The 1,116,148-nt window shown below is 42.3% G+C and overlaps 37 protein-coding genes, 3 long non-coding RNA genes and 1 pseudogene across 85 annotated transcripts; 16 read left to right on the forward strand and 25 right to left on the reverse strand.

Annotated features, from left to right (window-relative positions):
• The first annotated feature begins 400 nt into the window (after window positions 1-400).
• On the forward strand, window positions 401-34,805 carry micu1 (mitochondrial calcium uptake 1). 4 transcript variants are annotated; one of them, XM_037123735.1, is made up of 14 exons: window positions 401-558; window positions 5,191-5,355; window positions 6,909-7,104; window positions 10,250-10,412; window positions 13,006-13,049; window positions 15,867-15,878; window positions 22,613-22,618; window positions 23,392-23,506; window positions 26,433-26,515; window positions 26,981-27,181; window positions 29,389-29,526; window positions 31,032-31,140; window positions 33,611-33,700; window positions 33,914-34,805. In XM_037123735.1, exons 2-14 carry the CDS (start codon window positions 5,192-5,194, stop codon window positions 34,072-34,074), a joined length of 1,482 nt encoding a protein of 493 aa, XP_036979630.1. In that variant the 5' UTR covers window positions 401-558; window position 5,191; the 3' UTR covers window positions 34,075-34,805. The 4 variants fall into 4 exon arrangements, with proteins under 4 accessions (XP_036979630.1, XP_036979633.1, XP_036979631.1 ...); XM_037123738.1 differs by lacking the exon at window positions 33,914-34,805 and adding an exon at window positions 33,783-33,907; XM_037123736.1 differs by lacking the exon at window positions 15,867-15,878.
• Window positions 34,806-41,636: 6,831 nt separating this feature from the next.
• Window positions 41,637-48,858, reverse strand: nolc1 (nucleolar and coiled-body phosphoprotein 1). Of its 3 annotated transcripts, none has more exons than XM_037123885.1 (14): window positions 48,677-48,857; window positions 48,278-48,333; window positions 47,503-47,666; window positions 47,273-47,385; window positions 47,058-47,166; window positions 46,814-46,932; window positions 46,533-46,659; window positions 45,371-45,508; window positions 45,206-45,295; window positions 44,755-45,111; window positions 43,317-44,624; window positions 43,053-43,177; window positions 42,822-42,905; window positions 41,637-42,716 (listed from the first exon to the last, which is right to left on the reverse strand). In XM_037123885.1, the coding sequence occupies exons 1-14, from the start codon at window positions 48,785-48,787 to the stop codon at window positions 42,558-42,560; spliced, it is 3,060 nt and encodes a 1,019-aa protein (XP_036979780.1). In that variant the 5' UTR covers window positions 48,788-48,857; the 3' UTR covers window positions 41,637-42,557. The 3 variants fall into 3 exon arrangements, with proteins under 3 accessions (XP_036979780.1, XP_036979779.1, XP_036979781.1); XM_037123884.1 differs by having other exon boundaries at window positions 47,273-47,388; XM_037123886.1 differs by having other exon boundaries at window positions 42,574-42,716; window positions 42,822-42,882; window positions 47,273-47,388; window positions 48,677-48,858.
• Window positions 48,859-49,205: 347 nt separating this feature from the next.
• Window positions 49,206-51,183, forward strand: mrps6 (mitochondrial ribosomal protein S6). The gene is made up of 2 exons (XM_037123887.1): window positions 49,206-49,679; window positions 51,065-51,183. Exon 1 carries the CDS (start codon window positions 49,206-49,208, stop codon window positions 49,671-49,673), a length of 468 nt encoding a protein of 155 aa, XP_036979782.1. The 3' UTR covers window positions 49,674-49,679; window positions 51,065-51,183.
• Window positions 51,184-52,086: 903 nt separating this feature from the next.
• On the forward strand, window positions 52,087-61,134 carry LOC119033519 (prosaposin). Of its 2 annotated transcripts, XM_037123730.1 has the most exons (15): window positions 52,087-52,245; window positions 55,562-55,695; window positions 55,878-55,952; window positions 56,060-56,185; window positions 57,012-57,221; window positions 57,341-57,493; window positions 57,722-57,778; window positions 58,163-58,168; window positions 58,823-58,990; window positions 59,105-59,197; window positions 59,293-59,476; window positions 59,642-59,805; window positions 59,894-59,974; window positions 60,139-60,246; window positions 60,381-61,134. In XM_037123730.1, the coding sequence occupies exons 1-15, from the start codon at window positions 52,212-52,214 to the stop codon at window positions 60,414-60,416; spliced, it is 1,629 nt and encodes a 542-aa protein (XP_036979625.1). In that variant the 5' UTR covers window positions 52,087-52,211; the 3' UTR covers window positions 60,417-61,134. The 2 variants fall into 2 exon arrangements, with proteins under 2 accessions (XP_036979625.1, XP_036979627.1); XM_037123732.1 differs by lacking the exon at window positions 58,163-58,168.
• Window positions 61,135-61,423: 289 nt separating this feature from the next.
• slc29a3 (solute carrier family 29 member 3) lies at window positions 61,424-67,206 on the reverse strand. Of its 2 annotated transcripts, none has more exons than XM_037123734.1 (7): window positions 66,989-67,206; window positions 66,097-66,187; window positions 65,581-65,959; window positions 64,848-64,930; window positions 64,325-64,551; window positions 63,762-63,924; window positions 61,424-62,828 (listed from the first exon to the last, which is right to left on the reverse strand). In XM_037123734.1, exons 3-7 carry the CDS (start codon window positions 65,902-65,904, stop codon window positions 62,198-62,200), a joined length of 1,428 nt encoding a protein of 475 aa, XP_036979629.1. In that variant the 5' UTR covers window positions 65,905-65,959; window positions 66,097-66,187; window positions 66,989-67,206; the 3' UTR covers window positions 61,424-62,197. The 2 variants fall into 2 exon arrangements, with proteins under 2 accessions (XP_036979629.1, XP_036979628.1); XM_037123733.1 differs by having other exon boundaries at window positions 65,581-65,996; window positions 66,989-67,205.
• Window positions 67,207-69,486: 2,280 nt separating this feature from the next.
• On the reverse strand, window positions 69,487-124,070 carry unc5b (unc-5 netrin receptor B). 2 transcript variants are annotated; one of them, XM_037124894.1, is made up of 17 exons: window positions 123,179-124,070; window positions 87,729-87,959; window positions 87,223-87,366; window positions 85,913-86,016; window positions 84,676-84,856; window positions 83,968-84,135; window positions 83,408-83,572; window positions 79,607-79,639; window positions 76,749-76,943; window positions 76,029-76,394; window positions 75,823-75,910; window positions 75,246-75,420; window positions 74,909-75,148; window positions 73,946-74,095; window positions 73,221-73,385; window positions 72,939-73,117; window positions 69,487-72,215 (listed from the first exon to the last, which is right to left on the reverse strand). In XM_037124894.1, exons 1-17 carry the CDS (start codon window positions 123,264-123,266, stop codon window positions 72,050-72,052), a joined length of 2,838 nt encoding a protein of 945 aa, XP_036980789.1. In that variant the 5' UTR covers window positions 123,267-124,070; the 3' UTR covers window positions 69,487-72,049. The 2 variants fall into 2 exon arrangements, with proteins under 2 accessions (XP_036980789.1, XP_036980790.1); XM_037124895.1 differs by lacking the exon at window positions 79,607-79,639 and having other exon boundaries at window positions 123,179-124,068.
• LOC119034138 lies at window positions 85,024-87,342 on the forward strand. Its single transcript, XR_005079478.1, has 3 exons — window positions 85,024-85,077; window positions 86,612-86,733; window positions 87,210-87,342. It is a non-coding gene; the product is annotated as an uncharacterized LOC119034138 (long non-coding RNA).
• An 83,875-nt stretch (window positions 124,071-207,945) lies between the features above and the next one.
• On the reverse strand, window positions 207,946-212,139 carry ly6pge (lymphocyte antigen 6 family member pge). Of its 2 annotated transcripts, XM_037124411.1 has the most exons (3): window positions 211,792-212,139; window positions 209,990-210,106; window positions 207,946-209,144 (listed from the first exon to the last, which is right to left on the reverse strand). In XM_037124411.1, exons 1-3 carry the CDS (start codon window positions 211,850-211,852, stop codon window positions 208,951-208,953), a joined length of 372 nt encoding a protein of 123 aa, XP_036980306.1. In that variant the 5' UTR covers window positions 211,853-212,139; the 3' UTR covers window positions 207,946-208,950. The 2 variants fall into 2 exon arrangements, with proteins under 2 accessions (XP_036980306.1, XP_036980305.1); XM_037124410.1 differs by lacking the exon at window positions 211,792-212,139 and having other exon boundaries at window positions 209,990-210,208.
• Window positions 212,140-213,895: 1,756 nt separating this feature from the next.
• tacc2 (transforming, acidic coiled-coil containing protein 2) lies at window positions 213,896-271,311 on the reverse strand. The gene is made up of 22 exons (XM_037123739.1): window positions 270,923-271,311; window positions 261,490-261,731; window positions 259,860-259,967; window positions 251,244-257,249; window positions 249,383-249,976; window positions 244,458-244,748; window positions 231,499-231,605; window positions 229,632-231,036; window positions 226,734-226,791; window positions 226,439-226,646; window positions 225,961-226,010; window positions 225,737-225,846; window positions 224,656-224,809; window positions 224,109-224,255; window positions 223,688-223,780; window positions 220,353-220,490; window positions 220,176-220,252; window positions 218,071-218,114; window positions 215,764-215,924; window positions 215,531-215,637; window positions 215,138-215,258; window positions 213,896-214,909 (listed from the first exon to the last, which is right to left on the reverse strand). The coding sequence occupies exons 1-22, from the start codon at window positions 271,031-271,033 to the stop codon at window positions 214,844-214,846; spliced, it is 10,398 nt and encodes a 3,465-aa protein (XP_036979634.1). The 5' UTR covers window positions 271,034-271,311; the 3' UTR covers window positions 213,896-214,843.
• Window positions 271,312-272,786: 1,475 nt separating this feature from the next.
• Window positions 272,787-276,942, reverse strand: nsmce4a (NSE4 homolog A, SMC5-SMC6 complex component). Its single transcript, XM_037124980.1, has 11 exons — window positions 276,850-276,942; window positions 275,840-276,079; window positions 275,663-275,743; window positions 275,448-275,578; window positions 274,962-275,113; window positions 274,618-274,717; window positions 273,886-273,976; window positions 273,704-273,798; window positions 273,560-273,608; window positions 273,383-273,468; window positions 272,787-273,071 (listed from the first exon to the last, which is right to left on the reverse strand). The coding sequence occupies exons 2-11, from the start codon at window positions 276,045-276,047 to the stop codon at window positions 273,006-273,008; spliced, it is 1,059 nt and encodes a 352-aa protein (XP_036980875.1). The 5' UTR covers window positions 276,048-276,079; window positions 276,850-276,942; the 3' UTR covers window positions 272,787-273,005.
• A 4,420-nt stretch (window positions 276,943-281,362) lies between these two features.
• LOC119034168 (coiled-coil domain-containing protein 177) lies at window positions 281,363-283,304 on the forward strand. Its single transcript, XM_037124955.1, has one exon. The coding sequence runs from the start codon at window positions 281,513-281,515 to the stop codon at window positions 283,184-283,186; it is 1,674 nt and encodes a 557-aa protein (XP_036980850.1). The 5' UTR covers window positions 281,363-281,512; the 3' UTR covers window positions 283,187-283,304.
• A 1,156-nt stretch (window positions 283,305-284,460) lies between these two features.
• LOC119034169 (zinc transporter ZIP9) lies at window positions 284,461-287,710 on the reverse strand. Its single transcript, XM_037124956.1, has 7 exons — window positions 287,232-287,710; window positions 286,884-286,989; window positions 286,522-286,695; window positions 286,381-286,437; window positions 285,952-286,037; window positions 285,723-285,857; window positions 284,461-285,631 (listed from the first exon to the last, which is right to left on the reverse strand). Exons 1-7 carry the CDS (start codon window positions 287,325-287,327, stop codon window positions 285,380-285,382), a joined length of 906 nt encoding a protein of 301 aa, XP_036980851.1. The 5' UTR covers window positions 287,328-287,710; the 3' UTR covers window positions 284,461-285,379.
• Window positions 287,711-291,775: 4,065 nt separating this feature from the next.
• On the reverse strand, window positions 291,776-310,541 carry tmem63ba (transmembrane protein 63Ba). 4 transcript variants are annotated; one of them, XM_037124950.1, is made up of 24 exons: window positions 310,239-310,541; window positions 303,486-303,707; window positions 303,133-303,212; window positions 301,605-301,643; window positions 300,342-300,432; window positions 300,188-300,225; window positions 299,919-300,061; window positions 299,508-299,559; window positions 299,294-299,402; window positions 298,368-298,438; window positions 297,646-297,726; window positions 297,414-297,537; window positions 296,168-296,301; window positions 295,927-296,064; window positions 295,441-295,594; window positions 295,179-295,285; window positions 294,988-295,074; window positions 294,804-294,869; window positions 294,334-294,496; window positions 293,400-293,505; window positions 293,055-293,222; window positions 292,796-292,911; window positions 292,638-292,709; window positions 291,877-292,056 (listed from the first exon to the last, which is right to left on the reverse strand). In XM_037124950.1, exons 2-24 carry the CDS (start codon window positions 303,681-303,683, stop codon window positions 291,877-291,879), a joined length of 2,517 nt encoding a protein of 838 aa, XP_036980845.1. In that variant the 5' UTR covers window positions 303,684-303,707; window positions 310,239-310,541. The 4 variants fall into 4 exon arrangements, with proteins under 4 accessions (XP_036980844.1, XP_036980845.1, XP_036980843.1 ...); XM_037124948.1 differs by having other exon boundaries at window positions 301,605-301,646; XM_037124949.1 differs by lacking the exon at window positions 310,239-310,541 and having other exon boundaries at window positions 291,776-292,056; window positions 301,605-301,646; window positions 303,486-303,683.
• Window positions 310,542-310,634: 93 nt separating this feature from the next.
• On the forward strand, window positions 310,635-313,047 carry mrpl14 (mitochondrial ribosomal protein L14). 3 transcript variants are annotated; one of them, XM_037124959.1, is made up of 3 exons: window positions 310,635-310,770; window positions 311,211-311,313; window positions 312,566-313,047. In XM_037124959.1, exons 2-3 carry the CDS (start codon window positions 311,234-311,236, stop codon window positions 312,930-312,932), a joined length of 447 nt encoding a protein of 148 aa, XP_036980854.1. In that variant the 5' UTR covers window positions 310,635-310,770; window positions 311,211-311,233; the 3' UTR covers window positions 312,933-313,047. The 3 variants fall into 3 exon arrangements, with proteins under 3 accessions (XP_036980854.1, XP_036980853.1, XP_036980855.1); XM_037124958.1 differs by lacking the exon at window positions 310,635-310,770 and adding an exon at window positions 310,836-310,969; XM_037124960.1 differs by lacking the exon at window positions 310,635-310,770 and adding an exon at window positions 310,884-311,025.
• A 182-nt stretch (window positions 313,048-313,229) lies between these two features.
• On the reverse strand, window positions 313,230-324,648 carry LOC119034165 (calpain-1 catalytic subunit-like). 2 transcript variants are annotated; one of them, XM_037124952.1, is made up of 24 exons: window positions 324,592-324,648; window positions 323,521-323,729; window positions 322,266-322,283; window positions 320,910-321,156; window positions 320,378-320,447; window positions 319,443-319,561; window positions 319,215-319,348; window positions 318,912-319,080; window positions 318,692-318,775; window positions 317,902-317,987; window positions 317,724-317,798; window positions 317,162-317,322; window positions 316,848-317,017; window positions 316,708-316,719; window positions 316,309-316,520; window positions 316,185-316,224; window positions 315,992-316,057; window positions 315,707-315,764; window positions 315,527-315,591; window positions 314,868-314,936; window positions 314,686-314,764; window positions 314,473-314,586; window positions 314,294-314,352; window positions 313,230-314,211 (listed from the first exon to the last, which is right to left on the reverse strand). In XM_037124952.1, exons 1-24 carry the CDS (start codon window positions 324,631-324,633, stop codon window positions 314,185-314,187), a joined length of 2,385 nt encoding a protein of 794 aa, XP_036980847.1. In that variant the 5' UTR covers window positions 324,634-324,648; the 3' UTR covers window positions 313,230-314,184. The 2 variants fall into 2 exon arrangements, with proteins under 2 accessions (XP_036980847.1, XP_036980848.1); XM_037124953.1 differs by lacking the exon at window positions 322,266-322,283.
• Window positions 324,649-326,703: 2,055 nt separating this feature from the next.
• On the forward strand, window positions 326,704-334,673 carry LOC119034167 (calpain-2 catalytic subunit-like). Its single transcript, XM_037124954.1, has 21 exons — window positions 326,704-327,115; window positions 328,106-328,175; window positions 328,832-328,950; window positions 329,237-329,370; window positions 329,471-329,639; window positions 329,742-329,825; window positions 329,907-329,992; window positions 330,088-330,162; window positions 330,486-330,646; window positions 330,732-330,901; window positions 331,000-331,011; window positions 331,462-331,673; window positions 331,880-331,916; window positions 332,049-332,114; window positions 332,218-332,275; window positions 332,776-332,840; window positions 332,994-333,062; window positions 333,154-333,232; window positions 334,045-334,161; window positions 334,254-334,312; window positions 334,394-334,673. The coding sequence occupies exons 1-21, from the start codon at window positions 326,879-326,881 to the stop codon at window positions 334,415-334,417; spliced, it is 2,103 nt and encodes a 700-aa protein (XP_036980849.1). The 5' UTR covers window positions 326,704-326,878; the 3' UTR covers window positions 334,418-334,673.
• Window positions 334,674-334,925: 252 nt separating this feature from the next.
• On the forward strand, window positions 334,926-341,999 carry LOC119033589 (calpain-2 catalytic subunit-like). Its single transcript, XM_037123899.1, has 21 exons — window positions 334,926-335,306; window positions 335,815-335,884; window positions 336,707-336,825; window positions 336,940-337,073; window positions 337,166-337,334; window positions 337,425-337,508; window positions 337,782-337,867; window positions 338,727-338,801; window positions 338,908-339,068; window positions 339,211-339,380; window positions 339,496-339,507; window positions 339,705-339,916; window positions 340,012-340,048; window positions 340,142-340,207; window positions 340,290-340,347; window positions 340,453-340,517; window positions 341,053-341,121; window positions 341,213-341,291; window positions 341,427-341,543; window positions 341,643-341,701; window positions 341,798-341,999. The coding sequence occupies exons 1-21, from the start codon at window positions 335,070-335,072 to the stop codon at window positions 341,819-341,821; spliced, it is 2,103 nt and encodes a 700-aa protein (XP_036979794.1). The 5' UTR covers window positions 334,926-335,069; the 3' UTR covers window positions 341,822-341,999.
• Window positions 342,000-345,517: 3,518 nt separating this feature from the next.
• LOC119033539 (cofilin-1-like) lies at window positions 345,518-348,130 on the forward strand. Its single transcript, XM_037123805.1, has 4 exons — window positions 345,518-345,669; window positions 346,691-346,983; window positions 347,159-347,235; window positions 347,376-348,130. The coding sequence occupies exons 1-4, from the start codon at window positions 345,667-345,669 to the stop codon at window positions 347,501-347,503; spliced, it is 501 nt and encodes a 166-aa protein (XP_036979700.1). The 5' UTR covers window positions 345,518-345,666; the 3' UTR covers window positions 347,504-348,130.
• A 2,213-nt stretch (window positions 348,131-350,343) lies between these two features.
• rrbp1a (ribosome binding protein 1a) lies at window positions 350,344-362,911 on the reverse strand. Of its 5 annotated transcripts, none has more exons than XM_037123802.1 (27): window positions 362,692-362,911; window positions 359,391-360,315; window positions 358,026-358,180; window positions 357,760-357,882; window positions 357,028-357,180; window positions 356,798-356,916; window positions 356,431-356,584; window positions 355,226-355,364; window positions 354,908-355,068; window positions 354,773-354,807; window positions 354,608-354,683; window positions 354,453-354,490; window positions 354,288-354,369; window positions 354,157-354,194; window positions 353,991-354,069; window positions 353,812-353,901; window positions 353,597-353,692; window positions 353,418-353,507; window positions 353,224-353,316; window positions 353,062-353,112; window positions 352,889-352,969; window positions 352,590-352,673; window positions 352,302-352,379; window positions 351,566-351,649; window positions 351,353-351,451; window positions 350,947-351,090; window positions 350,344-350,863 (listed from the first exon to the last, which is right to left on the reverse strand). In XM_037123802.1, the coding sequence occupies exons 2-27, from the start codon at window positions 360,295-360,297 to the stop codon at window positions 350,825-350,827; spliced, it is 3,288 nt and encodes a 1,095-aa protein (XP_036979697.1). In that variant the 5' UTR covers window positions 360,298-360,315; window positions 362,692-362,911; the 3' UTR covers window positions 350,344-350,824. The 5 variants fall into 5 exon arrangements, with proteins under 5 accessions (XP_036979697.1, XP_036979696.1, XP_036979695.1 ...); XM_037123801.1 differs by having other exon boundaries at window positions 353,812-353,904; XM_037123800.1 differs by having other exon boundaries at window positions 354,157-354,197.
• A 5,490-nt stretch (window positions 362,912-368,401) lies between these two features.
• snx5 (sorting nexin 5) lies at window positions 368,402-375,730 on the reverse strand. The gene is made up of 13 exons (XM_037122867.1): window positions 375,561-375,730; window positions 373,695-373,799; window positions 373,486-373,596; window positions 373,235-373,356; window positions 372,994-373,117; window positions 372,539-372,634; window positions 372,332-372,437; window positions 372,165-372,240; window positions 371,954-371,993; window positions 371,757-371,843; window positions 371,090-371,249; window positions 370,891-370,976; window positions 368,402-369,830 (listed from the first exon to the last, which is right to left on the reverse strand). The coding sequence occupies exons 1-13, from the start codon at window positions 375,594-375,596 to the stop codon at window positions 369,780-369,782; spliced, it is 1,200 nt and encodes a 399-aa protein (XP_036978762.1). The 5' UTR covers window positions 375,597-375,730; the 3' UTR covers window positions 368,402-369,779.
• A 190-nt stretch (window positions 375,731-375,920) lies between these two features.
• Window positions 375,921-378,869, forward strand: mgme1 (mitochondrial genome maintenance exonuclease 1). The gene is made up of 5 exons (XM_037122868.1): window positions 375,921-376,808; window positions 376,918-377,152; window positions 377,235-377,367; window positions 377,556-377,686; window positions 378,731-378,869. The coding sequence occupies exons 1-5, from the start codon at window positions 376,292-376,294 to the stop codon at window positions 378,768-378,770; spliced, it is 1,056 nt and encodes a 351-aa protein (XP_036978763.1). The 5' UTR covers window positions 375,921-376,291; the 3' UTR covers window positions 378,771-378,869.
• Window positions 378,870-378,975: 106 nt separating this feature from the next.
• Window positions 378,976-381,351, reverse strand: si:dkey-76k16.6 (uncharacterized protein LOC566817 homolog). Its single transcript, XM_037122870.1, has 5 exons — window positions 380,649-381,351; window positions 380,434-380,553; window positions 380,244-380,352; window positions 379,518-379,644; window positions 378,976-379,407 (listed from the first exon to the last, which is right to left on the reverse strand). The coding sequence occupies exons 1-5, from the start codon at window positions 380,724-380,726 to the stop codon at window positions 379,008-379,010; spliced, it is 834 nt and encodes a 277-aa protein (XP_036978765.1). The 5' UTR covers window positions 380,727-381,351; the 3' UTR covers window positions 378,976-379,007.
• A 147-nt stretch (window positions 381,352-381,498) lies between these two features.
• Window positions 381,499-383,514, reverse strand: LOC119033166 (glycine N-acyltransferase-like protein 3). Its single transcript, XM_037122871.1, has 5 exons — window positions 383,392-383,514; window positions 383,180-383,287; window positions 382,977-383,085; window positions 382,510-382,642; window positions 381,499-382,405 (listed from the first exon to the last, which is right to left on the reverse strand). The coding sequence occupies exons 1-5, from the start codon at window positions 383,464-383,466 to the stop codon at window positions 382,009-382,011; spliced, it is 822 nt and encodes a 273-aa protein (XP_036978766.1). The 5' UTR covers window positions 383,467-383,514; the 3' UTR covers window positions 381,499-382,008.
• Window positions 383,515-384,248: 734 nt separating this feature from the next.
• On the reverse strand, window positions 384,249-386,875 carry LOC119033164 (glycine N-acyltransferase-like protein 3). Its single transcript, XM_037122869.1, has 5 exons — window positions 386,657-386,875; window positions 386,438-386,545; window positions 386,220-386,340; window positions 385,669-385,801; window positions 384,249-385,561 (listed from the first exon to the last, which is right to left on the reverse strand). The coding sequence occupies exons 1-5, from the start codon at window positions 386,729-386,731 to the stop codon at window positions 385,162-385,164; spliced, it is 837 nt and encodes a 278-aa protein (XP_036978764.1). The 5' UTR covers window positions 386,732-386,875; the 3' UTR covers window positions 384,249-385,161.
• Window positions 386,761-388,247, reverse strand: LOC119034047 (annotated as a pseudogene).
• LOC119033170 (cystatin-C-like) lies at window positions 387,947-390,347 on the reverse strand. The gene is made up of 3 exons (XM_037122874.1): window positions 390,077-390,347; window positions 388,902-389,015; window positions 387,947-388,332 (listed from the first exon to the last, which is right to left on the reverse strand). The coding sequence occupies exons 1-3, from the start codon at window positions 390,272-390,274 to the stop codon at window positions 388,255-388,257; spliced, it is 390 nt and encodes a 129-aa protein (XP_036978769.1). The 5' UTR covers window positions 390,275-390,347; the 3' UTR covers window positions 387,947-388,254.
• A 68-nt stretch (window positions 390,348-390,415) lies between these two features.
• Window positions 390,416-393,232, forward strand: LOC119033158 (epoxide hydrolase 1-like). Its single transcript, XM_037122850.1, has 10 exons — window positions 390,416-390,476; window positions 390,569-390,637; window positions 390,736-390,949; window positions 391,033-391,213; window positions 391,290-391,499; window positions 391,578-391,707; window positions 392,013-392,224; window positions 392,400-392,508; window positions 392,595-392,720; window positions 392,828-393,232. The coding sequence occupies exons 2-10, from the start codon at window positions 390,615-390,617 to the stop codon at window positions 393,024-393,026; spliced, it is 1,404 nt and encodes a 467-aa protein (XP_036978745.1). The 5' UTR covers window positions 390,416-390,476; window positions 390,569-390,614; the 3' UTR covers window positions 393,027-393,232.
• Window positions 393,233-393,234: 2 nt separating this feature from the next.
• Window positions 393,235-395,195, reverse strand: LOC119033167 (MAD2L1-binding protein-like). Its single transcript, XM_037122872.1, has 3 exons — window positions 394,763-395,195; window positions 394,182-394,465; window positions 393,235-394,096 (listed from the first exon to the last, which is right to left on the reverse strand). The coding sequence occupies exons 2-3, from the start codon at window positions 394,233-394,235 to the stop codon at window positions 393,599-393,601; spliced, it is 552 nt and encodes a 183-aa protein (XP_036978767.1). The 5' UTR covers window positions 394,236-394,465; window positions 394,763-395,195; the 3' UTR covers window positions 393,235-393,598.
• Window positions 395,196-398,949: 3,754 nt separating this feature from the next.
• Window positions 398,950-408,014, reverse strand: LOC119033168 (cystatin-C-like). Its single transcript, XM_037122873.1, has 3 exons — window positions 407,719-408,014; window positions 401,202-401,315; window positions 398,950-399,172 (listed from the first exon to the last, which is right to left on the reverse strand). Exons 1-3 carry the CDS (start codon window positions 407,917-407,919, stop codon window positions 399,095-399,097), a joined length of 393 nt encoding a protein of 130 aa, XP_036978768.1. The 5' UTR covers window positions 407,920-408,014; the 3' UTR covers window positions 398,950-399,094.
• Window positions 408,015-408,106: 92 nt separating this feature from the next.
• LOC119033157 (epoxide hydrolase 1-like) lies at window positions 408,107-410,933 on the forward strand. Its single transcript, XM_037122849.1, has 10 exons — window positions 408,107-408,199; window positions 408,292-408,360; window positions 408,459-408,672; window positions 408,756-408,936; window positions 409,013-409,222; window positions 409,301-409,430; window positions 409,705-409,916; window positions 410,092-410,200; window positions 410,287-410,412; window positions 410,520-410,933. The coding sequence occupies exons 2-10, from the start codon at window positions 408,338-408,340 to the stop codon at window positions 410,716-410,718; spliced, it is 1,404 nt and encodes a 467-aa protein (XP_036978744.1). The 5' UTR covers window positions 408,107-408,199; window positions 408,292-408,337; the 3' UTR covers window positions 410,719-410,933.
• LOC119033161 (MAD2L1-binding protein-like) lies at window positions 410,931-413,628 on the reverse strand. Its single transcript, XM_037122865.1, has 3 exons — window positions 413,072-413,628; window positions 411,916-412,199; window positions 410,931-411,823 (listed from the first exon to the last, which is right to left on the reverse strand). Exons 1-3 carry the CDS (start codon window positions 413,478-413,480, stop codon window positions 411,296-411,298), a joined length of 1,221 nt encoding a protein of 406 aa, XP_036978760.1. The 5' UTR covers window positions 413,481-413,628; the 3' UTR covers window positions 410,931-411,295.
• A 159-nt stretch (window positions 413,629-413,787) lies between these two features.
• On the forward strand, window positions 413,788-471,787 carry kif16bb (kinesin family member 16Bb). Of its 9 annotated transcripts, XR_005079187.1 has the most exons (22): window positions 413,788-414,298; window positions 414,373-414,436; window positions 414,525-414,635; window positions 414,766-414,882; window positions 415,635-415,726; window positions 418,481-418,596; window positions 418,690-418,832; window positions 419,463-419,631; window positions 420,345-420,467; window positions 420,658-420,821; window positions 420,925-420,990; window positions 421,083-421,142; window positions 428,986-429,105; window positions 429,869-429,920; window positions 430,026-430,163; window positions 432,115-432,197; window positions 434,820-434,908; window positions 439,755-439,925; window positions 440,763-440,853; window positions 448,249-448,296; window positions 460,718-460,840; window positions 470,838-470,973. XR_005079187.1 is itself a non-coding variant. In XM_037122845.1 (21 exons), the coding sequence occupies exons 1-21, from the start codon at window positions 414,252-414,254 to the stop codon at window positions 452,606-452,608; spliced, it is 2,070 nt and encodes a 689-aa protein (XP_036978740.1). In that variant the 5' UTR covers window positions 413,788-414,251; the 3' UTR covers window positions 452,609-452,727. The 9 variants fall into 9 exon arrangements, 7 of the variants coding, with proteins under 7 accessions (XP_036978740.1, XP_036978739.1, XP_036978737.1 ...); XR_005079188.1 differs by lacking the exon at window positions 448,249-448,296; XM_037122845.1 differs by lacking the exons at window positions 460,718-460,840; window positions 470,838-470,973 and adding an exon at window positions 452,603-452,727.
• LOC119033171 lies at window positions 457,132-459,207 on the reverse strand. The gene is made up of 3 exons (XR_005079189.1): window positions 459,142-459,207; window positions 459,017-459,058; window positions 457,132-457,443 (listed from the first exon to the last, which is right to left on the reverse strand). It is a non-coding gene; the product is annotated as an uncharacterized LOC119033171 (long non-coding RNA).
• macrod2 (mono-ADP ribosylhydrolase 2) lies at window positions 465,604-887,503 on the reverse strand. 13 transcript variants are annotated; one of them, XM_037122858.1, is made up of 18 exons: window positions 887,290-887,503; window positions 882,004-882,105; window positions 880,333-880,446; window positions 760,265-760,294; window positions 712,219-712,335; window positions 598,002-598,123; window positions 569,741-569,771; window positions 556,992-557,065; window positions 500,014-500,092; window positions 493,392-493,430; window positions 491,617-491,676; window positions 486,233-486,271; window positions 485,763-485,807; window positions 484,234-484,359; window positions 483,431-483,505; window positions 470,097-470,135; window positions 468,936-469,004; window positions 465,604-466,937 (listed from the first exon to the last, which is right to left on the reverse strand). In XM_037122858.1, exons 1-18 carry the CDS (start codon window positions 887,324-887,326, stop codon window positions 466,915-466,917), a joined length of 1,221 nt encoding a protein of 406 aa, XP_036978753.1. In that variant the 5' UTR covers window positions 887,327-887,503; the 3' UTR covers window positions 465,604-466,914. The 13 variants fall into 13 exon arrangements, with proteins under 13 accessions (XP_036978753.1, XP_036978752.1, XP_036978749.1 ...); XM_037122857.1 differs by having other exon boundaries at window positions 468,936-469,007; XM_037122854.1 differs by having other exon boundaries at window positions 483,431-483,502; window positions 484,180-484,359.
• On the forward strand, window positions 802,095-813,236 carry flrt3 (fibronectin leucine rich transmembrane 3). The gene is made up of 3 exons (XM_037122848.1): window positions 802,095-802,697; window positions 808,097-808,805; window positions 809,945-813,236. The coding sequence occupies exon 3, from the start codon at window positions 809,987-809,989 to the stop codon at window positions 811,937-811,939; it is 1,953 nt and encodes a 650-aa protein (XP_036978743.1). The 5' UTR covers window positions 802,095-802,697; window positions 808,097-808,805; window positions 809,945-809,986; the 3' UTR covers window positions 811,940-813,236.
• Window positions 887,504-895,795: 8,292 nt separating the features above from the next.
• On the forward strand, window positions 895,796-921,113 carry tasp1 (taspase, threonine aspartase, 1). Of its 3 annotated transcripts, none has more exons than XM_037124714.1 (14): window positions 895,796-896,023; window positions 896,657-896,861; window positions 897,458-897,525; window positions 898,960-899,028; window positions 900,096-900,216; window positions 901,071-901,155; window positions 901,237-901,316; window positions 901,443-901,549; window positions 903,921-904,040; window positions 904,785-904,863; window positions 909,963-910,073; window positions 911,874-911,981; window positions 913,083-913,156; window positions 914,707-915,115. In XM_037124714.1, the coding sequence occupies exons 2-14, from the start codon at window positions 896,699-896,701 to the stop codon at window positions 914,770-914,772; spliced, it is 1,251 nt and encodes a 416-aa protein (XP_036980609.1). In that variant the 5' UTR covers window positions 895,796-896,023; window positions 896,657-896,698; the 3' UTR covers window positions 914,773-915,115. The 3 variants fall into 3 exon arrangements, with proteins under 3 accessions (XP_036980609.1, XP_036980607.1, XP_036980606.1); XM_037124712.1 differs by lacking the exon at window positions 914,707-915,115 and adding an exon at window positions 919,716-921,113 and having other exon boundaries at window positions 895,799-896,001; XM_037124711.1 differs by lacking the exon at window positions 914,707-915,115 and adding an exon at window positions 919,716-921,113 and having other exon boundaries at window positions 895,801-896,023.
• Window positions 921,114-925,802: 4,689 nt separating this feature from the next.
• ism1 (isthmin 1) lies at window positions 925,803-938,721 on the reverse strand. Of its 2 annotated transcripts, none has more exons than XM_037122646.1 (6): window positions 937,733-938,721; window positions 931,309-931,524; window positions 929,577-929,859; window positions 927,845-927,988; window positions 927,616-927,705; window positions 925,803-927,293 (listed from the first exon to the last, which is right to left on the reverse strand). In XM_037122646.1, the coding sequence occupies exons 1-6, from the start codon at window positions 937,868-937,870 to the stop codon at window positions 926,776-926,778; spliced, it is 1,389 nt and encodes a 462-aa protein (XP_036978541.1). In that variant the 5' UTR covers window positions 937,871-938,721; the 3' UTR covers window positions 925,803-926,775. The 2 variants fall into 2 exon arrangements, with proteins under 2 accessions (XP_036978541.1, XP_036978540.1); XM_037122645.1 differs by having other exon boundaries at window positions 931,309-931,527.
• Window positions 938,722-942,623: 3,902 nt separating this feature from the next.
• Window positions 942,624-964,193, reverse strand: sptlc3 (serine palmitoyltransferase, long chain base subunit 3). 2 transcript variants are annotated; one of them, XM_037123630.1, is made up of 12 exons: window positions 963,978-964,193; window positions 961,878-962,069; window positions 960,573-960,727; window positions 959,471-959,619; window positions 955,424-955,548; window positions 953,950-954,043; window positions 951,472-951,577; window positions 950,041-950,260; window positions 947,068-947,194; window positions 945,135-945,270; window positions 943,330-943,459; window positions 942,624-943,206 (listed from the first exon to the last, which is right to left on the reverse strand). In XM_037123630.1, exons 1-12 carry the CDS (start codon window positions 964,077-964,079, stop codon window positions 943,093-943,095), a joined length of 1,650 nt encoding a protein of 549 aa, XP_036979525.1. In that variant the 5' UTR covers window positions 964,080-964,193; the 3' UTR covers window positions 942,624-943,092. The 2 variants fall into 2 exon arrangements, with proteins under 2 accessions (XP_036979525.1, XP_036979526.1); XM_037123631.1 differs by lacking the exon at window positions 963,978-964,193 and adding an exon at window positions 962,706-962,896.
• On the forward strand, window positions 962,729-993,582 carry LOC119033480. Of its 3 annotated transcripts, none has more exons than XR_005079263.1 (6): window positions 962,729-962,865; window positions 962,990-963,511; window positions 964,773-964,896; window positions 973,056-973,209; window positions 985,289-985,446; window positions 987,731-987,898. It is a non-coding gene; the product is annotated as an uncharacterized LOC119033480 (long non-coding RNA). The 3 variants fall into 3 exon arrangements; XR_005079262.1 differs by lacking the exon at window positions 962,729-962,865 and adding an exon at window positions 991,777-993,582 and having other exon boundaries at window positions 963,389-963,511; window positions 987,731-987,825; XR_005079261.1 differs by lacking the exon at window positions 962,729-962,865 and having other exon boundaries at window positions 963,389-963,511; window positions 973,056-973,220.
• A 21,831-nt stretch (window positions 993,583-1,015,413) lies between these two features.
• Window positions 1,015,414-1,022,658, reverse strand: btbd3b (BTB (POZ) domain containing 3b). Its single transcript, XM_037123632.1, has 4 exons — window positions 1,021,710-1,022,658; window positions 1,020,504-1,020,594; window positions 1,018,493-1,018,611; window positions 1,015,414-1,017,817 (listed from the first exon to the last, which is right to left on the reverse strand). The coding sequence occupies exons 1-4, from the start codon at window positions 1,022,018-1,022,020 to the stop codon at window positions 1,016,785-1,016,787; spliced, it is 1,554 nt and encodes a 517-aa protein (XP_036979527.1). The 5' UTR covers window positions 1,022,021-1,022,658; the 3' UTR covers window positions 1,015,414-1,016,784.
• Window positions 1,022,659-1,049,264: 26,606 nt separating this feature from the next.
• On the reverse strand, window positions 1,049,265-1,061,819 carry LOC119033476. Its single transcript, XM_037123629.1, has 15 exons — window positions 1,061,731-1,061,819; window positions 1,059,694-1,059,788; window positions 1,059,316-1,059,439; window positions 1,059,162-1,059,211; window positions 1,057,971-1,058,076; window positions 1,057,077-1,057,235; window positions 1,056,862-1,056,979; window positions 1,056,721-1,056,782; window positions 1,055,843-1,055,968; window positions 1,055,650-1,055,744; window positions 1,055,388-1,055,540; window positions 1,055,063-1,055,259; window positions 1,054,028-1,054,157; window positions 1,051,225-1,051,418; window positions 1,049,265-1,050,329 (listed from the first exon to the last, which is right to left on the reverse strand). The coding sequence occupies exons 1-15, from the start codon at window positions 1,061,753-1,061,755 to the stop codon at window positions 1,050,086-1,050,088; spliced, it is 1,878 nt and encodes a 625-aa protein (XP_036979524.1). The 5' UTR covers window positions 1,061,756-1,061,819; the 3' UTR covers window positions 1,049,265-1,050,085.
• Window positions 1,061,820-1,116,148: the final 54,329 nt, after the last annotated feature.

Raw genomic sequence — 1,116,148 nt, forward strand, 5'->3', positions numbered from 1 at the left:
GGCTTTTTATTCTGGCCAAATTTAAACACTATGTAGTATTTGGGAAGAAAGAAAGAAAGACACATATTTCATGACTGAATGAACTGAATAAATACCTTAAAGGACAATACAGTTTCTTTATCTTTATAAACTTTATCTTCACCTGACAACAGCTTGATTATTAAGTTATGGGAAAAAAAAACAGCAACATGTATTTGAGTTTGTCTGATGACCTCATTAATATTGTAAATATTAAAAATCTGAGCCTTAATTTCTTCTCCAAACAACTAGCCTGTGTTATATAGGAGCATGCAATGATATTGATTAAAAAAAATAAAGTCAAATTTGTCATGTACATGTGATTTTGTACCATGGTCCTTGTGGGACGGGGCCCGTCCTGGCTGCGCGGGGCGGGGTGCTGAAGTGTCGCTCCACCCCGCCGTCCGCTCGGCCGCTGCTGAACACGGAACTGCTGTATGCGCTGCTCCATCTCTGCAGTCACAGGAGAGACAGACGTACTCCGAAAAACCGAGGACATTATCATTTTCCGGACTGAGTGTCGCTTGTGCTGTCACTAACGTGAGTAAATGCTTCTTCCTTGCTAAAGCAGCTTTCTAGCTCAGCAGTGTGTAACGTCAGCCGGTGAGAGGGCAGCTAACGGTGGACGTTTATCTTAACGTTGACTGTTAGCTTGCTAGCTAACTAGCTAGCGTTAGCTGCCCTGCGAAAAAATTATCTGACAGCTAGACTCCACAGCTAAACATGTCACATTGACCTGAATGACAAAAGGAATGAAAAAAAAAACACATGGAATACTGGTTATTCACATGTACCTGCGATATTTTAACTCACTATGGGTTGCTGTCAACGAGCTTAACTTAAGGCTAAAAACAAAACATTTTGCATCATGGGGATAACTTTGGGGGTTCGCCCTTTACCGTCTGACATTTCAAAATATCACTCACGTTACTATAAAATGTTTCCCCCTTGTTTGTTTTTTTTTTTTGCCTGTTTATAGTATCTAGCACAAGGTGTACCGTGTTAATTGTTGACACCAAAGACCAGACTGACCGGTAGGGCTGTGATCAGCCTGAGGCAGGCTAGTGATGTGTGAAGCCAGCCCTCACTGGGGAACATTATGAACATTACAGATTACAATTATCCTGTTTGTTTACCAACTTGTGCCACATATGTTGTTCCAAAGTAACCCCATTTTTGGTCAGTGATATGGCTCACTGTTGTCTCTTGTGAGTCACCACAAATAGTCATTAATCAACAAATAAACTATCATCAAATAAAAAAAAACTAATTTATTAATCAGATAATAGTCACAGCTCTGTTCCTGTCAAAACAAGTGTTATTGCCTGTTGTCTGTCCATACTCTGTATGATAAACCTTCAGCTCATAATCCAAAACAGGAGGGGAAATTAAGTTCAATTAAAGTTTAAGTCAGCTTGAAATTCTTATTCTTATTGTAAGTCACAAGTAAATCACAGACCTACTTAAAACTTTCAACAGTACTTGAAAGTCTCCAAATTAAATTGTCAGTGCAGAAGGTAGACATGCAAACTTTACTTCATCTGTGCCCCTGTTACTGCTGAGAGTAATCCCCTCTTCGCTTTTTTATTTGCCACTCAGAGGCAGAAAACATCCCTCAGCAACAGAGCAGCTGCAAAGTTTAGCGTCTTAAAACTCCCGAGTTTACTGTTTTTTTGAGAGCAACGCGTCACTAGTTTAAACTGAAGGCGTAAAACATATTTTTTTAGTGCCCCAGGCTTCTGAGGTGAAGCTGCCCACTTATTTTTTATTTTTATTTTTATCCCCTTTTGTGTACCATCATCCAAGCACCGAGCAGTGTTAACACAGCATAAATACTCATGCTCCTCTTGTGGGCAGCTTTGTGTTTCACTGTAAGGTGGCCGGAGATGTTGAGGACCAAAAGCAACATTGATTTACCAGCTACCAGGTCAGCGCCCTGTCCCAGTCTTTCTTAAAAAGGCTGAATGTGATTCTGGTTAGTGCTGTGAGACCGGCTGCAATGAGCGGCTCACGGCTTTTTAAAATAAAAAAACTCAATTGTCTTGAAAGTCTAAGCTCTATATGAGCAGGTACAACCTGAGGCAGTCGCATGCTAAACAAGGTCAGTGCTTTATTCTCCCAGGTGGGGATCATTGGATTTAAGATGTAGACCTAATTGGTGGGAGTATGATGTAGAACTGAATATATGCACTGCAAAGTGTTAGCATTCTTATTAGCTATTGTGATATTGCACCTTGCTTCATAGATGTAGAACAAAGGCAAGAAAAAGTGGATGCAAGTCACTGCAAATTAACAAAATGATGTCCATCAGTGATGCTCAAAATCTGTACTTTTTATTTTTAATTTTTCTGTTCATCGCCAGGAAAAAAATAAAATGTACCGTGCCATTCAACTTACTAAATCCCTGCCTTGCTTTATTTCTTGTTCTTTGCTGTTGTCATAGCATGACAACGAAATAAATGTCGTAGTGTGACAACAAAACAGCAGACAAAATCTTCCCATTACAGATGGGTGTCACAACATTTCAAAATATTTGAATGACAGCCATTCAAAAAGATGTCTACACCCAGGCTAGTGTGTTATCCTATTTACACACACTAGAAATAACAAGGTCCTTGTAGCTGTAACGTAGCTTGCTGCTTTTTATGCAAGATTCATACATTCACATTCCCAGTGTCCCCTTCCTGACCAAAGCGCTCTGACAGGTTGATCGGAAAAACTGAAGCGTTGCTGTGTCTCAGCTATAAAAATCTATTTTCTGTACAAGTGCCCAGCCTGTCAACTGGGGATTACATAGCTCATCATGGTTAACTCTCACTTTAAAAAAATATTAGTTTTAACTCAAGTGACATGTTTCAAAGGCCAAGGAGGACATTAATTACACTAGCCTAAATGGGTGGGCCTCTGCTTGCAGCTTAGAGTCAAACCAATCCAGAGAAACAGCTCTGTGGTTTGTGTGTGTCCCTCTGACTTTTGTGTTGAGACTTAAATTGTATATTGAGACTTATGTGGCATATATGTTTTTGTGTTTGTTTCATGGTTTTGTTGGGGCAGAGATAAAAATCTTATCTTACACAGAGCGCAGTTTTGTAGGTAGTTTCATATGGATGCCAAGTGCCCACATTGTGAAAGTAGCAAATGTACTTGTTCCAATCTAGATGCCCATTGCTCCTTATAGACCAACGAAAATCCTGGTCTAAAGTCAGTGGCATAGCACGTGGCCATTCCTTTTAATGCCAGAGACAAGGATAAACTCACTGCTATCTCCTCCTATCCGAGCTTGATCTCAGGCAGCTCAGGAGAGTCCTGCTGCTTCTCCAACTTGACGAATAAGACTTTTATAGAGTAATTCCACTAAAGCTTGTTTGCAGGTGTTGAGGAGTACTACTGCATATGTGAAAATGCAGTACAAAGCCTTCTGTATCTCCAGAGGAAGCTGCATATAATAATAATAATATTGTAATCTGGGAAATTGCCTCTAGTGGTTGTTGCATTGTGGGCAGTGTAGGTCCCAGGTTGTGAAAAGGAGTCCACTGGTCTCGCTTTACACTCCTAGAACAAAGTTGATGCAAAATGCAACTTTCTCCATAGCCCCGAAAGGCTTTATACTCCTGTTTTCACATATGCAGTGTGTGTAAGAGCTGTAAGCACATTTGAATGCGTAAAGGTGGTGGAGTTATCCTTGAAATAGCCACACTGATTGGTTGAATTAAAAAAAAAACACCCATGAGTAAGAGACTTATGCAACCGCTTTGCATCCGTGCCTTAATTTAGGCTAGATTATGCTTATCAGATGGAAACGTAATAATTGCACTTGTGACCTTGAGAAATTATTCAGAAATTATAGCCTCAATTCTTTATTTCATTGTTCAAAGATATTACTATTTGTCCTGTTATTTGTTATTTGAGGGCGGCTGTACCTCATCAGTGAGGGCCCTGCGATGAGCTGGCGACTTATCCAGGGAGTGCCCTGCCCTCGCCCTGAGACAAGGCTGGGATTGGCTCCAGCAGCAACACCCCGCAACCCCATGGAAGGGGATAAGCGGTTTGGACAATGACATGACATGACATTTGTTATTTGATTAGATACTGTTACATTTATTTTGCTGATGCTTTTGTCCAACATGATTTACGCCACATACAAGCAAGAGCCAGATTAGATATCTTCCAAAATTGGAAGTGAATCCAGTTTAAACTAATAACTGAAGTCATGGTCAGACTTAAAGCCTTTTTTCATACAATGGACCATCATCAAAGTTTTCTGTTGCGCTTGTGTAGGTTTTTAGTCTCGCTGGTGTCCATCATTTCTTTGGCACCGGTCTATAAGCACATGGCTGTCACCAGCTCCACAGAAATGGTTGTGGTTGCATGCTTGCTGTTCACCTCAGTCCCCATTGTCATGGGCTACTAAGCACTCCAATTAGCATATGCCATGTCGTCTTTTATCTCTCTGCAGAATCACTTTGACAATTGGTGTCTGAATTGTTAATAGGATATCGACAGGTGGCAGCTTCAGACCTCTGTGGGATGAACTCCTCTGTCCTGTCCTACGTGCACGCACAGGAGCCACAGATACACACCAGCAGTCTCTTTCTTAATTGTTAATCATCTTTCCGTGACACTGATGAATTAAGCAACAGTCTGGTTGAAATTGAAGTTTTGGAGCTTAGCTGCACTGGTGGCAATTAGTTTTATCCCTGCTTTCAGTTGTTTATTAATTGAGGTGTGTGAGGACTCCAGGACATTTATGCATTGACTGTTGAAGGTACAGTTTTGCCTGCAGTGCAGTATGAAAAGAGCTCCCACAAGTGCACTGCTATTGTTCTAAGCTTTTTCTCTGGAGATGAGTGTTAATTAGTTTTTTGGTCAAATTCTCCAAATCCTTGTCGAAGACTTCCATGGCTTATGACTGGATAAGGGATGTACTTAACAGGGTGCTAGCAGTGTGCTTGCTCTTCCATGTTGTTCAGATGATATATGATGTGAAGTTTAAAGCACGTTTATCCTTATTTCTCAGTATTTGCAACAAAAATATATGCCATCATTTTTAAGATTTTTCTGTAATCACATCCTCGACAAAGTGCCTTCATACATAACTTTCGAGCATCTCCTCATTTCCTTTTTCAGTAGTGTCAACTGTATAAATAAGCCTTCATTCTTTCCTCTCTGCAGGATGTTCCGCTTGCGGGCATTGTCCGCAGTTTCAGTGGGGCTAGTGCAGTTGTCCCGCCGCTACCACAGTGGGGCAGTGCGGGGTTCTGGCCGGAGGAGGCTGATGCTGGCAGCCCTGGCTGGGGTAACTGGTGTGTCTGCTAGTGCTGGGCTGCTCTGGAACAGGTAAGACTGGATCCAGGAGTGCACTTGACTGTTTCTATGTATTAAAGAAAAAAAATGATAATGGCCTTATGATACTTCAGCTGAATTCTCTTGATTAATTGATTAGTTTAGTTTACTCCATTAAATGTCAGAAAAAGGTGAAAAATGTTGACTGCTGTTTCTGAAAGCTCAAGGTGACCTCCTCAAATGTCTTGCTTTGGCCACAACCCAAAGATTTTCAGTTTACTACCACAGAGGAGTAAAGAACTAAGAAAACATTTACATTTGAGAAGCTGATAGCAGAGATTTTTTTTTTCTTTAAAAAAGTGACTTAAACAGTTAATTGATTTTCAGAATTTTCAAATCGATAGTTGGACTAATCAATTAATCATTGCAGTGCTACTTAATATTTCCATCCAGTGGTAAACAATAAATACACACAAAGGATTACTTCATACTCCTAATCACATGAAACACAGCAACATTAAACTCTTCAGTTTGTCAAACAGATTTGTTCACCACCACCTAACAACAATAACATCACTGGGTTTTCACTTTTCATTTGTCTTTTGTCTCTATCAAAGAGATATGTGAGAGTCTCTCTCAAACAACAATGGCTCGAAAAGAGACCAGACCAAGGATGCCAAAAGCCAATTTTAATAGAAATTTGCACAGCTTCATGTATTTACTCCTTTTTTTTCTTAAGAAAAACAGTCATACTTAAAGTTTAACAGAAACGTTAAAACACACTTCTTTTGTATTCTAGTGCGTTGTCTCGTTTCTTTTTCTCCCGACAATTGCTTCTCTTCACACCATTAATTGTAACCTCCTATATCTGGCCTGCCGCATTAAAATGAACACAAACCATGATTTACACTCACTAGACTAGGATTTGCTTACTATGCAGCATCGCACAACAATTTGATTTCTATGCACATGCCAAGTTCAGTTCCCCAGTTACGTAACTGTTGGGGAAACCACCCCGTGTTGCTTACCTGCATTTCTGTTGACATTCCAGGAAGTCACCACCCCAAGGGTGTCACAATGTTTTTACTGCTATCCATTACTAAAGAGTTTGGTGTTTAGTTAAGGCAAAGCAGAGCAGAAGGCGTTGACGTTAGAGCTCTATGGGGACAGAATGACTGTGCTGCAGGAGGCAAAGTGATGGATGGTGCCTCTGGGCATTTGAGACTGATGGGACGAGACTGTTCCAGGCCTTCACCCGAGGCTTCATTCTCCTAGTGTCTCATTAAACTGAATTATTCAGCCTGCCCCAGACAGACTCAGCTATTTATTATTATTATACCAATTTTCAATTTAGTCAGAAAAATGGTCAAGTGGGAGTTTGCCATAGTGAACCTCCCTGCTTTGCACAGTCAAGCAAAACACAGTGCAGCACATAATCTCTCTCATCCCTTGCCATAACTACAGTGTATGCATAGCTGCATAACACAGTCAGTTACTTACACACAAATATTCACCAATATTACAATACTCAACCTTCTTGATAGATGACATAGAAATGTCCTTCAGGTGTCAATCTGTTTCTACTCTGTATGATTGTTGAAAACTAGAGCATATGCAGATGCAGGGCCTTCAGTTCAACACACTGAGCGTCCAGGCACAGAGCAAGCAGATTTCGTGAGGGATACAGAAGCTGAAATGGACTCAGAGAAATCGGTGGAGGCCAGCAGCGGAGATGAAGATTCAAAGGATGAAGGTGGAGCGGGGAAAAAAAAGAAGCCACGCTCTGGATTTCGTGACCGCAAGGTAATCAATGAACGATAAACATTCAGCCGTTCAGTCAGTTCAGTATTTAATTCACCTCTAGAATGGTGTTTTGAAAAGCCTCCCAATCAATGTCCAATATGCAAACGCTGGTATATTTTGACAGAGTATTTTACCCAGACACACAAAGGAAATGAGCATGCAATGCTGCTGTCATAAACAACAGAAATGTACCACCCATAACATTTTATTGCTGTTAATTAGGCAGCAGATGACAATGTAGAAGTAGAAGAAGAACAAAGGGTCTTTGATAGGGTGCCCAATAAACAGTAAGTAGCTCTGCATAATATAGCTGGTGGACCAGGGAGGAAGAAAAGGGAGAGGAAGAGCTTTGAACAATAGATTGAATTTTTTCAAACAAAATGTGATGCAATCGTTCATCTAACTTAGGGCTGTAGATTGAAAATTGCACAATCACTCTTGTCTCTGCAGGAGCCATAGTCTGCTGAAAGCATATAGATGTCGGGGGAGTTTTAGTGAATCACAGCACCACAGGATATACCAGTATGTTGGTAAAAATAGGTTGTTTGTGCCAGCTCACTCACTATGTCAAATAGAAAGTCTTGGTGTGATAGAGCACACTGAGGAAAATGGTTTGTGTGTGTACGTGTGGAAATGTCTGCACACAGTCTGCATGTCCATCAGCACTTCAGACTGCCCTTGAAATGGTCACGTGGTCATGGAGTTTACCATATGTGTAGTGAAAAGTACTCATACATTTTTAGAACATTTATTTTAATTTTACGTCTTTACATAAATATATTTTTTAGCTATCTCTATAGGGATGATAGGGACTTTCTGATTGATGACATCTTAAATGCAAAATTATGCTGCAGGGGAGAATTTTCACTCTAAAATGTGATTAAAATTTGCTGCTTTCACCTGCTTACTTTTGAACTGATATATCACTCTTAACTCAGATGTTGCACAACAGCCTTTGAAAATCTGAGGGGGGAAAAATAGAATTGGTATTTGAAGTGAGTTGAATTTTACCCCCCTTTTTGTGAGGGTGCAGTTTTTTTGTAATGGAAAGAGAGAGCTTGAATGGCTGAAAGCTCAAAAGAACAGGCTTGACTTTCCATCAGTGTGGGTTATGTTAAGATCAGTAGCTTGTAAATCTGAGGAGATGAAAGGCAGAGAGAGATGACAGAATACCCATCAGTCAGTCTCGCCAGTTTTTCCCTGCAACTGTCCTGTAACCTCTCAGCCATACACTGATGGTTGACTCTTCTGGGGGACACACTCCTGGTAATTTCCCGAAAGACCAATAAGGTCTGCTAAAGAGGGGAAACCAACACAGAATCACTTACTCATACGTAGAGACTCAAGAAAAGAATTTTAGGTCAAAGTCCCTGTATCTCTTTCACTCTTTCTATAATCACCCTAAAGTGGATAATGGCCTCTAAAGGTTGAAGATTTCTTCTGCAGGGAGTTTGTGTAGTGTAAACAATCATTCAGCATCACATGAAGTAGCTGCTGCCTGTGTGGATTACAGCTGAGCCCAGCTCGCAAACATCACTCTGTCAATTTCTGTTTGAAACTTAGTGCTGAAAGGCAGATGGCCGTGTCAAGGCAAACATTTATGTGACTAATGTGTGTAACCAAGCTGAATGAATTCATTATTTTGTTGTATTTTCCAAAATGTTGGACTTTGGTATGTCAGCTGTGCCATGCTGTTAGCCTCATGGGTCATTGTTGCAACCCTGTGTGGTTGTGTTTACCTGTCAGTCTGATCCTGAAAACACCATTTCCTGTTTTTATTATGTGGTTGTTGTCGTAGTCAGGAGGTTAATATACCTCCCTATCCTGACTGACAACTTGCTTTCCTGCCACCACCTGCTCCTTTATTGTAGTCACTCCTTCACACTCTCCACAGTCTCGTAACTTTCCCTTAGATTATTTACCTCACTGAACACAGGACTGGAATATTGCTAGTCTGGATCTTTGATTTTGTTGGTGCTTGGGTATATGGTACTAATTTACACTGATATTGGTGTGGTTTATTTAAACACTGGCAAACTCAGAAAAATAGGTGGTTGACTCCTTTCCCATTGCCAGTCGACTAGTTTGCCTTCCTGGGTTTTTTTTTCCCTGGTTTGGCACATTAGAAGACCAGAAAATGGGGAAGAGTTGTCAGCAGCACGATGGCCAGTGAAATTTGTTAATTGTTTACTATCCACACTAGCTGATGCCATGGCAATCAGCAAATCTTTGTGGTGTCCACACTTGACATGCACACATGAAATGCATAGTAACATTAGTTGCTTTGATACAATTAATTAATGATATAAAAAACAACACTTTCCTACAACACCTTTGTGTACAGTTCAAAGTCGGTCAACATTGGTCATACATTTAGGTTATGTACTAATTGAAAATCAACATGTAGATTTTGTCTACAAAGAATGAGATGCAACTATATATAATAACACTTATATAACAACACAAAAATATTGAAAAAATATTGAAAAACCACAATCCTTTCTCCTATTCAGTCCATTGTCTCCTGTTTACTATTATTCAGTCTCTCTTTCAAACTCAAACCAAACTAAACAATTTTCCTTTCTCATTGCCAGGAGATGAATTCACTAGCCCTCTAACCCTAACCCTCCCAATCGGGGGATGTAACACATTATATTCCACATCGAACAACGTCCAGATGACGCTAAACTTATTTAAAAAGTCTTAATCAATAAAATTCTCAAATAGATATTGTTTTTTCCAGGACTGATGATGGAGGTAGCTAAAGAGGGACACATCTCGCTTCCCTCTCATCTCTGTTGAGAGTATCACATGCACAGTACCAATCAAGCAGCTTTGAGTGACATGGAAGCCACTGACAATGTAACGCTGGTTGATTTGTATGTTTTAGTCTCTCTTTCAAAAGTCGGCACCAGCTGAAATATGTTTGCACACACCACTATCCTTAATATTCCATTTTCATCACAGCTGATCCGAGATTGGAGCTGACAAACAGCCATGACTACTGCAGGGTCCCTTGGTACAGGAATGAATGCTGATTGTATCCATTCTAACTGACGACAAAAGCTTATGTTAGTGGTTCTTAGCTGTTTTTTTTTGTCCAGTATGAAACGGGTATAATTGTTGTTACTCGTTTGGTTGACAGGTGATGGAGTACGAGAACAGGATAAGAGCGTACTCCACTCCGGACAAGATTTTCCGCTACTTTGCCACCCTGAAGGTCATTGGTGAACACGGAGATGCTGAGGTCTACATGACGCCCCAGGACTTCATACGCTCCATCACACCTAATGAGAAGCAGCCTGAGAGTGAGTCTTCTCCCTTTGCTTCCACCAGCTTTGCTCAGTCTATGACTTCTTCACACCCACTGGCATTCTCCAGTTAATTTGTCAGATTTCACTCCCTTTATCTGGTTCTGCAGAATCAAGTAAATGTTTAGACCAATTCTGTTCCTCACCCCAGATTTTGGCCTGAAGTACACCTTTGCAACCTAGCTTATGTATCACTATCCAGGGTTAAATGTAGTAATGCTAAGACCATATAATCGCACTGGTGGAGAATCACCCAGCAACAACACCCCATCCAGCCACAGGGACACTTAGCACACGCTCAGCAGTTCAGGACTTACAGCAGTTCATGGTATAACTATCCCACAGACCATGTTCACAAGTATGAGGGGAGGTTGGGAGGGGGGAGGGTGGAAGCGACAGCGCTGTCCAGTCACGCTGTGTTGAGTGAGTCGCAGCACAGCAGTTGGCGTATCAATTAACGGGTTCAAACCAGAGCAGATCTCAGACGTCACACATGGAGCCACTGAGAGATATTTGATCTTCAGTCATGTAGGGCTGGGATGGCATGGAGCTTAACTTAGCATAGATGTGCTTCAACACCACATTTGTCTTTATCTGTTATCCAGTTATTCAGCACTAAAATTCTGTTAAATTTACATGATATTTTTTTGTATTAGAGTATATTCGCCTTCATCACACGCTTCGGGTTGAATTCCCATTGCGTGAGGACTATTACATCCCGTGAATTCATCCACAGTCAAAAAGGCAGGCCTGCAGTTAGCACTTGATAACGACTTAGCCTGGCCTGTCACGTCTGCATTGCCATTCCCACTCACCTCAGCACTTCCATCTGTTAACCATGCCCTAGACTTGGCCTAGCTTTGCCCCTGTTGGCCTTCCATTCTTAGACCTAGAGCCTCTTCTTCCCTCTTGACAATTCCCCAGCTTTTTCTCTCTTGATCATGTCTCATCCCTTCCAAACTGGAATTAAAATAACAACGAGCTGACCTCTGTTGGTTAGGAGAAGTTTCAGCAAAGCAGATGAAATGAAGTCCAGGAAATGCTGCGGTTTGTGTGATGGGCAGCAATTTTACTGTTGTCACGAAGCCCCAAACCAAGTGAGGTTAAATAGTGGACTCCTTGGCCAAGTCTGCTTTTGTTGTTCTAACACTCAGCAGATTTTCTGGACCATAGATGATGAATAACTAATGGACTTGATAAAAAATGTATGAGACAGTTTTAGCCCTCCTTTCATTTTAAAATTGTTGTTTTTGGAAATACATACATGCATAGATGGATGGAACAACTGTGTCCAAGTCAGAGGTTGGATTTTTATAAATACAAGGTACATGGCCAGATGCTCCTTGTTTAGTGAAAATCTTGACTTTTACGATGAAGAGTATGCCCCTGATATATTTGATAGTCTAGTTGTGTCATTTCAAATTGGGTAAAAAATGCTGCCATATTCAAGTATGTTTGGAACAGCCTTTAAAGTGAAACAGATCTCGAAATGTGGGCTTTATGTCCGCCATCCAGCCCGAGTTGGGAATCTCTGGTGATTTTTGTAACTGACCTGAAGTGAGAGTATAATTGACTACGCAGAAGAAGGTGCAAGGCTATTTGCAGAGGTCTTTGGTGATTAGGCGATCTTTAACACAGATGAAGACAACTTCATACTAAATTATGAAGCTCACTTAATTAGTACAGTTTAATGAGATTAAACTCTAACCATCGCCCTCACAGTTAATCTGATTTGAGACTGTTTCATCAGGTCTGTGGGGCCACCAGTACTTATATCCAGACTCTTGGTACATTTTTTCTCTCTAATACTGCATGCTTCATGTTACAGATGAGAACTGCTGCCTCACACAAGAAAAATAATCTCCTCAACAAGGTTAATTTGTTTGAATTATATTAGTTTGGAGGAGAAGGATTTTGTTTTTTTTACACAAAGATTCATAAGTCATGCTTGAAGTATATTTGATTAAGTTTAGTAAAAGGGGAGAAATCACATTTCACATCATCTTTGGTGGGAGCTGAATTATATTCAGATACAATATGAATTGTTGCCTTTTGCATATAGACATGACAGCAATAAACCCAAAATAAGACTGACAGGACAAAAGACCAGTGACTAATTTTTCACTGATCTATATGTGTGCAAGATGTGTATCGAGATCATTATTCGTTGTATGAGCATGATATAGTGAGCTGATTTCTTATTAATTCAAACACTATAAGATGCATGAAATACTGTATAATATATAAATAGAAACACTGACTGCATACTGTCAACCTCCGTGTGTGCGTCTGAACTGGATCTCTTAAATAAACTGGTCAAGAACTGTGTTCTAACTGATGATCAGAAGAGTCAAAGCTGAATGCTGATGATTGTTTGTTTTAAAGAATTTGCAAAATGGAAATGGGTTGTTAATGACTATTATTAATCTCCAGCACATGTCAGTGATTACCAAAGGTTTAGTAATGACACCAACTAAATACATTTGCTCTGCTTCATGATGGGCATAAATCTTGATGCCCCCATTGTGTAAGTAGTCTGTATCTCATCTCATCTGTTACATTATTTGTCTCCTATGTCTCTTTTTTTCAGATCTGGGCCTGGATCAGTTCATTGTGAAGCGCTACGATGGGAAGGTAAGAAGTGTGGATCTCCAAAATGTACTTCTATTAGAAGTCTCTCCATTAACTCCTAAAAATCAGATTGTTCTGATCTTATTTTCATGCAGGAAAACTTATGCAAACTAAGACTGCTTTAGATATTTAGTCTTTATAAGAATAAATTACAAAAAACATATATATTATATAATTCAAATATGCATAACCAGAGAAGATTATAGGTGAGGTTTTTGTAAAGGATGGTTTTAATTCAGTGCATTCAGTGCTGAGTCCTACTGCTTATGAATATGATATAATAATGTAATACAATCCTGCCAAGAGAGGAAATATGAAGAGAAGAACTGCCACATTCATTTCATCTATCATGCTGAAATTGCATTGAAGAAAATGGATAAATGGAACTAGCATGATGTATAAATTGAGGTGATAAGTCAGTGTCACAGAAATACACACATTTTCATCAGGGGCAGTGGGGTCACAGTATCATAAAAGCTTTTGAGACATGAAGAAAATAGATAACACCATTATGTTTTGTCAGCAAGAGTGCAGAAAGTAATAGAAAAAAATCCAAAAGAGCTAGCTATGAGACTGTCAGCTGGCATTTCTGGGTTCACTTTGTTGTTTATAGGTGTATTTTTAACCATATTTCTGTTTATGTAGAATTTGCACAAGCTGGTGTCAAACTGAAATACTTTTACCTTTGCAGGTACAAGATTTTTATAGGAGAGAAAAGGGAATGACACATACCTTATATACTTGTAAATTTTTCCTAAAAGATATTTATCACAGAACCTGTACACTGTTTATCTTTGCACTGCTGTCTGCTTTTCAACCCTAACCCCTAACTCATTATTTTCCAGTCACAGTATTTTCAAGTCTAGGGCAGATAATCAGAATATCTCACTTTTTTATATAGTTTTAGCACAGACAAATAAGTTAAGACAAATGTTTACGAAATAAAGAAGAAATGTATTGTTTTTAACCTGTGCGCGGATCCTTTGTCTGTATTTAATCTCAGAGCATTTAGTTAGTTAATGAATTCAGAAAGAGCTTTTCTCTTTAACGGAGCAGCCCCACACTTAATCATTAAGAGGAATGTGTACAAAGTGGGCCTGCCTAGTAAGTAATGACCTATTTAAGACAAAAACAGCAGGTGAACTTTGGACAGGCTAGCCATTCCCCTATGGCCGCAGATTGGCTCTAACAGAAGCCTATCTGCGTGCCCTAAATGCTAACTTTTCTCTGTTCTCAGTCATGAAAATGGAAGCCATTAGTATAAATCATCAACATCATTATTTTCATTACTGCCTCCCTTGATATTAATTCGTGACCATTACTGCCCTCTCACCGATCCCAGGGAGCATCTCTCACACCCAGTAGCCAACCATCCTCATTCATTTAGTATTTGCTAATCATCACTGTGGTGATTTTAGTTTCTAACCTCATTAAAAGATCAAAATCCATCTCATCTCCAGGTTGACGTCACATGAGCCACAGCAGTCAGTGAGTTAAAAGAGAGAACCGTTGTCACAACTTGATTCTATACTATACATCTATCAAAAGTAAATGTGAAAATCTGTAGTGGCCTGAAATCAAAATAGAGCACATTCACTGCTCATTTATGACCTGTGTCTGCTTATGTAAATGCCATCCCTATCTCCAGGCCTCGCGTCGCCTTCATATGCCAGGCAAATCTGTGGACACATGGTTTTCTCTGATACTGTATTTAGCTTTGGTTGTTCCCTGAGATTTTCCTGCCATGGCCCAAGTGCCAGGAGAGCTTCCCTCCCTTGCTGGCCCTGCCCAATCCTTTTTCGCCTCGAGACATGTGGCTCCTCCTTATTGGCTTAATGGGAACCCTTATCTAGTTGGTATGAGAAATAAGCCATTATTGTTTCCTGCCAAGAAGCCATGAAATCTAGTTCACATGAAACTTAAAAGTACACTGAATTAGACCTTGATGAAATGGCCACAGCCTGCACAATATCTGTAGTGTGTGTATAGTAAATCATATAGTTGATGGAGGGTGTAGTTAAGAACAAAGGGAGCCTTTCAGCTGGGGGTTAGGTGGTAAACTGCAATGATGTCGTGGGTAGAGAGGTGTTATACAGTATTGTGCGAGAGCACTGTTAAAAGTCCTCTGTGTCTTACTTCTTCACGTCTTACTTAGAAATAGCCTACCAAGAGACTTCAGCAAGTCACATGCATACTGTTTGGCTGCTGTTAAGTGTTTAAAAATGTGCATGTTATAAACCTCTCACTTACATCCCCCTCCCCCGCCCCTCCTGCTGATACTAATTTGTTCCAGGTTCAGTGTGTATTTACTCATTATGTTCCCTATGTGTTTGTTAAACAGCTGCTGTTCATATTGACTCACCCTATTTGTTTTATTTTAATTTTCCTGTACAGAGGAACAGTTATGTTAGAAGTCTTTAAACAGGTTTGCTTGTGTTTACTGCTGTTAATTCACTCCATCTCTGTGTTTTCTTCTACTGCTCTGCTCATGTGAACATGCATTCAGCTGCTATCATCTTATGTTGATGTCACTCGACGTTGTCATTGTTGACTGTTGATGATTCTCTCCTGCTCTTACCAGCCGTCCTCTCTCATTCTCATGACGAGTAATCCCCTCATTTTCTCTCTCTTCCCCCTCCTCGAAATAACCATTGTCCTCAACTCCCCGTCTCCTAAAATCCCCACTTTTTTTCTGTCTCCCTCCTCCAAATCATTCCATCTATTGATGCGCATTCTCCACCCCCTCCTCTTCTGTCTCCCTCTCTCCCCCCGAACCCTCCCTCCTCATCTCCTTCTCGATCTGCCCCTCCCTCTCTGCAGGACTTCTGGCAGGTATGGGGTGCGTGCCGAGCAGCATGTGTGCACCTGAATGAAAAACTGCACTTTGTAGTCACTTCCTCCTCCCTCTCTCTCATTTATACATTTTCCCTCTTCTTCCACTTACTTCTCTGTATTTTTTTCAATCTTTCAATTACTCATGCTCGCACTCCTCTGTTGTATTATGGAGGGCATAGCTTTTCACTGCTGTTAGTCCAGGGGAACAGCTAAGTAAGTAGTTTTTCTGTATTTACATCTCAGCTTCAGCAAGTGTTAAACCATTTGTGGCCTCAGTTGAGGCAACCAGCATTGATAGGACCTCAGCCGAAAGTAAGGTGTATTACAAGAAATCAGTAGACTTTTAATAACATGTTGAATTGACATCTTACTTTTCTCTCAGTGTATAAGTGTTGTAGGTGTTGCACACAGCCTGAGGGGGGATTCAAACAGTATGAGGAAGTAGAATCAAACAGCACCAACACTGTATTTTCTCTTACAGTAAGGCACAATCTAACATGTCCACGGAAATGACCTCTGTCTGGTTCAACCACAGTGCAAAAGTACATTAAAATGCAGAAACTAAACTGTGCTTATGTTGCTAACCATGGTCTGTTTCACTCTCAGCCATTTTTAAAGCAGCCACAAGGAACTTTAGACTTCTTTCTGGCGCCCATTGTGAACAAAAGCGGACTGGCACTCCCCACAGCCTGTATCAAGATTTTAATCTGGCTGCTGTGCACTTGTTTCCTGCTGGCAGGATTTGTATTTATGGTGTAATGTATCTATTTTGGGTTATATGACATGAATAATTGTGATATGGTGATGATGAAACAAAGTGAACTTGCCATACCACCAGACTACAGAGCAGCTGTGAGACCTCAAAACAGCATTCCGCCATTAAAATAAGTTTAACCTAAGACTTAGAATACTACCCACTGATGGGCATTAAGGATAACTATAATCACTATTCAGAAATGGTCAGTTTTCTGTGTAGGTAATATAGAGGCATTATTATTAAATTGAAACCTCTTTCATAACCAGTTCCAAGTAACTTCTAGTATGTTTAAACAAACTTTAAAGATGGTTGATGGTAGCCGGCCATTGTATAAGCACCATAATACTTGTCTTATATGGAAAATAACAAAGGTGGTGGAGTGGGGTCTTTTGCCTCTGCCTAATTGTTAATTTCACATACCAGGACACTTAAGTTGCTTCTATCACTTACATAAATGTGTATGAGTTTGTTCATTTTAGCATTTACTTGCTCCTGGTTAGGGATGCTCCAAAATGTTTCTACAGAAGGCGTCTGAGAAACCTTTTGTGCTGCAAATGTTCTGATAAACACATTTATGTTTCTAAGTGTAGATAAATGAGCCCTGACCTATAAGCTTTATCTACTAAATGATTTGGCCTTTAAGCAGGTCTGAATGCCTCCGTCAGTCAGGATGAATAACGTGAAGATAAGCCGAGTGCAGCAAAGGGCAGGTTACAACCTGCATACTATATAATGACTGGGAGTGTCCAAAACCGAAGCAGGCACACACCCCATTGTGTGTTCACTTGTATCAAATGTGCAAGTCGAACCCTGTTTTGTAATTGGTCACAGTGTTTTAGACCTCCCTGGTGCTCTTTGTGTAGCTTGTTGGAAACAGCTGCGTGCCATGTTCTCCCTGCTGAATAATTGAAATTGGAGACTTTAGATTCTGCTTCTACGGGGATTATTAAATGCTGCAGCACTGCTACATAATTTACACATTTAGTCAGAATCTCAAAGTAAAGTTCTCATACATTTACAGCCAACCTTTAAGGAGAATGTCATGTTGTACAAAACTTTAATGCAAAGAGCAGCTGAAACTCATGAGGAAGTTCTATTGGTCAATGCCAAATCATAACGGTGCTGTTCCCCTGCGCTCCCTCTGTCTTGCTTTTATAAACCTTTTCTCCTCATCTTCTCATCTCTTCTGAGAAATATCAGCTCTAGCTCTAAATACGCTTTGGCACTCTGGCCTTTTTCCCCCAGCATGCACTGCTCTTTTGCCTGTGTCTTATGGAGAAACCAAGCTGGTGGTGGCGCCCCCTCTCTGCGCATGGTGGCAACACAGGGTGGTTTTTGGAGCTAGAAAAAATGGCTCTGTTAGCTAACATCGAGGCTGTGTTGATGTGCTTGATAACCTTCACAAATCCATCCTCTGGATTGTTCAGATGTCAGTGCTGCATGATTTCTGTAGAGCATGGATTAGATTCACTGATGGCAGGACTTGGTCTGTACATCTAAAATGTATCCAACCTTTTCGTCCATGCTGTGGCCCTCTCTGTATGTAAAGCCACATCGTCTGCTGTGTGACCTGCTGCGACTGGGAGCTGACACCTGTCACTCAGAGGGAGTGCGGAGGGGGGCTGCTCCAATGAAAACAACCCTCTTGTCACACCAACTGTTGTTATGTTCACTCTCTCTGGTTTCACAGGAAGCTTCCAAGGGCCGCTGTTTGGACTGTCACTGCTCTGTTCCTCTTATCTTTCCCTGTCTTTGCCCTCTGTCAATTTTTGGCTATATAAAAGCTGACACACACTTCATCACTCTCTTTCTCTTATCTACAGTAATAGAGGTTGGGTTGTCTGTACACGTGGTCAGCTAATTCGGTTCCCTCTTTCCACTTTTGAGACAGCTGCTATTCCTCAGCGACCGAAATTTGTTTATTAAGAGTTCCACATCAGGGTCCATTATTCTAATTGTGCTCCCAGAATAATTATGAGTTATTAACAGTGCACCTGCTCTGTGGTAACCCATGAGACTAGGAGTAGCGAGCTAATACATTACTGTTCTCTCCACCCACACACCCACCAGCTCACTGTTTTGATCCCAAAGTATCATCATGAACACTGATGAAAATATTCACTGTTAGCCTGTCTGGTGGTCAAGGATTGATTTTGGTGTACATATGTTTGTGTGTTTTCTCTGGTGTACAAAACAGAATAGCAATGGTAGAGTCACAAAATCATTATGATTTATTTATTGTTAATTGGAGTCATTACGCACAGTTTTGCAATCTTTTATTTTCTCAGCTTAGACAATTCCCTGTAGAGCCATTTGAAACAGCCTATGAATTTCTCCACTTGTGTGTTTAAAATTGCATCTTATTAGCCATGTCGCTAGCTATAACTTGTGTAGCATTGTATTCAGCATGTTACCCAAAAAAGAGAATTCGTCCAGTCAGCATTGAGTTTGATTAATTTGATCTAAAATCCTCAGCTTGCCCACCCCTACATTGAATCATTAACTGTGTGTGTTGTTTTCTTTGGTGCTTGCATGGGGATGGTGCCCTGGTTGTGTGTGTTGCAGCACACTCAAACACTGTGACAGCTTTGCAACACCATTCAGAAATGTCAGACTCAGACCCGGCTTGATTTTTCCCTCAAGCAGGTCATCTTGAATTCCCTTTCCCCCCAAAACTCAAGTCTTTTAATGTACCTGCTACAGTGGCAGTCGCCCCCAGACCTACCCCGACAAACAGAGCACCATAAAGGCACTGATCCATTTTTAATGCATTTGTCTCACCCCCCTCTTTCTCTTTTTCTCACTCCATGCTGCCCGTCTGTCACGCTGTACATCTCTCTTTTTTTTTTTTTTTAGTCAGCATATCCCCACTGGTTTTAGAGCTCTAGTACACCAATTTCCATCGGGACTCACCTGAACAAAAGACGAGAGGTCGCTCAGGGACAGGCATCACTCAAGCACACACACACACACTCACACACACAAATCTATTGAGAGCTTGAGCTTTTTATTTTTAGTGGCAGCCGAGACCCATTAATTCATCTCTTCATTGTGATGATCAGAGGAACTATGTGGACAACAGAGTCATATTATATTATCTGTTAAAAATAATTTTGTCTTAAGTTTGATGATTAATATTGTTAAGGTTTACCTCACAAAAAACTATGCGGCTTGTATCTTTCATCATCTGCTTCCCTCTACTCCCCTCTATTGTTATCAGGGCGTCTGCAGCTGCAGTGTTGGATAGGATCACAGATTGAATCAGTAACAACGCACTGCAGTCAGTACAGTGGTGTTAGAGAGGGCCAGATCTAAGCTGCCATCAGCTCCTAAGCCAAGTGTGCGGCCACACAAAGTGCTGGTGGAGCAGTGTAAATAACAATGCTAGCAGAAAATGGATGGTTGGCACATGCCATATCTCTACTATCCAAGTGTCCACCTAAGAGCTGCCAGTTTTCTTTTATTCTGACATGATGATACAGGGTGCGTGCCTCCTCATCAGTGAGTCATATCTGTGATATAATTGAACCCATCAGAACAACATTGCCATGTGGTTGATTAGTGGTTGGAGATCATTTATTAAGCTGATCATTTTGCTGAGATATCTCTACAGTCAGAGATAGATGTAGGAGCTGGGGTTTGTACTGTAAATGTGTTGCTACAAGCACATAATTCACAAGTTTTGGGTCTTAGAAATTAAGTGTGAGAATCCAAAAGACCTTTTTAAGAAGTCTCAAGTTTTTAAGTATGTCACTTTCAATGGTGTGCCTGGAAAGTATTTCTTCGCTGCTCATGTGAAATGAGCAGAAAGAGATTTTGCCCCATTTGCATGCAAGCCTCTGGCCGTGCTTGACTTACATGGGTCTCATTTGTCGGACTCTTTAAGCTTGGGCTAGTTGAAATTTGGTCAGAGCATCTATCAGGGCTGTGTTATAGCCTGGTGAACTGGAGAGATTAGCCCTGACCAGACCCTTAACCCTGCCTGTGTGTGTATATGACAGCGGTACATTTGACTGCCCAGCCGGCAGCTCTGTCAGTACTGCGTTTCTGCCTCAGCTCACAGGCTAGTCGGTTTGTTCAGTCCGTCATCTGGACGCAGCCCCTGGACTTTGCCGTAATGTAGCTGACACACAGACATGTATGAACACATGAGCAGGCTCAAGGCAAAGATTTAAAAAGACCACACTGACACGGCCATGAAGTTGACACTGAATAACAGACACACAGATCAGGCATTCACTAATAATTAACTTGAGTGCTGCAGCAATTAGGATTATAGTCATTTGAAGATCAGTGCTTTGGGAAAAATCTGCGATGACCGTTAAATACGGACTCAAGATTAGTTGGGGTCCTGTTTGTGATTGCAGCAGCACGTTTCATAGTTATAATTTCCTTTAGGTTGATGAATCAAAACTGCTGAAAGATAAGACTGATATCACTTGAATCATATGGTTTGTTGCTGCACCCAGTGTATCATAACTTTAGTGGGAAGCTGAGGTTTTCACCAATGACAGAATTTGGAGGATGAAGGAGAGAATAGGACATGATTGCATAGCAGAGTCCTGAGCTGCACGGAAAAAAGGCTTTAAAGCCGATATGAAACCCACAGTGCAGTTTGATATACACAGTTGCCATACCTATATGTGGGTTTTAGAGGTCCACTCTTCAGCCCTTATATGTGGACTTTCTTCTTTGAATGTCATTTTGGCCATTTCACAGGGCTGTTTTTGTCCTTGGCTCAGGACGCTGTAAAAAATGAGTTATTAGGCATAATGTGCTCTGTGCCTCTGTTCTGATCATTATAATGAGGATGTGTGTTTATGTCTCTCATCTGTGTAGTCGTGTCTGTTGGGGCGTGAGTGCGTGCAGGCCCACTGGAAAACACGCTTGTGCAGTTGTGTTTGTTTCCTGTTTTGTGGACTGGCGTTCAGACTCTGGCTCACCTCAGGCCCAGGGGGACATACTGTGTGTGTGTCATCGCGTGTGTGTGTAAACTCGGAGGCCAATACCAACCTCTTTTACTCTCACCCACTCTCACTTTCTCTTTTTACTCTTTCTATAAATTCTTACTTTACCTTTATAGTAATCTCTCACACTTGTACTCATGCAGACACCTGATTGCCTCAACTTGTGGCACCAAGAGTTTCATTTTTGCCTTTTGTTATCTCTGTCTGTTTCTTTCTCTACACCTAAAATAACTATTTTTTCTCTCTCACCTCCCCCACTCTCTCCCGCTCCCTTCTCCACTTATACTGTTAATGTTGTCAATAATAAATGTTACAGTAGAAACCACTATTTCCTATATTTGCATCACTGACATTTAGCAGTCCAGATAGACACGGATTGGGGCTAGTGATAAATTCTATTAGCTTGTACCAGTTGTCTTTACTAGTCATTATACAGACTATATCTCATGAGGAGGGAGTCGGTGTATGGGGAAAGAATTTGCTCATGTTATGCTATTGAGGGGGATGCCACCAAGTTTTAGTCTTCAGATATGTTTTTACTGTGTCCTATTTAAGAAAGAATTATGGACTAGCTGTCATTTGCAATGTGCACACATACAGCCCATTTATCAATATCAAGACTACTAAGAGGAAAGATGGAAAAAGGAATCAGACAATAAGGTATAAATGATTATAATAACAGCCTTTTTATTGGAGCTGCCTTAGTTTGTATTTTTTTAGTTTGCTCGATCCTTTCAAGTTTTGGCAGCAGCGTTGTTCATGCTTGTGAACGTTAATTACAGACTACAGGGACGGCAAGACGTATTTGAATTCTTGACTTGAGTGGTATCCCCCAATTATCTTGGTTTGAGCAAGATGTTTTCTCTGTGTTTGTGTGTGTGTACCACGATATGAATGCACATGCTTGTGTTTGTTGTTCAAGGCCCTGCTAAAGACAGCAGAGGCCACGCTGTTCTCTAACAGTTGTTTCTCCTCCTTCCTCCTCCTCTGAATTGGACCTCTTACAGACGGAGGTAACTCCACGCGGGCTCAGCGTGGCCCAGTCTATCTCCCCCTACCCCCACCCACACACACACACCCCCACCTCTCCAAAGGCATGCTCTGTCCGTCTGTCCACTCTGTTTGGTGGAGTGTCCTACCAGTTGGATACTGTCTTTCAAGTCTTTATCACTGATCTGTAGTGTGCATGTGGTTAAGTCTTTACTTTCATGCAATGCTGTGAATATACACATGCTGACAGGAGAAAGTGTCAGTTAACTGTGTGTTTGTGTGAACGAGTGCGCTAAAGTCAGTTTGTTTCTAATAATTAATACATTTGGGTTGTGTTACAGATATGGTTTATCAATAGTGTGTGTTTGTGCTACAGTCTCTCGTGATGTTTTCCCTCTCTGTGTGTTTCGCACTGTGAGTACAGCCTCTGGTGGATAACGTGTGTTCCGTACTCGAACTGACCACAGACTAATTGTTTGTCACTACCATCCTCACCTGCCCGTACGGCTTCATGTGTATGCAGCATTTGCATGACTGTTATTGTGATGAACCGCCTATTCACACAGTCATCCTGAATGCACCAGGGCTGCTTTTAATGTGTGTGGAAGTACACTGTGTGTGCATTTCTGTGGGTGAGCATAGCTGGTCTCTGATTGAGCATCAGACTCACACAATGGCTTTCACACACATATAAAGCCACACCTGGGCCAGCTGTAGAAACTATAAGGCCTGTGCTGAATCATGTGAAATATTTTTAATACGACTTTTTTTTTTTTGCCCTGACCTGGATGAGCAGAAGATTGCCCAGGAGCGGGAAAAGTTTGCAGATGAGGACAGCATATTTTTCACGCTGGGAGAATGTGGCCTTATCTCCTTCTCTGACTACATCTTCCTCACCACTGTGCTGTCAAGTAAGTACTTTTATTGAAATTTACCAACATCCCATTAGAATCTTTCATCCTTCAAGAGCCCAGACACATCAAACTGATATTAAAGAATAAGTGTTGATCAAGACAGACCGTTGAATTGCCTCACATCGCCAGCTCTTTAACACACCGCAAAGACTGCAGCTGACACTCAACATGGTCATACCTTCTGCATTGGTCATTCAAAAAGAGAAACTGGAAGACTTTCGACTGCAAGTTACAAAAGTTGTGATAACGGAGCATTTTGACACGTTTGTTGCCAATACAGTGACTTCTCAAGATTATGTCTGACTAAAAAGGCACTGGCAAAGTGAAAAGTGCAGAAATTGAGTGAAATCATGGTGACCTGATTCGCTTAGTTGAACAGCTAATTGGAGTGATTTCTCTCAACTGGCCAGAAAGCCACCAACATCCTGACAAGTACCAACAGTGTAGGCCATACAGCAACAACTGGTCATGTAGACTTTTGCAAACAGCGAACCATTGGCCTGGTGTGTCAGGGCCCTAAGGCTAGAAACATGCAAGTATGAACTGCAGTCCAAGCATCGCCACCTGCAGGCACTCTGGCACAAAAGAACAAAAGAAAGTTGACCCTTTCTGCTTTGGTTCACTTCTATTCAGAACAACCAGAAATTTGTTACTGCCAGCATTTGGGCATGCGTGTGACGGCATCTTCATTCTTGTACTTTTTATGGACCATGTTTCTGGCCTAAATCTTACCATAAATCGGATTACAGCTAGAGCAAATAATCAGTTAATCAATAAGATCTCAACTAATAGATTAATTGCCAACTAACTAACAAGTTATGAATGATAAATCATTTACAGTATATTTTTTTAATAAGAAAAGGCCGTGAAATCTCTGAATTCATTATTTTCTAGTTTCGTTACTCTACGACAGTTAACTGATTATCACTGGGTTCTAGATAAAACGTGGTTTATTGAGTAATGGAGAAAATAATCAACAGATTACAGACAACGAGAAAAGATTGTTAGTTTCGGCCTCAAATCAGATCCCAAGAAGATCTCCTTTGTCTGCTCTCTGCATCGGTTCAGACAGAAAGTGAAAAGGAGAGAAATTTTCCAGTATGGTATTATTAGCCAGGTTACAAATCTGGCTGCCTGTTCAGAATGATCTCCAGTTCTGTCAATGCTAACAACTTGTGTCTGTCTGCCGTGCTAGCTGCCTTGGAGTTGCTGTGTTTCACAGAATCAGTTTGTTTTAGCTGGAGAGAGCATCTGCTGTGGACACATGGAGTCAATTTCACATTAAAGCCTCCTTTCTGAATGTGTCAAAAGATCATGATAATGAAAATGAAGCTCTGACTCCTTCCTCTGGTAAAATTTTATCCCTCAGCTTAGCTCCAACATTTATTATAATCCGTTCATATGGAGAAAGTCTCCGGGGAGGTTCTCAAGGACAAGTCATTTTTAAGCAGACAGGGCAGGGTGCCTTATGGTTCGTTTCAATCCATTTAACACGGCCACAAAAATAGTACAAAAGAGGACATATTTTGCCTAACAGGCCGCATGGTGGTTCATATTTACTGCTTTTATACAGTCAGAATCCTTAGACTTAAGACAAGACAAGATGAATCTTTAATATATCCCTTGAAGGAGTTGGCCTGTTAAAGCGGTGAATGTTTATACTGGAGCGCAGTAGTTGAAAGGATGAAGTTGTGTTTGTGTAAATACTTTTTGGGGTCTGTATTTGAGTGTAGGGATTATAGCCAATATATCCTTAGTCTGACAAAACACATTCACCTTCAAAAATCTATATAATTTATATAAATGTACTATAGTAACAGCATGAAATGTATGCAATACAGAATAGTTGTGAAGATTAAATCAAAACCTTTTTTTTATTCAATAAGGATACAGGATTTTGATGAAATGTAATCTGTGAACGAGTAACCCATATGTCTGATATGCAAAGTGGTACATTGCATTCACATTAAAAATTCTTCACACGGCCAAGTGTATTGAATTCATTGTATGCTGAAAATGTCAATATGAGCTCAAAGACAGATTGGATAGATGCTGTATTTAGAACTGGAAGAAGAAACAGTTTGTCCAACTGTTTCCCATTTTCATTTGTTCTGTCACCATTGGACTGTGAGTGCTGCGGGAGCCTTGTTATCATGCTGGTCATGTGGCCATTAAATGAAGTGTGTATTACTAGCAGATGTGTGGGAAAAGCGATTTGCAAAAAGTGTGCAGTTGCAGTGTAGTCCAGCTCAGATTAGCTCTTTACAGCTTTTATATGACAATCCCAAAATAAATGTAATACTGCCTCACCTAAAGAGAGATCCTAATCCTTATACTCAGAGACTATTGTTAGCCATTTTTTTTATCACCTGCTTAGAAATTCTCTCTGCTTCAATGAGTTCCAGCAATGCTGGTAGTTTCTGCATCATTTAATTGCAGCTGTGTATAAAAGTGTTTTTCTTGCACATTGAACTCTTGAATCTAAAAAGATTCAATTATTTTGAGCTGCCTCATAGTTGTGATTATCTCTGAAGTGATAAAAGTAGTTGGGCAGTTATTTGGGCACCGGATTATGAAGGATTCTATGGGTTTGCCTCAACCTGATTTGTAAAACTTTTTTTCTGTCTTACTGGGAGCCAATTAAGTTGTTAAAAATATGCTGTGCAGTGTCTGTTCTAGCAGCTCTACTGTCTGCACACAGGGAGGCAGACTGTTCAGTTCGATGGCGACTGGCTCTAAAAAGAGCATCTAAATCACCCCATGTTGCACTAGTGGGGGGTTATGATGAAAGCTGAAGATATTGCAGTTTATGTGTAATGGCCAAGTCAGTATTGAACTCTTCAGCTGTTTCTGGGTCGATTTAAGGCGACATGTTGTTTTCTTATTGTGTTGTATGGATTTTTGAATTTGTTTTTGTGTCCAGCTCCCCAGAGGAACTTTGAGATTGCCTTCAAAATGTTTGATCTGAATGGTGACGGAGAGGTGGATCTGGAAGAGTTTGACCAGGTTAGATCAGCAGCACGTGACACACAAATACGCATAAAGTCGACTCATTTGAACAAGACACAAAGTTAAAACAACCAGCACACACGTGTGGATAGTATCTTAATATCTACATTAGCTTTTCAGTGCATCAGAGTAACCAGTTACACACCCTGACAGGCAGTAAAGGGAGGCATTGATAGGGGCCACTGTGACATTTTTGCAGAGGGAAATGGTAAGTGCTGTGCTGTGCTCTCTGTGGTCTATCAGTATCTCTACTACTGGATCTGATAGGGTTTATGATGTAGTATTACTTGTACAGTGTTATTGAGATAGATTAAACTGCTTTGCAATACAAAGCAACCAAGTGTATAGCTTTGTATTTTAAATGTAGTTAATCCCACACAAACCTCATACTGTAGGCATAACACAATTTCTATGAGACTACATAGTCATCCTGGTTGACATTAGACTCTTCTGTATCCTCAGGTCCAGAGCATCATTCGTTCCCAGACCAGTATGGGCATGCGACACCGCGATCGTTCCACCACAGGAAACACCCTAAAGACAGCGGGCTGCAGCTCTGCTCTCACCACCTACTTTTTCGGAGAAGACCTTAAGGGAAAACTCACCATCGGCAGCTTTCTGGAATTTCAGAAGAAACTGCAGCATGATGTACTCAAACTAGAGGTAATGAAAGAGGAAAGGGAACAAGCAGAGGAGGAGATTGTTCTTCACCTACTGGTTTACTGCACTATGGAGTACAATCACACTGATTTAATTTGAAAGTTATGGCTTTGCTGGAATCTTAAATTTTAGTCTCGTCTGCACCCATTTAGGGACTGCTCATGAAAATTGACAGCTTCCTAATTAGTCCCACAGTAAACAGACAAATAAACCAAAAAATATTGAAAAACCGGGGGAGAAGCAAGGAGGTAGTGACAGGTAAGAGTTATGCGCAATACAAAGGAAAACAAGATGACAGATGTGTTGTGTGAATTGTCTGTCAGCGTCGGTCAGTGTCACTCTCTCAAAGCTGTGACGGGTAAGAATAAAAGCCATCTTGAGTGACATCAGACCCCCTCCACTGCCTCCACAGTAAGAGCAACTGATCAGTGTTGTTGAGCATATGGTTATTCTAATCTTTTTAATCAGCGTGGGTAGTGCCTAACTGATACACTGAAGCAGAATGAGCTCCAAGAACAGGAGTCTGAGCATTTGCCAGAAACAAAGCGCTATCTGTCAGGTCTTAATGATACCACGATGCTTGGAGAGAGGGGAATCATAACAGCACAGATAAAGTTCCAACAAATACACGACTGGGTGGCTTTGGCCTTGAACCCCAAACTGCTCCTGATGTGCAAACACATGTAATCACATTGCTCAAGTCATACTATCATGCATGCCCTGACTCCTGTCTGTCTATTCACTGAGGCTACAGCTAACCCTGGGCCATATTTTCACCAGCTCTAACTCCCTCTCTTACTTGAAAAGAGAGAAGGGGTTACAAAAACAAAAATAACTAGGAATACATGAACAGAACTTATTTTCTCTAATCCTTTTTTTATGCCTAAGTGGCAATGTTTTTGGATTGTCTGTCCATTTGCCCGTACGTCCTATTCTTATAAATGCAATAACTCATGAATGCCTTGGGAATTTTTCAAATTTGACACAAAATTTAATTTGAACTCAGGGATATACAGATTAGATTTTGGTGGTCAACGATCGCTGTGACCCCACAAAAAATACATTTTAGGCAATTTCTCAACAATTTATATGATAATTACTTCAAGAATTTTGCATAAACGTCTAATAAGATAAATGATGAAGTGATGACATTCTATATCCAAATGGTCGAAGGTCAGCTTCACTGTGACTTAAAGTTTTGCAAAAAATGCTCTGTGTATTATTCAACACCATATCTCAGGAACAGCAAGTTGAGCTCAGAGTTACATAGTTGTTTCAGAGCATAGTGTATACATATTCAAAATGTTGCTATATATAATTGGAAACAGACCTAATTTGCTGGCTTTATCAAGCTTGGATAATAACAGAAATGTCTACTGTAGCTATCGTACATAAATGGGCCATAATCAGGGGGAAATAATGAAAACTTGTGATTTAGTCTTTCAATTGTTCCTGCAACATTATTGTTGTAGTTCACTCCTTTTTTCCCAGTAGCAAGCTGCCGTTTAGAAAAAATGTCAACAGAAAACACTGTTCACTACCTGCTCAGCATTAAACAGTAGACAGACACAGTTTGTGACTTGTTGGTGAAATAGTAGGGGATTGGCAACTGAAGAGTGTGATATTACCCTCCAGAATTGGTAAAGATAAAAAACGGAGAGCGAACCAGTTTTCCATATCAACATAAAAGCTCTCATTTTTCAGTGTTCAAAGCTTATTCCCTCTGTCCCCAATGGTTAAAAAATAAATAAAAAATTGCAAGTTTAATGTGACCTCATCTCACAATACCTCCACGGGTGTGTAACATGGTAAGGTCACCCCTGTTCACTCCAAGCTTGTTTTGGCTTAGTCATTAGCTGCCCGTTGCAAGTGCTACAAATTAACATTTTGAATGGTCTGCACGTTCCGAGAGGAAGGAGAGAGGGGAGCCGTGTGGCTGTTGAAACAGCCGCAGATATAAATCGACTGGATTGACCTGACAGCAACAACCAAGGCCCACTGCTGTTAAGCCATGCTCCAGTGGGACATTGTAAAAAAAATGCACACGCAGATTTTATGTCACCGACGCCAGCTCCAAGCATGATTCAACTTGAAGCCTGACACCAGTATTTACTGTTTCCCATCTCCTGAAGCCTTCCTCCTTTATTAATTTGTTTGTCCCTCTGCGTAGCACTCAGTCTTCATCTTGTGTCTCTTCTTCCCCCATGCAGTTCGAGAGGAACGATCCTGTGAATGGCAGAATCAGCGAGAGACAGTTCGGGGGCATGTTGCTGGCTTATAGTGGCGTCCAGTCTCGTAAACTCAAGCAGATGCAGAAGGGCTTGAAGAAGATGTTTAAGGATGCACAGGTAGATAAATCGGTTCCTATTCATGCTTTCACACAACTCTGACATAAGTGATTGGTACTCTGTGGTTATATATGTGTGAGGATGTGTGACAGATGTGTGCCTTAGGGAAAAGGAGATTGTCAGGAGACATTGTGAGTGTGAGAGGCTGGATGGGTGATGATACATCAACAGGAGAGGACAGCACATTCGAAGGCTGACAATACCCTCATGACACTTATTCTCTCTGCCATATTCTTACTTTGTGTGTGGTAACCAAATACAGCACAGCAAGTGCTAAACAGAAAGACATAATCAGTCCTCCATCTGTCTTTGATCTACTTAATACACCCTTTCTCTGTCAGCGTCCCAGCCTCACACTCTTTCAACTTTCACTTTTTCTCCCATCAATCACTCAGTCATGCAAGAAACTTTTGACTCTCTGTCTTTTACCTAAACGGCCCATTGCACAGAGCAAATAAAATGGCTCCTCTGGGATGGACCAAACAGAGAAAAAATGTAAAAATATTCAAGCTGCAGAGTGCTTGAAGCCAACCCCAGTATACACCTATCCCTCTCCTATTTCCTTGGCTTTGCGTGAACTTTGGTTTTACGCTGGCTCTGCCTCACAGTAATGAGCCCCATCAGTCAGTTGACTGAAGTTACGCCCATGCATATCCTGTTCCCAGAGGTGTCGCAGCAAAATACCTCCCATTTCCTTTTTTTTTTTCAAGTAAGCATCACATAATACCTTGTTGGTGTACAATAAACCACCACAGATGTCATACCGAGCCATGATGAGGCAAGTTTGATTGTTAAATGTAGTGATTAGCAGAAAAATTGAAAGCAGGGAAGCTGCCGTTTCTCCCGGGCATGAAGAAGAACGATGAGGCTGGGTGCCACCAGAGTTGTGTCTCTGTGGGGAATTGAACTGCAGAAAGGATCCCTTTCTCTCTTCCCCTCTCTCGGCGTTTATACTCTCTTTTTCCATCCCGTTCTCTGTCAGCCTTGGCATAACCTGTAATATAAATGAGAAAAAGTGTTATTTACTGCCTCAGACCAGCTGCTCACTTTTCTTTGCAAATGAGCTCATCAGCAGCGTGGCAGCTGTGTGTGTGTGTGTGTGTGTGTGTGTGTGTGTGTGTGTGTGTGTGTGTGTGTGTGTGTGTGTGTGTGTGTGTGTGTGTGTGTGTGTGTGTGTGTGTGTGTGTGTGTGTGTGTGTGTGTGTTTATATGTACATGTATATGTGTGCCTAAGGCCGTCTGTTTCTCTTTCCATCTAAGACGCACCGTTCATCCATGTGTGTCGACTGTTTCTGCCCACTTCCTCTCCTAGTTTGTGTCACATTGCTGAGCTGCTCCCAAAATGTCATTGTGTAGTAGTCGCAGCTCTTGTCGTGATGATATTTGGCTGATTTTTCACAGGATTGCAGTGCCCCAGTGGCTCAGGTAATACTGCGGGAATGATTTGTTGCTGATTTGTCACAGGCTCTCACAGCCAGACTTTTGTATTGTCCTGTCTTGTGCAGGGCATCACATTCGAGGAGGTGGAGAATTTCTTCACTTTCCTAAAGAACGTGAATGACGTGGACACGGCGTTGAGTTTCTACCACATGGCTGGAGCCTCCATAGACAAAGGTACACGCACATTTGCCCTTTTCCTCTGACATTCTCCCTATCCTCCTAATTGCTCCCCCCTTTAGACTTCAACTGTTGTCACTTTCATCCTCTGACTGTCAGAGCTGTTAACACTGAGCCAGCTATATCTGCTACCAACATCTCCTTTTGCCTGGCTTTTCTCCCAGTCCTTGCTCAGCCATTTGTCATCTGTTTTGTCCATCCATCCATCCATCCACCCATTTATCTGCTGCTTCTTCCTCCAGGCCTGCAAGGAGAGCACATGCTTGATTCACAAGCATGCACACATAACAGATCGCTTCCTATTTCGATAGTGCCTGCTACTGATGTCCACTGACAAATGCTAACATCATCAGTGGGGGAGGACAGCTAGAGGGTTTAACCACCACAACCAAAGTACCCTGATGCAATATGTTAAAATAGTAATCTATAAGAGTTCCTTCATTATAAAGGGCAGCCCTTGTTTAGCTTTTAATGTGAAGCAGCTATAGTTAGCTCAGTTTGCATCAACGGTAACTTAACACAGCCGACAGAGTTAAGAGTGAACATTGAATTGAATGTAAGTGCATTAAATGACTATTACAGAAGAAAATGTAGATTATAAATGATATCATAAAAAGGTTTAATTTAATGAAAATCTTATTGTAGCATTGTGACTGCAAACTGTCTGAAATTAACTTTTTGACTCGTCAGCTGAGACTGTCCACCAACCATGCACACTTTTTACCAGCAAAAATGAAATAATATTGATATGATTTTAAAATAACTTAAATTTGAATTAAAAATAACTGCTGCAGTAAAGCAAGTTAAGATATCACAAAGGTAGTTACTAGGGGACCTGCTGGATAAGATTACTCTGGAGTTTGCTGATAACAATCTGAAATGAATGGGATGTTGTTATTGACATATTGTGATGTCAAAAAGTCACAGAAATAAAGGCAAGACTATTGATCAGGCGTTAACTATTAACAACCCTGGCGCCATATGAGTATAAACTTTCGATGTGTGCATGAATGCACCATGAAGTATCTGTGTCTATGTCAAACTGTGACACAGACAGCAGAATCAGCTTGCCCGGGAATGAAACCAAAAATTCAGTATAGAGCTCAGTTGTTTTTACATTTACCCATCAGTCTGGCAGATGTTCTTGGGAGATTTAACCACAGAATGGAAAATCTACCTGCATTAGATGCTTGTCAGGTGTTAGTTTCGGGACCTGACTGTCAATATCAGAGTGATAGCTGAGTGTGGTTGACCCTGCGTTGTTACCCATGAATAATGTGTCTACAGTGGTTATTCAACAAGACAAATTACTAAGTGTCATTAAATCAGTCATATTTCATTTATCTTCTTCAACACAGTAATTTTACTGAATTAATTCGTCTGTCAGATCCTAACAATGAAAGTCAATTGAATGTGAGAGCAGCACGGGCAGCGGGGACCTGTAGCTTTTACAATATGGATATGATTTGATGAGTTAATGTTTTCTTCATTTATCGCAGTGATTCAGCCCTTCAGTAGGCCTCCATATGTTTTCTGTCAGCGCTTCCATTAGTACTGATTCACTGATGTAACAGCAGCTGCTTCAAGGGAGTGCACAGTCAACCCTTGGGTGCTTGTTTCCAGTGTACGGTTTCAGGTGCATGTCTACACCAGCCATCTAGCAAGCCTGCGTGTGAGTGTGTGTGAGTGTGTTGTGAAAAAATCAGGCTGCTGTGGGTTCATGGATAGCTGCCAGGCATACGTCCACAAATTATCTCCATCTTCCAACTCTTCAAGCCTGAAGCAGCTCCTGTTTTTTTCTCGTCTTCTGCATCTGTGTTTCTCCTTTTCATCTCTTTCATCTGGCTCACAAATCGGATGATTTCACACCCTTTTAGTGCAGTGTCTCGTATGTGGCTCTGTTATCTGCAACTGCACATTGTCTTTTCTCAAAGGTAGAGAAGAGGGCCACTGAAGTGACTCTAGGTGGAATGATTCAGCTGTTTTTGCAGGGAGATTTCTTAGACATTATTCTCTCCATCCCTACCCTCTCCTCTTTCTCATACTCCTTTGTGTTTGTGCGCCTTTTGAAGTCTGATAATCAATCACTCTGGCTGAAACTACAGAGTTTTATCATTTATTTGTTTTCCTGAAGCTTTTATTTTCCCTCCCTGAGCTCCATGCTCCTCTCTTACTCTCTGCACCTCCATCTCTTTCTCAGTTCTCTCGGTTAGTCTTGCTCTCAGCTGGACGTCCTGACATGTCTCCTCCTCCTCCTCCTCTTCCTCTCAGCCTCTTCTTTCTCTTTCTCCTGTCTATCAAGTAAGAGTCTCCCTCTGAATGGGATCCCTGCCTTCTATTGATCGCCAGCAGTTTGGCTTGCACACAGTGTCCTCCACATGGGCCATTTTTGAGCTGGCTCTTGGGATTCACACCTCTATTACTCTACCCCACTAAAGGCGAATCTCTCTATCTGCGCTTCTCTCAGTTACAATGAAGCAGGTGGCCCGCACTGTCGCCAAAGTGGAGCTGTCGGATCACGTGTGCGACGTGGTGTTCGCTCTCTTCGACTGTGACGGTAAGTACCTGTTTGTCCATCATCATCACTCTTCCCTGCAAATGTTTATCGAAAGCAAATAATGCCTCCTCTGCTCTGACAGGTTGAAATCTTCAGTAAATAGAAGTCATCTCCTGTTCTTACTCACTCTCCCTCTATTATTTCATCATCTCTCCCCTGTCCATTGCCCCGCTCTCCCTCCCCCTCTCTCCCCTGCCTGCCTGTCTTCCTCAGGGAACGGGGAACTTAGTAATAAGGAGTTCATAGCCATTATGAAGCAGCGGCTGATGCGGGGGCTGGAGAAACCCAAAGACATGGGCTTCACCCGTCTGGTGCGCGCCATGTGGAAGTGCGCCCAGGATACCGCCTGGGACTTCGCCACACCAAAGACATAATAGAGACATGGGGCAACGTGTGAGCGGGGAGAGAAAATACAGTGTGTGAATAAAACAGCAACAACGTCAGTAGCATCAAAGCCGCCCTCCTTCAACTGGTCGCCAGAATTTAAACAGACACTTAATGCAACAAACTCATTAGAACTGCAGCTCTGAGGGCCATAAGCAATCGTTAATGCATGTCGCTGTAGTTCACACTATCAATATAGTGACTGAAGCATGCTGACGCAGCCCAGTGTGTCCTGAAAGGCTTCTCTAGCATGCCTCTCCAAGGCATCATGGGTAGTTGTACATTTTAGAGCATACAAAATGTATATGTTTATTTTTGTCACACTCTATAGAGGAATGCTGGGTCAGCAGGTGACTGTGTGACCCTTTCTCAAACGCTAAAATGGCACTTTTTTTATCCATATTTAACATGTTTTACTGCAAAAGTCGAGGCACGAATTGGGATCGATGTTCTCTGACCTTCAGCTGTGTAATTGCCGCAGTATGTCTGTTCTATACTGACAACAGACCCTCTTTTATTTCTCCGGCTGGACATAATCTTGTTAGCTGCAGCTGCTTCTTTACCCCTATCATTCTGTTTCCATAAAAGATCAATGATGCTTGTCTCGCTCTACAATTTACTGTTCAAAGTGTGTACTCTGCTAATTATTATTGCCCACTGAAACACTTTATATAAGATGGATGTTAAAAGAAATGCTCTATTAAAGATGTTTTTCATAATGTGAACTGAGCTTTATTATGAACAGCCGTGTTCTGCTCGACTTTGTTGGATTGTTGTTCTGCACAGTGGGGGATTAGCACGACAAATCAAGGAGTACAGAGGAAGTCATTTTTTTATGTTTAATGAAATGGGGTGAGATTTTCAGGCAGAAATGCACAGCTAATTGTATGCTGCGTCTTTGAGAATGTGCCAGAGGAAGAAAAAGATGGCAATGTGTGTGTGTATGTGTGCAAGAGCAGTCAGCAGTTTTATCTAATTGAAATGGACGGGGTGGGCAGTCCTCGGCCTCCGCTGCCCATTAAAAGATTGTCCTGCAGCCCCTCTGTACACACACTGTGCTGCACCGGCCTGAAACGAGCTGGCTCGCTCTCCTGCTCACATTGCGACTGACAGACGGAAGTGGTACTCAGGAGTGATTGCTGGACAGGAGATTAGGCTGAAGGGCCCCTCATCAGTATTCCTCAGCTCTGTTTGTTCCAGAGCTTAAGTCTGGCATCGACAATCAACCTGGATATTTAATCGGAAGATCCAAATCTTCACCGTTTTATCAACTTGCAAAACTGCCCTTTTAACAACCTTTTCTCATGCATTTTCATGACTAATCCAATGTGGCTTTAAATGGCTTGTTCAGCTTAAGGTAACATCCAGTCCTTGAGTGTTTTAAGAAAAAATCAAAACCTCTAATGTGGTAGACAGATGGATTTTCCCCATCGTAACTGTGGCAAACAAAGTCATTTTCTTGGTCAATTTAGCTGCTGATTTCTTTTTTGTTGATTAACTTGGTAGTTCTTTCAGTAATATAATGTCGTCCTTATAAATACACACAAATTAAAAACAGTGTACAGAGATAAAAACAGAAGCAGCAAATTAAACTGCAGCAGCTCAATGTATATCCGTTTAATTTGTTGTCAAGAAATCTAATCACACCAGTTATAAGACACAGTAACTTAGAAAGTTGCATTTTAGTGAGATAAGATGGACTATTGCGAGCAAGAAACACCTTGTATTCCTCGTTTTTTTAATAAACAACTATTGCTCAATTGTTAAGAAAACAACAACAACACTGGTTTCTTCTGCTCTCACATCTGAAATTCTCCTGGAGCCTGTAGTGCCTTTGTAGATTCCCTTATCCTGCCAGCAACATCGACTCCAACTGCGTCCCGTCCTCAACAACAGTTCCATCTGCACTGAAAAGTTGCCCAGTAACAGCTCCGCTGTGGCTGCACTGCTACAGGCCCCCACCCTCGCTCTCAGCAGCTCAGATGTAAACCCCAAGCAAGCAATCTCTGTCAAATTTACCCGGTTGATGAGCACTGAAGCAACGCTCAATCAATGGTGACCTGTTATGGGAAGGGGGGCTATAAAGAGGCGGGCCGAGGCTGTCCGAGGAGCAGGGGCAGAAAAATAAATCAGTGCACCAGCTGTGTGTGTGTGTGTGGGGCAACTGAACGTCGTGATGAGTTTATAGTGAAACGGCTCCAAACAAAGTGCGGAAGGGGTCGTGGTTTTCTGTCTGGACCTGACCAAGTCTGAAAGAGTGGTAATCAAGCCTGATGCAGTTTATTGTAGGTACCAGGTCAGATGTCACAGGCCCTCCAACACTTCAAATAATGTGCTGGGGGGCTCTTTTCAGATCATCCTGTCCTGGGCACGAGTGAGACTATCTGACTCCAGATCACCGAGTAAAGGCATTGTGCTGCACAAATGGATCTAAAAATAAAAATATACATATATTTTATGGGATGTGACTGAACTTAACTGAATTTCTACATTCATTTTGTTCAAATTTTTTGTGAAGATTAAATTGGTTTTATTAATTGACCAGGGTGAAAGCAGAGCTATTACACCTTAAACCACAGCAGGAACTACATACTGTCTAACCATCTGGAGTCACGGGAGGCCAGCTCATTTTTTTGCACCAGCGATTTCACACTTTTCTTTCACACTGGATCATCATAGACGGCACTTTATTTGTCATATCAAGGCTAACACAGTGTCATCCAAGAGGACGCTTTTTGCAGCATTTTGCAGTGCATTTCTTTGTATTGTATATGTATTAATATTATAATGTAGTATCTGTGCGATAAAGGCAATAAATCTTATTGTAATTGTAAAGGATGATGTGCTCATAATGAAGTATTTTAACAAAGAATTGGCTTTTAAACCAAACATCATTCAAAAATGTATACGTTTTTATGTCATACATGCCTACGCAAGGTGTGCAGCAGTGAGCTGTAAAACAACTGCAACAAGAGATTTTTCCATTAAAGTTTGTTGGAAAAATGATCTGTTTAAAGACCTACTGTACTTAAGCTATAAAAAGCTCTCAGCCTCTCGGCAGGACAAAGTGGGACCAGATAACACACTGAGACATCAATAATTGATGTCATGTTTTCATGAATTCAGCTGTCATTGGACAGGGGCCGGGTCAGTCACACTCACAGGGTCAGTGGCGACGTTCAAGGCTTGGATATTTAATCCGGCTGCCCTGTAACAGCTCTCTGACTGAAAGGCTAATCTTAATATCGACCCATGTTTATTTTATGCAGGACAAGTCAGGTCATTAACATTTCTGACAGCAGGCTGATTGCAAAAATCTATTTAGGGGGTCATTTCATTACATTTCACAAGCAGATTCTGATGAAATATTCAAAGTTAACATGTAGAATATGGAGTATTATTACTGATCATTTTAATCCAATATGTGACACGATGGCATCGTTAGACAGTATTATGGTACGATAGTTAATTGCATGTGGAGCAGTGAAGCCTCCCTGTGTTTGCCTTCAGATGGACCAGCGCTCATGTTTAATCAGGTGTAAGTTTTATTTTACTGATGATTTATCAGACGAATCCAAGTGATTGTGTACTCTGACGTTCTCCTTAGTGGTATTTAACCCAATTATTCCCACTGGACCTGTTCACTCTGTAAGGAGTCTGCTGTGTTTCTCTTTAGGAGGCTTTTGTGTTGGTTATTAAAAGCTGTTGTGGTCGGTAACTCCAACCATCATCTCCTGTCATGCATGAAATCTGGAAATATTGTATTTATTTATGTTATGTTTAGTTATGTTATTATTTATTATGTTATTATGCTCAAAAGCCCAGTCAAAAGATCTATATGTTATTCTGACCTTTCACCAAACCAATTCCTTCATAGGTTAGCTCATCATCATCATGCCATCCTCTCCTTGATGCTTTAGTCTTGAGTGAGAGGGAGAAAAGCCAAGAAATGAAATGAAAGATGATAAATGCTGGGGAAAAAAACAACAAAAAAAACATGGCCACTGTGGCACACTTGTAATGTAACTTCTTCATCACTGCTGGGAGTCGAGGTATCTGTCTTGGATCTGTCTTCAGATTCTTGCTCGTGATGCTTTTAAAAAAAAAAATAGTTGGAAAGTGAATAAGATATTAGTAGAGGTAATGTTGACAAAGTGAATCGCAACATTCCAAAAAATGTTTTTTCACTGTTTTCAAAAAAATGTGTGAAAATATTTTAGCTTTAATTTCAGTATTACTAAAAGCAGCCTACCACAGGAAGTGGCATGTAGCTTATACTGACAAAAGAGTTATCTTTTGGGGGAAATTTAACATTTGACATACAGACACATCTTTTTCAATATTCCATTGACCCACTGACGGTCCGAAACATGCTCCTTTTTTGGAAATTGAACATTTGAAACTTTCACCTGCTAAATTTCACCTCTGATCCATCCCATTCACTTTGCAGGCCATGTCATGTCATCGTCTGTCTAACCGCTTTATCCCTTTTCAAGGGGTCGCGGGGGTTGTTGCTGGAGCCAATCCCAGCTGACATATTGAGAGAGAGAGAGGAGAGGAGAGGAGAGGAGAGGAGAGGAGAGGAGAGGAGAGGAGGTGGGAGGGCAATAAGAAGTGGAACCTCTCAAGTAATTAATCTCTTTTTTAATGTGATGAGCAGACTGATGCAGACGGATAATTTATCTGTTCCCTGTCCTTCCCTCAAGACTCTAACTCTTATTCATTGCTTTCTAATTTATCTTTAACAGGAAGAGAAGTGGGGAGGAAGCGGTTCTTCACAAAGAGATGTGAAGAGACGTGACGTGAGGAGTGAAAACAATAAAGGGAGGAGAGCTGGTGGCGGAACATGTAAAACAGTGAATGGAGCAGGTAAATATCACCTCATGTAGCTTTCTCCTCGCCCTCCATCGGTAAAGTTCCCACCATCACACATCTTGCATTACAGCATTATTACTCTGAATAAACCCTGACATTATCTCATCTCATGATCAACAGTCACTAATACTGACTTCATTTCATTTTTAAAAAGCCAAAGTAGATATCTGATGAACAGCCATTTTACTTTCCGCCATAGCTGAATCGTGTATTTTGCATCATATCTCCTGAACCAAACGTGGTGACACAGAGAATGTGATGTGTGACCCTGTGCTTTGATGATCAGGGATTATGATGAATTCAAATGCAGCATCATTAACTCCAATGGCTCCCTCTCTGAAAATGTTCAGGGCCCCCAACTATACAAGTGTACAGAAGTGCATTCATCACCCTGGGAACCCCGTGTACGCACTGAAGAGGAAGTACTGGCATTACTCTTCACAAGCATGGACCGTCTGTGCTCAAGAATTCATGCGTGACCTTAGTGATGGCAGCGAGCAGAGTGCAGTCTGGGTTTGTAAAGACACTCCTTTTGAGCTGCTGGGCTGCTGCCAGTGAATGAGCCTGTTGGTGTGTGTGTGTGTGTGTGTTGTTCAGCAGCAAAGCTATGGTCACGTTTATGTCGTTTTTTTTTATTTGTATTTTTGTAAAAAAAAATGCAAATTTTACATACTTACACAATCCAGGACTGTGTTTGTCATTGTCCAGTGCTTAAGTAGGATACTTAGCATGCTATGTAGCTATGTATGGAGACTCAGTGTGTAGACACATGAGCTGTGTGGACAGTACATGTGCTGCTCATTAAGTGTGAGTGAGATATAAGCATTTGTCCTCGAGTGAACGTGTTTATTAAGCCGTACATTCTGCTCCATCTGTCATGCAGTGAGAGTTTTGGTTTATAGCTGCTAAAACACAAGTGATATTTTACTCTGCAGATTTTACAACTGACTGTCTACCGAGGCCTGTGTGAAAGCAGCTACAGGGTTCAGAGGAAGAAAGTATTTCATTTTCTGATGCAATCCATCAACGCTTTGCTGCTGTCACTGTCAAAGAAACCAGCAGCTCTTTTTTTTTTATTATTTTTTTTTTATTGACAACACAGAAAGAAAACCACCTATCTATCCTTTAAAGGAGCAGGGAGTGACAGCAGCCGCTAAAGTGATTTCAGATTTGCGTCTGCTGTGCCGTAAAATGTTGTGAGACATCCAGGATTCAATAACCCTGAGGCGAAGTGGGGAGCACTGGCAGGTTTTTTTTAGTAGGTGCAATCGACATGTTCACAGGTTAATGAGGCCAGATGACAATGTGTGGTGTACAGTGAATAGATAATATGTGACACGTAAAGCGTATCTACTGTATCTATGCTTAGAGGGAACACTTTATAGAGGGTAACTGGTGAATCAGTCCAGATCAGGTACAGTTATACCAGGGCTCGATTAAAGCTGAGTTACTGACGGCATTAAAAGATGCTGGTCACTGAGCGAAGTTTTATCTCCATGCGATGAAGGGCACTAAAACGAAGTGAATGTATTGCAGCGATTTTAAACAAGATAACTTGGCTCATAAAACCTTAGATGAGCCTGAACGTCAGAGGAGTCTTTCACCGGAAGGTTGCAAGAAAAGCACCTGAGGCTGGAGAGCTTTCTATAAATCCAAAAATCCAAGAAAACATCTGCACTAAAGACCTGCCGAGTAACTTGACGCGGCCAGAATCACAGTGAATAACCTCACGGTGATGAATGCATCGTCAGTACCCTAGTGACGTCAAAACCAATGTTAACAGGGTTAGCTCTCCTTGAGGTTACATAACATAAAATTCAGGAGTACCCCTTTAAAAAAAACAGATTGGCCCTCTGCTGCCATCACTCCCCCTGCAGCTCCTCACAGGCCTCCTCACTCACATGTGTTTTCTTGTGGAGCAGAACATCTGTCACAGCTGGCAGAGTGTAATCCACTGGACGCTAACATCCAAACTCAAAACTGTGCCATGTCAAGTGACGAGGTGTCGGTTCACATACTGAACTGTGAGTTTCACATTTACAACCAAGTTTCAGCCCTGGAGCTGAGAGGCGCTTGACTGCCATCTAGTGGCATTGGTGACTTTTTTTGTTGTTGCATGGATCATTTTTGACACAGTACATCTCATCACAAACTCAGCCGCATTAGCTAGCTGGGCTCATTGTTTTGTGATAGTCATTTTTTAAAAAGTCATATATCTATGCCAAGTCATTACATTAGAGATATTGAGTCATTATGCTTAGCTTTTATTTGGTGATACAAGATAATTATTTTATAATATACATTTTCTCATAATGACTTACAGAATCTAGTTATTTTTTATCACATTGGAGGGAATGGGCTTCCATAATATACGTTATAATTTGAGAGGAAAAAAAACATAATTATAACAAATCATCAAGGGAGAGGAAGTGTCCCAACCTTTGGATCCAAAATTAAGCCCTGATCTAGACAATCACCACAGTTTTAAGGAGGGCACCCAAGATCAGTGTCATCAATTCAGTACATTAGACCAAAATGTGAAATATGTCCACCGTCTCCCGTTCACTTCCTGAGTGAGGGTGCTGATTAATAGCCAAATGTTTCTGTAGAACATTATGTCACAGTGCAGCTGACCCTTGACCGTTTGGAATTATCAAATCACTGTTCCAGTCACACCAACATTTGATCTGTTAGGTCTTTAATTACCGCTACAAGAACCGACAATAAAAGAAACAGGTACACAAAAGGTTATACAGTAAATTCAACAAATTGAAAGAAACATGGCTCTCAGTCCTGTTGGTGAACAGTACATTTCATACCAATGATTAATGGATTAGAGGGTATGACGGGGGTATCCAACAGAGGGAGAAAACAGACATATCTTGAGATGGCTCCAAAGAAAAAGGTCCTAACAGTTGAAATGGAATAAAACTTAATAAATACTCAGTATAAAACTCAGTTCTACTCTCCAAATGCTCATGTAATGTAAAGACAAAAAACCCCAGAAAACACCCTCTACACATTCAAATATGGCCAAATAAAAATTGACAAACAACCAAACAAACTTCAAGAACCCACGTGATCCATTAAAAATCAGTCTTTTCTTAACAAATAATCAAGAACCTGTTAGGAGGGAAAGCTAGAATTCACACAGAAATGAAAAATGTGTTTCAAAGAAATTACACGACATTTGTCATCTGAGAAGAAAGAACAGGTTAAGGTCAGAATGAGCAGGAAGGGGGCCCAACACATACATGCTGGCTTTTTACCATTCGCAGGAGGCCTGCAGCCACCTAGTGGCTATAAGTGGTAATAATGGATGTCAATCGTTAGCAGTCTGAAGTCAGCTAGGAGCATCTCTCTCCTGCTGCCACAGCTCCACTGACTGAGGCTTCAGATCAGAGATCAAAACGAATGGTCTCAGGGCAGCTAGCTAAATTTAAGTGCCAGCTCAGCTCTGCGGATCACATTCCTCCGTCAGTGTGCTGCTGCTGCTGAGTGGTGGTGATAGAGTGACCGTTTACAGGGGGAGAAAGCAGACAACTTATAGTTCCGATCAAACAGGTAGAGTACAGTTCATGTGAAGGTGAGAAGGTCCTCAATCACTGTCAAACTTAATGGAGTTAACCGAGGTGGAAATAGCTCCGCCGCGGTAGCTTCCCCTCTTCTTCTTCGTCTTTTCATGGCGGAATGACTTGCCTTTTGTGAACCTGAGCACATCGTTAGCCTTCTCGCCCCAGTCCCCCGTGGCTCCATACTGAAACAGCAGACAAGACAAATAAATGTCAATTATTGGGTCATCCTCCGCAATCTTAATGTGCAATGCTGCTGCAAGAATGCTCGCAGTGGTTACCAAACTCACCTTGGCATCAAAAGAGTTATCAGCAAGACGGGGATCCACAGCTACCTCTTCCTCTCTTATTCTACGAAACGGAACGTTGGAAGACTGAAATAAGGTCATATATGTTATCATCAGATTCTTTCTCACTACTATTCAGGAAAACAACCATCAGTATGTGATCTGTTAGTTTAAGAAAACCCTGCACTGTCAACTCAGGCTTAAGACCAAGTTTCAGTCTCTAGCAGGTCTTACCTTCTTGTTAGCTTTGGGAAATGTCTGTGGTGTGGTTGTTACTTTCTTATTTTTTGGTGTCTTTACTTCTGTCTCCTCATCTTCACTTTCTGAGGATTCCTCATCTCTTTTTCTCTTTCCATTACCTGCATGATGAGAGAGAAAAAAATGGCACAACCTTTAATGGATGTTTCAGAGGTCCCGTGTGCGCCTTGTACCCATTCATACATTTAACCTTCCTGTTAATTTGCAACATCAACATTTTCAGAATCATTTGAGACTTACCATTTGTTAAGGGTGTAGTGGGTGCTGTTGCTGCTTTAGGTGGTGCATCCTCCTCATCTGATGAACTGTCTGATGAGCTGCTGCTCTCTTTAGCTTTAGTTGCTGGGGTCGTCTTGGCTGACGCAGCAGGTTTTACAGTACTTTTACTGGCCTCTTCTTCCTCCTCGGAGCTGCTGTCACTGGATGAGGACTCTGCTGGCTTTGCAGGGGCCTTGGCTGCTGGGGTGGCAGCCTTAGGTGTTGCGGCCTTGCCGTTGGTGACTGCAGGCTTAGCAGGGGTGGACTTGGTCTCAGTCTCTGAATCTGAGCTGTCGGAGGAGTCTGAGCTGCTTTCCTCAGCCTTCTTTGCTGGAGCTGCAGCTGCCTTTGTGGCCGCTGGCTTGAGTGCTGGCACTGCCTTCTTGGGTTCCTCCTCTTCTTCTTCGCTGGAGCTGTCATCACTGGATTCTGCAGGGGCCTTGGTGACAGCAGGAGCAGGTTTCTTAGCCGCTGCTGCTGGAGCTGGTTTCTTGACTGCAGGTTTTGCTGCCTCATCCTCGGAGTCTGAACTGTCATCAGAGCTGCTCTCAGCTGCAGCAGCAGGCTTTGAGGCAGGAGTGGCAGGCTTTGAGGCGGGCGTAGCTGGTTTAGCTGCTGTTGGTTTAGGCTTAGCTGCTTCTTCCTCATCTTCAGAGGAGTCCGAGTCAGAGCTGCTCTCTGCTGCAGCAGCAGGCTTTGCAGCAGGTTTAGCAGCAGCAGGCTTTGTGGCTGGAGTAGCTGGTTTAGGTGTAGCTGCTGGCTTGGCTTTCACTGGTTCATCCTCATCTGAGGAGGAGTCAGAGTCAGAACTGCTCTCTGCTGCAGCAGCAGGCTTTGCTACAGGGGTTGCAGGCTTTGAAGCTGGCTTAGCTGCTGTTGGTTTAGCCTTGGCTGGTTCTTCATCTTCAGAAGAGGAGTCAGAGTCTGAGCTGCTCTCTGCTGCAGCAGGCTTTGCAGCAGCAGGCTTTGCTACAGGGGTGGCAGGCTTTGAAGCTGGCTTAACTGCTGTTGGTTTAGCCTTAGCTGGTTCTTCCTCTTCAGAGGAAGAGTCAGAGTCTGAGCTGCTCTCTGCTGCTGCAGGAGTCTTTGCAGCTGGGGTAGCAGGCTTGGAAGCAGGGGTAGCCGGTTTAACTGCTGGCTTGGCTTTCACTGGCTCTTCCTCCTCAGAGGAGTCATCTGAGTCAGAGCTGCTCTCTGCTTTCTTGGCTGCGGGTTTGGATGGTGTTGGTGTGGCTGAAGTTTTGGTGGCAGGTTTTGCTGGAGCCTCATCTTCGGAACTGCTATCTGAATCTGTGATGAACAAAAAAAAATCTTAGGAAATGTTGCAGGCAGACACTTGAATGTACACGTACAAGTAAAATTCAGCAGTTTAAGAGTATGTGAGCCGAGCTGACAGATACACATTACTGGTATCTCTTACCTGAGCTAGAGGACTCGTCTTTTTTAGCTGGAGTAGTCTTTGCGGCTGCAGGTTTGGCTGCAGGTTTAGCTGCAGGCTTCTTCGCAGCCTCCTCCTCATCTGAACTGGAATCCTCTTCTGAGGAGTCTTCTTTAGCAGGTGTGGCTTTAGCTGCAATAGGTTTTGCTGGGGGGGCCTTAGCAGGAGTCACCTTTACTGCAGGTTTTTTCACCTCCTCTTCATCCTCTGAACTTGATGAGTCCGAGTCTTCCTCTTTAGCAGGTGTAGCCTTGGCTGGGGCGGGTTTAACTGGAGCTGCTTTAGCTGGGGTGACTTTAGCAGCAGGCTTCTTTGCCTCCTCTTCGTCTGAGCTTGAATCTGGGAAGATATGCACATGAAGAAAAATATTTAATGAGCGCAACCCTTGTATCAAACCAAGTAGAAAATGACTGACTGGGATTCTGATCGTTACCTGAGCTATCAGAGCTGGATTCCTGCTTCTTTGCAGCGGGTTTGGGTGCAGCAGGTTTGGCAGCAGTGGTCTTTACTGGGGCAGGTTTTGCTGTAGGGTTAACAATGCTGTTAGTCATGCCATTTATCTTACTGACACTTCAAGTTGAGAAACAAGGCCACCTACCAGCTGCTTTCTTCTCTTCTTCCTCGTCACTGCTGTCATCACTGCTGTCTGAGGACTCGGTTTTCTTGGCCTTACTGGCTGCTGGTGCAGCTGGAGTCTTCTGGACTGAAGCAGGAGGTGGGACAGCACTGTACGCTCCTACCCAGAAAATGGAACATGATCAGTATCTGACATGCAACACAGGCTCTCAGTACAATGATATTATATTTTAAGCAAACATGTCTTCAGATAAGACATGTAGTAGACAGTCAGGGTGATGAGTGGAAGGATGTAAAAGGTGAAGAATGAGCTTGAGTGTTGGGAGGGACTACAATCTGTTAACATGTCCTCCAAAATGGCGCTGATAAAATTCTGTGTTATTAAGGAGCCCACTACTTTTCTTGAAGAGCGAGCCCAGCCCTACACCGCCTTGATTATATGCCTTTGTTGGTTGTTCCATCTACTGCTGACTCAAATTTTGACTGCTGACTCAATTTTGACTCAAACTGTTAACTCAGAGTGTAGCGTGCTTGTGGCTGCAGCTCATATCCAGCGGTTCATGAGCTGTTGTTTCCCTGGTAAACACATCCACCTCTTCTGCCTCCTTCTAGTCTGCTGCTGCTCCTCTGGCAGTAACAGATCCTCCACTGCCAGAGTATCTATTGGCTGGACAAAAGGGACAGGCAAGGTGTCTGCAGGGTGGGTTGTCACCAGCCTGTTCTGCTACTGGACCGCCTGTCTGTCCGGTCTGCCTTACTGGCCCAGAGATAGCGCAGTGGTGACAGGCTAAAATGTTGGTGCATTCACTGTGAAAACTGCAGCACACAACTGGCTGTATCAACTCTACAGCTCATGGTTTAGGTTTTTTCTTGTGGTTGATTTGTAAAACAGACATAACTCTTTAACGCTAGACAACCAGTGAACATAGTTAGAAAATGGCTAACTAATTCTTGTCCCAGAATTCGGCCTGATTAAATGTTAAATTGATGGAGGCCCATGCTCTGATTGGTGGTTGTCACTGAACTCACTGCAAGTGCTATTCAACCTCCCCTGATGCTCATTGCTATTCCCAGTGTCACATTTGTTTTGTAACCAGATGCCATCAGGCTGTTTTTGTGTAGAGGCCATTGAGCAGACAATAAAACAGAGATTACTATATTGGTTACACAGTATAAAACCACACCTGGTTTGGGTTTTTTGCTGGGTGGAGCCTCCTCTTCTGATGATGAGTCTTCACTGCTAGATTCAGCAGCAGGAGCAGCTGCAGGCTTTACTTGGGTGGGTTTGACTGGGGCGGGTTTGACTGGAGCCTATCAGGACACAAGGAAACAGTTACTCAGCTGTTTGCATTTCCTTACACTTGACTGAGCTTGTTCTACATTATTATAACCTACACAAGAAAGATTTTCAGGAACATGCCCCAATATCAATTATTTATAAATATGGTCAGACTCTCTGGCATACCTTGGCTGGTTCTTCATCTTCAGAATCTGAGGAACTATCTTCACTGCTGCTCTCCTGCTTCTTCTGAGCTGCCCCCTTAGCAGGAACGGCTGCTTTGGGTGCTGCAGCTGCCTTGGGTTCTATAATTCAGAAGTAAATCAAGTTCATTTGTTAAAAAACATATTTTCCTTAACGCCTTAATTTTGGTTCATAGTTAAAAACTATTGCATTACAAAGTGTTAATGACCTCAGTCTGTAAACTCACTTTGTGCAGGGGCTTTGGTGGGTGCCTCATCCTCAGAGTCAGATTCTTCACTGCTTGAGCTGCTGTCTTTCTTCCTTGCAGCAGGAGCAGCAGGGGGCTTTGCAGGAGCCTAGAAGCAGAAACATCCCTTTAATAATAGCATGAACATCATAAACATAGCTTAGCACCAATGACTAGATCCTGAATTAATCTTAAATTCAGATGTTTACTCCTACCTTTGCAGGGGCTTTTGCAGGTGCCTTCTCCTCCTCTGAGTCACTGGAGTCTTCACTGCTGCTGGATGCAGCTTTAGCAGCAGCTGCTGCTGCTTTAGCAGGCACTACCTTGGCTGCTAAAAACAAACATAAGAATACAATCCGATCATGTTTGGAAGATTTCATGGCGAGACATTACTGACAGAAAACAGCTGGATGTATAATTTCTGAGTCAAACATATTGATGCTACCTGCAGGGGCTGCCTTAGTTGGTTTTGCAGCAGCTTCCTCATCCTCACTGCTCGACTCTTCGCTGCTGGAACTCTCAGCACTGGTCTTTGCTTTCTTGGCTGCTGGACCATTTGTTGCTTCAGCCTTACTGGGCGGCACTTTTCGTTTCTTAGCTTCAGGAGACCTAGGTAGGATCACAAAGAAGTTGAAGTGGGAGAATCTAAGCCAAGATAAAATCCACTGGCCATTTATAGAATAAACCTGCTTGGATTGTCTTATATATGCCCAGTTTTCTCCTCCTGAACAGAAGGGACAGTTTGTATTGATATCAACTAGATACATTTTGGAAATGAGGTTACTTGGACTGCATCAGTTGCTATTCTGTACGTTAATTTGTTTTTACAGGAAAAATGTCAACTGATTAGCAATGCTGCCAGTGTACTAATGTTAGCCACCTGGTTAACGAGCCAGATGTTAACTATATAAATACTCTTTATTTGATATAAGGATATTTTGTGTTTCAAAACTGCAAGCCAAACCCGCTGAGTTAATCTGAAATTCAAGGGTTTGTTAAACAAGTAGCTGATCACTTCTTCAGTCCAAGCACTAGTCTGCTGCTGCTAAAGAGGACTGTGCCCAATGGTTTTAAAACATCTGAACTGCTTTGGTTAGATTATACCATTGAGAGGTTTTGACAAAATGCGTACATTATAGTAGTGACAGCATTTTATCAGGAAAAGACTTGAGATTATTGATTTTAGTATCAAATGATGAAAGAGAATAAAGGCTACTCACTTCACCCAGAAGTTGAAGATGCTTTGAAGGCTTTCTTCATTTGGATCTTGTGGAGTCTGTGAAGTTAGAGGCACATGGAAAACTGACTCGTCAATCACGTCCAACACCAGCAACTTAAAATATCACTGAATTTAACAACCAGTTGCAATTCTATACCAGCAAGCCGCTGCATAATTTATGTTCAAAGTTAAATGAATAGGAACACCAAAAACAGTCGGGATAAACAACAGTCTGCAACTGTAGAACAACTTGTGCTCGGGCTCCTAAAGTTACACACGTGCTAGCACCGGTCACTGTACAGTCCCTGCACCTAGCTAACGTGCAGTCAAGTCTTCACAACTTCACGACACGTACAGCGCGTCCGAATCGTTGTCAACCACACGGAAGAGAGCCGCTTACCACTTTAGTCTGCTTCATGAACTGCTGGGCCGCCTTGGTGAACTTGTTCTCCAGCAGAAACGTATACACGCATCTGTAAAGATCACTCGGTGTTGAGTTTTGCGCCGCCATCTTCACCACGCTCCTTCTAGAAGGAAAGGAAGCGAGCGGAACCGTCACTTGTGGGCATGTGCGCGGGCGCGTAATGATGACGTTATATACGTTTCTGCTGGCTTTGTCGTGTAGAAATTGCTAAATAAAGTTATTTAACAACACGTAACAAAAGGTACTATTATCTATAAATAAACTACATTTAGGTTTCCTAATTTAGAAACTATTTTGGCCTGGTGTCATCGCCGTATTCACTATTATTTCCTCTCGGCATTGTACCCATTTACAAAATAATAAAACATATTAGCTTCTCAAGTCGATATTTTATGTGTTTTACTGATCAAATTAAACGCCATTATTAGTTTAGAAACATCATTTACATACAGTTCTTCTCATTTTTAATTTAAATAGCCATTATGTCGTAGTCCAGTATAGGCGCATGCTTTATACGTCATCACCAAAGACCTTCCTTGTCCCTCGTGTCATAACATGGTCGTTTTCTGAGCAGGCTGGCAGTGACACCGACGCAGTATTAGACTTTAAAGCGTGTATTGAGGACTTGTTCGCCGCAGCTATGCCTCGCTACGAGCTGGCCCTCATCCTGAAGTCGATGCAGCGGCCGGAGACAGCGGCTGCTCTCCGGCGGACGATAGAGACTTTGATGGAGCGGGGCGCGGTGGTGAGGGACCTGGAGAACCTGGGAGAGAGACTACTGCCCTACACGATGACAAAACACAACCAGAATCACAAACAAGGGTCTTACTTTCTGATCGATTTCTACTCGGCCCCGATCATCCTTACAGGCTTACTGAATCACCTGCACCGAGACGTGGACGTGGTGAGGCCCACTGTGCTGAGGAAGGACGCCCCGGTGTCCAGCACTAACTGCTGTGGCCCCCGGGAGTGACTGAATGTAAGGAAGGGGTGGATTGGAGTCAAGTGCATCAGTGCTTGTGAAGTGTGATGTTTTCATCGTCTTCTGACAGTCACGAAGTTGTGATTCTTGTGTCTGTACACTTAACTGTTCCGTGTTTTTCTTATGATCTATTATTCTTCCTAATCAAAGTAAAATGTCGAACATATTCAAAACTCAAAGTGTTCAACCCATCTATGATGTAACAGCTCCCTGCTGCATCCAATGTGTTGTTTGCGTGAATTAATTTATCAAACAAAAACAGTGAATTTGAGTGAATGCTTTCTCTGTCTACAGATTAACCAATAAATGAACTGTTTCGGTACAACCGGGGTCAGTCTCGGAGCCAATGCATGGCAAGGGCCTTAAATCCTGCATACGTTTTTTTTCTTGTCAGCTTTATGGATCCATTATGGATGATTTTAGGCAGCAGGGAGGGCTGTCCCTTAAATTAGAAGGTATTTGTAAACAGTCAAGGAAATGTTTTAGCAAGATTGTTTTCAAATAGTATTACTTATTTAGCTGTGAAAGCGACAATACTACAAGGAGTTGGGAGCAAAGCTTTAAAAGCATTTCTCAGGTTTCAAAATGTGAGGATAGTTGTGAGAAGCTGTACAAAGACTACTTCACAAATGTGCGACAACATTGTTAAAGATTTGGCAAACATGGGGAAACTACTGGATACATGTGTTGTTCTAATAATGATTTGAAAATACTGCCTCATACCGTCTTTTTATGTGAAAGTCAGTCGGGTTTAACTGATGATTAAGAACATCTATTTGCAGCACCTCTACTGCTGCAAAATGAACAGGCCTCAGTGGTGGAGAGGCAGCGAGAGCAAACAACACAAGTCAGGACAGAGGCACATTCCAACACAAGGTCACAAGTTTCTTATAGGTGCACTGATGAGAGAAGCTGCAGAAATGGTAGTCCAAAAGTTGATGTTTCAAAATTGTTACATCCTAACAGCACCAGCCAATCGTAAAGATATTATTTTTGGGTCAATGCAAACATGTCTGATCATGTGGCAAATGTACCAGAGCATGACAGATGCCTGCACAGCAGATAGTTCTGTTTTTTTTTTTTCTTCAATATATCAACTATGTCGCTGTTACACAGGTTGTCCACCAGAAAGCACTGTTTATTTCTGAGCTGTTGAATTTGATGATCAGTATATTCGTTTCTCACAAGTATCTAAGAAGCAACAGTAGAGGGTTGTCACCAATAATGAGTCAGGCTCTGACATATGCTCAACATAGCTGTGTAAAGACTCGCTTAGATGTGTTCATGCAGTTGATGTTCTTCACCATCTGTTTATGGATCACGCTTTGCTGACTGCACTCAAACCTGACCCTATATAACGGCTGTTCCCTTTTGTTTTACAGGTTTCAACCGCTGATAACCAGAAGATGTACAGTGTGGGGCTTCCTCTTTCACCTTTTCTATAGTTGTTGGCCTACATTTGGATGTTATGTCAGAAATAAACTACTTTTTTTCTACCTGAGTTGCAAGTTTTTATTGACTTCATGTCAAAACAGTTCAGACTTTGTACTCCACATAAACTTTATTATTGTGAGTACAATTTCAGTTTTTGTTATCATTCCTGACTCATGACAATTTTTTTTTCTAAAAAGCTTTGCCTCAACTGGAATTGTGCAACTGTAGCCAGGTAATTTCCCAAGTCACATTACCTGCTCCACTTCCTGGTTGCACCAAACATCCTTGTATATAACAAGGCCCATAAAACTTGCACAAACCGCAGTCACACAAAGGGGTTCATGGCCGGTTAACAAGAAAGATGCATGTGATCCTTTTTCCCTGACACTGCCCCTTTGCTTTAACCTTGGGTGAGATGTCCTAAATGGATTAAAATAAAAAACCCTGTGCAATGATATTAAGAGATTAAGGTTACTGATGATTTTCAGGAACTTTCACAAACCTGTTGATCTGTTTTAGTGGGCTGGGATGGCTTTTTGAGTATGTTGTGCAAATCCACCTTTGTTTAGCTGTGTTTAATCCACACATACAGCAATCACTACATTCATTTATGGATTAGGGAACATTTTTACGGGAATGGGAAGAAATCAGCATTCAATTTTGTCCTTCAAATGATTTTCTGTTCAAACACAAGGAAGTAAGTGATGTGAGATATATAGGTGAACATACGCCACTGAAACCTTAAAGTAAAAACCCTAATGTTTTAGTGTAGAATAACCCCCATCCTTCAAAAATCACAAACCACTGCACAACTAATAAAAAAAAAAACCCAAAAAAAACACCAAAACTACTTTCACAAGACTGCTGATTAGATGTATGTGCGTTTGAATTAAAATGTCTTTCAAAGGGGGCCTCTAAAGTCTGCCGATCACACGCCGGGGCAGTCACATGTCCCGTCGAGCAGTCAGCTGACAGTGAGACATCATAAAGGCATCAACAAGCCTTTCCTCCTGCATTGCAGTGCTCACCACCCTCCGGTCTACTTCAGTCAGCGCAGAGAAACAAACACACAGACGAGCCGGAAACAACGGAGTCATGCTGCTCCTAACTCTACTGTTCATAACATCAGGTAATACCAACACTCACGGAATGGGCGAGGTTGTGTGTTTTCGTAGATTTCGTAGAGGCAGTTGTCAGGTCTCGGTCAAGGTTCTTCGGTTGTGTAACAAAGTGCGTTTCAACATGGAAACGCGGAAGCGTCTGAAGTAGCGTTAGCTTTTAGTAAACATTCACGAATCAGCTAACTTTAACTTTATTAGCGAACACTGACGTATATTTGTTAGTATTCTTATGGGGACAGAGACATTGGGCCATTTTTGTAGATGCATTTTCTGCAAATTCGCTCGACGTGTAACGTTGAGAATGAATTTTGGCCGTTTGCCTTTGAGGTTTGAATGCGTTATTGTTGGCCCGCACGCCTTGGTTTGTAACGGCTCGGCTAACATTAGCATTTCAGCTAAGGCTAGCTGACTCACTAGCTACATTCCACAACAACGTTATGATACAGCGAGACTTCTGAATAATCATTAAGTCGGTGTTGGTTTTTGTACATTACACAAGTCAACCGAGCAGCTAGCTAACCAGCACCTTCAGTTTCATTCCCAGTGTGTTTTATGTCGGCGTAGGTGAATGTTTTCACTTCAGCACAGGTTTCGTTGAGATCCGCCCAGCCTGCTCTGACCGGCTCATGTACAGTACACGGTGCTCTGTTGACCCTTAGTTTGGTTTTATAAGGAAGCTCGAATGAGAACCTTTCAACCATTACTTTCATTTCAGCTTTTCAGCAAAATGTCAGCAGCGTTACTTCTCAATTTCTGTTCCTCTTTATTGTTCTGTAATTGTACGTGTGTCTGTCGTCATGTGCACTTCTGGCATTGATAGCCCAGTTAGCTTATCTTTATGTACTGACCAAATTAGGTCAATGAAATCAACACAAGTCATGGCTGCAGTGAAGCTAGCACAACTCAGACAACTAGGTTATGTATTTATGGAGTAACTAGTGTTGACTTGGCCTTGTGGCATTTGAAATATGAATGTGAACTGAATGTCCTTTTTTTTTTTTTTTTTTTTTTTTAACACCTTATCTGAACAACACAAGCCGTGGTTTCTTCCAGGCTATTGACTATTGGTTTCTTCAAATCCTGGTATTAGTGCTCTGTGTATTTAGTCTCTTCAGTCTGACTTCTGAAAACAATTTTACACAATATCACCTTTGCACATTCTTGCACGTGTTTTCTACAGTCAGCCCCAAACGGCTGAACATGTTGTTCGACAAGCATTACGTATACTTTCTTGCTGTTAAGTTAATCTATGGTGGCTGTGTTATGCTAATGTGTGGTCAGCTGCGTTGAAACTGTCGCATCGGTCACTTGCTGCTGTTGAACAATGTAATCTGAATCCTATTTAAAGCCTTTGAGCTTGGCTGTGACATGTGATGTTGATTCACTGACACTGTAATGAGTTTCAGAATCACGGTCACAGAGAGTGAGTCATGCATAGGCTTGTGTATGTTGCAGCTTTTTTGCTGACTTCTCATTGAAATAAAAACCCTGAACTTTTCTTTTCTTTGACTTACCTTTTCTCCCCAGCTGTGAAGCCCATAGACATTTACAACATATGTCCTGCTGCTGCAGCATATTGCCTTATTAGCTTTAAATTGTGACTGCAGTGTTTAAATCTTGTGCTTTCCCCCTCATTGGTACAGTCTGTTTACTTGGGAACAGCTTGTTATTTTGTCTGACTGCTCATGTGACTCAAGTGAAGGGGGGTGGGAGTGCCCTGCCCGTACTGTAACTCTGCTGGTATGGGTGATGAGCAGGAGGGGTGTCACAGCGGTGTAACTGGGTGATATGAACATTTTTGTTGGTGCAGCTAACTGCAAGTGTTATGGTCTGTTATCTCCAGAGGCTACTCGCAGGACATGGGCAGCACTTACATACTGATAAGTTTGTATTCAGAGTACACTGCTAGGTTTGAATTGCTTTTATTTCCTCTTGAAGACCATGTTCTTCTTAACAGCATTGTGGAGGTCAGTTGTGAAGAAACAACCATGTAAGTGAAAGCAGGAAACGGTGCTGTGTATTATTGGGTACTTTCCCACATCATTTTTTCTACTAGAATAAAAAGGAGAACTGTGCACACCGTCTTTTAATATGCATTTGGCTAAAATATATACATTCCTCGGGAGTGTCTCCTTATTATGGTCTGGTGCTTGCAGACTGGTATAGATGGGCTGGTTTTGGGTGGTAAATCATCCCAGATTAAGAGGCACATGCTAATGCGATTTGGCAGTTTGCACTAATAGGATTTAGTGTGTGTTTTCCTTCATAGTAGTTATTTAATAGTTAAGCGTATTTACCCACAATGCTCTGGGTTTAAACTAGTTCCGACTCTACAGAGAGAGCCCACCAGTTATTCTTCAATGATAGGACTAGGTTGCATTTGGTTGTTTTTCTTTTTTAGGTTGGCAACTACAAAATATTGTTCATCATCAATTCATCTGCTGATTGATTTATCCATTAATCCAATATTCAAGTGTCCAGCCAGCCAACGTCCAAAGTCTCATCAAAACATCATGAATGGCAAACAAAAGCAAGAAATCCTTATATTGATTAATTTACTTGTAGTTGCAGCTCTGGCTGCTTTCAGGAGACTGAAGGATATACTAAACTGACATGGCAGATGATGGACACCGTCTTTTACTAAACAGATGACAGATGCTTTTCTTTATTCAATGACAAAAGTAACCTTTCCTACTGGAAAGACATAGCTGCTGTTCTGTAAAAATCAAATTTCACCCCAGCTATGCTGAGTCAGTTTCAGGACAGTTGAGATCTTAAATGCTAAATTTAAAGAGTAAATGTGAATCAGACTTTGTGACTCAGAGGTAAAAATGTTGTCATGGCAAAACATAAAACTCAGCTGACAAGGTTTAGATCAACCCCTTTGTCTCCTTTTTCTATAGAGTTGTTTTTCAAAATTGATTGTCAAAGTTGAAAGTACTTTTTTTTTTTTTTTTTTTTTTTTTTTAATCAACTTCCTTCTCCATGTTTTTAAGGAAGTGTGTCAGCCTAAAATTCCCCTCTGGTCTTCAGATAGCGAGATTGGTATTAGGTGTGGTAAAACCACTCTCGGTTAAACTAGACCTACTGGAAAATCACTGCAATCTGGGTGACTTGTTATAATGTCTGTGCTTGATGCCTCAGATCAATGTGTATGGTGTGTGTTGTTGTTGTTGTTGTTGTTGTTGTTGTTGTTGTTTTTATGAAAATGTTTCTCCCTTTTGTCTTATATTACTCTTTGAGCAGTGATAACATACTCAGGAAAGATATGGTTTTGTCAAATGTCTACACTGTATCAAATTTTGTTATTTGTCTCCTTTGCAGCCGTAGCGACCCCCCTGCTCGGCACTGAGCAGTGTGCTCGTGGCCCCCCCTACTGGTGTCAGAATGTAAAGATGGCTTCTCTGTGTGGCGCTGTGAGTCACTGCCAGCAGAACGTGTGGAACAAACCCCAGATGGTGAGACACACTGTTGTTGTTTTTTTTCTCCTACCAAAGTGCCATTCATATCCTTTTGGTTGTTCTGAATGTGGTAATGAAATGTTTCCCCAATACATGCACCTCTCAGTTATGGATATTGTGTTTGTTTTGAAACAGGATAAATGTACCTTTTATTTACACACCGTATTGTGTGGTTTCAGAAAACGGTGCCATGTGACTTGTGTAAAGAGGTGTTGATGGTGGTGGACCAGGTACTGAAGGACAATGCCACTGAGGTAAGTGAAATAAAAATCTCTGTTCTGAGATATCCTTTGAGAAGCAAAATGTATTGCCTGCTATTCAAGTTTGGAAGTCTGACATGCGGTTGTTTCTGTGTTTGCAGACTGAGGTTCTCGGGTACTTGGAGAAGGCCTGCCAGCTTGTCCCTGATAAAGGTTTGAGTGCAGAGTGCAAAGAGATGGTGGACAGCTACTTCCCCATCATCATTGGCATCATTAAAGGAGAATTGGTGAGCACCTTTGAACTGTTTGTCCGAATCATAACCCAGTTTCAATTTCAATATAGATTAAAAACTTGTGATGGAAGGTCAAGGCTGTAACAATTATCATTATGACAGTTTTGTGCTACAAGGAACTTATGTCAACAATGTAATTAAATCTTATTGGAACTTGGTTTGTCTCTCAGTTTATCATTCAGCTTCATTCAGACTCTCTTCCTCTGGGTCAAAAAAATGGGAAAACGAGTGGCTGTGAGCAAAGTGCAGCGAGCTGAATAAGGGCTACTGATGGGGAAGTGAGTCCTAGTCTGATGGGAACAGAGTAGTCGTTGTGCAATACCGAACCTCATGACTGTGACCATTTAGCGTAGTTGTCTTTGTTTCAACGCTCACCTGCTACAGCAGCTTTGGGAACAAAAGACACAGTTCTTTACAGATCCTTTAACACCAGAAGGTTATCTATCTATCTATCTATCTATCTATCTATCTATCTATCTATCTATCTATCTATCTATCTATCTATCTATCTATCTATCTATCTATCTATCTATCTATTTATTTGAAGCTCTCCTGTTCAAGTTGAATTTATTTTTTTAAACTAATTTGTGCTGCTTACAGCTGACAGACATACAAGCAGAGTGATCAGTTGTTATGTATTACATTAAGTAATCATTTTAATACTTGGTGAATCAGGTTGAGTTTTTATTTTTCCTTTTCCCTTCTTTAAGAAGAAAAAAGTCAGAATCCCCTGATTCAAGGTCCCTAAATATTTATGTTTCTAGTTTCTTCAGTCTTCCATGACAGTACATTAGATATCTCTATTTATTTTTCATTTTAGGAGAATCCTGGTGTGGTGTGTGCAGCCATCGGGTTGTGTCACTCTCAGCAGGCAGCCCTGGCTAAGGCTCATGAGCAGCTCCAGTCCAATGAAATCCCTAAGGTCGACCTGTCCCAGCCTATAGCTCCCTTCATCATCAATGTGCCCCAGCTCCTCTATCCTCAGGAGAGCCCTAAACAGGAGGCCCCCAAAGAGGCGACTCCACAGCAGGTAGACTGTTTAACTTCAATCTCCACCAACAGGAAGAGCAATATGTTCTCTACTTGTTGTTGTTGTTGTTGTTGTTGTTGTTGATAGTCATCTTCATTTGGCCTTGACTCTTCCTTCAGGATGATGATGATAATAATACTGTGTGCGACGACTGCGTCAAGTTTCTGAGTGACGCTCAAGAGGAAGCAAAGACCAACACCTCATTTATTGACGGTCTCATTGAGAATCTTGAGAACCAGTGTGACCTGCTGGGGCCAGGCATTGCTGACATGGTGAGAACTTTGATACCTTTTTTTTAATCCCTTTTTTGCAGAGGTGGCAATTTTTGATGGTGGTAAAATGTGTGATTAAACTGCCTGGAGTGCTGCAGATATGTCGAGATGTGAGAAGTCATTTTTGTTTTGTACAGACAGACATCATGTATATCTATGATATCTGTAGAAATAATCACAATGTGATATGTTTACATAGTTGTTTCCCTATGTATTTCTTTGTTGCAGTGCAAGCAGTATATCAGCCAGTATGGTACCGCTGTTGTTCAGCAGCTCATGTCCATGGTGAGTGTTCTAATACTTCATGTGCTTCACTGATGTTTATAAAAGAAGTAAAACCTTTGTGTTTGTGTATTTAAGTCACACTATCACATGACTTGTCATGTTATTCTAATATTTAATAATGAGCTTAATGAACTGGCCATCAGAACTAATGCGTCTGCGATAATTTGTATGCTTTAGTGTTGCTAAGCCCATATCCAGTCTCGCAGCACCAACTGGTGCTGCTGACGTTTCTATTTATTCACATCTTTAAATCGCTTTCTGTCTTTTTAATTTATTTTTTCTTACTTCCTGTTGTCTTTTCGCCTGTGTTACTTTCCACTCCCCTCCATTCATGTTGTCTCGCTCTGTTTTCTCCTGCTCTGGGTGTTGTGTCCCGCTCTCCAGGAACAGGTAGGTCTTTCTGTGTCCAGCCTGTAGCCTCTTAACCCTTAGCTCTTGCTTCTTGTGCTGTCCACTCTTAGCGCTACTCACCTTGCACTGTAGAGCCTCACGTATGTGATAATCTGAATATGAGTGAGACCACTTTTATTTAAAGGGAGCACTTTTTCTGCTTTTTTGGCTAATGACTTGACACTGGATTGCGTTTAGTATGACTACAGCAAAGGGCACGTTAAGATTCTCACCTGTTTCTTGACATCGGAAGAGCATACAGTGCTGTCTTATTTTAAAGTATGCTTGGATCTAGTGACTTAGTTTGCACAAACAAGTCAGATAAGAGATGTCTTTACTAACATTCAAGTTGCTGTTTTCATGAAAAAATACCATTATTATTTTGCTGTATGGCTGTTTGTTTTTGGACACTTTGGTATATTTTGTCTGATGCCTCAAACTTGGGCCTGCAGAGATTCTGATTCAGTATGGGTGTGTTTGTGTTTTGACCTGGTTAAAAAAGCTTTTTTGCATAATTGAAATGTATGAATAGTGCATGGGTGGTAATGCTGTGGAGTGGTATGCAGATTGGAAAAATGTGGTTTATGCTAACAGCATGCAGTGTAGTAAGCTTTGCTCATGTATCCTGTAATAATTTTCTGTTTCTGTCCTTAGCAACCCAAGCAGATCTGTATCCTTGCTGGCTTCTGTACCGCTATGAAGAATTCCATCCCCATGATGAAGCTGCAGCCTGCCAAGACCGTACCTGCTGCCAAGTCTGTACCTGTTCTTAAGCTTTTCCCTGCCACCAAGGTCGAGTCTGCAACAGACAAGTCTGCTAAGGTGAGTCACGACTCATGACTCTAATTGGTCCTCAACATTCACATAACATAAAAAAATCTGTTTTTATAGCACAATATTGTACATGCACATCAGATTTGCGTCTTTGTTTTCCAGCCCATGGTGCGTGTCCGCGAGTCCCCAACGTGCGCCATCTGTGAGTTTGTGATGAAACAGTTGGAGTCTATGTTGGAGGATCAGAAAACAGAGGTGGGATGTGTGTGCTATACCAGATTTATCCAATATGGCCATACAAATCTACAATGCTCTATTGGTGCCTAGCTGATTCTCTTGTCTGTTTTCAGGAGGAAGTGATTCAGGCTGTGGAGAAGGTGTGCACATATCTCCCAAAATCTTTGTCTACCGAGTGTAAGGACCTGATTGAGACCTACGGCCAGGCAATCATTGAGCTGCTGGTGCAGCAGGCTGACCCCAAGACTGTCTGCACTGTGTTGGCACTGTGCAATGAAGCCAGACGTACATATGTCGGTAAGTTCATGCACTTGACCACACACACACACACACACACACACACACACACACACACACACACACACACACACACACACAGGTGTCACGCTTCAGTTTAATCTGCTTCTGTATTGCCAAAGGTGTGTTTCCAAATGTTAACATTGATTTCTGGTCTGTTTCCAGTGCCACTTGACCAGACCCGCTTTAAGGTCGGTGGTTACTGCGAGGTGTGCAAAATGGCCATTACCTACGTCGACAAGATTCTGGAGAAGAATGCCACAGAGGCCCAGATCGAGGAGGCTGTGAGGAAAGCCTGCAGCTTCCTGCCCGACTCTCTCCAGACCGAGGTGAGGAGTTGCATCCTGTCATTTTGTATAACTTTTACCTGTCCTCGTGTGACAGCCCCACATTAACCCTCATGTCTCGTGTCCATAGTGTGACCAGCTGGTTGAACAGTACGAGCCAGTGCTTGTCCAGCTGCTGCTCCAGATGCTCGACCCAGACTTTGTGTGCATGGTAAACCAGATTAATTCACAACTAAATTACAAAATGAGTAACGTGAACACTTTAATTTACCGTACATATCTTTATCCTTTTTGATAAATTGAAGTCATTCCTGATGCTACGGCTTCATTCTGTAGTTTTCTCACATGTTTGTACTGGACAATTCATTCATTCAGAAAGTGGGAGCCTGCCCCGAGGCTGAACGCAGGCTGCTGGGAACAGAGCAGTGCAGCTGGGGACCTGCATTCTGGTGCAAGAACATGGAGACAGCAACTCGGTGCAATGTGAGTAGTAAAAGTGACATTCTGACTCCCAAACAGTGTAAATCCTGGGCTTGTTTTGGGGGTACAAAGTAATCTTTAAGGCTGTGTTGTATTGAATACCAAGGTCTATCTAACCACTTGTTTCTATCTTTTAGGCTGTGGATCACTGCAAACGCCATGTGTGGGTATAGATGAAGAGGATGACGGGCACAAACTGACCTGTAGGGAATTAAAAGAAAAATACTGTAGTGCTGCTTCCCTCTTTTAATTTTTGTCCTGTTTTCTTTTTTTTTTTTTTTTTTTTTTTTTTTTTTTAAATGGACTTACATGACTGCAATTTGTTTAAATTAACTTGGATGATGTCATGGTGGAAAGGGACTGGACATTTGTTTTCCGGGGGTGGGGGGGAGGAGTGATTATATGTACGGTGGCTTGCAGCTCGGCCGGCCTGTTACTGCCTCACAGAGCAGAAGTCACAAAGTGTCACTGTCAGGCTTTGCAGATCTGCACTTGGGTTTTACTTGCTAATATAGTTCGCTGGGTGTGGTGTGTGCGTTAAACACAAACTCAAGTTTCACATGGCTGTTCTGATCCTAAGACCCCCACCCACCCCAGCTACAGGAGAAATGGCTCGCTGTGTTAAGAATGACTGGCATTACTTTAAGCAGTACGTCTGATCCTAAAAAACTTTTCTATTTTGTAGAAAATGTTGTGTTTTTGTTTTAAGGAGCTGATCAGGAGGTGAGCCTCCTTCTCGCCTCCCATTGTTTGCACTCTTCCTACTGTTTGTAAATCACTGCATTTCTAACGTTCAGAAAGCATCTCTAATTCAGTTGTTGTCTGCTACAAACCCTGAGCCGACTGACGGCTGATCTGTAAATTTTTAACAATAAAATTGATCCCAATCCACCAGGTTTCATTTCTCTTGATATAAACTGAATTCAGCTCAGTATTTTTTATAAAGTTTAGTCATATAAACCTACTTGTTCATATTTATTACAGGGAGATCATTTTATATAGTAATGTCCAGGTCTTTGAACTTAAAGTATGTTCTTATTTCTGTCTGAAGGGTTTACAATTACCTGCTTGTGATATAGTTAAAGGTTTATTTCTATCTGCAAATGTATTAAACAGCCTTAGTGTGAAATGAATCCCGCAGACTGCAACTCCCATGCACATTTAAAAATGAGGACAGAAATCAGAGTTGATTAACATCAATGTTCAGTTTATTAAGTCTGATCAAACTCACAAGGTTTACAAACAACTGACACAAGTCAGCCGTGTGTTTATTTACAATTTATTAGCCGCATTTTCCAGCTGTGTTTGAGTTTTAACTGAAATGACAAACACCCCTTAACAGACTTACATACCACAAATGTTAAATCAGTAGTTATATGCTGAATTTATGTAATGTAAAAAAAAATTAGCTTTATAAAATAAAAGCTTTGGTGTTAATTCAAGTATCCTTTATGGACTGTACCGATTGCTAATGCTTTGAGAGCAACTCCCTGATATGCAGACACCAAGAGTCACAGTGTACACTGCCCTGAGTTTTGCATCAAGAGCTATGTCAGTGTAAACTAGGGTTACTTTCATTATCAGTTATTACTGCAGATCGTTTTCAGGATGAATTGATTCATCATTCTGATTATAAAACGTCAAATCCTGAAAAAAAATCCAAAGTTAGGTCTCCAGATTGCTTCTTTTGCATTTGAGGATGGAACCAGTAAATCTTTGGCATTACTGCTTGATCAATTATTAAAATGGTTAGGGACTGATGAATAGTTGCAGCTCTTTGTAAACATAAACCATTAATGTGAGGTATGAAGGAATTAAGGCTTGTGGAAACGAACAGCACCTTTCCCTCATGGCAGAGAACTTGTTGTACCTTTGCACTTTTCATTACATTTTATCACTGTCCAGCTACTGTCTGCTGCATAGCTCAAATAAACCATTGTAAATCATTGGCTGCTCAGATGACGTGCACAATAAGCACTGAGAAAGCTGATCCAACAGCCAGTCCCAGAGTGAGGAAGAAGGACATGACCACTCCTGTGGGCTCTGCCAGCTCGCGAGGTACCACCTTAGGCCCGTAGATCATTGGCAGCGTGCCTAGGTAGCCATTAGAGAGGCCGAGCAGGCAGTTAAAGACCACAGGGAACACGTCATGGGTGAAAAGCACAGTGTGGAGGTGGTCCCTCGGCTGGTAGTTACAGAACATGAAAAGCGGCAACATGACAGAGCGACACAACACCAGCACAGGCAGGACTCGGCTGGTGGGACCGGGGACCTGCAGCCAGGCAGTGGCCTGCCTGCCGCAGAAGTCTGCCACGTTGTACAGGAGGAAACTGGTGAGGGGCACAAAGTAAGTGGTGGTCCAGGGGCTGCTGCTGTCTTTGTGGACAGACTGGATCCCCGAGGACACTGCAGGGAACACCATGATAGAGATGCAGAAGACGTAGAAGACGCTCAGGCCGAGCACCCACGTCTTCCTGAGGATAGGCTTCAGCGGAGGGACGGAGACGCTTTTCTCTGCGCCTTCTGCTGCTCCTCCCTCACTTATCACTCCTGGACTTCCGCATGTTGCTGCTAGCATGTAGTGTCTACAGAGAATAGGAGAAGAGCGCAGCATTTTTCAGAATAACCACAGGTATATCTAAAATTTCATCTAAATTATACTCTTTCTAGATTCATCTTATTTTTGTACCATAGTTTTACTTTGACAAGATGTACTTAATCTGTTCCTTAAACAGCAGTTTTATCAGGACATGATCACAATGCTGTCTTCAATTAAGTGTTAAATAACTTTCTAATAGCATCAGTCCAACTTGTGTTAAATATAGAGTTAAATTAAACTAAAATAATGATTGTTGATTGATTGTAATGATATGTACTGCTACTGAACTAAATAAGACAGTAGCTGCAAATTTCAAATGCAGACAAATTAACTGAAACAGTTTAGGTTATTCAGAAGTAAATGCACTTTGGCGCCACCTAGTGGTCATATAAAGAATAATACTGTATCACACAACAGTACACAGTAATGAACTATAATCTATGGTATCCACATTCAGATCAAAGTAGATTTCACAACTCATAGGAGGACGTTAATCATTCATTGATTCATCGCTGTTAAGGATTAAAATGTATCAACTGGTACAAATCCATTAAAGAGTATCTTTTACAAATGACAAGTACTTGTTTATCAAATATATCAAAATAAGATGCTAAATGTTGGTTTGTGAAAATGTATTTCAATAAAATACATTTTTTTTTTAAAAAATACAAAAAGACATTCTATACATTTAGTGTGTGTGTTGGATTTTGATGCAACAGTTCTTAAGAAGTGACAGACAGGACAGAGGTAACTTTGTGTTTACTCCCTGTCCTGGCAGCCAACTATAAAGAAATACTTCCAAAATTTGCATCACATCACCTAAGCCTGCAAATAAAAGTACAGCTTTGACAGGCTGTGTGCGTCTGATATTGTGTGTGTCTGTGTGTGTGTTGTGTGTTTATCTTTGGCTGCTACCGACCTTGAATACGCCAGCTTGGGCAGCAGCAGATATGCGACAATGCAGAGCAGGATGAAGACGTCGGCTGTCAGGAAGTAGGCCAGAGCGCTGTCTGTCACATCATTCGCCGCTGCCAGGTCCACTATCGATGCCACTGCGCTCAGTGTGCCTCCCATGGCCTGACCTGAGACAAACAACATGTGGAGTCAGCTCACAGGAGGTGCTCGAGCTGCTTTATGTCTCACCGTAATGACCTGTGTATGTTAAATATAACTAATCCAATACATCAATCTTTTTTGCCTTCATTAGAGAATACAGTAGACAGCTGACAGGATATGAGGGAGGGAGTGGGATGACATGCAACACGTTTCACGGGCCACTCCAAACCACTCCAGAGTTGTCATGTAATTTCAACACCTCATAGCCTGTTATATCCTATCCTCTGGTTGCCTTCAGCATTGTGTCCATACACAGATAGACACACCATTTAAGATCACCAATTTACAAAAGGTATTGATATGAAGGTATTGTATAAAGATGACAAAGACAAGTTACAGACCAAAAATGAGTACTCAAATGAGTACCTGATATAAGTGCCTGAGAAATCCTCATAGGGAAATGCCCGCTGATGCCGAACACGCTGCCAGAGAAGAGGTTGGAGGCTCCGCTGACGACGGCCACACTCAACAGCGTGCCGATAAAGAACTCCATCTGGCCGTTGGACACGTCCACCTTCACCAGCACCGTGGTCAGCACGAACACCAGCAGGATGACAAGAAGAGATGACAGGATCCTCACGTTTGGAGACAACCTGCAGACACAGCACACACAAAGAAGTTCCTCAGTTCCTCATCAACGTGAGCAAAAGTGAAGCGCATGTTCTGTGCTGTGGAACAATATGTGTAAAATACCGATTGTATCCACAGAAGTATGACATCATAAGATATTTATCATCAACACAAATGACAAATATAGAGGTTCAGGGAGAAAGTAACAGAAACATTCCGAGACAAACAAACAAGCAAACTGCACAATATTACTACGCAGATAGGTGTGTGTGTGTGCATGTGTGTATGTTTGTTTGTGTGTGTGTGCGTGCGTATCAACCTGTTAACGAGGAGATAGTTGAGTACCAGACTCAGCACAGAGGGCACCGTGGAGGAGATGGACAGATAACTTTCAAAGTAGTCCTGTGAAAAGTTAAAGAAAGACAAAAAGTTACTTGCATAGTCTCTCACAAGGAGTAAGAGGAAGTGAAACGGGGGGGGACATAAAATAAAAACATAACTTCTGTTATATTCTATCCTTCCTTATATTTGCAATTCGAAATATTCAAAACTCAAATAAATCATTAATCCCTGACTAGAAGAGAATTTGTCTTGTCTTGCATTTAAACCAGGCTTTAGTTGCACGGTTCTTACAAAAACCGGCTCATGTTGACAAATTTCTTGCAGAAAGACGGTCTTTGGTAGTTAACCATCACAACAAACTGCAGATTTCCCTCTGTGACACGCTTGTCTATTCTGGTTATTGAAACAAATAAATTCTACCTAGTTTGGAAGAAGATCGACTTGACCACACTAGCTTTTTCTCTCCCTCAACATGGCTTTCCTCAACAAGCCTTTGGGTGTCTCTAATTGTATAAATGTGTTACAAGTGATCTTTCTCAGATGTAAAAGGACACTCACATCTCTCAGAGGATAGTCATGGTACTGTGAAATGTGCCCAGAATGGCCCTAATGTGCATCTTCCTGTACACACACACACACACACACACACACACACACACACAAACACAAACACACACAATAAACGAATGTGTGGTATCCCTCACACTCACACTGAGGTCTGAATGTTGCTCCTCCTTGCCACTGTGGTCGGTGCTGTTACTCAGTTTGTACAGCCAGTAGTGTTTGGCTGTTATGAAGAAGTTCCAGGGCAGCAGGGAGCCGATGCCCATCAGAAAGAAAATGATGTACACCAAATTGTAAGAGTCCTTTGGACTGTAGCGCACTGCCAGAGGCACTGATGAATGTTTGGGCAGGAGTGACGCCGACGGGCCCTGGTCCTCGCTCTCCTCATCCTCCGATACTTGGTGGTTGCCGACAGCACTGGGAATATAGGTGGAGTTGAGGCTGGGCTGCACTGGCTCCGTGTCGTCCATTTTACCAGCAGAATATAGGAAAGTGAAGATGATGGGGGAAAAGGGAAGTCTGAGGCTGCAGATTAACAAGACAGGAAGTATTGAAGAGAAAGCTGTGAAGGAAAAGAAGAAAAATGCATGTTGGGAAAAAAAAAAAAAAAAAAAGCAAAGCATCTCATTGCATTGCATGAGTGGTGTTCGGATGGTGCTTACGTTTACTTGTGTTTTCTGTGGAGCCATTGTCCGCAGAGATCTCTGAGTTGTAGCTGGTAGAGATCAGTCCTGTTGTCCAGGTCCTGTGAAGCTGCAGGACAGGGAGGAACATTTAGCCTTTGGAATCATCTTCCAAAAACAGGCAATGACTCACCAGTTTCATTAAATTGGTACGGAATGTGACATGAGGACTTTTCTCACTGGGCATTACTATTTGGGCTTGGTGTTCCTGCTCTCTCCTACAGCAGCAATCAGTCTTTTGCTTGATCCAATCTCCTGACTTTCAGCAGTCACTGCAGTTTAATCTCACTTTCATCTGCAAGCCTTTCTTAAAATTGCAACCTCACATGTCACAAATAATAGCACTGAGGCGCAGAGGAGCAGTCATGAGACAGAGAGCTTAGGTCTACCACTGACAGAAATAGACCTACTAACCTGCTTGCACAATGGGTTTATTACTTGAACTATTTAAGGGAGTTAAAAGAAGACGGACGCGACAGAACAAAGCTGACCTTGCATCCTTAAAGCATCATGTGCATGCGTAACACTAATGAGGAACCAGGATTCACATGATGCTTAGCCAAGAAAAAAAACAATTACATGCTTTCAAAAACCTGACACCCTGAGCAGTACCGTTGTGCCTCTGGTAACGGCAGACAGCTGGTTTTTAACCAAGTTTTTGTCACTACTCGCTGCTTGGTAACTGCTCATTCTGACGTGGTGTTTATGTTCAGGGTGTTCACGCCAACAGACAAGTCCAAGTTTTGTTTGTTTAGTCAGACAGACACGTAAACGGACCTGAGAGGCTAACTCAGCTAAGTTCGTATTCGAGCAGCCTAGCTAACCCGCTCGACCCAACCCTGGGCTAATTAAATAAAAACAAACAACGTACCTCACTGTCGGACTTTCACCGGGCGCCGCTTCTGTCCGTCCTACGAGTGTTTCACTGACACAGAAATCCATTTCACGGCGAACTTCTCTTGGTTTCTGGTCAGCTGACAGTGAGCAGCCTCCAGCCTGTGAGCAGCAGCAACAAGATCCGGCAACACGCCTTCAGAATAAAATTGTCATGCACACAAATCTAAACCACCGGACTGACTCACAAGTCAAAACTTATTTTTTTCTCAATAAAAGAGTGATTCATTAAAACCAAATAATTTGTGTAAGATCATTCCCAGCACAATACAAGAAGTATTTTGAAAAAATGAAATAAAATATTGAAAGTAAAAAGTAATCCTCGCTATTATTCTGATACACCGGAAGTCTTACTGAGTTTACTTGTTTTCCGGTACAGTTTTTCTAAAATAAAAGCACGTTCTTAGAAAAACAATGAATGAATTGAAAAAGATAAATTACTGGTGATATCTGTCCATATAATTCAGATCTACTGTTATCATTATCATTATTTTATCATAATTAATATGATTATAACTTGCTGTTGTTGTTGTTTTATTGACTATTTTCTACATATGTGCATATATTTGAACTAACAATATGTCATTTTAGAAACACAAACATCCATCCATCCATCCATCATCTGTACATATTCTATGTACGCCGCTTAATCCTCTGCAGGGTCGCGGGGGAAACACAAACAATAAAATAAAATCTAATTTAAAATCTAATTTAAACTACTCGAAATTAATTAGTGATATAGTGAAATAAAGGTCAAATGAAATGTGTTGCATTTTGGGGACCAAAAATAAACAAAATTCAGACATACCACAGAACAAACAACCAAGTGAAACACTGAAATGCACATTTTGAAGAGTGTTGCATTTTCTTGATCACTTAGCTTCTTTTTTGTTGGTTGTTAATAGTTGCTTTGGTTGAGATTTCCAAATATCATCTATTATCATACATGAAATCTGGAAATATTGTACTTTAATCTCTTGAATTTTGACTTTAAGGTAAAAACCAAGCAAAAGATCTATATATTATTCTGACCTTTGACCTTAAGTCAAATCAATTCCTCCATAGGTTTGTTCATCATCGTCTTTGCATCTTCTTCCTGATGCTTCACGGGTTTAAATTAGTTTTGTTTTTGTTTTTTGTTTTTTTAAATGAGGGTTACCCATCATGTTGACCAGGAGAGGGCGCCATAGGACTGCATATCTGTTAGCGTGCTGTTGCTCATCTTTGGAGTGCAAAAAACATCATGTGTAATAAAGAAAAGGAGACTAACAATGTTCTTAACATTCAAACATGACGCACCATGATTTTGGATTTTAATCTGCTCTCTTTGCCCCCCGTGACACGTGAGCAGACACCAGTGGACATAAACTAATCATTATCAAGTGAGTCACTCTCAGATATGGAGCCTGACAGCTGCTGAACTGCTGTTACACCCCCTGGAACAACAGATCTAATTTGCAGGACCAATCTTCACCAATTTCACACTCAAAAATGTTTCTTTTCTTTTCTTTTTTTTTTTTTGTCTCCATTCCACCAGGAGCCTAAAACCAAATCCTCGCAGCATACAAATTCTGCAATTATGATTCTCAGCATTGATTCCATTCCCATTGCAACGCACACCTAGATACTGCATGTTTCAATGCATATGATCACTTTTGATTTTGTGAACTTAAGTAACTGCTGTCAGCCTTTCACACTGCACGTTGCAAATGCATTGCGACGTGCATGTTCCCGCGACAGGTTTAACGTGCCTTCAAATGAATGTGCTCTCACTGATAATTCGCTGATTAACAGGTGACCAAAAACATCCTGTGCAGAGGTGAGGGGTTGGGTTGAAGCTGCAATCTGCTTTTATTTACTGCCACTTTGTGAATACAGGTTCAATTAACTCATGCACTGAAGGGTGGGCTATCAGTCCTCAATTAGGAGCACATCTAATGAAACAGGTGCAAAGCATATCCGGCCATTAAGACCATACTGCAGTGCACACTCACCACAGATGACTCACTGGGATATTTGTTCTCGATGTAAGAGTCTAATCTGACCAATCCCCACTCACCCCGCACTCGTAAAAAAAAAGAAAAAAAAAGAAAAGAAAAGAACTAAGAACTAAGGTTAGCCTGCTCGATCTAAATGCCCGGAGTCAATCCTTGAAGACCACTATTAGTGTCTCTAAAACCTTGTTAATTTGAAGGCCGGACAGCCTTCCAGTTAAAAGCGTTCAAAGCTAAATGGACCAAAAGGGAATTTTTCCAATGAGGTGTGAGGCAGAGAGGGACAGGTTGAGTAGCTCTGCATTTTCTGAGAAAATGGGGTGTAATTGATAAAAACACAGATGCCATTTAAAGGTGATTTTAGTCCTGATGAGTGGCTCCAAGGAAGCCTGCAATTTAGTTTATGGATTTAATGCGAGCCACTCCCACATTGTTTGGTTTTGCAATGACAACATGTAATCAATAACAACAAAACACACACTGTTGTTAAACTAAGAAATATAATTTATTGCATAAAAATTATATTTAGTTACAGGTAAGAAGGCTAGACGTTTATTTACAATTGGTTCTTTACAGAGATAAAATAATGTCACTGAATCCATTTAGCTTTTTTTTTTTTTTTGTAAAAATGTCCGTCTTTTTGAACAAAGGCTAAAATCTTCTCTTTGTGGGAGCGAGGCGGAGTCCAGTCCAGCTCCAGCATAAATGATCCAACAGGTACTCAAGATAATCTGGACGAACAAACACTGTAGCCTACAGCTAGCCAGTCTCTGTGACAACATTTGAGCAAAGAAAATAGTCCTGCAGTGTTCAGGGATCCAAAGTTCTGAACCTTTGTGTTCAGATATTTCCTTGCGGGCAAAGACCTGCAGGGCACGAGTTCATGATGTCAGTCACAACTTGTTTTGTAGCCATTGCAAAGCACTTTGTTGTGTTCTCCCTAATGTGCTTTTTCAGCGTTAGCTTCCTTGGTTGGTGATCCAATTCTTCTGATCCAGGAGAACAGCATCATGAAAAAAGAAAAGCTAAACCACCCTTAAAACCACTTTAAGATACAAAATCAAAACCCTGTCGATGCCCTGATCTGAAAAAATAGAATTACTCTTCCAGGAAACAAAAGAAGTCAAAATGCTTTGCTTTTCTTTTGTACTTGCATAGCACTTACAAAGAGAAATGACAGATCTTAAGCATGTGCACGCACTGAATGCGCACACCCACCTGCCCAAATATACCCACTCAACACACACACACACACACACACACACACACACACACACACACACACACACACACACTTGAGTTTCAGTTCATTCACACAAAACAGTGACATGACTCACTGCTGAAGAGGAGGGATACTGCCTGTGTTTTGGTTTTTGTGGTTTCAAAGATATGAACACTTTTTTCTTTTTTGCTTTGAGGAGACAAACAGACTTGATAACACACGGAACTTAAGTCGTGAAAACAGCATTTCGATTCCCGTCGGACAAGAGCTGACAGAACAATATTGATAATGCAAATAGCTCGAGGACCCTGACCACAAAGCAGGCAGCTTAGTAAAAAGGTTAACAATATGTTATAAAAATGAACCAGGGGAGACATGATGAGTTACGGGGCGTCTGATGAACACGTATAGGATGGATCGAAACATAATGCCGTTTTTGTTGAGGTAAATCTGCTGGTCCTTTGCTGCAGAGCTGATTCAAACCACTTTTGAAATCTTCATCTCCAAACAGTTCTGGCAAAGCAGAGCGCCTCCGGTGTATTCACCTGGACATGTGACCAACTGCTAGTCATGTTTCACGCATCACATTTTTACAATTTGAATTAAAAATAACAGATGAACATGGTTTCTGTTACTCACAACTGAGACATCCACTGTGCGCTCTAACTCTGCCAAGAATCAAAAATACAGCATCTCAGTAGCCTGAACAAGCACAGTTGACAGAACAGCTTCTATATGCGTGTAACAGCAATGAAGAAAAAAAAAATCCACAAATATGGATAATAACTTAAAGAGCGTTCCCCAAAGGAAACTTTTAAGGGATGACCAGAAAAGCTCTCCTGCAGTTTATTCTCAGCAGATCGGAGGAGTGTGGCAGAGCGATAGAGGAATGCGAAGAGAGATGAAAGAGAAACACCCCTGTGAGTCGGAATGATATGCCAAGGCTTTGAGGCATTTGTTGGTACAATATAAAGAGTCAGTACGTTTAGTTATCTGCCAATTCTTAAACAAACTTAACAATCCCCCCCCCCCACCACCACCACCACAAAAGAAGAAGAGGCAGCTTTTTATTTTCAGCCCAGAGAGACGTGCTTGAACCCTCGAACCTCGAGAGGCTGGGCTCCTGATTTAGAGTCGGAGCAGACGGACAAGAAATCCTGGCCTGTCTGATTCGGAGGTGGTTAATGACCAGTTTGTCTGTAGCCTGAGGAGGTTGCAGACAGGTCGGCGCTGCCCGTCATTCGCTGCACACGCAGGGTGACGATGGAGAAATCAAAAAGCCCCTGCCATGAGGTGAGATGGTGTCAAACCATGCGCTTTCATGCTGCCCGGGGAACGCGTGTAATCTCGTGTTAGCGTTTGTGTGTTTTGTTTGGGCTCGAATATATTGGATCTTTATTGTTTCTCCCAAAGCTTTGTTATTTATATACAAGAATAACACCATTCTCAATCTTTGAAGAAGACAGTCAACAACGGCGTATGACAGATGACTTAACAGCCATTTTACGCCTTCGTACCCTCAAATTGGTTTCGCGTCTCGCAGATGCAACATTGCTTTGGAGGATTCAAGCTGAATCGGGTTCGCAGTTATTGCGGGACGGGCCCGCACGGGAGTGGGCGAGCGTGTAGCTACAGAGGCTGAAGACGGGAGATGAGGCAGAGGTAATACAGCACATGTGAGAGGAACCAAAATGCTCTGTGGGCTCGTGGTTTGTGCCAGGGTGTGCATATTCATTTCATCACGGCGGTGGGATTAAAAAGAAAAAAGAAAAAGAAAAAGAAAAAAAAAATGTCTTGCTTGCTCTCTCGTTTCCTTGACCAATCAGCAATCCCCATCCGTTGTCATGACAACTAGCACCTCACTTTTGCCCATCTCTTCCAGCGCGGTCGCCAGAGATACCAGGTCTGCGTCAGCCTGGTGACAAGCTTCCCATAAGTCCAGCAGAACACCTGTGGGGCTGGGCTTTGTTGCAAAGTAATTCAAGTACCTGCGGAGAAGAAAGACAAGGCGGGATGTAAAGAAAAGGCCACAGTGATTATAAACATTTTTAAATGGACACTTCCTGCCGCCTGCCATTTATCCTTTCAGATTATTCTGGTTTTCCGATACTCTTCCTGGGAACTACACCTGCCAACCACATCACCTCACGGAAAGAAGCGTGCATCTACTTGCAATAGTAACGTAAGCCAGATTAGTTAGCTTTTGAGTTGGTTCCATTACGTTTGAGAAAAGGCAGGCTCTTAAACTCTGAGACTCGCACCAAAAGATGGATAAATAGCACTACGGATAATTTTTGGGTGAACTGTCCCTTTGAGTCATGCACACAGTTTCTCACAAATACCACTTACACTACTTTATTTTGACAGTCTAATATAGATGCCAAACGAACTGCCCTGTTTCACAAGGCATGGTTAGCTAGTTAGCAAGGTGAAATATCTCAAAAATAAAAGCATGGCTGCGGAATCATATTCCTGAGTTTACTGTCATACATTATAGAACCAACAAAAGACACAATACTTTTCACAGTTTTTTTTTTTAGAATTCTGTTCACGTTAAAGCCAAATCTTAACCCCAACACAGCTGAACCTCAGCCGGAGGAGAATCTTCAGAGTAATCAGTCGACAGTAGGAACAACTATCAACACTGGACTCTGCAGCCAAAGCGTGACCAAAACTTCCTGTCACACGGCAACATGTGAGGCAGATCTGACCTGTCAAAGCCCAGACTGCGTGCCAGTAGTCTCCAGTCACATCCTCGAGCACTGGGCGCATCCAAGCTGGCGCAGATCTTCTGGCGGATGGAGTCAGGCAAGCGAAAGGCATAGGGTCCCACTTGAGAGGAAGGCAGGCAGCTGCCTCCTGAGGGGAGGGGCGAGTGTGGCGGTAGAGTCTGGATTGACAGAGAGGGAGAGAAGGAGAAGTTTTGTATTTTTTGGCACAGCCGTGTGGCTTTTTCCTTTTCTCATCCGTGTTATCTGGGTTGTCACCATTACCTCCTGAATATCTGTGTGCAGCTGGAATATCTGTCCCTCTCCTTCCACCTGTCGGACGCAGATTTTGCAGGCGAGCTGCGACACCGCCAGGCTGCCTCTCTCCAGGCTGAAGGTGCAGTGCAGGGGTCTCTGACTGCCGCTCCAGATGTGATAGAACGGGATCTCCTGTTCACAGAGAAAAACGTTTTTAAAAAAAAGCTAAAACAAATACAACTGCACTCTGATTAAAGTGGCTTTGTCCCGAGCCGCACAATCAGGAGGGATCTAGAGCACGGTTTCCATTCAAGGAGAGTGCAACATGCTTTATTTTGATATGGGGTGTTTCCACCAGCCGGGTGCCCATGTGTCAGAGGACAATTTATTTCTAAAGTGCACTGTCCATAAATTAGGGCCACTATCTGATTTCCTGTTTACTTATTCAGGGAGGGTTCAGACTGCAATCTCGCTGCCGCCGCCGAGAGAATGCAGCAGAGGGTTTGGATGTTTACAGCAGCAGTGAATAGAAGGAAGTCCTCTTGCTGTGTTTTGCAAGAAAACAGGCGTTACACTGAAGTGGATGAAGAGGTTGTCAGAACGCAGTTTTTGCTTCAGAGTTTTTCGTTTTTAAGGAGTCAATAGTCTGACAGAATTCTGAATTCTGATATTCTGATACGAACATCATATCAACACTATATCAACACTACATTTGCTGTTGTCTCGTATTGGCTGCGTTTTGAGCATCTCACCTGATACTTTGCCAGTAGCTTGCTTCTCCAGTGACTGTGAGGGATGTCGTGGATGGACAAGCGCAGGTTGTGGTAGCTGTCTTTGAACAGTAACGGCTTGGGATCCTCCAGCAGAACTCCCCCCAGACTCCTCTCCAAGTCCAGCACCTCCTGCACAGAGGAGGTGGAGGGAGAAAGACGGGATTAGGGACACATTCGACTGATCACTTTCATTATGGTTTTATCATTTCAAAACATGCTTAATTAAAATGCCTTTTGCATCCTCTATGTCGCTGTCTCCAAGTGGAAATGTGCGAGAGCTAAAAGTCTGAAAGCTGCTTGAACTTCAGCAGCCAGAAATGTTTACTGCCACGGCTGGTGTGCAAACACTTCCTGCAAAAAGGACTGAAAGAAGCAAAATGTTCAACACCAGCGAGTCCAGCTTGGTCTGGATGGAGTGCTGACTCGCTGTACACCACATTCAAACTGTGGCCGTCTTCCTCTGACATCAGCTCACGGTGGGAAACTTCCCAGAAACTGAAAACATGATGGATAGCGAAAATCCGGTGGGATGTTGGGCTACACATCGAGGTAAAACAACACGGGCAACTTGATAAAACGTTAGCTTCCGTTAACGATGAAGAGCTGTAACTTCATCTAAAAATATCAGTGCACATCTTGGACACGTGCATTTAAGCTCCAAAGTGTAACACACTGGATGTAAACAACATAAATGTGAAATAGGTAGTGGTTGAATGCTAACGTTAGCTAACAGGTATCAAATATGGCCCTCCAGATTTCCACTATCCATCAACTTTTCAACTTTATTAATATTCACACCACGACTGTACAGCCAGATTGATTTACACATCAAAGTGAGAGAAAGAAAGGCGTTTGCATTGATAGGCAAGAAGAAGATAAGGAAAGAGTGAAGACGAGAGTTAACCAGGCACAAACAGAGAGCGACAAACACATGAGCAGCACCTTGAGTGCATGGGGAGTGTCATGGATGCAGTAGATACGGAGGCTGTAGTCCAGGGACAGGCAGGGTGCTCTTGGAGCGAACAGCGCCAACTGCAGGCGTTTGCAGGCGGGCTGTGGAGGGCAGGACTGGCCCACCAGGCTGTACGTTCCCAGCTGCTCCATGACAACGTGACAACACTCCTCTTCCAGCTGCAAGTAGCAGGGCGACGACAAAGTCTCCTCTCCCACTGTCAGCACCTCCTGGAAAATGAAAAAAAAAAAAAAAAATCAAAGTTCAACAATGCCACTTCACTCAACAAGATATCCACTATTTGGTACCAGTCAGAGTCCGCCTCACCTCCCATGCTCCTTGGTGCGTCTGTGTCTTGAGTGTGAGGGTCCAGTCAGGTGTAGGTGTGTCTAGCTGGGCACAATGGGGCAAAGTAAGAACCACAGGACGGTTCAGCAGCATACCGGATGGGCCGCAGCTTACTACTGGACTTAGGACAGTCTGGCTGCCTTCAGAGGGTAGCCTGTAAATGTCACACACACACACACACACACATATAAAGATGGAGACCACCGTGTGTTTGCAGCGGTTGCCAAAACATCACACTTCGCTCATCAAAGAACATCATGGCTGCGACATGGTTCGGAATGTGCCGGCATTGATGTATTTGAGGCACGCTGAATGACAGTCTTCCACAAAATTGGCAAGAAATGAATCCAAGCCAATTTGAGAGGAGAAGTTGAGACAAGATAATCCAGTTTTTTTTTATCCTCAGAGAAAGTGATAGAACTTCCAAAGCGGTTCGCAGTGGGTGAGCCTCGCATGCAAAAACTCCTGATTGAGGTGAGAACGAGGTCTGTTCTGCCTCGTAGTTTTTGCAAAACAAGACGAGTGAGATCGAGGAGTAAAGATGAAGGGCACTCACGTCGTTTTGTCCCACTTGTTGATGATGAGGTACATCTCATAGAACTTCCCCTGGGGGATCGTACCAGGGGGGACCAGCAGACTCACACCTGTTGGAGGAAAGGCGCCGTGAGTCGTCTTGTGTGTGATTAAATAAACAGCGCCATTCTGTGGATTTTCATTTCAGTTTTCCGTTTTTTTCCGCAGGTGAAATGTGACGTGCGTTACCTGTATTGGGGATGGTGAGGCGTCCTCCCAGATTACCCAGGGTGGTGCTGGTGCTCAGCCCGGGCTCTCTGGACAGGGTGTGGCTGTGGTAGTCGCGCTCTCTCCCCACCGTGCCCACCGACTTCAGGCTCAGAATCTCCCCGTCTGAGCACATGTCCGCCGGGAGCTCCAGGGAGGAGAGAGTGGACGAGTTATACACCTTGATTTTGAGACTGGGCAGCGGGTCGAGCAGCGGGGAGGTGGTCATGGGGATCTTGTGGGGGCTGTCGTTGACCCCCTGCTGCAGGGAAAAGAGCGGCCCGCGGAAAGCCCCCGCTGTGGCCGTGAGATCAGGAGGAGCCGAGGGATGCAGATGGTGGGGGTTATCTGTGGAGAGAAGGGAGCCGCTCTCTTATCACCAGAAAATGACACAGGCAGAGCGCCATAAGTGACGCGAGTGAAATGGATTAATGTTGCTAATTAATATTTGATGGCGGGAACAAGAGAAGGAAATCCATGACAAATGCTTCAAGTGTAAAAAATGTAACGCTGCAAAGAATGGAGAACTGACTCGGCACGAGGAGATAATGGTTAAAGAGAATTAATTTATGGGATGATATAAATAGCAGTGTGATACTGAAATGAATCGTGAAGAAGTCCTTCTATGAAGATGAGTAACAATAAGACAAGTTGCGAACATAAACACGATGATTAATTGTGTGTGTGTGTGTGTGAACCAACCCTGTCTGGGAGGCTTGTAATTGCCCGGGTGGAAGGCGGCGGTGAGAGCAGACGAAGAGTCGGTGATGTCTCCGTGGAGATGGCGGCATCTACGGCGATATGCGAGCACTCCCACACACAGCACCAGGATCACACACAGCAGCAGGGCCCCCACCAGACCGGCGTAGACCGCTACACCCATACCTGGGGCCAGCGCTGGAGGAGGGACAGAACGTCAGACGGTCAGGACGTCGTAAAGAGCAACATGTGGGAATGCAGGGATACAAACACAAGGGAAAAAACATGAGAGGGGGAAGGAAATACAGTTAAAGAGTCAGCTGCAGCAGAACGGTGCATAAATGTGTTATTTTAGCTCAGGAAGTGACGGGATGATTAAAGGATTAGTGATCATCAGAATATGCACAACAATTTTGATAATCCATTAAACTCTTAAATCACCTTTCGAGATTAAATCACAAATATTTGCTGGTTCCTGCATTCTTGAAATGTCCTGTTTTTCACTGTAAATTTAACATCTTTGGATTTTGGATCGGACAAAAGCCAATACTAAGACGCCACCTTGCGCCCTGGGAGAGTATATGGCTAATTGAAATTGAATCAGTAGATTAATTGAAAATGAGTATAATCAGTGGTTGCAGCCAAAGTTGAAATTGAAATCTTCAAGTATAGGTTCACAAGTCTATCTTAAAACAATACTGACATGCCCATAAGTATGATATACTGAATGAGTTATTGGTTGCTATAATTCTCTCGACGAGATTCCTGTGATCCAAGTTCAGCTGAAGAAGCTAATGTGAGTGTTCAGCAGTCAAGGGAAGTCGTCTCAACTGGTATTTTTGGTGCTTAATTCCCCTTTTTGTGTCACTTTCACACTATCACAGCTCGGCAAGGAAACAGTGTCAGGGAATTAAAAATAGTTAATTAAGCACTAAAAGACTGTGACTGAAAATACTAGAGATCCACAGATCTGGGGGAGTTAATAATCACATTAGGTGGATCAGGTAATAGACATGGTGTGAGCAACCCACATCAAATGGAGTTGATTTGCCAAAGATGCAATATCTATGGAATATAAGGACCGGCATAGTGTCTAAGGTCATTCCAAACAAATAGGAGGTAGCAGATCAACAGAGTTACCGCAAATTTCTGCTAACCCTAGCTGCCAGTTAGGGAGGAGAGCGATCACTGCCAGTCTGGAAAGGAAGACTGATCACAGTGACTGATAGCTCTGTCTCTCAAATGAAAATTAACTGCCAGCTACTTTTGGAATCGAATAATCATTTCAGTCATATGTCAAACATCTTTTTGGTTGCGGCTTCCTGAATTTGCAGAGTTTCTGCTCTTCTTTGCCATTTAAGACGGTGAAAGAAGAGTCTTTGGGTTGTGGACTGTTGGTTTTTGACATGTATAGACTAAATCATTAACCGAATAGTCTTGAAAGTAAGCGGATGAGTGTGAGCGTTTAATGTTTGGTGAATTTCAATCAAGCTCAAGATAAATCTTGCTCAGTCAAAACCACATCACGCGTTCTTCATCAGCTCTTCCCGGCCTGCAGGGGGCACATCTGACTACAAACGTTGGCATGGGTCTAAGTGAGGTGGGTTGGGGGGGGGGGGGGCGCGGTTGGCCAGAACTTCACCTGCGCCCCGCTGGGCCGGGTTGCTGGGTGATTGTTTGTGACTGGTCAGCAGGCACACCACCGCGGCCTGCTTCAGCCCAGACTCCCCAACACTAGCACAGCCATACCCGGCCCCGACACGTGAGCCAGTCACACCACCGCAGAAAAAGTGGAGAAGACAAGAAGCGAGGTTGGGCGGGAGACAATGAAGAGCTAAAAAGACGGAGTAGACAGGCCGGATAAACAGAGGAGGAGGGAGCTGCAGGAGAGGCAATTTGGCAAAAAGGGATAGGAAGGAGTTAGATAAGGTTGTGATTTGTTGAGAGGACAGACGGATTATAAGTGTGGTGAGGAGGAGAGGGGAGATAAGGGTGGCTGTGCTTGAGGAAAAGGCCTGTGTTGAAAGAGCAGGCGAGAATGTGGAAGAAGTTTGGAGAAAAAAAAACAAAAAAACGCAGACACCACAGAGCTGCAGCGAGAGCAGAAGAAAGAGAGAGTGGAGGAGAGGAGGGGAAAGCCGGAGGCTGGCAGAGGAGAGCTCCCGTGCTCACGTGCCATGATAGAACCGAATCCGACAGCCGTCCGCACTTATTACCACAAACGGAACAATAGCGAATTAGGTGCATTACCGTGGCTGCTCTCCTCTCAGCCTACGTCGCATTGAGCTAGAGGAATTAGCATCACTTCAAATGTAAAACTATATCAAAGATTAAGGGAGAGTAAGGTGGAAATCGACTGTTTTTTCTCCAGCAAGTGATTCCAGTCTGGTCTCAACTTTGACATCCGTCATTTAGCTCCTCCATTGTGTCTTGTTCATGCAGCGTTTTAGTGCAGTTTGTCTAATCATTCCACCTGATAATTTTTGTGTTTTTGTAATTGCACCTCCTTTGTTCCCTCAAACGGCAGTGGCAGCAAGCTGTTATGTAAGTGATCCAACGTGCGAACACAGCGCCAGCTCAGAAACCTATGTTAGGCTTAGTCAACATGCCAGACAAGACAGGATAACAACACTCAGAAGCAGGCCGGACAAGAAGGTGAGGCGCGTCTTCAATGAGCGCGATCTGGGATGACAACAAAGCGCGGATAGACGAGCTCGACACAGAGCGCCGCCGCACGCATTCACCGCCACGTGCGAACACAGATGTTAGGACTCACCGTGTGTACGAGCACACAGACGGACAGGCACACACACACACACACAGTATGAAGCAGAGTGAAGTCATGGAGAAGGTGAACTTACGATGGCTTGCATGTTCAATAGAAATCTTTTTATCTGTTTGAACGGGAGAAAAAAGAAGAGAAGAAGAAAAAGAAAAAAAACAACAACAACATAAAAATGGATGGACTGGTCGTTATGCAAATGAAAGATACAACAACACAAAGCAGAATCGGGAGAGTAAACAATGGCTCGTCAATATGAGAATGGAAATGTAAACATGAAAGCGCAAGCAAACATAGTTCACGTCTAAGAAATAATAACCTAAAAATGTGTGAATGCGTGGCACTGTGGAAAAAGGTTCGGCATAATTGTTTACATAACACCCAAGGAATACAGGTCCATCAGAAATGACTGTGGGAGAGATTTGGATCATTCAAGTGAGAGTTAAAAACAGTTCTGAAAATGAACATGGGCGCTGGTGTTGTGCGGTACACAGGGGAGACCGAAACAGTCCCGTTATACAGCCCACAGGGTACATTATCACTTTCATCCTATGAAGGGGGGGGAAAAAAAACAACACATCCTGACGGGGACAATCTTTTCCAAGATAACACCAACGTGAATCATCCCTGAGTGGTTTGATGAATATCGAAGCCGTCTTTCAGGATCCTGTCACTCACTACAGTATGTATCTCAAACCAAATAACCTTCTCTCCCAAGCATCGTCAAAGCGCCAAATGGATTCCCCGACTTTCCCTCCCATCCAACAGCAATTAGAAGTGACTAGGAGCCAGTGGAGATGATGGTTTGCGGTGTCTCAAAGCATTTTAACATTTACGACTGAGGGTATTTAGCCGGTCCTCAGAGGGGATTAACAATGAGTGAGGCGATGCAGTCTGATTCTGATTGGATGATTGTCTGAACTAAGGATGCACTGATCGTAGAGCTCTGGGCTAACACTGATGTTGAACCCTCAAAGTCCTAGAACTCTCAAATTTATTTAGCGTATCCTACCCTGCTCAAGCAGTCAGCATCAGGTGCTATCCATCATTTGATTCAGAGGAGAACATGCTTTAATAATAATAATAATAATAATAAAAAAACGCAGTTTTTTCATGCAGCACTGTATTTCCTCTCTGTTTTAGCTCAGTGTCTCCAGTCCGCTCCATCGTGTTTACAGCTTCCAGTTAAGAGTCACTTCTACCGTGAATATAGGCATCAATTATGCAAATGTGTGTCATGGTGATGCAGTGTGATGTCAAGAAGTCATGGAATTAAAGGTGGGACTTCTGACGAGGCGTTTCAGTCACTTCAGAAGCAGTGTTTACTGTGGCAGTGAGGAGCTTCTGTCGCCACAGACTTTGACCTTTTCAGCTTTCAAGACCTTTTGCATGCATAAGAACCTGAACACCCTGAAAGAAGGTAGAAAAAAAATCCTCCTTTAAAAAGACTTTCATATTATGTATTTTTGTCTACATCTGACCTTTCTTAAACCAAGTTACAGCCATGTATTGTCATCCTCTATGTATAATCCTCTGTGTTTTTCAGTCAAAAACAGGTGTTATTGTACAGTATTGTTCGGTTACTGACCATGTAGATGTGTCCAAAACAACTTCAAAGAGTAAATAGAGAGGTTATTGAAATCATAACACGAGGACAATTCGAGATTCTTTCTGTCTTTTTTCAGAGAAACATATCATTCATTGATCAACAAAAGCAGCTTGGCTACAAACACTGCCAGTCGGCCCAGAGGGAGAAACTATGTTTGCTTCCTTGATGAATCAGTGCAGCAGAGCGTGATGGCATTACCATGTTCACTCATACCAAACGAGAAATGTGTGATGTTTTAAAAGCAGAGAAACTCTGCTGCACATTTGTTTTTAGCATGGCATATGGATACACTAGACATTTTTATCTGCCGGCTGTCTATGTCTTTGAGGGGTAAAAGAACAATTTGACCAATGTTCGATGCTGATACCAATGTTTATTGTAAAAATCTAAAAATAAATGAAAGCGATCTTCATTATAAAAGAATAACTGAACTATTTATAAGTCTTTCAGCCTTTCATTAAACCATCTTTACGAGTTCAATCATACAAACTTGCGAAACAACCTTTAAAGGTTGTCATATGTAAGAATTAGTCACCTTGAATTCATACTCTCAAAACATCAGGGCAGCATATCACCAGATATGTTAGGCTAACTGTTAGCTCAGTTAGCTGTACAGCTAGCCGGACTACCAGGGGAATGTTGGTGTTTAGCACAGGAGCTTTGGACCACTGGAAGAAAGAGGTGTTCAGAGCTAGAGGCTAGCCGGTTAGCATCAGTGGACGTCTCCTCATCACATAATATAGACATCTTTAACATATTTATTTGTCTTTATTACTATTTCTTCAAACTCTGTTTTTTAACAAAAAATCTTATATATTGTAACTTTAAAATAACCTTCCTTTCCATGAAAAGGAGTGTTCTTTTTTCTAAAGAGGAACTGTTTCCGAAGCCTTTTCAGCCGGCTATACTACTACCTACTCAATGATTGAAAAAAAATAAAAAATACTTTCATCGCCTTACAAACTGTTGGCAGTGATGACACAATCTAACAACTCATGAATGTGCCAACGCAAAACTGATGTGACTCATCAGATAAACAGCAGTCACTGCCATCGATGAGCGTCATTCAATTTACCGATAGCAGACAAACAAGGCAAACATCAGCCGATAACGCAGCGCATCCCAATTAGGAGCACAAAGAGTCGTAATGTCATCAGGACAATTTGTGCTCAGACTGGTCACATTATGCGCTGGGAAAAATGAATAAGTCCGCCAGTAACCTGTGGTCTGCCAAGTGACACACTTACAGATTTTCTGCAGCACACTGCCTCCCGTCTTTCCCCTCTGTCAGAGCCACTCGAGTGCATGTTTTCCTGACAGCCCCCTGAGAATGCTCCGCTCTGTACAGCCAAATCACACAGAGTATTTGTCTAATCTGGCTGCTCCATGGAAGCCTGTTTGTGTCAGGACTCGCGTGTACGTCTGACGGAGTTGAAGCGAGGCGTCGCTCTGAGTGTGCTCACGACCCCCCTTGTCGCATGTGTGTTCTACGTAGGTCCGGGTGCGTGCGTTCGGCTGGGCCGACTTGTGTGTGTGTGTGTATGTGTCTTTTTTTTTTTTTAAGTGTGTGCTTAAGAGCATCTCACTGCCCTGATTCTAATGCGCTGTCAGCTGGATTCCTCCCTGCTCATCACGGGCTGCACATTGGGTGTCAGTGTGAGTCTGACTCACTCTCATATGCTCTTCGCTGTGCTAATTTTTCAACTTGGCCGTGTCATGCTCGCTTCCCACTCGTGTGCTCCCTTAGCCTGCACTTGCTCCCTCTCCCTCTCTCGCTCTCCCTCCATCTGTGCTCTTTAGATGTGGATCACTTGCCTTCTCTCTTTGTGAACCTAAATTTTGCCTCATGAAACATCTGTCTGCGATTTAGCTGTTTTTCCTTTCATCTCTCTCTCTCTCTCCCCATCAGCCGCGCTCTCACCAGGCTGCAGCGGCTAAACACCTTGGGAATACGGTTCTATACAGAGCGGCTTTGAAATGCAATACACCTTGTAAAACTGTGATCTACGAGCCAAATCACCGCCTGCGAGACTTCCTCTTATCAATTCAGCAGCCTCCTGAAGCAGCACAGAAAGGGCTTTCGGGGACCTGACCCCTGCAGATACCTCCAGAACACCTTCCTCTTTCAGATATTCGCCGGTTGAACCGATCTGCATTAAAAGGCCCGGCTGAAGAGTTACATTACACCAAGAAATGTGTATGAGCCAAATTTTGACTCTCTTTGACATTTAACAGCCGCCCCAGTTCAAACACTTTGCTCAGGTGACTTACTGCGTGCACACAGCCCCTCGGTGCAGTTTTTGCTCTCCATCATGCTGCCGCTGCAGTGCTTCCCTCCATTCCTGGGTGGCGGGGCTTGGCACTCGCGACTGCGCCAGTGGGTGCACTCTGTCCCACAGGCAGACCACTTTGCCCACTCCGTCCAGCCGCCGTCCACTGGAACGAGACAGCAGGAAAGTGAGTCATCGGACAGCTTATCACTCCGGGAAGACGGGACGTGGTGTTATACTGCGGCATGACACGTATGTAATGGCATCATTTCCTTAATCATTCTATGGTTTGTTTTTTAAATAAATTACGAGGCAGGGTGGTCTGACACTGGGGCCACAGCAATGAGTGGCAAAAGGGTGTATCACAGTAAATAAGGTAACGCTGTGTTCCTTAAGTGGAAGAGGAGCAGTTCAATGACAAAATGCTTTTTTTATCCTTGTTGGATGAAGTTGTTCTGGAGCTAAAAAAAACATTTTAAAATAATCTGACTGCAGTTTCTTCATCCTGGTATTTCCAGCAAAGTGTCCATTTTCCATTCCATTTGGGGAATGTTCCTTCACCTGGGCACAGTGTGGTGCAGGTCACTCTCTGGAAGGGCGGGCCCTCGCAGAAGGCTCCTCCATTCAGAGGCGCGGGATTGGTGCAGCTGCGGGTTCGTCGCTGCCAGCCCCGCCCGCACCGAGCGTTACACTCCGACCATTCGGTCCAAGAAGACCATCCTCCACTCACTGACGAGAGAGACAAGACGGGCAAAGTGAACACCTCAGGGAGATATAATACCCTGGTTAACAACACAGACAGCTAAAGCATCCATGGAGCTCTGGTACTCATTTAGCATGCGTGATGAGTGAAAAAAAACAAGAAAAAAAACCCCCTCTAAATCAGGCTTACTTAATACATGTGATGTGATCAGGTTCATTTACATTTACATTATGGTCAGTTTTAAGATTTTGGGGTATTCTGCATAATTAATGACAGCACCATTTGCATATTTAATCATAACACATCAGAAAACTTGTAATACCAAATCCACTGTCTATTTACGAGATACAGTAATACCCAATTCAACGGTAGCACCTTTGCATTAATATTTAGGTAGAAGGCTACAGTGTACATTTTTTTCACCAAATCTGCCAAATAATATTTTATAGATTTATATCATAGTAAACATAAATCAGAAGAAAGCAGGTTTATCTTCACAGACAAGAAAGAGAAATAAGTGTGTGTATTTGTGTGTGTGTGTGTGTGTGTGTGTGTGTGTGTGTTACCATAAACGATGAGAGTGGCCGTGCTGCTGCGTCTTTTGGCCACCACGTTGCGAGCCACGCAGGTGTAGTTCGCCGTGTCCGAGAGTCTGGCCTGTTTGATGATCAGGTCGTGATCGATGGTGATCAGGAAGTTGGAGTCCTGCGATGGATCGATGACGTCCTCATTCTTCAGCCAGTCCACCTATAGAAAGGCACGTGCACACACACACACACACACACACATATAAATACACACCACGCCAAGTGCTCACTCTGATGGCACGTTGCTAAGTAAATGAAAATGGAGAATGTAACCATAGCAGCCAAGACTTTAGTTGAACATTCTGAAGAACATCCTCTGTGGTATAACTTCATTGTAATCTTTTGGCAGACATCGCCTCATCAGTCGGTACAAATCAACAGGTGTGTATGCATAAACATGAGTCAGCGCACCGCACACACGCAGATCCATTCAGCAAACACAGTAAACCTGCAGAGTATTAAGCCATCACGACGCACTTCAATGCTACATGAGGTTTTGATATGTCAATATTTGATCAGAAGGCTCAAGAAAAAACAGAGTTGGTGTCTTTTTGTTTTGACACGTCGTCCTCACTGATGCATAACATGGCACGTAGCCGCCAGCAAAACTTATCACCCAACACCTTCTCAAATTCTCGTGACATTAGCGTTTACACTTTCATGCTGTGTGCTTTTTATGTGGCGTAGCTACAGGTTATTCGGCCACTAAAAAAAAAAAACAACAACAATAAAGCCTGACGGAACGTAAATATTTACCCGAGTCATAAAAATCTGCATTTATGAATAGTTTGCTTTCTTTCTTAATATACTGTTGTGCTGCCGTTTTACGAGAGAAATAAAAGGGTTTGAAATAGCGCTGAGAAGCTTAGTGTTAAAACATGACACAAAGTGGATTTAAGTGCAGTGCTTTTTTTTTTTTTTGCTTAGTCGCTTAAATAACGGAGCATATCATTTCTTTGCATTATGGGGGTTTTGGCGTGATGGTGCCACATAGCTGGACGGAGTTAAATCTCTCAAACATCACTGGCTCGCCCTTTACTATGCTCCCTTGTGTATCAACGTTTATGTTGGCCTGTAACTGATTATCTATCGCTTGGCTTTGATGTAGAGCTATAAAAACTAGAAAATGATCCCAAACTATTACTCTTATCAAAAACATTAAATGGAAACCTTGAAAAGCAACGAGAATGAGGATGAGGAGGAGGGTGAGATCTACCTCTGCAGCCGGCATGCCCTCCGGGGGGCGACACTGCAGGAGCACCTCCTGCTCCAGTCGCACCTCCCGCCCCAGCGGCTCCTGCTCAAAGTTCTTCCTCAGGTCTACAGGGGGCGACACAGAGGTAGTCAGTTAGTGAAGCTTGCAGTGTCACAGCAGTGACACCCTGTTTATCTCGGTGACATTGGCTGTCAAACACACACACACACACACACACACACGAGGCATAAGCCCCAAAAGCCGCTGTCACTGTGTCGTGTTTTTTCCCCACTTTATACCCTCATGCAGAGTGTCAATCAAACACTACGACACACATTACCATGGGGCACTATGATGGAGTGCTCCGGCAAATTCATTTGCATATATACTTAAGCTGACACATATGACAAGCTAGAAGTCGGAAGCATTTGCCCTTCTGCTGTCTCTGTTCCTTCCTTCCTCCATCTCTCTCTCTCACACACACACACACACACACACTCTGCATGGGATGATATGAAAATTTGATGTCATGATTATCCTGTCAAAGATAATTGTGATTAACGATATTATCCTGATAGTCATCAAAGTACCCTTAAAAATCTCAAAGGTGCAATAAAGTAGATTTGCAGTTCACAAATATTCTAAAAATGAATTACATGAACGTTAAACATTATCAATAGAATGTAAATTAACATGTTCATGTTGTTGTTGTTGATGCAGTATGTTGAAGAGATATCTACTGATCTACTGAAGCTAGCATGCTAACCAGCAAGCCTGAGAACCTCTTTCTCCCTGTGGTCCAGAGCTCCTGCGCCGGCGGAATAAACACCATCACTCCTCTGGTAGCCCAGCTAAGTGCACAGCTAACTGAACTAACAGGCTTACATTAGCTACAGTCATGGATGCATAAAGAAAATACAGTTAGCAGCATCTACCTGGTGATACGTCTGTCTGTTGGGAGTTTGAATTCAAGGTTGCCAATTCTTCCATATTGCTCCTTTAAAACTGCACTAAAACACATTGTAATCACTTGAAAAGCATGTTTTTAGTGAAAAACAAACAATTAAAGAATCTGGGCTAAACAGCAATGAATCATATGTTGCCCTCGCACAAATCAAGGATAAATAAATGGTGGTAACTCCAGATTTGGAATCCGCAGTATATACACACATCTGATTTAACTTGTTTTCAAGGGGGTGCAATGTGCAAAACCAGGAAACAAATGCAGTTCCTAAACAGCTTTTTCAAGTCATTAATATGCAAATATCTGTTTTTTTGTTCTTTTCTCATCCTGTCCCTAATACAAACACACACACAGCCTTGGTACTGACATGCAATGCGGACGTAGGCACGGTTGCTCTTGGTGGTGCCAGCCGAGCTCCAGGCCACACACTGGCACCAGTAGTCCTCCAAACCAAACAGCTCCTCCACCTGAGTCCTGGATACTGAGATGTCCACCTCCCGCACCACCAGACCTGTGAGGAGAGACAGAGGGAGATGGGGAGGAAGAGGGAGGGGGTGAAAGAGAGAGAGAGAGAGAGAGAGAGAGAGAGAGAGAGAGAGAGAGAGAGAGAGAGAGAGAGAGAGAGAGAGAGATTAGAGGGGCATATTTTTCACAGTGCATATAAATAATGCATTGGCTGCAGGCCAAATGCTGTTAACGTGCACATAAAAGCCTATGGGAGCTAATGGATTATGTAGTTGAAAATGATGTTTGTAATTGAGTATGATGTTTATGTCTGTGAAATACAAGGTGACATTACTACAGTATGTCTGTGTAGTTGTGATTACAGCACACCTCTCAGCGCATGTGTGTGTGTGTGTGTGTATGTAATACCTGTGATCTGGTCCAGGCTCTCTCTGGTGACATGATCGTTCTGATTGACCCATTCCCCGTTACACTTGAAGTAGATCTGGGTGGCGGGGGACGCCCGGCACCGCAGCTGGACCGGGCGGTTCTTTACGATGAAAGCGTCCTCCGGTTCCAGCAGGAATTCTGGGAGAGGTTCTGCCGGCGCTGACGGGAAAGAGTCGGGGAGAACCTCGGCCTCGCTGTAGTCGCTGCTCTCTGAAAACACACGGACAGAAGTGATGAGGATGACGATCAGTTCAACGGAAACACCACAATTAAAGAGGCGGGATCGGGCGGGGAGTCTCCCTGCTGCTCTGCGGCTCATCCTGCACTCCGAACTCACTGTTCAGAAATAAACAAAATGGTGAATGTCCCATGGGAATCAATAAGCTATCCCATACCTGGAGGGAGTATATGTGTGTGTGTGACAGCTTGTCATGTGGGTCTCAACGCAGCTTCAGGGCATGTGTGAACCAGTTTGTCGGCAACATTTTTGCTGTACACATCAAGTCAAACCTGTTCGCGTATATCAACGGGACATTTAAGCCGCTGACAGTTTGGACTGTAAATGCAGGGGCACAGTGACATTTTCGCCTCCTTGTACTGCCACTAATCTGGTCAATGCAGGCCTCCTGCTCTGGTCTCTCTGGGAGAGTCCATGCCTCTCAGCTGGGGAGGAGAGCTGCTGACCTTCCACAGACAGGTCCTGGTGATCGCACATTATCCCTTGACATTTTCCATGTGACACATACCTCTCGGCAACGCTGCCAAGAGCTTCTCCTCGTAGGAAGGACATGGTAGCTCTGACCTCTCCGCTCAGACTCTTATAATGATGGGTGGATCCCAGGCAGTATATCAATGCTGCAGTGTTATTGGCTTTTATATAGCAGTTTTCACAGCAGTGTGCTGGATTTCAATAGAAAAACTGTAATCACTGTGACCTATTTTTATGAAACTTCTTTTGAAATCGGGGAGTTGCACAGATAACTTCGCTATGTGCTCTGTTGTTTCTCAACATTTCAAGTGTCAGCAGTTTCACCATACAGACTGTGAGGCCCGTTGAGGCAATTCTTTTTTTTTGTGTGTGTGATTTTGGTTGAGTGACTTGACAGTTTCAAGTCTCATAATGATGTATAATGATATAATGGCATAAATTGTCAAACACAGCACGTCACTCGTTAACCTTTTTCTGAAGCTGTGAGTGCTGTTAGCTTGGCAGTGCTGAAAAACATTCCGGATCAGTCAGACTTGTTTGTTTACAGGGCTGCAGGGTGTCTATAAACCGGACTGCATCTTTGTGTACTTGAGCAAAACACTGAAGCAGACTGGGGAAGAGCTCGTAAAGTGACAGTTGCAGACAACAGGGGCCTCGTGTACTTCGAAAAATGTTTCATACTTGAACTTTTGCCACATTCCAGACAAGTCAGGTGGTGCAATTTTGTGTACAGTCGCCAGAGAGACATCATTTTGTTGCGGTCAGCCACATTTTTTGTTCATATTTGGCATCTTGCACCTTGAACGTTTTAAGGTCAGAAGTTCCAACGAGGAAATTCCAACATCCAAAGCTGTCTGTAATGCAACCTTAGACTTCAGATCGTTTCTGACAATGTGCTGACGTTCGACTCATAAAAGATGCTGAGCAGCTGCCTTGCAATTTCCCCTTATATAATGCCAGAAACAATGAGGGTTTAATCAGACATAACTGTGAACCAAAAGAGAAATTAAACTTCTTGGTAGACAAGATGGGGGAGATGGGGAAAGGAGATTGTTCCAGGGAACACATATTATTCATTGGACTAAATAGGTTGACAAACTAAGTCAAACACCCTTGATGGAGTGTGTGTGTGTGTGTGTATGTGTGTGTATGTGTGTGTGTGTGTGTGTGTGTGTGTTGCTGTTGTGCATTGTTCATAAAGCTGATTCAAAGTTGTGTACAGGCTCAGATGCGTCCTGAACTGCAATTCCCCCCCACTGAATCAACAAGATTATCACTTCAAACACTTCAATCTAGATTTCACTTGGAGATAAAATCATTTCCACTTTAAAGTAAGGTTCTATAAAGCTACTAATAATTATAATATTCAAGGTTTTCTGCTTTAAGTCATACTTAAAGGGTAACTCCATCAAATATACACATTAAAGTGTGTTTGTAGATCTTGGGGAGCTCTGCTGCATATGTGAGAAAAAGTAGTATAAAGCGTTTTGTGGCTCCAGAGGAAGCTGCACATAATCTGATAAAATGCCTCCAGTGATGTCACTCAGTGGCTAAATTGCATTGTGGGCAATGTGGGGGCCAGGTGTTGTAAGCAGTCCACTGGTCTAGTGTTTCACTCCCATCCCACCGTTGGACTCATTATGGACAGTGTAAAAACAAATGATCAAAATCAAAACAGCAGACTGAGAGATTGCCTTCTTTCTTTTCCAATCCTAGCACCTACATTTCCCACAATGCCTAGCCAACTGAGTGACATCACAGGATGCAATTTATCAGATTACCTGCAGCCACAGAGGGCTTTATACTACTTTTTCACATATGTAGTGGAACTCCCCAAAACCTGCAAAAACACACTTTGATCTGTAAAATTAGAGGAGTTGACCTTTAAGTTCAAAACTGATTGCAAGACCGTTTTATAAACGAGGCCCCAGGAGTGCAAGTAGCCACTGTCACGAAGAATTCCCTGACTGCAGTATAGCTATGATGGTCCACCTGAAACCTGACACGTGCGTGCACAGAAATGCAACAGCACGATCAAGGTATGTTTCAAAAACCGCTGCAGGTGCCGGAGATGTTCTTTTACTTTCATTTACTTTCCCCTTTGAGGTAATCCAGGTTCTTGTAAATAGTTAATAGATCTGACCTTCCAATAGAAAACTTTGTCCTGCGTACGAAGAGGATCTAAATTCAATAAGCATTAAACGGAAGACTGGAGCAGAGTGCAGTGGGTTGTCAGGGCAGGGTCGGCTCAGGCTGGATGCAAGAAAAAAAATTTGGGAGCATCAAACCCAGTACACTTCTTCCCTTGACATACACACACACACGCAGCCAGGGCTAATTGTGTTTTTTTTTTCTTCCACAGCAGTCTCACAGCATTACAGATTTTAAATCTCATTCTCTACATTTAGTGGATAAAGAGAGAGGGTGGGAGGGCAATCGCAGTTGCTTTTCTTTTTTCTTTTTCCACGACGAGACTAAAACCAGACAAATTTGCAGCGTTCCGTTTTCAAAATGTATCGAGTCCGACCGGATCAGTTATTCCACAACACGAAGAACAAGAGAATCCACTTAGAAAGATACCATCTCCTATTTTAGGAAAGTGAGCACATCCCCACTCTCCCACCCACCTTCCCCCATCCCACCGCTCCCCCTGACAGTCTGTCTGAGACATTAGGGGAAAGCAAAGGAGGAACATGGAGCATGAAGGAAGTGGGAGAGAAAGTTGCGGCACGAGGCCAGCAGGGATTTCGACAGGACCGTAGCATCTTCAGGTGCAGGGACGGTGCCATCCTTGAACCCCAAAAAGAGACCCAGAGCACCCACAGCTCTGAGCCTGGGGGTGTGCTGTGGCCACAGGACAGGCAGAAAGGCCAACAGCTGCTCCGGGCCCAACAGCCATCCAGGATGAACCCGTCATCCTTAATCTGCCTCTGCCTCTCTCCAGCCTGTCTGTACCGCCAACACATCCTCGCTCTTCTCCAGTGACTTCCTCTATAAAGACATTCCAACAACTACTTTTACTCACTACGCCGTGACCCCAGAGTGAACCCCTAACGCTGCACGCTTTTACGCTTTACCCCACCTAGACCCCAGCGCTGTTCAGTTAAAGCAGAAAAAGGGCCATTCTGGCGATTAGTCAGCCAAGTGTGATCGCAAGTATAAAGAAGATGATCACTTGAAACTTTTGGGAAGGAAGATTATTTTTGATTTATTCAGCGCAGTAAACTGGGAAAAAAAACAAAAAAAACTGAATGAATGAGAGATGATGAACTGAAATGATTAAAACACTGTTTTCATGACTCACTCTCACTATTTTCATTGATCATATCTGCTTTTTTCTTCTTCTTACGGCTTCAGACTGGGTGAGAGAGAGTGTTATACAACACAGGAACGAATCAATGATAGCTGCGAGATCTTGCGCGCCAACTCTCATGCTCAGTGCCTTAGTTTCCTCAGATGATTCCACCTATTTGTTCTTAAAAAAGACAATAAGAGCTTTACAAAGACAGTTTGTATTCTAGCCTTCATCATCCCGCCAGAGCCGCTAGATTTCCCATATTAACAGGCGTTTGGTCATGATACACAACTGAATAATCCCAAAATGACACTTTTGAACTATGGAAAAGGCAAAACTACACATTGCAATTTTGGACAATTAATTGTGCGGTCTTAATAGTGCAGAGCTGATGGACAGTGTTTCCCCCGATGTCAGACTTTTAATATGAAGATGCCAATAATACACCCTGGTGCAAATTTTCATTTATGCACATGTATATATGAATAACTGTATATAGGTTGTAATGTGAGACTTTCATTTTGTGCGGACATACTTGTGTCTGTTTTGATCGACATTTCAAGTTAGAAGCTGAACTCCTTACAAATGTCTTATTGCTTAAAAAGCTTTTTCTTAAATCATCTGATTGACCAAAACTAATGAGACAGTTTGGTTACAACGAAGCACCGAAGTCACTTCCTGAGCAGTTTACGAATGATTCCCCCCCCCCGCAAAAAAAAATGTAGACAGAAACACAAATACAACCCAGGTTGTTGAGTAGCTGTGGCCGTACACTACATACAACTAAGACAAGACATGCGAGTTGGGTTGTACAAACACAAGGCAGTGCAGACATTTACAAACGCAGGGCGCATCCACAGGTGACACCCTGGCAGTGGTCCACACTCTTACACTGTTGTACACTTCACTTACACACACTCTATTCGGCACGTACGACAGCGCAAGCAGGTACACATGCAGGTAAACAGAAATCAATGAGAATAATGAAAGTTAACACGTCTAAAAGTGTCCCCTAAACCACCAACATGAATCACATCTCCTGATCCTCTCCTCTCCTCTCTTGTTTTTTCTCTCTCCTCACATCCTCCCGCTCCCCGCCTTACTAAGCCGTCGCCTCCAGTCTCTCAGACTTTGAATTCACTGTCAATAACCAATTGTGTTGGGCCCTCCCCGCCCCTCACCCCCGCTCTTTCCCTTTGTCCGGCATTGATCGCTCGGTGTTCAAACAGAGGCTGAAAAACACAGCCTGTCACTCTTCAGGCGCGATGAGAGGGGGCACGGAGGCACAGGCAGACAAACAGAGAGAGATGGTGCTTCAGATGGAGACAGAATGGGAGGAACAGCCCTGCGTATTTGGATAAACCTCTCTCTCTCTCTCTCCCTTTCTCTGTAGTGTGTGTGTGTGTGTGTTCTGAGGCCTGCAGAGTTTAATTAAAACACTTTTGGATGACAGAGGTAGGAGACAGACAGACAGACAGACAGCTCCCTTCTCTCTCTCTCCCCCTGTCTTGCGCTGTGATAATGGAGCTGGGGGTTTAAAGTGGAACTTGTGTTTTTGGGCCAACGTACAAACATCCATCAGAGCTCAGCAGCCGGCAATTTGTGCGGAATGGAGGAACCTAAAAGACAATAACTCCTTGCCGTGCAGCGCAGCAAGTCTTTTATTACTCTAATGACAGACAGCAGACAGCTAGAAAGCAAACACGGGCTGCTGGGTATCCTTTTTTTTTTTTCTTTTTTTTTCTGGAGCACACAAACAGGCATGCACAGAGGACGACCCTGCGCTTACACAGGAGGGTCTCACCCACTCGCATCCATGTGTGCTAAAGTGTAAGCGACGGAGTCCCTCACTTTGGCGACTGCGCGGCGGAGTGCTTCAACCCAGTGCAGCCGAGAGTCGGAGTGACAGCGGCGGAGCACGGCCGCGACTCCAGGGCAGGAGTGCGTGGGAGAGAGAGAGAGAGAGAGAGAGAGAGAGAGAGAGAGAGAGAGAGAGAGAGAGAGAGAGAGAGAGAGAGAGAGAGAGAGAGAGAGAGAGAGAGAGAGAGAGAGAGAGAGAGAATCTGGATGGAGGTGACAGGATGGGAAGACTGGCCGAAGACAGGTCAAGAGACACTAAAAGACAAGTGTAGAGGAGAGATGATGGAGAATATACAAGTGCACACACGCACGAGTGCACACACACACACACAGAAGAAAATGAATCACAGGCTGTCTGTCTTTGTCTCGGCCTGACTGTGAAACCGTCTCTGTTATTCTTTCTGCCCTCTGTCGTTCTCCACCCTCTCTTTTCTCTTGCCTCTCATTCTCACGTCACACACACACACACACACATACACACACGCGGACAACTGTAATTTCCTTAGCCCCAGCGCCTCTAGCCAGAGTGCAGTCTAAAGCGTCTGTACTTTATCATTACCTTTACAGAGTTAGTCATTACTGTCCCCTCCAGTGCCCTCGCAATCCCAACACTGCACTCAGAAGTGGGGGGGAAAGAGAGAATAAAGCACAGGAAGGAGAATAGCCAAACAACAGAGAGACGCTGTAAAAGGAAGCCAGGGTGGGGCTGGGTTTTGGGCAAGATCGGGGATTCTCCCTTTTTTTTTTTCCTTCAACGTCCCCTATGAGGTCAAAAACAAACAAACAACGGCCCCGCGTCCCACCTCCTCTGTTCTGTCTGTTTAGTGTCTGACATGGGAGCACTTTTCTTCTTCTGGCCCCCTCCGACTCCACTCCTCACCCCCTCCTGCCCGCCGGATTCAGAGCACTTTACACAGCGCCAGTAGACTTCAGATGACATCCTAAAACACACTCATAGAGGAGGAACGATGGCCCACAGCTATGACGCTCAACCGGTTGGTTGAGCCCGCTAAGGACAAACAGCTGTGCGGACAGACAGTCGAACACTCCCGCCGACTGAGGAAACAAGGCCAATAAATAGACTGATCAGCGGCCATGATGTAACATTGACTGGCTGACCATATCCATCATCCTCACCCAATCTAACTCATTATCATCATTCTTGCAAGGAAGCCCCGAGGTAGCCGCGCGCGCCACACACACACACGTGGAGGCAGGTCGAAAGAGACAGAGATGGATGGAGGGAGAGAGTCTCTCCTTGCCTTCCTTAAAGGACAATTACATTGAGTGATTGATATTCAGACTGACCTCATCCTCATCAGCCTGAAAACAGCTCGCTACACGAGGAGAGAGACGAGACCAGAGAGGAGGGAAAGGATGAAGAGAAGAGACGTGTGGACTGAAAAAAAAGCAAGCGTCAAAATTGAGGTGACGGGTTTGATGGAAAAAGCGCCGAACATGTGACTGGGACAGTCGCAGTGTGTGTGAGTGTGTGTGTGTGTGTGTGTGTGTTGGCATCAGTTAGGGCATGAGGCGACATGAGTGCAGGTTAGAGCGACACAGCATCACTTCTCACATCAACAAAGCCAGACGGGGTGTGAGGAGTCATGCAGTTCACCCATCTGACTGAACACGCACACACACACAGGCTCACGCAAACACTTACAGTATAAGCAGCCCTTTTGAGCGCAGACAGGGGGGAAAATTGGTCATCTTTTAATAGGAAATGTCGTTAATTCACCAGTGACTAACAGACACGCAATTATATTCATTTCATCACGGTAGCTGTGAGGCGACAGGAGGCAGGAAGCTCGGTTCGACGTCCCGCTAATAGCGACACGGATCCATCGGCGCACCCTCTCGTAAAAAAAAAGCGCTGGCCTTGAAAGTTCGTGTTTGGATATTCTGATAGTACCACCAAGACGTGCACCTGCGGCGCCTCCGCATGACTCTGCAGCCTGTTTCTTTGTACTCACCATGGTGGCTTTCTAACTAACAGATTTCATCCCTCGCAGCAGCAGGCGCATTTTTTAGTCCCTTATAACAAGCAAAACTGAGGAGGGCTTTCCTGCTTTATAAAATGATCCAACAGTCTGGTATTCACCTCGGCCAAGGAGGTTATGTTTTCACTCGTGCCCATTTTGGCTTGTTGGTTTGTCAGCAGGATTACACAAAAACGACAGAACGGATTTCAATGAAACTTGGATGGAGGATGGGTCTGGGCCCAGAATAGACCCCACTGACTTTTGGTCTGGATCCATTTGATAGAATTACAGGGGATTGTTGAGCCTTGGTGGAGGTATGCTCTCTACTAAGTGCCATTCTTGTGGAGGAATGAATTTACTGGCCATTGTGAGTCAGAGAAAAACAGCAATATCAGTTTCAGCTACAGGTTAGCCTAGCTCAAAACAAACACTGGCAACAAGAGAAAGCAGCTACATGTAAGCTAGTTATGTACACCTGAAAACACCTGAGACATTGTATCTTTTTTAATCAACAGCTAGTTGAACAGCTAGTTCACATTCGACGCTTTTGCTAATTAAACTTAGCTAGGGCCTGTTTGGCTAGCTACTGTAGCCTACAGCTTGTAAAAACACAGATCATCTGCATACGTGTTTATTATGTTCTATTTTTACTTTTTTTTTTTTTTTAAGCTAGTGACACAATTGAAGCTGTCATTTGAAATACACTGCTACATCTAGAAAACCCCTGAGTAGACTTTTATTTTTTTTAAACAATTTTTGTTTTGCTAATTTGACTTATTGAGCCTGGTATGCTTGGCTGTACAAAAACATAAACACAAAAACATAAAACATCTGCTCATTGCCTTTAATGTTCTTCTTCTATATCTTAAGCTTACTGATTTCTTTATTCATTTATGACTGAGCTTTGTTAGCTGCTATCCTTTTCTTGAGTGTGTAGGGTACTAAACTAGGCTGACACCTACCCAGATTGTTGACTTCCCAATGCTACTTTTGGACACAACGGGGCACAGACACATGCTGTAAATGTCGATGTAGCTTTTCTGTTCTTTCTCTTAATATCCAAATATTCATCAACTAAGCATCACACAAGTGCCAAAATCATGTGTGGTACAGGAACTTGTTGGAGCGTGTTGGTAGGCTAGTTCATCATAGCAGTGGAAATGTCACACCTTCGGTCGATTCCAACATGCGAACGAAGACGCCTGCAGTCTGGCTATTTCTGTGACGTGTGAAGCCTCCCCTGCTTCATCAAGATGCGGCCGTGAGCGTGTAATTGATTGTGCAAGGCGTGTGTGCAAGCGAGTAGGAAGAGATGGAATCTGTGTGAGCCGGGAAAAAAAAAAAACAACAAAAAGAGAGAGAGAGAGAGAGAGAGAGGAGAGAGAGAGAGAGGGAGGCGACGGGAGGTTGGAAAGCAGATTGGCAGAGGGGGAAGGCCGAGCAGGTGACGGAGATGCAGAATGACAGAAATGCTTCGCTTGTCCATCCAGCATGTCCGGGTGGCAGGAGGAGAGAGCGCACGCCTGAGGACATGGTCACACACACACACGCGCGTGCGCTCACACTCACACTCAGCAAATGCGAGACCTCATCGGCAGATCTACTCGTAGATCTTACCACTTGTCCGCAAGGTGTGTGAGCCTAACTCCGAGCGCAAATGAAGTGTGACCTGCCCTTTTTAAAAAAACACTCACCTTCTGTCTCTTTTTTTCTCCCCCACATAAGCCCTTGGTCCCATAATGACACTTAATCACCCCTGTCGGAGGGTATGCCAGAGGGGAAACACACACACACACACACACACGTAAACATGTTATCTTCCTGCGTGGTTTCAGACAGCAAATAAGGCCAAATGACAGAGTGACAGTCAGCAGTGTTTTTTACTGATAACTGGTTGAATGTGTTTTGCTGTATTTTGCGGCTGTTTCACATGGTCCCACACCACATTCAAGCTGTGTGTGTGAGAGGTGGGGCGGGTGTGTTTGTAACAGACTGTGGATTATATTTACCCAATGTGTATGCAAGGGGCGGCCTACTCCGAGAGAGATTCTGTGACTGTGTTTTTCAATGTGTGGGTGAGTGTGACTGTGAGAGTGGGAGCGCTAAGAGGATTTGCGCTTGTGTTGTAGCTGTGAGCCCACTGCTGCTACTGGTGCATTTGAATAGACATGAGGGGAGGAGGAGGGGGGAGCTGAACGTGTGCTCCGTCACAGCTAGGGGGCGCCACCCCCCACGGAGCTCATTAATCAAAGCCCATCACAAAGTGGCCCTGTGCTGTTTGTTGCGTGCCCCGGCGACCACCTACTGCATGGGAACACGGGCATACACAAGCAGCGCTATCAATCACTATCAGAGGTGGAGAGGGAGAGGGCGAGAGAGGGGTGAGGAGACAGGGAGCGAGGGGAAGGGCGGGAGCGAGGGAGGGAGAGGAGACGGAGTGGGTGAGACAATGTTGTTTTCCTATTATCCTCTCGAAATTACAGACCAATGTCACAACTATTACTTGGAGGTCAAACTCATATGCTGGAGTGAGACTTGTCCCCTTCCTGCCTGTCTGTGTGTGTGTGTGTGTGTGTCTGTGTGTGTGTAGTGTAAGGCGCCACTGCTTGTCTGCTCCACCACTGCGCAGCTGCTTGATGAGAGTTGCGCAAATCTACCCAGAGTGGCTGGTTGCCATGGTGGGTATTCACATGGAGCCGGCTCCTCTAGAGGCCTGCAGTCTACACAGCCATTAACTATGGTGCACACACACAAACACACACACACACACAAGCTGACATACACACATATTGTCTGTATTCTGTCTTAGCCTCGCTACTTGTATTGCCACCTCACTTCCTTCATCTGGAAGTCTCACTGCAAATCTGTCCTTCTCTTGTCTACTTTGATTGTGTGTGTGTGTGTGTGTGTGTGTGTGTGTGTGTGTGTGTGTGTGTGTGTGTGTGTGTGTGCAGACACGTATGGTGAATAGGTGAGCAGTACAGTGGGATGAGTGTTTGGAAGCCGAGGCCGTTTAAATGCCAGTAATTACATGAGAAGATGAGCTGCATTCCTTCCTGAGGGCAGGCTGATTACAGGCCTCTCCTCTCTGGGCCCCTGTAATTACCCACTCTACCCTGCCCTCCCCCCTCCTCACCCCGTGCCTCACCCTCCATCCCACTGTACTCGCGACCGGCTCTGCTCTGCTCCTGCCTCGGCGGTCTATGGGCTACGGGCTACGAGCTCGCAACCCCTCCCCATCCGTGTCCTCTGATCCACCTCTCTCCCCAACTTGTGCAACTCTCCGACTCCCCTTCCCCTCCACCGGGTCACTCTTCTGTCCTCTCTCATTGCTCCTCGAACTGATTGCTGCTCACACACGCACACACAGACGGACACTTAGAGACCACTCAGAGGACAAATACAGCGCCTTCCATAATTATTCTCCCCCCTCCTTTTTGCACTTTTCTACATTTTGTTTTGTTACGAATGCAAATGGGGTTGTATGTAATGGACATACAAAAGAACACATTCGTTAAACCTGTGCGCAAGTTAGTATCAGTATGAATACACCTGAAGGCCCCAGAGTTTCAAACCAGAAGCATGAAGACCAATTTGCTTCCCAAACAGGTCGGGGCTAAAGCTGCGGAGGAGTACAAAGCAGGAAAGAACATGGCAGCAAACAGATGACTGTTGGTCCAGAAATTTGGCCTTTATATAAAAAAGTGGTAAGAAGAAGATTTGAAAATGTTACTTTTTGGCCCTGTAGCAAAACTGTATGTGCGGCGGAAACCCAACCGAGCATCACCATGAGAACACTATCCCCTCAGAGAAATAAAGTGGCGGCAGCATCGTGATGTTGGGGATGCCTTCCACTTCTTTCTTTGCAGTTCCTGAAGAAAACCTGCATCTGTTTGCAAGAGAGTCGAGGCTAGGGCGGAGGTTCACCTTCCAGCGGGACAATGACCTTAACCACACAGCCAGACCTACACTGAAATAGTCTGAGGCAAAGAATGATAATGTCTCAGAATGACCCAGTCAAAGCCCAGACCTCAATCCAATTGACAATCTGTGGTGAGACTTGAAAATTGCTGTTCACAGACGGTCTCCCTCCAATCTGACTGACCTTGAGCGATTTCTCTTAAAAGAATGGGCAAAAATTGCCGTCTGTCCAGGTGCAAGGTGCTGCAGCACAAAGTTAAAACTGCCTTAAGTTTTGCATGAAGATCTGTTATCTCTTATTTAAGAGACATTAAATTACACCACAATTTTTTTCTTTGAATTCCTAAAAAAAGGCGACAGGATTCTGCATTATGCAGAATTAACAGTGAAATGAATAAATAATGCAATATTGATGGGCCATTTGGCCCCTTTTTAGATAAAAAAGGGGCCAAATGGGCTGAGAGCACACCTTGGTTCCAGGGTGTCCGCTGAGGGTTGACAGACACCTTTTCGGTCTCAGGGAGGCGATATACGGGAGGAGTGTTATTGTGGTCTTGGTGGCGGTGTTTCTAGCATCTCATGTTCAGTGGTGGAGTGCTGTCCAGGTTTTTAAGCGTGTACATACATGTTAACAAGTTTAATAAAAGTTATTAAAAAAAACAAACATGATTTTGCGTTTCTTTAAAAGAAAAAACAATGGAGGAAAAAAAGAATTTGCTTAAGTTTTAACTATCAATCAGTGAGAAAGGTTATAAGGTTCTCTTATTTACTTCATTTTCATTTTTGTGATTGGTAGCAGCGATAGAGGAACTAGGTTTTTTCTTCACTTTAACATGTCACGAGTATGAACAACTTAATGGAATCAATTGGAAGTACGATCACCCTTCCTTCCTTGGTCAGCTCTTGATGAACTGCAGTTGTTTTCTTTATGTACATGTGTGTGCTTAACTGCCTGTAGGTAGGAGGATTGCTGTCAAATGCCATTCAACACTAATGGCCACTCTCGGAGACGAGACTTGACAGCTGCTGCCTTACAGGTAAATCCTCGCTTGGTTTCTCCCCCCACACTTTTTGTATCTCACCCAAACAAACACACATGCATGCACACACACTCACACACACACACAAAGTAAGGGTGGGGTTGACATGACCTCACACATACAAAAACCTCAACAAAAACCAGTAAGTCCACCCCAGTCGGGGATTCCGGTAACACTGGAGACACACAGACAGCCAAATTACATGTCCTCCCCCCCAAACACCCTCAATTGTTGCACCAACCAACAGTCTCACTCCCTGCTTACCCTATCATTTGTGCTCAAGCACATATTCAGCGTGGGACTCATTTACAGTTTGTCCATTAAAGCTCTCAGAATTCCAAGACGCTCCTTTGCTTTCGAAAACATTTTGAAGCGTTTGTTCGAGGAGAAGTCTCATGGCAGCGTCGCGTGACGACGTGCAAAGTCGAGAGGCATGAACTGTGATTGTGAGATGAGTGGGCAAAAGGCATCACAACATATGTGTTTTCTATTATTTGATATGACAACTACGGCTCCCCGGCGACAGGAAGACGGCTGGATCAAACTTGCTGTACAAATCACATGAGACACCCGGAGCAGGTGATAACGAAGAAAGAGGAGAGTGTTGGGGAGAGGCGGGGGGGGGGGGTTCAAAGAGCTCAAGAGAGAGAGCGCGAGAAAGAGAAACTAAAACATCACAAGGGGAGGACGGATGGATTAAAAATGAAAAGTCTTGATCTCTCACCGAGCATTATGAAGACAGAGAGCAGGAAGGAGGGAGACAGAAATAGAGCTAGTCGGGGAGAGAAGGACGGGAAAAAGGGAGGCACGGCGAGAGGGCGAGTACAGGTAACCTGGCTAACATAAGGTGTTGATGGAGGGGGGGGAAAGGAAGATGAATGACTATAAGGACTGTAAGCCTTGCTAGAGGAGGAAGGATGAGGGTGGAGGAAAAGATGGAGAGAGACACAGGAACAGTCCCTGGGTGCAGATCAAGTGCAACTCCTGATTGGTACGAGTGTGCGCGTGTGCGTGTGTGTGCGTGCGAGTAGTGTGGGCATTGGCTATGGTTGCCACGATTGCCAGTGCTATTAGAGATGCCTGCTGCCGTAATGTGTTGTGACAGGGGCTGATTCTTGTGACTAACTGCTTTGGCAGGAGAGCCCCTCTGTCATGCTAATGAACAGATGAGGAGATGAGCCAGATTGACAGCGGATCGACGGGGCCGCGCGCGTGACTCCTCGCGCTTCCCGTGCGCAGAGGCAGAGGGTTTGGAGGGCGCACGCGAAGACGGCACACGACCCCGCCGATGCGGACGTCCCAGCTCGCAAATAAATAGTTACTAAGTCGGCGTGACAGAGGTGACAACATGCGGACAAACAGACACACACACACACACACACCACACACACACACAAACAAAGACACATGTGCAGGCACAGATGCATGATCGCACCCCACACAAACACATTGCGGCGTTGGCGTCACTCTGCTCCTTCATTGCGTCCCCTTGCATCAGAGAAATCCCTAGATGTGCAGCACACAACAAGCAACACGCTGCGGGCCGGCCTCTGTCTATGTCTGCGTGTTTGCATGAGAGAGGGAGATATAGGTTGTGAGCTTTTGTTCGTTTGGCAAATAAACCGTGAGATGTACCGTCCATTGTATGTTCGGCTGATGAAAGGGCTTTTACGATTCCAAAAACAGGCTCCAAGCCAAATATCCTTGAGCATTGGGGGGGGGAAATAATTATTTAAAATGATATAATGATTGTTTGGTTTGATTAAGAAACAAGGCAAACATGGACTTCTATTTTTTTTTTTAAACAAGCCCGATTTTAACGAGATATTCTGGAAGTAAAACTGAGAAAGGCCAAGATAGAAATAGACAGATAGCGAGGCGAGACAGAGAGGTAGACAGGGGACAGAAAAAGATTAGGGCACTAATAGGCAGAAAATCCATGTTGGAGGAGATAGATGACGAGAGGTGATGTGGCGATAGCAGAGGAGGACAAATGTAGAGGGAGAAAATAGAGGTGAGATTCAATCTCCTCGCCCCGCAGAATGTCGGGGTCTTGTAAGCAAAAGTAGTCCTGCGCAGAAGCTAATGGCTGTTTTATCCCTTTGATCTTTTTCCTTCACTCCTTTATACCTCGCTTCATCATTCTCTCAAAATAAATTTCCCTCCCTGTCTCGACTCGGACACACTTGCTAAAATCAGGCCAAAAAAGGAGAAAGAGGACAAAATCTCTCTGAACCTCTTTCTGAACCAAATCTGGATCCACTCGGCATGCTTGTTATCTTATTTTGATTACAAGTCTGTGCATTCTTCAAAAACAGGGGTTCATTTTGCAGTTTTTTTCAAACAGTTATTGTGGTACTTTCTGTTTTTCCAATATGACAGCGAAAAAAACCCCCCAGAGGAAGTCAGACTTCAGAGGGAAATGTGCGGCCCGAGATAGGAAGCGGAAAACGCACCACACTGTTTGACTGCCACGTAATCTCAACTCGGTTCAGCGGCAAAACATAAAAGTAGTCACAGAAAAGCACAAGCATCTCGCAGACTATCACTTAAGGCCAGGCCGACGATTCTGTATCTGGCGATCTCAGCCGCCAACAGATTGTGAAACAGTGAGAAGTGATAACGCCGCATTGCACAAAGAAACACTGGAAGCATCGCTGCAAAGTTATCTGCAGCCTCGGCGACCTGTGTGCGTCTCTGCTCTACTCAACAAATGTAAATCTTGTTACGTTTCAGGTCAAAATATTGGTTTCCCTCTCCTGTGTGATGAGTCAGCATTCGCGCATCAATCATTCATGAGGCTTTGGTCCCTGCCTGATGTCAAAGTTTTTTGTTTTTTTTTTTTCCCGCTGTTCCACACTGCAGCTGAGGGAACGTGTCCTTGACCTGGGGACGGGAAGGGGAGCTGAAAAAGAGGACATCCCAGAGCCTCGGGCTGGAACCAGTATGACTCGACTGGCAAGAATGGCGAGCGGTGATGAAGAGAGCGAGCATGACGAAAATCCCTGTGGCACAGACAAATAAAATCCCCGGTATGAGAAATAATACGTGCTCGTCTATGTGGGTCTGAAGCTAAGACAGGGAGCGATGGATGGATGGAAGGAGAGGCAGAGTGTCACCCGCCAGACGCCCAGGGCCAAACCAGACTGATGTTGACACTGACCGGCCACAGTGTGTGACACTGTGACAATAATGATGAGAGACTCTCTCCCCATCTCTCTCTCTGGCTTCTTCTCCTCCTCCCCCCCTCTCCTCCTTGTGTCACCCCCTGCAGCGGGCTGGTGCTTTGATCTACACCCTGACCGGGTGTCGTCCTCCGGCCTGGGTCAAACTGCATCAGGAAGCAAAGTCTGCAGATCGTCCAAACGCCACTCATGTGGAACAGAAATCAGAAAAAAAAACTCCCAAAACTCCTTATAGTTGATTGCTAAGATCAGCATGCTAACATGCTCACAATGACAATGCTAACATTAGTATATTAGCACTTTTGAAGGTCTGTCCATTCACTATCTTCCACTTATTTGCCGTCGGGTGGCAGCGGCAGCAGACTAGGCAGAGGACCCCGGATACTCCTCTCCACAGCAACCTTTCCCATCTGCTCCTGGGGCATGCCGAGGAATTCCCATGCCACATGAGATATGTAATCCCTGTAAGTGAGTCCAGGGTCTACCCCGGCGTCTCCCTCCAGTTTGACGTGATGGAAAACCACCATAGGACAGCGGCAACTACACACCTTAACAGATGCCTGAACCAACTCAGCTGGTCCATTTCAGAAGCGGCTCAACGCTCTGCTCTTTGCGGAGAACGCGTGCCAAGTCTATTTTTGACGATAGTGGACAGAAACGGGGTCAGGCTGCAGTTGGAATTAATGACAGTAGACACAATTAAAACAGACAAACAAAGAAACCATTTAATTACAGACACAAGAATCAAGGACAAATGACGAAGCAAACACAATCCGAGCACGTCAACAATATCAGGACGGCTTCTGAAACGCTCCACAAGTCAGGGGTTCACCAAAGTCATTACAATTCATCCTGAGAGGAAAGGTATGCCTGCGCTAGATTTCATGATGATCTAGGGATCAAGGGGATTGTCAGTGTCAGCAGGGTTCATCCTCTGGGGTACGCGAATGTCTGTACTAAATTTCCTACCAATCCATCCAATGGGTTTTAAAATACTTCAGTCTGATGGACCAACCAGCTGTGCCAAGAAATCCAATGTATTGACATGATCAAAAGTATAATTTGACCTATTTCTGGTCCTCCCTTTACTTTGGGTCTATGCCAGTGCAGAGAGGGGGCACATGGCCGCGGCTCTAGTGGACAGCAGGGCATTAACTCTCTGTCCCAGATCCTAATGGCCCCGGCCCACTGAAACTCCTGGAGTCACGACTCCTCCATGCCGCCTCCCAACAGCGCCGCTTTGTTTAAACTGTACGTTTTTCTGGCCCGTGCACTTGTGTATGTTTTCGGTGTGGTCCTTGGTGTGTGTGGCCCGGCTAGTCCTCTCTCTCTCTCTCTCTCTCTCTCTCTCTGTGTATCTGTCTCTTTGGCTTCACCCAGCCAAAGCCATGGCAGCGGTGCTGGTTAAGAGGTTTGTGTATCCCATTAGGATGATGAAGAGGCCTTTCATCAGTACACTCCCTCCGGCCAGGCGCTGACAGGAGCTTTACCTCGACAAGCCTCTCAAACACACCGCTCGACATGAGACAGCACCCAGCGAAGAGGTCCGCGGGCGGTACACATACTCACTGACAAACACTCACTGCTTCTCACACACACACACAGACACACACAGACTCTGAGCAGAGAGAGGGAAAAAAAGGGAAGACCGGGACATTTGGCTGCTAACTTTTCACTTTCAATCTTCTATCCATTTCTAACATTAGCCAATAGAGTTCAGTGTAAGAGCACGGAGGGACACATGGGGGGGGGGAGAGGAAGAAGAGCCTTGACTAATTCTGACTCGGTACTATTTTTAATCAGTGCCACGCGAGGACTAATAGTTTAACGGCCGCGCAGGGCTCCGTCCAGATGGGCACAGTAATTTTTCAGGAGGGGAGGAGAGTGGGAAGGAAGGCGACAGAACGCGAGGACGGAAGAGCGAAAAAGAGACAGGAATAGAGAGGGGGAAGACAAAGATGAAGAGAGCGCACAGGCGAGGGAGGGAAAGAGGGAGCGAGAGAGACAGGGATTGATAAAGACGGAGCGGGAGGGAGGACGGGAGACGGAGAAGCCACAGGAGCCGAGATGACCTGGATTCATAGGACAAGTATTGATTACTCGAGGATGAAAAGCCAGAAGAGAGAGCTCTGCTCGGAGACTAGATAGATGAACTCGCACGCACAGACCTGGAAAAGACAGAACTGGGTAAAAGTAACAAACAGAATGTGCGCACACCCCCAAGTCGAAACTATTGCTGCTTCGCTTTAAATCTGACAAGGTGGAAGCAAGTCAGCTGCTTAATCCATTCGGTGCGACGGATAATACAGTCTGACGGATAAAGAAGTATGACAGGTAGGAGCTGGAGATGTTTGTGTGTAGGCTGGAGCCACGCGAAAAAAACAGCATTAAGGCGGGCACACATGCAGCATATGGGAGACTACATGATCTGATTAGATTTTGTTCAGAGTGGGATTTATGGGGCAATCTATGGAATGTGTATGGATGACATATGGGGGTTTGAAAGCACACACACACATGCACACACAGAGAGACAACAACCGGGGGCCCATCTCTCCCATTTGTAGTCTGGATTACTCTGCATCACGTAGATTAACTTTGTATAATCGCTTTGAGAATTTTGGGCTTAAAGTGCTGACGCTACCCCAAAGACGCGCCAATAAAGACTCACCGTACAATAAAGCGAAACACAGGTAGCACTGAAACTCCTGCCAAACAGGACGCTCTCCTCAGCTCCACATACATAAGCTCTTATGCACGGAGCCCTTACATAACCGCCGCTTATGCTTCTTAGCCGGTTCAGACTCTGCAAAAGACAACAGTCGCCCTGGGAAATTACAGAAAAACTTAAAGGACAGAAGTTGTGGAGGAATCGTATCTACACTCCTCGTGCGAGTAGTCAGTAAGTCGGTTTACTGAACAATAGATTCTCACATAAACATGCATTAACTGATGTTTTTGCTCATGTGGGGAAAGTGGAAAGCTTTAAAGGGTACAATGTGTAAGAACGGCCCACCTGTTGGACATGATAATAGTAGAGTAACTGCTAACTGCTGCTAACTGTGGCTGCTGTTAGCTAGTTAGCTCAGTTAGCCGTACATCCTGCAGTCTGAACGGGGAAGTGCTGGTGGTCACAACGCTAGCACAGGAGCTTTGGAACAGGCCAGGCCAGGGCTGGCAGGTTAGCATGCTAACTTAGTAGATATCTCTCCAACACAATACTCGATCATCTGAATGCTGAACATTTAAAATGTACTAATTTTGCTTAATTATTAAATGTCATCTCACTCTAGCTTACCCTTTATTTATTTCAAAATCACTGTTGCCGCGCTGCCGTGCAGCTGTAGCTATACAGAAAGACTTCCAGAGTTCAGATTATGTAGGTGATATAACAGGAACAAACCTAAACTTTTCCATTTCTCGCCTGAGATGTCTTGTCTTAATTCTGATGGCCCGTAGAGCAGCACCACTGCAGACGTTGAATGGCCACCATGGCTGAACACCACAAGAATAGAGCTGCTTGAACCTCATACAGCCGCGGTCACCGAGGCCATGTGTGAAGCACAATGGCAGGCTGCGAACATAAAGGTGTTTATATCTTTTCCCACAATTTACAATCTATTCAGCATGACTGACTTCACAACTTCCATTTTCCACAACAAAGAACCAGCTTTGAGAGTGTGAGTGTGTGAGCGCGGAGGATGTGTTGGAGAACACACACTGAAGGTCGGTGGTGTCTGGGTGGCAGACTTGATTACAGACACCGTGCAAGATACAAGGCGCTATTCTGATCCGTATTATTATTTAATATATAATATGCACTACAATGCGGCTAGGGTTGTTTGAATAGTTAACATGCTAGCAAAGCACCAGCACCTAAAAGCAAACAGGAATGATTGATGTGAATGAAATGAGACTGCGTGTGTGCAGCTTCTCTGCAAACACACGCCGCGGCTTTATTATCTCTGCAGCACACTGAGACTAGTTAATAACATTTGGTATTCGTGTTAAGTCTTCCATTATCGAAGCTCACATTGATGACATTTAACATTGCAGATTATTCTGTGTAAATCGGCAGGTCAGAGGTCGCCACCCTCCGCTAATTCCATATCCCAGGGTAAAATGCACATGATGTAATACCTTTGTGGTTTTGCTGTGCTAAGGCCTCACGCTACACTTGGAGCCTAACCCTTCTGTGACCCCCTCGACCCCACCCCTCACCTCCACCTGCGATAGGGCCCCGCTCCGGTCCCGAGAGAGCACCACTGCTGCTAACATTCGTACGAAAACAAGAGATCACGATCCTAATTTAATCGCCCGCCACAGAGGCTTGCGACTCTGTTTTTCTCCCCATGAAATATTACAGCGAGCGCAGCCAAACTACTGAACTAAAAAGCACAAGCACATTAATATACATTACACAGTCTCCAATCATCTTTTAATGGCTGCGGAGACACTGAAAACGATCAGCGGAGCGGATAAAAAAAAAGAAGGAAAGAGGGACAGAACGGCGCGGGGAAGAAAAGGGGCAAAGTGTACTGAAGCTACCTGTGTGAGGACCTGATGAGTGTGAAGATGAAAAAAAGGAGAGAAAGTAAGCTGAGCAGAAGAGGCAATTTTGGGCTGCGTGAGATTCATCACGCCATCTTGTCTTAGAGCCATCATGTTCCAAGGTGGTCCATATAACAAGGTGTGGAGATCAATAGCATCCATTTACGGAGGTGCAGCACATCTAATCATCCGGCGCTGTGCTGCCCACAGACGGAGCTGCGACACACACCTAGGCCTCTGGAGGACAACAGAGTAATGAAATGTACACTGCAGGTCCAGTCTGTCTTCAGGTTTCCTGCAGCTAGCACAAACACGGACCCCTTTGGCTCCCCTGTCTCCCTTCCTTCATCTCCTCCACCTTCACGTATGAACAATCCCACCCACCCACCTCCGTCCGTCTCACACACATGTGCTGCCACATACGTTTTGGCCAAAGTTGCATTACATGTGGTCCATTAGGAATCGGAGCGGCGTGAGACCAAAAATATCCACGGCACTCTGTTTCCCTCTCCAACCCATTGACTGAGTGCCTCGGGGTAACATCACAGTAAGCACTCCATGTCCCTGCTCCCCAACGCAATTCTATAATTCATCTTAATTGAGAACAACAAGCAGGCAAAGGTGAGCACCCGTAAAGGATGTAAAGTTCAGGTCCTGTATTTCTGGGACTGAGGGACTGAGGTGTATGTTTTGTGTCTGTGAAAAAGGTGAACGCAGGTGCTTACTGCTGGGAAAATACATTCACCTTTCTTCCTCTTTTTTTTTTTTTTTGTTGCCTGTTAGAGGGCAATTTTCTTTAATGAGGTTGAAAAGACAGCAAACAAACCGTAAGAGAAAGAACAACACGTACAAAAAGATGACGCTGGCTCTAATTCCATATCGGTTAAGGGAACCGACTGTTATTGATACGAGAATTCTGTGAAGAAATAAATGGGAGAGAAAAACGCTGACAATTACAGCCTCCGTGCGATAATGAAGGAGAGGCGAATGTATTTCTATTTTCTGCAGCTCGCTGTGATTTTTACACACATGCCGCAATTTATTCAAGGGTTCCCTGGTTCAAATTCCCAAGCTTAGAGGGAGAGGTAAAAAAAAAAAAAAGAAAGGCAGATGGTGTTTAAACACTGTCTGGAAAACGCAGAGTAAACATGACATCTAAATATCAAATTGTTGAGAAACTTTCGGGGCCAATATGGCAGCTCGAATACAGATGGAGCCCCAGCTTTGGCTGCACGCGCGCAGACTTTGGCTTCAGGTAATTAGCAGAGAATTGAGGGCTTTTTGTTCTCTTTTCAGGCTGTCGGAAGTTAAAAGCGAGCTCTAACTGCCTGGCAGAGGAGAATCTTGTGTTTCAGCACACTGTTTAACATTTATGAATAAGAAGATCCCCGCTGTTCTAATGTAAGATCAATGCAATAAAAGGAGGATTTCTACACTGGCTGCCACTGCGCCGCTGAGCGGTGTACTCCCAAAGCTCTATTAGAGACTACATGTTTTCAGAATATACAGGACTGTATCGTTTGTGTTCGCCTTTATTTATTTATTTTTTTTCATCCACTTTCAAGAGCCCGCGCTATCTAGGGCAATGGTCAGCAGTTTTAATCAATTTTCCAAACGCGGGGAGTGCTTCGGCAGGGCAAGAAATCCCAGCAGGACAGTAGGGAATGGACATAGCAATAATAATAACACAAAATCTAATCTGAATTATGCTCTAAAGAGATTAGGTCAGAATAATCCCCAGAATAAACACAAAAGGGGGGAGGAGGGGGGTGATCAAGTGGAGGGAGGGAGCGGCGTCGCCTGCGCATGGATGTTTTTATTCCTGGCGATGGGATTTGTGTAAAGTTGTGTTTGATTTTGGGTGTAAGAGTGATGAGGGTGTTTATTTTGGGAAATGGGAATATGTCTGAGGCTCAGGGAGTTGCTATTATTAAAGCGGACTAAAATGCCTCCTATCGCCTGCTCAAACAAAGAGAGATTCCCCTCGGTGCGAGGGAAGGATTCCTGAACATTTTCAGTCACAGAGCCAAATGGAGAACACCCATTTCCAGATTTATTAGACATCTTACCACACAATTAGACAGAGACCCATCACACTCATTATCCATTCACCAATTTGGGTGCAAATACAGTTCAAGCAGCGCAAACAAGTTGCTTTCAACCAGTCTGCTGACAAAAAGATGGATGTGACTGTCTGTGATATCACTTCACCTATTATTACTTGGAGACAGTAACAATTTTCTGAACGCACAGCCAAATGCTAAATCACTACTTTAACATCACTGATTTCAGTAAAAGTACAGGGCAAGGTTTTAGCTCACGCAGCAGTGCCACACTGATTTATGCCCCTAGAAGAGGATGCACAACATTGTTGAGTCAAAATTAAAAAGGAATAGTTTGACATTTTGGTGCCTGGCAGCCTCAGAGTGATGACGGGACTCCAGGAAGTCACTCCATCCGGCCAAGAAGCTCCAGTTTTAGCACACGACTCCCCTTAAAACCACTTCTGTTTGTGTTTGGACAGAACAAACAAGAGACCTATTATTCTCTCTTTTCCTTCAGTGCGTTGCATATGTTCCTGTGCATGTAAAGCATCTCGAAATTTTTAAAAAAAGATCATCCTGCACCAACAGAAAACACTGCTCCTGAAACGCCCCGTCTGTAGTCCCGCCTTTAATTAGGTGACTTTGTGACATCACACCATGTCACCATGTCATACATTTGCATATTTTTTACCTAGAGGATGGTTTCGCAAGCAAGAATTGATTTTGCACAGCGGTTCTGTTGTTGTTAGTGGTGCTGGGTTGTGTGAGCTGTGAAAGCATGTAAATCTATTCCAGTAAAATAATGATAAAGTGAATGTGAAAATGAATATAATGTGTCTCCTTTAAGCACAAAGATATGAGAGTGATATTGATCTTGTTGTCTAACTCTGAGCCAGAGAACAATTTTCCAAAATGTTGAATTATTTCCCAATGCCAGCCACTGGTTTACAGCTCCCAGCTGTGATTTGGCTGATTTGCTGAAAAGACTGCAGGGTCTCTACTGTGGCTTATCCCTGTGCTGACTCTGTGCGCTGCAGAGGGTTCAGGGATCAGAGCGGACAGGGCCGGGGCAGAGCTCAAGGTCACCGGCCGCCTTTCTGCTGAGCACGCCATTGTCCCGCAGCTGCATGGCCGCACCACTCCAGGTCTATTCAGAGTCCATTCAGCAGCTTCAGCTAAGTGCAACAGAAGACCCTGGTCTATTGTCTGATGCCAAGTCTGTTTGAGCTTCACCAGAATGCTCACTTCATCTCCCAGCGAGTTCAGAGAAACAGTTAAGTCTCAGAGAATGGGGGCGGATTTACACAAGTAAAAAGACACGTTAAACACATTCAGGCCGGCTCCAGCTCTCAGACAGAGAGCTACTTGACCCCGTGTGACTCTTGCAGAATGTCAAAACCACACTGTATGGCCTGGCTGCTTCAACGCTCACACACGCATTCAGATCCAAACAGAAAACTCTCCAATTTCATATACCTGTCCACCACACCTGCTTTGAATTTTTTCCGAAGCCCGCATCAACATTAGCTGGCTTTATTTTCATTTCTCTTCTGTTGTGAGTGTGAAATAAGAAGCAATAAAAAACATTATAAGGCAGAAAATGGGCGACAAGAGGCCAGCGGCGTTGCTAGCAAGCTAGCTATTCCCAAAGTATTGGGGTAAGTGTATGATCGTGCACACAAAATGGCCATATCACACTCAGTAAAAAAAGCCATCTGGAAGCCTCAGCACTTCTATGGGCAGAATTAAGTCAGAGTGCAATGACTTTCTCATCTAAAGTGCCTCCGAAGAGCCCCATTATTACCTTCCCAGAATGCAAATGTGCTTTGGGCCAATTAGAGGTTGAGCCAATACCAATGTAAGCCCATAAAAACCCGCCCTTCCATAATCATTCAGCAATATGACTCATGGGTAAGATTGGAACACCGGCCTGTAAATGTGTCATGATTATGACTCCGCGCTTAAAATGAATGGAGGAGCTGTGTATTTCATTCCCACGGAGCTGGAGCCGAGCCACGCATATGTTAGTGTCAGAGCTCCTAATGAAATAAATAGACTTGTGATAGTACTTATTAGGCCTCCATAAGTGGCGGGTAAAGACAAGGGCCCAGTGGCGGATCAAAGGCAGTTAAATGTCTCTTTCTAGATCCCCACCTATCAAGAGGTATTTAGGGGAGGGGGTGGGGGGGTGGGGTTGGAGTGGGGGGTTTGGGTAAGGGGAGAGGGGGTTGCCTTTTTTGTTTGTGGAGACAGACGCCCTCATCCTGGATCTCTCTGTGTAATTACACGCCACAGAAGACCTTCATTCCTCCCCTCTTCACAGAGAGAGATGAAAGACGAAGAGAGACAGGGGCATGTAATCGCTCCTCTGACTGAAAGAGGGGGGAGACGAGGTGAGGGACGGAGAGAATGGAAGGACAAAAGGATGGTGAGTGGTGGTGGGGTTTTTAATAAACCTCCTCTGTCTCTTGTTTACAGAGCCTCTCCTACCTCTCCTGGTTCTCTCTCTCTCTCTCTCTCTCTCTCTCTCTCTCTCACACACACACACACACACACACACGCACACACACGCACACACACACACACACAGACTATCTTTGAATGAGGCTTTCATTATTCTCAGAGTTGCCTGTTCTTCGCCTAAGGACAGATGTGTAAATTGTTGTGCTAATGTAAGGCCCGCTGCAGAGAGCTTTAGAGGGAGGGAGATTTACACACTCCACACCACTGTATAACTGTCACTCACAAACTCACGCTCACAAGAGCATAAAGGAGGGCTGCCGTAAGCGACAGCATCTCAGCGCACACACACTCACCAGACCAGGAGCCCACGCGCACACACACACACACACACACACTGGTACTGACGGTACTGACAGAGGCGTGGGTGGACGTTGACATGCACACGTAAACGTTCCATTTCCATCTGCCATTCATACTCTCCAAGCCCAAGTCTAACAAATAGAGTCCCTCACCTCATCACAACGGGCTTAATAGCGGCAATCTGTCGCCGTTCCTGTAAAACTCCAACATTTTTCCATTACCCGCTTTGTTTACTCTGAAGGGCACAGGGGGCAAAACACCGGAAAGGCACCTGCTAATGATCTCCCTTTGCTTCTGATGCTGGATAATCTGAGGGCTCTCTGTGTTGGTTTTTTATTAGTTTGGAAACATCTGTAGTTCAGAAAGAGCAAAGTTCTCATCATGCAAATGAGAGCAAAGCGAGGGAAAAGGGATGATATGTGAAAAGTCAAACTAAAGAAATGTAACGTGGCAGAAAATGAAGCAAGCACAATTTCAATAATTAATCTATCATTTATATGAACAGTTTGGGAATTGCGCTTTCTTGCCAAGAGCGAGATTAGAATATTAAAACCACTGCGCTGTCCGTACTATAAATATGGAGCTGCAGCCAGTTAGCTGGTTAGCTTAGCTTATCAGAAAGACCAGGAACAAGAGGAAAGAGTAAGCCCTTTTATTTTCCTCAAGCTTCTCTCTTTGCTTGCCATGAGTGGTGGTACAACCCGTCAACCCGAGCACCTGAATAGGTAGCTTCCCTGTTACGCCATTGCCGATGTAGGTGCCAGAACAGGAGGAACCCATCTCCCTGTGATTACTGTTGGAATATGGAGCTTTTTAATACTTATGTCGGTAAGAAAATAACACTTACAGCAACTTTAAACTATTCCTTTCATTCAAATTTTCAAGCTAAAATGGCAAATATCTGCTTGTTCCGGCTTCTTACATTTGCACCCTTTCTGTTTTATATAACTGCATTTGAATATCTTTGGTTCTGAACAGGTAAATGGACTAAATAAGCTCTTCAAAGATAACACCTTGCTCTCAGAGAGACTGCAATGAGTATTTTCTGTTATTTTCAGACATTTAATAGACTACTTCACTAATACTAAACAATAACCAAGAAGTCGATTAATAGTGAGAAACAATCATTACTTACTGCGCTCACCAGCCACTTCATTAGGTGCTCTTTTACTATCTAATGTGATCCAGTAGAGCGGCTCTGCCATGACTCGTCCTTTCCCAAAGCTTACACCTCTACTTCATGTTTATCACTGAGGCTGTTGTGGGAGTTGTTGTCCTGGAGTTCATTACACTGGAAGGTGTTTTTTAATATTCCGACCCCCCACATGTATTCTAACATCAGAAAATCCCATCTCAACACAACTGCGAACTACAATCTAAATTATAACCACGTAGTTAACTCTGATTAAAATTGAGCATCATTATCTCGGCAAAGGCAGAATTTATGGCAGACCTCTTTGTATTGGATTACATTAGGTGTCACGAGTGTACCTGATAAAGTGGTCGGTGGGTGTGCATTTGCACTGTTTTGTAACTCCTGGTCACATCTCTGGCAAGTCTGCATGACACCAGGTGACTGACGACTCCTCAGTCTGTCTGTCTGATGGCACCGAGGCCTCTGAGGGCTTCCAAGCAACCCATCTGCCCAGGAATCTGCCGGCCCGTCTGTCTGTCTGTCTGGCTCTCCACAGGTATGTCTATCTGTCCCTGCGTGATCCATGTTTCTCTTATTAAGCCGTGGAAGAGGAGGGCAGGGGCCCGGCTGCAGCGTGAAGGTTGAAGCTATAGACAGAGAGACACCGCGCAGGGTTTAATGACCCACTATAACTATACCTATTCATCTCTCCCAGCAGAGCACTGAAATGCCACGGAAATGGTCCTCATGCTGGAGATATCGCGCCCTACTAAATCACGACTCTTTAGCCGGTACTGGCGACACGATTTCGTGAAACGTGCTCTTCGCTTGACGCAATAAACTTGACTGAAGGAACACCTCAAAACAAATTAATCTCGAGAGTCTGACGTGTCAGAGAGCGCACGGAAAACAAAAAAAAAAGTGTGAGCCAAAGCGACATAAAACCAGTCCAGCCGCACCAACCATTCCAGCCGAGAACTTCCAGCTCACATCCATCCCCCCGATCGATAAACATCTATACGGCTTTCTTTTGCGTGTGTGAGGTGCTTTCTCTACCTGCAGTACCTACACACACAGGCACTTGCACGCACACACGCACGCACACACACCAAGTCTTGTTGCTGAGAGGATTGCAGGCATGTGAAGCTGAGCAACAGCAGCGGTGGAGCGGAGACACCCAGAGTTAATGAACCCTCACCAGTCGGCATGGCTGTCCATCTGCTTTCATAATCCCCATAAACAGCAGGCCACGAGCGCTGCCCAACCAGCCACACACACACACACACACACACACACACACACACACACACACACACAGTATAGTCATCCTAAATATACTATGTGAAGAATAAGGGCTTTATGAGTGGATGTGTGTGTGCTGGATTGGGTGATGCAGGGTTGGGGGTGAGGGGGGGACTGATGTGTCCATTATAATGCCTGCACGCCTTAGCTCACGCTCACGGGCTAATCTAAGCGGAGTGGCGGGGAGAGGTGAGCACGAGGTCGGCTGCTGAGCCCATCTGGTCAGCAGCAGGTAAGAGGCTTGAAACACACACCCGCTGACACACTTGATGCGCGCATGAGCCCACACACTTAAATCTAACCTTAATTACATGCAGGTACATCTGCCGCGTTAGAGCAGACCTCTCGCCGCTACTTCACACATGGCGCTCATTTAAAGCGGTCCCCTAAACTCCTCCGCGACGGATGCCCGGTGGCGTTTTGTAAAGCGCGCGCACACATACACCTGGCATGGCGAATGAACCAGGAGGATAAACCAGGTTTCCTCCTGTGCAATCAGAGCGGGCTGCCAGACCGAGCGAGAGAGATGTGTGTGTGTGTGTGTGTGTGCGCGCACGAGCTGTGTGCTGATTGAGACTGGGAGTGTGACCCCGCTGCGACCCATGCAGAAAAGGGAGTAATACCTAAGTAATACGACTGGCTTCCCATCAGCGCACCCATCACACGTACACACACTCACGCCAGACGTGCAGACCGAGCCAAGAGGAGCCTGACAGCCCCCTTGATTAAGACCTGCATCCGATGTGAGGACGGCATCTTTACTGTGTGTTCGGAGGCTCCCAGTCAAAGCTTCTGCAGGAGTGCTACGAATTAAGTCCTGAAGCTGAAGACGGGTGGAGGAATTAAAGGGTGGATGAGGGCAGATCTCATTCTTTCACTCTTCTCTTCGCTATGGTCGTGATCCAACAGTGCCTGAGCAGAAACGGGGATTATTGCCCCTACTGTGCATGTTTGTATGTCTCTGCATATGTCTGGGGGATGAAGCCAGATACTGCGTATAGCTGACATTTTGATTTAGCACGATCTTTAAAGCTCAAGCTGAGGAGAGGGGGAGGAGAGGAGAGGAGAGGAGAGAAGAGGAGAGAAAGGAAGGAAGGAAGGAAGGGAGAGGAAAGAACAGGAGAGAACAGCAGAGATATGGAAGAGGGGTAAGAGAGGGACAGGAGAGAAAAGCAAAGGAAAGTAAAGTAAAAGAGAGAAAGATGAGAAGGAGAAGGAAAATGACAGGAAGGAAAGTCAAGAAACTAAAGGAAAAGACATGGAAAGAGAGAGACAAGGAAAGGAAAGACAAGGGCAGAAAAGAGGAAATGAGGGACAATGATAGGAAAGAGACATAGGAATGGGAAAGGAAATAAGACTCATGGGTAGGAGATGAAAAGAAAGAATAGACAAGACATGGAAAGATAAGGATAGGAGAGAAAAGGAAATGAGAGACAAGGCTAGGAAAGGAAAGGAAAGGAAAGGAAAGGAAAGGAAAGGAAAGCTCTGGACGTGCCCTTATTGACCTTTGATTAAGTGCCAATCACCGCTCCATTACTGACAGGGGCAATGAGCTTAAGAGACAAACATGGTGCTTAAACACCATGTCAGTCGCTACATTAAATAACACTGCCGATCACACTGTTGACATGCAGCCAATCACCCCCCCCCACACACACACACACACATCCTACCCCTCCCGTCAACACAAACACACTCAGCGAGCATCATCCGCCTTGATTTAAAACACAAGGGAGGAGGAAAAAAAAAAAGTAAGTTGTTTGAAAGTCCTGCTGTTGCCTAGCTGCGTGCCATGCAGACAGAAGGACGCGGGATCATTTCCGTTCCCTCCGTCTCAGCCGGAGATATGCACACACGTACGCTCAATGCGCCCGTCTCTCCAGGGAGGTCTGTGTGTCATTCCCCCACTTTAGACACACCAGCTGCTCGGTGTGGGCTCCGCGGTGTTAAGAGCCCCCTTCCCCACCTCGCACAAGCCCCCGGTGGCACCCACATCTACTTACGCACAGGCATGACAAAGCTCCCCTCATTTCCCTCCTCTACATTCTCCGGCACTACCCAAACACCCCCCCCCGAACCCCACACACACATTCATAAGTACCCTGAGGGCAGATGGGACCCTAATAAGCGTTACACTCATAGAAATGGGATTCTTCACAGTGCCTTCTAAAGAGCAATTCCCAAACTCCACCAGAGAGCTGGCTGGGGGAAGAAAAAAAAATGATGGAGAGTGAGAGATATGGATGACAGAGGTTGGTATATGTGAGACTATAAAGCTATAAATACGCCTGATGAGACTATCAAGAGATTGAAGGAAGAGGAAGGGGGAAATGGGGACAAGTGAAGGCAATTTATTAATGTGGATGTGGGGGAATGCAGCCCCGCACGCCAGTCTCGAAAAAAAAAAAAAAAAAAAAATGAAGTCGGAAAACACCAAGTGCGGCTGCCTTCTCTAATGCGGCACATTTCTTCCTCCTGATGGAAAGTGTATTATTAACACGCTTTAAGCAGAGTCTTCCTCCAGTTTGCCAAGCCCACATGGCACTCTCAAACACAAACAGAGACAAACTCAAGCATTAACAGATTGGCTGTGGTCTAAGCTCTGAGTGGACTTGGCTCAACTGCCTTTTGAACACACACACACAAAAAAAAGCCTCTGCTAAGAAGATGAAGGGGGGGGGGGGGTGGTTTGGGGGATCTACATGGCCTGAAAAAACTCCCTTTTTCAGACCAGGACACACAGCACAGCCAATCAAGCGCTGACACTGCCTCTGATCTATGGACCTCAGTGCAAACACTTTTACAAAGTATGTGTGTGTGTGCGCGCGTGTGCGTGTGTCTATCTTAGGGTAAAAGTGGGGGGGGGGGTGCTCAGGATCTAGCGTGACCCCCTGTAGTGAATCCTGATCCTATTGGTCACGAATGCTCAGAGTGCTGCTGGGATCTTAAATGAAAATTCCTGCACTCACTGCCTCACTCACTCCTCCCAAGTGACCCAGCAGGTCTTCGGACCATTATACATAGAAATGCTACCGCTTCATCAGGGGGATGTGGCTCCCTTTTGCATATGTGGGTGTGTGTGGGTGTGTGTGTCTGTATGGGTGTGTGTGTGGGTGGGTGTGTGCTGTAGTTTTGATGTCAGATGTCACTGAGCACGTCTGAGCACATCAATCATCATGAGAATCGGAGATGTTTAAGCTGAAACGAGCAGGTGTGAGTTTTACCTGCGCATGAGTGGTTATGCAACAGTAGCACACACGCACAAGCAAGTATAACTCCCGTTGAAGTTGTGAATGAATTCTGTGTGTGTGTGTGTGTGTGTGTGTGTGTGTGTGTGTGTGTGTGTGTGTGTTCTGCTGCCACCCCCCCTCTACCCCACACAAAGGGGCAGAAAAAGCCCTCTGGAGTCTCCTATTCATCTGAAGCACAATGGAACCCCACAGAGGTTTTCTTCCTGTTTCCCTGTCTGCCCCACCCAGCTCCCCCCCACAGGGGCAGGATGGAGGGGCAGGGGGTGCCCTGTCCTGCAGTCCCGGCAGCGACTCAGCCCCCCATCTGCCACCGAAACTCGCTCCCTCCACCCACCCCCCGACTCGCCCATCCATTCCTCCCTCAACTCGTTTGACTCCACTCGCAGGTTTGCCTGAAGGCCCGTGCCAAAATATGCTGGTTTTATCTTGAAAGAAGAAAGGCAACCGACAGAATAATAATGATTATTTTGCAATAACTGTCAAAATTAAAAAAAATTAAAACCAGTTCGACCTTGGGAAATAAACAGCTCGGTCAAAAACATTTTTTAAATTTCAAACATCAGTGGCTTTTAATGTTTGGATTCAATTGAGACATTCTTGCATTTTCGCTGGTGTTTAATGTGACGGTGCACAGGTAGGAGAGACCATCTGGTGTGAGATAAACAAGACATTTTTAACCAGATTCCAGGCAGGCATTACATTAAATATTCAAATAACTTCACTTGACGGTAATTATCTACAGTATTTATTTTGTCTTGCCACATTTTTTTAGACAAAACACAGATGGAAATCGTTGGCAGGCTCGGCGATATTGATTAAATCATTATCGCCCCAGATTCTAAATACTTCGAGGACACGGTGTCCCTCCGGAGGACAACGACGCCCCGCGCTTAAAACTAGATTCATCTCAAGTCCGTCAATCTCCGCTCCAAACTTTCTTCTGCTGATAATTCCTCTTTCCGTTCCTTACAGTCAGCTCCCTCGTCCATTTACCTCGCCGCTCTCCCCCTCCTACAGAGCCCTTTGCTGTTTGCTGCAGATTTATGGTCCGGCCTAACATGCACAGTATTGGCAAAGCATTAAACATGTCTACTCTTAATACTGTGAGCTCTCTCCATCGATAAGAGCCTTAATAAAAACATCTCCCTGGTGGATTTGTGTGGCTCTTTTTCCACTTTCAGACCTCCGCCTCCCTCCTCGACAGTATCCTCCTCTCTTAACCACTGTTTCTTGTGCCGCTTTGCCAGCTTCAACCTGTTTCTGCCGCACGTCGCTCGCCTTCCTCCCATTCCTCTCCTCTCCTCTCCCCTCCTCACTCACCGCCTCATTCTCTGGCCTGTGCCAGGGGTTTAATGACGCTTGAATGCCACTGCTATGAGAGTTTTCTTCTCCGCTCTTTTCTCATAAAGGATATTTAAAAGCCGTGCCCTGAGATCAATCTATCTCAATGTGTCTCTCACGGATTCATTTCTCCACCATTTCCTCTTTCTCTCTATTTCAGATGGATAGCATCACCCTGCGTAACCCCTCGCCTTGTTTGGTTCACACGCATCCCCTACAACAGCCCCTGGCTGCAATTGGCACACTTGCTCAAACTGACACTCCTTTATCTAGTCTATAAATGCCTATTGGTACCCTTAAATCCTTCACTACCCCCTGTAGCCGTCCGGGTCAGTTACGCCTGCGAGAGCCAAGCAGCTGTTGCCCTCCCACTTCTTTCTCCTACGCTGTCTCTGATGTCAAGAATTTGAGCATCATAAGCACATTTTAAATATTAACAAAGACCACTTTGCACGTATGAATAATACAGCAGAGAGGGCAGTGGCTGGCCAGCGATCCCATCCCCTGCCGCATGACGGCCATAAAAACTAATGCACTGCTCCGGGACAGAATGTGGCCTGGTCTGGTCTGCCAGCAGGACTCGCCTGAGGAACTAGTCTGGCCCGTGGCCTGGCCTAAAGAGAGCTGTCGGTCTGTTTATTTATCACGATGCCCAACCACCTGTCCAAATCTCTGCAGATGCAACAGCCTGGCAGCACTTTTGTTATGACTACACGTTTCAGAGACACTTTAATCTAATCTGACATCTCAATCTGTTGAGCGTCTTTGAAGCCAAATTCACTTGGGTGTTTGTTTGAGGTGAGCTTTGTTGTCACATTCCTTTTCTTTCCGCGCATCTAAAATTCATACATTTCGCCCGTAGGGGGAAGAAAAAGTACAGGGCTCCTCTGACCGAGACCTTTTTACCAGCTCGTGTAATATTAGAGAATGTGAGTCTTCTCCTTGTTGCCGCCGAGGATTCCCACACCAAACACGAATGAGACAGCACATCCTCGAAGACTGTCACCATTCATCCGGCCCTCTGAGGGAGTGTCTGACATGCTACGCTCTCTAACTCTGAACACTCCGCTGCTCCTTTCGCCCTAACCCTTCGCCACCCTCGCTCTCCTCCCAGTCTGGAAACTGGTCTCGAGACCTGCTTCCACACCCCCCACTCCTCCTCCTCCTCCTCCTTCCACCTTCCTCCTTCCTCCCTGGAGGCTGACTGGGCACCTCTCCATTTAATCCTGATGTGTGACAAACACATTTCCCGTATGTCGTTTCTCTAATTCCGATGAAGTCATTAATAATCACACACAGAGAGGTGGACAGCAGGATGGTTACTCCAGACAAGTGTTCCTGGCAGTCAGGGTAATTAATGTGTATGTCAACACAGAAAGAGGAGCACCGGAGCAGAAATGTGAGCTCAGCACATCCACGGTGCAGGCAGAGAGGGAGACAGGAGGGATCCGAGGAGGAGGAGGCGGGCAGCGGAGGAAAAGGTACACACACACAATGGGGAGGGAAGATAAATGCAATCTGTCCGTCCCATCATGCATTCCCTAAATATATCTCTGCCTGGCTCTGAAGCAGACAGAAACTTTACTGGGGCACACAGAGCCATTGTCCCCTGGTGTGTGTGCCCCCCCCCCCAACTGTGCTCCCCCTGAGCCGGACCTCGCCGCAATCCTCAACTGTTTGTATCAACCTTTTCTCATTTCTCATGCAAGGATTTCGGAATGGGCCGCAATTTTTAATAAACGTAAGCTGCTTTTCTGCTCCGCCTGTTCGGGGAATAATACACACACACACACACACACACACACACACACACACACACACACACACACACAGACCTCAGGGTGCACGGCGAAGGGTTTCTTAAGGGAATGGCCACGGACCTGGACAGACGGTCAGCCTGGCCTCAATGTCATTAAGTTATAAACAACACAAAATGGACTTCTTCAGCAGATGGACCCAGAAGTGTGTCTTGGAGTGCTCCTCTACCAGAGCTTGTTCTTGTTGTTGATGTCCGCATTGTTCTTTTTCTCCCCCAACTGTAAACTGAGCTTAATCCACAATCCACTAAACCCTCAGATTTCTGCCCTGTGTTTCAATCTGATCTGGGAACAGGGAGGGAAGGAAGAAAAAAAAACAAACAAACAAACCAGGAGATGGGCAGCCTCGCCTTGGTGTCCTGCACCCTGTCCTATCAGCTCACCTGCACTGACCTGACCTGTGTGTGTGTGTGTGTGTGTGTGTGTGTGTGTGTGTGTGTGTGTGTGTGCGCCAAGTGGTTTCATCTCCATCAGACCTGCTGCAGCCTTTTGACGGCATTAACTCGAGGCAATCTACTGATCAAAGCCCACTCTGTTCACACCAGAATACTTTGTCTAATAAAATAATGATCAGAAAGGTAGAAGAAGGTTTGTGATCAACTGAGTGTGTTTCAAAAGGCATCCGAGTTTAAAACAAGTGTCACTGGATTCATACTGAGGAAAAAAAAAGAGAAAAGAATTAAAAGAATCTCATCCCCTGGAGCACTCCGTGTGCTGTCTTACTTTTCACAAGGTTTTTTTTTCCTTCTTCTTTTTCTTCTTTTTCTTCTTGGAGAGGCCGAGGAGGCATGGAGCAAAACCTTAATTACTCCCTGCGCACCAGGGGAGTTTGATTTTTCCGCTCCAAGAAGAAAAGAGAGCTCTGAGCTCTGGTGCACTGAGAGGTTGGAGAGTTTGCTGTGGGTAAAGAAATGTGCTGGTCAGCGGGCGACCCCAGACCCCCCCACAGCGCCCTTATAGGGGTAATATGGAACCCAAGACACCTATTTTAAATCGGAGCAAAAGTTCAGATGTGGTGGACAGTATAAGTCAGTAAAACTGAATATTTCCTGATCTGTTCAAAAGAAACAACGTGAGTGTTTTTTTTTTTCTTTTCCTTTTTTTTTTATGTGAATGCATGTTTCTCAATCATCGCATTAAAAAAAAAGCGAGCGTAAATTTCAACTCACCGGTGCCGGACACGACACATCCCCCGACCAGGAGGAGAAGAACCAGGGGAGCGACACCTTGGTCACGCTGCATCCGAACAGAGCGCATCTTTTCCGGCTACGCCGTCGCGACACGTCCCTTGCTGTCCACACGGCGTGTTGGCGCCTGTCCAACAAAGTCCTCAGCCCTGAAATATCTCTCAGGAACGAGAGAAACGCGACCAAAGAGTCCAGTGGCGACGGAAGGTGTCTTGGCAAACACTTCACTCTTCTTCCTCCTCTTCTTCACTGTTGACGCAAAGTGACTGCGACGCTCAAAACACATCCATCACCGAGCAGCGAGCGGGCGTCACGGAGAAGACTGGTTTGGGTGTAGCTTCCGTCCGTGGTCAAACTTTGAGGAGGTCCGTGGATGTGTATCACACCCTGTGAATATGGAGGAACAATCTGTCGGCGCTATTCCTGGTTGGTTTCATTTCCAGCCGCACTTGAGCCCCGCTGACTGACAGACCGGCAGCCGGACGCGCAGAGGCGCCACAAAGTCACCAAAAAGTTGGACGCATTTCTGCCCTGAAGAAATTAGACGAGAGCCCGATTTCCCAGCAAAATGGAAACTTGGTCTGTGTCCGTAACAATAACTGGAAATAAAAATCAGTAGCACAGGCTGGAGATGCTGTCAGGATAGCCGCGTCCGCTGCAGACCGGACTCCGGAGTCTGCTCTGGGGGGGGCCCCTGGGTGTCTTCTCTCGCCCGCGTCCGCAAGGTGTAAACAAGAACACGGGGATGAACGCTGGAGCAGCCTCCGGACTACCAGTCCCCCCGCCTGGCCAATCATATACCACCCTCCTCCTCCTCTCAGAGTGAAGGCTGAACAAGTGAAGGTAAACTAGTGGCAAGCGAGGAGGAAATAGATGGGAGGGGAGAGAAAGAAAACCCGGACCGAGGGCGCGCAGCACCGTCGTGGATTCACAAGCTCTGACTGCAGACAAGTGAGGATGAGTTGATGACTGACTATCTATCTATCTATCTATCTATCTATCTATCTATCTATCTATCTATCTATCTATCTATCTATCTATCTATTTTTAAAATGCAATAACTTAGACAATCCTCTTTCTTTGGGCCCCTCCCTCCCCTAACATGACTAATCTGTGGAGAGCCTTCTCTGGGGTCCAGGAACAGGTCCAGCAGCAGCAGCAGCAGCAGCAGCGGTCTTGCTTTATGATGAGAGCACATTATTGCCTGTCAATCCAGCCCTCCCGCCTCTCCGGGTCACATTTTTTACTCCCGGTGGCCACAAGAGAGCACCCTTTCATAAACGAGCCAATGAGGACGGCACCCGGCTGGCTCTCCAGCAGGACTCTTCATTACCAGAGTGACCGGGGTGGTGCTCATGGTGGCTGATGGGTGAGTGGGCACCACAGGGTGCACCATGTAGGAGCTGGTTATTTTAACGTCTGAATCCAGCTTCCTGGGTGTTTTATTTTATTTTTATCGATAACACTGGCAAAATCTTTGCACTTACAACAGTGACATCCTGTCAGAGTTTCCTCAGGTGCTGTCCTTCCTCCTCACTATGTTGCAAAGATAACACTGTTGTTGAATCTTCTGGAAGCTTCATGTGTATCACTCATGCAAACTTATGTGGGATGCCTGCATGATTTTTTAAAAAAAATGGATTTCTGGAACAGCAAAATGCTCTCATTATCTTGACATATGATGCACAAATGGTCAACAAATTAAATGGAACATAAATGCTTCTGCACAGTGGAGTGGCTCGCTGAGGATGAAAATGGTGCATGAGTCATACAGTCCGACGCTGTCATCCCAGGTGCACACCTATGGGAGATTTGGGAGCAGCGCGTCAGACGGCGCTCTCCTCCGCCGTCGTCAAAAAAACCCCCCCAAAAAAAAACAAAGTGAGGGAAAATCAGTGGGAAGAATGGTGTTTATCCCTCCGGTAGAGATCCAGGGAATGTAGGCCAAGGAACAAGTCTCCTTTGAAGGTGCAACCGTATATAGTGTGACATATCTTGTTAGCTCAGTTAGCCGTGCAGCTAGCCAGAGAGTTGGTGTTTACAGAGCTAACACGTAAGGTTTTCAGGCCTGGGGCTAGCTTGTTAGCATGCAAACTTCAGCAGACACCTCTGCAACACAGTACATAAATGTCTTTGATGTAACATCATGTCCGTTATTACTTGATTTTCTGTTGATAATTTGATTTAATATATTTGATGTTTTAAACTAGAGTGATTACAAATCACACCTTTAAATGATCACCCAGCTGCCTTATGATTAGGCGATAAAGAGTATAAAAACATCATTTATTTCTATAAAATATTATCATTATATTAAAGATATTATATTATACTGATATCAATATCATACTGTTATTGTGACATGAGACTGTCATCCTATGGATATTGTTATATTGTGATATGTGCGGTCTTTTCCTGCTTTTAAAGGCTGCGTTACGGTAAAGTGAAGACATTTCCTGAATTTACCAGATGATTCTTATTCTTGTGTTCTTGCCCTATCACACAGGACTTGTATTTCCAGGGGGCCTGATGTGACTAAGAAGTTACTCCCCGCATCTGTATATCATGCGGTGCATTGGCAAAGTCTGTATTTTGCTTTCGTTTACCGACAATAACCCTCGGAGATGATTTCAGGGCTCTGCGTAACATCAGCATTTCAGAAATGTTTCATCTCTTCTTCGGCAGCCACTTTAATAAAATAGTCTAAAGTTGGTTGACCCACTCTCTGCATGTGTCATTAGCATAAATACACACTTGCAGCTTGTTTAGATTCAGTACCAGATGTTCTGTGGCTGCACTTGAATATGACAACCTTTTGTTGCTCCTAACCCTCTCATGTCGATACAGCAGCTGTTGACTGCTGATGAACATATTTTGAGCCGCGATCATATTTTATACTTGTTTAGTTGTCTGATGACAGAAAACAGATGTTAAAATAGAATCGACCCCAAATCATCGCTATGCCAATTCGAAAGGACTGTAGTTTAATCCCACGACCTCTGTGTTTTTAGAAATGTGGTAAATGGTTTGCTTCAGACTAGTGCAGAGTCGCTCAAAACATGCAGCGTGATATTTATGATTTAAAACCTGGATGATAACATTGTAACCTATCAAGCCAGACCGCAGTAACCAATGAGGGAGGCATTCTGCAGCAGCCCTTGAGGCTAACTTAAGCTAGCATACTCGCCTAAATTCTCACCAAGAAAAGGAAACCCGCGTTGAGCACATTTCTCATCAGCCGTATCTCAAATAAGGGATGATTTATAGAACGGCGGTCATTATCGGGAAAATAAGAACCGGAGGGGTCTGTTTCATCCTGAAGGACCTATACATTATCCTGCTTATTACACAGCTACTTGCCAACGTGAAGAAAAAAACTTAACACAGTGTGTCTTTTTACAATTTATTTGTTACCATTCATAGTTTTTTTCAGCAGAGAAATATAGTTCGCCAAACCGACAACAAAGACGTTGAGCAGAACATTCTTTAGAACACAGCTGATAAATCATCTGCTGAAATTCAAGTCCTCCCCCAATCTTTTAAAACTGACTTGGCCCATACCCTGCTCTTTTTGTGTTCAGTTCGTGTTGATCCTCTTTTATTTAATCAATGTCTCTGTCATCCAAAACTTTGCGCCGTTTTGCTTCTCCCTCCTCGCTGCTTTCCTCTCTTTTTCTTTTCTTGACCGGTGACGACAACTCAGCCTGTTGCCAAGAGTTGAAATCGCCGTATTTTCCAAAAATATTAAAGTTAATGTGAAACTCATCCACACTTGTGGCCTAGGAGTACGTTTTTTTCTGATATGAAGTAGGCTACAGACCAGCTGATGTTGCCGAGTGACTGAATATGTAGGGGTGATAAGTGACCGAACTACTTGCGGAGCAAAGATTGTAGAGCGCGGAGTGTTACGAAATACGCAAATCAGAGGCAAAAAGGCCACTTTCCTTGACGACGGTCAAATATGGTTAGCAGCGGTCAGTTATTCAAAAATAATTGACTGCTGATTGTTGGGAAGGCCCATTCAAGTGAATGGGGCATTCTACAGCATTAAGAAGAGCCGTGCAATAACAACCAATAGTCTTCCCTGGGCAGCTGAGGGTGCAGCCAAACAACGATAAACACTGTACCCCCTGAGGCTAACGTTAGCTAGCTGATGTTACTGTGGGCAGACACTTACAATCACACATCCAGTTCTCGCTTAAGAATAGAAAACCGCAGTGTGTTACCACAGCAAGTTGTTGCACCACGCTAATCTCCATTTTGTCTACCAGGCTAACACAGGCCAGCATACTACTGTTGACAGAAAGTTAAAATTTCACCTCCAGCTCACACTGAGGAATAGAATAGCTGTGTTGCCTGCATCTCTGCACACATCCAGACCGGTTTAACCCCCTGCTGTAGCTTTTATCCTCGCTGCAAAGTGTTACCAGAGCTCTAAAGCCACAGCAGTCCTTCTGGTAGCTTGGGTAACTCATGTGTCCAAATTTCACCAAATTCCACACTGCACTTGCTCAGCGACATACCTGCCAAGTGTGAAGTAGATCAGATAGACGGTCCTTGAGATATGTGAATAACAGACAGACAGACAGAGATTCATGCTTTATAGTTTACTAGAGATCCACAAGTAATGTGAGTCCCATGCAAATAGGGCTTGTTTGGTTCTGTCCCCCGGCTCCTGCATTTATGAGGCAGTATTGAGGATATTTCAAAATGTGGAGACGTACATCATGTATTGCGGTATAAATATTGCAATGGTATTTTGAGGCCGTATCACCCAGCCCTGCTTCCTGCCTTCGTCTGACATTTGTCTCTATGGGCAGTGTCACTCTCTGGCTCATAGTCCAACAGTCATTCCTTCTGCTGCTGACTCACAATGACGGTCAGTGAGTGGAAGGTTTATCCTTGCGTGACTTGTGCATTGAGACTGCATGAATGCTGTGGTGTAGGATGCTCAAGATGAAATGATAGTAAAACAGAGCGAAGCCCCAGTTTTTTTTTGGCGTGGGGGGGGGTGCAGACAGTGATCCTGTTTGTAAGCACGCACACAGCCGAGCCTACAGCGAGGCCCTCCTCTAAGATGTGACAGTATCTGGCAACGGAACAGCATTGCTGTACTTCGCTCAAATCCAACTTCAAAGGTTATAATTTGCCTGGACAAGTGATGACTCCCAGTGCCTCCCTCCTCCGATGACAATTATGCTGTCTCCTGGAGCAGAGAATACACTCCGGATTATTTATTTATTCTCCAAGTCTTTATTGTGACTGGTGAGGGAGAGGGCGAGGGGCGAGAGAGGCAGGGACAGAGCGAGGGGGGATGGAGCGAGTGAGAGAGGTTATGCGTGAAATGGAGTTCGCAGGTTGTGTTTGAGACAGATTTGCCTCGTGGAGCTGCAAATGCCTTTTCTGTTTACATGTCTGCGCATGCCGTCGGGACTGATTGTGTTTCCGTCCTCCGCCGGGCGGTTTCTTTCACATAATAGCTCCGCACTCAGCATAATGAGCATACACTTATGACATTATCCGCAATCTTCTTCAAATCTCGTCACTTAGCCGGGGATTTCTTTCAAGTGAAGGTCTCACTCTGCAGTTTTTTTTTTTTTAACGTGACCGACTTTGGTGACACCCTTGATGAGGTCGCACGGGATGTTAACACTCTGCCAGTTCGACACTGTTCGCCCCCTTTTTCCTCTCCCTCTTCAACAAATTCCTCAATTATTACACATGATGTTCAACTCGCCTTAAGTTATTATTATGTCCTGCCCTTTGCTAAGACTAATTGAGGATGCGAGTCAAGGGCACCCAATGGGAGACTCGGGGGGGGGGAACCATAATCGAGTGGGATGGAACTCATATGCAGGGCGCCATACAGCCGAAGAGACAAAGAGAAAGCCCGGGCTATTATTAAGGCACAATAGGTTATCCGCCGAGGACTGTTTAGCACCGCTGACTCTCCGTTGCTTTGTGTTGCAGGCTTGACATAAAAAGGATCAAACTGCCTATCTCTGTAAAACAGAGGGGGTCTAAAAATAGGAGACATGCTCTAGAAGTTGCCCGTGGAGATAATTGAATATTATTTTCAGGAATGATTAAGTTGACCTATCCAGTAGACTAATTATTTCTTGCAGGCCAGAGGAGAACTTGTTTAATGGATTGGTGGTAGCAGTGAATAAAGCAAAATAAAGCAGCCAATCTGCAGGCTTTTTCTGCTGACCGGGAACATCAGTTGTGGAAAAATGAACACTACCCCATCATTAGAGTTTGGCTTTTGGGGGGGACGACGTTCTCAGATGAGTCTCGCTGTGGTTCGGAGTGGTGTCCTCTCGTATTGTCTTTTAGGTCACCCAAATCTCACAAAATAAAAGAAAGATGGCTCATTCTGTCTGGCTTTTTTTCTGAGGCCACACAGAAAGTTTTGGTTGAATGTGCCCAGGCTTGAGAGGTTTCCTCCGAGTTCCTGAAACTTCCTCACTGCTGCTCCAAAAAGTACCCCTGTTACCCCGAATTGAGTTACTTGTACTCGATTATTTCCATTTTCATCATATTTTACTACACTTCATTTATATGACGGCTATGGATGATTTCCAGATGGCAGTTTTTACACTTGACGACACATTTCTGCACACACAGTTTTTTATTCCAACATGCTTGTTAGCACAACAGTTAACCCCCCATCCAAAATGCACTAATGCAACAAATGCACTGCAGACATATGTGAGAATAAACCATTTTAATACTGGAAGGCCTGTCCCGTGGTTGCACGCCTCCATGCAGCAGTCATGTTGGTGTTCCACGGCTGTGCTTTTGGATATAAGACGTCATCACTCATCCTTTCATATTAGACATGTGTGTGAAATGTTGTAACAATGATCATCAGGGTTGAGACTATTACTTTTAAATTGTATTTCAATGCAGTTACTAATGACCTGTAAAAAAAATAAAATGTAGTATCAGTCGGGTTTGGGTCGTCAAATTGTAATCCTGTTAGTAGTCCCCTTTTTTTCTGTAACTTTACCAGAATACCTCTTTTTCTGTGTCCTAATTGCATAATCCTGTTACATGTATCCTATTACTCCGCAAGCCTGTTTATCATCGGAACTGCTGAGTAATGGCCAAAACTGTGTTAACAGCCTCTGTGCATGGGGCACGCGCTCCGTCACCTGAGCTACTGCGGTGCCCCAGTTTGTGCCGACTTTCCTTCAGTGTGTTTCTAAGACATCGTGCTCACAGACGGACTACAGACAACAGGAAAAACAGAATGCCTCCAGTCACAGCTGTCGTCTGCACAGCGGCATAAGAATAGACCAAATAAAGATGGTTCTAATTAGAAATCCATGCATTTCTTTTTCTTTTTAAACTTTTTTTAAGTGTAACTGTAGCAGAAATCACTTTTGTGTTATTTTGATTACATTTGAATTTAAATGGTTTTACAATAGCACGTCGTCACGTGCAAAATTGAGTTTTAATCCACAGAGTTTGGGTGGTTGTTGAGTTTTAGCGAGAAAACGTCTCATAAATTTCAAACTTTTTGTGCTGTGTCACAGCAACACAGTTTAATCCACAGTGACCTGTGAAAAGTGAACTGAAAACAGCACTGAAAATGTGTTAGCACTTATAAAAAACAAAATTAATATTTTAGATACAAAACACAAGATGGTATTCATTTGCATAATGCATTTGTCACACTAATCAATAATTAATAATCCAGTCATTTGACGTATAGTAAAATAACAATTGAAAGTCTACTAGATAAAAAGCTATTTTAATTTCAAAGCATGATAGTACTTTCATACTTCCACTCAAGATTGCTATTTGCTATTTTCACACAGAGATATTTTCTGAATCGTTTTCTAAATATTTCTTCCCCTCCTGCTTTGGGTTATCTACAGACCTAAACGCCAGCATTTCTCACTGAAACTTATTTCCCTCCAAGTGAAAACTCACTGTTGTCTGTTCCGAAAACAATTTTTGTTTCATTTATTTTTCAGGGACAAGCGGATGTGAGCTTTGTTCAGCCTGTGAACGATTACGTAAACACCGTTTAATATTCAGTTGTGCATGATGACATGTCACCATGTGCAGATTGGTCACTCATGTCCATGATTGTTAGTGGGTTTTTTTTTTTGGCCTGTCTGCATGCCCGTCATCGGTGTGAGTTTGAGTGCATGTGTGTATGTGTGTGTGTGTGTGTGTTCCAAGGTAAAACAGAATGCGTGTGTGTGTGTGTGTGTTCCAAGGTAAAACAGAATGTGTGTGTGTGTGCATGTCCCTGTGTCAGTGAGTGTTGACTTCACCTGTCCTCCACCGTTGTAATCCCTCGGCACACCTGGGCCTGTGGGCTTCAGGGCTTTTAGCAGATTGCATGTGTCAGACTTCGGACAATTACAGTGATTGTTGCCCTAGAAACTCTGCTCTCTCTCTGCTTCTGGGGGTAAAAAAAAAAAAAAAAAAAAAAACGTTTATAAAATTAAAGGGCACAGAACAATGTGCAAAATGAGAGAATCTGTCTGCAAGCTGGTTTTTACACATCCAACTCTACCACACTGTAGAGAAACAAACGGAAAAGGTTTTCACACAGAGAAAGGTCAGTTCTGTTACTGCCGAATGCAACTTTTTTCTTTTATTAAGTTTGTTTAAACTTAAGAGAGCTGATTTAAATGTAGACCAGTCCTCTCGTCCTCATATTCATCAGCCACAAACATCCAGCTGTAGCTGATACGATTTCTCCATTGGATTTACCTCCAAGCCCGAATTGTGTTACTTGATATTCAGGAAAGATAGGACGCTTAATGCTCATCTTATTCTCTAATGGCTACGGTCAGATTGAGCTCTCCTCTCAGCTGTACACAGACATCATTAGTACACAGCCACATGCTGGTCGTCTGAGCTGAATACTTGGGCGAGAGTGTGGAAAAAAGAGAGGGAGACCAGCCCCCGAGGAGATTACACCTGTTCCATATCTCCACTCTGTTAAGATAAGGGTTATAACGTGCACAGCAGGAAGAGAGCGATGCACGGTGAGAAGCACAAATCGCTGGACTCAGCTGTGTTCCATCCAGGTGCGGAAGGAGTACGCCGATCCTTTACCGAAGCAAAAGTATCACCACATTGTGAAAAACACGAATAAAAGCACTAAGCGTTGTCAGTTAAACGTGCCCCAAGAATCACAGGACCGAATCTGAGTTGATCGTGAAATAATTAATGTGGAATAAAGGAGTTTGGTTAATCTTTTCAGACTTTTCTCCAGTTTTAGCCCTTTTGTGTAGTAGATTAGAGAATTTTGCCTCTCTGGCCCTGAACAGTTATTTTAATGAGACCATGTGAGAGGTGTAGAAGGGGAAAATGGGCCGCTAACAAATGAGTACGCTTCTGTAATGTGTGATAAAGGTTCACTAGCCAAAAAAGAAAACTGAGAAATTCAGGTGTAAATTTGAACAAGGCGTTGTGATTCAATTCATTCAACCTTTAGTTCAGTCTCCAAAAAGACCTTTGAAGGCATCCGCTCACTTTGAATGATGACAAGAGAGTGCTTTAAGTGTAGTAGGGCAGTTTGAAATAAGGATTTCAAAGATATAATTTGGGTCATTTCTGCATGAAAATGTTAAAACAACTGTACTGTACCTTTGTTTTATTTTGTTGAGTTGTGTACTTGCAAAGGAAGTTGGTAAACACAACGACTCAACCTGAATTATGCTTTTGGACGTCACCTGGTCCGTGAACATTTCTGCCTGAGTCACTTACTGTAGATGGGTGGTTGTAAAAAACAAAGACAACAACTCCCATGATCCCGCACTATTAACACCGTTTGCTTTGTTTTGTTTGCGAGACCCTCAACTGCAGAAATTTCATACTGTTAATTTTAACTGTCATATAGGTTCAAATGTGTTCATGCCTTTTGTAATATTTCTCAAAGAGATAGATAGATAGATAGATAGATAGATAGATAGATAGATAGATAGATAGATAGATAGATAGATAGATAGATAGATAGATAGATAGATAGATAGATAGATAGATAGCATGTTGTCTTCAGTAGATATCTGTTAAACACAGTACATGGACCTTTTAGACAGAACATCAATCAATTTAGTAATGATATTTATTAAAATATGTCAGAATTCTAAGCTGAAAAGTAATGAAAGCTATCAAATATAGATAATAGAGGTGGCTATATTAAGGAGCAGAAAATGGGAGTGCCTCAAAACTGTACTCAAGTACAGTACTCGAGTAAATGTACGCAGCTATTCTCCTCCCTTGATCTCATAACTACAGATGAGATCTGTTGTGTCTTATTTTACACATCATTACTGTTTATTGAGACACACAAAATTGAGGAAAAGGTGTTTGGAATACTGTAAGTGTTTCTACACTGTGGGCTGTTGGGAGGCAGGCAGAGGGAGAGATGCGAGTAAATGAAAGTGCTGTGAGGTGGTGAGACTCGGAGCTGCAGTGACGAGTGGGTGTGAGCGCTAATTAAACATAACATCTGTTGGAGGCAGAGACACTTGCAGCTATGAAGCTGACAATCAAATTGTCAGCTATTGGAAACCACAATGTCATTTGATATCAAACAATATACGGTGAGTTGATGGATTGAAAGGGGGGAGGAAACACATCCAGCCTCTGGTAAGCCTCACATGTGGGAGTTTCTTACCCACTGTGGGCCTCCGTCAGGTAATCTCTCGGTTTATTAGTCCTGATATGAACAATAAACCCCAATTTTGTTTATGATGAGCAGCATCGGGGCATTGTTGAGTGATGATATTTCATGAGGGGAGCATTATGTTCACTTCATAATATTGGCTGCTCAGCACATTAGGGCTATGCTAGTCCTGCCCCGACTTTTTTTTTTTTTTGTTTATTGTAGCAAAGGGCTTTAGGACACTGTATCTGTGAGAACAACATTATGGCTTCGGCATGGACATGTGTGTGCACATGTGTGTGTGTTTATGTGTCTAGATTAATGACCACTGGCATAGGAAATGCCACCGACTAGCGTTTTACACAAACAACTCCTGGTTTTTGTGACGATGTAGGGAAACGCCTCAGGGTGGAAAACATGACTTTTGCTGTCCTCTGTTACTCCCTCCATCCCTTCCTCTCTTCATCATCCATCGCTCCTGTTCACCTGTGCCACCTCACTAATGATTGCTCAGCGGCTGTGAGTCCACCATGCATCATTTACCAGGAGCTCCAGAGAGGCGGCAAAAGAGAGAGAAGCAGCGAGGGGAGCGAGAGAAAGAAATTCTCTATTCATGCAGGTGGGCAGGCTGAATAGGGGAGCCGCAGCGATATCTGGAAGGAGAGAATGAGAATAAGGGGAGGAACTGACAGAGGCGCAGACACTAGGAGACAATCATGTGCTTGCAAAGGCAGTGTAAAGGGAGAAGGTGAGAATAGGCTGGAGGGGAGCAGGAGGCCCATTTTATTAATCACAGCCTTGATCTGGTGGGAAACGCTGACAGATCTGGATGGAAATAATACCCTGGAGTTGCCACCACTGCACTTCTGCTCGCCACCGAGAAAAAAGGGCGGAGACCGAGGCAAGACATTCCCCTGAAACAAAGTAACTGTGTCAGCCTGACATGTGTGTTATTTTGTAATTAACATAATTGCACGACCAGATTATTGTCACCGAGGCCGAGCAGGGCATCGTAACCCTACAGATGCAGCTGTTTACATTTATGCAAACTACAAACAGACACTGATTGATATCTCTACATTATGTTTTATATCTCATTCACATTAGTAGTATATCAGACAACTTTGCTGTCAGGAGCAAGCCAGTGTCCGCTGTATGGGGCTATGTTTTAGTATCTTTAGGTGTGAAACCTCTGGATATTTTTAATTAGAAGTCAGGACATTTCCAGCTCTGTCTGTGGCCATGAAACTGAATATACTTTGACGTGATGTCGAGACATTTCCAGCCACGTTGTTGCATCAGAGCGGATTATTTTTGGGATGTCGGGACATTTCTGGCCGTGTTTTGGGCTTCCAATTTGGGTATCTTTGACAATACGTTGACATCTCCACTCGTGTTTGTTTGTGGCAACAGTAACAACATTTCCAGAGCTGTTTTTTTTGGGCAAAAACTAAATATATTTTGACGAGATGTCGGGACATTTCCAGGCATGTTTTTTGACATTTCCTCTTCTATTTGTGGCGACGACAATCTAATATTTTTAAAGACGTTTGTAAGAGGGACGTTCCTAGTTGTGTTTGTGGCGACAAAACTGAATATACTTTGATGAGGGACTTATCCAGATTTGTTTGCAACCTAAACTGATCATCCTAACCCTAACCAGGTGTTTTTTTGTGCCTAAACCTACACAGACCAAGAGCACAGCGTTATCACCGCATGGAATTGAAAACTGAAAGTAAAGAGAAATGTTGCAAACGTTCCCTCAGCGTTTGATTTGACACACGCTGCTGTCAGAATTAAGGACGGCCTCACATTCCTGGCTCAATAACATTCAGATTCATGAAGCTATTTCTGACATGACTGAAGTTTGCCTGACACATGCAGTATGTTGTTTCTCCGGCAGCTGTGCCAAACAAAACAACAGCAGTGCTCACACCGTAAGACGTGGCACCAAACAGGAAATGTTGCCTTCCGCTTAAACATCACGCCAAATGGTTTGTTAATATGTTGGGGTTTTTTTGAGAAAACTGTTTGATTGACCACATGCGTGGCAAGTCTTGACAAAGACTCTGAGTTGTCCCATGATGCAACGCAGCTCTGCAGGGTGACATCATGGCTGAACAGGCAGCACAACATCAGCCAGTCAAAATGATTTAATATAACAATTTACCTGTCGTGCTGCAAAGACAGTGAAAGGCCAACAGAGTGACAATTTCTCCACCATCCTCACGCGAGCTGAATGGACACTGTTATTAGGTGTCTGACTAGGTGGCCAATCAAGTTGATAATAATAGGTAATAATGGATAACACAGGAGCTGACCCTGCAGTACAGCCGGGCAGCAGTCATCTTATCAGCCTATAAAAAGCTCAGGTGTGGGCGTGCATTGTTGGCCCGTACGCGGTCTCCCATCATACCGGTATCACCTCATTTCTGGAGGTGGGAGCCGGCAGTGACAGGGAAGGGGGAGACGGGGAAGAGCAGGGACAGAGGGGGGTGAGTAGGAGGAGGGAAAAGGACAAAAATTAGTTAGAGGGGAAATAGTATTAGTTTTTTTCCCAAGGGCTAATGACGAATGCATCTCAATCCATGATAATACACCTCACGTTTCAAATAAATTAAATTAATTAATTAATGACTAACTATAGATTCCTTAGCTTTGAGTAGAAGTTCTCCACAGTCTTAAGAGCACTGGAAAAGCACTGTGGCCTTTACCAGAAATTGCATTGGACGTTTGTAAATGGGGATCATCAATATTATTGGCAGGCTGTTTGAGTAACTGGAGGCTGGGAGAACAATCATGAGTTTATCTTGTTTCCAGTGTATGAGTTGTTGTCTCTGACCTTTGTGCTCAGGCAGTTGAGGTGCTTTTTTTCTTCGGGAGAGATGCAAATCCGCCCGTGGTTCCCCAGTCAAATCCATGCAAAGCAGTCAGTTGAATCCGCAGAAGCCTCAAAACGAGAACCGGAGCTCGTGCTCTGAGAATAAGGTCATATTGTTGTGATTAAACAGCCAGAGGGAGGGGAAAAAACACGGATACAGAGTTTTTCCAGTTTTACTTAAAGGAGAAGTTCAACCAAAAATGAAAACATCAGTCATTGTCTATGCCCCCCCGTCATGCTGCCGGAGAGTCGGGGGAAGTTTCAGCAAAACATTTCTGGTGCTTCACAGCAAAACAGCGGTGTAGCGTTTCTTCTGAGCAGATTAAGTGGATGGGGACTTGTTTTAAAATGGTAAAAAAAAACAAAAACATATCGGCATGCGGCTCATTTCAGCGTAATCCAAGTCTCTAAAAGGCCCAGGATCCCAAATTGATTTTAAATAAGACATTATTTGCTCAAACACGGTGAAGTCGTGAAGCTCCAGAAATCTTTTGTCGATTACAAAACATTCCCCCTGACTTCCCATCGGCCTGAAGGTGAGTAGATAAAGACTGAATTCTCATATTGGGGTAAACTTTTCCCTTTAAACAAACTGCAGCAGTGATTAAACTGAAATATCACAATGTTCCGAGCTTATGTTTTACAGTACCTGCTGTAAATGCCAAAAGGAGCACCGAAGTACAGTAGGTGTTCGTACGTGCAGAATATATCGAATGGGCACCAAAATAAAAGCGTGAAATGTGAGCCACCTCTCATGCCTCGTGGGGAGAATCACAAAGAGGAGGAAGAGTGTGATTGGATATATTATCTCGCCAAAATGAAAGAAAATTGATCTTTTGAGTCCGCTTTGGTGTCCCTTTTCGGCGTAAATGGGATAAAGAAAAAAAATAAAAATCAACTCCGGTGACACAGTGCAGGCAACAGATGGGAGAACAAATACGGCACCTCTGCTCTGTAAAGGTGGGTCACAACCCGAGATGGAATTAATGAGCAAGTATCGCACCTGCTTACAAGGAGCAGGCAAGGGGTTGAAAAAGGTGGACATCTGATGCTTGGAGACACACCTGCTCCTCTCATTCTCTACATGATTGTTATTTGAAGCATCACAAGGCGCCGGGTGTTAGTTGGACAAAACTCCATCTCTGTGATTTCTGACCCCCCTTTGTCGAGCCCATCTCGCAAAAGGTTCAAAGATGCCCATAAGGAAGTACTCCTGCTATGTGTAGGGCAGCGTCGTCACGTTTCATGTGTCGAAGGCTTTTAAAAACGGCTCCTTCTGCGACTAAAAGAGACAAAGGAACAATCAGACACTGTGAGCAAGCGTGCTCCCGGACTCCCACATTCCCTTTGGAGAGCACGCCGCAGCCTTTCATCTCCGCTCCCCTCTCTGTTTCTATCCTCTCATCTTTCCTGCTTTATGTTCTGCTTTCTGAGCAGAGTTCGAGTTCAAACACTGGGGACCAGTTTAAATACTGGAGGTTCCCACTGCAGAGCTCCGGTGAACTAGAGCATATAGTGAAACATAAAAAGGCTCCGGCTTTCGCTCATTTCCCCTCCTTTTCTTTTGGCTGTTAGCTTCACATTTATATGAATGGCCTCCCCTTTTCTTTTAATTAAAGCATATTAACAGCCGTGTTGTTACACTGAATGCTGAGCTTTAATGTGAGCCTGTTAAACCCCGTAGAGAGGGAGGTGGGTGACGCAGGAAGGACACAAACCTAGAACATGATATTCCAGCACTTTTGTGACATACACCGATGTGCAAATCAATACATGAAAAAAAAAAAAAAAAGCAAAATAAATGAAAGGAAGGAGGATGCACCTGGGTCGATAGCCTTGCAGGTGATTGAGAGGAAATGGGAGCCCGGTTGTGCCTTGTGTGCATGTGTGTTTACATCATGTGCACAATTTGCGGTTACGCTTAAGACCCGACGGTTGCACTGCACTCTGTGTATTGAGAATGTGACAGCCTTTTCTTGTGGGATATCTCATGGCTATACTGGTATCGACTCTTGTTCGAGTCCTCTACAGGAAGTATTTTTCAGGAGAACAGGAGCTCTTTGCCGCGGGCGGGCCTTTAAGTCCATCAATAAAGTGACTAGTGGAGAAACAGCAGCGACACAGAAAACCCCGGGTGAGATCCACGCACACACCGACAGCAAAGGCTGATGTTTCGAGACAAAAGCGAAAACAAAACAAAATCCGCTTTCCTCACTCCAAAAAGTGAAACACGTGCTTAATCAATCATTTTAATCATTAATTCGATGCGAGCACATTACACCCGTGCTTCCACAAATACAATTATGTGGATTAGGTAAGAAGACATAATCTGCTGCTCAATCCTCATTACTATGGTGATTAATCCACGCTGATTACCTCATTTTAATTAACATAATGAGATACTCAGAATACCCACTCTGCCAAACAGTGAGGGTGATCTTTGGTTCAGTTTTATTGTTGTGTGTGTGTGTGTGTGTGTGTGTGTGTGTGTGCGTGTGTGTGTGTGTGTGTGTTGGAAGTGTCCTACCTGGCTGGCAGGGACGGTCCGTCGGTTGAAATTAGATTACACAATCACAAACGTCCCAATCAGGGCTCATGCATATTTCATCCCCCCCCCCCACGCCAGGCTTTCATAATTACTTAATTAATTCCCAGCTCTGAAGAGATAGGCCAGCACTAATCCCCCAGCCTCCCCTGGGGCTTCCCAGGACCGCTATAGATGTCCGGTCCCAGGATGCACTGCAGCAAAATAGGAGGGAGACCATCCTGAACAGTTGTGCGGACCGTAACCATGGAGTTAAATCTGCTCTCTTTGGAGGCCTCACTCCTGAATGTAGGTTGGGATTCAGGATTCCCAGTGAAGATCTCAGTTGGGGTTCTGGTATAGGCAAAGTGTTTCCATCCCACTGTGAGAACCATCCAGCACCCGCACCCCTCGAGTGCAGAGAGAACAGATTTCTGACTGATGTGACTGGTGGGAAAACAGGGAGACGTACCCGCTCGCACACTCTTGCAAGCAACATGTGCTCAGCCTGTTTTTTCGCTCGGCTTCGTCTCCATCTCTCGCTCTTTTTTCGGCGGAGTGCGTCTCTTGCACTCAGTTTGAACTGGAGGCAGATAAGGAAACAAAGGGGAAGCTTTTCTCGCACACTCCCACATAGCAGCGTAATTGAATATGCCATGAATATCCAGCAAGGAACCCAATTTTAAACTTCTATTTTGCGCCTTTTCCAGGCCGCTTTGATATTAACTATGTCAGCTTATGTTGTAGGACTTAATGACTTTTAATTCTAAAGGAGGAGAAAATGCTGTGAGCCATATCGGCGCAGAGTGAGTAAGCTGAATCCAAGTTCCGTGGGACAGAAAAAAAACGACTTATACTAACAGTCATAAGCTGCGCTGCGTTCAATCCCTTTGGATTTCAATGTAAAGTCTAATGAACCAGATTCCTCCTGGACCACGAGCTACTTAATCGCTGATGAATGAACATAAGCAAACGTGGCAACACTTATTTAATCACACCTCCACATCCTCCGTGTGCTTGGCAAAATAGCATCTATTACTGGAATTATGTTGACCCAATATGAGAGAGATCGCGGCCTCTCTCCCCTTGCTCCCATTTGAAAAATGTTCTGTCACTTAACAGGCTGTAATTAGTAATTATCTGAAGATTCAAATCATTTCTTTCTGAGCACTTTACTAATGAATTACACGTCCGCTGAGAGACGAAACCACTGCAGCTGAGGCCGTGTGTCCACAGTGTGCGGAGGGACCAGTCACCCGCTGCTGCTGCTGCTGCTGCTGCTGCTGCCGCTGCTGCTGTGCCGTCCCCACAGCAACCCAGAGTTTCCACAAAGACGGAGTGAGATAGGACGGAGAGGCAGATTTAAAACACTCCAATCAATCAGTGATTCGACTCTAGGCTAAATCCGTGTTGATAATTAGCCAATCAGAGCAGGTTGGGCAGCGGGAGCTTGCCAGGCAGGTGCCTGCAGGCCCTTGGGGGACCTGAACTGTCTCTTCCCTTCATTAACTCCCCTCGTCCTCTCCCCTTGTCCGCCTGATCCTGCGAGCGGCCGGGGCTGCTGGGTAATTCAGTCTCCAGTCTCTGAGGTGACCCCGTGCCGCAGGGCTGAGGGAGCCGAGGATACAACACTTCTTTTTAACCTCTCTGTGACTCCCTTTTTCTCTGTTTCTAGGGCCGTCTAGGACTGTTGTGCTCAGATGGTCTAAATGCCATCAACTTTTTATTCCTCCCCGACCTTCCACCCATTATTTAGATACGGAGGGCAAAGAAAGAGATTGTAACTCTTTTGTATTTTTATCCGCCTTCCTCTCTCTATGTCCGTCTGCCATGTCGTCCGTCCGTCTGTGCAGAAACGCAATTTCCTCCCATCTCACTGTTTGCAGCTCTTTATGGCCCCTTTATTGCCGTTCTTAGCTGATTGCTCATATTTATTTACAACGAATGCAGTTATGAGGTACGGCTGTGAATGCGGTGGGCATATAAATGCAACACTCATCTCCTGTTAGCTCATTAGAATGTATTGCATTGCTTCCATCTGAGTTTTTTTTTTACGTTTTGTCTTCGCGACTGCAATTTTTGAACCTCCCAGGATCCTCTCTTAGATTAAGATTGTCAGAATCAGTAGTTTTGTTCCAGGAGAGAAAAAAAAGTGCCTGGAAACACGGAGGGCCTTTAAAGATGAGATACAGTCTTTAATATGTGTCAAAAACTGAGTTGTCATAATAACCAACTTTAATAAGGGATGTGCAGAGATCCTTGTCTCACAGAAACCCACCCACCCACGCATGCACGCACACATGCACACACAGTAATCAGTATGATTTCACATTATGGTTTTGCACATGGCCATTAAAGCTGAGTTACAATGTGATTATTGCCTGTGACAAATGAAGAGGTTATATTCAAACTATTAAACAGCTCATAGCTTTTGATAGGAGACATATATGATCAGTTAAGGTGCTTCAGGCAGAGAAATGCTGTCCGTCTGTCTCTCTTTGCCTTCCTTTTCCTTTCCTCGCTCGCTTTCTCTCCCACTCAAACACAAACGATATATAGATATAGATAGATATATTTATATATTTTTGAATTATGTTAATCTGCAGGTTTTGAAGTTGGGGACAAAAGAATGCCGCAAACAATATCATCAAGTGTTCTCGCTCCCGTATAAATGTGAACACAGGCGTTCCCCTGTTTGTGTGCACTAACGCAAAAAAGACATGCACACACAGCCAGTCAGGACGTGTGTTTTTTTTTTTTTTTTGTTGTGTGCTTAATCTGTAGGTTCTGAAGTGCTACGAAACACAACATCAATTGAAATGATAATTCTGAAATGATTGCTTTTGCCGTAGTAAAATGAGCACGCCGGATTGGGGGGATTGTGCTTCCCTGAAAGCCGCGCAGGAACACCACGAGAGCCTCTTTTGAGAGTGTGTATCTGTCAATACACAAACGCAGGTGAAACGACAGAGGGCGCGCGGCATGCACGCGCACACTCACCGATGACAGGTGCGGTACGCTCCATCGAGCAGCCTTGGTTATTGACAGATTGTGGCAGGTGAGCAGGTCTAAGCAAAGCGGCGACTGTCACCTTTAATCTCCCAAATGCACATGCATGCATGCACACACACACACACACACACCACCAGTGGAACTACAATATTTTCTGCTCCACACCCTGCATGTCTGATTGCTATCCTGTCTGCTGGGGACCGGGACTACCCCAGGGGGAAAGCAGAGTAGAGCCAGTGACTAAACCGATCTACCGCTCCCCGGAGACCCACACAGCCGAAGAGCTGCTGCCGCCGTCCCATCTCATCCAGCCGCGGCCCAGGCAGGCTCCTGCAGGGCACGCTTTAATGACTTCCTCTCGCCTTCCCCTCTCTGCATTTAGGTGTGGCTGCCATCTAAAAGGAGTGAGGGGGGAGATTAGCATATCAGGGGTGCAGATTAGTGCTCTGTGGTGTGTACATGTACTGACAGAGGGTGGTAATGAGAACAAAAAAAGGACCTCCCTCCCCCCCTGACCGAATCCCATCCCCTGGTTAAACAGAGGGAGTTCAAATGGAACCACAGATAGAGACGCAGGGCCTCTTTATCTGCTCTTTACAGGTACACAGAGTGGCCGTGCTTCCCCCCCCCTCCATTTTAGGCTCAACAGTCAGATGCACCGTTAGGGATTAATGAGATTAAAGTGCCAGGCAACCAAAACAGGTTATATTCTCCTCGTGGCTGTAGTTGTGCTTTGTGTGATGTGATCATTTTATTCCAACAAAAAGGACTCTTTCTTATTTTCCTTCCTTAATGTTTTCCTTCTTCTATCTCGTTCTCGGTGAGCTCCCCGCTGGTTGGGTTGATTTTGGCCCCCGTCCAACAGATCCAGCGCTGCCCAGTGCCACCAAGCGAGAGGCCCCGGCTCCGTGTCAGTTGCGATACGAGAGCCTGACCGCCGGTGCCCTGTCTCTGCCGCAGGGCCGAAGAGCTCCTTACCCCCATGGATTTTTCATTTGTGGATCTTGCAGAATCAATGCTCTGTTTTTGCCTTCCCAGACAGGGACCATGGATCAGCATTTTCATTCGCCACTCCTCATCTCTTCCTGCTCTGTTCCCTCTCTGCGTGCAACCGTATGTGTTTCTTATTCTCCTTAATCTTTTCTATGAAGCACATGCTCATTTTGCCTTTGCCTTATCCCGCCCCTCCTCCTCTGCCCCCTTTGCATTTTTGCACATTTCTGGTACCGACAGTCTAGGAATGAGACTCACAGCGCGTGTTCTTCTTAACCCGATCAGCCAACCAACAGGGGTATTCACACACAGAGGTATTTATTTATGTAGACAATTTTCTTTCTCTGGAGATGTTCACAGCTCAGCAAAGGTCTGTAGGATGCTAGAATAGCTCCAGATTCACAGAAAGCCGGGGAAAGTAGGCCAGGAGTCCCTCTTTGACAAACCAAATAGTTTGAACTGTTCTCTAAAGCACAGCGAGGGGCAGTTTCAGTACCTCGCGTCTCCACCTGTTCTCAGTCGGATGAGTTTGGCGCCAGGTATTTTTCCATCACAAACCACGGGGCCTTGATCCTTACACACTTTTAGGCGGGTGGAAGTCATGATTACCTATGATGCACTTGACTATGACAATGCCGTGTGACTGGGAGTCTAGCTGAGTCTTGCTACTTTAAGGGGCTTCACTGCGCACAACGTAAAGGATTCCTCTATTGTGCTCCCTCCCTTCTGCTGTCCAGTGACCCATTGGAAGCACATAACGAGCCAAATATTTCACTTCCACACTGGTAGAGTGGAGAGGGGAAAGGTAAAGCTTTAAGAAACTGGCTTTACAACTGCAAGATGCTCAACACAGTCAATGGAATAAATTGTGGCAATGTGTGTTTCTGCAAACCAGGGATACGTTAAAACTTCGCATTTTGCCATGTTCAGTTTTCAGTTGTACGTTGTTTTATGGTAAGGCCATCCTTATCTGAAAGAAACAAACTAAAGATTGACTGTGAGAGCAGAAATACTCAAATGTAGGCTGGAAAATCTCCCGATGTTCCGTAAAATCCATCCAGTGGTTTTCATGCTTACAAATATATTGATACGTGAATCAAAATTCAAACTCAAAATCAACATTGTAGAAACCTACGATGGCAGCATTTTTTTTTTTTTTTTTCCGTGGCGTGGGCTGAGACGCTGCTGCTGGTCACCACACAAGCACAAGATGGAAACAATAATTGCATTCTCACCACAGCCGGAGACAAATGCTCCCTGCAGACATTTGGGTCAGTTAATTGGAATTTCACTAAGTGCCAACGAGCCATCACGTAAGGCACTGGGTTTATGCTGGCCGCTGTTCATATTGTGCTGCATTAGGAAGTGAAAACCTCCCACACTGCTCTAATTACCAGTCTCTAGACAGTTTGGGAGGCATTGTGTCGGCTATCAAAGGAAAGAACTGTTGGGATGAATGTACAATTAGAAGAAGCTGTCTGTTTTAATAAACGTGATACATATTTTATTAATATAAATGTAGCACAGCTGAGCGTGCTGCGATCACTGTGTTTTGCGCTGCTGCTTTATGTTTCCTATCCCTGCGGCTGCGAGGGTTTTAAGGGGAATATGCCATCATTCCTCTGGAGTCACGGCAATACCAACAGTACAAAGTGACCTTTCAAATGATGCAATGGAAAGATATTGAACCGCAAAGAAAAATGGGGGAAAGACAGTGAAGAGCGTGTCCACTGTCCCATCTCAGCAAGAGAGGGAGTTCAGGTTTGCTGGACACATCACCAGAGAGGAGGCACACAAAGACGAATGAGTTTGTGCAATTGGATGACTTCATTCAGGCTTAAAGGGACAGTTCACCCCCCAGAATAGAAAATATATTTTTTCTGCTCATGTGTAGTGCTCGTTGTCCATCTGGATCGTTTTACTGTGAGCGGCAGAGTGTTCGGAGATATTGGCTGTAGAGATGTCTGGCGTCTCTTGAATATGACCATATAATGAGATCGCACTCATTTGACACTTAGTTAGCTCGCCTCTCGACCATGAGTGGATGCACGTTTCCCTCCTGTGATACATGTGGCGGGTGGAGGTTGGTAGAGAGAAAATAGGCTTTACACGACACTATTCATAACAGCGTCTGTTGTCAGTCAGTGCCTGTGCCATCTTGGTCCATTATACTGGAGAGAAAGCAGACATCTCTACAATCGATATCTTCAAAACTCACGCCAAAACAATGTAGATGAATGAGCAGTGCTGTAGGCAAGGAGAAAAGTGTGATTTTTTTATTTTTCATTCTGAGATGAATTGACCCTTTAAACAGCTGGCAAAGTGTAAAAATACATTCACCTTTACATTGGGTGCTAGTGAGCTCCTGAGCTCCTCCGTCCTTGTTCCTACTTTGGTTCTGCACCTGGTTGGCATGTGCATATTTTTCGTTTTTTTTTTTTTTTTTTCTCCCTATGGTGCAGCATCACACTCTCTGCCTTCCAACAAACACAACTCCGGATTAGATGCACTTCTCCGGTGACCATTTCGTCATGTCCCGGCAGTTATATGCCACAGCTAGATAACATCAGTGTCCAGCATTATTTCCGAGACTCCCTTCTTTGCAGCCAGGGGAAGCGTTAAGGGCAGGCGCACAGCCGAGCAGGGCTAGTTTCACCTCCTCATTCTGCCTCCTCCACCGTATATTAAATCCCACCCACTCCCTTGGAGAGCCGAGGGGCCATAAAAAGCACCGCAAGAGAGGGGAAAGGAGGAATCATTACCTGCAATTTATAAACCATTAAGAGCTGTATTAAAAAGCCTGCAATCTAATTCACCCAGCAGTCGGCTCAGGCAACAACGGTGGCTGAGGGGGAGAGTTAGAGTTCATTTAGGCAGTGGATATTGGCTACTGAGGGTGTGTGTGATGTCAATAGGGTCCGGGAAGGGTCACCTCAAACTGAGGGAGGCTGGCTTACCCTCTGCGCCGATGCCCAACTCAGCAAAGGAGGGGGGGGCTGAAGGCTGACAGGCAGAGAGTGAGACTGGGGGAGAGGGGGTGAGAGAGAGTTGGGGAGATGTGATATTGCTCAGTGATCCCTTCTTATCCAGCAGGTCATCTCTTGAAACTAATTGTTATGTGGTTTCACAGCTGTACGGTTCAGACAGGGTGCTCTGGTGATATGAAAGTAGAAATGTTTCCTTTCGACCACACTGACCTCTTGGTGGGTGCGTTATTACAGCCTTATGTTGTGTGGACAAGCACTATTCAAACACACGGGGCTTTAAAAAAACAGCAATTTATTTAACTGAAAAAGATTTTATGTACAATACATTAAACCTGTTTTTTCCACCTTTTAAAAAAAGAAGCCATTGATTTGCTTTCTTGTTGATAGTTAGACCGACATAAGAAGATCCATCCTGTCATGCCCGTACAGCAAATATCAAGCTACTGTACAAGAGCCACCAGTTAGCTTATCTTGAAGTGAGCAGACATACTGGAGGCGTTATTATGGATCCCACTCATGTTCTCGCAAGACCTGCCCTACTCCGTCTCTGATTGCTGGCTTTGTCGGCTGGGTTCTCTACACTAAACTCACACTGTTTAATGTCTCAAACATTAGCCTTGCTAATGGCTGTTGTTGGCGGTTTATAAACGGTAGTGTTGCGGGCAAACACTCCGACCTCTTTGGCCTCTCGCACGGTCCTCCGCTGCTTGTGTCGACATGAGTCATCCTCCGTTTCAACATCTCCAATTGTTTCTTCCTCTCTCAATTGTTTGTTAATGAAGAAGTTCCCCTTATCTTTATATATGCACAACTGAATAAACTCATAAGGTTTATATGCAAGTTTGCATTACTCAATTCAATTTATACGTTCGCTCACTGTAATTGCACCAAATTTGGTCCTTTGAAAAGAACTCATGTAATGGAATTAGATAAAAAATTCACATGCAATTAAAACAGTTAAAATCAGTGTTTTACTTTGCTGAAACAGGATGTGATGAGTGCAATAAATGATATAAAAGCATACGGTAAATGCATCAATAAGGTGCATAAGTAGAGAATGAACAGCAGTTATGGAGTGATGTGACAGAAAAAAAACAAAACAAAAATGTCATTGAAATAAATTGCTTTAGAGCAACAAAGGCAAAGTGCAAAGAATTTGTATAAAAATAAATAAGGTAAAAAAAAACATATAAGTAGCAATGAAAACGGATAATAACAGAGAGTAAATAACAATAAAAGGTACAAATAGCAAACGGTGCCGCAGCAAGAATCAACATTCAAAAAAGTACCGGGACTTGATACACAGCTCCACTGGGAACACTGTGCGGGTTGTTATGAGTGGAAACATTTAAAGTATTCTTGGTTCTAATGAGGGCAGACGGACTGGTTCTGTTCCTGTGACTGCAGTGTTGATACAACACACCGCGACCTGGTATGGACTTGCCTATATTGTCTTTGTAGGGAGAAGGTCAAGAGGGTCAATAACTGTGGCGTTGAGAGCGTCTGCCTGGAGCCCGAGGCCCTCCCTCGCCATATCACAACAACACCACAGTCGATACGCTCCAAATTGAGCCCTCATGCAGAACACTGCGCAAATCGATATTCTTAAAAAGGTTACACGTCAAACTATTAAATACTTTATCGACCCATATGCAATACGTAGTGCTCATAGGGAAATCTATAGATATGTTATCCCCGTCTCATGGCCCGGGAGTAAGCAATATCGCTCATTATTTTGATTTCCTACAGTATCGCATGGCAAAGTAGGTGTGGGAGAGAGGCAAATAATTCTCATCGAGTTGGCCACATGCCTTGATAACTGGCGCTCTTTCTCTTCTCAGAACATCCTGTCAAACTCAGTGCCAAAATTTGACAGTTTAATGTTTCAGGCGCTCAATTTGACATGATGTTCTTTTCCCCATACAAAAACAGAGAGAGGGAAGGCAATATTTAACGGGTCTACCTAACTTATCCCTTGCATAAGCTATGTTAAGAATATCTCACAAAACAGGCTGAACATCCCATTTTGAGGCTATTCATCTGCTTTCTTGCGGCTGTCAACGCTCGGAGAGAAAACTCCTCGGGCTGAGAGGCAGAGACAGCCATTGCATCGCTCTCATCAAGCTCCACTATCTCCAAAACCTAACATTAACTTTTTTTTTTTTTTGTTTCATGTCATTCAGCTAAACGGAGCAGCTGCACCAAAGTCACAGAACGTACAATAAACCTGTCAGGATCAGTATTAGCAGGGAAAATGGGAAATTAAAAGACAAAAGCAGGTGTTGTTGAAGAAGATTTCTTGGTTTGCCAGGTGTAAATCCAGCAAACAGGGGAGGAAAAAGGGGGGAGCGTGACCAAGATAGATGGATGGGGTGATAGCGAGCATCAAGGTGAGCGGTGCAGCACGCTGGAGCACAGAGGAAACCGCAACGTGAGGCAGAATGTCACAGAAGAATCAGGTGCCAGAAAAAGTCAGCTGGCAGTTACAGATGTACCTGAATAAAGTGTTATTACTTGAGCTAAAATATAGCTCCGCGTTAACGGGTGAGAACAGAAAACACACAAAGTGCAACCTGACACATTGTTCCTTCGATCAAAGGTGGAAAAAGAGGGTTTTATGTATAGAAGCGTGGCTGGCGTGTAAGAGAAGAAAAAGTGAGTGGCACTCCTGGGTTTGATGGCGCTTTTGATAGCCTTTTGGACCATTACGGCAGGAGAAGGTAAAAAGGAGCGTCGCAGGAGGGAGCAGGAATAGCAAATACTGGGGGTACGCAGAAAAGTACGGGGAGCAGAAATAAGTGACCAGGGGCGCTTATGAATGCACAGTCAATAGAGAGACAGAGAATAGGCAGGAGAGGAAAAATTGAACAGGGCATGAAAGAGCAGGAGAAAGTGAGCGGGATAGAGAGAAAAGGGAGTGACAGTGAAGAATGGAGGCAGTTAAAGATATCTGCCGAGAGATCTGTTATTACAGAAGGAGGGAGACAAACAGCTTCTTTCTTTCTTTTTTTTTTTTTTACGCCGAAATAAAGACACTCATCAATTTAAATCGGCAGGGTTCCTGGACCTCACCTTTTCTCCGTCAGGCGGTGGGGTTGGTGGAAGGTGTGTTCCTCCCTCCTCTTGTCCATTCATCACGCGCAGGAAGAAGACACCCCTCCTGGGGCATCCTGGGTAATCTTGCGTGGCCGGAAACGCGGCGATGGCGAGCGGACGGCGGCGGGACCCTTTGTTATTTACTGCTCACTTAGCCCCTCTGCACCCCGACACACACACAATTTATGAGGACAATCGTCGGGCCCGCCGCGCTCCACTGGAGCACTCCCTGATGGATGTACACGGAGCCGCGAGAGAGGGGAGGGAGGGGAGGGTGAGGAAGACAAAGATTGAGGTTACAGTTTTCATTACTGTAAATTAAACTACTCACAGAGCTTCATGTGAAGAAACGTCATATCGAAACAAGAGATAATGAGGATGGTTTTGTTGTACAAACAGCACGCTTGGTGTAGGGAAGTCATTTTCAGTATGTTAATAGGCGAGGGCGCGAGGTCCCGTCCCATGTGATCAGAGCTACCTGCTCGTATGTCTTGCGAAAGGCCACTGACGCACCCAAATGTCACCGGAATGTCAGCAATTTCACTGTCTGTCTTTCTAGCTTTTTTACTTCTGTGTATTCATTTCTGCAGATACGTCTCTTCTTCTTCGCCTCTCTGCTTCTATCTGCGTGTCCTCATACCTCACCTCCGCCGCGGTCCCCCCTCCCGCGCTCTGTGCCCTTGCTAAGGCAGCCGGCGTACAGCGCGGTAAGTGTTCGATCATAACAATCCATTAGAATAATCACTGATAACAAGTCCATTTTCATAAAAGAGGCGGGAGAGGGATTAATGAGCTTAACGCTACTTATGTTCCATCCATTTTGTGCTGTAAATCAATAATCCAGTAATAATGTTCTTCAGTGGGGCAACAGAGCCCCAAGAGCAGCATCCTCTCTCTCTTCATGAGTTATCTGAGCTGCCCTGCTCGCTCCTTTGTTCTCTATGAAGTTGCCTTTTGGGATGGCCAGGACCAAACACATATATTTTTAGTCTTTTTCAACACAGCCTGGTGTGAAACAACAAGAGGGATTGGTAAGACTCCAAGAGGAAGAGAGAGCGGGAGGGGAGGGAGCGAGGAGGAAGTAAATGAGGTGAGAGGAGGGGGAGGACTTGAAATGCATGGGGGGAGGTGAGAGGATGGAGACATATGGATCTGCCAGGGTCCATGATTCTCACTGACATACAACACTTCTATCTCTTGATCGCTCCGTCTCGTAAACTAGAATACTGTTTATTTGTTGTTTCATTCATTAAATCAGTTGAATTCACTCGTCGGACATAATTATTGTTGTCATTTTCTAAATTGTTAGTCTCCCACGAAAGTAAAATAAGAACAGAACTAAACCCGGCCAATGAATGCAAGCTCTGGGCATTTCAAAATAATCATTCACGTTACAAATAATAGTCTTTCGGTGTTGTTGATTTTTCAGTAAATACCCGTGTCGAAAAACTTGAAGCTTTTTTATAGCTGATTATTTTGAACATTTAAGAACCTACAGGTTTACATCGTTGTTTACTAGAGTGCACTTTTCTCTTATTCACTACATTTGCCCATTGCTGGATTTCATGATGAATTATTGCCATCTATAGATCAGCGGCATATTGTGAAACATCTATTGGTGAACTAAACTGGGACCCATTTTTGGCTCCACTGGAGCACCGAGGGTTGAAAACTCCACATTACTCATCTTTCTGTTGTTGATTCTGGCGCCCCCTGTGGGAAAAGGCAGCTTGAGGGTTATCGCCTTACTTAGCAAAGATATTGTTAGATCCGGCTCATGCATGCCTTTTATTTTTGTGACAACACATTTTTCATTTATTAATTATTTTTTTGCTGTTTGTAGGATGCATATGGAAGAGGTAATGAAATAGTAATTTATATTATTGTGTAAAATCAATTACTACAATATTATGATTGTGTAACAAATAGGGATGCACGATCCACATTTTTTCACTTCCGATCCGATCCCGATACCTGAATTTGGATATCTGCCGGTAACGATACTATTCCAATACCAGTGCTCTGTTTGCTTTAATATTATTATCATCATTACTGTTGATTTTATATGAGGCTGACATAAACTCCTCTCTACAGCCAAGTATGACATTGGGCAGACATCTAAAGTCCAAATATCTGTAGTAAAGCTCCGGGCTGGAACTCCTTTTAAGTTCTTGGCTAACTTGGTTGACACTCGGTTGTATAGTTCAGGTAGCGCAGTCGCTGATAAGTGTCTCTTGGATGGTACCGTGACTGCAAGTGTTCAATCAGGCTGTGATTTCCACCACTGATAACACTGGTAGTTAAGTGTGGTGAAGTTGAGCAACTTCTTGGTAATCCCTTATGCTTCACGTTGTCTGCTGGGAGTTTACTGTGCATTTGGAAAGACTCCAGAAGTGATTCCTGACGGCTCCTTTCGTCTTTCTGATGCCTGGCTAAAAATTCCCTGTGCTCTTTCACATGGTGCTTTCATAAATGTTTAATTGGGTTTGTGGTGTTGTCCGTCGAGAGGGAGCTTCCGCCTCCTGAGTAATGGCTTTGCAAACATTGCATTTTGCCGTCTTGCTTTGCGGTGTTTCCAGTGTAAAATATTTTACACACAGCAGACATGTTGGCTAGCCACAGTGCTGCTCAATGGTTGCCTGCTAGCTGGCTGCAAACTGTGGAATGGATTGCCTGAACAGGGCCATATCTCATAACTCTGTGTCTCATTGAGCCACGCCTCCATTCAGGAAATCCATTCCAAAGTTTGCAGCAAGCTAGCAGACTAGCCAGCAGGAATCACTTTTGGAGTCATTTCAGCAGACAACATTAAAGCACAGACATGTCTTCATGATAATAAGCCAACAGCAAGATGCAGCTCCATGGTGAGGCCAAACTAAAATGCCATTCCTCCAGTGTCCTCAATTCATCCTCAGCACTCTGCCATAAAAAGAAAAATGCCTTAATGTCGCCAAACACTTGATATGACCTCCTCTCTACCATGAAGGCCTGGAAATAATACGTATAAGCACACCAGCAACACAGATAGGAGAGAAGAAACAAACACCGAGCAAGAGAGACCAACAAGGTCAACATGCACACGAGGGAGAGAGAGGGAGAGAGAGAGAGAGAGTGGGGGACAAGAGGGGAGGCTGAATCACCTGAAGGACGATCCAAACATCTGGAGTGAAGGACCAAGTCAGAGGGGAGAGACCGAGGTCCCAGGATGGTTGATGGTCCAGCACAGAGAACCCAGAGTGAAAAGAGACTAGAAAGAGAGGTAGAGGAAGAGAAATAACTTCCTTCATTAGAAATGAACTTTAGCATTAATTAGTAACAATTCATTTACCATGTTAGGTGTGAAAATATTCTGGCTGTATTAGCTGTCTTTCATCGGTGCTTCTCTGATGTCTGACCTCCATCTCGCTCCTCTCCCATACTTTCACACCTCAGTGAATTAAGGGTTTAATCAACCCAGCAAGAGCTGTTGATTGTCGGCAAGTTTGAATGAAGTGTGTTTGACAAGGAAAAGGTTATTGTTTCCGCAAATGGAGTGTGGTGGCTTCGGAAAGAGCGATAGTGGCTGTTTCTGGTGAAACAAAACCCTACTCTAACCAAACCCAAACCCAAACCATGGCAGATGCCAGAACAGCCTGTTTAACCACTGACTCAACAAGCATACTGAGAAATACATCAGACACATCAGATTATGACCAAGATGTCCCGGTACAGGTCAAGAGGACATGACAGCAGTGCCAGGTTGAAGCTAACTTATCACAACAGTTTTCCAACCCAGTCACCAAAGGTATATGTATCATAAATGTGCTAAATCATGAAACTACTTTTTTATGTTGCAACTGTACATTTCTTTAGGTTTGATTTGTTTATTTTCAGTTCAGTTAAAAATGTCAAATGTCACGGATGCGCCATACAAATGTTAACGTATCAGTGGATCACAGAAAACATTGCCCAACATTTAACTGGGCTGCAGTTCTCACACAGTATTCGTTCTGATTCATGTCATGAGCCAAATAAAGAATTGTTTACTATTTGTCTGTATTTTGTTCCAGCCAGCGTAATGGAGGAGGGAAAGTGTGCAAGGCCATGCTCTGTTCTGATTGGGGAGGACGAGGGCAGAGCTGGGTGGCGTACAGGGTCCAAACAACCTCCTGGAGCCCCAGCTGGCAGCGTCCCCTCTTCTCTATCCCTGCCCTGGTTGCTCACATCCCCACGATGCCCTGAGAGAGCGATAAGAACGAGCGAGCTGGCAAACTCTGCCAGCCCATGTGCCGACGCCAAGCCCCGACACTGCACTGCCTGCCTCAGCAACAATCTCTGCAACAGCATTTAGAACAGGAGGTAATAGCCCACAACATAACCTGACGCTGCATATATTCAGATAATGGGGGCGGTTTTGAATGAAATGGCAACAGATCGACATCTCCCTCTGTCTTTTTACCTGATTTGAAAAGTCATTTGGCAGCTGAGGATACAGCAGATCTCTTCTGGGTCCATATGTGTTTCGGCTGACGCAGCCCCTGCAGCCTCCTCAGGTTTACCATCAAGCAGAGAAAGAATGGAGATGTGATACAAGGGTGCAGCATTCTCAGGTGGAAATACACACATCTCTGCCCTCAAAACCACCACCTTTACGTGTTATGCATAGCACGTCTAAATCCTATTACATAACGACATACTGGGCAGGAGCTGTGCGGGAATCCAAGACGTGGTGTTTTGCGGGGACTTACAGTATATTACAGATCGAGCAACTTAAGGGTGCAGCATAAGTTCAGCAGCCCCTGATGAGATGAGGATAAGAGAGTAGTAGTAAGAATGAAGAAACACCACCGGCCATCTGCATGTGTTATTAAACTGCCCGCCTCGCCTCGCACTAAATCCCAACGGTGGGAAAGAATCCAGCAATCAAAGCACATATGGCCTGCGACTGGTGCCCGAATTATCCTTCAAATGTAGGTTAATGAATTCAGGAGCAGGCTGTGCTCATGAGCATCAGATCTTTAACAGGCTGACAGACACACCTGCCAATCTGTGGTAGCGGGCTCTCTGTGCGGGGGAGGGGGGGCGGGGGGGTGTCAAGGTGTGTGTGTGTGTTTTGGACGGGTAAGCATCGATCGGCGCCTCCCGAAGTGAACTCTGCTGGGTGACAGCACCACCAGACGCCGGGACACCCAGGGTTAGTCCATTCATCAGAGAGCATCAGGAGCTAATGAAACACACTGAGAGAGTGATTAAGACACAGACACCTACTACAGCAGGGCCCCCAGTCTGATGCATTAATCACAGCCTGTGTCAGCGGGTATCTTAACCCTCTCTGTTGCTGTGCGTGTATGTGTGCAAGCACGCCGGTCGTGCATGTGTGTTTGTGCATACACACACCAACTGACTTGTCATTATGTCCGTGCTTTTGTATGTGTATGTGTGTGTGTGTGTGTGTGTGTGTGTGTGTGTGTGTGTGTGTGTATTTGTTAGGGAAATAGCTGTGGCATGCGTGTAAAAGGTGCTACTGCCCTTTCCGTGTTTGCCCTTGGACGCGGTCCACCAAATTTGTAGCTCCGCCAGTAAAAGACACTATGCTCTGACTTGGCATTAATACAAGAAGCTGCTCCCTTACTGATCATTAACTTTTGGTGTTAATTGATTAATCAAACCTGGCTGTTAATGAGCGTACCCCAGAAACTGAAAACTGCGCTCCATCTTGGAGGGGTTTGCAGTGTCTGCTCAGCACATGAATAATACAATGCAGATGGTGCAAAGTGTTATATATTTATTTTGGTAAGAGACTTTGCTGCCCCGATTACTCACTGCAGTCTGGTTATACATAAGTTTGTCAAATGTACTTGGCTGTTAGGACGTGCGGCATCCTTTTTGCGAGTCCAAGGCGGCGCCGCGGCATTAAGGCGACGCTACAAATTCGTTAGATGACATCCAAACACCATCTGTGGTGTCAGTGTCAGGGAGAGAGGATGCATATTGTTTATGACAGAACCAAGATGAGGTTTTAATACCCGGTTTTATTGCTTAACAAATGAAGACAGGCTGAAGGTGATTATTTATATCTATTAATTAAGTTAATTAAGATGGGAGGATTTGCTTCCCGCACCCCTGTTGTTAATTACATCTGTGTCTACAGCGCAAGGTTGATGTCGTAAATACAGATGTCATCTCGGCGAGGCAAATGACGGGGATTAAGCTCGCCATTGGTTTGCTTGTGCATGTTAGCATGCACGTGTATGTGCAAAATGTATGTCACCAAAAGTAAGAATAAGGTGCAGAATGTCCATATATGCATAGGGCTGGACAACATATTGATATTAAATCATTATATATATATATATATATATATATATATATATATATATATTCAACTTATTCTGTTACTTGCCTGTGCCTACTAAGTTATTATATCCATATTACTGATGATTGCTTACCAGAAATCTCACTGTTTAAAGGTGCAAATTGTAAGAATTGTATTCAAAAACATTCAAAATTTAATAAAAATGATGAACAGATTTTGAATGAATAACAAAGAAACCTACTGTATTGTGTTTACAGTGATATCTACCGAGGTTAGCAGGCTTATCGGCTAGCATTGCAAACACAACACTCCCAGGGGGCTCTGAGTGCAAAATCTGGGTAGAGTGAGCTGATCTTTGCAGCTAACTGAGCTAACTAGCTAATGGCAGCCACTGTGAGAAGCAGTTAGCGGTTACTCTGGTGATACACTGCCCCCTATTTTTTTTTGGAGTGAGAATTCGACAGGTGGCCAATCCTTACGTATTGCACCTTCAACATTTTGTGAAGGCACCAATAGTCATTTCTAAACATGCTGAGGAATCTGGTCAAAAATAACGTGACAATATATTTACATACCCATTGATAATATTTATTGGATTTGATTAGATCTCAAAATATCAAGACATATGTTGTGCACCCATACTTGACAACCTTAAGACCTCAAAAATATGGAGGATATCGAAACAATTGTCGGGGCCAAGAAGTAATTTCCTGCATTCTGGTGACTCTGAAAGAAGAGGTACACGGCAACAGCAATTTTATGTTATATCATTTTAATTGTACATTTCACTCTCAGAGCACAATGCAGAATAATTCGCCCCTCTGGCATGAAGTCGCATGAATCTCTAGCTTAAAGTCAAATTCATCACTTTGCATTAATTAATTCATCATTTTTTTTTTGTCTTTGTCCCTTAGAGAGTCTGTGCATGCCACTGCCCTACAGCCCCTGGATGATGACTGACTGCGTTGGGACCCCCGTGATTAACAGAAAGATCGATGCAGCGCATTATATAAAATGCATTGCCCCTTTCTTTTTAAAACTCTCTGTGAGAAATGGGCAGTCTTCTCTTCAGGACATCTGAAATTTGAGTATTTCTTTCTCTCCTCCGGTTTTCTGTGCGTCAGTAAGTCTACCCGTTGTACAGAGCTTGATTACTAAAAGGAGAAAAAGTGTGGACAATAGTCATAAATCGGGAGGAATAGAGAAGAATTGTGAGCCTGGGAGGAAACGGCAGGAGACGGCAATGATTAACGGGAGTTGCCCAGCCTCCATGTAGCATGATATACTTGACAACATTTCTCTCTTCTTATACAACTACAGGTTGCTATACAGTACAAATGAAATATGTGTAATCCCTAGAAATGAGGAAGGACATTGTTCCTCATTGTGTTTCATACATCTTTGTCCAAAGCAGCCCGGCGGTTCGACCTGCTGAGTGAGCAAACCCGCTCTGTCTCTGTCCCTTCTTCAGACTCGCGTCTGTTGCTGCAAATGGGACAGCGACCAAGGGGTCTGCACTACAAGCAGCAGATTAAAGGATTACCATTAATTAGATGTCAGGGACAGAGAGGGGCTTTGCCTGTCTTGGCCATGATACAATATCTGTTAATCTGCTGCGCTCCTGGATAAAAAGAAATCAGTCCATTGACAGGAAAAATGGGAAAAGAGGGATGGGGCCAGGAAAGAATTGAAAACAAGAACAAAGAGGGGAAGGAGCGAGGGCAGGGTGAAGAGAATGGAGGAGGGATGAAAGAGGTGGAAGAAAGCAAATATGCCTATGGTCCACTTCAATGTACACTGAGCTTTTGCTTATAGAAAGAAAAGCAGCGGGGGATAATAAGAGGGTGTAAGAGAAGCGACAGTGAATTAATAACAGGGGGATCTGTGAAGAAACAAGGGGATGAGGAGCAGGGTGAAGTGGCCGGGGGCCCGAGTGGGGAACAATGACTCCCAAGAAACATGAAATGGTGGTTAAAAACAAAAGAAAAACTCATTGCTTTTACCTGTATTATTTGTATTACTCAGACGTTTCTCCCGCTGACAGACATTTGTCCATTTCATCTGCCAGCTTTGCGCTGCGCCGCTGTGTCTGTGCGAGAGCGAGAAATGACCGGCTGCACTTCACAGATACAGTGTTCCTTTGTGCACACGTGTCATTATTAATTGAAGACTCGGCCGGATGGATTGCAGGTAAGTCAGGTGATTGACAGGTGACTGGTCTGAGTTTGATAAGGCACTAGTCCATAATAGAAGTCCTGACCCTCACTTTTAGTGCTATTAACCTGAGCCAGACTGCCTGTGTTGACTTCATCTTTCTTTGACAGCGAGTTTGATACCATGCCTCGGGCCAGGTGAGGACAGGCTATCGGGGGTCCTGTTAAACACCCGCCTACTGGCCAGCAGATAACGCTTGCCCTGTGGGCATCCTGGTTGCGGCTGCCGTCCTCCCAGTCACTGAGCCTACAGGCTTATCACCGGCATATTGCTTATAGGAAATATCTGCAAAGTGAGGTTAATCTTAAAATATACATCCATGCGTTTTGTTGAGTTGGTTGAACGCCTGGAGCAAGTGCAGGACTGCACATTTTTGCCAGCGCCTAATGTAAATTTGAGTTGTGAGGGGGTAATTGATGGAGAAGGGTTGGGACATCATTTTCTTTTGGCCAGGCGTAGGGCATTCCCTCTATTTGAGTAGAGGGACTCTGGGCACCCCTATGAGCCCCACTCGCCTGAGACTCTAATTACTTTGGGGACCTGGAGAATTCAAAGGATTTAGATACGGGGCAGAAAAAAAAAAAAAAAAAAAAAAAAAGAATTTCCAATTTACTGCACCACTTGATGTTTGTCTTCGTTTGTGGTACGACTTGTGCTCCGGAAAAGCAAACGGACACAAAGTGCACATTTGTGCGTCCTGATAAAGGTGGAACATTATTAGAGAGCTGTCAAGGCTGTGTTTATCCCTGGGCGGTGTGTATGTGTGGATAATAATCTCCTGGACAAACACACTGTAACCCCACCCCCCACCCCCCACCCCAAACACACACCGCACACACATTCTGCCAGAGCTATCTTCATCTCACAAAGCTCAACCCCTGCCTGTCTGGTTGCTGACATTTCTGCTCATGCTGTGGAGCCACCGCCCCAGAAAAAAAAAAAAAAAAACTAAAAGAAAAACCCTTTACACAGGAAGTAAATTACATCTGAAGGTATAAAGACAGAGCCGTCGGTTTCATTTCTTGATTGAGTCATATCTCATTCACTTTTATCATGCCGTTGTTTAGACATTTACACAGACTTGTGAAAAATTCAATAATCAGTTCCCAGTTGGGGAAATGTTCTGCATTAGAATCTGGATATGATATCTTTGAGTCCTGGAGAGGTCCATGGTTGGCGAGGCAAATGATGTGGTTACACGCAAATTATCTTTTCATTCCCCGAGTTTTATGTAATTAGAATTCTGTTATCAAAGTCAAAATGCTATTCATAAGCACAGAAAAAAATATTCATTTTTCATTAGTTTCTAGCTTAGATTACATTCTCGCCTGATTGAGAACGGTCCCCTGTGGCCCGTGGAAGGTGCTGTCTAAACAGTTTAAAACACGGCTTCCTTGACAACAGAGCCTCTGAAGCATGATAATCAGAAACACATTTTGGTTATGAGGTCAACCGACAATAATTGCCTGGCAGGTTGATCAATTAACACTTTTCCCCACACATTTGATTGGATCTGCATGCACATGTTTATGTTGTACCTTTGTATGGCAGTTCGGAACAAGGTGTTAATTTCTTTCCGTTGCCTGATTTAGCTGGCGCGCATTAGAGAAATGCAAATCACATGGCAGGATATGGGTATATCAAACAGGAGGAGCGGTGTGCGCGCGTTTCATACTTATTCAGCACGACGTGCTTTGAAATTATGAGGCCACAAAAGCAGTAAAAGCTTTAATTTGAGAGGTTACACCGAAAGCTGCAAGGAAGCTCAATGGTGAAATGAGGTTTTAATAAAAAAAAAAAAAAAAATATTCCCAGTGATTCAGTTGTCATTAGTCGAGAGCACCTCCACGCATACGCACAGACCCATGACCGGTGAAATGAGAGTGAGAATAAATGGGTGGTAAACTTTCCATCATCTCCATTCTTTCCTATTTAACAGGGGGGTTATTTTGCGCTCGCTCTGAGTGGCAGGGAGCAGTAAAGCCACTGTGTTTTACGGCCTCCCGGCTCAGTGTTGACAAAGATTGTGCACCAGAGAGGTCTGCTAGAAAAGTCACAAAGTCATGCAGGACAGAGAGCGGGGGTTTGCAGAGTGATCCCTCACTGACAGAAGCGGGTGTCGTTAATGGTTTAAGGCATTAACGCCACACTTTCACACTTTAATTGAGCACCCGGTGAGCGAGATGTCAGACGGCAGAGCCCTCCAGGGTGGCATATGTTGTCTAAGTTAAGTGTGTGCGTGTGTGTTTGACCGTGCGTACATATGTGCAGGTTTGTTTGTGTGTGTGTGAGTGTGTGTGTGCGCGCCTCATCTGTGTGGGAGTGTGACAGACAGAATGAGACCTCTCAGCAGAAGATGCTGGGGAGACAATCGATACTGCTCACCAAGGTGTGCGGCTGCAGCCCTCTCTCTATGCGTGTCGAGGGGAGGCTGCTGCCGAGGAAGAGCCAGGGGAGTGTGGACACGCACTCACACAGGCCCCCTGATGACGGCCTCTGCTGTCTTTTTTATGATACGTGACAAGATAATGAGTCTCCAGCACCCCTGAAAATATCCCCCATGGGTGTATTATCCTTGTGTATCTTTTTCTGTGGAGGAGGTAAGCGTTAGAGTTTTCTTTCTTAAGATTCAGCGTGAACAATGTCAGCGAATGTCCATGTAAAGGCACCTCTATTCCAGGCGTGATGATGTCCAGAACCAAGAGAGGCTATTTGTGAAAATATGCTGCACTGACTGACACGGAGGGAGAAAAAAAAAAAAAAAAGAGAGAAATGAACAGAAAATGATACCTACTGCATACCGTGACATTGGAAAAAAATACCTCTCTGCAAACAATGTGGCCCCTATTATCTACAAATAACCAGAATCCCGAAGGTGCTTTTGGATTAAATATAACTGGGAAAATAATGGGCATATTTTAAAATTTGATAATGCAACCCAATCCTTCTGGGCACCATTTTCTTGGACCAAGACTGTGGGACAGTTCTGTTGAGCTGCACCCCATCCCCATCCATTTTTATGCACGCTGCCAGTAAGCTGTGCCAAAGTGCTGATATCCCTCATTAGAAAAGCAGGATCCAGGAAAGAGTCCAACTAATGCCTGCCCACACTGACACAATGACGGTGCAGGGTCTCCACAGGAGATTTGAAGGTCAACAAGAAAAACAGGTTGTAACAGATCGTGAATTCCGGCCTGTGAAAGCCCGGCCATTTAAATAGAATCTCTTGTGCGGTCGTACAATGAGCTTAAGGGGAGCGGAGATGTGTTCCCTCACGCTTGTTAACGCTAACTGCATGTGACTGCAGAGGAACACAGACACGCCGATCGAGGTGACTGTGTATGCATGTGTATCCAAGTGAAGCCGGTGGGATTTCCGTGACGGCAGTCAATTTATCCACACAGTTTTTGGTCCTGCACGGGAACATGCACACAAAAAGTGCCGAATATTTGACATAGATTAGGAAAAAGCGCGGCCGTTCTAATGCGTCATTCATTATCTGGCGATAGCCTGAATAATCCTATCCAGTGAGCCCACAAAAGCCAACATTTATCCAACCCTTAGGGCTCAGCCTGGGGAGGCTTGGCTCCCAGCCGCCAGGAATATGGAGCTAACGCGGATCACATCCCATCTTCCACATCCTTTGGCAAAATATGTATCCTATTTCCAGCAATCCTACATATCACTAGCACCTCTCTTTCCTGTTATGACTATATTCATCACCCTATTTCGCCCTCTTTCTCTTAATAGACGTATGCACAAAATGGATCCGCACTCCCGTCGTACTTGAAAGCTTTCTCCCTCCTGCGCTTCTTTGCAAAAGCTCCTGGGTGCTGCAGGTGCGGTGAGGGCCTTTCGCTAGCAGATAGGGCACAAGGATTACATCTATACTAGATTAAACCAGCGCCACCGCCTGCTGGGAATTCTAACAATTATCAGCCTCGTACTCCAGGGATGCAGGAGCGATGGGGGACTGGGAGTCCTGAGGCAGAGGAGGGGGCAGCCAGGCAGCGGCTGTTCGCAGGGGCAATGTCTTCATCTTGAACACCGGTCTGCCACATTGAGATAAACACTGCCTGCCAGGCAAATGTATTAACCAACATCAGATGTCTCAAATGCACTGTTAAAAAGCACAGTATGAGATGTGGTATCGGCTATTTTGCTTCATCTAACTGGCTTAAGAATGCCCTGCTGCTTATCTCCTTTTGTTTCATTCTGCATCCTCGGCCACCATGGCGGTCGCTGATGCTGCTGTTCAAAGTGTTGAAGGTAAACGCTCGCACAAAAGCAGGCCTCTTTGTCGTTTTGGAGACTGTTGTAAATTGAAGGGCCCTTCTGAGGGCGTCGGGGAGAGAAAAAGGGGGCTTGTAATGAGAGCATTAAAACAACATATGCTGCTCCTTTGCACCTCCGCACTTAAGGCTGGCTTTTATTTCACCCTTTTTCCCTCAATTGCACACTCCGCTCCCCCTCTGTTGAATTCCCACTTGTCTATTTTTGGAAAGTCATTGAGAGTCTTTGACAAAGAAGGGCTGAAGTGAATGTGAAAGCGTGCCCCTGGCCTTGTCGCCTCGTATCCGAGCAGGCCATCTGACCACCAGCAGTAGGTTGAGCCAAGTGGGGCCATTAGTCCAAACCTGGGAGACCCGTGCAGCCACCGCTGCCAAGCTGCTCCATTCTCCTTCAAGCTTCAGACTACTCTGCCCACCACCAGCCCCCTCCTCTTCACTTCCCCCTGCAGGTGCCAACTCTTCTGCTCAGCCAGATCCCACCGGAGCACAGGGAAAAATCCATCTAGTCAACCCCGGACTCCTGTTTTTGTGTGTGGCGTGTGGGGAGGTAGCGCAGAGATGTGAGAGAGCACTGGTGGCAAAATGGGACTCGTAAGCGGAGGTGTCAAAGGAGGTTCAGTCCCGGGAGGGCTCAATTTATATTGTTGTCCGGATGACCTTGAGCGGGGTACCATGGAAACATTTCTACCTTGACTTTGCGAGGTGTCTTGGTTGCTCTGGGTTCGTGCGGCGACGAAGCCCCCTCACCTCAGAACAGAGAGAAATTGCCGCCGGCAAAAGGCTGGAAATAATAGCAGGGCGCCTGAGGTACCTGGGGAAAGAGAGTATTAGCAGGAAATCTTTTGAGGTGCCGCTGTTCATGCTCCACAGCTCCTCTTCAGACAGGTAGCTGTATTTGAAAGCTATTGATGGCCTTGTTCAATCAATGGAACAACAGCAGTCTTGAACCAAAGTGACTCAGAGAAAAGTGGGGGTAAGTGTTTGTGCATGTGAGTGTGAAAGAGGAAGAGGGAGTTTGTGATTGCATGTGTTAATGCGTGTTTAAAAGGGCTTGTGTTTCAGGGGACTTGTGTGTGTGTGTGTGTGTGTGCGTGTGTGTGTGCGTGTGCGTGTGTGTGTGTGTGTGTGTGTGTGTGTGTGTGTGTGTGCGTGTGTGTGTGTGTGTGCCCACAGGACAAAAAAATACACAGAGAATGCAGACCAGATTTGATCTTGTAATATTAGCTTAGAGATGGACCAACCCTCTATGTTTGTATCTACACAACATGTACATTTCTGTCAGCGTAAACTATATTCAGCTGCGTTCACCTGCTTTGTTTTGATATCCAAATTAAGTCAGCTGGAATACATAAGAGTTCAGGAATGAAGTAATATTAGGCTTTGATTACTAAAAGTTGTGCCCAGGCTCGACAAGACAATATTTGTATGCAAATGTGGAAAAACAAAGCTGCGCTGGCTGAAAATGCTAAACAGGGAGTAATGATTCTTTTCACCCAGCCTGAGGACAAATGCAAAAATTTCTGGTTAAACAAGCAAATATTTGTAATTAGTATTTGCAAAATCATTTGATTTGGATGTATTTTGAATTACAGATCGACTGAACTCGCACATGTACCTGCCCGAGGTCTCCTCCATCATGTCACGCGCCACGGAGGAGGAAACATGGGCAACATGCATCGTCCCTTGTGCCCCAGCCCGCTCACCTGCCAGTGCAGCACACCTCCAGCTGTGACATTCGCTGTGATTGGCTCGCGCTGTACGCCGCACACTTAGACGACTTTCTCAGTCAAATCCGGAGCAGCCTTTGAGCCTGTGGTCATGCACAATTGGCAACAATCCCCTGATTAAGAAGTCATGCTAATGTGCTTATGCAAACAGTCTCGGATGAACCCTGGTTTGTTTGTTTCTTCCTCCTTCTGTTGAAACATTAAGAAAGCGAGCGCTGTTGTTAACATCAATTAGAAATTAATTGCATACTGTCCTGTAAACACCAGTGTTCCGAACGCAGACCAGAGGGCCGTGCGTCATTGTTTAGTATTTACACTGAGCAAGCGTTTGTAGCCGGCGTCTCTTTTCCTGCGATGTACCCTTGGAACCAAGTCTTTTATATCTCAATTAAAGTGCTTTCCCTGTGCTCCCTTGCTCTGAGCATGGCCATTATCACCATGGCTCCCAACAGTCTAATTATGCCCACTCCCAAAAACACCCCCCTCCAAACCCTATACCTCGCCCACGCTGCTCAATCCTGGACCTTGGCAAGCTCAACTCAGCCTCCTTTGCAGCCAATCAGAGAGCAGTGTGTGGCATCATTAGAGTACGGGATCGGCTGTGTGGCGCTGGGTGTCCCTATGGGAGGCATTGATGAAATACCCCAGGGGAGACCTGGCACAGCAAGGCTGCTGTTAAACCCTGAACTGCCTGTCAGCAGCACTTTGTCTGAACATGATAAGTTCCTGTTAAGAGGCAATGCTGCCATGGTGGAGCCCACGCCCCCCTGCAATGTACAGCAGTTCAGACATCCAAAAGCAGCCTCATATTTCAGAGCAGCCTCTGGTGTCTGGGCGGCAGTGCTGTGGTGGCATTCTCTGTTTAGTAACAATTACCACGATGCTGACGGGAAAAAAAACAGAACCCTGCTGGATTTTGACTCAACATTTTTACGATTCAGGAGTTTGTTACTGTGCAAATTCACCTCTGGGTGCTCAGGATAGGCATACAACCCTGTAGAACACATATGACGTTCATTTAAAGGGGCACTATCTAGTTTCAGGGAAGGAGGTTTAATCAGGAGAGAGCTTCATTGACTGATTGTTTTAATGCCTCTCTTTGATTTCATGATACTCAATATACAAGCTGATCTTAAAGGACAACACAGTTTCACGATTTACTTTGTTTATATGTGGCGGACCCTGCCACCTCTCTAGCTTCAAATAGTGTTCTGGGGACCTTTTTTCTGCCGAGAACAGCTTGTTTACTCAGTTATGGAAAAGCTAAATATTTCTTTAGTTTGTGTTATGACTTAATTTATGTTGTAAATATACCAATTCTTTGTTTTAATTCCTTCTCCAAAACTACATAGTGCACCTTGAATAATTCAAGGTAAAAAACATGGGCACTGTAGTTTATTTGGACTCAGTCCCACACACACACCAGCCTCACTAGAGCACCAGCCCTGTGTTATTCTGCGGCTGAAAATAGTCCCCCCAAAAATGATTTAGGTGTTCAGTAGGAACAAACTCGAGGCTGAGAGCCACAGGCAGCACAGGGAAGCTGGAAAATATTGAGAAAAGGACCAAAACATTTTGCTTTCCTTGTAGGTTTTGTTGACAACAACAGAGACAGCGGAATTGTCCGTCTTCAAAATAGAAATGATTAGTGTAATTATTATCAAATGGATTCTAAAGCTGCTGTCAGTCACAAAAGGTGTAAAAAAAAATACAAACAGCTCTTATTCCTCCTATAGCTCCAGCCCCCAGGACATCTGGCTGGAAGTGATTGATAGCAGCAGTAAGACCTTCTGGTTCAGACTCCTCATTGGTTGGACCGGGTTTTTACACATAATTCCCTTTCAAATGGAAACAGCTGGAGAAAATAAAGCTCCTGCTGATGTGAGACATATATTTAGCTTTCACATTTGTTAAATGATTTTAATCGCCTTTAAACATTTGTCTGTTTGAGTGAGTAGTGTCGCCAAAATAAAATTAAAGCAAAGAGGTATTTGAGATTAGAGTAACACTCACAGGTGGAGGAGGAAACCGGAGAGCCCTCGCTCGTAATAACCCCGAGTCCTTCCCCGCAGAGAGACAGATATATGAATCGGCTCGGTGACTCACAGCTTTCTGTATGCAGAGTGGCGGCTTAATGGAAAATAAGGGAAAGAATAGAACTGCCAAGTGACAAGTCCAGGGAAGTATAGAGCTACAAACAAAGCGCACCTGTTCTGCATAGAGAGCACAAATGAGACTTCACTATCATAAATCATGCACCTATAGTAGACAGGTACCTACTCATGTTTGGACCCCGGGGGCAGATGCAGACTGTGGGAGCATAGGAAGACTGTTTGTGGAATAAGCTGCCATCACTCCAAAACCAAGATTTTAAACAACTTCCAACATGCGTCTGACACATGGGGTTGAAAACAGCACGCAGTATTAAAAACTACAGTACCTTGCAAAAAGATTCAGACTTCTTCTTCCAGAAATACATGTTGAGGAATGGAATCCTTTGCTTCAGCTGATGTCAAGATCAAAATGGGAGAGAACCTCATCAAATTGGTCTCACAGCATCCAATACTGTACGAAAAACAACGCGACTACCTCAACAACCAGCAGCCGGGAGACAGTGAAGATTGCGAAATGGTAATGCAGCTGATATTGACTCCATAATGTGTTGATCACAGAAAGCGGCTTTACATTTTGGGCCTCATGCACAAAACGCAAATGACCGATGATGCAAAGTGTACTTATTACTAACATTAATAATTCGCTGTGGACCTGGTGTGCAAAGTTATGTCCAAAAAAAATATTGCTGCACCTCATATTTGAATCGCACTCCTAGAGATGGCTTTTGCTCAGAGAAGCGATGCGTTACATTTATTTTCTTAACTTCCAGGAGAAAATCAGAGAGTGGGGCTAAATGTAACAAAACATTCCTCATCCATGAACATTTGTGTCCCTGGATCGCATCAAATAGGTATTCGTCATGTTTATTCGACCCCCAAACAGCTGGATTACATACAGGACTTTAGCAGTAATCTGGCAAGTGACAGCACCACTTAGTGTATGTGTTTGAATTCAGGTCATCCTCTCAATGAAACCAGCAGAGACTCTGTTTCTCTTTTTTCTATCCCCTTCACACCTCAGCAATGTAACATTCAAGAAGCAAAGTAAATTTCCCCTCCAGCTCCAGTTAGCAGTCAACATTACATAACAGTTGACAATAGAACTCACCTCTGTGGATGGCTGCTTCAGTCAGGTTGATAAACAGGAGTGAGGATTTTTAATCCCAAACGTAAAAAAAGGTAATCCCTGAACTCTCATCCCATTGGTCAACAGCTCAGAATCAGAACACAATATCTGGGTGTTTATTCCTCCTGAAGGTCTGGCTCTGCACCTGACTTTCTTCTTGAGCTAATCTCAGCAAATGTTTTGTGTTCTTCTTTTCATCAATTGTGAGTTATCTACCAGCAAAAATGACATATTTTGCATTTAAGGAGGTCAGCTAGCCCTCAGCACATCTTAAAACCCTGAAATCTGCGTCCTACACTTCTGTGCAGTGCAATATTAAATCACTCTACACGAACGGTAGGATCATAATCTACTTCTCACTCTATGCTCTTGAAAAATTAAACCCCAAAGGTCCAATGATATTGAGATCTTTTAAATTAAAAGATGTGTGACTTCTTCCTGGTGTTCATGAAACCACTTTCTAATTTATTTAGCAGCATGCATCGCGGCGTTACCATCTTGGTGGATGGGAACATCTCAGGGGAGCAGCTTTTGCACCACAGGGTGCACTTGCTTCTGTAAAATAGCTTCATATTCCTTGGCTGTTATGCAATCATGCGAAGCAATCATCAGACCTAATGATCCCCTGTAGATGGCGGCCCTACTATTAAAGCTCTGCTGCTATGTTTAACAGTCAGCAACAGACATTGTGGGTTGAAAGCATCGTTTAGCTTTTCTCAGAATCTGAAGAGGATGAAAGATGACTCATTAGATGTTATTGCTTCTCAGTGTTGCTCAGGGTCCAAGTTTACCTCGGGTTATGTACCTGTATCTGCAAGCCTCGGATACAGTGTGTGCTTTCTAACAGCAGCGTCTGCAGCAATACCAGCCTTGTAAGACTCACAGCGTCACAGTGTTGTTTACTTAACACTGTGGTAATATTTGAGGCTGCAGGTCTTGGAAGCTGTCTTATTAAATGTCTGTCTACCTTTGTTGGAGAGTTTCAAGCCGTGCCCACAATTTCTTCTCTTCTGACACAGTCCGAACATATTTGGCATTACGCTGGCATGGCTTTGGAGACAGCCTTCCTCGACATAGAACTAGGGAGCGTATCGCAGTGGGATCACACCCATCAACATGTTCACCACCCAGTGGTCATTACAACATTATTACACGAGCACTCCTGGGATGGACCACGCCCCACTAGTAAATTCAGCCTCCAGTTGTATCTCGACTACATACCTGTAAAGTTTCGTGACTGCATTTTGTACGATCGTGGCACTATTGTGTTGTCAAAATGGACTCACACACGACAGCCATATAAATACCTGCAAAAAAAAGTGCAAACTGCTCCCAGTGGTGTCACCAGGACCGCATTTTTCCATGATGACACATAACCATAGACATATGCACACACACACACACACACACACACACACACAGACTCACATGTTTAGAACATCACCAGCTGACGTTGGCCAGGCTGGTAATTATTGAGCAGCTGTAAATCTCTTTTTAATTAACTGGTTATTCAGCTTCTTCTAGTAGCAGGTAGTGCCACAGCTTGCTGTGTTAATACTGTTATTCAGCTGGTGTGGTATTTCTGTAATTCTGTCAAAGCTACTGTGTGTATCCTCATCTTTAATCTATATATCACCTCCGTATCATGTAACATTCTACTGCAGTATAAACCATTGTGGTGTAAAGAAAGTACCCAGCTGCTCCCTTTCAGTTCAAAGAATGTATGATTACATCAAATTACAATGTTTATTGTTTTTTTTTAGGCATGTTTTGCCTTTATGTGACACTCGACATTGAAGAGGCAGACAGGAAACAAGGGAAACTGAAGAGCTACTCTATGGCTATGGCGTTGCTATATTTCTGGGCGATTTAAATATTCATACCTGCCGCTCTGAAAATGCGATTGTCCTTTGTGAATGAACTTAAATCCTTCAAACCAAGCTCATATATTACGCGGCCCACACGCATTGTAAAAGCCACACTCTTGAGCTTGTAGTGACATGTAGTGTATGGAAAAGTGTAAATTGTGACAAAGGTATGTAACGTCTCTTGTGTAATCTCTCGGCTCGTTCAGACGCCTCCGTCGCTGCAGAAAATTACATCCCTTCTATTCATTAAAATAGATAAGTGTTTGTATCTTTTTCAGAGTCTTGATAGTAGTTTGACTGAGTGCTCATGAACAAGACTTTTGTTCATGAGCTCTCTGGCTCAGTCGGGGTCAGCACAGACGTGTACTGAATCCACTCATGGTTGCCATTTTGATGCCAGCAGTACAGGAATAGAATTTTTCCGACCAGCCAGGGACTAAATGTGCACAGGTGGCACAAATTGTACTCTCCTTGTCCTCTTTATCGTGTAATTAAAGAAAGTGTCTTTCTGAAAATTGGAGGAACAACTAAAGGAAGGCCGTCAAAGCAAAATGAAAGTGGCAATTGACACAAATCCAGGAAAGAATGACAACAACAGACAACAAAGTACTTGAGCAAAGCAGTATTTCTACCTTTCATCCCTGGTTACACCACAAGGCTCCGCGCTGACAGCTGTCACTGAGCGCTGACATATAGGCCTATTGTGACCCGGGCCGGTCCAGTTAGCCACAGTAAGGTCGCCTGCACACACTGTCAAGCTGCACATCACTCCTCAGACCGCAGACACACAGCATTGTTAAAGGTCCATCCGTCTGCACCAGCTGTCTCTGTTGGTTCCCCCGCGGGTCATTGTGAGTCACAGAGGGAGAAGAGCGAGAGGAAGACACGGAGACGCACACTGCAAATATGTAACATAGTGGATTGTTTTCAAGTAATTGTTATAATATAGATGAGGAAATAATAGAAACTCGGAAACATGTATTATTTCCATAACTGAATAAACAAGCTGTTTTCTGAGTGTCTGTCCCCAGAACACTGTCTGAAGCTAGAAAGGTGGCAGGGTCCGCCACATATAAACAAAGTTTAACAGTATGAAACTCTGTGGTCCTTTAAGGTCAGTTTGTTTAGTGAGTCATGAAATGAAGAGAGTTTGTTCATTTAGTTTGTTTGAGCTTAAAAAAATTCAGCCAACAAGGATCTTTGTCTTCTGATTAATGTTTCTTCCAGAAAAAAACATTCTTCTTTTTAAACCCTTTTTATCTTGAGTGGCTACATCAGTTAAGTTACATTTAATAATTTATACGCATTTTCAGTCAAACCATCATTCTGATGTCATTTTTCTAAATTAAGTCATTTTGTTTTGAAGTTTCTGTATGTGCCTTCATGTAGCTTTCTATCCTGTCTTAATTATCCAGTGACAATGATGAAGTCTGCTGTCTGATTTATTCTTACATCCAATTTAAATCCATTTTGTGCAGAATAACACGCTTACACCTGATTTATGTCACATCTACACACGCAAACATTACGTTTTCTGTTCTTCCTTTGTACACCTGTCATATGGATTACAGTTTAGTAAAAAAAAAAAAAAAAACCCGGCATGACACTTATTCTATGCTTGCAAATCTATTTTCTGAGTCACTCAGCCTGATATATCATGACAAGTTGTTCTGCAGCTTGTTTAATTCGGCAACTCTCTTATTCCCTCTGCTCTTACAGCTAAATGAAGCTGTTACCACCATGTTCAAGGGGTTGTTCGGGATAAACATCTAAATTGGTTGACTGAACTGGTTGTAGATGAATTGTTCTGATGAATATTTAATACAATCAGGAGGCGAGGAGCTGAGAGTGAGTGAGGATAAACGAGAGGAACTGGAACAGAAAGTCGGAGGAAAAGAGGAGAAAAGCGAGATTAGACAGCCAATTATTTAATCTGTATTGTTGTTTGCGGCTAATGATGATTAGGAATGGCACGCAATAATTACAAATTCACAGACATGGGAGCAAACAAAACTGTATTAACACAGCAGTATATATCTTGTAATCAACAATTAGCAGCGCAGCAAACCACTGTTTGCTTATCACATAATTCGCATGCAAACGCTCTGGTAACAAACTGAGCTGGCTGATGAAAAAAGAACTTCATATCCTTGTGCATTTTGGCTAAATGAAAAAAGTTGTGGATCTTTTGAGTGTTGAGGTAATTGTTAAAGCTTGTTAATTCTTTACCTTAATAATATTCTCTCTGGTACGACTCACAAAGATGTATTTGCTCCACAGAATGCTCCATCTTGTGAGGCCTTGGTTTTTTTTTTTTTGGTAATATAGTATACAGCGGCAGCAGGCAGGGATGGATGATATGTGTGGGAACATTAATCATATGCATGTGTTTGCAAAAAGCTCTCCTTTTGTTTGCGCCGCCGGGCTGCTATGCCTGCTTTACTTTTTGCTTCCAAGCCACAGACAAGCAGAGGTGCAACGAAACCAGAGCAGCGACTAGCCGGCCAAGTGAACATTCAGATGTTCACACTTGCACTCAGAAATGTGATTTGCATCATTTTTCCGGCAAGCAATCAACATAACAACCACCGCAGTAAAGCAGCGATGCCTCAACGCAACCTAAAGGCAGCCTGTTAACATTAAGTCGGGCACATGGATGAATGTTAACTCGACTTTACTTTACTAAGTTGTTTTTCGAGATAGATAGCGCGGTTGGATGTCCACGACTTCACACACGCTGGGAACAATTTCAGCGATCTGGCTCCCTGCACCCGCTGACCTGGGTCAAGTTTGACGTCTTCATGGTGTCCAGACCCCAGGAGACCATCACTGTGGCCTGTTACATATGGCTGGTGCTGTTGCCTCTCAGCAAGAGATCACGATCAGTAGCTTGATGATGTCTTGCTGGTTTCTGTGCTCTGCTGTCTCGCAGCCGAGAGTCACGCTGGCAGACTGGAGTCAAGTTGTTTTAACCCTGTGATGGCTTGACCAGTAAGGGTGTTAAAGTTGAACTGAACATGTCATATCCGAACCGTATCCGGTTATTAATGCTTCCACTTGCCACTGTACCTGATGTGTATATGATGGTCTAGTGCTCTGTCACTTTATAAGCTGTCTTTCAGGGAATGACCCATGATGATGATTACAGTAAAGGGACTTCCAAATTTGACTCAACCTGCTGAGACTCTTTTCTGCTCTCGCCATATCCAGCTGGTGAGGCAGAAGCATTTTAACCATTTTAACCTCTGGGCAGATATTCCCACAAGTCTTTGGTCCTCTGAACTTCAGTGTGGAAAAATGAGTCTGCTTATCCAGGAACACATAAATAACTACATGTGATCAGTTCATTAGTTTATTTGAGAGATCCCGGTCCATCTGTTTACCTTGTGTGTTTCTCCTTCACATTTGCACTGACAGCAGAGACTTTTGGGAGTAAAGAAAACATCAGTCGACAAAAGATTCACAAGTCTTGTCTTTTTCAGGAACATGCATTCTAGCAAAGCCGTCTATGAATAAATGAAAGTAAACACAGTTTTGTACGGTGGCGGCCTGACATTCAGTAATGTGACAAGGTGATACATACAGTAGCCTGTGTGTGTGGCTCACTGTGGCTCACTCCTCATCACAAAGTAAATGAAAGAGTGAAAACAGCTACTACAGGGAATGCAACCAAAGCATAACAGGACATACACAATCATATACAATACATGCATCTAATGTTGCAGCAGTGCTATCAATGAATGAAATCCGACCCTCAGCTATGAATCAAAATGTACGGCAGAAATAACGGCCGTCTGCAGAGCACCAGTGTAGAGGGTGCTGCTGCTACACAGAAAAAGAAACAGATTTTAAAGTTTGGAAGTCTTTTGACCAGTAAAGACATATTTTCAATTTTAAGAATTCAAGTCTGGTATTTTATTGGTGGTCGGGGTCACAGAGAACAGGATCAGGTCTGCTCGCCGGCTGATCCCTCTAACTCCAGTACGTTACTCTCTCTCTCTTCTTCTTTGACATATCAAGCACTCGTCCCTTCATCTTCTAGACTCATGTGTCAGTCCCAGGGGAGTGATGGGTAGAAAAAAAATCACTCCTCATACCCTTTTTCCCTTCAGGTGATCTCTCAGAGGGGAAAAAGGAGTTGAACCATTTTTTCTGTTGAATAAAATGGCTCGGATTGGGGGAAAAAAAGAGCTGGATATGAAATAGAAAGAGGACAAGGCAGAGAGCAAAAAGGAGGGACTATCTCGGCCATTCTGTCAGTCATATGTCACTCAGCTGTCTTGTCTGAGGACATGTTTCAAACAGTGACGGGGCCCCGCTGACTACTCATCGCCAGCCCTCATTAAAGAGAACCAGGAATTTGCCAGTCCTTTCATATTGCCATTCAAACTCTATCCCATTTCCGGAGCTGGCAGGCCACTTCGAGCGGAGGAAATGGGGAAAAAAGTGAACATAAAGTAAAGTATTCTAATAGTGCTGAGCCTTAAAGATGTCACTGATTAGGACTCTCTCCGATTTGATATGCATTCTGTTCAACTCTGAGCAGAAAGACAAGTATGATGAAGGTGTTGGAGTGTGAACACAGTGCGAGATGATTATCAGCAGAAAACAAATTAAAATTATGGCCTCGAAGGACTCTTTACATTTTCAACAACACCTTGCCGTCTCACGACCCCCTCTCCCTCCTCTCACATGCTCGCCTGTCATCATCCGTTTCCTTGTTTTTCTTGCTTCATTTGTCTCCCTGTAGGATTGCAACAACAGAAAGCGTTGATTTGTTTTATTATCTCTCACTCACAGAATAATTCTGATTTCACTCACCATGACGTACACCATTACACATACATACATACATACATACAAACAAGGTTGTGATTAAATTAGTGAGGCATTTCAACTGACAAGAAGACAAGTTCTTGGCCTTGAGGTGTCATCCTGAATTAAATGTTGATTTGTATGTAATGGCTATACATAAATGACAACACTTGCATTTACTGTAGATTGGTTCCCTTTTTAAACTTCAGTATTTCATTTTGTCTGCCACTGGCAACGAAATCTCAGGGGAAAAAGAAGGTTGGCAAGGCTGATATGGCGCCAGGCTGGCAGCCGGGCACCATTTCTATCTGCTTTCATGTCTCCATTTGAGACTAAATGAATGAATAAAATCTTGTTTTGTCTTGTTGGTAGTTAGAACTCTGAGAAAAAAATAAGTGATCTGATTGTATTTGTGACAGCAGCACCAACACCAATACCACTTGGAAGGGGGACAAAGTAGTCTGCCTCCATTTTAAGATAAAACAAGTTGCAGGGATTGTACCAAAGGTGCATTTTTATAAACTTCTTTGGAGAAACTAATGTGTCCTACCTCACTTGAGCAGTAATGAAGAGTTAATAAAAATTCCTAACTAATTTTTTATGATTGTAGATATGCAACTCTTAAATGAATTGGCAACTATTTTGACAATTGGATTAATCAGGTTGAGTAAGTTTTTGAGGGGAAAAAGTCAAAATTCTCTGACTCCAGCTTCTTAAATGTGAATATTTTCTGTATTTTTCTCCTTTAAGAGAGTAAACAGAGTGTCTTTGGGTTGTGGACAGAATTTAATCACTTTGAGCTTTGGGAAATATTAATCAACATTTATTTTCTGATATTTTAAAGTCCAAATGATGAGTAGAGAAAATATTCTCCTGATTCATTGACAATAGAAATAGTTGTTAGTTGCAGCCAAACATTCTCAAGTTTATCCTTTTAGGGAAAAATCCTCAAGCCGGCAGAGCAAGCAGTACGCTAAGCTATTTTGAGTCACTTCTACAATCAGGTGAGCTGGTGAAAAGTGCGAATGCTGCTGCAGAGCAGAACAGGCCCGGTGCTCTCAGGCTCCCTCTGTCCCCTCGCCGGCTGCCTGCTCCCAAGGGCCCGGGGTGGAATAATCAGTCATTAACTGGTGCAGGCCCAGCCTCAGCTCCAGAGTGCCGTGTCTCTGTGACGATCAATAGGCCAGGGTAATTAAAGAGCTGGCCGGGGAGGGAGGGGGGCATGTTGCCAGTAAATCCACCGCAGCGACAGGATGCCTGTAGCCAGAATGACTACAGCACTGACACTGAGAGGGTGACTGACCACACACACGTGAGAAGCAAACACACGAACACGAACCTCAACACACCACAGACAGCAGCCGGGCCCTGGCTCAAACACAAGTCCACGCACCAAATAATAAAAGACATGTGCACGGTGGGAAATTCTCTCGTGCAATTACTTGACTTGTTTAGTTTTTTGTTTTTTTTAGTTTTCTTTTATTTTTGAGATTTCTATTGTCATGTGCAAATTGGCATAGATGATAGTAATTACTGTGATTTAGAGTTCTGTGCTTCGCCCAAACACAGGAGGATTAATCGTGTCTTCTTGTGTATCCAAGTGGAGACGCAAATCTATTGAGCTGTCAGGACACATGGTGATTTAATTTCTCTAAGCTGCTCTTAGTCTGAGTAATGTTTTATTGTGGAAAAAAAGGTAGCGGCAAGGTAAGCTGTGTGAGCATGAGCCATATTGCTTTTCACATCCCTTTTTACACGGCGAATGAAGTTGCTCGGATGTAAAAGTCCAATAAAGAGATGAAAGAATTACCAGGGAAAATCCCGTGGGAGAGGCTGATGTGAATGATGTTGTTACGCTGTTTGTTTGCAAAGGGTGTAATGTGTTTTTGCAGAGTAAAGTTCAGCTTGCGGCCTAAATCCCTGAGCATTTGCAGGCTCCACTGGTTTCTTTAATCTGATGCATTAGCAGTCCTTGCTTCATTCTAATAAGGACACAGAGGTCTCGTTTTGTTGTCAACCCTCTCAGACTTATAGGACTTTTTTTTTTAAAATCCAGCCCTTTACATCACAGCGCTGCCATTCGCTTAATATAATCGGCGAAAAACAAGTAAAGCAGATAAGTGACGCTCCCGGGTAGTGTGTCGTCTCCGGGAGGTGTACTGCGCGCTACACATGCACTGCTGAATAATTAACTTGCACATCTGGTGACTTTTCATGGCGAGACCATTAACATGAACATTTCGGTGTCAGAGGTGAGGAAGCTGTTCATTTGTTGCAGGAAGCTGTCAGTCATCATTGATACTTATTTGTGTGATGCAGAAAGCCACAAACATTATAATGTAGGAGCTAATTTACACGTTCATGTACAGCTAAACTTACTTTAGAAGTTGTCATGAACAGCAGAGTGATTGTTAGCTAGTTAATGCCTCTTGATGTAACGATGACATGAGCACAAGTCTCCAGGAGGCGCCAAGCCAATTTAAACATGTAAGTACAACGTGACAAGATGCACAGGGGCCCCCCAAAAGACTCTTTTTCTCACAAGCCAACAATGTGAAAGAAGTGTACGGAGGCCCTAAACAGCCACTCCAGTCCACTATATATGACAAACAATAACTTTGGATCTCAAGAAAGCAAATAAAAATAAATCATTTGATTGACCCGTGGCCTTTTAGGGCTTCCGTGGATGCAGCTAGAAAATTGTGGATTAAAATTAAGCTCTGGCGACATTTCAGTCAGGAAGGCGTTTCTTTCGCACGCTTCCTCCGCTGAGCTCACTCCTAATATCCTGCTGTCATTACCTGAGGCTTTCAGCAGCTGTGCGCATCAGCTGGCCACATCTATCCAGCAGCACAGCTACACATCATCTTCCTGCTGTCTTTTCAAATATGACCCTCTCGACCGGCCCTCGTGTTCGGTACGGTTATAGCAAAAAAGGTTATTCTCAGAGAGTGGAAATCACGTTCTCCTCTTTGCTTTAAAAATAGTTAATCTTGTTTGTACCTTCATAAGATTCAGATTAGTTTGTCCAAAGCCTGATTAAAGTTTCTGAAGATCTGGTGACTTGGGAGCTAATTGTGTCAGACTGCTTTCAGCTGCGGTATATTTTATTTTCCTGTGCTTCAGCATGTCTGGATTTCAGCTCTCTGGCCTTATTTTGTTTTGGTCACACAGTCTTTATCTTATCTTATTTCATCTTCTTTGTTTTCTTCATTATGTTGTAGAAAAGGAAAATGTATAAAAATACATATATATACAAATATATGAATCTTTCTCTGCCTTTAGTTCAGTCATGCTGCTGTCTCGCCGCCTCCTCCATCTTACCATCACTGCTCAGTCTTTGCAGATTGACCCGCTTCGCAGTTTCATCAGCCACCACTGCCACTACCAGAGTCAGGACTCCATGTGGTGATTTTTCATGCCACTGCTCAGGACACTTCTCTATTATCACGTCGTCCCCTGTAATGGAATTTATCTTGACATCATTCACTTGCAGTTCCTGATTTAACCATTAGTAGGATTGGATCCATTCAGCCCAGTAACTTTAAGAGACTGTGGAAGAATGAATAATATTCAAGTTAGCTGCGAGCTTGACAACAAGTCTGGTTTGCACTTTGGTAATCTTCTTCAGGAAGGTTTTGCTCACAGAATAAGGGACGTTGGGAGCCTGCCAGTTTTTGTTACTTGTTGCATTACTGCCTGCCTTACAGGCTCTGTATGAGCTCAGATTCTTTATTTACCTTTACCCTCCATAGCTGTTTTACAAATGCTGGCAGGCCTGCTTTTCAGTTGCACTTTAGCTTGCCAAACTAGACTGTATCTGATCCCACTCTATAAGATCGCCTGGTAGAACATCCGCATAATCTGGCTGCTCACTCTGTACAGCCCTGAACTGCTGCGGAGGTTATCAGTGGGTGATTTCCATGGTGACATCCAAGTATTTGCACAAGGACACCTGAATGATTGTCTGGGTTTTTGCTGACCAATGACTCACTCACCTGTCACTTACCTTGAGTTAAGGACCTTCTCCTGTGGTTTGGTGACATTAAGACTGAGAAGGTTGGGGTCACATCACTTGATGAAGGTGTCTATCTCGTTATGGGGTCCATGTTAGAGTGCACCGCGGGCGCACTTTTCTGTCTGAACCCTGTTTTTTTGCGTCCAGTCCCAAACTCAAGCGTGATGCACCCTGCACCCTTACCCTGTCCTTCATTTATTCCCATGGTTAAAGCTTGCCTGTCCATGAATATGTCTATGATGGGACCAAACCCAGCCAAAACCCAGACATAATTTTAAAATTTCTCCCTGCCTCGACCCGTTGCAGTCTTGCCTTAGGTCTCATTGACTCGCTGAAAGTTTGGGTCAGGTAACCGCGCTCAAGTTCATACCATACTATTCGGTAAGTGAACCAAAGACCACATAAAACTAAATACATATTTCACATGACTTTTAGTGTCTGAATCCAAACTGGATATTTTCTGTAGTGTCTCTGCTGACACTTTGCAGTAGTTAACAGCATTTCTACCACCTGCGCCTGTCTGATTATCAGCTGACAGCATCTGACACCTGCTCTCCATTTAAGTGGCATTCCAGTTAAAAATGGAGCGCAGCCAGAGACAGAGAGCAGGTCAGTCTGCAGACAGAAGGCCGTCACAATAAGTGAACGAAAGACTGTCTATTTTATGGCACATGGAAATGGCCTGGATATTGATCACCTAAATGAGGCCCACTCAGCAGACAGCATCCTGTGTATTTGGTTTACAGTTGCTCCAAGTATTACCCACATGATTTTTCTCTGCTAGTGAGAGGTGAATATTACGAAGCACAGTCATAACCTCCAGATGGAGAACCTTTTAAAAGTGATGGTCTGTTTTGCAGCCATCCTGAGGTCAAATGCTCCATGATCCCTATGGCCTCTTCAGTCTTGTTAACATGCAGTAGATCTGAAAGACCTTTTCTGGCCTGAGTCCGGCCCAGTTTCCAGACACCTCTGGATAGCCTAAGCTGCAGCGCTCAACGATACTTTAGGTTTGTTGGCAGTTTCTCTGTAAGACAATACTTTCTGTCCTCGGAGTATAAATAGCTCTCCTTTTCTCTGCTGAGCTGTCACTGGCCCCCCGTGATGACTACTGAGTCTTTCACCAAAGCCCTAAATGTGTGGGTCTATTGATTAGGATGCTTTCAGTTCCTAATGGGGCTCTTCATTAGTGCTTTATTAAAGGTAGTTACACTGCCGAGGTCACCCAGTTAATCCTCTGCTTTAAAAACACATGGACAGTGGTCACATCAATCGTTGTCTGCTACGGGTGCCTGGTGCCTGGTCCAAATGGGCCGAGGTTTCCAGTAAAATAAATACACATCTGGACTTAAATCTATTCCTTCCTCATGTTCTCTAATTTCATTGATCACATTATTGCCTACAAGATCAGCAATTTCACAGGAACAATGCAATTTAAGGTGTTGCTGATGTTGATTAACAGTGTAACACAACACAATGCATTTATTCCACTACATGTGCAGCATGTGCACTGTCAAAGATGGAAGACGTACTCAGATCTGTTACTTAAGTAAAAGTGGCAAACTTTACTTACTTACTGAGAAAAAGTACACACAAAAAATATCCTCAAAGTATGAAAGTAAAATGAGTCGTTATGTCAAATAGTTTATCTCAGAATAATACACCTTATACTTTTAAATAGAATCATTGACATGTACATTATTGTTGCAGCTGGTAAACTCTTAATTTAAATTCAAATGTATCCTACCGGGTGGCTGAGGAATTTCGCCAAGGGATAGAAAAAAATAGCCAACTTCTGCATCAAACTGAACTCACTCATAGATACCAACCATGTCAATACACCTGATTTTTTTAAAAACCAAGATCCATGCATTGTTCCGTGAGAAACACTTACTTTCTTTAGCACTCACAGTGCTAAAGAAAGTTATCCAGATCCACAACAAAAGTTATTGGGGTCTGTTCGGAGCCCTGACACATCTTCCCTCCATGTTTCATGGAGATCTGTTCAGTAGTTTATGTTAAATAAGGTAAAAAGTTATTCAATACAGATGGTGAAGTAAAAAAAAAAACTGAAGAACTGCTTTGGAGTAAATGTATAAAGAAGCATGAAATGGAAATACTCAAGTGAAGTTCAAGAGAAACAGATAGCTTTGTGTGTGCATTTGTTTGTGTGGCTGTGCTGTTGCGAGATTGTCGACATCAACACCGGCTAAAGGATTATTTTTCAAAAATTAATTAGAATCCTGGCAATGTGATTTGTCAGATTTATATATGAAACTGGGCAGTGCAACTTAACAGCAAAAGATGATATTAGGTGGATGAATAAATCCGTCCTCCGAGGTGGATGCTATATTTGTTTAAAAAAGTCCTGAGGGGCGACTTGCACAACCTGCAGCACGGGAACACAACTGCACAACAGTGAGCTTCTCCTCTGCGTGTGTGTGGTGTGCTGTGTTTTTTTTTCCAAATCTAATTATAATTCATTTTCCTGCAGATTGAGAAAAGAAAAACAAAAAACATTTGTTTGCCAATAATGATCTTTTTTCTCTTACAAGCTGCCATCACAAGGTCTTCCCAGCCACTGAACCTGATCCTCAGCTCCCACCGGGGTGTTCCTCCCTGGGACTCTATCCTCCCTGCCCCCTCCGGGCCCATTGATTATTTGATTTATTGATCTAACGATTGTTCGCTCCATTAAGACGTACAGGAAAACTTTTTACACAGCTGTAAGGAGCTGGTAAACGTGTTGGGGGGGAGGAGTGGGTGATGCCTATCGATTTTGTGGACAGTGACTCTGATCATTTTCAACAGCCTAGGATCGACAATCCGTCCCCTGGTGGAGCAAAGCCTTGATGTGGTGAGGGGGATAGCAGCCGATGGGTGTGTCCATCAGGAACAAACATTCCACAACTCGACAAAAACAAGAGAGGGTATTAACTGTGATGCCATCGATCCAACCAGCACTGCACACAGTGAGAGAGACAAGCTGGCCCATTCGATTTGTCTGGAGACAGAGCTGGTGTAATTGTAAAGAACTGCAAGCAGCCAAAAGGACGTCACGGGTCAAAATGGCATCTTGACTTCGAACAGGAATTTTGTAGCATGTTGCACATAGACAAGGAAACAGGTGAGAGAGGGAAAGAAAAGAAGATGAGAGACTCAGGGAGAAAAATACAGAGCTGTGTAGGGGTTTGACGCAAGCAGTGTCATTAACAGTCGAGGCAGAGATTTCCTCCTGGCTTTACTGCCCACTGTGCACCAAGGGTCATTCTTTCAGGCACATCTGCGAGCCGGAGGGACATATATTAAGAGCTGAGAGGTGGCTTTATTCCACCGTGTTTCGCAGAATCTCACAGGTGGGGGGTTCAGCATAAACAACACAAGTTAGAATCCGCTAGACTGTCCTTTTTCTTCCTGAGGCTTGACACCCAGCTGAGTGGACCTTCAATGTGCACACATTTACAGCTCTGGATGCCAGTGGATGCCACAGTTACTATGGTTTTTTTTCCTCTTATCACAGCATATGCAACATAGAGTGAATAACGTACACGGTGCATACACTCAACGAAGATGTGAGTCATTTCAGGATATTGTTATGGAAATCAGGACGGCTTTCGACCAAATCTGCAACTTGTACAACGGTTCCTTGAAGAAGAGGCACATTTTGTCAAACACCCATTTAGCTGCAGCAGTTTGTACTGCATGTTTGTATAGAAATAATGATGACCAGAGTGATAAAGCTAGCGCAGTGAGGGCAAAGAAGTGAGTGAAGCGAAGGTATATATACGTTAATCGAAACACAGCACGTCTAATGGCTGCATGGCGCTGTTATCATTTAATACTATCAAGTGCAGATACTAAAATATGCTTGTTTTACCATTTTATTCCTCATGAACACTGGTACATAATTATGAGTCTATTAAAAATCCCATCTAGATTGTTAAGATAATTGAATTGTTTTCTGCGTAAATTGTATTGAAAGCGCTGCCAACAGAAATGAAGTTATGTCGTACCACCAATTGGGCGCATAGAGATGCGTTATTTTATGCAAAAAAATATTACAATTAAAAGTAAAGGCAAACAAAGAAGTCGTAACACATCAAAAAAGATGATATGTATCTAATGCATTGAAAAGCCAGAGTGAACACTCATGTGCCCTGATTTAAATGAGATAACAGTTTTGGAGGACCTCAGGTGTTCATGAAGTTTGGTCTGCAGATGGTGAACATATTAACTAAAAGCTGGATCAACTTGCTTCACTGTGACCCTGGGAACACAAGAATAATCTGGTCCCAGATGGACTGAGAGGTCTGGATGCTTCCTAATATAAAGGTGACTCAGAGACATATTCAGGCCCAAGACTATTTAGTCGTTCATGGACAGGTCACAGGATTTTAAAAGTCAAACCTTCGACAGACATGAAATAGTGCCATGAAATTAGCACTTGTATGATATGGTTCTCCAGAGAATGAATGTAGGATACATAAAGACATTTAAACTAAAAAGATGAAGCACATCGTAGCTGTTACTCTCTTAGAGTTGCCTACATTTTTAGCCATAGAGGTAGTACAGCTCTAGCAATGCCAGTCTGTTCATCATCATACAAAAACTACTAAATGGGACATCTTCCAAAACGACATACATCACCATTCCCAAAACAACGTGACAGTTGCAGCATTCTAGCGGTAAGCATGTCGCACCTTCATCATATCATATACAGTTTGGTCAGATTCTGGCAGGAAATTACTTGGTTAAGTTTAGACACCAAAAATATGAGGTAAGGTTAAGACACCAAGACTACTTGGTTACTATCAGGCACTTAATCTACTTTGTTAGGTTTAGGCAAGAAAACTATTTGGTAAAGTTTGGTTTAAAATGACTTCATTACCTATCTAATTTTGGTTACAAACGTACCTACATTAAGTACATAACTTAGGTAAGTTTAAGTCACGTACATAACATAACCTAAGTAGTTCACACTGGACACAAACAGCCATCTCCTGATCATAAGTCCTGAACTTGTTTGACCCAACAGTCCCTTCCTAGCCTCCTGCCTGTAATGACTTTTTGCACTTTATACCACTCTTCCTCATTTTCTCCTGTGCAGCCTTTATAATTACTCCAGCCGCTACAGGCTGTCGCAAAGCAAGACATAAAATATGGATTGTGATAAGCCGCTTTCATAGTCGACCTATATGATCGTTTTTCTGACGAGGACAGCCTGGAAGTTTTGCACAGACAGATATTATTGGTCCCCCTGGCGAAGAGTATAGGATTCATCCATCCATTAATGAGTTTGATGAGACCCTGACTTTTCCTATAGCGCCACAAGAAGGGGACATTTTCAGTGTTCAGGTTCCAAGACAATGAATAATAACTTAACTTGCTGATTTCCTACACAACGTAATTACTTGATAAAAACTTGTTTGTTGTGATATAACTCAACAACTGAACAACTGCTTTTGCCAGTTCGCATGCTAACACGCTAAACTACGACGGTGAACATTAGCCTCTTGATAACCTTTTATGCATAGCTGGGCCTTCCAAGAGCTGTTAGCATGGCTGTAAACTTTTAGTCTTGTTCTTTGAAATGAGAGAAACCCAGACCCAAGATCTCATGATATCATTCATCATGTCTTATCAATTATATCATTATGTTGTCTTAATAAGAAAACGTGTTTTTCCTTTTCGCAGCACCATGCCTATTCTTTCTTCATCATTATAACCTGCCTGAATTGCTTTTAATGACATGTATGTAGGCACACATGCAAATACACAAGCACACACAGCGTACACATTATGTACATTTATGGCTAGTATGTGCGACTCCACAGAAAAGCATGCCCTTATTTGTGCCTGTGCTCCTATTTTACCTCGTATGAAATGATTGATTAATCAGGTCCGCGTGAATGATGTCACCACCCCCATTTTGTGAATTGTTTGGGTGAGCCTAATGACAGTTTGATGCAGAGCCAATCTAGAGAGCGGACAAGAGAGGTGATTGAAATTCATTGCTTTTGAATGGCTGTAATTTCTGTTCAGGTCAGAATATGCCAATTGCTACGAGCACCGGGCATTTCCCAAACCTGCAATTAAACAGGGAGCACATCAATCACTGGAGGGGAGCGGGCGACGGACAGGGACCGTGTAATCACAGGCATTCAGCTGTAAGAGAGTTGATTTTCATTCAAATTTGACAGACGTGACTGGCAGTTGTCATTCTTTTGCGAAAGGCATAGTTTTTGATAAGACAGTGGATTTTCTGAATTTAATGTCTTTTCCAAAATGTGCTTTTTAAATGTCACATTTGACAAACCTTATTGTCCCCCCATAATGACACGGACAAATGTGAATCAGGCCACCAGCTGAACACACGTCCGCCTATCTGTCCATCACAAACAATAACCTGGCTGGATGTCATTATCAAAGTCTTCAAATTGGCCCTTTGTGCTTTTGTTTCTGCATAGTACATTACACCCAAAGTGTCACAAGCTACTTTCATGCTACCATTAGATTTCTGAACAAAAAACAAAAAACAAAAAAAACAGACAGACCAAACATTTGCCAGGATAAAATATCAAGAATGATCTTTTCCTCATGTTTACCAAGTGGTGTTTGTGCCTAAACCTAACCAGACCTTTGCCACAACTCAACCAAGGTAGAGTGGTAGAGTGTCTTTGTCATGAGGGGGTGTACTTTGTCCACAACGGTGTTTGGATGGGTAGTCTGTGTCAAGACCCACCCACATGACTGCCAGGCCCTGAGACTTCCCAGCAGAACATTGCTTTGTGATGAGACGATCAGTGTTACTCACATCACCTGTCAGTGCAACATTGCGGCTGATCGGTGTATACATAATTTATTTCAACAAACTGTGAAATGAGCCAGTTGTCACGTTTTGTTCTTTAATTTTCTTTCAAAGAAGGTTTTCACTGATTATTTCCATAGTTACAACAAGCTGGTGATTTACCCTTCCACATGCTATTTCTGTTACGTACGTACATTGTAACATCACACAAAGACAAACACACACACACACACACACACACACACACACACACACACACACACACACATTTACACACAGACAGGTAACTATCTCTAAATCCCAATGCACAAAGCCATTATTCCTGTTGTAATTTAAGACAGCCCTTTGTAACATGGTAATTATGGCAGATGGGAAGATTTTCACATTACGGTCACACAGAATTGCTGACGGGTCGCTGGATTTCTACTGCGAGAGGTAAGAGGTCTGTGAACAGATTAACAGAACGATCTTTTATGTTTTATCTCCAAGACGCATGCAGAGAATGGAGGTGGTTGGGTTGCCTTTAAATCACAGAGTAAATTACCTCGACCATATGGGACAGGAGTGATTTGTATAATAAAGACGGGCGGAGTTGGGAGTGGAGGGGCTGTATCAAAGGCATCTCCCCGAGCTATCCCGTGTCTCTTAAGGCTATACTTATGAACACCTGACTGACTCTGATTCAAGGCTGCGCTGGTTGAGATAGCCTTGGCAGCGGTAGCTCTGTAGGTGGAGATGAGACAGAAGACGGAGCACCTGGTCCGAGAGCAGCCACTAGAATCTCCAGGGATCCTCAATAATTAGCGTCAGACTCACATGATAGCACCTCTGAAAACACTGTTGTGTCTGGTTGCACAACCACAGCCACAGTTAATGTTTTAAAAATATATTCAAAGGCTGAAGTGACAAGGAAACATTATGCTCCTGACTCATAGGGTATTTTTAAGTCGGCTTCAATATAACAACACAATAAATCACGACCTGAAAGATACTGGGGTAAGTATATATCTTTAAAAAGAAAATGCATTAAATAAATGGAAATGGACTACAGTATTCATTATTGTGTGTTTTCATTGTGTTTCATTGTGTTTTCACGTTTTTGTCACCTACATCTACAGCAGGTCCTCTTCAACGGAGTCTGCCACGTTGTGCTAGAATGGGCAAACCAAACAATGACACTGAGGACCATTCACGTTTTTTACAATCATAACAGGCTGATGGTTGCTACCTCCAAGCTCACCGCTCAGCCCGTCCTCATCAGTATAACAACCATATAGGTCGACGCTGGAAGCCTCTGATAATGGCTCATATTTATTATTTCTTAGCCAGCAACCTCTAGTGGCAGTAGTAATTATTGTGGCAGCACAGAAGGGAGTATAAAGAGCATCAAGCCATTATAAGGAGGAGGTTGGGCATGGAAGGATGAGGTAAACAAGCACAGGACTTTGAGAAGGCCATTGTTTGTGCCCAGTGTGAAACCCAAAGTCAGTTGTGAGTTCTTATGAAGCTAACTAACATAGTAAAGTTGTGTAACCAAAGTCACATAAGTAACGTATGTACGTTCTTAATTGAAGTATATAATAAATGTAGTCATTAACCATTCATTCCAAACCATGATGTTTCCCTAAACCTATCTAAGACCTTTTGTTGCCCAAAGCCTAAAAACCTTTTTAGACGTCTTTGTTGAAAGGACACATTATGTTTTAGAACATTTATAAGTTCCTTAGAGTCTTAAAACATTTCCTCTTCCATCGACCTTGGATTATTCTATCTTTTTTTGAGCATTAAGAAGTATAACGTGTCAGACTGAATAAAATCTCTGACATAAATTTCAGTTTGCCATCCGGAGCCAACTGACAGGGCTGACACACTTTCCTCTAATAAAAGGAGACTGGGCAGATTTCCAGTTAATTGATTCAGTTACATGAAAGTTGAGTGGTTGACATAAACGTCATTGAGAGTGACCTTTGTTTTCGCATAACAGTCTATTATATTCTCAGCCGCTCTGACAGGACTCACACAGTTGTCTTTTATAGTGTGATCAGACCGAATCAGGTGTCGACCGTCAGAACTTCAGCTGACACATGAGAACAAAGAGGATCTTGAAATAACCAGCTTTAATCCAGAGAACTGTCCATTTACCTGGAAATGGCAAATGCTTTATTGTCGTCATGCTACATGTATGGCTGATGTGCCCGGTGTTGTCTGTCTTTGTGATACATACATATCCCACATACATAGCATAGAGTGTAAACTGCTGTATGTTTTTAGAGACATGTTTGTGTCCTGGTATGATGTGTGTAATTTTCTTTTTATTAGCACCTCGGCTGGTCAAACTGATCCAGTGAGGTCCCAGACAGCAGTGGATAATCCAAGTGATCAAAGGGTCTTAATGCAATATGAGGGTTTTTAAAGGTCAGCTGCAGATGTGCCATTTCTTATAAGTCCTGTGCTTTCCTCTGGCCTGCTATCCATTAAAGGTCACATCATACCACTCTCCTGCAGACAAAAAGATGGCAAAGGGCTCTGCATGGAGGGGACCATTCTTCATCTAACAAGGGCCACAAGAGCAGACACTTCTATTATACTACATGCTGTCATATTCACAGCAAGCTCTCTTCAACGCTGAGTTCTGCAGATATAAAGGTTTGTCCTACAGCCACTGAGATGATTAAAGTCACTGCAGCTCGAGAGGTAACTCCGAATCCCTGAGTAGTGTTTCAGTAAATGTTCACAATCTACAGTGGTGCCCTGCTTTGTGCTTTTTTAATGAGTCAAAAACACATTCTTTACACTTTCCTTAAAGTGGCACTGTGGTTTGGAGAAGAAATTCTTATTTTGAGTTTTTACATGTACAATATAGTTGAAGTAATAACACAAACTCAAATATGTGGGGTATTTTCCCCATAACTGACTACACAAGCTGTTCTCAGAGAAAAATCAAGTCCCAATAACACTGTTTGTTGAAATTTGGCAGACCCTGCCACCTTTCCTCCTCAAAGTAAAACTGTGTAAAAACTGTGTTGTCCTTTAAGGTCAGATTGTTTATTCAGTCTCAAAAGAGTTTATTTATTTAGTTACCTTTGGCATAAAAAAATAAAAAATAAAAAATCAGTCCTCAAAGATTCTCTAAATAAAATGCCTTCCCTTAAATTATATAGCGCACCTTTAAGTATGTGATAATAAATCTTTTAAGATTGAAAAAAAAAAAGATACACTATGGCTCAAATGTTTGGGGTCACTTAGAAATGTTGTTGTCTTGTTTTTGAATAAAGCACAATTTTATTCAAATAAAATACCACTTGAAATTAATTGTATCAAAAAAAGTCTAACAATTGTGAGTGTGATGATTGAGTATTTGTCTGATTTTCAATAGAATATTTATGGGTATATGAAAACATGCAAAGTTTTCACAATATTAATAAAATACATTTGTCCAAAGCATTTCCGTTTATGTAGCAGAGCAACATGAGATTAATTGGAATGCTTCCATTTTTTGACATTTATGTTTTACTGTTCCAGGGCATAAAGAAAAATTGAGCTAATTAAGAAATGAAGGAATTTAATTAATCTGCTGTGGCTTGCTGGACCCAGCAGCATTTGTGAAGGCTCAGTCAGCCAAATAAAGCTTATGTATTTGTGTGGTTTCACACTGAGAACACTGCACAGTGACCTCTGGCATTTGTATGTCGGTAATGTTTTTATTTCTTGTGTTGTGCTGTGTTATGGAAAAGAATGATAACAATTTTTAATTGCTAATTCTCTTTTTGTACCATGACAAAGCAAATTATAGGAGCATGTGGAAGTTTTAGGAAAGCCTATCCGGATAAATCTGTCTCATCCTCGTTATTGGTTTTTCTTCAGTTCTTTCCAGGAGATATTTCACGATGAGTGCGGTAATTTACATCTCTGGAGAGCCCTCTTCCCCTCAAACTAGTGGTGGACAGAGTAAATTCAGCATTCCCCTGACAAGCAAGTGGAAACCTGATGTATTCAGCACATATACTGCAGGTGGAGAGAGATGTTTTTCATAGTCAGAGCAGCTGTGAGAGCTGCAGCACTTACTCATGTCCTGTGGCTGCGCTGTTTCTGGTCTATTGAGGCTCTGTCAGCTCAGGAAATGGATCTACCTCTTCTACAATAGACTTTTTCACACCTATAATTATTGAAAATCAGTGCACAGTTTCAGCGACTTTTGTTCGTGGTTCCGGTTATGAAAACCTTAAACTTCCTAGCCATGCTGTTCTTATTTCTAACTGCAAGATTTCTAGAAATATATCCTTTAAAGTGCAGCACGCAAGAAAAGACCACCTGTTTAATTTATTCTCAAGGAAGCAAATACAGTAGGTGGCAGCATATTGCCAGAATAACTGCTCACTGCCGTTAGCTAGTTAGCTCAGTTCGCCGTGCAGCTAGCCATCCGGAAAGGGAGCTCTGAGAGCTGGGGAAGTGTTGGTGTTCATGCAGGTAGCACAGGTACTTTGAATAGGGATGGGCCAAGGCTAGCTGGATGGCATGCTAAACATGCTTTTCATCACAATACATAGAAGTCATGATGTCAGAACTTGGTTGACATTCTGTTGATTCAGAGATTTAAGATTTGATTTTGTCCAATAAAGGAATGATTCCTCTGCACAATATTCATTTTATTAAATGGTATCAAGGAACACAAACAGCTCAAGCTTTACATGCCTACAGCAGCTCTGGAAGACCATAGAGAAAAATTCCCCTGAAACCTCAGTTTAACTAGAAAAACCACACAGTCGGGTATCCAAATATGGATGCATGATTATGCAAGAAATGTTAGTTGAAAGCCAAAGTTTGGCAGTAAGGTATGGAAACAAGTTCCACTAATATTGTGACTGTTTTCAGGAATAAACATCTCTTTTCAGTGGGACTAGTGGTATGCAAGTAGTTAGCCTCCTCCAAAAGACAAGACAAGTTGTAATTACAAAGTTTTCTGCTTAGCCTACGTTCAGGAAGTTGAATGGAGTTTTGAAGGCCTGGACTGGACGTTTGAAGTGTTTTACGCATTCACGCCGCTCATGTTAAGCTAACTGAAAGAATTGTTGTTTAACAAGCCCACAACAACTCCCATAATCCCACTCAACCTCATGGCATCATCAATCCTCGTCTTTAAAGATAACCATGAAGACATATTCGGGGTATTTTGATCCTGTAAAGATGGTCAGCTTTGTTTCAACCCTTTGGACAGCATGTCTACCGAACAAACAGCAAAATCGACACTTATTTCTCTTGTGTGCAGTAGCTTCAGTGTCCTGTGTCTGCAATACAACCATGGTAGTTAGACCAGCCAGGTCTGGCCCAGCACAGCCAAGTTCCCTGCTGACTGTGGCATCAGACTGCAAAGAGTGTTTTCCTGTTAACACAGATCAGCAGTGACACTCAGGATTAAATCTGTCCACGGTCTATATACACGCCGTCTGGTAATAAACACAAGCAACAATGTGTGATCTGCAATTTCTTCACTCCTCTTCTCCCTATCCAGCTCCTCTCAACGCATCCGCCTGTAATTGAGGTCTGGGAAGTCACATTTCTTCAAATTGCATCCCTAAGAAAAAGTGAGAGTGAATGTTGGCAAATAGTAAGTCTAATTTTTTCTTGGGTTAGAGACTTGTTTGTGTTATGGATGCTGTACACTACACGAAGCTGGGACTGTTACGTGTTCGGGTATTAAGTGTGTAAATATGGTATTCATCTGGCACAAAATGATATTCTTCCACCAGCCAGGAAAGAGAAACGGAGGGTGCTGGAGAGACGGAATAAAAGGGGGAGTTGTCAAGTGAAAGCAGAGGAGGAGAAGGGCAAGGAGAGAAAGATCTCCTCCAAGGTCACACCCTCGCCATTCATCACCAGTGTGTGTCACAGTGGTCCCCATGTCGGGGGCTACGGTCACGAATGTGCCTCTTGCCCCTCGTGCCTCTGGGACGGACCTCTCCGTTAGCATGACAGCCGCAGTGGATGTCGGTTGATTACCCGCCACATGCACTCACCACCAATCCATAGACGATGTTATTCAGGTACAAATCAGGAGCCGGAGAGGGATAATGTTTCCTGAAAAACCCGCTTGTGTGTTGATAACTGACACCTTAAGTCATGCATATTGATTAAGTCCTGGAGGCATTAGCAAAAATCAGTTGAATCTGCAGAACGGAGAGGTGGAGCGAGCGTTGCCGCAACAGTGAGTGAAAGACATTTAAAGATATTTGAATACAAAGGGCTGCGCTGCGTAATAAACCACCAATCAGGACGCATTAGCCTCAGCCTGAGTGGCTACGACACACTGCTGTGATGGCCTGTGTTTGTTAAATGAGAAACAGTGCAACAAGGTGGATGAGTCATTTTCGAAGTCGTGCCCTCGCCAGACGGCTTCGTTGTCCTCTGTGAAAATGTTTTCTACACTTATTTATGGGGAAGTTCCTCTCCACTCCACTGGCTCGCTTCATTTTTCGCAAATTGCCATGAAAAAAAAGGCTTGCCCTCCACTTATATGACAGCATCTCTTCAATTATTGTTATTATGATGAGGTGTGGTGTGCTGCAGCTATAAGCCTGCTTCCATCCACCGTATGACACCCTTTTTATTCAAGTTTCAGATGGTTATGAGCCATCACAACCTGTAATCACGGCAACAAAAGCGGTGTCACGCCTTTAATAAAGAGCTGCAGTGCTCCAGGTGTTCTGGAAACGGACCAGTGTTTGCGCAGAAGTCACAGGGACAGTGTTTGCAGCAACACATTTGTTTTTTTCCTGGAAAACTGTCTCTGGCTTCCCGGCATCCACGTCAGCAGCAAAGAGACAGGCACCTCTTCGGATTTCCTGCTGAAATCCAATGTGGCATCTTCAGTTTCCAGAGAGGCGCGTTATGGCTTTCCAGTCGTGATTGTGAGGTAACCACCAACACAGACAGGAGGTGGAGACCACATGAAACTGAACACCGCAGCGACTGCACACAGAAAAGGCACCCGGACGCCCCCCCTGGAAAGGAAGACGTCCGTACACTTGCAACCACAGCGGCGCACAGTTATACTGCTCACACAGACGTGTTCATGTGCTAAAAAGCCTGACAGACATGTACCAATCACAGCTCTGCTGAGCTCAGAGGCATTTATTATTAATAGAGGAAATCATAGGAGGCTTTTAATTGGAGATGCTCTAGTGGGTGTCTCAGAGGTAAGCGGGGTGCTGTCACTGTCGATCTGCAACTTCCTCAGCTCCGAGAAAAACGGCGGGATGTCGCACTTTCATGTGCACCTCCTGTTGACTATGAAGGATGTAATTTGAAGCCGTCCTTCTCCTCTCAGCGCAGCCTCTGATTAGCAGCACTGACTCCCAGGCTGGAGCATACTAATTCAGGAGCAGAGCGGCGGTCTGGGAATCACCACCATTAGTGGTAGGTATGGAGAATAAACGGCATAATATGCAAATGAAGGGAAGGCATCACCTTGGCTGTCAATCACCCAAATGAAATAAAAAAATTCTGTAGGGCCGCTAATAATACCTCACCAGAGGGAGGAGGGCTGGAGGGGGTGGTGGAGGAATGCAGATGCAGAGAGACGAGGAAAAGGGAAGTTATGTAGCGAGGATAAATGAAAGGAGTGTGGAAATCAAAGCCGCATTGCCCGCGCACATGTGAGGCTCTGATCATCGCAGGCATTCAGGCAGTCTGTGTGAAATGAGCCCAGACACTGACGCGAGTTAATGACAGGAAGGGGCTGGCATGCCGGGACACTCCACATCATCAGTGGCACGCTGCTGTCTCCCGTCACCGGTTTGTCTCCTCAGGACAGTGCGGCGACTTCCCGTGTGTTTCCATAATGACAAGCTGCACCTGACCATCATTACCCAGCACCATGAGCTGTTTTTTTTTTTGTTTTTTTTTGTTTTACTCTGACAGTCCTTTTTTCCTTTTTTTCCTTAAACTGCAGTAGCACACTGGAGGCATTCAGCAGGGATGCTGATATCTCAGTGAAGCCTCAAACTACTTGATGTTCTGTGGGTATTTGCGTGCCCCAGCGTGCCACAGACCTGTTGGTCGATCACACTGCGCGGGCTGGCATGAGGATCTGAAAGTCCCTCTTGTTTGTCACATATTGACCCACTTTGCTTGACAGCTTACAAATCAGAGCCATGAGTCTATGTGCCGTGCGTGTCTGTGTGTGTGCGTGTATTTACACACCCTCCAGCGCCACCTCGCCTCATGGAGCTCCCCAAGAGGCTTCCAGGACCTTACCTCATTTGCACTCATCACAGCAACTTGGGACTGGGCTGACAGGCTCATTTTCCCCACTCTGCATGGAGCAGCACAGCAGCAACGCCTAGGAACAACCAGGCACCCAGAGTGGTTTTATAATTAGCTACTTGCTCTCTGCCACTAATGCACGGGGAGCAAGTGCCTCCTTCTGAGCGTGTATGGCTGGCAGGCACTCAACATGTGCAAGCCACATCATGATATGTAGGCACGTGGTGGTATATATTGACCGAGGTCAGAGTGACAGGCCAGAGCGAGGTGAGAGACGGACGTGGGCGGCGTTGAGAACATGTGTGTGGACTGCGCCCGCCATCTCAAAGCTCAGAGGGTGAGAATTGCACCTGGGGCTGGTGGCTGATTGCCTTTGATGTGAAATGATTGCATCTTAGGTGGCTCTGAGGCGCACACACCACAGGCAGGACCCCGGTCTTGTTGTCACACGGTGAGTCAGGCTCAGGCTAGCCGGCACCCCACGGCTCGTCCAGGGTCCAGAGGGCCGGGGGCGGATGTAGCTGTTGGTACATATGCGTGTTGCGCTGGGAGCAAGAGCTCAGCTGCTGGTTGCATCTCCAGGTAATACACTGAGATAAAAGAGCCTGGTTCTGGCGATGAGGTGAGAATGAAACAGGGAGAAAAGGTCTCTTACCAAAGGCACCTCTTCAGTCCCTGAAGGAAATGTGTCAGTGAAGAGAGCAGGAGAAAGACTTTTGGATAGAATAATTAGATGAAATAAAAACAGTACAAGAAAGTGTGAGGAGTGTGCAGTAAAACAGCAAACTTCAGAGGTAAGTGCAACTGCTATAATCTGCTGTTTTTATTGTTTTATTTTTATTGTTTCTAACATTAACAAGGTTCTACAAGCCTTTTGTTGCAAGCTGTTCAACATCAGCCATATTATTGCATTCATAAAAACAAGTTCTTACTTGTGGGCTCTGGATGTTATGAAGCCACGCAGGATTACACAGTGTCTCATCTCATCCTTCCCTACCACCTCTGCACTCACAGACAGACATGCAGCATCTGTTGTTCAGCCGCGCTCATACAGCGGATAGAACATCCACCGAGTGTAGAGGTGGAAATGGAGCGATCAATTAGATTTTAACAAATGACTTTCTGTGTATTACCCAGCAGCTGTTAAATCGGTCAACCCTAGCACACCCTCCCCTCTCTGAGGGGACGGAGAGGAGGAGAGGGCTTGTCTACGCTGTGTGCTATATCATGGCAAACTGCAGAGAAAGTCAGCCATGGCCCCGGGCGGCAGTGTGCTACGCGTAGCGTGGCTGTGGACGGAGATGGAGGGACGGAGGATGGAGGATGGAGGTGGGTCAGTCGGGCCCCAGGGGCTCCTGGTGGAGATGGTGCGAGGACTGAGGGCCAGGAGATGGGCATGCTACATATGGAGGTCCATAGTTACCTCAGGCAAAGTCCGGCCAGGCCGTTTGTTCACTTCCTCTACTCTTAGATATATAAATAAAATATAGCCCGCTGTATCAGTATAGGCACACAACACATACACCGAAATGCAGTAACAAGTCCATGAATAGGCTCAAGCTCACTTCAGAAAGGACAGACCTACTTTTAGTCCTATGAGTAGCCTCAGTCTTTTAGGGCACGGGCACAACTCAGCGATTCAGCTCCCTAAATGATGTAGTTTTATGGAGAAGTGCTACTAATGGCTCAGCAGAACATCTTAAAAGGCTACTTAAAAGCTAGCAGGCCCATAAACTGCGTCACACACAGCAGCGGGATCTGACCGCACAATGCTCATTTTGGTGACTCTGTGTAAGTGTGTGTGTGTGTGTGTGTGTGTGTGTGTGTGTGTGTGTGGAGGGAGGGAGAGAGTACCAGACAGACAGACAGACAGACAGTGTAAGGTGTGATTGCATTTGCAAGCATGGCTGCACCACTTGACTTGCTTTGTATTGTCACCTTTGAGGTTCACTCGGTATATTTTCCGATAGCTAGCAGACTGGAAATCTGCGAGAACGCTGGGATGTGTGATGATGCAAGAGGAAGTTATTCTCACTTCGGATACAGAGAAAGATGAATAACGGATCAGGCTTTAGATAGATCCATAACAGACCAGACTCCTGACATGAATCTTCTCTTCTCAGGTTAGTTGACTGCATTACTTGGAAAAACTCTTCCATTTGATAACTTCTTCTTCTTCTTTTTTTTTTTTTGCAATTTAAAGCCTTATTTGATACTTAAATCAGAAGAAAAGAACTACTTATTTCCAAATGCAGACCTGCTCTGTAATCACTGAGCACAATAGAGAAGAAAGCCTCCACTTCTGGAAAGTACAACATAATTGCAGAGAGGTTGGCAAAGTATACCATTAGGTTCTGATCAGATGGTTGCCATGCTAACCCCTGGTGAGAGAAAGAATAAAAGTTTCATACCATGATGGTCTGATCAATGTTATATACAGTATGTGTGAGGATAAGGTTGTGCAGAAAACTCTCATTAGGAAGCAGCAACTCGCATTACCATGCAAACTAACGTAACTACTGTAAAGTGGTTTACTTTAAAGTTCCCATTAAACTGTAGATAGAGTGCTGTTTGCTTCGGCATAGTTACATATTTCCTGTAAAAACAGACAACAGCCGCTAACTCTCTGAGACTCTCCTCAGACAGTCAGCTCTCAGACGGAGCCCAATTTGACGAAGGGAGTTCAGTGTCACGGTGTTTTTTTTTTTTGTGTCAGGTACAGTATGGCATCCCGGAGCTGAGGCAGCATGGACTGCTCAACGAACTGACAGCAGCTAACTACATTTAGCCGCAGGTAGTGCTCGCTTTATCAACAAAGCTACCGGGAAACTCTATAAATGACCTCGGTACTGAGTCTGGCCTCCGTCGTTGTTCTCGGAGGCCACGTATGGCCCCGGTCCAGAGGTGTGCACTGAGGATCTGCTGGTCACATTTGTTAGCAGTCACTTAAACAAAGAGTAAAGTTATCTGTCTAGAGCTGCTCAAGGCTGAGCAGCCCTGGGGTAGCAGAGGAAAACCTGACTTGGTTCATCACTGAATAAAGTTTTAAAGTTGCGTTTTCGTGCAGGAATCTGTGAGGTCCGGTCACGGGCAAGTCAGTCCTCAGGCGGTGTCGCTTCTTTTTATACACCCATGGCAGTGTCATAAAATAAAGAAAGCATTTATTGGACAAATAATTAATGTACGCCCTCAAGTGCAGGATGAGTCATCAACATTTGTAATGTGTTTCCAGGAAGTTTCAAATTCTATAATACCTACAAAACAGCTCATGCCACTTTTGGGCCTGATGCTGAAATACAGGTGTGAGATAGTCATTATCATTATCAACAGTCATTTTGACTTCTTGGGGACTCTGACATCCAGATGTATTTGGAATCACCGGGATGTTTGACATTTCAAACATGTTGGCGATTCCTTTCACACATTTTTGTATCCTGTTTGTACCATGAGTTTGTTTCCTCTTCTGCATTTTTTCATTAGGTGTGCGTGACTGACTGAGATGAATTTTACATCCAGGCATTTCAAAACAGCCAAATTAATAAGAAAAGCTTGTAACAGATTGGATTCTGTAGCCGCAGCGGCGGCAGCCAGACAGAGGACGATGCGAACAACAAACATTGCTGCTCTGACTCATCCTGATAAAGCAAAATGTAATTTTGTTTATGACGAGAATTACTCTCCAAATTAATTTCCACAGCAATTAATCTTGATGCCTCACCTATAAGATGCATTCTGCTCTTTGGGAGAGGTGATAAAACGCAAAATAATTAAATTGATTATTTAATATATTTTTTTGTAATGACCAAGCTATAATGGAGTTTTTTTTTCCATTATGAATGGCCCGCGTTGTCAGTGATGTTCGATAGCCTGCAGGCTCCCAGATAATTAATAAATATCCCTTTATTGTGCCTAATTCCATAGGTGAAGCTCAAGTATAGCCTCTTACGCCTTTCATACCCCCTCCCCCTTTCAGTCACCTTCTCCCAAGCCCCATAACCCCATTGTGGGGTGTTTCTTAATTAAAATCTTTATTTATCTACTTGATTGGTATATAAGAGGGGGCCAGGTTAAGACTACCATTCACTATCTCATATTGGGACTTGACTGGTTTCATCCCCACGGGAATAGGTCTTTATAATCTGAGCATGAGGCCCACCAGGTGCTAGTTTACATAGGCGTGTATACTAGTGCCTTTATAATAAAGAGGTGAGGCAGCCAGTCATCCTGCTGAAGTGAGGAAACTAATGAGAAGGGCTTGGTGCAAAACGGGAGGCGGGGGTAAAGATAGAGCCGAGGAACAGAAGGTGGAATGAAAATGATAAAACAAAACAGAGCAATTCAGACCTCATAAAGATTCTCATATTTTTACCAACTGGATGAAATAATGCAGAAATGCATCTGTCTGGGGCTGAATCACGGTACCTTCACACTCGCACACTGAGGAAGGGAAGTAAGCCTTATTACCTTGGACATTTTATTTCAGTGACTGGGGGGCAGAAAGCAATTACATTAACAGCAGTGAAGAACAAATCTTTTGAAGGTGAACAACACTGAATTTCAATATTGGAATATTTTGTTCTATTCAGGGGCTGGGCTGTGATGCATTTTTTCATTCTGAACTTTTAAGCACGACAATGAAACACACACGAAACGTCACCACTCACCGGCTCGGTTTCGCAGGATCTGTTGTTGGGTTAAATTTCTGTAGACTCACTGGACTGCACACATTGCTGCCCCCCCACTTTGCCAAATTTCACCCCAATTTATTTTAGCTTGACTATAAATGGTGGTTCACAGCTTGTCTCAAACCTTACAGGAGAATGTAGATCGTCTACAGAGGATTGAAAAAGACAAAAATGAAAGCGAAGCAGAGGCGTTGGGGAATTCAGGGAATTCAGCGTATTCGCTCGTCTGTGGTAGAAGCGCTCTGCTGAAGTACCAGTCAGTCTCCAACTGCACAACACAAGTCCTGTAATCAGACATCTTCAAACTAGGATTGGTAAGATATTTTAGAAGTGTTTTTGTAGAAGATCTCTTAAAATTTCAACAGTAATCGAACGCAGACACAAAACCATTTCATCTGGCCCAAATTAACTGACTGCTGCTAGGCCCACCTGGCGGTCTACCCGAGCACACTGCCAGTGCACTTAAACTCATTTCCATAAGACCTCGCAGAACAATAGTATATTCATTGTTTGCATTACTTGTGACAGTGTTAGCAATATTCTAACATCTAAATGAGACGTGACGGAGTAGTTTGGTTAGGGCTAACATTAAGCAGCTAACCTGGCGCTCACACACATCCCCCAGCTGGCCACCAAGAGCTACAGGGCACTCGGTCCCTACAATCTTACCAACCCCAGCTCTGAAGAAATGGAAATATTCACCATAAACTTAACTATTTGAATTTCTCGTGTTATTGTTATATCATAGGCCTGAGATTTCCATCATGGGTTTACAGATAATAAACGTGTGCGTAATCTAAAAAGATGGCTAGCAAGGCTTCAGCTATATCAGCGGCACAATCTAAGTGAGCCTGATGTCATTGTTAACTACATAGCTGACCTTCCGTAACTGTCCTCACCATGTAGTTGCTAACTTTGTCTGTTTGCCATCTTGTGTTGCACAGGGATCATGCTGAATGTGGCACCCTTAACACAAATCCATTGATAGGGCGGCTTTAAAATAAGCACAAGCCTCAACAGGAAAAGTTCTCACTGTGAGGCATGCTGGTGAATCCTGCTTGACCGCATGAAACATACAACACATTCTCAGAAACGCTTTGTCAGCTGACACAGATTGTTCAGCGAATGCATGCTCAAATCATTTGCCTGGCACTTTGGACTTGTTTTGGATCGGCCACTTTAAAGTTTGAACACATAGTAACACTCCCATCGGTGTGTGTCACCTAGAAAAAAAAAAACTAACTGCACCAAAGTGTGAGAGACTCATTTTGTTGGTGAGTAATTTAAAGGTTAGACTTCAAAGGTTAAACCAACATTTAATCCCAAGGGGCTAAAAAAGCTGCTGCTGCTGCTGCTCTGGTCTCTGTAGGTTGAAGCTCTTAAACACACTCTTCTTCCCGTCACACCCCGCAGCAGGTGTTTGGCAATTACAGCTGATGGAAAACACCTGCTGTGACATCACTGATTGAAGTGTGGCCAGAGGTGCCACTTTTTTCTAAACCCCAGAGAGCAACTTCATATCTAACGTGGCAACTTTATATCTAACATGGGAACATCTGACATAACTGTGTTCTTTACTTGGTTTCCTTCTCAATGTATGTAGATGTTTTTTATTTTCGACATTATTCACATGTCCACTTAAGGTTTGCCAGCAGTCGCGTGGCAACCAAGTGCTCTTGTGGACCACTTAGGCTGTCAGGGTAACCAGTGACATTCACACTCTCACCCTGCATTTAATCAGGACAAAACTGCAATTCTACAGGTTTCATTTTTCATATTCTTGCTGGGGGTTAATGCTCCTTGTGTCCTTTTCATGAACCCAATTTAAAATCTAGGTTTGCAGATATGTATCATACCTTACCATCACATCATCTTAAATTCCATGCAGTAAATCATTCTTGACATAATCTTGATTGAAAATGTATGCTGTGGCAACAACAACAATTATATTTGTGAAAATACTGGCAAAAATTACAGTTTAATTACCTGAACCTCGTTGATCATGAAAAGTGTTCTGACATGTTATGATTGTGTTTGATATTTTGTATTCATGTGTAAAGTTTTTCAGAACTCGGATAAAGTTTAAGCTATTGACATGATTATCTTTTAAAAGCTGGAAGAATTGTTGAACATGAATCATATAAACACGAGCATCACTGGCATAGATTGTTGTGCTAAAATGGTAAGCAAAAATTACTGATAAACTATTAACGGAATCAGACAACTCACTGTCAAGCAACATTTTTAATATTAACTCCGAATTAAATCCTGCCTTTGTGCACGTGTGTCTTTTTCCGTCTCTCTCTGCACGCCTGTTGCTTAATAAGTACATTTTGAACGTCTTCATGAAAGGTTGGCTGAATTTCAACTTTTCCTTTAAAGTTTCAGTGTGTAGGATTGAAATGAAATGATATTTCCTGAAATTGGAATATAGTATTCTTAATTATGTTGTCATCAGCCCTTTTTAAAAGGTCTTTTTTTTCCCTGAAGTCAAGGTACAAAATTTCCGCTGGAGGAAGTAGACAGGAGTCATTATGATACAAACCACAGGGGTACAACTAAGTACCCAGTGTCTAGAGTACAGCAGCTGTACATCAGTGGTCAATTTTACCCCTAAAAGTACAAATATTAATCTTTTCTGATGGTGTGGCAGTAATACTGCTTCAAGCCTCATATAACTCATTGTTTGGCTGTTTTGTCAAGTAATATGATTGAGTACATGAGTTCAAGAAATTTGACAAGTTCTCTCGATATGGAATATCAAGAGTAGTAAACAAGTGGCTAATAGAGAACAGCAGTTCCTGCCTGTGTCTGTCTTCGCAGCCGTTTATTCAGCAAAGGCGTCGCACTGTCTCTTTCTCTCTTCTTAGCGTCCTCTGTCATCATCCCCATTGGTCTCTCCACCTCTGTCCGTAGAGGCTGCTGAGCCAAGTTCGATTGCCTTGCTTGCCTGGCTCAGTTTCTGGTGACTATTCAAGCCCCGGACCTGAAAACATCTTCTTCCCAGTAATCCAATGCTGGTTTCAGAAAACTCAAATCAGCTAAATTGAAGTTGAAATGATTTTGAAGTTGCTATTTAAGGTGAAATTACGTCTGTACATTACGTCGCTTTGAGCCAATCACATTTCAGAGATGCGTATCATTTCTGTCCCCTAGTGGTCCCAAATAGCTCCATGCAGCTTTAAGGACGTAGACATAGTCCATTCATCCATCTTTTTCTCATGTCAAGCATTGTCTTCTGGTTCCGAACAAAAACAACAGCTGCGAAACAAAGACTGTTGCTCATTATGAGTCTGTGTGTTAGTTATATGTGTGTCTGCTCAGCCCCTGGTGTCCAAGACGTGCAACTGCGCCACACCTAAAAATAAATGCCAAGTGACCCCTCATTAAACATTCCTCCGTCCCTCCTCACTCCCCCTCTCCAACCACCTACCCCAGCTCCCCTCCTTGCCCCCCGCGGAGAACAGCTTAGGTCATTACAGTCTGCTGTCAAAACCTGTGACCGCTCCGCGTTGGAGCCGCCAGGATTAAGGGCTGTGAAAACAAGAACAAGGAGGGAAAGGAGGTGAAAGCTGACAGAGGGAGCAAGGCCTTAAATATTTTCTCTTTCTTCCCGTCTTTTTTCCCTGCCACAGTTGACCGCGTGCTGATTCTTGCAGCTACTTTGCGGCGGACTGCACTAATGTGAAGGGATATGGAGTCACATGGAAAACACGGAGAAGGAGGCTGGTGCACTGAGGGGCAAACATCTCCTGACTGCTGAGTTAAGCTGAGACCGCTCCCTACTTTACCCTACACTAACCGTTATAGAAATACCTTCTAAAGAGAGTGATCTGACCGGGTGGTGCCTTTTAAGGACAAATAATCGTCTTGACTGCAACCAAATGAAACTATATTGAGCTGTTTGGTTCATTCATCTCCCTGCTTGTGTTTCACCTGCTTGGAATACTAAATGGACTGGGCTTGCCACAATGTATGAAAACAAACAGCACTGTCTGGTTAATTCTTTTTGGCTGTCAACGTATCTTTCCTGTAGACCTCGTAACTCTGATGCTCCGTACACTTTCAGCAACTATTCAGCTGAGATCTTTGGAAATGTGTGACTGTTATTATTTGCGTTCGGAAATTGACAAGGTTGACAAGCAGCAGCAAATTGCCTTCTATCAGACACTCGGGTTGAAGGGTTGAGGCAGCATTCTTGCATCAGACCCATGTGTCTTCTTCTCTCGCTGTATATATAAGACGATATCTAAGAAAGTGAGATCAAGCCATGCAGGTGTCAGCAGGCGCACAGAGAAAATTTGACTTTATCGCAAACGTTTACTTCCGTGTTGACACCATCAGGAATTTCCAATTTCAGCCCAACAAAAGATCCCCCCTCTGCCTCTCCCTTGACAAGTACAATATTTCCTTTTCTGAAAAAAGCCCAATCCTGGCTCGACGCATTCCTTCCTGCCCTCCATATTAAATCAGCTCTGGCAAATTGGACAGCATAAAGCTGAACCATGACTCCATTACCCACCAACATTAATTTGAAATGAGTGTGAAATCATTTTTCTGTTTGGACCCGCTGTCCTGCAGTGCAGGCCTGTTTGGTGTTTTATTTACCCTCACCTCCGTGCCCAGAACTCTGTTAATCCTCTGTTTGTGTTCAAACACCTTCGCTGGTTGCTCTGCGTCAGTCTGTCTCCATGCTGGCTGCTGTGAGCAGTCTGTCTAGCTGGCTGCCAGTGGAGCTGATCTGGCAGGCGGCCTGCTGTTCGGGACGATGCCTGATTTCCAGAGATGTGTGACTTTGGTGGATAGTGGATCAGTATTGTCTGTCTGCACCGCCGCTCTGAGCGTCTGTTTGTTACTGTGCACGTCTGCTTTTCCGTCTCTCCATCCGTCTGCCTGCCTGTCGGTCTCCGACTTACCAAGGATGTCTTAAACCCTGTCATAAAATACATTATTCACTTGGCAGGCTTTACTTTATTTGATTTATTCATGGCTGAAAATATACTAAATCAATATAAAATTCATCTTCTGAAAGGTTTCTAAGAAGGTCATGTAAGACTTTCATATGGTTACACAAACTCCAAGTTTCAAGACATCTTTCACTTTCACATGAATATTCAAGCCCTCTTTCATCCTGCCGCCCCCTGTAGGCCGCACATGAGCGCTGACCCTGATCCATGAGCCCTTCGGGGTCATCGGCAGGCCCCATGTTTTGGCTCGGGTCCTTCCCTTTACCCCGCTCCTGAATAGTACCCCTGATTATCTCATAGTTTTGCTGGATATTCCCTCATCTCCCCTTTAAAGGACTGCATTACTTCCAGCTCCCCAAACTTGTCAAAACCAATTTGCTTTCCTATTATTCCCTCAACTGATTTCACCATGACCCCTCCTCACGGCCCTCCCTCCACAAATCCTCGACCCTCTGCTTCCCTCAATCGAAACCCCCAACGCGACCTGTGCAACCCCTGCGCTCCCTCCTTCCCCCCTTCTCGCTGGACTCCTGTGATTTCTTTTAGACCCCGCCTCCCCGCCCTCTCTACCACTCTTATCTTTCTAAACCCTGCAGTGAGTTTTCTTTCATCTCCTGGCAAACCTTTGGAGGGGAACACTGCAAACGGTGGTGAATGAACCTGTCACGCACACTAACGGCCGTTTGCGTGAATTAAAGCAGACAGTGAGTCACCGGCTACTAAATAAAACCAGGTCTAACAGCGACCAGCGAGCCAGCACTGGCAGCACTTCCACCATCATATCCTGCGCGGCCCTTCACCCCCTCTCTGCACCCACCCAAACCATCCCTCTCCCGTCAATTAGCGCCTCACTAGTGACAACACAGAGGATCTTCATTAGCGGAGAATGCTCAATTATATCAGTTGATATTCCTTTCCAAAACTAATTATCCCAGTTGAATGGTACGGCTGACTGAGCCTGCCCTCACCCCAGGGCGCAGCGGTTACTGATGTGATTTGGTTTTGGCTCCAAGGTCTGCTTTCCTCTCCCCTCTTTTGTTATCCTCTTTTCCCTCTACTGTCGTTCAGCACAGTCAGCCTGACCGCGTCAGAACGGCCACTTTCAGCAGTTCTCCATGATGTTTTGTGTCTCCACGTGCTGACATTTAAATCCACGTATTTAGAAAAATAAATAAATAAAAAAATCAAAGTCGCATGTGAAATTGTGATTTTCACCTGTCATAAGGCAAATTTCACAATTGGCATTTCAGTAATTAGTAAGTTTCTCATGACTACTCGCTCGTATTCTACATTTCCCCCTCTAAAAATCTAAAAGCCGGTGCGTGTGGATGTAGATCTTGTTCCTCCTGTAAGACATATAGAATTAGCAGAACTGTGGTAATTCTACTAAAAGCTCATCACAGGAGTCCTCTCTCTTTTATAATCCTGCTCCTTTGTTTGTCCTGTGGGGGATAACAAAAATAGACAGCCTGTACCACAGCTATAGCTGAAACAAAAATGGTGCAAACACTGTCTTCTCAAGAGAGGAGACTAGGAGGGAGGTGAAAACTGCAGACAACATATGGTGGAGAAGCTAGATGCTGTATATTGGCTCAAAGCGTGTTTACTTGGAATAGATCCACTAATGAGTAGCTATGACATCTGAAATATGTTGTTTACGAAGAAAATGTATCATATTGCTCAGGAAGTCTGTTTGCAGAACAGTGCTCTTTGTTTCAAGGATTGTAAGTACTGAAAGTGAATATAATTGTCATACATCTCGTCACTATGTTAGACATTATAAAAGTCAACCGTTCAACATGTAAGTTAAGTACAGCGGGAACTTAAGGCAGAAAACTGTTTCAGTGAAACAAACGCTTGTCGTGGGGATTAGATTGATTAGAAAGGGCTTAATTTTCTTTCATCTTAAGCATATTACTTCCATGCTAATCACTTTGTTTTACATTTTTTAAAAGGGTTTATGAGAAGAAATATAATCCAAATGTTTACACAGTGCCGCGCACTCGGAGTGTACGCTGTCAGCTCCGGGCTCTCTCTGTGGGCTCCTCGCTGCCCTCAAGCCAGGGACCTGCCTCACAGAAGGTGGGCCATTTAGTCACATTTCAAAGTAGCTCAGGCAGGGGAACACACTCATTACACGTAATTCTTCTTCTCCTCTTTCCCCCCTGGCTCCCTCTTCGGTCCTCCCACCAACTCTCCCCCTCCCGCTAGCTCTCTCTATCTCTCCTCTTCCCTGTTTCAAAGACCAAAAAGCCCTCACAGTCCTCTGTCCGGAGTCCGGAGGTAGATCACTTTAATTCTGCTTCACGGATCTTTTTCAAAAAGACCCGAGACCCGGAGACCTCAGAACCGGTGACCGCTGGGTGAACCCGGGCCGACCAGCCGGGACCCGGGCGCTTGTAAACACGGCCAACGTCTCACACGCTCTCATTCCCCCCGAGCGCCTTTGTTCCCTCCCCACAATGGCACCGGCATTTGATGTTGAGCAGTGTGTGTCCTTTTTGCTCCGATGTGTTTGTTTGTTTATGCAACCGCTGGTCACCATGTCCGTGCCTTGTCTGTGATATCGACTGCACTTGGCTGGGAGTGGCTGATCAATGGTTTAAAGGCAGATTGCTGACCTGGACACACAGCCATTAAGTCTTTCACTCCTGGTTATTTTGAGGGGACTGTATCCAAAGCTACACAGTCTGGGACAAATGAACACTGGTCTTCCTCTAGAGGGGGGCCACTGTCCTAGATGAACAGGTTTGTTTACAGTATCTGGGCCTGACCTGGATTCCACCTACGGTTCATAAGTTTATTTCCCTGTTTGGGAGGAGCCTCCTGCTTCTGCCATCTGCCTGATGTCTCCATCCTAATTGACGCAGAGGTGATTCAAGCACAGTCAAAGATTGACCATAACTGAAAAACACGACCTCCTTTATTGACCAGTCTAATAAGTTCTGCTGCAGCCTGTTGTCATTACAAACAGGAAGTGCAATCAATATGCACGGAAAATGAGTGCTATGAGTAAAGGCCTGTAGCTGCGCAGACATGGCAGTGTGACGACAGTAAGTTTCTCAGGAAGACGTCAATCTTTCCAGTGCCAAATCAAAACGCAGCTCAACAACCGATGAATCCTCCCTGATAACACGCAAGAAATAATGACAGATATGTCAGTGTGTGGGCCATTCGGTGGCATTCACAGGGAGTGAAACCTGTCTGGTTTATTTTAGAGACCACCAGTTTCCTTGAGCCTTGTTGCTTTCCGCACAGCCTCCCTTAAAGGGCAGCCGGCTCATCCCTTTGATGACTGACGGTGGGATTTGCAGTGATAATGTCTTCAGGTGCCAGAGGATTGGGATTAAACATAGTCCAATTTAAACAGCATAGTTACCATGGCGATAACCTTCAGTTTTAGCTCAGATAGCATACACGTGGGGGAATACAGTGGCTGGTGTTATTGTCCGCAGACGCCCCAATACAGCGGCGGCTTTGGCCACCACTGAACCTTCAAATCCTTCATCAAATCATAAATTTTGTCCTGGAATCTGTCTGCTGGTGAGAGGTGCGCGTGACATTTCACATAAGAGCCATGCGGCAGGGAAACAGCACAGTGAACACATCATGACCGTAACACTGTTGAACAGTCTGAATTGAACTACGTGCCCCAAAAGACAAACTTCAGACACCCCCGCCTACACCTCAGCAGCACCTTGACCCGTCAACCCTCCATCGGCCCTTCAAGTTTGTGCAAGTCGTCCCCTCCAGCCCTAATTAAGGTGAAAGAAGGCCCTCAAATAAAGCTGATGAGGGCTGACGTGGGGCCACTCTCGCGGCTGTCTGCAGACGTGAGCACCCAGAACAGGCTCCGGTGAGCGGGCCTGGAGACTCGCGGTTTGGGGTCAGTGTCTATCCCCCTCCGGGGCAGTTCGTTCACACTCTCACACCTGCCTGTCAAAGGAGAGAGCAGCAGGACATCAGAAAAGAGAGAACAGAGAGAGAGAGAGAGTGAGTGTCTGTCGCAGCAACAGGGAGAGTTTCCCCCATTTTTAAATAAAGTACAAATCTCAACGGACAGCCAATAAAACAGAACAATTATTGTCACTATCGACTCAAGCCAATCTCAGCAGCACCCTTGAGGCGTGGTTGTTCAATATGAGTTGCAACACACTTGTAGGAGTTTCACTGCATGTGCAATCAAAAGTGTGGCTAGACTGCCTCGTAGTGGAGGCTGCGGGAACTACAAGAGCAGGCATGCTGGGAGGAAGATGCTCGTGCAGGTGTAGAAAGCATAAAGGACAAATTCGTGACCAATCCTAAATTCTTTAACTATCATATTACTATTCACAAATATATAATAAACTGGCACGACAGGCGCTTTGCGTATCTTCAAACCAAGTTCACAATTGCGTCGAGGCTGTTCTGTAAGCAGAGAACGTCACTAGTCCAACAGATGTCAGTCTCATATCTTCTCTGGGTGTGATCATAATTTGTTAACATGGTCTCTAGGCTGGGAGCAGCTGTTGTGTTCCAGCAGTTATATTTAGGGTTTGCAAATATTGAGATAGTGTGAGGACACATCTGTCTGAATGGTTTACATAAAAACCTCTCACTTGTGTTTCATTTTATTACTGTAAAATGTACTTGTTCAAATCATTTAACATGTGTCATAATATGCCCTCCTATAATCTATAAGCATATTCTTCCTCCAGAGTGTTTGAAGCTGTGCTGTTGTTAGTACCGTGTCTGGTGTGTACACACACAACACACAGTATATACATTCAATTACATTTTCAAAATCATTTTTTTTTATAAGATGTAATGTTGGTGTGATGTGACATGTAACATATGTACATATGGACTTATCGGTACTTTAAATCAACTTATATTTTGGTGACTATGCTGCATTCATGTATACCATCAAGCTAAAGTATAAAAGCTGCAAGAAGCTACAGGATTTATGCTCCATTGGTTTTGCTTAATTACACCACTGATTAGTGTCTAAAAATGATAAAAGCACACAGAAAAATGCACAGATCAGGTAATTTCATCTCAAACCGATTAGTTTTATGAACAATAGGAATCCAGTGGAGTTTCTTTCGTTTGGACAGATTTCTTTAAAATAGAAAAAAAAGACTTTCCTGCCACCTCAGCACTCTGCCAACAACGGAATACAATTAGTGTTTTAGATCAGGGCAGGTTCCCTCTTTCCTTTTTTAAGTTACAAATGCTCTTTAATCATTACAGTTGGATTCATCGTCTAGGCAACATAAATGTAGTACCAGAGGCAGTACATCCAGTAGTTGTAGAGATTCAGACTGGAGTGGGGGAACTGCCCAGCATGGCACATTAGAAATTATCTCACACCACTGATGATGTAGAAGTAATTACACACTCACACAGACACGAAAACAAAAAGTCTTTTATATTGGTTGTATGTACAAATCATGAGTTTCAACATCTTTATTATTCGGTCTGTACATCTAGTATTTTTTTTTTTTTTTACTCCATTCAATTGTAGTATTACTTTATTCCCTTACATTATGGTATAAACCGTGGAGAAAGGATGGGCCTTCCTAGTTTCTTTAGAATTACAGTTTACTTTCATACAGTGTACATGAACATTCATAAAATAAGCAAAAGATGTGCAGTTGGCTGGGACCTTCTATACTTAAAAGTAATTGTATTCCCCAATGTGGGTTCAAAGAAAACTGCACAATATACAGCATGGAGTACCTGCAACCAACTGGACATTATGAATCTTTTTCTTTATACTTTTTACACAACATATACAGTAGCCTTGACTTCTAGGCTGTCCTCATGTGTTCAGCCTCAGTTTATAAGCTCAGTAAGTCTTTAAGTGACTTCAAACGCAGTGGATTAACCTCACCGGTGTAACACACCTGACTGTGTAAAAGGGCGTGCGTAGATTTCCGTTGTGGGAGAGGTGTTTTTCTCACCACCTTTTAGAATATCTCATCGAGCTCGTCAGATGTGTGATCGACAGCAAGCGGGCTAATGACACAACGACGCACAGGCTGAGTGAACCCTCAGAGACATATTTAGTCACGGGAACATCTGCTGCGACCATGTCACTAGAAGACAAAAAGACGTCATCAGGTCTTGCTCCTGTTATCCTGCGGTTTCACAGATTTCACCACACCCCTCGGGATCATCTAGTTACTGGCTTAGTGAAATCCACTGAAAGACGCATCTACTTGAAGACCCCATAAATGGCTTCAGTCCTACATGGCGCGTATAATCCATGCAATCACACAAAGCACCTTGAGCTCTCATAGGTACAGTAACTCCCTGGTTCTGTTTAAATAAATAAGGTAAATCAAAGCAGAATGTAAAGGTCATGTAGTGTAAAATTAGGCGGGGGGGGGTTTGGCGTTTGTGTTGCAGACGGATCCTTGTTGGCATGATGAAGTTCAGTAGTACGACTACTTGAATAAACAGTGGAACAACAGAGGCAGAAACAGCAGCAGGGAGCTGAGTCCTGGCGGGCGGCAGGCGAAGCTCGTCACATTGCAGTCATCGCTGTAGCAGCAGTGGACTCTGACGCCCGGAGCTCTGTAGCCCTGACTGGTGGCCTGACTGCAGAAGGACTTGTAGGAGCAGGACTTCATCACCCCACCTGACAAACAGACGAAAAGAGAAGTCGGTTACACCTGTTTAGCAGCTGTCATACACAGATAGACGAATGTAGATGACTGCATGATAAAATTGAATATTCTTAATGAGAAGTCGAGACAACTTGAAGATCATGTTTGTGTCACTTGCGCATTTTCATTTGCACATTATTTCTTATAACTGTTCACTGCCAGCTGGTCTGCTCCTTTTACCAATAAACAGATTGTGTATATATATTTATATTATATAGTTATATTTTCTACTTTTTAAAATAGTTTATATTGTTAATTTTTTATATTTTCACTTAATAGTCATTTGATGTATGCACCAACATCACCACAACAAATTCCTCGTATGCGTAAAGTCGTACTTGGCAATAAAGCTTTTTCTGATTCTGATTCTGATTCTGATTCAACAAAACTGGATATGTTCGACAAGATGTTCAGGACATTTTCCAACAGTGTCTGTGGCAATAGGAGCCAAAACGTTATCATTCCCTAACCCTAACCAAGTGTTGCCCCACTTTTTGATAACAAAACAGATACATTTCATGCAATACTCTTGCCTTATCCAGGTTGAAGCCAGTAAACTGAGTTCATTTTGTGAGGATGAATTGTCTCAGTGCCAGGAACACATGGTGTCCTAATTAAGGATATTGACTGACTACAAGTAGCAAAGCTCTTCATTTTCTTAAAAGCCTCAGACCCCCTGCTGACTGAGATGTGTCTCCAGACGGCAGCCAGTCGTCCATTTAACACACACGCAGATACAAACGCAGTTTTATGTATCTCTCTGGTAGAAAGAAAGCCAGTAAAAGAAAGGCTACTACACTGTCACTCTTGGACTCACTGTCATGGCCCACCACCACAGCGCAGGCATCAGAGTAGCTGGGACAAGATTTGGAGCCTTGTCGGTTGCAGTCGTCGTTATTGGAGCCCATGCAGGTGTAACATTGCAGAGCCTCACCTGAAGGACACAGAGAGGAAGTGTTGACAGGAAAGGTTTTTTTTTTACTCTGAGCGGCGCCCTTTAGAGGGCTCATGTCTCATGTCAACATGAAAGATCAATGGACGCATTTATTTTCCTACATAAAGGAAGCATAAATTAGCATTTCGGCTGACCTGATGTTATTGCCTCAGTTGACTGGAACGGTTTATGATGCTTATTTGGGATTTTTCTACCAAATTTCTCAAAGTTACTGGTACCTGATGCTGGTAATGTCAAGTGCAGATTTAGATGAGTGATTCTTAAGACAGCCAGCTGCTCTGGCATGGTCAAAACACTGCAGAACATTGTGGAAGCTGAAGCTAATTAAAGCAAAGAGTCCTTAAGGGCCTTAACTCTGGATAAAACTGCAGATTTCCATCCCTTATTGACACAGGATGCCTGGGTTTGATGAGCAAGCATGGTACATTCACATCCGAGCGATGCCTGTCAAGTGAAGAGAGAGCGTTAATTACTCGCTTTCTTCACACAAATCGTCCCTTAATCAAGCAAAGTATTAAACAAGTCCCCTTAGATAAAAAATAAACCCCCATCTCTCTAACCTTCAGCTAAAGCACCAGGAGCCTCCTCCAGCACATAAAACACTCAAATGCCTCTCTAAAGCTCTCCAGAGGAAGGAGCGGTTACACGAGAAACTAGCTGACCTTTGAAATATCACTCTAACGCTTCCTTATGAACAAACTTTCATCCGCCAGCTAAAAATTCTAAAACGGCCCCTCAGAAACTGCCTTTAATGCCGCTTCCTAAGAGGATCAAACGGAGCTGGACTTATAGGAATCGCCCGGAAGCTTCAAACATTCTTTGTGGCGGCACATCTCTTGTCTTGGCCATCAAAATAATCTCCCTCAAAGGCCTGACGCGCCTTTCATCGTTTGGTTACGATGGCGTGATGGCAGGAAGGTTTGCTGGGACACAAAACTTGAAATTTTCTTATCAAACCAACAAATCAGCCTAGATAGCCTGAGTAATGAAGAACTTTTACAGCTAATAAAAAACGCATTTTATGGCGAAACTCAAACTTTTTCATACGAAAAAGTCTCATTTCTTTGCTTCTTCTGTGCCACTCTGTTTGTTGACACGGCACAGCAAAGGCTCCCTGCTGTTTGCTGTTGGCCACAGTCAGCTCTGCTCAGCACAGCTGCTCTACACACATGCTATACGTATTAGCCTCCAGGCCTATTAAGAGATTAGCTGCTGGGATTGCATGCTAGTTAAGGGGAGGATGACAGACCACATGGAGGCAAATCTCAGGAGAATTAGCAGAGAAATTAACTGCAATTAACAGCAAACCTGACATTACATAAAGTGTCATTATGAGGGCTTCCTGTAAAATAATTTTATCAGAGTTTGAACGTATGCCAGGCATTTTCTGAAAAATTAAGATAACAGTAGTGTTGTTGTGTCCAGCACCTCCTGTCCCTGAAAGCTGAAAGCCACTCAACAGCTGCTTGCCTCTTATGGAAGGAATTAAACACAGCAACGTAACAAGCTCAGTATTCTTTAGAACTCAGGCATGGCAAGTAAGAGGAACACCTGAGAGGAGGCACCAGCGACAGGTGGACGGAGAGTAGAACAGAGATTTGGGGGGGTAAAAGAAATGGGTAAAGATAGGAGAAGAAGAGGTTAAAAAGATGAAAAGTCCTTACTGATGGTTGGGAGCAGAACCAGAGAAAGCAGCATCAGTGGACAGAACTGGACAGCCCTCATGGTGCTGGTGGTCCTCGCTTGTCCCGGTCACACAATGAAAAGCAGGTTGTTTGCGCCTAAAGCCCCCTGAGCTTAATCTGAGCTATCAGAGGGGCTAATGTCCCCTCCTAGACTGACCAGGAGATTACCAGGCCCTCCAGTTGGGGCCCTCCACTCTGCTGTGTCAGTAGTTGCTTCTTCACCCTCGACAGGCAACAGAGCCAAGAGTTGTAGATTCTTCCTGAACCTTTCACCTTAAAGGCTTCTGTGCTGTGGCCACACCCATGCTGAGTCTGACTCTGTCTCATACATGCGCATGACATCACCTTGCTGACCCAGGACAATGGTGAAACTGATCTCTGAGCTTCAGCTGGCATATATAAAGTTACAAGTCAGAGCCGCCAACATTACACACACTGCTATTTTAATTGTGCTTCCAGGACACAATCCCACTGTAAAATAAATCGATAAAAATGATTGAAAAGCTTTTTCCAAACATTTTGATTGAGTATTCTAAATACATTTCAGTGTGTTTTTTATGTGACAGTGTGATCCTGGAATTGTTCATGTTGATGCCACGGCCACTTCCAGTCACAAAAGCCTGATTTTGAAACATTTATCCATTGCTTCAAGTGCTTTATTTCTCACTAGTTTTCATACACTCTGCTCTTGGCTTGCAGTTTGTTGGTTATTGTTGCAATACACCTACTTTCAAGACCAACCACACAGCAATTTGTAGTTTAATCTTTGTGTTAACTTACCTGCTAAATTCAATAATGTTAATAAAGGTGTGAATTTTTCTAGATCAAAATGTCTTCTTTCGTTTTCCTAATCATGAGTTTTTCACAACCTCAGAGTTTCCCCCCATTGTGGTGAGAGAAAAAACAAAAACGAACATACATGGTGCATGGATGCATTATTTACACATAATATAACGTGCTTGTGTATCTTTTGTCAGAGTTTGTGAAAAATATCAGCAGTCTAACTGAATACTCAATTGTGTTCTATTTTGTAGCATATGTAATCTGTGGAGTGGTGTCACGTTCATGACACTGCTCAAGTTGCAACTGAAGGCGCAGAGGGGCAAGGAGATCACAGACTGCTGCTGCCTGTGGTATTACTATAACATTTCTATTATTATATTATTATATTACTAGATCACAGATCTAGCGGTATATATGATTCTTTCTTCGACAGAAGGTAATGCACAAAACGTTTCTTGGGGTAATTTATAAGTATCACATTCTCAGAGAGGATATAATAAGAAGTGTATTGTTGCATTGTAAAATATCTAGTGTCCACTACGCATGTGTTCTTGTTAGAAAACCATATTTGAGGGATCACAGCGAAACACTATAAATGCATGTAGCTTATTTATCAATATCACAATGTTTCTACTCACTAATATCGGTATCAGCGTGGTTACTAATGTTTTTCTGACAGGGTTAGAGCCACCCACCCTCTTAAAAGTGATCAAATCACCTACTGCAATTAATCATGCTCACCCTGATTTATCATTGGTCATGCCACATCATCCAAACAAAACACACTCACAGAGAAAGCCCACATGGTTTGTGTAGTCTCTCATGGAGGACTTAAAAGTGTTGATGAAGGTTCTCAGTCATCCAGGTCGTGGTAAATTCTGAATGCTGTCATCGCAGGCAGCTGGACTTGTTTAGGTGTCATTACGACCGGCGCAACATGAAAATCAGACTCCCCTCTTCCTGTCCCCCAGAGCACCACCAGCAGCAAAGCATTTCTAAAGGTTTTATTTGAAAACACATCTTGCACACACACACATTCAAACATGCTGGCAGCTTGGCTGACAGATAAGAGAGCCCCCAGTGACTGGTGAAGAGCCGGCCTTTAAAACCCCTGGCTGCGATGGCTGGAGCCAATCAGCTCTGTGGACAACCTACAATCATTCAAACACTCCTGCGACCAATCACACGCACTCAGGTAACAAAGGTTGATTCAAGTAGAGACAAGCGCATACAATAGAAACATTTATTTAACAGTGTAAAGGCATGTGGTGTGGGGAAAAGAAGCCGAGTGAGCCCAGCGTGCTGTATTGCCATCTTTTATTGCACTTTGTAAGCAGATGCTGTACAGTGGCTGTGCAGAGAAGTTATTCCTCAGTGTGACACAACGACCATAGCAGGACGAGGACATATCCATCCAAAATTAAATTACTCCTGGTCACAACTGAATACAGTCACGATTAGTTTGCTTTATATCAAAATAAAATCCCAAAAAATAGTCCCACGATTTCATCGAGAAAGCTATGACAAGTATGACAAATATCTACAAGGTTACATGAGGGAAGCGGACAGTGGGATGACTGAATAACTATCAAAAATGCAGATGAGTAGGCTTTTTTTTCATATTTGGAAATTTCCTACGGTATATATATATATACAAACATGAACATTACAGGTTCTTCTCACATGCAGTAAGCTAATGTGATAGTTTATGTTCTTTGAGTGAAGTATCAACATTTTATGAAGGAGTTTATGTCTCTATTTTCTCTTTTTCGAAGTCTTTCTCTTGTGTGAAGAGGAGACAACAACAGGGGCGGGTAAACAGTCTTCTCCCTCAGTGGCTGTCATGGCAACATCATTTAAGATAATTTAACCCACAAAACAACGCTCTCGCTTCTCTCATAAGCATACACACACACACACACTCACGCACACTCTCACACACGCAGACACACTCATTAGTGATATGATACATTTTTCTAAAACTTTAAACCAGACCCCTGATACAGTACATTACACTGACACATCAAAAATGTACAGAGTGATTAAGAGGAAGCCATTCCTGTGGATCAGTTATACACAACGTCAGTAGGAAATTTAAACCCCAAGACCAGTCTGGCCTTCAGTGTCCATCAGTCCTAGAAAAGAGTGGTAAATATGACTGATTTGCTTCATTTTCCAAGTAGTTTTTTTTTTTTTTTTCTTAAAAAAACACTCCTTTTCTCTGGGAGATTTGGCCTGGGTGTGGTCGCTAACTCCTCCCCATCTTGGCGATCAGCTCATCACAGATCTTCGTCAACTCCTCGATCTCTTTGTTCTGAAAAAAAAAAAAAAAAAACCAAGACAGGACGTGAATTAAGAATTCCAGAATTCTGCTATACCTTTTTTATTCTTAGGTCTTATAACAATACTTGTACAGCTATAGGCAGACCTTGAAGCAGTAACGTCCTGTTCAGAGTGCATTATAGACCCCATATATACTCAATATGTGTACATGTTCACATTTCATTTTTTAAATGATTTTATAAACCCTTTTCTGGCTGACCTTTTGCTCCAAAGTGCGCTCCAGAGAATCCACCTTCATCTGTTCCTTCCTCACACTGGCGTGGTAGGCGGCCTGCTCCTGCTTGGCCTTGGCTCGCACCTGAGCGATCTCTGAATTGGCCCTGGAAACACACCAGAGACCTCTGCATGACTGCCACAATCCAGGAAAGTCTTCAGAGAGCACAATGTTTCCTCTGCAGAGCCCATGCAGAATAATATCTCTCCGATAAATGTAACATCATCTATTAAAACAAGTCATTATACTGGCTTCATCCAAACATCAGCTGGGCACTGAGGTGTTATGTAGTTAGTGCGTTGTGCGTTTTCCCGTTGGGGAAAATACCAATGTCACGGCGAAATAAACACGGGATAATGAGAGTGTGTTTAGGCTCACTTGTCTAGTTTCTCCTCTGCGTGAATCTTCAGTGCTTGATAGCGCTGTTCCTCCTTCCGGACCCTGGACAGATACTCCTGTGCGCATTTCTTCAGAACCTCTTCATTCTGAACAGAGTGGGAACTGTTTTTAATGACTTGCCGTGAGGGCTGTCAAGCTAAATTTTAGATGACTTACAAGGCCAGTCACGCCAGGAACACTCATTAGCTGTGAATAATTTGTGGGTTAGTCACCTTGCGGAAGCCCTCCAGTACATCTTTCATCTTCTCGTAACGGCGGAAGAGGTCGGCGAGAGACTTTTCCACGGAGTTGAGGTCGGCCAAGGCCTGATCCTTCTCCATGATCAGCTGCTGGATGGTGTGGTGGGAGAGAGACTTCTCTTTCTGGTCATCCTCTAATGGATACACACAAATGTACTGTAGATCAGATCACCAGCCTGTGTATTCAAGAGTCTGATGATGTGGGCACATAGCTAACTGTTCAGGGACATACAACAACATACGTACAAACACTGTATTGTAGACATTATATCACAATGGATTTGTGGGTTGGTGTGATTGAACAGCATTTTATACGACACTATATGGGTGCATCTGATAAACCAGTGTAGCATGCAAACAAAACACTGAACAATGGGGAAATCAAAGAGACCTGTAAACCGTATAGACAGAGCCGGTAGCCGGTTTGCTTCAAGTGGCTTTCTTGACGCTTCAGTATTAAATGAGAAAGCCCCCGCAGTATTTCAGCCCCCTCCCACACATTCCCTTTCCTTTCCCATCACAAAGCTTACATGACCAACCTGCTCAGCTTAATAATTCTGTGCGAAGGACTTTCACAACCTTCGACAGCACAGAAGCCAAATGCAGATGTGCATGTACAGAAAAGGTTTCCCATGCGAGCCCATTTCTGCCAATGTGATTAAAGAAATACTGCGAGTCGTCCGCACGAGAAACTTTCTCAAAATAACAAGGATGTGTTGTTCACTCATATTCACCAAAGCAATGGAAGCAAGCGTGTGAGACAAAGCTTAGCAGACCCAGATGGATGCCATCAGGTCCAGATGCTTTTCCTCCAAAACCACTAAAATTTCACAATTTGTGAATCCAAAGACGTCTCTCATGATGGAACCCATAAGGGTTAATCTTTTTCTCACCATCACCATATCAGCAAACAACACATAGAGCAAAGCAAACTTTGAGAATGTTTCTTATTATTTTGTAATACCAACTTATCATTTTGAGATATAAAATTATTATTTCAAGATATAAACTCATTATTTTGAAGTCTATTTCTGAGATAGTAAATCATTATTAAGCCTTTTTTTTCAGATACAAGCCAGTGTTCTAGGAAATGTATTTTCATTTTGAGAAAGTCTTTCATTATTTTGATGTATGAAATCATCTGTTAAGGAACCAAATAATTTGGAGATACTTTATTTTGAGTAGGTTTCTCATTATTTCAATATACTAACTCATTATTTTAAAACACTAAGTAATTTTGGATTTCTAAATCTGTGTACTGACAACATTTCTCATTATTTCACAAAAAAAAAAGATTGTAAGTTATTAGAAATACTAACTGCTATTATTTTGACAACCAATGACATTATTTAGAGATACCAAGGCATCATTTTGAGATAGTAATTCGTGTCAAGAAAGTTTCTTAATCTAGTAAGTGTAATAATCATTACGAGGATTTTGTCCTCATATGAGCAGAAACAGGATTCCATAGTAACATCAGCTACTGAGGGATTGAGTATAGAGAAGCTGTATTTCACCCATTAAAAACTAAATACAGTGTCTCAAACAGACAGGATGAGGTGGTGGGACAAAACGCACAAACAAAAGTCACTAGATGAGATGAAGAAAGTGAGCACATCTGCTCCCCTCTCTGACGGACGGATGGAGCGATGTGAGCTGAAACGAACAGGTGAAGGACAATCCCGCGTTACTCACCTGGCATGCCTGTCAGGGTTATCAAATAGTGAGGGGCAAATATGGGAGCAGAACAGAAAAGAAGGGACTGTGTTAAGTCAAGCTGGGAGGGCAAGACAGGTGAGAGAGCCGAGTGTTAGACAGAAGCAGAGACAGATTGTTCCGTTTTTGTGACGGTGTTTTAATGAGAGTAGAAACTGAAAATAGCAGCTGCAGAAATCAAATTTCCAGAGATGTCTAAAGGTGGCGAAGAAAGATGACAGGTGAGAGCAGGAATAATGTAGCGAGTGAACCTGCTGAGTAATTTAATGAGTTCTTTTCTGGACGAGGGTGGCGAAAGGGTGAGCTCTGCCCCTTCAAAGGACGTCAGAATTCAGTTCATATCAATCACGAAAGCAGGCACGTAGCAAAGCTAACTTGTGTTCGAGGGGGAAAAAAAAAATCCCTTGTATTGTATGTTATGCTCAGTTTGCAAATAAACAAGTGCAGCAGAAAGTAGTGGCACGGGGTTGGGGAACAAAAGTAGCTGGTTTCAAATAAAATTCACTGAGAGGGTCCAATAACCTGTTTCGTAAGCTACTGAAAACCTTCATTTGTGGAACTCACCTATCATCTGTGCGATCGTCTTCTCATACTCCGCAACAATCCTCCTGCGGATGAGACGGATCATCGTTATTACAAATCATTTCAAACCCTACAAATCTCCAAACCAATTTATAAATTTGTCACCTCCAATGTGCGCCGAGTCAGACGGCTGGGGATGTGGGACTTCTGACAATTTGTGTTTTTGGTCATATAATATAACGCTCAGAGTAATGGCAGGTTTCCAAGTGCCCCCAAACTATTTTTTTCTTTGTATTTGTTTTCATTTATCTTTGGCCAGTTTTTTCCCCTCAACACTCAAAGTCAAGGGCCAGCAAGCACGGCCCAATAGAAATCCTTGTTTCGGGAAGAGCAGGTTGCCAGAGGTAAGAGGATTGATTAGTCATGCTCCCCCCTTAGCCTCTTAACCCCTTCTTATCCTGAGCCCAATCAGTCAAATGAAGTAAGCTCCGTTTTATCCACACTAACTGTGCTGCGGCCGGCTGGACCCACACCCACCACCTGCTGACAGAAAACAAGGTTTCAGTATGGACATAGCTCCATCTCTTTCAGCCCCTAATTAGCAGCCATTTGCTGGCCATAGATGCATCATCTGTAGATGTGAATATGAGCGTAGTTTTGAGCTTTTGTCATAATCCAAATGACATCAGCCAAAAGGCCAGAGAAAACATTTTCTCACGGCTGATTAACTCCAAAACGTTCACATATCATAACCACATCTATTCCTCTTTTCTTCACCCCTAACGCTCGTGTTGATGGTAGATGGACTCCTTTAACTGGCTCTGCAGTTAACCGTGTCTTGTTTGACAGTGTAAGCAAGATAAACCGATTGACTTGGTTAAATGGTGTCAGTGGGTGGAGCCTGACGTCAAGACACTTAAACGGAAACACAGGGAGGTGTTAAGCCAAAGCTGCAGTGTATGGCTGGGACATCGCTGATCATGTAGTATTTTATGTTGATTCTTTTCAATATTATCATCATGTATAATAATATAATGTCATCTTTGCCATTATGAATGATACACATAATTAATGTCGGGTCTCATGCACCCTGCTGTTGTCACCATTGTTAACCTCACATCTCGAAACATTAGAGAAATATTAGAATCAATATACATAATACATACATATTCATAATAAATATTACATGAGAATTGTTTTTAAGTTCTTCAACCCACTTTGTCCACTTTGCAGTGAACTGCGAGGGAAAATTCTCAAATGTCATGTCATGTCATGTCATTATCCGTAACCGCTTATCCCTTTCCATGGGGTCACGGGGTGTTGCTGCTGGAGCCAATCCCAGCCTTGTCTCAGGGCGAGGGCAGGGTACTCCCTGGACAAGTTGCCAGCTCATCACAGGGCCCTCACTGATGAGCAATGTGGGGTTCAGTATCTTGCTCAAAGACACTTCGACATGCAGCTCAGCTTTCGATCACTAGTCGACCTGCTCTACCCGCTGAGCTACAGCCGCCCCTATTCTCAAATGTCCTTTATTATTTTGATATATTCTTTTCACATATGAAACTAAACAATATAGATACAACATTATTATTTATGTGAAGTGAAATCTGTTTCAGCTTCAGACATGAGCTCTGTCTTATAATAATCATCTGGCTGCGTAGTATGAATGGATGTATTCATGTAAATAGTATATGGTATAGCGTGCTGTGAAAACTGACATGACAGAATTCAGTGAAGGAGTTCATCCTGCAGGCAGTTTGTGAAGCCTCTGTGTTCTGAGAATACACATTGGATCACATGTAATCTTGTAACTGCTACAATTATGAGTACTGTTTTCTATCATAAATGATGAGGAGAGACCTGCCTCTCTTCACTCATCATCTATGTGCTGCTGATGTGTGACCCTTGCTTGCTAACAATAAATAACATTTAGAAAATAAATACTGTGTCAAACTGTCATCTGCACCAGACAAGTTTCAGAACAGAACTATTAGCGCGATCGGAACGCACCTACACTGGCAGGGTTCACAGACCAAACGGTATCCAATATAACTGAGAGAGTAACAATGCTACTCTCCTGATTGTGTCCTCCGCACCGCCACACAATCCGCGCCTTAGTGATGTCAACCCAAGGTGTTAGTTCTTACCTCATCTCCACCACTTCCTGTCGGCTGTCCTCATACTTCCTCTGCCACTCCAGCACTTCTTTCTCCTTTGACACGATCTGAGGGGGTCGACAAAGCCGTTAAGTTTAGTGTGACATGCTGAATTTAAGTGAATACAGTATTTTTGACTAGCAATATAAAAAGAAACATCTGCGGCACCTCCTCTCGTGCGATTCCCAGCGAGTGGTCCAGCTCTCTGGGCAGGTGGGGACTCTCCCCTTCGATGTAGTTGGTGGTCCTGGTGTACAGCGAGTTCTTGGACACGGCGCTCTCTATGGGAGATGACACGTCTCTGTGCTGCTTCCAGGGAACAACGGAGAGGAGGGAGAGGAAAGGCAACATCGCAAGTTAGAAAGCAGACAGAGCTACACACAGGACACCCTCACCCTCAGACCCACACGCACATTCTCATCAGGGTTGAACCAAAATCCTAGGCAGCATCGAACTACATCAAAATCTACCACACAGCAAAATCAACATGTAAATGAAGCAGGCTGGGGATGCTCCTGAAGACTTGGTCAGCCGCCACATGATTGGATGAAACAGTCTTCATTGCCACAGTATTAGCCAAGTGATCTGGCTGATGCTGCCCCCAGCAGAGCAGCCATGATCACCCTGCTCATCGCAGTGGCTTGAATGTGATTGGGTCCAGGCAAGGCGGAGGGGAAGGAGGGCAGCAGCTGATACAGCAAGAGGGAGGACAGGGGAGCAAACTGGGCAGCATCGGAAATAGATGTTAGTCTCATGTTAAAGTTTATTGCACCATGACATACTGGTCTTACCTGTTGTGGATAGAGGCCATACTTTGTTCAATGGTTAAATTACGACTATGATACGAGGTGAACCAGGAGGTTCACAGGATTGATCATCTGAAAGTCTGACTTCAGTGGTAATGGCATTGACAAGTGCAACCCATGACAATGCTTTGCCGACAATAGCAACACCGCACACAAACCATCATATCAAAATGCAGAAACAATCCTCATTCTTGTACCATTTTGGTTCCCTAAAACTCTGCTCTGAAAGGGATTTAGTCATCCTTGGGAGAGCCGGATTACAGGAGGATTTGATGAAATGGCAGGGGCTCACAGGAGACATGTAGACTGAGATCCTCTAATATGTGGAAAAGAGAGTGGAGTGTTTGGTCTGGCTGGAGCAGTAATTCCATTATTCCACTGAGGGTTAAAAACTGGTTTAAGTTTAGGTAACCATGGACTTCTGTTAAGCTTTTAAGGAAATCAACCCAAATCTGTCTGGTGGTGGTACTGTGGGACTCACAGCATCTTTTACTAGAAGCTCTGTCTTCCAGAAACGATTTCCAAGAAATCCACATAAAAATGTCGGTACCATAAATTGGAATAAAGTGTAATAACACAGCATGTGTTGCGCTGAATAATGATGTGCTATTCTTACTGGTTGTTTGCTTGCAGCTGCTTTAGGGACTTGGGGCAGAAATGATTTCTAGAAACCAACAGCTCACACACTGGAACACTATCACGCTTGAGGTTTTTATACGTCAGGATTTTGTAAGTATCAACAATTAAAGGAAACACAAAGTGCCTCTTTAAGACATTGGGTAACAAACAACAACAAGCAACTGCTATACAAACCAACTGGTGTAATCACGGTTGCCCGCTTTGATGGGTTGGTAATTCAGCTTTGAACGAAAAACTTCCTTACCACATCATCTTGGATCACACATTGAGTAAACTGCAAACATTTTGCTACGGGAAATATGTACAAAAGGGGGGGAGGGTTGACGGTCTCAGTTGAAGAACCCACAAGACATTAACTGAATCAAGCAAAAAAAAGAAACACTCCAGTATTAGATTTCTAAAGACTATCACTTACAGGGATGAAATACAGCTATGGTAGTTTGCAAATGTAGGGAGACCTTTTGGAGAAAAGGTCTCAGACTTCTGGGTTTCTGGGGTCTACAAGAGTTTACAGTGCAGTCTGGGGGTATTTGAACAATCATGTCATGGCCCTGTACACCAGCCTTGGGAAGGTAAAATACTGAATAGGCATGAGACAGTATGAAAATGTCATGTCACCATTATCCTTGTGATTCATGATATTATCAAAATATTTAAGTAAAAAGTAAAATTGCACCAAAACAACTATACTTTTACTTCACATTTTGTTAGGAAACAAGTATTTATATTACATCGCAGACAGCGCAAATGTCTATTTTTAGAGAAAAACAATCGAAGAATCTGAAAAAAATAAATCATAAATCATCATGAATCATAATGTCTACCTGCACAAATAAATGATAAATACATGGTGGTGTCACATGAAGATATTCACTATTATCTCAGTTCAAGATTATCCTGAGAATGAAAATTCACCACAGTCCACTTGGTGTAGGTGTTTTCTTATCTGCAATACAATCTTTGATTGTCTCAACCCTTGTGTTGAAAGATGCATTCAAGGGCCGTGATTCTACCCTCAACCAACGTAGACCACTGCAATTACCTTTAATGCTAAAGTTAGAGCTTTAATATCAGTGTGCTGGTGCATTGAGCCAAAAACAAACAAAAAAGGGTTATGAACAAATACCTGAACTGCACTGTAACTGGACTGGGATGAGGACAGATCACAGGGGTGTAATGCTACTCTTACTTTAAGTAAGGGTGAACCGTTGATATTCCATCGTCGGTTGCTGGGTTTCTTGAGTCGAGACTGTAAAACGCGTGGGACAACAGCATGAGACATGGGAGGACAGAAGACCGGGGAGTGCTCGCCCTGCTCCAAATATTATGAGCCTTTCTCTGCTGACCATAAAATGTAGATTCACCTCTGATTGTCAAACAAATGCAAAAAAAAAAAACCTCACTATCGTCACATCCGGGTGCTTAAATGTTCTTCCTAAAAACTCCAACCAAACTGAATGCTGACACCCGTCTGATGTTTGTTAGTGCTGTTAGTCTGGGATAAGGATCAAATCACAACACAAGAATGTGACTGGGATTCAGGAAGATGACAGTAAAGCATCAACAAACGCATCTGGAGACAGTTACATCCAAATAACTCCTCAGCTGCTGATATTGGGTCTAGTGTGAGACATTCCCAGTCACATCCATGCTCATGTAAGCCTCTCATGAACAGGCAACATGCATGTTGCCCAACATGCACAGTAAAGGCAGGGGACTAAGGAAGGCACAGCACTCTGTTCCCTGAGGAGTCAACCTGGAAAAGCTCGCTGCCGCTAGTTCGGGACGGGCACATTAAGCCATGTTAGAGATTTCACACGGAGGGGGACTGAGGAGGGCTGAGGATGTAGAGGTGCAGCCACCATGTTGATACGGCCATGAGTTCACATCCACACTCAGAATGGTGTGTTTAGGGGGGAGGGATAGGCAGGCTGGGACACACTCATGCACACGCACACCTGCTCTACTGCAATCAGTCGTTCAAGCGTCTTTCCTCTCGCGCACACACACACATTCACGCACACTTGCATACAGCAGGTGCAGAACTCAACGCAGTACCTGCAGGGTTACAGTGGAGAGGGAGGGGCACTGAGAGATGTTTTTGGCTACCTGCAGAGCCTCTATCCTCAGGGCAGCAAGCACCAGCTCCTCCTGGGCCGCACATGTGTGTGTGGGGGGGGTTGGGGATTTGGGGGGGGGGGGTTGCGGCCCAAGGATGAGAGAGCAAAGGGAAAACACAGAAACTTGAGTTGAGCGCACACACTTGCTGCATCTCACACTCCATCAATCTATCTCAGACAGTAAGCTAAGAAACTGCAACTGAGGTATGACAAGGAGAAACATGGGGGGAAAAAAATGAAAAAGGCAGCATGGAGTAAGGACACGATGGAAATAACGTTCACACGAAAAACACGCAAACACATATCAGGGAGGCCTGTCAGGTTTATCAAGAGGGGTCACGTGTGGTCTGTCAACACACCTGTAGTTTTTGGGCGAATGCGGTGGGGTTGGTCTCAGCCAGGTCAGGCTCCAGGTACTGCAGGGGGTCGTCACACTCAGACAGCCTGTCTAACAGGGGCATGGCCGGGGCTGGAGCGGGGGACTCCACTGGGCCCTGGTTAGGGGGCTACAGGGGCACCGGGAGGAGTAGGCAGAGGGCAGGGAGGAGGGCAGGGAGTCAGCATGGCAAAGCAAGCGCTGAGTGTTTGAGTGGCAGCATTGGGAGCTGAGTCACTGAGTTCAAGCTGGGAGCCTGGTGTGGCAGACTGGCTATGTGTTATCAGTGACGAGGCTTAAATGAGAACCACTATGACTAATGGTGCTCATGTTGGACGGCCAAGTCACGGCTAACGGTAAAGCATGTGCAGTGTGGCGCTTACACCCCCCCCCGACTAAACAATGACATGATGTAAATGTGATAAAATCAAATCTGACAAGATACAGCTTACACAATGACAATGACACACAGGGATGACAACATATGTGAGAGCTGCTCCCTGGAATCGTAACAAAGGCATTCGGCTCACCTGCTCATCCCTCTCCGTGCTCTGTGTTCGGCTGAGTGCCTCGCTCTCTCTCTTCCTGCCCTTGTCCCCGGCAGAGCCCTCGGGACCGGGCCGGGAGCTCAGCACAGGTGTCTTCATACCTGCTGTTATCTGGGCCTCCATCTCCTCGAAACTCCTGCACAGAGAACAGGGAGGGTCATGGTATGTGATGTACTGTATACAACGGATGGGTGTTTAGGTCCAGGTCAAGTCAAAACTTGTGTTTTCCTCTGAATCCTATAATTGCGTTTTTTCACATTTGTTTGTGAAAATGTACATTTTCTCCATGCACACTGAATATCTGATTTTGAAGTGGCGGACCTACAAGCATAATTCATGACATCACAAAAAGTTTGGAAGCCAATCCTAGTCCAGTATTCAGTGTGATGTGAGTGTGAACTTGCAGCCTCCAGTGCCAAACACTGACAATGGACTTTACAGTGAAGTATAGGAGATCTTGCGTCCAACAGTTATTGTTGTGACATGCAAAAAAATTGCAGACACATCATTGGAGCTGAGGATGCTTTTAAATCCAGCATGCTGGTGAAATTTGGTGGTAACGGGAGACAGATTCCTCAGCTGGCTGAAACAGTTGGAGGCTACCACCAGAACGACAGTGGGAAACAGCAGTGACTACAGTGGTGAGCTAATGAGCAACTACTGCCTTACAGAAACACCGAGAGGACGCATGCTTCATCATCTTATGCCAATTTGGCTGACGTCACCCGACCCATATTGCATATTTCTGGAGTTTTTAATGAGGCAGAAACACTGGGTGCCGTTTAAAGGGTTTTAATTGGGTAATAATTATGTCAGACATGCATCGGAGAATTTTTATGCGTGCACAAAACACACGTGGAGGGGATCTTTAACGGAAAATGTTGCTTGAGCATTTAGTCTACATGCATTATGCTCTCCAAGTCATTATGGTTGATATTTAGCAAGCACTGTAAATTGCAGTGCAAGACAACCTAGACAGCAGTGAAACGATGCAGAAATGACTGCAAATCCAAATAACTCCTCACAAAAACTTAGAGCAGCGTAGTAGCAGAGTGCATCGTACCCTGTGCAGGGGGAGCTGGGCTCGGATCCATGTGCACACGAATTCTTGGTGAGGCCGTCAGATACTGAGTCCAACTTCAGGTACAACGATGGCTTCTTCACAGACAGTGGCTACAAGACACATAAGAGAATAAACACCAACCTGTTTAAATCTGGATTCTAACAAACAAACCTGTTTAAATAAAGAAAACAGCAAACATCCTTTGAATAACATCCAACACTCACAGGCGAAGCGGAGCCAATCTTCTCCATGTACTCAATTTCATAGTCTTGCACTGAGACGGAAAAGACAAAACAAAATGTCAGACGCAGAGGGACAAATGGAGAGACATTTCAGCCAGTGTCAAACTCCGGACTGATGCGATCAGAAGCTGAGGCAGGGCTGAGCATTTGTCATTTCATGTCTGACCCAGATGAGTTGAGCCATACTGCCTCTGGGGAGAGGTGGTACTTCTGGAGGTCAGAGGGCAGTGGAGAACTGGGCCAGCAGTTTTATTTGGAAGCAGCCTCAAAAATCAATAGCGTCGCCGGATGAATGAAGAGTAAAGCAGCTGATCGTTGTATATTATCCAGACACCGGCTTTGAATTTCCTTTGAGCACCGTCTGTCTGTGGTATGCTTTGATCTCTGTTAGCTTTTATTTGGACACAGGTGGCCGGACGTACAAAGAGGGATCTGAGAGAGCCAGACAGCTGAGCCTCACCTGGAGCCTGATGAGGAAGACTGTTCTCGTTAACAAAGGACGTAAGGTCAGATGGCTGGGGGAAGTCTTGTTGGTCAGAGTTCAAGTCGGCCTCCATGTCGTGCAGGGCTGCCCACTTTTGACTGGTGGAGGAGGCCAGCTTCTCCTCGTCCGTGGCGTGGTCGTCCTGTTGGTGGAGGGAGGAGGGTTCATCTGCGGGCGTGGGATCCTGCAACACAACGGTGGTTAACAGTGACAGAAATACAGGCGGACAAATGTCGGAGAGATGCACAAATAGGGAGAATTATGTACACACCTGGGATGAATCAGATATTGGGGATTTCTTTGGCGACCTCTTCACTCTGAAAGTATTACTGAGAAAAAACATAAACAGTGACTCATCCGGATCTAGAATCACTCGACGCCTTCTGTGTGAAACTCTTTATTAGATCCAGCACACGCCTGTCTAACACCAAGTGGAGTGCTACAGTTTCACACGTATAAATGGCTAAAATGTGAAACTGGTTGGTTCATCTGCTTTTGCATAACAGGACAACATTTTTTGCATAGAGCAGCATTAGCATATGTTTCACAGAACGACTTACTGTGGCCTACGTGTGGCTGAAACGAAACACTGAAATGTTTATGATGATCCGTAGCATAGTTAGTTACTGTACAGTGAAGAGTAGAATTCAATGAATGAATGTATGTTATGAGTAGTTCACATTTCACACAAATCAAGAAATGACACATACTGTATTCTTGACATGAGAGTATTTGATGATGTGGTAGGTTAGTCAGGACTGTAGGTTAACTGTAAGTGGAAAGGTTTTACTTTTGATACTCAGTTTTAATTTTGTATATTCCATAGAAGATGGCTTCTCAGTAGGGATGGATCATCATTTTCGCTGTTCCAGTAGTCGTACAATTAGAAGAATTCATGTGACCATGGTTCTGTCTAAAAAAAAATATGTTTTCCTTTGTTTTTTCCCTTTCTTTTACTGGCACTTGGACATTACATGTTGTAGCTAGGCCTTAATTGAATCAATTGTCATTTTCACTGAAAAAAACTAATGAAATCACAATGATGGGACATTTGCTGGGATTGTACTGAGAAACATGTTACACTTGGAGAAGAAGATTTTTTTTTTAAATGCTGCGGTGTCACACATTTTTCTTCTCAAAAAACTGCAACAAATTGGAGAATGCACTATACAGTACATACTGCATTATTTAATCAGTCTCAGCTCTAATTCATCCCAAAGGTGTTCTATCGGGTTCAGGTCAGGACTCTGTGCAGGCCAGTCAAGTTCATCCACACCAGACTCTGTCATCCACGTCTTTATGGACCTTGCTTTGTGCACTGGTGCACAGTCATGTTGGAAGAGGAAGGGGCCCGCTCCAAACTGTTCCCACAAGGTTGGGAGCATGGAATTGTCCAAAATGTTTTGGTATCCTGAAGCATTCAATGTTCCTTTCACTGGAACTAAGGGGCCAAGCCCAGCTCCTGAAAAACAACCCCATACCATAATTCCTCCTCCACCAAATTTCACAGTTGGCACAATGCAATCTGAAATGTACCGTTCTCCTGGCAACCTCCAAACCCAGACTCGTCCATCAGATTGCCAGATGGAAAAGCGTGATTCATCACTCCAGAGAACGCGTCTCCACTGCTCTAGAGGCCAGTGACGGCGTGCTTTACACCATTGCATCCGACGCCTTGCATTGCACTTGGTGATGTGTGGCTTGGCTGCAGCTGCTCGGCCATGGAAACCCATTCCATGAAGCTCTCTGCGTACTGTACTTGGGCTAATCTGAAGGTCACATGAAGTTTGTAGCTCTCTAGCAATTGACTGTGCAGAAAGTCGGCGACCTCTTTGCACTATGCGCTTCAGCATCCGCTGACCCCTCTCCGTCACTTTACGTGGCCTACCACTTCGTGGCTGAGTTGCTGTTGTTCCCAAACGCTTCCATTTTGTTATAATAGAGCTGACAGTTGACTGTGGAATATTTAGGAGCGAGGAAATTTCACGACTGGATTTGTTGCACAAGTGGCATCCTATGACAGTTCCACGCTGGAATTCACTGAGCTCCTGAGAGCGGCCCATTCTTTCACAAATGTCTTGTTTCACAGTCTGCATGCCTGAGTGCTTGAATTTATACACCTGGGGCCAGGCCAAGTGATTAGAACACCTGATTCTGATCATTTGAATGGGTGAGCGAATACTTTTGGTAATATAGTGTATTTCTGGCTTAAGCTTGTTTAACAATAGCCAACAATGAACACGAGAGGGCGCACAAGCACCTCCTTTGTTACACACTTGCAGACCGGCCACAGTGTGTCAGTAGACACGCGACTATCTGCAAGGAAGAATTTCTCATCTTCAGTTGCAAACGGTAATGGAAGCTTTTACCCTACAGCAGGATTTGCTCTGATAATTGTAACAATATATATGTTTTGGACAAAGTTTAGATACAAATCAGTTTTCTGTTTTAATGTTTAAATATTTTGAAGAGCAACAGTCAAAAGCATCAACACAACAAACTCAATAAATCATCTCCACGTGTGAAGTTTGTCTGTCACTCAACAGCACCTCGTTGAGCACTGTAGCACTGACCTCGATTGTAGAGGGTTTCAAGCTCAATCATGAGATAACATGGCACCTTTGTGTGCTATGCTGTAAGGTACTAGATGAGTCCACAAGTAGAATTTACAGCCAGAACAATAGTAAAATAAAACTGTCACTTTCATATACGGGACTGGCGCGTACACAATACAAAATATGAAACAAAACTGAAAACGTGTGTCCATCAGTTTAAATGAGCACGATTAAAGTGAAGGTATAGTTTGATATGAGGGATACGGGGATTGTGATGTTTCTGTTAATAGGAAGAGGGACCACAGGGCAACGTGCTGCTTTTAACAAGGAGCCACGTGAAATTAAGGGTCAAAATGGGTGGAAAGTAGTTGCTTTGTCCCTGTACTTACAACAGACAACATAGAGAAGACACACCCCTGGACTTCCTGTGACATATGGAAATACACAGACACAGGTGACAGAGAGACAGACAGAGGACACCGGCATAATACACAAGAGGACCACAGACAAACACACACTAACATAAAAAAACCCTCACCAACAGACACAGACATTCCTACACATGAAAACATAAATGTATGCTCCTGTAGTAACAGTAATAAAACTGAACTTACGATTTGATGGGAGTTTTCTTCTTCTTGGCGGGTTTGTTTTGATTTTGGTCAGCCAGTTCCCCGATGTTGTCATTGTCATTGTCATTTTCATTTTCATAGTCATTGGATGACAGTTCAAAGGAGGCAGAGGCCTTGGGAGGGGAGTTGGCCATCTTATTGGAAGATTGGAAAGGGTCTATGGCGTCATCAAAGTTATTTGGGTCAAAGCCGTAAGATGGCCTGGACAGTTTGGGGGAGTTGGGAATACCTGCCTTTGAAGAAAATGGATTGAAGTTCGGATCGTCCCATTTGCTAGGTTCAAAGTTGTACGATACTTTAGGAACAGGGATGTCCTCCTCATTGCCATTGTGGGTTGCTGGAGGATCGTTGTCCAGCTGTGCCGGAGGGGCCTTCTTTAGCCCCAGCTTCGGTTTCCTCAGAGGCATTTTGCCACCGGGCTTTTTGCCCAATTTCTTGGGTGGGGGAGAGGCCTGGTGTGGCGCCTCACCACTCTCCTCTGAGTAGTCAAACTCCAGCCTTACTGGCTGACGTTTGGGGAGGATGGGTAGCTCCTCAGGGTTGGTGATTGGCTGCTCTTGAGGAGGGGGAGGACACGGCTCCACAGCAGAGAGACAGGGATCCTCTGGAGGTGTTGCAATTGCAGCACACACTGGACCTTTACGACCCAAAACAGGGGAATTGGCAATTTTGCTGCCTCCAGTATTGAAAGGGTCAATGTTGTCAAAATTATCTGGGTCCCATTTGTAGGCGCCACTCGGAGGGATGGGAGACTCGTCTTTCACCGGTGGACTACCGGGGAGAGGCTTCTCCTCCTGGCACAAGGGTAGGGCCGGGGTTTCAAGGCTCTCCTCTTGGCTGGTGTGATTGGTCTCCTCTGGCAGAGGAGGTGGAGTCTCCACACGGCTCTTCCTGGTCCTTCGGAGGGTTCCTCCAGGGCTTGGGGTTGTAGGTCCTCCCTCTGCTTCCTCCTGAGTCTGGAGAGGGTTGGTAGTTCGTGGCTTTGCCCGCTTCTTGATCTCCGGGGTGCTGCTGGATGAGGCTGGCCTTGGACTCTCTGGGTTCGAGTTCTGTCTGAGAAGAGGCTTCTTCTTCAAAGAGCCAGTACGGACTTTCTTGGGTCTGTGGAGGGTCCCCGGGGCACTCTCAGTGCCAACGCTGAAGGATTCAGAATGTTGACGGAAGCCTCCCCCGAGTGTTGATCCGTCCAACAGACCAGCGCTTTCTAGCTCTCCTCCCTGGAGGCTGAGTGAACGTGTGAGAGTGTTATCTGAAGCAAAAACCTCGATGTTGTAGGTGCCACTGGCTGCGATGGGCTTGTCCTCATCAAAAACAATGGACGGTGAGCGGCATGGTCGATCTTCTGAGGTCAAATTGGAGGCAGGATCATGGACTGATGTGTCTGCTTCTGCGAAATAGAGAGAGGTTTTATTTCGCTGCTAAAAAGGTGAAATCAAAAATTTAATTCAATTGTTGTTATTACATATTTCGGGGTTGAGATGCAGGTCTGATCAAAGAGAGCCAGCACGGAGACAAAAGAGGCAGCTGGCTGGTGACACATTCAATTATAGAGATGAATGTGCTATAAATAATTGAATATCAGTCTTCCTCAGTTGGATAGAAAGCCATGAAAAATAACCACGCAGGGAGAAAGACTGAACTGATTGGTCAGCTTTTCTTAGATATCCCAAAAGCCTTAGTTAGTGCAGTGGAGATGCTTGTCTCAGCAAACAAAGCCAGATGGGAGGGACAGCGTTACTCCACTAGATGGTGCAACAAGACTTCCTTTCACCTGCTTTTTTTTTTTTTGACCGTGTACCAGAGCATCATTGTGTAGGAGCTGGAACAATATAATAAATAACAACAATACCTTTGTCATTGGATGGAGGTTGCTGAGTTTGTGGCTCTGTAGGTGAAACAGCCTTCACTGGAGTTGTGGATTCGGGGGTTTCAAACGCTCCATCAGAGTCTGAGCTCCTAAAACAAAAGATAAGGACACATTAAGTCAAGGCTGCTGTTAAGAATTAGCGGTACACAAATGCAAGACCATTGATGGTAGAAGGGACGAGGCCCCTAGAGTTAAACAACACCTCCAAGTACACTATATTGATCTAGCCAACCCGTAAGGATTCACCTCAAGGCATCATGTGGTGGTTTTCTATCACAGACCAGCTCAAACATGGATCAAATAAAAGCCTGCAGTATGAACTTGAACTTTAATGACTCCTTTATATCACAAAGTACACATTTATTTCCCACATAAGCAGATGAGATATCATTCTTTAGTGCAATATATGACAAAACTGTCATCAAATAGGTTTACCAAAGGCAGTTAGTGGCACTTCCTGTGGTGTGTGTGTATTTTTAAATAGCCCAAGGCTAGTGTGTGTTTCTGTTTTCATTTCTTGTAAGCCTATATGGATACAAATGAAAACACTGAATCTGCAGTGCGGTGACAGATAATGACACATCTGAGACACAGAATTACCCTCAGAGCACACAAGACCACCTCAAGATCTATAGATATCACAGCCATGAGATAGATGGATAAGGAATGACGCGAATGCTGTGCCAAAAACAGAAAAGGTCTCTGATTTAAGGCTGTAATGAAAATCAAAATCTTGTTACTCAAAGCATAAGCAATATTGATTGGTCTTCCATAACCAGCCTCCACGCTCTGTTGATCAATGTATCATCTGACCATATGTGGCCCCATGCAGCCTCCCTGCCTGTCTCACCTCTGTCTGACCGGCCCCCCGCCAGTCCTTATCATGTTGTCATGACGTGAGCCCCAGGAGAGACGCTTCATGAGCCCAAGAGCTGGATCGGAGTCCGGGCTGTCCCCATCTCCTGCTCCTCCCAGCAGTGTGTCCCAGCCCCAGCGAGCCCACTGCAGTGGAGACAGAGCCTGCCACGCACTCACTGCCATGGCTGCCGGCAGGCTGCACCTCTCCGCACCACGATGCTACTGCCTGACACACAGGTAGACGCCCACCGCCTCGTCCTCAGATGATCAAGACCTCCCTTCTCTCTTTTTCTCTGTAGTGTAAAATCCAGATCTCTTTGTGTCTAATCTACTATCTCAGTCCTTTCAGGTTGCCTCTCTTTGTCATCTGTAGCCATATCAGTCCGTCTCCAGTCCTCCCCAGTAGGAACTGATGCCTCCCAATCTAACTGAGACTGGCTGCAGGAGCCCACCTCCTGCATACTGTATATTCTAGCACACTCTCTCTCTCCCAGCCTTCATCCCTCTGCTTTCCTCCCTCCCTCTACCTCCTTCTCTCTCTCTCTCTCTCTCTCTCTCTCTCTCTCTCTCTCTCTCTCTAACCATTTTGCTGTATCCACACAGAAGAAAAGGCAGGCTATTGCCCACCAGCTGAAACTGTTCTGATAAAGCCCGCTGCTTTATTTTCACCACCACAGCATCTGAGATATATTCCCTATCCTCTTATCTCTGGCACAGTGTCTCTTTCTGCCTAAACAACAAGGAAAATTTACTTTCTGGTCAATTCAAAAAGGCACACACAGATTTTGCTCTACAAACCTCTATCATTTTCAAAGACAAACTGAAACGTGAACTACTGATTAGTGAAAATATGTGTGCTGGCACATGAGATGGCTTCTTCAACACATTCTGGAACATTATAAACTGTCACAATGAACAAAATGGTCTAAACCCATAAAATGATAATGAGAAATAAAAATGCCTGAAGCAAAATTTGACTCCTATTCTTCTTCAACATACACAAATGCAAGACCATTGACAGTAGAAGGGACAAGGATGCCCCCACAGTTAAAAGACACCTCCAAGTACACTATATTGATCTAGCCATCTATATCGATCTATAAGGATTCACCTCGAGGCACCCTGTGGGGGTTTTCTATCACAGAGCAGCTCAAGCATGGATCAAATAAAAGCCTGCAGTATGAAAGACATTGTGGTCCTGAGACATTATCTACCCATCAAGATCACCCATGCAACACAAATTCAGAGCTGAGACTTTAGTGTTTATATAGGAGGCTGGTAATAAACGTATTTTGCTGCCACAGCCAATATGTTCACTATCCCTGGGGTAATATCACAGCAGCAGTGATGGAGACTCCTCTCAGCCACCAATATGGCAGGACTAACATATTGTACTGACACTGAAATTCAGGCTGAACAAATAATCGAAACAGTGTTGAAACTGCAATCAATAGACACAGTTTCCAGACCCCTCCAAAAATGCATCGTAATATACCATTATAAGTGACGCTTTTATTTGCTGAGATGAGATGCATCATCCTACAACTATTTTCTGAATGCAAGGGAACAGACCACTGCGAAAATTACATCTTAATACTGTTTGTACTTTTTTTCATGAAAATGAAAAGCAGAAATGACTCAAATGATTTTCTGACTCAAAGCAATTGCAATATCTGTCAGAATAATCAAAATTTTTTTTTTTTGCATATCGTTCGGCCCTAATTTTAATGTGCTCCCCTAACCAATTCATCAAGGTACATAAAAGCACTGCACAGTATGTCAAAGCAAAACAGAAGCGATATCTGTTCATTACATTTCTGGTACTTCTTCAGATAAAAAGCATCAGATCCATTATGCTCATGGTGGTGTGAGACAGCACATGGCAGAGAAGTGAGCCAGAGCTGTAATCTCTGTGAAGGCTCAATGTGTCCCAGCAGGGTAAGACGGGTCTGCCTGGAGATCCATCTGGATCAGTCACCGGGAACCTGGATCATAGTGTCAGTTGGTCAGACAGGCAGTGGCACAGGCAGCACCAAGGATGGGACCCACATACAGGGAGTAATGTGGCTATACCACACCAAGAGACCTGCGAGTGTTTTAGCTTCCTGCAGCCTTTTTATGTGAGGAATCAAAATTATCGCATAAAAGCTGATTCTTTGTGAATAGATGGGAAAAAAACTGAAAACAGTGAAACAAAAAGGCAATTAGGGCTCATCTCCACATGCCGATTACGTCCTTGCAGAGGACATTTCTCATGTGATGGCAAACACTGTGTTGCTATGGCAACTGGAGGCTGAACGCGCCATATGTTCCACGTTGGCGGAAGTAGCCGGATGCACACAGTCCAACACGAAAGCGGAAGTGGCTGGATGCACGCGGTCTGACACAGATACACAACTGACGCTCCGCTGAGGTGTTTAGAACGATACAGAAGATGAGCGAAGGCACATTGCAGATTCATGAGGCGAGCTGCTGCTGCATCAGCATCATCTGCACACAGCCCATGAATTGATTGAAATGGGATTTTTTTTTTTTTTTTACTCTATACACTTTCATTCCAATGAATATTGATTTGAGTGTAGAATCTAATAGAGATAACATCATTTGCTGAGAGGAGTGCTATAATTAAACAAATCAATAAGGTAAATATAAATCCATGCCCTTAAGTTACCTAGCTGCAGACAAAACATAAGAAGAGACAGAGCAGCGCGTGGGTGAGCAGTCAGGGTGTAGTGGGCGAAGAGAAACAAAGAGAGCAGCAGTTAATAGCAGCCTCTCAAAGGCTGAGGCGACTGCCCGGAGACAGGAACTCTGCAGCGCGGGGCGGGCAGACGCTGCGTTACAGACAGCCAGACGTGTCTCTCTCTGCTTCCAGCCCAATCCAACTCAGCCTGTCTAAACAGCTTTCACAGTGCCGGAGGGAGAGTTGTCGCCAGCTCCGGGGAAAGAGGTCAAAACTGGGCTGCACTGACACGTAAATCTAACACCACCTGTCTGTCCCACATACACGTATTCATGTAAAAAAAAAAAAGGAATTTAAAGATGTTGGCTTTCCAAATGAAGCCTGTTCTGCGCCACTATTAAACGTGGTAAGTGATGAGGAGGGAAGTGTGATTAGATAAAAGCCAGTGGGAATAGAAGATGGAGGGGAGGGATGAATGGAGGCAGTTCTGGCTGCGTGCCTCCAAGCAGCTGTGTGATTAGCCTCGATGGATTTTGCTGCCTCATACTCCCTCCATCGTCTTTCACCTGTCAAACGCCTCTAAACCCTCTCTGTCGGGGCACCACACGTCATCTATCTGTCTCCAGCCCTGCTCCTCCCAGCTCACGTCCTGTTCCATGTCTATACAATTCATCATCCCTTCCTCATTTAAGAATCCCTTCCCTCTCGGGACTGATCTGCAGTCTGTCCATCAGGCAGCAAAAGATAGCTTTGTTGGGCATCCTCAGCATAAAGTGGTGTTACTTCAATGCACTATAAACCTGTCACATTCATTGCATTACCAAATGTCAGTGGCGAAACACTGATTAATGCTGCTGCAGCGTTTAGTTGATTCATTGATCAGTCGACTGACAGAAAAGTAGTTACCAAATATTTTCTGTTTTGATAACCGATTCGTTTGTTGATTTCCAGAAAAATATCAAACAACTGTTTGTCTCATCCCAGCTTCTTAAATGAGGATTTGCTGCTTTTCTTTGTCATTTATGATGGTGAATGAAGAGTTTTAGGGTTTTGGAATGTTGATTGGAAAAAAGAAGCAATTCTAAGACATCACTTTGGGGTCTCACTGCATTTTATAGAGAATTTACAGATCGTTTAGTCTATAGAATATTAAAACATTGTGAAAAATGCTCCTCACAAATAGATAAAACATCACATTCACTGTGATTGAGAGACATAAATGATATAATAACTTGTGGGGAGCATACCTCCACCAAGACCCAACAGTCCATTTTTAACTCATTGAGAGCATAGCATACCAGCCACCTCAAGATGCCTGAGGTTTCTTTTTTTTCATCAAAGTCCATGTGTTATTCTCTGAGAAATCAACAAAAAATCTCACAAAAAAAATGACTGTCTCTTTATCCCTAAAGTTAATGGGGTCTATTCTGGGCTGAGACCTTCATCCAAGTTTCAGTTTCAGTGGTTGTTGTGTAATCCTGCTGACAAACCAGCAACCTACAGAAAAAGACCTGGTTGGCGGAGGTAATAAAATGGAATTATACTATAATTCTCTCCTTCATGACACTGCACACAGTCTCTCCTTTGAGGTTGAAATGAAGAGACCAACAGAGGGAGCTCCAGCCCTGTCAATCCCCTGACGAACGAGCCTGGATATGCATTGAATTACATCATACACACTGTACACCCTGTGAACCACCACAACAACCTATTTCCATTTTACAAGAGCCTCTCCAGTTTCTGTGGCGAGCAGTGGCAGCTTTAAGCGGGTTTTTAAATGAAAAGTGCACAAAGCGCCTCTGTCCCCTGCAAATGATTCCTCGAACTCAGGAAATGAAGTCTTATGGAGAATCACTCTGCACCTTCTGCAGGTCATAGAACCAGAACAGAGAGAAAAAGAGCAGATTCTGTCTCTGTCTCTCTCTCTCTCTCTCTCTCCAATCAGCAAAAACACCCCCACCCCCCATTCTGAAGTCTGGTGTGCCTTTGTCCGAGAAATCACCTCAAAAACAAAGAAGGTCCTGAGAAGGAAAAAGAGTGTCAGACTGAGATAATCTCCATCTCATCCAGCCTAATCTGAGACTTTGAGTGCAAGCAGATGGCGCGCTAAACAACAACAAGCCAGGTCTGGTTGCGTGACTCAGCGAGGAGGGGGTTAAAAACATCTCTCCATTTTGATGATGAGAACAGACGCCAGGTTCATTCACATTATTGCAGAAGGAGACACACGAGAGAGGGGCAGAGTATCCCATCCCCCCATGAATACTGACAACAACACAGCCTGGACTCTCATTTGTAGACTTCATAAGGAAATGGAAATGAACAAAAAGCGTGAACGTGATGTGGTACATAAAATAACCCTTCCAGATAACAGCCCTGCAGCGCTTTGAGGCGTGAGTGTTTTTAAACTCAGCTTTTACTTTTACTGAGTGAACTCAGCAAAAGCCCTACGTGTTAGCAATCGTTGGCACGGAGGCACACGTGTAGGTGAAACCACCTCAGCCTCCCTGCAATAAAAGCGCGTACCAAAATCCTCCCAAGGTCCGAGCAAAGACTGCGCTGTGCCATTAATCATTCATTTTCTACATCGCAGATGTCGCACATGCATCCACTCCATCCCCCCCCACCATCCCTCTCCTCTCCCCTGGTCCCCAGTTCCCCTGTGCAGTAGTGTGTCTGCGATATAAATAAAACACATCAAAGTGGAGCACTCTCGCTCCGTCTCCAAACTCCTGACTTATCCTCCTCCACCGCCCCACGGCAGCGTGTGCTATTTCCACGCCGTCACCAGCTCCCAGCGCGCCAGTCGCGTCCTCCTTCACACGGAACAAAAACATCACCCCACCAGCCTCCCAGCGGCACCTACTGCACTCATTGCCTAATTCTGGTTCCCAGCAGGCTCTCCTGAAAGAAGCGCTGTTATGTTTTTGACCCAAACGTACTGTACTGCAGCTGAGGAGGCACACCGGAGCACATGTGCCCGTGCACGTGCAGCGGTTCTCTCATCCTTTATTTACATCACGAAGGCAAACAACAACAGCGACGATGATGACGTGTTAGGGTGGTCATATTGGATGAAAAGGTTTGATAGTGGCATGCATGGAAGGATAGGATAAAAGGAAACATGCACCAGGAACTCAGGGAGGGAACAAAACAATGTCTCACAGAGATTGTTGTCAAGGCAAGCGTACCCTTAATTTTTCTCACCGAGGATCAGATTCTGCAAAATAGATCACCCTGCTCCCACAATGAATATGAATGTTGCACAGGAGGCCAATTTAATACCATGAATTAATAAAAGACTACATATAATACACGAGCAGAGGCAGTTGGAGCTGCTCTCCAGCGTCTAATCAAAGTGATTTCCCTGATTTACGTCCGCTTTTCAGTTTCCTCGATCACACCTCTGAACATTTCCAGACCATCGGCCCGCACTCACATGTGTTCCTGAGAGGGACAGGGGGTCTGTCCTTGCTCCATGGACTCGTTGGCTCCCATCCTCGACTAGCTCTGCCCCCCCTGCCCCCCCCTGCCTGCTCCTGCTCTCCAGCCACCTTCCACATCCACCTGCTCCCCGAGACAAAAACACCTTCCCCCCTCTCTCGCCGTGATCCTTGCAAGAGGAGGCTGGCAGTCGGGGCAGGTGAGCGCCGGAGCCGAGCTTTCTGTGCTGCAGTGCAGAGGATGAGCGAGGGCTGCTCGCATCAGGAGCAGAGCAGCGGATGATTCAGGTCTCCTGACTTTCTGCACGGCATCCCTCAGCCTCTGCACCCCTACAGACTGTGGATATTCCTGCTCCTTCTCATCTGGTGGTTAAATGATGCAGCACCGGGAGGGAATCAAATCCCCAGCGGTAAAATGTCAGGAAGGGAATAATCCAAAACAAACGGGGGGAAAAAAAATAGTAATCCTGCTTTCTTGCTGTCTTGCACGAGTGTCTGGAGCCTCCTCTCTGATATCGCTGAGCTGTGTTGCTGCTCTCCCTGCCTCCTCCCCCCTCCCCCCTCTCTCCTCCACTCTCTCCCCTGACTCCAGCCTCCTGTGCCTTTAAAAAGACAAGCAGCTTTTTTTTCTCATCTGCCACCACGACTATGCAGGGGAGCTAAACAATAGCACACCCCAAAAACCACACTGACTAACAGGCGTTTTTTTTTCCCCTTTCACCCTGTCAGTCCCCTTCCTCTTCCTCCCGAAGTAACCGTCCCTCTCTGCTCTCTTTGCCTTTCTCCTGCCAGGATCCCCCTCTCTCAGCCCGTGAGCTGCATAGCGAAAATGTCAAATTTTGTGCCTCCTTTTCACACAATGGAAGCTTCCAGCGCTCAGCGTGGCCAACCGGAGTGATGGCTGAGGTAAACAATAGACTCCCTAGAAACTAGCATGTTATTCAACTCCGACTCATTTATATATTCACGTCCATTCAGTCCAGTCCACCAGTAAGTCTATACTAGCACACATGAACAAGACCAGCATAAAGAGACCAAAAAACAGGACAAAAATAGAACTTTTAAAGGTGCACTATGTAAACAAACTGACCTTTAAGGATGACAAAGTTTCATACTGTTTATATGTGGCGGACCCTGCCACCTTTCTACCTTTCAGCGTTCGGAGACCTTATTTTTTCTCTGAGAACAGCTTGTTTATTCAGAAATGGAAATAATAAATGTTTCTGTGTTTCTGTTATTACCTCATTAATATTGTACATATTTAAAATTTAATTCATTCTCCAAAATTACATAATGCAACTTTAAATAATTTTATATGACATGTTAAAAAGACTTTTTCAGCATCTAATGAGAAGGGAAACAATAAACCCATCATCAGATTCAAACTGTTAAAGGTGCACCACCTTGAATTCACACTCCCATCAAACAGGGGTAGCATCATCAGAGTAACTGCCAACTGCTGCTAACTGTATTCTGTTTATGCATCCATGACTGTAGCTACTGTTGGCTTGCTAGCTCTTTAAACCTAGCACCTTTAAAGATAAACACAATGCTATTATAGAAACTTTATCTTGATATGTGACTTTTTGCGGAATAGTGACAGACATATGCTTCCATCCTCGGGCAGCAGGCTGATCTAATTTACTGGCACTCTCATCAAACCATGAATTGCATCAAAGACCAGAAGAGCATTAATGATATTCTGTCTGGTCGAGTCTTCCAGCTCCTCTTTATCTTTTAGACATCGGTGCGTGACAGACACAAGCCAAGTGTCCTTCGGGATGGAAATAAGATCAGGCATAGGTTCTGCAAATTTTCCCAGTGATTGTCAAGGAGCGATGGGAAAGAGAGGCATTTGGAAATATGAGAAGAATAAATCTATTGTGCGCTCATGGGAAAGTGTGGAAATGAGGGCTCTGTACAATAGACGCTCCAGGCTGCAGTGCTTGCAGCCGCTGAAACTCGCTGTATGCCGGTTTCAGGTGTCGTAGAACACAAAAACCCAGTGTTCAAGCCCAGCCTTACGCCACAGTTGAAAAGGGGGAGTGTTTGCATGTAAACATGAAGTCCATTAACCGACGATCACAAAGAATATCGATGCAGTTCCAGTCCCGGGTGATTCTGTTGGTCGATGTTTCACAGCCCGAGGGGACAAGTGAAAATGCCGCCCACTCCCAAACACAGACCCCTCGCTAAAGCAGAAGTATTGATTGCTACCCTCATACCAGTTTAAAGCTGTATCTAGGACAGCAAAGCATGTACTGTATGTGTACGGTACTGCTCCCTATCCTATTGAGTGCCCAACATAAACATCCTATCTGTGCTGCTATTGCAAAACAGTCTGGCCTTTCAATGCTTTTTCAGGGAATAAAAAATTCAACAAACTCAGGCACCGGAAGACATGGCTGAGGCAGTTTTTTTTTAAAGATTCATAATGGAGATCAAGAGGAATCAGGGTCACTACGATTCACGAGCACATAGCCTGGAAGAGGGTTTGAATGTAGTTATGTGTGCTCCTGCTGCGATGGTGCAGAGCGATTTGCTGTTTCAAGGGTGTGGGTTGATGCTTAGTGGGAAGGTTGCCAACCCAGTTTTTACTTAAGAATGTGGCAATAGGAAAAAAAAAAATCTTTTGATCAATGAAATGATTAGTTGTATTTTAAAGAATCCAAAAAAAATACAGTCAAGCAAGAACTGCAGTTAATATAAAATGTCTGATTCGTGAAGTGGGTTTTATGTAGTAGCTAGTTGTTGATGCTAGCAACAGACAGTAACAACCTGTCACCATAACATGATGACAACCTTTCAGAGTGTTGAAAGGAAATTTGAACAGCATCAAAGATTTAGCGACAAAGAAAGAGTCCTCACACTAGACAACGCTTCCGTGAACACTTATGCCGCTGCATGTGGCATTTTGCGAGCCTCCTTCTTGCACCCAAAACGTCACACATGGAGGAAATAAGTGTTCACAGTAGCATTATCTAGCGTGCAGACTCTATTTTTGTAGCCTATTTATCACTTTTGCTATCACGTTACTGTACTTTGATGTGGATGCTCTAAAGACATCTCCAACAACTTATGAATGACTCGAATGAATGAATGAAATAAACGGCATAAATCCAAAGAGTTTCTGATGAACACCACAGTTAGTGATGTGTTGAAAAGTCCTGAAGCTAAATGTGAAAATATGCTTCTCTCTCTGTGGGTCAAAAGTGGTTGTAAATAAAATATATACTTTTTACAGGAAGAAGTGAGATCACTGCCACAGTATGAGTCGGGCATTGACAAAGTGTGCCAATGACTCCAACTAACACAGCAGCTCTGCTCTGTGATGAGCAGTTTGGAGAGGTTTTTTTCCTGCTTTCAGATTTTGGCGACAGGGCGCCGGTTACTGACCTGCCGCACTGATCCTCCTGCTGAGCAGCTGCTGATCAGGCAGGGTACGAGCCTCTGTTTCTGACATGCCAAGAAAAGGCTGCACCGCTCCCATAAACACTCATGGGATCAATTTCCCCCAGGCTGTTTCTACAAACCATCCAATCTCTGACTTCATCCGACTGCAGTTACAGTATATCTTCTGACAACTTAGCTTCGGACTCAGTAGCATTCCTTCTCCTTGCGCCATCAGATCAAATGACAAAAGCAATCAGTGGCGTAATCAGAGCTCTTTGATGGGAAACCTCAAAATGAAAGAACCAGGAATCAATCCATTACCTCAATGGCAGACATGTGTTGTGGTCGCATATGACATGGCTTGTAAAAAGCAGTGTTTTCCATTCCCCCCTGGTCTTAAACACAGTCAGAAATCTGAAAGAGTTATTAGAAAAATCTCAGATGAATGAGACTGGGGGGTGAGCTGGACGGTGGTTTTCAGGGGAATCCAGTAAAAACAAAAGAGCCGCAACTCCCTCTCACATTTTAGCTATCGGGGATTTTCCTGGTGGCAGGGAGCACTGTGTATAAAATGTGTGGGAGACGCTGACAAATCAATCATTTTGAATAATTATTCATAAAAAACAAAAGGAAGCCAGTCTTGCTTTGTTTCAACAGGGGGATTTAATAATAACCTATCTACTCTGAGTGAATCATTCAGGAAAAAAGCGCATGACATATGTTTGGTTGGGGGTGACTAACATTTTGACACACTCACGGAGGCTGATAGTTTAAACGTCTGGCAGCTCAGTGGGAGTTGATACATCACTGTTTTATTACCAGTAAATTAAAGACTTCATATTTCAGTGTTCTTGGCATCGCATATGACTGTCACACTCAAACTAATGTGCTATGAATTAAAAGTATAGCTTATACCTGCACATAGGAATGTTGGCATGGTCGTGCCTCGTCTGTCTCCGGGAAAAGAGGGCAGTCTGTGATATCCAATCAGAATATGCAGTCTGTGTTACTGCTGTCTAACACTCCTCTCAGAGGTCATAAATAATAGAGCAACACTCCCCTAGCCCAGCCTTCTCAAAATTCTGCTGTTCTCTCGGCTAAAGAGTGGCTCAGAAAGTTAAATACTCCCAAGTCATGAGAAAATATGCATGATTCCACACAGAAAAACAATGAGTCTTTGTTTACTTCAATTCAGCAATGATGCTTAGTGAGATACATGAGTGTGCCCCTCAATGTGCCACCTTCATATACCTTCAGCATTCAGACAGCAGAGTGCAGACGCAGACCACCAGCATGAACACGGCGCTTGTGAAGGCAACACCCCCTCTGCTGGTCGTAATCAACGGTGCACTGTGAAAGTGGCTGAGTCATTCCCTCTTAGAGGAGTCTAAGAAATAAATCTTAAAGCCAAGTGGCTGCGGAGGAATGTGAAGTATTATCAGACAGCGGGGAAGCTGTGCTCGATAGCGAAATAATGAGGAGTGTTTAAATGCAATCAGCATCAGGGTTGTGAATGAAAATCTTTGTGTTGTGGGGCGCACGCAGCTCAAATAGGAAGAAATGAGCCGTGATTCTTCAAATGGCTATGATGAGGCAGATAGAGCTGAGTGTGACAAAGCGCGCCGTGTACAGAAAGTGCTCTGCTTCACCCTGTAATGGCGAACAGATCCACATACGAACGTTTCACCCTGATGCTTTTACTAAAACCCAACATTAACAAGCTGCAATCATGCAGCATACACTTGAGTTTCCATATATCAACAAACCCTGTTTCCTATGAGTTGAGGTGCATAGTGCTGCTGATTTTATAATGTCATGAGGTGGTAAAACAGGCTGCTGAAATGGAAGATGAGGCTCTTGTCAGTTACTGTTTGCGGTGGGCTGTATGGTGTAATTGTGAGCTCTGTCAACTCTTCTTAGGAACAGTTCAATAGTTACACAAATAGGTTACTGTCATGTCCGTATGCTAAATAAATAACAGGCACGAGGCAGCAGCTGGTTAGCTTAGCTTAGCACAAGACTGAAAGCAGGTCACAAAGCTTACCTGGTTCTCAAAAACACACATGAGCACCGTAAAGCTCGCTAAGAAAAAATAACAACTCATTTCTCTCTTCCGCTTTCTGTGTCAGCAGTATGTTTTACAAATATATAGCAGTATAAAATGCTAAAATGGGTTGCCAGATATACTAGGAAACACTGCATTGTTTTTGAGGAAAATCCTGCATAATGTTCTGTTCAATTTGAATGGGAAAACAACATGGATGACTGTGTTTCCAGTATTTCCTCTCCCTGTTCGGGAGCTCTGAGTATCAGCATCTCCAAGGTATTTAATTGAGTGTGCCACAACGTCGATTTGACCTGAACTGGGGCTGAAAGGATAAAGACCTGGCTACTTTTCGTCAAGCAGGCTAAAGGGACTGATGCCAACACTTGACAAATCTTGTAAGGTCGTGCAGCAGCGGCACGAAATAAAACTGGCACGCGATCACATCAGATTCAAAACAAATTGAACGATTCCAGTGATATGACCTCATGAACAGGTGACAGTCAGACAGAGTTCGTACCTCACAGGGGGGTGGCTGGGTGCAGAAGCAGGGTCCTCACGCTGGTAAGCAGATGGTAGAGGAGGGGAGGCAGGGGCCGGAGGAGGAGGAGGAGGAGGAGGAGGAAACTGGGGAGATGCAGGCGGGGTCGGTAGAGCTTCAGGTGCGTGCCGCCCCGGGGGAGTGGGAGGAGGTGTGGGGAACTCGGCGGTGTCGTGGAGGTGAGGAGGGAGGAAGTGGCAATCGGAGGTGGGAGGTGGGGGAGATGCAGGGGCACAGTCACCTCTCTCTGCCTGCTCAGCGTGGGAGGGCCTGCAGGGGAGGGAAGACAAAACATCAACAGACGGACCAGCACAGGAAGGCCAAGTACGGCGATTTCTCCGAAAGGACACACTCCACTTTTTTCCTCTACGCGAATGAACCATGACGGACACTTACCTCAAAGCAGAGAAGGACGGAGCACTCTGCTCTGTGGCGTCACCTAAACCTAGAAGTGACTTGAAAAACAGGAAGCTCACTCCCACCATCCTAAGAGCGCCTTGTCATTTAAATCACATGAAATGTGTCTCATCAGTACATGACTGTCCATGTTTCTCTTGCTTGCTCTACTTGTGCAGTAAAGTGTCTGCGGGTGTCTGGCTCTGTCATCATTGGCCACCTGGTGGAGTGGATTTGGCCCTGATCCAGGCCCATCTTATCAGGAGTGGTAGGCTCTCTAATCTGACATGCAACGCGATGGACGCCCATGCAGCTGTTCCCCACTTGGGGCATGCCTCCTGTTTTAGCTCTAAAAATATCCCCTGTAGCCTCTTCTGCCTTACAATACCTACATCGGGCCGGAGCACATCTACAGTCCTCGAGCATCGGGTCGACTCGCCCGCTGAGCTGCACTTTCCGAACATCTCTTCCAGCTCATTTCATAGGCTGGAACTGCGCTCTGGTATTCTCCATCTCTCTCTCCAGTAAAGTCTTAATAACATTTAATGAGGGCGTGTGCTTTTCTTAAGGGCGTAGCAACTCGTTACAGTTCACATGTAGCACCGGTCTAGTTCTTTTCAGTCCATTGTGAAAGTGCCGGATTTTTTTCTTTTGAACAGATTCAGGATGGCTGCATCCTACGGTTTCCATATCTGATTTTTTATTGGGTCCCACTCCTCTCATTACAAATCCACATTCAGTGACTCACACCGGCAGGCCGCAGCTATACATATGTCAGCATCTGTGGCTGACTTTGGCACATGCGGCCTGGAAATAGAATCAGCCAAGTCACAACATACATAGTGTGAGCGAACTGTCATGAGACTCGCTGCTGCCGCCAAAGACGGAGTTCTGACTGTATGTCTCCGAAATCTGACTTTAAACTCGGAAAACTCGACACAAAACAGATTCACAGAAAACGAAATATCCCTGGAGTCCGGGGGAGCGTTGAGAGTTTGCTGGTTCAGTGGCTCTTATGTGGAGATAATGTCAGCTGTTTCACGCAGGTAAACAGCTGGAGCTGCCCCCGACTTGGCTGTCCTTCAAAGTATGATGTGTATGAACAAGCATAGCTGGGGGAGAGCATGTGTGTTCTTTCTCAGCCGCACACGTCCTCACGTCGCTGTTGGCACGAACACCTGGAGGCCGTCCAACGCAGTTTTTATTGTTGGTGTTTCAGCCGCGTGCAGGGCGTTACTGACTCAGCGGCACCTCGTAGGCATTTCTCGAGAAATTCACATTTCACTAGGCCAGGACGGGGATACATAGGGGTGATTTCTCTTTCGGGTCACAGATAACAAAATCTGACTCCCTAACCGCCACTTTCATGATCCATGCTCACACGTTTAGCGTAATCTACAGGAAACAGCTGGACATCGAAGACAGAACGTACAAGGCAGGGCGTTTAACGATGAACAGGGAGACGTAAACAAAACCAGCTGAAGGTACCGAGAAAGAGTGGAATGACTGGAGGACCATTTCTGTCCTGCAGCCAGCAGCTAGCTCATACTGTCCTGACACACACACACACACACACACACACACACACACACACACACACACAAGAACACGTTGTATACATTACAAGGACATACTTCAAAAATCCACCGATTCTATTCTGCCACTACCGAGATTAAACGATTGTTCAAAGGCAGTCCAGTGTGGTTGACTGAAATGACAGACAGGAGATTATCCGCTCCACATGTGCCCGCAAAGTCATATGAACCTACAATCGCCATGGCAACTAGCCTATTTACAGTACAATGCAGGCTATAGCACAGATCAGACTTCCCTTTTTACACCGATAACATGGATGAGAAATATCCAACATGCTGGGGACACACAGGCATGTTTCATGGCTTTACAAAAGATAAATCATTGCCTTTTTTTTTTTTGCCTGATGTCACACTCAGGGGACAATTCTGGACATTTGTGGTGTTATTAAAAGCCTGCCATGCCAGAGACTGTCCTGGAGTTAATCATTAATATAAGTACTTCTGAGATGTTTTGCCAGCCCTCAATCAGGCAGCTGGTAGGGGAGGGGAACACGACATGCTCTAACCTGTAACATTTTTTCCAAGTACAACATTTCGCAACTTTGCTCTTTTCTTTTCCGCTCTCTCTGTCCCCTTTCGTCTTTCCATTTGTCCCTCCCCACCGCCCATCTGGTGAGGTCAGCAGAGGCAGACATAATTAGCACTGGTTACCTACTGACCATCTGCCGCATCCACCTGGAGGGACTTAAACACCTACAGCAGACAGACACACACACACACACACACACACAGGGGAATATAGGGCAGCTACTTGTTGTCAACTCACCCAGACGGTTTTGGCCACAGACAAGTCCACACACCATCACACAACTCCAGATCTAGCTGCAGTGAGTGATGGGAGTGCAGTGCTCCTAAACGCCAGAGGGCAAGAAGTGTGCGTCCCAGTCCTCTTCTCTCCCGGGTCTGCCGTCATACACGCTCGCGCCGCAGCACATGCTCAAGTGTTTCCCTGAACTCTCTGGCTTTTGTTCCACTGTGTCTGGTCTGTGCAAATGACTTCAGCGGGGCCGGAGCGCCTGCCCAAATTCCTCCCACTACAGGCTTCAGTTCACAAAGCCGCACAGACTGAGCGGGACTGACAGCTAGGACAGCCTCTGAGGGGGGCGGGGAAAGAAACACATGTACACACACACACACACACACACACACACACACATCAGGGACCATGCAGTCATATTTCTGTCTACACCGCATGTATGCAAGTGTAACGTTATCTTATGATGAAACCTATAGTGGAAATAGCACTGTCACTCCTCCTCCTCCTCCTCCCTGCTACTCTGAACAAACCTCTATGTCTCCAACAGCAGTGACGGGACAAGTGTCATGAGTGACAAGCAGCAAGTGCTACTCTGGCATGTGGGATGGCTCCTCGGCATGCGGCAAACAGCAGGAGAGAGTGACAAATAAGAGTGATAACTGAGGACGCCAAGAAAAGCTGAAGCTGAGCGGAAACAGAGCAGCGGCTGATTTAATATGATATACATATGATGACTTTTTTGTTTTTCTTTCCTTTCCTCCAGTGTTCCAAAGTTTCTCCTGCATGTAAAAGTCCCGAAAGTTGAAAAGCCCAAGGTCAGCGGCAACAGATGCCCCCCTGTCCTACAGCAAACACTGCTCCAAGAATGCCTCGTCGGTAGTCTCAGCTTTATTTCTGTCACTTTGTGACATCACACTATATCACCATGTCACACACCTGCAAAACATTTGCCTATACTCACAGTAGGAGTGATGCTAACTGGAAGCTAAAAACACAACAGAGTGGATCAGAGACAAGGTGAGCAGTGGTGGCTCAGGTGTGTTCGAGCTGACCACTCAGAGCAGACTGGGTATATGGGAGGGGTTTTTAAGCACTAAAGCGTGTAAACCTATTCTACCAGTAACCCCGGAATAAAATCATGAATCTGAGAATGAGCATAATATGTCTCCTTTAATTACAATGTTCACTTTAGTGTTGAAGTTTTACAGTGAAAGAATGACATACATGGAAAGTGAGTCCAGCGAGAGCCCTTAAAATGCTTGAATAAATACAGAATGCCCGCACGCACTTCAAATTCAACAACACACAGCTTTACTGTGTGTGTTTAACTTAGTCAGGAGTGCTAACAACATTAAGGTTCACTGCCATTACATCAACCAGCGCAAATCCCATTCTCATTCATCCAATCAGACACCGTAGAACCGCTGCAGACAGCGAAGACCGACCAGATGCCCTCGAGGTGTGTGAAAGCCAAACAAAGCCACCGAGGGAACCATCAGAGTGCATGGAAATCCATTTCAAGTGTGTGACAGGCAGAGCCGCTGAGCTGTAAAGCACGTGTCCCCCCTGAGGTTCTCCCTCTTTTACAAATAAGCTAGCTGCAGTAAAACGTCTTGGACACATCATTGTAATGTAATGTTGCAATGCATTGTAAATGTTCTGATAAGTTTTAGGCAAACTTCCAGGTCTGAAAGGTCATATATAAATCATTCTGATGCCTAGTTTCCTGTCGGGAGACCAATCAACCACAAGATTGCCAGTCTCCCCTCAAACCTGTTGTTCTTAATGGTAAAAGGCTATAATCCAAAGGTTTTAGTTGATTGAGGATTACAAGGACGTGTTTTTTTAATCCAGACAATGAAAGAAGGACAGTGCCTTGGCATCAGCCTCCCAGGGAAACACTTACAAACACTCCAATATTCATTCAAACTAGTGAAGCAGGCTGTCACTGGAAAACGTTGACTTAAATTCATGAGACAGACATGAAGGGAAAGACATGTTAATCAGAGGAGAAAGATTTGTTTTTTTTATGCCTTAAAACACTAAATCAAGAAGCAATTCTGACTTTGTATTTCTTCCCCAAAACTACTCACTGATTTCACCCTCAAAATACTTTTAGTTTTGTAATAATCTTATGATTTTAAAGAAACACTCACCAGCTCTCTTGTAGCTCCTCAGCAGGATCCTGGACTGTTTCTGTCCCCGCAGATTCTGCAGCTGGCACCTGAAATGGCTCCGCAGGTGGGATCTCGACAGGCTTCTCCTCTGGCAGCTCACTGATCGGCTTCTTCCCTGCTTCTACTGGCTCTCTTGTCGTCGTTGCTGGCTCCGGTTCTTCATTTTTTGGTGGTTCTGGGAGCTTTTCTGTGCTTTGTGCTGGCTCCTGCGCTATTTCTGGAGAAGGCACCAGCTCCCTTTTTGGTTCTGGATGCTCTTCTGGAGGCTCTTCTTCTTCTTTGGTGGGTTCTGAGAGCTCTTCCTTCTTAGCTTCCTCCAGGAGCTCTACTTTTGTGCTCTGCGTTGGTTCTGTGTGCTCTAATCTCTGCTGTGCTGGTTCAGGGAGGTCTGCTGTCGTCTTTAAAGGTTCAGGGAGATCAACCGGCTTCTTCAGAAGATTTAGCGGTGGGATCTCTTTTGTCTTCTCTGCCTCCTGCTCCGGTGGTGGGATCTCCTCCTGTCTCAGAGGAGCAGCTACCTCCTCGGTCGGAGTAAGAAACTCTAGTTGAGGAGACTCCAGGGAGGGGAGGGGTCTGGAAAAACAATGCAAGAGAAGAGGGGGTTGGGGAATTTGTTGTTTAGTTTACAGCACATGCACAAGGAATGACTGACACATGACAAGTGTGTGTGTTTATGTGGGTGCGGGGGCTTGTGAGGGCGAAAGAGTGTGTGTGTGTGTGTGTGTACTCAAGGTACACATGTGTGTTTGTGTTGTTGCTGTTGTTGTTGCATTGTGCTTATCATTGTGCTAGAAAAGCCTCTTTCTTGCCCTGGAGAGCGGCGACGATGTCACAGCTGATGTCATCCTTTGAATATAAAGGCCCACATTAGTCCCATTAAACAGGCGCAGTCATCTGACCGGCGCTCGAGTCAATACAAAGTGCAGCTCTGTGTTTACCTCCTCATTCATATTCATTGTCACACTGCTCTCTCTAATATCGCTCCAAACAAGTCCTGAACATGGCGTTGCTGGAATGCTGTGATGAATAAAAAACTGCAGACATTTATGAATATCAAACAACTGAGAGCACAGACTTATAACTCTAGGGAATATTAGCATAAATGAAGATACTGTGGTTCTGACTCTTGTGGCTGATGACACAAACTCAAAACAGTCTACACATGTGCCTTTCCTCTTTCTCCCCGTGACGTACTTGAGCAGATGGTATGTGACAGCACGCTAACATGCTACTTTGTTTCACACATTCAGGGGGAGCCCACGAAGACCTCCACTGACCTTTGAAACACATGTACACACGTGTTTTTATCAACATCTAAACTTGTATTTTTTAAAGCGCAAGTTCACCTAAAAGCGAAAAAATTCAGTCATTATCCCCTTACCCCCATGCCGATGGAAAGCCGGGGTGAAATTTCATAGTAAACGGAACATTTGTGGAACTTCGCAGCAAAACAGTGCAACAGCATTCCCCTAAACAACTCAAGTAGACAGGGACTTGATTCAATGCAATTTGAATCTGTGGTTTTAACAGATGCTGTTTAAACCCTTGCAGTGCGATCGAATTCGTGAAACCACAAGCTTGATCCCACGTCAACAGTGTAAATAACCATTTCAAATCAGTTTGGGGTCTCAGGGCTTCTGGAGACTTAGAATATGTTTTGTTTTTTGTTTTTTTTAGGGGAATGTTATAAAACTGTTTGGCTGTGTAGCTCCAGAAATGTTTTGTGGACTACGAAACATAGATAATAAATAATGATTGAATTTTCATTATTGGGTGAACTTGTCCTTTAAGAGTCCATTTTCTAAGGCATATAATACATTCAAACACACGCTGTGTTTACCTGGAGGCCTCCACTCTGTTCTCCTGTTTACTCTGAGAATGGGAGGATGCAGCTTCTTTCAGAGCTTTTATCCAGTTTGTATCTGGCTCTTGGGCTGTTGGTCCAGTTGCAGGACACTCTGACACTTGTTGAACAGGAGAGTTTTCCCGTGATCTTCCCTCACACTGAGAAGCAGCGACAGTGGGTTTTACTGCAACATCATCTTGGGAATTAGACGCCTGATCACGTGGCGCTGCTGGCTGGGGAGTCGAAGCAAAATCTTCCTTGCGCTTTGACGAAGCAACAGATGGGACTGTGACAACATCAGGAGTGATTTTATCTGTCATGTCATTTTCTGCTGCCTTAGAGGGACCAATCTTCCCATCAGAATGACAAACAGTAGTCTCAGTGTCTCTTTCACAGAGGTCTGAAACTATAATTGATCCCAGGCCACCGTCTTTAGCAGACCCTGTTTGATTTACAACCTCTTGTTTTTCCCTCTCCTCATTGTTTACCCCCTTTATCTCATTTTGTCCCTTCCCCTGGCTGCTAGCTTTCCCTCTGTCTATAGCTACTTTATCTTCCTTTGTGATCTCCTCTACATCAGGGCCTTTTATGGGTCTTTGTGCTACTGAGCTGCTTTGTGAGGCAGAGGTTACACTGGAGCTTCGTGGCTCAAGAGGCTCGCATACTGTATCCTGAATTTCACACTCGTCGGTTTCAGTACTGTTGCGTTTAAGAGTCATGGCAGCACTGAAATCCTTTTCCACAGTTTCTGGTTGCCCAGCAGGATCTGGCAGAGTGTTGTATACTTTTGTACGAATTTCTCCAGCCTGGTTTGCTCTTGGAAAAACTTCTGTATGAATGTCATGATTATCTGTGCTGACCTTTGATGGGGTCTCACGTTCTTGTGATGCAGACTCAACAGAGACAGCACTGTTCTCAGGTTTGCTTTGACAGGCAGCTGATAGATCACTTTTTTGCTGACCTTTACCGTCCAGATCACTCACAGACTTGATGTCTGGCATTAAATCTGTAGCTGACCCAACTGGCCCTAACCCCGCGCTTTTGTTTTCATCCATCCCCTGTCTTGTGTCACCTACATGAGAGCAACTTGTTAATATCCCCATGTCAGCAGAGGCATTTCTCTCAGCAGCCCTTCCACTCTCATTTAAATCATTGGCAAGGTCAGACGGCACATAAACCCCGTCATGCCCCGGCGCATCTCGCGCTCCCTCGCCTTTCTCCAGACCTATCACTCGTTCGTTGCCACCGCTGTCATCACCACTCATGTCATCCCTGTTTCCTGACTGACACAAACTCCCAACAGAGCCGTCTCCTCCCTCTGCTACCCCTTTTATCACTGGAACCAGCGCTTGGGCCCGCCTGACCTGACTGTCAGGCTTTCCTCCTCCCTCTCGACAGCCACCTGACATTTCCTCAGTGGGATGTCTGGATTCCAGACGCTGCTGCTGCTGTTGCTCCTGTTGCTGAGCAAAACACTTTGGATCTGGTGTGGACTGCGATTGGCCGAGAGCCACACTCAAATGTGGTGCCGTGTCCCTGTCAGAGCTGGGTTCCAGTGTTGCTGCTGGAGTTTGGCACAAACTCGGGTCATAAACAGTCTGAGGTTCACTACCAAACTCTACCTCAGCACTTGTCATGTCCTCCGATGACCCTGTGGGTCTGTCAGGAGATAAGGAAGACATCTCTCTCTGACTTTCTCCTTCCTCCTTTATATCTTTCACTGGTGATTCAGATTTGTGTACTTTATGTGTATGTGGTGGCGGCACGTCTCTAATTTCCTCTACAGTCTCTTTATCAGGCCCATGACTCTCTTGTGATGTTGTCTTTCCTGTCTGCTGCTTGCTGCTGTCTGCTGTTTCCTTTTGATTATCATTTCTCAATTCATCAAACAACACGGAGGTCTGATCTCCCATTCTGTGTTTCCCTTTGACATTGTCTTGTTCAATCTCATCATGAGCCTGGTTGGTAGGCAGGTCAGGGCTGAGTGGGCAGCTGACATTAATGAGGTCATCCTTAATGGATCCCTCACAAATAACAGGTTTAATGGCAGTGGAGTCTGGATCAGAGTGAGACAGCGCAAATACGTCATCAGATCCCACCTTTGTATCCGGAGGCTGAGTTGGAAGGGACAGATTTTCCTCTTGTGAAAGTGGAATATTTATATTATTAATCCCCAAATTTCTGTCCTCAAATTTAAGACCAGTCTTATCTGCTTCAATGTGGACATCTTCCTGTTTCAGGTCCTGTGCAAAAGACACGCCCCTGCTTTTGTTGGCATCCACGTCCCTGGAGACTTTGGCAATGTCGCCATCGGCGCCGCGGTTTTCTGCCCGCTCAGGAAGAGAGACATCACAGTCAGTAATGAACTCCAAGTGACTCAACATCGGGCCAGGAGGCATCAGCACAAGAGTGGGATTACTAGCACTTTGCTCGGTAACAGGAATCGACTGGTCGGAGGCTGTTCCTTCCTTTGTCAAATCGGCGGAGTGAGCTGTGGACCCCTCGCCGTCTGTCATGGGAGCTGTGGCAACTAGTCCACAAGGAGCTGTTTGATCTAATTGGCTAGGAGACAGATAATCAGGGTCACTAGGAATTATCTGAGGAGAGGCTGTGCAGGTCAAACTGGGGTCAAGGTCAGTAGAGAGCTGCCCAACAGGTGACTCGTCATTTACAGGCTTGCAGGTAACATCTTTAGCTGGAAGCACCGAATATGAGGAGAGAAGCTGGTTACCTTCTTTTCCTTCGAGAACGACAGAAGCATCCCCTATTAAAGGTAACTTATCTATCTGTTTCTCCTTTGACAGACATAGATTTACAATGCCCTTCTCTGTTTCCACCTCTTCAACTGATAGATGATCCGCCTCAGAGACGGCACTTCCTGCTGTTTGTGAAAGGACAAAACCTCCTTTATTATCAGTCTGATCCTTCTTGTTAGGACACGGAAGTTGATTTGAGGAGTCCTTGTTGTCCACAGTGTTTGTCTCCAAGTTTTTGTCACCTGACTGATCTTTCTCGATGCTTTCCTTGGTATCTTTAGTCCCTTTATCTCCTTCAATCACTTGGATATCTCTCTTAGGATCTGTTAAGACAGCTGGGCTCCATAATGCTGCTTCGCCTTTCGCAGGAGCTGCATCTGAGGGGATTTCTGGCTTCTTCAAGCTGAGGAAGTCCGGGAAGGTGTAGCAGGCCTCGACAACAGGGTGATGCAAACTCTCGTGTACAGTCAGCGGCGGCAAAGAGGCGCAGTCCATCGCCGTCATGTTCCTGAGATCCAAGGAGGGCCGGCTCTCTTGTTCGTCCGCAAAGTGAACTCTGTTGTTGCGTCTACTGCTGTCACATCCGCCCACTCCAGACATAGCAGGGCTACCTCTACTGCTCTGGGTCTGGGTTTGGACTTTGAGCTCAGACGCACTCTCGGCTGTCCTGGCTTCTTTTTTGCTACTTTCAGGATGTACCTGTTGATAGTTGCTCGCTTGTTGCTCGACTGGGATTTGTTGTAAAGAAGCCTGCGGTGACACTGAAGACAGGAAGACTTGGCTGGAGTTTGTCTCTGTGATGGACGACTCCTCGCGAGTATGTCCCGAAGATTCCTCCCCTGAAATCAAATTCGGATTGAGATCACCCCTTAGCCCTCTGTTTGCACTGCTGGAGCTCTGTTCGGGGTAAGTGGGGAGAGGCGAAATTGCTGCGCCATGCTGCTCCTGGCAAGGGTGAGAGAGACGGTCCTTTTCAGTGCAGATGCTCTCAGTGACGGCAGCTATCGGCTCACTCCAGCTCTGTGGCTTCAACTGTGACTCGGCAACATCGGTGGGCGGACACGACTCAGTCTCAGCTGATGACACCCCACTAGCAGAGCCTTCTGGCTGGCTGAATGAACTGTGGTCTTTAGCCAGCCCTCCTTTCTTTTCCACCTCCTCTCCTCCTCCTCCTCCCCCCTCCGATCCCGCAGCACAGTGATCCTGACAATCAGGACCAGTGAGTAGCCCAAGGGGAGAAGTATTGATATAGGCTTCTAACCGGAGTGGCTCCTTTTCTCTGGCTCCCTCTTCCGCTGGTGAGATCTCTGCGTCTGCAAAGCGAACGGCTGTCTCTCCCGGTCCCTTCGTATCGGTCTCGGCCGAGTTGTGTGGCATTTTGCTGCCGCAGCTCTCCTCAGATGCAGCCTGTCCCTCTTTGGCTGAGAAAGCAAGTGAGCATTTTGCCTGTGAACAGATTAATGAGAGCTGAGGAAGGCTGTCCAGGAGCCCTTCTTTCTCCCCGACTGCAGAGCTGAGGCACTTTTCTATTCCTCCCAAACCTTCCTCTCCGACTGCTTCTGCAATTGCTACAGAAGCCACTCTCACCAGTGAATCACTCCTCACGCTTTCTCCCTCTCCCTCGCTTTCTATCACTTCTGGCAACGTGGGTGTTGTCAGTGGCAACGCAGCAACTACCAGTAAAGCCTCTTCAAGGGCACTCTCCACGCCACTCTCTCCCACACAAGTTCGGCTGCTGGAGAGTGGGCTACGATTCTCCTGTGTGAGTATCGCTGCCTCTGAGGTAACTATAGCCCCCTGTGTTTGTGCATCCGATATCTTATCAGTGGCAGCATCTTGATTGATAACTGTGGGTTGGACATGTGTCACGGGTGTATTTTGGTCATCTATGACACCTCCGGTTGCATGATGCTCCCGCTGCGGGGTTTCATCTGAACATTGATTCATGCCACATGGGGCCTCTGTACGGTTGCGGTTTTCTGACTGATGAGGCCTCTGAGGAAGAGCTTGGACGGACGCAGCTGAACAGGCCGAGTCGGTAAGATGATCCTGCCTGCTCTGAAACAGTGATAGCGGGGCGCTGGAGCCGGGCTTTCCCCCAGGAGTCAGCTGTTGCTGGTAGTCGAACCCATTATCAGACTGTTCCCTACAAATCACAGCCTGCGTGTCTGCCTGTGGCATTGATTTGTCATCAGTATTTGCATTTGAATCAGTCTGATTTCCTGCTTTTATGAGAGACGCAGCCTCTGAATCACTTGCAGGTCGCGCTACTGTCGTCTCTCTCAGTTCAGTCTCTGCATTCTTTTTCTTTTTTCTCTGTCTCTTTTTTTCTTTCTTCTTTGCTTTTTTGTCCTGCTCAGCCTCTTTGTCACTCAGTGGATTCATCCATTTGTCTGTTTTTGACTCCTGGTCGCCCTCGGTTTGATTGTTTGCTCCCGTCTCTGTCTCTGATAATGCATCTTTATCCTTTATATGAAGATGAATGCTCTCCGGTATTTCATGAGTTTCAGCTTTGCAAACATTAATACTGGACTCATGACTGTAATTTTCTTTCTTTATGTCTGCAGTCACTGTTATTGCCTCTGTGCCTTCCTCCCTAATCACTGTATTACCGTCTGGCGAGCCATTTCCCTCAGTAGCTGCATCAGAACCGACATGATCGTCTCTCCGCTCAGTGAATGCAGCATCTTTTTGTGCTTCTTTAAATGACTCTGTTGTTGTTTCTAATTGTGTATGCGTGGGTGTCCCCTTCTGCTTATCCATCCCTGATTCTTTTTCTGGCTTCATCTCTGGCCGTTTGTCCAGGCTCTGTGTTGCCTTTATTTCACTCTCTGCTAACTCGGCACTATTCCCAGTGCCCAGTATGTAATTCCTAAAACTAAACACAACTGTATCCTTCTGAGTGTTTGCTGCCTCACTGTTTCCATGTGTATTCTTGTTTCCATGGCCCCCGTTGCTATGTCCTGGCTGGGCTACGATTGGAGGCAGGGACGATGACTCACTGGACTTATTAACCATCACCTCTCCGGTTTTCTCCCCTACATTATTAAACGTCTCAGGCGTGGTGGAGTTAAGTATGCCCAGTGAGGCCATTTGCTCTTCACATTCCTGGAAGGCCTCTTGGAGTTCCCGGTCGAGGAGCACAGACGGAGGAGGGGTCTGGGGTCGGACGTCCGGGTAAGGTGTGGCAGCGGGCCACGGCGAGGGCTGGGCGTCTGTGAGAACTGGGTCGCTGTCATTAGGCCTGAGATGAGGGTAGGGTGACAGAGTTAGGAGTCTGGACTGGCAGGCAGACAGCTGGTCATTCCACGATGCCACAGCGCGAGCGACACTATTGGCAGAACAGAAGCCCATGCTCTACGATATGCACACACAACACCCAACTGTGCTCCGAGAGGGCTATTCTAAAACCCCCTATAAGGTACAATACCAGTTGTTTATAAGCATATGCTGTTAATTACCATGCAGGTCTGTTCATACACACCAAAACACATGGTTTATTCAGGCATTACAGCAGCCGGGCAACAGGCATTCAAACACAAGTTCCTTATTTTAATGTGAAAAGCTTAGGAATCCAAACAAGTTTCATTCCAATAATTTGATAATAATTAGTTACTGACAGTTTTGCAGCACGATGACCATCTGAGAATTATCACTTTTACAAATGTTTATAATACTGTATAGTCTGAATTTGCAAACGTGGGACTATAATTCAGTTGTACAGCATTGTTTATTTTGATGTCTTTATATTCATACGTTCACAACTGCTAAACCGCTTGTAGTGTTGACTGCCAAAAGACTTCCCACACTGTTTCATTCTGCTCTTTGTTCCACTGCATGTATTTATCCTGCTACACTGGTTACTATGTGAACAGGGAAATAGTTAGCCATTATCTTTATTTATATCTATATGATCATTTAACTGTCACACTGCTCTGTGTTGCCGGCCCAAAACTCCCCATCGGGAGATAATCTCACTGTTATTATGCTCTTTTCATCCGTAATCCTACTTTTTTTCGGCATGAGTGATGTTTGTGACTATGTTGTATTTGGTAACACTTCATCATCACTATCATTACTAAATTGTACATTTCATTTAGTTTGTAGTTAAGTTCACTATCAACAAACAAAATAAATGCTTTATAAACTATTCATTAAGTAACTGTTTATTGTAAAGTTGCAGCTGATGCGTTTGATACTTTGTAAATGGTTTATAAGCATTATCAGGATCAGGCCATAAGAGAGTTGCTGCCTTTACAGTTGCTTAAAATGGCTCATAAAGCATTTAATTTTTTGTAACTAAAGTTTAATTAACTGTAACTTTACCATTTATTAATGATGGTTATTATAAAGTGCTAGCTTACTGGTATTTTTGCATATGTTTGTGCTGTGTCATGATAAACTAACAAACTGGAACTTGAATTATGTCCCGTATTCCTCATGCTTACATTTAAAGAAGTGAAGCTGCAACAGCATGAATGTGACAATACTACTAGTAGCCACTACTACAGCATCCGTATACTGCAGAGTAAGCCTACCGCAAGGCTGATGTGCACTGCTGAAAAGTGTTCTAAAAAATGTTTTAAAAAAGCTTGTATGTAAAGGATAATGATTATAAGCTGTATCTGTAAATGCAGCATGAGCCACATTATGTAAGACGTAATAAAAGCCTTTTTCATGTTCCCTTAATAGAAAAGGGAAGTTCATCAATCATGTCATCACATAAATGTGCTCATACAACAAATACTGCCTCATGAATCAGATATCAAAGCGGTGACCCTGCCTTCCAAAACACTCCCTGAACTACAGAGCGTGCATTAAAATCATTCCTTTTAACAAGTCGGCTCGCTTTACGCCAGTCACTTGTAACTGCTGAGTCACTGTTTAGCCTTTAGCCAGCAGCAGTGCATGAAGATGCTGTGGGGCCATCTTAATCTCTAATCCCTTCTGAGTATATGGATCCTCCGTCATTATTTAGTTATGAAATGCCCTGCTGAACTCCCACTGGCCTTATTCGACAACAAGCAGGGGCCCCAGAACAAAAGTCTTAGCTCCTGTCTGTCCAGATGTGAATAAATGACGTGAGACATGTTGTGATTGGTTAATACAGTCTTGCACGATTGCTCCGTAAAGACTCTGTCATTTCCTTGTACACAGCGTCTGCCCACGTTACTTACTCACCTCACGGACCTGCCACTCAAGCCGCCGTCTTATTCACTCGGCACTCCCTTTTTAAAGGCTGAGCAGAAAAACAGACTGAACTGTTTGCAGCCGGCAGAGTTTTTATATGCGACAAGCTCCGGCCTGCCTTATCTACCTGAGGCTGAATAGACCAGGTGCTTCTTGAGGTGATTGCCTTCTAATGCTGTGTATGACCAACAGTAAAGCATCATTATACAAGACTAAAAAGTAGATGTAGAGCTTTAACTGAGTAATTAACAATTAAATCTCCTAATTTCAAATTCATACATTCAAATCAGCATCAGGCAATAGAAATGACACCACTGCAATGAGGCCGGCTGTCAGAGCATTCAAGCCTCAGACGAATTAGTGCGATTTATGCCAAACTTCAGGCAACACGGAAGGCAGCACAGTCTAATGTCTGCAGATACTTCACCCAAGCATGAAAAAAACTGTGACCACACCTCAAAACAAGTCTGCTTAGACAGGCAACACCCACACAGATATCATCACACATCACAGGGGTAAGTTAGAAACATTTAGCCATTCTGTTGACTGACTTTCCGTTCCACTCCATGCTCCCCCGTTTTTACTCTTCATCATCAGCAGACCCCCCCCCACACACACACACACACACACTATCCCCCATCATGCTGTGTCCCTCATGTGGTACCTTGTATCTAGAACCACCAGTTGCTGGCTGACCTCCGTGTGATGCTGCAGGCCCGCCAGCAGGGGGTTCACCTGCTCACATTTCCTCTCACCTGAGCTAGTCTGAGTTCTGCTGACACAAACCCACACAGCCCACACGCACACAGACATTCACACCAGATTAACTTTCAACTTGACTGAATTCAAACATACAAACTTATTCAGATGTGTTCCCTTAACAGCTACAACTCAAGCAAAATGAACATCCAAAACACTATTATACTGTAAGTCAACAATATGCGATTTTAACGATGTACATGCATCTTCTAGTGAAAATAGTTAGTAACCCTAACTTGGAAAATAACTATGGTAGTATTAGCATTATGTATGACAAATTGCTTATTAAAAACATACTCAAGTGAGTGAGTAAGAGCAAGAAACTAGAGCTACTCACAATATCTAAAGCTAGTCAAAGTATTAATGTCTGCACATTTGTTAACCCTGCAATTTCCTTTCTTTGCCTCTTGCCCAGTGCATGCTGGGATAGTCTCTGGGTCCTCCATTACCCTCAACAGGAATGAACAGGTGTAGAAACTAGATGCAGTAGAGGTAGATGAGGTCTGATCTGTGTCTGTCTACTACAATGCAAAGCCCCTTGTTGGTTTCAAACATCCTGTGTTTCTCTGTAACTAACTCACTTTCTTAATAGCCAACACTGAACTACGCAGGATTTTGCAAAAGAAACAAAGTATGATCTTCAAAAAACTTACTGTCTGACCCACCAGAACAGTGTGTCTGCAGAGACCCTGCCCTCTGTCTGTATTTTCATATCTCCTTAGTATTTTGCTGTGTTTAGGGTTAAACTCACTGATTATGGAGCAAGATAATTGACTGTTGAGTCTCATTCCCAGGCTCTCCAAAACAGACGACAAATCAGGCATTTTTAGGCGGCTTGTCCTTATTAGTTAGTAGAAAAAGTGGACTCTTGGCAGAGGCATGCGCTCTACCAAATGCCATTCTAGTTTATCAAGATTTTGGCACTTGAGGAAAAAAAGCTCATTCTCTTCGTGCAGACTGTGTGGTTGTGGTTTGATAGAGCTGCGTCACATTTTGATCCAACTATTGCTGAACTCTGGCGTCTAGAAGTATGCGACGTCACCTTTTCTCTACTGAGCCCTGCAAACTTTCAATTAAGCGAGGACGAAAAGTTAAATGTAGACATCTCTCATGTGAAATAGTCAAAACTGCTCTGTGGGTGAGAACACTGTGGGATCATGCCAGACTTGGTGGCTCATGATAAGAAGCTGGTTGAGAAAAATTGGTTGTTCGAGGCCTTTAACACTGGTTACGCTCGTACACTGTGTATATTTGGCATTTTGTGTGGTCAGGTTATTGTCTATGTAATGAAGAGAAGCTAGAATAACTGCTGCTTCGACTACCCATGCTGTATTTCCTTTTCAGGAAGTAGAAGAAGAATGCAAACTGGGGTTATCAACATGATTCACACTTCCTCGGAACTGTATGAGCCACCACAAGCCAAGTCCACAATGTGTCTTTCTACTGTCTGAGGTATCGAGCTTCATCTTGGCACTCGGAGTGAAACTGTGGAAACTGTGTTTGTGTGTAAATGTGTGTGGAACCACCCAACTTACCCCAGCGAGGACTCCCAGATGTTGAGCTCACTGCTGAAGTCTAGGCTGGGCAGCAGGTCATGAGGAAACTCCAAGTCATCCTCCTTGTCCTCCTCCTCGCCAGCTGCGCCCCTGCGCTCCTCCACCCCAGTGATGACTGGGACGTCTGGGAGAACTGGTTGGGACAGCAGGCTCTGCTGGCTGGTGGAGGCCTCAGTCAGCTGCGTCCTCTCGTCTCTCCGGGTTGAACTCTCGGCTTCAGCCTGCGGGACAGTAAAGTATTATTGTCTCTGATAGATGAGTGTTTACTTTAAACAAGTGTGAGCACGCTGCGGGCAAACATGGGGACGACCGGGGATTTAAAGCTCAAAGCCAAATATCACGAACAAATAACTCCACCCATGCGTTAAACTATTAAGTGTAGGTTGTGTAGTAATGCACAGGTCGCTTTGGTCTTCCACTCAAACACTTCATTCTTTTTGTCTGTCAACTCGCTTTTCTGTTTCTATTACTGAGATTCAAGGATTATTTTCAGCATTATGGCTTCAAATGTATGAGCTACGTGCATCAGCCTGATCTCTGAAGAAACGTGTTAAATCAACTGTATGATCATTGTAGTCGGGTGTTTTCTGCTTCAGTAGGAAGTCTGCTCTATTAGTTTTCCCAGGCTGTCAGAAAGAATTGTACCCAGCGACTAATCATTTAAAGCAAACCAGTTCTGCTGGACTATGAGAAGCATAATCATACATGTGGTTTAATCATTGTCTAGAGAAGATAACTCAGATTTCCAATCTCTAACTCTCTCCTTTATCTCAAGTAAATAATTAAGATGTCCTTTGATCCGAGCCAGTCACTCTCCGAATCAACCTGAGGAGATCTGCATTCAAAATGCGACTTAATCCGCCTTGAAACCCCATGTGCGGATACAACGTGGAGCACTTGGCCTCGGCTGTTTTCCCTTTTCTGTTTGACAGATGGACAGAGTCCAACTGCAGCCACACACCACAACACTTGGCTGTGGCATCGCGTTGCACCAACACTGCCCTCACAACACACAACATTCAAACCGTGTGATGGAATTTCTCCCACATAGTCTGCCCTTAGTTTAGAGAAGGAAAGGTTTCCCTTATTTTTCTACTGCTCAGACATACACTGAGGTGAATGCAGGTGCAGGTGGACTGTACTGCACTGTATAACCTCTATCGCTCAGCGTGTCTGGGACATGTGCACATGAGCTGTTTCTTAAAGAGAGATCCTGCTTTCAGCGAGTTCGGATGTGGCTACAGAAGGATACAACACCACGTTGGCGGAGCTCTCCACTGCTGAGATTTAGAATTGAATCTGTTCATTCATTATTTATGAAGCACGAGTAGACAGCATGGCTGCACACAAGCAAGGGTGACTATCATGATAAGCTGAAATGACAAGCAAATCAACTCTTTACACAGTTTTGGAGACAAACGTATTTATATTCATACTTTCCATATTAAACACCTGCATTGCTGTTTATGGCTGAATCTATTTGGCTCATTTAAAGGTAAAGTATGTGGGATTTTCACCCAAAAACGTTCTGAAATAACCCGTCTCAGTGTTAACTCATGACGCAGTGGAGGTGTGTGGCAGTGTCTGAGACCCTGCCTTCTAACTGTGTTTTCTCTTTTTCTCAGCATTTTGATTTTAGAGTGTCATCTCTAAGTTGACAAACACTGATGCTATGGGTTGACATGTAGCAAAGCAACTTTGTCGCTCCAGAAATGTTTATCACACCTGGTTTGTTTACAAGCAAGCAATCAACAAATCAAATTGAAATATGCAAACTAAATTAACATGCTATCTCTATTTTGTGTGAATTGAGTATTGAGTGAATAAACAAACTGACCTTTAAAAACAAGACAGTTTCATATGGTTTTACTTTGTATGTATTTGGCGGACCCTGCCACCTTTCTAGCTTCAAACAGCTTGCTTATTCAGTTAAGGAAACAGTAAATATCTCTAAGTTTGTAACATTACCTTTCTGAGTTTCTGAATTTAGTGCTACACACTGCCCCTTTAACTGGATGTGGGTGCTGGAGACAGATGAACAAGTAAAGCTGTGTGTGAGTCACTGTCCTCACCTGTTTGACCACTACAAAAAGCGGGCGTTGCGTGACACAGTCGAAGCACAAATGGAGGATCTCTTGTGTTACTCACACGCAAAAAAACAAAAAACAAGCAGCTCAAAACCCCGACCGTGCCTTTAAAACTGTCAAAACTGCAAACCGTGCACCCTCTCTTTCTCTCTCCTCCTCACATCAGTGTACGCAGAGCTGAAAGCCACATTAGGTTATTTTTAAACTTACTAATTTAGACTATTCTTGCAGACCAAAAAAACAAAACCGAGAACATAAAACACATCAGAGTGTCACTGTAAACGCCTGTGATCTCGTTGCTGCTGTGAAAGAAATCTTCCACACCTTAACTGGTCATACAAGCAGAGATGAACCCTCTGTGCTCATGGCGGAGCTGTATGCTGACGTGATCTTGGGGTTTCCTGTTTCCTGCCTGTGCCTCTCACCTTGAACACCTCCACCGACATCGACTCAAAAAAGAACAGCATGCGTGTCCAAGTGTACAGCCCTACATTCTTGTGAAGATGCTGGTGGAGAGAGCAATGCCCACGCTTCAGTGTAGATCCAGCCCGGCACATGAGGCTCTGCCTGTTATTAATTAACCCACAGGAACAAAACAGAAAAGGCAAGCTGTGGTTGCCTGGCTACTTGTCCAGCAGTCAGTAAAAGTGATCCTCACTTGTTAATTCAATGTGGCAGAGCCCGTGTGCTAACACAACTGTAACGCTTCACACATGACTGTGGCAAACAGGAACAGGAGCCCCCACACACACACAAGCATTAAACAAACCCATCCACTCTTTCTATCCCTCCAAGTTTCACCCCACCATCCCTGTGTTGCACTTACCCAGCAGCCCCTCTGTGCTCCTCCACTGTGCTGAAGGTGACTCTACAGTGCAGTGCAGCTCCTCTGCTACCCTGCTACCTTGCTCGCTGCACAGGCGGCCTCTGCAGGGCTCAGTGTTTTGAAGGGGCCAGAGGACGACACAAACATGCTGCAACACATGCTGCTGCTGCTGACGCTCCCTCTCTGTACTGACTCAGCTAACTTCCTCCTCCTCCTCCTCCTCCTCCTCCTCCTCCACAGCCCTGTCCTGTCCTCTCCTGCTGCTGCCCCTCCCCTGTTAAATTTCCATGAGCCTCCTCAAACTCCTGCAGAGTGTGTGTGTGTGTGTGGAGTCTAGAAACACTACACTACCACGCACTGATAAACACAAAGCTTGCTGCTGGTGGGACTGACTGACTTGACTAGGCTGGCCACAGGGAAGTGCTGAGACTGAGACACTCCTCCCCCCTCTAATGTACACTCTTTCCACTCAGCTCTCTTTCTATTCCCTCCTCCTCTGTCTCCCTTCCCTCTTTTTTTTTTCTTTCTTCCCTTCTTCCCTATCCACTCCTGCCCCCCCCCTTCTTCTCCCACGCCGGTTGCACAGGCTGACAGTGCCTCTGCAGGTGAACACTGGGAATTAGGCCAAGGGTCGGGCCTGCAGTGACCCCCTGAGTGGGGATCAGGTTACACTCCAAGAAGCTTTGGTTACATTCAGACGCACAACATCCTCCTGCATTACAGAAGCTCCCACTTCACTCAACTTTGACCCCTCCATGTTGCTAAGGTCTGACATCACCAGGACACAGCAGTGTTTTGCTAACATGCCAGGAAAAGAAAAATACGTCATTTTATAACGTTAAAGGTTTTATGTTAAAACAAGATATATTCACATTACTATGTCATACAAATGTATTACATTATAACAAGCCCTTCTTCTTGCAGTAATATACTATTTATAATATATATACATATTATATATATATATTATACTGAAACAACAAACTTCACTTGAAATATAATTATTACAAACAATCCCAAGTGTCTTTTTTCTGCATCATAAGTTTCATATGTCAGGCAACACATGAACCACTGCCAATATATCTGTGAGAGGCCAATAACAGTCAGCTGATAAAGTATAACCACAGGCCTCTGCTTATTATAGAGTGACATTCATCACATTATGAGTTTAAATGTTTTATATCATAACACGATTTTTTTAAAAGTACAACAAGAAAAGTTTCTTGTCATAACATGATAAGTTTACATTTCACAATAATGTGAAAACATATTGTTATCACAACGAAATTACTGAAAAACACGATACTGATCAATTTTTCTTTCACCGAAATGTTTCATATTATAGTAAGATAAAAACATAGAACAAGTGAAAACATCTTAAATGTTCTCAATATAATGCGACACTGATGTATTTTACTTCTCCTGGTACGGCAGCAATAGACTTCCACACCAGTTCAACTGCACATGACAGCACCTTTTCCTTGATACTTAACTAACAAACACTAATAAACTAATAAACACAGTGTGATCCTTCAGACCAACAGATGTCAGTGTGCTGAGGCAGTAAATGTCACCCTTGGCTGATTTTCTCTGGATATTATACCAATCACAATATAAGCATTATCTTGTGTCTGATTTTTATCTCTCTCTCCTGACAAACCATCAGACACGGTACGAATACACCAAATATATTACCAAGCTACAAAACCAGATATGGGCAGTAAAAACCATTGCATTCATGAGGAATCATAAGCCTCCAAAGGATGCTTGCATCACACAAAGAACTGAAAATGAACCACATGTAACAAGCTCAACATAGCGTAAAACACACACACACAAATGTAGAAGGTATAAAAGGTTTGAATGTTCATATTCACCATATTCCTCTTTGGAAGTCAGAGCTTAAGTGTGATTGCTTTGCTTTTTATGGTAAAAGTTGGGATGATTGGGACATACTGGTTTGACATCATATTGAACTTTGAACTTTGACTCTTTTGCTCATACATCAGTCCAGTTTGCATGCAAAAATTCAATCAGATGCAGTTGGGCGTCTTGGTATTTTTGTGGCATAGGCCACTGCACTTGACAAAGATTAATAAATAATTTTTCTGATATACTGAATAGAGTAGTAGTATGGTTATTGGAACACAGCATAGGACACTCATACACTCTCACACACACGCACAAATATTGTACCTGTGGGTAGTCATTTTGATTTTCCTGAGGTGGAAACAGAACAACATTTTCTGGAGCGCCCTCTTCTGGCTGTAATGGGGAATGAAAGAGTTCACCAAGAGATCTTAGAGAGAAAAAGCCCTCCTGTACGGCATGTAGCAGTGGTGGAGTGCACTGAGAACAAATCATAGCTTTTAAGGCCAAGGTAAGAATGTTAAACCCACACCGCAATCACAGTTAGTGAGGGGTCCAGCGCATATTTTTTCAGTCTATAGCTCAGAGACAAATGTTTATGTTAATCCTATTAAGTTAATCCAGAATTCCACTGCAGAAGTCCTTTCAGTCACATGTGGAAATGATTGTTTTTCTTCATAGCTGTCTTTTTTTTTTTTTATAACTGCTGTGACAAAGTACACAATTACAGCAAAAAATGATGCCTGAAATGGGTTCATTGCAACAATAATTCTACATGCAATCTGGAGGCATACATAAAGTAATGGCCCTCCAACCAATTACAGGAATGATGGATTTTATAAGATGCATTAAAGCAAAAGCTTAGAAGTATCAGGGTGTGCAGCAGTAATGGCATCTATCTCTGTTCTTCCCCCGTTAACCACAAACTAGAACAAGAGATGTTATCTAAGTGCTTATTAGACGAGCCTCAATTAGAAATGGGAATGTACACAAAGTCCAGAGCTTCGTGCACATCCCATGTGTTTTACTGAAGCCAGCAGTTAGTAATTAAGCGAGTAAGTGTTAGTTTTGTTAGTCCTCCGTGCACCAAAATAGTTCAAGGCTCGTATGGCAGCACGGAGGGCGGCGAGTAGCAAAATCCCGGCGAGCTTGCTCTTACCGACGCCTCAGTTGTGCTGTTCTCGTTCCCCATGGCTCAGCCAGCTGCAGGGCCACGACCGCCCAAACCAGCAGCCTCTCACATCAGCTGGCTGAAAGACACTAGCACAGAAGGACCATCAGCACACGACTGTTCGCAGACACACACAGGGCCAACAGGGGATCTGTGGTCCCCTCGGTGGTCACACACTCATGCCCTGCAGGATTAGAGGTCTGTGGTATGAGGTTGAACAAGCAGGGAGGGAGAATGGTAAGTGTGTGTTGTTCTTAAGATTAGGGGACATGTGAGGCAAAGACCTCCCTCCAGGAGCAAAGGGCAGGCTTCCACTCGGCCGATGTGGGCTTAAAAGCAGGAACAACATCCTCATTGACAATGTGGAATAAATATCTATCAGTCATAAAAGTTGATTCTAGAGATCACTGTAACGAAACGTCAGACACATTTAACTCCCGCTGCAGCGAGTAACTGTGACGAGCAGGCCCCATCTGGTCCAAATTACATCAAACAAATGGCATCGCTTTGCCTCCTAGGATAAAAACATCTTCACATGCAGTCTGTCATTTCATGCCATGTGATTTGACTGCGGCCCAGATCAGACCCGGTATTAACATTCGTCCTGGGTGATTCGCTCACAAGTGGACAGCTCCCTTCACAGTCTGTCAGTTCACACCTGGCACTGGCAGGCATGTCAACTCTACATGCAAATGAACACATACTTCACCGGGACATAGTGAGGTGATGTTTTCTACACAAAGAGATCAGGATTTACAATAAAGCCCAAATAAGAATTTTACATAGAAAGTTTATATAAAAAAATTGTGCAATTTCATAGGAGTCTGGGGACAGAGACATTAAAGACTGCATTTCTCAAACTTGACATGTTTGCCTACAATAAACTGTTGTATTTGTTTATAAATCTAGTGTCAATGGTGAAACCAATTGAACAAAAGTCTGTTCAAACACCTGCTTAGTGTTGGCAGGCGGCAATTAGTGCATTCGCACCTGTATTTCGAGCTTGTTCCTCTCAGGACTGGATCACTCAGAGCGGATCTTAACACCAGGTCTGAACAGGGCCTGAGTGACTGTAGCGCCCTGACACAGTGACTGAGGCTGTAAGATGCTCCTCACGTTGTAAATAACAGATTGTGGTGTCTCTTGGCTTCCAGCAGTGTTCAGTCTGTCAACTCACAGGAGCATCTTTGATCAGCTTTTTTGTTTTATTTTGAAAGGTTTAAGGAAATGGACAGCAGCTCTTTACCATGCACTAATTTCATATCAGATAATGGGTAGAATCACTTAATGACACACTGCCTGTCGACCATCTTTCTTTCCGTCACACACAAGCGTTCCTCTGCTGCATGCGCTGCAGCTGAGCAGTAAACACGGCTCACGCAGGAAGGTTGTTTGTGCATTCCTCATATGACTGCAGGGACTGTACGTCGCTCCGTGTGTAGTCAGAAAGCACTGACCTGAATATGTTCGACTTTATAAATAGAGTTGTGTCCTGTCCACTGCTGTTAGTCTTTATTCCGGTCTTGTGCACAATTAGTCATGCACACTTTATTTCCACGCAGATGTAAAGGCTGTATACTTGAATTGTGTGTGTGTGTGTGTGTGTGTATTTAACAGTCTTTTTTCATATGTCCTATCATTGTCCCGCAGGGAAATTAATATCTGTCCCTTACATCTTAATTCTCACTTATTCTGTGATGTGGCAACTCTCCTCCCAATGCCCGCCTGCTTTCTATTTGTGTGAATGGGGTGTAATTTCACCCCCCCCCACCCCCCACCCAATACACACACACACACACACACAGACACTGTGGAAGCATGTGCACTTTAACCGACAGGCAGTGTTTCAGGGCTTTTTGGCAGCGAGGAAAGCACCGGGGCAAATCATATGATTAGACTGCTGCCAGGTCGACCAGCCCGTCAGTCGCTCGACATGGGCCATCTTCTGAGCGGGTTTGGACAATCGCCGTATGTAAGTGCTCAGACACCTGCAGCGTGAGGTCACTGATTCCTGGCCCAAGTCTGACCCCTCTGACACAAAGACCCAGCAGGAACACACTTCTGAACTTATCAGAACTCTATATTTCTGACATGTCTTTTCTGTAATAGATTCTTTCTCATGAAGAAACAGACCAAGGTGCATTTGCACCGCAGATTTAAAGGCGTAGCGGCCAAGGTGACTGTAGCAAATACATTAAAATGACTATTTTACATAACATATTACATTAAATGAGATGATAATAAAAGCAAAACGCAGTCACACACATTTCAGTACAAGCTTTAACGCGCCCCCACCTGCTCCCCTTTGTCCCCTCATTTCCATTTCACCCTCCTCCTCTGAAGGAATAACATAAACCAAACAATCTACGATCTTCAACAGTTCTGTGCTACTCACCACTGCAAACAGGAGACTTGTCCCCACACAGTGTCTGCCTCAAGCTTTCAATAAAGCCCTCCGCTCTGTGTTTACTGTCAGACTCGAGGCCGGTGTTTGTTTCCAGAGCCTTGGTCCTTCTGTTGCTATTTTTGCATTGGAGGCTCAGTGGGAGGAGAGGACGAGGGGTGGAGGGTGGACACAGGTCGGGGGACAGAAGGAAGGGAGGGGATTGAACTGGAGCTAGGGGAGCCATGATGGTGGGTGGGGGGTCACCTGCTCTGACTGAGGCTCAGGAGGCCGGTCAGTCACCCAGAGGGAGGGAGAAATACTTCTAAGGCGACGCTGTAAACAAACAGGAGGTGCCAGACCTCCTCATGGACTGATTACGTCTCTCCAGTTTCTTTCACATGTATTCATCCTCTTAACTTGTGCGCTGATGCTCCTTGGATGCCTCCCTTCACTGTCCACAGGGTGCAGTTCAAAACACACTCGCACATCCACAAACCAAAAGCCTTCTGGCTGCAAAAGCCAGAAATGACAAAGCAAACCAGAGACAAAATTGCAGATTTAGACTACAGAGGGGTTGGGATGTATTTTGGGAGCTTTTGTATCATCATCATCATCATCACAGAGGCCATCTTGAGCCCAGTGCCCGAGTCTGTGGCCATTTTTATCATCCCTATAAATACCACTGATTTGATCAGCTCTGCTTGTGACAGTCATCACAGCATCCTCGAAACACACTTGTTCCTTCCTGTCCTGGCCTGCAGGGCTCTCTCCACTGTCAGCTGCCTGTCTTCAGTCCACACGTCAACCTGCCTTCCGTCCTCCTCCACCACATCAGCATCACCCCCTCACTTTTTATACTCCTCCTCCCTTCCTCACCCCCTGCTGCTCGCCTCCACGGCTCCTTTTCCTCCCCTGACGTCGCCCCTCCTCCAATACTAGAGTACACCTTCTCTCAGCTCCTCACCAGTGCAATTTCTCCCAGCTCCCCTTCCACGCTCTCTCTCTCTCTCTCTCTCTATGCTCAGTCACACAGGCATTGATGCTACACCGCAGTCAGCCTCTCCCGTGTTTACCTGGCGGCGTGAGATTCCGATGCAGCTCCCCATCTTGTATTCCATGTCCTCCTCCGGTGAAGTGACTCTGGCACTACACGGCTGGCAGAGCACCTTCCTGCAGAACTGCATCCTTATCAGTCAGAGCCAGCATTGCCAGAGCAGGCAGAATCTGTGCCGGAGCTACAGAGTGAGTGTGTGTGCACGCCTCTGTGTCTGCAAGTGACTAACAAATGCTCTTCACTGCATCGCCCATGGTGCGCCTGTGACATGTATTTTTTCAAGCCATTGTTATATAAAAAATCTACGTGACGTTAAAGGAGTCCAGCCTGATCAAGTGAGTGTGAAAAAAAAAGAGGGAGCTCCTCTTTTCCAGCCTCATGTGCAGCTTTGCCTCACATCACGGCACGGGTGAGCAGACTGAAGCTCTGCTTTGGAGGGAAAAAAACACTCAGAGAGGGAGAGAGGAAGAGATGGGAGGCAGCGTAAAGGGTGCCTGTCGCTTTAAAAGACCCTGGAGATGGCAGGGATGATGGTGGTACATCGCTTATGACGAGGATGCACAATAGTCCAGCGAAATGTGATCCTAGTGAAGTTCACTCAGACAAAATAGAGCAGGGGGGACAATTATCAGCCCAGACAGACTGAAGGATTGTGTGTTTTGTTAGCTCTAGTCTGTTTGTTGGTGTCTATGTATGTGTGCAATGAGAGCAGCAGCATGGATCCTGATCATATATTTTCCCAACAGACCTCAGTTTTAACTGCCTACAGTGTGTTTTCTTTCAAATGAAAATCACACATTTAAGACCACACAAACAAAGACCGTTTTTTTGTTTTGTTTTTTTTTTGACTTGTCATCATTATCATGATGAGAGTGCCAGCAAATGTTTTGAACACTCCACCTCACAGGAATGGAGAGCCTAACCTAGGGGTGTGTGATACAGACTTTTATTTCAGCAATTACTGATAACTACCTGCTTCTCTTGGTTGATGCCAATAAGTCAGATGACTGTTCCCATTTTTGTATTTTAAAAAGCCCATTAAATGTACACTGTGCACATTAGCAGATGCCAGAGGCTAAGATATAGTGAGTAAACACAGATGATTATATTCCCATACCTCTAATCAAATTTATCCTCTGGTCAACACTGCACGGCCCCACCCAGCAGCAACACCGGCATGCTGCGCTTGTTCTTCTCCTTCTGTTTATTGGTGGATTGCAAACCACCACCGACAGTTTCTGTTTGCACTGCTCAGAGCATTATTGTCTTCTTATATCAAGTGTTTTAATAGCTCTATATTCCATCCCTAGTCACTGATATAGAGTCTTTAGTCAGTAACCCACATCTCCCCTTGCCCTAGTCATGTAGTAGAAGAGGAGAGACATGTTGTGGTATCCCTGCCTGCTGTATCCAATCAGGACAGAGAAGTCCATTAAGAGGCGGCCCGGTCTGCCCAGGCAGACACAGAGAGCAGGATCCTCTTGTTTTGGTACCTACACCAGCTATCTGGAACAGTGAAAGCTACCAGCATTCCCTGTGATACTTTTACTACCAAACAGGCTAAGTGATGAAAAACACTTGAAGAAAAAAAATAAAGAGACAAAGAGAACTGCCTCGAAAAAAATAAAGTCACGCAAGTTTGGTGACGGAGCGGGTAGAGAGGGGGGAATCACTGATGGACAGGAAGTCAGCTAAAATGAGGATAGCTATTAGTCAGTTAAAGAAATTTAACTGCTAAATAGCCATCGATTTAATAACATCGATTTTCATAGAAAATATTCATTAGCTGTTTTGAAATGCAGTATATGATGCTGAGACATTCTGCAGAATAAAATTACAGTTTTCAACATGAGCGTTCTCCACACACATAAATCACAACTGGATCCACTTTCTCGACTCTTTTATTATTCAAACATTTAAAAACAGTAAAAATTAAAACTCACAGTTTACAAGTGTAAACCTATGCGGGGCATTGCAAAAATCTGTCAAACAGTTTGACTTGTTTTTATAGGGAAATTTAAAAAAAAAAAAAAAAAAAGAGAATGACATGACACACCTAAAAACAATGTTCATTTTCAGCCAACAAAACGTGGCAGGGTCCATCACTCAGTCTGCGTGTTCGGAGGATGAATCATCGTGTCTGTGATGTCGAAGGCATCTATGAGCTCCTGGGACAGAAACAGTGCTTACATTAATATCATGTATAGAGGCAGGGAACAGCTGTGCTTGCAAATTTTTTTTTTTTGCGCAAATGTCAAAAGTTAATCGAGTTTCCTCAAGAAAACAAAAGGCAGATTTCTGATGATAGGACCATTCATCATGAGGAAAAAAAACAACAATTGGAGTTTGAGATGACAGCATAAAAAAAAAAAAAAAAAATACAAGAATGGCTGCTTTTGTCTTCTGTAATTATGACCAACGGCACAAATAACACCACAGAGGATAATACTTTTCTGTGTTGGGGCCAGTGTTTGCTAACCTTCCATATCTTCGGGCTGAAAGAGACGATGCACTGTTTACGGCTTTGAGATCCTCCAGCTTCTACTTCCCCCTCCTCTACAGGCGCTGAGGCACAAAAATACAACACTGGTAAAATAATTCACCAAAAGACATTTCATTATTAAGGACAATACAACAACATGCTACATCTTCTCACCTATACAAGGCAATTTGGCATTATCCAGATACATCCGTGCCAAACCATCCTGAAACACAACAACAACACTGTCACGCCTGCTGACCATCACTAGAGGGCAAACAAGCTCAACTGAAACACACTGGAGCACAGACGGCGGCTCACCCTGATCAGAAATGACGTGTGGAAAATGTTCTCCACTGTCCGCGAGAAGGAGCTGGGGTCGATGACGAACTCGTAATACGATATTGGGGATGTTGCTGTTGTACAAACAAACGCACATGAGCACATTAAAAAAAAACACAATGGTGAAACGTTAACGTCTGTGAAGTGGACTTTGAACTCACGATCATCTTGGTAATAACTCTTTAGGTATCCCAGGATCCTTTCAACTTCTTTCTCTGTCGCTTCTTGTTGGGAGTCTTCCATTTTCTTCAGCTGTAAAAACAAAATCAACGATCAACGGTAAGTAGCTGGGAAATCAAAGCCCTCTCAATCCAACACATGTGAACATTATCTTCAACTATAAAATGAAAAAAGAAAGCATTCTGAGAAAACTTGTGTTACTATTACATAATCATGAACTCAAAAAGGTCCGGTCAGAGGAGGTTTCCTCAAACACGGGTCCAGATCATCACCATTTCTGTTTTGCACTTTGATCCAGTGCCTTAAATTCAGATTTGGGTTGGTGTGTTTGGGCGTCACATTTCGGCTTTTAATTATCACCACAGTCTCAGATATGACTCACACTGCTTTTGAACTGTGTGTGGGAGGAATGAACATGTAACTGGCCATTACTGATCAAAAGCTCTGTTTTCATTGTCTGTCGTCTCCGACTGTCCGACTTCCGACGTCTTGTCTCTATTTTGCGTGTGCAACCGTCTAACTGTCTCTGACTGGAATCACAACACTCAGCGCAACACTCAGATCTGATTGGCTGAGTAGCATCATGTGGGTGAAATTGGACAGCAGTCTGCCTGCTAGCAACTTTGGGAGGGAGGCTGCAGGTTAACAAGGGGGACTGTGTCCTTCCTCAAAATCCTTACTGACTGGAGCCATGGAAGTGTGAGTTTAGCTACCTGGGTGGGCATTATCCTTTTAGCTTCCTTGCTTGGTGCCTTTCGTTGCCGTTCTATCCTTTGTTTAGGAGGCGGGGGCTCTGCATGAAATGAACCCATCCTGATCAAAAGAACCACAGGGATGAAAAAGTCAGTGACAGAAATGACTGCTGTGGGACGATAACAGAACAGCAACAATGCAATATGAACCTATAATTGGTAATAAAAGTTGGCTTTATGTGCACTCCAGCAGCATTTTTCCTGGGACATCACAACAGAATGATGGTGCTTTTCCCATCATAAGAGGTTGTTGTAGGTCCTGGCAATAAAGTCTCAGCTGGCACATAACATGCTGAGGTACTCACATATAGTGGAAGGACGGGGCCGTCCTGAAGCAGCACTCGGCTCTCCTGGCCAGTCTGTGCCAAGCATCCTTGGGCAGGTAGCCATCGACCACGTCCCCGTTCTGCTGCTCGTCCTCCCCGTCTTCTAGTCGGTTAAGACCCATGAAGGACAGCTGTCGGAGAAGCAGTGAGAGCTCGATGTGACCACCCCAGTGTGTACTGCTGCTGAACTCACATTACAAGAAGACAGTTTCGTTTTCTACAGTGCACATCATTATATGATTATCATGTTCGGGATGTGAAAAATGAACAGCTCTTGCTATGATTCCTAACACATACTGTAAAATACTGTTTATAGGTCTAAAGATACAAACACGTTGCGATAACGTCAACTGTTTCAACAAATAAACTGCTTCATTTCAGGAAAGGTTTGTGAATGCTCAACTCTCCCAGACCCAACTATTTGAGTACGCAGTCATAACTTGTATACACAACAAACTCACTCACAAGGTGCTCGGCGAAAGCGGTGGGATCGAACGTGTTGCCCTCAGCGAACAGCTGGGTGGCTTTCTCCTTCCCCAGGTCTGTGGCCACAACAAGGAGCTGGGCGTCCAGAGCTGCTTCTCTTGCCTGTCGGACTGTGAAGGAACACAAATCAAACTGAATGATGATGATGATGATGATCAGCATGACCAGCATTTGTTCAGTTGCGTGACACTCACCATCTTTAAAAAGTTTGTTTGCTTCTTCTAAAACTTCTGTGAGTTTGTTGTTGGAGGGACTCAGCATGTCTTCCCTGTTCTCTGAAAAAACACAAGGAGGAAACACATCATCGGTTTGTCAACAAATAACCAACAACAACAACAACATTAACATGTATGCCTGTGCGTCTCACTCACGTTGCACTGAGTTAATGAGGTCTCTGTACTTGCTCCGTATCTCCCTCCTGAGTCCGGGGTCATTGTCGTCGTCTTGCAGGTCAGCCGGGCCGAAGTCGCAGCCGCCGTTGTCCCCGTCAGACTGCTGCTGCTGCTCTCCTCTCCTCCCGCCAGCGGTGCCATTCTGCCGGGGAGCTTCCTCATCGCCGCCGCTCCTGGCTCTCTTCATCGTCAGTTAGTCCGCGGACGAGCTGTTTGTTGCTGAGAAGGGAAACGCGTTTATGCAACACTTTCCGATCAACAACATGTACGTTTCTGTCTGCTGAAGTAGCTTATAGATGATTCGCCACCTTCTGGCTGAAGAATGAGAACGTGATTGTGTAGATCGATGTCAAACTGTTAACGTTATTAAACCAAAGACGTTTGAAAAGTCAAGATAGAAATCCGCTATTTTGTCAATGTGGTAAGGTGGGAACTGTTGCATGTGATAAATATAACTCGATCAACGCACGTGGTTAATATAAAGTATTCGGCTTCGCTACAATGTGGTACTAAATTTTGCTAAATGCGACTAACCACAGCTAACGTTACTGACAGCTACAGAGGGACGATATTAGTGAATTCCTTAACGCTAACGCTTCACTAAATCCCAATGAAGTACAGCCTTGAATCTTCTTTGAGTAGACTCAAACACGCGATTCACAAACACCCGGATGGCAGATGAACATGTTTTACCAATGTAAAACTTGTCGATTATAAACTGAAATAGATGCTAAATGAAGGTGGGCCAGTGGTTGACGCAAACACGGAAGTACAATTCAGTGAACCATCTCGTTCCACTCGTAAGCATCTTTGGTGCTAACGTTTGTCGACGTTAGCTAGCAAAAGCAGTTGTGTTAGCGACTTAGCTGAACGTAGAGGTTCTTGTCTCTCCATCCCAGCAAAGAACAAAACATTATGTAAACTCGCAGTGTGCTCTGGTTGCTGCTGGGCTGCATCTGTTTAGTTTTCTTGAGGTAACTTCCACCCACCTGTATGGGAGTCTGAAGGCGCGCCAGGACGATTTCATCAGTGTTGACGAAGATGAAGTTCGTTTTGTAATAACGGCCCAACTGAAACTGAAACTGAAGAAGAGAACCTCTTGCTGTTTTTGAACAACTTTATTTTGTTTTGTTTTTTCTCTACCCCCCAAAATACACTGAACCAAGACAATTTGACCAAAATGCTGTATATTTTTACTTACATTAAAAGTAGGCTATATTATACCATAGTTAAACGTATAGAGAAAATAACTGTTGTTTTGCGAACACTTCCAATGCAACATTTCAAGACAAATAATAATAATAGTAATAATAATAATAATAATAATAATAATAATAATAATAATAAATAAGTTATTATGAATCGGTACGTGTAAACTGTAAACCCATAAAACCGTAGTGGTTTTGTGGGTTTCCAGTGATGAAGTGATGGATGTAAAATATAGAATACTGATCTAAGGTTACATACTGACATACTGCTAATCTGACATCTGAAACAGAATGGCCCCTCTCTGGCTACATAATTTGAATAGTATTACCAGCTTATACACACATGTGAAAAGTTTTGTACTGACACATGTATTTCATCATAAAGTGAAGCAAATTTCTAAATCATTAAATATATATTTTGAAGATGAAGAAGATTCTAAATCAATAAATAACATGAAACATGATGTGCCAGAGAGAGAAAATCAATAAATGATAACATAAATACCATCAATATAGTTTTTGGAGATCATACTGCTGTGTCTTATGAAGAGTATTAAATATTGGTTACATTATTCTTACCTAAAAATCATTCGTATGTAAGTAAGTTCCATGTATAAGTCGGAGAGAATTTACATAATAATATCACCCTTTTTACACACTCACGATCAAGAATTGTCACATGCATAACCCGATTTTTTCTCTTAATTATTTTATTGGAAATGTCCCCTCCGACTTGAAGTCTTCTACACGTCTTACGATTATGAAACTAACTTCAGTGGCCGTTGACACCATCAGCCAGTAGGCGGGTGGCAGACAGGCAACGTAGGCGTCGTGTGATCGTGCTGTTTCACCGGCAGATGGCGCTCATGACGAATATCTCAGGCGACGGAGAGATAAAGTCGTTGTTCTGTTGTCACGGTAACCACAAGCGTCCCTCCGTCACTTCCAGCTGTCCGACACGTTCATGGCAACAGCATAGGCATATATTGTGTCTCAGTTCAGGGTCTGCATCCTTCGAAGGACCCGGCCTTCGCAGCCCACAAAGGCCGGGACCTTCGAAGAGACCTGCGAGACCGCGTCCACCGTTGTTAAATAGGACGGTCTAGCCTTTGGAGTATTTCCTGGTTGCGTCACCAGATGTTCCCGCCCCTACCCGTACGTCACTATTTATGCAGCCCAGGTCTGTGGAAGTGACAAGTTGAGTAAAGTTTGACTGTCAAATATATTTGAGCTACAGGAATTCCTGATTTCATTTTGATCCTCCTCCATGTGGAGGAAGAGGAGAAGCGGCTCTGGTTTATCTCGGGCTGAGAGAGGACCATAGAGAGGTAATGTTATCATTATTATCATTATTATCATTATTAGCTAGCTAACAGTTTGGGGTAATTAACATACCAGTACATTACATTAATGCTGAGGTATAAATTTTTGATCGCCACATGTTTTTGTTTTTTTTTTTATTTTAAAAGCATTATTCCTATTTACAGTGTTTGGTAGGTCATTGTGTTTGTTGTAATGATTTATTACTATTAAAATTATCTTACGAAATTATAATTCTTGCCTCTCTCTTAAAACACTCTTAGTGACATTGCAGCCGTTGATCGAGTCAGAACTGCAGACCCAGCTGATGGACGATGTGGTGGACAGAGGAGACTGGACCCCCAGACACCCTGAGTACCGACCCAGATGATGTCCCACTGACACCAGGGTCTTTATTGTGGCATCCGAACCAGCCCAGCAGCACTGCCAGGGACTCCTGCTCAGCCTGTTACTGTACATCATTTGTCTTCCTCATTGGCCCTGGCTGGCTCTCCTTCTCCTCATCGTCATCATCCTCCTCCTATGGGTCACCCGCGGAGACACTTGGCCCTGGTGTGTCTTTGGGGATGGAGGCAGTGAAGGCTGAAAGTGAAGGCTATCAAGCTGAGCATTACCAATGTATTTTAACTGAGATTTTGAGGTTTTAGGGTCCCTTGAAGTTTAACATCTGGCACTGGATGTTCAAATGAGTAAAAAACAACTATAGACCCAGAACATTTAAATGCGAGATCTGACCCACTTGAGTTTGCCATTTTTTCTTAATTTATTTCTTCTTTTCGGGCGTTCAAAGAATCTTGGGATATGTGAGGCCGCGAGCACAGAAGGATACAACTACCTGCACAGTAACAAAATAGGGAAAGTAATGTTGCAGAAACACAGAGAGTTTACATTTCTGAAGGCAGCAGTAGAGCCCAGCCAGAGCGTCAGTCAAGCTAAACATACAGCGTGAATAATGGTGAAGGAAAGTGGAATCGTGGAGACCGGCGGCTACTCCTGCATTGCCGGGTTAGGGAAGGTCATGTAGTCAGGCAGCAGCTATCTACCCGTTTCATCAGAGGCCTGTAGGGGCTGCCATCACAGATAGCTACTTCCGCCAGCGGTTGTCTTGCAACTGCATGACTGACTGCCGCTGCCAAGCTAGCCCAAAACAACTAGTGTTACATCATAAATGGTAAATTGATTTTAAAATGAGCTTGGGTACAACATGTGCCGTTGTTGGTTGCCACAACAATTCAAGAAATTTGAAGTTTTTTCCAGAAACTTCTTGAACATCTACAACTTCGACAAACATGTCCATGCCCTACACGCCATGCCGAGAAAGGAGGAACGGAGACTAGCGTGGCTCGCGGCTTTGAGACTAAAATAAATATTTGGGTTTATGAATACCTTCCACAGAATAGCTGCTGCCTGACTACATGACCTCCCTAACCCGGCAATGCAGGAGCAGCCGCTGGTCTCCACGACTCCACTTTCCTTCATGTTTAGCTTGATTGACGCTCTGGCTGGGCTCTACTGCTGCCTTCAGAAATATAAACTCACTGTGTTTCTACAACAGTACTTTCCCTATGTTGTTACTGTGCAGGTAGCTGTATGCCTCTGTGCTTTTGTAACTGCGTAATTCTTCACCGTCAGCACCTTCAGAAAATACAAGATGTCGGTGTAGCTAATGTCTGGCCAACCGTCGGGAGAACTGACGGGTGTGGCACTGTGAGAACTGTCCTCACGACTTTTTAAAAACATCTGGACTGTGTATCCACTTCCGATCTTTGTCCATTGTGTTGCTTTCTTTGTGTTAAAAACCCATTTTTTTAGACAGCTACACTAGCATAAACACCCAGTTCAACCAGTTCAACCAGAAGAGCAAAACCCACTACCACTATGAACCATAGATAATCTCACGAAGTCAGGAGTACGGTAGATTCTGTGGAAGGTATTCATAAACCCAAATATTTATTTTAGTCTCAAAGCCGCGAGCCACGCTAGTATTTGTTCCTCCTTCCTCGGCAGGGCGTGTAGGCACAGACATATTTTTTTAAGTTGTTGGTGTTCTACACAAGAAGTTTCTGAAAAAAACGTCTATTTTCATGAATTGTTGTGGCAACCAACAACGGCACATGTTGTACCCGAGCTCATTTTAAAAACAATTGAGCATTTATGACATTTCGCTAGTTGTTTTGGGCTAGCTTGGCGGCGGCAGTCAGTTGCAAGGCAACCAGAAACTGCAAACCGCCGGCAGAAGTAGCTATCTGTCATGGCAGCACCCATAGGCCTCTGAGGAAACGGGTGGATATGAATATCTATGGTCGACAGACACTTTTATTTATCTATCTTTTATTAAACATGATCACATGAAAACTTAAATTACAAGGCTCATTAGAATAAGAGTTGCAGAACGTTGCCTTTCATTTGGGACCATCGTGACTTTACACTGTTATCACTGTAGCTTTTGTGAAAGGCATTTTATTCATCATAGCATTCATCATATCACACACATAGATGCAGGGATTACAGAAACCAGAGGCCATTAAGGTATGCCGAATTGACAAGAAGGCCCAAATAAATAAGAACAACTTGTCACTGGTATTGTTTTACAACATCTATAACGTTTCTTTTCACTCAACAGCTCACAAAAGTGATTTGTTTTTAAGGCAGTGTGGGGAATGTCTCTCCTTCGGCTCATGTCTGTTGTTGACTGCAGTTGTCCTGGCTGCTTTGACCTGTGGTGCCTGATGTAGTCCAAAGCATTCTGAAAGTGTTGTAAACTTGTGTTAATGAGGATAACATGCATGTTATCCGGCAAATTCAAATTACTACAAAGGAAACACGGAATATTGGGGACTGTTTGGATACTATTGATTTAACAGTTCAACTTATCATATTCAGCTACAATTGAGGTGAAGCCCTGATTATGAGTCATGTGGGTGAATACATTTGAGCTGTCGGTGGATGGTCAGAGGAAACTGTCACCCGCAGCTGAGGGCGCAGCCTGTCCTGAAAGCCTGGGATAATCCCTCCGTGACCTCCCTGCGGTGCCGGAGAGGCTGCTGGGGGGGGACCGAGAGCAGGAGCGCTTTTCGGAGCACCTGAAAAGTCTTCGTCCGGGTAGTTTACCCGTTGTTCCATCATGGGGGAGCTGACCACCACCTCTCCGGGGGCCCGCCTGGACCTGAACAACTTCGACTCGGCCGCTGCTCGGGGCAGTCGCTTCGTCCTGACGAGCCCCCGCTCCCTGCGCTCCTGTGCGCGGCTCGGTGTCAAACCTGTTCAACTCCTCATCAAATCGCTGAACGAGCGGATCGCTGAGAGGAGCGACGCGCCCTTCGAGGCCGTCAGAGTCATGCACGAATCCTACGAAAAGGAGAGACTGAGGCGCTTGCGAATGTGCCGGGAGGAGAGGGAGAGGATTATCCGGGCCGACGAGGTGGACAGGTGGTCGGACGGTAAAGTCTCGGGGCTGGGGGTGGCGCCTGAGACCGGACCGGGAGATCACACGACGGGCCCCCTCGCGTACGCAGATCTGTGCCTCAGAGGGAGATCTGTGACCTCTGCTCACTACGACAGGAGCACCGTGAGCACCCTCAGCCTGGGAGACCTCAGGCACTCCCCGGCGACTGAGATGCAGCTGCGGAGGCTCGCCAAAGACATCAGGAAGCAGGTGTGCGTCACCGTGTCGGAGACTGACCGCAAGATAGCGGCTCTGATGCTGGCGAGGCACGAGGAGGAGCGGGCCGCCCTGCGGCTCCGTCAGCAGGAGGAGCAGGAGCGGCAGGAGGCCCGCAGGCAGGAGGAGGCCCGGCGAGCTCAGGCTGAGAACAACAGGAGGAGGAAACTGAGGCAGGGTTCGAAACGATGGCATGAGGACCTGGAGGCCCGCAGGAGGCTGAGGGGCCAACTGGAGGAGCAGAAGGCGGAACAGCTCGAGCAGGAGGTGATGCTGCAAGAGGACAGGTGGAGGAGGCTGAAAGAGGAGGTGGAGGAGCAGCGCAGAGAGAAGACAGAAGCCGCGCAGAAGGAGGCGGAGGGGCGCAAACTCTACCAGGAGAAGCTGCTGAGGGAGAGGGAGCAGGTGGAGAGAGGGAGGCTGGAGAGGGAGAGGCAGGTCGCGGTGGAGAGGGAGCAGAGGGCCAGGAGGACCAGGGTGTCGCGGGAGAAGGAGAAGAGGCAGAGGCTGGAGGAGGGGAACCGCAGGGAGCTGCTGCGACACCTCCTGCTGAAGCAGCAGGTGGCGCAGCAGGTGGAGGAAGAGGAGGCACACACCAAGCGCGCACTCGAGGAGAAGCTGCGCCACTCGTGCGAGAGGCGTGCCAGGTCTGCCAGGGCGCGGCTGAGGGAGCTGCAGCAGCGGGCGGCCCTGGAGGACGAGCAGATCCGGAGGGCTCGCCTGAGGGCCGAGCTGCAGAGCTTCCAGCAGCTCACGCACAAACAGATCCTGGTCCAGCTGAGCCAGCGGCGCACCGAGAGGGCCGCCGTGCACGCCTCGGCCCGGCACAGGGCCAGAGCGCAGCAGACGCGGGAGCGCAACAAACACAGGCAGCTCTGCCACCAGAGGCTGAGGGAGAGGATGCAGAGGGAGGAGGAGGAGGCGAGGAAGGTCAGAGAGAGCTACATCTCCCGGAAGGAGTACAGGAGGGAGAGGCTGAGGAGGCAGCGGGAGCAGATCCAGGAGGAGGCGCACAGGCTGGCCCGGGCCTCCTTTCACATGAGGGAGAGGGTGAGGCAGCAGACGCACAGGAGGACCTTTGATCAGATGGCCCGGGAGGCTCAGCTGACTGCCTACATGAGCCGCATGAAACTATGACAGGAATGATTAACTCCCAGAGAGCCTCCACATGTGCGCCTCCTCTCAGAGGCTTCAGACTGACTCCCCCAGAGCTGCTCAGAAGAGGAGCTGCAGTAAAAAAAAAAAAAAAAAAAAAGTGAATTCAGACATTTAAAACACAGCCCTCATAGCTGCAGTATAGGAATGTGGCGAGAACAAGCCTCAGAAGTATGTGGATGTGTTATAACAGGGTGAATGTTGGGGTGGCGGAGCTGCAGGGGCCCTGGAACACAACTGTGGATTCAGGGGTGTTTATATATATATATATATATATATATATATATATATATATATATATATATATTCCATAATGGAAGAAAGAAGCTGTTCTGATTCATCTTTGGGCTCACTGGGGGTCCCATCCTCTAAGCTGGGACCCAAAACTTTGCAGTAAAACCAAAGCGTCCATATATAGGAACAAAAAACATCTCTCTGTTTTTCTTAGATAAACACACACAAGTTAATTTTACATGACTGCATCATATGCAAGCAGTTCATTTTGAGTGAACTGAAGTGAAAGTGTATCTGGGTGGAGGGGGCGCAGGGTCGGCCTGCAGCTGTACCGCCAGGGGGCCGTGGACCAGAGAGCGAAGGGGTTAAATGTGGTGGTGTGGATCCACTTGGGTGCTGGAAAGGCTTACGTCAGTGTTTTTAATTTGATATGAGCAGCCATTAGCCACCAGACAAATGTAGATAAGAGGGGCATTGTGGGAAAATGTTTTTAAGTGGGTAAAAGATGAGGCGAGCTGCAGCGCTCTGGACGAGCGGCGACGGCGCAAGAGGTCATCAGGGCGACTGTTAATGTGTAACCGACCACAGTGTTTATCTTACCCTCTGACTTCTGGCAGTGTTTAACTTTCTGAGCATGTCTCACTGGAGGCACCTTTAAAAGCTTTTAATGCGTCTATGTAATAATCAAACATAAGTAAACATTTAAATACCAACACTGAACGTAGAACTGAATCTGTTGAATTTGGCCGTTTGTGATGTGATGATGTGTAGATATTCTTTAATAAACAGATTGTTACGTGGATTGTGTTTTGCTTAATTCACAGTCTCTGAGATTTAATAACTTTACATTGTTTGTATGTTTTATGTTGAGTTGTTTCACCCAGCACTCCATGGTGGGTGATGGAAGGCAGGAGCCGTGTGACACTTCGGCCATTTGAAATAACTCGGCACCAGATACTCCGCAAAACATGACGTGTGAAGACTTAAAAGAGCAAGACGTTAACCAGTGGAACGGGCCATCGTGACGTGAGCAGACATGTTTTTATTTCATGTGAATTTCTGCATGTACTGAAGGTGGAAGTGAAAGAGAAACCATAAAAACGAGATGACCCTGATTCTGGGTGAAACGTCTGCGATCGGAGCTTACTGCACTGCCTACCGTCGGCCACCTGCTTCTGTCTGACTCGCGTGTGATTTAAAAGGTGCAATGTGGAAGATATGGCCGGAATTTTAGTTTGAAACGTTCAGAAAACAAAAAAATGAACTATCTTCAACAGAATGTGAATAAATAACTCTGCATGCACTGTTTTGCGGAGGTGTCTGCTGAAGTCAGTCAGTAACCAGCTAGCCTCAGCCGTGTCCCATCTTTCACGAGCTCTCTTGGCTTTTGTCGTCCAACAAATAAACAAAATGAACTCGCAAAATGTCAAGAAAGAAAATGTACTCAAGTCTGGAGCTGTTTTCAAGCTCCTGACTCCACATGGTAAGAAAGAAATACTTAAAAATGAGTGACCCAGATCTCTCATTGTTTGGGTAACAGACCCTGTTGGATCACTTGGCACGTCCTGTAAGTCTCTCTAGTTACTGTGATTTCACCACTGAACATGCCATGCTTGGTATCCGTCTCAGGCATTATAAAAAAAAAAAAGGCCTCGAGAGGGCTTATTGAATTTGAGCTTGGAGACAAAGGCCTCCTGCCCTAATTGTCAACACTCAATTAAAAACCTGTCCAGCAAGGACAATATATTAGCTATCAAATTCTCTAAACACGCCGGAGAGTGTTGTTCGATACACAAACAGTGGCTGAGCCCAGGTGCACTCTCCTCACAGGTACATTGTCTTCTCCATCTAAGTAGTTCACGCCTCGTGGTCTATTCAACAGGTGCTCACAGGTTTTGCTCTCAAGCGCCAGCGGGCACTCTGAAACGAGTTTTCTCTCTCTCAGTCGTCATGCAGCCCGAGAGCCAGCACCATCGGGAGCCCGACCCCGAGGATGAGAGTGAGGCTCTCCAGGAGCCCCAGGTGTGGCTGCCGGTGGGGCTCTGCTTCCGTGTTGTTCTCCGGGTCGGAGGGGGTCTTGCCGCTGCTGATCTCGGGGAGGACGTGCACCGTGGCCACGTAGAGGAAAGTCCCGGCGGAGAAGAGCATTCCCACACCTGTCGCGCTGAGCTGGCTCTGAGACGAACTGCCAGACTGCAGACACAAACACCTCAGATCAGATCACACGAAACACCAAGTGGAGGGGGCGTAATGTGTCCTCTTTGGCCGAGGTGTGCTTTCTTACCGCGTGTAATATGAAGTAAGTGGCGATGGCGACTATGGGTGCCGCAGCTGAAAAGGCCAGTAAATGTCCCTGAATGTACTTCTTTTCGAGGCCCGCGTGCATCAGAAAGGAGACCAGACCGAAAGCTGCAGGCGCCTACGAGATAAGGGAGACAGGTCAGGCGTTAGTGTCCGCTCTGTGTGACATCGTGTTTATGGTCAGTGTGCATGTCACTCCCAGAGAGCCTCACCTTGTGCAGAATCACAGCAAAAAACACGATGACTTGCACTGTCACCTGTCCCGTGGCCACAGCTGCTCCCAGAGCAAATCCATCAGCTACATGCAAAACAAAAATCTCATTAATGGCGAACAGGGATCGAATTCTTCATTCGCACGTTTGTGCCGTTTTCATCGAACTGATGGATGAGCCTGGTTTTTGATGTTTCTGACATGCCGCATGCCAAGTTTTGCCACATCTGCGCTGAGCTAGACTCTGCGCTGTGTTATACAGACTCGAAGCAAAGCCATTAAAGCCTCAAACAGTGAAGGAATCACATGCCGAGTCACATGTGGGAATGAGCAGCTCCAGGGAATTTTCCACGTTTGTGGTCTTGTGTATGTAGAGCAAACACAGGTGTGTCAAACAACAGAAAGTGTCGGATCAGAGGTGTGTCAGTACCTGCGGCGTGAATCACCAGCCCCAAAGTGGCCGTGATGCCCACACTGTTCCTCTGGGCTGAAATGAGACATGGCACAGGTTATGTTGATTTCAGTAGGTTTCTGCTCAGTGAAGCTGGTGAAAGAGCCCCTGCCAACTTGCCCTGCGTGGAGAAGTAACCTCCGATCTGATCCACCACGAACATGAGGGTGAACCCGACGGTTAGAGCCACACCGATGTAGAACCGATGCGGGGGGCCACTCTCTGCAGGGGTCGGGTTTTTCCCACTGGCGTTCAGGCTGGACGGCACATCAGAGGAGGAGGAGGAGGAGGATGCTGCGGGGGAGAGAAGATGAAGGACCGGGCAGAGCTGTTTGATCAAAAATTCCACACAAAAGATAAGGAGGCAGAGCGCCACAGGTTCAGACCGCTTTCATCCGCATGCGCTTCAGTGAAACGCAGGTGGGCGAGAGCGCTGGGAGGAAGGGAAACGGGCTCAGGATCCAGGTCGTGTTCGTGCTCACCTCTCCACGACTCCTCCAGCAAGCCCACTCCCTCGGGGATGACCACGGCCAGCGCTGTCCCACACAGGAGCCCGGCCCCCAGGATGGACACAAACTGCAGGCTTTTCTGGAGGACGGGCACATGATTTCAGCTCATGAGATTCACTCCCCACACTCTTTTATCAGCTGGAGGGAGCTCCTCAGAGCACAGGACGCTGCAGCCAGACTCACTCACACAGAGAGCAGTGTGAGTCAAGCAAACAGAAGACAAACACTGCAGGTTTGCTGCTGCCACTGTTCAGTTAACGCAGCAGTTTATAATAAAGCGAATGATAAATACACAAAAGTAAAAAGGGGGAGATGTCTCACCTCGGAGAATCTGAACAGCAGCGGGATGAAGCCGAGGAAAAAGCAGCCCAAGAACATCGCAACAGATATAAAAGTGATAATCAGCCCTCCGTCCATGGCGACGTCTTCTTCTTCTTCTTCTTCTTCTTCTTCTTCTTCGTCTTCCCCCTCACACGGCTCAGTCTGCGGACGTGTTACATGTCAAGTCCCGCTGCCGGCTGCCGGTCTGCCTCCCGACACCGCGGGGCTTTTTCACTACTCGGAATTCTGCTTCTTCCACGTCGCGCCTCGCGTCCTGCGAACCTCCTCCCTCCTCTTCCTCCTCCCCGGCAGCAGCACACACCAGTGGTCGGATACTGGAGCGCTACACCCGCTCCTCCAATCATCTATCACCATTCCCCCCCACCAACAAAACTGCAAGCCCACATCATTTTAACCACTTCTTTTCTGATAGGTTCAGATGTTTCACGCATCCAGTCCACAAAAGAATTCAGTGGTTCACAACCTCAGGGTCGTGACCCTGAGGGGGTCACATGTTTCTGCTGCTTTATCTTTTTTTTTGGCTCCAAATCTTTCCCTTTATTTCTGGTGATGCTTTACATCATTTCACCGCTTCGGGCCTTTCAAAATGAGGCAGAAAGAAAAAACCCCACCCCTGCGGTCAAATTGTCCAAACCAGTAGAGGTTTCATCCAGGGAACAAGTAGACACTTGTCATGCGTTCACACTGGAGGAGCGACAAAATCAAGTACACTCCAGCACGCATTCTCTTGTTCAGTGTGCTGCCTCACAGACACTCTCCCTCATGGGACCTTGTTTTGGAAAGAATGTGTGTGATAGTTAGAGGAGTGACAGACATTTTATTCATCCCCTTTGAATTGTGCCATAAAGTGCTCATGTGATGACTGTCAACAAAATAAAGGTAATCCTCTGAGTCAAGAAGCTTGCAGCCTGTCGTCAAACTATTGAAATCCAAGACTGTGAAAAACTTTACTGTGATTTTCATCGTTGCAAAGTTATCTTTTAAATAAATAATTCCTATCCGATGTTCAGTTGTTGTCTGAGTGACCCTGAGTGTACTTGCAGTGGACCACGCAGGACGTGATTACCAGGAAAACTACAGCTTATAAACTGCCATATCAGCATCACAAATAATAGAAACATCCATAGCTTCACACAATTAAGCCTCTGTGTTTCTCTGAAATGGTTAACAGTAATACCGACATAACCAATCAGAGGCGGAGTCCGACAGGTCATAATTTAACTTTTCTGTGAGGAAAAAAACAATTCTTGTTTCAAAATTTAGCTGTAGTTGCTGTAAGTGATGTAAGAGATAAAAAAGAAGAAAAATGTTACTGGAGACAAACTTGATTAAATACAGATTTATTGTTCAAAGAGCTTGGGGGGGGGGGGGGGGTACAGATATATGCAGTATATATCTGTTGTACAGACGGCCCTTTGGAAAGAGTAATAAAATGAGAGTCAAATGCTGAGAACTGCTATTGTTACTGTTCCTATCTAGAAAAATGTAACTAAAAAAGGCAAAGCACACGAGACACATTCTAGTTGTGCACAGTTTCCAGACGCAGAGACATTTCACTACCCATTCTGAACACATCACAGAAACAAGCAGAGAACTTCTCTTAGAGAGTACTTGGCTGTTTACAAAAAGAAAAAAAAACAAAACAACAAAAACACTATTTCCAGTGAGTCCCACTGTTTGTACAGACATTATGAGGATAATTGAAAACGACATGATTCATCTCAGTGATCCTAGACTTGGAATTAGAAAAAAAAAAACTAGTGGAGAAAAATTGCAGCTGTCATACTGACAAGAGTAGAGATCTGTGCTCAAATGAAATGCCACGACATGGGACTGGACACCAATAAGTTTGGTTACAGTAGAAAATGTACAATTTCTGGTTAGCTAGTGAACCGTCTCTTTGAAGCCGTTAAAATACAGCCTTCAAACCATTACTCAAGCCATTTTCATCTTACCAGAATTTGTGGAATTAACCTACATTCATCATTTAAGCACAGGAAGCTGTTAAGACGAGATGAGCGCTCTCACCTCTCTCAGCGCTGGACAGTATATGTTATTTTAACAGGACACATTCAGAGACTTCAAGACATTTCAGAGGTATAAAAATGAAGAGGTATAAAATATAAAAATCACCTTATCATGACTAGAGGAGCACCAGACTGTGGTGTCAAACAATTCTCCTGTTAGTACCATAATGGACAAATTATGGATCATCACAACCACAGGGGGGGCGTGCCCTTCTCTGTCAATCATATAAGTGAAAGTAAGATTAGTGCACATTTCCCACAATGGTCTTCGGAGCAGCTGGATAATACAGGTTTCACGTCATGGTCCAACAGAAATAACTGGTCCATAGTGGCAGACTGCAGTGGAACTGTGCCTGCAGAACTTTGCTTTGCTTTACCAACAGTCTTCTTTATGTTTAATGGGGGAGCTCATAGTGTCGGCTTGACTAAGGAAGAAATTAAATGACAGAAACAAGAAGCCTGACAAATCCTGAGTAATGTCGTAATTGTGTGGGCACTGCGTTTCACATTATCATTTTGCATTAACATATGGATTTTTGTCTTCCTGGTACCTGAAAAGAAGCTGCTTAATATGGCTGAGGCAGATCAGGGATAGGTTTAAGGGGCTCTATGGAACATGGAACACAGTAGTTCCACAGAGCCCCTTTAACCATGTAATCTGTATAGAGTTGTAGTGCACTACTATTGCTGCAGTAGAGGCCTTACAAAGCTGGTAACTCCATCTGCAAATGGAACATAAAATTTAGAGGTGATGCACGTTACTTCACAACAACTCAAAATATCAATATATCTTACATTTCTTTCACTGAAGGGAGGGAGCATTGTAGTATTCAACTGCATAAAATTACGTTTTGAAAATAAGTGGGACGATTAAAAAGATCTGGAGCTCATTCACTGGAGAAACGCTTTTGCAGCCTCACCAAGATTTGCTATGTTATCACCAAAACTGCGCAAAGTAAAGGTGCAATATGCAAGAACAGCCACTACATGCTGCTAAATGTAGTTGCTACTAGCTAGTTAATGCAGTTAGCCGTGCAGCTAGCAGTCCTGAATGCGAGCTCAGAGCACCGGGAGAGTGCTGGTGTTTACACCAGTAACACAGGAGTTTTGGAGCGGGACAGGCTAGGGCTAGCTGGTTAGCATGCTAACTTCTGTAGATATTTCTGCAACACAACACACAGACATCATAACGTCAAAGCTATTACTCCTCCACATTCTCTTGATAATTTTAGATCATTTTTTGTGTTCAACTAAAATCTTACATCTTGCACCTTTAAGTTTCACAATTTACAACTCTGATTCCTGGAAAATGGCAAACTGTAACAATGCTCAGTGACTGCTGGAACCTATAATATGCCGCCTTCATAGTGAAGGGGTCTATATAAAAGCTAACATTGAAAAGTACCTGACAGAGTGACAACATATAGATACGCTCATTGGTAAAACTATCAGTTGCCGCCTAAACTGAAAGCTAATTTCAAAATCTATAAACAAAGACGTAAACACGTGGACAAAAAGATATACATGAGAACCACAAATAAAGAGAACCAGTCACAATGAGTATCATCTGAAACGGACCCAGAAGAAAACCCCGGAAAGGCCTTTTTCTCTCTCCATCCTCTGAGCAACACAAAAGGATCAGCAGGCTCCGGGCCTTCTGTCCTCCTGCAGCAGCCGTGCAAGGATTTCCCCCTGCTGGGGGCAGCATCAGTAGCAGCAAGTCCCAACAAAGGCTCAGAGACTGAACACCAAAAAGATCATTCCCAATGTAGTGTGCCAAGATATGAAATATTTTCTTCCACAGTTTAGGATGTGTATCAAGCTTGAAAGCATTTAAATTAAATGCCTACAAATAAATACCATGTCAAAAAAGGCGTTTTTTTTTTTGTGTAGCTGTACAGTGTTAAAGCATCCAGGAGTGTTAGTAGCAATGATTTTTTTCTTTTCTCTTTTAAAAGGCTTCTATGGAATTGGAAGAACCATTTAGAGACTGCCACATGTGCACAGAAGAGCCTACTGGTTGTTCTCCTCTCACACCAGCTGCTTATTCAGGGGAAGCATCTACAGTAGTGCAGACAATTTGAGATACTGGCAAAGGGTTACAGGAAAACACCTCCACCGTTTGAACATGAAGGCATGCTGTTCTACAGTACCTCAATGAAACTCGAGCTTGTAGGACAGGTCCTCTCTTTCAAGTGCAATAATGTTAAGAGATAAAGACAGAATATTGTCCCCCCTAACATAACAAGGCAAAATATTCTTCATTTGTGCATTAGTGTCTTGCTTTCATGGGTCCATGTGCAGTGTTTTGGGGCGTGCCTCAGATATAACAGGGCAGGACGATGTTGCTGCCCTCGCATTGTCGGAGTAGATTCCCTCCGCATGTACACAGGCAGAAGACGTTTGGTGAGACCAAGTGTGGAGTCCTTGAGCGACAATCCATTTAATCCTTAGTAGACAGTGTGCTTATGTTAGTGTAAAGTCCCTCCACGAAGGTTGAGATGCTTTGGAGAACTGTTGGTTCAGTTCCTGGTTTAATTCACATATTCAGTGCACTCCTCAATATAAACTTTTTTTGTGTTCTGTTCCAGGCAGTATCAGTGCCGCACTTCATTATCAATGAGGCTGTCCTCACCAGACTGGAAGTCCTCATTCAGGCCATTTTCAACATTGATTATTTCCTCGTCCTGCGAGGACCCTTGGCCGTCGTCCTCACCGCTGCCTGAGCCAGCCTCCTCCGAATTTGGGTCTTGAAGTACCTCAGCGATGTACATTTGCTATAGGGGAGAAAATGAAAAGGAATATTAAAATCTGATATCTTCATTGTGTTTAAGAATAAGTTCTCAGAATTGAAAATCCAAAGTTACCGAGCAACAGACCAGTTAAAAAAAGAACATTTAAAAAAGCATCCTCTTTTCATTACAAAACAATGCTGATGTTGAGGGACTAAAATACTGTAACTAAGTCACAAATGGATTCATGATTGTTCATTGCTTATCTAAAGATACAAACACAGTGATCTCCATCTTTTCGCTACTTTCTTACTTTTATTTTCTAATCTTTGTTCTGAATAAAAGACAATTTTGTTTGTTTGTGTACATACAAAAGTAATTTTCCCAAAAACAACTGTTGTATTTGAGTCATAAGTTAGCATTTGACAAATCCATGAAGGCGGCACATTTTTTTATGTTCCTTTGAATCCTTCTTTTTCAATCGTCCATATATGATCTGTTAAGCTACAACTGTTTAAACGTGTTTGTTTTTTACTTGTACAAGCTTTGGCAGTATGTGTTTTCTCTGGCCAATGTTTGATCCTCAGCCTAACATTGGTATTAAATAAACAAGACTGAATACATACTGCTGCCTTGTTGGCGGCAGATGCGCACACTGGACGCCCATTCTCTGGCCCATCCACATCCTGGGTGTCAATCTGGAACAAAAAAAAATAATTTAACATAAGCAGCTGTATACAATGTTGATCTGTAATAGTACTGAATTTAGAAAACTCATCATTACCTTGTAGTTATGAGCACTCAGATATTTAAAATGTCCGAAGCAGACGTGAGAGAGGCAGATAATGATTGTGATGATCAGAACTACGAATGTGAACATGGATGTTGCAGCTGAAAACCCTGGGAGAGGAAAGTAGAGCGACATTTATGCAACAGGTGCTTGTACTTCATAATGCTCTAGAGTCATGTGGCAGATTTACTGTAATGAAGTTTGGCTGAGTGTTAGGACCATTAGTGGCCTGTAGATGGAGCCCTTGTCTTACCCGAGCGAACAGTGGAGAAGAACAAAAGCCAAAACAGACAGAGAATAGGAGCGGCCACCACTTGGTTGACGGCTCCAGAATGGATCTTTTTGTCCAGTTTGGACGGCAGATAGGCGTAGTACATGTTGTACCTGTCCGCTAGGTGTTTCAGCAGCATGTACATCAGCCCTGCACAGAGACGGGAGATAAAACAATTAGTGGAACTAATCCAATTAGACCTGCTGATAAGCCTCTGTGTGGACAACAGAACCACCGACTGCTCCCTGCCCTCTGTGTGTTTATTCTGCAATCATTTAATCAGCATGTTATTGTGATGTGGGACAGCAGCAGCCCAGAGGAGCTCACCGAAAGGGACGATGATTGGGCAGGTGATGCTGTAGGTCATGACCACGGTGAAGACACACATCATCCAGGCGTAGGCTGCCCCGAACTGGAACTCATAGGCTTGGTGCTATGAAGACACAATGATAGGACTGTAAAGAGGATCCTACATTGTTTGAGGAAAATCAACACAAAAATACTAAATCACAGCAGAGATTACCATTTATTATATATTTTATGACATTGAACTCTGCTTTCTGTTTTTTGCTCCTTAATTGGCTTAATCATGTCCACAAACAATCATCCCCCAATGAAGTAAGTAAGTACTAACAGCCAGAAGTTTCTGGAAATGAATGTATTTCATGTATTTACATGTATGTAACTTTCTCCCTACACATGCTATTATGTTCCCAAATAAGTTCATATTCCTGTCTAACACCTCTGTCCGATGAGGAAGTAAACTAACCGGTGCAATCTAGAGTAGTATTATTTTCTCTCAACGTACTGACTGAACAAAACTGAAAGAAATCAGCAGCCTTGTTTATTCATTTATGCATAGGAACGTCAATGCACACAGCAATAAAAGGTACAGTTTCCTTATGCAGAAAAGATACAATTTGTTTATTTCTCTGATAATTACATCACACCATAACTCATAAAAGTTCAGACAAGCTTCAGATTTGGTTATTTCTAGTGCTAAATACAGAGAATATAAAAATTAATTAGAATAATTCTTTTTAGAGATTCTTAATTTCATACTTTAGAAAACAAAATAACAGCAATGGTCTAAAAACAGAAATATTTTCATACCCTCTTTTCTTTTTTCCATACTTATTCAGAAATAAGAAGTTACCTAAATCAATTTCCATACTGCATAAAAACCCTGTAAATGTATACATTGAACTATTTGCTGATTCTGAGATACGTGATTTCAGCTTGGTGTGTAGGAGACACTCACCCTCTTGACATTCCTCCTCTCTGCTGCAGAGCGAGCCAAGCAGAGGCGGATCATGTACATAAGTAGACCGGGAATCCTCAGCAGGTCCATGGCATTACCGATGAATGCAGACGCAATGACATAGTTCACGAAGAAGGCTCCATTGTCAGGAAGGAACACACACCTAAAGCGCAAGAATAAAGTCAGTCTCACATTGAGTTCATTCCGAATGACTGCATTAGTCTTTATAGCTATTTCTTAATACATTTAAACTTGTTATAATACGAAAGAAATAGGCTGTTTTCTTTATTTTATTAATCTTTTTAATTGATTGGGAACAAAGCATGAATATGAACAACAGTATAAAAATGCACAATGTAAACGTGCCAGATTTTGCAAGAATAGTTCATGCTGTTCTGTTTTGTATTAAGTGCTACAGCGTTGTATGAGCACGCCCATAAAATGATGCTACTTGCAATGATGATACTTACTCAAATCTGACTTTAGCATCTGCTAAGAATCGTTTGTCAAAAAGCCAGCGGAAGAAAACATCCAAACTGCAAAGACACAAGGAAAGAAAGGATTCAACTCAGGTATTTAGGCTGACAAAAATGACAGAAGGGATAGCTTTACATTTCATTGTGTGGCAGGGAAGAGTAAATAAACATCCTTTACCTGCTGAGTCCGAGGGAGGGCAGCAACAAGACCATGAAGATCAAGAAAGTGTAGCATTTATGCATTGTGGTCCTGTTCTCTCCTGACCTGTTAGGGCAAAGCAAATATTCACACATGTTAACAAAACAGACAGAACACACCCAACCCAACCTCAAATGGGAATAAAGACAAAACGAATGTCTGGATCATACCGGGTCCAGTGGGCTTCAAAGAAGGCAGAGTAGTAGACAATGGTAGGAAGTAAGGCGGAGAAGGACCACAGAAGAAGGGTGGGGAAGAACTGGGTGATGATTGGATTCTGGAGAACAGATCAGAGAGACATGTTGCCTCAGGAAATGGAGAATTGAATTCTGTTGCCATGCTGACTCAGTAACTTGGTATGGCAAGAATAAAAAGGCCTGAACACACCGCACAGGTGAAATTGGACACACAGCAGCTTTGTTCAACACTCACATTTAGGTACTCCACTGGTTTGGTAACATTGAACTTGTCCATGGTGGAAATGATGATGGCCGGGGTGGTGAGGAAGAAGAGTAGGATGAAGAGGACAATGTTGATGATAAGGCATCGGATCCACCAGGAGACTCCTCCCACTGACAGATGCTCCCTGTGGGATAAAGGTTATGCAGCGGTTAGATTGACACTAGGCCAAGACCCGCAGTTATGGACACAGCTGGCCAGTAAACTGATACTGCAGCTCAAAAACCAGTTTGTCATCTGGAGGTAGAAAGTACAGCATGAGATTGAGAGCACTAAAAATTAACAAGTCTGTGTTTGTAGAATTCCTTTGGGGTATCTGGGGTAGATTTAGTACTCTTGTTCTGCCAAATGTAACCACCCTTTTCAAACTGTGTGGTTATATAATGAGCAAAAATAAAGAAATAAATGCAGATTCAGGCCAGTTTGTAGACAGAATATTTGAGCTGAATGTGTTCTTACCAGTAGACATTTTGTGGATCAGGGGCATAGCTGACAGTCCAGTTATGGGTGTGGAGCTTGGCGCTGAATTGAGAGCACTTGGGCTCCCGACGACAATGACAGCCCTGACACTTGCAAGCATTGAAGTCTTTCAAGATACTGAAAAGAAACATCCGCAAAGAACAGACATGATGGCAGGTCATTTCAACACCACTGTCACAGAAACACATTCACAAATATAACCACATGGAAATGTTCTTACGTGGCAGTTATGGACTCATTCTGGAAGGTGACAAAGGCCATTCCTAAGGGCTTCCTGTTAACCTTTTCTCTCTCCTTTCTGTATTCGTCTTTTAGTTGTGCCTCCAGCTTGGTGTAGTAGCTCACTGCTTCTTCCTGTGAACGACCAACCCCAAGTCACAAACTGTGTTGTTCTTCTTTAGTTCAATCCTAAATGCCATTATCTTACATTGCAGTGATTGTGAAAGTCACTTCATATGTGAGGCTAAACACACAGTATGTAATTTCTGTCGTCAGCGGTCTCTAAATCAAACAAAAGACTTAAGTACAGTGGCATGATGGGAGTGATCTTCATTTTCAAACAGCCACCATTGCTGATCAATAAAGAGTGGGGCAGAAATGTTCACGGTAATACATAATTAAACCAAATAAATAACAAAGGCCTAGTCATTTTTATACTTTTTAATGCAGAACTATTACATATTTTTCACTGTGGGGTTCTTTTACTTTGAACAAACAGCATTCGGCTGTAAATGTTGTGGATTTCGTTTAATGTTTTGATCCTAGCAATCTGGTATCTTGTTATTGTTGAATGTTTTGTAGTTGTTCTTTTTTTTCTTTTTCAATTGTGCAACTGTGTAACTGTGCTCCTGTCCGTCTTGGCCAGGACTCTCTTGAAAGAGATCTTTAATCTCAATGAGACATTCCTGCTTAAATAAAGATTAAGTAAGTAGTTGGCTATGACTTTAGAAAGCATGTGCTATAAAAAAAAAAAGTAAGATTGTGCTTCCAATTAATAATAAGACAGTTATGGCCAATTTGGTTTCATCAAAGGGAATCCATAAATTCTTCCATTCATGTGGTTGCCATATTTACGCTAATCTGTTTTCCTCATCCAACATTTTAGCATGTGTCACATGATCTTAAATCTATCCACAAAAGGCTGGCTTTTTTAAAAAAAAGTTTCATACGAAAATACAACCGTAGAGTGCAGCGATATGTGTCAGTGTCACAGTTAGAACAAACTAAACAAAAACACAGGCTACAATATCCTCTACCAATGACGCAAAAATATGTGGTTTGGTGGCTTTCTATGAGCAGGTACCAGCATCTTACTTTGTTTATAAAGTCACTTCCTGCCTAACTTAGATTCCCCACATAAATCAATAGCTCGACTGTAGAATCAGCCCTTCTTCCCCTAAAATATGCTCACAAGTTTCAGCAGTGTGATGTTTGGAGATAAAGCTATGTCGATATGTTAGTCTGACCTGCTCGCAGCCTTTGATGATGCAGCAGCAAAGGTGTCCACAGGGTTTTGGATTGATCATGGTGATGTCGTGCTCCTTGGCCTGCAGGTCAAGGAAGAATTTCTTGCTGCGCTCTGTCTTCTTCCTGCATACACATCAGCTGCATCAGACTGAGGCGCAGGCCGCTAAGACGCCTCAAAAGTGCACAGCATACACAGACACACACTTGCGCCCTTTTGGTAAGAATACTTACCTCTCAGAATTGAGAGACATCAGCCTGGCCACATCGTAACAGATGCGAGCTTCCAGTACAACACAGTTTTCATATGCATGCCTGTGATAGAAGGGCAGGTAGGGAGAAAATTATGTTAAGTTTAAAAAGTACAACTGTACTGTGGACATAGAGTATTAAACACCTGATGATGTATTTTTACAATATAATAATCTAATAATATTGACTTTATAATAACCATCATTTAAAAGAGGTCATATTATGCTGTTTGACTTTCCTTTATTGTGTTATGTTGCAATTTTATGCATGTAAAAGGTCTGCAAAGTGAAAGAACCCAAAGCCCACGCCAAAGATAAACAAAGTGTTAACTTAGCAGCTTTTCCATACTGCTTTTTTGCAGAACAGGAGCAAAGAAAAGATTTTGGTTAATACTATTAGGCTTTGTAGGAGTTGAACCAAACAGCCCCCCCTCAGTCATCTTGACACATGACTTGCATGACCCTGCTTATCTGGCTTCTATTATGGACAATTACTCATATAGGCCTGTCATTGTCTGATCCCAGCCATATGGGCCAGGACAAGACAGCTTCTCTTAACAGGAAAGCGCATGGCTGTCATACACCTTAATACAGTTACTGCACAGCTCACTGCGGCATCGACACAGCAGTTTATCATTTTAATAAGCAGACCGATGCGAGCATTGTGAGATATTAAGTGTAGCGCCAGGATGCAAGAGTGCTTACTCAAAGTGTTGTTTGATCTCCGACTCCTCCGCGTATTTGGAGATTCCATTGACAAATAAAGTGCGTTTCACCTGCATGGGAATGACGACAGAAGAAGTTACCGACAAAATTCAAACCTGTGTGTGTGTAGAGAGTGTGTGGAACCAGTCACAGCTTGTGTTTACAATAACTTCCGGGTAGAAAACCTCTGCCTCATGTAGCTTACATGCAATTGATTTTTCTTTTTTCATGATGTTATTTCAGAGTTTATACATCTCATTCAACTAAAACGCATGCTTGACACAGTTCTATAATAATAACAACACTTCACTAATTTAGGTGAGATAAATAATTTACCTATACACAGAAAGCTTGAGCTTACCCACAGGTAAACCCTGTTACCTCAGGTTATTAGCAAGGCACATATTAATGTAAAAATGTCAAATCTGACAACCGTGTGTAGAGATAAATCTTTAAATGTTAAAAATGACATCTGGAAAAAAAAAGACAATTTCACATGTCACATATTTTATGTACTGTGCTAGCATCTTTGGAATCTATGCGACAGCAACATCTTAGACCAACTGCTAGTTTTGGGTAAACTTCAACAGTCATTTTCTATAGTCTGTGGGCCAAAAGGATACTAAAAGACAACATCAATCCCAACTGCAGTCTGTGGACCTTGCTGATATCTGGTAAAAGATACAATATCCAAAGATTTTTGTAGTTGTTGGTTCTTGTTTTTTGTTTCATTTCTAATGATGTCACATAAAAGGACTCAAACTCCATTAGTGGTTGTTTAATGATAAATAAAGAAACCTTGTGACCTTGAAAAAAAAAAAGATAATTGTTTTGTATGTAAGCTAGCATATGGAGCAAGAGTTTCTACCAGGAAGTCATGTGGTTGGTTCTAAAAAGCAGCCCTTTTCTGAACCCGTGCCACCCACCAGGTCATCCTCCTTGTAGTGCATCTTGGATGTGTGCCGTCTCATGCTGTACACCGTCAGTAACAGGTAGAGAAATGCAAAGGTGGTGTGCAGCCACAGTAGTGCATTACTGGGGAAATATAACACAAATGGGATTTAGCAACAGCATTACGAAGTGAAGACTCAACATAAGACTTCAAAGAGCAGAGTATATAATACAGTGACAATTACTCACTCCGCATCCAAATTTGCTATAGTGGTTCGCCCAAAACTATAGGCATTGTTTTCTGTTGAAAAAATGAAAAAAAAAAAAAAAAAAAAGTCAATTACATTGAATCCTTTGGAGCTCACTTTAGTCAACTCATCTTCAAATCTCTCAAAATCCAAGTATTCATTCAACATTTTTAATTGGTGTGTTGTTTATTTTTACATACTACTGTACATTTAACATCTCTGCATATGTCTTGTAAAATGTATAATTTTCAGGCCTACACGCAAGAAAAGGTTGGGGGGGGCAGTTTTCGTTGTAAGAAAGAAAAATGACAAAGTGACGCAAAGACGAACACGAGAAACAAATAGGAAAGAAAGAATAGCAAAACAAATATAATGGTGACAAGGATGCATCACCTGGTTACAATCAACTCACCAAGTAGGTTTCCTGAGAAGTTCACTGGTAAGATGATGCCCACAGAGAGCACTCCCACCACTACCAGCAGGCCAATGATGTGGCGCTGAAAGGACAGGTAATGCACTGCATCCTCACCGCACTTCTCCCTTATCTCCTCGTCCCTACAGAGAGAACACACCGACAAGGTCGACAACTTCAAAAATGGAGGAAAAAAAATACATATCCAGTGTATTTTGCATTCCTCCTGTTTTACTTTTTTCCAACATGCTGTGACAAGGTTGACTCACTTGATACGAAAGATGGCAGTAAGCCAGGAGCAGAAGCCCTAAAAAAAGAAGAGAGCAGAGAACTGAAGGTGTTATACTAGTTATCACATGCAATACACAGTGTATCCCAGATAAGATAGTATATTCTACCCTGTGATAGCAATGTTATACTTACTGTGTCTCTCTGCTCAATGTCCACAGAGCTAGAAACTGAGGTGAGGCGCTCATAGCGTTCTGCTGTCTCTGATGTCATGGCAGAGGCCACACTGTGTGCAAAAAAACACAACACATAGCATTTACATGTTGTTAAACAACGTCACCATGTACCATATGGGGGTGTTAGTTTTTTGTGTCTCAGGACAGTGGGATTACCAACAGCATGGAAAAGTTGACAACACAGAACACACACACACACAAACACACATGCACTGAAATAAACTGCAGAGATTCATCCCTGCTCATCCTGTGTGGGCTGAACACAGGATTTGGCATGGTAAACCAGTCAACCACAGGAACAATCTCTGCAGCCACATTTCATGCAGCATTGGGAGTAAGAAGACTACTTTACACAGGTTGAGTACACCATCACTGTGAGAGGAAAGGATGTGATAAGTGGTTAGAAAGCTCTACAAAAGAGAACATTCACAGAGGAAACCTAATGATCATGAGGAGCCAGATTTAGTGAGTGTGTCCAGCAGAACACGAGGTCCTCCAGGACATAAAACGGCCCCATGGCCATATTGTATCTACACAAATTTTCCCCAGGTAGGTCATGTCAGGTCAATTTGTACACAGCTGGAAAATATAAAGAGGACCCAGGTTCTGCTGGAATTCCAACATTGGTTCAGTGTTCACTACTACATGAAAGGATGACGTCAGCCAGGGCTCTAAGAGATCTCTAATGGAATGAGGAGAAAGCCTGCGGCTATAATCCACCGTCAGTCCTCCTCTCGCACATTCCTATGTGAAGTTGGAATGGCTCATCTAAGCTCTAGTAGTCAGGATATACTGGAGGTGCACCATGTTAGGGCCTGTCTTTGACAAAAAAACAGATCAGGGAAGCATTACCTCTCCCTGTAAGCATCCTGTCTGGACGGCTCATGTGGTACGCTCACACAAAAGAAGTCCGTGCTTCATAAAGAGGTCAATACATAGATTAGCACACACAGATCTGATTAGGACAGTGACAGAGGACAGGGATACCCAACAGCAGAAATACAAGAGCGACAAGGCGAGGGAGAAGAAATTAGGAGCCTGGCACTGGTAAATGCCTGGAAGAGGTGGGGAAAAAAACCTAAACCATCGAGGGTGAAAGAGACGGCTGAAACCCACAGTGGCCTGAGCAGAGTGGACAAGAGTTATGAGTCAGGTTAACTATAGAGAGGGGCGAGGAGAGAAGAAAAAGGCGGTGAGGCTTTGATATGGAGAGATAACATACTATTCCCGATCATCCAGGCGACTGTATCGCTGATCCATTCTTCTGGTGAATAGAGAAGCAAAACAAAGCCATTCAGCTTTAGTGAAGAGCACAAGGCCCTCTTGGCCAGTAAGGGTGCTGGTTCAGAGACAAACTGGGGAGGCAGGCAACGCCACAGGCATACCAATGAAGGTATCTGTTCATTCTGGTATACATTATCCAGCCATATAGCTGAATTTACGCCCTACAACCCTTTCATTAATTCTAGTTGAGTCATGGCTAGTGTAGCTGGAGTGGACACCATTTAAACCCTGTTTGTGATAACAAAACAAGCTTCCCAGAAAGGTTATAATCACTTTTCAGATGTCACAAGAACTCATAAGACAGACACTGATCTGGAGTCAGCATAGTGTCATGAGACAACAAACTACATTTCCTGTCTGGTACAAAAGTGTCCCATGCTGCCACCCCCTCCCATCCTCCCACCATGCTGCAACCCCATTCTCTGCTCACATGCAGCTGCAAAAATAGTGAAGCTGCAACATCACACAAACACAGCAGGGGGATGTAGGTGATGGAGCACTGTGTCATGGACTTTCAAGGGTTCACAGTTGAAGAGGTCTGTGGCAATTATCTGATCTCCCCCTCTCCCTTTAGCTTGATTAGTCCTTTTGTTTCACCTCATGGTGAGGCAGTTAAAATGGTGGGAGCAGTCTTTGTTGACAGGCGCCTCTTCGGCTGCTTCGACAAGTGTTCCCATTATCCAATCAGTGGGCAGACATCAGTCTCAAATTATTCCGATATATCTGGCAGCATATAAACAAACGATAATGGGGAACGACTGTCAGTCGGGCTTAAATGCAGGCAGTGGCTGTACTCTGGGAAATATAACTGAAAGAGCATTTAAATTGATAATAATAATTACAAAACACGAGTTCCCTCTTCCTCTATTTCTGGCTTATTCCAACAGCTGTCTGCCATTGCTCTCTCAAAGTAGACAGCTAAGTGACAAAGCATGACTATTTCAGAGTGCATTATTGCTACTGAAAGGGAAACTGCTGACAGTGACTTCCTGTCTGGAGTGCAATCCTTGTAAATGTCGGAAAACTAACTCCACCCTAAGAACAGGCATAAAAGAGCCATGAAGTACCAAATCCTGTTACATTTTGCCAGAAAGGCTCAAACTGGGCTGGCTACATTTTGTCCCTATTGACCACAGTGCCCTTTCTATCTCTAGGCAAATCATACCAACGCCACACTGACTCCACTGCAAGTTTGGTCTTAGCTGACAAATGTTACAGGTTTGCTTCCTGGATAGTTATTTTGGCAGTGTTCAATCATCTTTGTACAATGCCATCTGCCAAATATTAATAATCAACCACTACTGTGTATTTAGTACTTGTTACATGTGTTAAAAGACTGATGTTACCATATGAAATTCCAACCACTGATATATATATCAGTGCATGTTGGCATATCATTGCTTTGTAAACAAATCAAAAGGCCTTGTTAGTAGACCTTCCAGACTGGGAAAGTGCGCTCTAGTTACCTGTCAGCGTCTGTCACCAGAGCCAGCCGCCCATAGTCCCATGCTACTTTTCTCAAGAAGGAGAACACAAACAGCAGTCCCTGGAAGCACAAAATAAACAGCGACTGTCAACACCTGTATTTCTTTGCATTGACATCACAGAGACCTACTGAACAAGTAGGAGAGTTACATAACTACTTGAAGGAGTTCATCATTTAAAAACACATTCCTGGAAGTACTTAAATTCAGTTCTGGGGGTTGTGAGGAAAACAAATAAATTAAAGGGCTTGGACCGCATCATGATTCAGATGGTGCAAATGGAACTCCTCAGCTGTAGTAACTGGGGACTCCCTTTGACTGACAGAAGAACTCACCAAGAAGCACATAAAGTCAAGGGCAAGAACAGTGGGCACCCCTCCGAAAGGCAAGCCCTGGAGTACTGTGCTGCGTATTCGGGCTGAGTAACAATATTCCCTGGAGGTGGTGTTGGGCGGCAGAGTTGTGCAGCTGTCTGGACTGGAACATCCCTGCACCCCCACAATGGCCATTATTAATATCAATGCTCTGTACATCACTCACTGCAGCATGTTGACAACCTGTAAAGATGAAACAAGAGTGTTACAACATGATTGTTATTATTGCCTCTGAGTGTAACTGAACAATAAGACCATAGAGTCTCTTCCCATCAAGTACACTTCCTCAGAGCTGAAGAAAATTACTAGAAACAGACATCATATGAGACTCTGTGGTAATGGTAACCATGGAACTCAAATTTCCTGATGTGTCATTAGTCATATACTGTAGCTCTGACCACATGCACAGCAACTGAAACAATGTTTTAACCCCTTATACACTTTCTGTTCCTCAATTATGGCTAATAAATGGGTCAATGACACTACATAGTTCAACTTTGGTTCTAGATCAAGAAAAATAAGTTAAAAATCTATCCCCATCCAGTAGACCAACACAGGTATCTGATTACAGACAGGTTTGTAGCCAATTGGGAAATGTCCAATCTTCACTCTTTTTATTAGTTCTGATTCTGTGTCCCAACACCTGGAAATATATCTGGGACTGTAGCTTGCAAGATGTTCAACTTTCTTCAGCAGTCACTCATTTTGCTTTAGGCTGGCTGAGAACACTCAGCTTGCCTGAGCCCGTTTACACATCTGCATATGTACAGTCATATTGGGGTTTGATGAGAACAGTGACTCAACCATGCAGACTATGTTTGTGCTGGAAATAATGGTCCACCTAACTTTTAATGCAGCTACGGTAGTAGTGTCTAACCCTGACTAGACTTCCTTCTGGTTTCTGATGTAATTTAATAAGTAACAACAAGCAAGCATTGACCTGACAAGCTTGTTGAAGGCTTATGATGGAGAACACTGACAAAATATTAACAGTGTATGCAGCGTATTATGTACTATAAAAAATTTACTTAATAATAACACCATGCTCGCAACATTAACACAAATGCCTCAATGACCTTACCCAAAGAGTGATTATATAAGAATTGTCGAAATCAAACACATATCACCTGCTATCACCTGACTAACTGCTGACTATAGCTGAACAGGCAGTGGCTAGCTGGTTACCATGCTAACTTCAGCAGCTATCTTGGCAACACAACACATAAGCCCAATTCCATCTTTTTTTCAGTGAATTTGAAGCGAACTAGGCTAGAAGTAAACAAAAGGCTAGAGGTAAACAAAACAGTTGACAAAATGGAGAGAGGTCTCCAGGCATTACTTTTGATGGGGCAAATTGTAATTGTTGAGGCCAAAGAATTGTCTGGTCTCAATCCACACGTGCCTGCTGCTTACAGACATGTTTTTGCAGACAGCGGAAACAGCTGATCAGTCATGTGAGTTGAATGTTCGCTATGTCAGAGTTTATTCGGCAAATCTGTTTCAATCTAACATTTTGCACATTGACGCTGTTTTGCGAAGGACAAAAAACTTTTTTTCAAATTTTGCTATATTCATAAAATTTCTAAAGCGATATCCTTCAAAATGTGCATGAAAATGCTTTAAGGGATCACGTCTATAGATTGATTTGACATAATGTCAAATCTGTTACTTCTTCAAATTCTACTGATACTTTAACGTTTAATTTTTGAACATCCTTCCTTTTAGCCCGCCACACAGCAAATATGAAGTGTGATAATACTTAATACCTAACACCAAAGGTCCATATTCATTGACTCAGGAAATGTCAGGAAATGGTCTCAAAGATTATTTATACTCGAAAGCAAACATGAGAGGCAGGGCAGAACAATTGTTTGGATAAAAACACTAGCCATCTAATCCCCACCTGAAGTAATCTTATGACATATAAACACACATATGAGCTTAGGAAATAGAAATACCCAATATAATATACAAACAGTAGCCTTGGAGTTACAAAACAAAAGAAAGGGCCTTCTAACTTATATCTTCTCCATCCTTTGCAAACAGCTCTATCTTAATCCAAAAGCTCGCACACTCAAAAGATGTCATATTTCACTCAGACTGAATGAAGGGCTTGGAGCGGGAGCGTAGGTGTTCTGGTGAGTGCTGGCGAGTGTTTGCACAGTTGCACAGCTATACTTGTGCCCTTCGACCCACTATTACCAGCAGCATTCACGACGCTGCTCATCTGCCCTAACACTAACTCATTTATCCGCTCCCTGGAATGCTGTGACATCAGTGCAGAGGGACGCAGCCAGAGCTGAACAATAAGCCGATAGAGACCACAGGGTTCAAATGGACCGGTCTCAACCCAAGGAGGACACAACATACCCCCCTGTGCCTTCGACAACACTGCTGCACATCCTGGACCCATTGCCAGGGTTCGGACTTCTTAACATTCAACACCATCTTGAAAAGGACCTAAGCACATTTCAAACACATCTCATGATAACAGTTGTTATTTATGGTACACCACTTAATGTCTTAATGTCTGCAAAGTCAGTGCTGGGCGAATACCAAGACATTTCAAGCACTGAGTGACAGTCAGTCTTTAAAATGTATACAGTGTCCATCATTAAATGTCCAAATTCAGGAATATAACATGTAAGCAAAACATCTGGTTAAACATACTGTATCCCACTGTGAGGCTCAAGGAGGAGCTGAGTCAGCTGCTGAGAAGCATGGATTTCATGGACTATGTTGTTAGAAAAGTCAAACGAAAAAATGAATATACAGGCCATGGCAAATGACATATCAGTTTCACATTACCACAGCTGTGAAACACAAAAAAATAGTTTTGCTTTTGTTTTTTTTTTAAATCTAATGATTACACATTATTCACAGTTTAATTGCAAAAAAAGCACTGCAGATCTTAGTGTGGATGGTGTTTTCTAATAAAAGAGAAGAGCAGTAAGAGCCACTTTAAATAATAAAAGAAAGGTCTTATTCTCATGTCATTGCTTATAATTTACAGCGATTGGACACCATAGAATGAATACCTGACAACACAATGCAATAAAAGCTTCCTCGTGTGTGTGTGTGTGTGTGTATGTATGTATGTATGTATGTATGTATGTATGTATGTATGTATATATGTATATATGTATATATATATATATATATATATATATATATATATATATATATATATATATATATATATATATATATATATATATATATATATATATATATATATATATATATATATATATATATATATATATATATATGTATGTATATGTATGTATATGTATGTATATGTGTATATATATATATATATATATATATATATATATATATATATATATATATATATATATATATATATATATATATATATATATATATATATATATATATATATATATATATATATATATATATATATATATATATATATATATATATATATATATATATAAAAAAAATGTATTAGTAGTAGTAGTAGTAGAGTTGAGCTGAGTCAATAGCTTAAACAGCCAACAATGCAGACAAAAGTCTAAAACTAATTTTTTACTTTTTTTACTTTCTGGTAATTCAAATGTCTACAGCAACTTTTAACAGTACTGTGCAATTACAACATGACTCAGCGGCACAGAAATACCGTGCCACCTTTCCACCTCATGCCAGTTGCTATGGTACCATCAGTCTGGCACACATTCTCAAAATACAAATAAACATCAAGGGGATGGAGGCAATGGGGGAGAAAATCTCCCACTTGTCCATTTGAAAGCCAGTCTAGAGTGAGTCTGCTGTTTGCTTTGCAGCTTAAAGCAGGCAAAAACAATGTGGTTTGCCTAATTGTCCACCTGGGATAATATGTATGTTTTATTTTTAGTAAGACAAACAATATCGAAGCATCTGTTGTAGAAACATCTACAAAGAAAAATGAAATGAAAATGTAATACAATACTATGCTCCATTCACGTCCATGGAGGCAGGGGCATGGTAACAACATGCTAATAGTACAAAAGCAAACCTTTTTACTGTTAACTGAAACCGCCATCTTAATGCTTTGAGGAATTGGCCTCCGAAAGTATACAACACTAATGGTTTCCATCTACAATCAGACACAGTAACAGCATGCACAGTCATTCATGACCTTGTGCATTATATGTACACCGTTTTCATCCAGTGTGTGAGTCATTTTTTAAATCTTAATTTGTTAAATATTTGAACAGGCTTTTGTCAGGGCTTAAAAACAATGTATCATGAGTTAGCATCTTGACATGCTCTATCTTGCTTTCCCGGCCAAAAAAAAAAACAAAAAAAAAAATAATTTGACAAAGGAGGGGCAGATAGGAGGTGCCAACAGTGAGTTTAACTGGTTTCGTTGAACTCTTACAATCCAAAAATCGAAAGAAATCCAACCACTCCCATAAACTGTTGTGTGTCCATGCAGGAAAAGATATAAGTCATCTTTAGAAGTTTCACCTCCTCCAACATTTCACCTAAAATATTCACTTACCAAAAGCTACTCAGTGACAGATATTCATGCATTGGTTCACAAAAATCACCTTGTAAAGCCTTTGACAGACAGAGCCTACATTCCGAACACATGGCATCGTATCCATTATCACCTTCTTAAAGGTTGGTGATAAACTTATCAGCAATGTGAAAACAGAGACTTAGCAGGCAACCTAAAAGGAAACAAACATAGGCAAACAATAGCTGACTTATGATGACAATGATTACACATTTCTAAATATGTTTGTTCGATTGTTATTAAACTCTACTTGCATGTCAAAGTATTAATACTGTATGCGCACTGTTCTGAACCCCTGAGGAAACTCTCCTCATGATTTCACACACCTGCTTTTTATTTTAACAGATGCATTATGCTTCACAACAAAATTAAACCTTTTCCAACCTACGCTGCTGGCTGATAATGCAGATTTTCACTTATCAGCCTTGTTGGTATTAGCCTGTGAATCATTGACCACAGTTCGGCGACTGAGCTTTGATTAGCATAGATTGTGATGATGTCAGAGTGCGGTTTCATAATCATGTCACAGCATGTATGTAAAATAAGAACCACACACAGTCGAAAAAACAGGAAATGAGGAAAAAAAAGTTACTTAATAAGACCTTTTCTCCTGCTGACACAGATTCATGCCTACTTACTCGGCATTTCCTGGTTGAAAATGTTCAGATCAACAACGGGGAGGGAACCATACAAACATTAACGTCAAATGGACATCAAATATAAGTTGATGTTATATGATTAAGGACTAAAGCTAAATAGAACACAAGCTTCTTATCTAAAATCATGTCAATCACTATAAATCCAATAAGATACAGCATATCTGTAAAATTAATCTAACTGCTGTGATTTAATTCTACCCTCACAAGACTGAGGTATGTATTCCACCACATCTTTGAATCATAAAGGCAAGTCTGAGTTAACATGTGAGAGAGAAACAGTTTCAGCTATTCAACTGATAATTCTCAGTCATTTATGAAGCAATAATATAACAACTTGTGACACTGCAGTCTTATGAATGTGATGCCTAGTGTAATGTGAGGAGCTGATTTTTAATATGTGGTACACTGCCATTATAAATTCAAGGCTAGGGCAGCTGGCCAGACTGATCAGGCATTTTTTTCATAAAGGCAACACTTAGGAGGAACAAGGATGAAAGCATTTATCATTGTTTTTCATTTACAGATACAATAACTGATTGATGCTATGAAAAAATACTTTGAGAGTGGTGAAAAGCATAAATATCCTCAACATTTAGTAAGGAATCAATTTAGTGAGGCCCCCTATTATATGGTTTGATCTGAAGTAAGTCAGACTGACTCTTCCAGGAAGGCTTTCCATCAATACTCTCTGATGTCACTGAACCACAGTATGGCTCATGAACAGAGTTTCAAGTCTGCTAGAAGCCAGCTCATGGTTATCCTTTTATAGGCTGCTCAAGGAAACACTTGGAGCATTACCTCTCACAGCCAAGCTGTGATTAGTAATCAGTGCATGATGAACCCATGTCACTGCATCTGGCACAGTTTCACCTGTTACCTTCAGGACATTCTCTCAATAACAGTATTGCTCAACTTCAAGTGTTATATAGCTGACATTTGTTTTTAATGCCTGGTATTCCACTATATATCTAAAGGTGTGTCAATCCACTGGTGTATAGCTGCATCGTTTATTCTCCTTATCCTAGTTTTATCTTGTCCATGGAAAATCTTCCAGGACACCTTCATTGATTTACCTCATCATGAATAGCAGAATATGATCCGTGACTCAACAAACACCCGAGTGCCTGATGAGGACCAGGAGGCGAACTTAATCTTGTGGCTCGAGAGTGGCACATAAAATAATAATGAATGCAACACTAACCTATTTTAAAACAAATGCATAATCATCACTATCAACTACTTTTGTTTGATAACGCTGACTTCCAACGATTGCGGAAACTAGCCCATGTTACCCTTTACCTTCACTGCAGCTGGCGCTTTATAACTTAACAGTCAGTTAACGTTAGCCTCACGCTAACGTAATGATAACGGAATGTGTTTACTCGTTTATTGTTCTGACAGTAGCAACCAGTGAGTTTCTTAATGAAGTAACTAATGCTTCGCTGCCGCGACTATGGTGAACAACCACACACGGTCGCAGTAAAATGCTAATAAATACACAATTAATTCATAATTAAAACAACTTACCTTGGTATGATACGCAGCAGGGTTGAAATAAACACAATTAGCTAACGTGAGCTAGCACCCGTAACGTTGGCGTTAGCTAACTTAGCCCCTCGAATGTAGCAAATAACAGGTGGAGACTATCTAAAGACTGTAAGCTAATTTCCGCAACAAAATGTTTCGCCGCGCTTCCCTGCGGACAGCACTAAAGCTAACCAGATGGGGCCGGTCAGTCAAACTGTCTGAGAGAACTGTTAGAGATGATAGCCAAGTCTGAGCTGATACGCCTGTCAGCCAGTTGGACAGCGATCGCTAACCTAACCAGTCAAACGGGAGGCGCAGCCAGTCAGGTTTAGAGCGTGACGTACATAGAGGCGTATCATATAGAGCGACGACACGTCATTAAACGCTATAGTCGTTAAATCTTCGTGCCGTCTTCATTGTGTAGCTTCTATACTCCTGTATGTCTATGTTGTCCACGGCGCGTTTGTATGACGTAGGCGAAAGTAACAAACAAGCCAGCCGGGGCCAGCAGCCGCTTATGCGGTTCCTTTAGGTACTCTTGCTTTTATCAGCACAAACGTTGACATTTGACACACATTAATAAATCAAAGTGCGTCCTCCTAATTGCAACGAGGGATATGTGTTAATTATCTGCTAATGCCTGTCGTGTTTACAGCTAGCTCGGCTAAAGGCGGTTGGTCGCCTTTTGTTGACGTTGTACTTTTGACATTGGCATGGAGCGTGATAGAAGGGTAACGTTAGCAAGATAGATGTTTTAATCCTAAACCTAGGCTTTCTCTATTTCATTGTAAGCATTATTGTATTTGCGTCATTGATAGGAACACATACTATAATCCGCAATTTATTTTTACTTTGCTGTTAGGACTCTTCCGCCCAGCATGTGATTGTTAGCATTTGCTAGCATAGCTAGCTATATCATTTGCAAAACCTTTAATTTATGAACTGCTAACCGTGTATAATTTCTTTTTCTAGGTGGCGGAATATTCGCTGTAGTTATGTCTCTCTCCCAGCTTTCAAGATCCCTGACTGGACTCTTCGTAAAGACATCGTCTGTAACTCACCAGAGGACTTTTAGGTAAAACGTTTATCTGTAAAATTGTACAGCCAGATATTGTGGAAGGTAAGACTTGGCACAGATGTGGTCAGCGGAAATTTGACAGTCATCAAACTAAATAAGATACACTTAAGCCATTTATACTTTAGTCGGTGATAGAGGAGTGGAACTCTCTACTATAATTAGTCTATATCTTAGTCATTTATTAAAGTCCTCAAGAAATATCTCTTGTAACTTCCAATGAATTTTTTTTTAACTTCACTGTGCAAAGTCATGTGAGAATAGAGTTGAGGCTAGAATGCTGTTTTCACATTAACATATGCCATAAGGGTAGACTTTCTGTGGTCACTCTAAATCTGAGTTTAAGATGTAGTTGATCTCATTAATCCACCCGTGGGATGTAGGGATGTACCAGCCTTATTTTCGTCCTCACAACTACTTTGGAAGCCATTTGTGGTCCAGTATGCAACATAAACAAGTGTGATGAGGAAACCTGAAGCCTCCAGTATACAACACTCAGAATGACTTTTAGTCTTGTGTCCAATAGATAAACTAGACTCTGGGTTATTCAGTGGGGAGAAGGAGTGTATGGATTTTCAGATTTATAACAAAGCTAAGTGTCTTGATATTCGTTCAAACATTTATGGAAGGGATCTTCAAGAATTAAAGTATATACAACTGCTGAGCATCATTACATACACAATTGTTATTTTAACTAGTATATGGTGATGTTAATAAAGACTGAGGATACATCTGTTTTTTTTTTTTAAAGGAAAGTTTAGTTCACTTTGCATGGTACAACATTTTGACTGTATGTTGTCAGTGTAAGGTGGTGCTTGGATTGCTATATCAATATTTGAATAGTAATTGTAGCTTAAAATGTTGTTTGACATCTTACATCCGCATGCATATTCTGTGCCCCTCTATCCCATTGGTGTCACCATGGATGCTGTCATTGTTTTCTGCAATTGTCAGCCCAAATCTGTGCTTAGGAAGGTTTACTTGCTTTAATGACCTCATCTAGCCAGCTGTGAGTCATTTCTTTATTCACTGTCTATAGAGCAGCTCAGACAGTCTCAGATTTTTTTTTCTTTTTTGCTATAAACCTGTAGTTTCCCATAGAAAAGTTTTTTTCAAACCAATTTTAAGACTGCTCACTTAAGTCACTGGAGGAAAGCTATAATCAATATCGTGATCTCTGACGTTAATGAGTAGTGCATCAGCAGAGCTCCCGTCAGTTGAACGTGACCAGTTTGCTTTTTCTTTTCATCAGTGTAACTGCTGTTGCAGCAGCTGTTATGAAAATGACCAGAGTGCGCGTGGTGGACAACAGCCCTCTTGGAACTACACCATATCACCGTGCACCAAGAGTGATCCACGTCTATACCAAGAATGGCATTGGAAAAGTTGGCGACAGAGTGTTGCTTGCCATCAAAGGACAGAAGAAGAAGGCGCTGATCGTCGGGCACAAAATGCCTGGAGATCGGATGACTCCACGCTTTGATTCAAACAATGTTGTTCTGATCGAGGACAATGGGAACCCTACAGGAACAAGGATTAAGGTCCCTATACCCACGCATCTGCGCAAAATGGATGGAGACTACTCTAAAGTCCTAGCGATTGCTAGCTCGTTTGTTTAATGGCAGCATCATTCACACTGTACATTTCACATCTGAGGGGGTCATTACATCTTTTGTGTATGTTCTTGTCTTTAATAAACTTTAAAAGGAGTGCACACCCTTTTGCTATTCAGTATTCCAGTGTTCTTAATGTGTGTAGTAAATTCAGGTCGTCGACATGTTTGACATTTTACTGAGGCCCCTTCTGTGTTTACAATAAATATGCTTCACCTCAAGTTCACAGTATAGGAGTTCACAGACAGTCTGAGCAGCCAAATGTGGGTCAAACTCATGTTATAAGGAACACAATGAACAAACTGACGAAGCATGAACTATTTATTGAAGGCACAACATACATTCACAACACAAAACACATGACTAGCACAGTTCCAACAGCTGCTTATAACACCATGGTGTCATGTATAAGGCATTCAGCATCGTGTGATCCCTGTAATGTCCCTCGAGTGAACTGACATACAGTGTTTCTCACCAAGTTGAGGCCACTTCCAAAGCAGCTTCTTTAACTAAAATCTCAGTGCAAAATAAAAGCAATCAAGTAAAACTAAACAAAGGTCTGACTTCAGCTTCAAATAAAGTAGAATATAATAATATATATAAACAGGCTAAACTTTAGTATCAAATATCAAGAAATAAAAAAAAAAACATACTGACATTAGATTGGGTCTGTACTGCCACCCACAGGTACATTAATGGAACTACCAACTCCACTGTGAGGTTTTCTCTTCCTGTTAATAATCTGTTTTTTAAAAAATAGAAACGTGAGTGCAGAGTGATTGAGAAACTATAAGACTTCACTGTTGAAAACGCTGCAGTAACATACTTCTTCATATTTCCTTTATGTTTTATCACTTGGTGAGATTCCAAAATAAGAACTGTGAACACATTGTTAGTCAATCAGACAAAATACAATATACAGATAATAAAATTAAATTGTTGAAATATAAAATCAACTTACAGTGCTCATTACAGCTAGTGATTATTGTCATGCACGGGCTCATGCTGTTTCGACAGAGATGACACATTTTATGTGGCAAAATGACATGTACTCATATTGAGGGTTTGCATAGTTGTTTGGCAGATTAGGGCCGCGAGACACTTGGCTTGGTTGGACTTTGGTCATACCATTATACAGCTGCTTTGCTACTTCAGGTACGCTGAGGTGGGATGTGTTAAAATATCAGTGGGTCACTAAGGCTGAGGGCTGTTCAGGGCTGCAGTTCCATGGCAGTCTATGGGCACTGCCCCCTCTTCTTTATCCACACATTGTCAGGTAAAGCCACTGAAAATATGACAGTCAAGTTTAGTTTAAGGTAAACAACTGATAAAATGTGATGAGAATTTCTTTCTAAAACAGAACTCACCTCTGTGATGGTCATCTCAGCCACTCCTGACCCCTCCTGGTCAAATTGCTTGAAATACCCTGTTGAAAGAAAAAAAAAAATCCAGCTTTTCTGTTTGAATTCTTACCGTTTTATAACTAAATCATCTGCAAACATACAGCATATATATTTATAATGACAACTTTTACAGTAATACTCACTAAACATGGCTTCAAGCTTAACCAAGCAGCAGATAAAGTTGTCAAAGTCGATCAGCTCATTCTCTGCATAACGGGCCACCAGGATCTGGTTCAGTCTGTTATTCAGCTTGAAACCTACACAGGAAACAATAAAAAAAATGAAGGGTCACACTTCTCTCCTGTGAGTGTGTGCATGGCAATAATTGTTGGAAATGATACTCAAGAGCATCATACCTGCTGCCTCCACAGCGAGACGCATCTCATACGAGCTCATGGCCCCTGACTTGTCAAGGTCAAATTGCCTGTAAACGACCTGAGAGACACAAAAATAGAGAATATAAGCCTGCATAAACTTTCTTTGGAATTGTTATAATTCTACCTATTCTTAATAAAGTAATTATTATTTTTATTCTTACCAGCCAATTTCGGATCTTGTTCCAGAGGATCTGAAACTCCACCAGCCCTAGACGGGCACTGCCATCTTTCTGGTAAACACTGTGTCAAGGAGTGAAATGACACACAATCGCAAGCATGCAGTGTTTGAACAAGTACCTAAAAGCCCAAGTACAAGTAAAGATATCTTTTTGAAATACTACTTCAGTAAGATTGCAAGTTAAATAGTACTTGAGTCAAACAATTTGACATGAAATGTATAAAAAGTTAAAGAAAATCAAACATTTATCTACATATGTGTATATATGTACTATGGTCGACTGATTATTAGCATGGCCAGTTATTCGGATTAACAAAAGAAATTATTTTTGGCACGGATACAACATATAATCTGCAAAGTAATTATTAAATTAAGTCGTAAAATAAATATCATGGAGTACAAAGTACAGTATCTTCCTCCAATTAGTGGAATAGAAGTATGAAGAAGCAGAAATTATTACTCAAGCACAAGAACATAAAAATTGTATAAGTTCAGTATTTGAGTACATGTGTTTAGTTAAATTCCATCAATGCTAGCATGCTGGATGTAGGATTAGTTTAGTTTTTTTTTATATATATATATAATCGATGTAATTCAATCATTTGCAATCCATTCATGCCTCGTCATTTCTCAAGAGGATACATCCATTAGGTTGACCATGGTTCGACATGATTCCACACTGAAGCCGTCAGTCTTCAGATCTTTGTCTGAAATACAAAACGCACTCATCTGAAGCAGAGTCACAGTCAGTCACACAGAGGCTCATGCAGGAAATGGATCGTGAAAACTCATGATATAGTAATAAGTAATATGAGAACTCACGGCGGGTGACAACTCTGTTTAGGATGGTCCTGAGCTCACGAATAGAAATCTCCATGTCCTGGACAATCAAAGAGGACAAGAGAAGAGTCTTTAGTCAGAGCCACTTCATGTTTTACACCAAAGAAAAGATCAGACCATTTTGGATATTTTAACCTTTACATTTGTCTAAAATACCACAAGAAATACCATAATATGAACACACCAAAGTTGCTATATAAAACTCATCATGTTGTGTTAGCAAGTGCAAATGCAAATGAAGATTCCCAACATGAAGAGAGATCTTACGTCTCCTGCTAGCTGAGCGAACATGGACTTGAAAGACTCATCAATGCTGTCTTCAGTCACTTCTTCCTGTAGGAAAAAATATAAAGACACTGGATTATAATCAGAATCTTACCTAATTATTTCCTGCCATTCGTATAACATCTTATGTAACATTTTCTTTCATTCTGCAGTGTTACATCTCACTGATTCGTACATCATCTCCTAGATCAGCAGAGATTTCATCATCCAGCTCCCTGCAAAGGATAAAACCATATAAGTGCGAGTTTTGCATTACTAGACATTGCAAATCCATAAAATTGTACGCAAAAGACACATACTCCGTTTCTGACTGCTTCTCGGTGAAGACCCTGAGGACAAAGTCGGCCTCTTTGTGGGGCTCGAAGGTGGACGGCACGATGAGGTACTCTCCGGGCGGCAGGCGAAGCCGAGTGCTCACCTCCCGCAGGTTGATGAAGGTCTCCGAGCGAGCGCACGATGAATTGCTCAAAAAGAAGTTTTTCTTCAAATGGACATTCTGGCAGCCTCTGTACTGAGGACAGTAGAGCACAATACATGGTTAAGATGCAGCTGCATGTTTTGAAGGTCCATCAGTACATACTTAACATTACTGCCAACCATTTTATTCACTTACGTTTACATCATTCACAGTAAATGGGTTAAAACACGTACTTATTTTTGGTTAAATAAACTATGGTAGTAATTGATGCTCTGCTTACCTCCTCTGGAATCTGCATAAAGAAAGATGAGGGAGAGAAAATGAACAAAAACGAGCAAAGGCCAAAAGGAGATGTTGATATGTGTCTAAAGCATGAAAAGGAAAAAACAGACAATACTGAGTGACTGTCTCTGTTCTCACCTCATAGATAGCAAATCCAATGGTGTGCATGTCCCCACCTTGGCGCCGATATTTGCGGCGGTCCTTCTGCATGAGGGCGACCAGAAAACTGCACGCCACCTCATCGTCCTCTGGGTCGTCATCCTCCTCCAGCAGCGTGATCTTATACTGAGGGTTGATCCAAAATGTGTCTACAAAGATGGTGCAGTTCTGTTAGCCTGTTTCATAGTCAAGGTAGCATCACAGGACCTGTTTGCACTCTTCATAAAAAGACGTTATCACTTGATAATGCGTGATATTATCCGTGTCAGTGTGACAATGCGGTTGGGACTCACTGGGATGGTTCCTGCAGCCTCCAGCGGTGCTGCCTCTCCTCCACGTGCCGTAGAACTTCATGGTGTTCCAGTGGTTCATGCTGTCGTCGCTCAGAGCATCGGCAGTCAAGTTACAGATCTCTAGCCGAGAAAACTGCCTCTTGAACTCATTGAAGGACATCCTGGAGGATTAAAATAAAGGTTTTAGGGCAGGAACCCGCATGAAACGTGGTAAAAAGATTAGTCAGACATTTTCGAGAAATACTCTCATTTGCTTTCTTGTCAAAGATGTTGTGTATGTTTTACATTTTCCCCTGCTCTAACACACCTGATTCAAACTAAAGGGACGGTTAGAGGACGAACAGATCATTTGAAACAGGAGTGCTGGAACAGGGGAAACATTTAACATGCAGGGCAGGGGGCACTAGGACCAGGACTGAAGAACACTTTTCTATGAATCAAATCAACTGTCCAATTGCAGAAAGTGGATAGGCATATTTCACAAAATGTCTAACCATTCCTTTGAAATACCTACAGTACAATAAAATGACAAAACAGTGTAACAGCCGCTGGGTCTTCTTACCAAAACTCCCCATCTTCCATCTGCAGATGCAGGTCTTCTCTTTCAGAGGGATCAATCTCATCCCATTCCGGGGCACTATATAGGACAAGACAAGCAGACCGGAATAAACATCCTGTTTGAGATATCATACTCATAAACAAAGCAAAACTAGGGGCGGGAATCTCTTTAGTATACTCACTTGTCGCTCCAGGCACCGGTCCACTCCACCTGGCCCCAAGGGTTGCGTACTCGGATCAGGCGTTCCATGTTGCCGCGGAAATCAACCTACAAAACACACAGAGGGATGGGAAACGTCGACCCATTCATCTTGATTATAGCAGAACCCAATTCATGATAATAAACATAAACTTTATTTAAAAGGCACTTTCACAACAAAGTTACACATTGATGCTTTTTTTCAAAAAAAAAAAAAACCCTTCACTGTGTTGTATAGGTTCTTCTGCATATAAATGGTCGTTGAATTTAAACAGCCCAAATTTGGGGAGCTCCTCTCTCCCACACAAAACACCTTTGCAGTAATCCCACCTTTAATTCTGTGACCTTGTGACATCACACTACGTCTCCATGTCACATATTTGAATTGATGTGTATATTCATGGTAATGGTAGTTACTGTACGGGGAAGCTAACTGGAAGCTGAAAACACAGCAGAGAGGACGGAGACAGTGCGGGGTGCTGGCTCATCCGTGTGAGCTGACCAATCAGAGCAGACTGGGTATTCAGGAGTGGGGACCTTAAAGAGACAGGAGCTCAAACATGGGGGGATATAGTGCTGCTGCAGTGTCTCCTTTAAAACATTTCAGGACCGAGGCACACAAACAACAGTGATATAATGAAACACTGGAGACACTGGAAATAAAACAGAGCCGGGGTAGGCATATTAAAAAGGAACATTTTGAGAAGTGATTTAAAAGATGTCACTGATTCAGCAAACGAGGTTAAAGACACCAGAGTCACACACAGACAGACCTCTTTCAATCCAGTGACTGAGTAGGCGTGGCCCTTCACAAGCTTCTTAAATGTAACAGCCTCCATGTCAAAGGCACTGGTGATCTGCGATGATATGACAAACATGATTACAGCACTGGACTATGTATCAAAAAGAAGTGCTTTTCATGTTATTAGTTTTCAAGAAGGTGCAAAATTGTTCTACGTGTCTCGGTGGTGTGCCAGATTGTCCAGCACTTACGTCGATGGAGCAGCCCAGCAGAGAGCCTCGCTCCAGAGCTTTGCCGATTATCCTGTACAGGTCTCTGGGAGCGCTGCGGAGCTCGTACATCTCAGACACACCACCTGTAAAGTCCTCAAACCCTTCTGTGGTGCTCCCTCCTGACAGAGCCTCGTAGGAGCCGTTCAGCCTGAAACCCGCATAAAAACACACTTCAGCTTGATAGCCTTCAAAAGCAGCACTCCAGGATGTGATTCACAGCTTCATACTAAATACGCTCATTCTGAATAATTTAGTAATTGAGCAGGCTCTTTCAAAACCTACTTAGCATAGGCTTTCTCCAGGAGTGCACTCCAGAATTCATTGCCCTCGGCAGAATGGACAAACATCAGCTCCCCGTCTTTCACAGGCAGCCTGTCATCTATCACCACGTCGACCCACTCGCCGAACTGCCAGAACTGCAACACAGGGCAATAATCAAGAATTCCATCTATCCGAATTGCTTGCCGGGAAGGCAAGAAAGAGTTGAGGATGGAAGGATCTTAAAAGTACCTGAAAGTGGAAGATTCCAGCATAGTCGTCTTGGAAGGACTGCCCGTGTGGGACAACCCGATGAAGGAGCTTCTCATTCAGGGTGAGAGAGCCGATGGCTGCCAAGAGCCAGCAGTCACCTGAAAGGGGAATAAGAAGATTTAATCAACATTATCCAACTCTGTCTTCTGGCTAGAGCTGCAACCATTAGCCAATTAAAGCATTTTAAATCAGCAACTATTTTGAGAATCAGTTGTTTCAGTTGTTTTTCAACCAAAACTGTTTGCTGGTTCCAGCTCCTCTATGGTGCAAATGTAAGAATCGACCAGCTGTTGAATGCTCAAAACAAACAGAGGACAGCATAACACATCAGAGTAACAGCCAACTGCTGCTAACTGTAGCTGTTGTTTGCCACTTAGCCCTGTAAACCTGACAGTCTGGGAGCTCGGAGCAATAAAGAAGTGTTGGTGGCCTACATAGATGTCATAAATATAAAAGCTACCATTGCTTCACATCCTGTTGACAAGTTTAGTTCACTTTTTGTTTTCATCGAAAAATCTGGATATTGCATCTTTAAATTTAAGGATTTTTGGCTTATTCCTTGTAAATTTTGATAGTAAATGAAAAGTCTTTGGGGTTTTTGAATGTTGGTTGTACAAAATAAGCAATTTGAAGTACATCTATTCTTTAATCCTGGCCCTGAAACACCCACTTCAAATGATCAGTTCATCATCAAGCTCTACTGCACCCCGAGAACGACCCATTCATTTGAATCAGCTGTTTCTGGGCAGAGATTTATCTAAAACATGCAGAGAAGGGGGCACAAAGGACTGTTCAAAAGGATTAATTGTGAAAATAATCAGTTGATTAATAGATTATAAAAATGATTATTTGTTGCAGCCCTACTTCTTTCAAAATAAATAAATAAATTCAGGACCAGAACAATCAGGGCTCACCCAGCGCTCCCTGACAGACGTCTGTTCTGGTGGCACCACCCACGATGAACTGAGGGTCACCTGTCAGCTCCTGTGGAGAAATTCAAAAAATCTGGGTGAAAACAGGTCATCACATTTTTTTACAGTCTCCTTCAAGGCAAGATCTATTTCAAGTCACTGCCAAACTAGCATATCTGTGTTGACTTCCTGTGTTTTTGACGAAGCACTGTAAACAAATGTCTGAGCGAGGGAGCGGTCAACGAATGCCACGCGATGCCAACAGCTGTGGTGGTCCGAGACCCTCCTGTCCCGACTTGTCCCATTCTGTCTGAGTTTGCAGACACGGACGGCGAGACAGTGTCATTGATATGTTTGTTTATATGATGCCTTTCTCTGTTGAGTTCCAGTCATCACCAGCAGGAGTCATAACCCACACGCCTGTTGTGAAATATCACATGAGACGCAATCCGAAGAATCATCAGCGCGGCATTTCTTAATTACTACTTTTTACTTCCAAGTGCACACAATTAATCAATCAATCAAGTGTTCTCACCGTGGGCCTCATCCATTCCACATCTCTAGTTTTGGCCGAATAGGGGGCGAGCTCCTTGAAGCCCAGGGATGGAGGCTCGGCGGGGAAAGAGGGGTCTTCGAACAAACATCCCGACTCCAAACATTCCTGCTTCAGTGCCTCGTAGTCCTGGTTGAAGTAGGGCACAGCCTGCTCGTTGGAGCCCATGCCTTCCGCTCGTAGCCTGTTGGCGTATATGCTTGCAGATATCCCTCCAGCTGGATACATACTGGTGGCGTGAGATAAAAATATGGAGCTGAGTGGGTGTGCACAGTGCTGTGACCTATAAATAGCAGGAAGTTATTCAGCGGCACACTCTGGTCAGAGTTACAGCACGGCAATCAGGTGTGGGTGTGTGTCGGGACGACTGAATCTGCCTCCGAGTAACTAGTCTGACCCCGTACGGGTTCTACATTACACTGTTCTTTTGTGTTCCATTTATTCTTTCACTGAGATAATCGATTAGGCAACCCAGGGGATTTTACATTCGGTGGTTGAGGATGTACAAATGATGGGTATTGTTTTTTGTACTTTTACACTAAATATACTAAAGTCTGAGAACCTTAAGGCCAATAAAATAATAAATACGTAAGCAGAGGACTCAGCAGTTTCTCCAGTTTATTTTGTTCCTGGCAGTGTGATAACTTTCATTGCTTTCATTTGGGGGGGATATAAAAAAGTGCAACTGAGCAGTTAACTGACTAAATAAAAAATCAAAGGTCCAGGTAATTTAACATTAACTTAGTTTATATGTGGCGTATCCTGCCACCTTTGGGGACCTTATTGTCCTCTGAGAACAGCTTGTTTATTCAGTTATGGGAAAAATAAGTATTTCTTGATATTTCCACTGTGAGCAGTGTAAATTCTCCCAAACTCCCAGTCTGAACTGCTAGCTGCAAGGCTAACTGAGTCCACTAGCTGACAGCAGCTGAATCTAGCAGCAGTAAAGAGTCATGTATTTGACAGGTGGACAATTTCTACATATTTCACCTATGAAAAGATTTAAGGACCTTAATTATAGCTTCCAGTTTAACATATGTGATGGTGTTTGAGGTGCATTCATGGGCCCTGTAAAAGGCAAATCAAGCAAATAATAATAATAATGCAGGCCGATTACCAGATAACCACAGTTGTGTGATGTAAACTCTAAGTCAATGTGTTGCTATGAAAACATTGGTTAGAAACCAACATAAATGCCCCTTTAAAAGCCCAGTGGGGAAAGAACAGAAACACAAAAAGAATGTACAGAAGAAAAGCAATTTCAGGAAAATGTGAGACATGAAAGTATCTCAAACACAGCAAGCTGAGTGAATGACAAAGAACTTAGAAATATGATACCTGGTCTGTACAGGCAGGCTGAGGGGGAGAATGAGAAAAGAAAAACAGAGAGAAAGTCATTCACACTCACACAGAACTTGTCACTGGTAAAGATAAAGTGTGTACTCTTTCAAATAACCAGGATCCCCTTGAGATGCAGGGGCTTGTGCAGCTGCTCTAATGGACCTCAGTGTTTACGGCTCCGTGGGGGTCTCTCCCTCTCCCTCTCCTCCCTGAATGCACTTGTCGTTTCACAACTTTCCATCAGGCCATAATAGCTTTGTGAAGAAACCAGCAGATAAAAAGAACTAAACTCAGCGTAGAGAGGCTGGCTGATAAGACTGTAAGTTTGTTTCTTGGCTGTCTATCCCCGTTCTGAATGAGTGCTGGAAAAAGCTGGGACATGGGGCGACCTTTTATATTCTGCTCGGCCGGAAAGGAATCCTAATGAGCCCAGTTCAGTAAACAGTCCACACATTCTGTGTGAGAGGGAGACAGTTGGATGGAGATCAAGATGGGTTTCTTTGATTAGTTAGAAAACAATATGGACTTGTTGCTGTGCAAATTAGACTATGCTTTAGGTAGACACAATCCTGCAGGCAAGGATATTGTTTATAGAGCCGGCCCCCCCCCAACCCTGAGGCCCCACAGGCGTGTAGGGTCTGCAGGAATGTCCCTCTGCTTTGTCCAACACCTAAAGAGAGGACACTGCTGGCCATTGATCAGGAGGATATCTCTGTAATGCTGAACCAGGCATTCCTGCGATGATGATGATGTCACCTATAGGACTTCAGCCTGAACACAAAACACCCATCAGCCTGTCTGCCAACAATAACGCTGCACATGTGAATTCGCAGGCCTGGTGCCATGAAAATAAAGGCACAGTATGTGTAGCACAGACACGTAGCACAGGCTCATATATTTGCAGCAGCTGTTCAGATGTACAGGCAGCAGGCCTGTCTTTTTATGGCCTGCAGTCTGCTTCACAGATTTCTCACAACAATAGACCCATGATCTACTGATCTATAGATCTGCTGATCTATGCAACACACTCACTCCACACGGGATATCAAACCTGAATTAAACCTGCGGGCCTGGAGGTGACAGCTGTAGCTCTGTTGACTATTATTAGTTGCAACAGCGTGCAGTGCATTAAAGTCAAACAAACCGCTCGGTGGCCTACACTACAATGACAAGCAACACAGGACCGTTAACTTGATCCCGGCTGCGTTAACACAGAGAGGGAAGTGAAAATCAACAAGACGGCCGCACTCACCACCGCTTCGACAGGCGACTTGGGGCTCCTTCTGACCGAGTTGGACTGCGACAGTCGGGTAAATCTGTGTAGAAGGGGGGGGTCAGTGGCTTGGTGCAGGTTGAGCTCTGCCGGTCCGGCCCTCTACACACTGCAGGGAGGAGCGGCCCCTTCAGGGGGGAGGGGCCACCGCACACAGCCCGCAGCACCGAGCACGGCCGGTAGGGGCGCTGAAGACACGGAGAGCACACGCAGACCAGGGAGTGTGATAAGTGAAAGAAAGGAAGAAGTTTTTCCACCTAGCCACTAGTTTTTGACTATTTTCTTGTTGGTGTAAATCAGTGCTTCATAGGACAGGATGAATAAAATTAAATAATACACTCAATGTATTTCAAAGTAACACGGGAGGTGCCGGATCGTACCAAATTGGTATCCGTCCCATACTGGGATGTCCTGGATCCTGTCCAGGGAACACAAATACCCTCTGCACACACAGTGATACAAGAATAAACACTAGACACACTGTTCTTCCACCAATGGACTAGTTTTTTACAATGGTGTGTGCACAATGTTAATGTTAATGTTTTGCTGAAGTATGGTGAGGGAGTGGCAGGGTCTGGAATAGATAAAAAGTCAGAGGGCGTCTGTTAGACAGGTTGATAGATAAAAACTAATAGGATTGGAAAAGTGGGAATTTTGGCTGGAGGGAGGGACAGAGAGGCAGATTGTGACAGAGGTGTGTCATTTCTTCCTAATATTGACCTATTGTAAATATTTTTTCTTAATAACATAGAGTGGAATTTTTGCTTATAGAGTAGAACTAAAGTGCTGGACATCACCTCCTCAGTCGCTTGTGACTGTGAAGGTTTTTCTTGTCCTGATCTGCTTCCTCTTCTGCTACATCAGCCAGAGCCTCACCTGCCAGTGCCAACAGCTTCAGGGGATCAAACGTGACCTCTGACCCTTCATTTTTTTATTTGAGATCAGTCTTCATTGGAATTGTCAGTCATGTGAAATGTGTGCAGTGTGGAAATGACTGCAGCCAATCGCCGCCCTGATCACAGTAACACGGGAAGTAGCGTTTCCTCTCACCTTCTGCCATCTCCATGAGGCTCTCACACTCTCTGGACACATTGGAGGACCAGCTGAGACGCCACCCTCGTCACATCTTTAACACCCGAAACAGGTGAGACTGAGACACCTGCAGGAGAAGAGACAAATGTTTATCTCTCCAAAAACAGTTGAAAAAAAACTGTTCATTTATTGTTTACTTAATAACATATTTCCAGTTCTGTCTGTTCTGTCAGTTAATTTTCTCTTGTCTGAGAAATCAGTTAATAGACTAATCGTAGCAGTTCTTACATCTACTAATAAAATGTACTATTACAGGTTAAGATGAGTGGACAAATCACATACTGTGTCACATTTGTTATTATTGTAGGAAATGGAAGTTGAGTATAAACAGTAGTAACAGTAAAGTAGGTAAGACAGGGGATACAGTACAGAGGTGATTTACAGCGGCTCTGATCAGGACTGCTACTGTAGGGATGAGAACACAGTGCAAGGCTGCATCAGAATCGTGTGTATTTTTTGAATGTTTTCACATTTTCCCACACTATTCAGAAAGTGTGTGGCTATATTTTCTGTTTAATAAAAAAAAAAAAAACGTGTAAGAATATTTGTGACATTTTGTGAGTGCATTTTATTCATTTATTAGCTTTTACTTATCGACAGTGGGTGATTTATATTAGATGTTTGGTATTAATAACAGTGTATTCATAATTAATCATTTGTAATGGCGCATAAGCCCAGTAATAACGTACTGCCTATCATTTCTTGCATTACATTAGTGAAGCATTTCCCAACATTAAATCTTGAAGGTTTAAAAAAACCTTTATTATGACTTATATGACAGTACAACTCATTATGCTTTCATTAGAGTGTAGACTACAGATGCTTTTAATGCTAATCAATCACTGACTGCTAGAGGTTGTTGTGCAGTAGGTCAGCAAACTGCCTCCAAACATATCAATAGCAAAGTCAATCAGCAAGACAGGGTTTTTTTTCCTCTCCGTTTGGCGTACATTCAAGAACAGTTTGTACTCAGACTTAATCTACGTCCTTTATGTGTATAATCATCGTTACCAGTTCAACTTTGATATAGAGAGCTCAGCGATCGCCGTGAAAAACAAGCATGTGCCTCTGAAAACAACCAGGAGTATTGAGTGTAAAGATGGGTATCTGTTCACAAATGCGACTGAGTACACGAAGCACTGAGTGGTTCATGACCCATCCTTACTCCAACTTCCCACAACAGTTAAAACCACCAGCTTTGGAAGCAGTGTGGATAACCTCAGTGTTGTTATCCAAGACAATACTTCTCGGTCCATGGAAATATGGTTAATATGTGGTACAGAAGCACCTGGTTCAGCAGTGAAGTCAAGAAGAGAACAGATAATCGAAGGAATTCCTGTGCACACTAGTTTTACATGTAGTGTGCAGTTTAGTAAGTCCTCTTTAAGTTACCGTATATGTACTGTCTTTTTTGTTTTTGTCTCTAACTCCATTCTGATGTCACTTCTATGGCATATCCTTATTTACCATGAGTGTATGCGGTGCAAATGAGGCTTACAGGGTATGTTATAAAACATGTAGTGCGGCATTCAACAGCTGAAACACCAGCAAAGATCCTGTCTTAACCACTTAACTTGGAGAGCTGTTTGAGGAAGGATTAGATTGTCTGTCCTTAGCATACAGGATAAGTACAGTAGTAATAAAGATATTTGTTCACACTTTGACTGATTGGATGCAAACATCCCATAGGTTCCATGTTGTAATATTGTTTATAACCCATTCTTATTATTTCTCAATTCAGCACTTGCTTCATATCATGTGTTTAAGCTTCCCTTTCACAACCCTCCACTGCATGTAGAACATGTAATCCCCTCGAGTAACACACCACATTCACATTGTTCTTCTTCTTTTGTTATTTGTCAGCACGGTGAATTTTAAAAAACATCTAATGATTGCATTTTGGTTTATTATTCATCAGTAAAAGGGACACAAACACACGCACACAAAGGAGGAAGCGAGAGTAGAGCTTTAAGTTGCCTCTAGGCGTGTCCCTGTTTGCACTGCAGCTGTTGTCACAGCCATCTCATGCCATATTTGTTTGGTGTTGATGCTGTCCTGTGGAGGCCCCACCCTGTCTGTGATCCCACCCTGTCTTCCCCTCACCTGTGGCAGTTACAGTATAAAGGAGGCTGGGACAAAGACACGTCCAGATTGTGTCCAGCTGCTGCAAGGCGAGTCGACCCAGCTCAGCTCACAAAGAGAATAATCAGCATCCAGGGCCTCTACATCCAGCTAAAAGGAGAGGATGACTTCCACGGCATATCGACTGGCCCATCAGCAGGAGAGGGAACAAGGCACTGGCACCAACAAGCGTGCAGTGAAGTTCGCCAAGCAGGATTATGAGACGTTGCGCCAGCAGTGTCTGAAGAGAGGATGTCTGTTTGAGGACAACTGCTTTCCAGCTGAGTACAAATCACTGGGCTACAATGAGCTGGGACCATACTCAAGCAAGACCAGGGGTGTCGTTTGGAAAAGACCACAGGTGAGACGCTACTACCAAGCAAATACACAGATTTCAGTAAATCATTTTCGACTGGCTCAACTTAAAATTGTAAGTGTGATTACTGACTTAAATATGTTTTAATTAACTTAATTTAGGTTGAGGAATTGGGTAATCTTAAGGTACCAAGCGAAAACCACAACTGTTGGCTCACACTGATAGTTATTAAAAACAAATGTGATTTCCCTCTACATGTTCCCAGTTTGAAGATCCAGTTCTCCATTTCAGACAAAGGACAGAAGCACCTGCTCCTATTTGATGTGCTTGATTCAGACTCCAATCCAATGAAGTTATTAAAGACTGCATTATACCTTTATCATGATTAGCATTTTTTTCTCTTTAGCATAAAAACAATCATGACTGATCTTATAATGTATTACAGACACAGGGCATGTTTCCATTGTTTTCTTCAAACTATGACAAAGAAGGGTTTCGGGATGGTTTCAACTCTCAAATGTTGCATGCTGGGAAGTCTGCCATTATGATGTTGATTATGTTTCTTTAAAGTTGAGTGAACTCTGTACAGTACATTCATCCATCTCATCATTTCAAGTCAAAAGACTTCAAGTTAAGAAGAACTCGTTTATAAGTAGTCTGAAATAAAAACTAGAAACTAGAAAAGTTTGAACAAATATATAAAACTTTTATATTTACATTAGCTTAAATCGAAAATTAACTTAGTGAACTGACTGCACTATAATTTGTCAGTGTGTAGCTGTAGGTACATTACAATTATATCTGGATCAGGAGGTTGAGTTCATGCCCCAAACACTGTCCTATCAGGCAGAAAAAGTGCTAAATACTCCAGTTACAATTGTAATAATCAACGTGATCAAAAACAGTCATCAAATCAAAATCACTGATATGGTATTTTCTCCTACTATCTCAGTAGTGTGATATGATCCAAGGAAACATTTCCCAACACCTCTTTCAAAGATTCATCTCTTTGTGACGGTTTGGTGCTCTTTGTAGGAGCTGTGCTCGGACCCAAGATTCATTGACGGTGGAGCCACAAGGACAGACATCTGTCAGGGAGGGCTTGGTGAGTGTGGGGAACTGGGATGGGTACATGATTGGATGAACGGCTGGGCGGATACATGCCGGGATGTTTGGGTTTTAACCACAAGCATCTCTGCTGCGGCTCTGATACCACCTCCGGAGTAGATGTGAGTCTGCTGCACCTCCGGAAGTAGCATGAGAACCACAGCAAATGCAAGCGTTGTGTGTGAATGGAAAAGCCAGAGGCATGGATCAGGGGTGTGTCACTCTGATGGTTTCCAACAAACCCCCTCTTACTCCTTCTTACTTAAGCTGGCAGAATGGGTAGAAGGTTTTGACCAGAGATGTTTGTGGTTAAAAACCCTAACAGTCCCGCATGTATCTGGGTTAGAGATCTTTTTGAATTGACACACTTGCGCAGCTTTATGCCAGAGCGGCTTGGTACAGTGTGATCAAACAAAGGCAGAGAAATGGCAAGCCTTTGCTACTCTGATAATGTCAAGTCTCTGTGAGAAAAGGGCAAGAGTCCAGCAAAACTGTCACCCCTCTCTGCAACTGAGACTTTCCCACAGATAGCAATATGGAGAACCAGCGCATGATTCCCGCCCTGAAAGGGCAGTGTGAATGGAGCTACTGATAACAGTGGTAATTAACACATATTGCTTGATGTCAGTGTCTGTATCTGCTCTTTCTTTGTAGGGGACTGCTGGCTTCTGGCTGCAATAGCCTCCCTGACTCTAGACCAACGGATCTTGGCTCGTGTGGTGCCCCCTGGACAGAGTTTCACCGAAGGTTATGCCGGGATATTTCACTTTCAGGTCAGGCAGTGACCTTTCTCACCAGAACCCTAATCCTGAGCTTCAAGCGGGCTTTTTTTTCTCTCTTTGTCAGTCCATAGAATCATGATATATTTCAATGGTAAATTTGCACACTGGTATAGGCCAGTCTGAATTAACCAAGTGTAAATTGAAAGTGTAAATTTGATCTGAATCCCAAAGCAGTTCCTTCATTTTGCCTGTGGCCTGTGGCCTTGCTCATGAGTCTTAATGCAGGACTGAGGAGGTCTGACGTTGAGTTTGCTGATGGAGAGTATTCTCTTCTCAGTTCTGGCGGTTCGGCGAGTGGGTGGACGTGGTGGTCGATGACCGTTTACCCACCAGAGACGGAAAGCTGCTATTTGTTCACTCAGCAGAGGGCTCTGAGTTTTGGACACCGCTGCTGGAGAAGGCCTACGCTAAGTATTGATCGTTCCTCTTATGTCTTCATCAAAACGTTAATGCAGTGAAAATGTAAACTATAGAATCTGTGAATCTTTTCACACCCATCTGTGTCTGGCAGGGTGTGTGGCTGCTATGAGGCCCTGATAGGAGGCAGCACTACTGAGGGTTTTGAGGATTTCACGGGAGGAATCTCAGAGCTGTACACATTAGACAAGGCTCCACCACATCTCTTTGAAATCATTAAGAAGGCCCTGAATCGCGGATCACTGCTAGGTTGCTCAATTGATGTGAGCCCTGTTTTCATTCTGATTTGCATGCCGATTTGCAAACCTATGCACACCAACAGCAGGATGTCATCTGATTGAAATGGTCATTCTTTGTTCTTTCAGATCACCAGCGCCTGTGAGACAGAGGCAGTGAAGGCTTGCAAGCTTGTCAAAGGGCATGCATACTCTGTCACCGGTGCAGAGACGGTATACCAGTTAGTAAGCATTTTTGTTTTCTGCTTTTGTTACAGTGTGGAAATGACATCATCCACTGTTGCTCTCTCTCAGGTTAATCATCGAGGCAGGCAGGTTCAGCTGGTCCGTGTCAGGAACCCATGGGGTCAGGTGGAGTGGACTGGGCCGTGGAGTGATGGGTAAATAACGATGTTCCGCATCCATTAACCATCAGCTACCAATGGTTATTTTCAGGATTTTCCTAAAACTATGATTTTTATCCCCTCACAATTAGATCCGGTGAATGGGACCATGTCGGTAAAGATGAGAAATTAAAGTTGAACCATGTGGCTGAAGATGGAGAGTTCTGGTAATTCAATTTTTTTTACCTCGAATTTATTGCACAACACTGGCAGTAGTTTTGCTATTTTGTTAATATTGTCAAACACATTGGTGATCATAATCACATCATCACCAAAGCAACTTTAGTGGCATCCCCACTTAATGTTTCGGGCGATCATACACTGATAAAAACACAGTTCTGCACATTATATTCCATGTCTGTCAGCAGATTCACCAAAATCCTATACACTGGCCGTTTAAGGCTCTAACTCAGGCTGGGAAAGTAATCGTAAGTTAAAGATTGAGAAATGATAGAACATTCTTTCTTGTGATATGTGTCCCTCTGCTCAGGATGTCCTATTCAGACTTCATCAGGCAGTTCTCCAGGCTGGAGATCTGTAACTTGACCCCGGACACGCTCGAGAGCGACGAAGTGGGCCACTGGAACAACTACCAGTTTGAAGGGACATGGAGGGTCGGCTCCACTGCTGGCGGCTGCCGCAATCACGCAGGTAGAAGGAGAGACCATACGTATGCCTGAGCGAGAAGCTGTGCTACAACATTTCTTGTAAAAGATTACACCGTCCTGTGTTCCAGCCACATTCTCGTCCAACCCTCAGTTTGTGGTGCGTCTGGAGGATGTGGACGATGATCCTCTGGATGGGGAGGATGGGTGCACCTTTCTGGTGGGGCTGATGCAGAGGGACGGAAGACGGCTGAAGCGACTGAACCACAGCCTTGAGACCATTGGCTTTGCCATTTATAAGGTGTCTCAGAAACATTTGTTATGTCATTTGAAATTAGAACTGTGGTTTTTAATTATTGCCTGATTTAACAACATTTTTTTGTCTGTTTCCTTTCACAGGTCCCGGATCAGGTCTGTATTTGAACAACTACATGTCACTATCGCTCCCTTACTACAAACTGACATTTTTAAATGCAAAATAGTAAGGCTGCACAATATGGTGAAAAAAAGAAAACAAAGTATATTGCAATAATTTAGCCAAATAAGATGACTGTAATTGTGAATCATGATGGGATGGAATGATAACTTTTATTAACTGTCTATAAAAATGATGATGATGTGACATTTTTTGGGGTCTGCCAAACAAACCTGTTGTCTTAGATCTGGAGAACAAGATTTGTAGTCCAAGGCATCTCTGCAGAACTGATTTCCAGCCTTTAGTTATTTTAAACAAATACGTTAAAGCCATGATGTTTTAAGATGCCCAAAAAAGACATCACAAGTATTATAAGTATTGCTTGGTTGCATTGTGAATTTCAGGGTGTCTGCTTGACAATCCAGTAATCTCTTGTCACTCTTCAGTACAAAGGCCACAGCAACATCCACCTGGGTCCGGATGTCCTGCTGCGACAGAGAGCTGTGGCCATGAGCAGCACCTTCATCAACATGCGCGAAGTGTGCGACCGCTTCAAACTTCCTCCTGGAGAATACGCCATAGTTCCCTCGACCTTCCAGCCTCACAAGAACGGCAGCTTTGTTCTCAGGGTCTTCTCCGAGAAACAGGCTGCGACCAGGTATCTGAGTTACAGTGACCTCAGGCTGATAGATCTGGGCCTAAGAGATTTAGTTTATACAGCCATCTGGTGGACAAAGCTGAGAGGCCTGCTCCTTCGAGGGTGACAGTCTGGTCCTCACAGTCAACTTAGTGTGAATGTTATTTCCCTGCCGGGCAGCAGAGTGTGCTAAAGCTGTGCATTTCTGTTTGTTTTATTTTTTTTAGCCCACTAGAGGAGGACATTGATGCTAAAATAGAGGAGGTAAAAAACATTGTACAGAATGATAAACTAACATACTTTTCAAATGTTCTCTCAAATTAAAGTATCACAAATTTGGAGATGCGGTGCACTGTTGGCAATGGCATTGAGTTTCATGTGTCTTTCCTCCCACAGGAGGAGGTGTGTGAGAGTGATGTGGATCCTCATTTCAAGCACCTCTTCAAGCAGATTGCCGGCAATGTGGGTAGAGCAACATGAGAGCTGACGGTATATGAGATGCATGGACAGCACTAAACCTGGGTTACAAATTAAAGCTCACTTAAAATATGCATTTTTCAAACAGGACTTGGAGGTATCGGCCTTCGAATTGGTGAGAATTTTGAACAACGTCGTCTCTCACAGTAAGTGCAGCGAGATCCCACATGTTTTACATAATAAAGTGTGTGTACGGGTTTTGGGGAGTACTATCTCACATGTGAGAAAGTAGTATAAAGCTTTTTGTGGCTCCAAAGGATGTAATCTGATAAATGCCTCCAGTGATGTCAGACAGTGGCAAAATTGCATTGTGGTAAATGTAGGTGCCAGGTTTGAAGAACGTGTGGAATAAGAAGCCGAAATATTCTTGTTTTGGCTTTTGTCAATTTGGTATTCGCATTTTCCATATGTCTTTCCAAAACCTGGCGCCTACATTACCCACGCTGCAACTCAGACCTTGAGCTACATCACTGGTGACACTTTTTCATATCTCATGAAGTTTCCTGTGCATCCACAAAAGGCTTCCCTACTCTTTCACATATGCAGTTGTACTCCCCAAGACCTGGAAACACACTTTAGTTTCTAACATTGGCGGAGTTGCCCTTTAAGAGTTGGAGCTAGCTCTGTTTTGTCACTTTTGTTGCAGGGTCTGATCTAAAGACAGATGGGTTCAGCCTTGACACAGGTCGCCTCATTGTCAGTCTGCTGGATGTATCCTCAAGATGACAAATTATCCCCTCACAGTATTATTGATTTTTTTATTTTAAACTAAACTTTTGGGGTTTGGGTGCATTCTCGCTGTGGGATTATGAATAACAAAAGTCTTTCCAGAACAAGCCTTTCACAAACCTTAACATCCTCCAGAAAGATGAAAGTTCCAAGCTGGGACTGGTGGAGTTCCACATGCTTTGGAACAAAATCCAGAGATACCTGGTGAGTGGCGATTTTTGTTCTGACATAGTGTGTTGGAGATGCTGGAACAAATGGCTGAATCTGTCATCACATGGGTGCCTGGGTCATGTAGGAGATCTTCAAGAATCACGACTCAGACAACTCTGGCACCATGAGCTCCCACGAGATGAGATGCGCCGCAACTGAAGCAGGTATCAAACACTGTCACGTGAGAGGAGAGTCACTGCTTTTTACCTATTTGCATTTCACTTTGTTTCGTTGATATTATAGATTGTCCGTGATATGATGTCTGAATGTCTTTCCTTGTCTCTCGTGAGGACCCCGGGGGGAGTAGTTGTTGCTATGGTAATAACTAGTGGGGACCAACTGCGTCACAACCGTGTAAAACACAGAGTTCAAATATGGATGTGGATCAATCCATGACTATTGAGTACTCATCTTGTCATGTAGTACACACTACTACTCAGTAGTAATACACAGTTAATAATGTACTTGCAATGTACAGTATTATTGCATACTGTATATTCAATGATATATTCTCTATATATTGACAAGTATACCAATTGTTTTCTCATATATCTTAAAAAATATGACCACGTGTTTTCAAAATAATATATTTAAAAACCATAAGTGAGTCCCTTTATGCTACACAAGAAGAAAAACAAAACACACCACCTCATACAGAGGAATGCAGAGGATGAATTGAGGAGTCTCACAGCCTGAGGTGGTAGCAGGTGGGTGTTGTCTTTTGGTATCCTAGGCAATTACAGATGACAGACTGGATAGGCTAGTTCGAGGACTTCCTCCCTGCAGATAAATGTCGTTTGTGTATGCTTTACCAAAGGAACAAAACAAGCGTGGGCGAGGCTGCGTAACAGAACGCTTCCATTACTACCTTTGAAACACCCATAGTCATGTAATCCACATGAAGTGACATGAGATGAAACCGACCCTACAGGCTAACAGGTAGTGGTGTTAAGCGACGGCTCTTTGTCTTTGCCAGGCTTCCACGTCAACAGCTTTGTGCTGCAGGCCATCGTCCGTCGCTATGCTGACGCTCAGTACGCCATCGACTTTGACAGTTTTGTAGGCTGTCTCATTAAACTGGAAATGCTGTTCAGTAAGTGTCAGAAAAACAGCAGCATCACTTCAGTATTTCTCATAATGATCTGTGTGATCTGAGAGCTGTCTTTTGTTCTGCCTCTGACCCAGAAATGTTTAAGTCTCTGGAGAGACAGGACTCGGGGAAGATTGAGCTGGATATGCAACAGGTGTGTGAGAGAATAGCAAAAGCTGCACTGCTGGCATTTCCCCTTTCGGATGGCTTGTATAACTGTGTTTCCTCTGAACAGTGGCTGTGCCTGGCGATCCACTAATGCTGGAGACAAGCCAAGCCAGGACCCCAAGAGGAAGCTCAGTCACTCAACATCTTATCAATTTGTTTCACAAAAAACACATTTTATAAACATTCTTTATGTTCCAAATTATGTTTTAAGGGCTTAAATGTATTGATATGATACAATAATGAATTGCTTAACATATACATGGGAAAAGAAATCCCAAATGTTTGAAGATATTTTGGAATGGTCACATATTTTTGTGATGCAATGGAGAAAAAACGTCTTGTTAGTTACAACTTTGTGAGAATAAAGAAAGTAAAAAAACTACCCATGGCTTCTGTACTTTCATTTATTATAAAATCTTGGAAATGAAATGGTTGATTTATTCTGGTAACAGATAATTTTATATCTATGGCAGTAAAAATATAGTGAGAAATTTGGACCTGGACAAGTTTCGCCCATCTGTAGCTGTGGGCCGCATCTGGGCCAATCATGAGCCATCAGTCAAAGTCAGATGTAGAGCAGGCTGGATGAAACAGGTGAGCCAGAGGAGTCCGTCTACAGGCTGCTATGAACAATAAAGGGTGTGGAGACAGTTGAGCGGCACATACAACACAGAGCCTGTCTAACCACACGCACATTCAGGGAGACAGTCGCCAAAACACAGACAGCTGTACAAACTTTTAAAATGTCTGGCATCGCAGCTACACTTCAGCACAGAAGAGACAAGGCAAAAGGGATTGGAACCAACTCTCACGCGGTTAAATACCTGAACCAGGACTATGAAGCGCTGAGGGCAAGCTGCCTGGAGAGTGGAAGACTGTTCGAGGATGCCAGCTTCGAGGCTCTGCCCTCATCCTTAGGCTACGATGAACTCGGACCAAATTCCTACAAGGTTAGGGGCATCACCTGGAAAAGACCTACGGTGGGTACAACAAGCAGATGGTGACAAAGTACAGGCTGGCTGCTGCAGTTCTTTTACATGCTCAAAAAATAGGGCTCGGGCTCTATAGGCCAGAGAGATTAAACTATCTTTTAAGTTGGGAGTCAAAGTAGGAATCTTTCCATATTTGCATCATTGACATCATAATGTAGCTTTTATTTGAGTACACTTTATCTTGAATGAAGATTTGCGGGAGTACTACTTGCAGTATTCTTTATCATACGCTCGGTACACATCCTTTATAGTAGGCAGATGCTGTGTGGTGAGGCTTGTTCTTGCTTGTCTGCACAGCAAATTGTGGTTTCAGTGGTTTGTGACAAACCAAATTGCTGTTTGACTGCTGCAAAGTGTTCCTTTTTGCACTGCGTGTGTGAGACACTTTGACGTCCAGTCAAACATTTACTGCCCAGATGGGGGTGGATGCAAACCATGTGAGGAGACATTGCAGTTTGACTCAATTTTAACTCTCTTTTTTTTTTCTCTCTTTCAGGAATTGTGCCGCGATCCAAAATTCATCGTTGAAAACGCCACCAGGACTGATATCTGTCAAGGAGCACTTGGTGGGACATACATTCTTCCAACACTGTCTGCTCCTTTACCTTGTAAAAAGTGTCCCTCATAACTTCTGTTTAATATTGAGCCATGTCCAAATGCATTTTGATGGCAACATTAGATAAAACAGTGCAACAAGATATTTACTATACCTTACAAAGGAGTCATATTTTCATGCTGAGCCATTTGATTGAATGATTTTGCATGCCTATCTTCGACCGGCTCAGTTACCAGATGTGCATGCAGTGCCACACACGCTATACTCTATATCATCCTGCTTAGGTTCTCCTCTGCTAGTTTTATGAAACCAAAAAACATCTTCAAACCACATTACTCCTTGTAAATGCCAATGACCTGCCACTGTGCGCAAAACATTTCAGACAGCTGCTTCGAGTCGTCTCTGTCTCCACCCCGTCTGGCAGCATAAACACAGTTGTGGGTGGCACAGAGTTTCTTGCAGCTGATGAGCAGAGAGAGGCAAGACAATAGTCTGACTTTGCACAACTGGGGTGTGTGTGTTGGGAAACAAACTGCATACCTCGAATGTTTGGGAAATGTGTCATAAAGCCAAGATGAAGCCGACGTGTCAGCATGAAACCCTCTGGGTGTTAAGTGATGATTTAACGCAAGAGTTAAATACAGACCTTACATAAAAAGCAATATATTTCTTTCAAACGAAAATTTTAAGCCCCTTTCAGGCAGATTTCTAATGAACCTTTCAACATCTTGTTTATTCATCTTTAATCACTTTTTAAGGAGTTTATTAACTCACCTCATCACTGAAACATACACAATAAAACATCTCAGTGTCGGTGTGATTTTGTGTTCAGGCGACTGCTGGCTTTTGGCTGCTATCGCCTCTTTGACACTCAACAAAGAGGTTCTGTGTCGTGTTGTCCCCCACGACCAAAGCTTCGACAAGGACTATGCTGGCATCTTTCACTTCGAGGTACAGAACTTCGACACACACACACTGCAGCCTTGTTTTTTTTGGTTTTTTTTCGAGCTAAAGTGGCATGAAAGGGTTCGATTTGACCAACTCAGTCTTCTCTGTTGCTCTCAGTTCTGGCAGTTCGGTGAGTGGGTGGATGTGGTGGTCGACGACCGCTTGCCCACCAGAGATGGAGAGCTGCTGTTTGTTCACTCAGCAGAGAATTCTGAGTTCTGGAGCGCGCTGCTGGAGAAGGCCTATGCCAAGTATGAAAGAACTGAAACTCTGGATACTTTTCTTTGAAGTTTTGGAGTCTGTTTTTCTTGTCAAGCCATTCATCAACTTGTTTTGCCCTCAGAGTGAATGGATGCTACGAGGCTCTTTCAGGAGGCAGCACCACTGAGGGTTTTGAAGACTTCACTGGAGGAATCGCTGAGAGGCATGAGCTGAGGAACCCAGATCCCCACCTCTTCAAAATCATCAAGAAGGCCTTGGAGAGAGGCTCCCTCCTGGGATGCTCCATTGATGTTCGTTCCAGTTCACTCTTATGTATTGTGGTTGGTGTCCTCGTGGTGTCTGGTAGTTATTACATTACAAGCTTTTCTTCTTCACTTCAGATTACCAGCGCGAGTGACTCAGAAGCCATCACATATCAAAAGCTGGTGAAGGGCCATGCCTACTCAGTGACAGGAGCGGACGAGGTGAGGAAACCTCAGTTCACATCTTTTTCTGGTTTGGAGTAAGTGCCTCAACTGACAATAATTTTCACTGTAGGTTAATCTGACAATTGTCACTTCTATGACATGCCCGATAAGTTGTGAAAAATGCTGCAAAGCCCAAAGTGACGTCAATCAAATAGCTGCCTCTGTCCAAATAACAGTCGAGTCAGTTTGCTATGTCAAAGACAAGTAGCAAATCCATATACCTGAGAAGCTGAAACCAGAAAATGCAGTTGACTCCTTTTTCTGTCTCAGGTGGAGTACAGAGGACGAATAGAGCAGCTGATCAGGATCAGAAACCCGTGGGGTCAGGTGGAGTGGAATGGAGCCTGGAGTGACAAGTAGGTATTGTGCCCTTTTGGGGAAATCCAAGGGCAGGAAATGCACGATTAGGGTTTATATAAGCTCTTGTACTTATTATTGGCAGCTACTAGTGGTAAGTACTCTTTCTTAAGCCATGTTAGCAGTGTGTGGCTCAGGGGAAGCCGATGTTTGCTGACCAGACAGTCTACTAATTTAATCCAGACTCAAATATCTCAACAGCTGAATGGATTATCATGGAAGTCTTGTTGATTATATCCAGTACTTTCACGCTTACGGAGGTTGAAATGCAGTCTCAAACAGCAGACCTTCAGTGTGGCCGTCTTCTTGAGCAGTTGTAACGTCACCGTTCCCTTCTTTAAAGACATTCTGGGTCCTTTCATGAAAACTATTTTACGTCGTGTTCCTCAACAGAACATATTACGTGCTGCATGTAACTTGTACAGCTAGAGAGAACATGGTATGGGGATTTTTCAAGCTTGCAACTAAAATAAGTCATTATTCAAAAGAAAGGAATTGTTATAGAACAACAGTCTAATTGGTCACATAGTCTGTAGCCAAGTGACAAAAGTCACCGTTGGATTGGTCACCAACAGTTCTTTCAAATGGAGCTATCCTAATCACACCCTGGCCTCTTGTGTTGTTGACGACCCAGCCTAAATTAAAATGTTTACATCCTTTGTTTTGATGGGGGTATGAAGTCTGAACACACAACTGTACACACCCAGTGGAGTGGTTGGCAAATCCTGTGGTTAAAAAGTTGCTACACAGACTATTCTGGTACCCCGAGGTACAGGTGGAGGCTGGAGTTACAGATGCAGGCCTATTGTTTATGCCCTCCATGTTTTAACCTCACCAGTCTATTTCCTCTTTTTCCAGCTCTTCCGAGTGGAGAAGTGTGAGTCGCGACGACCGAGAGAGGCTGACCAACCGCTCTGAAGATGGCGAGTTCTGGTAATCCTCGCTGAAACTACTGTTCGTCTTCTTCCTGCTTCCTTGTGCTGAGAATCTCCTATTTCATTTGATACTCAAGTGTTTCCCTTAACCTTTCGGTCCACAGGATGTCATTCAACGACTTCCTGCGCAAGTATTCCCGCCTCGAGATCTGCAACCTCACCCCTGATGCGCTAACCAGCAACGAGTACAAGAAATGGGCAGAGACAGAGTTTGAAGAAACCTGGAGAAGGGGCGTGTCGGCTGGGGGCTGCAGGAACTATCCAAGTACGGCCAGTTTTTCTCAGTCTACCTCCCGGATTTGAATCCAGCACTAGTGTATGCGTAAAACAACATAGTGTGTTGTGAGTGTGTCTTGGCTGCTACAGTGCTGTCAATCAGCGCCCTGCTCCCTCGCTTCCCTCCCTAGACACCTTCTGGATGAATCCGCAGTTTGTCATAAAGCTGGAGGATGTGGACGATGACCCCGATGACGGCGAGGAGGGCTGCACCATCATCGTGGGCTTGATGCAGAAGAACAGACGGCGGATGAGGAAAATGGGGCAGGACATGGAGACCATCGGCTTTGCCATCTATGAGGTAAGGAGCTGCCTTGAGGGTGACAGTGAAGTATATCCATCATGTCAGTGGAGACTGTATTTGCAGCATTTGCGCACATTCTGACATTTGGTTTGTTTTTTTTGTCTTTTTCCAGCTGCCTGAGGAGGTGCGTATACAAAGGCGAAGGCGCTTCATGAGCGTGTTGCCGGGAGCAGAATGATTATTCAAGGAAAATATTGCATTATTAACAAAACATAAAAACAAATATAATGCGTTATAAAAATAAAAAAAAAAAGTGGTATGTCAGTAGCAATGGTACAGGGTGCTCTCATGAGACTGTCTTGCATGCATGTCATTTTCCAGTACTCTGGCAAAAGGCAGGTGCACCTGAAGAGAAACTTCTTCCTGCGCAACTCATCGAAAGCGCGCTCCGAGACCTTCATCAACCTCAGAGAGGTGTGCACCCACTTCTGTCTCCCCCCTGGAGAGTACCTCATCATCCCCTCCACCTTTGAGCCCGACAAGAACGGAGACTTTTACGTGCGGGTGTTCACTGAGAAACAGGCTGATTTCCAGTATGTTACTCTCACATATAAATGCAATTTCATATAGAAGATTAAAGCCATAGCATTCAAAATGACTTCTTTACATGACTTCCTGCTGTTTTCAGGGAGATTGATGCTCCCGTAGACTGCCATGTTGATCAGGTAAAATCAGAATCTTTGATATAACTGCCTTTAAAGGTGAAAACTGATATTTTGAGAAAGAAAATCCAAAATTGATCACTTCATCACCTCTAGGTTGATATCGATGAAGATGACATCTGTGACAGATTCAAGAGACTGTTTGGACAGCTGGCCGGACACGTAAGCACGCTTAAGATTTGACGCATTACGACGTCAAACAATCATTCTTATGTTCTGCTAAGAGTCTGCCTATGTATCTTAGGATGTGGAGATTTCTGCATTCGAGCTGCACAAGATCCTCAATCAAGTGATTCAGAAGAGTGAGATATATAATTTCTTTCTTCTCTTTCAAGCAAGATCAGTATGTGCATTCATGTGCATCTGATACTGCACAGAATATTTATCCGTGTTTGGTTCATTTTTAGGATCGGACGTCAAAAACGATGGGTTTAGCCTGACGACTTGCCGCAACATGGTCAACCTGCTGGATGTATCCTTCCTTACTACTATGTCACGAAAGCCTTAAGTATTTTGGGTTACTATTACAATAGGTTTGCATGCACTTGTACTGCCAGTGTGACAGCACTCTGTGTGAAACACTCTGTTTCAGCGCCTGTCTCTTTAAGCCCCTCCGTCCTGAATACCCAGTCTACTCTGATTGTCAGCTCACACATGCCTGACCCAGGACCGCTAAAAACAATAAGGCAGCTGTGCTAAATCAATTCTTACTTGCCACTCTATTTGCAAGGCAAAAATGATGCCAATGTGTCACTCGAGTACGACATGAATTTTGTTACTTTTGCCACACCGGCTTTTGTCTGTCCTTATGTTACACAAGGTTATGCAGCTGAATGAATCCTGACATATTTGGTATCTTTGGATCGCCACTCAAATTCACAACTGTGTTCTGTGTGTATGAAGTAAGATGAAGTTTGGCTGCACATCACAAGTCAACCAGCCAGCAAGGTCATGTTTGACAAGGGCTCTGTGTGGAGCATGTTACAGTTTTCCTTGACCCCTTAAAGAAAGATGGATCCGGCAAGCTGGGATTGGTAGAATTTAAGATCCTGTGGACAAAGATTGAGAAGTTCCTGGTGAGTTACTTGTTTGTTTGGACTTGACGTGTAACATAGTGTATAAGTAGATTGGTGACAGCACATAATAAGTTGTTACACTCTCCATTAGGATCTGTACAAAGAGAGAGACGCAGACCAAAGTGGCTGTATGAGCGCCTCTGAGATGCGGATGGCTGTTGAAGCCGCCGGTGAGGAGCCCATTTTACAAATGTCCACTAAGCAAAAAGGATTAGAGGATAGAGGATACTGCTCATACTTTCTTTTTTCCCCCCATTATGTGCCATAGATATTATTATTTAGTAAACCTTTCTCCATTTTGACAGGCTTCTCTTTGAACAACCCCCTGCATCAGATAATCGTGGCCCGCTACAGTGATCCAAACCTCACCATAGACTTCGACAACTTCGTGTGCTGCTTGATCCGCTTGGAGTCACTATTCAGTGAGTTCCTGTCCCTCTGACCACGGGTCTTTTTTTTGTATCCTACAGCCATTCAGGCATTACATAACCAGTTATGACATTTTCTTATATTTACAACAGACACCTTCAAGACCCTGGACAAGGATGGGTCCGGTGAGATAGAGTTGGGTTTTATGGAGGTAAGAGCCATGATGTGATAACATCACAGAATTACAAAACATTAGCAATGGTTTGTGGAGCACATGGTGACTTGTGCTTTATTTTTTCACCCACAGTGGCTGAATCTGGCGATGCTGTAGAGGAGCTCAGACTGATGGAGAGTCATCATACCTGAACATGCCTATTCCTCTAGTGAATGTCAGCCTGTGTCTTGTGTAAAACTATAACTGGATGCTGATTTTGAAGGGGAAAAATAAATCCAGTTTAATTCCAGTTTGATTGTTCACAAACATAATAAAGCTACAACTGATTTGCAAATAAGACTGTGTTTATTCAGTACTTGGTCGATGAGAGATCATTTTATTCAGCACGCATGTCTGTCTGGAGTTGTATACTGATGGTTGGAGCGCTTGGAGATTGGTTTTTAATCAAACACTGGCTTTATCATCTCTCCCGTTTATCACCTGTTTAGACCTCCGTTGTCCGAGTTTATGTCACATTACAGTGAAGTTGACTGGAAAAATGTACTTGTACTATTGTACTATAAATGTACTATTTAATTAACATAATGTTACGTAGAGGAGAGGGGAAAAGAAGAGAGAGAACTGTAGAGTCTGGTGAGTACTGATGAGTGAGAGTTGAATTTAATTGAATTTATACACCAAGACATTCCTTGTGTGTGCTATCTCATGGCTAACGCAGTAAAATCTAGCAGCGCAGGTTACCTCAAGTAAACTGGTGGATTTATCTGAGTTTGAACGTTGTTTAAAACATTTGGGGTAATGTTTATCCACAACCCAACAATATGCAGTATATAACAAAGTGCTAGTCATTTTCTTCTAAATGCCACCCTGGAGCTGTGAATTAGCCGATATCAGGCCCTCGGAGGGACGTGTCACGGCCTTGTTTCAGGAGGAAAAACTGACGTGGGATATTTTACTGAAAGCGGAAACAGACTTTTATTCAAATTTCCCTCTCCTAGCAGTTCCCTGTGGTACTAGTGTGCGACCATTGACGGATTGGCCACTGTCCAAAGCAAAAATGTCCAAGCCAAAAAGAAACCAAGGTCCCAGTGCTATGAAAAGAAAGCGTAGACGAGCTGGTTGTAAAAAGAAGAAGGCAGGGTTTGTTACTTACTGAGCTGGTAGAAAGAATGCCGGTTTTGAACCGTCTCGAGCCTTGTTAGTAAAATAGGTTGCTTTTTTTAGCCTCCCCTGTCTTTTGTTACCCTTGTACCTCTTTTTTTGAAACTTGGTGCTGACGTAATAATCAGATAATGCAATTACATGAAAGAGACAAAATATTAAAGATATTGTGTTTGTACGGCTTTCCATTGATTGTGTGTCAAAAACTAACCAGTCCATTCTGTTTTGCTTATGTTTATACAGGTTTTTGGAATCAGTTCAGTGAAATTAGGTATCATTATTTCTGTGTCGCTCTGAAAACAAACTTCTTCTTTAGATCAGTCAGAATCGGTTTCGTCTGCGCTGTTTTCTCTTGACTGTCTTTTCTTTTTCATCCACAAACTGAAGTCTTTACACATACCAATGACCAGTGTCATGTGGATAAGCCTTCACTTTTTAGAAAACCCAAGCTCAGATGGATGATTCAGTGCCCGTAATCCACCAGCAGATGTCAGAGTTCTCATACAGTTGTGTTTGCTTCTTTGACGTCACTGACCAGGTTGTGGCCAAACCTGAAATGTGCTTGCAGCAGCATGAAGTTTCAACTGACAGAGTTATGCAGCAGCCATTTCCTGTTCTGTGTGGTTCAGGGTTGCATTTCCCCTTTAACTGCTCTGAAAAGTTGCTGCTGGCTACCATTAGCTCTGGTAGGCACACTTTGCCACAGTTACGATGGTATAGCTCAAAAAAGCCACCAAAAGAGGGCTTCCCGTAGCTACCTGTCATACTTACATTAAACGCACCACACTCAACTAGTCGACAGGCGAAAGATGATGTTTCTGATTTTCTTTTTAAGTCACAGACATCTGTGCCAGTCGAAGCAGATTGGACATCTAGTGTGCTGCGTTATGGAACAGAAACTAGTCCGGATGTGGGGCAGGACTCTGACTGTCTGAAAACCACTAATCCACACAGAGGACACACAGCCACTGTGACACTGAAGCAAGCAGAGTATCTGCAGTGTTTGCTGTGGGCTAAAATCTCAATCAAAAGGACAGATATGAACAAAGGATCTAAACTATGTGTATGACCTAAAAACATATGTTGAATATTATGCTAATAAGCCAGTTGACTAGTTTATGATTATTAAATTTAACCTTTACATGTTGAGGGTTGACTCACTGAGTGTGATGCTCTCTTTTGCACACATTAATTTAGTTAGGTTAAGTGAAATTTGGAAGTATATTTCTTCTTTTTCGCACTGGTTTCGTCCATTTTCAGAGACAAGGTGAGTGGAGGGATTGAGCAATCCTCAGGTCGGCTAACAGTCGTCACCTTGGGTTGTTTGTGCACAGTCACCTTTGCCTCTGGGCTGGGTGGTCAGGTACAACAGCCCATATCCCAGACAGATGCTGGGATACACTCATTTCATATGTATCACCATGAAATCAGTCGTTTAACAGGCAAGATTACCAACTGTCAGCTCAAATAACATTCACAAAACATGCAAACGTGATATGGCATGTAGAGGTGTTGATAGGCTGCGTTGACCACAACACATGTAAAGTGTAACTGGGCTGTATCCGATCAGAGGAAAATGGCAGAAGGCCGAGGTTCCCCTCCAGTGAACTGGGCCCCGAGTAGCTAGCTACACCCCTGAACTTCATCCAGAAGTTCCAATCTGTTCCTAGTCTTATTGTTGTTTACCAGGTTTCTGTTTTACAATGTCCTCTTATCTGTACTTTTGTAAAATCTAAATCTTGTTACATTCTGATATTTTTTGCTAAGCATCTTGTGTGGCCCGTCCTCTTCCAGGAGGTTGTGCGGCTTGGACACAGCCTGGTGGTGCCCTGGCCTGTTCAGTCAACCTGTTGGATCCACAGACTTCATTAATGTTGAATGTTGAATTTTCTAGATTTTCTGTTGCATTTCCATCCATCCAGAGAGTCAGATCCCCCCCCTCTGTGCCTCTCCCATTTTCTTCCCCCACTGCAAGAGTTTTTTGGGGGTTTTTTTCCTGTGGAGTTTTCCTTAATTGAATGAAGGACAGAGAGTGTTGTTCACTGTACAGACTGTAATGCCCACTGAGGCATTGTGATTGTGCTTTTGGGCTATATGAATAAAGATGCATTGAATTTGCACCACAGTCACATTTTGTGAATCATTTAAACCACACTGATTCATCATATCTTCACAGAACGTGACAGAAAATAAAAAAGTTGTAAGGTTCACATCTAGGTCCAGATTGGTCCCCCTTTTGTATGAAACTTAAAATGTTGCGTCTATTGGAGGATTTCATCGACACAAATCAAGTTATGCACATTCAATCGACTATTACAACTGGAATTTGATGAAGGAGAAACATCACACCTCAGGTAGAAGGATACATCCTTGTGTAATATCTGCGCTCTCTCTTTTACCTTATAAGGCCACTGAGGAGCATCTCAGCAGCAGATGACTTGACAAATCTGGACAGGTTTCTTCTCCGTATAAGGGCAGTGCGTGCCGCCCACACCCATGACAGGCTCGAGCTCACCTGGGGTTTTTCCTAAAAAGGGAAGATCTCTACATCTACCTAACGTAGAAAGACAGTGAGGGTGTCAAACATGTTTTTATTGACCCAGACAATATCCATTGTGACTTAGGCTTTGAATGTAATTTGTTAAATACAAATTCTGAGGTTGCAGATGAAACTGTGACACACCTGGGAAGGGGTGGGTGGGCCCAGTGTTGGAGGTGTGCACATCCTATCCTGGCTCCTCCTCTATGAGTCAACCTGCTCTCCTTCTTTATGAACCATCAGCAATTTGACTGCTGCCATTTTCTGTGCTGGCTGCTTCCTTCACACATCAGAGGCAAAAATGGTGAGTAGCTCTCACGGGGAAAATCAGCTTGGTTGACTTGTGTCAGTTAAGAACTTCCTCTTTGTGATCTGGGTGATCCACAGGACATGTAATCTAGTGCCATGTCTTTATTTCAACAACAATGTGCAAAAATGTGTTAAGTCGGTGATGTCTAGTTTTCAGCATCTTTAGAAGATTCCTTTTGATGTTGATTTTGCTTTTGCTGAGAGGAAATGTTTTGCTCTGTGAGAAGAGGCTGTAGATTTGGAAAAGGGCTTGTTAAAGGTGTGGTTTTGTCACCAAAATGGAGGGAGCTTTGTCCGTGCTTGAACTTGTTCTGAGAATCCCCTGGGGCGGTCTTTCTTGTGCTAACTTGTTCCACAATGACTGGAATGTGACAGACACTGAAGCCTTGAAAACTCATAGGCTTGGCTACACCCACAGCGAGTTGCTGCGAAACAGTGGAGGAATATGTGCTCATTTCATTGCTTCTCTTCGATGTCTAGTTTTGAAGAACTTCCTGTTTCTTCCTGTTTTTGATTTTTGGTTGGTTCTGCTTTCTGCACCGAAGTACAAGTGAACAACATTTGCTCCAATATGAGCTAAGGCTGAAAAAGTCGACCAAGTCTATCATGCACAAATCTGATAAGAACTAGTTTTTGCGTTTTCTTTGTAAATTACACTTAGCGCTCAACTCACTAAACTGTATGAATGGTAGGGAGAACTCTTCATAGGTAATGACTGCCATTTTTTTTTTTTTTTTTTTTTTTTTTTTAAATGGTTCATATCGTCATTTTAAAAGGATAAAATTTTATGCATCTGTATAGTTAAGTGAATGTAAGTTACAAAGCCAAATGTAACTCTGTTTGTGTGTGTCCTTGTGCGTTTCCCTTTATGTTCTGTCTTAAGATGTTCAGTAACTTAAAATGCCTGGAACATTTAGATACATTTTGAACTCTTAAACTCATCTGAAGGGTTCACACCGTCATCAGTTATGACAATAACTAATGTTTTAGTTATTTGTTTTTCTTTCTACAAACAGACGTCTGGAGTGAAATGCACCGACCAGGTGAAGGATGTCTGCGACGAAATGAGACTTGTGAAGAGCGATGCCGATCACCAGAAGCGCATCAGACTTGTGGTGTTTAACATCAAGGATAGCTGCATCGACGTGACTAAATGTGTCTGCGAGGAAGAACTGACTCAGATGGGCAAGGATGGCTTCTCTTACTTCCAGGAAATGATGGCGGACGGAGAATGCTGCTACATATTGTATGACTGCCACTTCGACACCAAGGAATGCAGAAACAAACAAGAATTGGTCTTTTTGACATGGTAGGTCCCTGTACTGTGATTTAAATCATAAATACACATGCATCCTCAACTGAATGCTGGCTACCAAGAAGAACTAGTGATTCAATCTTGGTTTAAACGTTTCTAAGGATGCATATTCTTGTGCGTGTGCTTTGTTGTTGTGGGACACTTGGTAAATGATTTCTCTTCATATCAGGTGTTCTGACAACGCAAGCATCAAAAATAAAATGTGCTACGCTGCCTCAAAAGATGCTATAAAGAAGTGCGTGGGAAGTAAGTGTTTTTGGTTTTTTTTGTTGTCTTTTTTTCATTAATGAGACTTTCCTAAACGTTGATGCCTCTAGAGTTTAAGTTACACTGGGTGTGTGTCCCCCCCTCCCCTTTTTTAAGTTCCTGTTGTATGTTTTCAACAGGTATCAAACATAATCTCGAGATGACTGAAAAGGGGGACTGCGTCAGCAGGGCATGTTTTGCAGAAAAGCTGGGGAAAGGCATCCTCAGTCTCGAGGGTGTGTCGTGTTCTGGTCACGCTGATGATTGAGGAGGCCATCAGTGATTCCATTCAGCAACATCGTCATCAAACGGTCTTTCCCTTGATTTTTTCTTTTTTTTTTTTTCTTTTTTGACATGTTCAGTTAAAAGGGCAACGGGCTAATGGCAAAGCTTCCAAATTGACTGAGTTCTTGGATTGGATCAACAAAGCTTGAGGGGAAGAGTTGGCCTCTGGATTGAATTAGAATAGCGTAACACAAACATCTCCCACAAAAGCCACCAGTTATACCAATCTATCATTTTATTCATTCTTTGACTTATCCATAGGATACTATTGTCTGTCGCTTGACACATTTGTATTTCTCGAATCAGTAGTTTAGTGGTTTTTTTTTTTAATATACATGGATACTCTTCCTTTATGGTTTGGTTACCACTGACAGGTTCACTGCACATGACTGTATTCTGTAAATTAACCCAATGGACACCATAGTAGAGTTTATTAGGTCAAAATAGCTGGGCATGTAAATTCAACTCAAACCTTTCCTTTTTTTTTTGCTAGACTGTTTGATGGACACAAAGAATTGTACAACTTTTACAAAAGGGGGGGGAAACAAGTTAACTGTAAATGCAGCATTTGTCAATCTGTTATCAAATAAATTCAATGCAACTAACTCAATTCTTTCCACCTTTTTTTTGTTTTGTTTTGTTTTTTCTTTATGACTCAAATTGATCTGATTTACCAGTGAGAGAATATGGTTTTAGCACAGTTTTTTTTGTTTGTTTGTTTTTGTGGGGTTTTTTTGTTTGTTTGTTTTTTTGTTTTTTATAAAGTTCTGATTTTGTCCTTGTTTTTGGCATTATCAACTTTGGCCCACTAATCAATCATCAGTCCCAAGATAATTTCACATGGAATCACACTATTGGCTTATCATATCATATCTCCAATTTTAAACAGTGTTTATTTCATGATTACCAAAGTGTTTCCTACTAGTGATACCATAAGAAATTTTGCAAAATGATGATTTTTAAATCTAGATTTACTGTTGGCGTATGGTCATAAGGTGAAAACGGACCCTTTCAGAATGTATGGGCAAAGGTTTATGTTGACAGGTCACTGGGGGTTGGATAAACCCAGGATTTAAACTGCATCTTAAATTAAACCAATGACTGCAAGAGAATCTACCCATAATACACTTGTATACTAGAAATATAGTAAATTCTTATGGGACTATAAATGATCTTTCAACAAAACAAACAAACAAAAAAAAACTTTACAACTTGTGTTCAGTTGTAAATGAAATTTGCATTTGCATAAAATGTTTATTTTTTTCAATTTTTTTATTTATTTATTTTTCTTCTCCCCTTCGTATTCCATCCCCTCTGCCTTAAAGGTCCAATTTGTATGAACAGTGGATTTTTGTATCTCACTCCCAACTCACCTTGGGATTGTAGGCAGGGTCAGATGCCAACCCAAAGCATGAGTGTTTGACCAGTTGGGGGTGAGACTCAAAAATGTACTTTTCTTAAAAATTGAGGCATTTAGTACCACAAGAAATATTTAGTGACAACACGTATATTATGGACTCGGTGATATATTAGTGTCATAGATAAAATAGAATGAATGAATACTTTTACTTATTGTGAAATACACTTATTTGTTTTCTTGATGAGTCAGATGAGAAGACTGATGCCACTCTGTGTTATGACTGTAGCAGGTTAGCTTAGCATTAAGGCTGATAGAAGTTGGAAACTGCTAGCATGACTCTGTCCACACACATCAGAATATAAAATAGATCAACATAAAACCCCTAGTGAAACGTTGACTTGTCACAGTTATGTTTCTTTATATGCTATTCAGATTTACAAACAGTAAAAGTGTCAGTTTGTGAACTTTAGGGGTGCGTATTTCATCCATGTTATGCTAAGCTAACTGGCTGCAGTTTCATATTCACCGTTAAAACATAAAATTGACATCAATCTTTTTTTCGTTTCTACGTCTCAGCGAGAAGCTGCGAGAGCTATTCATTACATGCTATGAGTTGCTTATAACAGTTTTATGTTCACAAGTAAACACTAATGTTAGGCTAATCAATTACCTTATTCATACTTAATTGAATTTTTTCCTGGCAACTTTTGTTTCACTTGTATTATACAAGTGCGTTTTTATATCTTGTGCTTTGTTGAGTGTTCCCCATTTGGGCCTGCTGTTCCTTATCTGTTCCTGGTGCACATGAATGACTGTTAAATATCAGTGTGAGTGGCACATACACCTGACACCTTTCAACTGGCTATGGGCATAAAATCAGAGCGTGAAATTAATAGGAACTAAATTGTTTCAGTTTCAGCCATCTTTGTCTGAGGTTTCTTCCATTTTTTTTTTTTCAAACGGGGTGTGTTGAGAGAAAGGGTTACTGAGAACGTCAGATCACACCCAAAACATTACCATAAATGGCTGTCAGAAAAACCCACAAGCCAGCTCCATCTTGTAATACACTTCCTTGTGCCAACAACCACTAATGCAATCTAAGCCTGACTGTGTGTCAAGCTTTTATAAGTCATGCAATGCCACCTTGTTAACATGCTTTAGAAAACACAAGTCGTGTTTTTAAAGAGATAGCCTTACATTCTGCTGAAGGGTGACATACTGTGTGGCAATACTTCCTGTTCTCTACCCTTCCTGTAATAGGTTTTTGCCAACTGCTTTTTCCCCTGGCAGGGTAACAAACATTTTGAAATTACAGATTACTCATGAGGCCATTGGAGTCATGAGGTTGACACAACATCCGGATTCAAACCGGACATCAAAGTATGTCAAAATATAACCAATTTTTACTTGGCTAGCATTCACTGTAGGTTTATAGAAACTGTGACACAGACACTGAACACCGATTACATAGAGCTACACTGTAGTTTATTCATTCATACAAATTCGATGTGTGTTACTGGCAGCCAGCTACAGAAGAAAGCAGGCCTTTAAAGGTAATGAAACACTGAACCATAAAATGTTCCCGTCATTCAACCACATAGAAAAGACATACAAAGTAATTGCACAGGTTGATGTACGTTTGACGTACAATCGGTTTCCCTTTTTAACACTGAACTATGGGGAAATGTTTGGAATATAAGGCAGGGGGATAAATAACTTCTGACATAGCCAGAATCGTTGATGGAATGTGGGTATCAATAAAGATTGTAGCAGGAGTCTCTCCTCTAATCTTTGAAATGTTCATCATATCAAACAATTGATTCCTACAGTTGCAACAAATGCAATCAACTACAGTACAAGAAAGAAATAGTTTTGGAATGCATAACTATGGTAATCATAAGGCATATTTGGCAGTTTATTTTTGTAGTGTCTGCGGTGAGCTTCTCAGACAGATGTTCCTTCCTTCAGCTCCACATATTCCTCCTTGAAAAACAGAGGTAAGATAAAGATTAGTGACAGTCGTGCTAAAACAATTTGAGCTCGCGAGTGTGTTTATCTTGTCTCACCTGTCCTTCCAGGTGCTCCTGTAGTGTTCTCACTGTCTCTCTCTCTTTGGTCAGCTGCTCCTGTGTGGCTTTAAGAAGCTGCTGGAGCTTGGTGGCTGCCTGGCCCAGGTCTTTGGACAGCTTCTTCTCCTTCTCCAGGCGCTCCTGTTCCAACAGCAGAGGAAAAACATTAGGTCAAAGCTCCAGTTAAAAAAATGACTCAATATGGAGATCCAAAGCATTTAATATTAAAGGTTAAGGCTGAAAGATCAACAAGAGCTGACTGAATATTTGAATGACATGCAAAGTCTTAACTTCATATTGTCACTTTCTGTCACAAAGTGTTTATCTGTCAATTTAGACAAATGAAGAGTCAGTTAAGTGAATGACCGCTCAAGTATTCAAAGGGTGTCATTTGTCACCGCACCTTAAGCTGTGCAAGATCCTCAGTGTCAGCTTGAGGCGACTCTGCAGAATCCTTCAGAAGATCCAGCTGAGCCTGAAGTTCTGTTATAGTCTTTTGGGCCTGATGGTTCACAACACACACACACACACACTGATTTAATCTACCCAGAGATTATTAGTCATCTCTCGTGTGACAAGACTAAAAATAATAGTGTACACTGACAGTTGCTGCTACCTGCTCAAACTCTTCTGAGAGCTGCTGCCTCTGAGCCACCTCCTTGTGCAGGTTCTCAGCTGACTGACTCAACTCGTTCCGTACCTGATGGCAAACAAAAAAGGCACAGGCACACAATAAATACACACAGACAAATGGCTAACACACGTGTGTATGTGAAAATTCCTGGCCCAAGCAGCAGCACTATCGAACAAAACACACACACACAAAAGCTGCTCGACCTGTGTGCCAAGTTAGTTGCCTCTCAGACAGCCTAAGACTGAACACAAAAAAAAACTGTTGGTGTTAAGAAAATGTACAAACAAATATCTGAAAATAAAAGAGGAAAAGTGAGCATGCCGAAAAAGGTGAAAGAGAGCGGTGGTTAGAGTCGTATCCACTCAGTCAATGCAAACAGTGGTTAGCATAAACAGCAGCTGTGTCAGAGGAGAACTGGACAGACTGGAAATACAGCTCTTCTTTTATCAGTCATCTGTTAGCCAGTATCTGTGTACTGTGGCCACATTCTTGGTTCTCATGTGTTAAACCAAACAAATAAGAAATTATTTCTAGAAATACAGAATAACAAATAAATGATAAATGTATTTTTTTGGATTTTCTATCCAATTGAATCTGGCTTGTTTGAGAGGTGATTTAAAACAAATACATCTTAAGAAACTAGATTTTGGGATCCTTGACACTGTCCAGTACTCTCTGACAGGAAGTGAAGGGTGCCTTGTGACCTTTGCACCCTGACCTGACTGGGTTGAGCGTCAGCAAGGCCATTCTGTTCTTGTTGAGCCCGCATCGTGATCTCGCCCAGCTGCTCTCTGACCTGAAACAGGAAGTCGTCAATATTCACCGGTTATAACTTCCCATCCACGAATCACCTTCGTGTCACTGACAGCACCCTTGTTGGTTTTGTAGGTTTAGGAATGATTTACATAAACTCCTTGACATCTCATAAATAACACCGCATTAACACTACATGAATGTGTAAATATTGTCTTCATGCTGAGAGAGCAGGTTAAGTCAGTGACGTCACCTGTGTAAGCTCCTCCTTGTGTGCCTGGGACTCCTTCTGGGCCAAATCCAGCTGGCTCTGACACTCTGAGAGCTGCAGCTTCAGCTGAATACAGAACACAGCAGAGACATGAACAGCTGTCAGACAGGTCTGGTTGCAAATGCTCCATAAGAAGTTGACACATTTAAATGAGATAAGATTTCATTAAAAACTCCAAAACGAGTATGGATTGCAGTGCTCTTGCATTGACCCCCTTCATTACATTGAATAAACATAATTGCAGCAGTTCCAGCTCCAGTGATTTAAACCTCCGCACATACCTGCTCCATTTCCTCTGTGGCCCCCTGGCTGTCTGACTGCTTCTCCAGCTGGGCTTCAAGAAGCATCACCTGCTCCTTCAACTGCAGAAAAAAATCAAAATAAACAGATTTACATGGCAGCATGCCTTTCTAACCTGCTAGCTTACCTCAAGCAAGTGTGGACAAATCCCCACCTGTTCTACACTTTGGTTTTCTGCCTCCAGTTTGCTGGCCTTCTCCTCAGCCTGGTAATGTGTGAGATAGACAGTTGTCAGGTTAAAAAAAAAAAAAATAAGAGGAAGGGGCTTGAATGAAAGGTGAATAAATGTGATTTTTAAGGAGGTATTCTAACTTACCATCCTCAGCTGTTCCTCTGAGTTGGCCATCTTGGACTTCCATACCAGCTCCTCTTCCTCTACACTCTTCTGCAGATGTTTCAGCATTCCTTCCTAAAGAAGGGAAACAGGATAAAATTAGTTGTAATACAATCCATGTTCACTCAACTCACCTACGTGTACACTTTATTTATCTATATATTTAATTTGCTTACCGTTTCAGCCAGGACCGTCCTGTACTGATCACATTCAGCCTGCAGTGTGCTATGGCTCTCCTCAGCCTCCTTCAGTTTCTCAAGCAACTCCTGAAATGAAAGGAAACAAATTGAGAATGTTTTCTTCTGGCCTAATTCAAAGCAGTGCATGCAGGTAGCAGTACAGAACTGTGGCTTACAGGCAGTGCTGTGCTGGACTCAGGCTCCTGGCTCTGCTGGCTCTGCTGGCTCAGAGCCTCCTGAGCTCTCTGTGTAAATACTTGTAACCAGTTGAACTAAGGGAAGAGATTGGACATACATAATTCATGTGCACATTATTCGACAGAATAATGATCAGAATCTTTAACAACAGAGGTCAGTCAGCTGTTCCTTTTGTGAAATCCGTTTTTCCTACCTGTTCTGTTTCTACAGGTATCTGTGGGAAGAGCGTCTGTAGAGTTGTTTTGGTTTCAGTTTGGAAAGCAGTCAGTTCTGCCATCTTGTTCTGCTAAAACAATGGATGACATTATCAGAAAGGTGACAGAGCAAATCAGTCCAAATTGATGAGCTGCTAGTGTGTAAAGAGAGCCTTACTGCATCATTTGTCTGCTTTTCTCTCAGTTCTTTCAGCTCCTCTTGTATTGATGTGACAAGGGCATCCTTCTCAGTCAGGCTAGCCGTAAAACAGACAAACAGACATCTATAACAGAACTGACAAGATGTGAGACTGACACGTTTACATATTCAAAGGCTCATTTACCTCTTCTGTAGTAATCCGAGCTCTGCAGAGTTATCTGACTGCTGAAACAGAGTGGACATGCAAATGAATCACAGAGATAATGTTTTGTTCTGAAGCACAGAATCATGCAGCGTATCAACAGGTGCACTTACTGGTGTGTTTTTGAGTTGCACCATCTCTTCTTTGAGGTTTTTAAGTTCATCCTGAAGTGATGCTATAAGGCTGGCATCCTCACTGAAGGGACACAGAGTTTGGATTAACTATACATAGTAAAAGATGTAGGAAGGATTTGAGGTGGACAGTAAAAAGCACAATACCTCTTATTTCTTTGCTCTAGCTCAACAATGTTGTTCTCCTGTTAAAACAGCAGATTATTTGTGATTAGCAGTACCACTCTCCACATCTTTTTGTGAATAAAATGTATATATTTCTCCTGGTAATAGATCTAACAACAGATTTTTACAACACTTACAGCAGCTTCCTGCTTCACCTGCAGTTGCTTCAGTTCATCCTGAAGAGTGCTCAGCTGGTTGTCTCTCTCCTGGAGGCTGCACAGGAGGGCAAAGCATTTAATTCAATCAACAGAACAACTCTGGATGTGATGCTGACTCTGAAGAGGGGATGCACAAACACTTACCTGAGCTTTAGCTGTTCCAGTTCTGCATCATTTCCCTGCAGAATCAGACATGACAAACATTCTTAGAGGTGATCATGTCTGGTCAGGGGTCTGGCCAGCTCAAAGAAACAGATGAGCTTTATATGTATGCCCTACCTGATTGCTATCCTCCTCCTTTTTGGTCTGACTGGCCTCCAGCAGTGAGTTGATAGAGGCCAGCTGCTGTTCAAGCTGGATTTTCTCTGCATGCGTCTCCTCCAGCTGAGCAGAGCGCTCCCTGATCTCAGCCTCCAATCTCTCAATGCGCACCTGCAATTCTGCAGCGACAAAGATCACTATCAAAACACAGCACTCACTACTCCTCATTTTATATTCTGTGGTATAACCACTGTTCCCATTTCCCAAAGCTCAAAAGTGAAGCATTATGTCTTAACATCTGGCAACCATTAAGCCTGTGTTCCCCCATTTTCTGACCTGACAGTGAGCTGCTGTCCTGCTGAGTCTGATCCAAAGTGGCCTGCAGGCTGTCGTTTCTGCTCTGTGCTGTTCGAAGCTCCTCGCATACCTCCTCCAATCTCCTCTGCAACGCCTGCTCACTCTCCAAATGGCTGGCCTGGCAACAAAATTCACCAACATGTTTTTTCACACAGCAGGGGGCAGCATTTATTCACAAAGCAATACTAGTGCATGTGGACTGCGTACCATCTCTAAAAGTTTAAATGTCTTTTTCAGAAATTGGGATGCACAAACATCCCAGAATATTGACAGTTATCCTAGGGTTGAAGCTATGTTAGAAGAAAATAAAAATAGATATTTGTACCGCATATCAAGCAATGCATAGCAAAGGAAGTGTCTTTGAGGGAATGCTTTGAATTGGGGGGGGGGTTAGGGATGGTAACACTGTCTGTGCCCCTAAGACTGATTCAGTCAAAGCATTTTGATGACATTATTGATGACAGTTGAATGCTGATCACAGTCTAGTAACACATACCATTTGTACAAAGGTGCCAAAATTCATTAGAAAGATATCAGGAGAACTAATGTCTTGCATCATTTGAGCATATATATAGTATACTGACTGATGTCCTGAGGCATTGCACAATGTATTTAAAGAACTTAACCTGCTCATGTGGGACCTTAGTAAATGATTAAACTGTCAGGAAGTGATGACTCATTTGCTCCTCATGACCTGTATATAGTTAAGAACTACAGCATTCCAACAGTAATAGACCGTGTTGGCTTTTCATGACCACAGACAATTAAGTAATAACGTATGACAGGGATGTGCTATCTAATAGCCACGTGTTGCAAATAGCATCTGGCTATCCCTGCCCCTTTACAGCCAGGTGGGGCTGGAGGGCTGAAGAAGAGAGGTGCTCGGACACGCACGCATTCCAGCTGGAGCATGAAGCGTTCTCCCTGCAGCCACATTATTGTATGGCTGCATTCCTGCACAGCCCTGAGCTCTGTGATTACATAGCAATTAAACTTCACATAACATTAGGGGGTTGGGGGGCGAGGTGGGATAGGTCTAGGCTTGAATTTTGTGGAGACTAACTGGCACCAAGAAAAAAGGTTGGAATAAAGTTGTTTGCATATGGTGCACACTTTGCAAACTTGATCCTGTCTAGCATAATTTATGACACTGATGATGTGGTGTTCCCACAAGCCAGGCTAACCTGCAGCCGGGAGAGCTGCTCCTCAGTAGTGGAGACCTTAGCCTCCAGCCCTTTTCTGGTGTGCTCATCGGCAAGCAGACTTTCTGTCTTCTCTCCAAGTTCCTTGGTTAACTTTGTGCATTCCTGGCGCAGCTTGGCCATCTCCGCATTTTGTCTAAGGGTGGATGAAGGATGAAAGGGAGCCGGAGAGGGAAAGACAGAGAGAGTAAGGGCCTCATAAAAGTATGAGCTTCAGCTCGGATACAAACATGCCTTAGAATGTCTACAAACTGTAGTCAATAGTCACTTATATTAGTATCACACTAAATAGGTAAAAGACCTGGCATTATGAATCACCACCTGTTCAATGTTAGAGGGAATTACTCACTTGCTCTCAGCCTGACTGGTGGCCTGGTTGAGAGCATCGCGGAGAATCTTGTTCTCCTGCTCTAGACGTGCCAGCTGGGCATTGGGGCCATTTTCCAGCTGGTCCTGCAGGCTGAGGATCTGTAAAAAGTAATTTAAAAATGTTTCCTTGAAATGACTGCCATGTCGCATTTTGTTGACAGCCGCTTTCCATCAAGCAAAAAACATAAATAGCAGTTCAAAAAAGCCAACCTTTGCATTAAGCTTCTGAGTTGTGGCTAGATGGTCCTGGTGACTGTCCTTCATGCGATCTTGCAGAGCGTTCATTTCTTGCTGCCTCTTACTCAGCTGGGAGCTCAGCCTTGTCTCCACACTGGCCACCTTGGACCTCTCAGCAGTTAGGTCCTGTTAACAGATTCAGATTCATGTTATTCATATTAATGTGTCTGTGGATATGGCGGTTTTTCGTCTAATCTCAATGTAATGACAAACACTTTTTCTTTCTCTTTCTTGTTTGGGAAAACAAAATGTGAAAGATAATAATAAAAAGAGATTTCTGCCAAATTTGCAGGAGCATGTTAGGAGTATGATAACATCCTGGCCTTTATTTTAGATTTTATACAGGGCAGACCAGCTAAACGTGTGCTGAGCAAATTCATACTACCCTAAAGATGGATTTTGGCCTTTGATGTACTGCCACCCATACGCTGATGTAAATGTTCAAAACATATGAGACATATCATGTAATATCTGTTGTGAGTGTAATGGGAAGATTGCTATGTTTTACTCTGCTGCCACCTTCAGGCCAAGCTGGACTTAACACCTCAGCAGTAGACAAATTTCTAAATTGGCAAAGATTTTCATTGATCCAAAAATTCAGTTGTCTCATAGTGGTGCCATGGCGGCGAAAGATCAGTCAGCGTTTTTGTGGCAGGATGTTGGCACTATCTGCTTTTTAAATGACCCGAGAGGCTCTTGTCTAACCTTCGTGAGTTCTCTGATGCGGTTCCTTGCTGTAGAGGCTTCCTCTTGTTGTTCTGCCAGCTGTTTCTCCTTCTCCTCTAGTTGTTTCTTCAGTATGGCCACTGGGTCTCCTTTCTGAGTGGCCTGAAAACACACACACGCACATAGAAAGATAGCAAAAATTAAGTTGGTCTCTCATGCGTTCATTAAATTTTAAAGTGCATGAACACTCAAGCTTAGTCTAACAGGTGTCTTTTTGCTCCGTTATTAATTGTAGTGTCCCATACCGTGTGCCAAGTGTCCTGAATGATGCCAGCTTTCTCAGAGAGGATCTCAATTAGCCTATGGGCCTCTGCTTCACTGAACGGCATGCTAGTGATGGTGGACACCAGCGCCTTGTAAGGCAGGTACAGCGGAGCATCTGCAGAATCCACAGCTGCCACTAAAGACACAGAACATTTCAATGAAGCACACAATAACACACAGTGGCATAAGATAAGGTATTCAGAATGTATATAAAGCTAAAAAGCAAGATGGTTTGAAGTGCATGAGTCTGTCACAGTGAAGTCTGAATTCCCACACTGACGCAGGAAAAGGACAAGGTTGTGACTTGTCCTATGGGTCTGGGGCTCCGGGCAGCTTCAGATGGCAAAACGGTGGGGCACTGTGGCACCAGGCGGAGACGAGCCTCAGGCAAGGGAGAGCCCCACCCCCCTCCCTACCCATTGTCAGGGCACTGAGAGCCTTTGTCAGCTAACAAAACAGGGCAGTGGTGTTTGGACAAGCTGGCGTGCTCTATGCCCTCCAGAGCTAAGTGCCAGACATTACCCACATCTGACACTGGCACTAGTTTCCACGGATACACAGCTGGAAGTTCATCAGCCCTGACAGGGTATTACTGCCCGAGATTGTGAGCGTGGGTGTGTGCGACTCAACTGTACAGACATGCCCCCTTGTCCACCTCCAAATATTCATGTCTGGGCACTATCATAAGTGTTATGTCTAATGTAGTTCCTGCCAAAATAAATGTATCAACAATGGTTCCAGTAGGTAAACATATTGAAAAGATTAGAATGACTTTGGCCCTTGATATGCAGCGAAGGGTTTGTGGGTAAGTGTAGAGACTTTTGACAAACACAGATGACAACATCAACGTCCCAACTACACTTCATAAATAACAGCAATCAAGTGTATCAATGAATGACAAATGGATTAACGGGGAACGATGTCTGACCAGACTGACATGTTTTCCAAAACAAATGCAATTAAATTATTAATGTATAAAGCCTCAACTATCAGTGTAAGAATGGTGAAATTTAACTAAGGGAAAGTCACCTAAAGATAGAGCAGAGCTGTGCTGTAATTTTGGCTTGGTGGCCACGCTTTAAAGTGCAGGTTATGTGACAGCCTTCAGGACCTTGGTCAGGAACTCGACAGACAGGATTCTGAAGACTAAAATGCTATGTGTATTATGCTCTTCTCAGGCTGAGATGAGATTATCTGTAGTTTCAACTTCAATAACCACTTAATAATATTATAAAAGTGTATACATATCATCATTAAAAAGTGTAAAAAGAAAAAGATATTTTTTATTGAATAAATATCCACACTGCAAACTGCTAAAAATATATCTTTAAAACAGATGTGCTTACCAGGCTCACTCTTTTTCTTAGAGGCTTTCTTCTTGGGCTCCTGTGCTTTTCCAGTAACAGCAGGAGCCTGCTGAGATCCTACTGGCGGCACCGCCATCACTGGAACTTCTTTAGTGACAGCCTCCAGCACTGGGGTAGTTTTGGATGGAGCTGATGAAGACTTGGCTGGGGCTGCAGCAGGCTTGGCTGGTGCGGGGGCAGATTTGGCTGGGGCAGGGGCAGATGCAGACTTAACTGATGCAGAGGCAGATTTATTTGAGGCAGGGGCAGACTTAGCTGGGGCAGATGCAGAGGTTGCTTTTGTGGGGGCAGACACAGGGGCTGAGGTGGATGCAGGGACTGTGGAGGACTTGACTGGTACAGGGACAGCCACGACTGGAGTTGACTGGGTAGAGGCAGGCTCGACCTTAGCCACCTTCTTCTTCTTTTTCTCTTTAGGTGAGGGTGCAGGCGAAGCCTCAGTAAGAGCTGGGCTTGGTTCCGTGGCAGTCTTGGGCTCGGTGTCTGCTGGGACTGCAGTTGGTTTGACCTCCACAGCATGGACGGGCTCGGGGGCAGGAGCAAGAACAGGAGCAGCAGCTACAAGTGGTGCTGCAGCAGGCTCAATGACTGTGTCAGCTTCAGCTTCAGCTTCCTCTTGAATTTTTTCAGGCTCTGGGATCTTTCCATTGGGCTTTTCTTCTTTCTTCTTTCCACGGCTTTTCTTCTCAGATACTTTGTCTTTCTTCTTTTTCTCAGAGCGAGCGGACTGCGTCTTGCCTAACTCTCTGCGTTGTTTAGCCAGGGCCTCCTCGTAAGAGGTCTCTTTCATGGAGAAGGTTGAGACAAGGGCAATCCCAAGAGCAGAGATCACCATGAATCCACCAAACACCATTATCCCAAGAGTCTGGGGGTCGTAGATATCCATTGTTGAATTTCAGTTAACCTGAAAAGAGAAAGTCATGGACACAGTTAACTACTTAAAAGTTAAGTTAGGGGAGAATGAAATTCACATACTAATTCAAAGTTAAACTGTAACAGTGCCAACAGTTTTTCTTTGAGCATCGGTCCAATTACACTGAACTGACAGCAGCTGTATTAATAGAGCATTGGATGAGATAGAGTAGTTGGGATTAATGCTGTATGGGGAACAACTGCAGCATTTACCTTCAAAGGCCTCAAGGTGTCACTGTCACATAAATACTTGTCTTGAGGGTGGATTTAATTTCCATATAGCCCTTCAACTGTGGGTAAAACACTTGTGTTCATACAGCACAGGCTCACAGTCATAGTTAAATCTCATGCAATAACTGCTTGGTTTTTGAATCCCAGCACTGGGCTTTCAGAGTAAGAACAAGCACTGAAACAAACAGAGCTAAAGTAAATAATATTAAATAAACACTGGGCTGAGAAGTCCCTCCCTGTACACATACACTAACTTTGAAACTAACTCAGTCTTTTGTTTTTTAAATTGTTTTATTTATCAATTTACATTTTTTCCCACATTAAAATGTGGCAATTCTGGAATTTTACACTGCAGTTGTATGGCGGCAAAAATAACAACAAAAAACAGTGGTTTGATATGAAAGTTACATTTCTCATCAGCAGAAAGCACCTTTATTTAGAAAAGAAAATGTTTCATAAAGAAAATCAAACACTTGTAAAATGGGTGTTTGTGTGTGAGGAGTAAGCATGACAGTTAATATACAGATTATTTAATTTACACATGCAAACATAAGCGCTACTATGTTTCATATGTGAACATGGACAGAGTCATTCAACAGTTACCAAATGCCGTGTACACACATTTCAAGAGCAACTTCTACACATGATAACAATTCTAGGGCTTTAGATAAATCAGCTACTTACACTATTTAACAACTTAAATATGAATCTAAACCAGGGAAAAACACCCAAGCCAAAAAGGGTTACAGACAAAAGTGGATAAAGTACACAAAGTTACAAGCATGTGCCAAAATGTCTAGTGTCAATTTCCTGTCATGTAATAAAAAAAAAAAAATCCCTTTAAGGGTCCTTCAGCTATCCCTTTAAGAGTTTAAAGGCCCTCCTCACAAACTAGAATGTTTAGCCTGCAGGGGAGGAAAGTTGGCTCAGAGTAGATGGCAGCTTAGGGGCACTAAAACCCCCTTCTTTGATGTGTTCCTGTAGTGCTATCAGTTATATCCTTGTTTATATTATGGATGGGAAAGTGATCCGATCAGAAAATATATAAATGAAAAAAAAGGGACAATGTGGAATTTGGAATGGCATAGCAGAGGAAAACTGCTGAGCTACTCTGAAACAGAGTCCAGAGTCCTTGTTCACTGCAGGGTCTAAAAGCTAGAAGCCAAAGGGAAGCGTTTGTACTGCCTCCTGATCTGTGATGTCACACGTCAGTGCATCTCGGCTCAGAATAAACTGAAAAAGATTAATTCAAAAAAAGTGACTCGGCAAAGTCTTGTGACTGACTCTCTGAAGATAAAAAGCATATCCCCGTAACAGATAAGAATATGAAACGAAACTTACTGAGCTGCAACACTTACCCAATAAAGTATGACATATCTATCTTTTTTTAATGGGCAATCTACAGGGGGTGCATTAGTACAAGCTTCATCTTAAGTGAAAATCTATTAACTTTATTAATCCATGGAGGACAAATATGTAAGTGCATGTATTTTCTTTCCTTTAAAGAAAGTACTCGTCTTTCATTACATAATCCTTCAGACACCGTAATAATGATAATAACAAAAAAAAACTAGTCTTAAGCCTACAAAATCACCCACTTTTTATCCATACTTTAAACACAAACGCATCGACTTCAAGGAACTTTCAAAATAGTTCATTTAACCTCAGATTATGAGCAAGATCATCATACAGAAAACGGCCTCCAACATTCATGAGACATTAGGGACAACTTAGACTGCTGTCCACTAACACATGTATAAAACAAATAAAGAGCCTACAATATTTCTTTCTTTAAAAAAAAAAGAAGAAGAAGAAAATGCCATATGCTTCTAATCATTAAGTCATTTGCAAGCTAGCATTAATGCTAACATTTTGAATCAATGAACTTGGCTATCTTCCTTCACCTTATGGTATAAAGTGTCGGTTTACGTAACAAACCCGCGCTCAAAAAGCTACGACCAGCCTGTAAACTACACAACAGCGGACGGAGAACACGTAACACAATTTTACACAACTTTACCCGGTTGGCTGTCTGCACTAGTAGTTAGCTCAAGGGTTAGCAGTAGATAGCTTCCCATGCTAGCTACCGTGGGCTAAATCAATAAAAAAAAAATTCAGGATTCCCACTTAACGTTACCTCGCCGGTGATGTAGCTCCGTCTGCTCGCTTCAAATGGGAACGGAGAGAGGGCAAAAAGCTTTGACTTGTGGACGAAGGGACTGCCTATTTCACCAGCTATCTAGCTAACTAGCTTTTTTTCCCAGTGGTCTTCCCCTCACTCCGCTGGAGAATCCGTGGTCTGCTGTGAAGTCGTGGCACTTCGAGCTGGCTAGACGTGCTGGCCCCGTGCCCCAGATAGCTACCATAAATCCAGAACGCTTCTGATTGGCTGGAAGGGGCTCAAGCCGGAAATGAGCACGCTGGGAGATGTATTTTTTTCGTCTTAGGTCCATGAATGAAAAGGACCATTCAGTCGGGAAGTTTTCTGTCCAACAAAAGCGGGTTGTCTGAAAATGGAATGTAACTACGTACATTTACTCAAGTAAAGTGTTGGAGTTAATCTTTTCAAGTAGGCTGCTGATCTTTTGCTTTCGTGTTTTTATTAGTTTATTGCATATTAACGTATAAGTACAACTCATAGAAACAGTAATAGTTTTGATTGCCCTGGCTTCATCTGCTTAGCTTTAAGTTGTAAAGTTGTTAAAATCGTATTATCTGTCTTAGCTGTATCATGAAGGCCTTTGCATAATAGGCATAGGACTCAACCACTGTAACCTCTCCTCTGTTGTATCCCTTTTTGAAGCTATAAGTGGAATGAAATGTGCAGACTACACAAGTTCCCCAAACATCAGCCTGACATCTTTTGTATTTTTTTTTTTTTGAAAGTTTGTTATCTTCATTAAATGTACACTGAAATACTAAATACTTGGTTTCACAACACCAGTGGATTGTTCTTTGCAATGAGTGTTTGAACACATCACAGCGCTGCACTGCTTATACTGTGAAAATAACTGCACATATACCCAAGAAATGTATGGTAAGCAGGATTACTTTTATTTGGAATTCTGTAGTAGTTTCGGCACATTACGTCAGGGAAGTTTTTGTGTTTTCCACTACTAAACAGACCAGAGCATCAGGATCATTTCACATACAAAAGCAAAACCTCAAGGAAGGATATGCTGTAAACAGGCCACCCAGAAATGATTATTAGTCACGCCTGCAGGATAGCATTGTCAGCATCAGCAACGTTCAGTTCTGACAGTGCTTCTCAGAAGGCTCATTTACCACACCTGCTATTATTTTACACAGGGAGACTGTGACCATATTGTATGAATGTGATGCCTAACACAACGTGCAGGCATCAGTCACTGTGTGCTGATTTAAATGATTCATTAAGTGTGACGTGGGATTACTGACAATGAAGAATGTAGTTCCCCTGCTCTAATAATAGAACTTTTCTTTGTCCACAGCCCAAGACACTAATTTGAAAACTGTTGTTAGAAGCAACTGCTCCCCAAACTGCTCAGTAAAACAGCTTGATGAGTGGAGGCACTTGTTGCTCAAGTCTGGTCACAGGTTCAGGTTCATCAGCCATCAGCAAACTGTATAGTGAGGAACATTGTGCTAATCTGATTGAAAACAGAAGTGTTAGATTTAACAATGAACTAAACCTTTTGTACAAGACGGCGACAATTGTCCAACACAATCATATTGAGCATATTGAGTCCCAAAATATAAAAGTGAATCATTATGTTTGTTTATACCAATAATAAACTTCAATTACAGTACACAAAACCAAGTGTGGTCTCAATACACTGCAGGTATCAGCTATGAGTGACTGACTGGTTTAAGTTCTACCCAACCAAGGTCCTTGGCACCTTTGGCCACCACTTGTTTTCTATCCAAAAACATAAGAATTATTTTTAGCTGGTGTCCTACATCCAATAATCTTTTGTTCAGATCAGTATGTGTACACACACAAGGAATTTGACTCTGATTTACATTGCTCTCAGTGTAGTTCATAAAAACAGACACACGGCTAAACTAGTACAATACAAATAAAGTCAAAATCTAAAAAAATGAAGAGCAGTTAATGGTCAGAAATGTACTGTACAGTAGTATATATGCAAATGAGATAGGTATATACAGTTTATTAAAGTCACCAATGGCCAGCAACATAAGAGTATAAACAAGAGTCTATATGCAAGTCAAATGTTGTGTTTCTTTATAAACAGAACTAGTAGAGCAGATAAGCAATAGAAGCAATGCTGAAACATAAAGAATAGGCACTGAATATGCATAGATGTGGGTGCCTGGATTATCTACATTATGTGCATGTTATGGCTACATGTGTATATACTGCACACGCATGGATATGTACCTACAGAATGCAGAATTTATATAGACAGCCTGTCTGGGATGCAGCAGTTACAAAACAATAACTGTACAACTCATCATCTGGCCACTGGCTTCTAAAGATTAAGTACAGTTAGTAATTTTGATCCAATGCACAAGAACCAGAGTCGGTGATTTTGCATTTTCACTCCCATTTCTCACACGGACACCTGCATTCTGTCAGCCACTGAAACTTAAACATGAGCCAGATTTGCTGACTAAGCTCTGTTCTGCTCTTGTATTTGTATACAGTGATTTTCAAGGTTATAGCTAGCCTACTATCTTCACCAACATTCCACTGCCATAAAATACTAATGATTTCTCGTATTTGCACTGTGCAATGAGATGAAAAATCTATCTTGTTGGCCAATGCATGTAAATAGTTTTTTTTTTTTTTTTCTCTTTAAATCCTGATTAGTTTCAGTTAGTTTCCAGAGTGGCTTCGCTTGTTTGAGTTATTTTTCATTGTTTAAAAATGTTACTTTTTTCTTTTTAAGTTTATATTTTCAGGTTTTCCTTCATAAAACATGAGGGCATTTGCCAGGGGTAAGATTTAAGATGTTTGGGATAATTATTATAAATACCAACACAACACTTTGTGATGGCAGTTGACTCAAAGTCATGTAAAAAGAAGAAGGAGAAGAATCTTTATCTCTATCACATACCATACAATGTACACCAGGGTGAAACTGGTACTCTGCATTTAATCCATCCCAAGGGGGTAGTGGGCAGGCACTGTCTGGAGAATGTTATTTATTTTATCTATTTGATTTTAGTTTATTGAGATGTCTCATTTTAATAGACGTATCATCGATGCCTCCTTGTGCTTTTTACATTGGTAAATTTGACCAACTTGTCAAAGACTGAAACTAAAGACATATTTTTCTGATGTCTGAGTCAGTAATTCAGTCTATAAGTGAGTTCACAACATCGTTTGATTTGATTGTTGTTGATTAAATTTGGACTCAAATTATTATTATTTCAGAGTTACACAATGTTGCTTTAACAGTGCACTATGTACTTTTGGGGAAGACATTCTCATCTGAATCATCATCTCATCGTCACTGACTGATGTCTGAACCATCTAAATAAACAATCTCGCTGAACAAACACATTGACCTTAAGGGACAACACAGTTACATACAGGTTTACTTCCACCTTCTCCTCTGAGAAGAGCTTGTTTATTCAGTTATGGAAAAGCTAAACATCTTCTCCAGAACTACATAGTGGCCCTTAAATTGTAAAAAAAAAAATAAAAAAAAAATGGTGGTATTAAGTTTTTTTTATTGTGCATGACAGCAAATGACTGGCAGGGCAGGGCACACTAACCAAGAACAAGTTTGGACTTTGAGCTTTATAGTGCTGTGTTAATAACAGGACTGCATTATCAGAAAGGATTATAGTATTATATGGTAGGATTCAGTGAGAATCAGTGGCAATTGGCCCTCAGTATTATGTTAACTATCATTCCCACACACGAGAAAACTGCTAAAACTGCTGAAAGGGCCCCTTGGAGGTCAGATAGTGGTTTGTTTTTCTTAAGACGAATGCTGTACAGGGTCACTAATGATGTGGGTTGTGCAACTTCTGCTTAAGGTAGAAAGATAGGGTGAGATAGGATTTTTTTTAAAAAATATGAAGCTGCAGTCTGCAAATCTTACCTGATGGGCACCAGGAACTAGCATCCTGTTCTGTTTCACTGAGGAAGCACAGACAGTTCACTTGTGTCAGCAAACCCTGCAGGTGCACTCATCTGTAGTGAGCCTCTTCAGAGGTCACGGTTTCTATTTGAGGAGGCCGTCATGCTTCGTGCCTCCAGTCCTGCTCCAAAGCTTCTGTCTGTTTCTATCACGACTTTTCAGCTGAACAATGAGGAGCTGTGGGACGTGAAGCAGGTGCTTTCGCAGGCTCAGCCGGCAGAATTAAGATGTCGACCTGTTGGTTCTTTGCAGTCCACCCAGCCATGACCTCAACCAAGGTGGGAAAATATCCTTTGTAAAAGCTTTACATTACTAATTCTCCAATGCCTGTGCCTGGTTGACAAAGAGCAGTTTGTGTGTGTGTGTGTGTGTGTGTCTGCGACTGATGATTCTGATGATAGTAAAAAAAAAATTGGGACCATAAAGATGCCGTTGAATTAATAATTAATGGCCAGTCCCTGACAATATCTCCAAAAGCTCTGAAAAATGTGCAAAACCACACTCCTTATCATGCATTTACAGCCTGCAAATTATCCAAGCATGCATAACGGAGAGATAAGAAAATTCATCAAATCAGCAAAAATAAGTCTTTGAAGCAAGATTTGTCCCTTTACACCAGCAAAGACACATTTCACACAGTAAATCATTGCCTCAGAAGTTTCACTTGTGTGATTAGAGCAAGTAGTGAGGACATTTTTTATCATGTTATCACAGCAGCTACATAAAGGGAACACTGATCTTTTCACTGATATACTCAGATCAGTGACTGCATATTTTTAGAAAGTGAAGTGAAATCAGTTTGGGCCTAATATCATTTGTTTCTCTTTGTGTTCCAAAGTGAGGCCCTTGGATTCCACCATTGCGATAGTTCTTTAATGCCACGCTTTCATATACTGTTTGCTCTGACCGTAGTTAGAGAGAGTACAAACAGACTAGCCTGTTTGTACTTTGTAATGTGTCACCATCTCATTGGCTGTACGCTGTTGTTTTACCCAATCAGTGACTCGAAATCCCAAAAGTCACAGTGACACCACCACTGGTGATGTCAATATTGAATGTCAATAAGGGAGACACAGTATATTCTGTCCATACAAGTGATCTTTAAAACTTCTCCATGTCTTATCTGTGTACACGTCAGTGATGGCAGATGAAGCGTTATCATGCACACAGTTACCATTATTTCTAATAATCACCTTGTAGCAGTAGTTTTTTCTTAATAATAGTGTAGCATAACGCTACAAAATACTTCCTTTCTTGAGCTGTACATACATACATAGCAAAGATACATTGAGGATAATGCAAACTCTAGCAGAAGGAGTTTGATTAATGACCTCGGACATATTCAGTCTCACTGCAGATTATTTGTGTACGTTGTTGCTTAGTGCTGCTCAAAAAGTAGGACATAAAAATGTGCATTTCAGTGGTGCCGATTCCCATGAGTACGCTGGCATTTCCTCACAGCTTACCTAATACACCGCACGGTCTCATCCCAGCATCCACTGCGGTCAATGGATTTAACACAAACATGCATACAGCTGTGTTTAAATTCAAGGGCCCACACACTAAAACTTTGTGGAAACAGCTTACAGTAAAAAAAATAGATGGATACCGCCACCTGGTGGTGTCAAATGAGGCTGTCTTTAAATACAGTTTCAGTGTACTTTGATGGAACAGAAAGCTTGTGAGGCCCAAAGAAGAGCAGACACAAAATAAGCAAAAAATGCTTAAAACAAAAACAGAATGGCTCAGATCAATCTTGGGAAAGTTGGATTTATTCAATGCCATTATTACAAATTTATAAAATGCTAATGTTCTGTAAGAAAAGCATCATGTGAAGGAATTCACACAGTTGGAATCCATTAGAAATACATTCAATTTCTTTAAAAAACTATAATGCATTTTAACACTCCACTTAGCCTGGTTGTGATTGTAAAGTAGTTTTCATCTTCTTAGTGCATCTTTTTTTTCTTTTAATAACTGTTTAAAATAAACAAGGTGTTTAGAAGATCTTGTACATATATCAGGTCTGATACATGAGACCCCATCAGTAACAAAGGGACATTAATAAGGGGCAAAAATAAAAGAAAAACACAAATATTACACAATGAGAATGAGAGACTGGGTAGAGGTGGCTGGGATGAAGAAGCTACAGAAGACATGATACATGTTGTGCAGGGGAATTAGGAGTGCAAATTAAACTAGACATAATTACTAACGTTGATTTTTATTTCATGAAAAAAAAATGTTTTGAACTTATTCTCACCAACCTCTTGCTGAAATCTTCAATGATTCATCTGCTGTTGCAAAACTTCTGTGTGTTTCTGATGACTGTGGGATCTGAGCCTACTACTCGCAAACCAAAATTGGGGGCCAATCCAGCTATCCATTCCTGAGGTGAAGTGCAGCTATTTTTAAAACACTTGAAGATGATCGGTCTCATCTTTTAAGTCAGTCATTAGTTTGCTTACAGTAAAAAAGGGTCAGTCTGATTGTACTCTAGTGTCAGAGCCTGACAATGTTTTTTCCAGGCACTCGTTTTGCTTCTGTGAAGCTGCTCCATAAGCAAAAAAAAAAAAATAAGCCTCAACAGATTGAGCGTATGGAACATAAAATGTAGTTTTTATGGCAGTGAGGAAAAACATTCTCGAAGCCTTTCAGAGTAGGTATTTCGAAGTGTACATGAGAGGAGGTTAGAGTCAGAATTTATGGAATATGGTAAAAATATGATCAAAAAGGCATTTTTTTTAGTATGTGCATAACATAACAAAAAAAAACAAACAAAAAACCAAATCAAGAAATAAAGTAAAAAAGCTGTATTGGTGCTGCAGAGTAATGGAAGACCTTAATGTTGGCAACCTCATTCTGTGGAGGCATTCCCATTCAGTGAGGCCTCCATAAATAATGGAACAGGATGGGTCAGGGACCAGAGGAAAAGGATTCTGTAAACATGAAGACACTCTGCTTACGACACACTTGGTCTCGTGCAGACTTTTAAAGTGGCATCCGACCCATGGGTGGGAGCAGAGATAGGGCTTAGATTCGTGTCCATGCGAGGCCCCGGGGATGCCAGGTTTCCATTTGCTATGACTGGTCACTTGGTGATGGTAGGACAGGAATACTGGAAAACATGTCAGTTGTTCTTGAGCTGATCAATACATCCCTGCAATAGAGTCACATTGTTCTGTGGAGACAGGAGACAACAGTGTTAATATTCCTGATGAATGGAATCTGTTTTATTTCTAAGTCATGAGGGCAGACAATAAAACACTTAAACGCACATTTGCATCCCAGGTTGTTGTTTGCACGCAAATACCCATATAAACATCACACTGTATTGTTCTTATGGAAACCTGTTCATTATCTTCCTCATTATCCTGCTTTTTATTAAACTGAATAAGGCTGTTGGGTGATTTTAAAAACAAACTGATGCTGTGGCACGTAAGTACCGTCAATCAGTTCGAGCTTCTGCGAACTGATTGCCACCCATCAACACAAGAAAAATGTTATCTTGTGCGAGTCGCTCTCGTTATTCAGAATGGCAGGTGAATCCAAACTTACCGAGATGACATGCATACAGGGATCTATGGACAACAGGGAAAATTTGCATTTCCTATCCAATTAAAACCAAGCTTTTTACAAGAAGGACCGGGAACGTAATTAGTAGATAAGTGTTTCAGTTCAACAAATGATTAAATGCTGAAGCCAAACTACATTTCCCCACATATAAACTGGGAACACATCATTCATTCTTTGAGTAATTTTTACCTATGATTTTCTGCAAGAAGCAGTGTGTGATATTGTTGTTGGATATGAAAAATATGATGGAAGAATCTAATATACACACTTATCATTTCACTTATTTAAACTGATTGACAGTTTTACTAATTGATTTCTTGCAATAACTTATTTAGAATATTCAAATAAAAATTACATTAATGAACTTTATTTCAATGAACTGTTTTCGTATCAACTCTTATGACCTTGTAATTAGTTATAATAACAATGACAATGATTAAAATATCACTGCTGATGCCGTTTGCTGGTGCATGTGAGATGTATTAATGACACCATGGTTTTTTACAATAATTGATTAATGTACTTCCTCAACACATAGACATAAAATGCATGTCCCCATATTAAGTTGATTACTTTTCAATAATGCAAGACCACCACATTTCATACCAAATCACACAGACTCATACCCAACCTTATGCAGCAGGGGGCTGTATTGTGCTGCTCACCTTGGCATGTTTTATCTCAAGCTCAGCCATCTCTATGAGGTTCTTCCTGAAGGCCACGACACGCCTGCCCTTGAAACTGGTGAGTTCTATGAGGATAAAATAGTCCTGTTAAAAAAGCATTCACACAGTGCGTTCCATTTTTTCACACAAGGTAACGAGTACAGACTGAGCCTACATCTCTCTGCATGGATGAACAAACCTTTCTTCCCAGACTCTGAGAGCTTGTCAAATTTCTGCAGGCAGTGTTGCTGGTGCTCCTCTGCCTGAGGGATGTCCTTGCTCTTCAGTCGAGCCTTATCCAGAGCCTTGTTAGAGTTCTCATAGTCTGCTAACGCCCGGGCTCGCCTGTACAGAAGGTCCTGAAATGTTCCAGATAATTTAATATAAGGGATAAAAGACTGAATAAAGAACTTAAAGAACATTTTAGGGATGACTTGTCTTCATTTGGAAAATATTTAATTGATATCATTTATTAAGCAATAACTCAAAATCTTTGCACAAGACAGATGTTAAGAGGAAAATATTAGAGAAGTTAGAGAAATACATAAACTTCCATTTGAAATATTATTCTGATAACACATTGACTGGAAGATGACTGCCTTGCTGCTCTGAGTAATGCACATCACTTTCTCTTCAGCTTTATCCCTACATCTTAATTCAGATCACCTTTAAAGGGATAAAGAGGATTATCACTGACACCTGATCTGTGATATATAGCACAGTGTTTTTTTTATTCCAATGAGTATTGTTTTGTGTTTTTGAGTCACATTAAGTGTTTAAAATACAGCAATACGTCAAAGCTCAAACAAGTGATATAGTTGTGAATCTGTGCTGCAAATGAGGCAGAAGAAAAAAAAATGTCTTACTTTGGCAGCCTGGATGTCTCTCATGTAGTATCTCAGCAGCTCTGTGAGCTTCAGCTCCTGGTCAGATGCTACTCTTCCCTCCACTTTCTGCAGGGACATAAATACAGATATACTATATAGGAGATACAACAATGTATTTCTAAATCAGGACAAATATCTACAAACAGAGTCCCAGTTTGGTGGCAAGTTCTACTCACTCTGAGCTTCTCGAACAGGTCTGACAGCTTCTCCAGGTGCCTGAGGAAAAAAATAAGCCACAACATGACAAACTAAATTAGCAATTACCAGCTTATATTATCACCCCGTTTTTGATATATGACCCACACAAGCACTGATTTGTTACACTTCACAAACGATGTAGAAAGAGATCCACTGATGTCCCTAAAAATCATCATGTGATATGCTCACTTCTTATTTGCTGTGCTGTCATCAGCAGAGATACTGCTCAGAGTGGCTGAGACGTGAATGTAATCATCCGCAATATCTGCAATAACAGAAATTAGCAATGAGAACTCAAATCTATTTATTCCACTCACAATCCTGTTTAATATGGTAATGTAAAAAAACTCTGATACTTTTGTGTGCACGGGTCATTTTCTCTGCTTTAGCAGTGGAATCCTTTATCTTGCTGTAGTAGTCGAGCAGGAATGTCTTCTCCTGCTCAAAAAAGTCATCGACTTCCTGTGTACGGATCAAACACACAGACAAAAGGTTGGTGAGGAAGTGCTATAATTGCTTTTGTAATGCTGTCATACTGTAAGCAGGTCATAAAGAAGTCCAACCTTTATTCCTGAGATAAGGACCTCATCAGCTGTCTTTACCATGTTTTTAAAGAACCCTCCAAACATTTCCTTGGCATTCTTTCTTCTCACAGTGAGCTATAATGACAGAATTTAGAAAAGAAACATATGAAATCTCTGAGAGGACATATACACATCTTATATATATCACAGTTATATAATATTTTATATATATATATATATATATATATATATATATATATATATATATATATATATATATATATATATATATATATATATATATATATATATATATAAAAATAAAAGCTCTGTTAGAACACTACCGCTACTGACCAACAAAGACAACAAAGATAAGCATAACTGCTGATCACAGCAGGATGTATGCCATGTGTCACAAGTCTCCAGTAAACTCCACTTCCCCTCTTTCTAACTGACCAACTCGGGAACGGAAGTCAGCACTATGAGAAACTCACATCCTGGTCATACTCTAAGAAAATCTGGAAGTTTCTGTCTTTGCTTAAAATGGGGTGAGAGGACAGTCTTTGCAGGAAGACTTCGTGCACTTGGACAGTTTTCTTGAAGACAGCCAGGTATTCACTGAAAAGTAAACAAAACGGCACACATGACATAGGCAATAGATACAGAAAGAGGTACTTTTTGTAAAGTATCTAACATGATGCTGTGAATAAGTGTTTTGATTTGTATCACACTTACGCCTCGAGCTCCTGCTTCATTTTAGTGTACTCATCCTTGGTCATGGTGGCTTCACCTTCCCCCAGTTTGTGCATCTTCTCTCTTGGGCTCTCAAAGTCGGGCTTCGGGGGTGCTGGAGGAATCTAAAAATGATAAAGCAAGAAATGACAGTTTAAATGGTCTTAATGTGTAGTATACAATTTAATATTTCTGGAAATATTACAAATTAGCCTATGTCGATTTATGTGGGTCTTGTCTGTGACCCAACTCACTATTAGTCCAGCATAGTCCTCCGTCTCAACCAGAGTGTCATGCAGCCAGATGAAGTCTTCATGCTGCCTGGGAACGGAAAACTCTGGCTTCTGGAAAGAGCTCAGTGTGGTCTGGAAGCAGACTTAATTTTGTCAGCATATCAGCTAATACACATGTAGAATATTTAAGTTATTGTGTTAGTATGTGTATTCTATTTTTTTTTTTTCACCTTTGTATGGACAGTAAACTTGACTTTGTCCCTTTCACAAAGCGCATCGGGAATGTCAATGAGAAGAGAGGCATCATGGTTTAGATCCACAGACACAGAGCGCAACTAGGGAGAAAGAACACAGCAAGATTATAAAAGAAATATAACTGGGTGATTTTATCTATACACAAAAAAATGTAATTTATCATGTACAAATGTGGTTTGTGGTCCTTTAGTTTTTACTGTTCTGGGATGCGAGAAAACTCCTCTGATCATCATTCTGAAAAATACCATAAATGCCATATTCACTGCCATCTTCATCTACAGTGTTGCCTCTCAGATGAGGATTTGAACTTAAGCCCAGTCAATAAAGTTTACTATTTAATTGTACAATATCCTGTATCCTGTTTGATAGCCATATTTTAGCAGTCACTGCAAAAATGTGTTTAGATTTGGCTGCTATATCAACCAAGGAATTTCTGAGTGTAATATTGATATCAGACCAAAAATCAAGCACTGGTTGGGCTCTTTCTTTAAACTGTAAAAAGTGGGTCTACACACAACAGACACACTGATCAAGCAAAGCTCACATCAGTTGCATTTTGAATATCAGATCATAACATCAATAATTTTTATGCAGTCAGTCAGTATCCATAATTCACATGACAGTATCTGCAAAATCTTAGCCAGTAAGGCAGAAATACAAATCCTCAGTGCGTGGTGACTCTCCTCACTTGACAGTATACAAAATAATTCAGAGAAGTGTTGAGAGCCCACAGCTTTCACCCTCTATCTGATTCAACACCCACCCGTGTGGCTACAACTTCACAGTGAAGACAAAGTGAGATAGGATGTTGGGTATACAAACAGAAAACATGTCAGACTGGGAACAGTCTCAATCCACAGAGCTCATCATTATTCTTATAAAACTGTTTCCCCATCATGCACAGGGGCTGTCAGGGTTCAGAAATGCACAAAACTAGTACTGCAAAAATGATCCTTCCCTGAGTTTGTTGCTTTCAGCATCTCGAGGTGTTGTGTAAAATGACTGTAGGGAGTTAGTTTTGGATCGGCATGGAAAGACTTCATGCCAACTGTGTCATCAGAGCAATTTTCACACCCATGTTTATCTGTTGTATTATGACAGAATAAACACTGTTTGCTATGCACTCTTCCTGGTGACAGGCTACACCTTACACCAGGTAGAACGCCCATCGTGAAAGATATCATGTTCTGTCTTCATGTTGTATCTGTTTTTGTGGTCATTTGGGGCTGTAGTTTGTAGTCTAACCGTACATATTCTTAGTATAACACAATATAATCAGTAGCACCTTAAACTTCATCCTTAGACATGATTAAAAAGTTGAATAAAGACCTCATAAAAGCAGAAGCCGAACAATGAAATCAAGAGGCCATGATTAAGTTATCCAAACACCTGTCAGAATGCTAATCGTTTTAGCTCACCGCAAGTCCACTGACTTGTCACAGGCCAGTTTCCTGCACAGCTCAGCAATACAGCAGTTTAATGGTGGAACACGTAGTAAAATATGTACCTGAATACCATACAGACTATGTTACTTTTCTGTGACTTGGCAGTGGGCAATAAGTGTTGCATGTTTATACACGTTCAGAAAGATAAGTAACATAAAGTAATGACACGTTTCTGCCTACATGGTGTTCGACTCTGCTCGGTTAACGTTCCCCACTTCTCTCGATTCAACGATAACTAGCTTTAGCCACAGGCTAGCGGTATGTAGACAGAAAACAACACAAGTTAGCGGCAACAACTTAGCCAGAAAGCAACCGTTAATGTTAGCTAACGTACCTTAATGCTATCAGGGCTGATTTTTGGATGCAATTCACATGTCAAAAACCAACTTAACTCACCTTTTCCTTATTACTTTCGTCCAGGGTGGATGTCATGATTGGATTGGAATCGACGGAATGGCAAGAACCAGGCCAACAACCCAAAAAACAAAACTATATGCAGGAAGCTCTCTCTCTCCGCTGACTGGTTAGCCGCCTGACGAGCTGTCAAACCGTTTTCTTTTTCGACCACATCCTAATGACTGAAGATTTAAACCCCGCCTTAGAGTGAATCTAACTGGGCAGCGTCGAAATGAAAAATGCTGTGATTGGTTCATAACCTATTCAGTCACATCACATTTTCCTAACCTGTAGTTTAATATAGTTGTATGCTTTATTATAGCCACCTATTAAACTACGTTACGTTTCGTAATCTTTAGCAAACCAAGAGATGAGGCTTAATGAGCTGTAAAAGTAAACGAAAGTGATTCAAATTAGCACCACCGTGTCAGCAACCACACGGATGTATTTCAATGACACGCTCAAAAAATGTGGGTAATGTAGTTTTTAGCGTTACACAGGCACACAGCCCGGAAGCCGGAAGTTTGCGCAACCGCAGTGGCGCGTCGTTCAGAAACAGGAGTGTGTTATCAGGACGAGTTTCACTGGAACATGTTGGGGCAAGTACCGTCACTAAAATTTAGTCAAAAAGCTTAACTATACTGTAAAAACATTCAAACTTCTCTAGGTACACACAGTTACTAGCTATTAAGTTACAGTTCGTTTAAGTTTGTTGTGAAAAAGTCGCCAAAATGTTAGTTCTTAAACGCGTGGTGTCCGTTGGAGGCATCATTGTCCCTCAATGCACCTCCCTCTCTGTCAGCTGTTTTTCTGCTTGTCATTGTTTAAACTCCCCAAAGAGACACAGCCCGTACAGCTCAGTGGACAGTGGGCTCTACTCTTCTCTAGTGAAGTCTGTCATGTCAGTTCGGGTCAGTTCTCAAACTCCTGAGACCCTCCAAGCGGAGGACGAGCACATTTATGGACCTGTTGTCAAAGGTCAGACTGCCTCCCCAGGACCAAAGATGAGAGAACCTAAAACCCTTCACCCCTTTTTAAACTGCGAAGAGACACCGGATTTAGAAGAGCCAGAATCAGGACAGCCAGTCCGGATTGCATTAAACCGGGGCCAAGGCAGGTCTTCAGTGCCGAGTGTGACCCGCATCCTTCAGCAGACGCTGTCCCCGGATCAGATCTTCTACCTGGAGAGATGGAAGAAGAGGATGATCGCAGAGCTGGGAGAGGAAGGTTTCAAGCAATACAGTCAGAGTGAGTTGTTTTCACATCAATGTAGCCTGCTATTGATTTATGTTGTGGTGAAAGGAAATGGGGGAATTGTGGGGTTTCTAGATAATTGACCCAAGGTTGTGGTGTTCAGATTTATTTAGGCAAGGGAAGCTTTTCCATTCAGCTGTTGAGGAGGTTCTGACGTCAGGTACAACACGGAACAGGAGCCTTTCAGAGACACCAGAGTATCCACCTGATGTACAAGGGTACATGGACAGCATCTCTCACATACTGGAAGATGTGGGTGCAGTGAGAGCTATTGAAAGCACTGTGCAACACGACACACTGAACTATTTGGGTGTTGCGGATTGTGTCGCTCGCTACAGGTAAATATCCTGATCTGCAGACAAAAGTAGGCTTGTTTTTTTTTTTTTTCCACAACAGACTCACCACCATGTCTGTCCACAGGGGTGTACTGTGTGTTATTGACTGGAAGACTTCAGAGAAGCCCAAACCATTCCTGAGAAACACCTATGACAACCCTATTCAGGTGGCAGCCTATGCCGGGGCTTTGAACAGTGATGCCAACTACAAATACCAGGTAATCTTCTGTGATACATTATGTCATGATGCTCTAATTCCATGTGTCTTTCCCAGATTGTTTAACTGTCTCTCAGCCTGAAGTCAGATTCCTTACTTAAAAGATAATAGATGACATCTTTATAAAAATGTGATGCTTGCTGCATATTACTGTTGACCTCATTACCCAAAGATCTCCTGTTATTGCAGGTTGAAAATGGACTCATAGTAGTAGCCTACAAGGATGGTTCACCTGCCCATGCTCACAAGTTGAGCTCAGAGCTGATGTTGGAGTACTGGAAAACATGGTTGGTTCGTCTGGAGGAGTTCACAGAACAGAGGTAAAGAAGACACAACAGTTTTTTATTGCCTAGAAAATATTTTTAATTCTTGTTTCACTTTGGTTTTTAATAAATCACAGATTTTATTTGGCAACAAATGCATTCGTACTGTTTGATTATTTAGATATTTTCCTCATGTCATCTTTTGTATTTGCCTCCATAAAAAATGAAAGTATCCAATGTTAAATGTAGTTCCAGCAATACATTTACTCATGTATCAAAAGTACATTTAAATTCTACAAATGTTAACATGTATGTATATACTGCATACAATGGGTTCACTCAGCCTTCAGATTATCAGAATGTCAGTTTTAAAAAAAAAAAAAATTTAAGTGATTGCTGATAAAATAAAAATGTGCAACTTTGGCTCTGATTGGCAAAGTAACTAGTTACTTATGTTATAAAATAAATGCACTAGAATAAAGAGTACAATATATTTGCCTCCAAAATGTAGAGTGGAGGTACAGTTTTGGGTACAGTTCTGGATTAAATGTACTTCACATCACATTCCATCACTGATGACTGAAGGAGAAATTATAAATGTAATCGAGAATTTATTAATAAAAATGTAGTCACAACTTCAGCCTGTAGTTGAGCAATGGCACAGAGGCCTGAAGCCTGACCACTTGTTGTAAAGCTCTTGTAAGCATGTAAGCGTTGTCGCCACTTTAGCCAACTTTCTATCAGTTTTACAGTTAGCAATCCTCTCCCTCCCTGACCCTGCTCTCTGTGAATTCACAAGCAGACAGGCATGCCTCTCGCTGTCCTCGCTGTCCTGATTGGATAAAGTTGGCCTGGGTACCAGAGCATCCTCTTTTACTGCATGAGCAGAGGGAGGAGAGACATGAGTTACTGACCAAACACTGTACAACAGTGATTTTTGTTGGCACGCAAAGAAATTTGACACTTGTTTAAGAAAAAAATATATCACTTACAACAGCTTTAACTAAACAAATCTGATTACTAAAGATTCGTATTATTTTGTAAATACAAGGTAATACTTATGCACATCGGTTAAATCAATATTTTTTCTTTTCATTTCAGATCCAGTCATGCCTCAAGTGCCCTCTCAGAAAAGAGATGAGATGGATGATCTGTTGGGGCATGTCCATGAAGCAGGTTATTTCAGTTCCATCTACTGAACTTGACCTAAAATACAACATCCTCCTAAGCTTTCTCACACTAATTTCTGTCTGGCATTTTCTGTTAGTGTCACCACCTGTCTGTGTTACAAATGCACAATAAGTACACATTCAATCAAGGGGCTTAACAGTTTTTTTTGTTTTTTTTTTAAACTGTATTTCACCCAAATTTGAGCTATTTAAAGCTCATTGAATGAAAACCATGTTGCCCTGTATGAGGGATCCTCAGTGAAGCCCATGTTTTTAAAGAGTTTGTAGGAGACAATGTTCTCCTCCTCTATGAAGCAGTACACTGGGAGGCCCTGAGCGTGGAGTTTCTTGGCCATGGCGCTGATCAGGATTTTGGCATATCCCTTCCGTCTGTGCTCTGGCAGAGTGTACAGCATCCCCATGGCACACGACATATATGTCAGGATCCAGGCCACAGGCTTTGAGTCTGCATCCAGCACGCAGCAGGAGGGGTAGCTTGCAAGCATGTTCCGGATCATCCTGACAGACTCGTCGCTCTCGGCAAACTTCCACGTCTGATTCACCACACCAACGTGCGATTCATCGACAGAGCTGAGTGAGATCCCTGAGCTGATGTAGAACAGAGAGGAATCCTGTTATCTAAATGAACTAATACAAGTTAGGATAATTTTTCATATACTTCTAGACACTTAAGATATCACTGTATGAATAGACTCTACCTGTCTATGGAGGGAAGGTTTGACACATCCTCCAGCATCATCACATGACACACTGACCTCTTCTGGCTGGGCAAACATTTTTCTGTCGCCACTGCTTTGATTATGTCAATGTGGCGAAGGTTGACTCCTGGGAAAGATGCAATACAGTTATTTTTTTTAATGGAAAAGCTATTAATAAATGTGTGATATTGTTATTGGTATTTCTTTTTATTTCTGAATAAAATTAATTCTTTAAACGGCATTAAAGATTCTCGTCATCCAGTCTAGAAGAAGTTATTTCAAGCTTGAAAGGACAAATGTGCAAATGTCCATGTATCTGGAGTACAACAATGTCACAAATGCTGTTATTTAAGTATGCTTTTAGATTTGTCAATCTGTGCTAAGTTTGTACAACATAATAATGTGAAAATATTTTTCTAATCAGTTTTATTGTTCTAAATCACTTTTGTTTTGTATGGCTTGGCAGTGATACACTGCCATAAGGACTTTGGACTATGTGGATGAAATTATGGATAATAGAACGGAAGATAATTTAACACCTTACAGGCAGTTGTGCAAAGAGCAACCATGCTGTGCTGTCTTGTCATTCAGCAAAGATCAGTCCATCAGTGTTGTGATCATAGGACCACTTTGTAAAAGCCATATGCCAAAAAGAGAACAAAAGGTCAGAGAACTTCCATGTTATTATTAGGAAACCATGACAAGAACAAAAAGGCATTGTGTTACCGAAACAAAGGTATCTGCTCCAGTCAATAACAGAGGGCTTCCTAATGGTTTCCTCTAGAATACCTTCATCAGTCGCATAAACTGCTGTGTCTTTAAAGAGATCCCCTTTCTGGAAGAAAAACAATGATGTTGCACTGGAAATATAAAGAAATGGTATAGTATGTATGGGCCTCCATAGATCAGTAGTTACCTGTTCACACACTGGTTTGAAGACAATGACACTGAAGTCTGGCCATCTGTCCACTAAAACCTTTATAGGGTCAGCTCTGACCCCGTCTGGTCTGTTCAGCAGGACCAGATAACCGTAAGCCTTCAAATATAAACAAAGTATTTACAATGACGGCCACACAATGAATGATATTGCACGTTTCATTTCAGCGTTATGGGCTACCTGACTGCACACACCTGTAGTGACCGAGGGAAATGTCTCTTCAGCTGGCTCTCGGTTATTTTCAGCTGCTCTTCGGTCAGTTCCAACGCCATTGCTGCCGTTATTTTACAGTCTGGAATATCACAGAAACTGCTCCGTGGCACAGTAACGCTCGAGATGTGACGTCGGTAAATGTATCCGGCCGAAGTCGGTTCAGAGTCGCACTTTCGACACGTGATTTGAACATGGACAAAACAAAATCTGCTGTACTCTGTACTGTACCGCCTGAAGGATACTGCTGGTTAATCACAAACCTTCACGTCACCAATTAGGTTTCTTAAAAAGTGTTAAAGTGAACTCTTAAATTGAAGCGCAAGGCCACATCTTATAAATCCACGTTTGAATACTGCTCAAGAGTGTGTTTAAGAGGTGTTGAATATGTAAAAACAGTAAAAAGAAAACACATGAAAAAGTGATGTAGTTGAACCTGGGCCGAACTGACACTGGGACCTATTGCAGTATCCCAGTACTTAAAAAAATAAGATAGGTAAGTACATCTGAAAACAGGAATAAAACATGGTGTGCATGACTTGTCTTTTATTTTAGGGAACCATGGCTACCAGTATTTGCATTGGTGTGTATAAATAGAGGTTACTGCTTTAGCATATACAGGAACTTCCTTTTAACATCTGCTTTGTGGACAGAAAGCAAAACATGAATCACCACGGCTCAGTTTTTTTTGGGATATCCTACATAAAAACACAAGTGATCAAAAGGTGACATTATTCTACTATTTGTTTCAATTAATGCCTCATATACCTCCATTATTAGTTTCAGCAATTTATACTCATTGACAGTGTACAGGCAGCATATCACCAGGAAAGATTACAGTTACTTAATCATTTTTATTTACTTGATAACTCACAGTCGCCAAGATAATATGTTGGCAGTTCACCTTTCTGCAAACCACTATCAGGTTCACATTTGTATGTGTCATAGGCTACGCACCATTTCAACAATATTGTCATGTCATGTTCACATTACTGTCACATCACGAGGTGGAGGAGACGGCTACCAAGCCAGTGACCACAGTTCAAGACTGCGTTTCAACATTTCCAAGTACTAAGCCACTGGATATATTGGACAAAGGACCACACTGTTTCAACATTCAGCGACAATCTAAAGCTGTTTCAATCTAAAAATATATTTTTTGACAGGAAATCATGACATCACCAGCTGTGTTTTTAAGCCAAAAACATGTTTTTTTCTTATCCTAACCAAGCGTTGTTTGTGCGTCAACCTGACCAGACCATAAAATGTCAAACTGAGCCTATTTTAAAGTTGCAGCAATAGGTTGACTTGACTGAGTTGTTAGTAATCACAATGGTTCAAAACTCAAAAGTTGAACTCAAACCAAGCTGCCCTGTAAGAGGGATCCTCAGTGAAGCCCATGCCTTTGAAGAGCTTGTAGGAGACCGTGTTCTCCTCCTCTATGAAGCAGTACACTGGGAAACCCTCAGCATGGAGTCTCTTGGCCATGGCTCTGATCAGCACTTTGGCGTAACCTTTCCCCCTGTGCTCTGGCAGAGTGTACAGTAAGCCCATAGCATAGTAGTCATAAACCAGAATCCAGGACACCGGCTGACCCTGGCTGTCAGTGATGCAGCACGACGGGAAGTTGCTGATGAGGTCCGCGATGTTCCTGTACTTCTTGTTCCCTCCAAACTTCCAGTTCTTATTCACCAAGTCGACATGAGAGAGGTTGAGGGATGAAATCCTTGATTCAAGCTCACTGATGAGAAAAAAAACTATGATCACTGGAGAATCATATTAGATACATAATCTCTGATGCAGATTTAAGTGAAATACCTATACATTTTAATGAACTGACCATACCTGTCAACCTCTGGTGAGAGCAGATGGCTGGTGTCTGGCAAATACATAACATGCCCCAACATATAGCTTCTATTGTTCACGTCCATGTCAGAAGATACTTCTTTGAGCATGGAAGCATGGGAAAAATCAAATCCTACAGGACAAAAAAAAAAAAAGGGTAATATCATCCTGTTAATTGCCTTTGCAAGGGGTTGCACATAGTGGAGGGTGTATTCACATGCCTCACTGTACAAATAACACAACTACAGAGCAAAATGACACCATTACTGCATTGAAGAGTTTAAAAAGTATATGATCAAAACTAAAAAGTGGAAGCACTCCAGACAGAAAAACAGTCTCTGTTGGTATCAATCTTTGTATGAATATCATTTGTGATGCATTACTGTTACATAGAACATATACTGTTTTTAGAAAATGCATCATATCTAATAACAGCCATCATACTACTTTCTTAGCTCAAAACTCACCTCCGATCATGAAATAAGTGCTCCAATCAATCACATTCTCCTCTGTCAGCATTTTCCTTAAAATCTCTTCATCCTTACTGTAGTAAGTCACTTCCAAAGCTTTCTTGCTCTGCAAAGTCAATACAAAACTCAGCCATCATTTCTCACACAAACATTTGTGAAACCTAAAATGTATCCAGTTCTCCAATGAGACATAAACTCACCTTGGGGTCTGGTCGGAAAATGATCACCTTAAAATCAGGCCATGTATCAACAACCACCTCCAGAGCATTTGGCTTGTCCCTGTTCATACCACAAAGGGCACCATGCACCTAAAAAACATGGAGTTACAATTGCTTGTAAGATGACAGACAGACTGTGTTACATGCTGACATATTTAGACTGTAGTGTATATAAATGCCTTCCCCATGTCTACCTTCAAACTCTTCGGGAAGTGTTTCCGCAGAACTCCTTCAGCAGTCAGTAATTCTTCTTTGTTCAGGACCTTCATGTTGTGGTGGTGAATACATGAATACAGCTCACCCCGTCTGTCTGTCAGAACCCATGAGCTGTAATAAAAAGCCTTTTTTTATCAGCCTTTATAAATCATTAACAGGCAGTCATGTCAGCTACACATGTATCTGTAATGCAAGCTAACCAAAACAACAACCGAATAGTCAATGATTACAACCTGACATTCAAGATGTGATGATTGATTTGCAACATCAACTGCTTTGAGAAACATGTATACACACACACACACAAACACGCACAACAACAAAAAGCTTGGTGTTTTGTTGACTTGAAGAACTACAACCATGTCCCCCAGGGGTACACTGGGTATTTGGAGTGCCAGAGCTGGGGGCTGTTGCTACCAGCTATCCAGTCCCTGTATTTACCAAAGTGAGAGCTGTGTCCATATACTCAACATACAGTGTGTTAGACTCCACCAGATGACGAAGTTCTGCTGGCTCGTCTGCTACATGACCTCCGGGAGGCAGCTGTGTGTGAAGCAGTCAGGACGAGGTGCTCTAAGTCTGAGGCCATGGTCAAGAAAACGTCCTGTTCAAGAGTGGTGGGAAAGTGCAGCATAACATGAACAGACGGTTTGTTGCACCTGAGCGTCATGGTGAAGAAGAAGCTGCGCCGAAAGACAAAGCTTTCGACGTACCAGTGCATCTATGATGACCGCTGCCACCCTGACCCAACCCTGCATGAGCTGATGAAGATGGATGTAAGGTCTGGACATCAAAAGCTTAGCAAGTAAATGAATTTACCACAAGGACACATTCATGAAATGCAAATGTTACTTTAATGTCAATTCAGAAAGAGCATGTGGTGTGAATAGGCATTATAGGGATAATCTCAAGTTCAGTGCATACATATTTGTCATTTGCCTGGTTTAGTGTGTGTTGAAAAAAATTGAAAAAAGATAATTTACTTCGACATTGTTTTTCAAACACTGGTGATACAGACAATTGAAACACTTTGACTTTCAAAGGTTACTGACATGCAGTGCGTAAGTCACTGTCACATTATAACATTTATTGTTATAACATGTTTTTTTTTTGTTTGTTTTTTACATCATAAGTTATATTCCTGTTAACTTACAACATTATAAAAACATTTCTTGCTATAACAATACACATTTCATGTAATGGGGGACCTGGCAAGGCTTAATGACTGACGGATGGTTCTGGAGAGCAAAACATGAACACTTTTGTAACAGGACTCCCAGGTTTCATGTTTAACATGTTATTTTCATAATATTATGTGATACTCATCAGTGTTTCTTTTTTTATGACTCGGCAGCATCACACTGCCATGCAAATAGTGTTTCTTCCATATGATATTAATCCAATCTCATCACGGATATTGTTTATTAGTGTGTTCCTTCTAGCTCCATGCTCTTACCATTCAGAAGCTGTAATGGCACTAAGGTACTGACCTTTGCACTCATAACTCTTTGTTGTGTAAGAATATAATATAAAATGGTGCAATATCTCTCTCAGATCATTAAATGACTTGCACGAACAATGGTAGGACATACGCACAGCATTGTCACAACATAAAATTGAACCTAAAGATTAAAAAAAAAATGTTTCAAGAAATGTTAAGTTTCAACATATCCCTTGATTTTCCCAACATGTATTTCAGTGATTGGGTTGACTTGACTGAATTGTTAGTAATCACAATGGTTCAAAACTCAAAAGTTGAACTCAAACCAACCCGCCCTGTATGAGGGATCCTCAGTGAAGCCCATGCCTTTGAAGAGCTTGTAGGAGACCGTGTTCTCCTCCTCTATGAAGCAGTACACTGGGAAACCCTCAGCATGGAGTCTCTTGGCCATGGCTCTGATCAGCACTTTGGCGTAACCTTTGCCCCTGTGCTCTGGTAGAGTGTACAGTAAGCCCAGGGCACCGTAATCATAAACCAGAATCCAGGACACCGGCTGACCCTGGCTGTCAGTGACGCAGCACGACGGGAAGTTGCTAATGAGGTTTGTGATGTTCCTGTGGCCCTTCTCATTCCCTCCAAACTTCCAGGTCTTATTCACCAAGTCGACATGAGAGAGGTCGAGGGATGAAATCCTTGATTCAAGCTCACTGTTCAGAAAAAAAAAAACTATGATCACTGGAGAATCATATTAGGTAAGTTTTCACTAATGGAGATTTAAGTGAAATACCTTAACATTTCAATGAACTGGCTGTACCTGTCATCCTCTGGTGGAAGCAGATGGCTGGTGTCTGGCAAATACATAAGATGCACCAAAGTATAGGCTCTGTTGTTGACTTCCATGTCAGAAGATACTTGTTTGAGCATGGAGGCATGGGAAAAATCAAATCCTGCAGGAAAATAAATGATTCAAGAGCGATATTATCATGTTAACTGTCTTTAACATGAGTTACACATGTATATGTTTGCATCACAGTTTTATCAATCAAGCTATACAATTTTTTGCCTGTGACGTAGATCATATACCATTGGATAGTTTAATAAAAATGCATCTTATTTTACAAGCCACCATACTGGCATAGTGCAATATGTCGGCACTGTCAGCGGGTGTGTATGTATGCATGTAAACTCAAGTTATCTGAGTATCTTATGTATTTTCTGTGTACACTCTTGTTTGCAAAATAATGGTTGCTGTCAAACAACGGCATTAAAACAAAAGGTACAATATTAACCTACAACGTGTAGGAAGAGGAAGTTCAAAGTGGAATAAAGTGGAAAAAGTCCATCTCTGCAAGGCTCAAAACTCACCTCCAATCAAGAAATAAGTGCTCCAATCAATCGCATTCTCTTCTGTCAGCATTTTCCTTAAAATCTCTTCATCCATACTGTAGTATGTCACCTTTTTCATGAACTCCAAAGCTTTCTTGTTCTGCGAAGTCAATGACAAAACTCAGCCGTCAGAGCCCACGCAAACATCTGGGAAACCTTCAACGTAACCCGGTTCTTCCAATGGGACGTGAACTCACCTTGGGGTCAGGTCGGCAAATGATCACCTTAAAATCAGGCCATGTATCAACAACCATCTCCAGAGTAGTCGGCTTGTTCCTGTTAATGCCGAATAGGAAGCCATATACCTAAAAAGACATGGCACGGAGGGCGACGGTGGTTTACGAGTACATACAGGCTGCGCCGGCATGCTGACATATTTAGACTGGAGTGTTTATAAATGGCTTCCCGACGTCTACCTTCAAACTCCTCGGGAAGTGTTTCCGCAGAACTCCTTCGGCAGCCACTAGTTCTTCTTTGTTCAGGACCTTCATGTTGTGATGGTGAATACAGCTCACCCCGTCTGTCTGTCAGAACTCATCTGCTCTGACAGAAACGAGTTCGGCCTTTATAAATCATCAACAGGCTGTCATGCTACTTACAGTATGTCACTTCCGGAGCATTCGGCTTGTTCCTGTTAATACCACAAAGGGCACCATGCACCTAAAAAACATGGAGTTACAATTGCTTGAAAGATGACAGACAGACTGTGTTATATGCAGACATATTTAGACTGTAGTGTATATAAATGCCTTCCCCATGTCTACCTTCAAACTCTTCGGGAAGTGTTTCCGCAGAGGAGTGTTATATATACACACACACACACACACACACACACACTCAAACCAACGCGCCCTGTATGAGGGATCCTCAGTGAAGCCCATGTTTTTGAAGAGCTTCTAGGAGACCGTGTTCTCCTCCTCTATGAAGCAGAAAACTGGGAAACCCTCAGCATGGAGTCTCTTGGCCATGGCGCTGATCAGCACTTTGGCGTAACCTTTGCCCCTGTGCTCTGGTAGAGCGTACAGTAAGCCCATAGCATAGTAATCACACACCAGAATCCAGGACACCGGCTGACCCTGGCTGTCAGTGATGCAGCACGACGGGAAGTTGCTGATGAGGTTTGTGATGTTCCTGTGGCCCTTCTCATTCCCTCCAAACTTCCAGGTCTTATTCACCGAGTCGACATGAGAGAGGCTGAGGGATGAAATCCTTGATTCAAGCTCACTTTTGAGAAAAAAAAACTATGATCACTGGAGAATTATATTAGGTAAGTTTTCTCTGATGCAGAATTAAGTGAAATACCTTCACATTTCAATGAACTGGCTGTACCTGTCATCCTCTGGTGGAAGCAGATGGCTGGTGTCTGGCAAATACATAAGATGCACCAAAGTATAGGCTCTGTCTGTTGCAATTTGTCAGTCGTAATATCAGGCAGATTTATAGGTGGCTGGTATTGGCTATGAGTTTTTCCTTCCTAAATTCACAAGACCGATAGATTTATTTATATGGCCAATGAAAGATAGGATTCCTGAAAAAACAAACTAACAAACAAAAAACCCCCAAACTGAACACATTTTCAATTAAAAAAAAAAAATAAATAAAACAGAGGCCTGGACAGCAAAAGTTTGATAACTTAATGAATTAACCACATGGACACAGTCATGAAACGTCAAATGTTATTTTAATGACAATTTAAAAACAGCGTGTGGTGTTAATAGGCTTTATTAGGCTGTTCAGTATGTAACTATTTGTTATTTGCTTGATTTAGAAAGTATGCACTGAAAAAAGTTGCTATTCTAAAAGTTAATTCACTCCCTCATTGTCAGTCACTACTGGTGATTCTGGCATCTAAAAATACTGACTTTCAAAGGTTACCAACATACAGTGAAGTAGCACAGGAAAAGAAATTAAAATCTTAATACATGGTTACATGGTGGTTTCGTCTACAGGAAATTACACGTTACTCTTTCTGAAGGTTATTCTGCAAGCGTTGAAGAGTTTCCACATTGTTTTCTTAACTGCATTTCTCCTCAAGCAAAGAGATCTCCTGAAGCCATGGCCTGCTCCACACTGTGAATTTGCACTGGTAAGCCTGTGGAAAGAAAAGTTCAGAATACACATTACACGCACACACAGTATATCATGAATCTTTAAGATCATGTCAAGTTAAGATTAACATAGCATTTATTTGTCTTTAAGAGGTCATGATGGCCTTGATAACCACTGTAAAGATATCATCCCCTGCTCAATGTTCAATGATCATGATTATTTCGTGATTAAATATTTACCCCTTTTAGGAGCCTATGATTATTGATTGACTGGTGTTGAATTATTTGTTTCATGTAGTCATCTGGTTAAAATTCAACTGTTTTAATGTATTTGCTTTTCATTATCATTAAACAAATACATCATAATCTATTATGGACTACATGTGATCAAGTAAGAGGATCACTTTCAGGCTCCTAGACAGTTGTCCTTGCTTCACTCCACTTTGTCTGACTTCTCTCTACCATAGCAGCAACAAAAATAGATGGTTCAAAGAGGAAAAGTAAAGAACTGTTTCACAATCTGACAGTTTGTACACTACTTGATGAGCTTTCACATTGTTTCTTAAAACTCCTAGCCTGGACTTATGTGGTTCCCTTTAAATCAAGTCATTACCCGAGCCTTGGCTGCGTCTTCGTGGACGGCACACACGTTGTCACTTGCACTGCCCTTTCTGCAGGGGGTCTTCCCCATTTGCACAGTTATGACGTACTTGACGCCAGCAACCACCTATAAGGAGAAATGGATGTGTCATGGATATACATATCATTGTAAACCTTAATGATAAAGCACTGTAAAGCAAACAGATATCACGACAATACTAAGACACTGCCATCATCCACTCATCTCGTCAGTCAAATACTATTGACGTGTCACAGAGCTGTGTCATTATTTAGAGCGTTTGAAATTGATCGGATCAAGTAAACGCCTTACAGCTTTGTTAATCCTGTCAGATTTGTTATATAACTTCATCCCAGACAGAAAGTCAGATACAGTTTTTGGTTTATTTATTTTAATTTTTAACTACACAGTACTTTATTTTTTGCACAATGCATTTAATAATTACACAGCTCTAATTGAATATGCCCATTGCTTTAAAAAAAACAAAACATATCTACATACGTGTTTTTATCGTTTTAATCATCCATTGTTAGTTTTTCTATTTTATTACTTTGTATTTTATCATTGGGTGTATTTTTAAAACTTTAAAACTCTGGTTTTGATGACGTGTAAATACATACACATAAACTTAGACTTATTATTATTATTTATTTTTTTTTCTTACTTTATTTCTCATTCTTTTTTATTCATGTGTCATTCATTTGTACTACTGTCTTCACAAATTGATTTGCATTCTAACTATTTTTACTTATTATTTTACTTGTTGACTTTCTGAAATTGAATAAAGAAAGGCAAACAAAACAAAAAGGGGAAGCTCATTTACTTCACATTGGTAAAGTCTAACGGGACAGGGCAGGATTTAATCGGATTATGATGTTTGTAGTCTAACAGACCAAAACATGTTGTTTCACTTCATTTGCCCTGTCCGAACACACTCGCTATTCAATCATATGTCTGTGTATATACACAGGCATGTAATGGAGGCTTTAAGTAGATCAGGGGTGAAAATTAAACTCACGTTTGAAACAGGCGTCGGGCCTGCTGCGAGTATTAACACAACGGCCGTTACTAACACCGACATACACTAGACTATCATGGTTTCACCAGCTAGAGGGTCACTCCAAGATAAAGCCTGTAAACATGAATACATCTTATTAGACATTACTCACCTGACTCTGAACTCTCACCACCTCTGCCACTTGGCTCAGGTACGCGTCGTTGCTGCGTCTGTTGTGTTGGACGACGGCGAAGTTCAGAGCATCCCTCGCCCCGGCGTCATTCACATCTATGTCCCGGAAGCCCCCGACCATGGCACCAAGACCGACGGCGAGAACCGCCGCGAGAGTCGCGAAGACAATCTTCCACATCGTGTTTCAAGCTACGAAAACACAGCAAAACAACAGGCCCGTCGTCTCCGCCTTGTTATATAAACAACGACGTCACGTCTGCCCTGCTCGCCGGGAGTGGCACATCTCGCAGCCAATCAACAATCTCTGCATCGCAACCCCCCCCCCCCCCCCTCCAGAAAATCCAGTTTCACTTCTGAACGCAGTCAACGAAGCAAACACGGTACGTATTAGTTTGTTTTTGGTGAGTTTGTGGACAAGTTTGGAAGCGCCGTCCGGTAACATGAGTCATTTATGTCCTCTGCCCTACTGCAGGTCGGTTAAACAATCACCTGTGAGCTCTCACCTTTGGAACGGCACTATGCAAAGACTACAGGTTTTAAAGTAAGCACGCACCTTCCACTAATATTAAGATTTTATTGATAAGTAACTATTTGTAATGATATCAGAAATGTCCTCTGATATGTCTCCACACTTTGCAGGGAAACTTTCTCTGGCTTGGATGCTGTCCAGCAGCAGCTGGCCATAGGCTCAGCCTTGGTAGCAGGAGGGATCCTGGCATTCCTGCTGCTCAGAAGAAGAGAAGTGAAAAGTATTCCTCTCGGTGAAGGGTGGTGGGGAGCAGGAGAGAAGCCACTGTTGGAGGATGAAAAAGTCTATCCCTTTAAAGTGCAAACCTCAGATGAAGAGATTAAGGTCCTTATGAGTTGTTAATTGAACATTTCATCAAGAACATACAAGTACCAATAATGAGGCAGTAACTTGTTAATGTTCAACAGGACCTTCATGAGCGCATCGACAGAGCTCGCTACTCTGATCCTTTAGAAGACGGCGGCTTCCATTACGGCTTCAATTCCACTCATCTCAAGAAAGTGGTTTCCTATTGGAGACATGAGTTTGACTGGAAGAAACAGGTGTCAGTGCTGAACAAGTACCCACACTTCAAAACTAAAATAGAAGGTACACACAGCCTACAGAGTGATCCCCAATGACAGGAATATTTGGCCACTGTTTATATACGTTTGCTTCAATGCAGGATTGGATGTGCACTTCATCCACGTGCGCCCTCCACACCGTGAGAACCAGAAGGTTCTGCCTCTCATGCTCGTTCACGGCTGGCCCGGCTCCTTCTACGAGTTCTACAAGATCCTGCCACTTCTCACAGAGAACCAAGATGGTCTCGCGTTTGAGGTCATATGCCCGTCTATCCCTGGCTACGGCTTCTCAGACGCCCCTCGCAAACAAGGTAGATGATGAGAAATGAGTGGACATGTTTCAGCTTGGGCGGCAGATGTTTACAAATGTGCTTCCCGTGTTTTTTCAGGATTTGACAGTCTGGCTGCCGCAAGAGTTTTCCTGACTCTGATGGAGCGTTTAGGGTTCTCCCAGTTCTACCTGCAGGGAGGAGACTGGGGCTCCCTGATCACCACCAACATGGCACAGATGAAGCCTCAGTGAGAGACAGCAGAACAAGCACTTACACTCCACAACTTAACCACTGCTGTGGAATTTACACCACCCACTTTTTTTTTAGAGGGAGCATTGTGACATCTTTACACAGATTGTGAAACAGTGTTTGCACTGTGACTAAGCGACCAAAAATCACTGACACTACAAATTGCCAAAGACTGACTGGAGCAAATCATGATGATGTTTTGCTGAGAGAAAAACACTACAAATACTTGTAGTTCTAGCTCTAAATTGACACTTAATACAAAAAAATGTGTTGTCATCTTGTTTCACGATGTCTCTTTTCCAGGTGTGTGAAAGGACTGCACTTGAACATGTTGAATTCAAATAGGGGATTCAAAGTGCTGATGTCCCTCATGATCGGTCCTTATCTGCCCTTCCTGGTGGGCTTAAGCCGGGAAGATGTTCGCCGGTTGTTCCCTTTCTTTGAGAAAAACGTCTGGGAGATCCTGAGGGAATCAGGATACCTTCACATCCAGGCCACTAAACCAGACACTGCAGGTGGGGACATACATGACCAGGAAACAGAGTCAGATCTTATTATAACTCTGACACTGTTTACAGGTCAAAGATGAACTCACTGTTCTGCAAAGACACCACGTGAAACAATCCAGCTGTTGCTAGTATCTTGTAATCTCAGTGTGTTGTTATTTCAGATCTAAATCTGTCTTTACAGGCTGTGGAGTGAATGACTCCCCTGTAGGCTTGGCGGCCTACATTCTGGAGAAGTTCTCCTCCTGGACCGATCTCAGTAACAGAAATCTGATGGACGGTGGGCTGGAAAGGTACAAGAAGGAGTTCAGTTTTGCCTTCTTATTATTTTCAGCTTAAGTATAACACAGTTGTTGATTCTACATGGTTTGTTGTACAGGAAATTCAGCCTGGATGACCTTTTGACAAATGTCATGATCTACTGGACCACAAGCTCCATAGTCTCCTCCATGCGCTTCTACAAAGAGAACCTTAAGAGCAATCCTAACAACAGAATTGATGCAAAGTATGTGACCAAACCCTCTTACGATTTAAACCATGATATCACCGCCTTTTAGAGCACCATATTATCATATCGTGTTGTAACTTATAAAGGTTTGTGATTGGTTTTAGGACAGGGATATTTGTGCCCACTGGACTCGCCACCTTCCCTCATGAGCTGATGCACTGCCCGAAGTCGTGGGCACAAATTAGGTATCGAAACATCTACTCCTACACTTTGATGCCTCGAGGTGGTCACTTTGCTGCATTTGAGGAGCCTCAGCTGCTAGCTGACGACGTCATTCAGTTCATCAAAAAAGTGGAGAAGTGAACCCGGTGATGCGATTTCAGACAAATGTCATATTGATACATTTGTTTTTTTTATTGCTTTTGTGTTTGCGGCACTGTCAAAATCATGTTCAGGTTTTAATTAAAGGAAACATATACACAGATGATACTGGCACATACTGGATCAAAGAAAGTAATATACTGCACTCACCCTTTCAGGTTATGTTAATTAAAAATATATAACACCAATATTATGTGTGTTTTGTGTTTATTGTCTTTAAAAAGTTAGTGATCTGTAATGCAAAAACATTCTTCATAAATATAAACATTAATAGAAAATGTCCTTAGATTTAATCACCTGACAACAAAGCTTCAAGAACACATTCCCTTGGTATTACAGAAAAGATAACACACTGCTGGTGTCCTTAAACCCACCATTGTTTAAATGTGCATACTTTTACTTTTTAGTCAGAGATATAAAAAAGAAACCCATAATTTTTAAAATGTAGACAGTTGAATTCAAAATTCATTTGAAGCATTAAAATGTAATTCTAGTATTTGGGCTCCAGAAACTGCGCTCCAATCTTTGTACCTCGCTCTTTCCAACATTCTGGCTCACTTGCTGAAGCCCCTGATAGCCATGGGTGCCTGAAACCACACATAATCCTGCCAGTCTGAACCCTCTGCCCTCTGTCCCTTACAGGTGCTGGGGTCAGTAGACAGAGCAATGACTTGGTTCTTTACTCGGGTTGGCACTTTAAATTGTAGTTTAGGGCGAAACCAACCCACACCACAATCCCGGTGAGCCAGCACCAACACTGTGGTGGACATTAAACGAACGGGTTTGGTGTCGGACAAAAGATCAGCTACGAAGAGTGTGCGGAAGAGCTGCCTTAAGCAGGAGGATACCCGCAGACATTGATCTCCACTGGCCACGACCAGAGCCTCCATGTTGATCTCGTAGATCTCTTTGGGGAGGACGAGGGAGCCACCCATTAGCAGTAACACGCGGGGCACCCTGCTGATGGAAAACAGCACCTCCAGCTGCTGCAGCACCTCCTCCAGCTCCTGAAGGGTCTGCTGACACTTGCGCCCGTCCACTGTGTCTTTATCCTGACAACCAAACACTTTGACTTGATTTCATATGCAACACAACAGCAATCTTCATTAATGAAGATATTATGTGCAGTTAGAAAACCTGCACTGAGGCTTGCTGTTTCCTCTGCGAGTACACCAGCTGGTCATATGTCATGGGTAGCTGCTGCCTCTGATAGAGAATGCACTTCAGGATCTCGCTGACGAAGCGGCAGCAGCCTTGCTGAGTTGCAGTGCCGGGGAAGACCACGCTCACAAGGCCCTCCTCCCGTGCCCTTCTCACCACCTCAGCATCACTGGCCTCTGTGTTATTGTGTTGTTTACTGGGAGTCACATTGGAATCTTGCACACTGGACTGTCCAGAAGTCCCTTGTTCTTGAGTGTTGTCTGTCCAAATGATGACCAGAATAATGTCATTAGGGTGTACAATGGACATGCCGTGTTACATTTAAGCTTGGTAAATGTTCATGAAATCGAAAGAATCGTACTTGCCTTGTTGAGCTTAATGTTTTGCAAGCAAAGTCTAACAAAAACTTTGACTTTATCAAAACAGCTACCGCCATAGCTTAGCTAACGTTGAATTTAATAGCAGGGCAGGGTTTTACGACTCAACCACTGTGAAATTAGCTCACATAATATTGTAAATATGTTCACGTAGTACAAAACAAACAAAATAAAACTTACCATAATTGGTCAGGTACAGCCACCCTCTGAATTTCTGGTCCACCAACTAATTTTGACTAAATCCGCTGGTTCTATGTTTCCCATCGCGGCACGGACAAGGCTGCTGTGCCACTGCAGCAGACGACGAGCTAACATCTATGCTACATCCATGCTAGCTGCCTCATCGACCCGCCAACGTCGCGCCGCGGCACACCTGGTCAACAGGTGAACCAGCAGGTTCAACGTCTCTGCGTTTTTTGGCCTTTTCTTTGTGACATCCCGTTATGTTCAATCAAGTAGCCTAGTTTGCGTGTAGTGACAGTAGCAATGGTTTGTTGGGTGTTAGGTGATGAAAACGACACCTGACCTCAGACCCGCCATGTGATCACGCGTTGACCAAGATGTCGCCATTGTGCTTTCAACTTTGTCACTGATGTATACAAACCTAGTTTGAATAAATAAATAAACAATGCTTAGCCTGGTGGTGGGAAATTTAAGCCTGACGGGAAACCCTGCAATAAATTGTTGCTGACTTATTAATTTAAATAACCAGAGCTCTAAATTTTAAGTATAGCCTGTCTGATTCTCAATCAAATGCCGATACCGATATGTGAATAAGTAAGTGAATGAAAAAATTCTGATATCAATAGTACGGTCAGTATGTACAGTTTTCTTTTGCAAAAATCCCTCAAATGTATTTCTCAAACACTTAAAAAACAGTCTAACAATAACATTTACTGTGTAAAATGACACAAACAGTTAACGTCACTTGGAGTTGAATCATTATGAATCACAAGCATTTTTTCTGCACTATAGTAGTGTCTCATAATAGTATCTAAAAAGGTTTTCATGATGGGGCATGTTGGGCAACATATATGGAATACATACATTGAAATATCTGTGGCTTATCGCAAATGAGATCACACAATCAATATATCTGTCTGGCTCAACTTTTCAGTAAATGTAGACGGGTAAAAAGTTTAATATTTCCCTCTCAAATGGGGTGGAGTGGTATCAAATAAAGTCTGTGGAAAGAAAAGTTCAGATGATGTATTTGCAATAAAACGAAAATGTAATGCAATATATTAAAATGAAATACTAGTGCAAAATATGCTAACATAGGGAGCCCTAGAGGTGACACGTTTTTTTTTTGTTTTTTTTTAATCATACCATGAATATATAAAGAGAACAAGATTGATAGTGGGAACGACTTTGTTGACATGGTAATTTTTTGTTTTTATACCGTCGGGAACATAGACATAATATACGTATTTTATGTCTATGGTCGGGAGTCTGCTAGGCTAGGGTGCTTTATTTTGAGAAATTAGCCGGATGCTGTATGCCGTTTCTGTGTCTCTGACTTCCTGTTGGTCCGGTCTGCTCTGTGTAACTTGTTGCGGCTTTTATCAAAAATAAATTAGGCTTCATTTGCTCGCGGCCACATGTGATTTGTAACACATCTGCTACTAGGGGATGGAGAGTGAAGTCAGATTAACGAATGGGGATGCTTTTTGGTAGGTTTGCTAACAAGAAGGACGGCATCCCCCCTCATATCGCCTACTGGCTGGAATCATTAACAAGTGCCGTTTACTTCAACAACTTATTATAACACTTCTCAGAAGCAACGTCGTATGGTACACAGTCGCCATCTTATTTCACTCTGACCTCTCTACGTACAGTGTTCACAACGACCTGCCTTATACAACAGCGTCCCCTTGTGGTATAAAGAGCAATAGTATATCTGTTGTATACAATAACAGAACACAGCAAACTGTTAAGTGCCACTGTGAAGAATGCCGTGAGAGTGTGTAAAACTGAAGGTATTTTAGTAAATTTAGGTTTTCTGTCACAAATTACACATGGTTATAATACCGTATGCACCTACATCCATAGTTAATTGTTTGTCCTGATTGCCAGTAGTCACTGCTGCAACGTTATTTCATAAATTAATTATAACCAAACTACTACTGTCTTGACAACTCCTCCATCATCATGGCTAGCCTAATAGCTAATAAAACCTACACCTGGACACTCATCGTGGCTCATCAAAATACCTATTACATGTACCTCTTACCGTTACACAATAACAATAATAAGACACTTTATTAACTTTTATTAATTAATGAATCAATTAAAACTGTGAGGCGGTCTCGATCCATGATAATAAGCCTGCATTTAACCGACGGCGACTGTTAAATTACGTCAAAAGCGCAACTTAAGAAAAAACGATTCATGTCACCTCCTGGGCTCCGCACTATCATTAATTCATTGACCAAATCAATTAAAAGATATTCTGCACTTCTGAATGACTTAGAGACACAAACCATGCACTAAACTGACAACAAAAAATAAGAACGAACCATGTGCCTTTCTGGAGGTTTGCTAATAACCAGTTATGTTATGTAAACTCTGCCGTTTCTCAGCTTCGTTTTACCAAGAGTCCTATGCCTCTTAAAGCGCTCTGGTTTTACCCTTCGCTAAAACAGGAACCCCGAACCGATATCTGGGAGTCACTTTCAAAATAAAAGCATGTCAGAAAGTAACACCACTGGCAAATCTTACACAAACTTTTAGCAAATAACACAAATTGGGTTATTTACACAGTTATTAAGTATGCTTTTACAGAGCCATCTTAAAATAGAGTAGAATTATGTAGTAAACAAAGTAGTGTTGATACTCAAAACATGTCTTATTATTTAGATTCTTCAAAATAGCCACCCTTTGCTTGTATTACTGCTTTGATCTTAGCATTCTCGCAATGAGCTTCATGAGGTCATCACCTGAAATGGTCAGGTGACTGTGGAGGCCAGGTCATCTGGCGCAGCACTCCATCACTCTCCTTCTTGGTCCTTCTTGGTCAAATAGCCCTTACACAGCCTGGAGGTGTGTTTGGGGTCATTGTCCTGTTGAAAAATAAATGATGGTCCAACTAAACACAGACCAGATGGGTTGGCATGTTGCTGCAGGATGCTGTTGTAGCCATGCTGGTTCAGTAGCGCTTGATGGTTTTTGCGACTGTACCTGGTCGACACATTCAAAGTTTTTTCAATTTTCACGACTGACTGACCTTCATTTCTTCAAGTAATGATGAACTGTCGTTTGTCTTTACTTCGCTGATTGGTTCTTGCCACAACATGAATTTTACAGTTGTCAAATAGGGCTGTCAGCTGTGTACCAACCTGACTTCTGCACAACACAACTGATTGTCCCAACCCCATTAAGAAGGCAAGAAATTCCACATGAGAACCCTTACAGGGCACACCTGTGAAGTGAAAACCACTTCAGGTGACTACATCATGAAGCTCATTGAGAGAGGGCTAAGGGTTTGCAGCACTGTCAGCAAAGGGTGGCTGCTTTGTGGAATCTAAAATATGAAACATATTTAGAGTTACTTCACACTTTTTACTACATAATTCCATGTGTTCATTCATAGTTTTGATGCCTTCAGTGAGAATCTACAATGTAAATAGTCATGAAAATAAAAATAAAAAAAACATTGAATGAAAAGGTGTGTCCAAACTTTTGACTGGTAATGTATATACACACATACATATATTTACCCACATACAATATATAAATATACTATCCAATACTGGAAAGTCATGGTGTCACAACCTAATCAGCTAATTAACTCAAAACACCTGCAAAGGTTTCCTGAGACTATAAATCAGTGGTGTCAAACTGATCCAGTAAAGGGCCATGTGGCTGCAGGTTTTCATTCCAACCAAGCAAGAACACACCTGATTTGGATCAGGTGTGTTCGTGCTTGGATCAGTTTACTCAGTTTACTGGATCAGTTTGACACCACTGCTTTAAATGCTCCCTCAGTCTGGTTTGGTAGGCTTCACAATCATGGGGAAGACTGCTAACATGACAGATGTCCAGAAGACAGTCAGTGACACAGTAACACTGTTTCTACCCTCTCACTGAGCTTACATAGTGCAGAAACAAGATACTGGGGATGGAGTGGCTGCAACAGAGACAACATTCACCCTGTTACAAGACCCTGTACCCTCAAAGTCATTTTGAAGCTGTTATTTTAAAGGCTAAAAAATTACATTTTATAAATGTTCATTTATAGGTGACTGGTATCTGTGGGTTTTTCCCTCCTAAATTCTCAGGACTGATGGCCGATGTCAGGTGATAAAACGGAGGCCTGGACAGCAAAACCTTGATAACTAAATGAATTAACCACATGGACACAGTCATGAAACGTCAAATGTTATTTTAATGACAATTTAGAAACAGCGTGTGGTGTTAATAAGCTTTATTAGGCCGATCGACAGCAAATAACTCTTTGTGAAGTTTATTCTGCAAACACTGCAAACATTGAAGAGTTTCCACATTGTTTTCTTAACTGCATTTCTCCTCAAGCAAAGAGATCTCCTGAAGCCATGGCCTGCTCCACACTGTGAATTCGCACTGGAAAATCTGTGGTAAGAAAAGTTCAGAATAAACAACATATACACACACAGTACATATCATCAATACAACAGGATATATCGCAGAATCTTTAAGATTATGTCAAATTAAGATTAACATAGCATTTATTTGTCTTTAAGAGTTCATGATGGCCTTGATAACCACTGTTAAGATATCATCCCCTGCTTAATGTTCAATGATCATGATTAAATATGTACCTCTTTTAAGAGCCTATGATTATTGATTGACTGGTGTTGAATTATTTGTTACATGTAGTCATCTGGTTAAAATTCACTTTGTTTTAATGTATTTGCTTTTCATTATCAATGAAAAAATACATATAGTCTATCATGCACTGCATGTGATCATGTAACAGGATCACTTTCAGGTTCCTGGACAGTTGTCCTTGCTTAACACCACTCTAACTTCTCTCTACGACAACAGCAACAAAAACAGATGGTTCAAAAGATGAAAAGTAAAGAATTGTTTCACAATCCGACAGTTTGTACACTACTTGATGAGATTTCACATTGTTCCTTAAAAGGTCCCTTATTATGAAAAACATGTTTTCTGTGGTCTCTACGTATAGAAACTAGTCCTCCCTCAGCCTACCAACCCCCAGAATGAGGAAAGCAAACGAGTCCTGCATGATCTCTGCAGCCCACCCACTGGTAAAACGGTGCCCCTACAGGCTGTTCAGATTCAGCTCCTGTCGTTACGTAGCGAAAGAAGTCATTATCATAGGCCGACCTCCTCTGTGCGATGATAGGAGAGGGGGGCGTCAGTCCCAGAGGTGAAGTTTGGTGCGTCCAGCGTCTAGCATTGTTTCGCAATGTTGTCGCTCAGAGCTAGACGCGCAAATTGCTCAGTTGTTGGTTGTATAAATCAACATAAGTGCCTATATTCTGTCCCAGCTACAGAGCAACAGGAGAGAAAGTGGTTGTGTTTGATTTTTAACAACAACGTGCCGGCTACACTTCTTATTAGTTTTAACGTATGTGCAATCCACTTCATGTTGGACTGCTTCAGTAACAAGCGCCAGTACAAAGCTGGCTTTGCCTCGACACTGACCCGCATAAAAGGATCAGTCCCAACCATACCAGATCCAGCAACTGCACCCGAGCCACAGGTAAGTGTCGCCATGTTTTGATAGTATTCACAGTTGCCTATGAGTATGGTGAAGTCAGCTTGAAATTTCCTAACTAGTTAGCTCTGCTTCGGTCCGCTATGGAATGGCGTTTGAAGCGAGTTTAATGTTAATATCATTACCAGGAAGCTCAGTTGTCACAGTAAAAAGTCTGGAAATGTGCAGACTGGAGACAGAGACGATGTGAACAGTGTCCAAGAGTTTGGAGACTGTGTTGGAGACAAACACCGCTTTCGCTGGCTGTCAGCCATGAGCTACATGGTCGTAACTGTAACAACACATACGAGCAAACTAACATTATTCAGACACACTAACCATTCTGAAACGTCCTGCTGCAGCCACAGAGTCTGTATTTCTTCAGGAGCCTCTCCTTCTGGGTCCGATTCTGGCTCAAACTGGTATGGCTGAACGACAGTATCTCGGCGAGCCATAGCGATACATCCGCTGTAAAACATTAGTGCATGCTACCGCTAGCGTAAGCGGTATCCTCTCGCTGAGAGAGGTGTGTAGCAGGCAGGCAAGGCAGGTGTTGACAGACTGCCTTTCAAGACGCGGGCACAGAAACAGCCTGCTCTCAGTAGAACGCACTTGAGTGACTTTTAGACGGCTAAAATTCAGGACCTCAGATGGGTCTGGGGCAATGCGTTTCAAATACAGAGTTGCTGGACCTCTGACAGCTGTGTGAAATTGATGTAAAACAGTATAATATGGGACCTTTAAAACTCCTAGCCTGGAATTGCCATACGATTTCTCAAATGCTTATTTGTGGAGACCAAAGTCAATAAGATCTGCAGATTATGTGGTTCCCAGGCTAAATAACTCCTCAATGGCATAAATGAGTGGGGTTCATCCTTCTCCCAGAGGTTGTAGCCCTTTAAATCAAGTCATTACCTGAGCCTTCGCTGCGTCTTCCTGGATGGCACACGCGCCGTCACTTGCACAGACCTTTCTGCAGGGGGTCCTCACCATTCGCACAGTTATGATGTACTTCATGCCAGCAACCACCTATAAGGAGAAATGGATGGGTCATGAATATACATATCATGGTAAAGCTTAATGATTAAGCACTGTGGCAACGCTACAACAGATAGCATGACAATACAAGACACTGCCATCATACACTCTCTTCAGTCAAATACTATTGGCATGTCACACAGTTGTTATTCTTTAGAGTGTTTTAAATTGATTGGATCAATTACATCTTCATGAATCCTGTCAGATTTGCTGTATAATTTCACCCCAGACAAAAGGTGAAATAAACTAATTTTTCACTACATAGTACTTTCTTCTTTGCACAATGCACTTAATATAACTGAATATACCCATTGCTTTTTAGAAAAACTTTTAATCTACTTTTTAAAAATGGTTTTAATCTTCCATTGTTGGACTTCCGGTGGAGCGACAGAAGCGGATGGTCGCATAAATAATCCCTCCCGGTCGGTCGGAGTTTATTCCCCATTTGAAATACAATTACTCTGTAAATTTTGTCCTAACTAACGATGGAGGGGGAAAAAAACAAGAAGGGCAAGGGTAAACAACCCGAGAAAGTGGAGAAAGACGACATATTTGAGTCTGAAGAAGAGGCCATGGACGAGGAACAGGTGTGCGTTGAGCTAACAGCAGTGGATATGGAAGCTAACATTGCTATCATCCGTGCAGACTTGAAGTCCATGGTCTCAGAGGTGAAGTCTGAGCTGGGTATTTTCCGAGACAGTATCAGAGAAGATTTGAAAAGGGAGTTAACTGACATAAGGGAAGAAATTCAACACAAGCTAGGTGAAGTGGCTACCGACCTTAAAGCTACAACGGAGAGACTGCGCGAAGCAGAAAGCCGCATAGCCGACATTGAAGAGTGCTCTGTGGACTTCAAAGAGGCGCTGAGTCAGTCATTGCAAGCCCAGGAAAGGTTGCAACTGAAACTTACTGACTTAGAAGCACGATCGAGGCGTAATAATATTCGCATTTACGGCATTACAGAGGGAGCTGAGGAAAACAACATCCAGCAATTTATTGTCAAAATGATTAAAGAAGAGCTGCAGCCCCTCGCAGGTGTTGAGCTGGGCATACAACGGTGTCACAGAGCGCTCGGCCCGAAACCCCCAAGAGAAGCACAACCCAGGTCGGTGGTCGTCTACTTCCAAGAGTTTAAAACCAAAGAGCTGGTGCTGCATTCCGCATGGAAGAAGAGAGAGATCTACTACGGCGAAAGGAGGATTTATTTCGACCATGACTACCCTGCGGAAACACTGATAAAGAGAAAGGCGTATGCACAGATTAGGAGACTTCTACGAGAGAAGGGGATAAGGTTCCAGACACCACCGCCAGCCAAGCTACGAGTCTTCTTCGACAGCGGACCAGTAACATACGAGAGTGCGGCGGCGGCGGCGGAGGATTTGAAGAAGAGAGGCTTCTCGCTTGAGCGTGAGAGCACGGCTGCATCCGGGCTCACGGAGAAGACACGGAAAAACACCTGGCAGCGCGTAGCGAAGACAGCCAGCACCATGGCCAGCACCCAGTCCCACCAAGAGAGGATCAAGGAAAGGCTGCGAAACTTCCAACGGCCGTGATAGACCCGGTGATAATGGAAAAGGGAGGTAACAGACTGTTTAACATAAGGCAGAGTCTCGTTTGAGAGCCTTTAAAAAGAGGGTTTAAAGGGGAAAAAAAAAAAAAAAAAGATAATGACATGGGGTCGCGGAACGGAGGAATAATATTACTGCTGATGGGAGCAGAAACTACATATCAGCTATTGTTTTGTAATTGACTCTCCTTCCGCCCTATTAAGACTGAACCTCACCTATTTCTGTTTATTATCATTTATTAATACACAGCTGCCAGCTCTTAATTTCAGTTTTGATGCATAGCGGTGGGAGATTGTCTTTAACCCATAGAATCATTATGATTGACCGACATACACGGGAAAGAGATTGGTGTTTTGAAGAACTTAGTGCACATATAGCCTACATCCTTCAACAGGGGCTTTGCAAGTTGCACTGAAGAGGGGGCTCTGGTGGACCACTAGACTACTCCCCCCACCTTAAGAAGTATCTGTATTACTTCAAAATGGAGGTTCACTTGAGTTTTTTTTTTTTTTTTTCTTTATTCAATGTTTCAAGTTTGTTCTACAGTTCAGAAACAGTTCAAGTCTGGTCACCAAAAGCATGTCATTCACTTGCTTGTGCTAACTGTGAGATTAAATGCAATGTCAGGAATATAGGGTAGTTACCCTTAATGTAAATGGCCTACACAATCCGATAAAAAGGGGCAAGGTTATTGCAAAGATGAAGAGGGAGAAACTACATGTGATATTCTGGCAGGAGACTCATCTCAACCAGACTGAACATGAAAAGCTAAAAAAACATGGTTTTAAAAATACTTTTTACTCAAGCTATAAAAACGGGAAAAAACGAGGGGTAGCAATCTTGATTCCTAATAGAGTGAGCTTCCAAGTGGTTTCTGAAATTAGTGATAAAGAGGGTCGGTATGTGATTGTTAAGGGGTATCTTGAACAGAAAGAAGTTACACTAGTGAATGTATACATACCACCTGGCCAGGAAATTTCCTGTATTAGGGAAATTTTTAATTTGATTGCCACTGAAACCACTGGAGTTTTGCTGTGTGGGGGGGACTGGAACACCCAGCTACAATGTAAATTAGACTCCTCTAACACATTAAAGAGACCTGCTCCCAATGCTAGAGTAATAAAGAGTTTGTTGTCAGAGCTTGGGATGTTCGATGTATGGAGGGAGCTTAACCCATCAGCTAGACAGTACACATTTTACTCAGCAAGTCACAGAGTGCACTCAAGAATTGACTATTTTTTCACTAGTAATTCGAACAGGCATAGAATCAGGGATTGTAGTATAGGGGTTCGGGATGTCTCAGACCACTCACCTGTTTACCTAACCCTGCACCTGGACAACAAAAAGAAAAACATATTGTGGCGACTTAATACAAGTACCTTAAATGATATCACGTGCAAGAATTATGTACAGAAGGAATTTAAAGACTACATGGATAACAACAATAATGGGGAAGTATCGCCAAGTATTTTGTGGGATGCAGCTAAATCAGTGATCAGAGGGAAGCTTATTGCCTATACATCTCATAAGAAAAAGGAAAGAAGTAAAAAACTGTCTGATTTACAAGAAAAGCTTAAAGTGTTGGAGAGTGAGCATGTAAAAGGGAAAGACCCCCTCACCCTAAATAAAATTAATACTATCAAAAAGGAATTAAATGGACTCTATGAAGAGGATTTAGAGAAAAAAGCAAAGTTCGTTAAGCAGAGGTATTATGAGAGCGGCCCTAGGGCCTTAAAACTCTTGTCATGGAGGCTAAGGAAGCAACAGGCAGAGAGTTCTATATTTGAAATTAGAGACCCAAGAACTAAAAAAACATGCCACAAATTAGAGGAAATACAAGACATTTTTGAAAATTATTATAAAGAACTATACAGGGAACCAAATACAACTAGCCCTCGGGAAATAAATACATCTCTGGAATCACTAGATTTACCCTCCATAGGTGAAGAGCAGAACAAAGCATTGATGGCAGATATCACAAAGGAAGAAATAGAAAAGGCAATTTCTAAGTTGAAGGCCAACAAAGCACCGGGAACAGACGGCTTTCCAGCCGAATGGTACAAGACCTTTAAAGAACAAATAGTACCGATACTCTTGGATTGCTTCAATCATACACTTAAAGAAGCTGAACCACCAAGAACATGGAGTGAAGCAATCATTTCAGTTATTCATAAGGAGAGTAAGGATAAAAAAGAGTGTAGTGCTTATAGGCCAATTTCTGTATTGAACATTGATTATAAGTTGTATGCGTCAATACTGTCTAAAAGATTAGAACACATCATACCAGAACTAGTGGATCCAGATCAAACAGGCTTTGTGTGCGAGAGACAGACGCAAGACAATATCAGACGGGTGCTACATATACTTGATCACGTGACTAAAGGAAAAAAACAAGCTGTAGTGCTCAGTCTAGATGCCGAAAAGGCGTTTGATTCGGTCCGCTGGGAGTACTTATATTTGACGCTGAGAAGATTCGGATTTAAAGAAGACTCTATTAGATGTTTTGAAACCCTGTATTCTTCCCCAAATGCCAGGATAAAAATTAATGGACATCACTCACAGCCGATTGAGCTGGAGCGAGGCTGCCGTCAAGGTTGCCCTCTCAGCCCAGCTCTTTTCGCCCTATTTATCGAGCCCTTGGCACAGTCAATCAGGGATGACCCGGTAATAAAAGGAGTGGTGGTCGGAGGCATGGAGCAAAAGATTTGCCTATATGCAGATGACATTTTACTGCTTATAACAGAGCCAGAGACTAGCATTCCTAGGTTGATGTCTACACTAAAAGAGTTTGGGTCTTATTCCGGATATAAGTTAAATGTGCAAAAAACTCAAATTTTAAGATATAATTATTCTCCTCAAAAAGACATACTGGATAGATTTGATCTTAAATGGAACTCAAAAGAGATTAAATATCTGGGGATCCGAATACCTAAGGATTTATCCAAAATATACGAGAGCAATTTTGGTCCCGTAAGTAAAAACATCAAGTTAGATATCGACAGATGGTCTCAATTGCCCCTAGACATGCACAATAGGATAGAAACGATAAAGATGAACCTACTTCCCCGACTCTTATATCTCTTTCAATCCCTCCCAGTAATGATTACACAAATGCAATTTAACGAATGGGATAAGTGGATCTCTAGATTCATATGGGCAGGTAGAAGACCAAGGATCCAATTCAAAACACTGCAATTGGCTAAAGAGAAAGGGGGCAGATCACTCCCATGCCTGGTAGACTATTATAAGGCAGCGCAATTAAGACCACTGGCATGCTGCTGCAACCCAAATTATACAGCAAAATGGAAGGATTTGGAAATTTCACAATTAGACGTACCATTACAATCTATACTGGGCAGTAAAACACTGTATGAGCAGCATTCTGGTGGCCTGAACCAATGGTCTAAAGTTTGTTTTCGCATTTGGTTTAAGGAATGTGGGTCACCATCACTTCAAAGACAATCTAAGTTACTGAGATGGGTTGCCTTTGACCCCGACTTCAAGCCGGCAAGGATTGACGGAAGGTTTATACATTGGTATAGAAGAGGAATCACCTCTTACTGCTCAATTACATCCAAGGGAGAATTTGACAGTTTTCAGAAAATTTCGGATACATATGGGCTGGAAAAAATAGATTTCTTTAGGTATCTTCAAACTAGGTCTTATTATAACGATCAGGTAAAACCACTTGAGGAAAGTGAGACCAACTTAATTGACATATTTATTGACATGTACAAAAAAAAGGATAATAGGAAACTTGTTTCAAAGTTGTACTCCTGTATTCAATCTAATAAGATACACTCAACAGATAAGATTAGATTAAAATGGGAGAAAGAATCTCAAACTGTCATCACAGAAGAAGAGTGGTTGAATATTTGTTCTGTGCAGTCAACTTCCACTAGTTCAGGTCTCTGGAGAGATTTTTGTTGGCGGAATCTGGTTAGATATTTCATAACCCCTAAGTTAAAATGTGTGCAAACAGGGGAGACGGCCGGGGGACTGTGTTGGAGGAACTGCGGTGAACAGCTAGCAGACCATTTTCATATATTTTGGGGCTGCCCAGCTATTCAGCCATACTGGCAAAAGATTACACAAGTAATACAAAACATTTTTGGTGGTGGAATTAACAGCTCTTTTTCTACAATCTACCTAGGTAACATTGCACCCCATATATTGGGGCCAGACAAATATCTTTTAAAAGTATTATTAGCAGCCAGTAAGAAAACTGTAACTCGAAGTTGGCTGCGGGCCGCGCCTCCGACAGAGTCTGACTGGATCAATATTGTGACCAATATTCAAAATATGGAAAGAATGACTTTCTCGTTGAATCTACAGACCGATAAATATTTGCACTATTGGAAAAAATGGATTGTGTACATGTCCACAAGAGATGCTCATTGAGCTGTCATTATATTTGTAACTCCACCAGTATAGTGACTGAATGGATGTATAGGTGACCAACTGTTTGTTCTATGTATTTCTGTATATTGTCTATGCGCTGTTTATAAAAATAAAGTACAAAAAAAAAAAAAAATCTTCCATTGTTATTGTTTATTGTTTTCTTTTATTACTTTGTATTTTATCATTGTGTTTTAATTTTAACACTTCAAAACGCCGGTGTTGATAAGTGCTTTACACATAAACTAGAAATATAATTCATTATTCATGTTTTTTTCTTACTTTGTTTCTTTGTTTTTTTTTTTTTTCTTTGTTTCAAAAAAGCTCATTTACTTCTCCGAAAAAGCCCGGGCCTCTTCACATTGTTAAAGTCGGGACAGGTCTTTATAGTCTGTAAACATGAACACGTCTTATTAGACGTTACCCACCTGACTCTGGACTCTCTCCACTTCTTCCACTTGGTGGGGACACAGGGCATTGCTGCGTTTGTTGTGCTGGTCGACGGCGAAGTTCAGAGCATCCCTCGCATCGGCGTCATTCACATCTATGTCCCGCAGGCCCCCGAGCGCGGTGCCTGAACCGACGGCGAGAACAGCCGCGAGAGTCGCGAAGACAATCTTCCACATCATGTTTCAAGCTACAAAAACACAACATAACAAGAGCCCCGGCATCCCCTCCATTTTATAGAAAAAACGACTTGTCTCAGACGTGACGTCTGCCATGCGCGCCGGGAGTGGCACATCTGGAAGCCAATCAACAATCTCTGCATCGAAACCCCCCCCCCTTCACGCGGCCCACTCAGTTGTGCGTGTGTTCGTTTTGTAAACCGAATCCCGCAGCCACCTCTAGCGTTCCTCCTCCAGGAAATCCAGTTTCACTTCTGAACGCAGTCAACGGGAAGCAAACACGGTACGTATTAGTTTGTTTTTGGTGAGTTTGTGGACAAGTTTGGAAGCGCCGTCCGGTAACATGAGTCATTTATGTCCTCTGCCCTACTGCAGGTCGGTTAAACAATCACCTGTGAGCTCTCACCTTTGGAACGGCACTATGCAAAGACTACAGGTTTTAAAGTAAGCACGCACCTTCCACTAATATTAAGATTTTATTGATAAGTAACTATTTGTAATGATATCAGAAATGTCCTCTGATATGTCTCCACACTTTGCAGGGAAACTTTCTCTGGCTTGGATGCAGTCCAGCAGCAGCTGGCCATAGGCTCAGCCTTGGTAGCAGGAGGGATCCTGGCATTCCTGCTGCTCAGAAGAAGAGAAGTGAAAAGTATTCCTCTCGGTGAAGGGTGGTGGGGAGCAGGAGAGAAGCCACTGTTGGAGGATGAAAAAGTCTATCCCTTTAAAGTGCAAACCTCAGATGAAGAGATTAAGGTCCTTATGAGTTGTTAATTGAACATTTCATCAAGAACATACAAGTACCAATAATGAGGCAGTAACTTGTTAATGTTCAACAGGACCTTCATGAGCGCATCGACAGAGCTCGCTACTCTGATCCTTTAGAAGACGGCGGCTTCCATTACGGCTTCAATTCCACTCATCTCAAGAAAGTGGTTTCCTATTGGAGACATGAGTTTGACTGGAAGAAACAGGTGTCAGTGCTGAACAAGTACCCACACTTCAAAACTAAAATAGAAGGTACACACAGCCTACAGAGTGATCCCCAATGACAGGAATATTTGGCCACTGTTTATATACGTTTGCTTCAATGCAGGATTGGATGTGCACTTCATCCACGTGCGCCCTCCACACCGTGAGAACCAGAAGGTTCTACCTCTCATGCTCGTTCACGGCTGGCCCGGCTCCTTCTACGAGTTCTACAAGATCCTGCCACTTCTCACAGAGAACCAAGATGGTCTCGCGTTTGAGGTCATATGCCCGTCTATCCCTGGCTACGGCTTCTCAGACGCCCCTCGCAAACAAGGTAGATGATGAGATATGAATGGACATGTTTCAGCTTGGGCGGCAGATGTTTACAAATGTGCTTCCCGTGTTTTTTCAGGATTTGACAGTCTGGCTGCCGCAAGAGTTTTCCTGACTCTGATGGAGCGTTTAGGGTTCTCCCAGTTCTACCTGCAGGGAGGAGACTGGGGCTCCCTGATCACCACCAACATGGCACAGATGAAGCCTCAGTGAGAGACAGCAGAACAAGCACTTACACTCCACAACTTAACACTTAAAGATGGGATTTACACCATCCACTTGTTTGTTAGAGGGAGCATTGTGACATTTTTACATAGATTGTGAAACAGTGCTTGCACTGTGACTAAGAGTTCAAAAACAGGAGCAAATCATGATGTTTTGTTGAGAAAAAAAACATGACAAATACTTGTAGTTCTAGCTCTAAATTGACACTTAATACAAAAAACTTTATTGTCATCTTGTTTCACGATGTCTCTTTTCCAGGTGTGTGAAAGGACTGCACTTGAACATGTTGAATTCAAATAGGGGATTCAAAGTGCTGATGTCCCTCATGATCGGTCCTTATCTGCCCTTCCTGGTGGGCTTAAGCCGGGAAGATGTTCGCCGGTTGTTCCCTTTCTTTGAGAAAAACGTCTGGGAGATCCTGAGGGAATCAGGATACCTTCACATCCAGGCCACTAAACCAGACACTGCAGGTGGGGACATACATGACCAGGAAACAGAGTCAGATCTTATTATAACTCTGACACCATTTACAGGTCAAAGATGAACTCACTGTTCTGCAAAGACACCACGTGAAACAATCCAGCTGTTGCTAGTATCTTGTAATCTCAGTGTGTTGTTATTTCAGATCTAAATCTGTCTTTACAGGCTGTGGAGTGAATGACTCCCCTGTAGGCTTGGCGGCCTACATTCTGGAGAAGTTCTCCTCCTGGACCGATCTCAGTAACAGAAATCTGATGGACGGTGGGCTGGAAAGGTACAAGAAGGAGTTCAGTTTTGCCTTCTTATTATTTTCAGCTTAAGTATAACACAGTTGTTGATTCTACATGGTTTGTTGTACAGGAAATTCAGCCTGGATGACCTTCTGACAAATGTCATGATCTACTGGACCACAAGCTCCATAGTCTCCTCTATGCGCTTCTACAAAGAGAACCTTAAGAGCAATCCTAACAACAGAATTGATGCAAAGTATGTGACCAAACCCTCTTACGATTTAAACCATGAAATCATCGCCTTTTAGAGCACCATATTATCATATCGTGTTGTAACTTATAAAGGTTTGTGTTTGGTTTTAGGACAGGGATATTTGTGCCCACTGGACTCGCCGCCTTCCCTCATGAGCTGATGCACTGCCCGAAGTCGTGGGCACAAATTAGGTATCGAAACATCTACTCCTACACTTTCATGCCCCGAGGTGGTCACTTTGCTGCATTTGAGGAGCCTCAGCTGCTAGCTGACGACGTCATTCAGTTCATCAAAAAAGTGGAGAAGTGAACCCGGTGATGCGATTTCAGACAAATGTCATATTGATACATCTGGTTTTTTTTTTAATTGCTTCTGTGTTTGCAGCACTGTCAAAATCATGTTCAGGTTTTAATTAAAGGAAACATATACACAGAGGATACTGGCACATACTGGATCAAAGAAAGTAATATACTGCACTCATCCTTTCAGGTTATGTTAATTAAAAATATATTGCACCAATATTATGTGTGTTTTGTGTTTATTGTCTTTAAAAAGTTAGTGATCTGTAATGCAAAAACATTCTTCATAAATATAAACATTAATAGAAAATGTCCTTAGATTTAATCACATGACAACAAAGCTTCAAGAACACATTCCCTTGGTATTACAGAAAAGATAACACACTGCTGGTGTCCTTAAACCCACCATTGTTTAAATGTGCATACTTTTACTTTTTAGTCAGAGATATAAAAAAGAAACCCATAATTTATTAAAATGTAGACAGTTGAATTCAAAATTCATTTGAAGCATTAAAATGTAATTCTAGTATTTGGGCTCCAGAAACTGCGCTCCAATCTTTGTACCTCGCTCTTTCCAACATTCTGGCTCACTTGCTGAAGCCCCTGATAGCCATGGGTGCCTGAAACCACACATAATCCTGCCAGTCTGAACCCTCTGCCCTCTGTCCCTTACAGGTGCTGGGGTCAGTAGACAGAGCAATTACTTGGTTCTTTACTCGGGTTGGCACTTTAAATTGTAGTTTAGGGCGAAACCAACCCACACCACAATCCCGGTGAGCCAGCACCAACACCGTGGTGGACATTAAACGAACGGGTTTGGTGTCGGACAAAAGGTCAGCTACGAAGAGTGTGCGGAAGAGCTGCCTTAAGCAGGAGGATACCCGCAGACATTGATCTCCACTGGCCACGACCAGAGCCTCCATGTTGATCTCGTAGATCTCTTTGGGGAGGACGAGGGAGCCACCCATTAGCAGTAACACGCGGGGCACCCTGCTGATGGAAAACAGCACCTCCAGCTGCTGCAGCACCTCCTCCAGCTCCTGAAGGGTCTGCTGACACTTGCGCCCGTCCATGTCTGCAGACTGCACTGGCCTCCGACTCACTGTGTCTTTATCCTGACAACCAAACACTTTGACTTGATTTCATACAAAACAATATTTCTTCATTGATGAACATATCATGTACAGTTTGAAAATCTTTATTTTACCTGCACTGAGGCTTGCTGTTTCTTCTGCGAGTACACCAGCTGGTCATATGTCATGGGTAGCTGCTGCCTCTGATAGAGAATGCACTTGAGGATCTCGCTGACGAAGCGGCAGCAGCCTTCCTGAGTTGCAGTGCCGGGGAAGACCACGCTCACAAGGCCCTCCTCCCGTGCCCTTCTCACCACCTCAGCATCACTGGCCTCTGTGTTATTGTGTTGTTTACTGGGAGTCACATTGGAATCTTGCACACTGGACTGACCAGAAGTCCCTTGTTCTTGAGTGTTGTCTGTCCAAATGATGAACAGAATAATGTCATTAGGATGCGCAATGGACATGCAGTGTCAGCAAATTCTGTATCTGCAATAACCTATTAATTAAATAAGCAGAGCTCTGAATTTCAAGTAGGGCCTGACTGATACTCAATCAGATGCTGACACAAGTGAGTGAAAAAAATCCAATAACAATATTACAGTCTGTATGAACAAATTTTCTTTTGCAAAAATCCCTCACAAACAGTCTAACAATAACTTTTACTGCCTAAGGTGACAATGAAACAGTAAACATCACTTGGAATTGAATCATTATGAATGATCACAATCATTTTTTCTGTAATATTGTCTCCAAAAAGTGTTCATGATGGGGCATATTGGGCAATATGCTGACACTGAAAAATCTGTGGTAGGCCAGTATCGCAGATGAGATCACACAATCAATATATCTATCAGGCTCAACCTTTCAGTAAATGTAGATGAGTGAAAACTTTCCCTCTTAAATGGGGTGGAGTGGCATAAAATAAGTACTCAAAATAACCTAAAAACTATATCTATGTGCACTACTTCCCTATAGGCACTATTTTGGTGTTAAAATTGTGTCAACTAACGTTAGTCCTCTGGACACATATACCACATCTGTACTTTTACAACAGAGGGAAGAGAAATCTCCTTTGACATTATTTAAATGAAAAGGCAGTGTTTTGACCACCTGCCAGCTTTACACTCAGCTTCCGGTGTGGATCTCTGGAAGAAAGGGTCCAATAAATATAGGTTCCCAAGTTTCCTTCATTGGGGTCCTTGTCAGAAACATGCTAGAAATGAGTAAGTTAGCCACATTGAGCCCCCATGGGGACACATGGGCTCCCGCAGCAGTTGTGTTACCGACCTGGAGTGATGGTTGTGGCGGTGTTTTCCTTGTCTTCGCTGCTCTTCACACGATGCTGTTTTGTATTTAGTCGGTGTTCAGGTGTGGCCTCTTTCAATTCAGCCCCATTTTTCGCCTTTAAGAGTGTGTTTACGGCCTGCGGGGAGAGCTGCTCGGCAGAATTTCCGCATGAATTTGAGTCGTCGGTAAAACTCAGTAACGTTAAAACTTCACACGTCACATTCGGCTCCTCCACGCTGCTGATAGCTTTATCCGACGTAAACGAAAGGCGTCTCTTCACCTCACTTTCACCGGTTTTAAAAACCGTCTTATTGTCGGCATATTCCGAGTTTAAAGTTGGTTTAAATATATTCGGGTCTTCTGCCATAGTTTTGAATGTCCCCGCCGGCTGTTCCCCGCACTGCATCATGGGAATCGACAGCAATGCCGCGTTCACGAACCCTCTCGTCAAAGTCGTAAAACAGGCAACACACAATTACGATTATCCGACTAGTTAGATGTTCATAACTACACCAAAATGCGATTGTTCTTGTGGACGCGAAGGCATGGGTTTGCATGTGATTCTTGTCATTTTTTTCATCGTCACTGGCTTATAGAAGTTATTTCGAATAAGACTTGGACTTAAGCGTTCTGATTGTGTCATTTTGTAACAGCCCAGCCTAAATGTAGCAAGATGCACACGACTTCCTTTACTGCTTAATCAATTTACCTGCCCGGTTTTGCTGCGTTCAAGTACTGCTGTAGGACTTTCCGGTGTGTCTCAAATGCAATACAGAGAATGACACTGCAGATATGGATGTTGTTGCCATACAGTGGGTTTATTGATCAGAAAACTGATTTTCATGAAATCATCTGTGTGCAAACATTGCTTGGTCTAGATATAATAACATCTTCTTTTTCAGCCTCGAGCTGCATAATGAAAGAGCTTGTGATTATAAGTAAATTTTAAAAAAAAACAACCAAAAAAAAAAAGTAAAATAAATGTTTTGTGTTCACTTTAGCTGCTCGTAATAGGCTGCACCTCAGTGGCAGGTTTGTGTAGTGCATTGAGAAAATGAGAACAGGCCCCAGGTGTGATAATTAGGCTTGAAACATGCTGCACTGACTTCGGGCGGATGTCAAACTTCTCTCACTAAGAGGGAGAAAACAGGCTGTTAAGAGTTGCTGGGTTTGATTAATAATGGCCTCAGTGCGAGTAGCGGTCCGAGTTCGTCCTTTGAACAAAAGGCAGGTATAACGATTGCTTTTGGATTTTTCCTCAGGCTCTTCTCTGAAAATGAACTTTATCACTCTTTCCACAGAGAAAGGCAGTTATCATCAAGCGTTATAGTTCACGTGAAGGAAAACACCACATCTATCCATAAGGTATCTAATCACGAAACCAAGACACACTACACTGCAGGCTGTTGAGGCTTTTCACCAAGAGTGGGCTGTGCTGTGTTTGAAACTTTAGCCATCGTCTGTTGGAGGAGAAAAGCTGAAGGACAGAGTGAAGATCTTCTCTTATGAGTTCTCTTATGATTCAACTGACAGAAGAAGTCCTGCATTTGCATCCCAGGAGAGGGTATTCATATGTTTAAATATCTGTTTGAACCATCTGCAGAAAGTTTTTGTATTGTAGTGAAGGTGAAATGCATGTTTTCCTTTTTTTAATCCATAAAACAGTCTTTCTAACCTTTTCTCTGCTTCTTTAGATTTTTCATGACTTGGGGTCTGATGTCCTGAAAGCTGCATTTGAGGGTCTCAACACCTGCGTGTTTGCCTATGGCCAAACAGGCTCGGGGAAGTCTTACACCATGATGGGTCACGCAGTAAGGCCTTCTCAGCTTTCTCTGCACTCTTACTGAAGATTAAGGAAGCCATATTAAATCTATCTTGAGAAGGTGCGGTCCTATAAACATTCACAGGTCTTTTTCCAACTTGTACTGCCCTGTAAATTAGCCCCTCAGTCACCCGGGACATCCACAATCACACTGGAGGGCTAAAATTGCAAAATGGCAGCGCTAACCCAGTGTACGGGTAACTCCTCACCACATTAGAAACTGACTGATGGCAGCGTCATCAGGCGCCCCCCCCCCCCGCCCCTCCTTTTCTCTCCATTTATCTCTAATCAGAAAATGTGATGAGAGCAGCAGCCCACGGCTTTTCTCTCACTCACCTTGCACGGCAATGGGAAATGCACATTACCAGTGAGGTTTCTGCTTGTCTACCAGGAGGCTTGTGCAAGGTCATCAGCCGAGCGCCTGTCAACATCCCAGATAATTATATATGGCTCTTAATGCTTACTATCTGTTACTTTGTAATTAAAACAAGAGGGCATGCAGCTCAGAGTGGAATTGCTTTTATGCTCCAGTAACTCCATATCAGATGAGCTGTTGTCTGTGTTGCTCAGCAGTCTTTGCATGTGCTGAGTCGTGGTCACGGCGCAGCATAGACACCCAAATTAAGAGTGCATGATAGCAGCAGAATGAAATTGTCACTTTAAAAAGTACACTATGAATAACACTATCATTTTGTCATGAGAGCTCTAAATGCATCGTTGTTTTTCTTTTTAATTTGTCAGGATGATAAAGGTTTAATCCCCCGGATCTGTGAAGGCTTGTTCAGCGAGATAAGAAGCAAGAATAAGGCTGTGTCATTCTGTACAGAGGTCAGGTAAGGTGTGCTTCCCCTTATCCTGAAATCTTTGTCATGGAGTGTCAAAATCCTGTCAAATCCATTTCACAACAGCATTTTGATGATGAATATTAGATAGTAATAGGAGGAAAGGGCTATATTTTTTTGGGGGGGCGGGGGCAGCACTAAATTCTGCACCATATGTTGGGGTGACGTTCTTTTATTTGCTGATCTAATGCCTGCAGTAAATGGATATTTGGAACCATGTTTAACCATTTAAGCTGGACTGCCATGACCCAATCTCCATGTGATGGACCCCTCGAGGCCTCTCCACAATTCTGTTTTATTCTAATTTTTGAATGCCTTTGTCATTTTGAGATATGGCATCTCTAATTCAAAATGGCAGAGGGAAAAGGAGATGGATGAAGTTCCCCTGGGATTACTTGTAAATCCTTTTTTTTATATCAGGAAGCCAGATAGGTTAAAATTAGTTTTTTGACAATCACAAAATAGTTTTCAACATATGGTAAGATAGTTTTGAAATACAGAATTCTTAACCAGATTCTATCAATTTCTTCTCTTGTATTTCTTTTCTGTTGCTGAAAATGCACCTAACATTACTTCAGTGTGGCTATAAGGCCCCGGTTAGTCTCTGACACCCGGAAAGCTTTTGTGAATCATCACTTTAAAATTACACAGAACTACAGAACATTTCATGAGTGCACCCAAAAGTATTGTGACCACCTAAAAAGAAGTGAACAAATGGATAATGTGCCTTGGGTCTCCAGTCAGAATTAAGAGAACACCTTTTCCAGCTAATGAAATGTTGTTTCCCAGTTATTTCTGTCTTATACTGTATGTTTTGCAGCTGAGGCCACTGTATTTGAATGCTAAACATTTAAAAGTTTACCACCTACGAACCAGAGGCCAAAACCTTTTATCATTTATATATGTCGGTATACTTTCATGCAGTATTTAACCTCATGGCGGTGGAATCGGTGTAAAATGGATATTATGGTCAAACGGGGAAAAAGGGATTCATTTATCACTTTATGTAGCTAGAACAGACATATAACTTCAGAGAAGCGTAGGGCCCAACTGTAATGCATTCCTTTTTTAGAACCAGAGAAGGGCAGCATTAAGGCTTTATTACTTTAATCACATAATGATCGAAATCCCAGATGATATCTAGTCTCATCACAGTATCTGTTTCATGGCTACACGTCCAAGCGGTACTCCTCAATGATAAGCCTGGGAGATGAAATTGAGGATCTTTAGCTTATCACGCTACTCTGAAGCCATTATTTTACCATTTGTTATCATGTGTGCTGCTGGCACATCTTTCTGGTTTTATCAAGTCTAGAAGCAAGAATAATGCTGTGTCATTCTGTACAGAGGTCAGGTTAGGTCCGCTTCCTCTTATCCTAAAGTCTTCGTCATGGAGTGTCACAATCCTGCACATTTCACAACAGCATTTTCATGATGAACTGAAAAATATTAGTTAGTAACAGGGGAAGGGGTATATATGTATTATGTTTTTTATTATTATTATTATTATTTTTTTTTTGGGGTACCGGCATATAAAGCTGGCAAAGTAACAGCACTAAATTCTGCGCTACATGTTGGGGTGATGCTCCTTTATTTGCTGATCTAATGCCTACAGTATTTTATTACTTTTAATCACATAATAATCAAAATCCCAGATGATGTCTAGTCTCATCACAGTATCTGTTTCATGGCTACATGTCCAAGCTGTACTCCTCAGTGATAAGCCTGGGAGATGAAATTGAGGATTTTAAGCCTATCAAGCTACTCTGAAGCCATTATTTTACCATTTGTTATCATGTGTGCTGCTGGCACATCATTTTGGTTTCATCAAGTCTAGAATAGGTTGGGTTTTCTTTTTTTTTTGACCAGCTCTACAGGGCCTTTTCATTGCATGAAAATGACAGTGGGATTGCTTTTGAAAAATAACACATTTCTGATGCGTTATTTTGCTTTTTACACTCAGAAGAAAAGTGGATCCTACAGGAAGCGCGCAGCATTTTTCTCGCAAACAACATTAAAAACAGAATTTCAGACATGTTTGGATCAAGTAGACAGGAAATTAGTTTAACGTAGATTCAGTCACTATAGCGGCCCAGTTTGTTGGTCAGACCCTCACCATGGTACTAAATTCTCTATTGGTAGCTCCACATTCATCCCCACATTATAAACACCTTCATACATTTTTGTAATTGTAAGGAGGTGATGGTCGTTGGAATATTATGTAACTGGCCTGATGATCCTCCCTGTTTTTTATTATTGTAATCATGACCTCCAGTCATTTAGAAGCCATCTAAAATTGTAACCCATTTGATTTCCCAATGCTGTGCCAGAAAACAACTTGCATGGCTACATCCACAGGATATGGTCCTATGCCATTTCATTACTGTCACGCTCTCGTAAAGCCTAATTGCTCCATGCCTTGCATTGTTTTTGAATCAGCCACTCAGAGTAGTCCTTTTGCTCCTTGCACACACCCACCGCAGTAATGACTGAAGCGCTCCGTCGAAGCCTGCTTTGCATTTGTTTGTTTGTTTATTCATCGCAAATTCAAGCGGAACAATGCACACACAGTAATCTGGCTTTAAACCTGCATCTCTTTCCATAGTAGACAGTGAATAGGAACTTGTTTTGTTCTCATTTGGTGCTGTGCCATCCACATATCAACACGGAAACCCTTCATTAATTTGTGCCTGTGTGTGCAATCTTGAATCAAATTTTGCATTTGTGTTTCTGCCTTGGCGCTAGCTATTTGGAGATCTATAATGAACGCGTGCAAGACCTTCTCACGAAGAGGACTGCACCCACAGATGGTGGAGGCCTGAGAGTGAGGGAGCACCCCAGGGATGGACCCTATGTAGAGAGTAAGACAGGATTTTAATTGTTTCTTGTCTCTGTTGTCTGAGCTGAGTTTGTGAATGCAGAAATATCTCATACAGATTAAAACGTGTGTGTAGATCTGTCCAAACACTCGATACTCAGCCACAGTGACTTGGAGGACCTGATCGTTCTCGGGAATGCCAACCGCACCACGGCCAGCACAGGCATGAATAACGTCAGCAGCCGCTCCCATGCCATCTTCACCATCAGCATCACCCAGGTGCGCGGTAGTTCTATGTGTCCTTCCTGCCAGGTTGAATCAGAGTTAACATTTTTTAAAGTTTTCCTGTAAACTCTTTGGATGTTGGTTAAGGCCATCCCTCAAGAGTTCCAATTAGCCTTGTTTATCTGTTTTGTGTAATGCTCATTTCTAACGTCTTCAAAGGCTTTTCCATCTGAAGTTGCACCTCAGTCATGATACCACCTACATGCCTAAGTATTCCTCTGTGACATTGCCTCTTTGAACTCAAAGACGTTTGCTCAGTATTGTTTTTGCACGCCATGGAGGTGGAGTTGCCACGTGAGACACAAAATAAGATCCACCTGGTAGACCTGGAAGGCAGCGAGAGAGCCAATGCCACGTGCACAATGGGCACCAGGCTAAAGGAAGGAACCAACATCAACAAATCACTAGTTACCCTGGCCAGTGTGATCTCAGCTCTGAGTAAATGGCAGGTTACTGAATGACTGAAATGCCAAGATACTACATCTCTCTCTAGTATTACTGAGCCAGTGAAAAGACAGTGAATAATTGTTTTCATTGTGAGGATGGTGAGTTTGATGTTGCTACATTTTCTTTGTATTTCTTTTTCCTATTTTTTTTTTTTTTTTTTTTTTTTGCATGCCACAGGCGTGGTTGGATGCAGAGTTGCCACGTGAGACCCTAAGTAAGATCCACCTGGTAGACCTGGCAGGCAGCGAGAGAGCCAACGCCACATGCACAACGGGCACCAGGCTGAAGGAAGGTGCCAACATCAACAAATCGCTGGTCACCCTGGGCAGTGTGATCTCAGCTCTGGGTAAATGGCAGATGACTGACTGACTGACACACCATGACACCACATCATTCTCTAGTTTTTAGCCAGTGAATAGATGGTAATTGTTTTTAGGACATCAGTGGAATTGCTCCATCGATCTCTGATGATTTATGTTTCATTCCATTTAAGGAGACACTCAATTCATAATTTTATTTTGGGTTACTACTAGAATAGATTACATGCTTTAATGCTCAAAAAAATGCATCCTTTTTCTCAAACTGTCCAGTGCTGCAAAACTGTATTACCCCTCTGTTTTAGCTCCTGTCTCTTCAAAGCCCCAAATACCAAGTCTCCTCTGATTGGACAGCTCACATACGCCAAAGCCAGCATCATTCACCACGTCTCCGGTTGGCTGTGTTGTATTTTCAGCTTCTAGTTAGCTTCACTTCTACTGTGAATATGGGCATAAATTATGCAAATCTGTGACAGGAAGTGTCCAGGAGCAGTGTGTTCTATAGGAGAGAGGAGATCCTGTTGGTGTGGACTTCAGGCTTTTCTAACTTTCAAGACAATTTACATGCTCAAGAACCTATAACTCTACACTCCTACACTGAAGGAAAGACAGCAAAAAGCATAATATGTCTTCTGTTGTGATAAAATTTAAGGCTGGAATTTGACTCACTGCAATGACCTGTACAGTTTTACTTTTCCACCGTCTCTGAGTCAGTGTTTTTCTCTCTGTGTAACCCACCCAGCTGACCTTAGTGGGGGAGCAACAACAAAGAAGAAGCAGATCTTCATTCCCTTCAGAGACTCTGTGCTGACATGGCTACTAAAAGACAGCCTGGGTGGAAACTCTTTGACTACTATGATAGCAAGTATGTACTGAAATTCAGAACTTTGCTGACCTCATGACATCTCATGCTTCTTCCAGAAAGTGTGCATCAACCGTTTTATTCTTACTGGGTCTTGAGAATGTTTCAAAAAATAGAAGGTGATTTTTGCCACATAATCCTGTGTTTTTATTTTACCACTGCACATTTATCCCTGGTGATTTTTACATGGCAGCCGTTTCTCCCGCCGATGTGAACTACATTGAGACCCTGAGCACTTTGCGCTACGCCAGCCGAGCCAGAAACATAGTAAACTCTCCCACTGTGAATGAGGATGGCAGCGTGAAGGTGATCAGAGAGCTGCAGGCGGAAGTTACCAGGCTCCGAAGACTACTAGAGGTTGCCAGTCAGTTCTTGCATATGTTCAAAATGCAGTGTGTGTGTTGACAGTGTTTTAATGAGATACATTTTAGGTTTGACAATCTTTTCTCCATTACTCCAGGTTTCCAATGGGGAGCTGCCATCCTCTGTGGACGTAGCGGACGAGCTGCATCAAAATGAGGAAAAGGTGAGTCACCCACTGTCAAAGGAAAACCTGTGTGTTCTGATGTTCTCCCCTGTAAATAATACACCTGCTCCTTCTGCTGTACCACCCTCCAGGTTCTGGCACTGACTAAGAAGTGGACCAGCGAATGGGGCGAGACCCAGAGTACTCTGCAGGTAAAACGATGATGCACTCATGTAGTAAAGGCTGCACAAGTTGTCGTCTTTTTAAATAATCATCTTTGAAAGATCAACAATCAAGAAAAAAAGTTCTTGGCCCTCTCAAATGATTCATGTAATTGTAATATGTGTTTCGTGCTTTTTATTTGTCCCTGAGATATATGATAAAGACCACCAGGTGGCCTCCTCCAGCCACTCCATCAATTTATTGTTGTAATATTGCCTCATTAATATTGTAAAAACTAAAATGCTGACTTTAAATCTTCTTCTCCAAAAGTACAAGTGACCTTTTTAAAGACTTGCAAAAAAAACCCTGTAGTTAGACACAGTAAAAGTCTTTTTTTTCTTTCTTTCATACAGAGCAGAGTAAACATTTCAGAATAAATGTTAGGTACTTTTGTTCAGTTGTTTTTAGTTACTCTTGTTGTTTTATATTTCTGTTGCCTGCCTTGTTTTCTACACTGTCATTTTCAATCTCGCAATATTTCATAAGAAACTTGACTTCCCCTTTTACAAAGAAAAATTCAGCATTGCATTTTAAATAGTTTTATCGTTGAATGATCAACTGCACTCCACAAATTCTGAACCATTTCAAATCAGCCATGTAATTGGAACGTGTTTCTTGCTTTGTCTATTTACATGTATGACTAAACCGCCAGATGGCCCTGACTTGTGGCCTCATCCAGCCACCCCCTCATTACTTTTATTCAGACGCAATAGGAGTTGAAAGGATTGTTAACCTTTCTCACAACACATTGATTAAAAGGCCAAGTGAGCATTTGTAAAAACATGCTGGGGCCAGTCAGTTAGTTTGACTCACAAACGCTTGGTGCTGCTTGTTTTGATTCTTGTATGAGAGCTAAGACAATAACTGGTTTTCTTCCAGTCATCCAGTTTGTTGCGGCACTTTTGATGAATCAATACATATCCTAAAGGTGCACTATGTGGTTTTTTGGAAGAGAGAAAGATCTTAACTGACTAATTTTTGTCATGCCTTGAACAACTAAACACTTTCTCCATTTTGATTATGACTGAATAATACATATTCTGATGAAATGACTAAATTGATATGAGTTTTTATCATTACCTCATACCTAAATATTAAAATATCCAGTTTTTATCCAAAAGCACAAAGTGCCCTTTTAAAGACTTGCAGTAAAACTCTGTAGTTAGACATAACTTAAACTTACATATTGTTGTTATATTGTTTTCCTTTCGCACAGAGTACACGCTAGAGTAAATGTTGGGTGCCTTTATTCAGGCATATTCTTTGAAGAGGAGGGCTGAAAAAAGGCAGGCAACAATCTACTAATATGTCATAACACATTTGCACTTTTAAGTCTGACATCCAGTTGGAACAATAGTTGTGTTTTGAAGAGTGCTGATGCCATTTGAAGCTTGGTACAAAAGGATGTATGTAAGTAAAACGGAAGGCCACTGAGTACATTGTGTGATGGTTTGCTCTATTAATTCTAACACTAACATTAAACAAAGCAGGCAGCCCCATGCAGCAGTGCTGCGTGCAGTAAAGACTTCCTACCAGCTGGTGTCACTGCAAGTCTTGTGAACAGCCACAGCCATTTCATGGAGTGGAGAGGGGAACGGGGAGTAGAGTCAACCTGGCATTTAAATTTAATTTTCCATCTATTTAAATTTTAAATGGCAACAAAAAAGCCAAGTTCTTGTAATGATCGTAAAAGTTAGTATGCGACAGTGTTTGGGGAGTCTCGCAAAGAGAAACAGAACAGATATGCCTTCAACTCAGTGTGGTTTCTCTGAGGCTGGAACAGAGTGGCAGGCAGCATCTTTGCGAGACCCCGAGCTGCAACAACGACAAAAAAAAAATGCCACCATTTGCCAGCCTAGAATTTACTCTCAACACTTTTTCCTCTGTTGAATTTGTGCCCAACCTCCCAAATAACCGCAAATGTCATCTGTTTGGGACTCATCCTGTTCAGTCAAGTAGCCTGTTGCATTATGCATTGAATGGTGAAGCGTGCTACTCATGAAAAGTATTTAGTGACTTGTTGTCTCCCTCACACATGCTAGCTGTAGCATTTCAAACTGTTCTTACGATCTGCCCATTTGGAAGTTTTCTGAATATATGTATGTATTTCTTAGTTTGAAGCAGCCAGTAGAGTGAGTGGTCAGTGAACATGTGAATGTCTGCTGTGTGTATGGATAATTAACATTCTAATTCTGTCTGTATGGTGGTGAGCAGGTGACATTTCGAGGCTTGCCAGCCCTTTTATTCATGACGGTGTATTGGAACTCATTAGCAGCTGTCACCGCTCCTAATTAAGAGGTCTTGATTATTGACATATGGCACTTTAATTTCTGACTGTCCGGCATTTTAATTAAAGATACAGTGTTGTAAATCTGTTTGCATGTTCGAGCGGTGATGACTTTATGCTCAGAGGCCACATCATCCATCTCTAGTGGCCTTATTTAGAGCTGAGCTTATCCATGTGGAAGCACCTGTTATGATGCATGATACAATGTGACACCGAGGCGAAAAGGCCACCGTACCGGTGACCGGCGGGCGCACTGGTATTGCCGAAACACTAAGTGTTTGATGAATGGCTTTATGGATTTGACATTTGTCTTCCTGTGAATTTGCATTCTGCCTGGGTGAAAAATGATAAGCGGGATTCCTGCATGGAATGCTGCACAGACATTACAGGTGGTGTCTTTGCCCAGAAGAAGCACAAGCAGCCCCAGTTTTAAAATTCAGCACACACGCTTGACAAACAAGAGCTTAATTGCATTGGGAGAATTATTTAAAGTAGATTTTTATGTTTTTTTTTATTTAACAAATGGCCTTCAACATGTGTTTTTAAAAAGAGTGGTTCTGATATAACCCAGCCTCAATGTCACTCTTGCACATGCGTTTTAACTTAAGAGCAGACTCCAGCCCCAGTCCTCAAGTCTCATATATTTTGTTTAATTCAGTCGATGCCATTGCTGAGAGCTAGAAGCTGGATGAAAATTTCTGCTTGGGCCATAAGGAGACGAGTTGACCAAGAGCGGTGTAAACAGAATTTCGAATTCTGTATTCAAAGCAGATTTAGAATGCAAAGTTATTCATCGTCAGCTTCCCAGATTGGTTACAGGGCATGTGGGAAAGAGAAAGTAATTAATATGAGATGGATTCCACAGCAGCCTCTTACCAGACTGAGACGGCAACAGATTGAGAGAACAAAAAAGGCAGGAAGAGGGTAAAGTGAAATGTTGTTGCAGGGCTGTGTATGTACGCACACATGAACACACACAGATTTGTGAGTCGTTCTTCCCTTTCAGGTCCCCTTGTCTCACAGCGCGGTGGGAGGAACCTCCATTTCAGCACGATAAAATGAACCACAGCGGCTCTTTGATCCTTGTAGTCTTTGTATTTCCTAAACATGCTACAATCAGCACAAAGACACAACTTAAGCCTTGAACGCTCCGAGTCTGGCTCTGTGTAATGTTGATTTACCTCATACTGTCAGCAGTTATACATCATAGTTTGTCAGTATAGCATTTCATGACCTTTACGTATTCGTATCAGCAGCGTTAATTCATCGCATGCCAATAAAGCTCCACTCCAAGTTGGACTGATTTTCTATTCTTGAATTATTTTATGAACGTTAACCCTTATTTATCCACGTTTGAAACACACATGGCCAGCAGATGTGTTACAGATGTTGTTGGACCCTCTAATCTCCTTGTTGGGGCCCTTAAATTAACTGTACTTTACATAACAGTTAGGTAACACTGTGCTTGAGTTTTCTTTTGACAAATCTATTACAGAAATTCTGAAAATCTGTGAAATTTGACAATAGTTGTCCCATCGTGCCAAACAACAACCTTTCATTAACTGGTATAGGTTGTGATGGGACACGCAGTGAGAGAGGTGCTCTTAGTTGTGCTGCGTTTTTAACCACATGTTGCATGCAAGACAGTGTGCTGCTGGATATGGAGTTCAGGTGAAGCGAAATACTCAGCACGACCAGAACAACATCGTTCTGATTACCAGTCACAACATGAATGTGTCTGTAGTGGTGTAGAGTACTTTATATGTCCATGTGTGGACAGTTTTGTAACTCTAGCCCCATTCACACTGCCGTTTGGATGCGGGGATCCTGCGCCAATTCTCCGTCTCCGCCTCTGTGTGAATGTCTCAGAGGCGGCGAGGGGTGAAATTTCCCTCTGGTGCTGATCTGCCTCTGGAGGTAGTATCGGAGGCGCAGTATTGGTGAACGGATAAGCGGGTGTTGCGTATCGATGGCGTGACGGTCTTAAAACTACACAGGTCCTTCACTCAACTAAATATACAGAAATGTTTCAGGACCAAACAATAGTAACATAGCAACTATAACTGTCTTTGGCAACTTGTATTAGGGGTAAAAAAAAAAAGACACATCAGCTGTGCGTGGAGAAGTGTCTGTCCTCCCGCCTGTCCTACCAACTATTTGTCACATTTCGGCCCGAAAAACAGTGTGTGTCACCGGCAAAATACTTTAACTCACAAAGTGTTTGTGTTTGGGGGGGGAACCCACCACGATGGTCCGTGAGACAGTCAGACAGCATCCAGTTTACTGATGGCGATTATCTAATTATGTAATTTAAAGCAAAAAAACGTCACTTTGTCACTCTCCAGGATGTTTGGTGGGCCATGATCTCAATCACAACACATTATAACATCATCCATATGATATAAACCGTCACTGGGTTTAGATTGACGGGGGGACACCGGGGAAACACACAGACATCATCATCATGACGTGTACCGTCACGCCTCTTTAGGAGCCGCGGCGCTGGCTTTCTGTGTGAATTACACAGCGGTACATCTTTAAGGCGGAGATGCTTCGCTCTGTGTGAACGACCAACGGCGGAGAATTGGCAAACCGCCACTGCGGCGATAATGTGGCTTCTCTGTGAGAGAGCTAGGGATTGTATCACAACCGTACAAGATGCACTCTTGAAATTTGACAGGTCTGTGGTTTAGATCAAAATGAAGGCAGAGTTTGTAGATGGTCCAAACAACTGTGCTGGACTCCGGTCAGCTAATAATGCAACTATGCTCCAAAGCTTACTGAGCTGCTTTCTAACAGCAGCTAGTTTAGTTTATTTACAGCCAAAGATGGCCACTACAAAGTGCAGCAAGTCTAGTATAGTGCGCAGCAGTAAATGGTCATGCTGTCCCCTTTGCAGTTGCTTTGGAGCTACCTTTGAACTCTGGCTATTTCGTAAAATTTGCACATTTTTCTAAAAGTTGACTGAGGGCTGTTAAGCATATTGAATTGGCCACTTCTCTCATGTCATGTCTTTCATTGTGCCATACACATTGGCACAGCGTCTCGGCTGGTGTGATCCCATTGCAAAAAAGGTCTCTGGTGGATTCTTTTACATGCAGCACAAACAAAAATGACAGAAAGGGACGAGTAAAAAACTCAAACGGCTGTTTAATACGACGCCAACTCAATTTTGCGAGTTAACATAATGGAATATAACCAATCACTGCAAACGAAAGGATTCAAGTCATTTTGAAAACTGGCCATGCGCATAATTATGCATAATTCATTTGAACTTTTATAAAGAGGAGCAATTTGGGATGTCAATACAACCTTTTCAATTGAATTAACCTTTTAATGTAACAGCTATTCATACGCCGAAGTTTGTTCTCGTTCCGGATCCAGTACCTGCTTATCTGTCCTGTTGGCAAGTTGCTCCACTTCACAAGGGTGATGGGCAGCCAGGAAAGAACGATTGCTCGGCCTTGTGTGCCAGTGTTTTTTGAAATGCATATTAACCGAGTCAGGAACCTGAACTGTCAAAGCGCTGAGAAAAAAACCCATTAAAAATTCTGCCCAACCACAGATGATGGCTTTTAATGGAAGCCTAAATGCTGCCCATGCCTGGCTGCTGGTCCAGGCCACAGTTAATTACAGCATGTTTGCCAGCTGCTCAATCTGAAAGCAGACTTCTTCTTCTTTTTTTTTTTTTCTTTTTTTTGACTGACTGACTGACTGACAGATAGCAACTTTCTGTTATGTGAGGAGAAAATAAAAGGATCTCATCTGTTCCTGTTGTCTCAGGAAAAGTGACACAGTGCATTAATCTGGCAGGCTGCTCCCCACCTCTAATGAAGTCTGTGAAGAATCCCTTTTAATTAAGTGCAGGGGCCGGGGTCGATGCCTCTTCTTCTTCATTAGAAGAAAGGATTTCTCCCGTCTCGCAACTGCCAATGAGCGAGGTGGTGGTGCTGCCGGCGGACATGCCTCTCACTCCTCGGCTCGGTCTATGCACGAAAGAAAGTAGGAGGAGGTTGAAAGAGAAGGGAACTAGTTTATGCAGAGTGTTGCCTCCGAATCCTCCCATGTGCGAGATTTTCTGCTCTTCCTCTTGGGGAGGTACTTATCATAATCCATGGCAATGTGAGGCATTAGTCCACCAGCTTAGCAGAAGAATACTTCTGATAGGGCCGCTCATACTTGGGGAAGACTCTGGGTTATTGAACCAGAGCCATCGGCCTGCGAGGGGAAAAGGTTAGCGGCCTTAAACACTTGCCAAGAGAGTTAAGTTTGTCTTTGTGGCCCAGTTCAGTCTGTCTTTTGAACCCAGCAGGTCATCTCAGGCTAAGTGTTTCACGTCTGTTGAATAACGGCAAATTAACTGCTCAAGAAACTGCCTCTGTCTGAACCCTGTCAGTTTTTTTTTTTTTTTTTTTAAACTTAACTTACCTTTTTTAATCAAGTTGAAAAATGAAATAACACTAAATTACCTTTTTTTTTCCCCCTATGAAACTAAATGAGTATCGGCCCTTGACAGACACATGCTGTAAGGTGGTGTGACTCAGGCTTTTACGTTTCCTAAGCAACAATTGTTGGAGGCAATGAAGCAGATCAGAGGTTTAAGTGTAGCCTTCCTGTGCTTTTAGAGATGGCTTTCAAGGATTAAATCAATTTCTCCGCTCCTTATCGCATGTCTGTAGAGAGCTACTGTAACACCATTAAATATGTATTTTGCATGGATTTCTGGGCACGCACTCCAGATTGATCCATACATTTTTCTAACTTTTTGCGGTGTAGCTGTAATGTCGCTGTATGTGTTAATCAATAGCCTATATGTGAGGAAGGGGCATTAAATTGTTTTTCACGACTTGCCTCTGAGATGTGGCATCTATGCAATCACATGGCATGATTTATGGGGGCAAAAATGCCAATGCCCCGATGAAACGGTCTTGTGTTGCTCACTTTTCTCCACAAATAATACATTAAAGTGGAAAAGAAATGCTCTGGAGCTTTATGTTTAAGGCATGGCATGCTTTCCACTTCACAGGAAGCTGCCCTCCTCTCAGATAGGCCGTATATGACATGGAACTCTGTGAAGTTTGCTGCTGTTATCTAAAGCTGACATACTTTAACAAGCTCAGGAGCATTTTAATAGCAACCTACAGTGTTCGTAGCTATGTATCAATAAAGGTAATGGCGCGTGGCATACAACCCACCTGTGTGTGTGTGTGTGTGTGTGTGTGTGTGTGTTACTGTGTCTGTTTCGCTCGCTGAACACAATGTACAGTTTGACTCTCGCCACGATGATCTGAATGATTTATGCCGTCTCTACTGCCGTGAGCCAATCTGCTGCTTCGCGGCGACACATGGTTGGGACGGCGCCACTCTGCTTGGCCTTCAGGGAAAGAAGAGCAGTCATAAAGAATTCAGTTTTCTGCTGGTTGCCATTAAATGTCTGTCAGCAATTTTTATTTTATTTTTTTATTTATATTGTGTGCCATTCCAGCTACAGGCTATTGAATGACTTTCTTTTTTTTTCTCATGGTATATTCTCCCTTTTTTTATAGGAGGAGGCCGTGGCTCTGAGGAAAGAGGGGAGTGGCGTGGTCCTGGACTGCCAGCTACCTCATCTGATTGGAATTGATGACGACCTGCTCAGCACTGGAATCATCCTGTATTATTTGAAAGTATATGGATCATTTGAACTTCATAGCTCTACATTTTGTCATCTGTCACAGAGTACATGCTACAAAACCAACATTTTTCACATGAATAAGTAACTAGTGCAGGAAGAGTAATAACAATGCAAACATAACAAGTGGTTCAGTAATCCTTTGCAGTGTTTTAGGGCAAATCACAAGTTATAATATTTTATTTGCACTTTTAAGACCAATGCTAATGTTACCAGTCTCAGCTATTGTTAGCCATTAGTAGCCATTGCTAACTAATGTTAGCAATACCGGTTAATAACAACACATAACGTGGCATTTGTCTACAGATAGAAGTCTCAAAGTACTATGAGTCTGACTGATTTAATTGCAAAAACCGAGACAAAATTAAAAGTAAACAATATATTACACACCTTGTACCTAGTCTTGGTGTTTCTCAGTATGTATGTCATCGTAGTTAAAAGACAGTCCTGGAGACACCTAGCAAAGGACTCAAAATTGCTTAAGTGTGTGCAATAACTAAGGGGTAGTAACTAGGAAAATTGTCATTTAAGGCCAGGTTTGTTGACGAGTGTGGTTTCATGTTACTATGTTGTAATCACTACTTAGGTCAGAGCGAGAACATGTTGACAGGCTTCATGGCTGGTGTGATCCCACCGAAAGATGGTCTCTAGTTTTCTCCGAAAACATTACCACCCGAGACCCAGTGCGCTCAATAATTGCTCTGCTTGTCTAACAACAGCTTGCATGTTGCATCATGACCTTTTAATCTTCACTACAGGAGGGCAGAACCATGATCGGGAGTGACGAAGCATCATGCAGTCAGGGTATTGGTGAGTCAAGGTTACTAAGCCATGTTCCCTGCTGCTGTGTTTATCCATTAGACAGAAAATAAGCAGTTTTTCCTTTTTATGATTTTGTTTTTAATTGCATTGTAGTTCTTCATTGGCCCGGGCTCCTCGCTGAACATTGCGTGCTTGAGAGCCGTGCTGGGACAGTGACTCTGATCCCTCAGGATGGCGCACTGTGTTCAGTCAACGGCTCTGTGGTAACTGAACCCTGCCAGCTGACTCAGGGTAAGAATTTCTGCAATGCTAATATGCTCCTGATATTCTTAAAGGAGCGCAGGGGGGAGGGAGGAAGGCATGTCTGTAATAATGAAGATTTCTCTCTCAGACTCACAATTTTCTGACTGGTGGGAGGCGATAACACTTTCATTCATTTTGAATGCAGTTATATGAGATCACTGCATCACATCTTCAAATTAAATCCACTTTATGTCCCTGGCTTTCCCATGGCAGCGCTCTCAGGGCATGAGTGGATTGTGAACACCGCTCTCGACAGGGCAGATGCCATTTCTCTTACTAAACATTTTGAAGGGCGAGAGGCCCCGGACAAAGCTCTAGACAAAGCCCCAGGCCCTCCATTTAATTGGCAGATGGAGTTGATAGGGCCGACAGGTTTGAAGTGGGCCAGAGCATTAACCTTTCAAAGGGCAGAGCCAAGCGGAGCTGAAACTCCTGGCCCCCTTGAGCCGGCCGCTGCTTGCCGGGGCTGGGAGCTTTCCCCGCTTACTGCCACCTCATCCACACTGCTTTGCCTTCCCGAGATAAAAACTGCACACAGAAAGAGGCAGCGCAGGGACCCGGTGAAGCTAGTCTCTTTTATAACCATTTCAATTTATCCAATATCCCCTTCAGAAACGGTCGCATCTGAAGCTATTTTCTTGAACAAATGATAGTAATTTTCAGTCCAACAGCAGCTGGAATCCATCACAGGCTGCCCTCTCAGGTGCTTTGTCACTCGTCAGAAGTCATTAGTAGTAGCAAGATTAGTATTTGCTGCAGAGAGGAGGAGGAACGGAGAGGAGACCTCGAGAAAATCTGTGGATATGGCCATATGAGCGGCAGCATGATATATAAACCCCTAATATCACTTCAATTCTAAAGCTTTACAAGACTTCTCAAGTTTCGTCTGAGCATTTTCTCTGGTAAATCATCCCCCAGGTCTAGGTCACTGCCAATCAGGTTGGGGGATTGTGTTCATCATGGCAATTCGTTCACTTTACCCCAGCAGAGGAAAATGTTGGAGAATTCTTGTGCTCTTTTGTCAAGTTTTCCCCAGGTTCATCGCAGAGACAGTTCTCTGCAATCTCACAGGGAGATTCCCATGGCCAAACCCTACTACTGCTTCTCACCTTGCATTACAGATACTGTGCCACCATGAGCCCGCCAGGTTTTCCTGCACCATTACTGTCAATTGAATCCGTCTCGAAACACATTACATTTAGCCAGTACTTCTGTAATGCAATATACAGTTCAGTAGCTTGTGCAGCACTTCTCTTAAATGGTTAAAAAGACACGTCACTGTTATCTGAAGTACTATGTCTCAATCTAGATTGGTTTGAGTTGCTGAGATTTGGGAGTCCTGTGGTGCTCAAAGCACCCAAAATACATCTCTTTCCAGAAATCATGACCCATTACTCAAGATAATCCACAAATCCACTTGTTTTGGGCAGTCTCATGTAGGAACTCTGCCAAGGATGAATGCTGCGTTCAAGTTCCTCTTCGGATGTTTCTATTTCCCGAGTTAGGAAGTCGTTCTTTGTTCATCTTCAGTGTTCATGTGTATCATTTCGAATTAGTTTTTCATTTCATCACTCAGAGCCATAATCATTAACTAACAAGGAAGTTCAAAGGAAACAATACAAGAACTTTACAATACATGACTTTGGTAAAAGTTTCTTACCATCAGCCCATTGTTTACCACGTCTGTGTCATATGACGTCAACTTGGCAACGCACAGGAAGAACAGGATCTAAACATTAATAGGGTCCTCATCAGCCAGGCTGTAACGTTTACTATCTTAATTAGCATAGGTAGCTAATTCCTAGATTAAACTGCTCTCAACAAGGTCTGTGGATTATCTCTGGACTTGTTGGCTCATGACTTCTGGAGGAAAAAAAGTGTGATGAATGACACTGCAGGAATTATACATACTTTTGATCTCTTCCCCATCTCCCCCCAGGTGCCATCATACAGCTAGGCAGAGGAACTGTACTCCGGTTTAACCACCCGACTGAAGCTGCCCATCTTAAAGAGAAATGCCAGGTACAGAAGGACAGTAAAGTAAAAACCCCGTTGTGTTCTTGTACTATTCTTCTGTATTTGTAAAGCTGAGGGAGCATCTCTCAGAAAGAGATGCTGCCTCAAATGCATTTTTATTTTCCTGCTTGTAATTTTATTAAAAGCGAGTCAGCATCATGCGCTTTGTATCCATTACTACCAGCTGTGATTCCTGCTTCCTTCAGCAAACATTGCTCATGTTGAACTCTTGTTCACACCCCACATGCAGATTCTTTCTGATCAGAATAAGAACTACTGCCTGCTTTTTTCAGCTGCTACTGCTTGTGTTTGCCTTTTTTCAAGTATGAAGCTCTGCGCCTTGTCGTCATCAGTTTGGCTCACAAAAAAAGATGTGCACACCATGAGCGATCTCCCCTGAATGTTGAACCGTTTTCAACCTTAGAAAGAGCTCTCTGCTCTCTGTGAATGAAGGCCAGGTGCAATAGCTTTGAAAACTGGCTGCTTTTTGTCCAGCTCACAGCAGCTCCCTCTTGGCTTTCATATACTTTCATGTGTTTCTAAAGAAGCATTGTGTTAATACTCTATTTTCTTCCCATGAAATAGCAATGGACTTTCTCTCCATGATTTTATTTAAGTATCCTTGAGAAGTTTGAGTTGCATAAGCATGAGTGGGTGTACTAATAAAAAGCCAAAAGGGTTTAGGGCAGGAATCATTTTTAGATTTAGTAAACAATGGCTGCAAATGTCAAATGTTTGAACTTGGAAATGGAAAGTTTTACTGGAATTTGTTGTGGTGCCAAAAGTGCTGCTGGTGACGGCAGATCTCCAACAGAGGGTGCTCTGATGCCTGATGATCACTATTTATAATTTATGACATATCATATTTTAATAGGATTTTGATCTTAAATCAGAAATCGATCGAAATGAGCCCTCAATTTCAACAATTAAAACCAAATGCAGTATCTCTGCTTTTCTCTGCTGCTGTCTGTTGTTGTTTGACACATTCAGACAGACTCCATGGGGCATTCAGGTGCACGTCTTACGCTCTGAAATCTACATTACTTTGTTGTTGCTTATGAATTTGAAGAATCGTTACACCCCTAATTCATGAAAATGTAAAAATCTCAATGTCCGTCCCTTTTATCCAGCTCCACACCAAAAGTTAATGGGGTCTATTCTGGGCTGAGACCCATCTTCATCCATGTTTTATTTCCAGTAGTTTTTGTGTAATCCTGCTGACAAACCAACAGATGGACACATAACCTCCTGGACGGAAGTAATTAGGATTTTATTACATGGATCAACAGAAGAAAATTTGCTCTGTCAAAGTGAAGACTACACTTGAATCATTACTTTTGCCGCAAGTTGTCTTTAGAAGGCGCGAAACAAGCAGAACGGCACTCTGTTCACAGTTGAAATGTGCTGAAAGATTTTAGGCTCAGCAACTGCTGGTTAGTCAGTTTATTAGGAGCCATGATGATGGATCGTCCAAACAATTTCTTGAGCCAAATTTACTGAGAACTACCAATTAGGGGAAGGATACAAAAAAAAAATGTAATTGGATCAGCCAGTCTGAAATGGCTCAGAGCAACCATTCTGAAAAAGTGAGTCCTGTAGACAGACAGTCTGAAAGAGTTGCAGGCTTCCAGTCCTGAGATGGAAGACACTGTGCATACAAATATGACTGCCTGGGAGCTTTACTACTCTCAGCTTTATGGCAGAGCGAAAAGCAGTGTTGGAAAATTCCCTCAACATGTGGCTTATTGTTTGTCAGAGGACAATCAAACATATAAACATGCATAAGTAATGAACAATTACAGAATCTGATAATGTTGCTCTCAAGACATTTTTGAAATTAAGTTGTGGTTGAGCACCAATTTTTTTAATCAAAAAGAAGTTATTTTAGAATACAAAGGAAAATGACTCACCGACTCACTGATCAGTGAAGGCTGCGACTCAGATTGAGCCCTTTTTAAGCACTTCCTCGCTTTATTTCATGTTGTGAAATGGATTCACAAACCATTTTATAGACACAGCTGTACTTCTGCTATTCTGACAGCTTTCGACACTCTGCATTATTGAAAATGGCACATTATTACAGCCAAGTAAAGTGCAGACATCCAGACCCCACTGCGGTTTCCAAGAAGAGCCTTTGCCATTCATTTTTAACATCGATTCCAAACGAGATGGTCTCAAGAGTTCCACATTCGCTCAGCCTGAATATGTACCAGCTCACCCATAATGTGTGCAACTGTTGTGAAGCAGTGGCTTTTAAAATAGTAGCAAATTGCATAACAGTCCCTCTCAGTATTTAGAGTGATAATGCAGTGAGAAAGACTACAATAATGGATCAGGTTGTGCATTACAGCTGCCATTTTTATTTTGGGAATATGTGATAGTTTCATGCTGCTTTCCCTCATTATTTTTTTAGAAGTGCTTTGATTTACCAGATATTAGATTTGACATCTCTCCCAAATGTTGTCAATCTACCCTCTTATGTTCTGTATTCTGCCATGAATACTGACACACACAACATGCTATAATTAAACCATTATGTAATTGTGAATCTACCTCAGGCAGTTGTCACTCATTCTTCAGACTCCGACAGATTTTCACTTCACAGTGCTCTCTTTCTGTCGTCTGCAGAGCGGGCTGCTGTCTGCCGTCATCCTGTCCTTGACTGACATGACCAAATCTGCTGAGAATCTGTCCGAGGTGATGCTGCAAACTCCAGGGTGAGTTTTATACAGTCGTACTGGTGTGTAACTGAACCCACTTCACCTCAATCTCCTCTACGTGTCAGCTTTTTGAGCAGCGTTCTTTGGCCACATAGACCAAATCAAGGCCATAAATCAACGGCAGTTTTTTTTAATGTGCGGAGCGGTGGGAACATGCGCAAAAGCCATTCTGAAGTGCTCCGTGCTTGGCAAGTAAAAAAGTCACAGCACGCATGTCACCTTACGTCCAAGGGCATGTCCCAAACCGACCTCTATTTCTGTAGGTAGTGAACTGCCTCGTGTCACTTGTAGTTCAGCTCCCCAAAAAATTCTTACAATGCGCTATAAAAAATTAATTTTAATTCTTGACAAATACTCGTGACAGCATGTGTTTAGCGGTGAAGCTGGACATCATGAGTCACTGTTGTAATTTTGTTTTTCAAGCTGTATTGTGTCACCAAGTAAAGTTCTCTGGTGAGAAATGTACCATTTGATATTGAATATTTTTTCAATACATCAAAAATAATGGAGACTTTAAAATCTGTTCTGCTCTTTGATGGTATCCAACCTGCAAGGCTCCCAAAAATGTCTCTTCCCAGACAGCCATTTGCAATTTTAGATAAACTTTGGCCTCGTTGTCTAAATCCAATACTAATTTGTACAATAGGACTGCCTCTTTGTACAGTTGTTTCTGCATATTGTAGATCTTACAAAATTTTTGATTGAAACTGGTTAAGATATGAGTGAAGAGGGGCTGTATAGTGTGTTATATTACATTTTGTTTGATTAATAAAACATGTCCTAGTGAGGACAAAAGATACAGGGTCTATTCTCATGGTCACTGCAGATGAAAGCCTGTTAATGGGGCCTCTTTGATTTGAGGTTATTTTGAATTTCAAACAGCCAAAGACTCAAATTTAGCATAATCTGTGGTGAGGGAAGCCTACTGTCACAACATATGGACACAACTGCAACATATCAAATAAAGGAAGGTTGATATATTTATCAATTAAAATAAACCAATAAATAAGTTATGATGAAAGAAATTTAAGGTAATATGTAACATTGCTGCATTGTATTATCTAAAGGTGACCCTTGTTATACATTCTGTATGGGCGTGTACTTGTTACCATAGGTGTCACTTACACTGTGGAAGCCAGGGAAATGTTCACAGCACTGTTTAAATTGGCATCGCATAATTGGCTCAAAAATGTGCTCGAAAGTAGCTTGCACCAATATATGCTATCTAATACGTGAGATGAAGTGAATTTTGATGGGCCATTGTGTCAATTTCTTTCCTGTCATAATCATCTAATCTGACTACATACTCATTACATTGCCTAAAGTAACATATTATGAAGATCCAGATGAAGTGATGCCCTTGGTTATCCCAAATGTTTCCAGTGATGTCCAATCCCAGAGAGTTGCTACACTTTTGAGTTTGAGGAAATGTGTTTAATGTTGTCACCTGTAGCTAAACACTTCCTGTAGAGAATCAGAAGGAAGTCAGCCAGCAAATATGACTAAACACAATGTGACTAAAACTTTAATGCTAACCTCGTCCATGAAGATTTATGCCCAAGTCACATAGATTTTTAACAAGGAAACGCTACTTGTAACTTAAATGTTATTTTGATTGAGAGTCCTGTAGCAGCAGACATCCTGTGCTTTTAAAGTGAAATATAGACTGCACCAGTTTCTCATAGATTGTCTAAGTGTTCTCTACCTAAATCAAACTTCACTATTTATTTTTTATTATCAGCATCTTTTTTTAAATGTATTTTGTTTTACACTTTAGTCTACCAAACCCCGAGAGACATTATGTTAATGTGACTGATCTTTATATCCTGCCACTGCCTTGGAACTGTGTGGCAGGTCATTGATCTGTCAGCGTCCCAGTGTTCATTGAATTAGTGCCCAAAATCCAATTCACTCTGTAGTGATTCACCACCTGCTGAAGTAGTGAGCAATTTGAGCCACCCTCCCCCACCCCCTAGTCTCTCACAATCTGATAACCCTGATGTTTTACAACATGTGGAGCTGTCTGACATGTAATTTCCCTCACAGTGCAGTGAAAAAATGTTTGCTTCCAGCTCAGGTAATTCATACTGCATTCAGTCCGTCAGCTGAGCTGCTGCTCTGATGCCGCATAGATATGATGGTGAAAAGACGTGTATATAGAAGATTACTACAAGGCTACGATTAGTTGACTACACCCATTTTCATTATGCCGCATCAGTGTGAAAATGTCAAAGGAAAAACTCACTTGGTTTGGTGTGGATGAGTGGGGTGAAAGATGGAGAACGGTGGAAGTCAGGAGTCAGACGGACAGAGACTCAAGCAGCTTAATTGAAGTCTGTAGATGTCATTAGAAATCAGCAGGCATCTGTTTTTTTACGGAATGGGAAGCATAAATTACACAGAGTTGAATATGGTGGCACATTATATCGCAAAATACACGAGATTTTGATTCCTCTGTGGGTTTTACATTTTTACTGGACACACAGCACTAAATATTAAACGCTACCTGGTACTCACTTTTTTTTTTTCCCTTTTGGTTTAACCTCCTCTCACCCGGCACACTAAACCATCATCTGTTCCAGCACTGACCACGGGCAGTAGGAGAGGGATCCTCTCATCTCCAAAATATGTATTCCGTACTTGTTCTGCTTGTTGCTCACATAGCGTGAACCCCCTCACAGCAAGGACAGAATTGATCGGCCAGTTTGCCCAATCATATTGGACGCAACCCTCAGTGGTAAATAAGGGCATATCATTTGAATTCAAGCAGTGGCTGTGGGTGTCTGTTTGGCTCTGAGAGCAATAGAAGCTATCAATGAACTGACCTGCGGTTGCTTGAGGGGGTGCTCCATCGCAACAAAGGCAACCTGCCCATTATCGGCTACATCTGCTGGATCACAGACTGTCTCACTCGAGAGTTAGGACTGGAAGAGGCCAAGTGCATTAACAGAAAGTCTGACCTGCCTTTGACAGCATGGGAACACTTCACATTTTCGTATTTATTCCGATCGTCGGTTCCATGATTTTTAATGTGTGCGATATCAAAGTGCATTTATATCAGCTGAATACAGATTTTCTCATCTAGCCGTGTAAAGAAACGAGCTGTGTTGAGCTTCCAGTCTGCAAACCTTTCAAGATGACTGTGTGGCTGTGTTTGTTATGTTGGGGTCATTAGCTTTTTGTGTCATGTATAAAGTTGGCCCGCTGTGATTGAATTGTTCTTTATTAAATGGACTGTGTAACAGCAGCAGTATATAAAAGCCAGGCTGGATTGCAGCACTTTCAAACCCAGTGACTGCGGACTCCAAGCCACCAGTGATGGATCGTGCCCAGCTGGTGACTGACCCATGCGGCTTTTAATGGCCACCTTAGCTCTGAGAGTTGTCATCTGACAGCCCTCTTGGTATCCCCCCATCTGTGGCTGGAGAACCAAGTGGTAGCTTAACCATTTTCCTCCTCTGGCCACTGACAGGCTTTGATTACAAGCATTACAGCCTCTTGCAACTGTGTTTTTACACTGGTTAACGTTCATCACTCTTGGAGCTCCAGTGCCACTTAATGTGTCCTTGAGTAGCCAGAACAATCTTACCTGCAAACCGATCAAGCTCTGAGAGCTGTGATGTCTTGTTGTTGTTCTTTCTCTATTACCTCATTCTAAGCTTCTCTTTTTATTTTTTTTTGTTCTTGAGTCTCAGGAATCAAAATGGTGCTATATGGAAGCTCTAACAGTAAAATGCTATAGGTGCTTGCTTTTGGCCTACGGTCCATCATATAGGCTGCTCAGACAACATTGAAGGGCAGCCTATGTAATGGACATCCTCCAGTAAACAAGTAGAAGCCACAACAACAGGCAGAATGAATTACACACTGTCTGGTTTTCATGTGATTCACATTCATTGTAATGCAAACTACATGTTTGGGCTCTCAACCTGCCAATGTTAGGAGCAGATATTTAAGAACACCCAATACTCCCTTGCAATACCACTTGTTTTTAAGAGGGTTAAAAAAATAAAAAAAATATTTATGCATTGTTGTAAATTCAGCATTAAATGTAAAACATTACGTTTTTTCTTTCATTTGTAAAAAGAGTCAGTTCATGGCATCACTGTATGTTTTCACGTCTGAAGTGCTATTTGAACACAATAATTTCATCACTTACACAAAATCTATGAAGACCATAAACATGTCAAATTTCGCAAGCACAGTAAGCAATGACCAATAAAGACAGCTTCTTTGATGCAGATGGAGAAAGTCTCCAGACTCCCTCCAAAAAATTTTGAGTTGTGGAAATAGGAGAAACATTCTAACCTTTGTGAAACCTCGCCTTTGACAAATTCTTAAGTATTCAGGTCGTCTTCTTTATTCAGCAGATGTTGTACATGAAGATATTGATTATTTTTTTGTGTAGAAGTTTGTTCCATTGACGTACATTTTTATTTGAATGTGAGATCCAATCACAAGTGGTCGAGACGTGCGTAAAGCTGTCCACTTGTGATCAGATCACTCAGGTCAGATTCTGGTTCCAAACGTGAACAGACTTAAAGTTTCAGTTTTGGGGAAAGTTAACGACAATCATTTTCAGAAGTGAGGTTAATAGTTCCTTTATGCAATTAATGAACGTTGGTTTTACTTCTTTACAGGGAGTGAGTCAACCCTTTTTGCAAGCAGTAAACAAGCTGTTCTTTATAGCCAACATCCCAGGTTGCACTTTGAACTATTTGGGTTGAAGCTTCATAAATCAGCCATAAAATGAAATGGAATTCTAAGGTCGTGTGTTAAAGGGTGCGTATGAAAGGATGTTTGACTGTTCATCTCATGTGTACATGTATGTCGCGGTGACTAGGAAGATGGAAGAGAAGCTCAACCAGCAGGAGGTAGAACAGCAGGTCCAAGAAAGCCAGAACAGACGCAACCGTGACATCAAAAGACTTTCAGAAGAAAACTGTGGGGCTCCCCATCAACCGAGAGCAGAAGAGAAGACAACGGGGGCAGAGATGAAGGAAACTGTCTGTGGGTAAGTTAAGGGGGAAGCATTGGAACTGCGCGCTCTGTGGTGATGTTAATGAATGTGTTGTTTGTGAACCAGTTTTTGTTCAGTCATTCCACGGCAAGAACAGCGTAAACCCCTGCATGGGAGCAATGACTGTGACTGGAAGAAATGGTATCCAGAAAAATCTGGTCAGCTTCTTAGACTGAGAATCCCAGATCAGTGTTCCTCCGTTTATTCATGTGAGTAGACAAACAAAGCTGAGCACAGGACATCCTCGGCGCTGATCCTCAGGATCTGCAAAAAAATCCCTTAATCGTCGAGAGGACCTGCACTGTGCTCCTCTTGTTGATGTTGTCGATGCTTTAGTGCTCCCGCTCCCCCCACTTCCACCCGTCAACCTGCCGCAACACACAAAGCTGAGCCAAAGCCGCTGTTTACTGTCACAAATCATTCTGAGCTGTATATTTGCCCCCCCCCCCAGGAGTGCTGAGTATTGTATGTAAATCCTCAAATCAACATGCACAGATTCTATTTAATTTCACAGCTAGTAGAGTGGCTCTAATCTCATCCAGCCATTTGGGCTGTTTGCTTTTCAAATCTAATGGAGGGTTTTTGTGAAGGGGGGCTGTTGGCGGGGAGTATTGCAGTCTTGTCTTTTGCCCGCAAACAGTTTGAAAGTCTCCAGCGTCACACCACAGCAAATAATTGAATCTGCCGTTGAGAAGAGGCCTGACAGCATGTATAAGCATATAAACGCAGCATTATTGTGCACATGCCTGCACGTATCAAAACTTCATTTTGCTTCTCTGATAGAATATGAAACGTATTATTTCATATCTTCACTGTCCTTTTCATTTTCAGCCGGATGGATGTGCCGTCTACAGAGACAGCTGAGTCCGAGGTGCCCAGCAGCTGTCCAACCTCTGCAACAGTGGAGAAGCTCGTGACCACAGTATGTATTGACACGTTTTGTTTTGGTTGCAACGCACAATCTTAATTCAATATAGTAGAAATAAGAATTTAATCAATATACGATGGGTAGTTTCCACATGGAGTTGAATACAACTTTCAATTTGTTTCCAAGAAATTGAATAAAGCTTAAACACAGTGGGCCAGTAGGGGAGACCTTGTTTTGCAGTTTTTTGTTTATCGAGACACTATATTGCCACTGTGCAACTGAAGTAGTAGTCCCTTTTGTTTTTGCAAGGCAGAGCAAATGTCAATACCCACCCCCATCCCCCCAACACACACTCAAACCAGACCCAATACAATTTTTTATGAGGCATGAAATACTTTCTCCCTTGGCTTGTTGTGTTTGTTTATTATGCACATATTTAAACCCTATTACACTTTCCTGTAGGGGTTTCAAAGAAAATGACACTCATTTTGTGAAAGCATATTGCGATGAGAGCACTTTTGAAATATCTCTGTTTATACGTGCACCTCGTTGTTCTTCATTCCATTTTCCTGTGCATGTGTTTATGTATTCAAATATAATTGAATACATAAATATATATGTTTAAAAGTGTGGGTGGGTGAAATGGTTATTTGAGTTCCTTCGCAACAGTGGCAGTTACTATTTTGTCGTAAGCGCTGTAAAAACAAACGTGTTTTGAATTATTTTACATGAAATCTTTCACTTTTACCTCCCCTCATTGTTTCTCCCTGTCTCATCCACCTACAACATATAAACTAGGCCATACCTGGAAAATATCCTGTCCCTCACACTAATTTTAAGTTGGATGGAGAAACACCACAGGGTGGGGTAAGCACCAGGGATGGCCAGGAGCTGGAGAGGGACTTGTGTCATAAATCAGGGCCGGGGCTCATGTCTGAGCGGCCGTGGAGGGAATCTTGGAGTGGGGCCGGAGTTGCAAGTTATGAGGGAGAGGAGGTTTGGTCAGGGGATGCCAGCCTCCAGCAGACAAGTGTCCTGGGCCCTCGTGATGGATGTGGCATCAGGCCAGAGGGGAATGCTAACGAGATCCAAGGTGCTGTGGCTGACTGCTACGAGGGGAGACCCGGCTCTGGTGGGAGCTCATTAGGCAGCAAGTCCCACCTGCAGAGCAGCGGGGGAACTAACTCCACGCCTGTCCTCCCACAAACCAGCGCTCATTCTCAGCTCGACAAAGAGCCTCTTAGCAGTCAGGAAGCCTGCAGTCTACCTGAGGAAACTACCTTCGAGAACCAGTTTGGCTGTGGAGAGATGGATGAACCTGGAGGTTTGAAGGAGATCCCTGGAGCAGCAAAAGTTCAAAATTCAGGGTTGGGATCTTTGGTCAGCAGAGTGTCTGGGATTGTCCAGGATGCAGGGCATCTTCTTCTGAACTCCCCCACAGTATTTCAGCAAGTTAGGGAGGAGGGACTACAGCCTGTTGGGGCCCGCTGGTCCAGTCATGTTGTCTCTCTGGTCAGAGAAAGTAATATTTTGTCTGTAGTCAACGACAGCCAAATCTTCTCCTTAGTTAAAGGAAGCTTTGTCTTCTCTCTGATCAAGGACAGTCACATTATTTCTATGGTGAAAGAACTACCTCTCATACAGCACATTCAGGTGGAGATAAAACAAAAGCTTCAGCCCGAGGAGGCAGCTCAGATGATTCAGGGTTGCGTTAATCCAGACGCCACTCAACTCCCAGTCCTGACACCAGCACAAACTTTTAGCAAGGCAGAGGAATTGTCAGAGGACGTGGCACTATTTCCAAAAGAGATCTTGACAAGGAGTAAGGATATCGGGGATGTGCCATTAGCACAAGAGCAAGACACAATTGGTATTCATGTAAAACATGTAGACAAACTGTTCACAGAGCCACTGAAGCCCAGCAGTGATCCAGAGGTTACCCATGCACCTGAAGACAAAGATCCGCCATCAGAGAACTCAGAGACTCAGCAGAGCCAAACAAATGTCCAAATCTACCGTCAAACATGGGTTGAATTTACTGATCCGCTGTTAAACCTGCAAACTCTGCCAGTTTCAAACCTGATGGACATTTTACAGTCCATCACCTCCACATCAGTGCTCACCTCCCAGAAGATTGTAGCTCTCTTTTGGATCAATGTTGCTAAATGTAGCCAACCTAAGCCCCGTCCTGCCCTCCTGATCCTGTTGGATGCTGGTCTCTACACCCTCACCGCTGATTCAGGTCTCCTGGTGTTGTTCCATCACCTCCCTTTGTTGCAGCTGAGGGAGGTGCAGATAAGCTTAGCAGGCCACAGTTTGCGCTTGATGGGCACTACAGAGGAGAGCATCCTGGGTGTATATACCTACACCCAGGAGCTTACCAAAGAGCTCTGCTGGGCCATACTTGGTATCATCTGCCCTGGGGACAGCAGGGTCTCTGAGCACCCTCTGCTCCAGGGGGACCTGATGAAGATGTCTCTAGACTGGGAGAACCATGTGCCAGACCTGCTGCTGGATGCTGGTTTAAAGGTTTGCTGCCAGTTTCAGAAGAGTCTTGCAGATCTCGTTTACCTTCTTCACTCCAACATGGATCAAGAGACCGTTACTGTGGGTGAGGTGCAGCTACTACTCTACACAGGTGTAGGGGTGTGCATCAGCCCCAGTACCCACACTAAGCATCTGGCCCAGCTTTTACTTACTGATACCCACCTCGGCCTGGTGCAGGAGGATGCCGTCTTTCACCCAGCTCCACGCTCCGTCACCATAGCTCCCCGCCGTGCCAAATTCCATGACTTAACCCTTCGCCAGCGCTCAGACGTGCGCTGCGTGCTGGTGCATGATGAAGACGAGCACGGCGCTGTCAGACTTGATGTAATCCTCGCAAATGTGAGGGGCAGGGGTCACCCTGAAAGCGTGACCAAGGCAGCTGCCCCGCCTGCGCATGTTTCAAACTCGTCTCGGCATGCAGAAGTGTGGAAATTAGCTTTCAGTTGCTCCTCTGAGGCCGCCTGCCTGATTAATCACTTGTCAAATGTCTGATCAAGGCCCGAACAGCCAGTAATGAACAGCCCAGCTTGAAAACTCTCACTCGCAGGGAGGAATGGCAAAAGTGCATTCCAACCAGACAGTGCAAAGGACGGCTTCACTGTTAAGTGACAGTGAAATCTGTGACCTATTTAGAAGTTTCTGTGTTTTTTCCTCAAAGTTTTTGACATTTTAATATTGCATTGCTTTAGCACTTGAATGTTTTATCTTTAAAACCCTGGAATGTCTTTGTTCTTGCATTGAACCTTCTAATCATTATTGTTATTATTATTGTTGTTGTCAAAGAAGTATTCTGTTTAATGTGGGGTGTTTTAAATAATGGGGATTGAAGGTACCTCATTGAGGATAACATGTTTGTCAGTTTCATTTGTTACATGGGTGTATTTTTAAAAGATTTTAGATGACCAGACTGACCAATTTATCTCACTGTCATGGTCACTGAAAGTTGTTGCCATTTTCAAATAGTTTATATAAAAAAGGTTATCTTGAAATGTGTGAATGTGTTTGTAAAATTAAAGGAATTTAAATCCACTGCTACTCTGAAGTTCTGTCTATCACTTGCAGATGAGATGAGCATATGAGCTCTGATAGTTGAGCCCTTCTTAACCTCGGAAGACAAACAAGTCAGAGTCTGATGCGTTTCGTTGCTTTCTGTTTCATATTTTGTGTTACTATCATCTCAGTCAGGCTTTCTTTCCCTCACTCACCTCTTCTGATATTCGCTTTGGCACAGGCTCCTTCTTTACTTTCAGCCTCCTCCTCACCGTCAAGGAATCTGAATCTGTATTCCACTCTCACCTCTGGAAAGATCTCTCTCATATCTAAGGGTCAAGGTGATCCTCCACTACAGTCAGTCTCTGCACAATTACTCATTGGAGCCAGTCAACACTGTCCACTCAGGACAAGACTTGTTCATTGTACGAGAACTGCTTTAAATTTTGGATAGGCTGATCGAGTGGCATCTCTGAGAAAGAACTCGAGTCTAATTCACAGCTCGAGCGTCGGCGCCAAACACTGTCTGCTCCTTTTTCTTGACTGAGTGACCCCATCCAGCATGGAAAATTACAGGGGCAATATAGTGCAATCAGTCCTCTTGTCTGCTCCAGCATGAAGGATGGAGATTTGGCCTCGAATGAAGAAACCCATCACACCTTGTAGCGGTAAGGATTGTGCCAGGATGAAAGCTCAGGGATGTTGAAAGCGTTGTTTTTCTACCTTTTGCCCCAGACAGTTAATTAGCATTCAGATCATCTTTGGTGTATCATGTCTTCCTGTGAAATGAAACACAAATGCCAGACAAATCAAAACCTGATATATTGAAGTGAGCCCAGTTTGATATGAAATACAAAATGAGACTGTGCTGCTGATAAGAGCATAAATGCTGACAGTATTTGGGTAAAAAGGGAGGGTTCAACAGGCCATCGACTGTCACCAAACACTTTGCTTTGGCTTTAAATGGCTGATCTAGCTATGCTGTATTGCAGCCCAGTTACCGGAATGAAATGGCTGTTTCTTCAAAACATGGATATATTAAATTTGTATGTTTCATACGAATCATATGAATCTCTCTACATGTTATATTGCAGCCAGATTACATATGTATGAGCTGGCTTCCATCTGGGGAGCAGGAGGGGATGGTGGTAGCGTGAGGGCTGTACGTGGTGGTGCCGAGCAAGAGACCGCTGTACGAGATGCTGTTTCAACATTTGTACATGTGAAACCACTGGATATTTTTAACGAGATGTCGTGATATTTTGCAGCAAAGTTTATGGAAACGGAACTGTACATTTGCAGCCGTGTTTGTGGATATTTTGTGACGAGATGTCGGAACATGTTCCTGCCATGTTCGTGGAAACAAATGACATTTTTCACAAAATGTTTGGGTAGTTTGCAGCCGTGCTTGTGGCAACAGAGCAGGATATTTATGACGGGTTTTCAGGACAAGTTGCAGCCGGGTATTTTTGACGGGACATTGAAAAGATTTCGTACCTAAGCCTAACCAGACCATAAACGGACAATAAACGGAGCATTTTTCACAGCATAAAATTTGAAACTGAACCTAAAGAAACTTTCATCATATCCACTGTTTGGGGAAACATACGTTGCCAGCATGAAATCTAACGATTGTGTTGCAGCAGCATTGAATGTGGGCTGGGGAGTTTGTTCCCTCTTGAGGCACTTGGCGAACATCTCAGTAACCTTGTTGCCTCTCCTGTACCATATGTGATGCCTTCAGTGTGTGTGAAACAATGTGAATTGAAAGGTTGTGAGTAATATTTAATGCTATGAGTGAATTATTTCTTATCAATTGTCAAAGAGAATTATAGGTTGATGGCAAAACGCTGCTCTCTTCTTATCCATTCCCTGACTGGTTGCTGTCTGAAATAGACATGAGCTCTCGTCAGGCACAGGCTGGTTAAGGGGAAGTGCTCAGCCTCTGACAGCAGATACACATAAACTGGCAGGCTCAGTATCTTTAATCATTACTGTGTGTGATTTCCCACTGGGTTCTCCGGCCCTAATACGCATGGTCATTGACAACATGTAACAGGATAATTTGTTTACCTCCTCCTTTAGAAGCATGTGAACGTGACCTAGTCAGCTCTCTCATTGCTTAGCTGCTGATGGGCTAAATCTTTTTCACGTCCATCTCGATCTTTCTGCCTGTCTGTAGTAGCCACACAAATTCGCCCAAGTGTTTTCTGCAGTGGTTTTGAATGCTAATCTATGACCCACCGCGTAGGTGAAAATTGGTCCTGATGATTGCTGTATTGTTTGATAATTAAACACTTTTGTACATAAAAGCAACACATCTTCTTTTGTTCCTTTTTGCCTGGAGAGTCAGTTTCCTGGTTCCAAATTAGATTGCGCTCTGGAATAAAAATAAAAACAAAAACAAAACAAAAAAACATCTTGTTAAGCCAAGAACTAATCTTTCAAAGAAACTGGCTTCCCAGTGCAGAGGGAAGAGGCCAGAAAATCAGCAAAGAGCATTCGTAATGCTGGTGGTGATTTGCCCTATATTGCAAAGACAAACCGGTGTGTGGATAAAAGCAATTTGTAAAACCTTAGACCAAATACTGCAGTTCAGTGGCTGGAATTTAAAAATGCATAACAACAATTTGGAACTTAATTCTATCCGGCGGGGGGGGCTTCACACTGTTTTTGACACTGACGCAGTTTCGTATCATCTCTGAATGTGTTATCCTTACTCATATTTACAACACAAATTGGTCTTGTGGAGATTAAACACCTACAATCACTCACGGAGTGCAGCCTGTAAGCTTGCTCACATCGAAGTGCACTGCTACACTCACGACATGAATATCTGCACACTACCTAAATCTCCTGCTGCTATTAGCATGCTTGGCTGCCAACAGTCCAATCGCGCCGCGGAGCAGAGATTTGTGTTTTAGCTACCTGCCCGGCAGCTGTTCCAGGTGTCGAATCACCTTCAAGCCACAAATGCACTCTGAAAGCAGGAATTTTGTGATGTGTGACCACAGCTGGTTTATTTTCTCTCCACTGTGAAGCCAGGGGACCGAGGCGGCAGTTCAACAACCCAAAGTACTTGCTGCTTGTGCTAACATGTTTATTCTTGGCTCTGTGGCGCCGGTGTGCTTAAGCAATGGCTGTTATTAGCAAGATGGAAGTGCTTGTAGCTAAGCATTTCAGGGCTAATGCTCTTCACGGTGTTAATGAGCTTCGCTTGGTTCCTTAGCGCCTCCTGGTAGGAACGAGGAAAGTTTTCTCAGTTTTTTTTTTCCTTTTAACTTTTGTGGCACTGACAGTGAAGAACAGGATGATACTGTTTGTATTTGTATTTTCAGTGTATTTTAGATGTGTTTGGACGTATCATTCTAGGAAGAAAGTAATACATGTGTATAGTATTTGATGAAGCGATCAGTTTGTCAAGCCTGTATGTTGGTATACACAATGGCACATCTGGAATTGGAACATCGGGTATATGAAGTCTCTAGCAGAGGAGAATATTGTATACTGGCTAAGGAGACACTGCCTTATACATGATCACATTCCTGTTGTAGTTACATAAAAGTCATTAAGGATTGTGCAACATAATGACAATGGTGTTCACATTTGTGCACATTTCCTGTTCTGTGGTCTGTGCTGTTGCTACACTCAGTTGACCAAATTAAGGTTGCGTACCCATGTGCTAATCGTCATCAGAGTTAACAGGCTGCATAATATTTCATGAAAAGATGAGATGCACTCCAAGCCATGAATTTGTGATTTTGACGTGTAGGTAAACTGCATATCAGGTCTGATTGTATGTCAATAGAAAATGTATAGCCACCACTGTAACAAGGGTGACAGCCAAATGCAGGCATACTGTAGTAGATTCCACATAATGTTTGTCACACTCTGCGTTTGATCTGGTTTTAGGGCAAAAGGCATCGTCGACACTCCCCACTCTCTGCGGTGCTGAACAAGGTCAGAGCGTGCTGTAGATCAGCTCCGTACACATTCAAACAATAAGCTGTTCCATGTCATCACATCACTGTTCACATGTATGATGCACAGACTTAACTTTTGCTATACATTTATTTTTATTGACAGAAACTTTTCGGCATGGATCTGAAACTTTGAAGTACTGACTGAAACTTTGGCTCTTCTCATTAAAGTGTGGAGAAGCAGTGGGGCCCCTGGATGATATGTTCATTAGGACATGAAAACCAAAAGTCACATCACTTCTCTCTTTTTGAAGATTTTATGTCAGGGCCACTTTTTCAAGTTAGATTCCAGCTGAGTGGAGTCCTTTTTAAATGTCCAGTATGTGCATCCCCACTGTTTTAAAATCATTTCACTCAAATGTAATTGGCTTCATCACTGTATTCCCATCTAATGAAGGCTAGTGTTTGCCAGCTATGGCAGGCTTTTTTCCCAGACCTCCGATGGAACGTGTCGGGGGGGGAGTCTCAAAGGAGACGGACACAATGGCGACCTGAATGTCACTGGCATGTTTGAGCAGCTCTCATTTGTGAACGTCTGTCCGCGGGCCAGAGAAAACTCTCTGCCCTCTAGAAGGATGAGTTTTGTCACACAGTGTCATTTTTAAATTGGACTCCATCTCTCTCCGCTCAGCTTTGGACCTCATACGAGCTTCATTAGCATTTGCAGGAACTGCGAGACATTTACCACCATGGATTGTGACAGATTTCACAAGCTCAAATTTACTGTTGCCCTAGGGGGGAAGAGGCAGTGCTCACCATCTGTTGATTGTGACTGTACCCGGCACCGCCATAAGAGGCTGCATTTTGGCCATTGGTCATGGTCTAATGACGAGTGTGGTGTATAGACAAAGAGAAACTTCATTGGAATTTTTGATTGGCTTGGAAGCTGAGGTGTTTCTTCAGCTCACAGATCAATTCTAGTCTGTTTTATATGTCAGAATTAGTTTAAAAATTCTGGAATTTGTCGGTATCAAACTTTGATATTCAGATCAGCTTCAGTCCTCACTGGATGATTTGAACCTAGCTCAATTTTACATCGCTCTCCACAACTTTTTATGATATTTTCTTCCTGGAACATTGGCAGGCGAGTAAAGACATTTGATTCCAGTGAAATGGCTGTTGGGGGGGTAAAAACTTGTTGAGGGCAATGTTAGCCGTGGACTGATTAGAGGGAAAAATGCCTTGATCTGTTGGCCACAAAAATGCCACAGCTTGGCTGTAATACTGCACTAATTGTGGATGGAGTTTTGATGCAGGTGATGATTGGATGTTGAGATAAAACTGAGTTTTCTTTTAAAAGGGTCACAAAAATAGATAAAAAGCCTATAAATTATGGCTCTTGTGGGTAACAGGAAAGCGAGTTTGCTTGATTTGAAGATACATTGATGGGACAACAGAGGGAGATGAGGGAAATATAGACATAGATTAAGTCATTCATGGAAGAATATTCTTCATAAGAAAACTTCAGACTAAGTTGAGATAAAATATTCAACCACATCACTGTTTTCCATTGCTGGAGGGCTCAGCTCTGTTGGTTACCTCATTTTTTTACCAACATAAAGTTTGTTTCACTGCTAATTGGCTTTCAGCTCGCCAGTGTGTCTGCTTTTGTGTGACTCTGCTATTCATAAATGCAGCTCACAAACTAGCACTTTGAATAAGCAGCACCAAGTCATATTTGTGCTACTGGCAGGGCACTATAGCCTCTAGGAGACCTCGAGTATTTCTGATTATGTTGTAATGAAATGAGATGGAGGCTCCGTGCAGCAGGTCGCACAGACGAGGAGCTGCTCTGAGCAGATGTGCTTCTACACGATTTTCTTTAGTCCCATTTTAAAAGTAAAAGAAATGGAATTTCAAATATTCATGAGGAAAGCTTAACAGAAAAGCTTTCTGCATATCCCACAAAGTAAACGTGTGAAGGAGTCAAAAACATGTCCTTTTTAAATAATACTGTACCATGGTTTGGCTCAGGTTTTACGACGATCAAAAGAATAACACCTGTAGTGTTAATATGTTCGACTTCTTTTTGAATGATGTGCTCTTTTTTGTGGTTGGTTTTGGAGTACATGCTAGTTAATTCAGTCTTCTGTTTATTAGAATCCAATCAAAAGTCAGCTCATTGTAATGTGAATGGGCTGAGGGACCTGTGGATGTGTTACGTATGGGTGGTAGTCGGATACTGTTTGTGTATGCACCTCGTGTTAGCATAGTTCATTTTAAGACTCTGGCCTTCTTCTATTTTAGTGGCTGCCATCTTTTAACTTCTCACTTCATTCACAAGCAAAGGATTGTGTCGTCATTGCTGTGTTAATGCTGATTTAGTCTCAGCTCAAGTCAGTGCGTGTGATTTAAACTGTGAAAATCCCAGAAAATGAGTTACCTGCATTATATGTGCTATTGGAGAGGGAACGTCAGTGTTGATGTCAAGGGCGGTGGGTAATTTCAGCTTTAGAAGGCTATTCCTTCCCTAAAATTTACTGCTGTAGTCTACTCATACATATAGTGATGTGCAAATAATGTGTTGACAATGCAAATAATACTTCCTTAATGAGGAAAATGTTTATTAAATGACCTACAGCGATTTCTCGGCAGCAGAGATGATGTGAGTCCCCTTCCCACTAGACACATTAGCCATTTTCCTTTATGAATCTGGATCACTATCGGTCCTGTCCTTAAATATTTAAGAATCTAAAAGTTGAATTGCGTTTCATCAAGATTTTCCTCTGTCCTGTCAAGTTTCTAGCTGCAGCTTTTAGTTCTGCTGCTTAAATGTTCCAAAGTATTTACTGCAACGACATAACTGCACATGTGGAGATGTTTTGAATATTTGAAGCCGCCTCTCTAATCATGAAAGTACGTCATTAAAGATGACAGTCAGTAGGAAAGAGCTTAATTAAATCAGCTGCTGTTAGCTCAGCAACCCAATTGCCAGAATAAATGTTGGCAGAGTATAATACATTTCTTTATGTTGCAACTTCATGTAACTTTTCATTTAGGTTCAGTTTTCAGTCTTATCTTGTCACACACTTGTGCTCTGGTTAGGTTTAGGCACAAAACACTTAAAATACCTGTTTTCGATGGGGAAGTTGGGACAACTCTAACACTGATGGAAATTGTCCCGATGTAAAAAATATTGAGTTGTTTCACACATGCAATATAGAAACGCAGCCTTGAACTTTGGTCATAGGCTCAGCAGCCCTCCACCACCTGAAATGATAGTCAGGTCATAAACATGTATTGTGAATGTGATATGACGTGTACAAATGTGAACATATCAGTGGTCCTCTGCCAACATGTTCCAGCCCTGTGCTACATGCCCAAACGGTATAACAGAAAAGTGTTATTTAAAAAAAAGAAATCATTAAGAGTTATCAAGTAATCAACCACCCACCAGCAAATCGCAACCACGCTGATAAATCTCTGCCATGTTTTTATAGATGCTTGTAATTGAAACCAATAATAAAGCTATATATTCACACTAGAAATGAGTAAGCTACTTAATTAGACATCCAACCAAAATAGAAGTAATGTATCACAAATGCAATTACTTTAATAGTTGTGTTCTGTCATTTAGCTTAACAAAATGCTTTGTGATGTTGGCTGCTTGCTTGTACTGAAGCGCTGTCCTCCATCGCTGAGCAGCTGAATTAGTTGCAACTTTCTTACCAAATTACAATTACAAGTGACTTATAAAGACTTCAAATCCCAGAACCCAAAGTAATTATTCATAAAAGCTACTGATCAACAACCCTATCAAAGCTCTGCTGGTGTACCGTGGCCATTTGTGCAGCAGCTAGGTTAAACAGTAGATGATTATCCGCAGGTAAGTGAGAGTGACAGTAAATGATTATCACCTTCTGTGATGAAACAATCTTTCGTAGTAAGTGTGGCTGGCACCAGCTGATGAAGTGCCATGGTGGTGATGAGTGCGATCACCAAAGCGATAAACACGATATTCGCGACAAGCCCTCTGACAATCAGGACGAGGCTGTTTTCCAGCCTGCTGTGTTGTTTTTTTTTCCCCATTTATGAGAGCTGTGATAGAAGGACCAGGTCCAGACTGCTGACGCAGGTGATGTGAGCACCTTCTCCACACCTCTTATTTCGAGGCTTTCAGGTTCCAGCATGGTGCCATTAATCAAGCTCCAGAAGTTAAGTGTTACCAGAGACGTTGCGTGTTATGAATTGCAGGGGAAATGCATAATTAGTTATCAACAAATCTATTTTTCAGTGGGAACTGTATTCAGTTGGGGATGCATTTTGTTGCATTTGCTTTTCTGCAGAGATGATAATTGCTGCTTTGGACCAGAACTAGTGTTGGCTCACCTGATGAAGGCCTCATGGGAGTCCCTTCAAAGCAGAGAGATGGAATAAATATGACTTTCTTTTAATAAAAAATCTAAAATTCTATGCTGTCAATGTCAATTCCTTCCCATTGTATCAAACATGGTATCGTGTGTCGATATTTGTACAGTACATTTTATCGAAGATTGAAATTCCAGTATCGTGTCAACACTAGTGTGAATAAGTGTATCATGTAGGACAGGAAGGATGTTACACCCAGTGATGGATAGAGACGTGTCATTAGGCCAGGCTGGACTGACTACAGACCAACAAAAGAAATCCTCTCTAGGTCACTGATCCACTGAGTTTCTTGATAATCGTCTGATTCCCTTCATAACCTGACACTCTGTGTTCACCTTTGCAAACTTTCCGTATTTCTACACTGGTTCAGAGTTCTGTGTTCCATATGTCATCTAATGCCTGTTCTGCTTAGAGCAAAAGGAAGGAAACGAAGAGTACTCGCTCATTATTCCTCGGGTCTTTAGCCCATCCTCGGGACCTTAACCCAGACGAAGAACATTTCCATGTAATTGGTGCAGATGCTGCTCCTTTTGCCATTTAGTATTTTTGGCCCCTGCTTTTTGAATGGAAGGAACAGGGTGCAGAGTGTCCCTCACTACAGGCGGCAAATTACTCCTCAGAACTCCACTAACACCCCTGTGCAGCGCAGAGCTGCTGTAAAGGCAAAACAATTTGTCCAACATGAATAGGCTCCCTAGAGACAGTCTTAAGTGTTAAATGACCTGGGTGAACCCAATACTAATCCACGGATGGGAGTTATTCGGGCTTGGATGGCTAACACTTATACCCTCTGCGCAGCCATTTGAAGACTGTTTATGCAAATTCAAGGTGATCTGATTTTTCTCATGGCTTAGTTTACTGTCTCTCCCGGCCCCCTGGAGACTCCTGCAGTCACTCCTATCGCTCCAGCTCCCTGCCTGCACAGGAGTATCTGGTTGAGTGGGCGTGAAGGTAATGTAATACAGGTGTTTCACATAATTAAATGTCTCTAGTAATGGTTTAAAATTCAGGGGTTAGCGGAAAATGTCATATTACCTGAAAAGACGTCAGACCGCTCGGTGTATAAGTTGAGTTTTGTGCAAACACATGAAAATGGTGTTGACACATTGGCGTGGGGAGAAATCGCACGTCAGACCTTCAGCTAGAAAATGATACGAATACAAGACTTTTTAAAAACTGTAATACGTACATACAGTACACAATGCCTGGAAAGTGAGGAACAATAATAAGAATATAAATTTTTTTGTTAAACGTTACATTAACACAAATTATCTACAGAAAGAATTAATTATCTATGCATTGTGTTGCAGGGAAATCTACTGTAATTAGCATGCTAACCAGCTAGCGCTCATCCCTGCCCAAAGGTCCTGTGTTCGAAAACACCAAACACTCTTCTGGTCCCTGAGCTCGCTGTCAGAACTGCTCGCTGCATGTCTAACTCAGCAAACTAGTCAAGGGCAGCTGCAGTTAAAGCAGCAGTCAGCGGGTACTTTGGCAGTATGTTGCCCCTTATTTGTTTTGAGAATGAATTTGACAGGTGGCCAATTATTAGATATTGCACCTTTTTTAAAGAGAGAATTGTCTAGGAAAAGCCCCCCCCAACAAAAAACAGCAAAAAAAATTTACCTTAGAGAGAAGTACAAATTATATTAATTATTCTAATCTTAGTGGTTATAGTCAAAGTAAACAAAATAAATAAAAGTACAGGGGAAATATGTAGTTGGAACAGAAATTCAAATTCAAAATATATCTTTCCCGTAAGTGAATAAACAAGCTGTTCTCAGAGGAAAATAAGGTCCCAGAACACTATTTGAATCTAGAAAAGGTGGCAGGGTTCGACCCATATAAACAAGTTAAATTGTGTGAAATTGTGTTGTCCTTTAAAGTCAGTCTGTTTATTTAGTTTTTCAGTCATGAAAAACTGTTTTTTTTAGTTTGCTTCGGCATAGAAAAATCAGTCAATGAAGACCTTTCTCTTCTGATTAAAATTTATTCCCCAAAACTACACAGTCCACCCTCAGGAAAAGGCACTGGAGAATGGGGGGGAAATAAAATTGATAAGAAATAAATAAGTAAATAGTAATGAAACATGCATCCAGATGATGAGTCTAGACTTCATGGAGCTTGTGCAGTCCAACCGACTGGGTAAATACCCCTGTGCTGTGGGGGGAGCTCAGTTTCAGTTTGTTTTGAAGGCGGTATTAAAGCTTCTTTTCGAGAAACCTGTGCAAGGTTTTGTGTGTAGGCTGTTGTTAACACAGTAGGGGGCAGCAGTGAGCCATGGGTCGTACATCAGGCCCAACTTCCTACCTTCCCTTCTCTCCCTCGCTCTTCTCTCATAAACAGGATTGCGGTCTGCCCTCCAGACATCTGCTCGGTTGTAAAGGGAATGGATAAATAAAAAACAAAGGCCTGTGAATGACGCTCCAAGAATTTATGTTCCATGCTAACATATATTCTGTTTCAATATTATAATCCTTATTGGTACATTTATTGTTTGTGTCAGCGTTTACGTTTAAATGTGCCCGTTGTTGTTGACGCCGCACGGTTATGTCTTTGTGAAATGAAAGGAGGGCCGCACGGAGGGGCCTCGGGAGAGCGAGGCGAGCTAGGATGGAGCGAAGTTGGGGAAAGAAAGTACAGCGTGACAGCCAGTCACTGTACAATACAGAGAACAGATCATTAATTAATGGTGCTGAGAGTGTGGAGTGAATCGATTCGCCCCCTAAGCACGACATGCACCAACACCCCCATCTAACAGGCATGGTGGTGGTGCTGGTGGGGAGGGGACCCACGCTCTCCTTGTCAGCTCACCTCCGTTTTAATCACTTCTAATTGTTTCCAGTGGCATGCAGTAAATATCCAGGGGGAAGAATGTGATACACTCACACCCTCTGGATCCTCTCATCAGGTCCCTTTCTGTCTTTCATGCCGTGTGTTTTTTTTGTTTTTTTTTGGCTGATTCATCCCCTCCCTCAGTGAGCTGGATGCTTTCATTAAAGTAGTTGTTTCATATGTGCCTATGTTTTTTTTTTTTTTTTGTTATCACTACACATGGAGGTGTGTGTGTGTGTGTGTGTGTGTGTGTTCCTGTCAGGGGGTGACAGCTGGCTCTCTCTTCCCCCTGTCACACACAAAAAAGGCTGTGACTGCTGGAGTGTGACCGGCCTCTCGCCCGCCTGTACACCCCCCCCTTCCTCCACCCCTGCAGCCTGGCCGGCCCTGCTACTTTGCTTGTGGCCCACTCGCTCTTTAGATCCGCGCTGCATATGGGTCTGGTCAGCCATGGAAACCTGCTCAGCCCAATTAGAAGCAGCCGCCAGCTGGGCTTCCCCTCCATTCTTCCATCCCTCCTCTCTGGCCCTGCCACGTCCCACTCTGTTCCTCTCCAGCGGCTTCACGCTCCAGCATCCCACAATCAGAGCCTCTCTCACGCCCATAATCATGCCAAGCTGATGGGCACACTGTCCCTGGCGCTTGGATGGAAGCAGCGATTTGTGACTCGTCTGCTCGGTGTGGACAGCATGCACGCACGTCCACGCTTTTGCAGCTACACATACCAAGACAGACAGGGTCCACAGTCTCCCCAGCCAGATGCTGTGTTTTGTCTCCGGCCTCACCAGCTGGTTTGGACCAAATGGCTGTAGAAAATAAATCACTGTGTTATTGAGTTTATATCTCGGTGGCTGGACCGCTCTGCTCCTCAAAGCACATCCTGGCTTTACAGACAAGGTGGCTGCAGGAATAAGGTATCGTTCAAAATGTCTGGAGCAATCAGGGCTCCCTGGTAACTGTGGAATAAAGCTATTCACTTTTTCAGTATGGATTTCTTGTCCTATTAATATGGCTCTGCTTTCTGGCTTCAGATTCACTCACCAAGCATTCATTATCCGTCACGGGAATATGATATGCAAGAGTCTGTCAGTAAAATGTTAAAGCCTGAAGTTGATTCGTTTCAGCACACGTCGTGCACTCCTTTTTTTCTCTGATGGCTTTTAGTTTATTTCGGCGCCTCACCTGCAGTTCAGGTACTTGCACAGTCATAAGGTTTTTTTGTATAATGCAAAAACCAAGAAATTCATTATCATACAGAAAGCACTCAAATGCCAAACCTTGCTTTAGAAGTTTGACTATATGCTCTGAGACTAAACTTAATGATTTAGATGTTAGAAGGAGTGAGGGGCTTCAGTCGTGACAGATGTTCATACACAATAACTGAATGACATTTGGGACACACACACTCATGCTCATCTCTTTTGTGCCAGCATATTGATTGTTTTCAGCTGTATAGTCATATTGTTTATTGTCTAACTCATTCGTTTCACTCAAAAAAGTTTGGTTTCATGACAATGTTCTGTTATGGATTCTAAATTGCACAATGTTTGTAAAGGTTACTACTCAACATGGTTTCACTTTTCTGTCTTAGCTGCTTCTCTGCTGTCTTCCCTCATATTTCACTTTGAGGTCATCAATCACTGATGTGGGCCTGATTGCACATGAAGTGGCTGGATCCCATTTTGAGGTGTGACAGGGGCCTATTTTGCGCTGGTGGCAGTGATGGCTGTGTGTCAGAGCTCGTGACAGAATGCTCTCCTCCCCGTCTCCTGAGGTTTGGGAGTTTGAGGGGCCACCGGCCCCTTTTGTCCTCCTTTTGTAGATGGTCTCCGACACGGCTTGTTTTAGGCAGAGGCAAAGGCAGTAATTGATTTCTCTCTCCTCTCTGATTCCGCCTCTGGCTTTCAGGGGCTGGGCTGCATCTCTGCTCCGAGAAACAGATGAATAAAAAGACAGAGCGTGAAGTTTATGGCCAACAGTCGCAGCGTCTGACAGATGGTCAAACCTCACGTTATCAGGGCCTGATAGAAGTCCGGAATGTGGTGGTTAGCTTCTGAATTGGCTTCTGAAAGGATCGGTCATATATATTAGAGCAGAAGGTACTGAGCCGTGAAGAGCTGGAGAGATGGGAGATATGGAGGCGTGCAGACGCTGAAGGTGAGAAGGACCTAAGCTCAGATCTGACAGGCTACATTAATAGATTGGTGAACTGATAGATGCACAGCGGAATGGTGCCATGAATAAACTGATTCAGTCACAGAAATTGAATTTTTCATCCCTTTTGCAACATCCAGTGGAAAAGTTGTCACAATGTTCAGCAACTTCTGTGAGATTAGTCCAAGTGAATGTCACAGGAATTAGTTTTTGAATGTACTGTGAACCAACAGTTTCATCGCTGACCAATCTATTTATTCTAAGCTCAACAAAAGAAAGTTAGTTATTCGTCTTTTCCTTCATAATATCAAAAGAGTCAACAGAGCAGTCATCATAATTGTGACCTTGTGTCTCCCTGTCAGCTAAACTGACTTAATCAATTGCAAAAGTTGTCAGCTGTGACAAGAGACGTTTAGCCTGGAGACGAGAGGGACGGGTGGCGTGGACTGTCTGCAGACGCTCGAGCCTCTCTCCATTAATGTCAGTGTCTGTTCCAATCCAGACAGCTCGCCTCAGACATGCTCCAAAACTTTGTTGGCCAACTTCCCCTAATCTCTGTTCTTTTTTCTTTCTCTCTTTTTGCACCGCACGCAGGAATAAATGAGCCAATTAACAGTGAATGAGAAAATCTCCCTGTATGTTGCAGTATGAGGTGTTTTGTGAGTTGCATCTCACAGAGAAGCTGTGGCGTTCTGTGACAGGAAAGCCTAAAAAGTGCTGCTTGGTGTCATTTTAATCACCTCTATCAGCTCGTTTGAATTGTTAGCACCTCTCCCGCCCGGCTCAGGCAAATTGACAATGATGCTTAATGAGTCATCAATGGGGTTCATGCGGCAATGCATCATCGAAATTAATCAACACGGATGTCGTGCGTTCTGAATTGTTTTCCCATTACTGTCATGGTGAACAATGATCGACAATCCTCTATGTTAACGAATTGTGGGGAATATATTGAGAGTTCTGATGAGAATAAAGGATGTAAAGAGGACAAAAGGGACTGATGACAGTCAAACAGTGATGCTGACGCCGACTCCTTACACGTTGTCTTTTACCCTCCACCTGCCCTGTAGTAGTCTGCCGACACACTTTGTTGCAGAATGACTGGTTGCGAAATGGCACATTTATATTGCATGCTGTGCTGAAATGATTTCCCTGCCTACCTTGATGCCTATTTTGTTATGGAAATTCATGATGCATTAACATAACCAGCAGGAGTTCCGGAACAGAAAATAATGAATCCTGGTGGGAAGGAGCAGCGCTCTCCACCCTTATCTGTGAATTGATAAATACACATACAGTATGCCCATAAGGGTCACACCATGTACACTCCAACAAACGCTTACCATCCTTGATGGCTGTTCCTCATTGTGAAGTGAAGGCTCTCCCTAGAGGGAGAATGAATTTAATGGCACCATGGTAGAATGGAAAGGTGGTTTTCAGACAGAAAATCCTGAAAGGAGCATCTCACCTTACCAGCTAATGGTCATATCCCTATTGTGCCTTTCTCGACAGGGAAATCAGCATAGTTAAGAAGACCACCGACGGGGGGCTACTATTGCCAAGATCAGCTGGAGGATCACGACTGCAATGTAGCTCAGCTGTGAAATGGCCCCCATCCCAGCTGTGTTTGCTCTTCTTGGCGTGTAAATCACATTATTATTAAATCAACTCGTCATTACCTTCTGATACATTTTCTCAACAAATGGGCTGAGCTAAATTGGACACAGTGTTCGGGATTCACTTTTCTAAACTCACCTCAGCTCATCTGATTCTGGATGCATGCAGGGCCTCACTTACTCCAGCTTGTTGCTACAGCAACAGTTTCTCGGAAGCACCGGAGGACCCCGAAGGCTCCGTCAGTGCTGACAGGCAAGATGGTGAAATGCAAAAGCAATCAAGCTTATCTGTTTTCTCACGAAGATGTGATCTCAAATTTGTTTGGGAAAATAATCAGGTAAATGTAATTCTTCACAGCATTGTCAACAATCAACAACAACCTACCCGTAGATTTGAAATGGCATGGCACGCTAGGATTTCATCACATTTGTCACTGGAAGTTTGTGGCAACTTTTTCTCTTTTGGCAGCAGTGATTAGTGACAGTGGCCAAGAAGTCGCCTAGAGTGGTTAGGTTAATCACACAGGCAGAGGCTGCTGCCAAGATTCATTTGAATGGGTCTTAAGACTGTGAGTCATTTTGTTGATTAGCGCCGTGAGTTTGTCTGTCTGCAACAAGATGCAGAATATTAACACCACGCTGATGCTATTTTCACTCTTTTGGACATACTATTTACATGTAGGTCATCTGCGGAGAACTGTTCATCGCAGGGATTTCATGGTGATCGTTACAACTGTTTCATATGGTACATAAACTATGCGGATCATTCTGCAAAAACAAATTTAATTGAAAATACTCCAGCGAGGGGAAATTTGAGCCATTGCCACAGGGCTCCTGGCAAAATGCTAGCGAGTTGGTAAATCCATTAAAATCTGTTGTTTCAATCTGTGACAGTTGAGAAACAATGAGTGGAATATAATGTTGCCAACTTGATGGCACTAAATTAGACATGATGGCCAAGGTAGCTCTCGTTTTGATTTGCCAAATAAAACCGAAATCAAGGGCTACTAACCTACCTACTAACTGCTGCTAGCTAGCAGGTGACCGTGGATGACCAACGCGGACTAAAATGACTTGTATTTAGACTTTTCACACTTCATAGACACAGATGGCAAAAAAAGTTATGCTGTTGGTCAGTTTTATCCAGGTTTAGGGCCTGGATATTGACTGATTCTGAGAGTACAGCACAGTTTGGTAGCCGAGTTTTAAACTGTCACTGCAATTTGTGTCTCCACGGTATCAGTGATGTGATGAAAAGGGCCCGCATTCCTGATATGTTTACTCTCCGGGACGGAAGGTCAAACTTCATCAGAACAAGATGTTAACTTGATTTGCCCTCTAAGTTCACAGATACCCACGAGAGAGCGACGCCTGTAAGAGAGAATCAAATACTAACTACATGCTTTATCTGACACCCTGTGATCACAGGTGAAGCCCTCTGTCGAGTCGCTCTGCTGCACTGCTGGCTGATGAGGATTGGTGCCGTTGCCGCCCCTTGACAGGCGCGAGCATGTCAGAGTGCACGCAGATATCCGAGCGTCAGAGCCGTAGGTGAGTGGGTTAAAGATCTCTGTCTGTTATAACAGGACAAGCTCGGCTAAAGTTCAGGCATTGGTGAGAAAATGTGGTTAACTTGTGCCTTGTGGTTTGACTGAAATCATTCCTGTGTTCCCAGGGTTTTGACCTGAGCATAATAAGAAGGGGCATGTGTGTCAACATAATATTGGGAACTTGGGGATCTGGGTAAAATGGACCCTGGAAACATGGGCTCTGGTGAACTTAGGACCATGGGAACATAGAATCTTGGCAACTTGGGACTCAAGATCTTGGGAACATTGGACTCTGGAAACATTAGATACTTGGGAACATAGGTCTCTGGGAATAAAGCACTTTGGGAACTTAGATCCTGGAAGTATGGGGTTTGGGGAATTTAGGACTATGGGAACAACGGAGCTTGGGAACATAGGCCGGTGGGAACATAGGTAGGCTCCTGCTTGGCGTGCGGTACCATGGTTGACACTAAAGCTGAACATATTTTGAAAACTTCATGACAAAGTGCAAAAGAAGGCATTAAGGGAGAGTCTCTCTCTTTAATAAGAACTGGAGAGACTTGTTAATGAGCCTTTTCCTCAGGTGCTAACTTCTGTTCATATGCCTTTCAACAATATATCACCATTGTGAGAAAGAGCCAGAGAACTGCCGGTGGGAATGTTCGCTCTTCAGGCTTAAACTGCATGTTTGTTTGAGTAACAATGTTAAAACCAACAAGCATCACAAAACAAGTCCATTTTAACACTTTGAGCATATAAAACACACATGCCATTTATTAAAAGGCAGTATCCTGCTGATTTTATACTGAACTGAATGTGAAAAAACATTTTTCCATTTGACCTCAGCTTCCCTGTTCTGCCAGATATCTCTCTTATTCAGAATTTGTTCCTAAGTGCACTCACATTAGTAACTAGGGTGAAAAGCTGCAGGGTTCCTGGAGAAACAGTGCACTTCCCTCAGCTTGAGTCCTTAAACTTAAAATGCTGCGCTGATTCATTCTCAGAATCTCTAAAATCTAAGATCCAGGTGACATTTTGCTTTAATGAGTTATGGAACATCAGCATAACCAAACAGCTCACACAGTTACAGCCAAATAAGGCTAATGCATTTATTAATGTCCAATTTAATTACCGAGCGTTTTAGAGCCGTTGCTTTTCATTTTCTTTCATTAGCCTTTCTGGGTTATTTTTTTTTCTTTTTCCCCGGGAAAAACAGGAACAGAACATTTTTAATGACTTCTGAAGTAAATTCATTAACAAGGGGACGGACGTGTTGACTCGTCAGTGCTTTCCCAACTGCATTCGTTTTATTAGTGTTGCATAAAGAGATGTTATCATTTAAATCTCTTGTTTCAGTTAATCTCTCTTAAAAAGAGCACGCTGCACACAGACACGCTGGATGCCTTTATTTAGATGTGATCCAAATGCAGAGGCTTGTTCACCAAAAGCTTTGACCTGGCGGATAATGAGGACAATTCCAAGCTAATGATGCCAATTTAACGGTGGTTTATCAACACCTATTGTTGATGCGTCTCCAATTAAATTAAACGCAGGACTTTATATCGGTCCACGCTGCGGTTTATCAGTCTTGGCGGTGAGCGGTTCAACCCATAAAGCAGCAAAATAAGTTCACTGCCACACACATCAGCTTCATGACCCACTGAAATGCTGAACCAAGCTGTGGTTTGTTTTGAGAAACGGCCGTGAAGCTAATTCAGGTGCGGATGTGGCTCTTGTGAATTAAAGCCGAGTTGCTATTCTGAGCAAGCTGATGTGGGGGCAGAGAAACCCAAGTTCTGATTTACCGGTCAGTGATTTAACACAAAATGTTAAAACCAAAGTGGACTTTAGATAACTTTATACAGTGCGTTCACATGAAACAGTTTCAGTCTGGTCTTATCTGTTCTGTGGCTGCAATAATGGTGAGATTTGAATGTATTACCTGAATACGCAAATTATCAAGTTGATAATTGGAGCAACAACAGAGAGCGAGAGAGATGGAATTAGTTTATTAATCCTCGCTCTCGTCTGTTCTCTTGTCATGAGGGGCCATCAGCACGAGACAAACGTGCTTTTTTTCCCCGTCAGACAAACAAATGTAATCTGCATAACCGTCTCGTGCTGCTGGAGTTTAATCGACGTATTCTCACTTGTTCAAAGCAAACTGGCAACGCTGCAAGTCAATTTCCTTTCAACATTTCAGTGGCTCTCGCTGCCTTTGAAGACTGGCATCCATAATGAATGGCGTCAATTTTCATCCCAATTAGAGTGTTTATCTCGGCTTAGTTCACCTATAGTGTTGCCTTTGCCTCTTGTGGGGGCGATGAATTTTCATGAAGGACAAACACTGTACTTCAGATAAAAACAGCTTATCTAGTGCTGGGATTTAAAGCTTCGGAGCCGGATTTATTTCCCTCCGATTTGTTTGTGCCGTGTTAACAGCCAGCGTGGCACCGGGTCGCAGCAGCGTGGCGGGAGGCCGGAAGAAAGTGGGAGGAGCTGGCGTCAGGAGAGTGGTGGGGGGAAAAAAGCTGACTGAAGGAGAGGGAAAACAAGGTAATGCATGTTTATATAAGAGGGGGTCTGCAGAGCTTTCATCTGGGAGATGGAATAAACGGAGCACAGCACATCATATCAGCACATAGCTGCATGATAGGACCTGTCAGATGGAGACGTGGCAGCTTCACAGGTCAATCTGCACTGCTGTCTTATGCATTAATACCCCTTCATTTGTTGATGGCTTAGGTACAGAGACAGTGCCTGGGAGATGTGTTTGCAGTTCTGTTAACTATGTCAGCCTCACAACACTGACGTAAGCCAGAGAATCCAACATTGTTGAGGTGTAAACTGGGACGGCAGGCTGCTTTTTGTGGAATAGACGGTTTGTTATTCTAGCCCTGAAGTGTTTTGTATGCCGAGGAGCCGGTGCGAAGCAGCAAGATTGTTAGATGAAACTGCTTCCCTTGACATTAACCACTGCTCAAGTTCAGGGAACCCTCAGCTCTGACACACAACATTTAAATGAAGTCATTAAAATTGAAACTGTCTCCATTCCAGGGACGATCACACCTGACGTCTGCTTGGCATGCGACAAGTTAATGGAACGTAAACATGATAGCAGCTAAAGCCATGTGAAAGTGATTTTTTTTTTTTTCCACAGCAACGGGTGGGACACGTGTTGATGGGTTTTTCTTTTAAAATGTATTTTTTTTTTACCATTTCGTAACCAAAAAATGATCACAATGACTGAATACTTTCTTTTTAACCCAATAAAAACAACCATCTTGACAGTATAATGTTTAAAACACCAAGTTTTAAACATTGTTTGGAATTTTTCCTACATTTAGATGAACAGGAGCATATACAAGTTTTTGACAAGGACAAACAAAAACGCGATATCTTCAGTTCTGCTGCATCGATTTTCATCTATTCAAAAAAGAAACTTTCCATTCTTGCTGTATCTGTGTTATAGCAGCACGATGCTAAATCAATGGAGTACCCTTTTAATTAAAAATGGTTCACAAATGGTGGCAAACTTCACTGCTTGATTTGCCCTAAAGCAGCCTCGGAAGTAAGCCAGTGTGTAGATTTTCAATTAAAGTGTCTTAAAAGTGAAGGCAGGGACACACTACGACTGTTTATCACAAGATAATCATGATTTGGGACATCTGTTCAAAATGAGTCTGCCCAAGTCTGATGATAAAAGCACACAGAGAGCGATGGTGACGGTTTCTAATTAATTGTTGTTTTGAAGCAGTGGCTGCCCGTCATCCCAGTGTGATGCGTACAGAAAGACTGAGGCCGTTGACATCTCGTCTTAATAATTCTATAAATATTGCTGGCTGTAAATGTTAAGTGTGCTGTGAGTGAAAATGGCTCTTATTTTATAATTCACGTCAGGTGTCGACTGATGAAGTTATCTCACCTTCAGCTATCCATATAGGCAGTGTTGCCCTCCTCTCGTCCTTATTGTCATTTTTTTTCCCTCAGTTATATTCACTTTTACACATGGATTGTGTAAATTGGTAAGCAAAGCTCTTTTTGATGGATGTCCTCTCATGTTGGGTAATGGAACATGTATGTTTTGTGTCCTTGGCCCCAATATGTACATCAAATGTTTAGTATGGGCTCTTGTAGTGGGTGTAAGTTGTTAAGTGTGGTTTGTCCATTCTATATAAGGACTGGTTGGTCCTCTGGTTTATTTTCAGCTTTACTCTGATTAGATTTTTTTTGTGTGTGTTGAGACAAACCTGCTGCACTCTGGTCCAGACTGTCCCTGGGGGCACCAAAGTCACCACTATTCAAGTCCCACGAGTGGGTTTTAATCAGTAATCATAAAATGTGTTTTGTGAGGATGAGTTTAGGAATAATAAACAAAAGTTAACATTAAAAAAGATTTGAAAAGTTGCAAAGATAATATCTGACTGACGTAGAAGGATCTAAACACCTTGTGAGGTCTGGCCATTAGTGAGTTCCACAGAAGGAGGGAAAGCTCTGGGGGTGAGAGGGTCAGCCAGATATCTCCTCTCATTTGATACAGGACAGAGCCTGAGGGGCCGGAGAGGCAGCGTGCTGGAGATCACAGGAACAGACTAATTGTTTCTGCCCCAGAGACACATGACTGATTGCTCTGTTACAGTTGTTCAATTTCACACAAATGAACTGAGGGGAAATTAACTACACCAGCTGCAGGCAGAGTGACATTTTTTAGCTACTGTCACTACAGAGATAAAAAAAAAAAAAAAACAAGACTCATGAGGCACATTAAAAGCTGAGACATGGCTTCCACCTTAATCTTTATTAGTTGCTTCTGTTATAGTTTAGCAAAGCAAACATCAAAGTATGAAGGCATCATTTCATAGAACTTTAATTCATCTGATCTTTAGTATGGCACCACTGAAAATAATTAATGATCATCTCAACATTTAAAAAGAAGCCAAAACCCTTTTTTTTGTTTTTAAATCAACCGAGGAGAAAACAAGAAAACCATTAACAACAGGTATTAGCCATTACATAATGTACTTTAAAGTTACAAATCATCCGCAAGCAAAACACAACCAAGAATTCATACTTGGACCACCTCCTTAGGTCTGTGATCGTGATTTCTGTAGTCTGATATGAAATAAGGCAGATTCCTTCAATACAATTAGAGACAATCTGGTAAGGAGACAAGCGAAAGCGAAGAGGACTGTTATTCCTGTTGGTGAGGTTCAAAGCAATTTTTCTGGCATGCACTGGAAACGGCAACGAAAAAGAAAAAGGGGGAGCGAAAGAACTAACCAATTTATTAAAAGACACTCACATCCTGTTTTAGTGCACGCGGGCATTGATGAACAGTTTCTCTGGCGTTACGAGTTAAGCTGCGGTCACAGCAGCAGCGGATGTGATCGCCTCCGAATCAAGGTATTGGCTGATTTGACTAAACAATGGTGCTGCAGAGTGTGTGTGTGTGTGTGTGTGTGCGCGCGCGTGTGTGTGCGTGAGAGGAGACATGGCAGGTGTCAGTGTGTCGCACTCCAAAGAGGCCTTGCGATGCAATGCAGGGTGTTGTCAGCTAGACCACAGTTGAATGTCATCATGACTGCGGCGGCGGTTGTTTCGGTCGCAAGAACAAAAAGGATGGCAGATGTTAAGCATCAACCCAACCTGGAGTGTCAACATGAGCAGGAGCTGTGGCTGTTGTCCTCTGACAGCTTCACCATGCTCTCACAGTATAGATCAAATAAAGAGACTCGGTTCATCTCGGCACACCCAGCTGGCAGAAATGATGTATGACTCTAACACACAGTGAGGTATGGCTCATCTTTTCTGGTTGATATGTTCAAGTCCTATAGTAAGGTTTTGTACATACATACATATACATACAGTACATACATACTTCAGGGATGAGTAGATTCTTAATGTAGAGGGGGGAAAGGCTAAATAAAGTAGGGAATGTGAGCATCTTGTGAGTTACTGGTTGTCCTGGGCCAGTGTCAGAGCCCATACTGACATGGGCCAGTCTGACACCAGTGTGGTTGGCTTCGCACAGTTTGCTGGCTGTCAGATGAGGTCGACTGTCCTTCCCTCAGCTGGTCATTCTTTCTTCTCAACAGTGTCTGGGGTAAAAAAACAAAACAAACACAAAAAACAAATTCAGAGTCTGAATGTTTTGCAGGGCTAAATGACCGTTTCACACTTTGCTGCGTCTTTAATATCAGAGTTTATTGCCGTTTCTCAAGCTGCTTATTTGTCTTATTTCAGCAGAGGAGACTTCTATTTACAATCTCTGCAAGGCTGAAAAGATAATTGCACACAACAAAATAGAAGGGAGGACTGTAACTGAAACTATTCGTCGATTTGACTGTACGGTCGATCAACAGAAACAATTTACTAAATGTAAAAATTGCTACAGATTTGCACGCAAAAGTGCCTAATTCTAGTTTATGAATTGTGAAGATTAGCTGTAGTTAAATCTTGGGCTTGAGGGCATTATAATAGCCCTTTTTTCTTTAATAGTTTTTTGTAGTCTAAATGAAAAGATGATTTCATCAAGCAAATTATCACAAGAGTAATCATTAATGACCATAATTGTTAGTTGTAGTCCCAGAAGAAATAATTTACTGTTACCATGTAGAGTCTGTTCGGATATTAGCTTTTGAGAAACAATGTGGGGCCATTAATATTAAAAGGCTTTTCTCCCATTGGAACATAAACTGTAAAATGAATGGTGGACAGAGCCACAGTGATATCACCAGTTGGTTTGTGGAATACTGTCTGAAGCTCGAGTTTGGCCAAGGACACGCCTTTGTAGGGACCTCGTCAATCACAATGTAGCCACGCCCGAAGCATACGTTGTTCTGTTGTCTATTTTACTATAAATAGGAAGGTGACGAAGACTTGAACACAACTCACAACTGAAACCATAAACTGAAGAAACAAGAGAGCTCATGGGCAAATTTGAAACGCCAGTGATTTTTGGCATAATTTATTATAGATAAAGGTTCACTTCATTAGCAGACTTTCTCTAGGGACCAATGATATGATATGAATGATATCTTTACCAAATTACATGGCAGTCTGATCAGATGATATTTGGTCCAAAGCACGACGTCTTGCTCTGGCAGTCACAAACAGGGCAGACAGTGGCGACCGCCCAGTCTCATGTGTTTTGATACTGTGCTACTAATTTTAACTGCTCACTCTGTGTTAACCAGCTCCCTTATACGCCATCCCACCCTGATCCACACGCTTGTTCGATAACAAGCCTTTTCTTCTCTGGCGCATTGTCTGGCATTGTTTAAGCCCTCTCCTTTCTACACCAACCCGTTTGTCTCTGCCAAGTTACTTCATATGCTGCTAGCCTGTCCTATTTATTCAACCCTGACAATCTGTTCACAACAGTTGCTTAATGAATTTTTTTTTTTCCCCCCACCTGGAAAGTGTTCGATGCCCGAATCCGAATCCCATTCGCTTTGGCTCGACGACGACTTTAGAGCCACACACAGAACAAATGCCGACATAGAAATTCACAGCACTCTCCACAGATGTCTACATTCAAATTACATGCTGTCTTATTACCCTGAATCTCGACGGGGCCCTGAGAATAACAACAGTGTGGTATCCTTATCAAATATGATTTATTGGCACGATTATTGCCCCCACCGTTTGTGTTGGCTACGTGTTAAAATAATATGCATTGCACACTTGATTTATTAAATGTCTGATAGTGGAGTTTGCGGGTAATTCATCACACTCAATCTCCAAAGACGTGCTGACACGTTTATACCTAAATATCAGGGTCATAGCTGCGGACCTGAAATGGTTAGAGAGGATTTACAAATGCATTCGGCCCTGGAGGAGCACGTACTGAAAATCTGCCTGCCTGCTGCCTGCCCCTACAGAGGGAAGGAGATGGAGACAGACGGGGGAGGGAAACAGAGACAAGGAGGGTGAAGCTGGGTAACACACCGCTGCACAGCGCTGAGGATTCTCCCGGTGAAGTGAATTTTAATTTGGCAGCTGTGGCCACTAATAAGAATCTTATAAATAGAGACGCGCGTTTGAGATAAGAGCGCAACAGTGAGCGAGCGTGAGTGCTTCTCCCACGCCCTTACCTTTGGACTGAATGCTGTCGGTTGGAATTGAATCAGGTTCTTCTGAGCCCTCGACGAGATCTTTCATCTCTTCTACACAAGAGCAGGGGAGGGAAATGAAAAGAATAGAGAGGGGGGAAAGAGTGGAAAATTTGAGGAGATGCTGCGATAACCAAGCAATCTGCTGCCCCTCATCCCGTGCAGAAAAGCATCCATTTACCCATAACAATCTCTGTGCTCTGCCAAGCCTGCGGATCAAGCCGAGTGGGTTTAGAGTTTCAGTGTAGCGGACAATAACTTTTTCTGACATCGGGATTGAATTGGCTGTGTGCAGAAGTTTAGTGTGTCCAACACATAATACTATATGTACTGTGACAGTTGATATGAATCCAGGCAGGTGTGTTGACAGATATAACCAAGTGCGAGTAGCTGAAAGCAGGAAGGCAGTGGGCAGTAGAGCTACAACGATTAATTTATTAATGAAATGTTCAGTGATTATTGATGATCATTTTCTCGATTTCGCAATTACTTGTGTTGTCTATTAAATGTGGGATGATGGCCAAGAAAGTGCCCATGTCCTCAAATGTCTTTATTCTGTTCACAACCCAAATATATTCAGTTTACTGTCAGAAAGGAGTAAAGAACTCAGAAAATATTCCCATTTATGAAGCTGGTATCAGAACGTTGTCGCACATTTTGTTGATTAATTTAACTTGCTGGACCACTTAGGCGCCTCCTGGTGGAGAGACTGGACAGCTGCCAGAATGTGTTGATCGACATTTGCCATTTGCTATTCAGCACTGCAGCTCTAAATTGATTAGTTAGCAACTATTAAATTATTTGCCAACTATTTAAATAATAGATTCATCGGTTTGAATAATTCATAAGAAAAAGAAAAGAAAATCTAAATTCTCTCATTCCAACTCCTCAAATATGGATATGTTCTGGTTTCTTTGCTCCTCTATGACAGATGATTGAATATCTTTGGGTCACTGAAAAATCAAGTTAGTTGAGGACATCAGCTTTGGCTTTTGGAAAACACTCATTGAGATTTTCATCATTTTATAACATTTTACAGACCAAATATCTCATCAATTAATCAACAATGAAAACTATCATTAGTTGCAGGTGCACTTGTCGGTTCAAGTGCGTAGGAAAAAAAAATACATGATGTCTATTCACCTCCATTGCTGGTGCCAGTGTTGTTGACCTCAGGGTCACCTGTAATGTAAGGCACATATAGATGTAAACATGTTAAATCAAATTTAATCTCGATTCATGCATTCAGATTCAGTTAATAAAAGGCTTAGGTATGAACATAAGTCATTATTTGTGCCACATTATTTAGTTTTTTTGTTTTGTTTTGTCAAATACTTTCAGCTCACAAAAACAGATCATCCACAAACCAGTCAAGGAAGCGCGACTTCGTACTCTCACATTTACATTCTCTCCTGATTGACTTTAACAGTCTCACATGCCGGGAAATTTGGGGCCTTCCTGAGGAGCTACACTTCAAAAAATAACAAAACAAACGTGAGAAAAGAAAGAGACGCATGCAAAATTAATTACAGCCTGCCATCCCTGGAGGGCAGCCCGAGACCCCCTCTGCCCCCCCCAAACCCTCTCCCACACACATCCTTCTCCCCCTCTATCCTTCCTGTAACATCTGTACTCACACAACTCCGTCTCTGCCACTCCCTGAGCAAATCTCGCCGCTTCCCCCTTTGCAACAACAATCATCCAAACAAAGAACGCCATAAAAATAACCGCTCTCCCCAGGCGGTCCGCCGATGATGTAAACAAATACAACTGCTTAGACGCGATAGAAGAACCCGTCGGATCCAAAGTGGTTTCATTGCTCTGTATGTTTTACGGTAACAAGTCTGCCGTCAAGGTCGTTTAATCCCTCGCTTGTAATTGCAGGTTTGGATACACGTGCCAGGTTGCAGCATGTTGACAGCCTGGGCATTACATACTACCTCTGCTTCACCGGCACCTTGGACCTGTAGGCTGCCAGCTATCAAGAACGTGAATTACACCGCTTTTTCAACATGAAGTCGAACTGATTAAATCTGTTGCAACATTTTGGAATGAAATTTCTCCTCCCCGAGACACCAGCGGGACTCAAGGACTGTCGAAAAAGCAGGAAGGATGAAGCAACAATCTCACCCTCATTTTCTTTTTTCTTTTTTTTTTTTCCACTTTTTGATCTGAGGCTCGGATCTGTCCAGAGGGATGAAATCACATTATTTTCTTTTACACAAAACACTTTAAAGGGGAATTCTGGTTATATACAATTTGGATCTTATATTTGTGGTTTTGGTTCTATGAGTAACGGGAATGCAACATGATTCCAATGAGACTGGAAATAAAAACAGGATTATATGATTTTCAAATACTCTTTAAAATCTGTGTTCAACTGAATGCAGAAGACATCTCATGACTGATAAACTTTCTTTGTTTGTTTTTTGTGAATATGTCCTGCAACATGCCATGTAAGAATAACCACAGCATCCCAACCTTTTTGGAATCAGGTTGTATTATCAGTGCAAAATGTAAGAATTGGTCATCTGTTGAATTCGGACCATCCTTTTTTATTATGCCACTGCCAGCTCCCGGTCTGTAGCACTAACTGTACGGCTAACTGAGCTTACTAGCTAATGGCAGCCACACTAGGCTGCAGTTAACACTCTGGTTATATGAATTCTTTCATGTTGTACTTTTAATAAGCCAACTGCTATGATACACAAAACACAGTAAGATTGCTGAATTGACATCAGATGGGACGAATGCTGACATTCTGTGTCAACATCGGCTTAGAGACCCGCCTTAACTTTCGATTTAAACCCCAATTAATACTTAATCGTACTCGTGTTTCTTGTGATGATGTCATTGTGTTCCAATATCTCAACAGTTACTTGGATTATATTGTTATAATAGCCTAACCCTAACCCCAACACAAATGGCCAAACGCGCAGGAATACGAACCAGGTTGGAATTCATTTCTCTGTCTTATTATAAATAAATCAAAGAAGCAGATTTGCCACCAGATTCAGATCTTCTCTGTAATGGAATAAATTAACGGGAAACTTGTACACACACATTGTAGCGCATGTGTTCGGGAGCTTGGTGTATGGCATCAGCGGTGATGGAATAAATTATGCATACACATGAAATGTGTGATCACTTTACGGATATTAAAGCTGATGGCGGGACATGTGGAGTGTGCTTGATGTTGTGGCTCATGTTGGAGCTGAGCCTCCATCATGTCCGCCTGTGTATACGAGCGAGCGTAGCATGCCGGTGTGCAGCAGCAGCAGCAGCAGCAGCAGCAGGAGCTCACTGAAGCCCCGGCCTCATTCCTGATTCTTCCTTCTTCCTCTCTCTCAGGTAATAACAACAGAGACTGGGTGCTAGAGTGGCATCATCTTCCTCTAACACACAGCGCTGATCAAGGAGAAGCAAAGAGCTCAGAATTTCGACTTATTGCGGCCACAGCCTCCCCTCCCTGCCTGAAGCATGGAGGAAGCAGCAACGCCAGTCTGCCTCGCTCTCTAATTTGACTCCTGTGTGCTGACAGTAAAGGGGCTATCATTTAGGGGGGGGTGGGGGGAAAGTCAGTGTGCTGTGGTAAACACATAAACAAGATGGGGGGAGAGAGAAAAACGGGCCTCTGTCAAGGTTCTGGTGAAGGAGAGGCACAGTCCACAGAGGGCTGATAACGGAAAGAGAAAAACAGTAGACCGAATTGACTCCCTCAGCAGGAAACTAGACAGCTTACACCAGTGGTTCTTTAAGCTGGGACTGAGGACCCTGAGGGTCCTTGACAGTGTTTCCCATCCTCCATTTATGTATGTTCATTATGCATACATTATTCATATACTATAAAGGTAAGGGCACAAATACTTTGAGGATCTAAAACACAACTGTTTCCATTTCTCTATAAATATATGTAACCTCTGCAAGGTTGACTGTTAATAAGGAATTAGAAGAGTATCTGATCTGCATTTTTCAAACACATTAGAGCATTTATCTGTTAATCTTTTTGTTATCATGATGTTTCAGTGAATGATTAAAGACCAATTAATTAACAAGCGAACACAGGTCACGCAGGAGATCTAAAACATTTAAAACGTTCGCCAAACTACTCTCAACTTTTCTCATCACTTCAGCCTTTCAGAAGTTCAGAGAAAAAGCTCCCAGTAGCTCGAGAGGGAGGGTGACAATACGTCTGTGTGCGTGTGTGTGTGTGCCCACATCTGCAGAGAGGAAGGAGAGGAAGGAAGAGAGTTGGGCATAAGTCAACCTCGTATGCAGACAAGCAGAAAATTACATCCCCCCACCTTGCATTCATTTATTAGACAAGAGGTAGTTAGCGTTCTGTTGGTCAGCATTAGTGCGCCGCACCGCAATATTCAACCATTATAGAAAATGTGTTTGAACGCGACAGCAAATTAATATTTTAAAAGAATCTTATCAATAAGTGAAAAGATTTCCGATTAGCTTGAGCTTTCTGTGCAATGTGTTTTCACATTATTTTGCATCATCCTCAACAAGCATGTGTCACGATCAGCGGCAGCTCTGCCTCCGCACCACTTTTAATGTTCTTGTCATTCCATCTCAGCCAGCCCACAGGGGCGGCGGTCCCTGCGGGTCACCCGCACGGCAGCATGGGAACCGTCTCTGCTTAATGTTCCAGACAGGAGCCTTGGGCAGAACAGGGGGTTCCGCTCGTCCCTCAGCCACAGGACATCTCACTGTCTTTTATTCAACTCGTCTTTTCTTGAGTAGAGGAAGAATAAAAAAAATCAATGGAGGTGTGGAGGTGTGGAAGTGTCTGTGCCCTACAGTGTCGGTACCCCCAGGAGAATTTCCTCTGCTCATTTTGATCCCCAGACCGTGGCGTGGCGGGGCTGCTCTGCTGTGTCTGAACAGCTCCTGGAGCTTTGATCTCAGCCGGCTCACACAGGTGTCCAGCTGCTTTCCACTGGCACAATGGACACCACCCATCGCAGTCTCAGTCTGGTAGCTACTGAAAAGCCATTAAAACACGTGCTCAGTGTTCACTCCATACTAAAGTATGGCCACAATTGGAAAAACCTTTATGTACTGAATCGCTATCACTTATTTTATTAAGTATTTCCATTATGCTTCAGTCGATCTCGCAGAGGTTTGTGTGACTTTCATGAGGCAGGCCTGCTCAATGGCATTTCATCTTGAGCGGATAAGATAGGAAAATGTCAAGGTCAATACTAGTATCTATTGAGAGGCTCCTTTCCTTCCAGGAGATGAGAGCAGAATTAATTTGAGCATGTAAACTGGGTGGTCTATGGGGGACTTGGGCCCGGTCTGCAGTGGGCCGTGTATATTAAACAAGTATCAAAGAGCCCCTCATTGAACTTTGCATGGACTAATAGCTTCGGGCCTGAAATGTCTACTACAAAGATAATTAAAGACATCTCCCTGCTCGAGCAAAACAAGAGTGGGTGGACCTCAGCAAGTACCAAACCAAAAGAACTAATGAGCTGGCAAATGTGGAAAGCAGCCCATTTTCTTATGTTAATGTTAAGTTTGTAGTGCAGGCTTGTGGAAATGCCTTAGTTGCACGACCTGCCATTCTCAAAAACAGGAAAAAAGGTTTTGTTCAGAAGAGAGGGTGGGCTGGGGGGCTGGGGGGGGTCAGCATTTGATAGCCAGAGTTTTCTTTGCTATGAGATGGAACACTGTCTGACAATCTGAGCCAATTAAAGAGCACTGAGCTGTGACCTGCAGGCTAGGGAGACGAAAACAAGCCTGCTCAATAAACACTGTGACCGCCCCTCTCTACTGCCATCCTCCCGAAAAAGCCAAGGGTCTTCATTAATATTCCGCCTTTATTCTCCCTAAGAAAAGGCTGCAGGGTTGTGGACACTAAGTAGCATTGTGCTCCCCTGCGGGTTCGGGATAACCTCGCGGTGGTGGCTGCGGCGGGGCGGCTTCGAGACGGGTCAGGGTTCTCTAAACAGACTAAAAAAGGCCTGAGCTCATTACACGGGCCCGGACCATGCTTGACAAGACGAGAAAACACGGAGTGCTCTGAATGACTGAGAAACAGAACAGATCGCCATCTGCTTTGGGGTTAAGCTACGACTCAGAGATGTGAAGATGATTAGAAGGCAGCGAGAGATGGCAGGAAAAAAGAGGAGGCACGGTTGACAACATATGTTGCAAAAACTGAAGGCAGAATGACCACTGGCAAACCTTTGATAGGACTCAGCAAGGGCTGAAAGAAACAGGAAAGCCAGTAAAAAAATGTTGTCTCCACTGGCAGCTTCTTTCACTCTTGATCTCTCTTTCTACTCTTTTTTCCTGTTCCCCACTTCGTCCACGGCTGTGTGTCACAGTCACACTGGTCTGTCAGAAGACAAAAAAGGAGGTAAAAGAAGAAACGCTGAGATATCCTGAGATGAAAGGCGTAAGTGAATAACTGATTAAGTGAAGACGTGAGCGAGGGAGACAACACAAAAATAGACACGGAAGGGGAGAAATGCAAAAGAGGCCTCCCCCTGTGTGACCTACATACCTGCTAAACCTGCTGTCAGCGCTGGCCTGCTCCTCTCTCATCACTCGCTGAATTACTTTACATAATCTTTAGACTCTCCCTGCGCTGCTAGCAGGCCTGCTGCAGGAAGCTGCTCACCTCTGTCTTCAATACCTATTGTGGTTTACTATATCAAGGCACAGGCAGGGTGTCTTGCAGGGGGGCTGGTAAATCTGACACGAGGTGATGTGGCTACATTAAAATGGGACACGCAGCAGCCGAGGGAGGTGTAGAAGCAGCGTGTTTATAGGGAGAGGCCTGGGTGTTTGTGCAGCTCAGGCCAGCTGACTGATTTGCAGTTATGAAGTGATGCCTCTTCTGGGCAGCTCAAGGTCTTCCGCAGGAGATCATGGATTTGGACTGGTCAATATAATCAAAGTGCTCGTCTAGACGGCAGTGAAAACCAGGAGCCCTTGCAGAGCAGCTGTCGATCACTGAAAGGTCAGCAAGAGAGCAGCTTGATTGGTATACCTCAGTGGAGGCACTGAGCATGTGGCAGCGGCGTAATGAGCGACTGATAGAGATATATTCAAAGCAAATGAAGATGTTGCAGCAAATATAGCAACATGTTCTCGCACGTAACATGCTCAATCGTATCGTATCATTAGGGCTGAAAATAACTTGTTTCGGGGGGATGATTCATTTTCCCATTATATTTCAGATTAACCACTTGCTCTGTGTCATGTCGGAGAATAGAATGCAAATTCAAAAACTGCATTTCACAGTTTTCCAAAGCTCAAAGTATTCTGTGGGCAAAGGCAGCAAATTCTTGAATTTAACGAGGTGGAACCATCCAACATTAGGCCAATTTTGCTCGAATTGATAATCATAATTGCCAAATATTTTGTTTGTCTGAACCACTGATTGTATTGGATCTCAGAGCATCATACCCTGTTTGCACTCTGAGTGAACTTGGAGAGAAAGAGCTCAATATCTGAAAAATTCTTGCTGGTTAAATGTGCATCTACAATCCCAAGAGTTAAAGATTTTATATCCCAACTGTCACGTTTGCGTCTCAAAGACCACCATTTTCAGTACCTCTGCTTGGGTTTTCTTGTGTTTCGAACTAAAGTAACTCTACCATCAAATCTTCCTAACCGCCTCTAGGAGACAGGCAACCCATACAGAGATCACTCATCGCTCAAACAATGTCTCTGTGTGTGTTTTAAAGGATGTGCACGTGTGTGACGGAGACTAAAATATGTTCCAGACTTTTCAAACACAGATTTGTTGCACCTCTGCTGGCTGACAAATTTCCACTGTGCTTGATTCATTTGCCATTTTTGTGAAGCAAACAGAGAGGTGGAGACGGGATCAGAGAGCTGATCAAAAGAGGAGCTTCAAAGGAGGACAGAAAAAGTGTGTCCCTCGCAGCCTGTTAGATGAGGGCCCCTCTCTTTGAAGCTGGCTTCTGGGCCAGAGGTGACCAACATAATGGACATTGTGCACATTGTTGGTCCGTGCTCCGTCTCCAGCTAAATAATCACACGGTGTGCTTCTCATCGATAAGAAGGTACCACAAAATGATGGAGGATGCTGCTGTGCTGAGGAATGATGACAGAACCGGCTCTACTCCAACTGATCACCAGGCTCTGAAACAATGTCATTATTTTGAAAAGCAAAACTTTTTCATATTGAAAACAGAAGGAAAACTGGCTTGTGACCTAAAATTAACAAAGCAAGTCAAAACAAGCCATCATGTGGAGCTTAAGAATGAGAAGCAAAGCCCTGTGGAATCCAACGATAAAAGCTGCGTTAATACGGATAAAGAGAAGATGGTGGGTAGCTGCCTCACGGCGCTCGCACACAATGCCTCAGCAGGGCTGTGATTGGTGTAGCTGCTGTTCCTGGACGTTTGCAGTCAGTGTGAAAAGCTATAAAACACAAGCATAGCCTAATGTCTTCAGCCTGTGGCAGCTTGCTCCCTGAGGAGCCACTCAGTGTTGCAGTATACAATGTTATGCCAAAAGTTAATTGTGTGCTGACAACTCTTAGCCACAGGAAAGGCCGCATTGCTCTCCAGAATTAGATTTACACCACCATTGTTCACAAAAGACCAAGAGAAAAGGGCACAAAACAACCAATTAAGCAAAGCTTTCCAATCCTTTTTTGCAGTTGTAAGACAAAGGAACATAAATGCAAAGCGCACTTCGGCAACAACAAATTCTGAGAGGAATATACCAATGAATTCAGCGATAAATTATTCAAGCTGTTAAAAAGGGGAAGGAAAAAAAGTCTCTCTTGATTTGCAATGGATTACTCAGAAATTCCACTCTTTGTACACTTTGTACTTGACGCATTAAAATAAAAAAAAGCAACCACACAGGGTCACTGCAGTTCGAATTCATTTTGTGTGTACCTATGTAACATCAATGGCAAGTCTGCAGGATTTCAGAGGAGCCATTTGTGTCGGTTTGTTGTTTTGTTACACTCAAGCCGTACCACTGGGGGAGTAAAATACATAGAAATCAATAACGTCCGCCAAATAACACTTGCAAACAAGAGAATAAAATCAATTCTCGTGACGGTTTTTGAGGGGGATTTGTTGTGCCTCCATTTTGATTTGTTTTTGTTATTGTTTGTGGGACTTACACAGAAGAGAGGTGGGTACATGACGTGCGTGTTTGTTTTGGGCACCATGCGGATACAGCTGGGCTTCCTGCTCAGAGACTCACCAACAGTGAGCAAAGTCACAGTGCTCAATCAAGCAGTCCTACCCATCTTAAAAAAAAAAAAACATTTGGAGGTACAACGTTGTGAAATTGAGACAATAAAGTAACCATAAACATTTGAAAAGTTGTAGCTAATGAGGTTGAGCTGGAGTTAACTGGAGTTCCTGTGATGTTTTTTTTAACAACACAACAGGTCTAAGGAGAGAAAACGCAACAAAGAAACAATCAAAAGCAAGATGAGCAGTGGGAATGTCAGCTCCAACAGCCTCTGGGCTGATGTAATGGTGCCTTGTCTCTCTGCTATGTTGAGACTGAGATTGTTGTGATGGCCCGCTGCGTCTGTCTGTCTCCCCATCCTTTTCCCCTCCATCTCCCCTGCAGGATCCCACCTGCCTGGCTTTCCTATGCCATTACAGCTCGTCCCAGACTCGCCCGCCTTGTCTGCACCCGGCCGCACTCAGGTGGAGCCCACCCCACTGAAGTATTCTGTGTGGCTATAGACATGGAGCTGCTTTCATCCCACAGACGGCCTCTAACAGGCGCCAACTTTATCAAAGGCGGGAAGAAAAAAGAACATTGATATATTGAAGACTCAGGTTCCTTCGATTGTGAGGCTGTGTGTGATTTACACTGAAGAGCAGAATAATAGGGAGAGTGTTCATTTAAAAGGTTGTCAATAATAGGCTCTTACTAAACTGGCTGGCAGTGTAATAGGAAATACTATCACAGAGCAGTCTTCCGCACAACAAACCTTCTCCAGGTTTGGCTTGCAAATGTTTTACGGGCGAAACTCACTCAAAGTTTGATTGGGAAGAAGGATGAGACGCTGTTTGCTCAGTGGCATTGAGTCGGTGCAGCCATTAAATCTAACCTTTGGAGCTAAGACAATAGCTATCGACTCCTGTAGGAGAATCACGCTGCATGAAGGAAAAACAATTTCTGCTCACAACTCAGAATTATTTATTCCTAGCTTTAGGCAAAGTGTAGTCTCGTTTTAATTCATGGGTGTTCCGTGAGCTTACTGAAGCGGGTGCCCACTCTCACAAGTCACAAGAACAAGGCTTACTGGATAGATATTTCAAACACAATAACAATACAGCCTCCATTTCCATTTTAATGTGTCTTATGAATATTCATAAATAAAGGACACTTGGATTCTGACTCAATTTGGGGGAGTGGGGGCCTTTTATAACATCCCAAATATCAGGCTGAGAATCTCATTGCCTGTGCAGGGAGATCTCTAATACACATGATTTATATAGTGGAGCGTGCAGCCTGATTTAAAATACAGAATCTCTCCTCTGCCTACCTCCTTACATATCTCTGCTCTGCAAAGATATTCTAGAGAGCTAAAGAAATCCACAGACTATCATATTTGTGATGTTGTTTGGATGTTATGGCTCTCGCTTGCTTAGAATATTGCATTAAACTGAAGTCATTTTGTAAAGCCAAGAAAAACAGGGCTAAACCCTTAACCATAACAGCATGTTTACATGAATAGCCCTGAAATGTAAACAACAGATGGCACAGTTTGGTGAACAGCTAAGACACCGGCAAATGACCTGTGCAGCATCCTACACCCTTGTCAAATATAACGGTATGTGCACAGACTGACTAAACTGTTACATTAACAAGTTACCGTGATGGCGAGAGTGAAAATGAATAAAACACATAGCTGTTTTCTTTAGCTTTGTATTATTTAGTGTGACTGTTGAGCTGGGACTGCGATGCTTAGCTGTGATACACACTTCTGTATGTGCAATATTGAGCTATGTGAGAACAGCAGGGTGTCAGCAGACCTTGCTGACAACTGGGAGCAAGTGGATAAAAATGTGCAGATGCGAAAGATTGGTGCTTGAGGACACTGTAGTGCAATGTGGGATCACTAACACCCCATTTACACCTGGTGTTAAAGCGGGATCTGCATCTAGTTATGTTATCCAGATGATAAATGGTCCTGTCTTTGTGTTTACATCTAGTATTTTCAATGCGTTATCCTCACTGAGATGAGATCTCATCCACCAGAGCAAAACATGGATTTAAGTAACTTCAGGTTGTGGAAAATCACAGCATTTTGTTGGTTGATATGTTAGGGGGAAACTGCATTAATTTGCATGAAACGCTGTCGACAATAAATCATTAATTAGGCGCCATCTTAAAGCCATGAGTAAACATTACTTCACCAGTAATATGAACACTCAGGCCTCATGCTTTTGTTTTGATCTAAGCTACAAACCTGTCAAATTTATTGACTGAATCATAACCAGGGGTGGACCAGGGGTGTAGAGTGTGAAGGTGCAACCAGCCTTATTTTGGCCCCCTTGCATGTACAACACCCATCAAAGTTGGCCTTCATTTCGATCTCAACTACACACCTGTGAAGTTTTGTGGCTGTATTTTACACTGTTGTGATGTTGAAAGCACCGTCAAAAATCTTGCCGAAAACAGACACATAATACATGAAATACTCAAAACACACACTCACAAACTGGACACATTACCAGCAGATGCTGTCACAGCCGCTAATTATGTTTCTCCTCTTGGGAAACTGGTAAATGCAATGTCATTTCTGCCCCTGCATAAAAGATATTGTGTCTGTTTGTCACTCTGTGTTGCTGTCCTGGCCTGTAGGCTACTCCGTGACTACAAAAATGATACGCCCTGTTAACAACAGATCAGCTGCGCACCGTCGCAAACACTCATTCTGTTTCCATGTTTCGCACATTTCTGTTTAATAGTGACTCTTCTGGCACTCATGGCACCGACTGGATGTAAAATCACTGATCAGATGCATCGTCTCTTTCAGCCTTTCAGTTGCTCTCACTCTAAATTTAAACTAGAACCTACACTTCATTTGAGCTAAAAACAAACATATGTATCATAGTTGTGGTCAGGTTGTGTCTGTGTGCTACCATGTTTACACCATTTACACGTTGTATTAACATGTGTTTTTCTTTATCCAGATAATGTCCAGGTATAAAAAAGGAGCTTCAGAGGATAATACCAGGTGCAAATTGGGCCTACATATTAAAACGCTGGTTATTATGAAATCAAATGCATCCAAAGCCACAGGTGCAGTATAGCTGGTTAGATGTCGGCTACAGTACTGTAGATGCTGCTCAGAGGGCATAAAAACGTACACAGCGGAGCAATTAACCTAACACCAAATTAAAAAGCACTACTCTAACGGCATTTACTGTAGGATCAAAGCAAGAAGACTGCAAGAGGCAGCACATTTCTTCTCTCTAAAGTGCTTTGCTTTGCTTTTGTGTTTGAGAGATATATCCTTTTGGGCAACTGCTCGCATATTGGCAATGATGGCTCAAATTCCAAAATGGTAATGTCTTGGGTTACTCTCACCTCCACACAGACGGGGAAAATGTTTCAGTGAAGTAGACAGGTGAATAAGACTGCGTCAATATTGGTACCTTTCAAGACTTTTCTCAAACATATTAATTTCTCTCAGAAAAGTACAGATTTTACTCCAAAGCTAAATAACTTTCTATCTTTCATATAATCAGAGATAGCTCTACTACGGTTTCTGTCCAAACATTAGACTGTGTGAGGAGAAAGAATACAACAGATAATATAGCACCACCTCTGAGGTGTCTGTGCCCTCAAAGTATTATTCGATTGTGAATATAAGACAGTGTCTAAAGCATTTAAAATACAGCTGGAGGTGAGAACAGCACAGACACACACACTGTGACTCATGAGTAGGTGTATGCATGCGTGTGTGTGGCTACCTCATATTCAGCTGTCTTTAAATTGTTTGATTCATTACTCATTCCTCGCATCATTATGAGCCATTTTATTACTCCTTTCAATGAGGCTGATTTAACCTCTATTGCCACGAGCAGGTAGCCTGATTACAGTTATTATTTTTAATAAAGGGTATTGGCTTGGGAATCGTTCAGTCTTGTCCTGTGAATAGCTGGTTACACATGGATAAGCCGGGGGGTTGTGTTGGCCTGCATGAGATTCAATATCCGAGACAGTTTCGGTCCGCGCTCCGTCCAAAGCCCCGCTTCTCTGTACAAAATGCAATCTGCCTGCAATCAGGAATGACACCACTGTTTACTGCTTGACGGTGCCACGGCACAGCACACAGCCCATGGTAACCCTAGACAGTGACAGACACTGGCGGGGCTCAGGCGAGACACAATCAACAGGCTGGAGTGAAGCTTTCCAGTGATGGAAAGCCTGCAGTGGAGAGGATGGAGGAGGCTATCTCAGATAGATCTATCTGGAATGTTCACTCTCACCCTAAATTAATTGAATGTCAGTCAAAGAGAAAGTGAAATGGAGGTGAGGGAGTGACTCAGACCTTTGTGTTAGTGCAGTGGTAGGAGAGGGACAGCTGGGGTTCACAAATCTATACCTCAGCTTCTCCAGAGAGTTCCCTTAATCAGTGACAATGTTATCCAGGGTTGGTTAGTCAGAGAATAATGGGGATAAAGAAAGACAGATTATCATGCGCAGTCAATGAAGAAACATAAATAAGGGACATGCAGAGAGAGTAGAGGTCTGATTGAAGCAAAATGGCCGGCCTCATCATGGAACGTACCGGATGGGCTGAACAAATGGCTAAAACTGACAGAGAGGAGGATAAAGGAAAGACCCATAAAGTCTAATCTAATGTCGATAACCTTAAAACATAGATTTATTTCCTGTAAATAATATCAACCCTTCTCTCAATACTTTCTGACTTCCCTACATTGTCTGTGGCACTGGGCTTAAAGCTTAAAGCCATTAGTTCCTATGGAAACAAAAACTTTTATAGTTATTTCCCAGAACAACTGGGCACTTAAGTGTTCAATAAACTTTACTCAAACAGGAGTAGAGATTGTATCTGTTGGGCAGAATTATTATCTTACATATTTCAAAGAACAATACCTATGCCATGCAGCTGTAATAGTCCATATTAATTTTTTGCATCTGCTGGCATTTGCTGTTTTCAGCTCCTCCATCGAGGTTTCCTGAGATGTGTTATGCCACGTGAGGTTCCCTGCAATGCCTAGTATTTCCTGTGCAAAGCGATGTTGCACTGGCGATACATTAGATTTTAGGCTGAGATTGATTCTGTAGGAAAACTGCTTTGACAAACAGCAGACAACAAAAACATCGCTGACCATACTAATTCAATACACAGCCATACAAATACACCAGACTGGCAAGAAAATCACATTGATTGAAAGTCAGTGAGTCACACTCTCAATCAGATCAGATCAAATCATATCAAATCCAAGCAAATCAGATCATACCCTCCATCTCCTCAGTGGACTTCGCCGTGTCGTTGTCGTCTTCTCTCTTCGGGGCAGCAGGCTGCTCTTCGTCTGCTGGAGAAAGAAGGCAAAGCTGTGATGTTTGTTACGCTACACATTCACAGGACGCCACTGTCTTGCAGACAGGTGATCACGCCAATGTGTCTGCTCTGCAGCTAGTGCTGTCATGTCTTCAATCAGATCAGCTTTATTAATGTGTGTATGTGTTTGACGGTGTCTCTCAGTGTGTGGACGCGCTGTGGCCTTCGATGGAATATTCTATGTCCAATCTGTAATACTGCAGACAAAGCGAGCCCTGATCCCTCCTCACTTGGTTCTGCTATTCTGTGCTGGGAGACATTTGCATAGACTCCAACACCAACAGGAAGAAGTGAGAAAAAAAAACAAACACTTGAGGGTGGAACAGCCTTATTGTGCATTTTTGGGGTTCCAATCTCCCAACCATGTAATTTCAGACTGCTGGTAAACCAAAAATGTAAACATCGATGTTTCCATTTTGCGATGCTGTCATCCATCTGGATTTCGTGCATTGAACCGACTTATTCATATCGTGCTGCTTCAGAGCCGTGTGGACATACTGCTGCCCACAATGACATAACAATCACTATCAGGAAATTGCAATCACCTCAACCTTTCATTCAAAATATCTGAGACTGACAACTCCTGCGCCTCAAAGTATTGGATGCAAAAGGATGTAAAACAACGTATATGCATTCTCATATACCTACCTTTGTCTTCCTCTTTATCCTTCTCCTTCTCTTTTTCTTTATCGTTGTCGACACCTTTGTCTTCCTTTTTGTCGCTGTCCTCGTCCACACACATCTCTTCATCCGCGTCCTGGTCTGCATTCTCTTCGTCATTGTTTTCTTCATTCGGCTCCTCGTTTCCTGCAATTTCTTCTGGACATTCTGAACATTAAAATATAAAAAGAAGGATTAATTCAGGCTCTAAGAGCAAAGCCTTCGCATTAAGTCCTATAACACATGGCAGAAAACCAGCCCCTGTGTCATTATTGCTGACAGAAATCTCTCCGAAACATTTTCACATCAACAGGTTTCCCTTCACCAGTCTGAAAGGCATGGAGGTTGACAGGAAGAGAGCAGTCTCAGAAACTAAAAAAAGCTGCTTACTTCAGGATGTATGAGCTAGTTTAAATTCTAAAATTCTAAAAAAGCTGATTTACAATATCTGTGTTTGAAGTAATTTAGGACATAAAGCTTGACGCTCATAGATTTCCAAAGTTGGCGAGGGGGAAGTTCCAAACATTCAGAGGGAAAGGAGCAGTCGTACTGCAAAAATATGTACAGTATCTGTGTGCAAAAGGACATACAGAAAGCAAAAAAAAAAGCAGAGTTTCTCACAGTAAATAAATGTACTAATAAAGGTCTGTGCACAAAGGTTATATCTCACAAAGTAACTAAGCCCACATAATTGAACAACATATTGATCTGTGGTCTCTGGTTTTCACCTGCAAAACACACAAACACACACATTTACAAGAATGATGCAAAAGCTGCATTTTTGGCTGAATTAGCCTGCAGGTGTTGTTTTAAACTGTATGGCGTTGCACCTCCCAGCTCCTACCTCTCTGTTTGTGTCTCATGAGAAAGTAATTACACATCTCAGGTCTTGGATAGCATCCCAGGGCTGAATTTGCTATAACTCTCTCAGAGAAATATCTACAAAATTCATGTTCAGAGAGGCTCTATCTGTCAAATCTTTGTCAATGGGCTGGGATTTGAATAAAACAAAAACAGAAGAGAGGCGAGGCGCTGCTCTCGCTGCCAGTATGCAAATGCAGAATCTTAATTATATACCAGCAGCACAGAGGATATTCGGAGAAAGAGAAATGGTTCTCGCTCAAAGTTAATGGTTGCCCCTTTGTAGCATGCGCGCGCACACACACACACACACACACACACACACACACACACACACACACACACACACACACAAACACACACTCAATTCAGTTAAGGCTCTCGCTGTCAGCAAGAAAAAAAAAAACAAAACAAAAAAAAACACATCAGACTCTAAGGGTCTCTTCATCCTTCCTGTACTGATGCATTTAGAGCTTTGTATACTTCTTATTCCTCCGCTGCTAACAAGACTGATCAGGTTAGATCTTTAATCAAACTGAGCTGAAGTGAAAACCAGAGCAATAAGCCGCCCGTCACTCAGCTAGTACAATTCCCATCTCTACCGGAGATAAGAGTCAGATCAATGTGCGCTCTTTCCTGCACACTGACAATAACACGAAATCACACCCGCCCCGTCCATTCCGGAGCCCTGACTCGTAACCGTACTGTACCTGGGTTTTGACTCGCCATCTCCACGTCTTCATTCTCCACAGCATCTGGAAACAGGGGAGCAATTCAAAAGAGTGGAAAAAACATTTGAGTTCAGTGCTAGAGCCTGGAGTTGAAATGACTTGGCTTTCGATATCACCTCAAAAAGCCTTTTCATTCCATCTCTTTGTGTAGCTTTGTCTTTGTACTGCAGTGTGAGAGCAATGGAACCACAAAGACATGCATAAATTAAGTGACAAAAAAGAAGAGAAAAAGAATGTCACTTCTAAAGCCATACATAATTGAGGGATTTCTTTGTTCGAAGCGTCTGTGATAAGAGAACTTTTTTTTTATTAGAGTGGTGGCACACAGGATGGAAAGACTGAAGTAGAGCGAATAGAAAATTCAATTTTTGATGACAAATGACATCAAGAAGCACCGGAAGAGCCGCGGGGCTCAGAACACGTGTTAATGGTCCGTAGAGCTACATTACCATTGTCACCCTCTTCTTCATCACCTGTTTCCTCTTTACCTGGAGAGAGAGGCAAAGGAATCATCAGCCAAATGCATGCATGAATGGGAATAATGTCAGCCGTTCATTTTGTAAAACAAAGCTACCAGTCACACTAATGATCACAAACTGTTCATCTTGAGGCAAAAGATTCATCATGTGAGAGCTGGCATCCCATTTTTAAACTTCCTATTACTCCTGTTCTTACATAAAGGCTTGATAAAGCGGTGTTCCGTCATGTGTTCTGGGCTATTGCTAATAACGTTTAAGCATCTGCATGTATTGCTTGAAATGTAAAAGTTCTCCTGACATAGCCTGCAGCCACGCTGATGTCTCTGTCAGGCTGTAATTTTGCACAGCGGGGCTTTGAGCTAAATGCTAACTATAGCATGGTATCATGCATTCAATGATGATGCTAATGTGCTGATGTCATTTAGGAACATTGCAACATTTACTATGTTAACCATCATAGTTAAGTGTGTTAGCATGCTATCATCAGCTCATTGATATTACTGCTTAGGTTGAAAGGAATTTCATCTGTTTTTAAGTCAAACTAAGTCATAAACTTTAAGTACTGACAACTTAAAATTGTAGCCAGCATTGATAATACATAGTGTGTGAAAGATGATACAAAAGAATATCAAGTTTCATCTTTTCACAAAGGTGAATTATTGGACACATTACTGGAGGGAGGCTTTGGCTTTATACAAATTATAAGAGAATGACACATCACATCATAGTGTATACAGACATTACTTCAACTTGGGATTTAGAGTCACGATAGCATCTGCCCAACTACAACCACCCAGCCACTCCATGACACCGTAGCCACATTTTCATAAGCACAAAAGATGGATTTTAGAAGTAACATAAAGCAACTTTAAGCCCTGCATCTTATCTGTCACCCCCACCCTCCTTACCCCTTTTCACACACACACACACACACACACACACACACACACACACACACACACACACACACACACACACACACACACACACACACACACACACACACACACAAACGAATGACATTTGGGACAAATTGAGTAAATGAAAGCCATGACACCAATAAGAGAACATGCTCTACAATAGCTATTGTGCAGCTTCTATAATTGCTTTTTTAACAAGCTGTAGAGAGAAACCATTTTTTCATATCTATGCAATTTTGCCCTGCACTCAGAACAATAAAAATGCCAGCCTCTATTAAATGGGGAAAAGGCCAGTTCTACCAATGCTGCATGTTTGTCTCGAGTGCCTCTGTCCATCACACAGAATGCTGGTGACACACAGTAGATGGCAATCCTTTCCATTAATCATGACTGGCATTTTGAGATGGAGCCACAGACAGGGGGCTGAAAAGAATACTTCATTGGAAGAAGCAGGTTAAGATGAATCCTTCACCGGCCGTGAGGTCATCCTCACGATTCTTCTGCGTTTAAAAATTATGCATGGCCGTTGTGTCTGTCTAAAGCGATCCCAAACAACAGTACATCAGATACGACAAAAGGCTGAATGTAATTTCCTCCCTGTTATTTGATCATTCGTATTCGGCTTATTGAATGGAACAGTATTCAATTTGTGATAAAGGATGCAAGGGGACAGTTTGTGGATAAACACACATACACACACACACAAACTAGACAACAAAAGATTCTATGTAGGGCAGATGTGATTTATAATGGCTCCAAGTGAAGTTCAATTAGAACAGTCCCTTCACAAAGTAGAAACCCAATCGAGCACCTTCAGCTCACTCATGTGCTCCAAACAGCAGGTGGCAGCATTGTCACAGCTTTCCTACCCGACGCTCACTGTGAATCAGGGTCTGACATACTTCACACAGAAGGGCTCCATCCACAGTCCACACCTCGAGACTTTTAGCGTCAATACTCTCATGGATCCAACTCTCGGATATAGAGTGACTAAAAGGCCATTTTAGGCACCCGTCTGCACTCGTGTTGAATGAGCAACAACACTATGGTGTTTTTTTTACTGAATAAGATGTTAGTCTCGCACATTTAAATGATTTATTTATGTCAACATCAGATGAACTATTACAATATCACAAGGACATAAACAATTCAGATGCTGATATGCAACCTTTGCTGTGTGTCCTACTTGCTCTTGAGATGTGAATAAGTTTACCTGCACACGCACTCACACATCCATGTCTGTTATTGCTTCCATTAAAGCCAACTGGAGCAAAGACAAAGATTTAAAAAAAAAAAAAAAGGGAGGAACATGAAGTATTCATGAGACATGTGTAAAAAAAGCTCCGAGATGACCAACAGCTATCAGTCAATGTCCTTTCTTTGTGTGAAATGTGTGCGGGCAAGCAAAGCCTGTTTGTGAGGGTACCACGGTGTCAAAGATGGCACCCCATGGGCAGGCTCGCTGTCTGTCGACACATCGTCTTATTAATCTGCATGTCTGTCCACGCTCTGTGCCATCTCTCACCGTCTCCCCCCATTCTTCCTCCGGTCTTTCCCAGAAAGCTCCAGCATGCCAGGCAAACAGACCCAGCCAGGCATTGATTTCTGGCTCAATGTTCACATTTTACTGTGCCCTGTGACATCCACTAATCTCACTAATACCGGCCTGATATCAAATAATAGACACTGTGGGGCAGCTTGCCAAGTCAGGTGTGCTCTAAAGAGGCTGCACTCCGCCCTGGACCTCAGTGCCAGCGATCGTCTCTGTGTGTCACCCACCCTCTCCCCCACTCCCCCATCTCTTTCTCTATAGCTCCCAGCATCTGCACGCTGTGCTCCTGTTTCATGTGGATTACATCACAACATAGCTCATCTCACACACGCACACACATATATACATACACACACAAAGTTAATCTGTGACCCTTTTTTTTTTTTTTTGCAAATACACTTCGGGGGTGATTTGTAGTCGAGGGAGGGATCGTGTGTTAGCTCCTTTTGAAGAGGAGTTGAAATACTGCTTATCAAATCTGAACAGCTCGCCTGCTGTGTTGATCCTCAAGTAAATAATTATAATTAGAACTTCATTTTTTATTATTTTTTATTTACACAGCACTTAAACAAGAAAAAAAATCAAAAACCGTCTGATTAAAGTAGGACATTTACTAGAAAACACAAGAAAACAAAGTGATAGAAGCAATAAATTAACATTTAAATGACAGAATAAAACGTAATAAATGCTAACATAAAACATAATGGGAGATGTGGTTTGTGGTTCTCTGATGTTCAGGAGAAGATGCGGAAGATGTGTGTACAGCCGGATGTTTGTATTCATTATCTGCTCTTTACTGTATTTTGCTTGTGCGGTGACAAAACAACTGTACGTGTAGCAGTTCAGTGTGAGACAGAGCAGCCCTATAATTACCTCCAGTCCACTAACCACTGTATTAATCATGGAAAAACAGTGTAGAAAGCCATAATGTTTTCTCTTCATCAGTGTTGTGGCTAAAAGCCCCTCATGCCTGACCCATGGACAGGGGAGGGTGAATCCCCCACAGCAGTGTAATGTGATGGATCACACTTGGGCATATTGACAGGCACACTCCAACAACTCTGCTGCAGAGTGTCATTTATTCTAAAAAGGGCTCCACATATTGACTATACCACATAGGTGACCTGCCTCGCTGGCTCTATAGACAAGGTGGTGAAATACAGCGCGTTTTTGTAGAATGAAGATCTTTCACAGCTGTACAGAGGTGTCGTGAGACTTCTAAGCATCTCATGATGTCTCACGTAGCTGACAGTCGCTTTTTCCAGCTCACATTTCCTCCTCTTTGTGCTTTTTTGACATCTGAGTGTTCCCTAAGATTAATTCTTCCTATGTGCTACGTCGAACCAGACCTAACCTTTGCAGTGCATGCCGTACAAAATCATTTCATTCCCTTCTTGTGAGCGAGGTTGTCTCAAGGACTGAGCGTTCCCATGCTAGAAAGCTGTGCCAAGGCCTTTTGTGAATGGATTAGTTACTATTAAGCTGCCGGGCCTGATAAATTAGGATTTATAAAGATTATTACAAAATACTTATGCCCTCCTAATGCTGGTGATTGAATTTGTGAATCATATTGAATTACTGCTGTGGATTACGGAAAGGTATGTTGAATAGGCGGAGAGAAATGACTCGCTGTGCTTTGTTTAACAACACAGAACGTATTGACGCCCTTGAAGTGTCTGCGCTATCTAGTCCAGCCTCACCCAGTCAGCGCGTGGAACCGTTTCCCAAAAGAAAACAACCATGTCTGCTATCTTCAAAAATTCCCTGCAACCTTAAGGCTTGAAGACAAATGGATGGTGTACGATTTTAATTGCCTACTAACACCCTCCAGTGTAAGAATCTAATTATCTTTGGTCCATCGTATCGGAGACGCCTATAACTGTTTCAATATTACACATCCAAAGGGGCTGAAACTGCAGAATAGCCAGATAATGGCTTCTTAAACAAGTTTGCCTCCAAGAAAACATTCTTTTAAAAAAGACCAAGCTTCATCTCGTATTCATTTCCCCAAAGAGGAACTTGGCACAAGAGAGCAAGCGATTACTGACCAAGAACACACTCCATTACTTCCTACACACACAAAACAAATGATTTTGGAAACGAATATCAATGCACACGTCTCCACGACCAGTACTCTTACTTGGAATGTCCAAAAACATACAGTCATCGTTAATAAAAGTTTGAATAACAAATAAACCAAATACATGCATGCAAACACACAGACACACACACACAGGTCTTTCTATAGGTGTGAGGACCCTCACCGACACACTAGATTACATGACAGACCCACCCTCACCTCACCCATCACAGCCAAAAGCTTAATCCTAACAATCCAATCCACAAAATCCACAAAACTGGGAAGCATCAAGATCCCAAATTGATTTGTAAAGAGGTAATTTACACCCCTTTTAAAGCCCAAATCTTTACTGTAGCTGCTAAGCTAAAACCAGCAACCCTCACCACAGCGTGTAAACAGCGTCTTTTCAAATCAATTTGGGATTTTGGGGCTTTGACAGACTTAAATTAGGCTGGATGAACTGTAAGGAGCCTTTTTTATCCTTTATGGGGGGTTATTTCTCAATGTTAAAACAAAGTTATTTAGGAGAATGCTTCGACACCTTTTAGCGGTGAAGCTTCAGAAAATGTTTCATGGACGACGAAATTTCACCCGATTTTCCACTGGCACGAGGCTGAGTAGAGTAAGATTGAAATTTCATTCTAGGTGATCCTATCCTTTGTCTTAAAACCTCATCTGAACCTTCAAACAGTCCTTTGAGGTTGTGAGGACCGGCAAAAATCATAAGGCAGGTTTGAAGCAAAAAAATTTGTCCCTACAAAGAAAGAAGAAAAAGCACACACATAGTAAGAAATGGCCATACCTCTGTTGCTCTCTTCACTTTCTTCCTTGGTTGTGGATTTCACAGACGGAGGTGTGTTATCTACAAACGAACAAAAATGAATGGTGATTTACAGACATCAGAGTGACACACATCGTTATCCCCCAACATCAACAGGATGCGAAGGGCGTGACATGCTGTCAATTTAAACTGTCGGATGAGAGATGGTGTGGGTGAGGATGGTTTCTGGCAAGCCCATCGCATCCTGACAGTGATTATTCTAACTTTCCATTCTGTCTGACTGGCTGACCACACTACAACAGCAGAACTCAATGGCTCTTACACTGTTCTGTTTTACACCTGCATGACAAAAAAAAGGACTCCTGTGGGAGAGCAGGGAAGAATGTGAGGCTTTGAGACCAACTCCAGAGCACAGGCTGGGACAAAAGCACCATTCCATGTGAGAATTGCAGTCATTCGAAGCTTTGAATAGGCTCCAGCCCGCACTGATTCAAACTCTGGCTGATGGAGCTGAATAAAAGGCCAGTCCTTGGCACCGTCGCAGAGACCCATCAAACAGGGCCAAACTGGACCGGGGCAGAGCTGGCATGATGATACAACAGAGCTATGAATTATCAGGGGTTATTTCAGTTGGCTTGATATGCTCTGCTGCTATGTTATTATACAGTATGCAGTGTAAAATAGCTGGTGAGGAACGTAACAGAAAAAACAACAGGCGCTAACAACAGGACGAACTCTAGAACGCAGCTCCTCTCGGCCAAGTCTTTATGATTCAGCCATTACGTGCACATTGTTTCACTCTGGAATATCACATTTTTACAGTGCACTTATAAAACCGCCCTTTTATGTTCGCCCAAAATGGAATCTCATTGAAAACACAGATGCGTGTAATTGGCAAATCATGGGGGTGACTTTGGGAGGAAAAACATTTTGATAGCACCCTGGGTTCTACATCTACGGTAATCTGAACACTTCCTTTGACAGACAGTAAAACCAACATTGTTCTCTGCTTAGTTGGTTACACGTGCACTATGACGTCTTCGAGGGACACCGCAGTTAGACCTGGCAAGCGGCTCACAGTCGTAAAGAGAACTTGCCATCATGTGCTTTCCAAGACCGACTGTTCCTTGGAGAAAACTGCTTGAGGCTGTACATTTCATCAAAGCTTTTTCATAAAAATTATATATATATTTTTTTTTTTTTTTTGTCTACCCAGGAGAAAAAAAAAGTAAGTGCTGCTAAACTATTGAATCTATTGTTCCTGCTATTCAAACAACATACACACTTCCATGAGACTCTCTGTTCATGCTATTGCTTATTCAGGACATCAGTGCACAGACAAATGTCAATAGTTTATCCTGATAAGCAGTATCTGGGAGTTTCAGGCCGCGTGCCAAGATGGTGCTGTGATAAAAGCATTATGTGCTGACAGTTGTGTTTGTGCTATCGCCTGGTGCACGTTTTGGAGGGATGTCGCTCTGCTCTTCCTTTGTCACTCGCTTTAGGTGGTCTGAAGGCATTGTGCCCGTAAGCCGGATGAAGAGAATGGAGTTGGGAATTAGCCGTGGATATAAGCTCTTGTAATGTAATGTACCTGACAAGAAGTATTTTTAACCGCGATGTGTCAGACCCGGGATTCAACTTGTCACCAAATGAATAAACATTCAATTTCATCTGCTGCATAAAACCTGGCGAATCACTGTCACGAGCTGCAGCTACGCCACTCACTCATCCTGTGTGTGCTTTAATGGAGGTGTTAAGGTGAAAAGGCAACCATGAAATATTCTGTCACTCACCTCCCTTCAGCTGCTCGTCTGTAACCTCCATGTCATTGTCTGGCAAAGGGGGGGAAAAGACAGCATGTCAAACCATGCTATTTCATAATGCACGATACACCGAGTCATCACAGCTCGTCTCCTTGATTGTAATGTTAGAGCACAGTATTTTGATACAGTGCTGCTGTGTGCTCCGTCAACGAAGGGAACTAGATGCTGCAGTGTTATTTCAGCATGTGCGTGAAATACCATATACGCACCTATCTCATTCATATACCCAAAAGCAGGCTGTTGAAACCTGCTCCTTCCAAACCAGCTGCCATGCTGCAATCCCACCAACAACCCCTTTACAGCCTCCCTCAATTCCCCCACCAGACGGCCTTGGATCTAGCGAGTTATTACACCAAATGACTGCGTTTGTGTGTTTGAGGAAGTGGGGGAGTCACATTCATGAGACATTCTTTTTCAATTAAATCTATAATGGTAGGCTCAGCGTAAATGACACAAAACCTCCCGTTTCCTCAAATTACAAGTACTGCAGGCTTGGCTGGACTACTGCACTTTAAAAAAACAACAAAAAAAACCAACTCTTTGATTTGATTTTTTTCCCTTTTCTCTCTCTTAACTTCTATTGTGTGAGACAGACAAAGTGAGCTGGGGTTGTTTCTGGGTGGATGAGTTGAGTTGCACGCTGGGAGATGAGAAGGAGGCGCTGGATGCTGCTTCAGGAGGAACTGTGGAGCGAGAGGAGCTGTGGATGTGTGCTCACAGCTCCCATCATACAAAACACACATACGCACTCAGCATGCCTCAAGTTTCTTTGAGTCTCTCTCTCTCTCTCTCTCTCTCTCGCTCTCTCGCTCTCTCTCTCTCTCTCTGTATGTATGTATGTGCTTGTGTTTCAGTGTGCACAGCCCATATGAATGGATTAAGCAGTACGTTTGAGGGCACATGTATGACTTTACAGATATGTGTGGGTTTGGCTGTGCATGAGTCTGAGCAATGATTGCGCTACAGTTAACAAGTGAAAGCAACCATTGGCTTTTGATGAAAGGCTGTTGTCATCTGTTCTGTAGAAGTGCAACCATCAGAGCTCCCTGTGGATCCAGCGACAGACTTTTCTTTTGTATAACACTGGATCTAAGGGTACAGTGCATTAATCTAACCCTGCTTGGGGAAACAAAGGAAGGCCCGCTGTTACAGTATAACAATAGTGCAAGAATGGAAACATGGCTCATCTCAGCTACTGCCACATGCCGTAGCATTTTTACCCCTGCTCAACACTGCTGTCAACACAGGAAATGTATGTGAACAGTAGTCTCTGTTAACAATACATGACACTTTTACTTCCTTCCAGGGGGACAAGGAAGCCAGTCGCACAGATGAGGGATTCTTACTAGATGGCTTGCTTTTTCTTTGGATGAACAAAACTGTTTTGATATGAAACTGACAAGAAAGTCCTCTGAAACATCAACTGTTTCATAGTTTGACATTTGGGGAAATACGCTCATTCGCTTTCTTTGGGTTAGATGAGAGGCTCGGTGCAGCTCTCACTTCCGTGCAGCAATATAAAACTAGAACCAGGAGCTGATTATTTTAACCAGATATGTTCTAAGATGAGGGGCAAACCACTGAAAGCATTATGAATACAAAGTCTGTAACGGAGAGATGGAAATGGCAGTTGACACCTGACCTGCTGTTTTATTACAGCCGAATCAGAAAAACATATCAGCCAATCGTGTTGTTGCTTTCACACAAGTGCAGAGCTGACAGACGGTTTCACCTGATTTGGTGAGACTGCCGTTAGTCATTTAAAAGGCATGAAAGAGGAGGTTATTATGCTAATGCGTAGGATTACCAGGAAAGGTGAGGTTATTCAAACACCAGACTTTTAACTCACATTTGTTAAAGTGCTCTGGTGGGATTCCGGATTGAGCCACAAGAGCAGTAGTTGTTGGAAACTCCAAAGTTACATTAACAGTAACATTTTAAGCATTTTGTCATTTCTTTTTAGATCAGATTGTTCTGTACATGCAGTTTCTTACGTACCTCCAACCATTCAAAGTGAAGTTATGGCTCTCTCCAATCAATTAGATAGGGGCACGGTGTTGTTCATCCAAAATAGCTGCCAAGTGGCAAGACTTGCCTCAGAGGCCTTTGGTTAGCTTAGCATTAAGAATGTAAGCAGTGACGGAAATGGCTAACTTGGCTCTGTCCAAAGGTTAACACAACAGCAGCCTTCCAGTAACTTAAGAGCTCACCAAATAATATTTTATATGATGTGGCTTCTCAAAAAGTTGCCTGGCATTGTGCGTGCAAGACATAACACATAACAACTTGTGAAACTACATCTTGTTGTTTTACTACTGTTTATGCATAGATCAAGGAAAGCAAATAAAATTTGGACAGATCCACGCTTCGAGACATCATGTGAAACCAAGCCAACCAACTCCCAGCTACAGCTTCAAACGTGAGAGTAGTATTGATCACCTCATCTAACTCTTTGTGAGACACATCGATCTTTTCATCAAACTCTTGACAAGAAAGTTGAAGAACTTTTCTTTAAAGTTAAAGTACATTTCTTTCTCACATGCTGGAATAGTTCACCCTTCTATGTGTGGGATGATGACATTGAAGACACAGCTGGATGAAAGGATTTAAACCGAATTGTATGACAGCCAAGCCAGTTCTGAACCTCTACATGATCAAAAAGTCCTCACGTCTGGCCAGCACTGTACATACTGATAAGCAGGTAGTCAGCATATGCATTTCCATGTTTTCTACGTGAACCTTTTCATACATATGATGAGCTAAACTGAATCCTCATATCTATCAAAGCTGACAAAAAATACTCTGAGCCACTGTGCTTTCTGGAAATCACATCACCGACACACCACGGTCTCCTCATTTCCCACGCCTCGAGGGATAGCCTTGTGAAACCAACACAGACTTAATTTTCACCCCTCACAGGGTTTCTGCAGCCCTTCATCTCCTCTGTCCACACATTACGTATGTGTGATAGAAGCGTGTGCATTCCACAGCTCAGCTCTACATCTACCAAAGCGGTGGCGGTTTGAGGAGACGCTGCTATTATGAACATTCGGGTGGTAGGTGTGCGGGGTTGTGTGGTTTGGAGTATTGAGTTTATAAAGAGCCACGTAAATAAATGTCAATTGGAAAGTCAGTCAAACAGTTTGGAGAGAATGCTACGGCCCCTGCAGATCTCTGGGCTGTGTTAATATTGTCAGCACTGTGGCTGATTGAGGAGAAGAAGAGATGGAGCCCAGCTTGTGGGCAGCCACCCGGATCATATTAGTGGCGGAGTGTACCCAGAATCAATTTCAACATGCTTTTTACTCTCTACAACCACAGCTGCCTGAATGCTTCCATGCGCGCAAATAATACGTGCCACGGCAAGCGTGTGGTCAATCATGATCTATGAACCAATCTGAATACTTAATAGAGTCATGTTGGGTAATTAATTACATCGATTAATCTCTGTATATTAATCAATTAATGGTTATACTTCCTTTAGATTGTATTTTTCTGAAAGTACAACCATGATCGTTTCTGCTTGCTGAGTGTGTTCCTTCAGACAATTCAAACAGTGCTGTTAACCAGATCGTGGGACTGTCACAGTTCTTTTGAGATGTGTACTGTTTAAAGTAATGAATAGGTCATTATATCAGTGGTTATGAGCTCAGTTGGGGAGGTGCATAATGGATGGCGAATGGGACTACAGAGGCAATAGCTTTACATGTAGCTGCGGTGTGCAATAGCTTGTTTGTCTATTTGCATATCCTTTACAAAACACACAACTCCAAACAGCTGAAGTGCTCCTTGAGCTGGCGCTCCAGACGAAGACCTTTGTCTGTTTGTTGGAACTCCTCGATCACTACTCATCAAACGGAAACTCTTCCGACGGGTTTGTCTGAACACCAGGCACATACCACTGCAAAGACAATCTGCAGTCATTTGTTCTAGTGTTTCACTGTGAAGTCTATGGTCTCAAATTCAGTGCTCGATGAGATGCACTTAGTGATTTACATGTATGCCTTTGTGTGTTGCAGCTGATGTGCCTGTTTGCAGGTGTGCGTGAGTATTCTTGTCAGCAGAGGCGATTTTTCAGTTTTCCTCCTCCCACGGAGATGTAACCATATTTTGGCTCCCTCCCAGTGACAGCTTGTGGGAATGCACATTGTAATAAAGCAATTTCCTGTATGCAAATGTCCTGTTTACACGTCCCTGCTCCAGTCATTGTCACTTGACAGATTGCTTGAATATGAGGAGAGCAGCTATACGATGAAAAATGAGAATAGTAAGACTTCAATAAAAAAAAAATCTATTGTGCCCGCTCTCGGCTCTAGACATCCTTGAAACTGATGTCACAGGGAAGATCCGGAGTTTCACACGGCCGCACGCACACAACACATACAAATTACAAAACGATCAAGGCCACTATTCACAACAGCCCGATGACACTCGCTGATGGAGGAAGCAGTGGAGAAGCTCCTCCTTGATATAACGAGGAAGAATAATAGCGAGTGGAGGGATGAGGTATTGGGCTGTAAGAGGGGTGTAAGTGAGAATTAGTGAGGAAGAAAGGGAGAGAGAAAAGAGAGGGACGGCATGACAGAAGAGTATTGAAAGCGTCGAGACAGAATGGTCTCAGGCCCCAGTGTGATGGATTTGCCACTGCCGCAAGATCCACCTGACTGTCTGTCTCTAGCAGTGAGGATGATGGGATGTTCTGAAAGTGCTCGAGCACACCTGCAGAGCCAATTCACAGCCTCTGATTCACTACTGCCACTCTGTACCGGCTAAATGCAAGTCTTTTCACACAACGGGGTTATGCACTCCCTCCATGGTGCAATCATACCAATCAGCATTTCCTTCTTTAAAGCACACTTATGAACTACTGCTAAGCCCCGTTGGATAGAACATTTGGATTCACTCCCTGACATGAGTGTCGAGTCTACAATCACAGCACCAGTAATTATGTTATCTTTGAGTCCCTCCATGTGGAATATCTGAAAAAAAAGAGCTGTTGTTTTCATACGGAATACGACTGAAGCTTTGAACAAGCCTGTGAGCTGAAAGATCGCAGCAGGTGTAGGCGAGCATGGTGTCAGGAAACAAAGCAAAACCCGCCTGCCGCGGTCCACACATCGAGTGGGAATGTCACTTTATTTTGCCATTTGGTCTATAATGGCATTAGCATCCTCTCGACCCCACACATACACAAAGAGCGGTGATAAAGGTGGCCCTGACCCCAGACGTCAAAGAGCAGCGAGACACCGCGACGAGGAAGAGCACTTGGGCTGCCATCCCAACGTGTGCCGTGGTAGCCGTCTGGAACGACCCCACATTCAATTCAAGGCTGACCTCTGGCTCCCTCATTAGCAACTCATTGCATGGTGGTAAATAATAGTTTTCCTCCTAATAATGTTGCTCGCACAAAAACTTTTCTGATTACGTTTCATGACAAGCGCAGAGCCTGTTGTTTGGTTTCCACTCTGCTCCCAGTCATGGAGAGATGCAGAGCGTTTATCCACTGACAGCACTTGTAAATGGCGAGAGTGATAACTGGAGAACAACGGCTCCAGATTCTCATCTCGGAGCGCTAATATGATGAGACGGGTGCTGGGTGCACGGGGGGCAGGCGGTATAATTAAGGTCTCTCCCCAGAATGTAATCTTTCAGGGAAGAGGCTGGGCGGGGAGCGGGACAGATGACGGGAGCACAGGGAGAACAAAACACTCTCCATCTGGGAGCAGCGAGATGAAGGCCTGAGAGCCGGTATTCCGTTGGGGAGGTGGGGAGGGAAAAGTGAGGTAAAAGGGAGGTAATGCTAGGCTGCCGAAGCCAGCCAGCCTCTTTCAGCTCCCCAGCTATTAAACTCAATCCTCCGTGGAGCCCCCATCAGAGCTGGTGACTGCTCCTGGCCCCCAAAAAAGATGATGGCGTGAAAGGGGGGAGGAAATTGAAAGAGAGACAGAAATGCGAGTGGGAGCGGAAGATAATGGATGTTTGTTTATTTCACATACAGAATTGAGGAGCAGTAGCCAAGGACAATCAGTGGTTGCTATGCATCCCTGAATTTTTTAGTTCTCGCTCTCCCTAGGACTGTTATTACAGTCAATCAAATTTGGCATTAAAGTCTCATCAGAATATCAACAATTATGTAAAATATCAGCCTGCTGGTTCACTGACAAGACGTCTAACTATTCCAATCCTATTAAGGCAATCCACAGAGAACCTGACACTTGTTTTACCAACTGTCTGCATAAATTCTCGCCATTAATTTCCCAAATGGCCACGTGGGTGCATTGAATTTGCTTACATCTAAAAAGGTGTCACCCAAGCCTGACAGGTCCTTATACTACTGCTTCCAGGAGCAAGATATCTTTTACTGCAGATGTTTCTGAGGGTACACAAGATAGAAGGCTGCCTAGGTCTACACAGGTGGTCATTGGGTAGGTGGTGATATTTTTAGTTATAGATTTCTAAAAGGAGAGCTTGGAAGACCACACATTAATCCATTAGCTAGTTCCAACTCAGACCAGCAAAGGCCAACACATGAAACGTCACAATACATAATTAGTTACATGCAGACCAGTTAATTGGAATTAAACACACATACCTTGGAACATGACAGACATTTTCTTCTTGTAGATGGCAAAGTCAGTCTCGAGGAAGACACAGAAAATGACCCGTATGTTCTGTACGGAAAGAAAAAACAGGCGGAAGAGGAATAAGTGTACAGGCTCACTGCAAAAAAAAAAAGGAAAAGTATCTCTGGTGAATTACATGACAGGAAAACTAACTGGACACATTTAGATCCGACGACAGTCATCTGTATCAGCAAGAGACAATCACAGCCATTGAGAAATCTAATTAGTTACCCTCACAATCAAGACCACCCAGAGTAAACCCTCAGACAGCTTTTAGAGGATATTACAGCACATTACATCAGAATAATCATTATTGAGCGGGTGGATTGGTTAGGGCAGAGCAATCCGCCTCAGTATCACACAAAGTGCAGCGACATGATGTTGCAACATTTAAGATGAGCAATAGAGAATGTTTTCAGAAGAACTGAACACTTCAAGAGAAAATGGCAAACAAATGATGTTACTTTACTATTCAGGATTATAAAGCAATGATTACTTATTATTACATAATGTCAATACTTTTAATATTAAAAAGAAAGAAACAAATAGTGAAACTGAAACCCTTATTTTAACTATTTGATTGAGATTCGCAAGATGCGAACAACACAATAATCTTTCTATTTCTTACCCTGGATCTTTAGGTTTATAACTTTGTAGTTGTGTAACAGAAAGTTGAGTAAATTACAACGATGGAACAGTTAAGTGATCGACATGAACTATAGCATGTTATCTGTGAATCCCAGATATGACAGACTTGGAGGTGACAAGAAATTCACTTCTGAATAATGTTTGTAAAGAAAATCTATGTGCTGTATGCAACAGCTGCTAAGAAAGGTCTGCTACAGTGTGTTTGTGGAAAAGGTCTATAAAATGAAGTTAAACCTAAACCTCTTCACACAACAACACTTTCAAAGCTAAAGAACTTTCTAATCACTTTGGATGACCTGGCTTTTTGTATTTGCTCCCGATGCTCTCAGAGCCCCTGAACACCACCGTGCATCCTTATACTTTTGCCCAAGCTCAGAGGAACCATGTGTGCATTATTAGGAAGTGGTGGCTTCACAGTCTGAAATGATGTTGCATTCTTGGCATTATATTGTTGGTAGAGATATCCATCATTTAATGTGCTTGCGATATACACAAATTTGGCTTAGGTTCGGTGTTGATGCAGCACAGCAATGGCTGCCATACGATGATGATAAAGAGCTGAAATTTACTGACAGCTTATAAACACCTCCCTCCAGTATTACCAAAAGGAACAGATTAGAAAGCAGACACTTTGAACAAATTCACTGGCTCTTAGTCTTGACAAGGACTTTATAATGACAAATTATTACACATTATTTAACTTCTAGCATATTTGAGTTATTTTATCTCTGTTCGTTGGCTCAGAAGAAAATCTGACAACCATTTTGTTTTCACTCTAGGGGAAAATAAATCCTGACTACTTGAATGATTTTGGCCCCAACACAGAAGTGGATGATAAAGTTGAAGATCATTATGGTTCTCTGGTACTTTCAGTATCCCAGACATACGACATAAACCAGCCAGCCAGAACATTAAAACCACTGACAAGTGAAATGAAAAACAAAGATCATGTCATTACAGTGCAATGTTCTGCTGGGAGGCCTTGGCTCCTGGCACCCATGTGGATGCCACTTGAATGAATGAATCAACCAACCAACCAAACACTGTTGTAGACCAAGTACACCTGCTCATGGCAACAGCACTCCATGATGGCAGCTGTCCCTCATTAGAACAATGCGTCCTGACACACCACATAGACAGCTCGGGAATGATGTGAGAAACGTGACAGAGCTGAAGGTCTTGACTTGGCCTCTAAGGTCCCCAGATCCCAATCCAGTCGAGCATCTGTGGGATGCTTTGGATGAAGCCCATCAGTGGCATCTACATGAATGCCAGGGTGCAAGGTTTCCCTGGAAGAACATTTGACTGCAAAGACACGATCATCCGTATTCACCTCACCTGTCAGTGGTTTAAATGTTTTGGCTGATAGGTGTATAGTACATGTAAATAATGTACAGGCATTTTACCTATTTAATTAACAGATTTAGGAAGAAACCATTGTCTTTTTTTCAGCTCTGCAAGTTCTAGTTCCTACAGTAAAGAGCAGATCTATACTTGGTTTGTAAACACTGACATCAAGCTATGTGCACATACTGTATACTAATCAGAAAAGCTTTTGAAAGCTTTTCTGATGTGTATAAAAATGTCAAACGCAGAGCTGTCAAAAGACTGCAGAGAAAGAGGTCACCTCTTTCACTTTCACCCTTCCCCAGCGCAGTCTCAGATTTGCAGGCATCAGTCACAGTCACAGAGATGCATTACGCACCAGGCAGCAGATAATCGCTTGACTGAATAATGGCAATTTTACACAACAGCCGTAATGGTGGCTATCCACCCCCTATCCTCCACCTTGCAGAATAGTGATGTTATAGTGGAATAAAGGGAGCCCACCAGCTTTAGCCCCATTCCTGGCCCGGCCCAACACAAGGATCAGATTCAAAGAGGCACCCTTCTGGTGCTCATACAGACATATATCTATTAATAGTTTATGATCCGTGCTTTGGAGTAAATGTTAGGCGCTGCATCCAGGATGGTAACATTTTATTTCGCTAGATGTCTTGGGGGAGCTTTGTTCATAAAGTGTAGACTCACTCTCTCAACCCCTCAACCCCGACCGAATATGAAAGAAAGCTTTAAGTCTCCTTTGAAGTCTGGCGCTCGCTGACAAACAGATTGTGTGAAAAGTGATAATGCGCCAAGATAGTGCATACCACTGGGTGGTGGGAGGCCACAGGACAGCAGCTCCCCGGGAATTTCCATTACTCTTTTATGGAGCTCCATTCTAAAACTGACTGCCCACTGTGAAACAGGATGAATCATGAATTCATGCCTTGAAACACACAGAAATGCCAGTGCGTGCACATGTACACAAACACACAGGCGAGTAATGCTGATGTATATTTCTCCTATGTGTGTCTTAAAGGAAAGGGGGAAATATTACTCAGATCTGTTCTAAACCAAACCAAACCAAACCGAAAATCTACAGTAAGTATCCATGTCAGTGTTTCCCAAACTTTTACAGCCCTGTACCTCTTCGGAAACATAGCTCCAGCTACGCACCCTTCTTCGAGAGGACACACATAACCCTGCAATGTTTGGCTGAATTTCTGAAAGTCCTAAATCGTTTTTTCCACACACAGTCTGTACTTGTTTTCTGTTTTCATGCTTGTCAGAGCTGAGAACCCACTCTCACATAAGTACACGGTGGCAGAGGGCACCTAAGCCTTGATAGCGCGACTGGCCTGTGCAGGGTACACTGTGCACAGTCCCCCTATCGAGAAATCTAGCAGAGACTTCTGAATTAATTCAATCTTCATGGATCCACTTGTTGGGACATCAATGAGGCTCTCCTCTTCAGATGCTGGTAAGGCAGCAGGCACAACAGAAAAAGGATATTGAATCTGACTGTCCATCTTTTCTGTTACAAGTACCTCCATCGTTGTTTAGCCAGCTCACTGAGGCGGGTTGTTATGTGGTGTTCGACACTGTCTGTCACACCAGGTTGATTTGCACACAAAAAGTAATGCAACAAAGGAGAGGGCACTGTTGTTCATGCAGTCTAAACTAGAGGTCCAGCTTATCATAGTCTCAGTTTTATCCTGTATATTGAAATGTGGAGAGAGCTCCAGAGTCCACTCCACAGAAACTCTATGATGCTTATCTTTCAACTCAGAGAAACAACTGTCTAAACATTTACAGGTAGTAGTCAGGTACTTGGGTGGGGCTGATGTCAACCGTTTATATCAACTATGTGCTGGGTTTGATACAGTGACTGACAGGAGCCTCACCAGTCTAGTCACAATGTGTTGCTGATCTGATTGGTTGTAGGTCTATCCGTTTCCGTAGATCTGTTGGTCCATCAAGGCTCAGGAAAATCGGATTAGACTGTCAAACTAGGCGCTCCTGATCAAAAGTATGACTTCAAATTTACAGCCCATTTCAGTCGGTCGGAAACACATTTTATTGTACTGTTTAGCTGTAATATGAGATCATTTGTGACCAGGCCACTGTAGTTTCCCATCATGAAACAGACCAAACATTGCCCCAACGTGCATGTGTTGGTAGGAGCAGTTGGTGTGTTTTTGGATGGCCGATTAACTCTTTTTGAATATATATTCATTTTGTCGGGCAGAGACTGGAGTTCTTTGGCAGTAATTATTTCGCTGAACACTAAAGGGTAGACATGAGTGTGTTTTCAACAATGCAACAAAGCTATTCAAACTAATTAAGACTGAGTGTCTATTTACATGTCAGTTTGAAAATGTAGTTGGACTGCATGACTTTGAAACTGCACCCCTAAGTCCCCTCATACATTCCAGTTTAAAAAACAGTGATCCTGTAGACTCCTCCACGGCTCCCTCTCTGTCAGTCTCTTTGTGTACTTTCTCTCACAGCATGTCCACATTCTGCAGAAGGCTGGGTAAAGTTCTTTTATACTACAGATCAGAAACACATTGTATGGTCTATGACAGATAGCAACCAGACCAGGTTGCCAAGTAAAAAAACAGAGATTCCAGTGTGGAACATTGACATTCTGTCAGCGTCCGAATGAACACAGTTGGCCATGGTTTCTTAACATTATGAAGAAGAATGAAACAACAAAGAAGGTGATCTGCGACTTTTTCTTTGTAAAAATAAATTCCTGCCAGTCTGTGCTTAAAACAGTTTGTTCTTTCAAAGTCAACCACAGGCTGCTTATCTCCTCCATGCACACATACAGTACTGAATAGTCATAGAAGAAGAATCCATGAATAGTTGGAGAGCATTTCTTGAATAGTAGCCTGAAGCAAAATCACAAGTGCCAGTTTTTAATTGTACACATTTTAAAACACATGGTTTGGGAGCATGTTGATTAATGAAGAAATGCAAAATCACTATCTTTCACATCTACTATATGCAGATATCTTTTGGGATGATGAAATATACAAAACAAAAGACGATACACAAATTGGCATGTATATATTATAATGGTGCCACAGGGGGAAAAACAAACAAACAACATAGTCTTTCAGTCAATTAAGGTGAAAATGAGCAAGATCTAAATGAGCACTGGAGCAAAAATATATTACTAAATACTTTATTACCCTAGATTTTAGATTTTGGAGAAAAGGCCCAATATTTTGGTCAGAGGCTGTGAGGTGTGTGTGTGTATGTATGTTGACCATTCTTCCAAAAGCGCATTGGTGAGGTCACACACTGATGTTGGTCGAGAAGGCCTGGCTCTCAGTCTCCGCTCTAATTCATCCCAAAGGTGTTCTATCGGGTTCAGGTCAGGACTCTGTGCAGGCCAGTCAAGTTCATCCACACCAGACTCTGTCATCCACGTCTTTATGGACCTTGCTTTGTGCACTGGTGCACAGTCATGTTGGAAGAGGAAGGGGCCCGCTCCAAACTGTTCCCACAAGGTTGGGAGCATGGAATTGTCCAAAATGTTTTGGTATCCTGAAGCATTCAATGTTCCTTTCACTGGAACTAAGGGGCCAAGCCCAGCTCCTGAAAAACAACCCCATACCATAATTCCTCCTCCACCAAATTTCACAGTTGGCACAATGCAATCTGAAATGTACCGTTCTCCTGGCAACCTCCAAACCCAGACTCGTCCATCAGATTGCCAGATGGAAAAGCGTGATTCATCACTCCAGAGAACGCGTCTCCACTGCTCTAGAGGCCAGTGACGGCGTGCTTTACACCATTGCATCCGACGCCTTGCATTGCACTTGGTGATGTGTGGCTTGGCTGCAGCTGCTCGGCCATGGAAACCCATTCCATGAAGCTCTCTGCGTACTGTACTTGGGCTAATCTGAAGGTCACATGAAGTTTGTAGCTCTCTAGCAATTGACTGTGCAGAAAGTCGGCGACCTCTTTGCACTATGCGCTTCAGCATCCGCTGACCCCTCTCCGTCACTTTACGTGGCCTACCACTTCGTGGCTGAGTTGCTGTTGTTCCCAAACGCTTCCATTTTGTTATAATAGAGCTGACAGTTGACTGTGGAATATTTAGGAGCGAGGAAATTTCACGACTGGATTTGTTGCACAAGTGGCATCCTATGACAGTTCCACGCTGGAATTCACTGAGCTCCTGAGAGCGGCCCATTCTTTCACAAATGTCTTGTTTCACAGTCTGCATGCCTGAGTGCTTGAATTTATACACCTGGGGTGTGTGTGTTGCAGTTTGCACCCCGCAGCCGCCAAGGTTGAAAAAGTTAATGGAAGACTAATTAGAAAGCTGGGATCACGGCATGCTAGTCTGCCTAGTCATTACTCATCCCTGATTGGAGGGCCTTTGCCAAAGGGTGAGCACAATATGATTGGGTCCCCTGGTTACATATGGCTGGGATGGTCCTCTTGACAGGAATATGTTCTGCACACTAAGGTGCGAGACTCTGCGGAGCTGTACTTAGTGAAGAAAAAGCCAAATTGGGGAATAGCTAAGTATTCGGTGAACTCTGAACAAACAGTGCCTTTCCACGAAAAAGGACATCAAAAACATCAACCATGTAGAAACAGAATTTTCTGACATTCGTTTAATTAAGTAAAAATCAAAGTGATTTTTTGAAATATTGCCAATCAGTTATTCCATCCCTCACGAGTCCTGGAATAAAAAAGTATACACTTGAGAGAAAGTTGAGCAACTCGGCTGAATTTCAACAGAGCTGCAAGGGACGTTTTTAAACTTTCCATTGCACCCTGAAGACATTAATTTAAGGTGCAGACATTATTCGTCAACGTCAGCGCTTAAATAATGACTGATGCAGGCTAAAGATCTCATTTCAATTATTTCATTTAAACATTCTGTGGAACACTTTGTTCATCCACCCTAATCAATTCAATACCAATGCCTCTTGGTTGTAATTGACTTCTGAATATATGATCAGATGAGACTAATTAAAATGATAATGCCAGGGGTGCAACCTATGCCTTTGTAGCTCATTTGCATGGCACATGAAATGTAGAGAAACAAGCGGAGTGGTTAGCTCTGTCAGTCTGTAGCAGATACATGAAGCCTCAGTGTTAATGAGTAGCATGAAACTACATAAACGTGTCCTTTACTCAAATCTCTTGTCTCATGAAATACTGTATGTGATTTTTAATTGGTGTGTCTGTGGCTCATCATTCTGGTGCAGGACTCACCAGGTGCCCCAGACTCCTACTGGCTGGCTAACAGATGAGCTGTCATAGCTGGCCACCCATGCCCATAATTACATTGGGGGCACTGCCAGCAGAACCTGACGTGCAGGCACAACGCACGCACTTTTGCTACTTGCATTTCCTTCTTGATTCTGTCACAAACAATAATAGGGACAGGTTGCCCTAGCATGTCTGCTCCAGCTGGAGCCCAAACCCAGGGGAGATCTGTGTCTATGTGTCCTGTGCTGCCTCGTTACGGAGGCACCGGCTCATACACGATCCTGAATGGCTGCTTCCAGATGGACAGCAGCGACAGGAGAGTGATATTTAGTATTAACACTGGCTGAAATTATTCATTCATTTGCTTTACTTGCTTATGGTGAAGGACGTAGTAAGTAAACACCAGCATGCATTTGACCGGAGGGAACCTGGACGGCATCATAGTGGCTTGGCACTACATAAGCATCATACGCTCACACATACACATGTCCAGTTTTGTTTATGATTTATTCATCCCTGACATGACATATGAGTGTTGCATGTGTGATCATGCACTGATAGTACATGTCATTGTTCATGAGATTGAATAATTCCAGCAAATTATTGCTGAGCCAGAAATATCTCCCCATAAAACACAGCCTTCGAGCACCATCATCAAAGCCATAATCAGGCAGCACTTTGTTGTCAGCAGCGCAGGATTGGATAGAGGGTTCACTTTGAGGCAGGTGGACCATATCCAGGCCTTATTACTGATGTAATTACACACACCTGCGTCCCCCTCACCACTGGTACACAAAGGCTGCAGGTTGGAAAAGCACAGAAAACTCAGCTTGGAAAATGACAGGCATCTATAGTCAGAGCTGTGTAAACACTCAAACACACACAAACATTTACAAGTCACAGATCACACTGCCATGACGGCACAACCCCTCAGTCCACTATGCTGCTTAAAACCTGACCCAAGACATCCGTCGTGTCCACCGGCTGTAGGGATTAAGCTGGTGGCAGAGCTGACAGCGGCAGCAAGTGACTGGCACTGGCAGCGCGGGTGAAGCTGTGAGCAGCTCCTCCGTTTGACTTTGATTGACCCTGTCTGCCGAGAGAGCTGCAGCTCCACCTGCAGCAAGCTGGTGAATTATCATTTCAAAGAAGTGCCCAGAAAAGGTTATCCCTTTGAACAAAACGCCTCCATCCATACATCAAAAGAGAGGCCTGACATCGGGCTTTGAGGAGGCATGGTTACGACCAAAGCCTGGAAGAAAGTGCTGAGCTAAAACTCTTACTTTCCCAAAGCCGGTAGACATTAGATGCTCACTATATCATGATAAGGGCAATAGGGTAGTCAATGGAGTCAGCTTAATATTGCTAACAGATGACAGATTTTTGTAAATGCTTATGTACACAATTATGCATGAGTGCTCAGAACAGTGTGACTAAATAGAAGTGATAACAGTCTGGTAAGCTGCCTGGTGATTTCATCAGTGTAAAACATCACCATGCTGCTTCTGAGGCTGTATGCAGTGCAGATTATAAAGCATTCTGACAGGAAAATGCTGCCTTGCTAGATTGGGAAAAATCCATGAGATAATATATCAGCAATTTGTATGTTAATTCAACAAATGCTGTGTGCGCCTTACATTTTTTACACATTAGAGCTGAACAAATAGTTTCTACTGTATTATTCAGGCGTCATTGCTGCATGGCATAGTGGACAAAAATTGGAGTACAGCATGCTTGAGGCATCTAGCATTTTAGCTCACATTTTCTAAAATTGTTCACTCAAAGTGAAAGAGACAGCATTTGACTTTCACAGGCTTTGAGCCGTTCCTGCCAGCTCCCACTGCCGGCAGCAGAGGCACTGTGCTATCTGATTTGAAAAAAAAAAAAAAAAAGAAAAAGACAGACAAGGTTTCAGCAGGAAAAATGCACAATTCATCCCTTGTATTTCATTTTATATCATTTTCATATTTAATCTTTCTGAAAGAGGGGGCCAACCTCTATGGATTTTGAAATCTCTACTAAATTTTGCCAACAAGGAGCCCCAGACACAGCTGCCGAATCTATTCTAAAGTGGCTGTTTTACCTCTGCAAAGCTGTTCCACCAGAGTCAAGGAAAATGTCAATAACCTCCCACAGGAACAGTAGCTGACATCAACTAAATGTTTGGTAGTACATAACCAGTGACAGTAATGAAAATCTTTCCTCACCAACAAGAGGACTTGTGAGTACCTGAGAGGAGCTCTGAGGGGAATGTCAGCATCACCAATGCCTTCTGAGATTCGAGGTTCATCACACTACAGCATCTTTCTGGCATGTGACCAATGGTGTGCTAGACTCCACTGACAAATTTGTCAATTAATATGGATGGTCATATAATTATAATGATGGAATACATGCATTGAGTCATTGGGGAGTGGTGTGCGCGTGAAGGATTGGGCCATTTTCTAATCAGAAGGATGAGAGGTAGTGCAGCTGCGGACGAGGTCAGAGGGGAATGATGAAGGAAGGACTAATATGAGGGCTGTATCTATGATCCATGGCTGCATTGGTAATGATCTGACCTCTGGACAGCCCAATGGCCTACAACAACCTCTGCTGATGAGGCAGGGTATGTGTGTGTATGTGAATGTGAAGGGAAGGTTCCTGTGTTATCTTGTTCAAACATACAAGAAATGTATATGGTCCAAACTTAGTGTTAGGCTTAAAAAAGGGCAATATAGCACCGTCCTTCAGGCTCAGAGTCAGATATACTAATGAATGTCTTCTGTGAGTATTTTAAAAGCAAGTTGAATGCTGAGCTTAATTAACTCATCTTTCAACAGCTCAGTTCATAGATGCCTGTAGAAGGGAAGGAAAATCCTTGAAAAAGATGACGAATAGCAGAAATAGCAGCAAAGATCCTGTAGACATTTTTTTATGGTCAAATAAAATTAAGCAATCTATCAATCAAGAACTCATTCCAAGGTAATGAAAACACAATGATTCTTATTCCCAGGTGATTATACAGTAATAAACATAGAATTATTAATATTATGTTCCCTTTCTGCCAATAGATCCCTCTAAATCCTTCACACTGGAGAGCCAGTGTGTCTATTGCCATTAATGAACATGTATGCCTATCCCAGTTTAGCCCAAACTAAATTTAAACTGTTGTTGAACCATTTGGATTACAGGCATGATTTTCGGATCATTTGAAAGGTTACAATCTGATTTTTTTTTTTTTTTGCCAAAGAGTCAGCTGTGCTTCTGACATTGATCTGTAAGAGTTTAAACAGGCTGAAAGAACTGGCAATTTTACTTGTCTGAATTTTTCAATGCAAAAATGAGCCTGCCGATGACTTGTAACTGCCCCTAGCTGGTCAGCCGGAAAACACAATGGGTCCACATTATGAAGCCTTGCACGGAGCAAGTTCAAATTTATTAACAATGTCACTGAAAATGGACACTGAACACTGGACATTTTTTTTTCAGGAAATATCCAGGCACCTGACAAAAATGTATGACCTGAAATTGCCCCTGCTTTTCAGGAGAATTAAACCCATTATCGTTCTCTCTTTCCTTATTTACACATATGAAAGTCAAAAAACCAAATGCTTAGGTGGAAAGAAAAGCTAATCAAAGAACAAAATTCATAAAACCACTTTAAGGACTGATAATAAAAATGACAAAAATGATGTATTTCTTGGTTTGAAATCATATTGGCTAACTGATGCATCAGTGTGGCTTAACCTTAAAATAGTTTCCATGAACCAAAAGGCAAGAATCTAAGTTTTCTAATGACATCATGAGTGTTCAGTGAAACTGAGGCATTAACATAATCACTCAGCGTTTTGTTTAAAGAAAAGAAGAACCTGCTAAAATATCAAACAGATCCAGTACCTGAGCTATGCTGAAATCCACTAGTACTAGTGGTGTGCATGTGTGCCCTCATGAACTTGCTGGTAGATCTTAAATTAAAGCAATATGAGGAATCCCCTCATCGAGACATTGCACCACTTTGCTACAGTTTGTGAAAAACTTCACAGGGCGCATAAACTGTCAGAAGGACACAAAGTTCAATTTCACACTGAGTTCTACAAACTTAAATATGTGTCTCCAAAATAAATTATAATCATAGAAAAAGTGTTATCTGAAGCTCTGAAGTTTTGTGCTTGCTAGGATCAATCTTTCTCTGCACAAGTTCATTCCTCCTGTTGAGCTCCTTTAAAGCAACGACTGGCCTTTGAGGCCTTTGCTGTGTGCCCGATTCCATATTGACCACCAATAGGCAGTATTACATGTCAAGTTGAAGGATTGGTGCTTTGTGCGGATGTGTCAGGCTTTGTGTCTGCTCATCTGCTCTCTAGGATCACGCAGGGGTTATCCTGCTCGGTTGTCAAGTCCACTAATATTTTCATTTTTCCTGTTTCTATTTAGTCAATACCTGCTCAGGTCTCTGGGAGGAGGCCAATAAGAGCCAACTCAGCCCTCGCTGACAGAGGCTGGTGTGTGCAGCCAGGTATAGACATCCTCTAAGCTGAAGCCGTTACGCCCAGCTCGTGTTGATGAAGTCATTACACAATGTGTTTCTCGACAGATTGAAACGGTTTTCACACAACAAGGGCAAACCCCTTTAGGTCCAGCAGGAGAGACTGTATAGGGAAAACACTTCCAGACAAATGAAATCCATTGATGTGCACTAAAGAAAATAAAACAATACAAATGTCTCTTTTCTTCTTCTCAGATAAATCATTTTTCAGTCTTCCCCTCGAGTGTATGCAGGATTTGAAGAAGTCAATGTGTGTCTCTGAGTGCTCCTCTGGCGCATCGGGCTTCTCCTTTTCAGCTGCATGTTTGCCCTGTCTGAGCCTGACTGGTTCTGAGGGGGTTTCCTGGGAGGAAATATGTGGTGTGATCCAGCCAGGTCCTCTCCAGTTCAAGTATAGCACGGAAAGCTGCCAGATGAATGGGAATCCAATCACAGCTCCCTATGGATAAAATTGCCTGAACTGCATACAGGCCAGGATCCGGAGAGGCACGGAGGGGGCACCGGTGGCCTGTAATTTATCTACAAAAGATGTCCACGTTTCTTCCGCAAAAAATGCATGTGCTGAAGTTTCGTCTTGTGAATTCTTATTAACAATGCTCTCCTGTCTTGTAACCCAGCCAGTACTTGAACATGATAATGCAGATGAGTGGAAGAGTGTGTGGGCTGTAGTATTCCTGGAGTACTCCGCTACACGGAAATGCTAATAACTTTGCCTGTTCTCTAAAGGTTTAACCCACATGTGGTGTTTTTTTTTTTACCCTTTTTTTTAAAAATTTTCCTGTGGAGGTTAATGCCAGAAGGTCAGGAGGAACACTCATTAGAAAGTACTTTGCTTCGAATGCACTTTCTGCCAGTGGAGGCTATTACCTCTGTTACATTTACAGCAGAGACCTGCAAGATGCCAAGACAATGTTCGCGTTGAGATATTAATGTTTTTTTTCCCTTTTCTTCTTGCTCATCCACTGTCTGCATTAGAGCTGGCACCAAACCCTCGTTGAAAAGGTTCGTTAAAGCCCCCCCCCCTTTTTTTTATTTCAAATCAACAGCGACACAACGAGCTGAGGAGTGCTCATTATCTCAAGTTTAGAGATGGCCTTATTTTTTTTTCCATCTGCCATTTGCCACCCATATAGAGAGAGAAGCACACACAAAATCTAAACCCTCTCATTATATTCCTAAAGCCACTCTGTGATGAGAGGAAAAGTTACTGCAGGGTTTAAGTGTCTTTTGGTGTCTCACAAAGCAATAAAATGGATAAAGAAATATCCCCAAAATTAAAGAAAAGCATAAGTGGACGCGTGTTACAATGAGAAGGTGATCCTTTTCACATTAAAATGCCACGATAGCCTCTGTGAGGGTCACGGCAGATTTACACACTGCTGAATAGGACGCAGGATGAGCGTAATGGCAGGAAATAAAAAACAGAAAAACCGATCCTGAGAGCGATACCATATGGCTGTGTGGGCGACATCAAACGGGAAAAGCGGGCCTCAAAGCAGAGGTGCTGTTTGACATAACTTACAAAGTGGAATGAAGATCTGATCTGGACTCTGTCAGACGAGTAAAACAAATTTACAGCCTCTCGTTCACGCGAGTCGTAGAGAGTGTTGGGGCTATTCATTCACAGTGACAGGACGGCAGAAGGTAAAATGCTTTTTCGAGGGGCCACAGGACTAGGATTACCATGGCAGTAGGGAAAAAAGTTAAAACATTACACGCCACGTAAATCATTAAGAAAATTGAGACAACAGTACGTTTGCTCGAGACCATTTCACGTTATAATGTGAAGGCAGAAAGAACAATGACAGAAGCCGAAGTACGGACAGGCACTGATGTCGATGTTGCAACTGGGTTGTAAGTGAAACACAGTTCTCACAGAGAGTACCCAAATCAGAGCCTCTGAATGCAGTGATTAAGATAAACTTGTCTGGTTCTGATTTCCTTTGTGTTGCTGTAACTGGCAGCAGTAAGCTGATAGGAGATGCCTGAAGGTGTTTGCTGTTGAAATGGGAGGCTGATTCGATATTGTACATGGAAGTGGCTCATGAGGTTTGTAGCAGGTTAATCAACTAAAGGAGAGATAAACCATGGAGATTTGCGTAAATGAGTGTCACCCACTGTAGTCTGTACTCGTCTTTGATGGCGAACAGCTGTGTAACAGTAGATCTAGTCATTCAAAGGCCCAGTTACGGGCTGTTAAATTGTCATGAAATAATGGTTACCTTTACAGCTGGACTCAACACGCACATCTCACATCTGGATATCTGGAGTCCATGAAATAAAGAGTCCAGTGTACACATGAAATCTGATATAGCCTTTAACAGATTGCTCGGGGCAGATTCTCTCTGATAATATACATTTCTTATGTCATTTTTGCTTTGTGTATCCTACAGGATCTTTCTGTGACAACACTGCTGTCCACATTACCCGACTCCTGCTTGATTTACGCGCGAAAGCTTAATCGTGTTTACATACGTGCTATTAAATGTAATTTGGAGATGCTTGTCAGGTTGATGTGACCAAATGTGTCACTGGCAGCCTCCAGATCAACTATCGTCTCATCCACAATCGGATTAGCTGCGTCTTCGCTCCATCCCAAAAATAATCTGATTACCCTCTCTGGTGTTGATGCAAGGTGCAACGAGGATCAGAAATCGTGCATGGGGAATATCAGAGAATCAGGATTAGGGTTTGTAGTAGGAGGAAGAAGACTTCTAATTAGCAAAGCCCTGCAATTCGAGCAGTTTTGTTATATGCTGAGAGGAGACCAGAGTGTTGTCATGATGAATTCCGAAATCGTTATAAAAGCTCACAAAAAGCTCTTGGTTTGACTAATGGGAACAAAACACCTGACGAACGACATGACTTCCAATTTTAGAGTTTGACACAAAGTTGGGTCTAAAAAAATAACAATTTACGATTAAAAGCCAAACGAAGACAAGATTTTGTCATCATCTACAGTCTAGCACAGTCCTATCTAGTGCAGTGAGGGACTGTGGAGAAAGCTAACTCTCCCCAGCCTCCCCTGATTTGTATGATTTCTCTCAGAGACGCTGTAATATGTCTATATTAATGTCAGTGTCTTCATGCATGTCTGCCGTGCTGCACCTCGGGATAAAGCTGCATGCTACCACCCCACAGGCCACAGAAGAAACAAGGAGGGATCCCTTTAAGGACCTTAGAGCGCATCGATGCTTGAGACATGATTCAGTCTGACTGATCAGAGAGCTCATAAGAGTAGAGTGTTACTAAAATAGACAGCACTGTGCTTTTCAAACAGCAACACACAATGAAAAAAAAAGCATTCAAAAGCTCCCTTGAGTAACAATAAAATTGCCAAAGTGGGTCTAATTAGCATGATTAGTGGAAGAAAGCACTGTGCTCAACTCTTGAATATGAATCAAACCGTGTCACTTGTTGGCAGATCAGATAAAATCATCTACATGAACTATAGTGCGGCGAGGTGCTTTTATTGGAAAGCAGTGACCAAATTAGCACAGCGTGCTGAGGTAGTCTGTGTCGCGCATGATGGACGGTCACGGCGCACAGCTCCAAAGACTTTTTCCAGCTCCCGAACTCTCCACCAGCTTTCTACAACCACCCCAAGGAAGTCTCCAATCAATACAGTATCTGTTTCGCTCTGGCTGTCGCTTAGAAAATCAATGACCTCCCCGTTTCGAGCACTGTTTTCTGCACCGTCTCTTGTAAGCTTCCTTAAACCTGACTGGAACCGAAGCAAGTGCTGGTTATCTCCCAGCCTTGTACCTCTGTGACTATCCACAAGGGATGGGTGACACTTTGTTAATGCGACAACCGTGTAACACTAGGGACAGAGTGCTTCTGTAATTAATAATGCTAATCCAACATCGCTTTATATGTGCACTTAGAAAAAGACAAACAAGGATAAGTAGGAGAAGAAAACACACTGCAGAAAGGTGATGATGGACGAGCAGGCCCACTAAGTGACTAATACCAGGGGATAAGAGAGAGTATTTCCCCCCTGTTGTTAATACTTTAATAAACAAGGACATCCACTATTTTGAAAGTAATATATCCAGTCTAGGTACTAATTAATGTTCCTGATAAATTCGGACCGTTAAAGATGTGTCGAGGGACTAATTAGATCAGTGGAAGAGGAGTCGCTAAGCATGCAGTCATATCACATGGGACTGTGGAGGGAGAGCACCCACTTTGTCATGTGGCGGGGACCCAGCCGGCTCAGTCTTAAGGAAATCCTCCCTGCTCCATCAACGGGGAACCACAGGCTAATATAATACCATGAGATCCACAAGTAATGACTGATGGATAAATCAGTGGTACAATAATGAAATGTGATTAGTCATTAGGTGGCAAATGGGCACTTAAGAACAGTGTCTGAGCTGTAGAGGAGAGTAGTGATGGGGCCTTAAAGGGAGAGGCAAAACATTGAGGTGGTGGTGTGTTGGGACAGATCAGCTCCCAGTAAGCCTGTCTCAACCACACCTCTAACCAGGTCCAGGTGGACACCCTCGCTCTCTGCTCACGCTGCCAGATCATCAGAAGTGGGTCATCATGGAATCAGAGAGGGAAAAAAACCCCTCTCAAACAGATACAGAATCTACTGCAATCGACAAGTACCTCTAAAATGTATCTTTAAAGTCTTAACATATGCCATATAGCCATCTCTATGGGAGGAGACGAACATGGAGGAGTAAAGCCCACACTGACCTTGTGACCTCTGGAAGCGCACTCCTATATTGCTATTCTGCATGCCTATGCTCTGACCTTTTCAAATCCCTCTTTAAAGGTTGCGTGTTCCCGTGTCTGTGGGGTACGCAGGCTCTGCAGGAGCAGCCGGCTGAGTGAACGCACCCAAGCTCTCCACGGAGTGACCTACAAAGCCATTGTATTGAAAGAACCGTATTTATCACCGCTCTCCACACCAATCTGCTCTACCTGCTGCACGGAGAACATAACCCTTCCTCAAACTCAAGTGCTCCTCCACTCAGTGCTTTGAAAAGCCTTTTAGGCACGACTGGCTGGTGGGATCTCTGAGAGGGAAGCCTATCGCTTGGCTGCTTTGAGAGGTGAAAATGGTATTCAGGAGCCACTGAAAGTTTAATCAGTCTGTGATATGTCTACACTGGGCAGTTTGAAACCCAGTGATAAGTGCAAGCCAAGACTGATCACTGATTGCACTGGAGCCGTGCCAGACTTTTTTTTTTGTAAAAATCTGCATTCGGAATCATTTCTCTCTTAAATTCATAAATGTCTCTACAACTAACACGCAGAAGGCCTGAGAATGAAGGGTTAACCTGATGGTCAGGAACATGACCTTTCAATCTGTAGTTTTTTCATCTTTTCAGATAACGACCGGCAGCTGTCAGGATGGCAGATGATGACAGTCTTTGGATTGACATGCACTCTAACAGAAGGTTGTAGAGCACAGGGGCAACAGTGAATTGTTAACCACATAGGCTAGAATGATCTATTCTGACACGTGTAGTAATCATCTCTATTGCCAGACCCCGGCACGGTATCCTGGTGTGCTGTGAACAAACACGGTTTTCTGCCAATTTTGGATCCAATGCAACAGAGCCTCAGTGTCCATGCTCTACATAACCCACTTCAAAATGAGTAGCATGTTCATATACCTAAATTAAACAGTTAAGACTGAAAATATTAGCTGTCTTTTAAGATACAGTTGACCAGATATCATCTGAGGCAACTCTTGATTTAGCAACAAAACAAACCAATTAGATGGAAACACTCTGTGACCAACAGTAAAAAGCCCAAGGCAAACAGAGCCACAAGTTCCCCATAATTCCTGCAATAATCTAATTAAGATACTTACTGGAACCATGGCAAGCTAATTAGAGGGCTACGACACATTTGTACTCTAAACACTCGAGCGCTTTATCTCGCTGGTAAAATGGAATTATTTCCACAACTGCATCCCAAGTCTTATCCTTTCTCCCCTGGAATGGTTTTGTTTTGCTTGTCCCTATCTCATCTGCTCATCTCCACTCCAATCTTATTGTTAATTCTTCCAAGGCAGACGCACAATGCAATTCCGTTTTAATGATTAAAAATAGAGGTTTCTAGAAAACATAAGTAGGTTAAATAAACAGTGGAAGTCAGGCGGGCATAAAATCACGGCAACATGGCTCTGTATCAGATATTTTTAGCTCAGAGTAACACTGGTGTGCTGCGATACTGTTCTCTCCACAGGGATATAGCTGTGGCTCTGTTCTGACATACAGAGTATCAGTGTCCTACTGTCTGTGCGACCCAAACATACAGGCACATGTTGACGGTGGTACGCACGCAGCGGTAACATGCTGTCCTGTGACCAAATCTTTAATTCATGTGCCGCGTCTGAGCCGGGTCCTCGGTTTGTTTTGGCCGACGGCTGGCTGTCTGATGGAAAGTTGGAGGGGTGGGGGTGTTGATATGGAGGTGTGAGATGGCTGGGTGGGGTTAGGTGCATTTACAAATCGAGGCAGGATGTGAGAATTTCAAATAGAGATTTCCCATTCCTGCTTTGCGGTGCCCGCATGTAGGAGGGGTCAACAGCCAGCTTTGCTGTCGCAGCCCATGCTGCGAGCACAGGAAGAGAGTGGGTCAGTCTTTTATCACCAAGGCATACTGAAAAGCAGCTGAGAAAAGATCACAGCAGCACGGGGGGAACGCAGACCCGAGAGGTATATCTCTCCTGCTTTCACCTCCTCAGATAAGAGCCTGACAGCACTTTCATTTCTTCCACTTGCTTATTTCTTATGATTGAGCTTTAATGGGTTTTGTGGATAACATCCCTTTGTTTTTCACGGTATTTTTTCCTAATTAAGATTTGGTCTGACATGTTGAAGTCCTCTTGTTTTTGTAGCACCAGCCTGCAGCAAAATGAAATTGAGCTTCTTATGAGCAGGAGGGTAACCATCAGGAAGGAATTTAGTTTCTTGTTGATCTTTAAAAGTACAAACACAACGTCTCATTTCTTCCTCAGTGCTGCTCACAAGAGATTCAAAAATCCTTGTTATTCCTTTAGAATATTCACTTTGAAGAAGTAACACACCACCAAAACATACAATGTTAACAAAGCAGATGAGGTGGTATTTGTAAAACAAATATGAAAAGGATAAATAAAAGGATGTTATTTACAGAAGGCACAGTGAAGGGCTGCAATCTGAACATGGAGGCAGAATGATTAACAGGCCGTATACACCTCAAATGGTAATGCAGATTTACATTTTGCACTTATTGAAATTCATCTTTCCTCGGCCGCATTCCATAATTGACACAGTTTAGTAATCTGTAGCATCTGTATGAATATAAATGAATGACGATACTCTGGATATACTATATATTTCAAATCAGCAGGCACATCTCTCTTTCGGCACGCCCCAATTAAACTTGACATTCTGTATGAGGCAGTGTTGAGCAGTCGGTGGCGTGTGTTTATGAATATGTATTCCTTTTTACGGTGTCAATTAAGCTTCAGATAAACGTCCATGATGTGCTTTTCACAAGCTTAAGTGTAGTCAACTAATTTTAATTAGCTGGTTTATATGACAGGCCAAGATTAAGTGTAAAGAGCTGTGGAGGTCCCATCAGCACATATGTGTGCCTGTGTGCCTTTTCAAGAAACAATAAATCGACTCACATGTTTAACACTTCAGAGTTGTTCAGCCTCTGCGCTTAGTGGATTTGCTCACCAAGATTCCCAAGAAAAAAAAAAACACACACATCTGTAATACATTTCCAAAGTCGATGGCTGATGTGCTTTGGACAGTGTCATTAAAAATTCCCAGGTTATGGCCTGCTATAAAAATGCCCAGCTATCCAGGTGTCAGGAGACATTGACTGGACTCCCAGAGGCTTTGGCGGGGAAAAGAGGATTTGGAAGTTTCTTGAAAAGACAAGAAAACGTGCATGAAAACCTCCTCACCTAAAACTGCAGGAAAGCTTCCAGAATGAGGGATTAGGGTTCCACATCCATCTGTGTGACGGACAGATGAGTACTTAGCAGACAATTATAATCCGTTAAAAGCTAATAAAAGCACCATCGTGCTGTTTCAGCACGAGGTGAGCCAGGCTGGGGCTGATGCTGGCTCTTTCCCTCTGATTGGCTGTCTGCTGGTGCGAGGCAGACATCCTATCTCCTGCCCCAGTCCCCACAAACATCCTCAGGCTTAGAAAGTCAGGGGTCAGACCTGGGAGCACATCAATCACACATCCACCGTGAACCCCGTACGGGTTAATTTGGTAGCTAATTTATCTGAGGGAGCCTCGTATGTGCTTCATATCAGTTTATTTGCCTCATGGATTTAACACAGGTCTTTATTGCTCTGTTGAGGAGAGAGCAACTCCCACGTGCCCGCTTCAACGACTCGCTGCAGTTGGCATGAGATCAAAATGGAACTACTTTTTGATGTTTCTCTACAGTCTGAGTGGAAAATTACTAATAGGCTGAACATCCCTCAATATGGAGAAAAATAAAAAATGAACAACTCTGCCAGTCTAAATTTGGGTATGTGCTTCAGCAGGACAACCTGAGGTGTCATAACTTTGATCGGACTCAAGTACATTAGGGAACTCATTAGTTCGACAGTCTTTCAGAACCAAAACTTCGGCATCCCTGTTAACCAATGAGGAAAACATCTGCGTGGTATCCATCCCTCCAACACTATCCATGGCCTGAACCTAAACCTAACGAACCAGGTTGATTGGTATTCATGACACTCTAATCACACATGGTTTTGACTTCTTATGTTAGGATTTGATATATTGACTGAAGTGGTGTGTTTTGTAATATTAAGTGTGGAGCAACTCCTCATCTGAAATTAATATTTGGTCCAGATAATGTAGTTTTCATGAGTAACATTTGCGTAAAATGTGTGAAAGTTTTCTGCATAAATGCATCTGTGATGAAGGAAGGAGGACTGAAGTTTATCCACTCAAGATTTATAAAAAAGTTACTTCTGACCAACTCTTCTGCAACTTCTTCAACTACAACTACATATATGAAAAGATTATTGTAAAACTGCTAGCTGGTTCAAATGTAGCTGCATGTAATCTGAAAAATTGTCTGAGCAGTGGTGCTGCTCGGTGGCTAAGTTGCATTGTGGGTAATGAGCGTGCCAGGTTTCGAAACGCAGACCACTGTTGTAGCATTGCATTCTTTTTTGCATTCTGCAGCCGTGCAATGCATCCTGGTATTTCGAGAGAGCATAATGTTGAGGTTTAGGTTACTTTATGCAAATCAGGGGTGTCCAGAGACACATTTCAACTCTTTTAACATTATAAGAATAGATTTCCAAACAAGCAGCCATGTTGGTCTGGTTTGGAATCCCACAGCAGACAGCTCATGAGTGACATCCATCCAATCAAGAGTGTTTGCGATGGTGTAGCCTGTCTTGGTCAAGACCTGTAAACACATTTTAATATATAACAATTTGGTGGAGTTCCCCTTTAACATCATCCAATTTGCCCCACCCTCTTCCGGTTTGACCCTTGTGCATTCTGAGTACAGATCCAACTAATAATTTAGCTGGTTGAACAGACAGAGATAGAGATAATGACAAACTTGCTCAACCCTAGTAATATCATGCTCTTTTTAACAGTTAAGGTGAGCAGCAGGTAACAGCAAAAAATACAGTATTTACTGGTCATGTTTATTTATGCGCTGTGGCTCCAGAGCTTTTAGCACATACATTTTGAGGATGCACTGGGAACAAAACTACAAAACACCTCCACAAACATGAATAACATTGAGCGGTGAACGGAAATGAGACATCTTATCGCGACTCTCCAGCGAGGGGAGGTAGGGAGAGGGCTAGAACGAGTCAAAGGTTCAAGATGCATTTAGAGCGTGCCAAATGCAAGTTTGTTTTATTATCAGTTTTTCGTCCGAAGCTATATAAACCTATCACAAATGTTAGGCCTTTATCTGGACTGTTTGGATATACATGTGAGCCCAGTGGATGAAAATATTTATTCTCTTGCTGGCGATGGATAATAGGTTGTACTCTTGAGCCAATGGGCTTTGAGGAGGAGGACAAAGACAGAGATTGGAGATGAATCAGTACTGATGATAACATAAGCTGGATGCAGTGAGTCAGCCTGGGCGCGGGCTTTGTGACCTGTCACACTCAGACATAAACCAGTGACTCCAAAGATTAAGGAGAGATTCTGGCTGTGCCGCTGTTCCGTCGGCCTGTAACTGAAATGTTTTAGCTGTCCTTTAGATCCCTCCTATACGCTACGAATCACAAACCAGTTCCTTGAGAGATTGCCCGCGAGCACAGTCCTTAGAAGTGGATTGTGGGGGAAACCTGATGTAAATATGTGCAGCTGGCAGCTCATGTGGTTTTGTTCATTCAGCTCCACTCGCGAGTAAAAGGTACAGTATGGATTTCTATGAAAATAACTTTGACTTACAGTTTTTCTTTTTTTAAACACGTTAACCTCTCAAAAGTGCATTCACCATATGAAAAACATTTAAATAAGTGCTCTCTATATGAACTCACTGAAGTGCTCTTTGACAAAATGAAGTGGCTGAAATGGTGCAGGGTGTCACCCCGTAAGACTTGAATAATTGCAGCCTATGTATGGGTCGGGTCGCGCTATATCTGACATTAGACTACTTAAAAACTCTGACTGGCACTCTTGACATCACATAATCTGCCAACATTACAAATACTGTAGCGCGTAAAATAAGGCTGATGCAACAGAGAAGAATAACCGCCGTTCTTCACGGAAGCCGAATCCACCGTCTCTCCAGGTTAAAGCAACTGTGCCAATTTGAAAATAACAAATACAGACATGGAGCCTACAGGGACCCCAAAGCTTTTACTGCAAACTGTAACAGCAATAGCAGGGATATCACACAGTTGATAGATACTTCCAAATAAGATATGAGACATGGGTTCTCTTGTGTGTTAACTCATAACCTTTCAATTATATATCCTGATAACATTTCGACTTTTATTGTCGGATGTGATGTTGATAAATGTCACATAAACTGCGAACAACGTAATGCAGCCGCTCGGGCTTTGCTGCAAGAGCAGAACATCCTGTCAACAAGATGAGATGGTGCCAGAGCACGAGTTAACTCAAGTACTGCTACATGCATTTTTACAATCCAACAGTTTAAATCCATATATTTTTAATGACCACCTCACTGTTCCTCTGAAAATAAATTATGCATAGGGCAAATGCTATCTGGTTCGCACTACTTTGACTCTTTCCAGGCCCGTTTTTCCACCCGATTCCAGCCTGGGATAGTCTGTGCAGTGATGAATTCTAATGAATAAGACACACTTACAGCCAGGCTATTCCATCCACTTTATGCTTTAGAAATTACATTAACCTTTTTAGATACAATTTTCAGAGGATTTTGAAGGCGGCTAAGTATTGCATCACTAATTGACTGCTTAGGAGAGGAAATGTGGTGGAAAATGACAAGATTATTAGATACAGAGTGAGAATGTAATGGAATGCCAAAGAAAAGGGCTCGCTGATAACACCTTCAAAAATGCCAAAAAAAAAAAAAAGAAAGAAAGAAAACAACACTGTGGCAGGAATGCACTGGAGAAGTCTTCTGAACTGAGACGGGGAAAAAAAAACCTCTGCTAACATATGCTCACACACATTCAGACAAGGGCATAAAAGTCATAAATGCACACCCACACGAGGTAAGTCACGTTTTGCATGAAAACGTGAACAAAGATGACTATCTCGCTTGTTCAGCTACATCCACACTCACGCAGGCCGTTAACGTTGCCCCACCATAAACATGTTAAATTCAATAAAAGCTTGATACTATTTTAATAAGAGGAAAAGCCTGCGGCTTAAATAACTTTGTTTTTCTTCCACAGAGCTCCCCATATCACATTTCTCAATTTCAGGCTTTTTTGTAATATCCCCCCTCCCCTGCAGGAACACTTGTATGTTTCAGTCAGTGTTCAGTATGCTGTGTGGGTTCACTCCTCTAACTCTTACCACATGTGCACCGACTGGGGTTGTACTGCACGCCACAGAAAAGCCTCGGAAAAAACACAACCACGCTTATCTCCCCATTCAATTCTCCCAATTATTACTGAATAAAAGATCAATCCAAAAAGTATTACTGACATGCCGTATGACAGGCTTGACACAACACACTCTCGCGATTTTAAAGAAAAATCCAAATCAATTTAGATGAAGCACTGATAAGGATTGGGTCGGGGATAAAGAGGTGACTGATACACTGAGGGCATAAGAAAGTATGGCAGCAGATGGTGAAGAGGAGATGGTTTTCATCTTCTGTCACAAAGGAATATGAAAGTCTTCTGTGCCGTCAGACAGAAAGATCTAAACACTGCATATGAATTCTTTATGAGGAAATTAATTGTTTTTGTCTATGGGATCTGGGTGTGAGAGATAGCCACATTTATTTCGATCCTGAATTATTATTATTTACTATAAATCATCATTTAGATGTGGTCCCGTCCCGACTTCAAGACTCTTTTGCCAATTTAATCTTCATTCTCATTAAATTCAGCCTCATTTCCTCTGATAGAATATTACTGAAGCTACCCAAATGTTACATAATAAAACAACGAGGAATGAGTGTAATTACAACAGCTCCAGCCTTAATGTTTTACATGGTACACTGCACAGAAACACAATGCTTATTACACAGTACAAACAGCGCTGCAAGTGTAGATTGGCTTGAACGTAGAAAGATGCAGTAATTCTGAAATGGGCCATGAAATACACAGGACTGTAGATTATTGCTGGTCACAGAGAGGAGCTAATCAGCTTGGCCAAATGAATTACGAGCAGAGACGAGGCGAGGACTCTCTCTCGCTCGCCTCCATTATCCGGCGACGTGCAGAGAGGCTACCTGGTGTGAACATGCAGACTTCATGCCTGTGCAGTGGGCAGTGGCCCACGCTGGGCATCCCGTGTGCATCAGATAATTGGTAGAGCACCGCCATGTGAAGCACTGTGCCGAGGGGATGGCATGCAGAGAAAAACACACAACTTCAGCAGATGGTTTGTCTGATGAACAAACAGCATGCGCACAGAGACTGGGAGAGGCAGGAAGAATCGAGAGCGTCCTGAAAATGTGCGCTTACAGCAGCAGAGTCGGAGAGAGGAAGAGCAAACGTGTGTTTGTGTGTGCGTCTACACACACCTTGACTGACATACAATAAGACAACAGTGGAGAGATCTAACGCTGACTGACAGCAGATTCGTTCATTATCACACAACATTGGTTTCTATCAGTATCTCCAAACAATCCCAGGTGTCAGAAAATCAAAAGGCAGTTGAGCAGCAATGCAGGGAGGAGAAAATCAAATATGTCACAGTAATAACAAAACACCATATATTGGGCTTTTGATGACACAATAAACAAGCACACTGAGGAAAAGAATGAGTAGACACTGCGACAATAGCAAAAAGGATATCATTACAGCCCTTCGGTTGCTTTATTTCACAGTATGGGTCAGAAGAAACAAGCTAACAGGGCTGAATCAATGTGACAGGGTTAATGACTGTTTCTTCTCTTCTAAACTCCGGCTGTGGAGCAGCTGGGCCTCAGGGGCCCCAGGTGACAGTTAGACTTTCTGTCATATCCGCCCAGTCACACTCCGTTTCTTCACCTAACTTCACCACCATGATGCCATGACGCTTCCTCCCCTGACACCGGTGCTCAACCACATCCTCACCTGCGGGCCTCGCAGGACCTCAGTGCGCTTAGCTCACAAAACAGGATGATTATTTACACCCACATTACGCTGCTGATGGAGAGACAGTCGGGCTCAGGTAAAGAAAAGCACTCACAATTTTTTGGTTTGTTTAATCCTAATTACGTGCCAGATGTGCGACGCTTGACACACAGCATGACACAACAGAAAAAGCTGAGAGAAACTTTTGACTCATGATTGGTGGGTTTGGAGAGATAATTTAAAACGCTTTTTTTGTGATTCACAGACTATCTGTCACTGCCCGTATCTACATCCTGCTGTGGAGAGGTAGTCCATGCAGGCTGAAATAAATACTGTATTATTTGACCGTAGTGAGTAAATGATAAGGCAGTTCAACACGATATGTAGCACAAAAACATACAAATGCTAACACATTTAACTACAAATATTATTAAATAAATGATACATTTATAGTTGTATAATTTTAGTTAATAGATATGTAAATGTTAGTGATGGTTATTATCAAGCGTTACCATACAGATTAATCCAGATTAGTTCTTTTTTTTTTTGTTGTCTTTTCACATTTTAATCACATTTATTTGGTTGGTTGAGCATTGGACTTTTTATTGTCTTCATCATGCAGACCCCATATTTTACTAAACATCTAAAATCATGGAATTTCGTATCTTTTCAGTCGTACTGATTTCAATATTGTGCATAACCTACATAATCTGTTTAAGTGGCTGACATAAACTATGATTAAGGCATGCTGATTTTAATAAATTTTTATCTTTAGAAATGTATTGGACATCTGATAACATGTCATATGAAATATCTGGAAAGAAATCTAGCATTTTGTTAATATTCAAGTTAAAACATTAATTATGACCTCAAATCTGAACTTTCAATTGGAAGGAATGTAAATTGCAATGTTTAAATCCTCGTTATCTTTTTCCTCCAATGCAGTGGTTGTGACTGTACGATCATGATAAGGTTCAGAAAGTCAAGGGCTGTGGTGCTGTGACTGTGTGTGTCACAGGCCCCTGATGTATGTTTATGGCTGTGCATGACGTCGGGGTGAGTGTAAGTGGGTTAGCGTAGGAATCAAGTCCATGTGTGCGTGTTTGACCACGCTTTGGAAAAGTTGCTGATTTAGTGCAAAAAGGCCATCTGTGCCATTCTGCCTGACCTTCATGGGGCTGTGACTGTGACAGCGAGCAATTCCCTCTCTGTAGGATGGCTGTGCTTTAATATGTGTCTCTGTGTGTGATTGTGGGTGTTTATATTTGTGTGTATGTGAAAGACACAAAGGATCAGGGTACCTTTTTGTGTCTGAGTTTACACACTTCACAATGACATGTTTCAAGGTAGATTGTTTGATTTTCTATTTGTCTGCAGGGTGTAATCTTTACTTTACTCCGTACGAGGGGCCAAACACAACAGCCACTCACAAATAAACTGACTACATCAAGAACATTACTGCTGAATTGAACAAGCCCACAAAAAAGCTCATCAGAGTGTGTTTTCCCTCCACTAGGCAGTGGTCTAGTGTCCCCCCTCACAGTGAGGGTGACCTCCTGATTTACTCCCTTTTGCCCTGGTCACAGCACTTTGTCAATACAACGTCCGCCATTCAGGAGCACATCAACACCCAAGGACAGTGCACAGACCTGGCTGGTCAGCCTGAACAAAATCCAAACAAATAACCTTCCCTGCTGTCACAGATTTACAACCATCTGACAGGACTGCCCGCCAGAGGACGACAACAACAACGCACAACAGGGATGAATCATTCCCTCCATTTTCCTCCACACCTTTGTATCGGTGAAGAGGTGATGAGAGCATTGTGATTTCACAGTGCAGGAGCAAGGCGAGATCTATGCATTCTCTTCATGAACTGCCATTGAATTCCCTCCGTTATATTCATGCGGTTAGTCGAGTTATTGCTCCGACACTGAGCTGCGATCAGCACCGCAGGAGAGGATAAACATGAGACATTAGCCGACACGGTGACTCTTGCAGATGTGACCAAGATGCCCCACTTTCTCCGACATGCTCCTCGGAGCTTATCCTGCCTGAGGAGCCTCTTTCCCCCTTGTCCTTCTGAGAGTTAGGCCAGTGCCAACAACTAGTGCGGGCAGTCCAGGGGATGGCAGACTGGTTCCCAGCTGGGCTGCTGCTGCTGAAGGGGCTGTCATCACTGCTGTGTCGCCTTGGGCACCGCAGCAGGACCGAGTTGCTGGTCTCTTGATCACTGTGGTAAAAGCTCATCTGTAACTGTGCTGGGGCCAAAAGGGGCAACTCATGCCTGACTGCTAACATGGAAGGAGGCCAGATAGGACTGGTTTTTATCTTTGACATGAACTAGTTGAAAGAAAAAGAATATGAAACATGTGTGGCTTACACTTCAGTATGACTTAACTCCTCACAGCATATTGCTTTAAACAGGTGCCCACAGCATGGTTCATCATCATGTAACCAGCTAAGACAGAAAATAATATTATGAAGATTTGAACACCTAAAATCTTTTCTGAGTTGAGCATTTTATCAAGATGGAAACAGCTTCATAAAGATTCAGATTAACTGACAATACCTTACAACATGCATGCGTCTATGCTCTGTGCTCAGTAGAATATTAGGTTTGAACTGGATACACTGTTATATTGTAAATATCTTGTAGCTGTGGAGGTTGGAGAATTGCTGCTCTGGGTCAGCTGCGATGATACTGTTATACTGTCAGAGTTACATAACAACTCTCAGTTAAAAGCTTATTCTGTCCTTTATTATATCTAATGCATCTATGGTTTATGTAACTAGAACAAACTTTATAAATAATGTTCACATGAAGTTTACCTACTAAAACTCACACAACAACTCTTTCCTGGAAAGGCACCAAATTCAAAGACCTACGAGAACTCGGATGCCTTCTTCAAACCAATTTCTGGCCAAGGTTAGTTCAGTACCTTCTTCATTTCTCTTTCGGCCAGAAACAGCATTTTAATGCACTGGGTTTGGCTAGGATACGCTTCAGAAAAAATACTGTTCTTTTACAATGTCATCATGAACCAAAGCATTTCAGTGGATGTTTTTGGCAGTAATGATTTCATCTATCTAGATGGAAAGAGCAAAAACAACTATATCCTGTCAGCTACAGCAGATGAGACTTGTCTACTCTATTTCAGACCTTCTGTAGCTATAAAGGGGGGCAGTGAAAGATGTCGTCTGTCACTCGATCTCTGATATTGCAGTGATTAAGCAGTTCTTGTGGCTCCGATACAGTTATCAGCAGTAACGCTGGAAGCTGACTGAACAGACTCTCCAGCTCAGGGAGGGATGTACTGCCTGATGGAGTGGCTCAAGTCCCAAGGCAGTTGAACTGACATTACATAAACAGTCTGTGCCAAGACACGCAGAGAGGGAAGCAACAACAGTGCAGAATGTATCGCTTTGGTCAAGTCACACTGAGCGAAAAGGCAAACTCTGGGAATAAAATGACATTCACGGGGAAAAGCATTCGCTGTGATGAAAGCGGGAGATGATATTTTAAATCACATTTGTCACTCTTGACATTCAACTCAGTGACTTCCTATGTATTTCCATTTAGCCCAATTTTCCCATCAAATGAAGTGAGGGTGGAATGAAATGGGGCTGGCTTTTTGTCAAAGCAGCTGTGCAAAATGACATCATTGTGAAGACATGTCTACGGGCGGTTTCTGTGCATATTCAAAGAAGAGTGACTGGTGCATAATATTATGAACGCATATACAACCGATGCAGTGATGCAGTGTGTTCTGTATTCTACACAGGAGTCAACACACTTGGCAGGAAAACATGACTGCAAATCCAATTCATCATACAGTGCATTGTCACATTTCAACTCTAAATGATGTTTATTTTTCCCTGTTGTACGATTACTGAATTTCCAACTACCAGCATGGGTTCCTAACAACCAAATGCAATAGCTGCATAGCAGCAAACATTATTACGCATGTTATGGTCCTAAATTGTAGAATGTATGACTTCGATTATAAAGGAGGTCTGAAATCATCATCATGCTCTATCTACATAGACATGCTCACTGCCTATATTCAGAAACTGTGCCTTCAAACGAGCCATCAGGAACTCTGGCAGGTTGTGATGTTACAGCTACACAGTCGTTGACATAGACAATGGCAGAGCTGACGTGGAAGCACAATGAGCTATACCTGCTCAGGCCTGCGAGAGCTGACCAATCAGAGTAGACTGGGCCTTTTGGGAGGGGACTCTTAAAGAGAAAGGCATTAATACAGTATGGAGAATTCAGACAAATGATGAGTAGAGCTGCTGCAGCAACGGGCAGTATGAGAAAAATGATGTGTATAATTATGTGTATAATTCTACTGTAGACTGCCAAAATAAAAGTATAAACTTCAAAGTGGCAATAATATTGTGACAAATGCATTATTGGAAATATCTTAAATGGTTTTCTCAAAAGGAAAATGGAAAAAAAAAATATTGCTAGCATTTGTCAGCTTATGCTTTCATCTTTGTTGTAGACCTTGTATTTTAAGGAAAGGACCTAATTGCTTGTGTTCTATTGTTATATTAAGCCTGTAACTGTACCTTCCCCTGTTTTATTTCAGACTCACATAGAGGATCTAATAACGATCAAAGAATAGCCTTTTTTTGGATACCAGGTCTATTATTTACATTATCCTTGAGTGAACTGTCCTCAGCACGCACTCTTATTTTCTGGAGGCAACAACACAATAATCTGGGCTGAAGCTCCAAGGTGGGTTGAGATAAGGAGGATAAACACTGATTTGAGTGAACCAGTTTGGGTAAGGACTTTGTGTATTCTGTTTAGTTTCAGCTTGGTGTTCCTGGTGTATCTTATGCACTGTGTAACTCAGCAGCATTCAGGTAGCATTACTCTGTACTGTGGGTGGGGCACAGTATGAGTAACAGTAAAGGACGGGCCAAGAGCAGGCCTGCAGGTCCTTCTCTCATGGTAGCCATCCTCTTTTTATCTCAGTCTCACCTGTGTCCTGCACAATTTAATCCATCCAGCTCCTTGTGGCTTTCCAGAGTGACATTCGATTAGTGGCCCAATTAGAAAGACCATTGCTTCAAGGCCTCTTTTCACCCCCCCTTGTGTCACGGTGAAAGACCAAGATGTAGTCTGAGGAAGCTCTATATAAAGGGAAAAAGTGACTGTGATGCCAATACCAAGTTAATCAAGTTAATTAATTCTGCATTCTTGCAAACATACATGTTCTATACCCTTAAAGGCAGACATGTGAATGACCTTGGTGAGCTCTTAATACTTTGTCTGCACACGCGACAAGAGACGTCATGGGAAGTTTTGCACTAGTTCAAAAACAAACGTTGGTGAGTGAGTCATTAACAGCTGTTGTTAAGTCCTGGGAGAGTCTATACACAGATGCTGCTGCTAAAAGCAGCGTAAGAAAAAGGCTGATGGCACACTACTGATGAAAGACATGTTTGCATTAACCCATTTCCTCTGATAGTTGTATAGATTTTCTTCAAAGAGGGGTTAATGCTTATGTTGGCTGGATCCTTGCCTTTTAACAATGCAATTAGCGAGGCAAAGGTAGCAACAAATCACTTTCATTTGCGTTAATTGATTTCTAGCTGTTGTAATTATGACTATCAATTGTGAGTCACATCAAGGAGGGCACGCTTCCCTGGCTCCAGTTCTAATTTAGTCACGCTAAGTGGTTAAGCGTTGTGGTGAAAAAAGGGACCAACCCAAGATTTCTCTCACATGTACGCACACATATGCACACACACACACGCCTCCTAAGTGGTTTAGTTTCTCACCAAATTTGCGGGGATGTGATCTAGCATATGTTCCTGCTATGACCAGGCGTGTGAACAGGTGGAGCAGAGGATGGTGTGAATGGCTACATACGCAGCAAGGCAGAGGCAGCACCTTCTGTCATAATCTTGGGAATAACTCGGGTCATATCAGCCCCGGGGCCACCGCTGACTTCTGGGTCATATTGACGAGAAACTGGGATTGGTTAATTGCACGGCTCTCTCTGGCAGCTTGAGCTCCAATGACTCTCCCGTTGCAACGTTTCTTTCTGTTTGACTTGAGGAAAAGCCGAGCACTGAGGGCTGCTAATGTCATGCTAACGTAATGACTCAATTGGAATAGACAGACTGGTTGATGCCAAGCCTTCTCTCATTTCGAATGAAGATGTAATTGTAAAGTGATGAAACAACTGCCCTCTGCGGATAGCTTAACGCCTGATTTTAAATGAGCAGGTGGAAATCACTTCATAGTGGATTCACCCTCCATCCAGCATCTCAGTGACATGGTGAAGGACCTGTAAGAAGGGGAATTGATCTTTTCCTTTCCACGGGCAACAGTAGCCGTCACTAATTGTCTACCAGAGCAGAGAAGGCCTTGGTGGAGGCTCTGCATGGGGAGCCTCCTGAGCACTGTGGGAGAGCACCTAGGGCCCTGGTGGAGTGACAGGAGCTAACACACACTTATGCAGCGTGCTCTGAATAATGCAAATCATGTCAGCCCTCACACAACTCCACCTAACAAGACTCTGGTGGTTTCACACAGCATCATCTGTAACAGTGACAAATCCCAGCGTGATGCAAATTAAAACAGCGTATGAGATTATTTTCACTATAGTGTCCCACCTCCACTGAATTATGAACCAATAAATTTAGCTCAACAGAAGTGGCTCCGAGCTATTGCACTCAAAGTTGGTTGGTGAGATGCCTGTTAATAGGATTGTTGGTCTAATAGCAAACACTACCACACGTCTTCTGACACTCCATCACACGGCATGTGTGACATCTTGGCATCTTGATTTGAATTTCCAAACACACTCACATGTTTCATACATTTTTAGGTCGGTCCCAAAGTCCCAGCAGCAGGTCCAGAGCAGCGTCTCTGGTCTTGGTCACTACTGAGGTCTGGGGCCCCGAGGCCTCATTCATCACAGCTGCTTCTGTCTGGTGCTCTGGATCACAGTGGGGCTTCTTTTCTGCACACTCTGCATTTTAAGTTGCCCGCAGGGAGGGAGAGCCGATGATGGACGCACCAGTCAGGGCATCTGCGGCAAACACACTGCGAGCCATCCAGTCAGGGTTAGTCTCCCTGACGGCACCGCTCTGACACAGAAACTCTGGCGAACACACAGTGCCCGTCTGGCTGTAGTCAGAGGCACAGAGAGCAGTGCCAGAGGGGCCAGTCACATTCCCATTCCAAGACTGATATATGTGTACCACTGGTATTGTTTCTTCTAGAGAAAAGATTGGCCTGGGCAAAGACTGTCAAGTAAATATCGAGGTGTAATTCTATCTCGTACAGCTACCCTTAAAAAGAACTCCGTGCCATGAATTCTGTGCACTGACAGATATGTCTGAGAATATCCCATTATACTCCTGAATGTGAGGCTGGCTTGTCCCTAAACTGCACACCCTCGATATGGCTGAAAGGTAAACATAACAAGATGATGTATTGGGTTGGACAGTAATTCTAGTTCCTCTCCATCTCCCCTGGGGCAAATGGGAAGTCTCAGCCTCAGTGCTGTGACTCACCCACGGCCATTTTTACACCTCGACACCTTGGCCTGATGAGACAAACCATGCATGATAATTACGTGTGACTCAACAAGCTGCAGGGACGCTGTTAACTGAGCGCGGCACTTCCACATGCGTGTCGGCGGGCATCTGTGTTGATGTGTCTGTCATCACTCAATACCCATTTAGCTGGCTGTTGACATCTTTGACCCCTTGAAATAAGCATTGCAATGACAAACTGGGTGGCACTGGTAGTAATAAAGTATGAAAAAGGCAGCGTTTGAATCTAATTATTAGTCTAATGCATTAGATGTGATCACACAGGCTCTTCAGTGATGAGGAAATCATCTCCCGTAAGACTCCACACTGATAATTACAATAACATTAACCTTTGCCTTGTTAATTTAGGCCCCCATAGCAATTCATCTCAGGTCACAGACCTCGTACAACATTTCGTCACACTAGTTTTGCAGGGTGGCGCATAAACCGTTGTGGCACAGACAGAAATCAACGCGTAACAAGCACACAATGTGTCTTTTAAAAGAATAAATGAAGGGCGCCTGTATTTGCCGCCTGCTGGAGCATATTTTTCTTGTTACCCTGTCAAATGTGGACGAGTGCTTGTGCTCGTGTCGTAACCCTGCCCGTGAGCCATGTCGAAAATGGGAAACGCAAATGCTGTCAAAAAAGTTATTTATTGTAGTACACTGAGAGGTAAATGTGAATGTGTGTGTATAATGTGGTGTAAAGTGTAAAGCGTGAAGTAAAAAAAAAAATAAAATAAAAAAATGTTACAAAAAGTCAAGCAAAAAGCCAAAGGAGCTGCAGGCGCTGGCAGGGAAGAGAATGCATGCTGACAGGACGCTGCAACCCAGCTCCTCTAACATCTTAAAGACAACGCAGGTAAGAAAAAAATACAGTAACCAACGGCATTCACACATAGAGAAAAATCAGGGGCTGTGAGTGCGGCTGAGTTTCATATCATCGCCATAATTAGAATACCGTAATGGCAAGAAAAATGACTCATTAATCCATTCATGTTTTGCACTTAATGGCTGTCTTTTCTTCACTCATGTTGAGCTGCTTGGATGCTTCTAATGGTGTGTGTGTGTGTGTGTGTGTGTGTGTGTGTGTGTGTGTGTGTTTGTGTGTGTGCGTGCGTGTGTGTTGTGAGCAGACAGAGCTTGATATGAGAGCCACACCCGCGCACATGCACAGATCTCGAATGAGCTGCAATAACAGCTAGCAAAAATGAATATGGATACTGCAGACAGTAAACACTTGATAAGGCAGACACACAAATATAAAATAGAAACACGCGCGCGCGCACACACACACACCCCCACACACACAGGAAGATAGAAACACACAATAAACTCTCTTCTTCAGGTAACATGGCCACTATATTGGACTGTGAACACTGGAGAGGTCTCAAAGGTTCCAGCATTCTGTCCTAAGGCTGCATTATTAGACCAGCAGCAGGACAATCAATTTCTTTTTCTCTTCATTACAAGATTAGCTTTCACATAACAATATGAAAGTATCAAATTAAAGTTTTAAAATATCAGTGGCCTCCTAGCATTATTACCCAGGAGTGCTGCAAGCTTGTGCTCTTCAGTATGTGCTGTGAACTGTCACACATCAACGCTTTGGTCAGCACACAAGCTGAAAATGGGGGCTGTCGCTTCACACAGTGTAACATAACTCAGTGTTTTTACTTGAGAAAAATGCATTGACATGGAGCTGGTGTTATAAAACTGGAAAACACACCATGGTGCAAGTGTCTTATTATCCATTAGAAAGGCAGAACATTCTCGGAGTGAAACAGTGGGGGAAAGATGCACTTGTCAAAATAGTCAATCACATTCGATACTGACACAACTGCATGATTTGGGACGGGGGGGTCATTACTTGCCAATCACACTTGGCTGCTTGGTGGGTTTTTGTTCATTTTTCGCTGCACTGGCTGCACACTGTGGAATCGCTAAAGCAATGATGTGAGCTCTGCTGCCAGCAAGAATGCAGTGTGTCCTCAGATAATCTGATTATCGTCATGTGTGTTTATATAAACTTTTGCTATATTTGAGACCTTACATATATCGGTGACTAAAAGGTGGCTGAAGTACATGATAATCTTAAAATCTTACATTTTGTGCATACAGAAAATATGCATGTAAAAATGGCAAGGTCTTTAATGAGATCATCTGCTTTTGAAAGAAACAGCATGTAAGTATTGTTTGGAACTCATGCAGACGTTATGTATTCTGAACTTGTTAAATACAGCATACTGTATGCACTTTAGGAACTGACAAATTTAATCCACAACTTTTTGTCAGCGGAGTTGAACTTGATGAGGTGAAATCATTAGCAGAAGCTGGAAATGGACACAAAACACTGATAACCTTTATGGAGCTGTGGGTTGATAAACAGGTAAACCGCCAGAAATGCCTAGAAAATTACCGACAGAATGTTTAAATGAGCACTAAATAGAACAACAGAACATTAGCATAAAACAGTAATCATTAACATTTGCAATTTACATTAACTCTCAATCAGCATTCTGATTGTTTGATCTCTTGACAATAACGTAAATGGGCTTTGAGTGCATGTGTGTGTACGTGTGAATGTGTGCACTTCATCACTATGTGTTAGCAACAAAAATTTCAAAGAAAAAAAGATGCATCCCTGGCGAGTGAGATATGCATATAGCACAAAATGCCCTCTGACTTTGCCTGATTTGCATCTAGATAGCTTTAATTACGAAGAAAAGTCAAGTTACCCGATTGGATGGCATAGTGGAGAATCGATTGGGAAGCGTGAATAATGACAAAAGACACAGCACCACATCTTATCACAGCTCCCAAACCATTTCAGTCTCAATGTGTGACACAGCAAATAACCACTCGACTGCACCGCATGCTGGAACAATGTATGCACCATTATTTTTAAACTGCTGCAATTTAATGGCCTTGTCTAATGCAGATGATCAGAGATCATTTCTGAATCTACAAATACAATCTTCTATGTAATGTGGTCTCAAGTCATTTTCAAAGAGGAGGAGGAGAAGGAGGTGGAACTGTAACTGGTAAGTTGGTACCACACCTCTTTGTAATCATCTTCTGTTTATAAATCTATTATCATATATTCATATTTTAATATCATATATGGACCATTTGATATATATCATATATATGTATCAGTCTATATACAGTACATATTCTTATGTACAGCACATCCTTTATATATCTATACACATAAACATACATATATTCTTTATATGTAGTAATACAGTGAAATTATCCAGTGCAATAATATTCACACTGTTGGACTATCCTATGCAGATTCTCGCTTGTATCGTGTTGTTGTCATGTTTTTACACTTTTAGTATATGACACACAATGTGAGCTTTACAATGCCTGTGTTTGTGAAATGTTTAAATAGTCTTCCTTTTTTATCTTATTTTGTCTATTTTATTATTTTGCTCGACACTGTTTTGTCGGTTTATCTCCTCTGCTTCTGACTCTTGAGCGGCTGTAAGTAAATGGACCCACTGTGGGATCACATCAATTTGATCTTATCAAAACGTGAGAGGATCAAATCTGGGTTTTTCCAAAGACCACAGACCATTCACTTTTGAATTTAAATGTTTTTTGAATTCATGTTTTGCAATTCGACGATACTTCACCTGCATTTATGTTTTCCAACAGCTCTACAAAACTACTGCTGACCTGGTATGCTTATTTAGTAATGAAATCTACACTGACTAAGCTTACATTTGAAAGTAATTACTTCAGTAATGCAATGAGCACAGAGGAGTGCTTAGTGCATTACCCAGACACAAATAATGTATTGCTATATAGTAAGTTTACAAAAAAACCTTTCAAATATTATTTTGGTTCCAACCCACTAAGAAAAAATCAATCTGAATATCCTCATTACAGTGAAAAGCCGAAGAGGTTAAACATTGTTCTGAAGAACATGAACACCAGCATCTCTTAATCAAAGGGCATCTCTTGTGATCAACTATTTATCATTTCATAACTTAAAACGGAATAAGAGACAGACTACTTCCTTTTAGTCTACTTTAGTTCACTGAGCTCGCACAAAATTAAAGGCGATTTTAGTGGAAGAGCTCCCATAAATGAATCTGTTATACAGGTTACATTGTGCGTATGCATGCAAATACACACTGCTTTATCAAAATAGCAGCAGAAAGTTCACGAGGTGAGAACACTTGCTTTGAGTCATCACACAGACTGCTTTATCTTCTCCTGTGTGACCTGAATAAAACACAGCCTTTATTTTCATCCTCAATTATCGAGCCCTAAAACCAAAAAAGAAAAAAAAAGGAGCAGCCGTGTGTCCTGACAGCGCGCATCATCTGGAGCCTTTTGAAGTTTGCCATAGTTATCTATTGAAATCAGAGGAGGGAATCAAACTTGTTGAATGCACATCCAAACCACAATGTGCAACAAAGAAAAAATTCACACACACAGGCTTGTCTGCAGAGACGAGAGCTGCATGAATAAAACAAAGAATGTATTTAGCTTTTTACTGCAGGCGGTGAGGCTGAAGTGTGCTGGCCCACACAGCAGCACAGAGCTCCACATCAAACTAGGAGATCAGAGCATGCACAGAGGTGGGCTGCAGGAAAATGGCTTTTTATGGTGGAGAGACAGGAGGTGGAGACTTTGATGTCATCACACAACGCGACCCTGAATTTCAGCACTTTGCAACTGCATAAGCAAACTGCTTACATCATCAACATTTATGGTACAGGACTCCTCTTTTCAATTTACATGGTATAATAATCACTTTCTCCCGACTTCCAAATAGTAACTGTTTTACTTTCTCCCATCAGCAGTATTATCACCCTCTGCTCTGTTAAAGCAACATCATGTAACTTTTTTCCCCTTAAAACTGCAGCTTCAAAATCTTTTTGATGGCTTGATGGATGAACATGAGTGAATACATTTGTCTGGAATGAGAACTTTTCCTGTTTCCTTTTTTTCAAACTTCTGTTTTTGAGCCGGCCAGCCAGCAGATTCACATACTGTAGGTGAGAATCTAGTTAGCTAGGATAATTGTGTGCAATGTTAATCTTGAATGTTTATGATAATGATATTCACTTGTAGCTATGGTCTGCTGGCCTTAAGAGAGCAGCTAACCCTATAATGCCAACTTCAACTTTAACGTTGGTTTCTTAATTGCAATTAATTAAAGGGGCTCTTTGAAACATCTGCGTATAGTGGAAGCCGGTCATTTCCAAACTAATGTTAGCTACTGTTGCTTACTGTTAGCTGAGCAGAGAGAGGCACTAAGACGAGGCACTCGAGAAAGTGCATAAAGTCGCAGCCCTTTGCACTGTGGTGAAAAATCTTACCCGATGTCTTTTTCACAAAGACAACTATCTAGATCCAAATCAAAAGTTAACAAGGAATATTCTGGGCCGACACCCACACTCGATCTAAGTTTCATGGAAATGTGTTCAGTAGTTTTTATGTAATCCTGCTGACAATAAATCAACCAAAATGGACCGGGCACAAATTGCTCCATAGATACCCTTCAAAAATGTTAAAATATTAAAAAAGGAAAGTACCTTGTAGTTTGAGTACAAGGTTTTATTTGTCTTTGACATGCCTAGGTTTTACAAATGGAAATTTCGCTTTTAGTTGAGTTGTTTTTTTTTTTTGGGGGGGGGGGGGGTAATTGTTCTTTTACTCTCGTACATTATTTTTAGTGCTCAACCGACCACTTGACAAGCTAAACTTAGGTTACACAGATACAGGTGTTGTACCACTGAGGACCACATTCAGCTGGAGTTCCACTTTGTGATCCTGAGCTACTGTCTTACAGACATGTTTTTTCCATTCAACAATGTCTCTCGTGCACTGACAATCTTCCACGAACAACATTGCAATTATGCAAATGGTTTGACATAGATGACTCTGAGGCCCTGGCTCCTTTCACTCTCGCAGGCAGAGTTTTCACAGAACAGTATTTATTTTTCTGTCCCGGCTGCAGGCTTTTTGACCTCCCAGAAGCCACATTGGGCGTTTTGTGAGCAATTTTTCTCCATCTCTAACTGGGCTGTAGCATCATCACGAGGGCCTGATTGTACTTTGATTGTTTCCAGCCCACTTCATGAGCGTATGGTGTGCCTGCCAGTCCTGGTGGACTGAATCAGGACATAATGGGTTCATTAAAAATCGCCAAGACTGCTGGCATTGGGAGGAATGATTAGTGAGATAAGCAGGGGATATGAGCTTAATGGAACAAGAGGTGGCTCACCAAGATTAAAAGCCTTTTCCACATCACTGCCATTTTCCCTCCAATTCAGCAAATCACTTAATTGAAATTCTTTTAATTTTCTTTTTAATTTTCTCCTCGAACCCCTCATGGAATTGCGCCCCCAAGATGAATGGTAGTCCGACGTCTGACTGTGAGACGAATTCAGCGTGTCATCGTAGAGCCATTTTGTGACATTATTAGTAGTGGACTATGAAACTGCTGAACAAACGCTTTGTCTGGAATAGACTCCTATACCTATATACTAACTGATCTACAAACAGAGTTTTCAAATTTTACACATTTTCACAAGTGTTGTTCCAAACAACTAAAATCCCTGACATTCAAATGGAAATTTAAAAGTGCAAATATGTTTAAAAAAAAAAAAAAAAGCAGCTAACTGAAGCTGCTGTAAGCTAGCTAGGTTAGCCATCCATCTGGTGGTTTGGAATGAGTTTGGACTGTTGGTGTTTACACTGTTAGCACGGGAGCTTTAGCATGATCATTTCAGTAAATAGCTCTCCAACACAATTCATAGAGATACATAATGCAAAAACTGCTTCTTAACATTCTGTTGATGAGTTTGGTTGATGTTTTTAATGTTTTTGATTAAATCCTTACATACTGTTCCTTTAAACTAGGCTAGCTAGATTAGAGTGTCCAAAATGTACTGCATCTAATACACCTTAAAGTTAACCTGTTTTCAGTATAACCTCATTTCAGTATAAATAATATGACTATGTGATTTAGATCTATACATTAAAAAAATAATAAGTTTAACTGACTAGTATTTACGGCGCGGCCCGGTGAGTACAGCAAAGTTTCATTGACTCACAAATCCTTATTTGTGACGGTAAAGAATTCTGACAGGACAAAATTTGAAATGTGGAATTAGAAGAAAGCTACAATTACAATCAAGTCAAACTGGAGAGAAATATCGGTTGAACCATTACTAAACTCAAGGACACAGATTGAAAAATGAGTCCCCATTTGTTGCAGACTTAATAAACCATAAAATCCCTGCATCAAACATGTCAAGAACCTGCTAGAAGCCAGAATTCATGGCAGCAGAAACACGGAAATCGGAGGTTGGCTGCTGCCAGTCAAAACCGAATGTGAGGGCTTTGTAGTATGATACCCTGTCAAGAGCTGTACAGCCTCTGTGGTTTGGAGCGCGGGCCTTCAGAGAAGCTGCACAGGGGATGAGAGACATAAATAAGTCTACTCTGTCAGGAGAAACCACATAGCTGTCAGATGATGCAGCCCTCTCAGGCCTACAACACAGGGTCCCGGCTCACAACAAGAAACTAAAATTATTTGTATGATACAAATTGACACGAGGCTAGCTTGAACCAATTTAGATCTGGCTCATCTTGCAAATGGAGACAAATAAATGCCATGTAATATAATACAGTTGTATTCTGTTGCACTGTAGAAACACTAAAATACACATACACACGCATGTACTGTACTTGCTGGCACAGGCCGTACTTCAACCTAACCTTAAAAGATGTCTCCATTAAGAAATCATCCCCTTGCTAAATACAGACCGCGAGGTGCCACCCAGCATTCTGTCAGCAGCCTGTTTAGACAATGGTACGTCTGCAGCCTCAGTGATGATGTGACAGGCTCAACTTGGTTATGGTCCAACCCCTGGCTGGCTGATGAAGGGAGAGAGGATGAATGGGGTCTTATCAGGTCGTGTTGAGAGAACTGAAAACGGCAAAAAAGAAAAGCTCAAAGCTTTCCAAAGATCCTCTCTCAATCTGTCTGTCAGATGAGGATGAAATGTTTCTGTGCCGAAGCTACCCAGCGCTCATACTTTAATGTCATTCAGTTTGCGTTGACAGCTGCAGACAAAAACTGGGTAATTATTTTGCATTGTAGTTTTCTGAACGGGGCTTGTGTAAATTTTTTCTCTACAGTCTGGAGCCAGCTTTACATAAACAGGCCGCTATGAAAACATCTGAGGATGCTAGACGCAAAGAGGATGTGTCAGAGACCAAGAGGAGAAGTCTTCTAAACACAGTGTTTGGAGTAGCAAGCGAGCTCGAGTGTACTCTGTGTGTACTGAAGGTCATGGCTCAGACGGTCTGTCTATCTTCATTACATCCCGTCTTGTTTTATGATACACACAACAACATTTCGGAGCAAGAGCTCGGCTGGGAGTGTGAGAGCCGAGCTGACGGCATATCTAATAATTGTTACGCTTTGAACTGCTGCACAGGCTGCCAGAAGCCAGACGAAGCTAAAGCTCATACAGTATTTCAGAAGTTTTTTTGCATTAACCCTTTGAGCTCTACAATAGAAATGGTCAGCCTGTTCCTTCATGGGTATTATTGCTTATTGTGATGCCATTTATTGGATTATCTTCTAATGCTTCATCTCTAAAATGTGTATAACCTCTGGTAATCAGAATCAGGTTAATAATCTGAATCACTTTATGGATCCCTGTGTGCTAAGTTGTGTTTTTAGCAATTTCCCCAGTGCCTACGTTCTCATTTTAAAATGCTCCTTATCCAAAAAAAACTGTACATCCTAAACTAAAAGGGCTATGGAATAATAAACCATTCTGACTGATAAGATTATTGAACCTGTGCCATAAAAACTGACCGACCTCTCTACTCCTCTTACGCCACCATGTTTTTCACTGATGGCTAAGTGACCTAATGCTGTCATCTTCAGCATGTAAAGTGACGACGTAAAGACAGAGGCCTTAGCTTCCCACTGTAAAAAAGAATGAATGATCTCACTGTTATGGATTTTATTTTAGATCCATTCAAAGGAAGCCAACTGGACATATGGCCGATACACTTCCCTGCATTGGTATCAGTCACGTTATAAGGCAGCATTGATACTGTCTTGTTACTGTATCAGCATACCAGGTTGACAACAGGTTTTTTACTTACAGGTACAATGATCCTTAATTAATTAATAATTACAGTTTTCAGTATCAGTGTGATTATCCAAGATCTTTATCCCGTTTGGCTCAGCGGAGTCCAATAATTTCCTTCTTTGTCTAATGCGTGTTATTCTATTCCCGCAGAGTAATACACTCAGTCTCCCAACAGTCTGACAATTCACAGCAAAACAATGACCACAGAAATATGTAATTTTCTACCTTATTCCCTGTCTACTTGTGGGGGGAAATCCTTCAGATTCTTCCAGAGAAGCATTATTTATAGTTAATCATAATTAAATATAAAATCAAAAGCACAATATTAAGCATCCTTAGGAATTCTGATGGGACATATGTGAATGAATACACGCTCAAACGTCATTAAAAGCTTCCCCAATGCAATTAAGAAGAGTGTATTTTGTTTAAAGACTGACATTTTGGTTGTGATTTCATGTATTTAAATGGGCCCTTTCATTCTCTTTAAGGCAGCTGTGGGGAACTGATCTCATTTACATTTTATTTTTTGTGACATTTCAAAAATGTATGAGACAGTTGGATAAAAATACAGCTATGTGTCATCTAGGTTTAATGGCCCCCAGCAATAAAGAAAAGGCATTCGACATTCAACTTACATCACAAGTTTTCAGGGTTTTACAAGTGAGGACAAACTCTGAAAACTCTGGCATGAAAGTGCCGAAAACTCCCATAGCTAGACAGACATGTGAGATAATCAATAGTTCCCATTGGAGAGTGAATGTCTGCAGTATAACCTCATTCTTTGAGAAAATCCTGTCTGCTCAGTTTGAGGTTTGCCCTCTTCAGATGAGAAAGCAGAATTACTGTGCATCAAAGGCAGAAAATCGTACCAGATTTGCCAGAATACGTTGGCTCTGTATCCTTCAGATTAGATTTGATGTCCATCAAAGCTTTTACGAAAAACTCTATCTGTGGTGTTCACATTACAGAGCGAGAGTGCGCTTTATCCCATAACTGTGAACAAATCTAATCCGATGACTTCATGAAGGGGTACATTTTCATTTCAGCACTCAGGAGAGACTGTTAACAGTGATTAAAAAAATAGCCACAAATGCCATTGATTTGTTGCAGTTGAGGAAACGGTCTGCTACAGGACATCTGATTGGGAGAAAGTTTGGAGTGTGACAAAAATAGCCATGTTGTTGCCTTTATTTTGCAGTTTCTGCAACCTGCAGCCTCTGATACGTATACAGTTATCACACACTATCCTCTGCCCCTCTCCACTCCACTCCACTTTTTGCAGGCACCAAAAAGCAGTAGACAAGTAAAACTTCATAGCTACACTGTTTTAGCTATGCTGGTTGAGCAGGGACAGACTCGGGTGTACTGTCAAAGTTCAGAACATAAATAGTAATTCAGTGCTCCAGGCGAAGAGAACACAGGAGCGTTCTGGGGACCACTCTACAGGACGACAGCTTCTTAACAGCCTCCACTGAATGAAAAATAGGAAACACAGAGAATACAGAGTGATAGGAGAGGCTGGATGCATCAGATGCTCCCTTAATATGTCTGGCATAAGGAGGAAGAAACCTTTGTCAGCCCATAAAAGAGAAAGAGGAATTTGGGCAGCTACAGATCGAAGAACCTTGAGCCCTGCACTGCAGCGTGGCTGTAATGAGAAAGCAGGTGAGTGTACAGGATTTATGTCGACTTGTTTATCGATTTAAAATTGAAATAGAGTTTATTACCCCATTAAAATATTTCACTCTGAAATATAGGCTTAACAATAAATACGTAACACAGGCTGGGCTCACAGTCTTCAGCACATTACTGACATAGCGATGCCCAAATTCGGTTAGGTTCGCACTGATTGAGGTCCAGAGAGGGAAGCCCTGCAATATGGAATCCACCAGTGCAAACAACTGAAATAAACAGCATTACGAAGGAGCAGAGAGGCAATATCAGAGATTGCCCTCAGAGAGTGTAATGGAAAAGGACTTGTTCTGTCACAGCCTCTCATGGTGATAGAATGCCACATGCTCCCTTCTGACAGTGTGATATTGGCTTGGCACGAGCTTGATGAATGTATCAGCCATAAGTCAGACAAACCCCTGCCCTTCCAGGAACGACACCTTCTAAGATGTTTATGCCGGGGTATAGAGACAGACATTGTGTAATAGGAATGGGACCATTGTCTGAAATAGGTTTATGGAAAGCGTGTGGGCCCAATTCCAATGCTCGCTATTATTTCAAATCGAATGTTATTACTCTTTAGCTGCATTGCTGCTTGGAAAATAAGTCAGGCATTTGGCGGAGGGGGTGACTTTGGAGCACCCCCTTGAGAGAGACTGGACCGTGACTTACTGGGGCTTGGTTGTGGCAGAAGGTGAAGGGAAAGAAAAAGAACGCAGGATGGACAATGAGAGGATGTGGGGCGACCTTTCCCCGGGCAGGTGATGACCCATCCCGGACCACCTGGCTTCCTGCCAGGGTCAAGCAATTAATGCTGCCCTCCTTTGATTACTTCAGACAGGCTGGGGATACAGCGGGCCGGCAGATAGTGTCCGGTCCAGGAGCGCCGCGCGAAGCAAAGAGGAGACAGCTCTGACGAAGGTTCAAGCTTGGGTCACGTTGTTAACATACACAGCCGCTATAAACATCACAAGAAGTAAGCCGCTTTGCCTATTATTTCTGCATTTGCATAATAATGTGGCATAAACACGCTCTGTTTGTCTCAAGGCCTTGTCACTTCTGCCTACAGCGTTACAAACCTGAACTCATCTGTAAAATTAATACTACCATTCACAGAGATGAAAAAGGGACTTAGAACTTTTCATACACTGAGTCGGGCTGTAAGGATGAGGTTTGCATAAGGTTAGACTAAGGAAGTAGTAAGTAGAGGCCTTGTACACTAAACCATCTGCTACCCAAATCCTCGCCCTGCAGCCTTCAGACAGCGAGCACCTCCTGTTCTATCCATCAGCCTCCTCTACAGTCTACCTGACCTCAGTGCCCAGCCTTATCTCTGAAGCCCTGTTGAGTTACAACGTGTACCACTCCTACTGCGCTAGCCTCGCTGGCTGGGTCCCGCAGAGACAGACGCCCTTGTCAATCAGCACAGAGGAGATCATTCGTCAGCAAAGGCAACACTCAAACAATGACATAATTCAAAGGCTCAGGCGTGGGGGTGGTAAGGCTCAGGCTGCGAGAGATAATCTTGCTCGTATCTGGCCATAATCGCACCTGGTAATGACGTACACACTGGCTCACAGCTTTTAACATCTCTCTTCCTGCCGCTCAATAGAAAACTTGATTCAAAAAGGCAAACTGCATGGGGGATTAGCTCTTCAGAACTCAGCATGACTTGAACTGAACCTCAGCTCCAACCTTTAACACAACTTTGAAGAGCATTTATGCCCTTTAATGGTTCACAGAATCAATTGGGCATCACTGGAAATATGAGCATCTCCATCTCAGTGTAGCTTTCAGTGTGCTGCTGGTTTGTACAGAGACTACACTGAAGTGTGAAAGCTAATCATATGGTTTCATATGGACTCATGAATGGAGTGTATAGGAAAAGGCAGGCGAGTGACTCAGAGCATAAGCAAAATGGTGGTGTCGGTAATTCTGGCCACTTTCGAAAATTCATGCAGGCATAACAAAATCGACACGATCGGGACATGTGTTACATGACATATGCAAACACTAGAGCCTCTTTCACTCCTCTAACTGTGGCACCCCTTACTTCTGAATACAACCTTGGGCTAAAAAAGGCCCCGATCAAGTAATTTATGCTTGGAAATAAAACATTGACTTTCAAATGCACCACTGCCTGAAGCCAGGCTTTGAGGCTGATTTGATCCCCCTTTGAGATGGTGAGAGATACGGCCCATTCCCCCTAATCACATGCCAGAGACCGTGCAATCACACAGCAACAGCTAAAGTAATCACCACGGTGGTCTCCGCCCCTCCTCTCTGAACCGCGCCTCAACCTTTCAACGTTGGTAGCACAGGGAAGTCCTGCATATGTGCTCCACATACAGAAACAGTCACACCGTAGCCTGTGGAGCCCAACATTCAGACTGTAAGCAAGTTTGTTGATGGGGTGGCTGACAACGACCAACTGTGAATAGTGAAAGAGGCTGCCACTGCATGAGCAGTGAAGAGGAAGAACAGGAAGGTCCAACATTTTGTAGCTGCTTAGTCTTTTTTATTATGTTAAGCTAAACTGTCGCGCACACAGTTTGTTGCCCAAATGTAGCGGATCCTCTGCTTTATTTTTGAGATATTTCTTCCTGTAACTTTCCAAATCAAACTTGCAGAAAATTAGAATGCTGGGACTGTATTCAACCTCTCATTCATTTTGCAGGTGCCAGGCAGAGCTTCTGTTTGTGGAAAATAAGACACTGGCCCGGAAACAAGAAAGCATGAAAATCTGATGACTGTGAAAAGTTACGATGCAGCAAACTTTTTTTGCCAAACAAAGCTTGTTGGGCAATTTTTTATGTTGCTGACTGTGTGAATGTAGTTTAGCTGTCCTCAGGAGCTCTGGAACTCGTAGCGTTCCCTGTACCGCCATTGACTGGTAAACAGGACCCTGCTCTCTGCCTGGTCATGAGCAGATAGGACCGCCTCTTTACCGAGTTCTCTGTCCTGATTGGATAAGGTGGGCAGGGACACCAGAAAATGTATTTATCTTTGACTGCATGAGTGAGGGGGAGGGAAAACATGGGTTACTGACCAAACACTCATGATAACAGTGATTATTGTTAGAAAATAGAGCTATCTAATGCAGAACAACCTACAGCTGCTTTATGTACTTGCCCTGCTCAACACCAAAACATTTTCAAATCTTTAAACCGTCAGAGTTTCCCAGAACAAAAAGGAAAATAATCTATATACTGAGACTAGCACCCTACTGTCATCTGCTTAAATATTAAGCTATTTGCAACTTGTATCTCTTAAAACCATGATAAATCTACAAATGAGGATTGATTAAGAAATGATTTAGTTACCTTTATATTCTTATGCAGGAGATATAAAAACACTGGCCATTTCCTTAGCTATAAAACAAAAAAAAAGGAAACAGAAAAGCTGCTCGCACAGTGGCAGTGCTCCAATATTCACTAATTTATTGCACAAAATTAACAGAGATACTAGCAACACTGCTCCTCGTCGGACTTTACTTCATTACCTGTACAGTGTAATGCAATCAATCTGCATTTGATCCCAGAAATTCTGCTGTAAAAAAAAAAAAAATAACATTCTGTTTTATGTTCATTTGACCTCGTATGTATTATAGAGGTTGCACATTAGTAGTGTTGAACAGGACTGGATTATATTGAGAGGTGTTTCTATTATTTTGTCCACCCAACTGACATACATTAGAAAGGCATTATATGAGGAATATCTTTCAATATAATTCACTTAAGTACAACTGATGATGATTTCAATAATAAACCTAAATTAGTATTATTGGCTTTCTGACAACAAAGACTCAAATTGTATTCATTACATTGTTCAGGTGTACCCAATGAAATGCTCAGTCAGTGTGCTTCACTGTACATAAAATATTCAAACACAAGTTCTTTAGCTGTACCATGAATGAGCGGTCCATTACACTAGCGATGCTAACCAAGGTTATTTGTGTGTCCCAGACTTTATAGCCTGATATCAGCACCGGTGATTGAGAGGACAGCGAAGTGGTCATAATGTTTTTCATCCACTATCTTTTTTCTGCAGGCCACAGATAGACCACATAATTAATGGCATTGATGACCAATTCTCGTGACAACACATCAGAGCGTGTTGTCTGAACTTGCTGGACAGTCTTAAAATGAGCTTCCGCTGGGTCATGTAACGCACTCGCAAGAGCATACACTAAACGGTCGAACACACACATACATACACCTCGGCAGTAAAGGTCTCCATGCTTCAGCGTGGGGTACTGCGGTGTAAAATTGTGTTCAAATAGAGTGAATGAGCGAGCTGGAGTTTGATGAGTCTCCTGTCCTCTTCTGAACCAAAAGCTCGACCCGCTCTCGCTTTATCACGGTGTGCCAGCCTACCGCTATCTGTGCTACACTAAATCAATTAGCATGTCATTAAGATAGCTTGTTCCAGCACAGTAAGCACGGAGGTGGGACTACAGTATCTGCACCAACGATGGAGCTGAACTCAGAGGGCATCATATCTCAGTGTTATATTGAAGTGGGCTGTATTTAGTGGTGGGTAGAGCACATGGGTATGGGCGAGATATCAGTCCCTACAACTAAACATCACCACGGAAAAAAACTGTCTTAGTGGTCCCAAACAAGTGCCAGAGAGAGAGAAGAGAAAGAGAAATTATTCATTCTTGATTTTTTTTTTTTTAGGGTGTTTGTTACTTGTAAGTCGGCGCTGTAATCCTCAATAACAGCCATAGTGATTACATTCAAAGCTTTATTTTAGCACTTACCTTGTTATCACAAACAGCTTTTCAATTATTTACCCACTCCTGGGAGAGAGATTTAATCCTTTCAGTCGACTTTTATTTATTCCTTTAATAATTCCTGTCATTCTAAGTAGGGACGGAGCATTAGCGGAATATTCGATTCACAGTCAAAGTCACCTCACATCAGAGAATTAGGTGATCATGCTGCATTCACCAGGAGTAAAGTAACACCATGGTCTTTGGACAAGATAGAGAGATGATAGGCTTAATCCCCATTCGTGCAGAGAGGATTTCTCTCTAAAAGGCAAGAGCTCCATCAAATAATTCAGATAAACATTGGAAATACTGTAGTTTTTGCTGCCTCTGATACTGAACATTCCTTTATCTCCGACAGCAGGAGCGCTTAATCAAAACTGCTTTACCCTCTGCAGTTAACATAAAATGTGAAAAATAAAAATATTTAAGAAATAACTTTCACTAGAGTCAATTCAGAAATTGGATCCATATCATCCTCAATCTATTTAAACAGTGAAACTTGTAGTATTTTATGACACCAACCTGAGGTCAGGGGAATCAAATAGCACACATCATATTATCCAGAGTGAGCCAGATAATAAAATCCTCACATCATAAAAGCCATAAAATCCCCATTCTACTGCCTTGGGCCAAATGGCTGCCACTAATGTATTAAAGTACATGGCATGCATTAACACTGGTGCCAGAAAAGTCATTCTCTGACAGAAAACTAATAAGGCATTCACACACTTTCTCTAAAGCATTTCTATAGCCACGGAGGGCAGGTGTCTGACAGAGAGGCTGGAGAGAGAATACAGTTGTCTCAGGTCAAACCGTGTGTCTCCACTCGCACGAGACAGAACAGTATGTGGAGGCAGAGTCGAGTGTTTAGTCCTGTTCTCAGCTCCTGATCAGGCCCTATCTCCCTGATGCCCTCAGTCACAGCGAACGATTCAAAGGGCCTTGACACTGACTTCAAAAGCCCAGTGCTGGCTTTGAACACCATGCCAGTTGCACGAACCATCAGCGGCACATCGGCTTCCTCGAGGCATGCATGGAGCAAATTTGTGCCTCCCTCGGCTGCAGATGCGACACTTGGCAAAATCTTTTCACTGGATACTAGACAATAACAACACCATCAAGGGGTAATGCAGCGACAGAGAGCTAAAGCACCGCCCCACTTAGTGTTAGCTTCTGTTCCAGTAGCTGTGGGTCCCTAAAGTGTGGGGAGGGTTCTGTCATCGCTCTGAGATGAACTTAAAAGAGTTTTCAATTTGTACTTGAATAAATGGGTATCTACCGCTGTTCTAGACAGTAACGTTGACACATGTTGACTTTAAATCAAATCATTTTCATCTCATCTTTTATTGTATTTTTATTTAACTTTTTGGACACTACAGAGTAAGAGAAGAGGAGGCGTACCATATAAATGTATACAAGAAATCAATAATAATGTGATAACTGAATGAAAACTTTGATGAATAATTGTCATGAATAAAGCTACATGAACAAATTATCACTAAACATACAGTATAAACAGTACTGGTGAAACGGTAAGTCAAATTAATGGACAATTATTTGGACAATAAATACATAATTTACATATGATAATGCCAGCATTTGCTCATTCCTGTTTGATTTCAAACTACATAATTTTGTTTGTTTCTGGCCATTTTGAAAAAAATATGAATTTGAATGTGTAAATTTAGGGAAACTGTGACATGCATTTTCCTTCTTTACCATTTTCCAAAATCTTATAGTACATGATTCAGCAGTTAAGCAAGAAAATAAACTACAGATCAATGAATGATGAAAATAACCTTTGTGGTTCTCATGGCTTTACCTAGAACATATGACAGATCTAGTGGTTTCTATGGAACCTGTTGCCAGGCCACATCCCTCAACTTGAAAATCAGTCTCTAGGCTGTTTTCAATTTAAAGCACAAAAACACTTAGTTGAGTTTGCAGCCTTTCATTAGAGGTGGAAGTGTAAGGTGTTTACAGTAACTCAATGAAAAATATCTCATCATACATGCCCGGCACATACTCCCGCAAGCTGATAGGAGCATTTAAAGATTTTGTCAAGCTGTGTATGAACCTCAGGCCAGAGATGCCGCATACGAGGACATGATCAAACATGAGTGGGCTGGAAACATCTTTCCAGTCTGCTTTACTGTACTGCCCAACTTATATGTTGCCAACAAAACCTCATGAGAGACCACAGAATAGTCACTTTGATTTATAAAATCAATCATCATGTTGCCGCCTTCTAAAGAGACTGATAAAAGAAGAAACCTTCTATTGAAGATGCTCTGTCTGGACGAGGCTAATGGAACAGAGGCTACCGTAGCCAGAGAGGGGGACGGGACTTGGACTCTGAATTCTCTTTGTGCTCTCCGCGGCAATTCATCATCATTTTAACCACCGTGTATACTAGGTGATAAACAGCATGGGGAGCACACACACATGTGGTTTATTGTCTGCTTACCATGCCAGTTATATAAAGCTGGTCACAATCCTCAAAAATGTAATTCACATTTTCCAAAGGTGAACCGCACAATATAGCTGTGATAACAGCGACCATCCATCTTATTCAGTTGACTGACAATGAATGCCTCAGTATTGTCATGTTATAGCTCCATCTGCCAAAACCCAGACAGCCTCCTAAACTGATCTCCATTCACACAGAAAAACACAATCATACAAAACATACACCGTATTGTGTTTATTCTTAATAGCCACTTGACATTTGTCACAAATCACTGTTAAGTCTCCAGCTCTGGCTTGAAATGGAATTTATTATCAGGTGTCTTAAATGACAAATGCTGCTAAGGTAAACAGATCATTCACAGAAAAGGGGAAAGGGATGTAAACACCTGTTTTGGGATCGTCGTCGGCACAGCGGAGTGCTTAATACTAAAGCCCAAACCAGAGTGATGTTGAAAGGTGAACTCTCTACACATCAATTTTGTCCTGAGCGGCACAGCGCAGCAGAGCTTATTACAGACTCCCAATCTGTCTCAAGTGTTCAGACTGTGTCAGTAATGCTGGGCTGCTGGGCCCTTGAAAAGCTTCATTAAAAAGCTTGGCCATCCAGAGCACATCCGTGGCAGCCAAATAAAGTGTCAGACTGCATTTTTCATCTGCAGATTAAACCTATGTAAGCCTGAATTAAACAAAATTAGATCTGAAAATGAGAAATAAACTGGAGCCAGATGAGCGGAGGAAGGGCGTGTGCTGCAAGCAGGAGGAACCAGCTCCTATACCAAATGGAGGACTGGTTATGTTGGATTGTCACTGACTCTATGTCTGCAACCCCTTATGCATTTTTTATGGGATTAGAGCCTTATGGTCTGTTGTTTACACATACCAACATATTCTACATCAGTTATCTTTGTGAATACGGGGTAGTAGAAGCTGACCTCCCTTATTCTTTCATCCATTGTGATCTTAAGGATCATTCCTGCACTCAGGTCTCTCTAGATTAAAGGATCTGCTCTCCCTCACCACAGCAAGGCTGTTCATTCTGCCACAATGGAAGCCTAGGTGCTTTTAAGAGTGAATTTCACACTGGCATTGGGGCCCTTTGTGTGCTGCTCAGTGCATCAGGGCTACAGTGTGCTGGCCTGGGAGATAAACTCACCGCTAATCAATCAGGCAGTGTCCTTTTTTTTTGCTTTTTCTTTTTAACTCTGTCCTCACTCCCTGTCTTACACACATAGACACAACATCCTTTGCCTTTCGATGTAACAGCACCCTGAGATCTTAGTTCCTCTTGTGAGCACATTTCAGTCGGTGGTCAATTACACTCCAGTTGCTGTGAGTGAATGTGTGTTTGTGACCAACCAGCCAAATCTGCCGAATCTCCAATGTTGAAAGAAATACTCATAATCTTTACTTAAGTAAACATAGCAAGACCAAAGTACAGAAGCGCTCTGTTACAATGAAAAGTCCTGCATTCAAAATGGCAATAGAAGTTTTCTGTTTCAACTTGTCATTAAGGCAAGTGTTGATTGCACATTGTGATGGATGGATAATGAACACTGGTACAATAATGAAAACATCCCTTACATTGGTTCCTTATAAACCTCCTGTTACTGTACAGTACTGTCTGCCACCAGGCATGCAGTCACCCTCGAAGAGGAAGGTTAACTGGTGATCTATTTCTAATATAGGCTGTTTGATTGAAAAAAAAAAAAAAAAAGTTTTAAATGTTGATGCATTAATGTTTATATCACTTGAAAAACTCATGCTGCCCAGTTGCTGTACCTCTATTCACGCTCTGTCTGAATGCTGATAGACTAGTGCCTGTCTCTTTAGGGCCTGCTCTGATTGGTCAGCTCTCACAGGCCTGATCAGGCACTCTGTGTTTTTTCCGGCTCTGCCAGTGTTTCTGAAACCACAGACGTCCTGGGGACATAGCTGAGGGCAGTGGCTGTATTGTTGGGATGTTACAACATTATCAAAGTCCCGCAGCTCGTCTAAAGGCACAGTTTCTGAATATGTGCTGTGTGCATTTCTCCATGGATTGAGCATTTTGACACTTTCACAGGATTCACATAGCATCTAGACCTGCTTTATAATGTAAATCTCACTTTCTAAAATACCTTTAATGTTCCAGCTATTAAAAGGTAGGGCTCATTTGAATTTCTTTATATAGTAATGAGAGGCTTGTGAATTTTGCCACAAGGATCAATAAGGTCTTATCTTAACCTAAAATAATACATAATAATTATCTGGTAATTATATTAAGCATTGTTAATCCATATCTGCAATGTAACCAGTCACTAAAGTTTTTAAATCAGTGCAGAAAGTAAGTTAAGTTATGAATAATACAGCACCTTTCACAGAGCAAGGTCACAAAGTGCCTGGCAAATAAAATTCATTGAAACATCCGACTATAAAAACAGTGAAAGAATAAACAATAAAACATAGCAACAACAGGTCATAAAGACACACAGAATTTACAAACTCTAGGCAGCACAAAGCGAGGCAAAGGCCAGTTTGAATAGATAAGTCTTCAGCGGCTTTTAAAAGCATCACCAGAGACCGCCTGATGCAAGCCTAGAGGAAGGTCGTTCACAGTGTTGGAGCCACCACTTCAAAGACACGATCACCTTCTGTTTCAAGTCTAGGGGCGGATAACCAATAAGTCCTGGTCAGAAGACCTAGTGACCTCCTGGTGATATAAGGATCGAGTAGCTCAGAAATATTCACAGTTGCCTGATTATGCTGGGTTCATGTAATGGAGTAAAAAGAAATAATCTCTATTTAAAACTGAAAAGCACGGTACTTTAAATTTACTTTACTTTACTTTCCACCACTCTGGTCAACACACATGGACACAGATAAACAGCTGGACAAACACGGACAACGCTATCAAGTGTGTGTGTGTCCATGTAGGGGGTTGCAGTGGGGTGCTGCGGCATGTAGTCTGCCACACCAGTGTGTTAGATCCGGGGCCAGCCCATTGTACTGAAATTCAGCCACAATAGCGCCGTATCTTCCCCAAAGCAGAGCCCTTATCGTGGCCCTGAAATGACTCGTCTCTGTGGACGGCCACAACACAGGCTCCTCGGGGCCGAGCTCACGGAGCTGGAGGTAAGCGAGCGGAGCAATCTAGTCTTATTGTTCCAGGCATGATAGACTGGGACTCAAACCTTTCAATTCTCGCTCTGTCTGCTGAAAGCTGTGGGCAATCTGTGATATGAGCTACTGAAACAATGCTGAACTTTTGAAAGCCTTCTGATGGTATAGCACACAACATCCCATCACTTGGTGACTGCCTTTGAAGGAAAGATTGAGAACATGAATAAAACAACAACCAGCACAATAACGTTCTGTGCATTCAAGGCTTTCGCTGACAATGTCTCTATTGACTGCGAGATCTACACAAGACATGCAGTGAACAACTGTCAGCTCACAACTTTCTTTTGAGTTGACGCAAAGCCTGAAACAGATTCGCATTAGCAATCAATCAGGTTGACACTGGGTGTGGCAATCTACTAACTGCCGCAGTATCAAATTGTATCTCCTAAGATATAAGACAAAGCATTTAACTACTAAAAGGTCCACTGTGCAGTATTTAGTTGCATTAAAAACTCAAAAGGCTTTCTCTAAAGCCAGTGTTTGGTTTGTCTGATCTAAGCTAGTGTAGAAGCGTGGCAGGCTACATCGAGGAGGATCCATTACCTCTGTAGACACCCCCAAGCTCAAACACAGCAATTCTCATGTTCAGGTGATATACACTACATCATACAACATAATTATGAATATTATGTTCCGTTTATGCCCTTAAATCCCCTTAAGTCTACACACTGGACTTAAATGTGGAGCAAACATTATCACAGCTAACAGGGGGGACCTCCTGCTGTTCCTTCAGACATTATGAAATTCCATTAGGCATTATTTGGATTCTGCTTTAATTCTTTATGTCTTGCTGATGAAAGCTAAAGTGGCATAATTACTGGAAAATGTATTTATTTATTTATTTTTTACCTTTTTATCCCTGTTTTGGGATGCATCAACAGTAACTGAGCACCATGCAACAGTGAATGAATGGAAATTGGAGGGAAGACCTCCTGCTCCAGTGCATGTTCTTCTGTGGTTTGATTGGAAGACTTTCCAGTATAAGGGAAATACTGCTGTGCTTCTGGGTAAAATGCATCATTTCATTCTCTCTGATCTTTTTAAAAGCTTACTCACTCTTGGTCTAGTTAGAGTTGAGGATCCACGGCTTGTGCTGGTGGAGCTTTGCCAAACAGTGTTCAGGGGAAACCTCGGTAGACATCTACCCCTGTCTCTCTCTCTTTATCTCTTTCCACGAATTGTTTGTATAAATATTTTCCACTTGATCTACCCACACCAGAGATAGCTATCAGTCAGCGCATCACAAAATTGTCTCCTATGTGCAACACTGCAGCCTCCGTACGCCAAGTAGCAATCCTGAATGTGGAACAACACGACTACAAAAGTCAGCTTTGCACATTAGCTTGTTATTTACAGTCAGCAATAAGCTATATAAAACCTTCCTTACGCCAGAGTGTTGATGGATTCCCCGAGCGCATGTTACAGCAATCATCAGGCAGACAAGAAGTGCTGCAAACATAGCACATCAACTGCAAAGTAATCCGGCAGCTCAGAATCATTTGGCTGCCTGTTCAGAGCATCCATAACACCAGCTGCGGGATGCTGCAGCACATCAAGCTTTGAGCTTTATAAAACACCTCAATCCACAGTGACAGATATAAACAGCGCAACAGTAAACAGGGATGACCCCCGAAGGTTACCATCACTCACTGACAAGCAAACACCCTCCTGACAACTGGACACAATTCGGTCGCTGTGAACTTTTAATGAAAAGATATCGAGGCGCTAAATACCCTTTATAACACATGTCACATATAATAACGCTGCTGTAGAAGCCTTGTGCAACTAACTCATAACTGCTCAGATTAAAATTAGTCCTAGTCTTAATTTAGTCATTTCACAACATGTATAGTTTCACCTGGGTAATCAGTGCTGACACATTATAAGACAGTCACACATAAAGGTTTCGACACTGGCTGAAGCACACGAAATGACATCATTTTAACAGCTTCAGAGTAATGCTAGATAATTGGTTCTGATCCGACATCAAGACCAAACTGAAATAGACTTTTAACTATCACACCATTTTCTCACACTGTATGGATAATAAGATGTTGATGTTGGCTTCTGTGTGGTAAAGATCCTTACAGCGGCTTGCAGCTCAATCTTCAGCAAAAGTCACTCTGAAAGTTAAATGTCCATATCAATTTCAGTTTTCCACAGGGGAGAAGGCGATATTATGTTTCCTTTTGATGTCCTCTAAAAACAACAATAACAACAACAAAAAAAAGATTTTGCTTCTCACCCCAAATAACTAAAATTGAAGATGCTCATCTGTTTGGGTTGTAGGGTTTCTACCAAAGTCTCTGCGGTGATGCAACACATCAGATCATGAATGACAGACTATTTGAGACATAATTATAATATATCTAACACAAAAACCAACTGATTATTTCATCTGATGTGTTTATGTTCTTCAGGGGGTGATAGCTCTCCCCAGCATAGACCAATTAAACAGTCAACAGACCATTTACGCCCCGATTAGTCTCAGACTGGCTTTTAATTTGATATGCATGCAGACCACACACTAAATGGCTGATCAAGCAGGGAAGGTGGATAAGATGTCTGTCTGATACAGAGATGCATGAGAATTAGTGTTCTACGTTTCTTCAATCATCTCCACTCGCAGTGCAAATGGATAGTTAGCTTCAGATATCTGTCAATCTCAAGCCAACTATCCGTTTGTTTTGAATATGTATTACCCTGGCATATCCCACCTTATCATGATTCTCTTCGATCCAGCTCTTTACTGTGTTCAGGGCGATTTCAGCTGCAGGCTCATTGGGAAAGCCTAGGAGAGTAAAAAAAAAACTGTCAATACCACTTGTATACAACATGCAGATGCAAGGGGGATACAAAAACAGACAGGCGAGCAGACAGACGAAGTGATATCTCCACAGGTAACAGCATTTCTCCTAAATCAATGGAAAGCAGCACAAGCTGCTTGTCTCTTGTAGATGAGACCAGCTGTCTGATAAACTGCTGTAGACGTGTGTTACCAGATGCACAGTGATAGGAAAAACACATCCATATACAGACATATTTCAGGGGGACAAAGCGTAGGTACAAACTGCATATATAGATATATAATGTTTTCTATATATTTCTATATCTGTGTGTATATACACACACACACACACACACACACGCACGCGCGCGCACGCACGCACGCACACACACACACACACACACCCACCTCAAGTAGAATTGATTATTGTTTTGTTTTAATGGGGAAAATAACAATTAGATGTGTGATCATTAAAATCATACTATTTTATCACATTGCCAGATCAAACATAAATAGTAAAGCTAGCAGTGCTGCAATGTAACAAAATATTTACACAAGATCTGTATTATAGGTACAAATCTGAAGTACTTTCACTTTTATACTATTTTCCATTTTTTATATTCTACCAAACTACTATTAACGGGCAGACATTGTTGTTTTCAGTCTCCAAATGCTTTCACTTTGAATATTTGTGGTATTTGTGGTCACTAAAGGATATTTTTTTCCTTAGAGGGAGAACAAATTATGCTACTTCTATTCTACTATTTTAAATCCTTTTGGATTAGCTTGAAAATGAAGAGATTTGTGATCCTCACAGGACCTTGACACAACAAACATATAATGTTGTTATAGGATATGATGCATTGATGTACCTAATAGCATGCAAAGTAGTTATGCAGAGGCATAACAATTTTTAGCAATTTAAAAATATTCATCACTTTTATATTGGCCACATGAAAGGATTATATTCTGATGTGAAAAACGGGACCTTCCCTGTTTCTCTCAGTTGCCACTAGAAGCCAGTAGGCAATTTGTTTAGGTTGTTTAATGTTTCTGGTCTGTGCAATTTTGTCAAGGATGTTTTCTATGCATGTTCTCCAGTCCCTCGTCTCGGTGCCTTTCTCCTTTCCACTAACAGAGAGCAACAGTAGCTAACCTAAGTTTAGAAATGGAGTCTGATAACATTAACTAACCACTAGCTTCCAGCACATCACCAAACTTCCGCAGAGCCCCTTTGAAATGAGCTTCACATTTAAACTGCAAAATCCAACAACATCATGTACAGTATAATAATAGAACACTGACAGGAACCATTTTACTGCACAATGACAACTTTAACATTTCATCCACTGAGCATATTTTACTGATTTAACTGACATTTTTTACTACAGTAAGATTTTGAGGACACATACTTGTAGTGATGTATTTTCAAAGTGTGGTATTAGCACTTTTAAGATAAGTGAAGGATCTGAATACTTCTTACACTACTAAAAGCTCAAGCGTCTATGAAGCAATGAGGCTAACTACTATATCAGTCAAAACAGTTGTCTCTGCGTCTCAATGTGCAAACACACAGAATGCGATCTGACACATTTTTAATAAGGCCAGAGAGCAAAGTCTGCATCCAGGAGAGAGATGACTCTGCTGGATACCAATCTCAAGATCATTTGCTGCCATTGTAAAGAACTCACCAGTCTTTAGAATGAGCTATTGACTAAAAAAGCCCTTGGGCCAGCCTTGCTACAGCTTAAGAGTATATTTGCCACTAGTAAAAGCGCTGACAATCTGCTGCTCTGTCACAGAGTAGTGTTTCAGTTGTCTTCATTTCAAAGTAATTATATTTGGTCTTCTGGGGCTTTTCACACAACTTGTCTGAAGTATTTTCCTCTATCGTCTCGGTATGAATCCTAGAGCTAGTCTGAAGTTAACTTGCAAGTACACCACTGTATTGCCCTTCGAAAAAGACCAGAACAAAATAAGCAAACATATTTTCAGTCCGGAGTGACCTGGCAACCGATTAAAAAGGGGACGCTATTCGGTATTATAACCCCTCACCTCCACGAGGGACTGTAGGTTGCAGAAGGCACTGTCCTCCTGTAACGACAGAGGTCAAGACCTCAATTTCAACCCACATCAACTGATACACGGGTCAAACCACAGTTGTAACCGGTTGGTTATTGCCTGGGTCACATTCTCAAATATTTTCCTTTTCCCGGGTCATTACCACGACAGTAACATTCTACGACCTATGAAACAGGCTTACAAGTACTGCAGCGACCGCCACCCTTTAAGTCGGACGTAAAGAAAAATGAAAAATTCCTGAACTCTCTCATCTTTCACCCAGACCACCAGCTGTCAAAGCCTCTCAATAAGTATTCTGTAATTGCTTGATATCAACTGCTGTGACAGCCAAGGTATATACAGTATGTATTATCCCCATCATCCTCACATATCTGACTACAGTTGATGTCTTTCTCTCTGTTTTTTTCTCCTCCCCCTTCTCAGCCTGACAGGAGAAGAGAGGGGCTAAAGTGCTGCCTTGGCCTAGCCGAGCTCCTGTTCAAGTCCTGGCTGGAGAGAGATGTGAGCTGCATACCAGCCGGCAGTGACAGCCAGGCTGCTCCTCCTGTGGCTCTGTTAGGTGCCGTCTGCAGACAGTGCATGGCCCGTTCAAAGCTCCTGCCCTTCAAAAAGCTGCCCCCAGAGCTGTGCGCTCAGAACCTAATCCAGCATGCCAAATCAGTTTGCAGGTCACCTGACTGTCTCCCAAACACACTTAACCTTTGCAGCGATATCACTTTGTCTGGTGATGTTTCCTTTTTGAAATCCGCTTCCACACATATGCAGGTGTACCGACACGCCGGCTCACACATCCAGTGGCGTTGGCAAACAGATGTGCAGAAGACGAGAAAGCTGAGAAAAATACATCTGCGGAGATAGGACCAGCTGTTTAGGACGGATACACACATCGGGAGACGTCTCAAAGAAGTAAACACATAAACAAAATAAATTAGTATATTGTTATAAGAAGTAAGGGCCCGCCTTCAAACTCCTATACAGTATGTCACCTCAAGAGAGATGAAGAGAGGTGTATTCAATTCAAGGTTAAAAAGAGGTCTTAATAATGGTCACCATCAGTGGGTTTATATTCAATATCTATTCAATGTGGAGTTTCTACAAATGGTCTATTGATTTGAGAGCTATTAATCATAGCAGAGCTGTAAAGTGGGGGGTGATACGAGGTGAACTTCAGAACTAGTGAAAAAGATAACAGGAAAGAATAATGATGTATACAAATGGTGGAAAAGAGATGACACAAAGAGTGTTAGATGGAAGGCTAGAAAAAGGTGTCAGGGCAGCTGGGGGCAGCCTGCCAGGTGAACTCTGCCTGGCAGCATCATCGACGGCCCAAGGTCAACAGCAGCTGTTCGAGAGCATCGGCAGCTCTCCCTCTCATCATTTGTCTCCTTCACACCATCCACTACCTTAACCTCTCCTCACCTCTCTTCTCTTTTTACTCTCTATCCCTGTCAGCCTGGCCAAGTATGTTTATGTGCTGAAAATCAGATACAATAAAATGACCTCAATCATCACTTCCATCACCTCTCTTGGCCACAGGCACCATGGATGGTACAAAATCCACTCACAGTCATTGAAAACGATGATGCACAGGCAAAGATTGAGTGAAACGACTCTTTTGTTTGCTCAAGTACACACACAATGAAAAAGTTCAGTGTTTTACTTCTACACCTTATCCACTCAACACTTCCTTCTCATTCTCTTTTGCTCCATTTGCTGTGTGGAGGGTTCGGTGAAAGCTAATCTGTCAGGAGGTGGAGAGCTGGCGTCAGGCGCCGTGATGGTGGGCCCTCCAGGGTCCCTGCACTGCTTGGCTCGGCTCCTCTCTCCCCTATGCTGGGAATATGGCCGGCTCAGGGAGATTTGTCTTAGTGAGGCGCACTGATGGGATATGTGCAGCGCAGCGCCGCTGATGAGGACTCAGGTGGTGCAGTGTTATTTCTGCTGAAGGCTCCTCTACTTCATCACCGAGCAGAGCACAGCATCCAGACAAAGAGGAGGGGCTGGGGGCGTGTTGGTGACTATGGCACGTGCCAAGCGAACAAGGGTTACGGGGGCACAGCGAGCTTACATAACATTTGCAAAGTACATTCAGTGATGTTGATGGAAATGGTTGTTATGAGTTCAGTGACCACAACTAATCTGGATTCATGACCAGGGAGAATGAATTTAGATAATCACTGAATCTGACCTGCAAAGACTACAGGCGGGTCTACTCAGTTAGCGGTGCATCCACATTTGATTCATTCTAGGGAACAATTAAAAAAGATTGATGAAACTATATGAAAACGATGACTTGGTTTAATTTCCTTTTAAAGTGAAAGGTACATTTTCATCCATGTCTCCACGTCATCCCAGTGTGTTCCGCCAAAGGGAAGATTCATCTTAAAACAGAATTCACTTATTTTATTCCTATGATCTTCAGCGTGTAGGACCTTTGTTAATATGAATAAAAAGAGAGCCCACTCTAATCTCTGATGCAACCAGCAGACAGAGTCTCTCTGAGGCGTGTGTAAAACACCTTTATGAACACCGTACAGGACCTTGGGTTACTTTTAAATAATATGGTTGTATATACTTTAAATAGAAACTAGAAACCAAAGGAAAGCCATTGCTTTGGATGTTGAAGATCAAAAGTATAAGTTGTGACTGAGTTCACTGAAACAGCTCCCAGTTTACATCACCGATATCTCACTCTTGACTGCGAAAAAAGTTGGAAAGAGAAGTTCATGCACAAAAATACCCACTGAACTGGAACGTAGGGGAAAATAATATAAATGTGCACTCGGTCTTAGGGGGAATATTTGCTTCAAGAACAAGCACGGCCTTGCTCTCTCTTTTGCCAGCATGGCAACTCTTAACTTCCACAACAAATTTGTGTAGCTAAGGTGTTTTTCTCTATTGAGAAGGAGTGAGAAGTAGCTGCATCGCCTGATAAAGCGAGAAGAGGTAGGTTGAATTCATGTCTGTGCTATGATACATTCCCATTCTTTGTTTGCAAATATATGGGGAGGCACATGCTGCAGACCACACCAGTTTTGTTTTTCCTGAGTGAGCTTATAGTGTAACAAGGATACCACAACCTGCTGTTATTTTAGGGCTATATCATTTCTAGTGTTGTTCTTTTATGAGGACATCCTGATGTTTTATACGGGTATGTAGTCGAGGCTTTTTTAACTGTTGCTCACTGAATTCGTGAAATATACAAAGAACAGCTTTTCTCCCCTTGAGGCATAATCGTATTGTTGGTCCCACTCTGCTTTCCTTCTTTTGTAGCTGGTCAAGTTCACATCTCAACACTCGCCATTTATTTTGATGAGCTGTCTACCTTGAAGTAGCATGTAGCCTGAGGCTTGGGTATCTGGCACTGGTAAATTCACCACAGGTGTGGTAAAAATAAGAAATATGCAATGGGGAAAAAAAAACCCAGTAACAACAAAAAGTGCCATCTGTTTTTGAAAAATTCTTAATGAAGTCCTTTAAATACAGATTTTTAATATATTTTTTTAAATACATGGACTGCTTTTCTTTTGGCTTAGAAACATCTTTTAAATGTTGCCATAAATAGGAAATGTATCATTTTTCTTCTTAATCAATAAAATAGAGCACCATGAATCTGACTGCTGCCTCTAAAGACACTAATTATAACGGACAGGCAGGACAGAATCATTTAAGCACAATATAGGATGAATTAGATTAGTTGATTGTGGTTTTGGGAGCAGGAGGAAATCATTAAATGCGGCACAGTCGAGGGCAGCAGCCGTGTGTTTTCATCTGGAAACGGAGCGTGGGGGAGAGGGTTGTCACCCCATCAGGGCCCAGAGGAGAGGTGAGGTGACCCGGGGTGGAGGACAGAGTAGCGCCCCAGGACTCTAGACGCCAAAGCGTGGGTGTCAAATGGCCTCGAGCTCCTCTCTACACCAACAGTGGGACGCGGCAAGGCTGTGACCATGACCGACTTTGCAGCCCCACAGAAGGAGACAGAGACAAAGAGGGATGGGAGGGTGCTGTGAGAGGAAGACAGGCAGAAAAAAAAGAGGTAGAAAGAAAGGGAGCAGCCTCCGTGGCACAACAGATGATGACCTTCCTTGGAAACGTTCCATATAGGTGATGCCAGGCTTTGTCCTACATGCTAAAATTAACAACTGACACTTTAAAAAACATCCTAAAGAGTGTATGATATGCAAAAGTTTAATGCTCAACCAAGTTTCTCAAAGGCCTAAATCTGTTGTCCTGTGGGTGGGAAGTGTTTTAACATTTGGCTTGTCATCCATGAAAATGGTGGAGCAAGGCTACTGTTGAATACAACGCACACTGTGTGACTCAGTTAAATGGGCTACGAAGCTCCTGTTCCCTCTGAGCACACACTCAGCTACCCACTGATACAGCACGTTGCTCCCCATGTACCTTGAAAATTCCCAACCCAGCTGGGCTAATCTCCCTGTAGTAAACCCTGGGTTTTAAGAGAAGGGAGGGAAGTTGCTCGGGCCATCCTGGCAAGCTAGCAGCGAGCCATCCCTGCCGAGAGATAAGGTGCCGTGAATGGCTCCAACCTTCTTAATCCTAGACAGAGATGAAGAGTACCAGAGCACGATGCTGGCTAGAGGAAAAAAATCTTAGCTGCTTGACACCTTTGATCTGGACAGTACAGTAGAATGGCAGTGTGGACATACCAGTAGAGTTTGGGTGGATTACATCCGCATATCTCCCACAGCCACCAGTCAGAGGGAAAACTCTTCTGTCAACAATCCTCAGATCAGTCACAGAGACAGACGAGCCAGGGGTGGAGGGTGAGCAGCAAACAGGGGGACATTTGTACTATGAGGCGGGCCTCTGTTTTGATAGGGTTATCTGTGAGATGGCATCTGTCAGGTTAGCGGTAGACTTAATGTTCACGTCCTTGTTTTTGTATTGTGCCAAGTGAGCTCTCTGCTGTGTGCTGAGATTGATCTTAGCAGGTGCCTCCTAAACTGTACAGCTCATTACAAGGCTGTTGGAAAGTACTCTTTCAGCTTAGATGTGATCGCCGCGAAGCTAAATTGTCCACAGTGCATCTTGAAATGGGATTTTTATGTATGTGGTTTTGCTTGAGCAAACACTTCTGCTTGCGTGCGAGCGAGCATACTCATGTCGTGCAAGAATGACGTGTGAGGGAGAAAAAGGACTACGGGAGAGTGAAGACATGAGAGAGAGGAATACCAAAAAGAGAGAATGACCTCTCTAAGTCTAGGTAGTTGGACTCTTGGCACTGATCTTGTGAGACATTCAGAGGTGTCTCCTTCTTGGAAGGAATAATCCATTTAAACCCGGGTCACATGTCTGTGATTGATGTGCAAACAGGAGCAGCACTTAATAACCTCTATCATGCTGGGTGACCTCATGGCCCACGGTGGGCACCAGTTTGTTTATGGGTGGTACCTCCGACACACTCTCCGTGCAGAAATTCTGTTGTGGCTAATGGGCCGGACTGAGGGATTGGACTGTCAGCGCAGTGTGAGCCCTCATTTTTCTTTCCGAGCGTCTAAGGTACCCCCTGCGCACCCCTGCTACACCCAACCTCCCTGTTCTCCCATCATCTGTCAATGGTGACTGAGTCTCCTGGAATATGGAGGCGTGAAAGAGAGTGTCAATTAGCATTAGCTGTCCTGACAAATCTGTTTTTGCCACCACAAAAGGCCTTGGATAACTTGTTCTTGATTCCTCTCTGTCACATTGTTGGCGGCACAGGATTTGTTTTGCTGTTACAATCGAGTGTGGAAATGGGTCAAGCCCATGTGCATAAGTTTGGTTTCCTGGACAGTGTGCACATATATGAAACTATGGTTATATCTGAGTGTATCCTACAGAGACAGCAACACACACACACAAACATAGAGAGAAAGAGCGAGATGAGGAGGATGTGTCTTTTATACTAAATAGCTTTTGTTTACATTGCTGAAATGGAAGTTGACCTTAAAGGTTATCTGAAATGTACAGAAAATGTCAGAATGCCTGACAAGGGAGCACAGCCTCTTTCAGAACATGGCAGTACTCAGGGGGCACAGGGAGGAGTCTGAGAGAATAACATCACAGCACTATACTATACTGTACTCCCTCCTCTATTTACCCTCTGCTGTGTGAAGATCTTCAGTCTTAATCAGCTGCATTGTTCTTTGGAGATGCAGTTATGGCAAGCGCTAAGCTGTTTATTTATTGAATAGGCTGTTTAATTCCCCCCCTGCGCGGTGTGCTTGGCTCTGCACAGCCCATCACTTTGATGTGAGCGGCCGCTGGTGGAGTGCTACGATGGGATCCTACTGGCAATGCGGCACATGGCATCACTGTGACAAGAAATAAGAATCGTTGATTCTGGTGACCTCTGTTGACAAGAACTGTATGAGCACCTCTTCCCCCATAAGGTAAAGATCTTGATCTGGCTAGCTACCTAGCCTGTGTGGTTTTAGGGAGATAATGTATCAATTTGTGTATGATTAAAACTGTATTATATGAAGATGGTGAAACTAACTGAACTTTGTTTCAATACCATACCACCAGACTACAGAGCAGCTCAGCCAATGAGACTCAAGACTGAATTCATCCTCAGCAATCAGCCATAAAAATAGTTTCAATTTTGTGATTTATCCGATACAGATAGTCGTAATTTGACAGACATTAAAATAACTGTATACAAATAGTCAGTCTCCTCACTGATGGGCGTGTCTGCTTGTGTAGGTTATATAGAGGCATCACGCATTAAATTGAGACTGTATCATAACCAAAGAAAATCTTATCACTCTTGCAAACTCACATTTACTCAACATGTAGTTTATGTTTTTCAAAGATAGTACTTTGCAATTTTGTTCTGTCCATCATTTCTGTTAATTGACTCAGGATTTTTACAGACAATCTAAAAGTGCAACATAATGCTTGTTCGGATGAAGAATGTGTTGAAGAAAGTTCCCATGCAACACAAGATAATACCGGAGAAGGGAGTGAGTTTTACAGAAAAGGCTGCCGAACTTATCTACACTGACTGTAAAAATTTGCAGCAAAATAATGGGCAAGAGAGAGAGAGAGCGAGACGAGGGAGACTGAGAGAAAAAATGTGAGAAAGAAATTACGACTTTAGCCCTTCTTATCATTAACACTTCAGTAATAGCCGTTTTGAGTTTTGTGCAGAGACAGGTGGCAGAAAACAAGCAATACTTAAGAGAGAGATGGTGAGAGGAGATGATGAGGAGTTGTTGTGTACTAAACTGTGTGAATTGCTGAAGTGATGGGTGGAAAATGTTCAATATCCCAAAAGGGAAGAGTTCTATCCAGCACAGAGTGTAATTATGAACATCTCGTGATTAAGAAAACACAAAGGCTCTCTGCAGTAAACACACTGGGCTTCTCTACAAATGTGTGCTGTGCTGTGCTGTGTATCAGGATGCTTGACCACTTGGAATATCTTGTCGTACCTATACACTCGCACAGAAACTTATCTGTGCCGCCTGGACGTTTATATGTAGACCTGCAGCTGTTTGGATACACTGACAGCTTCTTGAACTAACAACTGCACCATAATTAGCTATTCATTTTGTTAATCCTCTTATAGCAATGAAATCACATCAGATCAGCACCCTGGTCGTTAATAATGTGGCAGATGCTTTTTGCCCAGAGACTGGTTAAGATCGGAAAAAAAAAACATTGAAGGGAAGTTACTCTGTTACTGTGTGTTTATGGCTGGTTTAATGAGCACGGCAAACAGCAGTCTGTCAGACTCTATAATCAGTGATTTGCACTTAGCGTTTGGATGTTTTCAGTGTGCAACGTGGTGACAGCTGCCAGTTAGTCAGTACACAGGGTTGATAAAGGAGGAAGAGTGATGGCTTTAGATAGAAATTGCATCACATTGTTGTGACATTTATAGAGGAAAATCAGATGTGGTCACGTACAAAGAGGCTGGCTGCTTTTTTTCCCGTTACACATGTAGCTAATCTATGTTTCTATATATGCAACAGTATGATTGTTTAGGGACTTCTGTGTTTCTGATGCATGCTGCCAGTCATAATTATTTTATCAGTCAATAACTTCTTTTTGAACTGAAACACAATGGACTGCAGTAAAAAAAAAAAAAAATAAATAATGTATATAATTTCATTTTTTAAATGTTGTTTCATGGATACTCCCACACATTGACAGGAAGCCTTGCGGGAGGAGCCACAGCTGATCACCTTCCTTTCTTGAGGGACGAGTGCATTTTCCAAAATATGTTGTTGATTTCATAAACCAGTTCATTGTGTAAGGTGGTAGAATACTTTTTTGCACCCTCAGTGAGACGTACCCTTTAGCATTATATTTTCAACATGTCTGACTCCTAATGAAAATCAATGACGGGTGTTGCTTTGCTTGCAGTTTTTGCAATTCAGCTGCAAATGTCGGCACATACAGTTAAAACAGCCCAGCATCCGGTCTTAATTAGTGGCAGTGCGTTCAAGTGACTCAACTGTGGCTGTGCTCGTTTACACCATCAGCGTTAGAAAGTGCCCTGCTAAAAAGAAAACATGCAATGATGCAAAAATGAGCAGCCATGACGAATTAACCGCTGGGTATTCAACTTTTAGAGGGCTGCCAACTCTGATTAGAACAAAACCTCAATGCAATTACTCAAGTTGAGGATATCAGAACACATTATGCATGAAATAAATCTTAACTGCATGCATACGAATTGTCAAGCATCTGAGCAGAGCAAGGGCCACCTTTTTACTTCAGAACAGCTTTAATCTTCCTGGGTTTTCTGTCCTGACATGATTTTAAATATAGATTACATCATTCTTGCTGAAGGAAAGCCTCCAGCTCATTCATTGATGATAGAGGTGTAAACCCATAAAGGATTCGTGCTTAGTTTTTGTGACTGGAGAGGCCATGGACAGGTTACAAGTTCACTGTGGTGTTAAATAAACTGCTTTTAAAATGTGGCTTACATTGGACCCGGAGGCATTTTCAAGGCTGTACATGTATATGGGAACATCTTGGGAGCACCTGGTCTTGTAAAACTGTCTTAATATTCCTTGGGTGTACGATCATAAAGTGAGATCAGAGTGCCTAATGACTCTCACGAGATAACTGCCTAAACAATTACAGATCTCTGAACATGGGTAACAGTTACTGGCACTCACTGGCCATTATCTAAACAATGACACAAGCACTGTGCTACACCAAACAGGCACCTTGGTCGTCTGAATGTATTCATAAGTTTGCCGGAGTTTGTGACTGCTTTTATCAAACCACATTGTTGCTGACTTGTTGTTAGTGACAGCGAATTAAAATTAGTATGTTAATTAATCCTTACACATTTGGCTTCCACTGGGATTATTTGGAACCTTTGTGAAAATTCAGCGGGAGGCAAACACTATATACAGACGCAAGAATGGTGAGAAAATAATTATGTCTCCCCAGCAGAAGGAATGTACGGCACTATATGATATAAACTCCATTACTTTCCCTGCATCTAACAACATTTTTTGCCATCCAAACTTCAAAGCCTGTTTACGTCAACAAGTTTGGCATGTTTTCAATGTGACTTTGTTTAAGTCTAATTAGCACACTCACTCTTTGGCAAGGAAGCCTTTGCTGGATATTAGGCCTGGTCCCACGAGGGAGCATGAGAATTGTTCAGGGTCTACACTTTGTTCACCTTATACTAGGTTGTGTCTTTGTGCAACATGGTGTAAGGTGAACTTGTTGGTACACTATGTTTCAAGTGTATTCTCCCTCAAAGACAAAGCCTTTGTAATAATATAGTATTCAAGGTCCTGTGTGGCAAATCTTTTGGGGCTCTATTGGTGGAAATGTTGTATAATGTACTGTAGAATAACCTGGAAAGTAAGAATCATTGTCTTTTCTTTACCTTAATATGAGACTGATATATCTACAGAGTCTGCCATGTTGTTTCTACAGTAGCCCATAACAGACAAACCATATTTGTGTTTGTCATAGCCATTGTAGTGGAAGGTGAGGTGAGGGATGCTCAGTTGGTTGCAATCTGCAACCTCAAGACAATATGCATCTCAAACCTACACACTAGATATTTCATATATATGCATAAAAGATGAGGCAGGCACAATGTAATTCATGCAGATTATTATGATAAAACCAACATGTTCTTACTCCCAACTCCTGCTTGGTCAGTGGCCTTGAGCTTCAAAGTATAACACTCTACTTACTCCTCTATGGGTAGTTGCAGTTGCACAACAAACATTTCATGCGTTTTGCCTTTTAGAACGTTGTGAAATGGTTGTAGTTTGGTTAGGGTACCCAACTACTTGGTTTGCCAGTTCAACCACATGGGTACGTGTCATGGCCTAAAGTTATATTTACATAAAATAATGTGGAGAAAGTTAATTTTGACACTTGGTCACACACGGAACACAAACCCCAGTCACTGGAGAGAAAGGTCTGATGTGTGAGCCATCGAATGATGCCTGAATGTGCGTACAGCCACTGACCAAGCTGCTGTATTTGATGCGTTGGGAGTTAGAGGGAGCATTATTAGGCATGAATGTACAGCAAAAAAACCCAAAAACAAATATATGGTCAAAGTAAATTAAACAAAATCAGAGAGATTAGTCTTACCATAGATGCCTGTGGATATACAAGGAAAGGCCTGAGGAGAGAGAAAGAAAAGGGAATACAAGTCAAGGCACATTCACATAGATTGGATAAATGGTCCGAAACAAAAGTAACTTTTATCAGTTGTAGTTTATTTTAATGCCCAATCACAGAGAGATAAAATCTCTTCTGTCCACGATGTTATATCCAATAAGCTTTTTTTGTCCTTTTCCTTTTATAGTTAAACACACATATTTAACAAGCAATGATAAAGACGACAGCAGAGCAATTAAAACATCAACTTAAAGTAAATATTGCATGACTACATTCATCTGCATTTAACTGTAGCCATCGTGGGCTGCCTACTGTTTACCTCTGTATGTTTGTTATTCGCCTCTACTTCCTCTCTTGCTTGCTCCCAAGAGGAGCAATTTACAGTATCCCTGCAATGCTAATGTAGAACTGTACTGTAAACCACACGCTAGCTCCAGTGCACACATTGCACAAAAACACACACAAACTTATTCACCATACTTTATTCTTGACTTCTAAAAACTGGCAAATTAATTTCTCTCCTAGACTTTCACACTCACACACATCAGATGGATCATCATGATCATGCTGCTGTGTTTAAGTGGCAATATTCCTTCATGTACTGTTGCACCAAGATCTCGACAGCACATTAGTACTCAACGTCCGTACTTTATGTCCATAACAGTCGGAGTTTGCATATGTTGCTTGAGGGCACGGTGGATTAGACTCATGTGAATTCATAGGTACATGTGGAGTCTTGCTGCTTTATAATCTGCAGCACATGAATAACCAAATGAGGTCAATTGATCCTGTCGCCTACAACCCAAACTTACACACAGAGCTCCTCTTCCACACAATGTTTATGTAACTTACCCAGCAACTGAGGTCGCCTCACATTATAAAGTTTGTTTCAGCTTCATACTTGTCTTTGATTTAGGGCATTTAGAAACAGTGACCCAACTGTGTCTCAATAACAACAAGGACATCACAGTGAGAGACTTTTCAGCGCATTTGATTGAAATAATGGGAAAGCTAAAAACAAAATCACAAAGTCATTGTTGCCACCTTTGGATCAATAGGAGGAATCAATAATAGCCCACCAGTCATTAAAGTGCGGAGACAAAACAAAAACAGACATGCAGAGAATCAGTATACATATTATGAAGCTAAAGAGCAAAAGCCTGCATATATTTATGGCTGTCTTTTCCAAAAAGATTATAAAAAGTAACCACCTTGTAATAGTTCTTGCTTTGTAGCACTTTGCAGCAGACAGATTATTCAAGCATGGCTTTATAGCTGAAAATAGTTTCATTACTCTTTACTTCTGCGAGCAAATATATTATGATACATAGGCAATGTTGTAAGCTTCCCCATTTCACATTCATCTTTTTAAGTATATTAATAAACAGTAAAGAGAAAGGATTTTTTTCAAAGGTCCCATTTGTCCTCAGAAGCAGCTGAATGTGTGCTTTTAGTTCCTGCATTCATCAAAAGGCGTGGCCACAACATTAATATAATAAGGTGACAAATGAAAAAAAAAAGGGAAAACATTTCCACTAGCTGCTCACCACTGGATGAATATAGAACAACAAAACGCTACAGAGATTCATCAGAGAATAACACCCATACATCAAATTCTCCCTGTGCCAAAACTAAAACCCAACAGTTTGTTTTGCCACACTGACCCTGTCAAGTTGTATTTCGAAACATGCTCTGTCTGGCAGCCGTGCCAAGATCATTTCATTTTAGAACTAAAGCACAATTAATAGATCTGAAACAGAAAGATGGCAGATAAATGTCTGCTCGTATTTTGGATTGCAAAAACAAGTGGTCAGGGTTCTAATCTTCAAAGACTTTTCAACTGAGAGAGGAAATTAACATAATTCACAAATTAAGCAAACAATTGATTAAAAAGACTTGTTTTTCCCCAAAGCATCACTCACACTTTGAAATGCAGTGGTTGGTTTGTCCTTGCTTTAAGCGAAGAGGAATGAGTCTCTGTTTCTCTGTATTCTTATTTACCAGTTCTCAGGTTCCGCCTGTCAAGGTGAATCTTTCTTCTGTGGGCTGATTTAAATCTTTTTACCGAAGCGTTGACCTTTCCAGATGACTGTCTGGGTCTGACACAAACCTCAGATGATGAAGCGTAGAAAAGCATGGCCATTTTTAGTCCTGTACCAACCTCTGCCCATGGCACACACAGAGGCATATTAAAACTGAGGACACCAAACCGGTCAAATATCCAAAACAGACCATGAAGAAACCCAAATTGGTGTACAAATTGGATGTCAGATTTTAATAAATATGTATTCAAAATACTCTCAAAGATGTTGAAACAATTGCTCAGATAAAACACTTTATACAGATGTTCTTATTATCAGCTTGCTGGCAGCATCTTGGAAGCAAGTGAATATCTCAATACTTTCAGCTGCACCATATTTAATTATGCAAGTTTTACTTTTGGTAAAAGTCAATACAAACAGGAATCCAGACTTACTTCTGCAGAAGGAATCTATTTGAAGCTGTGTAATAAAAATGGGAAAGTAAAATAAATTCAATCTTAAGACAAGATGAGCATTCTTTCCTGTCTATGCCTCCAGCTGGTGTCTGCTGCCAAACTGATCCTGAGCCAGCAGCCTTGTTATCCTCTCTCAGCTGAAAGGCCGCGATGTCAGTCTCTTTAACTTGAACTTCTGCTCTGACGGCATCTAAACCTTAACACATCACAGGCTGTGGCGAAGACATGCCATCCGCATAATCAATTAAAATCTTTTTTATTAGTTCCCTGGCTGATGCATTAAAGGCGTATTGATCCTTGTGGCGTGAAAATGCATCGGGTAATCACTTAACGGGATGCTGTAAAGATCTGACACCTTTGTGGCGTATGCAGACGTCACTTACTTGTTTAAAGGACTGTTATTGCAAAAAGTGAAGAGAAGTATATATCTAATTAAACTGTAAAGCCTGAAGAGCATTTTGGCAGACACGTCTCCTTTTCATCTATAAATCAGTTGCACAGCAAGCAATAAATTACACTAAGGTGTTTACAAATCATAAATCTTACTGATAATCAATATCTGTAAATGCCAACATGCTCAATATTGTTCATAAGCTTCAAGTTTTGTTAAACTCGTTAAAAGCTTCAGCTGTTAAAGAACACTTTCCTTATGTTAATGTGAGCGAGTGGAAAACATCAGCGTCTGTTCACTGCAGTTGTACCTTCTTAATTGCAATTATTCTCACGCAGAGAGGATGAGTGGTGAGTCATCATACAACTTAAGCTTTACCCCCTTTTAAAGACAGAGCACAAAAGATTACCAGTGTCTTATAATCAGAGCAAAGTCTGTCTAAATATAATCAGGAAAATCTACTTCATGTACTGACTGTTATACCAACTTTTCTCCAGGAATCGAGTGATTGTCCTTTTTGTGTCAAGTTAGAAGCAAAATAGCTGATCTAAATAGTTGCTAATAAATTTTCTGTCAGTTGAGTACTTCATTAATCAAACAATCATCTTAATTTCTAAAGCAACTTGTAACTAAAGCTGTCAAATAACTGCAGTATAAACTATATTTCTCTCTGAAATGTAGCCAAGCATAAGTAGGAAGTGGCATGAAAAGAAAAATACCTCAACTTTGTACTCAAAAAAAAGGACTTGAGTAAATGTACTGAGTTACATGACCCCATTGCCTACAATTTGCAATAACACCCAAGGATAATAAGATGGGTAGAGTAGATATCTTAAGCAGCCACAGCATGCAGCACTGCAAGCGTAGCAAAGTGTAGCCTATTCTTCTATTCTTCCCCATCAACACTGGGCCACTGTAGAAGCTATTTTGATAGTTGTTAGCAGACATGCCTTCACACCTGCTTACATTGCATCAGGTCTAATGTTAATTAGGACAGTCAGCGGCATATGAGCAGTCATGACCTATGATTCCTGGTTTAGGTTATTATTTCAGTCTCCGGCTGCTCATTAGAAGTGAGTCAGCATGTTGGCCTGCACCCTGGCATGAGGCTGTGCCTGACATGTTGGCTTGTTGCTGATTTTCTTTGCTTAGGGAGTGTTCAGAAATTGGTCACCAGGGAAATTATTCTGTTGCCAGAGCTCCTCCCTAATCTATCATATCACTTTAAAGTGGAGCACCTTCCCTCTCAGCATCTCTGCACAGTTATTTGACTAACAGTGTTTTAAGAACAACACAGAGTGGCTACAGTGATTATCATTGGGGAAAATATCTTGTGCTCTATTAACGTTAATTATCATTCACATGTGTTTATAGTTATATTTACATAAGGGGTGGATTTGAACTTTTTAACCACAGCTTATTAAAACAATGATTCATTAACTTAAAAGTGTGTCTAGAGTTTTACAAAGACAGTGCTCATAAAACTAAGCCATTGTTATTCCACTGAGAGCATGATAGCCTGCAGCTTTCAGTCATTTGTTAAGCAGCAGGAAATGACACCGTGAAGATGGCTCAACCTGTGGCAAAATGTGCATGCCCTGCTGTAGCTGTCACCTTCCCATGCTGCAGGCGCTGCAGAGTAGCCACCAGCAGACAGGTAAAGGTAAGAAAGCCATGCATGGGCCCGGTGACTGCAGGATCCTGCCGGGGGAGCACCTCGTCTCGGCTGGCTGAGTAAATAGCACTGGACCCAGGGTGCTGCCCCCGTAGCTTGAAGCCTCCTAGCCTGTTTGCAGATGGAAGCTATGCTTATAAATCACAGCGGCAAGGGGAGACCTTGTGCAAATGCAACCACAAGTATGTTATTATTCACCACTGTTGTCACAGTGTGGGCTTACATCAGAGTATCAGAACATGAATCCAAGAGAATCCTCTTTGTTGACTGCTGTAATTCTTTAAGCATGTAGGTCATGCCCAGTCTCTCTGTCTGAATCAGCTACCTGCTGCTGCTGCTGCTGCGAGGAGCATGTCACGGTTACAGATCAGGATATTCAAATATGACACATTAACACCCTTTTGTTCTGCATAATACCCCACTCCATATTCTAATGTTAGCGCTGATTGTTCGAGTGTCATTATGCTAAATGGAGGATGGAGAAATGCGGAGGGTGAGAAACCTGGAACCTAATGGCCCGAGTCCCACCACTGCTTTTTATATCTGCTGTGATCAAGTGTAAGTATTATCACAATAATATCTGAGTGTCCATTTAGGAGTCAGCAGCACTGCCTGCTTTTACATGCAGGGAGTTACTTGCTGTGCACGATACTCTGGAAAACAACTCATCAAGGATAAACTGTTTGCATATACCGTTGTGATGGAGAATCTGTGTTGTCATGAATAAACCAGAACAGAGCATTCCTCTAGGGTCCTGCCAGCAATAAAATATGAAAATATGCCACCACCAAGTAAATCCTTTCCCTAAGCAGCAGTAGGTAGCATCTGATACGGAGGAAAGAAGTGACAAACCACACTACAGAAATTCTAGATAGTGCTTACCACAATGATTTTGTTGACACCAACATGTATCTATCGTGCTGTGCGAGTGTGACTCTGTAGCAGCTATGAAAACAAACACTGAAAGTTGAAAATGTTTCTGCCTCAGAGTATTTCATGATGAAATCTCAACCTGATCTTTTATTCTTACAGTCTGAGGTTGGTTTGGTTATTCCAATAGTGATATGAAGTTTAATATGAAGATTGAGGCAAGATTTCTTACTGTTAGTAAGGATGTGTGTAGTTTTTGCTTTAAAAAAAATAAAATGGTTATTTCCTCCCTGTTACCCACACTCTGTCTTTGCAGGTCTGTGCTTTGTGTGGCTCAGGAGGTAGAGCGTGTCATCCACTAATCGGAAGGTTCGATCCACAGCTGTGGCTGCATGGCGGCATGTCCTTGGACAAGATACTGAAACTCATTCCTCCTCATGAGCAGTTGAGCCCCCGGCACAGAAGCCTCAGAGTGTATGTGCGTGCCATGTGTTCCAGAGTACTGGAGAGTAGAAAAGTGCTAGACAAAGCAGTCCTTATACAGTGTATTTATTTTATAAACTACAGGTTGATGGCTGGATTTAAATAGTCAAAAATTTGAGTTTTTGCCTGACAAACTGTCACACTGATGGCAGGGAGCAAAAATACAAGATGGCCTGTATGAGCAATCAAACCAATGTCCGTTTTATGTATAGACTGATGATCGGACCCATAACTATAGCTTTAATGATGGAAGTCTAGGGACAGCTTCCGAGATGGAGCTCATTTTGCTCCTGAAAACCTAGTCGCCAGAATACAATGTCTCACTTTGTTGAAGTGGAAGGGATGCTGCTCAGGCTATAGACAGGGCTGCCATACAGACTAGATGAGTCTGAGCTGCGGCATTTGTAAGCATGACACCACTGGAAATGTTGAATAACAACCAGATTCCTTTCCAGTGGTTTTTGTGTTAACCAAAACTGGTAATTTTTAGTCTGGCCATCAATGCCTGAGTTTGTTGCGACAGAACAAGGTGTTTTGAAGGAGATCTTGAGACATTTCTAGCCGTGTTTGTGTTGACCAAAAGATGTATTTTAAACCAAAGTAGATTTTTTGTGTCTAAACCTAACAAGAGTGTAAGCACAGCTGGGTGACAAAAGAGAAATCGAAAATTGAACCTAAACAAACAGCATGAAATAACTTACAGCTTGAAGTTATCAGTGGTTTTGCAGAAACTTACTCAGTTTATCATATTCAACCGTATGAAGCCAAAAAAGTTCAACTGCCTGGGTGTAAAATGACCTGGATCGTAGCTCTGCGGACAGAGGCTTGAGTGGCCAACTGAGCGTGGGCACAAGAGACTTCTCCTGGCTGAGCGGCTAACTTCTGGTTTAGCCCTAACTTAAATAGGAAACAATTTGATGATGTGACTCTTCTCTAGGCTTTACAACTATTACTGGACTTAATGCTCAAAATCTGGTATTGCAGGGTTTGTGATGCTCAAAAAAGAGCAAAGGTTAGGTTCTGTTCCTGAGGGCCTACCAACAACCCTTGTGATCAAAGAAACCCCTGAGCCTTAGCCAAGGACTTTGTAGGACTCCAGGCATGAGTTAGTTGTGCATAACGGGGTCAAAAACACTCATAAGAGAGCTTAAGCTCTTTAGCTCTTCCACTTCCACAGTGGGACAAGCTTGTCCTGGCTGATCACAGGGTCAGAAACCGGGACTGAACCAAAGACAGATACAATAACTGGACTCTCTTCCACCATAATGAAACTGCTGGTGTTCTATGATTGCATTTATCAGACTTAGTCACACTCAACCCTGATCCCATCTGCACATGCCATGGATGCAGTGTTGCAGGGGGGAGAAAGACCGGACGTGGCATGTCCGTCAGTCACACACATGACAGAGGTGAGATTAATGGGCAAAAAGAGGTGTAAATGCTGCAGCCTGTGGATAGGGCAGAGCAGTGGAGCAAATACAGGCAGATACCAAACTGATGGCTGCTTGAGTCACTGGTCCATGACCAGCTGTATGGTTGATCAAGCACAGTTCACCCTGAAGCCCAAAGCAACAGTGCACAGGTACACTGAGAAGCTTTTTTTAAAAAAATACAATATGGTAATTATATTGGGAAATAGACAGCTACTTTAAACATGAAAAAAGATAAAGTATAGGGAAAACTTGACTACTTTCTTTCTCTCTATATATATGTGTGTGTGTGTGTGTATGTATCTATAACATATATATATATATATCTTATTTTGAACCACTGAATTAAAAATTATTGCCCAGTTCTGGGAGGAAATCATTCTATATTATTATTATTCATACATCCGTGATTTCCCACAGACGTGTGCTCATGACACTGATTCCCTCAGTGTTAAAGAGAAAGCATTTAGAGCGGCATAAAAACGATACTCCTCTGAACTGAGGGCACATGCAACCAGACATGCTCATATTTATGTATGAGGACTCCCGCTCAGTATCAGCTGAAATTATATCACTGACCACTGAGCACGAGAGAGGCAAAGACAAAAGAAAGGAATTCATATCGGTGAGACAAACTGGCTGACCTCGACGTGACCAGCATGTGATTGACAGAATTCAAATGAGTAGGCGAGGAACATGTCAGGTAAACTCAATAGCAAAATCTATTCTTACTACTCCACTGCACCAGTAGTCTATACAGCTGTAGGCACACTTCTTGTCAGATATGTTTTTGTTTTTTAAAATACAACTTATTGATTAGATTAGTATGCTTTTGGCAGACGACATCTAAGACTTGTCTGCAGGCTGTGGAGTGGAAAGAGCCTCAGATTGACAGCTGAGGTAATAGAACTGTGGCTTTATTGTCTGAGGAGGAATCATAGTGATATACAGTCAAATTTAAATAATAGTGGCCAGGGCCTTTATTTACTCCAACTGAACGGACAAACAGGACTTTATTCTGAGATGGGTTGTTATTAGATTCAGGCCTTTATATCTATTTCCACTGATTGTGATCATGTTTTGGTGAGAAGCCAGCAGGGGTTTTGCTGTAAAGGGTAACCCACCAATTTATTGTTTGATCAAGAACAATATTGTTGACTAAGCTGTTATGCTGATGATGCTGAAAAATTTTATAGTATCCGGAATTTATGACCTGAACCGTTAGGACAGGTCATTTCTTCTCTTTTGTTTAATTGGTGACCAAGCCTCGCTTGTTCCAGCAGACCAAAGCCTCAGCTATTTGATCAGCTTTTATTTCACAATTTATAGTATCCAACATCCGCTTCCTTTAAAGCCTTGAACTTTACTTTGATTAAGATCTTCACCCTGACATGATTATAAAGATGTCATGAATGTTTTTATTGTATTTATCACAAGAGCTGTGACATTATAAACTATATGAGGCATTCTGATTGATGGAGGCAAAGAAAGGAAAATGTATCTGTGGTAATTCTGAGCTAAATGTTTGATTGGAATATTTTTTAACCTCAACAGAAGACATCATCCAATATGCCTCAGGGTCAGTAAAGCCTCTGATTATTCCAATGAGTGCTAAAGGAATGTAGATCATTCATGCATGATGTGTAGCATTCAAAGTAATTTGCATTTTGGAGGCCTAAATTACAGGTGGGCATAAAGAGAATGATCAAAGCGCGGAAAACGAGGATTCTGTCTGTATCCATCAAACCACAAAGTGAGAAAGCCTCTGAAATGCTAAAGATAAAATGGAGCAAAAGAGACAAGCCAAGCCCTACATCCCTCCGCTGACGATGAAACCAGGGCGAATACAGATTCTCAAATATCCGCACCCCATGTCAAACTGTCTCAGAAGAGATTAGCAGCATATGGAGCTGGGAGGTGAGAATTCTCAGTAATCCTAAAATATAGCTCGCGATTTGTACCACAAGAGCAGATGATTCCCAAGTGGTTGATCTAAATGAATAGTAAAATAATAATTAGGGGGCATTTTTTCCTGAGACATTTCTTTAATTTCCATTAATAAATCAACTTCAACAGCACATTTAATCAGAGAAGGGAAAAAAGGGGGTTCTGCTCTTGCAATGTGAAAGCCAGCCTATGGTACCCTTCCATCATAAGGCTACTAATTAAACATTTTTCCTTTCAAGGCGTCCTTCAACATTTCAAAAGCACCATATCAAAGGGGCTTCAAAGTCAAAACCCCTTTCTGAATTTTGAGGTGACAGAATGGCATACATATGAAGACAAGTGACTTGCTGCACGGCCCCTGTCTTTGTGGAAGGACCAGTGTGAGACTAAAATCAGAACTGCTGCCTATTGCATACCAATGACTGCCAACGGAAACCTGAAAAATAAAGGCCGGGCTTTAATCAGGCTGGATTCACTGACGAAAGTCTTGGTAGCATCCCCAAATTGGCCAGAGTGGTTTGAACCAAACTACTGAGCACTGCCCTGCATTATTTATAGCATTAAAGGTTTATTGGTGAGCTCCTATGTGGTTAGGGGTTTGCAAGTGTTTTGGCACTACATGCGGTGGGCGAAGAGCTATTGTGCAGAGGTTATAGAGGAGTTAGTCTAACGAGATAGAACAGGGAAAAGGCAGTACAGTCGCATGTGATCGGCAGGGTGGCTACAATAATATGGTTGATGTGAAAAGAGAGATTATTCTTAGCTGCAGCTCGACATGTCACCCAGAATAAAGGACATGCTCAAATCCCTATAGATATTAACTGGCAACATAGATTTCCTACTGATAATGTTTTTCTTTTTTTATATGAAAATGATCTTCAGGAATTATGCAATGTTGCAAATTTAACATAACAGCTAATGAAAACAACAATATCTTATATTTGTTGGACTGTTTTATTTTCAGTCTAATCGTATGAAATATAAAAGCTAAGTTAAATATTACCCAAGTGAATGTAAATGGGAGATCTGCAAAGAATCATAACAGATGATAAAATAGGCCATAACCACATTTCCCAGAGCACTGCACAGAAAATAAAAACTAACATTCGTTAAGAGACCCAACCTCATTAACTGCAAATCGAATTGAGCTCCCTGCGCTGGTGTAGCAGTGACCCTTTGGTAGCATGGTAAGTACATAATTATTATTGAATCATAGGAAAACATTTTCCAATTAGAAAAGTGAATGTTTGTCTTTTTCATGTGTACTGTAAGGCAAAACATACAGTATACTGCTGGGTTAGTCTGTTTCTTCTGATTTCTTCATCGGTCTCGTGCTTTAGGAATAATTACTCCAAGACTTGAAGCCTGGGATGTTTTTGTCAACTGGGAATTCAATGGACTTAATGAACTCTTTGTTAACGGAAGCCCAGGGTGCTCTGCGATTGTTTCCATCGCACTCAGTTCCGCAACACCGATGATAGCTCGTCCCACTTGCACAACTCCGGTGATACATATGAACCCCTGTGACGCGACGTTGTGGGGGAATAAAAGGCAGGCTGCAGCATGTTTATGAGCCAACTTGGACTGAGGTGAGATGAACGGGTAAGAGAAAAAAGTAGTGCAGCTATTGTGGGCAGACAGATAACCCTGGATAACTGGATGGCTTTTTTTTTCTGCTGAAGGCTAGCTATTTCCCTCAGCTATCAGCGTTTGTACTACTGCAGGCTAAACTTGTGACTGATCGGTCGCTGTAGAGGGATGAAATTGAATTTGATCTTATGTAATGCTCAACAAGTCAGCAAATAATCCCAAAATGTCCACAAACTGCTTTAAAGTTTAAATAAATTGTTCTATAGATCATAGTGTGTAAAACACTGCAGGGCTTTAGGTTGCAAAGCAAATTAAAAAACAAAACAAACAAACAAAAAAAACCCACCAGGGAATGGCAATAATACTGTCTTATGTGTAAAATCTAACAACATTACAATCTACAACATTAGGACATTTATGATCTTATTTCACACCTACTTGCTTTCTTCTTTGTGTATGTAGATTCCAGTGACACATAGCATAAATATGTGCAGTTCAGTAATCCACATGTTTTGATTCAGAGTATAAAAGCCTGGTTATCCATGTTGTCTGTGGGCAGACGCAGCCCTGGCAGAGCACTTTCTTTTTAAAGCTCCTCACAACGTAAAGCCATAAATCTGAGCTCGCCCAGAGGTAAGAGCAACCAACACTAATTAACGGTAGCGGGATGAGAGGTCAAGGCCTGTGTCGTATTAGCGTGAGAAAACACCATTTTTCAATTTACAGTGTATAGTGGTCTGCTGCGCGTTAAGTAATACAGATTTAAGCTTAGAGGACCATGGGCATGAATGCAAATATATTTACTGTACACACAATAATGCGTGTTTCTGACCTCGCTTTATTCCAGCTGTATGCACACAAGGGCTTTTAAAATGGGATGACTGAATTGTCTTTATAGTAGTGACACATTAGATATGATGACTGCCTCAGGGAATGTCCACAAAGCAAGAGCGCTGATCCAAAGTAAAGCTCAAATTAGGCACACTGCACAGAATCGGTTTTCAATGAATATGTCTAGCCCCTTAAAAGGACTTTGGTCCAAGGACATAGTAAGCTCTGAGGAGGTCAGCCCTCCCTCTGTGCAGACCTGTGGGCCATTCTCTTACACTTTGATCTGAGCTCTGATGATGGTGTGGCAGGAACAGACTCAGGAGTGGAGGGATTAGGGACAGGAGGGACGCGGGGAGTGACAGCTTCCTTTGTATTCGTTTTATCCTCATTTCGGGCATAACGGTAGACAGCATGCAAACCAGTGGCTTCTCTGAGGTGTTTCTTTCGTTGAGTGTAAAATCCTCAACTCTTAAAAGAGAGATCAAAGGCGACGCAGGCTCATTGATATCTGTATAATGGCTCACTTAAAAGAACAGGCATTTTGCTGAGATGGCCGCTCGGTTCACACCGCGAGCTATTAGTCATGCTGTCGGCTCATTTCCATATGTGTTTTATTGTCTCATGGGCAAAGGCTACTGAACCTACTCGCATTTATTGCAGTCATGGTAGATCTAATGATATTCAAACCTACGGCGAAAACAAAAGGGCCTTGCATCTCTTTGCCTCCATATGAAGAGGTTCTTGAAAGGTAACAACGTGAATGCTCATTTCAGGTCTGTTCGCCTTTCTTTGATGATCTTTTAGCCTCGCTTGTCTGGAACCATATGAAGCTACATAAAGGCACAGCTGCCAAAGAAATCAGAATAAGTACAGACCGAAGATGAATAAAGTAGTTCAGACATACTTTATGAGCAGTGATATTGAAGGTCACAAAAACAAATACTTCTATAAAAACAATGCTTGTTTCTTTTGCTGCTCCTCAGCAACTTTGAAGCCATTTATGAAAAATAATGTTTTGATTGCACACTGTCAGTTTGAAGTGGCTGATTGGACAGTGTTTGAGAATTACTGTTGCATATGGTACTGGCTACCAAGGCATAAGCAGTGCAGGCTCTGCCTTTATTCATGTCAACTTGATCTTTTGCTCTCAGGAATAGTTGTGGTATGAAAAGGAGCTGCTAAAATCAGTTCCATAGTGACTGTTGTATATATAAAATGTTTACATAGAACAAGAGTAATGTGGTTATTCCTAACCATGTAAACAATATTAGATATTACAATTTTGCTATCCTTCACGATTAGAGGGGAATGACAGTCACAATTTTCATTTTCATTGAAAAACCTATTCAAATCTTGATAATGAAATTTGTTGGGGTCTTTACCAAACAAACATGTTTTCTTTTATCTGGAGAACAAGAATCGTAAGGCGGGACAACTCCAGGACACTTCAGTCAGTGGGCCAGGATAGAAAGGTACGCAGTAGTCTTTGGTGTACGGCAAGTTCTTCCTTGCATACTGTCACTTCTAACAACCTGCCGGGAATCTTTTTTGCCCTCTTTGCATCACGCATGCCCAAGGGGACCGAAGCGCAGCCCACTTCCTCTCAGTGCCCATGATAACCAAGGGCTTTTCAGACAGAGTGTGAGGCGCCCTAGAGCGGAGCTCCGAGGCCGACTTCCAATCCGCAGTGATCATTTCAGTGTCTGTACTATTTAATGTGCCACAAGTGGATAAGGCAAGAACATACAGTGATAATCTGTAAGAAACAGTGTCATTGCTGTATAGGATTGTGTTTTTACATAGGCCCTTCACAGAGATGAGCACACTCTGAAGCCCCTCCTCGCAGCCCATGCAAGTCCATTTAACTTCAGTGTTGCAGAAGAATCAACACACTGCTTATTCAGGAACACATAAAAGGCTATATGAAATAAATCCATTAGGTTACAAGAGATATAATAAATTGGCTAGAGAACTGACAAGAGAACTGACAAGAGGAATGTGCTTCCGCCAGGCTAGTGAGTTCATCCGCTTACGTGTTTATATTTGAGTGCAGGTTTCATAAAAACTTGATAAGGTCTTAACCAGGTTTTAAAAAGAATCCAATTTTCTTTGCGTTATGTAGCTTAAGAAACTTGCATCAACCCATAAAGGAAAATTCAAAATCCAAAAATGGAGATACATGGGTTTTCAAAGGATAACAAACAAATGTGTGTTACCGAGATATAGAGCTAGTAATGCACTACAATAACAGGGTACTCGTGAAATTACAGAGAAATGCACAGCTGCTCCCATAAGAGAGGGGGTGGTCCTTCATTTGCTTATTAAGGCTGCAGTTTTTATGATTATTGTTTGACTGTAGAATTACATTTTGTCTCAAGACACACTCAATTTCATTGGTTGTGGTATACACATTGAAACTTGTGGAACTACAGCATCACTATGGTGGCAGTGTTGCCCTTCTCACACCAGCTCCTAATCCACCCTGTTTGAGAAACAGGAGGACACAGGCCCCCGATGGTCACCGGATGTAAACACTGCACGAAGGTAATTACGATGGGATGAACTGCTGCGAGGATGCCCTCTGAGACCTAATCTCATCCCCTGTCCTCACATTTTCACTCAAGATGTACACACACCGAGCCCAGCAGCTGTCATCTGAACCTCATGGTCTCAACCTCAAGGGGAGAGTACATAATACACCTGCCTCGTCACGTAGCAAACTTCCCTTATTCATTGCAGGTACAGGGATATGAGGGATCAACAGATGTGAAAGTGGTTGCTGGAGTGCTCCCCAAGGCTTGTTGCCATCTTCAAGTAGTTCTGTCACTTGCACTCTACAGTGTAGGATATGGATATGAAGTATGAGGCTGTAAAAGCAGTGTTTTGAAACATTGGGGCGTCGGTGGATTTATTGAGTTTAAAGGCCTGCTGATGTATTGCCTGTACAAAGGGTACACCTTTAAATTCCAGAGGAGATTTATATCACCAAGTGTCCAGGCCTAATCAAAATCTCCCCTCAGACACTAGCTGGATACAAGTTAGACTCCTTTGTGCTACAGAAAAAACAAAAAAAAACATAAACTCATGCATACATTCCTATACATTCATCATGAGGAGGGGTCTGCTGTGTGAGCACATGAGGCTGTGGTCATCATTAAGGTGCTTAATAGACCATGTCGTCTGTAGGACCTGACAGGCAAGCTGGGCAGACTGGAGGAAGCTGGGAGAGGGTCACCTTCATGTAGAGACAGCTCTGTCACACTGGGGCCAAGAAGGGAGTCACTCTGCCACCCTGGCCTGGCCCAGACAATACATGTCTATGGCCAACCAAGCAGAACAACAAATTCCCCCGTCTCTTCCAGACTCCGAATTTTTTTTAAAAAATCAAGAAACGGACTCCTGGAGGATTTGATAGAAGTGGTACTTCCACTTTGTGAGCCAACCGTATAATCAGTCATCTAGATGCAAAATAATCATCACTCTTATGAATATGAAGGCTCACACTTACTTGAACACAATTTTGTGTTTTCCTTTATACATGTAACCACCCACTGCAGAGGAAGAACTGAGGCAGTAAATAAAAACCAAGAAGCTGGGGATATCGCCAAAACATGTAGGTGCTGTCTTTTATAATCATTTACTTTAACTCAAATAAAAAGGCATAAACCACAGAAAATGGCGGATAAAACAGAGTAAATATATACAGCAGAAGGAAAATAGAGCACACAGGGCCGTCTGCTGAATTCAGTGTATCAGAGTTTTTTTGTTTAAATGTAGTCAGATCCTAGAGCTGCATTGCAAAGTGGTGCTATCTTGGTCTGAACACAGGTGCGTCTCTAGATGAGGAGGGACCTGAAGCCCACCGACACCCCAAACGAAACAGAGGGGGCAATCCACTCAAGGTCACGGCGAATTGCGGGAGCAGTGGCAGTGGCACTGCAGACTGATTGGGCGTACAGGGAGCAGCTGGCTGAGAGGAAACAGGACGGTGACTGAGGGAATCACCAGGTGCCTTCTGTGAAATACAGCATCGTCCATTCAGCTCTTTCTATCTCCCATGCAGATCCCAAGTGCTGGTTTGAAGGGGACCTGTCATGAGCTGCTTTCCACTGGACTGATATCTGATTTCCATGCAAGATAACATGCGACTGTAGAGTATATCCTTCGGTCAGAAACTGGAGTTGTTTCTGTGATTTGATTTGAACTATATGGATTTGAACTTTTTTTCATAAATGGCCAGAGGATAATACAGCTAATTACAGTTTTCTAAAAGTGGAGTTCATCATGAATATTGATAAAGCATTAATTAGTTACTAAAAGTGGAAAACCATTTTCTCTGCACCAAATACATCACATGTTTTTAGAGCAAAAATGTACTGCATCATTTTAAGGGAATGAGAGTTCACATTCTACTACAATGAATTATGTAAGGAAACAATTCCGTCAGGAAATATATTTGCTTTCCAGAAAACAGAACATGCAAGAGCAGGCTATAGTATGTTTTTCTATCACATTTCTTTTTCAATAATGTCATGTGAAGACTAAACAGAGGCTGATCAGCATGTAGAGTGGATCATAATTATGCTTGGATAGGAGACAATCATGTAGGTCATCATTGTTATGCCTGATGGAGCTCTCTGCCAGAGACATACACATTTCCTTATGACTCAGCCTCCTTGTGGAAAAGCCAAGGACTCTTTCCAGACCTGGCTCAGGTAGGGAGCCAATAACCCCTTTCATTGGTAATCTCGAGTGGTGATGCTGCTGATGAAGCCAAAATGATCTGATGTGTATATTTGTGTCTAAGTCACTTCTCGCATCACTGACTAAGAAGTACTGTAAAGCGCTTGCTCTTTTTAATGACCTGTGTGTAGGAGTCAGTATTGTTGTGGAGGTCTTGGTCTCAAGACCACTTCCTGAAGAACTCATCACAAAATTGGCCACATTTTTAAGAGGACTCTGGAATTTGTTTCAAGAGCTGTCACGACCACAGCTGCATGGATATTACTGTGTTAAACAATTATTCGATACATGTTGTACTTCACGACTGTTTGAATTGGAAGACAAGAGTCCCCCAAATAACCTGATGATTGCACAAATAGTTGTACTGTGTTAGGTGGATGGTAAAACATGGAAAAGAAGTGTTCAATAAAGATGCTTGAGTTGATTTCAGCTCTTTAGTGTTGTATTTGTTGGTCGTTTATGGTTATTCGATCAAGATATTTCTCATGGTACACTTATACATGCACAAATACACAGAAGGCAATAAAAGAGGTGACTGAGGAGGAACCTGCATTTGTCTTCTGTGGGTGTTGTGTGAATGCAAAACTTTCAGATCGATTTGAGGAGAACCTATTGTTTGTACGTTCCGCATTTTATTGCAAGTGTCCATGCAGTAAGGGACTCACACACTTGGTCTCGGCTTGGTCTCAACGTCTCAAAGTCTTCGTCTCGTCTCTATACACTCTCATCCTGACCGCAGGTTTTGGTTGTCACACTCGGATTCAGAGGCTTCTACTGGTGAGGTTACAGATTGCAAACAACTGAAAACACTTATGACCTTTGGCACATATCTAAAAATGAGCATATGCACACTTATTTTGTAACATGTATTCCATCTCATGCTCTTTGCTCTCCTTTGAGGGGGCAAACACCTAAATGATAAATAGCCTCAGATTTTATACCATGCATATTGTCATTACCAGGGGTTTATAGATGTGACATTAGATATTAAGCGACATTTGGAGGTTGTCTGGCATTCCAAACTGTGTGAAAAAGTCAAATCATGTTCGCTCCGGCAGGCACTTCATTCAGCGTGCCGGCTGGTGACTAAACCTTTGGGCTTCCTAAATCCATCTGTATGTGAGATGAAAAAAGGCAGATGAAGGTACAGTAATAGCTGATTTAAATCTAAATCTGCTCTATGGTCCTGACAGTTGCGGCATCATTCATAAAAGGCCGTGTGACATTAACGATATCAAGGTCACTGGTTGACAATGAAAGAAATGTTTAATCTGCTAAATTACCCCATGAAATGATTACCTCTGTAGGCCTACTTCATAATGATTTAATGCTAACATGTCATATAATTTTTAATTAACTTGGAACAGGAGAGAATGTGAAAGGTGGGGGTGTAACTCAAGGACTAGCTGCACATTCACAATCGAGTGTCAGATAAATGCTTTTTGTATTACAAATGAAAAAATACAGAAACAATAATGAAATACATGGCCACAGACAAGTGGCCTCAATCTGGCACATTACAGATCATCCAGTAAATAAATGCTAAGTGCAGGGTGACCAACACTTTACTTTTCAAGTCTTATTTGCCAGTAAAACAATCTTGGTAAGTAAATTTGAATTTTCAGTCACAACACAACACAAACGCCGCTGCCAGTAGACGGAATAAAACATTTGCCAGGGCAGACAAATAAATCTTACACGTCTGTGGCAATCTCCAGCATGAAAGCAAGACAATCCCGCGGTGTAAGAGCTAATATATTTCTCTCATAAACCTGTGCAAGGTGCTGCATTGCCTCCTGAATTGCTGAGTAGGGCTAGATTGAGCCAGTTTAAAATTGTGAGTCAATCAGCTTGGGCCAGGCACTGCGCCTCAGCCCTCGTTAGCTGTGACCTTGGGAGATAATAATGGCACTAAACTGGGTGTATGTGTGGGGTAATAGTGCCGTGATTAAAGAATTATGTAGGAGTGCATAAACATTGGCGTGTCTGCCAATGCACACAATCACTCACCTGAGCCTGTGGGACAACTGCTGGGCTTTTGATAATAAATTGATGAGGGGGCAGGACTTCTAACTTGTGTACATTTGTGGATACAACTTCAGAATTTAGCGTTGAGTCTGCCCTGATGTGCTCATAAATATGCATAAGTATAGGCTGGTCGATTGGTCAAAATAACATGAACGGTTCCCAGTTTGCCGCCATCAAACCAAACAACGCTTATCATAAATATGTGCCAAGCAGATGGGGACTATTATAAATATTCATTTCTGACTTTATACGTATCCTGGATGTAGACATGCAGTTGTGCACTTCTGAACTACACAAAGAGTTACAAACATTCCCAAGGCTCCCAATAGCTGTCAGCTCTCTGCCTTATGCATTCTCTTTGATAAAACACACAGGAACGGATGCATTAACAAAACACAGGAAAGAGTTGTGCACAGTATGTTTTTTAAGGTTAGGAAAAGGCATGCTCTGAAAAATCTGAGGAGAACCTGCAGTGAATAACTGTAAATAATCTCAGAGCGGAGACAACATTGAGCGGTGTGACATTAGAATTCAAGACCCAGTTTGTGTTCGAAAAGAAATAACTCGGAAAAGAAAGAAAGAACAAAAAAACAGAAGCAAAATAAGTTAGATAGAACAAAGTGTCGACTCCAACTTCTTAAATGCAAAATGATACAACAAAATGTTACCTTGTCATTTAAGATAACAAATAACTCTCCCAATGCTAACGATGTGTCATTAATGAACCACAGAATTCAAAGATGTGTATCATTCTCCATTAATGTCTACTGCAGACAATTTTTATAACTGTATAAAAGCAATACCAACCTTCCATTAATGTGAAAGGAGCACCGTGCAATTATGAACTGCGAACACAGCTTCATTCTCTTGCATGTCTATTTCATAAACAAAACATGAGGCGAAAATAGCAACTTAAGAAAGGGTGAAACAGCATGCCCTTAAGCGGCAGCCTGACAATCTAGTGATGTGTATGTTGAAGACTTTCAATGTAATATAATCAGATGTAGTTTCATGTTTTGTTCCATGCTCAAAATAGTTTCTTCTGCAGCTTTGCAGCAGTGTAAAAGCTTCACATAATTAATTCCTCAATGATATTCCTCTCTATCTGAGATGTCATCTGATTTTGTTTCCCTTGAAAATATTTCATGTGTACGGCTAGAGTGAGCGAGATCCTGTCCCGTGTGCCAGCCCACCACAGAGAGACCTTGTACTTCGACCAAACACATCTGTAAGACCGGCGACTATGATTGAAGGATAATTGGGTGCAAGCTTGTTGAAATGGAACCCTGTGATAGACCAGGAAATTCCAGTTTCATGGACATGGCCCTGGCAAGGTCGACACTGGGTTCAACACCTGCTTCATAAAAGTCACAAATGAAAGACTGCGAGAAAGAGCTTTGAGGCCAAGCGACTCTATTCAGCGCTGGTGTAAATTAAGGACTGGTGGAGCCCCTAACCCGATTTGCGCTGATACATTTGCAATGACTGCTTGGATTATCACGATTTGTCGTTCTTGATACATAAACCATCCCAGGAACTTTATTTCCTGATCCGGAGTCATGTGAAATGTCTCGCCTTGTAACTTTAATTAAGTGCATTAAGTGCATGCACAGATCCAGCACTCTCATTACTATTTGCTCAATAATAATAATAACAATAATATCCATCTTTGAGTGTTAAATTGAAAATGTTGCCATGCGTATCACAATTACAGCACAATGTCACCAAGTCACCAAGATTTGTGGACCAATTGGACTTGATGACTTTATGATTTGTTCATAGATGCAAAGGGTTTCCCTGGTTATTCATTTAAACACACTGTTTGGATAGTCGGACACACTGGCAAAGACTCAGAGGGATCATGACCAAACACACCAGAGCAGCAAGAGGCATTACCTTTGGATGGTGCTGCATTTGTGATGAGATAACTGAGAGTGCGACAGCTCCGTCCGGTTTCACTGACACAAATGTAGCACAGGCGCTGTCGGCTGGACTGATACTGCATGGTAATTAACCATAATGATGTAAACAAGAACTCATTCCACAGAGGTCCGCCGCCAATGAACAGCAATCTGTTACAGTATCTGTGAGATTGCTGGGATTTAGTCAGTTGAGGAGTGCCTGTCAGGCTACGAGGGAGGCCTGCTTGGCATGTTACGTGTCCCACATCCTCCTCCCCTGCTCGGCTCCTGTGATCAAAGGAGAAGCCTTTATCGAGTGGTGGAGGAAATGTTTGATGACAGTAGTGTTTCAGACTCAAGCACAACTCTAAGCAGATGGGAGCTGCCAGAGGGAAAGGCAATCTTTCAGGTGTACAGAAAGGACTGCGTTATATTTGTTGAGATTTTGTATATGTTGGTTTAGTTGAGGATGCTTCAAAGCAAACGAGATGCCAGTGTCCATGTACCGTCTCTACTCGAGGTTTTCTCTTGTTAAAAAAAAACAATGTCAGTCAAAAGTAGCCCTCATCAGGCAAAAGACTTGAGACTTTCTTTGAAAATCAGCAGTGTTGAATATGACAACACTGCAGTTCATCTCAATGAGATGTTGCTAATCAGCTTTAACTACAGTGCTCTCAGCTTTTCTTCTGTTTGTATCCTCCAGAAGTCAAACCAGAGGTAAGAAAGGAGTCACTCGCTCCTGTTGTGAGGCAGAGATAAAGATAGACAGCAATGCTTTTTGTTCTCCTGTATTGCCCACATTCTTCAGGTATGTTTAATTAATACGAGCTTATTGTGGTGTTCTTGTCTCTTGGCAGGAAAGGCATCTGTTTAATCAACAACTTCCTGCGACAGTCACTCAGTTGGGTGCGAGCTGTCGCTTCTATTCTCAGATGGTACCACAGAGGGATATGAGCCTCATAGAAATTCAGGAGACCGTCTCCACGAGCACCTCACAGCCAGGTACAGCAGCAGAGAAAAACATGAAGTAAAACCAGCCTGAGTGCCGAGTCTGAGCCTTATACTGCTTGACTATGCTTTAGTGCTTAAATTATTTGAAGAGCCTTTATTATTGTCAGAGCGCATTAATCTAGGACGGCACTGCTGCCATTTCCCTCACAGAACATCTAGGTGGAGTAGCCTTTGTAGGAGACAGGGGTTCGTCCCTCCTGTGATTGCCATGGGCTTCCTGTGCTTGTAATCAAGACGCTAGCATGCTCACATCAGCTCACTCCGCATAGACACTCAGGAGATTACCTCTTCAATCCCCATCAACTGTGATTACCCCTCTTGAGATGTGTGGAAATGTCACATTTTACATATCCTAATATTTCACCTCACATAAAGTTGGGCAGTCTTCCCTGGAGTGAAAGGAATGTCAAGGGAAGATGATGTGACAGAGCTGTCTTCTTTACCCAGACCTGCAGCTCCTCCTGCTGTGGTTTGCCTCCTTCTGAATTAGGGCATTGGGGAAATTGGGGTTCCAATGGCCATTAACTTAGACTAGGTGGCAGACCACCACAACCACGATCAGTGTAATTGGCTCTAATTGGCCCAGTGTTGCCAATGATTCGGATCAGACAAATAGCAATGGCTAATTTAAATGGCGACGTGACCTTTTGGAAGCTTCAGTCTAATTAACCTTTGGAGATGCATGCAGGTACTGTATGTGGAAGTGGGCTGCGAGCAACGACTGGATGACTGGCCCTGAGAGGGCTGGGTTATAATCTCATGTTGTTGCTAATTGCCGATTTGCGCAAAACCTGTGAAATCCTTTGTGGCAAATAATGTAAAGGATTAAAACTAAACAACATATTGCCTAATTGATATTTTGTCCAACATGCTTACTTTTTATGATTTAAGACATATTCAACTGCATTAGAAGAAAAGTTATATCATTGTCTTCTCTCTCTTCTACAGTTTTAAGCCCTCTGACTCCTCTGTGACAGCCTGGGCTTTATTTTTGCATGCTGCATAGTGCAATGGTCAGAGGTGCAAAGGAAAAAAACTGATACTGGTGTAATCTGGAAGTACATGAACAACAGACAAGGTCTGTGGGGGGCAGAAGTCAAATCTCCTTTTTTACTTCACTTTGAAAACTGTGCTACATAATTGGAGCTGGCTGTGAAGGTCTACAGTTCATCCACAAATGAAGCTCTGCAAATATTGTCATAAAGAAAATGAGCTTGGTTTCTCTTTGCGAAGGAATTTGAAGTATGAACTAAATGAAACACTCGCTGATATAGACACATGGACCAACTGTGTTGTGTAAGCAGATCAGCAGTAAACCTCTCATTCTTCTTTCCCAATTAATGGCAAACTTTACTTTGCCTTGATCAGAAGCCAAGTATGTGCACAATCAAGCCTCTATACTTCTATCAGCCATTACATAATTAAATCCAGAGTCGCTTGTGCTTGTGGACAATAATTTACGAGAAAGGGTAGAGAGGCGGATAGAGGAAAAGTTTGTGCACGAACTGTTCAGTGCATAAATGGAAATTAATTAATCACTTGGGGAGTCGGCACACCAAAATGGAATAGGGTGGAGTACAAAGTCGTTAAGTTTGATATGGTAGTATTTGGAAACATAAATAATGACAAAGACCCCCCCAGTGCACTTAAATACAGCAGTAAAAAACACATTTTCAAATATCACCAGTGACCTACATTAATATAGGTGGAACAGTTAAAGTTATTTACAGCATATTTTACATTTATTCCTGAGGACCAGAGGAGATGCTTTTAAAACTGGTTGGTCAGAACAGAATCTATGAAGAGTTGACTCAACGTGCCCTCCAAACCCCAGAGTGTTGTTGTCCATCTCTAAGACACCTTGGGGGCATGGCAACTTATCCCACTGATACACTGTTTATTTTTCTTCACTTGCTGTCCCGGTCATGTGAAACAGATTAGCTAGTATGGGTCATCTTCAGGCAGGATGTACATGCTGATGTGTTGCTATAAGATATGGTTTCCAGGAATGCATTTTGGGTAAAACTGAATGGGAGCTAATGCTCCTAGCAGCCTTGGAATGAGCCCACAGAGAAGGGTGGCTAATCCTATCATTCTACACCATTCATCTCCAATCCACTTGGCTTTCAGCATTTTTCTCAACGGGCAATTTGTGGCTTCCCTGCTGGATCTCCTCGAAGCCAGTGTGTTATGACTGCAAAACACTTCCACGGCCGCCTGGGAGTCAGAGAGGAGGCCACTAAATACAGTCTGCAACCCTGTCGCTGTCCATACTGACAGCTGCCAGCCCAACGTTCCCTGACAGAAATAGCTTAATGACGGATACTTTCGGAAAACATCAAATTGTGGCCTGTCAACCTCAAATTAGCAACAAAAAGGAGGCTCAGTGGCCCACGGGATCATTAGTCAACAGCTCAAATACTCGCTGTATCTTTATTGCACATACCCTTTAGACTTAAATCCTACTTACTTTGTCTCAACAGAATACTCCCTAAAGACTTAAACAGAACGCTAAATTAAATGACACAATAATGATGTTTTGAGTAAACATGGCTATTCTTTTACTCCAAAGGTCATAGACTGAGGGGTGTTTAATATGTCTCTAAAATGAAACAGAGTCTATGGCTGAATGGCTTCCAGATGGTGGCGTCAACCTCCACACAGTCTGTCTGTTTCTGCCTGACAGATGCTACGCTTGCTTCCAGGGAAGAATCTGAGCAGCCTTCCATGACTAACCAAGACAGGGGACCTGTATTAACCATCTCCTCGGCTCCATGTACTGTATGGCTTTCCAGCTCTTTGGAGAGGACATCCCCCAGGGTCTGACTGTACACAGATACAGTACAGACATACCCATGAGCCCGTTATTAAAATGCACATCCACACAGGTGAAAAATTCTTCTTCTTACCAGACACACAAGCTAATGCTGATTGCAAGAAAATGATCCTTTCGGTTGGAAAATAAAGGTGATTGGCATGTCTCAGTCAGTGGTTAGAAATCTGCATGAATTACGCACTGCGTGGCAGCTGAACACACAAACAAATTAAAGTAAATATTTTTTTCTGTCTGTCGCCTGCTGACAATTATGAATGCAATAATGTGGTACTGCTGAGTAGCGAGTTTCCCCAATAATCTCAGCTATTTCCAAATGTGCCATAACAACATGGCATGCTCCATATATCAGGGCAACCATGATGAGACTTATTTATGTCCTGTGTTACCATCACAATTCATGTCTAAAATCAATCTACCAACAGTCCATACTTCAAGATATATTTCCTGCTCTGCTCTTCACCTGAGCTTCCTTTAGAAGCAAACAACAAACATACTGTAGTGTAACAGGCACTGAGCAGAGGAGGGGGCTGTTTCACAATGTGCGGCGCATCGGCCCAGAGCTGCAACTCCGCTCACAGGCTCCCCTGTGTGATGTTACAGAGCCCAGCCTGCAACACTGGCATCCTGACTGTGGGCTGTGGTCAGTCAGAGCCTGGGGAGCTGTGACAGCCTGCTGCTCTTTCAGTCGCAGCAACAAAAATAAATAAATAAATAAAATAAAATAATATATATTTATATGTAGTGTAACAAGCATATATATATATATATATATATATATATATATATATTAAAAAAGCACTGGAGCTGAGCAGTGTCCAAAGAAAGCTGAAACAAATCAGCCACAGTCACATATGCCCCGGGAAGGTGCATACAAAGACATAGCGGGCATGGTTACATGCTATCCTTGTCCTGCATGCACTGCAGTCAAATGATCTGACAAATACAACTCAATAGGCCATCCAGCCATCAGATGTTTATCCAGTGACGAAGACAGAGTGAGGGTGTTAAAGCCTGAACTGCACCAGATATCTTTCATCTCCAGTGTGGCGGGTTAAACGGCAGGTTTCTTGGCTCACGTTGATCATCATTTTTCATCTGAAGGCCATCAGTGAGGCTTAGAACTGCATCATTTACTCACAGTTGTCCTTTGGTCAGAGGAAGCCATATAACCATAATGTGCATCACTGCCTTCATATTTCAGCCAATGTGGACTTGGAACAATATCCAACGTGAGTTTTAAGCCTTCATATCTATCTATCTATCTATCTATCTATCTATCTATCTATCTATCTATCTATCTATCTATCTAGATACAAAATAACAAGTATTATTAATGGATATCTTGTGGACCAACACCTTGAGTGTTATACAAGAAAATATAAAAAAACATGTATTTCCGTGGCCTGGGATGTGTTACATAACCTTGCAAATTTACCTAATTATCACAAATAAACAAGGATCTAATTTTAATGTCCTCATGATTCACTGACTGAGCTGCCCCACAAGGGTGACTTTATGACTTTATTGAACATTCATTCAGACTGTTACTTCCAATTTAGCTATATTTCATAGTTATGGTAAGAATACAACCAAGAAACTCAGAAATAACCCCTAAACTCAGCCATGAGTTGCCTCAGGTTGCCAAAACATCACATTTTCCATCTTTCCCAGTTCCATCCCAGTAGAGCTATAAATTAGTCATCACTGATCACTAAGGGACAGAGAGAGCTCCTCTATCTAAATTCTGAATTTTGTCTGGGGATGCTACTGTAGTAAATGTTCAGTCAAATGCACTGAGCTGCCTGAAGGTAAAGAAAGTGCATTTTCAGTCCTGCGAATCTGTGGTTTTCCCTGTTAACTTCCTGTCTTGACACGCCATAGTCACAGTCAGAAATATTTTGACGAGACAACTGTGGTAGCTGTACTGTTTCGTAGCCTAAAGGGTAGCTTTGAGCTCTAAGAAACAGGGATTAACTATCGGCTCTGCTTCTTTTTAATCTTCCGTGCTCAAGTTTATTTTGTGTTAGGCTTTGTTTTGACTCCTTTTCCTTTGTAATGCCCTGGAATCCCCATTAGAGAGCCAGCCGTCTAGGATTTCCAAATGTAGCCCCCCCCCTTCTTTTTGCCCACTTTGTAGACCCACTTGGCGGGGTGCCCGTCTTCGGTGGGATCTCTTGTTTCTCTCACACAGTAAAGCTCATAGCGAGATCCTTTCAGATGAGTCAAAATGAGCTTAGTGCTGATCAGCTAACCAAAAACTTGGACTCATTGTGCTCTGCACCAGGCAAGAGAGTCTGTTAACAAAGAAAAAGGTCCAGCGGACCCTTAGAGGCTCTCTTCAAGCAAGTCTTGCATATCAAGGCGGGCTGGAGTAAAACTAAATCAAGGCCACATCCTTGCATGAAGAAACAGCTATTTCCCTTTCGCTTTGGCGAAAGGCTTTCTGTTGTCCTTGCAGCAAGGAAAGACTAAATGGACTGAGGCTAAGATAATGTAACGACTAGGCTCATCCTACAAGGCCCGTCAATCACAGAACGCCGCTGTTTTCACTGAAGGCCTGTTCAACACAGAGCAGCTGTATAAATACATTAGACAGGATCCAGGCAGCTCCCAGTAAAAACAGAAACTCTGTTTCTTATAAATACACAGATTATTGGATAAATAAATCAAAAGATAGGCCTCAGCTAAATAAATCCTTGGAATGTGCCAGAAACAAAGCAAGGATTCGACCATTTGTGGATGAAAACAGAAAGCTGGTGGTGGTTTCTTCAATGTGGCCCGAGGGGCCAGCTGCTGCAGAGCATGCCTTCCCTCAGCACGTAAAGCCTCGAGACCACTAGAGTAAATTATTCTATTGTGTAAATGGTATCCTATTGTAAGGTCATGCTTGTTGTGGCTCATCATATCTTAGCACAAGAAACTTTTATTGAAGACGTTTAAAGATAAGCTGCCATGCTGCTGATTTTGATAGAACTTCAGAACACTTACCATAACAACTTCAGTCATTCGGCCTCACAATCCATTTAATTGCTACCTAGAGGTGTTTGTCGCACTCACAATAAGTCATCAACAGAGCAGGAATTTGTCACAATCATCTTTAATGAAACTGGTACTCATCTATGTTTCTCTCTCTGCTGGTAAGTGCTTCCATTGATTGGCCTCTGATGAGGCTGCAGGGCAGTAGGTTGGTGCACAAAATGTGATTTGTGGCTATTTGGTGTGATACTGATTTGTTTACCCTCTGTGGGCAGGGCAAATCCATACATCATGTGGACCAGACAGAAACATACGGTCCAGAACAGGCTAGAAGCTGTTTGAACAATCAGCCACTGCCAGCTGTGGATTGTGTGAGCATTGTCTCATCTAAAGCCCTTATGATTGAGCCATGTTCCGCACACTAGACCTTGTGCTTTTCTGGTGTTTTAAAGATGATAAATGCCTTTTTGGAGAGGTTGCACAGACATCTAAATTAGTCTTTATGCATTTGGAGGTTTAATTTCTTGGAAAAATATAAATCACATATCTATGTCAAAAGCCTTAGGAAAATATGAGAAAGGTCATGGTTTTCTAATCTATAAATGGCTTCCGAAAACAATGACGAAGGAAACAACGGCACAGTCATTCGCAGTGGCAATATGGCGAGGTGACTACAAAGGCCTGCCTTCCATTTAATCACAAGCCAAAGTAGTCTACATGAAAAGCCTTCATTTGACAAACATGAAACATTACCATTTTGTTGTGTTCTCTGTTTCTTTTGTTGAAATAAAGAAGATTAAGGCTTTTCAGAACTGTATCGAAAATGAAAGATGCTAAATCCTTTTGTTCTTGTACCTTTTCCAAATTTCCTAAATTTTTCAAACACGGCTTTTTCTCACTGAAGGCTTACTCACTGTCAAACACAAACACAGAAGCGTATAATTCATTTCTTTCAAGCTGCACAGAACAGAGACAGCATTTCTCCTAAGATGAGTGTGAGCGCCGTAATGTACTGTACTCACCACAGTGTTCAAGCCATGTTCCTTCATCAGCCTGAGGGAGTTCTGGTAGCAGGAGGTGAGGTCGTTGGTCTCGGTAGGGCCCACATGACCTCTGGCCACCGGGCCCACGGTGTGGATCACATCTGTGAAGGGGGACGACACAAAAAGCTCATTTCAGCACAGCCTACTTCTAGCAAGGTGACATGGTTGGCAGCGTTTATAGTAGTGCAAGGATTAACACAATGCCTTGAAACCTTTGAGCTGCCTGCTGTGCTTGGCAGTCGAGCGAAAGTTTTTAGAATCTGCAAAATCATCATCAAATAGAAAATACGATGAAGTTTGTCCTCACAATGAGACAATGGGGACAGCAGGAACAACCCACTAGCCGAAATGAATGCATTTATTCGGTAAATGAAATGGCAGCTTAGATAGAAAATCAATTACAAGATTCTTTTATGCAATCTACTCAAATATTCATATCTCTCCCTGTACTCTCCTTCCCTTCGCATAGTAATGTCTTCACCTGTCAATCACTGCTCTCCTTGTCTGGCCTGGCCAGACTGGGGAATGCAGCCTCTTAATTGAATCATAGAAGTGATGACAGGAAAATAAGAGAATCTAAGCAGTGACTTGACAGAAACATAATCTTCTGCATTCTGCCTGACTACCCTTGGCCTTCTCAGTGTTTGACAGGACAGGTCAACATTAATACACAAGAAGTAACTCTGCATCACCTGCAAAGCATTCCAGAGAGGTGCGCCACAGACTAACTGCAAGGATGTAAATGACACAGTGGAAGGCAATGAATGAATAAACACGACTTCTCTGTGTGCAGAGCCTCATAACAGATAAATTCTCAAAAAGGCCACTGAGGCGCTAATTTATGAAACCGTGAGCAATCAATGTTTTTCTGTTTATTCTAACACAGACTATTGCAGTGTGCAAAACAGCAGTCTTCTACTTCATTCAGACGTATTGGAAATTCACGGTCCATTAAATATGGATCAACTATGACTCATACATTAGCATCCTTACGCATCAAGTCCCCATTTCTGTGCACTAAAATATTAAACCCTGTTTAAGTATGAGTACTGAGAATTCAGACCTGGTTCAGGTGAGGCCATGTGAGGAAAAGGCAGCAGAAACCTGTGTTTTAAAATGCAGTCACCTCATGTGTTTTCTCCCACCTAACCCCACCATTTACTTATAATATTCAACATTTAGCCTCACTTTCTCGATGAATAAATGTAAACTGTGTAACTACTCCACCTGCCCATTAATCATTTAAAGATTAAATTTAGTTCTCAGTTGTATGTCTGCTTGTTTAATAGGTCGGGATGATAAAATGCATGGGGAGCCACTATAATCAAGTGGCTGTCAGTGGTGTTGCTTAAGAGGTAAAATGTTGTGTTTGTGAGAGGAAGGAAACAAGAGCCTTGGGTGATCCTGGCTAAGCTGAGGCTGGGCTGTAATGAGAATGGAACTGTCTCAAGTATATTGTCTTTTTTGAGAATAGCGGGGCCGAAAATTGCATAGCACAATGTGGTTATAATGGGACACGTGGCAGGTTGTTTTTCTTGCATAATTCATTAAGTTCTTCACTACGAAAACGGCAACATGCCAATTAGAGTGTGGGAATGCGCCAAAAACCAGACTACTGGTGAATTCATGAAAATTTAAGCAGTTTTTATCTCACCAGTGCTGCTGTATGCTCAACACTTCCACATCAAATAAATATTTATACAGCTGTGTTACTGTAAGGTGAAAGACATATTTCACTTTGTAACCAAGGAGGGATGCTACAGGAAGGACAGTTAGTAGCAACACAGCTCAAAAACACTCCGGCGGCTGATTCAGGGACTCTGTAAACACAAGTGACCCCTCTATCCTTGCTCTTGGACGAGGTTTTAATGTTATATATAAAGGGAAACGCTAAATCCAATGATTTTGATTGCAGCGATGTGTTAAAGGCCATTAAGCTGCTGTAAAATTAGAGCGATTTTATTGAATCATAATTTAGATGAGTGAGCATTACATGAACAAAAGGCCAGTCTTCTGCATTCACACTGAAATACAAATAATAATTGTAATTAGTTAATTGATATATGCGTGCCCTCTCTTTCTGCCCTTTATCCTGTAGGCCTCTTCACTTGCAATCGGTTCAATAAAGGTGGAAATACTGAAACGTACGTTTAGTTAAGTAACATTAATAAAAAGAGGCATGTCAGTGTAGTACATTAGCTATGGGCAATTTGACCATGAAGACAGTAGAGGTTAGGACTCCCTCTAAGCTTATGAGGATATGTTATATGTTATGAAGACTCAGGAATGGATAATTTATTTCTGCAGTGTTTTTCCAATACATAAATTATACAAAGACGCTCCTGGTAATACGAGTTTGAGAAGCTCTGGCAGATAATTCATCCAGCTCGGGTCCTCATCATCGTGGCTGTTTCTCTCTTCGTAGAACCTTCGGCTTTTATCATTATTTGCATCCATTAGCTGACAGACACATTTCAGTGTATCAGTGTTTCTGTCTTGCTCAGAAGCACATACCAACACATGTATGCCATTATCTCTGGGCAACCCTTGTAACAAGAGGCACATAAATCTCCCCTTAGCGGGGTAGAAAAGATTACTTGCGGTGTTCTTGCACTTCAGGGGGATTGGGTCTGGTTGTGGGGGGCAGATGCGGAAAACATGAAGAGGAACGTCCCCATGAAATACATTAAAAGAATGCTCTCATCTGGCGTGCTGAATGGAAGTTAAGCAATTAATATCAGACACCGAAGGTAAAGGTCTGACCTGAACTGAAGAAAATAAAGAAACATAACAATAAGCAAAATATACCTGTGGAGACACAGAACAGACTACAGAGGCTAAATAACTACACACAGCTGAACCTAATTTGCTTTGAGCATAACAAATAAGCCATTCGGGAATGTAAGGGAACTCTTCCTTATCACACATACCACAAAATCCCCACCACACACACCACCTCCAAGACCCTTGCCTTCCTGACTCCAGAAGCAGTTAATGAGCTTTCCATTCTCACCCATGTTTTTTTTTTTTTTTTTTTTTTTCCCTAGCAGTTTTTCCTCACAGTATCTTGACTGGAATTGTTCATAGTGGTCTCTTGTTCGGGGCTACAAGGTCAGTAACACAATTGAACCAGCAAAGACTGATGATTGCCATTCAAACCTTGCCTTTCTGTCCACATGAGCCCACAGGCTCTGCAATGAAACACAAACAGAAGGAACAACAGAGGAAAACAAAAACAATCCCACACGTTCATTCTTTTTATGAGTCAAAGGAAAACGGTGCTAAACTCCAAATTAATTAGGACCAAATTAAATACAATAAACGAGACCGATATCGTCTATTGTGCTGCGATGATACTCTGGAAGGCTACACACTTTGTATTGTCTGCACCCCACAACACAAACCTGAAGTGAAATATAAACAACATTTTTTTTTTTTTTTACCCAGCAGATGTAACAGGAACAGCGAGGATAAACAGACAACACGGCATTGGCAAGTTTGCTATAACCATAAACTACTTGAACAGGGCTGCAGAGGAGTGTTGACACTGTTGGCAATCTGTGGTTGGTCATTTTCACCTTATATGGAGGAAAAGTGTCAGAGTGCATACATTACGCCTGCCTGCTCGAGACTTTTAATGTGCCATGATTAGCGCACATTTCTCCGATCAATTCTAACAAGTCAATAAAAAAAAGGAGAAAAAAAAAGAAAGAACTGAAATAGGAAAACACGCATCAAGCTGCAGAGTCAACTGCAAAATGTTGTGTTATTTTGTTCAGGACTATGGTGCCAACAGTTTGTTTGCTCACATTTACCTCCATTTGAAGCCCATTCAAGATAAACAGCTTCATGCATATTCATGGGGTGTTACTTATAGAGACAACTGCTGGTGTTTTCTACTGTCGTTTAGAAATCAGAGCAAAAAAACGCATTATCGGATAAAATTAAGACTGCTCGTAGTCTTTGTCTGAATACCCTCAGCACCAGAGTGTGTGACTTATCTTTTCTTTTAGTTCGTTGGGGAGAATGTCATGTTTCTGTAACAGCAGGGGACTCTGGAGATTAATGGGGCAAATAAAAGGCAAGAATGCTCTCAAATGTTTACCCATCAGGTACAGAGTGCCACGATAACAACAGAAGTGAAGGAGCATGATATAATTCTCAAGTGCAGTTCTTACATAGGACCAAACTTTAGCTTTATTTATCCGGTACATTACGAGACCACTGTTCTACATGAGAAACCAGCACTCATGGTGACAGGTCACGGCAAGAAAGAGTCATGTTTTCATATATTCCTCATTACACTGTGCCAAAACATTTGGTCCAGGTTGATCCTGTTCCTGAACTATCTACTGTAATGTAGGATCTGCAGAGCAAATCTCCACAAATCAATTGTACCTGGGCTGATTAAGCATTACTTAAAGTAGCTAAAGCAGCTTATTTTAGTTTGATTCTGGCTGTAAAAGTGTATGAGCACCACCTACTCCTCACGATCTTGATCTCAAGAGCGCATGCATTTGTTTCGGAAGTAAGATGCAATGCATTTGTCAGATGTTTTTCTTTTATAAACAGCTGTTTGCAGGATGCATAACAACGACGTAACGCATTTATTTGTGGCTATGTGAGATTAATTATTAGATTAATTAATTATATGGAAAGTACATTTGCTTTAGTAAAATTAGCATACATCTACATTACATGTAAACCTATAGCTAACATAATCAGCTCTGTTTTGATTGAAAATAAAAAAGTTGTACTGCCACAATTTTAGTGACCAGTGACAGTCTGTTCAGGCTGAAGATATATATATATATATATATATATATATATATATATATATATATATATATATATATATATATATATATATATATATATATATAAAACACTGTAGGAAAATATTAAAAGAAGATTGTGACGTATGTATATTTGGTGATATATTTTCTTAATGTAGAACCATTCAGACGTCAAACCAATCTTGACATGTTCCTCCAAACTGTGCTGCCCTGACTGTGAAGCTGCATTATGTAGGAAAATATAAATATCAGATTTCCCCGTGGCAAGTGAAATCTCAGTAAGGTTGGTCTGCTCGAGATGTACTGGACACAAAATGACCCCTTACCACACCAACCGTGGAGCATATGTGAGAACATCTTAAGACAAGCCTGCTTAAAATATTCCTCACCCGAATAACTACCAAGGGGATATGCTCACTTCAAAGATGTCACTTTCTTAGCAACTAAAAAATCTTTTGAAATAGCTAGACTTCATTTTGAAGAGAAGTGCTGCGCTTTTGCAGAGAGGGACCTGCACTTCACAGCCTAATCAATCTTTCATTTTTACTTGCCTGCCCTGACTTTGAGGCTGCTTTACCAATTCACACATGGTAATAACAACTCCGAAAGAAAAAGAAAACACGTTTACTGTGGTGTTGCCGCTCCTAAATGCTCCCATTCTTGCCAACAACTGCTACAACTGTTAGTACCAATGAGGTATGTGGATATGGGAGCCTCATTTTCATCTATTATAATTCACAAGAGCCAGCAGACAATAATCAAACCGCTTCCGTGCTTCCCATGGCAATTATCTTCCACGCTTAAGAATCAACAAAGCACATAATGACTTACAGTCCATTAAGAAATTCAGCCAAAATTGAATTTAAATGCAGCCACTATTCTTATGAGATAGGCCAAATTGTGCATGGCGAGTGGACTGAATGCTTCTAAGTTTGTAAGGGCTTTGTTAGTAAGATTGTGTCTATAAAGTTCTCTGACTGATGCCGATTTAAATGTAATCTTCAGTTCTGTGGTGACTGAGCTGTTAAAGTCTAAAGAGGTAAAAGAGGTAGCTCAGTGACTTTCTTACTCTTACTGTTGAGGGGGGGATCAGCACAATGAAAATGCTGAAATAATCAAAATGAATTGTTATGCATAGATTCCTAATTAAAAGAAAATCATATATATATATCATAGCATAATATTAGCAGTAAAAATATCATCGCAAAGAACGGCGAGTCTACAATGACAACTGTCCCTGAGGAATGAAGAGGATCTGAAGTGGGTTAAAGCATGAAACCATGTGATTTCTGAAGTCTATGAGAAGATGCCTGGTGTTGTGCAACAACTGCCTGTCTCATGCTATGAGACTTGACTTAGAAAGACTTTACAGTGTAATGCATCAGCGCAAATTGCTGAAAGAAGATCAATAAAGTAACACAGCACTTGCTGAAATCTCTCGTCTGTGTGCCATAAATATTGAATTTCTTTTGTTGTTTTTTCCCCCTGAAAATCGTAAACAAAATAAAAAGGGAAACAAAACACAGGAGAGCAGAAGAGGGAGTGTCACTTAAAGAGTAAATGAGGCACAAAGGGTAGAATTCTATTGCCGTTGCTTTACTGCTCTCTATGGGTTAAAAATTCTCCAATTTGAATACTTCCTTAAAGGAGCTTATGTTTTCACCCATGTCTGTTTGTTCGTTTGTTTGTTTGGATGGTTGTTTGGTTGGTCTGTCAGCAGGATAACATAAAAACTACTTAATGGATATCCACATTACTTGGATGGAGCCCAGAACAAATATAATAAGAATAACTTTTGGTGCAGATCCAGACAAGGGGACAGATCCAGGATTTTTTTGCTCACATTCTTTTACACTGCACTTTTAAACATTTTCATTAATTTTTCAGGGAATAATGCATGGATCTTAATGAAGAAATCAGCCATATTAAGGTGTTAAGGTGGTTTCTATGAGCACATTTTGATGCAGATCCTAGATCTGGTGAGTTTAAAATATGGTGAGCAGTTATGGCTGATTTAAAATGCAGAGTCACTCAGGGCTATTGAGTTGTTATTTGATTAGGCTTAACTGAATTAAAGGGGGCTTTGGGCTTTGGCGGGGGTATGCGCTCTACTAAGCTCCATTCTCATTGACCCCTAAAGGTGTAATGTGTAAGATCTGGTCACCTGTCCACATGGCAAGGGTCACAAGTAGGGGGCAGCATATCACCAGAGTCACCGCTAACTGCTGCTCACTATACTCTTTGCTGTAGCTATCTGTCGCTGCTGTAAGGTAGTTACATAGCTCAGTTAGTGCAACCAGTAGCCCTATTAGCTGTTTACACAGGCAATGGAAATCATGGTATTACAAGACAGAATTGGCTGAGGCTAGCTGGTTAGCATGCTACATTTAGAAGATATCTCCACAACACAATACATTGTCTTTGACTTAATGTCAAAACTCTTATTTCATCACCATGTTTTGATAATCTTGGTTAATTCTGAATATTTTATTATAACACAGCACAACTAGCACAAGATATGTCTATTATCATTATCATAATTATAATTATGGTTATTTTTCTTTGTAGTAGTAGTAGTAGTAGCATGCTATAAAGCCCCTGTCATTATTCAGCACTCCATAATGTCATTCTCTTGTTAAACATTGTTTAGAATTGCCAACCAGTCAAAATAAAGCATCAATCCTTCAACTTTTCTATACATGCTTCTTTAAATTAATAACTGCTTCCCTTCCACACATCTTAACATGACAGCAAATAAGTGTGAGACATTGTGAACAAGTGGATAAGTCTATCTTTTGTCAATCATGAAGCTGTCTCTTCAAGAGTTCAATGGCCCATGGAATAAAAAAAGAGAGAAAAAGAGATGGCATCTCCCTTGAAAAGGCTCTGGCAGCGTTTCCCATTTATTCATCTCTACATGTAACTCACTGTCAGTGTGTGAGGGCGGAAACTGCATGTTACAGCATTTGGCAGGTGATAATCCACCTGCGTAAACACAGAGGCTCAGACCGTGGTGTGTTGTGGATAAATAAGTGATTCTGCACCAGGTTTGGATTTCTCTTCACCCACGGTGCAACTTAACAAATTATAAGACAGTATGAGTAGCCAGAGAGAGAAAGGACACATTTGGTTACTGAGTGGTAAAGTTTCCTTAAAAAACAAAGAAAACAAAAAAAACAAAAAACAAAAGCTAAACAGGATGAATGTTAAAAAAAAAAAAAAAAAAAAAAAAGATATCACTTGGGGATCTTTGGTGTGGAGAGAGTGTGTGTGTGTGTGTGTGCGTGTGTGTGTGTATCAGGGGGATGTGTGGGTGACTGAGTCTCAGCGTTCGAGGCAAGTTAGCATGGCGCCGTGATGGTTATTTAACAGCCCAGTGGTAATAGATTTCAACATGAACCAGGCGAGCGTATTGTATTTCTCATCTCAAACATACCTCAGTGAATGTACTTGTACCATTCATACAAGGCACATAACAACGAGTATGAGCATACCAATTCAGATAAAAAGCAGATTCACCTCCCCATTAAAGTTGGATGTACTGTATACAGTAGATGTGAGCTACTGCCACAGTGTGTTTTGGTGTGATTGGAAGCCTGGACCCTCTCAGCATGCACACAGCTGTTCCATGTTTGTCGCTGAGGATTACTAAATGAAGTGTGTACACCCACTCGGACATGGAACTGGCGTTGTCATGGCGACAGAGTGTGCAGAGTGATCCCCCTAACGCTCGCCGAAGCTCCAGTCTGAAGGGGGGGGTTTGCAGACCTGGAATCATCTACCGCATGCCGAGCAGATACAGTTGTTAGTGCATTAATATTCCGTTCTTTAAAAATGGATTAAGGGTGTCTTAGTGATTATTCATACACTCGTCTTTGAAAGAGCTTTTCCACTGTGAGTGTCATTGAGATTCTGTCACACTTAAACAGGCTAAGGGGTAAGGAGCAAGACACCGAGAGGATGATGACAGAGCATCAAGCACACATGCAATATCACAAGGACGTTTGTGCTGATTGTGAAACAATAATTACTTAATGCAAGACTTCATACAGAACAAGAATAGCTAAACTTTCACTGATATGATTTATACATGGATCTCACTCGATGTTACATCAATTGATCACACGAGATGCACATACAGAAGTCTGAGGCCCCTTCAGTACTACTTTTTCACTGTGACCCTTTAAGTGACTTAGAGGAATGACATTTTAATGAAGCACTGATTGGTGCTTCTCTGTTCTGTCAATCATTACACCCGCCAGTAAGACATTCTTCAATCATCTAGAGTCACACTACGAACATGCATATACAGCACTCTCACATGCATGCAATACAGTACAGTACAGTATAACGCTGAAAATGTTGCCTTCAAATGTTGCCTTCAAATGTTGCCTTCAAATGTTGCCTTCAAATGTTGCCTTCAAATGTCAAAAGCTCTTCAAGTGAAAGGAAAGACCACTTAATTGGAGAACCATCTTTCAGCCTCCTGGCACATCCTTTTTTTACTGCTTTTCTGTGCTGAACAGAAGGTGAGGTGTGTGTGTGTGTGTGTGTGTGTGTGTGTGTGTGTGTGTGTGTGTGTGTGTGTGTGTGTGTGTGCGCGTGCGTGCGTGCGCACGCGCGTGTGTGCGCACGCGCGTGTGTGTGTGTCAGAGTGGGAATGCATCGGCCGGTAGTGAAGGACAAGAACATCAGGGGTGTGACGACTGTTTTGCTGTACACATGCTGTAAGAATGGCCCTGGTAGTGTCTACAGGGACGGTGGGCTCGGAGTAAAAAGACAGAGGGAGAAAGTCACTGAGCAGGTCTGCCAGCTGTTTCCACTGCTCTGGGCCTTCTATAACATTCCTCTAAGCCTGAATGAGCTGCCAGGTGACACCGCTCTCAACAGCGCTCACTTGTTCTGCTGCCTGCTCTTTTCCCAGTTTATTCAAAGCACTCACTGAAGGCTTTAAATAAAATGTGAATATGAGAGTAGCTGCGTTACACATGAGGCAAGACGGAGGGTGTGCAAAAAACGACAAGTCAGGCACCTACAGGTTTACACGCCTAAAAACTATGCCAATGCAATACAATTTGAAATTCAGCACAGTATATTATCATTTTATATTATAGCATATTGTCAAAAAATATTAATGTGAGAAAACATGGCGGATGCACTCTGTGTCTTACAGGAGAAATGCAAAACGCGTTTCCTCATAACACATAAAGCACTTGAGCTATAAATGTGATATCATCAGAGAATGGAAGGATATTCATCTTAACTGACATGTAAGTAAACCTTCTGTAGGACAAATTCTGACAGAGAGAAAGGACAATGGAGTTCATTTTAGCTATGCTATCACAGCAAGCACAACAGGAGCATCTCAGTAATACTGCATCCACGGGTCTTGATTTGTTTGTAGCGTCTCTGCAGGTGTGACATGGCCATTGGGTGATGTAGCTCAGAACCAGCATGCACTGACACAGCTGTGTGTAAGGGGAAGCAGACCTGCTGGGCAGCATCAACTACATTCATGCCGTGTGGACAAATACTATTTTGATTTTCCCCGATGACACTCAGAAACACCTGTGAAAAGGGGTGTTGACGATTCTGATGGTTGGAAAGCTACGAGCGCGTCGTCTTAAATTAGAATTCAATGGGCAGATGTGATCTATAGAGCCACATACAGCAGGGATCTACAATATTTATTGCTCACTTGCCGGCTCCCCTGCAGCAAGGTGCCCTGTTATGGCAGAGCTTTAAAAGGAACCTGCTTTAAAAAAAAAAAAAATCCCCCCCGACAAAGTAACCTGCTTTTAAAGCTCAGTTTGTTTTGTATTAAACGTACAAAACAAACCCGGTGCAGCTCCAGCACTGCCTTTCCTCTCTGCCACTAAACATTAGGCCGTGATGTTTTTATGTGACTTCAGCTGCATCTCATCATTTCTCTGATTAGGACACCAAACAGACGGGCCAGTACATCATAATTCTACCGGGGTCTGCTCGAGCAGGTCCTTGAGCTGGTGAGTTGAGCTTCATGAATCTTTCAAATGTCAGTAAGGTTTACACGCACATACACAGAGTTGCGCAAGCACGTACACAAAGTTGTGGGGGCACAGCTGCAGGCAGACGGAAAGTGATGTGGCCTTCACAGATGCTATTACCCGTCATATCAATTAAGACATACGCACCCGATGTGAATTTGATGGAGGGAGATGCTCTGTGGGTGAAGAGATTAAGCACGCTCTCACTCCAGACACATGTGCCGCACACTCTCCAAATTATCCTAATGACATTAATTACGAAGCAGCGTTCAAGTGTGTGTTTGGGAAACTAAGGGTTAGGAAATGGGAATATATCTTGTGTGGCAAGGACTACAATCAGCCAGCAAACATGGGAACAATGAACAATCAGAGGCCAGTTTTATTCATTAACAGAGGAGTTTTGCTTTTGTCCTAATTCCTCAGTCACCGTTAGTGCTGGATGATTGATCTAATTTTATTATCAATCATGATTTTGGCTTCTAATGATTGTTAAAATAAACAGAAATAAATAAATAAATATTCAATGCAATGATGATTGTGCTGCGTTCTGTTGAGAAATAATGCTCATAATTTGTCTTAATATTATAACAAGACATTTATGTTTTTGCATTTGTTTTTCTGTTGAATCATTTATTCTTTCATTTAAAGTCGAATAAATGCATGATGTTTTTAATGAGTCAGTGATTAATCTTGTTAAACAATCATGATCTCAATCGTTACCAAAATAAGGATGATGATTTTTAACATAATCTTGCAGCCCTCGTCATAGTTATTGTCCCAATGAATCAATGCAAAGAATGTAGCAGGCAAAAACAGCACCCTGCTTATTTGATATTTCCATATTGTACTAAAACTAATCAACACACTTAGCATGTTCACCAGATATCATTTTCAAATTGTGGATGGAATGTAAGGTGACGCGCCTAAACAATCTTTGCATCTAGAAAGACAAGTTCGTATGTGTATTTATCAAATGAAATATTTGCTCGCAAATATAACACAAGGATGAACATTATTTAAATGATTCACCAGCTTTTCCTGTCATTATTTTTGCTTTAACGTTCCATCTGCCTCTCTGCTCTCATTTGCTTCTAAAGGCAGTCCGTTGCTTTAGACTATAGCCTGGAGCAAAATAAATATCTTTCTTAATCAGATAATAACTTTTGGCCTTCTGCTCTTTTAAAATGAATGATGAACTCTACAATCTTGGCAAGTGTAGACATAAATGCGGCCCTGAAGCTCTGAGAAGGAGGACAGTTTTTTTTTCTCTCTCTCCCTGTTATTTTTGTAGTTCAAAGTAATATGATAATGCCATAAGGCCTTTTGAAAATCTTGTTACTACATATCAAAAAAATTGTCAGACAGTTGCTAACATGCTGACATTCACAAGGCTGCAATAAGAAGAAAACTGCAGGGGGCTGCATCATCTCATGCTGGAATAACTGCTCTCTCCCTGGGGCTGGACTGAGGCCTGTCTTCATACAAATGTGAAATGGTTATTTAATCCGGCCATGTCCCGGAAAGTGCTGTGCGTCTTCTCTGTATAAATAACAATGCTTTTTATAATTTATACCCGTCGTGTATGAATCATCAGAGAAATGAGACGGGCACAAATATGTTTGCTCTCTTTTAAAGATTGGGTCTGTTTCATTTTCACAATAAAATAACACAGATGAATGAAATTTTAAAAAGCAACAAAAAAAAAAAGCAGTGAGCTTAAGGAACAACTTTTCAGTCTGAATGAGATGGGTCAGCCTTTTTCCTATTTCCTGCACCCTGTCTGGCAGAGACAGGTGACTCTCAGCCCAAAGCTCCAACAAATAGACAGCCTACTCATCAACTCCTTTCACATCCAGGGTGCCACTCATTACTCATGTATTCATAGCCTGTGCAGTTTAATTACAAGACTAATCACAACAAAAAAGTCCTGGATCAGTGGCTTCATCTGGATCTGCACCAGAAGTTAATGGGGTCTTTTCTTGGCCGAGAACCATCCTCCATCCAAGTTTCACAGAAATTAGTGTGTTCAGTTTTTTTTTTGTTTTTGTAATCCTGCTTACAGACCAACCAACCAACAAAACAAACTGACACAGGTGAAAATGTAACTTTCTTGGTGGAGGAAATAAACAATCATTTGCACAGCATCAATCCATTTATGGTGAAATTGCAAGAAGAAGAAACCTCTGCAAACACAGATATTACAACACTGCAGACTCCACACTGGCGGTGTAGAGGTATAAACACCATGGTATTAACCACTGGTTTGTTGACTTCTGCTTCAAAGTCCAGCTTTTGTCATTACGATGTTGCGATCTTCGTTTTTATATATAGTTATAGTTATATATACGATATAAGTGATCGTATTTGTGTGAGTGGGTAGAGCTGGGAAGGTTGTTCTAATTGAGAACATGTGCGTACTCTACCACCACTGTCAATTAAGCCCTGAAGTACACTTTTTTTTTTTTTTTTTTTTAAACCAGGGCAGTTTCCCCCTGCTGCCCATTAGCAAGAACGCAGGTATAAAGGTTCTTACACATTTGCTTTACTTTCCAGACTGGAAAGCTCCATCCATATGTTGTCCAATCAGTGGTCAAGCCGACTGCCAGCCATCCACAATAGCAGCATTTGGAAAAATCTTAGATTTTTCTCTGCATCACCCGTGGGCGCTTTGCTAGCTTAGAGTGCGACCTTCCTGAAATGACAGACAAATGACTATGGAGGTCCAATTTTTCCCAAAGACTTGAGACGGTAGAACTGGGGTATGGCCCCATTACAGCTCCATCTGTGAGGGCCACCGGAGCAGCCTCTTATCTGTGCCTGTTTCAGGTACCTCAGCCAAAAAAAGCTGTGACAAGGACCCATCCAGCCAGTGCAGTCTCCCAGGACCTGGGTCCTACAAGATACACTCCTCCATGCACTAACACACATACAAAGACAGATTATCTACAACGGCGTCAAAACTTGCCCATCGGTGCGAGGCAGCACTGACAAGTTCTGTGAGAGGGCCCCATCGAAATAGAGGTCATTCTCCCTCTCTCTCTCTCTCTCTCTCTCTCGCCTCCTCACCCCTCCCTCCAAACCCCCACAGAGACAGTTCCAGGGCCCCATGTGGATGAAGAAGAGCTGTGACCAAACTCCTCCAGGGAGGCAGACTCGACAAAAAGAAGGCACCTACCTAGAAGTGGTACACCTGCCACGTAATACTTCAAAGGACAAAGAACACACATACACAGTGTGCTGAATGCTTGCCTGTGCGACGCTATAAGAAATATGCTCTTATGGGAATACATTACTCACAGTAACACATGGCCACATGGCGCAGCGCAGATCAAACATGTTGGGATACAGCTGAAGTTACCACATAGTGAGCATTACTCGTGCACTGGGTGCTGATGCCTTGGATTGATGGTTTAGTAAAATCTCATTAGGTGCTGTATTGGAACCTCGCCCAGCGCTCTCCGGTTTTTCAATTCTCCTTCCTTGTTGTCTTTTTCTCTTAGCCTCTGTCAGTCCCTCTTCCCTGAATCTCTCTCTGTGTCCGTCTCACAGCGGTGGTGTAAACGAAAACCGTAGAACTGTTGAATTTAGCAAAGGTTTATGTCTAGAAAACACAAGGTCATGCATAGCATCGGCCGGCTCCCCACCTGCTTTACTGCCATTTGTTTGCCGTGTGTATTTATCACAGATGCAGCCATTTCTGCACTGAGGGCTGTGCCACGCTGTGCATACGCTCACTTTGTTACCCCCGACAGGAATGCCTCACCAGGGAGAAGCCTTTAGTAGAGCACATATAAACTCTTGCCTTTTAGTGGCATAGGAAATGCTGAAATACATACGTTTATGGGGTCTGCCTCTGAGCGCTATACTAAACTCGAGAGTTTGACCTTGCCACTGTTTTGCACAGGCTCTCCGAAAAAAAGATGCTGAAGCGACTGTTTCAAACAATAGATAATTAATGTCTTTTTTCCCATTCTGAGGAGTGGTTTAGATATGTGGTCATTCCATCAGACAGGGTACATTAACAAAAGCAGAAAAAAGGAAACTATTACATGACACTAAAAGGAAGTTTGGGTTAGACGCTTGGATCTAAAGTGGAAACATTTGCCGGAGAGGTCTCGTCTTGGGTTAAGAGAAGCGAGGCTGTAACTTTCTGGCCTCCCAGCTCGTTCGGTCGGTGTCATCAGATAATGAAAGCAAACAGGAGATAACAGAGTGCCGCTGGATCTCTCAGCAGGCCCGCATTAATGCTGCTAATAGCACAGTGCACTTCAGGGTGAGCTTTTGATGACACCGGCTGATGTTTCCATATGTTCAACAAACACGGGAGGCCCCGCATAGCTGGGTCAAACACAAGTACTGTGAGCAGAGTGCGGCAGCATGATGGACGGGGGTCTATCCCCGTTCCCTCCCCCAGCCCCCATAATTCATAGCAGCCTGGCCTTTTGCACAACAGTCTCTTGTTCTTCTGAGTATTTTGGCAATCAGAGCCACATGCTGCATGGACATTTATCTTACTTTCACAAAAATGCAGGCTTAATGAGATAATTTGGGGTACTATGCTAGGATTGACATGGCAGAAGAGCTTCAATGTGTGGTCTCTTTACAAGCAGAGTCCAGGGGGACTGGTGGATGAGAACTTGTTAGTTGTGCGCAGTAAATGGCACAGGCTGGCTCTTTTAGCTGACGCATACACTGGAAAGCAAGAGAAATTACTGTGGGACCTTAGTGCTGGATGGGAGACGCAGTCGGACCAAGGAGAAATGTTTCTTACCTCCGAGTTGCACGAGGTGAGCTGAGCAATCAGCCATCAGTTTCACCCCGGCTAAGAGAAATCATTTAGCCCGGAGCCTGGAAGCGCACAAGCAGGTCTCCCTTTCTGCCAGATCCAGCAGATGCCTACTACTACTACTACTGTGACCTTTAAAATATGCCTCACCATCTGATTTCAGTTTTAAGCCCAACATAAGGAGCCACCATTAGAGAGAAGTACAGAGAAATGGAAAGAGAGAAAAAATGAGAGGGATGCATAAAAAATTCAGGTTATACAGGTATACATAGCAGCTGCTGCTTCTTCTCACCCAGGGTAAATCAATTGAAATTCATGTTATCAAAAACTTTTCCTTCCAAACTGTACCACAGAAGTTTATAAAAACCGTTATTTTGTTTCAGGTATCAAAGAAACATTCAAACAAACACTGTTTTCCATTCAGGTACGTCTGGGCAGTCAAACCGCGTGGAACAGAAGGCTTGTAAAAGCCGAGAGGATTCTCTTTTAGCAGAGACAAAAAAATAAAAACAACCTCTTAAATCCACCCCAAAGCAGCCAGAAAAACACACAGACACATCAGCCAGATAGCACTTCTTCAAAGCAAACCCGCTCAGGATATGAAATGAAATGATGAAGAGCAGGTGAAAAACATTGCACACATCAGTGGTGCCGCTCAGACAGAGCTGAAAATAGTTCTCCACACCTGACTGGAGAGACAGAGAGAATATAAAGGATGGACAGCAATTTGAGGCTGCTGTCGGTCTGCCTCTACACTTCAGGATAAATGATAGAAACAGATGAGTTTTACACTCCAAAGCCCCACAGCTGACAATTATATAACTCGGTAAGGTGAGGTAAAGATGATGCAAAGAGTAAGATACGGATACATTTATAACTTCATTAAACTCTAAGTGTTACTGGCAGTGTGAATTGCCTGCGGGATATCTGAAGCATGTCCCACAGCTCAGGCTGTTGAAGCATCTGTCTACCTATGAGGAATATTTTTTGGTTTTAGTTTGCCACATGTTTCACTTTTATCTTTTCTTCATCTTGTTTTTATTGAGCTTTGTAGGAAACATCAGAAATAACACATTCTTAATGACATGAATGAACTGTCAGCGTGTAATGATGATAATAATAATAATAATAATAATAATAATAATAATAATAATAATAATAATAATAATAATAATAATAATAATAATAATAATAATAACAACAACAACAACAACAACAACAATAATAATAATAATAATAACAACAATAATAATAATAATAATAATAATAATAATAATAATAATGATAATAATAATAATAATAATAATAATAATAATAATAATAATAATAATAATAATAATAATAATAATAATAATAATAATATCTTTATCGATATAGATCATTCTGAAACAAAGTTGTCAGGTGCATGGCAGTTAGAGAAGGAGACTAAGAGTAAATAAAGCGCAAGACATGAACATATATACTGCATGAAAACTTACTTATAAAACAACTACCACTGGTAACAGCTGCCACTAGGAATTTTCATCTTTTGTTGATTCTGGCGTGCCCTGTGGACAAAAGCGATCTGTGCGCAATCCCTCCTGTCGCAATGATTCTCATCTGGCTAGCTCCTGAATTTCTTTGTGAAGTGAGTGAAAGAAAAGACACCATATTTTTAATACCATTTTCCTTTTGATAAAACACACAGCTGTGTGGAGGGTGAATGGCAATAAACTAATCAATCTATTTGTGTGTGGGAGAACGATGGTGGAGCAACGTAAACTTTGTTTTTGGTTACATGTGAGCCGGCTACAGTAAAAGAGTCAGAATTAGTATTAAACTAAGTTTCATAACCAGTTAAAAAACCGTTGTAGTGGATTTAAGAAAAGGCATAACATTTCCAGGCAGGGAGTTCAGAGGCTGAAGGGTCTAGACAGTGAAGGCCGGTCACCCTTAGGCAGCGATCAGGCTCAGCAGCTCACAGATTAACTTACAACTCACTTTACTTGTTAAATATGTTTCAGTCTTAGGATGTTTAGCCTGCCTGGACCAGAATAAAGTGTATTGCATTGGCAAAGTCAAGTTTAGATAAGAGCAGACATGACCTTTTCTTGATCTGAAAATATAGCAGACCTCCAAAGGGACCTCCAAAGAGACATGGTGTTAAAAAGATCCTATTTCACATGCATCATTGAAATACTGTGGAAGTTGGCCTAAGGCACTTTTGATGGTGACACTGAATACGTATGACACTGCACAGCCTTTAAAAACAGTGCAACATAAACAACGAAGATAAATCCACAAGCACACTACACTGTTCGGTACAGCATCAAACCAATTACAGTTAATGATGTGAATATGTCCGTCAAAAAAAAAAAAAAAAAAATCATACTTGTCAATGTATACCTATTTCGCATAATACTACATGATCTATCTCGCACTGATTAGCATGTTGTCATAGAAACAGTGGCCACATTCTGCCAACAGACACTGGATTTGCATCTTGTGTGCCTGTCTGCACAATATGGCATAATCACTCATTTAGAATTGTATGTGGCTGCAAACATGCAACTGTACACATGTATAGTGTACATTAATACTGTATGGATTGTAATGGATGTTCAGCTTCAGCTTCTTGCAGGTAGTGCAACAACAAACACAAGTTCCATTATTAATGCAGGGTGTGATAAAGTATACAATAACAAATGAGGAATTATGGTTCTATGTAGATTTAATCTTATTGGTTGTTTACAAAGTGTTGTTCCTCTGAGACACTTGATCAAAGACTAGTTCCTCTGCACTGGCAGTGACATCATGCGTAAACACTGAGTGCTGCAGTGGGTGTGTGTGGGTGTTTGTGTACAAGCTTGTGTGTGTGTGTGTGTGAGAAAAGACTGGAGGCAGGGGCCTTTTCTCCCATGTTGAGACTTGGATGAAAATTTTGTGCGAATACAGCAAAAAGCCTGTGACAGCGTGCTTAATTATTTTTGGCTGTTGCAGGCCCTGCCACTGCCTGGCTTTGCCCAGCAGTGCCTGCCTCTCAGGGGGGCAGAGACGTGCTGCCATCTGGGGGTGTGTCTACCCCGGCCTTGTTAGCATAAACCTAACTACAGATTCATGAATTTACCTCTGAGACGTCTTCAAAAATACACACAGATCTGTGGCTATGGTAAACATGCTGCCCTTACTGCAGCTCTCATAAATAAACAGATAACATACCATTTTCACCTTGCAGTATCTGCAGTGGAGAAGAAAATGGAAAGGTAACCTCAGTGGACATGGAAATGAAATATGAGAGTGCAAAATGGGGGTAAATGCGCTTGCTGGTGTTTTCTTTAAGCATCTGCTAAGGTGGGGTGTGACATTGCTGAGTTAGGCTACTGGAAGGGCACAATGTCTCCCAGATGACTTAAGGAGGAAGTTTCTCTCACTTGCGCATTGCTCTCCGCACTCTTGGAAAAGAGCAGTGGGAAACCGCATGTTTCCTAGAACTTTCAACACCTCTCCTTTCTTGAGACCAAGACTGTTGTTTTCCTAAGCATGCAGCCCCCACATGAGAAAAGGGGGAAAACAAAGGTTATTGCTAGAGGTTTCCTTGCCATACACTTAGTAACCCCTCTCCTCCCCCTCTCTCTTGCTGGCCTCCCACAGCGCCAAGGGAAGAAGCAGGTTGCCTGATGATGGCAGGTGCCCACCACTGACCTGGGAAATAAATCCTTTAACAGGTGGCTAGCATGCAGGGGAAGGTCTAAATCAGCAGCACACCTTCCTGCTGCCGAGGAGGGCTGGCTGTTTTATGTGCCTTAATTACAAAGTCCTCCAAACACCTTCACCCACTGCCCTTGATCCACCCTCTGACTTCAAGGAGCAAACACAGATGCAATCGAGCACATGCTAGCTTTTCACCATCCACGTAATCAATTCAATTCAAATGTCAGGTGTTGGGTTGATACGGTGACAAACGTGATGTTTGTAATATCCACGCTGAAATTCCACAGACGCCTAGTGTGTTGTGACATCTATTCTGGTGCGCTTCCAATTTCCGAGTGATAGCACTGGTTTTTGGCCCTTGACTCCATGGGGAGATCAGCCATGTGTAGTTTTGTCAGTCTCTGTAGCTAAGCAACTGAGCATTACAGTGAAAGAGACCAGCGCTTGCGGCGGTTGCTAGGGAACTGCTTGAAAGTGTTACCACTTGTGAACGGCGCTCCGATAGATCAGCCTCTAATGGTTCAGGTCTGATGGAGCTTCGCCTAGAAGGAGATGAGGGATCGGCGAGCAGGCAGCACGCTCCATCTCACCGGCTATACCATATGTCACAGCAGACAAGTCTCCGGAGTCCCACGCATCAGCACACATAACAACCAGATGAAAATGATGGCAGGTTTTTCCTCAATAGGAAACCATTTGCATAGAAGTGGAGTCTGAATAATTGAGAGGTGTGGGAGAGAGCAGGGTGGCTGAATTGGGATGTATGCCTGCCAGCCAAATCCATTAGCCAGGCTTGCTTGGCTGAGGCAGGCGGCTGATGGGAAGGCTCTGTTATCGGACACTAAAGGACACCAGGGCTGGCCATCACCACGCCTGCCCTCTCTACTCTTTGCCGCAGGGGGAGAGAGAGAAAGACAGAAAGGGAAAGGACGGGAGGAAAATGACAGAGACAAAGAGAGAAACTGAGGGAGAGACCAGAGAGGTTCAATAACAGAAAGACTGAGGAGGTGTTGCCCTGTTACAGCTTTATAATTGGCCTGCAAGGGCGGTCAAATGAGAGGCTACTTATCGCACATAGCAGTTCCACAAGAATACTTGTCCATCTCTATAGCCGGAGCCTATTTAAAAGAGCATTAGGACAAATGAAGCGTTGAAAAAGAGGACACCATCTCTCTATTTAAGCCAGGATGAAAAAAAAAGAAGTGTTAGACAATTGTATCCCATGCAAAAAAGTAGCTTTGTTGGGTTCTGCTGGGAGCCTAATTACCCAGGAGAATAACTCTCATGGACGAGTCCAGAGTAGCCTTCACAGAGGACAACTCTGCAAGACTAAATCTGCTATTTCTGCTAAAGATAGAGGGTATCGGATGATGCGCAGACTGTTGTCAAAGCCTTTTTTAGCTATTTGTAATTTTGGCCTGTATTTAATACATTCATGGGAATATCTTGAAAAAAAAAACATTCCAATAATAGTCATAGGGAGTGTTGGTAAATAAAGTACAAATAAGACATAGCAAATAAAATGCTAATGAAACAGAAAGTTTAACCTTTGGAGTAACAACATTGTAAGTTTTTTTTAAAATCTCCATGAAAGAATCAATTTTTCAAGGCTGACTAAGTGATCAATGTCATTTTTATGTATATTATATATATATATATATATATATATATATATAAAGAGCTCCCTAATGCTTCATTTGGGAATTTAACTATGAATCAAATGACCTGAATGTCTTGAGGTCTTTGGGAAAACTCACTGAGTACATCCTCCGTTGGTCTTGACTCACGCCATGAATGGAGCTTTGGAAAAAGTGAGGCTATCCAATATTTGACAACAGCAAATGGAGCAACTGTTTTCAAAGGTTCTCCACTGATACTAACATCTCTTTGTATCTCATTCCTCACATTTGCCATTTCAGAGCGCCTCTTTGAGCAGTTTAGACTTAGTGTCTCTGTGTGAAAGAAAAACACATTGCTGCAGTGATGCATTGCCAATCAGATTTATGCTGCACAGTCTGGTGATCCTTGAGAGGGAGACATCCAAACAAAGAGGGAGAGATAGAGGCGAGCGCTATCCTAAGACTGGAGCTGCTTGTACAGTCTCCAGTACAGCATGACAAAGTTCTGGCATTGAATAAACACAGAGAGATCCAACTAAAAATAATGAGCATCAAACAATAACCATTGACCGGGGCATTTCACTAGCAGACATCGATTTGTGGGTCCACAGCTTTTCTGTTCTCCTTCGGCACGATTAATTAATGGCGACATGAAACATTCTTAAGTAAAACAGGAACCAAAACAGATACTAATCATGTTCACAAACGACCGCAATGATCGTGAACGAAAATATGTTTCACCCTCAACCAAATACAACACAGGGAATGAGAAATGGTAAGGGGAAGGGAGACAGAATCAGAAGGCCAGACACAGAGGAAACTGTGGAACATAAGTAATAACTGCTGCTGCCGGAGCCCTGAGTTTCATTGCCCCCTATCATGACAGAAGTACATGATAGCTTACACACAGAGAAGAAAAGGGGGACAGCCACAGGGCCTGCTTTAAGAGGATGCAGCTGTATGTGTTTACAAAGCTCGTGGCTCCTAAAGCTCTCTCTCCCACTCCTCCTCTCTTTCTCTCAAACACACACTGAAAATCAAGCATGAACAGATATGCACAATTAAATTAGCTCCGAGCTCTGTTTAACCACATCTGCCAAATAAAGGGCAATACAGAACAAAACCCATAAAATTTCAGCTTTACGTCCTCCCGTCCCCATAAGATCAGCGAATAGTAAATGTGGATCAAGGACACGCTGCTCTTTAATGTTAAGAATAGTACGATTTGAGCGATCCTATCAGCTGTTAATTTCTGGGTTAGTCTAGACTTTGACTACTCATAATCTCACATGCATTTTGGTGGATGGCGTCTCCTAATGGGCAACACTTTACATGCATATTATATATATATATATATATATATATATATATATATATATATATATATATATATATATATATATATATGTATTATAAATATATATATATATATATATATATATATATATATATATATATATATAGACACACACACACACACACACACACACTATTTGATCACCTCAGAATAAGCAGATCTGGAGCTCTCTGTAAAGAGTAAAATAGGCATTTTCCACAAATAAATAGCAGCTATCATATACTAGTGGCACTGCATCTCAATGAGCTTATTATTGCAGTGCTACAGGAAGTGCATCCCTGCAAAGCACTGAAGCCTCATTTGCATGTTTTCATGCTTAATTCTGGACGGCAGAGACAGGTCTTGATGTGGCCTAATGTGACGCCTGACATTGCCTAAGCCCTGTAATTATTTTCCTGACCTGCTCAACAATCATCTTTCCTCCAGTTAATTGCTAACATGAACTAATCCTCAGGTGGTCCAAGTTCGTATGAATGTTTTGCATGCATAAGAGCTCAAAGTGAAGGCTGCACGACAACAAATTCTCCCAAGACTCATCAGAACTCGTTCCATCGCTGCTTTATGAAGTGCTAAATTACAGTTTCTCTGAAACAGCATGATTGAAAGACTGATTAATAATGATAATTGTTGGAGATACGAAGGCGAATGAATGAGCCTTCCCAAGTAGAGACTGTGAAAGTATTTTGAAAGAAAAAAATTAATGAATAAGTTCAGAATGAATAATTAATACAATTCTGACTTGTATTATCAGGCTTACTGAGCTATGAAAGCCACTGTTGCTGACTGTTCAATATTTCAAAAGGCAGGGGAATGAGGTAAATGTCTCTTTCTTTGGATATTTCTTTATGTTCTGTTCAGATATCTGCACAGTGGCACTTTTATTGTGGTTCTTTTGTGTCTTGTCTGTGTGTGCTTGATGTTTGGTGTGTTGTCGCTGTGAGTGAATATTTAATGACGCCGTGGCAAGCTCTCCACTGCTGTTCATCTGGGCATCGAGTCAGCGGAAAAACTCTCTCTCTGGTTCTGCCATCTGTTGGAATCAATAAGGGGGGCTTGAAACCCCCAGCCGCCGTTCAGGGCTCCAGCATGTTGACGATTAAAGCTAACCCCTCTCTCTGTTCCTGCAAGTCCTGCTCACCACCAGCAAGGTTAAATGGCAGGTGCTGAAAGAAGTATATTATACCCTGCACAGTAATGCTAATCCCTCAATTAAATTATACCCCCTCAGCAGACAGGCCTTTTCCTGGCGCTGCCGCTCCGAATGCAAAGCCCTGCGACATGTTTGCGCACTACAGTCCGCACTTCATGCTGGGGCTTTGGATGGATTTATGGAGGGAATGATACTCTGCAGAAAGACAACAGTACACAATGTGTTTGCGCAGCGTAACTAGACATTAAAAGCTTTGGGATGTGTTTGTTTAGCGTGGCAGCGGCATTATAAAGCCTTCAGACAACAGGAACACTCAAAAATCATCTTTGTCCTGTTTGTCTTTGTGTGATGTTTACAATACGCGGCCATCATGAACGCACGGCAATAATGTCAGTCTGCAGCAGATGGGAAAAGACTGAAGCAATGTCCTTCTTCTTCAGCCCAGAGGGGTGCTCCTCCTCTAATGGGGAAAAATAAGGTTGTTTAATTGTAGTTTATTTCAGAGCCTGATTGCTTTTATTGAGCTCCATTATTCTTGTTAATGAGCCTGTAATGTGAATGCTGATAATGTGAGAGTGAGTCTTTCCCTCACAATGTGACATCCAAGTGTTTCCTGGTCACTAAATCCTCGGCTACTTCTTGACCAAGCATCTGTTTGCTGCTCCCTGCATTGCTGTCATTGACCCAGCAATCAGTCAGGAGTGAAACTTTATGTCCCGTGGTTAACATTTCTTACTCGGAGAACGGCTGCAGATAAAATGAAAAGCACTGATGTCGGCACTCTGCCTCGCATCAAGGAATGCATAAAGATAAATTATACCGGACTCTCTCAAAAGATGTGTCACAGAAATTCATGGGGAGGTAGCGTACAGTGAAGGATGTTTGCTTCTCTCCGAGTTTATCAAGAAATGTTTACTCGCTGGTTTTTTGGTGCGAAAGGAAAGAAAGTATGCACCCACACACACACAAACAACAATCTGTTTTGCGAGGGAGCGACAACATTTTGACTGGCACCGAATGTTGGGCAAGTGGACTGGCATTAAATTGGGTTATGCATTGACAAGTGTGCTAAGATGTCATTGGCATTTGGAACAGGGAGAAGGCATTAGCATTACACAAAGAGTGCATTATGAGTGAATAATGCACTGTGCTACCAGTTTGGACGTGCAGCAAAGTGAATGTCAAAACTCATTGGAACACACATTCTTCAGCCCTTGCAGCCGCATATCACGCTTAAACAAGGATACAAGCAATCCTATCTCCTGCTCATTCCTTCATTATGATAACCTCAGAAACAGCACCAGAGGAGGGAGACACCAGTGCCAGAAAATGCAGATATAGATGATAGCAGGCAGTCAGCAGGGCAGCGACTCGCTCATCATGGGTCATGGGAGAACTGGAGCCTACTTCAGCCTGAATTAGGTGAAAGGTAGGAAGACACCACATCAATACAGCGAGCCCACAAAGAAACATACAGAAAAACAGAAAAAAAAACTCTTCCACATCAAAAGAAACCATGACCAAAGCCCAAAAAACTAAATACGGGACTTTCTCACTGTGATCGCCAGGGGTTCAATTGGGCCGTGGCTGAGCCCCAGACAGCCACCCGAACACAGAGTAAATAGTGAGCGAGATGCATTGTCAGCCCACTTTGATTATACAGCACCAGCAGGGTCTGAAATTAAAAAGTTTAGTTTAAAAGGCGCCGACAGGGACCTCATGGAGCATTCAAGTGCACCTCGTTAACTCAGAAATCTATACTTGAATGGCCACAAAGGTTGTTTAAATTGGGAGAGTTTCTGTTTTTTCTCATCTTCTTTTTCTGAAATGCATAGACCTGCAACAGTCTTTTTTTTTTTTTTTTTGGTTCTTTCATTTCATTTTAGCAATGGCATTAGAAACTAAAAATCTTTACAATACTCTATTAATACCTTCATAGGCAGATTTGTATTCAATACATTTAAATAAACCCAATGTTCGTCTTGACCGCTAAAAATCATTCTTTGTCAGTGTATTTTTTCATCTGTAAGTCCACTCTGCTGGTGGCAGCCCGAAGACAAAATAAACAAATTCAACAGCTTGCGATTGCCAACATGTCCGCAGACCCTGATAGAGACCACACATGTTGTTTTCTGTTCACATGGGATGTCACTACTAGCAGGATGCAGAGAGCATTCACTGATCTAGTTACCGAAAAAGAAAAAAAGTACTTTGATAAAAACTCCTCATAACATTAATTGCCACTGACAACATTTGATCTTCTGAAGACAGGCCTGAGGAGAATGTATCAACTCCTCTGTGCAGTCTGGTGATGTAATATTTACCACACTTTATTCCACACGGCATTCTGCTCAGTGTAATACAGGCCAACATAGTGGATCATATTATTGGACAGTTGCTTAGGAAACCTGACGACTGACAATGGCTGCATAATGTAATTACAGTCCTATCAGGGCAGTTATTTCACAGACTTATGAGAACACATTTTGCTTCAAAAGGATCCTGTTCCATTCTCTGAATAAGCCATTAAACAAGCTTCAGACTGTCAGAGCCATCAAGCTTAAATCCTCGAAATTAGAATGATTAACTTGTCCTTGCAAACGATCAGAGAACACGTAACACTAATACTACACTGATATGTTTAGAGTGAAGGAGGATAAATGAAAGACACAGAAATGTACCATGAACAAACTCAACGAATTTCTCAACTATTCTAAATCCTGTCACTTCCAAATAACGAAATCTTTTAATGTAGCTTTCCGCATTTGCTATGAAGACTACACAAAAACGCCCTTACAGACACACTCACAGGCCGCGAAAAAGGAGGCACTTTTCTTTGTGCAGAGGCCTCGATGACTTCTGAGAAAATGTAATAGCTGATATTATCTCACGTTGCCTCTGTAGCAAGAAATAATGGGGTCCTCTCCATTAAAGACCACATCCACATGTTTCAGCATTTCTTGTTAATGCGCGTTTTAGAAACATATAAGAGGAGAAAAGTAATCAGTGCCACCACATGAAAACCTTCCAAATCTGACACTTTTCTTCTCTGATCTTGCCTCTCCGTCACATTATCTGGTTTTCCTGTGAACTGGACTGTATTCGTTTTCACAGAGGGTTTATCAGCGATGACATGCTGTGTACTTGTGTTGACAGAACGGAGAAATTGTTGCTCTGCGTGAGGCCAGCAGGGGTACGGCCATGCCCAGACTGGCTGCTTCCAAGCCCAGGAGAGAGAAAACTTTTTCTTTCCCCTTTCTTCACTCCCTGTCTCTCAACTGTACATGTCTAATGAGCTGGCATCTTTTCTTTCAGTCTTTCAGCCCCCCCCCGCACTCCATCACTTCCCCTCCATGCCCGCTCTTGCTTTTTCTTGTGTCTCTTTTTCTTCTTCATCCAATGTTCTTCCTGCTGGCATTCACAATGCTCCAGAAGGGACTGAGGAAAAGTACCATCCTTTGCTATCAAGAAACAGTTTCTACCACAGTACTTCACATTCTCGGTGCTAACATTCACTGTCCCATATTCTATGCCAAGGGTATGAGAGATATGCAAGAAAAAAAAAACCAAAACATTGTAGTGGGACTAACAATGGAGCGAATAAAATAACTTTGCGCAAGTTGGGGTTCAGAGACCGGTGCACATGTAAAAAATGCTAATCACATTAAAACAGCATATCTTGCATTTCAATTTAAAGTACAAGAATAGTTTTAATCAGGACCCATCATCATTTAAAATGAATTCTTTGTGTCGGAGGATTGTAAGGCAGATGGAGAGAAAAGGCATTAATAAAAAAGCCTATCTTTCCTGGACGATTGGGTTTTTCCATTTTGCTACATCTTGTCAAAAGCATCACTCCATAAAACAGGACAAATGAGATTCCATGAATAGATGAATGGCTTCTTCATACATGTTCAATCTGAATCAATCATTAATGAGTTAATTTGTCGAGGGGATAGGATAAAGCTTCATCACGCGGACCACAACGACTCCATTTCTTTGACAGGGAGAGCAGACTCTGGGGGCGGCTGGCTGACTACCTCTTCATGAGTGCAGGAGGGTTTCGGCAGCCTCGCTGTCTGCAAACCGCACGTGTAGCACTTCAAGAGATATTGCTGACACCGGGACTGTGATCCTCGTTCAGTAATTAACTGCATCCTGCTTTCAGTGCACAGGAAGAGAAAAGAAAGAGATGCTTCAGCCACTTTACAGTTTCAGGTTTGACCTTGTTGAGATGATGGTCACAAAAAGAAAGTTAAGCTGATTGTCTTCACGATTGTTTTAGACAACCATGTACAGATGTTAAAGCTTGGAAATCTTTAAAAGTTGTGATGATTGTAGCTAAATACATCAACTCAAGTACTGTACTTGAGAGCAATTTGGAGGTCATTTTACCTGAGAATTTCCATTTACTCCTACGTTATACTTCCAGTCAACTACATTTTGGAGGCAAATGTACCTTTTACTTCACTAATAAATTAGTTTTGATACATTTAATACCACATACTTTAATGTTTTAACTCAAGCACCATTCAACTGGGTCACTTTCACTCTTTCCACATATCTAAACACAATGTATTTGCTTTTATTCAAGTACTGTATGGCTCTTGGGTACCCTTTTCAGCACTGCTTAAAAGACCAGCTGCTGAGTCCCCCAAAACAATATCTAATGTTATTATTACCTGCAAGCTAAACAATGTGCAGAGCAATAAAACCTAGTTTTTTTAAGAAGTAGACTTTCATTACATAAGGTGGGAAAATTAAAATCTGCCAGTCAGAGATGAGGAGAGAAGATAAACAGGAGGAGAGGAAAAGGAATGAAAGTTGGAGAGAGAAGGCTCTGATTTATTTGCAGCGGTTCATATGTGAATAGTGGAGGGAGCCAGATTGTTCCAACAGGCTGGGGCTGTCTGAGGAGGCCTTGGACAGTGATTTATGGGTCAGTGGTGGATGTGTTAATGGACTGGGCCTATGGAGCATATCCATCCCAGGTATGGAGCCCATACCTGGGATGGATACGCTCCATGGCAGAGCAGCGCAACACATCATCGGAGTGACTGACAGCGTTTTGGATGTATATAAACACAGAGCCTAATGTCAGCTTCTGTTTAAAGGATGAATAGGCCTCTGGTGATGCACATCACAAAAGACATATTAATACAGCACAACTGCAGATCAGGGATCAAGGCAGGTGAGAAAGGTTAAGAACTGCGTATTTGAATACTTTACTCCCAAAACAGACAGAGTGACTCTGACAAAATGATTAATAGTGCAAGATCTCATTTAAAAATATGTCAGACTTGATAACTATTTATTGAATTGACATCCTTCCAAAATAAAGGGTATGTGTTGAGCTTACCAAGAGACACCCTAACTACCACCTGGACAGAATAAGCTACACAACAGGCAGGAATAAATATTGTCAAATATTGAAGTCCATCAGAATTACAAACTGGACAGTCAGGTGTCATTAAGGTAAAACAGACACTGACTGGGACAATACGTGCAGCTGGACAGAGAGGAAATAACCTTACATTAAACACAACCCGAAGGCATAGAGACACATGGCCTGATTTTAAAGCAGGATTTGTCTGCCTGACTAAGTCAGTAGGACTCCTAAGGATATTTGGGTTGTCGGTGATGATGAATATTGATGAGATTATTTTGTTTATGCTGTAATACTGAGGTCTTAAGCAGTGTTCTCAATGCCTTTGTGCAATTAAAGATGCAGATTTGACATATTTGGCACTTGGAAACTGACTACAGTGAGTTCCATGACATCAGGAGAAAACGTTTTATGTTAGAAAAACATCAGAAAATGTAGGGTCAATAACCACGATCTATGAAATGATAATCCAAATTATTTTGCTCAATATAGAGATCACTTATCATGAGTCATAAGTCATTTATATTTGACAACAGCTGTACTGCACGTGTGCATTTTAAACTGAGTGAAAGCTGCTTTAACATGTTCACACTGCGTACGATAAACTGTTATGAATAAACTCTATGCATTATAAATAATAATAACTATTATTATTTAAAATAATGAAATTCCTTACAGTTCACATAAAAAACTAATTTATTTGAACTCATAAATGTTAATGACCCCACAACAAATCATGCACTACACACACACACACACACACACACACACACACACACACACACACACACACACACACACATACAGTATACGTACGTACATATTCAAGGTAAGGACCCTCTTAGATTCATTGGATCAATTCAGCTTTTTTCAGTGAAGTTAAGATTTGTCCTCTGTAAGCTCAGAGCTAACCATGTTAGACAAAACAAACAAACAAAAGAAACAAAACCTTAATTACTAATAATTACTCTGGTACAAATAACACACTTGACACAGTGTGAAATTTCAAGGGGAGACTGAAACCTTTTTGCTGTCAGCTTCACAAATGAATAGAACGACTCAATGGGGCACAAATGAGAGGAGAAGATTGTGGAGGACCATATTGCAGCTCATCACACCCCCACCAAACCATACCCCATCCCCTCACTGCTCAGTTTTGGCTGCTTAGTCTCTCAAACTGCGCAATGTGGGAATAATTACTACATTTTATCAAGGCATAAAACAGGTTTGAAGAAAGTTGAACGACAGATTGCAAAGGCTCAGCTGCAGCGCTCGTGTGTCTCTGACAGAATGCTTGCATTAATCCAAACCTTGTAAACAACATTAAAACATCAGGGCCTATAAAACACTTTTATGAAGTAGAGACAACTTTACAGGTTTTGTACTGTGGCTCCTAAAATGTATGTTGTTTGCTGCTGCCTGCGTGAGAACAAGTGGGACACCCTTCAGTCACAGTGGCAGTCTGTCTGTAGTGGAGAGATGCTATGAAAATGAAATTGTGTCAGGATACCTTACGAAGATACCATGCGATTAATGATCGCATGTGTATCTACTGGTGCAAGATTTTGTGTGTAGTAATGTCCTTGTATGGCAACAAAGCGCTTCTGTACATTTAGCTCACCGACGTTCTGTTCACCATGAGCCAGAGCAGTTTAACACGGTGTCGCCGCACTCTGCGTTTTCCCATGTAATAACCCCGGAGGAGTTTGCCAGGTGGCGCTGAAGGTCACTGTTTACACTTTACCAGTGCTGTTAGAGGCACTCCGATGGAAGCCAATATCCATTTGTAAAAGACCTGTCACATGTGGTGAGTGTCCTTCGATGCAGATTTCTCTCCCTCCACTTCTTCTCCCCATACGGTAGCCTCCTAATCACACTGGTCGGAAACGGCCCCAATTGCAGTGAATATATTAATAAATAAAGCGGAGGGAATCACTTGTACTGTATTTTGGAGCCAACATTCATCATTGTCAGCGCGCATATACAGTTCATATGCCCCTAACACGTCCCATTTCCCTACCAGTAACCATCCCGCAGTTTGATAGGACAGCACACTCGCTCATTTATAGAAGCGCCTGTCGGTTTTGTGCTATTTACTAATGTAAATGTCCCCAGGATGAAGCCATCGTCAGGCATACCGTTGCAGTGACAGGAAAACAGGCGGGCCGTTTTGACTCATATTCGTGTCGGTACTGCATAGATTTGAATACCCACTTTGAAAAAGTAGTTGAAGGTCACGACAACCTCCAGACAACATAACAGTGCTTACTTTAGAGAGAGAGAGAGAGAGAGAGAGAGAGAGAGAGAGAGAGAGAGAGAGAGAGAGAGAGAGAGAGAGAAACCCTATCACAAATTTCAGGAGGAGCAGCGTAAAGATAGGCTTAATAGCAGATAAGTTGTCCAGGAGCACTGAAGCCTTTTTGCAGACTGTGAAAACAGCCAAGGTAAAGTCTAACATTTCATTCCTGCCTAACCTAATAAGCTGAGTTAGGGGAAATATTCTTGTACTGCTGTATGAGTTTTAGACTCCACAGACTAGAAATTGTACTGTATACACTCACTTTAAAAACATTAGCTCAACAACAACAGTCTAATGGTTTACATACACAGAGTACCTATCCAGTAGCACAAAGCATACAGAGGAAGAAGTGACTGTTGATCCAAGCAGCTGAGGTTACCTAAATCCCCAAAGAGAGAGGACTTTCTTTTTGTTTACAATGAAAATTCTCTAAAAGCCATCATATCTGCTGCGTTTCCTATTGAGTTACAGGACAAATGAATTACCGGGCATTTAGTGTGGCAAACAGCAGCAGCTCTTAAAGTCAGACGGAGGGGGTTGTGGGGGGATCTCAGGATTGAGCCGGAGAGAAAAATGCCACTGCTGAGATCCATTTTCCAGCTACGTAGGAGGGGAACTAAACAGTCCTCTTCCCCTCTCTACTGCTCTTTCAATTTATTCTCTGTTTGAATGTTCGCCGTGGTCTGCCCACTTGTTTCTGAAGCTGATAATCGGCTCAGGAAAATTAGCTTATCTACATTTAGCATTCAGGACGACAGAGAGGAGTCTCATAAACATAAATAATTCTAAAATACAACGCTGTACAATACTCTGTGTGAGTGTTTGTGTGTCGCAGAAAGGCAGAGATAGCAGGCTCTTGTGTGCTTGCATTACAGGAAGGGGCTCTCTCCAAAGGCGTTTTTTAATACTGGGGATTTTAAAATTGCCTGATTGACATTCTGTATGTGCAAACAGACCCTGTCCCGAGGGCAGGAAAGCCCTGTATGGTTTCAAGTGTTCAGTGAGCTGTGCCTGTTTATTCTGTCTATACCTCCACATCAGTACATCTCCCTGTCAGTCAAAGTTCTGACGCCATGAAGGAATGGAGTCAGCTCTCTGCTTGGCCTCTGCAGGTGAATTACAGGGAGGGCAGGCACTAACAGATCCCACACACACTCATAAAAGCCTGTTATTAGTGACCCATGCAGTGGAAGCACCGAGCACTATTTAGGAACATGTTTCCTGCTGTTTGATTGGCAGGGTGAAAGAAGACGCCACAGGCACGTACAGTGAGACCAGTGTTACAGTCTTCAATTGCATCTGACTTCTACCTGAAAAGAAAACCAAAAAACTGTTGGAGCCACCATTCTGGGTGCATGGGAGATGGCCATCATGCCTTTTTGGGTGGCTTACAGAGATCATCCATATTTTTTTTCCCCACCTGGAGAGCTGGGAGCTCATATGGCTTCTTAGAAGGTTTCTCACTAGACAGCAAGTGTCACATCACATGCAGGAATGGACAGATATCTAGCAAATAGGCCGGTGGTGCTACAATAAAGAGAAGTATGGGCAGTCAGCAGACACTGTAACCTCCCCTTGGGCCAAATCAACATCATGTACACAGACAGACCCAAGCTGTCACAACTAATAAGACGCTTTCATGACAACAAACAGTGTTTGCCCATCCTTGTCCGCAAAAAGTCAAGAAGAATACTTCGATACAAAGAAAACAAGGCGGATGTGAACAAGTGAGGGATTTCCATGTTGGCTGTTATCTGAACTCTTGCAGGCAGCTCTCTGGGCAGACAGAGTTACCCTTTGGTTAAAACGATGCTGGCCATACCTATCAAATATCAACTACGTAAATCCCTCATGATGGCTAATGCACAAAATCCATTTAGGTAATTTCCACACTAGGCTGATGATTTCCACTGACATAATAACATCCAATAATCCCTGATGAGCTCTTAAACAAACACAGTTTTATTTTGCGAGGCACATTGCCACCTCTGCAAAGAGCTACGTGACATCACTGAGCTCTCTGTGTACTAAGTGATGTGAAATAACTCTGCCGGTACAGTGGGAGTCATCAATGCACTTTTACCCTACACCTCATACCTGCAGTGTCCACCGACAAAAGGACAACCAAAGTGAGGTCAAGACACTGCAAAATAATGGCTCCAATGAAAAAACTTCATAGGTGTTTTATGAATCTTGTCGTGAGGTGCTATTAAAGCCATGTGCCTGACAGCCAGAAGGTTTAAGAGGGGAGCCTTGAGGGGCTATTACCTCACCTGTGGGTGATATCTCAATAAGAAGCATGTCCTACACAATAGAGAAGGGTACTTCACTGTCTTGACCTATCAGCTTCTTGACATGGATTAAGACCTGAGCAGTGAATCAAAATAGCCACTCCAGATCTCTATCACTGTTAAAGAGTTCAAGGAAGGAACATCCTGTACCTCATGCAAAACATCTCAGCTGTGGATGGTATAAATACAAAGCACAATAGTTCCTATCTTCGAATGTGGAATGAGTTGCTGTGGGTACAAAGGTTACCTTTTCATGAATACCTTCAATTATAATAAGTGGCATGGTACATTTCATATCAAATGGAGACATAATCTGCAGCAATCTTTTGCAAGTATTTTCACAGATATAAGCTTCTAGAATACTATTCAGAGAGCCTACCACTGACCTGCAGCAACTCAACAATATGTGTGAAGCTGATTTATGTAGTCCCTAAGCCTATGGATTGCAGCCTCATGCTGAAGAGGTGTTTCTTCAATCTCAGGAATTGAACACTACTTGATGTGATGTCTCTGATGACAGCAGGGAGTAACCTTCTACATGTTATTACAGCCAAGCTCCTTTTGAAGGCACTCGGTGTTAGCCCCGGGAGAAACTAGGCGTGGCTGGGTGGTAACTAGGGCTGCACAATCAACTGAGAAATAATCAAAATCGAAAAATGTCGTGCAATATCCAGAGTGAAAGAAGCTAAAGGTAAAATGTGTAACAAAACAGAATACTAACGATGTACTGTAGTTCTGCAGAGGTGCCCTGGACTATATATTTTGTTCTCTGGTTGTTTGTTTGGTACAGACCCCAACGAACATCACATCATCTAGATTTTTTTTTTTTTCCCTGCAAAAAATGAAGATTGTGATGCAAAAATGATCATTCCGACTAATCCTGAAACATAGTCTAATCGCCTGGGATGTTATCTGAGAGACAGTTGAGAGTATGCATCTTGAGAAGGTCAGTTGTTGCAGTAACTTTCCTGCAACGGCTCTGCTTGATGGCACAAGCCTTGAGGGCATAGTCCTCATCAACACTGATGATCTTCAGTGCCTTTTTTTCTTTCTCATATCAAGCTAGAGTGGTTTGTGAGGCACTCATCCAGGCAAGCCAGGGGTACTCAATGATACTCCTGACCTGGGATTTGAAGATGTTCACTATGCTCCTAGTTTCAAGTTTGTGGGCCACAATCCACATTTTCTGAGACGAGTCTGATAACCGCAGTTATATGCAGAAGGGCGCTTGCAATACCAGCTACAGCGAAGACTGTCTGCACTGAAGTACGGTAAATATTGTTATCTTCAGCAGGTGAGAAGTACCCATGGAGGGGCAGATGGAAAACAGATCCTGTCAGTTAACGAAGCTGATTGAAATTATACACCGCGAGCCATCTGATACCTGCAGATTAAACAAATACACAATCACGCCCCCAGGACACAATTATATCTCCAAGCTGATACTAAATCCCTTTCCAGGTAATAGATATTGTGTGAATCCTTCTGTGATGAAATGGCAGAGACTTTCCTCCAGAATGTGATTTTAAAATTCAAGAGAGTGAAACAAAAAAGAGGAGGAAATTAATAACTGTGTTTACTTTACCAAAAAGTCACCTGTATTTAGTCTTGTTATGCTAGATTTTTCTATTGGAATGTGCCATTTTTTGCTTTTTTTATGGAACATATGTCTCCACAAGCAGTCACTGTACATATACTCTCTTGATTAAAATGTTTTGCAGAATACTTTGAAATAATGATAAGTTGTTTTCTTTGCTTAGTTGAAAACTAGGACATTTTTTTGATGTTTCACATTCTAATACGACTTGAGGTGAGTGTGAGAACTTTCAAATGCAGAGATTCAAAAAATGCCATTTTAAATGGCACGACAGTTTTGTGAGTACCATCTGCATGTAGTATGGTATTGGCCTTGTATTTGTACAATGTAATACAAGTCTTGTGAAGTCAGAACACAGAAATCATAAGTGATATTCAAATATATTCATATAAAACAAAAAATCCCTTGAAGTTTCCTTGGTTTAAAACGAGAGCTAGGACAAAGACAATACTGAGAAGGTGGACGACACCGACAGGGTTATGGTGGGGTGATTCCATCTGAAGATGGACATAAGGTGCAGCGGCTCCACACTTGGCAGCTCTGAACCTTCACCTTGGAGCGAAGCTTTAGACCCCAGTCTGCTCAGATTCTGACTCAGCTCACTGTTTCAGTGTTTCTACACTCCAGGACACAAGTGTGCCCAAATGCTTGCATAACCACTCCTTTGACTGGGATTCAAGAATGATGACAATGAGAGCATCCCCGCTCATTCAGCAGATGGCATACTCATTCACACAAGCCAAAACTACCACTGCGAGCGGGACAAAGAGGGTTTTCAGAATAACGACATTTAAGTAACCTCAGCTCAATAAAACCAATTTAACACTAACGGAACAGTGCGGACCACATGAGCAGAGCAGGAGTCATGTGTGACATTTTCAACTATCACTGGAGCAGCAGTACCTCGTTATTCTTCCCTGTGTTTGAAGATGGACATGCAACAAAAGTAATTTCCAGCCTCATTCACACTTTCTTCAGCGCGCATCAAGCAGTTAACATTTGTAGATGGACGGTCTCCTGCTGAATAGTTTGTGTGGAACTTGCCTAACTACCTCCGCAGCAGAGAGGGAAATGGTTGTAAAAAATGAATGCAAAAGTCTGTTTAAATAAACAGGCAGAGAGAGAGAGAGACATTTCTGCTATCTTTAGTGGTTCATCTGCACAACCCAATTATAGCAGGACGTGTGTTACAGTGATAGGATGAAAACTCCTTCCCAGTATCAGAATAAATTGCACTTCAAAATAGTCATTTAAATCTAGTATTATGTTGTTTTCCTTTTTCAAAGAACACTTGGATAGTTACTATGAAATATCTGACAGTCAGTTGTTACACAGCAGTTACCAAGCAGACAATAAAAACAACCACATTAGGAGTGTGATGTGTCAGACAGAGACATACTGGTGCCTAGGGGCCACAGTTTCATTTTTACCAACTGCATTTTATAACCTTCTCAGATATAAGAAGATCTGGAAACTGATGTCAAGCTCTGTAACAAGGCATAGTCATGCTTCAAATGCTGGGGAGGATATGGGATATAGACACTGTATAATCTATGCAGCAAAGACAGCTGGGGCACTTTTTGGCCAGGAAAAAAAAAAAAAAATACTTCAAAGTAATCCTCCAGTGTGTGCCTGCCATACAAGAGTAACAGGAGGAACCAGATGAGTCCCGAAAGGGAAAAAAAATACTGTCCCTTGTTGGATTCTTAACGTCCCAGAAACTGTCTCTAATCAGCGCCAAGGCTGCTCCGAGGGAGCTGATGAGAAATATTTGCGTTTGATTATTTTGGCACGAAAATTAATGGCAGGAAGGAAAGAAGAAGAAAGATAGAGAAAAAGGAAAGGCAAAAGAAAAAGAAGAAAAGAGGGATTAATATGGTTTTTAAATCAAGCAGGACAGAGCCACTCGGACAAGCTGGGAAGAGTTTTTGAGGGCACCACTCAGGGTCCTCTCACTCTTTCTGTCATGTTCTTATTGCTTTTGGAATGAATCCTTGTTCCTCAGACCAAACTTGAAGATCACCTACCAGTCAAGAGAATAAACAGATGATAGTCTCAGCTAAACAATTCTTCACACCCTGTCCTCCAAATCCAAAAGTTATGGAAAGATAAAAAACAAGATTATATCCTCTGCATCCCTTTAAAACTGTTCTGAGATGCTGTCGGATTGAATATCATTAAACCTTTTTATTTCTTTTCATTTCCCTTTTCTTATGTCGACAGCTAGTTGTCATAAAACCGCCACCAAACCCCCACAAGGCCCCCTAGTGCAGTCAGACGGAGTACAAAGCAATCATATCTGCTGATTAAAGCTCTAATGCATTCAGCTGCGTGGGGCTGGGCCCTGCATCATTAATGAAGAGCAGATATTATATCCTGTTTACAGGGAGAAGGGAGGCAGCTCATATTAAGCATTAGCGCTCCCCTTGCACTACTTCCACCCACACGCTGAGAGGGCAGCGCGCCCCTGGCTCAGCATCGACCTGCAGACTTCGGCTAACAGTTGGCTGTGGTAGAATGAAGCATACTAAGGAGGCTGTATCTCAGAGGATGCATCATGACATCAGTGAGTAAACACTGTGGGGCAAATTCTGACTCGTTTGACTGAAACTGTTTATCTGTGTGTGCATACGTTCCACAAATTTGGCAGGTATGGACAGATAGAGGTCACCCACAAGGTAATACGACTTATCGGTGACCCGAGGTCTCCTCTCATCCTACTTTCCCATTATTTGCCTCGTTCTCCCTCTTTCTCTGCCTCTGTCTCTCCTGGCCAGCGGCCCAGTGGATGTAGGGCCAAGTGGTCAGTCTCTGAGGAGGGACACCCGCTCGGCATGGCGTTCAGGACAAACACTGCAGCAGCGTTTCCTCTGCTCTACCCATCTGTTGGTTTTGGCCCACTCCTCTGGACCACAGCACAGATCTGGCCAGGCTTTAGCAAACACGCTTGTACAGCAGCCAGACCACTTTACACAGGACTTTTCTGTAAGTACTGTCGGCAGCAATTAAATGTGGGAAAGGGACCGGAATTGGGGGGCTTTGGACAGTGGGATGGTTCAAACATTAGGGAAAAGATCATTCCCACGATTAGCACATCCCATGAATTCTATTTCTAACCTTCCCCTGGAGAATTATGCTTCTGATGCTCTTCTAAAGTAATATGACATGAACATGGATGTACAAGTAAGGAAATTTAGTTGAGTTGACCCAATGGCCAGAATAAATGTTGGCAATGTTTCTGCAAAACATGGATATGTTACAGTTCATTCCTTTATGTTGCAACTTTATGATTCTAAAGGTTTTCACATTAATCTTGTGACAGTACTTTGGTAAGGTTTAGGCACAAACCATGCCTAGCTGTATAGTGGGGAAACATCATGTTTAAGCTATGTTTTGTTGTATCAAACAGAGCTGGAAATTGTCCCGAAGGCTCCTTAAAAATATTCAGAAGTGTCCCGCTTATGAAATGTTGAAACAGTCTCAACTTTTGTAACAGTCTCTAAATGCAGTCACTGTCCTGGCAGTGTTTCTTGCCTGTGACACCACTACCATCCCCGTCACCTCCCAGATTTGAAAGTCAGTCCAGTATTGTCAATATGGCACATAGCCTATGACATGTAAAGATGTGAACACATCACTGGTTTGCAGAAATATTAACTACCATCATTTTATCCTGACGACTGGGTCAGTTCAGTACAAGCGAAGTTGACTTATCTTGTGCAAGTTTTACTGTCACAATTATATGTTATGAGTCCCACTGGCAATCAGTCTAAGAATTGGAGTGCCATTGTGTCAGCGACTGATTAATATACAGTGAGTTAATCATTATTGGATTCTCTAATTGGATTATCTTCCAAGAACACAAAAAGGACTAATTATTCATCAGGAGCACTCTTGTGTAAACACTGTTTATTTTTCTCTGATTTGCACTTCCCCTAAGCCTTTCTTACCTCCTGAGCCTCAACACTGTCACATCAACGTAGTCAAAGTCAAGTAAACAGTGACAATGAAATCATGAGACAAATCATTTGAGTCATCTGAATATAAAACAGCAGCAAGCCCAAGAGCAGTCTGTGCTATGACAATCTAATTACGAAACTTCACTGGAGCAGAAAAGAGGAGAGGAGAGGAGAGGAGAGGAGAGGAGAGGAGAGGAGAGGAGAGGAGAGGAGAGGAGAGGAGAGGAGAGAAGAGAAGAGAAGAGAAGAGAAGAGAAGAGAAGAGAAGAGAAGAGAAGAGAAGAGAAGAGAAGAGAACTCTTTCACATTCCAAGCAGCTCTTTTCTTCCCCCTGCAATTGCATTACTTTAAAAAGCCTGGCCTTTAATTTATCTATATCTTCAAGCACAGGTAATTTCTGAGTGTGGAGCAGCGAATCATACAGACACCCAATCGATAAAAAGGAGCTACAAGGAGGCAACAGAATAGATTGCTTCAACCTGCTAAAGACAGCTAGAGGATATGAGCTGTTCCTTAGATAATGTTCATGTGAAATAAAAAAAAAAAACAGTTACAGACAGAAAACACTACAGCTAGAGCATGACTTACCTGAATATTGGTATGCCAGAGAGTTGATTGGGCCGAATGGATGACAGCATGAAAAAGAAAAAGAGAACGACAGAAATTAGTGACACTGGACAAGAATCTGGAGGAAGTGTTTTTCTCTGGATGTGTATCAATATTTACTATTAAACAAGTAAATGCGGGCTGTGAGCAGTTATTAGGAGAACAGATGAACCATACTGAACATAACGGCAATGTATCAAATTAGCTCAGGAGGGAAATCTTTCAGTATTCACTGTCCAGGCTGTTGTTTTTAAGGATATGACTGGCTAGATAAGTGCACTTGAATGACGATCCACATTCCAGCCCACAATTTGGTCCAAAACCTTCTGAAAATTGGCCCCAGATGCCCAAAGGAGGAAAAACAAATCCCAAAATGAGCCAGATCTGATTGAGTACCATCTACCCCACAATGTCTGGCCTGTACGTCCACTGATAAGCGTTAAATTCAACACAGATGGAGGAATAATCTGACTTTTTGCCCTTAACTTCCAATAGTTTCCTGTGGCACCGGCCTTGCTTTTAAACAGGGACTGGGACACAGAGTTCTGTGTTATGCTGGCAAGAGCATTCAATAGAAAAAAAAATCAATGAGTTGCAGTGTGATCGATAAGAATACAGCTACACACAGATCAACATGGTAAAATGATAGTTGTACAGTGAAATGTGCACTAAATATTTACTAAAGCAAAAATTTGTGCTGCATATGCATATTTTTTAAAAAAAAAATTTCAAAGCAGTTCAGGGCGATGATAATGTGTTAAAGCAATTAAACTTAAAGGTTATAAAATGACCAAGGATGCCAAGACAGAGCAGAATACATTCTGTTTAAAAATATATCAAAATCCATTGCTGAGGTCATGAATCACAGCGTTTTGAAGATATACACCCACACTGCTGGTCAGCTGTACCAGCGTTTACTGTAGTTGCAGACTGATCTGAGCTTTCTCGTTTATGATTACATAAATGTTGACTTCAATATTTTTCATTCTCTGCCTGCATACAACAATTTATAAAAGCCAGCCTAAAATAATAAATATGTGTCTCTCTGGATCTCACAGGGAGGAGGACTTAGTCCTGCATCCATTCTGTAGGCAGACTCAAGGAGAAATGATGTGTCTTTTGTTTATTTTGTTCTCCCCTCTGGAAACACGCAAGAATAGAGACCATACCAAGAAGACAGGTGCGAGCTACCCCTCAGCTCTGGCCAAGGGCAAGTTTTGTTTTCCGAGGATGTAGCGGTTACGCTTTGGAATGGATTAGGAGAACGTGATCCAAGACTACAGGAGGGCTCGAAGGTATCTTTTCTCAAGAGTGTGGTCTCACAGTCTGAGGAGAGCTAGATACTGTTGCCTGTGATAAAGCACGGTTGGTGCGCACATTGTAACTGGATTAGGCCCTTTGGCCACACAGTATCCTCAGGAGGTCAGCATGCGGAGAATTTATTGCCATAGACATATGAGTCAAAGCTGTGAAATACTGCCGTTGTACTGCACAGGATGGTTTACACCTTTAACTTTTGAAGGTGGTGATTAGAGACTTTTGCAATACAGTCAGATGCTTCTGCTCTCGGCACAGCACAAAAGGCTTAGACACAGAAGCAAATGCCTCAAACACCAATTAACACACTCTATTTTAAAGTCATGACTTTGTCAAACAATAAAACAGCTTCTGGTAATTTACATGTGGTTGATGGCAACACCTGATGCATATTTGTGTCCAGATTATTGTCACATTTCAGTAAAACTTATTCCTGGAATGTATTCTGCTATTGTTTGATCTATAGCTTTGGAGACAGTAGTATTGTTGTTAAGATACAGTGAGGACATTTTGGTTCCATTTGGTTCAAGTAGCATTGCAGCCTCTGACATAGCAAAATAACTCCATAGTAGGACATAACTTAGCTCTTCTGGACAGTACTTAAGTCTGCTGCTGCGGCTGCTGCTGCTGTTTCCACTTGCTGTACAGTGGAGAGGCTGACTTCTTAGCACTATTCTTCTGGCAAGTCCCATACAATCGCTATCTTAATTGGATATCAAGCGCTCGATAGATCATCCATTTAATAAATGTGAGGGACGTTGATAAGAGATGGACTAATTGTCATGCCTGGCACTAAAATAGTGAAGCTGAGGGGTAATGTGGAGACATTCTCTGAGAGAATGACTTCAAATAACTCTAAGTGTATCATTAATTAGATTTTTTTTTTCCTTCTTCTTCTTTTTTTTTTTTTTACTTTTTTGATTTTAAGAAAAAACACATAAAAAAAGAAATAACCATTAGGTATGTCTTATTTATTTATTTATTTATTTTTACTTCCACACAGTTAACAATAGGACTGACATTTGCCTTAATCCTGACAGTCAACAGGATAAAACAGCACATGTGCAACCAGTTGGTCGGGCTAAATCCATTCTTTCTAATGACCATGCAGACGGCAGCTCAAGAGATGCAAGCCCTGTCCATTCCTGTGAGAGATAGGGAAACGCCAGAGGTAATTAACAGCAGCTGAGGGTGCTGAAGGTCTGCATGACATCCAGCACCAGATAGCATGTTCCTCTCTCTGTCTTTTGTTAATTAGTAGCATTAAACTAATCCTAGCCTCGTCCTTTCTTTTTCCACCATCAAAGTCCACCAGGGTAATGCAATGGCACAGTGAAGCAGAGCAGACTAAAATGGGGAACTGTAACAATACCAATTTGCCACAGCTCTGAACACTGCAACATTTCCTAAATATATGTGCTCGCTCGCGCTCATCTCCTTTTTTTTTGTGGCTGATGCTTTGATAGTGTCCTCTGTGTAAGCCTGAGTGCTGCAGGGCTGGGGTTCTGGAGTGAAATGAAAGAGATCATAGGGAGCTGGGGCTTGCTACATAGGTGTGTCTGTATCAACACTGGCGTTGTTATACCCCCGCCTGTGGCACAATGCTGTAGACTGCTATGTGATTTATTAGCCTGCACAGATAGTAGCAAGAGAGCATGGGAATAACAGATGCCACTAATGTGGACTCTACATGTCTAAGAATAGCCTTCAAAAGGCTTTCTGCAGCACCAACAAACCACTGTGTTTATTAAATCCATATATCTAAAGTAATTACTCGGATAATGGAGACGTCAGTACTTTTGCATCATTAGGAAACTGGCAGCGTACAAAATGCTGAATATGATTTAGTCTGAATCAGCTTTTTTTCTTCATCATCAGTTTGTCGAAGATCCAAACTTTGAGATATAATCTGTAACTTTCCTGCATTCAAATGTCTAAAAATAAACCATATTATATATTTAGATGAGTTGAGTACTTCCATCATTACAAATGTTTCCAACAATATCAAAGGTAGAGTAACATCAATTCTTAATCAAGGTAACAGTGCGTTTCAGAAACGTGACTAAATGTTACCTAAACAATACTCAGCCTCATAATCATCAGATAGCTTTTCATTTGAGATAGTGGTTCTTCAACAATAAAGATAACTCCCACGCTATTTCACAACATCATCAAACTACATCTTTTGTTTTCACTTTCCCCAAGTGGCAGGTATTACATACTGCGCTTTTTTAAATGTGAGGAATCCGGAATTCAGATCTTCGTCCAACCTTGCCAACATTATCGATTGATTCGGTCAAGAACTGGGTAATCTAGAGATTCAGCTAGGAATCAGAGAAAACAAAAGCAAAAGTCTGTGTGTGAGTTTGTGCCTGTGAGAAATAATTTTAAGTCTGGGTGCCTCAGCCAAGTATAGAAGTATGAAGCCCAACAGTGCCTTCAGAATCTTCCAGTGTATGCAGGAGCCCTGACCCTTTACTCCCTGACTAGTTAAATTATTTACAGGTGCTCTCCTCCTGACAAACCTCTTACTGTCCTCACCTTCTGACACAGAGGCACTCAGGCCCTTCAGCTGAATATAAAGCACCACCGTGTGAGTGCTTGATGGTCAGACAGAATTCAAACTGGACAGTGCGTAAAGCCGGTGTGGAGAGCTTACATTTAGATGCCTTGATTTGTTAAAAAAACTCATCTGTGCATGTCTAGTCAAATAAATTTTTGTTAACAGCGACCAAATACTGAATCGAAAAGCATACTATGCCGCTAGTAAAAATCCATATTTTTTACCCTGGCAGATGAGAGAGGTAAGAGCAGCTTTGTGATGAAAAGTGAACTTGCGCTGACCAGAAAGAGGGTGAACTCGCACTCTCTCACAAAGAGAAAGGGTGGTTGAAAAAAAAAGGGGTGGAGGGAAATCACTCCCTTATCTTTTCCCAACCTCTGTGTTTTATGCTTTGAATCTGACTTCAAAGCAACACAGTTCTGAAAGTCACCCTGTTGTGTGGGTGGGAAGCTTTTTACTTTCTTTGTTGGTAATGCTGCAGTACACCGCACACCTGTTAGAACAAGGGCAAGATGCTAATCAGTCCTAGCATTTTCTTCACGTGTAATTGTAAAAAACAAAGTGGCAGGGGCACAAACACGTGTACATACATATAAACATTGTGGGCGTGAATATCATGTAAAATACAACATGCCCTGGATGCGAAGGCAGCATGTATGTAAAGCATAACGTGATGTCACGGTGCTGTTGTTCTTGTCATGAACTGCATGTAGCTGTGGTGTAAGTGATTTCAAAGAACTGCATTTCTTCCGCTATATCTGAATCCTATTTGACATAAACATCGATGATTCTCTGTGACTGGTGCGGCCACTCTGATTGGCCAAATAACACTCCCTCTTACCCCAAAAACAAGAAAATAAAAAACAGCTACTTTATCAACCAAAGCTCTTCTGACAACAGGCACTCTTACGGATGTGAATGACTTTGGGTGTTTCATGTCATTGTCAAACCACAATGTTTTCTTTATTGATTTTCCTGTCTGATCTCATCACTGCCAGAGTGGAAGGGAAGCAGCGTGGACACATAAGAAAGAAAACATCAGAAAAAAAGTGTAATGCAATACTGCAAGTGTTGAGGCTCACCAAAGCAATTCTGTTAGTTTCTTGAGTCGGATGATTGCTTTATAAAGCTCCCTTATCCCTGTCGGGTCTGTCAGTATGTTAATGAAGGTGCTGCAGCAGTAGGAGGCAGCGTTGGCTGGCATCTGGCTGGGAAGAAGCCTCTCTAGGGGACTCACATCCCTCTACCAGGACATGTGGTAGAGGGATGGGAGGGGGGCCTGTTTGTGAGCTCCAGTGGGTGCCAGAAAGATCACAGCAACCTGCGCCAGGAGTGTGCATCCCACTGACAGAACTCCTGAAGCCAAAATAGACTCTTCAATCAGCGTCTGCAGCGGACTGCGGGCGATGTCATTACTATCACCAGTCTTGTATTTTTCTCAAAAGAAAACCGCATCAAAAGTGCATCTTGTATGTGCCTCGCAGGAAGCAAAGGAGTCCTCTGATGAAACACACCTCTATTAGGCAGACTGCAGATGGCTGCAGATGCTGACCTTCAGATGATATGAAAGTTTTGTACAGGATCATGATGAAATATACATATATTTTTTGATGAGGTATATGCTGAATAAAGGAAAGTGGAGCACGATAAGAAATGCAAAATATTATTGATGAAAGTTTTTGTGTTGCTGCTTCAGTTGCATTTTAATACACTGTGATTAGCTTCATAAAACATGGCCAAATAATATCCAGTTCAACTTTCAAAATAAAGCTTGTTGACATACGGTCACATATTATGATTTTAGACTGTATTTAATGTGAAAACATTGCAGTTTGGTTGGGTTTAGGTACAAACACACGCTTAGGGAAAGATCATACTTTGGGTTAACATAACTATGTTCCGTTACATTGCATAAGTGATGGAAGTACACCCCTTACATCACTAGGTTATGTCATTTATGTCGATTAACTTACTTCAGTAACATAACCTCAACAAAAGTCAAGCTTGACTCTGGGTCACACATGCAACGTGAACCCCAGTCTCCTGAGGGTAAATCCAGTGATTGACAAATCCAACCATCCAAATCATTCCCTGACTCGCTTCTAGTTTTTTGTTTTGTTTTGTTTTTTAAATGGGGCGGGTTTATTCCACTAGTTGTCAGTTTGTTTTTGTCTTTTTTCAAGAAATCAGAGCCAATATCTTGAAGTGAGACTGATTAAGACAGGTTGTTGCACTTTTCATTCTGTAGGTTTCTTGATTGAGCTTGATTTGTACCAAAGTCTGATAAAATTATCCCTTTTCCCCAATTGCAGACATGTATCTTTGTTGGGGAAATATACTTTAAGAAGCAAAAAGTAGTCTAACTGTTAATAACTGGTTAAAAATAAGACTTTTTTGGCAGTCTTTGGGGAGAACATCCACAATGACTGCATCCCCTGGTGTTCAGCGCAGCACAAACGTTACCATTTAGACTGTCTGAGGCAAGTGCTTTTTAAGCTCGCTTTGAAAAGTAGTGCATTTCTATTCTCAGACTCTTTTTCAAAGCACGACTGTAACATGAATGAACAATATGAGGAGCCTCAGGACAGTTTAGTGATTTGAATATTAAAATGGAACTTCCTATCTGGACTACAGGGCTCAATTAGTTCACACAGGTTTTTGAGCAGACTTACAATAATTGAAAGCTTTTCATCCTAGAGCCTGAAATGCACAGGACAAGACTGGAGAATAATGAATGACAGCAAGTATGCAGCATTATTTTTTAGAATATCATAAATGCAGTACTGTAGAAAAAGAAAGTAGAAAAAAATACAAGAAGTGTAAAGGTTTTATTCTTTATGAAATGTTATCCCCCCTGCACAGGAGTTTCTCTTTCATGTGGATATGAGCTTCCTTTCCACCTTACTGCAACTCTATCAAGAAATATGATTAATGTTGGGCCAGAACCCAGGTCCATGGCACAGGCAGATAATTGAGTTCTAATCTTCACACTGTGGTGATATCATTAACTAACTCACCCCTACAGCTCCATAGAAGAGGCAGAAACCAACTGACAGTTAGGTGGGCATGGGTGCAAAAGCCACATTAAAATGAGACCTGGGAAAAGCAGGTTTTCATACGGCTATTGGCTGGATCGATAAAGGCTATTAGGTCCAAGTCCCTAAGGCACATCTGACAGAACTCTGGCCCAGGAAAGACTAAAGAGGCCGAAAAAACGTCCAGATAATACATTCAGAGTCAACACTGGGTAAATAATAACAGACACATACTGATCGTCATGCTCCTGTCGTAGTGCCACAATTTCACAGCAACACTGTCTGTTTCTGGCTGCTCTTTTTTACTGCTGAAAAATCTGCTGCCAAACATGCAAATGTGTGAATGGTGTCATGGATTTTTACTAATTACTTTGCAATGAACTGGAACAAAGAGAGGGAAAATTATGTTACCATTTGTATACATGAAAGTTGATTTTAAATGGCCCATCTCCCTGTTTACGTTAAGATCTTAAAAGCTTTTCCATCACTTAATCTAGACACACGGTGGTGTGCTATACTGTACCACTACTCACTACACTATTTATAAATCCTGTCAAATAATGCATTCTGATCACAGGTGCTCTCATAATCAGCTGTCTCATCTGCACCTCACTCCTCCGCTGTCTCACCATCACAAGGTGATTTGTTTCACAGCGGTATGAGATTGACAACTTCCTAATGTGGACAGCTAATGCCAACGGCACTGGCATGCGGCAAAGCAAGCATCCCGCACTGTAATATCTTCAATGACAGTCATCAGCATATCAGCTGCATTCCTTATTAAACCATTCCTCTATGCGAAGGCAGATAAAAGACATGTGGGTAGTGAAGTATTAATGTCTAGATGCACGGGATGTAGTTCTATCATTAAGCAGAGAATGCGGCACATGGGCTAATTTTACCCAAGCTGCAAGATTATGAAACAAGTTGAAATATATTTTATTTCAAAGGTTGCAAATTCTGATCTGCTGTCTCAGTCAATCCTCAAGAAACTCATTGTGCCTCAGGCTAGTTAAGGAGTGCTTAGGATGAAACAGCAAATTCAAGCATGAATGTGTGCGCGTGCACATAGACATGTACGCACAATGCTGAAGTCAAAATAAAAAATATAATATACAATTACAAAATACGTTTTTAATTCTGCTTAAAGGCAGTGCCTTGGTTCAAGCAAATTAAGTTCGACACATGGTGCTCATAAACATTCATCTGTTACATCCGCCTAAATGGGGCCAGGTGTTCACTTGTGCAACTTGTCAAACTACCTTTTAAACAGAACAGGAACTTCAATTAAGTGTCCAACACCACTTAATGAAGTGCTGATTGTGAGAACAGAGCAGTGTCCAGAAACATAATGAAGTCATTAATGCTAATTTATACTAAGTCTAACATTTGAGCCCTTTGTTTATTTGTGAGAAGCCAGAAAACATCCTATGGGTTCATTATGATCTGGAGAGCTTCCGCTAGTTGTGTGTTGGACATGGGGGTCAGGACAGGCACGCAATCAGCCAAGTGCCTCGTCTAGCGTATGCAGAGCCATTCCTGTTCTATGCTAATGTCATCTCGGTGGGCAGAAATGAGAAAGTAGTGATGCAAGATAATTACCAGGGCACACCAGAGACAGGTGGTGCCCTAACTGTGGTGATTTAGCATTTTGAATTTCTCGCTCTCATTAGGCCTCTACTATTCCTCAGTCAGGAAGTAAACTTTGTGGCGCCGGGCACTAAATCTTCGCACTGAGCCTCTGAGGAAATGCAGGTCCCAAATGCATTCAGAACATGCTAATGGTCACAGCTATTACAAAGAGTCACAAACAAACCTGCTGTTTACCTGCAGTCAAGGTCAGCTTGCAGGTTATCAGTGGTTCTGGATGGCAGACTCATTTCTCAGGGCTATCCCTGTACACAGCTTCAAAAGGTCAGTCATTAACCATGCCATAAGAACAGAACACCGCTTAAGTGCCCCTTCTTCACTGTTGGGTAAAGACCTATTTATGTCACTTTCGGTGGTGAAGCTCCTAAAAAGCTGAGGCACACGAGCACTGCTGTTAAACTGGCTTCTTAAGGGGTTAATTTTCTACTACCCTGGTTGAACAAGGTTGACATGATGCAACTTCATGATTCATGACCCCTGCTGATGCTTAGTCGAACCACTAATTGTCTGCTTATCACTGGAACTACGTGGAACAATGGGTGGCCGCTGCACTAAGGCAGAAACACTCGCTTTGGGTTCAGGTTGAAGTTTCTCTAATGACTCGCTATTAGCCGCCTGACTTATACTGTTGAGTTATACCTGTTTAGCTCAATAGGAACTGTCTGGAGCCACAGACAAAATGGTCTGTCACGGGGCAGAGAGCGCTTTGGTTCCTGCCTTGAAACAAATGGATTTCACACTCCACCTGTGGGGATGCTGGGGAAAAGGTGTGAATGGGCACTGAAGAACAGCCACAGGACAGGAATCGACAAGGTACGGAGCAAGCCAATTAGACGTGGAACTGCAGGGAAGCTCGCACTCTCTCCTCTGCCCCCAAAAAAGCCACATTGACACCAGATGGCATTCTATTTTTTAGCCTCAAAATACTATTTTCGTACCATCAATGAATATCATACACCTGCCGAAACCAGCAAAAAAAAAAAAAGCATTGCCCCGAGCTTGAAATGATGGACAGGAAAGTGTCAGCTGCTGCGCTGAGCTGAGGTGAAAAGAGGAACCATTACGCATTACCAACAACGGCCATGTGTTTCTGGTGCCAAGCGAGTCCTTTTGTGCAAACACAATACTAACAGCCGGAGCCTATATTAAGACTCCACAGATAGGCCGGACAGCATCTGTAAAGACTTAAATCATAATAATGCTTCCACGCCTGCCATTCTTCAAATCTTGCCTTGTCCCCTCTCAGTGACAGCAGAAACTTGAACTCTTTCCAGATTGCAGCAGGAATAAGATGAAATGACACTTAAAAAAAGAGAAAAAAACTGGAAATGACTCAACATTTTCTGACATGCCTCATTTTGCCCATCAAATGCCATTAAAGATAATTGATTGTGGAATAAAAAAAGGCATAACCATGTAAGAGAAGAAAAGGAGAGGAAAGTGAAGTGTGAAGGGGTAGGCAGGAGAAAATTCCTGTTGTCACATGGCAGCAGAATGGATGAATTTAAGCTGTCAAGAAATGGAGGTATTGTCAGCTAAGATGGTTAAAAGCCAGGGACTCTCGAAAATCCTGACACTAAGATGCTGTCAAGCTGCCTGGAGGAATAAGAGTGACAGTAATGTGAAATAAAAAATTCTCACGTGTTAACTAGTACAAACCCAATGCTGAGTAAAAATGTTACTGGAATATAACACATACATGTTGGTAAAGTAAACTCAAGAGGTCTAATTTTCTTATTTTGAGTGCAGTAAGAAAACACCTACACATCCAACCCACATACACCACATATGTGATATCAAAATTCTGAGGGGGTTTGTGAAAGGCCCTGTATAATTTTTATCATAAACAGCATGAAAGTCCTGATTCTGCTTCTTGGCAACACCAAACTAACATTCTTACTACTCTTGTTGCTATGTCTGTTTTACAGCATTCTATATCTAAGACTTTTTTCCTCTTCATTGCTGACTTTAATTTTGAGTGAAAAAAATCAGTTACTTTGTTACTCAGTTAATTAGACATTAGTGTGGGTAAATCTTTTTCAGTGAAAGTAACTAATTTGGTGTGACAAGACAGGCTAAAAGGGTTTCCACAGATCAGGAAAAAACAAAAACATGACATTTTAGCAGTATCACAATATTGTACAAATCTCTCAAGTTATAGGCTAAAATTTCCCTCAATGTTTTTGGGGACCAAAATAAAATTTTGTGATAAATGATTTTGTCAGTGACCAGTCCGGCATTAAGTGTCACTGTTCAAGGATTTACTCAGGGATTTTAATCACTTCTGGTATGAATAACATTTTTGTCCCGTTTTTCTGGAAAAAAAAAACAAACAAACAAAAAAAACCAGACAGCCAGAAGGTAACAACTCAAAGGCAGAAAAAAGTGGACAACTGGAATGTCGTTTTCTCTGTTTTGTCGAGGGATCAGGATTTTTAAATGTCTTCTTGTCTGGAGAAATTATTTTTTTGCAATTTGCTGGCAGGGCTGACAGTTCATATGTGCTTCTGTTGCATTACCAAACAAGCAGATGATGCAAAAGGTTTAAATATTCTCAACAAAAGCACAGCAAATAAATATTTTGCAGAACATTTGATACTATTCATCCCTGTGTGAGTGATGCTGTCGAACAAATGAAATGCTGTTTTGCTAGTAAATGCAATAAATTGTAATAATATTAATTTTCAACAATGTTTGAATAGGAAATATTCTAAATCAAGGACTAATGGAGTATGCAGGAAGCAGCCCCTGTCTCATATTCAAATCAAGTCTTATACTCAAATTTAGATGAGAGTATAAGAGGCATGCGTCATGAGTGAGACTGCAGCCGCCATGTTGACCTGTATACAGTATCCATGGTTCTGTAGACAGACTTCTGAGACAACTGGGTTGACACTCCAGGGCCTTCCCTACTGTCACCGTGCGGTTACACAGGGACATGGGTATGTGTGTGTGGGGAAGTAGGGTTGGTACTCCTGGCCTCAAATCCCCTCCTCTCATCATTAGGCCTCGCTGCCTGCTTCCCCCTCCAGGCCCCAAGTTCCTGACTGGACTCCTCTGCGGCGAAAACAAATCTAAAGGACAGCCTGGGTACCGCTTCAGGCTACAGAAAACAGGGTCAATCAAACGGGCAAACGACAACACAGATGCACACCGGATACATATCTGATTGAGCAGTAACACATGCACAATATCAAACACAAGTGTGATTTGCACTAAATGAAGCAGGTCTCAATCAACATGCATACCAAGTCACCCCTGAAGCATGCAGCTGGAAGCATCATACTGACAGGTACATAAAACAATTATTTAACCAGAAGCAAGGTCAAGGCATATTGAGCTTGCTTGTTGTGCTGAGTAAGGAAATCAAATAATAACTGTGCATATGTGAAGAGTCCTGTGTTGCTTCTTTCTTCTGGTAATTGCACAGCTTGATTCCTCTCGTCCTCCCCCTTTCTAGGATTATTGCTGAATACACTCATACCCCTCTCTGCCCATGCATCTTGTTGCAAAGTGTTTCTTCCAATTGCAAATGGAATTACCCAACTGTTTTATTGTCTGTGTGCACAGCTTTTCATTTTCTCCACATGCCTAAACCATATGCTGGCCCAACAGTGAGCTTTAGAAAGAGTACCCCTTGGCCGAATGGAGTCCTTGGCCCAGGGGGCACTTAAGTATATTTACCTTTAATCATGTCTCTGTGGAGAAGAGGCCCACATGTGAATTGATGATAATCAAGCCCCTCTGTTAAATGAGTGGTTGACTCCACAACTGCATTAAGGACATCTAAGAAATTGGTTGAGCTGCACTGATATCTGCAATTTAAAACACACTATAATCTATTTTCACTGGGTAATAACTACTTTTACTACCTTCTTCCCTTTTTTTTCTTACAGAATCCCATTAGGAAACATAACACAGATACTGCAGTGCAACTAAAGTGCACTCAGTTCCCTCGTATTTAACATTTGGGCTCTCTGACTTAAACGTGACATGAGGGAGAGTAAGGATTCAGGTCTCAACTGAGAAATGGTTACCGCACAGCAGGAATCCAAGAGGAAAATTGCAGGGGTGACACATTCAAGTAATTTCTGTGCAAAACCAACTTTATACAGCCAGTGCATGACATCGCTGCTGATGTGCTTTAGCTCAGCCATGTCCAAATATGCCCCATTGCTATAACTCTGGAAGGACCTCTAGCAATATCTTCAAGGTCCACCGTGTTTTCATTAACATGTGACTGAGGCCTCAGTGTGTGATTTTCCTTATGGAATCCAATGGTCAATAAAACAAAATGAATGACTTAAAGCCAGCACCCCTCTACTCATTACAGAGGCCGCCAAGATGGATTTGACATTTCCAATACGCTGAGTGATTCCAGAAAAAGACCTCATTGATTGAGGCCAGGACACTACACTGAGACAAAATATTAATTTTTTTAATAGCATTGTGTTTTTGCAAGAGCGGCAGGAGCAGGTTAGAATGAAAATGTATGTCATCCACATATATAAATGAGCTAAAAATGTCTGTTTGAGTTTAACAATAAGAAGTAATGGAGGTGTTACTTCATTTTCTAGTATAAAGATGATATAGTTGGACAAACACCTGAAACAAACACCTTGTGCTTTGTCACTGGAGACAGGCCTAATGATACATTTCCTCAGATGTCAGCTCTGACACATTATTTACAAAATGACCGCCCTCTCAAGCTGCAGTCCAAAAGCCCCACTCACTCTGTTGGCACACTTAGAGTCAATGTCTGCTTATGATGAACAAGATTCAAGAGAGACCTCATAAATCTGTGCCTGCAAAAGGCGAGAAGGTTCTTATTCAAAGGTTAGACTCTTGTAGACCCTCCCTTTGCTCTGCAACACATAAAAATGTCACTGACACATAAACGTAATCACAGTTAAAAATGTCTACTTGTATGGTTCCACTGACTGTGAGATGAGAAAGAAAGAAAAAAAAAAAAAAAAAAGCGTTTCCATTAGAGCCCGATCCATAAATTGACAGAGCATTAGATCACACTGCCAGTCTATCCACCTTTCACTGACAGCATTCAATCACCTCCCATTCATCCCTTTCACTTAAGAGCATTTTCGGCTTCCCCCAAGGTCCTCCACAAGCGTCACATGACTACAATGCTGCTTCAAAGGTGCTCTCTGTTGTCCGTGCTGATGTCTCTTTTGAGCAAAGGCAGTTGGTCTCCATCAGTCACACATATGCTGTTTGTAATGATGTCTTTGTAATGCTGGTTAGTGCTGAGTGCTGTGGTCAGCAGTGTCCCACAGGGTTAGCAATGGGAGGTCGATCATTTCCTGTTCCTGCTCAGCTGGGCCAGAGGTAAATGGGATGTACAAATTAGCGCATGAATAGAAAACACGACCACAGCAGACCTGATCAGACAATGGGCCGTCCTTCTTCCTCATTGTTCAGAGGGGTTACAAATGAAACTAATATCAACTGTGAACTTCTTTCACCCCTACCCACTGTTCTCTTTCTTCCACTTTATCCATTCTGTCATTCCTCCAGTTCAGCATGGAACCACATAGATTCAGTGTGGAGGAGGGATGCGGGATTTATGTGGAAGACCACATACAGTTTAATGTAGTACAGTTGGAGACACCATGGGAGGTAAGGCTAAGGCTTTGTAGCATGACCAAATGGCCTGACTCTGAGGTGATTGATTCGGAGAAGGAGAGAATGATAAGCCCCTGGGAGAGAGCAGCTGAAGAAGGCGTCCTCAGTCATGAGTAACACTAGATTTGGAAGTTTCACGCCAGTGTAGCAACAAAGAACAAGCTATGGATCTCCACCCCATCGGTCCACTATACTGTACTGAAGGCTCATCTGTAACAGCAGCCTCACTGAGGCCGTACATCACCACCCTTCTGGTAAATCATGTCAGGATCTAGTGTAAGAGTTAAGTGAGAAGCAGGCTATCCAGCTGTGTTATGAGCACAATTCTGGTCAAACTCGTTAAACAGAATCAATAAATATTAATTGAAGTATGAACAAAGGTTCCCTCTCAGAAATAAGGAACTGTAGCCTTTAAAGAAATGTTGTGCCATATCTATTTCCACATCTCAGCCACAACAAATGCCAGTTATACATGGTACAGTAATACACCTGTGTATTAGCAAGAGCAACATACTAAACTAGAATGGCTCTCAGTAGAACGTATACCTCCGCCAAGGCCCAACGACCCTTTTAATCCAATCAAGCCTAACCCAGTATCAAATAAAATATATTAAAATCTGCTAGATCTAGATTTTTTATTTGTATCAACATAAAATTGGACTAACTGAAAAATATTCAGTAGTTCCTACCAACCAACCAGCAAACAAATGGACACAAGTGAAAACACAACCTCCTTGGCAGAGGTATCTATCAAAGTACCTAAATCTCTGTTTATATCTACTGTAGAAATTGATGACTATTTCTCCTTTATTTATTGACAGTAATAAATGAGATGAAAAATCTGAATAAGTAAGTTGAGAAACATCACAAACAATGGCTGTGTTATGCTATGGGTCCACTCGCTCCTGTAGAAGAAAGTGTCACTGCAAATCAATACAAAGAGTGATCACTTAATCCTGTGATGAAAAATCTCTATCCTGATGGGAGTGGTCTCTTCCAGGATGACACCGGTATGGGACCAGGGACCTCAGGGCACGAGAGGTCACTCAATAGTTTGATGAGTATGAAAAAGATGTGAAGGAATAAACAATGAACATTTGATTTGACAGACATTACTGATGTTACTGAGATTCATTACATTTCGTTTTTTTCAAAATCATTTTCATGGCATTGTGCCCTGGCAAACCGACATCAGCGAGGGACAGCAAATGCTGAGAAAGAGACAGTGGGGATGACATATGCCGAAGGATCATGGCCTGATTCAAACTCTCCAACTCTCAGTCTCGCGTAATGCACCTCAGACGGCGATGCAAACACTATGTCCCAGATTTAAACCATTTGACAGATGGAGTGAACCGTGTTCTCTGAAAAATACAGATATTGCAACTGGCTTCGCTCCATAATGAGGGTATTTCCAACCATGTGCACCATGTGCATGCTTGTTCCAAGTGTGAAATTATATCAGCCAAAGTCAAATGAAACTGGAAAACAGTTCCATATTATTATTAACAAACTCCCAATACAATCAGAATGACGAATGAGAGTTGTTTGCTGTTCGCTTCCCTATGGTGAGTCAGCAACAAAACTAACATATAGAGCCACTCAAATCACCAACGGCAGGCTATATAAAACAAGTCAAATGTGATTGTCCCGAATGCAACAATTAAACGTATTCAGAATGTAGATTTTGATATTTTACTGCTCATTTTCACTTACAGCCATAATCAAGCCCATAGACATTGACAATGTAACCGGGTTGCTGCTAGATTTCATTTCATCTGGCAACAATCTAGAGTTCAAATATTGCAAAATTGTGCTTTATGAACCAAAATGCATCTGTTAATGGCACACGTGCAGCGAGACAGAAAGACTTATTCTACCTGCTGGGATTGTAACATGTCTATCTGGATGTTCACAGTGTTTGTGTGGAGTGAAAAAAAAACAGCCAGCAGAAGGTTAAAAGAAGTGCATCTTAGGGGTGATGTAATGAGGCTGTAATGGAGTTTTCTCTGATGACAGGACAATATTCCTCCTGGCAGTCCCTGCATTATACAGGTCAGTCCATGTGAACAGAATACAATTCCACGACCTACAGTGTGCATTTGACAAAAAAGGGTGTTATTTTTTGTCTTTTGTGGATTTTCAGGGGGTTATATCCTTAAACCAACAACCTTGAACCCATCTCTGTAAGGCAGAGTGGAAAGTATTGATTGATTCACCTTGGTAAGATTTCAGGTGCAATTCTCAAAGAAAAAAGGTGTGGGTATTTGTGTTTGGTGGGTCTGTCCTATGCTTATAACGTAGGAGGAGACAGCTCTGTTAATAAAGCCTGCCAAGACCGTGAATTATTAGCTGTCTGCTTTATTTCTGTTAAGTGATTTGATAGCAGCAAAAGCTGAATACAGTTCAGGATGTTATAGCAAGCCAGAACCAACAGAAAATAAATATGTACTACAAAGGCCTATCCCATTTATAACACATGAAGATAGATTATTCATTCACACTAACACTTTTAAAAAAGTAAATGCAAGATTATAACTATAGCACTATCCACACATTTGAATAAGAAACTTTTAATTGCAACTGGACAAATTCTATGAGTAATTTCTGCTTTTACCTGCACAATAATTTATATTTCATGAGCTACTAATTGACTCCTTCATATTATCTGTGTCTTCCGGCATGCTAATCCTTTGGAGAGATCAGCACAGATGCACAGGGATGGGTATGCATGAATCACCACGGTCTGCTATTGATCCCTGCTTCTCATTGAAAAACAACTTAATGAACATTCGCCAAGGCGTCACACAATGCATCAGCGTGTTCCTGCAGATAAGTGTTCTCGTGGATTGACAAGAGGAAAAATAAGAGGCCGGTGGACACCAGAGTCCAGTCAGGGCAGGATCCATGGATTTATTGATCCCATCTCTAGATAAGAGATGCGAGAATAATGATGCTCTGAACGCTTGAGCTGGGATGGCCTGAGTCCTGGGAGATTGGGCAGGGAAAGCATTGCAAGAGAAGGAGTTCAGGAGTGGGCTGGAAGTTGAAAAGCCAATTTGCGGACTCCTCTCCTGACGCTAGGACGACATTAGTATTGAACACTGTTGACATCCGCCGAGACACTATTCAGCCTGTGCATCTTGACCAGACATTTGTTAAGTTACAGTTCTTTTCACAGTGCAAGCATTCATTAACAAGTGAACGATGAAACTGAAATTGATGACCTTTGCAGCCACACAAATGCAACTCCCCCAAGGAATATCTAAAAATAAAAAACAGAATGAAAAAATAAGCATCTTTACCTAACTATTTCACAGCACTTGGCTCTCCCCAGCTCCAGCCCTAAAGGCCAGGAGAGTTATCCTCTGTTCCCTCTAAAGTACACTTTGTCCCAGTTTCTTCACCAGATGGGCACACTTTTTAACTACTGAGGCTTCTTTGCAATGATTATCATAGGCACAGCAAAAATGAGCACAAAGGAAACGTGCTGCATCCTCTCTCTTTATCTGTCAAACTCAGAAGGCAGGAGTATCTAACATGTGGGGGGTAAGACTCCCACTATGAACAGACTGCAGTAGTTGAAGGGTCAAGGTGGGAGATGGTGGCTACATGGTATCAAACATTATTTACTTGTTGGTATGTTCAAAAGAACATTAACATGTCCTGGAATGAGAGCTTTTCAGATCCCACAAATCTCGCTGTCGGCACAAGGCTATATTAATAGCTGATAAGCCAACTGACTTGTCAAACTGTTGGAAATGATCCGCTCATTCTGTAATCCTTGTGAAGGTCACATTCACTGGTGGTCAGTAATCTTCACTTATAAAAAAATGGACATGAGGACTAAAACGTCACGATCCACAACTCTGCAATAATCCATGCTATGCTATGCACATTTGCAAAGAATCCATATCTCATTTGCTGTGACGTGCCCTTTGTCTCTGCGTGTGCCTGAGCCATCCAAAGGTCACGTGGTGCCACGCAGAGGGAACACAAGGAAATCATCAATGCAGATCGATACAGTGTAACCCCTGTGAGTAACTTGGGGGAAATGGTTGTCATATTCAAACAGCAGCAGTCAAATACAAAAAGACAGGAATGCATCTCCCGAAGCTGCTACAGTACAATGCTCTCTGTGAGCTGCTGTTGTTCTTCTCAGTGTGTCTCAGTATGCCGACTGAAAGGGATTCTGATGATTCTTACTCAGAACGCTTTAGTTTCACAATTTGTTAATTGCTTCACATCTAGAATGGGAAGCTAAATAAAAACAAATTCATTTCTCTCTAAACGATCATGAAAACAATGTATAAATAGACGTTAATTAAAATCCGAGCGTGGAATGAGGGCCTGCGTGTATGTGTGTCTGCTTTCAAAGTTCACTGACCGGCATCCACGCAGAGCCGGCTCATCACTTTTCAATTACCAAGGGGTATTACGTTGCGTTGAATCATTTTATTCTCCTGATGTGCCTGCCTGTGTTTAAAGACTTTCCCTTTAAAGAGAAGAAGCTAGTCGACCGAATTTGGAGACATGCTTGAAAGGGGCTAACCACAGTACAGCGGCACACCGAACCGCTCAATGTTGAGTACGCGGGGGGGGGGGGGGGGGGACATATATAAGCTCAACAGTAAACACCGGCATCTCCCCTCTAAACCGTCAACATCTTCTCCGGTAGGGCAGATCAAAGACGCGTGCACTCACAAACTCTTATCGACACACAAAAGCACTAGTGCTGCACTGTGGAGAACCAGGCTGTAAAGGGGATTGCTGCCTTTCAGAAGCAAGTGTTTCGAGAAGGGGGGGGTGGGGGGTTGCGAATAATTTTCAATACAAACATGTGGCTGTTAGAGATATCAGAAGAAGAGAAAAAGGCTTGCATTACGTTCGCATTCCCTCTCTTCAGAAATCCACAAGGGTGAAAGGATATTTTGCTTCCTTCACCGAACTCCAAGGCTGGGCATTTGAAGGGCGTGAATGTCGACAGTTGGTGTTAGCACATAAACAACCTTCTGCTGACACACCTGTGTGTCTTTCTAGAACACTGAAAAATAATCTAAAAACAAGGTTGTTATTTCCTGACAGCTTTGATTTGTGTATGACCTAATATCAGGGGACACAATCAATATCAGCCCTGATTTATGTCTGTCTAAATTTAAACATCAGAAGGAGCACAGCGTATTTTTATTATATTAAGACATATCAGTGTTTATCATGAGAAAATCACAGTATCATTAAACAAATGTTTCTTAACCAATCCTCGAGTGGAAAATTAGTCTAGACACAGGCATTAAAACAAAATTATAAAAAAAAAATAGATACATTTTGCATATTTCAGCAGTAGAGGAATTTTTTCTTTCTTTCTTTTTTTTTTTTTTTTAACAGTAGCAGAGAGAGTCCAAGCAAGTTTTGTTGTTAACTCTGGAGACTGCTGCTTTCTGGCACACGGAGCCTTCATCTGGATAGTGTCGCTCCAAGGATCGCGTTCCTATTTTAATTGACTGTCACTCATAGCATGCGGTCAACAATAACACCAGGATTTTGCAGATTCCTTTATAATATTCTTGACACCAAATCAATAAACAAGAGCCTGAGCAGTAGGAGAGATTTCCTGTCATTAACTGCAGCTGTCAGTCTGTCTCTTCTTCCAATGAGCCCTGTTCATAATTCTTCCTGCTTGTAGTAGCGACAGAACACATTTTTGCTGTACATTCTTCGGTCCTTTGATTCGCTGCTTCAACCTCTTGACATGCAACAAATAACGACGAGGTTGGGAACTGTTTAAGGTAATTAAAAGTTAGTTTTCAGTCTGTTTGTCTTATTTTATTCTACTTAATATGTGTTATTCTGCAGAACTGACTGTGTTTAAAAAAAAACAACCACAAAGTCAAATCAAATATCTTCAGGGATTTTTTTTAAAAGAGAAAGAGCAAGACCTCCTGGCCAACACTGTGCTGATGTCTTGCCCCGTACTAATGATAAAATTTGCTTTGAAAATAAACAACAGCCTCTGGGACAAATGAACAGAAAATAGATGTTCAGGAATAATTATATCTACAACTTAAAACACTATGAGGAACTTTCAACTGGTTATGAAAATGGCATTTTAATACTCATGCCTCTACATGACCTAGAAAAGCAATCATCAGTGAGAAGTTTTTATTCCTAATGCCTGTCAGTGTTGAATTCAATAAACTACGAAGAATCTAGGTGTTGTATTGTAGGGCTTGCTTCAACTCAAACTGCTTACAATACAGCACAAATTTAGAATGACCTGGATTACAAAGAACCTCCATCAACATACTACAAATGATGAATTGAGAAGCCTCACATCCTGAGGAAAGAAGCTGCTGTGTAGTCTGGTGGTATGTCAGCTGATATTTCTGTTTAACCAGACGGCAGCAGAATAACTGGCTTATTATGTCACAATGTCGGCCTGGCTGCAGAGATGTATCTTGCTGTTGGCTTATTAATATGAAGACCTAACATTACCAGGGAATGTTGAGAACTTAAGCTTTAGTTCGACAAAACTGTTATTATCGAGCAACACAATCTAGTAAATATATGCTGCATTTTTCTGTCACTCGCTTCCAAAACAAAATAATGTGTCCAGAGGGGCTGCCAGAAAGATTTGATTTAAGTTTGCTGCAGCTGCTTGAAGACACGATGGCAAAAATATCCCCACTTCATATTCTACTGTAACATGCTATCTTAAAATCAGTCTGAGGTCATGTGTGTTTTCTGCTTTGCATCAGCTTAGATACCAAGAAGGCATGCCAATACACAGACAGTGCAAAGTCGTACACTACACACTTCACACTGCGCTGTCGGATCCAGCACATCGTCTTCATATCTGTTTTACTCCACGATGTGATGGACAAAAACCCCTAAGATGATCAAATAAATACCCTCAGGCTGTTTTCCTCTAATGACAAGCTGTTACCATTGCTAACTATGGTTCCTTCCTTTCTGCGCGAGGCTGCTGTGTGCAAAGCAGTAGCAGCAGCATAAAGAACATGTCCACAGGCACCCTATGTCAGCCGGCTGACCTACTTTATTCTCTGTAAGGTCTTGCAGCTCCCTCAAGAACCCCCTCCACAACAAAGACACCATTTTGTCTTCATTAGATCTAGAAAATGTCACTGCATGTGGTTTGCCTCCAAATGATATTAGCTTCGTTTGCAGTGTTTACTACCTTAATTCCAAATGAGCCATGCAAATAAACAAACGAGGGGTGATGAAACGATCTTCGGCTAATGAGTACTGCCGTCGTCGAAACAGGTAATGCGAGGACTACCTGCATGAGTAATTGGACTAGTCTGATGGTAACAGTGAGTAGTGCGGAGCTCTGTGAGATGTTTCCACTGACACTTTTTTATCCCTTTGTTGGTCCCCGTCCACATTAACATTCACACCGTGCAGCTGCGGCTTTTAATCATTAATACATTTCAAATTAAATACAATTACAAACCATGATCAATGATGGAGTTATAATTACTGCTAATAACTGACCATCTGCCTGGTGGCCGATGGGTATAAAAAGGAGGTGCCAAGATGCACCCTGAAACAGTGAACCCGAAATGTTAAGCGGAGCCATGAAATGCCTGTGTTAATTAAAAAGTCCCATTAAACTTGCCCACCCATGCCAAGGGGCTAGAGGAGTGTTAGAATGATAATCGTGACCCAGAGACAGAGGAATGTCTCGGTCTGGCCCAGTGTGAGTTGTTGGGATCTGCTGCATGTTCTTCATCTTTCCAACACCATCGCCAGAATAATTGCTGGCAAAGTATGTTTCTGCAAACTTCCTATTTCTTTGGGTTCAATTTTCACAATATGGTGTAGGGTCAGGAGAAGATCATGTTTAGATCGTGTTTTCCTGGTTCTGTCTCTACAGACACAGCTGGAAAATGTCCCAGAAGCTTGTTAAAAATATCCAGTTCGACACTTATAAATGTTGAAACGCTGTCACCAACAGAGGTCTCTGGTTTTGTCAGCCTTCTTACCCAGCTGTAATGCTAGTATCCCCAACATTATAGTGCATTCATACACATGCCATGTCACTGAGATAGGACCCATACTGCAGAAATGTTATAGATGACAGATAAAATTGTTAACATGTCTGTGGTTTGCAGCAATGTGAAATGCCAATTGGAATTATTCTGCGCTGCATCTTCCCCTGCTCGGTGATAGATAAAATGTTTATTTTCAATAATATTTGTTCCATCTGGTCTTCTCTCTTTTCCCTTTTTTGTGAAGTGACTTCTGACAGGGGCCACAGGTCCTCCTTGCTTCCAGGGCATAGCTACTCACTGCCTGTGCACTCTAACCTCTGAGGATTGTTGTCATTTCCATCTGTAGCATCTTCTCTAGCCCCACTTCTGTCTGGCAAACTTAAAAGCATGAGTTTCTCTGCAGCTGAAAGCCATGTAGACAGACCCCCCTTGCTATTTGTTAGTGTCGTTAGTGTTGTCAACGTCCATGTATCTGCAGACTTTCACCGATGATAAATCACAGATAAGGATGCTATAAAATCTGGAGCAGCGGAGGATGCAGAGAAGAAGAAATCGACTCGTTTCAGCCCACGTCGCTGATGATGACTGCAACGCTCTTAATTTGTACCATCACGCTGCTCAGGCATTAAACATGATTGTAAACTAGAACATGGGTGAAATACTGCCGTATCCTTCTACGTCTGCCTTCATCAAAGCTGCACACTATGTGGGAGACTGCTTTGGCTAAGTTTGTAGCTGTGCGCCATAATTACCTTGTCTAAACACTACAGCAGCAACCATAACAACCATCTGCACAAACGCTTTGGACCAGTTCACAAGGTCAGAGCTGAAGGAGTCATAACGATGTTGTTTACTTCGACTCTCTCTCTCTCACTGTCTCTGACTGTTGCTCATTTTTATGTTACTTCTCCACTCCTTCTGGCATACACAATCATTCCCTTTGCATTTTCCCCCCTTATTTTTCAAACATTCAAGTGGGAGACAGTGGCTACGGCTCCATCAGGATACCAGGGGGGCTGAAGCAGCAGGGGACAAGCCAGAGGGTACGCTGATGAAACATGTCTTTACGACTAAGGCCAGATTGGGCTCCGGGGGGGAAAGGAGATGGTTGCTCTTTGAAAGCCTTCACAGTGTCTGGAGATGTGGTCCTCACGGCTGTGGAGCTTGTTATCCATGGAAAAAAACAAGACTCAGATGGGGCTACATGCCTCTTTCTAAACCCACGCACACTCCTGCTTGAATGGCTGCTGTTCATCTTCTACCATCACTCTTGCACTGAAAACTAATATGGAATTCACATTTAAATCTAGCTTGCCATTCATTAGTTCATCCTCATTTGAATGTACATTGTTTTCCCAAATTTTGCCACCTATTTAGAGCTTTGAAGGACAAAAGTTTCATCTCAGAAAGTGATTTGTTAATATCCATGCTCAGACAGAGAAGCCGTCATTTAATTCATTCGAACGAAACACATATTTTTTATCTAATTTTGTGTGGGAGCTGAAAGTTTTTTGTTGATAAGCGATATTAGCAGCTATTCAGTTGAACTCATCCAGCTCAAACAGCTTTAAAATCCTGCGGGGTTTGGATTAGAGCATTTCTATGTTGATGAATTACAGATGACTGAAAAACATCATGGATTTTGGTCGGCTTGTGCGACTTACCCTGCCAAGTTATTAGTACTTGTGACACAAGTGCATTCAAATATGCCAGGAAAATGGTTTTGTGATGATGATGCTGATGAGGATAATAAATTCTTGAGCGAATACGCATCTCCTGACATTTAACTGCGGCGCATTCTTCTCAAAAATTATCTTGTGCTTACATATTTAAGACGCCATTCTTCAGCTTTCTTTCCGCATTGCAAACGACTGATAGTGATTGACGGTGACAATCGTGTGATAATGCTGACCTGGCACAAACCATTCCGTCTATCAGCATCAGCGATTTTGACAATTCTTTCACAGATAATTGTCTTTCTGTCCATCAAACAAACGACTGCAGTAGAGTGGGGAATCTAGGACACCTCCTGAGGAAACCTACAGCACGAATCCTCTTGCAGACACCACACGGACATTTATCCTTCCGCCACCTTCACACTGAAATATGGCTTTGGAGAGTAATGTATATACCTAGAGGTCCCGTTGATATGACACATAAAATCACACATTGCCGGGGTGATATTTTTAGACCCGTGCTCCTCCGCTGGGCCAAACACGGAGGGGTTTCTGAGTGATTGCCCATCTAAATAATGCAAAGTGTGTTCTGTGCACCCGAGAGGCCCCTGATGCAAAATGACTTGGATGACAAGGAACGGCTGATGAGATGTTTTGCCACAAAAAGTCTTTCCATGTTTCCTTTTCCACATTGTGTTTAAGTGGTCTCTGAGTGAGGTGCTGACGAGTTCTGTGCATTCCATAGAAACAGAGGAGAAAAGAAATATGTATTGAACGTACTGTATAGCCATTAGAAATCAAAACAGTCAGACAAATGTGTTAGCGAATGAAAACATCATCTAGACTAACGGAGTATTTTTTTTTATGAGTTGGATCTGAACTGCATAGATTTCAAGTGCATTTTAATTAATCGCCTGACACAAAAAGGCAGACTCTGATTCACAGCACATCTACAAAAATAAAAGTTTTATTAATTACCCAAGTGAGCTACAAAAGTAGCCGAAAAGACCAGTTAATGCTTTGAAAAAGAGGATCAAAAAGCCCCGTCTACACAGAAGGTAAACAGGCTGGTAACACTGCCAGTAAAATTTCAACCAAAAAAAAAAAAAACCCTCTGACTCCAAATCCTCATTTGTCTGAATAATGAGATGGTCCTGACTGTACCCGGTTGCATGGATCAAAAAGAAAGTTCTCATCTGTGATCAAAAACAAGGGCTTATGCATGCTTTGAATTTCTAACTTTTGAAGGACATGAGATTATGGAGATGCAACAACAGAAGTGTTTTGTTTCTAACTGCAACTCCAATCAAAAAATATTCTTTATGAAAATGCATAGGTGTTTGACTGCTCTAGTGTAGTTAGCCAGTAAATGTACTCTCTCATAAGGATGACTACAAAAAAAGCACTGAATAATCATTGATTTCAACATTTACACAGTATATCGAATTACAGTTTCTGTGCAGCATAAATGTAATTGCTGTGCAGAATACATTTTGACTGATAAGCCTTTCATCACGTTGCTGAGTCCAGTTGATGTAGTTCTCAGTGTGATGCAGTGCATCTTACTTCAATCCATGATACTGACACACAAAGGAGAATATGAATTCATTTTCAGATGAAGCTGTATTGAGAGACATCAGAGTGCCACTCTAAAATAAGCTGCAAGTTGACAGTAGTTAATGAATCTTTAATGTTTCTGCTTAAGTTGTCAGGGAGAGAGAAAATGGTTTCACTTATACGCCTCATGCTAAAGCAGTAATATAGAGCACTCATCTCTGCCAGAAGCAGAGACAAGGGTGCCAAAATTTTGAGAAAAGAAGCAATCTTGCTGTCCTCACTAGGGGCGGGAATCACAAAGTATCTCACGACATGATACTGTCCAGTGTTTCCCGAAGAATGGCTGTGTATTTGTGGCAGAGGGCTTACTTCGCCTTTCTGTTTCTCTCTCCCAGCAATGTTATCTGCTTTCTTTGTCAGCAGTATGTCTTATGAAGTTGCCCAAAAAAACACACCTCACATCCAAGATTTTCTTACCCACGATTCCGTGTTCGGTTTGTACAAAACAACGGCATAACTAAGCATTAAAAAGGAGATTGTAACATTACAATCAGTGTGTTCACGGGGGGGATGTAAAACCAGAGTCTGTGTGATTGTAGACATGAGGGGAACAGCGAGGGACAAATTTCCACTGGTTAATCAATTGCCAATGGCGTCATTCTCATCATCAGACAAATACAAAAAGTCCCAAAATAAAAAAATGCAAATCCGAATATACTTGGGCAATGACTAATATACGTGGTCGGACCAGACAAGTGATATATATGTGTGGTAAACACTGTTCTCATGATACGGTGATTATGCACTTCTCAGTACATGGCAAGACAATCATCTATTACACATCTGATGTCTGTGTAACTGAAGAAGAAAGAAAACCCTGAAAAATGTGAGCAGGGATTATGTGTTTATTCACTGCATCATGGTGTCAGTTTCACAGCGACAAGTGAAATGAAACTTGCAAAAACGCACGTCACACACGCGCACACACACACACACACACACACACACGCACACACACACGCATGCACGCACGCACGCACACAGATGTGTTATCATAGTGATATTTTGTCCCACCCTGTTCCTCACCCTGAGCCCGGCACCAACGCAAAGACATGACTACAACCTCCTGCACCAACACCAGTTTGCCTTCTGGCTGTACTGGTCTCTTCTGCAGCTTAAGTCCCAATTAATCTTGACCTGATGACAGGGTTGTGCCAAAAAATGAAACAGAGAGTTCCACTTTAAATAGCACTAAGTTAAATAAAACAAGAAAGTAAATTACCTCCATGGGTAAACCTCTATTAGCATTTACATAATTTCACAGGTCACGTGCAAAATAAACAAGGAGGCGGAAACAAGTGTAGTAACACAATCAGTGACTACAGATCGCCTGCTTTCAGCAAGAGTGCAGCTCCATGGAAAAACCTGAACATTCTCCCGACAGTTTTCCCGTGGGAGGCAGCCTGAGCTTGCAGGAGGAACCCTTCAGCAGGGACTTGAAGAAGGGATTGAGTTCGGCCATGAGGGTAAGCGTAGTGAGAGTATGTCTCTGAGCTGCCACAAACTATGTGCTCCGACATGACAGACCTGATACTATGAACGCCTGAAATGAGTGCCCATTACATCCACCCACAGGGCTGTCAGGATATTTAGTATCTAAAAACAAACCATCACATCATGACCGACTAAGATAAACATATCACATTTCTAAGCTATGCATATGATTAGATACATGCTGTTTTGAAGGTTTCCACACAGTTCACGCTACATGCATGTATCAGATGGAAACATAAAAAGAAAACATTCTCCTATTATCCATCTCATATACGTATGAGAGGTATTTTGAAGGCAAGGCAAATGCACTCAAATGAAAAATGCCAATCACAATTTCTGCTCATGATAACTTACTGCTGTCTCACTACAATATATATCACACACAACAGTTTGGTATTAAGTGAAGCACAGCAGCAGTCTCTCACTGGGAGACGGTGTTGATATTATGCTATCTGTGTAACTCTGATTTTAAAACAAGGAATTAATTGATTTGTTCTCACTAGAGATTGATTGTTTGATTTTCTCTGAAGATTATGGATGCAGCAGGCTGGAATGTTACAAAAGCATTGTAATAACAGTGCCAGAAAACCATAACTGACATTAGTGGTTTCTCATAGGATTGCTTTATAGGGGCACGTATCTGGGATTGATGTGCATCTCAATTATGTTTGTTTTCCACTCATTTGTCAATTGTAAAGTTTAATCACATCAGCACACAGGCAGCCAGGAGGGGAAAAAAATCATAAATTGGCTTGTTGTGATTACAGTTTGCTGCAATTATTGAAAACACGCAGGTGAATTCAACAAACTGTAAACTGTGTAGCAACAGTTAAATGAACCAAAATCAAAAATTTAGGCCACCTTTTTATATCTTGCTGCTGTTTTGTTATCATGAGTGTTTCTATTGGTATAATGTACTGAACTTTAGGTTTTGTCCAGTGGGACATTTCAATCAACTAAAAATAAAGGCAACAATACATTTATTTTGAATCCTGCCCCGCCACTGCCACACCATTAGCATTATGCCAAAGAAGTTGAGATGTCTCGACAATTAATAACACAAAAGTAATTCTTTATTTGCAATCCTGCACAAGTGAGCGAAATCAGTACAGGATCTCAGCGTGCGTTTTCATCAGGCTGTTAACAAAAGTTATCTTGGCCAATATCTCAGAGAGAAACAAGTGTCATCATTGCGATTCAGTTAAGGCAAATGGCAATCGAGCTCAAACCATCAAATGGGTTTACACATGATCTCGACTGGTTGGTGAGTGTAGAAGATTAACATTAACAATTTGAACACTCTTTTAAATTTATACATCGGTCATAAGAAATGGGTTTGTCAAGAATTGCTGGTAATTCAGGGATAATGTGTATAAATGTGAATTCAATGTGTCCTTTGTTACAATGCGAAGATGTTACAATGTCCTTTTTTTTTCATTTATTTCCTTCTCCTTTGGCTCAGGACTATAAAAATGCTGTGGCATTTAAAGCATTTTTTTTTAACAACCTAAAGTCTAAAATGTTCAACAAAAATAAGTGAAGGTGCTTATTTTTGGGCAAGTGACCAACGGGCATAAGCAGGATAATCCATTCTGAGACATGTGTTAGAGGATTAAACAATGCACTCAAAGATGCAAAATTGTATAACACACTCAAAGAACCACACTCCGCTTCACAGTGGATTTTTTTCGCCTCTTTGCATTTTGCATTCAATGTAAACCATTCCATGGATTATCCCATTCTTAGAGTAATAATGCACATCCAAAGTTCTTAAGTCACACCCCGGCCAACAAACAACAAAACTGAATGATTAAATATAAATAGATGAGAAGTCAGATGTACTGCTCCCAACAGTGTCTGTACTTTACCTGCAGTGGAGGCAGTGTCTACATACATGCCAGCTGGATAGACAGGAAATGAATAAAAACAGGGAAATGTCAAAGAGCAAGCTGTGCGTGTTGTATCTATGGTACACTCTGCATCGTTCGGTTAGCCTGGCAAACACAACATGTTAATGCCCTGATGAAAACACTTAAAGTGGTGTCAGAGAATGAAAAAGCCTATATCTGGGAGCCCCATTGTTAAACAACAAAACTGCACGTGGCAATGGGCATGCTAACAATGGAGAGACATGAAAGCTGAGGCACAAAGTAATTAAAATTCTGTGGAAATATAAATATCAAAAGCTGTGCTGTCAGAACAGGCTCTGATGGCTGCCTGCTGAGGAAAAAAAAGCAGGGCCATGTTGGCAATAGTTGACAACCCTGGTAGAGCTTCCATTTGGACGTGTGAAAAGGAGCTGGTAGTGTGCATGTGGTATTTTTGTGTGGAGTGGGGGTGCTTTGTGCTGTCAAAGCTGTGGAAGCTTGGGATGAAAAAAAAAAAAAAAAAGCGTATAACCACTGCCAGCAGATAATGTCACTCAGTCTTTGTGTTGAGGGAGCTGGTGTTTCAGCACAGGCTACAATATATGAATATGGTGCATAAAAGCACAGCAGTGCACTGTGAAATAAATAATGTCCACCAGTTGTCCATTATGTGTCCTTTCCATAACAAGCAGGAACAATGAAACCAGTCACTGCTGCGCGCTGAAACGCCACCGTCCATTAGGAGCCTCCGAATGTTTCCTGTATCAGACAAAGCTTCTGATTCTCCGATCATCCCTTTGATCTGAATCAAAGACCCAGATAAAGGACATTAGATGATACCTCCAAATCCACAATAATCATCCCTACATTACACAAACAGGAGTCATATTACTGCAATGACTACATTAAGAAAGGTAAAGGTCGGGAGCAGATCTTGACATGCTGACCAAGTTCCACTGAGAATTTACAGTCTGAGATGAGATTTCAAAACGAGACCTGGGTCAAGCCATGTTCCAAAGCTTTGATTAAGACTCAGTGTTATCTGACACGGAGAGCAATACAATACCAAACAATGTGCCAAAGTTCAAATAACACCAATAAAAATATGGAAATATATCTATAGAAGTTTACTCGCCTGCAACAACAACAACAACAACGACAACAACAACAACAACAACAACAACAACAACAACAACAACAACAACAACAACAACAAAACCCTAGCACAAACTGTATGGCAAGACAATTAGACTGCACTCACATAGCATGATGCTGGGGTGGTTAGGGTGTTATGATATGCCAGTATCGACCATAACCGTGATATCCAATCAATTAATTCAATATTGATATTGCGTTAATAATATATATTGAAAATATGGAAATATGACAAAGCCTCTTCAGTCATTTTCATTTCGCTTTGTCATAGTAGGTGGTGGTTAATGCATCACAATAATATTTTCATCATAAATTCTTTAAGCTATGCTAATCATGCAGTGACAATCTGTTCCCATGACAGCCCTTGATGCAAGTAATTTGAAGAAATAACCAAGCAACCATCGAGAGGGTTTCGTGATTTCGTTTCCTCATCCATCAAAAACTCAACCACTAATTGGTGGATTAAGATAGAGAAGAGATGTTATTTGATTTTCACCTGGGACTGAGATCAAAAACAATTTTTTTAATAAGTGACACTTCTTGTTTTATAATTAGCAGTTAAGATCACTGGAATAGTTTAGATCAAAGAAGAAGAGCACAATTTCTTGGTTTAAAGTCTCAACTGCCGTCTTAGCTGCTTTATAAAACTACAAAATAAGCAGAGACAATACTGAACTCGTGCTTTTACAGGGGTGAGATTCAATAACGAGTCACGCAGCATCTACCAATATAACCCATGATGACAAACTGAACAAACTGAACAGGCAGCAAACACTTTTTTTTTATTAAAACTCTCAGGTTTACAAAGGAAGAGTTTCAATACATGGAAACAAAATAACTCGAGCAGAAAATTTTCCAGTGAAAACAATTAATCTGAGGCTGTGTGTTATAATATAAAAGCTTGTTGATTTAGTTTGTCTTAATTGATTTGATTGTCACCAAAAGCAATGATGACTTAATGACATGTACTGTACCTACAATATACCCTTTAACAGCTCTAAAAAAAAACAAAAAAAAACTATTGTGTTATGTATTTGGGAAAAAAAAAAAAAAAGATTCCTGGATGGAGACTATCTTCTTCTCTGTGAGTCATGCCAACTAAAGAATACACTTGACAGGATATATACATGAGGCATCCTGCAGTGCAGTATGTGCATGTGTGCCTTCCATTCATTATACATGTTCCTTGTGTATGTGGGCGAACAACACAGCACCATTCGCCACACCAGGGTGTCCATATGTAACTAGCAATAGCACAGGTGCTACCATAAAAGCAGCCTTCCACATATTTAAACACAAGGGTCACTCACGGAGAGGATTCTCATCACCTGAATAAAACAGAAAACGAGCGTTGAGAACGTAATTGAGCTGCCATGTACGCTTATCATCACTGTCAAAACACAGCCAGGTGCCCCAAAAAACCTAAGAGATGGCCATTTCTTTCCTTCTTTATGAAAATTAATCGTTTCACGGCCACAGTAAATGACATGCCACATTTGTTTATGGGCTCGGAGTGAATTGATAGTGAGGAAAACATGCATGGGGAGGAGGGAATGTGGCTACTGACCCATGCTAGTCTCGCACTTCATTTACATTCATTAGCTCAATCAGAGAGCCTTCCTAACTCTCTCCATCATAAATGACTGAGGAGGCTGAAAAACCACTGAGACCCACAGAATAGATACATTTTACTGATATAAATTATTCATGTGACTCTCATGCTGGAAAAACAACATCTGATTGGTTCTTAAAGAGTAGCTGGGATAAAGATTATGCAAATGTTGATCACCCATAATTGAGCATAATTGCATTGCATATGTTTGTGAAGCTCTTAACAGCCCCCCCAGCCCCCCACCCTCAAAATTTATTCTATCACACAAGAGAGGTGACTCACTCAAAGGCACTTGTTTCAGGCACAAGAAGGGGGAGCGACATAAATGCAGAGGCTGATATCTTTGTCCAGCAGCAGCCAGGTTAAACGTGTGGCAGAAAAAATACAGTGAGGATGTGAAGTATCTGTTGCGCTTTTTTACCAGCTTTCCCAGTAAACAACGGGGATCATACATGTTTCAGAGGAGCCTAATTGGTGGTCTTTGATGTGCCGCTGTGGTTCCTCTGTCCTTTCTGTCAGCTGTCAGCTGTCACCCTCCCCCCCGCCATGCCCAGGGCTCTCTGACAGAGGCGGACTCCAGTCAGGCCCTGAAGTTCAGCATGGGCGCGATTGTGTGACAGCAACTCAATTACTGCAATACCAGTCATAATCAACTGGGCTGCAGGGAATATCGGCATCTGTTCAGCACAGACGGACAAGGCATCGCTGTTGGTGCACAATATTCCACGCAGGTTACAGCGGCTGCACCGAACGCTTGAGTTATTTGGCTCATTCAAGGCAGATTGAGAGGGAAGGACTGCAGCTGTATGACATTACTGTATGGACAGGATCACTGTGATGCTGTGCTGATGACAACATTCACTTCCAGGCTCACAAATTGCAGTAGATTTGCATTGAAGAGATGTGAAAAATCTGCAAACTTTTTTTTATTTCTCTATATTTAGCCATACTGCTAACAGTTAAATCTTTAGAGTTAATCACAGTCAGACCTACTCTAACAAGTTTCTGTTGTACTTATTTTATGCACTATGTATCTTTGCCAACATCTTTGATTAACCAAATCTACCCAACAGGGACATCTTATTGGCTAATGGACTAACAGCTACTTTGGTGCAATTTCAAGTTGTCATTTTATTTGGGCTGTAGTCCATCAGGTAAATTACTCTCTGACATAATGTGAGGTAAGCTGTTTAATTATACGAAAGCATGAAACTTCCATTTTAGATAAATGAGATGTATTCACTTAGGAATAACATCACGGGAAATGTTTAATCAGCATTTGATATAATCCATTTGTAATTCCTAATATTATTTCTATTGTTATTTGTTATTTGCTTACATTACCTTTATTAATTATCTTTTATTATATTAACCACCCATACCGTATTCTTGTCTTGAAGTCCACTTTTGTTTTTTAATATCTCATGTTCCTTTTTCAATCACTTGTAAAGCCCTTGGATTGCATTTTCCTTTGTTTGCAAGATGCTGTACAAAAAAGTTTCTAATGGAATGACTGTGATTGATTTTTATATGTGTTACAATATTGTCGAAAAAAAAGTAGTCATAGTCATTTATTGAAAACTGGAGTACAATGGAGGGTTATAATTTGCTAAGCAACACGACCCGTATAGCAGGAATGCCAGACGGAAATTCACTGAGGATAATATCACTAGTTGGCCACTTGCTTCAGCCTCATTGCCACAGTTACAGTGTAATCAATAGTCTTAATATAGTACTGAATAATGATACTAAGCCTGGGCTGCTGAATCCCACAGCATGAAGGGGGAGACATGGCCTGAGGTGCAAAAACACTGCGTAAAACACAGCACCAATCAATCTCTGTGCTTCCAAATCAGACATGGCCGATCATCTCTGCTGCACCAAGGGTTGTGCATGAGCAAAAAGAATGAGATAAGAGTTAACAAGGTCATATATTTAACACTCAACAAAATAACACACTGCACACATCTGTCAGATTCACGCTAGCTTCATACAGGTTTTTTTTTTTTTCCTTTTCTAAAATACGAACAAGAAATCAAAATTGAATCATCAAATTTCCCACAAAATGGAGCATTTCCTCCATTAACAATGCTAATGAGCCATTGTTTGAAGTGTCCATATTTGCATTTCAAACATTGCTCCAAAACTCTGCAGGAAAAAAAAAAAGAAAAAAAATGAGGAAGTGTGAAAGAAATCCAACCTTCTGTTCTTCATCCATCAGAGATGCTCAGCGGTAGACAATGTGTTTGCCAAGAACTGCAACGCAAGACTCTGGCTACAGAAACGCTGCATTACTATCACACTTCACCTTTTCATTCAGTGTCACGCTCACATTCTGGTTGTGATCATGAAAAGACGGATCCCCTGAGGAATATGTCGCAGCGGTTCAATAAAAGATAAGAGTAATCCCAACAGAACAACCATACATATTCAGAAAGTCCTTGTTCTGTCGGCTTTGTTGAGCAGCTCGGTATACCCAGAAGATCTCTCAACCTCACAGAATCACCAGGAGTTCACAAAATAATCACTGTTTTACAATATGTTTAACTCGCTGTGAACAAGGAAGCATAATGGAGACACGGTGAGGCAGGTTGAAGAGGGATGGGTCCCAAGACAGAATGAATTCAAACTGCTGCCTAACTAGGCTATCTACAAGCCTGAGGAGATTTATGGTTTTATCATTAGGATATGCCAGATGCATTTGCTGTACATAGCCTGTCTGCTGCGATTTCCATGTAGCAGTGCTTTCACATTGAGAGGTATAACAGATAAAAATGCTGGCTTCATGCCACAGTGGTGAAAAGAGTCTTGTTCATCAGCAACACGTGCTATTGAACGCACAAGACTCCTGATGATCAACTTGAGAACACAAGACCTGTAGATGCACTCTTGCTTAAGAAACGCTGGAACACAAGTTTAAAGGGTTAGTTCAACCCCCCCCCCCCCCAAAAAAAAAAAAAAAAACATATCTATTTATCTAACACTTATCTACATTGTTTTAGTGTTAGTTGCGAGTTTTGAAGATAATGGACCAAAACGTTACAGCTCGATGAGGAGGCCATCGATAACATTAAATGAATGCACATGTACCTTCTGTGCTGAGACAGAAAACAGTTCCTCTAACTGGTCAAAACAAGATTTGTGGACAGGTCATGATTTCTGTAAAGAGAAATTGTTGTTGATTTGGAATCACATATTTGTTTTGGGTTTTTTTTGTGGTTGTTGTCTCCAAATCATAGCAACTCAAACCAAAACAAGACAGAAAACATGTACTTTTGACTAGGAATTCTACTATTCCTTATTCAGTTGTTTATCATAAAATTTTCTCAAATAAATGGACAGTGTGAGAAAAAGTTGGCACATAACGCATGCAAATACATGATGAGATGTTTGACTGGAAAAAAAAGGGAAACATGATGAAGAGTGGCATTTACAGCCTCCTGTCTACTGAAATCAGTGATAGACGTGGTAAATATAAGCCACAGTGAGATTTTTGTTCTGACATTGTGTGGATTTTTATAACAGTGTGTAATAGTGTTAAGGGGGAGCAGCACATTCAAAACACAATGTGTCCTCTCTGCCAAAATCCTCTTGCCAAAATTAATATGAGAGGTTTGAACGCAAGCCTGAATTTTGATCATTCTTTCTTTCAACACCAATCCTTGGTACCAGAGACAACCTGTTAAGTATTTACAATGGTCCAGCTGCTTTAGTGGAATGAGAAAAAAAACAAAAAAAAACAAGATTTAGAGTTATCATGTCCATATGAAAGAGTATTACTCACCTTCGAGAGTGTAGAGCCATAAAGTTGAAAAATGATCTATCTGGAGGGGCTCACATTCTCTTTCAATCAGAAATGAAGACATGAAAACATTTTTTCAGGTCGTGCAGAGAGGTCAACTCTGACCACCTGTTGCAGCCAAGCAAGCAGCTATTGAAAGTTCAATTCACCTCGCGTGTCTGCGCAAACATTCACTTTATCACCTAAGAGAATTACTTTGACTAAACAGTGGCTGTAGGAAACTGAGATGTGATGTAAAAACAAAACGGCACCCAAGGACGAATACAATAAAGAGGTGCTCCCGAGCAATGACACTGGAATAATATGCGTGTGCTGTAGGCTTCACCCTGTAAGGAGCTGTCAGATCACTGTGACACAGAAGAACCCTTAAAGCTCACAGAAGCACACTCGTATTCTTTGAGACGCAGTCAGCGCAGTCGTACTTGTTTGGATGTTGAATGTTTTTTTAAAGGCTTTCTCTAAAGTGCTGGTACTGAGGACTTTCTCATGCATTGATAATCCAAAGGCCCCTCAATGATTCAGCAAGCAGTGTGGTGAGAGAGGCAGCCAAGAACTCCAGCTCTTTGGGCCTTTTTAAAATTTTAGTGAACTAAAGCAGGATTTGGAGCAGCGAGGACTTTTTTCAGGCATTCTTCACCTCCTCAACCTGATCTCATGATCTGAAATCATTCACATTACCAAAAGGCAATCAACTGGTGAATGTTGGGGTGGGATATGTGAAGCCTGGTACAGATTAAAGGACTCCTGATAAATGAACTACAATCAGTTTTCTGAGAGAGCCTGTTTTTCTAAATGAGATGAGTTTCATACAATTTAAAATACAGAGACTGCTCTTGTAATGTAACTAAATGGCAACTGTTTGGGTTCTATTCTTTGAGCGGGACACAGCATAGTGTACTGGGACATACTATTCTTCACAGAGAGGCCACCCTTGATTCCAGGGCAGCACGGCAGGTACAGCATATAACAACAAAAAAAAAGACAGAAACTGATCAGAAACGTTCCAATGTAGGACATTTTGTATTCCACTGCTAAAATAATGGAAGCAGAGGGCCAATTAATCAGGCACTTGTTTACCATTCTCAAGGCTCTCCGTGTTCATTAGTCTGCCGAAGCTGCGCTCTATGGGGCTGGAGACAACCACAGGAGAGGAGATCCATCTACACGCCGCGGGTGACATCCGGAGATTTACGAGCCAGCGCGTGCCACACACCACATTTCCCATCCCCATAAGACAATAAACGCTTCATTATCATTTTAAATTGCTCCTTTTGTTTCTGGTAACAACCAGCAGCAGTGGCAGCGTAACTGAAGAGTAAACTGTGGCTCCAAATTGCCCTCAACGCCACTGTCCAATCACCAGCCACGGGATCTGGCTCTGAATATGATGGAGAGGATGTATATTCATGTGGAACTTCTCATGAAGCGCTCAAGGGAAAAATCAGGGAGAGCAACAGAATGCTTGATGTTATAAGCCAGAGTGACTAAATAATTAGTATTTTTTTAATGGCTGGCAGCATTTATTAAAATTGTTTTCTTTCTGTCATGAGTCATAAAACTATTAATAAATTGTGTATTTCTTGGAATAAGATAAGAGACATGATAACTACTAACGCCTGGAAAGTGCATAATAAGAGCACATATAAAGTGACCACAACGCAGAGAAAAAAACATAAACTCTTTAGAAATGTAAACAATTGTGGAGAGAGGCATGTAATGAACAACAGTGCGCAATGAATCGTACACGGCTTGAATGGATGCTCCTTTTTCTCGGGAACAGAGGAGCAAAAAGAAACAAAACAAGAAATGCTCCTTTCTTGTCAGCATCCAGCTGCATTGATGATTATTTTCAACAGCCCATTTTCCCACTTAGTCATCTGAACAGCACAAAGGAGCAGCAGAAGGTGTGAGATATCAAAGAGGAGCAAAGGAGTGTGGTGACACGGGGACAGCCAGAACTGCTACCTCACACTTAAGTAAGCCTTCCTGTTTGCCTTGCAGAGCAGGATATTTTCCTCCGTCTAAATAGAGTTCAGTGTGGTCTAAAGTCTGTGTGTGAATAATGAATAATTCAGCTTGGAGGTGAGTGGGATCAGTTCCTAGTATGCAGGGGAAGATTAGCCACTGGTGGCCCCTGACAGATGGAGGCCTTACAGCCCAATGCAACACAGACCCAAGAGAATATCAGGTGTCACCTCATTACACACTTCATAGACTTTTTCAACTTCCAATGTTACCTCCTCTGATTGGAACAACCAGGTCAGTACAGGCTGAAAACATTGTGTTTTTGTTTTTTTAGAACAGTGATTTCATCAGAATCTTTTTAATATGATTATTCTGACAATACATGAGCACATTTTTTAATATGGGTAGGCTTTTATTCAAATTTGATATCTTGGTTTAGTTTCTCTCAAAAGCCTACCTGGAGATCAAGCCTGACCAAAAATAAATAGAAATGTATTTATTCATTCATTTTTTGGATATCTTCAGTGGGGCTTTGCTCAATTTTCACAGGGTTGATGTGAAAACAAACTCGGTTCAAAGGGCTTGGTTTTTATCTGCTGTTAAGTAGGTTGCCTTTCCATGAAAAAAAAAACAAAAAAAAAAACACTTGGAGGAATTATCTAGTTTAATAGGAGAGTAACTTACTCAATATGAAATGTGGAAGGGATTTCATTCAGTGAGAAATCCGAGACTTCATCTTTTCAACAGGCACAACTCACACCACACAGACAATTGCAGTCAATGAATAGGGTGGGTTTAATATTTTACTCCTTATCTTGCTTAAACTATTGTACATCAATAATATTTTGCATAAACTCCAAGACTGATGTTTTTCCTCACCAAATGCACTGGATGAATTGTTCATTTTAAAGAATAGCTGTGAGTTGGCAAACTCCTCCTTCCCCTTGCTTGCCATCTCTCTCATCCTTTCATTATCTCTCTCCATATCCTCATCTTAGCAGAGCTTCAGGCGAGATTTACCATGGCCTGGTAACCCAGAAAAGAAAAAAATGCAAAGGATTGATAGATTTTCATGTGGATAGTTATTTAAATGAAGAAAACGTTTCCCAAAATCACGATACAACCTATTATACACAGTTTCTGCCTGATTTTCCTTCATTTTGCTGTCATTATGTTTACTGCATTTGTACATTTTCAAACATTTTACAGAGCTAACTTGTGAGAAATATATTGACATGGTGAGTGTGTACTGAATAGCAGCAGTCATCAACTACAAACAACTGGAGATTTTTTGATTAGCTGACTCCATTTAGAACTCAATTATAGCACAAATACAGAAACTGAACCAGCTACTTGTTAGGGATGTCCCGATATGGCCATTTGGATCCAAGGCCATTTATCTATTTTTTTTTAAATGTTAGCGCAATTTGTGGTAGAACTCAGACATGCATGTAACATTACTCTGGCAAACCTGTGGATAAAATGTCTGCAGTGTGGAATTAACTTAAATTAGAAAGTGAAAGCAGTCCAACGACAACATGTAACATCTGCAATATGACCGTTTCGCGAGGGGGTGAGAAAAAAGCTGCTTTAATACTACTCATTTGGTACGATAAAATATTACAGAGAAGGTAATTAAATCAATCGCTCAGGATAACCAGCTCATCTCAGTGGTAGAGGATCAGGGTTTTCTTCATCATCTGGAGATTTTGAACTCCCAGTATGCCCTATCATCTCGTCATTACATTACATTTATTCCACTTTCGAGTTACAACGTGCTGGTATGCGCACAAGCTTTGTGGGTCTCATACAGCAGAGCATGTAAAACAGGCAATCGAGGAGATGGTGAACACATGTGAAATAGACAAGCAATGCGTCCACGTCATTTTACGTGACAACGTAATATGAAAAAGCAGTGGATGATATGGAGGTACCAAACGTGTGCTGCGTCTTGCACACACTTCAGATGGCTGTACTTGAGGCTCTGCTGTCACAATGCAGCATCACAGACACAGCTGCTAACACAAGGAAGGTGGTAGGCCAATGTTGCAATTGCATGTGCAGGATAAGAAAGAGCCATATGAAAGTATATACTTCAACAAAATAAAAAATAAAAAACCTAGGGAACCACTTGGATGCAGGTCCTTTTCTTCTTAATGCAGCTGTATTATCCAGGAAAATATTAGTTAAGGCTAAATATCAGATCAGGACTCAGTATCGGCATCTACTAAATATTAAAGGACTCGGATCGGGGTAAAAAAAAACCTGATCAGGAAATCCATACTACTTGTAGTTACAATGTATTGTACGATTTCTGATATCTGCGGTGATTAATGTTTGGATCCCTGAACAGGCACCGTCTTCTTCAGAATATAACCTCAGACAAATTCAGCAGTTGGTGGCTGTTTCACTTCAATGTCAGGTTTTGAGAAATCAAAGAAAGTACCAGTCAGTCTCAATTGCTGCCTGGTAATTGATGCCCACTGCCATAAATTGGTAAAAGACCAATTAAGTGTCACTTTAACTTCCACATTAATTGTTTCAGTGGGATAAGAAGTCCCGAGTGATCAACAGCCGATGTGATGGGCTGCCTGCATTAATCCAAGAGACTGCATGTGCTACAAGTGAGAATTACCTCGCCTTGGCAGAATATTGTTCCCCTGGTGAGACACCCTGGGGTGAAAAGGACATTCTGCTTCATGCTGCCATCAGAATCAGATTTACTGCCAAGAATGTTTTGTCGCACAAAGAATTTGCTGTGGTGTTTTGGTGCATAACAATAAAAATACTAAGTGGAACAATAATTACAAAGAGCAAAAGAGCAAATACTGTAAGTCTAGAAGCACAGATTAATTAATGTGAAAATTGTATTTATAATCAGAGGCTACTCTGTCTGATCTAGCAGAAAATTGAGTGCTCATTACAAGGTCCAGTACAGCTAAATTGATGGCCAGATGACTAGAAACCAGCCCATTGTTTACCGAGGACACATGGTACAACTCAGACAAAACAAAAGGCATATCCCCATGTAAACAGACACACATGGAGAGAGGATATCAAATTCTTTTTTCAATGCACTGAAAGATTCCCATGTAGTAAAGTTAACTTGCAGTTAGGGATGCAACTATTTTCGTTATTGATTATTTTACTGATAGATTTTAAAATTAATCATTATCATAAATTCAACACCAAGATTTGTTATTTACTACCTTCAATGACAAAGAAAAGCAGCATCTCCTGACACGTCAGACGGTGGAAAGAGCTAATGTTTGACATTTTACTTGAAAGACGACAGAACAATTAGTTGATCACCAGAAGGGTGAGCAATTAATGTTCTCTTGATTGATAATTTGATCTTTAGACTAGTTGTTGCAGCTCTATTTGCAACAGAGCAAATCCTGCATCTAATCTGCCGTCACTTTTGGGATCAGCAACACAACTAGTTAAAATTTTATTGCAGATTTTTATCAAATTCTGGCAGGTCCACAGTCTGGCTGCAGCACTGAAATACTCTTGTAAAATTGGATCATGCCCGCACCCTCACCTGTCTGCCAGAACAGAAAACTATAACCAACTCTAAATGTAAAATAAGGGGTCTGAGTAGACTTACAAGAATGTGGCAGGTAAAGTTCACAAAAGGGAACAAAGAGGATGAGGACAGGTTCATTGCAGGTCCTCAGTGACAAAACAGTGAACTACAGTAGATCTCTAATGTTCAGGTAGATGACACTGATAGACAGGCTAAAAAGAGACCAGCAATTATATCGAAGTTCATCTTAGCAACAGCCTGTGAGGGAAAAGGAGACAAATGATCTACTTTGTTGTTACAAACACACTGATAGCTGCTGGTCTTTTCCAATTCCAATGGAAATCAGCCACTTCAACAAGCTTATCAGGCCACCGGTAGCACTTAATTGCTCCAGGTTTGTTTCATCCAGGGCTCTCTTTGTGTTTTGCCTCTTTCGACTTTCCTGATGGAAACAGAAACAGCCTGAATCGATTTGCCATCTGGCAGGGTTTCAAGTTAGTCTACAAAACAAGCCAAAAAAATAAATAAATCCTGAGCGTTTGATGTGTTGCTGGGTGGGTTAGGGTAAGATACATTAAAGAGAAAACTTGGTCCTAACAGCAATGATGTTAGCACTAAGCTTAGTTTAAATAATTAAGGGCATCACAAGGCCAGAGGAACTCAGCTGCACTATGAAATTCATTAAGCCCTCTGCTATCTAAACATGGTATTAATCAGAGCCATATTATACAAGTAATAGAAATCCTTTCAAGGTTCTTATCTTACAAAGTTTAATGAAAGATATGCATGAAAAAAAGAGAAGAAAAATGGCATCCATCACCAGGCATCTGCAATCCTCACTCTGAACCTGCTGGTAAACTGTAAATGACCTCAGAATGATGACAGCTGGTAAGCTGAGAACAATATGGCTGCTGTGTTTACCTGCCGGTCTTTTTCTACCGTGTCAAGCCGTGAGCTGCCACTGGAGGCCTGACTGACAAAGGCCCCGCAGGGTGGAGGGGGAGAGGGGTGGGCCAGGGTGAGCGATGGATGCCCTATCCATCATGGCGGCCCTTGGCGGTGGGCTAAGGAGCCGACATGTGGTGGTGAGGGAGAGGTGGTCAGTGAGGAGTCAGCACTCTCTGGCTCCTCCAGATCCATCATCCCGACAAGAGCAGAGCAGAATCCGTCTGTGTGGTGACAGCCGGCAGAATGGCTTCTTCCACTCTGGGCAAGGAGCAATGTGCTGACCAGGAGGAAATGGTTGTGAGAGGGCCAGTCGAGCTGATATCATTCAGAGGATTTGGGGAATCAACACTATCAAATAGAAGGTTTAGGAGCAGGACCCCGTGTTGCGTGCTAGCAAGAAAAGCCAGCTTAAGAGATATGAATCGTGGGTTTATGTCTTTATTTGGGGGTAAAGGAACATCTATATAACACTGAACTGCCAACCACATTCTTAAAAATTATAGCTAAGAAATGGAAAAAAGCTTCCATTTAAAGTTTAAAAGTGAATGAGAGGGTATTGATACAGTACTAGTACTTTAATTCATCACAACCCAATTGCAAGAATAAATATTGACAATACATTTTACTGCACACCAGAGATATGATGCAACTTTGTGTTTCTTTGGGGTGTTTAGGCACAAAACCTCAAATATCATGCTTCCACTGCACAAAAATCTTTGTTGCAGGAGTTTTTATAACCACATTTTAAGGATTGTTGCGTAAAATACTGACATATTTTGATCAAATTTCTTACACTGCCTAATATCAGCATCCCCCAAAGATTCGGGTATCAGTCAGGCTTAAAAAAAAAAAAAAAAAAACTTTCATAGCTGAGTGTGACAGAGCAAAAGGAAGATGGAGTCACATACAGGTTAGGACAAAAAGATCAGTCTAGAGAGATGGATAGAAAGAGGAAAAAGGGGAGAGGGAGGCAGAGGACACATTTGACACAAAGCTCACATGCATGAGAGAGTTCACAGTGGGTACCACCCTCCTGTAGATCTGAAGAATTAGAGTCATAGGGGAAAATCAGCAGGGGCACAAATGCCAGTCTCGTTGTTTAATATATCACCACTTGGTAAAACAAAAAGAGAAAATGCTTGTATTCGCCAGTTCAGGCTGGGTGTGACAACTAAAGTCACACAGTTGTTGCTGTACTACAGATCAGTAGAGAGAAGAAAGGCTTTACTCCGCAAAAACACTGCACAGGTGAACTCAAGACATCTGCACACACTTAAAAACAGGTGTCTCTCAGTCTTTTTATCATTAGTTATCAGGAGAAATGCCATGTCATCAGCTATTTTCAGAGTCATCTGCAAGTGTCTCTGCGCACTGATGTAGTTGGTGACCCTGCAGCGCTCCGACAGAGCACTCTGTCTTTTTAACTACACTGCCTTTTTGGCTCTAGATGTGGATTTGCTCCCCAACATGCAGGGAATGCTAAACACACATAAACTCTAAGGTCAAGCCACAGAGAGGACCCATTAGGACACGAGCTAGTTAAACTCTGACACCCCGCCCTTCAGTCCTGACCTCCTCTGGCAGGACGCTTCTGATAAGACTAGTTTAGGAGCTCTCCACACATTGTTAAAGCAGGAAGCAGGGAACAGGAAAAGAGCTATATTGAGACTTTAGTGGATTTGAGTTTTATGAGAGCAGCTGCATAAAGCTGCCATCTTGTTATTGTCTGTTATCCATCCAACCCAAACCCAACATTCACACGCTGTTAACTCTATATTTCTTCCAAAAGAGATGCAAATAATCTGTTAGTGAGATGTCTGCCTTGCTAAAAACGTCACCTATCTGAGACCAACACCAGTGTCAGCTCATTAGACGGAGCGAGCGGCTTGCGCAGACAGGTATTTTACAGGCAATCCTCTCCTGCAAAAGAACAGAGACCACAGAGAATACAAACCTAATTGCATCACTCCAACATGACAAGAGGCTGATATAGAAGCCCGCAGTCATACAACTCATCAGAGGAGGAAGAGAGAGGAAAAAAATGGAGAGTGAAATCATTTTTATGCACATGACGTGAGGGGATCTAGCATTCACGAACCGGGATTACCTTATGCTCTGTCATTGTGGAGTGACAACAGGGGAGATGGGCTTTCATTTCTCAGCGCAGAGAGCGAGCAGGGATGAGGCAGCCACTGGGATGCTGCGTGTGTTTTGCAGACACAGATCCAGGTCGTGCACATCGCACTCTTTGACAAAATGAATCACAGAAAAATGCCCACAAAAGCACCTGTATCCGACACGGAGTAACATGGCAGGATGCCAGGCTCACAAATCCAGCGTACATAATGCATGTTGTATCACACACAAAGCACATGCACATTGAGCCTCTATATAAAAGGCACAAAGAGGGAGAAGCTTCTGGAAATGCTAATCAGTGAAACAGGACGGGAAGAGAGCCGGCCGAGGGAATGTCGAGATGATAACGTCAGTCATACTGTAGCGTTTCATTTTCACATGACTTACACTGGGTGGAGCTGGGTGTATGTGTTTGACTGCAGGTGTGTGTGTGATCTGAACAATAGTATTACTCTAATCCAAATCAACAGATCCAATCATGCTGCAGGTATCATTTAGCAGCGAGGGCATTGTGCCTTTGAGATGTGCAATCTCTTGTTGATTGGAGCGATGTGAGAAGCGGGTGCCGAGTTGCACATCCGCTTCAGAACCAGCTCCCAATACAGTTTAAACTGAAAAGGCACAGCCACGCTGTTTTGTTTCCACTTCTGAACTAAAGATTAGATGCTTTGCACAACGCAGATGAGTCACATCAGAATGCTTCGATTACAAACAGAGTGACAATTAAGGGACAGACTGTCATTTCTCAGAATCACAATCTTTGTACTCCATGTTAGCTCATTAGGCACCGCGCACTGACTGGCAGATGTGTTGTATTTGTAAGGTTTTTCATTGCATTATCAATGAGTTAAAGGAACAGACAACACACAAAAGAGAAGACTGTGTTTCTGTGAGATACAATCAAAAGAGGAAAAGTAAAAAAATAATTAAATATATTAAATGAAATGAAATGAAATGAAATGAAATGAAATGAAATGAAATTAAATTAAATAAATTACATTAAATTAAATTAAATTAAATTAAATTAAATTAAATTAAATTAAATATCAATAGTGCCAATTTTAACTTAGTGGCTAAATTAGCTAGCACACAAAAAAAGTTTTGTTTGCTACTGAATTCAACAGCACACCACTGCATCATTTCCTGTGTCCTGTTCCTGCACAAATTGGCAGGTTATAGGTCAATTTCTTGGATACAAAACAGAGCAAATGAGCATAAGGCATGATGCCACTTCATGGTATTAGTTCATCACATGGAGATGGGACACACTCATTGTCTTAACAGATGAGAGTTGTAGCCCTTTGTTCTCGTTTTTTAATAAGCGACTAAGACAAAGAAAAGCACCTAAGGCTAAACCTGAAAATAAATGAGTTGGCTCCCACTAATTGAGCAGTAATCGCGATGTGCCGTTTGTTGCCGTTGAAGAAACATCATTTGCTGATAAACATTTTTCTAATCACAGCAGCTGCAGGCACTGCTTCCCTGGTTAGTGCCAAGGTGACCCGAACAAAGCGCGAAATAATGTGACATGAAAAAGGGATGATGCCAGGAGCAAAATGGCCTGTCACGCTTCCTTAATATGAGGGAATGATGAGTGCTATTTTGCAAATAAATCTGGCACGACTACTATTAAAAAGGTAGAAGACAATCAATAGCTTTCTGCGATGCATCTGTGTCATTGCTAACTAGCAACTGGTCTCTAGATAGATGGAGCGAGCAGATGCAAACCTGTTTCCTGGTGTGGTGATTATGAAGTGAGCACATCTCATAAAACTTGTGTTGACAACCTAATTGATCACAGCAGGAGGCATAATAAATGCTCCACACAATCTGAGGAGTATATCAAGGGACCTTTGCATTGTAACTTAATTTAATTACAAAGAATAATCAAATTAGACCTGAAAAGTAACCCATCTTGTTATTTTTTGGTACAGCTAATGAAGTTACGCTTTTCAAAGAGTGCCTCTTTAAAACAAACTTTGTTAACAAATCAAAATAAGTGTTTTTTTAAGTCATTAAAATCCCTTATTTACTCATTTTCTGGTGCATGCTTATACACACAGATATATCTGTGTCAGTGTATATGTCCACTGTGGATCAATATGAAAAATATTTTATTGTAGAGATAAAAAGGCAGAAAAGGATGCATATAAGACCATAACGTTTATCGGTAAATGGTCAAATATCCTATCTTCTGTCAAGTCTTAGAAAAGCACATTTTAAAAAATCTGTATATATTAGCTGATTTTTTTTTCCCCAAATAATGAAATCTGCATTGACCCCAAAAAGCTGGGCAATAATTTTGGGTGTCTACTAGAAAACGTTTTCATGCAAGTTCTTTTATTTTTATGTTGAATTGTTGAAGATGAGTTCGGGAACCTCAAAGCCTGAGGGAACAAGCCTGTCAGTATTCTGGTGGTACAGCAGTGGGTAATCCTTTGCCAGACGGCAGCAGGGTGAACAGGCTGTGGTCGGGGTAGGTGTTGTCTCTTAGTATCCTTTGGGTTCTGTGCAGAAACCTCACTTCACCAACATCAGAGTGATGTCATGGGTAGGTTTAATCACCCACTGCAGAGCCTTCCTTTCCTCAGACCTGCACCAACCATGCCATTCAGAATTTCTCCTCCTTCACAAGAATTTGGCGATGGATTTCACTTTCTTTCATACGTTTTTTTAAGAAGTAAAAACCTTTTTCTGTGGACTGAGTGTTTTGATACTCACAGTATTTACATAGCTCCTAGACCTGCCTTCAAATCAGACATTGCAATGTCATTGTCTAAAATATGTGACCGTCAAGTAATACAAAAAAAAAATCACAAAGGCAACAACATGAAAAGACAGCTTTATCTACTCCAACAACTGCAACTCAAGCTACAGCCATCATGCAATCATGCGGTTCATGGTTCGTTCACATGCACATCTACACATCGAGCAAACTGACACGGCCTCCGCCCATCCACCTGCTGCGTGTACAATTTGCAACAACTGGATTTATTCAGTGTGAGTAAAGAGGAGATTATTGGCCAGATTTCTGTTTTGTTTTTTTTGTTTTTTATGAGAGAGGGGAAAAGCAAGTCAGAGCTCTGTCATCACTCCCTGTGCAGAAGTGATCTGGGCCTCCAGATCCCCAGGCTCCGAGCAGTCGTGGCTTTGGTAGAAGCCAAATGAGAAATGTCATTAAGTGGGTCTCATCATCAAGTGAAGACATTCTCTCTCTCTCTCTTACTCCTACAAGTGACACATAAGCGTGGCGCATACACACTCACATTGACAGACACCCATAGACTTTACTGCCCCTAACAGGATGCACTTCGACAGACAGTAATGAAAGTGTCTCATTCGCGATTCCAATCAAAAGCTCATCAATCACAACTTGCATCTAAAAAAGCCTCACACTCTCCCCACTCGTGGTGAGGAAGGTGAAAGGAGGGAGCCTTGGCACAAACCTGAGCTAAATTTAATCATGTGCTATCAAAAATAAACAGGCTGCCAGGATAAAGACGGAGCTCCACAGAACAACTGCAGTTCACTAAACCCCATCATTGCAGTCATTGGAATGAAGCTGTTTTGGTGATAGCAGATCAAGGCAGGAGATTGGATGAGGAGAAGATAAAGGGAATGAGCATATGAATCACACATTTCTCCATTTCTTGTTTATTTGTAGTGATAAAGCGCTGAAGACTAAATTTAAGCACAACACACAGAAACCATAAAAAGAAAATACAGCGTTGAACAAAATTGCTAATAAGACTCATAAAATGGCCATATGAAAGATGAAAATACAATTAGGGTAGCAATATTGTGTATCTGTGAGTCTGTGTGTTGCTAGTCACACTCAACTGAAGCACATATGCTGCCACATATAACTTTGTGCCTACTGACAGCAGCTTTGTTTTGTTTACTTCTTCACACTTCACACCAGTGGGGGAGCATTTTCAGAAGGAGGCAACCGGAACCAAATAGAGGCGCCGTTAATGAAAGCAGACAACAATACTGGCTTCAACGAACACGAAACAGAAATAGATGAAGGCAATTCAACATCTAGCCAATTTACAGATTTTCAAAAAATGGCGATGAACGGGGTTATGACGGGAGAAACTTTTGCGCAAGACAACAAAACAGTCGTGTCATAGTTCTAACTAGTCTGCAACAGTCACACAATGAGGGCGTTAATGTAAAGCTCTTCAAACGAGTAACCTTTTTTTCTTTACATGTCAAGAGTCTCTGCAGAAAAGCAAGAGGAAGTAAAAGCCTGTGCAACACGTTAGTTTCACAACAGCTCACTCATGGAGCTTTCCATGTATGTGCTGACTTGGCTTGACTCTGTTTGACTCAGCTATTCACCCCAGCATGGCAGGGGGTTTGCATTTCGATGACAGCAGGGCTACCCTCTTGAAAGTGCATCTTTGACTGATGACGGACTTTTCTTGAGTTGTTGTCAGAGGAGCGGCTGTAATTACTCTTCCTCGGCCAAGTATTGTTGAGGAATCAACATAGAAAGAAGCTCTGCTAATTCCTTGATTAACACGTCTCATTTTCTATAAATTCTTCACAAATCAGAATATGCTGGGTTTTAACCAGCAGGAACTTCAAACAACTCTTGAAACGGTTGAAAGCGAACATGATGAAGCAATAAACAGATATCTTTGAGTACAACAGGGATGAAGGAGAGAAACTAAAATTCAAAGATTCAGCTAGAAGCTGCAAACATGCTGAGTGTTCAACATATCAAGACTTCTAAATAAAAAAAAAAATGTCTGTCTCTCTCTGGTCTCCTGCACAGACATGAGTTGGGGCCGCTACTGGTTGGTTGTGGATTTCAGGCATCACCACAGTCCACATGGACGAGGGGAGGGCATGTTTTGGCTTTACTTCAGAGATGGTCTCTTGGGCACGGGGCCGCGTAACTTGACACACTTGAAGTGGTATAAGTAACGCAAATCAGCGCCACATGGTTTGATTATGCACCAGTTGTCAATACATGAACAAAGCCTCAGTTTAGTATTCAGTTTAATATTCTTACAGTCAAAATCCTTGTGAGATTATTACCTGATGGATATAATTAATCAATCTTTATTAGGCATACCTGTACAGTTAAATGCAATCTAGTACAGCTGTTCTATCATGAAGTCTACCTGGAAACTATAAAGATGATTCATAGTTAATGTTTTTTCATTGTCCTCCACACTTACTTACATAATAATGCAGTTAAGTGGAACATATAATTAAATCTAAACGTTTCTGCCAATGTTAAATCATGAGCTTTGCAACGTTAGATGTTATGGCAGAGCCACTATACTGGACTGCGTTGTACCAGCATGATAAATGAAGGGCTCAGTGAGTTTAAAGCGTGTACGGATGGGGAATTCAGTAAAAAGCTAATTTTACAGAGGGATTCCAGATAATTTTCTGCATGTATGATTCCTGATTTCCATTATGCAGAAGAAGGCAGAGTATTTAGCTGATGAGAAAGTAGTTCAGCGCTACTGTTGCTCAAAGTGGCTATTATAACAATTATCATCTCTGAAGCGCCAATCTGAAGGAGATTGGAGGCAAGCCCAGGCAAAGGTCTGCAATAATGGTTCAGACAAGAGCCCTGTATGACTGTCTTTCTGCCCCTCTCATCATAGCATGTGAAAACACATATTGTTGGCAGCACTTTCTCCATTTTGATTTCTGGTCTTTTACAACAGAAGTAACCAGAGAGTAAAAAGTGGACAGTGAAAGAGGGTTTGCAGAGTCCACTCGCATCGGGAGATAGAGAAGGACTCGTGTTTTGCTCAAACCTCAGGAGTTGCAACATCAGAAGTATCCAAAAGTAGCACAATTATACAAAGTTGACCACAAAAGCCTGAAGATGTAAACTACATAGATAAATGGGCTGGTGAAGCTATCTGGCAAAAGAATATGCAGTGATGGTAAGGGCCAAATCATGGGCAATGTTGAACACTGAACATTCTGCTTTGTTGTATATTAAACCATTAAAAGAGGAGGCCTGGCTTAACCCTGCTGCTTGCTCCATGATAATGTATTTGATGATGATGTGATTATGAACAGTGTAAAATAAGATAAATACAGCTCAAGGGTAAAGAAATAAATAGGAAATTAACATTTGATGAATTTCATATTTATTATTTGAATCACTTAGTTGCTTCTGAAGCTGTATTTAAATTCCATTATAAAATAGCGAATACAACATAGCGAATAGCGAAGATATGTATTATGTATATAAGATAATAACTTTTTATATATATATATATATATATATATATATATATATATATATATATATATATATATATATATATATATATATATATATATATATATATATATATATATATATATATATATATATATATATATATATATATATATAGACACACACTTTTTTCCCAGACTTTGCTTTCAGGGCTTCCATTATTCCAGCCTATTAGGACTAAAAGGTTAAAAGCATGAAAGTCTTAGTCTTACTGTAAAACCTCAGGAATAATGAAATTGCTTTACAGATGATGCAAAAAGAGGAGGACTGGGTGGGAGCAGGGGAATGGCAGCTGGAGCTATACTTGTGAGGGATAGGGTCAGTGGCAGAAATACCCACACTGAGTCTCTAGGGACGACCGTAAAAACATTCAAATCCTCAAATCTCAAATAAACACCTCTCTAGGGGAGTGAGGTATTTTTCCCCCCTTTTTCTTCCATCTCATTGCATTCAATAGGCCTCCACCCATGGTTATTATTCACTGCTCATTATCACTGCTCTGATTAATAAGAGCAATTTCAGGGTCCCCTGGTATTAGTGTGGAAAAAAGGAGTGGTGCGTTTTCTGTTATAAACACAGTGAGTGTGCTACTTAGAATAGAAAGAAGGAGGGAAAGCAGCAGGTGATATATACCTAAGCTCCATATCCTTGTGCCTGCAGCTTAAGGGGCAAGGGTTTTCCTCAGTAAATAAGAAAACATTTTAAGTGGCCAAGAACTGGTCACAACCAACCTGTACTTTAAAATAAGTTCAACCCGGTTTGATCTCTCACTCAGGTGTGAGAAGGCTTCCTTACAGATACACTTCTTCACATAGCCACTAAGTAGAAAAACGTATTCGATTTTGAGGCTATTTCTGGGTATGGTGCAGAAGCACACCAGTGCAACTCTCGCATGTGTCTCTATTTTTATACATCCCTTAAATTTCTCAATAATTAATCACCAGAGGGGAGAGATCCAGCTTTTCCCGTTTGGGAGAGCAAGTGTTTGAGAGGCGCAGTGTCGCAACAATCAGGTCTTAACAACATAACAGCACCCAACATACTGTGCAGACAGCCTTTCTACCTGTTACCAGTGCGATCAGTGCTCCCTCGACACCCCCTCCCTCACATAGTGCTGCGGTGACAATAAAATGAACTGTCAACTCTCTGACACAAAAAACAAACTCTCAGGTGCCAAAGCAATCCCGAAATTCTGATGTGCGTGGGCCAGTTTAGGTCAGCGGACGGCTGCAGCGATGCCATGAAAAACTCAAAGACCAACTGCTGTTCTTCCCAACAGGAATGGCTCACTCAGCTTGTGTGGCTGCAGACTATGTACTGTTTTAACTGTGGTCATGTGGGCAATGTGTTGTTTTGATATGACCTAACATGTTTCACATAAAGCACCCTTTAACATGATAATCAATGATGTGAAGCATAAAATAAACAAGAATTTCCGACTGAAAGTCCTATTTCCAGCCATGACTACTACTACATTTGTTTAAACAGTGATGTGTTGCTCTGATGTAGTGTCCCTAAATGCAAGCCTCGTCTAAGTGCCTCGAATAGAAATTACTCACAGATAACTTGATGGAAAATCCTAACAAACATGTTAAATGTTGTATTCCTGTATCTTTCGCTGCTCCTTGTAGTAGAGTGAAGTTCAGTACAGATAGCATGAATCAAAGGTGCACACAAAATATTGGGAGACAAAGATCAAGTGTTACACTGATGAAAGCATCACAGAGATGCAGAACTCATCTACATGTCCCTCGTAGACCTCTACGTTTCAAAGACATCGGCACACAATTCGTTTTCTTCCACAGCCTCGTTCTCATAGCTTGATGTAGCAACAAAAGCAGCAATGCTCACGCTGCCCTTGTTTAAGGCATCATTTGATTCGTCTTATAGGCGTTTGTGAGGTGTAAAAAGAAAACTTGCTGTGAAGTCACCTTCAAAGAAATGCCCCGGTGCCAAGGAATTACAAAGCTAAAATAGTTTCTCGGGGAGGAGGCAGCGATTCTATTATTCTTTAAAATGCAGCGCAATGGCTTTTATGAGAGTGTGGAAAAGCCATCTGAGAAGCAGGTCAGAGGAGTGAGCTGCTTGGCCTTGAGCACATTGTGTCTTATCCCTCTCCATTTCCACCACCTTGTCCCTGAATAATGGGCAGACCTCGTCGCTGCCCCCGGAGGCTAATGGCTTCTCATGGTGGAGAAATCAACACAGAAATACCTCCACGGGTAATCCGCCTCTTTAACCAGCAACATGCCACGTGTCCAATCCTACTGTGTTTGAAATAGCAGCGGAGATAGTAGCAATTCCATTCCTCTGGGATGCTGCCTTAATGTGCTACTCGAGAGATGCCAATAAAAAAAAATATATAATCTTCATGGCAATCTACCGGATATATAGCTAGCAGAATGCCTTTTTCTATTGGTGATGATACCCTGAGCCTGACAATGATGATCTGTTATGTAACTTCAAAAGCGATGCAGATGAAAACTCCAGAATTGAGAATTTTGATAAATTGCCAGATGAGCCAGGTGAGCCAAAAATACAAAATGCAGAGAGAATAAAATGTAGAAAAAGTAGAAAATAAAATGTAGAGTAGGTAACTCAGAGACACAGCTAACTCAGAATGACTCTGGTGATGAATACAAAGTAGGCTAAATGGACTGGTCTGGAACTGAAAGGCAACAAAAGAAATTCAATCAATATTGTTAAAAAAGCTTGTTAACTCAGGGTCGCCACAAAATTAAATACACCCACATCAAATACACACTGACATACAAAAGCCTTCATACATACATCGTATGAAATCAAAATGCAACTTCAAACTCACGTGGGCGTTACATGTGTACTGTGCAGTTAAATATGAGCGAATACACACAGATACATAGAGACTCGCAAATAAATATAAAGCCTGCGTGAATACTGGCTAAATGAGAATGTAACCCTGCTTCAGGCATATTTCAAATGCTGAATTATTGAATCGCTCACTAGAACCGCTGGTGAAATTCTGCCTCACATAACAAAGTTGTGTGTGTGTGTTTATGTGGGTGGGAGCCTGCCAATTCAGTATACCCAGTTCAGTATATGCATCTGATAAACAGCAGCTTCACTTTCAATCAATTAATTAACATTAAAAACAGCCACCATTTGGCTGATGCCACACCGACCACTTGAGGTAAAATGCTAAATTTCCGGGATTAATAAAAGGTCAGCGCCATCTCATTAACAGCTGATAAATATCACAAGCAATCAACATGGAGGAGACACACACACACACACACACACACACACACACCTCCAGTTCTCTCCTGTGACTGACTTCACTGAACAAATTTCACATTAATTCACACATGCCATTTTGATGCACTAATGGCTCCATTTAAAGCTAAATAGTATCATCTAAAAAAGAGACAGCGCGAACAATACACGTCAACAATGATCATTAGTTACAACAGGGATATTTGACTGTGCCGCTTTGATCATCCTGACCAGCTTCAAAGGCCTCTAAACTGAAGACCTTTTGCATAGAGAGAAGTCACAGATGAGACGGAATTCCTTTAATTCTACTTAGAAAGTACTTCAAACGTGGAATCAAGCCATCCACCATCTGCCAATCCAGATTGAGGCTGTCTGCTAATACATGAAAGCAATCCATTTGATGTCAGTTTTGTCTGCCACGGGTGCTTCTACCTTGAGCTAGTGCAACAAAACAGTGAGGAAACAAAGGCAACCAGGCCAGGGTCAACAAGCAGCCGCTCCTCTTGCATGCCTGGCGAGGCATGAACGGCGACTTTTGTACAGGGACATTTCCGCTTCGATGTGCTTGTTTTCTTATGCATTATATGGGATTGTTTTTTTTCTTTATAGACCGTGGGAGTGACTGGGCAAAGGAATTATTATTCACACTTCAATCTCTGCACTCCTGGTCTTTTTGATGCAATTTTAACGGCTCACAAAAGTCTCATTAATGGAGGTAATCAAAAAAAAAAAAAAACAATGCATCAAAGATGAACCTGAGAAAGAGGATAGGTGGGAAAAAAAAAAAAATCCAAAAATAAAACACATGAAAACAAGTCTAAACAAATACAGCCTTCTAACAATAGCAACAATAGCAATCCAAACACAATGATAAGGTAAGGGTAAAGTGGATGTGTTGCTGAGTCAGAGACTGAAACTAAGCAGCTAATTTTGTTGTCAACTAGAAACACACTTGAAGGCAAAGTTGGCTGACATGTGGGTGGCCACTCCATCTCTCTGGGGGCAAATAATACGTACTGAGCTCAAAAGGGCTGAGGTCAATTTCACACCCGTGCCTGCTCTAATGTCGGCTAACACATACAAATACATACGAAATGCATGTGTGTGCACAGACAAAGCGCCCTACCACACCACAAGCCCGCCGACTTGAGGCGGAACAGGTGGGTTTAATGCCAGAATCTCATCTTTCACGAAGACCGCACAAGGAGGCTGGGAGAGATATTGCTTTCATATAATTCCATCGATAACGCAATAAAACTGAACGGAAATGAAATAAAAGTTCTCGAGAAGTGCTTTGACCAGCAATAATGTTGATCTCCATCCAGCTGGTTTACTAAAAGGGGTAATGTTGTCAGTGCTAAATATGTGACAAGCTGAGGGCCGCCAGGAGTATTTCACCTTGAAGCGATTCCTCCATCACTGTTGCTGGAAACTTAAGGGGCACAAAATATCCATTTGGATAATATCTCAAGTAAAAATAGCCCATGGCTAGTGGGTATCACTCTGCTGTTTTATAATCTTTCTTTTAAATAACACACTTAAATATGGAGCTCGCCTGATATGACTCTTGTTGGATGGAAAACTAATTATAGATTCTCAACAGGCTCTATCCTGCCACAACACTGTGAGAGCCACCCTCCAAACTTGCTTTCATGCTTCATAAAATACTTCATGATCTTTTCATGTGTACAGTTTCTTAGATTTTAACTCACTACAACCTGATTTTTCATTTCACTGTGGCCTTTGTGTTTTAAATTACTTTTCTTGTAAAACCAGGATCATCATAATGCATCGCTGAGTCACAATAGCTGCAAAACTACAACTCTAACATTTATGACCTGATTTGGTCTCTCCATTTCTTCCTCAGGTGCCAGGAAACGAGCGATCCTGACTGTAAACTCACAGCAGTGCTGTAAGACTAATTATATGCAGTGTGCACATCTATTCTCCGGCTACGAGTTACTTCTGCGCTTAGTCAAAAAGAAGGTAAGATCCGTCTGAATGAGGTAGTTACAGGGCCCTGGTGCATTTCACATCACTAGATTCATTGAAATGACATAGCTAGTCAGAGACCAGACATCATCTAACATCAAAGTGTCTGGTTGCTAAGGGACCATCTGTTTCATAATGCACTCCACTGAATTGGAAGTCTGTTGCATATGCAACAGAATTATAAAGCCGCCCAAATCTGGGAGCTCAGCTTTAAATATTTCAAGTGTTAATCAAAAATAATGCACTGGGGTTTTGTCAAATGCAAAAATGAAACAAAAATAAGCAAATAGATTGTGAATGTGACGAACCTCCTTCCAACTAGAATGACTGCTTTTCTTGTCTGGTACTTTTCCTACAGCAGATGCTTGACATGCAGTGGTTCATAGAGAGGAGCTAGTGTATAACTTCTCTTGAAAATAAAGCAGCTACTGGTTTTCATCCAACGGTATTTTTGACTTAACACGTTCAAGCAGACATACAACAAAGAATCGGTGTGTGCCACATGATTGAACTATGAAACGTGAAACTATCCACATGACCTGGACCAGCCTCTACACTTCCTGAAAGTAACAATCTTGAAGACCTCCATTTTGGTTTCATTTGTTTCTCACTGTATGACAATAAGCAGTAATTGCAGGTGTTTTGCCTCCTAGAGTTCACACCAGTGTCACTTATGGATTTTTGGGATTTCATCAATCTTTTCTTAGATTGTTCGAATATAGTAAACATTTACTTGCAATGCCAGCAGACACCACAAAAGAACACTTCCAAGTGTTTGATGTCGTCCACTGGTTTTTAGACCACATCTTTTGAAGTGACCATATTTGAATGGGAGGTAGGAGCAGAGGAGGGTCTGACTGATCTGAACCTGAGGATGGTCGTGGTCGTGTTTATATTTCACAGTAAGTGGCCGCTTCACATGCAAGTTTGAAAGTTGAGAGTTGAAAGTCTGTTGCATTGGCTCTGCCTACCCTCTCTAGTAGACCAACCACTGGTGGACAATGGCAACCTATCACTAACTGTGCGTTGCATGTGACAGGCACCTTGTTGAAGAAACTACGAAGGCAAGCCAGCTCAGTCATCATTGTGTTACCTCATTCATGTGATAAATGGTGACTTAAAGTATTGTTGATTTTCAATTCAAATAATAACTGTTAAGACTTCTTCAGTATGTAGAGTGCAAACAAGTATCTGACATGCTCAAATGTGTGGGTGTCTTTATAAACTGCAGTTTTCATGAGTAGTGTGCATTAAGGAAAGGCTTTGATAAAGAAATAAACACACAGTGCCTAGTTTTTATTAAAGTTCTCCTCTTGATCAACAAAACACAGAAATATTTCCCATCCTAAATTCCCTTCACTGTCTCGCAATCAGTCCAAGCACAATGAGACAGCTCGCTTTCTTCTGAACTAAAAGAAATCGATATAAATACCTGGAGGAACTTCTTCAAGTTTGAATGTCTGACAATACCCTCAGATCATTTCATTTAAATCTCCAGCTCATCCACCACACCACAATCAGAACCACGGGCACCTGTCTCACCAGCTGCTGTTTAAAGCTTTGCCAATGTGTATTTTTCGATATCATTAATTTCTTCATCATTTTTTTTAGATTTCTTTTGGTAGGCAGGTCAGAGGTGAAGAAAAAAAATTGCTATATTTAGTAATTCAGAATTCTCATTTTGTCTTTGCTGTATAAACAGTAGAAACATTGAACCTGGACCTGAAACAACACAAGGCAATACTTATTAAATGCACTAATCATGATGCAGGACTCCGTGAAAAGTTATTGAGACATTAAACATGTTTTTGGCAGCACACACTACATTTCACACCTATATGGTTTTGTACCTAGCAAAACAGAACATTATCTTCAGTATATGGACTTTCGTGGTGCACTGTATGTATTTACCGAGCTTTCTACAGACAGGGCTGGATTTGAAACCTAAATTGATGCTTAGTGCTTTGTGGGTTGTTAATTAATCCTAATGTGGATGGCTATTTAAGTCAGGCTAATTACATCTAGGTACAGTCCTCTGGTCCCTTTCATTTATTTTTGTTGTTGTTTATGATGACTGCTTCCATCTTCTCTTGTGCCGTTTTGTAGACTTAATAATTACCCTTACTCTTTATCATCTTTGTGTAGAATATCAGATTTGTGCATTTGATCCCAGGTTGTATCCGCTGCTCTGCTGAAAATGCTAATGAAGTCATTACTTGCAGTCTGACAGAAACAATGTTCCAGGCATGATGAATTAAACAATGACTCCTCTTGTGGCGGGACTTCCGTGACCCCTGAAGCATTAGAAACACAGCCACGGGTCAAATGTTTATCAAGGTTCAAATTTACCGTTTTGTTTCACAGAGAGGGGTGAGAGACAGTTTAAAAGTCCTGTGTCTCAGTCTGAATTAAACAGGGGATGGTCAATGCAGCTTTGTAAAAGTCTTTGTGATTGGTTTTAATTGCAGCCTTTGAAAGAAAACCTGATCATTATCTAATTCTATGATGGCATTACAGAATAATCAATATTCATCTCATTCTAAATGAAGGATATCATATATCACCCCACAAATCATCACACTGAAAGCATGATGTATACTTTCTGTGAAGGTGTCATCATGTCATGGACGATCTAAAATTCTATACTGTTATAATTCTCTAAGTGTGTAACATTTTTAAAAATGGAGCACATTGTGTTATCTATGTATATGGGCTATTTTATTATCAGATCATTGGATATTAAGAAGATGCTAAAAATCACAGCTCTTGTGTACCAAGTACAGAATTTGTTTGTTTTTGCAGACTCACTGGCAGAAGTTGTAACTAGAGATGAAGAGGTGGCATCAAACCCTCAGCTCGACACCCTGCTCAGATCCGTGTGCTATTGAATCAAAATGAATATTTGAGCAGCAAAAACTTTGCCAAATCACTGAAATCCCTGCACTGCTTGCATTTAACCCTTATGTCTTTAACCCTGTTTACTATACACAGTTTTACCTCCCCACTGCCTAGTCCCCAGCACTGACAACATGTGGAATCATATGTGTTTTCCAAAGTGTGTGTGTTTGCGTTTGCGTGTATATGGGGTCTGAGACGAAGTATCCAATGACACGTAGGAGGATTTGTAACCCTGCTGCAGCTGTTCAACAGCCATCACTATCAGGTGAGCCGAGCAGCAGGACTCCAGACACATGCAAAATAAAAGGAATTGATCTTGAACAAACAAAAGGCCTGCTCTCTCAATGTACGTCAGTAGGCATCCAAAACTGTCCACGAATCCTGCACTAAACGAGGACATACAAAGGTTTCAAATTGTGAGCCCTCCACTTCTCCCTGAGAGTGCAGCTTTTGAAGGCATTTCTTGTGTTAAGCTCAGCTCGTCAGAAATAATAAAAGAAGAAAAATAATCAATTCCACCAGCTTAGATTGTGTAAAAAGGTAAGTGAAGTGTGTTATTCACAGTTGATCATGGTGAGAAACTGAAAACAACAAGACAGAGATACAGCAGCACGATGGCGGCAGTGTCTCCAGTTGTTGGATCTCAGCTTGGGGAACCATTACCTATTCCATGTTCATCCTCGGAGGCTCTGTGGGCCGACCAGGCACACCGGGGTGACAGAATCAGGAGGAAAATGAGAAAAATAATTGGAAGGTCACATTTGATAATGGCCACTCCAGTGAAAAACAAGCTCTTAATTGGTGTAAGGTCTATTTGGTGAGTTTTCAAGGTAAAATGTGAAAGCACTCATTATCTTTCACAGACCATGGCAGAGATAGCTTCCGCCTTCATTCGCAGCATTGAGTCATGACACAAGGCTTCCTGGCTTTCTGTGGGGCCCAGGCACCACTCTAATGAGCCATTGAAAAATCATTACAGCATGTTGGAGTGAAATATTTTAGGTGAGAGGTAAAGTTGTGTTTGAGAAGAGCAGGTGTCATAGTAATTGCAACCCTTTCTTTTGCATTCTTTTTTTTCCCTGCTTTTCAAGTAACAAGTTGAAATGTCATCTCCTTGAGTTAACTTTTCTCCTCTTGTCTGTATCTCTCTTGTTAAACTCATCAGGTTGCAGCATGGGTACATGGCCGTACAGCCGGATTGAGATCACGAAGCTCTCTTTCTCTGACTGTGAATCCCACTAAAGCCCTAGTATCACCTGTGAGAGCTGGGAACTTGGCTCCGGGAGCCGTAGTGAGTGTTGCGTGGCAGAATGAGTGTCACCCTGCAGGACGGGTCCTTTCATCAAGCTTCCCTCTTACTCTGACCCTGCCATCTGGGAAAACAGATGATACTAATGAGGGATGGCTCCTTGTCTCCTGGCACCAAACACACACACACAGCTCCTATTGTGCTACACTGTCCCTGCTGCCCCCTGGAAGTCACAGACACCGCTCATTACGCAAACATACACTCAGTGACGGACAGAGACAGGTACGCAATGACATGGGACAGTTTAACAGCATGGTAACTTTTAATCATGAAACAAGAGGCATCAAAAACTTTTCACTTTCCACAAGTTGTAACACAGCAGACAATGGCAAGGTAGATTTCTCTGTTGCTGTGCTGTGTTCTTAAAAAAAAACCTGACAGTGACGGTGGATGTGTGTTGGGTAAGCGGTGGGGGGTTACTTGGCTTTGGATTGCTTCTGCAGGAACTGGAAAGGAGCGACCTCTCTGAGACGCGAGGGTCAGACAGGGCTAATTAGTCTGCAGCGGCCCCTCAAATTTCTGCCCTGGGATATTAATGAAGTGATCCATAGGAAAGCAGCTGCTCGCCCACACAACCCCACCTCCACCCCCGCCACGTTCCCCTTACCACCTCAACAACACACTGCAACCTCCATTCCCCGAGCCCCCCTGCCGCTCTGCGACTCTACCTAGGAAGGGCAGTGCTGTGCCAGGGTAGAAGCCCATACAACCCCCCGAGAGTGTGTGACAGCTCCCGATCGATGGCCCCGGAGCAGGAGGTGGATGAGCAGAGGGGTGGGGTGTGCAGCTGTGCGTGTGTCGCCATGCCAGGAGAGGGTGACAACAGCCTGGCTCTGTGTCCTACATCAACAGAAAAATAATGTTTCCACAGCAGTGAGCACAATGGTTTGAGGAATGGTTGTCTTGTCTCCATATTTTAGCTATTTCTGCCTTCCTGTGGTGTGTCTGAGCTTGCTGTCATGAGTAACTACTGGGGTAAAGCTTATTAGAGTCTTCACTGGTGGATCTACTCAGAGGCTTGCTTTACAGGCAGGATGCTGTCAGTTCGTCCATGTGCACACAGTCCATGCAGTAAATGTCACATTGACTAAAGTGTGTGTCTTTCACATATCTAAGAAAACAGTAGCTGGAGACATTCTAAATATCACAGAGAATTTTTCAGACACGTGGACAGATAAAAAATATCCCACCCTTGTTAAAATTCATACAACATGCTGCCTCAAATTCAAACAAAAAAGGTTTGTCACCTTTTTAGTCAGAGAATAAACAGACTGACAGTCAGTATCATTTTGAAAAATTCACTCCAACAGTATCAGCTCCTGCCCACATAAAAACAACCATAGATCAGTGTGGACACATCAAAAGACAAAGCTCTGGTCTGAATATCCCACAGACCAATGTCAAAACTGGACTAAAAGTCATTTAGTTTGAGTCAAACTAGTTATGATGACCACAAATACCAACAATGACCAAACTTTTAACCTTTTTAAATAAATGTCACCTGCACAGAGACCCTACAACATAAACGCACTAACTTCTGGGAGCTGTCTATTAATCGAAGCAACAATTAAATATGTTGTCTTTCTAAGTTATGCCCTTGTCATGTCAGAGTTGCAGTCTGGGTCCTGTCACTTATCAACCTAAAGAGTTTCTTTGGACAGTATACTACACAGAGCATCTCTCGCCTGAGTTTAGTCCGTTCTCCGGCTGTGTGCTGCCTCAACATGCCAGCAGTTTTGGAGGAAGAGAGGTTTAATCCAGGTCACAAAGGTCCCTGACATGCCTGTAGAATGGCAGCCACAAAGGAGAAGATATGCAGCTAACATGGCAAACAGTACATCAACTGAATAAAATAATAATTTACGCATTTTAATTGAACACACTGAATTAATGCAATTCATTAGCCTAATTACTGACATCACTGGTGTCAACTTGCCTCTGCTGTTGCAGAAATAAATACTGGTTATTTTTTAAATCTCACAATTTCTGCTCCTTTCATAACAGCAGGAACCTTGTAATATAAGCAGAAATACATTAATTTGCATTCTTCATTTCCATTATCACTGATGTCTGTTGATGTCAGCCCACTAGAAAATGGAATTTTTCACTTAAACAAATGTCCTTGAATGAGGTGCGGGGGGCTAATATTCCCAGTGTGCAGTTTTCCCCTGAAGGCAGCGGCATCATTTAGCTCTTGCAGGCCGAGGTCTTCAGAGATACATTTGGCAGAGTGAAATCTCTGTCTTGTTACGGCTCTGACAGCTTATTCTGCGCACATCTAATGTGACTGCAGGGAGACCTGAGACCGAGCTGAAGGCCAGTAGGCCGGTGTGAATGAGAGCGCCTCTGCAATTGCAGGTGAGGTGTTGTGAGAGGTCACTATATGAATACTGAATGAGTCACATTGGTCCACAAGTACTGAATCAATGTGTCTCTCACGACCATGATAACGATGGAAAATATAAATGGATATGCAAAGAAACCTACAATTCAACTGGGAACCCCCCCCCCAAAAAAAAAACAAGCTTAAAATTCTGAGCTGTTAAATAATGTTTTAAAAACAATAAAGATGGTGTTGGTGCACTTGAGTGCTCATGCCGTCTGCATTACCATGATTTTTCCTCCGTCTCATGTGTCATAGCAAAATGTCTTGTCAGAAGACTGTGGTGGATAAGCCTTCTACTGTGAGCAAGATGAGGTTCTTTTGATCATCTGCTGAGCTCCAATCTGTGGGTAAACAATTGCCAGTGGCATCTAGTAATGACACATTTCACAGATGTCATGTACTGCCTTCCCAGCAGCACCTCCATTACGGCGAGGTGTCAAAAAATGTGACCCCGTCTCTCTTTCATCTTCACGCTCGTTAATAAACAGTCACAATCCCTGAGCCCTTTCCTCTTGATTGACTTCTACCTTTGCTAAGGCTCTGAACAGAGCTGCGAAGGAGGCAGTGGTTTGGGTGCTGAAGTCAAATCCCTGATGTGAGAGCTAACTATTGGTTGGCTCCGATTTCCTAGTAAACAGCGCTGTGTCGTGGTTCATGAGTAATTGAACAGTATTGATTTTAAGGTCTGAGGGTGACAATAATGAGGTCACATATCAGGCGACAGCATGTGCAAGCTGTGAGGACAGCTTACTTCTTGATGGCACACACACACACAACAAAATTCTTTCCACCTATCGCTATCGATAGCATCACTATCCACTGTCTTTGGCAGCACTTGCTTTTGCTCTCCTTATCTGCCTTGCTGTCAATACAGACAACCCTCTGCTCCACTGGGGGCATGAGGCGGTATTGACATTCAGCTCAAACCCACAGCTCTGAGTGGAGTCCAGGGTGTAACACATGAATTATGCATGCCTTGACGCCAGGGTGCTGAGCAACACCAGTGCCATCATAATTGAAACAATTGAAAAGACAATACCAGATGGGTCAATAATTAGACAGCAGGAGGGGGAAACTTGATCCGGACGCTCCCCTGCTTGCCCTGCCAACCTAACCACCACGCACATGGAGGGGACCTTTACCGACACGTCCTGGTCCCCTATGGTGCACAGCCACTAGCTGCATAACATGTTGAATTAAGTGTGTGTGTGTGTGTGTGTGTGTGTGTGTGTGTGTGTGTGTGTGTGTGTGTGCCTGTTTGTGATAATTATTTGGAAAAGAGATTGCAAACTGAGAGATACATTCACATGCAACACCACAGTAGCAGTGGCGTGTTCCCAATTAAAAAAAAAAAATCAACATCTTGTGTTTTGGACTTGAAGTCCCCAAGAACAGCCGGATAAGTAAACTTTGCGGATCAGGAACACCTGCCAGGAACAGTCCCTGTGTATTGTTTGTCAAAACCTTGTCGCCTTGGATTAGCTCTCTGACGTTATTCATGGGTGTCTCTCGGTCTGTAGAAAACAGAGGTTGGTGACCGATCCTTCCCTCCAGCACTGCACTTTCATAAATCCATACAGAGGGCTCCCAGCAGATCCATTACACTCACTGGTCTCCTGGCCAGAGAAACGACTCAAGGTGATCACCATAAAACTACTCGCCACAGAGTCATTTCTCACCTTGTGCTGCCTTTAAAACAACCTGGGAAACAGCGGCGGTGTGATGGCAGGAACACCAGCACCGCAGGCCAACATATGTCATAAAATCTTATAAGCAAACATGTCCTGGTTTACTACACTGAATAGTCAGATTAAAGTGAGTGCAAAATAAATCTTCAATATGTGGTTACATAAAGAAACAATTACATGTTTAATTGCTAGAGGCAATCTCAATAATTGACTATTTTCTCCACTTTTCCCAAGACTGCTTTAAAGTGTATTTAACCAGCGTGCTTATAATGTATTTCTGAAGATCAGTCCAATTTGATATTGGATACCATATCTAATGTATTTTAAATAATAAATATGAATGTATCGTGGCAAAATTTTGCACTACACAATGCATCAGGAAAACCTCATCAAGCCTGATTGCTTTCCCCAAGCTGTTTTTGTGCTAAGGTGCTAAATTATCATAGAGGGGAATTATCTAATCACCATGAAAAAACAAACTGTCAGATGTAAAATGTTTTATTCAATGTTGTGTGAACAACAACAGGGAAATAAAAAGAAATGAATTAAAGGTTAGAAATCCAAACTGCCCCAGGTCATAAAACCTACACACAGGTACTGAATCTTTAATTTCCAGGGAACATATTGATTGAGACAGCACTTATACCAGCGTACACACACAAATCTGGGAAACACCCCCCACCCAACACCATAATGTTATCAAAAATAAGTTTTATTTGCCTTTTTATGGAGTCTCATTTCCGTATTTCTCAAAAGCGGTGCCCCTGGAAGCACACATAGGCTCCTGTGTATTGGTCCCATTCCCCATTAGGGTTTATAGAGAGCCATATGCACTTTTATGGGGAGGTTAATGGTTTTTAAAGGACCACAGCGCAGGTCTAAATTCACAGTATTAAACCCAAGAATGGCATCCTGGGGTATACCCACGAGTCACATGATTACATTTAAGAATGAAGTAAGATATACTTAACTAACTGGTGACCAATTCCAATCCACTCATATACTCAGCAGACAGATTATGGAATGTAAAAAAAAATTAAAAAAAAAAAAAAAAAGGGAAAGAAAAAAAGAAAACCTGTCAACGTTTACAATCTTAAAAGCCTAATGAGCGGAAGTAACCATAGCAATTTAGTGAAAAGAACATCAAAGACTAGGGAGCGACTATTTAGGCAGGCTGTATTCATGCATAATTAGCTGTGAAAATGGCACTACAGGAGTCTGTTACTCCCTGTTCTTAATTAGTTTTTATACTAAGTCTTGGATGAGAGGTAAACAAAGCCATCAGATTAAAACTTTTCTTCCCGAGACAACACAACTGTCAACGGTGGAGACATGCTAGTGTTGCCCATAAACTGTGCACTATTGTCCCCGGGGAATGAGTGGCAGCATTCTGTACTGGTCTTCGTCACAGCACCAGGGAGCCTGAAGCCTGGCTTAACACCACAACACTGTCTGTGAAGAGAGCATTTAATGGAAGCTGAATAAAGACAGCTAGATATTAGGTAGGGCTGGTATTCAGACAGTAACAACAAGTAAAATAATCAGGCACTGTGTGGTCTTACTCTACATCCACCTATATTGAATATACTGTGCCACCACATTGGTTTGAATAGTGTAACATCGTATTGTACTTCCTTACTCAGCAAGCCATTTGTGAGACTTGACCATTGATCGATTTAAGGAAAATTGCTCAGGAACTCCTGTGAGGCTATAAATATTGGCAAAAATGTCAAATAATATTGAAATATCTCTTTGAGGTCAAAGTGCACACAGTCTTTCCTTTTGTCTTATTTCTTATGAAATGAGATGGCTTTTGGGGAACTGGGAAGTATCTTTTATTCGTTTAAAAAATACAAACTTACAGAGTCAGTTCAGAATCAAAATATCTATGAGGCAGTGTTTTAAGACATCAAATGATCAGCCTCATCTCTACCTCGCTGTCAGAGTTTGGCCTGCATTCCTGAAGTGTTGCCCTCGTCAATATTCTACTTTTCCTAGGAAGGCTCTATTAAAAACTCCTGATATCTTCAAAATGCATTCTCTTTATAAAAGTGGAAAACTATCCAGATCTTTGATTTTTTTTCTGAGAGTTTCCACTTGGTTGACCAGCCTAGCTGCAAGAATAAAATGGTGGTTTGCAAAAATATAAAATGTTTCATCAGTTGCAGTACCTGGGGAAAATTAAGGTAAGATAAAATAGCTGAATATTCTGTATATATTCTGTAATCCCCAAGCCGCTGTGTGACTACAATGTGTCCTGTTACTGTTACCATTCAACAGCAAATCAAAATTAAAAAATAAAAAAAAATAAAAATAAAAAAACAACAACAAAGACTTTGGCAGCAGCAACACTTCAGTGGTGATGTTTGTGTGTGTGAAAATGTGCGTGGGTGCGTATGCATGTGTAAATGTGCCACCACTGGGTGATGAGCCCTTTATAATGACAGCCTTCATTAGGCCAGGCTTACTCGTGGACAGATGGGAAGGCAGGACTGCATTAGAGCTGCTGCCACATTCCACTTCAAACCTGACCTTCCAACGGTCCCACTTCATCTGCCACCCACAAGCCCCCTCCTGATGCATCACTGTCACACCCGGGCTCAGGCATGCCTTGCTATCCACCCTCCCCCAAAAAAAAAAATCTCAGCCAGACAACCAACCATCCACACCACACAGGCTGTAGCTGTTCCTGCACCCCATTACTCCAAAGGCCTCTCACCTCCTATTTTCAGCCATTTCTTTAGGTGAGACCACCACACTTTCTGCTAGTGTTTACCCGATCAGTCAAGATGCCAGTCCCCCCCCCCTCTAGTTTCCTGGTGATGAATGACCGTTGGCTGTCTCACTGACAGCTAGGCAGCTGATGCCACATAATTACAGTATCACCGTTTAGGCAAAATTACCAAATTACTCTGGTCCTCAAGAGGCTTGGAAGACTGACAGGCTAGCCAACAAAGGAAACACAAATATCTGAAAAGAGGGGGACTTAGAGGACTACTTGGGCCTTTACAGACGAGTAGTGAAATTAGGTTTGTTCTGTTCCTTGAGAGTCCAACCATTACAGCCAATAAGAAGCCGGAGGGTGAGTTGATTAGTCTGAAGCAGAGGCACTTTTTCGCTCATAAATAATACTAAAAAACATCTGGTCTCTCCTTGATATATGATCTTCCTTTTCATACTCAATTTATTCAATCATTTATTAATCTTGGAGATTTTAGAGATTATAATCACAATATTAAAATTTCATCCCAACAGCAAGGTCTGAGCATTATCTTTTATTTTTCATTTTAGGCTCATTATTTCTCAAAAAACTGTTACCTTGACATAATTCATTGTTTTGTTCTTCTTTTTGATTTGCTAATTTAATAATAAAGATAACATGGTATATTGGCGAACTTGGAAATATGTTAGTAGTATTTCTGCTACTATTATAACATAAAGTACAACCTTTATATTTAAAACTATGACTACTTAATACAAAGAAAGTCACAGACATACTGAGTGACTGGCAAAAACACTAAAACAACCAAAACTGTCTGAGAAAGTCAGAAGTAGACCTCGTCTGTTAAGTGGAGAGCACTGGAAGTGACAAAGTGACATTTATGATGTGAGTGCTAACAGTGAGCAGTGGAGAAGATGTTGACTTAGTCTGGTGGGAACTGTGGTGACCACCAGGGTTGAGGTAAGCCCCACTGATTTATCTACGACAACAAAGGCCTTCTTTCACTCCAGCCTTGAATACAAAGTGAGGCAGGAAAAACACACCTTGAAACAGTCGCACTGCATCTATTTGATCCATTATGTAGAGATAAAATACAGTCTGTTCAGCCGTCTGCCGCGTTAGCCATTTCATTTGTGAAAAGCAAGGGTGACAATGACAACGCTGCACGGCTGCTGCATGAAAATCTCCTAAAATGTTTTATTTTCATCTCCCAGAGTCTTCTTTACAGCCCTACTGTGGCCCAAGAAAATGCAATGCCCCCCTTGGGATTATGACAACCTTTAAAAACTGTGTGGATAAAGAAAACGGATTTACAGTGGTCAATGTGAAAAAAGGTGTCTTGATAGTTTCTAAAATACTGAAGTGAGACCGATGAATAAGCCGTCACAGGGTTGAGGAAAACAGTAAAAGATGTGGATCAAAGCAGCTCCTCAAGCAGATTAAATCCTTCCTTGTAAACAAGTTGTACCCAAATTAACAGATTATGGGCTGTCCAATGTGATGGGGCAGAGACTGCTTCGATACACAAGCTTGGCAGAATGATAATGTTCAACGGGGTAATTTAATCAGAATGGGCTCTATGTCATTTACTAATAGTGGGTACTTTGCTGTGATTTATCTGTGTTTGCTGAGTGGAGAGAGACGGAACAGACGGCCTGGTCTCCCAGATTAAATAGGGCATGGGAAAGATTCCTCACGCTATCAGGAAGCAGAATTTATCACCGGTTCATGATTAGTATTATTAGCACAGGTGCAGTTACAGCAAACACCAGAGACTCCCATTTTGTACTGAAAGGGAGCAGTAGATAAAGAGGCAGCTGAACTGAACTGGGGTGCGTCTCGGGTGTTTTGTCTAACTACGATGCTGGATGTTCCACCCAAGCTGAATCAAACACTGTGTCTGGGTCTCTGGCTGTTCGGTTTGTAGCTTTCATCAGAGTCAGGACGACGCGATCCAATACCTGTATCTGCTGCCGATACTGACAGAGGAACAGACTTCACCGATCCTCATACTGATCTAGAAAGTCTTATCGTCAATTTCTGATTGCACTACTTAAAATTCTCATCACTTCTGAACTCATTTTAAAAACTCTACTTGAACTAGTAGCTGTTAATGAATTGCTGTGCACTTGACCTGTTTGTATGCAAAGACTTCTAATCCTTCATTTCAAATACATTGCCTTGGTAAACTCTTGAATTTAGAGTTTTAGTAGAAAGAGTCATGATGTGATCATGACCATGTAATGCATTAAGCCTCTTAAGTTTATTTGCATGATCTTGATTGATTACAGTGATGACCTTCTTTTGTCGCTTGGTAACTCTCACAAGACGGTTTCACCAGCTAATGTAAAATATCTCAACCAGCCAACTAAAATGATGCTCAGTGTCTTGTGCACAAGGTTAAGCAGAGACAGAATGTCATTAAAGGCAATACACCCTTATCATAATCATAGTTATAGACTGTGTATAGAGTCATTGTTTGTGGCAGCAGTAACTACATTAAAGAAGAAGCAGTAATAAATTAATGTCAGAGATGCTCAATGAGATTAGAGTCATTTCAGAGATTAAAATGAATACAATATTAATACAGTGCACACTGTACAGTCTTCCATACATGTAAAAGTAAAGCTGATTCTTCATGATAAGTGAATGGCTGAGAAAGAATCTCTTTCTCACATTTAATTAACAAACATTAAAATAGAAACAGGCCACTGTTATGACAGCAATGCGACAACACAAAATGTTGTCCCTTCCTTCTTGTATCAAAATATGATTCATTATTTAAAGCATATACTTAGAGCTCAGTGAATAATGTGTAGGGGGAGAGAAGCAAAACAATAAACAGTACAAACGTTTTGAACTGTCAATCTCAAGTAGCCCAAGGGAGAAAAACAAAACTGGGTAAAAAGATTTCAGATGAAGCAGGAGAGTGAAAAACACCCAGCGTCTATCTAAAAGTTCCTTTGGGACATTAACTTTCTCAAGCAGACCTTTGGTTTGAACTCTAAATACCTTCTAGGTCTGCTGTGACAGCTAGGGCTGAAATGTGCAAGTGCAGATTAACCCGCAAGGTCTCCGCTAAACGTTATTAGTGTGAACCTGTGGACCAGCATAATAACGATAAGAATTCAGATGACTCTGTCGAGCTGAGTCGCTGCAGATCACCGTCAGATGTGTCACACATTTAAATTATAATAACACCTCGTCTCACACTGTAAATAGGGTGTTTTTCTATGTACAGTAAACAAAAATAATACAGCTGCAGAGTATCTTTATTCAGTCACTTGTAGGAGAAGAGATAGAGTTATTATTTTTTGTTCTTTCTTGTAAATTTATTCCAATTAATCGTCTGCCTAACTGATTGAACCACCGCTGTTTGCAGCAGCTGCACTAATTTTCATAGATTATGATGTATTTAATGGCACTTTTTGATTAAAGGATAAAATAAAGACAAATATTGTGAGCAAGATCAGAGCTGTGTTTGGAACCATCCAATAAATAACAAAGTTTCAAATATATTATCCACCCAATCGATGTTGATATTTGGGATGACTGTGTTGAAAAAAAAATAAAAAAAACTTCCAAAGGGTTCTCATGATTCTACTTCCTTTTCTCTTCAGAAAAATGTTGGAGGCACTGATACCACACTATCCGCATTTTTGGTGCCCACTTTCCCTGTTTGTTTAATGTTCTCAAATGCCTGGCCAGAAAACACAAAATGGAAATGGCACAAATAAAAACACCAGACAAAATGATTTTTTTTTTTTTTTTTTTTTTTTTGTGCTCACAGATACAAGTACCTGAGCCAGCAAAGGAAACCGTGCTGGAAAGCTCTCAACTCATTCATTGCATCTCATCCGGTGAGAGTTGAGACAGTTTTTGGAACCATCACATATCCTCTTATCAGACAAAATACTGCAAATGCACTCCACAACAAAAACTGCCCTGAAGCAAATGTTTACAGGTGACTTAATGGTGTCTGTGAGACATTATGCAATACCAGGATGAGAGATTCTTCATCTGCATTGCACCATAAAATTGGTTTTGTTTTTTCATGACTTATTATTTATTCATCCTTTTATATAATTTTTGGAGGAGCATAAAGGGACTACATTCAGCATTTGTTATACAACCCTGTGTTGTAAATGATAAATAAATGAACCTTGGACCTTGTACCAGAGACAAGGACACACACAGTAAAATGAACACTATTAATACATAAAGAAGGCACATAACAACTGCTGGTGGTAAAGAGAGTAGGTTGTTGATGATCTGAGAGAAAATAAACACATAGAAGTCTGGCTGCAGAGTATCAAACTTATCTATCACTACCTTTGTGGCCTAACATACAGCAGTCTAAAGCTTTCTTCTTCTTTGGTGGTTAACCTAAAAGTAATAATTTGCTCATGTTTTAGGCATAGCGCACACTGAAACTCGAATGCCAATGATGAAACAATCATGGTAATTGTTGCAACTGAAGTATAGTCATAAATATGTTACTTAGCTTGTTACGCTTCACGTCGTATTTTCATTTGATCATTAATCTAGGAACAGATGAGTAACTTGTCTAACATGAGGGTGAATAGACAATTTCCTTGTCATATTGATGTAACAGACAGAAAGTTTTTTTGGAGTCTTTCCCCTATGGTAGGTGGGTAATTACTGTCATTGATTAATAATCCTGGGCCAGCCCCATAATAATCAGTCCCAGATGTGCTTGGCCCTCTTCAAGGAAAGGCTCATTTGCCACTGGGATTCACAGCCTAAACTGCTTAGTGAGATGTAATGGAGAGCAATTTTCTTGTCTTGAAGAAAAAAAAAAAAAGGCAGCTGAGATGGGGTGGGTTAGTCAGGTCATTTTCCATTGCCTCAGCACATCAAATCGCCAAACAAGGACAACTCTGATTTCAGATCAACTGTTCTTCCCCCAGTGGGATGTCAGTAGTTTTTCAGGACATGAGGAAGCATTTTATCGCTTTACCAGTTGTTTCGAGTATTATGTTTGAATTACAATTTCTCCATTTCTTACAAAAATAACAAAATTGACCGGCGCAATCCTTTGTTGAATGAAATACAATAATATAAAGCGGGTGATATCTCCAAATAACACTTAAGACTCTGAGATGCTGAGATCAAGAGAAATGGCTAAATTCATGGTATGATGGATGGCTTGTTTCCATGCATTGTTGGCAAAGTCATAGGATGACTGCTGGGGGTTCAATATGAAGCCAATTCTAAATCCCTGAAAATTTAATTAAAAGCCAAGTGATTTACAGTTTGCCCAGCATTATTCTCGGTTTAGATTTACTTATTTCCAATTATATGCAGTAGAATGGATTTCAGAGAGGGGGTCCCCAAAGAAGAGAGCAGTCCTCTGAGAGATGTATGTGTTTATAGAAAATTGTGCAAATCAGCCGGATGTTCAGACAAAAAAAAAAAAAAAAAATGGGAAGAGAATGCCCAAGTTGGAAATAGTGGGCTTTGCCAAGATGTAAATGGTAAATGGTCCATCTGTCTGTGTTCTTCTCACTCTTGGGAGAGTTCACAAGCCACCATCTGCAGATATGCGTCAGCAGAGATGATGCTGCATGCAATGACACTATGAGTCCACATGAGTACAGTACACAGAGACCTATACACACATAAAATATACACGTCTTCTGTGATGTCAAAGACAATAATATGTATTTTAGGAATTTAAACTGTTATACCAATAATACTAATAATTGGGAATAAAAAAATGTGTGACATTTCTTGAACAGCACCAAGTTAGTCCACATGTGTTTTTTTTTGTCTCACCAACTGAATCCTGACACTTCAGTGACTGATGGTGTTGTTTAACAATTTCAAAGTCTTTGCATTTGACGTCCGACAGCCTCCAGAAATCAATCTGTGAGAGCGCTTACAACATTGCCAAACGCTTCATTTTCCAAACACCCACTATGACCAATAATATTTCAGTTGTCTGACTCTTTTGACAGAGGAGACAATGAGACGTGGAGACTAACGCCACAAGCAGCTCTCTGTGTGGCTCTCATTTAGACTGATTCTCTCAAAAACATGTTCACTTTCCATTTAGGAGCAGAAAAGCTAGTATTCAGCTTTTTTTAATTGCCTCTTATGAATGTAACGCTATTGATGTGTAGTTTCAATAGCCACCTCAGTCAATTATCCTGACGATCTATCTACTCTGAATAACCATATGAGGCAGTTTGCTGAAGATAATTATTTGATAATACAATATTAAAATTAATTCTATGTCAATTTTAATTATTGTAAGCATTTAGCTTTAGCTACAGTGGGCCATTAACATAGCATTACCTTTCAATTAATCTAATGAAAACTGCAATACCACTGAAGGCTTTTACCCTTTTTTACTACGCCTACATGTTAGATCCCAAATTTAGGGAAATTCACAAATGTGAAAACATGTGCGCTGCCTTGTTTGTTTACTTTGTTCAGTGGTGAGGGGGTGGACAGACTATTCGGTTTATGAAATCTCAAATAATAGATTGTTGTTCACAGTCACTGCAGCTTCATAATGCGTGTGTAGGTGGAACAAATAAGTCAGAGAAGGAAATTAATGGGAAAAGAACAAAATCCAAACAGTGGATAGACTTTGGAATCGAGTGAGATCTCTTGTCAGAGCTGAGCACTCACAAAGAAAAGTCAAGCGGCTGTCAGTTTCCAAGAGCGGACGAGAGAGACAACGCTGACGGTGACAGTGATCAGAGCTGGAAGATAAGAAGATGATACCGGCTGGAAGTAAAGATAGCACTAATATGAAATAACATCACGTTCAAAAAAGAACTGACTGTTCCCTGTAAAGAACTACACAATCTATTATGAGTTATCAGCACAGAGAGGGTGTTTTGCCCAGAGATAATTACAATAACAGTACCCAGTGGCAGTGTGATTGCTCCCAGGTGACATTGCAGGTTATTAAATTGTCATGGCGCACCCTGTTTTGGCCGTGCACACACTTGAACTGACTGCCCACAAGACTGACTCGCAGTTTATCTGCTCCATTTGTTTGACATCTTTACGACATAGCGTATTAACACAACCTAATTTCATCTGGGCCTCAATGTCTTCTCTTGGCTGTCTCATGGAAATCCTTCAGGGTTAGGTTAGGACTGCTGGGACGTTTGTCTCGACCGAATTACACCAAGTGACATTTCTTCCATCCTATCGTGTTTTCCATTTCAAGTTTTTGTGAGGTTAGTGACACATGTATTAAGTTTTTAAAGAAATTAGCTCGGATAAGTTGTGTTACAGAAATTGTTCAGTTTGTGGAGGAGGTGACACACATACACCAGCACACACTACAGCCGTTGGGAGACTTGTTTACAAAAAACTACACCAGTGATGAAGATCAAAACAATGAAAGCAGCACAGTCCCTCCTCTGATCACTTATGGCGAGACAGTGAGAGTTATGCGATCCGTTAACAAAATAAATCAGGGATGAAAAATCAATCAAATTAAGCAACTAATAGCTCCCTTAATGTCTTTGTTTGTGTGCAGATGACACTCCCATCCAGCAATACAACAAGCACCAATCATATTAATTATCCTCAAAAGAACAGCTCCCCATTTGTTACAAATGAGTTTTTAAAACTAATAAATTACGATTAAAATGTTTTTATTTTGGACATTAAAAGCATCCCACTCTGTTTTTGGATTGGATGTCATTAAACAGGTGGGTATGAGCAGGTATGAGTGTGTGCATAGTGTAGCTTTAGAGTTTGTCATACCTCATTTCTAAACACATATCATAAAAGCCACTGTAAAATCCAGCAGCTATGCAAAAGCAATGTAATTTGTTCAGTGCTGGTGATTTTTTGCATCAGTAAAAAAGCCAGTGAAGTTCACCAGCTGGTTCAGGAGCCTTAGGTTTGACTAAATGAGGCTATTCTATGAAAACAATATAGATTAATGCTGGATTATACAATGTTTCACTCCTCTAATGTTTACTACTAAATCTTAATGTTCACTAACTGTCAGGGGCTGTAGCCCTCAATGGCAGCGATTAGCAAATATTCCTGCAAGGCACCGATGCACACATTACAGAACAAACAAAAAAAAAATTAATTACTGATACTCACATCTTGCAGGGAGATCATAGCCGCAGGTGATCTTGGCTTTGCCGGTTTCACAGCCATTTAGTGAGTGGCACTCATCATACAGACAGGACCCCGCCGCTTTGTGTATGCAGCCATCGACTGAAACACACATACAGAGAGAAGTTAAGGCCTACCTGAGGAGAAACATGAGAAAAGCAGGTGCATGACATGTCTCAAACCAGCAGAGCTAATTAGCGGTTTGTGTGCTTTCTAGTGTCAAAACAAACAAGCGTTTACTGGAACGGGACCGAGAACAAGCTGAAAATTATATTCCTGAGGTTGATTCTGGTTACTGAATCTTTACGCTTTAAAATCGCCTCCTGAGCTCTGCATTTCGTCTCTGTAGGGAGACTGGTTCTGCCATAGTGCACCGCGCCTGTTGCTGGTAAATATTGACGAGCTTAGGAATTAAATTAGCTGGGCCGGGATCTAATAACGCCTCCACACACGGTGAAAATGAGACTGTTCTTCCCGTAATCCCTCTCCACTGTCAACAGCCATATACAGTGAGATCATTAACTGTATTTTCTGCCCTGTGGTGGAATCTTATATCTGTCCTGATCTCTGTGGTGAGCCTGTTATGATGTGGATCTGTGTTCTGATTCTGTCGTGCTCCCTGTTGATGTGTGTGTCCTGGTTCTACAGAGACCCCAGGCCTCCCCCGCCCCCCTAAGGTTTTAATTTTACCGGGTTAAGGCCGCGATGCTTTTGATTGATGGCATGTCTTACACAAGAAGGCAGAGAGATAGAAATCCACATTATCCGTCTCTGAAAGCCTGACATCCCTCCAAGAGCATGTTATCAATCACACTGAAACATTATAAAATCCTCCTCAAGTTGTCCTGTAAAAATCCTCACAAGACATTAGAGGATAACAGAAGCAGTCGGACAAACAGACGCCTCTTTTCTTTGGTTTCCCTTTGTACAGCTAGCTTTAGCCATCAAAGCTAAAGCGATGGAGAGTTAAGATAGCCTGCAGGATAACCAACATTTAAATATTCTGAACTGATGAAGAAAAAAAAAGAACTAAGGAGCAGATAAAAAGGAGCGAAATCCAAATTCATATTCCTGATAAAAGACTGAATGTGACTGTAATCACTATTTTCATCTGTAATGTTATAATTATTCACGTACAGTGCCAGGATGAAAAAAAGCGTGAAAAAAAGGCAGAAGATTAGTTATACGCTATCTTCAAAAATGTACTTTGCTTCACATCGTCAACACAGACAAAAGGTCTTTTGATGAGGGATGGTCCTTTTCTGAGCTCCTTTCAATCTCTCAGGGATGAGTCAACGACAACAGCTGGGCGGAAGATTTTCCAGCTCTATCAATCATCTTTAATGGACTGAGGGACAGGCGGTTGACAGAGACGAATCCTGATGGCTTTTCGAAAAAGTAACACGAGTCTGACAGTGATGTGGATATGAGGAGGTATCGCTCTGGTGACAATGAAAGCTACTTAACACAACACAGAGTGGATGTAGTGCTGGCTGTCGGCTTGGCATTTTTATAATATCCACTGTGCAAACAAGATTGTCCATGATCAGCCACGCTTATTTGCATCATAATTGCTTCTGAACATCTTGCAAACATGAATTTCTAAATGCACGGACTGAATTGAAAGCTCCATAAGCATGCTTTTCATTTACATACACATAAAGTCACACTCGCATACAACAAAACATTGCCTCTTACTGTTGTGTTACAGCACTGAAATAACAACACTTAAGCACCTAAATGTGTTAAGCGATGCTGCATTTGCAACACTGACAGGCCAGTCAATATTTTTCTAATGTCTCCATTCCTACTGTCAGTGTTCAGTATTTGCCTATTAGTGTGAATTGATCAGGTTATCCTCAGGCTTCAGCGTTATTAAAGTTTTATGAGTTCTTGTGAAGTTCTAATATATCTGTTTAATTAAAATCTTTAATACTTCATTGATACTTCCTGTTCTTCTTCTTATTATTATTATATGTATAATCTTTGCATATGTATTTGTTATAATGTGTGCATCTCTGCATTAAAACCCTTTTGACTTAAGGCTTTCATGCCTCTGGATATATCGGTCAGAATGCACTTTTTTCCTTCCCAATGTGATATTCAACAAAGGTACCAACAGAGAGTTCACATGAGGGCTATGATGAATACTGCGGGTTCAAGCAATTTTAAAACATTTCTAAGGCAGGTTCATTCTAAAGGCTGGTTTCCACATCAAGTATCGTTGTTGCAGAAAAGAGCTGGGAGCGCTGGGTTGAAGTTCTTGTGGGTGAGAAAAAAAAACAAAAAAACACCGCATCTTGGTTTTTGATCGACATTTACTGACTCGGTGGTAACAGACGGTTGACTACACAGCTAACAACAAGCCGATGATGAGTTCAACAACATTCAGCATCTGAACGTAGTGCTCAAACAAACGGCCTTTACTGAGTGTTATGACAGTTTCTGTCTGTTCAAGCTCAGGGTAGAACAGACCTCGCTTCTATTTTCTTGGTTAGTGGGGTAACAAATGACAAGTATTGTCAAATCTTATATATGATTGGTTGCCTAAAAAAAGAGCAACAGTGACAACCTCAGCACCTTTTTGAAAAGTTCAGATTTTCAACCAGAAGCACTCAGAGCAGCTGCACAGAAAAAAGCAGAGCGCTCAGAAAAAAAGGCTCTCAGTGCAGCCTTTTTCTGGCCGCATGATATTATGTTATATGGACACAGCTGGTATTTATCATCTGATATTTTAACCATTAGATTTGAGGAAAACAAGCTCAGAAAGAAAAAAAATGATCAAACCCTGAAGGGTGTACATCACATGACTTCTGCACCACAGATGAAAACTCTCAACTCTGAATGCTGGGATATCCACAGTTATTTCATTGGCTGATCAAGCAGAATCAATCACACCATCTGGATTCAGTCTTTCTTTCAGGTATAGTAAATGTGCCTCACTGCACTGGTCAAGCAGAAATGTAAAGACTTGGAAGACTGATTAATACAAAGAATATTTCTCTTTGTATTCCTTGTTCCTTGCAGGTATAAAGCAATACCTCATTACAACCTAAAATCATGGTGGAGAGATAGCTTAAGAGCAGGAAAATATTCTCAAAACCCTTTCAAACAGGCGTAAAGTACACTGTGTCTATCTATTCATGATCATATAAAGCCAACCATATTGAATTTAATTATGCCCTCCCCCAGTTTGCAGTTTTTTTCCCCCTGTAGGAGTCCGTCGCCTAGAAACTTCCTCCTCCTCAGATCCAGGCATGGCTGATCTCTTACCTATCAGCACCTTCAGAAACCCGGCGAGCCACAGCACACAGGTTCTGTGTTTTATCTCAGTAGCCAAACAATAAGATTGCAGATAATAGTTTCAGCTTCCATTTCACTGCTCCTCCTGTTCATGGTTGCGTGAGCCACAGTGACTGTGAAAATCTTTTTTCTTGCTGCTACCGAGTGTGTCACTGTTCATCTAGAGTCAGCGACTCCCTACAAGGCTGGAGATTTGTTCGCAGTGCCGGTAACAGGAGAAGAAGATGCTGAAATGATGTGGCTGATTGCCAGAATCTTGGATGCTGCTGCTACAGATTTAATTTACCTGCTTTACTCGGGCTGCTTCACGGAATGGGCGGAGTGCCGCAGATGCATCGTGGGTAGAATGTGTGTGTAATAGCTGTGTGCATGAGCAAAAGATATATAGAGAGGTTTCAAAATGTACTTTGTGATTTCAAATTCAATCATAGAGTGGATGAAAAAAGAAATTGATTGTGAATACATTTTTCCATGTCCAATATTTAGGCTGCAATGAGAAGATCCAAGTTTCCGTAAGTGGAGATATGACCCACATGCAATTTGACCATTAATTTATTTTCTCATTTAAGTGGGATTTGAGCATTATTCCCTGCAGATTCCTACATTATAGATGCCTGCTACAGTGCAAAGACAGGCTCAGATTCTCATTAACTAAGAATGGCATTTACATTCACTTCAGAAAGGAGGACATGTCATCTCACTCTCCTGATACTATCATAAACAACTCTGCATTTTGAGCATTTGACAGCACTTACTTATTTAAAGTATATATCAGGTGTATAATGAAGTCTTGTTAGCATCCATAGCCCCATGTGTTTGAGTAGCTTCAATGGATCTCGTGAATGCCATTATGTCTGCCTATTACACTCCAATTAGATGCAATAATCATATTCAAATGCTTAAAAGAAAACAGAGTGCCTATCCTGATGATGCACCTGGATCACAGCACTGAAAGGTGATCAAAGCGACCTCTCTCTCTCGCTCTCTCTCATCTCCCAGCTGAAGGCCTAAGAATAACATGTGCCCGGCTCTGTGATCCACAATCGGAGGTTCCCTGTGCTTATATTTCAACTCCTGTTAAGACTTCTTTATGGAGGACATTTCATTTAACAGGCTTAATATTCAGGCGGCGGCATCTGCTTCTGTCCACCCCTCTGCTGGGCTTCCTCAGCCCTCTGTTGAAAAATATAACAGTTAATACCTCATCTATCTCTCCTTGCAGCCTGCCACTGCTTTAGGCTGGGCCTATGTGGGACAAAACATTTATTCATCTTCTCTGAGTGCCTTGCTCAGAGAAAGCTTCCCCGAGCAGCCACTCTAGCAAGTCCGCTCAGCTAATGAAGATAACTTTGAGCAGTGGCTGGACGGCATCCCTCTGAACCCATAATGGGAACAAGGAGAGAGCGGGAGACAGAGGGGGAGCCATATTGAGAGAGACAAAGGAGACGAGTGCATGTGCGTGTGAGTGTGTGTGTCAGTCTGGAGCAGTTTGAATTAGTTACTCAGCTGTAACCTTGGCTCCTGCCATTGTTGAAGACACCTCTGCCTCGTCCTCTCAAGGCTCCGTTCCCACATGCATTAAGGGACTCAGCAAAGCTCTGCTTACTCTCCCCGGGCTTCTCCCAGGCAGCCCGAAAAACCAAGGGCTTTCAATCGCTCCCTCAGACACAATGAATACCTGCTCTGCTCTCATTACAATACCCTGCTTTTCAGAAATAGTGTCAGCTGCAATTTTCTCTCCTAATTATTTTCCGCTCCTCTGAGGGTTAGGTTCAGGACTGGAGCCAGAGGAGGCAGCACGGGGTGGGCAGGAGGGAGGGAGTGAGGAGGGGTGAGCTGGATTCCACCTGGAAGGATATGAGGAAGTCTGAATATCAGTCCATAATCTAACAGAGGGGAATAGATACTCATTCATACTGGGGGAGGCCTAAACCTCTTGCCTATGAGGGCATTACCTGCTGATCCACTGAGATCTCAAAGGCCAACACTTCTTGTGGGCAGGTGAGAGGAACTAAAACTTTTATCAATACTCTCTCACGCTGGGAGTTGCAGTTTCCACACAAAACCAAACATATTCCTGAAACTATTAAGCCATATATTCCCCCCTCTCGCAACTATTTTTTTTTTGTAGTATCCATGGCAACAACATATTTCCTCTCTCCTCGCTGCACTTGTCAGAGCTGTACACTGATCAAAGCCCCCTCTACAATTCAGACCTCTGTGATTTACGACACCATTTTCTACCCAACTAATTTCACTGAAGGAGATAATGACATGGATTAGTTGCTAATCAAGTGCCAATCAGAGATCTGGCTGAACTAAATGTCAGGTGGAATATGTTCAAGCCATTGTGGTTACTCCCTCGTGATGCTGGATTACGTGTCCTAATCACAGCAAATTTGGATGCAACAGGAGCCAGACATCGCTCTCTACTGTAACCAAGTTCCCAGGAATCGAGTAATAATCTCCATTTTGCCTATAATACCCGGGTAAACATGGGATTTGGACTAATAGAATGCCAGGCAGACATTCACAGATGTTACTCTCCAGAGTGACATAAACTACCCCAGGCTTACATGACTCACTATTCCCCTGACACTGCTATGTAAGCAGGGACCAGAATAAATGGCACAACAATCACAGGTTTCTACTACAACACAGTGGAAACCCTGTTGTTATTATTGCTGTAGTTCAGCCCAAGTTGAAAAATATGTCGGCAAAGATTGGAAGCGTTTTCTCTGAAATGGCCTTAAAACTCAACAGGTTACCATTCTAGCCTTGACTATTATAGGATACTGTGGGCCACATCATCAACTAGAATAGCATTCAATAGAGCTCATATTTCATCCAAGGCACAACAGTTAATACAATCAGCCTAATCCAATATCAAACTCAATAGCTCAGCATCACTCTAAATTTGAAACTTCCCGTAACTGTTGAACCCTAATCAAAGCTCACCAGTTTTAGGATCTGCACCCAACTGTACACACTCATAGATCCTAGGCAACTTAATACATTATTATGGTGTATTCTGGATTAAGACACATCCTCCATCTATGTTTTGTGGAAATAAGTTAAGTAGTTTTTGTGTAACCCTGCCAACAAACCAAACAAACAACTACGGACGCAAGTGAATACAAAAATTCCTTGGCAATGGTGAAAACAGTTTGAGACTAATTTGTAAATCTGGAAACACGGCAGGAAGTTTGAATACATGTTAGGGTTGGGCGATGTCTGCAATGAAACTTTGCAATGTACCATGGTATCGGAAAAAAGGGGGCTACTACTTGTTCGTGGTATCTCCCCTCAGATAGCTGTAATGCACAATTTGCCTATTGTCACACTACTGTAGCCACCTCTGTTGATGTTTCCCACTGTCACTCTAACCCACTGATCTCACACAGACAGTCCAAATGCTCACATCCCTGCCTGCAAGTGTCAAAACATATTAGTGTCTTTGTCTATTCAGACGCACACACTTCTTTTAATTTTCTCTCCCACATATCACATCAGCTATTTTACAAGAACTCTGAGGAGCTTTTTTGTGCTCTCTGGTGGGACGCCTTTAAATCACAATGTTACGATTGTACAGGGCTTAGTAGTCGGTGACGGTCAGCCATCAGTGATTGACGATGGCACTGCTATCGCCTTAACCCTAACACAAACACACAAGAACTAGGAAATATTAAGTGCTGAATGAAAGGTGCCCTTGAGCAATGCGCTTAAAATTGAAGCAGCAGAGTGGCCCACAGGATTGTGCTGCACACCTCCCAGCTGTTTAAGTTTATGAGTGGCAAGCGGGTCCCTGCTGAAAAAAGAATATGTGCGCTTTAAATTAATGATTAAGAGAAAAACTTAATGACCTAAAAATCTACTCTCGAAGGTAAGTTTAATGAGGCTGCATTTCACTGCTTGCAAAGAAGCAAAAAGTAAACAAACCCTGGAACCACTTTAACTTCACTGAATAGATCTTAACCAATTTCAGATAAACTAGATAAGAAACAATTCAAGCTTTGATTCAATGTCATAACTTGCTATTTTTGACTCTTCCTAGTCTATTTAATATAGTAGATACATCAACACGGCCAGGTTTATTGAAGTTGGTTGGAAACTGAGCTTGTTGCTACATTCACAGCACCTCCCCACCTCAAGGTGACACTGTAATTCTCAGATCACGTCATAGTCAGAGTTTATTTCAGTGTACCATAACACATAGACACTTGTGTTACTTTCCAACTATTTAAAAGATAGTTCTGCTAATGTTACCATGGTAGCCAGTTAACCTCTCTGTGCTGCCTTTTATGCCATATGTTGCTCTGTTGATCATGCTGAGACTATCCTACTAGTGTTCACTCACACATTTAATGAGGAAAATTAATTATTTTAACAATTCTTAAGAATAATTTTTATGTGAGAGCTCAAAATACTGATATAATGCATTCATGCTTGTATTCGTACTATTTGAAAAACAAAACAAAACAAAACAAAAAAAAACTATAGCTGGGTTTGTGAAGCACACTCTTCACGCTGTTGTTCCCAGGGCCATAAAGGAATGCCAGGTTAGGTTACCACGGCTCATCTGACACTGTCGTTGGAAACCTGGAGTCTGACAGCTGCGGACGACTCGGTGCCAAACCCCAGCCGTGCTGAACTCTCTGGGACAACAGTGGCGGCACCGACCCTCACATTTAAAGATGTTATTTTAACTCCTCTGTCTTGTTGTTGCAGCGTTCCCTGTCTAAGGTAGTGGAGTCACTATGTGGAGAAACTGAATTACGATGTCTGCATTCTTCACATGACAGTGGTGCTGCCCATTCTTCTTAAAAGCAACTCTATTTTGGCAACTCAAGTCGCCTGCACTGTGGCTGTCAAATGCTTCAAATTTTTTTTTTTTTTTTCTCTTTGAGAAACTAATACATTTTTTGAATCTTTGACCCCATTTTGAATCCCAAATCTCCATAGACATTGACTATCTACGGACACGAGTTTCACTTTAAACTCCACATACATCTTTGTAAAAGTGTACTGAGTTGATAGGGCATGGAGTATCAACAAAGGATTATCCAAATTAGGTGTGACAAGCTGCCCAGTGTGGTTTCCAGGTCTCTTTTGTAGTTTGCATGCCTTGGCTATAATGATTTGGATTCCCTCACAGCACTGGGAAACTGTATAGATAACAATTGAAATGCATGCACAATGTTCTCAGCTTTAAAGTGACAGTTCACCTGAAAAGCTAAGATACACATTTACATTTTCTCCTACCTGTAGTGCTACTTATCCATCTAGATTGTTCGTGTGTGAGTTATCCAGTTTAGGAGGTTACAGCTGTAGAGATGTCTGCCTTCAAATATAAGGGCAGGCAGCACTCAGTTTGCATTGCTCAAAATGCCAATAAATTAGAACTGTCCTTTTGAACTGGGCTTTATGCTTGCTATAATGAAATGACTCTCAGTACCTGTCAGCATACAGGTGTCCAGCAACTGTATTATCAAGGTACCACTGTGAGCAGCGTCTTTCATGACATCATTCCTGTCACTTTTAACATGGTCAACATTGTCCCAATATCAGGAATCATGACCACAGATCCTTACAGGATGTCATTCTGCCCCTTTGCAAAGACCATTTGTGTCTTCTTCTACTCTTGCTAGGTCTCAAAACTTTTTTTTTCATTTCTGGGTGTGAGGTGCCCTAATAATCACAGATGAACACAAACCTCTTCTTACAGCTTCCTCTCCCTCCTTCAATATCACACTCATTTTTCACCTTTGACTCCTCATCCAGTCTCTTATTATAAACAAGCACTCTGTCAATGTGGCTATTATCGCCTCTTCTCCTAGGCTAGATTACCTTTGGCACCCCAGTTTTACTATTACCTCCACCCGAAAGAGAGGGGAGTGAAGGAGAGTGTCAATACAGTACGGTAGGAGTGTGTGTGTGTGCGTGTGTGTGTCTGTCTGTGTGTTTGCGTGTGTGAGAAAGTTGGTTTAATACACACGTCTCTGTGCAGCAGCATATCTTATATGTGCTTGCAGAGTAAACGTGGTGATTGAAGCTTCTGTAAAAAACAGCTTGACACCTGAATGTAAATAAAAAATACCATTTGACTTCCATGTCTTTCATGTAATAACTGCTATGAGTTAACCTGTTTATGAAATTAAACACATTGGTTCTTCGGGTTGCTGGGTGGAATCAAAGCATTTGTGAACAACTTGAGGCAATATTAACAAGAACAACATGACATGTAGTTAATTCCTCCCTGTAAGGGATTCTGACTTCAAAGAGCTAGGCATAGCGGGGGTTTACCACAGCCGTGCATCTCTGGTACAAAGGTAGTCAACATGTAACCCACCAACACCTGGAAGCGTTTCTCCTATCAATAAGCTTGCCACCAATCGCAGCGGGTGAGGAGCTAATCAGCTGCCAGGGAGGATAACACGAAATATGCTTTGTCCTGAAATCAAAGCACAGTCCCGTTGCTGACCAGTAAGGGCTCCCCTTAGACTAGATCAAGAGTCAGAGCCAGGTGTGAATTATTGATTCGGAACATCATGTTTTTACTTGACATTAATGGAGACCTTCCACTTCACTATACTGCCTCATGCAGTCATTCTTGTTTTTAGTGTGTTATTAGGACTATATTAATGATAGGAAACTGAATCAAACAAACACATCATCTCTTTGTTCATCTTAACAAAATACAGCCGACTCTCTTCAGATGAGGGACTATTTGGAATCAATACAAGACACACACACACATTTTCATCCAGACATAATTAAATGTCGCCTCCTGAAGAAATTGCCCCCTTCAAGAAGCCGGGCTAATAAGGGACACGGTAATGTTGAGAAAACATGGCTGGAAAACACAACCCCCAGAGCGGATCCTGGACTATTTCATCATAAATTACTTCCCTGGACAAAGTTCATCCTTGAGTCGCCCAGGAGAGCTTGCTGCATGATGGTAAAGGATGGCTTTTTGAAGAACAAACTGGCTAGAGGTGAAAGTTGGAACAGAAGCGCTTTGTTCAATGCATACACAACAGCGGATGGGACTAGACAAATGCATGTAATTATTGAGCAATATGACTAGAGCTTTAAGGCTGGGGAGGAGAGAGAGCAAGCAAGCACGGCTGCTGCTTCAGCCTCACCAATCTCCAGGCCAAACTCTCTGGCAAGTATGTAATTGCGGAAATGAAGAAAGATGGAGCCATTCAATGAAAGGCCACTGCCTTGGATTAAAATGCATGAACAGCTGTTGCTATTATGCACGGTTCTTTGGGTTTGCTGGTGCAAGGCGCTTCTTCAGCAAAGCCTACAACCTTGTACAATACATTAACATTTGCAATCTAGCGCACGAGCCATGTCAAACCCACAGTTCTATAGAATTAAAAGGTCATCATAGTTTTGTGTTTCTTAATCATTACCATTTTACCTCTGAAAACAGAAGCTGTAGAATTTTACAATTCATGAAGAAGTGACGCAAATAAAAGTCAATGAAAATATTAGGGTGTAATATGTAGCAGGACTGGGATCATCATGTTCATATCAGGATTTCTGGGATTCAGGAAATTGAAATTTCTATTGCTGTGAACCAGGTGAGATAATCACAAGGGCAACAGTGAAACCAGATAGCAGTTTTAAAATGATGCTATTTGCTGTTGACTTATTGGTGCTTAAACTATGTATACTAGACTACAGCATTAACATCCAAGCCTTTACTCCACTTATTCTCCTCATCCCTACCACCTTCCTTTATCCCAAAATCGACGTAAATCTGATCCGATGCAGTGTGTTTTACATTTCACATTCATGAATATTCAGATTTACAAGATCAAGCGTCAACATTTGCAGAGGTCTCTTAGAGCTTGTGGTAATATTCATTACGCTCTTGCTGAACTGTGCATGTGCAAAATGCTTGTGGTAGTAACCCATGTATGGTGTGTTGCTGGTAATTATTGCTACAGCGGAAGTCAGTTTTCAAAACAGTGTAAAATTAGAGTTGTGCTCCTCATTTGTTTTATCACAGCTACATCTACTTTTTCTGGATTGTACCATATACTTCAAGACAATGGGTCAATAGGCTGCCTTTACTGAATTCCCTTGATTAAATACTTGCAGCTCAAGAGTTTATTCTGACAAGACACAGCAAAGTACAAGTCTGTGATAAGAGCTCCTACTATAAATATCTTTATTTGGAGGAGTAGTGTAATTTGGTTTTTGCAAAGTAAAAAAATAAAAAATAAAAAAAAATAATCTATATCATTAATAAGTAGTTAATTTATAATCAATTAAATTTCACAAACAATGCAATGTTTTATAAACCATGTATTAAGCTATTTTTTTATTGTAAAATTGCAACTGGTGTTCATAAACTGTTACAAATTCTTAATATATTATTTATAAGGCATTTCATTGTTTGGTTACAGTGAAATAACTATTAATTAGTTGAATTGTCTCTCTCTCTCTCTCTCTCTCTCTCTCTAATGTGTTCTCTATATGTCTTTTCATACTTCATAGTTCTTCTATAGTGCTACAAACGGAAATACATTTTATCTGCATAGCCAGTTGGGAAAGAAGCTGGATTTGAAGATGTACAAACGTTAAATTAATGTGTGTTTCATCATAAACATCACTGTGATATCTGGAAGAAGGCTGGAGTATTAAGGTTAAGCCTCAAAATTCAATACAAACATAGGTAAGTGTTTCTCTTTTTCTTTCAGAGGGAGATTACCAGAGTCCTCCTGATGATTATCCGTTTTTCCATTACTGTGAAAATGTAAACAGATGATTAAAAGGAATGAAATGGAATAAAATCAGTGAGAACTAATGCTGGGTACAAATCATTATTTGTCTTTGTATGATCCTCAAGTCAAGGTGTTTTTGAAATGAGAGGATTTTGCATCCTCCACAGAGTTAAATGTTGACTTCAGAGGTATGAAAGTCTTAAATTATTGTATTAAAGTTTGAACTCAAAACGTATTAAGTTCTCAAGTGTTTCTCAACAATTGTGCTGATTGCTTTTTGCATCCAAAACAAATACATAATTATAGAGCTTTCCTTCACTGTAACCCATAATTCAGGGTAATCAAAACACTTGTCAAAAAAATCCCCAGTGGGCCTCGCTGATATAAAATCATTACCCCTCTGTAACTCAAAGTAAGCAAACAAAGAGAAGCAGGCCACAGGGGCCAGAACTTGCGATAGCCAGCGTGGAATCCTCTCTAGTGATTTATCTGAAGGGCCCTGACAACTTTCTTGCAGAATCCCAAAGTGTGCTATCTACTAATTGAGCCTGTGTCAGCGCAGGGGAGATTAAGCGTCTGCAGCTGCCCACTGAAACGTCTTCCCCAGGCCCAGCTGTGAGACACAAATCAAAGGCCTCAGCACTGAGACAAACCGGCACAACACAAAGCTCACCTCCATATGAACACAAAGCTCAGCAGTAATGTTGTGCCATGATTACTTCTTTGGTAAATATTTTCAGTATAATGGCTGCTAACGAAATCTGATGAATTCTTACACTTCACTGATGATTCGAATCAACTGTAATAAGCTGAGTAACGCACACGAATATGTGCTTTTGCTTTAAAGATCAACAAGCACAACTGCAGCACTTGTGCTCCGCTCCCTTTTGGGTCAAACAATGCATCAATGCTTGGCACACTGTTCATAGACTTCACTTATAAACATGCCTATGATTTGCCTCTTGACTCCTTGTCCTTCATAAATGGTCTTGCTGTGCTTTTCTCCCCAGGCTCCGTTGCAGTAAAAAGCCTCTAGTAGACCTCTGGAGCTCGCTCTCAGCTCCCCACATCTTTGGTTATAGGCCCGTCATCCTCCCACTGCCTCCACTTGTAAAAGCTCTGTGTGGTCTCAACGCTTAACTAGTGGCCGTGGCCTGGCTCCACCATGCGAGGCTCCTTGCTGCAGAGCCAAGGATTAACAGAAATGGGTCTTTTATAATTATACCGTCATGATTCCAGGCCTTTCCTGCTGGTCCTTTTAATTAAGTGGATAATTTTTCTCTGGGGAAGACCGGCTTTAACATACTTACCGGCTATTTCAAAAGGGGACTTTTCTCAGAACTGTGGCAAAGATCTTCTTAATCAAAACTATCAATGTGTTATGAATTCATACACTAAATCATATTTGAGGGGTACGCTGCATGCAATATAGGAACAAACATTCATAGGTGGGGGTATTTTAATGTGACCGCTGAAGCGTTTCCTTTGTCTTCCCCCACCTCACTGTAAAAGCTGCCCAATCTCCGAGGGATGGAGGTGAATCTCAGAGGGTAATAGGGTCTTCTGTCACTCACGCCTGTGTGAGTGACAGTGACACGTCTAATAACGAGGAAAATGCCTGGTCACCCTCCCGTTCAAGCGTTTCACTGAAGGAACCTATCTCTGCTATCCGGTGGGCTGTCATGCACCCATGCAGCACCCACCTTGCTCTGGGGAGGCTTTATAATTCAAATGGAACACTATAATGGCCTCTACAGTGACAGCATTCAGATAGCGGCTTGTTCACAGCTTGGCTTACTGCCCATTAGTTTTAACCCCCCGCCCACAGATGCATCCCGAAATGTTTTTATGATGTACACCTGCAAAAACAGAAACGGCAGTGAGAACGGCCATTTAGAGATAGATAGATAAAGATATTCTCCTGGCCAAACATTTGCTTAAAAAAAAGCATGATGATTCAACATAATTTCTGACTTTCCACTCAGCTTGAGTACTTAATATCAATCTAGAGTAAAAGTTAAAATAATAAAATGCATAACAGTTTGGTGTCAAAACTTAATGGTCTTGGGATTACAGGAGAGCTATTGCTGCATTTAACTTTACTGAAAAAAACCCCATCATACACCACTTTTTGTATCACAAACTGGCAGAGCTAGATATCTGTTATTGAGGCTATGATGGAAGCTATTGACCTTCCAGAGATGATATGTGGACTTACAATACAGTGCGCTGTCACCTCAGAGAATATTAGTTATCAATTCTGACTTTAAATCTCGTGGGTCAGCATTTATGTCATCCAAGCGGTGGAGCAGTGGGTGATGGATGTGAAAAAGAATAGCTCGCTATATTCTTTGTTTTGGAGCTAATCTGATGATTTCCTTACACCCTCTTAAGCAGGTTATGATCCATTTTCTCACTCATACTAAGGCAGGATATATTAAATCCATTTATGACACAATTGCTGATTCCATTAAAGGAGAGATTAAGATATTAAATAAAATCTGATTATTTTGCATATCAAGGCTGACTGCACCTCAGAAATAAGACACGCAGACACACAAGGGATGGAAAAAAAAACAGAGAAGAGCTTTCTTCTATGATACTAATACTATAAGCCATGTTTGGTCTGAAAATTGCCAGATTGAAGAGGTTTTTGGTCAAAAAATTGTTTGGTCATGGTGATGCAATCCAACCAAAAGCCAGAATACAAGACTGGCGTTGAAATACATCCAAACAATCAACCCATGATCCTCACTGTGTACCACCATCAGATTAATTTATGGCAATGAGATCAAATAATGCTCAAATTGGGCTTGGTCATGCTTATCTACAGGTGATTAGGATAAATAGGGAAAATTAGTCCAGTATGAGCTTAATTTGAAAACAAGGAGTAAAAAAGAGTTAGTTATTACTTAAATGTTTCCGTTAGCGGAAATACGCACAATAACAAGAGCTAGTGGGAGAGAGCAGTGCACACAGTAGCTGAGCGGATGGCCAAAATTCAGAATGAGTCATTTTATTTCCTGCACAAAGACAAACACATTCTGCAAGACTGAATTTACACCTGGCTGGGATCCTAGTGCAATGTAAACCACGACAACCTCTGAAAGTTATGTAGCAGACTGAATCATGTTCAGATCTCACAGGATGTACACCTTGCATTACACAATAACGTCTCCTTTCACAGATATAACACATATTTTATAGCCAAAATTAATCCAGTGTTCAATGCAGCATACATTCCAGTGGCACTGAAAAAGATGTTAAACTTCAAGTCATCTCTATTTGCAACTCAAAGCATCAAATTTTAAACCAATGGTGGCAAGGTGTCCTGCTATAGTATGTAAACTCACTTAGCAGAGTTAATCTGCAGCTAAATCATAATGCTCAATACTTTGTTGCATACTGTGGTGCTCTTTTTAATGCAAGGGCAACACGTCTTCCTAGTGTACAATCTTGGCATTTAACATTACAACTGGGGATTTAGTCAATAGAGAAAAAGGTAAACACAAAGCTGGCCAGCACAGAGACCTGGCACAACCTTGGTAAACACCAATCAGACTAGAAGCGCCAGTATAGCTCACAGACAGAGACCAGAGGTTTGGCTCTTTTCTCTATCTCTCAAGATGCTAGTTTCAGTGAGATCTCTTACAAGATATTGTGGTATTCAAGGAAAATACTGGAAATTGAATATCTTCGGCTGAATATTCTAACAATGGCCCAGATGACGCAAAGAAAAAACTCTTGCATAAAATCATATTTGGCCACAAGTGATCATCATTTCTCATCTGCAGCCATTTAATATTTTTTTGATGCTTACTGCGAATGAAAATTGGTGGTGAGTGCTGCTGAGGGGAGTGTTAATCGAAATTAGGCAACATGAAGACAAGTTCTCAGCTTTTGAAGGGAATGGCAGGATGTGATCTGATTTGTCATAATCAGTGCCAGGCATTAAGACCAACTGATATTCTATTCTTACATCATCCAGCCTGTCCTTCAACAGCATAGCAGGTACGGTCATGCCACAAAAATGACCAAAATCCAATGCTCATATCCAAATAAGCAGCCACAGTGAGATGCATTTGCACAAAAACTGAGCCTTGTGAGTCACGAACAATGAACTGTTGGCAAACCTTAAACTAACAGTGCTGACAGGCAATATGAAGTACAACATGAGCAAAACCCTGGGCAAACATTTGTTAACAAATAGTTCCCAGGTGGGCACATATTTAAATAAAACTTGATTCCCGGCAAGGACATTAAAGGTGGGACTGCTCACACTCTTTTACACACCACGAACTGTCTCAGTCTCACTCAGTTCACCATGGCCATAGAAATGTCAGCTGTAAAGTTAATTAGACAGTGTGAAAGAGAGCCAAACAATAACACTTTCCCGTAGCACCAGAATACAAATATTAAGCTTCTCTGCTGTTATATTAGCACTTGCCTTCTGGTAATCACAACCCATTCAAGCCAATGTGCATACCAGAGCACAACACTTAAGCCGGCTTTAGTCCGCAAAATTAGACACAAAATAAACTCAATTTTGCACAGCTATGGCTCAAAATCGGAGCAGTTCTTGGTACTCGGAGCAATTTCAACATTTATACAGTGACATTTCCGCATATTTATTCGGTGCAACATGAAGAAGAGTAGGGAATATACAAGTAAATACCTCTTAACATAGAAAGCAAGGTTTTTTATTGAGCCATTAACGCAGTGGGGGTACTCAGGCACAAACTGTCCCTTAAGATGGCCACACTAAATAGCACACAAAATTGAATTATGCACAAACAGACGCCTGCACCACAGTTTTACCATTTCTGCATCAACACATCCATTTGTTTTGTTTTCTGTCGTCTTGAATCGGTACATCCGGACATTAGGTTACTTATCACTGTCTGATATATAAAGAAAATATGACAAGCACAATAAATCTTGGCACAAGAAGTAACACCCACAAAGGATCACTACAAGCGACTATGTCTTCATAATGAGAGACAGCCTTTCTGTGGTTATTACACCACAGTGCACTGGGTCACGTAATAAGAAAAGCCAGACTTGTACATCATGTTTACACTTGTGAAGTGATGGGGTTGTCTCTTTGGCATTACATCTGATGTCAAAATCAGCTTCATGTATACTGTATGGACATACAATGAGCAGGGACAGAACTCAGTCAGTCAGGTCAAAAAACATCATATACAAACCACAAACCAACACTCCTCCTCTGCTGACCTCCCCTATTCCTATGACCCATCTGAATCAATGAAGGCATCAACTATCAGCTATGGAAAGCCATTTCCACACTTAAACACCACTGCCTAAGATATTTCTACTCATCACAACATACATCTGACATATAATGTTTTCCTCTCCTACACTCTGTAATCTGCAGTTTGCTGTTTGTTGTTCTTGTGTTGATGTTCACTTTAGCTCGGCTTTTGATCCCACTATGTAAGGGGATTTTATGTATTAAGAGAAGTTAAGAAAATTGGGTGCAGAATCAATAAACTTTTTTTGAATATCACTTTTGTCAACAGCAGCGGTAACAGTAGACGTCACAGATGTTACAGTATGTTGTATTGTCAGGTCATAGCCAATATTAATGCCATCCTCCATATAATGTTGTGTTTACGAGGAAATCTCTGGGCGAGTTATGGCAAAATGGTTACTCAAGAGACAAGAAGCCAAACAGAGGAGAACAAATGTCACCGCCTGGTCAGCACTCCATTTATCAGTGAGATGTAATAACTGATGCACTTTGAGGCTGCCCCAGATGTCTGTCTGGTGGCCAGGTGTACTGGCACTCCCATATTAATGAAAGGGTTAGCAACATACTGGGCCTCTAGCCAGGGATTATGCTGGGTTTAAGACAGCGACAGCCTGGAAAGCTAGCCAGGTCCTTTCCAAGTCTATGCAATCTGCAATGCAAATCAATCAACAGTGTGTGGCCAGTGCAGCAGCACTGCAGAACAGCCTGACTGTGAACAGTCAGTGTTGAAATGATCTCTTTTTTCCCGAGTAGCCATCCCTCTCTGTCAGGTGCCATGGCCATCTCATTGCCATTGCTCTAATTAGATGGGGATCCCCAGAGCAGGCGGTGTGATGGAGGATAGGAGCACCAGTATACCAGCTCAAATCAATCAGACAAAAGGAGGAAGTTGGAAACCATGATTTCTTTGAAGATGTTTTTGAATAGACTGTACAGCCAGGTATCAAAGACAGAACGAATATTTTGCATTTTTCCAATTATCTGTGTAGGTGATTCCCATCATCTCATGCAATGTTCCACCCACATGAATATTAGATTGGTAACACATCACAATTAATAGCCCATCAACAATGTATAATCTGAATCTGCAAACTCTCAACTAAAAATATCAAATAAATGTAGCAGAGGGGAAGTATATAGTGTGCACAAAATAATACTTAAGAACAGCCCTTGAGTAAATTGTACTTAGGTTTATCCCATCACTGGTTGCTTGAAATGCTGACCACTTAATTTTTACTGCAAATTAATAGCTGTCCCAAATATCAGGTTTTCAGTCTCCTTGATTTCTAATAACTTCTAAAAAGCCATTTAGGTCAACTGCTATTAAACTCAATATCTAGTCCCAGTTAACATCCTATACCCCTACAATCAATGCAAATAAGATTATTCTCTCAATACGGGGCATCGTTAAAACAGGAGTATCATAAAAAAAATAATCTAATGTTTAGAATATCCGTGAATTGCATTAGGGGGCAAAGATAGAGCCTAACTTGAATCTGGCATTTGGCTCTTGAAAGACTGAACAGCATTGATATTTCAGGTTCTCAGAAAGTGAACTTAATATTCTTTGGAAAATCTAGCCTCTCATGAACATCTCATTCATTGCATCGTGAGAGGTTATGTGCATCTGCCACTCAAATATTATGCACAGCATCACAACAAAGTTAAAACACCTGCCACTGAACCCCCACTGTAGTATTTTTATCCTGAGAAATGATGTTCATATCCTTCTCCATCTCAGTAGAGCAAAAGATGAGCCTGGTATCCTGGTTACGGGCTAAATGGTAATCATTCCTTTTTCCATTCACATTGCAGTTACTAAATGCAGGTATGAGGCGTGCAATTCATTTCTCCTTTTCTCCTATCTGTCTCTCACATCATTTCGGTTGAAGCTTGGCAGAGGGGAAATGGAGGAATGGAGCAAAGCAGATGATCAAATCCAAGGGTGATTCTTCTGTCGTTTCACTAAGTAGTAGATTTATCCTGGTCCTGTTGCTATGGTTGCAGTGCAGCAGGAAAAAAATGCGAGGCAAACTGTAAATCCCTTCATTGATCACGAGGTTATACTTTTATCATATCTGGTGGTGTCTATTGGATTGGTGGCCTCACAACAAGCTGAATTAAAAGGTTCAATAAAAATAGCAATATCAAGGGTGAGACACTTCTCTTGTGCTTTAGAAGAGCTGAAATATGTTATTTAGTGCAATAAAGCACACACAAGAGAAGACAACAAAAAAAAGGGAAAAGGAAGGGGGGAAAAAACATTTAGTAACCTATTTATTAAATAAATGTAATATTGGAGTATATTTGTGACAGGACTGGAGGGCAGGCGTAATGAATGGGTTCTCTGAAGTCATTTAGAACAGATAAAAACTAGTTTAGTTTAATTAGATTTTCAAATGGGTGGGGGTGTTGTCCCAGTTCTGAGACAGAACAGTCTTTGTGAAGTTGCATTTAAAAGCTTGGGTGCATAGGCTACTCTAAAATACATGCTAATTGTGCATTTTAATGAGCTTGAGAAGAGTGAAGCAAAACAAGCTAGAAGCCATCTGCATGAACAATGAGATATACCAGTTATATTATTTTTTTAAAGTCAAGATGTCGCCACTACACCGTGCCGATTATAGTGCATCAAAAGAAAAAAAAAAATCAAGACTCTGTAATCGCATCATTTTATTGTTGCATGTCAAAATAAAAATGAAATCTGGGTGGTTTGTAAGGATTTACGCAGGTTTTCAATTCAGTGGCATCAAATATTTTCACAGAAATCCATAAATCGGTCAGTGTTTTCACATTGTTGTTTTCAAAAAGTGATTGAGCTCAGTGTTGACAAAAAACACAGACTGTGCTTCCTGTCTGTTTTTTTCTTCCAAATTCCAATATTTGCTCCAGTGAAGGGAACCATAAAAGGCTGCGCTTCTCTCATGGCCTGTAAATCGAGTGGATGATTGGAAATCGCTCCAAAGTGATCCCAGACAGCCACTCACCAGCACTGAAGACAGTATCGCAGCCAGGATATGGAATCTAATAGTAGGCTTAAGGCACACAGACTAAATGAGTGTGTCCTCAAGTTTTGCAGTCAGTGATGTGCCCACCTGCATTCTGAGCGCCATCTTTTTTTTTTTTTTTTTAAGTAGCCCATGTTACAAGCCTTTACGCCAGCGCTGACAACAGAAGGAGCGTTGGTCGAGATGAGAAAACAAGCATGTCATTGTGTGGCACTCAGTGGACACTTAGCTGGACTAGATGCCAATCAATGAACACAATTAATGTTCCAATGAACACCCGGCACCGATTCAGCTGCTGATGCTTTAATTGGATAGAAGTAAAGAGGGAGAGGGGATGACCCTTCCAATGACCCTTATCAATGGAGCCGTGCCTGGAGCACAACCTTATGAGTGACCCTGGTGTCAGAGGTTGATCAGGACAACCCTGCTTAACCTCTGGACACATCGGCCCATGAGGCCATTTAGCATCATTTGAAATAATGTGTCAAAAGACTGCTAGCATCTGGCAAGCTCTCTGCTTTCATTTGAATTAAAAAGGGGGACAAACTTAGCTGTGACAAAAAGATATGTGGTTCCCTCACGCACAAGGGTGTTCTCTCCAGGTCGTCAAATCCTGATGCTTTGCGTCAGCAGCTTGGATTGTTAGAGTTGGGGATGAAACTCAACAGTCAACTATCTTTCTCCAGCAAGTTACATGTTATCACTTTAATAACCTATACCTTTGACTCAAATGGAGGTACAGTGAAAATATAGAATTGTGATGCATGGAAACAGGAATCTTTATCCATCTAAACTCAGAAGTTAAAATGTCTAAGGAAGATAATTCATGTAAAAATGTCCACGTCCTATCTCAAACTTCTACAGTGGAGACTTTTGTGAGTGAAATCCTCCAGCAATATCTTAATGCAATTCTTAATTTAATCACATGATTGTTTAAGCAATTAAACAATGGTGTGGAACACTTAACTACCTGTCAGTCTAATGAGGGAAAGTTACCTCTCAGAGTGGGTTTTAAATACTAAATTATGATTTCACATCCTTCAATAGCTAAAGAACTTACAGATTCAGATCCCGCACATCCCATCCAGTATAAATGTCTACTATCACATCACTGCAATCTCATCATTCCTCAATTGACAGAGAGGCTGTTTTGACAGGTACAAATCCCTAAGGTCTGCAGAGACAAGTATGTTCCACTACAGTACTACAAAGGAGTGGTGTAACTAATAGCAGCGAGCAAGTATACACAACATCTTAGGAATCCTGTTCACAGCGTTCGCATTCAAACAGATACAAACTGCAATAGCAGTAGATGGCATACCATAGAGAATAGGTTCAAATACATCAAAACCTGAGCTTGATTCCTATTGATGCAATGACAAAAAATAAAACAAAATAAGAAGTAGTGCAGGCCTTAAGTCATTGTTTCATTTGAATGACTTTGCTAATGAATGAGAGGGAAAGTTAAGTCAGTAATCTTCTATGACCTAGCCAATTGCCTTTACAGGGAATAAGAGGTCTTTGGGTTTAAACAGCAAAAGAGTGAGTAATTACATGCACAAAGTCAAACTGGCCTCAGAAAGTTTCAGGTTGACTTAGCAGGTGCTAATGGGATATTTGAGAGCTCAGGCTTTGTGGAGTGGAAGCAACCATCTCAGACAGTGAGCTGACTGGAGCACGAAAAAGACACCCGGCCACTCACTGATGCTGCGACTGACACGAGCTGACAGTCAGCTACAGACCGGCCGCTCGGCCTGCTGAGCAAAACACTGCTCTGGAAGTAAAAAGGGAGACACATGCGACCGGGCAGAAAGACAGCAAATTTTTTCAGTGACAGGGAGGGACAGGGCTTGTCAAGAATATGACATCCTCCTCCGACAGAGACAGAAGAAAGACACAGTCCTTTTGTGCGACAGTTGTAATTTCAGACTCGTTAATTACTATCCGAAGAACTGAAATCTATGCCAGCATGCTGGAGCTATCTGATGATTTCTTTCAGTTATTGGATATGTCGCTGGCATAAGTAATTTAGTGCCATTGTAGGATTTTGACAGGATAAGATGAAAAAAAAAAGTGTTGTAGATCACACTGTGCACAGCCCTATCAAAGGAAATGAATCATAGCTGTCGTCCAGGACCCCTACTCAGTTTCTGGTGTGTTGATATGTCCAGATCTGGCATTCTTTGTAGTGTTTTGATTATTCACCAGCCTCGAGCTGCTGTGACTCATGGTGCCGCTCCATATACTTGAAAACACATTTTTTTTACCATCTTGTCATCAATCAATACTTTTAGTACAACGCTAGTCCAGATTCAGTGAAAAATGTTATTTCTAGACTGTAGACTGATGATGGCTGCAGTATCGCTTGTCACAGGCTGTTTGCCAAAGTGTCGTATAAGAAAACAGGAAAAAGGGAGTTCTGTAGCATCTCAAACAAGCTGTTGCCGTGGTCATTATGCATTGAGTACGCCATGTGTTTCATGAACAGAGGAAACCTGAGTGCTTAGATGAGGAAACAAATTGCCTGTATCAATATGCATAAAGCACAGCGAACGGGAGAATGGTGCTGTTAATTATTTACTGAGGAAAACGTTGCCCTGTTGCTTTCACTGACAGGTCAGACTTCAAATGCTGAGATGCTTAACGTATGCTGCTGAAAAAACCATTAGCGCCTCATCCCTGCTGCTCAATTAAAAACTCAGTATAACAACATCCTTGTTAAAAAGAAGAAAAAAAAGAAGACACCTTACTTTTAGACGGGAGACATTTAAGAATGTTTTTTGTAACGCACATCATCACTTAGCTAAATAGGTACAGCCAGATGCTGCAAATTTTCAGAAAAGCGTGTTCATCTTGGCATTAATTAAAAAAAAAGAAAAAAAAAACTAGCACTTATAGGGGCTTAAAAGCACCGCTAAGCACCTTTTCTGGTATGGCAGGCAGCAATCTCAAGGTTAGAAGAGCAGCATTGTGACATTCCTAGACTGACAGAGAAAGGTCAGCGGCAGGAGATTTTATTGCATTATATTGGTATGTTACATGTATGCTATAGGGTGGATGCTACATTTCGGAGGGTCCATACTGCTTTTTGCATTCTGCCTAATTTGTGGATCAAATCAATTTGCGGGTGCAAAGCCCGTTTTGCTGATGCACATCAACAATCATCAACAGAAAAAAAACATGAACAAATGAATGAATGAAACAATGGAAATGACACAACATCAACAGATAAACACTGACATGGTGAACTTTTATACATCAGGGCTCCCGATTAACCCAAAACACGATTTTAGCCATCTGAAGCAAACGTTAATCTTCCCCAAATCAAAATGTCTCTTTATGTTGTTATCACCATCTGTAGTTGTTAATTAAAATAAAAGTATTAATATTCACAGTATTTTTACTTCCCATCTGTACTCAGCTGAAGAACATTACTAGATTTATTTACTGAAAAATGGTTGTTTCACATTAAATTGCAGTCCACTGTTAAACGCTTGATGTTCCTCTGAACAGAAATTGTCAGTCCAGCTGTGTTTAGCTGCTAGCTGTGTTAGCTCTATTTTTCCATTAGTGGTTAGCTCCCTTAGCCCAACACACCACAGGAGTCTGTTGCCCACCAGCTGCTGACTGGTGACTGGCTCCCCCCTGGCGATTTCAACATGGATGTCATGCACAGTGTAGCATTATCAGGAACACAGGATGCGTCCGCCTGTCTACAGTAGGTTTACTGCATGCTTTCAGATTCTAACACCTCGTATTTTTCTTCCGCCTCATAGGTTGAGTAGCCAGCCAGTGATAATAACTATAGTCACAGAATCAGAAGACACGCTCCTTTGTTCAGTTTGTCATTTGCAAAGCCATGGTCTCATACAAGAATCTGGTTTTGTCCCTGACACATCCCAAAAATGATCTCTGTTCCTGTCCCACACACATTTTTTATTGTCCCTGGGACCACAAGATGCTGTTAGTCTTGAGACATCCACATCCAGCGCTGACAAAGCAACATTATCATTCATATGGAGATGTGCTTCCAGTCCAATAGCCACTCTCCTTCAGTTCTTCTGTTTTTGGTCTCTTGGTGTAATGGTTTTCATTTGGGGAATTATCTGGCTCTTTAGCATCCAAATACCCCACTTTGTTTACCAGCTAGTGTCGGATGCTTAGCAGGTAGTGTTTACAGTCCGTGTTTAGAGTTTTTTCTCTCAGAAAACGGCTGCCTGCTGCGGCTAGAATCTGCTGCTGTGAGAACAGTGAAGTTGTGGGCCAGCTTAACAAGTGCTAAAATTTATTATAAAGCAAAATTGGAATTTTTTACCTCCAGAATCACAGAGGGCAGTGTCTCTTTCATCAAACCACCCTCACTAACCTCCATCCAGTTTCAACTACTTGACGGTCCGATGCTGATATTTTTGGGCAGGATTTAGAAGACACGGTTGTTGTTTTTTTTTGTTTTACATCCTGGATTGTTTTTGTCGTCCTTCTCACTTTGGTGTTACCCGGGGTGTTTGCCCAAACTTGTTCCAATAAATAGCTTCCTCCACCCTGCAGGAGTGGAGACATCATTTATTTTATAGATTTCCTGCTTTACCATCAAGGATTACCCTCTTAACCTTAGCCTCTTGCTTCCTTATTGGCTTAGTTATTGATTGCCCTCTATCCACTCCTGCCTTCAAGGTGACCCATAACTAATAAACACTCCTAGAAAAGTGTGCCAGGCAGCAACCTTAAAATACATCTCTGTTTGCTGCTGTCCAGGCCTTTGGCTGTTTATATTTATCCTTGTTATTGAAGGTCCATCGAGCTGTGAGGATGCTCTTCATTTACTGTGCCAAACAAAGGTTGATTGATTTATTCAAATTAGATCGGTCTACCTGTCCATTCTAAGGGGTCATCCACATGGAAAGGCTTTGTGTACACGCACGTTTTGAATCGTTTTGGCCAATCGTCTAAATGGATCCTGTAAATACAGTGCCTATAAACGCACTTTTTTGAAACCTGGTGTCAGGATGGCAAAATTTGAAAACGCCGCCCTTGCGTTCTCATTTGGACAGCGAATCCGCATACTTTGCATATCGATGATGCCATCACCCCACCCCTCGACCTCTAGCCTTCCACCTCTTAACCCTGCGACGTCTCATAACAACAACAACAACAACAACAACAAGAACAGCAGACTACATGCTTGTGTTCATGCTGATGAAGATATTGAGCCTTACTCGCCTTGTAGTCGAGTATGAGTCACAGCAGCAGTTCAACCTCATTATCGGTCCGCACAAACAATTCTGGTTTCCTTGCACTAGCTATTTTCATATTCTCTTTGTTGCATTTGCTTTTCTATAGTGCGCAAGCTTTATGCGCATGCTCCGTCTCTTCTTCTCTTTTTTTTTCTTCTTTTTTTTTTTCAAGCACCACCTATGGGCCTGGAATATGAACTAAAGCGTGTCGAGTCGTTTACATTGGATCCATTTGGATGCAAATATTCTTGAAACAATGCCAAGGAAGACGGGGGAAATGAAGATGGTTTTGGTACGTGTGGACATGGCCTGAAGGTCCTCTGGTCCTACAGTAAATGTACACAACTACACCAGATTCAAATTTCTGCATGTAAACAGCTCATTTTAGTGCAAAAGGAATGACAACAGCCTAACTGGTTAGCACGATCTCGTGCTCTGTGTCCCTCCCTTTTTCTTCCTAAGAGGGTCACACTGAGGAGTGTGATGAAGAGGGAACATCTGTGTCTAAAGTGTTCCTCCATTATCCACCCATTGTGAACGATCGGCACCTGAGCAAACAAAGAGCTTCCATTATGGCATGTTCACCAAAATCTCTCCGGCACCTTTACACGCTGAGAGTGTGAGACTGAGAGGGGAGGCAAGAGAGTGAAAGAAGAAAGGGAAATATTGTATGGGAGAACTAAATGTGTCAGTGGAGTGTGCTTCTTTAACAAAACTAACAATGACCATTAGTTACAAGAAACCTTTTTGCTCACCGTCGTTCCAGCAAAAACGCCCCCATCCTAAATGGTTCTTAAAGCCCAGAGAAAGGAAGACATGGCCGTTTGTGTTTTGTACAACTCTACAGATTCTCCCTTTTAAAATGAGCACTTGACCTGTTTCCACACATTGGAGTGTCCTTTCCAGGGTAATGGTGTTTTGCATAATGCCATTACTAAGCTGAAACCATAAAATCGCTCTGCTTCAGTCCAGTTTTGTCGAGGCAGAAAAAGTAGATACGCACATGTGTGCGTGTGTAGGCGTGTGTGTGTGTGTCTGTTTGCTTGTGTGTATGTGTGCACACGTGGGGGATGGGTGTGGAGTGGGCAAGATGGCCAAGGAATAACAGATTCTCCAATTTCAAACTCATCTGACTACATGGATTAGTTAATGAAGAGCAGAGGGGAATGCCACAGTGGTTGGGAATTACCCAGACTAAGCACAGTTTTCCTGAAAAAAAAAATCTTTCTATTGTTTGTTTTGACAGTTTGGCCGGTCATAGTCATCATCTGAGCTGCTCATGAGTCAATGCCTGCAGTGAACAGTTGATAGCTAGAAGGATCTAAGAATATCAGCCAGGCTCGTTGGCCTTATCAGGCTCTGGCTGAAGACTAAACCCTGCCTGTCAGTGAGAGGAGTGATTCCAGAGTGTCCTATCTCTCCCCAAACACACCACAGGGAGCCTGGGAGAAGACCCTGACCTCACCCCCTCTGGACCTGTGTGTCTTGAACTGGGATGTCTCAAGCCAGCTGCAACATTGATCTTCCAGGCTAAAATTTCAAGGGCTGAAAAACAATCTCCCTGTTGGCAAATGGATGGCATAGCACCCCAGCTATGGGGTCGTCAGTTCAGCAGCAGCCCTGAGGATGTGTGGACTGGTGGTGAAGGGCAGGAATGCTGAACAGGCAGAGGAGATAGAGGTGTGTCAAGCAGACGTTCCCCGGAGAGATCTGATGGCTCTGTCTCCGACCAGGTGGAGAGGTCATCGTCACTCTCACGGCCTTTAACACTCCCTTCCTTAGCACTCTCTACATATAGTAAATTATAACCAGTGGGACTGTTCTGAAATACTGTATATAGCATGCTGATATGTTCTGACAAATATATTAAGACAGAGGCCCTAAAACACTGTGTCCTCTAGAGATTTATATCCGTGTTCATAACACTCATGAAATAAAAGGGGAATGGAGACTCCACATTCATCATTAAACATCACAACTCAGAGCAATCCACATTAGTGACTGCACTAATATTCCACTTTAGTTTTGGGATGGATCAGTCTTTTAAATGCACTCTTTATTTTATTTCTTCAAGGTCAAGAACCACAGGTGTGGAATGTGGCAACCACTGGTGTATTTCACGGAGAAATTAAAATGATGACTACATCTGATTTCATTAAGTCTCAGATCATCTCTCTCAACTGTGCACCCCCTTCTCATCCTGCTGCATCTGTCAAAACGATTTTGCCATCATTAACGGAGGACTCTGAATTTGTTGCATAACCTCTCTGCTGCCTGGTAGGCAACTTTTTACCAACTGGTACAAAGTTATGATTTTAAAAACAACTGTCCTTGGCCATTAGTACTCAGTTTCATGTTATATAAGTGCAGCATTTTAATATCATTGCAGTGCCCACCTATAAATAGTCCTATTGTAATATTTCTTGGATCAGATTCAAAACCTGTTAAATAAGAGACTCCAGGGCAAAATGCACTCACTGACTTGAAGTATAGCATGCTGAATAAAGACTATCCCAAAGCTTTTCATGTGCCTCTGAATAAACTGGTATGGTAACATCATGGTAAATAGGAGGTGTAAAAATATAGCAGATAATATATGTCCAAAATGAGACAAGATGCTGTTTACTGCATGTGATATCTGCAATCTTGTAATATCCAGACCCATTTACTAGTCAGAGTAATGTGCTAACTCCTTGTTCCATACTGCACCAAAAGATGTCTTGTTTTCATTGTGATCAGAAATGCAAAGGTGATGCTTGGGGAGAGGCTGCACATTTCCCACTTCATCCCATTCCATTATCAAGCCATCTTCAATGAGAAAACATTCATGAAAAATGACTATTGTAAAGACTGCTGGTTAAAAGGACGGTTCAAAGGCCTTATTTTTTGACTATAAATATGTGTGAGTAACTGACCATTAAACATGTCTCAAGAGGAGCCACGTGTCAAGTATAATCCAAATTAACTTGCAAAGAACAAATGACCAACAGCACACAAACACAATGAATGAAAACACTGTGAGCTACAAAATGTTTTTACCATGCACAGGAAAACAGAACATCAAAGTTGTTTTCAAGGTTTTATTTTCCAGTCAGGACTCACTAGCAGGTGTAAGACTAAATGCAGCATGTGGTAATGAAATAGTATGCTAAGAAATAACAAAGTTTTAAGATCGAGAGAGCTTTGAGGGGGGAATCAAAGATCAGGGATTAAAACTTAATGTTTGCTGCCTCTGGCTTGGCTGGGTGCTCCGGTAAACACAGTTGGCAAAATTTGTGGGTGGGAAGGCAGCAGGGGATCATGTCCTTGGCACTACACTGTTTCTCCCACTGGTTGGTCAGGGTTCCTGTGCAGAGTGTGACCGGATCTTGAGAGGACAGCAAGCACCTCTGCTTGGAATACACCTCCTGGTGAAGCTAAAGCAGCTGGCAGCTCCATGTGTGCCAGAGGAAAACATGTGGTGGTCTACATACTGCACAGGCCAACAGTGGAAGTTAGTAACAACAAGCGCTGCAGTTGTCCATTTCTAATTTGGAAGGGAAATTGGGGGAAATAAAACAAACACTTCTTGGTATATACCTGTGTGTTTTTGCTTTTGAGGTTATGTTTTGTTACCTGCCCCAGTGTGCCGCCTCCCACTCCTGTTTGAAGAGCACCAACCTCCCTGCATGATCAAGCAAAGGGCTACCTGCACAAGCCTGCACTAATATACCTACCAGTCAGGTTCCTGTCACCTAGCATTACAAATACAAACAATGTCTTTAGAAGTATAGACAAATCTGGATTCAGTCTGGGAAAGGATACAATCAGCATTCATTCCCCAGTCAAATGACTCAGCATAGTGTGAGGTACTCAGATCTGGGACCAGCAGTGATGGACATGTAAGACTTGGGTGGACACACCGGTGCGATGCTATGACACATGTTAAAATGATAAATCTGTTGTGTAAATACTTTTCCATCAATCTTCTGCAAGCAGCTCTCAAACTTTGCTCCGTTTATGTTGAGTTTGAAAGAGAGACTGATTTAAAAGATACAAAAATGGAACAAATGCAACAATGTCACTGGCCTCCATGCCGCTGACTACTGTTGTTGTTAAACATGAAGAAAGAAAAAAAAAATAACAGAAAGGCAAATGAATCTACTGGAAATGAGAAGGGAGTCAATAAGCTACTTTTAATGGGTTTACCTATAATGAAAATTTCTGCATATATGCTCTAATTTAGTTAAAATTAGTAAAAAGTATATTAGTTAAGCTATAGTGTCAAACAAGAATATACCTTTTTACTACATTCCTGCAAAACCCAATAACTTAAAGGCTTAAAATAAATGTTGCAAAACTTGCAGGTGATGTTAAAAAAAAGAAAAAAAAAAGATTGTTCCCATTGTTTGATTCACAAAATATAAGAGTAGGCTAGACGAGTGCTTGAGAGATTGAAGAGCACTAAAAACTAATGTGTCAACACAACTGAAGTGCACAAGACTGAAGCCCTGCCAGCTGCAGTGGTGGTGGAGCGGTGGGTGAACCTTGGGTTGTACATTAAGGGGGCTTTGTGTTATGTTGTCGAGACATATTAATCATAATAATTTTGGAAAACACTCACAACAGAGAAGGTCAGCATTAGATCATCAGGTCAGCATTCCAACCACAGTCCTGAGAATCAACAATGCAAAAAAGAAAAAAGAAAAAAGAAAAGAAAAATAGGCCAAGAAGATTCCTTATTAAAGGCTGTTTTTAAGTGCTCTTATTTCACATGAATCTTTCATATTTTTTACAGCTAACCTCTTCTTAGTAACCTCCTCTCTAATGCTTTCTCCCAACATCTCCTTTCATTTTATTTCTCTTCACTCTCCCTTGAAGACAGATCTATGGAGCAAGAGAGTTCTTGTCTGCAGCTGTCTTATCGCCTGTCTCAACCGTGCAGAGAGAATTTCCTCGCCATTTGTTGAATACAAGCGTGATGGTGTGCGTTAGCGGCTCGTCTGTGGCTGCACTTTCTCACCTGGCACTCGTGTGATTAGATTTCATATCCCAGCCTGCAGCAGATAAACTCTATCTCCATCGGCCAGGCCCCTCAACATCAATCAGGCTTGCTGATGGCCTGTGTTGTGGCGGCAGTCTCATAAAACATTCCTACCACCCTGCTTATGCATAATAATATAAACATCGATGTTCTATGCAGCATGCCGAATTAGATTTAAAAAAAACAACATTTTATTGTAATCTAATGTGTGTCCATTTCCCCAGGGAGACAATCAAGTCCTCTTAAAGGGTGAGCACCCTGCTGCGCTATCTGAACGCAAGCACTTAGGGGTTCAGCAGCAGCCTGCAGCTGTAAGCCAGTCATGACGAGATGCTGGACTGTCGGCATAGAGCGCATGTGATTGGACAGAGGTGTGGGAGGAAGGCGTAGAGCAGGACATAGCAGACCTGTTTATTTATTGTGCTCCTCTGCTTTAACAGCTCGTGACCAGCGAGCTTTATTAAACTGGGCTTTGAGCGCACACATAACAGTACTAAAACTTCCTGATGGCTGAAAGGGGATCAATTCGCGCTGCTGCCTGCAGGAATTACTGCAAAGTAATGGTACTATCACACAGGTAGGGCTCGCCTGCGTTAGGGGTTAAATGGACCATTTAAATTCTTTAATCAACTTCAGTATTAGCTGCATGAGGGGAGTGCTGCGCTGAACAGAAATATGCAGGTGCAGACGTTTCCATGCTTATCAAATAAGGAGTTAATGCAAAGCCCACACCAGGATGGTTGATACAAAAAAGACAAAACAGACTGTAAAGATCATCTGTTGGCACCAAAACAGTTTAAAAAATGTTAAATTTTGATTAATGCTCCAGCAAACACATACTAGTTTGCTTTTAATTGTAATCATGATATTTGTTGATGATTGTCCCTATAACTAACAGATATTTTGAAAACTCCATGATGAAACATCTGAACTGTTTTCAGAAATATCACAAACTCATATACAATATATCTATCAATTTCTGATTCTAGGGCTGTGGTATTGGACTGTCAGAAACGCCATTTGCAAAACACCAGTAATTGCAAAATTATAACTGTCAAATGAGATACTACTATGATACTACTACTACTATAATAATCATTTTTTCTTATTTAAACATTGCAGGTAAAGGCTTCCAGAGAGCTGGATTACACTGGACAAGCTGTATGGAGCAATTTTTTTATATTTTAAACAAACTTCCCATCTATTTCAGGTGATTTGGAGAATGCTTCAATGCTGTTTTGATTTGAAGCTCTAGAAATGTTTTGTGGACTACTCAACATCCACCAGCATGGGGGTTAGGGCTGCAGCTATCGAATATTTCAAGAATCGAGTATTCTACTGAATATCCCATCGATTAATCGAGTAGTCTAATGAAAAAAAAATGCATTATTAAACAACAATATCAAATAATGCATAACGAAAATGACAGGCCTGTTAAATAGACCAAGCAATTGGATTTTATGCCGGAAAAAAAAACATACAGGTATTTATTTCAACTATTGTGTGTTTGTTTATGTGTGCACAGATGCGTGAGGGAGAGTGAGAGAGACGAGATGAGTGTGTATGCGTGGAAAGGTGTTATTTGGTGTAGGCTATTACTCTCTTGCAATTTAACACAAATTAGTTTCCACATCAGCAATATGATATCTAGTCATACCGACATCAGGCTACAGCCTCTACAAATACCATGATCCCTGGGGTTAGCAGGCCATATAACGCAGGTGAAAGGAATAAAGCGAAGCCTCGAGGCAGAGATTTTGCTTTGACCATTTTTAGTAATTGAATTATTCGGGTTACTCAAGTAATTGTCTCAGCTCTAATGGGGGTGAGTAGATAATGACTAAATTTCAACTTTTAGGTCAGATTTTATTATTTTCTTTAATCTTAATAATTTTATCTAAAGAAGATAAGATGTTAGTCTCAGTTAAGACGTCACAAGACTATTTAACAACTTTTACGACGACCTGCAGACACCGGGAAAAAAAATTGACATTTTTTTAAATTAGATAACCATTGACAACAGGGAATCATCAGATTGCTGCACTGCATGTAAATGCTCTCACTGTTCTTTTGTGCACGCAGAACCCCCTCCCCCACTTGCTTGTTGACATCATGGTCCCTTCGACCCCCCGCCACCTCTGTAAATTGCGTTTCACGGCTTGAAGGTTACAGAGAAAGGCTAGTGTTTGCCGAGGAGGCCAGATTAGTGCTCATCAGTCGTGGTGTTTGAGATCCCTGCACTGACCCTGGGGGCAAAAAGCCAAGCCGCTTTCACACTGCAGTACACGGGGACCCAAATGAGCCTACAGCGGACTATTGTCACCACTCACCCAAAAGAAAAGACAGCAAATTGCCATGTCAGGAACTTTAGCCCCAATGCCAATATAATACACAGCCTCTGTCCCTCATCTGGCCTGTTAATATAAAGGAGTTGCAAAGGGTATATGGTACAGCTCCATTCTCTCCACAAAATAACAACAATATGATCTGATGTAGGAGTTTGGGTGGGTGCTCGCTTCAGAACATTTAATTTGCTGCAGATTGAACTGCAATAAAGGTTTATATGTGATGCAAATGAATGCACATTCCAACTGGAGTGGGTTACGTTATAAATGTATATGCCTTGAGATAAGCAAGAATATGAACAGATGGTTATAAGCCACTGTATAATGGTAAAAAGTAAAGTCTTAAAAAGAGAAATCAACAATTATGCTTTGCCATGACACGCATATAAAAACAAATCTTCTTTACAGCAGAGATAAATGGCTATCATGAAAGAACCTGTGAGCCAAAAAATACAGACTTCTATCCTATATGTAGCAAAATCCCACACAAACCCATCAGCTCAGTTTGCACATAGACAAACTGTTACAACTTCTGTGTCAAAATGTTTCATTATCTCCTATAATTGTCCTTGTAGCACTCTCAAGCTTTCCACTTCCGCGCCTACAGAGCTAAACCATGATCAACCTGAGGAGATTCGATCATTTGTTTCCTGTCTTACTGAGGTAGCTGGCGGAGGTCAGCAATATAAAAGCTGACCAGATGACACATATCATTAGTGTGGATTTCCTTTTCTACTCCGGAGCCAACCATGCAAAGGTAATTAGGCAATTCTGTGGCCGTGACGCTGACTGACACTAAGATTAACCAGCTTAAGAACACAGTTGACTGGAGGTGAAAAATCTACTATTATTGCCTCGATGATGAGCTGTGTTCTGTGGGGTTCTATGGAATTGAAACTGTGACCCTCCTCAGAGCAGAAAACACAACATTTCACACTTGTTACATTAACTTTAACACCTCAAACACATTCCCTGTTTTTCTTGTTTCATCTGAATTCTTATTTCTTTCCACACAGACTGAAGATGAAAAAAAAAAAAATCTAAGAATTCATACTGATGTATTGAGAACACCTCCGGTAATCAATAAAAATTCACAGGCTAATCCTGTCTAACACCTACGCCACTGTGTGCTTTGAGAGCAAAATAAACCACGCAAAAATGGGGGGGAAGTGTGTTGAATTAATGCAGTGTTGGTATGCACATGTCTCCCCCACCAACAGGTCTATTGGCATACTCACAAAAAAGCCTCTGCATGTTTCTAATCAGCATGGTAGCCATCCTAAATGGCAGCAATAAAAGCACACAGATCTTGCAGGAATGTAAAAAGCTCCAGTAAAATAAAACGCATGATTTAATGACCATCTGTTGGGTGCCGGCGCAGACCTTGCTGCGACATGCTTTGTGAATGATCAAAGGCAGCGTCCGCATCGAGAGCGATTCACCTCAGGAGGCAGGCGGGGGAATTAACAAGCCACCCAGCACAGATCCATTTTCCATGCAGTTTGGCCCTTTTGATTCCTTAACTGCTCTGCCTCAATCTCACGTGGAAGAAGAGAGGGAGTAAAACAATGTGATATACACAACAGTCCAGCCCTACAAAATGTGAAGCTCCGAGCTAAACAGCAACACACTTAAAAGTTTGGAAATCCATTTGTAGAATAGCCCAGCGGAACGATTCAGAAGAGTTGTGTATTATTAGGATTTTTTTTTTTTTTTCCCTCTCAAACTAGCCCTGCCATCGGCTGCTTATGTTTATGGCCTTCCTGAGTTGCTCTAAGAGTCCATTTAGGTGTTGGGGGATGGATGCCAAATGACCAATCAGCACTTAGAAGAAGCATACACACACACAGAGGCATGCTGATGTCCTCAGACAGACATTCCAAAACACTCGGCTCTTATCTCATCAAGGCTCAGTAAATAAAACATTTAACAGCTGCACCAGACTCAGGACTGCAGAGACAGCTCTGCCTGGTCCAGGAATAACATATAGAGCAAACAGAGACAGAGACACCCAAAGATAAGTCAGGCACAAACTTATTTTAATACTTATGAGTTAAAAACAGACCTAAAAAAGACAGATTCTCAGGGGGCCGAAGAAACAGAGCAACCACTCCACTGGCGCCGCTCACGCTTCAAAACTTTACCATAAGGCGTGTCAAATCTCAGGTGGGCTCCAGATAAACATACCCGCACACACACTTACTGCAGCGCGAGAACAATTAACATACACATCCTTGGGCTGACATCGTCATTACTGTTCTGTTTTGTTCTCTTTACCTTCTGCTGTTCTGTCTTGTCTTTTATCTCTCCTTAATTATGCTTCCTCTTTCACTGCCTGCCTGCTTGTCAGTGAGACCGTGTGCAGTATTTAACATGCTGAGGGGACACATGTCCACCCCAAACGCCACAGAACAAATTCGCTACTTTGTTTGCGTTCACAGCTCATTTGGCCCAATCCATGTTTTGGCATTCTGTTATTGTCATGCTTGGTGAGTTTTTCTCCGCTGCCCACCGAGGGGGAGAGACACGTTCCAGGGGCTGTCAGCTGAGGCTCACGTTCACACTCGATTCTTCAGTATTTCCTTCAGGCTTACTTTTTTTTATGGAGTTGCGCAGGCGAATGTGTCGGAGAACAGCTACTGTGGGATGGCATGTAATCTTTGAGGTGGAGAAGGTAATTTCCAAGACAAAGAAGCTAAAGTGACACAGGGAAATCATCTTGGTAGTTGAAGGTTCAGTTGGTGGAAAAATGGCATCAAGGTCCACTGTTTCATCTGCTGTCCCATTACAACACCCACATCTTGACCTTTCTGAGGGGGTGGCCACACACACACACACACACACACACACACACACACACACACACACACACACACACACACACACACACACACACACACACTTTAGATACAAATTAAAGATCAGCACTACAGCTGTGTGTACCTTGTCAAACTCCCACCACCTACAGTGTCACACGCCCACATGTATACTGGCTCTCTATTCTATTTCAGCCACCAACCCCCTCTATGTGCAGATGATTGAAGAGCGTTGGGAAAGTGACACTGTGGTGTTGATCACTCCAATGGCTGTGGAGGTTGAGGGGAAGGGACGGGGTCTTGTTTGCAATTTCACAAGTGGAGCTGACTGGTGGTGGGAATGTCCTAGCTGGTCTCAAAGGTCTAATCTCCCTCCGCTAGCAGCAGTCTATCCACCCACCGACTGTAAACACAATGGCTCCCTATGGTACTGAGCTGATTGCTGTTTCATCAGGGCCAGGACTGGAGTCAGTGGAGAGGAGCTCTGTCTCTCACTGTTTGATGAACTTGTTTATTTTTGCTGCGCATGGGAGGCCCAGAACAAACTGATTGGCAAGCAGCATGTTTATCAGAAGCTTAGAAATCATTCCCGATGATACTGGACAGTCAGTGCTACGCCAGAGCCGCTGCAGAAAGCTTAATTAGAGCTTTCTGAAAATAATGTCTTGATACCACCCCCTATAATGCCCATTATTACTGCTAAGTATGCTCCTCCATCAATTATGGCATGTGCTAATGCGAGTCTCACAGTAGAGAGCTAACATGTTTCAGTGGGCTCGAATAGCTTTGCTGCACTCTCCCACTCAGAAATAAATCTTCTTCCCAGCAGACACCTCTGCACATGCCACATGCAACACAGGGAAGGAAAGCATAAGCCAATATTAATTGGGCCGTGAAAGCTGAAAACTCAAACGCACGTGATTCTGCACACAGACGGCATGTACGGCTCAAGTGTTTTAGCTAAAATCAACATTATTTTTGAGCCACAAAATTTGCTCATTATTTGACTGTTCAGCCAGTCAATCAATAGACTGACTGACTTTCCAGTGGCATTCACCTCTTCTTCCTTCTGCAATCTGCATGGTAAAAAAAAAAAAAAAAAAAACGCTCTCCCAACAGAAAACAGCAACTTAAACGCTGAAATGGAAACTTCTATGCTTGCCCATGTGCAAGCATTATACCAAAACAAGCTTTCCCAGACACTATTTTGCAGGGGTACCATGGCTGAATCCTGTGTTTGCACCACTCAAGACTACTGTGATTGATTTAATGGGAATACAAACATGCCAAAGTTAGTTGTTTTTTTTTTTTCTAACGCAGAATGCTGATGGGTGCAATCAGACCCAGTCAATCAGCAAAACAGTCTGTGCATTACATTTGTCAAAGTGTGGTCTTTGATGAAGAGAGGGCCTCTTTTCTCCCTGACTCCTTTTCAGTTCTGCCTGCGACTTGCTTCTGTAGTGAAAATACATGAATATTCACAGGAAAATGAGAAGACATTACGCAAACTGTTTTCCTCTCACTACCACCCACTACGTCTGACATCTGTTCTGCACCTCCACCACAGTTTTTACTCTGCGTATCCCTCTGTCACTCCTCATACCACCTTCCACCTCCCTCATTTTTCCTCACCTCTTTCCTTCTTCTTCAATCCTCTTTCCTCTCAATCTTTACATGAGATTCTGTGGCTATCCTCAGAGATCTGTCTGCGCACACACACTGTGGCAGTAGTGTGCGGGTGATAATGAAGTGACTGGGAAAAGAGGATTAGGTGGAGTGGTGGGCATCATCCCTGCGGTATAAACGCTCATCTCTCCCTAAGGAAGGACACATGGAGCGTCTTTCACCTCAGTCCAGCTGGCTGTCTCGATGTCACTCTCAGCTAGCACACTGGGATAGCTGCTGTGGCCCTCAGGAGGCAACAGTGAGCGGGTTAACACAGCGACGGGCCTGGCTCCTGGGGGACACTTGGCGTTTTCATCCTCTGACACTCGCCTGTTTATTCTGCACAGCCAGGCTGAGAGGAGCATAACAGGCACCGGGAAAGTGAAGATCTGCACCAGGGGAACAGGCTGACACAGAGAGAAAGATAGATAGAGGGTGTGTGTGTGTGTGTGTGTGTGTGTGTGTGTGTCAGAGAGAGAGAGACAGAGAGAGAAAGAGAGGGAGAGAGGGGGGGGGGAGAGACAGAAACAGAGACAGAGGAAGAGTGGAAGAGACAAACTCTTCGTCTTCCCTGTGGTCTGACAAAAAGATGACAGCTTTCCTCTGGAGCTTGCTCTGCCCTCCCTGGGCAGAAACCCCACTTGTAGGCAAGGGGCCTGTCAGACAAAGCTAACTAGGCTGCCCCACGAGAGATGCAGAAAATTTGACAGTTTGTTACTAGTTGGCAAAAGGCCACCGTAGCAGGTCAGTTTCTGCATAGAAAGTGTCAAAGAAGTGCCACTAATCACCACCAACCAGCTCGTAAGAGATGCTCACATGAATATTCTCCTTCCTCGATGCGTGCAGCTAGCTCAAAGACCCATTATTATCAGTGCGATGTCACGTACTCAAACCGCGGATCTCTGTACCGCCCCAATGCCATTATAAACACAAGGTTTTCTTTTATGAAGCAGCGTGGTTTGTTGAATTGTGGCGTACACCGTTAAGGCCACAACAGCCCTGCAGTGTGCACATGTACATCTGTTGTAATGAGACATGAGTCAGCTGTAGTTAACATACCAGAATGGTACATGGTACATTTCCATCTCACAATGAGGAGTAATTTAGTAACTGTTGTGATTAAATTAAACATGTGTTACCACAACTATTTGGTCTTAACAGTCAGTGTAGCTTCATCCCACACATTATGTGTGGTCCAAATTGCAGCTGGAAAGCAACAGACAAAAATCCTGTTGCATTATGGAACACCCAAAAATAAAATAAAATGTAATACTAATAATGTGTGTGTCTTTTGTTTTGCATACAGGGCATTGCTGTTAGAACAAGGTTATTCCACCGGGCCTGGTGGCTGCTTATTGATTTAATGGTTTTGCTCAATGGCAATGTCCTGCTAATTTCTTCCATTGATCTGCACTGGCTCCTGAATTACTTTCACCGCAGTTTGAGTTAGAAAAAAAGATGTCATGGAGAGAACCCCTGCTTTACAAAAAATTATTTCTAGAAAACTTGCATTGCAAACAGAACCAGCACTTTTGAAAAACTGCTCTGTCTCAGTACTCAGTTGTTGTACATCAGAAACCTGAATTTGTTAAATGGTGGAATGCGTCTCAATTTATGTTTACCTTCCATCCCATCAGTCTGTTATTGAATGTGTCCTCCTGTCTTCCTAATATGTACTATGCAAGATTTCTCGAGCGTGCAATCTGAATAAACGTTTTTGAAAATCATAGGGTTTCATATGATTGTTGTTAGCATGCCAACAAAGTCTGAATCATTTGTGAGCATGTGGCTAAGCTCTGAGTCTCATGCGATGTCCTTGTAGTAGCCTCGCCGTGATTGGTGAGACTATGGGATGGGTAGTGGCCCTACTAAGAACTGTCCTCGTCTGTCAGATCTCATCACTCCATCCTGCATTGCTGGGGGCAGCGGGACCAAAACTGACCACTGAGTCAACTGACAAGACAGCTCAGCATCCAGTTATCCCAGAATAAGATTCACACACATACACACACACACACACACACACACACACACACACACACACTTGCAAATTCAGACAGACACACTGGCATGCAAACACACAGTCACACAGACGCATACAAGTAATACATACAGACACACACGTGCAAAAGAAAATGGACGTACCGAGTGCTGGATCTACCCCCAAAAAACAGCCACAATAAAGCCATGCAGGACACAAATGCACTGTGACACTGGGGTTGGTAATGCTTTGAGTTGTCTAAAAGCTCGACAACTGACCCAGAAATGCTGGTGCACAGCGGGGAGTTTGGGGTGCGGCAGGGAGGTCGCGTGTGATGCAATGTGGAAGAGAACTGAATTGACACTTTCTTGCCCACTTCTTTAGGCCCTATGGTGGTTTTCTCACTTAATGGGGGAGACAGAGGCGGCCCTTAAACTGGGGTGCAAGTCCTTTGTTGTACGAAAGCATTTGAATTACTAAGTTGTTGAAATATACATAAGGGGTGCAATATGCCGCGGGATTGCAGAAAATCACTCTTGCTGTCCCCTGATTGAAGTCAAAGGCCACCTTCATTTCCTCTGAGAGAGAGCGAGAGAGCACAAAACAGTGAGAGTGTGAGAGAGAGAGAGAGGCTGCAGAGGTCGAACACAAAGGAAAACAAGCAGCTGCAATATGTTTACAGCAGCAACCCTCAGGGAAGCAGAGGACCCGACTACAATATCACACATATTTATTTTCAACTAAATGACTCTGAGAAGTCAAGATGGCCTCCTACTGAATGCTTGCGTATCTTTCCTCGCAGGCAAATTCGGAACGTGCACAAATGTGCATTTCGCAATGCTAAAAACAGCAAGAATTGCTCACACAATAACTTAATGATTATTTGAAACACTTCGCCAAGACTCTAAACCAAAATATAAACAGCACCCAGAGATTCCCAAGCCTCAGCTGCCTCAAGGCATGGCAACTGCCCTAAGGTTTTGAGCTGCAGCTGGCAGAGGTAGCATTTCAAACTGATAAGGCTCCAGACTTTCTCAGTCCCCCTCCACCTCAAATGGCCCGTCGATGGTGAAAAGGCAGTAAAACTCTGTGTTGATCTGAAAATTATACTGACAAAAGGGACTGAGATTATCTGGTGCAACTGGATATACAACCCCAATTACCCCCACTGTAAGCTAGCACAGGCGGAATAATGGGTGTTTTAATGCTCTTTTCAGTCAGCTTATATTTTCAAAAAAATGTATAATCAATAATAATCACATGCAAGAAAATCCAGCCATCAAGAACAATCAATGACTAAATTAGAAAATTACATTAGACACAAGTTTTGGACTAAGCATATATTGTACACATTCTAAAGTAGTTTCCAACAAACTGTCAATTTGAAAAGTGCAACTGACTGAGTGTCGAAGGGAAAACTTCCCTGTGTGGTCCTGGTTAGCTCCACAAAGCTCACCACTCCACAGCTAGACACAGAAAGCTCCACGCAGTTTGATATGCTGATATGTGTGTGCTGTTTTAAGTCCGGCCCTTTCTCTCACCCGCACTGCAGTGCCAGAGATCAAGTGATGCCGTCAACTAGCTAATGACATGACTGCCGCGGGCGACGGCCGGCAGCTTGATTTATACATGGGGACAGAGATGAATGATTCATAGGCTAAGAGAGGGATACCAGGACACGTGGAGGCTATATGCCCCTCTCACTTAGCTCTTACTCGCGAATACACACCTCTCCATAAATCTCTCGGAGCACTTTCTTATGTCTCATAAGCTTAGCATTACACAACTGACCAGTCCTGTTACCACCACTCTCATCATACACCTGTTTTTTTTCCCTCTCCCTTCTCTTATCTCTACATTTTTTCATGACTCCTCTTAATGCCGTCCCTCTTTTATTCTATATCTCTCATGTGTTCATTGCCTCTTCCTCCCTTCCAATTATAATGCAAAGCTAATCCTAAATATGGAACCCACTGTTGTGGGCTAAAATGAATGGCCCAATCATTCTGCATCAATTAGTCCATCCATCATTGCTGATTGGAGGGGGAGGAGGAGAGGGGGTGTTCATGGTGACTGTTCTCTGCGGTGGCAGGAGGGGAGCCAGAGATGGCATTAGTGAGGCCTTTCACGCTGAAATGCAATTTCCATCACTATTTGGATGCCGCAGACTGCAGTCCACACCGTGACCTTGTCCTGCTAATTTCAATGGAATGCCCTCTAAATTACGTCATCGCTGTAATAATTGGGTGAAATGATCTGACAGCATGGGGGGTAGTTTTCACATGATCATTTTTCCAAATAATGACTGATGGTTCCACTGAGATGTCGCTGTGCTTGACATTACTGTATATATAGTAACAGTCATTTTTCACCACCTTTCATTACAAATACTTAAAGGGACAGTTCACCCCCAAATGAAACACACAGATTTTCCCTCTAACCTGCATGTTATTTATCTATCTAGATTGTTTTGGTGTGAATTGCCAAGTTCTAGATATATCAGCGATAGAGATGCCTGCCTTCTCTCTATAAACTTACAGATTTATAAATAAAAAATAACTAGGTGGTACGCTCAAATCAACATATTATACAACTGAAAGTCAACAGCAGTCTCTCTGTCCAGAAATCATGACCTGGGTACACAACATAATCCACAGACCAGTTTAATGTAGGAACATAATTTTCCCTTATCACTGGGCAGAAGTAAAGGTGTAAGATCGCTAATGAAGTTGACTAAGCTAGGTGACGTTACACATCAGATGAGAAGGGTGGCATTAACGTTGCACTGCCTCTTGCCATGAATAGATGTATGCTTCTTTTTGTGCAGTGATATGGCTGGTGGGTCTAGTTCAGTAGGCAGAAAATAGTTCCATCAAACTGCTCACAGTAAGGTCTGTGGATCACCTTGAGTCACCAGGTCATGAGACATTCCTGTTTGTTTTAAATGTATTTATTCATTTTTTACAGATCATGTAGATCATATCCCTTCTGTAAAACAAACAATAAACCTATCTATTTAGCTTCCCTGTAAATTATTCAGTCCTGACTTGGTTATGCATTTAATGTAAGCAAGGTAACACTTTGGCGGGCACATACAGTGCAGTGTTAATGTTTAAACTCACTAAAAAGTGCATTACACTTGGAATGTGTAGCAGAAAGTTGTTAAACAATTTGGCTAAGTAAGTGCAATTTACAAAATTACTTCTCTGGTTCTGCAACAATGAGGGCAATTTGAATAAGGATCTTTTTTTTTTTTTCATTCTAATTTTTTAAATGAATATCACTGGCTCAAGCCACTGCAAGAGGGCACTCCCATATTTGGATGCTGCTAAAGCAAGCACAAAAAGCACATGTGCAAAACCCTGTCCTGAATACAAGCCACTGAAATGAGAGGTATAAACAAGAAAGGGAATACAAATGTCTAAATGTGCAAGTTCACCTCATAAATAGTTCCTAACAGCAGGGCTTATCCTGAAGAGGAGGACAGACATGCATTTATATCACTGCTAACTCAAACACACTTACAAAAGCACAAATACGAGGTGGACCTCGAGTGCAACTAACGGCCCACTAAATATGAGCAGATAAGTAAATCCCAAAGGTACCGCGCTGACTGAGGAATCTTTGCATTCAATTTATCATTTTACATTATTTAGGCTACTCCACGGGGAAATACACTATCTCTGTCATAAGTTATGCTAATGGCTGTTACTACCATCTGTGACCAAGGACCATCAGTCAAGCATAGTGTGCAATTTATGAGTTACAAGAATAATACGTCATCTTTGAGTGATTAATCATATAGGGGAGTTCTGGGGCATCCAGGGTGCTGAGATGGTTTGCGATACGGACGTTAGGCCATCAAGCTCGAACCGTCACATGACACCATTCTATATCTCCACCTATATCCCTCCCCCTGCACAGAGGGCCGTGCCCAAGTCCCTTCCAATCTACTCAATAAACAAGCCTAGGGCAGGACCCAGACAGAGGATAATGGTTCACCTGGAGGTGACAGGAAAAGAAAACAGAGCTCTTTGCATAACGAATGGAGATAAAGATAAGCACGGTGAAGCACTTAGGAATCTTGATAAAGGATTATCCGAACATGTCCGAAACTGGATACATTTTCTCCTCTTAAGCATGCGGGAGCGCTCCGTCTTAAGAGCCAGTCCTGCATTTACCTGGTAGTACTGTTCAAATTGCAATGCTGATGTTGTGCTTCTGTGGTTGGATAAATTTATTATAAGTCCTCACATTTCACCCAAAGGTCACAGCTAGGACATTATACTCCCTCTGTTAATTAGATTTGTAATTTACAGAGCTCTGTGTGCACACCATTTTTCTCAGCAGTGCCACCAAGCATTGGCTTGTCATGTTACTGTGAGTTTATATCCGGTGACATCTTTAGCTGCAGAGGAGGGCAAAGAACCACATGAGCACCACCACAGCCAGGCATAATCACAGCAAGCATAATTAATCCCATATATTAGAATGTGTTAGTACTAGCAATGAGTCACACCACTGTTTAGGAAACTTCTGAGGGAGGAGAGGCTGAGGGCACATGGCACCACTACAGCCTATGTTATGTAACCAATGACAAAAGGCTGGCGAGTCCAGCAAGTGTTAGCAGCCCGTGGCCAAATTAGCTCCAGTCCAGACGTACAAAAACAACCGTGCATGTGCCCCGCTGCTTGACTGCGAAAAAAGGAGGCCCAAAACCTGAGAAGAACGATTTGTTTGGGTGGTCTAGTTAAAGCCGAGCGCTAAATGGCCAACAATTCTGGTTAGAATGCTAATGAGCCAATTCCCCTCCTGGATGGAGACATCAAAGGCGAGAGGAGCTCCCCCTCTCTGGCTACACGGGGCTTCATGGTATCATTACATGGCTCGGTGTGTGCTTGCATCGTGCGTGCGTGCGTGTGTGCGTGTGTGTGTGTGTGTCAGCTGTGGGGTAAAGGAGAGATAGACAACATGATGTTTACATTAGGTCTGCTCTTTTGGGACCGTGCCAGCATCGAGCCACGCTGTGACACACATCACACGAGCAACCTGGTACCATTCATAATTACCCTCTATTCACAGAGGCCTCATTTAGCGTGCCATTATCAGAGATCATTGCTATTTTCCTCTATGTACGTATGGAATCCCAGTGAGACCAACATGTCTACCGTAGGTAACAGTGCTATTTTGGTTAACCCCATTGTGTACACAATACTGAAGACGTGCAACCCTGAGAGAATTCTCATCAAATTCTCATCAGTGATTTCTAAGGATTTAATAGAGCATCAGGGCATAAGAATCTATTCTGGAGTCTCCATAACTAATGCTCGGAATATAATAATGTGTTATTTGGGGGCAGGACAACTCTCACCCAGGGCTTTATCTTCACCTATTTCCACATTATTCACATGTTTCTGGCTGCAAGCAAACAAAACACCAGAAAAAGCCTTCGCTGTGACTACGTATAACACATGAATTAATGATAAGATATAGATATAGGTGAAATGTTTCTCTAAGCACATACCTACGCATATAGGGGAACAACAGAACATTCCACAAAACCACATGAAGCTGGGGGAACTTCTAAAAGTGTGTAGGTGTTCAGCTAACTTTTTGCACATAAAGTAAAGGTTTCGTCCAGTTTTCACATACTGGTAGAAGGCTCACCTCCAGAGCTGTGGGAACTAAACATGGCTCAGGTGCGTGAGGCCAACATGATGGATCATCCTGTTGTGAAACTGCCCCTCTGCAAAGCCCTGAGAAGACAGCTGGGAGATAAGGGCCGGCCCTGTATGAGAGCACATCTCCTCCTCACATCGATCCTCGCTGCCACCAAGGCAGGAGGTCTTCACACGCCAAATGATAGAGGTAGAGGGAGGGCCGGGGTGAGGACAGAGAGAGCAGTTTTGCAGGTTTAGCAGCCAGCTTCTTGTGATAAAGACACTGGAAGATAAAAACCCCTCTTGGCCTTGTGCAGATAAAAGACAAACGCTGTAGAGGTTTGTTTTGGGGGAAAAAAATAACTTTTCCAGGTCTCTGGTAGATAATGGTAATCTCTCCCTGGTTAGAATCAGCTTCACGTTCTTTTTAGCGTGGCCAAAATAACACGCTAAGCTTCACAAAAATGAACAATCAAGAAATATTGTACAATGGTACTGGTAATGGTAAAGTACAATGGCCACTTATTGTGGTCATTATTAACATGAAAATGTGAGCCTTTGCATTTTACAGTTAATTGACCTCGTATCTTGTGCCAGTAACTTGGCAGGAATAGCATCGCTGGAAGTCAATTACAAATGAAAGGAGGTTTCACTCTCAAAAAAAATGGCACCAGCTACAATTAGAATTCCTCTGGAGTTAATAAGCACAGCTGCAGGTCACAATCAACTGAACTGTTTTCTTGCAAAGTATGACAGTAATTGACGAATGAGATCTCACGTCCCAGTGTTGACAGTCACAGTTCATTTTTTGCTGCTTCTGTGTTGAAAAGGAGCGACCTGTAACACCCTGACGCCAGTTATTAGTTGAAGATGAACCCGAATCGATCAACAAGGCTGAGCGTTCTGAGATCCTGAGAACCGTGAAACGATGATTTGCCACAAAATAACAATAATGAAAACATAATAGCAAAGAAAATTGCCTCTATTGTTTCTCTGTAAGTAGCAAATGAATGCCGAGAGTCGACTGCAGCAGATACAGACACCAATCAGGAGCACAGTGTGCTCTGCCTTTGCAGGGTTTGGTTACAGAGACGCATGTTCGTGACCTATGATCTCAATCACAAAAGTTCTTCAGACGGTTGTTCGCTGAGGGCCTCTCCATGTCACCTATACAGATTGTGATGCTGCACGGCTACGCCACAGCGGCTAGAAAGTTTGCAGTCTTAACCGTGTATCAGACAAGATGAGGGCCACTCAAGGCTGTATGATGATTAGGTGTGAATAAGATTTCAACAGTTCTGTGTAGACTCTAATGGACACCATGCGGCATGAGCGGTTAACCATGCTGTGGCTTTGATGTTGCTTTGTGCACATCCCTTTCCTCTGATGACTCATAGCTGATGCCAGGTGTTCAAATGCTCACGAAGAAATACATTCAGAAAGAAGGCACGCTGCCAAGTTGCTAATTCTGTCCTAATATGTTGTTTTTTGTTAAACCTAGTGCCAAAACAGAGTGACTGTGTACATTGGTGAAAGGTCTGACAGGTAAAATTATATTATAGAACAATGTAACGAGGCACTCACACCATTATCTATTTTTCAGTTCTCCGGGTACAAAAACACAACTATGGTTAAATTAATGCAGGATGTATGCACATAGTCGGTGGATGAACAGGGAATATTTGGCATCTTGTAATTACACCTTAATAAACAAGGGCTGCTTATTAGGTGTATTACAGGCAGCTAAAAAACTTAAAAGACAAGCTCCTAAATTAGCAGTTGTGATAGAAACCTAGAACACCGACAATAAATAATTTCATAAATTAGTGATGTGCTTATCCACTTCAGTTCCGATGCACTTCTGATATTTCAATCTGCCAATAAAAATATGATTCAGCATATCCTCCATCCCTCGAAATGTTGGCATCACACACATTACAAGTTGTTGTCTCGATTTCCTGTGTTTCGAGACTAAAATACTCCAAACTAAGGACATGCTGCGTTGAGCCAACAGATTCTTGCTCACTCAAGCGTACTCGACTGTTTTGGGGTTGTGGGGAAAACAAAACACACTATTTACTAAGTGGACTGAATTCTGGGGCAAGTCTTTCATTCGCACGCACTCACACCCACTCTAACATTGCTTTGCTTGCTTTATGTAATACAACTGTTTTGATTTGTGGTGTATTTATTGTTGCAGTACTGTTTTCTTGGAGATGTTTATGTCATTGCTACTTACCATTTGCTTAATAATTTGGTGGTTTCAATGGATCTATTTCATTTATATTTCATATCATTTTATTTAATAATTCCTAAGATGAGCAAATGTCTATTGTTCTGGTTGGGATCATCATGTACAACCGAGAGCTGTCAGGAGACAGTGACACATTCAAAGTGACAGCCACCACAGATGGATAAACAGATAAGGCTGAAGCAGTGACCTTATTTCATTGTCATACTACTCACCCACATCATCAAAAATTTCCCCTTCAGTCAAAAATTAACAATCCACATCCAACTGGGTACATTTTAGCCCAATCTCATCTTACTGTGGCGAAGAATGATTATTTCAATCATGTCACAGTAAAAGTCAAATTTCAGAAAAGAACAACAGTGGGATTGGGCCGTAGCATTCTACTGGGGTTCCCAACCCATTATTCCCACACTACGCTCGGGTGCCTCAGATTTCCCCCATCGCTTTGATGATAATGTTCTTCGGCAGGCCGCTAAAGTAATGACCATCTCTTGGTGTGGCACAGTGCAAGGTTGCACTGCACTGCAATGTTTTGGCTTTTATGTTCAGCCACAGTTAACAGAGTCACTTCAGGCGAAATAGATATTAAAGTCCACCATGAACCCACTGAAGAATATACGGTAGATGTGCCAATATGGCTGGATCTGACGAGTGCAACTTTAATTGTGTTAATACCATAGGAAAAAAACAATGAGATGATATGATGAAAAAGAGGTGTTTACTCACCTCCCCCACCTCCCAGAAGACTGGAGTTTGCTGAAAAGAGAAAAAAAACATGAGTCAGTAAACTTGAGAGATAAAGCGAATGAGGATCAGTCAAAAGAGTCAGCAATATTTTTGACAACAAAAGTTGGAATTCTCTAAATGCACAGGTGTGATTTCTTTTATAAATACAGCAATTTAAACTCATTTATATATTCAAATGGACAGAGCTATGACTGAAGAATTCCACTGGGTTTGACAACACATCAAAATGATTCATGAAAACATTCAGTTTATTTTCACGGCCTTCTAAAGGAAGCCAGTTGGTATCAAGTGCCAAGAGCAGTCTGAAATTGGCTTGAATGACTATGTTGTTATGTTACTTTTTTTTTTTTTTTTAATCACTCACTTAGTAAAACCTGTAATCACACATTTGAATAGCTGTACCTGGCAACACAACATTTTGCATTTTCAAATCCACAGTCATCCAAAGGTAACAGTGAAACCCTTCCAATAGTTTGTTTATCACATCTCCAGTAGACAAAAGTGATTACTGTGCGCAGCAGTGGGGTTTTTTACTTAAATTAGCAAGTTGGCAACAAACATGCAGTTCTGTCTGCAGCTCATTTCAATATACACTACAGCAGCTTTCCCTCCTTGGCAACATGGCAGAGGTTATGCTCAATAAAACATGTGGTTCAGTCAAAGCATCGACCAGAGGCCTGCTATGGTAACTGGGAGATCCAGATTTCACCATTGCTTTGGTCATGGGTCTGATTCAGGGCTGAACGATATTCAAAAATAACAATAATAATAATAATTTTGAAAGATACTGCGATGCCTTGAGGCTCAATTTCAATAAGAATGGCAATTTTTGCATTTCATTTTCACTGAAAAAAATATAAATATATATATAAATGTTGATGATGTGATTTCCACTAGGCTCTGCGGCAAACAAGAACGCACGGCCGGTTGTTTCATTATGGAAACTTGTCAAACAAATCGTTGGACTTGAGCTGAAAGGAGCTCTTAAATTGAAAGATGTGAGATCTTCAAGAGTGAGGCTTCATTCTCACGTAGAACACGAATGCATAGAGTGAAGTCTAGCCAATTGTAATTCTGTTGCCAGCCTTGAGAGGGTCTATTTTCAAACACTCATGGGATGAGCAAACCCTGTTGTGTATTTATTTTATATATGAATCTCCAAAATTAGCTGTAGTATTGTGGTTCAACAGAAGGTAGTGCTATCTCAGTGGAGAGTGTATCATTAAAAATGAACCTATTTTCATTTTGCTCTGTCATTTTGACATACCCGCTGCACACGAAAGAAGAAAGATTAGAGGGGATTTAAAGTACATCTGTTAATTTGGGTGTTTCTGAAAGTAGGTAGCCTATGTGTTTGAAGTTTAGTTCATACAGCATTTGAAAAATCATACACTGCAACATGCCTTTAATGATCTCCAGTTCCAGCTACAGCAATGGCTATCATTAGCAGTGAACACTACCCCATTAAAAGCTTATTATTTCTCAAAAACGTTTTAGTGCGCAGGCAACAGATAAAGAAACATGTGGTGTCGAGGAGGGCTCTCAAATCACAGCACAGTCCTGTGCCTGTTATTTTTTGCATGATTACATGTAGAAGGGGACTTCTGGGGTCCACTCGGTTTCCACACCTTTCTGTGGCACCATTATGGCGTTGCATTGTTCTGATTCGAGCACCACACATATGAGTGGGCACCGGGACAAAGAAAGCTCTCCCACTGCAGAATTTGTCTCATCAAAGGGCTTTTGTTGTGTGTGTGTGTGTGTGTGTGTGTGTGTGTGTGTGTGTGTGTGTGTGTGTGTGTGTGTGTGTCTGCCTGCATACAGTATGAGCATAACATACACACACAAGAAACAGCAACTCAAACAGGGATGTACTGACAATCCACTGTCATGTTTACAATAGCACCTCTCCAGGTTTTTCTGTGATGAAAAAGATGCTTGTGCTCTCACAGTCTTTGTTAAGTTCTGGAATCTGTCAGCTATCAACAGCAAGCACACAACTCAAATGTGCATTTCCCAAACAGGAAGTTTTCTGTTCATCTTTCAGAAGCGTTGACAGATGTAGTTTAAAAAAAAAAAAAAATCAGGATTGGCTTTTATAAGCAGAGATACCTTTGTTTTTAAGATGGGGTATAAGTAATGTATGGGGTAAAAAAAAAGTGTTAAGTGTTGTTGTTTATCTACCATCAGTACAATGAAAGTAATAGTTTCAGTGCCAGTTAAGCACAAGCTAATAGTATGCTAGTTTTCAGCAAAGTCTATCATCATTGTCTAGTCTCCTGGGGTGCCTTCCTATTCCTGAGCTATTAAAACACTGGGGTTTAATTACCTGACATTATGGAAATGCATACCTGAGGGGGGTGCTTCATTTACTCCACCTAATCAGAGATTGGAGATGTGGTTGCTAATCAGTCTGACACAACTCCCCTGTGTGTGTGTTGGTGTATGTGTGTGAGTTGGGGTAGTGGTAGTAGTGAACAGGGTAGTCTGGGGGTTGAGATGTTGGATGCTTTCTAACCACATGCGACTTGGTGTGATCACGGCAACAGCCCACTGGGAGATGAAGAGTGTTCGACAGCCATCTCATCTCTGCAGTGGGGTTGATGAATATGGAAGTAGGGAGGTCTAAAAAAAATGCTGCTTTATGCCTTTTCATTTCCATCCTCCCTGTATCCTCTCCTTTTAATGATCAGAATGTCATGAAACATGTTTCGGCCGTTTATCTTTGAGCACACCGTGCTGCTTGTGCACACAATATTTCTGTGATCTACGAAGTCGGTGAGCTCAGCCCACAGTGATACATATCAGGGGAGACATTAACATCCTAAAATGGACGGAGACTTGCTTTAACAGTCCGTCTTCAAGAATGAGACAAATAAGAACAGCTGGTAGAGAGGCTAACCTACAGCTGCACACAGAGCAGCCCTACACCGTTGGCACCAATGGCTGCGAGCTAGTCCCTTATTCAGTATGACTCGCTGGAGAAGTGCTTCAATTATCCTGAGTGAAAATCAAAGCACAAATCCATATTTGGCCACATCCACCCCATAATGCATATTTTATAGTGTGTGTATTAATTATAAACTAGCTCTCCTTGCTGTTTGTGCCTGCCCCAGGCTCAGTCTGGCTATCGTGTGGTGGATCAACACATTTCTGCCTTTAGGGAAGCAGTGGGAGAGCCAACAATTAGTATTATCAGAAGACCATTATCTGTTTCTTCTACAGTGCAGCATGCATGTGGAGATGTCTCTTTGAATGCATGTTTAATGGGTTTCTGACTTTGCCATTCGTTTCAGTGTCCGCTGGTGTGTGCGCCCCCTCGAGAGTTTGCTGGAATCAATTTCTTGTCAAGGACAGAGCAGGCGTGCAACTCCATCTCTGAAACAACTACAAAGATCTAGGGCGGCAACAAACAAAATCGAATAATCTGCTGATTATTTTCGCAATTAATTGTTTGGTCCATGTCAAAAAGTACTGAAAAATGCTAATCACGATTCTCCAGAGCCCAATGTTGCGTCAGCAAATTGATTCTTTTGTCCATCCAACAGTCCACAAACCATCATTTACTATCATAAGAGATAAAAATGCAGGAAATATTTAAATTTAAGACGCTGCTGGAACAAGTAAATATTTGACACTTCTCAAATGAAACTTTTAATCTATTAGCAACATTTTTGGTAATTCATTTTCTTTGAATAAACTAACTGGTTAAATGACTTATGGCTGCAACTCAACAAGGATCCTATCACATCAGACAAAACACTCCACTGATCTTTGAGCTTTCATATTTCAGAGAACCTGAGTAGGTCTTGTAGCTGTAAAGATAAACCTTGAAGGTTTGCAATGACCCAGTAAATGAGAAGAAAGAGTGGAGCCACAGGAGTTGGAGTTTGTCAGGAGTGCTGCTGCGAGTTGTCCCAGTAGTCACCACAACATGGGCCATAAATCTCAGTGGAAGGGCTCCCCAGACTGCCTGTAGATGGCAGGTCATTAGGAACTGCTGGTCCACGGCATTAGGCTGGCCCATCAAACACATGCCTGAACTGTCATTGTGGGAGCACCCACTTCCTGTCTGCCCTTTGAACTCCTAACCCCCATAGCAACCTCATTTATCCCTCAGCCAATGACAATACAGTGGGGCCGCTGCTGTGTATTTTCACACCAAGAAAATATTGATAACAGAAGCCTAGCCGGAGAGTGTGACAGGCGCGGTTTATGGATTGTGGCACTGCGTCAGGAAGCCGGCACAGACACAAACACTGTGAAAAGAAATGGTGAAACCACCTCCCTGTCTCAGTGTGTCCATATATTTGCAGAGCATTCATAAAAATGGCTTGTGTGCACTTCAGTGCGCGAGTCCCGTGTGTGCGGAGGGCAGCGAGGCGTGGATCTGAGCTTTGTGTGCGGTGTGTCGTCAGCAGAGCCCTAGATCATGCAGTTAAATGGGAAGTGCTAGTGCATAACCACAAAACCTCAAGGCAGTAAACAGATCCACTGTCTACCTTCTGGTCTCTGCTACCTCAACTGAACCCTTTAAATATGCTCCATCGCATGCACACTCACCTTATCCTTAGCAGCCGCTCACATGCTTCTCAAAAAGCTCAGAGGTTAATAGTGTACTGTGCTGTGACTCTGGGATAAAAGGTGGGCTCCAGAAACGAATAAAAAAGTTTTATGGTTCTGGTTACCTGCTCTGTTGCAAATAGATAGGATGCTGAGTCAAAAAAAAAAAAAAATCTTGGTGCAATTTTTCCAAACACTGCGATATAATGTCAACGGCCTATCTATGTCTGCAAACCGTACAGGCATTTTAGCAGGATTTCCAGTAAATATGAGTCAAATGAACTGTGACGGGGCCGATCTTTCCTATGTTCCATATTGACTGCATACTGCTTGATATCAGCAGATTTCAAGACCACTCGCTGCAGCTGCTTTTGAAGCATGTCTCACCTGTCCACACGAGAGGAATTCCGATTATAGCAAATGTGATTGAAAACACACAAACCGTCCCAGATAAAAGCAAAAAACTGGGTCAACAGAGCTGCTCTTTGTAACCGCGAGTCACATCACTTTTGTCTCCATTCCTCTGCTTTAATTAGAAATCATACTCACAGCTAATTTGACAGGCACAATTAGCATCGACTACACCACAATGAACTACAAATTGATGGCCTACAATAGTGGGGGAAATAGTTCAGAGAAACAAAGAAGACAAATCATTTGCAGGCTCTTGACACTTAGATGCTCATTAGATGTTCTTCGCCATAGTGTTCTGATGTCTAGCATGTCAGCGCTGACACGTCGATGTTCAAAGAGGCAGTGGAGTGAAGGACTTTAGCAGTGTTTTTTGAGTAAAATAAAGTGCCGCACCACACACAGACACGTTTCCACTCCAGCAGCCTTCCCTGCAGGCACCACTATTGGGCCCATTCACACACACACACACAAAATCACATGCACAAGTACACACATGCGCAACCCAACACAACTGGAAATATTCAGACTAGCATTTAATATCATGTCGTGTGTAGAGCTCTGTGTTGAACAGAGGAAACTCTAACCTTTAATGATGAGGGCCTCCTTTTTTCTTGTAGTGGGTGCCAAAAAAGCGCAAATAGAAATAAAAATTAAACGAGCCACCAGTTGTGGGATGAGAGAGCAGGGGGAACAGTGGTATTTCTTATTTGTGGCACATTAAAAATGCATGCTACACCACACATGCTGCCTCGGCTGATAATACTGGTTGGCATTTTCGTTCTTCATAGCTTCTAGTGATCCCTAAGGAGCCTGACTGAGCCAGACAAACTTGTGGTGGAGGTGGCATGATCCCAGCAGCACATTCACACGCACATACAAAAAAAAAAAAAGCCTGAAGCTTGGCTCATGCTTCATGTGCAATAAAATGCTGTAGTGTCAAAATGATGCAGTTGTGGCTGAAACAAGTAAAAGGGGTTCTATTCCATACAAGAGTACATACAAATCTTAAAGACTTCTCCAAACAAACAGAATTTGGAGTTTCAGCACAGGTAAAAATGTATGTTAGCAACCAAAAAGAAGATCTGGCCTTACATTAAAACCATCACAGTTACATCACAATTAAACCCTGCAGATACTATGTTAACTTTTTGTTAGGACTGCACAAATAATCAAAATGTTATAAAAATCGCTCAAATGGCCAAGTGCAAAATCCAAATTGCACAAGCTGCAATTTTCTGATAAAACAGATTTACAAATATGTACTGCAGCGCTGCAGAGATGCTCTGGCCAACAAATCTTTTTTCTGCAGATGTAAGAAAACACGGTTCTTTGGCACAGACACCAACAACTGTCAAATCATCATGACTGTGATGTTCTTTTCAATGAAAATGTAAATCGTGGTGCAAAACTGATCAAAATGAAATCACAATATGATTCTTTACTATATTGTGTTAGACTACTTGTTATTAAACATGAGCAACTTGTGTCTGCCTCTGCTGTGACACACAAGCCGTTTCATAAAAAACACCAAATTCAATTTAATACTGCCAGCCTTAAATCCCCTGTCTTCCACGCCAGCTTACAGTAAGTTACAGGGTTTTTCTGCTTTGTAAAATTTTAGGAGGGCCTTGTTGCAGACCTCGTTTACCATTCATTGGGTTGTTATATTAAATTGATTTGGCACAGGTAACATAAAGCAGGTCTCATTTCTCATGTGTATTGATATCGTGTCAGCGTTCAACACAAACAAAATTCCCATTAAGTTGGATTGTGGCCTGAACTTTGGGCTTTATTATTTTCAGCTCAAGCTATTATAAGCTCATCTTGCTCAAACAGGCAGTCGACGGCCGTGGGATTTCTTGGTTACCTTCACTTCTGCATACAACAGTTCATGTGTCACCACCTAAGAAATGAAGATTTGTAGCGTGTCAAAACCTCATACTTTACATTTCATAATCGCTGTAATAACAATGATGCGAATTCTATTTTGGGTTGGATTTTATTTTGAAATGCTCATTACGATATCAGGAGACTGTGGGTGGCTGCTTAAACCTGAACATATTTTTAGCTCTACTTGTCATATACCATTGATTGTTGGAATTATGTTGTTTTTGGAGGCTCTTTTCAGAACTACAGCAGTAGTGTTATGATGTCTGAATGTATCAATGTGACAACACGCTGGTGTCACAGTGATTAATCCCTTTCCTCCGCAGGCTTGTCACCTTCATAACAAAGCAACAATACCAGATGCCAAAGCCAGCCCACACGTCTATTGTTATAATTACCTGACCTTCAAATCCACATTAATGAGCCCAGGATGATCCCATTCTCTTTCATCATTTGGCTTCCGAGCCCTCCTTTTATCTAACAAGGTCACCTTTCACAACACTGCTTCTCCCTGAAATACACATCCCCCTCATAAATATACATCTACCTGCATCTGCTCAACCCCCAATCCTGAGAAGGGAGCTCGGAGAAATTACAAGAAAATAAAGCTGTAGGTGGGCTCTGCAAAGTGCAAGTCTGTATTCTTTCTGAAGTCGACACCAAGGGAAAGTCAATGCCATCAAATAAGACACAGAAAACAACTTTCTAGCGATTGAAGTGTTACTTAATAATTGTTTTGAACACGGAAGACAAAGCCTATTAACATGAACGAGATAGACTTACTGCAAGGGCTCTGAAGGCACGATGCAAGGGGGCAGTGATGACAGCAGGGTTTATTAGATGAAGTTGTTTCGATCCCCTCCCACTATTTTAATCACAGCCGCACTGTGGTTGTCACAAGAGAATAATGGCTGTGGTTTTTGAGAAACCACAAGTATAATCTCAGAAAAAAAAACACATTCAATTGTTCATTCCTTCAATTTCAGCCATGTTTTATAGTAGGACTATTGTTCAATCTAGAACATTTGGAAAGGGTGAATCTGAGTTTCACATGATATTGAAGAGAAATTCCGGTGTCTTTAAATCTGGTCTCTGTGTTTACATAGCTTGTTGTGTTAATGACAAATAGGCACAAAAAAAATGGAATATGTCCAGCAGATACAGCCTACATTGGCTGCAAAGTAATACTTGAGAGCACATTTGACCATCAAAGTTACGTCCACTAAACACTTTTTTCACTGACTGGTGTCTGACAACAATATGGAAAGGAGCCCTACAGAGTTACAATTATTTGTGTTTAACCAGAAACAGATGCTATATTGACTCCACTGACAAAAAAGGGAATTTCATTATCGTAAAACATGAAAAAAAACAACAGAAGCAAAATATAATTCACCAAAACCGTCTTGGTTCGTCCTTCCACTGTTCCAACAATTACCATCTCTGGTTTGGTCAAAACAAACCCTTAATACATGAAGATAGTTGGGAAAATATCAGAAAATGAGGGAGAGAGTGGTAAGGCATCAAAGAAGCAGTGGGGGAAACAGTGTAGAGCAAGAATATTTTCAGATCTAGCAAGGCTGCGTCATGGCTGCCAGCTGAGGAGATCTATTTTCATTGTTCATTAATCTGCCATTGTTGTTTTCTTGATTAAATTATTTGTTTTCTGGCCTGTAAAATGTTTGAAAATTGTGACAAATGTCAATCACTGCTTCCCAAAGATCCCCAAATGTTTTGCTTTGTCCACAACCCGAAGACACTTAGTTTAATGTCATAGAGGAGTTAAGAAATCAGAGAATATATACATTTATAGAGCTGGAAACAAATCTTTTTTTCTTCTTTCCTAATTATTCAAACCAATTAAGCATCAATTTCAATACTGCCAATTAACTTAATACAATTTATCAACTGTGGCACCTTTCATGCATATTAGTCTTTTACTCACTAAAATATGTAAACATAGGGCCTGGCATTAAATATACATGAATTCCCCTTGAATAAGGAAGGGTTGTTGAAAGTCCAGCAAGGAAAATACTGGAAAAAACAGATGAATACTCAAAATACACAAATTAAAAGAGTTAACTATACGTAAATGTTGACAGGAGCATTTCTCACATATGTTAATCTATGTCTTGAGATCTCTTTGCACCTCATTGCTCACAGGCCTGAGGCTATCCCACAGGACACTAATAATACATGAGACATTTACAGTATATCAGATGACTAATGCATGCTAAAATAATCCATACAGAGAAGCAGATATGAAGCCACATTTTCAAAATTATATGTTATACACTGGGAAAAAAAATATAGTTTTAATATGCAAAATGTTATATGGCCCAGTAAGATATCTCAGCTGATAAAGTCCAACCCCTGCGCATGTGTGCCAACTTTGAAGAGGCATCATCATTTTCTAGTTGAGATTAAATGGGTTATCTGCAAGCTTCACAGGGCCCATGTGTCAGTGTGGAGCTCTGGCAGGATTTGGGCCAGCAGCTGCATATTATGGATTTATCCAGTCACATTTCTGGATTTATCAGCCTTGCCTTGATGCAGCCTCCTCCTTACTGGTGATCAGGCCTGCTAGTATGGTAAAGAACCGCATGGCTCCTCGGGGCCTTCACAGTCCACTACCCACAGCTAGGTACCCGCCAGGCAGCCAGACAGTTCCCCTCACTATATCCAAAATAACATGGCTGGGATTTCTCCAGATGGAAGAGCCAGGACAGCATTAAATTGAAGATCCTCAGCTACTGAAGTGTGGTCTCTCAATCGACTTCCTTACATATCACTGTTTTCTCTTCGCAGTGGAAGTGTGGAAATGAGGGCCTTGCTTTTGATAGCCAGGGCAAAGGTATACACACTCAGAGTTGGACTCTATGTAGCTTAAGTGCAGAACATTGCATTACGGGAGAGTGCATGTTCTTTTTTAACACTAAATGTATTTTAACTTCTCTTACTTCCTTTGTAAAATGCACTTAACCGGCACTTAAGAAGATCCATTCCCACCAGCGTCTATTTGATCACAGTGGTGTAAGTGTTGAGGTGATGTGTGAAGTGAACCCCGGCTCCTGAACCACTCCGTTTATGTCACAGATCTCCCGAGAGCACCGGGTTGCCATGGTGGAGAGAGAGTAAAAACATTTCCACAAAGTATGTCTGGATATAGCACAAACCATGAACGTGATGACTGAGAACCTTCATCAACATTTCCACGAAGGCATCTCCTTTTCTGCTTATTGAACACTGACGCTTAAACAGGGTTGTGTGTTAATTCAAAGAGGCAGTTTATCACCAAAAATGTAACACATGTAGAGCTTGTACGCATATTTATTTTTGTAGAGCGTGGGATTGTTAATGGACACAATTAGGGGAAACCCACTGATTTATTAATGTACAATGAAAAACAACAATTTACAGTATGTAGCGGAGAACTGAGCAACTATATAATAAATCAAAAAATGATGCAGTGCTGAAAACAGGAAGGTTATACATCTTAAAGCAACTGCAAAAATGTAAGACATTCCTTCTTTGTCTCAATACACTACTTGTAGAAACTGATGCTTCTGGATCAGGAGTAACAGAGTCTAAATGAACACACGTCAGTTCAGTCTACTGAAGTACGTGATGAGAGCTCTTACAAAGAGGGCTGATCTCATAAATAATCATACCTGTGCTAACATTAATAGCGACAGTTGTAATGGTTTGATCATAATGGGAGGTATTTACTTGGAGACAGTTATTTATTCCCCATACTTTGTAATGGAAATAAAACAGTTTTGCACCTCAAAGACAATGTCTTCCAGTGTGCCACCTCAACTCACAGCTGTCCCAATCACAGGCCACATTCTAAGGCATGAAACCTGCGACAAAAACAATGCAGTTCTACAAACGGGCTTTTGAATGTGAGTTGCGAGCTGTGAGGGTTATCATTTCATGCCCTGCAATCATCATAGCTGAAAAGGGACGACAACTGACAACTGTGCATTGATATCCCCATGTCTCCCTGTTGGATGTTGAAGTTTCTGAATACTACAGCACTAACAGCAAAAGAGGGTTCACACGTACGTAAATACCTCACAGTTCCTGCCTTTTGAAAAACAGCGGAATTAGCTCAGATACTGAAATGTCATGGTCTGCAACAATAATAGCAAGGTATTGTTTTGAGCTTCTTTCTTTTGTAGCACCTATGGATCACACCATGTTCACTTCAGTGCATCTTCAAACAAGCATCTGTTTTTTTTTTCCCCCTCACAAACACATTCACTCAGAATCCCAACGGGTAATTTCCTGCTTACTGGTATCTGTAGCCCTTTGTTTCAACAAAACAAAAAGACAACCTGTTTTCAATTGCTTATTCAAGGGGCATCCTTCAAGGCATCCTATGAAATAGTAAAACGCAGCGCTGACACTATGAGAATTATACAATCAGACAGGCAGAGTGTTTTCCTCTTGGCCGTGTCACCAAACAAATCTGAGCTTGAATAAAACAGTGTTTTGGCAAGATGAAGAGCAGAAAAGAGTCAAATGTTCCAATCTTATTTTAGTTTTCCGACCATCTTGTCCAGTCTCGAGCGCTGTTGTTCTTCGTGCCTTGCTTTGGTAATCATCTGTTTATGTAATCTGTATTGATACAATCCATCAGACTGCTTAAATCAAGTTCACAGCACTGCACCTCTCAGTGGCCTGAAATATCCTGCCTGGCTGATACTCATCCTGTTTTAGAATCTCTCCTTACTTCATCATCCAGTCTGAAGTCGTCCTTTGACTACCTTTTAATGATATTTAAACAGGGGACACGGTTCTGCTTAATAGAAGCACTCTAGCTCATCAGAAGACATTACATGCAGAATAATACAAAGTTTCCCTTTATCTACATTTGCCTGAACAACTGAAATCCTCCATTGGAAGTTCTCATCAGACTAAGAAGCTAGGCGTGGCAAGGAAATTGCTAATTACACCATGACCCTTTCATTAATGTATTGCATTTTGCTTCAAAACATAATGCTTGAATCTGTTGTTGTAGCACTAAGTGTTTCTCTTACATACACAGGAGAACAAGGACACATAAGAAAACACATCACACTAAATAATTGACGGACGTGGCGCAGGCTGAGAGAGTGAAATGATTATCATGGGGATACTTAACTCAGAGAATAGATTGACAATGGTTATATCTCTCTAAATGATATTGCCGTCCTCTTGCTGAACTTTGTGATGCTGCTTAATTGCAGCCGTTAATTGGCTTGCCTCCAAGCTCTTTATTTCATTGCTGAACCCCGACTCACATGCACTGTAGCAGTCTTAATGTTGTGCGCTGGGCCGTGTGCTAAAGCCAAGATTTACACAAGATTCCCTCCCTCTGATGTGCTGATGAAAAGGACATACTTTTACTATTGTGCAGAGATTAATTGAACTAGCATTAGTGTGACTTTAGGGTTTCCTGTGGGTTTATAAACACCCCTGTAAGAGCTAGCTTTCCCACCAGGAAGGTTTAAGTTTGGATGTCAGTGTTGACAGGTGACAGGAGTTTTCTCAGGACAGGCCCTTCTAAAAAAGTCTGGGATACAGGATAAAACTGCAAAGATTAGAAAATAAGCTGTCAACTATGTAATTAATTGCAAACCATTTTGATAAACGATTAATGAGTTTAAGTAATTTAATCAAAAGGAGAAAAAAATGCCGCTGTTACAAGCTACAAGCTTGTAAGTATACCTGGCTGATGTGACGTTGTTAATCTGTTTCATCTGGATAAGCCAACAAAGGCTTTGAAATGGGGATACAGCAAGCCTTTTAGTTGTTGCTTTGTATCATCGAACACTTACATATAGTTTTCTTATTTTGATCATTGAATATGAACATTTTGGAAATAATAACCATGATGACAGTAGGTATAATGATATGAGAGACTTGATTTTTTTCTGCAATTACATTGAAAAAGTATCTATAAACACAGGTCGAACTCAACAATTCACAAAAAAAAAAAAAAAAAAGAGTACAGGTAGGCAGCCAAAGAATGTGGGTGATTGCGAGAAGCAGACCCTGTGGTCTTTCTAACCAAACCAGGCCAGTTTAACATGAGACTGTCAGCTTTAGTGTTCCTGTGTTAGAGCCTCTACAATAGGAGGTGGGGTAGTGAACAGAGAGCCACTTCACTTTGGCAGCTCCAAAACACCAATCAAACACTTAATCACGCTTGCACACTAGTTACATTGTGAGGGGCCTGTCACTTCTGGAGAGCCAATTTCTGTGCCTTTTACACATGCTGAAGAAAATGAAGGTTTGAGACTGTGAGGCTGACTGTAGAGCTGAATGTTAAAGGAGAAGAAAACACTGGAGGGGCACCCCTGTAAGATTTATTTAACTCAATACTCTTTATATTTACTTTGCCGTCCATGGAGTGTATAAGATGGAAATGGGGCACCGTGTGCAACGCAAAATCAGCATGAATTACCCAGCTTTAACTCCACTCAATTTCAATGGCCTTGACTAGACATTTCCTGAAGACACAGATCACAGTGTAAAATAATATAATTCCACCCTCACTTACATACTGGGCTAACAAAATTCTCTTGCAGGTGGGAGCCTGGGAATTGAAGAAAAGCCTCATTCTGCCCCCCCAAAAAAGCAGCAGATATGTGGAAGGATGTAATGAAAGCAGTAGACAGCTTGAGGAGGAATTCTGCATAAACTCAAACAAGAAGTGATAAAATAAAAGCTGAGAGAGGTGCACAGGATTTGTTTGTAATTCAGATTGGGGAGGCCAAAAATGGAAGAAGAGAAACTGACAGAAGCAGAGGATTAATGCTCCTGTTTTGCTGAGAAGAACTCCATAAGAACCAAATACACTATGCCAAGTCTTTTCCTCTCTAACGACTTACAAGGCAGAAAAACAAAAAAATAACTTGTAAGACATATATTTTTTGTTATCCAATGTAACACACGCATACTCATTTTAATACTGGTGGATCAGAAAAGGCAGTGAAGGCAGCTTTAGAACAGCTGGAGGGAAATGAGTAAGGAGGCATGATTATGTAGTCTGGAAATTCACTTTTCGGTGGGTGTGAGACGTGTCAGACACATAACGGTAATACTGCCACGATCAAAATATCTGAGATCAATCAGGCTGGTTGTAACTGCACCACTCTACCATTTCACACTCTCCAATATGACCCAATCAGTTTGATCCTCAGTGTTGTCCGTCACTAAATCTCCCAGCTGTCCCTAAGACTACTGCTCTGAATGCCGTTATTATGGGAAACACAAAAGTTGTTCCAGTGGCAACCTTAATAAGCTGAGTCTCTACAAAGAAATGATCTTTGTAAAATTCGCCCCAAACATAATGTCAGAGGGCAGACAGACCTTCTGTGTAACCACACACTCCACACTAGTCAACAAGACCTTTACGTTCTCAGGCCCATTCAATAATACCTATGGTTACACAGTCCGTTTCTAGCTGAAGGAGAAGGACTCGGCAGTAACCTTGCATCCCAAGGACACATGATTTGAAATGCATTGGGTGCCACAGCACTGTGATATATCCTTTTTTCCAGAATTAACCTCAGCTAGTCTTGCCTGTCACCAACCAATCAGGGACTATGAGTACAGACAGGTCCCGAGTCCAAGACACACACATTTTGCGGCACCTTTTCCTATGTTTACCTGCTCATAGAGCAGGAGGCAAACATGACAAATGGCTCAAAAGATCTTGCAGGTCAGCCAGCTGCATGTTTGACAAATACAATCTAATTGTGAAACATTTGCTTGAGAAATCTTTTTTGGAAAGCTGAAGGATGGAAATGCCTCTGTGACCTCTATTAGAGGCAGAGATCTATCTGTATTCCAAGGTTATACCTCAACCATGCTGCAGTCCAGTCAGTGGGCAAAAGGGCTCCTGTCTGTGTGTCTCCAAATAGTAAATGTGAGTGTATTGTGGAGAAGAGAGAAAACTGAAGCCACAGATGGCTAAAAGCACACATGATTAAAATGCAATTCAGTTAGGAGGGCGAGATGGATGAATGACCTAAATAGAATCGGCAGCTGCACAGGTAGACTGACTCCGACTAAAGTGGTGTCCATCAGAGGGTTTCGATTGGTCTCACAGTGTCATAGTTGGCACAGTTTAAAATTTGAAAAAAAAAATAAAGATGATGATGGCAAGGATACATGAAGAATTCTATTACAAATGGAAACCAGAAAATATGAACAAACTCTGATAACTCTGATTATTGAAAGCAGACCCAAATTCTTTCAATCTTCTTAATTAAATGCCAAGTCGGAGGCATCTCTTTACAGCATAATAACTGTCATGCTGCTAAATTCAGATTTGGCATCAGATTAGTGCCTTTGAGCTTTCTCCCTGAATACACTGAAAGAATGTGACACTGTCTGGATTAAAGCACCACTTCAAAGAAGAGGGACTTTGTGATCATTAATGGAAGTTCTAATTACTGAGGCGCTACCAGTGGAGGACCAGTGCGAGCTCTCGCAGTGTTCATCATTTATGAAGCTGGACTACAGCTTCAACCCTCCAAAGCGTTTAATTGGCTTATCTCTTCTTCTGCTACAGAAAAACACAAAAGTAACACAATTTCAGACCCGTCCAGAGGAATACTATCTGACAAACCCACACAGTCTGCGTCCACAAAAATCCCATTTTATCAACCAGCAAGACAGGATATTTGCCACTTTATGCATTTGAATTTAAAAAAGGGATCATTTTTTAAAAACATAAAGGCAGCCGCAAGCAAAAAACTCTTGATTTGGTGGAAACATTTCAAACACATTCTCATAGCATTCCCATTACAAGCTTACATCCTACTATGGATTCATACCATGTCATGGTGCAAATTCTACTAAATTGCTGGCCTGCTACAGTCAAGTCCTGATAATAATGTCCAGAGCATCTGTCAGCTTGATTTAACCCCTTCACTGGTGAGGCATACAAGCATTATTTTTCCCACTGCAGGAACTGCCTGTTCAATCTTATTTATTAGTCATACAAGGGAAGTGGAAGCTTCTTGCCCAGTGTGCAAAGGAGGATGTGGTTAAATCTTTACTTCCATCTTTAATGAGATCTGATGCAGGATGAAGCATGATCGCTAAAACACAATACAGGCCCGCTGGGCTGCACACACTAAAGCAATAGATGCTGTGTGATGAAGTGATGTACACAAACCATTAGGACTGTAACAAATAGTCCACAGTGGTTAGCTTTGTCAATCCCTCAGACAAAGCCTCACAAGGTAGATGGAGGGGGATGTTTTTGTTGTTCTTAATAATATTAATCACTATAGTTGTCGAATAGTGAGTCTGAAATTGAGCTAATTCAAGGTAGAATGTCAAATGGTGAATGTCATATTACAGATGTGTAATTATTGTGGTTCTGTGTTTTTGTTATACATGACTGTTAGATTAATAAGTACATGCCATCCTGTCTCATTTAGCCTACGGACAGTCTGCTGACATAATGAATCCAATCAACCTCCTCCTGAAGATTGGACTGATTATTGACCCACTTTTTTTTTTAGCCGGCAAGGTTTCCTTCACCTTATTTAGCCAATGAAGCTCTTTGTGATTATTATTCTGATTAGGAAATGTCAAGGGGCCACACTTTATGAATCTCCAGTTCATGTTGACAGGTGCAACAGCATGAATGAGACTTGCTTTAAAATGTTGGAGATTAAGGGGCCACTGAAGAAAGGGATCAGATATGGTAGAAGTTGGGGAGCTCTGTAAAAATAAAACAGAATATGGTCACTTGCAAATCCTTTTTGACCAATACGCTACTGAAAACAATACAAAAACAATATATCTAATGTTATATCTCAACAACTTTATTAATTGATTGATCTTTTTGGAAACGTATGCCTATTTCGATCCCAGCAACATCAACAGACAAGTTTGGAGAGGGCCATCAGAGGAATGGGAACTTGTGGAATGCTCAAAAACACCTGTTTGGAACATTCCACAGGTAAACAGGTTCATTCATAAGAGGTGATAGTATCGTGATTGGGAATGAAATGGGCATCCTTGAAATGCTCAGTTGTTCAAAAGCAAGGCAGGAGAGAGGTTGAGCAATTTTTGAAACCGTTACTGTATAAAGAATATTACCTACACAGGCTCAAGTACACTGCATAAAACTTTTGTCTGTAAACACAGTTTGCTGGAAAATGATTGATTTCTGCTGTATTTACCTTTTACAGTGTCCCAATATTTTGGGAATCACGGCTGTAGAAAGTAAACCCAAAGAAGCTGGAGTGTTTGCTTCCCTGCTCACCACTGTAGTGTCTGTCTGGATGTCATGCAGAAGCTCGATAGATAGCTAACCTGCAAAGTTTGCAGAAACGCATAACAAAATACTACAAAGAGTGTAAGCACAACAGATGCATTCAAATGTAACAGACGCATTCAAATGTGACTGGACTTCACTTCTGGTTAAACCTGTATTTTTTTACATTTTGCGCTTGCAGTTAATTTTACACCATGGCTACAGCAGTCAATGAATAAGTACTGAACACCTTCCAAACAGACTATTTAACACCAAAAAACAGAAGAGGTGAAAACTCTAGAGCATTTCAAGTATTGCAGGATGAACATCTTCAACATTCTGTGCATACATGAAATTGATCGGCTCAACTGCCCTACCCTCTGGTACGTTCTCCATGTTGTGTTAACATGTCTGTTAGATGGTTCAAGCATGTGTGTGGACTGAAGCCATGTGAAAGGACTCTTGCAGAGACGCACTCTTGACTGATAGGATTAGATATCCTGACATGTTTTTTTCTTTTTTTTTCTTTTTTTTTATCTCACAGCAAGTAAAAACACTCACTCCATAACCTCAGTGGATATACTGTACGTTCCTGTTACAAAGTTTGACCCATTTCCCTGACGCCTTTGAGATATAAAAACATACTCTTTCAAGCTCGGCAGCCTGCTCGGGGAGAACTGATACCCTGTCAATACCTCTCTTTTCCTTCCCTCCCCCTCGTTGCTCAAAGAGTGAGCATTCATTCTTCAATTTGGCCTAATCAAGTTTGAATCGAGTTAACAGCCGTATGTCAATCTTTTCTAGCACTCCGGTTGCAGATATGTAATCTCCAGTGGTGTCTCCTGGGCATATTTAACTCATACATAAACACAGTGATTGTCTCCTGCAAATATATAACATGTCACTGCTGGCCAGACAGCAGGTATTGGTTACAGCCACCCAGTCTAGACAGACTTCATACAGGCTTCCCTTTAAGTTGACATTTTGCAACAGAAACATCAGGAAATCAAGCATTGATACCAGTTCGGTTTTAAAACAAATACTTATTTCCTTCTTGTCGGCACACATAGACATAAGGAGCTAATAGACAGGCTCTCTGTAAAATACAGCACGTTAATAGTCGGGTTGGTTTGTGAGGGCCAATGCTCCGTATGGGAGGCTGATTAAGCAGGAGGCTATATTCAAGCTAACAGCCCAGAGGACAAGAGGAAAGGGAGGGGTCCCATCGTGGGAGCCCATTGGCCTCACAGTGTCTCCTGCTTGACTAATGTAATCTATGATCTCTCCCATCCCAATTAAAAGACGAAATGGCCTCAGAACAGCTGTAAAGGGAGGCCTCACAGGAGTGCGCTAACCGCTGCTAATGTCAGAAGTCTCATTTAAAGAGCAGCATCTGTTTAGGCTGCACAGAGGCCTCATGCCTCCGAGCCCGCTAACAGCAGATACAACCCTGCCCATCTGGAACGTTGCAGCAACACTCGCCAACTCACGCGACCCACTGACACTCAAACTGTTTTGTTCAAGTCGGGGAGACACCTTTGACTTGAAATGTTTATTAAACTGTGGCTGAGGTCGAAGGGACCATTCAGAAGGTTGCATTTTATTGATTTCACTGTTAAAAGTTCCTCATTGAAATGTAGGTGATATATTAAGTATCACAATGAAATTGGAAATGCTTAACTCTAAAACCACAGGAGGCACAGAAGGCTCAGCAAACATCAATATCTGGAGGAAAAAAAGCAGTCAGTGTTCTCAAAACATTAAATCAAAGTGCTGTTATTCAGCAGCAATAATAAACATGTCTGGCTCAAAACATTTCATTGTCCAAATCACAGCGATGGCTGATTGAATTAGATGATTACAGTATTTTTGAGAGCTTTGGGTGGTAATAACATGCGGTACAGTGTTTATAATGAATTGATTTCAACATGTAAATAATACGTGCTGAGGTTGTAAAAGCACTGGAGCCACTAAGGGAAGAGACTTAAATGCAAACCAATAAAATGTGCAGGTATGACCAAACAGAGAGCACATGTTAATGTGCGTGTGTGTGTGTGTGTGTGCGTGCGTGCGTGTGTGCGATGCCCAAAGCTGTTAAAAATGAACCCTTCGATGGTTGGATTTTACTTGTTTAACAGAACTGGAAGCCTGTAGCTTCCTCCAAATCTCGGTCCAACAGAAACACTCCACTGTTTCGTTCTGATTCAAGGAACAGGAAACAGCAGTGCATGCAGCCAGGAAATGGGCTGCCAAGTGAGAGAACAGGAGGTCCAGTAAAAAAACAATTGACAGTTATTTGTTTAGGAAGACAGCGGAAGGATGTTCACTTCAGCAAATCTGATCAGATAATTCCATAGTTCAGTGGCTTTCTACGGGAACGATGCCCATGCATGTTCATCACTGCTGTCAAGAGCAGCTGTAAACACTGATTATGTCATGTCTCCATGAGGTCATCTTCTAATCAAGTATCCAGCGATGTGCCCTTGTGAGTAGAGCACTTCTTTCAGATGTTAACGCATTAGAATACTGCAATCAAACGAGACTTCATATGCGACTTCTTATTTTTTGATAATATTTTCTATGAAGAAAACATCTATAGTGTGCAGCGGTATAAAATCACTCACAATAAGTTGATCGTAGTGAATTTCCATTATCGGGAAAATTATAATTCAGTGTGATCATGAACTCTTCACATTAATTACATGAAGAAGCTATCTAGCCTGCTTACGGTCCACATTAGAGTCCTTTATTGGTTTCCCAGATGCATTTTGAATTGTCTCAGCCTGTCACCATGGCTACACATTGTATTTCCAACAAAAAAAGTTCAATTGGACGTGTGTGTAAATACTACAGCTTCTCAACTAAAAGCAACAGAGACATGAGGAAATCAGAATGTATTTGTCCTTCCATAAGACACTTGAACTTATAATAATTATAAGACACATCTATTAGGGTTTATTAGTTGATTTAGTGCATCATTATGTGTTTATAAATGTTGTCATCGAGCCATGTAAATGCATTTTAATTGACTATGATTGCCTCCATTACATACTACAGGTGGTCTTCATATAAAGTTTTACCTATTTTCTGGAAAACGTTATATCTGATAATAAAAAAAGAGGCTTGATAGAGTTGCTGATCAAAATAAGCAACTTTTTTAACTTTGCCAGCTGCACAGACTACTTGCTTTTTAAAACTCACTTTCTAGCCCTTCTGTTTTGGCAAACATCGCCTACAAATAGCAATTTCAAGACACACCCAATTCCCCATCTCCGTCCCAAAAACTTCTAGCTACTCTTTGATGCAGTGAGTCGCGACGAGTAAACCTCTGGCGTCTTGACACAATCTAAACACGACACGACCATCTGAAAGAAAATGACGCAGCAATATAATGACTGCTGTGTTTTGGATTGTGATACAGAACCTGATCACTAGACTCTCCTAGGATCTGTCCTGTAATCAGCTAAAATACAAATCTCATCAAAGTAGCCTTGATTTGGCACAAAGAAAGTCTAAAGTGAAGTTATTGCACATCAAAATCCAAACTTGTGTATTCTAATAGGTAAGATGGCAGATTCGTGATGGGGAAGAGAAACCCTTCTATGGGCTTCCACAATATGCACAGACATCCATTGAGCGTAGCATATAGCTTCTCATCCATCGCTCCAAACTGCATTTGGTTCGCAATTTCATGTGATTGGTTGCACTTTTTGCATGTGGCTTTGGGCCGCATTCTTTCCATTCCCTGCTTTTATATTATTTCCACCTTGGGTAGATGGAACAGCTGTGACACCAAGATGAATCAATTTCAGCTGACTTGAAAAGAAAATCCGTCCTCTATCAGCTCCCTGAATGCACAAGGATCTACCAAGTCTGTCTGTTTTGTCACATTGTGCTGGTTTATTTCCAAAATAGCAAGAAGAATATAAAAATGCGAGGCTGTAATGTGAATTTGTGCCACATGCTAATGTTAACTGCAAATAATTGTCTTCATAGGTGCCTGTACTTTAAGGAAGTGGGGAAGAGATGATTATCAGATTTAAGGGCCTGATTTATCATTGCTGTACACATGCACCGAATCATCAAAAACAATAGCAGGAAGCAGCTGGTCAGTTGCATACTCAGCAGCATTCAGACAGCCCAGATTAGGGAAGAAATATTGGCAATCAAGTTTAACGCGTACACAAAACTGCAGTTACCATGCAGTGTGTTTGTTCCTGATTCAACATATTAAACTCAATATACACCAAAAAGTGGGCCTTTAAAAAACATTTCACATACAATCATATGTGACATCATTTTAATAGTTACTCTCTGTACCTCTCGATACTCAACATCTCAAAGCTTTTGAACATGGGGGTAATCTACCACACGCTGTATTTCTTGCTCTTGGAATCGGTGCAGCTGACACCAAGTCAATAATTATAGTGTGTAGAAACACAAGATTCCTGAGTATCAGCAGATCATTATCTCTCTGCTACACATTTTCTTGGATTGGTTAAATTGTGCTCATTAACAACATTAATAACTGAAAAACTATTTACATGGAAACAAGGACCCTTTTTAGTTGGAATGATCACAGATGCACTCTGAAGAGCTATTTTTCATGGTTAACCTGCAACATTGTGACTCCAACACACTTGGCAGTGAACCAAAGGTCAGACCTACACATGTTGTTAACAAATAAAGATCACATCTCCACACAGCATTTTACCATTTCCAGGCATCTCCATCTTTCCCTAAGCAGGGCTCAGGTTAGCAGTATGCATTATTCTCCGAACCAATGCAGAGAAAACAGCCCCAAACCATTCACATGATGCAGAATAATAACATGTATATACATTAAAGATACGGTTTATGTCATAACTTATGTGTTAAACTCTAAATCCACTTTCTTGAGTTAGTAAATTATGCTTACGCTCATTATCACATTCAATAGATCCTGGGCCCTGTCTTTAATATTCATTACAACAGATGTCTTTCACCCTTGTTCTGAGAAAAAACAATAATTCATTTTGTCCTCCAGACAAAAATCTCCAAAAGAATCCAGGCCTATGTCCCAAAGTGCACCATGCCCCCAAACAACAATGCCAACATACCACTTTAAATACTTCTACCACTACTATTATTACAACTTAGCAGAGACACTTCGGTTGTGTGAATGAAACATGAACCACTAACCAGACATTAAAGTAGACCTACTATACTTTTTGGGCTTTTTTCCCTTTCCTGAAGTGCTTTATACAGATTCTTGTGAATGCAAAAGATCTTTAAGGATAAAGAGATCAAAATTCACACCAACAGAGGCTCCTCTCTCCCACACAAAACAACGCACCTGAAACGCTTCATGAGTATTATCTAATCCCTTTGTGACATCTCGCTACGTCACCATGTCACACATCTGCATAATTTATGGCAAGCAGCTGGTTTGGAGTGCAAAAAAACGATTTAGCACAGCAGCTCTGTTGTTGTAAGGTGTGCTGGGCCAGGCATTTATGGCAGGATGGGTATAAGCTTTACTTCATATTTCAATTCAGTTTTGTCCAAGACATTTTTCTGCACCAGGACATTCAATTCACTAAAATATTGTTTTACCTGACTTGCTATCATGGTTAACAACAGTAAATTACTTTTCCAACTGATCCATGTCACTCCATGCGGAGAGCAACTAACTGTGACAACCTAATAACCTATCAAAAAAATACAAAGACATGATTGCAATATGTACATGTTTTAAAGGTTTCCCGGCACCAACCAAATATTCACTTTAGTCTTCCATGGCTCTGCATATCAGATGTCAAAATCAGTTGCCATGTTGTTGTTCCTACTTTAGGCACCATTCACATGGATTTTCTCAGTCAGGAACTAATCTTTCTGATTTTTCTTCTAATACTACAACACACATATGCATTATAAAAGAAGAGTTACATACAGTGTGTACAGTTCAATGAATTCTGGATGGCTACCAGATATTATTTTTAGTCAATTAACTAACTGTGTCATTTACTTATCAGATATAAAAACAAAAGAAGTCACATCACCTTGCTTAAGATGTTGTAATGTCTTTACAATGAGTTTAGCTTAAGGATTTATTTCGATCAGTGAGATGCCTTCTGCTTTTGAAGAATAACAATGCCTTGCCTAATTAAGGACTGTGCAAGCCATCAGCTTCCATGTTTATACTTCTCTGTGGAACATTATCTCCAGCAAACCCTGTCATCTTTCAAGTACTTGAGTATTTTTGGCAAAAAGAAGCTCAATTATTTCCTCTGAGATTAATTGCCTCTTAAAATCACGATGGAATTTTTGACAAAGTGGGGCAAGACTGGAGGTATTTTCACTCTCCTTGTTTCTCTTGTCTGACTGCATCAAGTTCAAATACACACAAGCTCAAGGTCTATTTGGAGATGGAGTAGGGTTTGTGCTTGAAAGCGTCGGAGTAAAATCTAGCACATAAATTGTACAAGCGTAAGACAGGCAGGAGAGGTGACTTTACTCAGAGAGGGAAACTTAACTACTGAGTCATATTATTGGCCCTCAACGGGATTCCAGTCTCTTTTTTCAAAACTGGGCCTTACCAAATCCTCGACTTAAAGCAACAAGAAAATCGAGTCTAGCGTGGTTGTTTAGTTTACGTCATGTCTTTATTAAAGGAAGGCAGAAGGGGGGCTCCTCTGGCAATAAGCAACCTCCACACAATCTCGTATAAACAGTCCACAGCAGCTTTCTGTATGCATAAAGACAGATTTGTTATTTGCTATGGCAAATTGTGGTAATGTACAATCTATCAACTTTGTTATACTGGCAATAGTGTTGCTGTTAGCAGTATTTCTATACGCAGATGGTTCCATTTAGATGGAAGTGATACCGTGGAGCCAACATTTCCCATGCAGTGATAAACAGATCAGCTCTTGGATAAACAGTTGCAGTCGCATGGCGTTTCCCATTCCATCCAGCTGAATGAGACTTTGATGGATACAGAGTGAGATGTGGCACAACACATCGTTTAAAATGATCAGAAACAGGACAACAGGGAACTAAATAATGTATTCATTGTGTTTACAGATGTGAAAGGATTTTAAAAACTTCATGTAGTATAATATGTGATTTTACAAAAATATATTACATGATATCAGACTAAACTACCACATCATTAGTGTCCTCTCATGATTAAAAGGAATGGGCTATAAAAAGTGCATTCCTCATCAGTCAATAATAGGCTATATGCTGCCTCACTTCCTGTCCGTTGATAATGCACTTGCCACATCTCATTTTTAAAATGTGCCATTGATTTTTCAAAATGACCAGCCAAATAACTTTAGTCATATTCTTCAGCTCATTTGTGTGGCTCTGCAGTCACCCACCCACATGCTCCATGTCCTTGTTTCTCAAATGATTACATTACATAAATAATGCTTTAGGCCAGAGTTGAATTAGTACAACAGGATGCTTGATCCAATCTGAGCAGGCTATTTACAGCTCAACTCACTGTAAGAGCATCAGATTCACTGTTAAAGTCCTTAACAGATGTGAAAATGTTGATGAGTAGTGACGGTCGGCACTTCATGAAAAACGAACTAAACACAGTATTAAAATAAGAGCTCTTGGCCCAGATGAAAACTGTTGCAGTAGCCTAAATGTAAAAAAAATAATATTAATAACTCCATACAGACCTTCCCAAAGAGCTACCTGAACAATCCAGAAGAAAGACAACAATAATTAAAGAGATAATACTAGCCACTAACAAATGAAGGCCTACTGTTTTACATCAAACAAAAATATCTCATGAACCCTCTCAGCTCAACTTAAAAGTATCACTTTGCAAAGTGTCTAGAATCTGAAAGCTGAATTCAAGAGAAGCAGCTCTCAACTAAAGGAGCTATTGTGAGTTCTGTACTGCACTTTTCATTTCCACTTTGGATGGCAACATGCTCCTTAATGACCGGAGCCCCTTAGTGAAGGAGGAAGAGGTATTCCAAAACATTCCAGCAGAGGAAGCGAATGTGAATGTGCAGGTTCTGAGTGCTCTAATCGCACATTAAACAGGCGAGTGTACAAGGACAGCATGCCTGGCTGCAGCCCTAATCGTCCTGAAAGAACATCTATGTGTTGCAGTTAAATCCAATTTCTCTTCAGCATTAACACCCTCTGAGAGCTCCTGCCTTTCTGCAGTAAAGAATATTATAGCCAAAAAGACAAATCCTCAACAAACCGAGTGTGTGAGATACTGTGTTTGTTTTTTTTTCTATCCAAACATTCCATTTGCATGTTCCATCAGGCTACATTTCATTGCAGTCCTTGGTATTACACAAATCTGGTAGCACTCAGTGCCCAAAGTGACATCTTCAAATTGCTTCTTTGGTCCAACCAACAGTCCACAATCTAAAATCTCTTCCTTTACTGTCAGGAACGACAGAGAAGAGAACATTTTCACATTTCAGAAGCTGAAACCAGCAAGTGCTTGAGATTTTTGCTAAAAAAAAAAAACGACTTAAACGTTTCACGGATTATCAAAATATTTGGCAATTCATGTTCCTTTCGACAGTTGACTAGTTGTTGCATCTCTATCCGACACTATGCAAACATGAAGAATGGCAATAACATGCCTTCCCTCAAAAACTATGGACACTGTACAAGACTGAAGTTCCCTCTCCTCTCTATGCTCTCTTTCTGCATTCATTTTCTTTGCTTAATGATACAAAGAGCCTGAAACAATAAGTCCCGATATGGCTACAGTATAAAGCCTTTTATGTATTCTGCCTCATGTACTAATTCAGCATAGACCTCACTTTGTCTTTTTAACAGTATGCAACTTGAAGACACAGGCTGGCCAATAAATTTCTTATTTTAAAGATTTATAAGACGTAAGTGTAAAAGGTTTTCATTCCCTCTTGATGATGGTGCTGCTATAGTCGAGGATGTAGGCAATTGTGCGGGACACATGCATGGGCTGTCTCATCACTGTGTTTTATGGGTCTTTGCTCAAGAGGATTAAAAACTCCTTAAGACACTGGTATTAGAGTTTTACAGTCCAACAGCCAAAGACTTAATGCTATTGGGAATGGTGACCATTCCTAAAAAGAGCAACACAGACTTCTTAGGGGGCTAAAGACGGGGGAAGGACTGAGCCCCAGCTAATGATGCTATGCAGGCGCAAGTGTCCAGAGCAAAAAAAGAAAAGGCCTGATGGCTGACTGAGCGAGAGCAAGACTGGGAAAAGGGGGATTAGACCCTTGATTCTGGGAGACTCAACTTGGTGAGCTGAGGTGAAAGGAGTTAGAATTGTCACCCATGCCTGCTCCAACCCTGCTTTGTCCTTAGAGACAATAGGCTTAGCTACTCTGATCCACAGCTCTCTGCTTATGATCACAACCCATTACTGATGCACTATCTTTGCACTAAGGACAGCAATTTGCTGATTGCCATCAATTTCAGATGTTGAAGCAGCACCTTGAGTTGTCCATTTTGCAGAGATTTGTTATGATGTGATGGCACTTGCAAGTGGATTCCCCCCACACCACAGCGCTCCTGATCCAAGCAGATGAAAATCGCATACTGTAAGATAAAGTGCGGAGGAAAATAAATGAAGGTGGCTGAGGCCATTTCGTGGAGGGAATGAAGAGATATTGTGCAGCATTCCAACTGCTTCGGCTGAAACGCTCGGCTTAAACGCTCAATCTGGCATGGAACTTCATGCAAATCTCCGTGTTGCCCTTTGACCTGCAGGCAATTGTGGGCCAGAGCTTAGAGAGCGCTCCCAGAGATTCTCCCCTGGACTCCAATTAAGGGGGCCTCACATTACTATACATAACAGGCTAAATACGGGGGCTAAAGCAACTTAAGCTACTCTGTATGTGCTGCATATCCTGCTGCTGCCATGGCAAATACAGTGAGAAAGGTGATTAAGTACTGCAAAATGAGCCCTCTGTAAGGGGTGTTATTTGAAACACTTCGCTATTGCCAGTACCAGGGACAGTGCAGATAAAAGGAACAGTAATGTTCAAAGAAGAGAGGAAGAGCATTGTTTATTAGATGTGTGGTTGTTTGAGTGCATACACTACAGCACATTACGCTTCAAAGATTAAAGCCAGGGAGCCAATGGTGAATATGTACTGTTGGCTTTTTTTTTCCTCGGGAAAGTGTTATCTTAACTGGCCACTGTTCCATAAGAGGTGTACAATTTGACAGATGTTCTGCATTCTAATAAAAAAGGATGCCACATTTATGATAAAATGCAGCCTGTTTGGCACAAAGTTCTGAGGCAGGGTGTGGAACGTACTGTATAGTGCATGCACAAGCACTAAACCTGCATCACTACAGTGATAAAGGTCTGCATTTGTCCCTTATAGTAAATAGAAAAGAAAAGAATAGAATAGAATAGAATAGAATAGAATAGAATAGAATAGAATAAAATATAATAGAATAGACTTGTATTCATCCCACAACAGGGAAATTCAGGTAGACAGACATACAATACATGCCAAGGCGCATACAAATTCAAGTTGCTGGTTTCTAAAGGTTGAAATAAAGGAGAGTAGATGTTAGACAGAGGAAAAGTCACAAAAAGCTGAATACTAAATTATCATCGGAATAATATTGAAAGCATATTCATACTTGTATTCACCTCTGGCACAAATACAGCATCTTCGAATGTACTTTACTTGCCATTCAATCCCCCAACAACTGCATACTACCACCTTTGAACAGAGTTATCTTTGCCTGAAAAGTATAGATTAAAATCCATTTTCAACAGGGCATTACCATATGAGGCCAGAAGGGTCAGCATTGATGAAGTGCAAGAGCTAGTGGAGTTGCTTATCCATTTCTCTATACACCACCACCTGAAGTACACAGTTTTGAAGCAGTCACTTAAATAAACAGAACACTTCATTTGAAAGGTCACAGGTGCTTATCAGACTGGGAGGGCTGCTTGCTCCGTAGCTGAGAAAATGCTCTGAGAGGCACTGCAAATGAGAGGGACCCTATGAGAGATGGGCAGTGACAGCACAGCTACATACAGCAAGAAATGCATTAAGATTTCACTTAAAGCTTGCCAAAGCACTTATCACCTGTCACTTTGACCGAGCATCTGCTTGGCAATCCATTTGAGTGCTCAGGTAGGTTGTCTTTTTTCCCCATCTCATCAGAGATGCATTGAAATTCAATCGCTCGCATGGAATCAATGGGTTTGAGGGGAATTACCTGCGCAGATTAGAGCTGGAGGCAGCTGGAGAGAGCCATCGTCTGATCATTCCAGCTTTTCCTGCTCTGTTTGTTTTCCCGCACTTTAGCTAAATTAGTAATTACAGTCACACAGCAATTCTCACCATGGCCACCGCAAAGCCAAAGACACACCTGCAGAAGCGCCACAAACAAGCAGCTAGTTCAGCGGCGCAAAAAATCCGGCAAGCTAATGAGAAAAATTGTCTCTTGCAATTTCCATGTGAAAACTGGTGGAATTAAAGCGGACAGCCAACACAATCAAAACTGTAAAACTGAAGAGATTGCTGAAGACTAAATGGTCTCTCAACATAGTTTGGCTGTATTTCTCAGAGCACATTATGCAAAATCACTTCTTATAGCAAAAGTTATCATATTGTCAATCGATTAAGTGCTTTTGAAAACAACAGAGGAAGTATTAGGCTTTGGGGTTTAATAGCATCTGCATAAATCTGAAACTGTATTGAATCGGTTAGTTAAATCCCTTACTGAAATGATTCAGATTGGTCCTTACACAAGTCTAAATCAGTTCATATTAAAAGGACAGAAATTCTCCACCTGAGATCTTGGATCACCTTTTTGTTGGCTGAGAATGAAGAGACAATGGAATTTTTAGCAGTGGCCTGATTAATAATTGAATTTAAGTAAAATAGAATAAAGAATGTTGATTAACATCTGACAATTTATGGTTAGTTTCATTATTTAATTTCAAACCTATTTTGTTACACTAAATAATACATGAGTCTGCCTCTGAACCTGATTCTTTTAAATTACATAGAAACATGTAGTTTTTGCAATACATATTTACAGTACACTTGTCAGGTCAGTGCATAGTTTGATCCACTTCTGTGTAATTAAATGGACCAGTGGATATAGCCACCATTAAGAAAAGCAGCATATCATTCAATTATTTCTTTAAATATGTGTCCTAACATACACAAGTGACTTCAGCTTTATTAAATGATAACCACAGATGTTGTTCATAATGGAACAGCCCGTGGAAACCAAACAATAATCAAATCAATGCATTTAAATAGCACGTTGAGTACACAAGCACAAATGGTAGTAAAAAAGCACAATCACAACAATGAAAGGCAATGAAAACATCTAAGGAAACCCACATAGGCCTTTTAAATGTAGAATTTGCAAACATTGCTGGATGTTGCAGTGCTTACACGATAATTGGCATCTACCATGCAACAGGGAGCTTTTTCCGATCTCATCGACGTGGCAGCACCGATGGAGGACAGCAGACTTAGAAAACGAGAGATATTACAGATGAACAGTGTTCTCTCTCAGACTGCACACACAGTGATTGATCTTAAAACTTATTCTTCAGTTGAACTGTTTATTTCCATGATCAAAGATCAATGTCAGCCCTGCAGGAAGTAGTACTCTTCACACCCCCAATGCTCTTTCTTGTCAATTTCATCATTTATTAGTTATGACATTTATAGTTCTGCTGCTCTAGTAGTTTATGGCTCTGCAGGAATTTATATATTTGCTCAAATACAGGATGTTAAGTGCTGAAAGACTTTTAAAATAGATTGATTGGATTCATTTTCAAATTATAACAACTGTGAATATTATCTCAGCACTGTGGCATTCAATTCAGGCTTGAGCTGTGCTGAAGTAGAAATGTCCTTGCAAGTCAGACTGCTGGTAGCATGACTTTTAAAATAACTGACTTGAGGTCTTTTCAAACAAGATACAGACACAAACTGTAACCTTGCTGGCTTATTGATGAAGTACAGCACATGTGTGACGTAAGTTTCATCATCTACTCGTATCTGCAAGTGTCTGCAGCTCAAAATTTAGAATGACACAAACCGCTTCTGACAACTGGACATGTAGTGTGAAAGAAGAGTGTGTGACCATTGTCTTTGTTCATGTCAATTTTGGGGAATGTCAGTGTCTTTATAGTAGCCCTACACAACCTGATACAGGAGGGACTTCAGCCTGTCTTGCCATTCTGTAGAGGTACAAAGGCTGATTGGATGGCTCATTGCTGTCCCGCCTCTGAACTGGCAGTGCGCACCTCCAACTTCTTAGTTAAATAACCAACTCCTGTTCCTTTCATTAAGGTTATCAGGTCCAAACAGGCATCAAATTGGTGATTTTGCTTTTCGCTTTAAAAGCAAATCCTCCACCATTATCTTGTCAGTTAACTTTCCTCACGCTTGTCAGGTAAAAGTGAAATGTGACTCCAGCAACTCTGCTGCTGCTCAGAGCAGACTTTTTCATTTTATAATTTCAGCGTCCATCTGCCTAAGTACTGATAAAACAAAAAGCAAAAGGAAGGTGGGCAAGAAATATAAACAGTGTATGCCCGAACATTGTGTAAAACCAGTAACACCAACTGCCATGGCAAGCCTTTTAGGTGCTCTTAGACCAGGACCTCTTTACCCTCCAACCGAAGGATGAGATCAACCTCCACTTAACGGAGACAAGTAAATTATTATTATTATTATTATTGTTATACAAAATAACACACTGGGTTTGTTTGGTTCAATGTAAATTCTCAAAGGCACTGTGGAGAAGGGACTTTATTGTGGCGATATTGCATGATCTTTGTGTAAAAGGGGCTGCTGTGTGTTTCAATCTAACTGAAAGAGCCAACTGGCAGTGGGTACATAGATGAGCCAGCGGAGTTCTAAATTCACAGTGTGACCTGTTCAGATTTCCATGAGGCACCATTCAAATAACCAATGAAATCCTGGCTCAGATAGAAGTAGCCACATTTCTAAGCAAACAGCCTGGCAATTGCTCACTGAGTGAACCATAAGCACACCTGGCTTTCGCTATTCTTTCTCTTCCGACAAAGCATAGACCACGATATTGTTCTCTAGGCAGCAATCAAGAGTAGAAGGATGTCTCAAAGAGTGTTTGGTATACTGACTGTGCTATAAGGCTTTGATGTGTTTCATCCTCAGTGCATTAAGTCCATTCCATGTCCCAAGATTATTGTGAAACCACTCACTTCTGTGAGACCAGCGAGGCTCTCTGAGGCCTCGTGTCCATGCTGTTTGAGGTGACTCAGCTGGGTCACCATGGGAACATGGCTGAATGAAGAAAGGCAGAGAGTTTGTTAAACATGGAGGGTACAAGGTCAGCTGGCCATGTGATGTGGGTGGTAATGGTAAAAAGTTGAGGAGCAGACTTGGAGCATCAAAGTAATAAATAACTTAATTTGATTTTGATAACCTTGTGTTGCTTCTACTCGATTTTAGCTGGGGAATCACTGAGAGAAAACTTTTCTTTTGTTGTAGTTAACTGACATCATGAGCACAGCACCTAGCACACACCGTATGTGGCATAAACCGACACTTGTATCCCCACAGTCATACACAAGTCTCACACTGACAAAAACAGACATAAAGAGGGGCTCAGGTAAACTGACGGCTGGATATGTGAGAAGCCTCAAATGCCTGTCAGACTATGAGAAAAATCACACACTGAGTCTCTGTGGAGGAGTCCATGTCACTGCATTCAGAAGGAGCAGACAAGGGTTCAGCAGCCTTAGCCCTATTATAACCCAGCAGATGACTGCACGTCATACAGAGCACTGATACACTACAGTTAGGAGAAAAATGAATACACTTCCATTACATCTGACACATTCAGCCTCAGATCTGATGAATGACGTGACTGATCCCCGACAACCCGCTGACAGATCTGGTTACAGAAAAAAAACTGTCTCTCTGCACTTGCAGTTGAGCAGGAGAAAGAATCTCCTGCTGGCACGGCAAACAACAGCGAAAGCACTTTGCCGAAGCAACTGTAACTCACTTGTGGCAAGCTTTAATTACTATCTCAGTACAGTCTGAAATTACATTGACATTTTAACAAAAACATTAAGATCAAGAGGAAACAAGTAGACACATTCACGCAGAGTCAATCTGAACCATGGATCAGGACACCCGAAATGAGCTGCTGAGTCAAACTCTGAAGTGAGCAGGCTCTTGTGTGTAAACAGAGAGCAGGAAAATGAGGCGTTCTCAAGGGAATGGTAGATAATTCCCAATTGAGCCCATCGGCTCCCACCCACACGTACATGCACACACACAAACACAGAGGAGACAAGAGCGAGAAAATTCATTAGGAGGATACTGAACTCTAATTAAGCGAGGTGGAAGGAACACATGCAGGTGTGGCTTGCACCTGGTTTCCGAAAACCCTCGCTTCTCCACGTCGCAACCACAGTGGGATGATAGCACTCTCCCTTTCTGCGGCTGCCACGTCACTCTCAGCCACCACTGCTACCGACCAGAAACCCTGTGTTCCCTGTGCTCCTCCTACTGCACCTCTGGGGCGCCGGTGCAGGCGTGAAATTTGGCAGGCTGGGAAGCCATCCACACAAGTTAACAGGCGGCAATCCACACCAGGAGAAGTCACTCTTCCTGTTTGAGTGGCAGATAAATTGCTGTTGGTTGGCTCCAGGTCTTCAGCTCAGACAGACAAAAATGTACAAGGCAGAGTAACAGGGCCATATGTGAAAACACAGCTGCTTTTTCTCCCTCCTTGAGAATGAAAGACACAACCAGTCCTCTGATATTTTACTCCACTACCCGCCAGGATCCTATCAACAAGAAGAAACATCTAGCTACTGTATTGGGCAGTAGGAGAACCTGCTGGAGATAGGTATCATTCCACATTATGAGCAGCTGTTAATTCACTCAGACTTTAGAGTCCACTGTCATTTTTACAAGAAGTGTCTTGGATAACCACAATACAGCTTCTATAACTACAACTCCATTTCGGGGCATCACCTGTTGCTATGAAGTCGGACTGAAGTCTGTCCATGTGTCCCTGTGTGTGTCTGTGTGTGTGTGTGCTGCGCCGTGAGTTAGTGAGAGCATGTGTTTTATCAGTTGCTGGCGTTTGTTTGAACAGAGCCATGATGAAAGCCTAGACAAACACAGGGGGATGTCAATGGAGAACTAAAGTCAACAGACAGAGCCTCGACTCTGCCGAAGACCCCTGCGAGGGAGGCCACGCCCTCCAACACAGCACCGTACTCTCTCTCCACACTGCAACTCTCAGCTAACCTCTATACAGAGGGACAACTATGATACAGTACTGAGACGCAAGAGGAGAATGCAAATTACGAGATGGAGAGAGGACACAAAAAAATAAGCTCATAAAGAAACACTGGCAGGCTCTTTTCCAAGCAGAGGCGATTCAGCTCAGCATACAGGATTAAAGAGGCAGGGGATAAACACTGTCCAAACACACCACTGAACAAGTACAACTAGAATATGTCCATTTCCGTACTGTGCTGGAATAGAAAAACAACCCAATTAGAAATCTTCCTTCCATTTTAGGTGGACTAACAGATTCAGTCAAAATATTAAAAGGCTCCGAGTACCCGCTTTGATTATGGTGTTAAGATTACAGCCTCGTATTTTCGTTTAGTAATGTACTGTGAAGGCAGTGGAGGGGCAAATGGGAGAGCATGCTGGGCAAACATCAAGCCCTATTCAAAGTTGGAGCTGAAGCTCTCCTTTTTTTTTTCTTTGTCCATTTTTGTGTGGGAAGCCAGTAGAGTGGGCCTGAGTCCCTGTTGACTCAATGCACTGAGACGTTTTCCCTTTTACCAATGCTAAAGTAGGCATGAGCACTAATCCTCTGGGGTTAAATGGAGCCTCCTCTGGGGTTTCCCTATCCTGAGAGAGCCGGGGGCGGCTGATGCTGCAGTGCACATAGAACTTTAATGTATTTGCCAGAATTTTGGCTCAACTTTTGCAACTATCCAAAGGAATTCCTGCTCAAATATCAACAATGCAACACTGAAACAGTGGTAAAGCAATTCTTTAGGGCCACATGTCCGCTTAAATTCAACTCTTTCCATGGCAGACACTCAGGTGATAGGCATGAACAAGAGAAACGCTGATGCTGATGATAATGATAATGAAATTTTAATGATCACAGAGGGGAAATTGGGTCACTGGAGCAGCAGAGAGAAAGTTATAGATAAGAACGGAAGAAATACAGAGAATTAAATGCAAAACAGTTAACAAGTACAATAAGAGAACATAGTTGGAGCACTGCAGTTGATAAACGTGATAATTTAGCATCTGTATTGCAGGTTAGAAGCTGTAACACAGCCAGAGAATACAACAAACACCTACTGTATTTTTGCAGCTGCTCAAATGATCAGTTACAGTACATTAAAGAATATAAAAGATTGTGTGCAGAACCCTAGCCCGTGAAAAAATGCATTATAAGCAGTACAAATGGTCGTAAAAAATATTCAGGAAATGTCTTCCATAAACTGCTTAAATGGCCATAGAAAGAATAGCTTTTGCGAATGATACAGTCACAGTGATGAATGTTTCCAAAGAGGAAATTCTGGCGTTTTCCACATTAACAGTGACCTTTACAGAGAGGAGAAAGCTTTTTGAGAGCCTATTGCAATGTTATGCAGAAACTTGATGCAAGAAGCCACGAATCATTCAACACAAGGACTGTTCTCCTATAACACCAGCCAGAGAAAGGGACCATTTCCATTTCAAATCGCAGCCATTTTCACACCAACACTGACACAGCATCAGTGGCTGACAAAGTCTGGTAGCTCCTGCCCCAGTGTTTTTACCCCCATCACTGTGTATAAATTCACTTCTCTGTTATTGCCTGTGTGATTGATGTTGGTTACAATGGCAGTACTTCTATTTACCCGACAAATCTACCCATCTCCTTTTTCGATGATTTGCTGGTTGACTTCCTCTACCTTTTACTGGTTGTCTTTGATGGGTCAGCTTCCAGGAGTTCTTACTGGCCTGTGAAACGTCACAGCTTTTTCTTTACTGTTCATTTGGGAAATTGGAGCATGAAAGGTATATTTTAAAGCAATGATTTGTAAGAAGAAAGGCAATGCTTCTTTTGCTCAGAGCCCCTACCATGAAATACACAGAACAATCGACTTCCTTCTCTCTGTTAGTACAGACACACTTCAAAGACAAAGATTTCAACATAATCCTGTACTCGCGACCATCATTTTTAATTATATAATGTAAGTGCACAAATATTATAACCATGTCTACACAAGCACAGTTTTAGTTATGTATAATCACTGGTCTCCCTTTTGTCATGCTGTGCAACAGGCACCTATCAGCCCTGAAGCAAGGTTAGACATTGTGTGATCCTTTCCCAAGGTTTCCTTCCTTTTCTCCACTGAAAAGGGTTTTAGAGAGTTTTACTTTTTCTTACAGGGAGCTGGGGAAGTGCTTTTGTCACGTTTGCCATCATGGCATTTGTGTAACTGAAATGTTAGTTAAACTAACAACAATTCATATTTTGTCATAGTCTGACATTGGCAAGTAACCCATTCCTATGGCAGTAAATGATAACAAACTGTGGTTTCTTTCTTGGTTTAAATGATAATGAGAAAAATAAGATTCTTTTGCCATGTACACCAGATTGTAAAAACAAATAAAACTGAATTCAGTCAAGGAAGGGCCAAGGTTCACGACTTTGTGAAACACGTGATTGTATAAAGGATATTACTACATGGGCTCGGGAGTCTGGGTTTTAGATGAAGCGAATGTCAATGTCCCAGATTAACATAAACACCTCCAGTCCACCACACTGAAATTCTCCCACCCCCTGTCACCATCACCACCGATGTAATATACACCGCCACACACATTTACCTCTTCCTGCAGATGGTTAACCTCAGGAACACCCCAGCAACAGAGTGGGATAAAGTGGGTCTACTCCAGTTACTCCCAGTTTTACCCAAAACGTGTCATTCACAACTCCACCACAAGCACCTAACACTCTTGCGCTAATCGGGGGGTGGGCGCTTCTTTCAGGAAAAGTCATAAACATCCCCTTGACTCAACCGGCCCTTTTATTCCCCCATCATCACTTTCTATAGGCTTCCTTTGAATGTGGCTCCTGTCTGCAGAGGAATAAGACATCCGATATTCAAGGCACTCAGGAGGAGTGCCGAGGAACTGGTGCCAGACGTGGAGGTGTAGACGCCTCCCTGTTGTTGGGGTTGTAGGAGGTGTTACCTGAAAACACCTTCAGGTGGAGTTTAATGCCAATTAAGTGGCTCCAGTTCCTCAGGTTATCACAATACCTTAACCGAAGAAGCCTCCCAGCACCACAATGAAAAGATTCCAACAGAACTTTACCCAGCATCAACAGATAACAACATAACGATACAAATGGAATCTTATCACTCTAGACAACCACATACGAGAGTAGAACCGGATAATGAGGATGTATTTTAAGCAAATGATTGATGCATCAGTTCAGTGTTGAGAGCACTGACAAACACACCAAGAACATATAAAAAAAATTATAAAAATCTTGCTGCCTTCATTCCATTGTTTTCAGCAGTCGGAGAAAAACAAAGAGTAGAGAAATCATTAAAAAAAAAGGCCATTTTTAGATATGGCTCATAGGAGTAAACAAAGTCATACAGATCACAGAGAATACAAAGTCAGAACCTGTGTTTGGCACAGATAAGTGTACACTTTGATCATGATGATGGCAGCTCTGTGTGACGAGACTTCAGTACCCCCCCTTCTCTCTACCCAAAAAACTGTTGCCAGAGAACTGTACTTCCTGTTTGTGTTTCAATCAACAGGGCCATTACGGACCTTGAGGTCTCATACAACTCTTCTTATCTTATCTGAAGCAACAAAGACTTGGTTTGTTTCATAAGATAACATTAACCCTGACTTCCCCTCGGTACAGCTCTAAACCCTGTGTGACCCTTTCATAAGACACTCTAACTCCTATTCTCAGAGGACTAAAGCAGTAAATTCACCCATATACTGAAGGAAGGTGCTGCTGAGTTTAGGAATCACAAAGCTGCCTGTTTGTTTTCAAGGTTCTGTCAGCGCTTACACAAGCATATTGAGTGCATTGTAAAGATAAATGCTTCCATTTAACTAAGGCTGGAGAAAAGATGCTAGGTTGGCTAATTACAGATTTAGTGCAGGAGTAGTAAACCGGTTTCAAAGCAACAGAGAGGGTCTTCAATTAGCTACATTAGAGATGTATGCTGGACTGTGAAAACACTGTATGGTAATTCCATCTTTTATCTTCTTTATTGTGCTGATTAGTGCAGCAGAGTGAGGGGGGCGAGCTATCTAATCTGATCACAGAGCATTGTGTTTGGTGTCATTAACCTATGGGAGGTCCTGAGGTTGACAAGTCAGCTCCTACCCCCCTTTAACTTTTTTTTACAGAACTCGCTCATCCCAGAGTTCCTCTGTCTCTACCGACAACACAACAGCAACCACAAACAAGCAAAGAAAACAAAAGACGAGGGGAAAAACAGCCGACAGAGCTATTTGCATGGCTTGTCATTCTTCCACAAACACAAGGCCTAAATGACTACTGACCGAAGCCCCTGGACCTGCCTGAGCAGCAGGATGTCGGCCCCTTTAGTCTCTGTTGTTGTTGGCTCTTTTCTTTCTCTGGGCTGCATCCTGGTCCCAAGAGATGAATGGGTCGACCCGACCCTCAACATCGTGGATCTGCATCAGAAAGGACTAGTACCTTACTTCACAGCCGACTAGCAACCGTGGTTGTGGCAAGGCCCTGCTTCATGTAACTGACATCCGCATTCATATACATAAAGATCTATTAAGCGCCATCACTCAAAGCTTTCTCCTGTCAACCATTTCGAGCATTACCATGATGACTACATTTACATCTATACACAGTCACACTAATGAAATCCAACATCTGTCTACATATTTATCTATTCACTGATTTATATATATTTTTTTCTCCATAAACCGTCTTTCTATCCCTGTCACACACATTACACCCTCCGCAAATCAAAAATGTGAATACCCTGGTATAACCAACAGCACCTCTCATCCACAAATCCTCGTTAAACTGTTGTGATACTGAAAAGCTGCCTGTCAGGATGGCAGAGCGGAGATGAAAGGCCCACAGCAAAGATCGCTGCTGATTGCCTGTAGAAGGATGAATATGCAAATATAGCAGAAGGTAAATGAAAAACAAAGCGGGGGTTTTTTGGCAGCAGCCTTTTACATGTTCTCCTTTATTTGGCACTGGCTAAGAACACAGAAAGTTTATCAATAATGAATTCCAGTCAGAGAAAGGAAGGAGACATGCGGGGAAATCAGTTTCCATTTTTCCCCTGCGAGCCCCTGAGCAGTTCTGGGGCCTATTGTATTTCACACAAGCTTTTCAGTGAACACAGACTAAGCTTAAGTGACAGATAAACTGAAAATCGAGGGAGATAAAATAATATTCAGAAAACTTAGCTCCAATCAAGCTGGGTTCGTCTGTTTTTGGGATATAGTCCATAAAGTAGGCCACCACAGCCTGCCAACTGCAAGCATTATCTATTGACCAGCAGAGCAAAAAAAAGAAGTAAATCAATTATCTGGTCGAATGTCTGTCATGACAGACAAAAACTGTGCTCAGGACAGTCTGATATAAAACAAGAGCACACTTAACAGTTGTTTATTTTTTTGCCACCAGAGCCAAAAAGCACTTTAGCCACCACTTAACAAAATCAAGTGGCTTAATATATTTAGCCATCTTTGAAATCACAGACACAGTAGGAAACCACCTGTCTGTTGTCTAGGCAAATTGGCCAGACAGCCTAGAGTGCATCTTTGGGAAAGAAGGACACCCAACCTCTTGAACAAAAGACAAACAGGGCAACAGATTTTCCCTGGCTTGAGATAACAGAAACCCAACACTCTCGTCCTCCAGTGGGGCTCTTTGTACGTCTGAGAGAGGGTCAATCAACAGCCGCTGACAGATGTGTCTGCAGTTGATTTAGGAGAGGAAGCCACGGTGAGGTCAGGCACCGGTTTTCTCTCCACTGTCCCCCTGGAGGGGAGACATGGATCAAGTCAGGATGTCCGAGACTGACCTTTTCTCACCTCTCACCTGGACTAATATGATAAGATAGTTAAGCTCATTAACAAATCAGCAAAACATGAAGCCACCGTGGAAACTTTTACAGTGGAGTTGAGCATTAATTTCGCACTGATTTGCCTCCAAATGAACAGCATACAGGCAGACGACCCATATTTGTCCAGAAATCCCATTGTGTTTCAAACAAAAGTGAGAGCCACTTTAGCTGGAAAGCAAATACATCTGAAAAACTCCACTAGAGGTCTAAGTAGGTTTGGCAGATGCTCCAGGCTTAAGTGTCTGTTCAATTAGGCACTCCAGCTAAGATGGCAATCATGGTTTAACTGTGTGTCGATGTGTTGAGGCCGGAGTTGGAACACGTTCCGTCCTGGCAAAATAACTGGGCATGAGATGTCAGCAGTGGTCAGACACTTGGACAGTCGCTCCTGTGTTGTGTGCACCATCCTAATGAGGCAATAACAATTGCTAGGAGTAGAGGTCCATATCAGCTCATGAGCAGACAATGAGAGAACAGAGTACGAGAACAGAAATGGAGTGTAAATGGGGATATTAAATGAGCTGATGTTGTTTGGATGTCAGGAGGTCAATCCATGAACAGCACTTTCTTTAAAGGGGAACCCAGAGCTTCCTGCTAATTTACCAGCAAAAGTCTGCCACGTACTGCGTTTTGTGTCATTTGGCAGACTTTTGCTGGCTCAGGGGCCGTTGTGCAAACCACAGCCACTCCCTCTGTCACTCTCTCTGGATGTCTCCAGCTTAGAATCTTGGTTCATATTTTGATGGAACGTAGGTTGACAGTTTGATCTGTTACTGCATTAGCCATTTCTCGCCTGAAATCTAAGCAACTCAGCAACACATTTTAGTGTACTGTTCAGCTGCAATAGACAGTTTGTGACTGGGAATTGGGAGTTTGGTACATACTACATGAATTCAGATCAAACTCAACTATTAACGTTGAGTATAATATTGCATGTAACTGGCTTAAACTGTTTTCAGAAACATACTTTGGTGTACTTTTTAGCTTCAATGATATATTTTGATACCAGCCGGCCGCCATATTTTTTTTTATCTTTCAAAATGGTTGAGCCAAATCCAAGACAAGAACTGCCAAAGTCAGAGTACATTGCACAACAACTGAAGTGTTTATTGGTCCACTGCAGTGCGTGTATTCTGGTTATTTTGAGCAAAAGGGATTACCACACTTACACACTTTTTTTTTCTGATTTCTCGGGTTGTATAGAACCAATCTTGAAATATTTCTACTTTCTACAACATCGACAGCACACTTTAATGAAGACACCTTCTCCCCAGTGGGAATGTTTTTTTTAAGGATGTTAAATTGTATCACTTTGTGTTAACCAGGATAATTTGCAGAATATTGCAAAGGTGGGCATTTCCATTGCAGGTAAAACATTATTGGGTTTACTGATGAAAGTCTATCCTGTGCTTCTCTAATGGTCATTAATCACTGCACTTCTCTCTCTTGACAAACAGAGAGCATGATAAATTTCAGCAACATATTTTAGTATCCCCAGAAAGACTGAATAACACATCTCTAACAAATCTGTTTGTTTACTGAAAATGAATGCAGACCCTCCAGGCATTCTCACCGGAATATCATAAAAGGCTTGAGGTAATTAACAAAAAGGTATTATTCAGTGACTGACATGCAAGAGTGGAGTCTCCACATTACACAGCCAGCTGCATACGTCACACAGATCTAATCGTTGAGCCAGTGGCATTGACAGGAAGCTGATATTCAACAACAGATGACCAGAGCTGCTCCACTGCAGCTCAGCGCACCCGGTTGTGGTGTCTGCTTTGTCAGGTAGCCGGAGGGGGAGACACTGGAGATGACGCAGGGCAGGGGAGAGTGTTTGCAGGGTCAGCTCTGCTGTACAGCCCTTTGACTAACAGGGCGACTCACTGCTGCTCTGGGCAACGAAAGGAGAAGAGCCACAGTTTGGCGTCATTTAAACATGAGACCACATTGGGTCAAATGGGGGGGGGGGGCATGTATTCGGAATAAACACAATTCTAAATTCTTGCTTGTTCTGGTTCACTGTGACAAGTTGATCAAATATAAATTACCTGTCAAGGTTGAACTTAGTTTTAAAGCCTGTCATGCTTGATGCAAACCACAATGTTTTCATTGTAATCTGAACAACTGAGGTGCCAATGCTTACCATTTGCTTGGATGCAATACTTTGGTTTTACAATCATGAAACATTTCTCTCTCTTTCAGAAATTGGGGAAAAAAAAAACATTTACAGCATCTATAAAAATAAAGATAAAAAGGAACACCTGCAACAGGGATAACTGACAAATCACAACATCGCTAACGAAGCCCCCGATGCCAAAAACCTGATGATAAATTATCCCAACACATCTCAAACAAAATATGTAAATGAAAAATTTAAAGACAGCTAACAAATCCACATGCTGCCTAAAACAAACCGCTGCAAGTAAAAAGACTGTGTATATCTCTTATTCTCTCTCTCTCTCTAACACACACACACACACACACACACACACACACACACACACACTTCAGTATTTTTTCCTCTCTTCCTCTCTTTTTCTGCCAGTGAGCATTGCTTTCCAACCAGTGAATACTCGCTCCTCTTAAGTGCACACATCTGACAAGGATGTGAGTGCCTTTCTCCTTTCCTCCACTCCCCCTAGTGTATCCATCGGACACTACATCTTTCATATGCATCTCCCAAACTAAGAGAGAGAGAGAGAGAGAGAGAGCGAGAGAGAGAGAGAGAGAGAGAGAGAGAGAGAGAGCGAGAGAGAGAGAGAGAGAGAGAGAGAGAGGCCACTCCTCCAGATGACATCAGTGCTCTGCTGAAGCTAGAGGCAAACACAACTCCACATTAGTATTGAGATCTACGTGCGCCTATTTCCTTGCACAGCCTACAGTGTGTATGTGTGTGTGGGGACACCAGTAAACATAGCAGTGCCGCTACAGATAAACTCCAAGTAGCTCCAGACCTGTGAGTGAGTGGAGGGTTTCTTTTTTTTTTTTTTTTCCTTTTTTTTTCTGGATCTGAATTTAAATCCTCATTATCCTGGATTGGATTATTGTTTTTTTTTCCTCCCCCTCGTTGTGAACCCCAATTTTTAAGAGGATACCTGTTACTTTCCGATATTTTTTGGTTGAGTATAGAGGTAAGTGTGTTTTTTGCTGGTACAGTCCTGTTGGGAATGCATCCTTTTCATCTTTTTCTCTCTTTTTTTTTTTTTTTTTGGATCTTCTTTCTGGCAAAAAGGAATTCAAAGTCATGCGGAATCCTCAGGAGTTGCTTGTATCTAATTAGTTGCCCTGTTTTTTTCTCCCTTCCTATAGGCTTTTTTTCTTTTTAATATACTCGGCTCTGGCGAGAAAATATTGCGTTTCTCTCTGAGGTGCTTGTCTCACAGGCGCTTCTAATAAAATGCAAATTGGTGCCTGCACTTTTTCCTCCAAACAAGCGATATATGCTCTTCTATCAGTCAGTGTGCTCAGTGTGACAGGTACGAATCAGACTTAGACATCTGCTCATCTCTCCTCTCTCATGCCTGCAACTTGCTGCTCCGGTCCCTGCGCTGCGTCCCTCTTTATTCTGCATGCATCCAACAGAGACTACAAACACCACATCTCTCCGTTTTTTCTCTCTCTTTTTTTTTTCCTCCCCACCAACCACTCCGCCGTGTACAGATGAAATTCTCGTTGCGACATGCTGAATTTGCTTCTCGATCATATTCACACTCCGCCTCAGCACACTGGTCAAAACATGTGAAGACAGAGCAACGGGGACGAGTTAGAACCAAACATAAAAAAAACATAGGAAACCTTTTTTTCCGATCCCTTATTTCAGTTGTGAAAGAAGTGGTGGTGGAAGCGGGGGTGGGGGTGATAATCATGGGGCGAATACGCAAACTTGATAGGATCATCGGGGGGCTGTGTGGTTTTAGCCTCGGTGTCGCAGCCCGAGAGGACACCCCGGGGTGCAGCAGAAATTGCAGCGCAGATCCCGCGGAGTTGGACATGAAGGGGGCAGCTGGAGAAACTCCGCTAAATGCGTCTCCGGCGTCACTGTCTGGACGACTCGGACCAGCAGCTCCTATTCATATCCTACTCCACTGAATTTTATTCATTTATTTTATTATTTTTTTGTACTGAGTGCTGCTGGTAGCGTGTCTGCAGATGATACGGACGCCCCTCGCCATGCTTTAGGGCGCAGTCCCCTGAGAAAACGCACAAACATTAAGAAAACATTTTAAAAATAAATAAATAAATAAAGTTTTGACACGCATCAGTTCGCACACAAGCAGCGGCTCATTTCACGCAGACAACGCAACGTTACATTAACAGCGCCTCTAAACAAATAGCTGACATGTACGTGCAAGTTGCAGCTCTGAGGAGAATCTCGTATTATTAAGCCTCCGGAATACATAAACGCAATTTCACTGTAAGACTGTACTATACTATGACACCAGATTGTCAATTCAAATGTCAATCTAGGACGCCAGTGAATCAAGGCTCGCTTCCATCCATTCAACCTCATATTTATCCAATTAGATCATCGCAATAAAACTGTGCGCCCCTCAGTTCTCACACACTGTGGCTATTTAAGCTGAATGTCTCATTGGCAGCATCAGGACAAGGCCATTTGTTAATCCAATCCTTTTATCTTCATGAGAGGAAAAGGTCATCTCGGCTTTAAACAATGACTGATATCCCATGTAGGCTACAGCCTGATTTCAGTAAATCACTAACAGTGGGCGCAAACTTGACTTCAGTTGTCAATGGTGGCCCTTTGTTGTTAGGCGTGTTTGAGAGACAAAGAAATAAATAGCCTGTTAAACATGGTAGACATGAGGACAGACCCAATTGTCTTCGGTGATGACTGCCTCGGGCTAAAGTCCCCAGTCAGTTGCTCTCAGAGGGAATTCACATGGCAGATTAACAACTAACCAGGTCACTACAGACAGAATCTGCTATCCCCAGAAAAGTTAATGCATCAAATATGGATGACTGTGTTAGAGGGGGAAAAAAAGTATTAAGACTTTCATAACTACCAAGACATAATTCAGATGAAACACCGTGGTCTGAGGAGGCCTAATTCAGCTCTTTTCATTATTTATTTAGCCACTAAGCTGTATCTTTTTTCACCATCTATTCCAAGCTTCAAAAGAGAAGTCGTTCCACACTGGATACCAAAAAGTGTAGCTGCAAATATGACTGCAAAGCATAAATATTAGAGGAGAAAGCTTTAGCGAATGATACAAGTCAGGTGAAACGGTAGTTAGGTTAACAGATCTCTGAATTGTATATCAGTGTCTGGCCTGCCTTAACGTGGGCTCCTGTGTGAATCTCAACATGAGTATACAGTGTTTAGGTGTTTGCTTGTCACATACACACATACGCATTTTATTTTGCAGTGCCTACCACCCCCATGTGGGGAAAAACCACTGCAGCTGCTACAGATCTCTCCTTTCAGGCTGTTACAAAAGAGAGACCCCCGTGTGTCCCAGGCCTCTCTGTGCTCTTAATGGGCCAGCAAACGTATCATCTGTTCAGCCCATCTAAAGACAGCGCCAGGAGGCCACATACCAAATCTGTGAAACTATCACAGATTTTCACCCATTTAGTCTTCAGCAGAGACATCTTCTGTGTCCCTGTGAATTCAGATGTGACCATGAATGTTCCATTGTGTTTCTGCGCCGCAGCAGGCCGCTGCCTAGTGTCTCAGCGTTCACCGTACTAATATGTAAATCAATGGCAGACGCAGGGTTTCATCGCACAATCGCAAATTGACAAAAAAAAACAAAAACTAACTAAAAAGAAGCAGAAAATCATGAAACAAAAAATGTAAATACGAGAAAATACAAATGGGCTCTCTCACCAGGTCAGCTTCAGCTGTCCATCAAAATAAATACACTTGCATTTGCATGATCATACATAAACAATTAATATATTCCAGTCTTATTTGAGTGCTTGCTCCCAACCTATCAACCAACCGAGCAATGTTGCAAAGAATACACATTTTAAAGTCAAAAACTAAAAAAATAAATATAACCCAGAATAATAATAGTGTGTGCAATCAATCATAATTCAAAATATATTATGAATTAGAATGAATAATCAAGATCAGATACAAACAACATTGATTTCCCAATGGAGAGCTCTACTGTGGTTCAAAATTAATTTCAGGGCTCATGAATAATTTAACAGCCAGCCATTACTGCTTCTCCAGATCTTTCCCCCCTAAATGTAGCCTATGTAATATTATTCTGTATTTTACGGAAATAAGAGTCATTATAATCTGCAATAGTTTTGACAGGCATGAAATTGTTTCTCTTTGAGTTTTTCCAAAGCCTTTCTTGTGCAGTGTATGACTCGGGGGCACAAAGTCTTGGGCTCTGTTATTGCAGACTAATGTGCATTTATGCGTGTTGGGCTCACAATGGCTATCAGTGTCCAGCTTTGTGCGAGCCTCCCACGCTTTCCACTGAAAGGTAACTCGCTGTACACACACACAATTTTACCAGGATGCTCAATTTAACTTTGCCAGTTCGGATTAAATGAAGCAGAAGCCACTTTGACTGCCAGAGAAATCTCCTGTCGGCCGGCAGAACTTATTAGAACGATGGAGAAAGACATCCATCACTAAAAACATTGAACTCAGCCTCCACTGCTCTCAAAATGATTGTGTGCACAGGAACCTAGTGTGTGTGTGTGGGCTGTGTAAATTTAAAGGAATTTTCAAATACCCGAATAAAAAACATTTTAAAATTAAACCCCCTCTGTTGAGGCTACAAGGTCCACATGCATGCCTTGTAGTGAACAATAGAGAGGGGCCACTCTCCTGAAATCCGATAAGCGTGAAAAGAAAAGGGGAAAAAATACAGCCAAGCATCTAGGCCCGACTGTGCTCCTCGCAAAGTATGCAAGATGTGCAAGAGTCAAAGCAGACGTTGGATAAATCACCCACAATATAAGATCACACTGAGGCATATGATACATTATGCACCAGAATGTTTTTGTTCTTTCTGGCACCAGCGTTCATAAATGAATAACAATGTCCCCTGGACCGTCTACTGGACACTGAGTCAGAGTCTGTTATCTCACCAGGTAACAGAGATGTAGCTGCCAAAGAATAGGCAAACGAGCTAAAAAAAAATCTTTGCACCGTATCATACATGGGGCTTTTCTGCAAAGAATCATTCTGTCTCACAACCCTTAAAGCCAATTATAGCGAGTGCAGATAGGTCTCCCCGAGTTTCCTTGATAAGACAGAAATGCGGAGAGTATTACTTCCCTTTTTGTGATGGTAAGAATTCAAGGATTCAAATCAAGACTACATACTTCACAGTATTCAGAAGATGGAGAACTTTACAAAATGAGGTGAAAGAGGCTATTTAAAATTGAAATAGCTTGACTAAGCACTGCATTAAAAGTTAATTCCGACAGACAGACACCACATATCCCTCTATCACCACGCCATTTTCTAAAAACTCCATTACTGAATTTCATCCCCCCACCCCCTCCTTGTCAGACGCCTTTATACCAGAAGTTAGCAGAGGTCACATCTGGTGCTTTTTCCCCAGACTCTAATCTACTACTAATGTAATACTGGGCTGAGGGGCCGTGTTTAGATGTAACAGAAGGAAGGGGGGGCATTATTATTAGACAGCATCTCAGGAGTTGTAATTGAGTTACAAGCCTCTCAATTCCCCAATCTTCCCCTTGTCATGGGCTACAACTGTTAAATGGCTGGGCCCCTTGTTCCCAATTTACCTTTACATGTTTTACAGCAAGCAGTGGCGGCCGGCAGGGCACATGGATGGTTACATATGAGGACACAAAGCTATTGTGTTAAAAGAGGAAACACAATGTTTTCTTTTGCAAAGGAAATTCTATTTTTACAAACAGACACAGCATACATAGAGGTGGGGTTTGTGGGGTCACAGAGAGGAGCTGGGAGCGACAGGGGTGGATGCAATGGCCAACCTCTTCATATAAAATTCGAGGGGGCCTCATTTGTCATGAATGTTTTGAAAGAATGTGAGTAATTCAGCACTGACTGGACCAGGTTTTCATCTCAAATGTGGAATCTGGACTGGCCTTGTTTGTAAATTAGAAAAGACTGCATCTTTCAGTCACAGGAATAGCTCTCTTGTAAAACACCGAAAGCTCAGCTGAGCAGTGAACTGGACTGGGAAGGGCATTGGGGCTCCACCCTCAGCCATTGTGTTGGGGTCTAGATCACTGTTGTCTTTGCATATGCATGGACATTCTTTCTTCTATCACCATAGAAAAGAAATGTGGTCCGTTAGAGTAACGGGATGTAATAGGTCAACAGGCTGAATCATAGGCTAGAAGAAAGGGTATTTCTAAATAAGAATTCACAATGTAGAGAATGTCAGAGTTCACGATCAAACCCGTTCCTAAACTAAATAGGATTTCTTTTGATGTCTTTATTTTGAATGCCCTCTCATTGCCTTAAAACATTTTTCTTAAAGTGATTGAATGTAGGCACTAAATTTGTTTGTTTTGTCTCTTTCTTTGTTTTGTTTTTCAGATCACCATCCCAGGTGTGACGAGGCCACAGTTATGAGTCAAGCTGCAGTTGCATGAGGGAGGCCGCATCCAGGAGGATCAGCAACTTGCCCTGTTTTGCTCCTCAGAGGAAAGGAGAACATTGGTTATCTGCTTCAGAAAAAGGGACCAGAGCCCTGGATTAATGTATATACAGGCTCGGCAAGGGAGCAGAGGATTCTGGGTTACCTGAAGACCTGGAGTACACAAGTGAACAGGCCTGGATTGAGCCTGTGGCACAAGGGATTGGCATGGCTCAGATCAGCTTTGTGTCAACTCATCATGCCTGTCGGGCCTGATTGCAGAAAGGAGCCTTTGCTAAAGCTCGCACCATCCTGCACACGGATCACTATACAACACCCAAAAAATCTAATTTGCAGTTATGGCTGTTGAGCTCGACAATTTCAACATCCATTAGGATTTTTAATATCACCTGAGAGCGCATGCTTTGTCAGTGAGAGGGGATGCTTTTTCGACAGGCTTATCTGCCATGGTAAAGGCATTGAAAGCATGAGCCTCTGACAACACAGAAGAGGTCATCGTCCAAACAAGGATCAGCTCAGCAAACACTGACCAGGTCAGAAACCCCTCCGACAAACTTTTACTTTCAGAGAGGATAAAAGAAAATTCAAGAGGAAACCTTGATTGGATTTTTGGTGGCTGGAAAGGATTTACCACATCGTATAAATCAGGTATGACAAATACGGATGGCTTTGCTTCTTTCTACTTCACTGACCTGACCACAATCTCTAATGAGACGTGCAGGAGAGGGAGGTCATGGCAGGAATACAAAATTAAAGCAATGAATCAGTATTAGCCTAATTATAAGGTATCTATGTGTTGACAGTGAAAAAAAGAGACCGACAACCAGTTGGCAGCTTCTGCTTTGCACCACGGGTTTGTTCATCGCAGATGTTTTTTTATATATATATATATATATATATATATATATATATATATATATATATATATATATATATACACATATATATATATACATATATATATATATATATATATATATATATATATATATATATATATATACACATATATATATATATTTTTTTTTTTTTTTTTTTTTTTTTTTTAATTAAAATGTACATTTCAAGACATTTTAACACACCACAATTACAACAAAGATCTTTAACATGGTACTGTGCAAGGATAAATGGCACTCACAAAATTAATCTAGAAAGCTCTGAAAACTCAAAAATATGTCCTGCTTGGATCTTAAAGTGCTGAACCTCTTTTCTTCCCTACCTTCCAAAAGGCCAATTAAACCCCAGAATTTGAATCGTGAAAAGGCATGGGTAATGATCTAAAGGGACTTAAGAGTAGCTTGGTTCCACAACAGTTCATCAACAAAGGCAGACTTTGTTCACCGTCGTGGTCTGTAGAGATGAAAGGCAGCCTTGAGACACAGAAATGTGTAAAACAACTAGGGAACACTATTACATTTCACAAGTCAAGCCCAAAAAGCTGAGGCACAGAGATTCAATTCAGAGTTCACAAGTTGAAACATTTCTCAGAAGAAAACAAAAAGCTTTTCTATTTGCAATGTAGGTTACTCTTCATCTTTGAATCCTCAGAAATCTGTAGATGATGTAAACCTTAAAAAAAAGTTTCACTGTAAATTCACTGTCAGGCAATTCTAATGATCAATTCATATCAATTTAATAGGATGAATTCAAACTGATTCTTTCAGCAGTTGTTTAATCTAGAAAGTGCTGCAGGCAGCATTTCAAACACCCAGCAATTATGAGAACAGGAATTTGGCTCTCCTTTAAAGGCCTTGTGCATTAAATGTACCCTTGTGTCTTCTCCCCAGGGGCTCTTGAGTGATTAGACTGCCAGGCAACACAGCTTCAAGATGGTGCGTCAATGCAAGGCCTTTATCCTCTTCCTCATCAAGATCGGGCTGCTGCTGGGTCTTGCAAACCCCCTGGTGACCTCCGCCTCATGTCCCTCAGCCTGCCGCTGTGATGGGACCTTCATCTACTGTAATGACCGTGGCCTGACTTCCATCCCTACTGGTCTACCCCTGGATGCTACAGTGCTCTTTCTGCAAAACAATCGCATCAAGAGTTCTGGCATTCCTACAGAGCTACGCAGGCTCATAAATGTGGAGAAGATCTACCTTTACTGCAACAATCTGGATGAGTTCCCTACTAACCTTCCTCTTGGGCTAAAAGAGCTCCACCTTCAGGAGAACAACATTCGGATGATTACCCACTCCTCTCTAGCACAGATTCCCTACATTGAAGAACTGCATCTGGATGATAACTCTGTATCAGCAGTCAGCATAGAGGAGGGGGCCTTCAGGGACAGTAATCACCTTAGACTGCTTTTTCTCTCCAGAAACCACCTAAGTACCATCCCTTCAGGCCTACCCATGAGCATTGAGGAGCTGCGCTTTGATGACAACCGCATCTCCTCCATCTCAGAGCAGTCTCTGCAAGATCTCATCAACCTGAAGCGACTAGTTCTGGATGGTAACCTGCTAAACAACCGAGGGATTGGGGAAATGGCTTTCATCAACCTGATCAACCTGACTGAGCTCTCGCTAGTGAGAAACTCCTTGACATCACCGCCAGCCAACTTGCCAGGCACCAGTTTGGAGAAGCTGCAGCTTCAAGATAATCACATTAATCGAGTCCCACCTGGAGCTTTTGCCTTCCTTAGGCAACTGTATCGGTTAGACCTGTCTGGCAACAACCTGAGCAGCCTCCCTCAGGGTGTGTTTGAAGATCTGGACAATCTCACACAGCTCCTGCTACGCAATAACCCCTGGCAATGCACTTGCAGGATGAAATGGGTGCGCGATTGGCTGCGGTCGTTGCCATCTAAGGTGAATGTGCGTGGCTTCATGTGCCAGGGTCCTGATAAGGTCAAAGGCATGGCAATTAAAGATCTAACTACAGACATGTTCGACTGCACAGATTCAGAACTCATCCCCACGTATGAGACAAGCACAGTCTCCAACACTTTGCGCCCCTCACAGCCCCAGTGGCCCTTATTTGTGACTAAAAGACCTGCAGTGAAAGGGCCTGACTTTGGTAAGAATTATCACAGTACTACCACCTCTTCAGGCAGAAAAATCATCACCATAAGTGTGAAGTCAAGTACTGCAGATACAATACACATATCATGGAGGGTGTCACAGCCCATGACTGCCCTACGGCTCAGCTGGCTAAAGCTGGGACACAGCCCTGCCTTTGGCTCCATCACTGAGACCATTGTGCAAGGGGAGAGGAGGGAGTACCTGCTCACAGCACTGGAGCCAGATTCTTCCTATAGGATATGCATGGTTCCCATGGAGACCAGCAACATTTACCTGTCAGACGAGACCCCTGTTTGCATAGAGACAGAGACTGGTTCTCACAAATCATACAACCCGACCACAACTTTAAACAGAGAGCAGGAGAAAGAGCCTTACAAAAATTCCAGTCTGCCTTTGGCTGCTATCATTGGAGGGGCTGTGGCTCTTTTGGCAATAATCATGTTGGCACTGGTGTGCTGGTATGTCCACAGGAATGGTTCACTTTTTTCCAGGAACTGCACCTACAACAAAGGCCGTCGGAGAAAGGATGACTATGCTGAGGCTGGTACTAAGAAGGACAACTCCATCCTAGAAATACGAGAGACTTCTTTTCAGATGATTCCTATAAATCACCTGCCTGTGTCCAAGGAGGAGTTTGTGATACACACGATTTTCCCACCGAATGGCCTGAGTTTATACAAAAGCCCACATAGCGAGAACAGTATTAACAACAGAAGCTACAGAGACAGTGGAATACCAGATTCGGACCATTCCCATTCATGATATTGCGCATGGCCATTCATGATGAGTGTGCGACAGTAACAGAGTGGCAAGACTTTTACAAAACACTGGATCTATAAGACTAAGGAAGCAATGTTCTGTACATTTGCCATATAATTTATATTTAAGGACATTTTATGAAGACGGAGGACGTTCCAGTTGCAGGCCATCACTGAACCATCAGTGGGTATTGTAACTAACTGCAATTCTATATTTTAGGGATTTGTAGTAATTTGTACTGTATTTCCTTTGCTTAAGGTTATCGACCAACTAAAAGAAACTCTGTGTTCTACTGAGATATGATGACTTGTCAACTGTGAAAGTGGGTTTTCATTGCTGTGTTGAACAATCAGACCTTAGAAAACCTTGTAGTATAAGCACAGGTCATTCTTTTAACTTTGTGGCTGTCTGAAAAACAAAAAGGCAAAAAAATAAACTAAGGCACAGCTGATCAACTAATTCGCAAAGCAGGCATGTTGCCCTCTAAAAGAATGAGCAGTCAGTAGCTGTCTCCACATACTACGGGCCAAGAGTCCTGCTCTAGTATTCACCTGGTATGGAGTACAAATAACTAAAGATGAGGTGCCATGCTTTATTTCTCCGATTTGTTCAGTGTGTGTGTTTTTTTTTTTCTCTGTTTGCAAGAAGAAGAAGAAGAAACAAGAAACAACCCGAGCAGGGTTCCAGTGTTTCCGATAGGATTGTAGGCCACAGCACAGGGCAGATAAAGCACACCAACCTTAAGGGGCTCTCTGCTCCTCAAAAACAAGTAGACTGGACAGGCTGACACAGAGGACCCCCCACTATCTCTATTTGTACAAGCCAACAATGGCCAAACGACAATGGCGGCATTCTTTAGTACCATGTACCATACGTCATTCTTTTTCACCCGGCCAAAAAGACTAAACATGTTGGCTTTTATTAGAATTACCACAGTGGCAGCAACTCCTTGTTATGAGTATTATTTTGTATTATTTTCCAAATGAACACACTTTTATGTTTCCACAATTTGAAGTTAACTGTTCTTAACAATTGAAAACCAAAGTGCATTGTATGCCCTTTGGCCAGTCTTGTATGTGCCTTGATCCAATGCTTATTGTATTTAGCTTTTTAAGAAACCAGTGACTTTTTTTCATACACACTTGAATATGAAAAATATTGGTCATATTACAGAATAAAAGTGGACAAAAATAACTTTGCTTTTCCTTATCTTGAGTATAACAAACCCCACTCAAAATAATAATTTGTATTCTTGATTGTGCTGTTCAATAGCTATTATCCCATGCTATGCTATTCAATGATTGCTCGAGTTATTCTTTTTTCCACTCAAAATAATTCTATCTTGTGAAGTGAACAACCTGGAGTAAAAAGGACAGCTACAGGAGACTTGCTTTTATCATTCATATCTCAAATTACTGTTTAGCCACATAATCTCACAATTGTTGGAGATGAAAAACATAATCAAATAATTTTTATCCAACACAAAGAACTTGTTTTGGAGCCTCAAAGCCACATCTCCCCTTCAAAGATATAGCAAACTCTTTAACAACAACTCAGATACTGTTCTTGAGACCCAGTTTTCCACTCTATGGGTAGTCAGTAAAGCGACATCTGCTTGAGGCTGCTGCTGTTCTTTCATGCGGTGAGGCCACGTGTGACTTATCCGATTGGCCAGAGAGAGAAATGTCACAGTAGAGTAGAAATCGGGCTGTGGAGAGATTGGACTCCAGGGTTTGATGAACCTCCCAGGCGCCAGGGCAAAAGAAAACTAATGACGAGCCACCATATGGAGGGTTGGTACAAGCAGACCCTGATGGGGATGCCCGTCCCTGCAGAGGACAGAGTATATATACACTGCTCCGGGCTCCAGGCAGCACACTTAATGACATGGTTACAGCTCACCCGACCAAGGGCCCATGAAAAGGTATACATGCTAAAGCAGTAAAATAACCTATTAGGCCATTTTAAAAAATGCATCCAACAGATACCTTGTGAAAGCTAACATAAAGTTAATGTGTTTCAGATTATACTCACTAGACTCTAGCATTGACCATACTGTGGCACATAAGTATCCAGCATGTATCACAAAAAATATCACATAGCCACATTCACACACCCACAAGCTCTAACACACTGAAAGCTTTAATTACAGTAAGGGGAGCCGCTAAAAGCTGCACAAGCTATCCAAACCTTAAGTATACACTAACCCTGCCCTTTACACTAAATATATATCATATTAACTTGGAATTAAAGTAAACAGAAGGTCTACTTTTAGAAAACTGAATTGTAATAGTTTCCATATGGAGACTGTCCGTTGATCATTCAGCCTTAGTCCTATCTTATTCGAGTAAAGAAAAAATAAAAACTATTTCTTACATTTCTTTTCTTTTTATTATACTGATGTGGGCAAAACCTCCTCATAAGAGATAACCTTCACCTTACTTTTATAATGGCCTTGTACAGAAACACAAAAGAAACAATATAATGTGCAATATGAACAGTTTTAAGGTTAACTGACCCAAACAAAAAGCTACATGGATTTCTATTTTTGGTTTGCAGGGATCTCAGCTGGCTCAAATGTCTCTATTGCTTGAGCAGAGTGCCCATATGTCTTGTAATTGCAAGAACCTTTTAAAATGTTTTAAAGCGTTACTTTTTAGAAAGAGAGACTCCAAACATAGTGTACTGATGAGATCACTGCAATTCGTTGAACTACAGCAGCAATCTTTCATGTGTTATTGATCAGCTTTGAGGATTAAGTAAATGACTCACATGGATTTGTAGTGTAGTAACTGAACTATGCTGACCACTTTAGTGCTCAGAGAATGAGCAAGCTCCTCTCACATCTTCTCTCACCTGTGTGATAAATTACAGTTTGGCCAAATGGTGAAAGGAGCATGCTATTGTTGTGACTTTCACTGAAAATAACACATTAACTAGAACATCTTTGTGCATTTTGGCTGAACAAAGTATGAGGTAAAATTAATGAACCCGACCATTGATGACCCTGTGTGACCTCACTCATCGCTACTGACCTTTGACCCATCTGTCCCTTTAAACAATTCCTTAATCACTCTCATGTTCTCACTGAGGTCAGACAAGTCTTTAAACAACACAAGATACCAAATACATTTGTCTCCTGTGTGACACACACAGAACCTAATTATGTTTGTCTTTTATGTAACCTACAGAATCAACCTAATGGGGGCAGCTGCACTGTCTGCCCCAGGCCGCTGTTATTCCTATTGTAATGTACTGGTCAGGCAGCCGGTCACATTTGCATTCCTATAGATGCTCATATCAAAGCGCCCCTGCATGACCTCACCGCTGCCAGTAGCTGTGTATGGTTCTTCTCCGTCAGCACCATTAGTAGAATAAAAAAAAAGGACAGGCCATGTGACCCAGTGACTGATTAGAGGTCAGTGAGATAAGGTCAGACTAAGTTCAAGGATCTCAAGAGATGAAAAATGGATGCATATTAGTGCCCGCAAAATATAGCCAGTCATCAGGGACTCTGATAGGCAACCTGTCCACCAGTGGGATGCTCTGCTCAGGAGAGACCCCCTGGCATTCATTACAGGGAATTTTTAGCCAGTACGCTAGAATTTATGTGGAAAAACACTATGAACAAAAGGTCAGATGTTTAACTAATGGCTTAATTGCCCTAAGAGTCAGACAAAGGCTCACAGCATAAGGTGAAGCCAAGTTGATACAAAGAGGAGCAATTTGAGTTGAACATGATTGAGGATGATGCGCTAGGATGCCTTAATATACTGTGCAAAATTAGAGAAATTACTTGGATTTGACACAAGCGTAATACAAATAAACTGTTATGTGTCAGTGTTAGGAAATTATCTAAGTGGAATTGCTGGACTAATAATTTAGATATAGTCAGAGAATGTCTCATAAAATATCTTATTGATGAATACTTAATGTTTTGTTCGGTGTAAAACAGAGTTTACACAGAATAAAAGCCCCTAATTATTTTAGGACAACCACACATTAAAAACAAAAATAAAAGAGGGGTGCTCGCTGATCCATTTCTTTCACATCTTTCACACATGATTTAATGGTCTCTAAATTCTGAACAGAGTGGTGCTGAGGTCAGAAGCCAAACCAAGACCCAGGGCCTCACACAGACTCTGCAATTTTGCCAGTGTGTAAAATTTGCATACAGTGTGTGTGCATGCGTGTTTGAATGTGTGTGATCCTGTTTATGAGGTATGAAAAAAAGAAAAGAAACTGCGATGGTTGATGCTTTGATGTGAAGTGCTTGCTCTTAACATTTATCCTTTGGCACAATGTACAGGATTCACTCACATACATCTTAATCTCTTTGGCTCTTTACATTTATCATTCAAATGCATTTCAGTGTTCTTACTACAAACATGCTTTTGAATATCTAGCCATTGTCACAGAGATACACGCAAATAATAGCTTTAGTTTCACTACAGAAACTTTACCCAGGGACTAGGAACCTTTTGAGGAATGAAGAGCAGTGAACAGGGTACAAAACAAGTTCTGGGGACATTATTAATAATTTAATCCAATTGTATTTTAGTCACAATTTTTAAGGAACTTTAGCCATAATCCAGTTTGTTTTTCGGTCATTGTGTATCAACACATCAACGGAAGAGTTATAGACAAACGCTTATGAAAGATGGACCGATTAAATTATATTCACGGTTATATTCAGGTCACAAAGTTAACTAGTAACTAAACTAATTAAATAAATGTAGTGGAGAGGAAGCATAATGTAGCAGAAAATGGAAATACTCAAGTACCTCAACATTAGTGAATTGTACCAAATATCAGTTTTCAGCCGCCTAGATTTCTAATCAGCTTTAACAGTATTGGTCCTGAAAAAGACATAATGGTCAACCTCTTTTAGAAACACAGAAAACTACAAGGAACCACCAGATCCTCAAACATATCTAAACATGAGACATTTGACCATCTTTTGACTATTAATGCACATTTTGCATTGAATAAAAATGAGGTGAAAACCAAGTCTTCAACAACAGACAGGAGGTTTTTGATTTTAAAGCCATCCTCAACACCCATTCATGATTAAATTTAACAACGACAGACTAACACTAACAAATCCGAATGTTTGCATTAGTGAGTGTACTTAGTGTCACTATGAATGGGACACTAGTTATGATTACTTGTGTTTGTAAACCAGTTCATATTATAACTAACACAAACAGGATATCAAACTGATTGATAGGCATGTGAGCAGAAAAAAAAAAAACATATAGCCATCACCTCCTATCCTCACAGTTGTCCCAAGAATGTCATGTGACTTTGCCGCTCTCCGTCACAAGCACAGTCTGTTCTCGCTGTAAAAGAGCAGCAGGGCGAAAACAGTGTGTCCAGTGAGGGACATGTCACTGTGAGTGATGTGCTCCTGTGTGGGGGTGTTGTCCTCCCCACTCTGTCTCTGACCAGCTCCCCCCCATCCTCCAGGCCAAGACCCTCTCCATCTCTTCACATTACTCGGTGACCTGAAACCACGGGGCCAAAAAACCTAACCAGCTCCTCCGTCTTCTTAATGAATCCAATTTTTTGCCTGAGAGCACAAGGCGTGCACATACATCCATCGCGACTCTAAATTATCTGACATTAATACAAATTAACAAGAGCCACCGCCATCAAGACTGTGCCACCCCACAACGGCAGACAATGACAATGCATCTATATCACTGTATGAAGACAGCATCTTATTCTATAGCCCGAAATACAGTCAATAATCTCATTTAAAACAGGCTAGAACCAAAACAAAAGCAGAGGGGCTGATTGGTGTCGGTGCCATTACACAGTATGAATTATACACAATATGTTATGAAAATATCCATATAATTGACTCTGCTCTGTGGCAGCCATTAATTCCTGTTCTCCATTAAGTGGTTTAAATGATCTTGTAAGAGGCCATACATCTCCTGATGCCCTTTATGAGATCAACACCACGTCCCCCTTAGAACTTAATCGACCCTCAGTCCCATTTGTCCACAAAGTCTGATGCAGGGGAATATTTATTTCATTCTTAAAGGTTCTGAGGGGTCCAACTTGTCCATTACCCCCAGTAGCTCTGCAGCAGTGTGCAGTGGGAGGCCAAAGCTCCTCTTCGATCCATTCTCCTCTCTCATTTATGTTAAGCCAGCTTTAAATGTCAGTACAGTATTTGCATGCCAATGTGGCTCTGTCTGCAGCTCATTATTTTCAGATGTTGACAGCCTAATCGCATGCAAGTTTAGCCCACTTTGCTAACCTAATGCTTACTACAACCAAGTCATACTGAGCAGCAAGCAAAGGTTTGTGTCTGCAGTGTTCGTCTGCAGCTGTCCAAGGGAGCACAGAAAACGTAGCAAGCTCACACAGTCAGCTGATCTGTAAAGACAGGAAACGTTCCATGTTGACCATCAAGCTGCACTGTCTTAACCAAGTCCACAAACAAACAGTGATGTGACAGGAAGATAAATACAGATTATATCACGTGCAGAGGCCTCTCATGCTCATAGACCTAACTTTGTACTCCCAAGATGTTTTGTGGATGAACACTCGGCAGGGCAAACTCCACCTCGGCAGGTCTGATACCACCCTTTTGATAGTCCGACCTTCAGGCGAGAGCTCAGTTCATCTCTGTGATGCCACTCATTCACTCAGACAGCAGCTCCTCCACACCTCAGCCGGGACGAACATATAGGCATTTGCTCAAGGGTAGCAATGTTTTGGTACTTCTCCAAGAGGTGCAGAATTCAACAGTGTCAGCACCTTTTAGCACTGTAAATACAACCTGTCACCATTCATCAGGGCACCAGAAGGAGAACGCAGACACTTCAAGGCCTCATTATTTCACTGTCCTCAAGCACCTCGACATGAGATCACTGCAGTGCAGCAAAGGGGGACCATCCCTGACCCAGTGTGGAACAGCCACTACAAAGGTTTATTAACATTTCATGTGGACTTGGTGTACTCACATAGTTTCAGTCATGGTTACCCAACTCTTGGAGACAGAGTTGGTGGAACTGACATCAGAGGGCTGAAACACGTGAACGCAGTTAGTGGGCTGTCTGCCGCTTTCAGAAGTGTGGAAAAGTGACAGCGGTGTCATCCTGTAACAATCCAAGTTATGCACACACTGGGTTGAGAGACTGCATTTCCAGAACCCACCTCCCACAGCACCATCCAAACACACACACACGCAGTCAAAACACAGAGAAAAAAAAGTTAAGAGGAAAAAGTTTGGGGGAGAAGCCACCATGGGGCAGGGCTTGGTGGTGGGATGTGGGATTAATTAAAAGCTGCTGTCACTGTGGTGTGCTGGTGACACGCAGCCACGCGATTACTGAGATCTCTGTGTGAGAGGAATCTGCTCCCACAACTCATTTCCTCCCCATTGAGGGGGGAGCAAAATGGGGCCGTCTGTTGTACAAAACACCAAGAAAGAGAGAATCATTTTTCATTTAGAGGAATTTGAGAATCCAAAAGGAAGGAGAGGGCAGGGTGATGGGAGAAGACGGGTGAGAGAAATGCTTTTGTTTTGGAATGAAATGTCTGCTGAATCTATTTCAATCGAGTGATACACTGGGCTGGTGGGAGGGAGAGGTCAAAGATCTAAGCCACTGTAATCCTAAGCTTGCTGCTGCTTAAAACCTGCTCAAGTTAACAGGGTGGTGTGTGTCTGTAGTTACGATGACACACGCAGCTTAAACCAAACATCTGGCAATGCTACCGTATCTAACTTTCCACTTATTTCTTGGGATGCTTAGTAATCCCTTTGTTGAGAACTATCTATTTAAAACAATGATCAAATCGCAAAAATAGAAATACATAACTGATAATTTAGAGCTGCAGTGACTAGTCAACAGTTTGAAAATGGATAGTCAATTTCTCTCTTTCCTATCTTCAAAACAAGCAATGTGAGGACATCACCTTTTTTTAAGTTTTAATCAATTAATTAAAACATATATAACAGACTAATCAGTAATGGCAACAATCACTAGTTTTAGCCCGACGTCTACCAGAGCATAAACTACATGTTGTGCTATTTTATATCAATATCAACAACAATTCTGATCAACACATCCACTTCAGTAAGTGGCAGTAATGCCCCTTAACGCTGTTTTCCAACCACCATTAAACAACAAAAGCAAAATAAGAAAAGGCTCAATTAAACAAGCTGAGGGAGAAGACACTGTGGTTGACTTTGCGCAGCGGTGAATTCAAATGAGAGCCAAGCTAGAGGACAGGCCACTTCCTTGAAAATCAGTTGTGTGGAGCGAGCAGGGGATCGGATAGGCACGATGCGTCAGCCTTGTTTGACATTTGTATGTGAGTAGAGAAAGATGCGTCAATCACTGGAGTTCAACAACTTACAACAACATGTCCGTGCTGTTTTTGAAGCAGTCTCTCAAAGACATCACTGAAGATATTGGCATTTACTTAGACGACTGTTGGAAACAAATTAAACACCATTCTTATGCATTTCAGATTCTTTTGTTTTTTCCATAGTACCAAACCATTACCCCAAAACTGAATTACCTACTGAACCGTGACCTTGTGTAACCTTAAAGCACTAATAATATTTTTATAATATGTGAATATGACAATATTTTTAATTTCACAAGTTGCATCAGACTTCAGTGTTAATTCCACTCTCAGTGTCTGTACACTGGAAGCCAGTCCTGGACCAGTGATGTGGAACCTTGAAGCCTCCAAAGTATCTGTGATGTCTCAAATCACAATTATAGGCCCGCCTCTTATAATATCATTTTAAGGAAGAGCTGAATTAAGATCTAATGGATGCCTCGATTGTTATGACTGATAAGGATCGTTTCTCATGTAATGTGTTTAATAAGCTGCTACCAAGCGAGCTGTCAAAAGTGGTTCATGGAGGTGTAGCATGAGGGTGTCGAGCATTACAAGGAGGAAAGGCAATTATATCACAATATTTGTGGGGCAAACTTTCAAGCAGCATATGATTCTAATGCAATAACAATTTACAATCTGTGAGACCGTTTTTACACTCTTTACAGACAGGCAGAGCAACCAGCTGACATCTTTATATATCAGCCATATGCAGCACTCCACTCTGTACTTTTTTGTGGGTTGTAAGTGAGGATTCAGTGAATGTATTAATAGCAAGGTTGAAAAGTAAACCAGTAATGTCTCGGGAAATGTAAAAGACATCCCACATGTTCTTAGTGTTGTAAGGGTGAGACATACAGCAAGCAGGTTGGAGTGCTAAAGGTTACACCCCAGTCACAGATGTCATTAATAACAAGTCTTATTAAAGGTGATAGGTATGGTGAAAACAGGATACTGAAGATGAGGAAGACGGCAATGGGGCTTATTAATTCACACTTCACTACCTTCCTGTAAAAGCAGACAGATCTGAATACACTGTCAAAGTTTGGATAATTGACACTATGCACATATATGTGATCTCGGTTTGGCAGTTGTTTTATCTGGGAGAAATAATCACAGTTAATAAATAAGCAGCGCTTTTTTCCCTCACCAGCCACAGACCAACAGTTGCACGAACCTCACAAATTAAAGCTCTTCAGGAGTGAGATGAAAATTTAATATAATCGGAGGCTTTAAGGCTACTAATTATTCATCTTCTTTAATATGCAGACATTTCATTTAAACAAAAACTTAGGCAGACGAGAGAAAGTTTCCAGTTTCAGAAAACACTGCTGGGAATGCTGGCAGGCCCATTCTTCATTTTCTAATTATGGTGGATTATTATTAGCTAGAGACACAACTGACGAAGAAGACATACATTGGAGGTAGTGCGCTAATGAAATCAGGAGACGGCGGGAAATGCACACTGAGGAGATGTTAATATAAAGGGATTCAACTACATGTGTTGCTGAGGCCAACTGAAAGCTGAGAACATTGTAGGAAAATACAAAACATTTGAGGATTTTATTTATTTCCTTATTTATTTTACAAGCGACAATGCAGTGCTAGCGGCAGACACGCTTTGTATACATACATCTGTCTACACCATATTCACTGTGTTTCAGCCCAGCAGCATACGGCCAAACGTTCACAGACTGGTGCTAATGTGACAAGTGTGATGGCTTTTGTGTAGTCACCAGAACTTGTCAATGGCACCACGAGCTTGGTCATTAATCACTCGGTCTCCTGGTTGTGTGCATACATGACACGAGGGCAGGGTCGCGATGGAAGGGGGGGTTGAGCCCTGTATCATCGACTCTTGCCCCAGGAGCCCCAATGGATTTGAATGAAGAGGTCTCACACATTCATAGTTACCAGGTCACTAACCAAATTATGTTGATAGCCAGGGATAGCACACAGGACAAGAGAATTCATTTAGTATCCCTCACCTCTATTGTCTCTCTGCCAGGGCATAACTGGGGTCTGGGATAAATAAGTAACCCCCCTTTTCTTCTAAATTTATTTGAATCCCTTCAAATGAATAGCACGCCTTGTGAGAGAGTCATGAATTAAATACAACAATGAAAGGAGGTTATTTTGAACTTCTGATGACATAGTTGTCACTGGAGGAAGAAACTATGCAAATGCAAATCATCAGCATGAGCCAGATGGTCATAGTTTTTGGCAAATCCACTTAGTCAGGCATAAGTAATGTCTCACATTACAAATATGGCCAATTCGTTATTAGTCAACACATTTAAAAAACAGGGGATGCTGAGGTGAGATCTGTCCATCCATCACTGGAGGTGATCATTTGGTTATCTGTCCCCCGGGGTGAATGAACACAACAACCTGGCACTATGTCAGACAGGACTGTGTGTGTGTGGGGGGGGGGGTCACTTACACATGTGCATGTCATTCATGCATATACCACAACCCCAGAGGGATCCAGTGCCTTTGCTGTGTAGCATTTTAATTAATCCTGTGATGACAGAGTGGATCTGGCAGGTTATGTATGTCTTAGGGCTGGGGTGAGAGGGGAGCGAGGAGAAAGAACATGACAGTGGGGTTAATGCCAAACCCACCAAAAGGCATAACACAGTGAGCAGCAGGTCCACTCTTGGACAGGTGCTCGTTGTGGGGTCACTCGCCAACTCCCTCACCACACAAAGCCACCGTCTGTCACCACAAATCCGACCCGCATGGCCAGAAACAGAAAAACACATGGCCTCAGTTGACTCTGGTAAATGTTATGAATATTTAATGAATACAATAAATCAAAACATTTACTTATATTTGAGCCACTATTACAGGCTGAAAAAGTACCGATTGGCGGTTTGCTTAGATTGCTTGCTCATTCACTCCTGGTCTTGTCCGGAGGTGCAGTTAATTTGAGCAGCTTTAATGCGTATTTGACCGAGCGTAGAAGATGTATTATCGCCACTGGTTTCTTTGCTTTGTGGAATTTGTCATTTCAATGACCATTTGAGCTCACATTTCACACCAAGTGTGATTTGAATATAAAGTTGGTCATACATTTACACCATCTAAAGAAATCCTTGAGAAATGCAAATCTTCATTGAGGGTGATTAATTGAAACCTTTAATGTGGCGACCATTGTTTCATGCCCGCGAGTGGGCCAGGGTGGGTGACTGCACACGTCAGTGCTGAAACTCATTGTGGGCCGGCTTGTCCATGCTTAATCACGTTCAGCCAGAATACTAAAACACTGTGAAGGTGAACAGTGTGACCATGTCCTGATGAGAAAATTGTTTTCCAGAGTCAAAATAAGATTTGCTTTAATCGATAAGTGCAGTAAATGCAGAAGAATTTGTCTTGGTGACACATTTATCGGTGTGAAGAAATGAGATCGTTTGCGGTACATACAGACACCCAGTGTAAGGTCAACAGAACCTCACCTGCAGGCGGATAAAGACATGCATCGGGACCTATGGATAATTATATAAAATATATAAACTTACTTTTGCGTGTATAAACACAATTCTAATGTCTTACTTAGTCCATTATTAGCATGATTACAACTGCATGTATGCATACTATTTTTGTACTACTATACTACTTAACTTTTTATCACATTTGGTACTTTTAAAGTATACTCACAGTATATATACACACTGTAAAATATATTCCCTTCCAACCATCTAAGGCTGCAGTCCATCTGTCTTTCAGGCTTAGATTGAAATATACACGGGTCATGTGCAATAAGACCAGTGATTATGATGGAAAAATACATCAATATGACAGGGCATAAGGCAACATTGCTTGAGACTGCCAATCAGCAGAACAAATGGCTGAAGTATCGACTGGATACTCAACTAAGACAATAGGCCTCATTGGATGCCTGTCATTTAAGAGACAGCAATTAGCAGGTTTTACAGCAGATCGTATAGGCTGCTGAAAAGGAGCAAGGTTCCTCACTTAGCTGTTGCAAAATGAGAGCGACATAGAGAAGTTTCTGTGGTAAAAGCATCTTTTGTTCAGAGGCTCAAGTGCTTGAATTTACAATACAGTCAGAGTACTTCTTTCATACTGCCAGCACACGATGCCAGGGTATTATAAGCTACGGGGGAATAGAGAAAGGGAGCGATGAAGCAAAAGATATGCATAGATAAGACAAGAAGAAAATGTCAAAAAGGGAAACAGAGACAGAGTGACAGACCTTCAACTTCACATGAAGAAAGAGCAAAACCAAAGACGATACGCTCACTTGTGCATAAGTGACAAGGCCATGGGGCTAAAAGACACATGTAAAGAATTCAAACATTTTGTCAGAGTTGCATTTATTAGGAGATTACTGGTTGACATTACTAACAACTATGAAAATGTCCACTTATGTTGTTAATGACAACCTACTACCTAGCAAGTAGCTAACTACTCATCTGAGAATGACGTGACGCAATCAGCTCAGTCATTAAGACTCCCAACTTTGTCAGTCACCATTCAAACGTAGCCCTTTGTCAATCTTTCTAAATCAACATGAACATACGCAGGCATTCCCATCATCATACCAAGAAAGAAAGGTAAATAACAACAACCGAGAAGAACAAGAAATTGAGACAATTTAGTTTCACAGCCCTGCACAGCCTCCCCTCCCGACTCTACCTGTCAAGCAGAGACAAAATGCACAACCCACCAAGGGATGTTGTGCGTGTGAGCATTTTGTGTTAGCGTATTTGTGTGAAAACACACAAGTGAGCGCAACCTCAGCTAGGGTGAGAGGATGACAAAATATGTTAACAGACGAGAACAGGCATGGAAGCTGCCAAACACAGACGGGGAAAATACAATATGGATACTATCACAAACATAGGCCCCAGTGAAAACAAAACTAAGGCTGCATTACAGCATTAATATAAACTTGTGAAAGCACACATGGTGATGCAGCCAAGAAGCAAACAAAGTGTGATACATCAAATCAAGGAATACCAGAAACAAGAACACATGTCCCTGGTGATGGTCATTCTGCTTGCTGCCTCCAGGCATACACACTTCAAAATGCTAGGCCGGCAAGACATTAGACTTCAGGGATTTATCAGTCCGCTAGGAGTTCTTCGAAATGGCAAATTCCTAGATTCCTCCTTTATCCCTCTATTATTCCTCTATGTTCTGACCTATTCAAGAAGCTGCTGAGATCAACTTTTACAATGAATAGAACTCTAAGCTAAGAAAAACGGTTGACCTTGTTTCTATGGATGACATTGTGCTTCATGAATGAAATTACTCATTATACCCTCAGTGACTGATTCATAATTCATCATAATAATCCAGGTATAATGAAACATATAATTACTGCTGCCGTATTCACCATTCAGGTGATACGCCTGATTATCTAAAGAACCAACCGCACCTATTCAGACTCTTAATGTCTACTTAAAACTGGGGAAAGAATAAAAACTGTCCACCCACACAAATGATAAATTCAAAATACTGGAAGCTGCAATTCTCAGAAAGCTACAGTTTTTATGGAAATGTTCCTGTATTGGATCATTTTCGAGAAAACTGCTGGTGAAGTTAGTGGTCAAGAGTTGAAGAACTGGACCAGGACTGCTGGGTCACAAGTGTCCTTATTGCCAGTACCCTGCTGCATAAGCACACTTGCTCTGGTATTTAATGTGAATCAACATTTTTCATTTAACTGTTTGAGCCTGTTAATATCAGTGTAGTATTTCAAGACTGTGGTGTGAATGTAAATTTAAGAAAAGGCTGACATAATGTCAGTTGAACTTTGGTTTGATGCAAAGCCATCATGTAAATTCATCACATGAAGAATTCTTTTTAGATGTAATAGTAGATTTATTTCTCTCAAAAGAGAGGGTTAGAAATTCTTTAAATTTCTTAAGCCATTATTTATATTCTCATTATTAACTGTGTGTCTGTGTGATTTTGACAGCATTAAAGTGAAAGTGGGACTGTGTCAAAATGAAGGTGCTAATGCTCTGATTGTGTTAAGATAATGTACCTGATGAGGCTATTTCACAGTCTGGTTTCATTTTAGCCGACAAGCTTCATTAGTCTCAGCCTCCAAAATGGCACTCAGACTGCATGGCCAAATGGTTATCAAGCGCTTAGAGCCATGCCGGGACCTGTACCACGCACCATAAACCTTTGATATTAATTAACATCAGTTGTTCACAGATTTTATTAGGTGATGCCTTTTTAATTGACACTTGCTACGACCGATGAATTCAGAAGGTATACTTCACTGTAGGAGGGCAAAAAAGACAAATTAAAGTCAATTAGTTTGAGGCAGATTGAAGGAGGAGATGGCCATGCAGATGAGAGAGGAACGGCCCGGCCACAGCAGCTCAGGCTCAGACGGAAATCCAGACGATGGGGAGACCCAGTGTCTGCCAATGTGAGATAAGGGCAGCACAGACACTATGGCGCACTGCCCTGTACTGTTGCTTTGGAAAATGGAGTGGAGGGAAATGGCCGGGGTCAGGCCTGCAGCAGGATCAGTTTTAAGAAAGCTCTATTCTCGAGGAGGCCCTCTGATATGTGTAGAACAGGCAACTTTTGTTCTTTATTTACATTCTTGCAGGATTGGCTGGAATGAATTATGGACTGTTTTGAACTATTTTGGTTTGCAACGGGGTTGATGAGGAGGTGGGCCAAGATGCAAGTGAAACCCCAGAAGCCTTGAACCTCAGAAGCCAGAGTTTGTGAGTGTGTTCTCCTGAAAGAGAAGTCTCTGCCAACATGGAAAGCCAGGGTGAGAGTGTGCCTGGCCTCAGCAAGGGCATCAAGGCCAGCTGGAGAGAGAAGGAAGAAAGGATCCAGAGCAGAGCTTTACAGGTGTTCACACTAACACTGTGCCTTCTTTTATGCATGACAATTGAGGCTGTTGGAATAGAAAGCATGCAGTTTAAACAGTTATGGTTAATACCCCGACACGAAAGCTGTTCTGACAAACACAAAGAGGAGATTGAGCCAATCTCTTGAGATTAAATCTCTGGCATGAGAATCTTGTTCTTAAAGGGCTCTTTGATGGACTCAAAAACCCTTGAATCATCAAGGTCTGAAAGTATTGCTATCCCATCAGTGTAGCATATGATATCCGCAGCGGTAATGGCGAAGTCTGCAGTCAGTGACTATGCACATCAAACTCACAGAAAAGAAACTAAGCTCAGGGCTATAAGTTGCCAAACTAAAGATTTCAAAGCTCCTTTACATGGATAAAATCCAAAAGAGGCTTTGGCAGTAAGATGTGAGACAAGACAAAAATGTGTAAAATACCAGCAAAGGACTAATCTATCATCAGGGGGTTTATAAGAATGGCCAAGAATGTCTTGTACTGACATCTGTTAAACTGAAATATTTGGGCCTGCTGGCAAATGCACAGCGAAGAACAAGAGTGGTCCTTCTTCTATCAGGGGCATATTACAGAAACATCCTATTTATGCCCTAAGTTATCATCACAAATGTCTGAGACCTTTCTTTCATTGCATCTTATCAATTTGTATTTGGTTTAAACAGAATTCACCGCCTTTGTTTGTAGGCAATAAAATAATCTACATTGCAGCCACTCATGTCTACATTGCACAGCATTTTATTGCTTACATTTTTCAGTGAAATAAAAGATTATTTAAATGATGCAATGTGTTATAATTAAAGGAGCTCTATGAAAGAGTGGCTGACCTGTTGCATTCATGCTCCAAACAAATTGGGGACAGCATATCAACAGAAAGTTGCGACGTAAATTCTAAGAAAAAATGAAAGGTATAGTCCTTCATGTTCGAGACTGGACGGGCTGAGGCTAGCTGGTTCGGATCTGCAACACAACACGAAGACACCTTTGACATAACATCAGAACCATTTATTCATATCATGTCAATAATGACAGTTATTTTGAGTAATGTTTTAAAATTATAGCAACATGGTGTTACTTTCTAACCTTTGAAATAACAGCTTCAAATTCATTTTGATGGTACAGTGTCTTGTAACAGGGTGAATGGTGTCTTTGTCTCAACCACTCCTCCACCCCATCACTTGTTCCTGCACTATGTAACTTCAGTGAGAGGGCAGGATCACAGCGTTACATACATGTTTATTTCAAAGAACAAGTTTTTACTACACAATATTACTATGTTGGTTTTGTATTAGCGATGTTGCGCTCAAACCATGGGCGTACCAAAACGCACTTTCTGCAAAATGTTTGTTTAAATTCTTTACATATGTCTCCTAATGCACATAAAAAGGCCATAATAATACAGAGGGATGGTTATTAATGTGTTGTCAAATTAATATCACAATATTTTACATATATATTTTTTTCACAGTCTGCTGCCCATCAAATTAATATTGTCAAACATACAAAAGGACAAGTTCAACTAAAATCCTTCCTGTGAGACATAGCCTTAATCAATCACCATCCTAATGAAAACTGCACACCAGTGCCCTTATATTGTTTGAAATGAAGGATGAAAAATCCAATATTTTGTCTGTGTTCAGCTTCATCTCCAAAGTCAGGGACAATTAAAATCAATCGGCATGACTTCAGATGGTATGGTGGAGTCAAATGAGCAAGGTTTTGACAGTGAGCATTCATTAAAAAAAACAGTGACTGTAACAACTTCATAGGCAATGTGGATTAATACAGTGGAAGGGGAAAAGGTTTGACGTATGAACTGTGATAGGATTCTTTTATATTAATGGTAATTGCACCACCCGTCTTGCCTTCAGAGAAACCTTAAAAAATAAATCTTGGCAGTAAAATGGTCCCTGGTTTCCCTCTCTTAGTCACTGAATTAGTCTCTCCAGGTGACAGCAAAAAAAAAATCATCATCAGGACACTATTCATATGCAGCTCCGAATGTAAACATCCCCAGGGCCTCACCAACAGCCTTAATGATTTGGTTTTGTTTTCCTCTAGAAGCCTTTTACCCTCTACAATCTCATATTAGAGGCGTACAACTGGGGAGGAGCGATGTTACCACAGTTTGCCTCATACAGTGTTTTATTGTGACAGACACAGTGTTTTCATATCTACAAGGACCATTAGGTTATTCATTTATTCTCATAACAAACCCCTTTCATATTTCTGAAAATCCAGTTTCACCGGATAACATTTTTATATGCTATAATGAGGATTATAAACTCACAGAAATTAGTGAGCAACAATGTGTACGGTAGCGCGTCAAAAGCAGGGGACATCTGTTTGGATTTTTCTCATACACACACACACACACACACACACACACACACACACACACACACTCGCATGTAAAGGCACATTGCATTTTCTCAATCAGAAGTTCACGAACATAACAAGATTACACAGCTACTGTCATGCTGGTGGCTTGTGATGCTGTACAGCAGTGCTTTGAGCTACATACTAATATCATCATGCTCACATGGTCACAACAACGCTGATGTTTATCCACACACACGCACTAATTACTACTGTGAAGTCACCCAATGGTTTGTGGCCTACCGTTCTAGAGCTTCAAGTTTGGCATTATCATAGCCACCACCATCTGTTTTTTCACTGGAGCCAGAAGCGATCATATTAGGACAAGCATCTGACTGAGAACCAAGAAAACATGCCATGGAAGCAACTTGTCAACCACAAGGTAGCTATGCCCTAAAGCAAACCGCCTTTATCGTCAACAAATATATAATTCAATTATGAAATCTTATAATTAATATTAAGATGAAATTAATTGGACATGGGGTGTTTTGAACTATGGTGTTTTATGCAGAACAAAGGTAGAGCGCAGTGAGAGCAACGACACTCCTGGTCTGCTCCATGCAGTCATTAACCTTCTCCAGCAGGGTAGGCCGCGTGCCTTCTTTCATTCTATTCACACACTTCATTAACAAGCTCCCTTTCATAGACTAATTCCCGTTTCAAATTCGCTCTTTGTTAATTAGAAGCAGGTCTAACCTCACAAAGAGCTTCTATTGTGTTTACTTTTTAATAATATTGCCCCATGTAAATGAATTAGCTCAAAAACACACTGTCCAAGGCACGCTGTTCAAAAATGTATTGGCAAGTAATTGAGTGAGAATGCAAACGTATTTGTGCTTTTTCAGTCTAAAATGAAAGCTGGTGTCTTGCCTTGGAATTCTCTTCTGTTGGTGTTCCTAATTAACTCCTGTTTTCAGGGGGGATTTAAAATAGGCCAATGAAGAGACAGCTGAAGGGAGGGTTATAACGGCCTCCTCATCCAGTAAATTAACCTTGGCTGCATTTATGCACCCAAAATGTAACAGGTTTCTAATCAATTTTGGCTCTAGAACACAATTCACAAGCTTAGAAAAGACGATCAACATAGTTTGCGCCTTAACAAAGTAGCTGAAGACATAAAACCACAAGAGACTTGAGAAAAAGTCAGGATACATGTCCCCTGGTTCTGCCCCGGGAGTCAAATGACCCAGTGGTCAAACCACAGCTGGCGTACAGAGAAACTGGACACATAACAATGAGAACAGCAACAGTGGACACTGTGTCTCATCCTAAGGTGAATGAATCACACTACAGGCACTCGTCATCATTGTGGGGGTCCCTCCGCTACCCCTTTCACCTTTCTCTGCAGTGTCCATTTGAACCACTAACACACAAAATTAACAGTCATGCAAACAAACACAATCTCACATGCTGCATGTCACTCTACATGTATAGTGAGAGGTGTGACTGCAGCCTTATCTGTCAATTAAGTGCAGATTTAGGAGGACAGTGTCCTTGAAAACATGGGCGTTGACTTTGACAGAGCATACATTATACAGATTCACAACAGGGATTTCACTTACTCCCTCCTCTAATCACTACAGTGTAATTAAACAAGACAATTAATCTCCGATCCATACAGATATATCCCTATAGATGTTTAATTTTGTCTTTTTTGGAGGGAAGAGAAGCTCCTCATAGCTGATTCCTCCAAAATATAACTATGAAATGACACTCGACTGAGATCACATCAAAACACTGAGAATATCTGACCTATCCTGTCAAACACAGTGGTGGAAATTACCATATTAAACGCTGTCCTTCCATTCAACAGTCTAAATCAGTCAGACTCATTTTGATGAGAGGGGAAGGCAATATGAACCATTTCTACCACTGCTTAATTGGCAGTGTTTGACTAGTGCCGCTGACACCAGGGGAGAACAGTCAGTATCAGAGATACATGAGTAGGACTGTCAAGGATGTCCTGGTGAGTCTGTCCTGGACATGAGTCACTCATCTTTTTGTCTTGCATGCAAATGCCAACGAAATTAAAAAGAACAACAAGAAAATGCCACCAACCTGGCTGGTTTTAAGTGCAACTTAACACCTCAAATTGTCAGGCAGTGCAGGAAATCACTCTTAAGTGCTTTCCATTTATAACGCTGAAACTTGAAAACAGAAAACTTTGAAAAAACACTGTAGTACACTGCAATTAAAATAATTAAATAACACAATTCAAATGAGCGCAATAACATAATGCAATTAATTCAAAATGAAGACAAACAATCAATCAAGAACAGCTCCTGCTCAACGATAAGAGCTACAAGGATAAGTTGTTGAATTAATAAGTCAATCATTTTTAAGTCTTTTTTTTTTCAGGCAAAAGTGACAACTTAATGTGTGAAGTTTCAGAGTTTTCTTCTTCCTAAATTACAGGAAACTGGATAGCTTCTGGTTTTAGACTGTTAGTCGGACAAAGAGACATTTGAAGACACCATTGGGAAATCTGTGAAACTGGGTTGGACATCGTTCACCATTTTCTCATGTTTACTCAAATCAAGTAATCATTAATAAGAACTGACTCCATTTGTATCAGAGGAGGAACGTGGGCCGTCTTCAGGCAAACAGTTGGAGTTAGCGGTGACAAAGTCCGCACTGCAGGGGAAATTAACCACTGCTAAGAGAAGCAAAAAAACTGCAGACATGGTGGAATAATGTAGAAGCTGTAGCTCAAAATGCTCCAAATATGATATTTGCTGACAGACAAGACTGATATTGCCAGCTGTGAAAGAAACACTACAGACCCCTACTCAATATCGGCAGAGACTATGTCTGACAATAGCATTAGCATACATGAATATCAAAGGTGAGTTCTTGCTACTGGGTTTTTTTTTTTTAAGAACAATAAATAATCTGAACGCTGAGCATGAAAACTAAACCTATCAACAGCAAAAGAGCTTAAAAAAAGCATTCTGTTTACATAGTAACGTTTTTAAAGTGACTGCTTTACTTTCATAGGCAAGACGATTTCATCAGAGAAAATTAATTCAAAGTGTCTGTGTGTGTGTGTGTGTGTGCGCGTGTGTGTGTGTGTGTGTGTGTGTGTAAAAGAAACAGCGAGAGCGAGATTGAAGAGAGATACGTTTAAAGACTGAGTACAGTAAGTTGAGAAGCGTGCAGCCAGACAAACATTTCCCAATTACCTTCCATGCAGGGTTTTCATTAAGTACTTCCACATAAGAGTCTGACTGGCTGCTCTTTGTCTCCACAGCCGTCTGGAGCTAATCAAATTCACAGGCCGTCTCAGAAGCCATCTCAGCCTCCCATTATCATTAATCTGGATGGCCATCTCATCGGCACCGTGGTTAACGAACAATGTTAGGGCTAGAAATTCAATTTTCTACAGTTAGCAATTGAATTGGTGATCAATTGTAGCATCTCAGAGATGAAGGATTGTCAAAGCGGGGTCCTCCATTGTTCCATTATCAGAACGCTCAGATGAGCTCCTGAATCCCATTAATAAAGCAGCAGTACAGCAGCTGTGCATCACTGACCAGCCAACACTGGAGCTGCTCCTCTCTGGTACTTCCACTGTGGGAGAAAGGATGAGACTGACAAACCAAAACTACTTTTACAAGATGATATGTAGCATATGGTGCTGCCTGGAGCATTTAGTCCCTGAGGGAGGATGCCTATACCACGAATATTAATTAAAAATATATAATATGGGCAAGAAGCTGTGTGAAAATATTTAAATCTCATGTTCCTTCATGGAAGTGAAGGAGGAAAAGGGATATGATAAATGTGTACTACGGTGGTGAGAGGTATTAGCAGAGCAGAGGAGCAACGTGACACAAAGCGTAATATGTAATTGCATTTTTTTCCTGGGGAGGAATAATGAAAGGCATTACTGTTAGGATTTATCATAATTACATTATTGTTACAGACCAACTAACAGCAATGCCCCATTACATGCTCTATAGATGAAAATTGTATACATTACTGATGTTATCATGCTATCACCACTGAAAAAGCCTCCACAACGTTTGTTCGTTTCTTTCATCTTATTCCTGTTTACACATGCGCAAACAACAAAGCGAGCACAGAGGATGCATACACGACATGAGAGACAATGAGATGAAAACGACAAGAAATGTCAGAGACAGGAGTGACAACAGTTGAAGGGCGCAGATATTTGACATTGTTTTGAATTTGCTATGAGCAGGAACACAGTAAAAAAAAAAAAAAAAAAAAAAAAACAGTAAAGAAATGAAGCACTTTTCCCAAGCAGCAATGGTTAATGTAATTCAATTTATTACAGTTAAAGAGAAGTCATACATTATACATGTAATGTTTTACTTTAATGACCTTGCCAGTGTTGTTTATCAAGAAATTATACAAAAGTATGAAAAAGCGCTGCATTTAAAAAGTGCAATGCTCCGAGTCGTGAGTCTGACAACATCCAGTAAGTGGGTCTGGTCTTGTGAGCAGAGGGAATAGAATAGATGTGGTGTGTTAAGGGAGCACCAACCCCTTTCTCAATGCTGCATAAGCTACACTGTCTGACTGCAGTGGGGTCTATTGAGACAGAGTGCCTGCCAGAAGAGCACAAGACTAATAGCATGCTGCCATTTCTGCTTATATTGTTACACCTGCCCCAAAGGGTAGCTATACCGCTATGAAATTACACCACAAGATGTGCTGCTGGAACATTTTGGCACAGTATGCAACACAAACTGATATTAGCAACAAGTAGTGCACGCGTGTGATGCACTATGGTGGTGAAAACCAACAAGAGGAACATTTTAACATCGCTCAATATATCAGTTATTTTAATGATTTTTTCCAGTTTTCCATGAACAAAAGCTATAAAAATAATTAAGAAAAAAGATTAAAAAAATAAATAAAAAATCACATTTTTCAATCACAGCAACTCTGAAGTTTGATGAAGTATATAGTAAAAAATGTATGTAACGCCTTTCCCTGGCCTATATTGAGATATGAGATTTTGGTCATATCTCTCCACATGAATCAGAGTCATGAGAACAACCAAAAAATACAAGACATTGTGAGTGTTGTCACCTGCGCATACAACGACACATGTTTGAGCCTGAAGACACCAACTCCTTGAGTTTTGAACTGTGCTGATTAACACTGAATAATACTGGCAACTGAATGCTGACAAAGATGTGAATCGGATAAACAAGATTTCATCATGACAGACATGCAACCAAAGAGAGAAGATGGACACAGAGCCATGAAATCCAACAACACAATGTTCCAAACACTGGTTTCCCTATACTACCCGCTGACCCCCCGCACCCGCACCCCTGCTTTCCATTCAACCCCTCAACTGTCCCCAAGAGGAGGGGGAGGGTAGATATGAAAGCACTTATTTGTTGGCCTTTGTGCAGCGAACTGCTCTGTCTGTGCGCGTGCTGGAGTTGCTCACCAGCTCACCCGCATACTTGCGCTTGTTAGAACTCGTATCTTAGTAACAGCACAAGGCAAGAAACATGTGCAGAGGGTCCTACTGTAGATAAAGTTGAGGACGACAGCTTCAAAGAAAGGAGCCTGCTGCCAATCTCGAATCAGAATTGCTGATAAAGTGCCAGTGAAAACATGGGATTTTCCCAAGTTTATGAATATGTTTGCGTGCCTTTAAACTTCAGGTTGGTACAAAACACAATGGTTATATAAAAAGGTGTACTTTCCTGCTTTATGTCTAAATGTGCGTGATACATGAAAGGAGAATTGTTGCACCACCTGGGTATCCGTTTGCGTCAGCGTTCCCTTCATTGTACACGCTGAGAGACCGTCTTGGTCAGTTCCACCCATTTCCCGGGCTTTTGTTTAGGTAGAGCTTGTCACAGAAGATATAAAAAGGTATTGATAAATAGGAAAAGCAGATGTGGCCGCCAAAAAATTGACATTACTTACTTTATTTTTAGGTCCAGACAACGACATACAACACAAAGGTTCTAGAGTAATACAGCATCTGCCATCACAATTAGAGAACAGGACAGGACATCCAATTCTGAACTCATAAACTCTGTTGTCGGCTGTCGTCACACATTTCACATTTCTTGTAAAGAAGCAAGGGAAAAAATACTAATGTTATTTCAGAAAAGTTTCATATTTTAATTCTGGTGACATGAAAATATGAAAATGTAATCTAATTTCATCTAAATTCACTGGAAGACAGGACTAATATCAAAGCCAAACCAGACTCGATTTCATGAAGAATCTGAATAGGTGTCATAGTTGAGGAGCTGGACACAGTGAAGAAGAGGGAAGCAGATGTCATTAGAGTAAGAAGGGGATGTGGGCAGAGCCAGCAACTACACAGGATAGTGGCGTCCCTTCTCTTACTCTGTTGGACATAGACTAAGACCCCCTTCGAGGACACTGTGAACTGATCCTGATTATCCCAGTGGGCCTAATCCTCAGAGGCCGGCACTGCCTGGCCAGTTTCCCCCCCAAAAAAGACTCACTTCAGTGGACAGAGAATCCCAGACACTGTGCCCCTAAACTGTGAAAACCCTCCTCACAATGGGGACTGAGGAGAAAAAGAGACCCCAAATCCTCCCTCTTCCCTCATCCCCCCACACTCCCCATCGTCACACTTGGGAAAGCAAAGGAGCGCAGCCTCATCCTAGGAATCCTGCTCAATATCCTGGGATTAGCTGCGGCCCCTCTCAGCGCCCCTTCTCTCCCTCCTGCTATGGCTAATTCAACCCCAACTCATCTGGCCGGACCCATTGTAGAAAGCCCCACCACACAAGAGAAACAATCAAATAAACTAAACTTTAATCTCTTATGAGCTCAAATCTCTGTCTCCCCTGCATGCACTCAAATCCCACTGGAGGAGAGAGCCTGGGAGTTTGTTAAACACGACAGGCCACATCCAGGTATACACTGAGATATCAGGAAACACACTGGGCCTGATGCAGCATAATTGTTCAGCAGAATCAATGATGAATCAACTGTGTCCTTCCAAGTTGCACTGCCATGCAATTTGAAATGAAACCAAATAAAATATCCTATAGCCAGTTCTATATCAAACAAGCATTTGTTTCACATATGAGACTCATGGTCAGAATTCAATACAGTCAAAATAGGATTTTTTTATATAGCCATGATCCATGTCCAATTAAAAGAAAAATAATACTATAATAATAATACTCATTCAGCTGCAGTTTGTGGAAAAGATGTCCTTTTAATGAAAAATTGCAACCGTGTCTGTTCTAGAGTGCTTTGAAGCATCAATGGAAGCCATGGGATGTGGGTCCAGCTGTAAAAATATGAGTGCGCCTAGGATTGCCACCCATGCAGCAACCATTGTGTGTTTGTGTGTCTGTGAGTTAGTCAAAGACTGATCCCGTTGCTACCATCCCATCTCTACATCCTGTCACTAACCCCCTCCTCTCTGCTTCTGCATACAGACATACATTCACTCTGTGAGGTCTGACATCAAGGACCGCAAACATCACACATGTGCTCATGTGGACTCTCGGAGCTTCCCATGGACACCCTGCGCTGTCGCAAGCACAATGTATGTATGTTTATCTCAAGGTTCTGCTTCACCTATGGAAAAAGTGCTCAGAGCTACTGTGACTCCAAAGAGATGAACAAAATTGATAGCTCCTTAGTGGAAATCACATTACCCTTTATGCTCTATCAAATTTTATTTTGCCTCAAAGGATGCCTCTTTGCCTCTTGGAAAGCCATCCTCCTTTTGAAATCATATTAGACGCACGCAGCAGAGGTGAGAGGAGCAAAACAACAATCAAGTGCAAATGCCTTTACAAGGCATTAGCAACAGAGAAGATGTCAGTCTAATGTTGGTCATGTTCTGCACATTAAAAATATATCAAAACAGACTTTACTGTAATGATCCACTTAGATTAAGTTGATTTGTTTAGGTTTGGCTGTCAGATCAGCTCTACAGTGTGTCACACTCCAGTTAAGGGAATCAGTGCAAGTCTGTGAGGCTGCTTCTGGTTGTGACCTGGCCTTCTTTTGTTCTATAAAGGACCTGTCGACTTCAGCCACTTTAAGGCAAACACAAAGCAGCTGTTAATTGGTGCTTTCCCAGGCAAGTGGCCAGCAAACATTCTCAGTCCACTGTGGCACCTGTAAAAACTGCATACTCATATTCGCTTACATCCTGTTTTGCTGTTTGCTTGCAAAGTCTCCTTCCTGTTATGGTGGTCATTCCAATGCAGCCATGGATTGGCTTCGGATCCAAAGAACATATTACAAGTTCACACGCAATCTGCTCCCCATAAGACAAATCTTTAGACGTGGGAAATGAAGGAGAAAAGGGAAAAGACAGCTTAGTGGAATGAAAGAAGCAGAGGTACAGGCCTCTCTGTGTGAAACTCAGAGAGAGAGTACTTTTGTACAGTGGCACGTATGCAAATCTGGCCATTGGGAATACGCTCTGGCTCTACTGCGCCCTATTCTGATGATGCAGTTCGAGGCAGTGGAGGAGGAAATTGAGTTTAGTCAGATAGAGAAGCTGAGTTAACATGTGGCCTGAAGGAAAAGAGGAAGGAGTCACCTGGGTCCCGTGGGCACAGTGGAAAAGTCCTCAAGAACCCTGGCTGAGGCATATAGCCCCTCGGAGACACGGATGTGAAGCTCGGTGGATCGGGCCATAATGACATTAAAATGAATAGTCCACTGGGTTTGAGGTGGTAGGAGAAATGTGGGATTTAAAGCTTGAAGTATTGAGACTCTGGGGGTCAAAGCATTTAAACCGAACAATTCTATTTTTCCATATCGCCAACACCGCCTCTCTGATCTGAGTCCAAAACTGACTTTTTCCACTTTCACCTTCCCTTGTGGATGGTTATCCTTGGAGGCCTTTATCGGCTCAACTTTCCTTTAATAGCCGTTAAAGGCAGACTGTCAGCTCCCTCCGACCTGAAACTGTGGACAGAGCAACCAGAGAAGAGAAGAAGTTGAGTGGGTGAAAATGTAGAGGAAAGAGGGCCATGGAGGTGGAGAGTGAGGTTGAGAAGAGATGCCGAGAACTTTGCTTCACTGTGAGGTTCTGAAGTCTTCCTATGAGTGTGAACATTTAACCGAGGACTAACACATAGTATGGTGCAGTATTCAGCTCTATTTTCACCTCAGCTTTGATGCATTCCTGCGTCACCTTGAGATCTGAAAGCAAGGCCTGATAGTTTGGAGAAAGGGCAGGTTCGGTAAAGATGAGCAGGATATGACAGCTTTATGGGACAAGTACAGAAAAATCTCCCCTCCTTTAAATAAGTTAATAAGTTGCCATGGGCCTTCAAGCTGAATGCTTCATCCACTTTATTCAGTTCCATTGTAATTTCAGTAACAGTAACAGAATTAAATTCGGCCAAGTTTGAATAACAGGAGCACTTTGCACTGAATAATCGATTAAACATTATGATATTTCCATTAAGGGCAGTTACAAAATTAAACTGTCACTGGATTAATGGCAAATATATTAGTCTGACCCTGACGTGAAACATTACCCCCTCGAGAACAACATGTAGCTGACAGCTTGTGGACATAATCAGTAATGAGGAGGCTGCTTTTGTTCTGATTGGAGTACGCCCCTTCTGAGCTGAGTAATCCTGCCTCGGTTGATATCATTCACTCGTGTCGCTCTCCCTCTGATGAATGAGTGGACACCAACTGTCACTGTCTGAACGTAAACTGTTTGCCAAGTAATTAGTCACACAATGCTAGCTCAGTTCAGTATATCATAGCGGGTGAAATCCTCCTTGTCCGCCGACACCTTCCAGTAGGCTTTAAGGTGTGTCTTGTTTTGTTAGGTTAACAATAACAGGTGTGAGGGGGGGAAACGCAGATGACAAGAGTCGGCTGCTTCAAGTAAATAACACCTTGTGGAGAGAAATGGTGAACATAAGGTGGAGAACACAATTAAAAGTCACCCTTTCCCTAAGTCTATGAATAACACTTTCGTTATGTTGTTTGACTTTCTTGAACGTTGGCTCTAAGACATTGTCCAAAATGGGACATCAGAATTAACTTATAATTTAATAATAATCCAAACATTCTTAAATTGAGTGAGGGAGTAGGAACTCTTATCTGGTATTTGTATACTGAGAGACAAGTTGTCTAAGTTGTTTTGTTTGGCATCCTGCATTTTATACATGATGGATGTAGTAGGGTCTTTGAAGCTCTTTTAGAAAGGATAACAAAGTTCTAACTGAAAACAAATACACAATCTTTACATAAATAAACAACTTTGGTATCACTAGACAAGGACATCAGGGACATTATCTGCCGTGACATTCGGCAAAAGGAAAAAGAATGTTTTCTACTGCGTTTCCTGTTCCCGTACACTCCTCGGGAGTTTCCCTGCTGAGAGGCATGTTCATCAGAGATTGTCTAACCATTAAAAACAGCTGAAAGGTGAAATAAGAGAAATACTTGCCCAGTGTTAAGGTTTTTGCTGGTTTAAAATTTTTAAAACCTTTTAAAATCTATTAATGTAGTTAAAGAACAATTTCACATTCACCTACAAAAAAATATTCATCGCTATGCAGCACAAAAGTAACCAGTCGTGCCAGCCAAGTAAAAACCAGAACAAATAAATAGTTAATCCTTTGTATGAACTTACTTATTTGTTGTGTGTTATGCTCGGATAAATTCTGACTGGACAGCATTAGATTCACGTTGGTTTCATTTGTTACAGGGTGACCTGTACACATTTTTCCCCAAATACACATGTATAAGTGAGACTGAGGTTAATGCAAATTTATAAAAGTAACATTAACATCATATCCCAGTAAATTTTAGAGGGCTTTTTTCAAGGCCCTGCAGCTGTATTTGCACAGAACTCTTCCTGCTTAAGGCTATGGATAGGAACTATAGCAAAAACTGTGACCTTAAGGTTATCCAAGAGTTATTTTTCTAAACACTTACAACTAATGGGAAGATATTGGCGCTAGTAGCCAAGCAACAACACATAGAAACCAGGGATATGCCGATCCCATCTGCAGGATCGGATCGGAACATGCCGATATGGGCATTTTTCACTGATTTTTTTAATTTTTTTTTTTTTATGTCAAAGCACAATTTGTTGCAGAACTCAGATGCGCACAAAACGTTACCCTTGCAAACCTGTGGATAAAATGTCTGCAGTGTGGAAATAACTTAAATTAGAAAGTGAAAGCAGTCCAACGAAATCATGTAACATCTGGAATACGACCGTTTTGCAAGGGGGTTACAAAAGCGCTGCATTTAATACTACACATTTGGTACGATGAAATATTACAGAAAAGGTATGCGCACTAGTTTTGTGGGTCTCATAGAACAAAGCATGTAAAACAGGCAATCGAGGAAATAGTGAATGCATGTGAAAAAGACAAACAGTGCATCAATGTACAATGTAAGGAATATGAAAAAAGCAGTGGATGATATGGAGGTACCAAGCATGTGCTGCGTCTCACACACACACTTCAGCTGGCTGTACTCGAGGGTCTGCTGTCACAGTGCAGCGTCACAGACTCGGCTGCTAACGCAAGGAAGGTGGTAGGCCAATGTTCCAATATGCAGAACAAGTAAGAGCCATATGAAAGTATATACTTTGTTTAAACAAAATTTAAAAAAACCTTGCACGGATGCAGGTACTTTCTTTCTTTCTTCTTTCTCAGTAAAACAAGCTGCAGAATTTTTTCCTCCTATATAACAATAATAATAATGCTGGGTCCAGCCAGACCTTTCTCAAGTGGCATGGTGCTTAAACAAAATCTCCTAATGTCAGCAGGGGAAGAAAACAGGATTATCATCAACCACATCCTACCAAACCCTTAATTTCCTCTCATCAGGCGATACATGTCATTAATTACCAAAAGAAACATTGAGGTAGAAAAAGACCCAGGCATCAGCGACTGATGAGGTAAACATGGAGCTGTTAGGTCTAGCTCTCAGTTAAGGAATCAAGTGAAAATAACTAAAGTACTCAAGAATCAAGGAGAGGATCCTGAGGTCACTTTAGGCTTACATGTTCAATTTAAGTGCTGAGCTGCGGCTGCTGATATTTGTGCTATGGAAACAGAATGAAACATCGCAGCACCACAAAGTTGTGATGTTTTCAGCTTTGGAGTCAAATTCAGACACAGAAGTCCCTGAGTGGAAACAGGCTGTAGACTATCCATATTTCTCAGAAAGCTTTCTGATTATGATATGGTGGTTGATGTCTTCCAAAACCACAGCCACCCCTGCCACAAAGATTAAGAGACGATCGGCTGGTCTTTCGTGTCATGTTACTTAAAGGCAACATTGGTGCTGGCTTCCTTCCTCAGCTCGACATCGACACTCACACCAAGACTGTGGTTCCACTTTATGGCTTGTGTGAAGGCAGAGAACCAAAACAACTCTGCCCATTCTTGCAACTAAAAAGGCCAGCAAAGGCGAAAAAGCAAGAGATCTACTTGCTGGAAAGCGTGTGATTTATTCATGGCCTTTAGATTCAACCTTTCAGATGCTGGATCATGTGAAGCCGAGCATTAACATCACATGTGCAGGTGCTTTTATGGGCCCTCATCCATTACTCCTGATTTACATTCCTCAGCTAACACTGTGCTGTAACCAGAGCTGTGCGGTTGCCTATTCTTCACAAGGAGCCAATAATGTGTGTGGGAAGGGGGGAATCAACATACAGCAGACAGGACCAACATGTTTCTTCCCGCTCATTTACCGCTGCGCCCAAAACCTCTCTACATCCCTTTCCTGAATGTACGAAAATCCTTTGATAATACAACATGAGTAATTTGGCAGCTGGGCTCCAACAATGGAAAATAAAGTTGAAACCTTGCAACTAAATAAAAAATGATTAATAGAGGAGAAAAAAACAACATTTTAGCTACCAGTCTGTGTTGCACTCTTCCAGGACTCCCATTCAAAACTTGTCTGCACTTTCTACTGCATGGGTAAGCTGATATTCCAAGCTTGTATGAGGTCCATTTATGCATGTTTACTTATGAGAAACACTGGGGAGTAGGTGTTTTTGTGAGCAGAGTGTGGGTGGGGAAGCATCAAAAAGGCCAAATGAAGCACTTCCAGTACCACTGAGAGATTAGATGGCAGACTCTAGCTTCAAGATATCACTATTGATTTCCCTTTCTTTCTCCCATTTCTCACTCGCTGGAAAAATAACTTCATTACTGTTCTAACTGACTCATCGCTGCACGGAGAGAAAGAAGCCATATATTTCCAAGACAACCCATCTGAGAAACGCATTTTCACATGACATGCAGCACATTGTCTCCCTAATAACCACAACACAGTTATTTGTTTCGTGGCTGACGAGGCCGACGCCTGTGTGCACACAGTCCACAGAAAGCAGTTTATTAACAATGTGCTTAAAATGAGACGTGTTCAGACGTAATATCGCTCAGATGTGTAAAAATCTAGTTCATCACATTTTCTATTATTATCCTGTTCAAGAAGGATAAGAAGCAAAAAGAACCCACATCTGTAGCGGTCGCCTTCGGGGGAGAAATTGAGTTTTTATTTTTACTGCACTCATTCTTCATGCTAACCTTGAACTTCTTATCAGGCCCCGTCAAAATTAATTAGTGCTCACCCTTTCAAATCTCAAATTCATGGCTGATTACTTGGCCTCCCCCCCTTGGTCCATTCGTCTCGAACCATCTCGGACGTTTTTTGCCAAGCGAGCACCAGATAACAAAGGAGAGGGCCCAGGGAAAGCAGGGTAGTTCTGCTCCAACACTCAACTACATTCAGATTTAATATTTCATAGATGGGACTTCATGATTAATGGAGGGATTTGGAAGAGTCATGAGGAGCGACACTTAAATTGTTCTCTATCCCACAGTAGAGTCACCTACTCAGACAAGCTTCTTCCATCCCTCTATTATATAAGCTTTACATAACATGAGCGAAAGAGTGTTTTGAGATTTTTCTTTTCTCGAGTATTCTGACAAATCAAAAGTGGCAGCTTGGAGAGAAAATGAGGAGAAACTGTCATCTAACTCACAGTTATTCGCTCCTGCTTCTGAGTAACTTTTCTAACTTTGCCATCCAATAAATTTGAAGTAGACGAAGAGACATAGACCTTGAAAACAAGATAATAAAAGGTGCCATCTATAATAACAAACAGCTAAGTAATTTCTGGGAGCAAAAAAAAAATGGTTTTTGTATGAGAAAATGTATTTTTTTTTGTAAGGTAAAACAAAACAACTGAGTAGTTTGACTGTTCCAAATTCCAATTAAATTCAGGTTTTCAAATGAAGCATTGCATGTTTGTCACTATATTTTATGACGTCATCAAAAAAAATCCTCAAACAAGAATCTCAATTTGAGTGAAGTGGTTTGTCCAATTAAATAAATGAGTCTCCTTTATCTAATCGACTTAATTTCATGAAAATACCTTAGAAAGATGTTGACGATACTGTCAGTCTGGTTGTCGGTATGAAAGTGATGCCAAGCAAGGGTAGACACATCCTTTTTTGTACCCACCTAAGAATATTTACAATTACAATGTTAGAGTCAAAACAGATTTTTGTTATTGTGGTTATAAATGTAATTTATGGTGCTATTAGACTTCAAGAGACCGCCCCGTTAATACAGGTGCTTGTCTCCATTTGAGTGCAGCAAGTGCAGAGCAAAAAGTTTTGCGACTGCAGATGTTGTTTTTGAAAGGCACCATCACATTTACAGTAAGGGTTTGAGAAAAATCTTTTGTCAGACAAAAACATATTGTGAAAGTGTAGCCTAATCTTAACTTGCATCTGTGCTCAGGCGAGTTCAAATGTCATCATTGTGAAATAAGCTCCAAGGCTCTGAAGTATTCAGAACAGCGCTAGTTTTTACACAGCTTATTTCTATTTGTATGTAAAGATGGTCTTTTTTATGCCATCAAATATAAACAATTACGTCAAAATTGTGTGTTAGAGAAATACATTTGTGAATAACTAGGACTTCTGAGTTTAACAGGCTCCAAACATGCACGAGAAAAAAACTAATGATGCCAGATGGTGTAAAACTTCTTTGCTACAATTTGTAATTGAACAGCAGGCTATTCTTATGCCTGTGCAGGGAAAATCAGACCTTTCAGACAAAAGCAGCGTAGAATGAGACTAGTATGTGGTAGTGCTCTACCTGCTGATTGAAGCTGATGTTAGCATGGAGTCAGGTAATAGGATCAGACTGCTCAGGCGTCAGAGAGTGCCTGCAATTTTCCTCCAGGGATTGTCAACAAAAGGCCTCCTACAATTACGGTGCTGAGAGGCAGAAGAGACAAGACACATTTCTGTCTCATTAACACCTGCTGTTTCCTTTCGCCTTTATTATCAAATGTGCCTTAAAACACTGTTTCCTGTCTTACTAGTTCTTCCTGACAAAAACTCAGTAAGTGCAGTTCCCAATCTTTTCACTCTGTACTGAAGGTTGTAATAGCAACACCAGTGCTACTGTAACTCATGCAAAATGGTGTTGTTGGGATATCTATAAATTTTCCTTGCTATTCATTTAACAGATTTTAAACTTTTTTGTTTCAGGTAGGCCATTGTAGATATTTTCATTCAGATTTTCTACTTTTAGATGTGTGATACATCTCTCACAAACTGCTTTTCTGTTGTGTGCATTGTAATCAAATTCATGATTAATTGTAGATTTATTTCCGGGGAATAAAATTGGGACAGCAGAACTTCACTCATCCTGCAGTAATACTTGTAAACATACCATCTGTCTGTCAATCAAGCAAATGAAACAAGCAGGAAATGTGGTGACTAAAGAGAAAGAGAAAAACATATGTTTAGCTTTGTGGTTTATGTTTAAAATGATAATGTTTATGTTTAAAATGATAATGTCTGCCACTAGGTTAATGAGTGTAACTGGGGAAAATGTGCAATGTTTGGCAGGGTGTAACTATTTTACAAGATCAAGCCATATCACAAGGACATCATGTAAAAACAACCTTTGCATAAACACTTAATTGCAGGTACTGCATTTCAACTTGACACAGACATGCATGTCTAACAAAACTAATCTGGATTAAATGAAGCAGTGGTATTCTTAAAATGGTCAAACAACTTTGCCTGTTCATATTACAAGACTTTCCCTTGTGTCATTTGACTGCTTCACTGCTAAAATATCACACATTACAGTCAGTCTTGGTGAAATGCACCAAACAAGAAAAGTAATATCAAAAATAAATAAAATGGAAATCACAGGGCGAGTAGCTTATCAACCTTACTTGCACTGCAGCAGACATTATTGAACTGTGCATTTGGTTGTAATCCCCCCTCCGCCTCCGCTCTATTTGGCAGTCTCTCACCAGCACACTTGTACTCCGCATGCACACCACTATCATTCCGCAGCACCTCTGTGATGCTTCTATACCATAAGCCCCAGAATTTATATTACTTTCATCTGCGGCGTCTCCTTGAATTTGCAAAGGAGAATGTTTTCAGTTTTAAAATTTTAATTCAAGTAGTGATGCCTGAAGCTTGTTATATTTCAGCAGCGATGAAAACAGCTGAGACTAAATATATGAACATTGCATTAACCTCAGAATTATAAATTGACCATTAAACAGTAGAGTAATGCAAAACAGCAAATGGAATGATCAGTCTGACACATAACATATAATGTTGAAGAGCCATATTTGTTGTAAGAATAATGAATTTCTAACACATTTAATCATATTCGCTGACTTCATCTGTGAGAGGATTAAATATGGATGTTTCTCAAAGGTCCCAATTTTTGTTAACACAAATCACAAGGTTCATTGTCCAAGGTTGTTGGTTTTCCATCATTTAATTTTAAATAAGATGAAAAGATCCACATGGCCAGTAACAAAACAGATGGATATTAAGTTAGTTTGCTCACTATTTTGGCCAACGCAATATTTGTATCAACTACGCATTGAACTCCACCAGCCCAAACACTCATGGTGTCCTCTGAGTGACTCCTGAACAAGCTAATTTGACAATGTAATCATTTCGAAAAGAGCATCGGGCCTCTCTAGTCGCCTGGGATGCCTTTAACTAAATCACCTTGTAATGTATCACATCATATTTCATCACTACTCTCAGCAAAGCTGAATTGAAACTTACTGAGTCCTCACAAGTTTGCCTCTCCAGGTATCCATTTGAGAAATGAACTGAGACACACATTATTAGATTGCCTCAATTTGTAATGTACAATAGAATATATGCGGTCAAAAGACAACAAAAATCGGTGAGCTACTTCCTGTGCTACGACAATACTAATATTTTTAGAGCATGGCACAGGAGCATATTCAGGTCATTAGCAGATAGAGGAGTTACAGGTTCTGTCAACACTCTGCTATTGAATTAACCCATGGTTCAATAACGCAATGCTATTTCCCCTCAAACAGTTATTACGAGAACGTCCCTCAAATAGAGATAGAGTCCCAGCTAATATAAAAGACCTTTTAGTAAGCTGGAAGGTTTGTAATGAAAACCTTGTGGAGCTACATCAGTCAGGCAGGTCAATAAGCCTGTCTCAAGCTATTACCCAATCAGAGTAAGATGTGTCAGGGTTCAATGTGACCGGCACAGACCTATCCTTTGTCCCTTGGCAGGAGGAAACGTAATTAAATCCTGTATGAAAACCTATCTACAGTGTTAGCTCATATGAAGCAATTTTAGATTCAATTTTATGTCACTATGAACCTGAAAAAAATTGACTTTTTTATCTGATAAACTTAGCAGAGGGCAGGAGGTCAAATTACGGAGGCCATGCACATGAATGTTTCTGAGGCATTACAACACAACTGGGGACGTTTTAAATGCTGTACCTCGGGCACGAAACTCCAGGAAGTGCTGTGCCATGATAAACTGATGTCCCCTCCAGCACTAAATTATTTTCGTGCAACAGTTATAATTTGGTGTATTACTATCATCATTTGGGAAACTAATTAACACTTTAAGGCATGAATGTAATTCAAGTTCACCATATTGTAAAAACTATGCAACACAACAAGATGTCTGGCAGAAACTACCCAGGGACGCCGATCTATATACTTGTTGTCCTCACCAGGATCTTTAGTCCAGTTCATCATCTTTACCGAATTCAGTGGGCAAAGTTTCCTCTCCCCATATGAATTCTGGTTTTTATTGTACCGACCTGAGGTGGAGGACCATGTGAATGGTGCTGTGTCAGCAAGCAGTTTGCTAATGTCAGTGCCCAGTGGTGGTGGTAGTGGGATTATGATATTTATGTATATTTAGATATATATGTGCCTTAAAAAAAGGCACATTTTAGAATGAAACTTTTCATGAAGTCCAAAGGACATCTGAGCGATATTCATGATTTGGAACTAAACATCTATATTAAGAGGGCAGCACACAAAATGTTCCAAATGCTTGTGAATGTTCTGTCCTGGTGTGCCATCCAATTAGTTATACATTCAGACATCAAACCCAATCACACATGTCCAATCAAACATAAATAAAGACTTTATATATTGTATTCTCCTGCTGTGTCAAAACAGAGGAAATTGTTCCTCTTAAAACAGAAGAAACAACACTGCCGAAGACAAAAACAAATTACAATAACTACTGAGTGAAGTTTCTGAATGTGATAGTGTGTTGATGGATAGAGGGCACTATTAAGTGCAGCTAGCATAGCTTCCAAAAGCAGTAACTAGTGCCAAAATAGGGATATTTTTCAGTTATCTGCCCCCAACTTTAAAAAAAAAGAAAAAGAGGAAGAAAAAAGGAAACAGAATTCTGCTCTTGCAGGGTCGCAGCAATATACCATGTGGGAAAACTGATAGTAATCATACCATGTACATCTGCTTATCTACTGGATCAGGTTATCAAGTTTCATGTCCAACTAGACATAATATTTTGTGAAATTATAAGAAAGTATTTGTTAAACCAAAAAGAACCTTCTGTTTTCATTCCTTTAAGGGTCATTGGAACAGATAATAATAACTGTGCTGTGTATTGTGATACTGTGAAACTTTGATATTTTTGATGGTTATCTTGCCTTGAAAAGCTCATGCTGTTTCAACCCTAGTCTTTTTTGTATTGTAACAGTGTATGAAGTCCCTCTGGATATGCAATGAAAATTAGAAAAAAAAAATGTGCCACAACATTTACATGTTTTCAAGTGTAGACTAAAAAGTGTGCCACTAAAGTAGCAGATTAAAATATCTGAATTCTCTGTGCATGTAAATATAGCTATTAATGATTAAATCTGTTTCTGGGGAGACTCAATAAGCAGAAAATTAGCACTCTCATCTGCACCTGCTGCAGATCTCATAATCAAGGAGCAATCAGTATAAACCCTGTGTCAACCTCCCCCCTCCCTGCTGTCACCACAGTCGTGCCCATCCATCAGGCTACTAGGAAACAAGAAAAAAGCTTTTGGCATCTGCGGAATCAAACCATATATTTACTGTATATGATAATATAAACAGCAGCTGACACTTGCTTATATGAACCCAGGTCTTCCTAGTCACTCGCTAACCATTCTAGTTGGGTTAATTAAGTATTATTATGAAAATTGTGAATAACCTAATTAGCTTTCACCATTAAGTACGTAAATTAATGGCAAAACCAAGTTTCCAAGAATAGAGCCCCAGAATTAAAGGGGAAAGAACGGGCTATAGACAGGCAATGTTTCAAACTAAATTAGGTCACTGAGCTGCATTCCTCAGTAAAGGTGAGAGGGCTAGCTCCTTAGAAGCAACATGGATTTCTTTATAAGCCAGGATAAGCAAGATGGAAGAGGCTATAGGTATGGGTACAAAGCATAAAGTTCACCATCATCTGTTTCTGTTTCTTATCATTTAATAAGTCAGCAGACTTTTTGGTACCTGTAACCCAAGTAATGGGACCACCATTTTTTCAAATTAAAGATCCAAGCTGATAATGAGAATTTTCATTATCAACCAAAAACAATTACAGCTCAATTCTTACCGTTAACTTAGACATTACAAAACATAAAAACAAAGCAAATAAAAAGAGTGAGACAGAATAAAATAAAAATTAATTCACAATAGAACAGTACACCTCTTCCATGACCAAACCAGAATTTTACCTTGACTGAAAGAGAGAACCACATTAAAAAAAAAAATCCAAATAAAAGACACAGTAGAGAGATTTCATTTTCTCAACACATTAAAAGATCCGAGATTAAGAGAAGGAAATTACATGGTAGAAAGACCATTTTGTTCCCATGTAGACGCACAGCGGAGTAAGAAGCATGAGCAACACGGACACTGTAAATGCACTTCCTAGAGAAGGAGGCAAATTAACGTGTTTCAAAATGAATGCAAATGTATGCAGATTCCTTCTATCAGCCTGTACTCTGTTTTTTTCCTTAAACCTTTGGTCTTTTAAAACTGCAGGCGGACAAACAGCAGGCTGTTTAAAATTCATGAAACATTTATTTAATTCACCGGGCAAAGACCTTTCCTGACAACCTTTTACTTTTCCCACTCGAGCTCTTCTAGTCTGACATTCGTCAGGACCACATTGGACATGATGTATGTTCCATGACAGATTACTCTTCTGCATCGTTCACATCGCTCTCTTGGGTCTGCTTTGATCAGGGGGATAAGCATTAACGTCACCCACATCACAGACACTGAATACTACAGACAGAGGCGGACCACATATGCAAATGTAGAAACCAACAAACACATGCATGCATACACACAACAAAAACCACAGGGACATTTAGGATGATGACACCATAAACAAACACGCAGATTTTTCAGTGTAAGACAGAGGTCAGTGGTTTGACAACAAGTTGAAGAAACAAGCTTGTGCCCACATCATAACTGGTTTGAGCCCAGACTGAAGTAATAAATCTTGGCTAGGATTACCAATATTGTTCACTTAACATACAAACTGCTCAGCCGCCAATCGACACTGTGGTATACTTTGCTACTGCCAGTGTGAATGTGTGCAAAAGCATGTGAGTGGAGCAGGGTGTCGCTCAACTGATCAATTGTGCAAAGGAAACGTTGCCGGTTTAATATAAGCCAGAAAAGATGGTATTCCAGATCACTTTCTGTGCCATTATGAATCTTTGATCTTGTGATTAAAATATCTTTCAGCAGGTGAAGGACACATGCTTCATGTCTCAGCACCTGGCAGTCATCACTTTGCGAAGGAACCTCAGAGAAGTCCTGGCTGTCTTAGCAGAGGAGAATGAGGTCGATAAGTGCCCAGTAGCCATAGGCTGCTATGGATTGTGTTGCACCAACTGCTTTTTTCGGCAGGCTGATGTATTGTTGCTCAATTGTTGAATATTTTCAGAAGGAAAATGTTTTCTTTGGATGGCTACGTAGTAAGTACTTTAACCAGTCTGAGTCAACAAAACAAAATCTTTCACTCCACTCACCTTTCCTACTCAATATTCAGGATATGGGGTCCCATGCTGCGAACTATTGGACTCATGAAAGGAGCTCTTTTTGGAAACTCATGGAAACATTTTCTGTAAATACTTTGTCACTGACATGCACGACTCGTGCAAGGATGATGGAGTTATTAAGACCCTGTTCACAAAATTCCTGAAGCATCCTTAAAATCCTGTATTGCAAGAATGGTCATCCTACATGCAGCTTTTTCAGACTGAAAAAGACATTTCTGCAGAGAGAGGATTGAGTCCCACTGTCTGCGCTTGATGTGTTTAAGAATCTGGACCAGCTCACAATAATGGGGAAACTGGCATCGTGTATGATGAATGGGAGCAGCTCTACCCTTGCCTGAGCCAGCTCGTGGCCATTAACTTCACAGTTACTATTGCCAGTTTGAACTGTGAGAGACTTCTCAACTCTGAAGCGGGAAAGACATTGAATAAGCAATATCTGAATTCAGAGATTGTTTGGGTTCCCTCATTTCCCACACCTCACTTGTTTTTGTTGTTGTTTCCATTTGTAGGTGAAGATAGACCTGAGAAAGAAGCTGCAGGGGGACCATCTGGGACTGGCATGCAACTGAGCATCAAAAGGCCACCTCTGAGCAAGTTTCCCTATGATAGAGTCTTAGGGCTTGTCTGCCTGGCTCCATTTTTTACTACTTACACACAGTGCTCTCTGCAAGTAGTGAATTAAAGAGACATTGAGCTTGTTTTAGGTTTCATGTCTGTCAGGACATCATATTTTGTGAATCTATAATCAAGCAAGTGTTAAACTGTAACAACCTTCTGTTTTTCATTCCATTAAGGATCACTGTAACTGATAATAATTGTAATGATTGTGTAATACCCATCATGAGACTGTGAAACAGATCAGAAATAAGTTTAAGTGCTCAATGTGTGTCTTTCCTTGTGACGCCTCTCAGGCCAGAAAGGTAGTTTAAGGCAGTTACAGCCCTGTCATACCTCACTCTGGAGAGTCTAATCAGTAATCATGGTTATTGACCAACTACAGGTTCAATAGGGCTTAATGGCCACTCTTACAAATCCTCCTCCCTTCATCTTCTTCTCTTCCCTGTCCTGCAGCATGACTCTGACTCAGCCCATCGCTTTCACAGCCCATCTCATTCCCAGCTACTGGGTGAGCCGAAGCCCAGCTGTCCATCGACTTGCTCTGCTGTGTGAATGACAAGGAGATGCAGTGAGAGGCACTGAACCGCTCAATGTGGAGGAGCTTCTTTGAAATCCTTCAGGTTCTTTTCTTTAAGCCCAGGCTGTGTAAAAGTCCATCTACGCCCTCTGTGACTTCCCTCCTCCCTTGTGCACTAACCCCCTAAACTACCTCCCATTCTGGCTCTCTGAGCTGCTCACCCTCCCATGCTGCCCTCCTCTGTTAAGAGGAGATGCCTTCCCACAATTCCCTGAAGATGTGGTCAGTGCTTTTCTACTTTCAAAAGACTATAGGGTTGTATTTTTTCAGCACACTTATTGTCGTGGATTTAATTCACATTCCTCTCCCTGGCCATATGGCTCATACGCAGAAGTAAATGCAGAGATTAACTGGAAGCAGCAAAGTATTCACCAACACCCAGCTCATCTCCAGTTTGACCCTAGTGTCACTAGCTTTCTGTAAAACACAAATACCACTTAGGGTACCTGAGGAAATAAAGAGGGTATTTAACCCAGAGAGATGAGCAGATTTTAGCCATCTGTTTTGAAGAGCTTAACCTCAGACAGTCCTCCACTGTCTGGATGTGTTTGGTGACAAGAAGAACACCAAACAAGAGCACTCACTCAGGAACAATGAGGCATGTCCAGCTCTCGCTTCACTCTTTGCTTAGGGCATTTACTAGAGATGAGCCATATGTCTCAAAATTCCTGTTTCACTTTGTACTGAATAGGGGTGAACAGGCCATCTGGAGTAGTGGGAGATTCCCTAGTGAGCTGCTCAACCTGATGGGCTTCCGGTGAGTCGAGCAAATCCAGAAAATATTTTTGAACACACTAGTTTTTGAAACACTGCATTACATTGACTAAGCTAGCTCAACAAAAGGTGTGTACTTAAGCTTTAGTTTGGTACATTCTGTTTGTTCTAATGTACATCCAACTGAAAATAGCAGTCTGACTGAGAAGTACAATTGCCATCGCATTAATCCTAGAAATAAGCATTATGTTGCCATGGAAATGAAGTTACAAAACTTAACACATGCAGAAGGTGCATGTTTGTGTCATCCATTAGAGAAAATCCCAACTTTAAAGAGAAAAAAATAACATTATTAAAAAACAGGCTATTTTTCTGATGTGACGGCATGCTGGTTATGATAAACACCTGAGTCATATTTCCAGGGATGTTTTTTATTACGCTTGTCAATGTTCTCACCGACAATAGGAAGATGATTAGAAGAAAGAAACTGGAGTATGTCTTTATATTCTCACATCTTCCATAATAGTCGTGAAAAGTATTAGTTGTTATCAAATCTATCAAAATTCCTATTCTCATTGTCATTACTATATAATCATTGATGTTCCCATTTTTTCTGCCATCTTATATCACCATCCAAACAACAGAAAAACCACATCCCTCTTTAAAGCTGCACTCTGTACAACAGTGCAGTGTTTAGGGGACTGTTGACAGGTGTCAAAGGGATTGTGTGCCACGAAAGGCAAATGTCGTGGTCGAAGTGAGGGATTACACTGCATTACTTTCTGAATAATTTTTCAGAGCCAATAGCAGTCTCGCGAAGGAATGGTAATCTTCTGTTGCCAGACCCCATCTGGACCGACAGCGGCTTAGTTCCACAGAGTTCAGTCTCTGTACAGCCCAAAAGAAAAACTTGGCCTACCATGTCACAGTCCATCAGGGACCTGAAATTTGGCTATTCACCTCTGCTAATGAAACCGGCTCCCTATCCATGCCACACCACCTCTGGCCCACGACCAAAGAAGACAGCCGTGTTCATTATGAGGGAGTGGAGGCGCCCCAGTGTCAAGACCTGCCATGCGTAAAGACAGCTGAGGCTAGCTGTAAGAGTTGTGAAGCCTGCTATTTTTCCTCAATTTCAGAACTGTCAACAGTCTTCGGACATAATAGCCATGTGTTTGGTGCCTTTTGCCCTTTTTCTCTCCACCAGGACAGATAAAAATAATATATATCATTGTTCTGTCTTGCTTTTATTCATTTCTTCAGTACTGTTGTGAATATTTCAACACTGATGTATTTGTTAGATCTGAGGTTTGTGGGCTTTAACTTTGACCATTACTTTCCCATTACCCTGCACTAGGGTTGGGTGATCTTTTCCCTTTCCATCTCTAGTGATGTCACGGCACCAGTGAAATGCCAGCATGAATGACTTCCATCTTGGTGTCAAAGAAAAACCTGACATCTTATAATTGGGGATTTTACAGGTTTTACCAAGAAAAGTGAGCTGCAAGCTATGTAAAAGATGTGTGCCAGTGAGGAACAAGCAGACCATGTTTAACATCATAGTTTTATCTTTAACATCACAATCCAAATCCTATCTGTAATCTTGACTATTCTTATGGAGCGCAGAGCAGGCATATGAAAGACAGAGATAGTGGGTTAAGTCCATGGAAAAGGACGAGTCAAATGGCTTGTTTAGATTAACAGCGCTCAGCAAGCAGACATGACACTCCTCCAGAGACATCTCTAAATATGCAGTAGGTAGTAGAAGATTTCATATTTTTTGTTCTCATAGTAATTCTATTAAAATCGCCTTATTATGGACAAAGGAAAAAACTATCATCAATCATCACTTCAACTGTCAATATAGGTTGTGTGTGTAACATTAGCATGAGGCTGCAGTCAATGGAGAGATGGAGAAAGAAAGAGCGTGTGGGTAATGGCAAGTATGAAGTTTGCAATAAACATTCACATAGCTGCGAATGTAGCAGTGCAGTGTGTGTACAGTTTAAATTAATTGTTAAAGAATAAATGCTACAACTCCTCAAGACCCAAGCCAAGTTTCTGTGACTTGCATGCCAAATGCAGATTAAAATGAAGTAGGCCAGCCCTGGAGTTAGAGACAACTTCAACCCAGGCTCAATTAAGGTGGACTGAACTTTAAGGTGACCAGCTATTCTCACTTTGACGGTCAGGAACCCTGCCTATACTGCACGACTCATAATGTTGGCAAATGAGGTATTTAAGCTCACACTGCTGTTTTCCTCACTGTAAGACACTCAAGATAAATGTGACAGCTAAATGCCAACAGCAGTACATAAACACTCCTGCCGATCATCCAAAATACATACACAACAAAGAGGAGGGTCTGTCAATTTTTACACAATGTCCATTTCCCAAGCTCTCCAGAGAACAAATTGGTCATAATGACAGTTATCTGTTTAGCAGACATGGATAGATTAAAGAAAACTGATCGCATAATTACACTAGATAGTATAAAAGGATGTTCTATTGACCCAAGTGTCAAATCAGGCTGATAAATGGAAACCTAAATTGGCAGCTTTGGAAGGTGGAATATTGACTCTGGTCAAATGGCTCATTGATTATTTGATTATAGCACTCTCTTGTGATTAGTTGATAAGCAGAGTGGATATTGAGTACACAATCTGTGAGCTTGGCTGATTGACTAGGCGACAGTGGACTCATCACATTCGGTGAGTGGTTTTGAACAGAGATTAAAAAAAAAGCGCTCTACTTGTTCTTGCGATGAGCAACTAGTTGAAAATCTCAGGGAACTATTATCAAATCATTTTAACATTTCTCTATATTATATGAAAAAAATATGTGGGTCTCATACTGCGACTGAGAATGACAGTACTAAAAACAATATCTAAGAGAGGAGTACTCAGTGGTTTGTAATGAAGTTGCCTGGGTCTTAGACATCTCCTCTGTCCAGGCTTTTGATGCATGTTGACAGCCACAATATGAGTTTTAATAGCTAAGCATTCAGGGATCAAATTAATTCACCCCTCATGAAAACTTTATGAATACACTCTGAGGGACTGAATATAAATGTGCATATTCAGTAGAGGTAATGCACAGTGGAGGCAGAAAGATGCATCAGTGTACAAATATTGTTTCAATCTCATTTCTGCACATTATCCTACTATCAACATGATTACATCATCTGCATTGCTAAAGTAGCAAACTGCAAATTTGATTGGTGCAAGAAGATGAAAGTTCCTCGTTAAAACATAGACAAATGTGACTGTCCACGGCAGGTAGCCTGGATGTCTTATCCTCATTAAAATTAATGGCAAATTACATTTTGTTTTGCTGCCCATGCAAGTACAAATACAAATTGAGACCTTGATAAAGGACAAATGATTGTCTCCATTAAAAGGGACCATACCAGCCAAAAGTTTCTTTATAAATACATATTTTTCTAAGTCAAGTACAACAATAATCCAACAGCAACATTTTTTTCAGAACAGGACTAGAGGGCAAAAATCCTTTTAAATATGAAATTTAATTTAAGCCTTCGTAGATATATTTAAATGCCAGGCAGAGTTTTGGATGCTAACTTATGCCAGCCATCATTGTCTGTAGATAATAACCCAGTATAGCCCATTTGCCAGAGGCCTGAAAATAAGAGCCAGGCTATTATCTCATATACTGAGGCATGTAAACATTTTAGCCCAATTAATGAATGCTTATATGATCAGCACAATGTGATTTCCATTGTAATATTCAGACAACTTTGTTTACATGTATACAAAAAGACAGGGATACTGTATGTTTTAAACAGAGCCTTACTAGCTATGTCAAATAGAGTGAGCAAAATAAAGCTCACTCATATAGTTCAGAGTTCACCCATTTCACACTCCATGTCAAAGATGCACATGGATATCACTTTTTTTGCTTTTAAAATAGAGTGGGAAGGCTGAGAATTATACTAGAAATGTAAAATAGTGTCAATGAGAACATAATGGATTTAGCAGGGGCCCAGCTGTAATTTCTCCATGCTGTTGAATTACTGAGGGGAGAAAAGAAGAAAATGAGTTATGGAGCATTAACCTCTTCATTGACAATTATCCCTCTCTCTTTCCCTCTTTGTCTCTGACCGCCTGTTTCTCTCTCAGTCTTGTATTACACAGTGCTTAATGGCACCAAACTGACCAACGTTCCCTGGAGGCGCCTCCCGTCAGCCAAGTGCCTGATTGTATTTTTTCACAACACCTCCCTCAATCCTAAGAGAGGGGTAAAGAAGCACCTTGAAGATATCACCGATATTAGGTTTCAGAGAAGTCTTCGCTCGTCGTATGATGGGGCAGGGGGTGGAGGTGGGCAAGGAGAGGGCGACCGGGCTGATAAGAATCTCTTTGTCTCAGAGTGATGACCTGCACTGCCGGGTCAACATCCTGGGGAGCTAACTGGTGTGAGGCATTTTTCAACCTTGGAAAGGTGTTGAGACATTGAAGGGTTGTGTGGAGAGAGCTATTGGGTTACTGTGATGGGGAGGGCCAGGGTGCGTGTTTGCTTGATGGCCTGAGGCATTTGTAAGGCAATAAGAGGACCAGCAGCTCTCGTCTTTCTCCCATCGGTGCCTGGTCTGTATCGCAGGCGTGTGACACCTGCCCTCTCACCACTGACTCTAGGACAACAGTTAAGGACTTATGAAGATCCCAATCTCAGTGTTCACACGCAACAATACCAAAGGCAATGGGAGACAGATGCTGCCTGAAAGGGTTGTAATTAATAGTAATAGTCGTAAAAAAAGCTAAAGAAAACAGCTGGATTTTAGAGAGATGAGGACAGAAATAGAAACTTAAGCATATGATATTAGCAATTAAAGAATAAACTAGTAAAAGCCCATCAAACTGATTACTGATTAAGCTCTTATCACACCAAAATCCAATAATATAAGACGTCTTAAGAGTCCACCTCCTTGGCCATCCAAGTCACTATAATAAAACCTCTTTGCCAAAGTCGTTTCAGTTACCGTCTCCTAGCAGCCAACTAATTCAGAAAACAGATGAGCCCCGTTAGCTTCCAAGTAAGCCCTTTTATTCTACCTGCTTGCTTATTCCTTGCAAGTCTCCATCTTTGTCCACTCAAAGCTAATTCAGCACTTCTCAGGCATATGAGCTCCTGATGACCTCCCAGGGGTAAGGAGAAAAATAGTGAAACCATGTGATTTGGCTGGAAACTTGTGCACATGTCACCTTTACCCTTGGAATCTTTCATCTTTTTAACTAAGAGGTTCAGTATGTGAGGTTAATTTCAGAGATGTAAGTTATGACAAGATGCTTAAAGAGAGTTATTTTTATTGTATAAACAGGTTAGTTACATAGCACAATCTTGAAAACCTTAACATTTTTATAAATTGTCAAAATTGTTATATGACATTTTTGTAAAAGAGCTTTTGTTTAATAAAAAAAAAAAAAAAAGAAGACAAATTCTATTATGTTAGATTGATAGAGCTCCATTTTTCCACCCTGACAAGAAAACAGCTCAGGGACAAAATCTGCATATTTTCATATGCAAAAATTCAAATTAAAAGATTTCAATTACTGACATACAAAAAATCTCTGGCCATCTTCGGATTCAGCCTAAAACAAGTTTATTAGCATCAGCCTTTAAAAAAAATGCCCACTAATGTAGCTGCTCATCACTAGTACATGCAAAGTAAAGTCAAAAGAGCTGTGACAGGGTTGATAAACATGATATAAACAGAAAGGCTCCCCATCATGAACACGTAAATAGCACTGAAACGAGCATGACATTAAAAGTCCTGTGGGGAATGGAGCAGTTAGTAGACACCAGTAGGTATTTACTTGATCTTTTTACAGTAGTGCTCTTGCTTTAATTGCTGTCTGAATAATAAAGCACCGGAACATTCCTTGTGCTCTCTGATCAATCTGACGTATCGGCTAATGAAATAAAAGCTTCAGCGTTCTCTCAAGCTCAGTTGCCATCTCCTTTTGGGCTGTAAAAGAAAGTTGGTGAAATGTGCAATGATAAACACCCATAAAGCCCTGTCTCATTTTACTGAGAGGCCATTATGGTACCATCCTGAGAGGTGCTTTCATTCTCTGACAGTTAGTAAGATTCTTTCTCATCTATAAAACATGTAGGTTATGTTGAGAGGTAGCTGTAAACTGCCAGTTTGCTCATTTAGTAATGTCTGGGGAGTGCAGCTATCAGGTATTCATCTTCTGCCTCCTGGCCTCTTGCTGTGGCCCTGAATGGGAGGACACTGCCTCAGTCATAAATGTATAAATGAATGGGTAAAATCTCCTGTCGCCCCGCCACTACCACAACAAATGGTTTTATTAGCACTGTCACTGCTGAAAATGCTTTATATTGAATGCTTTTTGCTTCCCATGCTCCGGAAGATTAAATAATTATGTCACATTTGTCAAAAACAGATTTGCCACCCAGCTGCAGTCTCTTGAAGGACGAGTCGGTATATTAAATTATATTGTGAGCTGGTGATTTTGGCACTAAAAAGACTGGGAGAAACAACACAATCCCCCCATTTGTACCATCCAATCTTCATTTGTAACGTCGAATGTGCTCTTAATTCGGCTAATTGTTAATGAATTCAAACCAAACTTTTTCTCTATTCAGGTTGTCTGCTCCACGTACCATGCCCGTGGGACACATAGTCACAAACCCAGAAAACTTTGCTAATTGAAAAAGTACACAGCGTCAAATTTACAGCCATCTATCTTGCCTTTGTGCAATAACAATGCAATCAAAGGGTAAGTGCACAGAAGAATATGCCTACCACTAATTGCAACTGAGTGCATTTTCCTAATGAAGCCCAGACCTGACCCTAATGTTTGCCTATGCGCAAAACACTGTGTGGCCATGGGAGAATGTGCAAGTCTCGGCCTCTGAGACTGTTGGTGTGAGAGGCCAATACCTCTGTTCTGATTTTTAACATGAATTTTAACCCGCAAAGCTCTTATTTAAATGTTTTGGCGGGTGAGAGGAAAAGTAGTGAATAAAATATGCAGCCAAAGAATGCAGGCAGCTGTGATGCATTCTCCCATGCACCATTTGGCAGTATAAAGCACAGGCCTGTTGTCTTTTATGATGATTAATCTGCAAGCGCACAGGTTTTCAAGACCTCTCCATCAGCCCCTTTGGTTGCGGGAGCCTGGGAAGGAGCCTGAAAAACAATTTGTGCACATGTTTCTTCACTCTCCACACACCTAACACCCTACTAGGAAAGAAGAACGTGTCTCAGACAAGGACAGGGCTCTTTAGCGCCTTCTTCACCGGGGAGAGGGGAACACACAGATTTGTGATGTGAAGACAAAGCGAAAACCAAATCCCATCTAGGCTACTTATATATGAAACTATACATCAGTAGCCTCTGTTTTGAGAAACAAAACAAAATGATACAAACGAAACAGTAGCTAAATCAAAAAATGTCTGAGCAAGTTTTGTCGAGAAACACTGTAACTGAAAAATAGTATTTTCAAGAGAGGAGAATTATGACTATCATCAAAAGGTATAGCAACTATTACAGGACTATCTTTAAGATTTTACCAATCAGCTTCGGAGCCTTCAAGATTAGCAGGATGTATAAATATATACACAACATACACAATATGATTGTGATGGTGGGTTCAGATTTTACTCAGAATATGTTATTATAGCATCTTGTTTTATTTGTATTGTATATTGATCAATAGTATAAATAACAGAAAAAAAATCATAGGACTGACAGGTTGATAAACTGTTCACTTTGTAATATTTGATAAGATCAGCCCAAGCCTAGAGGAACTTTGAAGCCAACATCAGCATTACTGTATTGAAAAGAATCAACAATATCAGATGACTTTTTCCTCCACTTTTTCTTTCGTGACTGCACAAGAAAAAAGGTCTGTCTGATCTTAACTTACTGAAAAAACACAAATAAATTAAAGATGTCAACGGAGGCTATGTTCATGCGTGTTACGACCAGGGCCTAGGGGGATCCCTGGCGCAACATGAAAATCCCCTCTGTCTGTCCCCCAAGCACCACCAGCAGCAAAGAGTTTTTAAATAGTTTTATTAACAAACATAGTTTGTCCACAATCACAAATGCTGGCAGTCTGGGACAGCAGAAGAGAGCCTCTAGGAACTGGAGAGGAACCGGCCCTTAAACCCTTGTCTTCCAGGCAGGAACCAATCAGGTCCCTGGGGCAACCTACAATCACAAATACCTGCAACCAATCACACACACGCATACTCTCACTCAGGTAAAAGAGGGTTGCTAAAAACAGACAAAAACAAAAAATGTATGACCTCTAGGCTCATAACACCTCCCCTTTCTCCCCTAAGTTCAAGTTCATGCAATAGGGTACTTGCTACCTCAAGTCAATCACCCTCTTTCCTGTTGAACCAAACAGTCTACATAAAACACTTCTGCACAGAACCAAAATCAAGTCAGTGGGTGCCACTCCCACTAACAAAATGGCCACCACCATGAGGAGAGAACACAAAACTGAATACACCAACTGTGGTAACACACATCAAAAACAGCAACACGTGACCAACATAATTGTTGAGTGCAACAGCCACCACACAAAAGGCGTCACTGTGTAGTCACTACTACACACAAATGTTGCCAGCTTACACCCAAGCTGTAACCACAGGTGACCCAACAAAAGTTAACTGCCACTACCACAACCAAAATGGACACCCTGTGATCTCCAACTAGTGCTGGGCAGTATGTCCAAAAATGTATATAAAGGTATCACCGTATATAACGGTATTTTTTATTTTATTTATTTATTTTTTTACATACATATGCTTCGGAAGAAATGTGGCAACGCTTGATATATTTACTTAAATATAGACCCATGGCCCATATTCTCTTCTCTCAGTCAAACACACGACAATGTTAAACCCCCACTATTAAAGGGATATTCCGGTGTAAGTTTAATCCATGGTCTAACACACCTTGACACCGAGTACGACCCCCTCTCAAGAGATAAACCGCTAGCTAACGTAGATTTAGCATCCTCAGAAACGACCGCACAACAACAATACACTGCAGCCAAGTATAAATCGCCATCAAAAAGCCACAAACAATGCTCAGAACAGCACCAAACTTCAGCAACATTAGAAACAGGGTCCCAGCACATATTTCGAGGCATCAAACATTTGATATCGTTGCCGGCTTTGTCGGAAAAGATAAACAAATCTCACCACCCGAGAAGCCTCCTTGTTGTGGGGAAGCCCTTTGAGTCGATTACCGAGTGCAGTAGAGTCCCGCAGTAATGATGTTCACTGAGCTGCTGAACTCTACTTTCACTCGGTAATCGACTCACAGGGCTTCCCCACAACGAGCCTGCAGCTAGAGAGGTGAGTTTTGTTTATCTTTTCCGACAAAGCCAGCAAGGATATCAAATGTAGCAGTCCGAACGTTGTGTAATCAACACAAATCAAATACAACAGTATGGCGGTATATTAAAAATTCATTTCATAACGAAAATATACACCAGTATTCGGTGTGAACCGGTATACCGCCCCACACTATCTCCAACCACACATTACCATAATGGAGAGTGTAACAAAATGAGACAAAGAGACCAGACAAACTGGAAAGTCACATCCACCAACATGATCCACTGATCTGTGGAGAGACCCCATCCCAACACACTAATTAATACACTCAGGCTGTAACACCTATGTGACCACATCAAAAGTGGACTGCAACAACCACGCACAAAAAGGCATTACACTGTAGTCACCACTACACAAATGTTGCAGGCTTACACCTAAGCTGCAACCACAAGTGACCCAACAAAAGCGGAGTGCAGTTACCACAACCAAGAGATCACATAAATGACTGCACAAAAGTATTAATTAGGGCCACACATCACAACATGACCAACAAAAAAGCAGCCATCTCACACAAAACCACATTGCTGTGCAAAGTATAAAACGAAGGGAAACAAACTACAGAGACACCCAACTTTACCTGCCTACCAAGATGGCTAACTCACCTAGCTAGTCTTCAGTGGCTTGCCAAGCGCGAGGCATCTTTAAATGCCCAACTCAATGCATCACCAAAGACCAGGACTCTAGTCAACTGCGAAACACTGAAGCATACCCCCCACTCCCTGGCACCCTGGCGCAACATGAAAGTGAGACTCCCTGGGGGCTCGTCCAGGATCGTAACAATGCGTTTACCGATATCTTGCAAAATTACAATTTTCTTGTCTGTAGTTTTGAGGAAATTCAATAGTAACTCATACAGAGTTGCAAAGATGCAAACAATTACTCATCCTTGTCAATGTTCTGTTGACATTGACTATGACTCCAACCAGATTGCTGTAAAGCTGAATAATCAAGATAACAAGACATCAGTATACAAACTGTAAAATGCAAATTAAAAATACCTGCAAAGCTGATTATATTGTATACCCCATAGCAGGCTTTTCTTCTTTTACTCACAAAACAGCAAAGAAACTGTCATAAAAATGAAGTGTTAACGTCTAAATATGTTGACATACCACAGCAGACGGTTGTGACTGAGACACCAGCTGGTGTTTAGAGTGAAAGCTTAAACTTAGTTTACCATAATGAAGCTCTCACAGGGAGGCAATGGACTCCTCATGCCATGATTCTTTACTTGGCTTCTTAACACTTCCAAACCTGAAACATACACACAAGGATTTCTGGGACAAACAAGATCTCCCTGGTCGCAGCTACAAAGTAGCACTGGGTGTGTTTGCACAGCTTGAGAGGACTCCGCTAAACAAATGACTGACGATTTGTTGCCAACTTGCATGAGTCTAACAAAACAACAACAAAAAAATCAGCGTTTTAGGGTGCCAAATTGTCTGAGGATGGGTAAACATAATTTTGCCCTCTCTCTGTTGGACATACTGTTTGTTTATAGCTTGCTTCTTCAGGAGAGCAAGTCTGTTCAAAGACAGTTAGAATAAAAAACTTGAATAAAAATGAGCCTCTTATGGCTCACAGCAAGCATACCAGTATCTGTTGCAAAGGACTGTGCCTTGCTCTTCTTTGCCCTTAATGACAGCATCTCACAACTCTAACTGTGCTTCACATTTTGAATCGAGGCTGTACTGACTTGCCACAAAGAGAAAGTGGACTTCACTCATTGTTTTGAATCAAATCAACTGTCTGCCAGCTGACAGCTTCAGCTTGTTCAACTTTCAGCTCTACTTTATCATCATAGACAGAGTTTAAGGCACCCAAAGCTAAACCAAGTCAGGCAGAGACAGTTTTATTTAGCACCAAATTGTAACAGAAGTTATCTCAGGGTACTTTTCAAACAGTGCAGGTCTAGAACACACCATTAATAATCCAAGCCTCTCAATTGGGGGACAGCCCTTCCAGCATGTGTGCTTCTTATGGAAAGCTTATCTTTAATCAAGAATTTACAAAATCTACAAAATGCCCCAAAAATCTTACCCATGAAAATCTACTTCTTTGGTTTTCTACACTTGCAAATCCCAAAACAGAAGCTCAAAGATGAGTTGTATGCTAGTTGGCAGCTGCTTGAGGCAAAAACTGTAGAATCCAGCTTCTTCATACACCTAGTATACAGATAAAGTTAAAACTTAGAACACATCATTCTCACATCATTTATCCTTTTTTTTTTTTTTTTAAACCATTGTTTATTCGGGGAGGTTTCACTGAGAACAATGCTCTCTTTTTTCTTTTCTTTTCTCTTCTTAGGAATCCCCTGCTTACATTCACACCATTACATATTCACACCTACAAGAAGCCTCTGATCTGCTGGCCACTGAGTCATTCGGCTCAATGATCTGACTTGTTACTTACATCACATGAATGCATCACATGTTCCTTTAAGAGTCCATGTGATTGATAAATTTCATACAAATAGAAGCAAATCTGTTATGAATGCACCACAAAGGGCCTATTTTATTATAAGAATCAACTTTTTGTATCATTTTGGCGTCACTCTGTCTTTTTCAAGGCTTATGTTGCTCTGTTTCAGATTCTCCTTCCAGAATATCCAGTTTGCAAATACTCAACGGATGAAGCATCAGACAGGACGAAACCATCAATCAAAGTACTGTCAGACCTTCTGCTTTTCCTTCCGTCCTGCTGGTCTGTGTTGTCTCTTGACTAATTTTAGCACCTCAGCCAGCATTAATTGTCCCACATTTAATTGAGTTGTCCTCTTAATGGAACTGATGTCTACCTGTTTTAAGGACTTTGCCCTGTGAACATAGCAGTGTTACTGTGTGATGTAAAAAAAAAAAACAAAGAAACAATTATCATGCGTTACCATGTCCAATTCACCCAATTGGGCTGTGAAAACAAAGTGATTGATCCATTCACCTATTATAGACTATTTATCCACACAAAGCTTAGTTAAGAAATGCAGTGGTATGTGGGTAAATATTCTAGCCATGCTATAAAACCTTTTAATGGTCAGATTTTGCTATGTCAGAGTTTCAACTCCATGTTCCTTTTTTTTGTCCAAATACTCTGTGAGAACTGTTTGTAGTTTTTTGTCCCCACTCATTTACACACATTATTGGATGACATTAAAAATGCCTCTGATAACATTCTATCATATACATAAATAATAGTGCCAAATTAGCAGTATTGTAGTGTATCGATTGGGTGTATGAAGAGAACACACACACACACACACACACACACACACACACACTCACAAAGAGTAGTTTATTTTTTGTGAGAGCGGACCACCTCAAAAAAGGATAAAGGAAGAGAGGGAGGGCAGATGTCAGACTTAGTATATTGCAATATTCAAGCTCAAAGGCCAGTCAAGATTGATATTGCCTCCTAAATGTTTGCCTGCTCTGTAATATTGTGCAATGCCTTGCATCAGCTAGTAAGCTCTGAAAAGTAAGTTTGCTCAACACAAGAGAGGTAAAATGATTTAACCTGTGATTTGTATTATTTCAGAGAATATATTTCAACTTGCAATTTCACAAGTAATTCAGAGGGTACAATGAGATGACAATCAGTGAGACCAACAGAGACTACGGTTAGGGGAAGCATATATTCTCTGAATACATAAAATTGTGCTCAATGAGTTATGATAAACGCTCCTGGGCATAAACTGTTATAAGTTGCTTTGTAGTCTCAGTGGAATTTTATTTTGATGTAATGTGTTTGTTGGTGAAGTGATGACTAACTGCTTGACTAATTAAAAGCCCATGCCCTAACCTAAAGCTATAAATGTGTATACCAGCAATAACTGTATCTTGTTGTACCTCAGCAAAATTAGAATAAGTTTGAAGTGGTCCACTGAAAAAAAAGAGAGAGAGAGAGAGAGAGAGAGAGAGAGAGAGAGAGAGAGAGAGAGAGAGAGAGAGAGAGAGAGAGAGAGAGAGAGAGAGAGAGAGAGAGAAGACGAATTAACAATTAGACACTGAATGCAATGTTTTATAATCCATCCCATACTTTTATGCAGGAGCCCATTTGTCACCCTCTCAACCCCGCAACTCCCTTGAGCTACAGTTGTCTAATAGACGTAAACGATAAAGTTGCACTTAAAACAGCAGAGACAAACAAGGGAGCTCATTAGAGCAGAGATCCAATAAAATGTTTACTGAAGAGGCAATAGCCTATATCATGACTTCAAATGATAAAATAATAATACTGCTTTGTCATTTTCTTTTAAGGTTTGACAACATGGCTTTTTAGCCTCAACTGAACAATTTTCTGATATCATAACATCACTCACTCACATGACTCTGTCCTCCATTGTTGTGCAATGAAAGGAAACTATGGAAAAAAGGATAGAGTAAGAACTAAAAGGAAGCAGGGAGCATCTTAAAACGTCAACAGCGATTTTTTGTTGTGGGCTAGATGCCTAGATGTAAAAGCCAGAAATATTGGCAGCTGATGAAACAATCACTGCATCATTTCTGTTGATCAAAAAACAAACCTTGCAGATAAACCCTGGAAACAGAGTTTTGGACATCAATGTTGTCATGCAATGAAAGCTATATTTATTTCCTCTTTAATAATCAATAAATAAGTGTATGCATCAGCCAAATACATCTGAAAAACTGTGTTTCTGCTTCGTGTCCATTTGTACTTTGATTCTGAGAGGTTATCCTGTGATTAAAGAGGTAATTAAAGGGTAAATTGTGTCTATGGGCCAAAAGTTTTTGCAAGCCTTTACAGTAGAACTTGTTTCTGTCTTCTCCACTACTCATTAAGACACCCGTTACGGCATGATAAACCCATCTATAGCAACTGTAATGTAATGTGTTTCATCAACAGCACAGCATATCCCCTTTGGGACTGTGGTGGCAGGAGGATAGCCATGTGGAGCCTGATTATCCAGGGAACATGAGAAATTAAGTGTGCTGAGAGTACACAATATCCTCCTCTGAGTCTCCTGCCTGTCATGACTTCCTCTTATCTTTCTTCCTTCCTATTCTTCCCCCTCACCTGGCAGCTTCTCAGAGTATACCTATTAATATACAGTGGCTCTGCACCTTGTCTTCATGTTTTCTAAGTGGCACAACCCATGACCAAAAACATAAAAAAAAAATTTAAAAAAAACTGGGATAAGAAACACAAGACTTTCTCCCGTACTCTACTTTTTCCTCCTACATATTCATCCACGGCTAATTACGTTCATACTAATCAATCAACACCTGTTAATAGCAGGAGAGGCAAGAAGAAGAGGATGAAGGATCGCTTCCCTAGTGCTCATACCAAAGAGAGAACTGAGTGGAAGCTGCTTAGGAGCTGACTATATACACAACAAGCCTGACTTTGCGTAACATGTGATAAAATTAGCATCACCATGATGCTAAAGCACAACAGAGTAATGCAGTAACCTAGATATATATTTTAGTACAGGGAGAGGTTATGTGCCCAAATGTATCCTTGTATAAATCTACTGTTTTATGTATTTGTTCCATTCTATTCATCTTATTCAACTTCCAGTATAGCAACAAAAAGAAAAAAGAATAAAACATATTCCAACTTTTTTGACTGGTAATGTGATTGAGTTATGATTCACAATTAGTGTGAATGATTATTGTTTTTCATTGCTATGGAAACAAACTTTTGAAAATCCCCTTATCACATGTATCAAACCTGCTGTGAGAGAGATATTCTTATTAAAATAAGGGTTAAAAAGATAGCTACCCAAAGACGATGTGCATGAACACACAGTAAGGAGGATCCTCCTGTTTGCTGCTATGTATAGCGATATAAAGAGAAGGGAGGGGATTGCTGGAAAATCAACTGGAAATTAGCTAAAAATAACAAAATGCATTTTGTCTCCAACTATCAGCGTATGTGAAGTGTGAACTTGAGGTTTTAAGCTTCAACATTTCAGTTGTATATGGTGAATACTGGACCACGATTGGCTCCCAAATTGTTTGTGCTTAATCGTGCTTCTAGCCAATGGGGTCTTCCTCTTTAAAAGATTTCCGAGATCTTAACCCTGATTAAGTAATGTGAATAAAACGCACTGAGTACAGTTGAACAGAACTTAAGTTTTTGCTGTGTTTCTCGTCTGTGTCCACACACACCAGACAAAACCCCCAATGCCACCCACAGTATTACGAATTCTGTTCCATCACGAAGACTGTGTAGTCTTCGCCTTATTGGGAACCTTAATCTGCTTTGTTTGTGCACGGACGGGGGACAAAGATTCTATTAAAGAGATTAAATTGTTTCCATAGCCAACTGAAGCATCAAAGGCCAATCAAATTGCAGCCCCTTACTTGAGTGGGTTTCACTAAAGTCACTTATTTGTCCATTTCATCATGCTAATGGCAGAAGCCATCATCCCATTATAGCTGCACAGCTGAGCTAGGTTAAACAAATGCAGTTTGTTTGAGGTCGCACTACCTCCAAGTCAGGTCTCCCTGCTCTGCCCCTGTACATCACAACAAATCATCAGCTTGTCTATAACTACTCTATATAAGCAACCCTCTGAACCCTGCTGCATCAACTACCTCTTTACTCACCGGCACTCAAGGCAGAAGTGTCCTCTTTTCAGTGTCCTTTTGTTCTCCCTTATCAAAAATTCCCTCTCAGGCAGTAGCCTATCATGGCAATAAAATCGGAATTTTTGGGGGATCAATCAAAAATCACTTTGTTCTTTAACTGAGTTTGTGACAAGCATATAAAGTCAACCATCTGACTGTATAATCTCGGTATGCAATGGACCATTATGCAAATAACTGTCTTAAATGACCAACTGAAGAAATAAAACCGTTCAGAACCTTCTCCTAACAAAGTCTGCGACAAACAGCATCGAGATCATTTTGTCATAAATGAGCCCAAATGGGTTCTGCTTTTGGAAAACTGATGGAGTTCATTAACAATCACTGTTTGCCTGGTAGTTACATCAAACACTGGCTTGTAAGCTGTAAGACCTTTCAAAATAATAACTCCATCATGCCTAATAGACTCATATCTTGCAGACATTTTACATAAAGCTTACCGTTCATCATAGCCAACAGAACACTAGGCTCATTTCTATTACCATTCCGCTGAACGAAGGTCTTTGTCTATAATGAGTCCTCATTCCCTAAGCCCTACAGTAACCACACAATCACTTGTGTCAACAGAAGGGAAATCCATTTCATCAGGACGTCCAGTCAGTGCTTCATTACCATACACAAGAGCAACAACTGTGCAGCCATGTAACTCCTGAGAGCTGCTGCCGATTGCTAGAGTTCAGTGCATTTGAAGAGAGAATTTTCATTATAACTGTACAATAGATAAAGCATGTTCAATTAAAAAATCGTAACAGGTCAGTTCATCTTCACAGTGCCAAATTGCATAATTCAACTTCTCCAGCACCATAACATGTAGTGATAATATGTAACGGGAAGACACAGCGGAAGTAAGGCTACTTACTTACGTCTATTCCAGTTATGAGGAACCTCATAAGACATGATAAAGGTCAAGAATCAGTTAGTACCCATGTACATGCACGTATAAAAACCACAGACTATCAGCAAGTTTTTTTTTGTTTTGTGTTGTTTTTCTATTAGTGAGCATTCAGCTGTCCTCTTTAAGGTCAGGGCCTGTGTGGTTAGATGCTTCTTGTAACTGTCCACTAGTTGCATTACAACAAATTTTCTTCCCAGATCTATTGTATTTTTAGTTCAAGTTTTCAAAAGTTATGTTGTATTGAATTTGTCCCCCATTTGTTTCAATCAAGGAAAGGCTGCCATTATAAACCTGGTTCATTATAGATGATTGAAAAGGTCTCTGTGACAGTAACTCAAGTTGATTTCATAGGATAGTGTGAAGGTTTTCCGGTTCAGTGAAATAAAACACAATTTGGGTGCAAACAGTCCAAAAATCACCTAACATTGAAAAATGTAGCATATAAACTGTTATATGAGGATAAAATACATTAAAAATACAAATACAAATTTTACTTGTAATTGCTATCATTAACCTTCATTTGTGCACAGCACAAACACAGACAATTTATTTCAAAAGGATAAAGGATAGTCTCTGAAGGAGAGGTCGGGCTTGAATTTATCAAATTGTCTTACCCTGTATGATTAGGACACTAAATTAAAAAAAAAAAAAACTACTGCATTTTTTCAATTTCATTTCTTTTTAAAGGACATTCTCAGAGACACACAAACATATATTTGGAAAAACTAACAACAGCTTTCCAAAAAATACTGTGGCTAACTGAGTGTTTCACTGATTTATTTTCATGAGGCAGATGACTCTTGGATCTGAGAAAATGAAAACAAAGGCATGATTCTTTTTAATTAACCACATCATCTGAATGCTTCTGAGCATCATGGTTGTTGTCCTGCTGAAACCTTCAGCGCATGTTTGAGTCCCTTCAGCTAATGCTCTTATAGATTCTTTGGGAGCATTATTTTGTAGTTTAGGAGAGGCATCTCTTCTTATAATTATTCCTACACAACATAGTTAGAAGCGAACCTTAGAAAATGTAAAACTGGGAGAGAAACCCCAGTTATTTTAAAATGCACTAAAAAAAGACAGTTGAGAGCTGTTTTACGAGCTCAGCTCTTGGTCACAGCTGTGACAGAAACCTGTACATGCTCACAAATATTGAATGAACTGCCCTGGGTTATGGGAAGTATATTCTCATTTAACAATACTCAGCAAAGATTACAGTCTATCATTGCAGTTGCTTAAAGGATCTCTTACATGGCGCGACTTTTATGTTTAGCAAAAAGAGCACAATTGTGGGAAAGGGACAATTTCATATCTCCACTAAGAACTCATATACAAGGTGGAATTCTGACAGAGACTTAGTCACAGTAACACTGCATTGGATTACTTTATTTCTGCTCCAACACCACTACATATTCTGGGCAGCATGAATTTATTTTAACCACTGCATCCCCTCTGAAGAAACAAGGACTGTGAAGCTCAAGCATTAAATTATCAAATGGAGTGTCTGTCGGGTGAAAGAACAAGAAGAACACATCCTTCAAAGAAAATACCCCTGCTAAAATGTGTGCTTTATATTCCTTTACTTACCTGTAACATTATGTTGCTCATTATCTACGCCATTACCATTATACATAGGAAGCCATTATAGAGAACCTTGCAACTGCAAGCCTGTAACCAAGTAGCTCATCAGTATTTCTGCTAAGGTGCACACTTTTCTCGGCTCAGGTCATACATGGCTTGCATTTGTTTGTTCCTGCGTAGGTTTACAGTATATGCAGTAACAAAGATAAACGAACAGAAGCGAAAATGAGGAAACTGAGGAAAACATAGGGGGAACAGAAGCAGGGAGAATGGAGTGCTGTTCAAAGAGGGGTATTGTGAAGGCCAGTGAATTGCCTGTAGGCGACTACGCAGGGCACACTGCCTGAGGATTGTGCAGAGAAACAGTCAGCAGTCAGGGGTTGATTTCTCCAACGCTCTCCTCTCACCCGTGCTTCACTCTGCCAGTAAAGAGTCTCAACCAGCATCTCCCTACATTCTCTTACAGATCTAAGAACTCACTCCTTCTTTTGTGCATACAACTACACAGCTGCACACATGCCGTGTCTCTGCATCTCCACCAAGGCTGAAAAAGAAGCACCGCCATACTTTCACTCCTTTTATGGTTATATGGTCTAACATCTGAAACCAGCATCTCTTCCTTTTTAAACTGTTTCATTGTGTTCCAAAATTATGTTTCAATTCCAAGCACAAAATTGGACATTTTTCTGAGCAGATGCTGAAATTCTGTAAGAAGCCTTGGAATTTCCAGTTGTCACCTCAAACAGTTCATGGCAGCAGAAAAAAAGCCAGCCAAAACCAGCCCAGTCATCCGACTTCTCAAACTCACTCTGCCATCAGACAAGTCAGCCATACTTAGGTGGAGCCACAGTGCCCCCTACAGGTCTACACATTCACAACTTTTATGAGCACTGGAGCCATTCATGTGTCGGTCAGCCTGCTATGTTACCTGTTAAATGAAAGCATTACCAGCTTTACACTGCTATAAAATATCTTATTCATCTATCTCTCAAACACACACACACACACACACACACACACACACACACACACACACACACACACACACACACACACACACACACACACACACACACACACACACAGGTACCAGTAGTCTTGGTCCTGGTGGTTGAGGTGATAATGGAGGCCTTTTATCCAGCTGTGCAAAACAGCAGTAGTATGCTGTGAATGTTAAAGTGAATAGAATGCTCCATGACATTTAAAAATAAATAAATAAATATCACTGGTAACAAAAGACTTTGATTTTACAGTAAATGACATTCTGTTATATCAATACTGGTTGCAACTGATGCATTAGCTGAATAGGCTACTCTGACATGCCCTGGAAATATTGGCTCTTGTCCAAACTTTGCTGAGTAACACAGTTCTCAGCTTGTGAACTGCAGATGTTAGGCAACACACATTGATTGCACATCTACGTGACACACACACACACGCACAAGCAGTGGCAGGCCTTCTCATACTGTCTGCGTAGGGGTAAGACGTGAGTCACATATCTTCTCAGAAAACACACAAGTTCTTTTGTTTTACAACAAGAACACTTTGTTTTTGCCATGACCACCCTTAAACCACTAAAATACTTGTGTGGCAAAGGTTTCTGTTCTCACAGAAATAATGCAGATATTTGTTTTTAACCACTTATTTTCCCCTCCATATTCAATACATGACTTCTACAGTTACTAATATCATCAAAATATCCACACCTGTGGGACAAAGAAAGAGTAACAGACGATGATTGGATACTCTTTCCCTACGGCCCTGTCTGAATACCCTCTCAATTACTAACAAGCCTGATGGATGTGAGCTGGTGTGTGCAGCATAAGGCAGAGTGTCTTGAAATGTTTATTTCAGGACAGGGAGGGCTGGATAGTTGAACAAAGACTAGAGGAAGGGGGTAGAAAGAAAAACAGGAATACAAACAGCAACTTTCTGACCTTGACAATCATGAGTTAAGTTTTCTGTCCACAGGACAAGTGTGGACCTGACCTGAATGACGGACCTATTTGTGAGTGCCTGCAACTGTCTCTAAAGACACAGAGTCTGTTTCATGGCCTCAGCATCACTTTGTGGGGTGCGTGCTGTTTGTTTTCGAGTGTGAGTGTTTGCGTTAAAGAGACAGAGAAGGTGTGGGCTGGGTCACATAAACTGTGACGGGGAAGGAAAGGGAGGCACATCTCCCAAATACTCAATACGGTCATACACCATTAGCAGTCCAAGCAACGGGGGAGACATTCCTCTAAGTGCCGGCCGGATACACACTGACAGCACAGATTCCCATGATTACTTTCCATTAGCCACACCTCGTGAAAAATTATTTCTATCTGGAAATGTTGGCACCTTGTGGACCACGGAGATTAGGTAAACAACCTTGTTGCTGACCAAACACTGAGGCCGGCTGCAAGGCTGTTCACAATCTGGACACCAGGAGGAGAGAAATAGAGCTGAAATCAGAAGGAGGGGAAGCTCGCCAGCTGGTTTGTCACCTCTGTTCACATTTAGACCCTGATGGTGAGGAAAACCCTGTCCTTGCGCTGTATCTCTCTCAGAGCCTATACGATTAACTGGACCTTTTAGCGCAGGACCCAATGCAACCCACTCACCAGAGTCATTTCACTGTTCAACAGAGCAGCAAGTTCTCTCAGCCGGGGCAATGATTTTCATTCTTGGTGTGACAGTACAACAATCACAAGTTTGCTCAAGAAGTTACCAGTCTTCTGCCATGGTTTCTAAAGTACTGTGTGTATGTCTTTGTGGAGGTGTGGTTGTATACTTGCATGTATACGCAACTGGCAGCAGAGTGAAAAAGACTACAGAGAGAGAAAGAGAGACCCTGAATTGTAGATATATTGCTGGGAGCACGGCTGCATCACTCAGGGAGGTTATGGCACATGGTGTGAATCTGCAGAGAGACGGATAAACCCATCGAGCCAGACTCTCCAGGGGCTGAGTGTGTTGTGCAGCACATCCAAGGCCTGACAGAAAATCTAATGAGAGTCTGCGATGACAAGAGCCCTGAACAGTAGGAAGCAAAAGCAAAAGCCACAGGCTTTATCAATCATTAAGGGAAATGGAAAAATAGAAAGTGAATTGCAAATTTGACACCATTCGTCTTGGCTGTATGAGCGCATTGTTGAGACACCCTGTTCAGTAACGGTAAACATTTTAGACAGTTGAGTAAAAATCAGGATTTTGGATTTTTTGACAAGAATGTATGGGCTTTCAGGAAGGAGAACAGGAGAATATGTTCTCACATGCTACAATTAGACATCCACAGAACCTTTAAGCTGGGAAGTGTGACAATAAAAAGTCCTTCTGTTTAGAGTCTGTCTTTGTACCAAGAGCTCAACGAGAAATGCAAAGCCTGCAAAAGCCTTCTGCTTTGCAGGCTAAAATATTACCATAGCACTCAGACTCATTCCCTAATAAATAAGGCAGTACTCTCCATTAAGGCTTGTGACTCAAAGAAGCATATAATATTCTCTGGACATTACACACCATAATCTTGCAGTATTGCCAGGCTGCCACAACCACCAAGGTTTTCAATAAGCAGAAAAGGATGAACCACAACCACTACATACTTCCCTCACCATATAATATATATCTATCTATGTTTCCAACAGGGCTTCAGCTATTGTTGCAACAATTATTTTTATCATCGACTAATCAGCCCGATTTTTTCATAATGAAATGTTTAGGCTATAAATTCTCAAAAAAATAGCTCCTATAGAGACATCTTCAAATTAGATATTTCGTCCAACAGTCAAACAACAAACATTTAGTATCGTAAATGAGGTTAGGACATAAAAGTCGTTAAATTTAAGAAGCTGGAACCTGAACCTGACATGTTTGCTTGAAAAATGACTGAACCTTATATTGCCAACTATTTTGATATTTACTTAGCTGTTTCAGTCTATAAGATTTAGTGGTACGTGAATATTGTTAGATGATTCAAATAGTTCTTGTTTTTACTGAAATTTCACCTCAAATATCTTTATAACATTATCCATGTCATATTCCTGTTTCATTTTCTGATTATAACACAGTATGAAATAAAGTTCAGGTCAATAGCAGTCGTGATTTAGATTTAGTAATTTAGAATTTTGTTTTCTTGAATTCTCACTTGGCATATGGGTAAGCTTGACTTAATCAACTGACTCATAAATTGGCCAGGATTTAAGCTGGACATCACAACTGACTTGATACCAATGATACATAAAAAATTGTTGTGCCTCTACATGTTACCTGACCACAGAAAAATGTTTTATTCTGCTCAGTGTGGATTAGGTCATGTAGCCTTCTGCACTTTACATAATGCATAACTGACCATGAAGTAAACAATGTGTGCCAAGCAACCCCACAAGCAAACAATGTCTGAACTGACTGCATATCAAAAAACGTATTCAAGTCAATCTCCACAGGATCGTAGCGTTCTGCCCTCTGTGGGTCACCGCTCTCATCAAACCTGTGATGACTGCAGTGTGAGCCGCTCCATACAACTGAATACCAATTGCCTCTCTCACAGTCATCTCAGCCCCTTCAGGTTCTTTATAGCATTCATAACCAGATTCTCTGTGCACTCTAAATTGGCTCCTGTAAAAAATGATCTAATACAGAAAGATGGGAAAGGTTTACAGCGGGTAATGGATTAGGAGTCAACCCCTGTGCATAATTACCACAGTCATCATGATAAGAGAAGTCCTCTCCACTTCACAACGCTATCTTTACGACCTCATTTTGGTCTGGGAGGGATGGTGACACTCACGTGAACTCCATGCACAAAGACAAGGAGAAAAATGGAAGACATTATCTTGTGTTTGTCATGTAAAAGTAACAGTAATGATATGCATTAAATTTAAAATCCAGTTTGAACGTCCTTTCAACTTTTACTGAACCCTGCAATTTTCTGTGAAAGATACCTTGATTAACTGCGATAGTCTCCTCTTTCCATCATTGTCCGATACTCATCCAAAGATATATACCAAAGACGTGGGCTACTCAAGGATCAATGAAAGTCCTGAGTATCTGTTAGGGTTGTGTGATATGTTGATGCATCTTGTAACAATGCAAAAAAAAGCATATCTTTTTATATCATGCAGTCCAGTCACAATCTTTACTAAGTATACGTATCTATTGACGGTTGTACAATGCTTTGTGTTCTTCATCATGGCGAGGCCGCAGGCAGGAAGTCTGCACATAAATAAACATGGAGACCAGTCAAGACGAGGAGAAAGGACATGGTATGGGTATTAAAGGTCTGAAACCAAAAAAACATATTTTGCAAATTATGCCACCGCAGACTGATCGCTACAATGGACTCAAACACCACCAACTTCTTTTACCACCTACACAAGCATCATGTCAAACAGTACAGGGAGAGCATAAGGATGAAAAAGAAAAAAAAAAGGTAACAAACCTCAGGCTTGGACACTGAAAAAAGAAGGAAGCTTTTTCTCACAGGACCCCATAAAAAGGAGAAAAGTACCTTTTATTTGTTGCATATATAATTAAAAATGTTATGACAAACCGGCCTTAATGTTTAGTTGACTGAAAATTAACCTTTCTACAGAAAAATATAATTTGTACATTTGGGCTTAAAGCCTTCCATACTCAGGGAGAGAGTATCCCAGATAGAACAGTTTGCACTGTTTTCACCTAAAATGCAATCTAAACAGTGTTCTGAGTAAAGAAAGAACACTCCCCTCTCTGTCATCCTGTTTCCTGTCTAAGTCTTCAGCTGTTCTAGCAATAAAGCCAAAAAGGCCAAAAAAATAAATACTTCAGAATGAGATCCACTACTGTGTCATCCATTTTATTCCCCATTCTGTTTTCTTAAAACAGCTAAGGGAGGATAACAGGAAGCATGGGAATTGTTCTGACAATATTTTGTGGCGATTGGTGGCAGACAGGGCAATGCAAGCTCATTCTGAAGAGAAAGCGGAGTCGGGCCATCTGCCGGGGCTGGATGCTGCAGCCCAGTCCACCTTGTCATGATCTGGCCACGTTGCCCTACACACCTGCAGTTAACTGATTGTCACTGGGGCATCTCCTGTCCCGCTTTCCCCAGGCTTCCACTCAGGTGACAGTTTGAGCACCTCCTGTCCAACCTCCGGCCAAACAGAATTAAAGAAGAATTAAAAACTCAATGAGCCTAATAATTAAACTTTAATGGAGGACATAAAGCAACCTGACACCCCCTAAAAACTATAGGCAGCCACCATAACAGCAGTACCAAGCTGGTCTGTGTTCCCTGAAATTACAGACATTTCTCCTTTGCAACCCACATATTGCTGCTGTCACAACACAACCATGTTGCACAAAGTCTCAATGTGCCTTAGCTTATGAAATGCATTCAAAATGTTATGTGATAAAATTAAAACAGCACATGTCGGCTGCAAATAAGCTACAAACAGTCCAGGTGAAGGAAGATTGCGAAAAGTTGAAATTTTGGAGTCACTCTTCATTTCCATGAGCTACAGCTATTGCCTTTTGAAAACAATAGATAAGAGATCAACATTTAGGTGGAAGATATGCTTCCTTTCAACAACATGTTTGGGTACGCACAAGGCTACTGAATCCTGCCTCAATTTGCAAGTTGGCTGTGCATGTCCTCAGAAACTATTGCTAAGCAACCACAAGATGCAATAAGCACATAAGCTCTGGCCTTAAGCTACGTTATAATATATAACAAACATTTCAATATTTCCTCTCACATTACAGTATCAATTTATCATATCAGAATACTGAATGGTCAAGGTCAACTGCAGGAACAGTCATGGATCATGCAGGTACGTAGAATAGCAGAAGATTGCAAAGACGACCTGCTCCTGTGGTTACTTTTCAGTTAATGTCCACTGAACACAACAAAGGGAACAAAAAAGTACCCTTCCCTCATGTTCCCAGATATTGTATCACTAACCTTCACATTTAACTGCAATCTGCACAACTCTGCACTTCAAGTCTGACGCCTGTGAGAAAAATACATTCTGATCATTTATTAACCTTCAGACTAATACTTTCACAGTGCTCAAAAAGTCCCACATTTCATGGACAGCAGTCTACTGGTGCCAAGTCTAAATGAAAAACAGCACAAGAAAATGGAAATACTGCAGGCTAGAGAGTGGAAGCACTGAATAGATGAAAGGCAATAAGTTGAACAAACTATCCAAAGATCTTATCAATGTGCATTGCCCAACATCCGCAGTTCACAAGTTTAGAACTATGCTACTCAGCAAAGTTTGGACAAGAGCCACTATTTCCAGGGCATGTCAGAGTAGCCTATTCAGCTAATACATCATTTGCAACCAGCACTGATATAACACAATGGCATTTACTGTAAAATGAAAGTCTATTGTTACCAGTGATAAAGCAATTTTAAAAAATGTCCTGGAGTATTCTATTCACATTAACATTCACAGCATACTGCTGCTGTTGAGCACAGCTGGACAACAGTCCACCACTATCACTTCAACCACCAGGACCAAGACTACTGGTACCGCAGTGATTAGAGAAGCAGTGGGACAACTGCTGAGACCATCTGAAATTTATAAAAGGCTGCAGCAATTTCTTCAACCTTCCAGACCCTCTGACAGCCTGCTAAACAGAATGAATTGCCTCCTAGCCAACATGTAGCTCAGTCAGAGCCCGGACGTCTGGCAGCATTAACTGTTGAACTGAACTGTCTGCCTTTGCTACAATAGTATTCAATATTCAATATTCCCTCCTGAACCTAATTTCTAACTCATATTTCATTTTCTTAAGTCGCTTAATATAACCACACTACTCACCTATCCCTCTGCCCTAACCTTGATTTGATTAAGATATTGACTGTAAACTTAGGGTTTCATGGATCAAATAATAGAACACCATTATGTACCATAAATCAAAATACAAATCCTAATTTAATCTCTAACTAAAACTACATATAAACATCTTACAACAATGCAATTCTGACATATAGCAGTTATCACAAAACTCTGTACTAACAACAAACTTGTATAATGTCTAATAGCCACTACAAGTGTTACATTTGTAAAGGTCAAAATGTTGATGCAGCAAAACAACTGCCATGACATTTAGTCGTGTTTCAGGTTTCTGTTGAAGTGAATCTTGTCTTTTACATGATGTTGACGATGATTCAAAATGTCATGTCACCTTATCCTTAACAGGATGAGTATTAACATAATAGATTAAATCCATCAGCCCTATCTAACAGAGCAGTCTGTTTTTCACATCTATTAATCTTGCATAAATTACAGAGAATTAATTTCACACAAGATGCACACTGTTTGGTAGACTGTAATGTGTGTGTGCATGTATGTGTGTGGAAATACCGCATAAAGATGAAAGTTATAAGACTCCATACACAGTATGTGGTTTGCTGCTGCTATACGGCTATGGTTTAGGTTTAGGTTTTCACCTCTATAGCAACAGAATGATCCAGAGCATCAGCTGCAGAAGCAACAGGTAAAGATTTAGCACCTCTGACTATGTGTGTAGGTTGTGACTGCAGAAAATTACATAACAGCCACGCAAATCTATGCCTGTTTACCCTCTGTAATTCTATATTTTCTTGTACTTACGAAAACGACTCTTCACCAGGCACTCAGCACCAGCACTGAATATAAGTTAATCGTTACAGGAAAAAGATGCCACACTGAAGACAAATCAGATGAAATGCCTATCAGCCACTTCAGATTAATTCCATCATTAACTTTGTGTTTTACTGACACAAGGCAGGAGAAGGAGAGAAAATGAAAAAGGTGGAATTACAAAACAAAAGAAAGGGTAGGACATAATCTAAATGGTCACTTCATTTCAGGCTGTAGTGAAAAGCAGATCACATTTGTCTCAATCACACCCATCAATTGTGCAATGCCTCAAGTAGCAGTACTTTCTGAATCTCAACAGCAGAGGGCAGCCAAGGACAATTTAAAAGCTGAGCTGCCTTCAAGCAGTCAGCACCATCCAACAGCTTTCAAAGGTCAAAGGGCAGATTCTTACCAGCATTGACTATGGCATCCACCTCCAAGACAGTAATATCTCCTTTGTAGAGAGATACTTTGTCAGTCAGCCCTCCTCCACCTGTCAGCTCCTTCCCTTCTTCCTTCTCATTGGCTGAAATCAATAAAGAAAAGTTGCTAATAAGATACACACATTGTTTATTTAAATAGATGCAGTGCAAGTTCATTAAAGGTTTTCAAATGTTCTAGAAAAAGATAAAATCTTCAATTAAATGAGTTGAGGAATATTGAGATAAAGACTTCAAGAATCAATGTATCCATTATCCCAGCATCCTGTACAGCACAACAGCTATTCAAAATACAGGAAACACTATACTGATCTATCAAGTATCTATTCTAGAATTGCTATATAGCATATATTTGACACTTGTAACTAATGTTTTGTACATCTTCCTTATTTCAGACTGAAAAACAGAATTCTAACTGTACGATGTAATGCATGGTAAACATTCTTAGGAACTAGTACGTTCAAGGTATAACTAGCCAGACAAGTTTAGCCATGATTTTGTGCGGAATATACTTCCTCAGTTCTGTTTGATTTTGGTTCTTAAGGAAATACATCAGCTAAGTACTTATTAAGAAGTTGACATTATACCTCAGTTTACTGAATATCAATTGTCGGTTTTGCCCTCATATGGATGTCAAACTGCTTCAACCATAAATAAACTACTTTATGTTTTAAAGCTCTTGTGAGCGCCTTGTTTGCAAACATCGAATTGTCTCATATGTAACACCAGGCACAGATAAGCCAACTACACCTATAACTTTATATTGGCGTTTCAGTAATGTTGTCTTATTAGTAACTTTAGTGTTACCTTTTTATGTTAGATGTAGATGATGTTCTTGATTCTAAATTCAAACATGTTATTCAAAGGCAGAAATGCTCTAAACCTTCTGAGGAATCCGATGCCAAAAACATGCTGCTACAAATTCAAATACGATTTACCCACTGCTTTCAAATACAGACCTGTAATACTGCAATGGGCCAACCATAATGTTACGGTAATGCAAAAATAATTCAACAGCCTAATTAAACACTAACTTTTCCAAAGCTAATTTAATGTACAAGTCTTGAGTCTTCATAAGATTGTGACAGTTTGACTTTTCAAAAACTCTGTTACTGTTGGCTGCCTATATTCAATCTGTGTTGCTACTTGTATGGCTGTGGTTTGTGTCTTTTCCATTTTAAAATAAGGCATTACGTCCTGAGAAATCATATAAACCTTCTATAAATATATTAAACTGTCAGGCTTACCATAACCAACCATTTGTTAAGTTTTGTTTTGTTGTTTTTTGCTTAATCTTGGATAAGGTATACTATAATACTATATACTATACTATATACTATATACTATAATCTCACTGCAACTTTGGGAACCCACATCATGTAAACACCATCACACTGACAAATGCATGTATTACATAAGCAGAACTACTATGCTTTCTCTACATTGCCACACTCTTAAGAGTGTGGATAAATGCACAAGAACAAAATACCTTAGATAAAACATATATCTCATGTAGACACTAGAATTATTGAAAAACTATTTTTCAACTGGGGGGCATAAATACTGCTATGATGTGCCAGTTTATCGGCCATACCACACTAAAAAGACATTCGGTATCTGAAGGAATGAGCCTTCTCTCTTACATTGATTATCCTCTCTCCAGGTTGGAATCTTGTCCAGAGGTATAAAGTCTTGACGACGATACTCCTTGCGTCTCTCCTCCCAATCTAGACGGAGCAGTCTATCTGTGGAAGGAAGAAACGATCAATTTTTAGAGTGAATAAGGCTAATCACACTGAAGAATAACTGAGAAAAGAAAAGAGGAAAATAAACTTGAGACTGGCACAGACCAGGTAATAACAAGTGTAACATTCATTTCCAGTGAATTTCCAGCCACTAACCTTTCACTTCAATCCCCACTAATTTTTTTTTTTTCCTTCCATTGGTCTTGCACCAAACCGTCTCTCAGCACCCTTTCTTTACTTATACTGACCACCACCCACAGTTCTCAGCAGCAGTAGCAAGTCTTGCCTCAATTGAGGTTTGGTCTATATCTAGACTCCTCCTTCATCGCTCAGCTGATACTGCCATCATCATCATCATCACCATCATCACCATCATCATCATCATCATCATCATCATCATCAGTCGTGTCCTGCTCCTGTCTCCTCCCCACCTCCCTGGTGCTCTAAACATTATGAAATGTGTTTCTTAAAGCTGTGATCTTTAATAATGTAATCCTGCTTCATGCATTAAAATGCTCTTCTACCTTGGAGGGTCAAAGTGCAGGATCAGAGATAACAGAGCACCCCTGGAACTGATAGATTCCAAGTTGTGCTCATATGTTTAAATTGGGTTGCTGTTTGACATGAAACACAAGTACTGTAATTGAATGGCAGTCTCCTCCACTTACGCCACCAGTGGTTCTCAGCCGTTTGTCATGGAGACCCAAAACAATGCAGGGTCTCACTCCAATCAGTCATCTCACCGCCAGTTGATTTTGCTCATTAGTCCCTCTTCTCTGCTTGTGAGTGCGTTAATTAATGAAACTGGCTTGAGTGAATGAAATGTGCATACTCTTGTGTCTCCATGGCTCTCAGCAGAGAAGCCCTGCACTATCTCACCCTATTGCCTAAGAATTATAGGACTGAACTTTTTATCCTGTTTGCTGAAGCTCTGTACTGCTCAGCACCATCTTATGTGACTTTATTATTAAAAGTTTGCCAATCGTGTAGCCTAATGTTGTCATGATGATAAAGAAATTTAAACTTTGATACAAAAAAAAACTAAAGCCAACGGCAAAGAGAAACCAGAATTGTGCAGTGAACATTTTTTGCAGAACATTATGATGTCAGAGTGAAGCTGACCATTTGAACATGAAATGCCATCAAGACATCATTTTATCTTACTAGACATTTGTGTAATGTTTTGTAGTAATTAACATAAGAATTACTGAGAAATGTGTCACAATGACCTTGACCTTTGACCACACCAGCTGCAACACCTATCAGCATATTCATAAGTAAAGTTTTGAGCAAACAGCTTCGAACTTCATTTTGATTTATGCTGCACACCTATAAAGTTCTGTGCCTGTGTCTTGTACGGTTGTGCCACTATCGCTTTGACAAAATCGGTCCCCAACCGGTAAAAACTCAAAACTAATCATCTATGTGTTAGTTCCAACTACAAAAGGTGTCACCAGGACCCCATTTTGCCATTACACACACAGAGAGAGAAAATATTACTGGCACACAATGTCATGGCTGGCAAAAAGTTTTAGCTATATGTTTCTGCTTTTTAATTTAACAGCATGTGCTCAGTGCTGGCACAGAAAAGGCACTGAACAAATACCATCACACTGTAATAACATCAATAATATTGAAGATTTTCATTTTCTTTTTTAGTTATTTTATTATTTCTTTAGCTACAACACTTGCGATACTTTTGAATGCTGATTTCATATTGATTTACACTTACAGTATGGAAAAAGTATCAAGTAAGTTTCAAGTTTTAGTATGAATACTTTTAAAGACATTGGTACAGTCCACGTTCTAAGAATTGATCAAATGTTTTTTCAAGACCAATATCAAGGAAAGAGATACCCAATAATTGGACACAATATGGCAGAAAAAAAGCAAAATTTACAGTAACCAGTTACGGAAAGTAAAGAAGTACAATTTCCTCAAGTACAACTGCTGTACTTTTCTTAGATTTTTCCATCTTCTGCTACTTTAAATATCCTCTCCACTAATTTCATTTGATAACTACTAGAGCAACACATTTTTATATGTATTTATTTCATCAGCAAATAGATGTAAAAAAACAAACAAAAAAAAAAAAAAACAGATGCTGATGATATGAAAAACACCAGCCAATGATCAGTATATCCCTACAACATAATCTGTAGTGCAACTTCTGTACTCCAAAGAACTTATTTCAAAACGTATAACTTCTGACTTAAGCTCCTATTAGTAATCTGAACTATGTGCAAGAAAGTGGGAGTGCTTTTTGTGATTCATTTGTTTGGTTTACCAACAAATTCCAACAATAATTGGCAGTCACCACTACGTTGCACAGCTGCGGCTTAATCTTTGTGCTGCTGTGTCCTCACAGTTTGTGTCCTCATGTTCATCTCCACTGACTGAAAAAGGCCTCAACTTCAAAATGTTTCTTGGGGCTGTTCTACAAAGTTTCATCCTAATTATCTGCCTTACTGTGAAGTATTCGCCACATAAATACCCCAGTATGCACAGTATGGACTTTTGGTCACCAAAACCTCTCTGTAAAACACTTAAAGCAAACTAAATGGGATATGACATTACACAAAAGCATATATCAAATTACAACATTAGGCTCTTTTTAAAGCAAAATGTTCGAGCTTTGAAGCCAAGCATATATATCAATACCCTACATTATAGGAACACTGTAATATTTCTTGGAACTATGAGACTTGCCTCTCACAGAAATGAAAGCCTCAAATACTGAGAGTGTTGCTGGTTTTATTTTGGTAAGAAATCAAGCGGTCTTTTGGCAACATACCACAGTAGGTCAGGCTTGTATTAAAGGTATTTCAGCAGTGGGGGATATCTGTCGTATCCCTCACGAATTTTCTCTCCCTCTTGTACATTCCTGTCATTCCCAAGGCTGCTTTTATTCTACATGGATGAATAAAAAGGCTGTTCTGAGGCTGAACACAGCAAAGCTCTCTGTACTACACTGAAGCGCTATGTTGCTCTGCAGAACTTTAAAAGAATCCAAAACTTCAGTTCAGATGTCGAGAGAAAACAATAGGTTTGAAATGGGCTTTATTAAATGTGTCGACAACATTGTGTTGATGGAGTCACAGCATCAGTGACGCTTAGTCCCGTGATTTTCCTGCATTGAAAGGCCAGTCACTGTAATGCCGCAGACATCCCTGAACCACATTCCAGTGAGAACAAAACAAAAGGAGGACTGACTGATGTCACATAACATCGCAGTTTGGGTTGTCCCTTAATACTATTTATATTCCTGTTTCATGTTTCCATATACATGTCTTTTTGATTTAAGAAAGCTCTCCACCTATCCTGGTAGAATATGGAAGCAGGTGCCAACATAACTTAACATAATTTATGTTTGTTGGTTTGACATATTCCAAATACCCAGCCGATACAGACTAGCCCTGGGACAAAATGCTATTTAAAAAATAGTCAAATTAAACTCCTTAAGTTTCAAAATTTTCTTTCATATTTTGTCTCGCCTTGATCTCCTGTTAAAGCAATTTGAGCAAGAGCGGTGTATGCTCAGAATATGAAATCTGATTCACTTTGATGTTCATTCCGTGCTGCTACCTGCTCCAACTGGAGACGGCCAGCTAAGATTAATTATTACCTTTGCTCAGAGAATTTTAATAACCATTATAAAGAATTTTGCCATGCACTCCAAAAAATTAGTCGTGAGTCAGCGGGGCTCGACTCACGACACCGGCTGAACTGCAGTGTTTCAGGAGAGCAACTAATCACCGTAAAATTCAAATGAATAAACCGCCAAACTATATCAACAGTGATTCGACTGAATAAATCTTTGTTTCAGTTCATTTATTGAGGCCACATCCCTTCAGAACAGAACTCAGGGAACAGCAAGTCCACTTCAGCTAATGCGATATGATCAGGTGCAAAGTTAGACCACATACAGCTTGGCTTCTGTTACTAAGTTATTAAACCAGAAGTGGAACAGCATGCACTAGAGCCCGATCGTTGCTCGATTTTTGGGGCCTGAATTGGAAAATCAAAAACCCCAATGTCTTTATACTGGCAGATATATACACGATCGAAGACCCATGAGGTTTTGCAATGGTCCCTCAAATGTGTTTATCAAGCACCCCCAGCGTTAGGATATCTTACAGTTTCACAATAAACTGTGCTGTCTGAAATGACAGTGGTGCACCAAAACTTACTGAACTTACTGGGAAGTTGTCCCAATAGTTACCGCATGAAAACAAAAAAAAAAAAAAACCAAGCAGCCAAATACAACTGTCAGGCTTTATCACAGCAGACATACTGACATGTCAGATCGACCACAGGTGGAATCAACATCATCGATGATGGCTGCATTCCATTTGGTGTTCCCTAGTCTCAAGCGCTGTGAACACTCACTCAGTGACATAAATGAATGTGGTTGCATAAACGGAACGGAGCCACTAATTAATGTGATTAATAAACACCTGTGCAGCACCTGCTATTACAAGTGCCAACTGCTGTATGTCCAAGATGAGCAGCATACAGATGAAGACAGAGCTAGCCTGCCTCCGCATGTTGCTGCACAACAGGTCTATCCCGTTATCTCTGAAAACTGAAAGCACTTGGAGCCACACAGACAAGTTTTCTAGCTAGCATTAAACGCACCTTTCGCCGCGCTGGGGACAGAGCACGTTCCTCTCTATACCTCGCACAAATAAACTATGAATTAGCACGTATTTTTTTAAAGTGCCGGACTCCCCCGTTCCTTTGTTTTACTACGAGTGCTACTTGGCTACAGGGATATGATAGTTGCAGTGGAAGATGTTTCGCAACTCAATGAGCTCCTGTTTGTGTATCGCATAGGTGGAAGGTGAGACATGTTAAAGACGGGTACTCCGGCATGTAAATAAGGACTCGGGAGAAATCAGTCAGACGCTCAAATTTAAGCTAATAAGCTGTCAAGAGGCTCCATATGAACAGTGCTGCTGCGAATGTCAAGCATGCATTACGGCAGCCAAACAGAGGCGCAACATCATTTTAACATGTGTACAGTCACCGTGTGGGTTTACCGAACAGTCTGGGTGAGGTAGAGTCAGCGGAATACGGAGGAGATAATGGAAGTGGCTGTCAATCTTGTGGCATGGTGAGAATTTCATGCTGTCTGCCATGGAGATGATGATAGCCTCATTCCCCCCCCAAAACAAGCCTTACCTTTTTCAGTCTTCCAGTCCTTTTTCTTTTTGCTCATGCTGCCGGAATGATTTGACTTCGAATGGTTGTTTTTTGACTGTGTCAACCCCAGGCTCACAGTGAATGGTGCTCCGGGAAAAAAAACTGAAATGTAAAGTGAAACAGCCTCTGGACGGTTGTCTCACCTGTGAAGCTGTCAAATTTCTATGGACCTCTGAGGGCTCAACCGACCGTGATTGCGCTGTAAATTATGTGTACTAGTTCTGGCCAAGTGATTGGCTGGCGAGAACGGGGAAGTGGGCGTGTGATTGGTCTTGTTGGCGCGTCAATCAGACGCCGGGGCGGCAGGGTAGGTTGTTTCCGGCGGGTCAGCCTCCTGGCGTGTGAGGTGACTCGGACTATTGGGATGCAAACGGCAGAGAGAGGGGACTACTTTCAGTCTCTGGAAGTAAACTTAGCGAGGGAACAGTCCTCTTGTAAAAAAAATAAAATACACAAAAAAATAAATACTTCTTTATAGGTTTATTTTTCGACAATAAACGGCAGCGATTTAGACTTCGATCTCATTGCAGATAAAAGTGCAGGATGCAGGTGCATAGAGTGATATGATATGTAATAGTAACCGACCATATTTCTGCTGAGGTCCAAAATGATATTACCTCTTAATCAACTACTTTAAACTCGTTATTTTGACTATTACTATCATTAAAAGGTGCTATATCATTCATCAACAATATTGAGCCAAAGTTTTTCTTATGATGTTGCCATCCAAAATAACATAATAAGGGAAAGAGCATTTTTTATGATTGTTAACAGGAAACAGGGACGGTTGCATCATCGAGGATGGAAGTGACATTTTATGTGAAGTGAAAGTGAAAGTTAATTTGGTCAGCATGCTCCGGGAAACCTAACTTATTTATTTATGTATTTATTTATTTATTTATTGTCTCTTATTTTATTCTCATTTGTTTCTTTCCATCTTTTAAATGTATTTTGGATTGTATATTTTTAGTTAGTATTGTATCATTCATACTTGTTTCTTGAAAGTGAAGACAGAAAGTGAAATAAAATGTATGTATATAATGTGCTATGTGGTGGTGATTAGAAAAACTAAAGCCACCTGTTTCAACATGCCTTGCTGTGACCCCACCCTATTATTGTGTAATATCCACATCTTAGCAACGGGACAATTATTTTTATGATTTTTTTCATCCAGTTGTTTATGACAAGAATGTGTGACTTTAATAATTGCCACTAAACATGCAAATGGACACATAAGTACAGTTACCTGCCCTTGTGCATAAGGAGAGGACAGTATCTCAGGATAGACCAGATCAGACCAGTATGCAGGCTGTCATAGGCAAGAGGCTGGTTCCAGAGACCACCGTCTGTCATCTGTTGTGTTAGCTCTGCTCCGGTCCAGACCCATCTGCTCCTGAAACCAATGACATTATACAAGAGTGGAAAATATCTGTCATCCAAGCTGTACTCTGATCCAGATCCAGATTTTTTATATATATATATATATAAAATACATACAGTTTACATGTCAGTAGTTCAACCATTACAGCTTTAACGTTTCCATAAATACAATAATAACATTCTCAGAAAACTGTCAGAATAGAAGCTATGTTCCTTCTCCATCTGGGCACATTATATCTTAAAACTCCTATTAATAAGAGCAGAGGATTTATGTTTCCCAGGACCGATGAGGCATATTCTCTCAGTGTTCACCAGCTGTCTCATATTACAGTCAAATTAAAGATCTTTATCTTATTGAGCTGCTGCCCTTTTTAGGAAATTAAGACAAAGTAATCATCTCACACATCTGGCACAGAATCCCATAATTTGTCCTTGTAATATCTTAATTAGTTTCCTAATATGGATTTGCAAAATATTAGAATATCGTATCGGTGTCTGTTCTATTTCTCAACCACAGTGGGACATCCACAGAACTTCCCTCGTCGGAGCTAATGAAAATAGAAATTTCAAGTATCCCCCTTTACTCAATATTTAAACATAGATAATATAGGGATGAAGTGGCAGAGCGGTTTTCCCTCTGTACTACTCAAAGCACACCACTAGATGTCAATCTTGTAACATTACACGCAGCAGTGGATTTTATAAAGAAACTGAGTCAAGTCTTGGAAGAGTAGAGGAGACTCCAAAAACTTCATTTGGCCCTGACTTCTGACCTTTTATTCTGACGTATAAAAAAGTGCATTATATATTTTTATCAGAAAGCATTTCTGTTTACACTAAGTAATATATTACTTACTGTATACTGAAATACAGTCACTTGTAGCATAGGTTAGTTATGATATTAAGGCATCTACATATTCATCGTCCTTAGTCTGAGTATTTTTGCCTGGCAAACTTTTTAGTTTAGCTATTTTAGTACCACTCTTGTCTTTATCCAAAGTCCATATGAGTGCTCCCTCACATTTTTCCTTGACCTTGTGAAGTTTTGCATTGACATTATCTTTTTTGTCTACTCGACTGAGAGTTCCCTGTTTGGGCAGGGCAATGTACACTGTTATCAGTTTATTTCAGGCTCTAAACAACCTGACAAGTGGACTAATCACCAAGAGTGAGTGAAAACACCGGCATGGGTGTGCAGGGACTAAAAGTGACGTATTGTGGATTCCCAGGTTCAGGCACTAATATGATGATAAATTGCTTTCATATTTATCTTCTCCTAATCAGCTTATAACGATACCATGTTATCTAGACTGTGATTTAAGGAGAGGTATTTAAAGTAATCATACAGCATGTTATTATTTGGTGTAATTCAGACAACATGATCTCTGATGAGCAGCACTAAAGAAAAAAAAAATCAAACTTGGCTTGTTGTTCCCGGTGAACAGTTGTTTCTTCAGGGCAATCTGTATCCTCCAAACAGAGGAGGATCTATTTGTGTAAGACTGCGTGGGCAATTGTTATTATTGTCATGGTTACAGCACAAGGAGATTAAGCCGACGGCTGTATCTACAAGTCACCAGCAAGAACACTGCATCATCTAATGTGTTGTTGACTTGATATGCATGTTTTTCATATCCCACTTGTGATCATAGCAACGTAATTACAGCAAGCGATCCAATTATCTACAGAGAAATGCACAAAATTACCCCCAACTTAAAGTGAGCCTTGGGGCTGTAGGAATCACAATTATGGCAATTGTTGTTTACGTGTGTCCTTATGTCAATATCAATGAGTCCTTTGATATGTTTTAGTGACTCCATGGTTTGGTGAATTTCTGTGACAGGTTTTTAACATCATGTCTGTTCTCAGTCAATGCCTAATGATAAAACACGTGTTTTGGGCAGAACAGTCATTGGTGGTTTCACAAACCAAGCCTATAGACATAGACTAAAGACAAGAGTGAAAAACTGGGCTTAAGTCATCTATGTGCTCTTGGCCCCTTAACACTTTCAGCAAAGGCCGTAAATTATGTAATGTGTCTATAGTGTTTCTTTTCTTTCCAGTGATAAAAAAAAAGCTCAGAGGTCAGATGTCATACAGGGCTCATCCATAGAATGTATGTTAAAGCCTGTATACGGTCTGTAAGAGTGTTTCTGGCAAAGAGAACAATTCTTCAGCCAAACTGTATGTGCAAAAATGTAAATAAACCACTGTGTCCGACTTAAATTTGGAAGCGCGTACAGCACAACGTTCTAATGTGCAGTCATTAGAGATGTAAATGTAGTTCTGCAGCGCCCTGTCAGAGAGCCTGTGCTGTGATCGCTGTGTGTCGTCTTTGACGCCGTGCCTTCCCTGAACATGAAAAGACTATAGTTTTGTGGTTTGTGTGGGTACTTTTCAACCCTCTCAATCAAACATGTGTCTGCCCATATCATCCATTGTGTCCTGTCACGTATAACGCTCATCTGTGGCGCAGATGGGAGCCGCGACTCGCTGTACAGACTAAGGGGAGCCCAGAGAAGTACCTCAGACTGGCCAACTTGTGCTACTCTACACACCTCTCTGTACATTCACTCAGCTTGTTTATGTGTCCAGTGTCTTCTTAAAGAGTACACGCCCAAACACAGATAACCGCTTCAGTTAATTAAACAAGCATATACATCATCATTTCTTTGTATATGGCACAACTAAATGCTATTCATGTAGTATCTTGCCGGCCTAAATCAGTTTTCTGGAAAGAGAACAATTAAAGAAGCATATTATTCTTTTGATACCAGCAAAAGATTGTTTAATTGAGAAACACATTATTAGACCCATTATGAGCACGTCAGGGTGCAATGCATGTCACAGTCAGAGATTATAGTCATATAATAATAATAATGCAGTAGTTGTTTCCTGCAGCAGTTCCTATTTCCGGCTTTGCCACCTGTTTCATTCATGATTACAAAGTCGCCTCGAGTCTGTAATTCAACTGTAAGAGCAATTTGTCACGAGATGCATTGTGATGTGCTAAAGTGAACATGGTGGTTTACTGTGTGGTACTTTGTTTAGTCTACACGCCTCAAATGGGTTTGGGGTTGGATTTTTTTTAAAAAGCGTCACACTGTGAGTATTCTTTTCCTGCAGGATTCCTGTGGGTTATAGCTTTGGCAAAATTTGTTGCAGCGGCTCCCTCTGTTTATTTTGCTCTGTTTAATAAAGCCCCCATCCAGCATGTCTCTTCACACCAGAGCGTGCCTGCTTTCTGCCTGCTCAAAGCAGCAGGAATTCCTTCCTGATCGCTGGCTGAACCCGAGCTGAATAGATTTAGTGTGGATAGATGTTCGGCGTGTTCAGATGTTCAAAGCGTACGCACAATAGTCATCCAAACCGTTATGGTTGCTTTTCTGTATCAACAGTTTTCTTTGCAGGGTAAATCTGTTCAAATAATGTCAGTCTGCTGCTCTACATTCACCCCCCCAGCACATAAATCCTTTAAGTGCTCTTAACTTGGATTTTGTTTTCTTTGTTTCATTAGATAAAAGACTAGAGGAGAACTAGAAAGGTGTAAATCTCTTTAATTCTATTGTATTTCAGGGTTTTTAAGATTAGTCAAAGCATCTCGTGTCCCTTTTGACGATGAAAATATGCACAGTCAAGCATTACTCATCCAAATGAGCATAAATCAAGCCCGCCAGATGCCAGACTAGGACAGTTGAGGAGAGATGAAATTTCACAGGGAAAAAAAAATGCTATCACAGAAACAAGATTGCTCACTCTCAAGACGTCTCGGATGCATGACCAGCTTCTGACCTCTTTCCCAGGCCATAACAGAACAATGTAACACAAAACAACACTTCAACAGCAACCCATAATCGGTTGTCAGGAACACATTCTGGTTTATTACTTTTCTGTTCAATCTGAAGGTTATTTTTGATTTTAAGGTAACAGTGGGGCATTGTCCCAGCTATAGCACAGCTCACTTCATGTCACAGATGCTCGCCTGCATGAGTGCGAGCTGAAGAGGGTCTCGGACGTATCACGTCTGCAGTCTGTGTGGCCATGGCAGATAACGCATCTGTTAAAACAGAGCTGGCAGTTTTCCTCTGCACACCATCAACAACAGCAAGAAGAAGTTTACACAGAGATTCAGCGGCATGCGATATTACAGTCACCCCCTGAAGGCGAGCTGGCCCCTCTTCAGCTCTCTGCACCCTGGCCCCAACTCTCTCTCTCCCTCCTTCCATTAATTGCTCAATGGCACTCTTTCATCTCTGTTGACTTGATCCAAAGAAAACAACGTTAGATGGAACATTATGATGAAAGAATGTGCTCGTTTTGGTCCACCCATAAGACTTCTGCTTGGACAATAAACATAAAAGGGCATATTCCAGATCAGTTATGATATTGTCTCAGATGATCAGGGGATATGAGCTGAATATATATTTTTATATTAGTTTGTTGCATTCTATCGGGATATTTCTTACTGTTGTGCAGTACAGACAGTAGAGTGAAACAGCACGACTGCCTTACAGTTGCATTACAGTCTGAGATAGGAAAAGTGACAATCTGACTCTGCAAAAGAGTAAAGCAAATATACAAGAAATAAACACTGGAGGTGAGGAGAAAATGACTGTGAAATAATCTGTCCGTAGAGTAAGATGATTTTACTTGATGAGAAATCTTGATAATGTTGGTTATTTATCATAAAAAAAAACGAGGATTGGTGGACAGTTCAGGTTTTTAGACCACATTACCTGTGATCAGACAGCACAGTAATGTGTGAAATATACTGAATATTAGCTCTATACTTTTAGCATACTGAAAAATTAAGACACAAGAAGGAACTAGAAAATCACCAGTTTAAGTGGAAAATAACTTAATAATCTTTACTATGCTGTTACTTGAGATGAAATGTGGCTTCACTCTGTCAAATGTAACTTGTTTATCAATAAATCATTCAATATCAAGATTTTAGGACTAATCAAGGCTTGAAGTGAATATCCCAGATCGAGCTGACCATGAAGTCAAAGACAGAATCTAGTGAATTAATATGAAAACAAGATAATTAATCACATATTTCCTAATCTAAGATTTTAAATCTTGGAAGCACAGACATTTGTGTAGTGACACAGGCTGTTGTTTTAGTCAAAGAGTAGTTTAATGTCCAGAAGAACCTTGAGAAAGAAGCAATAATCTTTGCCTACTGATGTCGAAAGATATTGAGAAATTCTGTGTCATATCCTTTGCAGTTCACTCCTCTTAACTATAAAACATCTTTCATGTGTAGATTGGGAAAAGTTAAGAGAGGAAAATGGCTGGAGAATTAACTGCATGGAAGCAACTGGCTTGTAAACTCTTCTGAAGTTTAAGAGCCAATCATAGTCACGAAGGCTGTGTATTTGTCTGTGTCTGAAGCAATACTGAGTCATTCCTCACACTGAGGCAAGAACTGAATGTCTTTCTTCAGGGTTTAATTATCAGCTGCCCGACAGGCTCAGCACAAAATTGTCAGAATGGCCATATCTTGGGAATTGCACGTCTCATTCCTTTCCCTACCCCTTGTTCTGGAGGAGGCAGCGTGATTATTGTGGGCATGATTTGCAGCTGTGAGACCTAAACTTGCACTAAAAATATCCCCTTGGAACGAAAGATGGCCTCTGATTAAGAGTTCTCCGTTGTGTAAGTTGACACACAAGGTGCAATTTATTCAAGAATGTGCAGCACAAAGACGACTGAAGGAGATCACTGTCATAACGTCAGAGGCAAATGAACCGCTGTTGGTGTGGAAGAAAAAAGCGTGGCTCATTGGAAAGATGTACCCTCAAACTTATAACAGCGACAACAGGTCAACTAGTGAGAGACAGGGAGAGTGAGAAAAAGAGAGGGATGCATGCAGGAAAGCGTTGCCTGGACTCAAACCAGGGCATGTCACAGTTATATGGAATCAACCTCAGACCATGGGGTCACTTAGAACACTTCTTGATTTAACACATATAGTTTTTGGTGCCATCCACCACAATCCAAGACAAAGAGACTGTTTCTATTCTTAAAATTATTCAGTGACACTCAAAGTCAGACAGTACTGTCACTAGTATAGTATAGTCTGCAGACATTTTGACGACTTAGAAAAAAAGCACAGGTGTTAACTATTAACATTACTGATAGCCCAAGTGGAGCTGAGCTATAGTTACTAAAATGAGTTACACTTGTGAGCTCCCTGCTGTGACAAGACAAAATCTCTGCAGTGAATAAGATTTACTTTGTGCTTGAGTGAAGTTATGCAGCTGCCATCGCAGTCACAACTACATTAGGAATGATTCGATCAGTTAGCGTCGCTGACAACTGTGTAATGAAATTTACACACGACATAAATCAACGCAGCCTCTTTTAATTTCACAAACCGTGCTGACAAATCATTGCTCTATTATGGCTGACAAGCGTGATAATAAGTTAAACTGTCACAAACTCAATTTTCTTCTTATTTGATTAGGTAACATGAATAACGATAAACAAGCTTTCCTCCAGTGAGCTGTGTAGAGACTCTTTATATAATAGAGACTGTATATTTTTCATATGACTGTATCTTTTCATTTTTTTTGTCTTAAAGAGAGCACTTAACAATAGTTCTGGAAAAACATGTTTGTATAAAAATTGGTTCAGATTTTTCCATGTTGTGAGCACTACAGACACATACTTTTATTTCTATTGCACAGACAGACATCTCAAAACCTGGGCAAATAAAATCAAAATCAAAATAGACTAAGAGTGGTTGTACAGAAAATACAGGCTAGTGCTTAGTAATCTTAACAAGTGATCCTTGACTTATAGCGCTGTTATTTATAGTTTGAAATTAAAATGAAAAACAAGTTGTGCCTCTCAGCCACTGAACATGTGCACTGATGATGACTGCAATTTCCCACAAAACCTTTTTGAAAAATGTAATTTTCTGCTTCATCTTTTAGATTCATAATCACACATCTTTTATACCTCATGTATTCACCTTTTGTGTATGTATTTAGTTTCGACATCTGTGGAGCATAATAACATGTGGAACGGCATTTTACTCCTGCAGCAGCAGCAGCTCAGTCTCACTGAGTGCAGCTTCGCCCACGTGGACCAGTGTTTGCCCTCGGCGCACTTCCTTAGCAACGTGTATCTGAACCAGGAAGTACTCCTGTGTGCTCTCGCTAACTAGCAGCGGCTAGCACAGAGCGGTGAAAGTGTGTGGCAGCAAAGTTTGCCTCACTTACATTTATGAGTCCAGCCGCCGTGCATGTGTGTGAAACACATGTCTGTTCACGTCGCGGTCAGCAGGCAGTTCTGTCGCCGGTAGGAGTCGACTTAAAACATCGTGAGTTGCGATTTGTTTTGATTGGTGTGTTAGCCAGCTGTTAGCTAGCAGGCTAACGAAAACACAGCGCTGTCAGTTTGACTTGCAAGAACTTATTTGTGGTTAATGTCATTTTATAAACCTTCTTTGGCTATTAACAGACCCGTAATACAAACGAAGTAAGCCTTGTTTAATTGCGTATCGTTCACACTGACATGCGTAACGATACATGAGCAGCATTGTTTGTAAAGTTAGGGTGAACTTGGGTTAATGAGATTGGTGATGTCTTAATGCTCTGTGCAACTTTTGATTTGTGGATTTGTGGACCAGGATCATGCAGTTATGAATGGTATGTTTAAATATGCCGTAAGCTGCAAGGTAGATGGTAGTTACAGGGTGTTTTTGGTACATCTGTTAATATGTCCTTACTGACAGACAACTGTCAGTGTGAAGCTGATGCAGCTGTAGTACTGATTCAAGTGTAGTGCCTACTTTGTGCCAGTTCCTTGGTTGTCTCGGTGGCACAGAGCTGAGAACCGCCATTCTGCTTTGGAAATTGCTCTTTACCTCTATATCGTCCATTGAAAATGTTTATGCATCCTGTCCTGTGTTATCCCTTAATTTTAATACATGAATGTGTCTTTTCTGTCTCAGGTGAGCAGTGAACATGATCTCCATTCCGCTGTCTGATAGGCCATGATAGGCGTGTTAAGTAATGCAGGGGTCATGGAAGGCACAACGAATTCTGCTGAGGAGCAGCAACCCTCCACTCCCCTGTCTAACTCATGGTCCAACAAACAGGAATCAAGCAAGAATGAAAAGCCAAAACCCGTTGGTGGATTTGTTTTGGTGCATGCAGGTAGGTGCGCAAACCATAATTAACAAGTAGAATTACTATCTGCTTAAAAACTTGATTCAAAAAAAGTTGGGATGCTGTGTGAAACATAACTTAAGTACAGTGTAATAACCATGAATCCTTTTGACATGAAAACATCACAAAGATGACATGTTTAATATTCAACCTCATCAAGTTTTTGTTTACTTTTTTGAGTAAATATATGATTTTTCTTAATTTGATTGAAAAACATGGTTTAACCAACTCTTGGGACACTGGCAACATAAGGCTCAGTCATTCACAAACAAGGATGGGGGAGGTTCAACACTTGATTGTATGAGGGATATTAATGCACAGGCTTGGGAACACTTTGTCCTTGTGTCTGTTGTGATTAAACACAGTTGCATTCTGCATTCTTATTTTAATTTTGCACAGTGTTCCAACTTTTTGGGAGTTTGGTTGTAGAAGGAACAAGTAAGCAGCACCTCCATAATAAGAAAACATGGTTTATAATAGTACTGTATTTATAGCACCTACCTGCAACCATCATGAACTGAAACATTAGGTGTAGTTCTCGTCTTTGAGGGGGTTAAATATATTTTTCCAATTTTTCGTTTCAGGAGCAGGGTACCATTCTGAATCCAAGGCCAAGGAGTACAAGCATGTGTGCAAAAGAGCCTGTCAACGAGTAAGTTCACTGTATGGGTAATACTAAAGTAAGCTGAATGTGTATGTGTGCAACAAGCAACATAACCTTGTGCTGTTTGAGCACACAGTCATTCAGGTTATTCTTAATGGAATGTTAATTATTATTTTATTTTGAATCTAGATCACTTGGCTCCTGATAGCATTCATGTGTTGGATACTTTCTGAATACAGAGCACTAGATCAGATTGACACTGATCATCAATCAAAGTAGCATTTCAGGGCTTTCCTTGAAGAACTGATTTGCGCTTCACCATTATATTTTACATAATTTTAGCTTAAGATATGCAGAATATGTTTGTAACAATGAATTCTGAATGACACTCCAGTCTTTATAGTGAGTATGAATATACAATAATGCTTTCAGCCATACAATGATTCATTTAATAGTTTACAATTCAATAACTCTGATTCTATTAAATTTGGTTGGTTGTGACCATAGATTGGGTGGCTGAAAGTTGTTAAACATACTGTAAAGGTTTGTGTTAACTTTTGTTCATATATGTGTTCTGATCTAAACAGCGTGTCCAAGTATATAATGTCTGACAAAGGTTTATCTTTTTGTAAGTTCATCTGCATCCGCTCAATAGGGTTTTCTCCTACGTGTTCTTAGAGTTTAGTTCAAGTTTGCTCAGGTTGTTATGTGGAGCATCTGTGAGCAGCTGTTGTTCCATATATTTTCAGTGGGGTTCCAATCTGAGTTTTGGCAGTACGACTCAGGCACTTTAATGTGCTTGTTTTGAAGTCATTCCAGGTTTCATTTGGCTGTAGTAGGATCATTTTGCTTTTGGAAGGAAAGTCTTTGTTCTTTGGCTCTCCAAAGTAGGTTCCTCTTAAGAATGTCCTTGTATTTAATTTCATTCATTGTTCCTTTCATCCTTAGAAGGTCCTCCCATACTTGCAACTGAAAAACAGCCTCATAGTGTTGTCATCAGCTTTACTTTACGATAGGATTGGTGTTAGATGGTTGATGAGTTGTCCTACTTTGCACTCAGACCGTTCAGTTTAATTTTAAAGGCAATATTTTGCTTTTATTCCAGCAGTCATTTGCATCAGCCAACCAGCTTATTAAAACTGTGTAGCATGTGAACTGTGTCCTTATTTCATGCATGCACAAACAAGGCAAACTTAATATTTCAACCTTAATCCTTATTGAATGTGTTACGCCTGTCTTTAATCTAGGTTTATGTGCCATTATGGACTACTTTTAATGAGGCTCAAATCCTAATTACCCAGTTTATATTTTCAGCTGCATTTTATTTCTGTTTGTTATTTAGCAGGATATTTGGTAAGGGGCTAGAGTACAAAATAAGTCATATGGAGATAGTTGAATGATTAATTTCTGTCTATGTTTTATCAAACTGTTATGTAATTGACTTTGAGGAAGGAATATAATGTCTTTGACTGTCATTTCCAGGCTGTGGACCGGCTCAAAGCTGGGGCACTTGCAGTGGAAGCAGTGACTGCAGCACTGGTTGAACTTGAGGTTGGTTGATTATAATCCATTTTTGATCATTTAAAATCGAACTTTATAAACTCACTTTCAAATACACGCTACATGGATAATGTCGAAAACATTACAGCCCATATTGGAGTTAAAACAGTAATTACTTAATACCATGAGATCCTTAAATTGACATGTGTATGCATTTATCCTAAACAGCTTTATTCTGCTCCAGCCTCTGATTCATATACGTACATCCTGCTGGATGATGTAATGGGTGATTTTCTTCAGGGCAGGGTTGGAATAAAGAACAGTGTTTCTGATGAGCTCTCTGCAGCTGCAAAAATGTACAGAACAGTTCAGTGTAGCTGAAGTTCTAGATTAGAGCACCCATTTACTGTATGAATAGATTCAAGCCACAGAAAGCGATTTTCAGTATTTTTGAGGAGTGTAGTTTTATTTACATGGTTTGAATGCAGAGGGTCATCATCTGGTTATTAGCAGAAACCTGCTCAAACATAGAATGTAGCACAATAGATACAAGAAACAAAGACACTAACTGGCTAAAAGGACGTTTGCCCCTCATAAGTCCTTTGCCCAGAAATTAGTGTTCAGATTATTGTCCAAGGCAGATGACATGAGCGACAACAACAAAGTGAAGTGTTTCAGGACCTAGTTTGTATTGTGTTACAGATATTAGTTCACCAGCTGCAGCTTTTGGTTTATGATGTTGATTTGTTAAATATATTTTGAATTGTTTTGCTTGAAACTTCTCCCAGTATTTGATTTTCAGTTGGTGAAAATATTGATTTTAAATTGATAAAACTGCCTCAAAGTAGTGTTTATACTATTATAATTACAGTAAAATAACACATTAAGCAAGGCCATTATACTGTATTAACTGACTAAGTTGGAAATATCGACCTTTTGTAAATATTCACTGTTGTTTTGCCTGAAAATGTTGCTGTTCCAGTCAGACTTGAGTCCACAAGAAAGAATAACCAAGTCTTGATTAAAATATATAAAAAATAATGACTTTCCTTCATCATATTAGCATTGACAGTATAGGTCATCACAAACTCCAGACTGATGTTTTTAACTGTTCTCAGGACTCTCCTTTTACAAATGCGGGCATGGGCTCCAACCTTAATTTGTCCGGGGGAATTGAATGTGATGCGAGTATCATGGATGGGAAGTCACTGCATTACGGTGCCGTAGGGGCGATTAGTGGTGAGTTACTACACAATATGTTGATGTTTATGTAATACTGCCATGTTGATATTGTGCTGAAGTCCACTCACCTGGAAGTGATAGTAATGAGTCAAGCCTCTAACACATGTCACATGTTTTAACAATGTACTTTCTATGATCCCATATTTTTTTTGTCTTGGAGATTACCAGAAAGATTGGCAGCATCAATCCTTACAATGGGGGACCACCCACCATTACACGGAGAATAAACATATGTACACATCACCATCCTCACAGAGAGTTTTCCTAGAAAGCTTTTCAGCAAAAGTGACTTTTTTTGTAAGAACTCGTGATTTATTCCAAATAGCCCAGGGGGGGAAACTGGAATTCAACATTAAGTCCAAAAGACAACATATTGTTTTGATTTTTACCACGTTTGCATTATGTAACAGTTGGACATATAATCTGTACAAGATGAATGAAACTTCTTTTTGGCTTGGATATAAATGCAAACACTGCTTTTGTAAGGTCTCAGAATTCAGTGAAATGTGTATAAGAAGGCTCACTGAAATATTTCATTCAGAGGTGTGTATCATTGACAAAATAAGGTAAATATCAATACACTACACAGCAAACTACATGAACATACTGTGTTACCTTTGAGAATGAACAAAACAACACAGATATATTCAGTTCCCCTGTACTACAAAACTCAAAGAGAAAGACACGTGATTTGTTATTTTTAGGACTCCCCTATTTCTCTTTTTTAAGATTTTTATATTGCCTGAAATGATATGTCTTGAATATTAATGTGTGTCTTCGCAAAATTATCTGGTTTTGTTTACATATGGAATAAACTTCTAGCCCTGTGATAATTCTGAGTTTTCCTCTAGGTATTAAGAACCCAGTCTTAGTTGCAAATCGTCTACTGAGTGAAGCACAGAGAGGAAAACTGTCTGCTGGCAGAATACCACCCTGGTGATTATAATAGTTGTTAACTAATTCCCTATTAACATGTCTATGTCTGCTTTTATGGATGTCACTTTTCTTTTTTGTCAGCTTTTTAGTGGGTCGAGGAGCGCATGATTGGGCAGTCAGTCATGGAATACCGCCATGCCCGTCAGAGAAAATGGCCACCAGTGAGTTTTGTTGCACGGATTCAGAAATATACGCTTCATCTAAGAAATGTAATTTCTGTAACTGCAAAACTGAATCAAAACAGATGCTTTGAAACAGGTGAATATGATTACGTTTTTTTCACACAGAGTTCAGTCTATCTGCGTATAAGAGGAACAAGCGGAAGATGGAGCTGGCAGAAAAACTTGACACAGGACATAATCAGACAAAGAAAAGACGACAATCGACTGAAAACGTGAGTTCTATGTTATCATTTTGAATTAGATGTCATCAAGTGTATGACATCCCTTGAGTCAGAATGGAGCCATCCCTGACCACCATCATGTGCATCATTTGTGCCAAACAAAATGCTCTCCACTGGCAGCTTATGATCCAATCTTGCTTTCCATTAAATTTCATGACAATAGGACTTCAAGAAAACAATAGAAACAGAATCAGTAAGGTACCATCTAATTATCAATGGGCCCCCATGTAGAGCGCATAGTGGTCCTGTGTCTGCATGAGGTACTAAAATGAGGTCTCATAAACCTTAGGAAAATAAAGCTATTTCCCCCAATTCTACAGTATTGTTTCTCTACAATTAAAACTCTAATTTGATTGCTCAGAATCTCTCCAAAATTAAAATGGCAAGATTATAGGTTTTGATTTTGAGTTTTCCTCGCAGCAACAGATGTTGTCAAATTAGCTAGTAAAGCTCCATAAGAATCTCTTTCCACTGGGTTTAGAAAGGAACAGAACAAACAGAATGCAGTGAAGATAATGCAGTAAACGCCAAAAAAGATGTGTGTTGGGAACAAACCAAAGGTATTAACCTCTACATATACTTAAACTCAGGGTTCAGACTTAAAACCTATATGGGTAAGAAGTAACAGCAGTAGTAACAGTAAGAGAATCACGTAGTTTGCCAAGCCTACTATTAGTGATTGTGGTTGTGTGGTCTTTAAGTCTAACTTTGCAGACTCTAAACCAGCAGTTATGCATGGGTTTATATGACATCAAACTGAATTTTAAAAAGCGCTGGAAACATCAAGTAGAATGTGGGATTTTATACAAGAAAGAAATGTAATGACTCTCCACGACCACGACCTCGAGATATATTCTACCAGTTATGATCTCACTTTGTCATCACAGGCAATGACATTACCAGGTTGTGCAGTGGCTTCCAAGAAGCGATTAAAGTGTTGACAAGAGTTGGTGCAAAGTTTCAGTGCCCTGAGCAGCACAGCTGGAGAGTGGCCTGATGATGAGCTGAGTTGAAAGCGGTTGAGAGCAGACATATCTAAAGTCGCAAACAGCGGCAGCAGCACAGAGGAGGGTGGGAGAGTTTATCTTGGTTTGAATGTGAGTTGTGTTAAATGAAGTAAAACATTTAAATGGCCACAGCCTGATATGCTTCATTGGACCTGTTTTTGAACAGCATTACTGTTTAGTTAGTTGAGTCACATCAATCCTGATGTATCCATTAGAAGAAAAACTAACAACTAAGATGGACTGTATGTTGACTCAGGCAGCTGATATGATTAAATGATTGATCTTTGTGCCAATGGCTAGTTAGCCTAATGAGAGTTTAAGGTTTGAGTTGCCCTCTGCTCTCATCTGTCTCTCATATGTTTACCCTAAACTGCTTGTCCTGTTAAAGATTAATATGTATGTGATCACTTGGTGCAGTTAAGCTACTCCTGAATTGGACATAACTGATGTACTGTGACTGTTCAAATGCATGCCATGCTCTGAGTTTTGGGGTATTCTGTACACAAATTTGGCATCAACTCTGCCTTTACCTTATCCTTTGCTATCGGCATATAAAGTCAATTAACAGGAAACAACCTCTCGAGTATCAAGAAGTGCTTTTAGAGACTTGTAGCTTCAACAGAAAGCGTTGTTGCACCAGGTCTGGTTTTAATTTTCATACACAATGTTCTTTTTTATGTCTCTGTCCTTCTGCCAAGCAATAAAGTCTTTCCATTCTTTTTTTTCAGCATCATATAGGCACCTGTCCCACAATGTTGTGTAGTTGCAGTGTTGCCTAGGAAGATCTAAAGCATATCAGTATAATTCCAGAGATGTCCTGGAGTTACACAGTCATTATTTACTGTGGATTCTTTTATTTTAGGACCCTGATAAGGACTGACAGGATAGACTTTGTAGCATTTCGAAATAGCTGGCTCCGGTTGTTTTTGGCCTCAAAAGCCCGGAGACAGGGCTGATTTAGAAGAGCATAAGACAGATGAGAACCACTGTTGTGTTCTTGACTCTGGCTTTGTAGTCCAGGGTTCAATGAAGATCTTCAGTTTCTAGTAGGAGTAGAGCTCTGATCATGTATCATAATGCTATTCTGCACATCTAGCCCACAGAACTCTCTTTATCATGCAGTCTGAGTCATGATAGTTCACAAACAAACCACTTCCAAAGCAAACTGCAATCAGGGAAGGAAAAGAGCTGATTGAAATCACAGCAGCGCATTTTCTAATGAAACACCAAGGGCAACGAAAAGTGATTCTCAAGTCCATGCAGAACATTCTTAATTTTGGAAATTTAGGAAATTTTAGGAAAAAATCTCATTTTCTATTTGTATTTAACTGTGTTGTCTTACTCCTCTGATGTAGGAAAATGGTTCAGGGTGCCTCGATACGGTGGGAGCCGTTGTGGTAGACCTGGAAGGGAATGTAGCTGCAGCTGTGTCCAGTGGAGGCCTGGCCATGAAACATCCTGGCAGGGTTGGCCAGGTAGTCTTCCCTGTCCTTGTCTCTGGTTATATCTTAATCCACATAAAATCTTCCATTGATAATGTATTTTTATAACTCAAGTAAAGATTGAGCCAGGTCTTTATTATTTGTTTTGATGAGTTTTAAAAAAGCAAAGCCGGTGTAATGACAGATCTTTACAGCAGTGTTGCAGGATCTCTGTGTGAAAAGGACTTAATAGAGCAACATAGTGTTTTTTTTCTAAAATGAAATGTCTAGATTAATGAGGTTGTACAAGAGGAAATAATTTGCACTGATTATCCTCATGACTTTTGCCCCATTTTTAAATTCCAATGCAATCTCCACAAATTCAGTAAAAGATTTAACTCTGAGGCAGCTACAGGAAGCTGTGATTTTGCATTAACAACTGTCAACAGGAAAAAAACACAACTTAATAATGGGGGCTGAACAGAATGAGTAAAACAGTAAGATTTACTGCTCTGACCTCATTTACAGTATTACTGTTAAAAAATCTGAAGCTCAGCGCCATGTAGTCATGACTGTGGCATGCTGCTCTGGTGTATTTAATGATGAGGAAATGTAAATTAGGCTGAGATTACCACCCCAGCCAGGAGTGTGTATTGAACTCATTTTATTGGGGTCCTTAGTCAAAGCTGTTATTATAGACTTTGTTATTTTTCAGTACCTCCTTAAAAAAACATTAGACGTAAAACAACAATGGAACTGCTCTGCATCTAAAATGTCCTCTTTCCTGTCTTTTGCCAGGCTGCTCATTATGGATGTGGCTGCTGGGCTGAAAACACCTGTAACATGAACCCTTACTCTACAGCAGTGAGTACCTCAGGTATACAACAGTAACTATTACTCCTACCGTTCATGTTTACCACTTTTGTTTTAAATATGATGATATGAATCAGAAACAGATATGAGATGTGACCCCCTTTTTTCAGCCTCAGTGAGTCAAGCTTCAAACAGCCTGATAATAGTTTCCGATGACCTCCAGCCATTCCTGCTGAGTGATTCTCATCAGTCACTTCCTCAGCTGATTGAGTCATCATTCTCCAGTCTTTGTTAGTCAGCTGCATGCCAGGTGCATTGCAAAGCTCCTTGGCATTGCAATGACATTTGACATGGGACACCTGCTATAGATATGATACAGTGAGAACGGCTGTGAGTGCAGCAGCACACTTTAAAATCTGAACTTTGTTTGGTTTTTAGGATGAAAAATTAAGAAATATACTGATCTGTGATCTACCGTCACGTGCGGTAGATCAGGTCGTCAAGTAGTGATTTTACCAGGTTTTCATTTTTTATGTGAACTACACAGTCATTAATTCTACCAATATGAGGAGCCTTAGTTAATGAAGTCTAAATCAAATTAAAATAGAAAACAGTTTTTGAAATAAGATGTCATTTAAATTCCAGCAAATGCCACCTGTTATAGCTTAGCTTTGCCTTTTTATGATTACTGATACTCACAATTAAAATATCCTAGCTACCCCCTCCCCCTACCTCTTTCACTTTGATTAATATAGCTGTCACCTATCACATGCTGCGCGTCCCTCTTTTTCTTTCTTTCTTTCTTTCTTTCTTTCTTTCTTTCTTTCTTTCTTTCTTTCTTTCTTTCTCTCTGCGTTGTCTGCAGTGTCAGCTATAGGAGGAGGAGCAGAGGGAAGTAGGTGGTGGGTATTGTCTCTCTTCATGCAGACGCAGCAAGCTGAACTGGTTACTCCAATTAGATATGTTGCCAGTTGTCATTGCCATTATTATTGGTCATCAAGGTTTAAACCTAGTCGGTAATTTATCAAAGGAAATCGGCGCTATTTAGACAGGTTTGACTACCTTAAATGCTATAAAATCAGAACAGATCTGTTAAAATAGATTTGAATTTAAGACTGCTTTAGATAATTAAATCCCTGCGATACTAAGTGTAGCTACAATCATTTTAATTATTTCCTGTCCTTATAAAGACGACCTAAAAATGTCTAAATAAGTTACAACTACAGCACAGTGGAGCAAATTTTGGACTTTTGAATTCTCAAGAGAAAATAAAAAAGCATCAGCCAAATTCATACCAGATAGATCTGAACAGTAAAGCAGGCCATCAGAGCAGCTGTTATTGTACTGAATAAAAAACAGAAAGTTAATGGTGCTGGTACCATGCAGACTTGGCACAACGCTCGGTTGGACATGTTCAGCATCACTGTAGCAGACGATATTTTAATGTTGCAAGAACAGTCTGTATCCTTTAATATTTTCCTGAGTTTTTTTTAAGGATTTGAACTGAAACATAATGCAGAGTCAGGACAGGACAGGTCTAATATTTTGATCTCCAGCAAATACTTTGTTATCTGGATGACCCAAAGTAAACAGAACATCCCAAAATCCTTGTCTTTAGCAAATGTTAATGTGCGACTCTAGGTCTGGGAAAGGAAAAAAAACAAAAAACATTCTACTTTTAGTCAGTCAGTTGCAACTCGTCTTTCCCTCAGCCTCAGTTGGATGGAACGACAAATAAAAGGATGATGAATAAGAAAGGCGATGTGCCCTCATTGCACCAACCTGTCTTGTGAGGCCAAACTTTTTTTTTCTCTACTAGCAACAAGATCCTTGTGAATTTTATGATTAAAAAGGCTTCAGCCTTGTCTGCCTATAGAGAAACAATAGCAGCCTACTTCCTGTGACTGCTCATCGTCTATTGTCAGCACACACAGAATCAGGGAAGATATCACCTCAAGCGCTGTCTTTTAACCACAGAGAGTCAATAGGACAAAGACATCCTTTCCTTTCAGGACCAAACTGCCATCCTCTGCCGTCCTTGAACATATTTATACAATGTATACAACCAATTGAGAGTGCACGCCTCTTTTAGCTGTAAGCAACATTGCTGGTTTTGAAATTGAGGTATGGAGGCCATATTACTGCTTTAAGATGTGTAGTCGTCTTAACGTGACATAGCTTCTGGGGAACATTAAAGCCTTTTGATGTGGATCTGTAGCCTAATGCATCTCAGTTCAGATGAGCTGATTTGAGCAGACAGGCCGAAGCTTGGGTCGCTGGATTTTGTTGAGATGGCCAGCATTTTACATAAAGCTAAATCTAGTCTGAATATATGATCACCAGCAATCAGTGAGACATTTATGGCAGTGTAACAACAAAAACATTTATACTGACCCTTTTTTTTCTCTAAACAATTCTTAGGACTTAGCTCTTTGTTCTGTAATCATGCAATCACAGTTTTGAAAGGCCCAGAAAAATACATTTCTCTGTCTAGCAGTTCATCAATTCTTTGGCATATTAAACATAGTTTTTCTATTACTTTATCTACTGTGTTGGACATAGCCTCAAAAGTAGGTAGTACATTTCACTGTGTTTCACATGTGATCGATGATCATACAAGATAACAGCTTGGTATTTAAAGTCTGGCACTTGCTTGTAAAGCTGCAGCCATCGGTCTATCAACCGAGATGCCAAAGATGATCAGCGATTAATATTTTCAGTCATTTTTCAGGCTACATTTTAATGGTTTGCTGCTTTCCTCTGTTAACTGTGATGGTAGATGAATAATATTTTGGTTTTGGACTGTTGTGTAGACAACACAAGCAATTTAAAAACACCACTATGGGCTCTGGGAATTTGTGATGAGCATTTTAAATAATTTAACGGATTAATAGATAATGAAAATATCTGCACCTTAAAGGTGATACGTAATTTGGCCCATTTTCACAATCTTTTGTACATTATTACTTTAAACAAGCAGTATACAACCATTATGGTGGTAATAATTGACTGTTCATCAATTATCCCAGTAGATGTTTGCTCTGTATGTATTTTCACCTCATCCTGTTTTCCTATAGTGTGGCTTTGCCTTTGATGTTGCTTTAAAAAAAAAAAAAAGGCTTTCCGTATGGAGTGCATAATGTGTGTAACACCTGTTTTTAATTTCCTAACATGAAAGGCATTCCCGTCAAAAGAAACAGAAAAACAGTCATTTTCAGTTGGTCACAAGGAGTATGATCCTCACCCTGTATGTCACTGAGTTTTCCCTTCACCTGACCACCATTTTGCCCATCCACCCTCCCTCCAACCCTCCTTCCCTCCCCCTCTGTTAAACTCTGTTGTGTAATATGCGGCTCATGTGGCTCTTTGTTTTATATGCGTTGACTGCTTTGCCCGTCATTCACTTTGCTGTGGCCAGTGAGAGAACAGCTCACAAACTCCACTGTTTACTTTCGCTGCTGTTGGCTGTCACATGCTGTGTCTCTGTTCACTGGCCTCTTTCCTTTTAACATTTCCCTTCTGTTTAGTCGCTGCTTTAGTCTGGGCCTCTTGCTGCAGTTCAGCTGTGTTCGTGCTGCCGCAATATCCCGGTCCCCTAGGACAGAGCAGTTTATGGTAAACACATTACAAAAGGCGAGGTACCTGGCCAATCCGATGTTCAGCTCTTGTTAAAAAAGAGTTTCAAATCGCTCCAGGCATCTGGTCTCCACAGTTACTGACCTGCATTCCGTTTTGTTGTAGTTACCTGAAATTTTATGGGCCCTTCATTTGTGTTTACAGAAACAACAAGGCTATATTCTACAGTCTTTATGGGTTTTCACAGGAGCTTTTGCCAGATGTGTTTTGTTTTCACTTTCAGATTTCTTGTCTTTTTCAAGAACAAGCAGACTTTTTGTGAGAAAGATCATATTGTAAGCATGAAGTATGTATTCATCATCAGTAATTTCCTTAGCAATAGCAAGTATTAGTGTTAATCTTAGTCTTTTAAACAGTAAGAAGCATATTATCAAAGATATATAAATAAGCACACCTGCTATGTTTTGACTAGGAAATGAGAGAGGGTAAGGTGAGACATTTCTGCAGTCTGCCCATGTTTTCTTTTATAGTTCCTGGTTTGATTAAATGCCTTGTTTCTGTCCTTGGATTCTTTTTTTTTAATACCACGTGCCACATAAATAAAGACACACAGACTCAGGTGCTAATTGAAGCTAACTTGAGCAAACCCTGCTGGCCCTTATCTGATTTTATTAGAATTAATTTGGAGTATTATAATTTAGGGTGAATAAAATATTTGCACACATCTGTTCTGACAGTTAACAGCTATGTTTCTGTAGAGTGAAAAGTGTGTCACTGCCTTTACAGATAATTTTCTAGTTTTATATTTGGTGTGCAATCACAGCGGTTTCTTGTCTTTACACTCTACTCTTAGTCAGTGGTCTAGTTTTCATTTATTTTTTTCATTTTTATCAATTAACATTAAATTGATGCATGAATGTATAATAATCATAAATTTGCAAGTATGCATGCACATTCGGCAGTTACACAGTGAGCCAGCTCAAGCTCATGGTTTACAGAAGAGGAATTAATTCTGGGTGGTTGCCGTTTCAAATTCCCAGACCAGCTGTGAATCTTGGCAGGGGGAACCTGAATAGAAACACAAACCCTCCTAGTGCAATAACTGTCAGTGTGCCCGTGAGCAAGGCAGTACTCAGCTCCTTAAAGCCACTAAAATGACTGCGGTAGCACTAAATCTTTTGTATGAGCTGAAAGAAAACTTAAATCCTTTATTCTTGCGATTGTTTCCATTATGTAACTAAATAATCAGATATATTGGAAAAATGTGATTTTTAACAAGTTTGGAACATCAAAGGAAAGTATTACAATCTGTAAACAGGACATACTCATAAACACTGATCTCTTTAAAAGTAATTTACACATCATGATGTGAAATATGAAGATGTGAGTAATACCACACACAAGTAATGTTTTAAAAGCCTTGGATTGTTGAGCGCAAGTGGTTTGTTCTACATGTGCTACAGCTCTCCTAAAGTGAACTCAGCCCATGTGCAGCTCTGGTTGAAGGCATGCAAGTTTGCAACAGAGACATTAGTTTAATACAAGTTAATTATCCAGGTTAATCTGCATCTGTGTGTCTTTTGCCAGGCTGTGGGGAGCATCTGATTCGCACCATGTTGGCACGGGAATGTTCTGCTGCCATGCAGTCTGAAGATGCCCACCAAGCGCTGCTGGAGGCTATGCAAAACAAGTTCATCAGTGAGTCACCCACACGCGGCATGATTGCCTCTCCTTTCCATACACACCAATTTGTAAGCCAAGAACGTGTTTGCAGAAAACACAATTATGCATGAAGAGATTTAAACTAACAAACAGATGTTGCGTAACGTAAGGACAGAGCTAACAACTGGAAACATTGGAAATAATAGAATCAGAAAAGACTGCTTTTTTGATTTATGGATCGTTTTCATTGTTTAAACAAGGCTTTCAAATGTTCCACACACCATAGCTGACAGCCACGAAACAATTCTGGAAGACATAATTGTTTTGTTGAAAGTTCATGTGAAGATGTAATTTTTTGGCCATATTCTTAGAAGTGGTCAGTTTTAGAAAGTCTTGTTAAGTATGTTTGCTGCGCCTCTGAATGACCACTGGGATAGCTGAGAGAAGACAGAGTGCAGGAAGAAAGGACATGTGGAAACATGTGGTGGTTTTTGCCTTGTTTTGGCCTCCTTTAGAAGTCCGTCCCAATTCGGCTTTGTCATGAACATCTGTAACACTGAGACGTTTGGACGGGCTGGATGAAGTCAATTTGAAGTTAATTCTTCTGTTGTTTCCTTTCAAGATGCACATTAAGTCAAAGAAAGCTCCATAAATCCTACCAGAGCAAGAGCAATGATGACAGTGTCTGTGATGTGGAGGCCTCTCACTCATGATACATTTGTCAGGTTCTCAAAATAGAATATCTTAATAACAATACCATCGGTATTTTTAGGTCTCATTGTAAAAGAACACCTGCCAAACACACACACAAATATTCACGCTCCAAAGTAGCTCAATCATATTCATTTATTCTTCTTTTATTGTTATGAGTAACATAATGCCTGACATTAAGGCAATAATTGAACTCCTCTAATGTTTATAACATGAAGCGCTGTCAGTTACTATTGAATGTTTAACAAAAGAAATTTAAGAGGCTTCTAAGAAAGTATCAGGATTTTGTGTGAAAGCTGTCCAAGTTTCACTCCAAACAGTGTTTTATAGAGTTAGGGAAACATTACAACATGGAACCAACATTTGTCTGAAATGCTCAATGAAACATGCAGACACAACAATTTTTTTCATCAAATGATCCTGTTTTTCTTTTACTTGTTTGCTGTGTAGAGACATTTCAATGCATGCCTTAGCTCTTTATAGTTTTTTCTTTTCCACTCTAAGCCTTTATTGCCTTACACCAATCACCCAATCCAAGTTTTTTTTTGCATACACAACACCTCATTCGAGTTTGCCTCTTCTGAAGTTTAGTCAGGGAGCTAGAAAGGTTCTCATACCACACACAGTTGAATTCTTCTGTTTGTTTTTTGAAAGCTCAAAGGTCTTTGAGAGTCATGTAGCTGGATGTTTTCTTTTAAAATACATATTGTGTTATGGGAGTATGTGTACAGTGTGGGGATAAAGAAATGACACTACCTGTCATGAGCCCATTGCTTAAAACCTGCCCGAACAAACGGAGTGAAATTTTTCATTGAATAGTCTGCTTAATAAAGTAAAAACGAGAGGACGGAATAATTGCTTTCAGTTGTTTAACTTGGTCAGATAGGCAAACAACTTCCATGCATGGATATTTTTCCTCATAGATTACCGTAATTTGATTAGAAAGGTTGTGCTTTATCCAGTCTTTTTATGGTACCCTTGTTACGATTTGTCAGGGTAGAGAACTAAAACAAGAGATGAATACTAGAATACAAGAGACTTAACTGATTGAGGAAAAACTTGCCATTTTCATCATGTTTCTGCCTCCTTTGGTCATCTTTTGTGCGGTGCTTTCTTTCTTTCTAGGCTCACCCTTTCTGGCCAGCGAAGATCGTGTTTTGGGTGGTGTAATTGTCCTGCGCTGCTGCAGATGTGTGGAAGCGCCGCCATCTCAAAATATTCAGGGTATATTGGGTAAGACATGAAATCATTCCAAGCCGGATCACACGGTAGGCACAGATTTGGCTGTTAATATTTCAAAATCCATCATCAGATAGATAGGAAGGAGCAGGGGGGAGGCAGTGTAGGTTTCACAGCGGGTGGTCCGTGTTTTAACTTGCACAATCAGGCTCTGGTTTCACACCCTTCATCTATCTCAGATTCAAACACAGACCTCCCACTATGGAATCAACGGCTAATCTTCAGACAAGTAGAGGCCGTGTTAACTCTGCCCAGTTTGGCTGATTGTGTTGGTGGATCGGGTTTTCTACCTGGAGCCTCCAAGAAGATCGATCCTTTTGCAACGTTACCATCATGGAATTTGACTTAATCAGAACTCTGTCCAGAGTTTAGGCCATATGACTTAATTGTAGGTTTCAATGTTGCCCTTTGTCCTTGTGTGTTAATTTTAACATGATGTGTATTAAGCGCTCAATTCCAAGGAAACCAAAGGAAGAGTTCAGGTTCACTAAGTAGAGCAGATGTATCTCCAGTTGTTAGTAGGAGGTCACGTCTTGATTTCAAATTAACCACAATGTCAAACGACTATTGATTTTATACATTATGTCTACTTGAATGATAGAATGTTCCAAAGTATCACTTACTCAGTGATGTTCAGGCCCTGTTTGATGCTCTTTATGGACCGTAGCCCACATGCTGAATGTGGACTACCTCAGATTACTGCGGACTGCAAAGGGCCCTGTGTTGATTTACAAGAATAAACAGTATGTCAACCACATCCTTTGGGTACTGTAATTGAGTTTCTACTCTAACTCATAAGTCCTACCTTCCTCTGCAGTTATGCCACAACTGCAGGTCATATATTTTCATGATGCATGCTCAGAGTCTACCACAGTTTAACATGCTGAGTCACCTGCCAATTTTTTTTCTCTAGCAGAAACCTTATTGTTTTCAGTTCGCTTTTTGTTTTTTTATGTGAAGTTTGACTATAGTTTAGTGACAGTCTGTTGCCTGCCTGCACCATCCCTCTTTTACATTGAGATACATTTATATTTATGTGAATTGAGATTCTTATGTTCACTCTGTAATTGATCTGTTTTTTGTGTATTTTCACAGTGGAGTTCCTATGGAGTCACACAACAGAGAGCATGTGTGTTGGGTACATGTCTGCCCAAGATAGCAAAGCAAAGGTGAGCTTCCCAATATGAGATTGCCTTACATTTCCGTTTTGCCATACATTCAAGTCTGCTTAGACCAGCTTATATAGGAATGTGTCCATCCTTATGTCTGATAAACTAAAAGACTGTACTAACCTGATGCGCAAGCTGTTTTGTTACATCTTGGAAGTTGTTCTTAGAAACTGTTAGCATGGATATTTTTCCTAAGATTACTGTAATTTGATTAAAAAGGTTGTGCTTTTGTTCTTGGAAACTGTTTGGAAAAGAGCAGGCACAATACTTCACATGTAATTGGACACACCATCCAGCTATTGCTTGATCAGAAGCTAATATCAACAAAAGGAGAATGCTACAACCAGTGACACCAGTCAAGAAAAGTGTGAAAGCATCTTTCCATTGTGAAAAACCTGCTGTGCCTTTCTTTGCTCTTCTGTCAGTGAAATATACTCCCCAGTTCCGATAGCTGATGCAATAGCAACATCTAAGCAATTGGTCACACCCAAACCATCTCCATATTAAACAATTGTAGTATGGCGCTGCTCACTGCTAGAAGCCTATCAAGATCAGTGGCTCAAAATTGAATGTGTCGTGTTTTGTATGCTGGTGACCTTGGCTTTTGGAGAATTGTACCAAAAATCTTTGCAAAACTCATTTCAGTAGACCATACAATGTTGTGTACATTACGATGGATGATTGATGTTGGCTCTGTGATTCTCCTAGGCTTTTTAATACATAAGCAGCGACAATACTTATTTATGATTTGAATTGGTCAGTGTGGGTTCTTAAGCAGCAGGGCTCAATGCTCTGGTCTCCTGGCTCTAAGCGGAGTCTCAGCTCAGACTGATTTGTTTGGCTAATGTATCTCTGTCACTCTGTATAAAGAGAGGGCACTGTTGTTCTAGCCTGGGTCAGATTTCAAAGTGTTTGCCCTTCGTCCAGCCTCCCTGCCCCCTCACCCATCCCTTTCCTTGTCTCTTGGTCCGTCTCTCTCGTCACTCCCCCTCTCTGGCCCTACCTGGTCCTAGAGTACCATAAAGTTTACTGAAAGTCATGCACCACTGGGGATATCGGTATCAATCTGCATATTTGTCAGATGTGCTCTGTGTATTGGACTTTCTGGTGGAATGTGAGCATGCAAGCTCCCCTTTCACGCCTGTGCCAATGTAAAGAGGTGAGCAGAACACGGTGAACTTAGTTCTGTTCAGGGAACATTCTCTAAACATGACTCTTGTTTGTCAGTAGTTTTGTTCACATGTTACATAATGTCTGTAGAGTTCAGGACATTTTGTCATTTTGCAGACATTAGTGGAAGATGGTATTACTGGTGGTTTATGATGTGCACAAGTCTATAATGTACATTTTTTCACCATGTCCCTCCTGTCATTCAACTTATTTTCTGAGAAACATAGTGCCTTCAGTCACCCAGCAGCACTTCATTAATGTAGACATGTGAAATGGTCTTCATTAGGTGAATATGGTCAGTGGTTGCAGATCCAGGAATATCATCCGTCAGTTGTGGTTTCTGGATGTCCTGGTAATTGATATCCACTTCCACTCAACAGGGCATTGGTGACGCAGTGATATTGGAGAGTGCAACCAAGAACACAGCTGCTCTACTGAGCAGCTAGTTGTGGGGCCCGGGCAAACAAGCTCTCATATGCCTCCGTGGCTTTCACCATCTGCATACCAGAGAGGCTGGCTGCTCTGTCAATCATGGCTTCACACTTGGTGCAGAACAAGGTTTTACCCATTGCTTTCCAGCCAGGCCCAGAGTTACCCACCAGCCCACTGCCAACATATTGTCCACTGAGGGGATGCCACAGAGAGCATCTGTTTAATTTCCAATCTGGTGAAGTTCAAAAAGCCAGAGATGGGAACTGCAATGCGATCAAGCTCCATTCATAATGTCTGTTTGTTGTAAACCCAGTCTAGAAAATGGTCTGTACACCATAGATGCCTTTCTGTCTTGTACTTCTGAGTCTTGCAGTGGTCATGATTTACACACCACATGATTGATCAGCAAGGGGTTACACATTATGAGATCATACAGACAAGATGTGACATGGTAACGAGTTGTCAAAGTTGTTTTATACACTAATTTCAGAAAAAAAAGGAAGCAAAACTGAAAGAATGTGACAACAGAGGAGAGAGGAAGAAATGAGAGGAGTGTCTTCCCACCCATCGGTGACACAAAGACAGCCTTGACACAAAGCACTAGGAAAAAAAGTGATTCAGTTACTCCACATTAAAAGACAAATTAAGATTTTAAATATTACAAAGGTTTGCAGTTCTAAGATCCATCGGGAGGCTGTTCCAAAGTTTGGGGCCATCATGGCAGAAAACAGCTTGACCACATTTTTTCTGGAATACTTTGGGAATGTTTAAAAGAAAGGAGAGGAGGGGAGACAATCACTGATGTATGAGGGAGCTAGATTATGTAGGGATTTGTAGATGATTAAAAGGACTTAAACATTAACTCTAAAAGACGCAAATTTAGTCTGCCAGATATCCATCGGGCATCGTGAACTCTCTGCAACCTCTTGGAATGGTGTCCTTGCACCGACTTGCATCTGATCTGGGGATTTTTTTGGAAAGCCAAACTGTCGGCAAGTCCGAAGTCCTGCACTGTGAACTTGGCTTTAAGTGTTTAAAGCAGCGCAGTGATTGTTAGTAGTTAGTTACTTATTATCATGAATTTTTAGACTATTTTTCGAAGAAAGGAGGGAGAAGCTACCATCCATCCCTGAATGATGATGACGTAGATCACCACAACCCGCTATAAGATGTCAGGCATGCTTTGAGCCAACTAGCGTGGCTGAGCTGAGTTAAAACTGAGATTGAAAAAAGCAAATCAACCGAGAATGGTTTGACATCCAAAAGTACCTATGGACCTTATTAAACCTTATTTGTCATCTTGAGCAATCCAGGCTGATGCTTGTGATCATGCTGAGGCCGGACAGGCAGTACATAAGAAAACTTGATAAAAAACACTGTTGCACTTTGATAAGTTTCCTAATATTGAGTCATTATTGAAGACTGCAGACAGTCCATATAGAGCCAGAACCATCCACAGCCTCAGCTGCTATTCCTCAGACATTCCTCCAATTCCTATGAGCATCCCTCTGGGCGTTTCTAACCAGTCAGTCAGAGTCCATCTTCCAGTGCTGTTCTGTGATAAGAACATGAAAGGGCTGATACACAGTAGCAGGAGTATTTAGGACAGAGGTCAGAGCAGATTTATATTGTGTTGGAGCAAGTCTGCTTCTCTTTCACAGTCTTTTACCTCTCAGATTTTAATGCATCTATTTTGTCTGACAAACAGCAGTTTATATAAACCCAGCAGAACAGTGAAGCATGCTTCAGCTCATTCCGAAACGTGTTGGATGTCAGGCCAGTTTTTCAGACACTCTGTTGGCAGCTCCTCCGTGCTTTTTTTTCTTGCTTTTCAATCAGATGTTGTTTCTGGGGAAAGCCGAGTCTGTATCCTAATCCTTTTGACATTAAACTGTAAAATAGCTATAAAGCGGCGGTGCTCCAGAGGGGAGAGCATCTGGTTTAATTCAAACGCTCACCTGTGTTTGCACTGGATAGGACATCAGAACATCCAGCCGTGTTTTACAGAGCTACACAAAGCTGCATACACCGACCAGCGGCGGCACTTCTGAAACAGTTAGACTATTGTTTTACTGATTCTCATGATTGGACAGATGAAAGAGCAGTGTAGCATCCACTGCACCACCACCATGCCTCAGTCCCCTCCTGCTGCACATCATTACCACTATAAAGCTTTAGCTGCTCAAATTGTCCAAGACCGGAGAAAATCAAAAGGCTCGCAGTTCAGTCCTCCTGGTTATTGTCTACTTTGTATGCAACATGACAAAAGTACTTTATTATGGTGTATTTTGGTTTTATTATCCATCTCACATGGAGAATAAATAGCACATGATTGTTTTATTATTTTTTGTAAAGAAAAGAATGTGAAAGCCACAACAAGAAAAAGGCGGCACAGTCATAGATCCAAATTTATACTTGGGTCTGCACTGTGGTGTTAATGTGTGGCTTCTCGCGCTCCTAAACACATTCATATCGTCAAAGAATGTTGTTTTTCTCCGGCAGTTACAATGGAGCTGTGTTTTTCACGTCATGTTTTGACTCAGCCGTAGTTCTGTCATGTGGTCACTTCAGTCATCGAAAACAGGCTCACTGTACATTTCCGTGCGTCATTTTTTTGTTCCTGAATATCAATCAAAGCTTTCATATAATTACCTCTGCCGGTGCTGCTTGTTTGTTGTTCGGTATGTTTGTCAGCAGGATTACGCTTTTGTGTAATACTGAAACTGGAACGGTGAACTGGCCCAGGATAGTCCCCCATTAACTTATTGGTACGGATCCTGATAAAAGCACAGACCCAGGATTCATCATTTCACAAATTTCTGCGGGAATAACTCATGGAGCTTGATGAAAAAAATCAGTCGTATTTAGGTGGCTGGTATCTTTGAGTGAGTAGAAATTTCGTATGGATCCTGGAATAAAAGAAGACTGTTGGGTCTTGGCTGAGGTATGCATTCTACTGCATGCCATGCTAGCTCCACATTTGTTTACAGTTAGTTTATGCCCCAAAAGAATTCATTAAAATGGAAACAGACAACTTTTCAAATTCCCACTTCCAAGTATTTCCCTGTGGCAGCAACTTTGCTACTACTAGTAGCCTGGCTACTGTCCAAAACAAAAAAACAGACATAAGAATCCTGATCTGATCTGGAAACCCTGATCTCAAGCCTGTTTTTTTCTTCGTATCTCCCTCGAGTGAATGCCTGTGTGTTCACTCTTGTTTTTACCTCAGTTTTCCGTCACTTTCCCTCTTCTCTGTCTGCTCCATCAGTGAGGCTGTTTTTCTTTTGCAGTGTGGAATTACCACAGTTATTTCAAGTTGTTCCATCCTTACCTGGGGATAGCGACCTGGGAAAACAACACCTCCCTTCCTGTTTTGGTTGAGCAATGGCGGGCGGACTTCCTTTTGTGTTGTAATATTTGTGGAAAAAAATCAAACCCAGTGGCAGACTGAATTGCATAGTGATAGCAAGGTTTATAAGAACCATCTGCACATCATTGAAACGGCAAAAGAGATGCCTTTTAAAGTAACTGCCTCCTTTATGAGGACCAACGCAAACAGGAAGGTTTTAGTCTAAGTACGTTGGTTCAATACTGAATTGTGTCGCTAATGGAATTGAGCTGAAGCAACAAAAGGTTGGAAAGCTTTTTCTTCTGATGAATCAAATGCCTGCTGCAGACAAATAAGCACAATATAAAAGAAATGTGGCTCCAGCATTGTTTGTCTGATTCCAACCAGGCCCCCAGAAGTGCAAGGACGTCTGTTGTGTGACTCCTGAGCCTGAAGTGCTGCGCATCCTCACCACTGTGTCAATGTAGCCTGGACTTATTTAGTAGCTCCATAGCTGTGAAAGGCATGCACCGCTCTTAGCACTGTGGTGATGTAATTACTCACTCATTTGCTTTAGTGAGACTTTTTTTTTTACTCTTCCTGCTTACTCACTCTGTTGTTCATTGTGCCAGACCGAAACAAAAATTAAGGGTTTAACACGGTACGAGGTCGCATGTAAGGGTTAGGGTCAGAGCGTACTGGTGTCATTTTCAGACACGGTTTCTCGCAAAAAATATATGAAGTCATACTGCTAGCTGCTAATTGTGCCCAGTAGTGTATTTTCAGCTGTGTCCTCAATGTGGTAGGAATTTAGAAAGAACATTGCAAAACTCTTTGCCGTCGACATGCACACATCAAAAGGAAAACATTTAGCATGTCACCATTATTTGATTATGACTCAGCCGTGGACCTTCACTCAAAACAGTTTAAACGAGGCCTCTGTTTAACCTCATCTTTAGAAGATGAACCCAGAAAAGGGGGTCCTGGAGGCATAATAGCCCCTGAGAGTGTTGCCATGTGTGCATGGCCTTGTCTGGCTGTTGTCCCATTCTAGTGACAGTTGCCCCCGGGGTGCCAGGGGGCCATAGTCCAAGCCTACACAGAAAAGAAGTCCAGCAGAGATGAAGGCTCCTGAGACTGGAGGAGTGATGTCAGGCCAATTCAGTTGCCTGGTCAATAAGTGGATGGACTCTTCCCCCGAGGCTGGAGCCAGGGTTACCCTCTGTGGAGAGGGAGAGAGAGAGAGAGAGGAAAGAGAATGACAGCCGTTATTGGTGCAGGCAGAGTCGGTCACCTTTGATCCCCTGGTTGAAGTATCACTCCTGTCTTCACAGCTGTGTTTGCCCCATCCCTCCTTCTCTGTCTCTGCTCAAACACAAAACACTAGCAGTCTGTTCTCCTTACCCATTCACTCTGTCTCTCTATAAATACTCACTTGGCATCCTCGGACTTCAGGGGTACATTGTCATGATGCAAGAGGAGCGGCTGGATCTACACCCAGTTAGGTTTTCCTTTTCCTCATGTAGCTCTGTCTGGGTGTGTTTACCTTTCCTTGAATGATTCACTCATTTTGTTTGTGTGTGTGTGTGTGTGTGTGTGTGTGTGTGTGTTGTCTTTTGTCACCTGCAGACACATATATCCAGATTACCACCCGGTACTGTTCCTGGACAGTGTTTGGCCATCGAGGGAGGCGTGTGTCGACTGATGGGCGTAGTGGAGTGAGCTGCGTTCATCCTCCCAGTGGTCTTCTTCAGCAGTACTCCAATACAAACCCACACACATACACTCACACAAACACAAACACCACGTTCAACTCCCCACCACCTTTGTGATGCCAGAAGTAATAAGCTTTAGCTGTTTTAACAGGTGCCATGGAATGAGGGAGGGGTGTTAGCTTCCACTTAGTGCACTTACAGGACTTCCCTTTGCCACTGTCTGCCTCCAGCATGTACTCTATGCCAACTGACCCCCCACCCCCCCAAGCTCTCCAGTGTCACCTGGATTAGACTTGATACACCATTGCCTTGATGTACCGTATTTCTTTTTTCTTTCTTACTCTTTTCCAACTAAAAGTGGCGTCCTTCCTTTTGTAAATAAGCTATGATTTAGGAAAACAGGGTGGATGTTCTTGTCGTTTTGTATTGCTGAACAGATGTGACTATTTTCAAAAGTTTAGGAGTCTCAAATGCCAGACCTTATTTTGTTCTTTTAAAATAGTTTTTCGAGTTTAAAACGATGTCATATTGCACCTTGTGGACTGCCTGCTACTCAAGATAAATTTTAGGAATGGAGCATTTACAGCTGTGAGGGTTGGACAGTGATCGTGAAAGCTATTAACAATGTTGTCAGATCAACTATCATGTACTTGTACACATATATCGTTATTAATGCTCCAGCGTACTGTATAATGTAGCATAACGTACATTTTAGGTCATGATGAATTATAATCACTTCAGCCATAGAATGCTTTGCTTTGATTGTTTTAAAATGTGAATACATAGCTATTGCATGTACATAACCTACTGTACAGTAAGCCACTTTATGTTCACTGACAGGCGTAGAGTTGAGCATGAAGCAGGAAGCTATGCACTTCCAGAGTGATGCTGATACATACATACGGCTATATATATATAGTGATATATAGTGCTCAGGTAGGAGCATTTGACCCCACCACCAAACATGACTGTTAGTCCTCATTTTAAACTATATATTTCTATAGTCACATTGACAGAGACATGTATTTTCTTGCTAAAAAATGAAAGCTAAAAACCTCATTTGTATACATTAAGCCCATGAAATGGTGCTTTTGAGAATTATACTTGAAAGGAATAAGGGTCTAAATTAAAACTTCTGTTGTGATAACCAGTTTCTCTGGTTTTTGCAAGTTACTACTAAAAACCATGAAAGAGCTCGTTTATTCTTTACTTGAAAATGCATCTAATATAAAATGGTATAAGCTATTGAAATTGTAATATGTGCACAGCTCTCCACAGTGCTCCAGAAGTGAATAAAATCTATGTTGCTACATTTCTGTCTCTGTCTTCAGTCTGTTAAACTCCACGACATGAGACATACTCTTCCAAATTTGCTCTTTTCCAAGAAAAAAAAGACTCCCATACATTGCTGTGAGGAGTTTGTGTTTGCCCCAACAGACAGCATAAATATCATCCCAACTGTGGACTGCCAAAAGTGTATAGTGTGGGAATAAATTACATGCTGGACGGGAGCTGGAGTGGAGAAAGAATTCGACTGGAGGACTTGTGAGCTTGCTGAAACACTTTAACACGAGAGGAGTCTGTGTCGAGGAACCTCGATGACTATTACAAATGTATGAAATTCTGCAAAAATACACATTTAATGGCTCTTTTATCTGACAGGGCTTTTATTTTTATCAATTGTCTCAGTCTCTAGTTGAAGTCCAGCTGCTGGCTCTGGATCGCGGCCACTGTAGTGTCTGAGAGGAATGTGCAATAGAGATGTTGAGGAGGATAAATATATTCGCTGTTTGAAGAGAGAGGGAGAGAGAGATGCCTCCCTGTCAGTGCATCATGCCTGGCTGTGTCTGATGTGGTCCTCTCAGGTGCAAGATGTCACACTCTTTTGACGTCAATAACGCGCAAAATGTATTTGACAGGTCAGGAGGAGCTGCAGAGGGTCGGGTCTGGCGGACGGTGCTGTGCGTGTTTTTTTTTTGGGTCCCGCAGCCTCTTGACCCCAGTTTGATCTCCCCCACTCTAAAAGGAGATATACGTTACCTTGCCCCCTCACCCGCACTCACGCCGCCCTCCATTAGCTTGATCACGCATTATTACGGAGTGCTCTCTTTTCATCGGAGCTAATCTTGTGTTGCTGGGAGACCCCTCACCCTATTCAGAACATCATCCCTCTTCTTCTCCTGGATCGCCTTTGCTTTGAAAAAGGATCCCGGGTCTTTAAAAAGTGGATGGGGTCCCCGAGCCATTCAAGGTGTATCCAATGCCTCCCGCTCAGCAAGGCTCTTAAATGCTAAACAGACGGTGGAGCAAATAAAGATCAAAGGCAGCAGCCTTGCCCGCCTGGCCTGCTGTCCTCACATGCCAGGCGCTGCTGTCACAGTGAATCACGGCCGTGCAGCTTCCGTGCTCACGCTGACCCCCCCCCCCTCCACCTCCCTCACCACCTAAGGGCCACCGACCCCCTCGACACTGTTACAGCCCCTGCACGCCAGTGTCTCACGTCAACACTTACAAACGGGGTTAAAGCAAGACAGCGAATCGGAGCTGTCTTTGTCAGATCAGGCTGGACTTGACCGTGAGAGTTCGGAAGAAGAGGACACCTCTCACCTTCATGCACATCAGGATTTTATCAAAGTTTACTTTCAGAGCAACAAGCCTGGGCAAGATACTGAACACCAAACTCCTCCTGATGTGCTGGCGGTGTAAGAATGTTATGTATGAATTACCGTGAATCGCTTTGGACAAGAGTATAATAAAAAAAGATGTCAAAGCTCTGTAGTCTGGTGGTACAGCAGCAGGTATTTCTGTGCTGTCAGACAGCAGCTCAGCTGCTCCATGACATTTTATGTTGGCCTTGCTGCCAAGCTGTATGTTGCTGTTGGCTTTTTGTATTGAAGTCATGCCATTACCAAGTGTTGATAACTTCTCTTCATAAAAAATACAATTACCAGGAAACGTGTCTCTTAGCTGTAGGCTTACATGTGTAAGCAGGTGTGTACACAGCACTAAAACATCTGTATTCGACATGTTACAGTTACTAGTCTCAGACTATGGAGAGCTTAATCTCTGAGATTGTTGTCAGTGTTTTGGTTTCCTTTTCCTGTGATGTGATGTGGCCAAAAAGGACTCAAAATCAATTTCATTTTGCAACCCTGATTTTGTTAAATTATAAATAAATGAACCGTGTTACCTTGTAAATTGATACATTACCTCACCACTAAGCGTCCTGCACACAGCTGTGAAAAAGGATTACACATACATTGCGTCTATACCGCCTCTGTCCACAGGCCCGCCGGGATCAACAATATATGAAGGTCCTCGTGGTCGCCTAAAATAAATTCTGTCTCCTTAAAAGTGCCTTCGCGTTGCGTCTGCTAGCATGTGAGGCGAGCAGAGCATAATAAAACATGTGGTGGTACATTAGTCATGAGTTGAGCTCAATGAAAGGCATGACTGTATATAATAACTCTTTTTATTAGGGGGCAAAGCAGGTCTTTTTTCCCCTCTGTTGTCCTCATTTGTCCAACAGCTTTGAGCGTGTGTGAATTTATGAGCTTTATGTCTTATTTTTAGCTTTGGTGTGAATTAAACACGAGGCGGGGGGGGGGGGAGCAGGTGCCGCTCAAGCCACTGCACCCTCCTCGCAAGACGATGTTAATATTGTTGCGATACTAAATGCTCGGGTGAATTTGAGTGTTTTTGTGCTTTGTGCCGTTGTTCCATGATAGATGGTGTGGCAGCAGATCCCTGCAGCATCTCAGCGGTGTCCCCGGCAGCAGGGGTGAAGTAAGGCACCCTGCCCTCTCAGATGCTCCACAGCTACTTGACCTGTTTGTTCAGCTGTATACCCAGGCGCATGTTTGCCTCCACCCGACCCGCTCCTCCCCTGACTTGAAGTGCCAAAGGTGGAAGGGCCTGTTGAAGGGAGACTGCCAGCAGCCCCACCCTTGCTTTGCCGTCAGGACATTATGGATGTAGGTCTGGAGGGACGGTTAGAGTGGCTTGATAAGCATCCTCCTGGTCCAGGTCAGCTACTCCAGATTAGTAGACCAAAGAAAAAACCTTTTAATTAGGTTTGCCTTGCCGTTAGGGCCCTGCGGTATTGCGGCCCAGACACTTCCTGCATTGTGCTACACCACCCATAAAGCAGCAGTGAGTAGGGAGTGAGTGAAAGAAAGTGAGGCAGCCGGGCTAAAAATGACTCCGCCACATCTGCACCACACCACAAAACAAAGAGATGCCTGATTGCCACCATGCATCGCCGTATTTTTTTTGTTGTTGTTGTTTTGTTTTTTTACCTACTAGAGGCCCTGCATGTGAGCTCAGGCATGGACGACAAACCACCTGGACTTGTTTTAACATGAAATATTTCTCGGGAAAAGCGCCATGAGAGGAGCTGAGCTTTCTCTTACAACATTAACCCGTCCAAGTTTCCACTGCCTTGTCCGTCTCTTCTAACGTCTCTCGCGCCCTCGTTCCCGCAGTTAACTCTTAACTCGCGGAGATCTGCCGAGGAATCCCGGAGCCGGGCCCTGTGAAAACCTTGCTCCAAATACAGTATAAGCACGTCGCTTCTCATAACAAAAATAGAGGCAGAATACCAACAATCATATCTTGGTGATGCTTAATGAGCCCTTTGGGATCCTTGACAATATACCACTAATATGGTGCTTTGCATCCTTTGAAACGCACCAGAGTGGAGTCCTGGAAATAGTAACACAAAAGCGAGGCCTCGCAGACGCCCCGCGGCCAACACAACAAGTCCTCTCTGAGCTCCCTGTACCCGCTGTTCCACGGTACGTCTGCCCTCTCATCAGATTTCACACCGGCTCCACTCCGCCTCTAAATCTCTGTGTTCCTACCTGCGCCGCGGCACAGGAATCGAGTCTTTTTTGTAGGGGAGGGGAGGGGAGAAACGGCAGATGAAAAGTGAGGAGGGTGTACTGGTAATTGCCTGCTCTCCAGACACGTGGAGCCTGTCTGGAGAAGAGATACCGGGGGGCGGAGGCGGCGCTGGTGGGTGCTGGCGGTGGTATGTCATCAATTTGAGCTCGGCCCTAATGTCTCAAAATAAAGACGAACACCTCACTTTGATCTTGGCGGCATGTTCGGCAGACGGTCTGCTGAGATAACGATCCACGCCCGTTACTGTAATCTTAGCCCCGAACCATGCTTTTTACTGCAGAGAGGGACAGAGGGCTTTAAAAGAGGGCTTCACACGTTACGACTCTGACAGCACAGAGGGAGACCTGTGTCTGCAGTTTGAAAGAATGTATCTTGTGTGATTTACAGCGAGAGTGCTTCAAGGGTGGGTTGTTGATAAAAGCCTGTGTTTGGGATAAATGGGTCGAAGGGACGCGTGTGGAGGAATTTCGTATGAATAGGCGAAGCAGCCAGGCGGTTGCGAGCAGCGCCTCAGGGGTGTGGAACGTGCTGGGGCCTGCCGCATTATGAAGACGAGCCCCGCACCCGGCCAGCTGTGCCGCACACAGGGCTGCAGGAATGAGAGCGCCATGAATGGCTTTCTCTGTGCGACAATGACTGCGGCACTCAGCGGAGAGGGAATGGTCAGAGGTCTTCGCTATGGACAGGCAGCATTGAGTCTGAGTGTGTGTGTGTGTGTGTGTGTGTGTGTGCGAGACGGAGAAGAGTGCGTGTGTACACTGGGAAATTACCCAGGAATGCGAGGATACATGCCAAAGACAAAGAATTTGAGTCACATTCAAGGGAACCTTACCCTCCTCCTCGCCTCCTCTGAAGAAATATCACAACCCCATCAAAAGGCCTGGCCCGAGAGCCACACTGGATGGAACTAATGGAAGTCTTGTGCGCTGGTTACGCCTGTTGGAGGACTTTAATTGATGAGATGAGATTTTTTAATTTTTTTTTCCTGCAGATGAATGTCCTCCGACAGCAGCAGCCAATGAAACTTTGATCGAAATGTTAACACCTTTCGAGAGACAGCGACTCTTCTCGCGACACACTCATTGTTTCGGTTTGTTTCTTTTTTTAATAAATTTATTCATAGATTTATATCTCAAAAAAAAAAAAATCTTTCCGTACAGTCGAAATTCACACATTCTCTTTCGCGCTCTATTTACGGTTTAAATCCTAACTTGAGAAAGGGATAAGCACATCGATTGCCAAAAAAAAAAAGAAAGTTTGAGCTTGCGAAGGGGATCTCAAGTTAGCATTCGGCCACGTGTGAATCACAAACCACAGTCCAACTCAGACGCAGCTACGACTTAATAAATACTTTACAAAAATAATGCAGGTTTTTTTTTTTTTTTTACAATGAAGATCTGCCTCGGAGACACAAGACGTTGTAAATTAACAGTGAGAAATAAGATGCATGCTAAATAAACTCACAAGCTTACTGGAGAACCTGGATATTGTGAGTTGACAAAAACGGGAGACAAATCGGATTGACCCTGTTCTCTCTGCACGCCCCCCAACACACTCCTGAAGGATCTGATTATTCTATTACCACAGGCCTCTCGGATTCACCAAACACGAACAGTCTATGGAGACGAACACAAACACAAATCTAAACAAAGAATAATAACTTCCCTTTTTTTTTAAGAACATAAACTCAGTCCTCCCTTTTAGTGACCAAATCTGAGTTATATAACTGGTGACATAGCTACTGGCAGAATTTTCATTCATTCTTTTTGGAGGCATGTTTTATGAAAAAAAAAAGAAAAAAAAAGAATGAAATTACAAAAAACAAAGCAACTTTTCGTGCCTGGTTTTGATGAAGTCAGTAAAGTTCCTCACACTTTGTGACTCTGGATTTTTGTCCCTCTTGGTTCAACAGAAGTCTTGTTCCTCAGAGCCTAAAAGTTCTTGTTGTTTTACCTAAAAACAGAATTAAAGAAATGGTTTCAGCACCATTTTTTTGAGGTTTAGCTGAATATTTAAAGCAGTGTGTTTCGGTTTGTTTTTTTTTCATTCTTGGTCTTTTCTGCGTCAGGCTAGAATTCCCTTGCTTCTTCAAACTGTTTGTGGTAGTCCTCGTCCTGAGGGTTGTCGGGACATTTCAGCCCGTTGTTTGGCGGCCTGGCCTGGTTGTAGCGGCTCCAGTCTCCCTTGCAGATGATCCAGGGCAGGATGTCCACCTTATAGTGCAGGTCGGCGGAGAACTCGGTGCTGATGAGGTTGGGCGTGCCGGCCCCTTTGCCGCGAGTGATGAGCTTCATGTGGTCGTCGTAGCAGCAGTGCTGCGCTGCCAGCGTGGTGGACTCCAGCGTCAGCATGGAGCGGATGCAGTAGCGGGCCGTGGGTTTGTAAATCTCCAGCTTCTCCTTTGGCCCGCTGGCGTCCTTCCAGCGGAAGTCTCGTCGCGTGAGGGTGTCGTGTACGTCTGCAGTGCTGTACGCCACCTCAGTCGGGTAGGAACAAGGGCAGCTGGGGAGGTCGTTGGCCACCTTGGTCATGTACTTCTTCAAGAAGTCGCTCTTGCAGTTCATCCATCGCTCGCAGCTATCTGTGTCTGGAAGAGAAGAAGACAAACGTTATGCGCTGCATCTCCTTCCCGACATTAGAAGATGTCGTATTTCACGTGAAGGTGTGTTTTCACCGCGCTGATTAAGAACAGATGGGCCGGGAAAGAGAGCGGACGGCGGCGTGCCCTGCTCTTCCTGCCCTGCTACACATTTTTTCATCTCGGCGCAGTAATGGAGTGCAGCCCGAGCATAAGGAATGCTCAGTGTGCGAGGGAACACTGCTGCCAGATGGATGAACTGTCTTTGATAGTGTAAGAACATCTGAATGAGGGATAGTCTGGAGTGAGACAAGAGGAGGCCCAATCTTACCAACACCAAAGAGCTCCGTGGCATTGAACTCATCTGTTCCAGCTAACAGGCTCACTTCAGTCGCCGCTGTCTTGAAGGCATCTTCAATACCTTTAGAGAGATGGATGCACAGTGAAAGGTGGATCAAAAGATGAAAGACGGCTAAAGCAACACATGCGCTCACAGGCTATCCAGTAACACCGCCTGCACTGGTGTGGAATCTTTTTGTTCTGCGGTCCAAAGTCCTTACCTGGGCAGCTGGGCATATCACAGGTTCTGGACTCGGTGGCCGTGCAGGCGTAGCCACATGACCTGGTTCTCTTCTGGTTGCCGTTTCCACAGGTGACGCTGCACGCCGTCCAGTTGCTCCAGTCCCCCTCGCCGTCCATATAGTCTGGATCAGAGGCAAAGGGAGAGAAAGAGAGATCCTCAGCTCTGATTCAGGCCACATGCTGAACTTACTCAGGCCTGTTAGCATGCCTCACTAATAATAAGTGGGGGAGGACATGAAAGGGGAAGTGGGGGAGCGCAGAGTTCTCTTTGACTTTGCCCCTCAAAGCAGATACCACGAAAAGCCTGTCCACACACACATACACACGAGCGCCATGTCGCTAGCGCAGAGTTGAGTCCGAGGCGAAGGCAACCGTACGTGTGTGTTCGGTTAGCGAGGAAACAGGGAAACACTTTGCAAAATTCCAACAAATCTACGGGGGATCCGGCTGGGGAGCTTGCAAATAGAAATCAGCCCCGACACCATTCGGTCAGCTCTGTCGGTGATTCATCGGTTTGAAAATGGGAAGCGAAACGGCAAGAAATCCTCTTTAACTCCAATTATCATTGAGCAGATCACTGTAATGGGGATACATGGAAGCAGTTACACTAAGCCTTTGACTGCCCCACCACCGCCATCACTACCACACACATACACACACACACATCTTGAAAGCAGCACTCCATCAATGAGGAGAATTAATGTGGGCATGTTGGGGATGGAAGTATTTCTGGCCGGGGTCCAAACCTTCCTATATACCCCCCTGCTGCCATCTGCCCCTCATTATGAGCATTTTGTATGAATACAGGCCAGATAGCCATCTAGCGCCGCTCCCCTGCCTCTTCTCTAGCTTGCTACGTGGCCAAAGAGCTCAGATCCAGCTCAGAATTCAGAAAACTTGATAATGACCTTACCTCAGCCCACAGATGAGACAGCCATCAGTGGCCTGTGATGGATAACCCTCACGGCCTGTCCACAATTATGAATATTGGGTCTAAAACCAGGACAGTAATGATGATACAATAAATACTTGTCCATTAGTGTGGTATGAAATAAAGGATGAATGAGAGCTGACCGCAGCGATAAGCCAAAAACCATTAAACATGGGCTTTGGTTTGATGAAAAAAAGATTATAAAATCACCCTCCTCACCGCTGGAGTGCAAGTGCAAGTGGATAAAATGACATTTACCACAGCACACGCATTCCTGTCCGACCATGTTGGTTTGGGCATGCTACAACACGGGCCGGACGCACACTGTATGACAGCGAGTGTAAATTCTTCCACGGCAGATTTATCTGCGGGGTTGCTTTTTGGAGAGTGTTGTGAGAATGGTGTGGCAGCCAAACAGTGCTTCTGGCCCCATTCCTGCTGCTGAACTTTGATGTAGAGAGGCGTTTAAACTGTGTCACGTAGCTAGCGCAGCACCACAGTGGAATCCGTCTCGTAAAACAGTGTTAAAGGCTTCAATCAGGGGGCTCCCAGAGGCTGGCCCGGGATGACTGCACTTATTATGGTGACAGCTTAAATCAGCAAATCTGCAAATTACAGATTCCACATCAGACTATGGCCATCTGTGGAAAACGCTGGAGACCAGTGCTCGAGTAAGAGCCTATGGACGTGGCTAAACGTTCTGCATTTCCTCGCAATCTCACACACACACACACACACACGAACGAACAAACACACACACACCCTGCTGTCATTCTCACCATATTCAGTCTGAGCCTTGCTTCCTCCCCCGGTGCCTCCTCTCCTGTCCCAGTCTGTCGGCGGCCTCAGGAAGTTGCTGTCCTCGCTGTTGCTCCCGTAGGAGCGATCATGCTCCTCTGTTCGATGAGTCGTGGAAGAGGAAGAGGAGGAGGAGGAGGAGGAGGAAGATGTGTGGGGCCACCAGTTTCTCCAGTTAGGAGAAGCCCAGTTGGGTTTGCTTTCCTTACGGAGGCCTTTTTCTGGCTCATGGCCCTCCAGTCCATCCACCACTTCGATGGTCACCTGACGAACAGAAGTACATTTTAAAGGGACAGTTCAAAAACTATGTTGAGAATATATAGTCACCCTCATGTCTGTTAGGCTATCTCCATTGAGTGTTCTGGTGTGAGCTGCTGAGTTTCTGAGAAATCTTTGGTGCTCAAAGCGCCCAAGATCTCAACAGCAATGTTTGGCCCCAGATATCATGACCTCATTACTCAAGATAATTCACGGGCCTAGTTAAGAGCATCATGAAGGGACTACTTTCTTTCTACAGGACTATACTCGCCAGTTGTGTCACCGTGCAGAAGTGTGCATCTACTCATGTATGAGAGGCTCGTGCTTATGACAGCATGGGAAGTAAACATTAATGCCGCCTTCCTTGGCTGATCTGTAATGTTAGCTTTGTTAGCCTGTGGATCATCTTGAGCAGCCGGGCCCTGATTTCTCGAAAGGGAGTTCAGATGACTGTATTAGGCCAACCGAGTGTCATCTAGTTCCATCAAACTGAAGAAAAGGCAGACATCTCTACGGCCTAAATCTCTCAAACTTGGCAACTCACAGCCAAATAAAAAAAAAAAAAAGAAAACAATAGATGAGCAGCACTATGGTTATGGGGGAAGATCTGTATTTTTGAGGTATAAAGTCGATGTTCAGCAAACACATTAACATTTTGGGCAGAGCGGGTGATCGGGTTGCCATTAGGTGACAGTTTTCTGATACCCCGACACACGATTCAACCCCTTCCCCCTTTCTGTCCTAACACATGTGCCTCCCAGATGAGGGGGGACCATCACCCCTGCCCCACAGTCACCCTCCCACCTCTTGGGCTCTCTCCACCTAAACACAAAGTTCAAAGGGCTACTCAGCCTCCTCCAGACCATGAAAGCCAGATGAATCCCAGGATCAAAGACACCCCCCTCCTCCTCTCCCCCTTCTCCCACAGCCTCACGCCCTTGCTCAATTGGTCGCTCCGCTCTCTTCCCACATCTTGAGATGTTAATACACTTTGTTTGTGCTCGGATTTAGCGGCGATGCTCTCAGAAATGGAAGGACCCCCTCGCTGGATTAGACAGGAGAATGATTTAAACATGGCAGCGGTTACTTGGCCATCTGCACCTCCGAGCGACTTCTGGGCGAGGGCTCGCCGCACATTTACATAAGCTTCCGTCTGTCCTCCCGCACATGGGTTAGTCGCGAGGCATTGCTGGTTAGCGTCTGCCTTTCAGCTGTCATTTTGATGGACGGGAGACCTCAGTGCCTGTCTTAAGCTGCACTACAAACCAGGAAGTGTGAAAGGGGATGGGGGGGCGCAGAAGGAGGAAGGGGGAGAAAAAGGGGGTAGTGATGTGCACCAAACTATTCTCCTTCTTCCTGTTTGCTCTTCCTGTCCTGTGTGCTTGAGTAGCCATGTCTCACAAGTGAGTGAAAGCATCAAAGCCGGCTGGCAGGTGCACAGACACACATGATCACCTGGATGTTGGGGTTCTGTCCATTGATGTCGGCTTTGGAGAGGTCGGGGAAGTTGTGCAGATCCAGGAGGAAGGCTCCGGGGCCGTCCCTGTGGACGCTGCTGCCTTGTGCCCAGGGGAGGGCGGCGGGCCTGTGGGTCAGCCGGTGCTCTGGACCAGATCTCCGGTCTTCAGGAGGCAGCAGGGAGGAGGAGCTGCTTTTTGCATTTATATTGTTCTGCTGAGAAGAGAAGAGAAACACAGCAAACATTTATTATAGTTTTTTTTTTTTGCGTGGGCTGGCTACAACTGACCAATCATCATTTAGCTAGGTCTCAGCTTGGCAACTTTGGGGAAAAAAGACCAGCACTTCATATAAGCTATATCTCAATATTTTCGCAAATTCTTGGACCGGGACACAAGATCGGACATCTGAAATCTAAAAGGACACATTGCTGTATATAGTCTCATATCCTGGTAATAATATAATATCAATATATTGGCCAGTCCTAGACCATTCACATTTTAAGATTGATTGGATGGTTTGAAAATATTGTATCCCCATCTGTGTGAATGTAAAGACTCCCTGTTAGTCCCTCGGCATCTACAGAGTCTGCCCACTCAGCAGCGTTAGATTGATCTCTCATGTTGACAGAGGTCCGTGTGGCCGTGACCTCTGTCATAAATCCTCTGGACTCCGGACTTCTTGGAGCCCAGAAAGAAACAGTGAGACAAACATCACGCCGAGTCTGTCTGCTTCCACTAAAATATAATCCGTCCAGAGCCTGCATTTAGAGCCAATGTCACAGTTACACTGTATATTTTTCCATTTTTAACCGGGCAGTTACGCTGTTGCTTTACCGTAGCAAATATGTTGTGGACATTTTTAGCATGTTCTGGTGCTGTCTGGGAGAAAAGAGCAATGTAAGGTTTTCCCTGCGCTGAGGCTATACAGAGAGAGAAAAAAGCAAACATTGCAAAATAATTACATCTGCCTCCTTGAAGACGGAAAAACATTTGGTTTTCTGACAGAGGGCGTTGTAAATCCATCCCAAAAGGACAGTTAGGGCATATGTCTCCTGTCAGGTATGCACAGAAGGAACAATTATTCCTCAATTGGACAGACAGCCATAAGTAGTCGGCAATCATCCATTCTGGGGTGGCAGAAAATAAGATCAAAGAGAGCCATCAATCACATCCCATGTTTTCTTTTTTTTTCTTTCACGTCCTGTTTCTTCCTCCCCAGTGTTTTTGCGGCCGCGCCGAGGCCTGAGAATATGGCAGCAGTGCTGTACGGTTGCGGTGGCCAGTCACAGACAAAGTGTCAGCTCAGCCACACTGTGGTGGGCATAAAAGCCCCCACTGGAGCTGTTTGTGTCCAGCCAAGGTGCACTCTGGGACAATATAGAATGGAGCTGCACAGCGAGGGAGGAAGGATTATAAATGTACATGTAACTTAAAGTCAACCGCGGAGGGGACGGCGGCTGCACAGAGACAGACGCAGACTCCCCAAATCCATTTAGCGTTAACTCTCCTTAATTCACTACCAGAGACCAGATGGGTGTTCATATGATGTATGATGCATTTCGAAGAATGTTAAAGCTTTCACATCGCATATCTTAATGCCATAATTACAATGATTATTACAATTGCCCGTAATTTTGAGGAAGAAGAGTAGGTGGTTCTGCATTTCGCCTGTGGCCTACCGAACGAAAAAGTCGACAGAGGTTTTTTTTTTGTTTTTTTTTTTTACTGTAGATAAGATGATGTGTTTTTATGAGGATTTATGTTCACAATCATAAAAGAATCTGAAAAAGCGGATTCCTATTAAAACCACAAATGTCTTTTCCAGAACCAAACAATTATAGCTGAGAGCTCGGTGGAGAAAAAGACATCATTTGAGCAGCCGTCGGACCCTTTATGTGAAACATCACAGGACCCTCTGTGGGTCTATCAAAAGCCCCCGGGCTTTGAGATGGCCACGTGATAACCTTGTCTTTCAAGTTGCTGGCCTTCAGAAGTCACTCAGTGGCTGTAATTGAGCTCCTCTGAGGGAGCTGGGCCGAGCACAACACTCACAGGTTCAATCACAACGTTAATACATACAACAGAGCTGTAAACGCAGTAAACAGATGAGCCTCATCTCCTCTGAGTGGGTTAGATTTTAATGGATTATATTAGCATCTAAGTGCGGACCACCTGCTGCCGCAAAACACTTAACTGCCACGCATTTCAGACGACCTCTCTCTGTCGCTCTTGTTTTCCCATCATAAGTCCGTGAGGCACATGGTGTCCTCAACTCATGACCGACCGCTTCCTCCTCGAGTCGGCCCATCAAAAGAAAGCAGATGCCACCCCGAATGTTTCAGAACACGCAAACTGTCGGATCGCGAAACCCAGTCGCAGCGTTTCGCAGGGCGGATTAATCCTTCATTATCCAGTATAATCCCATTTGAATCCGTGTTGTGTCACATTACACCGTATTACACATGGCGGGCAGATTATCTAATCCTGACACAAATTTGGTTTATTTAAAGTCCGACTTAAAAGCGCTCTGGTCCCGGGGCGACACTTGGGATGATGTCTCACTCAGTGCGGCGGGGCTGGTTGGGTTGAAGCCCGCTTGTAAACACAGACCATTTACGGGTAAATATTGGTAGCTTAGTAGTAATGCGATTTGACTTATGTGCAGGCCAATGATAATCTTGCAGACGTTCAGTTAGGAGGCACTGAATGGGAGAATTACTTTTTAGAGGTAATAATGTGCCATCAAAGTCCCAAGGATTAAGAAACTGCACAGGAGAGCAGCACGAATCTGATTCCCAAAATGTTCTCAAATGCTACCAGTGGGTCGATCATACCGGATCAGTCATTATCACCATGGACAGATTTTAAAGCAACATTATGTAACTTTCTGACCATAAACTAATGGTACACTGATGGCACAGCGTCTCTGTCTCCATCACTTGTTTCTGCACTACGTAACTGAAGTGAGAGGGTCGGGTCACAGCGTTACGTACATGTTTACACATTTTCAACAATAACAGTGTTATGATGTAATGAGTTTTGTTTGTAGTTTGCTCCTACATCACCTCTGACAAACTGTTACAGGACTGAATTTCTACATAGTGTTGCTTTAAGATTACTACACTGGGAGAAAAAGCCACTTCAAAAATAAGTTATGGACATTCAGGTGAGGTAGAAAATTACATTTGAACCTAATTTAGGATTCACCTGCCAACTTTAAGTCACATGTCAGTTTCTCTTATCTGAGCCAGCGCCAGCCAAGGGCCTGAGACAGAGCAGTTCTGTGCGTGATTCCCCTCGTAGAGATTTTGAGTCTTCTGCTTGACTTCTCTCAAAGTCAGTATTTCATGCTCAAAATAAACATATTCATTTCCTCACACCACAGTCAAACGGCGGACAACAGAGGCCACTGTTGTGTGCGCACAGTGTCGACTTTCAGATTTATGTCTCACTTTCTTCAGTGCCAACAGGACATATGCGGAATTTCTCACCACAGTAAATACATCAGAATCTCGCCAAAACACGGGAAAAGTACCCGCCTCATATTCATTGCTGTTTATCGAACTTTAAGTTGGAAGACAGTGAAGATTGTCACTGGAACTGCTGAAAACGGTCCATCACTTTGGGGAAAAAACAGGGAAATTGCTGCACCGAGATTTCACTAAATCTATATTTCCATCCGGGGGCTCATCAGTGTGAAGGACAAACCATGAAACCTTACACATCCAAAAAACACATTTACTTTCCGTCTCAAGTGGTGTTGAAAATAATGGAAAGAATGCACAACATGGGGATTAGTCATCACAGTTGTGTATCGGTTAAGTGAAGTCCGTCAGTTTCTCGATAATCTCGACATAAACACCTCTCTCTGACTTTTCCAAAGGACTCTCAGTGGAGCTTTTCTAACAGGATTTAATGAGAAAAACATGCCGTTTTGTCATATTTCTCTGATAGAGCTGAGGCCGTATATGTGCACAGGAATAACACATTTATATGTCAGAGAAATCAGCAGCGATCCCCTTTGATGGCGAGGCTGCTTTACAGTCGCTATCACTCATCGGAGATCGTCCTTGTGCTTTAATTTGGAGATCAAAAGTGACACACCATTCCTCCTCAGTTCATCTGGGCCCTCCCAGGATGTCACCCCCCCCCCAACACTCCCCCCAAAAGCCATGAATGAACACTCTTGCACACACAAGCCACCCCCTCTCCCCCCCTCACAGTAGCTCTTCTTCTATTTTCCCGCTTCCCCCTTTTTCACTTTGTGAGGGCTGCTTAAAGGGGCATGACTCCATTTTCAATTGGGAGCAACTCGGGGGTCCTTCCCCCAGGGAGGTTGGCAGGAAATGAAGGCAGCGCACATTGTGCCAGATGCTTTTCAATTCTACACTTACGTAGGTGGAGGAGAAAACTATCCTTCCCCCCTGTCACACGCCTCACACTGGGTGTGTGTGTTTATTTACAGGATCAAAGTGACATCCACAGAGGATTTGTGGGACACTATATTAAGAATAAAAGAAAGAAAAATCATGATTAATTATTTAGTACAGTTAATGTTTTATTCTTGGATCAATGTGCCTCCCTGGGTCAGTGACGATCGTGTGTCTTGAACCGGAGAGTTTTCTCTCTCTGCTACAGGTGCACGGAGCCGCATCCTGCCATTTGTGTTTCTGTGAATGGCATCTTAAAAATGACACCTTGGCCTGACAATACACCCCCTGGGCCGTGACAAGCCCGGCCGCAAGATGACATCAGCGTCTTCAGTGGCGGGCCAGTGAAGCATGTCCGCACATAGTTGGAGCATTCATGAGCAAAAAAGAAGAGGAAGAAGGAAAAAAACCCAAAAAAGATTCATCCCTTTACTCAACGTGGGGCAATGAGTGGCAAAGTTGGACTCTTTCATCATGAGCCAGAATCTCAAAATGTGACAAAAGGGATGGGGAGGCTGGGACGGCTCACATGAGCTCAGTGTTTTAACTGCGATGCTTCAGGAGAAGCTCCCACCTCGGTCCTCGATCCCGGCTCATCCGATCCAGCATTTGGCTGTGTGACAAACATTCGATAAATTCCTGGAATACTTCCTCAGCTTTGCGTGCCCTAATATCCAACCCGAACACAGGCCTGCTGTTGCATATAGTCAGCGGGCAGTGGTGTGATGGCTGTGATGGCTGTGATGGCTGTGATGGCGGAGACAAGAGAAATTACCCTTGCCATCCTCTGGTGAAGTTGAAAATTCTTTCCAATCATCTCCCCCAAAGCCCCAGTAAACAATTTATTAAGGGACGCCATTCCAGTAGGCATAAATATCCATTTATCACTGGGGCACGAAGACAGTATTTCGGTAGCATGCTAAATATACATCAAAAAGCAGCTGAAGGATGCTTAACACTCTCTAAAAAGCCTGTTGATCCCAGACCCTTCTGAACCCTCCAGTCAGGATTTGGCTGGAGTCCGGGTGCTTTATGCTGATGTCAAAATGGGCAGTTAAACTTTTAAACCGGTCTTAAGTGGTGTCATGCTGACAAACGTCCCTGTTGTGAAAATGTGCCAAGGCCTGTTCTAAACTAGGGCTGCAACTAACGGTTATTTTCACCGGTGATCATTTTCTGCATTAGTCGAGCAGTTTCTCAGTCTCAGTCAACAGAAACTTAGAAAACGGGGGGAAATGTTACCCACAGCCCAAGATGACGTCCTCAGCTTTGTCCACAACTCAAAACACATTTGGTTTGCTGTCATAGATGAGGAAAGAAACCAGAAAACATTTACCTTTAAGAAGCTGGAATAATGACTTAGATTGTCCGACCGGATCATCGTTAAGAGTTGGCTGGTGATTTGATTAATGACAAGTAATCGATAAATTGTCGCAGCTCTGTTCAAAACTGGACAATGAACCAAAAAAGTGACATGAAAAGCTGTTTTTCTACCAGCTCGCATTTGGATTTCCATGTGAATTAAGTGCAGGATAAAATTTTTAGAAAGTTAGGTTTAAGGGTTGGAAGTTTGATGCCAGACTCTTCTCCAGACTAAACTCTGAGGCCTGTGTGGTGGGGGTTGGGGGGGGGTGTCACTTCAGGGTATCAGGGTATCAGGTCTGACCCTCCGCCTCATAGACTGGAAGCTTGGATGACAGTGATGAGCCCATGATGACAGAAAAGTGCCTGCAGCTAGCATTTAACCCCACAACAGGGAGGTGCGTCTGGTGACCCTGCCTCATCTTCCTCCCCTCTGCTGGCGCCCCACCACTGCCTAGGGACACCCTAGGGAGTCCACGTCCCCTGTGCATGTCAACAATCCCCAAGGTGGTTCCCTGAGAGGAGAGGCTTCATTTTACCTGAGCCCTTCTTATCAAACCCATCTGTGCCCCCCTCTCCCCATATCAGCCTCTGCGTCAAGTTTCCACATCACATTTCCTGACTCACCTCTCTAAGTGCTCGGTCCTGATCCTGGCTCAGAGTTACATTTCCCTGCGGCAGCGGACTGCTCCGCAGCACCGTGATGTGCAAGGTGAGGAGAAGAAGTCCCAGGAGCAGCAGCAGTTCCGCCGCCAGTCGCACCATCCTTTTGACGCGGCCGCTCTTGGGAGCCTGCGTTGTGGCCGGAGCTCCGACTCCGCCTCCTCCCGGTGCAGAGACTCCAATCTCCGGATCCGCCGGGGACGAGGAGCCGCAACACCACTTCGGAGCCACTTCGGGAATCAGAATTGCAAAAAGAAAAAAAAAAGGGAAAAAAAGACAAAGAAAAGAAGAAGGGAAAAGGATCGGAGGACGGGCAGACAAATGACTTGGAGAAAAGTGTTATAGATGAATTTGGATCCAGTGTTTTTTTTGTTTGTTTTTTTTTTTCTTTGATTGTCCCGAATTGAAGTGTGTCCTCTTTCACCGGTTCCTCACGGAGTTTGGTTTTTCAAACCAATCAGGGTACAAGTCAGTGCTCTGATATGCCAATCGATACACCGCGGGGCTGACCCAGCGCGCAGCATGAACACTTTCCGCTCTTGTTGCGCCCCTCGTCAAACCTCCAAGCTCAGGAAACTTGCAGCCCAGTTGGCCCGTGGTGTCCCCGCCACATTCTCAGCCTCACACTTCACTTTTCACTCCTCGGGTCCACTTTAGCCGCTTTACGCACATTCTGCGCTGTCCAACGCGTTACTCGACGAGACTACCTTTTGGGGAGCGAAAAAAAAGTACAGGTAGTTAAAAAGAAAAGAAAAAAAATCACAACCTATGTCTTCACGGTGGAGTTGTGTCTGTTTCAAAAACAGTATTCATCCATTCTGCTGCGGATCGAGAGCCACACCGGAACGAAGACGCGCGTCTCAACGAGTCCTGCTGGAGGAAACAAGTCAAACCATATCAAACTACGGCTTTCCAGGACACACGCTGTTCTTGTTGTGCGCTCTTGAGGTGGTTTTATACTATACGCCCCTGTGCAGGCGCCCTCCCCCCCCCCCGGTTAACTCTTTCGTCCCTCTCAAACAGTCCTCCCCAGGCTGGAGTCCGGCTGGGCTTTGACACCAAACATTCTTGCTGAAGCTCGAATGACAAACAAACCAAAAAGTATATATTCCCCCCCCCACACACACACTGCAGCTGAGATGCATCTAGGTTCGCTCAAGTCACAAGATCAAAATGACAAGGATTTATCTTTTAAAAAACCTCAAAATATCTCCGAGAACGTTCTTTCAGGTTTATGAAAATATTCCCCCATTTCAATAGGCATTAAAGCACGCGTCTGTATGCTGATTAAGTAAACCCTGGACGCTGCAATAACGATACAAATGCCACCGCACAGGGACAATGGGGTCTTCCTGAAACAACCCCAGTAACCTTGGTGGTCCCCCGGCGGCGCACTGGGCTCACGGGCGCGTCACAGCGCAGCAGAGGAAGACGGCCGGAGGCGCGTTGCAGGACGTCTGCCCCTCCTGGTGACATGTCAGCTGTGAATCAAAACGCCGCGACGGAAGGTGCTGTGACACTTCGCTAAGGAAAGACAAATGGCGCGTAATGTGATTATCTCTCGTGAGACTTTTAATTGTCCCCCTTCAAAGCTTCAAAGGAACAGGTCGCTGTGTCAAATTACGCACCGAGGAGGGATGCTGCTGCCCCCCCGAGACGTGCATCTAATATCAACTCTGAGGACGGCAAATCCTGTTTGGCCAACAATAATATTACAGATGCTGTGTCATAAACTAATTCGCCACAGATTAATTGAGAACATAGTTCTATCCAAACGCACACTGGCCATCCGGACGGCGCGCATGAATGATCCTTGCGGCCAAATGGCGCGTAATGACGCACAGGGGCAGGACGATGGAAGAGCAGCTCAGCCAAAGCGCCTTCAAAAGTAGACTAAGAGTTAAACATTAATGGGTAGGATGGCACGAAAGTGGTGTTATTGTCCTTTTTTTTTTTTAAATTTCATATCTCCTGCTTCAGGCGTCTTCTTCATCGACAGGGCTCGATTTCGAATTCTGGCAAACTCTGGCCCTGACCTGGACTTGAGCTGAGCTCCAGTTTGCCCATCTGATGCCCATGTGTGCAAAAAAAAAAAAAAAAAAAAAAAAAAAGCTCAGTGAGTAAATGTGGTCAGCTTGATTTTAAAAAAAGTCTAAATACTCCCAGTGGCAGAAGATGTAATTCAACACCTTTGATGAATGTTGTTACCTAGTGTCACACTTCATCCAGTCATTTAAACACCCTGTATCAATCACAAATATCTGATGAGGATGTCTGAGTAAGGCCGGACTCTACAGTCACAGAAACCCACCACACTGGCCCACTTCCTTACGCTCTCTCTTAACAAGTAGCTCCCAGTGCACGGCTTTCCTGCACTCCTCAGTTACAGTCTTACTCCGGGCAGAGCGTAGCTGTCTAAACCATGTAAATCTGTTCTTTGTCTGCTTCACTTCAAAAAAAAAAATCCCTCTCCAGAATAGAAAATTCTCTGTCCAAATGGAAAACAGAGAGCAGAGAGAATGGCTTGCCTGCTTTGGACACAGTGGTGGACATCAAAGGCGTAGCAGAGGATCCCCCCTTCAGAATAGCAGCTACATGCCATTCCAATAAGTGCAGTGTATTTGGATCTGCAGTTCAAAAGAGGCTGGTGCAGGCAGGCAGGCAGGCAGGTCTCTGGGGCCTTGCCACCAGTAGTCTGGTTGCACAGATGTTTCAAATGCCAGCGCAGACCATTTGCCACTTCTGCTGAAACTGAGGGCAGTTAGAAGTGACTGGAGGGAAGTTTGGCAAGACACGAGCTTCCCGCCTCGCCTGACATCCCAGAGATGGTGACAAATACTCTGTCAATTTGTATCTTTAGCCAGAAGCGGACACCTCTGGAGGATACTGACAGTGATGAAATAACATAATTTTACATATTTTTGATAACATGTTTTCATTTTTTACCTTCAAACTTCTATTTATGTTTCTTGACATGCAGGACTTGTTTGGCCAAATCTGTAAGTTTCATGTCTGGTGACAACCATGTTGTGATTTTCTTCACACACATTTAGGATTATATGAGACTCCCATTAGTTGAACCATGTGAAGTCTGAATTCTGACTGAAGCCAGAAGCGGTATAAATAAAAGCCATCAATGTATGACCTTTTAACCTCATGTTGTACCCCTTTTTTCACTACTTTTTACAGATTCAAAGCATGAGTGAAAAATAAAAATCACTTGATTATAATATGTTATTATTAATGTTGTAATAAGGACCCAAAGTCAAACTTGAGTAGAAGCATTAATATATCATGTATCAAATATCACTCACCCACAGAAAAAAGTATTTGTGTTAAGATCTTAAAGTATCTGCTATCAAATGTACTGAAGTATAAAAACTAATCTCCCTCAGGAAATGTACATAAGGATCAATGGTTAGAATGCAAGAAAATAATCAAACTGTATACTGCCAATCATCCGATTATCAGAATAGATATTCAGCGATTTTCTAATTATCAGAATTAATCTTTAGTAATACATTATTTTGAAAATGGGATTCTTATATCGTATAAATATCTGAATACTTCTTCCAGTGCCAATCTCAGTATTTGAGCTCTCCATGCCTGTGGTGCACAGAGTTGCTTCTGAGCTTCTCTTTACACACATCTGTCTTCTGCTGTAAACCCACGATGCATTTAACAATGTTCAAATTCAGACCAAAGGTGAAAGTAAACACAAATTAATAGCACAGATCCCCAGGACGTCACCCAGTCCAACACTTGAGGCCAACTTTTCCCGTCTCCTCCAGATCTTTATGGAGCAGTGCATTGCTATGACATCACAGATTTGAGGATTAACGAAACTGTTTTCTATTGTTTCTGGCTATAGGAGCCAGATGTGCATGTTCCCTTACAGAACAAAGCCATCTTGTACAGAGCATCGATTTCAAGGGGTTTTCTCTGCTTTAGGGGAGAAGATTTTCTTTTTTCTTAACCCTTCTCCTCTTATGTTCATATAGCATGTTTTTTCCCAAGGACTGCGTATTGCATTTAAATTCCAACTTGTAAAATATATCACCACGTTGTTTATAGGGAAGGGAAAAAAACACAAACATCCTATAATATCCCGAGGGCAAACAAGTGTCGACTAGACCCAATCTGACACGTTGTGAAAACACATTTATCATCCATCTATAATCCTTCCTGTGCTAATCAAATGATTACCCCATACCGCGAGAATTCAGAGTTCAGCGCTAATTGCTAGGTTAGGTTTCTGTTGGCTCAGGTGCTGCATACCCTGCGTGCTTACCTTCACGACTCTTACGCAGTCTGTGTGTGGAAGAGAACAGCGGGTCTTTAAAACATCAACAATTAAGCTGTTAGGACTCGGTGAATATGAGCAGTCTCACCACAAAACAAGCCATAACACCTTTTTTATTCAGCGCAAGGGTTGTTGAGATTTAACTGCATGTCAAAGAAGTAATTGTTGCATGATCTATTATTTACAGGAAGGTTATCATTTACTTTGGAGATAAAAGTGTTGTTACACCAAAGACATTTTAGGAAAACAGTTCACTTTGGAACGCAATAAAGGCGTCTCTGTCATCTCTAAAATCAGTTCAGTGAGTAGTGTAAATAATCATGCGTCAGGAAACGCTCCAAAGGGAAGGCTCAGAACATTGAGAAGCCTGTCATCTGGATAATTAATCAACCTTCCTACTCTAAGACACGTTCAGGAAGTTTTCGTGTGTGGTCTTTTATTTGGGAAAAAAATAAAAATAAAATTCAGACGTCTCAGACTTTTAGTGCAGCAACACACCAGACTACAATTTCCTTATAACTTCCTCAAAAAATACAACTTTGTGTTAAGAAGTTACTCCAGCAGCATTTTTAATAGATAGTTGCTGATATTCATTTATGAGAAGCAAAAATGCCTCCGTAAAAGGTTTTCACCGTCTAAATATAGACATGAGTAATTAGAATGATTGTGTAAAAAAGCAGTGTTGGTCTAAAAAATTTAAATGTGAAAGCAGTGAAACTTAACTTCATTATATAAAAAGTCATGTTACACAGTACAGTACAATAATTTCATTTTATGTATTCACAAATACATTTATTTAGAAATGCTTCATATCATTACCCTTATGAAGAAGCAAAAATAAGCGCGCTGTAAACTCAACATCAACCCAAACATATACAAAGTGGCAGCTGTCAAACATTTGGCCCATCTTCTGCTGTGAGGCGCGGGTGTTTACTCTCCGTCCTGCCTTTATGGGTCTGCTGCGCCGTGGACACTTCAGACTTAGTTTTGACACTGTGAATTGAAGGTGTCAGGGGTCATATCAGCTGTCCAGCTCAAAGTCTGTCTCATCAGAGAGGTCAGGCCGAGGGGAATATTTCTGCCGTGAGAACTTGAGACAGAGAGTGTCTCCCACCTCGTTCAGATGGTGTAGCACCTGAGGAGAAAGGAAAACTCTCAGAAGGTGTGTGTATATGATTCATTTGGAAAAGAAAAAAACCTCTTAAGCTTTAGAGAGGTATTTTATGGTTGGTAAATGTCAATGTGCGTGTGTGTATACCTGGTTCAGAATGTCTCTGGTGTGTGCTGCAGACAGACAGAAGCGAGCTCGGGCCTCTGTAATCGGTGTGGCTGGAAAGCCGACTACCACGACCCCAATTTTCCTCTCTAGCATTTCTCGAGCAAAAGCCCTGTCCAGAAACAATAAAAGACAGACAACAGTTTTTATCTATTCCAGTACACAAATGGCTGCAGAGACAAGAACAAAAGTCCAACCTAAAGTGGTTGTTTACAAGTCTGTTTTGGTTATATTCTGTACATTTTGTATATTAGTCCAAGGACGAATTCAAAGTTGGAAGGACCCAATAGTGCCTTCATATGCCATGGACTCGGGTTTGAGATTTTTTTCCTTCTAAGTGTTATTGAACTTCTAACATAGCTGTGGACAATCATGCAATTATATGCTGTATTTTAGCACCGTGTCACTTTATGGCTGATATGTCTTGAGGAAGGCACTTTTTAAATAAATCATATGTGGGCTGTGTGGGAATCTACCCTTTTTTTCAATGGAATAAGAAATTCTCTGACTCCAGGAAGTGGAGTTATCTGTAATGTTATCATATTATATTCATTTAAATCGCCAAATAAAAATTTAGTGAACATCAAATTTCCCATTACACTCACTGCTTAAGACACTTAGCACCAGGACTGCATGCCCTCTTTATCTGACACCAGTAGCCTATAAAGTCACTGGCACTTGTGTGAGCACGGCACCAGTTGAATAGCAAACAGAATCAGACATCAGTAGCCACCTACCAAATACAAGTTGGCTCATCCCTCGCACTAAGAGCACATTTTTAAGGTTTGATGTGCCAAAATGTGCAGTGACAACCCACCTCAGAACATTAATATCATGAGGATCATTGCTCCTTTCAGCCTGTCCAAATCTTTAATTATCTGATAATTTCTGCAAAGCATGATACATTAAAAAGAGCATTTGTAACTTACATTCATGAAGGGCTATAAGCATCATATCCGATGTCCTCTTACTTTAACGAGGCAGTGAATAACACTTCATTTTGTAACTAAGTGGGCAGTTTGGAGGATTCAAATGTTCTCTGGTAATGATCATGTCAATCTGTAAGAACACATATTTACTGTATCTTTTGGTTAATTTATGATGTGTGGGCAGTGCTCCATACAGACGTTAGTGCAAGACTTCAGCGTAACAAAGCAACCTTAAGATCTACTGCAAGTAGATTCGCTGTATAACTCCAGATATGTATATTATTTTCATATAATGAATGCACATCTGTGTTGTTACTAAGTTAAAATGACACATATCTTGATCTTGAAATTGAATGAAATAACAAAAGACAATACTGAAATTATTTTCTAAATGTCTCAAAATAAAGATCAGAGATAGATTTCATCCTCAGTCACCATCAATGCCCATAAAAGCTACTTCTAATTATGGCAATTACTAGGCAGGATTGTCTTTTTCATGGAAATTAACAGTGACTGTCATTGAAAGACACTTTATACTAAATTGATTATACCTGAGTGGCTTGAGCAATCCTGGGTAATACATAATCAATACCTGATGTTGCCTCGTAAGTGGTTACACAAACCAGAGTCTACACAGACACAGTCTAAACTACTGATTCAAGGAAACTTTGTAATGTGTAATATGGCAGCCATCCAAATCACTCAGCGATGACACACTATGTGCTGACCAGAAAATACTTGTGACAATAAGGTATAATGAAGTTAATATTCACACTTTCAAATGCATAATGAATAAACTGGTAATCACACTCTGAAAGAGAGAAGAAGTGTTTTGGGGGAGAGTTGAAGTGCACTTACACCACTTTGCCTGGCATGTAGAGCAAGATCGGAACCACAGGTGAGTCATCATTGCCATAGATGATGAAACCCATCTCCTTCAGCCTGGCCCTGAAGTACCTGGTGTTCTCTGCCAGCTGCCGTATCCGTCTGATGCCTTCAATTAAAACAAGGACACCATCAAATGTACATGAGTAAAGCATCAGTTTACTGCTCTTTTCCAACCATATTTCCGGTGTCCCCCGAGGGGAGGGACATCACCTGTCAATAGCAGTTATTGCAGTGTGAGTTCTATTCAGTGCCATTTCATCATGATTCCTGCACCTCCATCTGGGCCATTCCAGCCTCCACTATGAACTTTGTCATGATTGCAACTCAGCTGCGGCAGCAGATGGTTCAGTTTTGGTACACGCATTGCCAAAATGAGGGTTTGTAAATTGGATACGATGGATTTCGCACAAAATGAGTGAATGTGAACTGCAACTGGAGCGTAGCCATGAGTGAAACTGAATACAAACAATGCTTAAGTATCACATGTAGATAAATGTATTAGAAAACAAATCAAAGGCTGCAGAGGCGGCCTGCCCTGCTAACCCCCTGTGTTTCCAAATGATCTGAATCACTGGGGAGCCTGGTGCTCTGTGGATGCAGCCGTGTTTGGCATGGCCCAGCCTTGGAACACAGCTCTGTTTCCCCCTGATTACCTGGAAACAGATTGGCAGTTCTTTCATGGGGATGTAAGAGAGCACTTTAAATCCCCTTATCTCAGCAAAGGGGGGGACATAACACTCAGGCGTCTGCCAAAAAGCGCAGGCCCCATTTTGTAAATTGTTCTTCTCTGCTAAGATAGAGGGCACAGAGGTCAAAAAGCTGCTGGCAGACAGAGAAATCATATGAATAGGTGAGAATGTGTGGATCTTGCTGTCTGGCTGAGTTTCTCCCTGTTCCAGAGCTGTTGCCACCAGTTTGCTTTAAAGTGCGAAATTCAACATCAGCCAGAAAGATGAGGGGGACAGAGGAAGTCTGAGAGAAAGAGGTATGAAAGTGATCAGGCATATATGCAAAGAGTATGTGATGTTTACTGTCATGGTGGGCTTTTATAGATTTGTGATGGACATTAGAGCTGATGTTTTGAAAGACTGTTTGCAGCCTCCCCCCATTTCTTTGAGATAGGTCAAGACTGATCTTTCCACAACAGCCATTTCACTGAGCTACGTCAGATGCAAAGCATGTCTGGTTCAGAGCCAGATGAGAAAGTTAATCATCTCTGCATGAAACTACAATATACCTCAACCATCAGACGCCAGACTTTAGTCCTTGGAGTGATTAGCCCATTACAGCAATCTACGACACAAGTGTGTATTCTTTTATGTCTCACGGTAAACAAGGCTGCCTTATTTTGCCATATTGTATGGAACTATCCTCCATTTATTTACTTGATACGTACTATCTCTACTCTAATACATCTCTGTTACAACTAGGATCAGAACTACAATAACTCAAGATGAAATGCTCTGGCAGCACTGCGACTGGTCTGGTAATGACTACTTCCCTGCCCTTGTGTCTGATGCCATTAAAGCAGAAACTTTTCAGAGGTACAACCTTCCTCACAACACACACATGAAAATGATTTCCTCCACGTTAGGGTCACGTGTGCTCATGGACTGCACGTCCTCCCTCTTCCTTCTCTACCACTGCAGACCCCCGTAATTGCAACCACATTTTCTGACCAAGCAGCTGTTTGTCTTTCCCCGTAGGTCTGGACTTACTCCTAATGTTAACATTGGTGCTGTCCTCTGGATTTGGTTTGCTATTGTTTCCATAAAAAAATTATATTAAGAGGTGTAAAGATTTTTACAAGCCAGACATAATATTTGTCTCTGAAAAGAACATCGGGTTTTGACAAGTTTGCTGGTAAAAAGACTGACATTGAGGACAAAGTTCAGACACTCACCTTCCGTGCTCCCGTCTTTTCCCATGATGCACTTCATTGCGCGTATGATCTGCTCAGTAACAGGGGGTGACATGGCTGTGGCGTAAACTGCACTGTGTGAGTGACTACGTAGGTAGTCCACCAACTCCTGCAACATAGTGTCACACAGATAATCAGCAAACTTCACAGTATTTCGTTAAGCAGTTGTAAAGGTTTACGAACACAACTTACAACTTGACATTTGTTACAGCTTAACCGTCTAAATAATGTTTATAGATGAACCACTATAAAATATTATAAACATCATTTGAGACTTGTCAAAAGTTAATTGTAAAGTTAATTATAGTTGGCTTATAAAGCATTTCATTGTTTGTTGGCAGTGAAATAACTATTGATTGCTGTTTAATCAATACCAATATTTTAAATTAACCATGTATTAATGGTGGTTATTATGTGTTACCTTCAGATCTTCTATGTAATGGTAGTGTGGCCCTGCACTAATATTTTAGCACCACTAGAGCGAGCTCACGTATAATCAACACCTGAGAATCAATTAAAATACCTCTAGTCATTTCACTGTCACTATGACCATCTCAGCATTGCCTATAAAACAGCTCTGGATCCGTTCCTGCTCACTGCTCTGAGAGAGCCAGAGCACTAATTCAAGAAAGAACCAATGCTGAAATGAGCCAGAATGAGGACCATCGTGCTCATTATTCCTAAATGTCAGCAGGAGATGAATTCTTGTAAGGGAAGATTTCAGGAAACCAATTCAGTCATGAGTCCCTGGAGCACGTGTGTGCGTGTGTGTTCGTGCATGTGCGTGTGAGTGGTCCGAGGTTGGGAGCAGGGCCTGGAGCCATGTGATGGGCTGCTGCTTGGTGGCGGCTGCGTGATGGCCAGCGGGTGAGGGGTGATGACATGAAGCCAGAGATGCTGTCTGGCCACCATTTCCACTCACTCGCCATCTGTCCACACTGGTCGGTGGCTGTGGCTTCCTCACACACACATGAGGGGAAGGGATTTTGGGGGAAATGCTCAGACGTAGGATAAGAACCTTGAAACAACCTGACATCTGTTTTCATTTAAGGCGGGTGGGGGGGGGGATTTTCACCGCTTTAGGGCCCCGCAGGATTTTGGTGCGACCAAGATAAACCAGTTAAGAGAACATGTCCGAAATCCATCTCAGGTCTGCGGCGCGGACTGACAGCTCAAAGTGTTTCCTCAGCCACACGGCAGCCATAATACTGATGTGGTGATACACAATGCCACAGAGTAGCACTGGTGCCAGAAGAGCACATGCACTTGTACACGCTTGGTTCTTCAACGGATGCATTAAATAATCTTATTTCAGTGCTATCCAGGCTTTGAGCAAAGAGTCAATGAAAAAGGCTTCCTTCATGCAAGGTTGAAGTGAATTAGAAGGAGCTTGGAGTATATTTATTGGGGTATTTATTTTTGGAACGCTCATAAAATAGCTCCAACATGACTGTTTTCCAGAACACATCTGCAGAGCCTTTTGTCGGTCGACCTGAATCCACTTAATGTAGGATTTGGGGGATTTCACCACAACAACAAATGCGTCAAATCTAAAGGCTTTCTCCCTCCTTGCCTGTTTCTCTCAGGAGTTTACTACAGCCAGCTGTCAAAAAAGGCAGAGTGTTCATACTTCAAACATCATCACGCTTGTTAAAAGTCATCCTGTTAAATCTGGAGCGCAGTTCCGACGCCTGCCACAAGAAGGGGCTGGCCCTCCGCCAGCTTTACCTTCTTATTATGGCAGAGAGGGGCTGAGCCGACATGAGGCGAAGGCAGGAAGGGGTCCCTCACTGAATACCTAATTCAAGCAACATGGCCGTTTCCTCTGTTGCTTTCTAATCAACTCCGACAAAAGCGGTGCGGTTATGTACTAAAGTGTACTTTTTAATGGAGTAAAAAAAGAATCACAAAGGCCCAGAGTCACAGCCTGGGGAACATTTGTTGGACACATGAGAGCTACGAGAGAGGTTGGGAGTGAGTTTGATAGAGTCCCATTCCCATTCAACAGACCTGGATAAATAGTAGTTCAAAATATTTAGTTGTTTTTCAGGCTGTTTAAACAATGTCAAGAAAGAATGTGAAAGTCAGTTTAGTTATTTGATTTTCTGAAAACAGTAACATACCCAAGGCTATTTGAAGAGTTTCAGTGTGATTAATCCCACCTACATATATCTTGGCGCTCTTCGGGTCCAGGAGGATTATTTTTGCATAGCAACGAGACTAGTTTCTGCCTGACTGGAGAATCAACAGGTCTGTCTCAGTGTTTACAAGTTCAATCTTAAACAGGTGTGCTATGAACAGAGAGAAATGAAGCGAAATATGAACAGATGGATATTGCTATAATCTGAAGAAAGACAGGGTTGTTGCTTGTCTGATTTGGTTAAAAATAATAGCTCAAAAAGAAAACACTTTCTTCTCTATTAGCTGTTGTGCCATGGCAGGACAGGTTGCTGTTTTATATCAGAGTGTCCAGTCTGGGGTGACTCCTCCAGAAATGTTACTCTGATGAATGTGCCCCCCAGCCTCTCTGGAATAAACCCCCAGAAAGCCAGAGTTCTGAACCAACTCTTGATTGCCTATGCCTAAGTTTGGATCTATTCATTCATATTTCATTGTAATTTGACACCTTTTAAATCCTATTAAATGTCTTTTAAGATGACCTTGTGTATCTCTTATTTGTTTTATGTAAATAACTTTGAATTGCCTTGTTGAAATGTGCTATACAAATACCCTTGCCTTGCTTCTCTCTCCTCACATTTTCATCCTCTATCTACTGCCAGCTATCTAACAAAAACCAGAAAACTTTATCTGACCAAGTATTCTCAGGAGGCCTATCTTAATCATGTGGTTGAAAATGAAGTACAAAATTAAATTCTGTCCCTGCATCTCTACATTTATATTGGCAACACTTTATGAAAATTAACTACAAATGAAAGCAGAGAGATCATCAGGAACCTTTTTTCCAGCGATATAGCCTCCAGCAGCCCCAAAGCTCTTGGTGAAGGTACCCATCATCACATCCACATCAGCTGGGTCCACACCAAACAGCTCGGTCACGCCCCTCCCTGATGGTCCCACTGCTCCGATGCTGTGGGCCTCATCCAGGTACAGATACGCTTTATACCTCTTCTTGAGTGCAATGATCTCGGGAAGTCGCACCACAGATCCCTCCATGCTAATGACGGAAATTCACACAAACAAAGACACTGTTACACAAGGAACAACAAGGACACACACATTTACTCAATTACAAACCAAACACTCAAAAGGATTATATTTAAAAGGAAAGCAATCTGACCCAACCTCACTTTACCAGCTGAAAAGCACATGTAAATATGTATTATGTAATGTCCCAATCTTCTAAGAATCTTTCTTTTGGCCTCTTTCACTTTACTCCCACCTCTCTACCATCTCTTCCTCCTTTTAAGGTTACAAATAGACAGAATGAATGAGTGTATGGCTGGGGAATGGAGCAATCCCAGACCTGCTATCCTCGCTATGGCTGACAACGTCTGCAGCCCAAATGACATAAGACAGGGTTTCACCGAGACCAACGTGGACATCAAAGGCAGGACTAGGATCTAGCTAAAGCTTGCTTACTCTTTATCCAACCCTTTTGAAGTTACAGGGCAACATTTCTTTAATGTCTGAGCCTGACATCAGGCATTATTGCCTGATATAGGCAGTCCAATGATGTGCAATTAAGCTGTCTTTCAAATTACCAGCATTGTTGTGGAATTACTGGTTAATTAATACCAACTGCTCGCCATGTTCAAGGTTTTCCTCTCCATTTGATAAAGGGATAGGCCATAAAACGTACAATAAATAACACGCTGACTGAAAGCACAATGAATATGACATTTTTCACTCATAAACCATTGAAATGTAGGGCGCGAGTGAGGGCAGAAAGAGGGAAGAAAGGAGCAAAGAAAATGGCCGTGATAAACAGTTGGAGCTGGGGGTGTAGCCAAGTCAATCTCTGTGGCTCCATTTGGCCTTGATTTGGAGCTAATGAGCAGATGGAGAGGGTCACTAAGACTCAGGATAGCTCACTGCCGGGAGAGACACACAATACCTTTCTCCTCTCTCCAGTAATCAAACGGTACCCAGCCATACACCCACACACTCACACACACAAAGAAACACACACACTCCATTATTCAAGGGTAGAGAGGGAAGCAATTGAAAAAGGGACTATTACAGAAACTGCTAAACACAGGCTGGAAGCTCTCCTCAGGTTACAAATGAAGAATTCTACCTGAGCCTGACCAGCTGGAAGCCCATACTTACAAAGATTGATACAACTACTTCACTGACCAAAGATATGTGCCTGTGAGAGAGCAACTACTCTAGTGTTTGTGTGTGTGCTGTATAATGACAGCTGACCTATAGATGCCTTCTACCATGATGAGGATCTTCTTCCAGGGCCTGTGGGTCCGTGGCTGTCCCGAGCAAACTGCATCTCTTAGCATCTTCTCCAAGCTGTGCATGTCTGACAGGGACACACACACATAGACACACACACACGCACACACGCACACACACACACACACACACACACACACACACACACACACACACACACACACACACACACACACACAGCATTTTATTGGTATATCATGATACAGGATATAATGATATTTAGAAATCTCCTAAAAGCATAAATGCGAGGACTGGGTGAAAAAATCAATTGACAATTTCAAAACATTGATTTTCAAAATTACTTTTGCTAAATAATCAACAGTAACTTTGATATAATGACAACATAGCATAAGAAAAGTAAGTAGAACTGTCTAGTAACTGCAGAAAAGGATATCGTTAAAACCAGAAAGAGACAACACTTGATGATGTCTAAAATCTAAGACAATATAGTCTCTTTTCACAACATCGATATATTGCCAGTCTTTATGCAAACCTTTTTTAAAGAAAAAGGTAAAGGACTTTTAAATTTAAATACTGTAATATGAAATCACTTGCAGCTAAACATTCTATAGGTGCAAAACAACAATATACATAGTGTAACAGTACTCAAATCAGAGCTTTAAAATGGAGCACCGACTAAAAGCAAACAGTAAGTAGAGTCATTATTTCCACAGGGCAGGGCGGTTCACAGAGTACACACAGCACTACTTTATCTGCTGGAAACACCTTCCACAAACCACAAACAGGAAATACCTCTATAGTCTGATGCTAATGAACACCTGCAATGATTGTATCAGAAGGGATTGCGAACTGACAGGAATATGGGTTTGGCCCAGGGTCTCTTCAGTGCAGCCTGCATGGATGCTTAACTTTAGGACTGAAACTTTGGGCTTCAGCAGCAGCAATTTCCCAGAGGCATTTAGAACCCCTGACAGGTAATGGTGATGCTCTTACCCAGCAGATGGCAGTATTGAATAGCTTTAGTTAATAAGGAGCATTATTCAAAGAATGACTGCAAGCTGAGCGGGGAGTTAACCTGTCATAGCTAATATTCTATCACACACGATCAATATTGCTGCCTCAACACAAAACAGGTTTACTGAGGAGGCAGTGGTTCTATTTTAGTAAAAGCACTTGCTCAACAGAGCAGAGTACACCCATGACACACATATCCACACAGGGAGGAACCAGACAGTGAGGGAGCAAACCACAGTGGATTGCTGTGTGCAAAGTCAAGGATGAAAAGATTATTCCACATTTAGGCGCTGATTTAAGATAAGCCACGGCATGAGATACTGTATGACTGTGAATGAGGAATGAGTCTTGGCCTCTACAAAAGTCACGTGCATACAGTTGTGAATATCCATAATGTTCTACTATCTTTACACTGAGCCTTGGGTGCACATACGCTACTGGACTGAGCTCCAGATAAATGCATTTAATTATTTGAAAGACTGTGAATGGCAGCCTTTGATAGGAACGTTCTTTGTCTGTGACTATTTGAAGTATTCCAAACAAACAAGCCAGGCAATGTCAGACTGGACTAACCAGTTCATTTAGTCTGCGGTATGAAACTCTGTTAAAGTTACACTGCACAAATACGGTTAACAAGTGTTGTCAGATATTTCAGACACATACTTATATTTTGTTGTGGCTAAGCTGATCTGTATGACCCTCTAAGTAAATACTGGTCTTGTACTAATAAAAGAGGATCTGGTGCTGGAGGTATAAAGGCAGGGAGGGGTCAGCTCCTCTGTGCCTGAGGGCTCTTTGCCTTTAGACAGACCTCTGGGATCAGCTTGGAGAACCTATAACTGACTCTGCTTGTACCTGTCAGGACACATTTGCTGCCAGAAGACTGGCTCATTTGTCCTGTCCTGAAAGAGTGGTGGATATTTCCAGTGCAAGCACACTGAATGTTGTATCACTCATGCTTAATAATTCTCCCTTATCATCTATTGACAATATGTAATCTGACAGTACAATAGAGAAGAGACTTTTTAAGGAAGATAACATTTCGATAAAAATAAAGTTCTGTTTTACTGCCCTGCTGCTGATGCAGTTGTGACTGTAAACTGAACCCATTTCATTAAAGCTTTTCCATTTGCTGCTCTAAACACAGAATGTTAAGTAGGTCTTTCCAATGGCAAATCCTGTACCGCACTGAAAGCGATGTGTTTTTCACAGCAGCAACCGTTTGGACCAAATACAAGAAAAAAACTAGATGATGTGAGCAGCAGTGGTTGAACAAACATGAATCAAAACTTCATCAACAGATAATCTATGGCAAAATACATCATAGCGCTTTTATCAATGTTTGATAAGCAAACTGAAACAACACAGAGCTCACTGCTCGCTGTAAATGATGTGATGTGCATTGTGTTGCTGTAATGCAGAAGATTTATACTTATGTTGAAATGTGAGAGTGGCATGACTTACTGTTGTGTTTGAACACCCGGATAGTTGCACCTGACAATCTGGCCCCTAAGATGAGGGATGTATGATTGAGCTCATCGCTGAGTATCAAGCAACCCTGGAAAACAGCAGAGAGAGAGCGAGACACTTAACATTTCCAGTATTATAGGTGAAACACATGTTCCTCCATCTTTGATATTTGCATCATATATGATGATATTTTGGATTAAGTGGTCTATACTTAGTAAAAGAACCAATTAGATTCTCCCTTGGGTATGGAAAAAAATAATTAGGTACTGTATATTGAAGATGGATGAAAATCATAGCAGTGTGTGCAACCCAACCTATATGATTTGTGATTGCTTGTTTTTTTTAAATTATTTTTTAAAATGTATTTCAACATTTTGTTTTGTTTTTATTTTATAGTACTGTACTCAGAGGATGTACTATAAAATAGTTGTTGCTCTAAAAGGATCCACTCAGCCAATAACATGTCAGCCCACTCCTCTTGCTCCACCGCCCATCCATGCCTCAATCGTAATCACCTCCATCTATGTCCTCTGTGTGTGATGACAGCTGCATGTACTGCACATGTTATGTCATTTTCACCTCTTTCATGTCTGACGAAGTTTCGTCCGACAGACACATTACAATTTTCATAATGTATGGCACTTCATATTTCATACAAATTAGCATGCAAATGAATTCAGCCTTTCCACGAAATTCTCTCAGTACATTAGCATATTTAACACTGAAGCTCTAAGCATTTGACTGCATTAGTTTGAATGAACTCTTGTAGAGGGGATGATGACACCGTCTCAGCGACAGATACCCCCGCTCTGGCCTGGGGTCCAGCTGGCCTGCTCCCTGGTCAACCAGCAGCTGTCACTCTAATGTAGCTCTGCCTGCACAGCTAGGCCTGTCCTGGCACAGCCTGTCCCTGTAGGATAGAGTTGGCAGTGTGGGTTGACCCCCCATCCCCTGCAGGGCTACTGTGGGGTCTGTACCTAAGGGGCGGGTACACCTCTTGGTCTTCATAAATGACCCCGTCCTCATCACTTAAACAGTCAACCTCCTCTTCCTCCTGTCCAGTCCAATCACAGATATTCATGCTGTTTGTTGCCCCTAGTAACCCATGGCTGTCTGTGTGATCCAGGCTGGTGTGCCGACAGGCCAAAGTATGGGTAATCATACCCTTGAGTGGTGCTCTTAACAAAACCTGCCCGTCCTTGTCTATGTGTCTGAAAGCAGCTATGCTCAGAGCCTAGTCCTCCTGGCTACTGTAATGTTTAATTATGATTTTAATTAATGGGGGTGGGTCGGGAGTTGCTCGCTGCTGAATTTAGTTGACTGTTATTCATTAATTTAGGCCATATGCAAGACAGGAACAAAAGATGGGGCTAATTAGATTAATTTCTGCTGCGCTGTGAAAATTACACCCATTTACAGTAGGATTTCCTATATACAGTGTGTGGCATTTATGTGGAAAATCACAAACCTTGCCAACAAGCGCTGGAATGTTCATTGAGTTGGTGGCGAAACCCATTCCATAAGTCATGGAGGACTCTGTGCCAACGAAATTGGCCACAAGTTGCTCCAGTTCTTCATGGATGCCTAGGTTACCTACAGGACAGAGGTCGCAAAAGGGTAACAATCACTGTACTTTAGTCCTTAGGTGTTCTGGTCTTTGTCATCCAATCACACATTTTGACAGAGATGAATAAAAAGCAATAGACCCAAATGCGAAAGCCTGGACTGCCAGCACACGTGTTATCAGCTCCTTTCACTTTAGGGCTCTAACGAGATTTATAAAGTTTCAAGATGTGGTAGATTTGTAATTTAGTTCAACCACCTCTTTTCATCCCCGGTAATATCAAGGCAAGTGCAAGGTCTAAAATGGCCCTGCAGCACATTTTGCAACTGAGGCAGCTGATATAACCCAATGTGACAGGTGGGGACCAGAATTCATTTAGAAAATTGGCTAGACTGTAATCTGTCACCTGACATAGTGTCTTTCTATTTTGTGCAATAAAGGTGGATTTTTTGGGTTGTCTCTGGGCTTTCAGTACTGCCCTTGCACTTATCTGGTATAAAACAAATTAATGTTACAATACAACAAAGAGAGGCAGAGAAAGGTTCATATACACTGTATTTTATTTCTGCTGGCTCTTGGCAATGTTGTATGTATGGTAGAAATATACTCTAACAAGTCTGTCCAATGCATTTATCACGCACTATAGAGTTACTGTAGTAGTTAACTGTCACTATACTATTGATTTAAAGTTACTCTATTAATATTTCCAACTCATCAGTGACTTATTACTGATAATGAGTGTTTTAACAATACAGAACATGGGTTAACAGTACTGACTGCTTGGTTGCCACATTTGTTGAGAATTAAACTCGTTGTGTATTGCATAGATAGATAGATAATGGAAGACACTAAGAAGTAAATTGTCTGTTGACAGTTGCATATGTGCAGTACTGAACAGGCAGCCTCAAGAAAATGGCAGCGGGTAAACAAGTTTATGAGCTGACATGCAAGTACATATTTCAATTATACTGGAAACGGAGTTTAGTTGGGTGGCGTTTGGGAATGTGGGCAGAATTCCAACTATGTAATGAGCAGTTTGATGCACATTTAAGAGAAAGGTGGATAAGATCAAGCATGGCATTTTACTTAAGTCTTTGTTGTTATTTGATAAACAGCTGATAAATTCAAAAAAATGCATCAGCTCAAGTAAAAATGGTCATTGGACAAGTGGATTTCTGACCACTTTCCCGAACTGTAAAGTAAAAAACATGAACTTGGACCATGCAGTATAGTATATAACCCCATTAATTATCAATATTCAAGCGACTGTTTTTTTAGAGATAAAACTGCAAACATTACAACAGATACACAATGAAACTCTGAATAAAACATGTACAATAAAGAAATGTGTATCATCGTCATAACAATTTAACTATCATTCTACTTTCATTATTTGAAAGAATAGGAGATCAAAATAATCTAGTCAATATCAACACAGTGGATAAAAGTGAAGCTGAAGGAAATCCTCAGAAGCAAAATTAGAAAACGGTGCAGTAATTGCATATACATGGGATACTAATTATTGTATTCACAATCAATAACAATCAGTAACCACAGAGAGTGGGCATTAAAAAGTTCAAACAGCCTGAATGTTTCAGGAAGGACTGGAAAATGGGTATCGACTGATGTGTACAAAACCATAATACAGTGAAGCAGGTCTGTCTTTATGGTGATTCCCATGCAGGGCTTTCCATCAGGCCTTGCGCCAAGTCAAATCGATTCAGACATTTCCTAAACCACTCTGGCTCACAGCCCCGACCGGCGTGCTCAGCCTTTTTTGATCAGACTGTATCGGCATTTGCTCTCTATACAGAACATTTTACTTAGCTGGGGGTTCTTCGAGATGCCCTGCCTCCTTATTGATATGCTAACCCCATAGCGCTGCTCTAGGTCTGGATACTCTCAGGTAAGGGTGAGTGGAGACCTTCCATCTCACTCACACATGCTTACATGAGTTGACTGTCATGTGCATCTCGTTGAGCTTGGTAAGGTGTCCTCTGAATTACCAAAAACACCTTTCTACTGAAGCTCGTTGACAAAAAAGCTCAATTTCCAAGGTTTTTACGGTAGAGGGACAATAAAGATTGCACTTGAAAATCTTCAAGCTAAACCTGTCTCCTTTATTGAAAACATGTGACTGAGGTTTTTCTTCAAAGCCTTTACAACAAGACCACAAAAGACCTAGCCTGGTAGAGTTAATCATTCCTATCACCAGCGTCAACTGAAGTCTCAACGGACACGTGATGCAATTACATTTTAGTTGTAACATGTAAATCTGCCCTGTTGCATAGGGTTATTAGCGGAAACATACTTAACAACTACGTGCTTAGTAGCTGCACTTAGCATTTCTCGGGCATTAATTTGAATGACATCATCATTTAATTCATTGTATGTTAATGATTAAAGGAAAAGTGGGAACAGTGAGCCACCCATTAAGACAAATCCATGAATGTCTGACATGACTGTTTATTCACAGGGTGCGCTTTTGGTGCACTTTGAATCTACACTCATATCAGTAAAGAAAATACTTTCAATCTGCACGCTGTGCACCTGCATGTTTAGTGTCTGAGGTAAAATGTTTTACATTTTTGTAACATTTAAAGAAGAGATTTGATCAAACACTTAATAGACAAACACATAAATAGACTGCTGGTAGATAAAACCCCATCCAGGAAGATTTGATTTTAAGGTTTTCTGAGTATCATAAATACAAATCGCTGCGTGTGAACTTAAACACGGGTGATGCTGGCATCACTGCTACTACAGAGATACTGGCTCTTTAATAATTGATGCTTAATAAGGTCTCATGGGAGAAATGCTTGTTATTCCTTAACCCTGCTGGTGAGCCAGCTGAAACACACATTACAAAGCCGAAGAAAAACAGTCCCATTTTGAAAGAGAAATAAACATATAAATAAATCACATAAATGAATAATGTATGTTGCTGAGGAGTGTGTTTGTGTGTGTGTGTATGTGCGTGTGTGTGGGAGTGGCTAGCACATGCACTCTGACATACGTACAACTTGCGATCACATGCACTTTAATGCCCCTGTTTATCTCTGTTCTCGTCTCGTCGCTGATATCATACAACACTACGCAGCAACTCAACCCGCTCTGTGCTTGAATGCCAGCTCGCTGTCTCACCCTGCTCTCAGTAGGTACACAGCAGAGTGGTGTCATGTGCCACAAACTAAACATCACTGATAGAGTGAAATACGAGCTTCTTTTCTCAAGAAAACTTTGCAAAGTCTGGCCTGTTCAATCAAGTCCACAAAGTTTATGGTTTTGACCAGTAAACATCAGATTTCATTGCTGTGCCAGATCATGTGATCCTGGTGCATGCAGCCAGTTTAACACCATCAGAGGCCGGGTTGAAGTTCAGAGGATAAAACACCATTTAAAATTCATCTGAAGCTACACATCTCACTTTCTGATCCCTGCTGTTCGAACACTTCCATCACAAATGTTGCTCTTGCATCTGCCCTGATGTCCAGGGTGTTTCATGATGTTGCATCCCACTGTGGTATCATTTCATTCACTCCTCAGTGTGCACCAGTATGTAATGATCTCAGCTTATGCCCAAATGGTACATTATTCAACAAAGGGTGAATAATTCATATAACGTTGCAGCTACTGAAAGATAATTAAACACACGGGCAGTATAATTCACGAGAAAGGTAATAAATGAAGGCATATGTAATGAGAGATGTGGAGTTTTATTTCCAGTTTGATGCTAAACTTATTCAATGTCAACGCTGGCTGCCAGAGATGCTTAAAATAGATGCACATATAAGACATTTGAAGCACCACCATGTGCACTTTAACTTTAATTGTGAAAGTGGACACTTTTTACCCAAGATAAAATTAATGCCCTTGTTGAAACTAGTGCAAGAGAACAAGTACCATACAATCTTCTTTATCTGTACAACTAAACATTGACCACAAACTCACCTACTTCCTGCCTTGTGCTGCAAACCCCAACACCATACTGGCGTGTTCTGTCTGCCACAGTTTTCAGGAAATCAGCATCGTTCTCAGCGAAGCCGAGGTAGTTGTAAGAGCCCACGTTAATGACATTGTGTAATGTCCTCCCAGTTAACCTGCAAGCATGTAAACATTAGGAATCACTTAGCCTCTCTATTTTTTCCCATACATACATGCTCTCAGATATCTGATTCCATATTATAAAAAGTAATCAACATTAAATTAAATCTAATTGCTAAACCTAAATTCATTTTTTAATCAGCGGAGTTCTTTTCATGAGAAGCAATTATGACAATGTTAAAGGTAAGCATTTGTTTTCTTCAATATTTTTTAATCAAATGTTCACAACTAATTTCAGTCAGGATGGAGAGATTAGTACTTCCCTATGATATGTAGGTAGACAACTAAATCCATATAGAGCAGACTGAGAAAGCATGAGTGTGATAATTTCTTGCAACAGGGCAAGTTAAGGTACACATCACACCAGTTCACACAGCCTGTCAAGAGTTTAAAGACTCACTGTACAAGAATATCAGAGTATTTAAAGAGAACTGCTCCATTTCATCAAGTGACCTACTTCTTCTCACCGCTCATGTGCACATCCCATCCACATGTTTTACCCATTCACAGCACGTCACCACATAAGACAACCTGATTGCCCCATTTCTACTTTTTCCCAGTCACATTAAACCTCTTTAAACATGTAATCCATGCCTACCCCTCTTTACCAATTCATAGTGTCATATCTCCTCCCCATAGCTCTGTTCATATTCCTATTCATAATGTATTTCATGAATACACAGCACGTCCCTGTGCAGGATAGAAAAATCTAAAATGTATCCAAGATATTCAGGACTGGCATATACTTGCTGAAGACACATACCCATGGTATTTAGGTTCCATCTTTCCCCATTAGCTCACAGAGGAGGAGTTTGCTCTATAGCTAATTAAAACTTGGTTGTAAAGTTTCTAGCTCCTGAAGAGAGATGATTGTGATAAAAAAAATACTTGCTGGTCTGTCTTCATCTTATCTACAGTTTGTCTGTCATAGATGACTGGATTACAGTACCTGAATGTCCAGTTGTAGTCGTCAGATACCCTCTCCATCAGATCAAAGACAGGCCCAGGCAGGCTGCATATGGGACGGTTCCAGTTATCTCGTACCCTCATGTACAGGTTTCGAGTGTAAAAGTTCTCAAAGTCTTGATAAAGCGGTACAAAATCCTGAAAGCAATGAGAGACATTTTCACTGACTTCACAGTGACCTAGCAGCAGGATGTAACAGAGTGGGGGAGCAACAAGAGCAGGAAAAGGGACTTCTTGAATTCTGATCATGCAGATCACACTATAAGCCATACAAGCATGAGAACAAACAAAAAAAGTCCATGGCAATACTGAATGTTCTAGAAAGATTTCTCTTCTTGATAAAAATGCAAGCAACTTCTTAGTATGTTTTACGAAAACCTGGAACTAGAATTCTCCTTATTAACTACAGTAAAATATGTTTTTTTTGACTCTGTGGTTTCAGCATTAACAAGAAAAACAAATCTTTTCATTCGAAAATTATGGTCAAATGTAAATCATTTTGTGACCAGATACATTTCCTTGCCCACCCTTCTCACAGCAGTTTGCCAGGTAATCAAGGCCCCCCTATATAATGCACATGATTTTTATTAGATGATAACCCTCTAAGAGCAGTTCATTAAATTGTGTCCAACTGACTTCCCCTGACAACGCTATTTACCAAGGTTACTTGGGCCTTTGCCTTTATTATCCCCCTCTGTGTATCTGATCAATGCTGTAAATGACGAACAAAGAGAGCAAACTGGCTGGTTATTCCTCCTGGAGTCTGTTTTATTGTCTCCGCCTACGCACATACTGCCTTACCTTGATAACAACAAAACGTGGTCGAGGCATTTGCTTTACAGCACATACAGTACTTTTTTTATAGAAGACACAGAACAAGTCATTAATTAGTACCAACGTATCTCAACTTTTTTTGGGTTTAAGAAATCAAATCTTTGGTACTACAATGGCTCTAATTTGGCAGTGCTTGCGTCTTATCTGGAATCTAAAGCACAGTAACAAAGAAAGAACTTGAATCCTCTGAGATTTAATTAGGTCTTCAGCAGATATTCTCTGTGGTGTCCTGTCTCACCCATGGCAACATTACAGTGCAGAGGCACATGAAGGAAGAAGGCAGCGAGAGAGCTTAAGAGCAAAAATTGAAATAATTAGGGGGAAACAAAATGTGTTGACACCCAAGGCATGCATGCTTCCCTGCTCCAACTGCCTGCAAGCATGTGTGAGTCTGTACAGTATGTACATGCGCCGAAAAATGCCTATGTTTGTGCTGATTGCATGTTTCACCTACCTTCTGTTCCTCTCTTTCCTGGGCGAGGTGGCACTTCTCTAAGCCCACGGCTCTGAGAAAATCTCTGAAGTAGCCAAAGAGGGTGACAATCCCAAAGCCCAGGTATGTCAAGACAGCCACGTACATGGGTGCCTGTTCAAAGGACTCATGTCTGTGCTGCCTGGAGGCAGCCCCAGTCCCTGGGCCATTTTGCTATACAACAAGAGAACCAAATAAGCTGTCTTACATTTCAGACAAGACAAGAGGGTACAATGCTGTTTGAATAAAAGTGTCTCGATTTAAAAAAAGGAAGGGTTGTAGTTTACACACCAATTAACCTAAATAAAAAGAACACAGACAGTGGTCACAGAAGTCATCCATATTATTCAACACTGATGTAACAATAACTGGGCGACCAACCACAGTACTGTCACCCAAAACCAAAGCAGCCAAAATAGTGTGATTTTCCTTTGTTTACATTCAAATAATATCAAAATGCTTTACATTAGGGGCTAACTTTGTGGACACCTTGATTTTGTGTTTATAGAGCAGCATGATTGAGCCTTTGGGGGGCAGGAATCACGCTGTAAAAGTGTGAGTTAGCTGTCATAATGCAAAATTGTCAAAGGACTTAAATGTGCATTGAACTAGCTAACATCGCCTGCTGTCATTAAGCCAACTGTAGAAATGATGCAACTTGAGGAATTACAAAAATTCCCTCAGTTACTTCACAGAGCTGCTCTCCAAAGACTAGCGAGGTAACTTCGCCCCAGTCTTTTACACCTGGAAAAGAGTCCCAGAGCTAACCTCTACTAGCAAGATAAATCTTCACTAGATTCCATAACTCACCATTATTATGAAGGCATTTCCACAAGAAATTTCTGTCCACCTTGAGTGGAAAATATTCATCTATAGACTTCAGCTGACCTTGATGAAACTACTTTGACTTAAGATATGAACATCTTGTTGCTTATTAAAGTTTGGCTAATTCAGGAGCTTAATGGCACTGGTAAATATGAGATGGGTCACTTCCGGCTGCCATGTTGACAATTGTAGCTTGGATATCAAATGACACTGAATTTTGTTTCTGTGCAGCAGGCAAAATGAATATATGTTTTTTCTTTTATTTGTAGGGTAAAGTCTTGTGGTTTGTGATAACATCTTTAAGCAGCGGTAAGTGTTCTTGAATGCACTGGCGAGTGGTTTTGATAAGTCGGCATTTATGCTAGCAAAACTTTAGTTATGATGCTAACAAAGAGCTCTGTGTAACGAACGTAAAGTGACAGGTGGATAAAACTCAAGATGGAGGACAACCAATATGCTCTGAGATTATAATTCAAATACACCATGGGAACCATAACCCCTTATTTTTCCCAGGTAATTAAATATCAGGATTAATGTTAATTTAGATATATTAGTTACAGTTACTTGAGTGCCATGCCTGTAGGTAAGTTGTTGGACTAGCTGAAGGGTCACAAGTGTGGCTTTGATTCAACCAATCAGGTGGCTTGCGAAGAAAAACTGCCAACAGACAATTAACGTTACCAAACCAATCAAAATACATGCACATGCAACAATGTAGAGGCAAGCATTTCCAAAACTGTAACGTTAGCCAAGAGCGAGTGCACCTTCCTCACACTGAGCCCTGCCTTCAGGTAAGGGAAACCTGCTTTTCACAAGGGAAGAATTTAAGGGCGGGGTCGTCGGTTCATTTACTATGTTTACGGAGCTCCTTTTACAACAGAGGAACTTAACAACTTCCTGGTGAACGTCACCGCTTTTGGTTGCAAAACATGTTTAAAACTAAATAAATAAAATTAAAAAAATATAAATAAAAAAAAGCTCACTTCTGTTTTACGCGCGTATAACCCAAAGACAGTAAATATTGCATCGCCGGGATTTTTTTTAAAGGTGAGCAGCCGGTGTGTGTCACGGAGTTTGCCTACGTCACAGAGGTGGCTTCAGGTATTGATCCCTAATGAAGACGACATATGTACAGATTCAACAATATCTCTTTAAGAAAGTAGTAAAACACTTGACACAGGGATCTCATAGCAGGTTCAGAAAATAATTTGCCCAAGAGAGATTAAATCAAATAAATCCAGCCGCTCATCGACATACCTCTCTCTTGTTGTGAAACCCATTTTTCTTGATATATTCGCATTTCGGTCCATTCTCGCTCAAATGTGACTTCAAGCTGCCGATCGCTGCAGTTTTTGCCATGTTGCTGTGAGCGCAGCGGCGACTGCCTCTCCTCTGTTTGACTGTCACAGGTAATAAACCGACGAGCTTTACTCAACTTAGGAAGGTGACTTCCTCCTCCTGTTGCTTTGGCTCAGCCTCGTGATTTGTTAGTGTGATTGAACATCGCTTCTCCAAAAAAAAAAAAAAAAAAAGGTCACCCTTCAGTTAACGGTTTGTTTCGATATCGTGTAAATGTGTCAACTCTCTCTTCCTCTTTGTCCAGAAGTGAGATTGTGACAAGCTCAGCTGAACATGTCATACTGTCTACTTTGACTCGTAAAATATTGTTGAAGAGTGCAGTTTTATCATAACTTCTGAGTAGTGGAAAGCAACTAAGTAGATGTACCTTACAGTGTGATTACTGTACCCTACCTGAGTATTTCCACTTATTGTACCTTGTTCTTTGTATGTACTTAAAATTAGTCCCCTCCAACTCAGCCACCTACTGTAATAAAATGCAAATATATATGCAAATATAGAAACCATAGGCGCCGTTTTGCTGCATAACAAATACTGCATCAGTTGTTACTTAAAGTACCTTATGCTGATAAGGCTGTAGCAAAAATTTTAGTACAACCTATTGCACTAGGTTTGTTTTCATGTTTCCTGTTTCATGCAAATGAGCTGTATGATTATGTTCCAGTGGTGTAATGTGCATGTGTCTCCATGCAGACGCAGGTCAGAGGGCAGGGTGACTGGCAGGGCTCTGTCTGACCCAGAGACTCCACAGGACAGCTCGCCATCGAGGGGGCTTGAACTCGTGTTCACTCTGCTGGACTGCTGTCTTACAAGTACTGTGAGTATAACAACTTTTTATTGACCATAAATGGATTGTACTTTGGGTTACGACTAACAGCAGTATTGTTAAACAGTCCAGCTCTGCCTAATGATACATGTTACACCCCCTGCAGCAGGTTTTTTGCAGAGTGCCGAGACGCTCCAGTTTCAGAGCAGGAAATTGTGCTGCAATCTGAAGTCACTGCAGTTGGTCTTTCTAGTTGATTATTTACTGAAGAGTCGTAAATCAGACACATGGTTACAGACGCAGGTCAGATCTAAAGTAGCCCTGTAAACTTACTCCTAAAGCCAGTCTGTTGACAATCCTGTGTCTGCCTGCATTGTTCATATTTTCTCCTTCAGGGTAAACACAAAGAGATTGTTAGTAAAAGGTCAACGCCTACACACAGTGGTCTTGTGGTTCACTTAGTTTGAGGGTGCACAGTAAATTGGAATATGCCTGGTATTGTGACAGTAAGTGAAGTGAGGCTTTTCTGTTTACATATCGACGTTGACCTGTTGCTATTTTGAAGAGCTCGTGTCTGGGTGGGCATGCACAAGCACATGCAGACAGACCAAGTGATAATGCTGAGGGGAACTTGGAGCTTGGAATGCAAGTGCATGTCTGGACATTTTGCCGTGATGATTGGGAAATGTTTGGATGATAGTGTCTCCTATTCACTGTACTGATTACTTCTATTGAGCTATTCTGCTGCTGGTGTGTGTTTTAGAGCTGCAATAATCAATTCTTTGATTAGCTGCCTGTTAAATTAACTGCCAACTGTTCTGATAATCAGTTAATGGGTTTGTGTAATTTTTCAAGAAATAAAATTCAAAGTTCTTTGAGTCTAGCCTCCTAAATGTGAATGGAGTCTTTCACTCCTCTGTGATAGCAAACTGAATATCTTTGGGTTGGGGACAAAGCTAGACATTTGAGGATGTTGTCCTTGGCTTTAGGAAACACTGATCAACATTTTTTTAAACCATTTTCACATTTTATAGGCCAAACAAACAATTTATTCATCAATATTAATAGATTAACTGACAATGAAAATGATAGTTGCAGCCCTTGTATGTTTTTAATAGGGGTCATATTTGATTAAAGAACTGCGATATGGGACATTGTAGAGCCTGTCATGTCTCTTAATCACAAATCATTTATCACAGTACTGTAGGTATGACACCCTATCCGTCATAACCATTCTCTGAAAGACATCATTTCCTCCTTTCTCAACCCACAACAGTCGGAAATTGCGCTCTCTATTTGACAGATGTCATAAGTTCTTAAGTCTTCATTTGAATTGCAAAGCTGGTAGAATCAGGCTCTCCTTGAATGCATTGTGTGATGTTTTGGCTGCAAACACTGAGTCCCTGTGGGATGACACGTGTCATCTTCTATCACTTCAGAGCTGCCCTCACTTCACACTAACTGATGAGGGTTAGTGTCGTCTAATAACTCAAGACTCTTTGTCAGGAAGGGGGCAAACGGAGGCCGACATTTGCAAGAGGGTAAACTAGGAAGGCTGACAGAGGAGCTCAGGGATGTTGCACTTTGAGCGAGGCAGAGAGAAAAAGGACCTATCGTGAATCCGGATTAGTCTGCCTGCATCCAGCTGTTACAGAGAGAATGATTGAATGGAGGGGAGCATACAGCAGTCTTAGTAAATTAAAGGTATCCTCTGCGCTCACCTCCCCTCAGCTCAGCTTGGGGTCTTGAATGGAGCTGTCACAGTGGCTGGTGCCTCCCAGCCTTCACTCCAGGATTGCTTTCTACCAGTGGGACCAGATGTAACCTACATCTGTCAGGCTTCATTAGCTATGTCATTCCGGGTAGCACTGTTCATTTTGACAACACAAATGTTTTTGATTTGTGTGTTAATTCTTCTAATCAGTTTGCACATTTAAGCAATTATAATTTGCAATTTGAAGTTTCTCGCTCTGACCTTTGAGTCATACTTTGTCTTGCAGTTGAACACACTGCCGTTGAGTTTAACTAAAGTTGATCAGTCTTTGAGGACGATTACAAAATTAGGCTCAGCTCTGCAGGGAAATTTTCACTATTACACTTCAGCAAGCATCTTTAATGTTTTTGGTGCGACTGAGGATTGAACTTCATTTCCTTGCTTCCTGTTTGATATTGATTGATGTTTTAATTTCCTGACATGATTGATCCTTGTATTTCTCAGCCTGGCTTCTCTCCTCTGCATTCAAGACTATTAGATGCAGTTTTCCCTTTTAAAGATGAGATGGAGAAAATCATTTTGAAGCCTTCCATGAAAGAAATTTCCTACCTTGAATGGAAATGGATGGTGAAACAGTGTATATGGGGAATTAGCTGCCCTGAGCGCCCAGTGGGACATCTCCATCGACACTGCTTTCATGTGAATGTCATGCAAAATGGGCTTTCCTTGAGTACATGAGGAATACTAATCCATATTTGATTTTCTTGCATGTTTCATTACAATTATATACTGACAATCTTGCCAACTCGCCTAATAATTTGTTTTTCTTTTTACATGCCTCATGGGTTTAGCTCTCTGTTTAGATGTTTATTGAATTTTAGTGTTCATGAAACACTTATAGAGTCTAGAATGCTCACAGATTAAATGTTTTTGGATGACTAGCCTTCAAGACTCAGGGATTGTCCCTCCACCTAGTGGCGGTGCAGGGGACAGCACCTCACCCCACAATCTCACACACACTCACAGCTCTATCGCCATGTCCTACACTCATAATTTCTCTAGAGTGAAATCATTGATTATAAGCAAATATGTGCATTAGCAGATGTACACGTCTGTGCTGACACATCATATTTGCTCACTGTGATGCTCCTCATAACCAAACCCATCCAGGATTTAAGTGTTTATGGATGAACTCATGTCATGCTGTACTGTAGGAGGCCAGTTGTAATGCAGAGCTATATTTAAACTTCCCCCGGGGTGCCATTAAATCATGTAATTTCTTCGTCAGGCCTGGCTGACCTCATTTTAATACCCACATCAGACAGCATTAAGGAAAAAAAACATTAAAAAAAGGAATATTGAATTTTGTATCTGCTGTGCTATCTTGCATTAACATTTTATGTTTAAGCCCTTTTGCAGACATTCTTACCACATGAGACTTACAAACCCAGTGAGCTCAGATTCCTTACATTAAGATGCTGGAATGGCAGAAGCGTGATATTATGTGTTGTGATACACTGGCGTGTTTGTTTGAGTCACAGCCAGGAGAGAGAGTTGAAAGCCTGGCTATGTATAGTTCTGCAAAGCACTCAGTCCATTTGGACCACCAAGAGCTATGAGAAAATCATAAAAGGTTGATGCAAAAAAGGCCTGCATTGTTGTATTTTTGCTTTGTCAGTGTAAAAAATACAGAGTGTGTTTTCCACTCAGCTGAATAGGATATAAAACTTGGGTTTCGCTGTGTTATCTTATAGAACGTAAAATTCAACCAGATAAGTCAGTTTGCGTTTGACAGCAGGGGCTATTAATGCTGTGGACTGTACGGATGTCTTCAATTAGTCTTATATGACAGTCAAAGCCCTGTTCTGTTAGCTCCTGCAAACTGCAGTACTCCTAACCTCGAGTGGGTGTTCACATCCACAGGGGATGGAAGATTCCCCCCGTTCTCTTCAGAAGCAAGCAGGAGAGGGGGGAAAAGAGACAGACTCAGAGACAGATATTTATAGAGAGAGTGGGAGAACGCGAGATTGTGGCTTGAAAGGTTAAAGTAAGAGGGAGCGGCGGAATGACAGAGAAGGAGAATGACAGAGTTGTCGGCTGAAACGGGGAGATGGTGGAAAATAAAGATGAAGCAAGAAGATTTTAGAAACGGATGATGCTGCAGACATCACCAGAGGCTGTGTGGACCCTGCTGTAAATCTCTGTGTCTCTGTGGGTCAGGTTGGCACTTTATTGTCTGTGTTGACCCTAATTAAGTCCTGGAGATATGGTGAATGAGTCACTACAAGGCTAGAAGAAATATCTTCTAAGGGTATGTCCTGCATTTATATGACCACTTTTTCCCAACTGAGTCATTCCCTCCTCGGTCTATAAACATCACCTTAATGTGCTGTTCCTGAAAGCAGAATGTTAATACCATGAGAGAATTTGAAATATATATATGCTGCAGAAATAATATAGATAGCTGAGTTTATTAGTGTAGTCTGTGGAAGTAAAATGGGCACTGCTGAAGCGTTATTAATGTTGAATAGCTCATACATAAGTCAGAATGTGAACTCAAAGTCTTAATATTGCCATCTGGGTAGAATTATGTCACTGAGGAGACAGCTAAACCAGTAAATCACCTCCTCAGAAGTCACATTTGCCCAAATCTGTAGTTCCTTTTTCCTCTCTGACAACCGAAGCAGCCATTTGTTCCAGGTACCCAGGAATCTATTGGCCTTGTGGCATCGAATCTCAGCAAGGCTCCAGACTCCCAGTGAGCCTTCCCCCTACCAGCTGTAATTACTGTTTCCTATCTGCCAGGATTGTCCTGACCAAGCCCGCTGAGACTCCGCACTAAATCTACTCGATGTCGTCAGTCAGCCATCCAGATAGGTAGCTGGACAGCCAGGAAAAGGCAGGGACTCCTGGAGGCGAGCCCCTCTGCGGGTTGGTTGATGAATGGACAGACGTGGGCTGATTTTAACGGATGGTCTCTCCTCCCACGCTGGGCCGTTCTGAAGTCATTGTCACACTGGGCAAATGTGTCTGGGAGGATAGATGGGAGGTTGCCGTGTTCAGGATAGGGTGGAGAACGATGTTGTCTTGTGGACATACCGGTAGATGAGATGGCGCAGATGGCAATTTTTTTGCTGTAAAAGAATGGAGTTCACTGTCAAGAAAAGGAATAAATGAGGATATGTGGGGGGAGGTGTTAGTTATAACTCAGATGTTCAGCATTGCACTTTTTGCATGTGTTGTGTGAGAGCAGGTACTGTAAATATATTACAATTAGTTTGATCAGTGTTTCTTTTGCAAGGAAGGCATGGCTCGTAAAAAACCAAAACACACAGTTATAGATAGAATAATTTTGGAAGTAAGAAATAGGAACATAGTTTAATAGAGAACAAAGCATAAGGACGTTTCCCCTCAAGTGTCCAAACTTGATTTGATGTAAAAGACCAATTGATTGAAATGATTTTTGTGGTGTAAGTTTCAAGTAATTGTTACAGGGGTGTTTAGGGCTTTGTATGTCCTTTATTATAAAAACAGTCTTTGTGAAGGACATTAATTAGACTGAGATGTAAAAAAAAAAAAAATCATCAAACTTTGTTGTATGCTGAGAGGGGCTGATGATAAAAGGTGCTGATTGTCTCAGTGCCTTTAGTTTGAAATATTCATTTGTTTTCATGTTGTTGTCGAAATGCAAATTAAACACTTTTCAGATCAGTGCACAGCTTCTGAAACTAGGATGAAATAATCAGACTTCTTCAGTGGAAGTGCTTTGAAGATGGCTGTTCATTTTGGAACGCACCACTGTTGTGTTTTCATGGAAAAGTAGATTCAAACATTGACGTAAAATGTGCACAATATGCAAAAATACTAAACAATGATAAAAAATTGATTGATTAAATGATTAAAATTAAAACCCATTATGTACACTCTTTCACAACCGGGCATACAAGCGTGTCAGTCCACAAGAAATGTGGGACCAGTTGTGCTTTGAGCTGGTCTGCTGTGCAATCACATTTGCATTAAATAAAAAGAGAGAGAGAGAGATAGCTGAAGGGGCTTCTTTTTTTTTTTGAAAGCCTGCTTAGTCGAGCACAGTTATTATGAGGGTATCAATCCATATTACGACACACTGCTGTTCCACTCATTTACAACACACTGCCGGTCGTCAAATGGGAATATCACAGTTACTGTATTTAAAAGTCACATTCAGTATTTGTTATTCTTCCAGCTTCAGCTGGAGAGGAATGTTAATAAGCCGTATAAGCCATGCACAGCTTTGACTCCTTGTCACTGCACTGCAGGTTTTATCCTGGCTTGTGTGAGGCAACACCTGGTGAGAGCCTGACACCCATGCCTCTTAGTTTCCTAAAACTGGGTGCAGATGAAATGGCTAGTGCAAACTAGGGGTGCGAGCTTGCAACCAAGTAATTATTGCAACCTGTGAAATGTGGCGAAGAGGCTTGAAGAGGATAAATGTATTGTCAGTAGGATGAAGACTGCAGGTCTCAGTAAAGGCTAATCACATCTGCTCTTCTCATTTCTTTTAAAGGGACAGTTCTCCCCAAAATCAAACATTTACATGTTGCACTATTTAATAATCTAGATGGTTTTAGTGTGAGTTGCTGAGTTTTGGAGATATGGACTGTAAAGATGTTTGCCTTAATGGAATTAAATGGCATTCAGCTTATGGATGTCAAAATGTCAAAGATGCATTTGAGTAACTCACCAGCAATATTTCCTTACACAAATGATGGCCAAGACAATCCACAGAACTTTTAATGAGCAGTGTTTTTGGAGGAAATATTTTCTTTTTTACCAAACTAGAGCCACCAGCAATATCACTGAACAGAAGGAAGCTTGTATCTACTCAATGACTAAGCTATCACAAGCAAAATCTGTCCCTTCAAAAGCAGCAGAATGTCTAATAGACCTGTGTTTTAAATTTGCATGGCATGAAATTAAAAGCTGTTTTGTTCTTTGAGGCCTCTGCTAATCTATGGACTTTCAACTTGTGAATTTCCGAAAAGAACGAGTCGATACAGGAAACTCCCAGAGCAAAGAAGCAAGTTAATGCTTCACTTTCCCCTCTATGAAACTGAGATCAATAGAACAAATGGATGCATTTATGTATTTCTTAAATGTCTGGCATGTCCTTTTTTTAAAAAAACAAAACAAAACAAAACACAAACACAGTGGACATTAGCCCCGTTGCTATTAGAATAAGTCAACAGTTTTAATGGGTTAAACATGGTTTCTCTACTGCTCTGAATTTCAGCAGCACTTAGAAAGAAACTCAACATTCATCTCACTCGGATCACATTCCTTCTCAGTAGTATACAGTGTGGTTCGTGTCACAGCTGCAGGGAACAAACTCACACCATTAGGTGGTATTTTTCAAAATCTTGCCTCTGATTTGGTGCTAAAAGCCGAGGTGCTAAAACCTAACCATTTTGTTGAGTAACGACCTGTTTTGTGCTCAGATGGGAGAAATTGCATTCCTGCAGTGTGTCTGCTCATGTTACCATCACTATGGGGGGTTCACCAGATTGCTCCAAACATGTTTTGTTGCTGAAGCTGTTGATAACCAATATTGTGCACTGATACCTCTTGTGCTGATATACTGGTGTTTACTATTTTCATGCCAGTGACAAGAATGTTTTCAGCCTGTTGCTCACTATTTTATTGTTTAGGCAGGAAACCACAAAAAATTCGAACCTGTCAAGTTCAAAAGTTTTCCCACCTATTCAGTCCTAAGACAGATGAATTAATTTACCTGATGAATAAAAGATTTTCCTGTATTGAAGAGCACTGATTGGACTTCCGCATGTGGAGAGTCTCCCATTCTATTCATTTCTCTGTGCTGCGTCTCAGTGTGCAGTTGAAAAGGGAAAAAAAGGGACATTGATGGCGGCTGGCTGTTACACTGGTGGCAACAGGCCCGTGGGTCTGGAGGCAAGGGGGGAGGGTTACGAGAGGTAAGTGACTGATGGGCATGTGTCAACCCTCCTCCTATAGCGAATGTTGAGGGGGAAAAAAGGGTGGCTCGCTAATTGGGGCGAGATGTAAAAGTCTCTGTCACTCATCATCATCTTCACTAATATGTTTGGAGGCAAAAGCCAGCTGAAGCATGCAGCTGAATGATTAGTCACTGGAGTCAGAGGGCAGAGAAATAAAGGATGAGTTTCCACTCAAAACATCTTTTTGGGACATTCCGCTTGTACTGATAGGATTGGGACCACACTGTACCGCTGAGCACAAAGCGTTCTGCTTTAATTATTGAACATCTGTACATTTAATTTGCAAGGCAATTTCAGAGTGGAACCCAGTGAGACTAAGCCTTAAACTGAAATCCAGTTCCCTTTTTGGCACCACCTACAGTTTGTCTCTCTCTTAGTCTTTGCAATGTCATGGATTGTAATGATCATAATAGAGTATAGGTCTTAGCCTTCCAGCATCTGTAATATTTCTTTGACCTTGATGTGTTACTCTCTTTCAAAAGCCTGCATTTGACATCCTGAGGGAACTGATGGCAAAGAGGAGGAGAGCGGGGTGCAGCCTGAGGAATCGACCGTGAAAATAAACGGGAGACACAGTTTTCCAGCGCACTGCCTACCCAGCGTGAAAGAGAGATAGTGACAGTGATAACGAAGCAGGTAATGAAATTGTAAGTGCTCCTCCTACTGTTTTACTTAGTGGTAGTCTTCTCTAGACTCCAACAGTGGAGCGTTTTCACTTGTTAATTGCAGTCACATTAAGAGGCTGAGTTCAGTAACAACATGCATGATTTAATTTTGCACAATAAATTATTTTTCTCTCAGACTAATTAAACACTGATTGCAAATAACTAATGGAGAAGTTTGAATAGGTATAATTACGCTTAATTTGCCATGTTAATAAAGTACCAAAAAATCCCAGGCTTTCTTTTAATGGCTGTTTGATATTAGTAGTTGGTTGTGTCTCTTCTCAGTAATTCCTGCTCTTGAATATAACGATCCGAACAAAGCCGACTAGTTATATGTTGTAATTTGAGTGGCTTTTAAAATCTGCTAAGATCTCATTTCCATAACCCTCTAACTGGGAAAACAGCAGCAATTATGTGACCAGTATTAGCATGAAGTGACACCCCTGAGCTGCAGTCATGCAGCAGGTGGGTAATTGGCCCTGAGCTGTACAGTGGGTGCTCTGCGGGACTGTCCTTGTCTTGTGATGGGGACACCGGCCGCTCCACGGGGTGGACTCATCAAGTCGCTGCCCTCTAAGCCAGATGCAGCATATCATAATTAACCAAGTGAGACGAGTGGGGTCAGAGAGAGATGCTGCAGTTCTGTACTGTAACTAGCTCAGCTGAAGCCTCGATGTTACACGTACAATAAATGTGACTCTCCTCTGTAGTGTCTTTGCTCCTGCTCTCATCAGATATACAGTAGGTACATTATTTGCATGCAGGCGGTGTGTTAGAGAGACAGAGAGTTTTATTGCTGAGAATGAAACTGGGCTCCAGAGTCCTCCTGGGTGTTAATTGAGGTGTAATGTGATTTGTTTTGCTGGCCCTTCAAGCAGCCCTTCCCAGTCCATTGAATCAGATCCCCTGCGATTACTCTCTAATGGCCTCAGTCACATCTGTGTGCTTTAAACAACCTACTGCTAAAGGTAAAAAGATAAGGTTAATGCTGCAGTGACACTATGCAAAGTGAATAACAGTTGTTTAAACTGTTTAAACAGTCTATTGTTCAAGAACCACTACAGTGTATTTAAGAAAACTGTACTTGAATTGTTTTTGGAGAAGATGCAAAGACGAAATTTGAATGCAGACTCAATGTCATTTGTGCTTAAATCGTTACTTATAGCATCTACAAGAAACTTTTAAATGTTATTTGATTCTGGCGGCCCCTGTGGACAAAAGGTATATAAGCACTACCACCACCTTTAATGAAGATCTTACATTTTGCTTTTGGTATCTATTTGTAGCTATGCAAGATTAAAAAGCATGAGCTGATGGTATGGGGACACGAAACACGTTAACGTAGTTTTAGTGCTTTTCACACCTAGTTTGCTAATAGCTGTTTTTGTTGAAAAATCTCAAGGTTATCAACATCTAAAAGGGATATTAACATTTGTATTACAATCTCTTAATGATGATGAGCCTACAGCAAGATATAGGTTTGATAGCAAGATCAAAACAAGATGTTCTTGCTATATGACAGTTGTTCTGCTGCCATTTGACAATACAGACATATCTGCTGCTGTCCCAGCAAACTACAGAATACAGAATACTCACAGTCATCCTCACCAATCAGCCATGATAAATAGTTTTAATGTTATGATTATTACTTCAAGGAGCACACGACAGACATTAAGAATAACTATATAGACATATACCCAATCCTCTCACTGGTAATCGTATTTACTTATGTAGGTCATATAAAGGCTCAAGTATTAAGAGGTTGTTTCATAACCGGTAAAAACTCCTTGTAATACATTTAACCCAGTAAGTCTTGCAGGTGAAGATGTGTGGGCAAAGAAGCAGCCAGCTAAGAGCTGTAGATGGGAGAAGTACACACACAGGACATTCTGTCTTTCAGTTCATTAATTGTCTGTAGCCATTATTCACCATCATTCGCAGAACATAATGTGACTCTGAGAAGTCTGGTAACATAAAAAAATACTTCACTCCAATTTAATAAGCAATGTTGTTCAAAGCACCAAAGGGTTAAATTTGAAAAAGTCACATGTATTTATTTTTTTGAGTACAATGATGTGGTCCTCCACAGACCTCAATGTAATCTTTTAATTGAGAACTACTACTGAGCAGAAACATAAACATTTATTTATTTATGATTGTTTTTTTTGTTTTTTTTATCTTTTCATTTGGAAAAAGACACTGGTTTTAACATGTATAAATGCATGTTTTTTGGCTTTGCTGCAAAACAAATACAACTGATTCTTTTGAAACTGGAGTGAGCAGCACTCAAATCTCACCAAATCTATCCAGACAGGCAGATCACGTTCAGCATGTGAGAAAAACAAGAGGTCTTCTATGTTTTGAGTGAACTGCCCCTTTAATGGTACAGTCAGTGGCCTCATCATTCAAAGACTCAGGTGTTGGATTGGACTGAGTGCCTTATATTCTGGGGTGTGACATCATTTGCTTCAATACCATATTCAGGAGCCACAACATGCAACAATGGGATTTTCTTTTTCTATTATGAGAGGAACGAGCTCTCAGGTGCGGGCCTGTGGGGAACGTTTTTATTTATTATGGGCAGGCATGTTGATGCGCAGAGCAATAGCCGACTAAACCGATCATTCTTGAGTGACCTTTCTGCATTGGTGCCACTGCACTGCAGTTCATGAATGTTTAATGGAAAGGCTGGCTGTTTTGGGCCTGCCAAGCTGGGTTTGCTGCCTGACAGAAACATACTAACTCAAAGGCAGAGTGGAGGTTAAAAACAGTGGGTGCTACAAACAAAGGACACCAGACACAAGCTTTGACAAGTAAACACCCCTCAGACCTGAGTATCAGATAAGGGAGGCATGTAATTATGCACACGGCCACACGTGCACACAAATTTGCACATTTGCCTTGTCTCTCTCACACTCACATATTAATCTCACATTTTATCTCTTCACATTGGATCGCCTGTTCTTACAGGCACTGTCACCCATACTCTATTAATTATTGCCCTCAGATATCAATCAAGAACACAAGATTGTAAACCAGATAGTTAGAATGACAAACAACAAGCTCAGACAGAGCAAGAAAGTGAGGGTGAGGACAAAGCAGAGAACAAGAGCAGGACTCTGGTATGAGAAGAACAACAGGAAGTACTGCTGGTTAGGTGTCATGGTGAGGTGTCAAGGCGACAATATCTTTTTTTGCTGTCTGGCCCACAACATGTATCCCCTCACATTCCCCCTTGTCTTTCCAGTCTCAAAGCACCTTGATATAAGTTAGAAAGGAGACAATAGCAGGAAGCAGTTTGAAGAAAGAAATGATAATGTGGGAAATATAATTTGGTTTGAGATGGAGCTGAGACTGCATATGAAAGTGTGAGACAATGAGTGGAGGAGAAGTGCTGGTTTGGCAGATGGACACTAATGCAGATAACACTTACCTTATATATAATATCCTTAAAGCAAAACCTCCACTGCTTTGTTGATGCCATGTCTGACTATAAAGGTACAAGCAACATTAAATCAATGTCTTGTACTCTCTGTTTGCAAGACAAACACAATCAGCTCCTCATATCTGTCTGACAGCATCCCACTCCTCCATCCTTACGGGGGAGACAGAACAAAGGGAATACTAGTCAAGTGTGTCATGAAATGCAGGTCCGAGAGAAAAAGAGGGAAACTAAAGTTACCTTCAATGCCAAGGAAGCATAGGGAAACTTTTACTCTAGTGAAGTCTTACATTTCACTGCGAGGGCGGCATGACGAGATAAAACCTTGTCAGCTCTCAGCTGTTATCTGAGGGAGAGAACAAGCAGATGAGTCAGCTGCACCAACAGAGTGGACAGCAAATAGATATGATTTTAATAAAATCTTTAGAACTCATACATATGTATTTAGCCCAAATATGGCGACTCAGTTTGACAGTTTTGCAGTTTAAGCATAATGTGTGTCAACTAAAGAAAGGGAAACAATAAAGAGAATGCAATTTGGAAGGTCAGCTGCAACTTTAATCAGTAGTACACAGTTTACATCCTGTTATTGGAAAGCCATTAATGCATTACTTTGTTTATTTGGTCCCTATGAAAAGTTATTTGTTGCGCTCCATCACTTCTCAGTTAAATGCCTCCATCCTAATAAGGAAGACATACAGAGGACATACATCTGTCTTTTATCCTCACTCACACCATTAGACGAGGACAGACTTAAAAGGAAAAAAGTAAAAGCGGTTATACTTCATATTGAATGTGATGGATATCACTAAAGGCCAGGCCATTGTTGCCTGAGCACAAATAAAAATTATTCGTTTCTTTCAGCTTACAAAACATACAAGAACCTTAACCACTTCACTGATGCCTCACTGTAACCTTGAGGCGTATCTTTATATTTCCACCGCTTCTTAGTTTAGAGACGCACTGAAGGGGGAAATAGATGATGGAGCCTTTTTCGGTCGGGGCTAGGGCTATGATGCAGAGAGCGGGTCTCATTGATAATGCATCAGGAGAAGGAATCCATCAGGGACCACATCCATTTAATGCATGAAGCCCGACATTTATGCTTGAACGCGTGGCCTCTCCCTCCAAACAAGCAGCTGAGCTAAGTGGGGCCGCCCTTCGCGGGTTGTCACCGAGTCAAGTGACTCAGGTCTCAGAGACACGCCTCCCTCAGACATCACTCCCACTTCCAGACAAAAGGATGAAACATTCATGAGGTGTCTTTTTGACAACGGCGGATTCAACATTGTTTGGTTGTGGTGGCCTTGCCACCTCTGCGTCCTCACTCCACTCCACCCCCCTCACACCCCTCACGCCCCTCACGCCCCACCCCCCCTCCACACATATCCTCATATCTGGTGGCCCACTTGATAGAGCTTTCAGGTGAAAACATAAACCCGCTGTGGAGTGATTACCGCACGTGCTCCTGCATCGGAAGGACTGGCATTTCTCTCTTTTTGTTGTGCCTCTGACCTTTGGAAATATCACAGATTAAATCTTTAATTATTTATGAAGGCTAGTGGTGGCAATGGGAGAAGAGAGGGGGATGTTGCTACATGTGATGGGGTATTCTTACTGTAAGAGAAATGACTTTGTGTAGTTCTAATCCAACCAGGACATGTTCATGCAGGTGTTGAGACACTGAGTTTTACTATTGACTTTATTAAGTGTTTTGTTTGTATTATGATGTAGATTTTAAATTCTTACTCTTAACATTGGTCTCAGGTATGCACCTTATCCCAACATGTGTATTACATTGCTTTGTGAACTTAAAAACAGCAGCCCTCAGATCCTTGTAACTCCTCTCGTCACTCACCCCTGCGCTGTAAACATTCCTGACACATTCATTTTCAAGTAATCAAATAATCATGATGCAGAAAATAACAGATAAACAAACAACAGAGAAAATAATTGTGCTATATGGGGAAAAAAGTAATTCCCGGGAGAATGGTTTAACCAGTGTTTGATATGCAAATTCTCTTTTTCATCGGAACCCCCCGTAAATGTCAGGAGGGGACACTGGGGAGGGGCTGAACATCTCAATTAAAGAACGTTAACATGCATCATTCCAAACAACCCATGAAATGAAAGGCATCATTTAGATTGATCTACAGCATCAGTGAGAATAAATCAGAGCAGCAGCCTAATAATGCAACACTCCAGGGTGCGTCTGAAAATTGCAGATAGGAATTCAGAACAGTATCTGCATAATGATGTTCCAGCTGATGAAGTTGGCGATCAGCATTTGGGGAAATGGGCATTGCAAAGTTAAGTGCCAAGATGTTTCTGTGAGAGAAAAGCAAGTGTACGGCTGCACCTCTCTAATGGCTGAATCATGCTTACAGTTTGTTTTCGCTGGACCAAACTGTGGTTAAAGGCTACAAAATGATTTGTCTGCACTCCCAATTATCCTCCTCCGGCGTTCATGCCAGTGAAGCACTTTCACAGAGTTTGTAAATGTGCTCCTTGGCATACTCGGCCTGTACTATATATTGAGAATGCACTTCAAGTTGGCTCTTGGCTAACTTTAGATTTCCAAGTATAGGAAGCTCCTGACTCAGTCTATTGTTTCAGAATATTCATAAGGGCTAGTGCTTGAAGTAATTACCTAATTTACTAATGGTAATGTTTTTTTGTTGGACTTGAGACAAACTGCACTATTGACTGTGGTGTTTCTAAATCCTCCTTTTAGAGTTTACAAACAGCCTTTCTTTTAATTCAGCAACGTCAGAATTGATGTATTTTTAGTTTAGGATGGTCCTCTCACAGAATTTGATACGTGAAGGCGTCTCTTATCAGTGCAGGTTTTATAGATGGTTTCTGTTTTGATCAGGTAAAGTCCAGAACAATGTGTCTTCCTACCCTAAAGGACAGATCTCTGTAGTCATTACTCCTGTGTCTAAAAATTACTCACTCGCGACTAGAGAGACGTTCTTTAAGAATTACTCAAGTGAACCTAAAATAACTGACTTCCCTTGATCAGCATATGAATTTATTTGCCAAGCATGAGAAGTGAACTTGGATTTATCTTGGTGATATTAGTGCTGGAACATAGTGACAAAAATATGTGGTTTTATCGTATAGCAGCAGGACCACACAGGATTGCGTGTTGTGTTGTTTCACAGAAATGTGTGAATATGTGAGATCTGCTAAAAGTGTCTGCTCATTAAAATGAGGTACATGAGATTCATAGCCTCTTTTATGAAGACATTTAATCTTACACTGTTTATTGGCTAACTGTTCCTTTGTTTCATTGTCTTTTTAAATGCAATTTAATAAAGTTCTAATGTCTTAACTTGGTGGAGCTGAAGGAAAAGAAGCTTAGCTTTATGCATTAGGGATTTTTTGTTACTTTACTTTTTTGTTACTTACACCCCCATTATACAGTAAAGAAAACATTATGAATGCTTCATCCCATTTCTACCAGTAGATCCCCCTAAGTCCAACACACCGGACCTTTAACATACATATGTACAAAGGGTTATATTGAAACCTCCCACTGAGAGTGACCTAATTAGGTGACCATGGAGGGGGGATGGATTTTAGAAGGCCACACCAGGAGGGGGTTTTATCACTGATGTCACCTCTGATTGCTCTCTTTTCTTTTTTTAAGCGAAAGTACATGGAAATGTCTGTTTGAGGTGTGAAGAAATAATTACTTCGCAACAAATAACATACAGTATCAAAAAAACTTACATTTAACATTTTTTTGCTGCCTTGTAGAATATTTTGTAGATGCAGTAAATGGAGGAAGATGCAGATTTATCTCTCAAAAGATGCTCTTTATTTTCCACTGGATGTCTTTCTCATTGTGTACTTTAGCTGCACCGTTTAATAATAACATTTTGATCTGATTTTGCCGGGTCAGAATGTTCTTTGCCCCAGTGTGATGCTGTTGTGAGGCATGGCCACCAGTTCTGCACAGACTGTAGTCTGAGACAGTCTTTTCTTGTTACACAGCTCAACATATTCTCCAGCATCTAAAGCAAATGCAAATGCAAGATGTTGAAGATTAAAAGAATTACTTGGAATTTGAAAAAAAAAAAAAAAGAAGACTGCATTTAAGGCTGTAGATGACCCAGTTTCCAGGCATCCATCCAGTGGCTTAGTTGCTCTGGAGGCTTCTGAATATAGTATTTGTTGATTCACTATGCAGTGTGTGTGTTTGAATGTGTGTGTGTGTGTGCATGTGTGTGTGTGTGTGTGTGTGTGCATATGTTTGTGCGTGTGTGTGTTGTCTGCGCATGCACGCGTACATGCAAATGCTTTTTTGTGTTTGTGTTCTTGCTTATATGCACCATTTTTTTCTGCTGCTTGTGTTGGTTGGTACACATACTTAGATCTCATCAAAAAAACAGTGACCTAGATATAATTAACCCCCTCAAACCAGCAGAAAATTGTATGTAAAAGTAGCACAGAGCTATCAATCTGCTCTACATGTCATCACAGAGCTGCTCCCCATGTTCAAGTCGGGTTCCTAATGGAGGGGGATATCATGGACTCCCTGCAGCATGTCAAGCTGGCGGCGGCACACAAGTCAAGCGCTCAGAGAAATGTTGTAGATGGCTGATGGAATGAATAAGCTTGTCTGAAGGCAGTCTCCTGGCTGACAGGTGCTTCACACGAAACACGCAGATTTTAGAAAAGAAGAGCTCCTGTTATTGTCGAAATGAGTATCAGTTGCTGCAATAGCAGAAAAACAATGAATGCCCTGAACGCTTCCTCTTTGGCAGCATGACACGGAGATGCTTGAGAGGGATTCAAATTTCATTTTATCCTTGCGCAGTTAGCCACTTGTAAGACATTATGGGGTGCAATTTTCCAATGGCTAAACAGCTGCCCTCGTCTCCTTTGAGCTGCTTGAACACACACACATCACACGCTGCCTTTAAGAATCTCCACCAATGTGTGAGATCCTGATTACACATTGCCTTTAATCTAATAATTGGATTTAATTTGACTGTTGATTTTTTCATGCATATCAATATGCGATTACAGTACTTGTTCAGAACTATTTTCTTCAAAATGACAGTGTGACTTATGGATGCAAAATGATAATAAACCATCAGTAACACACGTGAATTGTCTCTGATCAGATCAGAGTCATTTCCTCTTTTTTTCACACTTATGAGACTGATTTCCTCTGAAGACCTCTTAGAAGATCAAGATCCTCTCAGTTGTCATGTGTGTATCTGATTGCATAAATTATGAGTTACATCAACTGTTGCACGCATGCTCACAGTATGCCATGAAGCAGCTGCTTAGTAAGAAAAGAGGAAAATTAATTCAAGGATATAAAATGAGGATTGATTGATTCCAGGCAGAGAAGTAATGCTACTTTGAAAAGGAAATTAGCAATTGCACACAATGATTAATCATACTTAGGAAGGTTAAATTCCTTGGATTTCAAGCAGCACTCTTACAGTAGTTGCTATCAGGCATCTCCAAATCCCACTTTACACTACAAGGTGAAAAAAAATGAAAATGCAGGGTGGATGGCTGAATTATGTCTTAATAGTAGCTGAAAAGGTTTTAGAGTTTTACAAGTACACTCATACAATCAGTTTTCTCATATGCTGGATTTTAAGAACTTACAATTTCTTTTGTCTGTGTGCAGAATGTAATGATAATTGCATTGCATTTATCTCAACATCAAAGTAACAAAGTTGTTATATGGGTACCCATGCTATAACTTTACCCTAATAATTCATAGTACCGAGTTTTAACAAGGGCACTAAGTAACAGATTTGTCTTTTTTGTCTGCACAAAAAATGACTAATTCTTGCTGTGTTCGTATTACAAGACAGCAATTTTCCTGCAAAGAGCCTTTTTTCCCTCCTGCTTTTTTCCTGCACAGTGCTGATGCGTGGTTTCCTCACCCTCCCTTTGGGAGGTGTGAACCAAGGGAAAGGAAGGGTAGAGACAAGAGAAAGAGGAGGCGGAGAGCAGAGAACGCAGTAAACTTCAATAAGCACAATGTCCTAGGCTTCTTGTTTTGAAAAATCAGTTTCCAGGTTTTGTCGAGGAAATGGAGAATTGGTAATCCAATACCCCTGATATTTCAAATAGTATGACTGATGAGTTGATTAGATGATGACTGTGGTCGCACAGTTGCATGTTATCCACACACAGTCATTAAATCCTCTGATTTTGTTTGACGAATCAAAGCAGACGCGCTCATACTGTAGGTAGAGATGCAGCAGATACACTGTGCCTCAGGGGTATTTTATGATAAAGCTAAAAGATAAAGATCAGAAGCCAGTGTCTGTTGGACTTTGTGGAGACCAAGAGGAAGACCAGTGCATGCTTGAATATGAAGAACTGAACAAATGAATATATTTATGATAAAATATCTTTTCTCAATCCTCGTCTGAATGGTAGCGCTGCTGAGTATCCTACTGGCACACAGTCCTACCCTGGGGCTCGGGGATTACATGTGCTGCGTACACGTTAAAGCCTCTAAACCCTCGCCTCCGCAGAGCTGATCTGACTGCACAATCATCCCCCTCACTCTCAGCTCCACTCCACCGGCCATGAGGCCTCCGTTCTCCCAGGATGCCGGCTGCATACTTCCAGATCAGCAGAGCTCTGCAGTGCCCAGCCGCGAAGGTCAGACCACGAGCACATTTGTCAGCTCGCCTCCACATTCGCTGGATCACCTGGGAGTTGACCCTCTAGCTCACCATCAGTTCATGGAGTCAGGCATTCTGACTGGAGTGAGGATTTTTCAAAATAAATGTTTCTATTTTTATACATTGGTTTATTTTAAGAGAAACAGGCCAAAAGAACACTTGGAGTTGTTGTTTTGATCACTGCGCTTGAACTCCGCACATGTATAAAACACACTTTAAAGCACAATTGAACACATCTGTACGAGAGCACTCTCACACACACACACACACACACACACACACACACACACACACACACACACACACACACCCTCTCACACCCGGATCCACCCACACTTACAAAAACACACAACACATCTGCAATTTCAAGGGTTGAATTGAGGACCTAGAGGCAAGGAGTACCGTGCGGGGCAGAGCATATTCAATTAGCCCCTGGCAGTTCTTCACCCTACCTATCGTCATTGCATCACATTTCAATATTGCACAGAGGTGTGCCGCCAACGCACTGCTGACACATCAAAGGGCTGCGGCAAATCCACACTCCTCCTCGGAGCCTCACAGCTATGTCACAGCTGTTCTGGAGTAGGCCAGAGAGGCACAGGGAGAGGCCAGGCATGACTAAAGACCTCAGCAGACATATTAAAAAATGGATTCTCTATTTCCCACTTCAATGAGTTGAAGTTATCAGGCCAGCCTGTGGGTAGGTATAGGGCTTGATGGTTTCCTGGTCCGGCCCGGCATGGGTAACTCCGAAGGTGAAGGAGAGAGATGATCTGGATCATAAGATGCGTGTGACAGGGGAGATGTGATGAATGAATTTTAAGTGCAGCACTTTTTTCAGACCCCTGCTTTTTTTTTGCCTAAAGTTAGTTTTCTAATAAAGCTAACTTCACCATGTCCTCTATGTATGAAGTTCATGCCCAGGTACATCAGCACAGGCCTGGTGCACAGCAGTAGTCCATCCGTTCAGCACTTTAATGACATGTCATATCTTCAGTTCATACAATCCATGGGTGCAAGGGCATACAGAATAAATAATGACATCCTGTCTTCCATCCAACCCTCTTCAGGCTGGTGTGGATAGAGGAAGCAGTGGTTCACTCTGATCTTCACCAGGATACAGCAGCTACGGATGTATTTGCTGGAGTTGCATTAATACGAGTTAATGTTAAAACAATATATTCATTTGTTGCCGCTGGGTTTGCCTCTTACCTCTGCTCTGCCTCTTCCCCTCTCTCTTCTACTTTACTGTTGGCCAAATGAGTTAGAGTTCTAAATTGAATTCAATCTTCATGTATTTCTTCCACAGGGCTCGCTAATTACGAATTTAATTATGGCTGTGAGCAAATCACAGGCAACAAAACCCCCTCATGTTTTAAACATCTTTGGGCGCACTCCCCGCCGTCTCTGCTCCCTCTCTTTTTGCCTCCTTCTGTAAGTGTCTTTTCTGAAAGTTTTGAGGTGAACTGAAGGTAAGACATACTCTAAGATGGTAAGCAGAAAGGACTATACAAGAATATACAAATACAAGAAAGAGTGCGCATGTGCTGCATGCATGATCAAAGAGCCAGGAGTCAGGAGGTCTGGCCGTAGAACAGATACTCAACGCTTGTTGGTGTTCTTAAAATCAGAGGCCTGTTTGCTGCGTATAAGAACGTTCAGTGCCTAAATCCCCAAAATAAAATTAATAATTGATGATTAAAGCAGTTGAAGAAGAGCACAACTTTAGTAGCATCCTGTGTTTTACATCTTACTTTGAGTCTGTCTGCGAGGACTGCTCTGTGTGATATTCTACAATTATGGCAATTTCTCCTCTCTTTAGTGCTTTGCACAGGGGCTGCCTGCAGGATAGTTCTCCTGCCTGGGGGCCTTCCACCCTGTAGGCCTGTCCCATTCACACACTGTACATTTTTCTCCCTGTCTCCATCACGTAGACCCTCTCATCTCGTCTTCATGGGCCAGCCCTCCAGCAGCTATTTGTCACAAGCAGATGTTTCAGAGAACGGTGACCTCCAAGTGTGGTTGCTGGGGAATGGGGAGCTTGGCGCCAGTTCTGATTGGAAACCTGCAGAGCAGAGGCGACATGGTCAAGGTGAGTAATACTAGCTCCTCTCAGGTCCTAAGGTCAGCTAATCTCCCATGACAATCAGGAAGGCAATAGAAGGAGTGAGAGGTCCCTGAGTGGGGCTGTCCAGGCCGTGAAATAGCAGTGATGGGGCCAGACATGGAGCAACTTTCAGGGACGCTATTTAATGTCTCCTCTCCAGCTATCCCACACACACTAGTTACGGGCTAATTTGTTGGGAGCTACAGGCTGGTATCAAATGTGGCTCCAGAAATCTATTGATGTGGTGAAAATACACAGTCATGTCATATGGCTGTAGCATGTTTAGTTGCATTTGAAACTACACTAGGTGATCTAGTGTTAGAGATGTTTGCATTAATGTGAATACAGACATTGGTAGGAAAGAAACAATATTCTGGCATCTGTAGTAGCCTATTCTGGTTTCTGTTCAGGGGCCAAGTAGCACTAACAAACAACATTTTTTGCATGTCATGTGCTTTAAAAGTAGCAATGCAGCAATAAAAGAAAAAAACTATTTCAGGTTGGGAGTGTGTTCAACATGTTTGTTAGACCTACAAGATGCACACAGTGCAAAATATGAAATGTGGACAAAACCATGACTGTTAATAATCAAACCTCCACATCGCTCGCTCACACACACACACACACACAGAAAACACACAGTTCGTGTAACCTCACACCCTGCAGGTCATGTGTTATTACAGTCCATTGTTGTGCTCCCACAGCCACAATTGAAATAATTTCCCAGTGGCCTGTTGCATAGAATTTTGCTTAAATTGGAAAGAGGTAGAAAAGAGACGGGAAAAATATGGGGACGTGTTGTGGGCCAAGTAACCAGAGTATAATACATAATGAGGCATGTCCAAGCCGGTGTTGCCTGTCTTAGGTGGGCATTTTTAATCCACTGATTAAAAATGTGCACACTGAAAGTACTATGAAGCATGTTTGTTCACAGCAAAGACGTGTTTCCTTCCAATTAAAACTACATGGTCTACATTTAAAACTAATGAGTGGTCAGTTTGTAATTTAGGACAGCAGAAACACAGCTTCAAGTGTAATGACACTGAAAATACATTGATAATAAGATCCCACCGGGTAGTTTAGATACTAATAAAGTACAGAAGATACATGTACATATGAAGGGGATGCACACAAGACAAAGTAGTTTCTGTCAGTGGTAAAGGATTACATGTGAGAGAAGAAAGAGTGCACCAAATGTATCGTGATGTGGTGTAAATGTATTTCAGTTGAATATATCAGACAGAATGTAGCTACATGTTAATGGCTGCGTTGAAGGACTGTGAGTCCAAATATATCCAGTCACTTAATCTGCATTATGTGGACTGTAACCACATGCAATGTAATGGTGATTTCAAATGCATGCCAGAGTGCAGCATTTATCCAGAAACTCTGTTACAGACATTTAACCATGCAGACAAATAAGAAAGTTTAACTATCCTCGCCTCATTAGTTGCTATGCCCACTCAGTGGTAACAACTTTATAGTTACAGATCTGTTTTGCATCTCATGAAATGTTATTTCCATTTTGTTTCTACGTTTTAGTTACACTGTAGTTAACTGTATAGAGGCCATAATATATTTGATAGTGCTCATCTGTGTTACATACCTTTACATCACCTTCATGGTAAAAGATAATCCCAGTGAGCTGCCTGGGAACAGGAGGCTCAAAACACTGCTCTACAAAGCCAAGTCAAGAAATCATTTGATATTTAGCCACAAATAAAAAATAAATAGCAATATGATGAAGACTCAGACTATGACACACAACACAACAGACATTGAAGTTGCTCAGTGTACAAATGTAATATGATTAAAACAAACCCCTCTGACTCTCCTAATAAGCAAATTACTGCCATCTCTGTGAGAATGCAGATGGCGTTGCTTAAGCCGGAGAGGCCAGAGGGAATGTAGTGTGACAAATTCCTCTAATGATATGATATACATACTGTAATTCATTACAGGATGCATTCACTGAATAATATTCTAACTTCCATAATGAAGATAATAAAGAGCACTCATGCTTGTCCCCTCGAATTACTGCACACACATAGACTGTGGTTGTATAATTGATATTTTCTGAAATAAGTAATTAATACAAAGGTTGGCATGCATGTAACTCTGATATAATCTGTTAAGCGTTGGATCTCAGAGTAAAATCACTCTGCTGTGAATTTTGAATCCTTTGAATTTGGATTTGCCCATTCACGAGCTTTTGTGAGGGTTTTTTATGTACCCTTCTCCTTCACTTTGTCTGTCTCACTTTGGTTAGGGTTTTAATGAAGATTTTGAGGCTGGAGCTGATGACGAGTCTATTTCCCTGGACTTGATTCAGCTGTCTCTCCATCTGGCGATGAAGTACCTGGGGTAAACCTTCCTCTATGAACTGCTCTTCCCTGCCTCTCCATGGTCTGCCTGTATAAACCCATTTTCCATTTTATGAACGCTTTGTTTTTCCTACATCTTGTTCTACTTCTCTGCTGTCTTCTGGTGTGGCCTTCTGTGTGGCTTTAGACCAAAACATCATTATATGTAAAAAAAAAAAATCACCTATCTCTGAAAAGGTTCAACGCAAATCTTGCATTTATCATGGTCTAAATCACAACTTAAATACAATCTTAATGCTTTTCTAGGACTATTTAACTTAAAATTTTGATTTGCCCAACATGGAGCACCGATCTGGCGACTTGAACTGGAACTTGCAAAGCGAACAGCCTGAGAGGCCAGATTTGATAACACAGTGGAGCACAGAGCTCCTCAGCTCTAATGAACACTACAGATGTGTCAAGCCGGGGAGGAGGGGTGTGCCAACAGCAGTGTAAACAGCAGCCAATTACCTGCCTGGATGACGATTCTTTACTCCTGCTTAGTGCATACATGTGAAGAGGCCAGCACATCTGCTGCATGGCCCAGCACAGGTGTACTACACGCACCACTATCATCCACTGAGCTGCCATTAGATACGCTGCATGTGTCCTTTCATCAGCACTTCTTCCAGTTTGTGTGAATCACTCAGTTTAGTTAATTTTGGTACAAGAATATCAGTGGTCTGTTGAATCAATTTGGATGCAAGCATGGTGTATGCACCTGCAGATACAAACATGAAGGGAGTGTACAGAGAAAGTATGAGAAGCATGAGATGTTAAGTATGAGAAGTATGAGAAGCAATGGGTAGTTGCACAATCATATCTTTCAGTTTTAGCCTCTGCCGTTTGTGATCCTGTTTGTTTTCTTGCAACAGAGACATTTTAGCTCACAGTGGCATTATAATTGTTCATGTGGCATTATTATTAAGACAGACCAAGTACTATCTGAGCAACAGTCAAGAGTCTAACAAGGAGAAGCAGAGAGAAAAAAAGGAAGAGATAGGGAGAAAAACTTGCCATCTGGATGTTTCCTGATCTCAGCCTCAGGCAAGATTGGCCGATGTGAAGGGCTGCCCTGCTGTAATCTAGATGCTGCATAGTTTTTTTTTCTTTATGTAAGGGTTATATAACACATGCACTGAGGATGTCCTCCACATTTTGGGAACCATCTGTTTTCATGTGTTTACACCTTTTTGAAGAGGTTTCTTCTCTTCAAAATACTGGCAAAAAGTCAAATTTGACGACTTGCTGATGTATGCACTTTTTTCTAGGCAACACTTATTTGGTCCTTTACCTTTTACAACTATAAACCTGCGTCACTCAAGTCTTTCATGAAATTGTGTCTTGACAAAGGAAAGGAAAATGATGTCGACTCACTGGAGAGAAAGAATCTAATGTTTAATAAATGAATAACTTGTTTAAAGCATAGAGTCAGGACTGCAACCCCAGACACGGAGACAAACACCACCATCGCCACTTCATATTGGAAAGAAATCCCATGATGCAGTCTTGCAGGGTGTTGTCCAGAGAACAACCTATGACTCAACACCAAAAAGAAGCAGTTGATTCTTTATTTTGGGGAAAAAAGAGGCAAGGATACACAACCCTGCTCCAGTAGTGTTGAGTTGGAGCAGGTGTGCAGTATTAGGTTTCTGGGAATCGACATCAGAGAGAACTTGTCACGGCCATCACTACCTTGGCATGAAAAGGCCAGAAATGGCTTTATTTTGTAAGAAAAAATTAAAGGGGCTCTGTGGAACCTGTGGAAGCAGGTTATTAGTTTATTTTAGCAGACACCATTTGTCCTGTTGCTCTTTGTTAGTGGAGCAAAGCAAAGCACCAAAACGAGGCACACAGAATATGCGTTACGTTGTATTGTTTGGACTGTTGCAGAAAATCCGACCTGAGTCTTTTACCAAGAAATCCAGTCACTAAAGGCAGCACCCACGCCAAAAAACAAAACAAAAACAGAAGTATCCGTCGCTGTCTGACCAGACTACTGGGCAGCATTTTTCCCCAGGCTGTGAGACTCCTTGACTTATCCCCCGCACTCAGATATAAAAAAAAATAGGTCAACTTTTTATGACATATTAATTATTAATCCATTTGAATGATTTCATTTTAAGTAGTAGTATAAAGCTTCTGCAAACAACCTTTCGATATACCACCTTGTTTTATGGAATCATAACAGCGCATCTTGTGTCAACATTGCAGCAGTATTGCATATGACGTGTTCAGATGATGGATGTTCAAACTGGACTGAAGTCAGGCGCAGTCCCACAGCGAAAGTTGTGATATGTTAGAAACAGGACATCTCTCTTGGATCTTACCCTCAGGTGCTAGGCTTTATCTCTGTTTTCTCTTAAAATAGCTCTTCATACATGTACATATGGAGCAGAATAAACAGTAGATCTTGATGTCTTGAGATAAAGAAGCGGAGATAGGCTGTCTCTTTTCCAGCTTGTCTGCATATAGTCATCTAGCCGAGGCATTTACAGTGCCTCAAAGTCAGCATGGCTTTCATTTGGTGTGGTCAGATACTAATGTATGGTGACAGATCTTGACTGAAGGTAGCTCATTATACTGCACTATGAAATAAAACAAATCAATATTAGTAATACCTGGCTTCCCACTAAAAGGGATACTGTACAGTGCTGCAGCAGTCAGCTCCCTTTCACGTCCACAGTGCGATAAAATTGGAAATCAAGAATATGACTCTTTTTATTAAAAGATATTGCTGATGTTCACTCCTGAATTGAGTAAATAAGAACATCCTTATCGGAGTGGGTGGGATGTTTTTCAGAGATTCCTCTCTTTGAATTCAGAGAGCTGTAAAAGTGGCACTCCTTCCCGCAAGCGGAAGTGGAGGCAGTTGAGAGATATGCTGTGGGACAGCTACAATATCACTGACAGAAGGAACATGCCCCTCTGGAGTCCATAATCATATTTCACTGTGGAATGTGGCGATTCTGATATGATGTAAGTCTGTTTTGTGCTCCTAGGCAGAACAAGGCCACCACTATCTCGAGGGTTTCTCAAGGCGGTCGTACTTCATGATGCAGCGAGCCTAAAATCTCATTACGTTTAAGTGCTATAATGCTAACACACGAGTCGACAGTGCCTTTGTGATGTGTGAAGCACAACACACCCAGGGCTCAAGTGGTCTGACTGTATCCCACCAGGGCAAAAGCCAGGGCTCGTGCTGGCCTCCCAGGGGTTTAAATTAGTTACAACCCTGTCCCTCTGTGGCCTCTGAAGGCCCCTTACTTCTCCTGCATAGGGCAACACCATGTCTCTAGTGGCGGGGCTTACTTAAGGCCCAACCCACATACTGTAGCAAGACATGAGCTATCTTTGAAAATAACCTTGAGAAAGTAGGGCTGGAGGGGAGGGTTTGGGTACACTTGATTTGTCTCCTCTATAATAAGACTACATGATTTGGCCTCTCAAGAGAGCCTGTCACAGAGCAGTCGATGCTGAATGCTGCCCTCTAAAACTATTGGAAGACCAACAATGCATTTAATGGTTTGGCTTAATGCGGTGCAGTTATGTAAGCACTGTGTTAAACAAAAAGGAAACAGTGTGGGTGACAATGAAATAATACATAACCGGGCACCTTATTAACCAGATAAATATGGCATATCTGTTGTGTTATACTACCTCATGCTCTGCCTTCACGAAGAGGGGGAGTGTTTTTAAGAGAGGCTTCTTAATAGGGCTACAGGGGAATATTTGGATATCTGGTAAGTCACAGCTCAGCATCTCAGTTGCCTTATGATGCCAGGAAAGAAACTTGTCTGAGATTGTGTTTATTGTGTTCGATAGTTGAATGTTGAACACTTTATATGCTGTGCACGTGTGTCCATATACAGTACATACTCATTCCTATGAATGCTAATGCCCCCCCCAACCCAACACCCACTCTACACACACTTTCTTCTGTCTATTATAGCTGCCCTGTGGCCAGAACTACTGTCAGCTCCGTGACGCCTGCCATGAAATATTCACTATACCATGAGTCATGAACAGACTGCAGGGAGAGCTACGCTTGACTGTCCTGTTCCCCGATCGGACCTGGCTAAGAGGAGCTGCTGTTCACTTTGATCCTATGCTAGGGCTCCTGACTAATAGCTGTCTTTCCCCCTGCCAGGCTGGTGCACATACACAACTCTTTTCAGTCATACTAAGCTGCCTTCGACTCTCTATCACACTGTAACATTTCCTAGTTCTTACCTTGTGTTAGTCCAGATTAGGTGAAACAAACAATGCTATACTGTAGACAGCTAAAGAGAAACAGCTTCGAGCACCTCCATTTTCATGGAAGCAACAGCGCATTAGCCTTGATATCTTGTTTCTGTACAACTCATCTTGCGAGCATTTGCTAAAGAGGCGCCCAAGGAGCTGTTGATGATTAGTGGCAGAGCACCTACAGTATATGAGAGGCGTGATTTTGGTTCTTGGTCGTAAAGAGACCATAAATTAACAGAAACAAAGAATATCATCCCCCTCAGCAGCAGTTATTAATCTCACTTTGGGCTTTTTAACTCTGGAGCCGGCTAGCAGCATGTTCTGAAGTCAGCCGGCATTTGCCTGGCCATTTATTCATTAGGGAGCCCTAAAGAGCATCGGCGGACACCTCAATTGCTGCTGGAAAAAAAAAAAGTCTCTTATGTTTTGCCGCACATTAAATACAGTTCCAAGTGGCACTTGAGTTGTACATATTTGCTATTCACAGCAGGACCACTATATCAACAAACACAAGCTGTTTTTGATTGACAGTGCAGTTAAATTTTCTTTTTAGTAGTGGACCGTGTTTGTTAATGATTTTGATAAGACTTGAATACTTACTAATACTATGCACCACTGAGGCAACATTTAGTGCAAAAATATATCTACTCCACCTGCCAAGGAAACAAAGCGCCCTTTCTTCCTTTCTCTCAGTCTCTACAACTGCGTAATTGGACTCTACACATCTGCTCTTTTACTCATCATGTCCAAACGATGTCCTACTTTCTCAGACAAAAGCACTCTTAAAGATTTAGATCCAAGAGGCTTTCCTCAAAACCAGAAGCTGACTGTCAAAAAAGCCTGGCTTTGATTTTGTCCAACCTCAAGTTAAGGTAGTCGTTAGTCTGTAAGGCCTGCTCAGAGTATTAATAAGGGCACAGTTCATCCACCCTCACAAAAAGTTTTCAGTAGGATGAACCCTCAAATCAGTGTGAGGAGAAAGACCTTCAGTAACACGCAGGACTGCCTGGAGGCGTCACAAACAGTGCATTAGGTGTCCAAAATAGTAGTCTAATGAGATACATTAAGGCCAGAGTCAACGTCCTTCAGTGTCTTATACAAAAACATGTCCTCTGCCTTGTGAGTTCCTACTGGTGAACTGGTTGTAAAGTGTTTGAGGACAAGCAGCATTTTTACTTGGTACAGTTTCTCACTTGGCAACACTAATCTGTTCATATGTGGTTATTTCTGCATTTGTTGAGTGCCGTGAAAGTGACCTTTCCTTTATAGTAAGTACCAGTATTTTTTTATCTTTCGCCTGAGATTGTCAGGAAAGAAAACGTTTTTAAGAAATGACAGGAACTGTTCAGCTACCTTGAAAGACAAAACTTTTAAAGAGCGTTGTGTCCTTGCTTTTCAAAAAAATCTTTTTTACCCACTAGACCCGTTCTGTTCTTGTGACTGGGCGAGTAAGTGGCTGATATTGACTTTGGAACAAAAATGTCAATGAAGCCTGAAACACAATGCTTTGCATACTTGTGATAAGTAAAAAGACACTCTGGCTATGAGAGCAGCGGGTGGTTATTGAACCTTGGACTTATCTCAACCGAGAATTGACATGTTAGTGCATGTCGTTAACAAACCTCCTAATCGATGATAGACAGACATCAAGAATTCTCAGCAGGGACTTTGGTCGGCTTCAAGAAATTTAGACCGAGATACGACATCCTGTGGTCATAAACAAAAGATTCCACTGACATTTTAAAGCACTCTGATGATTGAAAAGGCAGGAATGCTCCTTTGTCATTAGAGGGCCAAGTTAAATCTTTTCCCAGTTTGAGAGAACCATTAAAACTTCACGGTGGCAGTGAGCACAACTCTGGCTTTGTAAACCAATCTCAAACTTGTTTGAGTTCTTTAATAGCACATAATTATGCAAGGGTCCTGATATTTGAATTGCCTTAATGAGTGTCATTTGGAGAGGTCCTTGTAACATCAAGAGGCTGCAGCAATGTTCTTTCGACACCTGCTGCCCTTGGGAAAAATAGAAAGCCCTTTCAAGAAAAAAGTCTACTAATAGAACCAATTAACCAGTCTGACAAGTTCCCATAGTAATCACCAAAGAAAAGAGATTGGGCAGCACTTAAGGCCAATCACAGAGACAGGCAATAAGAAATTATAAGACCATTAAGTTTGAGCCTTTGCTTGGAGTCAGGGCCATTGGAGAGTGGATGGAGAGATTTAACATGTCTGCCAGTAAAGTGCTGTTTTTATGGGAACTGTCTTAAAGAATGAGTTGGTCAGAGGTCCTGATCAACAGTCAAAGTGTTTTTTAATTTATGTGACAGAAATAAATTAATTGTTGATTTGAAATGTATAAACCACAGTGAATACCAAATGATGTTCGATAGCGAACAATTTGATGTGAACACACAACCATATACATAGAGGCCCCCCTAATACCAATCATAAGGCAGGAGCCGAATGAGGACACATCACAGCTGGACAGCTGTGGAAAGCCTTTTATCCATGCCTGTTATATTCTATTACCTTACAGCCTCCTCTCTTATCTTCCTGTGCTGTCACAAATATTAGTATCTGGTGTCTGTTTTAAAGATATTCCAAGCAACATTGATATTTTCTTTCCTTGAATATTTCATGGAAATATCTCATTTATGTTTCATGTTATGTACAAAATAACACAAAATATTTCCCTCAGGGAGGCACATGTTGTGTGTGAATGTAGGTCTGGCAATGAAAGACTGAGCTGCATGTGAAGCTTGGCAGGAAGTAGGAGCAGAGACATACAGTAGGAGAACATAGCAGCACTTGCAATTCCCAGTAAGTACATAAAAACGATATATAGCATATCTGCTGACGCACTAGAAATGTAATTTTTATTGATTTTTATTAAATACGGGTCAAATAAAGCAGCATCAGTCGCACAGACAACTATTGCATGCATCATTTATTTATCTCAAAGATGTTTTTATTTTCGTTTACCTCATTTACAGCTAAAGGGAGAAAAATGTGCCCTTAAAACTGAAAATCCTCACGATATCATGAAATACAAAAAGAAAACTGTGGCAGACTCATGGTGTCTCGTGCTTCTTTTAACTAGCATGCAGTCTCAGCGGAGCATCACAGTTGTTGCGATCAAGGTCAGCTCTCATCCTCCAGACCTGATTTTCCTTGTCGGTATTCCAAGCACCTCAGAAGATGTTGGCAACAGTTTTTACTTGGCAGATACCTCCCCGACCCAACAGGGCACATGGAAGAGATGCACTCTGAATAGTCGATTCTTCCAACCTGTGGTCAGCATTCCACATGCGTCCCTCGGAGCTAAACGCTCTTCCTCTGCTCTCCTTTTAAGCTCTCTGACAGGAAGGATGCGATATTGCACCTGGCCTCTTTCATGGCTCCCTCCCCCCTCTTCGCCTCTGCCTCGACGTGGAACTGTTCCACCACTCCACCTCTCCACACTAATTGTTCATTCCTTCTCTCCCTCTTATTACGCTCTGACACCTCCTCCCCGTAGAGCTCCAGCGCTCACGCGTTGGGAAAAGAGGACAACTCATTATTCAAACTGTTAAACAGATGAGTTCATAATAAAGAACAGCTCTGCAGGAAGAGTGAAACCTGCCATCAATCGGTTTTGATGTGGGCAGAGTTTCAGCGCTGCCGACCTCTCTGATGCCAGAATGATAAACATAACATCCTCAGCCTCAGTGAGTTTGTGTTGTTTAATGAATCCCACTGATCAGAAACAGCCTGGCAAAAGATCTAACTAAAAATACGTCTTCATATGTATTGACTCCCGATTGGGTTTCTAGGCCCTGGCTTGATACACCTCATCCAGCTCCATGTCCGGCTTTCATAATAAGCATCTGGGATCCAAATGCGAATCAGTACACTTCAAAGGAGAAAAAGTAATAATCTTATTTTATCTTATTTAGTGTTTTTTAAAAATTTTTTTTTACATGCTTTGTGCTTCAAAGATGACTTAAAAATGGTCTATAAAGCTGCAGGCTTTACTCTTTTCAGTCTCTTGAAATAGTGAAGGTCATGCTGTTACATGCACTTACCATAGTACATTACAGTACAGCAGGCTGCTCTTATAATGGCAGTGTATCAAATTGACTTTTTTTTTTATGTGGACAAGGCATTTTCTTTTTTTCTGGAGTATTATTTCATTATTGTCAAAGGAAGATAAAGATAAATTATTGGGATAATTTACATGGTAGCAAGCTGAATTACAAAGCTGATTTAAACACAAATCAGAACACTTTGAAATAAACACTGCTCACTATAATAGCTGTAGAAAGACGGGAAAGTGGGTAGAAGAGATTCAAACAACTGCGGATTGAAATCGAACCCAGGGCACAAGGGCCAGCCTAAGTAAATGGGTCAGAAGCTTCCAGGGCAACCCAGAAAATAATGCAATGTTAAAATGAGAGTGATGTTGAAAAAGTCTCTCCAAAACACCAAAGAGAGTTTCTTGACTGAATGAATGCGATGTAAAACAACGTTAAAAGAAAAGAACGGAAAAAATTATGTCACAAAAATACTTTTTATAAACAGTTATAGTTTTATATTGCATATAAAGCACAAAACATCTTTACTCTTTCTAAAATGTACAGGGAAGTATTCAACACAACTGAGATTCTTTTACTGTGATTGTAAAAACTGAACTTACGTTATTTGAGTTTTTGTTCAGTTATGCTTCACGCTGATCTCAGAGTCTGAGGATATGATAGTAAAGGTTTTTCATTATGTATGTCTGTTCCATTTGAGCACAAGCCAAGTAGCTACTTGATGGTTGCTCATACATAAAGGTTGCATATTGGCACAAAAACAGCCTTTGTGTTATAAGGCAGAACCTTTCCCATCTGATCTTCATCATATGGGTCTAGTGCTTGCCTTTACAGCAGATGGACAGTTAAATCAGAGTTTATTCATTTATTCATTCATTCATGTGTCGTACCTGATTGCTTCCTGTGCACATACTCTTTCAATCATCTTTCTTTGGTCAATACTGATATAATCTGGCTCTGCTATCATTTCAGTCAGATTGTTACATAGATTTTGCATGGATATGATTAATTTAACAGCAAGAAAAAACAGAGTTGCAATTGTCCGATTGTATTTTATTGTTTGTGTTTATTATCCGTGATCCCCCTGTCAAATATGAGAGTGATTAGGGATTCATTATAACACGCCCTGTTGGTGCTCAGCCTGTGTACATGTGTGCAGTGGATCAATGGTTATTCTCCAGCTTGAAGCCTGGCCTTGTCGTGTGGCGTGGGGGTGTGCAGGGAAGGAGCGGGCAGATTAAAGCAGCTTTGTCTGTACGTAAGTGGATTATCAGCAGGTAGAGTGCTCCCTGTGTTTATCCAGCGATTGTGTTAGTGCACTTCCTGCCTGGCCACAGAGAGGACCATCTGCCATTTAGCTCTGATGGATGGTCCCAAGCAGACGTCAGTCTCCTCTACGCCGAACACCTGCTGAATCCTGATCAGACTGTTGGCTCATATTAGTAAAGCCCATCACTTTGACACGGTAGCATCCGCGCCTTGCTGCTGCGGTTCAAACAGGAACAACAAACGCATACACATGCAGGCACACACATATACACACACGCGCATGGTGACAGATTTGGGTATTTAACCAATGTGGCGTCGTTCCAAAACATTCTACACCAGGTAGATGTACAAACAAGCCTCATTATGAGCGGCATTATGGCCATTGCTCATTATATCAGCGAACAGACTGTAATATTTTGACTGGCATCAAATGGACGTAGCCGTGCCAATTCCTAACAGGATTGTGTGTCTTGAAGCATAAGCTCACCCAGTGACAAAGTACAGGGTGTCTACTTCTTGCACATAAGGAATGAGAATCACAGGCACAGACAAGAAAAGAAAGCTAGTAGGAGGAGGACGAAAATGAATATAAGATGCAATATATCAAGAAGAACATCACAATCGGAAATAGCCGACTGTAAAAGGGACATCAAAGCCATACTGCAACCTCATGGATCAGACCAGTGCATCATTCAGACATTAAACAGTAGAAACTTTAGAAGACGAAGAGGTAACAGCCTTTCATGTGACGAGTTGGGAGACATTCATGTGAATGAAAAGAGAGATTGTTATCCATACATTATATGAGAGAAGTGAAGTTCAGAAAGTTGAATTCTTTGATGACAAGAGAAAAACACCTCAGGTTGTCAAGTGACCACAGATTCCTGCAAGATGTGCTAAAAATAGAGAATTTACACATGGAAATTTCATTCAGCAAAACTTTAGTACATTTGAATATTCAAATGCATCCTGCTATAGTACCAAACACATGACAGCGGATTTAGTATTTCAGCATCCAAAAATATACAAATAAACAGAAATGCTGGTTTTGTAGGCTTAGTTTTTGATTCGTGACTTCTTCTACTTCTGCTCACCAGAAGCAGTGCAGATTTTTGGTATGACATATAAAATACATGAGGCTTGTCAGTCTGCTTACTCTGTATTGGACACCCTGTCATGTGTGTTAGATAAAAGCTCTCAGGCTGCATCTGAATCAGTGTCACCAAGACACACCGGTGTTTCTTTTATTATTACCTCCTCTACCATTGTCACATTGATAATGATCTCGTAGTTTACCTCATATATAATGCATTTCCTTTTCAGCTTGCTTTTTGTGTGTTTTTTTTTATATCAATCCCAGAAGGGGAAAGCTTTTTTCCCCATTAAGACATTTATACACTTAACAGCAGCTGTATGTGTGGTGAATCGGTGTCAGTCACAGAACAAAAGCGTGTTTGTCACAGTGTGAGGGCTGTTGACCCTCTCGGTGTGGCAGGCATGCTCTCAGCCAGATCAGAAGACCTGATAGCCACCATAAAGGCGACCAGAAGAAAGACCGTGTCTCCTCCTGACAGCCATCTATACCACTCCTCACTTTATCTCATCAAGCCTGTCAAGAAATAAATTAGAATACAGCTAATAGAGGAAAACCGCAGCCGTGACACACATGGCATTGGCAATCTCATTTAGCCATAAATGCTTCTATAATTTCATGCATGTGCATTTTGAGATTGATTCCAGCTTGATGCACAGCTCTGGTTTTTGATAATAAAATGGTGTTGCCTTTTTTAAATTATGAAAAATGAAATTGTATCATGCATATGCAATTAACATTACAAATGTATATGAATTGTGCATTTTGCAGAGCAAAAGAAAATAAAGCAATGTAGGATGATAATTGTTTTCAAAATAATGTTTTAGTATTCACAGTAACAATAAAGGGACTGTTTTTTAAAGATAGATTTTATGAAAATATTTTAGATTTAGTCAAATTAAAGATGGAAACAAACCCAGCGGTTAAAAAAAAATGTCCTGTAACACTAAAGTTCACTGGATCAGATGTGAAGAAGGACAGCAGGTGCTTTAACAGTCTGTAATACTGTTGGTCAAAATGTAAGACTCAGCATTGAGAAAGCAGTCAGATCAGAGGGTTATGGTGAGCAAGCAGTTGTCAAAAGGTAATGAGCCCTGTCATAGTGGTGGCAGGTGTGATATGGCCGGTCCACTAGGTCAGATTTCACCTGGATTTTTTTACTTAGAGGGAAAGATAGTAACTCTAGTTTGTATAGGCCATAGGTCTGCAGTTAGATCAACCTGTGTGTCCTTAGATGTAAGAATAAAAAGACAGACACCTACAAGTCAAGATGATCACCAAGATCAGTAGCTTTGGATTTGGGATTCAGTCACTTTAAAGTGGTACACGTAGCATACAGTGTTCGGTTGACAGACATCTCTGAAGGTACTGAATGTGTCAGTCATCAGTGAGAATATCTGCTCACCGAAAAATGTTGATCTGATGAAAATGTTCCTGACAAAGCTGAATTTCTCTTGTGCAGAGGCTGAGTGCAGATCCCCGTGATCTTTCACTGCTGTGGCTTCCAGCTACTTCTGCATTTTTGCAAACCTGGTCACCCATACTTTTGAACTCTTTAGCTCTCAGTGACGAACTGTTAAGCATTCTCCCCTGCCTCTCTAAATCCTGTTTATTCAGCCACTTTGCAACAGAGATTTGTTGTGTCCAGAAAAAACAAAAAGACCCTATATCCAAAGTCGGGAATAGCCAGACAGCAATGATGATTCTTAGCATCGGCTTGTGGGCTTGTCACCATCCAGCGTGTGCGAAACGAATGAAACCATCCTAATGGGACTCGGTGCAGTGAACAGTACCATCAGTCAAACTAAACAAGACAGGCAATGCAACAGCTTATGGTGTAATAGGGCATGCAGATGAGAGGGCACTTTAACATAATCAAAAAACGTGCTTGCTTGTTGCCAATTTACCAATCACATCCAGTCATCCCAATGTCTTCATGAATGAAAAAATAGGATTTTTAGCAGCAATTGTTCTAAAATGTTCAATGTGTCGTGGCTTTAATTTTATGGTAGACTATATTTCTTGCCATGCTTCATGCTGTCTGTACCTGTTGTATGCTTTATGGTCCTCCCCGATAAAGTAATGAGTCCTGGAGGGGATGCCTCCTATCTCACCAATCTGATACTGATATCAAGGCCATGCCCGTGTGCATCTCAGAGTGTTACACTGTGCCTGCCTCTCAATAATAACCCTAAATCTTCACTATAGCCCTCTTTCTGCCACTCACTGCTGCAGGCCACGTATATTCTATCAAAACAACAGGGCTGGCCAGCTCAGTCCTCTACCACCTACAGTGCCTTTTACTGCCCTTCCCATGAGTGTTGATCTAACTAAAATACACACCCACTCACCTAACTGCCGACAGGTGGATTTGTTTCCCCCGCAGCACTGAACGCCCCGTAGAGGGGCACGTGGAAAAACATCGTTTCACTTGGCGCTCCAGCATTCTGCTTTCAAATCATCGCAGAGAATCAGCGCAACTTTTAAAGTCACTATTTAATCTTTGAATGCTTGCTTAACCCCAAGAGTTCTCGCTGAATGGTAACAGTCACATCCAGCCGGCATGTGAAACCAAAGCGATCCGACTTGTCTATCAAATAAAGCCCCTCTGCATCTGCCTCCCCCCAAAGCCCCCTCCCAATCCCTATTTGACCCAGTGCTGCTTTCATCTTCCTCCTCTGAGTACAAAGTGAATGCTGTGCTGCTGCTGGGACCCAGCCAGCCAAGGAAGGAGTCTACCACTCAGACACTGACTGCAAACTATAAAATCACCCCCATCCTGCCTCAACTCTCTCTCACTCTCTCCTCTTTCTTTCTCTGTCCCGCTCTCTCCAAGCTCATAAACACCCAGGCATCCATTTTGCAGAAAAGACATTTACCGTAACTGCTGTGCTGTTCGTTTTCTGGGCTGCAGGATTACAGGTTATATCCAGGCCTCCAGATATACACTGGCAGACCAGTGTCCCACTGACCCTCCAAAGCCTGCAATTTAGCAGGGTTATTTATGGAGCGAGGAGAGCACATCCTCCCCGCCTGCTCCTCTCTGCTTTCATGATGCTGGACAGCCGCAGAGGCCCTTCACACTTGTGCCTCAGCCCTCCCCAGCTTGGTTAGCACGGCACTTTCTCTGTGAGCCTCAATCCTATTACCCCTCTACGGCCTCGTGGTGGGGCGATAAGAGCAGCCCGGCGCCCTGCAAGAAGGGTAGCGCTGAGTCTTCTTTTGCTGCGGTAGGTGGCTTAACCAAGGGGAAGAATGCTCAGCATTCCCATTTCAACGGGAATTAGCCTTTGCAAAGAGGTGTGTATGTTTATTAAAGACGAAATTGCCTGGAGAAAAAATAAACCAGAATGTGGCTGTCAAAACATCTGCAGCAGAAGAGACACTGGAATAGACATTACAATAAAAAATAGGGCAGAATATAGACAGGTGACATCTGCAGATAAAAGAGAACCGTGTTTCAACTTGTCGAGCAAAAAACAATGTGATATCATACTGCTTGAATGGGAGAATATATATAGCGGTCTTGTGCTATACATTTTCACCCTCTGGAACACTGCGCACATAGATGCAGTGATGTCCTTATTCAGGGAAGTTATGCCCACAGTTCAATGTAGCATCTCTACTGTTATGCACAATCAAAAGTAAAAATTGCATCCTGACTCACTGTGGATTGTAGCTACAACCGCTGGTTGTCTGAAACGGCAAAAGGGAAATTTACATCCCGATTTTAACATCCACTCACACATGCATGAGTGGAGTTTGTACACATTGAGGCAGGCACGCAAACACAGTCGCAGCGAGACAGTCATCTCACAAGCAATGTGATATTTATCCACATTGTACTGTATGTTTATGCAAATAGCAACAATTTCTGTGTGGTGCTTTGAAAAATGTAGTCGACTACAGCGTATGTGCCCGCGCTGTGTGCTACCGAGGGCTCTGACACTGTTTGATATATTAAAAAGCAGACAGCCTATCTCATGCTCCTCTCACCACCTGAAAGGAAATGAATGTCACCTCATTGAAATTGGCTCTCTTTCACCGCAAAGGAGCAATATTATTTCACATGTGCTTTTTGCGGCTACCTGTTCTTTCACCCCCATTTTGAAAATGCACTGAACTACACTGGCCATGTATTACCTTAAGGTCTCCTCATGCAAAAATGCATTCAGTGTTTCCGAAACAGTTTTGGGTACACGTTATATTTGCATTCGTGTGTCCAAGTTTCTTGAAAGGCAGCTTGTGTGTCAGCTGACGGGGTGTTATGTTGTAACATGTGTAAGAGTGAAAGTGCTGACAGTGCTCTTAACCCTCTCATCAAAGCCCCTAGCTTTCCTCTGAACCCCCTCCACTCTCAGGCCTTTATGTGATCATCAATCCCTGTTCAGCCCCGTACACTCCGCCTAATTACGCCGGGGCCAGCACGAGAAGTAGAAGGAGCCTCGGCTGTACGACTCTAACCCCGTCAGAGCAAGACAGAAGGAATAGGAGAGAGCGGGTGGATAATTAGGAATCTGGTCCGTTTTCCTCTTCCACTTTCACTCCTCTCCCCTTTCCATCTCTCACCCTGTTTCATCTGCATGTTTCAGAAGGTTTCTCCAATTACCGAGGCAATACCCCCAACTGCTTTTCCATCCGCCACCAGGGGGGGGAAGTAGAAGGGTGTGTGGGGAGAAGAGAAAATGGAAGGATTCTGGGAGCAGTGTGAGTTTGAATTAATGGTTTGAATTAGCAGTTTTACAGGACAGAGTAAAATTGAAGGCGGGGGATGTTTCACATTTATGCTTCTGCTGTAAAATGTATGTAATTTAAGGCTATATTGTGATTGTGGCAAAACCAAGTATCACATAATTTTCGGCTATATACCTTGGTATCAATGTTGTGACAATATTGATGGATTATCATCAGTACTGACCAACTGGGTAAAGGGTACATACAACATAAACATACTTGAAATCTAAGACAATATATATGAAATATTACCTAGTCCTGCTTCACAGTGACTTTTGTTTGGCCCTGTCCTTGTGATGTCCTGATTTACGTGGACAAACATGCTACAGTAGATACTATTCCACAGGGCGAGCCTCATGTAATCACCTTCCTTAAAAATGGTGATGTGAAGTCAGCTAACGCAGGATTTGGCGTGAATCAGTTGCCTCCAGGGAACATATTGATGTCATACATTCATGCAGGGTTTACCCTTCATTGTGTGAGTCATTGGCTGCCTCATGGATTGTCAGTCATTAGCGAGGACAGCGGTCTGTAAATGGCAAAGCAGTATTATCAATCTTATTGAACTATTGACCGATTAGAGACATCTAGGTTTGTAACATCCACTGCAATATACACACATTATGGACTATATCACATGCACGCATACACACAAACACACACACAGTAAAACCACCAGCGCAATCCATCTCATTTCTCAGTTTTGCAGAATCAGCTGTAGCAGAGGTGACAATGCACCGGTGCCGAGGGGAGGATGGTGAAGGTGAAAATGACTGAAACCTGACAGGGAGAGTGGACTAGTGATTTGGAATTACTGTCAGCCTCTCACACTGATTGGAGTGGAGGTTAACGTTGTTCTAGGTGAAAAAAAAAAAAATCATGAATACTGGCCGTATGAGTAAGCGCTACTGTCATAAGCGAGGTATGAGGCCGTTCAAAACAGTTGACCACTGAAGGTGCATTTTCGGGCATAGCGAGAGAGTGCAAATAGCCAGTGAAAGTAAAGCCGGGGCTTTTAAGAACAAGAAATTGATAGTTATTACGCAAGATTTCCCATCAAGCCTTCATTATTATCCAGTCTGCATAGCGAGCGTGGAGACTAGACTCTAGATGACTGTGGCCTCTGCACAGCTACTGTGTGAAACCTTTTCGCTCCCCCCCCCCCAAAAAAAAAAAAAAAAAAAAAAAACGTTTTAAAACAGCCAATTATTAAACTCTCTTGGTCCTGGAAAAGGGCTCTTTGATGGAAAAGTTTGGTGCGCTTGGCCTAATGACAATAATGCATTTGGAGCAAGAATTATGGAGTGACAGGAACTAAAAGCATTATCTTACATTTTCACCTGGAAAGGTACTGAGTGAAAGGCTCTCTTTTCTTATCTGCGCTTCAGCTACTTTTACTCCAGATCTGGAGTCATTGTTTCCCTTTTCAGCTTGCCATTAGTTTATCCCTAAAATAGCAGACGGCAGCAGAAACCTTTGCAGTTAATCTCCTCCTTCCTGGTTGGTCAGTATCAGCCCCTTCCTCGCTCTGCCGCTCACTCTCAACAGAGATTAGGATGTATGAATTCATTGGACTGACTGTGGCTGTAGTAGTATAAAATGGAAACATGTGAGCCTTGTATCATTTCATGTGCACAGATGCACTCACACTTTGGGTTTCTGTTGACCCCATAATTCACAGTTGTCCCTGATCTATTGCTACAAAATCCCCTCCACCGCTCTGCATTCGCGCGCGGAAAGCTAACGAGAGGCATGGCATCTTATGAATAAAAATGGACAACATTATGGGGGTTTCATTTCAACCATGTAATGTTGCTGTCATTTCTACTTCTTGGAGCCCAATGTATCCCACACCAGAGAAATAACCCCCAGATCCCATGAGAGAAATTTCATTCTCACACAGCCATGAGTCCTGCAACATCCTCAGAATATGAAATCAGTGAGCGGGGATGGATGGAAACAAAATTGCCAGTGGGGATAATAGGCAGACCTATTAAAAACATACTGCGGTCATGGGAGGAGTTAGTGTGGTTACAAGGTCATAGCAGGGACCAACCTAATTTACTTGGGGCCAGTAATGTTGCCAAGAACTAATCTAAAGTACTTACCTCACGCTGAGAGGTGGCCACTCCTCTTATGCATTAATATCGTAGCATTACTAATTACTAAATGACCTCCATAAAATCAGTATGGATAGTGCCTTGCCAAAGATTTGACCCTTTTAGCCAATCAGATGGGCAGAGTTGCACCAACATATGCAGTGAAGACAGAGAGAGAGAGAGAGAGAGAGAGAGAGAGAGAGAGAGAGAGAGAGAGAGACAGAGACAGAGAGAGAGTTAGTTTTAGACAACACAACAACACACAGATTAACAAAGCACCATATTAACCTTCAGGTGGATCTAATTGTTGGGAAATTGAATGCAGCTCTCAGTGAAGGGGGCGATCAATATATTGAGCTGGCCTGGCTTACAACCTCTAATCCTGCAAATCTTCTTGAGGTCCTGAAGTGCTGTATTGAATATCTGAATGACTCAGAGAGCACTGCTTAAGCATAATTTATGTAATGCGTCTGCCTGTGTCCACATTCATTCCTGATACCGGCCGGTGATTTTTAAGATCAGTCGACCTTCCTCCTGTCTAGATGTGTGTTGCTGCAGAGCTCATTGAGTTTGAAGGCTATATTACATCAAAAATCAAAACACTAAAACTAAGATTTGAAAAGGTTGAAACTAAGTTCAAGTGTATTAAAACAAAAACAAAAAAAACACAAAAAAATGGGCAATATGTGACTTTGGAGAGGAAATTCAGTCTCAGAATTTAGGTTTTTGTAATATTGATGAGGTAATAACACATACTCAGAAACATACATCTTTTTCATAACTGGATAAACAAGCTGAAATAAGATCCCAAGAACACCGTCTATAGCTACAGAGGTGGCAGGGTCCGCCAAATCCAAATAGTCAAATCTTTTAAGGTCAGCTTTTTTGTTTTGTTTATTCAGTCATGAAAATGAAGACTATTTGTTATTTTAGATGTCATCTCCTAAAGTACATAGTGCACCTTTAAACTTGAAATTAAAAAAGATTTGAATTTTCGAAAAAATTTAATTTACTCTCACCAATTCACCTTTTCAATGTTGCAAATCTGTGTCTTCACGGTTGTGAAACTTCATCAAATTCATCACACTCCTTGCAAAGATTTAACTCGTTTTTAAGACTTACTATTTGGAATTTCTGACACTGAAACTGAACAAAAAACAGAAAACAAAACTGAAAACACCGAAAGACCGTACCTGCCTTGAAGGGAACCCCACCGAATGCTCAACCAATCAGCTACAGCTTCTAAGAGAATGGAATGATCAGTTAACAGGGATCCAGATAAGTGGAAGTGTAACCTTTGGACACATTAAGATAAACTTGAATATAATGTACTGTAGGTCTACGATCCATCTTCCTTGTTGGTGGAGGTGACTGTGGAGGTGGGTGTGTTTATGCATTATTGAGTACCTCACCTTACAAACAAGGGCACAAGACATTTATCAAGTTAGTTGAGATAATCAGCTAACTGCACTAATAAGATGATATTTCATTGAATCCACACTGGACACATGGTAGGCCACATCAATTACATGAGGGTACATCAGTTAAAATCTTCAGTGCACATATGAAAGTGCAACCCACTTGAAAGAGTCTCAGACTAGACTGCCGCATTAGCTCCTGGCAGCAACATGGTTCAAAACACTGGAGATACCCTTCCTACCCATGTTGTATTGATTGATGTCAAGTATGATTAGTGAAAACACGTTTAGAAGCCACGTGATTGGCTGAGCATCTTTGAGGTCCCGCCAAGGCTCGTCTGGTCTGGTCTGCATTTCTAATTGTAACGTTTTTTGCCATGTCACATGAGTCTAACTTCATAATCAAGGCCTTGGCACAAAAACCTTGAACTTTTGTTGCTTCATCAGCTGCTTGCCAATTCTGGCAGAGACATCGGCTTGATCTAAATAGTAATGACTCACACCTAGACAGAGAAACATCTGTAGCTATTGATCACAGTTGGCTCAGCTGTAGACAAATCCAATATGGCACAGAGAAAGTGAAATATCTCGTTTATCAAGAGCTGAGTGAAACCTTCACACTTATGTTCTCGCTCCCATGTCCTCAATGTTTATCATCTAAACAAATTGTCTCTGCTCATTGTTCGGAAGCTGTGACACTGCACGTGTGGATTTCAGTGGTAATAATGAATGTGTGTTACCTTCCTACATTTCTCAAAAGCAGATTTGTAACGTAATTTATTTCTCATTTATAGTTATCCATAAAAAACACGTTCTGTGTCTTTGAGCTCTTTAATCCTCCGAGCCTTGTCGTTTGCACAGGGTGAGGCTGCCCTAAAGCCTCCTGTCTGTGCCTTCAATCACAGGTTACTGTGCCACTTGTCATCTGCAGTCAGGCCTGTTATTGAGAGGCTTCCCTCAGGCCGCCTCTTTGTCTTTAGTGGCTCGATTAAATTATCCTGACACCAGGCATGGATCCGCAGCTGTAATGGCCCTTCTTCTCATCCCATCCCTTTTATCAGCATAATAGACCTCTAATGAAACAAATCTACAGCTCCTTCTCTGTGCCTGACTGAACTCTGTGTGAGGTCCAAGGAAACAAGTCATTAGTTCATGAGACGTTAATGATATAGCAAATAGGTATGAATAACATCTGGACTGTATTCAACCCTTGTTGTCAATGGATCAATTACTTTTGAAATTACATGAGCACCTTAATCTCATTAAATGCATGAATTGTGACTTGTGCACACTTGTCATGTTGAGATGGTGGTGGGTGGTGATATTTTTAACCTCTCAGAGGCAAAGGAGAATATAGTGCCGAAGAGTTTGCTTCTATTCCTGGACATAGAGGACTGCGTTGGAAAGCCTTCTTGTGGTGGTTCGCGGTTACACTTTGCCATATATAATGCATTTTATGCACCTTTGTTATGCAAAGGAGGCATGATGAAAAGAATTTCATCATTGAGAAATGAAATTCCAGCTGCCCCTCCTACTCCCCGTGGTTATATGTGCTGCTGGAGGTGCAGCACTGCACACTGGGGGAAAATCCCCTCCACTCCAATCCTGGTGAGCTGACGCACTTGGCCTTTTTATATTCCATGTGCCTTTTTTACGCAGTAAAGGCATGGGAGGGGAGATGATGAGGGGGCTGTTCAGAGCAGTCAAAGCTGTATTCAGACCCATTCAGCTTCCCAGTAAACAGCAAATTCTGTGCATGTCAAAGTGAGAGTGTGAACTACAGACTGTGCATACTCAGTAAACCCAGTGCTACTTGATGAAATATATTAATTATTCACATTGTACCTTGCTTACAGTATCAATGCACATTTCCTGACCTTGCACATTTTGAGCATATTTAACTTCGTCCTACTGTTCCACCTTTTACGCACATATGCTAATTCTGCAAGAATTGCAAACAGTGGTATTTTAGCAGTCAATGCATATGAATGTGTGGCTCTTCCTCTGCTTGTTTTCAGGCTGCCTTGGGTGACAACATAATAATTGATAGCTAACGAAATTGTTCTGGAATTAGATGCACTATTAGAACACTTTGTTGTTACGAATGTCTCTCTTTTGACTTGTTGTTGCCTTCGGGCGGCCAAGATCTTCCACTTCCCCTTCATCTGTCGGAGAATCCCAAAGGCACAACCTGCTTCATTCTCTGTTTGTTGCTTTCAACTGTTTATTAACTCAGAGAAAATGTAAATCTCTCTTTTGCGCTGTGGTTTACAAACATGACTACATAACAGAGGTTCAGCACTGGCCGTCATGTAAAGTGCCCCCCCCAAAACCATTAGGTGTACAATCCACCTTCCTGAATACATAATGGTCATCCCATGCCTGCGTACATGTGTGATTACCTGCCTGTAAAAATACACATTACTCACAATCACACAGATACTGGGTTTGTCTGGGATGAGTGCTTCAAATACTGGTCCGATGCTTTCTTCATCTATTGTTCACCAGTTATTTCATTATTTTCATAGGAACTGCAGTATAAGCGGCCGCATTTATCATAGCTGCCACCTGGCTTTCTTCTGTACAAGGCACGTATGATGCGAGCGAGAGAATAAAACACACACAAAGTCAGACCAGGAAAAAAAAAACTTCCTCAAAACGGAGCTCTTTTATTCATCTCATGTCCTGTGATTATTTCCAGCAGCTCAGAGCGAGAAACGCTTTGGTATCTCAAAGGGAGGCGAAAATAAGGGGAAGGTAAAGCACAGTAAAGCTTAAAATTGAGGCCATTATTGAGGGCAGTGAGGGAATAGTCCGGGGCTCGGCTCAAAAAAAGCACAGGCGGAAAGAGTTTTAGTTGGGTCAGATGAACACTGATGGCAGCCCCTGTAAATCTCTGGAATTATATTAAAGGTACGGGACATTGAATTCTCGCCCTCACCTGCCACTTAGACAAGATACCTGTCTTACAGTTTACTGCTAAAGTGCAGCAATTTGATGTTCGTGCGTATTTGAACCTTCACTAACTGATATTTTTCTTTATCTTATGCAGCACAGAGAGATAACTTCTGAAGCTTTAGAGCAACTTTGAATGTGGCGTTTTCTTCTGACGGTTGAGGCAGCTGCAGCTAATTATCTCAGTTAATGGTAAGATGAGAAAAGATTCTTTGCTCCACCAACATCAGATTCATCACCAGCGTGACAATTAGGCTGGGATCGTGCAGCTGCAGGGATGTTTATGTAGACGTATCACAAAGATTATGGGGGCCGCGGTGGATGCAGGTGAATTACTCTCAACCCATCTTTGATTGAACATCGAAACTCCGCCACAAAGTTACAATAATGAATTTTGCGCCACCGGCTTCTGCACAGAATCGCAGAGGTAATGCCAGTTTTGAACGTTGCCAGTCGCGTGGACTTTAAGATGCAGTAACTGGTTTTCCCTGTGGTATGCAGGACATAGAAAAAAAGGGCAGAGAAACAGGAGAGAAAGCGCTCCACTTGTTAAATTAGGCCACAAAAGCAGGCTGGTAGAACTCAGCCAGATGTCAAAGAACTCGGGGCGAAGTATCACTCAACTATAAATGTTATTACACTCCTCGCAATAACTCAGACAGAAATCGCCAGGGTGGGAAAATGTTCGGTCACTTTAAGGTTAAATAGGGAGAAATATGAGCATTCAGCAAATATATTTGCTGGTGGAAATGTGTATTCAGGGACGTGTGCCACTGTTCAATTGTGCTGACACACGGTCTAGCTGATATTTCTAATTTGTTTGACAAAAGGAATACCTTGTTGCCTATAATGTCTCTGTTGATTACCAGACTCCCGCTTTCCAAGTGATAAGATCCCACAGCAGATAACGATGGAATAAGTGAAATGGCACAGTTAAAGCATTATTCTGGTAATAGCCATACAGTACATTTCTATTCACGCCAGTACAAATGCAAATCGTGAATGTAATCATTTAAAATCTGTCACTTCACATTCTCTTTGTGCTTACAGGAAATAATTAAACCAGAAAAGCCAGATTTCCCGTGTTCGTGCTCTGAATGGGTGCTTACAAAGCCAGACACCCGTGGCTCTCTGTGCTCTTTCTCATCTCCGTATCACTCTCTATCACACATTAAAACACATTAGCCCCCCCCGCGTACAGCTCGCAGAGAGACGGAGAGGGAGAGCCGGAGCATGTGTACAAATGAATCAGCGCTGTTTGTTGTACTGTTTCAGGCTCGAGCCGTTTCAAGTATCTTATTCGAGAGAGCCGCAGATCATGTGTAGTAAGCTCACTCTCATTATATCAGACCCTGGGGAGAGAAGGGCCCTCTCACTCCATACTATCAAAGCCACGGAGCTGCCTTAGAGGACATGCTTCAGTATGAATAGAGGCACCCGAGCACACACAAAAAGTAGCATGCTCAGCCCTCATCACCTCACTCGGTGGGAAGCTGCCAACATTCAAGGTTTTGATCAAGCCTTGCCGTAATGGCTGCGGGTGACAGGTATACGAGACCATAGTTGTGGGAATAAATAGCTTGATTAGCATAATGCATCACCAACAAATTCAGCTTCCCGAGCGCGTGAAGGAGCTACCTTTCGCCTGAGTGCAGTATTCATATACCTTCTGGGATCTTATTTCGGAGGACAAACACACAATTATGTAAACAGGGTATTTACCTCTGCACTATTCGAAGGTAATAAAATTTACTTTCAGTGTGTGCCCGATGCTCCATCACTATGTTGTCTGTATTTTTGGCTGCTTTGAATAGGCTCCGCAGCTCCCATTGTCCACCAGAAGCGCATTTTCCACTCTTTTCAGCAATCATAATTCACCTGATACACGGAGCGCTTACCTCCAGAAATCCCAGCCATATTGATCCATCTGGATCTGAGCAACATCGCTATAAACAGGCTAATCTAACATAAAAGCTGGCCTTTCAATGGCCCGGCCTGTTGAAACGATTTAGCTGTGCCTGGTACCAATGAATAAATAAATAGATAAATGAGACACACAATCGCATGCTCGATACAACAGTGCAATCCGACCGCGTGCGGCTGGAGGCAACGGCTCTGAGATAGGAGCTTATTGAGAATAATATCCCATACATTGTGCAGGTCTTTAGCACCACACGGATGGGGATATGGATGACAAAGAAGCACAGCTGGCTGTCATCAGTCAGACCCCCGTCTTCTCCTTGCCTCCACCTGCGCCCTGCGTATGAACTTCGCAACCTTTTGCCATTCCCACATGTGATTAATTGCAACTTAGACTGTCTACTGATAATCTATGGGGTAATTATCAAGGGAGTGACTGCTTCACCTGAATGTTAGTTAGACCATGCTTTCCCCTTACCTCTGTCATTCTCCTCTCACCCTCTGCCTGGCTCCTTTCTTGACTGGCTAGAGGTAAGTGCAATGAAGGTAGTGGGGGGCACAGACACCCTCACATCTGTCAGGATTACAGCGATTCATTGTAACCTTCAGCAGCCCTTGCCAGATGCTCTAATCACACTTACCGGGCAGTTTTTGCACTTAGATTGCACCAATATAGTCTGTACCGCGGCGTTGCATTGAACAATCTGGTTTGGATATATGTGTACCTTCGGGGAAAACATGGCCATGGTTTCAAGGGAGGGGCTTTGAGATTTCATTTGAGATATGTGGAATTAAAAAACATATTTTTAAATTATTTTCTTTGATGAATTCTTTAAACCCACAGCTGTGTTTCCCCGCTCTCTTCGGCCATTATTAATTCATTGACATTTTGCTCGGATGGAAATTATCAGGATGTTCAGGGGTGGAAGTGTGATTGCCTGCAGTAAACAGACCAATGTTTGATACGGTAATGCAACAGAACATGGTAACTCTCACTGTTTTCTTTTCCCTTGTTTGGTATTTTTGTCTCCGGGGTGGACATTTTTGTCTGGCACTGCATTGATATGCCCAGTAGTCTGTTGTGTGATTTGTGCATGTTTACTATAGAGTAAGGAAACAACACCATCCCTCTTAGATACTGAGGGGCCTTTTGGTTCCGTTCACAGACTTATCTAGACTCGGTGTAATCAATCTTACACAGCATTAAGAATGTTGATCAGTGGTAATCCACAGTCCTCCCTCATGTCAGACTGAATCTTTTCATCCTTAATTCGTATTGAACAGTAATTAAACCCTCAGCGAGACTTTCCTGGGCAATATGTACCCAGTCTGTGTCAGTATGCACCAACTCTTTTTCCCTTTTCCCTTCCCCCAAGCCTGTCTATGTCATATACAGAATTCCCAGTCACATTTATGATTAATGACGAATAATACATGTGATCCTCTTCTATCCTCTGATAAACAGATGTAATGCTGTAAATACTTTGAATAATACATGAATATTTCAGTGGTAAAATCAAACAGGATGCCAGCACTGTATAAGTTAGTGAGCAATCCTGAGAAACCGTGTTAGATATTTATCATTAGTTTTGAATATTTGAAGAAAATACTGCATCACCACACTGACTTCCTTACCAGGAATACACAGGCTCACCTGCGTTCCCGTTTCTGACAAACTAATTACAATTAGATGCCTAACCACGCGTTTTATTCTTAGCCCTGTAGGATTTAATTGCTTTTAATTCACAGAATTAAGCCGCAATTATTGTCACCTCTGATAAAATAAGAAATGCTTTGTTTTCATTTTGGTAATCACATAATGAGTCAATGAGAGATTTATATCTTAAAAGGTTTTGGAAGAGTAATATCTGCTCTGTAAGAACAAGTGATTAGAAATGTCAACACAGCTGCTGACTGAAGTAGTTTTTGGTAATGTGCTCCGTGAAGAACAGAGTTGTTCCCACCACTGTTCTGGCAGTGAGCTGGTAGCCTCTGGCAGCAGTCCTGCCTCATGAGCCGAATGTAACCAACACCAGAAAAATGTCAGGTCGATACGCTTGAGTAGTAATTGTTCTGGGACAAAAAGAAATTTTGAAAAAGGGATTTCTGTGTTTCCTTCCCAGGTGCGTGTGGTTTCTTTTACATGGTGATGCATCTATACTGAACCTTAATTGTAAATTTGCCACCATAGATCAGTTAGCAAAATGGAAATAGGTGTGTTTCTCTGTGTCTGATGAAAGCACGCCTGCTCCTGACTCCTGGCACATTCTAGTCCCCTGCTGCCTCCAGTGCAATTAATGATCTTGCTTACAACATTAGTGCCACAATCATGAAAAATTGTGCTGAAGCGCAGAGTCCCCCAACATATTGAGTTCAATTCATCAAGGGCTTCATGCTCATTGGCGATGTCAAAGTTGGTCTCAGCATTATTGAATGCCTTGGTAATCAAGTACCCGCCATAAGCTCCCCAGAGGTATTATGAACATACAGTTCATGACAGAGATATAATTTGTCTCGAGATTTAGTAAATGACTCATCTTATTTTTTAACTTTTACAGCAAATCAGGCAGGTAAAGAAAGTAAACTGAAAAAAAAAAAATCCATGCAGTGTCTTTATTAATCCTTTGTTTTGCCAGTGCTTGAGCAACTGTATCTGTGATTGGAATTTCAACTTCATCTTAAACACAAGTGAAGCACTTCAAAAAAGTGTTTCTAAGACGAAGATATGAACCAGAGTAGAAATCCTCTCATCGATTTCTGTCTTTTTCTATCAGCAGACAGACACATTGAGATTGACCTTGAGTCAAAACAGCCAGTGTGGTATGCTGGGAATTCATCATTTTACGTGTTTTTTTCAGACGTTTAAGGAGGAAATATCATTCTCCCTTTATCTCTTGATACTTGAAAACATGTGATGGCCATGTCAAGGAGACATTCTTTGTGAGTGCAACCCGTAAAAATCCAGTATTGCATGCCGTGTGGTCATCACTAGGGCTGGATATTGTTAAAAAGAAAAAATGCTGATACCAGTCTAAATATCTTGGACTTTGATAGCGGTTCCTGAATGAAGCAACTTTATAGCAAAACGAAAATGAAATTACACATTATTACCTTCAAAGGAGGAAGCTCTTCAAAGACCTGGAAGCAGCTAGAGAAACTGTTTTACTTTGCTCACTTTATTCAGCCTGGATTGCTCAACTTAAACAAAGAAAATGTTTGAATATTTATGCAGTATTGGACTAGCAAGTAAGCAACATGAAAAGGGATGACTTAAGAGGATGCACCGGGACCCTCTCAGCTGATGATGTGGTGAAGGGACTCACCTGTGAGCAGATACAGGTTAGCTATGCTGGATGCTCACAAGCAGCACACAGTTCACTTACAGTAGTTGTCTCTGGGCATGATGTCTTGTCTCTGAATGACAAGGCATTACTCGTTGGTGTCAAATCAGTTTGGTCAGTGTGATTAAATTACATATGTTTTCAGTCCTGATCTTCATGTCTGCGAAGTGATGGCACATCAAAAAGCCATACTTATCAAAATTCATATCAAGGAAAGCACGGTACTGTGTTGTGGAGCTCAGTGGGATGCAGTACAGAGTTTGACAAACAAAAAGTGAGGTGAGTAAGTGGCATGAAGATAGAGATCATCAATCTGCAGACAGCTCTCCTTGGCATTGTAAACCACTGCAGTGCTGAAGGGCATCATCTGTCCCCATCTCCTAATTTCAGGCAAGGAATGTAGTGTTATCGCTTTCACAGATGGGCTGTGCAACCGATATGTACCACTTGTTTTGTTTATTTGCATCATCAACAATCATACACATTCGTTGGTCTCCCAGCACTGTAGCACGTAAACACAGGACATGAATGCCAGTTTGTCGCTCCGTTGTCATCAGCGGACGAGCCTGTGGATGTTTATCCTATGCCACAAACAAAAAAATAAGAAGCACTGTAAATTAAAAAAAAAAGACATAAAAAATCTGCCTCATTAAAAAGAACAAATAAAACAAATAGACCATTTCAATTACAAACCCACATCAGTGCAATTCTGTAGCATAAACAGTATGCTTCTGCAGGTACTGATACTGTATGATCACATTGGGAGGGAGTGCTCAGCAGTTCAGTGTGTACAGAGTTTTTTTTTTTTTTAACAAAGAGAAGTAAAAGTCCATAAGATAAACAGCTTCTAACACTGAATCAATCATTGATCTTTTTGCTGTAAACAAAACAAAGGCGCTAGAACAATTAGTAGTACACTGTAGATGAAATGGAACAGTTCTGCCCATGCTTTAAGTGCTGCAATGCAGACAGATTTACATAGAAAACCAAAGAAATATTTCACTCTACCACGCAGTGGTGAATGGTGACAACTTTAAGTAAAGTTTTACTGTTAACATAATGAGACTGATCTAAATGAATCCCCACTGGAGTGACTGAGATGAGTGTAGGTGCAGAGCAACATGCTACAGAGAGATACTGTAGGGCTTATGTGTCTCATTATATCTAGTGCTCTCTAATCTAAGACCCCTCAAGCCCTCTCTAAGTACCCGGTTACTAGATTTGAAGTATCAAAAAGCTGCAGATTCAATTAAAACCACTCAAATACAGATGCCTCATGAAATTTTAGGTTGGTATTAGGTATCACACAGCCTTTTTCACTTCATTTATAATGCTGATGGTCCAGACTGAGTCATGGCATGAAATGCTTGTTTCAGAATATAGAATGTGAAGTATTGCTGCTATATATGTGCATTCTATGCAAGCATAGAAATAATAAACATACTGTAGCATATTCATCATATAAGATATCTTTGTGGGCAGCATTGGCCACAGTCGTGGCATCATATACATTTTGGAATTTACATATATTTATATGTACATGCACGTTTAGTGCAAGATATTTTTTTTATCTTTAGGACTTTTTTTCATCCGTGTATTTGGACGATTCAACATCTTGAAACATATATCTGGTCCTACTCAAATGGACCAATCACTGAAATGAAAACCACACAAGACCCCTTCACAGGTCTGAGATTTTTTTAACAATAGTGATGAAAATAAATAACAGAAAGTGACACTATGCACAGAGTGATATTTTTCCATTTTCCATAAGTGCACTGAAATCTGTTGAATGTATGTACAGGGGTTGTCAAGCGTAGAAGATGAGCTCAGGAATCTGTCCCCCCTGCACCCCTGTGCCGTTAGTGCTGTCCGAGGAGCACTGGAACTGAAATGTCACTTTCCCACACTGCACCTCTGTCATCCCTTCTTGTCCAAAGTAGCTCAGCTCGTTTCCATCCAGAACCACACTGGCAGTGTAGAAGGTATCAGGCTCGATCTGGACTGGATACTCGAACCAAACAGGAAAGGTGTTGCTGGAACCGTCGGAGAAATATTTACTGAGATTTTGTCCCAGAAGCACACCTTGACGTTTCAACTCAATCTTGGCACTGTACTCTGCTGAGCCACAGCTAGATCCATACAGTCCAAAACCAGCAATGAAAACTCTTTTATCCACTGCAAACTGTATACTGTCACAGCGGCCCCGATAGCGCCACTGATTGCTTCGGTAGGCACAGGACTGAAATCTGTGGCAGCGCTGGGGTGTCAGGCCCTTCCTAGGCTGGCTGACAAACTCCAGATCAGGTTTCTTTGCTGCTGTGTACCACAGGAAAATGTCATTGGTCTCAGTCAGTGTCAACACACCCGACTGGGCTGCTCCGTTGGCAAAATCATCCAGAGCCATCGTGGGGATACGTATCAGGAACATGGCCTTGCCCAAAACCTTACGCTTGTTATCAGTTGACGAGGTGAGCTCCTGTCTTTGGCACTCAGCTTCAGCCCAGTTTAGTGCTGCCTCAAATACCACTATCTCTTTAGCATTGAGTGTCTCTCGCTGTAGGATACTCTCCAGGGTCTGGGAGTCGATGTCGCAGAAGCCCTCCGAGCGTAGCGCCAGCTCGGCCTGGGCATCAATCACCTCCCAGCAGCGCTGTGTCAGCTCTGGCTCCTCGAACAGGCAGCTCTGGGAGAGTAACACACAGGCATTCTTGGCACTCAGGCTGGTCTCCAGGAAGTTGACGCAGGCACGAGCCAGGTGAGGGACAATGTACTTCTTGGCAGCATAAAGAGTTGCCAACACTGTGTCAGCACACAGGTCAATCTCGTCACAGTAAATGTACCTGTCGACAAAAAAATTGGTCATTCTTGGTTAACAGACAACAGATTGAGCGCCACAGAATTTAAATGCAAATAGACATTTTTGTTTAGATGATAATTATACTGCAAAATCAGACCATATGGCATGATAAATATAACAAAAGTCTTTTCTTTTGACATTTTAGTTGGTTGTGGTTAAGAGCTTACTGATATGATTTGTTGCTCTGTAAGCAACAGCATCGCTACATCAGTCAAAATCATGTCTGAAAACAATTAAACAGCAATCTAAACAGAATGAAATCACTGTGCAGAATAATCAAACAACACAGTAGTATTCTTCCTACAGTACAGTCCATCACCAACTCTAGATCTCTTACAAGGACACAGAAAATGAAACTGAGAAAGTGATAGAGCAGCAGGAGGTTGAAAAGAAGTGATTCAGCGTGAAGAAAAAATAATGACATGAAATTAATAGATACAGATTCTACTAAAAGATAGAGGAAAAAAACTGCCATTTCATTTGTTTGGCAAGCTTAGAACTAAACAGGTGCCAGATATCTGCTCCACCATACATCAAATTGAAATAGCTGCTAAAGATGATATTATTTATTGAAACTGTGGTATCATAAGATGACAAACTGGGGCCAGCTGAGGTAAATGCTCTATGTTATAGAGTTCAGAAAGAGGAGAATCCTTACTTCAACATTGCCAGAAACGCTGCCGGTTCCACATCTGGAATATGGATTTCATCCTTGTTCTCAGCCAGTTCACCATAAAACATGGCGTGGAACACTGAGCTGCCCACAGCCAAGACATACTGTTGGAAGCAGAAGAGAAAACACAGTGACAGAGTGAACAGAGAAATGAAAACATGCTAGAGTTTCTCTGTGATTTCACTTGAAGCCACATGACATGTAGTAACATTCAGGAGAGGAGAAAGATTACTTGAAGTGGGAACTGTACTTAATGCAATTCATTCGCATGTAGGTCTTACTTTTTTACAAAAGAGCACATCTATATATGACTTTTGAACAGTGCCTCCATTCTAATCACTGGAGGGATTGAACCTGTTGAGTTTCTCACATAATGAGCAGTTCTCAGCCAGTTTGCCATTTCCCCCGAGGACAGGGAGGCAGATTTCTAATGAGCAGGATTGCCTCTGATAAAAAACAAAACAATAGAAAAACAGGAAATCCTAATAACACAACTGAACAGAGAGCAGCTTAAGTTCAATTTACTCAAATTAATGAGTTATCTGAACTCACTGATGAAATCAGATGCAACACAATGTGACTAATTATTTCAGTAATAGGCACTGTATACAATGTTATGAATTCTGTAATTACACTACAAGTGCATTCATGTTTTATGTCTGTGTGTGCAGCACAAGTATGAGTAGGTGGGTCTGTGGGTGGTATAAATTCTCTCAAAAAAGGCACACGGGCAAGTAAATTGCTGTGAACCCTGTCTAAAATAAACCGTGCAAATAAGGGTTTATAAAAACAATACTGTTGTTGTTATCGCTACACACTGAAATCCATGTTTCTGTTTCCAGTTTGGATTGTTGTTGTTTTTTTTATGTGGATTTAGAGACGAGTATATAAATACAGCATATTGGAATAAGATTGGTCCCACCTCTTGACCCATTTTGTATTTTACAGATGTTCACATAAATTACTGCTATTAGCTCCCCGCTGCATCCTCCATCCACTAAGGATATAACTTTGTAAATTAAATCATGACGCATGTCTGAACTCCTGCCAAAAGAACACAATAAAGATTGCTGCCCTGAGCGTCATTATATCCCATTGGCATAATGTCTCAGCATAAAGTGCAGTCAAGTCATCCACAATGTTCTTCCATAACTGCTTTCTACAAATGCACAAAGTGCACTGCAGCTACCAATCACAGATAATACATTTGAGTCCCATAGAAAGAACAAAAAAGATGACCCAGGCCGTGCTCATCTGACAGGGTAGCTCTGGAGTGGATAGTCGGGCCAAAGTAAGGGCTGCAAAATCACTTAGCAGATTTAATGTGACTGGTATAATCATATTCAAAAAGAGTAGAGGGAATGATGTGCTCTAAGATGAGGCACATAGTCTAGGCAACTATAAACCTCAATCAATCATTTATGTGAACATCTTGAAAAGAGGTCAGGGAGTGAATTTACAAAGAAGTCAAGTTAATATGGGCCCAATTATAGTCATTTATAGTAGTCATTGTTCTGTCTTTCCAAAATTAAAAAATATAATGAAGTAAATGAGCAGAAAAGTGTTTCCTGGAAGTGAAATGCAGAGTTGAATGCATGTTATTCTATAGGCCTTATCATTGAAATTGTGTGCTGTTGGATGTGTTTGATTTAAAGTTGCATAATTGCAGAGCTGTCTGTGAGAAAACTGAGCTAAAGCAGAGACAAAGGCGATCCATTCTGTGTGAGATGACTGCTGAAGAGGATATCCCTTCCTCCTTCGCTCACTCTGTGCCTCCATCCTTCAGCCTCATTTACATAAATAATTGAGGACTGTCTCGAAAAAGACACATGGTGCGGAAGTGAGAGCCGAGCACAAAGGATTTTAGTTCTATTACAGCTGGCAGTGAGGAAGATTATTTTTATGCTGATATGATATGAACAACAGTGGGCCTGATTGCCGGTTTGTTAATTTCCTCCTTGCTGCCGTGATCTTACTGGTTGATGAGATTTCTTACCCTGTGTCCCGGCAGCCGCTGGGTCCTCCCAGTCTGACCCACCACAAAGTGAACATCTGCCATCAGCTCATTGTTGAACATTACTGAATTTCTAGAAAGGGAAAGAAACAAAAGGAGGACATTTATTTTGTATGTTATATTCTGTTCATTTTCTTGAGAAGAGAAGAAGAAGCTCAACATGGAGATATTTGCATCAGATTAAAGAGGAATATATGCACATAGACCTATTATGTAAATGAATAATAAAACTACCAATCAATGGCCAATTTAGCTGAAGTTAAAGCCAAAAAAAAGTAAATACATTTATGTTTATTTTCTCTGCAACTCTAAAGGCAAGAGTTTTATGATTATGTCAAATGTCCCAATGGTTTCAGGCAATATTTAAGACCTTTTATTGATTTGAAAGTCTTTCACAGCACTCTTAAACACAGAAACATTTTCAAAACTCATTTTTCAGCTCTTTATGTCGACAGGACATTAAGGCAAACAAGACAGTGAAGTGAATGGAAAATCCCCACTGTGAAAGAATGGGACCAACAATAAAGCTGTGTTCATATATTATTGAGTAGTGGAACATGTCACAGGGGTGGGTAAACAGCCCCATGATGTTCTGGAGAGACAACAAAGCCAGGTCGGAAAGCACGCATTTTGCTCCGGACAGCTGGGGTCTTTTACTGATAGGCCAAGGTAAATATTTTGCTTTTAGCACGGAGCAGCCTCTGCCTGTTGTGCATATCAAACGCACCCGGTGCCTGTCCGCCCTCTGTTATGTCAGAGCGGCAAAGCCTGCAGGAGCAGGAGAGGGTGTAAACAGAGATACCCCCCAGCAGATTGAGGGCAGGGCACAGGGAACACCCACCCACACTCGCACCCACTCCCACACCCACACACACACACACACACACACACACACACACACACACACACACACACACTCACACAAACACGCAAAAAAACCTAAAAATACAAGAGTGATTACATATATAAATGTTTTGTGATACATTTTAGATTTAAGGGAGATTCTGTTCAGAAAACAGGAAATTCAAATGTAGTGGAACACACATTTTCTTTCATACTTAACTTTTTGACATTCTCAAGTTAAAATGCCAAATTCATCTCTCCCTACATATAATGTTAATGAAAACTGTTTTGACAGCAGAATAGGTTCCCTGTTCAGAGAAAAAAAGAAATGCTGTCTGTTCCTACCTTTCTCTTATAGTGGAGTAGAGTCCTTGCCAATTGCAGTTCTGTATGGTGTTGTTATTGTTTAGGTTCTGCTGCTGGTACTGTTGCACTGTGGTGGTGGATGCCGGCTTTTTGGTGGGAAAAATGTCTGCTGCCATCTTCTTCTTCTTCTTGCTCCTCAGAGTGATTATCTCATAACAGACTGGGGGCAGCTTGGAGCTGCCACTGGCATTCCCTTTCTTGGAGCTCTTACTGGACTTGCTTTTCACTGACTCAGGAAGCATTAAGAAGAAAGTCAGACATTTCATGTTCCTTCCCTTGGCATCGACCATGAGTGTGTTCAACTGCCGAGCAGTGGGAGCGCATGCAGAGAAGACATTCACCGGGAGCAGGCAGGTGTGAGGGAGGACCGAGGGGGGACTTGGGAAGAGGACAGCAGCTGGGCTGTACTCAGCAGTGCAGTCGTCACAGTTGCCGTATGAGGTCTCACCTTTCAGGAACCAGCAGGGGAACTCTCTTGTTTTGGCTGTTTTCCTCACTCCTCTTATGGGTCAGGTTCAGACTGGGGAACCGAAGGCACTTTTTCTGTGTGAAGTTTGATCTGCTGCCAGAAAAGCTCCCGGGGTTCCCATCCCTGCTAGTCCAGAGTGATGTGATCAGCTCTCAAACCTTTTCCCCGTCTGTTCCCTCGCTTCTCTCACTCACTGCTTTGCTGAGGGTTGGCCTGACAGCCCCAGATTTAGTACAGCTGCAGTGGTCCTCAGGCAGGCAGCGGTGTTTACTCCTCTCATTTCCCACTCTTACTCCTGTGCTTTTCCTCCCGTTTCAGTCTCTCTTCATCCGTGGCTCTATCCTTTTCTCTCTGGCAGCACTTGTTCTTTTTTTTCCCCCTCCCTCTCCTCTGTGGAGCAGAGTCATCTGCAGGATGCTGTAGCCGTGGATGCTGTGCTGCTCTGCTCAGCCACTCGTTCTGCTGACTACAGAGGTTGAATGGGAGAGCGCAGAGGAGATAGGGAGCCCCCCTCCGCCTGCCCCTCACAGCACAGTGCACGGCTCTCTCCGCAGCTCAGCCAATGGCAGCGCACTGCCTTCATGATTGGCTAATGCAGCCGAGTGCAGCACATACTTGAATATGCAATAGTCAACGTCTCAATTAAAGTGACAGCCATGCCCCATAACAATGATATATTCATCTACAGTTTTACTTCCTCTGTTTGCTTTACCTGAAGCCACTACATTCAGTGTGTACATTGATAAATTTAGACTCTGTGTTATAATTTAAAAGGGCAATGCAAATGTACAGCACAGGCTCTTTTTAAGAGCAGAATTTGCTTAACTCATGCATCTTCTGACAGCCGTCCTTGAGCCTTTCAGAAATGTATACAAACAGTTTGAATTTGCAATTCATTGGTCTTTACTGCTTTGCACAGACCTCTAAGCAATATTTACTATATAGTTCACATATGTTTTAGTATAGACAAAACAGTAATGAACAAAAATGACCAATCATTCTAATGCTATTAGAATTTTGTAATGGAGCATACGTGCTACAAACATAAAGGTAAAGCAAACCAGTGTGTGTGCATCAAGATCATTATTGAAACAACATGATGTTTAAAAACTTTTATAGGACCTTAAATGATTTCCAAGTTGATTTTTGATTGTCATGCCTAACTTGTCAAATACAGATGCTTTGGGATGGCACTGACCAATCGTCAGTGCTTGAGGAGTTGGAAATGAAACAACTTTCCCACAAACTGGATCTTTGAAAGGGGTTTTTCTAAAGTTTGCCTTCATAGTGTTGTTTCAATTGTCCACTTAATCAACACACACTGGCCTTTCTGTTTCTTTCTCTCATTATGTGTCTGCTTTGTTGACTTTGTTTAAAGCCTAAAAACATCTCAGCAACTGGGCGCATTTCCAATATCGTAGGAGACAGCTGGACAATAGGCTTGCATTGAGTAAGAGAGGTTGCATTCCAATCTGTGCTTTTACAGGACGGATATAATACCATCAATCATTTCTCTCTTCTCTCTCTGTTTTTCTCTGCTGAACACGTGCACATATCAGTAGACTTGAGGGGCTGAGTGGGGGCAGGTTGTCCACTTGTTAATCAATAGCAGATGGTGTTGTTCTCTTGGATGGATACAAAAATAAACGTGAAAAGGCTAGAATGGGTCACCAGATATTTTGGGCCGTTAATATACCTGGGCAGCCCGCCCAAGGCTATAATTGGGTAGCACTTAAATGCTAAATGAATCTAAAACATTTAAGGATATTGATATATTTGCATTGTGCCTAAATACCCATATCTTTAAACATTTTAGATTTGACGTCTAGTTATATTGCGTTGTAGGTTTGCAAAACTGCTGGCCTTTCTTCTGAAAAGCCAATATCTTCCAATTCCAAGCAAGACGATGTGCTTGTGCTCAAGCTTTCTTGTTAAGTCATCTCTTCAGGAGAGTACACCGGGCTGTAAATGTAATGCACAATGTATAATGCATACGGTTCCCTTGCTCTTCTTGTCTACTTAGGCCTGTGCACAGTGGGGTATTCTATTTAAAGTGCTGGCATGATTTAGCTATTTCGTGGTGATGGGTTGAAGTTTATGTTACGAAATGCTGTCATAACGGATGTAATAATTATTGGGTGTTTTATTTCGTTTATTTAATGGCGCTTTTGTAATATTACTGCTGCTATTGTGTGTAATAGCACTGTCACTTAATGGCAGTTCATTTACAAATTATATCATCTCATATTTATGTGAGTGAAAATCCAGCTGACAAAAAGAGCAGGATGAGGTGAATACATTTAATTGAAAATGTCTTCCTTGAACCACTGTCACAGTATTGATTTTTCCATAAACCCTAATTAACTGCCTTAGTGTTTGCTCCGCTGAGGAGCGTCAGCCCACTAAGCGCCCTTATACAGCATGCACCGAACATTTTCTATGGTAACATGGAGCCAACATTACAGGGCACCATACTCTCAAATTGCAGGCCACTAGAGATGTTACCTTGGTTACCACATCCACTAGCAACAGCAGGACAGGAGTGTAGTATACACGGGCATAAAAACAACGATGAAATTAAAGGAAAAGTCCCACTACAATTCTGCATCTTAACACTAACAAGACACCTTCATTTAGATATAAATGTGTTCTTTTCTTCCACAGCAACACAGCATCATTACTAACTGCCACATTAAAATTGTAATGTTTTAAGAAGCAACCGTGATAACCGGTGACAGAATACACATGTTAAACCAACAGTTTTGTGATTTATCTGGCATCGGGCTCCAGCAGCCTATATGATAAATAGGATGTCATTATACATCACGCTGAATGGCTTTCCTGCTTTCTTTAATTGCATTTTCTCCCCATTCATCAGCAGAAAATGCAATCGTGTTATTCACACATTTAGAGGTAGGAGTGAGAGGAGGAAGTAATGATGGTGTTGTCACAGCGTCAACATCACCTTTGTCTCACACTTTGTCATCACATAATCACACATTTTCACAGAACAGGAAAAACATTAGCACAGCGATAGTAGTGCGGCAATCCGCGAGAAAGTCCGTTAATAACACAATAATTTAGAAAGAAACACATTTATACAAACCATTTCAAGATAGTTCTCAACACATCTCAAAGGTCTTTCTTTTACAATATTGTAAATAGCACCAAAACTGACATTATAGTACTGCAATATTAGATTTCCATTTTATTTTCTGGTGCAAGTACACAGTTTAAACATTTCTCTGGTGCTCGGCACCGCTCCAGCCCCCGTGTATTAACTTCAAACGGTGAAGTTAAAAAGCAGCCGAAGTCCAGCTGTGCCTTTGTTGATTGCTTCTTGATGACACTATTCAGTGCACCACCTTTATCTTCAAAGTTGTTATACTGGGATGCCTTCATCTTTTAAGGGGTAACTGCAGCCGATGTGGAATACATGCAAACCAGAAAAACGTTGAAAAAGTAGATGTAGTCAGGCACCTAAAATGTTACTCTGTATTTCTGCGGTTGTTCCCCCCCAGCATATCGTAGTTTTTATCAGTTTATGTGGTCTGTTTCCATGAAGTCATTATTGTGTCCAAAAAGCTTACACATCCTATTTTAAGGCTGATGTAAACCAGTGCAGTGCCCGTTCAAAACATGCTGTTCGGCACAGATTATCTTGTAATGTAAGGGGTTTACAGATCCTGTTTTAAGCCTCCCGGACTGCTCATAGACTCATCAGGGCCACCCTGATAATATCAAGTATGTTTGATACTTTTATGTAAAATCTGGATTATTACATTGGTACTGTTAGAGTCGGACCACAAAAAACTAATGAGAGGGGCATCCTGGAGCAATGCTACACATTCTAGCCCTTGAGGCTAACATTAGCTAGCATACTACTGTTGACAGAAAATATCACCTCCAGCACCTCAAGAGTAGAAAACCCTTGTTGACTGCAATGCGTTGCTACAGCAAGTTGTTGCATCAGGCTGAGGTCCATTTTGTTTATGTCTGCTTCCCCATGAAGGCCCAGCTTCAGTCTGCAGAGGCATGAAGCCAGTGTCTTGCTACACAACTCGGTGTTCACTGTTTATTCAAAATGTATCAATATTGAACATGTTTATTTTATTTTTTATTTTTAAGTCCTTAAAAGAGGGGGGAAACGGAGGTGCAATCTCAGTGGAGTTTGGTAGGAAGATCGAAGGCAGTTTCCTCCAAAACTCTGGAAATACTGAGGTCATTAGTTATATGGTGGAGACCACTGCTTGTGATTCTGAGTCCGAGCGCAGCAAGCTGCAGCCTTGTGTTATGGCAGAACTCTTCTGCAGAGAGACACCTGCTGAGAGGCTTGGCTGAGCACAGCAGAGGAGAGAGGAGACTGGGAAATGAACTGTGATGCAGGCCTGGCACACAGAGGCAGGGACAGGATCCAGAATTGCGTCCAGTGTCCACCCCCGCCCCCCCAGCCAGCCGCCTGCCCTCTCCACCGCCACCATTAAAGCAGGCAAGGGCACCTGACAGGTGGAAGGGGCGGAAGTGATGGCATCTGCCCAGAGACGATGCTTAGAACTCCTGAAAAAGAGAACTGTTAGTCAGCGGGCTCGAGGAGAGAGCCGGCACTCACACTCCAGAACAGTGTGAGTGTTTGTTGTGTGCATGAGTGTGTGACTTGAAACTTGTGGTTTATCCAAACTCTTTCTGACACTGCACTTTCTCTCCGTCTCTCTTTTCTGCTTGTCCATCACAATGTAAATTTAGCCAATTGTCTGAGCATTTGTCAGTCTCAGCTGTGTAATCGGCTTGCTAGAATTTAAATAAGAAGTTTGGATAAACATTTAATTAGGAGAAAACATCATGAATTTTTAACAATAGCTTGTCCAACAAATGGCCTAACACATTCTAACTGACCAGAGGAGACAACAACACCGCAGACGAGATGATAGCCTCTCCCGTGGCTCACAATCAATGTGTCACAGTCAGAAGATGTATGGGGGTAATTTTACTTGCCTGGAGAGCACAGAAAAACGAACGACCGTAGGAGGGCTGCAGAAACCTAGAACTTCATTGGATCACATGCACAAGAGCAACCATCTTAACATAGGCACACTTCCACCACAAATGCGGTATCTAATCTATCTATTTTGCAGCTGTGTGTGTGCATGCTGCTGACTGCGTGGACACGGTAATGACAGTGTAGCGAAGACCTTATAACCCCGGCCCACCACATGCTCACATGCCAACTCCCACACACTTTCTGCCATCGCTCACTCATCACCCTCTCTCTACTGTCATGTAAAACCTGATAGCCATTATTTTTAGTGTGATTAAATGATTTGCGCACTGCATGAGGTGCTCTTTGCCGATGCGTTTCTCATTCCTCCCTGTGGTTAATTCGGTTTATTTATTGAGCGTAGTTTAGTGCCCCCCTGAAGGAATCACAGTTCTTTGGTGTTAGAGGGGTTAGTGTAAAAATTATCTAACGTGGGAGTGATCATCAAAGCCTGTTCTTTCTTTGTGTATGCGTAATGAGTAATTGGTGTTTCACCTCAATAATGCTGAGCGATTACAACATTTTCCATTGGCAATTAGAAAACCTGGGAGGGTCCAGCTATGTGGCACTGTAACCAAACTATGTCATAGAACCGTTTTTCTTGATGATTTATAATGAATACCGTGTTCAGGCGCCACAAAGTTCATGACTTGAAAAAACTGCCCATTTTGCCATTCCCCCAGAACTGCACATTGGCAGCTAAACTTCTTTATTTGGGCATTACAGGCCTGTAAATCCTGTTTGGGTTCTTTGTGTTTATCCCTTTAGAAATGAAAAAGTGCATGAGTGTAAGGAATTCATTGTTAACTCTGTCTTTCTGGACACATTTTTTGAAGTTCTCCCGAGGGTAATTTATTTACCAGAAAGAGACAAAACACACAGTAAACAAACTTAAATAGATTTGATCGCTAGCATTTTTGTTTTTATAGATTTCTATCAGGAATTAGTTTGGCCTCTGATGTCATGACTTCTCTAGCTACAACCATTTGCATATCTAGCTAACTAGCCAGTTATCCTTATGTAGCTAATTTTTCAAAGAAAAGTAGCATGTAATTAGCTAATTACATTATTTTGTGGGGATTCATCTTTATTTATTAATATTGATATTTTCAATTAACAGGGACCATGCAGATAAACATTGCTATCACTTGAATGTACAGATAAGCAATATCTATAATGTATATAGTTAATTTAGAGAAGCTAATCGCATCCCCCTTCCTGGAGTAGGCTTTTAAATCTATATTAAAGCTGCCAGAGCTGATGAAAGTGAATCGGGAGAGAAACAACAGGGCAGAAAAAAAAATATTCATGTGCTTAACATGCTACTGTATATGACAGTGTGGGTGTAACATGAGTGAATTAGGCACGAGGAAGTGCACCATTATCTGTTTCTGTTCAATCATCTAAATGATCTGTATATCTATCTCTACTCAGAGTGAGTGGGGCTTATACTGGAAACTGTCAGTTTAACCTGAAATTGATTTAAAGTTGATCAGAAGATGCTAGATTGTGTATTTATTAGAAAAATCAGATCAATGTTTATGATGAGAACTATGTACAGAACATGACTGAATAAACCATGGCCAGATACCCAATGAGGATTTCCCCTCATCATGAGTACAGGTATTGACACATTTTACTGAGTTGATACTGGTACCATAAACAGTATAGTATCGAAGCATAGATTTGAAAAGTGAATCCAGCGATCCAGTCACAAGATGATCAGTGTTCACATCTTTGTTCAAGCTGGTGTTGATACAGTTTGTAGGCAGGCGTGTGTTGGACCCAAAAGCGAACACCAAGACAGGGGAAAGGTTAAAAGGAATTGATTTCGATTGCTCAGGTTAATGGGTAGTGGAGGAAGGCTCAGGCTCAGGTCTGTGGCTCTGTGGATGGAGTGGTCGGGCTCACGATATTGGGAAGCTGAGGCTTAGGTGGAGTCACATATGAGTGAGATGTGGAGGATCACGGAGGGATCTTGCCTGGTGGCAGAGATGCAGGAGGCTGAGCGGCAGGGTGGCTGTGGAGCTGGAGCTCGGAGAATGACGAGGAGATACACAAATTAGTCATGAGGGTAGGCAAAGTTACACAAGAGCAAAAAGTCACATGAAGTAGCGTGAGCTTGTGGAAACAGCGAGTGGAGAGATCACCGGAGTATTCAAGCTGGCACTGATGATTAAATGAGCTGCAGGAGTGTGAGAGGCGGGAGCTCCAGACATGCAGGGAAGCCGTGCCCAGCCTCTGCAAAAAGCACCTCTGACAAGTCCAAATCATCACAGGCGTTATATTTGTGAAGTGAAGACTTTATGTTCTGATTCAGTCAGGTAGTGTTTGAGCCTTTTGCTAGGAAAGATAACTGACCCACCAGCTGTTCTGCCTCTTGTAACTCCACAGCTATCACGTGTTGCCCCTCTGATCACAACTCCTTCACAGTTTCTGTGTTGTGATCCACTGACAGACTGTATCTGGGGAAAGCCCATATACACTCCAATACTGTTTTGAGTGTACATTCTGACAGAGATGCTCTCTATTCAGAAGCAGCAGTGCTGTAGCATAGAAAGCCTGAATGGTGAACAAAAAACTTTTCAGTGAGTTCAGTGCTGTGAAAATCCTTATTATTTGTGATTATGACATAATGACATGTGGTTACAAGGATGTCTCTTATCCTCCCTGTGATGCTCCCATCCAGATCAATATGTGATTCATAGATTCACCAAAACACTTTTGGCAGTAGACCTGCCTAGGAGTGTGACTCGAAGTATTTGCTTTTTCATTAATTTATGAGGGCAATAAAGTGCTACTTTATGAGCCCATATTGTTTATTAAAATCACTGATGTGGATTGTACTAACTAACATAACCCAAAATTGATTGTCCTGCAATACTAATTGAGTCTGGACACAGCTTATCTGCCTTGGATCAGTGAGGCCTTAACAGAGCTCTGCAGTGGAAATACTTCATGTTCTGTTGACATATGTTTTGATTTCAGACAAGGACAGAGGGAACTCTCTCTCTAAAATATTTGTTTTAATCAAGTGCAATCACTCTGCCTGCGTGGTTACACTAACCTAGTTTAACAAATGTGCTTGTTTTCATCTTTTCAGTGCAAACACTGAAAACCCCATCATAATCTTCCTGCATGTAAGCCAAATTTGCATATGTTTTTTTTTTTTTTTTTTTCTCACACAGACACATCCAGAACACAAAATTGGCAAAACCAAATGCTGGTAAAATATGCATGTAGCAGGTTGATTTGTGTCAATCATCAGCCAAAAAAAAAACAAAAAACGTTTTTACAGACATTTTTACTGGTCGACTGCCATCGATGTCTAGGATCTCAACTGATCAGCTTCAGGTTTCTCAAACATCTAGTCCCTCACCTGCAGCATCACTCAGATGACACACGTAATGTGTTTTCAGGCAGTAACAGGGTTTAAATCCTGCAGGGTCTCTTGCCGACCAAACATCACAGCAGATGAGTTCACTGATTAGCATGGAGTCAACCAGACAGCAGGTGCTTTTCATATAAAATGATAGTGATCTTCAGGAGCTCGGAGCGCGCACTGCACATGGTTGCCTGTCCCTGCAGTACAGTAGAGTACCACCCTCTGCTTAACTAAAATATGTAAAGCAAGGTGTTGACGAAGCTGTTTCCATGCTGGCGGGAGTCTGGAAGGGCTGACCATATGGTTCCTCCTGTGATGTGATTTACGGTAACATCGTGTCTGCTGCATCTCGTGCAGATGCGAGAGCTGCTGTGTTTACACAAGAAGTCCTGTCATAAAGCACATCTTACTGTATTTTCAGCTTATACATTTTTTAAAAGCATATTAGCGTAGGACTCGTCCTGTCTTGGATTGTGATAGATATGCATATGAGCATCTAAACAAACTCCTTATGTGTTCAAGCTGCGCCAAAGGAGCCCCAGAGGAGCAAAGTGCTGACCAGGCACATACAGGCACGGGGAAAACAAAGAGGGAAAGGGAGGGAGAGAGAGCAGACAGATGGAAAATAGATATAGAGATAGTTTGTAATGAGGGTCCTTTTGTCAAGGGAGGAGGGGACGTCTCCTTACTGTCTTAATAAAGCAGGAGAATAGCAGTGGGATAACAGTAATGATGTGCTCAACGGCCTGGATCATATCAATTCATACAAAGAAAAGGAGAGAGAACAGTAACTAAACATACTGTTAAAGTAAAAAAAAAAGCACATATCTAAATTTTATTAGGCTGACTGAAGACAACTAAACAGTTAATGTTTTAGGATGTTGATGTATACAGTTTTGTTCACATTACGTTTAGCGATGTTTGCCAACTTCATTCCGCACATTCTGACTCTCTACCACAACATATAGGAAAAGCAAAATGAAACCTTCTGGAACCTTGAATGAAATTTCTCTGGATTTGAACATTGTAAGAAATGTATAACAAAGGTTCAGTTGACAATGCAGACAATGCAGAAATGTTCCACATTATATCTTTAAGACACTGGATTTAGTTCAGATGATGTAGGTTGTTGCAATGTGGCTCCTGTCAGGGGACCCCAATGTTACATATTGCAACATGAAATTGTGTGTGTGTGTGTGTGTGTGTGTGTGTGTGTGTGTGTGTGTGTGTGTGTGTGTGTGTGTGTGTTTGTGAGTGTTAATCAACAGAAACTGCTGGGCAGGAGAAGGTCAGAGAGGAGATTGGGTTTTCTGAACTGAGTGAAAACAGTCCCTATAGAAAGCTGAGGAAAAAAGCAAAAAAGTGAGATATGGTTCTGTGGAGCACATGGGAAAAGCCCTTCAAAGCTCATTCTTAATCCTTTTCTACCCCGAGACCTCCTCCCTTCTCCTTCCCTCGGTTTAATCTCTGACACTGCATTAACATTTAAATATTTCACAGCAATTTGAATCTAGTGTATGGCACGACCACCTAGATTTATTCATTCACACTAATTACGGACTGCTGAGATTGGAGTGGATGGTTTAACCTTCTCACCACTAATTTCTCATGATTTCTGCAAAGCCACACCCAGCCCCATGGGAGCAAGATGTGACCTTTTCCAATTATATTATCAGCGTCACAAACAAAAATGACACTAATCAGGATAACGTGTTAGCACCTTTTTAGAATGATTGCATTCCATTTCAATTTGTTGCAATACAAATTGACTATATATATATATAAATAAAGATTAATTTATTTGATGTTCCATGGTTCTGTTTGTTTTGTGGTTTGTGGGATCTTTTCATCAAACATATTTCTTTGCCAGCTGTCCAGTGGTTTATTTTCACTGGGTTTGGACAAGTGAAGCTCTAAACCTGCTGCAGAGATTGCTGTGGTTGATTGTAAAGTGCTGATTTGTCCGTCCATCCAGACACCGACGGTGTTATCTTTAAGACAGCCTGCGGTTTGTTGTTTCTGACGTTGACAGTTTATGGCTACCTGAGAGAGAAGGACTTGTCCTTGTGTAGCTCGCTGTATGTGACAGTTTCACAAAAGGACACACTGACAAGAAGCAATGTCACACCAGTCCCAGTTTGTTTTTCGAATTTAAAATAACTTAAAAAAGAAGAGTATGCTGTCAGTCATAATGGCAGCGTAATGCAGAGTAAAAAGTGGAATTACTGTAAGCAGAGCAGTTGGTGAAGGACTGGAAGGAGGATTAGAAACACTTAGACAGTCCTGAGGGCCGACTGCCCAGATGGAGAACGTCTCCCAACAACTCCTCCAGACTTATTGCTAAAATAGGTCATTTGTCATTGCCTTCCAGAATTTCACAAAGACATCTTTTGTCACTACTTTTCAAAATTCATATAATCCTTACAAGAAAGATCCAAATGACATCATGTGACATATGAGATCAAATGTGTTCTGAACTACCACCTCTGTAGTGGTTGGGTTCAGGCACCAAAAGTCATTTGTAAGGTCATGAAAATCTAGAGGTCAGTGCTGATTCTACCTTTGTGTCTGAAAGATAGCAGGCAGTTTGGACAGCAATAAGAAGCCCCTGTCAGGTAAATGTAATGATAGGCTGCAGTTTTTCTGGTGTCATGATATTCTCATGACACTGCCCCAATCTGCATACTGTTATCTGACCCCGGTAGCCTGAACAATAGAGGCAGGGATGTCACTCTGAACAGTCTGAGACTAACCTTTGCATGCACGCAAATCAAACACGTGAACAGTGCCAATTAGATCACCAAGTGACACATTCTATAGTTTTTCTTCCTTGTTGTGTGCGCTAAGCCCCTGGGCATCTGGTAATTTCTTAGCACAATTAATTTGAGTAAACTTTGTTAAAAGGTCAGCAGTGAATGATGGATTATGGCTTGTTTTAATTACACTCTTTTTTTGTGGTGCGATTGAAAGTGAGATCAACACAAATGCAAAGCTCTTTTCACCATCTTCTTTACCTGGCCTGAAATATTAAATAGTTTGGATCTGTTTGCTCATGCTGTATGCATCTCACTGAGGTATGTGCTCTGTTGCACATTAAAACACAATTTAATGCTCCTGACTCCGAAAGAGATTTAGGTACTCCAGATAACAAGTGATATTACCCTGAAGCACAACCTTCATATTCTCATGTGTGATTTGTCAATCAAATCCAGTGCCACCATGGGGCCAAACAGTCTATTCAGACCTTTCACATCTTCATTTCTGTCAGATGAGGAGCCAAAGCTGACTAATTAGAATGATATTGCTCTTGGAGCTGCATGCTACAGCTTTGCTGTCTAATTTCAGATTTGTCTGACAGTGGTGCGGCCCATGTGGGTGGTGTAAATGCCTGGCAGCTCATATCCAACATGCCCAGAGAAAAGACTGTGCATGGTTATTATAAGAGAAGAACATCGTTGTCACGTTAAAGGAAGACTTTGTTACTTTTGATGTCATAGATTAAATCCTTCAGGATAAGCTTACCATGTCTTTTTCTGATTTAAAGGGTCCTCATCTTGTGAAAAAATAACCTACCTGTGGTTTAATCTCTAATTTATGCAGTACAGGAATCAGAGAGGATTAGAATATAATGGTTTGATTATAGAATATGTTTTAAGTGTTTAAAGAAATGTAAAACCATAAATCAGAAGAGTATTTTAGGGTCAATTTAGTATTTGAATCACTATTTTTATGACACCACTGAAACTACTTTGATGCAGTAACTCACATCCATCTGCCAGTAGAGTAAAACAAACATTTGCACATACTGTTTGCCACAGGGTTTCTTGTACTGTACAGTAGGTGTGGTGCAGCCTGTCGCTGCTGTATTCCACCCCTGAGTGCTGTGAAGCTGATTTATATGAGGGAGGGGCCCGAGAGCTGCAATCAGCCCATTTCCATCAGCGTTATGGCTGCCTGACAACATCCAGCTGTCCCTGATGTGCCACCAAGGGCCGATGTTGCGCTTGTCAGCTCCGCTGTTTTACTGCAGCGCTCACTGAGATGAAAACATATATGCACTTGCCTCACACATGGTGCCACGTGTGCTCCCACACATGCAAAATTCACCAAATGAAGTAATACATCATTATCTTTCCCAGTATTGTCATGGAATAAGATCTGTAATCATGATGTATAAATGTATACATTTGAAATGTGGGAATAATCCATAATGATGCTGATGTCACAGCCAGGTATAAGACCACAACATGTGGAATCAGTGGACAATGTATTTCATACTTCATTTCAAAAGCATCGTCTGATATAGATCAGCTCAGAAAAAGATGACTATAAACATTTGATAAAATATTTTAACATACTGACGTTGTATTAAGGCCAGGATGAAATCAAAATCATTACATTTACACAGATTTTAATTTCTCCCTTTTTTCATGTTTTTGAATTCGGCATTTCGAAACGCACACAGACAACACCTTTTCTCTAGTTCACCCTTCTTACTCTTCCGGTCTCGTGTGACAGTTGAAAGCTCTTTGTGGCAAGGCATTTAAAAGAAGCTTCTCCAGTGAATGACTTGTACATGATGACACTCTGTTCGACTTTGAGACAGAGAGCACACCTAATCAGAGCACTGACTCAACAATGCATCAGTGTTGTGTGTCATCGGTGCAATCGCTCTCTCCCCTCCTCCTGACGCCTCTGCTGCAGATGCTCCCGATTACTGATGATAGAATTACATTATACTGTAAGCCGGTAAAAGGTGAACCCAGCTGGCTGAACCTGATTTTGCTTTTTTAAGAGCTGCTCTGCGTGCACTGGGCAGTCATGCTGTCAGGGCAATGCAGGAAAACAAAAGAAAAGAAAATCTACCTGATTATGTCAATATCTTTTGAGTTGAGCCAAGAATAAGAAGGATAAAAATAAGATTAAAAGTAGGTGTCTCCAGAACCATGAATGTGGGCCAGGGCATCATCTTCAATTTAGAGCAAAAATTCATGAAGAAAAATATATTGAAAGACATGAGTTTCTGAAAATAATTAGTGCGGAAAATACGAAGAGAAAATGATACAGAGATAAATACAGAAATAAAAAGTTATTTTTTTTGGTAATTAATGAGCCATTTATCATTTGTTTTTGATTCAGGCAGGTCCAGTCCTCCATAACTGAGAACATATTTGGGGTCAGGGTTAGTTTTGGAGTGATGCATATTCATGTAAATGTGATGTATCCATGGCCTCACCCTTGCATTTGGTGGCTGCAAAAAATGAGAAGGGTCATCCAAAGTTTCAGTGTTTGGCAGGCATGACAGGCAGTTCTCCATCCCATCTTTGAGTGTGACTGCCTAGAACAGCTGTAAACACTTTTGCCTTTCAATGTGCTTGGACAACACGTGATTAATAAAAGTTCTTTTCCAGTTTAACCCAGTTCCTAGTACATATGTTAGCATTAAGCTCAACATATAGCTGTGAATAAAAGGAATACAGGAATTAGTTATCATGGATAACTTAAACCATGTATTGTGTCCTGGTGTTGGGATAAGATGCAGCAGAAAGACATCATTTCTGTGCCATTCATGGAAAAAGGACAAATGCTGTCAAAAATACTGTGGGATGGATGAGGTTAACATTTCATCATGTCACAAATATGGTAGGTTAGCTCTATTTAAGGCATATTTGCACCCTATTGACACTAAAATGTGTTACTGTTCCAGAAATATTTAGAGAACATACCGGATACTGTAAATGCTTACCCATACTGTATGATGAAATTATAATTTATTATGGTGGGAATTCACAGGGCCTAAGTAATCATTTGCAATTCTGATGTTTTGTGATCATATTCCTGGACCCAAGCTGCAGGCTGTAATCAGAGGATTGGTGGGCAGAGAGCGTGGCCGCAGGGTGAAAGTAACCATTTCTAATGTCTTAACTTAACCATGGTTAAATTCTGTTCTCTTGGCAATTTCATTTTTAGACAGAGCGTGAAATAAAAAATGTGTTTTTCCGGTCTGGTAGGCTGACAGTGCAGACATTTATTGATTTTGTCACTTTAATGCATTCAAGATATAATACTACGGCTCCGCTCAGCTGAGGAACTTGTCTATCTTTCTCTTATCAAGCATAACTAACCGCTTACATTTCATTTGGAGCATTTTCACAACAGTTGGATGATGGTTGTCTAAAAGAAGTGGCTATGCCTTCACTGCATAAAGATGTGAAAGAACCTGCTGAATTGTGAATGTAAACACTATATATTATAACTATTTATTACATCTGACTTCAAAGTCTGCATGCATTGTAAGTATAATATAATCAGTAATGACTAGAATAGAAACACTGAAGGTTTAAATCAAATGCAAATCAAGTCAGTTGACATCAAAAGCAGCAAAAAGATCTGTGTAATTTGGCAGACATTTAAAAGCAATGGGTTTTAACCGTAAGGGGAGAGGGTGGTAATTGAAATGCAGTGTCATTTGGCGAACTGCTGATCTGAGAAAATGAATAAATGAAGAATCAAATAGTTCTCAGCGTCTCCCTCTCACTGTGGTTTCATCTGTTACATCATCCACGAAACAGTTTTCACTTAGTTGCCTCCCAAAGGAAACCTTGTTTAAAACTCGAGACAACGTTCCGTAATTCTTAGACAAAAGGGTTCAGATGTCAGTCTAATGAAACTTGAATGGATTTAAAATGCACTGTTTAAAATGTTTCTTTTTTTTTTTACACTGAATACTGCTCTGGTACTGCACACTTAACTGATAACATATCTGAAATTCCTCATGAAAATGGTTTATGCATTTGTCCCAGCATATATCAAGCGCATGCTTGAGATTGGCCGAAGTCATCCTTGCTTAGCGCTTGCATGACCATGATGGCCGCATCCCCTACTGCTACTGTTTGAATGCTACGTGTACATAAGGAGAATATGCACGTGGACAGTGGGGGCAGTGTGGGGACAGTATGGGAATGTGACAGGGTCAAGGGTCAGTAGGAACATCAGCAGCAATAATGACATCTCTACAGAGTGACAAATATGCTTTACAAAGTAGCTAGCAAAAGATCAGTATCAGTCCAAGAGCGTCATGTTCGTGTGTGGGTGAAAATGTTGGAAAAATTGGAGTGTGGATTGTGGTGATTGGTCCAGCAGTCATCAAATGCCTTAGCTGGCCAAGCAATTTATCAATCAGAGACCAGCGTCCCACAGAATAAACAAAAGTGTCTTACATCTAGTTCTATGCAGTCTGTATATGTGAACATGTATGTTCATGAGGCAGCTGCTTCTCCAGCAAATATCTTGTTAAAATGTAATTACATATCCAGTCATAGACAATGTGAGCGGACCCCCTTGCCTGAGGATGTGTTCGTGACTTTTAGGATTTAATAACCAAATGAAAATTTGTGTCACATCCAGAGCTAACATGTTCTCCACACCATCTATCGATTTTCTTTTGTTTCTTTAGCTTGTCAGTGTCAGGGTGCTTATCTAACTGAGCATCCATGCTGGACTCATATAATCACAGTGGCAGTGACTGCTACTGACGATGCAGACAAAGTGCCCTTTCTCCATTTCTCTTCAGTGATAGACGGACGAGTGGAAGTGATAGAGCATGGTGAGGGAGGGAAAAGGCCAGTTAGAGCCCCTGGGCTCCCTTATGCTTCCTGGAATCGAAACTAGACTGATCAACACAAACACTGGCCAGATAATCTGTGGTTGTGTCCCAAAAGTGTGTGCGTTAGATATGAACACGTCTTCTCATCAAAGGTGATCACTGCGTCATTGCCAGGGTTTTAGGATGCAGCTGCACAGACATTTTTTATATTCTGTTGAACTTTTGCCTGATGTTGTCATCTGTCGTGACTCACACAGAGCAACATGTCTGCCATGTGACCAAGAACCCTGGGTTTGTTAATCAGCCACAGTTAGAAGCAATGGATTCTGTCCTCTCTTCACCTTGAATATCATGATGCTTTGAGAAGCCAATGTTTTTAAATAATGCAGACGTATTAGCAGGGGGGTATTTCTAAATACCTCAGGCTTTTGAAAAGACACATCGCACCACTGCCCTTTGTGTGTGTTGTTTGTGCTTATTTCATACTCAGCGTCTGTGGCAGATAGACTCACAGGGGCTGCTTGCAGACATTTGAATTAAAGCTGCATAACTATTAAAAATGTATGGTCTGTATGAATGCGTGACCTATATTTTCCATGCAAATAAATAAGTAAACGGGGGTTTAGGGGGGATGATGCAAATCTTCAGAAGTGGGACACAGGATGAACTCATGGCATCATGACAATAAGACTTTGGATTTCTCGAGGAGAGCGTAATGGAAACCGGTCCCATCTTACTCATTCCCTCCTATTCTCCGCGAGCCACAATAATTCTATCCCACAATGCTGCCTGTTCTATCTGACGAAGCATGGCTGTGTTTGAATTGGCCTCTCCCGGTTCAAGTGTATATTGTGACTCACCTCTCTCTGTGCACTCCAGGAAAGCAGAGGGAACGCCTTGACTTTCATGCAGCGGCATACTTTTTCAAATGCTGGGACATTGATGCAAGGTGGTTTTTGGAGTCTTTGTCATACTGACAGTGATGTGGCCTTTCTCCTTCATTCTGTCCCTAGACCATGTCTGTCTGTGTCTTTTTTTTACTACCCATCTCTATATACTCCTCCCTCCTACCCCCCCTCTGTTGTCTTAGTAGATTTCTTCTTCACTCTGCCTTTCAGCCGATGTCAGGGACCATGGCAGCCAGAATAAAGGCCACCGGTTTTCTCTCGATTCATGATGAACTGTCGCTGTCTGACTGACGCAGCCTCTAAAATTCACTGAGAGGGAGAGAAAAACAAACCCATCAACTATCAACAGCGAGTGATTTGTGTGAAACTCTCACAGGCTGGAGCTGTTGAGCCTGAGCTGCAGCGGTCGTTCCTGTTCAGACGATGGAACTGAAAAACCCCGGCTGTTTGGGAGAAGAGGAAAGGGGTTTTGAGTCGAGGCATTACCATCAATTTGTCATGTAGATCCTCTACATGAAAAGGTCACCTTGTTATCTCTCACATGGTCCTGTGTGGCATTCGTTTTCGGCCCCGAAATCTGTCCATAGACCACTGAACCAAGGGCGTAACACTGACCCTCACTCTGTAACGGGAAGGTAACCTTTTACCTCGCATTTTCTGCAAAGGCCAGCCTGTCTCTGAAACGACTCATAAACCAGCATTTCCTACCCTCTGTACTTATGCGCCTGTGTGTATCCATTTATGCGTGTATGTCTGTCTGTGTGTGTGCGTGTCTAAGTTCAGGCAAGGCTGTTGGCTGTTTATATGAAGCAGAAGAGTGTATCCATGCTGAAATGACTAATTGGGAAATACAGTGTACGAGCTCATTTGATGCACCGAGCAACTTATTCCCTTTGCATGAATAACTGCAGGTTTGTGCCCTGCACGCAGTATTTGTGTGAGGCTTCTTACACCACTGAAGACGACAGTGTATTCTAAACCCGGTAATATATTATGTGGATCTCTACAACATTATGCATTCTTGCTTGTGTTTTTTTTTTTTTCTCTCTTTTTCTCATGCGCTTTGTGTTTCTACCCTGGGGGACTTCTTCCCCCTCCTCCTGCTCCTCTGGTCTGGCTACTGCCACACGTTTGGCATCAAAGGGCCATTAAAAAGGCTTCTCCTAAATGAACTTGACAGCAAAAGCCGAGGCGTGGTGATATGGGTGGACATGCAAATCAATATTTCACATCATCAGCCTCTGGTTGGTGGAGCACGGGGACAGGATGACGAGATGTGGCCAATACCGCCATTGATTCAGACCGCAAGAGAAGTTGAGGAGGTCCAGTTTAAGGCTCAGCGGTTGCAGCTTACGCAGGAACTATTGGTGTTGTGGCAGTAAACAAATGGCAGGTATCATTAGGGGGCCTATGTTTCCAGCTAAGCACTGAATCCAAATTCAGTTGTTCTTTTCTGCGGCGGTCCAGCTCCCAGTTTACAGGAAGATGAGTTGGAGGCTGTTGATCACACTGAAATGACATCTGCTCTTTGTTTATCCACTCATACATGCCATAACTGTTTGCAGTCTCATCGCAGAAAGAAAGGATCAGTGCAAGCAAAGCAGATGGAAGGCATATGGAAGCGAAGACAATTCCCGGCGTATTGAATTGTATCGTTTAGTGCTACAGACCGGCTGAGCAATGTGTCACAACAGTAGCACTGTTGATGTGCCTTGGCAGCCGCGTGAACAGCAAACATGTCATTCAGTTGTAAATCATGTTACATGCAAGGTCACCTTGTGTAAAGGTTGGCAAGGAGGAGGAAATGAGCTGAGGGTGTAATTCATCTCTTCGTGTCGGAGACATATATCACACGGCAGAAATCGAAACGCATGCCGTTAAACTCCCAGATAACGCAAACACAAACATAGCACAGATGCCGACATTTATGAGCCCGTTAAAGCGCGCATCTAAAGACTGTCAATTCTGTGTTTGCACTCGTAAATCATACATTTGTAGCAAATTCACTGCATCATGACAAAAAGTATAATGTATTATTGCTTTGTTAATTAGGTTACACAAAGTCAACCTTCACAAGCATAGCTATTCAAACAAATGCAGCGCTGCATGTCATCTTGGCCTGGTAGCTGGTATCTTCTTGTCGGCCCTGCTAAAAAATCTCCGTCCTTGTGTGACTTTCAACTCCAAGCCATGCTCCCTCAAGGATACATGTCTTAGCATAATACAGGCAGCTTAGGAGTCATTGAGATGTGGTCCCTGTGCTCTGATAGGCAGACACTGCCAGGGTGAAGAGTCCCCCCCACCCCCACCCACCAGCTCTTTGCCAGCACCGTGCCAACTCTGTGCATCTCTAGCTTTGGCACCCTTGACCGCTGACTGTATCTCATTCACGCCTCCCCCTCCCCCAGACACACAGGACACAATGAGGCAGTGTACGGTTCACATCTACTTTACCCATCCCGTCTGTTTCCATCACATTTACTGTCGATAGAGGGCTTTGTGTAAAAAAAAAAAAGGGCATACTCAGAATTGAGTCAATCACATTTTTATCTTTTTGCCCAATAAACCACATTTTGTGTCATCTAATTTCACCCTTTCAGCAGGTTCTGTGCCAGATATGGGGAAACAGACAAGGTCAAATCCATCCCCACAGTCCCCAGCTGGCACCAACCCCAGTGACAAGGGTGTCTGGGAGAGGGGAGACGTTTTCCTGCTGGATGCACAATTTGTCCAGTGTTTACTCTACTGTCCATTTGCATCACCGACAGTAGACCTGAGTGACATCAGCATGAAGCCACTGTCACAGAGCGCCATTGCTTTTTACAGAGGTTAACCTGGAATTTCCTCCCCCAGATTCTGCACATATTGTGCGCATGATTTCACACGTGTGTAGCGAACAAGCATGTACACAGCCAGTATCTTTCTATGACGAAGACTTTTCACTGATTGACGTTAGCCATCACCCACTCTGCTGTGGAACATGTCTAACCCAAACCTGACTGCAGCCATAAAGTAGCTAAATGCCATAATTTCAGTTGGTGACATTAAAAAAAGGGGCTGAAATTATCAACGGAAAGCTAAGAAATGGTTTCAGTGAGTTTTAGATGTCTGTGTCTGTGTTGCAGAGGGTACTGCTGAGGTTTGTGTGCTAACCAGCTAGCCTCAGCCCGTCCAGTTGTGTAATATCACTTGGAACCTGAAGAAGCGCTGCCTGAGGGTGTATACTAACCATCCGCTTCCTGGCAAGAAACCACATTCTGTGGCAAAGACAACAAGTGATAGAAATAGAAGTAAAACAAGAGTTAACATCGGCATTGCTTTCCACCTCTTGGCGAGCCAAGGGATGTAGTTTGATGCTGATTTCGCAACATTTCTCTAGACTGCGATGTAAACAGCTGTTGATGCTCATGTTGGCCACTGCTTACAGAGGTAGCTAATTACACAAGGCTACTGGCAGTGTGAATATGTTTGTTAAGTTAGTTGTTTGTTGAGAGAGAAAAAAAAACAGAAAAAAGTCTGTATTACTTAATTTAATGGAGAATTTCTTTTGATTGCCTGCTACTATAACTTAAGTGGAAATATCAGAGGCGGCTGGTAGTCGGTGTCCTTACTTGAATAAAACTTCATCCATCATCTCGTCTGTGAACATTTCTGTCTGAGTCATGTCGGATACATTTTCATTTGCAATGTGGCTGTTTAACAATGAAAATATCAACTCCCATGATCCCACATTATGTCACTCTGTCGTCAAACTACATCTTTTGTTTGCATTGTTTTAACTGCGACAGAAATTACAAACAGTACTTTTAATTAGTGTACTTGGTTGATTGATTTTAGGTCTGAACAGAACTAGGCTAGCTGGGTAGCAGGTGTGAGAGTGGTATCAGTCTTCTCAACGAAGTCTGGACTAGAAAGAAACTAAGAGTATTTCCTAAAATGTGGAACTCCTCCTTTAACACTAAAACCAAGCACACCAGCCTAGAATACTGTTACTTTACAAACATGTTTTGACTCTGAAGTTCTGAGACACAAATTGGGAATTGGCTATGTTGATTTTTGTCTTTTCTTTTGCCAAACACATTCCAGCATTTTAACACAGATGGTTAGAACTCTGTGTTCCCGTGTGACGCCATATTATTCTGCTCCTCACAGGCTTCTTTGAAATAAACCCATGAAATGTCAGTGAAATTAGCAAAAAAACCTACTACAGTATGTCATCCATCTGAGCAGATTATCAAGATACAAAACTGTGAAATTAGCTCACTGAAGATGAGTTTTTTTTCACCAGTTGCTTCCAAGAAAAGCCTTAATCCATTGATTTCAATCAGTGGGTTTCATTCGGTTTTGATGCTTCAACCTTTCATGGGACTCCAACATCTTCATTTCTATTTTCACTCATACCGATCCGAGTGCGTAGTTTGATGTGCTTATTTGATATTCAGGTTTGCTTCTGGAAATGCATGGTCCTACCACAGATATTACATAAGCGCAACAGGGTTCCTCAACCCTGCTAGCAAATGTATAGTCACACCTGATGATGAACAGAATGACCTGATTTCCTGTATCCCCAGAGACATCTGTGCAGATGAAGGAGCGCGGTGCATCAGGCCTCCATTTCCCTTCTTCTGCAGCCTGTCATGGAATCAATCCTGTCTTTAGATGTGCGCTCCATGGGGAGGGAATCAGAGAAGGTGCTGTGGTTTAACCTTCTGTGTCTTTCTCTCTCTCTCTCTCTCTCTCTCTCTCTCTCTCTCTCTCTCTCTATTTCCATCTCCGAACAGATCCATCCATCCATCCTTATATTTTGTCATCCTCTCTCTCCAGCCTCTTCGGAGATTAGCTCTCTCTCCTCCCGCTCATACAGACTTTCTATCCGCCTCGCTCTGTCTTTTTTATCTCTCCTTGTCTTCTCCTCCCTCTCTCTCTCTCTCTGTGTCTCTCTCTCTCTCTCTCTCTCTCTCTCTCTGTCTCTCTCTCTCTCTCCCCCCCCGTCTTGGTGGTGCGGCAGCTCTCGGAGCTGAGGGACTATGATTAGGACAGAAGAGAACTGGCTGTAAGACAGAGACAAACTCAGAACTGGGTCATCATTGTTTCTGTGTGAAGGGCCCGCTCTGCAGATGAAAAGCTTGAAGACAAGAGGAGCAAACGACGCTCAATACAGCACCGGGAGCCCTAGACATTTCTGGGCTACAGAAAATACTCTGCAACACAGAATTTATGTAATACGAGCTGAATAAAACATGCTGCTTGCCCGCTTTTTCTATCTGAGCCCTTCAAGTCAGTGATCATCCACTGGTTGACTATAGCTGCATGGCAGAGACGTGGCACAATCACAGGGATAGTGCAGCGTTCATGAAGCACAAGACAGGGAAAACCTTGGTTGTCAAAGGGTAATAGTATTTTGACATCGATCATCATTTTTCTCCTGCTCTCTCACGCTCTCGTTGGCTTTCTTGTCCTCTATGCTGCCATCTCTCTCTCTCTCTCTCTCTCTCTCTCTCTCTTTCTCTCTGTCTTCCACCTCTTTAGCAGACAGTCTGACAGGGTCTGTCCCACTGGCCAACCATTCAGCACTCATCATGCGCATCATTTCCTCTCATCATTCCCCCCGGTGTGCTTCTTCCATCTCCTCTGGCCTGTTCACTTGCCATCAGCCACTCCCCATAAACCCTTTTATTTGTGTCCGTGTGTGTTTGCGACTTAGTGTGCGGCGCGCCTGTGTGTATGCGCCGCGTGCGTTGCAGTCAAATGTAACCTGCTTCTTCACATTGTTTGTTTAAGCGTGTGTTTGTCTGTCAGCGTGACTATACATAATGACATCTGAGAGAAAGCGGGCGCCGCGGTGTGCGCTGTGGGGGTAAAATGAGTTGTGATATCAGTCTGAAACAACCTTTGCTTGATAAAAAAGAAAAAAAAAAATCTATTTCCACGTTAAAGCAGCAAGTTATGGTTTTATTTATTGTTTCGTGCCTCAAGCGTTCGAAAGCAACAGGCACCTAGATTTCTTTCGTGACAGCCACCCGTCTACTGCTGTTAGCTAGAGCCGCAGTCTTGGGATTATGTCCATGTTACTGAATGTGGTCTTGAAACGAAATGATCTCTAACCTGCTCTCAAGACAATTTAGAGCCTTGAGACTGCATGTGACATTGTCAACCCTTCTTAGTTCCCTCAAACATGGAACTATCCGGCATTTGCATGTTGCTCCTGTGTTTCCTTCTACATGATGCATTTGACGTCTGCTGCTGGTCTCGAACCTTTATTAAAGCGGAATTAGCGGTGACTTGCCCTACTTTCCAAACCATCGAGGAGCAAATAATCAGCCCGAGCCGAGGATTCGCCTGGCAGTCTCTCAAATGTGGATGCTCGTGAAGCATCCTCTTCTGCAAGTGTTGGGTTCCACCGACACTGACTTTCAAGAGCTTTCAGTGTTTCTTTGACGGCGACAATACTGAGACTTCTACTGCCATCTAGAGTGTAATGGCAGGCGGTTCATGGGAGAGAACTGTGTGGTTAGAAGGGCTTTCTGAAGGCGTCTGCTGCACCAAATCAAAGAGCTCTGCTGTGTTTCTGCACAGCATAGGTCACTGTGTAGACTTGCATAGTTCTCGTATTTGTTCATTTATTTGTCCAGAGCCTGAAATCTACTGATTGCACTAAATACCCCAGCAGACAATCTGATTTTCCTTTATGTGCTTTCTCTGTAGTGGCCTCTCCACCTCCTTCCAAGACAAGCCTACTCCTCCCAGCACAGAAGTAATGCCAGAACAGTTCCCAGTGCCAAAAAAATGCCTGAAGGTTTATAAATGAACTACTTGTTGTTCAGAGTGTGGGAAGTTGTTTTTTTTTTTTTGTTGTTGTTGTTATTCAAATAACCCACTACCAGCCAGCAAAAAAAACGAGAAAAGCCAAGGGATCGTCAGAGGCTTTAAAACCTTTTGAGGCATTATCCCACCTAATATTTTCATTTGGATTCTCCCTCTGTGTTATACATTTTTCTCCCTTTGTAGTCTGCGCTACACTTCTTCCACACGATTCAGAATATCCCAGCCACTCTTTGCTGATTGTGTTCCGCAATGATTTTTTCTAATCGCCGTTTTCATCTTGCTTTAATTAAACCTTTTATTGGACAGAGACACGGGCCATTATGCTCTCTATACTTCTGAGAGAATGGATTGGAAAATGACTAATACCTTATGCTGACCTTTCTGAATTGCTTGCTTATCCGTAGCACACCTTAGACTTAATCCTAATGGTCTTTTCATTAGCCTTTTAATTGAGCAGTGTGGAGAGCGTTCAGATGTCTCTCAGCAGCTTTTGAAGTGTAGCCTTATGTCAGATGCAGCCTGTACGCATTCATTTGTGGTAGTTAAACCCAGGTTAACCTCCAGGCGGAGTCATCAATCACACATGAGCTCCCTATTTTATTTTTAATCTGACTGTGTGACATGGTAAATAACCTGCTGGATGAAAAATAGTCCGGCTCGCATTTGCATATCAGCCATGGGTTGGGGCAAAATTCATATAATGATATGAACAACAGGACTGCAGCGGTCCTAATACAAAATGACTGTTACTATTAGAGGCATCACTAACGATAAATACAACTTGAAAAAAATGCTGATTGCTTGTTTCATTGCACTGTATGACTCAATGGGTGTTCGATATTTTAAACACATTTATTCATTTATCAGATACGGTTTCTAAATGACGATGATGACACAAACAAATATAGAAACACATGAGACCCAAAAATTGAATGAACTCATAATAATCAGATAATTTAAATATATATTTCCTTGTGTTAAAAAAAGCGGTTTAAAGATAAAACATTTAAAGAGTGTTTAGGGGAGACAGAAATCACAGTTGCAGTTTTTGGACCCAGCACCTGCACAAAAAAAAGATGTTGTTTTGCAAATGAATCTGTTAAATATGCAACAGGATTACATGACTGATTACAGTTCGAAGCATGCGCTATTTTTTTTTTTTTTTCCAATTCAACCAAACATGGAAGATAATTGTACACGTTGCTTGCTCTGTAAGAATGACAGGATGTAATCACAATCACTTCACAATCAGCCCCCGAGAGGCGTTACATCCCTGCACAAATTTAAGCCAATGGTGTGAAGTTTGTGAGACAGACAGTAGATGGCAGTACGACCCCAGCTTGTCCGGACTGGCTGAGCGTGTAGCAGGGACAAAGGTCAAATAACACAGCACTGTTGACCAGGAGAGGGTGAGCACATAAATATCTTGGGGGACTTTCTCAAGTGCCTTGTGCAGCTACTTAGTGTGAGATTTGCCAGAGGAAGAGGCAGAAGTCCCATTTCCACCTCGGCAAAATGAAATCAGAAGCCCCTGGGATTTGAGTCTGACCTTCCTGGCTTTTGCTGCCGCTGAGTGATTACTGAAATGTAAGAGGCTAGAAGGTGTGGGGCTGTGCTAACTATAAAGGTTTACAGCACAGCGCTACATAAAATCCGACTATATGTATATATTAATAAGGATTATTTTAAGATCAGCATCTAACTAACAACCTGGGTAATACTCATTTAGAGTCTCGTGGAGCAAGGAGACAGTAGCAAACATGCAGAGGGATTATTATAAAAACAGGAAGATACTAGGGTTTATGATCGAGCATTAATCATTTATATGCAGTATAATATATGACTAAAAGACCTAACTTGTTTGTTTAATGCTTAGTGGACAGGAATTCCTTTGGTTGGCTTCAGACCTGCATGCATTTTATTGGCTTGTGTGGGATTTGGGCAGGAAACCAGAGCTAATGCCCCCTCTCCCACTTCAAACGGATGCCAGGCACCCTTAAATGTCATGGGGTGGTTAGAGAGTTGAAGGAGGTGGGAGTGGGGGGGGGGGGGGATCGAGGAGTGAGAAGCCGGGGCTCGCTGGGCCAAAGAGAGAAATCCAGCCACACCGGAGCTGGCCTCAGAGCTTATCAGCGAGTGCTGGATGCAGCTTTGCCGAGGGGGCTGCTAAGGCAAACCAGATGCAGCGTAGGTTGCTCTGTGCCACTACGTGTCAGGTACAGCCCGGGTCAACCTGAGGCGCCGCGGCAGTGTAAGAGGGAGGCCACTGTACAGTTCAAACTCACTGCAGATGGTTTCCGACAAGCGCACGGTAGAGTTTTGGGTCCTGCGGTTCATCCTCTCGACTTGGCTGCCTCGTTTGAAAAGTTTTGAAGGTTTCATGGTGTCACTTCAATTACTCACCCAGATGGATTTCTTCTGCGTTTCAGATTGACAACTTGCAAGTGGTTTATAGCTGGAGTATCAAAGCCTGCGAGTGTGTGTTCTGGGGTGTGTTGGTCACTGGGAATCCCACGGTGTCTTTCTACTCCTGCCAGCGGCAGTGTTTATAGGATTTTGTCTCATTTTCTCCAGTGTTAATTTATTTCCATAAAGACAGCCATGACACATTCTCTCCTCTGCCTTCTCACTCTGTGTGGCTTTACTCTACTGAGCTATGAATTTCTCCGCCTGCTTCTCTCTGCTGCATGAAAGATGAGACCGGATTGACCTTGGTCCCCGCTGTATGGTTATTTTGACTATTAGTATCATCATCATTGTCAGGTTTTTCTCTCTTCTGTGTATCTCTGTCGCTCTGAAGATCAAGATCTCCTACACCCTGCCATTGCACTGTTTTGTGGTTTTGGATCACTTCTGTCTATATTGTTTTGTATCCTGAGGTATATCATTATGGTTCGTCTCTGTCAGTGGGTAAATTAACATGTTGTGGCACTTGACTTCAATTTCCCACGTCTGCGACTAAGTCTCTCAAATCTCCAGCCTGCCTGTATCATACTCCTCCCTCCCTGTGGGTCTGTTTGGCAACCAGAAAATACCATCCCTCTCATCATCGGGATTATATGGAACTCATTTGCCTTTGATTTCAAAACCATTAATGCGCAACTGTATTGGCGGCTGACCTGTGACCTTTCTCATTAGCTGACAGGCCAAACTGGTCTCATCACTTCTCCTCTCAGGCTCTTTGGACCCCAGGGGTCTGGGTCATGGTTTGGTAGTGTTTGTGCTGTCTTTCTGTCAGACTTGCATGATCCACTGCCACTTAAGGAGGGAGAACAGGGCTGAGAAATGAGGCATTTCCGGGCCCAAGGGTTTATTCCTACAGCACAGTGGATTACATTACAGCATACAAAGGGGAGACGTGACTTATTTTTTAAGACATGTTCTGCTCTCATCAGTGTTCCCGACCATCTTAGTGTCTAATCTGCATGGAGAGACAGATAGGGTTCAAAGCTTTCAGGCGTGTCTTTACACTACGTCACTGTAGTTTGAAATTGTTTGACTCTATCTAGGTTCTATCTGTACTTTAAAAAGTTGAAGCATCCCGAGCCTTAATCAGGCTCATATTGTTGTACCTTAACGATATACTCGGTTGGATGCTAAAAAAGAAATGCTTATCATGTATCAAGTGGAGCAAAGCTCTATCAGCCTCTCAACCTTTCCTTTCCTTTTTTTTTACTTTTCATTTTCCCCTCACAACACAAATATGATGTAAAACAGGAAGGGGAAAAAAAGAAATGAAAGTAGCCTTTGTGGTTTTTTGGTCCAGAAATATGTTTCTCATAGGCATTGTTCTGCCTACATACATTAAAACAATATGGTGTATACGTCTACTATCTACCAAGAACAAAGTTATGCACATGTGGTGACATTTAAAAACACAAAAACACATCACAATCTGACATTCCTAACAAAAAGGCATTTGGCAGCAGTCTATGAAGAACATTTTTATAATTACAGTTTGACAGATGGAGGTAAATAACTAATGAGAGATGGCATTGGCATTTCACATTATGGGTCATCCTATAGACAGACATTAATATAGTAGAAACACTTATATCCATCCTCATCACCACTCTCTGTCTCTGTCTCTCTCTCTCTCTCTCTCTCTCTGTCTTAATCTCCTGACATCAGATGGCCATCACCCTGCGACATGGAGGGGTTTCCATGGTGACCACATCCCTCTCTGGGCAGATCGTTTGAATGGGATCAGGGCGGGCCGTGTGCTGCGGGAGCAGGGGGCGCTGCTGGGAGGTGAGGATGGGCGGGGGCTGGCGAAGGACAACAATTTGAGCACTTGGTCCCTGCAGGAGGATGTCAGTCAGTTCTTCCTGTGTGGAGTTGACCACTGATACGCCGTTCACCTCCACCAGTCTATAAGGCCAATGACACACACACACACACACACACACACACGCACACACACACACAAATACAACACATGAAACAGACAAAGTAATCGATCAAGTCAAATAATATAAAGAACATACTGAACTTAAACTTTATAACCGAAAAGCAGACAGGGAAACTCTCTCCCAAGTCTTTCAAAATATAAAATTAATAGTTTATTTGTGAGGATTCCCCCTCAGGTAAAGGCCGGGCCTATTCAGTGCTCACATAACAAGCAACAAATAATATCAAAGAATTCACAAATCACAGAGCATGAAATATTAAAACCATCACCTTTGCGCAGAGCTCATTAAAAATTCCCTTCATTAGTTTTTATTTATAGCCAGCTGGATAGAACTGACAGGGAAATAGCAACCCTTTGTGTTTTTTCATTAGCTGTGTAAAGAGCATTGGCACAGATGCTGCGATAAGTGAACACACACAGTGAAGCTCAAAGACTCTTCTCAGCTTCTGTGGTTCTGCCTCTGCGCTGTCATGCAGACTCGTCTCTCTCTGGCAGGGTTGTCTCAAAGAGGCATGTCATCTGCAATTTGTGCGTGATTACCCATTAAATTTGAGAGCGCTGTGTATCTAAGTATGTACTTGTTACACTGCAGTAATTGCTTAATTATAAGCTCTTTATCTGCTCCTTTTTCACTTTATTCTGCATCCAAATGTTACAATACACTGTTTGCTTGTTCTGGAGCTAATATCTGATGGGTTTCAAAGCATAGAGCAATAAGAGCGATGAGAGAAACGCATGGGATGAATACTGCTCTCACTGACTAGGTGGCCTCTTGTGAACACTAATCAAGTAATTGCCATTAAGTCTGGATAAATGATTTGGTTTGAAAATCTTTGGCATGTGTTTGAGTCTTACCTGTCATTCACACAGAGTTGAGAGTTGTCTACCTTGGCCACCACTAGTCCGCTACCGTCTTTGTAGCGACACATGAAGCCGTAATGACCATCAGGGTCTCGGCTCTCCTGTACGACCAGCAGCATGGCCGGGGACTGCAGGGACACGAGCTGGCTCAGGCTGCCGACGTCCAAAGTCCTTTTTCGAGCTTTCTCCTGAATGCAGAAACGGCAGTAACACACACTTATAAATGCAAGGGCACAGAGTGCTCAAGAGAATTAAAACCAACCAAGTGCAATCTTTTCTGGAGATTCTTTAAAAGAAGTCAAAACAACTTTGAAACTCTTCAAATGTCTGTTTCAGCTTCTGAACTAACTAGTTGTTGTTTTCCTTAAATAAAACTTTGGCTTAATTTCTTGGAAAATAGCCTTGAAGATTATAGATACCACCACGTGGAAGTCCCCTAGAGATAAGTCTGAGGCTGCGTCAAAGACAGAAGACCACCAAGATGTAATGATTAGCTTTAGAAAAGATCACGCCACAAGTAGCTTGCAGGGATCAGAAAAAAAAACTTGTGAGTCTGACCACCGAATTCCAATGTTCCTTTATCCAGCCTCTTGGCATACTCCCCCCTCCCCCCCAATGGCATGTGAATGCCTTGCAGCAATAGATGCCGCCTTGCCCGGGTCAGGGGTCAAAGCTAAGGCCTCTCTCTCCTCAGACAAGTGAGCCAGACAGGATATATTCACGGAAACACAGCTGAAGCCCCTTGAAAACCACCCTCTAATGTGCATCATTTTCCCTTTTAGTTTGCTAAGATGTTGGACACATGCCAAGAGCCCAAGGAATATTGTCTTCATATTCTTCTTGTTTATCCACAAGATGTGATCAAATCTGAACCTACCTGGGCCAGGGCACATATCCCATCTACACACCAGACACAACCAGTAGACTGTTAGTGGGCAATTAAAACACTGCTACTCAAGGTTGTACATGTCACGCGAGCAGGAAATAACAGTTCACCTTTACTTTACTTACTGAAAAAAAAAAAAGTCAAACTTAGTTTCACATTTCATTAAAAACGGTAATTTGCCCCAATCGTAGGAAGCTGCAGCAGGATCTGTGAAAGGTTTTCATCCAGTGTGAGAAATGATTCTCCGACAGGCCAGACAACATGCTAAGCAGAGGGGATTGCGTTTCCTCTATAATGACGGGTGTTAGTAGTTCTGAACGCAGTGCTGTTGTTCTGACGCCATGGCTGGTCCAACACCAGTCAACCTTGAGGAGGATAATGGAGGACAGAGTAATGGGAGACAGTCTGACCGCAATGATAAACTGCAACTTGTATCGTGTCTCAAAAGTGGAGGCATCCGATCTATTTCTTAACCTGACGTGGAAAAGAGGTGGCGGGTTTTGTTTTTTTTCTCACAACTCAATCCATCCTCAACAAACATGCGAGACTAAAGAGTGGACGAAACAATAATTCTTCCAATTTCCCCTCCTTAATAGTCTGTCTGAAGTCTTTGAGTTGCTTATTTAAAATCATTTCCGCCATTTGTTGTCCTTCCCCTCCTCCCTCCGTTCCCCCCCCGCTCTGTTTCTCTTTCTCCTTCCCTCTCGGCTGCGTTATTGATGCTCTCTGGTTGCAATAGATCCTGGAGATTAGACTGCCGATGATGAAATATTTCCTTATTGTCTGTAATGCGGGGCAGCCTACAAGACCAAACACAGGGCAGTCTGCTCCTTATTAGAGCAGCAGCTCCATCAGTTTCCCAGGCTGCTCCTCAGCTCTGACCTGTGTGTTAACTCTGATTAGGTCATATGATAAACATTAGCGCTGCTGCTTTTCCCACAAACTCAGCACCTAAAAAAGCGTGGCCCCAGGGCGGCAACGTGACACGGGGCACCTTTCAAAGCCGAAGCCGCGTGTGTCCTTTCATGGCACCTCGTTAGGGCTTCTCCAACAGGATAAAAGAGCCACATTAAAAAAGAAGTGGGCTCCTCCGGGGATAGATGCAGATAGTTTTACACTTGCTGGCCCATTTCTCCATTGCACTCTCCCAGTGGCTTTTGTCACACACATTCCATTGTTGGTATGGTCACAGGCTCTCGGATGTCAGCGCTAAACATCATTTTCTCTGAAAAAGTGCACGTTCATCCAAAGGACTTCTCTCAGCCTCGTATATCCACTCTCAAGACAGGACCAACTGCACAGCTTAACGAAACAGAGTCGACTGAAAGGGCCATTGTGTTGTCACTCAGAAGAACAGTGAAGACAAGATCAAACATGATGGACATAATGGTGTCAGCTAATGGTCTGCCACATCAGGAAGCTGTTAACACCTTTCCCAGCGTGTGTTAATTCTACTGTTGGACAATTAAATGAATATGTGAACTTCACGTGCTCTGTAGATTAATCTATCCTCTTGGTGATCTTCACAATGTGGCTTTCATTAGTGAGGAAAAGGCCCGTTAACCTGCATATATGGTACAAGCTGTTCAGACATGGTTTAAGACTTCGGGGGAGAAAACACCAAATTTGACTCTGTTCTCTCTCCTGCAGAAGTTTGATTTCAGTATCCCATACCACTCGTGCTTTTCTCGATAACTAACTTTGTTTTGGTGCAAATCTCAGTTTCTCATTGTTTATTTTTAGCAATCAAAACATTCTCTGACTCAGACCATGTATTCCCACATACTGGCGTAACTGTGTTTCACATGCTCTTGATTAACGTCCGCTGACCAAGTTCCAAACCCTTGAAATTCTGCAGTATTGGCAATTATCCATGAAGGCGGTTAGTAATCTCCATTTGATCAATAGTACCTTGACGTAGCTTTCTTGCAAAGCGTTCTGGAGGTGAGTCACCTGTCGGTTGAGGTGCACCATGGAAATCTCCTCCTTAAACACTTGGCAGTTCAGCTTCATCTTTTCCAAGAGACGAACATCCAACTGCCTGAATCACAAGGGAGCACAATACAGAAAAGGTCACACACGTATGCATACATGGCTTATGAAATATGCAGTGCAGTCGTAATTGGAAGGTCCTCTGTGTAGGATTTAGAAGGTAGAATTAGAGCGATCAATTCATAATTCTTTTCACAAGTGTGTAAACTAAGAATTGTTGGATTTGTGTTGCCTTAGAATGACACTTTTATATCTACAGAGGGAGCAGGGCCTTTTCCACAGAGCCCGCCAAGCTGCACTGCCATGTATGTACAGTAGCCCAGAAAGGACAAACAAAACACCGGCTCCAGACAGAGCCTTTTATGGGTTTTTCGGCACTTTTCAGCTGCCATCCCAGGGGGGAGAGTAAGTTGAGTGGTACTCAGTTGGATGTAATCTGCAACCTCACCACTAGATGCCACTAACTGCCACACACAGGACCTCTCAGATTGAATGTGAATTTTACAAGTTAAAGAGTAATACATGGCTTTTTTAGGGATTTTGTTTTATTTTCCTTTAAGTAGCAATGCTTAAGAATTTTTACTTTCACGACCAAGTGGAGTCGACATATCTCTGCAATTAACCTCCTGCTGGACTGGACATTGTTGAGATCTGTAGTAATTAAATTTGATTAAACAGAAACCACAAACCCTTGAATTACTAGCTGCTATGAGTCACGTATTCACTTATTGATTAGAGTAACTCTTTCTACCCCTCCTCACTTTTTAGGTACACAATTACCATTACATATAGTATATTGGGTAGATGGCACTAAAACAGCTGGGTTACATGAGACAAACAACAAGAAAGTAGTTGCTCGTATTCACAGTACATTTTCTGTGTTTTATGCCTTTTGAGGGTGATTTCTTTTAGTTTTTTGAACAAGCTGCTAATTAACAGAGACAGTCCACCTACTTCTTCTTGTGAGCAGCAGAGTTGTTGATATTGTCTCTGAGGGCCTGCAGGCTCTGCCTCTTGTCGTTCAGCTGGCTTTTAACCAGCTCCAGCCTCTGTTTCAGCTCAGCAGAGCCAAGCCTGTCTGCATTCACGTCTCCATCCATGTTCTTTAACTCTGAGCAAAATGCTACCAGGCCGTGGTGGAGCTCCTGGACCTTTAGCAATCAAAAGATCCATTTTGAGTGGTTAACACATTTTTTTTGTTAATAAATTCATCACAGTTATGTTGAGAGAAAAAACAAACTGTTATGTATTTATAGCTGTGGATAAGAGAGATATTGACCTGAAGGATGACATTTTGTAGTGAGTCCACCTGTTGGTTTAGCTCCCTGATCCTCTCTTCTTTAGCTGGCTGGTTCACCTGGACATTTTTATTGACGCTCTCATCAGAGCTGACCTCTGGATTATTTTTAGAAGACGTCCCTGTTGACTTCTCCTATGATGCAAAAGCGAACGGAGGGTATGGTCTTAAATGTTACATACAGATTAAAACGGGTTTTAATCCGTGCCTTCCAAATAAATGTCTACAAAAAGATCAGTGTTACTGTTTTGCACAAATGCAGCTCCAATTGTCTGTTCTCCGACGTCGATGTCAGCAGACTCCCAATCTGCTGATCTGGGGGAAGCTCCTCTGTTGACTCTTCAAATCGAAGCACATGTACGGTAAATTAACAAATATATAAATATATGTTTTTCTAATTGTGATAAACACTACATGATACATCATGTTCTGTGCACCTTGCGTTTCTTTCAGTATGAAGAGACTCCTATCCTCTGTCATTCCCAGCATCTTGATGCACGAGTCCATGATTTTTCCCACCGTGGTTTCCTTTGGGGTTCTGAGATGAACTATCCGCTCTGACGCTGCAACACATGACACAACAATCATAAGTAATATGGCCTGATTTATTCTCACATCAGTGTCCATTATGACTAACAAATCAACCACCACATTCACATAAAATATGGACAGAATTCTAAGGTAGCTCCAAAAAGCAGCATACCACAGGACTAATTGACAACCGCTAATTATCTCATGGCTCAGTCAGCTGTGGAGCCAGAGGCCTGAGAGTTTTTCTGGACTGAGACCTAGAGCCACAATATTTTCACTTCTTACTCTGTGAATTGAGAATTTATTTCGACCAAACCAGAGGTCTGATTGTGGAAAGAGTTTGATTTTGTTGATGTAGAGTTTGAATTAAGTGAGAATTCATTTTTTTCTGTTTGGTGAGGAAAATAAATGTAAGACTGTTTCCTTTTGGTTGACATTTCGTGAGTTTATTTTGTGAGTTTATTGCACAAAAGCTAAGAAAGCTTGTGAAACATAGCAAACTGGCTGCTGACATACAGCTCAGCTGAAGCTATGAGGAGCTATACTCATCATACTCATACTCATCAGTCTATCGCCTCTTATGGTGCAAAGTAATACTACGGGATGAGACAGGGCGAGACTAGCAGGTTAACATGCTTATGCTAACTTTAGTCATTATCTCAGCGACACAGCACATAGACCTCTTTGACATAACATCAACACTGTTTCCTCACATTCTGTTGAAAATGTTTAAATGAAGGCCAAATCTTACAAATCGATCTTTTAAACCAATTCAGCAACTCACCATTGATAGTAATCTCTATCATCTGAGGACTCCTCTGTCCAGTGGAGATTTGGCTGTTGTTTCTGTTGTGGAGGAAGGCCAAGAGATCAACATAAAGCTCGTTTTTTTTTTGTCTTTTGCTGTGCATATGCGTGTATGTACCTGAGTTTCAGGGAACGTCGATTCATGCTCAGGCAGCCCACGTGCGGAGAAGACTTCGACTTGCTCATTGATGCCAGTGTCGCAGTGAATGTCTCAACGTTATTATTGCCTAAAGATTCTGGAGTAAAAAGACACATCAGTGCACATCCCCTAGACCTGTTTTTTGCCAACTGCCCATGCAAATGTGTATTTGTTGTATGATGATAAAGGCGTACCAAGCAGGGAGTCAATTCTTTTGGTACTGCTGGTGGGAGGGTGCAGCTCATTATAAATGGCCGACAGTAGCTGCTCCCTCTCTCCCAGTGTTGCGATGTGAAGGATGTCCAGAGTGTTCACATCCACTGAGGCGATGTCTGCTCCACACAGTTTTGCTTCTGTAAAGGAAACATTTAGTCATACACGACATTCTTTATGAAACCAAGAAATGCGCCACAGCCAAGAATCCATAACCCACAACAAACATTAGAAAAAGATCTGATAAACATACAAAAGTTTTTTTTGGGTGAGTGTTTGCATAACTGAGTAACTGAGAACTATATATACGTGTGCATATATACCTATACGATACATATGTATACACACATTTGCTTTTGTTATTTTCATATATAAGTGGAAATAATCTGAAATTTAAAATGTAACTGCTGTTAGTTTTACATCCTTATACAGTTAAAACTTGATGCTATTAGCAACTTCACAAAATGATCTCAGTTTGTAAACTTTGCGCAATTTTAAAGTGACTTATGTTACTATATGTCCTTATTGCCACAAAATTAAATTATTTCTAAACCTAATAGAATTATTATTGAGGGAGTGTGTTATAAAATATTAGCAGAAATCCATCATGCTGGAACTGGACCATAAGCATTGACTGTATGAGACGTTTATCACTGCATGACACCATTGAACTTTGCGGTTGAAATGTATTTATGCAGTGGCGGTGTCAGGTTTAATTTAATATTATCCTCATCTCCTTTTCCTCCTAACTCATTGCCTTCCATAGAACAACTGTTTGGATTTGGTCTGTGATTAAGATAAACTAGCAACATCAGCGTTTTTTATGCAGCCGCCGGGCTGGGAGAGGAGACAGACGGAGGACGAATGTGTTTTACCTCTGATGGAAGGGAGACATTTCTGTAGTCCAATACTCGTAAACCAGTGGCAGACTTCCTCTGTGTCCAGCTCCCTGAGAGATTTGGCCACTTGCTTGTCCGTGTCCTGGGGTGAGGGAGATGGAGAGTTTAAATACCTGCTGCCTATATTACATTCTACCTGTGCATGTCCTTCAGCATGATCTCATAGTACTGGACACACAAGCGATATACTGTACTTTAAGTCATTGTTTTGTGATATGACTCACTGTAAATGTGTTTTTTTTTGTTTTTTTTAATTCTCTAAGTCCTTTTAAGGAGCAAATTGTGGGAATTGCAAAGAGAGCGGGGACACGATGACGCACAGAGATGATTCAAACTGCTGCATGTGAAAACCCATTTAATGCGTGGCAAAACAAAGGCAATCAAGTCAAAACCTGGTTAGACTGGTTAGGCTTCATCATTGTCTGTGTCACTGATTCGCTCGGAGTGAGTATGAGTGTGTTGCATATCCATGTTACAACACATAAACACATGTGTGTGTTTTAGTGTCAACAAATGTTTAAAAAAGGACAAAGAGATGTTTGGCTCAGACGGGAACCCTAAACACAGGTTTCCATGTAATCGTTTCCTTGGTCTTAGATTGTCTGTTTATGGTGTTCCTGGGAAAGAAAACTTAAATGTTCGCCTCTGCAAATAGAGGCTTTACAATGTAACTGTGGACTAATTAGACACAAAGAGGTAAAAGGTTTGCATTGTAGAAGGATTTTCACTGTTAAAAAACAGATAGACTTGTCAGTAAAAACTTTATTGGACAGATAATTAACCCAAAACCTCATAAATAAATCCATAGTTTCAGCAATTCATTTGGCTGCTCAATATACATGTTTGCGTATGTTACTCAGATTTGATAGATGGAGTACCAAAGAAAAGTGAAAAACTGGCAGTCAGCAATTTGCCTTCGGAAAAAAGCAAAACAAAAATCTTTCCGTTTTGTGTTGCAGCTAACACGTGGATCGCTAAGGATACGAGCAATCTTGCTTGGCAAATCCTGGACACAAAGACTAAAATCCTGAGACTATTTGCGGAGTCATTGCTTTGACAGATCAAGGGGAGCTGGGAAATATAAACAGAGCATATTCTGTAATTGCAGCAGCTCTGGGCTGCGTGCTGATGCCACCCTGAAGGCCCTGCTTTGATGGTTTACAGTACCTTCTCAGGGAAGTTTCCATTCTGATCCTTAGACTGAGGCATATATGATGCTGCAGGAAAGGCATGAAAAACAGTTTGTATTACACATGAGCCGTAACAATAGTATCATCTAGAGAAAAAAAAAAGCTCTGTGATGTTGCGGCGCTAGACTCACCCACGGTTACACGTCGTCGTGGCGAGCCCTCCTCATCCTGGTGGTGTGAGGGTTGAGTTAAAGCGTGGAAAGTAGCGCTCCTGTTCGGTGTGTCCCCAACGCTGCAGGAGCGAGTTATCGGCCTCTGTAACACAGGTTTCAGTTCAGCAGTCCTAATCAGTTACCAGCAGGATAGTATTTTCAGGTTCATGGGTCTAAATCAGGTAAAGCACGTGTCTGCCAGGAATGTGTAGTGACTCTCCGCAGATACCTCTAAATACATTAAAGGTGCATGTGTGAGCCTTGCTGGCCATATATAGACCGTGTGATTTACAGTGTGAGGAGGCCGTGAGAAAAGCTTTCAGGGAAAATGTTCACTGCCTGGTCTTCATACTGTACCCGCTGGTGAGTGACTGTGTCCATGTTGGTGGCATGAGGAGGCAGATGAGCTTTCAGCGTGTCAGAGCAGCTCACACCTCTGTTGCCCAGGTCATCTGCATAGTGACAGATAGAGTAAGTCAATAAATTGATCGGAATTAATCCCGGTTATTCCTGTTTTCGTTGGTCACTTAGAGACCAGCTATTTAATCAAGTCCTTATTCTCAACTCTTTTAAGCGCCTCTATTCTCGTGCCTCCAGGCCTTCTCAGCCTTTTTCTGGCGCGCAGGTCACCAGGTCTGTTTGCAGTGCATTAACTGGTGCTGATACTGGACACAGCTCGATCGGGTTGCCTGGTAACCCGTTAGACACACTAATGTCCGTCTGGTTGATGACATACTTCTCTGACAACCCAAGCTCTTTCCCACAGAAAGCCCATATTCTTACATTTTCCAAACGTCACTTGGTCAGCAAGCAGATATCTTTTTTTATGCTATCATAACAAGCAAGACGAATGAGGCTGAGAATATGGCATCAGAGCGAGACCCCGGCTTTCTCAGGCAACACAACACTGTGATGTGTTAGTGATAGATGCTGGAATGTTTGAAGCCCGCGGTACTTCAACTTTGGTACTTTTTACTGATTGAAGCGTCAAGAAGCCCTCCTTGCTGTTCAAAGAACAGTAGTCTTTTCAAATAGTTTACCCACCAAAAAAAAAAAACTGCCTAATTTCTTAAACACATGTTTTTCATTTCAGGGGCCTGTTATTGAAAGGCTGGTTTGACATGGACGGGAGTTTAGATGGAGTCAGAATCAGATAAGACAGTGTAATTGGTTTATGTGTGTCAGCAGTGGAATCTTGTCTGGATCCTGCGGAGACAGTGGAGTACAAAGAGGGGGGCAGCGAGCTGGCACTCTCTTCATCACCTGGCTGGCCTGTGAGTCACTCTGCAGAGGATCATAAAGTCTGGTCTACGTCTAAGCACATTCAAAACACAACTGTCTTGAATAGATGAGCCAGGTGAGAGTAGAGATGAGTCCTGGCTGAATGTGAAGACATGTAGGAGCACACTCCTCAGGCTGACCTCAGACACAACAGTGCCTGTCTGAAATCCTGAGAAAATCACTTCCAGTCTCCCACTGTGACTCCTCCTCACCATTGCATGGGAGAAGGGACACAAAATGGAGAGCTGTCTGTCTGAGAATGCTAATGGAGGGTAGCAGCACACCCACCCTTCCACAGCCACGTTCAGTCTTCACACAGCCTGTGTCTTCCAGGAAAAGCCCAATCAAAACAAATGACAGGACATTTTGGGCAGGCTCAGGGACACAGCCTGGCGTTGCCTTAAACAGTGAAATCGGCAGGAACAGAGAGATGGACATCATTCCTGGTCTGACTCGGTTTAGTCGGGACAAGTCAAAGCATGAGCGAGTTCCCTCACCCCTGACTGGTTAGCACAGGCACACACATTGCGCACACACACACGCATGCAAACACAGACGCAAATTGAGCAATGTAAGTTTGGTGTGTGACAAAGTTTGACAAGCATTCACACGCAGACACGCACAGGGTTAATGACAAAGCAAAGCCTCAGAGTCGAAACTTTTCAGCACATTTATGTAACGGATAGGCAAAAGTGATGCTTATCGTGTCCAGTATTATTGTCCTCCCCTGGTCTGAAAAGAAATTAAGCTCTTTGAGAGACGACCGAGGGAGGAGAGCAATGCTGAGTCACAGGAACCCAAAACCTGGGAACCGCCTGCCAAGCCACGCACTGGGAATACACACACAATGGCTAAAAAGAGATTCCGACAAAGGGGAACTTCTGCAACTCCCAAAGGAGGCGTTCGAGGTACTGTAGCCATGTCACATAATGACCGCAATTTCATCTGAATGGGGAAGCGAGATCAAAACGAAGAGGCAACACATGAGCTCAGCAGCTGGACGGAACGAGCCATCATCTGGGGGTCATTTGGCTCTCACCTACAGCTCGCGTAAATGGAAACAGGAGGACTTAAATACAATTACTTTTGCAAGTTTACCTTAAGGAAACTCACCCAGGTTGTGCTCAGTAAATGCCATGAGATTTATTCCGGTGTTGAAGATCCCTGTGACAGATAGACACCGAGACAAGACACCGGCTGAATTTTAGGAAAGCACTCCAACGTTTTTGGACATTCTCAACTCAAAGAAGTGTTTGCAGCCAAAGAGCACACATTTTTCAGTTGTCAGTGTAGGCTGGCACAGGTGTTACAATAATTCAAATTGTCCCTTTTTATTTCTATTCAAATCAAAATATATTTCTACAAGAGTTAACATGCACAACCGGTCAACAGGAGAGCTTCTAGAGTTTTTGGCAGGCACTTGTGACACAGCTCAGCTAGCTGCTTCCAGAGTTTTTGCTAAGCGTCTCTCTGCATTGAACACACAGAAAATAGTTCCGCATCAATTTTCTCGTCTGTCCCTTTGTGGGGGTTAGGGTTGGTTTTTTTTTTTTTTTTTTTTACCAAAATATCAGTATCGCTTTAATGAATCAACACTGGAGATGTCATTGCGATTGGACTCACTTTTCTGAGGGCACTCAGGAAGAGGAGCCACCTGGTAGGTGCTACGTAAAAGCCTTGGTTTTGTTTTCTCTGTATCCCCCACTGTGCTTGGCATGGGCTCTTTATCTTCTCCCAACTGATCACTTTGGCCCGCCTCAGTTGCAGCACCGTCAGCGCTGACCTTACTCTCAGCCACTGTGAATTCCTCTGGTGACTGCTCTGTCTCCACCCTCTCTGTCTTCTCTTTGTAACTATCCTGGCCGCCGGCAGCAAAGCTTCCGTCACTGCCGGATGTGTGCGCCACGCTCTCCTCTGAATTAATGTCAAAGAACTGATCATCGTCGGCCACATCAGAGGGAGTGGGTGGGATCAGATTAATGACAGGTTGTGTCAGGAGGCTTCCCGAAGCTGCCGTGCTGTTGGTGCCACTCCCAAACAGTAACGTGTCTTCCTCCTCTTCTTCGTCATCTTCGCCACTGGAACAAGAGCCAGCCATTTTGGCCTGGGGCTGTATAGGGAGAGAAGACAGAGGCTTCAGTCGTTTCTTCTTCAGGGCCCGGGTGCAGGCACACACGGAGCTGGCTGAGCGGGCCATGCCGGTCCCCGGGGTCAGGAGGTCCTCCTCGAACAGGCTGAAGCTGCTGTTAACTATGCCCAGATCCTCCACTGTAATCTGGATAGCCTTCATCTCATCTGATCCCCGCTGATCCAAGTGTGGATGCTGAGGGCCCCTATAAAGCTTCCCTTCCTGTCCCTGCAGAGAATCCTTCTCCTCCCCTCGCAAACATGAGCAGCAGAACAGCCTCCGTGAAAGACGCCGAGTGCTCTTTCTCCATCGAGGCCGCTGTCTTCCCTCCTTTGCGCTCGCCATCGTAGCGGCTGCCGGACTATTCTCTGGCTATACTGCGAAACACACCATTCTTCAGATAATCCTCCACGGACAGAAGATCCACATCTCTGAGATATAACACTACCCTGTGAGAGACGCCACAGCATCTGCACACAACACAAAACCTCATCTGCAACATGTGTTGCTTAGGAGAGAAATAAATGGACCAATTCATGCTCTTCAGGTCAGGTGAATACTTGAAATGAATGCAGCGCTTTGATATGTAAAGCAGCGTCATTGTAGATACAGCTCTCTTTTAAAAAGGCTCCTAGTAAGACAGCAGTATCCTGCCATAATAAAATCTTTGCACAGGCTATATATAATATAGATAATACCAAGAAATATACACCCTACTATACTTTATTAGATTTACCTGGTTAACATTTCATCAATGCACACATCTCAGTGCATTTAGCCATGTACACAAGGTCAAGATGATCTGTTTCACAATTGGAGAGAAAGTTGAATTAAGTGAACCTGAACATGGCACACATGTGGCTGTCTGACTGCCTAGTTGGAGTGTTTTTCATAAGCTGTTGATCTGCCAGGATTTTCACTTCTCCATCGCACCCATCTCCAGTGTAACCATCTACTGAGCTGATAGAAAGGCAACAAATAACCACATCTTTCAACAAGGTAGCATCTCTGAACGCACAACATGTCAAACACTGAAGCAGAATTACACGCTGGGTGCCACTCCTGTCAGCTAAGAGCGGGAAACTGAGGCCACAACTGGCACGGGCTCACCAAAGTTGGACAGTGGAAGATTTGAAAAACATTTTCTTGTCGAATGAGCCTCGATTTCTGCAGGGACATTCAAATCACAGGGTCAGAATATGGGTATTCATGCTGGTTGTGGTGTGGAGGATATTTTCTTGGCATACTTTTTGCCCCTTAGTACCTATTTAGCATTGTTTAAACGCCACAGTGTATTCAAGTATTGTTGCTAACTATGTCTGTTCCTTTATATCCAGGGTTTAGTCAATCTTTTAATGGCTACTTTCAGCAGGACAACGTGCCATCTCACAAAACTCAGATCATCTAAATCTGATTTCTGGAACATGTAAATGAGTTCGCTGTACTCAGATGGCTTCCACATGAACCCAGTCTCGCTGCATTTGGGGTGTGGCAAAACAAGAGATTCACGACGTGGATGCGCAGCGGGCAAATGCGCAGCAACTGCGCGATGCTCGTCATGTCAATATGGACCATTATCTCTGAGGAATGTCTCCAGCACCTTGTCAAATCCATGAGACAGAGGATTAAGGCAGATCCAAAGGCTCAAGGTACACGCAATGTGGACCTAAAAAAGATAAAATCAGTCATGCATTTCTATGAATTAACAGCGATTGCGTGTGAGTTTCAGCGCGCATCCTCACATGAGCGTGCACGCGATTGCATTATTACAAGTCAGTGTCCGATTTCTCTGCGGGTCATCTGTCAGAGACTTTCGGGCGAGTTTGGAAACAGGTGAGAATATGGGCTGGCGGATGCTTGGCTCATACAACCCCTATGGCATCAGATGACATTTCCTTCATTCCACAGGCCCAGTCCTGCCCTCTGCTACATGATAAGTCATCCAGCTTCAGCTTAAAACCATTTTACCTCACCACCCACATCGAGGGCTTGCATGAAAAGATGATATCCGTGGTTTCTCACGCCCATGAAGCGACAGTAGAATGATGGGAGTAATTACTCCTCCGGCAGAATCCACCTCTCACCTTGCAGCGTCTGTTTGGAGTGAAAGGAAGCTGCTACTGTTCGTGTCTTTAACTCTGCCATAACTTTTCGGTTATCCAAGGATGTTTACCTGCTACTGTTTATTGGATCCAGATTAACTTCCTAGGGCTTAAAAGTTATTTTCATATCTTTCCTCAGGCATTAAAAGTAAGCGCCAATCCGTTGTATCACCCACATTCATATGGAAAACTCGGCTCTATGTTTAAATTAAAATCTACCACAAAGGTTGCCTTAATTGGGGTTTTAACAACGCTGACTATTTTCTCCCAAATAAAAGCTGACCTCAGACACAGTAACTATTCTCAAATTAGACTAAACAATTTGTTGGCGTGCAGTAGTATAATTTCTGCACACTGGCAGCAGATATGCGTAAAAGTACTTCAGTCTATTTGTCGAGATACCCCGAGCTTCTCAGGTTGTAAAATTCTACAGAGACTTTGTTGCTAGGCACAAAATTACAGCACCTCGAGGTGATTTCAGTGGGGGGCCACCTGACTTTTGACAGACTTAGTGCAGGGCTGAAGGCTATTTGCAGCGGAGTGCTTTTATCCCCACGCAACTCAGAGACCCACATGATGGCTGCTGCTGTGAGAAAAGGTGATCCAAGCTGAAGATATCTGAGAATTAGCAGCAGATAAGAAACTATCTGGGGTCAGTTTAAGCTCAGGTTTGTGTCAAGCTGAGAGCTACAATACGCGTGAAGGGGACCTGCATTATATAGAGCTCTCCACAGCTGCAACACATTTTATTTAACTAAAATTTCAAGAGAAAAAAACAAACAATTGTACGCATGTAAATTGGGCTCTGTTGGAGCATTGTGCAACATTGTTAGAAGGGGAATTTTTAAAGAAGGGTTCTGTGACATAATCCTGGACGATACCGCGTGGCCGACAAAGGGGGGCAGTAGAGAGCAGCCGCACGGCACCAACAGGACATAAAGCAGAACCCACCACTTCTTAGAAAGACCTCCTCCGGTATTCACAAGTCTGGATAAAGTTAAACCACACAAGTGCTTTTCATTCGCAGCCGAGTGAGGCCAGCTTTCATGATATCTTGATCTGGTATTTGCAAGAATATCAAGTTTGGTCGTAATCCTTTTTACATGTTGCTTGAATATACATAAGCGGTGGGGGGAACGAAAAGATATATGTAGGATCAATGTTCCGTCTCCTTTATATGGGACATGTTTGAAATTAGCTGAAAATCTGCGACCGTACTGGCACATTTATGAAAAATTAGTTCCTTATGATGAATGTTGAGCAACAGTGTAAGTGACAGAGCAGACAAAGATGAATGCCTCACAGCTGCCATCGCCTGGGGCCGTTTGTGGGAGAGATGACTGAGAGAGACATGGGAACCCACCAGCCTCCGCTCTCCAAGTGACAATATCGATTCTGAACTATTCTAATTGTTTGTCTTTAAGGTAGCCTCTTGGGTTTGTTTGACTTTCTCCGCGTGCTCATCACGTCACCGGACCTCGTTGCGCTTGGTGAGTTAGCCTACATGCCCGGACATAGGTCCACGAGTGTCTGAGCATGCTCGGAGAGTGTTTTTACTGGTCTCCCTACCAGTGAGTGGTAGATTCTGGACAGCCCCCAGACGGCCGTGCAGCCAACATCAACACCAGCCCTCAGCTCTGGGAGGGCTCCTCTCTGAAACACCCTCACCTCTTGCTCAGTTGTAGCACAGTTAAACATGTTGAACATTTCCCGTGACAGTCATGTTTCCATAGGCATCAAGACTCTGGGTCCATAGTCAGCGGTGGACTCTGTGGTGAACATGACCCTGTTTGGCCACACAGAGAACTCGCCAGAGAAGGCACACACACACACACACTCTCAAAAAAAAAAGGGGGGGGGGTGAGGCTCTCCTTGCTCTAATTCACAGAAAAGGAGAATGCTTCAACCAGCCTGTAATTGCATTTACTAAACAAGACAGCAAGCATGAGTCACTTTCCAGAGGCAAGGAATGTCACTTCTTCCTGTGAAATGAGGAGGAATCGGGGAGGGTTATTACTTCGGAATAACAGTCAGAGCCCTCTTTATGTCGTCAAGGATGTTGAGCAACTGCAGAGATCCAAACAACACGGCGGCATTCTTAGAGCAGCAAGAGGGGGGGGGTCTACAAAAATAAGCACACTCAACCGAGGATGTTGAGTTCCCGATTCAACAGATAAGTCAACACGTCACGTATCGAGCCTTTTCACCGGCGAGTTTCTCTCAAACAGATGTGTCCATTTTTCGCTTACACAGGTCTTCCTGTTTGTGCTCACCGCCACCGATGCTCTTGGAAGTCGGACCAAGTGTGCCAAATATTTGCAGTTTCCCCCGTGGCTGATACCTAATAGCATGAGAAAAGGAGTTCGGCGGGGGGGCGGGTGGGGAAAGGGCAGTGACCTTGAGGAACTTCTGGGTTGAACTTTCCCCTCCATCCTCCCCTCACCCACCAGTCCTGTGCTCCCTAATCAATTACTGTTGGCAGTCAGGAGACCACCAATGATTAGCAGCAGCAAGGCAGACGTGGGTTTGGGGGGGTTGGAGTGCGGGATGTGGGAGGCTGGGAGGGTGGCGTGTAGGGGTGGGGGAGAGGAAAGAAGTCCTGCAAACGGCTTTGATCAAAACGCCGCCTGGAGAAAAGCATAACGCAACAGGACCCCCCTGGTTTAAATGACCCTTGAAGAGTTTTATTTATCCACGAGAATGAGAGACGGCATCCTTTTGTATTTTGTCTCCCTGACTGTTGCACATGAGCGGAAAGCAGTAGATCACGAATACTGTTTACACTCGCGCGTGCACTGCAGAAACCAGCCAAGACCAGCGGGCTCAGAGACGACACAGAAACACCGCACATAAACACAAACCTTTTTCTGTTGTTCGGGACTTTGAAGCAGGAGGGAAATAATTTACAGGCTCTTTTTTTTTTTTTTTTTCCTTTTTTTTTACGAGAATCTAGGCTGTTCCCACGCCCAGTGTGGCAGCAAAGCTCAAACAAAATCATTTGTCTTAGATTGGCTGATTGGCTCGCTGGAATCTGAGTATGACTTTGACAGTGATTGAAGTTTAATTTGATGAGAGGAACTCTCCCAGCAGACCCACCCACAAGTGCCCTCCTCTCACTTTTTATTCCTTTTGCTCTCTCTTTCCCCTGCATCTCTAACTCTTCCGTCTCTCTTCTCTTAGTTTATAGCTTTATCTTTTTTTTTATAGAGTGAGAGCGATGCTGACAGGGAAAAAAAGGGGCCCACACTCCTGCAGACGTCAGAAATGTTTGTGTCATTAAGACTCCCCTCTTGTTTTATGGTTGGGGGGGGGGCAAGACAGAAAAAGACAGTTTATGTGTGAGGGGGAGAGAGTGAAAGAGATAAACACAGAGAGAAAGGTTAAATAAAGAAAGAATAAATGAAAGAAGATATGTGCCAGAAAGCGGGGATACAACAGCCCAGGCACCGTGCAGCAAAGCAGACTGCAACAAGCTCGCACAAACCTGCTTTACAAGATGTGGCTTCCTCCGGGGCTCTCCGTGGCTAGCCCTTTCTCTAACTCTCCCTGCACACAATTAATGGCATTATGAGCACCACTGGAAAGCTTCGACTAAACAGTTGAGTCTACAATTTTCCCATGGGAACGCCGTTTTGTGCAGATGCCAAGCTCTCTGAAGTGATACGGTTATCTCCTCTCACTGATGTCCTCCACTGGGACCTGCGCTGTTGCGATAGCTTTGAGGAAATAAAGCGAAATCAAATTAAGTTTTATCTGTAATTTTCGGAGCCAACGTGGATTATCATGATACATCGCCGAGCAATGTGGCCTGGACTCTGACTCGGGCAGTTTTGGAATCCGGTCCGTGGTATTGTTTGCTGCTCTGGGTTTGTCTTTGTCATGAGATGTTTTTCACAGCCAGACAAATATGGTCACTGTGATGTCCCCAGCCAGAGCATCTGAGCCTCATCAGGCAGGCATTTCAAAGCTGCTGTCATGGGTATTTAGAAAGGGGCAAACCAAGGACAAAGGCCGACTATTGGCAACTTGTCCATTTTGTAGCCCCTTTGAGGTTTCCTAACGATGCCTGTGCCCTCATAGAAATCACTGCAAATTAATTTTAACACTCAGTGAAAGGGCAGATTAGTGCCGATAGGATGGCACAAAGGGTGTTAAATATGGCGAGCAGCATGCTGGACCACAGGCCAGGCCTGGGACACATCACCCACAGCTGCCAACACTGACCTATTTTCACCAAACCAGCTTAAAGATTTTGAGCAAACCTCTATTGTGCAAAAGCCCTGCAAAGCACGCCAGTGAAGTCTTATCTGCATGACCCCCTTTGCGTATGGTGCCCTTTGATGCCTCTCATAAAGGCAGTGATGGGGTTTTAATTAAGTGTGGCGGGTGATTAGATGGTCCATATTGATCTGGAGGGTTAGGGACAGATGTTGCAAGGCACAACCAGGGGGAAATAGCTCTATAAAGAACACAAACAAGGGCTTCAAACCATTGTGGTGGAGACTTCAGTGACAGACACGACCCTCACTCTGAAACAGAGAGAGAAAAGTGATTTCAGATTCAATTATCTTCTTCGCAGGACGAAATAGAGAGCAGATGGCAACAATAGTCACGGGCCTCACCGCGATCAGCACTCTTCATGGACATCTTTTCTTTGGGACAAATTTACCGTGGCCTCATGAGGTTTTCATTGAAGTGTTAGCACTAGGAGGTGAAGCTTGCCAACAGGTCAGAGGCATTACAGGAATGACAGAGCGGTCCAAGGCATCAGAATATTTTATGTAAATGCCTTCTGACACCATCCCCTTTCCATAAAAGATTTGCTTTGTCCGCTCGCATTTTGTCAGTTTGATTCTTGGGGGAGAGAGTGATTTCTTTTGTGCATACAGGAAATATGTTTAATGTTCTTTAACTCCCTTTACTGCATATCATTTCAAGTTAAGCAAGTATTGACATGGTTGACTAACATTTATAGATGTCAGCATGTAGGTCGGTCAGGAGAAATTTTCCTCAGTCATGCTAGGGATCGCGATCTAAAGGACTGGAAATACCCTTCAACCATTTACAAGGTATGAGGGTTTGTGATTGTTTTTGATTGGGTCATGAGATGACTAATTTGAAGTTTATACAGTTCATGGGAGAAATTTATGAAGACAAAGACTTGGAGGCAAGTCTGAGTTTGTCTGCTGGCTGCCACTATGGGAGCAGAGTGAGAACCATATTTGAAAGACGACCAAGTTTTTTAACACAAATAAATTACCTCCATTTAAGGGTGCATAAATCTGATCTTCTGGAAAAGCAGTGACCCATTTGAGGGAGCGCAGACTAGATTTCTTGTTAAATTCATGCCACGGATGGATGAGAAGGGAATGTGTTTACTTTTTCTGAAATGGCCATGAATAAAACAAATTGGACCAGTGAGGAATCCTAAAATGTTTATTGATGAAGGAGTAAAGAAAGATTCAGAGGGTTCTGACAGACGAGTTATCTAAAAGACTTTAAAGTGAGCTCCAGTCGTTCATACCGCAGCTGTTTTACAACACAGCTCCCTTTGTCTTTAACGCGAGGCCAAAACTTTAAGTACAAAAACAGTGGCTGACAAATAAACAGCAGCCCCTGCACTGGTCTCTAATTTAATACTTATTGTGGATCATAGCTCATTAATGTCAACATTTGGTGATAAATCTGCACTGCCATATGTCCATAGATTGGTGTTTGCAGATGTCAGGGATGAAGGAAAAGGCTTAAGTATTTGACAGCCACCTTTAGAAAAAAAAGACTTTAAATCTGTGCCCTTAATTAGGGCAAAGCAGTGGTTGTGACAAGACGATTCAAATAACTTATATTCGTGCTGTGCAGGTGATTTTCATGACCTCAGCATAAATGACTGTATTAAATATGGGCGTGTGCAACAGCATGAGAGAGGAGCAACTGTTTTGTTCACATGTAGGGCTTATCGGAGCAGAGCTAAAAATAAATGTGCCATGTCACAGAGGACGTTTGAGCCTGTTCATCCGCTTCACTCTACCGACTTGTCCGATTGGTGTTACGTGCTATGGGTATAAATATTCAACAAAGCGCCCACTAGTAGCAGTGTCTGCATGAGTCTCTTTGTATATCTCAGAATGAGGGAAGCCCATTCAAGAGTGGAACAAAAAAACAAAAAAAAAGCCTTGAGAAAATCTGTATTTGATAAGTGACTGGAATAAGAAAGGTGCTCACACACACACTTCATTCCTCTCTCCCCGCTCCATCACTCACTGAAATCTATTTACGATGGTCTGGCCGTGCTGACGCAGGATGGCACAAAGGCCACCTTTGAGCGCGCAGTCTCACACATAATATCACTCAGCACCGAGAATGGCTTCAACAAAAACCTGGAAACACAATGGGATCAAATGTACTGTATGCTTATTAGTCACCTGTGACAACCGCCAATGTTCATGCAGATCGCCAACATTTGAGGAAGCGGGGCAGTGATACTTTAATTTCACAGAATGAAGTGTGGACAGAAACCCGAACCTTCTCGGCAGTAAATTAGAAAAAGGCAACACAATAGTCGCTCATTTCCTGCACTGAATAGACTTTTGAAATGACCTCAGGCTTATTCGTCCTCTTGCCGTGATCGGAATTTGCATGACACAAAGTGCTGTTCCTCGTAATGGCCCTATTTGTAGAAATTACATTCCTGTCTTTTCGCACAGGAAATTACTATCCATGTATTGTCCTACGGTTTCTTCATTTACAAATTCCCTTAACTCATCACATCCAGGTTTATCTTTTGTATCAGCAGCCATGTGTATTGCATACACTTAGGCCCAATTCCAATACACCCCTTGCCCCTACCACTTAACCCGAAAGCTCTGTTTCAAACATTCAGGGCTAGGATATCCCAGTTCTCGTTGAGATAGAGGGTTAGGGTGAAGTCTTAGGGCAGCATGGTCCTCCAAAACTGAGGTTTGTGACTCCTTGTTGTGTCAGTGTAATTTGGTCTTTTTATGAATACAAAGCATGACACTTCCAGTTAGCTGATGTCTTGGTAGCTAACTATCCAGCTACCTCTTTGATGACACACGACACTCCTAAATTTAAATGAACTCCGCTCCTCCAATACCAGTGCAGGCAAGGACTAGGTAATAAAGCAATGCTCTTTTTTTTTTTCATTTGATGACTTGATTGATAAATAAATAAAAATAAAAATAAATTGGTAGTGTCCTTGCTTTTCTGTCTCCATCAATTAAATGGCAAACAGCATTTTGATAAAAGAGAGACAGTAGAAATCACAACAGCTGAAGACACTGGAAATGTCCAATCCAGCTGTTTATATGAAAGCCACTGACGGCTACTGATGATGTATGAGGGTCTTTAAGGGTTCTCCCATTTCAGGGGAAGATTTCAAGATTACTTTCAATTACCTCTTATAATTTCCCTTTAACTTATTGAAGATAGTGCTATAGTGTAAGCATGGAGCATCTGACCCAGTGATCTACTGGGGTACTGGGCTTACAAAGGTACTTTGAGGATGAGTAGACCAGTAGACCACTTTCCTAATATCAGTCTATAACCCTTCAAATCAAGTGCCCCCGTGTTGCTGTCGCAGACGTATAATCTTCTCTGTCCTCCGTGCTGCTGGGGTGTGAGAGGGGAGTATTTGTGGTTTTTTCCTCCTGTGCTGAAGGTCCTCTCAGGAGGCCATTAATGCTGCATGTCTAGTCACGCTAGACAGCAGCAGGCTGTTTTAGTACTCAGGTTGCTGAAGGCTGCTCTCTCACCTTGACCCCACTGAAACAGGAGAGCCTGAATACTGTCTTCCCCCATGTCTTCAAATAGCAACATCAGGGTTTTCTTTTTTACACAAGGGTAGTATGGTATATGTGTATTCAACAGAACTTATGATCACAGTATATCTGCTACTGTAGGTATCATTTTCCATTATTTGCTGTTCTTTCCTCTTTTTTTGTCCTTTTTCTCTGTTTTCCCACATTGTTACTGAGAGCAATATGGGGTTAAGCCTCTTGCTCAGTTCCGCCATCTTATATTCCACTGTTTGTTGTATCAGAGACATACTTTTGGGTCATTAGGAAACTAGAAGGAGCACATTCTCAGTGGTACCCAGAAGTTTGCTTGGCACTTGAGAAAGTAATAAATGAATAATAGTTTTAGAAGATGTATATAAGTATATATATCCACATAGTAGTGTCCTGACAACAAATGTCTTTCCTTGAAGCAACATATTTGTTTGAATGTCAATTAAAATGCAAATGTGAAAAGATATGAAAGAATGAGATATTGCCTATAAACTGAATATTCAAATATCCAGTCGTATTTTTCTTTTATTTTTGGCCTTTGGCTTTTATTGATAGAACAGCTGGAGATATGACAGGAAAGAAAGACTCGAACCCAAGGCTGCTGCTGCGAGGACAAAGCCTCTGTACACCCGCTCAACTGAGCTAAACGGCGCCCCAGCTAGTCATATTTTCCTTTAAGTTTGGGCACATCTGTTTTAATTGTTCTTTTATCATCATGTTGTACTAAAGCATTATTAGCCGCACAGTAACAAATCTGCAACACAGATAGCTCCATAGTCTTTATAAAATTAGCTTGTATCAGCACTGTGAAACAGGGTGTTGACCACCTCTAAACATCTGTTTAAGTGCAGGAAACCAAAGCCTCACTACAGCCTCAGTGAGGCTCACAGCCTGTTCCAGCCCCCTGACAGACGGCAGCTCAGACTGAGGGGTCAGCTTGGGGGTCAAAAAAAGGGAACAGGTCCATATTGTCAGTTTGATTAGGACTCATAGCCTTTCACAAAACCCTGTCTACAGCAGCCCCCTCGCCTCATCCCGGCCCTGGGTGGAATGCAGGGGAATCTGATGGCAGACAGGAAGTCCTTATTGTACTAGTGCAGAGATCCCGGAGCCAGACAGCATACGGGAGCGATGTCATCCCTGGCCGGGCCAGGCATATCTTTGTGCTTGCTCACTGCGTAACAAAGACGTAAATAAACACTGTTACCCCCACCGGTCTTCAACTGTCATTTCAATTAGGCAGCGCAGTGATCGAAAGCCACGGCCTGTGTTTTTCCCAGCCATGCCGTTACCTCTGACCCCTGCGGCTCGTGCCTGAGGTGATTTTCTTTATTAGTCCATGGGGTCAGTATTTAGCCCCGTAGCCATCAGTAGCAGGCTTAAATCTGCAGAGTCAACACTTTGCCTTCCTGGCTGTTAGCTGCATTAGCACACTGAGGGCCCATAGCCCTCCCACTCCCACTCCCCAAACATCCTCCCTAAGGCCAGATAACATCTCTGTCCTGTGCATTCATGAACCGGCCAAAAGCCCGCGTTCTGAAGCTGGGGTTCTACATGTTGATGCAGAGAGGCTTTCTAGGAAGTCTATTCAGTTTAAATATGTGACCTAGACAAAGGTTTTACCAATGGTAACGAGCTCAAAGTTGTTAAAGATAATGAATCTGTCTTGATAGCTTGTAATGGACTGCTTAAACTGGCCTTTTATGGGTGCTGTTTGATTTTCTGTTTGATTTTCTTACCTTGAATTGTTTTTTGACATCCAAACACAGCCTAAGGATAAAGGTTAATTGTGAAAGGTCAAAAGCACATCTAGAGGCTATAATCTCATGGTTTTTGCTTAAATAAACATACGTAGGTCCACAGACACAAGCTGTAAAATATTGGAGGTCTTGACTTTCTAAACTCGAACTGAGGTGAAGAAGTTAACAGAGCTGTGACCAAATGATACATTTTCCAGGAAGCCAAGCCTTTAGCATCGAAACAGTAAATGTTTTGTTACTGGCAGTAAATCATGACATTGTTTAATTAGCATCCTCCAAATTCCCATTCATTGCGGTGCGCCTCCGAGATGTTTCCCTCTTTGGCTTTTACTCACATATTTCTCAAGATATTCCACCCATCAATTTTGCCACTGAGAGAGAGAGATAGAGGCAAATGGTAATTACACAGGAGGGAAATCTGGTGAGGAATAAAATGGGCCATTGTGATAATCCTCGAGGAGGGATTTACAATCCCTATCAGATAAAGAAAAAAAACATTTGCTTATCTGGCTTTCTGGGCGGCTTTTTACATTACACGCTGGGGTTCTTTTTTTCACTGTGTAACAAAACAATGTGCGTAATTACAACTTCTGCTGCAGATAAACCTCAAAATCTATCATTTAGACAAGTGAAGTCTCACCAAACTGTGTCCTGCTCTCACAGAAACTGCCTCAAACATTGACGAAATACCATTCCTCCCTCTCTCCTCTGACCGTGGGCTTCACCTGAACCTAATCTCACAGGGCATCTCAGCTATACAAACCCTGTCAACCTGAGTAAGACGATGCCTTGTTGGTGGTGGTCTCTAAAGACCAGCGGGGACAATGGATCAAATACAAACCGAGAGGCTTTGAACTATTGTTGTAACTCCCTTTCTTTCTATTGCTCATGTCTACCACGACCCTCTGCTCCTCGCCTGCTCCTGGTATCTCCCACTGAGTGAAAGTGCCACATTCTAGAGGAGGAGGACATTGCTGATTTTCCTATCATGTACCTATGACCCAAATAAAGCAACTGCTCAATGGATACACATGTGGATTTAACAGCCTTCATACTGGCTCACTGGTGTTTTTAATCTGATAAAAATCTACTCGGAATTCCCCCTCATCCGTCCGACTACAGGGTCATAAAACAAATGCAGTTTGAAAGACCATGGGTGTGTAGGTAGATCACATTCACTTCAGAGGAAATAGCAGGATCGGGGGAAAGTGAATGACATGAAACGGGATTACGTGTAATCCAAATGATTATAAATTACAACGTAAAGAAAATCCTGTTTATTTGTAGTTCTCTGCACACATACCGTTTGAAGTTCAGTTGTCTGCGCTCACTCATTAAACATGAGCCATGCAACATTTGTCATCCACGAGGAGCTTAGATGTGAGTGCACTCAGGAGAAAAGCTTGGCAAACATGATTGCAATATTTAACAGCAACAGCCTCATAACTGCGAGGTCGCGACAAAAGGCATAAAAATTTAATTATGCATCTTCAGAAATAAGCCATGCGCCGACAACTGCCGAAAAGGAAAGGCAGCTCGGAGCTTTTTTCTGTGTGTAGATATTGCGGGGCGCTGCCAGATTTCATGAATAACACAATAAAACCGTCAAACAGCGCTACAGAAATCCTCCAGGTTTCCAAATGTCTGAAAAATGGGACTTTCTTTCGCAAAAAAGGAATCCCGAGGAATCCGATCCTTGGATATCAATCTCTGTCTGCGTGATAAAGACACTGATGACAGAGGAGTTGATCACTAGCCTAGGGTGGGGTCCATGCATATTTGTCTGCAGTTCTACAGTAAATGCTGCTGTCTCCACCCAAACTCAAACCACTCCACAGACTTGTCTCTCTTCCCGAGCTGTCTGCAGACATCAAGTCTAACATATTGCACACACTGTGTTCACCTTCATTCCATCAGCCATTTCCACAGGACAGGGCCACGAGGAGCCTCGGCTAATGAGAAAACAACATGTATGTAATCAGTTTTGAGAGAACGGGGGGAATTCTGCAGACCTCAGTAAAGCTATCGCTGGCGGAGGCTGCTCATGATACAGGCCTGACGGTTTCTGCCAGCTGGCACAGGCACCCTGGCAAAATCATGCCTGGTGGTTAATGGATCATAAAGGTTTGCTGGGAGTCGCTTCACAGCCCGAGTTGATTTAGCAATGTAACACAAACCCATTAGTGCAGCGTTTTCGGCGTAAGCAAGCATGGCATTCAGGCTCCATGCACCACGCGGGCTCCATGCAGCAAAACACAGACTTATAGCCCTTGTAAATCATCAGGTCTGGGCAGTTAGCTCACAGAGATGCAGCTACTCATTTCATCAAAAGAAATGATACAGCTTATCACATAATCACTGTAAAATTGTTGGCATGCCCGAGGCAATTATTCTCAACAGCTTCATGTTAAACCGTAGGAGCAATTTCCTAACCATTCTGTCCACAGAAAAACGATCCAATAAATCCAAAATGGTAGTGTTTGTTACTTATTGTAAGGAGCAGTGCACTGCCTTTACCCCCTCTCTCTTGAGCGCTGCATTGTTTTGGCTCCTATTTTCATAGCACTCTACACATATCCAGTGTCAACAATTCCATATCTCAAGGATTAAAAAAAGATGGTTTCCCTCTTACCTTAAAAGGTCCTAGATCTTCACCATTCCATTACAGTGCACAGTCAAACCGAAGACATTGTTCCACCCTCACTTTCTGTGTTAGAAGATAAGTGACACAGGATAGATAGTGCGTTGGCATGAGGACAAGCCTGGCTCGCTGACAGGAAGGGATTAAACAGTATTAAGAGTGTCCAGATGCAGGCCACATGCACATGCGTTCAAACTAATACTTCAACATGCTGACACACTGCACTGGAGGATAAACAATGATGAAAACCGTTATCATTGTCTCATCACATCAGACCCAAAGGCCAGTCCTTCCACTGTATCCTATTTGCACATTGGATGTAACCAGCAAAATGAATAAAGACAGCTAGATGCTAACAGTTGATGTTTTGTTTTTACACACGCGCTTCGTATCATTTTGCTGTCTGTAGGTCTGTTGTTTAAAGCTGATTATAGTCGGCCAGATGGACCCCCGAGCCCACGCCCAGTCTGTGTCACCAGCCCGCCCCTCAGTGAAGCATACACATCTGGGTCATGCCTGTATTTGAAGATAATAAATGAGGTTTTATAAGAGTGGTGTTTGTTTTTCAGATTTCTCCATCACGCCCAGTGCCGTGGAATTATTAGAGTGCGCTTCCAAGTTAATAAACCTCACATGAGGGCACCCACAAGATGATTTCATTTCCCTCTATGGCGGATTTAAATATCACTTTTCTATATAATCTATATTTCTTCTGAGGTCATTGTAGGAAGACAGAGTTTATGAACCTGTAGTGTTGTTACAAAGGCCAGAAATTCCCCAGCCGCAGCTCTGGGGCCAGCCCCGCTCCCTGGACGGCCTCCCCTGGAAGTCTCCTGTGACCCCTCAGACTTTCCATAAATCTGCTGAGTGATTGCGGTGGTCAATTAACACTCTGTGAATTGCTCCCGGTGGAGAGAACGGTCACATCCGTAACAGCAAGAAACCAAAGCCGCGGGTTCACTCCGAGTTCTGCAATAATAACACGGTGGACCTGGTACAATGAAAAATGGGTTGAGGGCCCAAAACTATAATAGCAGCTATTGTGCCGGTGGTCACACAGTCACTCAAGTGCAATATTCAGGAAGGCCATTTCATTACATCCAATAGAGCCTCAATCATGTGTAAAATTTGCAGTTTGAATGGGCTTGGCTATCATATCAATCATCAGCGGCAACAGTGAAGGAGGTCCTTTCTTCCTGCAGACTCTTCTGGCTTAATTTAGTCCTTTTTTTATCAGGCCAGGCTTTTCAGCACTCATTGTTGTGCTGAGTCAGAGTGCTCACACCGATATGTTTCCTTAAGATCAGATGAAAGCAGAATTTGTGCAGGAAATGAATCAGTCATACTGTGTTTAATGTTGAGTACAGCATTAGACCTGCAAAGACTTTGTTTAATTATTAGGTCCTGAGTTTGGACAATAACAATGGGTGGCCCTAATAGTTACTGTAAAACAAAAAACTCCGAGCAATTTTGATTTTAGATCCAAATGATGTGTCCTGTTCACTGGTGAGACCTTGAATTTTTATTTTAAGTTAACACTTTTGGTAACAATTTCATGATGTCTCATCCTTTATTTTGGGGCCATCAGGGGTTCCACTGTTACTTTTCTGACTTTTTGATATCATCATCATCATCATCATCATCATGTTGGCATTGTGACTGTGAGCATGTTAGCATGCCGATGTTAGCATTCAGCTCAAGGCATTGCTTTGCCCAAGTACAGCCTCACAGTGCCTGAAAAACATTGACACAGACGTTTTCTAGCATCTTAGAAACATGGTATGAAACCAATTGTATGTGAAATGCATCTCTACTCTGGTATAATTATCTATCAAGTACTACGTATAAAGTTTCACTGTGGGTATGTAGCACTGCTGTATGTGATTTCGGACACAGTGTTTGTCTTTATTTACAGATTTGATCAATAGTGCACATAAGAAAATATCCAATTTGAGCAATTAGTATGCTTAAAACAAACTGTTTTATACTTGTTCAGGCTTTAATATGTCGTCAGTCATCTGTCTAAGCGCAAAAGTGTTTTGCTTCCATATGACCATTGTAAGGCAGAGCCAGAAGCCTGCCGTAGCCTCCTCCTGGCCACATCACACTGCCACCTTGATCGATCTATCTATAAAAGCTAGATTAGATTTCTCGATGCAAGGAATGGTACAAATGGAGAAACTGGATTACATAGTATGCTTCAAATTAACCGCTTGTCTGAGGCTTACTGAGGCCCTGACTTCCCCTTTTTCTCCATCCATCATGGCCCATACCAGGCATGAATGGTGCCACTTTATGAATGCACACATATTTGGGGAAGTGTGCAGCTGAAGATCAGAGGATGCTGACGTTTGAGATTCACTCAGCAGCTGCAGGAAGCGGAGGAAGCCCCAAAAGGGAAGTGATGCATCAGCCGTAATCGTACTGATGATTCACTAAAGCTGCTGAAAAAAGCACCCAGACAATTTCATCATCACTGTGGGTTTAGCTTTAAATAGTGTAAATCTGTTTTTTTTTTTTTCTTTAACCGAAAAATCCCTCACATGTCTGTTTGAAACATGTTATGCAACATTGCGGGCATTTCATAAAAACTACAATTTGAAGTTAAATCACTATAATTTGGTTATTCTTGGGAGTCTTGGCAAATTTAACTTAATGTGCCAATAATAAATTTGAAGGGGACAAAAGTGAAATCAAATTAATAAGCAACGCCATTTTTAATTGAATGCGCAGCTTTTGTTCCTCCGCTCCAAATGTTCATTACCCTGGAATGACCTCATCTGTGGTCACACTCATGGGTGTGTGTTGATGGCTGAACACTTTGACTTTGTTTACAGATGTTGTGACTTGGAGTGTGGAAAATAGGTGGTCAGTACCCCCACAAACCTCTTAATTTGCACTTTGTCGGCCTTGTTTTTTATGATACTGCGAACAATTATGTCTACAAGGAACATCCCATAAAAGACACTAATATAAACATTTTATGACTGCAGACAATCTTTCCCCCAGCACAGCGACATTATAGGAGGCAAACACATGACTTCATCATCTATATATTATCGGTGGAGCTGGAATATACACCCTGCAAGGTGCTTGGCAGGAAACCGACGGCAGACAATTGCTTTATCGCCGCATGTAGTTCGGTGTTTTCTGGCCGGCTTAAGTCAAGCCCAGCTTTGCCGAGCCCAGTTGTGGCTTTTGGTTCCTAGTAAAATGTTTTTACGTCTAGACGCCGCACCAGAATAGAAGCAGTGAATGGATAAAGCTGAGTGTCAACTCTGTCTTGCCCACAGGATCAGTGTACTTTCTCATGAGCAGTCTTCCGCTGGGTTATTTGACTTCACAGTTCAGCAGAGCTGTCAGCTGGAATGGTAATGTTGACACAGCAATAAGGACGGGTGAGATAACAATGATATCTGATCTTGATTTGAAGGCATGCATGGAACAGTGAACTGTGATATTTATCTAGGCTAATGGGGATACTGTTGGTTTAAAATTCAGCTGTTAAAGCACACATAAACACAAAATTAAAGACTTTAAGTAGGCCATATATACATTACTCCCAAATGCCATCAATTAGCTTACCTAAAAGAGGCCGGCTACACCTGGAAGCCAATATTATAAGCACTCCCTCAACAATATTTTGTAGCAAAGTGTCCCCAAAATCAAGCTGATTGATGGCCCTGTAATTCCTGGCGTGTTCTGATCGGCTGTCAGTGTTTCTGTTGTTCACCAGGTCACTTTGGAAGCATCCCAATGATATTGCTTGCTCCTGTCATTCTAGTTGTGGGGTGGTCTCAGAGTTAGAGGGATTTTCAAAAAACGATTCATTTATAGTTACCGTTACAGTTGTATTTCTTGGTGTGGACGACCCTTAAGACTTCGTAACATTCGAGGGGAAATTCCTCAGTAGCAGTAACACTGGAACGAGTGAGCTAAGGGCTATGTCCGTCTGACCAAAGGCCAATCACAATACTCTCCTGATGACGTATTTGATTTGTCTCATTTTCTGTCTGCTTTCATTATTCATAATTCTTTTAATTGTTTTTTTATTTACTGAATGCATGTTTTGATTTAGATCTCAACAAAACATTACCTGTGTGGCAGTCTTGTTGAATACATACATTGCAAATATACTGGCAATGTTTTTGTAAAAGAAGATGGAAATGTCCCTGAGGGTAGCTGCCTGTGTGATGATGAAAATTACAAACAGTGTCTGACAGGTTATTCCAGTACTTTACTGGAACTTTGTATGAGACAGACTTGGATATATTATTGCCAAATGAAAAAAAAATGTGCTCAGTGTGGGAACAGTAATCAGAATAAAACTGATTTCAGAAACAAGAGAACGGACTTGGGTGGGTGTTCTCCCTCGCCTCTCCTGGTGATGAAAAGCAGGGAGTGCATGCGTTTGATAAATAGCCCAAAAATCTGTTACTTTATTAATCCTTCAATGGTCTATTTCTTTAAAACGCTGACACATCACTTGCCCAAAAAATGCCTCTGGCTTTTGTTTTTCACTCAGACCTTTGGTAAAAGATATCCCGCATTCAAAATAGGTCTGCAATTTACATTTCCAGTCGACTGTTTCTTGCTGAATTTCATTTGAAAGGTGCTTGCCCAGTGAGCTTATGAGTCAGGGCTCAGGAATCCGCTCATTCACTGCTAATGCACAGAGACAAACAGCGAGGATGGATCGGGATCTCCAAACATTCTCCACAGGCTTCATAGAGCAATCAATTTATCACAGGCCTGGTAGAGCGGTGCCAAGGCTTTTAACTGCAACACAAGACGCGGTCCGTGCTGCTAACAGGGGGAGAGCATGAAGATTGATGGCCAGATGAAGCTCTATTATGACTAACCCCACTTGGTGGTTTGCAGACGGTGCCGTCGGGCCGCTTTAACAGTGCCAGTGGTGCTGGTGGTGCAGCCTGACCCTGCCAGCAGGAGTGACAGGGGAAGACTTGTGAGTGGCAGAGCGACATACTGAGGATGTTTTGTGGAGTCTGAACGATCGGATCTGCATTGTGTTGAACTGCAGTCAACAGACAGTGGCCCGACTCTGGCAGCGGTCCACGCTAACAAATACCAGCTTTAACTGTGGAGAACAGATAGTCTCCACTCTTATTCTGAGTAATGTCTGCCTCCCATTCGCTTGGGCGGCGCATGAAAAGTTTTCAGACACCGGTCCATGCCAGAGGTGACATCACACCATATTTTCTCCTCCTATGAGGCCGACTGCTGCAGGATGTTGAGGAGGGTGACACGACAAAACCACCTCTGCTTACGAACGTGTACGTGTCAACGCCCTTTTTATGTGTGCGGTGTGAGGGTGCGCGTGCCAGCTGCCAGGCTGTAACGTGTTTATGATCATGTGTGTTCAGCATTTGATGATGGGGCAGGTCTGTGGAGCCGTTTTACTCTGTAGCGAACTTAAATGGGGCAGAGGTGAATTGCTTGAATAAAACAGAAATTTATTGAACCACCGAGGCATTATTCTATTTTTCTCTGAACTTTTTAAGAGGTAGAAAAACTGATTTTGGGTCCAAGAAAGAACCCTTGATGACTTGGGTTATGCCTGATGAGCTTGTAAATTACATATATTCTACTTTAAAGGATAAAAAGTCTTTCATTGCTCCATTAATCTTGTTTAAAATTGAAAAAATGCACTGCTTGAGGCTATTATTATAGAATATTATCATATCTGTATCATTTTTTAAGGCCTTTGTAGACCACATGTTTTCTTAACTCCCTATTGGCAGTGATTGTGATTATACACTTTTATGTTCCATCCATTGTAAGCTTACTTTCTTGCCTGAGCACTCCATGGTGTAATTTATATTTCAGCACTGACTGCAGATAAAGACAAGAGCCTTTGTGTCTGTGAATGATGGAATGCAACCAGGAATTAACCGAGCTTCAAATGGCCTAATACAGCTAAATAATTACCCACGATGATTGCAGTTTGTTTAAGCGCTAGATAGAGAGGGCTTCAGGGCTCTCGTGTTACAAAACACAGTTTTTTGCATCACGTGTTCTTGTTCAGATCATCGCTTAGGCTCGACTTGTGGTCGTTCTACTGGCTGATATACGGAAACATGAAACAGGCATCACACCTACAACTTCCCCCCGTGCAATCAGGGCTCGTCTCTGCGGTCGTCATGGTGGTTGACTTTCAAGTTCATTGTTTTAAGTTCCCCTCCTCACTGCACATCATTTAGTTAGACGGCCGGGAGGGAGAGAGTGAAGTCGGATGAGAGAAGATGGGGAAGGAGGAGGGTGTTTGCAGGATTTTTTTTTTTCCCTCCTCAACTTAGCCTCTCTTCCTTGCCTTCCTGCTGCATTCCCTTGTCCTCCGTCTGCAGTCTCTAACAGAAGAGGGCTTCAAGGAGAGGCTGGTCGAAGTCAGACAGGGATGGGCCTGAAAGAGACGTATTGTGAGGTCACATTCTTCCCAAATGCAGGCAGGAGCCAAGTCAGTAGCTGGCGGAATTACCCCCATGAATCATGCCCATTGTGATGCCTACCCAGGATGAGAACATGGAAAGGAATTAGGTATGGCAGAGCCTTATCAGTTTCCCATTCGGAACCGGTCGGTGTGCAGCCCGGACAGCCTTTCCCATCCTTGCTCATGTAGAGTGTCCGTGAATGTGGAATTCCTCCACTGCCATGTGTTGTTACTTAAGGGTGTGCTGCAGCCAAGTTACTGCGCACTTTTCCATCCACGCCCGTCCTCCTGTCTGTGCACTTCCTTCCCTCCCATTTACCCAGAGATCTTTGTGGTAGGTCCTGGAGTTCAGGCAATATTAGGTTGCACCTCTTAAAACATGTCAGGCTTTGTGGTGAAAATTAAAGAATGGAAAAATGATGAAATGTAACATTTTGCTGAGGGCTTTTTCACATTCAAGCGAGAGGGAGCGAAGATGAGACGGATGGAAACACATTTGACAACTTTTATCATACCGGGTTTATTTTTCATGCACAGTCCTATTTCTTTGCTCTTAAACAGCTCTCTGCAGAGGCCATGTTAAGTGGTATGTCTTTGGGTGGCATCTTCGGTTTTGACGGTCGACCAGCTGTCTCGCCAGTAAAGCGACGGAGACGTGAGAGGCAAAATATTATTACGGCACAGATTTCACCCCAACTTTCCACATGAAGCCATTCACGAGTTGCAAAGACCAGTAATCCCCCTCAGCTCTGCTCTTTGTCCCGGGGTGAGAGATTCTTACATGATATGACAAATGAAGTGAATTTCTCGCCGAACAAAGAAATGTGTTTGTCATTTTTTGCCGAGGAGGATGAAAGAGATAGGCACCGAGAGTGAAATGGCATAATAGAAAACACTCCACGGCCAAGGCATGCTTTCTCACTCAAAAGCGGCCCTCTGGTGATCTGAATGAAAAGAGCCAGCAGGAGGATAAATGGGTCTGCGGCAAGATAAACTATACCATGCGGCTATCGGGCCTTACATGACTTCAGCTAAAGGTTTCAGCCCTCCAGGACTTTGTGATGGATGGTAAACAATCCTGGCCCGTTCTGAAGTTCTGAAGCTATGAATGAGGTAATAGCAGTGAGACAGGAAAATGGACTGTGACAGGAAGTCTCATGTCAGCATTTTCAACTGTCCATGAGAACAAAAGAGAAAAAAAAAAGGAATCTTGCAGGGTGAATCAAGCCATCCTCTATCTGTTTGTGTGTGCGTGTGTCAGTGTGTGTGTGTGTGTGTGTGTGTGTGTGTGTGTGTGTGTGTGTGTGTGTTTCCGTCAACACCAGGCAGGATAGGACAGGGTGTGGGCAGGAGTCACCCTCTCCACCCTCCTCGAGCCCCTCCTCCCGGCCCTCTCCGCCTGGGAAGGGCCGGTCGGGTGGGGCTGGCAGAGCTTGCGAGGGCCCCCATACCTCATAAGGGCATGACACAAGCACTGACTGCATACATCCGGGGAGTGAAGTCTTTGTCATAACACGGCTCTCAGCAAAATAAAATAAACACAGGAGAGGGGGAAAGGAGAGAGGGTGGGGAGAGATAAGGACAGGGAGAGAGCCAGTGGGAGCAGGTAGGAGGGAGGGGAGGGAAAAAAAAAAGCTGTAAGACAAAGAAGGAGAGTGTGGGAGCAAGGTGGCGCATGAAACAAAGCGACAAGCCCCCCCAAGTTGATTACTATTGAGTAAGCCCCGAGTCCATTAGCCCAAATAACATCCAGGTGCTGCTGTGGCTATGGTGGCTTTTTTCACTGGGGTGTAAACGACCTGCTCCTTTTCATGCTCCAACACGGGAGGCCGGGAAACAGGCCAGACAAGCGCCATGTCTCCTTGGGCTATTCCTCTCTCCCTCTCCCCTCCATCACCTGAGTCCCATCAGGAGTCCCGCTGCTCCGCCAGACATGCTCTGTTCATCTGCCGCCTTTGACATCACCCGAAAAACATTTGTCTGTGATCTGTGTGTGTGTGTGTGTGTGTGTGTGTGTGTATGTGTATGTTGAAGGTGGGTGTCTTCTCTCACTTGGTGAGACCTCCCTCAATTAACTGTTTCAGCTCCCTCGCCACAACTGAGCCGGGGGGGCCCCTGAGCTCACACTAAATGCACCTTCTTTCTTGCGAGTTTAATGAGGACTAGGAGAAAGAATGCTTGGTTGAGAAAAGAAAAAAAAAAAAAGGTGGAGGGATTTTTCAAAACAGCCACAGAGGATTTATTTGACAGTGGGAGAAAGGAGAGAGAGGGAGAGTCAAGAGACATTCTGGATGGAGAGACAAATATGTGCGCATGGAACCACATTACACCCATGTTACCTCTCATTACCTCCAGATAAGCAGCAGTACACCACAGCTGGCTGCTGTCTCTCAGTAATGACCAATATAGTACAAATTAGTGGCTGTAGCCAAGCCCAGTCTCCTTGGCTATTAGGCCGTACATCCTCTGGGTCTGAGCTTCACAACTCGAGTGTTTGTCATTATGTCCCATTTTAGGCTGCTAGTCAACAGGCCATAAACTCCCCTTTATTCTTATTCTCAGAGTTGTGAAGTTAACATAACTGGCTTACAATGATCTGGTGACAAAACATAATAAGTCCAGTCCATTAGAGGCAGAACCAGAATCGTTTTCATTTGCCAAGTACACGTTTACAGCAATGTGACTTGGTGAACTTGGTAAAGAAACAGCTACACATGTGCATACATGCAGTATGGATGTATGTATGGTCATGGCATAGTGAAAATACATTATGGTATGTGTAGACGTTTGACACAGTACCGGGGTTTAGGCCTCTTTTATTTGCTGAACACCCCCCCAAACACAATAATGCAGACACGGGGATCGAATGTGGCATCTCTCTCTGCTCTCCAGGGCGTCTCTCATGCCTCCTCCGTCAGAGGTCCAGCACGCTCCTGCATTTAAAGCGAGTTAGTGATTAATAACTGGGCGCCAGCTTCGTCAGTCACTCACCTGGCTCTGCTCACCTGAGCGCTCTCCACCTCTCTCTCCCCTGCACCCGCGCCCCGACCACGCTCACCTCCACAGTGATGTACAATGCTGTAGATTCAGGATTATCTACCTGCTGCAGAGTATGTTGGTCACATATTTTTTCCCCTTCAATCAGCAGTTGACAATCTCACTTTAAGGTCCATTTAGTAGCTCACTTACCTTTTGGTTGTGTTGCATGATCAGCGTCGGCACATTTGTTTTCATGGTTTATGAATGCAGTCAGAAGACAAACCTGCATCCGCTCTCAATTTGTGTTGTTACACAGAACCGTCCTGAGTACAAGACAGACAAAAGACAGTTAATAGATGGCTCCTGCATGTATGCTCAGGTGACTGTACAAAGTATGGAGGTGCTCAATCACTCCAGCCTTCAACACTGCCCTCATGTGTGCTGTATTCCTTTCTGGGGTATGTATTGTACGTGTCAAAACAAGACGTTTAATCCTTGCAGGTAATGATCCTGCAAGCCCTCTCTGTATTTACACTGCTAGCTGCTGCTTTGTGTCCCCTGTTTACCCCGGTTCCTCTCAGAGGAGCCTCACCTCTCGTTCGCCCCTGGGTTGTAAAACAGTTTGCGTTGTGGTACGAGCTCTGTGTCAACTCCCCACGAGGATGTCTGTGAAACATTCACTCAGCAGGGACACGGGCAGTTACAGGAGGCTGCATTGGGGACAAACCAGGCAGAAAATCCACTCATCCCTGCGGTGACCATTACATGTGGTATGCTGACGTGATATGGGACTGGGTGGTGTTTGAGGTGAGGAGGCATCGTCAGAAGACACAGCTCCCAATCTTGAGGATTTCAGCCTTAAAACACCATGACAAGTGAACAAAGCCGAAGCTGTGATCCTGAAGCTCCATAATTACTATGTGTACGTCTTCCATAGGGACTGATCTCATTTATGTTTGCAGTGTTTAGGTCTGTGATCCTCATGCCTTCCACTGCACCCTATAGTAGTGCTGAGTACAATATCAAGCATTGTTGAAGGAGTGTCTGGAATCTGTCCAGCTCCATCGTCACCACAACGCAGATATGTGAAGAAGGGTGTATCTAGATTTGTGAGCACACTGAGGGAAATGAGGTGAGCAGCGTTGGGCGGGGTTCACACAGGTGAAAGTAAAGGTCCGTGTGTGCATACTCTCATACGCGTTTGTTCATATTTGCATTTGTACATGCCACTGCTTCAAAGCTTGTGTGAGGCATTTATCTCCTGCTAGAGGCCTCCAGGAGGAGAATCTGTTTCAGCACTGAATAAATGTTATTTATGGCCACTTTGACAGATGCTCATGCGGGAACTGTGCACACGGAAGCCAACTCCAAGCACTTGGCATAAACATACCAAGAGGATAAATCCTAGTTCAAAAAGCTGCTCAACATTGCGAGGAGATGGTTTTTCTTTTGCAGAGAATGAGGAACAGTGTTTGGGATATTTCAAGGACCTCTCAATGTTCGCTTTAAACTTGAAGCTTGTGAATAAGCATTTTCTCAAAAACATGAAGAAATGGAAAAAAAAGCAGGCATGAGGACATCACAATGTAGGGAAAATACATGGCAATAAACGCCTGTGACTGCTACAGTGTCGGTGCCCTGGTCATACGCCACCACGGCTTGAACCTACACATTCCAATCGCCACATGGCTGTGCTGCTATCCTGCTGCCAGTGATGCACAAGACAATAAATCCACTGATTCAGTGGAAAATCAAACATGTAGTAACAGGCCAAGAATTATTGCATCAACTTTTGCCAAAACCAGTAGTCACTGCTGGCATGGCACTATCACCCAAGGGATGGGACTGCATGACAGATGATCATAGTGTGTGATTAATCTCTTTTAAGGTCCTTTTGATTTGTAGCGCTGACGTCATGCGTTTTAACTTCTCATGCAACATTAGTTGGAAGGTTTTAGAGGAAGACGACTCAGGATTACAACATAGATGAACTGTGTAACAAGCCTGGCGTTCATGTTACCTGCCGAAGAGTTTTGGGGGTTTTTTTTTGCCGTGTCAACATGGAGAACCCCTTAACTTGCGTGAACTTATTATGTCTTTGTAGTTAAACCCAAACTCCTTTTGGCTCTCCTTGACTCCCCTCTGCCCTACTCTGATGCACTCTGCTCTACTCCAGTGCTGCACACTTGTATTAGCCCACTTTATTATACTTATTATGTTTGATTTGCGCAGTAAAACACACAGTTCCCATGGCAATGGTGCTGCTCTACAGTGAAAGCCTTATTTGTTTGCCGGATGGTTTCCTCACCCTCACTGGTTCACTGCCTTGGGTTGGACTCGCATGTTCGGTGGATTTGATGAGCGAACAGCACATGTTCACTCCATGCTGGAAATGCTCCATTTCTGACCCAATGCTCCGCTCTATGGTGTAAGCTAAAATGCCGTATTAAAAACAACATAATGTAGCTTGTGTGGCAGGGTCATTGGAGACATAATGAAAAAAGAAGTGTGCAACATTTTTGCGTTCATCGTGTGCATTCCATTTACTTTCCAACACGCACAATTCCCAGTCTTGAGCACATGGCAATGATAGGTAATGTAGTGTCTTGATGCATGCTCCAAGTCCCACATCACCCATAATTAAAGCCATGTGTGCCCGGATGCACTGTGTTTTTTGCAAGAAAATGTAAGACAACAAGGTATCAGATCTGACGCCCAACATTACAGTGCATTCCATACTCAGCCATTAAAAATTAGAAACCCAACACAGCTGACCAGAAGATTCCCCATGGGAATATTCTTTTCCATTACAGTGAAAGAAAATGCATCATCTTGTTTTACTGTTCTGAAGGAATACAACATCATTAGCTGGAGGTTCTCAACCAAACTACAGGGCATTTTTACAGTGGGACTGGCTGAATAAATCAGCCCTCTTGGAGTTCTCAAACTAAGTAGGTTTTACCCGGCCTCTTTGATCTCTGCAGAGCACCTGCATCCGATGTCTCAGGGAAAATCCTTTAAAAGTCAGAGGCATGTTTATGTGGCTGCCACGGAGACCTGCTTTCTCATCACTTTATTATCAAGTCTTTTAACTCCGTCTGTAAGAAACCAGACCGAAGCTCCTGAGCGGTACCAAAGCATGAGCATGAGGAAATACCTAAAGACATAATAATCATTAAATGATTAAACCAGGAAAGGGGGTACTGAGTCATCTCATGTGTATTCAGTGTAAGTGCAACTCTCAGGAGGCACCTGTGTTCCATCAGGATGCCATTAGAGTCTAAAAAGATCACGTCCAGGATCCTGCTAACATCCTGTTTCTCCTGACTGTGTGTGTGTGAGTGTGTGTGTGTGTGTCACAGTCCATGTGTGCTGTATATGTGTGGTGTAGTTGGGGGGGGTAGTATGAGGCTAAGTTGTTTTGTTTTAATCAGTTTCGCCTGTAATCACACTACTCGGAGTTGGCAGGCGATGAGACTGGAGATGGGCCCGATGCGGGTAAAATGACTTCCTGTCTCTCGCTCTCGCTCTCTCACTCTCTGCAGGCTGACTCATAGCTGGGGAGCGGCCGTGCATGTGAGTGTGAAGACGAGGGGAAGTGAGCTCACTGGTGGGCCGAACTGGCCCTCTTGGGGCCAAATCACTGCCCGCTAATTAACCACAGAGTGGCCCCTTCCCAACAGCACCCAGCAGGGAGTCCGCTCACCACAGCCACTGAGCTAAGAGAGTCAGTGGTCGCTGAATGCGGCGTTGCCAGAACTTTCTTGCATTTTCTGTGCGTGAGCATGTGCACAAGTGTTGATCCTCTCACTAATCTAAAATGGACCTGGCAAAGTGCAACAGGCATCTCCGTTCCACACTTTGAGTGACATCAGTTGTTTTCTTTGAGCTTCGACCTTGATGATCCATTCCCGGGACCATGTTGCCCATGTTGCCATGACAGTGTGTACCTTGTGTTGTGTAATGTTTTCCAGATGGATAGGTAAAGTCAAACATACTACATTACACTAGCGTCTGGTAGAATAATCTCCTACCACCTCCAGAATGCTTTCCTTGGATGCAGAAAGGAAGTGATGAACACCATTTGCAACAATCGTCTTTGATTTCTGGAAATCTAGACCACCACCTTGTCTTGGCTGGCTGTGACTTATAAACTGGCAAGGTGGGAGCCTGTGGCTTGAAGCTAATAGGCTGAAGAATGGCCAAGCCCACCCACACCTGACAATCTAGTGTAATATCCAATAAAATAAAGGGCAGGCATTAAGTGAAAAGGGATTTGCTTTTCTGAGTTTTACTCACTCTTGAGAAGCTTGGATAACTATTTAACAACTCACCAGAGTTTGAGAGATATTTTTGCTTGAACAATAGTAAACAACATATGGTGGTCTGGCTCACGATGGAGGCAACATGCTGATCGAGAGATAGTTTCCAGGAGGAGTCCAACAAGGGCACAAGGATGATTACTGTGTTCAAGTAAATAGAATAATTTTCTTTTTGCAGAAAATAGTTCTTGTGGGGTGGAAGAAGACCTCAAATAAACCCTCTTCAATATGGCTTCTGTTTACGAGCATTACAGCCATACAGTTGCTGTACACAAATAAAGCCAAATAAACAAAACAAAACAAAAAACATTTTTATGCTTGAGTTCTGTCTAGAAAAAGGGCTTAAGAATAATATTTCTGCCTCTAAGCGTGAGCTTTTCAAACCAGTTCCTGCAAACCAAGGGAAATGTCAAAAAAGATCAGGATGCATATCCATTTTGCGATTGACAATTAAGAATTTACTGGCAACATTTTAATTAGACAATACTTGACAATTACTAAATCATAAAATGGGGGCTACGAAAGATATGTTTATCATAAATATTATCCTAGTTCGTGGTATGGACACTTCTCTGCCTGCCTGAAGTGCCCAATGAAGACCAAGTGTAGGCCCACCGAGAAGTCGCCCATTGGTGTGGACTACCATCTTGCAGCCTTGAGTTTTGCACAACAGCTATCACCATGTTTTTTTGGAGCCAGAAGTGACCATATTTGAACGTGTGGTAGGAGCTGAGGAGGACATTCTGAAATGGATGTGACTGAGGACACAAGGACATGTCGTGGGAACGACTTGTCAGCCATAAAGTAGCTACACCCTCAAGCTTATCCTGTAAGGCCCGTCATTTACTAAATTAACATCATGCTGTATTGAAGAAGACTTGAAACGAGAGACTGAGACCATAAACTAATTAGAAAACTGTTTACTGAGGTTATAAATCAAGTGACAAGTAGGGTCATTTTCTCATAAGCTCACATACAATCAGAAGCCCGTGAAATTGCCCCCCTGCTGGTCATTAAAGAGAATGCACTCTTTTGGCACTTCCACGTTGGCTACAGTTTTTATACGCCGAAGTTCTGTCCATATTTTATACATTCATACTCAAAACTCTACAGCAAAATACAAATTCTCCGAGAAAGAACTTGGAACTCCATCTAGTCGAATAAATCTTTTTGACCTCTTATTACCAACAATTTCATCTTCAGTTTGGACCACACGTGAGGTAAGTTGATGCAGACAGTGTCATAGGAGATTTAAGGGACTGACATATTTAGACTGATACTTGTTTTCATAAAGACAAATTAAAGAGACATGAAATATATCATAATGTCTCTATAATCCCCCTGTAGCCCCCCCCACTGCACTTTAAAATACAATCGTTGTCTAACTATCAACTTGAGAAATAAACATTATTGAGAGCTGTATGACAGCCATTGACGGGAAGTGCATTACAGCTTTGCATCATGGGATTTGTCATCAGTTTAGGAGTTGGCATGGCACGATGTTGATGTAATATGGCAGTCATTATCTTCCACAGTCCCTGCCAAAAGGAGGAATACCCTCTCAAATGTCACGTCGGATCATCTCTGTGGAAAACCGCACAGACTACAAGAGCCAATTTGTCACATTTGCAGCATGTGGCATCGCACCAGCTCCAGTAACATTCATTACCGCCCTGATTGGCCCTCATTAGGAGAGCAATAAAATGATCTGACTCCACACAATCCCAGCAATCATAGAGATATTGCATTTTCTTTTCATTGTCAAATTCAATTGTTGGCCAGAGGATTAATTCCATTTTTGGCCTCCGAGGCAAATGACTACCACTTTCTGAATAAAGGAGCAAAGACACTCTAATCGCCAAGAAAAATAAATGTGCAGGAATTTGTCTTGGCGCCATTAGTGCAGAGAGGCAGATGGACAGTATACAGAGTTTAACAGAACACACTGACAGACATACAGTAGAACAAAGACGGCGGGACCTCACATAGTGTTTACAGGGATATGGAGGACATACTATGAGAACCACACGCTATATACTTGTATAAAATGCTTAAAAACGCAAACTGACTGTGCTCAAGGTTGTTTTCAATGTGTAGGTTCCTTTGAATGCAGAAAGCATAGCATGTGTGCATCTCACAAACCTGCTTCAATGCAAAAAGGATTCTGTTCATTGTTTTCTTTGACATAAATAAGTTACGCCTGTGTTTTACTTACATGTAAAGACCGTTAGTGTGTGAATGTGGTTGTGTGTGTGTGTGTGTGTGCGCGCGCGCGTGTGTGTGTGTGTGTGTGTGTGTGTGTGTGTGTGTGTGTGTGTGTGTGTGTGTGCATGCGCATTCTGGCAAGAGGTGATGGTGATTATGCCGTGCTGCACTGAGCACCGCTGTTATTGCATAGGCATGTGAGTATATAACTAGTTCACCATATCCAGAGGGCAGGGACGGTGTGGCTTCTAGAAGCATCCGGAACATACCTTTCTGTTGTGATTGGGCCCGCGATTAAACTACTGAGGTTACAAACACAAATGTGGACCACATATGAATTAATGTAAACTACAACCATATGAAGCTGACGGCAGGCGAATGAAAGAAAAGAGAAAATAGACAATGACTGCAAGGTCTATTGTAATTAGAAGCAGTGGGCTTTCTGGAAATACCCCACTGAATTGATGAGATTGATTTTGTCTCTGTCTGCACACACACACACACACACACACACACACACCCATAAGGGTGCAGATGTACGTGCACATGCTCGTATGTGCATGCACAGGGCTCTGGCGGATTTACTTTTCCTGGCATGCCTACTGTACTAATACTTTCATACAGTGAAGTGAAAAAAAAGAGCTTGTAGTCGGGCTGTTTTGCCAATAGCTGTTGCAATACTTCTCTCATGCAGAGTGAAAATTTGGGGTTGGGAATATGAATCCACAGTGTTACAGATATACACTAAGTAGGCGAGCCAGAAAGCTTTCTGCAAAACCACCTCTGCTTTTCTGGTCCTATTCAGCAGATTTAAGTCTAAGTGCTTGTTCTGTAGAAAAGTATAACACCATTTTTTTTTTTTTTTTTTTTTTTTAAATGAGGGTCCAAACTGCCTGGGCTGATAGAGATTACAACTCATTTATGCCTTTCTTGTGAGCACGTCGCAGGCAGCCCATGATCAGTTATGTGCAGTCAGACCCAATTTACTGTAATTCCTTTCATAACATACATATCTAAATCATCTCTAAGGCGAAACATTTCCCTAACTGAGATAAGAAAAGGTAGGAGTACGGGAATGTGGAGCATGAGTTGTGGGGAAAGCATGTTTCTGAGGGAGAGCCCAGCCTTGATTTGCCTTCAGAAAATAATAAACCAAGCCATTTCTGCAAAGGACACGCTCTTCTCGCTCAGGTTTGTACATACAGCTTAGCTTTCGGTCTGCTTTCAATATTGTTCCACAGCAGCTGGCGAGCTACAGCACACACCTGGGTAAACACACTATGCTCTAGCTCTTGTCCTGTTCGCTCTCTCTTTGCAACCGCTGAAGATCATTGGCCGTTGCAGGGACCTCCGTTTGTCTTCATTCTTCATTCTGCTCACTGTCGGGCTTGGCTCCGACCGCAGATCAATCTCACTTCACCAGCGCTGTCTGTCCGGACACATGAGGGACACCGCATCGAAAGGCCCTCCCAAAAATCCCTCCAAATCCTCCCCGTGCCGAGCAAGCAGGACTCACAGCGGTGTGCATTACCTCAGGAGGCTGACATAGCCCAGCCCCTGCGCTCTGGACGGGAGGGCTCATTTACAACCAGGACTTTGATTGTATCAGCTCTGGTGATGTCAGCCTGCTTTGCTGCTAACAGCTCTCTGCCACTCTCTCCCAATCCTCCCTCTCACTCTCTATGTCAGTCCTGCCAGCAGATTAATCCGCGGCTCCCCACCACACACTCATCACTTTCCTAACAACAGGCACAAACTCAGACTGCCAAGAGTGGGGGTATAGGCTACTAATGTCACACCTGACTGAAATTTACATTGTGCAAGCCGCCCACACCCCCTCCAACATTTCTATTTGGTTCAGCAATTTCTTTCACAGTATTGAAAAAGCCTGCTCCTGCGCTGACCTCCCCTCAATTGCAGCATGGGCCTCCAGATGCTGGTGACTTAACCCCTCGCCTGTAAAACAAGAGTAAGAAAAACACCCTGGTTACGATGACTATATTGGTGGCCTCGTTCTCCCAGGGAGCAGAGGCTTGGCGGAGTCACTGTGCGACTACAGAGGGCCAGTGGGTATTAGTGGTTACTGTAAACTTTTTTTTTTTCTGGGAGTCATTCAGTTTGGTATCGGACCAGTACGCCTCCGCTGACCCTTCCCCCTCTGTCGTGCCCCTTGCGGTCCCCCGTGCTGCTCCCCCTCAGAGCCGGGGAACTCCATGTTGAGGGTTTGTAGATCTCACCGTTATTTATTTATGAGTGTTTAAATGCCACAGCACCCTGGCAAGGACTTTAATGGAGGTGAGACACTCCCATGTCGCACTACTCCCCTCAGTAAAGTTTTACAGCGTCCCACCACACTCTCCAGAGAGGCCAGGGGAAAGTGACGCCATGGCCTAGGAAAATACTCTGTACTCATGCCTGGGCTGACACTCTGCCGCGGTAGAGTCGGTGGTCTGTGAGGTATCTTGAAACTGAAAAAGTGTGGCTTTTGATTCAAACAGCTCCAAATGCTACAGTCCCTCAAATATCACACCTTAAAAGCAAAGGATTGAGGATAAACAAAGGATTGCGCCACATTTGAGAGCAATTACCACAACATGACACCCCTCATGTAACATCGCCCTCCCGACTTGTGCTAATCAGCCCACAAGCCGGTTGCATCTGTCAGGCTTCACCACCACTGCGGCTAATGGATCCCTACTTTATCACATTGATTCTCCCTGTAAAGCCAGCCCCCCTGTCAACCCACCCACCTTTCCCCATTCCCTCATATGGCCCTGATGAGATCCAGACCCTGTGTGGAAGCATATTAAAGTGGCCCAACAGTGTCAGCAGGAGAGCTAAATGGAAGGTAGTGAAATCTTTTGAACCTCTGTTACATTATAACAGTTCTAAACACATCCAGCTGGGTCCAAAGTTCAGAGAAGACATAAAAGCACCATTGCATGTTACCTTGGAGGATGATAATAGCCAAGCACCACTAAAACTACTAAGACAGTCCACAATCAAAGGGCCCAGAGGAAGGACTCCCCGCACTTCTTACTGGCTGCTAATAGCCTGTGTGTGTCAGAGACAACCTATCTGACAGTCGTTATATCTCACATAACACACAAGTACAGGGAACTTTTTTCGGTGTTAGTGATTAAACTCCATTAACTTTGGGTTAATTAAAAATACAAAAGACTTAGAGGAGCAGTAATTACCCTGGCAGGTCACAGCACCTTGATGGGAGGCTGCTCATGTTGTGCCTTCATGGCTGCCAGAAGGCTTTGCAGACTTCGTTTTACAGGAGTTGGGCTGCTGACATTGACAGTATTGCTGTTTCTGTCTACATTACAGAGGAGATAAACCGGACAGACGCGGCAGAGCGAGGCCAGACAGTGTACAGCGTGTGTGTGTGTGTGTGTGTGTGTTCCTTGAGCTATGTGTTGGCTGTGGGCTCCTCTGTGGCGTTTCAACCACACACGATAAATATGAGCTTGTGGCGAGGCCGTGGTGCCCCAGGAATGCTCACATGTGGTGGAGCGGCTCTCACCACCATTGACAAGAGAGTTAGATGGCTTTTGGTCATCAAGATTCCTGGTGGGGAGAGCTACATAGGAGGCCATTTGACTTCAAGACTTGTGTTCATGTTTGCCAGTTTCCTTTCTGGCTCAAGTCTCTTTCTAAAGCGTGTTATTTGTTTACTCCTCTGACGAAGCAACCAATCACACTATTGTTTACTGGCTGGCTGATCTCGGTCAGGGCCAAAAATGCACTTAATCACCAGTTACCAGCATCGGAAACAAATACGGAATGACATGGCGGACAGCAATATTTCCCAGATCAAGTGTAACTATGAATGTCTGTCCATATTTATTTATACAACTCTGAAATGCTCTCACAGTCTCCATGAGGCGGAACTTACCTCGGGAGCAGCTCGCCTGGCCTTAAAAGTAGAATTTGGACCAAAAAATGAACGAGCAAGAAGGAAAATGAACGAGCAAGAAGGTTAGGAATCCGCGCAAGACGCCAAACAAAATATGAGCCATGATAAGATCAGCCTTAGTCGTTTGGGCATTCGTCAACAGGACATTTGAACCCAGAACCAGCTGGACAGACACCACCCAAAACCACATAATGCCCACCAGCAGCCTGCACGCTCTCCTCCCCGGTTTGCTGTCTTCTGGTAATTTGATGTAACTGGACAGTTTCAGCCATAACAGACAGAAACATGTCCGAACCTATCAACTCCATCAAACTGGCCAAGTCAGATAAAACTAACAATTTGTCTGATGTGTAAATGGATATGCAGCAGAAACAGTTTTATAGCAGCCTCCCTACCAAAAAAGAGAAACATTAATCCTGATTGTTGTTGCAGTCTGATATTTTAATCTCAAAAATCTAGAGAGATAGAGCCAAAGTGATTTGTTACCCTCAGCTATTGTGCCAAAATATTTATGTGGATCTATCATTCATACTGTAACCAGACCTTCTCTTAAAAAAAAAAAAAAGCTTTTCTCTTGCAGAAACACTGGCAAAAAAATAATACAGCAGCTGGAATTTGAAAATAGTTTCACAAGCAACACCAAGAAAACAATTACCAGAGTGATTTAATTGGGTCAATTATGCAGTGGTCAGGAAATTTCTGTCATACATCAATAGTTTTAGGAAGAAGTCAGTGTAAATCATGGGACTATGAAATGCCCTCTCCTTCCACACATCCGTCATCGGAGATTAATCTGTTGTCTCCCATAACTTTGTGGCTGACAAGGGTCATTCGCCTGAGGCCCCGGCGGAGACTATATCCCCTCTCTGGACAGATGCAGTGGCATAAGGGGGGCCCGGATGCCCCCCTCTTCTCCTGCTGACCTCTCCCTCTCTTCTAGAGTCTGAGAACGGGTCCCAAGGTTGAGAAGGTCCTGGGGACTGGACACATTGCGGCATTAATTACACACTCAGTTACCATTGAGCCTAATGTTTGGCCTCCCCCCCTGGGGTTAACTCCTTCCTGACAAGCAGGGAAAGTAATGGGGCCTCCGTGGCTCGTTTGCCAGCAGTCAGCCAAGACAGCATCTCTACGTCCTCTTCCGCTGACTGACAGCAACTAAATGCTTCAGTCCTGCGTCGGGATCACACACAGGGAGGAGGAGATGGAGATAATGGGAGGTGTGAGGCGGTGGGCGACATGGGCGGGGACACTTCATCCCATCAAAGGCTTTTCTTCACTGGTCGCCTTGTGCAAACAAAGAGGCTTTTTTGGGACGTTATCTATCAGAGGCTTCTCCTGCTGACATCCTCAGCGCGCCCGCGACTGGGATTGGCCGGGAGGACAGAGAAAGAAGAAAGAAAGCGTGCAGCGACAGGATATCCCCCCCTGGTTAACAGCAAAGTAAACACAGTAGAAAGAGAGAGAAAGGAAGTCTACCTCAGACTGGAGGTGAGATGCTTGCAGATGTCCTCCGATGCATAAAAGATTAGTTCCTGAGCTTTGGCGGGGCCGGCCTTCTTCTCCAAAGCGCTGCTGGCTACAACTGTAATCACAAGTGTCTCTGCCTATTGCTAAAGTAATCCGATTTCTGTTGACAGGGGCTGTAGTCGGTAATCTGATAGGAGAGTACTTACAATATCAAGGCTTGTGTTTCGTTTGATTAATTCATAGCCTACAGGGTCTGTGAGATAGAGGGAGAGCGCAGCATGAGATCATGACCCTGGAATTCTAAACAATAACCATCTGTGGCGAACCGTGTTGAGCTCGATCCGACTCTCGCTTTTCCTCTCTCACTTCCTTTTTTCTCTTCCTCCCTCCTCTCCTCTCCCGTTTTCTTTCGCAAGATAATGCGTTAAAACACAGCCACAAGTGAAACACACACACCACACACACACACACACACACACACACACACACACACACACACACACACACACACACACACACACACACACCTGCAACAGCCATTTTGCATGTACAACCAACCAGCCAAGTACCAAAAATATGTCATGACATGCACACTGTTAAAAAAAATAGCACACTTCTGGGCCCAAGGCACATTTCACCATCACACCTGAGTTAAAACAGAGTCTCTGTGAAACCTCTGAGTGCACGGCTCTCTGCTTGAGTCATCTTACAAGCAAAGTTGAGGATAAAAATGTTCATTTTCCCCTTTAGAATATCATGTAATTTAACAGTTACTTAAATATAATCAGCTTGGCAGCTGTGCCGTACCCTACAAGCTGTTAGTGTTAACAGCAAAGAAAAATAATCCCTGTTCCAAGTTGGATTTAATGAATTAGTCCGCTACAGTGTGCTGGAACAAACGCCTCTATGTTTCTACATGCTCAAGTCTGACATTGTAAAAGAGGGATGGTCTGAATTAAGAGTTTGAAGAGTTTCTTTTCTTTGCTCCACAAAAAAGAAAACAACATCTCTGTAAATGTCAGAGCTCTTCCAGCATCTCCTTCGTTGTTGAGAAAAAGTGACGTGGTTTGTTCTCTTTCAGCTGGTTGCCACGGGCCTGAGAATGATAGATGAAGTGTTACTTTGCGGACTATTTTTAACTTTTCCGAACCGACGTTCAGAAGTCCCATCTGGTGAGGGTTAGGGGCAAGGCAGCGAAAGTTCTCTGCCATTAGTTACAGTAACAGACACCGTGAGCTCTCCTCAGAGGTCAGAAAACAAACATTATACTTGTTTATGTGCCATGGCATGATGAGTACAGCCTGGTTAACACTTTGCAAGAGGTGATGCATGACCGTTTAATACGCTTGGACAGAGTTGTGTTAAATGTTGAGGGGTTGGTTTAAAAAGCTTCGGAACAGCCTTTTTCTGTTCATAAAGATATAGATGAGCTTCCACGTGGTCAGGCTGTGACAACATACCATATCTGTGTCTATGTTTCATAAAACACATCAGGCTGTGCAATAGGTCTGCTATTAAGTTTTAAACATGCAGCACTGATGCTATAACCACATAGTCAAGACTTTTTGAATAACTGCTAGCTGAGCAACCTTTCATATTTCACATATACGTATTTACCATTTCCTCCACATATTTAATGTCAATTCTCATGCAACTGACCCAAAAAGTCACTATATTGTATGACACAAAAAGAGGTATCAGACAGGTGCTAGGCAGGCTATAACTTCTATAAAAAAGTGATTTTTATGCAACAAAGGTAATAATAGATCAATACAATTGAGAATGGCCTACCATAGAAGAAGGATCAGGGTAAAAGTCACTATTTACGATGTTGGAGACAAAGATATTGTCAGGATACATCCACCATTTTTATCTTTAATGATCAGCCCACATGTATATAATTCTACTTTGGCAACTTGGTGGGCGAATAACTTTAGCTGGTCAATGGCGTGTTATCACAACATAGGCAATGTTGCATGAAGTCATTTTAAGTCTGTGACACACAGTTGAGCTAGACTAGTTGCTTCAATCTGCACACAAATAACACAACTTTCAAAGTGTGACATAGTCTAAATATCAAGAAGGTTCAACACATTACTTTCACCTAAGGGGGCCACTGTTTCTGTCCCATGTGAAACCAAAAGTCATTGTTGACTTGTTATGACTCATTGTACGTCCATAAGGGCTTTTCATTTGTGTGTTTCAGTCTATAACTGGGAACACATGCTAAGACAGTTGTTCAGGGGACAAAGGTAGCAACCATACAAACATTTCATGAATACTGTAGGTCAGTACGTAAAATGACATTGGTTTTCGCTTATGAGACAAAATCTCTGGTGTCAAAAGACTAAAATCAAGAGTAACTCTTAACGTGTACAGTATAATACCAATTGTACGTGATTTTGGTGCTGTTAAACATTTGACCAAAAGTGATTAGTTAAGCATTTTTCTTTACTCTCCCAGTCAGCTCATGTTTAGATTTCTAAAATTGCATGACCTACAGGCAGCCTCCAAAGGCTTTGCTTCGACCTCTGACTGAACAGGATGAATGACCTGTGAAGGATGGCCTTGCAGAGAAAGACTGTCTAGTTATCAGCCCGGAATCTCTTGATGTTTATGCTTTAAGGGGTGCGTCAGGATGAGAGTGTTCGGCTGAAATTCTTTGACAGAATGGGAGGTACACCCTGCCTCGCGGCTAGAGTTGAATGTAAAGCGGCGCTGCGCGGCAGAACAATGCAAACGGCAACACCGTCTCCAGTGAAAAATGTCCTCCTGTCTGCAGCTGGAGCACAAGTGGCCCCACAGAGCTTCTCTAATACGTTTCCATTCTGTTTTCGTTTTACAGACTAACCACGAGGTCCACAAATAACTCTATACTGCACACAATGCATTCTAGGAGGACTCTCACTTCATACCACTATTTTTGACTTTATAGTGAGAAAGGGTGTTCCCTTGATTATGGTTATACAGCGAACAATAACTGGAGTTAAGTTTCCCTCTGTGCCCTGTGAGCCTCAAATAGCGTGTCCACCACAGAGAGAGCCTTAGGTTTTCAATTACACTCTCAAAGTGGTCCCGAATCGCTCCCCTCTGTCACAGGTGGCGGGATGTATGTGGAGGGGCAAAACCTGGTGTTCCATTTAAGAAATATGTGGGAAAAAAGTCACTCTGAGCCCTATTTGTTTGGAATGCTTTATGGTTACAGACATAACTCCTACTGCGCCAACGTCACTTCGAACTAACAACGTCTCTGCTCTGCTCCTAACCACTAATTACAGCAGCTGAGGCCCAAATCAGAAGGGGGACTAATTAAAACACAGCACAACCAGAGAATACAGTTGAGCTGTCATTATGCTACACTTCACACATTATATTGTAAATATAGAAGTCAAAGACAGATGCTGATTTTCTGCATCATTTCTTGAATCTTGATACAGCTTATGAAAAGCCCGTAATAGTCTCACCTAACCTGGAGCCTAAACACTTTCCCCGTCAGTTTACGTCATTGTGTGGTTTGCGTTTGCCCGGGTGGCCTCATATTGCTTTGGGGGGTACACAATATTATAAAGTCCCACCCACCCTCTCTCGCTCCACACTCATCTGTAGTACATGTGTTATTCGGGGGGGGGGGGGGGGCGGCGAGCCACCAAAGTAGAACACAAACCTCCCTCTCAAGGAGCTTTGTGTTTGAGAGAACAAGAGACACAGAGTGAGAGACAAAGAGAGAGAGTATTGTGTCTTCATTCCTAAACCAGAGAACCACGGTGCTCCACCAGCGGACACTGAAGGGGAAGCCCACACAGCAGGAACAACAGTACGGTACGGCGTGATGGGAAAACATCCACGGATTGATTTTCATCAGTTATAACAGAGACCCAGAAAAAAAGAAAAAGAAAAGAAAAACACTGACGTGCATATCGTGCTCAAATCTGGCCAGCTTCCTTTGCGATATGTCATGTGTAAAGCTGTATCCTGTGGTTCTGCCTGGTGGTCAGTCGGAGTGTCGGCCGGGGCCCCGAGTCCCTCTCCAGGACTTGGATACAAACCACAAGCTTCACCTTGGACAAGGAAAGGTCAACAAACAGAGAAGAAACCGTCCCTATTTTACGGATATAAAATCTCTTTACTGCAGCTTAAAACCTTGATCCATTGTAAAATAACTTGAGTTAATGTGTGGAGACTTGTGAATGTGCTGCGAAGAATCATACACTCAGCAGTGACTATTGACTGTATGCATACAAAACAAATGTCTGTATGATAGCTATAAAGTTGCTACGCTAAGCTTAGCCGAGCGTGAAGACTGGAAAAAAGACTAAAACAGCAAGCCTCCCTTTATCCAAACAGGTAGCAGCTTAGCATCACCACACAAGCTCAGTAATTAGCACGTCTTGTTTCTTTTGTTATCCATTCAGAAACCAAAGTGTAAAAATGACACATTGGACTGTTACAGGGGGGTTATGTGCCAGATCGTTTCTTGGCAAATGTACAGTCTCTGCAGGCTGTCTGGCAACCTCTTGATGAAGACACCAGGACTCTTCAACATGTCATCATTAAACGAAGGCTTCTGCATAGATTGAAACTAACAAGACAATTTGTGAGTTTTAGAGGTGCTGGTAGGTTGTTAACAGTCCAGATTCCAATTTTGGAATGCAGTTATCAGATTAATCCAAAGATATGTTTTGAGAAATAACCCTGCAAATCAAGCCTGCTCAGCTTCTGTCCACATGAGCAGCAGTAAGTAAAGAATCAGAGAACAGTCTGAGAAACTGACCCCTTAAAATGCAGCAGCGCCCTTTGACCCCTTCCATCCTTCCTCACAGGAACACACCTCTAGACACACAGAGAAACACACACTCCCTGTGCTCATTAGCAATTAGGATTCATTAGAATTTGGAAATTTAATTAGCGGTTTCAGTTTTGTCATCGGGTCGCATTTCCTCTGTCTGAAAGCCAACCACACAGGCATTAGACACTACTAACGCCTGTTAGCAAAAAAAGGAGTTTGAAATGGAAATGCTGCTGTGGCCGACCTCCACACCCTTCTATCTTACCCAAACCCGCCCAGAAATAAAATTACTCAAATGTAAGGGGATTTTCAATTATTTTTTTTCCCTCCTTTCTCTCTTACACTCTTGTACTTCTTCTTTTTTTTTTTTTTTGCAAGTGGAAAAGCAGCACGCTTTGCGGAATTCAGTCGCCCACGCACTCTGTCAGGACACTTGATTCCAATTAGATATTTTTCTTTGCTTTCTTGTTCTAGCCTGTCTGGGCCTCCTGCTTTTATCCCTCCCTCTGCCCTCCCCACTAACTCCCTCACTGCTGAACTCTCCCCTCCTCTTTCCCATTTCCTCGCTCGTGTCCTCATTCTCTCAATCTCTATCACAATATGTAGTTTTGTGAACCGCAGTACCCTGCTTTGCTTTCAAGAGTTCGCTCATACGCAGATTTTCTCACAGCCCGGCATCCTGTGACCGATTTTAAACTTTGACACTGCCACATACGACACAATCGGGGCTGTAAAACACTGTGGAACAACTATCACAGCAGTAAAAAAAACAAACAGTCTCCATAATGATAAAGCAAGGATTCCGAGGCAGCTTTACAAGTTTGCGAACCGCCTTTGTTTTGCTCCGAGGCAGTGAATATTTATTAACCTATGGATCCATTTGATTACAGTGTGAGGTCAGCGGCGTGCTGTGAAGGTCCTCCCACACATTCGCTAATGACAGCCTTGCACTGGAGTGCATACAATACATTTCACCCTGAGTGCAGTAGCCACATGTAATTCCTCATCTAAATTATTGTAATTAAAACATTCCACGATCCTTTATGTGTTACTTCTTCCCTTAACGCGCTGTCGTTTCATGTCTCGGCTTCGTTGGACTTCAACAAATCAAAGGGAGGCTATTAGTCTCACGTTGGATCAGATTTGCATTCTGTATTTTTTAAATCCTGGTACCGTCTAGCGACATTAATAGTTCTGCTGACTCACACGGACTACACACAGCCTTATGGCACAGCCCAAACACAGGAAAGAAAAACTCTGTGTTATTATTAGCTTAAGAAATAAAGTTTCTGCAGAGGCTAGAGTCCCTGCACCGAAAAAGCTACCGTTGCTAGCTCCGAGTCCATTTCTCTTTTGTCGCAGTCCACAGACAGATGATTTAGAGTGCATCTCCTCAGCCTTAATTGCTTCCAAGCAGGGGGTTCCTCTGCAGCGTCCAGCCCATCGCTTCACAACTGAGGCCTCAAATTTCTGCTCCATGTTGCATGGAAGTTTCCAAGAGCTAAGCTATTGTATGTGTCAGCCACATTCATCATGTAGCTGTGCAAGCCTGGAACATTTCTGTGTTACGGTTTGCAATTTCATGGCTAACCACAATAATCGAATAATAAGAATATCAAGGGTGTTTGATGTTTGCAGAGTTGTGTCACTGGAGTTTTTGGTTGGACAGCTTGCAATTGAATTTGTTATGGAACTGGGAAGTGTTGTGTTTCTTATTATTCAACTGCTTGATGGTGGGATAAATGAATTTCCATTGGAAAAGCTGAGCTTCAGAGTCACTCCTGGTCACCCACCTTCAATTAGTCGTGATTGTGGATGGGATTATGTTACTGATGGGCCAGCTGAGGTAGTAAACTCTAATTACGAGTGATACTCTGGGGACAGATTAGTGCTGAGGGGGGAGGTTTACAGACGCTTGTTTGTCCTTCACCTTCACTTAAACGTTCAGACTGCAGAATAGCCGGTGTTGGGGCAAACAGCAGCTACGTCTCACTGTAGGTACCGTGCATCGCCTTTGGCTATGAAAACTTGTTACTGCACACTCGGGGCCGAACCCTTCATCACACGGAAAGAAGAGGGATGGATGAAAACATACCCCCCGGTCAAGGAGAGAATACATTCAATAAGTCAAAAAATCATCAGATTGCTTCCGAGCCCGAAACACATCCACCTCATCCGGAAGATAATATCTAATGTCGTGCATGGGCTGGATGTAGATAGCAGATGGACCTGCAGATGGACCTCGATTATGTACTTTCCAGATGACAAGATTTACCCACAGATTCAAAATTCTAAGCTTTTCTGAGTAAGACAACCTATTCTCAGTGAAATTAGATTTGGGTAGATGGCAAGCAAAATCAAACAAAATTGTTTTTTGGCCAGAGAAAATAGGACGAAAGCAAGTCAGGGAGTTAAAAGCATGCAAAGAAATATAATCTGAGTAATCTACGCAATATTCAAGATGTTTTGCCTGCCCTTCAGCTTGCAGAAAGGGAATGAAACTCATAACAAACTATACTGGGATTGATGAAATAATTGTGTTTACTGTTAAATAGAAATGTCCTCCTGCAGCTCTTTATGCAAATAAGCGAAGTTTTAAAGGAAGTAAGAATATCTCTAAAGCCCTCAAAGAAGTCTTCCAGGATTTCAGGAAGTGCCAGCAGGTGGGATTTTGACTATCACTGAATATCACTCAATCTAAATGAGTAACACATGCCTTCAGCCAAGCTCTGGTTTGAAATTGTTTTCAAGTTTTGCCCCAAAAGAGTCTCATCTCGATGCACTTCAAGGAGCCGAGAGGAAGCGTTGCACTGACAGACGTGCCGTCAGCAGAGTTTGGACCACACAGAATAATCCTTCAAGGCCCTTCAAGGACGGAGCTACGCAGGCATGAAAGATCTACAACTGGAGAAGAAGCCCCAGCCTTGCACTCTGCCTTTCAAAATGCACTCGCTCTCCTTGAGTGTCTCCAGAGTGGGACAGATGCAACAAGGCAAGGCGACCTCTTGGAGGGGGTCAAGGCAAAACACAGGGACGCTTGGAGGGAAGGGGGAAGTGTTGACCTTACTGGAAGTATCTATCATTCAGTGAAGATGTTGGCACCTCGACAGACACACACACACACACCCAAACATGCACTAAGAAATCACCCGCACACGCTTGTCTATCCTCCTTTCATGACAGGAGGTCTCTAATGAATGTGCCACTCCGAAGACCCTTGAGAGGAAGCAAGGCCAGCTCTCCCTCCTACCGCCGGCTCTACAGGGCACGCAGAGGCCCTCGCACGTCTGCGTTTCATGAGATAACTGGGTTGAAAAGCTGTCTCCAGACAAGCGTGCTCTGTCAAGGGCCGAGGGCCGTTTTTATGTCTCCCTGTCGCTGTCTGACGGAGACGTGGAAGGTCGGCTCTGAGGGGAGCGCTTGTTCATGGCCATTACTGGTACAGTAACGGGGCCCTTCGACTTGACAATACCCGCATTATCCGCCTCTCGCTTTCTCCGCCTCTACTGATGTGCACCAGGCACTCAGTCTTGATACCCAGCACACACTGTCAGCATGTTATGGCCCCACTCAAGTGACTGTATAAATTCAGATTATGGAGGAATTATTCTGGTCTGTCTGGCAATTAAATACACCCATGTGTGGCTTTCCGGGGCAGCCGGCCAACCTCTCATCGGCACCAGTCCCAGTCCCATCTAATTCTACCAAGCGCCTCCCTTTGTCTGTGGTAGTACATTTTTATCAGGGGGGAATGCGTCTCATAGGATTGAAATATCTCTTTCCACTCACGCTTCCTGAAACCTTCAGCACAACAGCAAAGGGATCGAGGATCTCTTTTGGTCTGTGCGGCTGCTCCAGTAAATCCAAACAAGATGAGGCTGTCTCACAGTCATCTGGAGTTTGTGTGACAAAGAGATGTCCAGTTCATTTGTTATTTAATACTCATAGTGGCTTATTCCCCCGAGAGATGAAACGCTAAGCTCTCTGTCTCGACTCCTCTGCTGCAGAACTGGAGAGTGAAATGAGCCGCTGGCAGTGGATGAAGCACAGTAAAAGTCTATTAAAAGGCCAAGTGGATATTCGGAGACATGGTGCAGGTTACCCGTGGTCCCTGGGTGCACAGAAGATACATGTTTATTTTGGAGTTGAGTGACAGCGAACACTAGCGCAAAGGCTCTGAAGTCTCAGAGACGGGAGACATCACGTCAGAGCTCTCCCCACCGCAGTGGGAGCCGCTAACGAAGGCTCGCCCCCACCAACAAGCTCGTAAGGCGCACACACACTCTCACACCATCACCTTCAGAGGGGACCCACCACCCTGCAGCAGAGTCTGGCCCCTCGCCAGCGGAGAGGGAAGAGGGGGTTTTTAAGTGCGGAGCCTGGCTTCGCCTCATCCAAAACGCGGAGACCACTTAAAACACATTCCTGCAGCTATTTAACACAGCGGCTCAACACCGCTCAACAGCTGAGGTCTCCCAAACTCCGAGAGCAGTTGAACTGCTCGAGGTCGGGGTGCAGAGGGCTGATACTGTGTGGGGGGCTGTGGGATTAAGCTATTACCTTAACCACAGGAAGTAGATGAAACATGAAACCTTGTAATTTCACAGAACCTCCTGTTGAGCGTTCCTGCACAGGTCTTTTTGTTAAACCTTTATCCCCTACTTTACATTTCTAGATACCTTTTATCACTCTGTTCTCATCTCTAAAGCTCGCAAAGAACCATTAGATGAGTAAATGTATGATAGACAACAGTGTGGGGGTGACTTTGTGATTAGTAGGAACTATGATGACTAACCAAGAAGCTGAACCTATGGCACACAGTGTCTTCAGCTTCAAAATTGCAGAGGTAAGCAATATGAACGGCGGCATAAAAGTTTTATGTCCATGACAAGTAGAAGCATGTCATGTTTGGACCTCGCAGCCATATACATTGACACACCTAACATAGTGATTCACAAGCTTTAGCTTGTCATTTATGATGTTCGGAGCCCTTTTCTATTCGCAAGGGACATTCTTGCTTTAAAATAATTAAAGGTAAAGCTTTGATCCACAATAAGAACGTAGGTAATGACACTATGTAATGCAACAGACAAACAGGTGCCGCAGGGAGGCTACGTATAGCCTCACTGTTCAGCATTTTTTTTCTTATTCAAAAAACAAAGTAATGAAGACACACCATAAAGAATCTACAGACATTCTGGCATCAGGTATAATGTTTACCACCATGTTATTTTAGCCTGTTACCGTGCTAAGAATTAGTACCAAACACAAAGTGTAGCAGAGGTTAATGCTGTTGTACTGAAAACCGGAAATGTCGAACTTAGGGTGGGACTAGAGGAAAAGTTAGGGGATTATAAAAGTCCAAAGCATTCATCCATTAGGGACAATGATCGTTTGTACAAAATCTTATGGCTCTGGACTGATGTTGCCATTCCTATAGATCCATCCAATAGTCCAAGTTTGTAACAAAAAAACCTCTGAAGTTGGATGATTTCTTTAATTCATTGCTCTTGCTGCAATGATGATGAAGCACGTCTGGAAAAAGGACACATTTAGGTTTAACATCTATAGAGTTATTACTTTTGGCCAGACAGTTTCCTCAAAGACTAAATCAATGCATCTGAACTGCTTTTGTGTGGAAATGATGTAACACATCAGTGCTCCATCTCTTTCGGGAACACTTGAATAAAACTGAAAAAAAGTTTCATGACTTGACTTGCAGAAGAAATGATTTTTTTTATCCCTCCTCAGATGCATGTAGACTTCAGAGAACGTACGCACAGTTACAACAAGTTCAGACTGTACATGATTTTGATTACAACTGAAAGTGTGCAGCACTTGGCACTCTGAAAACTCACATGAAGGCTTTAGATAAAACATTCCAGTGAAACACTTCTATGGACACTGTTATTTTACTTCGCTATAAAACATCTGGTCTCACTTTGCGGTCGATTATTCTAGAGCCTTACTTGTAGTGTCATGTCGGATGATTAAGCCACAGAGACACACAGAGGGGACAGAACATTATCTCCATTATCTTTTTTTTAGGGAACCCATCTAATGATCTGAGGTGACCATGAGCCATTAATCTGCTTCCGGGTATTCCTCACATGAACTCAGCACTTGAAGCATGTGAAGGATATTTTTGGACGAAAGCAAGAAAGCAGGCAAGAAAAAAAGAAAGTCCCTCTTCCCTCTGGTTAATCTGACAGAGGTGGTAGTTATTATGAGGAGGACAGATAACACATGGGAGCATGTGGAAAGAATCACAATTGCAGACTCAGACACACGCAAGTGCAGGCACACAAACTTCCTGTCACAAACACTTCCTAAACACATGCAATATGAAATTCAACCCATCCAGACACGTCCATATACACCAGCACTTCCATATCCTGGTTTACCGCACAACTCTTACACAAGCAAACTTCAAGACAAGATGACTTGTTCTATACTGTATGGTCATTTATACACACACACTCACACACTCACACACTCACACACACGTAGACACACTCACGCACACAGACACTGGCTTCTCCTTTTTCCCCTTTTCGTCCTGCACTGGAGCATGGACAGGCCAAAGCTCACTTTTCAAGAGGGGATGCTTTGAGTTCCAGAGGGGTGCACATGAAAGAGCAGCAGAATATAAAGGAGTGCCCAAGGATACACTGCAGCGCTCAATGTGAGGACAATTTAGCCCTGATGGAAAACCTGGATCAAAGGCCTGGCCTCCATAATTGCACATTCCCCAACAAACACTGTGCCATTTGAAGAGTGGGCCAGACCTCCGGACTCCTGAGACCTGTTCCTGTGCACAGACACAGGCAGCCCCATTCCTTTCACCTTGCTATGTTCTCTATCTCAATGTCTCGCTAAAAGATTAGAGAAATGCTTTCATTCCAAAAGTGCTCACGATTTTTCTTTGAATGTCAAGATACTGACCAAGGCTGGGCCAAGCAGCCCTCAAAGTTTCTTCTCTCTTTTGTTAAAGGTCGCAGAGTCATGGTGCAAAATGACAGGATTCATCTTCAGATGCAATTTGCCTGTTAGTATGATCCCTTTGTTCTTTTCTAAGGCCACTCTGTAGGTTGCATCACCAGCAAGGACACCTAAGTGTTTTGGTTGTATAAGCCACTTACAAATGAATGACTGCATCTCTCAGCTGAGACTCCAAAATAAGTTCTCGGTTCTTCCTGTCTAATTCTAATGATATTACGATGACATGTTTAAACTCACGGGTCTCGCTTCATGAGAGAATCCGTTGTGTGCAGGATATAGCGCTTCTTGTTCTTGTTCTTACCTGTAGGAGATGGTAGGACAGGAAATTGTTAAAAAGCCAAAGGTTTCTCACTCCCTTCGGTGCTGCCAGCAGGTTTATTTCCTTCTACATGCAGATTCAGCCCCCAGAATGCAGTCTGAGAGCTTGTAAATCTTGTTTGGATATCTTTACTGTGCTGCAGGTGGGAGACCTCTGGTTTTTGTGGAATGCCTTGGCTCTGCTGCGAAGGAAACCATCACTTAAAAAAAAATCTGTTGTAAATATGACAGGTCAACAGGGGTAATCCTCAAGAAAACTGCACCTTTTTTTTTTTTTTTTACTTTCAACTTCAAATATGGCTGAAAAATTGGCTTCAGTGTTTGCATGCTGCAGACTTCTATTACCAGATGTTTTTTTTGTCTTAAATCCTAACAATTCATATTGGAAACTGGTGGAGAAGACAATGACCTATGTTTTATTTCTGCTCTTGTTTTCCTACTACTGTATTCATTCATTTTTCTCTGTCATTATACATGACAATCCGTGCATTGAGTCTCTCCTAACACTGCACAGACATCGGCACAAAACCAGCGTGGTTGAGCAGACACTGACAGTTCTGTCCATGCAAGTCTGCTAGTGCTTACTCCAGGACTTCTGATGGTTTTATGTTGCGTCTAGACTTTAATAAGTGGTTGTGTTTTGCTGAACGCACACCCCAAATCCCCCCTGAATGTCCTATGGCGATGCCTCAGTAATAAAATACTATATGCAAGTGTTGTTGCGCTGGACTCAAATGAACACGCCCCTAATGTGTGACCCGATTGTGGCCGGCCTGCAGAAAGTGCCCTGTCATCAGGAATATCACTGTTTGTGTGTGTTCTTTTCTGCCTCTTCCTACATCGGTGCACATACTTTGAAGAGGTTTTTATGAAGTAGACGCCACATATGGAAATACTACAATCCAGACAGCAGAAAGAACATGATGTCTGTCAAAACCTTCTGTTTTTAACTTTTGAAGTCAGCGTGGAAGTATCAAGCTGCATAAACAAACCTGCATTTAATACCAAACCACTGAAGTTTGGCCATTGTAGCGCTGATGTTATGTTTCTTAGTCTAAAGAGAGATGATGTAACTTACCAATTCTGCTTCTGACAGATGAAAACGTTGGAATAAAACACATCATTGCTCAATATAATACAAACACGGTTGCTGCTACAACCTTTAGCTGTATATATGCTCTGCTTTGTATCTACCCCGTATCTATATCGTAACTTCTGCATGGATGCGTGCCCTATGCTGTAGCCTGAGCTATAGCCTAAGCTTGACTGATGTGCACCTCCCCAGAAATGTATTTGCACGTCACAACGATGCAGACCACATTGTGGGATTACATTTTCCAGCTTCTCCACCGAGGGTAGAATCCCTAGTATACACGCCACCCTCTTCAGCTGTTGTGGTCCCTTCTGACCATCCGGCTGCTGCTCTTCTTGAGTTATACTGTTGGATACAGTGGCACCAAGGAGCCATGCCTCCAAGTTTTAGCAGTGGCCATTTGCAATATTGCAGCAGGGGGTTAAAACCATAATAAAAGAGATGTCTGTTGACCTTGAGCTGCAAATTAATCCAATTATGACTCCTTTAATTATACATTTTTGATCCATGGAGGTTTTATATTTGTGAAACTTTTCTTGAGCTATGGAAAACTATTTCAATATCTGTGATGTCATCACAATGTAACATATATGGGCAGAGTGGGGCCAGCTGTAACTCTACTGCACATATTCAGTGGGCCGCACAACCAGGACATTAACCTGGAAGATAGAAACTTTTTTTGGCTCATGTGCCAGGCGGGCACTTCTCAATGGACTGAATAGGTTCTGTCTTTGGGCTCGGTGTCTAGTTCTATGATAGATCTATGTTGTGGATGTAGTGGCTGTTTTTCAGCCTTTAAATGCAGCTTCGGAGAAAGAATCACACAGATTTTGACTTTTTTTTCTGTCAATGGTAATTAAAAATACAAAATTAATATCTCAGACATCAGAGAGCCAAGAAGCTCAAATCACCTTCTATTTTGGGTTGAATGTCAGAGTTTTATTTAGTATATTTTGTACCTTATTGTATATCCTTTCAATTCCGATTTTATAGGTTCGGTGCTCTTCCTGCACAAGTGTGTAAGGTCGAGTGTAAGTCAAAATTAGTAGCAACTCTGGTTCAATTTTAAAGGATGTGAGGTCCATGTGAAAATAAAAAAAGACAATACTGTAAGCTGCCCATTTCATTGAAATATAACCCTAGGGCCCTCCAACAGTAGTTTGTGAATCACTGGGGCCATTAAGATCTAGACACACTGATACACTTACATCAACCATCTGTGGCTCACCTGTGACCCAGTCCCATTATACTTGCTAACCAGATGGACCATCAGATAGCCCCTCTCTCGGGACTCGGTAAATCTATAGGCCTAAGTCCCCCATTCAGAGCTGACCTATCGTTAACCTGGGAGGATTTTCTTCAGTTGTCAGTGAAAAGCATTTGAGTGGGTCAGATTGAATTTCTCCTTTTCTGACATTCAAGTTCAAAGCAATCATGTTGAGTAGGTAGAGAGGTTCAAGAAAATAACCATTTTAAGAGCTGGTTTGAACATTTTTCAAAAGAACCACAATGGGGTTATGATGAAGCATTATGATCATTTCCTTGCCGCTATAAGCTTTGAGGAGCAGAGAAAAAAAAAAAAAAACGACTGAGCACGTCCAAGTTTTATTCCTTCTTGGCTTTGGTAAAATCTGTTGAGGTGCTAATAACAAGACGCAGACTGTCCACAGACTCGGTTTTGACAAGTCCACAGTCTCCATTTCACCGAAAGGGTAGATCACTGTAGAGATGAAAGCAGGGAAGGGAAAGGGGAGGCCTTTGGTGTTAATCAGGTGCTGATTGGCAGCTTGGGAGCCTTTAAGAGTTTGGAAAACCTGTAGAGAAAAGGGTCATTATCCCTGAACACCACTGCGTTTCCTCCTTACTGTTGTCAGTGGCAGCACTGAGATCGGGTGAAAGATGTAGTTTGTGCAAGACCAAGAAGAAAGACGGTGCATGTGTGAAATTTCTGTAGATTTTGTGCCCTTATATTAGTGTGTCTGTATAGTTTTGGTTGGCAGGTGATTGGATGAACCATCTCTCTATCACCATCTATCACAGTTGAGCTTAAACCTTAAACCTTAAATCAGATCACCAGTAGGAGAGCGCTCCCACCAATGGAGCCAGTTTCTTCCCAATTAAAATGGTATAACTGATGCTTTGGCAGCCTCTCACTGGCTGTCACACCTAAATCGCACCCATAGATACCATCTCTAGCTGCCAGTAGATACTCAGTGGAGCTCCTTGGTTCAACCACTTTTTGTTCAGGCTGTACATGCTTTAGTCTGACTTATCTTTATTAACTCAAACTTGAAAATTAAAAATATGTCTTCCTTTGCCAAACCAAACTGGCAACTGAACGCTTTGACTGAACCTTGGTCAGGACAGGAAGATCTCACTCTCTCATGCCCAAACACAGCCGCTCTGCAATAAATATGTTCTCAAGATCTTTTAGGAAATGAGGCACAAGTTGGCTAATTGGAGGGGTGGCAGGGGTTAAACACTTCCGTCAACGTTTCAATCTGTCACTCCACACGGCTGCATGCTGGGACTGAAGCCTGGACCTGAGTGTGAAAGCCCATCTGAGCTTTTCCAAGGACGCTAAACCGTAGACACCCCAGAGAGGCTGCCACTGCCGCCTCAGAGGAAGCACACAAACCAGCTGCGTGCCACACACACACACACCCGATCCATCACCCCAATCTTCACCCCTCCGCTCTCACCGATGCCTGTTAAATTCATCTTGCCACTACTAAAATCTCAAACCTAAAATGTGATTTCTTAATCAAAAACACCTCCCAAACTTTAAAACCCCACAGACTGTAACACATTTTCTCAATAATCGCCGCTCCGTATCCATCTAAACTAATGTCATTCATGATAGACTGCTGGCAGCAGCGAAAGTTCCTCTTTATCCTGCCGGGGCCTCAAAGTGATTGAAGTCTCATTCATGTAGCTTAAGTCTGCCTGTTTAACCCCAGGCCCTCACAGGATATGGCATGAATTACATGCACACACCGCACTGCTTAGATTGTAATCTTTTGATAATATACAGCCAATTTCCACCATGCTACATGCAGCTGATTGGTGCAGAGCTAGCGGAGCGGCCCATACCTCCTTCAGAATCACAAAAAAAGGATGTGATGAGTCCCAGTGGTGCAGTACATACAATCAAATAATGAAGTGTTTCATCAAGATGCATGCATAGTCATAGTACTCCTAACCACTACTTAGTCTCACAGACTAATCATTGTTTCTTTTTTAATTAGGCAAATGCAGCTCTTTGTATACACAATTATGCATTTGTAAATTACAGTTTGATTAGTTTTCCATTGCGATGTTGCAAGATAGCTACGCAGATGGCTAAGGAGGGAGGGGGCTGTCACATATTTGCTGCTGTCTTTCAACACTAAATGAAGGGTGTTTTCTGTCTCTGGCAGTTTGTTTAAAACCACTTATATGATTGGATTGCTCATTAATTCTGATTCTGTCACATCCCAGCATTAATCATGTTTTAACTGTGCCTTTAAACTACCACCCTCAACATCTGTCCAATGATTTAATGCTGACATATTACACAGTGAGTTGTTTTTCTGCCACTGATATATTCTGATGCTTTGATGCAATGAGGCGCTGTAATTCATTCTAATCAAATTAGTGCTCCGCATCATATTAGATTTGATATGGCGAGGCCCGGGCACATTCTGTGAGGAGTGAAATTCAGTCCATAAAAATGTCTCTGGACATGAATACAGTAAGAAGAGCTGGGCAGCTGTTCTTTGTGTTTTAAATTACCAATTCATGTAAAGTAGTGTACAAAATCTATGATAGCAAAAGTACTTTTATTCATAGGAAACAGAATGACAGGCCAGACTGCTTAGTAAGACATGAGAATGTCCAAGATCCTTATCGTTGTTATCGTTAGCTCTTCACCTCCCCCTTCCCACACCAAAACACCACTTATCTTGATAAGCTGTCAACTTTGAATTAACATTCACCATGGGGCTGAGGTAAGGAAACGTCAATCTTTGCTCGTTTCTTTTGCGACACACTGCTTTCCGCATGTGTTACTCTGCTAAGATTTCCCACGCTGCGGCCACGAGCCTCAGTAGCCACAGTCCAGCTGACTGCTGGTCACCACACCTATAGGAAACACACCCACAGGACATGGTTTATGCCTCAAAGTATTGAAAATATTATCTACATCCATTTGTTGGGTAAAGAAATATTTCACTGGCCAAAAAAATCCACCATTGAAGACCTCTGGTGTTGCTCCAGTGAAAGGACATGAGAGTGAAGGTCTTTGTTTTTGCAAGTTGACTTTTCTGCTAATATTTCGAAGATGCAAACTTTCACAGTGAAACGCGTCTTCCCTCACTCCTAAGGCATTTTTTGGACATTTCTGCATGTTATGGTTTTAAAAATGTATTTGATAATACTTTACAATAAGAATATTAATGTATTAAGTGTAATGACTACCAACTCACTAGTCCATCCTCCCATCGAGACTTGTTAAAGGTTGAGATCAGTGGACAGACTTCATGGTCTTCATGTAGACGTTCCTT

This window comes from Acanthopagrus latus, chromosome 15 (assembly GCF_904848185.1).
Source record: "Acanthopagrus latus isolate v.2019 chromosome 15, fAcaLat1.1, whole genome shotgun sequence".
Classification (NCBI taxonomy): Eukaryota; Metazoa; Chordata; class Actinopteri; order Spariformes; family Sparidae; genus Acanthopagrus; species Acanthopagrus latus.

What these genes read in the sequence shown, in the direction of transcription:
- micu1 (XM_037123735.1), top strand. Translation starts at nt 5,192, where the DNA reads ATGTTCCGCTTGCGGGCATTGTCCGCAGTTTCAGTGGGGCTAGTGCAG. An exon ending in GCTGGGCTGCTCTGGAACAG is followed by an intron (nt 5,356 to 6,908) that starts GTAAGACTGGAT and finishes GTTGAAAACTAG; the next exon opens with AGCATATGCAGATGCAGGGC. An exon ending in CGCTCTCTTCGACTGTGACG is followed by an intron (nt 33,701 to 33,913) that starts GTAAGTACCTGT and finishes TGTCTTCCTCAG; the next exon opens with GGAACGGGGAACTTAGTAAT.
- nolc1 (XM_037123884.1), bottom strand. Translation starts at nt 48,787, where the DNA reads ATGGCGGCGCAAAACTCAACACCGAGTGATCTTTACAGATGCGTGTAT. An exon ending in CTGCAAAAGCCCCTGCAAAG is followed by an intron (nt 47,167 to 47,272) that starts GTAGGAGTAAAC and finishes TTCTGCTTCTAG; the next exon opens with GCTCCTGCAAAGCCCCCTGC. An exon ending in CACCAAAGCCCCTGCACAAA is followed by an intron (nt 46,933 to 47,057) that starts GTGAGTTTACAG and finishes TCTGAATTATAG; the next exon opens with AACCCAAGGCAGCTGCAGCA.
- mrps6 (XM_037123887.1), top strand. Translation starts at nt 49,206, where the DNA reads ATGCTTTATACGTCATCACCAAAGACCTTCCTTGTCCCTCGTGTCATA.
- LOC119033519 (XM_037123730.1), top strand. Translation starts at nt 52,212, where the DNA reads ATGCTGCTCCTAACTCTACTGTTCATAACATCAG. An exon ending in TGGAGGATCAGAAAACAGAG is followed by an intron (nt 59,198 to 59,292) that starts GTGGGATGTGTG and finishes GTCTGTTTTCAG; the next exon opens with GAGGAAGTGATTCAGGCTGT. An exon ending in AGACAGCAACTCGGTGCAAT is followed by an intron (nt 60,247 to 60,380) that starts GTGAGTAGTAAA and finishes TCTATCTTTTAG; the next exon opens with GCTGTGGATCACTGCAAACG.
- slc29a3 (XM_037123734.1), bottom strand. Translation starts at nt 65,904, where the DNA reads ATGGACGACACGGAGCCAGTGCAGCCCAGCCTCAACTCCACCTATATT. An exon ending in TTCTCAGGCACTTATATCAG is followed by an intron (nt 63,925 to 64,324) that starts GTACTCATTTGA and finishes TGTTTGTCTCAG; the next exon opens with GTCAGGCCATGGGAGGCACA. An exon ending in CCCAAGCTGGCGTATTCAAG is followed by an intron (nt 62,829 to 63,761) that starts GTCGGTAGCAGC and finishes TATTCTCTGTAG; the next exon opens with ACACTACATGCTAGCAGCAA.
- unc5b (XM_037124894.1), bottom strand. Translation starts at nt 123,266, where the DNA reads ATGCGCTCTGTTCGGATGCAGCGTGACCAAGGTGTCGCTCCCCTGGTT. An exon ending in TATTGAACATGCAAGCCATC is followed by an intron (nt 76,944 to 79,606) that starts GTAAGTTCACCT and finishes TCCCTCCTCCAG; the next exon opens with CGCTGGCCCCAGGTATGGGT. An exon ending in CGCACCAAGGAGCATGGGAG is followed by an intron (nt 75,149 to 75,245) that starts GTGAGGCGGACT and finishes TTCATTTTCCAG; the next exon opens with GAGGTGCTGACAGTGGGAGA.
- ly6pge (XM_037124410.1), bottom strand. Translation starts at nt 210,182, where the DNA reads ATGAGCCCTCTAAAGGGCGCCGCTCAGAGTAAAAAAAAAACCTTTCCT. An exon ending in TGTGGTGGTGGGCCATGACA is followed by an intron (nt 209,145 to 209,989) that starts GTGAGTCCAAGA and finishes TCTGTTTGTCAG; the next exon opens with GTGGGGTGATGAAGTCCTGC.
- tacc2 (XM_037123739.1), bottom strand. Translation starts at nt 271,033, where the DNA reads ATGCAGTTCTGCAGGAAGGTGCTCTGCCAGCCGTGTAGTGCCAGAGTC. An exon ending in ATCTGGGAGTCCTCGCTGGG is followed by an intron (nt 259,968 to 261,489) that starts GTAAGTTGGGTG and finishes TTGTGTCAGCAG; the next exon opens with AACTCAGACTAGCTCAGGTG. An exon ending in CAATATCTGATTCATCCCAG is followed by an intron (nt 226,647 to 226,733) that starts GTGTGTACATAA and finishes GTTGTGTTGCAG; the next exon opens with GATCCCACGCCCGCAGATGA.
- nsmce4a (XM_037124980.1), bottom strand. Translation starts at nt 276,047, where the DNA reads ATGAAGAGAGCCAGGAGCGGCGGCGATGAGGAAGCTCCCCGGCAGAAT. An exon ending in GAGTTATTACCAAGATGATC is followed by an intron (nt 273,799 to 273,885) that starts GTGAGTTCAAAG and finishes TTTGTACAACAG; the next exon opens with CAACATCCCCAATATCGTAT. An exon ending in TCAGCCCGAAGATATGGAAG is followed by an intron (nt 273,072 to 273,382) that starts GTTAGCAAACAC and finishes TTTCTGTCCCAG; the next exon opens with GAGCTCATAGATGCCTTCGA.
- LOC119034168 (XM_037124955.1), top strand. Translation starts at nt 281,513, where the DNA reads ATGGGGGAGCTGACCACCACCTCTCCGGGGGCCCGCCTGGACCTGAAC.
- LOC119034169 (XM_037124956.1), bottom strand. Translation starts at nt 287,327, where the DNA reads ATGGACGGAGGGCTGATTATCACTTTTATATCTGTTGCGATGTTCTTG. An exon ending in TGCTGTTCAGATTCTCCGAG is followed by an intron (nt 286,990 to 287,231) that starts GTGAGACATCTC and finishes CCCGTCCTCCAG; the next exon opens with AAAAGCCTGCAGTTTGTGTC. An exon ending in GCTGGAGGAGTCGTGGAGAG is followed by an intron (nt 286,696 to 286,883) that starts GTGAGCACGAAC and finishes TCTCCCCCGCAG; the next exon opens with CATCCTCCTCCTCCTCCTCC.
- tmem63ba (XM_037124949.1), bottom strand. Translation starts at nt 303,683, where the DNA reads ATGTACAGAGCATTGATATTAATAATGGCCATTGTGGGGGTGCAGGGA. An exon ending in ATAGCAAATTTGGATGCGGA is followed by an intron (nt 299,403 to 299,507) that starts GTGAGTAATTGT and finishes ATATTTCCCCAG; the next exon opens with TAATGCACTACTGTGGCTGC. An exon ending in GATGCTAAAGTCAGATTTGA is followed by an intron (nt 294,497 to 294,803) that starts GTAAGTATCATC and finishes CTTGCGCTTTAG; the next exon opens with GTGTGTGTTCCTTCCTGACA.
- mrpl14 (XM_037124959.1), top strand. Translation starts at nt 311,234, where the DNA reads ATGTCTCTCTCCCAGCTTTCAAGATCCCTGACTGGACTCTTCGTAAAG. An exon ending in ACTCACCAGAGGACTTTTAG is followed by an intron (nt 311,314 to 312,565) that starts GTAAAACGTTTA and finishes TCTTTTCATCAG; the next exon opens with TGTAACTGCTGTTGCAGCAG.
- LOC119034165 (XM_037124952.1), bottom strand. Translation starts at nt 324,633, where the DNA reads ATGTGTCCAGAGAGTGTGAGAGCCTCATGGAGATGGCAGAAG. An exon ending in CTGGAATCTTCCACTTTCAG is followed by an intron (nt 319,349 to 319,442) that starts GTACTTTTAAGA and finishes CCTGTGTTGCAG; the next exon opens with TTCTGGCAGTTCGGCGAGTG. An exon ending in TGCTGGGCTGCTCCATCGAC is followed by an intron (nt 318,776 to 318,911) that starts GTAAGTGCTGGA and finishes ATATCATCGCAG; the next exon opens with ATCACCAGTGCCTTTGACAT.
- LOC119034167 (XM_037124954.1), top strand. Translation starts at nt 326,879, where the DNA reads ATGACTTCCACGGCATATCGACTGGCCCATCAGCAGGAGAGGGAACAA. An exon ending in GAACAACGTCGTCTCTCACA is followed by an intron (nt 332,276 to 332,775) that starts GTAAGTGCAGCG and finishes CTTTTGTTGCAG; the next exon opens with GGTCTGATCTAAAGACAGAT. An exon ending in TTGAGCTGGATATGCAACAG is followed by an intron (nt 334,313 to 334,393) that starts GTGTGTGAGAGA and finishes TCCTCTGAACAG; the next exon opens with TGGCTGTGCCTGGCGATCCA.
- LOC119033589 (XM_037123899.1), top strand. Translation starts at nt 335,070, where the DNA reads ATGTCTGGCATCGCAGCTACACTTCAGCACAGAAGAGACAAGGCAAAA. An exon ending in CAGTGACAGGAGCGGACGAG is followed by an intron (nt 337,509 to 337,781) that starts GTGAGGAAACCT and finishes TTTCTGTCTCAG; the next exon opens with GTGGAGTACAGAGGACGAAT. An exon ending in TCTGAAGATGGCGAGTTCTG is followed by an intron (nt 338,802 to 338,907) that starts GTAATCCTCGCT and finishes TTCGGTCCACAG; the next exon opens with GATGTCATTCAACGACTTCC.
- LOC119033539 (XM_037123805.1), top strand. An exon ending in GAATTGGTCTTTTTGACATG is followed by an intron (nt 346,984 to 347,158) that starts GTAGGTCCCTGT and finishes TCTTCATATCAG; the next exon opens with GTGTTCTGACAACGCAAGCA. An exon ending in TATAAAGAAGTGCGTGGGAA is followed by an intron (nt 347,236 to 347,375) that starts GTAAGTGTTTTT and finishes TGTTTTCAACAG; the next exon opens with GTATCAAACATAATCTCGAG.
- rrbp1a (XM_037123799.1), bottom strand. Translation starts at nt 360,297, where the DNA reads ATGGATATCTACGACCCCCAGACTCTTGGGATAATGGTGTTTGGTGGA. An exon ending in GGACGGTCCTGGCTGAAACG is followed by an intron (nt 353,317 to 353,417) that starts GTAAGCAAATTA and finishes TCCCTTCTTTAG; the next exon opens with GAAGGAATGCTGAAACATCT. An exon ending in CTGACGCTCAACCCAGTCAG is followed by an intron (nt 351,650 to 352,301) that starts GTCAGGGTGCAA and finishes GTTTGCCATCAG; the next exon opens with GTACGGAACGAGTTGAGTCA.
- snx5 (XM_037122867.1), bottom strand. Translation starts at nt 375,596, where the DNA reads ATGACATCCACCCTGGACGAAAGTAATAAGGAAAAG. An exon ending in AATGACCCGTGCACACAAAA is followed by an intron (nt 372,241 to 372,331) that starts GTATCAGAGTTT and finishes CTGTTATTGCAG; the next exon opens with ATATTGCGGATGATTACATT. An exon ending in CTCAGAGTCTGGGAAGAAAG is followed by an intron (nt 370,977 to 371,089) that starts GTTTGTTCATCC and finishes TTATCCTCATAG; the next exon opens with AACTCACCAGTTTCAAGGGC.
- mgme1 (XM_037122868.1), top strand. Translation starts at nt 376,292, where the DNA reads ATGTTAGTTCTTAAACGCGTGGTGTCCGTTGGAGGCATCATTGTCCCT. An exon ending in ATGCCAACTACAAATACCAG is followed by an intron (nt 377,368 to 377,555) that starts GTAATCTTCTGT and finishes CTGTTATTGCAG; the next exon opens with GTTGAAAATGGACTCATAGT. An exon ending in GAGGAGTTCACAGAACAGAG is followed by an intron (nt 377,687 to 378,730) that starts GTAAAGAAGACA and finishes TTTTCATTTCAG; the next exon opens with ATCCAGTCATGCCTCAAGTG.
- si:dkey-76k16.6 (XM_037122870.1), bottom strand. Translation starts at nt 380,726, where the DNA reads ATGGCGTTGGAACTGACCGAAGAGCAGCTGAAAATAACCGAGAGCCAG. An exon ending in TCAAACCAGTGTGTGAACAG is followed by an intron (nt 380,353 to 380,433) that starts GTAACTACTGAT and finishes TTTTTCTTCCAG; the next exon opens with AAAGGGGATCTCTTTAAAGA. An exon ending in AACCTTCCCTCCATAGACAG is followed by an intron (nt 379,408 to 379,517) that starts GTAGAGTCTATT and finishes GTTCTACATCAG; the next exon opens with CTCAGGGATCTCACTCAGCT.
- LOC119033166 (XM_037122871.1), bottom strand. Translation starts at nt 383,466, where the DNA reads ATGAAGGTCCTGAACAAAGAAGAATTACTGACTGCTGAAGGAGTTCTG. An exon ending in TTTTCCGACCAGACCCCAAG is followed by an intron (nt 383,086 to 383,179) that starts GTGAGTTTATGT and finishes TTGACTTTGCAG; the next exon opens with AGCAAGAAAGCTTTGGAAGT. An exon ending in CTCTCACCAGAGGTTGACAG is followed by an intron (nt 382,406 to 382,509) that starts GTATGGTCAGTT and finishes TTTTCTCATCAG; the next exon opens with TGAGCTTGAATCAAGGATTT.
- LOC119033164 (XM_037122869.1), bottom strand. Translation starts at nt 386,731, where the DNA reads ATGAAGGTCCTGAACAAAGAAGAACTAGTGGCTGCCGAAGGAGTTCTG. An exon ending in ACTTCCCGAGGAGTTTGAAG is followed by an intron (nt 386,546 to 386,656) that starts GTAGACGTCGGG and finishes ATGTCTTTTTAG; the next exon opens with GTATATGGCTTCCTATTCGG. An exon ending in CTTCCACCAGAGGATGACAG is followed by an intron (nt 385,562 to 385,668) that starts GTACAGCCAGTT and finishes TTTTCTGAACAG; the next exon opens with TGAGCTTGAATCAAGGATTT.
- LOC119033170 (XM_037122874.1), bottom strand. Translation starts at nt 390,274, where the DNA reads ATGTGGAAGATTGTCTTCGCGACTCTCGCGGCGGTTCTCGCCGTCGGT. An exon ending in TGGTGAGAGTTCAGAGTCAG is followed by an intron (nt 389,016 to 390,076) that starts GTGAGTAATGTC and finishes TTCTCCTTATAG; the next exon opens with GTGGTTGCTGGCGTCAAGTA. An exon ending in AAGACGCAGCCAAGGCTCGG is followed by an intron (nt 388,333 to 388,901) that starts GTAATGACTTGA and finishes TTCTTTCCACAG; the next exon opens with GCTTACCAGTGCAAATTCAC.
- LOC119033158 (XM_037122850.1), top strand. Translation starts at nt 390,615, where the DNA reads ATGCAAAGACTACAGGTTTTAAA. An exon ending in CCTCAGATGAAGAGATTAAG is followed by an intron (nt 390,950 to 391,032) that starts GTCCTTATGAGT and finishes AATGTTCAACAG; the next exon opens with GACCTTCATGAGCGCATCGA. An exon ending in CACTAAACCAGACACTGCAG is followed by an intron (nt 392,225 to 392,399) that starts GTGGGGACATAC and finishes CTGTCTTTACAG; the next exon opens with GCTGTGGAGTGAATGACTCC.
- LOC119033167 (XM_037122872.1), bottom strand. Translation starts at nt 394,235, where the DNA reads ATGACATATGACCAGCTGGTGTACTCGCAGAGGAAACAGCAAGCCTCA. An exon ending in AACAGCAAGCCTCAGTGCAG is followed by an intron (nt 394,097 to 394,181) that starts GTTTTCTAACTG and finishes TTTGGTTGTCAG; the next exon opens with GATAAAGACACAGTGGACGG.
- LOC119033168 (XM_037122873.1), bottom strand. Translation starts at nt 407,919, where the DNA reads ATGATGTGGAAGATTGTCTTCGCGACTCTCGCGGCTGTTCTCGCCGTC. An exon ending in TGGAGAGAGTCCAGAGTCAG is followed by an intron (nt 401,316 to 407,718) that starts GTGGGTAACGTC and finishes TTCTCCTTATAG; the next exon opens with GTGGTTGCTGGCATGAAGTA. An exon ending in AAGACGCAGCGAAGGCTCAG is followed by an intron (nt 399,173 to 401,201) that starts GTAATGACTTGA and finishes TTCTTACCACAG; the next exon opens with ATTTTCCAGTGCGAATTCAC.
- LOC119033157 (XM_037122849.1), top strand. Translation starts at nt 408,338, where the DNA reads ATGCAAAGACTACAGGTTTTAAA. An exon ending in CTTCAAAACTAAAATAGAAG is followed by an intron (nt 408,937 to 409,012) that starts GTACACACAGCC and finishes GCTTCAATGCAG; the next exon opens with GATTGGATGTGCACTTCATC. An exon ending in AGACGCCCCTCGCAAACAAG is followed by an intron (nt 409,223 to 409,300) that starts GTAGATGATGAG and finishes GTGTTTTTTCAG; the next exon opens with GATTTGACAGTCTGGCTGCC.
- LOC119033161 (XM_037122865.1), bottom strand. Translation starts at nt 413,480, where the DNA reads ATGATGCAGTGCGGGGAACAGCCGGCGGGGACATTCAAAACTATGGCA. An exon ending in CGCCACAACCATCACTCCAG is followed by an intron (nt 412,200 to 413,071) that starts GTCGGTAACACA and finishes TCATTTGGACAG; the next exon opens with ACAACACTCAAGAACAAGGG. An exon ending in AACAGCAAGCCTCAGTGCAG is followed by an intron (nt 411,824 to 411,915) that starts GTAAAATAAAGA and finishes TTTGGTTGTCAG; the next exon opens with GATAAAGACACAGTGAGTCG.
- kif16bb (XM_037122840.1), top strand. Translation starts at nt 414,252, where the DNA reads ATGGCCTCAGTGCGAGTAGCGGTCCGAGTTCGTCCTTTGAACAAAAG. An exon ending in TTTGACTACTATGATAGCAA is followed by an intron (nt 420,468 to 420,657) that starts GTATGTACTGAA and finishes TTTACATGGCAG; the next exon opens with CCGTTTCTCCCGCCGATGTG. An exon ending in TGGAGAAGCTCGTGACCACA is followed by an intron (nt 440,854 to 441,597) that starts GTATGTATTGAC and finishes CATATAAACTAG; the next exon opens with GCCATACCTGGAAAATATCC.
- flrt3 (XM_037122848.1), top strand. Translation starts at nt 809,987, where the DNA reads ATGGTGCGTCAATGCAAGGCCTTTATCCTCTTCCTCATCAAGATCGGG.
- macrod2 (XM_037122851.1), bottom strand. Translation starts at nt 887,326, where the DNA reads ATGAGCAAAAAGAAAAAGGACTGGAAGACTGAAAAAG. An exon ending in AGACGAGCAGCTGAAGGGAG is followed by an intron (nt 491,677 to 493,391) that starts GTGAGTGACAGA and finishes GTTCGTTTGTAG; the next exon opens with ATAACACACCTCCGTCTGTG. An exon ending in AAGTGAAGAGAGCAACAGAG is followed by an intron (nt 486,272 to 491,616) that starts GTATGGCCATTT and finishes CTCTCTCTCCAG; the next exon opens with GTAAAGAGGAAACAGGTGAT.
- tasp1 (XM_037124712.1), top strand. Translation starts at nt 896,699, where the DNA reads ATGATAGGCGTGTTAAGTAATGCAGGGGTCATGGAAGGCACAACGAAT. An exon ending in GACGACAATCGACTGAAAAC is followed by an intron (nt 901,550 to 903,920) that starts GTGAGTTCTATG and finishes CCTCTGATGTAG; the next exon opens with GAAAATGGTTCAGGGTGCCT. An exon ending in TACAGCAGTGAGTACCTCAG is followed by an intron (nt 904,864 to 909,962) that starts GTATACAACAGT and finishes GTCTTTTGCCAG; the next exon opens with GCTGTGGGGAGCATCTGATT.
- ism1 (XM_037122645.1), bottom strand. Translation starts at nt 937,870, where the DNA reads ATGGTGCGACTGGCGGCGGAACTGCTGCTGCTCCTGGGACTTCTTCTC. An exon ending in GACAGAACCCCAACATCCAG is followed by an intron (nt 929,860 to 931,308) that starts GTGATCATGTGT and finishes TCTGTTCGTCAG; the next exon opens with GTGACCATCGAAGTGGTGGA. An exon ending in CACGGAGCTCTTTGGTGTTG is followed by an intron (nt 927,294 to 927,615) that starts GTAAGATTGGGC and finishes CTTCTCTTCCAG; the next exon opens with ACACAGATAGCTGCGAGCGA.
- sptlc3 (XM_037123630.1), bottom strand. Translation starts at nt 964,079, where the DNA reads ATGGCAAAAACTGCAGCGATCGGCAGCTTGAAGTCACATTTGAGCGAG. An exon ending in GCTATATCGCTGGAAAAAAG is followed by an intron (nt 947,195 to 950,040) that starts GTTCCTGATGAT and finishes ACTATGTTGCAG; the next exon opens with GAGTTGGTGGACTACCTACG. An exon ending in AAAAGACGGGAGCACGGAAG is followed by an intron (nt 945,271 to 947,067) that starts GTGAGTGTCTGA and finishes TTTTAATTGAAG; the next exon opens with GCATCAGACGGATACGGCAG.
- btbd3b (XM_037123632.1), bottom strand. Translation starts at nt 1,022,020, where the DNA reads ATGGTCGATGCCAAGGGAAGGAACATGAAATGTCTGACTTTCTTCTTA. An exon ending in AGCGGCTGCCGGGACACAGG is followed by an intron (nt 1,018,612 to 1,020,503) that starts GTAAGAAATCTC and finishes TGCTTCCAACAG; the next exon opens with TATGTCTTGGCTGTGGGCAG. An exon ending in GCGTTTCTGGCAATGTTGAA is followed by an intron (nt 1,017,818 to 1,018,492) that starts GTAAGGATTCTC and finishes TTTTGTCGACAG; the next exon opens with GTACATTTACTGTGACGAGA.
- LOC119033476 (XM_037123629.1), bottom strand. Translation starts at nt 1,061,755, where the DNA reads ATGGCATTTACTGAGCACAACCTGG. An exon ending in CGACGTTCCCTGAAACTCAG is followed by an intron (nt 1,056,783 to 1,056,861) that starts GTACATACACGC and finishes CCTCCACAACAG; the next exon opens with AAACAACAGCCAAATCTCCA. An exon ending in TGCAAGAAAGCTACGTCAAG is followed by an intron (nt 1,051,419 to 1,054,027) that starts GTACTATTGATC and finishes TTCTGCATTCAG; the next exon opens with GAGAAAGCTCGAAAAAGGAC.